This window comes from Triturus cristatus, chromosome 5_2 (assembly GCF_964204655.1).
Source record: "Triturus cristatus chromosome 5_2, aTriCri1.1, whole genome shotgun sequence".
In the NCBI taxonomy this organism is placed as follows: domain Eukaryota; kingdom Metazoa; phylum Chordata; class Amphibia; order Caudata; family Salamandridae; genus Triturus; species Triturus cristatus.
Genome location: NC_140588.1, coordinates 741,426,413 through 742,414,507, shown reverse-complemented (window position 1 = coordinate 742,414,507; position 988,095 = coordinate 741,426,413). Strand labels below are relative to the sequence as shown.

The window sequence follows — 988,095 nt, the reverse complement described above, 5'->3', positions numbered from 1 at the left end:
GGAGGGAAATTTGTAGATTGTGGGTTAGGCCCGATCCTCCGACAGATTTGACCTGGATTAGAGCCATGAGAGGTATAGGTAAATTGGACATGGCGGGTCAATATAAGAAGAAGTACAGATTTTGGACTTTATTTTTGAAACACTATGGGTGAAGGGCAGGGATATAAGATCTTTAAACTGTGGCTCATTGAAAAGAAGAAAAGAATGGTCCTATGATTAAGTTGCTTCGAAATCTCTCGGAGGAAACTTGCTTTGGAAGGCTTGGTCACGGCAGGGTACCCCCTCCGCCTTCTAGTAAGCAATAATTTCTCATATATGAGATGAAAATCACCCTAGGGCGCTACAGAGAGAGAAAGGGTGGGAAGTGGCACAACCCCCCCCCCCTACCTGAGACTATGTGATTGAGACAGAGGAAGGACTTACACCTCTTCATCTGGGATCACAAAAATGGGCTTCATGAAATCCAAAGTGCACTCTAACTACCCCTCGTGGGGCTGACCACACATATTATTGACAAACAACCATCATCAGATAGTTGTACCGAGACACACAGGCACTGGCCACAGTGAGTATGCACAAGCCACATTGGGTCACCCTGTACAGTGGACACATGTAGCACACTTTACGTAAATACAAATGAGGCCAGGGTAAAATGCCACAGAGCCCAACCTATGCTGAAGACACAGAGAATGTGCACAGTGTTGGATGACACACATGATTCCTAGGAAAAGGTGTCTCAGGGGACTGTAGTGGCCACACTGCTCCATGGTCCTGGATATATCTGACTGCAACAGGAGCAACCGTCCCCGCACTATGCATATCTCCCCCTCATGCACATCATGTCTGAGGCCACAACATCGGTCATGCATGCTGCAAGTCTGTTCATTTCAAGCCTCACACTCCTATATTGAGACTCAGCATCAGTGCCAACAATCATGGACCCCAAAATGACTGAACTGGACAGGGCAGAGGCAAGGTCCCAACACATGTCACAGACCACCCCCACACATGATGCTGCAAGCTTTGGGCACTTGAATAAACTGGCAGCCTAGATTACCTTGTGCAAGAGTGACTACACACAGACCAGGGAACACATGTCAAGGAGGGGAAGGGAGGAAGAACAGCCCCTTGTGACTTGGGGGAACAGGATATGCACTGCACATATAAACCCTGGCAGTATATCCAGGCGACTGAGCACTTCCAAAAGCTGATGACACACAAGAAACACACATGCACCTACCCCCTTGCTGCTGCTGCATCACCTGTAACCGCCTATCCATGTCAGGGAAGACCACCGCCAGGACACGCTTCATTTGGTGGGTCAGGCGCCGGCGCCTGCGGTTCTTGCCTTCTGGTGAGTCCCCCAGCAGGACCCGGGCAATCCTCCGGGTCCAGCACCGGATGTCCTGCCAGCATTTCCTCACCTGGGCCAGGTGCCGACTGTGACCCTCCACCGACTTGACGGCCCTGACGGCCCGCTTCCATATCTCCCCCTTGGCGTAGGAGGCTACCTGTGAGGATGACAAAGTGAGACAACATCAATACACCTGCTCCATGTCACAGAGACACACATTAGAACAATTTGGCTTGTTTGAACAGGGTATAGTATGCAGCCAACTCATTGCACCTTTGTCATAGGGACATTATCCTCTGGGGAAGGCCAAAAGCACTACGTGGCATTGAAAGTACACAGGTGGCATGAGGGGTGCGACACAATCACTGATCATGGCTCACACTGTGCATCACAAGCAACACCAGGATTATGGACAGCACCTCAAAGCAGTCACATGCCCCAGGCCACTCACGCAACCTCAGCGGAGTACACAGACACACACAGGCACAGGCCAATCATCTGCCATTGGCAACTGCGGGTAAAAACCTCAGTCTGCACATGTGCCACTTGACTGGGGGGTGTCATAGGTGTGGGGCTAGCTCGCACATCAGACACACAGCACGGCTCCCTGCTCACATCAGATGGGTAGGGCATATGCATCCTCCATGCAGCTGGGGTGCAACACTCCACATAGACACTCACCCACATGACAGGGGACTTACACACACACCAATGTCCAGGGCCCGTACACATCATTTGGATACTCTCACCACAGGTACACTCAACTCACACACATCTGTGGGTACAGTCACCTGTCTCACTGGGGGGACCACTGAATCACATCAGGACTATAGAAACAACATTCCCAAGAGGATTAGCCAGGCTGAATGTGGCATGCACCATGCAGTGATAGTCACAGTAAGCACAATGCAAGTGAGGAGTGCAGATATGAACCACATCATGCTCTGCATGGGAGACATAAGGCATTCACCCCCTGGGACCCACCATGAACAACATTGCATGTCTGTCATACCTGGACACAATGCCAGAAGTGACAGACACAAAAAAGAGGCACAGTCAAAGCTAGTGGAGTCAGCAGTCACCTGCTCCCCTGGTCTCCCATACAGGCAGGGGTTCTGTGGGAGGATGACATCCAGCAACGCCTCATTCTCCTCTTGGGTAAAAGGCTGGGCCCTCTCCACAGACCTGGACATGGTGCCAGAGGAATCACAAGCAGCAGCAGTGGTGTGGAATGAAAGGTTGTGCAGGCAAGTGCTCTCTCATGGGTCCTGGCTGCCTTATATCTGCCTTGCTGGGTTGTTTAATTTACAGGAGTACAGAGTGATTGGTCTGTCTCATTTGCATCCTGCGTTTCCTCCAATCCCTTTAAACCTACCCCAGTGAGGGCCTTTGCATGGTTCAAAATTTGAGCATGTCAAGTCAACAACCACTTTGCAACATAGTATATTGTCTCCAACCGACTTTTGCTGGCCACCTGATGAAAAAGTTTGAACTGGAAACTCGGTCTCCATGACAACCAGCATGCATTTAGGCCCTTATACTTGTCCCTCATGTGTCCCCTATGTAATTTCACTATCCACACACAGGTATGGTGCATTCCACACGTACCCCTAGGGCACCACTACTCCAGTGATACGGTCCGTACACGCGTGTGTAGGGTCCGTATCCCTATGGTAGTGTTGCCGTAGGCGTACGCCATAGTGATACGGTCCGTACACGCGTGTGTAGGGCTCGTAGCACTATGGCAGTGTTGCCGTAGGCGTACGCCATCGTGCTACGGGCCGTACACACGCGGGTACAGCCCGTAGCACTATGGCGTATGCCTACGGCAACACTACCATAGTGCTACGAGCCCTACACACACGGGTACGGCCCGTAGCACTATGGCGTATGCCTACGGCAACACTACCATAGTGCTACGAGCCCTACACATGTGAGTATGGCCCGTAGCACTATGGTAGTGTTGCCATAGGCGTATGCCATAGTGCTACGGGCCGTACCCACGTGTGTAGGGCCTGTAGCACTATGGAAGTGTTGCTGTAGGCGTACGCCATAGTGCCACGGGCCGTACCCGCGTGTGTAGGGCCTGTAGCACTATGGCAGTGTTGCCGTAGGCGTACGCCATAGTGCTACGGGCCGTACCCGTGTGTGTAGGGCTCGTAGCACTATGGCAGTGTTGCCATAGGCATGCGCCATCGTGCTACGGGCCTACGGTGACACTCCCATAGGGATAGGACCAGTGTGTACACGTACGTGTGTACGGTCCGTACACACACGCGTACTCCTACCCAAAACCCATATAGTGATACGACCGTACACACGCCCTCAGAGCGTGTGTACGGTGCATTTCACAGCTCACACTGGTGATAGGAGGCACACAGGAAAGGAATGGAGGTGTCAGACTGGCACAAGGATGGACATCAAGTCATTGTCAGTGCAGTGCTTCATGTGTAGGGCCTAGGCATGTCAGGCAGTGAGCTGGCACATGTCTCCTTATGTTTTAACCCAATAGTTGTGTGATGACCTGTGTACACGTGTCATGTGTGATGGGGCACTATGTGGCGCACTTCCCCTTCACACCTTTTACATGTGTGCATGTAGTTCAAACTTGTCAAGCACTGCATCACTGGCATGGCTCAGTCACCAACACCCGCAACTGTCCCCTGATGCCAGGTACACAGATGATGACACCTGACATCTCACTACCAGCGGGCCCCGATGTGACTATGTCATGTGTGTGTCATGTGTTTCCATGATCTTGCTGTTGGTGTTCCGTCAACGGCATCTGCTGTAGCTGCATCCAACATGTGTCTGTGTGTAGATGCCCATGTCACACTATTACGCACACCAGGACACATGTGGAATAACACGTAACGTGTGTCTGTATGCATCGAAGAGGGACTTGCGAGCTTAGGACATATCAGCGTAGTCTCAATGTCTGTGTGATCAGTTTTGACATGTACCCCTTCATGGCAAGGTGTGTGGTCTGTCCTTTTTCCATGACATGTGACCTGTGCGTCTAGCTTGCCGGCAGCTGTCTGTATGAGATAACATCCTTCAAATGCACATATGTGGATGTATGTCACTCCTGTAATGTGTCTGGCTGTTCACTCACACTGGCCCACAGCTACTTTCATGGCATGTCATGTAGACCTTGACAATCCATGTTTGTAGCCGGCTCTTGGTAGGAGTATCACCTGGCTGGCATACGTGTGCAGGATGTATTGCACAGACCAGACTCTGTATGTAGCATATGTGTATTAGCTGTTGAACATGTGCTCAGTTCATTGACATTGGTGTAGTAATGTACTCAATCTTCGTTATTCCTTCCAAATTTCTGCAGGGCACCGCCTCTCCCCCGACCAATGCCAGACTTGGTTGCCATGAGGGAAAATGACTGCATACGTCGCTACAGATTCAACCAACAGTTAATTGTGGACCTGACAAACAGGCTGGCCCCACACCTCCAACCGCGACACAGTTATCCGACTGCGCTGACCCCCAAGATGAAGGTGATGTCAGCCCTACATTTCTTTGCCACCGGTACGTTTCAATTGACCATAGCTGATGTGGGTGACATGTCCCAGACCATGTTCAGCCGTGTCCTGCATGATGTTTTAGAAGCCATGTTGGAGCACCTGGATGAATTCATCCATTTTCCAACTCCTGAGCTGTTGACAGGTATCAAGGGTGAGTTCTATGCCCTGGGAGGGATGCCCCATGTAATTGGGTCCATTGATGGGACACATGTGGCTTTGCTACCACCACAGGCACAGGAGGTAGCCTTTCATAACCATAAACATTACCACTCCATTAATGCCCTTGTGGTGTGTCTTGCTAACATGGTGATTTCCCATGTCTGTGCACATTTTCCAGGGTCAGCACACGATGCCTACATCGTGAGGCGTAGCAGGGTGCCAGAAATGATGCTGCAGCTGCACAACAAACGAGCATGTCTTGTTGGTGGGAGACTCTGTTTGTCCAGTATTCAGCGGTATCTTAGTATGTGACGGCATCTCCTGATCCACTTCTTTACATGATGTTTCCATGTAGGGGACTCTGGCTATCCCAACATGCCATGGCTGGTGACGCCTCTCCGCAACCCAAGAACAGCTGCAGATCACCGTTACAACAACGCCCATGGTTAGACCAGGCGAGTGATTGAGAGGACGTTTGGCCTCCTGAAGAGCCGATTCCGTTGCCTCCACAAGACCGGCGGGTCCCTCCCATATGCAGCGGTGAAGGTCTGCAAAATCTTCCTCGTGTGCTGCATGCTGCACAACATGGCAGTGGAGAAAGCTGTGCCACTCATTCTGGATCCCGATGAGCAGGAACATCCACCCGTGGAGGATGAGGGCCTTGGTCACGAGGCAAGTGAGGAGGAGGAGGAGGAGGAGGACATCCGGAGTCAGCTCATACGCAACTTCTTCTCATAATGGTGAGTCCCTGGGTCTGAGTGTCCACGCTTGGAGCCTTGTGTGGCATGTGTTGCAATGTGTGTGTCCAGCTGACTGTATGCAAAGTGACTTTGAGGTGTGTGCTGATGTGTCACTCGAGTGTTGATGTCATTCCACACATTTTAGCTGACACACTCAATTGACAACTAGCATGGTGTCAACCTTATTCATGTAGAGTACATGCCCATGCATGCGGATGACTATGTGTTTCCTGACTTCTTGTGTGTCTCTCATCCCCAGGTATTTGCGCATGCTGTCTGCTCGTGGCATCGTTGTGCTCCTGCTATTCCTCATGAGTAATGCAACGTGTGCTGAATCAGCGTTACATGCACGGACATGGTGAGAAGTCTCCTTTGGGTAAGGATTGCAGCAAGGCTTTTTGGGTGTGGCAGTTGTTTGTAATGTGTGGGCACTGCTCCTGTGCAGGTATTGTTACTATGCATACATGTCAACTCACCATGGGGCACATAACATGTAGCATGACTCACATGAATTGATAGTCACACTTCGTGACAGTCATCTGTTATGGGATTGTGGATTTTGATGAAGGCATCTATGTGTGTACAACTTCCCTCGGAAACATACAGGAGGCTACGGGTGGACATATTGCGGGACATCCCCATGAGAGGCTCAATGGGGAATTGCAGCCTCTCCGTGTGCAGCAGGGGATGTTTGGCTCACCCCCTTCACTTGTGTGCCACTCCCATGGATTGACAGCATCTGTGGTGCGAAGGGGGTGTCCAGTGTAGGTCCCACATGTTAATCCAAAATACCATGTGAGTCTGTTAATATTGATGCATTTCCATAGGTGTGAGCCTGAGTAATAAAGGTGTTCCTCAGCCTCCAAGGGGCCTCATCTCTGTCAATGCAGGTCTCTTGCCACTGTGCATGCGCCATCTCTGGCATGGTTGTCAAGGATTGTGGATATGAGTCTATGTGTAGATTAGCAACCTGCATGCTGTTCTACATGTATTTGATTCTCTATTCTGCATGACGTCCATGGCTATGTATGTGTTTTGGTATGTTGGTTCCCACAACGGGCCATCAACACCTTCTGGGGTGTGTTTCCTGTGCGCAGCTTGGCCTTCAGTTTCATGATCCGGTGTCAGTCATCTTTGGGGATTGTGCATCCTTTATCTCTGGGTGTGCCATTGAAAACCGGTCACTCCTTCCTTGACATACACCTGTTGCAGTAGTCCTTTCTGACATGCTAGTCTTTGTGTAGTATTGTGGCATAGTTCCCAGGACATGCCGCCTGCTTTTGCAGCCACTGCAGCAAGGGCACACGAAGTTTCCTGATTTGGCAACACACACACATCATAGATGCTCCTCCCTTCCTCCATCAACCCATTAATTTGGCTGTCATCAGCTTGTCTGTGCCACAGTTGCGGCCACGCCGTCCCAAAGGCTGGACCGTCTGCACATGCAACGTGCACATTGCATGAGCCTCATGTCCTTGCATGACCCACATCACACTACAGTCTGATGTTGCAGCCACCCTCCAAGCAATGTTCATCCACACATCTGCCGCCAGCGTTCAGGCATACACTAAGCGCACACACAACACCTTTGCATGATGAGTGTGCACCTCCGACTGCCTACACAGCACTGCCACACCTTCCAGGCCCTGTCACACCCACCAGGTCATGTCCCTCCTACTCCCCACCGGCTCTGTACCCCGGCAAGGACATGGGAGTGGGACTCAAGGCTTCTGCATGTAGTATGCTGTCGTTGTGAGGCACATGGCACAGGTATTATCTGTCAGCGTGTCAAACTACAATGTGTCCAGGACCCCCCTCTCCACCATCACATGCGCACACAACCTCATCATCAACTCATATGCCATTGACAGCCAGGTGCTCCTCACCCTCACCAAGGGCGCAGACATTGCCAGTTCCAATATTCTAGATTGCATGATATCCATTGATGAATGGCAGAACAGCAGCCACCTGAGGCTGGACTTGTACAGGACTGAGGTCAACATCTGAGGATTGTCCCCTTACAGCTGGGTCAACTGCTTGTGTCCCACCCGCAGTAGCCCCGCACAAGCACCCAGTGTCCATGCACACAAGATGGTGTGCATCATGGATTGCTTGGTCACATTTGCCATGGTAATCACCAGCATCTGTGCCTCAGACTGCAACACCCTCTGCATTATGCACATGATCTCCAGATAGATCCACTCCAAGGAAAGACGGACCATCCCCCAGGTCCGCGACAACATACGTGTCAAATACTGCCCTGCCCTCTATGGGGCAGCCACATCCAAACTCCCAGGACACTTGTCCACATCCAGGCTGCATCTGCACACCTCAGCTGCAACATCCCGCGCCCCAGCCACATCACCGTCCAGCAGAGATATCTGCAATGGATCACTGTGTGCTGCAGGATGACCTTCAGACTCCCCACCCACACTCAGGAGCCAGGCCACAACCCCGACCCAACACCAACCTTGTACCACTGTCATCCGAGACCCCGTAGTGCCTTCTCCGTGCATTCAACCTTGACCTGGCCATCATTCTTCCGATCTACCGTACTCCAGCATGCAGGACATAGTTCTCCCACCTGGGAACACATACCTGGGACTCCCTCCCCGGGAACCTCCGAATGAGGCATGACCTCTACGCCTTAATGGTACTCTTCCAAATAGGTCTGTCGGTACAGTATTGCATGCACCCCCTCAGCAGCTTGAGGCCATCACAGGTGAGTATTGTGCCCCATGTCTGCATTGAATGATACATTGTGACCCATGTGTGTCCAGTACCAGACTCCAATCCCAGGGTATGGATGTGTGGAGTTAGTTCAACACTCAGGCATAGTTTGACATTTACACACACATATGTTGGTGAATAATGCCAAATGACAGCAACATCTCATGACAAAATAAAGTATTTATTTTTGGTGGGGTAAGTCTTTTGGTGGATGAAGTAAGGTGCTCTACCGGGTGCATTGAATCCAAAGTTCACAGGGGGAGATGGCATCCTTGTCAGTTGGAGTCAGCAGAGTCCAGACCACAGTGTTGGTCATCATTGGTCAGACTGTGACCAGCAAGTCCATGTGGCAGAGAATGTCATTGGGTGAGGTGGTGCTGTTGCGCCAGAGGGCCAGGTGCCAGGCCAGGTGAGCTGGGAAATGTGGATGGTCCGCTGACTCTCACAGTCTTTTCCGTTGACGACCCACCTTCCTCCGGGGACGCTCAGATGCAGGCCTTGACGATGTCTGTGATGCTCCGTCGGACGAATCCTCTTCCTCCTCCTCCCTCGCTGTGGCTGGTGCTGGTCTTCGCCTGGTGTCACAGGGAGGGTTGCCCATGTTGTCGGTAATCCGACGGAGTGAATGGCTCATGTCCGTTTGCACCGCCAGGAGCTCAGCCAGTCTTGCCTCCATCCGTCCTTGGTGTTGTTGTTGACTGGCATGTTGCTCGGCCTACAGGTTCTTCATCTCGTCGAGGGTCCCCTTCATCTCTGTGAGGCTCGACACTACCTGGCTGATGCCCCTGGTGTCACGCCGGTATGTGTCCAGGATGTGGCGTATGTGTGACATACCGGTTCCCTCAGCTGGCTGGCCAGGTTCGCGCCTCCGCCTGCCTCCACTCCCACCACCCCTGCCCACACGAGTCTGGCCTGCCGTTGTGGGCTCTTCGGGTCTACGGGACCCCTGAGGGATGGCATTATCGGGGTTGTCTGCCTCCTCCTGGGTGCCCGGAGAACCTTGTCCCTCCTGGTCAGACTAGCTGTGTTGTTCAGTGCGAGCAGGGCTCCTGGGTGTCTCCTGGGATGTGGCAGGAATGGGGGTGGTGGTTGGCACAGATGTACCTGACGCAGGTGCTGCAGGGGCTTGGGCACCAGAGGGGCCAGGTTGATCGGGGTCATCCTCGGAGTGGTGAGAGTCGTCGCTGCCGGTGGGATCATCTTCACGCTGAGCCTGGGACTGTGATTGTTCCCTCCCATTGTTGGGGGGAGGTCGATGACGTTGCCCTGTGTGTATGAGCGAGACAATGTTAATGCTGTTTCATGCCACATCCATGTTTCATACATATTCAAGTTGTCACAGATCCTCCAGGTAGTTGGATGTGCCTAGCATTCCTCTCAATGTCCATTTGGGGATGGGTATGTTGCGGGGGACAGTTTGGCAGTTTGGTATGTTCTCCTGAGTGTTTGACCAGTAGAATTTTGGCTTGAATGCTTATTTGGCGATGGATTGGTCTTGTTGTGTCACATGTCCATTGTGAGAGTGGGTAAATCCATTGCCTGCCCCGGGGGTGTGTGCTTGTGTGAGGGGGGGTGTGTGACCGGGCCTGCTGTTGGGTGTAGTGTGATTGGTCATTGGGTCTCCCAGGTGATGTGTTTGTCCCCTCATGGTGCATGCTGGCATGACAGTGAGTTTGAGTGCCTGTGTTAGATATCTGAGCTTGTGTAGTTGGTGTTTGAGTGTACAGTGGTCACAGAAGGGCCTTGTGCTGCATACAGCAGGGCCAAGTGTCAGTCACCTTGTCAGTACGTTGCCAGTCCCTGTGCATTGGGCATGGTGCATGGGTATGTACCTAGGCCATATGGGCTGAGGGCATTGGTGTCTGCTTCGGAGTTGCACAATGTGTTGTTTGAGCCCCACCCTCCCAGCATCTCGGACATCCAGTCTTGGGTTTGTGGTTGGTGTGGCCTGGGACATGGCATTGCCTTTATTTGTGAATGGGGCATGGAGACGTTAGTGGCATGAGCGTGGTTTTAGAGTGTGGTTGTGTGCAGTGAGGGCTTGGGGGAAGTTGCGTGCATTTGGTGTATTTGTGGTGTGGATGGCATTCCCCCCATGTTACGTGAGTTGTTTGTGTACTCACCAGGCTCTGCGACTCCTTCGACTCCGTGTACTCCCACCGGCGGTAGCATGGCCATCACCTTCTCCTCCCAGGGATGGTAATGTACGGGTCTGCGGGGCAGCCCGCCTCCAGTGATGTTAATCTGGGCGTATTCCTCGTTCATCTTCCTCTTGACTGCCCTGCGCAGATCGTACAACCTGGCTTGGCATTCATGCCTGTTCCTTCAGATGGGCGCAACAGCATTCACCTTGTCGACGATCCTCTGCCACAGGCTTGTTTTTTGGGCTATGCTGGTCTGTCTGACCAATGTTCCAAACAGCTGTGGCTCGACTCTGATGACTTCGTTGACGAGGAGGTCCAGCTCCGCCCTTGTGAACTTTGGATTCTTGTCTGTGGGCATGGTGTGGGGTGTGGGTGTGGATGGCTGTGGGTGTGAAGGTGTAGGTGTGTGTGTGACTGTGAAGAGGGGGTGTTTGTGAATGAGGTTTTGTGAAGGTGTGTAAGTGAAGGTGTAGTTAAGGTGTAAGTAAGGTGCAGTTGTTTGTCTGTGGGGTCTGGCAGCAGTGAGTCTGTTGCAAAGGCTCATGGGTTGTGTGTGTGGGCCCTTTTTATTGGTCCATTTGTGGGTGTGGCTGGGTTTGAATTTGTGGTGGGTGTGTTATAAGAGATGGTTGTGATTTAGGGCCTCTGGTTGCCTGTTTGGATGTGCCAGGTCAGTCATAGAGATGTATTTTGTCATGTTGATGTGTTTTGTGGTGTTGTGCGAGTCGAATTGACCCTCCTTGTGTTGGTACTGTACGAGTCTTTTTCGCGTAGGTAAGGTCCATACATACACGATGCTGGGTGAGGGTACTGGGGTACGGTGTTGGGGTACGGTGCATACAGGTATGGGGCTGGGGCACGAGCCTGGGGTGCGTCGCGTACAGGTGGGGGGCTGTGCTAAGGTGTTGGGGTACGGTGCGTACAGGTGCGGGGCTGTGCTACGGTGTTGTGGTACGGTGCGTACAGGTACGGGGCTGGGCTACGGTGTAGGGGTATGGTGCGTACAGGTACGGGGCTGGGCTGCGGTGCTGGGGTACTGTGCGTACACGTACGGGGCTGGGGTACGAGCCTGGGGTGCGTCGCGTACAGGTGGGGGGCTGTGCTAAGGTGTTGGGGTACGGTGCGTACAGGTGCGGGGCTGTGCTACGGTGTTGTGGTACGGTGCGTACAGGTGCGGGGATGTGCTAGGGTGTTGGGGTAAGGTGCGTACAGGTACGGGCTGGGCTACGTTCTTGGGGTACGGTGCGTACAGGTACGGGGCTGGGCTACGGTGTTGTGGTACGGTGCGTACAGGTACGGGGCTGGGAGACGGGCCTGGGGTGCGGCGCGTACAGGTGGGGGGCTCGGGTACAGTCTTGGGGTATGGTGCGTACATGTGCGGGGCTGGGAGACGGGCCTGGGGTGCGGCGCGTTCAGGTGCGGGACTGTGCTACGGTGTTGGGGTGCGGTGCGGAGGGGGGGTACGGTGCTGACATGTGCGGGGTGTGGGGGGCTGTACGACTCGTATCCGGGCACAAGTTTACCCGTGTACATGTAGGCTACAGCGTTCGCTCCGTACGGGGCATTTTACATGCGGTTGTGTATTCGGACGGGCGGTACGGATCGTACTTGCGCGCTCGGACTTCTGTTTTACGATTTGCACGTAAAAATTTTCGGCTCCCTGTCGGACACTTTTCCCGACGCTATTCGGACGTAAAAATGTACTGCTCCCTCTCCGGATCGGAATCGGCACCTTAATAGAGATCTTAGGAAATTGGAAAATGAAGAAATAGTTCACATTGAAGCTATTGATAAAATCGAGCATCAAGGAATAACAATTCTTCTTTCAGAAAAACTACAGACTAAATTGGATTCTTTGGAAAAGTCTGTATCAAAAACTGCTGGCTTAGAAAACAAGCATTTGCAATGCAATAGATCTCGCATTTACGCGAGATTGTCCTATTCACATTGCAAATAATAATGCCTTTTTTTTGTTTTTAAAACATAAATAAAAGGCATTGTCATTTACAATGCCAATAGCTTAAACTCGCATAAATGCGAGACCTATTGCATTGCAAATGCTTGTTAATTAGATGGGCCTCTGCCACACTTCCCCCACCCACTCTGCGTCTCTCTATAGATTGGAACTGAATTTGACCGTGGCTGCAACCCCAGCCCGCCCGTCTATTGATCTGCTGACTGCTATATGGGAGAGCTGCATCAGGTAGGCAAAAATATCAGAAATTTGTTAATGTTTTAGGAGTCTACAAGGGCTCGTACAATGTCCTTAAAGAGAACTTATACTAATTTGTAAAGTGACATTTCTGCTTACTTAGTGATCATTATCGTCAAAGTGGCTTGGGCTCTTTTTTTTTTTTTGGTGTTGGGCTTCAACTGTCTTTTTGTTTTTATTAGTGGTATCCTTATAAAAAATAATGGGGACAATTATGGAGCAGTTTGGGCTCGTAGATTCATGGCGGCATCTCCATCAAGAAATTGAATCTTTTACCTTCTACTCCCATCGCTTCTCTTCGGCCTCTCGACTAGATTATTTATTAACTTCAAGGTCTATATAGGTGACAAATGCATGGATCAGTAGTAATTCTTTTTCTGACCATGCGCTTGTAGGGGTTTCCTTGGTTTTGGGGGGGAGAGACAAGGAACGATCAAGGTGGCAGATGGATCGCCTCCTCCTTCAAAACGTAGATTGGATTACTGGATTTAGGGAGTGGATTCTACAATATTTTGAGATCAACAATAATACCGCCATCCCCTTTGCTGTCTGGGGAGGTTTTAAGGCCGCGGCCCGGGCCCAAATAATAGCTGTAATGGCCGGTCAGTCCAAAACTCGGAGGTTGCATATTGAGAACCTTAAGAATAAGGTGGATCAAGAATATGCTTTAATGCTACAGCATTCCCCCAACTGCTTTAATAAAGCTAGTAGGGAACTAAGAGATTTTTTTATCCTGGAGGAAATATGTAACTCTAAAATCTTTCAGCAAAAAATCTATGAAGAGAGTCAGTTGATAGGGAAGCTGTTAGCCAGTTCCATCAGGAAAAAAATGGAATCCTCCCTAATCACCTCCATCAGGGACCCGGTTACAGGACTAGTTGTATCAGATAGGGATAATGTTTCACGGATTTTTCTCCATCACTACGGCAGCTCTATTCAACAGAGTATCCGGTTAATAATGAACAAATTCAGGAGTATTTGATGGATGTAGATATTCCCAGGCTGTCAGAGGACAGAATCAGAGAATTAGACGATGAAATAATGGAGGAAGAAATTATAAGTGCAATCAACTCCATGGCAGGGGGTAAGGCATGTGGCCAGGATGGTTTTCCCATTGAATTTTATAAGGTTTTTTTTAAAGAGTTGGTATTTCCCTTAAAGAGACTTTTTAATGACATCAGAAAGGGCAGAACTGTATCGAGTGAGTTCGAGGAATCTATAATAATATCTTTTGTGAAAAAAGATAAGAACCCATTAGATGTGAACTCTTTTAGGCCAATCAGCCTACTTAATTCTGATTACAAGATCCTGATGAAAGTATGGGCTCAGCGCTTCTTTCCTGCTGCGCAAGAAATAATCCATAAAGATCAGACAAGTTTTATAGCAGGTCGATCTATGGCTACAAATACTCAATTTTTAATTCATGCCTTAGACTTTTTTAATATCAACGAAATCCCTGCTGCAATTATTATGGTTGATGCTGAAAAAGCCTTTGATCTTGTGAATTGGCAAACATTGTTTCTAACTTTAGGTCGTATTGGTCTCTCACAACAGATTATTAATATGTTATGGAATATTTATCAGAGTGCTAGTGCTAAGGTGGTTATTAATCAAGAACAAATAGGGGAAGTTACAATAAAACGGGGAACCAGGCAGGGTTGCCGGCTTTCCCCGCTACTTTTTACCTTTTTTATTGAACCCCTGGTTTTAAAAATTCGTAATAATGCTGCTATTCTTTCTCCTATACCAGGGATGTCAAAAGTTAAGTTATTCGCTGATGACATCATACTATATTTAGCCCCGACGAAAGAGAACTTAGAGTTAGCGTTTAAAGAGTTTTCTCTTTTTCAACAAATCAGTGGATACAAAATAAATGAAAAAAAGACCGAGATACTGGCTCTTAATATTGATCCCAACGTTTTTCCTAACAATTTGAGGGCCCAAGCCATGAAAACCGACCCGATAAGATATTTGGGTATCTATGTTACTAACCAGTATCAGAAATTATTTGAATTAAATTATCTTAGAACTAAGCAGAAGATAAAAAGCTCTTTCGAACAATGGTCTGCACTTCCCCTCACTATTATAGGGAGAGTTTCTCTGGTTAAAATGTCCATTCTTCCCCTATTGATTTTTTTATTCTTAAACGTCCCTATTCGTCTCAATCAATCTTATTTTAATGAGCTAGATACATTGTTTAGGGAATTTATTTGGGCAAAAAATGTCCCCAGAGTAAAATTAGCTACAGTTCAGCTGCCCATAAATCAAGGGGGTCTAGCATTTCCGCAGGTACGGACATATTATGAGGCAGCCCTATTGAATTTAGTGGTGGACCTAATACATCATAAGTGCATCTATGACAGTTTTTTTTTTGATAAAATGATAGTAGAAGGGGGAACGCAAACGCCAGTCTTTCTAAAAACTGCTAAATTACCAAAGAAAACCCGCTACAAGTCTCTACGAGAAGTCCAATTCAGGCTTCAAGCAGTCTTTAAAAAAAAAAGCTCCTCCGGCTTTCAATATTTGGGTTTGGGTGAGTGTAATGGCATTGGCCTACATCTGCAATTAAGGCACATTGAGATTTGGGGAGAGTGTGGGTTCTCTCAACTTAAACATTTCATTGCCCATAACAAAATAGTATCTTGGCAAGAAACTATGGCCAGGGCAGAAGGCTGTAGAAAGCCCACATTTCTCGAATATTTGCGGATAGTCCATTTCATTTCCAATACCGAGGGCATTTTGAATACTCCACATAATACCATGGTAGAACTTTATGATTTCAAGCGTTCGGGACTTGGAAAATGGTATTCTGTATTGCGGAAGGACGAACAGGCAAAGGGTATAGTGTCCCACATTGAAAAAATAGCTAGGGACACTGGATGTAGATTCAGTCTTAAGGAATGGGAAACAATGTGCCTTTTAGGGCATAGGTCCCTACGTGCTGCTAATTTTAAGAGAATGTCTTTTCTATCAAGGTAGCTCGCTTATTGGACCCCGGCTAAGATTCAGAAAAGATACCCCGATCATCTTAATAGGTGTTTTTGCTGCCACCAGGAGGAGGAAGGAGGATGGCTGCATATTTTTTTTTCCTGCCCGCAACTTGAGAAGTTCTGGGGGGACATTTTTAATGATATGGGAGTAGTTACAGGTATGAGTGGTCTTCCCCAGGTTGAAACTGCATTATTCGGGTTTTCAAGGGACGAGGCCAACTTATCTAGCTCTGATAAGGTTTTTATAGCTATACCTTGATACTTCAAAATTGGAAATCTAAGGAGATCCCAAATCATTTAAATTGGTTTAATAAAATGAAAAGGATTTGGAAATTTGAAGAGGCTTATGCCAAGAGAGTAGGGGGTATAAGGAAATATGAGAAAAATTGGAAAAAATTTGAAGAACTGCTTCTACTTAAGGATAGGACGTAGAGTTGTTGCGGGTTTTTTAATTCTGGAAGAGTATTATATACTTTTTATTGGTGTTTAATCTGACAGGTTCAATCGTAAAACCACTATTGATCTCCAAGGGGACTGCGGCAATGATTTTGTATTTTCCCAAGTTGTATATGATTTATAACGCACAATTTCAGGGGTCCGATGAAGAAAAATTTTGTTTATTGAATGTGATTTTATTATGCTATTTATTGGCTGCTATTTGCATTTGCACTTCATCTTGTTAATCTTATATTCTGCATTTTATGACTCAAATACTGTGTTTTTCTTTTGAGTGAATTTTTGCTGCTATTATACTTCCACTTTATATGGTGATAATATTTGCACGTGATGTTAATAGTACTGTTTTTTACCAAGGTAATTATTGGCTGCTATTGCATTTGCACTTTAAATGTAGGAATTAATTTTCGTTTAAATGACCCAAGATGGATCTTATATCACATTTGAGATACATGTGATTTTGTTGCTACATTCTGCATTTGCACTTTATTTGTTGGTTGGTTAATATCACAATAGAATGGCATGATAAAGCATATATAAACACACAGCACCCTGAATGTTGCTTAGTAAGCAGGTGTTTTATTTTAGTTTTTTTTTAGCCCCAGTTTGTGTTAATATACCAAGCATTAAAGGTTTGTCCAATCGTGGAGGTCCATATGTTGTGTTTGTAAATGTGTATCTTGGCACCCTTCTGCTCTGCTCAATAAAAAACAAAAAAAAAAACATAATAAAAAATAAAAAATAAAAAAAGTGGCTTGGGCTCCTGCTGGGAGGCTGCCAGAGCATAGAATATTCCTGCTCTGCCCTCAAGTAGCACTTCCCAGGGGGTCGGCATTAGCGCAGCCTCCCGAACTCCTGCAGCCTCTTGTTCCCATGACTTGTTCCTCTGCTTGTCCTCCATGAAAACACCCTTGCCCAACACACTGCAGGCGGAGTAATCCTACTGGACTCTGCGTGATTGGGTGAGGGGCAGAGAGGTTTTAGAGCTGCTGCAGCTTGGGGTCTGGGTCTGCATGGAGGGTGCATGGTAAGAGATGTTCCTGTATGTCTGCAGAGTGAGTGGTGTGACTTAACGAGTGTGGGAGTAATTTGTGCATGTATGAGTGCAGGGTGAGTAATGTGAGAGTGCAGGGAGAGTGGAGTCTTTGTGAGTCCATTTGCACCTTTTTTCCACGTTTTCTTGAAATATATGCTGTAAATGCACCATTTGCACCCATTTTCACTCACATTTTCTTGTAGGGTAAGAACTCCCTCACTGCCCCTCTGCCTGTACGATTCTAGCTTACTCGCATTTTATAATCAACTTAAGGCTTTCTGCCCATCAGTTTTCAAGTGCACCAGCCGCCACTGCTGCTAACATCACGTGTGTTGTTAGTGACAGACTAATGTCACTGGTTAAAGAGGTTCAGTGCACAAAGATTTGGAAAATAAAGAAGTCGTCACTTTAAAACATATTGTTTTAATGTGTGGTTTGCAATTTCAACCTTATGTTTTTTGCCCCTGTTATTGTGAGAGGAAGAGCTCGATACAATATTACGGTACTTCTCCTTTCTGGACCAATAAGACGTGCCCACACTACTGTATCCACACCATTAGTAAAATGTTGGTTAGAATGGCCTACCGTTTTCTTTCGCCGTCTTGTTTATGTTTGTCAAAACGAATTTCAAATATATTTTTCATGTGTTGTTTCGTTCTATTACCATGCCAATGTCTTACAGAATTACACAGATAGTATACAAAAGATAATACTCAAACCCTGTGCCTGGGGAGGTGTCTGGCCACCACCATTCTGCTTTTCACAGACTGCGGGTGTTTGTTCCATGGATGAGTCACTTATTTTGAACAACGTTGAGGATTCAATGCGCTGCTGGCGTCCTGAGATGGCGGTTCGGGGGCCAGTATTCATGGCCTCGGCAGTTCATCCTTCTGAGGCCGGGTGGATAGGTGGTGAATCCTTGTGGGCCGCTGTGCTTACGGGCGCTCAGGAGACGTAGGCGGGGGGTCGGGTGCTGTCTGAGGTGGGTTGAAGGGTGGTATTGCAGTGAGAAATGCAGGGAAGGTCCAGGGGTTGTTTGCGCAGGTGTTGCAGAACAGATGTTCGCCTGCTGAAGTAACAGGGCATAAAAGGTAGCGGGCGGTACTTCTGGTTCAATGTCGCATCTAGAAAGTAATGCTGGCATATGGGTGCTATTATCGCCAAGTATTGAGCGCTTCGAAGTATTGGTTGCTGGCGCTTTGGTAAAATAGGTGCGTTCGGGTAAGCTTATAGTGCGGTAAGGGCCTCTCAGAGTTGATGTGGGCCCTCGGTACTACTACAGTTGGGCAGAAAGTATATAAAATTCCGCTGGGCGGATGTATGCAGCTGCACCCGAGGCAGTGGCGGTTGGTGACATTTTAAAGTGGTGTGGCATCAAATTTGTGGCGGAGCGCACCACCGCGAGTGAGCATTGTGAGCTAGCCCGAACGACCTGAGGTGGACTGGGGGGGGTCCAGAATCCCAGAACAATCCTCCAAACAGTGAATGACCCTTCAAGGTGTGCTCCATTTCTTCAATTCTAAATGATGATACTTTATGCAACGGACTGGCCGGTCAGCCCGTTGTTATGTCCTTGAAATGTACAATATTTGGGTACAATCCATAAATTCATAAATGTACACAGATCAACTTACTTATCAAATGCACAAATACATGTCTCTTCTGTGCTAAACATCCAAGTCAAATGTCATTGTCTCAATGTCTGCATTTCAAACGTTCTCTTTGAAACGGCTGCGCTGGCCACAAAACCAAAAACATATTTTCTTGCGCCTTGCTTTTTTTCTCTGTTGCCTCAACAGAGAAAAAAAGCGTAATTCAGTTTTATGAGTTGTATTGTACATCTCTAAAATAGAAATGTTTCTGAAGTTAGGCGCATTAGCACGCATCCTATATGCTTCTCAGAGGTGCATGCCAGGCCAGCAGGGCCTCGCTTTAGAAACATAACAGTCCTTGTAGATAGAAATGTTTCTAAAACTAGGCCCTGCTAGCACGCACCTCTAATGTTTCTGGGAGGTGCGGTGCCGGTGACGTTACGGCAGGGCCTGACGCATCGGAAACATTTCTGTCTACTCTGCTGTTGTAACATTTTATTGCACTTGAAAACCAAATAAAAATAATTTACGCACAAATGCATCAATGGATCAAATTTGACGTCAATCCACTTTACTGAAAGGTTTTTCATCAGCCTATAGTTGTAAACATATGTAACACACTATTTTGCTTATTACTTGTTTTATGTGTCTAACAGAGATTTTAACAAAGAATTACTTTTTAAAAAGTGATATGTGCACTATTTTTGCTACTTCTATATTAAAAATAAAACTGACCCATTTTTACTCTTCACTGCTGCACTGTCTCAGACTAGAATTTTATTAGCAGGAACGCGACTCATCCGAAGGTATCTGATTAACACTTACAGCAAGCTGTCTGTCATCGCGCTTAGTAATATTTTGCTCGAGCAATATGGACTGTGGCCATAAATTAAATAAACACACGCAGGTGTCTTCGCTCTATTTTACATGTGTTCGCCGCATAGCGCTCTCACGTGTCCTTCAAAACAGTAGCTCCTTCGAGGAGATCCGTGCTAGTGAGCACACTCTGGATAGCCACAACATTGGAGTACTTTTATTCTTTTAATACATTATTATTATCCCAAAGTATTTAAAAAGTCCATTCATCTAAGTGCGTTTCGAGGTGGCATCAAATTTACAGGTCCGAGGCTTAGCCCAGGTACCACCTCGCGGGCCATGCAGCGGTGCGCAAGGGTCGGGGAATGGTAGAGCGGCGATAATAGCGCCATTTAGAGAGGATGAAGGTTTTTTTTTTTGCCAGTGGTTATGGATGGGGAATTGGAAGTGCTGCCGAGGGTTCAATGTGCGTGGTTAGGGGGTGGAATGTAGGAGGTTTGGGTGTGAATTTACACAAGTGGGTGATGAGTAGAAATGTGCACGGGAAGGGGTGCGGGAGGGCTGGGTGGAGCTGGTGAAGGGAGACTGCTTCTCGGACTGCTGGAGCGCGCTTTGGAGGTGGCGGATTGTGAGGGGGAAACAGGGCACAGTGTTGTTAGAGCAGGCATATGGTGGGCAATGTAGGGGTCCAATGGGGAGGCATCGGGCATTGTGAGGTAGGCTGTTGACTTTGGGGCTGTGGGATGGCGTGCAGATTTCGGTGTTGATCACATCCGGTGATCCTGGGCAGATGGTTTAGTATCCTGGGAATTGTATGTAAGGGACGTGATGGGCAAGTCTGGAATAAACACACAAGCACTGATTGGGAGTGGAGGGAGACAGGGGAGTACTAGTAGGAGAGGTGGGGAGCACTGGTTTGGGCAGCTGGGGACCAGGCAGCAGAGGGTCTGATTTCGGGATTGAGGGGGGCCCAAGGCTGTCCAAGAGAAGAAAAAAAAATTCTGATGGGGAGACCGGGGTGGCGAGTCGGGTTGGAATGGCGGAGTGGGGTTGAAGGTCGTAAGGAGCTGTGGTAGCGGCAAGCGGGGATGCGCAATACAGGGAGAAATGCAAGGGCGCCGGGAGGTAGTTTGCGCAGGTAGTTGGGGAGCGGACGGTCACATTCAGGAAAGGGGGGAGGGGGCTCTAGGGGCACGAGGCAGTGGGGATACGCGGGGAAGACAGTTAGCACATTAATCAACTCGTCACAGGTGGCACTTGTGATTTGATAGTATTTGTATACACCAAGGCACCACCATAGGGACGCCGGTGGTTGGGGGGCTTCGCGGTTACACCTTCAGGTCAGTCACGGTGCATTGGGGGCTGTGACACGGGCAGGGGCCTCCATGCTCGGGCAGTGGTGGGGGCGCAGATGGAGCGCTTTCGCCTGCCCGCTGTTGTATGACCCAGGGGATGGTGTGCCGCCGCGGTTCAGTTGGGCTCAGTAGTGTTTGTTGCCCCAGGCGGTGTTTTGCAGCATCTGGGGGACCGTGGTGTCCGTAGCAGAGGTACTGGGATGCAGGGAGGGGGAGCGTAGATGTAGGAACAGGCTGCTGCTGTGTGAAGAGGTTGTGTGTTTGTGTGTTGCCAGGTTGCTGCTGGGGGAGGGGGAGCGGGGATGTAGGAACAGGCTGCTGCTGTGTGAAGAGGTTGTGTGCTTGTGTGTTGGCAGGCTGCTGCTGGGGAGGTGGAGCGGGGATGTAGTGCTTTTGGCGGGCGGTGCGGAATGTAGTGCTTTTGGCGGGCGGACAGGGCGGGGTTGTCGGTTCTCTGCCCTCGGGTTGACTGCTAAGCTGGCTCCGACGGGCAGGCAGAGTGGATTCGGCGAGCTGCTGCCTTCCTTGGGAGCTGGGTTCCCCCACGGCCTGTGCCGATAAGCCTCTTCCTTGCCCGCTCCTCCAAAGCCCCAGGGACACGATGCAAGGCAGGGTCCGGGGAACAGGCATCCAAATTCCAGACGTGATCGGAATGCGCAGATTCAGGAGGCGCAGGGGGACGTGGCGCTACATCAAAAACAATACCAGGTCTGGGCTGCACTGTAGTGGATCAGGGAGTATGGCGGCCACCCTATCAAGTTGAAAATGAACATTTGCAGACACGCTGGCTTTCACAGCACCATGCTGATGTAATTCCCTGCTCCCTATCGGCCAAGAAGAGTCCAGGGAGCCGCTCTTCCTCAGCTAAAGGGCACCGCTGCTAATTAAAACAAGTGCCAGTGGAGGAAAACAGTAGTTAGGCGCCGCTGCTTCGGGACTTCAAGGAAGTTACTATGGGATCAACAGCCAACAGAAAGCAAGATAAGAAAAGCAATGCCACAGTTAAACGAATCAAAAGTTCTATAACAAATTACACAGTTTAACCCAACATATAGATTACTTTAGGTCTCGCTGAGACAGCGCAAGCAGCGCATGCGCTGCCAAACGCGAGACCTAAAATGTAGATGTATGTTTAAACTGTCGGGTAATTTTGTGGCGTAATCTGAATGTAGAAGAAGGTTTAGTGAATGGAGCAATGGGGAAAGTTGTTGATTTTGTGAAATATCAAAATAGAAATGGAATTGAATTCTTGAAAGTTAAATTTGATCAGGTTACAGAGGTAAAACAGATTGCGTTTTGTGCTGTACGTTTTTTGCTTGTAAAAGACTTGTATGTTCATAGAAAACAGTTTCCCTTCTGTTTAGCATATGCAATAACTATTCATAAATCTCAAGGTTTAAGTGTAGATAATGCTTTGATAAATGTAGGACGAACTGTGTTTAAAGAGGGAATGGTATATATTGCATTATCTCGAGTTAGAACATTGTCTGGTTTGTATTTAATTGATTTTGATGAGAACAAGGTTAATGCTGATGTTAATTGTGTAAGAGAATATAATCGTTTGAGAAGGCTTTATGCTCCAAGTTTAGGTGAATATTCTATTTATGAGAAATGTGTTGTGTGTTCAAAACACAAACATGGTGAAGAATCAACTATGGTTGTAAAGCAGAAACAAAATCAAGAGAAAAGAAAAGATGTAAAGAAGCAGAAAATACAAACAAGTGATGATGTTGTCGGATTCCAATTAGAAAATGCTTCTGGTGTCAACTGCTATGATAATGTTATTCTAAACGTTCTATTTTATCTTGAAGATGTTTATAGTGAAATTATGGAAAGTTGGAAAAAAGATTATGTAGGGCGCTTTATACTTTATTTCAGGAATTGAGAACTGATAGAAGGAAGATCCATTCTGCTTCTGGTATTCGCCAACTGTTGGATACATGTACTAGATCTTTAATGTTCAGTGTTAATATACAACAAGATGCACAAGAATTTCTGATGGTTATGCTTGGAGTACTAGAAGATGAAAGAATTCAGATTGAGAGTTTATTTGGACTCAGTTACAAATGGGATCATACATGTGAACAGTGTTCGTTAACTTCAAGCACTATAGTTGACAGAGAACGATTTCTATATTTGACAATACCTGACTGCAAATCTGTACTATTTGCCAAATTACTAAAAGAAGCAGATCACGAGATCATCTGTTCTCGTTGTAAATCAACAATGCTATCTACATTATGCCTACAAAGATATGGAAAATATTTGATTATAATGCTACAACGCTGTAGACCAAATGGAAGAAAAGTGGAAACCAAAATATATTTTTTTGTTGCTAGTCAAGTATCTATTTCTGGAAGAACTTTTGAAACAGTTGCTATTGTTTTCCATGCTGGAAGTACTACCACAAGTGGACATTATACAGTTTATTTAAAGTGTAATAATGGTTGGAGTCACTGCAACGATACACACTTGGAAATGAAACAGAGATTGCCTTATGAACTACCCAACTCATACTTGATATTTCTGAAACAAAGATTTTAGTTACACCATTCGGCTTTGTGGGAAGGTGTAAAGATACTTCAAGGAATTCATACTGGATGCTTTCAAAGTGTAATTTTTGATACATTATTTGGTGTATTGGGAAAATGTTCACAGAAACTACGAAGTAAAGGTGAGATTTGAAGATTGGAAATAGTATTGGATTTGTGTTGATTTTGTATTATATTTGTGAGAATTAGGGATTTGTTTTTTTTTTAACAATCTAGTTGATTGTTTTTTTCCCCCTGCGGTTTATGATGAAACTGATCTGACATCACTGTGAATAGTGAAGTTAAGTTGTAGCTGATGACAGCAAAAAAAGGGAGAACAATTGTTTTCTGAATGTTAAATAATTTTGTATTATTTAAAAACTCACTGTAATTTGTGAAATATATTACATTACTTTGGGCCTCATGTAGGTAGCGAAATACCGGTCGGTAACGGCCGATTTTCGGTAAATATGCCGTTACCGACCGGTATTCAGACAAGTGAGATGTAGGAGTCCAAAAATCAAATTTCGGTAATTATGAGGCGGTAAATACCTATTCATATTTACCGAATACATAATTAACGATTCGGTAAATATGAAGTGGTAAATATGAAGTGGTAAAAATTAAAATGACATGTAGGAGCACTCGGTAATTAAGAAATCCAAGTAAATCGGTATATAAGAGTCGGTAATTAACACGGATTGAAAGCAGGTGGTAACCATCATCAGTGCAGATAAGCAATCCCAAAATGCAACTGCGTGGACAACATGCCCGCCATGCACGTCATTGCAAGGCGCCTACATCTACAGGCAGCAGGACTGAGTGTTTGGCGACGGGAGGAACGCATCTACAGACAGCGCATCACACTATTCCAGCTGACTGATGCAGAGATACATGACAGGTACAGGCTACACCCCGAAACCATCATGGACTCAATCAGGAACTCCACCCACTCCACCAATGTGAATACCGAATTGAATGAATTTGGGAATGGTCCTGTGGGTGGCAGAACCAAAAGGTGGGCGTATGCTATTGACAACGAAGTCTGCAAGTTGTCGCACAGTGAGGCGGCTTCCAGTTTGAGAGCTACTGACCAAGCAAACATGGAGAAGGCCTTAGCCGTCATATATAATAGCTCCAGCACTCTCACTTCTAGGATTCATACATGAGACAATAGGCACATGCAAGTACACGGCGCATGCAATGTACAAGCCCCGATTGTGGCGTGCATCCTACGAGGTATCCCAGTGCCTGTGATTACACCTTCTTCCACTCTGCTTGCAAACGGTATTTATTTCTTTTTGATTGATGAAGCGTGCTGCGGGATGTGATTGTGAATCCCGTACATAACTGTCTCGCATGAAGTTGTCTGCTGCGATACAGTTCTTTTTCCACCCCCGCATGTGCGGCGGGATGTTTCCATCTGGCCTTCGATTGCAACCTTGAAAGCAGGGTGCAACAAGTTGAGCTGAATAGAGCGCCATTGTCCCACAAAGAGGTGCCTTTGACTCCCTCCCGTGAAAAATTTGTCCTTCACGTTGCTAAAACGCGCACTGATGTACAGGCGCCTCTGAATACTGACCTCCCCCTGCATTTCGGCTCTGTGATCCAAACTATAATCAATGCCTCGTCCACCACCGGGCTGGCTCATTTTTTTAAACATGTGGGCTCGGGTCTCGTGACCTCTTTCCAAACTATTTTTGGTGTAATTCCGGCATTTGTACATTCACTTTTCTCGTGCATCTTTGGAGGTGTCCCGCTGCTTCTGGCGCTGGTGGCAGGTGTGCTGCTTCTCCTTTTCATACTCCGGAATGGCTGCTCCTTCTGTGCCACACGAGCACCTGTCCCGTCTGCATCTTCTTCGTGATAGGATGCTTGACTTCTATGGTACTTTGCCATTGGCGACTTTGAGCCTGGCTTATGGATTATCCTTCAGGTATTCCTACTTCACCTGCGTACAACCTGTATTGCACTGCCTGGATTGTCCCTTTGAATGGCCTCTGGATTTTTGCTTGACCAACATGTTGTCTCCGGTGCCGGATTTCGATCGACTGATGAGGCCCTTGGTGTCTCACGAGTTGGCCTGTTCTGGTGTCCGGATCATGGCGTGTGGTGCGGCGCATGGTATCCTGGGTAATTGGGACATCTCAGCGGCAGCCTACGACTTCTTGTCCATGAGCTATTTGGAGGAACATTCCGGGTGCCCTCTGATTGTGCTAGAGGCTCCGTTGGTTGGGGAACACGTATGTTCCTTCTCATTACTTAATTGGATGGCTGAGACTTTTAGTGGCCCTGAAAACGATTTTTTGTTGGAAGCCGTGGCCACATATGCTGCCTATACATTCATGGATTAACTGGATTGTCGTCCATTGCGCCTGTGCTACTGGACAGCACCCTGGCGCAACATTCATTTCTTTCATTTGTCGTTTTACTCTTCCTGATGGTCTGCTTGAGTTTTTTACTATACTTGCATTGTGTTTTTAGGTATTACATGCTGCAATTAATTGGACTTACAGACTTTGGCACTGCATTGGTTACGCCTTGTTCTGCTCTGACGGAAATGTACTCTGCGTTCTCTCTTTTCTTGTCTATTACATATTGCTTCGCTGAAGGGGGCGTGTAGTGAGTTTTCCCTGAATACGTACATACATTGTTCAGTTAGCATAACCACGTTGAATGTTATGTAGCCATATTTTTGTCTTTGCACACGACACTGCGTTTACATGTTCTGTCTTGAATAAACTGCTGACTCGAGACTTCCTTCAGACGAGTGCATTCTGTTGTTCCCATCCACAGCTCTGCGCAGCGACCTTGGTCTGTACATGCTGTGACACACAGTCTGGATTTTTACACAATGCATGTTTTCCACTCTAGGTTGTTCGACCCACTATTTAGCCATGACACACGCGCAGCTGCACATACCTGATAGTTGGTGCTTTTCATGTCACAGACATCATGTTTATTGTTCAGACCGAAGACGAGCCTTCCTGCGAGTAGACTCCTGATGCTCCTGTGATGTGATTACACTGAGCTGATTTTTGAGGTATGGGGTCCCCTATTCCAGCCTGAGAGGCCTTCTATGATAACATGATTCTGATATTGGCTACTTAGTGAAGGGAAGGTGGTAGTATCCTCGGTATTTTCCGAATCGGTAAATACCACCTCGGTATTTTCCGATTCGGTAAATACCACCTCGGTATTTACCGATTCGGTAAATACCACCTCGGTATTTACCGATTCGGTGTTTTCCGATTCGTATTTACCGACTGTTACCGAATCGGTAACTGTTACCGAATTTTTACCTACATATAACTTACCGATTCTAATTTACCGATTCGGTACGGCTCGGTATTTAAGAACCGGTAAAATTTATTTACCTACATGAGGCCCATAGTAGTTTTGCAGTTTATTTGATGTAGTTGAAAAGTTAGAAAAAACAGTAGTAATGACAAATAGCACATATATATATATTCACTGAAAAAACCATAGGTTTTACAGACGTTATAGTTAGGAATTTGCATTTAAAAAACCTTAGAAATTCACTGAAAAAACCATAGGTTTGAGGGACGTTATAGTTAGAAATTAGACATTTGAGATGCCATCAGTGATGTCATGAGTGATGTCACTGACCATGTCATGAGTGATGTAATATGTGACGTCATCAGCAGTGCATTGCGAGCGCGCGAGTTATAGTTAGCGCAACTAACTATAACAGGCAAATTTCTCTGGTTTTATATGAATCAAATGTACAACTAACTATAACGTCTCTTAAACGTATGGTTTTTTCAGTGAATTTCTAAGGTTTTTTAAATGCTAATTTCTAACTATAATGTCCCTGAAACCTATGTTTTTTTCAGTGAATTTCTAAGGTTTTTAAATGCAAATTCCTAACTATAACGTCTGTAAAACCTATTGTTTTTTCAGTGAATATATATATATATATATATATATAGGCTTGATCACACAAACAAGCGTTAGTCACATTACCAGCAATTAAAATACAAGCTTCCGGTCACGTGGTCTGCTACACCCACAAGGGTGGAAAACAGACTATAACACTAAAGTGATTCAATTTGTTATTGCAGGATTGTCGTGTCGATCTGACAATTATAAATTCATTACCTTACTTAATTTATATTTTGGAAACAATCTTTTTAAACGCTAAATATACATTTAAAACTCATTGTTTAATTTTTTCTCCAATTAATCATATGCCATAGATGCAAATAATTTTTGTTATTCTCCTCCTCAATTTCACTCAAGTATTTCATTCTTGGCAAGCACCCAATTGATATCTTGTTTCTATAAAATTAGCATTACATTCACACTTATTTTATCTTTGCATAACTGGTGGTAGTACTTAGTCCTATGGGCATATAAAAATTCAACATGTGCAAAACGGAGTACTCATAAATAATTTGATTTTTCAAACTTAAAAATATATATTTGCATCATATATATTTAAAAAGTTTAAAACAATAAAACAAAACATTAAAACTGCAGGTAAAACCTCAATATGGCAATATCAAAATAAAGTGGCAATGCATTGTAAACAAACCTGAATTACCAAGTGTTCATTTAGGATATTGCTAAGAAGATTATATTATCTCGTTGATTGATATTTATAAGCAAAAGGGATAAAGTGCAAGTGCTTTTTATCCTTTTTCTAATGTATCTAGTATAGGCCTGTGATCCATACAGTACATAGAATTATAAAGTGCTGTTGCTTACATAATAACTTAAACAAATTAACTTCTATATCCCATTATGAACACTCTATAAAGTGCAAGTGCATTTTTTCATTTACAATGATATATAGTCCATATCAACACATCCCACATTTTTGACTATTCTTTCTCTTAGCTCATTTGGTTGCTTGTAATTTAAAAACAAAAGCCAGTTAATTTGGACACTTTTACTGGCCTAAATTTACATGTAAATCCTCGTCCGTGTTTAATCCTGACGATATTCTATTATTAAATAACGTGATGCATTTCGAGTCTAACTGTCGCAATTTTCTTTCTCTGTTTCCCCCTCTTCTAAGTTTTGGAACCTGGTACACCACATAAAAGGTTAGATCCTCCACTCTACCTCTATGACACTCATTGATATGGTGGCCACAGGATAGGTTTTATCATTATTTTTAAGCACCCGCATATGTTGAAGTATGCGGACGTGGACCATGTGGATAGTGCTCCCTAGGTATAACTTTGGGCAGGAGCACCGCAAAATATACACAACATGGTCACTGCGACAATTCAAAAAGTGTCTGATTTTCCACGATTTAGTCATCAGAGGAGACAGAACAGTCCTAGTATTTTTGCAGGCTTTACATTTTTGACATTTGTAAACGCCCGGGTTGGACTTCAGCTAACTTTTGGATTTTGGTATTTCCGGACTGCTATCTACAATTTCTTGCCTCATAGATTTCATACTTTTGAATGTTACCTGTGGTCTACGCTTTACAATTGTACTCAACAATAGGTCACTCCTAATCAGGTGCCAGTGCCTACTCACACAGTCTCTCACCCTAGTGTGGTACACACTGTACCCTGTGATTAGTCTTATTTCCTCACTATCTTTCTTTTTTGTTTCTTCCTTCCTCTCTTTTGGTTTAAGCAGTTCATTTCTCTCAATACTTCCTACTTTTTTCAGTGCTTGTTCTAGAACATTGCTCATGTAGCCCCTGGCCTCAAACCTTCTGGTGAGACTAGTTTGAGCATCCTCCAATGCTGGCCTCTCACTACAGTTCCGTTTCATCCGGAGATGCTCAGCGTAAGGGATGCTCATTTTGAGTTTTGTATGATGATGGCAGCTCGCATGCAGGATTGAATTACCTGCCGTTATTCTTCTGAAAGTTTGTGTATGGATTTCAGAATTCTTCACATATACATCAAGGTCTAGGAATGTTACTTTGGAGCTACTTATTGTGTCTGCGAAATTTAAATTTAAGGTGCTATTGTTCAGTTGTCTCACAAAACACTCAGCAGACTCCACTGATCCCTCCCAGACCACAAACAGATCATCTATAAACCTCTTCCAGAGCACCACATTTTCCTTCCATTCCCTGGCATACCCCACCTTGAGCACCTGCTCCTCCCACCAGCCCTTATGCAAATTAGCATAGCTGGGGGCGAAGCAGCATGGCTGTCCCGCGGATCTGTTTGTAGGTTTCATTTCCATACAGGAAACAGTTATTTTCTAGACATAGTCTGCCCATTTCAATTAACATTGTAGAGTGTTGATGTAATGAGATGTGTCTCATTCTCAAGAAGTGGCGCATAGCATTCAATCCTGCCTCATGTTCTAGTCTCGTGTACAATGATGTTACATCGAGCGTAATTAGCAAATAAGTATCTTTCCAAACTAGATTTTCTAATTTGTTTAAAAAGCCTCAGGTGCCCTGAACATTTGCTGGGAGTTCTCCGACAAACTCCTGCAGAAAATGACCCAAATATCTCGAAGTCTTTTCAAAAAGACGTCCTATAGTGGAAGTTATAGGCCTTCCAGGGGGATTTTCCTTGGTTTTATGAATCTTGGGGATCAAGTATAAAATTGGGGTTACTGGTTTATCAATTTTTAGATATAAATACTCTTTTTGAGATAATAAACCAAGTCCCCTCCAGTGTGTCAGGTCCTTATGGAATTTATTTTTTACCTCTAAGAGGTTGCAGTGTGGAATCTTTATATTACATTCCTTATCATGTAGTTATTTATTTGCTTTTAAATCATACATTGTCAGTGGCCAAAGGACCACATTGCCCCCTTTGTCCGATTCATGTATAACTATGTCCTTATTCTTTTTAACTTTTTCCATTACCTGGTTGTACTTTCTATCCTGAAAACTGCTTCCTTTCTCAAAATCATTACTTGATGACAATGCCAAATCTTTCAAATCTTTAATTACAGCCTCAGAGAAATAATCAAGCAAATCTTTTGGTGTATTCGGTACAAAAAAGGACACTGGTTTAAAGTTTGTTGTTATAAATATATGTATATATTCACTGAAAAAACCATGGGTTTCACACACGTTATAGTTAGGAATTAGCATTTAAAAAACCTTAGAAATTCAATGAAAAAACCAAAGGTTTCACACATGTTATAGTTAGCTGGACATTTCACTCGTAAAAAACCAATAAAATTCCCCCGTTATAGTTAGTTCAGCTAACTATAACTCGCGCGCCCGCAATGCACTACTGATGACGTCACATATTACATCGCTCATGACATGGTCAGTGACATCACTCATGACATCACTGATGACATCTCAAATGACATCACTGATGACATCATCCAGTGAATGTGTGTTTTTCTGAAAATTAAATATGTTTTATATACGTATATCTCAAGGTCGATGGAAGAATAAATGAGTATATAAGTGTCTAAATTGATGATTTGTTTCTGAAAAATTGATTGTATAACTGACTGATTAAGTGTATCTTTTTTAATACATGGCTTAGTGAGTAATGTTTAAATGTGTAAATACCTGTATCAGTCTCTCACTTTGTATATAAGTGGCTGCATGGGTTGGTGAGTAGCTACATGAGTGTCTATATAGGTTAATAGTTGGTTTTTTGAGTATCAGTATGAGTGTCTGAGTGTCTGCATGGTGCGGTGGGGGGTATTACGTAGTGCATAGATGCATGAATGAGTGACTCACTGTTTGTATGTGTTGAAGACAGCATGTGTGCAGGACTGTATGGGTGGATGAGTGTGTGCATGGGTGTGTTAGTGAGTGAATGACTGTCTCAATAGTGTCTTCATAAGTAACTACATATGTTTTAAACTAGTATATGTATCTATTGGTGTATATAAGTGAGTATATGTGAGAGTGAGAGATTGGTAGACTTCCTGTATGAATAAGTATGTGTTTCTATAAGTGATTGTTTAAAAGACTAAGTATGTGTAAGTTTCTGTAAAAGTAAGTGTGGTGGTGTGTGTATAACTGTATATGCAACTAAATGGATGTTTGATTCTTTATTAGCATGAGTGACTATGTGTGAGTAACTCTATGGATGAGTGGCATTGTGTAACAGGATGTATAGGTGTATGAGTACATATGATGTGTGAGTACATGTATGAGTGACTGTATAGGATTGTTGGTGGATGAGTGGATGTGTATGTGGATCTTAGAATTACTGAATAGGTTGTTGTAACTGTTATTGGTATGTCCATTTTTTTGAAAACTTTTGTCTCTATTTTTGAATGTTTGTATCAAAGGTTATATTAGGGTAAGAGGAGGTCTACCACTCTGTCACAAGGATAATGTCATCAGTGATGTCATTTGAGATGTCATCAGTGATGTCATGAGTGATGTCACTGACCATGTCATGAGTGATGTAATATGTGACGTCATCAGTAGTGCATTGCGTGCGTGCGAGTTATAGTTAGCTGAACTAACTATAACGGGGGAATTTCATTGGTTTTTTACGAGTGAAATGTCCAGCTAACTATAACATGTGTGAATCCTTTGGTTTTTTCATTGAATTTCTAAGGTTTTTTAAATGCTAATTCCTAACTATAACGTGTGTGAAACCCATGGTTTTTTCAGTGACTTTCAAAGGTTTTTTAAATGCTAATTCCTAACTATAACGTTTTTGAAACCTTTGGTTTTTTCAGTGAATTTGTACGGTTTTTTATATGCTAATTTTTGTATTATTTAATTAATGATATTTATTTTTGTATTATTTAATTAATGATATTTATTTTTGTATTATTTAATTAATGATATTTATTTTTTAATAAAAATAAAATTCCTATATATTCATTTATATATTATCTGTATCTTTTTTTTTTTTTTTTTTTTTTAAATTTCAATTAGGATAATTTTTTTTTTATTATTAATTTTTTAAATTATTTTTTGTCCACTTTTTTTTTTTTTATATAAATTCTTGGGGTGCGCGCTCTGAGCGCGCTCCTAGTACCATTTCGTAAGTTTTTTATGAATTCCGTCGTACGTTATTTACGTACACAAATATACGTCATAGTGCGCGCTGGGAGCGCGCACCCAGTACGTATGTGTGCGTACGTACGTACGCATGCGTGCATGCGTCCTACGCGCTCTACGCGGTTTACTTCCGCATACGCTAAAATTACACGCAATAACGGTCGCGTATACACGTGTTCAACGTATGCGCGCTAGGTACGCGCATATGACGTATGCACATGCGCTCTTACGCGTTCGCGAATACGTAATCACGAGGTGCGCGCTCGGAGCTTGCGCAGTGCGCGCACCTCGGGTTTATGCATAATAAAACAATATTTCTTATTGGTTATCATTACTTTCAGTTTCTAATTGTTTCAACACCACACCCAATCCCCTCATGGCAAGTCATGTGATCAAGAATCATCACTTTTGATTGGTTTGAAGTACTTTCAGTTCCAGATTCTTCCCAAACCACACCTACTCCCCTCATTATTAGTTCTGATTCCTTTGGAGAAGGAGCTATTCTGTTGTTGAGAGACAATGGCTGAACAGCAACCAACTTCAGACAGTGACCAGGACACTCTTGAGAGGCAGAGGAACAGGAAGCAGAAAGACAGCTTTATATGGCAGTTTTTCACTTTTCCAGAAGGTCTGAAAAAGGTAAATGCACCGAAAGTTACATGTGTACTTTGTAATAAAGTCTTATCTCGTGGGAATCCTAACAAGAAATATTCTTTTAGCAGTCACACTATGTTGAGACATGTTAATAAAATGCATCCAGTAACTTTTCGTCGAGCTTCTGGAGAAAACCCTCCACCTGCTCAGCCGACGACATCAGCAGCAGCTCAGCCGAGCACATCTTCGGCAGCTCAGGGGAGCACTTCAGCTGCGATGGTGCCTTCACCTGTTTCTACACCTCTTGTTGGTCCACCTTGTTTGGCGAGGTTGTCTACACGGTGCACTGATTGCGGTTCTCTTATTTCTGTGGGGGAGACCAGTCTTGATCTCCTTCAGAGAAAATTTGATGCGCATCCGTGCACTAGGCCATAGATGTTTTTTCTTTTTTTGCGTTTTTCTCTTCCTGTTTCCCTCCATTAACTCAAGGGCTCTTTTAAGAGCCACTTATAAACTAAACCCCCCAAATTTTTTTTTGAGATATTTTTTTTTGAAATTTTTTTTGAGGTGCGCGCACCCTGCGCGCACCCAAGGTTTTTAAATTTTTTTTTTTTTTTTTTTTTTTAATTAATATACAAAAAGAGGTGAAGAAATGGAACCACACAGAGTCATGCCATCATTTTGAGCACATAACACAGGCTGCCCCTTTCATGGGCTGCATTTCTTTCAGAACAACAACTTCACAAATTAAATCTCTGCCCACAATTCCTGTGCGCACACAGACTCATGCTATGTTTTTTTGAACAAAACAGTGTCCCTGAATAGTACCAAATTACTGTTACAGCCTGATACATTTCCCTTATTATTTACAGAAGCAGAAAACTGCAGGGATGTATGTAACAGTGCATGTGTGCTAAAGGATAATTTGTGTAAACACAACAGGCTGCCCCTTCCATGGGACTGCATTTCTTACTGAACAACATCTTCACAAATTAAATCTCTGCCCACAATTCCTGTGTGCACACAGAGTCATGCCATCATTTTAGGCACATAACACAGGCTGCCCCTTTCATGGGACTGCATTTCTTACTGAACAACATCTTCACAAATTAAATCTCTGCCCACAATTTCTGTGCGCACACAGACTCATGCTATGTTTTTTGGAACAAAACAGTGTCTCTGAATAGTACCAAATTACTGTTACAGCCTGATACATTTCCCTTATTATTTACAGAAGCAGAAAACAGCACATTTCCTAACTGCTCCTTAAGACCATGTCCATATGTTACAGAGTGAGTGATTAAACAAGATCAATTTAAATGAGGCCTTGGTGACGTTGAATGTGTTTGCATTACACAGTGCTATCTGAAACAGCACACAGAGCTGTGTACTACACATGAGAGTGTTGGAGAAGCTGCTGCGTGTGTGCCAAGAGTGTGTTTCTGAACACTGTGGATTGTCTGGTGCTTGACAGATGAGCAAAGAGACTTCCAGAACTGCATGAAGACTGCAGGGATGTATGTAACAGTGCATGTGTGCATGCTTTTTTCAAATGTGCTGCCATTTTCCTCTCTTTTTTTTCAAAGTGATTTCTGCTAAATGCTAAACATCACAATTAAAAAGAAGCTGTCCTTTTCTTTCAACTGCAAGTCTTACTTTTCAACAGCAACACAAATTAAATCTCTGCCCACAATTCTTCTCTGCACACAGACTCATGGTTTGATGGTAGTCACAAAACAGTATTCCTCATTGTTACCAGTACACATTATCTTATGTTGAAAACATACTCCATAATATTTTACATATTCAAAACAGTTAAATATCTTGCAAAACTGAAAATGTATATCACAACTGTAAACAAATAATCATAATTTTTTTTATATATCAAAATTAACCACAAACACCCCCTCTCAAACTCATAACTCACCTTTAAAATTAGTTAGTTGTGAAAGAAATGTAGCAGTCACACAGCAGTTTATCAGACCAGAATCACTGAGCTCCACACCTCTCTCCTCTCAGCAGAACCAGTTAATGGCACAGTTTCCCTCTCTTTTTTCACACATATACATGTTAATTTTCAATCTCAGTACTTCCCACATTTTTTCAAATGAAATCACACATTTCTATTGGATGAAAACTTCAACCCCTTTCCAAATGTACCCTTCCCCCAACTTAACTTCTGCCTGCTACCATAGCAACAGGTCATAGAACACAGGTGTGAGCAGAGAGGTCAGAAGTTCAACAGACAATGTTTCATTTCCAAAGAGCAAGAGTGCTTGACTTTTCAAACCTAACAGCAAATCCAAACTAATGTTCTTTTTTCACACTTTTTTCTGAACCAATGCAATACATGCTTTTTAAAATTTAAACATACAGCCTAGTTTTTAGTGTAGAATGGTTTGAAACAGCCAATGAGTTCTTTTTATAAAAAAAGTATGTGTGCCTCCACTTCCAAACTGTCTTTCATTTCTTTTTGCCATTCCACTGAAAGACACCTCCTGAGTGCATCCAGATCTCCTTGGAAGATGTTCACAGTGTGGATTGTAGGACACAGCTATGTCTTCTGGAGTGAAACATTTGCAGAAAAAAGAGGTATGGTGAGAGACCTTGCTTTGCCAAATGTAGACATTAAATGGATTGGTCAGAGAGGGTTAAAGTGGCACCAATTAATGCCTTTGGTGAAAACCTTTCTACATCTCCCACAGCCTAACCTTATTATTGTGCACTGTGGTGGCAATGACCTAGGCACTTTAACTGGGGTAGGTCTGGAAATGCTTATTAAGGACACCTTTGTGCAATTGATGACGCTTTTTCCACAAACTGCCTTCGTATATTCTAACAAATGCCAAAGGCAAAAGTGGAACTGGTCCAACCAATTTTGTCCGCAGATTGACAAAGCAAGGAAGCACGTCAACAAATCTATTTCTGCTTTCCTCAGAGACTATGGTATGGGTTCTATATACCACAACAACTTGCGTTACAACATGCAAGACATTTATAGAGGAGATGGTGTACACTTCACTGATGAAGGCAACAGAGTCTTCCACTTGAACTTTAGACTCTGCATCGGTACTTACTTGTAGGTACCAAAAAACAAACAATAAACACAAGGGCTCTTTTTAGAGCCACCTTATATCTAAACACTTAAATGCGATTTTTTTAAAATTTTTAAATAAAGTTTTTTTTTGGGTGCGCGCTGGGTGCGCGCACTCGGCGATATTTTTTAACAAAATATAAATCTTTTTTTTTGCCCTACAAGGTCCTACTGTGACCCCCTTACAATGCCTACTGGGTTAATTTCTCCCCACTCTGCCCCCTTTTCAAGTTCTCCCCCTTTGTTTATCACCCCCTCTTTATGCGATAGACAAAATGGCGGCCGCCGCTTCCTGATTTCCACCGATTCGAATGTTTACTAAGATCTAACAACCAATCAGAATTGCGCTCGCGCACGCTGCGCGCTTACAGATATATATATTGATTTAAATACTATTTTCTCAGGAAATACTGAACAGATTTCCACCAGACCTGCAAAAGGCTCTTCATGGACCTTATGGCTACCTCTCTGCCAAATTTCACATAATTCTGTTCAGCCGTTCGGGCTGTAGCTGTGTCTAAAGGTCCTATGGAAAAATGCATGGGGAAAACGCGTTTTGGGACCCCCCTTTTTTCTCGGCCCCCGCTTGCCGAATCACCCCGAGACTTTCAGGGTAGGAGCGGAGCGTAGCGCCCCACCTATTTTGAAAATTTTGCGAGGATTCGTGGACCGGCGCCAAAGTTATTCAAAATAGAATGTTGCGGATTTCCTATGGAAACGTGGTCCTAACTATAACTACCTACTGGCGACCGCCAGTAGGTAATATAGAGATACATATTCACTAAAGAAAAAGATTACAGGGATGTCATAGTTAATAAATTGCATTTTAAAAAACCTTAGACGTTCACTGAAAAAACTAAAGGATACAGGGCAGGGACTTCATAGTAAGGCTCAGATTTCACTCGTGCAAAGCCAGGGAAATTCAGCAGTTATTGTTACCTGAGCTAACTATAACTTGTGCCCCTGCAATGCACAGGTTATGATCTCACATATTACATGACCTATGAGATGGTCAGTGACATCTCTGATGACATCTCAAATAACATCACTGATGACATCTTTTTGTAAGTCTTTAACCCTTTCGCTGCGGCGGGAATGCCGCCGTAGCGCTGGGGGGAGGGTTTGGGGGCAGCGCGGTGGTGCGGTGCTCATGACGGAACCACTCCGTCATGAGCCACGGTTGAGCTGTGCTCATGACGGAGTGGTTCCGTCATGACTCCGCCCACTGCGCTAATCGCCCGCACAGGTGGGGAATTAGCGCCGCGTGGGTGGCGCGGCCGCCAACGGCCGCAGCATGACGGAACCACTCCGTCATGAGCACACGGCGACCGTGGCTCATGACGGAGTGGTTCCGTCATGAGCAGGGGAGGGGTTAAGTAATTGTATTCTGTACTGCAAAACAATAAACAATTGTGCAAATCTATAAGTGCTGTCAGAGATATAGTCAATGTTTGTACAGGAAATGTTAATTTTTAATTAAATGAGCAACAGCTGCCCGGGAATTTTGTATGACTATTATTGAAATACTAGCAAATTAGACTTTGCCTCATCCAGATCTTTTTGGTATAAGCTACTATTGGGAACATGAATGTTTCCAATGCTTAAATGCTTTCTCAACAGTTGAAGAATTTGAACACTTTCTATATCTTCCTATTCCTGATTGTAAATCAATATAATTTTGGAAATTGATATATCAAGCTGTGCACTCAAACGTTTGTTCAAACTGTGGATGTTAACTTGTATCAACACTTACATTAATTAGGTATTTATGTGTAATCAAGCAATGAAGTGTTCGAGCTAATAGACAGATTAGAAACATTGTTACCGATTTAACTGCTACTCAAATTTCAATATCTGGATACACTTTAACTTGTACTGCAATAATTTTGGAGAACACAATATTTTTGGCCATTACACCATATATGTAGGAAACAATACAAAATGAACTGAATGTGTATTTTTTATGCTGTTGCTTGCTAGAAGCAGAGCACATTTTAAGAGAGGCCCCCCACTTAATGAATGCATAAGCCCCGTGAGGGTGGTGGTCCCCGGGTCACCTGGAGTCCCTCAAGGGCCCCTGATTTCTTTTTTGAGTATGGCCCCAGGGATGTGGTGGTCCCGAGGGCCGGGGGGATTCAAGAGGCCGCCCATTTATCATAAATGAAGCCCTGGGGGGGCAAAGTGCCTCCCCTCCTTTATTTAAAAAATGCCTCCGGGTCCTGGCTCACACAGGGTACAATCATTAACGAAGCGCGGAAGCCCATGTTTTTTATTTTTATTTTCAGCGGGACCCGACAGCAACCTATGTGCCAAATTTAGTGCAATTCTGTTCAGCACTTCGGGCTGTAGCCGTGTCTAAAGGTCCTATGTGAATTAACATGGGAATAACGAGTTTTGCCCCCCCCCCCTTTTTTCTGCCCCTGCTTGATCGCTCATCACAAAACTTTCAAGACAACAGCTGGAGTGAGCGTCATATTAGTTTTGAAAATTTCGTTAGGATTCCTCAAACGGCGCCAGAGTTATTGGCAAATGTAATTATAAGAGTGGCAGTAGCCACTCTCTAGTTATAGTTAGGGTGACCAAAGATAGGGAATTTTATGATTTATCTCCCTTAGTATCTTTGCACCCATTTGACAAATGTTCATAAAATTTTGCAGACCTGTTTGATTGTTAGAGTCCTAAAAGTTCCTTTGTCTGTTTACCTCTTTAGCCTTTGCAGTGACATTTAAATTATTGATTGTCACAATGAATTGGATGAAGACACATACATTAAATTTTAACTTTTAAATTACAAAATTACACAACAAAACTTTGAATCCCTTCAATTTCACAAACGTGTTTGGAGGCTGCTGGCGACATATGTCCAGCAGTGAACCATACTTTCTGGAAGAAGGTTACCATACATTTATTAAATGAGTCCTATCTGTAAAAAATGAAGGATGTTGTTATGAAGATGTGCATGGATCTGTTGTTGGCGCTCCTCTCATGGGCAGCTGATTTACACCCCCCAAAGCAGGGATGGCAGCTAAAGAGTTTCTGCTGCCACCCCGAACCCCCTATCGACGATCCTGTGACATCAGAGCGCACATCTCGTGCCAACGTCAACAGAAGCAGCAGGAAGCGCTGGAAGCTATTTGCTTCCAGGAGTCCTGCAGGAAACAGGTAAGTTTCCTTGCTCCGGTGGGGTGGGGGGGGACAGATCTTGATGCATTGAGGCATCGGGGGAGAGGAAAGAGTTTTTCCTCTCCCCTGATGTCTCTTTGCAGGGCACTCCTGCTACATGATCACGCATGGCGTCGTGATTGTGCAGAAGGAAAGCCCCCAGTAGGCACCAGGGATTTCTTTTTCATTAAATGGAAGCGACCCCTTGGGCAAAGGTCACTTCCTAAAGGGGCAAAATATTTTTTAGACTTTTCTGCCCCCTGGGGACAGATCGGCCCGTTTGTTTGGCCTTTCTGCCCCCAGGAGGGGGGGGTGGAAAGACCCACTTGAGCCAGGGATTCATTTTCGCACCCCATTTTTTGTGGGCACTTGTGGCTATTTTCTGCTCCCCTGGGGGCAGTTTGTCCCATTTTTTAGGCCAATCTGCCCCGGAAAACAGCCATAATGACTGGATCCAGTAATTTTTGTTTTGGTTTTTGTAAATGGAAGTGACCCCTTGGGCAGGAGTCGCTTCCAAGGGGGGTAAAATTTGTCGATGTATTTTCTACCCCCCTAAGGACTGATCGGTGTTTTGGCCTATCTGTCCCCAAGGGGGCAGAAAACCCCACCAGAGCCAGGGATTTGTTTATATTGGGCATGGTGGCGATCCCTTAGGCAAGGATCCCCCCCATTTTTTGTGGGCATTTGTGGCTATTTTCTGATCCCCCTGGGGGCAGTTTGTGCCATTTTTTAGGCCAATCTGCCCCCCCCCGGGGGGGGGGGTAGAAAACAGCCACAATCCCTGGATCCAGTGATTTCTGTTTTAGTTTTTGTAAATGGAAGTGACCCCTTGGGCAGGAGTCGCTTCCTAGAGGCATATTTTATGTGTATGTTTTTACTGCCCACCCCGGGGACAGACCAGCCCATTTATTTGTCCCCAGGGGGCCAGAAAACCCCACTTAAGCCAGGGATTTGTTTCTATTGTGCATGGAGGCGATCCCTTAGGGAAGGATTGCCCCCTATTTTTTTATACTTGTGGCCAGTTTCTGCCCCCCCAGGGGGTGGGTCAGCCCTATTTGAAGACCCATCTGCCCGGGGGGGGGGTAGAAAACCCACTTGCACCAGGATGTGTATATATTTATGTTTTGGTGTGGCCCCTTAGGTAAGAGTTGGATTGGATTGGGCATTAGTTATTATTTACATCTTTCCCACCACCACTGACAGCATTACAATTTTGAGAGAATGCACTGCTCCATGGCGCTCTCCGATTGGCTGCATTGAGCATTCATGCGGAAATACACGTCGTCGAGATCCTAGCTAGCCCCCCTGCTGGCACGTGAAAACGCGGGGTCTGTAGCACTGCGCTGATAGGGATCGTGGTTGAACCATATATGGTGAGGTTTAAAAGGAGAGGGTAAAACGGGATTGCAGTGATAGGTCAACGGGATAAAACCAAAACCAAAAAAAGAACATGTCACGAGTGTTTGGGGTTGGGAGGTAGTGTCGGAGGGCCGAGTGTGAGGTGAGAACAGAGCTTCAGGAAGCCTGGAAACAGACAAACACTGGCAAAGCCAATAGGTCTCACCTTAGGGGCTTAATTTGAGACGGTAATTGCAGGTGTGGTCGGCCCACCAACACACATTTCCTCCTCAGAGTTAGACTCAGAGCAGCGCAGTAAGAAACACACAAGAGGCAAAGACTGGGAAAAAAGGGAGAAAGGTTGAGAGTAGGAAACTGCAAGAGTGAATATAGCGGCAGGGAGCGTCTGGTGTCGGATTAAAGAGGGATGAGGTGGAATAAAGACTACACAGCCTTGGAGCTCCGCACACCAATTTACAGTTGCACCGTGCATAGGTTTCCAAGCAAACCCCACCCCACAAATTAAGTACTTCATATTGGCTGTGCCAAATGGTTTTAGCAGACCTTCCAGTTACAATAACGAACAGCGGGTTGAAAGTTACGCTGCCACTGGGGTATACTTTAAACCAAATGAGGCGAGGTTTAATAACACATTCCAGAGTTTATCCCTCTGTCACTTGAAGAAAGCGCTGCACTAGAACTTGTATTTTCCCACAGTAAGCATCTTTCAAAAACCTGCTCACCTCCCTACATCTGATAAAGGATCGCAGTGTATTAAAGTAACTATAACCAACACAGCCAGGTTTTCTTTCTCATGCTAGCTGGGATAGGCGCATCTGTCCGTCTGTCGTGAATCAGAGCCCCCATTTCACACCTTGGTGATTGAGATGAGAAATTGTTAATTTGCTGCTCAGCCATTTGAAGGCCTTTTCTCGTGATCTCGGACCTTTACACCTCCGTTATGCATAGTCGGTGAGATGCAATGAAAGTCTGTTTGCAAAACTCTACATATCTTTGTCTTGTTTTTGCTTTGGAAGCACCATTTTTACACTGTCCAGGGGGGCCCTCTTTCCAACTGAACCTGTGACTCAGAGGTATAGAGTTCTCTTTTTGTTAGTGTGTGCACAGTGTTTTCTTTGGCAGCGCTATAGACATTTTCCCTAGGTCCTCAGACCTGCTGTAATGCGCATGCATATGCAATGATTAGCAATGCTAATATTTGGCGGCTGTTTGACCAATAGTGCCTTACCCTGGATCAATCAGCATCCAGAGTTAAGGACTATGGCCCCAAAACAGTAATCTCTTTCTCCAGGTGGCTCTAGTACATCCCACAGATCTGACCTAAATGTGGGAGTAGCCGGCCCACAGCACCCACCGAGCTACAATGCATTCCAGTAGGGAGAGCTAGTCGTGTTCCATGAAAGCCTGACTACAAAGTAAGAGAGGGAGCTTCAGCTCTAAGAGGCTGATAACGCAGCGGATCTATTTAAATAGTGATATTGTATGCCTGCATGACGGGGACGCTGTACACAGTTGATAAAAGCTTTGGCAAACCCAAAGGCGCAACCTATTGCCTTTGCTAGTGCTTGTTCAGCATATCTACTTTGAACAGTGGGTCGAGCTAAAGCATTTCTCATGTCATTTTAGGTGATTATAGGAAATTATGGGGAACAGATATCTGCCCGGCATTCAGGAACATAGTCATCCATCAAAATGTTAACGATATCTAACTACCCATGCTTTATCGATGAATGGAAAACTGAAGGAAAGGAGATGGATGCAGAGACATTTTAAGGCATGGGCAAAGTGGGCGCTGGCCCAGGCCCCAGCCTTTCAGGTGGCGCCCTTATAGAGCCAACTCTGTTCTGCAGAGAATCTTGCCCCGATGACCTTGAATAATTCTTAAACAGATTATTTTAAATAATGTTTTCCTTTAATCTATTTTTAATGGGGGTGAGGTGTGGGAGTCTGTTACAGACATTTTGTAGAGAAATGTGTTTATGTTTCATGCAACATACATAAAAAAGATTCTTTGAGATCAAAACAGAAACTCACATATGAGAAATGGAAGGGAGTCGCAGAGATTATTTGCAATATTATTAGTGACCTACCGCTGTGTTACAGTTTTGCGAAGTCACTATCCCTAAATATCATATTCAAACACACTTAGGGCCTCATTTATGAAAACTGACGCATCACTGCGTGAAAACAGTGATGCGTCACTTTTCACTGCGCCCTCCCTGCGACTCCAATGATGCGTCATATTTACAGTATGACGCATCATGTCGCAAGGAGTCACAGATACGTCAGTATTTCTGACGTATCTGTAGGCGCAAAAGTGACGCATTGCTGGAGTGTGTCAGAAAAGTGACGCAACTCAAGCAATGTGTCCTTTCACATGAGGCAAGCCCCATGTGAAAGGGCCTGCGTCAGTCTTACGCCTGCTGTGAGGCAGGCGCAAGATATTGATGCATTTGCACCCTAGAAGTGGCGCAGTGAAATCTCGTAGATTTCACTGCGTCACTTCTACGATGCTTACTTACGTGGGAACGCCCACCCTGCATACATTATACCTGACGCAGGTATAATGTAGAGCAGGGGTTTACAAAGTGACGCATCTAGGTAGATGCGTCACTTTGTAAATATGGCGCATCATGGCGCATGTTTTACGCCACTGGTGCGTCACAAAAAGTGACGCACCGGTGGCGCAAAAGTGACGCAGGGGCTCATAAATGAGCCCCTTAGAATTTAGACCAGTGTACCTGTGCACTGCCCGTGACCTGACCCAAAAAAGTAATAAAGAGCTGAAACTGGAGGATAAATTTACAGATGTTCCGAACAGGGGCCCACAAAAAACATTTGGCCCAGGGCCCCCCAAATCCTTAAGATGTCTCTGGATGGAAGTGGAGATGCCAGATCATGATTCGTTGCAACCTGGCAAATGAGTGTCGCAGAACACTTTAATTTATTGTAACTTTATTGGCAGAATCATAGAGAAAGACAAAGCAGATTGTTTTAATGTTTTTTTTAAATGTTTTATGGTTCATGTGTATCGGTCCACGCATGTTGTCAGTGACTTATGGGATTTGTGTTTTATAAGTTCCTATGAATGAATGAATATTCATTTTTATTGCACAGTTACTTAAAACCATTTGAAATCTAACAAAATAATTTAAAATCACATTGTTAAAAAATTAATGTAAGATTATAGTCAATTTCTTTCTATGTAAAATGCAATTAAAGATAAAAACCAAAAAGCGAATATTTATGTATGAAGCATTATGGCGGGAATATGCCTTTATCTGTTCACAGCGAGTCTATTTTTCTATAAGTTCCTATGTGATTTTAAACTTGTAATGATTGTAATTAATCAGAAAAAATGCGACCTATGCACACATCTTGCTTGTGGCTCTAACATTTGGGCAGCATTGCTGTGGAGCAGATGTGTCTAATATATTTTTTCTGAACGGGGTCACACTTATTGCTGGTGCAGAACTGCAGGGATAACGTGCATTAATTGTTTTCTATCTCTGCTCTCCGCTGATGCATCTGAGCCAAGGACAAAAAGAAGACGTGATCTCCAGAATTCACACACAGGGGGCCAACGTGTCACAAAAAGGTTTATCATTTGAAATAAACGTGCCCCCGTTTGATCCCCCTCTGAGGTGCAGTGGCCAGGAGGCTGTGTTACTTGTTTCCACTTAACAGCGTTTTACACAAAAACTGAAGCTCACCCCCCGGGTGTTTCAACTGGATCCGGCCACAAACAGATGGCAGATACAACCTGCAGTGTCAACCAATCAGCATTGGACAGCCATGCTAGTCCTCGTGCTACCTTCTGTTGAACCTGGAAAAAAAGGAACAGCCGAACAGGGCACAGAAAATAGGCGGAAGCGTAATTAACATATGCAGTGATGTCACTTCATGATAAGAAGATTTGTCACAATCTAATCATACCATCCTTTCTAGTCACTGCTGAGTTACACACATTAGAATGTGTGTTATGAATGCATGTAAAAGTTTGATTTGCATTGTATATTTGTATAAACGAGCCACACCTTCCTGTCCATCTGCCTGCCACTGCGGAGCCGTAAATATATCAGGATACTACTGAGCCTAGTAATATAATGTATACTTAAAAAATAATTTGTGGATCTATAAATCATCAATCGTATCTTCTATGCAATACAATCTGAGAGATGAAGTTGCTGCTTTAAGACGGATACTCTCCCGAGCGAGTCATGCTCCATTCAAATAAACAGAGCATAACAAGTAATGTACAGGTGTTATCTTCTACACACGTCATACTAGCGGTCACATATCAGGCTAAATGCATCTAGCTCTTATAATTGACCTTGTAGAAAGGGCGCCATGGCACACAAGTGCACTTTTACATGCATTGATGTCAGAAATGTGCGATGGTTACTAATAGTGCTCTGACGCAGACCCCTGACTGTCAGCACTATACAAACAAGCGCGACCGCGAAAGCGACCATGCTTTGTTTACTTAGGAACATGAGCCAAGATCAAGTTAAGGATAAGGGAGGTATGCAGCTGGCACAATGCACGCTGCGGCTCGCTCCTGAGACCGCTAGGCCAGGGGAGTTAACATTAATAGAAAAGGCAGGACATTCAGCTGTCTTTGGCCATTTTCTTGATTTCAGTACTGAAAGCCACACACAAAGGCCAATAGAATATGTGGGAGATAACAAACTCCCACGAAGAAGTTTAGGAACAGTGTGGAGTGCTCACAACAAGCCTCCCATAGAGCAGCGCATGCGCTGCCCTAGGCTCGACCTAATAAAACACCAAAAAGACCAAAGGGGATGGGTGCCACACCACATAAAGGAGTGCTGTTTTCTATATGTTTATGACTGATTAACAAACACAAACGTTGAAGCAGGAAAAGCAAGCACAGCCCGTATCATTCCCAGGTCCGTGTGTGCGTGAGTACCTTTCAATCCCAGCTGTCTGTATGAACGTGACACCCAGCGCTGCAAGTCCCTTAATGTAAAGGGTAAAAAAATTGGACTGAATACCTACACAGGCATGGACAAAGGAAACGTGATTGAGGAGTAAAGTTTGGACATATTAAACACTGTAACCTAAACTTAGTTCTGTGCTATGGATTGGATGCCGGAATGAGTTAACTTTAAAGTCAAGGTAATTTTTGGAGCACATATATAGCACTGTTAGTGTTTCTTGGGAATGTCTCAGGTGTTAATGTACACATAGCTGTTGTCGTATTGCATGTGTTCAATCTGTAGTCCCAATTTTAATGTTGCAAAGTATGGGCCAGAAATGCGTTGCGGTGGTTATGCTTTGTTACGAACTAAAACAATGACCTAGGCACACATAATTGTAGGTTAAACAGTATGTAACTAAGTACAAAAACTACAGTATAAAAGCTATCAATGAAAGACATAGCTTCGGATGTGTTGAACAATGTTCAGTCTTTTAATTTTTCTTTAAGAGCCAATGACCAGAAAAAAAACAGCCGACACGTGTTTCGTCACATGTGGAAAATAATTCCGCGACTTCCTCAGGGCTGTATACAGAAGAGGAATGTCTTGGTCGTCGCTCAGCCAGTGATAATTCCACATGCGACGAAACACGTGTCGGCTGGTTTTCTTCTGGTCATTGGCTCTTAAAGAAAAATGAAAAGGCTGAACATTATTCAACACATCCGAAGATATTTCTTTCATTGATGGCTTTTATACTGTAGATTTTTTACTTACTTACATACTGTTTAACCTACTATTATGTGTGCCTAGATCATTGTTTTATGTTGTAATGTGAGGGTCTTACCCACACTCAATTGGGGGTTATAGGACTTATCCACTCACCTAGTTGCACCATACTGACTTTGTTTCCATTCAGACTTTTGCCTCTATTAAGCAGAGTGTCTAGTAATCTCCCTGACCATTAAAAACCCTTTGTTTTGCTCTCTACATAAAATATTGTCTTTCCCACTCAGGTCACGCTGTTTAACTGTAACCAAATTCACTCTTATGTCTTCCTTCTTTGGCGATAATAATCTGGTAAGCTTGTAAGAATGTTATACTTTGTTGAAGGCCTGCAATACAATCGGAGCTAATTAATGACTCTTTCCTGCACTGTAATCATGAAAGAGTCGTATCAATTACAAAGTATATAGAAATATAGAATCAAAATACTTTGGTGGACAGTCTGAAGATGACGTTGCCACAGATATCTTATACACAGAAAGTACAATGGCTAATACAATTATGGACGTAAAACAGTATAATTTGAATATATTGATATTCTACGAAAACATTGCAGAAATTCAACATAATGGGGGTCATTACGATGTCGAGCAGAATCTCTTTCACCCGACACCGACTCGGTCATGTGACTGACCAACATCCGGTCGGCAGTCCCGACCGCCTCATTAGGATGCAACCGAACACTCTTCGGCGGCGTTCCAATATTACACCTTGGGAGCATGCAGTACAGCCATAAACCAGCTGTAATGCAAGCTCCCATAGGGAAATGGGAGGAGTGGTCCATCTCTGCACCCCGTGGCAGGTGCCATAAAGGTGCCTGCCACAAGGTGCAGTGATCTATAGGGGGGCACCTATGGCCTCCAACCAGAGGCCGTGCACCCAAGGGGGCCCTGCTGGGGGCCCCAAAGATGCTTTCCAACATGTTTTTTATGTAAGACAGACCAGCATGGAAACCATGTCGGAAACCGGCATCCTAATCTCAAGGGCAGAAAGGTCCACCCTTGTGATTACTGGTCGTATTTCAACTGGTGGACGGGCCCGTTGGAAGCCAGCCAGAATGACAGGTCTGTTTCCTTTATAACCGCCTCCATCGTAATGAGGCGGTTGGAAATGAAACCGAGCGGCCCATTATGATGCAGCCGTAAGGGCTCCGAACTTAGGTCAGAGCCTTTATGAACCGCATCTTAATCGGCCCCATAGTGTGCATTTGCTGCAGATTCACACATTATGGAAAACAAATAAAATGTATTGATTTACTGGAAGAAACGGACAAAGAAGACTAGGTGGCTTGGAGAAAAATTGCCATGTCTGTTTGTAGAAAATAGATATTCTGGAGCATATTTACAAGCCCCTATCGCCACCACAATGTCGCTTTTTTGGACGTTGTGGTGGTGATGGGGCTTCACCTTATTTACAGGGCAGCATTAAGCACTTTATGTGGCTTAAACCACTTAATGTGGCTTAATGCTACCTTATAAATGAGGCACCCTTTCATGCTATACTTAACGTGAAAGGGGAGGGCAATGGGTGTTGCAGTGGGCACCACAACACCCAATGATTTTGACACTGCCCCATATTTACAAGGGTGGCGTAAAAATGGGGCAACACCAAAATTAGGACCAGGGCATTTTTTTTGTTTCGGAGTTTTATATAGTGCAAACGCAACCTGAAGAAATCAGAGTACTTTACATGAGCACCAGTTTCGTTACAGAAGGACACATTCATTTTTCGAGGAGATTAAGTAATTTGCTCAGAATCACAGGATGTTGAGCTTCGTTGCCGAGACTCAAACCCGGTTCCCCAGCCTCGAGGTTGACCGCTCTAGCCGTTAGGCCATCATCTCCCCAGATCTTACCCTGGCAAACTGAGGAGAAATGTTTAAGTTCTCCTTGTTTTTGCTGTTTCCATGTGTGCCGTGTAGTACAGCACATATGGAATACAGCAAAACCCCATTGATTGTTTATGTTCAGGAAGATGTCCCTTCCTGCACATAAACAATCATAAAAAAATGATGTTTTGCACCTTCCTGCACAAAAACAATCTTCCCCTGCAACGCAGAAACCCATGCACTATGGTTCAAGGGTGCCTGTGTTGGCTCTAGGCAACTCATTTAGTGCTAGCGCTGGGGTAAATGCAGGGCTGCACCATATTTTTGTAAATATGGAACAGCCCTGCATTTCATAAGTGGCGGAGCACAGCGTTATGCCAAGAAGGCTAACACCGTGCTCCGTCACTTCCATTGTAAACATGCCCCAATGTTTGTTGTGATCAAATTGTATGTTTTTATTGTCTTGGAAAACTTGACCGTAACTTTATGACTACACATGCTATTTGGAATACTATGGAAATTCACCCTATACCTGCAGAATTGCAAAACTTGAATTTGTATGAAACAATCTTAATTCAAACTTTACATCCTTTTCACCCTATTATTAGAATGCAACTGAAATCTGGAAGATTTCAAGTGCAAGAATTAGTTTGTGAGCAAAAAGAAAATGTTGTTTTTCTACCATTACATTAAAAAAAAAAATATTGACACTGTGGGAGTTCAATGGTAATTAGAAGAATATTTACTTATATTATTTAATGGAGGTCCAAAAAAAAGATGGAAAATGTGGATGAAACTTTGCAGACCTGCTGCCCCTGTTTCATTTTATGACTGCTTAAGGTTTTGCAGCATTTGGTCAAAGAGGTGCACAGAAAAAAGGGGGGTTCCAAAACGGGCTTCAAATCCAATGTAATTCGCATAGCTCAAAAAACGCAGCTGTATTTTTATGAAATTTGGCAGCATTACATATTAGGGGGTGCAGATGACTTTGTGGGAGGTAAGTAGAGTGAGTAAACGTTAAGTTATTAGGTTTTTCAACTTAGTGATATCTTGTAGCATAGTGCTGCGAAAAGTAGCGAGAAAGCCCAATAAAAAAAGAAAACTGCATATGTAAAGTTTCAGATTTACTACATGAACAATTGAAAGACCCATTCAAGATTACAAGCTAATCTAAACCTATAAACAAATACATAACAAACAGAATACATCTTAATCTACATAAGTATTCTTTACATGCTCTATGGCTCACAAAATAAAACTGGCCCTACAATCCAAATAAAAACCCTCTTTTATTCACACTCCTGTGCAACCAAATGAAAAAATGACTAAGTACTGAGATACACAAACTACTATTTGGAGGGCATGATAATTGGCCACTAGGAAAAAAACGAACTATCTCAAGATTTATAACAATATCAATGATTGCCCTTCATTTCCTTTGGTCTTCATATGTAGCACAATCCTGCTAAATGTAGCAAGGGAGCCCAAAAAATAAACTAGACTGCATATGTAATGTTTTGGACTCATTATATGAACATCTAAAAGACATATTTATGGTAACATAATTAAACCAATAAAACAATAAAAAACAAATACAATAGATAAAAAGAAACAAATCACATCAAATATGATTGCCACTCTGCAGTTATAGTTAATATTCCCAAAGATAGACTTTCCTTGGATATTACTGTCCTAATAACTTTCCACCCGTTTTACGAATCACCGCATAACTTTCCAGACCTACAACATTTTCTACATTTTAAAATGATTAAAGTGTTTGTACTTAATTATTAAGGGGATGCGAATATAAAAGGGGGTTTCGAAATGTGTTTTTCCAGCATTTAATTTTCCATCGACTACTGTTTTTGACGTAGCATGAAAACTGCTGAATGGATTTGCATGAAATTTGGTAGGGTTATACATTATACTGCAGAGATGATTCTTTTTTGTATACTGCAGTTAAGAAGGGTAAGTATTTTTTAGGTTGTAAGTCATTACTAAGTGATATCTGTTACAGCACTAATTTTGTGGAATTTCACAACATTTGTGAAACTACCGCAGTAAACCTATTTAAAAATGTATTTAAAATATTTAAATAAATGTCCCTAACTATTTCTGCTTTCATAAAACGGTAATAGGTAAGAACCTACTGCTTTCCTACATCTAAGACTCTAACAAACACCAACTGCCATTCTATCAGTCACCAACTACAAAGATTCCATAAGGGAACACAAATTCTAACATCCCCAACATTTTATAAAAAACACAGTAAAGCTACAAACCTACCTAGCACACTACAACTTCCCTTACCTCATTAACGAATTAACTTAAATCATAACCTAATAACCTTACAGGTAATTTGAAGACACTTTTAGCACAAGTAGGTACCCGTAAAGAAACAGACCCTGAATCATTATAATTGACATTTTCTTTCACAACATTCAAATGAGACATCTGAGTGCTTTCAGCATCCTTTAATTTGGAAGTACAATTGCAATTAGCAGAAAACTTGTAAAAATGTTATCATTTTGAGGCTGTCAAATTCATAAAAAATGGAACCATCATCAAGTGGAACTTGCGTTTTATGGTATATCAGAATTTGCACAACAGAAATCGTTATCAACCTACTATTATTCAACCATCCCTTTCCACATAGTAGGACAGCATTGTTTTGAAAGGAGAGTGTATCCAGATTCCCCTTTTGTCACTCTGATAGGTGTTTTAATGAGCATCCAGTTACCCACATCAACATTGTTTTCAGTAACATGTTTGCAAGAGTCTGGTTTATTTTTTTTTACATTAAATCTAAATGTTCGCAAGAGTCATAATACTGTTTCTGTTTTAGTTGTCTCATCTGTGCTATTTTCTGCAAAGAGGGTACTGTATTAACATGTTTGATCCTGGAATCACATAAAGAGTCCAATCAGTTAGGGAAAACTGTTGATCTGCATTTCGTTCCCCTTAATAATTCGAATGGAGTGACACTAGTGGAGTGTGGTGTAGAGTTATAGGACGTAATCTTGTCTTTCAAAAAATTCTTATCATCTCTACCAGATTAGAGAGCAGACTGAATGTCTTCCTTAAGAAAGCAATTCGCTCTCTATACTAAACCAATGGCAGAAGGGTTGTACAGTGCTATCTGATGATGTTTGATGTCATGCTCAGCGAGAATGTTTTAATTTCAGTGGAAACTAAATGAGCACCATTGTCCATTACAATTTCCTTCGGAATGCCTTCCAAAGAAAAAACATCATGAAGAAAGGATAAGACAGAATGTGTGTTGGCTGATTCAAAAAGTGAATAATAAATCCACTTTGAGTGGTAATCAATAAAGACTATCAAACATATGTTACAGATGGGTAGCAAATTGAACAAACCCATAAAATCCAAAGCAATTTTATGCCATGATTAATCAGGCAAAGGAACAGAGTGGGGAGGTTTTTCCATAGTTTCCCAGTGTTTCTCTAGAACTATGCACTGGGGACATAAATTAATAGACAATTTGATTTGAATGTCCCTTTATCTTTCTTACATGTGGCAGTGATACCTAAATGGCCTTCATGTGCTACCTTGACTAAATGTTCTCTCAATATTCAGGGAGGAATACAAAAATCACACATTCCTAATGTATATGCCATTCTCAAAAGACAGAAATTTGAGCAAACGGTTTCAAAGAATTAGCAAGATTACAAATTGGTGGCTATCCTTTTTTGCACATAATCCAACACACTCAAAAAGACCTCATCTTGAGACATAACTTCCAGCCATTCTTTCTCAGTAGGAGGCCCCTGAAGTTTATATACAGCAACAATGACTGCTAGAACACACTCATAACTTTGATGTCATAGCAAGCAGGTAATGTAAACGTGACAGACAGTCATCCCTGACATTTCTGCAACCTTGCATATAGTAAATGGTGAAAACATATTCTTGTAGCTTAGAGAGTAAATGGACAAGGCGTGCTGATGCTTTGGCCAACCAATTTTCTTTTAACATATAGACAAGAGGTTTATGGTCAGTATAAATTTGAAATGAGTTTAAGTCACAAATAAGTTTTACAATTTTGGGAAGCCCAGACTGAGGCTAATGCCTTACTTTAAACAGTGCTATAGTCAGATTCTGCTGCTTGTAAACCCTTGGAGGCAAAGCCTATAGGGATTTCTTCACAATTTACTTTTTGGCCAAACACAGTGCCAATGCCTTTCATGCTAGCATCATCCATGATGAAACATTTTTGAACAGCAAGAAATGGACTTAGGGCAGGAGCATTGACAACAAGTTGTTTAGTACTGGCAAAAGTCCCATCAATTTCTGTGGTCCAAACAAATTTAGAACCTTTATTAAGTACATTTCTCAGTGGTTGGACAGTCAGGTCACAATCAGGTAGATAGCAAGTGTAATACTCACATAATCCAAGGAATGCACTTAAAGCATCCTTGCCAGTAGGTGCAGATGTGTTAAATATAGTTTCAACATTACAGAATTCGGGCTTGATACCATGAGCTGACAATATATGACCAAGATAATCAATTTGGTGGACTAGCGATTTGCATTTGTCCAGTTTAAGCATAATTCCGCTAGTATTCCTGGAAAGCTTGTATGTTGCTTATATCCCTGAACAGGATGCCAATGGCTTTCTAAAAAACACTCGCTGCTGAGGCAAAAGCAAAAGGTAGCCTTAAAAAGTTTTAAGTTCCAGAAGGTGTTGTAAACGTAGTGAGCTTTCGGGATTCAAAATTCAAGGCTATCTGATGATAAGCAGTGTGTAAACTGTTGACTGAAAAATACTTAGCTGCCCCTATTTTGACCAACATTTCCTGTATGTGAGGCAACGGATGGAAGTCAGCTACTATTTTACCATTAAGTGATGTCAGATTCACACATTGGCGGAGATCTCCTGTCTTTTTCTTGGCTTAAACAATGAGAGAAACACATTCCAAAGAGTCAGCGGAACCAATTATGCCTTCTTTAGTTAAACTTTCTAAATGTTTTTATATGTCTTTACGAACACTGATTGGTACTTCAGTCAGTCAAAACCACTTTAATCGATTAATTAAAATCATAAAAGTACAACACAATAGTTCATACACATAATTAAATACATTATAAAATACAGTATAATAAGCAGTCCCTATAAAGATCCTCCGGAATAATAAATAAAACATTGAGATCATGGACCAGGCTGAGCATCAATTTTTTTCCTTGTCCGCACCGCAGCAATAAAAAAACTAGCAGTATTAAAAATAATCCATGGGCAATGAAGTAGTTGCAAGTACATAAGGGCAGGTTTAACCTGATAAAAACCTTTCCCATGAAACAGTGGTAAAATGTACTTCTTGGTACTTGTCTTAGCTTGTGAATAACTGGCTTGGCATTGTTCTTTAATCTTATTTTGTGCTCAAAACCATCTTCTGTTTCTACTTAATTTTTAAACACATTAGGAAACTTAGAAACCATATTAGAAAGTACACCAGAATCAGAACTAACAGACAAAATAGGCATCTCTCCAAGCACAATAGGATTTTCATGCCTGGGTTTAAATTGATTCATTATTTTTATATATTTTTTTTATTGTGTTTATTGTTTTCAGTATAAAACAAAATTCATACAACTTAAAAAACACAATCATGACATAGCCATTTGGTGCACTATATCAGATCACAACAGCATGTAAGCACATTTGTATTCAGAAGCATAAGTCTAGTATAGGTAAGTATCATGTGTACAATCCTACCAACGGTAAAAGCAATATTTTCTTTGGTGATAGATCATTTCTCTGCTAACCAATGCCTTGTTGAGAGGCTCAACAGTGACATAATGGCACAATCAAAAGAAGCCTTCCTCCACCATTAGTGCCTGCAATCGACTATATTCCTGCCACTGGCAATAATGCTACCTCAGTAGTAGTCTTATGGCTCCAGGGATGCCTTGCTAGCTCTACTTAACAGGTAAGTTTGGTATGGTCCTCAGCAACTCCTAGGACGATTCCTTGGGGGTAGTAATTCACTATATGTATCAGCCTGAGTATTACAGTACAACATGTCAGCATGCCATGCTGTGATTCGTGGAAGTGGACCCCTCATCCATCGCAGTGCTACCCGCTGTTTGGCAAGTGAGAGACCAATGGCTAACAATGGACGCAATTTCTTGTTCACTGTGAGATCCCATCCCAATAATGCCATTTTTGGGTCAGGTTCCAGATCCGCACTGATAATAGTTCCCAGTTCTTGAAACACCTTTTCCCAGAAGGCATAGACCCCTGGGCATTGCCAGGCTAAGTGCCAGAATCCTGCACCCTCTAAACCACATCTATGACAACAGGAAGTCTCTGCTAGTCCGCATCGAAACTGGCATTCAGGGGTGCAATAAGCCCTGTGTAAAAATTTTAAGTGGATGTGCCTGTGTCTCTCTTTAAGAGAGATCGACCGGGTTCGGGCACAGCAATAATGCCATTCTTTGTCACTTAGGGGAGTGCCCAAATCGCGTTGCCAGTCTAATCGCACTCTAAGACATCAGATTTACGCATGTCCAGTAGACTAGAATAGAATTTGGTGATTAATTTTAGAGGCTCTTCAACCATAATTAGAGTAGAAAGTGCCCCCATAGTTTGTGTTTCCTGCAAGTCGTCCGCAAAAAGGTTGCGCCAGGTCTGTCTGACCCCATAGTAGAGTAATAAAATCGTACCTCCCAGCTGCCTGTCTGGTCGTTGTAATGCCTCCCAGGTTACTAGCACACCATCTTTAAAAAAGTAACCCATTGTGGTGATACCTATTGACTGTAACGCCTGCCTTGCTCCAACCTCTTGACCCAGTGGAAACCACATGCACCACTGAAGCGGCATTTCCAGTGTGTATATGAAGGCTCCCGCTTGCATGTGTAGTAGTGTTTGCCAGGTTTGTGCAGTAACTGCGATGGAGTCAAAGATAAGCAGCCTCCTGGAGGCAAGTTGGGTGAGCGTCTGAGGAAGGGTGAGAGGATCCACCGCATTCTGTTCCATATATAAAAATGGCGTATCTTGTGGACCATGTATCCAATAATGAGCAAAGACACTGCTCGCAGACCTATAGTAGCTCTCCAAATCAGGAGCCCCCAGACCACCCAAGTCATAGGGCAAAGTGAGCGAGTTCCATTGTATGCAAGGCTGTTTGCCAGCCCAAGCTAGCCGTATCAACTGTGTGCGCCAGCATTTGAATAGATGTTTTGGTAGCAGCATAGGTATGTTTTGAAATAAAAAGAGGAATCGTGGCAGTATAACCATCTTCATGATCGCGATCCTCCCCATCAGTGAGAGTGGAAGCCTAATCCACTTATCTACATTATCTGTGTGCCTCTGTGTGGCTTTGCCATAAAATTCCAGCAGCACTACTGCAAGATCAGTGTGAAATTGGATGCCCAAGTAGCGGACCGCCTCCTTGGTCCAACGTAGTGGGTATTCCATGGCCAGCTCCATGGTGTTCGGAGTGAGGGGAAATATGATAGACTATTCCCAATTAATTTGCAGTCCCGAGTGGCCACCAAACTGTACCACCTCCCGCAGTATTGGAGATAGATTTACCTCCAGGTTATGTATATATAATAACGTGTCGTCTGCATAAGCAAAAATGTTCAGTGCGTATTCGGGGAATTTCAGCCCTCAGTGTGCGTGATACTCACGAATGAGGTGTGGAATCAGTAGGTCTTGAAATTCTTTATAAAAGGTTACAGTGAGACCATCTACTCCTGGAACTTTTCCAGCTGCCATCCCCCTGAGCGCTTCTCGTATCTCATCAGTCGTTAGGGGTGCCATCAGATGTTCCCTAGGCTCCGTCACGAACCATGGCATTTTCTTATACGAGAGATATTCCTCTAGCGCCTCGCTATTGGAAGTGATTTGAGAGGTATACAGTGTCTTATAATAAGTGTGAATATGGGCAGCTATTTCCTCCGGTGTATGTAATGCAATGACTTCGTCATCCTTCATGCCCACCATAATGCCTTTTAGGCCTCAGTATTCCTGCTAGAGTAGCACATGGTCTCTCTCTCGCCCCGTAGCATCGAGCCGATGCGTAATTACCCATGTGTTTGATTTCTTCATTGGCTCTCTCTAGGTGCTCTGCCAATTTCTGTTGGAGGTCTGCGGCGGTCAGGGCAGATCTCCTCTCACTCAAGTCTCGCTCCAGATTCACTATTTCTCGTTCTAGTGTTCCTAATCTACCTAGGATGGAATGTAACACTCCTGCGTGAGTAGAAATCACCGCTCCTCTGACGAACACCTTAAATGCTTCCCACACCGTGGTGAATGAGGTCACTGACCCTATATTGTCAGAGAAGAAGTTATGTATGGCCATAGCCAACTCCTCTTTAAATACGGTGTCTAATAGCAAATATGGTGGGAAAAGCCATGTGAATGCAGGAATACGCAGCGCTCTGTAACTCAAGGCCAGTTGGACAGGAGAGTGGTTGGAGTATGTCTGTGATAGATGCGCACATGTCACAACTCTGGAACTCAGTCCCCCAGACAATAGCAAAAGTCAATTCATGTATGAGTGTCGTGCTCGGTGGAATAATGAGTGTAGTCTCTCACATCTGGGGATCTATGTCGCCAAATATCTATAAGGCCAAATGAACGCATTATTTCTTGGATGGCTACTGCAGCAGCTGCTGGAAGCCTTGGTAGGCCCTGAGATCTGTTGATACCTGGATCCAATATACAATTAAACTCCCACCATACCTATGAGATCCCTTTCCACTGCATCAATTTAGTCGCCAAGGATGCGTAGAAGTGTGGATTGTGATAATTGGGGCCGTATATAACCACCAATAGAAATTTCAAATCTCCCCGTTTGCATAGGGCTACCATATATCTGCTCTGTGGATTCTTTAGCATGCCTGTCAATTCTACACCGCCTACTTATCTACCCAAATCAGGACTCCTATAGCATGTGAAGCATTGTCTGCAGAGTAGCATATCCCTTGTAGTTTGCAATGCACTGCCTCGCTACGCTCCGAAGCTAGATGTGTCTCTTGCAAAATAGCGATTGCCACAGAATGTCTTTTTAAATAGGCTCCCACACCTCTAACTTTTCTGCTATCATTTAAACCGCAAACATTCCAGGTCATGAGCTGGAGGACCTGTGTGCTTTCACCTGTCATAGCCAATTGGTGTTGTTAACCCCTGTCTTGGATTGTGTCCCTTACCAGTGATATGTCCCATTTGTGACCTCAGTTGCATAGTTAGTACAATACATGCACCCGTCCTAATGAAACAACCATTCCCTCCCATGCCTCAATAATCCCCAACTGTTGTGGCTATCTGATCTCCCTACCCCGTCCCACATCTTCAAAGTCAACCCCCAACTTCAAAACAAACAATGCTGAGGGTGTGATGCACTTGGGGGCAGATGTTGCCATCTTACTGAACTCCCTACACCACTCTGGTGGCACTAATAACAGCATGAGTTTTATAGACGACTATCTCTACGAGGTATAACAAGTTGCAATCAATAATCCCGCATGTGCTTGAGTTATGACACCCTTAAGTCCCAATGAGTCTACTTTGGAAAATTCCAGTCCTCGTTCTGGGATCTCAGTGGGCCAGCTAGTAACTACTAATCATACATAGCAATGTGCACAGTACCCTCCTATGACTCCTCGATTTTACAGTACATCGTCCAGTCTTGGATCTCAGCAGTCGATCACTCTTCCGTGTCTCGGTCTTCCTGGACATTTGGAAAGTGCTTCAACCGTGCTGAAGATGAGCTTGGCGAACCCTGACCTCTTAGACGCTGTTCTTTCTCTTTAATAAATTGCAGGACCACCTTAGGATCAGTAAAAAAGTGCACTTTGCCATCAATTTTGACCCTTAGTTTAGCCGGATACAACATGCTGTACTCTAGGTGGAGATCCTGAAGTTTCTTTTTCACAGGGATGAAAAGACGCCGTGCCTCTCGAACCTGCATCGTGAAGTCGGGGAACAAAGTTATCTCTGTACCTTCATGGCGAAGTGTTCCCAGTCTCCGGGCCGTGCGCAGGGCCGTGTTGAGATTAGGGGTGGGCGGAATTTGCGAAAGTGACTTTCGCAAATTATCGCGAGAATGTTAAAAATCTCCGCAAACACGTGGAAATATCGCGAAGATGCGGAAGTTTTTTTCCCGCCCGTTCACGGTATTTTCTGCGTGGTCGCGGCTCGCCAACTTACCCATGCGGTTGCTCGCGGGCGCGGCCATCTTGTTTTCACTCTTCTCGCGGTGCATGATCGCGAGAAGAAAGACGTGATCGCGCGACCAATGACATTACTGCGGGTGCAAACTGTCGCGAGACAGCGCAAATGGCTACCAACAATCCAACATCTCGTAGAGAACGCGACCGGATCGGGAAAACTTGTCGGCGAACGCGGGGATTCAGGTAAGGCGATCGCGCGCGTGCGAGAATGTATTATTTTACAGCGCGAGCCAGAAACAAATTATCGCTAAGCTGCGGAATGCGGAAAATTATCGCAATTTCCACGAGCGGAACGGAAATTTAGCCCAGGCCTAGTTGAGATCCCTGTAATTCAAAAGTCTTGCTATAATAGGTCACGGGGCTGCACCTGGTATTGATCTGGGTGCCAGGGACCGATGTGCCTGTTCTACCACCAGTATCTCGGAGAAGGTATCTCGACCCAAAAGGCTGACAAGAAGTTTCTCTACATATTGCTCCATGATGCCTACATTGGAGGATTCTGCTACACCCAAAATGCGAACGTGGTTCCGCCGGGATCTCGCTTTGTGATCTTCAGCCTTTGCTTGCAGGGTATTTAGGATCATGTCTCTCTCCTTTTCGGTTTCCGCGTCTGCTCTGACAACATCCTCCACATCTGATATGCGCTGCTCCGCCGGGTTGAGTCTACCCCCATGTTTGTCCAGCATTTCAGACATCCTGTCCATTCGGAACAACAGTGCATGGTGCGGAATGCTTGTTTCATGTCCACTTCAGACCTAGAGTCAGGGTTGTGTGGGGTGGAGCCGTGCTCCGTGGGCACAGATTCTTTTGATTTGGGAGTTTAGCGTAGATCAAATTGTAATTTGGGCTGTAGCTTGTCTGCCTTACCCATGTTGTCAGAATTTGCACACTGTGGATGCAGTTAGTATGCGCTAATGCTGGGGGGGGGGGTAGCAGGTCCCAATGGGGCCTATTGTCACCTATGGAACAGGGACCTATAAGGCCCAAGGCTCCTCTCTCTGCCCACTGCGATTGACTCTTGCACGCACTTAGTGAGGGATGATTATAATCCCAATGTCTCTCTGAGCAAAGCGTTCAGTAGTTAACACCCTCACCCGGTGTGTTTGCAGCGTGCCAGTTGGCTGACCAATCTCCGTTGAAGAGTCACATCAATGTATGGCCTCCAGGCTCCACAATATGCACACTGCGAGCAGCGCCAGCCTGATTTCATTTATGGGTGCCAGAAAGCAGTCCCAGCCTTCAATCCTCTAGGCCACATTAATCTCCACTCCACCTAAGTTCTTGCCTGGTCTTTCGAGTACCTGCAGGGTTTCCATGCTGCTCAGCTAGCCGACTCACCACCGCTCTGCCGCGCATAGGTTCAGGGCTCTTCCAGGAGTGTGGAAGCCCGAGAGCTCGTTGTCCGGGTGCACGCCTGAGCAGGCCATGTCGCAGCTGCCTCCAGGCCGGTTGCCTGCTACCAAAGGCCTCACCGTTACTTTTGGGCACTTATTGAATGCGGCGGTGCCTCTTACTGACATTACAGCGGCACCTCGGTGAGAGTTCACAGCAGGCTTCCAGCTCCACTCTTCCGGCTCAGCTGCTCCGCTTTCTCAGCCTCCGGTTAGGCGTGTTGATAGCTTGTGCAGTCAGAGTGGTCCACAGGCGGCACCGCCCAAAGTGCGTCACTATAGTTTTCTGGCATTTTGCGGCACCGCTGAGGGTCACGAGAGGCGTTTCAGGCAGCGCTCTGTGTCCTCGATGTATTCCTCCCTCGTGAGATCAGCTATGCCTGGATTCTTGCAAGGATAATTGGTGGAGATTAGGAGAGCTAACCTAGATCACGGCCATCTTTGAGTCAGGCAAGCTCCGCCCCCAATTGATTCCTATTTTGGCTAAATCCATCCACCCAACCAAATCTCTACCATTGATAGCAACATACATTTTTGTCCAAACACTCCTACCTGAAATTTCCAAGGAAACATGAGACTACCCAAGTAAATCAATGTCTTTGTCTCCATTTGGACTGATCACAGGAGAGATAAGTTTAGAATTGGTAGGCCTAAAAGAGGAAAAACTTCTGTCAGTCAACTCAGTGATAGGTGCCCTGGAAACAGCCATAACCTGAAGTGATTTTCCAACAATTGTTGCCTGACATAAAGGCCCCCTTACCTTGTTATCTTCTTGAACACTGTTTATAGTAAGCAAAACGTTAGTAAATCTATTGGAATAATCTTGTAATCTTGAACTTGAGCTTCATCAGTGCTAATATCAGTAGGATATCCCTGAACATCTAGATTGTGTATTTGGACATTTGTTCCAACAGTTTGACCCCTAGCAGTAGCCTGAAAAATACAATTTATTTTACATTTTATACATTTTCAAATTGCAGAACACAAAGGATTATTGCCTATGTGATTTGTAGAACCATGTTATAGGAAAACGTCTGCTTCCCTCTATCCCTTCCACCTGTAATTTGCGGAAAAGGTGTGCTCTTTAGATATGTAAGACACAGGTGAATGCCCCTTGCTTTAGGCAGTGTTCAATGCTTCTGAAAGTGAAGGATTCCTGCAGGTAATTAACCTTTCTTGCATTCTTTTTCAAAAGTAATTGAAGATAAATATCAATTGAATTCTCCAATTCACATGATAAAGCCAAAACATGCAAAGCTGCAATATAATCCTCGACTGACTCATTACTGGCTTGTTTGTGCTTAAAAAAAGGTACATGGGATAGATTATCAAAAATAATTGCTTTGCTCAGCTACCCCTAGATGAATAAACACTAAAGCTAATGTTCTGGGTGGTTCATACGCTTGACTATCTATGACTGCTACATTGGTCTTAAATATATACAGCCTTTGCTTCCATTTGATTTCTGGTTTGTCAAGTTTAGATAAAAATGGAAGAGGTTGCATAACAGTTTGTGAAGTAGTCATAGCAAACAAGGATCAAAACTGCAATCTGTGAAAAAAATGCTAGGAATTTAACAATGAATATAAATGAAATTCAATTCAAAATCACCACTGCAGGGTACAAAAATGACGAAATACAAAAATATTAGAAACTACAGGTTTTAAAATGCAATTAGTCAACTAAAAATGGCCACTGCAAGTTAAATAACATGAAGTATTGAAGTTGCAGGCTTAGAAATGCATTGAGACCAATTCAAAATGGCCTCTACACGTGTGATGTCATCACGCATTATCCCAAAATGCTTAACGGCAACAGAGCTCAACAAACAATGTGGGTGGTGGAGCGCAAGAATGACCCCAAAAAAAACATCTGGCCAAAGGCTGGCATTCCCCAAAAGTACCACAAAGCTAGATACGACATGTGGATAGAAACACTCAGCCAATCAGGACATGACATGCACATCACACGTAGTGATCACGCGCTCCTCATGCCAGACATCTTTACACATACACACTCTCCTACACCAACTCTCCCACAAGATGTTTCAAAGGTGCACTCATTTCTTGGCATTACCAGCTACTGTTCCAGATATATGCAAGACTTTGCCACTGTAAGAGCTCCATTGAGTTGACAAAAAAGAATGTTCCATTTAATAGGTCACGCGAATGTGAGAAAAGCTTTAAGAAAATCAAACAAGTTATTGAAAATGCTACTGACATGGCATATTTTAATTCAAAGCTTCATACAGAGGTTGTTGTCGATGCTAGCCCAGTCGGGTTAGATGCCATCCTTGCACAGCACAGCTAACACCACAATGCTTGAATGCATATCGTGGCATATGCAAGTAGGAGTTTGTCCCAAACAAAATGTGCTTATTCACAACCTGATAACAAAAGTTTTGCCATGGTATGACCTTGTGAACATTTTCATGCATTCTTGTATGGAAAGCCTTTTATGCTGGTCATTGATCTTGAAGCTTTACAAACTACATTTGGAAATCCAAAGGACAAGATGCCTCCTCCCATTGAACAATGGGGACTGCAATAACAAGAGTGCAATTATAACATTGTGAATCATTCAGGAAAGGATCAGAACCCTGCTTTTCCAGAGGGCCCATACAAGGTCATGGTACTCCATGCAAGAGGGCCTTAAGCCTATATCAATTTCATTGTAAAATCAAACACACCAGCTGATATTTTGTTAGCCCAGATTATCACTGCCACAAGCCATGATAGTGATAAGGCTAAAGTTGTAAGATATAATCACACATCAGTCATGGAACCATCACCAGTGATGGTAAATATCAAAAATATAAAAATGTCAAAGATGAACTGTCCATACCTCAGGATAGAGTTATATTGTAATGGTCGAGAATCCTGATTTGTGAAATCGTTGCCACAAAACGAGCTCTCTGAGACGAGTCTGGTTTCTGTATCTCGATGAGCGGGTTGAAAAGGAATTAAGGTCTGCCATCTGGGCAACTGCCTTCCTACTAAAGTTGCTCAACGCAACTTGGACATGTCAGAAATCTTGAAGCATGCTTGGGAAAGAGTAGCCATGGATTTTTTGGTCCACTTGACTATAGACATCAACTGCTGATGATTGTGGATGTATACTTATGATTTCCTTTAATTGAGGATCTCTTATCTACCACTCAAGACTGAATCATTGACAGACTGGATGATATCTTTGCAATATGGGGTGTTCTGGCCATATTGAAGTTTCACAATCTCTCACCATTTAAAAGTTTATGAGTTCAAAGATTTTTCAGTGCATCTGAATCTAAAGCCTCAGAAGAGCACACCTCTGTGTTTGCAGGTCAACGGACTTGATGAACGCTTAATGGGCATGCTCAAGAAAGAAGTGCAGCATGCCACTCTTAAAAGCTTGATTTAAAAATGTAATAAAATTCTACCTTAAGAGTGTACTATTCAACACCTCCCTCAACAACAGGTGAAAGTCCTGCAGCATTGATGTTCGGGAGAGCAATGACTACGAAGATCCCTCAGTGGATCAGTCAGAGAGATAAAGATGAGAGCGCAACTCATTAGAAGGAATGATTCCTAAACAAAAGAGGAAAGTGCATGCTGACAAAAGACGACATGCAAAAAACATTGCCTTCAAAAGAAGATATCAAGTGCTTTCATGCCAGATGCGGAAAAGAAAATCTGAACTCCATTTAATGCAGAACCTTTGCTAGTGGTGTCTACCAAGGGACACATGGTGACTGCCCAGGGCCCTGGGAAGTCTATTACCAGAGACATTTCACTTTTGGCATTTAACTCCTCGCTCATTAGATCTACATGTTGAAGGAGAGACTCGTTCTGTCACACCAGGGACTGCTGTTGCCTTTCCACCGTCAGAGTGCAGGTCCTGGACATTGAAGGTGATGTTTTCCAATTACAATGTCAGGTCAAACAATTAAAGTGCCAAAAATATTGATTAAAGATATTTTATATGTATATGCAGTCGCCAGTAGATAGTTATAGTTAGGACCTATTTTCCATAGGAAATCCCCAACATTCTATTTGGAATAACGTTGGCGCCGATTGACAAATCTTTGCGCAATTTTCCAAACTTTTGGCCAGCTCCGATCCGCTCCTATCCTGAGAATTTCACAGTGATTCGTCAAGCAGGGGCCGAGAAAAAAGAGGGGTCCCAAAACATGTTTTCCCCATGCATTTTCCCATAGGACCTGTTGACGCAGCTACAGCCCGAACTGCTGAACGGAATTACACCAAATTTGGCAAAGAGGTAGTCCTCAGTTCAGACTCGTGCCTTTTGCTTAAATGGTGTAAATCCGTTCAGTAGTTCCTAAGAAAATCAAAATCAAAATCACATATATATCTGGGCGGATCCTAACCACACATCTCATCGTGAGATCTGATTGGCTGTCAGTACTTCATCCAAGAAGTGTTGGCAGCCATCTTGGGACCAATATACATGATAGCATCTCATTAAAAAGCATTGCAGTTAATAGAAGGTTTTAAGACTTTAGTTACATTATAAATCATTTGTTTATGTTACCATACTCATTTTAGGAATTGTGGTGTGTTCTAATGTGATTTTACCATGTGAAAAAGCCTTCTGCTGTGATATGAATCATGTTTGACAGAAAACTATTTTCTCATGTTTTTCCCACAGAGGTTTGGAAGGTGATCTATAAGCTAAACTGAGAGCATATTTTCTGTAAATTCACATTATCTTTCTCAGTCATGTGAGAATGAAGTCTGACATTCTCAGTAAAACATGTACATCCAACAAGGGCAGAGACTGTGAGTTGATTCCTTTATGTTCTACTGCAGCTTCCCAGAGTGTTCTAAAGAACAACTAGAGCGCTAACAGTCTTACTTATGACAAACGTATTGCACACCTGAAGCCATCTTTTTTTTTTTTTTTTTAAAGTTTCAAAACCTTTATTCAGCATGAACACGGAATACACAGCCCCATGCCTACAACCATCTCGTGGCCGGCGGCTTGATACGATAATGAAATGGAATGTTTAACACAGCTGCCTGCCTACAACCCTCCAGGGGGCCGGCTGCGGCACAAGAACGAAGGATAAGCAGCAAAACAGTATGAGCGACCATAACCCATCAGCCACTGAATATTGCACATTTAGTGAGCTTTCCACAGTAGTATGCACCAAGTGTAGCGAGGCGCCCCTCAGTCGCGTGCCATGATCGTCCTAACGCACATCCCAGCGCGGCACCCAGTCGAGGGATAGAGGGGGACCATCCACGATGAGGCCCCAGCAAAAATAAGGGAGGACACCAATCTCCACCCAAGCCAACCAACCCCCGTCCCTGTAGGTGGGTCACTGCTGCATAAGTAGCATCTTGGAAGGTTAAGGGTCAAACAGGCTAGAAAGTGCATTATGTCTGTGGGTGTGACAACAGATACGTCTGCAGGGGACCCCAGATGTCAGTTGGCCTAGCTGCAGAAGGCAGGAGTTCTGCATATCGAAGTAAAGTGTCCTGACAGTGTACCATGACTTTGATCCAATCCTTAAATTTGGGAGCTCTGCCCCGTCCCCATCTACAGGCTATCAGTCGTTTCGCTATGAGAAGAGCGATTGTAGCAAATCTGCGGACCGCTTTTTTTATGGTTTTTGTATGACCCAGGAGTGCCTGCGTCGGAGAGGGTGCCAGCGGGACATCTATCATTTCCGAGAGGCCGGAATACACCTGTTGCCAATAGTCGGCTATTTCCCTGCATCCCCACGTCATGTGGAGGAAGTCTGCCGCCGGAGCGCGGCAACGCCAGCATAGATCGTCCTCCCTAAGGCCCGTCCTATACATGTGCGCTGGAGTACATACCTGAAGCCATGTTGATTGGAATAAAGTGGTAACTCTTAAAACATTTAATTTAAAAAGGAAGAGAATGAGGGGGTTCATTTTGCCATAGAAAGCATGATTAGTGCTGCAGAAAGAAAAATTAGGGCATATTTTGAGTGACTTCTCAAATCCTCTTCTATTTCATTAAAGAATTCTGACATGCAGACTGAAACATGCACTTTGAATACCAGCAGCAGACTTCCCTGGTGAGCAGTAGCTTTACTACAGTGATCTAATGAGCAACTAGAGTGCTAACATTCAGAATTTATGGCAATTGTGTGACACATCTGAATGCCTTCTTGATGGAACCAAAATAAAAAACTGAAAGTATTTCCTACTGAGGAGACTGCAGTAAATGAGGAAATTAGGAAACTTCATAACAAATAAATCTCCCAAGATGGCCACCAGAGACAAAAGAGCCCAAATGTAGCCTAAATATCACCCAGATGTAGCCCAAGTATAGCCCAATGACAGAATGTCCCAGAGTGTTCTTAAGAACAACTAGAGCGCTTACTGTCTTACTTATGACAAAAGTATGGCACACCTGAAGCCATCTTGATTGGAATAAACTGGTAACACTTAAAACATTTAATTTAAAAAGGAACACAATGAGGGGGTTCATTTTGCCACAGAAATAATGATTAGTGCTGAAGAAATAAAAATGAGGGCACATTTTGAGTGACTTCTCAAATCCTCTTCTATTTCATTAAACAATTCTGATATGCAGACTGAAACATACACTTTTAATACCAGCAGCAGACTTCCGTGGTGAGGAGTAGCTTTACTACAGTGATCTAATGAGCAACTAGAGTGCTAACATTCAGAATTTATGGCAAATGTGTGACATATCTGAATACCTTCTTGATGGAATCAAAGTAAAAAACTGAAAGCATTTCCTACTGAGGAGACTGCAGTAAATGAGGAAATTAGGAAACTTCATAACAAATAAATCTCCCAAGATAGCCACCAGAGACAAAAGAGCCCAAATGCAGCACAAATATCACCCAGATGTAGCCCACATGTAGCCCAATGACAGAAGTGTGCAAAACACTTATTTGTTGTGTATTTGCAGTTTTACATAGTGCAGACTTGTCAGGTATTGGAGTGCTTTACATGAGCATTGGTTACATCACACAAGATCAAATTCATTTTGGTTGTAGACATAGGGAGATTAAGTGATTTGACCAGAATCACAGAATGTTGAGCTGAAGCAGAAACTCCAACCTGGTTCCCCAGTTGCAAAGTCTGCAGCTCTGGAAGTAACACCACATCCTCTCCCCTAAGTGCAACATTTAATCAAGTGGTCAACTGGATAAAAAACAATAAAGATTACAAATAATTTAAAAGTTCTTTGTCGCTATTTTAAAACTCAGAAAATATGTCCTCATTTTAGTTTTTTAGAGCACAAACCATAATTTTGATGCAAATAAGACCCTCTCATATATGTAATTTCTAAAGGAAATGCTATAGGTATTACAGTTTTGATTACATCATGACGTCAGGCGTTCCACACTTTTGTAATAAATATAGAATGTTAGCAATCTAGTTGTTCATTGGGATGCTGTTGAGAGGCAGAGGCCAGGAGCACAGACTCTGAAAATTGAAGGCAGGTAGGAGAGTGCAGAGGCAACAATTTGACCACACTGGGCAGGCAGGACGGGTAGTGGCATCACAACAGACTTTGGAGGGCAGTGGAAAGGGGGGCAGGGACAACAAACCAACAATAAAGTACTGGCAAGAGATGCTGTGGCAATATAATAGAGCATTGTGGGCAGAAGGAAGAGGCAGTGGTAGTACAACCATACATGCCAACAGACCCGTTTCAGCCAGGAAACGTCCAATGTTTTTAAGCTCAAATGGGCTTTATTTGATCTGTCTCCTGTCTACAATCTCCTCTTTTTCAATGTAACTCAAAGGGGAACATCGATACTCCAGTTTTTTTCAAAATCTCCCTCTTACCAAGTTCAAAATGTTCGCAAGTATGGTACATTGGATCATGGTAGGCAGGAGGAATTGGGGTAGGGACATGGACTCGGATAACAGAGGACAGGAGGGACATCGAGAGGTGCAGCAAACTGACCCTAGAGGGCAGGCATCAGGGTTTGCAGCAGCACAATACACCACACAGGGCATGCGGGACGGGAGTGCAGCACAGCAATCCACAGAAAGCAATAGGGAGGGGACAGGACCATGCACATGGACAACAGAGAACAGAGGGGAACGAGGCAATGGTAGCTAGCTGACCATAATGAACAGACAGGAGAGAAAACTGCAGCATAACAGACCATAAAGGGCAGGAGGGACGGATCAGGGGCATTACAATGGAACAGACAAGCCAGGAGGGAGGGAATAGGGGTCTGCACATGGAAACAGAGGGCTGGGGGCAAGGGGGCAGGGCAGGAGCAGCAAGATGACCATGGAGGTCAGGCAGGATGTCCACTAGAAACAAGACACACCATGGAGAGCAACACTGTGACTATGATGGCATACACACAGACCATGGAGAGAAGGTGGGAGGGGGTCAGGGGCAGCTAGCTGACCACACAGGGAAGGTGGGAGGGGCCATGGCAGCACAGAAGACCATGCATGGCAAGCGGGAGGGTTAGTGGCAGCACAATGGCTATGATGGGCAAGAAGGAGGGTGCAGGGGTATGCACAAAGGACCATGGAGGATAGAAGGGAGGGTCAGGACCTGGGCACAGACAAGAGAGTTCAGGGGAAGGGGCCTCACAACAGACCGCGCGGGGCATGCAGGAGGAGCAGTTGCAGCACAACAGACCAGGGAGGGCAGAAGGGTGTGGCAGTAAAATGGACCATGTTGGACAGGAGGAAGGGGATAGGGGTATGGCATGTGGACAGGCAGGGTGGAGGTGGCAGGGACAGGTTACAGTCATCTGAGAATGCTAGGCAGGTGGGAGGGGAGTGGTAGCTCAACAGAATACTCAGAGTCGATAGGAGTGGCAGGTCCATGGAACATGGTGGGCAAAAAGGATGGAGCAGGGGCATGCACAAAGACATCGGAGGGCAGGGGGAAGGAGAATAGCGGCAGCAAGCTAAGCACAGAGGCTAAGCAGGAGGTCGATGATGGGCCATATAATTGGGCAATGGAGGGCAGGAGGAGTGGACTGATACATCATGCTAAATGGAGGGCAGTGGCAGCACATCAGACCATGCATGGCAGGAGGGAGAAGGCTAGTCCATGGATTCAGACAACAGAGGATAGGGAGGAGGTGGACGGGGCAGCAAGCTAACTGTTCAGAGAAGGTGGGTATTAGGAACGTTATTGTTTTTAAAATGTGTGTCTGTGCGAACTACTTAAAATATGAACAAGTATGCAGCATAATCTCACTTTTATTCAGGAAGAAGAGGATGTTTGTGACTGTGACTCCGGGCTCACTTGGCAGAAACCCCCCCTGACCCTTCACCCCCCATCGCAAAATGTAATACCCGTGAAAAGGGTAGGTGGACGCAGTGTTATATAGAACATGGTCCTGAGAGCACGATTGAAAATGAAAACTAGATATAGTCTATGGTATAAACTGTGCACCAAAAAGTGTGATATAAGATGAACCGGGGCGTGAAATATAATATGCAATACATTGTGTGCAATGACAGATTCATTGGAGAGCACGAGATAGCATAGGCACTAGCGCACGCTATGCGATATGCGCCTTGGAGTGGAATATGCACAGGGCAGTGTTGTGTAACCTAACTAGTCTCTAAAGTTGTAATATAAAATATGTGCTGGGGAGTGTAACGTTGCATATGCACTGTGACAAAGATATGGATCCCAGATTGTAATATGTATGGCATAGCGCTGTGCGTTATAACATAGGCATTGAGGAAGGCACGTTAGATGGGGCAATATAACCCCTGCGAAGGCAAGTGTGGCATGACATATTCACGGGGTGGTGTTACAGTGCACATGGGCTCATGGGCTAGAGAGTGTCATAGCATACGCACTAGCTGGTGGAATACAACACAGAGGTGTGTGGCACTCAGCCAGGAGCACGCTGTGACTCTCAAGTGAGGTTCGTCTCCTTTCCAGAGAGTAAAATAAAAAGTATTACACATCCGGCGGTGGATGTGTGTTTTATTAACCGTGAGGGGGGTTTCTTCCATAGCTTGGTCGAATTTTTGTTGAATCCCCTTTGAATTGCTTGGTGTGCGTGTGTATTAACCCCTTGTATGCCCATAACGAGCTGGACTCGTCATGGAGCACAGTCGCGCTCTGCCCATGACGAGTCCAGCTCGTCATGAGGCATTCCCTAGGGAATCCCTCTGGTGCGGGCACCAGAGGGATTCCCTTTAAACCAAAATAGCCTCCCCAGCTCCCGAGGCCCCCCCCCTTTCACTGTAAGGCGATCGGCGAGCACGTCGCGCCGACGTCATTACAGTGAAAGTGAAACTGAAATGAGCCAAGAGGCTCATTTCAGGTTTCACTTTGTACGTGCTCAGGGAGCTATCTCAGCCCCCTGAGCACGTAGAAAGACGGGAGAGGTATTGTTGGAAAGGGGAGAATCTCCCCAGTGGATCCCTGCTTGGGGATTGCCACAGGAGGGCGATCCCCAAGCAGGGATCCACCCACTAGACACCAGGGAGGGGGGAGCGGCCCCTTGGGCAAGGGCCTTTGCTTCCCCCAAATAATTTTGGGCACATTTAGTCTTTTTGCCCCCCCTTTTTGCTGGGGGGCAGATGGGGGCAGTAGCCCCCAATCTGCCCCCCCGGGGGGGGGGCAGAAAACCCACTAGACACCAGGGAATTTTTTTGACAATAAAAATAGGGGTGGGGGCTGCCCAACATGGGCAGGCCCATGCCCCCACCCCACCCCCAAATTATCACAGTCTTTCTGCCCCGAGTGTTGGCCCCTAATCTGCCCCTTCAGGGGGGCAGAAAGCCCACTATACACAAGGGATTTATTTTCAGTTTTTTTTAGGGTGGGGGCTGCCCGGAACGGGCACGCCAATGCTTCCACCCACCCACCCACCACCATTACAGCCTTTCTGCCCCCCCCGGGGGGCAGATGGGGCATGGCCCCCAATCTGCTTCCCCGGTGGGGCAAAAAGACCACTAGACACCAGGGAATTGTAAAAAAAAAAAAATAGTGGTGGGGCTGCCCAAAACGGGCTGGCCCATGCCGCCACCCCACCCCCCAATTATTACAGTCTTTCTGTCCCCCGGGGGGCAGATGGGGCATTGGCCCCTAATCTGCCCCTCGGGGGTGCAGAAAGCCCACTAAACACCAGGGATTTTTTTTGCGCAATTGTTTTTAGGGTGTGGGCTGCCCGAAATGGGCACGCCAATGCCCCCCCCCACAAAAATGACAGTCTTTCTGCCCCCCAGGAGACAGATGGGAGCTGTAGCCCCCAATCTGCCCCCCCCTGGGGGTGCAGAATGCACTCTAGAAACCATGGATTTTTTTGTTTTATTAGTGATGGGGTAGGGGCTCCCCAAAATGGGCATGACAATACCCCACCCCACCCCCAGAAAAAATTCCAGTCTTTCTGCCCCCCCGGGAGGGCAGATGGTGGCAGTGGCCCCTGATCTTCCCCCTGGGGGGGCAGAAAGCCCACTAGGCGCCAGCGAGTACGCAGGCTTTTTTTATGCGTGGGGGCTGCCCAAAATGGTCATACCAGTGCCCCTACCACCAAAAAAATAGCCACAGTCTTTCTGCCCCTTTAGGGGCATATCAGGATGAAACCCCCTTCCCCGATTTCCCCCCAGGGCGGCAGAAAGGCCACTGGGCTCCGGATTTTTTTTAGCAATGTGCATACCTGTGGATTTTGGGCCCTAGCGCAGTTGGCACGTAGGCAAACCTAGCAAACCTGTACATTCTTTAAAACTAGACATCGAGGGGAATCCTGGATGGGGTGACTTCACTGGCTCTCACCAGGTTCTGTTACCCAGAATCCATTGCAAACCTAAAAATGTGTCCAAAATAACACATTTTCCTCACATTTCTGTGGTGGAAAGTTCTGGAATCTGCGTGGGTCCACTAAATTCCAACCAACCTTCGTTCCCCAAAGTCTTCAGAGAAAAATGGTACCTCACTTGCGTGGGTAGGCCTAATGCCCGCGTCAGGCAAGGGCCCAAAACCTATTGAGGAGACATCAAAATTACCTATCACAAAACAACCTGGTTTTGCAAAGGGGGTCCTATGAGTTTTTGGCCCCAGGCTTGTCGGCCACCAAAGGAAACCTACCAAACCCACACATTTCTGAAAACTAGACACCCGGGGGACTCCAGGGAGGTATGGCTTGCGTGGATCCCCCAACGTTTCCTTACCCAGAATGCCCTGCAAACCTCAAATTTAGCTGAACAAATCACCTTTTTCACATATTTGTGTGTGGGAAAGTTGTGGCATCACCGGGCTGACACAAATTTCCTACCACCCAGCGTTCCCCCGGGTCTCCTGATAAAAACGGTGCCTCACTCGTGTGGGAGGCACAAGTACCCGCGACAGGCAAGGGCCCAAAACGTATTGAGGCGACATGAAAATTGCCTACCTCAAAACGACCTGGTTTTGCAAGGGGGGTCACCTGGGTTTTTGGCCCGGTGCTCAGCGGCCACCTAGGGGAACCTACCAAACCCACACATTTCTGAAAACTAGACACCCGGGGGATTCCAGGGAGGTATGGCTTGCGTGGATCCCCCAACGTTTTCTTACCCAGAATGCCCTGCAAACCTCAAGTTTAGCTGTACAAATCACCTTTTGCACACATTTTTGTGTGGGAAAGTTGTGGCATCAACGGGCTGACACAAATTTCCTACCACCCAGCGTTCCCCCGGGTCTCCCGATAAAAACGGTGCCTACCTCGTGTGGGAGGCCCAAGTACCCGCGACAGGCAAGGGCCCAAAACGTATTGAGGCGACATGAAAATTGCCTACCTCAAAACGACCTGGTTTGGCAAGGGGGGTCACCTGGGTTTTTGGCCCGGTGCTCGGCGGCCACCTAGGTGAACCTACCAAACCCACACATTTCTGAAAACTAGACACCCGTGGGATTCCAGGGAGGTATGGCTTGCGTGGATCCCCCAACGTTTCCTTACTCAGAATGCCCTGCAAACCTCAAATTTAGGCCAAAAATTCACCTTTTTCACACATTTTTGTGTGGGAAAGTTGTGGCATCAGCGGGCTGACACAAATGTCCTACCACCCAGCGTTCCTCTGGGTCTCCCGATAAAAACGGTGCCTCACTCGTGTGGGAGGCCCAAGTACCCGCGACAGGCAAGGGCCCACAACGTAGTGAGGCGACATAAAAATTGCCTACCTCAAAACGACCTGGTTTTGCATGGGGGATCAACTGGGTTTTTGGCCCGGTGCTCGGCGGCCACCTAGGGGTACCTTCCAAACCCACACATTTCTGAAAACTAGACACCCGGGGGATTCCAGGGAGGTATGGCTTGCGTGGATCCCCCAACGTTTTCCTACCCAGAATGCCCTGCAAACCTCAAATTTAGCTGAAAAAATCACGTTTTCACACATTTTTGTGTGGGAAAGTTGTGGCATCACCGGGCTGACACAAATTTCCTACCACCCAGCGTTGCCCAGGGTCTCCCGATAAAAATGGTGCTTCACTCGTGTGGGAGGCCCAAGTACCCGCGACAGGCAAGGGCCCACAACGTAGTGAGGCGACATGAAAATTGCCTACCTCAAAACGACCTGGTTTTGCAAGGGGGTCACCTGGGTTTTTGGCCCGGTGCTCGGCGGCCACCTAGGGGAACCTACCAAACCCACACATTTCTGAAAACTAGACACCCGGGGAATTCCAGGGAGGTATGGCTTGCGTGGATCCCCCAACGTTTACCTACCCAGAATGCCCTGCAAACATCAAATTTAGCTGAAAAAATCACGTTTTTCAAACATTTTTGTGTGGGAAAGTTGTGGCATCACCGGGCTGACACAAATTTCCTACCACCCAGCGTTCCCTCTGGTCTCCCGATAAAAACGGTGCCTCACTCGTGTGGGAGGCCCAAGTACCCGCGACAGGCAAGGGCCCACAACGTAGTGAGGCGACATGAAAATTGCCTACCTCAAAACGACCTGGTTTTGCAAAGGGGTCACCTGGGTTTTTGGCCCGGTGCTCGGTGGCAACCTAGGGGAACCTACCAAACCCACACATTTCTGAAAACTAGACACCCGGGGGATTCCAGGAAGGTATGGCTTGCGTGGATCCCCCAACGTTTCCTTACCCAGAATGCCCTGCAAACCTCAAATTTAGGCAAAAAATACACCTTTTTCACACATTTTTGTGTGGGAAAGTTGTGGCATCAGCGGGCTGACACAAAATTCCTACCACCCAGCGTTGCCCTGGGTCTCCCGATAAAAACGGTGCCTCACTCGTGTGGGAGGCCCAAGTACCCGCCACGGGCAAGGGCCCAAAACGTAGTGAAGCGCACTACGTTTAGGACCCTTGCCTGTTGAGGCGCACTACGTTTTGGATCCTTGCCTGTCGCGGGTACTTGGGCCTCCCACATGAGTGAGGCACCGTTTTTATTGGGAGACCCGGGGGAACGCTGGGTGGTAGGAAATTTGTGTCAGCCCAGTGATGCCACAACTTTCCCACACAAAAATGTGTGAAAAAGGGTATTTTTTCAGCTAAATTTGAGGTTTGCAGGGCATTCTGGGTAAGAAAACATTGAGGGATCCACGCAAGCCATACCTCCCTGGAATACCCCGGGTGTCTAGTTTTCAGAAATGTGTGGGTTTGGTAGGTTCCCCTAGGTGGCCGCCGAGCACCGGGCCAAAAACCCAGGTGACCCCCCTTGCAAAACCAGGTCGTTTTGATGTAGGCAATTTTCATGTCGCCTCAATACGTTTTGGGCCCTTGCCTGTCGCGGGTACTTGGGCCTCCCACACGAGTGAGGCACCATTTTTATCGGGAGACCCGGGGGAATGCTGGGTGGTAGGAAATTTGTGTCAGCCTGCTGATGCCACAACTTTCCCACACAAAAATGTGTGAAAAAGGTGAATTTTTTCAGCTAAATTTGAGGTTTGCAGGGCATTCTGGGTAAGGAAACGTTGGGGGATCCACGCAAGCCATACCTCCCTAGAATCCCCCGGGTGTCTAGTTTTCATAAAAGTGTGGTTTTGGTAGGTTCCCCTAGGTGGCCGCCGAGCACCGGGCCAAAAAACCCAGGTGACCCCCCTTGCAAAACCAGGTCGTTTTGATGTAGGCAATTTTCATGTCGCCTCAATACGTTTTGGGCCCTTGCCTGTCGCGGGTACCTTTGCCTCCCACACGAGTGAGGCACCGTTTTTATCGGGAGACCCGGGGGAATGCTGGGTGGTAGGAAATTTGTGTCAGCCCCGTAATGCCACAACTTTCCCACACAAAAATGTGTCAAAAAGGTGATTTTTTCAGCTAAATTTGAGGTTTGCAGGGCATTCTGGGTAAGGAAACGTTGGGGGATCTACGCAAGCCATACCTCCATGGAATCCTCCGGGTGTCTAGTTCTCAGAAATGTGTAGGTTTGGTAGGTTTCCCTAGGTGCCGGCAGAGCTAGGGTTAAAAAACTACAGCTAGGCACTTTGCCAAAAAAGGTTCATTTTTCACTGCGAAATTGAGGTGTGTCCACGATGCGTTTTGCGCCGTTTCCTGACACGGGCACTAGGCTGACCCACACAAGTGAGGTACCATTTTTATCGGATGACTTTGGGGAACACGGGGTGGGTGGAAATTTGTGGATCCATGCAGATTCCAGAACTTTCCACCAGAGAAATGTGGAGAAAATTTGTTTTTTTTGGCAATCTTTTAGGTTTACAAGGCATTCTGGGTAACAGAACCTGGTGGGAGGCAGTCAAGTCACCCCATCCTGGATTCCCCTGGGTGTCTAGTTTTCAAAAATGTATAGGTTTGCTAGGTTTCCCTAGGTGACGCCAGAGCTATGGTTCAAAAACTACAGCTAGGCACTTTGCCAAAAAAGGGTCATTTTTCGCTGTGAAATTGAGGTGTGTCCACGTTACTTTTTGCGCCGTTTCCTGTCGCGGGCACTAGGCCGACCCACACAAGTGAGGTACCATTTTTCTCAGAAGACTCCACACAGATTCCAGAACTTTCCTCCAGAGAAATGTGGGGAAAATGGGTTTTTTGGCAATTTTTTAGGTTTGCAGGGGATTCTGGGTAACAGAACCTGGTGGGAGGCAGTCAAGTCACCCCATCCTGGATTTCCCTGGGTGTCTAGTTTTCAAAAATGTATAGGTTTGCTATTTTCAACAGAAAACTCTGCTCCAGCACCGGCAGAGCTATGGTTCAAAAACTACAGCTAGGCACTTTGCTAAAAAAGGGTCATTTTTCACAGCGAAATTGAGGTGTGTCCACATTGCGTTTTGCGCCGTTTCCTGTTGCGGGCACTAGGCTGACCCACACAAGTGAGGTACCATTTTTCTCGGAAGACTTTGGGGAACACGGGGTGGGTGGAAATTTGTGGATCCATGCAGATTTAAGAACTTTCCACCAGAGAAATGTGGGGAAAAAGGTTTTTTTTGGGCAATTTTTTAGGTTTGCAAGGGATTCTTGGTAACAGAACGTGATGGGAGGCAGTCAAGTCACCCCATCCTGGATTCCCCTGGGTGTCTAGTTTTCAAAAATGTATAGGTTTGCTAGGTTTCCCTAGGTGCCAGCAGAGCTAGGGTTAAAAAACTACAGTAAGGCACTTTGCTAAAAAAGGGTAATTTTGCATTGTGAAAATGTGGTGTGTTCATGTTGGGTTTTGAGCCATTTCCTGTCGTGGGCACTATGCCTACCGCTACAAGTGAGGTACCATTTTTATCGGGAGACTTAGGGTAATTCAGATTTGTAAAGTAACTGTTATTAACTATTGACTTTCGATGCATTTCTGCCTTCCAAATGAAAGACATTGTGTAAAAAAGAAGTCATTCTAAAAAATGACTGATAATTCTCATGCTAGTATGAGTATTTCCAATTTCAGAAATGTGCAAATATCTACTGTTTCTAAACTCTATATTTTGTTCCCATTTCAGAAATACATAGGTGTCTTTCATACCGATTTTTCCATGTACACATTTTTACAGAACAATTACTATATACCCGGTACATAATAAAAAACCATTGCAAGTTGCTGCTCTGGGTTCGTCGGGTTCTTGGTGAACCTACAAGTCCTATATATCCCCACAACCAGAAATGTCCAGCAGATGTAACGGTATATTGCTTTCAAAGAGCTGTCAAAATTAGAAGAAGTTACAGGTGAAAACGTTGACACAAAAGGCGCTTTTTTTTCAACAAATTTTCAATTTATCCTATATTTAACTGTTAGTTTCTATAAAGAAACCTTGATGGATCTACACAAATGACCCCTTGCTGAATTCAGAATTTTGTCTACTTCTCCAAAACGTATAGCTTTCCAGGATCCATTATTGCTTTTGTACCCATTTCTACCATTAACTGGAAGGAGGTCAATAGCACAAAAAATAGCAAAAATAGGCTATGTCCCAGAAAAATGCCAAAACTGTGTAAAAAATGTTGGGTTTCTGACAAAAGTCTGATATCCCCTAAAAGCAGGGAAAATGGTGATTTCAGCTCCACAAACCCTTTTTTGATAACACTTGCAGGGAAAAAGCCAGATGCTTTCATTTGCAGCCCGTTTTTCCCAATTTCCCCCCCCAAAAACTAAATTTTGCTGTATTTTGGCTCATTTGTGTGACCCCTCTAGGGCAATTCACAAACCCTGAGTACCCTCAGAATCCCCATGATGTTGGAAGAAAAGGACGCAAATTTGGCGTGGATACCTTATGTGGTCAAAAAGTTACAGGGGCCTCAGCGCGCACTACCCCAAATAGCCAAAAAAGGGCGTGGCACAGGAGGGGGAAAAGGCCTGGCAGCGAAGGGGTTAATTGTACCCGTCAATAGCTACCCAGGTTTGTATAAATAAACGACAAGGGTGTCTACTTGGAGAGTACGCACCGGCGGGGGCGCCGGGATTAGGGACGGTAGGGCGTCAGACACGTCAGAGCTTCACTAGCGGTGTAAATACATTCCACGTGGATTCATTGTATGCATAGTCACCTTTTAATGAATATCACGCGAATCGTCATGGTGATAGGTACATACGGTTTGTCCTGCATGTCCTGGGTGTTTCTATAAATATATATATTTTTTAAATAATAAAAAACAAAGGCCGGCCCCGGTGATGGGGTCCCCCCTTCTCTGGCCATAAGTGGCCTGAGGAGGGGGGCAACGCAGCCCCCTCCTAAAGAATAAAAAATTTAACAAAGGCCATGACCCGGGGGTTGGGGTCCCCGGGGCCGATTAAGGCCTTGGGAGGGCCAAATTAATTTTTTTCAACAAAAAAAATTAGGGTGCAGGCCCTGGGGGATGGGGTCCCCAGGGCCAATAAATTAGAAAAAGAAGCGGGGCCACACAGCCCTCCTTCTTAAAAAAATAAAATGAATAAAAGACTGGCATCGCACCGGAGACCAAGGCCCCTCCTTGCAGCACTCTGCAAACGCGCCTCCTCGCCAGTTGTAAGTTGGGGAATTAATTCCCCTTCAATACTGAGGGTCACTGAGCGCCAACTCGCCCAACAGGTATCTCCAGTATGCGCCAGGGAGCTGCGTTGCAGACAGGTGTTCTGAGGCCACGCCCCTTTTTACACCTCTATGCAACTCAGCTCTGTGGTGCTTACTGGAGGTACCTAGTGGGCTAGTTGGACCCTAGGGACCCTCAGAATTCAAATGAACTTAATCTCCCAACTAAAAACGGCCACAGGGCGTGTTTACACAGTGGTGAAGGGAGGGGACGGGGCCTGAGTTAACGTGTGCAAACAAGCCCTGTGGCGCGTTTTAAGTTGGGGAAACAATTCCCCTTCAATCCTCAGGGACCCTGGGGGCCAACTAGTCTACCAGGTGCTTGCAGTAAGCACCACTGCGCTGCGTTGCAGAGAGGTGGTCTAGGCCGTGCCCCTTTTTACATTTCTCTGCAACGCAGCTCTGTGGCGCTTACTGGAGGTACCTAGTGGTCTAGTTGGACCCTAGGGACCCTCAGGATTCAAGGGGACTTAATCTCCCAACTTAAAACGGCCACAGGGCGTGTTTACACAGTGGGGAAGGGAGGGGACGGGGCCTGAGGTGACGTGTGCAAACACGCCCTGTGGCACGTTTTTAAGAGGTAGTTTTAATCCCCTGCCCTATTATATACTAGGGGCTTACAGAGGAGGTCATGCTAATCACAGGGGGACCCCAACGCATAGTGTCCCTAGTGTATGTAGGTATTTTCACTGTATTCTGAGTGTCTTTTAACATAGTACTGGCTCTAGGACTGGTTAGTCAGACTCAGTTACCACCAGTATCCGTCTGAAAAAGTTGAAGGTCCAGGATGATTTCAGCTCTTCTGTTTGTTCTTTCTGTACGTTATCCTTCTTCCTGCACTTTTCTTCACCTTTGAGGACTTCTGTTGCTTCTTTCTGCATTTCTTTTTTTTCTTTCTGTGCGTTTTTTCTTCTTTCTTCACATGTCCTATCTCTGTAGGCATAGTTAGAAATTAGCATTTAAAAAACCTTTGAAATTCACTGAAAAAACCATAGGTTTCAGGCATGTTATAGTTAGGAATTAGCATTTAAAAAACCTTAGAAATTCACTGAAAAAAACCATAGGTTTCATGGGCGTTAAAGTTAGCTGGACTTTTCACTCGTACAAAACCATTGAAATTCCCCTGTTATAGTTAGTTCAGTTAACTATAACTTGCGCGCCCGCAATACACTGCTGATGACGTCACATATTACATCACTCATGACATGGTCAGTGACATCACTCATGACATCACTGATGACATCTCAAATGACATCACTGATGAAATCACTGATGACATCATCCTTGTGATAGAGTGGCAGACCTCCTCTCACCCTAATATAACCTTTGATACACATATTCAAAAATAGAAACTAAAATTTTCAAAACAATGGACATACCAATATCAGTTACAACAACCTATTCAGTAATTCTAAGATCCACATACACATCTACTCATTCACCAACAGTCCTCTAAATTCACTCATACATGTACTCAGTCATCATATGTTCTCATACACCTATACATCCTGTTACACAACACCACTCATCCATAGAGTTACTCACACACATAGTCACTCATGCTAATAAAGAATCAAACATCCATTTACTTGCATATACAGTTATACACACACCAGCACACTTATTTCTACAGAAACTTACACATACTTAGTCTTTTAAACAATCACTTATAGAAACACATACTTATTCATACAGGAACTCTTGCAATCTCTCACTCTCACATATACTCACTTATATACACCAATAGTCACATATACTAGTTTAAAACATATGCAGTTACTCATAAAGACACTACTGAGACAGTCATTCACTCACTAACACACCCATTCACACACTCATCCACCCATACAGTCCTGCACACATGCTGTCTTCAACACATACAAACAGTGAGTCACTCATTCATGCACCTATGCACTACGTAATACCCCCCACCAAACCATACAGACACTCAGACACTCATACTGATACTCTAAAAAACAACTAATAATCTATATAGACACTCATGTAGCTACTCACCAACCCATGCAGCCACTTATGCACAAAGTGAGAGACTGATACAGATATTTACATATTTAAACATTGCTCACTAAGCCATGTATTCACTAAGATACACTTAATCAGTCAGTTATACAATCAATTTTTCAAAAACAAATCATCCATTTAGACACTTATATACCCATTTATTCTTCCATCGACCTTGAGATATGCATATATAAAACATATGTAATTTTCAGAAAAACACACATTCAATGGATGATGTCATCAGTGATGTCATTTGAGATGTCATCAGTGATGTCCTGAGTGATGTCACTGACCATGTCATGAGTGATGTAATATGTGACATCATCAGCAGTGCATTGCGGGCACGCGAGTTATAGTTAGCTGAACTAACTATAACAGGGGAATTTCAATGGTTTTGTACGAGTGAAAAGTCCAGCTACCTATAACGCCCCTGAAACCTATGTTTTTTTTAGTGAATTTCTAAGGTTTTTTAAATGCTAATTCCTAACTATAACGTGCCTGAAACCTATGGTTTTTTCAGTGAATATATATATATATATATTACCTAATGGCGGTCGCCAGTAGGTAGTTATAGTTAGGACCTCGTTTCTATTCAAAAAGCGTTTTTTGTTTTGCCAATATCTTTGGCGTTGTTTGACGAATCTTCGTGAAATTTTCAAAATGAGTGGCCCGCTCCGGTCAGGACCTGTCTTGAAAGTTTTGGGGTGATTCATCAAGCGGGGGCCGAGAAAAAAGGCGGTCCCACAACGCGTTTTCCCCTTGTAAATTTGCATAGGAAACTTCAGACAAAGCTACGGAATTACACCAAATTTGGCAGAATGGTAGCTTTTGGTTCAGAAAGAGCCCTTTTTGTTACATGGTGTAAATCCATTCAGTGGTTCTTTCAATATTAAAGGAAAAAGAAATGTATATATATGGGCGGAGCCTAACCACACATCTCATCTTGAGATCTGATTGACTGTCAGCACTTCATCAAAGAAGTGTTGGTAGTCATCTTGGGACCAATATACATGATAGCACCCCATTAAAAAGCATTGCAGTGAATGTAAGGTTTTGAGGGTCACCAAAAGGTGAACGTATAAAGGGTGATAAGACTTTAGTTACATTATAAATCATTTGTTCATGGTACCATACTAATTTTAGGAATTGTGGTGTATTCTAAGGTGATTTTACCCTGTGAAAAAGCCTTCGGCTGGGATATCATGAATCATCTTTGAGAGAAAACTATTTTCACATACTTTTCCCACAGAGGTTTGGAGGTGATCTAGAAGCTAAAATTAGTGCATATTTTCTGTAAATTCACATTATCTTTCTCAGTCATGTGAGAATAAAGTCTGACATTCTCAGTAAAACATGTACATCCAACAAGGGCATAGACTGTCAGTTGATTCCTTTGTGTTCAACTGCAGCTTCCCAGAGTGTTCTAAAGAACAACTAGAGTGTGAACAGTCTCACTTATGACAAAAATATTGCACACCTGAAGCCATCTTGATTGGAATAAAGTAGTAATTCATAATACATTTAATTTGAAAAGGAACACAATGAGGAGGTTCACTTTGCCATAGAAATTATGATTAGTGCTGCAGAAAGAAAAATGAGGGCACATTTTGAGTGACTCCTCAAATCCTCTTCTATTTCATTAACAAATTCTGGCATGCAGACTGAAACATGCACTTTCAATACCAGCAGCAGACTTCCCTGGTGAACGGTAGCTTTACTACAGTGATCTAACGAGCAACTAGAGTGCTAACATTCTGAATTTATGGCAAATGTATGACACATCTGAATGCCTTCTTGATGGAATCAAAGAAATAAACTGACAGTATTTCCTACTGAGGACACTGTAGTGAATGAGGAAATTAGGAAACTTCAAAACAAATAAGTCTCCCAAGATGGCCACCAGAGACAAAAGAGCCCAAATATAGCACAAATATCACCCAGATGTAGCCCACGTATAGCCCAATGGCAGAATGCCCCAGAGTGTTCTAAAGAACAACTAGAGCGCTAACAGTCTTACTTATGACAAAAGTATGACACACCTGAAGCCAACTTGATTTGAATAAAGTGTTAACTCTTAAAACATTTAATTTAAAAAGGAACAAAATAAGGGGGTTCACTTTGCCATAGAAATTATGATTAGTGCTGCAGAAAGAACAATTAGGGCACAGTTTGACTTCTCAATCCTCTTCTATTTCATTAAAGAATTCTGACATGCAGTCTGAAACATGCACTTTCAATACGAGCAGCAGACTTCCCTGGTGAGCAGTAACTTTACTAATGTGATCTAATGAGCAACTAGAGTGCTAACATTCAGAATTTATGGCAAATGTGTGACACACCTGAATGCCTGCTTGATGGAATCCAATAAAAAAACTGAAAGCATTTCCTACTGAGGAGACTGCAGTAAATGAGGAAATTAGGAAACGTCATAACAAATAAATCTCCCAAGATTTGCCACCAGAGACTAAAGAGCACAAATGTAGCATAAATATCACCCAGATGTAGCGCACGTGTAGCCCAATTACAGAAGTGTGTAAAACACTTTTTTGTGTTTTTGCAGTTTTATATTGTGCAGACTGGTCAGGTATTGGAGTGCTTTACATGAGCATTGGTTACATCACACAAGGACAAATTCATTTTTGTTGTAGACATGGGGAAATTAAGTGATTTCACCAGAATCACAGAATGTTGAGCTGAATCAGAAACTCCAACCTGGTCCCCAGTTGCAAAGTCTGCAGCTCTGGAAGTAACACCACAAACTCTCCCCTAAGTGCAGAATTTAATCGAGTGGTCAAATGGATAAAAAAACTATTAAGATAACAAATAATTTAAAAGTGCTTTGTCGCTATTTGAAAACTTAGGAAATATGTCCTCATTTTAGTTTTTTAGAGCACTAACCATAATTTCGATGCAAATAAGCATACATGCCAATAGACCCGATACAGGCGGGAGACAATTTTTAAAGCCAACGATGGCTTTATTTTAGCTGTCGCCCGCCTGAAATTAAATGTTCTTCAATAGAAGTCAATGGGGAAATTACATTCTCCCTATTTCTGTTTCAAAATAACCCACTTCCCTGTCCTAAAATGCTGGCATGTATGAACAAGACCCTCTCATCTATGTAATTTCTAAAGGAAATGCTCTAGGTATTACAGTTTTAATTATATCAAGATGACGTCAGACGTGCCACACTTTTGTAATAAATACAGAATGTTAGCAATCTGGTTGTTCATTAGGATACTGTTGAGAGGCAGAGGCCATGGGCACGGACTCAGAAAATTGAAGGCAGGTAGGAGAGTGCAGAGGCAACAATTTGACCACACTGGACAGGCAGGAAGGGCAGTGGCAGCACAACAGACTATGGAGGGCAGTGGAAAGGAGGGCAGGGGCAACACACCGACAATACAGTACAGGCAAGAGAGGCTGTGGCAACATAATACCATTGTGGGCAGAAGGAAGAGGCAGTGGTAGTACAACCATACATGCCAACAGACCCGATTCAACTAGGAAACGCCCAATGTTTTTAAGCCCAAATGGGCTTTATTTGATCTAGTTCCTGTCTACAATCTCCTCCTTTTCAATGTAAGTCAATGAGGAAAATCAAAATCTCCCTTTTACCAAGTTCAAAATGTTAACAAGTATGGTACATTGGATCATGGAAGGCAGGTGGAATAGGGGTAGGGACATGGACTCGGATAACAGAGGACAGGAGGGACATGGAGAGGTGCACCAAACTGACCTTACAGGGCAGGCATCAGTGTTTTCAGTAGCACAATACACCACACAGGGCATGCGGGACGCGAGTGCAGCACAACAATCCATAGAAAGCAATCGGGAGGGTACAGGACCATGCGCATGGACAACAGAGAACAGAGGGGAAGAGGCAATGGCAGCTAGCTGACCATAATGGACAGACAGGAGAGAAAGCTGCAGCATAATGGACCATAAAGGGCAGGAGGGAGGGATCAGGGGCATTACAATGGAACAGACAAGCCAGGAGAGAGGGAACAGGGGTCTGCACATGGAAAAGAGAGGGCAGGGCAGGAGCAGCAAGCTGACCATGGAGGTCAGGCAGGATGGGCACTAGAAGCAACAAACACCATGGAGAGCAACACTGCGACTATGATGGCATACACACAGACCATGGAGGGAAGGTGGGAGGGGGTCAGGGCCAGCTAGCTGACCACACAGGGAAGGTGGGAGGGGTCATGGCAGCACAGAAGACCATGCATGGCAAGCGGGAGGGTTAGTGGCAGCACAATGGCCATGATGGGCAAGAAGGAGGGTGCAGGGGCATGCACAAAGGACCATGGACGATAGAAGGGAGGGTCAGGACCTGGGCACAGACAAGAGAGTTCAGGGGAAGGGGCCTCACAACAGACCGCATGGGGCAGGCAGGAGGAGCAGTTGCAGCACAACAGACCAGGGAGGGCAGCAGGGTGTGTCAGTAAAATGGACCATGGAGGACAGGAGGAAGGGGATAGGGGCATGGCATGTGGACAGGCAGGGTGGAGGTGGCAGGGACAGGTTACAGTCATCTGACAATGCGAGGCAGTTAAGAGGGGAGTGGTAGCTCAACAGAACACTCAGAGTAGATAGGAGTGGCAGGTCCATGGAACATGGTGGGCAAAAAGGATGGAGCAGGGGCATGCACAAAGACCTCGGAGGGCAGGGGGAAGGAGAATAGGGGCAGCAAGCTAAGCACAGAGGCTAAGCAGGAGGTCAATGATGGGCCATAGAATTGGGCAATGGAGGGCAGGAGGAGTGGACTGGTACATCATGCTAAATGGAGGGCCGTGGCAGCACATCAGACCATGCTAGGCAGGAAGGAGGAGGCTAGTCCATGGATTCAGACAACAGAGGATAGGGAGGAGGTGGATGGGGCAGCAAGCTAACTGTTCAGAGAAGGTGGGTATTAGGAACTTTATTGTTTTTAAAATGTGTGTCTGTGCGAACTACTTAAAATATGAACAAGTATGCAGCATAATCTCACTTTATTCAGGAAGAAGAGGATGTTTGTGACAGTGACTCTGGGCTCACTTGGTAGAAACCCCCCTGACCCTCTACCCCCCATTGCAAAATGTAATACCCGTGAAAAGGGTAGGTGGACGCAGTGTTATATAGAACATAGTCCTGAGAGCACGATTGAAAATGAAAACTAGATATAGTCTATGGTATAAACTATGCACCAAAAAGTGTGATATAAGATGAACCGGGGCATGAAATATAATATGCAATACATTGTGTGTAATGACAGATTCATTGGAGAGCACGAGATAGCATAGGCACTAGCGCACGCGATGCGATATGCGCCTTGGAGTGTAATATTCACAGGGCAGTGTTGTGTAACCTAACTAGTCTCTAAAGTTGTAATATAAAATATGTGCTGGGGAGTGTAACGTTGCATATGCACTGTGACAAAGATATGGATCTCAGATTGTAATATGTATGGCATAGCGCTGTGCGTTATAACATAGGCATCGAGGAAGGCACGTTAGATGGGGCAATATAACCCGTGCGAAGGCAAGTGTGGCATGACATATTCACGGGGTGGTGTTACAGTGCACATGGGCTAGAGAGTGTCATAGCATATGCACTAGCTGGTGGAATACAACACAGAGGTGTGTGGCACTCGGCGGGCACTGGTGGGTGTAACACAGCATTGGGTTCAGCCAGGAGCACGCTGTGACTCTCAAGTGAGGTTCGTCTCCTTTCCAGAGAGTAAAATAAAAAGTATTACACATCCGGCGGTGGATGTGTGTTTTACTAACCGTGAGGGGGTTTCTTGCATAGTTTGGTCGAATTTTTGTCGAATCCCCTTTGAATGGCTTGGTGTGCGTGTGTATTAAATGTGCCCGTTAATAGCTACCCATGTTTGTATAAATAAACAACAAGGGTGTCTACTTGGAGAGTACCCACTGTCAGGGGCACCGGGATTAGGCATGGTAGGGCGTCAGACACGTCAGAGCTTCACTAGCGGTGTAAATACATTCCACGTGGATTCATTGTATGCATAGTCGCCTTTTAATGAATATCACGCAAATCGTCACAGTGATAGGTACATACGGTTTGTCCAGCATGTCCTAGGTGTTTCTATAAATATATATTTGTTTAAAATAATAAAAAAACAAAGGCCGGCCCCGTGGGATGGGGTCCCCGGGGCCATAGGTGGCCTGAGGAGGGGGGCAACGCAGCCCCCCTCCTAAAGAATTAAAAAAAAAAAAAAAGGCCATGACCCGGGGGTTGGTTGTTCCTGGGGCCAATTAAGGCCTTGGGAGGGCCAAATTATTTTTTTTTCAACAAAATAAAAATAGGGTGCAGGCCCTGGGGGATGGGATCCCCAGGGCCAATAAATTAGAAAAAGAAGGTGGCCACACAGCCCTCCTTCTTAAAAAAAATAATATAAATAAAAGACCGGCATCGTGCTGGAGGCCACGCCCCCTCCTTGCAGCACACTGCAAACGCGCCCCCTGGCCAGTTGTAAGATGGGGAATTAATTCCCCTTCAATACTGAGGGTCCCTGAGGGCCAACTAAGCCAACAGGTATCTCCAGTATGCGCCAGGGAGCTGCGTTGCAGACAGGTGTTCTGAGGCCACGCCCCTTTTTACACCTCTATGCAACGCAGCTCTATGGTGCTTACTGGAGGTACCTAGTGGGCTAGTTTGACCCTAGGGACCCTTAGGATTCAAGGGGACTTAATCTCTCAACTTAGAACCGCCACAGGGCACATTTACACAGTGGTGAAGGGAGGTGACGGGGCCTGAGGTGACGTGTGCAAACACGCCCTAAGTTGGGGAAATAATTCCCTTTCAATCCTGAGGGACTCACACACAGAGTCACTCATGCTAATAAAGAATCAAACATCCATTTACTTGCATATACAGTTATACACACACCACCACACTTACTTCTACAGAAACTTACACATACTTAGTCTTTTAAACAATTACTTATAGAAACACATACTTATTCATACAGGAACTCTTTCAATCTCTCACTCTCACATATACTCACTTATATACACCAATAGTCACATATACTAGTTTAAAACATATGTAGTTACTCATAAAGACACTATTGAGACAGTCATTCACTCACTAACACACTCATGCACACACTCATCCACCCATACAGTCCTGCACACATGCTGTCTTCAACACATACAAACAGTGAGTCACTCATTCATGCACCTATGCACTACGTAATACCCCCCACCGAACCATACAGACACTCAGACACTCATACTGATACTCAAAAAAACAACTACTAACCTATATAGACACTCATGTAGCTACTCACCAACCCATGCAGCCACTTATACACAAAGTGAGAAACTGATACAGATATTTACATATTTAAACATTACTCGCTAAACAATGTATTCACTAAGATACACTTAATCAGTCAGTTATACAATCAATTTTTCAAAAGCAAATCATCCATTTAGACACTTATATACCCATTTATTCTTCCATCGACCTTGAGATATACATATATAAAACATATGTAATTTTCAGAAAAACACACATTCACTGGATGATGTCATCAGTGATGTCATCAGTGATGTCATTTGAGATGTCATCAGTGATGTCATGAGTGATGTCACTGACCATGTCATGAGTGATGTAATATGTGACGTCATCAGCAGTACATTGCGGGCGCGCAAGTTATAGTTAGCTGAACTAACTAGAACGGGGGAATTTCAATGGTTTTGTATGAGTGAAAAGTCCAGCTAACTATAACGCCCCTGAAACCTATGGTTTTTTCAGTAAATTTCTAAGGTTTTTTTTAAATGCTAATTCTAACTATAACGTGCCTGAAACCTATGGTTTTTTCAGTGAATATATATATATTCACTTAAAAAACCATAGGTTTCACACATGTTATAGTTAGGTGGATATTTCACTCGTAAAAAACCAATGAAATTCCCCCGTTATAGTTAGTTCAGATAACTATAACTCGCGCGCCCGCAATCCACTGCTCATGACGTCACATATTACATCACTCATGACATGGTCAATGGCATCACTCATGACATCACTGATGACATCATCCTTGTGATAGAGTGGCGGTCGCGCGAGTTATAGTTATCTGAACTAACTATAACGGGGGAATTTCATTGGTTTTTTACAAGTGAAATATCCACCTAACTATAACATGTGTGAAACCTATGGTTTTTTAAGTGAATTTGCAAGGTTTTTTAAATGCTAATTCCTAAATATAACGTGTGTGAAACCTATGGTTCTTTCAGTGAATTTGTACGTTTTTTTAAATGCTAATTTATTTATGTATTATTATTTTTTTGATATATTTATTTTACAATAAACTACGTATTAAAATTGTATTTTTTTTTTTTTTCACCGTGCACCCCCGCGATTTAAAAAAAAAAAAAAGGCTAGGGGGTCAGGAACTCTCTACCCTGCCCCCTTTTCACATTCACCACCTTCCTTTTTCACTCTCGCACTGAAAACAAACAAAATGGCGGCCGACACTTCCTGATTTCGACCGATTCGAACGTTGACTAACATGTAACCACCAATGAGAATTACGCTCGCGCACGTTAGGGTGCTCGCACGGTGCGCGCACGGTGCGCGCACCCTGCGCGCGTATAGATATTGATATGCTTTTAAATGCTATTTTCTCAGGAAATACTGAACAGATTTACACCAGAACTGCAAAAGGCACTTCCTTGACCTTATGGCTACCTCTCTGCCAAATTTCAAGTAATTCTGTTCAGCCGTTCGGGCTGTAGCTGTGTCTAAAGGTCCTATGGAAAAATGCATGGGGAAAACGCGTTTTGGGACCCCCCTTTTTTCTCGGCCCCCACTTGACGAATCACCCCAAGACTTTCAGGGTAGGAGCTGAACGGAGCGCCCCATTAGTTTTGAAAATTTCGCGAGGATTCGTCAACCGGCGCCAAAGTTATTCAAAATAGAATTTGGAGATTTCCTATGGAAACACGGTCCTAACTATAACTATCTACTGGCGACCGCCAGTAGATTATATATATATATATATATATATATATATATATATATATATATATATATATATATATATATATATATATATATATATATATATATATATATATATATATTACCTACTGGCGGTCGCCAGTAGGTAGTTATAGTTAGGACCCCTTTTCCATAGGAAATCCGCAACATTCTATTTTGAATAACTTTGGCGCAGGTTGACGAATCCTCGCGAATTTTTCAAAATAGGTGGGGCGCTACGCTCCGCTCCTACCCTGAAAGTCTCGGGGGGATTCGTCAAGCGGGGGCTGAGATAAAAGGGGGGTCCCAAAACGCGTTTTTCCTATGCATTTTTCCATAGGACCTTTAGAACGAGCTACAGCCCGAACGGCTGAACAGAATTACTCAAAATTTGGCAGAGATGTAGTCCCTAGGTCAAGGAAGTGCCTTTTGTAGGTTTGGTGTAAATCTGTTCAGTAGATTCTGAGAAAATAGCCTTTAAATCAATATATATATCTGAGCCCGCTTACGGTACGCTTACCGTACGCTTACGGTAAGCTTACGGTACGCGTATGGTGGCGTGCGCGAGCGCGATTCTGATTGGCTCTTAGATCTTAGTAAACATTCGAATCGGTCGAAACCAGGAAGCGGCGGCCGCCATTTTGTGTATTTCACTCTGAAAAAAAAGAGTGAAAACAAGGAAAGGGGGCAATGAGGAGAGTTACAGACCCCCTAACATTTGTAAGGGGGTCAAAGAAGGACAGAAAAGTACAAAGAAAACATTTATTGATTTTAAAAAAAATCACGGGGTACGCGTACGGTAAGCTTACGGTAAGCGTACGGTAAAAAAAAATAAAAATAAATAAAAGAAAAGCAGATTTAAGAGTTTAGATATTAGGGAGCTCTAAAAAGAGCTGTTGTGTTTATGAAGTCATTTTTTTAGTGGTACCTACAAGTAAGTACCGATGCAGAGTCTAAGGTTCAAGAGGAAGACTCTGTTCCCTTCATCATTGAAGTGCACACCATCTCCTCTATAAATGTCTTGCATGTCATAACGCAAGTTGTTGTGGTAAATGGCACCCATACCATAGTCACGGAGGAAAGCAGAAACAGATTTGTTGACGTGCTTTCTTGCTTTGTCAATCTGTGGACAGAAATGATTGGACCAGTTCCATTTTTGCCTTTGGCATATGTTGGAAAACACAAAGGCAGTTTTAGGGAAAAGTGTAAACAGTTGTGCAAAGGTGTCCTTCATAAGCATTTCCAGACCTACCCCAGTCAAAGTGCCTAGGTCATTGCCACCACAGTGCACTATTATGAGGTCAGGGTGTTGGATTTGAATGAAGGATTTCACCAATGGCATCAATTGGTGCCACTTTAACCCTCTCTGACCAATCCATTTAATGTCTACATTTGGCAAAGCAAGGTCTCTCACCATACCTGTTTTCTCTGCAAACTTTTCACTCCAGAAGACATAGCTGTGCCCTACAATCCACACTGTGAACATCTTCAAAGGAGAACTGGATGCACTCAGGAGGTGTCTTTCAGTAGAATGGCAATATGAAAAGAAAGACAGTTTGGAAATGGAGGCATACATATTTTTTTCAAAACAAAAAGAACTGATTGGCTGTTTCATACCATTCTAGAATAAAAACTAGGCTGTATGTGTAAATTAATAGAAGCATGTTTTTTATTGGTAAAAACAAATGTGTAACCAAAGAACAGTACTATGGATTTGCTGTTAGGCTTGAAAAGTCAAGCACTCTTGCTCTGTGGAATTGAAACATTGTTTGGCGAACTTCTGACCTAACTCAACACAGCAGTGTTCCATGAGCTGTTGCTATGGTAGCAGGCAGAAGTCAAGTTGGGGGAAGGGTACTAGGCAGAAGTCAAGTTGGGGGAAGGGTACTTTTGGAAAAGGGTTGGTTTTAAACCAATAGAAATGTGTGATTACATTTGAAAAAAAGGGGGAAGCACTGAGATTTGAAACTTACAAGTATATGTGTGGAAAAATAGAGGGAAAGTTTGCCATTATCTGGTTCTGCTGAGAGGAGAGAGGTGAACACAACAGAGATCCTGGCTCTGATAATCTGCTGTTTGAGTGTCACATTTCTTTCACAACTAACTAATTTTAAAGGTGAGTTTACAGTTTGAGAGGGGATGTATGTGGTAACTTAAAAATGAATAATAGAAATGGAAATTGTTTTTGTTGTAGTTACACATGGTGGTTTCATAATGTGTCAGCCTGTAAAAGTGATTTTCACTTGCCCCGAAAAAAAAAAGAGCAGTAAGTGTGCTTTCAAATTGGCAAAGAAATTTCGTTTTGGGACTAATGTGAAAACATGACTCTGTGTGCAGAGAGGAATTATAGGCAGAGATTTATTGCGTCTTGCTCTGGTGATTTCAAAGTTGCATTAGATGGAAAGGGGGAGCGAATTTTTGGGGGAAGAAGCAGAGTCTTAGCACACACCCATGTGCTTGCCATGTATAGTCATGCACAGTATTTACAAGCGAGTGGGGTTTTCAGGTTTGAGTCTGTAATGCAAATACATTCAGCATCAATAAGGCTGGTTGCCCTTGCTGGACTGTAGGCAGTCACCGAGAATACACATGGTGGTGGTCTGAAAAAACAGTTTGGACATGTGCATTTAAATAAATCAAAAAAAGTGGTTTCATAATGTGTCAGTCTGTAAAAGTGATTTTCACTTGTAAAAAGTGATTTTCACTTGCCCCGAAAAAAAAAAGAGCAGTAAGTGTGCTTTCAAATTGGCAAAGAAATTTAGTTTTGGGACTAATGTGAAAACATGACTCTGTGTGCAGAGAGGAATTATAGGCAGAGATTTATTGCGTATTGCTCTGGTGATTTCACAGTTACATTAGATGGAAAGGGGGAGCGAATTTTTGGGGGAAGAAGCAGAGTCTTAGCACACACCCATGTGCTTGCCATGTATAGTCATGCACAGTATTTACAAGCGAGTGGGGTTTTCAGGTTTCAGTCTGTAATGCAAATACATTCAGCATCACTAAGGCTGGTTGCCCTTGCTGGAGTGTAGGCAGTCACCGAGAATACACATGGTGGTGGTCTGAAAAAACAGTTTGGACATGTGCATTTAAATAAATCAAAAAAAGTGGTTTCATAATGTGTTAGTCTGTAAAAGTGATTTTCACTTGCCCCGAAAAAAAAAAGAGCAGTAAGTGTGCTTTCAAATTGGCAAAGAAATTTCGTTTTGGGACTAATGTGAAAACATGACTCTGTGTGCAGAGAGGAATTATAGGCAGAGATTTAAAGCGTATTGCTCTGGTGATTTCACAGTTGCATTAGATGGAAAGGGGGAGCGAATTTTTGGGGGAAGAAGTAGAGTCTTAGCACACACCCATGTGCTTGCCATGTATAGTCATGCACAGTATTTACAAGCGAGTGGGGTTTTCAGGTTTCAGTCTGTAATGCAAATACATTCAGCATCACTAAGGCTGGTTGCCCTTGCTGGAGTGTAGGCAGTCACCGAGAATACACATGGTGGTGGTCTGAAAAAACAGTTTGGACATGTGCATTTAAATAAATCAAAAAAAGTGGTTTCATAATGTGTTAGTCTGTAAAAGTGATTTTCACTTGCCCCGAAAAAAAAAAGAGCAGTAAGTGTGCTTTCAAATTGGCAAAGAAATTTCGTTTTGGGACTAATGTGAAAACATGACTCTGTGTGCAGAGAGGAATTATAGGCAGAGATTTAAAGCGTATTGCTCTGGTGATTTCACAGTTGCATTAGATGGAAAGGGGGAGCGAATTTTTGGGGGAAGAAGTAGAGTCTTAGCACACACCCATGTGCTTGCCATGTATAGTCATGCACAGTATTTACAAGCGAGTGGGGTTTTCAGGTTTCAGTCTGTAATGCAAATACATTCAGCATCACTAAGGCTGGTTGCCCTTGCTGGAGTGTAGGCAGTCACCGAGAATACACATGGTGGTGGTCTGAAAAAACAGTTTGGACATGTGCATTTAAATAAATCAAAAAAAGTGGTTTCATAATGTGTTAGTCTGTAAAAGTGATTTTCACTTGCCCCGAAAAAAAAAAGAGCAGTAAGTGTGCTTTCAAATTGGCAAAGAAATTTCGTTTTGGGACTAATGTGAAAACATGACTCTGTGTGCAGAGAGGAATTATAGGCAGAGATTTAAAGCGTATTGCTCTGGTGATTTCACAGTTGCATTAGATGGAAAGGGGGAGTGAATTTTTGGGGGAAGAAGTAGAGTCTTAGCACACACCCATGTGCTTGCCATGTATAGTCATGCACAGTATTTACAAGCGAGTGGGGTTTTCAGGTTTCAGTCTGTAATGCAAATACATTCAGCATCACTAAGGCTGGTTGCCCTTGCTGGAGTGTAGGCAGTCACCGAGAATACACATGGTGGTGGTCTGAAAAAACAGTTTGGACATGTGCATTTAAATAAATCAAAAAAAGTGGTTTCATAATGTGTCAGTCTGTAAAAGTGATTTTCACTTGTAAAAAGTGATTTTCACTTGCCCCGAAAAAAAAAAGAGCAGTAAGTGTGCTTTCAAATTGGCAAAGAAATTTCGTTTTGGGACTAATGTGAAAACATGACTCTGTGTGCAGAGAGGAATTATAGGCAGAGATTTATTGCGTCTTGCTCTGGTGATTTCACAGTTGCATTAGATGGAAAGGGGGAGCGAATTTTTGGGGGAAGAAGCAGAGTCTTAGCACACACCCATGTGCTTGCCATGTATAGTCATGCACAGTATTTACAAGCGAGTGGGGTTTTCAGGTTTCAGTCTGTAATGCAAATACATTCAGCATCACTAAGGCTGGTTGCCCTTGCTGGAGTGTAGGCAGTCACCGAGAATACACATGGTGGTGGTCTGAAAAAACAGTTTGGACATGTGCATTTAAATAAATCAAAAAAAGTGGTTTCATAATGTGTCAGCCTGTAAAAGTGATTTTCACTTGCCCCGAAAAAAAAAAGAGCAGTAAGTGTGCTTTCAAATTGGCAAAGAAATTTCGTTTTGGGACTAATGTGAAAACATGACTCTGTGTGCAGAGAGGAATTATAGGCAGAGATTTAAAGCGTCTTGCTCTGGTGATTTCACAGTTGCATTAGATGGAAAGGGGGAGCGAATTTTTGGGGGAAGAAGCAGAGTCTTAGCACACACCCATGTGCTTGCCATGTATAGTCATGCACAGTATTTACAAGCGAGTGGGGTTTTCAGGTTTCAGTCTGTAATGCAAATACATTCAGCATCACTAAGGCTGGTTGCCCTTGCTGGAGTGTAGGCAGTCACCGAGAATACACATGGTGGTGGTCTGAAAAAACAGTTTGGACATGTGCATTTAAATAAATCAAAAAAAGTGGTTTCATAATGTGTCAGTCTGTAAAAGTGATTTTCACTTGTAAAAAGTGATTTTCACTTGCCCCGAAAAAAAAAAGAGCAGTAAGTGTGCTTTCAAATTGGCAAAGAAATTTAGTTTTGGGACTAATGTGAAAACATGACTCTGTGTGCAGAGAGGAATTATAGGCAGAGATTTATTGCGTATTGCTCTGGTGATTTCACAGTTACATTAGATGGAAAGGGGGAGCGAATTTTTGGGGGAAGAAGCAGAGTCTTAGCACACACCCATGTGCTTGCCATGTATAGTCATGCACAGTATTTACAAGCGAGTGGGGTTTTCAGGTTTCAGTCTGTAATGCAAATACATTCAGCATCACTAAGGCTGGTTGCCCTTGCTGGAGTGTAGCACTCTGGACATGGGCTTTTTAAAAAATCTGAAAAGTGGTTTCATAATGTGACAGTTTGTAAAAGTGATTTTCACTTGCCCAAAAAAAAGAGCAGTTTGTGTGCATTCAAAATTGGCAAAGAAATTTCGTTTTGTGACTATTGTGAAAAGAAATGTAGTAATATATTTAAATACAATAAAGGATTTTTTTTTTAGTTTTTTTCAGGTATTGCTGAAGAGCAGTGAACAAAATTTAAGATGCCTACAAAATCCAGAGTTCAAAAAACGCAAAAAAAAAAAACCATATTTGAAGACAACTGGAGGACCAAAGTTAGTAGAAGATGCTCATGTTGGGAAAAAGAAAAAATCTTCTGGTAAGCAGAAAAAACAATTTCTTAAAAATATATTCAAAACAAAGAAAAATGTACAAAATGTCTGTACTGGAAAGAATGTTACAAAAGGAAGAGAACAGGAAAAAAATGAGAATTTAGTTAATGCAAATATACCTTCTGCAACTGAAAAGATTTACATAAACAGAAAAACAGCGTTTAAAGAGATACGTAGAATAATGTTTCAGAGAAGAGTTATGTCCAATTTGATAAAGGATGTGAAGAAATATAAGCAAAAGGCAAAATATTACAAGAGAAAAAAAGAAATTGAAGCCATTGCAGCAAAGGCATTAGAATTAAAAAGGAAACTATTCATATTAATTTTGAATAGGATGCGTACATTAGACAAAATGGTTAATGTACTGAAATCACATAGCAAAAGGAAAAGAGTAGTGAACAGAACAAACTTTTGTAAAGTGTTTTTAGGAAAGTGGATGCATAGTTCAAGTAGTGAACCTTTTTTTAATGAAGAGAGCTATTTTCAAAGTAATAGTTTGCTGCATGCAGTTGACACCAGAGGTCGTTCATACGAAGTAACAAATGGTTGCATAATGGAGAAGGAGATAATGGTTCCAAGAGATGAGGTACAAGTGATGGCAGATGAGGCAATGGGGAGACGTCCTAAAGCCCCAGTGTACACTTGGAATTGTAGTAGTATTTGCACTGTGCGTCAGGAATCTATTGACAAATTTCGAGAGTTTCTAAGAGAATATAGTAAAAAAAGTGTAAAACAGAAGATTAAGGTGCTTCAAAGTCTGGATCCATGCAGAGTGAGAGAGAATACTGGTTTGCAGGGTCATTCTCTGGCTTGTCTATCTAGAAAAGTGTGCAATAGTGTTTTCCATCATTTTAGGATGCTGGCTGTTCATCATACTGGAATGAGAAAGTTTGTGAGACGGTTGTATTTTGCCAAAAGTCCAGCAATAAAGTTAAATGAATTGAATAGGGCTCTGTTCCGAGGAACGGTATCAGATGTAGAGAAGGTTGTTGATGAAATTCAGTTTTGTTACTTTGGTCCTGAACAAAACAGTGCAGAGAAGGACACAGTAAATGAGGAAGAAGTGGAAGAGAATGTAGAACCTTCTGTAAGTAAGACATTTAATGATCACATAACAAAATTTGCAATAGTCTCTAATGAAAGACCAAATGTTACTTGTATTTGTTGCCGCAGAACTCATTATAGAAAACAAACTAGGAATGTTGATCTCTACAGAAAGAGTGAAAATGAAGATAATTATAAGTGGAAGGATTTTGCCACATATATATTTCTAGAAAATTGTTTTGAATTGGGTGAAGATCAGCGTATTTGTAAATACTGTTACAACAAGTTAGAGGAAAATAGAATGCCGACCAGAGCTGTACATAATAATTTAGAATTGGATGCTATTCCTGCTGAACTTTCTGAATTAAATACATATGAGTCTATACTCATTCAATGTGTTCATCCATTCCAGACCATTGTACGTATGGAGCCCAAAACTGGTAAATTACCTCCTTCAGATTTACTGAGAGGTTTAAAAGGTAGAGTGGTGTATTTGCCCTTGGATTTGAAAAAAAATATGGAAACTATTGATGCGGATACTTTGGAAACTGAACCATTAATTATTCTGGTTAATGGTGTACCTACAAAGAATAAGAAGATTTGGCAGGAGCTGGTAGATGTGCGGAAAGTACAAAGAGCAAATTTGTATTTGAAAAAAAATAACAAATGGTATGAATCAATTTATATAGAAGACGAAGAAGAAGAAGAAGATTTTCAAGAAGACACAGAAACACCAACTGGACAAATTGAAAAAGTGGACAAGTCAAAGGAAGAAGAAATTTATGAACATTTTAGCATACATCCTCTTCATTCGAAAGAAGTTATGGGAGACAATATTGATCTCTTTCAGATGAAGAAAGCAAAAGGAACTCCTGTGAGTGTATGGGAGGAGAGCTTGGAAGCTCGATGTTTTCCTCAGCTGTTTCCTAAAGGAAAAGGCGGACGATACGATGAACGTCCAGAACAGATTCCAGCTTCAGAGTATCGGACTACAAGACTATATGCTGAAGATCCCAGATTTCGACAAAGTATTCCTTATTTGTTCCATCTTTTATTTGAAAGCGACTTGTCTGCACTGTCTTATGCAGTAAATCACATTTTAAAAAGTGGAGTACATTTACAAAATGTGTCTGCTAAGGATTTTATGGAGAAAGTGCAGCACCGAGATGATCATTTGGAAACACAACTGATCAATCTGATGGCTTGTCAGCGTGGGACAAATGAATATTGGTACCGACGCCATGGTGAACTAAAATGCATGTTACGGAATTTAGGAACACCAACATGGTTCCTTACCCTAAGCTGTGCCGAGTACGCTTGGGATGATTTACTGGATTTTCTACGAGAGGCCAATTCAAACATTAAAAACATCGAATACAAGACAGCAGGAGAACTGTGCTCATTGGATCCGGTTAATGTTTGCAGATATTTCAATCATAGATTTGAGGCTATGATGTCCTTCATCTGCAATAAAAAAAATCCACCCCTTGGAGAAGTAGTGGATTTCTTTTGGAGAAAAGAGTACCAGGCAAGAGGTGCTCCTCATATTCATATGCTGTTGTGGATCAAGGATGCCCCAAAGTTTGGAACAGATGCTGATGAAGCAGTGTTATCTTACATTCAAGAATATGCAACATGTGCTATACCAAAAAGCACAGAAGAGAACAAGTTAAAGGAGCAAGTTTTACGTTTCCAAAGTCATCGGTGTGGAAAATACTGTCGACGGAAATACAAGAGCAAAGAAAAATACTACACTAAATGTCGATTTGGATTTCCTAGACCTGTTCTTTCAAATGGAAGAGTCAACAGTTTTATGTCAGCTGTGAGACATACTATCACAAGAAAATCACCTAAGAATACCTACAACCTTAAAAGAAAAGAAGAATCAAAAAATATAAATGACTACAACCCAGTCATTTTATCCATGTGGAATGCTAACATGGATATACAGTATGTAGCTGACAATTCCATTGCTGTGGCACGATATGTAACGTCTTACATTACGAAATCAGAAAAAACAGAATTGAAGGAAATGTGGGAAGAGATTTCTCACGAGAAGACTGTCAGTAAGAAGCTGTACAGTTTCAGTTTGAAGATGTTATCGCATCGAGAAATTGGATCCTACGAATGTTCAGATAGGTTATCTTCTGCAAGTCTCTACTCGAAGTCAAGAAGAATAATTTGGGCAAGTTTAGGCCTTGCAGCAATGAGAAATCGGGTACTGAAATCTGTAGGAGAAATTGAATATTTGGTCGAGAATGACCCAGAAAGTACAGATATATTGAAAACAAACATGTTGGACACATATTATCCCAAGAGAAGTCATCATCTGGAGAACATGTGTCTCTATGAAGTGCTGCAGAACTACATTTATTCAAGGAAAGCCGCAGAAGACATCAATAATGGAAAATATAAAGTCGTTGGTGAAGAAGGATGTTTGGTGAAGCAAACAAAAGGAAGTTTGATAAATCACCGGAAGCTGAGTTGCGACACTACTGACAAGAAAGAATTTTACTACTTGGCTCTTTTACAGTTGTTTAAACCATGGCGTACAGAGGATGAACTACTGGGAGAATTTCAAAGCTATGAAGATTCATTTAATGGTTGCAAAGACAGCATACAATGCAATACATTCACAACTTATCTGCAAATGTTAAATGAAGAAATTGAACAGGAAACTACAATTGCAGCAGAAATAGCTAGAGACAGTTCTCAGGACAGCCAAAGTTCAGGAACACACAGTCAAGATCCCCTAGGACAACCAATCATTGAAAATGAAGCATCAATAGCCATGAATGAAGTGGAAACGGCTATGAATCAAGCTCAAGAAGAATTTATAGACTTAGAAAATTTGGAAAGACAACTGAATCAAGAGCAGCAACAAATTTATGAAGAGATCAAAAACAAAATTGATCACGGATTTCTACATGTAAAAAAAGAGTGCTCATGCACATCATTTCATCCAATCAGGATGTATGTAAGCGGACAAGCTGGAACTGGAAAAAGTTTCCTAATAAAAGTCATCAGAAGCTACCTACAGCAAAAAACGGATTCTACTTTGTCTTGTGTGGTTACTGCTCCAACTGGGTTAGCAGCATATAACATAAAAGGAATCACCTTACATCGTTTGCTAATGTTACCAGTGGAGCATGAGAACAAAATACAATTCAACAAGCTAACTGGAGAAGCATCCTTGGAAGTTTCAAGAGTATTGAAGAAGATGCAAGTTCTCATTATTGATGAGGTGAGCATGGTATCAAACCTAATGCTTGCCTTTGTGCATTTAAGAATGCAGCAAATTTTGAAGACAGACTATGACATGTTATTTGGTGGAAAACACGTCATAGTTTTTGGAGATCTTTTGCAACTTACTCCAGTTAAAGGACAACCAGTGTTTAATACTGTGACACATGAAGACACGAAGAAGTCATTGGGAAGCATCGGAAATACAAATATTTGGTCCTTCTTTGAGTACAAGGAACTTACTACTAATATGAGGCAAGCAAACGATGAAGAATATGGAAGTATTCTGAAAGATATCAGGATTGGACTACTGACAGAAGTTGGCAAAAAAGCATTACAGAGTCGGCTGCTACATAATTTATTTCCAAAGGAAGAAATAGTTGCAGAGAAGATATACAAGAACATTGCAGAAAACAAAAGTGTCATCTGCTTAATGCCAACTCTACGTGAATGCTCAATATTCAATGAGGAGCTTTTGAAATTGGAAAAGGAAGAGATCAGGAAATTGGAAGCAGTGGACAAAATTGAGGATGGAAGAATTACTGTCACAGTAACAGGCAAACTGAAAAATAAATTGGACTCACTAGAGAAGAACATCTCCAAAACAGCTGGATTAGAAAAAAATCTATATGTTTGCATGAACTGTAGAGTGTTTTTAAGGAGAAATTTGGATGTTGAGAAAGGTTTAGTTAATGGAGCGATGGGAAGAGTTGTGGGTTTTATTAATTACCAGAAAAAAGAAGGAGTTGAATGTTTAAAAATAAAATTTGATCAGATAGATGAAGTTAAAGATATTTGTCGTTGTACAGTTCGTTTTATGCTTGTGAAAGACTTATATGTACGTAGGAAGCAGTTTCCGTTTTCTCTAGCATATGCTGTAACTATTCACAAGTCTCAAGGATTGACTGTAGATTGTGCATTTGTGAACATTGGTTCAACTGTGTTCAAAGAAGGTATGGCATATGTTGCTTTGTCACGAGTCAAAACATTATCAGGTTTATTCATGATAGACTTTGATGAGTCAAAAGTTAGTGCTGATACAAACTGTGTAAAAGAGTATAATAGATTAAGAAGAAGCTATGCTCCTCATTTAGGTCAGTATCCTGTGTTGGAGAAACGTGTAGTTTCTCGTAAAAGAAAAAATGAGAATATCTGTAGTGAAGATGTAGAGAAGAGGAAAAAAAAGAGGAGTGATGTAATTGCAAGCAAAAAGAAAAAGGAAAATGAAGAACAGGTTGTAGGATGTCATTTTGAAAATAGCTCTGGTGTCAACTGCTACGCAAATGTAGTGCTGAATGTTGCATTTTATCTGGAAAGTTTGCAAGAGCAGATAATAGTAAATCAGGGAAAAAGATTCTGTTCAGAGCTGAGTCTCCTTTTTCAAAAGCTGAGTAAAGATAAAACTCAAATAGAAAGTGCTACTGACATTAGAAAACTTTTAGATGTATGTTCAGGACGAACACAGTTTTCTCAAAATGAACAGCAAGATGCACATGGATTTTTGATGTATTTTCTTCAGGTAGTGGAAGAAGAAGGAGTTCCCATTGACATTTTTTTTGGTCTCTCTTATAAATGGGAACATAGTTGTGATAATTGTTATAATATATGTGGCTCTATTGTTGATAATGAAAGGTTTATTTATTTGACATTGCCAGAGAGTAAAACAGTCACTTTTGCAAAATTAGTTAAAGATGCTAATCATAGCATGAAATGTGGTGAGTGTAATTCTGACATGTTTTCAACATTAATTTTAAAGGAATACGGACAGTATGTAATTTTAATGATGCAACGATGTAGAGCTGATGGTTCAAAATTGGATACTTTAATAAAGAAGTTTACAGGACAGCAATTATCAATTTCAGGAAAAACTTTTTTAACTGTTGCAATAATTTTCCATGATGGACCTACTGTTACTTCTGGACATTACACAGTTTATCTTAAATGTGAAAAAGTCTGGACACTGTGTAATGATTCCCAATTGATTTTCAAACAACGTTTGCCTTTTGATTTAGCAAATTCCTATCTAATCTTCCTGAAACCTAAATTTTAGAGAGACTTGGCAAGATCTGGACAAAACAATTTTACCATTTTACTGGATTACCATTGCAATTTTGTAAAAAAAACATTTTTTAAATTATCATTTGGCCTAATGGAAAGATAACCAATTGTAATGTGGACTTTTTTAATTTTTAATGAAACTTTGAAAAACCAATAATTTAGAGATTATCGGTAACTTCTGCACATTTTAAATTTTGGAATATTATTGGACTGCCATTGGAAATTTTTTCAAAAATGTTTTAAAAAATTACTATTTGGCCATGTGGAAAAGTAACCAATTCTATTGTGGACTTAATAAAATATTCAAAAATTTTCGTGAACCAAAATGTTACAGAGAATCGGTGAGATCTGGACAAATTAAACTTTAGGATTTTATTGGATTACCGTTGGAAATTTATTCAAAAAAAAAATTTAAAATTACTATTTGGTCTAAAGGAAATGAAATCAGATGTATTTTGGAGTTATTTGAGATATAATATTGTGATTATACTTCTGAAACAAACATATCAGACGGTATTTTAAAGAAATAACTATTGGTATTAGATGATATTTTTTTAGAATATTATGCTTTTCTATAATGTTAAGTTTAAGTAAAAAGAGATTCTGGGCTTTTTTATTACAATCTTTGTGATTGTTATTTTTTTTTGCCCGCTGTAAAATGATGAATGCAATTGCTTTCACAATTTATAGTGAAATGCAATATATTCTGAAAACAGCAAAAATAAGGCGAAAATATTTTTTGGAAAAAAATGTAAATGTGTGTACTGTATTATAAAATGTTTTTAAAATATTAATACTTTTTTCTTTTTTTCCAGATAGATATAGAAAATTTTCGAAAACTACAAACATTTTTAAAACTATTTTTAAAAAAAACAAATGAATAAATATTTTTTCAGTGAGTATGGTAAGTCAATAATAATAATTGTAGTCTCTCAAGGACAATGTAATGTGATAAATGATTTTTAGTGTTTTTTTAAAAAAAAAAAAAAAAAGTACGCGCACCGTACGCGTACGGTAAAAAAAAAATAAAAAAAAGTTTTTAAAAACATATGTAAAAAAAAGATGAAAGATAAGGTTGGCTCTTAAAAGAACCGTTGTGTTCATGCAGGGACAGAGGAAAGGAAGCATGGGAAAATTATTCAAAGCGACAAATGTGCTGATCTATTTTGTTGTTCACTAGGGAAACACTGGTCTCCCTATGGCAAATTAGATCTTTACAAAATGTGCAATGAATATCAACCTTCCGAAATCGAGGGTTCATTTCCAGAGGGCCAGCAAAAGGAGATTCTCCCCCCACAGATGAAGGGCTCACCTGACCTGCAGAAGAAGGAGTCAGCCCTGCAGATGATGGTTCAGGCTGAGCTACTGTGGATGTACTGGCTCGTCTTTCTGAAGAGTTACCTCCAAAAAGATGACCATGTGTCCTTCTGTGTACATCCTGGAGGTGTCTCTTCATGGTGTGATTCCCAAAGGAATACTTCCTGTTAGGATTACCTCTAGAAAGTACACGCTGACACAGCTTACAAGTCACTAAGGGTGCATTTACCTTTTGCTGGCCTTCAGGAAAAGTAAAATAATCCCATACATAAGAGGGCTTTTGTTTCCTCGATCTCTGCCTCAAGACAGTGCTGCTAGTGCTAGCCTCACTCTCAGAAGAGCTCTGCTGTTCTGCCATCGTATCCCAAAGACAAACCAGCTCCTTCTCCCAAGGGATCACAAGCAGAAATGAGGGGAATGGGTGTGGTGTAGGAGAGTTCTAGAACTGAAAGTAGTTTCAACCAATCAAAAGTTGTGTTTCATGATCACATGACCTACCGTACGCTTACGGTACGCTTACGGTACGCTTACGGCAAAAGTGCGCATGCGCGTAAAAAAGACACGCGCTTGCGCGCATGCGCATAACAGTCACTACCCGACACTTCCGCGTAACGTGCGCGTGTGGCGTAAGCGCGCACGCGTCCCACGCGCAGTACGCGCGGCAACGCAAAGTGCGTAACTATACGCAAGCAGCGTAGATAGATTACGGACGTTGCGTAAACCGTACGCTTACCGTGAGCTTACGGTACGCGTACTAAAAAAAATATTTTTTTGAAAAAAAAAGTACTGCAAATAAATTTTACATGTTTATTTTTAAAAATATATTTAAAAAAACATATTAAAGAATTTTAAAAATTTAATCATAGTCTTTATAAAAGGTAAGATAATTAAATTAAAAATATGTTAGAAAAAAAAAAAAAAAAAAAAAATTTGCATTTAAAAAACCTTGCAAATTCACTGAAAAAACCATGGGTTTCACACACGTTATAGTTAGGAATTAGCATTTAAAAAACCTTAGAAATTCAGTGAAAAAACCATAGGTTTCACACACGTTATAGTTAGGAATTAGCATTTAAAAAACCTTAGAAATTCAGTGAAAAAACCATAGGTTTCACACATGTTATAGTTAGCTGGACATTTTACTCGTAAAAAACCAATGAAATTGCCCCGTTATAGTTAGTTCAGCTAACTATAACTCGCGCGCCCGCAATGCACTGCTGATGACGTCACATATTACATCACTCATGACATGGTCAGTGACATCACTCATGACATCACTGATGACATCTCAAATGACATCACTGATGACATCACTGATGACATCATCCTTGTAATAGAGTGGTAGACCTCCTCTCACCCTAATATAACCTTTGACACACACATTCAAAAAAAGAGACTAAAATTTACAAAACAATGGACATACCAATACCAGTTACAACAACCTCTTCAGTAATTCTAAGATCCACATACACATCCACTCATTCACCAACAGTCCAATACAGTCACTCATACATGTACTCACTCATCATATGTACTCATATACCTATACATCCTGTTACACAATGCCACTCATGCATAGAGTTACTCACACACATAGTCACTCGTGCTAATAAAGAATCAAACATACATTTACTTGCATATACAGTTATACACACACCACCATACTTACTTCTACGGAAACTTACACATACTTAGTCTTTTAAACAATCACTTATAGAAACACATACTTATTCATACAGGAACTCTTTGAATCTCTCACTCTCACATATACTCACTTATATACACCAATAGTCACAAATACTAGTTTAAAACATATGTAGTTACTCATAAAGACACTATTGAGACAGTCATTCACTCACTAACACACCCATACACACACTCCTCCACCCATACAGTCCTGCAAACATTCTGTCTTCAACACATACAAACAGTGAGTCACTCATTCATGCACTTATGCACTACGTAATACCCCCCACCGAACCATGCAGACACTCAGACTGATACTCAAAAAACCAACTAATAACCTATATAGACACCCATGTAGCTACTCACCAACCCATGCAGCCACTTACACACAAAGTGAGAGACTGATACAGATATTTACATATTTAAACATTACTCACTAAGCCATGTATTCACTATGATACACTTAATCAGTCAGTTACACAATCAATTTTTCAAAAACAAATCATCCATTTAGACACTTATATACCCATTTATTCTTCCATCGACCTTGAGATATACATATATAAAAAATATTTAATTTTCAGAAAAACACACATTCACTGGATGATGTCATCAGTGATGTCATCAGTGATGTCATTTGAGATGTCATCAGTGATGTCATGAGTGATGTCACTGACCATGTCATGAGTGATGTAATATGTGACGTCATCAGCAGTGCATTGCGGGCGCGCGAGTTATAGTTAGCTGAACTAACTATAACGGGGCAATTTCATTGGTTTTTTACGAGTAAAATGTCCAGCTAACTATAACATGTGTGAAACCTATGGTTTTTTCACTGAATATATATATAATCTACTGGCAGTCGCCAGTAGATAGTTATAGTTAGGACCGAGTTCCCATAGTAAATCTGAAAATTCTATTTTGAATAACTTTGGCACCGGTTGACTTATCTTGGTGAAATTTTCAAAACTAATGGGGCGCTCAGCTCAGCTCCTACCCTGAAAGTCTCGGGGTGATTCGTCAAACGGGTGCTGAGAAAAAAGGGGGGTCCCAAAACGCGTTTTCCCCATGCATTTTCCGATAGGACCTTTAGTCGAAGGTACAGCCCGAACGGCTGAACAGAATTACTTGAAATTTGGCAAAGAGGTAGTCCTCAGGTCAGGCATGTGCCTTTTGCATATATGGTGTCAATCTGTTCAGTAGTTCCTGAGAAAATTGCAGTTGAAAGTACATAAATATCTATATGTGCGCACCGTGCGCGCACTGTGCTCGCACGGTGCGCGCACCAAATGTGCGCGAGCGTAATTCTGATTGGTGGTTAGATGTCAGTCAACATTGGAATCGGTCGAATTCAGTAAGTGTCGGACGTCATTTTGTGTGTGACAGTGAAAAAGAAAGGTGGAGAACGTGAAAAGGGGGCAGGGTAGAGAGTTCCTGAGCCCCTAGCCTTTGTCAGGGGTCCCTGAAGGACCCCGAAGGGTGAAAAAAACATGTAATTTTTTTTCAAAAAATCGCGGGGTGCGCGCACCGTGCGCGCACGGTGAAAAACCCTTAAAAAAAAAAAAACATTTTATACTGTTTATAAGTTTATAGAAGATATTAACTATGCTGTTCAACTTTATCCAAATTCAAAATAAAAGAGCTGAGCCATTCCATATTAAAGGATACAGTCAATCTATAACTATATACATAGGTAGTTTATTGTGAAATAAATATATAAAAAATATAATAATACATATATAAATTAGCATTTAAAAAACCTTACAAATTCACTATTAAAACCATAGGTTTCACACACGTTATAGTTAGGAATTAGCATTTAAAAAACCTTGCAAATTCAGTGAAAAAACCATAGATTTCACACATGTTATAGTTAGCTGGACATTTCACTCGTAAAAAACCATTGAAATTTCCCCGTTATAGTTAGTTCAGCTAACTATAACTCGCGCGACCGCAATCCACTGCTGATGACGTCACATATTACATCACTCATGACATGGTCAGGGACATCACTCCTGACATCACTGATGACATCTCAAATGACATCACTGATGACAACATCCAGTGAATATGTGTCTTTCTGAAAAATAAATATTTTTTATATATGTATATCTAAAGGTTAATGGAAGAATAAATGGGTAAATACGTGTCTAAATGGATGTGTTTTTTTGTAAAATTAATTGTATAACTGACTTATTAACAGTATCTTAGTGAATACAGTGATGTAATATGTGACGTCATCAGCAGTGGATTGCGGTCGCGCGAGTTATAGTTAGCTGAACTAACTATAACGGGGGAATTTCAATGGTTTTTTACGAGTGAAATGTCCAGCTAACTATAACATGTGTGAAACCTATTGGTTTTTTCAGTGAATATATATATAGATAGATATAGATATAGATATAGATATATATATAGATATATAGATATATAGATATATAGATATATATATATAGATATCTATATATATAGATATATATATACATATAAATATATGTATATTATCTACTGGCGGTCGCCAGTAGATAGTTATAGTTAGGACCGTGTTTCCATAGGCAATCCGCAACATTCTATTTGGAATAACTTTTGCGTCGATTGACGAATCCTCGCGAAATTTTCAAAATAGGTGGGGCGCTCCGCTCCGCTCCTTCCCTGAAAGTCTCGGGTGAATTCGTCAAGTGGGGGCTGAGAAAAAGGGGGGGTCCCAAAACGCGTTTTCCCCATGCATTTTCCCATAGGACCTTTAGTCCGCGCTACAGCCCGAACGGCTGAACAGAAAACTTTGAAATTTGGCAGAGAGGTAGTCCTCAGGTCAGGGATGTGCCTTTTGCAGGTCTGGTGTAAATCTGTTCAGTATTTTCTGAGAAAATAGCATTTAAAAGCAAATATATATCTCTAGGCGCGCACCGTGCGCGTACGGTATGCGCACACTGCCGTGCGCAAGCGCAATTCTGATTGGTTGTTAGATCTTAGTAAACATTCAAATCGGTCGAAACCAGGAAGTGTCGGCCACCATTTTGTCTCTCGCAGTTCGAGGGAGGTGAAAAATAAAGGTGGAGAACATGAAAAGGGGGCAGGGTGGACAGTTCCTGACCCCCTAGCCATTGTCAGGAGGTCCCCAAAGGACCCCCAAGGGCCATAAATGTTTTTAATATTTTGACGAAAAATCGCGGAGTGCACTTACCGTGCGCGCACGGTAGAAACGGGAAAATTACGCGAACGGCGTAACGTGGGCGCACGGTGCGCGCACGGTGAAAACCTTAAAAAAATAAATAAATAAATAATAAATACATGACTTAGCATTTAAAAAACCATACAAATTCACTGAAAAAACCATAGGTTTCACACATGTTATAGTTAGGAATTAGCATTTAAAAAACCTTGCAAATTCACTTAAAAAACCATAGGTTTCACACATGTTATAGTTAGCAGGACATTTCCCTCGTAAAAAACCAATGAAATTCCCCCGTTATAGTTAGTAAAGGGAACTATAACTCACGCGACCGCAATCCACTGCTGATGACGTCAGATATTACATCACTGTATTTATTCACTTATTTACCAATTTTTCTTTCCTTTAACCTTTAGCTATTCATATTTAATAAATATTTATTTTACAGAAAGACACATATGTCATCAGTGATGTAATATCTGACGTCATCAGCAGTGGATTGCGGTCGCGTGAGTTATAGTTCCCTTTACTAACTATAACGGGGGAATTTCATTGGTTTTTTATGAGGGAAATGTCCTGCTAACTATAACATGTGTGAAACCTATGGTTTTTTAAGTGAATATATATATATATATATATCTATTTATATATTATCTACTGGCGGTCGCCAGTAGATAGTTATAGTTAGGACCGTGTTTCCATAGGAAATCTCAAAATTCTATTTTGAATATCTTTGGCGCCGGTTGACGAATGTTCGCGAAATTTTCAAAACTAATGGGGCGCTCCGCTCAGCTCCTACCCTGAAAGTCTCGGGGTGATTAGTCAAGTGGAGGCCGAGAAAAAAGGGGGGTCCCAAAACGCGTTTTCCCCATGCATTTTTCCGTAGGGACCTTTAGTCCAAGGTACAGCCCGAACGGCTGAACAGAATTATTTGAAATTTGGCAGAGAGGTAGTCCTCAGGTCAGTGATGTGCCTTTTGAATATCTGAAGTAAATCTGTTCTGTAGTTCCTGAGAATATTTCAGTTAAAAGTACATATATATCTATAAGCGCGCACCGTGCGCGTACGGTATGCTGCCGTGCGCGAGCGTAATTCTGATTGGTGGTTACATGACAGTAAACATTCCAGTCGGTTGAAATCAGGAAGTGTCGGCCGCCATTTTGTGTGTCTCACACTAAAAAACAAAGGTGGAGAACGTGAAAAGGGGGCAAGGTAGAGAGTTGCAGACCCCGTAGCCTTTGTCAGGGGGTCCAAAAAGGACCCAGAAGTGTGAAAAATACTTTTTTTTTTTTTTTTTAAATCGCGGGGTACGCGTACCGTGCGCATACGGTAAGCGTACGGCGGAATTAAAAATCAAAATGAAATGTTTGGATGTTGGTTGGCTCTAAAAAGAGCCGTTGTGTTCATGAAGTGTTTTTTGTACCTATAAGTAAGTACCGATGCAGAGTCTAAAGTTCAAGAGGAAGACTCTGTTCCCTTCATCATTGAAATGTACACCGTCTCCTCTATAAATGTCTTGCATGTTGTAACGCAAGTTGTTGTGGTATATAGAACCCATACCATAGTCTCTGAGGAAAGCAGAAACAGACTTATTGACGTGCTTTCAATCTGCGGACAAAATTGGTTGGACCAGTTCCACTTTTGCCTTTGGCATATATTAGAATATACAAAGGCAGTTTGTGGAAAGAGTGACATCAATTGCACAAAGGTGTCCTTAATAAGCATTTCCAGACCTACCCCAGTTAAATTGCCTAGGTCATTTCCACCACAGTGCACAATAATAAGGTTAGGCTGTGGGAGATGTAGAAAGGTTTTCACCAAAGGCATTAATTGGTGCCACTTTAACCCTCTCTGAACAAATCATTTTTTGAGATTTTATTGGATTACCATTGGATATTTCATCAAAAAAGAATTTAAAAATTACCATTTGGCCTCATGGAAAGGTAAATATTTCTCTTGTGGACTTTCTCTTATGAGCTTAAGCAACAAGATTTACAGACGTTATTTATTACAAATAGTTATTGTTGCTAGATGATATTTTTATTATATATATTATATTTCTATCAAGGTTTGTTTCACTGAGAAGAGATTCAGGGCTTTTTTTAAACAATCTTTCAGATTGTGAATTTTTTTGCCCGCTGTTAAGTGATGAATGCAATTGGTTTCACAATTTGCAGTGAAATTCAATATATTCTGAAAACAGCAAAAAAAGGGCAAAACATGTCTTTGTTAAATATGAAAATATGTGTAATGTATTGTAAAATGTATTGTTAAATATTAATACTTTTTTCTTTTGTTACAGATTGAGAAAGAAATTTTATGAAAATTAATCCTTTTTTCTAGCAATTTAAAAAAACCATTTAATGAAAATTAAGTTGGTCAGGTAAGTTTGAAATATCTATATTTATCACATATTTACTTTCGTAGTTCCTTGTTTTCAGTTCTCCTCACTCTGCTTTTGTCATTTCTCTTGTGGTCCCTCAAGTACATTGAAGGGTGTAATAAATATTATGATTATTTTTTTTTTTTTTTTTTTTTAAAAAGGTGCGCGTACGGTAAAAATGTTTTTTTTTAAAAAGACAGATGAAATAAATAAAAATAAAAAATTGTGAGGTAGGGTGGCTCTTAAAAGAGCCCTTGTGTTAATACAGGGACAGAGGAAAGAAAGAATGGGAATATTAGAAGGAACCGCACTTGTGCTGCTCAATCTTATTATCTATTAGAGGAATACTAGATTCCCCCACAGCAATAAGAGAGTAGCATGTGATGCACCTTATTTGTACCCTCTGAAACCGAGGGTAGATGTCCAGAGGAGCAGAAGAGGGTGATGCTCCCACCGCAGAGGAAGTGCTCGGCTGAGCTGCCGAAGATGTACTCGGCTGAGCTTCTGCGGATGTGCTCGGGTGACTTACTGAAGGGTTTGCTTCAGTATGTCGAGCAAAAGTCCTGGGATGTACATCCCTAATGTGTCTCAACATAGTGTGATTACCAAAGGAATACTTCTTCCTTGGATTACCTCTAGATAACACACGCTCACAAAGTGAGCAGGTGACTAATGGAGCATTTACCTTTTTCTGCCCCTCAGGAAATGTGAAATACTCCCAAACAAAATAATTCTTCTGTTTCCTCCTTCTCTGTCTAATGATGCTGCTGCCCTGCTCACTCTCAGAAGAGGACTGCTGCTCTGCCATTGTATCCCAAAGACAATTCAGCTCCTTCTCCTAAGAAATCACAAGCAGTTATGAGGGGAATAGGTGTGGTGTTGGAAGTTTCTGGAAATGAAAGAAGTTTAAACCAATGAAAAGTGTTGTTTCTGGATCACATGACCTACCGTGCGCGCTCCGTACGCTTACCGTACGGTAAAAGTACGCATGCGCGTACGTAAGACGCGTGCACGCGCGCATGCACATTAGAGGCACGCGCGCACACGCGCATGCACATTAGAAGCACGTGCGCACGTACGGCGGTTCCGCGTAACGTGCGCGTAGGGAGCAAGCGCTTATGCATCGCACGCGAATTACGGACACGTACGTAAATTGCGTACACATGCGCACACGGAGCATAAACATTACGTACGCGCACCGTACATAAAACGTACCGTGCGCGTACGGTAAGCTTACCGTACGCACACGGTAAAAAATCCTAAAAAAAAAAAGGTTTGTAGAAGATATTAACTATGTTATTCAACTATATCTAACCATTTTTTTTTAAAAGGTGAACCTTTCTATATTGCAGGATACAGTAAATCAATGATTATAAACATAGGTAGCATATTGTTTTAAAAAAAAAATCAAAAGAAAAAAGAAAAAAAAAAAAAGGATTTAAAAAACCTTACAAATTCACTTTAAAAACCATAGGTTTCACACACGTTATAGTTAGGAATTAGCATTTTAAAAACCTTTTAAATTCACTGAAAAAACCATAGGTTTCACACACGTTATAGTTAGGAATAAGCATTTTAAAAACCTTGCAAATTCATAGGTTTCACACATGTTATAGTTAGCTGGACATTTCACTCGTACAAAACCATTGAAATTCCCCCGTGACTGCCCGAATGTGTGGTTGCCATTTTCTGTCTGAGTTCCCATCCTCTTGTCATTCCATTTGTCTGTTGCCGAATTTCTTTTTTACCCTTTTGCATCTGTGTGCCGTTTGCCCATTCTCTGTCCTACTGCTTAATGGTTGTTTTACTTTTCAGAGTGTCTTTCATCATTTTTTTATTCGTCTGTCTGCCTAGTTAACCCTTTCCGTGCGGCACGGCTTTTCGCTCAGTACGTGAGTTTTATTGTGTGGGCCGTCCTCCGCACACCCCCACTGTGACGTCGGACAGCCGAGGGCCATTCGAAGCACACAAAGGGTTAAACCTACTTTTTGGCTTTTTTTAACTGTCTGTCTTTTTATATTATTGTATTTGTCCCTTACCCTGCCTTTCTTCATGTTCCCCTCTTGGTTTACTTGTTTGTATCCCTTCTTTAACTGTCTGCCTCCCGTGTTGTCATTCTCTGTTTCCTTTTACTTTTTCCATAGCTAGCTTTTCTCTGCCTTTTATCTGCCTTCCTGTATCTTTTTACTGCGTGGCACCTGTCCGTCTGAATATTCGTTCATCCTTTTGCCTTATTTACTATCTGCCTGCCTCCGCTTTAGCCATAGCTCACTGTAACTGTCTCTTTGTTGTGATTTTAATTTTTTTATCTGCGTGTTTCCCTTGTTACCTTTGTTTCTATCTTAATCTTTTCTGCCTGCCTTTTGTGACAGTTGACCACTCTGTCTCTTTTCCCCTCCTGACCCTCTGCCCATCTTTTCCCATTTTCTATGTGTGCATCTTCTTTGTTTTCTACTTTACTTGCCTTTTTTCGAACACTCCAACTGTCAACCTCCTCATGCCCTCTTGCCTTTTCTATATGTTCCTGTTTTAGTCTCATTATATATATATATTTTTTAATTCTCCTTCTTGTTTTGTACCTCACTCTAAACATTTGTGAAGTCATGCCATCTTGTCCCCGAGCTCCTTGGTACAATGCATGTAGATGCTTAGCAAGTGACAGTGCCGCAGGACAGGCTTCTGTAATGGTTGGCAAGGCTCACATCATGGGTCAGAGGGACCTAAAGACAGACCGGCATTTCACAGCGCATATGTGCCCACACACCATACCTCTTCACTCCCTGCAGCAAGCACGCCAGTGGTGAACCCTAAGATTCTAGAGAAGCAAATGGTACTGCATGGATCAATATGTCACAAACCTCTTTTTGCACCTCTGTTTGTTCTTTCTGCACTGCACTTATTTTGCAAACTTCTGCATCCCTCTTGCCTATTTCTGCACCCTCTTCCTTTTTTGTCCACTTCTCTTGCTTCTTTCTGCACTTCTCATGCTTCTTTCTGCACTGCTCTTGCTTATTTCTGTATCTCTCTTGCACCCCTGCACCCCTGTTCCCCCTTTCTGTACCTGTCTTGACTTTTTCAGCACCTCTGTTGCTTCTCTCTGCACTACTCTTGCCTCTTTCTGCACCCCTATTTCCTCTTTCAGCACCTCTGTTGCTTCTTTCTGCACTTCTCTTGCTTCTTTCTGCACCCTGCTTGCCTCTTTCTGTATTCCTTTTGCCTCTTTGTGCATCTCTCCTGCCTCATTCTGCACCTCTCTTGCCTTTTTCTGCAGTTCTCTTGCCTCTTTCTGCACATCTTTTACTTCGTTCTGTGCTTCACTCGCCTCTTTCTGTACCCCTCTTGCCTCTTTCTACACCTCTGTTGGTTCTTTCTGCACTGCTCTTGCTTCTTTCTAGACCTCTGTCCCAAATTTCTGCATCCCTCTTGCCTCTTTCTGCACACCTCTTCCCTCTTTCTGCACCTCTCTTGCCTCAATCTGCCCACCAGTTTTCTCTTTAGGCACCCCTTTTGCCTATTTCTGCAACTCTTTTGCCTCTTCCTGCAGGTCTTTTGCCTCCTTTTGCACATTATGTGTCTCTTTCTGCACCTCTGTTGGTTCTTTTGCACTGCTGTTGCTTCTTTCTGCACCTCTTTTGCAAATTTATGTACCTGTATTGCCTCTTTCTGCACCCCTCTTACCTCTTTCTGTACCTCTCTTGCCTCTATCTGCACCCCTGTTCCCTCTTTCGGTACCTCTTTTGCCTGTTTCTGCTAGTCTCTTGCCTCTTTCTGCAGTTCTCTTGCCTCCTTCTGCACCCCCGTTGCTTCATTCTGCACTTCTCATGCTGCTTTCGGCACCTGTCTTGCTTCTTTCTACACCTATGTTGCTTCTTTGAGCAATTTCCTTGCCTCTTTCTGCACTTCTCTTGCCTGTTATTGCACCTCTCTTGCCTCTTTCTGTACCTCTCCTACCTCTTTCTGCACCTCGCTTGCTTCTTTCTGCACCGCTCTTGCCTTTTTCCGCACTGCTCTCCCCGCTTTGTGCAATTCTCTTGCCTCTTTTTGCACCTCTATTGGTTCTTTCTGCACTGCTCTTGCTTCTTTCTGTACCTCTGTTCCCAATTTCTGGATCCCTCTTGCCTCTTTCTGCACTCATCTTCCTTCTTTCTGCACCTCTCTTGCTTCTTTCTACACCTATGTTGCTTCTTTCAGCAATTTCCTTGCCTCTTTCTGCACTTCTCTTGCCTGTTATTGCACCTCTCTGGCCTCTTTCTGTACCTCTCCTACCTCTTTCTGCACCTCGCTTGCTTCTTTCTGCACCGCTCTTGCCTTTTTCTGCACTGCTCTCCCCGCTTTGTGCAATTCTCTTGCCTCTTTCTACACCTCCCTTCCCTCTTTCTGCACAACTCGTGTCTCTTTCTGTACCTCTGTTGCTTCTTTCTGCACTTCTCTTGCCTCTTTCTGCACCCCTTGTGCCTCTTTCAGCACCTCTATTGCTTCTTTCTGCACTTCTCTTCCTCCATTCTGTACCCCTACTGCCTCTTTCTGTACTCCTCTTGCCTCTTTGTGCACCTCACCTATCCCTTTCTGAACCCCTCTTGCCTCTTTTTGCACCTCTATTGGTTCTTTGTGCACTGCTCTTGCTTCTTTCTGTACCTCTGTTCCCAATTTCTGGATCCCTCTTGCCTCTTTCTGCACCCCTCTGCCCTCTTTCTGTATCTCTCTTGTCTCAGTCTGCCCACCTGTTCCCTGTTTCTGTACCCCTTTTGCCTGTTTCTGCAACTCTCTTTCCTCTTTCTGCAGTTCTTTTGTATCCTTATGCACCTCTGTTGCTTCTTTCTGCACCTCTCTTGCAAAATTTGGCACCCCTCTTGCCTCTTTCTGCACCCCTCTTGCCTCCTTCTGCATGTCTGTTGGTTCTTTCTGCACTGCTCTTGCTTCTTTCTGCACCTCTTTTGCCTGTTTCTATACTTCTCTTGCCTCCTTCTGTACTCAAATGTGAAGTGCAAGCTGTCAAGTTTAAAGGTCTGCGGGCTTTTGTGACTGAGGTATATGTCTACTTGTATATGTATTCTTACATGTGTTATGCATCTGAAGATTGTAGCTTAAACAGTGGGTAACTTCTCCAATAGGTGGTGAAATCTTCTCAGTTCTGCTCTGTCATTCGATTGCACAGGCAGACATGTCTTATGTATGTATGTGTTATAGAGCCCCTCAAATAAACTATTTAATACCTACGTGCCCTGTATTGTGAGCAGAAAGAAATGCATACACCTTCTTTTACACAGATTTACAGAGTATGATGTTTGAAACACAGGTATTCAAGTGTTTGTATGTTTATTTTAATTTAACATGTCACTAGGTAAAAGCATAGGCACGCATGCATACCTTCACAAACTTGGTCAGATTTACAACAGTGATAAGCTTAGGATTGCTGTTTTATATTTGGTAGGCCTAACATTCTGAGCAGTCGATTAATGGTGAATCTTCAAGTGAAAAGTGAGGTTTAAGACATCTTTGGGGAAGGATTAGCGATTAGGGTACTTTGTGTGAGTCTGTTGTAAGGTACAGTCAATGTAGGCCTCTTTCTGCACCTCTGTTGGTTCTTTCTGTGACTTTCTTCATCTTTCTACACGTCCTACCCATGTAGGCATATTCAAAAAATAGCATTTAAAAAGCCTTACAAATTCACTGAAAAAAACCAGAGGTTTCAGGGATGTTATAATTAGAAATTAGCATTTAAAAAACCTCAGAAATTCACTGAAAAAAAACACAGGTTTCAAGGACGTTATAGTTAGTTGGACATTTCACACCTACAAAACCAGAGAAATTCGGCTGTTATAGTTAGTTGGGCTAACCATAACTCGCACCCCCACAATTCACTGCTGATGATGTCACATATTACATCACTCATGTCATGGTCAGTGACATCACTGATGACATCACTGATGACATCTCAAATGACATCACTGATGACATCATCCATGTGGTCATCTGATGCACATCCTCACACCCTAATATAACCTTTGATACACCCCCTCTGAAATACAGACTACCATTCTCGAAACCATAGACACACCAATACCAGTTAGTACATACCCACTCACTGATTCATAGGTCTACACACACATCCACCCACCCATACAGTCATTCATACACGCAGTCACTCATCAATATAGCCCCTGAAATGTGCACTCATACACCTGTACAGATACTCACACACCACCACTCACCCATAGAGTTACTCACACACCTAGTCAGTCTTGCAAAAAAATCAATCACACTCCTATTTACTCACCTATACCGTTATACACACACCACCTCACTTAGTCATACATGTTGGACTTGGCCCGTTTTGCAGGGTCATCCCTGAACTTTTTGCCTTCCTCCTGTATTCTGTCTGACCTGTTTTTGTTGGTTTTATGACTCTGGGCACTTTACCACTGCTGATCAGTGCCAAAGTGCATATGCTCTCCCTATTGTAATTTGGTGTATGGATTAGTGATTTCATGATTGGCTGATTTGGTTTACTTCTCAGTCCCTAGTACAGTGCATCAGGAGTGCCCAGGGCTGGTAATCCAAATGCTGCTAGTGGGCTTGCAGCACTAGTTGTGCCACCCTCAGAAGCAGCCTGTAAAAGTGTGTCTAAGGCTTGCCATTGCAGAGCCTGTGTGCAGTCTGGTATTTCCATGCTGATTGGGCAAGTGCACCCACTTGCCAGTCCCTACAACTTTCCTTTTCTTCATATCAGATACCCCTATGGTAGGCCCAAGGACAGGGTGCATTCTAATTATAAGGTAGGACATGTCCTAATAGTGAATTACAGCCATTTTCGTGTTTCACTATTGCAAGGTTAACTGTTCCCCATGGGCCAGAATGGGCAGTTTGATTATTACATCTTATAAACCTAATTGACTCAGGGAACTATGTCGAAAGTCGAGTTTAGTATGCCTGAACTCAGAATGATAAAATACATCTTTTAGTGAAGTTGGTTTGAACATTCTGTGTTTGAAAATACCACTTTTAGAAAGTAGGTATTTTCTTGTCTAACTATCCAAACCTGCCTCTGCTAGGTTGTTTGGGAAACAAGAAGAAACCTTTGCTGAGGAGAGGAACCAGAGAGATTGAGGAGAGACTATTCCTAAGCTTGAGGGATTGGCCTGCAGTGGTTACCGACTGCCAAAGAGAGGAGAAGGAACTTTGTGTGTTTTATTTAACTTGTGAAAGATCTCCAAGGGCTTGAGAAAAGAGCTTGTCTCCTGCTGAAGTCCAAGGGACAACAGACTTCACCCACCAGCTCCCCAAGAGTTCTTTAGAAGTGCCTGCTGTTTTGCAAAGCTTTCTGAGGGACTGCGTGTCGCAAGAAGCTGGACGCGCGACTCACGAGCAAGAAGCGTGTCGTCGCACTGCCACTGTCACTTCACAACGAGAAAGTACCTTGCATCGCCGGAGAAGAGGATCGACGTCGCATCAGACGCCGGCGCATCACCGTGAAGCATGTCGCAGGGCCTGTCGCAGCCCAGAAGAACTGTTGAGTCATCGCAGGGTCCCCTCAGTGCCTTGCATCGCCAGAGAAGAGGATCGACGTCACAGCAGACGCCGCTGCATCACCGGAAAGAGTGTCGCAGGGCCTGTTGCATCTCGCATCGTTGTCGAAGCAACTCGCATCGCCGGAGAAGAGGTTCGACGTCGCATCAGATGCCGCCGCATCACCGTGAAGCATGTCGCAGGGCCTGTCGCGGCTCGCATCTTTGCCGAAAAAAAAAAATCTTCTTTTTAGAACTGCCTTTCATGGTTAAAAAAAGATAAACTGTATGTTTGTGTATATGTAAGAAAGATTGCATATATTGGTTGGAAAAGGAGTGCATCATTGTATGTGTGGGTAGTGTATGGGTAATTGACTTGGCGGCATGAGCAGTGTATGGGTGAGTGAATGAGTGCATGAGTGTGTGTATGGGTGAGTGAGTGTGTGAGTGGTGTTTGGGTGAGTGTATGAATATGTGTATGGGTGAGTGAGTGAATGCATCAGTGGTGTATGTATGAGTGAGTGCATGGGCGAGTGAGTACATGAGTGTGTATATGGGTGAGTGAGTGCATGAGTGGTGTATGGATGAGTGAGTGAGTGCAAGAGTGTGTGTATGAGTAAGTGAGGGCATGGGTATGTATATGGGTGAGTTAGTAAGTGAATGAGTAGTGTATGGATGAGAGAATGAGTGCATGAGTGGTGTATAGGTGATTAATTGACTATATGGGTCAGTAAGTAGCTGTGTGAGTGGTCATATGGATGACTGAGCATTACCGTGAATGGCACTATTGGTCAGTGACACCTAGTATGAGTGGATGTATGAGTTAGTGAGATGGCATCTGAGTAGCTGTATGGGTAAGTGAGTGGTAGCGTTAGTAGTTGTATGGATGATTAAATGAGTTAGTGATTGTGTGGCTATATAGATGAGGGAGTGGGCATCTAACTAGCTCCATGGATGTGTTAATGGGTGTGTCCGTCCTTCTCTGTATGAGTGAGAGGGTGGATGACATGGACTATGCGTGAATGGGTGGGTGTGTGAGTGGGTGTGTGGGTGATTGAGTGGGTGTAAGAGTGTCTTAATAGATGAACAACTGTCTGTTTGAATAGATGTATGATTGAGTAACTGCTAGTAGCACTGAGTGAGTGAATGGGTATGTGAGCAGCTGCATAAGTGAGTGAGTGAATATATAAGTGGCTGTATGAGTGAGTGTGGACTAGTATAAGTGGGTGTATGAATCAACGAGTAGCTATGTGAGTGGCCATATGCGTGACTGACCAGTACTGGGAATAGCTGTATGGGACAGTAAATGCTTGTGTGGGTTCCTGTAAGAGTTAGCAAGAGGGTGTATAAATTCCTATATGGGTAACTGAGCGGTTGTGTTAGTAGTTGTATGGGTGTCTAAATGGGTGTGTGAGTGGCTGTATGAATAAATAGGTGGGTGTGTAACTAGTTGTATGGGGGAGTAAGTGTCTGTGTGAGTGACTGTATGGGTGAGTGAGTAGCTGTGAGAGTATGTTTTATTATAAAATAGGGGTAACAACGAATAGAAAATTAACATCAGAGCAGTTTACATTTAAAAACACTTTCGATGGTTATGTATAAGCACAATTTCTGTGGTAAGGAAAAGTGTTGTGAGTCATCAAATTATATTCAACAGCACCTGGTATGGAAAATGAACATAATGATAGGTTACTATTTGACCTTCGTTATTATAGAATCACCCCAACATATATTACTCATACTGTATCATTATATTACAACATAGTTAATATAAAACTTTCCCTTTTTGGTTGTTCTCAGCTTTGATATTGTATGAAGCATCATCTTTGAACCTTGGGGAAAAAACAATCAATGGACTGTATACAAAAACATAAAATGCTGTACTATGATTAAGTGAAGCTGTGTATTGCAGTCACTACAATTCCATAATTAATGGCTTTTTCTACAGTTACTTCAGTATTATAAAGAAAACTAAGTTAAAAATATTTTTTAAATTATTATATCTGGTCTTGTATTACAAATAAATACAAAGTAGTGTTCCGTTTTAAAGATCCCAGTGAAAACATAACTCTTGCTAGGCCAAATTATGTTTAAGCAATAGTTATCCATATAGAGAACTTTCCATAGTATCTTTTTAATTTCAAAGATAGTACATAGAAGTTTAGTTAGTGAAACAAAAAGGGTAATTCTTTAGCTATAAATACAGTTTTTCTCTTTCAATTTAAAGTTGCTGTAATTGGATTTCCTCCATTCAGTTTCTTATTTCAATTACAATGTGGTATTTAGGTGTGATATTAACACCTTTGTGGAAGATAAAACACCTGTTGAATTTTGAGGAACACTATACAGACAGTACTCCCAATGGGCCAGAGCTTGTATTAATTCCTTTATGGAAAATGATAGCTGAAGTAGTAAATGTTCTTCCTGTGATTTATGTATGTCCAGCTTTGGTGTTTGTAATTTGAGTTTCCAATTTAGAACCATCTCCTCTGTATTGCTGTAGCATTACTATAAGGTATTTTCCAGTTCTTGTTAGTAATAACGTAGAAAAAATATCTGACCTACACTTTGGGCAGGTCATATTTTGATTAGCATTTTTGAACAGTTTCTCAAAAGGCACTGTTTTTTAATCTAGTACTTTTAAATACAGAAAGTGCTTGTAATTTATTTTAGTGGTAGATGAGTAATCACAATCTTCTCAGACATAGTTCCATGTGTAAGTCAGTCCAAATAATTAATCAATATTTGACTCTTTTTCTTTTAAAACTCCATATATAACCATAACAAATTCTTGACTGTTGGGAGTAAACATTACTGATCCACTACACATATCTGAAAGGTCTCGAATACCTGAAGCTGAATGTGTGTAGTTCTGTCACTCACTAAACGTTGCAGTAAGTGATGCAGTCCAGCACACAATCTCTTATCTGTTTTTAACGATTTTGTTCACTGGATGTGGTAAATGAAACACTTCATTGAGAACAACATTTGCATAGCAGTTGACACCTGAACTATTTTTCAACTGGTGACCTACAATATCTCCGTTTTTTTTCCACTTTTCTCTTCTTATCAACTTCTACTTTCTCATTCTGTCCTTTCTTTTTTTCTGAATCTGTAAACTCCTTTGTAATCTTAAATTTTGGACATAAACAGGGTAGTAGCCTAAATGAGGAGCGTATACGATTCTTAACCGATTTTACTCTCTTATACAGTTTGTATCAGTCCTAACCTGCATCAAAATCAATCAAAAACAAACCAGACTATGTTTCTATCTCAGAACACTGCTACATATGACATTTCTTCTTTAAACACAGTACTTCCGATATTAACAAAAGCTGCACCTATACTTGTATCTTGTGATTTATGGATGGTTACAGCATATGCTAGCGAGAGTGGGAACTGTGGTGCCACACGTATAAGTCATTCACTAGCAAAAAATGTACAACACAATGGCCAATGTGCTTCACGCCATGTATCTGATCACATTTTATGGGCAAGTATTCAACCTCATCTCTGTTTGGGAAATTAATAAAATCAATTACTTTATCTTTTTATTAAACCTTCCTCTACATTTAAATTACGGTATAAAATGACTTGACAGTTTTTGCTGACAAGTCAAATCTTTTCTAATACTGCAGTTTGGGATACAGACTTCTCCAAAGTATTCAATTTTGCTTGTAGTTTGTCTGTGAGTAGGATTTTAACTCCCTGATGTTCCATGTTATCAATAGCTGTAATTTCCAAAATATATTCTTTCTCGTCAAATAGTTATTGTTCATTAAAGTTGGAGCACTCTTAAAGTGTTGGCATTAAACAAATTGTAGACTTCTATTCTTCAATGAAAATGTGCATTGGTTCAGCTGCTGTAATTTTAGATGGAAACAGTTTCTCAATAAGACGACTTTTCAAAGCATGTTTCCCCTCTTTTTTTAAAACTCCTATTCTAATGTCCTTCAATGTATCTGCATAATTTACATTGGTTGCTTGACACATTTTTTCACTTGTTTCTTGTATTAAAAAGTTGACCAAATATTGACATTGCCAATATTCCCCAGAGAATTTCTTGTTTCATTATGCACAAGTGTTTTGAAAACAGGTTTTCCTTTTACGGGATAGAGTAGCTGTAGTTCACCAAATACAATTGAATGCTTTCCACCAAAAAGTACATCATAGTTTGCCCTAAAAATCTACTGCATTCATAAGTGTATGAAAGAAAGCATTAAGTTGGATACCACGCTGGCCTCATCAATGAAAAAGCTTAATTTTCTTTACTGCTCTTGATACTTTATGGCATGCTTCACCAGATAGTTTCTGGTATTCCAGGTTATTGTCATGCTCAACAGGTAGCATTAATTGGAGATATAAAGTAATACCTTTAATATGTTGTGTAGCTAATCCTGTTGGTGCTGTTAGTACACATGACAAATTTGTTTCTAAAGACTTCTGCAGATAACCAGTGGGAACGTTAATTAGGAAGCTTTTTGAACTGCCAACTTGGCCACTAATGTACAGTAATATTGGTTTGTACGAAGAACAATCACAATGTTTCCTCTCATGGAGAAATCCATGCTCTATTTTATCTTTAACTTCATTGTAAATTTGTTTTTGCTCATTGTTCAGTTTTTCTACTAACTTCTCAAAATCCACTGCATCCTCTCTTGCTTGCTGTATTTCAGTCTTTACTTCACTGCTTTACTGCTCTAGCTGCTTCAATTTGAATAATTGGTTCTTAAAGAGGAACTTGACTCGCTGGTGCAGAACTTCGGCTGCTTTGTGAACTCTCCTTGGCTATCTCAGCAGCAATGCTTTCTTCCTGTTCAATTTCGTCTTTTAACATTTGCAGGTAGGTTGGGAAGACTGAGCTCTCATTGGTCTCGTTCACAGTGTTGAAAGAGTCTTCATAACATGCATGGTGTCCGAGTGAATCTGATTTTGCGTGCTATGGCTTGAACAACTGCACAAGTACCAACTAGAAAAACCCTCTTCTGGCTCTGGTTTGGCAACTAAGCTTTCGGTGGATAATTAGATTTCTTTTGTTGTGTCTGACCAAACAACCATCACATCCAAGTACTCCATATTCTCCCTCTTCTATGTTTTCCGTTACATTACTTCTCTATGCATACAGCTGAAGTAATTCATAGAGACACATGTTTTGAAGATGAAGACTTCTTCTTGAGTGGTATGTATCCAGCATGTTAGTTTTCAGAATGTCTGTACTTTCAGGTTCAAATTTGGTGAGAAACTGTATTTCTGGGAAATACTTTTGTACTCTATTTCGAATACTTGCAAGGGATAGGCTTACCCACACAGGTCTCTTGACTTGGAGAATAAACTAGCCAAGCTCAACCAGTCCGAGCATTCATAAAAACCTATTTCTCTGTGGAAAAGCATTTTCAAGCTGAAGCTATACAATTTCTTGGTAAGACTCCATGCTGTAGAAAACTCCTCCTACATCTCATTCATCACTGTCTCTTCTAGTTTTGTTATATATAAATTCATGTAGCAAGCAATGGAGCTGTCTGCAACAAATTGTAGATCCATATTTGCATTCCACATCTTCAGAACCACAGGGTTGTAGTCATTGATGTACTTGGAAACATCTGCTCTTCTCAGGTTGTATTTTTTGGGGGTGATTTCTATTTTAATGGTATGTCTGACTGTAGACAAAAATCTGTTGATTCTTCCTTCTAAGATAAATAGTCGTGGTAATCCAAAATGAAATCTTGTGTAAAATTTCCGTTTGGATCTATATTTTTGATGACAATTCTTCCTGCATCTATGAGTTTGAAATAGTAGAACTTGTTGTCTCAAGCCTTGTCTGCACTGCCTTTTGGGATCGCACAAGTTACATACTTTTGTATAAAGGGCAAGACAGACTCATCCGTGTATCTTCCAAATGTAGGGGCATCATTTACCCATAAAACCGTGAATATGTGGAGCACTCCTAACTTGGTATTCTTTGTGCCAAAAGAAATCAGTTACTTTGCCGAGAGGAGGATTAGTTTTGTTACAGATGAAAGCCATCATCGCTTGAAACCTGTCTTTAGAATATCTGAAAAGCTTTGCAGGATCCAGTGAGCACCGTGCTCCTGGTGCTTTCATATTGATGTCTTATATGTTTGAATTTGCTTCTCATAGGAATTCAAGGAGGTCACCTCATGCATGCTCAGCACAATTGAGTGTTAGGGACCACGTAGGTGCTCCTAGGTTTCTCCACATGCATTTCAGCTCACCGTGATGATTATACCAATATTCATTAGTGCCAAATTGGCACACCATAAGATTAATCAAGTTGTATTCCAGGTTGTCATCTTTTCCTTCAACTTTGTCCACGAATACCAGTGCAATGATATTTTGTAGATTCACTCCTGTCTTCAGAATGTGGTTTACTGCATAAGATAGGCCTGACAAGTCTTTCTTCAATAAAAGGTGAAATATATAGGGAATAGACTGGCAAAATCAATGATGCTCTTAGGATATTATAATTGATCTGTACTCAGCTGCTGGTATCTGTACAGACCAGACATCATACCTACCATTCATTCCTGTGAGGAACAGATGTGGAATACAGCAAGCTTCGAAACTTTTCTCCCACACACTCAAGGAAACTCCTCTTACTTCTTTCATTTGAAAGAGATCCATTGCATCTCCAATAATCTCTTTAGAATGCAGAGGGTGAATAGCATAGTGTTCATACATTTCTTCTGATCCGGATCGATCCATCTTTTCCATCTGACCTCTTGATGTTGATATGTCATTCTCCATATGTGCTACATTTTGAGGAACATCTACATCTTTATAATAAATAATGTTTTGTACCTGATATAATGTGGCTTACTTTACTTTATTAATATCTACTCTGCTACCTCTTGCCATATCTGTTTGCTCTTTGTAGGGACACCGTTGACTAGAATAAGAAGTGCTTCTTCCCAATCTCCTTGCACCACTCCATTTAAATATTCTGTTTGAAATCCACGACAAATACACAACTGTAATTTTAAGACCTTTCTGTAACTCTGTTGGAGGTAACTTCCCTTTATTTGGCTCCATACGGACTAAAGTTTGGAATGGATGTATACACTGTATTTGAATTGATTCATAGACATTTAAATGTTGTAGCTGTTGAGCGATTGGAAGTAACTCTAACTTGTTGTGCACTGCTCTTGCTGGCATTTTATTGTCCTCCGAATTATTATAACAGTACTTACATATAATTTGTAATCTGGAACAATCGAAGCATTCCTCTACAAATAAAGAAGCTACAAATTCTAACCACTTATCTGAGTTGTCTTGTTCAGTGTTTGTTGACACAGTTACATAATGAGTTTGACTTTTGTTGTGAGTACATCGATAACATATGCAAACACAGTCTGATTTCTCTGAAGAGACTGTGTTAAACTTTCTAATCTCTTATTAAACGTTATGAATAGTAATACCTGTCTCCTGTTCGGCAACACCTGCAGATACGAAGTCTTCATTCTCCCTACATTCCTCTCCATGACCAAAGGAACAACACTGCTCATCATCACAATTTTTTCTACCTCTGCTACTGTGCCATGCAAAAGAGCTCTATACATTTCTCCTAAACATAGGGCAGGAGATTTGACATAATAAAGCCTTCTTACTAATGGTCTAATTTGTGAGTGGTGCACAGCTAACATTCTGAAATGATGAAAGCTTCTTTGGCACACTTTCTTTGATGGACATGCTAGGGAATGTTCCTGTAAATTTGTATACTTTCTTATGTTGAATTGATCTAATCCTTGCAAAGCTACAATTTTCAGTTGTAAACTTTTTTTGGAAACTTTTGTAGAAAAATCTTAATATGTCAAAATATTCCTGCAGAACACTGCAAATACTGCAATAGTCGCATTTATATATATTTATAGGCCTGTCTACGCCTTCCACTTCCTCTGCATTTTTAGCTACCATTACATTCTTTGGAATAAGGGAACCATTCTATCTCTCTGAACATCACCCAGATTTGTCAACTGCATGCTCTAATGAGTTTTGTCGCAAGTAGTTTTGTTCATTAAAGAAAGGCTCAATAGTAGAAGTATGTCTCCATTGACCACTGAAAATTTTCAAACGTTACTTCGATTGATAAGCCTTTTTTTGCCTTTTTCTCCTCATACTCAACACTTTTTTATCCAGTGTCTTCATTCTGTTTACAATCAAAACAAATAGCTTCCTCTTTAGAGCAAATGCTTTATCACATACACCTGAACATGTTCCTTTTGTCTTGCAGCTTAACTTCTTCTTTTATATTTCTTCATAGTGCTTATTAGGTTTTGACTTACTTTAGTACGGGGCATTCTAACTCTGATTTCCTTAAACTGAGTTTGCATTCTGGTAAAACTCTGTTCTTTTTAGTACAATTTTGTAATCTTCATATCTTTGACTTTTTCACCTTTTTAACTTAGTCTTAAAGATGTTTTGTATTTACTTGATTTTCCACTGTTTCCAGTTGTGCAGATATAATTTTAAGAAATAGTTTTGTCCTCATACCAGCAACTCTTTTCTCTCACAGCATTTTTTCCACATTCTGCCTCTTTTGTTTCTCAGTTGTGACAACATAGTGCCCTTGTCTCAGTTTCTTCCATTTCTGACTTTTAGTTAGGCATTGTAAGTGTCTTATTTAAGTAGAAATTGATGTTTGAAAAGAAAAAAAAATAATGTTAAGATTTTTATTATGTAGTATCAGATACTGAACTACCAATAAAAAAGTTATATTATTTTAATATTGTACATAAGTCAATTAATTTCCTTCTGTATCTCTCTGTCTCCTTCTCTCTATTGCTGTCTGTAGTAGTCTCTTACTGAATATTCTGTTCTATTCTCTAATGTGTTCCTATGATTCTACCCATGTTTAAATGAATGCTTGGGAACATTCAGGAATAGTGTCTCAGTACGTTGCTACATGCCTAAGTGTCTTTTGACACCAAGTGTAAGAGTGCCATAAGATGTCTACATAAATGTGCAGTATGCGACTCTCTATTTTAGTAGTTCTATAGTTATGTAACTGTGTATATAAGTGGCTCAATGAATACCTCAGTGCCTATTTTAGATATTATAGGAGTATGTAGGTGTCTATGCAACTCACTTGCATACTGGTGCTAACATAAATAGTTTCTGAATATGTAAGTGAATGTAAAAGTGGGTCTGTCACTCTGACAGTAGATGAGAGAACAACTCTATGCTTAGCAAACATTTATGACAGTTCCAGTTTGGGTGGTATACTCTATGTAGCAGACATGGTCTGTCTGTCTTACTAGTTCTATCACTTTCTAAATGTGTATGTCAGTTACTGTATAAATGCCTCTTTATCTCTCTTAGGGAATACAAGAGTATGTATGTGTGTCTACAACTGCCTTTCATACTACTTCATACAAGTGTTTCTGAGCATGTGTCTGCATCTATAAGGCCCTTCTGTAGCTTTGTTACTGGGTAAGAGACAGCCTCTATATTGTTTAAACATATACATGAGAAAGATATGTGAGTACTTGCCTACATACCTGAAAGAGAATATCAGTACACGTGCAGTATCGCTATGACATGTTGAAGTGAATGTGCCAGTATGTGACTCTCTGTTTTAGCACCTTTATGCGCACTAAATGTGTATATAAGTGGCTGAACAAATACCTCTGTGTCTGTGTTAGGTAATAGAAGGCTATATAGGTGTGACTGGAAGTATCTTTGAGTCTGCTGCATGCATTAGTAGTTTCTAGCAAATATGCGAATCTATATGTGCTTCTGTAGCTGTCTCATTAGTTGCGAGAGAGAGCCAGTGCTTTTGTGAACATGTTTATCAGTTGCTTTCAGAGCTTTAGTGGCATACTCTACATAGCGCTTTAGTGGCATACTCTGTATAGTAAAAATGCACAAGTAACTAATTGAACTCTAAAGAACACCTCTTATGTTTTAAATACAAAGCACCATGCTTTATGATATAACTACAGCTCATCTCAGAGGTGCCTTATTTCTACCAAAACATAGGTTTCACACTTGAGAACAGCTATTACCTATGAAGTTAAGCTTGCACTGAAAGTGCACAGACAGGGGCTGCACCAGTACCCCTCCCCTATGTTTCATGGACTATTTCTCTGCATGGTTGAGAAGGTTGAGTCAGGACGTGCCTACATATGTAAGTGACATAGACGTACAGCTGTATCGTGATATGAGATGTTTAAGTAAATGTGCTGGTATGTAACTGCTTATTTTATTTCCTCTATGTTTGTCTAAAGTTGAATGTAACTGGCTGCAATACTTCAGTGCCTGTGATAGGGAATAGTCTGCTGCATACGTAAGCAGTTTCTGGGTAAGTGACTGAATGTGTAAGTGCTTCTGTAGCTGCAATGGAGAGTTATATGCTTTTGTAAACATGTATGTCAATTGCTTTAGGGACTTTATTTAGTACTTGGTATAGGGGCTTGCAAGTGTATAAGTAACATAGTCAACTCAAAAAGACTTCTCTAAATATCTTAAGCACAAAACAGAATCCCTTATGGCATACCTACAGCATATTTTATAAATGTGTAATGTGTACTTAAGCATGGGTTTGACACTTGGGAAACGCCTATTACATACCAAGTGAAGCTTTAGTGACAGGGCCTGCACTGGTAGCCATCACCCATGTTTGAAGGACTATTTTTCTGCATGGTGGAGAAGGTTTTATCAGTACTTACCTGTATCCGTGCCACAAGATGTTTAAGTAAATGTGCTGGTATGGAACTGCCTGTTGTATCACCTCCATGGTTGTCTTAATGTGTATGGAAGTGGCTGCAGAAATACCTCTGCGCCTACCAAAGTAGTTTCTACATAACTGACTGAATGTATATGTACTTCTATAGCTGTCTCAGGAGCTCAAAAAGATGGTCTATGCTTTTCTGGATATAAAATCAGTTGCTTTATGGATGCCATACTCTATGTAGTACTTGGCATGGGGTTGCAAGTGCACAAGTAACGTATTCACCTCAAAACAACACCTCTCATCTTTTAAGCACAAAGTACCATCATGGTTTATAGCACACCTACAGCATATCTCAGAGATGACGAGTGTACTAAAACATGGGTTGGAGGTTTATCAAACAGCTTTTACATTACATGTGAACCTGGTAGTGAGAGTGTAGAGACAAAGTGACAAGTAGAAGGATGGGTCCATGTTGAAACACTACATGTTTAACTATTCCTATGACTCTGATACTACATATCAGACATGGTATTAGTTTAAAGAGCATGTCTTACTAGCTAAGCACATACAAACCTACACCAAAAATTAACCAACAGATACCTCTAATACATAGCTGACAAGTTTCACAGATTTATGTGAAGATGGCTCTTACAATGATATGCTTAAGAAAGGAGCTTTATTAAGTAAGTACATCCAAGTAAGAAGGGGCTCTGGAGCAACTGACACTGAAGGAATGTTTGAAAAAGAACACTCATCTCTCGCTCCATGAGCTCATTACATTCTAAGCCAAAGGTTTAGTGAACACATATTACCACACATCTCCCTTTTTTGAAAAGATAAAAAGAAAAGAAAGAAACAGAAAAGCAGAAATTAAACTCTAAAAAAAGAACAGACCGCCTCGGCCTTGAATGCAAGTAAGAACGGGAAGGCACCGGGCCTAGACGGTGTTCCTATCGACCTATTCAAAAACCAAGTGGACCTCTGGATTCCTATTCTAACCAGAGTCCTGAATGCAACCTGCAAGATGGGGCTATTACCATCTTGGTCAAAATCCGTACTAGTCCCCATTTTCAAGAAAGGTGATCGGGACTCAGTATCCTGCTATCGCCCAATCTCTCTTTTAGACTCCCTGGGCAAGATGGCAGGTAGAGTCATTTTAGAACAATTGCAAGATTGGGCTGATGAAGGTAGGATCATTTCAGATCTACAGTATGGGTTTCGTCAGGGCCTGGGCACCATCGAACAGGCGCTAAATCTTTCGCTTTTGATCGACAAGTACGTGCATATTAAAAAAGGAGATTTATATATGGTTTACGTGGACTTGTCAGCCGCGTTTGATTGTGTTTCCCACTCCAAACTTTGGGTAATATTGGCTGACATGGGGGCCCCTTTGAACTTGCTTACTTTTGTCAGGGAACTTTATGCTAATGCCACTGCTGGAGTTCGTTATGGGGTGGGGGGGGAGTTGACGGACGCATTTCCAGTGGAAAAAGGGGTTAGGCAAGGATGTGTCCTAGCCCCTTTTCTTTTTACATTGTATACAAACGCTCTGGAAAAAGAGATGCTGAAGGGATCCCAGGATCTCCCGATGATAAACAAGCGCCCAATACCTGCACTACTTTATGCAGATGACTCGGTCATATTGGCCCGCACCCCCCGTGAACTTCAAAAAAATCTGAATAGATACGCCACATTCATGGCGAGTCTTGACCTGAGGATAAATATAAGCAAAACTTTTGTTATGAGGTCAAGTTCCTCCCATACAAACACAAACAAAATGAGGGGTATCTACCAGAATAATCAAAAAATAGCTTCCACCCATACATACTCCTACTTAGGCATAACAATGGACCACAAATTATCTTGGAAAGCGGCAGTGGAAACTCGAAGACTACTCTTCTTGAGAACAGTCACAGCCCTTCTCAACTTCATTAGGAAATTGGGAAATAGAGCTCCAACCGAAATCATCCAGATCTATAAAGCTAAATGCTTATCAGTGGCTTTATATGGGGCTGGTCTTTGGGGTTTCGTGAACATGGATACCATCCAGAAAGTTGGAAACTCCTTTTGAGGTCTCTCCTTTCAGTTCCGGGGAGTACGAGAACTTTTGCTTGTCATCTAGAATTGGGTCTTGTACATCTGGCGGACCTAGCAAAAGTGGAGCCACTTTTGCTATGGCGTAAAATATGGTCATCAGATAAAGCCACCCTTTCCCAGTCGCTCCTGTTGGACTGTCTAACCCTGGATAACGCTCATAGGTCTAAGTGGGTGCGCCACATTGCAATTTTCCTCCATGATTTGGGCTGGGACAAGTATTTTTACAATCCTACATCAATATGTGAGGTGTCGAGAAAGATCTTAAAAACTAAAGCACTCGCCCATCTGGAGGAGATGAGACTATTGAGCGAAGTTAGTAAACCATCTGTTACTCATAGTCTAATGATCCAATCGGTACCAACATTGCAGCGCTATCTTACTCTAAATCTGACAAGCTATGAGCGCTAACTATTGGTAAGACTCAGGATGAATATTTTCCATCGAATAATCGCTTTCCCAGTACAAAACAACTGGGTTAAAATTCTACTTGCTTGTTCTTGTGACCTTATCTCCCCACAATCAACTCTCCACACTGTCCTTTTCTGTAAATTTTTTGCAGATATTAGGAAAAAACTGCTTGTTCCCTTTTTGAGGCGCACTGGCCTCAGACAATGTCGCCCAGCCTTACTCTTCTTGCAGATGTTGGAAGGAGACCTACTGGTATTTACAGTAGCTAGTTTTTTTAAATCTATCGTTCATCATCGAAAGACCCTAGATCAAAGAGCTATTGAGTCTACCTAATGTTACAATTCCGATAATCTTAACGTCTTTGGTTGTGCTTATAGGAAATTCTTGTAAGATAGAGATTTCTCTTTTAACTTGGAAAAAACTTTGTTCCTTTTTATATTTTTAAAGAGCTGTAATTTTATTGAATGTTTTTATTGTATGCTTTTCATGATTTATAATATAAATCGAAATAAAGTAAGATTGAATTGAATTGAAACTCTAAAATATTCCTAAATACATAAATTTCTAAGATAACAATACATACTGTAAAACTTTCCTTTAGAGATAAAAAGGGGTTAAGCGACAAAGTGAAAGACAGTAAATTGATTCAAGTTACAATACACCAACCATCACACCCCCCCTCCTTTAAAACTTTAATGAGAAACAAAATCATCAAATCTTTTAGGTCTCGAGTGAACGCGATCACTTCTACGTAGAACAGAACTGTTTTAGGGTAATTTACATCTTTCTTCAGAACTGGAAAATTACGGGGAATTAAAGCTACACGAGTAATGCCCCACCAGTTCCCATCAGAAAGTTTGACAGAGTTCTTTCTTATTTCACAAACTTGAACAGGATCATTAAATTTTTAAAAAACCTTTCCCAACCATGATGGGATTTTTTGACACGAACCCAGTCTCCTATTTTTAACCTGCAGGGTTTCGTAGGAACAGAATTTTTATTTGTACATTTTTTTAAATTTAAGAAATTGGAGTCAAATTCAGCAGATTTGAACCAGCTATTGACATCCCCTGGTATAGGCAACACTTTTACAACCCAAAATGGACACAACTCAGTGACAGCTTCAGTAACCGAGTGCCAAACCAGTTCTTGAATTGATTGAGCAATATTCATGTTACTCTTAATTGAAGCTTGAATACACTCAACTAACACCCCCATTGCTCTGGGGGTGATATAGTGGTGTTCTTAAATGTTTAATCTTACAATTTTCTAGAAAAGAAGACATTTCAGAAGATACAAATTGAACCCCATTGTCAGTGAGTAATTCCTCTGGAAGACCCTCTCTAGAGAAAACTTTTTGAAAACATTCAAGTACTTTTTTGGTGGTAGGTTCTGACACAGTTTCAACTGCCACCCATCTTGAGAGGTGATCTACCATTACAAAAAAGTATCTTAAACTGTAGGGTAAAATTTGATACGGGCCCAAAAAGTCAACACCAATGCGTTGCCAAGCTTTCTTAGGGCAGAGATTCACTGACTCAACTTGATGTTCAGTTACCAACACCTTGTCACTTGACTTGCATTTAATGCAGTTGGACACAAAATCTTCCATTTCTGAGTCCATACGAGGCCACCAGAATCTTTCTCTGACCTTTCTTTTAGACAAGGTAGTGCCTAAGTGACCACTATGTGCCAAATGTATCACTTGTGGACGAAGAGAAAAAGGTACAACTAGTTTTTCTCCACTAACTAGTAAGTTGTCTTCTAAAGATAACTCATCTGCGAGTTTCCAAAAGGGTTGCAACTTAAGTGACTCTTTAATTGGGACTCTTTCGGCCAACCTGATTTTACCAATGTAATAACTTTGTTTAAAATTTGATCTGACTGGATGGCAGCAATCCAATCATTTTCAGAAAAGCTTGCATCCCCTATATACGCAATGAAGCATTCTTCAATTTCGGCCTCCCAATCATGACTGTCTGATTCATCAATAGGAAGTCAAGAAAGACAATCAGCACGGGATTTTTTGCCCCCCGGTATATATTCCACCGTAATGAAAATTCAAACAATTTGGCTGCAAGTCTAGAGATTCTAGCTGTTGTTCGTTTGATTCTCTTTCCAGATAAAATGTTTTCTAAAGGACAATGATCAGTTTTCAAGGTGAAGTGTCTACCCCACACATATGCTTTGAACTTCTCCACACTCCACACGCAGGCTAGCAATTCTTTTTCAATTACAGAATATTTTCGTTCAGGAGGTCTTAGGGTACGGGAAGCAAAACCAATAGTGAACTCATCTCCATTTTCAGTCTGTGTGAGAACAGCCCCTAAACCGTATTCACACGCATCAACTGTGATAACAGTGGCTCTTTTCTCAGAAAAAGGTTGCAAGGCAGGGGCGTCAACAATCCTCTCTTGAGATGAGATTGAAGGTTTGATCACAAGAATCTGACCAAGTAAACTCCGCATTTTTCTTTAGGAGAGGTCTGAAACATTCAGTTAGATTGGAAAAGTTTTTTTAAAACTTTGCATAAAATTCACACAGTCCTAAAAAAGAAAGTAATTAATCTTTGTTCTTTGGAGCTTGTGCATCCAAAATACTCTTTACAAGGCAAGGTTTGGGCTTTACACCTTCAGCTGAAAAGACATGACCCAAATATTCTATTTCTTTTGTTTTAAAAATACATTTGTCTTTCCTTAACGTGGCTCCTCTAGATTCTAGTATGCTCAAAACATTATTCACAACAACATTATGTTCTGATTCAATTTCTGTAAATACCAAGATATCATCTTGAAAGTTGAATCACTGCTACTTGGGGTATGTGATGAAACATGCTTGACATCAATCTCTGAAAGACTGCTGCAGCAGATGCAATACCAAAAGGCATTCTACAAAACTGAAAAGTTCCTTCTGGAGTTACAAAGGCAGTTAGATGACGAGAAGATTTGTCTAAGACAACTTGGTGATAAGCTGACCTAAGATCTAGCTTTGTTAACCAACAAGAATGACCAATCTTGGTGATAAGATCTTCTATCCTTGGAAGGGGAAAATTATCGAACCAAATCGCCTCGTTGACACTTCTTAAGTCAACACACACCCTAAGTTCACCAGTTTTTTTCTTCGCAGGAACTATGGGAGACAACCAAAGGGTTCCTTCCACTTTCTCGATGATGCCTTGTTTACATAAGTCTGAAAGTATATCAGATAGTTCTTTTCTGATACTTAAGGGTATGTTACATAATTTATGTTTAACTGGAGTGACTTGTTGTTTAACTTTTATAGAAAAGACAAAGTCTGAAATTTCGCCTAGTTTGTCTTGGAAAACTTTATTAAATTTCTTTTCCCAATCAAATTCGGAGGCAAAATACGTCTTATTGTCTTGTGCCATATTGATAGATGCATTGGTACTAGAACTTTTGACTTTTTCAATGGTGACAGGATTACAAGAACCAGGCCTTATAACTAAATTAAGCTCAGCTTGGTGAATTAAGCCTAGAACATGAATGCCTTTATGAGCAACATAAACTTTCCCATTGATGTGAGAATCTAGACATTTGATATTAGTTGAAAAATAACCAAGCAGATTCACTTTGCTGCCTTACAAATGCCACAGTAGTCACATCTGGAGGAAGCAGAGAATGTTTACTCCAAGAAGATGTATATTTTTGATGATCTATGATCGTGATGCGAGCACCAGTGTCTACTAGAAGTTTGATAGGTATTCCGTTAATAAAAACTTCAATTTCTGGATCTGTAACTGAGGAAGAATTAAGTTCTTTTACACATCTGACACCTAAAAGTAATTCATTATTGGTATCAGAGTTGTCTTTTTCAACTTCACAATTTTCAGTGATTAATGAACGAATAGGATTGTTGAATCTACCACCTCTACATACCTTTGAAAAATGACCCATTCTAATACATTTTTTACATTGTTCACCATGTGCTGGGCAATATCTAAATGAAGAGACATGGTTTGGTGAATCACACCTGAAACAGATTATTTTCCTTTAGGGAAAAGTTTGAGCAACTGGTTTAGCTGGGGTTGTGCTCTTTTTTTGATCAACAGAAGGAGTGGGTTTGTTAATGACAGCGCCTGAGACATTAGTTTTATTGAGAGACTCTTCAAGAAACTTTACATCTTGACAAGATCCCTCAATACTTTTGGCAATGTCAATGGCTTTATCAAGAGAGGGATTTTTGCAAGTGAGCAACCGTTCTTGAATTTTTTTGGAACTGCATCTGACTACAAGTTGATCTCCAATCAACTGAGAAGTGAATTATTCAAATTCACACGTGGAGGCCAACACTTTCAAGGCAGTAACATAGGTGTCAATACTCTCCAAGGGTTTTTGTACCCTAGTAAAAAACTTAAATCTATGAACCACTAGATTTTTTGATTTTGCTAAATATTTATCAAGTTGGGCAATTGCAGCATCAAACTCATCAATTTCTTCGTCTGAGCCATCATAATCAGGAAGATGATCAAAAATGTTTTGACCCTCAACACCAAGATGATAGTACATTAGACCTTTCTTTCTGTCAGGTTTGAACTTATTAGCGTCAATTGCCACAAGATAAGCCTTGAAAGAGCGAATCCACAGTTGCCACTCTAATGGCGGATCACCAGGGTCTTGCATGAAAGGTGCAGGTGCAGTAATGTTTTGCATGTTATTCACAGCAATCAAGAAATAAAAAAATATATATATATTTTAAAAAAGAAAAACAGGAATAAAGCGTGCAAATCGCTGTAGAAAGAGAGAGAAAATAAAAAATAAAAAACCAGATAATTGACTTGCACTTGATAGTAAGCGTGCAAATCGCTGAAATAACAATAAAAAATGCAAGAAGAGAATGAAAATTACTGGTTACTAGATGTGCAAAAATGATGAAAAGCGTGCAAATCGCTGAATAATAATGTAAATTGAATGTGTGCACATCACAGAGGAGGGAGAAACATGCACAACGTTGAATAGAAAAATGAATTCCACTTGGTGAAATACTTGTGTGCACATCACAGAAGAACAAAGTGAGAAGGCTGCAATTACTGGTTACTAGATGTGCAGAAACGACGAAAAGCGTGCAAATCGCTAAATAATAATGTAGAATGAATGTGTGCACATCACAGAAAGAGAAAAAACGTGCACAATGTTGAAAAGAAAAGTAAATTCCACTTGGTGAAATACTTGTGTGCACATCACAGAAGAACAAAGTGGAAAGGCTGCAATTACAAATTGAGCCACTGGAAGCGCTGTTTGGTCTCTATGACCTCCTTGATCATAGAGAAAACACAGAGAGTAGAGGAGGCTATAGAAGGTAATAAACGTTTCTCATTCTTACTTTCCTTGAAAATTTGGAGCGCTTATGCGTACAACTTGTAAGTTAAAATGAAAGCGTAAATGAGGGTTTGGAGCGCTTACACCAGAAGCGAGTGCGAGATAGGATGAAGACGCAAGCGTGTAATGATTTGAACACACGCTCGCGATGTGCGATGAACAAAAATAATTCTGGTAGAAACTGCTGAAGATGCCTCTGCGAGTTGCCGTTATTGAGCTGAAGTGGCAGAGATTTATTTATTCGTTTAATTCCATAACGCGCTTCAATGCGTTGCGCGTTGCCGTTAGGAAAGAGAAAGATTCTGCTTTGTTTTTATACACAGCTGATTGCAACGATGTTTGCGATGTGAAGGTGAAATGAGAGTGGCTTTCGCAGTTCGCTTAAAATATTAAATGGTGTGATGTGCGCTCTATCGATGCGTTGAATGGTATAGAATGAAGCGCGCTCACTGTAGAATACTTGAAGACAGTCACGCAAGGATGATCGTTGAAATAGTTCAGCACTTAATCTAGAATCGAGGAAAGATGGTTTGAAGTGACGAGAGGAAAATTAAAATTGAACAGTTCTCTCACCTCGAGCGTAGACTTACAAGTTCCTGCCAAAAAGATTTAAATTGTCACTGGCTCATTCTCTGGCCCCTTCTCTGTAAAATTTGAATCTTGATTGATGGGAGGACATCCAAAATGATCCCGGCCGTCGCCAATTTTGTGAAGATGACTCTTACAATGATATGCTTAAGAAAGGAGCTTTATGAAGTAAGTACATCCAAGTAAGAAGGGGCTCTGGAGCAAATGTCACTGAAGGAATGTTTGAGAAAGAACACTCATCTCTCGCTCCATGAGCTCATTACATTCTAAGCCAAAGGCTTAGTGAACACATATTACCACAATGTATCTGTGAGCTATACTTATACTGCATGCTTTTCACTCTGAATTCTGAGCATTGTACTCTTTTTCACTACTATAAACAGAACTACAAGACACAGAATTCAAAGATTATTTTTGTGAACAGCACATCATATATTGACATGTAATTCTTCTTACATCTTCAAATGCCTTGTTAAGTATAGGTGTAACTCTTCAAATATAGTTTTATTTGCTACCAATTACGGCAGGCAGTAAACTGCAAATATACAATATGCAAATTTAAAAGCAATAGACTCCTAAACTTTTCACACATCTAGTTTGCACATGGTTACATTCTCATACACTCTTTTAATTAATATAGAAAACCACGCACATTACCAGTCATAGATCATGTCATGTAGTTTGAATATTTTTTCAAACATACCATTGTAAATATATCTAGTTTGTTAAAACAGACAACTCTCTCTTTAATACCCTTCCCTAATACACTCATAGCACAGCCTCCATGACAACCCACCAGAACCACTAGTTCAGAAGTTCACAGCACATTCTAGAAGGGGTGCACTTGTTACAGAATTAGCTGCAGAAGGTGCGGTTTACAGTACAGAACTAAAAACATATCCAAGTCTGCATTACACTTGTTTTTATCTTTCCTGAAGCCAATCATAGATCTACTTACTTATACTTTCAACACAGTACGTAATTTTATTCACCTCCATATTCACACCATTCAATCAAATATGTTTTTTAAACCAGGAGAACACCTCCATTTTAACTGCCTTTCATTTTGAAAACTGCCTCATTCATCTCCAGCCTTCTCCTCTCTGCTACTGCTGCATCACTTCAAAATGGTTTGAGTGTGGATAGTGGGCCCCAGCTATTTCTTCTGGGCTACAGAAGCTTCTAGGAATAGTGATATTGACAGGTAATTGAGTTTGGCTGATGTGGACATTAAATTGATTGGCCATTGAGGGTTAAAGTGCCATCAATTGCTGCCTTTGTTTAAAACCATTGTGTTTTCCCAAACCCCGTACCTCATGATTGTGCACTGTGGTGGCAATGACCCAGGCATACTGACTGGGGTAGGACTGGAAATCTTAATGAAGGAATCCTTTGCAGAATTGATGGCACTTTTCCCTCAGCATGTCTCGATGTACTCGAACATATGCCAAAGGCAGAAATGGAAGTGGCGTGATCAATTCTGTCCGCAGATTGACAACACCAGGAAACATGTTAATAAAACTGTTTTTGCATTCCCTTAAAGACCATAACATGTACGCTATCTACAACAATAACCTGCGTTTTGACATGCATGGAATCTATAGAAGTGATGGAGTTCACTATACAGATAAAGGCAACAGGGTTTTTTTCAGCAACCTGAAACTCTACATCCGGTGTGATATGCAGCTCTCATCTACACACAATAAACACAAAGGCTCTCATCAGAACCATGATAGTGCCCATTTATAAATAAATAACTTTTTTTTCACTTTTTGATAGATTTGCGGTGACTATGTGATATCGCGAATAAGTTGCAAAATCGCAAACAAAAACAGATACTCAATAGCCACCTGCACATTAAACATTCATTACTTTAAAAAAGGAATTTTTGGCATTACAGTAGGTTCATCAGTATCTAATTAACTCTATAAAAAACATGTACCACTATCTGAGAGACCCTGTAGGTGTGTATCAGAGTTTGAGTAGGTTTCTCACTAGCTCTATAGCTGTCAGAGAAGCTCTCTCAGAGAGTGTCAGAGTTTCACCGGGTCTATGAGAGAATATGAGAGTATCGCAGTACGTCCATGAGTGATTATATAAGTATCTGAGTGGGTTTGTGAGTGAGTGCATGAGTGTCTCAATGGGTCTGTGACTGGGTGCGTAAGTGTCTAAGTAGAACTGTCACTGGATGCATGAGTATCTGAGTCTGTATGTGAGTGGGTGCATGAGTATCTGAGTGGATGTGTGAGTGGGTACATAAGTCTCTATGTGAGTCTGTCAGTGGGTGTGTGAGTCTCTGAGTGGGTTTGTCAGTGGGTGCATAAGTGTCTAGGTGGATCCGTAAGTGGATGCTTAAATGTCTGAGTGGGAGCATGAGAGTCTGATTGGGTCTGTCAGGAGTAGGTGAGTCTCAGAATGCACATGTAAGTGGGTGTGTGAGTGTGTCAGTGAAACTGAGAGTGGATGTATAAACATATTTATATATTTTTTGTGATATTTGCGAATTCGTCACAACATTACACCTGGGGGGGCATTCTGATGGTTGCAGCAATTCACGAATATGGCGAGTGGAAAAATACCCTCTTTTTCAACATATTGTACTCAAAGGGGTTTCTCAAACACCCCTATATTTTTCTCTCGCGGTCAGGGCACATGCAACCTGACCTCATATGCCACTTTGTGCCCTATGGTTTCAGCCACGAGGACTGTTCCAATAAGGTAAAATGACACACAGATGCAGGCATTCACACAACCAGTCACTCACCCATACATTCACTGAGACACCTAATCACTCATTTATATAGTCACACACCCACTGAATCATCCAGACAGGCACTCATACACCCACTGATTCACCAATACACCTTGGTATATATATTTAACACTCAAAGTCACTGGATGATGTCATCAGTTATACCATTTGAGATGGTATCAGCGATGTCATAAGCAGTGCATTGTGGGGGCTTGAGTTATTGTTAGCTCAATAACGATAACAACAGAATTTCACTGGTTTTGTACGAGTGAAACCTGAGCCTACCTATAACTTCCCTGTAACCTTTGTTTGTTTCTGTGAATTTCTAAGATTTTTAAATGCTTATTCCCAATTATAACGTCCTTGTAACTTTTGTTTTTTCAGTGAATTTTTAAGGTTTTTTTTAAATGCTAATTCCTAACTATTACGTCTTTGTACCCTTTAGTTTTTTCAGGGATTTTCATAGTTTTTTTTTAAGTTGTAGTCATATTTGCAGAGTGGTGGAGAAAGGGGGCTGGGCCTCTGACCAGCTCTCAGGAATCCCACTGTGTAGGACTTACAGGAGGTACCAGGTGTGCTTTTTGGCTGCCAAGATCCTTCAGGAATAAAGTAGGCTTAATTCCCCAAACAGTAGTATGGAAGGAGGTGTGTTTGCAGAGTGGTAGAGAAAGGGGGCATGGGCTCTGAAGACCTCTTAGCCATTCCACTGCCTGGGGCCTAATTTCTACGTTTAAAAAAAAATGCTAATTCCTAACTATTTTCAGTGAATTTCTATGTTTTTTTAAGTTGTAGTCACGTTTGCAGAGGGGTGGAGAAAGGGGGCTGGGCCTCTCACCATCTCTCAGGAATCCCCCTGTGTAGGACTTTCAGGAGGTACCAGGAGGGCTTCTTGACCCCAAGGTCGCTCAAGAGTAAAGTAGACTTCATCCTCTAACCTCTTAGTACACCAGGAAGTGAAATTGCAGAGTGGTTGAGAAAGGGGGGATGGCTCAGAAGACCTCTTAGCAATTCCGCTGTGTTGGACTTACTGGACTTACTGGAGGTAATAGGAAGGCCCCAAAGGACATCCTTGGGGGGCCAACTGCCTCTCCTGTTATCTCAAGCAAGTCCCACACAGCAGGATTGCTGAGAGGTTGCCAGAGGCCACGCCTCCTTTCTCCACTTCTCTGCAAACACCCCTCCTGGGGAAAGAAGTCCACTTTAGTCCTGAGGCCATCAGGAGGACATTTGCTGAGTGGTAGGGAGTGGCCTCCAACCACTTCTGATTAATCCAGCTGTGTGGACTTTTTGGAGGTAGTAGGAGGTCTTGTTGGACCCAAAGGACACTCAGCAGCCAAGGAGACTTCATCCACCAACCAGCAGCGCGTTTGGAGGCACAAATACAGAATGCTGCAGAAAGAGGACAGGGCCTCCAGGCATCATGCTGGTAGCATTTTCTTATTGCCCAGAGGAAAACAACACATGTTTGAAGCAGGCTTCGGCACCATACAGCACAGGTTATAGTGATAGGATGCAGTGTCTCTTTGCTAGGGCTGTCTGACGGTGTTTACTGCTGGGTTTAGCTTCGAAATATGAAGTTACAGGTTCTGATGCCAGGGCGGCTGAAACATCTTGTTATCTTTCGATGTCGTTGAGAGGAACATTATCGAGGTCAATAACCATTCAAAGTAAAACTAATGCCCTGGGAGCCAATTAACTGCGTGGTGCAAGAGGTCAATAATTAATATTCTCAGCATAAAGGTCTTGTGCTAAAGCCCTGTTTGCTGGTGTCAGACAATGAATCACTTTGCTCAGACCAGAATCAAAATGAGCCATGAATCGTTCTATCATGTCCCCAAGAGTGCCTGCCACACAGAATTTGTTGTGTTACAACATGTGAAAATGGTAAAAGACGAAGCTTATTCATGCTTCTGGTCAGTGTTTTTAATGCATATCAAATTGTTTGAAACTGGTTAATGCTATTTAAAAAAACAAGAATAACAATGTAATACAACAAAGATAATAATATTAGTAACACTAGTGATGATGATGATAATAATAACAATAATAATAGTACTAATAACAACAACAACAATGCCATTAATACTAATAATAGCAATAATAATAATAAATGTGACGAGGATGAAGAAGACTGCTGTGGAATTAATAAAAAGGGAAACCCCAGATAGACGTGGGCCTTTAAATTATTAGAAAGTGGTTCTTCCTCATCTGATGTGCATTTACTAAATGTTCTCCTGAAAAGAGAAATATTTTTTTAATCCTATTTTAAGAACTGAACATTGCTATAGTAAGGAGGCATGGGGTACAGCTCAATGGATAAACGAACAGACATTGTAGCAGGGTTTCGACAATAATGCTATAGTTATACTACCAGATGACATTAAAAAATAATTACACGTGTCTCATGTGAGTTTATATACCCGAAACTCCCCCACCTGCGGGTTCTATATGACATGGCCACTCTCAAGCTGCTCACTCTTCTAGCTGTCATTCTAGAATCAAATGTAAGACCAGGGGGAATTGTTTTGTTTTTAGGGCGATGCTTAAAATATTATTTAGGAAAGTCGGTATTTTAACTGCGCACTCAATTGTTTTATTTCCGTTTCCATGGTCTGAGAGGATTCAAAAAGAATGCTTTACCAAGTATTTTTCTTATGAATGTTGCACAGCAATTGTTTCTATTAACTTGTTAGTGTAATTATTATGGGAGCATTATCAATACCAATAAGCGTTGGTTCTACCAAGGTCCATCCTTCTTGTTACAATATAATTCCTTATTCTTAAAAGTACGTTGGTTTTCAATTTTGGCTTATTCTTAAATATGCTTTCATTTCATTAAGAATTGTATTAAGTTTATTAACCATGAGAATTGGTTTGAATGGTTAACAAGATTCCGGTGTGCCGCTTTTACTCTTGTGCATTTTTTTCTCAGGGAAATCATGTGCATATTTCTCCTCTTGGGTGTTAATATATGGGCTGCTGTCCTCTCTGTTAATGCATGGACGGTGGCCCACCTCAGAGTGCTAACACATGGACGGCAGTCTACCTCAGGGAGGTAATGCATGGATGGTGGGCTACCTTAGTGTTAAGGTATGGAAGACGACCCACCTCAGACTATTAAAGCATGGACGGCGACCATTGTATACTCCTACAAAGACGCTGCCACTCTCCTGGTTATAACATAGGGACGGTGGCCACTCTTTGTTATTCAGCTGCAGACGGCAGACTCTATTAGAAAATGCACAGGGGTGCATTGCATGGCCGCTGGTGTGTGCTCAGCTTCAGAGATAGCCTCTTTAGAAGAGTGTCATGCTCAGAGAAGCCCCGGTATATGCTGCTGACTGAAGTGGTGGGCTCAATGGCAGTCAGGCCTGGCGGGACCATTGACCACTGTTAAAGCGCCTCAACCAAAGTAAATTATTCGTTGAGAAACTTGTTCCAACAACATTGTAGTTGTGGGCAGGAGGAACAGCAACAGGTGCACTCAAGCTTAGGGAGAAAAGGGATATTATTATTTCACACACACTTTTTCATTCATAGCATATCCTAGTGTTGATTTAATGTGTGTGTTTCTTTGGACAAAATAAAAATGTGAACTTTGTATTTGTGGTGAGCCACCCGGCCACTATGATACAGTGTATCGTCATGCATCCGAGGGGCCGGGCTCAGACCCGAAGAGTTAAATAAAGGTGCGGTGGACCACTTGTGGTCTTAGCACATGCTGGTAGTATTGTGTGTGTATCAGTGTGTTATATGTATTACCAGAGGGCCTGCATGCAAGAGGTCTAAGGCAAAGGCAATGACCTCTACAGTATTGTTCCTGTCGATGGACCCTTGTTCCTCGTGCATGGTGCAACATTACTTCCCAGGCTGCGAAAAAACTATTCTCTACTTCCAGAACCAGAAATACCAACTCCTGCAAAAACGTAGAGACTCTTGGTAGTGAAGGAGCTGGTTCTCCAGCCGTGGTCCATGCATGTAACAGCGGTGGGGCGGGGGCAGGGTAAGAGGGGATTTTGATGGACGATGCAGAGGGAAAATTATTTATTTACTTAATCTTTATTATCCCACTGTGTCCCTACGTCGGGGTCATGACCTCGGGACTGATGTATGCAGGGTGTACCACAAAACCCCCCTCCCAAAGTTGAGTGCGTGGGCCTTGGCCACTGACTAAACATAACATTCCTCCTCAACCAGCAAAACAAAAATATTAACCCCCCCAAAAAACACTTGTGACCAATGACAAGTCCACATATAGCTGTTCAGTATACCACAAAGTCCTTCAAATGGAATGACCTCATGAGACGGGGTAGAAGATGGTACATTTCGGCTCCTTGACGTCTGGCACCTTTGCTGGTCTGTCTTGGTTCTTGTACACTGGGCAAAGCGTCACAGTCCTCTGTCAAAGGGTTTTATTCTTCTGGCTGACAAGCACTTCCTCCCCAGGAAAATGAAGGCATTGCCCTGGGGGAGCTTGGGTTGACAGAATTAAAGACTGGTCCTGATCCATCCTTCGAGGTCAGCTCAGCATCCTACTAGACTTGGGAGTCCCAGTGTAAGCAGCTATCAGGAGGTGTGTAGGCCTTGAAGAAAGAAATGTTCCTGTTGATGGTTGCTCCATCCTTCAGTGCAGTGATCATGGTTCCTTATACTTTCTGTACCCTCCATGGTTCAAGTTCGAAAGGCAAACTGAATTTTCCTTTATGGTGTCGAATTTTTACCATCACCAGGTCGCCCACGTTGATAGAGCTATGTTTATCTCTGCGGACCTTGGACATGTTCACGTTTTTTAGATGACGTCTGCAGCCTGTCTGCGACTCCTTTCTGCATGGAATGACATCACCTACTGGGCGATTCATGCACAAGGACATGGGACTAACTTGAGTGGTGGAGTGGGAGGTCAGCCGATACTATCTCAAAAACCCATAAAGAGCACAGTCTACATCCTGCTCATTTGCCAACGCAATTCTAATAATTTTGTTGAGAGTGCGCATGAAGAGCTACACTTATCCATTTGCTTGGGGCCATCTGGGTGTTATTTTCCGGTGGTGTATGCCCTTGGATTGTAGATACTCTGTGAACTCTTGGCTCAAGAAAGGTGGATCGTTGTCTGTTCGCAGTTCTTTGAGCAATCCGTAAGTAGCCATGATCATTTCCACACAAGGAATGGTCTGGCTGGCGGTAATGGATTCTAGGATCTCAACCTCTGGATATTTTGAGAAATCATCCATACCTACCAGCATATGCCACCCATCCGGTAGACTTACAAAATCTGTGCTGGCCCACTGTCATGGGAATGGCGGGATGGCTTTAGTAATGATGGGTCCTGGCGGATCAGCAGAGCTGTCAGCTTGGCAGAGGGAGCATTAACGCACAGCTCGCTCCACCAGGGTGTCCAAACTGGGGAACCACACTTTGCATCTTAGTTGGGACTTCATCCTGACCACCCCTTGATGGGCCACATGCACCAAAATTGACCACTCTCTGTTGCAAGCGTCCAGGAACCACCAAGTGTGATCCCCTCATCAGGCAGCCCTCTGGAGATATTACCAGCTCTTTCTCACGTTATACAGGGATGTTAAGGGTAACCTTGCTTCTTCGGTGTGGTGTCCAGTTTTGTCCAGTAAAGTATTCCACTTTCCAGATTGTACTGAAGAGATGCTCAGTTAAAAGCAACCATTAGCTTTGGAGGCCTCAATGATTTCTTCCAGCGATGTAGGGATTGGCCTGGACCGTTCGATGATGAGCCGAACATATTCTTCTATTACCTCGGCAATTAGTTCCTCATGTCTGGTAGCTGGGCGGGCATGTATGGAAAGATAATCCGCCGGGTTTCGAGTTCCTGGGCCAAAAACCACAGTGAAGTGATAGTCTTGTAGTTGAACGATCCATTTTTCAATGCGAGGTGGAGGCTTTGAGGATGAACGCATGAACACTTGAATGAGAGATTTGTGGTCTGTATGTATGATGAAAGGCTGTCCATGAAGATATAAATGAAAATGACGGCACCCCAATGGATGGCAATGGCTTCCATCTCGATGTGTGAGAACCTCTGTTCCTTTGCAGTTAGCGCTTGACTGGCGTATGCCTACGGGGCCCATTTACCATTGTTCTGCTGCTGAGACAGCACCGCTCCTAAACTGGAGGGACCAGCATCAAATGACCGCACCAAATCTCTTTGGCTGGGTGAAAATAGGCAAAAGTGGTGTCAGCCGAGAGAGCTGTATTTTGTAGCCTGAAAAGCATCTCCCTCTTCAGGTCTCCAGTGCCATACTGGATTGGACTTCACCAACTCTCTCTGCGGAGCGGTGAGGTCTGTGAGATTGCGAATGAATCAGCCACAATAAGTGACCATGCCCAGGAAGCTCCTTACTCCGGTGACATTGGTCTGGACAGCGGTGGCTTGAATATCCTGGACCTTGAGAGGGTCTGGTGACACCCCATCTATTGAGAAGTGGTATCTAAAAAAAGCTACCTCTTTCTTGAGAAACTCACACTTTTCCTTATGGAGTGTTAGTCCGTTGTCCATGAGACATTGAAACACTGCCCTCAGCTGGTCAAGGTGTTCTTCCAACAAGGGGGCGTGAAGTAAAATGTCATCACTGGCATTAAGGACTCCTTCAAGACCAGCAAGTACACTTCGAATGGTGTCCTAGGAGACCTCCGATGCACTGGCGACATCAAAGCTGAGGCGTTTGTATTTCCTCAGACTCACATGGGTGGAGAACGCATAGTGATGACTGGATCCAGCATCAATTGGTGATAGCCAGCACGCAGATCCATTTTTGAGAACCATGTTGAACCACTGACTTTGGCCCCTATATCATCCACAGTGGGCGTGGGATGTCTTTCTCTTTTAATGGCCAGGTTGGGAAGACCCATATCCAGGCAAATTCAGACTTTTCCAGGTTATTTGGGTTTACGGACCATGACGATTGGAGACACCCAGGGGGCAGGACCTTCAACTCTCTCAATGATGCCAGCCTGCTCCAGTTTGTTAAATTCTTCCTCCACCTTCGGTCTCAGGTGGAATGCTACTTGTCGTTGTCTCAAAGATACTGGCTGAATTGATTCATTAATATCCAACTTTATTAACAGTCTTTTAAACATCCTATGCCTTCAAACAATGGTACAAACTGGTTTCATAAATTGTTTATTCTTTTTTGATGAACACTGAGTGCGAATGCGACCAGCTGAAGACGTTCTGAGGTCTGACAACTTAGAAGCATACCGTGGCCCCCTTTCATGACATATATCCTGGTCCACATTGAGTGAGACTCATGTGTCACCTCGGCCTTGAACACTTCGGCCAATGGAAGAGGAACGGTAGACCCGTAAGTATTCACCTTGGTGGATGTTCATCTCAAGACAGGCTGAACTGGCAAAGTGAGCATCAATGACTAGGCCATTATGTTTATGGAGGCTCCAGTGTCAATTAGTTCTTGTACTTGGTGTCCTTCTACAAACACATGACATTTCGGGATGTGTCTTCGTACATGCCCCTCGGGTTGCATGGCATGTATTACATGGACCGCTCCTTCAACGTCATCGTCATCCATGTCCTCGTCATCTGGGAGACTGTCTATGTCTATGTGGGAGCACTGTTACTCCAAGAAGTATCCTGGCACTAGATGCAGAAGGGTAGCAGAGGAGGCAAGGGGGGGATTAAGGACACAAATAGAGCCAAGTTTTCAGTTTCTACGGAACAAGGGCATAGACTCAATGTTTTTAAGGGGCAGGGGCAGGGGCAGTTTGTTCCAGAGGGACGTACTAAGGCAGGAGAGAGCCTTACCCCCATCCCGGCCTTCTTAATACAGGGGTACTGGCTAGCAGAAGATTGGAGGAGAGAAGATTTTGCAGTGGGGCATAGAATGAGATCCTATGTTTAAAATAGTCCGGGCCCATCCCATATAGGGCCCTCTGGGTCACACGCAAGTCTTAAAGATGACTCTTTTCCATACTGGAAGCCAATGAAGACTCCTCAGGAGGCGAGACACATGCACATTCCAGGGAGCTCAAGAATGCTACAGGCTGCTGCATTTTGGACAAACTGAAGCCTGTCCAGCAAATAACTGGGCATGCCCAGATAGAGGCTGTTCCCATAACCAAGACGGGATATAATCAGGGCTTGAATCACCTGTTGTCTGGCAGTCACAGGCAGAAAAAACAAACATTTCCGAAGAAGGCGCAGAAGGGCAAGACAAGTGCCTACTACAGAATTTACTTGGGCGTGGAATAGCAGCTGGTTATCAAATTTAAACCACAGGTTTTTCACCACCAGATTGTTTGTAATGGGGGTGGGAGCGTGTGCTGGCCAGTGTGCCAAAAAAAAGTAGCCCAGTCTTTCCTACACTACATTTTAACTGATTCACAGCCAGCCACCTAAATACTGCTGAAAGGCAGGTATTGATTAACTTGCCAGGGCAGGGCTCATTGTTCCTCCACGTAAACAGCAGCTGCGTGTCATCTGCGTAGGACACAATTTTGGCCCCTAAAGATTTTACCATTGAGGCCAAAGGTGCAAGGTCGATGATAAACAAGGTCGGACTCAGGGCCATGTTTTGCAAAATGATTTGCCTTACTGCAGGACGAACACTGCTTTCCGGCTGAAGAACATGGCCCCTTATAGGGGTAGGGTCCCCCGCAGCCATAGCACGTCCTGGACTCGGATGGTTGTCTGGTCTTGGTTTTTTTCTTGTCAGGGGCCTTGGTAGAGATTGCATTGACAGGTTCTACCTTAATGGTGTGCTGTAGTGATGCCTCCATGTGGGCAGCTCTCACTTTAGATAGTTCTTTCGACCTGACCATGGTCAACATGTCAGCCATGGACATGCCGGGGACCTGTAGGATACTCTCCTATAGTTTTGTTGAAGAACAGCTTTGAATGAATTGCGTTTGGATTTCATCTTCGGTATCTGGCAGCATTCAGGTGCTAGCTAAGTCCCTCAGGCATGCATAGAATGTGTCGAGTGACTCCTCAGGTAATTGCCTGGCCTGACGCAGCAAGAACCATTCATAGCCGGGATTCATTAGCGGTTTAAAATGAGCTGTCAGCGCTCATTTTAGCATGTTGTACGTGTGTGGTGGTCCAGCCTCAACCACTGACTTCCCCAATTTGTGAATGGCTGGTTCCCCCTAGGTGTAGTAACATAGGATGTCATCTGTCGCCATCTAGATCGATTGCTGCAAAGTAGGTTTCCAGATGTTCTACCCAGTCTTTCCATTTCGCTGCCTGGGGTGAGGGAGGGCAATCTATTAGAAATGGTTGTAGGGGGGTATGGCAGACATGGCACCTGATAAAGGTGGTGAAAACTGGGAATGGTGCAAAACAAGAAGATTGTGACCCATTAAAGAGAAATGTCTCTTTACCCGCCGCCAGTGGTGGAGGCTCTGACCACAAAATGCAGCTCTTCCACATGGGTCAACCAACAGTGTTCATATATTGTGGTAGGAAAATGCTTCTCAACAAATGCCTGGGTACAGATTGCATTGCCAGGGCTGCTATGGAGCTAACAAACAAAAGGGTAGCAGAGAAGGCGATGAGTCGATTCTTCCTGCGCTTTGGTTACGATGCGACAAGATGACTCCTCGATGAGTTACGACAATCCAGTGCAATGTGACAAAATGGCGACTTTGATGCGATGCGAAAACGTGGAGGTGATGCGTGCACGCCCGACGGCCGTGGGGTGAAATTGGTGGTTTCCTGAGCCGCGACAGGCCTCGCGACATGCTTCTTCAGTGATGTGATGGTACCCTCAGTGGCGGCGGCACGCTTCTCCGGTGATGCAACGGTGATCGGTGGCGGCACTCTTCCTGAGCAATGCGACGGACCCTGCGAGATGCTTCTCCCGTGATGCGGCGGCGACGAACAGCAGCAACAGCAACATACTTCCTCGGCAATGCGACAGCGGCTGCTGCGGCGGCGACACGCTTCTCCCTCATTGCGTCGCACTTCCAGTTCCCAACAGCAAAGCCCTCACACACAGTTACAGGTATTTTCTGGCAGGTCAGAATTCCCAGCAAGGAAGTTCAGGGAAGCTGGGGGTGAAGTTTTTTTATGCCTGCAACTTCAAAACAGGAGGCCAGCTCTTCCCAGGCCCTCTGAGACTTTTCTTTAGATGGACACAGCACACAGCAAAGTTCTTCTTCAAGCAGGGGGACACAGCACACAACAAAGTCCCTTGGTCCTCTCCTCAGCAGAAACAGCAAACTGCAGGCCAGCCCCAGACACACAGCAAGGGAGTACTTCTCCCCAGTCTCTTCAGCTGTCCTCTTTGGCAACAGGTTCCTCTTGATCACAAAGTCGTCTGACTTTCAGGGGTTTCAGCTCTAGTATTTATACCTCAAAAGTCTTTGTTCTCTATGTGTGAGGGGTCCTGGACCCAGTCCAAACCAGTTCTGGGTGCACTCTACCAGTGCACAACTTCTTCTTTGGTTAGTGTGGGCCAGGGTCATCAGACACACCGCAGGAGGTGGAGCCAGCATTGTGAAAGGCAGACACAGTCCTATTCAGGCCCAGGTGCTACTCCTCCTACCACTTCAAATGCAGATCGACCTATTCAACCTAGTGCTGACTCACCCAGAATCCTGGAGCCACCCCAGCCCCTGTCACTCTCAAACCAGACAGTCAATCCACAAACAGGAAGAGGCACACAGAAAGGTTGAACAAGAAAATAGCCACTTTCTAAAAGTGCTATTTTCAAACACAGAATTTAAAAATCATCTTTACTAAAAGTTGTGTTATTAAATTCTGAGTTCAGGGATACCAGACTCCAATTTTCTATCTCACTCCTATGGGAAGATGTGCAGGTAAACATGTTACACAGCATTCCCCATTCTGTCCTAGGGAAAGATAGCCTTTCAATAGTGAAAAACAAAATTGGCAGTATTTCATTATCGGGAGATGTTACACAAACTAGTACATGTCCTACCTTTCACAAACACTGCACCCTGCCCAGGAGGGTACCTTGAGCCTACCATAGAGGGTGTCCTAAGTGTAAGAAAAGAGAAGGGTAAGGCCTGGCAAGTGGGTATACTGGCCAGGTCGACATGGCAGTTAACAAACTGCTCACAGGCACTGCAGTGGCAGGCCTGAGACCTCTTTTCAGGGCTACTTATGTGGGTGGCACAATCAGTGCTGCAAGCCCACTAGTAGCATTTGAATTACGAGCCCTGGCTCACTTAGTGCACTTTACTAGGGACCTACTGGTAAAACAAATATGCCAATCATGGATAAGCAATCACAATAACAATTTACACAGGGAGCACTTGCACTTTGGCACTGATCAGCAGTGGCAAAGTGTCCAAAGCATCTAAACCAGCAAAAATGAAATCCAGCAGTGTCAAAAATACAGTAGGTCTAGGCAAAAAGTCAGGGGTAACTACGCCAAAGATGCCAGGTCTAACAGGAGCGAAAACCTGAAACCTAAAGTGAATAAAAAAACAAAAGACTTGAATGAAAGGAAAAACATTTTTTGTGGTGTCATGGCAGTTTGCAAATGTAAAGAAGACAAGACAAAAGAGAGCCTTAGAATCCTCTGGGGAGCACTGGAAATTAGTATATATATTACTGTGGTGCCCTAGAAGGGGTGCCATCCCCATTTTAACAAGTGCTAAGGGGGCTGCCAGGAGTGTAGCAATCCCAGAGAAGCCTTCTTCAGAAGGTTTGATAAAAGGCTCCCTATGTTTACCAGGTCAACTGATTCATGACCTGGGAGGCTTATTTCCATATTTCTAGCAATCCTGGACTTGGAGGGTCTTAATCTTTGAGTTCTAGGGTGAGAGGGCTGCTGTTGTTTGTTCTTCAGAGAGTTTGGCTGCACATAAAAAGTAGAAAAAAGACTTACAGTACTTCGTGGTCTACACTGAAATGTTTTGAACACTGATAATGCTGAGAGTGAGCTATATCAACTTATATAGCATGTTATTGAAAGGTTGTGTCATCTTGATTTTATTTGATATTTCTGCATTGATTTGGATTTTTGGTTACATATTGTTGCTTTTATTGTTGTGGTAGCACCCTGGTAAAGCTAGTATGCCTGACTTTTAATACCTTCATGTTAATATATTGTATTCAACATGGGTGGGGCTATTGCGATTTTCGGGTTCAGGGCTTGCTTGGTATTTCCACCAGCTATCATGTTTATATTGACAAATTAAAGCACAGTATTGAATATAGTTGGCGTAATAAATCGTATTTCCTTTTTATAAGTAAAAGCACTGACTGGAGAATTGATGGCACATTATCTGTTGCTTGGTTGAGATTGCATCAATGTCCAAATCCCATCCCCTACATAGACCCTGGATTGCTCTGTCTTGCTAACCTCAGACAGACGCATGAAGTTCTTGAGTTCCAGTAGAAAGAAGGTTGGAACTTGTTACGCACAAAGGACTCAACTCCTTCCCGCTTTCTTACTAATAGGAATTTCTACAACGTTACCCCTCATTAAACAATTAAAGATTGAAATGCTCCGCACTTAAAACTAGTAAAAGAATCATGGCAGATACCTTGGTAAATCAGACAAAATACAGACAGGTGAAGCACAACTAGGCTTGGGCAATATTTCTGAGAAAGCCAAAACTTTTTCAGAAATCCTTCAATTTATTCTAATTTTGGAATAACATTTTTGTTCTACTGCACACATTGTTGTAAGCACGTGGTGTGCCTGGCAAGTGTGAAGAGTCCAGAAGTTTGCTGGCATTCATAAGAACTAGGCCTACTGGTATTTAGCTCACTAAGAGCAAACATTTTGATCCATACACTTATTGGTGGGTCATGTTACTGGTACCACAGCTAAGCAACATACAAACGTTAGAGTGCTACTCCAACCCTCTTGTATTTCCAGTGGCAATAATCAGTGATTTGGATAAAGTTTTGTTTAGATTTGGCAATATTAAACAGAACCCTGAATTTTATATATTGGGCTTTAATGAATTCTGTGTCTGGGTTTTCCCTTTTAACCCTTGAATTAGGGATTATTTAAAAGTATTTTCTATTACTATATGTCAGTCTATTGAAGTGTTTAATGTTTTTTTAAAAAGTATTTTAATGTATTTATTGAAATCTATGTTTTATGTACTATGTTTGTGTCTTTTATGATTGTTTTAAATCGAATAAAGACTGATGATGACATATTAGGATTTGCTTAGCACAAAATGGGATTATTATTCAAATCATTGTTATTGAGGTACTTATTGTTCATGCGCCAGTGATAGGCAGCAAATTTGAGGCCCTGTACCATGAAACCATTAACAGCTTATAATTCTTGAGCAGCATAATAGCGGCAAGCAACTTGGTTTGAAATGCTTGCTGAAACTGGCATTCTATGGTCATGTGGAGGGGGATTTCAGAAGATTACGCAAAGAGTGGGTAAGGAGGTGTCTAACTTCAGAAACAGATGCAAGTGGTGCGGCAGACTTTACACCATTCACTGTGACTTGATCTGGTGCCATGCTTCCAATAGCCAGGTTTTCAGGAATTCTTGCAAATTAACTTAATGCCAAAATATTGCTGACACTGAAGGACAGCTCTAAGCCTGATGTTGCTTCCTACTAATTTCTTTTCATGAACCAGAATGTTGTCCCTGACTTTTATCGTCCATAGAAGGCCAGAGAAGACTTTATCAACACAGTTTTGCAGGACCTACTCTGCACAGGATATTCAGAAGCAGAGCCATGTGTATCTCCTCAAACCCCTGAGGAAATAATGTTGAGGAGCAGTCAGCAAAAGCTGAAGATTGAACTCTCAGTAGAGAACCGGTGCAACCCAATGAACTCTGCTACCAGGCCATCCTGAGTGTAAGAATTGTGTTGCTTTTGAAGGATTGCAGTGTTTAGCATCTGCTTGCCCATGCATTATACCACTTTGCATGGTTTCTTTAGTTTTAGGTGGTGGTGAAAATGCAATTATTATCATGACATTTTGGAAATTGGTAGATTGTGCATTATGCAAATATTTCTACTTGAACCAATCTCATGCCGGTATGTCAGATAACGTTTTCAGATAAGTTATGCCCTATGTGAAAGTACACTTGATCGATAGACAAACCATATTTTTCTACCATTTGCATAATTCTCCCTACTTTTCATGAAAACTCACAAATCATACTGTAGTTTCAAGGTCAAATTGGTTGTTTTTTAAAAGTTCCATGTGATTGGCACTGTTTTTCCACTTCATTCATTGTCATCTTTAACGTGCTCCCTTCCCTCTTCCTTGTTAGGCAGAATTGCTGGTAAGGCAACCTAGGAGCAATATGACCACCTCATGGCAATCCGAACTATAGAGCAGCAAGCAAGAACAGTGAGTGTACTTCCTATTTTTCCATCAGCCTGAAAGAGATGATCAATAAATATATATCTTCCTCTCCTCCATCACAGGTAGTGTCAGCAGAAGAGGAATATCTCCCAATGAGATCAAAGGTCTAAGAGAGGAGTCGTGTGCCGTGTAGCAGGCATCTACAGGGCCTGGTGCTTTGACACACACATAGTAGAAGGGACAGGGCATGCATTGACACAATATGTTGCAGAGGAAGGGGTTGCTCTACAAGTGTGAGCCGCTCAAAAACAGCTATAAGATAAAGATATCAGGAGTATTGCAAGGGTCAGCTGACAGGCATGATAGTGTGCACAGCTGAAGAGGGGACCTCTGCAACATGGCAGAGCAACAGGGAAAAAAGCAGGCTGCCCATATTTGTTGCCAATGTAGGACAGGCACCTATCAATTCATTAAATCTGGAGGTGCATGTGTACCTAATTGATGATTACCTCTACTTATTTACCTGTGCATAAACAAGTCAGCACAAACATTTACTGAGTTAGGTATTCTCTAAGAATAGCGACCTGCACATATATTGACTCTTTACTATTGACTACCAACATATCACCAAGTTAAGCATATATAGAGATGTACTATTCTTAACTCCATGTCGACTTACATTGACAATCTGTTTGTAGTCGATATTATGGAGTTGATGTAAGTTCAGGTTAATGTTAAAACTTGAATATTGAGATAAAGTACCTTGTACCCTTAGTCAACTGCAAGGGATCTTATGAAGAGCTCTATGATATTTCATGTCATGTGTCACCCAGCCCTGCGTTTCTTATTTGCATTCTGATACTTGTAGTTTTGCCTCTAAATGCAACAGGTGCACATTAGACTGAAATATGTCATTCAGACACCTGAAAACAGAGCTCAATGTGCCCCAGAGGATTCAACATTTGGGTACCTGCATTCATGTTTTAGGGGACCAGGACGTAATTTTGGCCCAGGGAAAAAGAAAAAGAGAAAGAGGCAGAAAAGGGAGAAAGATGAAGTAAGAAAAAGTTACAAATGCAGGGACAAAGGGAGAACATAGCCATGGCAAAGAGCCAGCAGGTTCTAAGTAAAAGCACAGGAAGTGTAAAGTGAGGGAAACAAGCATTGGCAATGCCAATCGGTCTCGCCTTTGGGACCTTAGAAGTGTTTAGCCAGAGCTATTGGCTAATGCATCTGCTCAGGTTGACCAGGCACTTCCCAAGTTCACTTGAGTGAACACTTCGAGAACGTGGTCAGGTGCAAGACTTTAAGGGCAGCAGCAGTTTGCTGCAGGCGGAGTGACAGAATTTAAGGTGGGCCTGTCCAACTGACGTGGTTGTTGCTTCTATGTGGTTCACGGTCTTTCCCTTTACATTGAAACAGGCATGGTTTCAAAAATGGCAATTAATATTAGTGCTTATATTTTATTTACTAGAAAAGAGGTCACGTCTGTTCGGAGTCAAGGCAATCGCAGCTTCCTGTTATGCTGAATTTGGTGTTTTAACTAATAAACTTCTTCTTAACAATTTTGGATGACTACGACTTTACAATTAGTCAAATGTTGCAGACCAATTGGAGGACTCTAATCTAGTCCACCACTTCAGTTCCTACTAGCTACACACCAAGACTGCTTGTTTACAATGACATTCAAAATGAGTACCATTGACGTGGGTAACAACAAACATTGATTATTCAATACCAAGAAGCCCCTGTGGGTAAACGGGAGCTTTACAAATGCAGAAGTTAGTTAGCCAAAGAACACACATTGAGAAAGAGAGGGTACAAGGAGCTGCGGGAAAGAGGGGGGCCTCTACAATTTAATGTATGCAACTAATATTTTAAATGCTGCCTGTGGTCTGTTTCAGTAATTTCATTTTAGCATTGCATTTACAAAAATAGAACTAAATTAAATGTAAATAAGTAACACTAGTAATGCAATTAACCGTAACTGTTGACTACAGTGGTGTGTGTATATACGAACCATGGGTTTAGGTGGAGAAAGAGGAGATTAACAAGAGCCTGAGAGAGAGGAAAAAGGATGAAAGGCATCACATGGAGAGAGGGGAAGTGACAGAAAAAGAGAATATGGGTACTTGAAGGAACGGGGAAAATGGATTCTTTAGGGAGGGAATGGATTGTTAAGTGAGATCGTTTATGGAAGGGAAGGAAGGCAAGTGTTATATGTCAGTTGCATAGCAGTCAGTTGTCTAGCGGTCAGCTCCCACTAGTGTTGTATCGAGGTACTCGAGTATGAAGGAAAGGATATGACTGAAAAGAAGAAAAGGAGGGATAGATAAAGAAGCAAGCATTAACCAAACTCTGCTCCAGAGCAACACTGTCCATCCTGAGAAGCACAGCCCCATACTCTCTTGCCAACAAACAATGCCCATCCTGAAAAGTTCTGTCCCATACTACCCACCCCGAAGCAACACCGTCCACCCACAGAAGCACTGTCCCTTACTCTCCCAGTGAAGTCTTTGGAAGCACTGTCCATGCAGTGCTTTCTCTAGAGCTTTGTCTGAATGTAAACTCTGCCTCTATGAAACGTTGGCAATCTGTGCAACATTCAAGCTGATGTACTTTTTATAGCACCTAGGCTGGCGTTCAGCGCGCTTCCTGGCACTCCATAGCTTGCCAAGAATCTACCCAAATGTGAGATATAAAAAAAAAAAAACAATTAGCCCAGAATTATGCCACTTGGTTAACAAATTACTTACCAGATCACCCTGCCTACTCCTCCAACAAGCCAAGCCACCAAGGGCCAGAGCCCACCCTGGCATCGACCCCTTCGGCTGAGGGTACTTAGTGGGGACGCTGGACCGGTATCTGGAGAGATAGCACTTCTGTTTATTAAAGTTCCAGTAAACACTGAATGGATATTACTGCTTTCTATGGCGAGAGCCTATAACACCTGTAGGCATAGCTCTGTTAACCACGGTGGGTGCTTGTAACAGTAGAATGGGTAACTCTGTAAGCTAGGCTGAGAGCCTGTAACATCTCGATGGACATATGTGTTACCTGTGGTGAAAGTCTCTAAAAAGATAAAGGATAACTGCTGGATGTGCCGAGAGTATGTAACATACAGAGCGATAACTAGGTTATCTGTGGTAAAAGTTTAAGCAGAGAAAGGATAGCTCTGCTAGGTATGTCGAGAGCCTGAGACTTCCGGAGGAATACCTCTGTTATCTATGGTGAAAGCCTGTAAGAGCAGAAAGCATTGGCCTGCTAACTACACAGAGCCTGCAGGAGCTGGCGGGATTTTACTGTCATAAAATCTGGAGAGCTAGCACTGTTGCCTACAGTGAGATAGCGTGTAAGAGCAGAAAGAATAGTGTTGTTAGCGATGGTGGAAGCCTGTAAGAGTCGGTGCACCTTGTCTGCTGTATGATATTGAGGGATAGCATTTGTTCTCTACAGCGAGCAAGCCTGTAAGAGCAGAAACTGTAGCTCTGCTGTCTGTGGTGAGATCCTGTAAGGACTGGAGGTATTTTACTGTTATTTCAAGAGCCTGTAAGATCGGAAGGGATAGCACGCTTGTGTTTAGTTATAGCCTGTAAGAGCAGAAAAGATGGATCTACTAATGTTAAGAGCCTGTAAGCCCCGCTGGGGTGAGGTTGCTGGCTGTGATGAGACCCTGTGAGCTCTGGGGGCACACCCATGCTATTAACTGCGAGAGGCCATGTGTTATCTAGGATCTGGAGGGATATCACTGCTGTTCACGGAGAGAGCCTGTAAGATCCGCAGTTATGGGGCTGCTATATGTGATCAGAGCCTGTTGGTCTGGAGGGATAGCACTGCTATCTTTGAGAGCTTGTACGACCCGGAGAGATTTCCCAGTTGAGAGCGTGTGTGACCGGAAGTGACAGCCCTGATGTCTGTAAGGAGCCTGTACAATCATGCGGGATAGCTGTGCTGTTCAAGGGCGGGCCCCCACACCAGGCTGTTGCCGAGGGGAGGGGGTACTGGGGTGTTACAGCAAGCCTTTCAGCTCTTCCTTCGCCCCAGCTCCCTGAGGCTGGCCTGCGTGGGCTCAGCTGGTGCAGCACCCAGGGAGGGCGATGTGGGCTTGGTCAGGTCTGTGCCTGTTCAGGCAGGATCTCCAGGGTGGCACGGCCGACGTATTAACTGTAGTGTAACAGTGTGCAGGATAAGTGTCAGCATGTGAAATACTCTGGGGGCGTTCTGTGTGGTGTGCAATGAACGATCCGGCCGCGCCTCCAGGTGCTTTTACATTGGAGAGGAGCGGAAATCACAGTCCAGACTTTCAGAAGGCATTTAGATGTAATTCAGCAATTTTTGGAGATGAACAGAAACAAGAGGGTCAGAGACTGTGTTATTGTGATCCTAGTCCAACGGAATCAAGGCCCACTGCACCTTTGTGTAGGACAGTAAGCAGTGCGTGTGCACAGACAGAGCAGCGATCGCCCCCCCCCGCCCCCCCGTGAAAGGGGGCGATAGCCATAAAGTAAGCTCAGAGACCCAGCAGAACAAGCATTCATAATGCTATAGGTGTTGCAATTGCGACTTTTTAACCTCTGCAATTGTAAATTAGATGGCCAGTGAAGTGCGGGGCTCTGCAGGGTCCGGGGTCGCCGTGTGAGCTGTGGATACTGCTACTCCCTCGGTCTTATGCTAAGGCATGCCCTGGGGCTCTATCAAGCTTCTGAAGTCCACTGGCCAAAGCTCCAAAACTATGGGCATGCCGCTTAGAGGCCACAGCCCCTCTCCATCTGCAGGTTGAATGACTAACAATACAACACTTTTTTTGCACGCCGCGTTTGAAAAAAAACTAGTCACTGATAACATAATAAAACTAGGGCGATACACCTTTGTGGGTTATGCCCCCCAATCATGTGTCTTTGGAGGGGTAGGGAAGGAGAGTGAAGGCACAAATGATCAGGCTTACTACCTGCTGTAGCGTCCCTTCAGTGTGCTTACAAATATATGCATTCTCTCTGAAACAGAAAATATATAGCTAGGAAAGACCTAGCCTTTGTGTGCTTAAAGGCGCTCTGTCCTCACTTACCAGTCACCGCTGCCAGCTGGACTCTCCGAAAGAGAGTGAATGGAATACTCCAGGCTCACCCCTCCATTCCAATGTTTTTGAACAGGGTCTCCGCTCCTCACATATCCTCCAATTCGGGACTCATCTGTTACCTTTAGATAAGGTCCCAGCCCCGCCCTGCGGGCCCCAACAGCACTTAATTAATTTTGTTTTCATTTGTTGTGCAAAAACTACTGCCGAAAGTAAAAAGGAAACCAGAAACGCGTCACTTGCCCGGGTCACTCTACCTTACTACCCATCAAAGGAGGCGGTTCACGGGGGCGGCCTATTGTCACCAGTACCAGGAGCTGCTGCGAATAACATGCTAGTGATGTCACCCAGCCCGGAAGAGCGGCCCGGTGCACTTCTAGTGCAGAAAGAAACAAAAGTGACTGTAACAAAAGAGGATCTTCTTCTTAAGTCCGAGTTTGAAATGTATTATTTAAAACGTCACCAGAACGTGCATGGCAACATTTGGGAAAGCACAGAATGGAAATTAATGTAAGCGATCATTTCATTTGCTTGTTAATTTCTAATGGTGCATTTATACAAATCATCGCCTGGTGGGAGAACTGTTCATGTGGCGCGCATGTGTACAATGTACATGATACTTACGCGCATGATACTTAGAAAAACACTAGCATTTTAATGTGATGCAATATTGAACAACAAGAAAAAAACGCATTACGGGCGCTTTATTAAATAAATAACTAAAACACCACGGTATTGCTGCTCGATGCTGTAAGGAGGGAGGGAGGAAGGGGTGTTCTTTGCAGTGGTTTTAAACAGGTCTCACCACCTCCCGGCTCTCCGCGAGACTGAAGTCCGATAGTTGCAGCAGCTTGGTTCCGCTGGTAAAACATTGCCTCGGGCGAAACACAAAGAAACGAGCTTGCCTTGAGTAAAAAGCAAGGCACATTTAAAAAAATAGATCCTCAAAAACGCTGCTCGATGCTGTAAGGAGGGAGGGAGGGAGGAAGGGGTGTTCTTTGCAGGGGTCTTAAGCAGTGCTCACCACCTCCCGGCTCTCCGCGAGACTGAAGTCCGACAGTTGCAGCAGCTCGTTCCGCTGGTAAAACATTGCCTCGGGCGAAACACAAAGAAACGAGCTTGCCTTGAAGTAACAAGCAAGGCACATTTAAAAAAAGATCCTCAAAAACAACAGCCACAAAAAAATGCACTAATACCAGTAAAGGGGCCTATAGCCATAGGTGTGCCCAACAGGGAAAAAGGAGGGACATAAAACAGACTAACCCAATAGCAAGTAGGACATTTTAAAATACACACTCAATGACGAATAGGAAAACGGAGGTGGGGACTCCCCTACTAAAGCATATACTGCATGTCTCAACGAGACAGCGCATGCACTGCCTAGGCGAGACCTAAAAAGAGGCATCGGGCATTAGTTCTATTTTACCATTAGAAGCATACATTTCCCTCGCCAACATGCAAACAACTTATGGGTACAAAGAAAAGACTAGACTAACAAAAACACACTTGGAAGCCATTGGCGTCAATTACATACATCGAAATTGCCATTGATAACTCAGAGATTATTAAGTATTGGGGTAGCATGAGCTTGGAAAATAGTCAGACAGGCCCTTCTCAGTGGAATCAGGAGGAAGAGGACAGCCTAAGTGATATTGATTAGGATAAGGGGCCGTTGCACTGACTGCAAATTATATTGTGGAACAAAAGTGGCCTTGGAAGATTGGCAATATTAGAAAGCCTAAAAGAGTTAGCCCTAAGTGTAGAAATTATATGTATGCAAGAGACTTGGCTATGCGACGAAACCCCGGTAATCAAAGGATTTGTCCAACTAAATAGGCCAGCAAAGAAAAAAGTGTTTGGATGTCCAGCAGGGGGGAATATGACACTAAAATTGACCAGGATTGTGTTAAGGTGACACCTATAAATGTAAAATCTAAATAGTTGCTTGCTTGCAGAGTTTCCCTGTTGCTCTTAGATATTATGTATGATAATATGGTAATTATGAATGTCTACATGCAGTGGGAGAGCCATGAGGACTATAGGATAGAGATAGGGAATTTTAAGGAAGATGTGGACAATTGGTGTGAAATATATGGGAATGATATGGTTAAATTAATGGGAGATTTTAATCACAAATTGAATCCTAAAAGGCTAGGTCCCTTGTTTATAGAAATACTACGCTCATACAATATAACGATAGCGAACTTCCCTGACTGTATTTCTTCCAGATGAGATATAACATTAGGGAAGTATCTGGGAGTAAAGGGTTTGTTTAGTTTGAATGGCAGGATAGAGACTGACTGCCCAGCTAAGCAAACATTCAAGGTAGGCACACAACTCTGCCCACTTGAATATATTTTATTTCATTCATGGAATTTTGCTAAAATAAAAGGGTTTGGGGTAACTCAAAGAGAGGGTAGTGATCATAACCCCCTGCTACTTGAATTAACTAGAGGTGCAGAGAGCTTAAGAGATGTAGTAATTCCTCAACTACTAGATTATCCCTAGTGTCTAACAACTAGACTGACAGGTGAATATTTGGCAAAATTGGCAAACTTTCAACAGAATTTAAATCTGGAAATCTGGAAAATGTTAGGGGTCAGAATTTAGAATGGTATGAAGAAATAATTGAACAAGTAGTACAATGCCTTAGGGTAAAATTAAAAACTAAGAAATTAAGGCCTATGATGAATCAAACAGGGCAAGGAAGGAGAATGAAGTGGTTCACTGAGGAGTGTATGAAAAACGAAGGTTGATTAGGAAAGTCTTAGAGCTAGATATGGTCTGGGAAGATATATTAAACTCGTCAAGTTGAGGATGGCATATAAAATGGAAGTAAGGAATCCGAAAAGGAATTACAAAGAGAAATGCTGGGCGAATCTGCTGGAAGCCATTAAAACAAAAGATGTACGGAAATTTTGGAAGTTGATACAGGAAGCCTCAGGACATACCCAAGGGGTTATGAGTTGTGTGGTGGAAGATGCAATATGGGAAGAGTACTTGGGTGAGCTGTATGGTGCAAGAAAAGTGCCTGAAGAAAGAGAAACAATATCTTGGGGAGGGGAGGCAGAAGATATAAAAGCATGCTTTACAGTAGATAATGTAAAACATACTACAAGGAAGTTTATTTAACTCGAGCAGCAGTATCAGATAACCTCCCCACAAGTATAATTTTGTTTTAAAAAGCCATTAAAGCGTCCACAAGTCTGATCATAGGATCTAAGCATGCTTCACAGCACAAGCAAGAACATTGACATAGATTGCAACTCTTGTGTGTAGTTGGCTACCTATTTAAACAACGACCCACATAACTCCCTGCCCTCTCCCCCCCTTTTCTGTTGTAATCTACAGGCTTTAGGATATTAAGGACACAGTCATAACATCAACTTCCCCTCACAGATGATCCCTTCAGTGATGGGCATTTGAACAAACCATTGGAAATCAGCAGACCCAGAAATAACTATACTCTGGTTTGTTGCAATTAGATATTTCCGATTTAGAGATATACACGGGTGACAAAACCTCTATTTAACTATGTCCTTTAATACATTTACAGTGTCCTTCAAAGAACACACACTGCCCTGAGGAAGACCTTCCATTTAAACCATCCCTAGGTCCAGAAGGTCGAAACACATTGGCACATTTCAGTGAGGCCAAGAGAACACGTGAACAGAGTTCAAAAGGCACCATAAACCAATGCGCAATTAAGGGTGCTCGGGCTATAAAACAACTTAGCCCTGCTCTGACCTCAGTAGGACCTCTCTCTATCATTCAAAGTGTATGAGGACATAAGGATAATTAGTCCCATAATGTAATCCGAGTTGGACACCTGTATATAAAGTGCACATGAAATGTCTGTGTGTAAAATGCAATGTTAATCTTTGTTTCACTAATGATTGTCATTGTTGTGATTTTTTTTTGTAAAGTTCTAAAGTCCTTTGTAAATATGTATGTAATGCTTTGAGTCACTTGTACATATATATGTCACTGTTTATAGATTTGAAATCTATAATATAGAGATAAGACACCATCTTAATTCAAGTACCTGGCTCTTGTGCATTATTTTGATTGAAACAGATGGGTGGAAATTGAAAGTAAGGTATGGGAAGCCTTAGTTATACTGAAGACTAAATCAGAATAAGGTCTGTTCATTAATTAAACTTCCAGAGGGAGAATGTTGTAGCTCCTTCGTATTGAAAATATTCAGAATTAATGGTCTTGGCGGTACCCTTTTCCAGAAACTCATTACAAATTCCAGCCTCCATAGTCCTCAACCGAATCACTCCCCATTCGGAGACCCAAAATTTCATTTATGATACCTGCTGTGCAGTTATACTAAGGTCCTGTTTTGAGAAAGGCAAGGGCATAAAACCCAAGAGCTGTAGTACTGAGGCCTCGCCTCAGCTGTCGCTGAATCAAATGTCTCACTCAGGAACTCCGCCTTGTAGATTTACTTCTGTGAAATAAGCAATGTTTAGGCGTAAGCAATGACATGACAGTCAGCCATGCCTTACATTGTAACCAAATGTGTAAATGACAATCAGGGAGGCAGAGAATGTCCCAGTTGGACGGTGGGCCATGCCATTGCTGGCACAGGTGGGACCTTCAACTCTCTCGTGATTTGCGGGTTCATCCGCCAAATGGAACTCAAGCCTGTCAGTTTCTATACTCTATAGCCCTCAATGTGAACATTGTCTTTAAAGTACTCTCTGTCTTCTTATTTTTTATGTCATGTGATCTGCTTATTCCTGAGGTTTATCTGTAGCTAACGTCTTTTAGGCATGATTGTCACATTAATTAGTGTTCAGGCTTTCTGAAAAACTGACCCTAATCATGTAATTAGTGTTAGTTGGGTGCTCTCCTGTTGCAGTTGGTGTTAGGTTACTGCTTTACTGGATTGCATCCTCATGAGGTGCTGCCTACTTGAGCTGAGAGCAGCTTAAACCACTGAACAACCTCTGCATTGTGCGGACAAACCGAGTCAAGACTTCAGCACAGCTTTTACTGTTCTGTTACATCTCAGTAGTACCTGCCAGCAGAGGTCCCTCATTCCCATTCAGTTGCTGTGCCTTTTCTTGGGACCTTGGTCCACTCCTCACTTGTGTAGCTTGAACAGATCTGGTCAGGAATCTCTCTTGACAAATTTTTAGGAGTCCGCTGGAGTGCGGAGCGGCTTGTGCAGTTAGAGCCTCAGTATGTCTCAGCAGCATGCACTTGTTAGGTCTCTGTTTTTAGTTCAGTTTTTACTGGTGCAAGGTCCATTGAAATGGACTCCCATTGACTCCTACAGCCTCAGAGGCACTGACAATAGGAGACATGAGTTTCATTGTCAGTGTGCAGATTCTACTTTTGTATTTGACATGAGCAAACAGCAAATCACCTGGACAACTCCAAGGAGAATTTATTAAATACTTCTTTTGTCTTAAACAGGTTGTGGCCAAATGATTAAAAGCAATGACCAGGAAAAATTACATCATGGCTGCCAAGCATACTGGTCACACCACACTAGTCTCCTTGATGCCTTTAGCAGGTCATACATATTTGAGAATCAAGTTGATGGTCCTTTGGGCTTGGACCCACTTGGCAGTAAGGGTAAATCTAAACCTGGTAAACCCATGACAATTACACTATACCGAGAGGGCTTGATGAACAACCAAAGTGCAACTTGAAGGTGAGATCCAAGGCTGCCTGAAATAACCCACCCCAGCAGACATTATGGGGACAATCCAAAGTGCATGGGTGGCACTGGAAGAGAAAATAAACATGAAGACTATAGAGGGCAATCGCTTGTCATTGGCCTAGAGCAAGGTGGCGGAGAGGCTAACGAAGGGGAGGAACAAGTCAGCACTTTACAGCGTGAGTACATTGAATTGAAGACCACTGTAGTGGCACTGACTGTGGAGACATTGGTAATCATGGAGAAGCTTGAGGACGCAGAGGGATGCTCCTGTTGCAAAAGTCTCAGATTTGTGAGATTTCCCAAAAACGGCAGAGGGACTATCAGCAGAGCTTTTCCTGGAAACATGGATGACGGGCACACTCAAGCCTGGGAAACTAACTAAATTCTTCACACTCGAGTGGGCCTTGAGGTCACTGGGAGCGCCCAGCCCTTGGGTGTGCTCCCACAGGTGATGACTCCCAGACTCATTAACACACAATATAATTCTCCAGCATGTCTGCAAAGTGGGGTCTCCACAATTCAAAAATAGGCCTGTACATATTTTTGCCGACTTCACCAAGAGAGTGCAGGCCCTATTAGAAACTTGGCAACCACAAAGAGATGAAACTTTTCAGACACTCACCCCCAGTCACAGATCTGGGTTGAACCCCGCATCGTTCTGAAGGTCACTTCGCTACCCCAGTTCAGACCCAGCTATATGCAAATCAGGCTTGATCCTGTGCTTCATGGGAACAGTTCAGCCCAAACTGCCAAGCCAGGTCTTCCCTGGACCGGAAAAAAGCATCCTGAGACCAGTTTTGGGGTGCTGCAGGATGCTGGAAGCATACAAAAAGGAAAATAAACTGAGGAGAAATAAATACATTGAGGCATAGCATTCAGACTCATTTCCAGATTTACTAGTTCCTTTGAATTTGGACGTGTGTCTGGTTCCATGGGTGTTGTTTGGGAACACCCACAGCAACACCCATGGAACAGCCCTTTCAAACAAACTGCTGCATGCAAAGGAACCATACTTACAAGGACAAAAAAGGTCGGGCTGGGTGGCTTTTCCTGTCCTTGTAAATATGGGGCAGAAAAATGCGCTGCCTGTGCATCACAGTAAGTGATGCACTGGCAGCGCAAGGGGCCTGTAAATCTGCCCCAAAGTTCTTGAGTAATTGATGACGAGGTGATGAAATACTGAACCATTGCAATGATGATTGCACATATAGCAAATGAGACACTGTGCTGGTTCACCCTATAATGGGCAATTGGGTGGATGGGGAAACAGCCACTGTCTGGAATTGTAATACTTTTGAGAGTTATTTCTGATTGATTACATGTGTTTAACAATTGATCAGTGTTGAATGCCCAATATCATGTGAACTGTCTGATATACAGGTGAAGAGATATAATTGTATCTGTTGAAGCAGGTTCTGATTATCAATAAGGAGAACAGTGACGCTGGCAATCAGAAACTGTTTAAGATTAATTAAACTATAATGGCCAAGAATAGCAGCAACATCTCTCACAGTTGTGTGCTGGAATTAAATTTGCATTAGGCACATGGCATGCTGGATACTGTACAGTGGGTGCAATCAAGTTAATCTCATCCCCTTTGGACAGAAAATACTGGTACAGTGGGTCATACTTTTGTGTGTTTAGATGCTTGATCCCACTCTAATAGAAGGGGCCATAAATACCAACTGGAGGTCACATACTGAGGTGGTCCAGGTGTCCATGTGTGTTATCTGGGGTGACGCTTACTACTAGGCATTGTTTGGACTTTATCTAATGATCCGGCTACTCATGCATCGTCTCCTTGGGCCGAAAGCAGGCCCTCTGCTGTGCATTGTGTGCATTTGACTTGTTTCTTTAGCTATTACATCCTGGGGCAATGTGTGCCTTACTAGTGCAATCTTGAAGGCGTGTGTGAGGCTTGTTTTATATCTGGTGTTTCCATCACTGAAAGGTCTGTTGTCAGTTTGGACAAGGAAGTGAGTACCAAACAGGTATGGTCTCAGCTTCTTCATGGACTAAACCACAGCAAAGGCTTCCCTCTCTATGGAACTCTAACGCTGCTCTCTGGGGAGAAGCCTCCTGCTTATGAAAGTAACTGGTTGGTCATGGCCATCATCATTGGTCTTTGATAAGACCGCTCCTATCCCATGTTCAGACGCATCTGTCTGCACTATGAACTGCTTGGCATAATCTGGAGCTTTTATGGATCAATTTTGTTGATTACTGTGACAGTAAAGTTTAACACAGCTGAACGCCTACAACCTCAGAGGGAAATGTCAATGTCAAAGATTTTTGTATAGCGCACAAATCACCAAAGGTCGCAAGGTGCTAGCAACCAAGACAAAGAAACCGGGCGGTGACATAATGCTCATGTACCTACGCTTTTTGAGAAAAGAGCCAGGTCTTCAGCTTTCTGCGAAAAAGTAGATGGTCCGTTATGGAAAGTAAATCCAATAGAAGTCTATTCCATAGCATGGGAGCCAGGTATGAAAAGGAACGACCTCCATTACGGGCAATCCGAACACGAGGTTGGACAAGGAGAGGTCTAGAGCTGGACCGCAGAGAACGTCCTGGGGCATACCTTTGGAGTTTTTTCGCCAGATATAATGGGCCTGTGCCTTGCATTATCTTGTGCGTGAGACAGAGGATTTTAAAGCGCCCTCTTTGGCGAATTGACAGCCAATGTAGGGTATTTAGAGTGGGAGCAGAAGGAGTGCGAGGGGGGAGATTCAAAACAAGCCTAGCGGCCGTGTTCTGGCGAATTTGAAGTTTAGAGAGTAGGTCCTGGTTGAGTGCAGTGAACAAGGCATTACCATAGTCCAAACGACTAATGATGAGACCCTGGACCAAAGGTTTCCTAGCTTCTATGGGTAGCCATTTAAAGATCTTACGTAGCAAGCGCATAAAACCGAAGCAGGTCCCCAGCACTTGATTTATGTGGGTCTTCAAGGATAGAGAGTTATCAATTGTGATACCCAGGTTACGGACTGCAAGCTTGGGCGAAGGACAGGTACCCAGCTCTGAAGGCCACCAGTCACAAGTCCAGAGCTGTTCGGCCTTCCCAAATAGGATGACCTCGGTCTTCCCACCATTCAGCTGAAGCCTGTTTAAGTTCATCCAGTCATTGATCTTAATCAAACAGCTCTTGAAACGAGTTTGAACATCAGACTGGTCAGGATCACAAGTCACTAACAACTGGGTATCATCGGCATATGATAGTGTGTCAAAACCATAAGACCTGATGATATCGGCCAAAGGAGCTAGATAAACATTAAACAGCATTGGGCTGAGGATCGAGCCCTGTGGGACCCCGACCGTTACTGTGTATGAACAGGAGGCAATCCCGTCCACGGATATAGAAACCTGTATTATTTGAAACACAGGATCTTGCCCTCAACCTGGAGGCGGCCAGCAAAATAAAGGCTTTTAATTATAAAAAACACACATAACCCTATGAACAGCCCCCGTCAGCCCCCCCTTCCTTCATAAAGTGTAGTTATGTGATCAGCAGTAGGAATCCGTAGTGTCGAAGGGCAGTCGTCAGAAGGGCAAGTGGTACAAAACGATTTAAGTGAGAGTGGGAGATAATAGGGGATCAGGAGGAGGCAACAGTCAGCGACGTTTCAGGTTGGTCGGACATGTTAGTTTGTTGAATTCAGAAGAAAGAAGGTGAATAAAAGGGGCCCACTCCATGGTGTAGTCATCTAGTCTCTCATCCACTGCTAGTGACACCTTTTCCATGCCTAAAATGATTCCGAGTTTTTGTAGCCAAGATGTGTATTGAGGGCTCTTGTCAGTTCCCCATTGAACCAGGATCACCTGATGTGCTGGCCCCGAAGCTAAAGCCATAAGAATCCTTAGACACAAATGCGGTGGGAACATCAATAGGTTGAGCAATCCTAGGATTGTTAAAGAGGTCTCAAACGCTATGTCAATGTCATCCAGGACCTGTTCCCAGAAGTGAGTAAGTTTGGGGCAATGCCAAGAAGGTGTAGTAGCGAGCCTGTCCCCCCACATCCCTCCAACATTCTTTTTTAGGGTTCGGAGTTCTATGAGCCTATGCGTGCTGGGGTCAGATACCAGTAAGACACAATTTTGTAAGCAGTCTCTGTAATACATGTCTGCCCAATTACTCATCAGTAAAAACTCCTCCTATCTCTTTTTCCCCTTCTCCTCTGTTCCAAAGAAAGAGAGGGTGTCTCTCCTCTATTACGAATGGCATATAACTCAGTGATGAGCCATCTATCACTTTTATTAAGTATCAACCATATTTTAAAGGGTATCAAGAGTCTCTCTGCCTGGGATAGAATCGAAGGCTACATCACCCAATGGCGGACCTGTAAGAAGGAGACGTGGTCAGCTTCCTCTAAGTCATAATCAATTTTTAATTGCTCAAAGGGGAATATCCCTTGGGGGTCGAAATTACAACCAATCTGCCTACAACCTCCATGTGCCATCGGTGGAACTGATCAGTGTGTAGGCCTGGGGGAAAATCAGGGTTGTTAAGGATGGAAGTCATTGGAGAAGGGTAGGACGTTAGCCCAGCTTTGATCACCACAGCATCCCAAACATGAAAGATGGAGCTTCTGACCTGCGATAAGTATAGCCCCCAATCCCTATGCCTTCAAGGTTCCTTCCAGATGTGGGAGGCCACTACTGCCTGATCCATGAAGCACCAATGCTTCTCAGTGAATGGTCTGCTCCATTCTACTAAGAGCCATAGCTGTGAGGCCTGGTAAAGCCGAAGCAGGGAAGGCACTGCGAGACCAGCCTACCAAGTTTGTCGATATATAAGATATTTGAGATGTTTATGGAAGCCAGGCTTCTCCCTCCCAAATAAACCTGTTAAAGTCAACCTGCATTGATTGAAGTGCTTGCTTAGACTGTAAGTAAGTAATTTTTATTATGCATAATTAATTAAAACCGTAGCATACACATGATTGTAAAATACCATAATAATACAATGAATAAAAACAACATTTAAAAGATCATCAAAGTGCGTTATGTTTTAAACTTGCATTTGCATGTTGCGCTTTACAACAGTTCCAAATTGCTTTGTTTGTCAAGGTGAACTGGTCTAACAAACGGCCATCGTTTTGTGTCTATTACATTTTTGCGTTTTTTATGCTTACAGGCTTCATCTACTCAGTTATGGTTATGTGTCCATGAGGCATGATGGCGGAAACTAGCAAGGACAGGCGGTAATGAGGATCAGCCCTGTTACTTTTTTATTTGGCCGATGTCCACTGGCGATGCCTGTTTGAGTCTCACAGTTACTATATCAAATAATTTTGTGAGCCGGCAAGTTAGCTGCGTTTCAGCTGCATTAAAGCACTGTTTTACTGCCTGCCTGCATGTACTGATGCCTTTCTGCTTGAATATTGGTCTAAGTAAAATTCTTCTTATGTCCTTTAAGTTGGGGCAAATGCAGATGACGTGCACCAGGTCTTTATCTCCTCTTGCGCATAAACCACAGGACTGTGGACTTGAACTCCTTTCCCATGGCGGGAGGTGTGGGAGAATCGGTAGGTCGCCCAGTCGCAGCTTGTTTTGACTCCCACTTTGCAGTAAGGTTGTTGTTTAAGAACTTCGTAGTCGCTAAGCACTATCCAATTATGAGCCCTTCTGGCTAGAGTTGCCTTGTCTTCTAGAGAGGATACCATTTTTTATACCTTTGTCACAATCTTTTCGAAGCTCTGGTGATCTGTGGGCGTATCCTAAAGGTCGGTCAATCCTAGTAGCTTGTAGGGTTGTTTTAGATGTAGTCAGCGGCAAGGCTTGAAACAGGTAACAAATGCATGGTAGAGTGGTAATTTTAAAAGCCGCAACTTGGCCAGTCAGGAGAGTCCCACGTCCTCCCAGTTATGTAGATCTGATCGGATTTTCTTAGTCAACGTGGCATAATTAATAGAGATGGTTTTGAGGATAGAGTTCGCCAGCCCAATCCCCAGGTAGGGGATTGAGTCAAAGGCCCAATCGAAAGGAATTTGTAAGTTAGTCAGCACAAAAATAGAAAGTTTCTGAATTTGAGTTTTTTTGTATGTTGACTTTGAAGCCAGAGATGACACCAAAGGTCTGAAGTCTGAAGTCCCATGACCAGGGCAGGTAGAGATTCCAATGGGTTTGAGTTGGCCAAGATGACCTCATCAGCGTAAAGGCTGACAAGATGTTGTTCACTGCCAAACCGGATACCAGTGATATCTCTGTATGTGCTTATAAGCTTTGGGCAAGGGGCTCCATACACAGGGCAAAAAGGAGGGGAAAAGAGGACAGTCCTGCTGAGTGCACAGGCACAGGAAAAGATGGAGATGTGAGTCCATTGACACGCACTGTCGCTCGGGGGGAGCTGCAAATGTGTTTAGTCCAGCGTAGGCACCTATCACCAAAACAGAAGAGCTCCAAGGTCTTCAAGAGGTAGGGCCAATGGACTCTAGTGGATGCCTTCTCTGCCTTGATGGAGAGGAGCAGGGCCTCCTTTTGTATTGTCGAGACTTTGTTTATGAGGTGAAAAATGCGTCTGGTGTTGTCGCCACATTGATGCGCCAGTGTGAAGCCAGCTTGATCCGGAGAAATCAGTTCTTGAATAAGGGATTAAGGCGGTGGGCGAGGATGCTGTGAATAACTTGGCTTCAACGTTTAAAACGTTGCTGGATCTATAGGACCCACACAAAGTTGGGTCCCTTCCAGGTTTGGGAGTGACCGACATTGAGTCTTCTGTCAAAGAGTCTGTAAGGGAGCTAATAGAAGAAAAGGAGTTAAACAGTTGGGTGAGGACCAGGGCTAGCTCTTGGCAGAAAGTTTTGTAAAAGTTTGGGGGCAAGCCATGCGGTTCAGAGGAATTCATCGGCTTCAGGCAGGTATTGGCCAAGATTACCTCCTTCATGGGTATAGGCTTGTCCAGGAAATCTGCTATCTGAGATGGTCGGGGGGTCGGTTAGCAACTTGTGAGTTATTCCGAGGGGTTAGTAGGAGCATCTATTTCATCTGTGTAGAGAGTGCCATAAAAATGCTAGAATGCTTCTGCAATATGTTGATCAAAGAGTAAAATTTCATTCAGGGTGGGTGGATCACCTGGATGGATCTGGAATGAATCTTGGCCCACAGGCGGTGTGCCAGCAATCAGCCACAGCGATTACTACCAAGATAAAACTTAGGCGAACCAAGGCATACTCTGCCCTATCTAGATAAAGCTTTTTGAGGAGCATTCAAGTTCGTTCTAGCTCTCTCCAAACCTGTGGAGCGCCAGTACTCTTATGTATTGCCTCTCAGACTTTCAACTCAAGAGCCTGCTGTTTCTCTTTTTGTGTTAGAATTTGGGCGGCAGTTACAACAATAAATTCACTACAAACCACCAGTTTCAATGCCTCCCACAGGGAAGCCATGACAATCTGGTCACCATCATTAGTCTGCAGGTAATCTCAGATTGTCTTGCAAATGGCCGAAACCGTCAAGGGAGACTGGAGAAAGGAATCTCTAGGGTTCAGCGCAAAAGGTTTGCATGTGTTGCGTGCACGTGTACAGTGAGAGTAAAACTTGCATGGTCTGAGAGTGATCGTGGAGCTATGAAGGAGACGTGTACTAGTTGTTGGAGGGCTGTGGAAGCAAGAAAGCAATCGATGCATGCATATGTTTTATGTACTGCTGAGTAATAAGTGTAGTCCCTCGTATTAGGATGGTTCATGTGCCAGACATAACATAAGGTACATTCTGCTAGCCGGCTAATACCCCTTGGTGTAAAAGCCCCTATTTGGTCTGTGTGTTGGGCAGAGTGGTCCAGCTCATTATCCTTGACTAAATTTAAGTCACCCCCAATCAGCATAGCAGCATCTGGGGATATGAAACACTGGAGAGAGGGCATTCATTATAAAAGATTCTTGCTGATTGTTGGGTGCGTATATGTTTGGCAGGGTAAAGTGGACAGAGCCAAGTCAAAGTTGTTATGCAAGAATGGGTCCCTTGACTTCAGTTACTTTAAATACTACCTCCGCCCTTAACTTAGTGGAAAACTAGATAGACACCCCCTGCTTTGAAGAGTTAGATGACCATTTTTGATGGGGAAACCAGCTAAACTTCATGCAGTGGAAGACTATGAACAATAAATGCATCTTCTAGAGCAGGGAAATATCCCTGGCAGAGGGCTTGAGCATGGAAAGGATCGCTCTCAGTTCAACGGAGTTATTGAGGCCTCTAACGTTGAGGCTCATAATCTTAATCTCCAGGGTAGCCACTCAGAAAGTAGCTGAAGTCAGGCAGAGGTAAAATGTCTTTAGAGTGCAATCCGAAAAAGCTAAGTTGACACCGGATCCTGAGCAAAGAGGACCTATTCTGATCAGAAATTTTGAAGGAACAATAGCCTCCAAAACCTGCATGAAACAGTAACAGCAAAATAAACACAATTAATCACAAAACTCCATTGTTGATGGTGATCTGCCTAGCCGGCTAGGACTGGAGCACAGCAACCAAACAGTTCTCTGAGGTGACAGATATCTCCCTGCCATCTGGCACCCACCAGTGAAAAAGGTATAGTGCCAAATTAACAATGTAAACAATAGGAGGAGTTTATCCAGGACATCCTGGCGCTCCTGCGCTCGCTGTGCCGGACCAGGGAAGGTGAACCTCTTGGGCCCTCCCACAGTCTGCCGCGATGATGCTCGTGTCAGGGAGACATGGGAAGAGCCGTCGTAGGTAGTAAATGTGCCCATAGTTTGGAGGCCTAGAACCCTGCCAGCATCCCTCAGTGAGCTCAGTTGATGGAGCCGGTCCTCCCAGTGGAAGAGCTGTCAAAAAGGGTGACTCATCCAAAGGATACATCTTTGGAGCATAAGAAATCAGTCACTGTAACATTGAAGGGTGAGGAGGGAGACATCCTGGATGAGTCCTATGGTATGCCCTCTGAAACTAATGGGTTATTTTGCTTTGGCAGCTCTCATAATATCTCCATTTGTCTGAAAGACATGAACACAAGCCAAAATATCCGATGATTTGGATGCCATGCCCCTGGGCTGGCTGACCCAGTGGACCCTGTCGAGGAGCAACTCTGTATTGCTGTCCCACTCAAGGATAGAGCGAAAGTGTGTCTGAATGTATTCTCTTATTCCGGTTCCTTCTGCACCAGATGGAACCCCTCTAAGATGAATATTGTTAAGCCAGGATCTGTTTTCAAGGTCCTCTGTTTGAACTTGTAACTCTTCCTGTTGCTCAGGCACGTCTACACTTTTTTATCGCAGCATTGCTATTTCCTCTCCCTTAGAGGTTTCGTTGTCATTCAGTGTTGACACACAGTCTCCTAGGAGACGTAACTCCCACATGTTTTGTGAGAGGTCATTCTTAAGGGATTGATGTTCCATTTGCAGGGAGTTAAAGAGAGATTCCAGGAGTGAGGAGTAGGACATGCCTTGGGTTGATGCTTCGCGACCTTAGAGCCCGAAAAGGGCTTCAACAGTCTCAGCAGATGAAGTTGGAGAGCTTGGATGCACTGTGAGTTGCGAAGTGGGGCACCCCCTCTATTCTTCAATATATAGGCAGCTGTAAGATTACTCTAATTGAGGGAGCGAGACAGGCCTCTATCTAGAAAGGCTCGCCAGGGTTAGTGTGTAGATGATTTGGTTACGGTTGCCCACAGCAAAGTTGGAGGGGACCACTGGGCCAACATGCAAAAGACCCTGATGCAGGGGCAGGCAACAGTCTCAGCATATGAAGTTGAAGGGCTGGGGGGGCACTGTGAACTGCAGAGTGGGGCACCCCATCCATCCCTCAATATGTTGGCAGCTGCAAGATGACTCCAATAGGGGGGAACCATGGGCTTCAAAATGGGGCACCTCTTCCACCCCTCAATATGTAGGCAGCTGCAATATGACTTTAACTGGGCGAGTGAGACAGGTCCGTATCAAGGGAGGCTCCCCAGAAACCGTGCATAGATGATGTGAACACAGTGGCCCACAGTGCAGTCGAAGACACCACAGGGGATACACAGAGAACACCCAGCTGTGAGGGCAGGCAGCACGACTACACAGCAGGTGCGTGGGGCCTAGCAGACACCCACAAATGTAAGGGCCCCAGCACAGTAAGTTCAATGTTGAAACAGGCCCACACCTGCAGTTGCCCAGAGCAGGAGGGGAGCCATAGAAAGGCAGAGCAGTAAGGACTTGCCCGACCCCCTAAGAGGGCAGCTCCATGCAGATTTCATCTTAGAGGATCAGATGGGCTGGCCCAGAGCATGCAGGTCGCCTCTGGTAGTCACTGTAGGGCTGCGCTGGGGTCAGGCCCATGAGTAGATGCGGCCCTCAGTAGTGACCACTTGTGAAGGCCCGTAGGTTAGCCATCAGTAGAGCAGGGAGTCTACCAGAGCACGGGCCCCAAGAACACTCTCTGTCTGGCATTCCATGCGTCTCCGTTGTAACAAAAGGTCTCAGTACCGAGCGGCGTGCCCCCGTCATCCCGTCTAGCGAGCAGAAATAGTGACCCCAGAGCAACCGTTGGACCCCAGTGGCCACTTGGTGCTTCACGATGCAGCAGAGGGACACAGGACCAGTGGCTCTGACAGGAAGCGGGCCCCACAGTGCTGGTCCAGGCATAGATCATTGGTTCCTGTAATGGGCACACCCATAGCAGATTTAAGGGAGAGACATCCAGTGGACTGATGCAGATGCAAAGCAATTCTGACAAGCCCCAATCCCCCAGTCAAGCTAGGTCAAGGGGAAGGAGCCACACCACCATGGCTGCATGGCTGACATACTAGCACCTCACTAAAGCAACACAGGACCCATCGGCGGGGCCAGAGGGCAAAATCCTCCACCAGAGCTTCAGGTCACCCCCACTGCTACATCAATCTGCCAGTTCACTGGGCCAAGTCTGCCAGAATCCTGATGGGAAGCTGTATCAGGGGGATTGGGTGGCGGAGAGCTAGGAACCAGTTCTGCCTCCGCCACCATCTTGTCAATGCCCCCATTTGGAGCTTTTAGAATGGGTGCTGAGCACATTGCTTTCTTCAGTGTGTCAAAAGCCCTTTGACAGTTCACTGTCCAGTTGACCTTTTTGAGCATTTTCTTGGATGTCAATCCTGTGAGGAAGGGTTGCGGGGGGGTAAAAGGGACCCATATCCCTGCACAAACCGCTTGTAGTACCACAGTTAAGCAAAGGAATGCCCTGACTTGGGCCTGGGTGGTTTTAGAGCCCCAGTCCAGAATAGTCTGGATTTTGGGCTGTAGTGGCTGAACTTGGCCTCCACCCACAAGGTGGCCCAAGTATACAACCTTGCCCTGCCCCATCTGGCACTTACTTGACTTGATAGAGAGGCCTGCAGTCTTCAGATACTTCAGGACCTTTTGTAGGTAGATCAGGTGATCCTGCCAGGTGGACTAAAGACAGCAATGTCATCCAGATATGCTGCACTAAAGAATTCCAATCCAGCAAGGACTTTATTCACCAACCTGTTAGAGGTGGCAGGGGCATTCCTTAATCCAAAGGGCATCATATTGAATTTGAAGTGCCTATTTGGGTTTGAGAAGGCTGATTTCTCTTTGGCTCCAGGGGTCAGACCAATCTGCCACTACCCAGATGTGAGATCAAATGTACTCAGATATTTGGCTGCCACCAACCTGTCAATCAGTTCATCAGCCTTAGGAATTGGATGTGCTTCGGTTTTTGTGACTGGATTAAGGCCCCTATAGTCCACACAAAATCTTTCTTTCTTTCTACCCTGGGAATGTGGCTTGGGGACTAACACAACTGGGCTGGCCCAGGGGCTCTCTGAGGGTCCAATGACACCCAATTCCAGCATCTTGCTTACTTCAGCCTTGATGCTTTCTGTAGGAAGGTAGGATCAATTTCCGATGTGGGACAGCTCGTGTACAGCTCCTAGTCTTCCTCAGCGTCGCTTGGTCCCCACACCTCCAACTACACGGTCACCCGTCAACTCTCCTGAACCATCTGACATTGGTGGGCATTGCACTTCCCTGCTTCCTGGTCACCTACAAGTGGCATAGACTCTGTCCCCTCTGCTTGCAGGTTCTCCTCTTCAAGAATTCACCATTGGATTCCACTGTACTCTTACACAGTCTTCTTTAGTGGCATTTTTGCTGAAGTCCTCCATTGTGGTCTTTTGTGGTTTCCGCCACTTTGCATCTTTGCACCCAGCTTCCTATAGGTAACCTGATTATTGGGGTATCTCCAGGGTGAGGGACTCCCCAACCTTCTGTTTCCAAAGAAGTTTCTTCAGGGTCTACTGGGAAGGGTCCTTCTCTAAAACTGCAACCACAACTTTCCTGTTGACTTCTATTGGGCACACTGCTGTGTTTCCACTCTACACACAGCCTCCCTGGGGTTCCTAGGTACTTACCTTGGGTTGTCCCTTGTGTCTCCAGCTCCTCTGAGTCTCCTGGTCCAAATTCCAACTTTGGTCGCAGTTTGCATTCTGCTTCTTTAGTATATGGTTTGGTCTTCCGCTGGAGACCACTGTATTTTGTGCTTACTTACCTGTTTACAATTGAAGTATTTTTGTGTATTTGTGTTTATATCTCCGGGTAGGAGATATACCAATGTGTTTGTGAGTGTTGTGTAATAAATAGATATATTTTTTTATACACACTGCGTGGTTCTTTTTCATTTAAAATAACACTACATGATTAGATATGATAAAACAAGCTGCTTAACACTCCTGTATAAGCCTGAAGGCATCTCTCCACAGGTACCACTTAGAGAGCTTTCTATGGTCGTCTAAGACCACTAAAATCACCATAAGGGTTGCCTGGATTAGTGCAAGCTGCTTCACTTAAATAAGTTTACACTATATTCTAAGTGAGCATCCTTCACTTTTTTTGACATGATCAGACTGCTTGTATATTGTTTTTGACAGGTAGGCTTTCACTAGTGTACACATCATGGGTACACCAGCTTGTATGACCAGGAGTGAAAGAAGAGAGCTCATCAAACTGAGTTAGGACTTGCCTGCAATCAGCCTGCTGTTGGTCAGTGAGGGTGTCTGAAAAGACCACTCTTTCCACTGAAAAATCTTTAGGGTTGCTTTAGAGGAAGCCAGGGAGAAGTTCGCTCTCTGTTTCCTGCTCCTCATCAGTGACAATGAGCATGGCCATGTCAGCCCTATCATTACAGGGTTTTATGCGATTTACATGTATCACCCTTTTGGGGGTATCTACATGTGCCAAGGTCAACTAAATAGGTGACCTTCCCTTTCATCTGAAGGATAGGGAAGGGCCCAGTTCATTTGTCTAGGAGGGCTTCAGGTGCCACTGTATCCAAAACCCACACCTTCTGCCTTTTGATAATACAGGAGCTTCTGGTGCTCTTAGCTGACCTCAAGGTTTGCACATGCTTTTTTCATGTATTCAGCGATTCTTGAGTCTCTCCTATCTTTCCTTCACCAGACAGAGTGGTTCAAAGTGGGAGAACCATGCTACCTTTTGTGGCACCTCTCTGTAACAAAAAGGAGGCATAGTAGTTAAACAGCCCATCTCCTTATGAGGTTTTCAGGGAGTCCACCAATCATACTATTTAGGTTCTTGTTAAGTCTTTCAACAAGCCCATTGGTCTGCGGATGGCATGGTGTAGTAAACCTATATGTCATGCCACACTCAGTCCACATATGCTTCAAGTATGCAGACATGAAGTGTGTATCTCTGTCTGATACTACCTCCATAGAAAAGCCACCCCTGGAAAAAATACCATGGAGGACCTTGGTCACTGGAGGGGCAGTGGTGGCACATAGGAGAAGTGCCTCAGGTTACTTTGTGGCGTGATCCACTACTACTAGAATAAATGTGTTCTCTGATGCTATGTGAGGGCTAAGGGTGCTAATAATGACAATCCCGCCCCTTTGAATGGGTACCCCAAGCACTAGAAGTGGAATTAAGGGGGCCTTCAGGTGGCTACCTGTCTTGCCACTGGCTTGACAGATGAAACAGAAGTTACAAAAGTCCTTCACCTTCCGTTACATTACAGGACAGTAGAAGTGGTTGACTAACCTACTCCAGGTTTTTGTCTGGCCTAGATGCCCAGCTAGGGAAATGCCAGGGGCCAATGTTAGAAGGGACTCTCTACACTTCTGAGGCACTACCACTCTTCTAGAAGCACCAGGTTTGGGGTCTCTGGCCTCAGTGTATAGGAGTTCCTCCTCCCAATAGGTCCTGTAGGAACCACTGACGCTTCCCTTTCCTGATCAGCAGCTTGCTGCCTCAGGCTTTTAAGAGTGGGACAGGTCCTCTGCCCCGGTACAGATATTCCCAGAGGGTCCCCCTGGACCCAAATGATCTGCTGTGTAAGGCTCAAGATTACACCTTGACCTTTGGAAGATAGATTGTAAAGGGATTTATACCTTTCTCCAACCATACGCCATGTTGTGGACACACAGATTGCTAGATCTGCAGCATGACGACACAGCCCTCGAGCAAAGTAATGGTTTTACATTATCATAGATGATTAACACCTTCTAGATCGACACACCACTGCTATGGACTTCGCATGTGTTAATACTGTGTTATAAACCTAACGCCATTCGGGAGTAGTATAATTACACCTTTACCATTCTATGCAGCTTGTTCTTGTGAACAACACCGCTACCCGCCATCGTTTTCCGTCCCATTTGGATAAGTTGTCCTAAAGTTGAATAGACCTTTGTGTAGTCTTTTGATTCACAACCATATGCGCAGCTAGTCCACGAGGCATCATGGTGCTTCGCGCGCTGTAACCTAGCAGTGAGACACGTCACTTTCCCCAGGACATACCACGCTGTTGCCTAGCAATGAGACACATCATTCCTCCGAGAACCTATCACATGACTCCACCCAACAAACGTGATACGTCATGACGTGCTTGACACACTCGTTGACGCACCCGGAAATAAAGTATATCTTCCCGTATTCCCTTTCAATACTCACCACCCCGGTTCCTGGCGGTCTGGGTAGGTCGTTTGCTTGAACGTGAATCCACGTTGGTGAGTATTTTAACTATATTTTCTCCCCCCCGCCTGTGGAGCTACATCTGCCTACTGGCTATCGGAGCCCTCCTGATTGATTCTTTCGGACACCATGTACCGAGGCCAAGACACCCTGGCCCGGTCCTAAGGTCCGTTATGTTTTGATCGGCCTGGGCTGTGGTTACTGTGGCTGCTTCCGGCTACCCGTTACCCTCCACTACGGTGCCACCTCATGTATGGCAATTTCTTGTTCAATTTCTTGTTCGTTTTCTACCACAAAAGGTACATGTAATGATTGTTTCTTTGGCAACTTTCATGTTTTTTCAGGACCCAATCGGTGTCCCCTCTTTTAGCCGCCAGTACCGTTGCTAACAATAGTAGCAACCCCATTAGGTGAGTCTTCTTGCCTTCCATAGAACCATCGCCTACCAAACCAGTGGTTTTTATCTCCCCACCCTTCACTCCCGAATGGCGTTCTAGGCACTGCAATGTAATAAAATTGTGTGATGCACGCCTCTAGCACGGTGATCTTTTATGACACAATTATTCACAATTATGTACAGTTTGAAGAGTTCTTTCAAGAATCGTTATAATTCTTTTTCATCCTCAACAGGTAACAGACCATAGGAAGTGGTATGTAGATGTCACTTTACCACGTATTGTAGACAGCCTCATTTGATCCTGATGAATTGCCTTGATCCTCCTGACACTCACGGCAAGAAACATGTTGATCCTATAGAGTAGAGCTTATGTCTAGATACCTGACTCCTAGCACCTAGCCACTCTACACATTTTTAATAGGGCAGTTTATCTTCGGAATAAAATCAATTAGGACTAACTGACCCCTTTTAAACCCCTTTTTTCTGCTACATCACCCCATACTAGGCCCCTCACCCCCAAGCACCTTCGGCAGGAACAAAAGATCCCCGATTTCGGGAGCCCGTCAAGGATTGCAGCGCCGACTTGACGAGGGGCAGTGCTCATATGTTGAAGCATGACACCTAGCTTGCTGGGTGTGTGAGAGCACTAGTTCAACCAAGGGCAATTCCCCTTGTCTTTCCCTGATTGGTTTCTTTTATCACTGATCGGTTGAGATACACTCTCATCTGCTCCTTACACTTCTCTTCGCTACTGTACACGAGGAACTTTGTACCCTTTATTGTTGCTAGTCTCCTGGGGTATGTACACTGGACCTCTGTAAACAACAACACCCCTAGTCCCTAATTTTTGATAGTAGATTTTGCACGGGGATTCCCGTGGGACTTTCATAAGGATACCAGTGGTCTAGCATTTTCTAGCCAATCTGGACCACAACCTTGTCAACTATTGACTTCTTTCCCTTCCCTTCCCTTCTCTATGGATAACCAAGGACTCAGCTTTGGGGATGAAGTGGTTTCTGACATACTTGATAGAACACCCTCACTCCTGGGACATGATGGCAACTCTGCATCAGGTTCCCAGTCAGATGATTGGAATTCACTGACATTGTTGAAAAGGGAGTGGTTAAAAATCACACTTCATGGCGCCCTTATGACAGAATATTTACGTGCCAATATCACACCGGCGGGATTGATTGTCAACAACTTTCCCAGACTATTCCTAGACGATGCTACCTTCAAAAAGGAATGGTCTCTCATTGCATGGAAATGCACCAGAGACCTGCTGGTACTTATCATTAATACAGCGAAACGCATAGCAGATGCTCTCCTTGTTAGGATACAGATTGCGGAAGGCGCACTAAAAACCACCATTCAAATTACAGCTTATAAGAACAAACTTGCTGAGATTAATGCAGAGATTTCCGAAAATAAAGAATATCTAATGAAACAAAAAATTACCAAACTACAAAAAGATATCGATAAATTTGACAAAGAAAAGGTATATCCTTACTTGAAGGCAGACTATACATCGGTTAAGAACAGTTATTCTTCCGATGATAACTCCGACAGAAGAAGTTCTGCCAATAGTAACTCTAGCACGGGGAGCTGGGGTAGTAATAATGGTCGCCGCAATCAACGCGCTAACTATCATTACAATGTCCCGACCTTTCAGGGACCACCTATGTTTCCAGGACCCCCACCACCACCCCCTTACTGGCAATACCAACCATTCCAACAAGGACCTCCCCAGTTCTTTAATAACGGCCCCCCCCCACTTTTTTAGACAGAGGCTGGGGCAGAGGAAGAGGTCGAAACAGAAGGGGCGCACGGAAACAGGTTCATTGGCAAGACCCCCCTACTGGGATGGACACAAGGAGCAAAACACTGAACAAGAGAAATTAGTAGTCAATTTATCACAACGTGACCTCACTGACCCTGAGATATCAATACTACAGAAAGGGTTAGGTTTCGTACCTACACCAAAAGTTGACAAGTTCAGGGATGTCTGTGAGATCCAAAAACTTTTCCGAAAGATAAGACTACGCTCATATTTCATGGACAAACCATGCCTCCAAGTGGATGACTCAGGACTAAGTAATCCTTCCACCTTTACTCCTCACAATGGGATGGTCCCGGTTGAGATTCTTACTTTCGAAAAGGCGGTTTTGAAAGATCTAGCCTCGCTACCTTCCCAAACCCCTTTTCACAATTTGTCCAAGTCTGAGACAGAAACAGCGAATGCACTCGCAAGAGATGAATCCATCATTATCAAACAAGCCGATAAAGGTGGGGCGACTGTTATTCAGTCCATATATGATTATGATGAGGAATGCAAACGACAACTAAACAATGATCAATACTACGCCCCTATCACCATTGACCCCACTCCTCGCCTCTCTAACACTATTTCGATACTAGTTAATGAGGCAGTAACCAATGGGTGGATTAACAAGAAAGAAGCAGATTTCCTAACTGCTACAGAGCCTAAGACGCCCTATTTTTATACTTTACCAAAGATACACAAAGGTACAATGCCAGTTCCCGGGCGCCCAATAGTTTCGGGTATTGGCTCAGTACTAGAACCGCTTTCTAAATTTGTGGATCACTTTCTACAACCTTTGGTGAGGGATATACCATCTTTCATCAGAGATACGACTGATGTCCTCAGAATAATTGACTTCATAGAGGTCTCATCACGTATTGACCTTCTCATCACTCTTGATGTAGAGGCCTTGTACACTAACATTCCTCAAGGAGATACCTTGACAGTTGTAGAAGCAGCCTTGAATTCACTAGAGTGGGATTCACCTAACCCAGTTACATTCATAATGGATTGTGCGTCCTTAGCATTAACTGAAAACTTTTTTGAATACAAAGGGCAACTATACCATCAGTGCCAGGGTACATCGATGGGGAGTACCTTTGCCCCGAGTCTGGCCTGTCTATATATGGCAACATTTGAAAAGGAAGTCATCAATACTGTACACAACCCGTTTCAACAACATCTTGTCCTCTGGAAATGGTTTATTGATGATATTTTGATTTTTTGGCATGGCTCTGTTGACACCTGTAACAGATTTGTGCATTGGATCAATCAGCAAAACCCATTTCTGAAATTTTCCCATACTATTTCAGACACGAACGTTGCATTCCTTGATTTGAACATCAAGTTATCAGGCGATCAGCTCTCTACATGCCTGTATAAAAAACCCACAGATCGCAATAGCCTTCTCTTATACCAGAGCCACCACCCCAAAGCACTTAAAGATAATCTTCCTGTGGGACAATTCCTACGTATTAGGCGCAACTGTACATCCACTAACGACTACAAATCAGAAGCCTCCTCTTTAGCCAAAAATCTCAAGACAAGGGGCTATCCATCCAAGGTGATCAAGGACTCCATGAAGAGAGCCTTAAATATTACTAGGGAGTCCTTATTAGAAGTACACCAAAAACAACCTGAGGACGTTATCACATGTGTTACTTCATTTACACCCAACTCTGCCCCTACCAAGAAGATCATCCTAAAACATTGGGGCATTCTCAACACAGGCGACCTACGGATACCTAAACCTAGGTTTGCCTATACTAGAACTAGTAGCCTGAGAGATATTTTGATCCACACAAGACCTAAGAAATACACTACCCCATCACAAACCACCCTTTGGGGTTTACCACCTGTCAGAGGACACTTCCCTTGTGGCACATGTACAGTTTGCAAATTCACGACAGCCACTAAAGAGATTGTGTTACGATCCAATTTTAAGTGGAAAATACAAAAACACACCAACTGTAACACTAAACAGTGCATTTACCTGATTACTTGTCCCTGTGATCTACAGTACATAGGGATGACCATGCGTCCAGTTAAAATCCGCATAACTGAACATAGGAGCAACATACGTTGCCAACGCACGACTACAAGACTATACAAATATTTCTTGGAGGCCCAACATACTCCCGATTCACTACACTGGGTCATACTAGAATCCCATGTTCAGATTTCCAAATCCTCTCTATTCAGGCTTGAACAGAGATGGGTACATAGATTATCTTGCCATACCGAGGGTCTCAATGACGATATACCCTGGAGTACCTTATCCTAAACTGGGAATTCATGTCCAAATCGCCTGACCCAATTTTGCTCTGACTCTTGAATTTGGTCCATTCTCTGTTGCAGTCAGCGCTATTAACATTCTATTTGGCAGGATACGATGTTCCCCTTTTTCTACTGTGATCCTCTGTTTGATAAACATAAGTACACCGATTGGGGGTCCATTCTTTTAAATTTTAATTATATACCGATGCGTCAATCTGCACATTGATTATTGACACATCACTTCCTTACACCTTGACCTTAGGAAGATAGATTGTAAAGGGATTTATACCTTTCTCCAACCATACGCCATGTTGTGGACACACAGATTGCTAGATCTGCAGCATGACGACACAGCCCTCGAGCAAAGTAATGGTTTTACATTATCATAGATGATTAACACCTTCTGGATCGACACACCACTGCTATGGACTTCACATGTGTTAATACTGTGTTATAAACCTAACACCATTCTGGAGTAGTATAATTACACCTTTACCATTCTATGCAGCTTGTTCTTGTGAACAACACCGCTACCCGCCATCGTTTTCCGTCCCGTTTCGATAAGTTGTCCTAAAGTTGAATAGACTTTTGTGTAGTCTTTTGCTTCACAACCATATGCGCAGCTAGTCCACGAGGCATCATGGTGCTTCGCGCGCTGTAACCTAGCAGTGAGACACGTCACTTTCCCCAGGACATACCACGCTGTTGCCTAGCAATGAGACACATCATTCCTCCGAGAACCTATCACATGACTCCACCCAACAAACGTGATACGTCATGACGTGCTTGACACACTCGTTGACGCACCCGGAAATAAAGTATATCTTCCCGTATTCCCTTTCAATACTCACCACCCCGGTTCCTGGCGGTCTGGGTAGGTCGTTTGCTTGAACGTGAATCCACGTTGGTGAGTATTTTAACTATATTTTCTCCCCCCCGCCTGTGGAGCTACATCTGCCTACTGGCTATCGGAGCCCTCCTGATTGATTCTTTCGGACACCATGTACCGAGGCCAAGACACCCTGGCCCGGTCCTAAGGTCCGTTATGTTTTGATCGGCCTGGGCTGTGGTTACTGTGGCTGCTTCCGGATACCCGTTACCCTCCACTACGGTGCCACCTCATGTATGGCAATTTCTTGTTCAATTTCTTGTTCATTTTCTACCACAAAAGGTACATGTAATGATTGTTTCTTTGGCAACTTTCATGTTTTTTCAGGACCCAATCGGTATCCCCTCTTTTAGCCGCCAGTACCGTTGCTAACAATAGTAGCAACCCCATTAGGTGAGTCTTCTTGCCTTCCATAGAACCATCGCCTACCAAACCAGTGGTTTTTATCTCCCCACCCTTCACTCCCGAATGGCGTTCTAGACACTGCAAAGTAATAAAATTGTGTGATGCACGCCTCTAGCACGGTGATCTTTTATGACACAATTATTCACAATTATGTACAGTTTGAAGAGTTCTTTCAAGAATCGTTATAATTCTTTTTCATCCTCAACAGGTAACAGACCATAGGAAGTGGTATGTAGATGTCACTTTACCACGTATTGTAGACAGCCTCATTTGATCCTGATGAATTGCCTTGATCCTCCTGACACTCACGGCAAGAAACATGTTGATCCTATAGAGTAGAGCTTATGTCTAGATACCTGACTCCTAGCACCTAGCCACTCTACACATTTTTAATAGGGCAGTTTACCTTCGGAATAAAATCAATTAGGACTAACTGACCCCTTTTAAACCCCTTTTTTCTGCTACATCACCCCATACTAGGCCCCTCACCCCCAAGCACCTTCGGCAGGAACAAAAGATCCCCGACAAAGAGCCCCGATTTCGGGAGCCCGTCAAGGATTGCAGCGCCGACTTGACGAGGGGCAGTGCTCATATGATGAAGCATGACACCTAGCTTGCTGGGTGTGTGAGAGCACTAGTTCAACCAAGGGCAATTCCCCTTGTCTTTCCCTGATTGGTTTCTTTTATCACTGATCGGTTGAGATACACTCTCATCTGCTCCTTACACTTCTCTTCGCTACTGTACACGAGGAACTTTGTACCCTTTATTGTTTCAAGATTCAGGGCCCAGTTTCCTCTCGGGATAACAAGTCTTTTCCCTAAGGAGAGGGGACTTGATCGGGTGTCTGTATAGAAGCTGGCTGCCCAGACTTCTTGCCCTTTCTCTTGGAAGGTTGGTATATAATTTCAGGCTCCAATACTTCTTTTCACCATGGGTTCTACTCTGTGCTCTGGTTTTCACACACACCCATTCAGGTATTCCCAGCATTGCTGGATGGGTTTTTCTTTCTATGTCAGCCCATACTGAGTATTCCAAATAATTGCCAAGCAAACACTGGACTGGGATGGCAGAAGATTCCACTACCCTTTTGTGGCCAGTAACTCCTCCCCATTCTAAGGACACCATGGTCATTGGATGAACCTTAGCGTGATTGTCAGCATAGAGGACTGTGTAAGTCTCTCCAGGCAAGTACTGGCCTGAGGTAACTAGTTGTTCAGCCACCATAGTGACACTGGCACCAGTATCTCACAGAGCTTAAATCTCCACCCCATTTATATGTGGTTCTTGTCTATATTTTTTCAGATTACCGGGCCATAGAGACAGGATTGCAATATCCACTCCATCCTCTGTGACTAATGTTGCCTCAGTAGGTTCACTGACATGGTCAGGGCGCACCTGTGATCCCATCTGAGACTGCTGATTTTCTAGAAACATTATTTTTATTTTGACTGCTAGGGTCTCTAGTTCGGTGTCCAGTTGCCTTACTATCAAACACCAAGCCTTCTTGTGATCCTAGTTTTTACCCTGGCACACATCTTTGGACTGTGAAGAGTTTCTGGGCCCACCCTCCTTAGCAGGTTTTTGGGGGTCTGAAGAAGACTTTTTTTTATTTTTATCCTTTTGGTCACCATATTTCCCTTGGGGGTCTTTCTGGCACTTTCATTTGGTCACCCCCACCAGTGGTAGTTTTAGTCACCTTTGTTTTGAAGCAGTGGTCTGCCTTCTTCCCCAACTCTAGAGGAGAAAGTGGACCTAGATGCTGATGTAACTTCTCATTGTAACAATTACTTAGAAGATGCTCTTTCATCATTGTGAGAAGTTGGCCAGGCATATGCTGGTCACTAGTTAAAGTGGCCATCTTGCACCAGTCCAATTCGACTCTTATGGTAGATAGGTTTAAGACAACCTTTTAAAGAAAGCTATCCTAGTGGTAGCTGTGGAAAGCAGCCTTCAGGCTAAGTCTCTTGAGGAATGTAAAACAGCTTGTTTTACCTTATATTCTCTTGAATTACCAAATGAAAGGACACCACACAGGTATATATATAAAATATATATGTATTTATTTCTAACACACTCTACTAATCTCTTTATGAGATTAGAAGTCAAGAACATATGCAAAAATCAACAGTTCACAACAAATTAAGCACTTATATGGCTGGGGTCCTAGGGCCGTACCAGACCATATACTAAAAAAGAGGTATAAGAAGATCGACTTGAGGAGGGAGAAGGCCTAGGGCCTTCAGAAGCGCTGGGGCCTCACTAATCCACCCAAGGCAGGTAAGTAAAGGACCCACGGGAGACGCATGCAGTGTGAGAACACAGCCGTGGATCCCAATAGACTTCAATGGACCAAGTCGCGGTTGGAATTTTAAAGTTCTAGGGTACTTCGGGAGAGTCTACAAGCAAGTCACTTACAGGGTAAGTAGTTCTAGAGCCAACACACACAGGAGCACCGGAGTGCACGAGTTACCTCACCCAGGGAAGCCGGGTGCATAGGTGACTTTTGGTGTCGAGTTGCGGCGTCGTTTTCAATGGGAGCCAAAGAAGAGTTGCTGCTTGTGAAGACACGAGAAGTGTCCGGTGGAATCCAAGGCTGGATTTTGAAGAAAGAAGACCTGAAAGCACAGGAGACAGTGTTCAAAGTCACTTGCCAGTGACCCGGGCCCAGGAAGATGGATGCCCACAGTCGTTGGGTGATTTCAGGGGATCACAGGTGTCTTGACTCTTCAGCCACAAGGTCCAGGAGGCGTCGATGATGACCAGGAGCTAGATTCGGTGTGTCCAACAAAGTGTGCAGCTTACTGAGGTGTCGGCAACCAGATTGGAGCCAACAAGCCTTGGCAACAGCAAGTCACATGGAAAATGAAGAAAGTCAGGGGTGCAGACCAGCTAGGTTTGAGGGACTCACCCAGCAACGGTAAGTCCGGGCAGGCCTGGAGCAAACAGGGGAGCCCTTTGGTTTGGTAGAAAAGACTTCAGGGGACCCACAAGCCAACGGGCAAGCAATCGCGAAGATGCCTCATGAGGATTCACTTCACAGGAGCCCACGGTCACTCGGAACAAGGTAGGCCTCCGATCTTCAGTGGAAATCCTGCTGGAGGCTTGGACCACACGTGGTCCAATGCACAAGTTCGTAGAACATCGTGAAGGGATTGCTCTTGACAATAGTGCACGGTACATGGGTATTGCTGTTCCTCGTCACTCGTGGGGTCCACTTGCCTCAGCTTCACTGAGGACTCACAATGGCCTTGGAGAAGTCAGGAAATCCCCTTCCAGGGCTGGAGGGACTTCAGACTCTTGCAGGAGCGGGAATGTTTGTGACCGTTGATTCAAAGTTTTGGTGCCTGCCAAGCAGGGGAGTCACTCCTTGAGTCCAAGGGAGATTTTTCAGTCTTCCAAAGGTAGTGGAATGTCGAAGGTCCAGGATTCTTCTTCAGAGTATCGTCCAGGGATATCTAACTTGCAATGGCAAGGGTTCCCTAACTTATACTACAAGGAAGGGAGGGACTAGCTCTATGACCCCTCCTATGGGAGGGTCAGGGGAGTGGGTGGCTACACCCACTTTCCTTTGTCCAGTTTCATGCCAGAGCAGGGGCAGGTAGCCCCTGAACCGGTTTGAGCTGGCATATGCACAGAGGAACCTACTGCTCCCCCAGTGCAGGACTTCAAAGCACTCTAGGAGTGCACCCACCCAGCCCCAATACACTAAATCCTGTCTGGAAGGTGGTGACACCTCCCTATTGTTGGGCCTCCTCCACTGCGAGTTTTGGTCAGCAGCAAGAGGGCAGCCCAGTGTCTGTGCTGGTGGCATCCATTTCGTGATGCCAGGTCTCTTTCAGGATTCCACCGTGTTTCCACAGTAGGTACATGTCTTCCCCTCTAGAAGGGTGGGATCATACTCCCACACCAGGTACTGGTGTGGGAGTATGATTCCAAAGCGTTTGACACCAAACACGACATGTTTTGATGCAGCCATCCCAGAGTTAGCATTTACCGCGAGGTTATAATGCACTTAAGAGTATATGGTTTAGCCGCATCCACAAACAGCCACAGAGAATAGACTCTGAGGGCTGCAGAGGGGCCCTGCTCAGGCAGAGGCACCCCCTCACATGTAAACGAAGCACCCTGCCCTCAGGATTGATACAGCCTGCCTTATGGGTGACTAATAGGCTTATATGTGTGTGTAAGGTGAGATATAGGGAACCTATATCTCAGTGAGGAGTGCTAACACTACCTCACCCAGGCTGCAGTAGCAGGCCTGTGGTGTCAGATTTAGTCTGCTTCCCATGGGTGGCATAATACATGCTTCAACCCCTGGTAGGCCTGTGAAGTACCTATGCCCTTGGTACCTAAGGTACCATATACTAGGGGCTCATAAGGTACCACAGTATCCAATCACTAGTGCATCTAATATGCACTCAAAGTTATTTAGAGAGAACAGAGATACTGTGGCCCTGATTAGCAGGGACCCAACCAGACTATAGCCAGAAACCAGTGTTAACATCAGAAAACAAGTGGGGGCAACGTAAGTGCAGATCCTACTCTCCTACAATCATTAAATTGTACAGCCGTTTATAGTCATGCACATTGTTACCTGTTAACCAACCACCTAGTGTTTCCCTGAAAAGTGCCAAAATTCGCACAGGACTGGCTCTGGACTATTTAAGTCTCCTTAAATGTTATTTTATATTCTTCAGTGGTGAGCCCAAAGGCCTCAATCAGGGTACCCTTCATGAGGTCATAGGACTCAGCATCTTTCTCATTCAATGTAAGGAGTCTATATCTGCATTTACCAGAGAATAATTCCCACAAGAGAGGAGCCCAATTTTTTCGGGCTACCCTTCTAGCTAGGCAGGTTCTCTCAAAAGCAGTGAATGATTGAGTGATGTCATCACCCTCTAAGTATTTAGGGACAACCCCTTTGGGGAGTTTTGATTCAAAGGAATCTTCTCTCTCTCTCTCTAGTTATAAACATGCTGCCACCAGTGATAGGTCCTAGGCCCATCTCTTTTCCTTGTCGTTCTATGTCCAAGAGTTGCACTTCTAAGTTCAGTCTCCCAGTCATTATTTCAAGCATGAGGTCTTCTTCTGAGCGATTCTCATCTGATGCTGAGTGGATGGACTCAGCCACCTCTTCAATTTGATCTTCAGAGTCAACCCCAGCAGTCTCATCTTCATCATATTGAGCTACTAGATCTATTTCAAACCCTGCTAAAATTCTTCTAAGCTTGTCTTTTTTAGCATGTTTGCCAGTATTGATGCCATAACCCTTACGGACAGCCCTGAGCCTGGCATAGGACAGACCCATGTAAGGGGTCAGGTCAAGCTCCTGAGCCTGGTTATTCGTACCAGACATTATTTTACTAAAGTTGGGCTCTTTTTAGGAAGTTAAAAAGAACCTTAACATTAGACTTTGTCCTAACTAGAGTAATAGATGTTTTAATATCTAACCACTTAGTTTCATGGACTTAGTCAAGGCCCTAGTAGTTAATTTTAGAAATGTAGAAAAAATAGGCCTATTTCAAAAATACAACTAGACTAAAGACAATTTTGGATTGTATTCATGTGGTCACTTATTGACAAAGTGGTTCCAGCAAATGCAAAGTCTTCTGTTCCACTGCTAAACCACCAAATGTAAGAAGCTGGCTCTCTATATAGTGTACTAAAATGAAGCACACTGTGCCGAGAGCCAAGTGGATTCCCAATTGGTATACAGAGGTAAAAGCAGATAATTCTAATGCTATTTTGTGGTAGTGTGGGCAAGCAGTTAGACTTATGCTAAGCATTTGTTGTACTTACAGAAGCAAACAATGAGACATAGGTGCCGATCACGATCCGGTAAAAAATGTCCCCGTACGACTCGTATCGGGTCTTTTTACCGTACGAATCGTACAAGTGCCGTACGAACTGGCAATCACGATTCGCATGGTAAAAAGTCCATACGAACCGCACTGGGAATCATTCCCCACACGTCCTCGGGTCGGAAAATGTGTCCGACACGTCCTCGGACGATTTACCTTACACACGTAAAAATCCAAGTCCGACCGAGGAATCACGATCCATCCCGTGCGTCCGAGCCTACAACCGTATGGAAAAAACACCGTCCGCACCGAACACCTATAGCAACCATGGAGACATGTGCCCGCATACGCGCCCAACACTCCCCCCAGCCCCCGTACGTCCGACACATACCCCCCGTATATGTATACCCCCACCGGTCTAGGTACACCCCAGTACGTTCCAGTCGTACCCCCACCCCAGTACGTGTCGTACCACCGTCAATGTACACCCCCCCCCTGTACGTGTCGTACCACCGTCAATGTACACCCCCCCACCCCTGTACGTGTCGTACCACCGTCAATGTACACCCCCCCACCCCAGTACGTGTCGTACCACCGTCTATGTACACCCCAGTACGTTCGAGCCCCACCCCCACCCCAGTACGTGTCATACCCCCCCTGTACCTACACCCCAGTACGTTCCAGTCGTACCCCCACCCCAGTACGTGTCGTACCAACGTCAATGTACACCCCCCCACCCCTGTACGTGTCGTACCACCGTCAATGTACACCCCCCCACCCCTGTACGTGTCGTACCACCGTCTATGTACACCCCAGTACGTTCGAGTCCCACCCCCACCCCAGTACGTGTCATACCCCCCGTGTACCTACACCCCAGTACGTTCCAGTCGTACCCCCACCCCAGTACGTGTCGTACCAACGTCAATGTACACCCCCCCACCCCTGTACATGTCGTACCACCGTCAATGTACACCCCAGTACGTTCCAGTCGTACCCCCACCCCAGTACGTGTCATACCCCCGTGTACCTACACCCCAGTACGTTCCAGTCATACCCCCACCCCAGTACGTGTCGTACCACCGTCTATGTACACCCCAGTACGTTCCAGTCGTACCCCCACCCCAGTACGTGTCATACCCCCGTGTACCTACACCCCAGTACGTTCCAGTCGTACCCCCACCCCAGTACGTGTCGTACCACCGTCAATGTACACCCCCCCCTGTACGTGTCGTACCACCATCAATGTACACCCCCCCACCCCTGTACGTGTCGTACCACCGTCAATGTACACCCCCCCACCCCTGTACGTGTCGTACCACCGTCTATGTACACCCCAGTACGTTCGAGCCCCACCCCCACCCCAGTACGTGTCATACCCCCGTGTACCTACACCCCAGTACGTTCCAGTCGTACCCCCACCCCTGTACGTGTCGTACCACCGTCTATGTACACCCCAGTACGTTCGAGCCCCACCCCCACCCCAGTACGTGTCATACCCCCCGTGTACCTACACCCCAGTACGTTCCAGTCGTACCCCCACCCCAGTACGTGTCGTACCAACGTCAATGTACACCCCCCCACCCCAGTACGTGTCGTACCACCGTCAATGTACACCCCCCCACCCCTGTACGTGTCGTACCACCGTCTATGTACACCCCAGTACGTTCCAGTCGTACCCCCCACCCCAGTACGTGTCATACCCCCGTGTACCTACACCCCAGTACGTTCCAGTCGTACCCCCACCCCAGTACGTGTCGTACCACCGTCAATGTACACCCCCCCCCTGTACGTGTCGTACCACCGTCAATGTACACCCCCCCACCCCTGTACGTGTCGTACCACCGTCAATGTACACCCCCCCACCCCTGTACGTGTCGTACCACCGTCTATGTACACCCCAGTACGTTCGAGCCCCACCCCCACCCCAGTACGTGTCATACCCCCGTGTACCTACACCCCAGTACGTTCCAGTCGTACCCCCACCCCTGTACGTGTCGTACCACCGTCTATGTACACCCCAGTACGTTCGAGCCCCACCCCCACCCCAGTACGTGTCATACCCCCCGTGTACCTACACCCCAGTACGTTCCAGTCGTACCCCCACCCCAGTACGTGTCGTACCAACGTCAATGTACACCCCCCCACCCCAGTACGTGTCGTACCACCGTCAATGTACACCCCCCCACCCCTGTACGTGTCGTACCACCCTCTATGTACACCCCAGTACGTTCCAGTCGTACCCCCACCCCAGTACGTGTCGTACCACCGTGAACCTACACCCCAGTAGTTCCTGGCGCACCCCCAACACAACCTCCTAAGTACGGAGCGCACCCCATGCCCCAACATCACAACCGCATGTACGAGTCGTACAAAGCCACACACAAGGACATAATCGTACAACCAAATGGCCCATGTACACACCGTACACACGCTCAAAACGCACGTACACAACCAGGACAAAATAAAACAACACAAGAATACACCATTCGAAAGGCACACAGCCACTAAACATGGCCAACAACCACTAAAATAACACAATCACTGACCTGCAACTGCCAAAAACAAACAGAGGCCCAATACACCACCACTCCTTATAACACACCCACCCAAAATTCAAAAACTGCCACACCCACCCATGGACCAATAAAAAGGGCCCACACACACAAACCATGAGCCTTTGCAACAGACTCACTGCTGCCAGACACCACAGAACCAGACTACAAGCTACACCACACCTTACACTTGCACACCTTCACACGACCACCCTCACAAACACCCTCTCATCACATTCACACACACACACAACCATCCACACCCCCCCCAACATCCACACACCCCCCACACCCACACCATCCCCACCCACACCCCTCACCATGCCCACTACCAAGAATCCAAAGTTCAGTCACCGAGAGTTGGAGGTCCTTGTTGATCAAATCCTCAGAGTCGAGCCACAGATCTTTGGAACATTGGTCAGAAGCACCAGCCAGGCAGCCAAAACAGCCATGTGGCAGACCATCGTCGATGCTGTGAATGCTGTTGCGGACACCAGGAGGACCAAGCAGGATTGCCAGAACAGGTGGTACGATCTGCGGAGGAGGGTCAGAGCCAAGAGGCAGGAGGAACACGACCAGGCCAACGCCACCGGAGGAGGGCCCTCCCGCAGAGCCGTACAGTACCATCCCTGGGAGGAGAGGGTGATGGCCATACTGCCGGTGGAGGCAGTTGAAGGAGTAGAAGGACTCCGAGACCCGGGTGAGTACACAAACAACGCACCTCACATGGGGGGAACTGCAACCACAACCAAAATTACTAACAGGCACGCAACCACCACAAGCCATCGCATGACTCAACCACACTCCATGAGCAGGCACATGCCACTGCTGCCACCATGCCCCATGCACCCAGCTGGACAATGTCAAGTCACAGGCCACAGAAGACAACAACACATGACACGGTAACCCGGATGGCGGGAGGCTGGGCACCAAAAATCACATAGTGCGACTCCAAAGCAGACAACAATGCCCTCTGCCCATATGGCCTAGGTCACAGCCAGACAAACACTGTGTCCCAACACAGGAATGACTTGCCAGCAAATGGCGGACGCCTTGCATCAACACATGGGGGTGAAGGCACTGTTTTGCACATGACAGCAGCTAATGAACAGCCAACATTGTGAAAGAGTGGCAGCACACACCACCACAGCAGCAGCGCACAGACACACAGCAGACAAAATGGGTGCCTGGAGATCAGAAACAAACTCACATCAACAGGCCAAGGGCCACTCAAAGATCTGCTAACAGTGTGTGCCCAGGAAGCTGGGCCAAGGTGACAGAGGGTGACACACGGAGGGAGGGAGAGGGGGACACAGAGGGAGGGAGAGGGGGACTGAGAGGGAGGGAGACGGACAGAGGGAGGAGGCTGACACACGGAGGGAGGGAGGAGGCTGACACACAGAGGGAGGGAGAGGGGGACAGAGAGGGAGGGAGAGGGGGACAGAGAGGGAGGGAGACACAGGAAGACGGACAGAGGGAGGAGGCTGACACACAGAGGGAGGGAGAGGGGGACAGAGAGGGAGGGAGAGGGGGACAGAGAGGGAGGGAGACACAGGAAGACGGACAGAGGGAGGAGGCTGACACACAGAGGGAGGGAGAGGGGGACAGAGAGGGAGGGAGAGGGGGACAGAGAGGGAGGGAGAGGGGGACAGAGAGGGAGGGAGAGGGGGACAGAGAAGGAGGGAGACACAGGGATAGCAAATCAGTCCTTTGGTGTGTGGGAATGTCTGCTCGTCAGCAGGTGGACTGCGTGCATGTAGACAAGGGTGGCCAGTGCCAGAACCCCCCCTCTTCATCATGGCAAAACGCAGGGCCATGTCACAACCTGTACACGAGCACAAGGACAGCCACCTGCATCATATAAGTGTGTGGATCCACTCCATGTGCACATGTACAGTGCTACAAGGAAGGCGCAAATGCATGGCTCGCCACACCTGCACACTCCACTGCTGTCTGCAGTCACACTTGACGCAGCAAGTTAGACTGTGCCACACATAGTTAAAGGGGCCAAATTGGTGCCCAAGGGACACACCCATGCACAAGTGCACTGTGAGTGGAATGCAAGACAGATCCTAATTCCAAGAGGAAATGTGCCAACTTTGAAACGGATGAAACATGGATGTTGCATGGACCAAAATTAACATTTTCTCTCTCACACACAGGTCAACGTCGTGCTGCACCCCCCAACACTGGGGGGGAACACTCACAGGACCCGGATCTGCAGGAGACCGATCCCACCGGCAGCGACCACTCTCACCACTCTGCGGACGACCCCGACCGACCTGGCCCCTCTGGTGTCCAACCACCTGCAGCACCTGCGTCAGGTACAACCGTGCCAACCACCACCCCCACTCCTGCCACATCCCAGGAGACACCCAGGATCCCTGCCCCAACACCACAATGCAGCCAGGCTCGCCAGGAGGGACACGGTGTCCCGGGCACCCAGGAGGAGGCAGGCGACAACGCCAATGCCACCCCTCAGGGGTTCCGGAGACCCGATGTGCCCACAAGTGCAGGCCAGACGCAAGTGGGCAGGGGTGGTGGGAGTGGAGGACGGCGGAGGCGCGAGCCTGACCAGTTGGCTTGGGATCCGGTATTTTCCCATGTCCGTAACATCCTGGACTCATACCGGCAGGACACCACGGGCATGGCCCAGGTTGTGTCCGTCCTCGAGGGGATCAAGGTCCAGCAGGCCCAGCAACATGCGGAGCTAATAGCCTGTCTACAGGTACACCAACGGAGGATGGAGGACAGACAGGCTGAACAAGTGACGGCGTTCCAGGGGATTCACGCTACACTCCGTCGGATGGCCGACACCATGGCCGACCCTCCCTGTGCCAGAAGGCGGAGAACATCACCACCCACAGGGAGGGATCAGGAGGAGGAGGAGGAAACATCCGACGGAGCATCCCAGACGTCGTCACGGCCTGCTGCTGAGGTTCCCCGCAGGAAGCCGGGTCGTCCACGGAAAGGACCGTGAGGGTGGCTGCTACATCACCATCTCCCAGGACACCTGGCCTGGCACCTGGCCCACTGGAGCAACAGCATCACAGCATCAAGAGACATTCTCTGCCACATGGCCCTGCTGGTCACTGGCTGACCAATGTTGACAAAGACTGTGGCATGGACTCTGAGGATTACCAATGGCAAGGACACCAACTCCCCTACTGAACTTTGGATTCCCTAATCCTGGAAAGCCCCTCACTTTGTCCCCCCCTACCCCAATAATAAATCACACTATTAAGAGTAGATGCCTGCTGGTAGCATTATTACCTAACATGTGTCTTGTACAGTCTAAACATGCCTGAGTCATCTGTTCACTTCAACCATCCACACCCTGGGGCCTGAGTCTGGCACAGGACACATGGGTCACAGTTTATTAGGCAAGACAGACATGGAGCACCATACACACCCGTGATGGGCAGAACCAGCTGAGGGGGTGGCCGAACAACCGTGCTGACAGACACATTGAGTACAGCAACAGTCATGCGCAGAGGTCAGGGATCCTGCCCAGTGTCCTGGGGGGCACCCAGGTATGTGTAGACAGGTGGCAGAACCATGTCCTGCAAGCTTGAGTCCGGTGGATGCAGAGAATGGGGTCATGGACAACGTTGGATGCATGGGGATGGCACATGTCACAATACCCACACAGTCATGGACATCATGCCCAATACACAGTCTCAGCACACACACACAGCTTGCATCTTGCCACTCGACACATTGACACATAGCCACAATCAGGGAATACCATGCCAGACATGCAGGATGCACCGTGCCAACACACCAGCATTGACTGAGAAGAGGCACCTTGGAGGCATAGGGACACCTTTATTAGTCATGTTTTTGGGATTGCAGAGGCAACTTGAAGTACACATGAACACATCATGTGGAGTAACATGTGGGTCCAACACTGGAACCCCCCTTCTGCAGCACAAATGCGTGATAGCCATGGAACTGGCACACAAGTGTCGGCTAACAGCTAAAACCCACAGCTGCACACGGAGAGCCTGACATACACCATAGATCCGCTGATGTGGAAGTCCCACGCCATGTCAAGACAATGTTAACCGTATGTGTCCGAGGGCAGTGTCACACACATTGATGCCATCATCACAATCCACTATCCCATCACTGATGACTGACAACCAGGCAGCCCATCTATTCAGGTGTACCCAGCTGCATGTCGTGTCCCATGGGGATGCCACATGACTGCAGAGGGACCAAACCCCGACCGGGGCAGTGTGCACACATCGTGAACAACTGCCACACCCAATACACCCCAGATGCATCCCTTACCCCATGGAGACTTCCAAACGTGTCCGTGCCTGTAACGCTGAGTCAGCCCACGATGTCATGTCCATGAGGAATAGCAGTGCCACAACAATGCAACCAGCAAACGGCATGCGCAGGTACCTGGGGAAGAGAGACACACAAGAAGTCAGCCACAAAAAGCACAGCCACTTGCATGTGCATTTACTCGACACATGTATGGATGACAACATGCTAGGTCACAATTATGACTGGGGAAATACTACCATCACTGCCACCATCACTCCAGTGACACACCCACACACACCTCTGACCCACGTGCCATACATGCAGGTGGAGACACACATCACAACGCATGCCACACGGGGACCAATGCGTGCACACTCAGACCCTGGTACTCACCACTAAGCAAAGAAGTCGCGTATGAGCCGAGTCCGGATGTCCTCTTGCGGCTCCACATCCTCCACATCACTAGCCCCATTGCCAAGCCCTTCGTCCTCCACGGGTGGATGGTCCTCGTCATGTTGATTCAGGATGAGTGGCACAGCTCTTTCAACTGCCATGTTGTGCAGCATGCAGCAGACCATGAAGATCTTGCAGACCTTCGCCGGGGCATAAGGGAGTGCACCGCCGGTCTTGTGGAGGCACCGGAATCGGCTCTTCAGCATGCCAAACGTCCTCTCTATCACTCGCCTTGTCCGGCCATGGGCGGTGTTATAGCGGAGCTGGGCCGGCGTGATGGGGTTGCGGAGAGGTGTCAGCAGCCAAGGCATGTTGGGATAGCCAGCGTCCCCTACATGGGAAGCACATGGACATCGTTAGAACTGGTGAAGCGGTCGTGCTGGTCGGCTATACAGAATACAGGACAGACAGACTGTACCCACCAACAACACATGCCCGTTCGTTGCGCAGCTGCATCATCATATCAGGCATCCCGCTACGCCTCATGATGTAGGCATCGTGTGCTGACCCTGGGAAACGAGCACAGACATGTGAAATCACCATATTGGACAGACACACCACAAGGGCATTGATGGAGTGGTAGTGCTTCCGATTGCGGTACGCCACCTCCCGTGCGTGTGGTGGTACCAAACCTACATGTGTCCCATCTATGGACCCAATGACATGGGGCATCCCTCCCAGGGCATAGAATCCACGCTTGACCTCAGTCATCTGTTCAGGGGTTGGGAACTTGATGAAGTCATCCAGGTGAATCAACATGGCCTCCAAGAAATCATGCAGCACACCGCTGAACATGCTCTGGGACATGCCACCAACATGAGCTATGGTATTTTGGAAGGTACCCGTGGCAAGAAAATGTAGGGCAGCCATTACCTTCAGCTGGGGTGTCAGTGCCGTAGGATACCTGTGCTGCGGTTGCAGGTGTGGTGCCAGTCTCGCCGTCAGCTCCAGAATCAACGGTTGGGTGAAGCGGTAGAGCCGGATCCTGTCATTCTCCTGCATGGTAGCCAAGTCTGGAATTCTTCGGGCAAGAGGCGGCGCTCTGCAGTAATTTGGAAGTGACAAGGAAGAGTGAGTGCACTACGAGAACAACTCATGTCTACTGAGCACATGTAAATCTGGCAATACACACATGCTACATAGGGAGTCAGGTATGTGCTACATGCCCAGGACACGTATGGATGCAAGGTGACACTCCTTCCAAGACCCAGCTACACACGGTGATTGAGAACCTCCCCATGCCACGCCATGGAAATAGCTGTGTCCCAGTGCATGTGCACAGCCCGACGCAAGACAGGAGTGACATACACCCACACATCAGCAGAAGTGGGATGCCGATTGCAGAGACTGGTAGCGGAACACTGGAGCCACAGGTCACATGACATTACACTAGTCCAGCCCACACACCTTGCCATGAAGGTGCACATGTCATGACTCACCACACATTCCTTGTGAGGATGCTGACATGGCCTTGTCACGCTACTCCGTGTCCCATGCATACATGTGCACCTCACATCCGATAACACATGTGGCATGGTGTGCGGAACAGTGTGCAATGACAATCTACACACAGCCACATGTTGGTTGCTGCAACGGCTGCAGCTTTTGAGGGTGCTACAACATCAACCTGATGTAAATCCCGGACACATATATGACATAGTCACATTGTGCACTGTGGGTAGTGACAAGTCATGTGTCATGACCCCTGTACCGGGCATCATGGGACACTTCCGTGTGTTGGTGTCCGTGCCATGCCAGTGACGCTCACCCCAAGTGCGCAGTCCCACATGCACACATGTCAAAGGAGTCAAGGGCATGCCTGGCACACATTGCACCCTCACACAGTACACCTGTACACATCTCATCATACATCTGGTGCCTTCTCCACTCAGGAGGCATGTTCCACATCACAGCCTGTGACACCTGTGCTCCACACATGTAGTAATGCACAGACGATGCCTTGATGTCCATTCCTGGACAAGTATGTCCATCCATGGACAAGTATGTCCATCCATGGACAAGTATGTCCGCCCTATTCCTACCTGTGTGTCGCCTATCACCACAGTGATGTGTAAAAACCGCCGTACTGCTGCTGAGAGGGCCTGTGCATGTTCCCAAATCACTGTGGGAGTGCTGCCGTATGTGTACCCATCGTGATGGCAAGCGTACAGGCATTTGTACGGTCCGTAGCACTACGAGTACGCATACGCGTGCAGACCCATAGTGATAGGGCCGTACACACGTATGTACGCTCACTATCACTATGGGTCTGCACGCGTATGCGTACTCGTAGTGGTACGGACCGTACACACGCATCTACGCTCACTATCACTATGGGTCTGCACGCGTATGCGTACCCGTAGTGGTACGGACCGTACACTCGCATGTACGCTCACTATCACTATGGGTCTGCACGCGTATGCGTACCCGTAGTGGTACGGACCGTACACTCGCATCTACGCTCACTATCACTATGGGTCTGCACGCGTATGCGTACCCGTAGTGGTACGGACCGTACACTCGCATGTACGCTCACTATCACTATGGGTCTGCACGCGTATGCGTACCCGTAGTGGTACGGACCGTACACTCGCATGTACGCTCACTATCACTATGGGTCTGCACGCGTATGCGTACTCGTAGTGGTACGGACCGTACACACGCATCTACGCTCACTATCACTATGGGTCTGCACGCGTATGCGTACCCGTAGTGGTACGGACCGTACACTCGCATGTACGCTCACTATCACTATGGGTCTGCACACGTATGCGTACCCGTAGTGGTACGGACCGTACACTCGCATGTACGCTCACTATCACTATGGGTCTGCACGCGTATGCGTACTCGTAGTGGTACGGACCGTACACACGCATCTACGCTCACTATCACTATGGGTCTGCACGCGTATGCGTACCCGTAGTGGTACGGGCCGTACACTCGCATGTACGCTCACTATCACTATGGGTCGGCACGCGTATGCGTACTCGTAGTGATAGTGAGCGTAGATGCGAGTGTACGGTCCGTACCACTACGGGTACGCATACGCGTGCAGACCCATAGTGATAGTGAGCGTAGATGCGTGTGTACGGTCCGTACCACTACGAGTATGCATACGCGTGCAGACCCATAGTGATAGTGAGCGTAGATGCGTGTGTACGGTCCGTACCACTACGAGTACGCATACGCGTGCAGACCCATAGTGATAGTGAGCGTACATGCGAGTGTACGGTCCGTACCACTACGGGTACGCATACGCGTGCAGACCCATAGTGATAGTGAGCGTAGGCATGCATGTACGGGCCGTTGCCATGCATTTGGGGTGCCCTAGGGCCCCGAAACGCACCGTACCTGTGTGTGATGCTCCAAATTACCTAGGGGACAAGTATTAAGGCCTACATGCATGCTGGTTGTCATGGAGACCAAGTTCAAATTTCGAAATTGTTCTGGAAGGTGCACAGCAGAAGTCAGTTGGAATTCTTCTACTTTGTTGCAATGTGTTTGTGGGGCTGACATCATGCAGGAGAATGAAACCGATAGAGAACCCACAGACTGCTAGGTTTGAAGGGATTGGTGGAAACATAGGATGCAAATGTGAGTGACCAATCACTCTGTACTCCTGTGCATGAGACTGGGCAGAAGGGCACATATAAGGCAGCCAGGTCCCATGAGGGAGCACTTGCCTGCACATCTTTGCATTCGTCGACCCAGCTGCTGCTACTGATTCCCTGGAACCATGTCAAGGGCTGTGGAGAGGACACAGCCATTCACCCTGGAGGAGAACATGGCTCTGCTGGATGTGATCCTCCCACAGTACTCCATGCTGTATGGGCGACCAGGGTATCAGGTGAGTGCATAGGCCACTGCCACAGACTGTCCCTATGTTGTGACTGTGACTTCTGCCATTGCGTCCAGGTGTAACACACATGCCATGTACTGTCGGGGGGGTCCCAGGGAGGGGTGCCTGATGTCTCCCAGCAGTGCCCTGAGACAGGAGGGGTGTGTGCAGAGTCCTCCCAGCAGTGCCCTGAGACAGGAGGGGTGGGGACCTATCACTCACAGCAGTGCCCTGAGACAGGAGGGGTGGGGGCCTATCACTCACAGCAGTGCCCTGAGACAGGAGGGGTGGGGGCCTATCACTCACAGCAGTGCCCTGAGACAGGAGGGGTGGGGGCCTATCACTCACAGCAGTGCCCTGAGACAGGAGGGGTGGGTGTGATGCACAGTGTGAGCCTTGATCATTGATTGTGACATTGCCATCATTCCACCTGTGTACCCACTGTGGCACGTACTGCTTTTGCCCTCACCAGGGGATGATGTCCCTATGACAAAGGTGCAATGCGTTGGCTGCATGACATGCCTTGTTGTAACCAGCTAATTTGTACCCATATGTCTCTCTGTGACATGTGGCTGGTGTATTGATGTGGTGTCACTTGTTCCTCCTCACAGGTAGGCGTCACTGCCAAGGAGCAGATCTGGCTGACCGCCGTCAGTGCCGTGAGGGGTGTGGATGGTCGGAGGCGGAGCCTGCCCCAGGTGAGGAAACGCTGGCAGGATATCCGGTGCTGGACGCGGAGGATTGCACGGCTCCTGCTGGGGGACTCACCTGAGAGCCACAAGAACCGCGGCCGCCGCCGTCTGAGCCACCTCCACAGGCGTGTGCTGCCGGTGGTCTTTCCAGACCTGGAGAGGCGCTTACAGGCGATGCAGCAGCCGGAAGGGGGTAGGTACATGTGTGTTTGTTGTGTGTCACCGGCATTTGTAAGGGCACAGTAGCATGAATTCACTGGCAGGGTTTAAAGGTGCTGTGCAGATCCTGTTTGCCCCAGTATAGCGCTGTGCCCCTGCCACCCTTCCCCTCCTTGCAATGTGTTCCCTGGTCTGTGTGTAGTCACTCCTTCACAAGGTAATGTAGGCTGGCGCTTTGTCCACGAGAACAATGACTGTAGCATCATGTGTGGGGGTGGTGTGTAACAGGTTGTGGGACCTTGCCTGTGCACTGTCAAGTTCACTGCATGTGGGTTCCATGTCAGTTGGCACTGATGCTGACTCCAGACATGGGAGTTGGTCTCTCATGTGTCATGCCTTACAGCGCGCATGTCCTATGTAGTGGCCTGTGACATGATGTGCATGAGTGTGCGATACACATAGTGCAGGGATGGTGACGTGTGTTGCAGTCATTACCATTCAGTAGCATGTAGTTGCGTGCCCACTACTGTCCCCTGGGGCACCTTTTCCTCAGTGGTGTATGTGTCATCATAAACGTGGCCAATCTCAGTGTCTACAGCGTAGGTTGTGCTCTGTGCCATTGTCCCCTGTCACCATGTATATAGACGTGCTATTTTGTACAGGTGTCCACTGTGCAGCCTGACCTGATTGTCCTTCTTCATACTCACAGTTGCCAGTGCCTGTGTGTCTTTTTATACTCATCTGAGGATGGGCACTGGTACCTCATTATTTGTACAGGCGCACCTTGGCTGTTTGGCGTCCAATCTTGCTTTTTGCCTGCCCCTGTGTGTATCACCCAGACTATGAGATGTTGGTGCCACCTGTGTCTCAACAATTTGCCTCGTGTAGGGTCTTGTTGGGGCGGGCAATGCCTATGTGTTAACTCCTGATTTCCACTTGCTGGGTCTGGGCAGTGTGTGATGTGTCTGGACACACACGCAATGTGCAGTGACCGAGTCATGTTGTGCATGTTTTCAGCATTACCTATGCAGCATGTGTCTCAAGTTCATGGATATGGTCCCTGGTCATCGGTATTTTCGCCAACGCTGTGTGGTGCAGATGCAGTGCTGGATTGTCCCCAGGGCCTTGGTGCTATGTCAGACTCCGTTTCATGTGTTTAGCTATTGTCTCATGCTCTCCATGGTATTTCAGTGGCATGGTGGCTCAACCAACTGTGTGTTTCATGCCCTACATCGGTACCCTGTTCAGTAGATGTTAGGGATCTTCCTTTTCAGGCCATGCAATGTTACCTATGTAGATTGGACTCATGTGACAGATGTGTACAGGTGTCTGATTAATTTCTGTCTCTCCACCCTGCCCACAGCATCGTCGGGGGACACAGAGGGAGACATGGACACAGACCAGGCGGAGGGACCGAGCACCAGTGCCAGCCGTGACATCGGGTCTGGCACATCGAGTGGGACAGAGGCGGAGGAGAGTGTGGCCGAGGACCTGTCGACTGGCACATCAGACTACGAAGCTGACAGGTCCGAGGAGGATGTCTCCGAGTGGGCGGAGGCTGCACCAGCAGCTGACAGCGGAACAACACCTCGCACCGCCCCCTCAGTTTCCACCAGCCGCCTCCCACTTGCTCGTGTCCCTTCCCAGCGTGCCCGGTCACAGCATGTCTCCTTCCTGCCAGGCACCGCACCCCCTGCCCCTGTCTCCACTGCTGCCGCCAATGCAGAGTCTGTGGACATCCAGCGGCAACTGCAGGTTGGTCAGGCTGCGATCCTTAATGTCCTCCATGCCCACGGCAAAACCCTCACCAACATCGAGGCTTTCTTGGAGGGCATTCATTCATCGCAGGCTGACCAACGCAACTTGCTGAGGTCCATAGACTCCACACTGACTGCAGCAGTGGGTCTCCTGCAGCGCGACCTCCCCCCACCTACCCCTGCCCCATCCACACTTCCCACTCCCATGCCTGTCCCACGTACACCCAGACGTCGGCATGCACCCACATCAACGGACACGGGCACCACACCAGCAGGGAAGGTCCACCGCACTCCTCCTGACACGCACACACAGGGTGAGGTAGGCACACCCACTGGGTTGGGGGGCAAACGTGTGACACGCAGCCATAGTGGGAGTCCGCATTCCACCCAGTCCACTCCCTCCAAATCCCCTCCCCTCAGCTCTCCTGGCCACATCTCCCCCAAGGACTCCTTCATGGCCGCTCTGTCCCTGAGCCCCACAGTTACACCACCACGCAAGCGGTCAAGGAGGTCCCCGGTCAGGGTGGTTGAGTCTCCCCCCCTGTCTCCACCCTCCCCCGGTGGCGCTGCGACCCATCCCTCTGACCCCCCCCCTCCTTGGGGCCTGAGGTCCCTTCGGGTGCAGGGGACTCCCTGGAGGACCTTGCAAAGGTGTGTAGTGCCATCCTGGCCTCCGCCTTTGGCACTGACCCACCCCCTGTGGTGGAGTCCTCCATCCCTGCACCCACAACGCCGCCCCTTTGCCCTGATGTCCCTGCGGTGCCTGTTGCTCCCCCCCCCCTGATGCCCTCACCAGTGTGGAAGACGATGCCATTTGACTGTGCAGGCAAGGTAGGGGACACGCATCCCACTGTGTCCCCCATCCAGCTGAGAATCATTGACTGCCCTATGGGCTTTGTGAAGATTGAACTGCCTGCGATCCACGGACATTGTGCTCATGCTGAATAAAGCTTAATTTTGTTTTCATTATCACACTACTGCTATGCTGGTATTGGTGTTGGTGGGGCTGCTACATGGTTTTGGGTGGTGTGTAAGGGTTTGGGTGTGTGGGATATGTAGTAGTGTACTGCTCATTGGTGGGACCCTGTGATCTGTGTGCCATCACAAGGTGTTGGCTAACTTTCTTTGTTCATGTAAGCAGTTACTGCATGGTGCACTTGTCCCAGGGTGTATTCCTTCCTCTGTGTACCCAGCTTTCTTCCCTGCAGGGTGTTCCCAATGTTTAGCGCAGAGCTGTGTCTACATGAGCTGTGTGTGTGACGGAGCCCTTCTACTTTGGCCATGCATGCAGGGCCATGTCTCCACCTGCAACAATCGTGGCATCCTTGGTGATCACTGTACTTGTGTGTGGAGTCTGTTGACATGAGTTCATGGGGACATGTTCCCTTGTAGCCAGTATGCATGTGGATAATTCTGGCCTCACACACATGTGTTACACCCCTCCTGTCTCAGGGCACTGCTGTTAGTGATAGGCACCCACCCCTCCTGTCTCAGGGCACTGCTGGGAGGACTCCACACCCACCCCTCCTGTCTCAGGGCACTGCTGTGAGTGATAGGCCCCCACCCCTCCTGTCTCAGGGCACTGCTGGGAGGACTCTGCACCCACCCCTCCTGTCTCAGGGCACTGCTGGGAGGACTCTGCACCCACCCCTCCTGTCTCAGGGCACTGCTGGGAGGACTCTGCACACACCCCTCCTGTCTCAGGGCACTGCTGGGAGTGATAGGCACCCACCCCTCCTGTCTCAGGGCACTGCTGGGAGGACTCTGCACACACCCCTCCTGTCTCAGGGCAATGCTGGGAGTGATAGGCACCCACCCCTCCTGTCTCAGGGCACTGCTGGGTGGACTCTGCACACACACCTCCGATTTCAGGATATGTACGCTTGGAACATACACGGTGGGGGTACGCTCAATGCATTCGAGGTGAGGGTACGAGTCTACTTACACTGGTGTGGTGGGGGTACACTCCATGCATACGCGGGTGAGGGTACGGGTCGAACTTACACTGTTGGGCCGGGGGGTACGCTCCTTGCATACGCGGGTGGGGGTACGGGTCGTACTTACACTGTTGGGCTGGGGGGTACGCTCCTTGCATACGCGGCTGGGGGTACGGGTCGTACTTACACTGTTGGGCTGGGGGGTACGCTCCATGCATACGCGGGTGGGGGTACGGGTCGTACTTACACTGTTGGCATGGGGGGTACGCTCCATGCATACGCGAGTGGGGGTACGGGTCGTACTTACACTGTTGGGCTGGGGGGTACGCTCCATGCATACGCGGGTGGGGGTATGGGTCGTACTTACACTGTTGGCATGGGGGGTACGCTCCATGCATACGCGGGTGGGGGTACGGGTCGTACTTACACTGTTGGGGTGGGGGTACGCTCCATGCATACGCGGGTGGGGGTACGGGTCGTACTTACACTGTTGGGCTGGGGGGTACGCTCCATGCATACGCGGGTGGGGGTACGGGTCGTACTTACACTGTTGGCATGGGGGGTACGCTCCATGCATACGCGGGTGGGGGTACGGGTCGTACTTACACTGTTGGGCTGGGGGGTACGCTCCATGCATACGCGGGTGGGGGTACGGGTCGTACTTACACTGTTGGCATGGGGGGTACGCTCCATGCATACGCGGGTGGGGGTACGGGTCGTACTTACACTGTTGGCATGGGGGGTACGCTCCATGCATACGCGGGTGGGGGTACGGGTCGTACTTACACTGTTGGGCTGGGGGGTATGCTCCATGCATACGCGGGTGGGGGTACGGGTCGTACTTACACTGTTGGCATGGGGGGTACGCTCCATGCATACGCGGGTGGGGGTACGGGTCGTACTTACACTGTTGGGGTGGGGGGTACGCTCCATGCATACGCGGGTGGGGGTACGGGTCGTACTTACACTGTTGGGCTGGGGGGTACGCTCCATGCATACGCGGGTGGGGGTACGGGTCGTACTTACACTGTTGGCATGGGGGGTACGCTCCATGCATACGCGGGTGGGGGTACGGGTCGTACTTACACTGTTGGGCTGGGGGGTACGCTCCATGCATACGCGGGTGGGGGTACGGGTCGTACTTACACTGTTGGCATGGGGGGTACGCTCCATGCATACGCGGGTGGGGGTACGGGTCGTACTTACACTGTTGGGGTGGGGGGTACGCTCCATGCATACGCGGGTGGGGGTACGGGTCGTACTTACACTGTTGGGGTGGGGGGTACGCTCCATGCATACGCGGGTGGGGGTACGGGTCGTACTTACACTGTTGGGCTGGGGGGTACGCTCCTTGCATATGCGGGTGAGGGTTCGAGTCGTACTTACACTGTTGGCATGGGGGGTGCGCTCCATGCATACGCGGGTGGGGGTACGGGTCGTACTTTCACTGTTGGGGTGGGGGGTACGCTCCTTGCATACGCGGGTGAGGGTTCGAGTCGTACTTACACTGTTGGCATGGGGGGTGCGCTCCATGCATACGCGGGTGGGGGTACGGGTCGTACTTTCACTGTTGGGGTGGGGGGTACGCTCCTTGCATACGGGGTGGGGGTAGGGTCCGTACATATCCGTCCCCACGCTATGTGATGTTTGTGCGGCCCGTACCCAGGCCTTTGCCACGTGGGTGCGATCCGTCCCGCCATTGTTGGGGTGACGTGTGTGGGCGTGGTCCGACTCGTACCCACGCTCTTCAGGCGTGGGTACGGGACGAACCTGTCTGGTTGTGTTGCCGGTTCGCGTGGTGACGGACTTCCGTTGTGGCGGTCGCTGGCTTATCAGGACACGCCCCCACCCCCTCGTGGTGACCAGGGCATGGGAGTCAGGTATGTCCAGGCCATGTGTGGTGTGTGACTTATGTGGTTGTTTTGTGGCCTGCCCTGGTCCTGCCACCCCCACCCCACCCCACTTTCCCCCCTCCCTTAGTTATTCTGACCTTCTGCGGCGTCTGCGTCGTAACCTGTAGAGGAGGTGGACTGCTATGAGGGTAGGGATGACTCGTAGTTCGGGTCCATGTCTGTCCGTCGCGTACTGGTACTCCTTGCTCGCGTCGTCCTGTCGCGTACGGGTCCTCCTTGATCGCGTCGTCCTGTCGCGTACGGGTCCTCCTTGGTGGCGTCGTCCTGTGTGTCCGTCACGTACTGGTCCTCCTTGTTCGCGTCGTCGTCTGTCCGTCTCGTACTGGTGGTCCTTGTTCGCGTCGTCCTGATTTCCCGGCAGTTTTTGGCTGCTGCAAAATATTCACCGTGCGGGGTGACGTCGGTGCGAATCGTGATTCCTGGGTCGTGAATGGCTGGCTGCGAGCGTCCCGACGTCAGGTCGGCGCTTTCCCGGATCGCATTGGTAGGTGTTTTTTTGTTCGGTCGGGCTTTTTTACGATTCGTACGGTAATGGTGTACCCGTGCGAATCGTGATTCCTTGTTTGTAAAAATTGACGACCGGGTACGCGTCGGACGGAGATTATGCTCCGTCCGACGGTTCGTACCCGGTTTTTACCGGATCGTGATCGGCACCATAAACTCAAGAATAAATCCGAGACCATTTCACAAACGTTTTACTGATTTTTATGACATTTTTAAAGCCAAAAACTTTCCTTTACAGTAAGTGCTCTGCCGTGTAAGGCCCAAGTTCCTGGAGCTCAGTTCCCTCTGGGGCTGACAAGTCTTCTGCCTGAGGAGAGGGGACTTGATATGGTGTCTGTACAGAAGCTGCTCCCCAGATTTCTTGCCCTCTCTCTTGGAAGGTTGGTCCATAATTTCAGCCTCTAGCACTTCTTTTTCACCCTGGATTTTACTCTGTGCTCTGGTTTTCTCACACACCCATTCAAATATTCCCAACATTGCTGTATATGTTTTCTTTTCTACCCCAGCCCATCCTGAGTACTCCAAATCATTGCAAAGCAGACACTGTTTAGGGATAGCACAAGACACCACTACCCTTTGAGGCCACTAGCCCCTTCCCAATCCATGGTCACAAGGCCCTTGGATGAATCTTAGCCTGATTGTCAGTTGTGAAGACTGTATAGGTCTCTTCAAGCAGATATTAATCTGAGGGCACCAGTTGCTCAGTGACCACGGTGAAACTGGCACCAGGTCTCTCAGGGCTTCCACCCTAATCCCATTTATATTTAGCTCTTATCTGGATCTCCCCAGGTTATTGGACTAGACAGCCAGGGTAGCTACATCTATCCCTCCCTCTGAGACTAGAGTTCCCTCAGTGAGCATCTTGTCACAATCAGGGCTCACCTGTGATCCCATCTGGAGACTCACCACTGCATCTACTGCATGTGTGCAGGAGCCATTCTTTTTATTTTTACATTTTGAGTCTGCAGTTCGGTGTCCAGTTGTTTTGCAATCAAAAGACCAAGCCTTCTTGGGATCCCAGTTCGTACCCTGGTACCCACCGTAGGACAGTGAAGAGCTTCTAGGCCCACCCAGACCAGGATTATGGGGGCCTGAAGACTAATTTTTATTTTTATCTTTTTAATCCCCTTTTTCCTTTGGGGGGTCTTTTTGGCCTCTTTCTTTTGGTCACCCTCAACAGTGGTAATTTTGGTCACCCATGTATTGACACAGTGGTATGCCTTCTTCCCGAACTCTAGAGGAGGAAGTGGACCTAGGTCTACCAGATGCTTATGTAACTTCTCATTGTAACAATTACTTAAAAGATGCTCTTTCACTATAAAACTGTACAGCCCTTCATAGTCATGCTCTGTTGCCTGTTAGCTTGCTCTCTATATAGTGTACTACAAGGAAGTACACTGTGCAGAGATTCCAGTAGTTCCAATAATGGTACGCAGTGGTGAAGTAGATAATACTAATGCTCTTTTTGTGGTAGTTTGGGCGCACAGTTAGGCTTCTCAGAAGGTAGTGCTAAACATTTATTGTACTCACAGAGGTGATAATTGAGACACACACTCAAGAATACATCTGCTAACATTTTATAAAAAATAATATACATTTTTATGTATATTTTAAGACCAAGAACTTTGATCTACAGTAAGTTCGTCTGGAGCTACGACTTTTATGAGTTCTGAAAATGCATCACATTTGTGTGCAATTATGCACCATTGAAGTCAATGGAGAAAAGCAGAAATATGCATATAAACTCAAGCAATGCTTTCACAAAGTTCACCTTCTCATTTTAGGTCGATAGCAGGGCCAGGCCCAAAGTTCAAGCATGAGAAGTTCAGGAGCATCCCAGATTCAGTCGGGAGCAGGGTGCGGAAGGTGTTGGTGGCTGGTGCATACCGACGAAGGGTGCCACTTGGAAAGATACTGCACAGGAGGACTTAGTGGTAAATCTGGTGGATTCCACTGGAGGGAGGAGGCCACAAGGATTGCAGGACCATGGGAGCAAAGCTGGTTCTTCATTACCGGGGCTGGTGGGGCCAGGTAGAGAGCAAATAGGCCAGCCAGGTCATGTGCTTCAAGAAGTCCTCGCGGTCAGGCGCAGTCAACATGTAGAGGTATTTTAGGGACAGCTGGGCCACTCAAAATGTGTGTCTTAGGAGTCTAAACGTCTCTTGATGGGCGCCTGCTTCTAGTATCGTTGGGAGTATGGCACTGGCTCTTTGTCTTGCTGTTTGCTTTTGGAGGTCCGGTACATCCACATTGGTACTGTGCGGCTCCGATAGGTTCTGGAGTCTCCAAACTTGGTGAGGAGACAGATCTGACCCTGCGGAGCTAGTGTACCACTTTTGGTATGGGTGCCACATTGAACCCATTGGGGAACAGCAGGTCGATAAACCAAACTCAGCGTGACTGTTGCCTGCAGTGTGCAAAGAAGTGATACCTTCCCTCCCCAAAAAGTTCTTGGCGATTTTACGAAGGCTGGGGGAGCTCTGGGGTTATTAGAATCCTCAGAGATTCGGGATGACACAGCACATCAGAATTGTCGAAGTCCTAGAGGCAGCAGGCAGGTTTTGGAACCAATTGTCTTCTGCAGCAGGGCTTCAGTTCTCGGGCATCGAGTCTTCTTTGTCCTGGTCTTCTTCTTGTCCATCGAATCAAAGTTCAAGGTCTAGGGATGCCACCAAAAATACAGAATTTAGGCTCATTACAGGGGGAGACATGTCGTAGCCAATGGGTTACCTACCTTTAGGGTGCTTACCCCCTCTAAATGACCATTTCCTGTGAGAAGGGGCACTACTCTAGCCCTGATAGGTTGTTTCTCCACCATCCCAAGATGGTTGATCTTCAGGAGAGGGGTTCACATTGCCTGCCCCACCCTAGGGATGTTGCTGGCTGAGTGTGGACTCTGATCCTCATCTAACTAATTTTCCTAGCTTTACTCCCACCGAATGTGAAGCAGGGCAGGGGGGTTGGCATCCTCCACTATCTGGGGAAGCCTGGGATGAACTTCAAAGGCGTCAGCGCCTTTGAGGCTTCCTGCACATGAAGTCCATTCCGGCCTGAAGGATGTATGAAGCACCTCCGCCTAGAGTAGGCTTTGTTTCTGGCCTCTGAGACTGTGGGCTCTATCCCAACAAGGTTGGAACATGTCTGGCGGTGGCAGACTAGCTATAAATTGTCAGAGACCACACTAGTGCTTGGTAGGTTTTCAGGGGACTCCCCCAAACGGTCTCATGTGTACATTTATTAAAAAATCCTTCACTGGCATCAGTGAGGATTTATTAAGACAAGATGTTTGGTGCCAAACATCTTATGGTACAGTGAAGCTATCATGGAGCTAGGAAACTCATAATGACAAATGTCCAGCCCATGTACGTTTTATGGCTTTCCTGTGCACTTACAGTACCCAAGAATGGCTCAGATATTGCAGGAGCCTATCATCTTATGCAGATATCTCCACACATGGGATATAGTGCACCCTGTCTTAGGGCAGTAAGGCCACTGGTACAGGTGACTAACCTATATCTCATGCAGGTTGTGAGGGCATGCCACACAGGACTGTGCAATGTCGACTCTTCACATTTCTCTGAACCAAGACACGCCTCCTGCAGTGTCAGTTTGCATGGTGTTGGTAAGGAGTCTCTGGGGTGGCACAATTCGTGCTGCAGTCCCAGTGGACCCTCTTTGGCACCCATGCCCTAGGTACCAGGGATTCCATTTACTAGGAACTTACAAGGGTGGCTGAAGTTGTGCTAATCGTGGCACTGTTTTGGGAAAGAGATCTGGCACTGGAAGCCTGGTTAGCAGTGACCCAGAGCACGTACAATTCAAAATTACATCAGGCATCAAGCAAAAAGTGGGGGCTAATCATGTCAAAAGAGACACTTTCCAAAAAAGGTCACAGGTGGGATGGCGCATAGTCGGGAGGCAAATGCACAAACAGGAAACTTTAAATTAATCCCACAAATAGGCACAGCATCTTTACAATGTTCAAGGGAGATTGGCCTCAATATAGCACACATGTCCAGAGGGGGAATGCTTCTTCCTAAAATACCATAACATCAGACACCACATGAGTTAAGAACATATAGCCAATCAGTACACAACACATGCAGTGATCACCATCTCCACATGCCGGACATCTGGATATGTTACCCACTGGCTACATTGTGATCACGCAAGGTCGAGGCCCACCGGTATTTTCCATTAAACAATTAATTTATCTTTCCAAAGGTAGCAACTTACATTCATCACCATATATGGATCACTGAAAACCTTTATGACCTACGATGAACATTATAAAAGAAGGCCACAGACCAATTGTACATTAACACAGTCCTCAGGCTGTAACTGTTCTACCGGCAGCTATGTTTATTTAAGCTAACTGTTCCTGTTTAGCCAAACACCTCTTGTCATTTTCAAAGTATTTCGTACTCAAGTAACACTTGCATTAATTAGGGAAAATTGTAATGTAATCAACTGTTGATTTCAAAAGGGAAAAAAACAATTTTTTTTTGCAACGGGCACCGCAATATTTTACACTATTCTTTAAGTAAATTAGAGGATAGACCAATTTGTTCAGCGTGAGGCAGTATTTTATTTCGGTCCATTGAAGTTGCACTGCATAACATATTGACCAACACATTAAGTGTGAATGGCTGAAGAATGAAAATGTAATAATACTTGATGTTCACACAATGAATTTATTTAAATGTGCATTTACGGTTCTCATATTTAAGAGTGGATGTACTATAGCACTTGAGTGTTTTTTGATTGTTTATACACTAAGGGCTAACGTGATTGGGTGCTTTTGTAAGTACTGGAAAAAGTTGCTTTCGATCGTTAATAAGGCTGTGGGAAGCAGTAAAGCATAGATCAACGTTTGCCAAATAAAGAATCTGTGTTGAACCCATTCCTGTGAGAGCACCCATCTTTCATCCTGTGAAAGGGTTGATGCAGCTCAATGTTTCTTGGATAGTAGCCCATTTTCCTAGCATGCCTGGTGCTTCATGACGGTCAGGCAACGTCTGAATAATAAATAAAACCCTGCTACCTCGTGCAAGACATAATGTTGGCACTCCAGCTTAATATGTTTGCATATAGTACTTTATTTCATAATACAAAGGATGACATGTTTCAGCGCTGATGCCTTTGTCAAATCATTGTTTGCTATGGGAGTGAGTTGTAGTTCCACTGGCTGGCCATGTGTGGTGCATGGCTTACTCTAAGGCTAGAGTACATTTTACCTGTTTTGACACTATTAGGGCTCTGGTAAGTTTAAAAGGTTATTTTGCATTGGTCTTACTCTTTTGAAGACGTGTGATTTGTGTTGGCATGCACCTACATAAACTCCTTTATTTCCCTAACTCCCTCCAATCTAGTAATTATAATTGCCCATTTACCCTTCACTTCCCCTTGTTTCTCCCAAATTCACTGCTGCAAAAATGTATAGCTACATAAATGGAGATCTCTGCCACAGTTATGGAAATATACACATAAAAATTATAGGAGCGGCAGAGTTGGAGATTTCAATCTGTAGTTTCTAAATTACATTAGGTAATCCCACAGAAGAAGTACTTTACATAATCCAAAATATATTTTCTGAAACAAACCCTTAGGTTCTTAGGCGGTAATGTGGTTGTTTTTATTTTTTTAGCTCTAGTTAATATATCAATAATTTTAAATCAATGTACATTAATATTTTACAGTAAAATATGTTTTTGGAAAATAACAAACTTTAATAATATTTTCCATATTTTCCTATAAGCAGATCTCCACACCAGAGGCAAGGAATTCCACAATCAGCTGTAAAGTTGCTAATAGTAACTACGATCCTAAAATGGGGTATAAAATACTCCACCATCTCATTTAGGAGTGTGGAGACTCCTAAATCTACACCCAGGCGCAAACCTCCGCTTGAGAATGTGAATACCAAAAGTGGAGACGTCTACCTAATTGTAGGAGTGGATTTACACGTAGGTATATCAATTCATGTAAATTTATCTTTGTGAATCAAACTCTGTCTCTTACTTCAAGTGCTTCTTGTGAAAAATCTTCATTTTAAATAAAGAGATAATGAAAAGCATGATTTACAACACAACTCTCTTAACTCAGCAAAGTGCTTCCCTATGATGGAACATGTTGTAGGGGATCTTCAATGAATCTCTGCTCGGGGAATATCGACAGAGTTCTGCTGAGGATACTGTCACTGTTGGAAAGCTTCAAATCAGAAAAACAATGTCCTTGCTGTATTGTTAGTCCACTGTAAATCCTATTGATGGCCCCAAAACCGCAACATAAATGTACAACATAACACATTCCATTTCTTTGTGCTAGTCTGTGATATTTTAAAAGAAGATGTAGTATGCTAGTACCTTGGTAGCTTCAAAGTTCACACTGGTAGAAAGGAAGGAAGGGGAGAGTAGGAGGAGAAGATGTGGTTATGGGGGTGGAGGCACATAGCGAAGAGGCACGGCTAAGCATGAAGAAAATGACTTGGTTTAAGATAAGGCATTTATAAGAGACCTTTATTGAAAACATTGCAGAAGTTGAGGTAATTCTGTTTCTACTAAGTGCAGCAAGGGGGAGTTCAAGAGGATTGGGTATCTTGTGCACAAAACCTTTGACCTGTGACTCAACTGTTGTTAGCAGGAATGTCCGACTGCCATTGACAGAAGTTAATAACCCGACAGCTGGAAGTCCCAGGGCTGGAGCCTCTAAAAGTGACTTAGGCAAGGCCTTGCATTTGATAAGTGAAGGTCTCCCTGTGCAACGTAGAACATTATTCTAATATACTCTGGCATCTATTCTAGTTTTAGAATATATGCAAAAAACAGATATCAAAATAAAGACAGTAGAGCACTAATGACTATACACTGTAAAACTACATCACAAAGGTAAGTACACTTCGAAATGGAATAAGTGATTAAATAGTTGAACTGGTGCAAACAGGCTGCTGCAAGAGCACATACAGAGTGCTTTATGCTATTTACAGTCATCAGCAAACGGCAGTGTAAGTAAAAGAGCATGACTTATGTAACAAGGGGGCTATACAGCTTGTTGACAGTTTACTGAGTGTGGTAAAGGTCATTGCATCACAGATTGACTCAATGAGCCTCCAATGGGACATTATGCTTGATGTTATCTTAAGCGCTCACAAAGTCGAAATTAAAGGGAGGTGCAGGCTTACGGGAAAATGTTCAGTTTACAAAGGGTGGTTGAAGACAGGCTGCTTTGGCGTAACATATTGAAACTTTTTTTTAATATTTTTACACTAAAACACATATTTTTCTAAACATCTTCTGAGTGCATACAACACAATGGATAAATAACTACATTGAGGCATGTATCTTGAACAATCAAATTTACATTGAGCGACAAAGTTGTATTTGGATCATTACGGGAAAATGAACACAAATCCAAAGGTGGTTTGTGGTAAATTTCCCTAGGCAAAATCAACCTCAAAGCAAAGCTTATGAACACAAACTCAACATCTGATCGAACGTCAAATATAAACAATGTTGTTTGCAGGAGCAAACCAAACATGACCGCTTAAATATTTTTCTCTTGGACTTTACCATTGAGTTACGTTTCACTGATGTTACTCATATTATTTCACTTTGTAAAGACCATATGCTTATCATGCAAGCTGCAACGTCCAAAAGGCACATTGAAAAGAGAAATATATTGTAGGATCCTGTGTGTCCTCATTCCCATAGTGCGCCAGGTATGCTCAGACGTGAGTCCTGTGCTCACTGTGCCACTGGAATCAAGCTATCCTGGTTGAAGAGGGGTGAAACCCCGAAACCGGTCCTAGGATGCTTGTTTCCGGTCCAGGGAGGACCTGGCTTGGCAATTCGGGCTGGACTGTTCCCATGAGGCACAGGGTCAAGACTGATTTGCATTTAGCCAGGTCTAATCTGGGGTGGCATGGTGAGCAAAAGAATGATGGATTCAACCCAGATCTCTTGACTGGGGGTGAATGTTTTGATGTGTTCTACATTCCGTCCATCAATTGTGTGTCTTTTGCTTTCTCGCCTTAAGTGCGCCAGGTATGCTCAGACGTGAGTCCTGGGCTCACTGTGCCACTTGAATCAAGCTATCCTGGCTGAAGAGGGGTCAAACCCCCGAAACCGGTCTTAGGATGCTTGTTTCCGGTCCAGGGAGGACCTGGCTTGGCAATTCGGGCTGGACTGTTCCCATGAGGCACAGGGTCAAGACTGATTTGCATATAGCCAGGTCTAATCTGGGGTGGCATGGTGAGCAAAAGAATGATGGATTTAACCCAGATCTCTTGACTGGGGTGAATGTTTTGATGTGTTCTGCATTCCGTCCATCAATTGTGTGTCTTTTGCTTTCTCGCTCTAAGTGCGCCAGGTATGCTCAGACGTCTGTCCTGGGCTCACTGTGCCACTGGAATCAAGCTATCCTGGCTGAAGAGGGGTGAAACCCCGAAACCGGTCCTAGGATGCTTGTTTCCGGTCCAGGGAGGACCTGGCTTGGCAATTCGGGCTGGACTGTTCCCATGAGGCACAGGGTCAAGACTGATTTGCATATAGCCAGGTCTAAACTGGGGTGGCATGGTGAGCAAAAGAATGATGGATTTAACCCAGATCTCTTGACTGGGGGTGAATGTTTTGATGTGTTCTGCATTCCGTCCATCAATTGTGTGTCTTTTGCTTTCTCGCCGTAAGTGCGCCAGGTATGCTCAGACGTGAGTCCTGGGCTCACTGTGCCACTGGAATCAAGCTATCCTGGCTGAAGAGGGTGAAACCCTGAAACCGGTCCTAGGATGCTTGTTACCGGTCCAGGGAGGACCTGACTTGGCAATTCGGGATGGACTGTTCCCATGAGGCACAGGGTCAAGACTGATTTGCATATAGCCAGGTCTAAACTGGGGTGGCATGGTGAGCAAAAGAATGATGGATTTAACCCAGATCTCTTGACTGGGGGTGAATGTTTTAATGTGTTCTGCATTTCGTCCATCAATTGTGTGTCTTCTGCTCATTCCCTGTATGTCCAAGCTGGTGTCTGGAATGCTGAGATTGGATGATGCAATGGGATGTGGGAGTGTGGTGTGGTGTGGAGTGGAATCTAGGAGATGGACACACTTGGAGGGAGGATGGAGCACTGACAGGACCTACATTGAATACTGTAACTTAAGAGCCTGACATGAAATAAAGAACTTACCTTCTACCTGCTCCCTGACTTCAGCATTTTGGCAACAAGTTGTTAAGGACCTGTGTGAAAATGCATGCAGGTCCTTAACAATGGCTGACATGAATGCATTGCCTTTTGGGATAGCTCCTGTGTTTGAGACTGAAAGGAGCCTTTTGCCTCAAATAATCCTTAGGTTACGGCAGCAGCAGGAATGTCCTGCCAGGGCGCGATGCTTCCTCCTTCTTTCCTTTCTACTATCCTCTACTACACACCAACATTTTATTACATCATTCACTCACAGCATTTCAGACGCCCGCTCAGCAAGGCAGGGAATGGGAACATACAGTATACTTGCTATACATATGTCGTCGTACCTTGCAAATGATTGTTTTCAGAGGCTATCTGTTACTGAGCTGTACATAACACTTGTTTAACCAAAACGTGACTCCTAGCTTACAGAGCCTTTCAAATAAAGTCCTTCACACTTTGGATTGTGCTTAAAACACAGCTAACTTTCACTGCTGCTATCCTCTTTGGTTTGTTCCTCATGTTTCTCGTTGAATGGGTCGACGGTGAGAGACGGCTTATTCCTCGTGGGAAATATACTGGTAATAGATTGCTTCCGAAAGGTAGACAGCCTCCTCCGAAAGTTCTCCCCTGAGAAGAAATAAAGGAGTGGGTCAAAGCAGCAGTTGGAGGCAGCCAGGGCCAGCGTGATAACCACGGATTTCTGCATGAACATGGTCTCTTCACAGGACCGGCCTCCTCGCAGGAAGTGCAGGTGGACGGTGCGCTGCACGTGATAGGGCATGAAGCTTACGAGGAAGGCAGCCATTACGATGACAATCATTCGGATGGCTTTCTTACGAGATGTCTGCTGCTTGGTCATTGGATTCTTCAGCAAAGTCCTGATAATGAGAGTGTAGCAAACCAGGATGATACAAAAGGGAATGATGAAAAAACAAACAAGGGAAACATAATTCAAAATGAACAGGGTTGATGAATTTTTGGATGCTGGGGGCTCGAAGCACTTTGTTTTGTTTCCACCTTCACCAGCAACTTCATAAGAGCCGTTCATCAGAAATGGGACACTGGTCAGGGTAACAAAGATCCATATACCGACGCACACGAGCTTGGCCTTCCTGACGTTCACCAGCTTTAGGTTCAGGACAGGGAACACAATGGCTACGAAGCGGCTGAAGCTCATGGCTGTCATCATGAAGATGCTGCAGTACAGGTTCACGTAGAACGCGTAGGACGTGATCCTGCAAAGGAGGTCACCGAAGAACCAGTTGCCATTGTGGACATAGTAGACCACCCGCAGAGGGAGTGTGCAGATGAAGAGCAGATCCGAAATGGCCAGGTTAAGCATGTAGATGTGGAAAGCTGTCTTCTGGCTGTACGTTTTGACGAGGATAAACAAGGCAAAGCCATTTCCAAATAGGCCGAAAATGGAAAACATCGAATAAGCTGTTGAGTACACTTGATTCCGGAAGTCATCGATGCTGGGGCAGCTGCTGTTCGAGGAATTTAAGGAGGATATGTTTTCGAAAGCAGCCATCTTCGTTGTCTCAAGGTAGCCTGAGAAATAATAATAAAAGATATATTTACAATATAGACAACAAAACGGATAAAGCAGTTCTACTTTTTTATGATACTTCTGCTTTATTTTTTTTTGCTATATATTAACGTGCCTACGTACAATAAATGTTTGAACAAAGGGGCCACATTTCTCCTGGAAAACCTGGATTGACTTTCACACCAGCATCACTAAAGAGAAGCGCCCACCCTACATCTGTCACTATATCGGAATATATTTTAAGTAGGCTAGGAAATTGAGCTCTATCCTGAAAAATTAAATCAAATCAATTTTTTAAGCATAATTATTAAATTCATTGCAGATCATACCAAAGCTGTATGAAAGGTTCAAATTTAACACCATGCGTAATCTGCTCAAAATTAGTTAAAAAACTTCTTCTTGGCTAAAAAAGTGCAGCCACCGCTCAAGAGTCAAACTCTTCATCTTAAGGGTTAAGTCATTACAGTCCCTTTAAATTTAGTTGAACTCTTAATAACATCTTTATGTTATGTTAAGTAATTTAAAGAGCGCTCATATACCCTGAGGTGTCTTGGCGCTAGCAAACAGCTTGAACACACCTGGATGAAGCCCTAGTTAAAGGTGACTTATTAAAAAGCCACATTTCCAGCTCCTTTCTGAAGGCAAGCAAGGAGGAAGCAGCCCAGATATGAGGTGGGAGTGGATTCCAAGCCTATGTGGCCCCGGTGGCGAGACTGCTTCCCCCCATTTCACCCTCTTGAATCTAGGGACTACAGCTTTCTTTGCCCCCCATAGATCTCAGATTTCTACTGGGTTCATACCATTTGAACGCTTCTCTCAGGAATTCAGGGCCGATATCATGCAAGGCCTTGTAGGCTATACAGAGTGCCGTGAATTGTATTTATTTACAAAAAAAAAAAAAAATATATATATATATATATTATCTACTGGCGGTCGCCAGTAGATAGTTATAGTTAGGACCGAGTTCCCATAGGAAATCTGAAAATTCTATTTTGAATAAGTTTGGCGCCGGTTGAGTTATCTTCGTGAAATTTTCAAAACTAATGGGGCGCTCCGCTCAGCTCCTACCCTGAAAGTCTCGGGATGATTCGTCAAGCGGGGGCTGAGAAAAAAGGGGGGTCCCAAAACGCGTTTTCCCCATGCATTTTCCCATAGGACCTTTAGTCGAAGGTACAGCCCGAACGGCTGAACAGAATTACTTGAAATTTGGCAAAGAGGCAGTCCTCATGTCAGGCATGTGCCTTTTGCTTAAATGGTGTAAATACGTTAAGTAGTTCCTGAGAAAATCAAAAGTAAAACCACATATATATCTGGGCGGAGCCTAACCACACATCTCATCGTGAGATCCGATTGGCTGTCAGCACTTCATCCAAGAAGTGTTGGCAGCCATCTTGGGACCAATATACATGATAGCACCCCATTAAAAAGCATTGCAGTTAATAGAAGGTTTTAAGACTTTAGTTACATTATAAATCATTTGTTGATGGTACCCTACTCATTTTAGGAATTGTGGTGAGTTCTAAGGTGATTTTACCATGTGAAAAAGCCTTCTGCTGTGATATCATGAATCATGTTTGAGAGAAAACTATTTTCTCATGCTTTTCCCACAGAGGTTTGGAAGGTGATCTATAAGCTAACTGAGAGCATATTTTCTGTAAATTCACATTATCTTTCTCAGTCATGTGAGAATGAAGTCTGACATTCTCAGTAAAACATGTACATCCAACAAGGGCAGAGACTGTCAGTTGATTCCTTTGTGTTCTACTGCAGCTTCCCAGAGTGTTTTAAAGAACAACTAGAGCGCTAACAGTCCTACTTATGACAAACGTATGGCACACCTGAAGCCATCTTGGTTGGAATAAAGTGGTAATTCTTAAAACATTTAATTTAAAAAGGAACAAAATGAGGGGGTTCATTTTGCCATAGAAAGTATGATTAGTGCTGCAGAAAGAAAAATTAGGGCACATTTTGAGCGACTTCTCAAATCCTCTTCTATTTCATTAAAAAATTCTGACATGCAGACTGAAACATGCACTTTCAATACCAGCAGCATACTTCCCTGGTGAGCAGTAGCTTTACTACAGTGATCTAATGAGCAACTAGAGTGCTAACATTCAGAATTTATGGCAAATTTGTGACACATCTGAATGCCTTCTTGATGGAACCAGGTAAAAAACTGAAAGTATTTCCTACTGAGGAGACTGCAGTAAATAAGGAAATTAGGAAACTTCATAACAAATAAATCTCTCAAGATGGCCACCAGAGACAAAAGAGCCCAAATGTAGCCCAAATATCACCCAGATGTAGCCCAAGTATAGCCCAATGACAGAATGTCCCAGAGTGTTCTAACGAACAACTAGAGCGTTAACAGTCTTACTTATGACAAAAGTATGGCACACCTGAAGCCATCTTGATTGGAATAAAGTGGTAATACTTAAAACATTTAATTTACAAAGGAACAAAATGAGGGGGTTCATTTTGCCATAGAAATTATGATTAGTTCTGCAGAAAGAAAAATTAGGGCACATTTTGACTTCTCAAATCCTCTTCTATTTCATAAACAAATTCTGACATGCAGACTGAAACATGCACTTTGAATAGCAGCAGCAGACTTCCCTGGTGAGCAGTAGTTTTACTACAGTGATCTAATGAGCAACTAGAGTGCCTACATTCAGAATTTATGGCAAATGTGTGACACATCTGAATGCCTTCTTGATGGAACCAAAATAAAAAACTGAAAGTATTCCCACTGAGGAGACTGCAGTAAATGAGGAAATTAGGAAACTTCATAACAAATAAATCTCCCAAGATGGCCACCAGAGACAAAAGAGCCCAAATGTAGCCCAAATATCACCCAGATGTAGCCCAAGTATAGCCTAATGACAGAATGTCCCAGAGTGTTCTTAAGAACAACTAGAGCGCTTACTGTCTTACTTATGACAAAAGTATGGCACACCTGAAGCCATCTTGATTGGAATAAACTGGTAACACTTAAAACATCTAATTTAAAAAGGAACACAATGAGGGGGTTCATTTTGCCATAGAAATTATGATTAAGAAAAATTAGGGCACATTTTGAGTGACTTCTCAAATCCTCTTCTATTTCATTAAAAAATTCTGATATGCAGACTGAAACATGCACTTTTAATACCAACAGCAGACTTCCGTGGTGAGCAGTAGATTTACTACAGTGATCTAATGAGCAACTAGAGTGCTAACATTCAGAATTGATGGAAAATGTGTGACATATCTAAATACCTTCTTGATAGAATCAAAGTAAAAAACTGAAAGCATTTCCTTCTGAGGAGACTGCAGTAAATGAGGAAATTAGAAAACTTCATAACAAATAAATCTCCCAAGATGGCCACCAGACACAAAAGAGCCTAAATGCAGCACAAATATCACCCAGATGTAGCACACATGTAGCCCAATGACAGAAGTGTGCAAAACACTTATTTTTTGTGTATTTGCAGTTTTATATAGTGCAGACTTGTCAGGTGTTGGAATGCTTTACATGAGCATTGGTTACATCACACAAGATCCAATTCATTTTGGTTGTAGACATGGGGAGATTAAGTGATTTGACCACAATCACAGAATGTTGAGCTGAAGCAGAAACTCCAGCCTGGTTCCCCAGTTGCAAAGTCTGCAGCTCTGGAAGTAACACCACATCCTCTCGCCAAGGTGCAACATTTAATCAAGTGGTCAACTTGATAAAAAACATAAAGATTACAAATAATTTAAAAGTTCTTTGTCGCTATTTAAAAACTCAGAAAATATGTCCTCATTTTAGTTTTTTAGAGCACTAACCATAATTTTGATGCAAATAAGACCCTCTCATATATGTAATTTCTAAAGGAAATACTCTAGGTATTACAGTTTTGATTACATCAAGATGACATCAGGCGTTCCACACTTTTGTAATAAATATAGAATGTTAGCAATCTAGTTGTTCATTGGGATACTGTTGAGAGGCAGAAGCCAGGGGCACGGACTCTGAAAATTGAAGGCAGGTAGGAGAGTGCAGAGGCAACAATTTGATCACACTGGGCAGGCAGGAAGGGCAGTAGCAGCACAACAGACTATGGAGGGCAGTGGAAAGGGGGGCAGGGGCAACAAACCAACAATACAGGACTGGCAAGAGAGGCTGTGGCAATATACTAGACCATTGTGGGCAGAAGGAAGAGGCAGTGGTAGTACAACCATACATGCCAACAGACCCGTTTCAGCCAGGAAACGTCCAATGTTTTTAAGCTCAAATGGGCTTTATTTGATCTGTCTCCTGTCTACAATCTCCTCTTTTTCAATGTAACTCAAAGGGGAAAATCAATACCCCAGTTTTTTTTCAAAATCTCCCTCTTACCAAGTTCAAAATGTTCAAAATGTTCGCAAGTATAGTACATTGAATCATGGTAGGCAGGAGGAATTGGGGTAGGGACATGGACTCGGATAACAGAGGACAGGAGGGACATGGAGAGGTGCACCAAACTGACCCTACAGGGCAGGCATCAGGGTTTGCAGCAGCACAATACACCACACAGCGCATGCGGGACGGGAGTGCAGCACAACAATCCATAGAAAGCAATAGGGGGGGGGAGACAGGACCATGCACATGGACAACAGAGAACAGAGGGGAAAGAGGCAATGGTAGCTAGCTGACCATAATGGACAGACAGGAGAGAAAGCTGCAGCATAACAGACCGTAAAGAGCAGGAGGGACGGATCAGGGGCATTACAATGGAACAGACAAGCCAGGAGGGATGGAATAGGGGGTCTGCACATGGAAACAGAGGGCTGGGGGAAAGGTGGCAGGGCAGGAGCAGCAAGATGACCATGGAGGTCAGGCAGGATGGGCACTAGAAACAAGACACACCATGGAGAGCAACAATGAGACTATGGTAGCATACACACAGACCACGGAGGGAAGGTGGGAGGGGGTCAGGGGCAGCTAACTGACCACACAGGGAAGGTGGGAGGGCCATGGCAGCACAGACGACCATGCATGGCAAGCGGGAGGGTTAGTGCCAGCACAATGGCTATGATGGGCAAGAAGGAGGGTGCAGGGGCATGACCATGGAGGATAGAAGGGAGGGTCAGGACCTGGTCACAGACAAGAGAGTTCAGGGGAAGGGGCCTCACAACAGACCGCGCGGGGCAGGCAGGAGGAGCAGTTGCAGCACAACAGATCAGGGAGGGAAGAAGGGCGTGGCAGTAAAATGGACCATGGAGGACAGGAGGAAGGGGATAGGGGCATGGCATGTGGACAGGCAGGGTCGAGGTGGCAGGGACAGGATACAGTCATCTGACAATGCTAGGCAGGTGGGAGGGGAGTGGCAGCTCAACAGAACACTCAGAGTAGATAGGAGTGGCAGGTCCATGGAACATAGTGGGCAAAAAGGATGGAGCAGGGGCATGCACAAAGACATCTGAGGGCAGGGGGAATGAGAATAGGGGCAGCAAGCTAAGCACAGAGGCTAAGCAGGAGGTCAATGATGGGCCATAGAATTGGGCAATGGAGGGCAGGAGGAGTGGACTGGTACATCATGCTAAATGGAGGGCAGTGGCAGCACATCAGACCATGCATGGCAGGAGGGAGGAGGCTAGTCCATGGATTCAGACAACAGAGGATAGGGAGGAGGTGGATGGGGCAGCAAGCTAACTGTTCAGAGAAGGTGGGTGTTAGGAACTTTATTGTTTTTAAAATGTGTGTCTGTGCGAACTACTTAAAATATGAACAAGTATGCAGCATAATCTCACTTTTATTCAGGAAGAAGAGGACGTTTGTGACTGTGACTCCGGGCTCACTTGGCAGAAACACCCCCTGACCCTCCACCCCCATCGCAAAATGTAATGCCCGTGAAAAGGGTAGGTGGACGCAGTGTTATATAGAACACAGTCCTGAGAGCACGATTGAAAATGAAAACTATATGTAGTATATGGTATAAACTATGCACCAAAAAGTGTGATATAAGATGAACCGGGGTGTGAATTATAATATGCAATACATTGTGCGCAATGACAGATTCATTGGAGAGCGCGAGATAGCACAGGCACTAGCGCGTGCTATGCGATATGCGCCTTGGAGTGTAATATGCACAGGGCAGTGTTGTGTAACATAGCTAGTCTCTAAAGTTGTAATATAAAATATGTGCTGGGGAGTGTAACGTTGCATATGCACTGTGACAAAGATATGGATCCCAGATTGTAATATGTATGGCATAGCGCTGTGCGTTATAACATACACATCGAGGAAGGCACGTTAGATGGGGCAATATAACCCGTGCGAAGGCAAGTGTGGCATGACATATTCACAGGGTGGTGTTACAGTGCACATGGGCTAGAGAGTGTCATAGAATACGCACTAGCTGGTGGAATACAACACAGAGGTGTGAGGCAATCGGCGGGCACTGGTGGGTGTAACACAGCATTGGGCTCAGCCAGGAGCACGCTGTGACTCTCAAGTGAGGTTCGTCTCCTTTCCAGAGAGTAAAATAAAAAGTATTACACATCCGGCGGTGGATGTGTTTTTTATTAACCGTGAGGGGGGTTTCTTGCATAGTTTGGTCGAATTTTTGTCGTATCCCCTTTGAATGGCTTGGTGTGCGTTTATATTAAATGTGCCCGTCAATAGCTACCCATGTTTGTATAAATAAACGACAAGGGTGTCTACTTGGAGAGTACCCACCGGCGGGGGCGCCGGGATTAGGCACGGTAGGGCGTCAGACACGTCAGAGCTTCACTAGCGGTGTAAATACATTCCATGTGGATTCATTCTATGCATAGTCGTCTTCTAATGAATATCACGCAAATCGTCATGGTGATAGGTACATACGGTTTGTCCAGCATGTCCTAGGTGTTTCTATAAATATATTTATTTTTAAAATAATAAAAAACAAAGGCCGGCCCCGGGGCATGGGGTCCCTGGAGCCATAAGTGGCCTGAGGAGGGGGGCAACGCAGGCCCCTCCTAAACAATTTAAATAAAAAAAAGGCCATGACCCAGGGGTTGGGGTCCCCGGGGCCGATTAAGGCCTTGGGAGGGCCAAATTAATTTTTTTCAACAAAAATAATTAGGGTGCAGGCCCTGGGGGATGGGGTCCCCAGGGCCAGTAAATTAGAAAAAGAAGGGGGGCCACACAGCCCTCCTTCTTAAAAAAATAAAATAAATAAAAGACCGGCATCACGCTGGAGGCCACGCCCCCTCCTTGCAGCACTCTGCAAACGCGCCCCCTGGCCAGTTGTAGGTTGGGGAATTAATTCCCCTTCAATACTGAGGGTCCCTGAGGGCCAACTAGCCCAACAGGTATCTCCAGTGTGCTCCAGGGAGCTGCGTTGCAGACAGGTGTTCTGAGGCCACGCCCCTTTTTACACCTCTATGCAACGCAGCTCTGTGGCGCTTACTGGAGGTACCTAGTGGGCTAGTTTGACCCTAGGGACCCTTAGGATTCAAGGGAACTTAATCTCTCAACTTAGAACGGCCACAGGGCGCGTTTACACAGTGGTGAAGGGAGGGGACGGGGCCTGAGGTGACGTGTGCAAACACGCCCTGTGGCACATTTTAAGTTGGGGAAATAATTCCCTTTCAATCCTGAGGGACCCTGGGGGCCAACTAGCCCACCAGGTGCTTCCAGTAAGCGCCACTGAGCTGCGTTGCAGAGAGGTGATCCAGGCCGTGCCACTTTTTACACCTCTCTGCAACGCAGCTCTGTGACGCTTACTGGAGGTACCTAGTGGGCTAGTTGGACCCTAGGGACCCTCAGGATTCAAATGCACTTAATCTCCCAACTAAAAACGGCCACAGGGCGTGTTTACACAGTGGTGAAGGGAGGGGACGGGGCCTGAGTTAACGTGTGCAAACAAGCCCTGTGGCGCGTTTTAAGTTGGGGAAATAATTCCCCTTCAATCCTGAGGGCACCTGGGGGCTAACTAGCCCACCAGGTGCTTCCAGTAAGCGCCACTGAGCTGCGTTGCAGAGAGGTGGTCCAGGCCGTGCCACTTTTTACACCTCTCTGCAACGCAGCTCTGTGGCGCATACTGGAGGTACCTAGTGGGCTAGTTGGACCCTAGGGACCCTCAGGATTCAAATTAACTTACTCTCCCAACTAAAAACGGCCACAGGGCGTGTTTACACAGTGGTGAAGGGAGGGGACGGGGCCTGAGTTAACGTGTGCAAACAAGCACTGTGGCGTGTTTTAAGTTGGGGAAATAATTCCCCCTCAATCCTAAGGGACTCTGGGGGCCAACTAGCCCACCAGGTGCTTCCAGTAAGCACCACTCCGTTGCGTTGCAGAGAGGTGGTCTAGGCCATGCCCCTTTTTACATCTCTCTGCAATGCAGCTCTGTGGCGCTTAATGGAGGTACCTAGTGGTCTAGTTGGACCCTAGGGACCCTCAGGATTCAAGGGGACTTAATCTGCCAACTTAAAACGGCCACAGGGTGTGTTTACACAGTGGGGAAGTGAGGGGACGGGGCCTGAGGTGACGTGTGCAAACACGCCCTGTGGCGCATTTTAAGAGGTAGTTTTAATCCCCTGCCCTATTATATACTAGGGGCTTACAGAGGAAGTCATGCTGATCACAGGGGGACCCCAATGCATAGTGTTCCCTAGTGTATGTAGGTGTTTTCACTGTATTCTGAGTGTCTTTTAACATAGCACTGGCTCTAGGACTGGTTAGTCAGACTCAGTTACCACCAGTATCCATCTGAAAAAGTTGAGGGCACATGATGATTTTGCAGCAAGGCTTCTTTCTGCTCTTCTGTTTGCTCTTTCTGCACGTTATCCTTCTTCCTGCACTTTTCTTCGTCTTTGAGGACTTCTGTTGCTTCTTTCTGCATTTCTTTTTTTTCTTTCTATGGTTTTTTTCTTTTTTCGTCACATGTCCTATCTCTGTAGGTATAGTTAGAAATTAGCATTTAAAAAAACCTTTGAAATTCAATGAAAAAACCATAGGTTTCAGGCACGTTATAGTTAGGAATTAGCATTTAAAAAACCTTAGAAATTCACTGAAAAAACCATAGGTTTCAGGGGCGTTATAGTTAGCTGGACTTTTCACTCGTACAAAACCATTGAAATTCCCCCGTTATAGTTAGTTCAGCTAACTATAACTCACGTGCCCGCAATGCACTGCTGATGACGTCACATATTACATCACTCATGACATGGTCAGTGACATCACTCATGACATCACTGATGACATCTCAAATTACATCACTAATGACATCACTGATGACATCATCCTTGTGATAGAGTGGCAGACCTCCTCTTCCCCTAATATAACCTTTGATACACACATTCAAAAATAGAAACTACAATGTTCAAAACAATGGACATACCAATACCAGTGACAACAACCTATTCAGTAGTTCTAAGATCCACATACACATCCACTCATTCACCAACAGTCCTATACAGTCACTCATACATGTACTCACTCATCATATGTACTCACACACCTATACATCCTGTTACACAACGCCACTCATCCATAGAGTTACTCACACACATAGTCACTCATGCTAATAAAGAATCAAACATCCATTTACTTGCATATACAGTTATACACACCACCACACTTACTTCTACAGAAACTTACACATACTTAGTCTTTTAAACAATCACTTATAGAAACACATACTTATTCATACAGGAACCCTTTCAATCTCTCACTCTCACATATACTCACTTATATACACCAATAGTCACATATACTAGTTTAAAACATATGTAGTTACTCATAAAGACACTATTGAGACAGTCTATCACTCACTAACACACCCATGCACACACTCATCCACCCATACAGTCCTGCACACATGCTGTCTTCAACACATACAAACAGTGAGTCACTCATTCATGCACCTATGCACTACGTAATACCCCCCACTGAGCCATACAGACACTCATACTGATACTCAAAAAACCAACTAATAACCGATATAGACACTCATGTAGCTACTCACCAACCCATGCAGCCACTTATACACAAAGTGAGAGACTGATACAGATATTTACACATTTAAACATTACTCACTAATCCATGTATTCACTAAAATACACTTAATCTGTCAGTTATACAATCAATTTTTCAAAAACAAATCATCCATTTAGACACTTATATACCCATTTATTCTTCCATCGACCTTGAGATATACATTTATAAAACATATGTAATTTTCAGAAAAACACACATTCACTGGATGATGTCATCAGTGATGTCATTTGAGATGTCATTAGTGATGTCACGAGTGATGTCACTGACCATGTAATGAGTGATGTAATATGTGACATCATCAGCAGTGCATTGCGGGCGCGCAAGTTATAGTTAGCTGAACTAACTATAAAGGGGGAATTTCAATGGTTTTGTACGAGTGAAAAGTCCAGCTAACTATAACGCCCCTGAAACCTATGGTTTTTTCAGTGGAAAAAAAATAAAATATATATATATATATATATATAAATATATATTATCTACTGGCGGTCGCCAGTAGATAGTTATAGCTACAACCTAGTTTCCATAGGAAATCTCAAAATTCTATTTTGAATAACTTTGGCGCTGGTTGACGAATCCTCGCGAAATTTTCAAAACAAATGGGGCGCTCCGTTCAGCTCCTACCCTGAAAGTCTCGGGGTGATTTGTCAAGCGGGGGCCGAGAAAAAGGGGGGTCCCAAAACACTTTTTCCCCATGTATTTTTCCATAGGACCTTTAGTCGCAGCTACAGCCCGAACGGCTGAACAGAATTACGTGAAATTTGGCAGAGAGGTAGCCATTAGGTCAAGGAAGTGCCTTTTGCAGGTCTGGTGTAAATCTGTTCAGTATTTCCTGAGAAAATAGCATTTAAAAGCATATCAATATCTATACGCGCGCACTGTGCGCGCACCCTGCCGTGCGCGAGCGCAATTCTGATTGGTTGTTAGATGTCGGTAAACATTCGAATCGGTCGAAACCAGGAAGTGTCGGCCGCCATTTTGTCTCTCGCAGTCTGAGGGGGTGAAAATCAAAGGTGGAGAACCTCGCAATTTTTTTAAAACTGCGAGGTGCGTGCACCGTGCGCGCACGGCACGAACTGCGAACCGCGCGAACTGCGAAGCGCACCGTGCGCGCACGGAGAAAAACCTGAAAAAAAAACAAAATTAATAAATACATAACTTAGCATTTAAAAACCGTACAAATTCACTGAAAAAACCATAGGTTTCACACACGTTATAGTTACGAATTAGCATTTAAAAAACCTTGCAAATTCACTTAAAAAACCATAGGTTTCACACATGTTATAGTTAGCTGGACATTTCACTCGTAAAAAAACAATGAAATTCCCGCGTTATAGTTAGTGCAGGCAACTATAACTCACGCGACCGCAATCCTCTGCTGAGGACATCAGATATTACATCACTGATGACATATGTGTCTTTCTGAAAAATGAATATTTGTAATATATGTATAGCTAAAGATTAATGGAAGAAGACATGGGTAAATAAGTGTCTAAATACAGTGATGTAATATCTGACGTCATCAGCAGAGGATTGCGGTCGCGTGAGTTATAGTTGCCTGCACTAACTATAACGGGGGAATTTCATTGGTTTTTTACGAGTGAAATGTCCAGCTAACTATAACATGTGTGAAACCTATGGTTTTTTAAGTGAATATATATATATATATGATTCAATTTCCAGGACAGGAATGTCGACGCCGTGTCGTTTGGAAAGTTGTTTTAATGTCAGCTGAAAAGAGTCAGACGCGTTTCGCCTGCCCAGCAGGCTTGTTCACCAACAACTCCAATAAAGTTTTACCACCATTTAAGCTTGTGCATACGTTCCGTGTCACATGATAAACTACAACAATGAAAAGCGAAGACATACTCGTAGTTCTTTGGTCTTAGCATATGCCGATCTCATTTACGCTGTTACATATGAGGTTAAAACATTGTTGAATAATTGGATATGAAATTATTGGCAACATTAGACACTTTTGGTAACAATTAAAATGGCCTATTTCCTGGCCATAACAATAATCATCGTTTACCATCATTGATATCTCTAGTGAGACTAATCACTACAATCGTATCACCAAATCGAAGTCAATATTGCATCTCGGTCCAAATGCATCAATGTTCTTTGACATACAATGCCCCAGTGGGCCTTCATATGATTTTTCCAAACCCGTCACTATTCTTATCATTTTCATTACATCTTATATACTTCCGCGCCTGTGCGCAAAACCTCTCTAATGATATTTTCTCTATCCTTGGTATATACTATTATGTGTCATATTGTATCATACCGAGTTGTCTTCTCTATTTTAAGTGCAAGTGAAAAATAAACAACAAAAAACACAGAAAAATGATTAAAAAAATATATAATTGGATCATGAGGATGATTCATAAATATGTGTACAGGTCTTCTTCCATATTTAACCCCATAGGGGTTTTCGTATTAAGTCTGATAATGCAGAGGAGGAGCCTAGCGCGCAACCAAGATGGCCGCGTAGGTGCGAGGCTCCCGAGGACCTCCGCAACCTCCTACATTTATCCTGAATTCATCCTGCCTCGATTGAGGGGACTGTGTTGGTGAGCCTGAGCTGAGGTGGAACCCGTTTTCCGTTCTCGAATTGGACCCCGGGTGCCGGAGTGAGCACCGATTGAGGTTTGCGGCCTTCTTCTCGCCGAACCCCGGATTTGCGTTGGGGGGTGACCCAGTGGCAAAGTGAACAACAACGGCGGGCCGGGCCTGGCGAGTCGCGTACCCCGCACTTTCGCTTTCGCTTTCTCGCTGTTTCTGCAAGTGAGATCGCGGAGCCTTTTGTGTTGGTGTGGCCTCGCTGGGGGACCCGGCCTGCCTGCCTGCTGTGGCCCACCCCGCCGATCTGGGGTGGCCCCCCCCAGAGCTTGTGGCCCTGATTGCCTGCCCTCTACGACGTTGCTGGTTCGATTGTGGGACCAGCGGCGATGGCCACGAAACAAGATGGGGATCGGTCAAAGACCAAGTCGACCCGGCGTGGCACCGTCCATCCGGCCAACAGCATGGACCGCTATACCCTCCAGAGGGGATCTCCCGGCGGACCGCACAAGTCCCCTGAGGGCCCCTCTGATGCCCCGGACTTGCCCACGGATCTGACTCTCCACGACGTCATGGGCGCCATTTCCGAGATGAAGGCCTCGGTGGGCCAGCGGTTCGACACCCTGGCACAGAAGATCGATGCGGTCCTTGTAGACGTTGGCCTGGTGAGGGCCGATCTTTCCAAGACCAACGATCGAGTTGACTCTTTGGCCCACACTGCATCGGGCCTTACGACTGAGGTGGCGGCACTACAACTGGAGGTACGCCGGCTAAGTCAGGCGAGCGCACTTATGGATCGGCGCCTCGAGGATTCCGAGAGTCGGGCCCGGAGGAATAACGTCCGCATCATCGGGGTGCCCGAGGTACGGGAGGAAGCGGCGGCGGATCTATTTGTGGAGGACCTGATTGCTACCCATCTCCAGCCTCGGGGCCTGAGTACATTTTTTGCTGTGGAGAGGGCCCACAGGGTTCCCGGGGGAAGGCCGAAGGTCGGAGCCCCTCCGCGACCTCTCATTGCCCGGATTTTTAACTTTCGGGACAGAGACGCTATCCTGCAAGCTTCCAGACTACATGGGCCGGTTAAGTTGGACAATATGGAGGTGAACTTTTACCCTGATTTCACCCAGGCGGTCCAGAAGCAAAGACTGAGCTTCCTCGGCGTAAAACGCCGACTCCGGGACCTGAACTTAAAGTACGCCATGCTCTTCCCGGCCAAGCTGCGAGTGGAGGTGGATGGTCGCACGCACTTTTTTGATCGTCCCGAAGCGGCAGGGGACTGGCTGGACACTCTGTCTGGGGATCGTGATCGAGATGGCGGGGGGGGCGGCGGGAGGAGGCGGCCCACTGGATCGGGACTGAGGGGTCAATACTGGGCCTCACTCAGGACGAATACGATGCTACTTTCGATCAAGCGTCTGTCTTTGTACATTCCCCTCCCATGGAGGTTGTGTGGGGTCTAGAAGGGGTACTCTTTCCTCCTCTAGGGGGTCTAGCTAGTTTCTTTTATAGGGGCGACAGGCACACTGCAAGTTGGGGGGGCTGTCCGGGCTCATGCAGGGGTGCAGGGTGGGGGGAGTTTTGTTGGTATGGGTGGGTTGGGGTGGGGTGTTGTTCGTTTCCACCACAAGGCAAACGTATCTTTGTGTTATCTCTAAAGTGCTCTCTGGGGGACGAGTGATGACTTCTGTTTATGATGGGGGGTAGGGGACTGAGTTTGTTGTCCTGGAATGTTAATGGACTGGGGGACAGGATAAAACGAGGTGTGGTCCTGCAGTTCTTGAAGCGAACTTCGCCCGATATAGTTTTTCTGCAGGAGACGCACCTCATTGGCAATGCCTTTTGCGCTATGAATCGACGGGGCTACCGCCTTGTGGCCCATGCGGGCTTCACGTCCGGTTCAAGGGGTGTGGGCATTATGGTTAAAAACTCGCTCCCGTTGGAGATTGATGAGGTGCGCCATGACGATAGGGGACGTTACACGGTTTTGGTGGGCAGACTGGAGGGCAGAGCGATTGTTTTTGTGTCAGTATATGTCCCACCGGGGCTGCAGACGACCACCTTTGCGGACCTGGGGCACCTCCTCCTTGGCCTTCCGGAGGGGATTCTAGTGGTGGGGGGGATTTTAATGCTGTTGTTTCCGGAACTGTGGATCGTCACCCCCCTAGGGATCTCCCCCGGGCCCAAGAGTGGTTATCTGGCCTCTTGGATACCCTGGGGCTGGTGGATTGTTGGCATCTAAAACATCCCACGCAGCTACAGTACACCTTCCATTCAGGGGCCCATGGTAGTCTCTCACGGCTAGATTATGTCCTGGTCCCTGCGGCTTATGTAGGGAGGGTGGGAGAAGTGCGCCATTTGGCACGGGGTATTTCGGACCACTCTCCGCTCTTGTTGCACTTTGATGTTTTGCCGAGGGGAGAGGGTAGAGTGGCCCCGATCAATCCCTGGTACCTGCATGACCCCACCATTCGTGCAGAGCTGATTAAATCCCTTAAGCGCTATTTTGACGAGAATGTGGGGTCTGTGTCTTCGGCGGTCTCACTGTGGGAGGCGTTTAAGACAGTACTCCGAGGAGAAGCCCAGTCCCTTATTTCCCACTCCCGGAGGCGCGAGCGGGAGGAGGTGACCCGTGTTGAAGCTGAGATAACTGAGTTGGAGGGGGATCTAGAACGTGGGGTGACGGAGGATAAATTACATGTTCTCCAACTCAAGCAAGCGGCCTATAGGGCCCTCGTCACGGAGGCGGCCAGGGACCTCAGTAGGGAGCAACAGGGGAGACTGTATGATGTGGATGATAAGGCTGGTAAATTGATTGCGTGGCTGGATAAAAAAGAGAGAGCGAGTCATGTTGTCCCGTTGATTGAGAAAATGAATGGTGTATGTGTCACTGAACCGGAGGAAATTGTCTCTTGCTTCGCGGACTATTTCCGCGGGGTATATTCTCCAGTGTCTTCCCGCTCTGAAGAGGATTCCCATGCCCTGCTCAGAGATATCGCGCTGCCTTCCCTTTCTGAGGAGGACAGAGTGTTGTTGGACGCCGCTCCAACCTCCGAAGAAATTGCCCTCGCCATACGCTCGGTCGCTTCCGGCAAGGCCATGGGTCCTAATGGTCTTCCCATCGAGTTGTATAAGCTGCGACCGGATACGCTGGCGCCGCATCTCCGTGCTATGTTCCTTGCGGCCCACTCGGTGGGTTCCCTCCCGCTAGACCAGCGTCTGGCTACCATCGTGGTTATCCACAAGGAGGGGAGGCCTCGGGACCGGGTCACATCCTATCGACCCATTTCGTTATTGAATGCGGAGCCCAAAATTCTCGCCAAGGTTCTGGCCAATCGGCTGGTCGGCGTGGTGTGTGACTTGGTCCACCAGGACCAGTCCGGCTTTATCCCCCATCGTAACACAGCGCTTAACCTGCGGCATTTGCATGGGGTGCTCGCACGTGTCCCGTTCATGCGGGAGCCGGCCATCTTGGCATCCTTGGACGCCACTATGGCGTTTGACACACTTGAATGGCCATATATTTGGGCGACGCTCGCGAAATTTGGGTTTGGCCCAGGGTTTATCAGCTGGGTTAAATTGTTGTACTCTGGCCCACTGGCGCAGGTGGTTGTGAACGGTAGAGTGTCGGCTCCGTTTGAGTTGGGCAGGGGCACGCGGCAGGGCTGCCCGTTATTGCCGCTTCTTTTTGCGCTTGCCTTGGAGCCCCTGGCGGAGTGGCTGCGGTGGGAACCTTCTATTCGTGGTTTCCGCTGGACCCCCGAGTATGAGGACCGCGTGTCTCTATATGCTGACGATATTCTCCTGTACCTGGCTTCCCCACGTAAATCACTGATAGTCCTGGTTGATGTATTGCACTCATTTGGTCGTAACTCCGGCCTCGTCATCAACTGGGCTAAATCGTGCGTGTATGTTCTCTCTGGGGAGGCTCCTATCCTTCCGCGGGGCTGTCCTATCCAGATCGCCCCGCAGGGATTTAGGTACCTGGGTATCTTCATCACCCTAGACGCGGAGGCCCGGTATGATCGAAACCTGCTGCCCCTCCTCCAGCGCCTGAAGGAGGATGTCGTGCGTTGGCGGCGTTTGCCGCTCTTGCCGCTCGGCCGGGCGGCACTGTTTAAGATGATGTCGCTGCCGCGTTTCCTGTACGCTCTGCAGAATACAATGGACCTCGTCCCGGAGCGCTACTTCCGCGAGGTGGAGAGCTTGCAACGCCGCCTGTTCTGGGACGGGAGACCGCGTATCGCCCTGGCGAAGCTGGCGCTCCCATGGTATGACGGGGGGATTGCCCTCCAGGATATTAAACGGTATTATTGGGCCTCCCAGCTGGCTGCGATAAATCACGGCCTATACGGGCCCGCCCTAAACCCGGCCTTTGAAATGGATAAGATGCTACTGCCGGGTGGTGACTATAATCGAGCGCTCTACTCCAGCTCGCTCGACGCACGTCTTACGGGCCCCACGCGTGTCATGGTAAGAGTGTGGCACGCGGCTAATGTAGCGATGGGGTGGAAGGATCGTTTGACCCGGGCGTCACCACTGTACGCATCTGAGCAGTTGGGCTCCCTGTGGACCTCGAAGGGCTTCGAGAAGTGGGACATGATAGGCATTAGCAGGGTGGGGGATCTCTGGACGAGGGGGGGATTCAAAACGTTCGGGATGCTGCAGACGGAATTCCAGTTGCAAGACAGGGAGTACTTTCGGTATATGCAGATCCGTCATGCACTATGCTCCGCCTTCCCGGACGTTGCCTCCATCCCGGAGTACTCCCCTCTGGAAGATAGAGTGCTGGATGGACATGTTCCGGAAAGCACGATCTCGTTAATCTATAAAAAACTGATCAATGACCGCGTGGGATTGCTGCTTGATCTTCGCGAGGCTTGGGTTGCCGATGGATTGGAGCTGGACGACGAGGACTAGGTCTCTGCGGTGGCCTCCCCGAAAGAGGTGGCCATACCGGCCCGCCTTCGCTTCGTCCAGCTCAAGATACTCCATAGGGTCTACATAACGGGGCCAAGGCTATTGCGAATGGGCTCTGCTGTGGACGGGTTGTGTAAGCGTGGGTGTGGTTCTTTGGGGAACTTTCTTCATATTTTGTGGGAATGCCCACAGGTTGAGCGATTCTGGCGCGGTGTGCATGAGGTCCTGCTGGTGGTTACGCGTGTGCCGCTGCTGCCCGAAGCGAGGAGATGCCTGTTGAACGTGTGGGAACCAACCGACTATTCGGCGCCACAGACGTGGTGGGTGACTCTGGGATATATGGTGGCCAAGCGCGATATTGCTCAACTGTGGGGTTCCCAGAGGCCCCCGACTGTTTCGGCCTGGAAGGAAAATATGGACTGGTGCATGTTTCGGGAAAAGGTGGTGTATGTAGCGAGAGGTAAGCCTGGGACATGGGTGAAAGTGTGGGGCCCCTGGAACGCCTACCGTGGTGGAATCTGCGCCCCGCCGTTATTGCCCGATCCATCGCCTGCCCCGTCCCCTAAGCCAGTTTAGCTCTCCGGTACCGGGCACTGAGTCCACCCAGTCCCTGTTCTGACCTTCTCCCCCCCTTGATACTCCTATGGTTTGGTAGGGTCCCCCTTCTAGGGGAGCACATGCTGCTGTTTTCGATCGTGGGTTGCCTTGTGGTTGGATTTTGTTTGTTGTTATTTATGTTTAAAAGAAACCGTCATGTGGGGTCTGTACGGTGTGGCCATCAACGCGGCTGACTCCTGTATGTTTCCCTTTGCCGCTGCCTGCGTTCTACTGTGTGTATCTTATGCTCCTCTTGTGCTAGCGGCCGGCCTGAAGGTTGTAGGCCCATCTTTGTATATTCTTTGAACTTTGTAATAAACGGTTTCAAAAAAAAAAAAAAAAAGTCTGATAATGCAGCTCGATTCCAGTCTCCGTAGGGTTTTCTGACGGTCACCCCCTCTAATGTTGACTGGTACAGCATCTATAACAAAGTATGTCAAACCACTCACATCTTTGTTATGGATTTGATTAAAATGATGGGCAACCGAATATGATTGGTCCGCATTCTTTATGGCTCTCAGATGTTGCAGCACCCGCTTATGTACTTGTAGAATTGTGCTGCCTACGTATCTCAGGCCACAAGGGCACTGAAGCACGTAGACAGCAAATTCTGTTTTGCATGAAAACTGCCCTTTGATTTTCTGTTCCTTCTTTGTAAAGCCAGATAAATAACTGTTGGTATTTTTGCCAAAAGTACAGGCCTTACATTTCGTGCATTTGATAAACCCATCTTTCCTGGTTAACCATGTTCTATTGACCTTAGGTATTCTGTCAATTGGTAGCGTGTTGCTTACCAATGCTTGTTTTAACAAACGTGCCCTTCTAAAAGTGATGAGAGGTTTTCTTTGAACACACTTTTTTAGAATTGGATAACTCCAAATGATGTGCCAATGTTTTTGTAGAATGAGACGTAGGTCTTTGTGCTGGTTGTTAAACGTGGTAATCATTCTACACTGGGAATTCCCCATTTTATTCTTACACTCCTTTTTACTTGTATTGAAGAGTAATTCTTCTCTCGACCATTTTGTCGCTCTATACACAGATGTTGCAATGCATTCCTCTGAGTATCCTCTGGCAGAGAATCTGTTTTTGAGACATTCAATTTCTGCCTCCAGATCTTCCTTAATACTGCAATTCCTCATAGCTCGAAGACACTCTCCAGAGGGAATGCTTCTCACCAAATTAGCTGGGTGGAAACTCGTTGCATGCAGCAACGTGTTACCATCAGTCGGTTTCCAAAATAATTTAGTGTGTAGTTTTTCTTGATGAACGTAAACTGTCAGATCTAAAAAGTTTACTTCTACACTACTGATGACACTGGTGAATTGCAAATTCAATTGATTGATTTGTAGTTTCCTTACAAACTCTTGGGCACTGATGACATCTCCCTTCCATATAACAAACAAATCATCGATGTAACGACTCCACTGAATCACGTTATCTTGCCATTCTTGAGCAAACTGCGATTGGACCACCTGCTCCTCCCACCAGCCCATATGCAAATTAGCATAACTGGGGGCGAAGCAGGTGCCCATCGCTGTGCCACACTTTTGGTGATAGAGATCTTCACCAAAAAGAAAAAAGTTGTTTTGTAGGCATGTAGTAGTCATGGATAGCAGCATCTGTGTATGGTGCCAAAGTTTTGCAGGTCTCTCTCCTAAGAAATATCTGACCGCATTTAACCCGTCTTTGTGACGTATGCTGGTATATAAAGTCGTCACATCTATTTTCATTAAAAGAAAATCAGGTTCCCATGGTACGTCATATATCCTACGCAAAAAATCTCCTGTGTCTTGGATAAAAGAAGGGAGCCTGGTGACTAATGGATTTAGAAAAGAATCAACAAATTTAGATGTATGTTCAAAAGCACTATTGATAGCTGAAATAATGGGTCGGCCTGGAGGATTTGTTAAATCTTTATGTACTTTGGGGATTAGATAAAATACTGGTGTCGTGGGATTAGATATTTTCAAGTAAGCATACTCATCCTTGTTAATTAAGCCTTGTCTTTGCCACTCAAGCAACTGGGTATTATAAGTATCAAAACTGTCCTGCATTAAAGCATTTTGAGTTTTAACATAGTTACTTCTGTTGCCCAATTGTTTATTGGCCTCAATCAGATATTTATATTTGCCCCATAGCACCACATTCCCACCTTTGTCCGCATTGCGGACAATACATTCTTTATCATTGGCGAGTTTCTCAACTAATGCATAGTATTCTTTTGTTTGTTGGGTGGAGGGTTGTTTCTTAGAGTTAATTCGAGTGTACAATTCTTTCACCTCATTCACAACTAGTTCACTAAAAATGTCTACAGAGTCCCATGCTGTTATTGGCATGAACTTCGAAGGCAATTTAAAGTTAGTTGTCTCACTTCCCCCAATTTCAAGTTGTTCTTCCTGGGCCAACTGTCTTGCCTTGTTCGATGTACTAGGCAACTCTCGCGAGGCCATCTCATTATTTAATGCAGCGTCTTCAGTTTGTAGTTCTCGTATTTTGACCATCAGATTGATATCACTCACCACCAAATCCTCCCCACTGCAAAGATCCTGATTATTTTCTGATTTGGCTGATTTGGTGGGGGCCATTGCAAAGAACTTTTTCAGTTTTAATGACCTGGCAAATTTAAACAGGTCTACTCTAGTAGCTGTATAGTCCATGTCCATTTTCGGACAAAACGATAGGCCTAATTTCAAGATTTTGCTTTCATCATCTGTAAGTTTGGTGGAAGTAAGATTGATAATTGTTGTATTGCTGTCATCATTCATTTGTTGTTTTTCATCTTTGATTTCTCGTTTCCTGATGAATAATTTTGCGCCTTTGCGCCTCTTCCTCCTCTGCCTCTTCCTCTTGGTGATTTGAGATCTGTTTGATTTCTTGGTCTGAGGTTGAAACGTCTTTCCTCCCTTAAAAAATCAAACTCGTCAATTACTGAAGGGACTGATGTTATTCTGTCGTTAGATGTTCCCTCTTCCAGGTCTGTATCAAGCTCTGAACTTGGTATACTGCTCAAATCTGATTGTTGTACTTGTATTTTCGGCCCAGTCACATTCATCCTTTGTCGTCTCATGCTGTCGAATTTCCTGGCAAAGGTATAGATTTGGCCCCTATCGTAATCGATTTTATCACGAAGGAACTTCTGAGCTTTCCTTTCTTTGATAGTGACTTCCAATTTGGTTAGACGCCCCTTCATTTCATTCATATATTGCGTGATTGGTCCTTGATCAGCTTCCTTACTGAGCATATCCATAATTTGTTCTATCTCTTCCATGATTTTTATCCGGTCTATTTCTGCATATTTGATTAAGATTGTTAACATCCTGCTTGATGACTCCTGATTGTTGTCCGCCCATTCTCTAAGCATGTTAGGATTAGGGTCCTCATACGTAGGGGCTACTAGTATCCTAAGCCCACGAGGGATTCTTTTGACCTCCAAGTACCTGTTCAAAGATTTCGCCTCCCACCATTTTGAAAGTTCTGTCCGTTTAAGTTTCTCCAATCTTTTCAGACGAGTTTGCACATCTGTAGTTTTCATGCTCGAATTCGCTGCCATAGTTTTTTTGCTGCTACCTGCAACATTATCACTGAATATATATATATATCCTACTGGCGGTCTCCAGTAGGTAGTTATAGTTAGGACTTATTTTCCATAGGAAATCAGCAACATTCTATTCCCAATAAGTCTGGCGCCGATTGACGAATCTTTGCGAAATTTTCCAAACTTTTGGCCAGCTCTGGTCCGCTCCTATCCCTGAGTTTCGGGGTGATTCGTCAAGCAGGGGCCGAGAACAAAGGGGGGTCCCAAAACACGTTTCCCCATGCAATTTCCCATAGGACCTTTTGACGCAGCTACAGCCCGAACTGCTGAACGGAATTACACCAAATTTGGCAAAATGTTAGTCCTCAGTTCAGACTCGTGCCTTTTGCTTAAATGGTGTAAATCCGTTCAGTAGTTCCTGAGAAAATTAGAGTTAAATGTACATATATATCTATGGCCTCGGAGGATCTGCGCACCCTTTGCGCACCCTGAGCGCACCCTCTGCGAACCGTGCGCGCACCCTCACGATCATGCGCTGAATGCTAATTGGCTGTCAAGTGTCTGTCAACATTCGAAACCAGGAACTGTTGGCAGTCATTTTGTGCCTCGGTAGAGGCGAGGCTGAAGAAGTAAGGGAAATAACTGTGTGAAAGATGTAAAGCGGGCAGGGTAGAAATACTCTGACCCTCTAGTGTTGCTTAGGGGTCCCAGAAGGACTCCCAGGGCTCCTTTTTTTTTTAAACGGCAAAATGCGCGCAGGGTGCGCGGATACGGCCGTAAAAAAAAAAAACAAAGAGCGGGCTTTTGCGCTTCCTTAATAATTAGCCCCCGGGGTGCAAAACCCCAGGGGCACAATGCGTAACAAAGTAAAAGGGGGGCCCAGGGGGACCGCTAACCCCGGGGCTAGAAAATAAATAGGGGGGGGGCTGAACGGCCCCCCCATGCCCCAGGGACCGCCACCCCCGGGACTTTATTTATTGAGGGATGGGGGCTGCGTGGCCCCCTCCTGGAGCCTTCGAGGCCCCTGGGTACCACCACCCCTCAGGGCCGGCTCCTACAGTGTCCTGGGGAGTCCACCCCTAGGAAACTGTTGTTTGCAACTTTGTTTGGATTTTGAAAGAGAGAGCAGGGAAACTGCCCTCCCATAGCAAAATCCAAACCATATTGCTTCTCCACACGGGGAGCTGTATGTCAGCAGCTCCCCATGTGGTAAAGCAATGCCGGCTCCCGAAGGACGCGGGGAGCCGGCTGGGACCGTGGTGGCGTTGGGGCTCCCCCCACAGACCCCAACGTGTTTTTATAAGCCCCGGGGGATGGGGTCCCCGAGGATAATAAAAATTAGTGATAGGGGCTATTTTTTTTTTACGGTAAAAATAGGAGTCGCGCATCCTAACACGTTGGGTGCACGATTTCTCTCGCATAGGGTGCGCGGTGGGTGCGCTACTCCAAGGAAAAAAACCTGAAATTTTGGGGAGATAATCATCAAGCTTAAGTGTTTTGTTCTTGAGTGGCTCTAAAAAGAGCCGTTGTGTTCATTGAGAGTTTTTGGTACTTATAAGTAAGTACCTATACAGAGTCTAAAGTTGTTGAGGAAGACTCTGTTTCCTTCATCAGTAAAGTGTACTCCATCTCTCCTATACATCTCTTGCATATGAAAGTGCAGATTGTTATTGTAAATGGACCCCATTCTATAGTCTCGGAGAAAAGCAGAAACAGATTTATTCACATGTTTCCTAGCTTTCTCAATCTGTGGACAAAAATGATTGGACCAGTTCCATTTCTGCCTTTGGCATATGTTAGAATGCACAAAGGCAGTTTTGGGAAAAAGAGAAATCAATTCTGCAAAGGTGTCCTTCATAAGCATGTCCAGACCTACCCCAGTCAGAGTGCACTATTATGAGGTCAGGGTGTTGAAGATGCATACAGGATTTTACCAATGGCATCAATTGGTGCCACTTTAACCCTCTCTGTCCAATCCATTTAATGTCTACATTTGGCAAACCTAGGTCTTTGTGAATGCCTTTGTTTTCTGCATTCCTTTGGCTCCAGAAAATATAGCAGTGTCCCTCAATCCACACTCTAAGCATCTTGAAGGGAGGTCTGGATGCACTCAGATGGTCTCTGTAAATGAAATGGCAGTTTGAAAAGTAAGATTTTTCTAAAATGGTGGCTAAGATGCAGTTTTGAAAAAAGACAAGAAATCATTGGTTGTTTGACAACCTTCTACACTGAAAACTAGGGTGCATGTTTCCGTTTTTTAAACACATGATTCTTATTGGTTAATAAAAACTGATTGAAAGGAACATTATATATGATAAGCTGATATGTTGAAAAGTCAGGCACACTTGCTGTTTTGATTAACAACATTGTGTGCTGAACTTGTGACCTGTGTGCTTAGTTAAGTGTTCCATGACCTGTTTCTATGGTAACAGGCAGAAGGCAGATTGGGGGTAGGGTTCAAATTTATGTCATTTGGAAAGGGTTGAAATGTTTAACCAATAAAAATGTGTGTTAGCTTTTGAATTAATGTGGGAAGGAATGTGATTTGATGTTGAAAATGTATATGTGTGCAAAATGAGAGGGAAACTTTGCCATTCTTTGGTTTTGCTGACAGGTGCACAGTGCAGAGATTCTGTATAAGAAAATCTGCTGTGTGACTGACATACTTCTTAATCTACAAAACAACTTGAAAGGTGAGTTATTTAATTGTGAGGGGATGTATGTGGTCTATTTTGACTTTAATCATACTAATGTATTTCTCCTGCTAAAGTGCAGGGAGTACTTTTTTTGTCTACAATCTTATTGTCAGTGTGTGTGCATGTAGAAACCATTCTGTGATAAGCATTTGTGTTTTTCATGTGTTTGCAGACAGATAACTGTGCTGTTTTTACGTTTTGGAGGAATTAGAAACCAGTCATTGTTTATGTATTTGCAAAATGAGTCATGTTTCTACACTAAAATGTATTACTCCTTCTAGATTAAGAAATGTGTTTTGGTACAGTGCAAGGGATAGTGTTGTTTGTCTAGAATCACACAGTGAGTCTGTGTGCATTTAGGAATCATTTTGAGAGAAAAAGTTTGGTACTAATGTGTAGTAGAACATTTTCTGCAATGTGTGCAGTCACCTTACATCTTGTAGACTAGTAAATGTATTTTGTAAAATGGATAGTTGGCTGTCTACAATCGCACTGTGAGTCTGTGTGCATTTGGGCAATTATTGTGAGAAAAGCATTTGGTAACATCACGTATTTGCTTGCAGATTACTGATTTAAAATTTGGTCTGTTGTCAAGTTTGAGTAGCATTAGAGGCCAGTCATTGCTTATGCAATTGCAAAATGAGTCAGGCTTTCACAGTAGTGTGCAGTATTGAAATATGTAGAATGTGTGCAGTCACCTTACCCCTTCCAGAGTAGTGAATGACTTTTGGTAAACTCCTAGGGATAGTGTTGCTTGTCTAGAATCACACTGTGAGTCTGTGTGCATTTGGGTAAGCATTATGAGAGAAGCATTTGGTAACATCGTGTATTTGCTGACAGATAACTGTTTTAAAACCTGTCATGTTGTCAAGTTTTAGTAGCATTAGAAGCCAGTCTTTGCTTATGCATTGATAAAATGAGTCAGGCTTTGACACTAAAGTACAGTACTGAAATATGTAGATTGTGTGCAGTCCCCTTACTCCTTCCAGAGTAGTGAATGTGTTTTGGTAAAGTCCAAGGGCTAGTGTTGCTTGTCTAGAATCACACTGTGAGTCTGTGTGCATTTGGGTATCCATTGTGAGAGAAGCATTTGGCAACATTGTGTATTTGCTGACAGATAACTGTTTTAAAACCTGTCATGTTGTCAAGTTTTAGTAGCATTAGAAGCCAGTCATTGCTTATGCATTCATAAAATGAGTCAGGCTTTGGAACTAAAGTGCAGTACTGAAATATGTAGATTGTTTGCAGTCCCCTTACCCCTTCCAGAGTAGTGAACGAGTTTTGGTAAACTCCTAGGGGTAGTGTTGCTTGTCTAGAATCACACTGTGAGTCTGTGTGCATTTGAGAAATCATTGTGAGAGAAGCATTTGGTAACATCGTGTATTTGCTGACAACTGTTTTAAAACCTGTCATGTTGTCAAGTTTTAGTAGCATTAGAAGCCAGTCATTGCTTATGCATTCATAAAATGAGTCAGGCTTTGACACTAAAGTACAGTACTGAAATAAGTAGATTGTGTGCAGTCCCCTTACTCCTTCCAGAGTAGTGAATGTGTTTTGAAAAAAGTCCAAGGGATAGTTTTGCTGGTCTAGAATCACACTGTGAGTCTGTGTGCATTTGGGTTACCATTGTGAGAGAAGCATTTGGTAACATCATGTATTTGCTGACAGATAACTGTTTTAAAATCTGTCATGTTGTCAAGTTTTACTAGCATTAGAAGCCAATCATTGCTTATGCATTCATAAAATGAGTCAGGCTTTGACACTAAAGTGCAGTACTGAAATATATAGATTGTATGCAGTTCCCTTACCCCTTCCAGAGTAGTGAATGAGTTTTGGTGAACTCCTAGGGATAGTGTTGCTTGTCTAGAATCACACTGTGAGTCTGTGTGCATTTGGGTAACCATTGTGAGAGAAGCATTTGGTAACATCGTGTATTTGCTGACAGATAACTTTTTTAAAACTTGTTATGTTGTCAAGTTTTAGTAGCATTAGAAGTCAGTCATTGCTTATGCATTGATAAAATGAGTCAGGCTTTGACACTAAAGTGCAGTACTGAAATATGTATATTGTGTGCAGTCCCCTTACTCCTTCTAGAGTAGTGAATAAGTTTTGGTAAAGTCCAAGGGATAGTGTTGCTTGTCTAGAATCACACTGTGAGTCTGTGTGCATTTGGCCAACCATTGTGAGAGAAGCATTTGGTTATATCATGTATTTGCTGACAGATAACTGTTTTAAAACTTGTCATATTGTCAAGTTTTATTAGTATTAGAAGCCAGTTACTGCTTATGCATTCATAAAATGAGTCAGGCTTTGACACTAAAGTGCAGTACTGAAATATGTAGATTGTATGCAGTCCCCTTACCCCTTCCAGATTTGTGAATGTGTTTTGAAAAAAGTCCAAGGGATAGTTTTGCTGGTCTAGAATCACACTGTGAGTCTGTGTGTATTTGGGTAACCATTGTGAGAGAAGCATTTGGTAACATCATGTATTTGCTGACAGATAACTGTTTTAGCCTCTTCAGTGCCCATGACGAGATAGTCCCGTCATGGAGCACGGTCGCGCTGTGCCCATGACGAGACTATCTCGTCATGAACCCCACCCACTAATAAAACGCCCGGCATAGGAGGGGGAAAGGGTGTGGCACAGAAGGGATTAAAATCTGTCATGTTGTCAAGTTTTACTAGCATTAGAAGCCAGTCATTGCTTATGCATTCATAAAATGAGTCAGGCTTTGACACTAAAGTGCAGTACTGAAATATGTAGATTGTATGCAGTCCCCTTACCCCTTCCAGAGTTGTGAATGAGTTTTGGTAAACTCCTAGGGATAGAGTTGCTTGTCTGGAATCACACTGTGAGTCTGTGTGCATTTGGATAATCATTGTGAGAGAAGCATTTGGTAACATCGTGTATTTGCTGACAGATAACTGTTTTAAAACCTGTCATGTTGTCAAGTTTTAGTAGCATTAGAAGCCAGTCATTGCTTATGCATTGATAAAATGAGTCAGGCTTTGACACTAAAGTGCAAAACTGAAATATGTAGATTGTATGCAGTCCCCTTACTCCTTCCAAAGTAGTGAATGTGTTTTGGTAATGTCCAAGGGATAGTGTTGCTTGTCTAGATTCACACTGTGAGTCTGTGTGCATTTGGGAACCACTGTGAGAGAACCATTTGGGTACTTCATATCTTTGCATACACATAACTGCTTAAAAACCTTTCCTGTTCTCAAGTTTTTGTAGAATTAGAAGCCAGGCATTGCTCATGTATTCACCCAGGAACTCTCCTTGCAATACTGTAAACATTCGGTTAATATCCAAGTAGTAATGGAGTGAGGCAGGCCTTAGCACATGGATTGATTCAAATGCCTATCCACTATGCATGCAGTCCTCTAACCACCTACACACTTGTCTTTCACACCTTCAATTCCCCAGTCAATATCCATACACTTCCAGCAAATACCCTGACACTCCCCTTGCACTCCTCTACTGATCCATTCAGCGCCAAAACCCAACCACTTATAAATTCATCCAGGCACTCTCCTTGCAGTACTCTAATTATTCAGTCAGTACCCAAGTACCTTAGAACATGGACTGCTTAAAACCCCTATCCATTCAGCGCCAAAACCCAACCACTTATAAATTCATCCAGGCACTCTCCTTGCAGTACTCTAATTATTCAGTCAGTACCCAAGTACCTTAGAACATGGACTGCTTAAAACCCCTATCCACTATGCAGGCAGTCCTCTAACCACCTACAAACTTGTCTTTCACTCCTTCAATTCCACCGTCAATATTCATACAGTTCCAGCAAACACCCTGTCACTCCCCTTAGAGGTCCCCAGTGACTCATTCAGCATCATGTAGTAATCCATTTACTGAGCCAAAACCGAAACACTTATAAATTCACCCAGGAACTCTCCGTGCAATACTGTATACATTTAGTTAATATGCAAGTAGTAATGGAGTTAGGCAGGCCTTAGCACATGGATTGATTCAAATGCGTATCCACTATGCATGGGGGCCTCTAACCACCTACACAATTGTCTTTCAGACCTTCAATTTCCCAGCAGTATTTATAAACTCCAGTAAACACTCTTTCAGTCCACTTGCACACCTCTAGTGACTCATCTGGCACTATGTAGTAATCTATTCACTGCACCAAAACACAAAAACTTTAAAAGATTAACCCAGGCACTCTCCTTGCAGTACTGTAATGATTCAGTCAGTACCCAGGTAATCATGCAGTGTCCAAGGTCTTAACCTATTGACTGTTTAAACGTCTATCCACTATGCATGGAGGCCTCTAACCACCTACACAATTGTCTTTCAGACCTTCAATTTCCCAGCAGTATCTATAAACTCCAGTAAACACTCTTTCAGTCCACTTGCACACCTCTAGTGACTCATCTGGCACTATGTAGCAATCTATTCACTGCACCAAAACACAAAAACTTTAAAAGATTAACCCAGGCACTCTCCTTGCAGTACTGTAATGATTCAGTCAGTACCCAGGTAATCATGCAGTGTCCAAGGTCTTAGCTCATTGACTGTTTGAACGTCTATCCACTATGCATGGAGGTCTCTAACCACCTACACAATTGTCTTTCAGACCTTCAATTTCCCAGCAGTATCTATAAACTCCAGTAAACACTCTTACAGTCCACTTGCACACCTCTAGTGACTCATCTGGCACTATGTAGTAATCTATTCACTGCACCAAAACACAAAAACTTTCAAAGATTAACCCAGGCACTCTCCTTGCAGTACTGTAATGATTCAGTCAGTACCCAGGTAATCATGCAGTGTCCAAGGTCTTAGCTCATTGACTGTTTAAACGTCTATCCACTATGCATGCAGGCCTCTAGTCACCTACACACTTGTCTTTCACTTCTTCAATTAACTAGTCAGTATCTATATACTTCAATAAACACCCTGTCACTCATCTTGCACTCCTGCAGTGACTGATCAAGTACCATGTACTAATGTATTCACTGCGCCAAAACCGAGAAACTTAAAGGTTTCACCCAGGCAGTCTCATAGCAGTAGTCTAATGATTCAGTCAGTACCCAGGTACTCATGCAGTGAACCATGCATTACCACATGGACTGCTTCAAATGTCTATCCAGTATGCATGCAGGCTTCTAACCTACTATACACTTGTCTTTAACAGCTTGAATTCCCCAGTCAGTATCCATGTACTTCCAGTAAACACCCTGTCACTCCCCTTGCACTCTTCCAGTGACTTATTCAGCACCATGTAGTAATGCATTCACTGCGCCAAAACTGAACTACTTATAAATTCACCCAGGCACTCTTCTTGCAATAGTCTAATCTTTCAGTCAGTACCCAAATACTAATGGAGTGAGGCAGGCCTTAGCACATGGATTGATTAAAACCCGTTTCCACTATGCATGGAGGTCTCTAACCACCAACACAATTGTCTTTCAGACCTTCAATTTCCAAGTCAGTATCTATAAACTCCAATAAACACCCTGTCACTCCAATTGCACACCTCCAGTGACTCATTTGGCACTATGTACTAATCTGTTCACTGCGTCAAAACCCAAAAACTTAAAAAGATTCACCCAGGCACTCTCCTTGCAGTACTCTAATGATTTAGTCAGCACCCAGGTAGTTATGCAATGATCCAGGTGTTAGTCCATGGACTGTTTCAAACGTCTATCCACTATGCATGCAGGTCTCTAGCCACCTACACACTTGTCTTTCACACCTTCAATTCCCCAGTCAGTATTCATACAGTTCCAGCAAATACCCTGTCACTCCCCTTATAGTTCTCCAGTGACTCATTTAGCACCATGTAGTAATGTATTTACTGCGCCAAAAAACAAATACTTATAAATTCATCCAGGCAATCTCCTTGCAATACTCAAAACATTCAGTTAGTACCCAAGTACTAATGGAGTGAGGCACGCCTTTGTAACATGGATTTATTCAAATGCCTATCCACTATGCATGTAGGTCTCTAACCACGTGCACAATTGTCTTTCACACCTTCAATTCGCCAGTCAGTATCCATACACTTCCAGCAGACACCCTGTCAATCCCCTAACTCTCTTCTAGTGACTCATCCGGCACCATGTAGTAATCTTTACTGCACAAAAACCCAAACCCTTAAGAGATTTATTCAGGTACTATCCTTGCATTACTCTAATGTTTCAGTCAGTATTCAGGTACTCATGCAGTGAAGCATGCCTTTTCACAAGGACTGTTTGAAGTAACTATCCACTATGTATATAGTGGTCTAACCAGTTTTACACTTGTGCATCAGGCCTACTTTTCCACAGTTACTATGCATACACTTCAGCAAACACACTGTGACTGTTGTTGCAAACCCATAGTGAGTTTTTTAGTAGCATGTAGTGATCTATTCAATGAAGTAAAATTCAAACAACTGTGATTTCACTGAGTGTCTCTCCTTATAGTAGTGTAATCATTCAGTCAGTTAGCATGTAGTCTTTCAGTGAGGCAGGCTTTAGGGCATGAACTGCTTCAAAGTAGTATGCACTATGCATGTAGTGTTTTAACCATCGTCACACTTGTGCTTCAGGGCTATAATTTCTTAGTCAGTATTTATATAAAATGTGTTTTTTATAGTAATAGAAAAGTATAAATTATAAAGTTATTAATATACATTTATTTGTGATTATTTTTTACAGATACGGTTTTTCACCATTAAAATAGAGAAATCATGCCGGAAAAAAAAAGAAAAAGAAAAGAACAGAGAAAGGAGAGTTACTTGAAGAAAAATCAACCACAAGTATTGAATGAAAAACATATTGTGGCTAAAAAGAAACAATCTTCTGGTAAGATCACAAAGCAATTTATAAAAAATGTTTGTAGGACCAGACAGAATGTACAGAATGCTGAAACCTCTGAGACTGCTTCAACTAGAAAAAATATTCAAAATATTAGGAAAAGCAAAAAAGCAAATGGACAGTCAAAGGAGACGAAGTATGGTAAAAGAAGGCAAAATCAGTATAAGGAAATACGCCAAAAAATATTTTACAAGAGAGTAGTACATAATTTGCTGAAAGATGTGAAGAAATATAAAAAGAGAGCTCTATTTTATAAAAAGAAGAAGCATATTGAAACCATTGTTGAAAAGGCGTTTGAAGTAAAAAGGAAACTATTCATTTTAGTATTAAACAGAATTCGATCACTAGATAAACCAATCCATTAAATGAAGGCCAAAAGTAGGAGGAAAAGAGTAATTGATAGAACACATTTTTGTGATTTTTTTTGGGAGAATGGAAACACAGTTCAAGTTCAGAGCCTTTCTTTAACCCCTTCTGTGCCCCGCCCTTTCCACGCCCTGTGCCGGGCGTTTCATTAGCGGGCGGGGTTCATGACGAGATAGTCTCGTCATGGGCACAGCGCAACCGCGCTCCATGATGAGACTATCTCGTCATGGGCACTGAAGGGGTTAATGAAGAGAGTTATTTACAGAGCAATATTTTACTGCATGCAGTTGACACCAGTGGTCGAGGTTATGAGGTTAGAAATAGTTGTCCAATTGACAAAGAGAAAATGGTTGAAAGAAATGCAGAAGGAGTGATAGCTGATGAAGTTCTAGGGAGACGTCCCAAACACCCTGTGTACACTTGGGATTGCAGTAGTATTTGTAGTGTACGACAAGAATCTATTGATAAATTATGTAGTTTCTTACGAGCATATAGTAAAAAAAGTGTTAAACAAAAGATTAAGGTGTTGCAAGGACTAGACGATTGCAGAGTGAGAAAAAATACTGGTTTGCAAGGTCATTCTCTGGCTTGTCTTTCTAGGAAAGTTTGTCAAAGTGTTTTTCCCCATTTCAGGATGTTGGCAGTACATCATACTCAAATGCGGAAGTTAGTGAGAAGATTGTATTTTGCATAAAGACCAGCACTAAAGTTAAATGAGTTGAACAGTGCTCTTTTGCATGGGTCAGTATCAGATGTGAAGAAGGTTGGTGATGATATTGAGTTTTGTTACTTTGGTCCTCAGCAAGAGAGTGCAGAAACTGACACATTAGTAGAACAAAATGTTGAAGACAATGTAGAACCCATTATTCCAAAATATTTTGAAGATCAAAGTTTAAGGTAATTTCAGTGAAAGACCAAATGTTTCTTGTATTTGTTGTCGGCGAAGTCACTATAAAAATCAGACTAGGAGTGTCAATCTATATTTAAAAATTGAAACAGAAAATAATGATAAGTGGAAGGAATTTGCAACTTATTTGTTGGTAGAGGATTGTTTTGATTTGGGATCTGAGCAGCGTATTTGCAAATATGGTTATAACAAATTAGATGAGAATAAAATGCCTGCTAGAGCTGTTCATATTAATCTAGAGTTGGTTGCTATTCCTCCAGAGCTGATAGATTTAAATACCTATGAGTCTATTCTCATTCAATGTGTGCACCCGTTTCAGGCTATTGCTCGTATTGAGCCTAAAACAGGTAAATTGCCGCCATCAGAGTTACAAAGAGGATTGAAAGGAAGAGTTGTGTATTTACCGTTAGATTTAAAGAAAAACATTGAAACTATTGGTGTTGACCATGCAGAAAATGTCATTCTAATTAATGGTGTTCCTACTAAGAATAAGAAAATCTGCCAAGAGTTAGTGGATGTTAGAAAAGTGCAAAAGGCATCATTGTATCTGATAATAAATAATGAGTACTATAGAAATGTGTTTGTAGGAGAAGAAGAAATAGATTTAGCAGAGGATACTGAAACATTAAGTGGACACATTGAAAAAGTGGACATGTCCAGATGTGAAGAAATCTATGTACATTACAGTGTACATCCACTTCATTCCAAAGAGGTGATGGGGAATACGATTGAGTTGTTCCAAATGAATAAAGCAAGAGGAAGTCCCATGAGTGTATGGGACTTCCCATTATTATTTATTGTTGACCTCTGAGGCGGAAGCCGGAGGACTGTATTTTGCTCTGTTTTAAAAAAAATTACCTGCATTTGTCACTGCTTTTAAAAACGAACTCACCTTCACTTGAAGCGCTTGCTAAACGCGCCGAGCAGCCCTCCTGACAAACCCTGATACAGCGGATCTTATCGCTGAGACAGGGAAACCCCTCTAACCGCCATCACGGCTCGAAGGCGTAGACACGCCCACAACGAGGCCACGCCCACTCCGAGCACTACTTAAACGCTGATTGAAAGCGCTCCTCATTATTATTTATTGTTGACCTCTGAGGCGGAAGCCGGAGGACTGTATTTTGCTCTGTTTTTAAAAAATTTACCTGCATTTGTCACTGCTTTTAAAAACGAACTGACCTTCACTTGAAGCGCTTGCTAAACGCGCCGAGCAGCCCTCCTGACAAACCCTGATACAGCGGATCTTATCACTGAGACAGGGAAACCCCTCTAACCGCCATCGCGGCTCGAAGGCGTAGACACGCCCACAACGAGGCCACGCCCTCCCCCTCCCCGCCTCAAATGGGTCGGCCATACCAGCACAGCGGACGAGCGCAGCGGGAGCACCATTTGCATGCCGAAGGCGCGCCTAAGGCAAGCCCGTCTGCGCCCGTCCGCGCTCGGCCGGGCTCAGGGTCAGAACCCATGCCGGACCCAGCATCCAGTAGGGTAAGCTATTCGCGTTGGGACCTCCTCAGTCTCAGACCCTCCAATGACAGTTCATGCAATTATGTTCACGGGCTAGAAGGACCATTTTTTAACTGTTCACTCTGCCGCCCAGCTCAGCTGCAACTCCCTAGGTCTCCCGGCAGTCCTCCGACGCTGAAACTGGCTACTCTGAATTGTCGCTCACTCCCTATGCATGCGCTGCTCATCAACCACCTAATGGAAGACCACGAGCTAGACATTCTATTTCTCTCTGAAACATGGCTCACGGACCATTCGGATTCAGATGTTGTGCTAGCCCTCCCTCCGGGATTCCTCATCCAGTCCCAACCTCGTCAATCAGGCAGAGGAGGAGGACTGGCCATCATCCACCGGAACTACTTCTCCTGTAGAACCAATGATGCTCATATCCTGGACTCCGAAAGCCTGTACTTCACAATCCAGCTAGCGCCGACTAGCTCATTGTCAGGCCTCCTAGTCTATCGTTCCCCTGGCCATGCGGGCCCTTTTACCAACGCTCTCCTAGAGTCCATAGCGTCTCAGGCCCACTCCACATCTAACTTCTCGATACTAGGAGACCTCAATATACACTTCGATGACCCCCTAGACACAGGGGCAGTCGAATTGATTTCAGAATTTGCTGCCTATGGTCTCCACCTCACCAACTCTGGAGCCACACACATCAAAGGCCACTTGCTCGACCCGGTGTTTACTAACATCCCCACCCTCAAAGCCAAAGAGTCCCTCCCCCTCCCGTGGACGGACCACTTCATGGTCCCTCTTCAATTACCAGGAGCCTTTAAGAAACCCCACAAACCCAGGACCTATACCAGGGACAGGGCTTGGTCCAGACTCTCCGCGGAGGCATGGTCCACAACCCTGAACTCTACTACCCCCACCCCTTCCGAAGATCCGGTCACCGCAGATAGTAAATTCAGGGAGTGGATTTCCACATCACTGGACTCCATCCTCCCCATAAAATCCCGTGAGGACAAAAACGGGAAACTAGGTTCAGCCCCCTGGTACACCCCGGAACTACGGTCTCTCCGCAAGAACTGTAAAAAAGCAGAGCGACTTTGGAGGAAAGACTGGCTGCACGCCAGCAAGGAAGCCTATCAGAGGTCAGTGAGACTTTTCAAGTCAACTCTGAAAATCACTAAAACCTCGCACTACGACACCAGAATAAAAAATTCCACCAACTCGGCAAGAGAATCTTTTCTCATCGCCAAAGAGCTCTTGAAAATACCATCCCCCCCCTCCTCCAACACACTCCCAGCGGATAGAAGTGACGAACTGGCAACCTACTTCAATTCTAAAATCGCCCAGATCCTAGCCTCCCTCCCCCCTCCCTGCCTGCTGAACCCCATGGACCATGATGCATCTACCAACCTTACAGGAAACAACAGGCATCCTCAGCTGACCGCTTTCAGGGCAGTAACTTTGGACGAAGTAGGCTCAACCATGGCAAAAATGAAAAGCGGCTCCCCACTGGATCCCGCCCCCATTAGATTCCTGAAAATAGTAGCCCCTGCCATCGTGCCCACGATCACGGAACTAATAAACATCTCGCTCTCTCAAGGCTCGGTCCCCCCTAGTTGGAAGAGCGCAGTAGTTAAGGCACTTTTAAAAAAACCTCATCTGGACCCCGCCGACATGGCAAACTACCGACCAATCTCACTCCTTCCATGCGTCAGCAAAATGGCAGAGAAACTGGTCAATGGGCAACTGTCTCAGTTTCTAGAATCGAACAACCTTCTGCGGCAGTCCCAAACTGGGTTCCGCCCGGGCCACAGCACAGATACCGCCCTTCTCGCTGTCATCGAAGAGGCAAGGTGCATTCTGGATTCAGGAGGGTCAGTGGCAGTGATCCTCCTGGACCTCAGCGCAGCCTTTGACACGGTTAACCACCGTGTCCTTCTCCATCGGCTGGCCGTGGCAGGGCTCGCAGGCTCCGCGATTACTTGGATAGAATCCTTCCTTTCAGGGTGCTCGTTCCAGGTATGGGATGGCAATTCACACTCTGCCTCCCTCCCCCTCCTGAGCGGAGTCCCCCAGGGGTCCTCATTAAGCCCCACTTTGTTTAATGCTTACATGGCCCCCCTTGAGGATGTCGTCGCCCCCTTCGGGATCAAGATAGTAAGTTATGCGGACGACACGCAATTGGTCGTCTCTCTCTCACACCTTGACAAACACCCAGACAACCTACTGAATTGCCTCCAGGAAATTCACCACTGGATGTGCGAGTCATCGCTCAAGCTAAACGGCTCCAAGACAGAAGTCATGCTTCTGGGCAAGCAATGGACATCCATCCCCTCATCGGTCTGGACAGATGTTTTCGGGGAAGTTCCCACCCCGAAACAAGAAATCAAGACCTTAGGAGTCTGGCTGGAACCCGAGCTGTCGCTGAAAACTCAAGCAGTCAAAACAGCAGGCATCTGTTTCGGGCTCATGCGCTCCATCCGCAAGATCCTTCCACTACTTCCGCCCCTATCTAGGAAACTCCTGGTCCAAGGTCTGATCCTGGCGCGGCTAGACTGCAGTAACATGGTCTACCTAGGAGCTCCGGAAGCCACCATGGCAAAACTTCAGCGCACGCAAAATGCAGCTGCCCGGCTCCTTTTGAATCTCCCTTCCAGAGCATCAGCCAGACCAGCGATCAAGGCCCTCCACTGGCTCCCTATTCGACAAAGGGTAGAATTTAAGGCCCTGTGCACCGCATACAAACTTCTCAATGGTCTTGGCCCTGCTATCCTGAGAGACCTGGTCACCCCTTACAAAGCCCCCAGATCCCTACGCTCGGACAATGAGCGGCTGGCCAACGTCCCTAGATACAGGAAGGCACGCACCGGCGGCCGTCGCTTTTCTGTAAAAGTCTCCTCCGGATGGAATTCACTTCCTCGCCCTCTGAGGACGGAACCCAGCCATCTCCTGTTCCGGAAAAAATTAAAAACGTTGCTGTTCCCAAAATAAGGTCGCCTGTCCCCTCTGGTCTCTACAATGTTAAAGCGCGGGGATGCCTTCGGGTCACCAGGCGCTCTACAAATCGCTAAATAAATAAATAAATAAATATGGGAAGAGAGCTTGGAAGCTCGTTGTTTCCCACAGTTGTTTCCAACAGGAAAAGGTGGACGATATGATGAACGTCCTGTGCAGATTCCTGCATCTGAATATCGGCCAACAAGATTATAAGCAGAAGATCCAAGATTTTGACAATGTATCCCTTATATGTTTTATCTTCTGTTTGAAAGTGACTTGTCTGGATTTTCATATGCAGTAAATCACATTTTAAAAACTGGAATGCATCTGCAAAATGTAACTGCAACGGATTTTATGGATAAAGTGCATCAGAGAGATGATCATTTAGAATCTCAGTTGATTAATCTGATGGCATGTCAGTGTGGGACTAATGAATATTGGTACCGTTGTCATGGAGAACTGAAATGTATGCTACGGAACTTAGGAACTCCTACATGGTTCGTTACACTAAGCTGTGCTGAGTATGCTTGGCAAATTCCAATATAAAAAAATATTGAATACAAGACACCTGGAGAATTGTGCTCTTTGGATCCTGCAAATGTATGCAGATATTTCAATCATAGATTTGAAGCTATGATGTCTTTCATCTGCAATAAAAAAAATCCTCCTCTTGGAGAAGTTGTGGATTTCTTTTGGAGAAAGGAGTATCAATCAAGAGGTGCTCCTCATATACATATGTTGTTATGGATCAAGTACGCCCCCAAATTTGGAACAGATTCAGATGATACTGTTTTGTCTTTCATTGAAGATTATGCCACATGTGCTGTCCCCAATAGCAGAGAAGATAACAACTTAAAACAACAAGTCTAATGATTCCAAAGCCATAGGTGTGGAAAATACTGTCGACGAAAGTACTAGTCAAAGGATAAGTTCTATACCAAATGTCGTTTTGGATTTCCACGTCCTGTATTATCCAAAGGAAGAGTGAACAGTTTTAAGTCAGCTATGCGACATACCATCACAAGAAAGTCTCCAAAAAATACCTACAACTTAAGAAGAAGCGAAGAGTCAAAATACATAACTGACCACAATCCAGTTATTTTATCCATGTGTAATGCTAACATGGATATTCAGTATGTTGCGGACAATTCCGTTGCTGTTGCTCGATATGTGATGTCCTACATTACTAAATCAGAAAAGACGGAATTGAAAGAAATTTGGGAAGAGATTTCTCACGAGAAGACTCTAAGTAAGAAATTATACAGTTTCAGTTTGAAGATGTTATCGCATCGTGAAATTGGAGCAAATGAATGCTCAGATCGGTTATAATCTGCGAGTCTATACTCCAAAAGTAGAAGAATCATTTGGGTGAGTCTAGGTCTTGCAGCAATGCGAAATCGGGTACTGAAATCTGTTTAAGAAATTGAATATTTAGCAGAAATAGAACCAGAAAGTAGAGATATTTTGACCTATGGTTTTTTCTGTGAATTTCAAAGGTATTTTAAATGCTATTTCCTAACTATAACATACCTGAAACCTATGGTTTTTTAAGTGAATATATATATATATTACCTACTGGCGGTCGCCAGTAGGTAGTTATAGTTAGGACCTATTTTCCATAGGAAATCCGCAACATTCTATTCCGTATAAGTCTGGCGCCGGTTGACGAATCCTCGCAAAATTTTCCATACTCCGCTCCTACCCTGAAAGTTTCATGGTGATTCGTCAAGCAGGGGCCGAGAAAAAAGGGGGGTCCCAAAACGCGTTTTCCCCATGCAATTTCCCATAGGATCTGTTGTCGCAGCTACAGCCCGAACCGCTGAACGGAATGACACCAAATTTGGCAAAGAGGTAGTCCTCAGTTCAGACTCGTGCCTTTTGCATAAATGGTGTGAATCCGTTCAGTAGTTCCTGAGAAAATTAGAGTTAAAAGTACATAAATATCTATGGCCGGGGAGGATCCGCGGACCCTACCCGCACCGTAAGCGCATCCTCCCCGAACCAAGCGCGCACCCTCCCGATCGCGCGCTGAATGCTAATTGGCTGTCAAGTGTCTGTCTACATTCGAAACCAGGAACTGTTGGCGGCCATGTTCTGCCTGGGTAGAAGCGAGGCTGAAGAAGCAAGGGGAATAAGTGTGTAAAACATATAAAGGGGGAAGAGTGGAAATACTCTGACCCTCTATAGGTGACTAGGGGGTCCTAGAAGGACCCTCTGGGGTCCCATTTGATTTGATTTTTTAAAACGGCGGAATGCGCGCATGGTGCGTGCATCCTATCGCGTTGGGTGCACGGATTCTCTCGCGTTGGGTGCGCAGATCCACAGAATTTTTTGGGGAAAAAAGACAAGAAATCATTGGTTGTATGACTACTTTCTACACTGAAAGGTAGGGTGTATATTTCTGTTTTTTAAGGGTATGATTCTTATTGGTTGACAAAAATAGAATGTACGGAACATTAGATATGATAAGCTGATATGTTGAAAAGTCAACCACACTTCCTGTCTTGTTTAGCAACCTTGTGTGCTGAACTTGTGACCTGTGTGCTCAGTGCAGTGTTGCATGAGCTGTTTCTATGGTAACAGGTAGAAGGCAGATTGGGGGAAGGGTTGAAATGTATTTCAGTTGGAAAGGGTTGAAATGTTTAACCAATAGAAATGTGTGTTTGCTTTTGAGTTTATGTGTGAAGGATTGTGATTTGATGTTTACATGTATATGTGTGGAAAATGAAATGGAAACTTTTCCATTCTTTGTTTTTGCTTAGAGGTGCACAGTGCAGAGATTCTGTAAAAGAAAATATGGTGAGTGACTGATATACTTTTTAATCTACAAAACAACTTGAAAGGTGAGTTATTTAATTGTGAGGGGATGTATGTAGACTATTTTCATTTTAATCAGACTAATGTATTTCTCCTGCTAAAGTGTAGGGAGTACTTTTTTTCTCTACAATTTTATTGACAGTGTGTGTGCATGTGTGTGTGCATGTAGAAACCATTCTGTGATGAGCATTTGTGTTTTTCATGTGTTTGTAGACAGATAACTGTGCTGTTTTTATATTTTGGTAGAATTAGAAACCAGTCATTGTTTATAAATTTGTGAAATGAGTTATATTATGTATCTATACTAAAATGTAGTACTTCTGCTAGATGAAGAAATGTGTTTTGGTATAGTGCAAGGCATAGTGTTGTTTGTCTAGAATCACACAGTGGGCATGTGTGCATTCCGGAACCACTGTGAGAGAAGCATTTGGTAACATCGTGTATTTGCTGACAGATAACTGTTTTAAAACTTGTCATGTTGTCAAGTTTTAGCAGCATTAGAAGCCAGTCATTGCTTATGCGTTGATTAAATGAGTTAGGCTTTGACATAAAAGTACAGTCCTGAAATATGTAGATTGTGTGCAGTTCCCTTACCACCTCCACAGTAGTGAATGATTTTTGGTAAACTCCTAGGGATAGTGTTGCTTGTCTAGAATCACACTGTGAGTTAGTGTGTATTTGGGAACCACTATGAGAGAAGCATTTGGTAACATTGTGTATTTTCTGACAGATAACTTTTTTAAAACCTGTCATGTTGTCAAGTTTTAGTAGAATTTGAAGCCAGTTTTTGATTATGCTTTTATTTAATGAGTCAGGCTTTGACAGAAAAGTGCAGTCCTGAAATATGTACATTGTGTGCAGTTCCCTTATCAGTTCCACAGTAGTGAATGATTTTTGGTAAAGTCCTAGGTATAGTGGTTGTTGTCTAGAATCACACTGTGAGTCTGTGTGCATTTGGGAACCACTGTGAGAGAAGCTTTTGGTAACATCGTGTATTTTTTAGCAGATAACTCTTTTAAAACCTGTCATGTTGTCAAGTTTTAGTAGCATTAGAAGCCAGTCTTTGCTTATGCGTTGATTAAATGAGTCATGCTTTGATACTAATGTGCTGTACTTAAATATGTAGATTGTGTGCAGTACCATTACCTCTTCTAGACTAGTGAATGAGTTTTGGTAAACTGCTAGGGATAGTGGTGCTTGTCTAAAATCACACTGTGAGTCTGTGTACATTTGGGTAAGGATTGCGAGAGAAGCATTTGGTCACATAGTGTATTTGATGACAGATAACTGTTTTAAAATCGGTCATGTTGTCAAGTTTTAGTAGCTTTAGAAGGCATTCTTTGCTTATGCATTGATAAAATGAGTCAGGGTTTGACACTAAAGTGCAGTACCATGTACTATTCTCTTCACTGTGCCAGAACTGAAAATGTAAAAGTTTCACCCAGGCACTAAGCTAGCAGTAGTCTGATGATTTAGTCAGTTTCCAAGTACTCATGTTGTGAACCATACATTACAACATAGATTGTTTCAAATGTCTATGTAGTATGCATGCAGTCTTCTAACATACTATACACTTGTCTTTCACATTTTCAATTCGCTAGTCAGTATCCATACACTTCCAGGAAACACCCTGTAACTCCCTTTGCAGACATCTAGTGACCCATTCAGCATCATGTACTAATCCATTCACTGTGCCAAAACCCAAACACTTATAAATTCACCAGGATACTATCTTTGGAGTACTCTAATCATTCAGTCAGTGCCTAAGTATTCATGCACTGAGCCAGGCCTTAGCACATGGACTGCTTCAAACCCCTATCCACTATGTATGCAGTCTTCTAACCACCTAGACACTTGTCTTTCACACTTTCAATTCCCTAGTCAGTATCCATACAGTCCAGCAAACATCCTGTCACTCCCTTTGCACTCCCTTTGCACTCCTCTAGTGACCCATTCAGTACCAAGTACTAATCCATTCCCTGTGCGAAAAGCCTACCACTTATAAATTCACCAAGGCACTCTCCTTGCTGTACTCTAATCATTCAGTCAGTACCCAAGTAGTCATGCAGTGAGCCAGGCCTTAGCACATGGACTGCTTTAAATGCCTATGCAGTATGGATGCAGTCCTCTAATCACCTACACAGTTGTCTTTCACACCTTCAATTCCCTAGTTAGTATTCATACACTTCTAGCAAACACCCTGTCACTCACCCAGTGTGTCTCCTTATAGTACTGTGATCATTTAGTCAGTTAGCATGCAGTCTTTTAGTGAGGTAGGCTTTAGGGCATGAACTGCTTCAAAGTAGTATGTACTATGCATGTAGTGTTTTAACTATCGTCACACTTGTGGTTCAGGGCTATAGTTTCTTAGTCAGTTTTTATATAAAATGTGTTTGTACAGTAATGGAATCGTATAAATTTGAAAGTTATTAATATACATTTATTTGTGATTCTTTTTTACAGATACAGAACAGGAGTGTTTCTCATCTGTTTGCACTCTTCTCGTGCAAGATTGTTTGGATGAAGGGTCCTTAGGTGTTTCATCATACTTGCTGTGCCGCACGAGTATTTTTTGTTAGGATCCCCTCGTAACAGAACTCTTTTGCAAATCTTGCGCGTGACGAAGGTGGCATTGGTCTTTGTTTGCCCCTCGAGAAAAGTAAAACATTTCCACATCACTGAAGGAAAACGGTGTAGTCGTGGTGCATCCTCCAAAACTTCATCCTTAGATTCGGTGAATATTTTAAAGTGACAACATTTACAGTTTTTGTAAGTTAAACTTATAAAATTTTGTTAGCTGTATGCATTTTATATATCTGTGATTGTATCTTGTTTTTTTTTTTTTAGAATAGCATTTTGTTTTTTTTTAACAATCTTTGAGATTGTTTCTTTTTTGCCCGCTGTTAAGTGATGAGTATGATTGAAATCACTATTTTTAGTGAAATTTAATATATTCTGAGAACAGCAAAAAAATTACTTTGTGGAAATTATGCTGTGTTGTAAAAAATGTATTATTACATGTTATAATTTTTTTCCTTTTCTTTCACAGATCCAAATTTTAAAATAAGCAATTTTTATGAATTTAGATTGGAATGAAAATGTGAAAAAAATGTGTACCATTTTTTAAATCTGACCATAATCAGATATCATGTGACCTGCTAAAAAAGAGATTTGAGGGGTTTATAATATTTCCTATTTTAGCTATTGAAGGACCGCAATGATTTCAATCATTCTTCTTTGAACATCTTTGCAGACAAAACTCTGTGCTTACCTTTTATCATTCGCAAGGAATTTTGAAACTGAAAATATGTCACTTTTTGTAACATAGTTATTGTGTAAGATACTCTTTCATATTTACAAAGAGAGGAAAAGGCACTCTGTGCACTTTTTATACTCCATGTAAATACAAGCTCATCATGCAGACCACTTTGTGTTGAAAGGGTATTCTATAAGTGTTTTTGTGCATGATTGCACTTAATACTCATAGAACAAGACACATGTCTAGATTTATCAGAAATCATAAATCTCGATATGTGTGTGAATGGTGCACCATTCTAAAATTGGTGTAGGAAAGCACAACAAGGAGAATTGTTTTAATTTCTCCACATTTTTATATCTTCAATGCATGCTGAAATGTTCAGCATACATTGAAGGAGAAAATGCATTTTCTCATTGTTTTTGTGCAGGATAGTGTGTCTTCCTGTAGAAAAACAAACAGCACATGACACAGATATCCTTGCACTATGGTGCAAGGGTGCCTTTGTCACCACATGGCTGCAGTTTAAGTAGCCGTGCAGACAGAAGCATAGATTTGCAACATATTTATGTACATATGTTGCATCCCTGTGCTTCGGAAGTACTACAGCACACTGCAGTTAAAGAGGTTACTGTGTGATGCTGCAGCACTTCCTCATAGTTCTGCACTTATACATTCACCATACGCTACTAATGCATTCATTCAGTCAATTACGTACTACACATACTTTCATCTAAACTAACACTAACAAAGAAATTTAGCTCTTTTTTTAAACCAGGAAAGTTAGTTCTTTAAAGAACTTTTTTTTTCTTCTTTCTTCTTTTATAATTTTTTTTTAGTTTTCTGAACAATTTAATTTTTTTTTTCATTTTTCTGCAAAAAAAACCCCAAAAAACAAAACAGGAGAAACCAAACAATGAACTTCAGGGAACAATAAAAAAAAAAAAAACTAGCAAATGTGACTTTCTTGACGGCGGCAGATCAGCTCGATCAACTGCTCACCATAGCACAAAGTCACATTGCACTTAGTGCAGAGCACTTTTAAAAATTGAAATTGAGGACGTATGTCCAAGATTTGAGCTGATGGATGCACTCTTGAGGTGCTCGGCTGCGATGAGGTGGATGACGCAGGAGCAGGAGTGTTTCTCATCCGTCGCCACTCTTCTCGTGCAAGATTGTTTGGATGAAGGGTCCTCATGTGCTTCATCATACTTGCCGTGCCGCACGAGTATTTCTTGTTAGGATCCCCTCGCGACAGGACTCTTTTGCAAATCTTGCACGTGACCAAAGTGGCATTGGTCTTATTCTGCCCCTCGGGAAAAGTAAAACATTTCCACACCACTGAAGAAAAACGTTCTTTGGGTGGTGCCTCCGCCAAAAATTCATCCTCAGAAGTATGAGGTGATGCAGGTGATGCCTGCTGCCCTGAAGCCATTTTTGGTTGAAAAAAGTTAGAGCTAAGTGTAAACTTAGTCTAAAAAATCTTCTTCTCTCCAAAGAGATGGTGCTCTAAAGAAGGTCAAAGAAGAATGATTGAAATGGGTGGGGTCTTTCAATAGTTAGAAGAGGAAGTGTAATGAACCAATCTAATCTCTTATTTTGCAGGTCACATGGGATCCGCGCACCCTTCGCTTACGCAGCACGCACCCAGCACGCATCCGTGAAATTGAATTAAAAAAAATTATAGGATTAGATGTGAAAATATATTAGTTTTAAGACTAGTTTAGAGTTTGTCTTCAATTAATAATCACATGAAATACATATATATATGTTTTTTTAAATGTTAAATATTTCGCGGAAGCGCGTAAACATCGCGTTACGTACATTGAACGTTTCGCGTATAGGCTGGGAGTCGCGTACCGGTCGCATTGCAATCGCGCACTAAACACGTACCCAATGCTTACCATGCACGGATGCTATCGCGTAGGGATCGAGAACGGTGTGATTAGGGTGCGCGAGTCCAAAAACATTGAAAAAATATATATAAAATAAAGTTTTGAACATATAGTTAAAAAAATATCTTTGAAAAACCCATTAGGTTCAAATAATATTTTTTAATTTTTAAAAGAATTAATTGAAAAAAGAAGTTTAAAAAATGGTGATAAAAAAGTATTTAAAAAAAAAACGTAATTAATGAAATTGACACACTGAATTTGAAAAATATACAAATCCAATTAAAATCATTAAACATGATATCTTCAGAGATAAGTTATAGATCGGAATTAGCATTTAAAAAAACCTTTGAAATTCACTGAAAAAAACCAAAGGTTTCAGGGGCGTTATAGTTAGGAATTGGCATTTAAAAAACCTTAGAAATTCACGGAAAAAAACATAGGTTTCAGGGGTTTTATAGTTAGCTGGACATTTCCCTCGTACAAAACCCTAGAAATTCCCCTGTTATAGTTAGTTCAGCTAACTATAACTCGCGCCCCCGCAAGGTACTGCTGATGACGTCACATATTACATCACTCATTACATGGTCAGTGACATCATTCATGACATCACTGATGACATCTCAAATTACATCACTGATGACATCACTGATTATATCATCCATGTGATAAATTACTGCATCTTCTCACACCCTAATTTAACCTTTGATTCACCAACTCAAAATTTCAGACGTCCATTCTCAAAACCATAGATACTCCAATACCAATAGCTACATACCCACTCATTAACTCTTAGGTCTACATACACCTCCACTCACTCACCTGTACAGTCACTCATACTTACAGTCACTCCGTACAAGACTCTCATATGCATTTATACACCTATATAGACACTCACAGACCGCCAATCATCCATTGAGGTACTGACACACCTAGTCAGTCATGCAAGTAATTAAACACAGTCCAATTTACTCACCTATACAGTTAAACACACTCAAGTTCACTTACTTATAAAAATAGTACCACATTCTTACGCTCTTATACAATCATTGATACAAACACACACTCATCCATACAGCCACTCTCACAATTACACACTCTCACATATACCCACTTATATACTCTTACACGCATATATACTGCCTTTCACATATGTAGTTAGTCAAACATGTACCACTGAGATATACATTCAATCCCTAACACACCCATACATACACTCACCCAACCATACAGTTGATCACAGATGCACTCTTAAAACCATGCACCCATAGAATCACCCATTCACACATCTATGTATAGAGTCACACACACCCTACCCACACAAACACTCAGGCACCCATACAGATACTCAGACAACCAATCAATAACCCATATAGACACTCATATAGCTATTCACAAAACCATGCAGCCACGTATACACCTACACACAGACACATACAGACATTCACACAGTTTAGTCAATAGTCCGCAGTAAGATACATTTAATGACTCACTTATAGAGTCAGTTACGCACCTAGAAAATCATCCATTCACACACTTGTACACCCACTCATTCTTCCACCGGCCTTTCACTATAAATATATAAAATATATTTAAACTTTACAGAAACACACAGTCACTGGATGACATCATCAGTGATGTCATTTAAGATGTCATCAGTGATGTCATGAGTGATGTCACTGACCATGTCATGAGTGATGTAATATGTGATGTCATCAGCAGTGCATTGCGGGGGCGCGAGTTATAGTTAGCTGAACTAACTATAACAGGGGAATTTCTAGGGTTTTGTATGAGGGAAATGTCCAGCTAACTATAACACCCCTGAAACCTATGATATTTTCAGTGATATATATATATATATCTATACAAAAACAAAAGATAACGCTAGCCATCTCACTCCACCCACGCGTTTCGACCATTAAGGTCTTGGTCACGGTACATGTACTGTGACCAATACCTTGTACTGTGACCAAGACCTTTATGGTCAAAATGTGTAAGTGGAGTGAGATGGCTTGCAAATAAATGAAATCACAAAATCCCCAAGAGAGTGTTGCGTTAACTTTTGTTTTTGGTGAACAATATAATTTCAAGGTCAGTTCAGCCTTGACGCATGCACCAGCTGTAAAGTGCGCCCTTCATTTGTGGACTGTGTTGTTGGTAAAATATATATATATAATTTTATGAAGCAGCAATTGAGACTCATATCCATATGATACAGACAAACAAGAGCCTGTCTGGTCTGCAAGAGCGGATGCCACGTTGATTGAAAGCTCTCTCCTATACTTTCAAAGTTCGGGCATTACAAACTAGATGAACAACAAGTTCTTTGACAGACATGGATAGATGGCAGAGGTTTCATTCTGGTTTCCGGAGCCATGCTAAACTATGCATATGCGAGGGCAGATATCCAAAGTGGTAGGTCATACATTTTTGTTTTTCAGAACACAGCGGTCCAGACTCAAGGTATTGCTGAGCTACTAAGGTTTTGTGGTTGCTTAGGACCATCCAAGTATGTGATCTGCTTGCTAACGCCACCATGTCCATTACAATTGACATCTTCTTCATTATACTATTAATGGATTGTTTTTTTAATGGCAGAAAGGGTATTTTAAAGGCCCAAAATGGTTGTATCCTAAGGCTTGTACAGCCGAATCTAAATAAATGCTTGCCAGTGTGACTGGTCCATTCGCTATTTCTGCCCATATGCTTTATTTAAGAGATTATCAAATGATGCTTTCAGCCGCATTTAATATATCAATTAATCAATCAGAGTACTTGTGTAGCACGCTACTCACCTGTGAGGGTCTCAAGGAGCTGAGGGGAGGGGAAGCCGCTACCTCTCGAAGAGCCAGGTCTTGAGGAGTCTTCTGAAGGCGAGCAGGTCTTGGGTCTGTCGTAGGTGGGTAGGGAGGGTGTTCCAGGTCTTGGTGGCGAGGTAGGAGAAGGATTTGCTGCCGGAGGTTGTTCGTTGGATGCGGTGGACATCAGCGAGGGCGAGGCTGGCGGAGTGGAGCTGGCGGGTCAGGGTGTAGAAGTTGAGTCTGCTGTTCAGGTAGGCTGGTCCGGCGTTGTGCAGTGCTTTGTGTGCGTGGGTGAAGAGCTTGAAGGTGATCCTCTTGTCGACGAGGAGCCAGTGTAGGTTTCATAGGTGGGGGGTGATGTGGCTGCGGCGGGGGACGTTGGGGATCAGTCGGGCGGAGGCGTTTTGGATGCGTTGTAGTCGTCGTAGGTGTTTGGCTGGGAATATATGCACCTTGTCTTACAATTGTTTGTTTTGCTAACCCAAATTCCAGAAATATTTGGGCTGGAGATGAGTTTCTAGGTAGATTAAAAAGATATCAATAGGTTTTCGGAGTTATTGTGTCTAACAACGCTGCATCCCAGCCACGAAGGGCTTCACCACCATACGGCAAGGTTGAAAGAAGTGTGGGTGAAATTATCTTTAATATGGGTGCCAGGTTTAATCCTACCAACGTTCTGTATAGGGCATGGAAGGCTAATATTAATGCATTGCATTTCTGGGATAGCTCCTGTGATTGAGGTTGAAATGAGCCTTTTGCCTCAAATAGTACCCCAAGATATTTATACCCATTTAGTTTTTCTAGAGGCTGGCCCTGTAAATAAGGTTTTTGAATTCTACTTATTCTCTTGTTACTAAACATAACCTTTGTTTTTTTTCAGATTGATTCCACTTCCATTTGCAGTTGAATAGTGATGAAGTTCGTCAATCAAATGCTGGTGTCTAGATTTTGTTTGACTGAGAGGATTACATTGTCCACATACAACAAATTTGAGATCTGCAGCCCTCAAGTGCAGCCCTCCTAGATTCGGTGGATGTCAGTCTACAGCATCCAGGGTCAGAGTCATGTTGGCCAAGAATAGGTTAAATAAATAGGGCACCAGAAAACACACCTGTTTCCTTTATGGGACTGTTAGTAACTCAGGAAACAAGAACACCACACCACCAGGTATGCCAAGTGGGGTTGTGCGGAGCTACAATAACCTGAACTTCCCGCTCAAGCGTTAGTGCACTGAACACAGTTCAGGCATCCACGGGTGGGAAAGTCAAACTTTGTAGACTTAGGCTATAGCCCTAGTTTAGGCAACACAGCACAGAATACTTTTCTATTACAATGCATATCATATCATACTGTCAGTTTTCGTACCATCTCAAATAAAAAGAAATACCATACCCAGGCTAGAATCTGTATTGCTCAAGAATGTAAAGCTAAATCATGATTGTCATTTTTCAAAATACTTTAGTATCTAAACTACCATACAGAGTACTTAAAGCCTTTTAAATAGATAATCTCCACATAACTCCAGTATGTAATGCACCATTGCAAGACCATTATAAAAAAAACTCCCAGAACTACAAGGTGCTTCAAACAGCTCGATCCACTGCCACCAATTCCAAACAGAGATCCTTGCTTACCATATCAGATTCTTGGCTGCTTCTACCCAAGTCATCCTTTATTCTCCCCTTCACAACTGGGCTCTCCAGCATTGGAATACCACTTGTGTGTGCCAAGGCGTGTCTTACTCAGACCACATTGACTTTGACCAAATTCTCTGGTGGCTTTTCAAACATAGAAAGCTTTAATGGCCAAGTCATTATGGGGCAGCTCCAGGCCTTACTCTCAAGTCCAATAAAAGCAAGACAGCATGGGGGGGGGGGGGAGACAAGGCAAATGGCTTGTTCACCAGAAGATTGAGGCCCTCTGAGCAGAATGCTGTTTTTCACATGGATGTGTTGGAGCTGCTTGATGGCATGTTTGCCATCTTTGCCATCAAGAGTATAACCAAAGGCAAGACTCCTCACAGCAAGTCCAGTCTGTTAATGTTCTTCCTAATGTCCAGCAGTGAATGTATGAGGTTATAACCACATGTGGGATGTGGGGTTGACTGCAGGGCATGGCCATGGCCCCTGCAGGAGGCCAAGCTCCCATGTGCATGGCGTTCAGCAATAAATGGTGTAAGTTGGCCCAACGGCCTGGGCAGCAGCCAGGCTCTGCAGCAAGCCCCCTAGTGAGAAGCCAACCCCCCCCCCCACAGACCACACTCTACATTTTCCTACTTCAGTAATAATACTGGACACTTAGCACAATTTTTTTATTTTTTATTTGGACACTGGGGTAGTTACTCCAGGACCCCTTTAGAAGTGCCAGGCGGTGAGAGTACTCCTGCCCTGCCCATAGATGTTTTCTAAACTTTTGGTTCTGGACATAGGGCCCAATTCTTAAACCAACCTTTTTCTTCATGTTGTGGTCAGTCAATTAGTTTGTTTGTTCCCAAGGGATTGGTACTCATCACTTGAGACAATAAAAACTGACTTGATAAAAGCCTTCTCATCCATTCAGATCACTCTAGTTTTTAAAGTTATGGTACCACAGGAGTCTCACAGGAACAACCGTCCTGATACTACAATAATTTTAACCCCTTCGTGACCAGCCCAAGCACCTCTTTAAACACAAATTTCTCAAAAACTACAGAGCGGATTTATCTGCTATATTTGTTGTTATTCTGTTCGACCATGTTTTCTGTATTGCGTCTCAACATTTCCTAAAGGGAATTAACATAGGAAAATTATGTTTGGGAATCCCCCCTTTTTCCTTGGCCCCAGTTTGACAGATCAGGCCGAAACTTTACAGGAAGTAGCTGAGGTGGATCAACTTTTTATCAAAACTTTCATAAAGGTTCGTCAAACAGCGCCAAAGTTATTAGCAAAACAGAAAACACTCTTACTATTGACATTCTCACCTAAATATAACTCTGGCCTAACTATACTAAATCTATGCTTACATATATATACTTACTGTAGGAGAGTAGGATCTGCACTTATGTTGCCCCCACTTTTTTTCTGATGTTAACACTGGTTTCTGGCTATAGTCTGGCTGGGTCCCTGCTAATCAGGGCCCCAGTCTCTCTGTTCTCTCTAAACAACTTGGAGTGCATATTAGATGCACTAGTGATTGGATACTGTGGTACCTTATGAGCCCCTAGTATATGGTACCTTAGGTACCAAGGGCATAGGTACTTCACAGGCCTGCCAGGGGCTGAAGCATGTATTATGCCACCCCTGGGAAGCAGACTAAATCTGACACCACAGGCCTGCTACTGCAGCCTGGGTGAGGTGGTGTTAGCACGCCTCACTGAGATATAGGTTCCCTATATCTCACCTTACACACACATATAAGCCTATCAGTCACCCCTAAGGCAGGCCCTATCAATCCTGAGGGCAGGGTGCTTGGTTTACATGTGAGGGGGTGCCTCTGCCTGAGCAGGGCCCCTCTGCAGCTCTCAGAGTCTATTCTCTGTGGCTGTTTGTGGATGCGGTTAAATCATATACTCTTAAGTGCATTATAACCTTGCGGTAAATGCTAACTCTGGGATGGCTGCATCAAAACATGTCGTCTTTGGTGCCAAACGCTTTGGAATCATACCCCCACACCAGTAACTGGTGTGGGAGTATGATCCCAGCCTTCTAGAGGGGTAGACATGTACCTACTGTGGAAACACGGTAGAATCCTGAAAGAGCCCTGGCATCACAAAATGGATGCCACCAGCACAGACACTGGGCTGCCCTCCTGCTGCTGACCGAAACTCACAGTGGAGGAGGCCCAACAATAGGCATCCTGTCACAGGGAGGTGTCACCACCTTCCAGAAAGGATTTAGTGTATTGGGGCTGGGTGGATGCACTCCTAGAGTTCTTTTAAGTCCTGCACTGGGGGAGCAGTAGGCTCCTCTGTGCATATGCCAGCTCAAACTGGTTCAGGGGCTACCTGCCCCTGCTCTGGTGCGAAACTAGACAAAGGGAAGTGGGTGTAACCACCCACTCCCCTGACCCTCCCAGAGGAGTGGTCATAGAGCTAGTCCCTCCCTTTCCTTTAGTATAAGTTAGGGAACCCTTGCATTGCAAACTAGATATCCCTGGATGATGCTCTACAAGAAGAATCCTGGACCTTCGATGTTCCATTACCTTTGGAAGACTGAAGAATCTCCCTTGGAGTCAAGGAGTGACTCCCCTGCTTGGCAGGCACCAAAACTTTGAATCAACGGTCGCAAACTTTCCCGCTCCCGCCGGAGTCCGAAGTCCCTGAAGCCTCGGAAGTGGATTTCCTGACTTATCGACGGCCATCATGAGTCCCCAGCAGATCTGAGTCGAATGGACCCCACGAGTGATGAGGAACGGCAATACCCGGGTAATGTGCACTATTTTTGAGTGCAATCCCTTCACGACACTCTACAAAATTGTGCATTGGACCACGTGTGGTCCAAGCCTCCAGCAGGATTTCCACTGAAGATCAGAGGCCTACCTTGTCCCGAGTGACCGTGGGCTCCTGTGAAGTGAATCCTCCCGAAGTATCTTTGCGATCCCTTGCTGGCTGGCTTGTGGGTCTCCTGAAGACTTTTCTATTGAACCAAAGGGCTCCCGTGGTTGCTCCAGGCCTGCCCTGACTTACCCTTGCAGGGTGAGTCCCTCAGACCTTGCTGGTCTGCACCTCTGACTTCCTTCACATTCCACGAGACTCGCTGTTACCAAGGCTTGTTGGCTCCAATCTGGTTGCCGACACCTTAGTAAGCTGCAGACATCGTGTGTCACTCCGAATCCAGCTCCTGGTCATCGTTGACGCCTCCTGGACCTTGTGGCTGAAGAGTCAAGACACCTGTGATCACCTGAAATCACCCGACGACTGTGGGCATCCATCTTCCTGGACCTGGGTCACTGGTAAGTGACTTTGAACACTGTCTCCTCTGCTTTCAGGTCTTCTTTCTTCAGAATCCATCCTTGGATTCCACCGGACACTTCTCCTGTCTTCACAAGCAGCAAGTCTTCTTTGGCTCCCATTGAAAACGACGCCGTGACCCGACACCAAAAGACACCTATGCACCTGGCTTCTCTGGGTGAGGTAACTCGTGCACTCTGGTGCTCCTGTGTGTGTTGGCTCTAGAACTACTTATCATGTAAGTGACTTGCTTGTAGACTCTCCCGAAGTACCCTAAAACTTTAAAATTCCAACTGCGACTTGCTCCATTGAAGTCCATGGGGATCCGCGGCTGTGTTCTCACACTGCATGCGTCTCCCGCGGGTCCTTTACTTACCTGCCTCGGGTGGATTAGTGAGGCCCCAGCGCTTCTGAAGACCTTAGGCCTTCTCCCTTCTCAAGTCGTTCTTCTTTTACCTCTTTTGTAGCATATGGTCTGGTACACCCCTAGGGCCCCAGACATATAAGTTGTGAAACATTGATTTGTGCATATGTTCCTGACATCTAATCTCATAAACAGATTAGTAGAGTGTGTCTAGTAATAAATACATATATATATATTATATATATACCTGTGTGGTGTCCTTTCATTTGGTAATTCAAGAGATTATAAGGTAAAACAAGCTGCTTTACATTCCTCAGAGACTTAGCCTGAAGGCTGCTCTCCACAGCTACCACTAGGATAGCTTCCTTTAAAAGGTTGTCTTAAACCTATCTACCATAAGAGTCGAATTGGACTGGTGCAAGGTGGCCACTTTAACTAGTGACCAGCATATGCCAGGCCAACTTCTCACACTTACCTTCACAATATTGTGACTATACTGTGATCGGTACTTTGGCCACAATAGTTTGGCCGGGCCATTGAAAAACTTCAGTATTCTGGTAAAATATGTTCATAAACTTCCTTTATTAGATTACCTCACATGAAAAACCACACATACACTATCAGATTAAGGGATATGAAAAACATTTGTTTGAGTAACTTTTCTGAGAAAAAAAGCATTTCGTAGACTGTGTCACCATCAAGGGTTGTTGCTTAGCACAGTTGAATAAAAAAGCTGATCTTGGAAAAACTCAAAGTATTTTTTAAGACATTTCCCTTAGCGTGACTAGAAACACAATTGAATTTCTTCTTTTATATCACTGTAATCTGAGTATAGCTGCCTAGTCTAAATTGTTTGTTTATTAAAGGATGGAATTCACACTTCAAGAACCAACAAAATGAACTTTTTCACCAACTCTTTAAATGTTTCTTTATTTTCTGTCTTCTTACAATTATGATTTCCTGTCCCCAACAGTAAAATATATTTTCATAATCTTACAGAAGTAATATGTCCTAGATGATGCTGTTATGATTATCAACCCAGAGTGTACCTCCTTTTCAGAAGAAAAATGTGCAAATTAATTACCAAATATGTACTCAGATATTTGAAATTCTCTAAGGGATTTTAAACTACAGTGGTGTCTATTCATTAAAATCATGCAAGAACATTTTTTCCAGTGGAAGATATTTGATAGCATATTATGGATGGCACCCCATTTGGCCGGTGTTGCATAAAAATATTATTTCATCAAGTTGTTCTTGAATTAGGGTTTATATTACACCTTTTTGATTGTCCATTCCCGGCTACCCCTTTCACTTCTTTACCCACTCTGTGTGAAAAATGAAGTGCTGGTAAATTAAATAGTGGATTGAAGATGCTATGGTATGTGGATTTCTAAAGGCCGTGGCTACCTGTAGGCTTTCCAGCACTGGCTAAGACACAGGGTTGCTTTTCAACATCAGGAGGAACACAGGTTTTTTTAATGTCAATATAGCCATGCGTTTAGCATTTTCCTGAACTGTGATTCGTGGTTTAGGCAACTTAATTCTATGGGGTGAGTGTTCCAAAGTTTGGATATGAGATATAAAAGGGACCTACCACCCCACCTGGCCTTGTGAAATTTAGGTAGCTTCAAGAAATGACCTGTAGAGGGTCTTAGAGCCCTACTGGGAGAGTAGAGGTGCAAGACTGCCCTTGTCATAGCAGGTCCTTTGGTGTTCAGCCCTCCATGTGCCAGACAGAGATACTTATTTAGATCTCGGTAGATGGAATACTCCATCACAAACATGAGTAATATCCTGTCCGCCATATTACGATCTCCATAGGATATAATGGTGTCGTAATACTGCGGACGGGTTCAACGTCACATTTGCTATGGAGTATTCTCATTTACCAAGATCTAAATTAGGCCCAGAGCGTTTTAAATTTAATTCATGCCTCAACGGGGAGTCAATGGAATGAAGCTAGAGCACTTTTGCTGAGGCACATTTTGGGACTTTATATAGGATCCTTGCTGCTGCAGTTTGGAAAACCTGGAGCCTTTTGATAACATATTTGGGGAAACTCATAGACAGATATATAGGTAGTCAAGAAAACAAAAGCAGGCCACCCACCCACCCCCATCAGTAATTGTACATAACCGTAATATTTCTTTCTGTTCAGTAAAGTATAGCACTTCAAACAATTTTGCAGTTTGCATCACGAAATACATGATTTGACACTAGTAATTGTTGTTGTGGTAGTCATAATACCCATTCCATCGGTATTGATAACATATTTATGACATACGAGTGAAAGGAAAAGTATCACAATAAAACATTTTCAGTTTGAAGCAACTGTATTAATTCACTTTGACTCAAACATGTATTACAAAAGTGCAATTGTCAGGGAAGAAAAAGGCTGCAAGACACACCTGAGGCTTCACTTCTCTTGAGTCATGACCCCTCCCCACACTCACCAATGGCAATAAATAGAACATTATACTGTGTGCATCTGCCTATATAATATTTATGCTATTCCCATGAACATAAATGTGGCCCAATAGCACCTTATTTAGAGCAACTGCCATAATAAAAGCACATTCACACATTTATTATTACAGTGCAATGGTCAAATTCAAGTTTATTACCACAGGACCTTAAAACGGACACAATGAAATCTAATTTCAATGCCTTACAGACTGCAAGTAACAGTTATAATACTTATGGAAACCACTCTACTAATAGTCACAAGGTCTCTTCAATATGAATTTACATTGTTGCACAAATGTAACTCCTTTCATCCTGGTTTTAGATGAATAGCATATAAGCAGAGACACAGAGTGTGATATGCTATTTATTACCATTGTAACGAGAGAGGTGGGGCATCACGATTTATTTAAGACCATTCCTTTAATGAGCCTTGGCTAAAGCTAAAGAATGCTGATGGATTCAATCTAGATCTGTGACTGGCGGTGAGTGTCTGAAAAGTTTCAGCGCTCCGTCCATCATCTCCTTGTGTTTGCTTTGTTCGCCCTAAGGTGGCAGGGTATTCCCAGACGTGGGTCCCTTGCCCACTTTGCCACTGGAATCAAGCTTGCCTGGATGATGAAGGGTGTTACCCGGAAACCGGTCGCAGGATGCTTGTTTCTGGTTCAGGTAAGACCTAGCTTGGCAGTTCGGGCTGGACTGTTCCCATGAGGCATATGGTCAAGAATAATTTGCATATGGCTGGGTCTGAACTGAGGTGGCGAAGTGAGCTCAAGAATGATGATGGATTCAACCTAGATCTGTGACTGGGGGTGAGTGTTTGAAAAGTGTCAGTGCTCCGTCCATCATCTCCTTGTGTTTGCTTTGTTCGCCCTAAGATTGCAGGGTATGCCCGGACGTGGGTCCCTTGCTCACTTTGCCACTGGATTCAAGGTAGCCTGGCTGATGAAGGGTGTTACCCAGAAAACGGTCCCAGGATGCTTGTTTCCGGTTCAGGGAAGGCCTGGCAGTACGGGCTGGACTGTTAGCATGAGGCAGAGTGTCAAGACTGATTTGCATATGGCTGGGTCTGAACTGAGGTGGCGAAGTGAGCTAAAGAATGATGATGGATTCAACCCAGATCTGTGACTAGGGGTGAGTGTCTGAAAAGTTTCAGCGCTTCGTCCATCATCTCCTTGTGCTTGCTTTGTTCGCCCTTAGTTGGCAGGGTATGCAAAGACGTGGGTCCCTTGCTCACTTTGCCACTGGATTCAAGCTAGCCTGGCTGATGAAGGGTGTTACCCAGAAACCGGTCCCAGGATGTTTGTTTCTGGTTTAGGGAAGTCCTAGCTTGGTAGTTCGGGCTGGACTGGTCCCATGAGGCACAGGGTCAAGACTGACTTGCATATGGCTGAGTCTGAACTGAGGTGGCGAAGAGAGCTAAAGAATGATGATGGATTCAAGCCAGATCTGTGACTGGGGGTGAGAGTTTGAAAAAGTTTCAGCGCTCCATCCCACATCTTCTTGTGTTGGCTATATATTTACTTTAGGGACCAAGTTATGGTTTCTTAAGATAACTACAACTGGTGAATTTCAGTAGTTTTGCTCATTTAAAATGGTATGTTTTAACTGACATTTTCATCTAACAATAACGTTCCTTAAACCTTTGGTTTTTACAGTGACTTTCTAAGTTTTTTAAATAATATTTTCTTTATAATTACAATGCCTAAATATAACGTCACTTTAACATTTATATTTTTTCAGTGAATTTCTATGTTTATTTAATATAAAGTAAGATGTTCATCACAGTGTGTGGCATAGGTTTAGGTGTCCATTCCCACGCTGCACATGGCTTTTGGCCCTGCACTGCATGTGGTTGGGTGTAGCACCTAATCTCCTGCAGGTGCCCAACCTCACGTCACGCATGGCCTTAGGCCATGCATGGTGTGGTGTTAATACGGACCTGGATCCAATCTCTAGCAGGCAACTTATCCCAGTGCATGGCATTCTCTGCAAAGTGTGAGGTTAGGGGCAGGTCATGGCCTGTGTTCAGTCCCTGTGCCCAAACCCCTGCAGGTGCCGAACCCCCTTTTTTCTGTTTTGAGATTCTGTGGATCCGCAAATCCACTGTGATACTCAGCACGACACCCCAGGAGATTCGCTCCAGATCTCCGTTGATCTGGAAAGAATCCCCAAGGGTGCAACGCTGAGCATCGCAGTGGATCGTTGGATTAATGGAACTCCCCAAAAACACTTTTTTTTTAATTTGATGAAGTCCCAAGTCCTAAAATGGTGGCCTTATTTTTCCCTCAGATTGTGGCCTGCCAATCAAAACACATGGTTGAGCGCTTAGCTCCATCCCTGATCCCCTGTGGATCCTCCAAGGCATGAAATGGACAACATTTTTTAGCCTTAATTTCTCACAAACTACTGAACAGATTTACACCAAATCATGAAAGAGCATGCTTCCGGGACCAAGATGTAGCTTTCTGGCAACATGTGGTCATTTTGGTTGTAACTGTGTCCAATTTTCCTATGGGGAAAAATGAATGTGGAAAATAAATTTTGGGACCCCCTTTTTCACGGCTCCTGATTTATGGATCACATCAAAACTTCCAAGGAAGGAGCTGAGGAGGATATATAGATATGTATATGCACACATCATGCAAATGTTGTCCATAGCGTATTTATATAAAGTGACAGAAAGTGGAAATCATATCTGATGATATTGGTGACAAAAGAAAAATAAATCAAATCAAAATGTTATGGCTCCTTTGAATAAAAGCTTTACATGTTGAATATCATTACCATTAGTCAAATAATAAAACTCATACTAATTCATTATAACTAATTTGAATGAATTAGGACCTAACGTGCCAAGCCTAAAAGAACTAGAATTTTTCCCAAAGGTGCACCTAAACTATTTCTTTGCCTCCTTTAGGTCTATTGCAGATACAGTCAATTTAGACTAACTCAAAATTGAAACCGTCAGACATGATTTCTTGAAAGAGCAGCTACATTTTCGTCCAAAACATACAATTTTAAAATAAATAGGATTTTATTTAAGATAACATTTTACTAACTCATCCCACTGTATTCCCAATTATTCAGTAAACCTAGAAGTTAGTTGATGCTGGGCTTCAGATTTTCATACCTCAGTAGCGAAAGACAGTCATGATTTTATTAAAGACATGGAGGCAAACATTTTGTGTTATGGTCTAACAAAACCTCAGGATGTTGTTGGTGGCATAGATGAGTGGTACTAAAGAGAAAATATAGCAATTATCTTCAGATGCCAACCCAGAGATGAAAAATGCCCACTTTGATGTCTTTAAATCCGGTAATTCCTTCACTACTGAGTTTTATTAAAAAGATCGGAGGCTCCATTATGCATGTTTAAAGCCTCTCCACAACTGACAAAGAACCATGCTCTATAGTTTCAACATAATGCAGCTAAAATGTGGACATTCAGAACCAGTCAGCAGACCAGAGAATGTGCTCGACCCCGGCTCCTGCCGAAAAAGGTTTAGAAACTGTGCACCCCCATATGAATGGTTCCCTGTTGGAAATTATCTTCTTTAGTGTGGCATTTTCCCAGGTTTTTGTCTTTGCTACCCTATTTTTCGCTGAACCCATTTTTGTTGCCATTAGGACTCTAAGAACTTTGCTGCTGCTAACCAGTGGTAAAGTGTTTGTGCTCTCGCTTCTAAGCATAATAAAATTGGGATACGCCTAATTTGCACATTAAATTCACTTAAAGGACTATAGTAAATAGTACCACATGTACCCAGGGCCTAACAATTGTCATTTAGGCCTGTTTGCAGTAAAGCAAACAAAAACTACAGAAAAGTAGGTAAGGTTAGCCTTTGGCTGGCCCCGGGAACCTTAACCACTTTAGGGAGTCCCATATCTGCTACAATACATAAATTTGGCGCCTCAGGCACCCTCCTCATAACATTTTCTGGGCCTGGGTATGTCACAGTGGGACAAAACCTGCTGTCTGTGACGACCTGAGAGGAGCCCTGAAGGACTGAACCTGCTGCCTCTTGTAGCTAGGACAAAGATATCGACACCAAGGTGCCGATTCCGATCTGGTAAAAAAAAATTCCGTACGACTCGTATCCGTATATTTTTACGTACGAATCGTACAAGTCCCATCCCACTGGTGAAGTACGATTCGTACGTGAAAAATACATACGAATCACCTCTGGAAAAGGTCTACGAGACATACCCAGACAGTTTTACATACAAATCGTAAAACTGAAGTCCGAGCGCACAAGTACGATCCGCACCACCCTTTCGAATATACAAGCGTATGTAAAACGTCCCGTACGGAGCGAACTCTGTACCACTCATATCCCGGGTAAACTTGTGCCCGGGATACGAGTCGTACAGTCCCCCCACCCCCTGAGTATGTCCGCATGTCCCCCCCGTATGTCAGCACCATACCCCCATGTCCGCACCGTACCCCAGCCCCGTACTTGTACGCACCGTACCCCAGCACCATACCCCAGCCCCGTACTTGTACGCACCGTACCCCAGCACCGTACCCCAGCCCCGTACTTGGACGCACCATACCCCAGCCCCGTACTTGGACGCACCGTACCCCAGCACCGTACCCCAGCCCCGTACTTGGATGCACCATACCCTAGCCCCTTACTTGGACGCACCGTACCCCAGCCCCTTACTTTTACACACCGTACCCCAGCACCATAGCCCAGCCCTGTACTTGTACGCACCATACCCCAGCACCGTACCCCAGCCCCGTACTTGTACGTACCATACCCCAGCACTGTACCCCAGCCCTGTACTTGTACGCACCATACCCCAGCCCCATACTTGGACGCACCGTACCCCAGCACCGTCCCCCAGCATCGCGTATGTACGGACCTTACAACAACATTGCGTATGCGAGCACGGTACAACAACATCGCATATGGACGCACCTTACATACGCAAAAACGACTCGTACTGAACCAGGACACTGTAAAACAGCACAAGGAGGGTCAATTCGACTTGCACAACACTACAAAACACGTCTACAGTACAAAAAACATCAAAATGACTGACCTGGCACATCCAAACAGGTAAACAGAGGCCCAAACTCACAACCACCTCTTATAACACACCCACCAAAATTTCAAACTCAGGCCCACCCACAAATGGACCAATAAAAAGGGCCCACACACACAAACCATGAGCCTTTGCAACAGACTCACAGCAGCTACAGAGCACACCCCAACAACTGCACCCATACACCTTAACATATACACCTTCACACACACTCCTTCACACATACCCCCTCTTCACATTCCCACACACACCTTCACATTCACACCCACACACCCACAACCATCCACACCCTCACCCCACACCATGCCCACAGACAAGAATCGAAAGATCACAAGGGAGGAGCTGGACATCCTTGTCAACAAAGTCATCAGGGTCGAGCCACAGCTCTTTGGAACATTGGTCAGACAGACCAGCATAGCCGAAAAATCACGCCTGTGGCAGAGGATCGTCGATAGGGGGAATGCTGTTGCGCCCATCAGAAGGACCAGGAATGAATGCCAAGCCAGGTGGTACGATCTGCGGAGGGCAGTCAAGCGGAAAATGAACGAGGACTACGCCCAGAGCAACATCAATGGAGGCGGGCTGCCCCGCAGACCAGTACATTATCATCCCTGGGAGGAGAAGGTGATGGCCCTGCTTCCGCCGGTGGGAGTACACGGAGTCGAAGGAGTTGCAGAGCCTGGTGAGTACACAAACAACTTACGTAACATGGGGGTAATGGCATCCACACCCCAACTACACCAAATGCACACAACTACCCCCAAGCCCTCACCGGACACCACCACACTCAAAAACAACGCTCATGCCACTAACATGAGTATGCCCCATCCACAAAGCAAGGCCATGCCATGTCCCAGGCTACACGAAGCACAAACCCAGGGATGCTGGGAGGGTGGGGCTCACAAAACACATTGTTCAACTCTGAATCAGACACCATTACCCTCAGCCCATATGGCCCAGGTACACACCCATGCACCATGCTCAATGCACAGGGACTGGCAAAGTACTGACAAGGTAGCTGACACTTGGCCCTGCTGTAGGCATCACAAGGCCCTCCTGTGACCACTGTAAACTCAAACACCAACACCATAAGCTTAGATATCTAGGACAGGAACTCACACTCACTGTCATGGCAGCATGCACCATGAGGGGACAGATACATCACCTGGGAGACCCACTGCCAAATCATACACCCCCGAGGCAGGCAATGGATTTACCCACTCTCACTATGGACATGTGACACAACAAGATCAATCCATAGCCAAAGAAGCATCCAAGCCAAAAATCTACATGTCAAACACTCAGGAGAACATTTCAATCTGTCCCCCGCAACATACCCATTCACAAGTGAACAGTGAGGGGAATGCTAGGCACATACAACTACCTGGAGGAACTGTGCCAACTTGAATATGTATGAAACATGGATGTCGCATGAAACAGCATTAACATTGTCTCTCTCACACACACAGCGCAACGTCATGGATCTCCCCCCAACAATGGGGGGGAAGAATCACAGTCCCAGGCTCAGGAGGAACCTGATCCCACCCGCAGCGACGCCTCTCAACACTCCGTGGCTGACCCCAACCCACCTGGACCCTCTGGTGTCCAAGCCCCTTCAGTACCTGCTTCAGGTACATCTGTGCCAACCACCACCCCCATTCCTGCCACATCCCAGGAGACACCCAGGAGCCCTTCCCGCACTGAACAACTGAGCCAGTCTGTCCTGGAGGGAAAAGGTTCGCTGGGCACCCAGGAGGAGGCAGACAACCCCGCAACTGCCATCCCTCAGGGGTCCCGTAGACCTGATGTGCCCACAACCGCAGGCCAGGCTCGTGTGGGCAGGGGTGGTGGGAGTGGAGTCAGGTGGAGGCGAGAACCTGACCAGCCAGCTGAAGGGACCGGTATGTCACACATACACAACATCATGGACGCATACCGGCGTGACACCAGGGCCATCAGCCAGGTAGTGGAGACCCTCACAGAGATTAAGAACCAGCAGGCTGAGCAACACGCCAGTCAACAACAACACCAAGGATGGATGGAGGCAAGACTGGCTGAGCTCCTGGTGGTGCAAACGGACATAAGCCGTTCACTCTGTCGGATCGCCGACAACATGGGCAACCCTCCCTGTGCCACCAGGCGAAGACCACCACCAGCCACAGGGAGGGAGGAGGAGGAGGATTCATCTGACGGAGCGTCCCAAACATCCTCAAGGCCTGCATCTGAGGGTCCCGCGAGGAAAGTGGGTTGTCCACGGAAAAGACCGTGAGAGGCAGCGGACCATCCACATCTCCCAGGTCACCTGGCCTGGCACCTGGCCTTCATGCGCAACAGCAGCACCTCATTCACTGACATTCTATGCCACATGGACTTGCTGGTCACAGTCTGACCAATGATGACAAACACTGTGTTCTGGACTCTGATGACTTCAAATGCCAAGGATGCCATCTCCCCCTGTGAACTTTGGATTCTCGGCACACTGTATAGCACCTATTTTTCCCCACAATACACGACCCCACCGAGAATAAAACTAAATTCATTTAATTAGATGTTGCAGTCATTTTGCATGAGTCCACAACATACGTGTGGAGAAATGTCAAACTATGCCTGAGTGTTGAACTAACTCTAGCCATCCATACCCTGGGATCTGAGTCCGGTACAGGACACACATGGGTCACAATGTATCATCCAATACAGACATGGAGCACAATACTCACCCGTGATGGACTCAAGCTGCTGAGGGGGGGCTTGCAATACTGTGCGGACAGACCAATTTGGAAGAGTATCATTAAGGTGTAGAGGTCATGGCTCATGTGGAGGTTCCCGGGGAGGGAGTCCCAGGTATGTTTAGCCAGGTGGGAGAACTATGTCCTGCATGCTGGAGTTCGGTGGATGTGAAGAATGTTGGCCAGGGCTAGGTTGGATGCACGGAGTTGGCCCAACGGGGTCTTGGATGACAGACATCCAAGGTTGGTTTGGGGTCTGGGATTGTGGACTGCCTCCTGAGTGTGGGTGAGGAGCGTGAAGGTCATCCTGCAGCAGACGGTGATCCATTGCAGCTATATCAGGTGGACGGTGATGTGGCTGGGGCGTGGGATGTTGAAGCTGAGATGTGCAGATGCACCCTGGATGTGGACAAGTTTTCCGGGAGTTTGGCTGTACTTGCTCCGTAGAGGGCGGGGTTGTAGTTGACACGGCTGGTGTCGTGGACCTGGGGGACGGTCTGTCTTGCCTTGGAGTGGATCTATCTGTGGGTCATGTGCATCATGTGGAGGGTGTTGCAGCATGAGGTACAGATGCTGGTGAGTTGCATGGCAATTGTGAGCGACGAGTCCATGATGCACACCATCTTGTGTGCGTGGCCACTGGGTGCTGGTGCAGTGCCCTTGTGGGTGGGACATAAGGAGTTGACCCAGCTGTACGGGGACAATCCTCAGATGATTACCTCAGTCCCGTACAAGTCCAGCCTCAGGTGGCTGATGTTCAGCCATTCATCAACGGACCTCATTCCTTCTTGAAGGTTGGAACTGGCAATGGCTGTTTCTTTGGTGAGGGTGAGGAGCAGCTGGCTGTCAATGGCATACGAGATGATGATGAGGTTGTGTGCGCATGTGATGGTGGAGAGGGGGGTCATGGACACATTGAAGATTGACACGCTGAGAGATGAGGCCTGGGCCATGTGCCAGATGACGCCACTGTACTACATGCTGAAGGCTTGAGTCCCACTCCCATGGCTTTGCTGGTGAGCTACTTGGTGATTTCATCCTGGTCCATCCCCTGGATACCAGTGTTGGAGATGTGTGAGCTGAAAGTGTGTGAGCACATCGTGCATAATGCTGTGGAAAGGTCAAGGGGGGTGGCCTCACCATTGTTGAGCAGGGCAAAGTTGTGGGTGTTGGTGGCAATGATGACGGTTGCAGTGGGGTGATTACTGTGGAAGACGGTCTTGTGCAGGTTGCCTGGAGCCCTTTGCGTGGAGGAAGTTTGTCAGTTGCTCGTTGACTGTCTTCCTGATGACATTTGCTGGCTAGGGAAGCACGTTGAGGTTCCTTGAGAGCCAGCGTTCCTACTGTCCATTGTCTAAGAAGGGCCTGGGTCACTGCATGCCTCTATCTACCATGGAATGTGGCTAACTCCAATGATACATACATGACGTGCTGGACGTGGGCTACAAGGATGGGGAATGATGTGGTTGAGATGTTGTGTGGGAAGGGTCCTGATGGAGATCCCCAGGGGATGTTGCACATGAGCTGGGTGTTGTATCTGCTGATGATGGAAGTCCAAAACCTGAGGGTGGTTGGTCCCGTGTATAATAGTGCATTCTGCCTCTGTGTGCCAAGGCTTGTGTGTATGTCCATGAGCTTGCAGTGGTAGAAAGTTGCAAGGGATTGGCTCAGCCTTGCAAGGGTGGGGTGTCTTTTGGATGGAGAGCTGATGTCAGTGCACTCACAATGCTGATGAGCTCCTTGATGTCGTGCGGTTTTTTGGCCTCGGCCCCATCTGAAGGATCTCCAATTGTCCTTGCTGATGATATGGTGATGGCTGTGTGTGCCGTTTTCCAGGGTTGTAAGGCCACTGATGGTTATTTGTGTTGCAAGCTGTGCACAAGAGTCCTGCTAGACGTGTATGAGTCCAGTAGGTCTGCCTTGTCCCAGGTGGCTTAATTGTTGATGTGCGTCACAGGAAAGTCCGTCAACGTGGCTAGATTGTTGGATCAGTTGCTGATCCAGTTTGTGAGGTTGCAGGGTGTGGCGGTGGTGTTGGTTCCAGTGTCCCACACAGCATGCCTGTGTTGACTTACATCAAGAATCTTTGGGGGATTGGTAGCGGGGTCTGTTGCAGTGTGTTGCCCGTCAGAGACGTGGATGCTAATGTGGATGGACCAATGATGGATGCTGGTGTGGTTCTCATCCACCCAGAAGTTCCTGGCCCACAGCCACATGTATCCTGTGGATGTGAGGGCGTGCGTGACGATGGACGTGTTGATGGCTTTGCGGAATTGTGGATGTAGGCCTGGAGATCTGTAGATGAGTGTTACTCTGAGGGTTTGCAGGGGGTTTGTGCCAAACCGGATTTGTGACCCTGAGTGCGTACTTGGGAATAGATATCAATTCATCCTCCGGGATTGTTAGTGCCGTCCCTGCGGGTGCTCTTGTATCCGTCTGAGATGGCAATGAAGAAGTAGTGTGCTGAGAATGCTTTCATCTAGGTCACTGTCAGGAAGGTGATGTGTGGGCCTGTTGTGTTGAGGAGGTAACAGAGTCCAATGGCGTGCTGGTGGACGGAGCCAGTGTGGAGTAGGAGGGACATGACCTGGTTGGTGTGACAGGGCCTGGAAGGTGGGGCAGCGCTGTGTAGGCAGTTGGAGTTGCACACTCAGCATGCAAAGGTGTGGTGTGTGTGCTTAGGGTATGCCTGAGAGCAGGCGGTTGATTTTTGCTTGGACATTGCTTGGAGGGTGGCTGCAACATGAGACTGTTGTGTGATGAGGGTCATGTTAGGACATGAGGGTCGTGCAATGTGCATGTTGCATGTGCTGACGGTCCTGCCTTTGGCACCGCGTGACCGCAACAGTGGCACAGACAAGCTGATGACAGCCTAATGAATGGGTGGAGGGAGGAAGGGAGGAGCATCTTGGAGGCGTGTGGGTTGCAGAATCTGAGAACTTGGTGGGCCCTTGCCGCAGGGCCCGCAGCAGCAGGCGGCATGTACTGGAAACTAGGCCGAAAGTAGCACACAAAGACAAGGATGTCAGAAATTACAACTGCAACAGGCGTATGTAAAGGAAGTAGTGTCAGGTTACTCATTGCTCACCCAGAGAAAATGGATGAACACCAAAGATGACTGACACAGGATCAGGAAACAGAAGGCCGAGCTACGCACAGGAGACACACCCTCAGCAGGCATTGACGGCCCGTTGGTGGGAGCAACCTGCCCAAATACATACACAACCATGGACTTCATGCACAATAGAGATTATTAGCCATGAAGAACTGCATGCATGTTGCTGAACTACACATACACTCATATGCACAATCTTTGACAACTATGCCAGAGATGACGCATGCAAAGTGGCAAGATACCTGCATTGACAGAGATGAGGCACTTCGGAGGGTGAGGAACACCTTTATTACTCAAGCTCACACTAAGGGAAATGCATCAATATGAACAGACTCACAGTTCATTTGACTGAACATGTGGGACCTACGCTGGACACCCCCTTCACAACACGGATGTTGTAAATCCAAATGAACTGGCACACAAGTTAAGGGGATGAGCCAAACACCTCCTGCTGCACACGGAGAGGCTGCAATTCCCCATTGAGCCTGTCATGGGGATGTCCCACACTATGTCCACCCGTAGCATCCCGTATGTTTCAGAGGGAAGTTTTACAAACATTGATGCCTTCATCAGAATCCAAAAACCATTACAGATGACTGTCACGAAGAGTGACTGTCAATTCATGGGAGTCATGCTACATGTTATGTGCCCCATGGTGAGTCGACATGTATGCATGGTAACACAACATGCACAGAAGCAGTCCCCCACACATTCCAAACACGTACCACCCCCAAAATGCCTTGCTGCAATCCTTACCCAAAATGACATTTCCCCATGTCCGTGCATGGAACGCGATTCAGCACACGTTACAATACTCATGAGGAATAGCAGGAGGACAACAAAGACACGAGCAGACAACATGCGCAAGAACCTGGGAATGACAGACACACAAGAAGTCAGCTAAAAGATTTTTCTCCGCATACATGGTAATATACTAAACATGAACAATGTTGTCCCCATGCTAATTTAAAAGAAAGTGTCTCAGCTAAAATGTGTGGAATGACATCATCACTCGAGTTACACATCAGAACACACATCTAAGTCACTTAGCATATACAGTCAGCTGGACACACACATTGCAACACATGCCACCCAAGGCTACAAGCGTGCACACTCAGACCCAGGGACTCACCATTATGACAAGAAGTTGCGTATGAGCTGACTCCGGATATCCTCCTCCTCCTCCTCACTTGCCTCGTGACCAAGCCCTTCATCCTCCACGGGTGGATGTTCCTGCTCATCCTGCTCCAGGATGAGTGGCACTGCCTTCTCCCATCCATGTTGTGCAGCATGCAGCACATGAGGAAGATTTTGCAGACCTTCGCCGGTGCATATGGGAGGGACCCGCCTGTCTTGTGAAGGCACTGGAATCGGCTCTTCAGGAGGCCAAACGTCCTCTCAATCACTCGCCTGGTCTGCCCATGTGCATTGTTGTACCGGTGATCTGCAGCTGATCTTGGGTTGCGGAGAGGCGTCATCAGCCATGGCATGTTGGGATAGCCAGAGTCCCCTACATGAAAACATCATGTAAATAAGTGGGTCAGGAGATGCCGTAAGAGCCAAAGATACCGCAACACACAGGACAAACAGAGTATACCCACCAACAAGACATGCTCGTTTGTTGTGCAGCCGCAGCATCATTTGTGGCACCCTGCTACACCTCATGATGTAGGCATCATGTGCTGACCCTGGAAAACGTGCACAGACATGGGAAATCAGCATGTTAGCAAGACGCACCACAAGGGCATTTATAGAGGGGTAATGTTTACGGTTGCGATAGGCTACCTCCTGTGCCCGTGGTGGTACCAAAGCCACATGTGTCCCATCAATGGACCCAATGACATGGGGCATCCCTCCCAGGGAATAGAAATCCCCCTTGACACCTGTCAGCTCCTCAGGAGTTGGAAAATGGATGAATTAATCAAGGTGCTCCAACATGGCTGCCAAAACATCACGCAGTACACGGCTGAACATTGTCTGTGACATGCCACCAACATCAGCTATGGTGAATTGAAATGTACCTGTGGCAAAAAAATGTAGGGCTGCCATCACCTTCATCTTGGGGGCCAGCACAGTAAGAATAGCTGTGCCGCGGTTGGAGGTGTGGTGCCGCCTTGGCGGTCAAGTCCTCAATCAACTGTTGAGTGAATCTGTAACGTTGGCTGCAGGCACGATCCCTCATGGCACCCAAGTCTGGCATTGGTCGGGGGACAGGCGGTGCCCTGCAGAAAATTGTGATGAATGACGAAGATTGAGAGCATGACAACATCAATGTCAATGAACAGAGCACATGCTCAACTGCTACTACACATCTGCTAAATACAGAGTCTGGTGTGTGCAATACATCCAGGACACGTATGCTAGCTTGGTGAAACTCCTACGAAAAGCCAGATACACCCGTTGATTGGCAAGTCTACATGACATGCCCTGAAACGAGCTGGGGGCCAGTCTGAGTGAACAGCCAGAGGCATCACAGGAGTGACATACATCCACATAGCTGCATTTAAAGGATGTCATCTCATACAGACAGCTGACGGCAAGCTAGACGCATAGGTTACATGGAATGTCAAATGAACAGATCCAACACATTGCGATGAAGGGGTACACGTGAAAACAGAAAACACAGACATTGAGACGACGCAGATATGTTCTAATGTGAAAATATCATGTCCGATGCATACAGACCCTGCTTACGTGGGAATCCACATGTGGCATGGTGTACGTAGATGTGTGCCATGCCCATCTCCACACAGACACATGTTGGATGCAGCAACAGCAGATGTAGTTGACAGAACACTAACAGCAAGCTCATGGGAACACATGAGACACACATGACATAGTCACATCGGGGCACGCTGATTGTGAAATGTCAGTTGTTAGTGTCCCTGGCATCAGGGGACACTTGCGGGTGGTGGTGACTGTGCCATACCAGTGATGCTGTGCTTGACACGTTTGTACTACAGGCACACATGTGCAAAGTGTGAAGGGGAAGTGTGCCTCATAGTGCCCCATCACACATGACATGTGTACACAGGTCATCACACATCAATTGTGCAACTACATGAGGAGACATGTGCAATGTCACTGCCTGACACACCTAGGCCCTGCAGAAGAAAGTCTGCAATGACAATGACTTGATGTACAGCCTTGTGCGTGTCGGAGACCTCCATTCCTTTTGTGTGTGCCTCCTATCACCAGTGTAAGCGTGTGAAACGCACCGTACACACGCTCTCAGAGCGTGTGTACGGTCCGTATTACTACTGTGGTGGTGCCGTAGGTGTACGCGTGTTACGGACCGTACACACGTCGTGTGTACTGTCCGTATCACTATAGTAGTGGTGCCATAGGAGTACGCGTGTGTGTACGGTCCGTACCACGCGTACTCCTATGGCACCACTACTATAGTGTACGGCCCGTACCACGCGTACTTCCACGGCACCACTACTATAGTGATACGGACCGTACACATGCTGGGAGCGTGTGTACGGCCGGTACCACGCGTACTCCTATGGCACCACTACTATAGTGATATGGACCATACACACATGGTGTGTACGGTCCGTATCTCTATAGTAGTGGTGCCGTAGGAGTACGCGTGTGTGTACAGCCCGTACCACTCCTACTTCTACGGCACCACTACTATAGTGATACAGACCGTACACATGTTATGTGTACGGTCCGTATCACTATAGTAGTGGTGCCGTAGGAGTACGCATGTGTGTACGGTCCGTACCACGTGTACTCTTACGGCACCACTACTATAGTGATATGGACCGTACACACGACGTGTGTACGGCCCGTATCACTATAGTAGTGGTGCCGTAGGAGTACGCGTGGTACGGGCCGTACACACGCTCTCAGAGCGTGTGTACGGTCTGCATCACTATAGTAGTGGTGCTGTAGGAGTACCCGTGGTACGGATCGTACACACGCTCTCAGAGCGTGTGTATGGTCCGTATCACTATAGTAGTGGTGCCGTAGGAGTACGCGTGGTACGGGCCGTACACACGCTCTCAGAGCTTGTGTACTGTCCGTATCACTATAGTAGTGGTGCCGTAGGAGTACGCGTGGTACGGGCCGTACACACATCATGTGTACGGTCCGTATCACTATAGTAGTGGTGCCATAGAAGTACACGTGGTACGGGCCATACACACGCTCTCAGAGCATGTGTACGGTCCGTATCACTATTGTAGTGGTGCCATAGGTGTACGGGTACGTGTGAAACGCACCGTACATGTTTTGTGGAATCAAAAATTACATAGGGGACAAGTATTAGGCCCAAAATGCATGCTGGTTGTCATGGATACAGAGATTTCAGTTGCAATGTGGCCATCATGTGGGCTTGAAAAGTCAGTTGGGACAACAATTACAATGTTGCAAAGTGGTGTTTGCCTTGCTATGATGCTCAAAATTTGAACCATGCAAATTCGTGTCATTGGTGTATGTTTAAAGGGATTGGAGGAAACGTAGGATGCAAATGAGTCTGACCAATCACTCTGTACTCCTGTAAATGAAAGCCCCCAGCAAGACAGATATAAGTCAGCCAGAACCCATGAGAGGGCCGTCTCAGAGGTCCGTACCACGCATACTCCTATGGCACCACTAGTATAGTGATACAGACCGTACACACGACGTGTGTACGGCCCGTATCACGCGTACTCCTACGGCACTACTACTATAGTGTACGGCCCGTACCACGTGTACTCCTACGGCACCACTACTATAGTGATACGGACCGTACACACATCGTGTGTACGGTCCGTATCACTATAGTAGTGGTGCCGTAGGAGTACGCATGTGTGTACGGCCTGTACCACTCCTACTTCTACGGCACCACTACTATAGTGATACGGACCGTACACACGTTATGTGTACGGTCCGTATCACTATAGTAGTGGTGCCGTAGGAGTACGCGTGTGTGTACGGTCCGTACCACGTGCACTCCTACGGCACCACTACTATAGTGATATGGACCGTACACACGATGTGTGTACGGCCCGTATCACTATAGTGGTGATGCCGTAGGAGTACGCGTGGTACGGGCCATACACATGCTCTCAGAGCGTGTGTACGGTCTGTATCACTATAGTACTGGTGCTGTAGGAGTACGCGTGGTACGGGTCGTACACACGCTCTCAGAGCGTGTGTATGGTCCGTATCACTATAGTAGTGGTGCCGTAGGAGTACGCGTGGTACGGGCCGTACACACGCTCTCAGAGCATGTGTACTGTCCGTATCACTATAGTAGTGGTGCCGTAGGAGTACGCGTGGTACGGGCCGTACACACATCGTGTGTACGGTCCGTATCACTATAGTAGTGGTGCCGTAGAAGTACGCGTGGTACGGGCCATACACACGCTCTCAGAGCATGTGTACGGTCCGTATCACTATTGTAGTGGTGCCGTAGGTGTACGGGTACGTGTGAAATGCACCGTACATGTTTTTTGGAATCAAAAATTACATAGGGGACAAGTATTAGGCCCAAAATGCATGCTGGTTGTCATGGATACAGAGATTTCAGTTGCAATGTGGCCATCATGTGGGCTTGAAAAGTCAGTTGGGACAACAATTACAATGTTGCAAAGTGGTGTTTGCCTTGCTATGATGCTCAAAATTTGAACCATGCAAATTTGTGTCATTGGTGTATGTTTAAAGGGATTGGAGGAAACGTAGGATGCAAATGAGTCTGACCAATCACTCTGTACTCCTGTAAATGAAAGCCCCCAGCAAGACAGATATAAGTCAGCCAGAACCCATGAGAGGGCACTTGCCTGCACAACTTTCCTGTCGACCACACTGTTGCTGTCTGTGCTTCCTCTGGCACCATGTCGCGGACTGTGGAGAGGGCCCAGCCATTCACACTTGAGGAGAATGAGGCCTTGCTGAATGTCCTCCTCCCACAGTACCCCAGCCTGTATGGGAGACCAGGGGAGCAGGTGAGTGCTGACCCCACTACCTTTGACTGTGCACCTTTTATGTGACTGTCACTTCTGGCATTGTGTCCAGGTGTGACAGACATGCAATGTGGTTTAGAGTGGGTCCAGGGGGGGAAGGCTTATGTCTGTCATGCAGAGCATAAAGTAGTTCCTGTGTGCACTCCTCACTTGCATTGTGCTTACTGTGACATTCACTGCATAGTGCATGACACATTCAGCCTGGCAAATCCTTGGTGGCATTTTTTGGCTAATGTCCTGAGGTGATTCAGTCGTCCCCCCGGTGTGACAGGTGACTGTACCCACAGATGTGTATGAGTTGAGTGGAGCTGTGGTGAGAGTGTCCAAGTGATGTGTACGCCCTCCTGGACATTGATGTGTGTGAAGGTTCCTTGTCATGTGGGTGAGTGTCTATGTGAAGTGTTGCACCACAGCTGCATGGAGGAGGCAACAGCTCTACCCATCTGATGTGAGAAGTAAGCCGTGCTGTGTGTCTGACTTGCTGAGCTAGCCCAACACCTGTGACACCCCACAGGCAAGTGGCACATGTGCAGAGTGAGGTATGTATCCACTGTTGCCAATGGCAGGTGATTGATCTGTGCCTGTGTGTGTCTGTGTACTCTGCTGAGGTTGCGTCAGTGGGCTGGGGCATGTAACTGCTTGGAGGTCTCATACAAAAGGATAACTGATTGGGTGATGAAAAGCATTGTTTACTGAAAAGTAGGGTGCATATTAGTTTGTCGAAAAGCATCATTGTCATTGGTTAATAAAAAGCAGTTCCAACGTGGAGTACATGTTATGGATCACTGACGAAATATCAAGAAGGAGAATATCGACTTGCCAAAATATCGAGGAAAAAATACAGAATGCCAAAATATCGAATCCCTATCTACAAACAGGTAAGTACAAAAATATAGAATCCAAAATATCGTTGTAAAAATATAGTTGGTCAAAATATCGAAATTTTTAAATGTCTTAAAAGCAATGTAAAATTAATGAAATAATACATATAATTAACTAAAACATACTTAAAAATACCTACATAACTTTAAAATTAATAAATAATTAATGTAAGTAAAAAAAAAGAAATATTACATATATATTAACATAATATTAAAGAAAACTATTCAATATTTTTTGCGTAGGATAGCGGGCGGGTAAAATCTACTATTACCACTCCAGTAAGTGCAATAGTAGGGAAAGCGTTGGATAGCGAGAGGGTAAAAATTACTATTCCCACTCCAGAGAGTGCAACAGTAGGGAAAGCGTTGGATAGCGGGAGGGTGAAAATGACTATTCCCACTCCAGAGAGTGCAAAAGTAGGGAAAGCCTTGGATAGCAGGAGGGTAAAATTTACTATTCCCACGCCAGTGAGTGCAACAGTAGGGAAAGCGTTGGATAGCATAGGGGTAAATTACTATTCCCACTCCAAAGAGTGCAACAGTAGGGAAAGCGTTGGATAGCGTAGGGGTAAAAATTACTATTCCCACTCCAGAGAGTGCAACAGTAGGGAAAGCGTTGGATAGCGGGAGGGTAAAATTTACTATTCACACTACAGTGAGTGCAACAGTAGGGAAAGCGTTGGATAGCGGGAGGGTGAAAATGACTATTCCCACTCCAGAGAGTGCAACAGTAGGGAAAGCATTGGATAGAGTAGGGGTAAAAATTACTATTTCCACTCCAGAGAGTGCAACAGTAGGGAAAGCGTTGGATAGCGTAGGGGTAAAAATTACTATTCCCACTCCAGAGAGTGCAACAGTAGAGAAAGCGTTGGATAGCGTAGGGGTAAAAATTACTATTCCCAATCCAGAGAGTGCAACAGTAGGGAAAGCGTTGGATAGCGGGAGGCCACATTTACTATTCCCACTCCAGTGAGTGCAACAGTAGGGAAAACGTCAGATGGCGTAGGGGTAAAAATTACTATTCCCACTCCAAAGAGTGCAACAGTAGGGAAAGCGTTGGATAGCGTAGGGGTAAAAATTACTATTCCCACTCCAGAGAGTGCAACAGTAGGGAAAGCGTTGGATAGCGGGAGGGTAAAATTTACTATTCACACTCCTGTGAGTGCAACAGTAGGGAAAGCGTTGGATAGCATAGGGGTAAAAAATACTATTCCCACTCCAAAGAGTGCAACAGTAGGGAAAACGTTGGATAGCGTTGGGGTAAATATTATTATTCCCACTCCAGTGAGAGCAATAGTAGGGAAAGCGTTGGATAGCGTATGGGTAAAAATGACTATTCCCACTCCAGTGAGTGCAATAGTAGGAAAAATAATAATGTAATATTTTATTAAAAATAATTAATTATTAATACCCCCAAAAAAGTTTTACAATTAATTTTCAATCACACAATATTTAATAATTAATTAATTATAAATACCAATACCTATTACCTATTAATAATGAATTAACAACCAATTCATTTCAATACCAAAAATTAATAAATACAAATAATACCTATTAATAATTAATTAATAATAAATTAATTATCAATATACAAAAATGATTTCAATAATTAATTATTTACAATTAAATTACTTCCCAACTTATTCCCCTATAAACCCACAACCCGCTACAAATTATAAATTAATACAATTAACATAATTATCAATTAAATAATTATTACAAATTAATTACCAATTATTTACCAATTAATAATTAATCAACAACCAATTAATTTTCAATACCAATCAATATTTACTTAATAACAATTAAATTACTTCCCACCCTATTCCCCTATAAACCCACAACCCGCTACAGAAGTAAAACGCCAAATTAAATTAAAAATAATTAATAATTCCTAAAAATTATTATTTTATGTTCTATAATTAAATTACTTCCCACCCTAATCCCCTATAAACCCACAACCCGCTACAGAATTAAATTACACAAAAATTAAATAACATAAAATTCATTACTTTAAAAATATTCAAACATACATTCCAAAATTAATACATACTTTTAACACATATACTAACACTTAAAACACTATAAAAAAAATCGATATTTTTAACAACTATATTATGACTGTCGATATTACTTACTTCTATATTATGTAAATCGATATTTGTTACCTGATTTTCGATATTCTTCACCACTATATTTTGGCAATTCGATATTCTGTCCATTCTATATTTAAAACTCGATATTCTGTCCCGTCGATATTTTTTTTCTCGATATTATGACTGTTTACCCATATGATAGGATAAAATTTGCTCAGTTCAACCACACCTGCTACTTGCATTTGGAAGGCACTGTTCGAACTTAAAACAATGGTGAACTTTTATCCTGCAGGTGCGTTAAATGTTCGAGAAAATGTTGCAAACAAATATTGGTAGGTTTGAAAAAATGATGAACTTTTAACCTACAGGTGACGTAGAATGTTCTAATAAGTGTGTTGATAGAATACGTTCAACGTCTCATCTGTATGTGTTCTTAAATTTTTTAAGAAACTGTTTATATGGAAAGTTGAAAAATAACTAATAGAGAGAAGTTTTGCAATTTGAAAAAATCAAGGAACTATTCTGATTTGTTCTTTACATGTATTTATGTTTGGAGCAACAGGGAAATTGTTCCATTACTGGTTCCATTCTTGATGAGAGCGGTGCATTACATGTACTGTTTGACAAAGAAAGAATTACATGCGTTTGTGACATTTGGAATCTGCATACCAACTACGAAAGTTAAATTATGCTCAGTGTGGAAATAATGGGGAAGGGATAAGAGTAGAAAATTCATGTGTTATTAACTTAACAGAGATGGAACAAAAACCAGAAATGTTATGTGGACAATTTGTGGTCTCATTTTTTATACTTAGAGGTAGATTTCAATATCAATGATGACTGGTGTGTTACTGGGAGGCTTTGGATTTTGGTGTTGTTATCAAATGGAATTTGTTGGGGAGCGTTTCTTCAGAAGACATTTTTTGTAAATATGTGAGAGATAAAAAATAAATGAAAATGTTCTGCATATATTTTCAGTACGATTTTGTTCAGAGTGCTAAAGTAAATGTGATTATTAGTGAAGGTAATTGTCAGAGTGTGTTTGTCTGCTGAATATATGCATGCCTTTAAGTGGTCCTGGTCTTGTCACTACCTCGCTCCGCCACCCATTTAAGACAGTTGCCAAATTTTTCTTTCCACTTAAAGTTGTTAATATACGTATAGTAAAGGGACGATACATAAAAAGTTTTCGAAATACACTTTTATTTATTCTGTCCAGCTCCCACCACCATTTTGTGCCCTCAGCGGTACTGATTATGAAAATAATCTAATAAAGTTCTTCGTATTATAAAAATAGCAGTTGTAAGTTTATTGCCATATTGGTAGGGTTTGTACTATATAGAGAATGTTGCAATCAGTTTTAATGGTATAAAACTGCACTGTGCTATGTTGGAAACATTACATATGTATAGGTTGTGGTGTTATATTATATACTGTGAGGTACATTTGAATATAAGTGAAGACGGGTGTTATACTGTGAACCCGTTCTGAATGTACACAGATTACATGGAGAGTAAATGGACAAAGTAAACGTGCACGTTGTTTTCTGTATGTATGCATGGTTAGAATCATTTGATGATACTTTGAGATATAATCTAAACAGTGTTTGTGGTTTATAAAAGGGTACACTGCACCGTGTTAGTAGTTAGTGTCTAGACGCTGCTAAAGGGATTATTTATTGGTTGTTCTTACGAAATAAAGGTGGAGAGGGGCGTTTCTTTCAAGAGATATTTTATAAATGTGTGAGACATAAGAAAGAAAAAAAAATGTTCTTAGTAAATTTTCTGTATGATTTGTTCACACTAGTAAACTAACTGTGATTATAAGTGATGAAAATTGTTAGGTTGTGTCTCTATGCTGAATATATGCAGGCTTTTAAGTGGACCGGGTCTTACCGGTGCTGAACACTGCTACCCCTTTCAGACACCCGCCATTTTTTTCATCCCACTTAAAGCCATGAATATACGTATATTAAAGGAATGGTACAATAAAAGTTTAGGAATAACACTTCCGTTTACTCTCCTTATCCTCCACGCCCATTTTGTGCACCCAACAGTATTGTTTGTAAAAATTAAGTGATGGAGCTTTATCTAGTATGAAAATAGTAGTTATACTTTTATTGGCAGGTTTATGGGATGTGTGGTGTATAGAGAAGGTCGTAATCAGTTTCAAAGGTACAAAAGTGACGTGACATATGTTTGAAAGATTACATGGTTTTAGAAATAAGCTCTCACTCTGTGAGTCCTTGGGCCCGCAGTTGTACCTCTTGAAGCCAACACTGGAAATATACCGCAGCTCTCTCTACGCCCCCTCTCCCCACATCACTGTCCCGCACCTATCTCTTTACAACTGGACGGTCCGCACCTCTCCCTATACTAGTAGGCCCGCAGCTGTTCGTCTGTGAGCCGGCCCGCAGCTCTCCCTCTTTGAGCCGACGGGCCGCAGCTCTCCCTCTACGAGCCAGCCAGTTGGCTCGTAGCTCTGCCTCTACAACCTAGTCCACCGGCTCGCAAGACTCTCTCTGCGAATCACCGGTCGGCTCCCTGCTCTTTGTCTGCGAGCCGTGGGGCCCGCAGTTGTACCTTTGCACGCCATCATTCGAAATATACCGCAGCTGTCTCTCTACGAGATATCCCCTTCACGTTCCCTCTCTCCACATTACTGTCCCGCATGTATGCATTTGCAAGCCGACGATCCGTATCTTTCCCTATAACAGTCGGCCCGGAGCTCTTTGTTTTCTAGCTGACTGGCCGGAGCTGTTCGTCTAAGAGCCAGCTAGTTGGCTCGGAGCTCTTCCTCTACGAGCCAGCCCGCCGACCCGCAGCTCCCCCTCTGCAAACCATTGTTTGGCTCGCAGCTCTTTCTTTGCAAGTTAGCCTGCAGTTGTATGTCTGCAAGCCAACACTGGAAATATAGCGCAGCTCCCTCTGTCTGCGAGATACTCCCTTCACAATCCCTTTCTCCACATCACCGTCCCGCAGCTATCCGTTTGGAAACCGACGGTCCACACCTTTCACTATACCAGTTGTCATGCAGCTGTTCTTCTGCGAGCCGGCCCGCAGCTCTCCCTTTGTGACCCGATGGGCCACAGCTCTCCCTGTACGACTCAGTCAGTGTGCTTGGAGCTTTTTCTCTACGAGCCAGCCCACCGGCCCGCAGCGCTCTCTCTGCCAACTATTGGTGGGCTCTCAGCTCTTCCTCTACGAACTAGCCCACTGGCTCACAGCTCTCTCTCTGCGAACTATTGTTCGTCTCACAGCTCTTTCTCTGCGAGCCAACCTGCAGTTGTATGTCTGCAAGCAAACACTGGAAATATAGCGCAGCTCTCTCTGTCTGCAAGATACTCTGTGCACGATACCTTTCTCCACATCACCGTCCCACAGCTATCTGTTTGGAAGCCGACGGCCCACACCTCTCCCTATACCAGTTCGCCCGGAGCTGTTCCTCTGCGAGCCGGCACTCAGCTCTCCTTCTGTGACCCGACGGGCCACAGCTCTCCCTCTACGAGTATGTCAGTCGGCTTGGAGCTCTTTCTCTACGAGCCAGCCCGCAGCTCTCTCTCTGCGAACTATTGGTGGGCTCGCACCTCTTCCTCTACGAGCTAGCCCGCCGGCCTGCAACTCTCCATCAGCGAACCACTAGTCGGCTCACAGCTCTTCGTCTTTGAGCCGTTGGGCCCGCAGTTGTAGCTCTACAAACCAAGACTGGAAATATACCACAGGTGTGTGTCTACGAGATACCACCTTCACGCTTCCTCTCCCCATATCACCTTCCCACACGCATGATTTGCAAGCCGACGGCCTGCACCTTTTCTTATAGCAGTTGGCCAGCAGATGTTCTTGTGCGTGCTGGCCCGCATCTCTCGTTCTGCGAGCCCACGGGCTGCAGCTGTCCCTCTACGAGCCAGCCTGCCAGTTCGCAGCTGACCCTCTGCAAACCATTGTTGGGCTTGCAGCTGTACCTCTGCAAGCCAACACTGGAAATATACCATAGTTCTGTCTGCACAATGTCTCCTTCATGCTCCCTCTTCCAACATTAGCGGTCGTAGCTATCTCTTTGCAAGGCGACGGCCCATACTTTTCACTATAGTATTTGGCTCTTAGCTGTTCCTCTGTTAGCCGGCACGCAGCTCTCCTTCTGCGTGCCATGTAGTTTAGCAATCCTGCTGTCAGTGTCCTGCAGTTCTTCAATAATCCATCCAGCACTATCTATTTACCCTATCACTCTGCCAATACGTAAGCACTTATAAATGTACCATGCACTCTGTTTGCAGCACTGTAATCATTCTAGTTAGTAGTTATGTACTTATGGAATGGCCTAGTCACTAAGACAAGTATAGCTATAAGATTCTGTGCAGTATCTATCCACACCTCTAACCAGCTACATACTATTGGTACACTCCTATAAATAACCAGTTAGTACCCATGCAGTCTAGAAATCATGCTGTCAGTCCCATGCACTTTTCTAATCACCCTTCCAGCACTATATATTTACCTTATTACTCCGGTAATATCTAAGCACTTAAAAATTCACCATCCACTCTGTTTGCAGCAGTGTAATCATTCCAGTTACTAGATCTGTACTTATGGAATTGGGTAGCTAGTTAGACAAGTACAGCTACAATATTCTGTGCACTATCTATGCACACCTTTAACTAGCTACATACTATTGGGACACTGCTATAAATACACAGTTAATACCTGTGCAGGGTAGGAGTCATGCTGTGAGTCCCATGCACTTTTCTAATCACCCATCCAGCATTATCTAGTTATCCTATCACTGCACCAAAACCTAAGTACTTATCATTTCAACATGCAGTCTGTTTACAGCACTGTAATCACTCCAGTTAGTAGTCATGTGCTTATGGAATGGCCTGGCCATTAACACTACTTTAGATACACTATTCTGTGCACTATGCATGCAGATGTCTAACCAGGTACATACTATTGATATAGTCTTGTTAATACCCAGTTAGTACCTATGCAGTGTAGGAATCCTTTTGCCAGTCCCATGCACTTCTCCAATCAACAATCCAGCACAATCTATATATCCTATCACTTCGCGAAAATCTAAGCCCTTATAAATGCACTCAGGCACTCTCCTTGCAGTATTGTAATCTTTTAGTCACTAGCCATGTATTCATTGAACGATAGAGGCTGTTACCGTGCAGTTCCATAATTAGATGTGTACTATTAGTGCTGTGCTCTAGTATCTTTCACACTACTCATACACTACTACAATTGTGCAGGTAGCACTGTTCAATTGCAGAAATCATTGATCTAGTTTCTTTCTATGCATTTTTATAGTTATATATGTGAATATTTATATTCACTGAAAAAAACATAGGTTTCAGGTACGTTATAGTTACAAATTAGCATTTAAAAAACCTTTGAAATTCACTGAAAAACCATAGGTTTCAGGGATGTTATAGTTCGTTGGACATTTCACTCACACAAAACCATAGAAATTCCTCCGTCATAGTTAGTTGAGCTAACTATAACTCGCGCCCCCGCAATGCACTTCTGATGACGTCACATATAACATCATTCATGACATGGTCAGTGACATCACTGATGACATCACTGATGACATCATCCAGTGAATGTGTTTTTCTTTAAAATTTACATATGTATTATATAAATACCAAGCTGTATTGAAGAATGGGTGGATGTATAAGTGTCTGGATGGAGGATTTGGTAGGTGTATGACTCACTGTTTAAGTGAGTGATTAAATGTGTCTTACTGAATACATGGGTTAGTGACTAAACTGTGTGAATGTCTATATCCGTCTGTCTGCTGTTGTATAACCTGCTGCATCAGTTGGTCAGTAGCTCCAAGGGTGTCTATATGGGTTATTGATTAGTTGCCTGAGTAATTGTATGGGAGACTGAGTGTGTGTTTGGTTGGGTGGGGGGGTGTGACTCTGTGCATAGATGTGTGAGTGGTTGATTGACTGGGTGTATGACTTTAAGAGTGCATGGGGAAACAGTTCTATGAGTGTGTGTGTGTGTGTATGGATGTATTGGTGAGTGAATGGATGTCTCAGTGGTAGATGTCCAAGTAAGTACAAAAGTAAAAGGCAGTATATGTGAGGGTTGGAGTATATAAATGACTATGTGTGAGAGTCAGTGATTGTGGGAGTGGCTGTGTGGATGAGTGTATATTTGTATTAGTGATTATATAAGAGAGGCAGTATGTGTTAGTGTCTGTATGAACAAATTAGGTGGTGTGTGTATCACTGTGTAGGTGAGTAAATGGAACTGTGATTGATTCTTTGCATGACTGACTAGGATAAGTGCATGACTGACTAGGATGAGTGGTGGTGTGTGAGTGTCTGTATAGGTGTATGAGTGCATATGATAGTGTTGTATTGATTAGTGACTACATGTATGAATGGTTGTATGTATGAATGAGTGCATGTGTCTGTAGACCTAGGAATTAGTGAGTGCGTTTGTAGTAACTGGTATTGTGTGTTGATGGTTTCGAAAATGGTAGTCTGTATTTTACAGGGGGTGTATCAAAGGTTATATTATGGTGTGAGGAGGTGCATCAGATTGTCACGTGGATGATGTCATCAGTGATATTATTTGAGATGTCATCAGTGATGTCATCAGTGATGTCACTGACCATGTCAGTCATCAGTGATGTCACTGACCATGTCATGAATGATGTAATATGTGACGTCATCAGCAGTGCATTGCGGGGGCACAAGTTATAGTTAGCCCAACTAACTATAACGGCGGAATTTCTATGGTTTTGTATGAATGAAATGTCCAACAAACTATAACGTCCCTGAAACCTATGGTTTTTTCAGTCTATATATATATATATATGTCCACGTTTAGTATATTATTTTTGCTTTCAAATAACTGTAATTAACTTATGTAACCCTAAGTATGGGCATGGTGTTCACACCTATCTGATAACGTCAGCGCCTTTACTACTTTCTTGTGCAGCACATTTACTTTTCTGAACTTGCTCTGGTTAGGATAATGATGGGGAGAGGCAGGGGAGAAACTGCAGCTTCCAGCCAATAACAAGGGGGCAGACATTTTGCAGAAATAACAAGATGGCGGCAGTAATGTTGGAGAGAGCTGATAGCAGAGGGGGGAGAGATGGAAAGCTGTGGGAGATGAAACACACAAAATGGTATAGAAACTTCATTCATAAGTCACATATTATGTGGGTTTAGATGGGTGGGGATAGGTAAACAAAGGGACATAAAAAGCACTTTGAGGAACCATCTGTCACAAACCGGTGCTAGGGCTCAGTAAGCGGAACGCATGCCGCTGACAACATGTCATCTGCAGAGATGAGGAGGCTGAATCCGGAAGGCAGGTTCAGCCATCCTCGTAGGTTGGTAACCGTTTATTTGGTATTATTAAGATATGTTATATACACTCACTGGATAAAGCTCTGTATAAAACACAAGTCACTATTGCATTGTACAGAAGAGGAGCTCCTTTGATCACAAACGTAAATATCTTTGAAATGAAAAATGTACTCCTTCCGAATAGTTAATATATCAAACAGCTATAATTACTGCACAAACTAAAAAGGCATACATGCAGATTTCAGCATTTACATTTTTCTCTTATGCTCTTGAGCAGCACAGCGAGAGTCAGAGAATAAGCATCCCACTGTGGGAAACTTTCCTCCCACAGTAGCTCTAGTTCACCCTTAGGGGCTGAAATGGAGTGATTATTGCTCTCCCTTCCTGTGTCATGAAAGTTTATGTATCACAGTCTGCCACCACGCCAGGCCGCTTTCAGAGTTTGCAAACCTTTTTAAATAACCTTTCAACTAGTTGAAGAAGTGGGTACGCCCCTTCTCTCACATCTTGCAGTGTGATGCTCACACCAAGACAGGGTCTCTGCATCAGCAAGGTGCAAGGGAAGCACTCTGGAAGAGTGCAATCTCGCACCTGTGCCAGGTCCAGAATATAACTCTCACGGTTTGATCTCTTGTATTTAGACGTGACACCCTCTCATAGTTCTGGTCCAGGACCACTGAATGAGAGCCATACTCGCCCACGACTCTTAGCAGCTGCTAAACGCAGAGCATGCGGCGTACAAGAATGTGTGGTGTCCAGCAATCAAGAAGTCGAAGTGCACACACAGGGCACAGAGTTGTGTTTGGAATGCTGAGCTGCTTACTTTATAATGTGACGATTCACTCTACTGGGATAATGTATGAAAATGACTGCAATTGCTTTAGTTTGCGATAAGGTACGCTTGCAGGGCTGGGCAAAAGCGCTGTCAGCGATCAAGTACTGTAATTGCAGTCGCGTTAAGGAGTTATTAGTGCTTCTTCACCAAATCCATAATGTAAAGTCAAAGGATCATTGTAGGCACCCGGGAAACATTGTGGTCTTGACTGGTGATGGAGCAAGGACTCGTAAAAAAGAGACTTGCTCGGAAGCAATCCTCTCATATAACTCATGACACTGTATTAATTGAAGTTTTGTGTAAACTAATATCCACCACATTCCATATTTTAGCTAGAATGACGCTTGCTTATGTGTTTACTTACAAGTAACCCAAATGATCCTTAAAATGGCTGCTAAAGCAGGAAACTGTATTGTGCATGCGTCAACTGCATCTACGCAGTATGAAGAGTCTTTGCTTGGAGGGAATTTCCTGCACCTGCGCAAAGGCTTTTAAAATGGCTGCTTGGAAATTCACATGCTAGGCATCGGCTTTGCCGAACCTAAAACAAGCTATTTACTAAATGCTACTGCGGGGAGAGCTTTTATAAGTAAAAGGGTTTAGAGTAGAGATAGGTGGTATACAGTAAAATCATTTTATTTTGAACTTAACATGTTTTCTTTTGACCTCTCTACTAGTTCGTATTTGGGCCTCCAAGCGATGCTAAAGTTTGTACAGCACGTGATTTCTCACGCAGGCTCAGTAATGACAAGCCAGAAGCCATGATGTTGTATTTGAATCCTGTCCAAGGTTATTCTCGCAACATGCCCTGGGAACCTGATGAACATCCTGCAAAGTGAACAGACAACTGTTATATGTATACATTGTTGTTGATAAAGATGTGAAAACGGGTGGGAAATAAAGCTTGGGAAAATGAATTAATGGGCGGGAACATTAAACAAAGAACCAAGAAAAATTATTAAAACTTAGCATGGTGTGATGATCATCCCCCCTTGCCTGTCCGATCAGAATTAGGAGTTTCATGAAGTTGAAACATTAATGGGTGGTACATGAGTAATGAAAGGTATATTTGAGGTAGTTTAGTTAGTTAGAACACATGAAGCGATGCTGAGATGCTGAGAGACCGGAATGCTGTCTGAGATCTGAGCGAATGCTGAAGAAGAATCAATTTGCAGACTTAGAATTTAAAAGCCAAATAATTAGAAGAAGATCGCGGAAGAACCGAAGAGGTAATTAATTAGAAGAAGATCACGGAAGAATCGAGGCGGAAGATAGTGTCAGAGAGCGGTGCGACACAGGCGTCGGATCTAGAAGAGGTCACCTATACTGTCCTGATTCCTGTCCTGAAACCTGTCCTAAGGTCTTTGTCACCTGATCTTTCCCATGGAACCCTTCCAACTCCTTGGCTAAGGGGTTGGTTTCCACACCATTCTAGGTAAATATAATTCTGTGTAGTATGTCATTGTACTGCTCTCTCTATCCTCTTTTTCCTGAGTACTGTCATTGTGAAACTTCATTCTAATTTAGGTGACTGATTAATGAAATAATTGAATTTTCCTCCTTGAGAAAGCGGAGTTTGTACTGTAATTTGTTTTGGCTCATATGAATTAACTAGATAAACATTTAAATCTTTTCCAGAGTCTGTGGTTATTTCAAATAGGGTAAGAAATATAAAATCTAAATGTCATTTCACTATCAACTAGTTCCAACTAATAGGTCCATTGACCAGAGGAAATAACTTTTTGATCAGTGAAAGATTAGTTAAATCTTGACAGGTAACTAATCTCGATAAAAGGTATTTATAAAAAAATTGATCCCCGGCTGTAAGTACTAGTCTGTATGAATGTGTGTTTATGGGCCCAGGTAAGTATATGGTGTTTGAGTATCTGAGACGGGTAACCCGCTGGATCAGTTTTCTGGTAGCAGAGCTATGGCTATTATTGACTAGTTTGTTGATTATTGATCATTGATTTATGTTTTAACAAACCCGTTTGTGTTACGTTTTATGTTGTCTGGAAATTCCCAGGAAGTGAATAGTCGGTGGTAAATGGAAGCCACACTGCAGTGAGGTTACTCGTCTGTTGGAATAGCACTGAAAAGCTATGCAGGGCTAGCAGTGTTAAATTAGGGACTATATTCGTATAAAAGTGAAAGTGATTGATAGCAAAAGGGTCCGCTGGTGAAACTTTGGTATTATATCACCTAGAAAGGGTAACACCGAAGGAGTAGCAGGTTTGTCTGAGTTTGAGTGAAGGGTAAGTGGAAGGTTTTACTCATAGTATATGAAAAGTAAGCGACAGAAATAAACTATTCTTTGGTTTTAGCGGAACAGACAGAGTAGCGAATGTTTTACTTTGTTATTAATGGAATTTGGTGCAAAGTTATAAGAAACATTTTTTTCGTGTTACCTTGTAAATTGTTGCCGGAGTTTGCACTGACGTCACAGAGTGCCGCGCTGGGATTGGTTGAAACAGCAGGTGTGTGACTGACGCTAATTTTTGTGAAGGAGTGGTCAATAGTAGGGAGTAATACAGACGTCCCAAGGAGGCCGCACTAGTATTGGCTAAACGGATTGCATGAGCTTGAGTTTGATTGGATGAGAGAATAAAAGCCGCACAAAGATTGTTAAAACCCTGAGTGTGAGCAAGAGTGTAATTGGTTGTCAAAATAGAAGCTGTAATTGTATTGGACAGTGGAGTTGTATGTGGAAATACGTTCTGACATTAATTGGGAACCGCCCAGACAGGAGATATTTAGGATTTGCAAGAGACGAATATATAAAAAGATCCTCACCTAAAATGTATGGAGAAAAGAGAAAAATGTAGTTTATGCAGAAAATTATTTTAAGAAAGATAAACCCATTAGGACTAGAGAAGGAATTATTATCCCACCACCGAAGACAACTGCCTCATTTATATTGATGGAGAGAGGCTACCTGTGTGTGTTTAGAAGATTGGATAGAATATACTAAAAATGATGGACTGTTAGCCTTTCCAGAAAATGGTACGTTCAATGGGAGAATCCTACATCATTTCAGAATGCAAATTGATGAATTAGAGCCCAGACCTAGGTTAACCCAGTATGAAGCACTAGAAGAATGGGAAACGGAGTCATTTGAGCGCGACAGATCCAGAAGTAGTCGGGGTTATAGAGGATTTTTCCCTAAGCAAATGCGTGATTCACGAAAAAATCAGATGAAACAATGGAGACAAGCAATGATTACGGAAGGATTGTATCCCGTATTAATGGCTGAGGAACAGTCAGGGGGCAAGTATACAGGGAAAACTAAGCATTTAACAATGACAGGTTTTGGGGAATCAGAAGATGAGTTCATGGAAGACATTATAACGAAAAATCCACCACCATATCAGGAAGGACCGAGTAGAACTACCCCAAGTGCCCCTGTTTTGGGAACACCTTTGGTTCCACAAGTTATACATGATTCAATGAATGGAAGGGTACTTCAGGAAAAGGAAAGAGAAGCGATAAATAAAAATAGAGAAGAATTAATACAGAAGATATCCCAAATGAATACACACCCTGAAGCATTGTTTATACCAGTGGACTATAGGTCCCGTTGTTTCATTGTATGGGGATAAAGTGAACTGTCCCAAACCACCAGTCATGACAACTCCCACAATTGAACATAGAAAAGAAACTATAATAATTGATGATCAAGCCAGTGAGTGTGAATCGGTAATTTCATTAATGGATTTGCCGATAAGAGGACAGATAAATGACACCCTGAAAAGAGTTACACCTAGTTGTTCTAAAGAAATACGATTAGAGACATCCATAGGAACTAAAAGTGCCACCATAGTGTCCCCGGAAGAATTAGAGAGATGGGCACAGGAAATAGACAAACCGAACCAACAACCAAAGATTTTAGATATTTACAAATTAAAAGTGGAATTGGAAGAAATGATTGCTGGAAACGTGGGACTAGATAGGCTAAGCACTTATAGTGAAGAAGAGTTATTGTTCATTTGTAGAAGTATCAGTAGAAATACAAAATTATTTCATGAGAAATTGACAGACCTTGCCTCTGCAATGGGAATTAAGATAGGGAGATCTAAAGTATTACAGAAACCATATAGAGCAGAATTTACTGATAAAGATTTAGAAAATATGAATGTGTCCCGAACAAAATTACGGATCAAGGAGTTAATGACCATCTTACAAAAATGGGGAGACTTAGACAAATGGAAAGCTAGATGGATGAGGAAAAAGGAAGAAGCACAGGCAAGTCAAACAACATCTGAATTTTTGTTAAAAGAATCAGGAAAGGCAGAGAGACTGCGCCCCATGAGAGAAGTTCCAGGAGGGGGAAAAAACATGTTCCATTAACTAGAAAAGATATTTTTTCAATTACTAATGATTTTCCAAAGTTAAGAGAAAAACCAGTTGAATGACACAGGCAGGTTGAAAGGTTTGTGAAGGTTTCTAATGTTTTGTTGAAAGATTTGGATGGTCTATTTGACATAGTGGTGCCTGTTGATTTATGGGCAGAATGTAAAATCACAGGTTATTGGCCTAGTGAAGAGAATCCGAGAGATGAGAAAACAGGAGCCCCTTCAGAGGAGGTAATGAAGAAATATCACCAGGTGATTATTTTCTTTAAAGGGAAAATCCCACCAAAAGAAACAGATTGGGTAAAAATAGATAGGACAACACAAGAAATAAATGAGACTGTACATGCTTATTTTGAGCGTCTGTTGCAGGTGTTCAAGCAGTATAGCAGATTTGAGAATATCGGAGACAAGTATATGGGACATTTTGTATATCGTTTTGTGTCTGGTTTAAGACCAGAAATCTCCCAGATTATTCAGCAGCACATGTTGTGCTGGCAGGCAATACCTATTGACGAAATCTTAAAATATGCCAAGTATTGCGGAGATGACATTGGAATAGACGTAAAAAGCTGGAAGGAAAAGTAATGTGGGCACAGGTGAAATTGGCAGAACATCAAGAGCTAAAATTAAATAGTCAAAATGATGATCAAGTGAAAGGATAGGATCAGAATGAAAATGATGTGGGAAAACTGAGAGGACAGATGAGTAGAGAGGAAGCAATGAAGAAGTTTGTCATGGGTGCGGAAAATTGGGGCATTAGAAAAACGAGTGTAAAAATATTCAGAATAATAATGGCCCGAATCAAAATTTAAATCCACATACGCAGAATGAGGTGATAATGAGTCAACCGCAGCAGGTTGTTAATCAACAGTTGCCACCTGCCCCTATGCTAAGTTTTGTGAACAGAGCAAAGTACAGTGTGAACACCGGAATACGAGGACAAAGTGGTAAGACATTTTGTGACTTCAAAGTTTCTTTTGTAGAACAGTCGCCTTCATGGAGATGATCAATGATGGTGCCTGAGGGGGGAGGAAGAGGAGTGCGTACTTGGCGCATCCTTACCGGTAGATCAGTCAGGTCCATATATTGATGGGAAGGTAGAAGGAAAAGATATTACCATTTTGTTGGACACTGGTGCTACCCATTCTACTGTGAGAACAGCAGACATTCCAAACCTACCCCTCTCGGGAGAAGCCATCCAAGTAGTAGGCGTTTCAAATAAACAGGTTAGAACCCCAATCACAGAACCCATGGAGTTGCGCATTGACAATTTCAGAGAAATGCACACATTTGTAGTGTGCAATTCTAGTCCAGTGAACTTGCTAGGGAGAGATTTGTTTTGTAAGATGAATTACACAATTTTCTGCACACTGTATGGTGTTGCAATTCAGACCCCTGATGAAGACGGTGTCTATAAAATAATGCTGGCAAAACAAGTCACAGAAGTGGATGAGATGTATTCAATTCAATAATAACAAAGGATGATTTATCAGATGAATTAAAAACAACTGTGAATCCAGAGGTGTGGGATTTCACTGGAAAAGAAGTAGGGTTAATGACAAATGTAGACCCAGTAGAGGTGACTGTAAAGGAAGGTGCAGTTTACCCAAATACTAGGCAATACAAAATGAGCCCCGAAGTTAAAGAAGGTGTTGCCGCAGAAATTGATTGAATGATTAAACAAGGCATTTTAAAAGAAATAATGAGCAGTCCTTGTAATTCACCTATAATTGGCATTAAAAAGCTTAGCGGAAAATACCGGATAGTGCAAGATTTACAAAAAATTAATAAGATTGTTGTGCCTTGTTGCCCAACAGTACCAAATCCAGCAGTGATTCTGTATCAAATACCATGGAATGCAGGGTGGTTTACTGTAATTGATTTATGCCAAGCATTTTTTTCTATTCCTTTACAACCAGACAGCCAGTATCTCTTTTCATTTAAGTGTCAGGACCGTATTTTAGTATGGAATCGAGTTCCTCAAGGGTATACAGAAAGTCCTTTAATCTTCAATCAAATTTTGAAAAAGTGTCTAGAAACACTAGTGATGCCCAGAGGTTCAGTTCTGGTCCAACATATTGACGACTTGCTAAAAGCTTCAAAGTCGCGAGATGATTGTGTTGCTGAATCAATTGCCTCTTTAAGTCATTTGACTGATGGAGGGCACAAAGGTGCCGATTCCGATCCGTGAAAAATATTCCCCGTACAAATCATATCCGGATTATTTTACGTACGAATCGTACAAGTCCCGTACAAACTGGCAAGCACGATTCGTATGTAAAAAATCCATACGAATCGCATTGGGAAAATTCCCAGACACGTCCTTGGGTCGGAAAAAGTGTCCGACACGTCCCCGGACAGTTTTACATACGAATCGTGAAACTGAAGTCCGTGCGCGCAAGTACGATCCGTCCCGTCCGTCCGCATGCACAACTGTATGGAAAAAACACCGTACGGTGCGAACTCCCATAGCAACCATGGAGACGTCCAAATATGTGCCCGCATACTCACCGTACCCCCAGCCCACCCCCATAGGTATGCGCCGTATCCCCAGCCCACCCCCCCATGTATGCGCTGTACCCCCAGCCCACCCCCGTAGGTACGGTGCATACCTCCACCCCGTAGGTACGGAGCGTACCCCCACCCCCGTAGGGACGGTGCGGACCCCCACCCCCGTAGGTACGGAGCGTACCCCCACCCCTGTAGGGACGGTGCGGACACCCACCCCCGTAGGTACGGAGCGTACCCGCACCTCCATAGGTACGTTGCGGACCCCGACCCCCGTAGGTACAGTGCAGACCCCCACCCCCGTAGGTACGGTGCAGACCCCCAGCACTACACTCCGTACCTACGGGGGTGGGCTGGGGGTTCGGTGCGTACATGGGGGGGTGGGCTGGGGGTACGGCGCGTACCTACGGGGGTGGGCTGGGGGTACGGTGCGTACCTACGGGGGTGGGCTGGGTGTATGCTCTGGACGTATGGGGGCGTGGGGGTACGGTGCGGACGTGTAGGGATGGGGGTACGGTGCGTATCGGGCCCCCTTTTCGTTGTGCATCGCGGCGTACTTAGCTTTTCCAGCACTTTTTGGGTCTTGTAAAAATGTTGCCGTGCGAAGTGCTGTGGGTTCGAATCGTACTTGCTGATGCGTAAAACGCTGCCTGTCTCCGTGCGAATGTCGCGTACGTGGTGTCCCGGATCCGATTTGTATGTATTTTCTGGGGGGTAGGCTGGTTGTCGTGGGGTCCGGCGGGACCGGTGGAGTCTGTGGAAGCCGCGAGTCACTCAGCAGGCTCAGGTACTAGTTCGGAGGTCTTACGATCTTCAGGGAGCCGCGAGTCACTCAGCAGGGCTCAAGCACAAGTTCGGAGGTCTTACGATCTTCGGGGAGCCGCGAGTCACTCAGCAGGGCTCAGGTACAAGTTCGGAGGTCTTACGATCTTCAGGGAGCCGCGAGTCACTCAGCAGGGCTCAGGTTCGAGTTCGGAGGTCTTACGATCTTCAGGGAGCCGCGAGTCACTCAGCAGGGCTCAGGTACAGTTCGGAGGTCTTATGATCTTCAGGGAGCCGCGAGTCACTCAGCAGGGCTCAGGTGGTTCTAAGTTCCAGGAGCCGCGACCGCGTCAGCAGGCTCTCGTTGTTCCAGCGTCGAATCTGCCGGACAGTCCCAGAGCACCCCTTGTTATAGGTCGACCCCTCTTTGATGTCCGGAGTCTGTGCAGGCAGGGGTCTTGTCACCTGGGGGTTGCTTGTCGGGGTTTCCTGCCATTGTCTTGTGATCTTTTCAGGGCCGGGTCGGGAGGAGTCCCAGACACCCAGCAGGCATGGAGCCAGCTCTCAGGGAGGCCGGAGGGCCGATCGAAACCCATCGTCCCAGGGGAGTTCAGAGGTGCGACAGAAACTGCTCCTCCCTCTCTCATCCTCTGGAAGCGTGATGTCCTCCAGCCGGAGTGGCGCCTCTAGGCCCGGGTCGCGCTGGGGCCGGGCGGCCATCTTGGTGCATGAAGTGGGCACGCGGGCCCGGGGTGGCCGAAGGGGGAGAGGCCATGGACGAGGATGTCCGGGTCGGGTGCGTGTGTTCTGGTGGAAAGGATCGGTTAGGCCGTGAGCTCGGGGCTGCAGGTACCAGGTGAGGTGGTGCGGGGACCAGTAGAGCCATGCTACGAGGCCGGGTCCAACACGCGTCCCCCCCAGCTGAAAGCCAGAGAGAACTGCCCATCATCTTGGGGGGTTCTCTTCGCTGAGGCGGAAGAACCGGGAGAGGCCGTCAGCGTTGGCGTGGTCCGTACCAGGGCGATGTTCTACGGTGAAATCCATCCCCTGGAGGGAGATTGACCACCGCAGTAGCTTGGGGTTTTCTTCCCGCATCTGCATGAGCCATCGCAAGGGCCGATGGTCGGTTTGGACTTTGAAATGGGTGCCGAACAGGTAGGGGCGTAGTTTCTTGAGTGCCCAGACCACGGCAAAGGCTTCGCGCTCAATGGTGCTCCATCGCTGTTCTCTGGGCAATAGCCGCCGGCTGAGGAAGGCGACGGGCTGGTCTAGGCCTTGGTCATTCCCCTGGGACAGGACGGCCCCAATGCCATGCTCGGAGGCATCGGTTTGGACTACAAACTCCCTGGAGTAGTCGGGAGCCTGGAGGACGGGGGCCGTGCACATGGCCTTCTTTAGGGCATCGAATGCCTCCTGGCAGGCGGTCGTCCACTGCACATTCTTTGGCTGTTTTTTGGATGTGAGTTCTGTGAGGGGGCCGACAAGGCTGCCATACCCCTTGATGAATCTTCGGTAGTAGCCAGTGAGGCCCAGAAAGGCTCGGACCTCCGTTTGGGTGGTGGGGGGTTCCCAGGCCACGATGGCGTTGATCTTCGGCTGTAGAGGGGCGACCTGGCCACTCCCGACCTGGTGCCCCAGGTAGACTACTGATCCTTGCCCAATTTGGCACTTGCTGGCTTTTATGGTGAGGCCTGCCTGGCGCAGGGCGGTTAGCACCCTCCGGAGGTGCTGGAGGTGCTCACTCCATTCGGAACTGAAAACGGCGATGTCGTCTAGATAGGCTGCGCTGAACTGTTCCAGCCCGGCCAGGACTCTATTCACCAGTCGATGGAAGGTGGCCGGGGCATTTTTCATTCCGAAGGGCATTACGCGGAAGCGGTAATGCCCATCTGGGGTGGAGAAGGCGGACCGCTCCTTGGCTCCCTCGGTGAGCGCAATCTGCCAGTATCCGCAGGTGAGGTCGAAGGTGCTGAGGAACCGGGCTGCCCCGAGTCGGTCAATGAGCTCGTCGGCTCGTGGAATGGGGTGGGCATCGGCTCGGGTGACGTCATTGAGCCCCCGGTAGTCCACACAGAACCGGAGCTCGGGGGCGACACCGGGGGCCGCTGCCTTCGGGACCAGGACCACGGGGCTGGCCCAGGGACTGTCAGATGGCTCGATCACCCCCATGGTCAACATCTTTGAGACTTCAGCTTGAATGCAGGACCGGACCCGGTCTGGGACCCGGTATGCTCGGTGTCTCACCGACGGGCTGTCCCCGGTGTCCACGTCATGGACACACCAGTCGGTGACTCGGGGGGTCAGGGAGAAGAGGTCGGCAAATTGTCCTAGTAGCTGGCGGCAGTCCTCTTGTTGCTGGGCAGTGAGAGCTGTTGAGAGGTTCACTCCCTCCATGGAGCCATCCTGCTCCTTGACACACAGGAGGTCCGGGAGAGGATCGGACTCATCTTCGGCCCCGTCATCGGTGGCCAGCAGGAGGCTTAGTTCTGTCCGCACGAAGTGAGGCTTGAGGCGGGGCACGTGAAGGACCCGAAGGGGATCCCGAGGCGACTGGACGTCCACCAAGTATGTGACTTGACTCTTTCGCTCAATCACTTTGTAGGGCCCGGTCCACCTGTCCTGGAGGGCACCTGGCTTCACCGGGGCCATGACCCATACTTGTTGGCCCGGCTGGAACTCGACCAGAGTGGCATTCTGATCGTACCAGCGCTTCATCACTTCTTGGCTTGTCTCTAGGTTGGCCTCGGCCAGTGCTCGTAACTTCCTGGTCTGGTTCCGGAGGGTCAGAACATAGTGGAACACATCTCGTGGGGTGGTCTGGGGTGCCGCCTCCCACCCTTCCTTAACCAAGCTGAGGGGACCTCGGACGGGGTGTCCATAGAGCAACTCAAACGGGCTGAACCCTAGGGACTTCTGGGGGACCTCTCGGTAAGCGAACAAGAGGCAGGGGAGCAGGACGTCCCACTTACGCCAGAGGGGCTCTTCTAGGCCGGTGATCATCCCTTTCAGAGTCCTGTTAAACCTCTCTACTAGGCCGTTCCCTTGGGGATGGTACGGGGTGGTGAATTTGTAGGACACTCCACATTGTTGCCACAGGGACGTCATGTACTTCGAGATAAAATTAGTGCCGCGATCGCTCACGACCTCGCGGGGAAAACCTACCCGGGAAAAGATCCCCATCAGGGCCCGGCCCACTACGGGGGCCGTGACGGTGCGTAGGGGGATCGCCTCAGGGTATCGGGTGGCGTGATCCACCAGGACCAGGATGAAACGGTGACCTTGGGAGGTGGGGGGGTCCAGTGGCCGCACGATGTCGATCCCGACTCGTTCGAAGGGGGTACTGACGACCGGGAAGGGTTGGAGGGGAGCCTTGCGCTTCCCCCCACTCTTCCCACTAGCTTGGCACGTGGGACAGGACTTGCAGTGGGCCTCTACAGCTGCTCTCATTCTAGGCCAGTAAAAATGGGTCACGAGACGGCTGTAGGTCTTGTCTTGACACAGGTGGCCGGCGAGGGGGACGTCGTGGGCTAAGCCCAGGAGGAAGTCTCGGAAGCAGAGGGGTACCACCAGCACCCGTCCGGATCCCAGCTCCACCGACTTCTGCTCACTGTATAAAATGTTATTCTCCCAATAAATTCGGTGCATTCCCGTTTGGTCGCCTGGGGCTTGGCCCTCGGCCTGGCGCCGTAGTCCGACCAGGGAAGGACAAGTGGCTTGCTCCCGGCAAAACTCCTCCCGGGTGGGCCCGCCCGCCCTCGTGGCGCCATTGGGAATTATTCCCCACACATCCTCGGGTCGGAAAATGTGTCCGACACGTCCTCGGACGATTTACCGTACAAATGTGAAAAGTCAGGTCCGACCGAGGAATTACGATCCATCCCGTGCGTCCGATGTCACAACCGTATGGAAAAAACACCGTCCGCACCGAACTCCCATAGCAACCATGGAGACATGTGCCCGCATACGTGCCCAACACTCCCCCCAGCCCCAGTACGTCCGAGACGTACCCCCCGTGTATGTACACCCCGACCCGTGTATGTACACCCCTGTACGTGTCATACCCCTGTGTATGTACACCCCTGTATGTTCGAGTCCTACCCCACCCCTGTACGTGTCCTACCCCCGTGTATGTACACCCCTGTACGTTCGAGTCCTACCCCCACCCGTGTACGTGTCGTACCCCCATGTATGTATACCCCTGTACGTTCGAGTCGGACCCCCACCCGTGTACGTGTCCTACCCCCGTGTATGTACACCCCTGTACGTGTCGTACCCCCGTGTATGTACACCCCTGTACGTTCGAGTCCTACCCCCACCCGTGTACGTGTCATACCCCCGTGTATGTACAACCCTGTACATTCGAGTCGTACCCCCACCCCTGTACGTGTCCTACCCCCGTGTATGTACACCCCTGTACGTGTCGTACCCCCGTGTATGTACACCCCTGTACGTTCGAGTCCTACCCCCACCCGTGTACGTGTCGTACCCCCGTGTATGTACACCCCTGTACGTTCGAGTCGTACCCCCACCCGTGTACGTGTCCTACCCCGTGTATGTACACCCCTGTACGTTCGAGTCCTACCCCCACCCGTGTACGTGTCGTACCCCCGTGTATGTACACCCCTGTACGTTCGAGTCGGACCCCCACCCGTGTACGTGTCCTACCCCCGTGTATGTACACCCCTGTATGTGTCGTACCCCCGTGTATGTACACCCCTGTATGTTCGAGTCCTACCCCCACCCGTGTACGTGTCGTACCACCGTGTATGTACACCCCTGTACGTTCAAGTCGTACCCCCACCCCTGTACGTGTCGTACCCCCTTGTATGTACACCCCTGTATGTGTCGTACCCCTGTGTATGTACACCCCTGTACGTTCGAGTCGTACCCCCACCCCTGCACGTGTCGTACCCCCGTGTATGTACACCCCTGTATGTGTTGTACCCCCGTGTATGTACACCCCTGTACGTTCGAGTCGTACCCCCACCCGTGTACGTGTCCTACCCCCGTGTATGTACACCCCTGTACGTTCGAGTCCTACCCCCACCTGTGTACGTGTCGTACCCACGTGTATGTACACCCCTGTACGTTCGAGTCCTACCCCCACCCCTGTACGTGTCGTACCCCCGTGTATGTACACCCCTGTATGTGTCGTACCCCCTGTATGTACACCCGTGTACGTCAGAGTCGCACCCCCACCACAACCTCCTAAGTACGGAGCGCACCCCAGGCCCCAACATCACAACCGCATGTACGAGTCGTACCAAGCCACACACAAGGACAGCACTGTACAACCAAATGGCCCATGTACACACCGTACACACGCTAAAAACGCACGTACACAACCAGGACAAACACAAGAATACACCATTCGAATGGCACAAAGCCACAAAACATGTCCAACAACCACTAAAAAAACACATTCACTGACCTGCAACTGCCAAAAACAAACAGAGGACCAAAAGACCACCACTCCTTATAACACACCCACCCAAACTTCAAACACAGCCACACCCACCAATGGACCAATAAAAAGGGCCCACACACACAAACCATAAGCCTTTGCAACAGACTCACTGCTGCCAGACCCCACAGACAACCTGCAGCACCATACTACAAGCTTCACCACACCTTACACTTGCACACCTTCACACAACCACCTTCACAAACACCCCCTCATCACATTCACACACACACCTGCACAACCACACCCACACACCCACAACCATCTACACACCCCCCCCACCATCCACACCCAAACCCCTCACCATGCCCACTAACAAGAATCCAAAGTTCAGTAACCGAGAGTTGGAGGTCCTTGTCGATGAAATCCTCAGAGTTGAGCCACAGCTCTTTGGAACCTTGGTCAGACAGACCAGCATGTCAGAAAAAACAGCCATGTGGCAGACCATCGTCGATGCTGTGAATGCTGTTGCGGACACCAGAAGGAACAAGCAGGAATGCCAAGCCAGGTGGTACGATCTGCGGAGGAGGGTCCGAGCCAAGATGACGGACGAACACAACCAGGCCAACGTCACTGGAGGAGGGCCGTCCCGCAGACCCATACACTACCATCCCTGGGAGGAGAGGGTGATGGCCATACTGCCGGTGGAGACAGTGGAGGGATTAGGAGGACTCCGAGACCCGGGTGAGTACACAAACAACGCACCTCACATGGGGGGAACGTCATCCACAACCAAACCCACAAACAGGCACGCAACCACCCCAAGCTATCGCATGACTCAACCACACTCCATGAACACGCACATGCCACTGGCGCCACCATGCCCCATGCACCCAGCTGGACAATGTCAAGTCACAGGCCACAGAAGACACCAACACATGACACAATAAGCCGGATGGCGGGAGGGTGGGCTCCAAAAATCACATAGTGCAACTCAGAAGCAGACAACAATGCCCTCTGCCCATATAGCCTAGGTCACAGCCAGACTAACACTGTGTCCCCACACAGGAAAGACTCGCCAGCAAATGGCGTACGCCTTGCATTAACACATGGGGGTGAAGGCACGTTTTTGCACATGACAGCAGCTAATGAACAGCCAACACTGTGAGTGGCAGCACACACCACCACAGCAGCAGCGCAGACACAGACACTACACCCAATGGGTGCCTGGAGATCAGAAACAAACTCACATCAACAAGCCAAGGGCCATTCAAAGATCTGCTAACAGTGTGTGCCCAGGAAGCTGGGCTGAGGTGACAGAGGGTGACACACAGAGGGAGGGAGAGGGGGACAGAGAGGGAGGGAGACACGGGGAGACGGACAGAGGGAGGAGGCTGACACACAGAGGGAGGGACAGGGGGACAGAGAGGGAGGGAGACACAGGGAGACGGACAGAGGGAGGAGGCTGACACACAGAGGGAGGGACAGGGGGACACAGAGGGAGGGAGACACAGGGAGACGGACAGAGGGAGGAGGTTGACACACAGAGGGAGGGAGAGGGGGACAGAGAGGGAGGGAGACACAGGGAGATGGACAGAGGGAGGAGGCTGACACACAGAGGGAGGGACAGGGGGACACAGAGGGAGGGGGACACGGGGAGACGGACAGAGGGAGGAGGCTGACACACAGAGGGAGGGACAGGGGGACACAGAGGGAGGGAGACACAGGGAGACGGACAGAGGGAGGAGGCTGACACACAGAGGGAGGGAGAGGGGGACAGAGAGGGAGGGAGACACAGGAAGACGGACAGAGGGAGGAGGCTGACACACAGAGGGAGGGAAAGGGGGACAGAGAGGGAGGGAGAGGGGCACAGAGAGGGAGGGAGACACGGGGAGACGGACAGAGGGAGGAGGCTGACACACAGAGGGAGGGACAGGGGGACACAGAGGGAGGGAGACACAGGGAGACGGACAGAGGGAGGAGGCTGACACACAGAGGGAGGGAGAGGGGGACAGAGAGGGAGGGAGACACAGGAAGACGGACAGAGGGAGGAGGCTGACACACAGAGGGAGGGAAAGGGGGACAGAGAGGGAGGGAGAGGGGGACAGAGAGGGAGGGAGACACGGGGAGACGGACAGAGGGAGGAGGCTGACACACAGAGGGAGGGACAGGGGGACACAGAGGGAGGGAGACACAGGGAGACGGACAGAGGGAGGAGGCTGACACACAGAGGGAGGGAGAGGGGGACAGAGAGGGAGGGAGACACAGGAAGACGGACAGAGGGAGGAGGCTGACACACAGAGGGAGGGAAAGGGGGACAGAGAGGGAGGGAGAGGGGGACAGAGAGGGAGGGAGACACAGGAAGACGGACAGAGGGAGGAGGCTGACACACAGAGGGAGGGAAAGGGGGACAGAGAGGGAGGGAGAGGGGGACAGAGAGGGAGGGAGACACAGGGAGAGCAAATCAGCCTTGTGGTGTGTGGGAATGTCTGCTCGTCAGCAGGTAGACTGCGTGCATGTAGCCAAGGGTGGCCAGTGCCAGAACCCCCCTCTTCTCCATGGCAAAACACAGGGCCATGTCACAACCTGTGCACGAACACAACGACAGCTACCTGCATTATATAAGTGTACAGTGCTACACGAAAGGCGCCAATGCATGGCTCGCCACACCTGCCCACTCCACTGCTGACTGCAGTCACACTTGACGCAGCAAGTAAGACTGTGCCACACATAGTTAAAGGCGCCAAAGTGGTGCCCAAGGGACACACCCATGCACAAGTGCACTGTGAGTGGAATGCAAGACAGATCCTAATTCCAAGAGGAAATGTGCCAACTTTGAAACTGATGAAACATGGTTGTTGCATGGACCAAAATTAACATTGTCTCTCTCACACACAGGTCAACCTTGTGGTTCACCCCCCAACACTGGGGGGGAAGACTCACAGGACCCGGCTCTGTGGGAGGCCGATCCCACCGGCAGCGACGACTCTCACCACCACCAGACATGCTGGATGCACCGTGGCAACACACCAGCATTGACGAGGCACCTTGGAGGCATAGGAACACCTTTATTAGTCATGTTTTCGGGATTGCAGAGGCAACTTGAAGTACACATGAACACTTCATGTGGAGTAACATGTGGGTCCAACACTGGCACCCCTCTTCTGCAGCACAAATGCGTGATAGCCATGGAACTGGCACACAATTGTCGGCTAACAGCTAAACACCCACAGCTGCTCACGGAGAGACTGCCATACACCATTGATCCGCTGATGTAGAAGTCCCACACGATGTCAAGCCAATGCAAACCGTATGTGTCCGAGGGCAGTCTTACACACATTGATGCCATCATCACAATCCACTATCCCATCACTGATGACTGTCAACCAGTCAGACCATCTATTCAGGTGTACACAGCTGCATGTCGTGTCCCATGGTGATGCTACATGGCTGCAGAGGAACCAAACATCGACAGGGGCAGTGTGCATACATCGTGAACAACTGCCAAACCCAATACACCCCTGATGCATCCCTTACCCTAAGGAGACTTACAAACTTGTCCGTGCGTGTAACGCTGAGTCAGCACACGATGACGTGTCCATGAGGAATAGCAGTGCCACAACAATGCAACCAGCAGACGGCATGCACAAGTACCTGGGGATGAGAGACACACAAGAAGTCAGCCACAAAAAGCACAGCCACTTGCATGTGCATGTACTCGACACATGTATGGATGACAACATGCTAGGTCACAATTATGACTGGGGAAATACAAACATCACTGCCACCATCACTCCAGTGACACACCCACACACACTTCTGACTCACGTGCCATACATGCAGGTGGAGGCACACATCACAACACATGCCACACGGGGAGCAATGTGCACACTCAGACACTGGTACTCACCACTAAGCAAAGAAGTCGCGTATGAGCCGAGTCCGGATGGCCTCTTGCGGCTCCACATCCTCCACATCACTAGCCCCATTGCCAAGCCCTTCGTCCTCCACGGGTGGATGGTCCTGGTCATCTTGATCCAGGATGAGTGGCACAGCTTTCTCAACTGCCATGTTGTGCAGCATGCAGCAGACCATGAAGATTTTGCAGACCTTCGCAGGGGCATATGGGAGCGCGCCGCCGGTCTTGTGTAGGCACCTAAATCGGCTCTTCAGCAGGCCAAACGTCCTCTCTATCACTCGCCTTGTCCGGCCATGGGCGGTGTTGTAGCGGAGCTGGGCCGGCGTGATGGGGTTGCGGAGAGGTGTGATCAGCCAGGGCATGTTGGGATAGCCAGCGTCCCCTACATGGGAAGCACATGGACATCGTTAGAACTGGTGAAGCGGTTGTGCCAGTAGGCTATGCAAAATACAGGACAGACAGACTGTACCCACCAACAACACATGCTCGTTCGTTGCGCAGCTGCGTCATCATTTCAGGCACCCTGCTACGCCTCATGATGTAGGCATCGTGTGCTGATCCTGGAAAACGAGCACAGACATGTGAAATCACCATGTTGGACAGACACACCACAAGGGCATTGATGGAGTGGTAGTGCTTCCGATTGCGGTACGCTACCTCCTGTGCGTGTGGTGGTACCAAAGCAACATGTGTCCCATCTATGGACCCAATGACATGGGGCATCCCTCCCAGGGCATAGAATCCACATTTGACCCCAGTCAACTGTAGAGGGGTTGGGAACTTGATGAAGTCATCCAGGTGAATCAACATGGCCTCTAAGAAATCATGCAGCACACGGCAGAACATGCTCTGGGACATGCCACCAACATGAGCTATGGTATTTTGAAAGGTACCCGTGGCTAGAAAATGTAGGGCTGCCATTACCTTCAGCTTGGGTGTTAGTGCCGTTGGATACCTGTGCAGCGGTTGCAGGTGTGGTGCCAGTCTCGCCGTCAACTCCAGAATCAACCGTTGTGGGAAGCGGTAGCACCGGATACGATCATTCTCCCGCATGGCAGCCAAGTCCGGAATTGCTCGGGGAAGAGGCGGCGCTCTGCAGTAATTTGGAAGTGACAAGGAAGAGTGAGTGCACCACAACAACAAATAATTTGTACTGAGCACATGTTAATCTGTTTGTACACATATGCTACATACGGAGTCAGGTATGTGCCACATGCCCTGGACACGTATGGCTGCCAGGTGACACTCCTACCAAGACCCAGCTACACACGGTGATTGAGAACCTCCACATGCCATGCCATGGGATTAGCTGTGACCCAGTGCAAGTGAACAGCCAGACGCAAGACAGGAGTGACATACACCCACACATCAGCAGAAGTAGGATGCCGATTGCAGAGACTGGTAGCGGAACACTAGAGCCACAGGTCACATGACATTACACTAGGACAGCCCACACACCTTGCCATGAAGGTGCACATGTCATGACTCACCACACATTCATTGAGAGGATGCAGACATGTCCTTGTCATGCTACTCCGTGTCCCATGCATACATACGCACCTCACATCCGATACAACATGTGGCATGGTGTGCGGAACAGTGTGCAATGTCAATCTACACACAGACACATGTTGGTTGCTGCAACAGCTGCAGCTTTTGAGGGTGCTCCAACATCAACCTAATGGGAACCCCCCACACATACATGACATAGTCACATCGTGCACCGTGGGTAGTGACAAGTCAGGTGTGGTAACCCCTGTACCGGGCATCAGGGGTCACTTCCGTGTGTTGGTGTCCGTGCCATGCCAGTGTCGGTCATCCCAAGTGTGCAGTACGACATGCACACATGTCCAAGGAGTCAAGGGCATGTCTGGCACACATTGCACCGTCACACATTACATCTGTACACATCTCATCATACATCTGGTGCCTTCTCGACTCAGGAGTAATGTTCCACATCACAGCCTGTCACACCTGTGCCCCACACATGTAGTAATGCACAGACAATGCCTTGATGTCCATCCATGGACAAGTATGTCCGCCCTATTCCTTCCTGTGTGCTGCCTGTCACCACTGTGATGTGTGAAAACCGCCGTACTGCTGCTAAGAGGGCCTGTGTACGTTCCCATATCACTATGGGAGTGCTGCCGTATATGTACCCATCGTGATGGTGAGCGTACAGGCATGTGTACGGTCCGTACCACTACGAGTACGCATACGCAAGAACACCCATGGTGGTAGGGCCGTACACGCGCCTGTACGCTCCCTATCACTATGGGTGTCCTCGCGTATGCGTACTCGTAGTGGTACGGGCCGTACACACGCATGTACGCTCCCTATCACTATGGGTGTCCTCGCGTATGCGTACACGTAGTGGTACGGGCCGTACACGCGCCTGTACGCTCCCTATCAGTATGGGTGTCCTCGCGTATGCGTACACGTAGTGGTACGGGCCGTACACGCGCCTGTACGCTCCCTATCACTACGTGTACGCATACGCGAGAACACCCATAGTGATAGGGAGCGTACAGGCGCGTGTACGGCCCGTACCACTACGAGTACGCATATGCGAGGACACCCATAGTGATAGGGAGCGTACAGGCGTGTGTACGGCCCGTACCACTACGAGTACGCATACGCGAGGACACCCATACTGATAGTGAACGTAGGCACGCGTGTACGGGCCATTGCTATGCATTTGGGGTGCCCTAGGGCCCCGGAACGCACCGTACCTGTGTGTGACGCTCCAAATTACATAGGGGACACATGAGGGACAAGTATTAAGGCCTACATGCATGCTGGTTGTCATGGAGACCAAGTTCAAATTTTGAATTTGTTCAGGAAGGTGCACGGCAGAAGTCAGTTGGAATGAATCTACTTTGTTGCAATGTGTTTGTGGGGCTGACATCATGCAGGAGAAAGAAACAGATTGAGAACCCACAGACTGCTAGGTTTGAAGGGATTGGAGGAAACATAGGATGCAAATGTGAGTGATCAATCACTCTGTACTCCTGTGCATGAGATGGGCCAGCAAGGCAGATATAAGGCAGCCAGGTCCCATGAGGGAGCACTTGCCTGCACATCTCTGTATTCCACGACCCAGCTGCTGCTACTGATTCCCTGGAACCATGTCAAGGGCTGTGGAGAGGTCACAGCCATTCACCCTGGAGGAGAACATGGCTTTGGTGGATGTGATCCTCCCACGGTACCCCATGCTGTATGGGTGACCAGGTTATCAGGTGAGTGCAGTGTCCACTGGCACAGACTGTGTCCCTTTTTTGTGACTGTGACTTCTGCCATTGTGTCCAGGTGTGACACACATGCTATGTACTGTAGGGGGGGTCCCAGGGGGGGGAATGCCTGATGTCTCCCAGCAGTGCCCTGAGACAGGAGGGGTGGGTGCCTATCACTCCCAGCAGTGCCCTGAGACAGGAGGGGTGGGTGCCTATCACTCCCAGCAGTGCCCTGAGACAGGAGGGGTGGGTGCAGAGTCCTCCCAGCAGTGCCCAGTCACAGGAGGGGTGGGTGCCTAACACTCCCAGCAGTGCCCTGAGACAGGAGGGGTGGGTGCCTATCACTCCCAGCAGTGCCCTGAGACAGGAGGGGTGGGTGCCTAAATGGTGCCTATCACTCCCAGCAGTGCCCTGAGACAGGAGGGGTGGGTGCAGAGTCCTCCCAGCAGTGCCCTGAGACAGGAGGGGTGGGTGCAGAGTCCTCCCAGCAGTGCCCAGAGACAGGAGGGGTGTGTGTGATGCACAGTGTGAGCCTGGATCATTGATTGTGTAGTTGCCCTCATTCCACCTGTGTCCTTTCAATGGCACGTACTGCTTTTGGCCTTCCCCCCAGAGGATCATGTCCCTATGACAAAGGTGCAATGCGTTGGATGCATACTATGCCTTGTTGTAAACAGCAAATGTGTTCTAATGTGTGTCCCTGTGACATGTGCCAGGTGTATTGATGTAGTGTCACTTGTTCATCCTCACAGGTAGACACCTCTGCCAAGGAGCAGATATGGCTGGACGCCGTCAGCGCCGTGAGGAGTGCGGATGGTCGGAAGCGGCGCCTGTCCCAGGTGAGGAAACGCTGGCAGGATATCCGGTGCTGGACGCGGAGAATCGCACGGGTCCTGCTGGGGGACTCACCTGAGAGCCATAAGAACCGCGGGCGCCGCCGTCTCTCCCACATCCAGAAACGTATGCTGGCGGTGGTCTTTCCAGACTTGGACAGGCGCCTACAGGAGATGCAGCAGCCGGAAGGGGGTAGGTACATGTGTGTGTTTGTTGTGTTTCACCAGCATTTGTAAGTGCACTGTTCCATGGATACACTTCCAGGGTTTATGGTGCTGTGCAGATCCTGTTACCCACAGTATTGCAGGGCTCTCCTGCCTCCCTTCCCCTCCTTGCAATGTGTTCCCTGGTCTGTGTGTAGTCACTCCATCACAAGGTTATGTAGCCTGACACCTTCTCCAAGTGTACAATGCCTGCAGTATCATGTGTGGGGGTGGTGTGTAACAGGTTTAGTGAGCTTGCCTGTGCCCTGTCCAGTTCTGGACTTGTGGGTTCCATGTCAGTTGGCACTAATGCTGATTCCAGACATGGGAGTTAATCTCTCGAGTGCGAGGCCTTCCAGCAGGCATGTCCCATGTGGTGGCCTGTGACATGATGTGCGTTACGCATAGTGCAGGGATGTTAGCGTGTGTTGCAGTCATTCCCATTCAGGAGCATGGAGTTGTGTGGCCACTACTGTCCCCAGGGGCATCTTTACCTAGGTATCATGTGTGTAATCCGAGAATGTCGACAATCTCTGTGTCTACAGCATAGGTTGTGCTCTGTGCCATTGTCCCCTGGCACCATGTATATTGACGTGAGATGTATTACAAGTGTCCACTGTCCAGCCTGACCTGATTTTCCAAGTACATACTCATGGTGGCCATTGCCTGTGTGTCTTGTTGCAATCATCTGATGATGCCCATTTGTACATGATTATTTGGACAGGCGCACTTTGGGTAGTTTGTGTGCAATATTGAATTTTTGCATCCCATGTGTATTTCACCCAGACTAAGAGATGTAAGTGCTTCCTGTGTCTCCACAGATTTGTCTCATGTAGGGGGTGGGTGGTGCGGGCATGGCCTACATGTCAAGACCTGTAATCTCCTTGCTAGGACTGGCCAGTGTGTGATGTTTGTCTGGACATACACTCAAGGTGCAGTGTGCCAGTCAGGGTGGGCATGTTATCAGTATTGCCTATGCTGCATGTGCCTCTAGTTCCTGGATGTGGTCCCTGCTCATCCCTATTGCCTGCCACGCTGTGTGGTGCAGATGCAGTGCTGGATTGTCCCCAGGGCCTTGCTCCTCAGTTAAAATTCCATGTCATCTCATTTGCTATTGTGTCATGCTCTCCATAGTTTTTCCATGGCATGGTGGGTCACACAACTGTGTCTTGCAGGGCCTACATATGTACCTTGTTTTGTAGTTGTAACTCTTCCTTTGTTTCAGGCTATGCACTGTAACCTAAGTAGATTTGACTCATGTGACATATGTATACAGGTGTATGATTAATTCCTGTCTCTTCACCCTGCCCACAGCATCGTCGGGGGACACGGAGGGAGACATGGACACAGACGGCGCGGAGGGACCGAGCACCAGTGCCAGCGGTGACATCGTGCCTGGCACTTCGAGTGGGACTGAGGTGGAGGAGAGTGAACCCGGAGACCTGTCGACTGGCACAACAGAGTATGAAGCTGACGGGTCCGAGGATGATCTCTCCGAGTGGGCGGTGGCTGCACCACCATCTGACAGCAGCCCTACATCTCACACCGCCCCCTCCATTGGCATCAGCCGCCTCCCACGTGCTCGTGTCCCTTCCCAACGTGCCCGGTCACCACATGTCTCCTTCCTGCCAGGTCCTCAACAACATGGAGGCATACTTGGAGGGCATTCATTCATCGCAGGCTGACCAACGCAACTTGCTGAGGTCCATAGACTCCACACTGACTGCAGCAGTGGGTCTCCTGCAGCGCTACGTCCCACCCCCTACCCCTGCCCCTTCCACACTTCCCACTCCCATGCCTGTCCCACATACACCCAGACGTAAGCATGCACCCACCACAACAGACACAGGCACCACACCAGCAGGGAAGGTCCGCCGCACACCTCCTGACACGCACACACAGGGTGAAGTAGGCACACCCACTGGGTCGGGGGGCAAACGTGTGACACGCAGCCAGAGTGGGAGTCCGCATTCCACCCAATCCACTCCCTCCAAATCCCCTCCCCTCAGCTCTCCTGGCCACATCTCCCCCAAAGACTCCTTCATGGCCGCTCTGTCCCTGAGCCCCACAGTGACACCACCCCGCAAGCGGTCAAGGAAGTCCACGGTCAGGGTGCTTGAGTCCCCCCCCTGTCCACACCCTCCCCCAGTGGCGCTGCGACCCATCCCTCTGACCCCCCCCCTCCTTGGGGCCTGTGGTTCCTTCGGGTGCAGGGGAGTCCCTGGAGGACCTTGCCGAGGTGTGCAGCGCGCTCCTAGAATCCACCTTTGGCCCTGCCCCACCCCTTGTGGTGGAGTCCTCCATCCCTGCACCCACGTCGCCTGCCCTTCGCCCTCCTGTCCCTGCGGTGCCTGTTCCTTCCCCCCCACATGATGCCCTCACCCCTGTGGAAGACAACGGCTTGTAACTGTGCAGGCAAGCTAGGGGACACGCATCCCACTGTGTCCCCCATCCAGCTGTGACTCCTGGACTGCCCTATGGGCTTTGTAAATATTGAACTTACTACATGCCAGTTTTTGGATCATGCTGAATAAAGCTATTTATTTTTTGCCCTTGGAACACTCCTGCTTTGCTGGCATTGCTGTTGGTGGGGCTGCTACATGGTTGTGGGTGGTGTTCATGTGTTGGGTGTGTGGGAAATGTAGTAGTGTAATGGTCATAGGGGGGACCCTGGGATCTGTGTGCCATCACACGGTGTTAGCTAGCTTTCTCCATTCATGTAAGCAGTTGCTGCATGTTGCAATTGTCCCAAGGTGTATTCCTTCCTCTGTGTACCCTGACTTCTTCCCTGCAGGGTGTCCCCTGACTTTAGCACAGAGCTGTGTGTACATTAGCTGGGTGTGTGACGGAGTCCTTCAACTTTGCACATGCATGCTGAGCCATTCTCCACCTGCATCATTCGTGGCATCCTTGGTAGTCATTGTATTTGTGTATGTGGACTATTGACATGACTTCATGTGGACATGTTTTCTTTTTGGCCCTATGCATGCGTATACTCCCAGCCCAGTACATGTACTGCAGGGTCTTTGTGCACCTGACTGACATTTGTGGGCATGGTATCTGTGGCTACTCCACCCTTTGCGTTCCATGGGCACTGCTGGGAGTGTTAGGCACCCACCCCTCCTGTCTCAGGGCACTGCTGGGAGTGTTAGGCACCCACCCCTCCTGTGACTGGGCACTGCTGGGAGGACTCTGCACCCACCCCTCCTGTCTCAGGGCACTGCTGGGAGTGATAGGCACCCACCCCTCCTGTGGCTGGGCACTGCTGGGAGGACTCTGCACCCACCCCTCCTGTCTCAGGGCACTGCTGGGAGTGATAGGCACCCACCCCTCCTGTCTCTGGGCACTGCTGGGAGTGTTAGGCACTCACCCCTCCTGTGACTGGGCACTGCTGGGAGTGTTAGGCACCCACCCCTCCTGTCCCTGGGCACTGCTGGGAGTGATAGGCACCCACCCCTCCTGTGTCTGGGCACTGCTGGGAGGACTCTGCACACACCCCTCCTATGTCTGGGCACTGCTGGGAGGACTCTGCACCCACCCATCCTGTCTCAGGGCACTGCTGGGAGTGATAGGCACCCACCCCTCCTGTCTCAGGGCACTGCTGGGAGTGATAGGCACCCACCCCTCCTCTGATTGGGCACTGCTGGGAGGACTCTGCACCCACCCCTCCTGTCTCAGGGCACTGCTGGGAGTGATAGGCACCCACCCCTCCTGTCTCTGGGCACTGCTGGGAGTGTTAGGCACTCACCCCTCCTGTGACTGGGCACTGCTGGGAGTGTTAGGCACCCACCCCTCCTGTCCCTGGGCACTGCTGGGAGGACTCTGCACACACCCCTCCTATGTCTGGGCACTGCTGGGAGGACTCTGCACCCACCCCTCCTGTCTCAGGGCACTGCTGGGAGGACTCTGCACCCACCTCTCCTATTTCACAATATGTACGCTCATAACATACACGGATGTGGGTACGCTCCATGCATACGCGGGTGAGGGTACGTGTCGTGCTTACACTGTTGGGGTGGGGTGTACGCTCCATGCATTCGAGGTGAGGGTACGTGTCGTACTTACACTGTTGGGGTGGGGGGTACGCTCCATACGTACGCGGGTGGGGGGACGTGTCGTACTTACACTGTTGGCATGGGGGGTACGCTCCTTGCATTCGCGGGTGGGGGTACGTGTCGTACGTACAATGTTGGCATGAGGGGTACGCTCCTTGCATACGCGGGTGGGGGTATGTGTCGTACTTACACTGTTGGGGTGGGGGGTACGATCCATACGTACGCGGGTGAGGGTACGGGTCGTACTTACACTGTTGGGGTGGGGGTACGCTCCATACGTCCGCGGGTGAGGGTACGGGTCGTACTTACACTGTTGGGGTGGGGGTACGCTCCATACGTCCGCGGGTGAGGGTACGGGTCGTACTTACACTGTTGGCATGGGGGGTACACTCCTTGCATTCGCGGGTGGGGGTACGTGTCGTACTTACACTGTTGGCATTGGGGGTATGCTCCTTGCATACGCGGGTGGGGGTACGTGTCGTACTTACACTGTTGGCATGGGGGTACGCTCCTTGCATACGCGGGTGGGGGTACGTGTTGTACTTACACTGTTGGCATGGGGGTACACTCCTTGCATACGCGGGTGGGGGTACGTGTCGTACTTACACTGTTGGGGTTGGGGGTACGCTCCATGCATACGGGGTGGGGGTACGGTCCGTACATATCCGTCCCCACGCTATGTGATGCTTGTGCGGGCCGTACCCAGGCCTTTGCCACGTGGGTACGAGCCGTCCCACCATTGTTGGGGTGACGTAGGTGTGGGTGTGGTACGACTCGTACCCACGCTCTTAAGGCGTGGGTACGGGACGTACCTGTCTGGTTGTGTTGCAGGTTCGCGTCGTCAAGAACTTCCGTTGTGGCGGTCGCTGGCTTAGCTGGACACGCCCCCACCCCCTCGTAGTGAACAGGGCCTGGGAGTCAGGTATGTCCAGGGCATGTGTGCTGTGTGACTTTGGTGGGGGTTTTGTGGCCTGCCCCTGGTCCTGCCCCCCCCTTTCCCCCCTCCCTTTGTTCTGACCTTCTGCGGCGTCTGCGTCGTAACCTGTAGAGGAGGTCGACTGCTATGAGGGCCGGGATGACACGTAGGTTCGGGTCCATGTCTGTCCGTCGCTAACGGGTACTCCTTGTTCGCGTCGTCCTGTCTGTCCGTCGCGTACTGGTACTCCTTGTTCGTGTCGTCCTGATTTCCCGGCAGTTTTTGGCTGCCGGAAAATATTCACCGTGCGGGATGACGTCAGTGCGAATCGTAATTCCTGGTTCGTGAATGGCAGGCTGCGTGCGTCCCGACGTCAGGTCGGCGCTTTCCCGGTTCTCATTTGTATGTTTATTTTCGTCGGTCGGGGTTTTGTACGATTCGTACGGAAATGATGTTTCCGTGCGAATCGTAATTCCATGTTGGTAGATTTTGACGACCGGGTACGCGTCGGACGGAGAATATGCTCCGTCCGACGGTTCGTACCCGTTTTTTAACGGATCGTGATCGGCGCCACAGTAGTTTGGGATGATGAAAGCATGGAAGCTTTTGTGAAATTACGAAATTGTTTGTGTGAAACTCCAGCTCTAGGTATGCCAGATTATACAAAAGTTCTCTTTTCTGTTGTGAAAGAGAAATTTGTGCCCTTTCAGTGTTAACCCAACAACATTGTTTGATGAGACGTCCAGTAGCATACTTTTCTGCTACTTTGGACCCTGTAGCGTCAGCATTACCTGGCTGTTTAAAAGCAGTAGCCGCTATTTCCATGAGTCTTGAACAAAGTGAGTCCATTGTGATGGGACATCCTGTGAAGGTATTTTTCCACATTCAGTAGAGATTCTACAACTCGAACACAGTACCTTACCCCTAGTCGGATGACTAAGTACGAAAGAATCATTGTAGGAGCAGAAAATGTGACAGTGGTCAGGTGTACTATACTAAGCCCTGCTACTTTATTGCCTGATGAATGTGGGGAAGAAGTAAGAGATGAAGTTGAGCACGATTGTCTGGATGTCACTGAGTTGCACCAAGCCCGTCCAGACATACAGGAAGAGCATGTGAATAAAACTGAGCATGAGCTATTTGTAGGTGGCTCGTGCATGAGACATGAGGAAGGAGGATTAAGTGCTGCTTATGCTGTATGCACATAGGCTGGAATAGTCAAAGCATCCTATTTACCAGGAGTCAAGTCTGCACATGTAGCCAAATTGATAGCTTTAATTAAAGCATGTAAAATTGGGAAAAATTGGAAAGTAACCATTTACGCTGATAGCCAGTATGGTTACGGGATTGTGCATGACTTTGGTTAGTTCTGGATTCAGAACAAAACTCTCAAATGGCCCGAATGTATCATGGAGACACACATGTAGGCAGGGACGCCATGATCAGGCTCTTCAGACAGGATTGGTATAATCCAAGATTTAGGGCTGTCGCAGAGAGTCTTTGCCAGAGATGCTTAACTTGTTAACAAAGGGACCCTGGAAGAAAGACAGTGGTCAGTTGGGGAAGAATAGGGAAGGCAGAAGGACCATTTGTGAGGTTGCAGGTGGATTTTATCCAACTAACACCATGCAGGGGATTGAAATATGTCCTAGTCATAGTCAGCTTGTTCTCACGGTGGGTGGAGGCATACCCTACTACAAGAAATGACAGCATAACAGTTGCCAGAATGCTGTTGAGGGAGCTAATTCCACTGTTTGGTTTTCCAGTAACTGTGGAATCAGATAGAGGATCTCACTTTAATAATGAAATGATTTGGTTAATCTGTGAAGCATTTAAAATTGAACACAAACTGGACTGTGCATGTCGCCCAGAGGCTTCTGGAGTGGTAGAACAAATGAATGGCACAATCAAATCGAGACTGGCAAAGGTGTGTGCTTCTACATCACTGTGTTGGCCAGATGCCTTACCTCTTGTTTTGATGGGACTCAGAAACATTCCTGATAGAAACACTGACTTGAGTCCCCATGAAATTCTCATGGGAAGAGCAATGAGACTAGCATATATACCAGGACACAAACTGTTGAGTATAACTGATGATCTGGTACTAGATTATTGTAAAGGATTAGCTGACCTAGTGCATTCTGTCTCTTTCCAGGTTGGTGAAGACGCAGTTGCCAGGCAGCTGGATCAAGCACATGATCTAAATTTTAGAGTCTGGGTGGCAGTGAAGAATCACACCTGAGAGTCGTATCTAGCACCCAGGTGGGATAAGCTGCGACAGGTCTTACTGGTTACTATAACAGCAGTGAAATGTGCAGGTTTGCCTAACTGGATCCATGCCAGTCATACCAAAAGAGTACCAGCTCCTGAGGAAAGGCAACCACAACTGACACAAGCAGTTGAGGGTGCTGAAGGTTGTACAGCTGAAGAATCTAGAATAACAGGTTCTGAAGTAGTTGATCGAGTACAAGTCGGTAAGACTGGATACCGGTGGTTGACATACCTGAAGTTATTATTAAAACAAGACGCAGAACCAGACAAGAAAGGCAAGAAACTAGTAAGGATCAGACAGGTGTAGAAGAACAAGCTCAGGAAAGGGAGAATAAAACTGTTGGAGACCCTGAGCAGGACCAGACAAGGAGAGAGAAATATACTCAGACAGAGGTAAATCAAACATTCACGAATCTGATAAGGGACAGATAGGCCTAGAAGAACATGTTCAGACCGCAGAAAAGCAAAGTGCATTAAGACCTGAGCAGGATCAGTTAGAAAAAGAAGAACAAGTTCAGGAAGAAGAAGGAAAAGACAAAATAAGATCTGAACATGGCCAGATAGAGGAAGAAGAACATGTTCGGGCAGATAATGTCACAACAATCTGCCCTGAACAAGGACCGATAGAGAGGGACTCTGAAGACAAGATAATCAAATTATGCCACAACATAACGAAAATAAAAGAATACTCGAAAGAGACAAGGAAAGTGAAAGTGCAGTATAAGCCAAAAACGTCAGAAAGGGTGATAATTGGCCGGGTGGTGCTAAAAGATTAAAGTATCACTTAAAGACAAAAAGTGAAGAACCTGAGCAAGTAAATGAAATCTCTAGTCAGTCTGGGGAATTGATTGCAAAACCCCGGCGAAGGAGTCACAGACTGTGAATTTTGAACAATAAGTTCAAAGGTCTTGAATGGACCTATGTCATTCTTGAAGACTTTGAGAATCTAGATTTGAATGAAGAAAGTGACAAAGAATTAATTGTTGAACAGATTGATAAAGAAGAAGTGAGACCTCCTTGAAGATCAAATAAACAAAAATCATAAAATAGAGCAAAGAAAAGAAGAGGAATCTTCTTAAATTAAAATGGCTGATGATAGGGTTGCTGGAAGACCAAAACGACATTGTATAAAGAAGTGTTGTAGAATATGCATTTGTAGTATATTTTTAGTACTGATATTCTGGTTAGTATTAACTGTAGCAATCCCTTATTTAGTGGAGACAGAAAAGAAAAATAACACAGATACTAAAGAAAAGGTGGCTAACATAAAGGGAAATAGAGTAGAATCAGAAGCATCAGATAAGGTAGATTTACATCACAATGTGACAAATAACGACACTGCTTTAAATGTATTCACAAAGGTATTAGTTCAGTATGTAGAAACAATGGAAATTAGTGATTATTATGTATGTATGAAACTACCAGCATCAGTAGCCGAAGGTGTCACCTATCACAATTTACCAGTAACATATGGTATTTCATGTAGTATATTAAGGGGCGATTCCGATCCTGGAGAAACCGGGTACGAACCGTCGGTCAGAGCGCTTTTTCCGTCCGACTCGTACCCGGTAAAAACACCATACAAACATGCACGTACGATTCGTACGGAAACACCATTTCCGTACGATTCGTACAAAACACCGACCGACACAAAAACACATACAAATGTGATCAGGGATGGCGCGTACGCGTCATGCGGACGGAGTTAGGCAGCTTTTTACGTACCAGCAAGTACGATTCGTACCAACAGCACTCCGGATGGCCATATTTTTACGGCACACAAAAAGTGCCGGTAAAGCTAAGTACGCCACGATGCATGAGGAAAAGGGGGCCCGGTACGCGCCGAACACCCCCCCAGCCTAGACGCAATTGCAGTGAGGATTCGGACTTCACAAAATGTACTGCAGAAATGACCAAACGCTTCAAGTCTAGAGGTTACAATACGAAAACCATTAAGAAAGCTGAGTCTAGGATCAAGAGGATCAAAAGAGAAACGACCTTAAGGGATAACACTAGTAGGAAGAAAGAGGAGAACAAAGTCAGGTTCATTACGAATTTTGACAACCTCTCTGACACCCTAGTAAAGAGTCTGAACAGACACTGGCACATCCTTAAGAAAGATGAGACAATGACGGGGGTGATTGACGACAAACCTGAGATTACCTATAGAAAAGGGACCTGTCTTAGAAGTCTCCTGAGCCCGAGCTATCCCGCACCTCCCATCAGTAAAAACTGGCTGTCTACATATATGGTGTGCTTCCATAGGTGCGGCCATTGCTCAGCCTGCAAATGGGCATACAGCAAGAAATTAGAACATGTGGGTCCTAATGACAGATGCTACAAGATTCTTACAAATATCAACTGTAACACAAGTTTTGTAGTATACATCATCGAGTGTAGATGTAACAGAAAATATGTGGGGAGCACGATACGTCCCTTACGTGTCAGGATAGGCGAACACATGAGGGCTGTTAAGCAGGGGGACCGCAGATATCCCATCGCAACACACATCCTTGATTGCCAATCTCAAGGTGCACATAAGGACTTTCTATTCTACGGTATTGAACAGACAATGAGAAACCCCAGAGGGGGTAATAGAGAACTCACACTTCGCAGGAATGAAGCATCCTGGATTCTGAAATTGCGTACGACTGATATAGGGATGAATGTCGATGATGAAATGCATTATTTCCTTGGAAAATGAAGATAAAAATAAGAATAGGACCACATATGTAAGCATAGCGATACATCATTTCCAGTCATGTATACATAGTTGTCCAGCATCTATGATAATTATGTAAGTCATGTACATATGCAGTTCAATGTGTGTAAATATACTTTTATCATGTTTTAAGATGTCACTCACCTTTGCACTATAACCATTGACGACTATAATCTATAAGTCACCACCTTTTTTCACAAGCGGTATGTACAGTCTCTAATATACATAATAACTCTCAGTCTTTCCTGGACACACAGATTACTTATATACAGGTTTTTGCCCTCTTTTCCCCGTTATTCTTGATACCAGTTCTGCAACCTCTTGGGCATTATACCTATATCTCTCAGGGCCCATTCATTTCCTATGTAGATAGAAATTTAGGATTTTGTCTTGAATAAATAGACCAAATCTGCACGATTATAACAGACAGCTTCTATTCAGGGATTCTGCTGACTACATATGCCGTAAATTGCCTCATTTAGATACTTAACAAAGTTGTCCTCGCCGCTTTTCGCCAATTGCTCTCCGTGTTAACTAGAATTTACCTGTTCCAAGATGGCCGCCATTTCTTGGTATTACAAGATCCTAACGTGTCGCTATAATTTTAAATGACTTACTGGTTTTTGGCTTCATAATTTTGATTTCGCCTACACATTACAGTCAATATTTACTTTTATTCTATGGCACTAGCCCCAACCTGATACATTCACACACATCTGACCAAACGCCGTGTTTATTTTACCGGCATCTATAAGCATACATACACGTTGCTCCTATATATTGAGAACTAGCAACGGGATTGATGTTAATCATATTTTACCCCACAAAATACCGTGGACAATACGGAAAGTAACAGCCTTAAAGATGGCGCCTGCGTTTACGATAAAAATTTTTATCTATACACATGACAGATGGTCACGTGTCCTCCGATCACGAGTTATAAACATGCCGAGCGAGTTTTACCGGCAACTCGAATTGGAGCCAGACGCGGATGGGGGCAGTTGCTGACAACAGATACACTCTCCACTACTCGGAGGTAAGAGATTCACCATTAATACCGAGGACAAACATATTTGTATCCTACCCACCGTCCCCCTTATGGGGCTGCTGTACACTGCTGTTCGTAATAAGAGTTCCTCATACGGAATCTGTTACTTGTCTTGTTGATCCTTAGATGGGAACTTTACATAAATATTGAGCACAGCTACTGATGAAATACGTCTACCTTACAAGGATTGGGCCCCCCGTCGATTGACTGTATGACCTGGAATTATCGTCATACATAAAGTATGTATTTCTTTCCGGTACATGCCCGCAATGAGCATAATCACTTCATACTTTTTGTTATGTTCCACTTACGTGGTTACTAACAGTTATGTATACAATTTTTTTCTTTGTACCTTATTTATTACAGTGATTGATAACTAAACAGTGTTCAGGTCAGTTTATTCTCTTCTTCACATTGAACAAATAACACTTTTACCTAGTTGACTTCACTTTATCCTATACTAGGCTTTTGCCTTTATACTACCCTTTCGGATTTTGGACTCTGCATACCGCATGGCTCACTTAGTTTGACAGCACACAAAAAAGGATGTATATCACATATGCGAAACTTCACAATATATCGCCCTCACGCTAGAGCTACATGTATCTGGTTGGTCACAAACTGATGTAAGAAGGATAGTACTCACCTGACCTCACGGTGCATGCTATATACCATAGCCTTGTGATAGCACCTCCCACGTAGAGAAATCATAAGTCTAACACCAACCCTGGGAGCACATTTGTTTAAAGTATCAACAAATGTTTGCAAACTTCTTGAGTTAACAGCTGGACTAATGTAAATTTACCATATCAATTTGTACCTAGCCGTGAACAAGTCGCATGTACAATAATACTAGAGGCGACGAAACACGTGTTGGCTTGGAAACCACTGTGAAGACTGCAAACTTACTATGAGAACATGAATATTAAATTGAAGAAAGAAACGGAGATTCACTTATTGTGTTACATGTTCTAATTAACGCATTAATTTTTGTAAACTTTATTTCTGCGTGTGCTTGGGTACCTTTGTTGTTCACCCCCCCAGCCTCCCCCGTATGTCCGCAACATACCCCCAGCCCCCCCGTATGTCCGCGCCGTACCCCCATCCCCCCCTATGTCCGCGACGTACCCCCAGCCCCACCCGTATGTCCGCACCGTACCCCCATCCCCCCCTATGTCCGCGACGTACCCCCAGCCACCCCGTATATCCGCGACGTACCCACAGTCCCCCGTATGTACGGTGCGGACCCCCACCCCCGTATGTACGGTGCGCACCCCCACCCCACCCCACCCCGGTATGTACGGTGTGGACCCCCACCCCACCCCCCACCCCCGTATGTATGGTGCGGACCCCCACCCCACCCCCATATGTACGCGCTGGGGGTCCGCACTGTACATACGGGGGTGGGGGTCCGCACCGTACATACGGGGGTGGGGTGGGGGTCCGCACCGTACATACGGGGGTGGGGGTCCGCACCGTATATACGGGGGTGGGGGTCCGCACTGTACATATGGGGGTGGGGGTCCGCACCGTACATACGGGGATGGGGGTCTGCACTGTAAATACGGGGGTGGGGGTCCGCACCGTACATACGGGGGTGGGGGTCCCCACCGTATATACGGGGGTGGGGGTCCGCACTGTACATATGGGGGTGGGGGTCCGCACCGTACATACGGGGGTGGGGTGGGGGTCCGCACCATACATACGGGGGTGGGGGTCCGCACCGTACATACGGGGGTGGGGGTCCGCACCGTACATACGGGGGTGGGAGTCCGCACCGTACATATGGGGGTGGGGGTCCGCACCGTATATACGGGGGTGGGGGTCCGCACTGTACATATGGGGGTGGGGGTCCGCACCGTACATACAGGGGTGGGGGTCTGCACCGTAAATACGGGGGTGGGGTGGGGGTCCGCACCGTACATATGGGGGTGGGGGTCCGCACCGTATATACGGGGGTGGGAGTCTGCACTGTACATATGGGGGTGGGGGTCCGCACCGTACATACGGGGGTGGGGGTCCGCACCATACATACGAGGGTGGGGGTCCACACCGTATATACGGGGGTGGGGGTCCGCACCGTACATACGGGGGTGGGAGTCCGCACCGTACATATGGGGGTGGGGGTCCGCACCGTACATACGGGGGTGGGGGTCTGCACCGTACATACGGGGGTGGGGTGGGGGTCCGCACCGTACATACGGTGGAGGGGGTTCGCACCGTATATACGGGGGTGGGGGTCCGCACCGTACATATGGGGGTGGGGGTCCGCACCGTACATACAGGGGTGGGGTGGGGGTCCGCACCGTACATACGGGGGTGGGGGTCTGCACCGTACATACGGGGGTGGGTGTCCGCACCATACATACGGGGGTGGGAGTCCGCACCGTACATATGGGGGTGAGGGTCCGCACCGTACATACAGGGGTGGGGGTCCGCACCGTATATACGGGGGTGGGGGTCCGCACCATACATACGGGGGTGGGGTGGGGGTCCGCACCATACATACGGGGGTGGGGGTCCGCACCGTACATATGGGGGTGGGGGATCCGCACCATACATACGGGGGTGGGGGTCCGCACCGTACATACGGGGTGGGGGTCCGCACCATACATATGGGGGTGGGGGTCCGCACCGTACATACGAGGGTGGGGGACCACACCGTACATACGGGGGTGGTGGTCCGCACCGTACATATGGGGGTGGGGGATTTGCACCGTACATACGGGGGTGGGGGTCCGCACCGTACATACGGGGGTGGGGGTCCGCACCGTACATACGGGGGTGGGGTGGGGGTCCACACCGTACATACGGGGGTGGGGGTCCGCACCGTACATACGGGGGTGGGGGTCCGCACCGTACATACGGGGGTGGGGGACCACACCGTACATACGGGGGTGGGGTGGGGGTCCGCATCATACATACAGGGGTGGGGGTCCGCACCGTACATACGGGGGTGGGGGTCCGCACCGTACATACGGGGTTGGGGGTCCGCAACGTACATACAGGGGTGGGGTCCGCACCCTACATACGGGGGTGGGGTGGGGGTCAGCACCATGCATACGGGGTTGGGGTGGGGGTCCACACCGTACATACGGGGGTGGGGGTCCGCACTGTACATACGGGGGTGGGGGTCCGCACCGTACATACAGGGGTGGGGTGGGGGTCCGCACCGTACATACGGGGGTGGGGTGGTGGTCCGCACAGTACATACGGGGGTGGGGATCCGCACCATACATACGGGGGTGGGGGTCCGCACCGTACATACGGGGGTGGGGGTCCGCACCGTACATATGGGGGTGGGGTGGGGGTCCGCACCGTACATACGGGGGTGGGGGTCCGCACCGTACATACGGGGGTGGGGGTCCGCACCGTACATACGGGCGTGGGGGTCCGCACCGTACATACAGGGGTGGGGTGGGGGTCTGCACTGTACATACAGGGGTGGGGGTCCTCACCGTACATACTGGGGTGGGGGTCCGCACCGTACATACGGGGGTGGGGGTCCGCACCATACATATGGGGGTGAGGGTCCACACCGTACATACGGGGGTGGGGTGGGGGTCCGCACCGTACATACGGGGGTGGAGGTCCGCACCATACATACGGGGTGGGGGTACGCACCGTACATGCGGGGGTGGGGTGGGGGTCCGCACCGTACATACAAGGGTGGGGGTCCACACCATACATACGGGGGTTGGGGTCTGCACCGTACATATGGGGGTGGGGTGGGGGTCCGCACCGTACATACGGGGGTGGGGGTCTGCACCGTACATATGGGGGTGGGTGTCCGCACCATACATACGGGGGTGGGAGTCCGCACCGTACATATGGGGGTGCGGGTCCGCACCGTACATACAGGGGTGGGGGTCCGCACCGTATATACGGGGGTGGGGGTCCGCACCATACATACGGGGGTGGGGGTCCGCACCGTACATATGGGGGTGGGGGATCCGCACCATACATACGGGGGTGGGGGTCCGCACCGTACATACGGGGGTGGGGGTCCACACCATACATACGGGGGTGAGGGTCCACACCGTACATACGGGGGTGGGGTGGGGGTCCGCACCGTACATATGGGGGTGGGGGTCCGCACCGTACATACGAGGGTGGGGGACCACACCGTACATACGGGGTGGTGGTCCGCACCGTACATATGGGGGTGGGGGATCCGCACCGTACATACGGGGGTGGGGGTCCGCACCGTACATATGGGGGTGGGGGATCCGCACCGTACATACGGGGGTGGGGGTCCGCACCGTACATACGGGGGTGGGGGTCCGCACCGTACATACGGGGGTGGGGTGGGGGTCCACACCGTACATACGGGGGTGGGGGTCCGCACCATACATTCGGGGGTGGGGGTCCGCACCGTACATACGGGGTGGGGTGGGGGTCCGCACCGTACATACGGGGGTGGGGTGGGGGTCCGCACCGTACATACAGGGGTGGGGGTCCGCACCATACATACGGGGGTGGGGGTCCGCACCGTGTATACGGGGGTGGGGGTCTGCACCGTACATACGGGGGTAGGGTGGGGGTCCACACCGTACATACGGGGGTGGGGGTCCGCACCGTACATACGGGGGTGGGGGTCCGCACCGTACATATGGGGGTGGGGGTCCGCACTGTACATACGGGGGGTGGGGGACCACACCGTACATACGGGGGTGGTGGTCCGCACCGTACATACGGGGGTGGGGGTCAGCACCGTACATACGGGGGTGGGGTGGGGGTCCGCACCGTACATACGGGGGTGGGGTGGGGGTCCGCACCGTACATACGGGGGTGGGTGTCCGCACAATACATACGGGGTGGGGGTCCGCACTGTCCATACGGGGGTGGGGGTCCGCACCGTACATACGGGGGTGGGGTGGGGGTCCGCACCATACATATAGGGGTGGGGGTCCGCACCGTACATACGGGGGTGGGGGTCCGCACCGTACATACGGGGTTGGGGGTCCGCAACGTACATACGGGGGTGGGGTCCGCACGGTACATACGGGGGTGGGGTAGGGGTCAGCACCATACATACGGGGTTGGGGTGGGGGTCCACACCGTACATACGGGGGTGGGGGTCCGCACCGTACATACGGGGGTGGGGGTCCGCACCGTACATACAGGGGTGGGGTGGGGGTCCGCACCGTACATACGGGGGTGGGGTGGTGGTCCGCACAGTACATACGGGGGTGGGGGTCCGCACCATACATATACGGGGGTGGGGGTCCGCACTGTACATACAGGGGTGGGGGTCCGCACCGTACATATGGGGGTGGGGTGGGGGTCCGCACTGTACATACGGGGGTGGGGGTCCGCACCGTACATACGGGCGTGGGGGTCCGCACCGTACATACAGGGGTGGGGTGGGGGTCCGCACTGTACATACAGGGGTGGGGGTCCTCACCGTACATACTGGGGTGGGGGTCCGCACCGTACATACGGGGGTGGGGGTCCACACCATACATACGGGGGTGAGGGTCCACACCGTACATACGGGGGTGGGGTGGGGGTCCGCACCGTACATACGGGGGTGGGGGTCTGCACCATACATACGGGGGTGGGGGTCCGCACCGTACATGCGGGGGTGGGGTGGGGGTCCGCACCGTACATACAAGGGTGGGGGTCCACACCGTACATACGGGGGTTGGGGTCCGCACCGTACATATGGGGGTGGGGTGGGGGTCCGCACCGTACATACGGGGGTGGGGATGCGCACCGTACATACGGGGGTGGGGGTCCGCACCGTACATACGGGGGTGGGGGTCCGCACCGTACATATAGGGGTGGGGGTCCGCACCGTACATACATGGGTGAGGTGCGGGTATGTCGCAGACATACGAGGGGGGGCTGGGGGTACGTCGCGGACATGGGGGTGGCTGGGGGTACGGCGCGGACATGGGGGGGGGTGTTCGGCGCGTATGTGGGCACATGTTTGGACGTCTCCATGGTTGCTGTGGAGGTTCGCTCCGTACGGTGTTTTTACCATACGGTTGTGGATTCGGACGGACGGGACGGATCGTACTTGCGCGGTCGGTTTACCGTGTCGTACGTAAAAACGTCCGGGGACGTGTCGGACACTTTTTCCAACCCGAGGACGTGTCGGGGTATATTCCCAATGCGATTCATATGGTGTTTTTTACATACGAATCGTACATGCCAGTTTGTACGGGACTTGTACGATTCGTATGTAAAAAAATCCGGATACGATTCGTACGGGGAATATTTCTCCAGGATCGGAATCGGCCCCTAAGTAGTTTATTTTATAGAACAGGAAAATGACAGTACTATTATTCAAATGTAGATGTGATATTTTCAGAGGTTCCTATCCGCAAGAGTATGAATCCAGTTCTTAGTACTAAAGACGCACAGTTTATGGGTGAATATTTCTTAACTATGAAAACAATAGATATAACAGAAGCACCCAAAAACAATCTAACATGTTCATTGCACGAAGAAGAAAAGATATTTTTTAATTTAGTAAAAGAAAGGAGACAGGACTTCCAAAGAAAGGCTTCTGAAAAGAAATCGCATATCCCTCAATAGGCTGAGAAAGAGGGAATATATACAGATGGCAAGACTCATGCGGCGATGTCCCTAGATTATGAAAGGAAGGTGAATATCTGCCTCCATAGATCAAAGACTGACTATAACAATGTATTTATTGGTTCCAGTGAATGTGAACATAACATTTTGGTAATCGGAGGATGGGGACTAAAAGGGGAACAGATCCAGTATTTCCTGAAATGTATTATGTGTGTGGGAATAAACCCTATTTTAGGCTGCCTGCACATTGGTATGAAAGTTGCTATTTTGGAATTGTATTCCCTAAAGTCTATCATGTAAAAAGAATCACTGAAAGCAATGAAAACACAAACGAACTAACACAAAGGAAAAGAGCTAGTTTTTCAGAAATAGTAGGCAATACATTTAGTGCATTGATACCTTCAGTAGGAGTCATTCTGAATTCCCGAACGATTTGTCAATTATCAACAGTGGTTGATCGTCTATCGACTGATAATGCTGGAGGTTTTTTGAAGATCAATACCGAAATGGTTGCAATTAGATCAATGGTTTTACAAAATATTATTGGCAAAAGAGGGAGGAGTCTGTGAAATGCTGAAAGCGCAAGATTGCTGCACTTATATTCCAGATAAAAGCGTAGAAATTGGAGGATACATTAACAATATTTTGAAATTGGAACAAGCTCTGAACTACTGGAAGTTGATAGTGTATGGAAGAAATTAACAAATAGAATTACCTCAATAGGGGCTTGGTTTACAAATATAGGCAAAGGTTTTATAGGCCAAATAATATTACCTATACTTTGAAAGGTAACAATAATCTTAGCAATAATGACATGGTGCAAATGTTGTAGAAAGAGACAGAGCTATGAAGTAAATGAAAAGGGAAAGAAAAGAAAGTATGAAGAGATTCAGTTAGAAGAAATGAAAGGCGAATTATATAAGAAAATGAAAAATTTGAAAGATAAAAATGAGGAAGGAAATGAATAGACCGGAAAGGGAATTGAGATGTGCTAAAGTTGGCATCTGATTTGGTGATGAGTAATTTGTGATGGCACAAATGCCATCAGAGAGGGGATTGATGGAGCAAGGACTCATATAAAGGAGACTTGCTTGGAAGTAATCCTCTCATATAACCCTCAACACTGTATTAATTGAAGTTTTGTGTAAACTAATATACACCACATTCCATATTTTAGCTAGAATGATGATTGCTTATGTGTTTACTTACAAGTAACCCAAATTAAACTTAAAATGCCTGCTAACGTGGGAAACTGTATCGTGCATGCTTCAACTGCATCTACGCAGTATGACGAGTCTTTGCTTGGAGGGAATTTCCTGCACCTGCGCAAACGCTTTTAAAATGGCTGCTTGGAGACTCACATGCTAGGCATCTGCTTTGCCGAAACTAAAACATGCTGTTTACTAAATCCTAATACGGGAGAGCTTGTATAAGTAAAAGAGATCAGAGTAGAGATAGGTGGTAAACAGTGAAATCATTTTATTTTGAATTTAATGTTTTATTTTGACCTCCCTACTAGTTCGTATTTGGGCCTCCATGCGATGCTAAAGTTTGTACAGCACATGACTCCTCACGCAGGCGCAGTAATCACAAGCCGAAAGCCATGATGTCGTAGTTATATCCCATCCAAGGTTATTCTCGCAACATGTCCTGGGAACCTGATGGACATCCTGCAAAGTGAATAGACAACTTTTATATGTATACATTGTTGTTGATAAAGATGTGAAAACGGGTGTGAAATAAAGCTTGGAAAAATAAATTAATGGGCGGGAACATTAAACACAGAACCAAAGAAAAATTATTAAAACTTAGCATGGTGTGATGATCATTCCCTCTTGCCTGTCCAATCAGAATTAGGAGTCTCATGAAGTTGAAACATTAATGGGTGGTACATGAGTAATGAAAGGTATAATTGAGGTAATTTAGTTAGCTAGAACACATGAAGTGATGCTGAGATGCTGAGAGACCAGGATACTGTCCGAGAGCTGAGCGAAGGCTGAGGAAGAATCAATTTGCAGACTTAGAATTTAAAAGGCAAATAATTAGAAGAAGATCGCGGAAGAACTGAAGAGGTAATTAATTAGAAGAAGATCGCGGAAGAATCGAGGAGGAAGATAATGTTAGAGAGGAGCGCGACACAGGCGTCGGATCTAGAAGAGGTCACCTATCCTGTCCTGATTCCTGTCCTGAATCCTGTCCTGAGGTCTTTGTCACCTGATCTTTCCCAGAGGACTCTTCCAACTCCTTGGCTAAGGGGTTGGTTTCCACACCATTCTAGGTAAATATAATTCTGTGTAGTATGTCATTGTACTGCTCTCTCTATCCTCTTTTTCCTGAGTACTATCATTGTGAAACATCGTTCAAATTTAGGTGACTGATTATTGAAATAATTGAATTTTCCTCCTTGAAAGAACGGAGTTCGTACTGTAATTTGTTTTGGCTCATATGAATTACCTAAATATTTAAAACCTTTCCCGAGTCTGTGGTTATTTCAAATAGGGTAAGAAATCTAAAATCTAAAAGTAATTTCACCATCAACTAGTTCCAACAAATAGGTCCATTGACTAGAGGAAAGAACTTTTTGGTCAGTGAAAGATTAATCTTGACAGGTAACTAATCTCAATAAAAGGTGTTAGACCTGGCACCTTGGCGTGAGTCTCCCTTCCACTTTTTGCTGATGTGCCTCATGTGTTTTGTTGGTGTTAGCTGCTCAGGGCACTGTGCCACTGCCAATCAGTGCCACAGTACAAGTGCTCTCTATGAAAAGTGTATACATTGATTGGTTTCCATGTTTGGCTTATTTGGTTTACTATCAGCCCCTAGTAAAGTGCACCAGGAGTGCCAGGGCTTGTAAATGCAAATGCTGCTGGTGGGCTTGCAGCACTGGTTGTGCCACCCACAGAAGCGGCCTAGTAAAATGTGTCTAAGGTCTGCCATTGCAGAACCTGCGTGCAGTCTGGTACTGTCATGCTGACTGCGCAAGTGCCCCTACTTGCCAGTCCCTAAACCTTCCCTTTACTACATATTAGTCACCCCTATGGTAGGCCCAAGGGCAGGGTGCATTGTAGGCAGAAGGTAGGACATGCCCTGATGTGTGTGGCATGTCCTAATAGTGAATTACAGCCATTTTCATTTTTCACTATTGAAAGGCTTCCTGCTCTCCATAGGCCAGAATGGGCTGCTGGAATTATTACACGCTATAATCCCAGCGGGCTCAGAGAGCATGGTAGAAAGTCAAGTTTAGTATGCCTGAACTCAGAATAATAAAATACTTCTTTTAGTAAAGTTTATTTTAATATCCCGTGTGTTGTAATGACTTTCACATTAGTACTTTCAGAGGTGACATTTCTGTAATCTCACACTGTGTTTGTAAATACTACTTTTAGAAAGTTAGTATTTACTTGCCTAACCATTTCAGTCCGCCTCTGCTGTGTGTGTGTGTGCTGCCTAGTTTCAGTGAGGAGCAGGGCTGGGGAATTCCAGGAGACAGGCTGGCTGCCAGGTGGTGGGTAGAGAGATTACATCAGGATGGGTGGGAGGAGTACACCTTGACTCTGAATAGGGCTGTGCTCTGCCACCACAATACTGGCTCCACCCCCTGTGGAGCATCTGATGGCTCTGCCCTGTGCCCTGAAAGGAAAGAGCAGAGTCACCACAACAAAGAGCTCCAAAACCGGACTGAGCCAGGCACAGGCCCCCTGGCCACAAAGAACAAAAGAAACTGTGTATAAAAGAAGGAGCCCTGCTCCTAAGAAATCAGATCCTGTTGACGCCAAGAAGAAACTCTGCCTGAAGAGAAGGACCTGGGAAAGCTACAAGGAGAAATACTGTCTCTAGCCTGACTGACTGGCCTGTGGTGGGTGCCTTGCTGCAAGAAGGAGAGAAGAAGAAAAGACTGAAAGACTTTTATTTCACTTGTGCATCTAAAACAATCTCCCAGGGCTTGCTTGTGAACTTGCCCCCTGAACTGTGCCCCAGGAACAGTGGGCGCTACCCCTCCCTGGAAGAAGGGAACTGCTGCTGGTGAATTCCCCCCTTCAGCGCTGACTCCAGAGACCTGAGTGCGACTGGGAACCTGTCCCGCACTCTGAGAACCTGTGCGCCCTCATCCTGCCGAGCAAAGTGACCTCTGCCCAACTGTGCCGCATCTAGCACCATAACGGCCTGCCCCGCCTGGCCTGAGCACCGCGAACTGCTGCCCCCTCGAGCCGAAGCTCACACCGCAAGAAAGGACCGTCCGGTCCAATCAACGAGCATCTGTGGCCCCCGAGCCGTAGAGCCCACCGTAAAGACCGCCTGCACCGAGTTCGCCTCTCCTGGACGACACCCTGTTGGCAGCGCCTCGCCGCTGGATTCACCTCAAGCCGCCGCCCCCGCCTTCTTCAGCATGGTGACGGACGTCAAAGTCAAGAGGCGCCCAACAACGCATCGCTGCCCTCTGAGAAGCAGGACAGCACCGCGACGTGGGACAACCCCCCTACGACTGCTGCGTCGCCTCGAACCCCCAAGAAGAAACAAGGTACTGTGCGCTTTCAAAAACAACACCAGCGTACCTGCAGCATATGGCTGCAGCGTAGAGAACTGTGCGTGTTCTGACCCCCAGCGTACAGGCAGCGTACAGCTGCATCACAGAGAACTGTACGCGTCATCGTAGGCCAACCGTATGGCCCGTACTGCCTGAAGATCGTCGGCCCCGTACGCTTGCTCACGTGGGAAACGTGAGCTATCGTGGGGATCGTCCCGAAGAGCGGTACGACGCGTACCAAGAGCGGTACGACGCGTACCAAGAGCGGTACGACGCGTACCAAGAGCGGTACAACACGTACGAAGAGCGCTATGATGCGCACAGACCCCAGAGAGGTGCCGACAGCACCCAGCCTTGAATTTTGAAGAACTGTGGCCTCCTAAGACCAAATTGGAACATTATAACAAGTAACTGGAACCATGTTTAAAGTCTAAAGACTGTATTTAAAATCCTGCTTGAGAAATTTATATAAAGAGCTATATTTTTACAACTACAGTCTTGTGCCTCTGTGTGGTGGGTTGGTGGTTATTGTGGGACATTGCAAGTGCTTAACCATATGTACTCTAGAGATTAGCTTGACTGCTCGCGCCACACTACCTAGAGGGTGAGCAGGGGTTGTCTGCTGAGAGCAATCCTTTGCCCTGACTTAGAGGAGAGGGTCCCTGCTTGTCGCAAGGGCTTACCTGCGCCAACCAGAGACCCCCGATTCTAACAAAAGGTATTTATAAAAAATTGACCCCCAGCGGTAATTACTAATCTGTATAAATGTGTGTTTATCGGCCCAAGTGAGTATATGGTGTTTGAGTATCTGAGACTGGTAACCCACTGGATCACTGGCAAGCCCTCAAACCAGAGCCTAATGCAAACAAAACAAGCATTGTTAAAGCCTTTAGGTCTGCCTTTGAAGGGTTATTGTATATAGTATTATTAAAGGTATTGTAAATTGTGTGGGCTCCCTTAATGTTTCAGTAACATTTTCCCAAACAACTGTCAATGCAATGTACCTCAGTGGTCTAAATGCTTGCCACTGATGTATGTAGTGACATAGTAATTCCGGGGGCACATTTCTCAAAAAATCACGCAGCGCAGCAAGCCACCTTCCAGTGCTGCATGACATGGAAGGGCATGAATGCACCGTAATTAACATTACAAGGTGCACAGCATTCCTTTCTTTTCTTACAACCTGTGTTGTAAGGAGGATTGTTTTTGTGCAGGAAGGGACGACTTCCTGCACAAAAATAATTACTGAGGCATTTTCATCTTATTATGTGTGCTGCAGAATGCAGCACACATAGAATGAGGAGAAAAGAGGAAATATAAAGATATTTCTCCTTGTTAAGCCTCACCTGGGAAGATGCGCCATTTTGACACATTTACAAGTCTACCAGTAATGGTAAACCTGTGACTGAGCCAAAATCTGTGGGTGGATGTGTGGCAAAACCTACGCCTCCCTGGGACAGAGTAACGCAATACAGCGATTTGTCCTGAGTTGCGTTACTCCAGATTTATCAAGCCACTAAGGGCCACAGAAGGTGGCCTTGCATGCTTGATAAGTATTACTTACGAGTTACGTACTTTTGCACCACGTTGCATGGTGGAAGTGCGAATCAACTCTTTGGTAAATTTGGCCCCAAATCCTTATAAGGTCGACTGAGTTTCAATTTTGTGACATTGGATAATAGCATTGTATAGTAAGCACTACATTTGATACAAATATTATTTAGAAACACCTCTATCAATACCCCTCCCAAGACCCTATCACCCCTTGTAATTGTATTTGTAAATGTGTTTATATAGTGCTTGCGACCCCTAATGGTACAAAGGGTTATATATAAATTGAGTTAGTAAAAAGTCTCTAGTGTGATGTTTGAAAGTAAAGTCTTAGCAAGAATTTTCATAATACACAGTAACTGCTTCACTTGCCCAGCATTTGACAATTATGTCAATGGTATCTGTTAGAAATGGGGGTCTCGAGTTGGCAATGGTGTGCACCCTGTGCAAGTAGGTGCCCTTCCTTCTAGTCAGGGTAAGAGAGTTACACAACCAAGATAACCTCTGCTCACCCCTCTAGTGGCTTGGCATGAGCAGTCAGGCCCATCTCAGAGACAATGTGTAAAGTGAATAGACACTCAGTAACACAGTGAAAACACTAAAAATAGACACCACACCTGAATATAAAAATAACCAGTCTTCATCTAAACCAAACAAGACCAAAATGCCAAAAATCCAACATACAGAACTCAAGATATCACTTTTTAAAGGTTTAAGCAATTCTGTCCATAGAACTCTATGGATGAGGTGACTTTAGCACAAAATACCTCTTTTGAGTCAAATTCAAAGACGAAAAACAGCAGCAAAGGAAAGAAGCGTCGGAAAACACAGTAGTGCATTGGTTCTGGGGTACCAGGGGAATGGAGGTGTCAGTTCCACTGCACACAGGAGAAGTGTTGCGTCAATTCCTTACTGTGAGGAGAAGCGGTGCATCAAAATCTGAAAGTGGTTCCTTATTGAGGGGTGATGCGTTGGAAACTTTGGTTCACTGGTGTGATGAGTGGAAAACCCAGATGTGCTGGGGTCAATTAGGCGGTGGCGATACAGGTCCCGCATCGATTCTTCTGGCTGCGGACTGAGGATGCTTCAATTCTTTCAGCTGCACATAGGGCATACGTCGGAGTCAGAGCAGGGGTCTTGAAAGTCGAAAACACAGTGCTCTGGACTAGGCTGCGGCAGTTCTTCTGGAAACGAACAGGTGCTGTGTCGATTATTCAGCTGCACCGTGGCGATGCGTTGTTTTTTCAGGGAGTTCAGGGATGATGCAGATGAAGTCTCTGATGGCCCTGAGACTTTTTAAGAGGAGGCAAGCAAACTCAAGAGCTTGGAGAATTTTCGCAAGTGGGACACAGAACAGCAGCATCCAGTCTTTGTTCTCCATAAGGCAGAAGCAGCCACTGCAGGCCTACCCAGCAAAGCAGCACAACAAAGGAGAAGTACTCCTTCTGATAGCACTCCAGCTCTTCCTCTTGGCAGAGTCTCCTCTTGATCCAGAAGTGTTCTCAAGGTCTGGGGATTTAGGTTCAATACCTTTACCCCTTTTGGGGTTTGAAGTATGCATAGTTTAAAGGATAGTCTTGTAGTGCACAGATCCTGCCTAGCCTTGTCCTGGCTCAAGACATACTCCAGAGGGGTGGAGACAGCATTGTGAGAAGCCAGGTACAGCCTTATTCAGGTGTCAGTGACAACTCCTCCCACCACTCTAGCCCAGCGCGGGCCATCAGCCTGGTGATGGGCAATCAGGATATGCATTTCACACCTTAACTTCCTTTGTGTGACTGTCTAGAGCGAATGCACAAAAGCCCAACTGTCATTCTAAACGAGGCATTGATTCCAAAGGCAGGTAGAGGCACAGGATGATAAAGCAAGAAATTGTCCACTTCTAAAAGTGGTGTCTGTAAACACATAATTTAAAAACCACCTTCACTGAAAGATGTATTTTTAAATCCTGAGCTCAGAGAGCCCAAACTCCAAATCTTCCCAATTGAAAGTTACCCTTATTAAACACAATTTATTTTTCAGATAAAGAATAATATTCACATTGCATTGCACATAGTCACTTTACAAGCCAATCAAGTTGTACCTGACAGTTACGTACACAGTGGTAATTATTATAGTGTTTTACACTTAAGTCAGGCTTGGAATCCAGGCCCATCAGGCAAAAAAAAAAAAAAAAACCCGGCCTCCTCCCACATTCCCAGTCCCAGAAATTGGGCTAACCGACCAGCAATGCCAGCCATGTGTAACAATGGAACACGGCTTGAGTAGAACACGCCGTGCAGCACAGGAGAACCGGGGCTCAGAAAGCATCCCCTTAGCCCACTCCCTCAGGCACTATCCCATCATTAACCTGTGTGGCAGAGGCTCGCTTAGTGGAATCAAAGTAGGTCCTCAGTGGTCCCCAAATATCCCTTGGGCATGACGTCGGTGGCATAAAACTGGCATATATCTCAGCATTGGTGTTGCAGTGTGCCAGACTCCCCAGCAAGTCTTGTAGCTTGGGAGTGGACTTCCTGCCCCAGTGAATGGCAACCTCTCTTTTAGCTAAAAGCAGCCCCAATGAAGCTAGTTTCTTGACTTTCTTAGGAATCTGTACCCTGTACCCTAAAAGAGCTATTTCAGGAATGGGGACTATTGGAATGCCGATTATCTTCCCCAGAGTCACATGCACCGCTGACGAATAGGACTGTAAACGGGGACAGGACCATGTCAGATGTATAAATCGGCGTGCAGTGCAGTGCATTTCAGACAGGTGTGTGGTTTATTGGCGTCTATCCTATCTGCCAAGGCTGGTGTAAAGTAAGCGCGGCGGAGAAATCTGAAGTGTAGCAACTTATGACGGCTGTTAAGTGATATGTCCTTAGTGGCCACACAGCATTTGGTCCATTGTTCATCTGTGATGGTGCAACCCGTGTCCGCCACCCAGGCCTGTCTGAGGCAAGAGTTATCCGCAGGCAGCATCTTAGAGCAGGCTTTGTACAGTTTAGAAATAAGGCATCTGCCGCCAGGGGCCTCCAACACCAGTGTGAGTGGGGGAAAGAGTCAGGCTCAACAGGGTAATTGGGAAGAGCAGCACTCAGTGAAGATTTCATGCGGCTCAGGAGGAATTGTGTCATAAAATTACAATCAGTGAACCTGGCGTCCTCAACTATTGAGAAAATATGGCCCCCCGGAAAGAGATCACCCACTTTTGCAATATCTAGTGTGGATGGCGTGTTCTGAACCAGCCTCTCTCCAGTGATTGGGAGCCATCGTGCATTGGGCAAGGGCAGGGAGGAGGTGTATAGTTGCATCGCACCTGTGCGCTTTTTCAACTTGCCCCACGCCCAGGAAGTGGTGGACACTGTTTGTATGCCATGCCTGTCTTTTGGAAAAACACCCGGCAGCACCTCGCATAAGTTGTTGGGGAGAACCAGGTCTGCCTCCGGCCGTAGAAAGGGTATGTGTGCATCAGGATGGAACCAAGCGAAAGCATAGTGGCATTGCGCCACTAAATAATATAGTTGGAAGTCTGGCACATTGAACCCGCCCCTGTCATACGGTAAAGTCATTCTCGACCAGCGAACACGTGGTCTCCTTCCGCCCCATATTAGTCGAGTCATGAGTGTCTGCAAAGTGCGGAAGAAGCCATCAGAAAGGGGGATCGGGATGTTGTTAAAAAGGTATAAGAATTTGGGAAGGACCACCATTTTCAATATAGCCACCCTGCCAGCCAGAGAATGCGGCAATCTCAGCCATCTGTCAACTTGTTCCTCTAATTTTTGATAAGTCTGCCCGTAATTTAAACAAATGATTTGCGTGGTGTCCAGGTGAATGTGTATACCCAAGTATTTTACCGAGTATTGGCACCATTCGAGAGGAAATTCGCATTCCCATTGGTTTCCCGGATAAGGGGAGACAAATTAGTGTGTGGCTCCCGGACGTAAAGGATAGTATCATCAGCATAAAGGGAAGAAAGGAATGGACCAGTGTTGAACTGCAATCCTCTATGCAAATGGCGTTCCTGGAAATGCCTTACCAAAGGGTCCATGGCTAGGATGAATAAGAGCGGGGACAAAGGGCAACCCTCTCTGGTCCCCCGATATAGCCGAAATGGCCTGGACAGGGTCCCGTGTAAACGGTGTCGTGCTGATGGCTTGCTATATACCAGCGAAACCGTGGAAATGAAGCCATAGGGAAATCCCATGCGTTGCATCACCTCCACTAGGAAAGGCCATTCTAAAGAATCAAAAGCTTTCTCTGCGTCTAGTAATACCTCAGCCGCTGGGACATCGGGCTTTATTCTATGCAGCACGGAAAACAGCGTGCGAAGATTCAGGGATGTAGAACGTCGGGGGACAAAGCCGGATTGCATTGGAGAAATTATATACTCCATCAGCTGTGATAATCTATTTGCAAGCACTTTTGCTAGGAATTTATAGTCTAGATTCAATAAAAACAGTGGTCAGTACGAACCGCATTGCTTGTGGTCTTTGCCAGGTTTCGGAAGAAGTATAATCACAGCTTCCCGTAGCGTGGGGGAGAGAATTTGTTTCTCCAATGTATCCGCATAAACCTCAATCAGCTGTGGGGCCAGGATGTCTTTGGATTTGTTATAAAAATCCCCTGTGAAGCCGTCAAGCCCCAGGGTGGAGGAACTGCGCAGGGAGTCTATAGCCAGTGTGACATCAGTGACTGATATGGGCACTGCCATAAAGTCCAGCATATCTTTTTCCAGAAATACCAGCACAATCTCATCCAAATAAGCAGTCTGGGCAGTGCCATCAGGGTCTGCCCTGGAGGAGTACAGTGTGGTGTAATAGTCCAGAAACTCATCTCTAATGGCTGATGTGGAGGTGAGCAAGGCGCCGGAAGCTGAGTTTAACTCAGTAATGTATGATTTACTGTAAGGTGGTCTCAGCACTTGTGCCAGTACTCTGCCAGGCCGCTCACCCTCACCGTATCTTCGCACAGTCTGATATTTCCCCAAATATAGTATCTCCCTATCAGCTGTGTCTATATACTCCGCCAGAAGGGCGAGTCTCTCTGCCTGAGCTCTTGGATCTGGAAGGGATACGAGCTGGGAATCAAGTTTAGCTAAGTCGTGTTCGATGCGGGTTAGCATCTGACGAAGATCCCTGAGAACACCGGCCTGCTTGGAGATGCATACCCCCCTTATAACTGCCTTGAACACTTCCCATAGAACCGCCGAAGTGTCCACCGAGCCCATGTTGTGTTTGAAATAGTCCTCTATTGCCTCGCGAACTTCTGCCTTGAACACATCCTCCAGGTGGGCCTTACTTGGGAACCGCCATTGCTTTTCGTACCCTTCCGGGCGTGGAAGCAGCAGATGTAAGACCACCAGGGAGTGGTCAGAATATGTGCTAGGAAGCGTAGTGAGAGAGCCAAACCAATCCGTTATGCTGGGGGAAAGCAGCCAATAATCTAGCCTGGACCAGGTGTCGTGTGGGCCAGGATAGTGAGTGAAGTCGGTGAGGGTGGGATTACGCCGCCGCCAAATGTCTATCAGCGAATACTGAGGGCAGAGATCTGTCAGGGCACGCCTCGCCCGAGGTTTAGCGTCTGGTGCATGAGATTTGCTGTCCAGTGTGATGTTCAGTGACAGATTGAGGTCCCCCCAAGCATTAACCCATGGGAATTGTGTTTCGCAATCCGGGCATTCAGGTCGTGGAAAAACTCAGGGGCATCAACATTGGGAGCATGCACGTTAATCAGAGCGACTCTGTGGCTGTACAGAGTGCCCGCTACAATCACGTACCTGCCCAATGGGTCACGGGTCATGTCAGTAAGTGTAAAGGGGACTCTCTTGTGTATTAGTATCGCTGTACCTCTGGCGCAGTTGCTATAATTAGCAAAGTACCTGTGTGCGCCCCAGCTGGCGCCAAAGCGGGCTGAATCAGAGGGGGGGAGGAGTGTAAATAAACTATATCAACCTTGTGTCGAAGAAGGTAGTGAATCACCTGGCGCCTCTTACGAGTATTATTGAGGCCTCCGACATTCCAGGTCATTAAGGTGATGGCTGATGGCCCCTGGACGTTACCTAACCGTGATATTTAATTTCAATATAGACATTTTCCTTTCAGGACTGTAGAGTGATGAAACCTTGGCAGGCAATGCTAAACTCAAGCGCAAACACAATCAAAATGCGTGAACTTAACCCCAGCCCCCCACCCCCCACCCAGCCGCCTACCATCCCTTAGGTGGCCAACCCCTAGCAAGATAACGCGCCCAGTAATCATAAGGATCGTCGAGCAGACAGTTGTGGTCCAATAAGTGGGCCCCAGAATGGGATAAACCAACTTAGCGGATACAACAGAAGGGGGCGGCAACCCAGAATCAAGCTGGCCTAGTGCCGTATCTGTAAAGAAAAATCAAAACGAACAATGCAATTTCCCATTTACAAACTGTAGATCACACCAGGTTATGCAAGATACCCTCAACCAGCACCAGTGTTCGAAAATAGGCCCACACTCGCATCAGAGCCACTGTGTGGCGGGGAAGCAAGCGCCCCCCCATCGATGATTGAGAGTTCTGCGCCTTATGCGTGCGGCAGAATTCCTGGGCCTCAGTTGGGGTATCAAATATACAAGATCTGCCGTCCACATCCACCTTAAGTCTCACGGGGTATAGCATGCCATATTTGAGTCCAAGATTGCGTAGCGTAGCCTTGACCCCTTGAAATTTGCGGCGTGCCTCCTGGACCATTGGAGTAAAGTCTGGATAGATTGCCAACTTGGACCCCTACTATTCAACCGGTCCGCGCTCCCTTGCCAGACGGAGCGTGGAGTCTCGGTCCCTGAAATTCAGGAGGCGCGCTATGATGGGTCTGGGCGGAAGGCCAGGGTTGGGTCTGGGGCCCAGTGACCTGTGGGCTCTCTCTACCACAAAGCCAGGTGTAAAGGCCTCACTGCCAAACAAGTCTGTAAGTAATTACTCCACAAAGAGGTCCATGCAGCCTGTAGATGTCGTCTTCGGGACCCCCATGATGAGGACGTTGTTGCGTCGTCCGCGTGCTTCCAAGTCCTCATTTTTTATGGCTACTTCCTTGAGAAGTCGTTCTGCCCATCCTCCAGATCTGAGACACGAGCCTCGGCCACGTCGGGTCGCCTGTCGTGGCCTTGCACTTTGGTGCCAAAAGATGCAATTGTCTGGTCTAGGGAGTCGAAGCGAGAGTCCAGCGCCTTGAATCCCACCTTCATTTCCAGCAGCTTGGAGGCGACGGAGGCACCCGAAGGCTCAGGATGCGCCGTGGCCGGTTCCTTTTCCACCATGGCAGTATTGTGAGATGTTGCACCTTCAGCTACTTTTTCAAAAAGCAGGGTTCTTTGCCTGGGATCCTTGCGTCCCATCCCGAAAATGGGGGGCAAGGGAAGAAGGCAGAGCCGGACAGAAACGTAGTGCACACTGTCAATGGATCAGGTATCAACTTTGTGTAGACCCCGGATTCTCCAGACACGTAGGGTAGCAGGCTGGCGCAATCAAGCGTTTATAACAAGGTCCGTGTACCTTCGGCCAGGGCAAACAAAATGGCGGCTTCCCTTTAGCAGGACGGGAGCGTTATTGCGGCAAACTTGTGGTCACCAGTGCTGACGGGGTGTGTATGCACAGTTCATATGTTCACAATGGGCAGGCCGCGCAGTGCAACCTACAGTGTCTAGGCGTCTTGAGCACGATTGCAGCTTTCAATATAGTGAATAGAGTGGCTCCAGCCATCAGCCAGCATCAAGGAGGGCCCCGGAACACCACATGGAGTCCCATTAAGCAGGGAGAGTCGTCACAGGCACAGCCGCCGCAGCGCCAGGCCAGCGCCCAACCCCCAGCGGTGAAGGTCCGAGGGCCCGATCCCCTCATGCGCACAGCACAGCGTGACACGGCAACGGGTCAGGGCAGCCGACCCAGCGACCGCAGCGGGAGGGGGGAGCGGCACCCACACAGCCCGACTCACCCGGCACGTCGCTGCATCGGACCGGCGGAGTCCTCCTCCTGCCACTGGGCGGGCGATCTGCGGGATTCTCCAGGACACCAGATGAGGCCACGCCGGCCTGACCCCCGCCTCCTCAGACACGCAATTCTTCGCACAGGATGGGAGCCGACACCGGGGAATCACATCATCGCATGCCACAGCGCTTCCGCCATCAGTTACGCCGCTTCCAGAGCTGAACTCTGTGCATCGCCATGGGGAAATCACAGATGCGACCGGCCAATTACTGGAGCTTCACTCGCTGGCGGCCATCTTTGCCGCCGGCTTGGCCACACCCCCCAATTGAAAGTTACCCTTAATAGATGTTACAAGGCAGCTTCAATGTTAACCTATCGGGGAGATAGTCCTTGCAATAGTGAAAAATTAAATTGGCAGTATTTCACTATTAGGGCTTGTAAAAGACACCAGTACATGTCCTACCTCTCCCATATACTACACCCTGCCCATGGGGATACCTTAGGCCTACCTGAGGGGTGCCTTACATGTTGAAAAAGGTACAGTTTGGGCTTGGAAAGTAGGTGAACTTGCCGGGTTGACATGGCAGTTTAAAACTTCACTTGTAGATACTGAAGTGGCAGGCGTGAAACATGTTTGCAGGGCTACTCATGTGGGTGGCACAATCAGTGCTGCAGGCTCACTAGTAGCATTTGATTTGCAGGCACTGGGCATACACATTGTTAACCAATAAACCAATCATGGATAAACCAATCTCCAATACAATTTACACAAGGAGCACTTGTACTTTGGCACTGATCATCTTTACGTGTCCAGAGTCACAAACCAGCAAAAACAAAGTCCAGAATAACATAAAAAATACAGGAGGTAGAGGCAAAAAGACAGGGGAAATCACACCAAGGATGCCAGGTCTAACAGTATCATTGTTACACGCCTCTACAAAGCTTAAAGCATAGAATTGTGCAGAATTTTTTCCACATTATCTCTTAAAATGCTTGATGGGAAATTCTGGACATACCTTTAATTTCCCCAAAATAAAAAAACAATAAACATTTTGAAACATTTCTAAATGCGTGCAGTACTTTCTAAATAAGATGCTTGAAAAGGCAAATTATAATGGCATCATACTTACTCAATCAATTAATACACATTCAGTACATTCACATACAGTGTGCTGTTCTGCCATTAACAAATAAGTTGCTGGCAGACAACAGTAACACAATAAGCATGCAAAGCCAAAAGGTCTGGTGTTTGTTGCCAGTCACTTTCCTTTGTTATTGCTTGTTAGGTCTTGCTGGGTCAGCGCGCATGTGCTGCTCGGAGAGACATTTTGTATGTGAGTTTTTTAAGTTCTGCTGGCTGGCCTAGCGCTTGCGTGCACGTGAGCGTGCGCGCGCGCAGCCGCCATGCGCTAGGCCAGCTGCACTCAGGAACGCCTTTCTGCGTCATCGTGATCACTTTCGCTTTCACAGCGATCGTGATCGTGATGACTTTCGAGGCCAATGCTTGTCATTTTGGCAGCTAAGTCAGGAACTTTTTTTTTACATTTGTTGTGTGATTTCTGAGTACATCATTCGCTTCTCCTCTCTCTCAGTGATGCGTGGTCGATCCTAAGCGATGAAGGCGTCTTTACCAGCACGCCTGCGGCATCCTTGCCTCTTGAAAGTCTTTCACTGCGTAGCGTTTTCCATTTATGATGCAGTGGAGGTGGAAAGGGGGGCCCCATTGACAAAGGATCCTTTCTTTTTGCAGTTGCAAAGTAATTTCTTTGAATACTCTACATCTGCCAATGTGTAAAAAGAGACTTCCTGGTAGAATGATATTGTTTTGCATGTAAAAAGTATAGTTTCTTCTTTTCGAGCTTCGGAAATGTGTCCTTCTTTTTCTTGGAAAATGTGAACGCGTGTCAGTACATCTGTTGAGAGATTCCTTTCTTGTTGGAACAGAATACACTCTGTGTGTGCAGTCCAGTTGGATGGTCTTATCTTCTGGCAAGTGTAGCAGCTGTGAAAAATATTAGCTAGTCTCAAAGTTTTTATGGTTTAAATCTTTTTGTTATTGATTTTAAATGGAGTTGTACACATACACCCACCTACATCCAAAGGCTGGTGGGGCGTTACTTTCCTAAAATGGCCATTATTAGAGAACATAAACAACATACTGATCCCATCAACAACAACCACACACCTTGCTCCCTGTCCCCATTCAATCTGGGAATTTTGCGTATGATATCTTTTGTCACATTACCCTCTTATAGTCCTTTCCAGGCAGCCTTCTTTTCAAAGCCATATTGTGCCTGCTCAGTGAGCTAATAGTCTGTTAGGTTGTGTGAGTTTGCATTGTACGAAGGATTCTAAGATATTGCAGGCAGGAAAGCTCACTAAATTCTGCTGAAAACAAGCCAATACACTGCTCTCAAATTTTCTTGAAGTGCACCTTGCGATTCTCCCTGGCTGACAGCAGTTTTCCATGCCAAACAGTTTCCAAAGCCTGGTCAGTCAGTCTCCATATTCTGGTGCTTGTTCCTGCCCTCATTTTGCCGTGTTTGCTTGCCTGGCAGTGCATTGTGTCATGCAGATCTCAAAGGGAAAGTTTGCTTATTTGGGACACCCAGCAAAGATGTATGGTGAGAGTTGCATGTCTATTGAATATAGTGTTTCTGTTGGAGAACACCTCCCGCCAATAGCGATGCAGTTTAGGGCATCTCCATGCCAAGTGTTTGTGTGTGTGCCTTTCTCCAGCAGTTTGCTGATATTACGGGATGCCATCTGTGGACTCTTTCTGATGTGTAGTACAAATGATACTGTTTTTAGGTCTTGCCTGACCCAGCGCTTGCACTGGTCTGACGAGACTTAATGTAAGGGCTTCAAAAAATGCTACCGCCGGCCACAGCTTGCAGTGCATGTGCGCAGGCGTGCGCTTTAGCAGAGACGCCATATGGCGTGATTACTGCTGCATGCGCACGACTCGCGCACATGCACTGCAAGCTGTGGCCGGCGGCAGTCATTTCTCGAAGCGGGCGCTTGCTTTTTTTTTCTGTTTATTACTTCTATGTAGTATGGTGGCACCCGTGCTTTAGCTTAAACATTTTAGGCTAAAGTTGGGTGTTGAGATTGCTTCAAATGTAAAGAAATAGACAATTCTTTACTTTTTTTTTTATAGCAATCATTTTTATTGATTTTCATAACAACAGTATCATTGCACATGTGTAGTCATACAATAACAAGTAACTGCCGGGTGTCCCCTGGCCATAGGTATCTGCAGAATGCCCCATAGGTGGTTCAGATGCTCCATGTGCGGCCCAGGGGAACCCCTCCTCAGACTCCTCCGGTACCCCGTCCCACCCCCCACCCCCCCCACTACCCCCCTCCCGCCATTCCCCCCCCAGAGGCTGCTGCAAAGCGTCCGAAAAAAAAAGGGGAAACAGTTTCAGTCTGTGGAGTGCCAGGTCCGGAAGATACGCAACGTCCTCCACGCGGAAGACGGCTGCCGGGAGGCCCCTAGATAAGTAGGCCAGCAACGAGCCCCAAGACTCCTCAAAGGCTGTGGGATCATCCCTAAAGCACACCGCCAGACGCTCCATCGAGAGCAGGCGCCACAGGCGGGCATGCCACAGTGACATAGCGGGAGCAGCCTGTTTCTTCCATGCCGCAGCCACCGTGAGCTTAGCTGCCCCCACGCAGAGCCACCATATAGCTTTATCTCCTCTGGACACCCCCTCCCAGTCCTCTCCCCGAAGACCCAGGATGACATGAGCGAGGTCCCCGGGGGGTTCAAAGCCCAAAATCTCTTTAATCTGCGCTAAAATTTCTGCCCAGAAAGGTTGAATACTAGGGCAGTCCCACCAGATATGTTTGAAATCCCCGAGGAGACCACATCCCCGCCAGCAGAGTGCAGAAGTCCCCGGGAAGATCCTAGCCAATTTTGTGGGGTATAGGTACCAATCAAAGATGGTCTTGTAGTGAGCCTCCCGTAAGCCTACCAACAAGTTATGCCTGGGAATGTCCCGCCACAAGCCCCTCCACTCAGCTTCAGTTATCCCTCTCCCCAGGAGTTGCTCCCAGAATTCCATATGTCTGGCCCTGGGTGTGTGTAGTGTAGTCAGCAGCTTCCCATAGAGAGACGAGATTGCCCCCTTCATCGCGCCCGCCCACGACAAAACCAGTTTCTCCATATCCGTGAGGCTCCGGCAGCCCGCCTCCTTTAACGGTGGCGCCGTGGCCCAGTGTTTGAGCTGCAAATAATGGAACTGCTCACTGTTGGGGACCCCAAATTCACTCTTACAGTTCTGAAACGAGCGGAACGCCCCCTTGTCGAATAGGTCCGCCAGCTTTAGACACCCTCCCTCTCGCCACCCATCAAAGGGACCCTCCTCTCTGGCTGGGGCGAAGGCCGGATTAAAGTGTATCGGGGTATATGGTGAAGGGAATGTCGTCCACCCCTCCCTCCGCGTGACCCTATCCCAAACCTCCAACGTAGTGCGCGTTGGCGTGCTAAGATATGCATTCGGCGGTCTATCTCTCCTCGGTTTCCACAGCAGATCCCAGATGGATCTGCCGACTATCGCGTGGTCCATATGAAGCCAATGCTTCTCCGATTCCCGTACCGTCCATTCCAACACGACCCGCAATTGGGCCGCTTGATAGTAAAGCTCAAAGTCCGGCAGCCCCATCCCTCCGTCCGCCCTTTGTTTCCGAAGCATCGTGAAAGGGAGCCGGGCCCTCCCTCCTTGCCACACAAACTGAGTGATCAACGTCTTCAGCTGCGGAAGAAATGCCTTCTCCAGCGGGATCGGCAAGGCCTGAAACAAGTAAAGGACCCGGGGCAGCACCATCATCTTCACCGCGTTGATTCTCCCCAACCAAGATATGTACAAGGGCGTCCACCGCCGCAACTCCTGCCGCAAGTGCGGCAAAACTGTGGTGTAGTTGGCCCCATACAGTCCCGAAACCGTCGGCGTAAGCTGCACCCCTAGATATTGTAGCGAGTGTTGGGCCCATGAGAGCGTCGTCTGGGATTTGAGCAAGGCCACCTCCGCTCTCGAGAGTGTGAGATTGAGTATGTAGGATTTGGTCATGTTGACCTTGAACCCTGCCACTCTCTCAAAGTCCCTCAATTCCCCCTGCACCGCGGGCAGAGAGACATGTGGCTCCCCCAGAGTCAGCAGAATATCATCCGCGAAGAGGGAGATTTTGTGGTCCTCCCCGCCAAATCGAATCCCTTTAATGGAAGCATTCTCCCTCACCCGAATGGCTAGTGGCTCAATGCTGAGGGCGAAAAGCAGAGGGGACAGCGGGCACCCCTGTCTAGTACCTCTAGTCAGATGGAAGGGCTCGGAAGGTGTCCCGTTGACCACCACTCTCGCGGAGGGATGGCTGTAGTTAGCTCGCACCATCTCCATGAAAGCGTCCCCGAACCCACATTTTTGCAAGGTCAAGAAGAGGAAGGGCCAGTCCACGCGGTCGAACGCTTTTTCAGCGTCCAATCCTACTAGCACAGCTGGAATCTTAAATCTGGATGATTTCTCAATAAGGTGGATGGTACGCCGTATATTATCGTGCGTCTGGCGCCCTTTAATGAAGCCCGATTGGTCCGGGTGGATCAATCGAGGCAGCAGGTCATCCAGGCGGCTAGCTAGGATCATGGAGTAGAGCTTGGCATCTAGGTTCAGAAGAGCTATGGGGCGGTATGATGCACACACCAACGGATCCTTGCCCGGTTTAGGCAGGACCGTAATCACCGCCTCTGCCATTGACTTGGACACTCTCGCCTCCTTCGCCACCGCCCGAAACAGAGCCGTCAGATGCGGGGCGAGCTCGTCTACAAAGTGCTTATAAAAGTGGGCGGTATAGCCGTCGGGCCCAGGCGCCTTGTGGAGCTGGAGACGCTTTATGGCATTCCGCACTTCCTCCACGGAAATAGGTTCGTCCAGCCGTTCCCGGTCCAGCGCTGATAGCTGGGGGCACTCCACCCCATCGAGATATGCCGTTTGCACGTCGTGCGCCAGCGGGCTCCCCCCATACAGCTCACCATAGAAATCCCTAAAGGCTCTAGTCTTCGCTGCCTCCTCGTGTGTGACTCGGTCTGGCCCTACCCGAATGCCTCCCACATAGGATTTTGCCCGCTGAATGCGAAGCTTTCGAGCCAACTGAGAACCCACCTTGTCCCCCTGTTCATACCCCGCGCGGCGCAGCCTCAGCAAGGTATATTCCGCCCTGGTGCTGTAAATCGCCCGCAATTTACCCCTCACCGCCGTGAGTCGTCGTTGCAGGTCGCGAGTGGGTTTATCTTTATGTCTGCCCTCCAACCCCCTAGGTTCCTCCTCCAGTGCCTCCCGTTCCAATGCCTGTTGTCGCCGCAGCGACGCCTGTAGTTGGATGCATTTGCCCCTCATCACCGCCTTGAACGCGTCCCACGTATTCTGATGTGAGGTGTCTTCAGGCGGGTTGTCCTGGAAGTACTCCCCTATGGCCTCGGTCAGCTCCACCCTCCGCACTTGGTCTCGCAGGAGGGCCCCCGGAAAGTACCATCTGCCACGACCCCGCACCCCCCACTGAAGCTCCAATAGAACCATCCCGTGGTCTGAGACCGAGATGGGGAGAATCTGCGCCCCTGTCGCCTTCCCCACTAATGCCTGGCTAATGAAGATGTAGTCTATTCGAGTGTAAGTCCGGTGAACATGGGAATAGAAAGTATAGTCTTTTGCCGTCTCGTGGAGAGCCCGCCACCCATCCCGCAGACCTAGGGAATCGAAGCGGTCCTTGACTCGCTTGGAAAACACTGATGATCTGGCCCCCGCAACGTGGGAGCCGTCCAGGACGCCATCCCACAGGCAGTTAAAGTCCCCCATCAGAATGATGGGGCCCTCCGCGAACCCGCCCAGGGACCCCAACATGCGGACTGTGAACACCGCCTGACCCGTGTTCGGAGCATACACGACCGCAATGGTGCATAGTTGGCCCTGAAGCCGCCCCTTGAGCATGAGCCACCTCCCCTCCTTATCTCTCTGTGAATCCACTACTTGGAAGGGTGTTGAGCTATGGAACAATATCGCCACTCCATTATGTTTGGTGGTGGCCGCTGAGTGAAAAATCTGCGGGAATGCCCTATGCTTGAGCCTACCCACATCCTCCCTTGTAAGGTGCGTTTCCTGCAGAGCAACTACCTTGACCTGCCGATCCACAATGTACTTCAAGACCTGCTGTCTCTTCTGGGGCGAGTTCAGGCCCTTCACGTACCATGTAGCCCACGTCACCATCTTAAGTGAGTGTAGACCCCCCTCTCCACCCCGTGTTGTGGGATCCGCCGATACCAGACCTCAGCGCCTGTCCGCCTCCGCCCCCCGGGCCCCCCTTCTAATGTCTCGCCGACCCTCCCCGGACCCTCTCCACGTCTTCGTTGCAGCCTACCCCTGTCACCCTCCCCCCCGCCCAGACCCCCCCACATCCCCCCCCCCCTCCCGCACCCCCCCACCACAAGAACCCAGCCATGGAACCCCTCGTGCCTTGGGTAGTTCCAGGGAAAGTAACCAAGACCCTGCCCCATCGAACTTCTAACCTCATCAACTTGCTCCGCAACCGGCAGAGCATCAACAACATGTGTGCCAGACAAAGGGCTCATAGAGAAAAACAAAAACCTCAGTGTCCATGTAACCTCAGTGTCCCTGTGGAGACTGCCGCATCTCTCCGCTGAGCCGTCACAGACTCGTCACCAGCCACCTGGCTTCGCCGCTCGGGCTCCCGGGTCCCTCCCGGCCGGAGGACCCCCCGCGGTCGTTCTTGAACTGCATCCCGGAGAATCCCGTTCCTCCAGCTCGCGACCTCTACTCACGGTGGGGCCCTCCTCGCTGGCGTTGCGCCCTGCGCCACTGCTCCCCCTGAGAGCCGACTGCCACTGTCCCGGATGGCCCCGGGCCGCCTCCTTCCTCCGGTTCCGTCGGGAGGCCCAGGATACGCAGCCCATCTCCCAAGTCTGTGATGTGGTGTCGTTTATTTTGCCATTCGAAGCTGAGCCCAAAGGGATAGGTCCAACGATAGCGCACATTGTCCTCTCTGAGTTTGCTGGTCACCGGGCGGAGCTGCTGCCTCCGAACAAGGGTGGCCTGCGACAAGTCCTGATATAGAGAGCAACTGTGGCCCTGGAACGAGACCTCCTTCTTCTTCCTAGCCGCTTCCAGGATGGCCTCCTTGACTGGGAAGGCGTGCAGCTTTGCCAGGACATCCCTAGGTCTCCGGCGTTCGCCGTGAACCGGTGGTCCGACCCTGTGCACCCGATCCACTTTTATTTTCAGGTCTGGCTTGTTCACCACCTCTCCAAAGAGGCCTATAATAAACGCCTCCAGGTCCGGACCCTCTGCGCCTTCTTCCAAGTCTCTCACCCGTATATTCTCCCTCCGGGAACGATCCTCCAAGTCCTCCAGCTTCAGAGCAGATTGCGCCAGCTGAGCGCGAAGCTCCGCGCACTCCGACCGGGAAGCCTGAGCTGCACTATCCAGGGATTGCACCTTCTCCTCCACCTCCAGGATTCGCGACCCCACGGCGTCCACATCACTGCGCAGATCACCAAGCTTCTCCGTCAGGTCCCCACGCAGTTGGTCCAGGCTGGCGTGGAGGTCCCGTTTAAGTTCACCACATAAATCCCTCTTGAAGTCCCGGAGCGTAGCCACCAGGTCATCCTTCGTCAAGGCCATGCTGTCCCCTCCGCCTGGACCTCCCTCGTCTGCAGTGCTGGAGAGCGCCTGGAAGTACTTCGCCACGCGGTTTTCCTGTGGCTTCGGCGCCTTTTTTGTCGGGGGCGCACGGGACGACCTCCCCATCAGACCGTCCCCTCCGTGCCTCACGACGTCGCCTCCACCAGTTCTATGGCCCCGTTGCGTCCGACCACCACTGCTCAGCCACCGAGACCCCGGAAGCCAGAGCAGGGACCGACTTGTCTCCGCTCGCCGCCTCCAGGCACTCAGCTGGTCCCACGTGCCGTGCCTCAGAAAGTCCTCACCAGCGCCGACCCGCACCTATATCTCAGAGCACCCTTCACATCTAGCGCGCCAGAGAACCAGTGCTGCGGAGGCTCCCCCGGTGCCGGCAGGTGTCTTACTTGGCCGCCATCTTGGAGTCAGGCATCGTCTCGCGCCCGGGCGCGCGGTGATTGCCCCCTGCGCCCCTGCTCCCTCCAGCCTGGCTCGGTCTCCGTCAGGGCAGACCACTTATCTCCTTTTGGCCCTCCGTCCCTCCTCATGGGCTCCGTGATGGCCGCAATCTCCGCCTCCTCATGCGCGTCCCACGGTAAGGTGTCCCCGTGCGTTGTCCCGCTCTCTGGCGCCGGCAGATTCCGGTTCAGCCTCACTCCAGCCGCGGCGGTCACTCCCGCTGCGCGGTCACCGCGACCAGCCTCCAGTCACTCTTCTGAGTCCGGGTGAACTGCCGCTCGGCGAGCGATCGTGGCCCTCCGCCGCCATTTTGCTCGGTCATCGCTCCCGGATCAGTGCTCGCTTTCTAGCCGCACCGGGGCCGCCTCATCCACGCCGCCGGTCCATTCGCCTCCACAGGTGTCCCGCGAGTGTTTTCCTCGCAGTGCGCCAGTCCAGAGCCCCCGTCTAGCCGCTCACAGGAGTCCGTGGGGCCGGTGCTGACTCAGTGCACTACCAGTCAGCCATCTTACTTGGCCACGCCCCCCAATTCTTTACTTTTGAAGCAATCTCGGCACCCGACTTTAGCTTAAGATGTTTAAGCTAAAGCACGGGTGCCGCCATTACTACAGAGCAGTAATAAACAGAAACAAGCATTGGCATAGCGAATAGGTCTCACCTTTGGGACCTTATAAGTATTTAGTTATGCAACTGTTGCATGGCTAAACACTTATAAGGTCCCAAAGGCGAGACCTATTGGCTATGCCAATGCTTGTTTTTGTTTTGTCATGGCTCTTGCAAAATGTCATTGTTGGGGAAGCGGTCGTATCCTAAATGAACACATATTTTTTGGTCTCCAAAAGTACTCATTGCCTAGAAGTTTGTGTCACTGAAGGGAACTACTTTGTGCGTGGATGTGCTCCTTGTGTAAGGGTAGAGAATGCTGTCACTCACAGTGAATTTAGCCAATGGCTGAAGTGGGCTAACCCAAAGCTCAATGCTGCAAGCTGTAGTGGCTGAAGAAATATGTGAATGAAGTAATAACAGTCCAATGGATTAAGAGTGCTTCCTTAAAACCTCTATAAGTAAGTATATTATGGATATAATTTTAACAAAATCAAAAGGTCGTGGCTAACACCAGACCTAAGAAAGAAAAGGGTAAGTTGTCCAGCATAGGTTAAGACACATGTTATATTATATTATAATTATATTTGAAAATAACTTCATACCCATGATGGTGTCTATGGGAATGTGTCCTGTCAGTTTTGTGTCTCAGTTGTGCCAGAGCAGGACTTTCATGTACAATAATTTCAAACAGGAAAGTAAATAATCTGTGTATATCGAGACCTAACATTGGAGTGGGTAAACCAACCACATAAATCATAAGACAACTCTGCAACTCTAAAAATAAGAGCAATGCAAAGATTAAAATAAAGCCAACCTAACAGGAAAGTTGGAAAGCTGAAGGAGTTGTGGCCAACCATTGGTGAACTCCATTGATGCTAAGGGATGATGTTTTGGGTAAACTAAGCATTACTATTTTCAATATATATTAACCCCTTCAGTGCGGCGCGGATTTCCGCGCTGTGCTGAAGGTTCTGTGCGCGGGCGGGGCCATGACGGAGCGGTTCCGTCATGCGCACAGCGCAGCCGACGCGCATGACGGAACCGCTCCGTCATGTGCATCGAAGGGGTTAAACGGAATGTTATTGTTACATTGAAACATGTGAACACAAATTTTGTTAGAGAAAATAATACACAAAGTACCTCTCTAAAGGAAACTGAGCTGCTGGTGTGAAAGCAAATCAACATTCTTTAGTACTTTTTAAAAAACTAATATATGGCCCTCCAGCAGCCATATACATGGGTCATGATCTTTGTCAGTAGTATCTACAACTCCCAATGGTCATAAATTCAGAGATAAGCAATCTACAAGGCAGCAGGGAATAGTTCTTGCCTCCATTAAACGTGTATCAATCAAAATTGCATCCACATGAGAAAGAAAAGCACAGCAAGGATCAGTGAGACTTAAATTGAAAAGCAAAAATAAATAAAGATTGACAAAAATCTAAAATGTTTCTCGCTACTGAAGAAGGACAAATATCCTGAAACATATGTCTAGTGATACACAGCCTTGGCTGCAGCAACAATGGTGACTTCTAAAAATGTTCAAATAAAGTTAGTGTTATCATGCACTGCATTTCCTACAATTCTTCTGGTGGAATTGTATGCTGGTCCGCCACGCAGTATGCTCCCAGCCCTCTTTTGTAGTTGAAGTAAAAATAGTAAGTCTAACGCCAACAAAGTCCATTACTTTCCCTGCTTTTGCTTACATTAGAGTTGGAATAGTTAATGTAACCCCTCCAATCTAACACTTTTTCAACTCTTTCTTAAGTTGGTAGTACATTAGTTAGCATGTGTTGAAAGTTTGCTAGTTTTGTTCATTTATGATTGTTGAATTTTTTTCCTTTTAATGTATTTTTTAACAATCGTATTATTATTTAACAAAAAACCAATGTTTTATTTAAAGTTTACTCTTTTAAAATAATTGTATTTTTATGTAAATATGATTTTGCTAATATTTGTTTGCTGATTTTATTTATTTATTTAAATTAAAGTTTTTATTAATGTATGATATTTTAACCATTTAACTATTGTTTTTTATTTTTAATGAAATATATATATACACACAGGCTTTACACAAGTATACCGCATGATCTGGGCATTAGAGCATGCAGGTATTTCCTTAGAGAAAGATCTGTATCGTTCCTTTTTCATACTGACATGCTTATTGACATGATGTTAACATGCTTAACTAAAAACTTTTTTGTATTCAGTGATCAAGTCTACTGACAGACTATCGGGACCGCTATGGGCACCTGCTTCGCCTGTAGCTTTGCGTGTCTTTACCTTGGCTGGTGGGAGGAGCAGGTGGTCCGGGTCCAAGCTGCATATTTGAAACACGTGAGAGTCTGGGCCAGATACATCAATGATATTTTCTGTATCTGGGAAGGGAGCCAAAGTGAGGTTGAAGCTTTTGTAATTGCACTAAATGAAAATACATTCAATTTGACTTTTACGAGTCACTTTGGTGAAGAAACTATTGAATTCTTAGACGTGCAGTTACAAGTCAAAAATGAGAAATTGGAAACTGTGTTGTATAGAAAGAAAACAGCGGGCAATAGTTTATTACACGCCCGAAGTTGCCATTCATCCAACCTCATTAAGAGTATTCCACTTGGAGAACTTCTTAGAGCCAAAATAAATTGTTGTACTCTTGACAGTTACAATAAGGAGAGGGATGTCATGATTAAACGCTTCAGTGACAAAGGATATAGCCATGAATGCATTGCTACAGCATACAGGAAAGTGGAGGCCAGAAACAGGGATGATCTACTTAAAATAAGATTCATCACTACATACAACAATCAGTCAAAGGAGGTACGGAAATGTCTTGGTAAATTCTGGAATGTCCTTAAGTTGGATCCAGATTTGTAAAATTGCATAAGTGACTATCCCCAGGTTACATATAGGAAAGCCCAGTCTTTCAATGATATGATGTGCCCTGCCCTATTACCTAAATTGACCACGATACAAAGGAGTGCTGTCCAAGGGTTCTATGTATGTGGCAGATGCAAGGCCTGTCGGTACAGCACCAATTGTAAGGAAGTCAGCTTATCTGCTGACTCAAAAATATTTAAGATCTCAAAACATGTGTCATGCAATACGGAGTACGCTGTTTATGCCCTCGGATGCCCATGTAACAAATTTTACATTGGGAGTACAATCCATAAAGCCAAAAAACTGATTTTGGAGCATCTGAGGGCCATAACACACAATGACAGACAGTATCCCATTGCACGTCATTTTCATTCTACCCATAACCAGAATACCAGTTTACTGTCATTCTTTGTCCTGGATTGTGTCCCGAAAAGGGAAAGGGGAGGAGACAGAACGAAAGAACTCAGAAGTCTCGAATCCAGGATGATTATTAAATATCACAATATACAGCCTTGTGGCCACAATAGTGATGAAGCATTAGCAGTGCACTTAGGCTGAGAATATCTGTAGCGTTGGTTTTTCTTAATTTGCTAAACTGGAATTTTAACTGTTGTTTTTATTCCTACTATCTCTGAGTCAATATTAATGTTGTGTGTATTTGCAATGATGCAATTTTATATGCATATTTGAACATTCATTAGTTTTTTATTTATTTTTATTTCAGATTGTCAGAATGTCTCAGATGCAAGTGGAAGGCGAAAAAAGCAGAAATATCTGAACTCTGCAGTTCCTGGTTGTAAAGACTTATTCGTAACTGTATATTTAATGGTTGATTATTGGTGGTACCATTGGCGATCAGTGTAGTGATAATTGTGCCCACTTGGGCAAAACTCAGAAGACAATGGTTATCGTTGCTCTTCGGGGCTTGACATTATTAGATCTGTTGCCAGCACATAGGGTTCCATGCTGTCCACTTGGGCTTGGAAGTAATAATTGCTCACTGGGGCTGTGTGGCCATATTATTAGTTGCCCACTGGGGCTATTTGGCATTTATGTTACTCGTATATGAATAACATTCTCCTTTGTGGAGACTTCTGTGGCCCAATTGAGTCAATTGAGCATGGGTGTTTCTGCCCGTATGATTTGTTGCGATGCAAAAGACTCATGCGCGGCACCATGGTCATTGAAGTTTACTGCTGCGAGCGGCGACACATCAACATGTAAACACACTTGCTAAATATCGCAGGCTCGAACGATTATTCTGCCAATTATGAACTGTGATGTTTATATGCTAACAGAGAAATATAAGAGCCTTATTTATGAAAAACCCTCGAGAAAACTTCTCTGAGACATTGAAAGCGCAATCTGTTTTCACTTTTCATTAACTTGAATGTCACATGATTTTGTATATAACTTTATTGTTTTTCATTTACCCACTACTGAACAAGGACGCTTCAAAACACGTTGGGTGCCTTTTTTCCATGAAAATAATTCTCACATTTGAAGCAAGTATGGGCTAAGGTGTGTAGTCTTTGAGATGTTGCAAGATGACTTTTTGTGTGGAGATATATATTCACTGAAAAAAACATAGGTTTCAGGGGCGTTATAGTTAGCTGGACATTTCCCTCATACAAAACCCTAGAAATTCCCCCGTTATAGTTAGTTCAGCTAACTATAACTCGCGCCCCCGCCATGCACTGCTGATGACGTCACATATTACATCACTCATGACATGGTCGGTGACATCACTGATGACATCACTGATGGCATCTCAAATGACATCACTCATGACATCACTGATGACATTATCCATGTGATAAATTAGTGCATCTTCTCACACCCTAATATAACCTTTGATACACCCACTCAAAATTTCAGACGGCCATTCTCAAAACCATAGATACTCCAATACCAATAACTACATACCCACTCATTGACTCTTAGGTCTACACACACATCCACTCACTTATCTGTACAGTCACTCATACTTACAGTCACTCAGTACAGGACTATCATATGCATTTATACACCTATATAGACACTCACACACCGTCAATCATCCATAGAGGTACTCACACACGTAGTCAGTCATGCAAATAATTAATCACACTCCTATTTACTCACCTATACAGTTATACACACACAAGTTCACTTACTCATAAAAATACTACCACATTCTTACGCTCTTATACAATTACTGATACAAGCACACACTCATCCATACAGCCACTCTCACAATCACACACTCTCACATATAGCCAGTTATATACTCTTACACACATATATACTGCCTTTCACATATGTAGTTACTCACACATTTACCACTGAGATATACATTCAATCACTAACACACCCATACATACACTCACCCAACCACACAGTCCATCACAGATGCACTCTTAAAGCCATGCACCCTTAGATTCACCCACTCACACATCTATGCACAGAGTTACACACACCCCACCCACACAAATTCTCAGGCACCCATGCAGATACTTAGACAACCAATCAATAACCCATATAGACACTCATATAGCTATTCACAAAACCATGCAGCCACTTATACACCAACAGACAGACATATAAAGACATTCACACAGTTTAGTCACTAGCAGTAAGATATGTTTAATGACTCACTTATAGAGTCAGTCACGCACCTACTAAATCATCCATTCACACACTTCTACACCCACTCATTCTTCCATAGGCCTTTCCCTATATATATTAAACATATTTAAACTTTACAGAAACACACACTCAATGGATGATGTCATCAGTGATGTCATCAGTGATGTCATTTGAGATGTCATCAGTGATGTCATCAGTGATGTCACTGACCATGTCATGAGTGATGTAATATGTGACGTCATCAGCAGTGCATTGCAGGGGCGCGAGTTATAGTTAGCTGAACTAACTATAACGGGGGAATTTCTAGGGTTTTGTGTGAGGGAAATGTCCAGCTAACTATAACGCCCCAGAAACCTAAGGTTTTTTCAGTGAATTTCTAAGGTTTTTTAAATGCTAATTCCTAACTATAACGTGCATGAAACCTATGGTTTTTTCAGTGAATTTCAAAGGTTTTTTAAATGCTAATTCCTAACTATAACATACTTGAAACCTATGGTTTTTTAAGTGAATTTCAAAGGTTTTTTAAATGCTAATTCCTATTTATAACTTATCTCTAAAGCTATGATGTTTAATGATTTTCATAGGATTTCTAAATCTTTATATTTCAGTGTGTCAATTCCTTTAATTATGCTTTTTGAAAATTATTTTCACCATTTTTTAAAGTTTTTTTTCAATGAATTCTTTTAAAAATTTAAAAATATTACTTTTTGTAATGATTTTAAAAAGATTGTTAATTTTTTAAAACTATTTTTAATATTTTTTTAATATTTTTCAAACTATATTTTTAATACTTTGTTATTTTTTTTTTTACAATTTTTGGGGAATTTTCGCACCCTATGCGCCTCTTTCTCCATCCCTGCGCAGAACATAGTCGCCATTTTACGATTGTAGTGTAGGATCCGCGTACAGTATGCGATGGGTACGTATTTTCCTGCGCGATTGCTATGTGACTGGTACGCGACTCCAAGCCCATATGCGACACATACAAAGTACGTTACGCGATGCTCTCGCGCTTCCGCGAAACGTCATGTGTGTGTTTGACGCGATGGGTGCGCGAATCCCGCAAAATATTTTAAATGTCAAAAAACATATATATATGTATTTCATGTGGATATTAATTGAAGACATAATCTAAACAACTCATAAAATTAATATATTTTTACTTCTAATCCTATATTCCTTTTAAATGCAATTTCGCAGATTCACGCTCGGTGCGTGCCGCCTATGCGCACGGTGCGCGGATCCCATGTGACCTGAGAAAAAGAGATTTGATTGGTTCATTACACTTCCTTTTCTAACTATTAAAAGACCCAACCCATTTCAATCATTCTTCTTTGAGCTTCTTTGGAGGAACATCTCACACCTTAGAACTAGAAGAAATTTTTTGGGGAAGATTTCCACAGCTGCAATTTTTCATTATCTGAAGACAATGGCTTCTGGCCAGCAGCCACCATCAGATTCAGACCATTCGTCCGATGAGGGATTTGTTGTGGAACCTCCACGCCCAGAAAGATACACCTCTGTGGTGTGGAAATGTTTTTCCTTCCCAGAAGGACAAAATAAAACGAATTCAACTAAAGTGACATGTAAAATATGTCAAAGATTGTTTTCAAGAGGGGATTCATCTACAAAAATACTCTTGTGGGACTGCGAGTATGTTAAAACACCTGAAGTCTCTGCATCCTGTGAACCTGGCCAAGCAGGAATGCAGAAGACTCCGGCAGCAGCCTCTGCCAGCAGTGGCAAGCACTTCTGCAGCATCACCATCACCAACTCACCCGGACATACGTCCAGAATTTGGAAAACTGAAAAGTAGTTGCATTAAATGCAACAAACTGCTCTGTTATGGTGAGCAGTCAATTGAACTTTTCTGCCGAATTTGACTGTTTTGTTCCTCCTGTTGTCTTTCTTTCCTTTCCAAAAAGTACAAAAAAAGAAGAAAAAAAAAGTTATTTTCAGAACTCATTTCTCTGTTTAAAAAAAGAGCTATATTTCTATGATCGTGTGTGAAAGTTTGGTTGGATGTATGCGTAGTGTATAATTTACTGAAAGAATGTATTAGTAGTGTATGGTGAATGTATAAGTGCAGAACTATAAGGAAGTGCTGCAGCATCACCCTATAACCTATTTAGCTGCAGTGTGCTGTGGTACTTCCGAAGCACAGGGATGCAACATATGTACATAAATATGTTGCAAATCTATGCTTCTCTCTGCACGGCTGCTTAAACTGCAGCCATATGGTGACACAGGCACCCTTGCACCATGGTGCAAGGATATCTGTGTCATGTGGTGTTTGTTTTTGTGCAGGAAGACACACCTTCCTGCACAAAAACAATCAGTAAAGGCATTTTTCTCCTTCAATGTATGCTGAGCATTGTAGCATGCATTAAAAGATAAAACATGAGGAAAAATTAAAACAATTCTCCTTGTTGTGCTTTGATACACCAATTGGAGAATGGTGCAGCATTCACACACATGTAAAGATTTATGATTTCTGATAAATCTGGAGATGTGTCTTGTTCTATAAGTATTCAGTGCAATCACGCACAACAACACTTATAGAACACCCTTTCAACGTAAAGTGGTGTGTATGATGAGGTCGTATTTACATGGAGTAGAAAAGGTACACAGAGTGCCTTTTCCTCTCTTTGTAAATATGAAAGAGTGTCTTGCGAAATAACTATGTTACAAAAAGTGACATATTTCTGTTTGGAAAATTGCTTGCGAATGATAGAAGGTAAGCACAGAGTTTTGTCTGCAAAGATGCTCAAAGAAGAATGATTGAAAGGTTTGCGGTCCTTTAATAGGTACAATGGGAAATATTATGAACCACTCAAATCTGTTTTTTTGGAGGTCACATGATATCCTATGACAGAGAGATTCCAAAACTACCTAGGTATAAACAGAGTGTTTTTAAAAACGTATTCAAACTTTGTAGCTTCTTGCAGATCTGCCCATTCTGCATATTAATAGTTAGTTAAACTTACCTTCACAGTAATAGAAATAAAAAATGGTACACATTTTTTTCAGATGTTTTTTGTAATGTAAATTGGGGTAAATTTCTTATTTTAGACTTAGGGTCTGTGAAAGAAAAGAAAAAATATTTATAACATGTAATAATACATTTTTAACAACACAGCATAATTTAAACAAAGTAATTTGTTTGCCTTTTTTGCTGTTCTCAGAATATATTGAATTTCACTAGAAATAGTGATTTCAATCGTACTCATCACATAACAGCGGGCAAAAAAAAACAATCAAAAAGATTGTTTCAAAAAAAAACAACATGCTATTCTCAGTAAAATACTAGAAAATACAAATCACATGTATATGAAATGCTTATGGCTAACAACATTTTATGACTTTAACTTATAAAAACTGTAAATGTTGTCACTTTAAAATATTCATGAGTCAATGAGCACGAAAAAGTCCATAATTCAAACATATACCTTTCCTTGAGGCCAAATGGTATTTTTGCACTCCTTTTTATGTAAATTGTCCAATGTTAATCCTATTAAATTATAATAATAAATTCCTCAGAGAGTGAATTATCTTCCTAAAACTTTGACTTTAAAAATATTAGTTAGGAATTTGGTAATTCCCTAGGCAAACGTTGTTTGAAAACCAACTGGGCCTCATTACAAAGTGAACAGCCTTTGTCACATTTTAGATAGGCAGTGTAATGTCCAGATGTTGTGGAAGGACCATCATGGAAAATTATTGCAATTGCTACAAAAGTCCTTCCTGATATTGATAGTTGTGTTGCTACAAATTGCTTTATTAAAGTATCCAATTTTCTTCCATCAGCTGTACAACGTTGCATCATTAAAATTATGCATTGTCCATATTTTTTTAAAAATAATGTGGATAACACTTCTGATTTACATTGGCTACACTCCATGTTTTGATTTGCACCTTTAACTAATTTATTGAAAGACACTGATTTACAGTCTGGTAATGTTAAATACAGATATCTTTCAGTGTCTACATTAGTGCTAGATGATTACATGAAATTTTCAAAATGATGTTCCCATTTGTAAGAAAGGCCAAAAATATTTTTTATTTCTACACCTTCATTTTCAAAAATGGTAAGCATATACATTAAAAATTCCTGAGCATCTTGTTGGATATTTTGTGTAAATTGTGTAGAACTAGAGCACAGATCCAAAATCTTACGAACATCTGAAACAGTTTGTATTTTACTTGTATCTGTTGTCAATTTTTCATAAACAGAATGCAACAGAGAACAAAATATTTTTTCCCAATTCTGCATAATTTGTTCTTGCAAACCTTCAATATATAAAACAACATTGACCACTACATTAGCATAGCAGTTTACACCAGAACTATTTTCAAACTGATAACCAACAATCTCTTCAATAGTGTCCTTTTTCTTTTTACTTGCTATCACAACATTATCTTGTTCTTTTCCCTTCTCTGCACCTTCACTACAGATATTCTCAAACCTCCTTTTTCGACCAACCACACACTTTTCAAATGCAGGATATTGACCTAAATTGGGTGCATACGCCCTTCTTAACCTATTATACTCTTTTACACAGTTTGCATCTGCAGTAACCTTTGTCTCATCAAAATCAATCAAAAAAAACCAGATAATGTTCTAACTCGTGACAAAGCAACATATGCCATACCCTCTTTAAATACAGTAGATCCAATGTTCACCAATGCACTGTCTACACTTAATCCTTGAGATTTATGAATAGTCACTGCATATGCCAGTGAAAATGGAAATTGTTTCCTACGGTACATATAAATCTTTAACAAGCAGAAAACAAACTGAACAACGGCCAATTTCTTTAACTTCTTCAATCTGAGCAAATTTAATTTTTAAAAATTCAATTCCTTCTTTTTTCTGATAATTAACAAAATCCACCACTTTACCCATTGCTCCATTAACTAAACCTTTTTCTACATCCAAATTATGCCTTAAAATTACCTGACAGTTTACACATGCAAATTGTGTCTTTTCTAAACCAGCTGTTTTAGATATTTTTTTTTCTAAAGAATCCAATTTTGTTTTCAACTTTCCCATCAAAATAATAGTGATTCCTTCATGCTCTATTTTATCGATGGCTTCCATTTTTATAAGTTCTTCATTTTCCAGTTTCAATAGTTCTTCATTGAATATAGAACACTCACGTAGTGTTGGCATTAAGCAGATCACTGAATTATTTTCTGCAATTTTCATGTACACTTTCTCAGGAACAACATTTTCATTTGGAAACAAATTGGAAAGTAATCGACTCTTCAAAGCTTGTTTGCCATGTTCTGTCAGAAGTCTAATTCTTATATCTTGAAGAATACTTCCATATTCAGCATCATTTGCCTGTCGCATATTTGTTGTCAGTTCTTTGTATTCAAAATATGTCCAAATGTTCATGTTACCAACACTACCAAGAGACTTTCTGGTATCTTCATGTGCAAGTGTTTTAAATACCGGTTGTCCTTTTACCGGAGTCAGTTGCAGTAGATCTCCAAAAACTATGAGGTATTTTCCTCCAAATAAAACGTCATACTCTTTTTTGAGAATTTGCTGCATTCTTAAATGCACAAAGGCAAGCATCAAGTTTGAGACCATGCTTACCTCATCAATAATGAGAAGTTTCATTTTCTTCAGGACTCTTGAAACTTCACAACAAGCTTCTCCACATAGCTTGTGGTATTCCAATTTGTTCTCATGCTCTACTGGTAGCATCAGTAAACAATGTAAAGTAATTCCTTTAACGTTATGTGCTGCCAACCCAGTTGGAGCAGTGACAACACAAGACAAATGCAACTCAGTTGTTGTCTGCAGATAACTTGCAATTACTTTAATTAAGAAACTTTTTCCTGTTCCAGCTTGACCACTCACATACATTCAGATAGGTTGAAATGATGTACATGAGCACCCTTTCTTTTCATGAAGTAACCCATAGTCAATCTGCTGTTTCACTTATTGATATATTTGTTTCTGTTCAACATTTAGTTGTTCTTCCAAGTTTCCTAACTGTATTACATCTTCTTGAGCTTGATACATTGCTGTTTCCACCTCATTCATGGCAATTGCTGCTTCATTTTCTACAATTGGTTGTCCTATCTTGACTCAGTGCAACAGAACTTTGACGGTCTTGAGAACTGTCTCTAGCAATCTCAGCTGCAATTGTAGCTTCTTGATCAATTTCATCATTCAACATTTTCACATAATTTTTCAAAAGCACTGCATTGTATGGTATCTTTACAAGCATTAAATGAATCTTCATAGCTCTGAAAATCTCCAAGTAATTCCAGTTCTGAACGCCACGGTTTGAACATTTGCAAAAGGGCTAAATATTAAAATTCCCTTTTGTCAGCAGTGTCGCAACTCAGTTTCCTGTGTTTAATTACATTTCCTTACATTTGTTTCACCAGACATCCTTCGGAACCAATCACTGCATATTTTCCATCATTGATGTTCTCTGTAGTATTCCGTTTAAAAGTGTAGTTTTTCAGCACTTCATAGAGACACATGTTCTCAAGATGATTTCTTCTGTTTGGGTAATATGTGTCCAACATATTCGTTTTCAAAATATCTGTACTTTCTGGTTCTTTGTCTGCTAAATATTCAATTTCGTGAACAGATTTCAGTACCCGATTTCGCATTGCTGCAAGACCTAGACTCACCCAAATGATTCTTCTACTTTTGGAGTATAGACTTGCAGATGATAACCGATCTGAGCATTCATATGCTCCAATTTCACGATGTGATAACATCTTCAAACTGAAAGTGTATAATTTCTTACTTAGAGTCTTCTTGTGAGAAATCTCTTCCCACATTTCTTTCAATTCTGTCTTTTCTGATTTAGTAATGTAGGACGTTAGATATCGAGCAACAGCAATGAAATTGTCAGCAACATACTGAATATCCATGTTAGCGTTCCACATGGATAAAATAACTGGATTGTAGTCATTTATGGATTTTGACTCTTCGCTTCTTCTTAATTTGTAGGTATTTTTTGGAGACTTTCTTGTGATGGTATGTCACACAGCTGACATAAAACTGTTGACTCTTCCTATGGATAATACAGGACGTGGAAATCCAAAACGACATTTGGTATATAACTTATCCTTTGACTTGTACTTTCGTCAACAGTATTTTCCACACCTATGGCTTTGGAATCGATTGGGTACAGCACATGTGGCATAATCTTCAATGAAAGACAAAACAGTATCATCTGAATCTGTTCCAAATTTGGGGGCGTCCTTGATCCATAACAACATATGTATATGAGGAGCACCTTTTGCTTGATACTCCTATCTCCAAAAGAAATCCACAACTTCTCCAAGACGAGGATTCTTTTTATTGCAGATGAAAGACATCATAGCTTCAAATCTATGAGTGAAATATCTGCATACATTAACAGGTTCCAAAGAGCACAATTCTCCAGGTGTCTTGTATTCAATATTTTTTATATTGGAATTTGCCTCTCGAAGAAATTCAAATGAATCATCCCAAGCATACTCAGCACTACTTAGTGTAACAAACCATGTAGGAGTTCCCAAGTTTCGTAGCATACATTTCAGTTCTCCATGACGATGGTACCAATATTCATTAGTCCCACGATGACATGCCATCAGATTAATCAACTGAGATTCTAAATGATCATCTCTCTGATTCACTTTATCCATAAAATCCTTTGCAGTTGCATTTTACAGATGCATTCCATTTTTTAAAATGTGATTTACTGCATATGAAAGTCCAGACAAGTCACTTTCAAACAGAAGATGAAACATATAAGGGATACATTGTCGAAATCTTGGATCTTCTGCATATAATCTTGTTGTCCGATATTCAGATGCAGCAATCTGCACAGGACGTTCATCATATCGTCCACCTTTTCCTGTTGGAAACAACTGCGGGAAACAACGAGCTTCCAAACTCTCTTTCCATACACTCATGGGACTTCCTCTTGCTTTTTTCATTTGGAACAACTCAATTGTAATCCCCATCACCTCTTTGGAATGAAGTGGATGTACACTGTAATGTTCATAGATTTCTTCACATCTGGACATGTCCACTTTTTCAATTTGTCCACTTAATATTTCAGTATCTTCTGCTAAATCTATTTCTTCTTCTCCTACAAACACATTTCTATAGTACTCATTATTTTTTATCAGATACAATGATGCCTTTTGCACTTTTCTAACATCCACTAACTCTTGCCAGATTTTCTTATTCTTAGTAGGAACACCATTAACTAGAATGACTAGTGGTTCATTTTCTGCATGGTCTACACCAATAGTTTCAATGTTTTTCTTTAAATCTAACGGCAAATACACAACTCTTCCTTTGAAACCTCTTTGCAAATCTGATGGAGGTAATTTACCTGTTTTAGGCTCCATACGAACAATAGCCTGAAACGGGTGCACACATTGAATGAGAATAGACTCACACGTATTTAAATCTATCAGCTCTGGAGGAATAGCAACCAACTCTAGATTATTATGAACAGCTCTAGCAGGCATTTTATTCTCATCTAATTTGTTATAACAATATTTGCAAATACGCTGCTCAGATCCTAAATCAAAACAATCCTCTACCAACAAATAACTTGCAAATTCCTTCCACTTATCGTTATTTTCTGTTTCAATTTTTAAATACAGATTGACACTCCTAGTGTGAATTTTAAAGTGACTTCACCGACAACAAATACAAGAATCATTTGGTCTTTCACCTTAAATTACTTTAAACTTTGTGATTCGATCTTCAAAATTTTTTGTAATCACAGGTTCTACATTGTCTTCAACATTTTAGTCTACTAATGTGTCAGTTTCTGCACTCTCTTGCTGAGGACCAAAGTAACAAAACTCAATATCATCACAAACCTTCTTCACATCTGATACTAACCCACGCAAAAGAGCATTGTTCAACTCATTTAACTTTAGAGTTGGACTTTTTGCATAATACAATCTTCTCACTAACTTCCGCATTTGAGTATGATGTACTGCCAACATCCTGAAATGGTGAAAAACACTTTGACAAACTTTCCTAGAAAGACAAGCCAGAGAATGACCTTGCAAACCAGTATTTTTTCTCACTCTGCAAGGGTCTAGTCCTTGCAACACCTTAATCTTTTGTTTAACACTTTTTTTTACTATATGTTCGTAAACAACAACATCATTTATCAATAGATTCTTGTCGTACACTACAAATACTACTGAAATCCCAAGTGTACACAGGGTGTTGAGGACGTCTCCCTAGAACTTCATCAGCTATCACTTCTTCTGCATTTCTTTCAACCATTTTCTCTTTGTCAATTGGATAACCATCTCTAACCTCACAACCTCAACCACTGGTGTCAACTGCATACAATAATTTATTGCTCTGTAAATAACTCTCTTCATTAAAGAAAGGCTCTAAACTGGAACTGTGTTTCCATTCTCCCCCCAAAAAATCACAAAAATGTGTTCAATTAATTACTCTTTTCCTCCTACTTTTGGCCTTCATTAAATGGATTGGTTCATCTAGTGATCGAATTCTGTTTAATACTAAAATGAATAGTTTCCTTTTTACTTCAAAAGCCTCTTCAACAATGGTTTCAATATGCTTCTTCTTTTTATAAAATAGAGCTCTCTTTTTATATTTCTTCACATCTTTCAGCAAATTATGTACTACTCTCTTGTAAAGTATTTTTTGTGCATTTCCTTATACTGATTTTGCCTTCTTTTACCATACTTCATCTCCTCTGACTGTCCATTTGCTTTTTTGCTTTTCCTATTATTTTGAATATTTTTTCTAGTTGAAGCATTCTCAGAGGTTTCAGCATTCTGTACATTCTGTCTGGTCCTACAAACATTTTTAATAAATTGCTTTGTGATCTTACCAGAAGATTTTTTCTTTTTAGCCACATTATGTTGTTCATTCAATACTTGTGGTTGATTTTTCTTCAAGTAACTTTCCTTTCTCTGTTCTTTTCTTTTTCTTTTTTTTTCTGGCATGATTTCCCTATTTTGGGGCCAAGTCCGATCCTGGAAAAACCGGGGACGAATCGTCAGACGGAGCGTTTTCTCCGTCCGACTCGTACCCGGGAAAACCACCTTACAAACCCGCAAGTACGATTCGTACAGAAACACCATTTCCGTACGAATCGTAAAAAACACCGACCGGCTAAAATATACCCACAATTCCGATCCGGGACTCCGCGTACGCGACATTCGCACGGAGTCAGGCAGCGTTTTACGGACCAGCAAGTACGATTCGTACCCACAGCACTTCGCACGGCAATATTTTTACGGGACCCAAAAAGTGCCGGAAAAGCTAAGTACGCCACGATGCACGGCGAAAAGGGGGCCCGGTACGCACCGTATCCCCATCCCTACACGTCCGCACCGTACCCCCACCCCCGTAGGTACGGAGCATATCCCGACCCCACCCCATAGGTACGGAGCATACCCCCACCCTCCGTAGGAATGGAGCGTACCCCCACCCCACCCCCGTAGGTAGGGAGCGTACCCCCACCCCCGTAGGTACGGTGCGTACCCCCACCCCACCCCGTAGGTATGGAGCATACCCCCACCCCACCCCCGTACGTAACCCACCCCACCCCGTAGGTACGGAGCGTACCCCCACCCCACCCCGTAGGTACGTAGCGTACCCCCAGCACGTAGTGCTGGGGGTACGCACCGTACCTACGGGGTGGGGTGGGGGTACGGCGCGTACATGGGGGGTGGGCTGGGGGGGTGTTCGGCACGTATGCGGGCACATGTTTGGACATCTCCATGGTTGCTATGGGAGTTCGCTCTGTACGGTGTTTGTTCCATACTGTTGTGCATTCGGACGGACGGGACGGATCGTACTTGCGCGCTCGGACTTCAGTTTCCCGATTCGTATGTAAAACTGTCCGGGGACGTGTCGGACACTTTTTCCGACCCGAGGACGTGTCGGGGAATTTTCCCAATGCGATTCGTATGGATTTTTTAACATACGAATCGTACTTGCCAGTTTGTACGGGACTTGTACGATTCGTACGTAAAAAAATCCGGATACGATTCGTACGGGGAATATTTTTAACGGATCGGAATCGGCACCTTTATTGGTGAAAAACAGTATCTGTAAAATATAATCACAAATAAATGTATATTAATAACTTTAAAATGTATACTTTTCTATTACTGTACAAACACATTTCATATAAATACTGACTAAGAAACTATAGCCCTGAAGCACAACTGTGACGATGGTTAAAACACTACATGCATAGTGCATAAAACTTTGAAGCAGTTCATGCCCTGAAGCCTGCCTCACTCAAAGACTACATGCTTACTGACTGAATGATTACAGTACTATAAGGAGAGACACTGGGTGAGTGACAGGGTGTTTGCTAGAGGTGTATGGATACTGACTGGGATATTGATGGTGTGAAAGACAAGTGTGTAGGTGATTAGAGACCTACATGCATAGTGGATACCTGTTTGAATCAATCCATATGTTAAGGCCTGTCTCACTCCAATAGTACTTGGATACTGACTGAATGTTTTGAGTATTGCAAGGAGAGTGCCAGGATGAATTTATAAGTATTTATTTTTTGGCACAGTAAATACATTAGTAAATGGTGCTGAATAAGTCACTGGAGAAGTATAAGGGGAGTGACAGGGTGTTTGCGGGAGGAGTATGAATACTGTCTGGGGTATTGAAGGTGTGAAAGACAAGTGTGTAGGTGGGTAGAGACCTGCACGCATAGTGGATAGACGTTTGAAACAGCCCATGGAGTAACACTTGGATAACTGCAAAACTACCTGAGTACTGACTGAATCATTAGAGTACTACAAACAGAGTGACTGGGTGAATCTTTTTAAGTTTTCGGGTTTTGGCGCAATGAATAGATTAGTACTTAGTGCCAAATGAGTCAGTGGAGGTGTGCAATTGAAGTGACAGAGTGTTTATTGGAGTTTATAGACACTGACTGGGAAATTGAAGGTCTGAAAGACAATTGTGTTGGTACTTAGAGGCCTCCATGCATAGTGGAAACACATTTGAATCAATCCATGTGCTAAGACCTGCCTCACTCCATTAGTACTTAGGTACTGACTGAATGATTAGACTATTGCAAGAAGTGTGCCTGGGTGAATTTATAAGTGTTTCAGTTTTGGCACAGTGAATGCATTACTACATGGTGCTGAATAAGTCACTGGAAGAGTGTAAGGTGACTGACAGGGTGTTTGCTGGAAGTACATGGATACTGAGTGGGGAATTCAAGCTGTTACAGACAAGTGTACAGTAGGTTAGAATCCTGCATGCATACTGGATAGACCTTTGAAGCAGTCCATGTGGTAATGCATGGTTCACTGCATGAGTACCTGCATACTGACTGAATCATTACACTACTGCTAGGAGACTGCCAGGGTGAAACTTTTACGTATTTTGGTTTTGGCGCAGTGAAGAGATTAGTACATGGTACTGGATCAGTCACTGGAGGAGTGCAAGATGAGTGACAGGGTGTTTATTGAAGTATATAGATACTGACTAGTTAATTGAAGAAGTCAAAGACAAGTGTGTAGGTGACTAGAGGCCAGCATGCATAGTGGATAGACTTTTAAACAGTCCATGAGCTAAGACCTCAGACACTGCATGATTACCTGGGTACTGACTGAATCATTACACTACTGCAAGGAGAGTGCCTGGGTTAATCTTTTTACGTTTTTGTGTTTTGGTGCAGTGAATAGATTACTACATAGTGCCAGATGAGTCAGTAGAGGTGTGCAAGGTGACTGAAAGAGTGTTTACTAGAGTTTATAGATACTGACTAGTTAATTCAAGAAGTGAAAGACAAGTGCGTAGGTGACTAGAGGCCTGCATGCAGACTGGACAGACGTTTGAAGCAGTCCATTATCTAAGGCCTGGGTCACTGCATGAGTACCTGGGCACTGACTGAATCATTACAGTACTACAAGGAGAGTGCCTGGATGAATCTTTTACGTTTTTGGGTTTTGGTGCAGTGAATAGATTAGTACATGGTGCTGGATGAATCACTGGAGGTGTGCATGGGGAGTGACAGGGTGTTTATTGGAGTATATAGATACTGACTGGGCAAATGAAGGTGTGAAAGACAATTGTGTAGGTGGTTAGAGGCCTGCATGCATAGTGGATAGACATTTGAAGTAGTCCATGTGCTAAAGCCGGGTTCACTACATAAGGACCTGGGTACTGACTGAATCATTAGAGAACTACAAGGAGAGTGCCTCAGTGAATTTATAAGTGTTTGGCTTTTGGCGCAGTAAATGGATTAGTACATGGTGCTGAATGGGTCACTGGAGAAGTGTAAGGGGATTGACAGGGTGTTTGCGGGAACTGTATAAATACTGACTGGGATATTGAAGGTGTGAAAGACAAGTGTGTAGGTGGTTAGAGGCCTGCATGCATACTGGAAAGAAATTTGAAGCAGTCCATAATCTAAGGCCTGGGTCACTGCATGAGTACCTGAGTACTGATCGAATCATAAGAGTACTGCAAGGAGAGTGCCTGGATGAATCTTTTAAGTTTTTGGGTTTTGGCACAGTGAATAGATTAGGCGCTGGATAAATCACTGGAGGTGTGCAAGGGGAGTGACAGGGTGTTTATTGTATTATATAGAATCTGAATGGGCAATTGAAGGTGTGAAAGACAATTGTGTAGGTGATTAGAGGCAAGCATGCATAGTGGATAGACGTTTGAAGTAGTCCATGTGTTAAGTCCGGGTTCACTACATAAGTACCTGGGTACTAACTGCATCATTAGAGTACTACAAGGAGAGTGCCTTAGTGAATTTATAAATGGTTGGGTTTTGGTGCAGTCAATGGATTAGTACATGGTGCTGAATGAGTCACTAGAGGAGTGCATGGTGAGTGACAGGATGTTTGCTGGAAGTGTATGGATAATGACTGGGGAATTGCAGGTATGAAAGACAAGTGTGTAAATGGTTAGAGGACTACCTGCATAGTGGATAGGGGTTTGAAGCAGTCCATATGCTAAGGCCTGGTCACTGAATGAGTACTTGGGTACTGACTGAATGATTAGAGTACTACAAGGAGAGTGCCTGGGTGAATTTATAAGTGTTTGAGTTTTGGCGCAGTGAATGGATTAGTACATGCTGCTGAATGGATCAATAGAGTAGTTCAAGGGCAGTGACAGGGTCTTTCCTGGAAGTGTATGGATATTGACTGGGGAATTGAAGGTGTGAAAGACAAGTGTATAGATGGTTAAAGGACTGCATACATAGTGTATAGGTGATTGAATCAATCCATGTGCTAAGGCCTGCCACACTCCATTACTACTTGGATATTAACTGAATGTTTACAGTATTGCAAGGAGAGTTCCTGGGTGAATACATAAGCAATGACTAGCTTCTAATTCTACCAAAACTTGAGAACAGGAAAGGTTTTTAAGCAGTTATGTGTATGCAAAGATATGAAGTACCCAAGTGCTTCTCTCACAATGGTTCCCAAATGCACACAGACTCACAGTGTGATTCTAGACAAGCAACACTATCCCTTGGACTTTACCAAAACTCATTCACTACTGTGGAAGGGGTAAGGGGACTGCATACAATCTACATATTTCAGTTTTGCACTTTAGTGTCAAAGCCTGACTCGTTTTATCAATGCATAAGCAAAGACTGGCTTCTAATGCTACTAAAACTTGACAACATGACAGGTTTTAAAACAGTTATCTGTCAGCAAATACACAATGTTACCAAATGCTTCTCTCACAATGCTTACCCAAATGCACACAGACTCACAGTGTGATTTTAGACAAACAACACTATCCTAGGAGTTTACCAAAACTCATTAACTACTCTGGAAGGGAAAAGGGGACTGCATACAATCTACATATTTCAGTACTGCACTTTAGTGTCAAAGCCTAACTCATTTTATGAATGCATAAGCAATGACTGGCTTCTAATGCTACTAAAACTTGACAACATGACAGGTTTTAAAACAGTTATCTGTCAGCAAATACAGAATGTTACCAAATGCTTCTCTCACAATGGTTGGCCAAATGCACACAGACTCACAGTGTGATTCTAGACAAGCAACACTATCCTTTGTACTTTAGCAAAACTCATTCATTTCTCTGGAAGGAGTAAGGGGACTGCACACAATCTACATATTTCAGAACTACACTTTACTGTCAAAGCCTGACTCATTTTATGAATGCATAAGCAATAACTAGCTTCTAATACTACTAAAACTTAACAACATGACAGGTTTTAAAACAGTTATCTGTCAGCAAATACACAATGTTAATGTAAATGTAGTTGGGCTTATATAGCGCACAGCTACCCGCTGTGGGTTTCCCAGCGCTTGCTTAGGGAACCCGTCCTGGTATTCCCCTGTGAGATAGCAGGGTATCCACAAGGTGAAAGTCAGGCATCCCGCCGCGAGGGGCCATCGTGGAGATTAAGCAAGCTATTGCCCAGAGTCGCAGAGTGTGAACCCGTGAGTCGAGGAGGCACCGAGGCGAGAATTATCGAGTCCGTGGAATTTTTAGCCCAAGACCCGCCGAGGCGGGGAATTGAACCCTGGTCCAGGACCGATTTCAGCTTCCGGGTCTGCCGCCTCTAACCCCTGAGCCACACTTCTGTTACCAAATGCTTCTCTCACAATGGTTGGCCAAACGCACACAGACTCACAGTGTGATTCTAGACAAGCAACACTATCCCTTGGACTTTACCAAAACTCATTCACTACTCTGGAAGGAGTAAGGGGACTGCACACAATCTACATATTTCAGTACTGCTCTTTAGTGTCAAAGCCTGACTCATTTTATGAATGCATAAGCAATAACTGGCTTCTAATACTACTAAAACTTGACAACATGACAGGTTTTAAAACAGTTATCTGTCAGCAAATACACGATATAACTGGGCAGAGCCCAACCACACATCTCATTGTGAGATCTAATTGGCTGTCAGTACTTCATCCAAGAAGTATTGGCAGCCATCTTGGGACCAATATACATGATAGCACCTCATTAAAAAGCATTGCAGTTAATAGAAGGTTTTAAGACTTTAGTTACATTATAAATCATTTGTTGATGGTACCATACTCATTTTAGGAATTATGGTGTGTTCTAAGGTGATTTTACCATGTGAAAAAGCCTTCTGCTGTGATATCATGAATCATGTTTGAGAGAAAACTATTTTCTCATGCTTTTCCCACAGAGGTTTGGAAGGTGATCTATAAGCTAAACTGAGAGCATATTTTCTGTACATTCACAGTACCTTTCTCAGTCATGTGAGAATGAAGTCTGACATTCTCAGTAAAACATGTACATCCAACAAGGGCAGAGACTGTCAGTTGATTCCTTTGTGTTCTACTGCAGCTTCCCAGAGTGTTCTAAAGAACAACTAGAGCGCTAACAGTCCTACTTATGACAAACGTATTGCACAACTGAAGCCATCTTGATTGGAATAAAGTGGTAACTCTTAAAACATTTAATTTAAAAAGGAACAAAATGAGGGGTTCATTTTGCCATAGAAAGTATGATTAGTGCTGCAGAAAGAAAAATTAGGGCACATTTTGAGTGACTTCTCAAATCCTCTTCTATTTCATTAAAAATTTCTGATATGCAGACTGAAACATGTACTTTTCATATCAGCAGCAGACTTCAGTGGTGAGCAGTAGCTTTACTACAGTGATCTAATGAGCAACTAGAGTGCTAACATTCAGAATTTATGGCAAATGTGTGACATATCTGAATACCTTCATGATGGAATCAAAGTAAAAAACTTAAAGCACTTCCTACTGAGGAGACTGCAGTAAATGAGGAAATTAGGAAACTTCATAACAAATAAATCTCCCAAGATGGCCACCAGAGACAAAAGAGCCCAAATGCAGCACAAATGCAGCACAAATATCACCCAGATGTAGCCCATATGTAGCCCAATGACAGAAGTGTGCAAAACACTTATTTTTTGTATATTTGCAGTTTTATATAGTGCAGACTTGTCAGGTATTGGGGTGCTTTACATGAGCATTGGTTACATCACACAAGATCAAATTCATTTTGGTTGTAGACATGGGGAGATTAAGTGATTTGACCAGAATCACAGAATGTTGAGCTGAAGCATAAACTCTAACCTGGTTCCCCAGTTGCAAAGTCTGCAGCTCTGGAAGTAACACCACATCCTCTCCCCTAGGTGCAACATTTAATCAAGTGGTCAACTGGATACAAAAAATAAAGATTACAAATAATTTAAAAGTTCTTTGTCGCTATTTGAAAACTTAAAAAATATGTCCTCATTTTAGTTTTTTAGAGCACTAACCATAATTTTGATGCAAATAAGACCCACTCATATATGTAATTTCTAAAGGAAATGCTGTAGGTATTACAGTTTTGATTACATCAAGATGACGTCAGGCGTTCCACACTTTTGTAATAAATATAGAATGTTAGCAATCTAGTTGTTCATTGGGATAGTGTTGAGAGGCAGAGGTCAGGGGCACAGACCCTGAAAATTGAAGGCAGGTAGTAGAGTGCAGAGGCAACAATTTGACCACACTGGGCAGGCAGGAAGGGCAGTGGCAACACAACAGACTATGGAGGGCAGTGGAAAGGGGGCAGGGGCAACAAACCAACAATACAGGACTGGCAAGAGAGGCTGTGGTAATATAATAGACCATTGTGGGCAGAAGGAAGAGGCAGTGGTAATACAACCATACATGCCAACAGACCCGTTTCAGCCAGGAAACGTCCAATGTTTTTAAGCTCTAATGGGCTTTATTTGATCTCACTCCTGTCTACAATCTCCTCTTTTTCAATGTAACTCAAAGGGGAAAATCAATACCCCAGTATTTTTTCAAAATCTCCCTCTTACCAAGTTCAAAATGTTCGCAAGTATGGTACCTTGGATCATGGTAGGCAGGAGGAATTGGGGTAGGGACACAGACTTGGTTAACAGAGGACAGGAGGGACATGGAGAGGTGCACCAAACTGACCCTACAGGGCAGGCATCAGGGTTTGCAGCAGCACAATACACCACACAGGGCATGCAGGACGGGAGTGCAGCACAACAATCCATAGAAAGCAATAGGGAGGGGACAGGACCATGCACATGGACAACAGAGAACAGAGGGGAAAGAGGCAATGGTAGCTAGCTGACCATAATGGACAGACAGGAGAGAAAGCTGCAGCATAACAGACCACAAAGGGCAGGAGGGACGGATCAGGGGCATTACAATGGAACAGACAAGCCAGGAGGGAAGGAATAGGGGTCTGCACATGGAAACAGAGGGCTGGGGGCAAGGGGGCAGGGCAGGAGCAGCAAGATGACCATGGAGGTCAGGCAGGATGGGCACTAGAAACAAGACACACCATGGAGAGCAACAGTGAGACTATGATGGCATACCCACAGACCATGGAGGGAAGGTGGGAGGGGGTCAGGGGCAGCTAGCTGACCACACAGGGAAGGTGGGAGGAGGCTAGTCCATGGATTCAGACAACAGAGGATAGGGAGGAGCTGGATGGGGCAGCAAGCTAACTGTTCAGAGAAGGTGGGTATTAGGAACTTTATTGTTTTTAAAATGTGTGTCTGTGCGAACTACTTAAAATATGAACAAGTATGCAGCATAATCTCACTTTTATTCAGGAAGAAGAGGACATTTGTGACTGTTACTCCGGGCTCACTTGGCAGAAACACCCCCTGACCCTCCACCCCTATCGCAAAATGTAATGCTCATGAAAAGGGTAGGTGGACGCAGTGTTATATAGAACATAGTCCTGAGAGCACGATTGAAAATGAAAACTAGATATAGTATATGGTATAAACTATGCACCAAATAGTGTGATATAAGATGAACCGGGGCGTGAAATATAATATGCAATACATTGTGCGCAATGACAGATTCATTGGAGAGCGCAAGATAGCTCAGGCAGTAGCGCATGCTATGCGATATGCGCCTTGGAGTGTAATATGCACCGGGCAGTGTTGTGTAACCTAACTAGTCTCTATAGTTGTAATATAAAATATGTGCTGGGGAGTGTAACATTGCATATGCACTGTGACAAAGATATGGATCCCAGATTGTAATATGTATGGCATAGCGCTGTGCGTTATAACATAGGCATCGAGGAAGGCACATTAGATGGGGCAATATAACCCGTGCGAAGGCAAGTGTGGCATGACATATTCACGGGGTGGTGTTACAGTGCACGTGGGCTAGAGAGTGTCATAGCATACGCACTAGCTGGTGGAATACAACACAGAGGTGTGTGGCACTCGGCGGGCACTGGTGGGTGTAACACAGCATTGGGCTCAGCCAGGAGCACGCTGTGACTCTCAAGTGAGGTTTGTCTCCTTTCCAGAGAGTAAAATAAAAATTATTACACATCCGGCGGTGGATGTGTGTTTTATTAACCTTGAGGGGGGTTTCTTGCATAGTTTTGGTTGAATTTTTGTCGAATCCCCTTTGAATGGCTTGGTGTGCGTGTGTATTAAATGTGCCCGTTAATAGCTACCCATGTTTGTATAAATAAATGACAAGGGTGTCTACTTGGAGAGTAATCACCGGCGGGGGCGCCGGGATTAGGCACGGTAGGGCGTCAGACACATCAGAGATTCACTAGCGGTGTAAATACATTCCACGTGGATTCATTGTATGCATAGTCGCCTTTTAATGAATATCACGCAAATCGTCATGGTGATAGGTACAAACGGTTTGTCCAGCATGTCCTAGGTGTTTCTATAAATATATATATTTTTTTTAAACAATAAAAAACAAAGGCCGGCCCCGGGGGAACACAACCCCCTCCTAAAGAATTTTTTTTTAAAAAGCCCATGACCCGGGGGTTGGGGTCCCCGGGGCCGATTAAGGCCTTGGGAGGGACACATTTATTTCTTTTCAACAAACAAAAATGAGGGTGCAGGCCCTGGGGGATGGGGTCCCCAGGGCCAATAAATTAGAAAAAGAAGGGGGGCCACACAGCCCTCCTTCTTAAAAAAATTAAATAAATAAAAGACCGGCATCGCGCCGGAGGCCACGCCCCCTCCTAGCAGCACTCTGCAAATGCGCCCCCTGGCCAGTTGTAAGTTGGGGAATTAATTCCCCTTCAATTCTGAGGGTCCCTGAGGGCCAACTAGCCCAACAGGTATCTCCAGTATGCGCCAGGGAGCTGCGTTGCAGACAGGTGTTCTGAGGCCACGCCCCTTTTACACCTCTATGCAACGCAGCTCTGTGGCGCTTACTGGAGGTACCTAGTGGGCTAGTTTGTCTCTAGGGACCCTTAGGATTCAAGGGGACTTAATCTCTCAACTTAGAATGGCCACAGGGCGCATTAACACAGTGGTGAAGGGAGGGGATGGGGCCTGAGGTGATGTGTGCAAACACGCCCTGTGGCGCGTTTTAAGTTGGGGAAATAATTTCCCTTTAATCCTGAGGGCCCCTGGGGGCTAACTAGCCCACCAAGTGCTTCCAGTAAGAGCCACTGAGCTGTGTTGTAGAGAGGTGGTCCAGGCCGTGCCACTTTATACACCTCTCTGCAATGCAGCTCTGTGGCGCTTACTGGAGGTACCTAGTGGGCTAGTTGGACCCTAGGGACCCTCAGGATTCAAATGAACTTAATCTCCCAACTAAAAACGGCCACAGGGCGTGATTACACAGTGGTGAAGGGAGGGGACGGGGCCTGAGTTAACGTGTGCAAACACGCCCTGTGGGGCGTTTTAAGTTGGGGAAATAATTCCCCTTCAATCCTGAGGGACCTGGGGGCCAACTAGCCCACCAGGTGCTTCCAGTAAGTGCCACTGCGCTGCGTTGCAGAGAGGTGGTCTAGGCCGTGACCCTTTTTACATCTCTCTGCAACGCAGCTCTGTGGCGCTTACTGGAGGTACCTAGTGGTCTATTTAGACCCTAGGGACCCTCAGGATTCAAGGGGACTTAATCTCCCAACTTAAAACTGCCACAGGGCATGTTTACACAGTGGGGAAGGGAGGGGTCGGGGCCTGAGGTGACGTGTGGCGTGTTTTAAGAGGTAGTTTTAATCCCCTGCCCTATTATATACAAGGGGCTTACAGAGTAGGTCATGCTAATCACAGGGGGACCCCAACGCATAGTGTTCCCTAGTGTATGTAGGTGTTTTCACTGTATTCTGAGTGTCTTTTAACATAGCACTGGCTCTAGGACTGGTTAGTCAGACTCAGTTACCACCAGTGTCCATCTGAAAAAGTTGGGGGTACCGGATGATTGTGCAACAAGGCATCTTCCTGCTCTTCTGTGTGTTCTTTCTGCATGTTATCCTTCTTCCTACACTTTTCTTCGTCTTTGAGGACTTCTGTTGCTTCTTTCTGCATTTCTTTTTTTTCTTTCTGTGCGTTTTTTCTTCTTTCTTCACATGTCCTATCTCTGTAGGCATAGTTAGAAATTAGCATTTAAAAAACCTTTGAAATTCACTGAAAAAACCATAGGTTTCAGGGGTGTTATAGTTAGCTGGACTTTTCACTCGTACAAAACCATTGAAATTCCCCCATTATAGTTGGTTCAGCTAACTATAACTCGCGCGCCCGCAATGCACTGCTGATGACGTCACATATTACATCACTCATGACATGGTCAGTGACATCACTGATGACATCTCAAATGACATCACTGATGACATCATCCTTGTGATAGAGTGGCAGACGTCCTCTCCCCCTAATATAACCTTTGATACACACATTCAAAAATAGAAACGAAAATTTTCAAAACAATGGACATACCAATACCAGTTACAACAACCTATTCAGTAATTCTAAGATCCACATACACATCCACTCATTCACCAACAGTCCTATACAGTCACTCATACATGTACTCACTCATCATATGTACTCATACACCTATACATCCTGTTACACAATGCCACTCATCCATAGAGTTACTCACACACATAGTCACTCATGCTAATAAAGAATCAAACATCCATGTACTTGCATATACAGTTATACACACACCACCACACTTACTTCTACAGAAGCTTACACATACTTAGTCTTTTAAACAATCACTCATAGAAACACATACTTATTCATACAGGAACTCTTTCAATCTCTCACTCTCACATATACTCACTTATATACACCAATAGTCACATATACTCATTTAAAACATATGTAGTTACTCATAAAGACACTATTGAGACAGTGATTCACTCACTAACATTCCCATGCACACACTCATCCACCCATACAGTCCGGCACACATGCTGTCTTCAACACATACAAACAGTGAGTCACTCATTCATGCACATATGCACTACGTAATACCCCCCACCGAACCATACAGACACTCAGACACTCATACTGATACTCAAAAAACCAACTAATAACCTATATAGACACTCATGTAGCTACTCCCCAACCCATGCATCCACCTTTACACAAAGTGAGAGACTGATACAGATATTTACATATTTAAACATTACTCACTAAGCCATGTATTCACTAAGATACACTTAATCAGTCAATTATACAATCAATTTTTCAAAAACAAATCATCCATTTAGACACTTATATACCCATTTATTCTTAAATCGACCTTGAGATATACATATATAAAACATATGTAATTTTCAGAAAAACACACATTCACTGCATGATGTCATCAGTGATGTCATCAGTGATGTCATTTGAGATGTCATCAGTGATGTCATGAGTGATGTCACTGACCATGTCATGAGTAATGTAATATGTGACGTCATTAGCAGTGCATTGCTGAACTAACTATAACGGGGGAATTTCAATGGTTTTGTACGAGTGAAAAGTCCAGCTAACTATAACACCCCTGAAACCTATGGTTTTTTCAGTGAATTTCTAAGGTTTTTTAAATGCTAATTCCTAACTAGAACGTGCCTGAAACCTATGGTTTTTTCAGTGAATATATATATATATATATATATATATAGATGTTAATCAGGCCCTTAGTTACTCATAGTTTGTGATTTGTTGTTTAATATTTATATGGGTTAGGCCTGCTCAGAGTTTGATAGTAGTCCCATGTTATTTTAGATATTGTCATTTTATAATTTGCATTTAATACAGTTGTGATGTAATGTTTATGTTACATTGGTAAATGGTGTGTTATGTGGGTGGGTATTCTATGTTTTTTTTTACTGGTTTATGGATTGGAAGTCATCTCACGGACTTGTGTTTTTTGCATTTGTTTAAACACAATTCATTTGGTATCTATTAAACCAATATTATAATTGTTTTGGGATTTCCTGGAGCATTTCTTTTTTTGATATATATTTTTGGGGGGTTTTAATGGTTCCTTATGACTTTGATGGATTTACATTGGATGTTTTTATTTTTGTTTTTTGGGGCCTTTTGGACTTCACTTTTTCCTTCTTGGTGACTACATATTTGACAGCATGGATATGTATATAGAGCTGCATATAGAGAAGCAGCTACAGAACTATACGTTTAATATATTTATTTATTTGGGGCTGGGAAATGTTTAAATTACTTACTGGTAATTGCATTACTCTGAGTCCTACTCCCTCACTTTAATTCAGTACACATGAGGCATTCCTGCCATATCTAGGACCAATCACACACCAAGAGAAGGAAAAAATGCCCCTCCCCTGCTATTCCTCCTGTCAAGTTTCAACCTCATAACCAACAATGCATCATTTGTACATACTATGAGGGCAGGAGGGAATGTGATTTAAAGCAAAGCAGTAGCACTTAGGGTAACACCAGTACTGGTAAGTAATTTAGACATTACTCCAACGTCCCTCCCCAGCTTTAATTCAGTACATATGACATGTACCAAGCCCACAAAGATGGACAACTGACCATGTATGCAGAACAACACAGCTTTATTGAAACAAAAACAATTACTCTCCGTTATCCCTTCATAGAAGAGAGAACTTTGTATCAAAACACATCAGTAAGGATCTGAATATCTCACAATCTGTAGTGCCTAGCAAAAGTAGAGGATTCAGAGTATGTAGCCACCCTTCATATCTCAGAAAGTGAATTCCCATGCAACTCAGAAACGGTAGATGGCATACCACTGGTCTACCTTCTGTGAATTTCCAATGGAGGAACTTGCCCTTCCACCTCATAGGCTTTAGCAGTGAAAATGTTAATCCATGAACTCAACGTTGCAGTTGCTGGCTTTTCACCTTTCTTTCCTAGTCCAAAGCTCACAAATCAGGATTCCGGCTTCTGAAATGGCTGCATCCTCTCCAGACACAAAAGAAGAGCCCTTCTTTCATACAGCAAACGCAACCTTGCCTCTTTCTCTGAAGTAGGGGAAGAGAAAAATGCTGACAAAATTACTTCTTGCACCCTATGAAAGGAAGAGTTGACCTCTGGAACAAAAGGAAGGAACCGTTACTAGCACCACTCTGTCCTGAAAAACTTTGCAAAAGGGGAACCTATACGAGAAAGCTCCTAACTCTCACAACCTTCTAGCAGAAGTGATAGCTACCAAAACGAAATTCTTGAGAGTCAAAAACTGTATCTCAGCAAGATCCAAAGGCTCAAATCCCAAGTAGCAAAAGCTCATAAATGCTGAGCATAGGAATTGGAAAACCCCTTCAAAAGTCTTGGAATTGATCCCTCATCATCCACCAAATTCTTCCAAGGTTTTCTGAAAGCCTGGATTGGGGTCTACTGAACTGGATGAGTGGCCACTGACAATTCCACTCTTGATCCACCCTGCAAGAACTCCTTAACCATGATCAAACTCACAGAATGAGGATCTAAGCCTTTCCTCTAACACCACTGAGAAATTGACCTCTAGAGCCTATTATAAGACTTTTGAGTAGATAACTTCTTAGAAGCATAAATGTAACCACCAATGTCCCTGTAGGTCCTCCTCTCAATCTTTAGGCCGTCAAGCAGAGCCTCCTCAATGACTACATCCTCAGAATTGGAAACTTTAGAGGGGAAGAAACTAGTGGCAGTGACCACTCCAGAGCCACTTTCATCAACAACAGAAGCAGAAACCAATTCACTTGAGGCCACCGAGGGGCAATCAGAATTTCACTTGCACACTTCTTCCTCGCTGTGACCAATAGGTCGTCATATCAGGGAAAAGGGGGGAAACACATAAAGAAGACCTCTTAACAATGGACAAGGTAGACCATCCAATGCCCACGCGTGTTCCTCCCTCTTTCTTGCGCAAAATCGGTGAACTTTGGCATTGGAGCATGAAACAAAAAGATCCATCACTGTCATACCCAAACAATGAGTCAGTATAGTGAAGAACTGCTGGATCTAGAAAAAACTCTAGAGAGGTACGAATTTCACAGCTTAGCATATCCACTCTTGTATTGGATATTTCCCGAATATATCACCCTCAGAGAAAGTAGAAAGATCTGAGCCCAAGAAAAAGGTTATTGGTGCCTTGGATGTTGTCCACCGTACTTCTTCACATAGGCGATGATGGTAACATTTTCTGTCCAAATCAACACTGCTCACCATATTAGAAGGGACTGCAAGAAAAGAAGAAATCACCTCATCGCCTCGCACTCCCTCCAATTAGAGGATCTTTGAGTCTCCTCATGAGACTAGAATACCTGCACCTACATGGGGTCCCATAATGCACCCCAACCTGAAAGCCTGGTATCTGTTGTTACAATTATGGGGGCTGGAGGATTGAGCTTAGCTCCTTTTAGAACACTGTTCGTGGACATGCACCAGACAAAATTGCCTTTCACATGTTGAGTTACCGGAATTCTGGCCTTAGATCCTGAGAACTCAGATAGCAGTTTGTCAAAATCCAGGAAGCCAGTTTGTGGAAATGGATCATGCCAATGATAAAAAGTAGATAGTAGAGGCGAGATCACCCTGTACCCTGTACCACAACCACACTCTTGGAGTTTGGTGACTTGACAATTCCAAAATTTGACCTTGAATTTTTGCAATTCTCTGTGGCGGCAAAAACACTTTTACCTACTGTGTGAGAAATTGAGTTCCTATAAAAGTTGGTTCTTGAACTGGTCGAAGACTAGACTTTTCTGAGTTTATTAGAAAACTGTGAGTCCATGCCACTGTCAAAACTCTGTTGGTCTGAGACAAAAGCACACCTTCTGAAGCAGTGAGGTATGGATGGGCAAACATACCTCGTGGATAAAGAAGGACCACTAATGGTGCCAACACCTTGATGAACACTCTAGGAGAGGATTTAAAGCGAATGGCTGAACTCGAAACTGAAAATGATCATCCCCTAGAGTGATCTACAAAAACCTTTTGTCTGTTTTCTGATGGACACATTCAGATAAGCATCTTCTAGATCGATTGATGATAACCAATCCCTTGTCGAACCAGTTGGAAAATGGCTTGCAAGATCACCATCCAAAAGTGAAAAGTTCTCATCCAAGAGTTTATCCACTTCAAATCCAGGACATGCCTGTATGCTCCTAAGATCTTGTGTACCAAGACAAGGATTGATTAAGGCCCAGTCCCCATCTCCTGCTGAGGAACTCTAGCAATTTCTTAAGCAACAAATTGACCACTTTCAGAAGAGTTAGGTGTTTTGGACCTGAAGCTGGAAGATGAGTCACCTTTACGCCTGTATTCAGAGGCTTTTTCACATAGTGTGTTGCATAAACTTTGTTGATTATGCTCAACACAGATGCATCCCTTACAACATTTTGCCAGAAATCGAGAAAATTATGTGGCTGACCTCCTACTGGCATGTACTTGCAGGAACTATGGTTGCGGACACCACTTCTTCCCTGGCCTTTTAGTCCCAAAATCCTTCTTTGTAGAGAAATTGTTCGATTGGTACTTTTGCTTATGCATCACATGAGACTCGGCAAGGAGATGATTTCACTCTCTTGTTCCAAAACCTTCTGGAATCAGAGTTACTCTTATTAGGAAGGGGATGTTTCTGATCCTTAAATGCTTTAGAGATCATAGAATCTGATTAACTTTTAAAGAGCATTTTGCCATGAAATAGGATAAGGATCAGTGTTGTCTTCTCAACAGCTTTTGTTTTCCAGTCCCTCATCCACAAATTGCGTCTGACCTCAATCACAGCTCCAGAGGACATCGCAGTTGCTTTGACCACATCTGAGGAGCTATCCACCATCAAATGTGCCTGTTGATCCATGCCAGGCACCAGCTCCGAACATTCCAGACCCTCCTGGATAGCCCCCGACAGAGCGTCAAAGTCTTTAATGAGTGATTGAGCAGTATTTGCAGCATATAAACTGGTTTTCAGGGATACATTCTTTGCAGCAAACTCTTTCCGCAATCATTAATCCACCTCTTTTAATCAGAAGGATCAGAAGCACAGACCTCTGGATTAATGGATGTTTTCTCAATCAAATTGGCCAAAACTGCATATACTTTCACATTATGGGGAGAACATCATCACCCTCAAACATATACAACTTTTGAAAAAATTGTGGCACAGTGACTTTATTTACCTCCTTCAATCTGTTTCATGTCTTTAATAGCTCCATAAAATGGGATTGCAATAGAAGAAGGCCTCACATATTGCGGGAATGGCTTCTCATCCTCCTCATCCCCTTAAAATGGAGGAAACCCCAAATTATGCTGCACGTGTACCCAGTGTCCCACATATCCTCTCACCTAAGATACTTTCCTGATGAAGTGGATGGTTATCTACATCTGAAGAAAATGAATCCCAACCATCCTTCCTTCTAGCAGACTTGGCACATTGCTGTGACTTCTCCAAAGCTCTAGACACAGCATTTTCATCATGTGCTGAACCTCCATCTGAGACATCAGAGGAGGACCGCCTTTTTCCCACTTTTCACAGGATGCTTTGTTGAGATAGATTTTTCATCATCAGAAGATGGAGAATAAATGACATGGGGACACCAGTGGCACCAAGAGGGGGACCCTTGGCCCCTAGCGACCCCAAGGACAAGAGGGGACTACATTTACCAGACGCCCCAGTGCCAGGAGCCCCCATTGCAGAGTCTATGCAAGGGGCAGGGCTTAGAGTTGGACACCAGTGGCACCAAGAGGGGGATACTTGACCCCTAGCAACCCCAAGGACCAGAGGAGACCATATTTGATGAGCTGCCCCAGCACCAGTCCCCACTGCAGAGTTGCTGCAAGGGGGTGGGAGTTAGAGTGCGGCCGGAAGACCTGCCGTGTAAGACACCAGTGGCACCAAGAGGGGGATCCTGGGCCCCTAGCAACACCTAGGACCAGAGGGGACAACATCTACCAGCCACCCCAGTGCCAGGAGACCCCGTTGCAGAGTCAAGGGAGCGGGGCTTAAAGTGATGCGCTACAAAGCCCGGCCGTCTTAGAGTGATCCGCTAAAAAGCATGGCCATAAGACCTGCTCTGTGGGACACCAGTGGCACCAAGAGGGGGATCCTTGGCCCCTAGCAACTCAAAAGACCAGAGGGGACCACATTTACCAGCTGCCCCAGAACCAGGACCCCCCTTTGGAGAGTCTCTGCAAGGGGGTGGGGCTTAGAGTGATGAGCTGTTTAGGATGCACCAGAGCTGTGCCCAGGCAAAGCCCGGGCCAAGGGTGGGCCCATACATGCTCATCAGAGCCAGGAGGAGGCTGGGCTGCGCCATATCCCTTCATTCCAGGTGCAAGTTTTCTCCTTTTTGTTCATTTCATGCACCTTGTTAACAGTAACCGGGTCCAAGTGTTATGTGTACTGCTCCTTATAAAAGTACAATTGACTGTCCACAAAAGATGGACACCCGCAAAGCTCAAAATTGTCCAGCTGGAGATGCCGCCAAATCCAAAAACCCAAAACTTCTGAAACAGCATCCTGGTAGAACATCGAATTGTGTGACTAATAATATCGATAATTTGGTAAAAGAGGTAGAAACCACACTTAGTGGTAAAAACACAGGGACTGGGACAGTGAAGTCAACCAGAAAAGTCCTGGATGTGTTTAAACCTAGCACAACACAAAAAGGTGCGGGGAATCACCAAGATACAAAAAGCTAAAGGTCACAAGGAACACAATTTCCTAAACTTCAGGGAAGTGTTCAGCACTTCTGCCAAACAGACACAACAGGATTCCTGTCAAGCCCAGTGGGAAAGCCATCCTTTTATGGAAGAGGATGACTCACACACATAATAGTGTCATGCTTCATCATCGGCATCCTCTCCACAGCCTGGTAGGATAATACCACCAGGGCCGACTCAACTTCCTCAAAGACTTGGCAGTAGGAGGGAGTTCTTGAATAAAACTTACTGGACAAACACAAGATCCAGAAAATCTAAAAATACCTTGGAGCTCCTCTATTGTCAGTTTAATTAGTGAGGACACTAGGTATATCTAAAATCACTACACCAGGTGGGTAAATAGAGAACAATGGCTTAAACCTGTCTCATAAACCTCATTAACCACTAAAAAACTCAGCTTGTATTACAACATCGGTTACCTTCAAACAAGGGGAGCCAGAGGGCAGCCAGGCACTAGGAGCAAATTGTGACAAACACAAAAGTATAAAGTTCCTTCCCCCTGCCAGTGTAGTGGCAGGGGGTGTTGTTTGCACAAATCCGTTTGCAGTCTTAGAAGACATAGTGCCAACAATATTGCATGAAGCACCTGCAATCCCTGCACCAGTTGAGATATTGATATAGGATGCTCCAACATTAAGTGATGCTATGGGACTATTTCAGGTTTTACGAAATGAGGTAGCCTTGTTAAAGGGCATGTTTCTAGATGTTGTAAATTCTCTTGGCAATCTCATGGAAGTCCAAGCTTCACTTAAGCCACCCCAAATCATACTGCTCCTACTAGAGTTATAACTCACCTTATGGTACAGATCCAGTGTCATCATGGTAAGTCGAGGCCTATGGTTGGAAGAGGACATGTGCTGGATTTCGCTGACTCCCTTGCCCAATCCCCATACTATGCCCAATGTAAAACGCTGAGTCAGTACACATGTTACATCTGTTACTTCTTTGCCTCAAATAAGGTAAAATGGACCAATTGCTCAAGTTGCCGAAACAGTTTACATGATTAAAGTCCCCAAGATGCTTCCCAAATCGCCTGAGAACAATGAAACCTTGAAAGATGTAAACGTACACTGGATCAGACATGTGAAAAAATGCCAGTATGCCATCATCTGGACAAAGTGTCTGCTGAACGCCACTCAATGCCGGCTGACTCTTGGGACATGCTTGAACTAAATCTAACCATGCCAGACCTAATGGAGGGCCACATATCTATGGATGCTCGATTTCTACCTGTAAATGGATCCAGAATCTCCTTCAAGGTGAATCTGCCTGAAGAATGAATACCAGTTCCCTAGAGAGTGGCCTATTCGATACTACCACCATCTCATCCCGAAACTACGCATACTCTAGTAAATGCCATTTGCCCCTTTTCCTCTGAACTAAACCATAGGCATTCATTTTTCTAAATAACAATGGAAAAATTAAGGATGGCTTGGCTATCCCAGATTATACCCATTTGTCCCATCAATGTACCTTAGGAGAACAGATTGCACCAAATTCCCACAACGCGTCACCTATTTTAATCTCTTGGAATGCTGCGGGGCTAAGGGCAACATTGGAGGATGTAGACTGGGGATTGTATATTGATAATTCTAATAAGTGCTTTTTTCAGGAAGCTTGAGCTACATCGCATATTTATAGCAGGGTTTCAACTCATATTGCATTATTGTCACTCCCTCAGATGTGGGCAGACCAATGGATGGGATCATCACCCGGACAAATGTTTCACTAGCTTGTGATATAAAACAAATACACATTGACTCCCCTTATAAATTAGCCCTTATTCTTACACCAGAGACTGGGATGGCTTATCTGTTGGTAAACATTTATAATAGATCAAATACTTTACCCCAATATTCAAAAACATTGAAAATCTTGAATGAGTCCCTGGCTGCCTTGTCATGTAACTCAGAGCAATTATAGAGGGCGATTTTAATTCTTATTTTGAACCTTATGCCCCTTATTTAGATAATAAGAAAGAGAATATCGTTTGAGAGATTCTGCCCCTTTGCTCTGCTTACAAAGCTCCCAAAGTGAGGGCAGTAACCCTGCTGATCATAGACATTATAGTCATGTTTGGCTTAAGACCGGGTAATGGGAGATTTCCCTCACAAAGCAATGTGGAGCCAACTTTCACGAGGGGGCCTTATACTCATCACATTGAATATATTTGATTGGATTTGAGAATTTGGCATGAAATAGCTGACCTGCTAGTAAGTGACCATCAAGATAGTAATCATTTCCCTATTTTGTTATTCCGGGACATGATGACCCGAAAGGGGAGAGGTCCCCAGTGAATCAAGTTGTCACTAGCCCGGTAGTGGTAACTAGCAACAAGCACTCTATTAAATGGGAGGCCTTCCACAAATCTGAGGATTTGTTACCTAAGTTACATCTCCTAGTGCCAGAAGAACTGATTGCATGTCAACAAAATGAACACAGCCCAGGACAGATCATGATGGCCCATAATAATTATTTTAATAAATTAGGGCACTAATTTGTAAAACATTGCAATGCAGGGATTGCAATACAGGGATGGGCCCTAAGCCAGAGAGATCAAGTGAGTGGTTTAATATGAGGTGTAAACGCGCCAAGTGTGCTCTTTTAAAATTCTTAAAAGATAAGGCCAGACGCACAATCGTCCTGACTAGACAGTAGTATGTGTCGCTCTTAAAAGAGAACAAAGCACAGTGGGAAGATGCAGTTTGGGACAACTTATTATGGGCAACTCGAGCCAAAGATAGTAGGCATTTTTGGTAGTTGGTTAGTCAGCATTACTCTACTGATAAAGCAAGACCAGATTGCATATTCTCCCTGACGAGTGGCCCTCCCACTTTGGGTGCCTTTACGAGAAAAATAATCTTTCAATTGAAATAAAAGAAACCCAATCAATATCCATTACTGATGAGGAAGATGAAGGGCCAATTAAGTTCTCCCTTAAAGAAACCACTGCTGCCATCTTGGAACAGAAACCTGGGAAAGCCCCTGGGTTAGATAAAATGACCATATATTATTATGGAAGTGAACATCAGATCTGGGGCCCATACTTAGATTTTGTGATTAACGCTGTCTTGGCAGGGAGGCTGATTCCCAGATCCTGGAAAGGAGCCATAATAATTTTGATCTATAAGGGAACAGGGCAATTCCAGGCAACTATAGACCCATAAATCTGATTGATAACATACATAAAGTATTCTGCTCAAAAATATTTAGCAAACTGTGAGACTGGATTGACCAAATAGAGACCCTTCCCCATTTACAGACGATATTTCATAAGTCGATCAATGCATACGTTTTCTAGCCATTAACTGGAGGACCGTGGATCTTGAGAAAGGGAGATTATTTGTTGCTTTCGTAGATCTTTGATCTGCCTTCGATTTGGTCCCGAGGAACAAATTATGGAAGACACAGGCCAGGTCCGGTGTAGCAGTAGGCTTGTTAACAAAATTAAAGGAACTGTACACTGCTAATTTTGCAAGAGTTAGGTAGGGACTGGCGGGGCAAATTGTCTGACAAATTTCCGATCCAAAGAGAAGTGTGTCAAGGATGCGTAGTGGCCCAGATGCTCTTCATTTTATATATTAATCAGTGTATGTCATACCGTTTTAATTGTGAAAATGATTCTCCCCAGATCAGCGATCTGAAAACTCTGCGCCCACTATTTGCTGATGACACCTTGTTGTCATCTGCCACCTCGCTAGGCCTATCTATTCTTTTAGAGAAGTTTTTGCTATTTTGTAGAGATTATGGCCTAGAAATTATTAATAACGAAACAAAGTATACAGTGTTTGGAGACCAAAAGAAAACAAGTGAAAAGTAATATCTTTTTAGAAGGGGGAGGGGTACTCGAAAGGGTTGCCGAGTTTGATTACCTGGGAGTCCGATTTGAACATTCACAAAAAAGGCCAGCACAGATGAGAAAGAGTACATTGGTATTAAAACAATTTGCTGTGTCCATCATAAGGTTTGAAAATAGGGCTACTTCCTTGCCGATCGCCCGACCACCCCATTGAAATAAATAGAGGCCAAACTTGTGGGGCTGCTCTAAATGGGGAAGATATTTTTGGCCATTATAATTTGGATTCTCTGGAGACTGCAGAGAACACCTTTCTTAAGTCTTTATTAAAAAATACCCCACAGTATCCCAACACTGCCCATTCATATGGATCTCAACTTGAGACCCATTTCCAATATAGCTGCATCGAGCCTTATTTTGTATTGGTCAAGGGTATGGACAACAGAGGAGTTAGAACCATACAGGGATTGGGTCCGATGTTTACTGGTGGGTCTGCATGCAGATAAGATCGCTTGGGGGGCCCACATAAAAAATTGCCTATTCAAGTTGGGTTTGGGAGATTTGTACCCATCCCCAAGTACTGCCACGAAACACCAAAGAAACCCTCAAACTGGCTTACTGGAATTTTGTATTGGGGGGGAGTTCAAGAGTTGTATTGGGTAGTTTGACAGATGTGTTTTTAAGTTTTAAATGCACTTTTGAATTTGATCCCTATTTAGAAATAGTATCCAAACCTTATGCTGGTGCACTTTAAATTAACTTTAGATTGGGGACTCTCACAATGTTAGCTTTCACTAGTTCTTAGAATGGTAAAATAAATACTTGAAATACCTACCCTATGGGATGTGAGGCTATAGAGACCATCGACCATGTAATTTATTGTACCTCTTATTTAAGGTAATGCGCCTAATGGATTAAACCTATATGTAAATTATTGGGGTTTAGGGATCGTCACACAGCAATGAGAATATGTAGCTTCAACACTAGTGGACCGGGAAACGGCCTAAAACGCAACATGGATATATCACATTATTCCATTCAAAACTGACCTCTTTTTGCGAGTTGGGCATCTATGGATGTTGGGCCCTAGCTGGGCCAGCACCTAGGGAAACCTGGAAAGCTTGCACATTTTTCAAAACAAAACATCTGGGGGCATCCATAGTGGGGTGACTTGTGTGGCTCTCACCTGGTTGTTTACCCAGAATCCCTTGCAAGCCTCATATTTTGACTAAAACACATTTCCTCACATTTTTCTGATCTAAAGATATGCAGTCTACGGGAAGCCACAAACATTCTTCCACCCAGCATTCCCCCAAGTCTCCAAATAAAAGTGGTACCTCACTTGTATGGGTAGGCCTAGTACCTGCGACAGGAAACAGGCCACAACGCAACAGACCCTTTATTTGAAAACTGGGTAACTGTAGATTGTAGGCCCTCGCTCAGGAGGCACGCAGGGAGACCTAGCAAACTATCACATTTTTAAAAACTAGACAACTGGGGAAATTCAGGGTGGGGTGACATGCGTGGCTCTTACCAGGTTTTTAAGCCCATAATCCCTTGCAAACTTCCATTTTTGACTAAAGAAAATATATCTTCACATTTCTGTGATGGAAAAGTATGGGATCTGCAGGGAGCCACAAACTTCCACCCAGTATTCCACCAAGTCTCCTGACAAAAATGGCACATCACTTGCATGGGTAGGCCTAGTGTCCGCGACAGGAAACAGCCCAAAACGCAACATGGATATATCACATTTTTCCCACTCGAAACTGACCCTTTTTTGGCAAAGTGGCTAGCTGTGGATTTTTGGTCTGTAGCTCAGCTGTCACCTTGAGAAACCTATCAACTTGCACACTTTTGAAAACTAGACTCCTATTGGAATTCAGGGTGGGGTGACACGTGAGTTTTCTTTACCAGAATCCCTTGTGAACCTCAAACTTTGTCTAAAATACACATTTTCCTCAATTTTCTGTGATTGAAAATTCTTGAATTTGTGGGAAGCCACAATTTTCCTTATACCCAGCATCCCCGTAAGTGTCCTGATAAAAATATAGCACCTCACTTGTGCAAGTAGGCCTAATGGTCATGACAGGAAACAGCCCGAAGTGCAGCATGGATACATCACACTTTTTCACTCAAAACTGACTCTTTGTTCGCATAGTGGGTAGCTGTGGATTTTGGGTCCTAGCCTAGCTGGCACATCGGGAAACCTAGCAAGCATACATATTTTTGAAAACTAGGCAACCAGGGGAGTATAGTGATGCGTGATTTGCTTGGCACTCACTGGTTAATTTTACCCAGACGCCCTTGCAAACTTCAAACTCTGGTAAAAAACAAAACAACACATTTTCCTCATATTTCTGTGACGGAAAGATCTGGAATCTGCAGTAAGCCACATATTTGCCACCGCCCTGAGTTACCACTTGCCCCGATAAGAATGGTACCCCACTTGTGTGGACAAGTGCTTGCAACAGGAATGGATCAAACTAAGGTCAATGGGACACCCTGCAAATTCCCAGCGTATTAGTTTTATTGGCACAAGGGTGGTAAAACTGGGTACTAGGATTTTTGTGGATTCCTGTGGATTCTGGAAGTTTCTGTTGCTCACTTTGCCACTGGATTCAAGCTAGCCTGGCTGATGAGGGCTGTTAGCCCACAACCGGTCCCAGGATGCTTGTTTCCGGTCCAGGGAAGACATGGTTTGGCAGTTCGGGCTGGACTGTTCCCATGAGGCACATAGTCAAGACTGTTTTGCATATAGCTGTGTCTGAACTGGGGTGGCAAAGTGAGCTAAAGAACGATGATGGATTCAACCCAGATCTGTGACTGGGAGTGAGTTTCTGAAAAGTTTCAGTGCTCCGTCCATCATCTCCTTGTGTTTGCTTTGTTCGCCGTAAGTTGGCAAGGGTGTGCCCAGACGTGGGTCCCTTGCTCACTTTGCCACTGGATTCAAGCTAGCCTGGCAGATGAGGGCTGTTAGCCCGAAACCAGTCCCAGGATGCTTGTTTCCGTTCCAGGAAAGACATGGCGTGGCAGTTCGGGCTGGACTGTTCCCATGAGGCACAGGGTCAAGACTGAATTGCATATAGCTGTGTCTGAACTGGGGTGGTAAAGTGAGCTAAAGAACGATGTTGGATTCAACCCAGATCTGTGACTGGGGGTGAGTGTCTGAAAAGTTTCAGCGCTCTGTCCATCATCTCTTTGTGTTTGCTTTGTTCGCCGTAAGTTGGCAGGGTATGCCCAGACGTGGGTCCCTTGCTCACTTTGCCACTGGATTTAAGCTAGCCTGGCTGATGAGGGCTGTTAGCCCGAAACCGTTCCCAGGATGCTTGTTTCCGGTCCAGGGAGACATGGCTTGGCAGTTCGGGCTGGACTGTTTCCATGAGGCACAAGACTGATTTGCATATAGCTGTGTCTGAACTGGGATGGCAAAGTGAGCTAAAGAACGATGATGGATTCAACCCAGATCTGTGACTGGGGGTGAGTTTCTGAAAAGTTTCAGCGCTCCGTCCATTATCTCCTTGTGTTTGATTTTGGATCCTAGTCTATCTGGCACATAGGGACAACCTGGCAAGCCTGCATATTTTTGAAAACTAGGCAACTAGGGGAATATAGTGATGCGTGATTTGCTTAGCACTCATTAGTTAATTTTACCCCATGCCCTTGCAAACTTCAAAATTTGGTTAAAAAAACCAACACATTTTCCTAATTTCTGTGACTGAAAGTTCTGGAATCTGCAGTAAGCCACATATTTGCCACCACCCTGAGTTCCTACTTGCCCAAATAAGAATGGTACCCCACTTGTGTGGACAAGTGCTTGCGACAAATGGATCAAACTAAGGTCAATGGGAGACCGTGCAAATTCCCAGCTTATTTGTTTTATTGGCACAAGGGTGGTAACACTGGGTACTAGGATTTTTGTGTATTCCTGTGGATTCTGGAAGTTTCTGTTTTGTTCCATTTGGAGTGGGGGTGTGGCCAATGCCAAATCTTCTGCCCCCCGGACCAGGGTTTGCCATCAATTTGCCCCTGAGGGGTCAGAAAATTCACTACACACTGGAGAATTCAAAATGTTGCCAAAACAAAAGAAGCATTTGCAATGCAATAGGACTCGCATTTACGTGAGACCTATTGCATTGCAAACAGTAGTCATCACAGATCACAGGCAACGGGAGGGAGGGCGGGGGAGGCATGGACAACAGGAATGAGGGGGAGAAGGCACAGACAATGGGAATGTAGGCAGGGGAGGTGGGGAGAAGGTACAGACAACAGGAGAGTGGGTGGGGGAGGCGGGGGAGGCATGTACAAAAGGAGAGGGGCGGGGGGAGGAACGGACAACGGGAGTGGGGGGAGAAGGCACGGACAATGGGAGTGCAGGTGGGGAGGGGGTAAGAAGGCACAGACAACAGGAGGGAGGGGGAGTAGAGAAGGCAGTAGGAGAACCTCATTAAAGAAATTAGTGGTCACAGTCTAAATAACACGTACTGCGTAACACTCGAAGTAAAGGGGCCAGCTAGCCATGGGAGGGTCCACATGACAACATGGCTATAATAAGGAGGGACTAACAAGTCTATAAACAAATCCGAAGGCAGCATTTACGAAGGACAAAGACACAAGTTACTGAAAAATATGGGCGGGGGAGTGGGTGTGGCTTCCTTCATGTACTGAGCAACAGCAGATCTTCACCAGAGCAGCACTTGCGTGCTGACTCTAGGCTCGACCTAAAAAAGGAGGGTGTGGCCTACCCTTGCATCAAGCCATACCCTTGTCCCTGAAGGGGCAATTGTGTGTTTTCTTGCCCCCAGTGGTAGAAAGCCCACCTGACACCAGGGATATTGCCTTTGGGGAAAACGAAAGCTGTGCAGGTGTTGCACTCTGGCATGGGCTACTCACCCACCCAAAATGTGACAAACCAGACTAAAACACCCACAGCACTTTGTTTTGCCCAAAGGAAAAATCACTGGTGTCAGGTGGACTTTCTATCTCACCTGGGGGGGGTACATATTTGGGGCAGCCTCCCCAATTGGGACAAGCCTCATATCTGCCGACAGTGGGGCAGAAAGACAGTATTGTCTCTTCTGGGTTGTGGGTATAGCTTAATGCCAGAGTAAGCCGCACCCTCATTTCATTTTGGCTCAGTTTTAAAATGCCTGGTGTTAAGGGGGCTGTCTGCCCCTCGGGGGCAGATTGGGAATGAATACCCTAATCCAGCCACTGGGGCAGAAAGTCTATTTGGCCATGGTGTGGGGGAGAGCATGGGCCCATGCCTTGGGGACTGCTCCCTCCCCCCAAAATACTGTATAATTAGAGTCACTGGAGTCTAGTTGGCTTTAAGCCACCCACAGAGGGAGCAAATAGAGGTAATTGTCCCAATTTGCCCTCAGAGACAGAAAGACTGTACCCTTTTGGGGTGGGGCATGGCCATGCCCATGCCTATGATGGGCAGTCCCCACAAATATGTTCATTTTTCCCCGGTGTCTGGTGGGCTTTCTGCCCTCCTGGGAGGTAGAATGGGGATAACCATCCTTATCCACCCACTGGGGGGTAGAAAGACTGTTGACACATTTTTGGGGGGGCGGTGGGGGCCTGGCTATGCTCATGGTGGACAGCCCCTATCCCTTTGTTTATTTTTATTTGCACTGGTGTCTAGTGGACTTTCTGCCTCCTCGTTGGGTAAGGAAGATTGGGGTTAATCACCTCCTACCACTTCCCCTGGTAGGGCAAAAACACTGAGTTATTTTTGGGGTGGGGGCATTGCTATGTCCATGGTGGCCAGCCCCCTCCTCTATGTCTTTTGTATATACCCATTCCCTGGTGTCTAGTGGGCTTTCTCTCCCCCTGCGGGGTGGGCAGATTGGGAGTGATGACCTCTAACCTTTCCCCAGCAGGGATGAAAACTATTTGGGGTGGGGGCATGGTCATGTCCCTGGTGGGCAGCCCTCAACGCTATATTTATTTATTTTATTTTCCCTGGCATCTATTAGTCTTTCTACCCTCTCCCCGGAGGTACATATTGGCGGTAATCAACCCCCACACCCCCGGAGGGTACAAAGACTTAAACATTTGGTTGGGGTGGGGAGCACAAGCCCATGCTTAAGCGGTTGCTTCCCCAATTCCCTGGTGTCTAGTAGGTGGATCCCTGTTTGTGGATTTCTCTCCTGTGGCAATCCCCAAGCCACTGGAAAGGGGAGGTCTCTCCCAAGACAATCAGTGTTTCGGGGGTTGAGGTGTGACTCCTAAGCACTGATGAATTCAAAGTGAAACAAGCCTTTCAGCTAATTTTACTTTCACTTTTAAATTTAATGATGTCAGCGTGCCCTGCCAGCTGATCCTATTAGAAACCAAAAAAAGCCCAGGCTACTTGGGAAGCTCTTCCTGAGCAAAAATCTAAAAAAAGGAAATCCTCTGTTGCTAAGCGACAAGGGTATCGTTTGCAGCCCTCCCCAATGTCATTTATCAGTCTTCTTTTCTATGTTGTTATTATGCTTTTTGACTGGTGAATAAAAATAAATTGTTTACAGTTTATTTACAAATCCTTAAGCTATGGTGGTGTGTACCTTTGATAAGATTTGCTGGTTAGTGTGTATGTGTTTATTATAGGGGTTTTGCTATTGATTCCAAGTAGTGTACTCCTTTGTTTTTTTATAATCGTCGAACTCTATATTGTAGCATGTTCTTTCTTTATCATCTTTATTTTGACTTAAAAATGTCATAAAAGAGATTACAATACCAGCACAAATCATTACAAATTGTGAGATAAAAGCCATAAACGTTATTAGTCATAAATACATTTTCTTCAGTTATACAAAAGGTCAACTGGAAGTCCCACTCCTCGTTAATAGCCTTCATGCACCTTACGCTAAACATCGGTACACTGAATCTCATTTTACTACATAAATTTCTTCTGATATTCTACATGGCAGCTAAAAATGTACTTACAGCAACAACAATTGGTGGGGATGGGTCCGTTTTTAATATTCGATAAGAGTGCAAACAATGCCTAATCCCCAAGTTTCTGCATATAGGAATGATCCACTTCTTCCTAGGCTTCCGATAGGAAGGACAGAAGAACATTAGATGAATATCCTTCTCCAGCTCCTCGGTGCAAGCTAGACAATTTTTGAGAGTAGGTGGGTACCATATGCTGGTAAGGGCTCTGATTGGTAGGGAGTCGTGTCTCCATTGGAGAAACAGCTTCCTTAGGCCAGTGGGACTAATGTCGTCCAGCACGGTCTCCATCTTGTAGTAATCTTTTGTTATTATAAATGTGCTGGACAATGTCCCCATTTGGTCATTCAGTAAGCGAGCAGACAAGTTATAATCATAATACATATTGACCAAGTCTTTACGCGATATGTTTCTACAAGCCTCTTCCGGGTTAGTCCACAGTAAAGGGCAACCTAGCCTCTCAAATTCCTGCTTTATATATTTTAGCCAGGGAAGTTTCCACGCATTTGGGAATTTTAACAATTCCAAGAGTTCTTGCCTGTAACTCAAAAGTTCAGGGGTTACCCAAAGGCGCCTCCAGAAAGTTAGAGGCTTTAGGCCCAATTCCTCCTTTAGTGATCTTAATCCCAAATCAATCCTGAGGGGAAGAAGGGGTGTGCTAATAGGCAGGGAAGCCAACTGCCTAAGAAACTTGTTTTCCGTGGCTGTAATTGCAGGGGCACAATTGTGGCCCCACAGTTCACCACCATAGATTATCGCCCCACGTGCCTGCATTTTGTAAATTTCGAGAGGGGGCCCAATGGGTTTTGTCGTGGATTTATTCCATAGTTTGAGGATCCCCCCACCTTTTGAGTTAACTTTAACTGGGATTTGGTCTGGTGTTGAGCCCAGGTAATATTTTCGTTAAGAGTCAAACCCAGATACTCGAACGTCTGGACTCTTACCAGGCGCAGACCATCTATAGCAGGGTTTGGGCGGGATGTCTTCGGAGGATTGAAAATCATAAATTTCTTTTTGGCCGTATTTATTTCCAGCCCCCGGTCGTGGCAAAAAGAGACAAAACCATCCAAGACTCGCTGAATACCCATTGGTGTCTTAGCGAGTAACAGGGTATCATCAGCGAACATAATCGCTGAAATCCCTGTACCAGCAAGCCTTAGGGCGTCTCTATTGGGGACGGCATTCAGATGGGAGATTACTCCGTTTACATAGAGGCAGAACAGGGTTGGCGCCAAAACGCAACCCTGCCTACCCCCCTGCCAACGGAGAAGCTAGATGACAAATTGCCTTCTCTCCCACATGTGACCCTTGCGAAATTATGAGTATGGAGTCGTATTATGATATCCAAAAGGGGGGCTGGAATTCCTAGCTCCCGTAAAACACTCCAGAGTTTCCTGCGTGGGACCAGATCGAAGGCCGCACGCAGGTCTACGAAGACAGTATATAATGAACCACCCTCAACCTTGACCGTTTTCCAGAAGAGCATAGCCAGTCTAAAAATCTGGTCAGTGGTGGATACGCTCTTTCTGAAACCCGCCTGATACTGACTTAGGATCTCAGAGTCCTCCATCCAATCCAGGAGGCGGTCCAAAATCAGCCTTGCGAAGAGTTTCTGAGCTACATCTATTAGGCTGATTGGCCTGTCGTTGGGTGGTAGCAGAGGCAACCCCTTCTTAAAAATAGGGACTACCTCTGCTCCCAGCCAAGTACTTGGGACCGCCATACCTCCAGAGATTGCATTAAATATTGTTAAAAGATAGGGAGCCAAAACCCCGGGTTCGTGTTTATAGAGATCTCCCGGGACCTTGTCCAACCCTGGTGCTTTGCCCACAGGGAGCTTGGATATAGCAGCCCGGACCTCGGATGAGCCATCGACGTGGCTGGTCAACAAATCATCCAGAGGAACCTCCATACAGGAATTGTCCCCCTTATACAGAGTGCTAAAGTATTCTTCCCATACCTCTGCAGCAATGTTCGGCATCACTGCTAGCTCTGGTTCAACCGAGCCAGTGGTCACAATCTGCCAAAACTTCCGTGCATCCTTACCCGCTAGGGCTGATGTTAACCTAGCCCAATTTTCGTTCCCCCACTCAAGCTTGGCATGATAGATTAGCTGCCGGTATACTTGCCTCCTATATTGAATGAGATCCCTGCTTGTATTATCTCTCAATGCATCAAGGAGTTCTCTCTTCGCCAATCTACATGTCCTGTTATACCAGGATGGCTTCCTTCCTACCCTTTTCCCACTAGGGCCTGGGGGATTTAAGATATCTGAGAGACTATTAAATAGTGACTTATTAAGTTCTCCCAGTCTTTCATAAAAATCAGACGCAGGTTGTTGCTCAGTAAGAGCAACTACATCATACAATACTGGGCTGACCCTGCCATACAGTTCGCATAGTCCCTCAGGATTGTCGACCAGCTTGTCCCATCTTACCCTACGTCTGTTACTAGACAGGATAACCCTGCTAGATGTATCAGACTGCGATAATGAATTACCCTTACACACGCCTGGTGCGGAGAAATCCAGGATCAAGGGGTTATGGTCGCTCTCTCCCCTAGATACCACCCTAAAGTCTAGAACTCTGTTCCAAGCCCTGCACTCAACAAAAATATAGTCAAGTCGTGCCTCCCTCCCTGCCTTATTAAAGGTGGGCATAGAGGGGTTATCGGATTTTGAGTGGCCATTACATGCCCTGATCGAGTGGGCCAACGTCAGGGATGTAATTTGGACGGCCAGAGGAGCCCATATCCTTGCCGTGGGGCCTACCACATGTGGGATTTTCCATAAATCGTCTTCCTCCTGATTTGCGTCATCCAACAACCCCTCAAGTGGTTCAAAGTGGGAATTAGGATCTCCTCCCACCACGAACGTGACACCCTCAGGGATTCTAGTCAGGACAGTGGATAGCTCTTCAATGGTCTTTGACTCGGCGGAGAGGCTCACGGGTCTGGAGTAGACATTGACCAGAGCAAGTCTGGAGCCAGTCCGCCACTCCAGAAACACACACTGAACATCCTCTGTCCCTGTGTCCAAGGCTCTGGCACTGCAACCCAAATGGGCTGCAACCCAGATTGTTAAACCCCCTGACGGTCTACCTTTTCCGCCCCACCTGGCAGGGACTGAGAATCAAGCAAATCCCACACAAAATTGCTCTTCCCTTGCCCATGTTTCCTGGAAAAGGCAAATATCATGCAGATCTATGAATGGGCCCCACTCTGGGCAGGCCAGCTTGTTATCAAGGCCTGCTATATTCCAGGAGAGAATTTTTAATACAGATGGTCCGTGAGGGGTGTCGGGGGGTTGCATAGAGAATTCTTCATTACTAGTATTCACCGGGCCAGGGGGTGAATGTCCTCGTGGAGGATGCCCGCTGCCAGGGATGGCTATCACTGACCCCAGCTGCACTGTATGAGGAGCCCCCCCTTCACCTCCCCCAGTGCCATCCTCCCAGCGAAGTCAATCTACCTGCTCAAGGCAACTGTACCTATTGGTACAAGAATAATCACCTAAAGTAGGTGCATCATAACGAATATACCTGTGCCTTCTGCCTTGGAAACTGGGTCCCACCCGTGTCCACCCTTCGTCATTCCCTGGATGGATTCGGATATTTCGTGGGGGGTAAAAAAAGGACAGTGGCAGAGGTTGAATAGATGTGCCTCCCGAACTACCCAGCCAGTTGCAGATATGAGAGACAATCTGTGGATTTCTAAAATTCACCAGAATGCAGTCACCCTTGATTTTCTTCGCAGTATTTTCCACCCATGCAACCCTCCTGACCGTCAACAAATCACCTCTCATATGGGGGGGAGGGGCCTATGAATGTTCAGCCAGCTGATCACTTTGTTTTTTAGAGAATCAAAGGTTTCTGGTGCAGAGTTAGTAAGCTCAGGGACGCCGCTTAAAATTACTACATGAGGTGCTGCCTCTGGGGGAAGATTAACTACATTTTTCCAACTTAAACTGCCTGAATCTTGAGTAGTACGGCCGCAAATCTCAGTGGGGGTCTTCACTAACTTAGTTGAATTTTATTTAACTGCCAGGTTAGATTTTCTTACTAGGGAGGATGGTTGCCCGAGGGAGGGTAGTGACGTTACAGGAGTAGAAAGTGGGGGGTTGGGTAGGGATAGAGATACTCCTGCTGGGATGGGTTGGATTGCTGTCACGGGAGTTATCAAACCAGCAGAATTAGACAGAGGGGGAACAACCATATTCATTGAAGCCACACTTTGGGTGCTGCCCTTGCTCCTCAGGTAATCCTCAATACCCCCAGTAACCGTTTCTATTTCTTTTAACCTAGCATCAATATGGTCGAATCTGACCATCAGGGGGACTAAAAATTCCTTCAAAACATTAATAAGGGCGTTAGTTGACTGGTCCCCACCCCACCCGACCCCTCACCAAAGATAAAAGAGGCAGGCTGTGCTAACGGCCGTATTTGTACGGGATCAGTTGAATTAGCAATTCCATTGAGACTTAAAGTTGGAGGACTGTCCGCTGAGAGGGAAGTGTTCGCTGGGTTATCAGGGGGAAGATCTAATTTAGCCATTTTTCCTCCCTTGAACTTCCTCCCTCTTTTCCTTTTTGGGACAGCACCCTCCCGCAACCCTCATGCGCGGGATACATTTAGGTCACTCCCCTCATCCAAAGTCAGAACTGCCTCAGATGTAGAAGCAGATACACACTCAGGAATAGGCTGGAGCGAATCTCGTCGTGAAGATGAGGTAGTCCTAAGCTCTTGCAAGACTGATTCAATCGTTTGGTCGATACTGTCCAAAAGAGCTATATGGGAATCATCCGCCTTTTCAGGGGTTCCAACAGTCGCAATTAGACCCAGAGAGGATCTTCTGGTGCTTTCAATCCCATCCGAAAGCCGTCTTTCCAAGACGGTTAGTTCATTGTTCACCACAGTGTTGGCCCTAATGAGAAAACTATCCGAAGTACCTGCAACCATGGGCGTTAATGCCGTGGCTTTGCTTCTCATCTCTCTTGTTGACATTGCCTCGTTTTTTAGCGGTGCACTGAGCAGAGGCCAAGAGGGGGGGACAGGTCCGGTCTAGCCCGTGCTTGAATGGGCTTAAACGGGCCCGCCCTTTGCCCGGGCTTCGCCCCGGTCTTCGTCCCGCGCGCGTCCCGCTCGTGCGTTGATGGGCGTGGCTAAAGTAGTCGGGGGAGGGGATCGGGAAGAGGCCCCCAGCTGCTGCCAATAGACCGTGCGCAAGGCCCGCTGGACCTCGCAGTCCCGAGCCGACTTTCCCCGTGTAGAGACACTCCTCCCTCAATGGAGGGTCCTTTACCCCAGGTCTGCTGCTCAGTGTCAGAAAGAGGTTGAGACAGTACGAATTCCAAGCCTGCAAGCGGCATATGTTCTACATTCTACTGATTTGTTTACTTATTTTAGGTTTAATTTGGGTTACTGATTGCTCGATTCTTAGCTGTTGGTAGTTTTGCTCTTTTTGTAGGGCTTGTATGAATTTGTAGAGTAGGTTGGGTTCTCCATAGTGTGACTTGAAAGGCACTGTATCACCTTTCTACTGAGTTGTTGGTTTTGGCTTCTTCAGCCACAGTGCTGCTGTATACATTCCCACCAAGGTATTTGGAATTTGAGTTGGCATCTGTGACCAGAAGAGTCTGCCAACCCAACTGTCTTCAAAGTAGTCCATTAGAGTGATTAGTTTATGTTATTTTTTTGGTATGATGGGCTTCCTGTAAGTAGGTTGTATTGTTTAGATACCTCTGTTACAGGGACATAGGCTTGTGCCATTAGATTATTTTTTTCAAAGGCAAACTGGCTTGCATATTCTACACTGAGTGCAGATTGTTGGAGATGTATCCAAATGCAATTATTAAAGTAGTAGTAACAGCCTTGAATGGCTGTTTGTGGGTACAATTTAAGTAGTGTTTGTATCGTGGTTTGTTCAGAGACAATTATTATTTTATGTGGAGTAGTTGCTTTTAATTTCAATGCGGCTTAGTAGTTTGTAGTAAGTTCTACTTTGTTTATGAAGTAGCAAGTCATACATAAGGGGTATGTTGTCACGTGGCCCATTGGGAAATTGTTATTTTTCACTAACTTAGCATGAGCACGCTGCAGCTTGCCTGCTGCTCTGCACACGTTACTACACGTCTTTATTTGCTGCAATAATTTCAATGGATACTTTCACATGAGAACTCATCGCTGTGTTCGCTCTCTGCATGTTCCAGGGATTTTGACTGAACATTATGTGCGAGGTCGAACAACAATGCCCCTTGTTATTTTGTTCTGGCCAGACCTTAGCCCTTAGACAAAACATACTGATGAAGCTGTTGTTTGGACAGTGTACTTGGATTTTTAGTGGGGTACATTTGGAGAGGGACCTTTCCAGGGAGAAGAGCGAGACAGCACCTATGATGTAGATCAACCATCTATAGGCTAAGGTATGGGGTCTGCTGACAAAGCCCAGAGATTATCTATTATATAATAATACTACTTCTTAGCAATGGGAGGGTGGTTAGGCACTATAGTCCTTTCTGCATTTTTTTTTTATGATGACATCTCCCTTCATGTTTTATGATTTAGCTGCTATGCTGACTATATTTGTACTATGCATTTCCACTTATACTGCATGTTAGGGCACGTTAGTTAAAATAAATATTCTAAACTGGTTTGTGTCTCTGTCAGATCTTATTGTGGACAAATACAAGAGAGTGAGCGAAAGGGTGTGTCTTGTTACCGCGATTCCTGAGAGATCTGGGAGTGTTGTGTTCTGGGCTGTCTAATCATTTGTTTCCATGGGAGTGAGTAGGAGAGCAAGTGAGACACTATAGCTAGTCGGTCCTGGGTTCGTGGGTACTAAGGTGGTAGGAAGACCCAGTCCCTATACACCAAGGTTAGTCTTAATAAATTATTTACTGCAGCAAATATAATAATGTTTTGGACATTATTTAGGTTGTCATGTAGGAGGAAGGGTGCCTCATTATTTGGGGTGGTTAAGGGTTCAGGAATGTGGATGTCTTCGTACCTTCTAGGGGCAGCAGGAGTATTGCTCGTGGCTCTCAAAGTTTGTGCAAGTAAGCATTTTAAAGTGGGTGCAGCTGGTAGCGGTCCTGTGATATTATCAGGTACTTTAGGGAGTTTATCATATAGAATTTTAGTAGTTGTCTCTTGGGAATTAGTACTCACCTCTTTTAAATCTTGAAGTACTTACTTCAATTTCAGTGACATCTGGATGGCGGTTGTGTACTCTCATGTTATTAACAACATACTTTTTCATAGTAGCGCCTACACAACATGTATTAGAGTAGTATGTTGTACATTTGCAATTAACATTCTCAGTGCTTTCTTGGCTATAATTGTACACCATGTGCGAAAACAATTGTTTGACTTTCTGTGAAGTGATATATTGTACTCTTTCTGTCATTCTGTCTGCAAATAGTTTACCAATAAAATAAATTGTAATAATTTTACATTTGCTTACGACAATTATTTTTCATTCTATACTTATATATGTGTTGTTGATTATAATTGCAGTTCTATTTTTTCAGTTTTCTGTTGAAGGTGTTATCACAATGGATCAGATTGTTTAGGGGAAAAGGCGTATTAGTTAGATCTTAAACAATTTATTTGTGGTTAGTTTGTAGGGGTTGAAGGCTTTTAGTTATATTTTTTACATTTAAGGTTTAGCTGACATTTAGAAGTCAAATATTCGTAAATATATCCCCCAGGTTCCTTGACTGGCTTGGATCCAAGCCAGGAATTCGTAGATGAAGAACAATTAGAGAGATCAAGCAGGATATTTACTGGGTATTTTTGTTTCAACCACATTTCTTTAGGTCACACTTCCTTTAAAATTGCACAGAAAAAACAATAGGATATTTCTGTCATCAATAAATCAGAGTAATTATTTTCCTATGGACTTAAAGAAACAAGCAAATCCCCCTGACACATGTTTAAACAGTGTCCTTAATATCAAGTGGAAAGAAAGCTTCCTTGCTGGAGCTTCTCAGTGTAAAACAGCAGGCACAAGTAGCATTTTGTACAACATCAAAGCACAGTCAGAAATAAAATGCACACATTTTTATAAAGAGTTTAAATTTCAAACACATTTTATTGTTATCTTTAACTCTCAACGTGAGGCCCAGAATTTTACATCCAACTTGGAACATTCCCTAGGCAAAAACATAAGCTATCATTTTTTAATAAAACATTAAGGAAGTAAATTAAAGACAATTTTTTTTTTTACAGAGTTTTATATAGTGCAAACTTGACCCACATCGGGTATCAGGGCGCTTTACATAGCACCAGTTGCATTACATGAGGACACATTCATATTTTGTTAGACACAGGGAGATTAAATGATTTGCCCAGAATCACAGGATGTTCAGTGTCATTGCCGAGACTCTAACACAGTTCCCCAGATTCGAGGTCCACCGCCCTAGCCGTTAGGCCAACTCCTCTCCTCTATTTGTTAAAACCATCTCCTGTTACTCTTGCTAAGTTTTTTTGGGCTAAATTATCTTCATCAGATATGACACTTAACTCCAAGGGTGCATGATGTATTTAACAATTAACTTATTTTTATTAATTTTCCATATAAAAGAAATGATACAAGCAGAGGTGATCATATATAGTCACAAAAATTAGAACATATATTTACAGTACCAATACAGTGACCTTAGCAGCAGATCTATGTTGTGCCCATTCCGCTGTCCATTTGCCCAAGTGGAGTCTTGTCACATTGCAGAGCTTGCTTCATTCTGGTTAATTGATTAAAGAAAAAAAACAACTAAGGGGTATATTCACAAGAACGTGTGATAACTACCGCAAGAGTAGATTAACGCAACTCTCAACATTGCAGCCTATCGCGGGAAAATTACACCGTGCCAACCAAGTATTCACAACGCGGCGGTAGCATGCGATAATCACCAGATAACGCATCAAATGGCCGCGCAAAAATCAATGGCATGCCACAAAAATGCGAAACGCGACCGGAATAAAAAATGGGATGAGGCCAATCGTGGTATAAAAAGTAGGGAAAACCAGCCACAGGATGGCAAATCCCACGCGTCTGGCGAAAAAATGCACCATAAAAACCACAAAAACAACACACCAGAAACAAGCCAAAGCACATAGCAACATGAATGCACCCGACTGAGTGCAGAGGCCAACATGAACCCCACAACCCCCACAGACCATCAGCAAGGAACAACGGGGACGGGGACGGCCGTGGAGAAGAGGGAGATGAAGACGGGGTGCAGTCCGCAGCAAAACCAGATCAACGTCACGGAGGAGACAGAACACTACCAGCAACTGACCCACAAGTAGACCACCTGGAATGCAGTCGGAGTGCAGAGGAGGCCAATCGAGGAGGCAAAGATGAGCTGGCATGATGCGACAACCGAAACCAGGCACAAACCCACTGTCAACAGGAAGACTGCAATGGCGACAGGAGGTGGCAGTCCGGAGTCACAGGAGAAGCTGGAGGAAACCAAGGCCGAGGCCACAGTCATCAGTGTGGAGACGGTGCAAGGAGTAGGGAGTACGGACACAGCTCAAAAGGACCTGACACAACATCATCAGGGTGAGTAGCGACCAGGGACTAGAGGGACGGGGAGAGATGGGCACAAAGGCACACATGCACAATGAGGTGTAGCACACTGCACACCCACAATTACCCTGGATCATGTCCCTCATCCTCTTGGCACACTGCAGCACACACACATAGCAAGAACAGCACACCCACATTGACGACAACGTGGTACAATCAGCAAAGCCGACACTGCAGAACAGAGGACACAACTGGCTCCGCACATGCACAGAAACATGCCTACTACATCTGACAGAGCAGGAAACTGTGAAATGGAAATGTACACGTACAACCTCACATATGTCATGTAGTCCAAATTTACACTGTACTGCAGCAGTAGTCGGCACTTGCCCAACAGTCACAATGTACATTGTCATACATTCTGCATGTAACCCATAACAATGGGCCAACATACATTTCAAAATGTTTAACATGTTTAGTTCGCGTCCTTTGCCACTCATTTCACGTGGCAACGAGTTGAACTTGTGTACCCCCGGCACAAACTGGCCGAGCAATTACAGTCCCGACACTACAAACTCACCGGAGTCAGCTGTTGGGTCTGAAAATCCTTGTGCTCTGTGGATCCTGGTTGGCTCTGCCTGCTGCTGGTGGTATCTCCGTGTTGCAGACCGATGCCTCTATCACTCGAGTCCTGGTGTTGAGTTGGGAACAGCGCGACGCACTGTGGAGGCCTGTGGTTCCCGTCTGGTCTCGGCTGCAGACGAGGAGGCGGAGTCGAGCTGCGTTGGCGCAGCGTCTTGACTTGCTGCAGTTAACCCTTTGCGGCTGTACAGTCCAATTCTTTAATCGGCACTCTCACTTGATATTAAGACGCGAGAGTGTTTCCAGAACTGCTGTTAGAGCTGTACTTTATTTCTTTGGCTAAGGTAAGCCCGTCTGCGCATGTGTCGTGGACACATACCTTTTCAGGCAAGCTCTAATTTCATCAAAGACAATGAAAAATGCAATGGGGCATTTTGAAACGTTGGGAAGAAAAGTCTCTCACCCTGTTGTCTGTATCTCAGTTCGAAAAGGGAAAACTCATGCATTGTAATATTTTTGTTTTTCTAATATGGCATTAAACTTATGTGTATTTAGTGCGTTGTAGACAATGTTCATTCTTTTAAGCTATGTTACTTTCTTCTTTTTTTAGGTTGCGTCAGACATTTGTGTTTTTGTGTCTATGAGACATATGTTAAAAAAAGAGGAAAACTAAATGAAGTGTTTATCTCTTTAACCCCCCTATTCTCTGCTGGAACACTGCTGTCTTCGTGTTCCAGAGAGTGGCAGTTTGAATTCACTTGTCGCCTGAAGCCACATGGGGTACTTTTACTTTACATTGTTCTCCCTACATTAAACCATCTATGTTTAATTCTCGTCTTTTGCCACTTATTTCACAAACCAATCCTCCATCACCAGATAACAGAATCCTCTATACTATACCTTTTATCAGTACAGTTTCTGGCCGGAATGTTACAATAGCTAACAGTAAACAGGAAAGGAAATTGGTTGGAGTCCCGCTGTGGAATGAGCAGGTTGGCCCCTCAAATGGCAATATAAAACTGGAAAGAATAGTGGTCAATATTAACTCACATAGGGCCATCCCGATTCAGTAGGAGTGGATCAAAAATGTAATCAGTTAAAAATCCTGTGTAAAGAAAGTTCTTAAAAGCTACCCCTAAGCAGGATCTCTCTTTCCCACTAAAAGAGCAAGCAAATCAGCAACTTCTTTTAAAACCAGAGTATGCCTCTCAAGGTCCACAGGACTCCCTCAGTAGAGGGAATATAATGAAACTCCAAGCTATAATCCCTGGCATAAAGTGTTTAAAATTATCAGATCTTTTGTAAGTTAAATTTTTTTTTTAAACAAAGACCCCAAACAGCTCCAGAAAATCCTTACTACACGAATGAAGGAATTTTGAAACATGAGGCACAATACTAACAAAATATATAAAGTCACAGTATTCTATTCCTTTTCTGGGGATGATTGGGAAAACAGCTGCCTTAGAAACAGTTTTTGTTTACTCAGTCTTGCAGAGCATTCAGGAAATACGCCCTGCATCAGTGCCTCATTAACTAAAAATAAACAGGCTAATAATTTTAGCCTGCATCAGTGGACTTGTTCATCATCAGCATTAAATGCCCCAGCAAAGAATGATTCCCCTACCTCTGGATAATGGATGCCCAGAAGAGGCATTGCATTTCCTCTCATGGAACATAGCAGGGACTAAAACCCTATTACAAGATGGAATGCTCCCCATGAAATGGGGAAAATATAAAATTATTGCATTAAAGGAGACCTGGTCAACTGGAACTCTGCCAGTAGAAGGCTATACACATTATGTTAAGGCTATAAAATCACAACGCTATGGAAAACCAAAAGGTGGGCTTGCAGTCTATGTATCGGTAACCCTCAACATCACTTATGAACAGCTTCTTTCTACGGATCCTGGCTTACAAATAATTAAGTTCAGTAAGTGGAATAAGCACGCTATAAATCCTGTTTTGCTGTTTAATGTTTATGCACATCCCAAACCGAAGGAAAAGCAATCATTTTATGCCACGTTAATCTGTAGAATAACAGATTTTAGGTTTACAAATCCTTTGTGGGGCAATAATTCTGACAGGGGGTTTCAATTCCAACTTAATCCCCAACCCAGATGAAGATGAAAAACTAATGGCAGATAATTCATACTGGAACGTTCAGCCACAGATATTTCCCACACCAAAACATTGTGATGTAAAAGGACAAGAGCTAGTGACAGCCTGGGAATATATAGATATGGAAGTATTGAATGGAAGATTGCAAGATGATAAACCACCCTTAATATTCTTACCATTATCAAAAGTCCAGGTCAATCATAGATTACACAATTTTACACTTCCATTAACTCCATATCTAAGGCAATACTCAATTAAATATACCACAGTTAGTGACCACTCTCATCAGCTGCCTACACTGGGAATAATGCAACCACAAGGAGATAATGGAAGGAGCGCTGAAACTTTTCAGACACTCACCCCCAGTCACAGATCTGGGTTGAATGCATCATCATTCTTTAACTCACTTCGCCATCCTAGTTCAGACCTAGCCATATGCAAATCAGTCTTGACCCTGTACCTCGTGGGAACAGTCCAGACCGAACTGCTAAGCCAGGTCTTCCTGGGTCTGGAAACAAGCACCCTGGGACCGGTTTCTGGGTAACACCCCTCATCAGCCAGGCTAGCTTGATTCCAGTAGAAAAGTGAGCAAGGGAGCCACCTCTGAGGCATACCCTCCCTACTTAGGGTGAACAATGCAACCACAAGGAGATGATGAACGGAGCGCTGAAACTTTACCGACACTCACTCCCAGTCACAGATCTGGTTTGAATACATCATCATTATTTAGCTCACTTTGCCACCCCAGTTCAGACCTAGCCATTTGCAAATCAGTCTTGACCATGTGCCTCATGGGAACACTACAGCCCGAACTGCCAAGCTAGGTTGTCCCTGGACTGGAAACATGAATCATGGGACCGGTTTCAGGGTAACACCCCTCATCAGCCAGGCTAGCTTGTTTCCAGTGACAAAGTGAGCAAGGGACCCACTTCTGGCATACCTTGCCAACTTAGGGCAAACAATGAAACCACCAGGAGATGATAAACGGAGCGCTGAAACTTTTCAGACACTCACCCCCACTCACAGATCTGGGTTTAATTCATCATCATTCTTTAGCTCACTTCGCCACCCCAGTTCAGACCTAGCCATATGCAAATCAGTCTTGACCCTGTGCTTTATGGGAACAGTCCAGACCGAACTGCCAAGCCAGGTCTTCCCTGGACCAGAAACAAGCATCCTGGGACCGGTTTTAGGGTAACACCCCTCATCAGCCAGGCTACCTTAATTCCAGTGGCAAAGTGAGCAAGGGACCCACGTCTGGGCATACCCTGCCAACTTAGGGCGAACAATGCATCCACAAGGAGATGATGGACAGAGCGCAGAAACCTTTCCGACACACACCCCCACTCACAGATCTGGGTTGAATCCATCACCATTCTTTAGCTCACTTCGCCACCCCAGTTCAGACCTATCCATATGCAAATCAGTCTTGACCCTGTGCCTCATGGGAACTGTCTAGACCGACTAATAAGGGAATAAGCCCATGATTGCATATCAGTGCCCCAGTAGACATTGCCCATATAAAAACAACCAATCTAAGGCACTCGAGGTGTTGTAATGACTCAATGGCTGGCCTGTCTCACCTAGCAAAAGTATTACTGGACGGCAGCATCATGACCTCAGGCAATAAAATGGATGTATGGAAAGAATTTACAGCCTGCCTGTTAATAATAATTTGCGATAGTTAGAAAAACGGTATACAGGACTCTGGTTAAATTGTAAAATCTTTAAAAAGAAGCTAATAATGTTAATGAGAAACTTGAAGAAATTGAATTCTTAATCTAATTCATTGGAAAAAGTATATTAAAAGCAGATTTGGGAAGACAGGAAAATAAAGACAGATGCCTTTTGGGCAAAACTCATTTACAGAGAAAAGCAGACCAACTCCAGGACTTTCTGGGAGACTATCAACAGGCTTGATAGACCAGTTAATGTAATAAACAATTCAAACGTGCCTATGGAAGCATGAGTTTTGTACCTGGTGGAAACGTTTGACGGTGAACACCGTTTTGAAGTATCGGGGTTGAAGAATGTAATGAAACAGGTAGCATCATTACAACAAATGGATTTGACGAATTTAAGAATCACAAATTACTGGTGTTTGATCAAATTAACCAAAAAAAGTGAAATAGTTATAATAAATAACACAAATAACTCAAAAATATGGGAAATAATGGGCCTAATATATTTGTAGATAGGCAAATAAGAAAACTGGAGTTTAAACAACAGCTGAATCAGGTTAAAAATGCCATAACTGCTGGGCAGTGAGATGGAGCGCCAGGGTCAGCCAAACAGCATACTACAGCCATCTTTAAACAGGACACTCAGTTCTGGGCAAACATGTTATCTGCATTATATAATGAGGTCCAATTAGCAGGCTCCACTCTGATGAGCATGATTGAATAATAAACCAGTTTTTCAAGGGTGGGTATAGATCCAATCCAGCCAGCTACAGGCTCATAGCACCAATAGATCAGAGGCTAAGTACTATACCTCCCTAATTCTAGAAGACCTCATTGAGTGGTCCAATAAGAACAACGTTGTCCCAGTAAACCAGACTGGATTCAGGAGAGGACTTGAAACAACAATGAATATGTTAGCAGTTTCCCTAATTGCAGATAAATGCAAGTGAATGCGAAAGAAATTACATCTCTGCTTTATAGACTTTTAAGCAGCATTTGTCTATGTAGGTCGCAGGATTTGTTGGAAAAAAGTCAATGGAATATCCCAGATGAGCTGCTATGAGTCATCATATATTTAACCTTTTCATGGCCGACTTGACACTGAAGTTAGATCAGGTAAATTCCCATCAACCATGCCTGAGTTCACAATGTCTATTGCACTTGTCCTATGCGGACAAAGATTAGTCACTGCAATAAAAAATGTCATCGCTAACAAACTTGTACTCAATACAACTAAAACAAAACCAATGACCATTAATAATCGACCCGGTCCCCTGATTAAGATCCGCTGGGATAAAACAATGTTGGAGGAAGTCAATAGCTATGCATACCTTGGAGAATATATAGATAACCGAGCAAATTTCTCTGAGCAAAAACAGTATATTGCAAGGAAAGGGAATGCATTAATCTCTGCTTTTCGCACACTTCCAAAGAAGTTGGATGGTCCCTCTTTTAAACTATTACTTATGGTAATAGCAGCCAAACTGCTATGAACCATGGCGTATGCAAGTGTTGCCATGTGTGGTGAGGATGCAGCCCTTTTGGACAGACTCAGGTCAGCAATTTTTAAGGGGTATTTGGTCTTCACCAAAATGCCTCCCCAGTGCAAGTTGAACTGGAGTTGGGATTACACATCAAGTATTGGGGAGAACGTACACCACAATAAAGTGATAGTACAATATAAGGTCAGATCAAGAAAGCTTATTAAACATCTCATTATGATCAGCATTGGAAAAACGATCCACAATCCAGCTATTATAACTATCTCCACACTTCATTAAAATTGGCAAATCTAAGTGAACTCTGGAACAAGAACTTGCCCTTTTTGACTCTCAAGCAAGTGGCAAATAAAGCTGCAAAGTACAGTGACAAATTCACAATCAACAAGTCATTCTCGTGGTGCCTTGTGTATTTTTACATTGCCCTTACATGCAAGTTTATTCTTATGTGTAATACGTGTTATGTTATGGGTTTTATTAAGCGCGCAGCTGCCCCAGAAAAGGGGCATCCCAGCGCTAGCAAACAGACGTTGTGAGGCTACTACCAGAAGACCAGGCCTACAACAAAGGGAAAAGGTAAGTTTTAATGGCCTGCAGAAAGCCAGAAAGTTGTCCATGCTGTGAATATGTGCAGGAAGAGAATTCAACAGTTTAGCAGCCAGGGTGCGGAATGAGCGTCCCCCTGCATGCACCCTCCTTGCCCGAGGGACAACTGCCAAATGCTGGCCCATAGATCGTAGTAGACGAGTGGGTGTGTAAGGAGAGAACAAGTGCGCCAGGATAACTGGGGAAGAGAAATTCATGATTTTAAAAGCAATACATAGGGACTTGAACTTGATACGCCTCGCCACCAGCAGCCAAAGCAATCGATGGTTGGCATTGGTCGTAGGGCAAGTTCTAGGGAGGCCAAGAAAATTTCTCGCAGCCACGTTTTGAACCATTTGTAGACAAAGGATCTTTTAAAAGATTTTTTATTGTATTTTAATGAGATTTTCATACAGAAAAACAGAAACAATCAGGAACAAAAAAGCAAGAGACATTTTGTGATACAATCGTGCATAGTACAGACCGTAGAGCAGATCCTCAAACTTTCCCTCAATTTCCCCTGTTACATTGCGGACAGAGTTATCAAATACACAGTATCTACATTCCAATATGACAAATAAAACACTGTGCCATGGGAATACACAACCAATGGAATATCTTGCTTAACTCGTTGTAGCACCCGGCATACGTATTGCACAAATGAAAAGCTCTGTGGAGAACCTGGAGTATATCAGAGCCGACTACTCCCCTCTGTCCGAAGCACATGTGGAGAGGTGTGGTGCAGCGGCCAAGGCAGCTGACTTCGGAGCACAGGGTTCACGGTCCGATGCCGCCGGAGCAGCTCAGCTCAGCACCATGTGACTCTGGGCAATTGCTCACTTAATTTCCACAACAACCCCCAGCGCCTTGAGACCCGTGAGGGTGAGTAGTTTGCGCTTTACAAATACGGATTTACATTTTTTACATAATACTTTTCCGAGTCAAGGACCTCCCTACTGCCACTGTCATTATCTTTAGCAGCCCTATAAATACCATACAGTTCCCAAAAGTTCTTAGGCTGATTGCTTGGTGGAAGGAGTGTAGTGTAGTTCCTATTTCCCTTATAGCCTCAGCGCATTGTAATAATATACACTATAGTTTTCGCATAGGGCTAAGGTCAGTATGCTCTTATCGAGTACATTAAACTTAATTACTAACTCAGAGGTCACTAGAAACTTCCCGAATGAACAAAAAGGGATTAGTTTTGACAACCGCATAAACATGACAACTTTGTTTCCCTTAAAATCGGAACACATCTCAGAATCGTGGAAACAATAGATAACAGTTTCACTCAGTCAATCCTGAATGCTTAGTTTCTCCAGAGTTACACAGAAATAGATAGACGGGCGTTTCAATAAAAGGTTTTATTGAACAGTCTTGTTTCTCGTGTAAGAAATATGAGCTGTTACAATCATTTGACAGAAAGCAAGATATAATACGCACAGTGTAAGCAGTAAGAAGAAATAATACTGCAATAGCATTGTCTTTTAGCTATGACATATATTCATATATACCTACATAAATAACACAGGGTAAAAAGTGAATATTCGTCTGATGCTTCTAAATAGTCCTACCCTCGTGTACCTAAAGAAGTAGGTGCTGTTTTCTATAGTATGGTATATACTATGTTTAGTATGCCAAGAGTCCCTCTAGGTTCTAGTTGGCTCCATAACTTTAGAATGAGCGAGGTGGGAATCTCTATCCGGGTCTCAAACTCTAACACCACGCGAAGGGAGTCAGAACACTGGAAGCAGGATTCTCTGTGAGCAGGGATGACAGCGTCTGATCAGTGCGTCACGCTGGGATCTGGTCTCTTCCAAACTTGCTGTGGCGAGCCAGGCAGTCAAGTCGCGCTGAGTCGTGCCGTGGTTTGCCATGGTAAGGGAAGGCATATTGATACTTGGAAGGTGCTTAGGAATGCTAGCATTGACGTAAAGTCGGGCAGAGGAAGACGTCATGGATGAACCCCTAATGAATAGTAGTTCATGCATAATAGATGAGTTCTTGGAGAAATCAATAATCCTAGCTAGGGAAAGTCCAGTTCGGCTTAAGGGTCTGGTTTCTAAGAACTCTTTGTGATGTGGAATGGACGGATGTAGGTGACCATGCCTGTATTTGGTTAGCATGGCTAATGCCTACATAAGGGCTGGGATTCCATGCCTAAATAAGGGCAAAGCGAGTTGTGCATATATAAGGACATGATTCAGGGAAACCTCTATACGGGTATCTAAATCGAAACACAACAGGAGGTCACTTAAGTTTTCTGTCTGTGTTCAGCAGTACACCCTATCTCTCGACCAGCTGTCTATAGTGGGTATCGGGCCTTGAGACCATCAAATCGCCACTCTTCGTCTCGCCAGTAACAGCCCCATATCAACTAAACGTCTAAGAGATTGAGGCAGGGTTTTCAAATTAACGCAATAGAGCCAGCGCAGGGTCTGGAGTAAGTGTTTCTTTAGTGATTTCCACCAATGTCTTAAAAATTAATACCCAGAAATTGGTGATTCCCGGGCACAACCATGCCAAATGGAAGAAATCCGCCGGGGAAGTACCACATCAGTTGCATTCAGCTGAGTCCCTCAACCCATACCTATATAATCTTTCAGGAGTGTAGTATATCCTATTAAGAAATTTAAAATGGATCAATCAATGCCTACCATTCAGAGAAATTCGCTTTATACTTTCCCACCAATACCTCCACATTCCGTTGTTGATTTCCATCCCCAAGTTGGTCTGCCATGCAAGCCTGGCTTTAGTATAATGATTGGCTCGATATTCCTTGGCTGACTTATATAATCTGGACACAATCTTGAACGGCAGTATTGTTTTTGTCATGAATGTGAGTGGAGCGACATCCGGTAGCTCGGCGAGGTCACTACCCAGAATTTTTTTTATGAGGGCCTTACTCTGTTAAATTGGAAGGTGTGCATCAGTGTGGTATGTTGACCCTGTGTATCTACCGTGAACCAAGTCGTCGCCACGCCCTCATCAAACAGATCCCCAATCTTTGTGATATTTATAGCATTCAGCGCCTGAATGATCCCCCTATCTGTGCATGTAGGTAACCAGCAACACCATTCAAGAGGAGCCAATGGAGAATATAGTATGACTCCATCCTGCAACTTAAGAAGATGGTGCCAAGCATGTACAGTTGAATTAATTGAGTCTAGATTTCCAGTTCTACGATCTCGGGGAGTGAAAAAGAGCGCAGGCAAAGGAAGCGGCGCTGCAACTACATTCTCTATTTGGATGTGCGGTGTGCCTTTAGGATCATACATCCAAAAATGTGCATGTGCGCACTGCACTACCCTATAATACGGGTTCAGGTCTGGAGCCCTCAGGCTACCCATACGATATGGCAACATAAGGATATCGCTTATCCTAGCTTGTTTTCCCGCCCATGCGAGCATAAGCAAAAGAGTTGTGAGCATGCGAAAGAAAGAGCTGGGGAGGGCCATAGGGATGTTAGTAAACAAAAACAAAAACCACGGCAGCACGACCATTTTCATGATTGAGACCCTACCCATCAACGAGAGCAGCAGTGTAATCCAACGCTCCACGTCATCTTCCAGCTTACTCACTGCGACCCCATAGTTTTCTCGAAATACTACCTCCGAGTCCGTGTGCACTTTAATTCACAAATATCGCACTGAGTCTGTCGTCCACTGCAAAGGGAACTCAGGGTGAACTGCTCAGTGGCGGAAGTAAGTGGAAATGTAATATATTTAGTCCAGTTAACCGTAAGGCCTGACAGTGTGCCGTATCTACCCACCTCGGGCAGGACAGGGGACAGATTATATTCAGGCTCTCGAATATAAAGTAGAGTATCATCTGCATATGTAGATATAATTAGCTCATATCCCGGGAAGCGTATACCTCAGTATCTGTGGTACTCCCGCATCGGGCAGGCCAATGGTTCTGCAATCAGTGTGTTGAGGATCGGGGAGAGTGGACAACCCTGTCTCGTCCCTCTCGTAATGCTTGTCCCCAAATTTTATTCTAGCAGTCGGATTTTTATACAGAACTCTCAACATTTGCAGGAAGATGCCCCAACCCTAATCTCATCAAAATTTGTCCCATGAAACGCCATTCTATCGAATCGAATGCCTTCTCCATATCGAGGAACACTGCAACAGCATGTGTTTCCGTCTTGATGTTTTGAATTGCATCGAATACTGTTCATAGATTATACGTCAGGTTCCTACAGGGGACAAAGCCAGCCTGCTCCAGAGCAACCAGCAGCTGGGTGAGTGGGGTCAAGCAATTTGCCAATATTTTTGCGTATAGTTTTGCATCAACATTCAACAACGAAAGTGGACGGTACAACGCCTACTCTATGGGCGATTTGTCTGGTTTCAGAATGGCAACAATATGAGCGTCTCTCATAGACGGGGGCAACTGACCACTTTCATAGATCTCTTCAAATAGCGTGCTAAGATGCGGAGTAAGTAAGTCCCTAAACTCCTTATAGAAGGATACCATTAGGCCGTCTGCACCTGGAGCGCTGACGACACTCATTGCTGATAATGCTGCAGGGATTTCTTCTGCCTCCAACGGAAGCATGAGTTGTTCCCTGTGCATGTTAGTTAGCCAATGAAGTTTGATATGTGACCAGAAATCTAGGATCTGTTCATCTAGCTCTAGAGCCACAATGTGGAGTAATAGCGCCTAAACCTATCCGCTATGTCCAATGGTGTTTTAAGGGGACCCCCCTGTTCGTCATTAATGACCGTCACCACTGCTTTCTCTCTCTGCTTTCTTAATATTGAAGCCAAGACTGAGCCTGGTTGTTCACCCTCCCCATATGTGCGAACAGTTGCATATTTACCTAGATGTTTAAGCTCCGAGTCTGCTGTGTCGTGAAATTCTTTAAGAAGCTCTTGGAATTCCCCCTGCATCTGATCATCAGCAGTAGCCTGTCGCCTGTGTTCTAGCACCTGTAGTTTGCCCTTCAAGTTTTCGCAGTGCCCGAAGGACACCCGAATGTTTGGCCATAGCAATTCCTCTAATTTAGACTTTGAAAGTTTCCCATACAACCGCAAAGGTGTCTATGGACCCTATATTGTGTGCAAAAAAGTTTTCTATTGCCTCCGTGATATCTGCCTTAAAGACTAGGTCTAATAGGGAGTAAGGAGGGAATCTCCATGTGAAGGGTGGAATGCGTTTACTTGGACACTCCAAGTTCAGCAACACTGGCGAGTGGTCTGACAAAGTGCAGGGGAGTATTGAGCAGTCAAACAAACAAACAAATCTCCTGAGGCCCACCAATAGTCGATTTGTGTATATAAGTTGTGGTATGCAGAGTAGTGTGTATACCCTCCCCTGCCTTGAGATCTCATCCTCCAAACATCTAATAGGTCCAATTACGTCATTGCTCCTGTGATCGCTCGAGCAGTTGCAGTGGGGCATCTGTTCGGGCCTCTCGACCTGTCTAATTGTGGGTCTAAAACACAGTTAAAGTCCCCACACTGTCGCATCTTCCTAGCAATCCCTTCAAAGAATGTAGGGTTGTCATATTTCGGGCCGTATATGTTAACAATAATCAAGTCCAGCCCTTTCCCACTACATCTTGAAATAACATATCTCCCATCAGTATCAGTGTCCACCGGGCTGAGTTGCAGTCCCGACTTCGGGTTTATCCAAGTGATTATGCCTCGGGCATGGGACATGAATCCTGCCACATGAACATTTCCAGGGAGAGAAAGAAAAAAAGAATAACCTCAAGAACTTTCTTTCTTTGATATGAACGTTAAAATGATCTTTTTTGGCAAAAAGTTTCTTTGAGTGGTGCACCTAAGCTTTGGTTTTAAATTTCCAGGGAGCCCCCTGCAATTAAGCATTTTGCTATTGAGCGGCAGGTGGGATTCCTGCAATAACGCAATGTCAATATTATGTCTGGTGAGATATGTGAAAGCTTTCCTCACCTTTCTGTAGTCATTCAGGCCTCTAACATTCCAGGTTAATCCATTAAGTGTGTTGGGTTGTTTCGGTGTCATGTAGTTGGGTAGGAGACCCATCTATCATAAACTGCTGCTGCTGTTGCCGCCCTCTGTGCCGCTCTGTAACCTGTTACCCCATACCCGTCTGCACTGTTGCTTCTGTTCTACAGGGACGTTTAAAGAAATGTCCCTGCACCCCTCATTCCCACGCCATACATACCCCAACTTTGCATTGGTACAATCTCACTAACAAACCCAGTTACTTCCACCGGTTGGACATTGACAATCATTCCAACCAACAAACTCAAAGGAATACTAAAAAATTCCAAATTGTGGTTCACACACCGGGGCAGATGTTGCCTGAGAAATGCACACTTACGTACCCACCAAGTGTGTCAGTGTAACCATGCGCCATCCTGCAAGTAATGTGCTTTCATTAAACTTTGTCATGTAAACGTATTAGTACCAAAGGTCTCCCTTTCTTTGTGAGTCTCATCTGAACATATCGGTATGCAGCCCTATATAGAACAGAACGTGCCCAGTGACCACTTAGCTGCCGCAGACCCTTTTCTTGGCGCCCTGTGCTAAGTTCTTCATGAAACTCTGCACTCATTTAAGCATTGCAGTTACCAGCTCCCACCCGCAATAACCTATCTGACAAGCATAACAGTTCAGTATATAGTCATGTTCATCGAGGCTGCCTCCCATAGCCCCCTCCTCCATAGGCGGTGTCTTCTGGGGGGTTCTGTCTTTTGCCCATTTCTTCAGGGCTTTTTGTAAAGTTTTGGGGTCGGTGAAGATGCGAGTTTGCCCTTGTCTGTTCTCTCTTAGCCTTGCTGGGTACAGCATGGGCAGAATGACATATTACAAGTCAACTTCTTTAGAAAACCAACAGCTAGGAATACCATCCTCCAACACCAAAGTTTCGAACCCTTGTGTCAGAAAAATTCTATTCCCTTTGGAGAGTTTTTGCGTATATGTTGCAACTGTCCAGGGATGGCATTTTAACTATATACTCGTGGCATAGGTGTACCCGCCGCTGTCACTACATCCTCCAGAATCCTATGGGGCTATTTGCTAGTATGACGAGCGGTGTGCGACCCACCTCGCATTTTGTATTTAAAGCTCCCTGAGCCATGGGTTGACGAGCCCGGATCCCGCACCCGCGCGCCGTGAGAGGTACTATACCTGATAATTTTTTGGCAGTCTACTTGGCACCCCGCATACTTACCTGCTCCCTGCTGACGAGAGGCAATTACCTGGAAACACGTGTCCAGGGATGGCATTTTAACTATATACTCGTGGCATAGGTGTACCCGCCGCTGTCACTACATCCTCCAGAATCCTATGGGGCTATTTGCTAGTATGACGAGCGGTGTGCGACCCACCTCGCATTTTGTATTTAAAGCTCCCTGAGCCATGGGTTGACGAGCCTGGATCCCGCACCCGCGCGCCGTGAGAGGTACTATACCTGATAATTTTTTGGCAGTCTACTTGGCACCCCGCATACTTACCTGCTCCCTGCTGACGAGAGGCAATTACCTCGAAACACGTGTCCAGGGATGGCATTTTAACTATATACTCGTGGCATAGGTGTACCCGCCGCTGTCACTACATCCTCCAGAATCCTATGGGGCTATTTGCTAGTATGACGAGCGGTGTGTGACCCACCTCGCATTTTGTATTTAAAGCTCCCTGAGCCATGGGTTGAAGAGCCCGGATCCCGCACCCGCGCGCCGTGAGAGGTACTATACCTGATAATTTTTTGGCAGTCTACTTGGCACCCCGCATACTTACCTGCTCCCTGCTGACGAGAGGCAATTACCTCGAAACACGTGTCCAGGGATGGCATTTTAACTATATACTCGTGGCATAGGTGTACCCGCCGCTGTCACTACATCCTCCAGAATCCTATGGGGCTATTTGCTAGTATGACGAGCGGTGTGCGACCCACCTCGCATTTTGTATTTAAAGCTCCCTGAGCCATGGGTTGACGAGCCCGGATCCCGCACCCGCGCGCCGTGAGAGGTACTATACCTGATAATTTTTTGGCAGTCTACTTGGCACCCCGCATACTTACCTGCTCCCTGCTGACGAGAGGCAATTACCTCGAAACACGTGTCCAGGGATGGCATTTTAACTATATACTCGTGGCATAGGTGTACCCGCCGCTGTCACTACATCCTCCAGAATCCTATGGGGCTATTTGCTAGTATGACGAGCGGTGTGCGACCCACCTCGCATTTTGTATTTAAAGCTCCCTGAGCCATGGGTTGACGAGCCCGGATCCCGCACCCGCGCGCCGTGAGAGGTACTATACCTGATAATTTTTTGGCAGTCTACTTGGCACCCCGCATACTTACCTGCTCCCTGCTGACGAGAGGCAATTACCTCGAAACACGTGTCCAGGGATGGCATTTTAACTATATACTCGTGGCATAGGTGTACCCGCCGCTGTCACTACATCCTCCAGAATCCTATGGGGCTATTTGCTAGTATGACGAGCGGTGTGCGACCCACCTCGCATTTTGTATGTTGCAACTGTACAACTATGCAAGATTACCATATATATGGTGATGAGTTGAAAAACACGCCTTTTGGCTCGTAGGTATCCACGTCGATTGGTAAGACACGCTTTTAAAAGGGCAAAATACTACAATCGTGATATCCTTTTACAAAAAAAAACTTGTGCACCTCTAGACCAAGTGGTTTGTGTCATCAGCCACTCTCAACTCAACTACAAGATCAAAAATATCATTAATAAGAACTGGAAGATCCTTAATGCCAATGAGGATGAACCGCAATTAAAACCCCCTCTTATGGCATACAGGAGAAACAGAAATCTCCATGATATTTTAGTACATAGGCGCAAGCAACAGTGACAACAGTCAACCAGACCACCATTACAGGGCTTTCCCAGTTCTGGGCAATCCTAAATGTGGCTCATGCCACTCATGTTATACTACAGCCATAGTGACTGATTCCCTAACATTCAAAGGGAAAAACGTTAGGCTAAAAGATTTAACTAATTGTAGGAGCCACAACATCATATATATCCTATTGTGCCCATGTGAACTAGCACATATTGGGTAAATGGGTCGAGAAATTAGAACTAGATATAGTGAGCATAAATCCGCTATACGGACCCAAAAATTATCAGCACTGGTCGTCCAACATTGCCTAGACAGGAATCATACAGAGAAAGACCTGAGCTGGTGTATCCTTGAAAAGGTGAAATCCCAGGTAGGATTACCTGTGGAACTCACTCAGAAGAGGAGAGAAACCTTCTGGATTTTTTCATTTAGTAGCATTAAGGACTTAACGGGGAAATTTCTTGGAATGTGACCAACTGTTCCTGAAAAATGGCTAATATTGCTTCCTTAGCGACACAACTGTATCTTTATTATTAGGATTTGTATATTTTGCAAATAATGAATTTTTCTCCTTCTTGTTAATCACTATATGTCACACAAATAATAAAAATAACTCACCCTTTTTGGTTTAAGTCCATATATATATTGATGGATATAACAACATCATAGGTTCTAGTCAGTTCTATTTGAGTTTTTATTACTCATCGGTTATCCTTCCATTATTGATCACTATACGCCTGAGGTCACACTTCGGGGCCCGGTCTAATTACATTCTTAGTACATCAGGACAATGCCTTCATTTTGCATGCCGCATTTAGATATGAAATAGCTCCGGCCTTTATCGATCACAATGCACTCATATAGTTCAAATATTCCAAGATGGCGCCACTTTCGCCACTCTTCAGCATTATAATGGACTTCCCACTTTACGGGACGTATCTCGCGTGATGACATGCCGGTCACGTGAGACTACGACAGTACGCAACCCGTCTACAAAATGCGCCCTTAGGCAAGAGCTTTTTAGCACGTCTGGAAAATCGAATGAGAGATACAGAGGCCAGTTTATCTATGCCGGGGTAAATGCAATATACCACGCTAGTCGATTTACGTCTAGTCTCTGTTATTGTATGGGAGGTATAAAGGGTCCAGGGACCATAAAAAGATTGACATATATAAAATGGTGCCGGCTAGAACGTAGTGGCCCTGTAGTAAACGCTGACCCCAATCGAAATACAGCGGGTTTACTATAGAGGTAATCTGGACACACATAGTAGGGCAGCTTTGGGGTTCTACATAGCATGGTGATGGTGGCATTTTGCAGGTCCACTATTTAGTTGCCCACACTCATTACAAACTTTAATGGACTTTCATTTTTAAGTTGAGCATTTAGATAAGCGTTTTTTACTTCTTCTTTGGGGTAGAAAGTACAGCGTGGGACCATACAACATCACCGCTTACAGCTATTTGAAAGCTAAGCGTTAGGCGACGGGTAACTTAAGCTTAAATGTTTATTTACAATTTAAATCTCGCACTAAAGGGATTTCCTGAGAGGGACTGTGTGAAACAAATACTGTCTACTCCACGGAACATCTTTTGCACTTACAAAATATAAATATTGCAAAGCAATCCATCCACGGAGTGGACATCGCTTAGGTGTGTAAAAAATACTCCGTAATTTCGTCTAACCGGATATTCTATTAGATACTTAAGGCTATTAACTTTATTATAGGAATTCACTCATGAGCATTGAATTAAGTGTATGGAGCATCTACCAAGAATACGTAGGAATGATAATTGAGAAGTGATTAGGTAAGGCCATTGATTTTGCAATTAGAGCTTTTCCCATATACAATCCACAACCTCATAAGTTGTAAAACATATTTTTTTACCTTGTTATAGTACCAGGGCACAGTAGCTGAAAACAGTACTTATTTTTCCCAGTTTGCAGGCGTATGAATACACCCTCTGTGAGTATAAGCGTTCTGAGCAGACATCATACTTCATAGGAGAGGTCACATTAGGAGATCCTTTTTGCTGATCGATATGGCACATCACTACCATACGGAATAAGTCTTCCTTCTCTTTCTTCTTTCTTCCTTTTTCTTTTCTCCTTGGTCGGTCTACAAAAACTTGGTTTTATTCTGACCTACTATCTTGATTAACTGTCAATAAATGAGGCCAGACTTATAGGTTAAACACTTTTTCACCTGCACCAGTCTTTTTTGTCTTTCCCCAATGTAAGTAGGGGATACTTCAAGTTATATTTTAATGTGGCACTTTTTTTTGTTGGTATCTCATCTTGGTGGAGGCTGCATGATAGATAATTAGAGAATATGTTTTACTCTAGTCCAGTTGATAGTTATATCAATTTTATAGTATATGGGCTTATACAATTACAATTGATTGTTTGTACTCACTAGGTACCCTGTGCCTGGTTGTTATGAACCATTCTATTTGTCATGGTCCTGAGGAAGGTGGTCTGTTTCTAAACCACCGAAATGCGCGTCGACCTTCCGGTCAAACCCTGTCATACCAGCTCATACAATAGAGCTGTGGAGACCAATTAGTCCTAAGTCTCCGCATGATCCAGATATGAATAGTGGTTTTTATTGGGTGATGTATGAATGTGTTTGGCTGTGATTGAGTGAGTCTGTGAATTGATATAAAGAAATTTGTTTTGGATTATCTTTTTAGGGGTCCGGAGCTACTTGGTATATTTGTTTACCATGTGTCATGAGTGTGTAACCATGTACAAAAAATACTACATATAAATGAAAATGTATATTTTTATAGACTTATATTAAAAAAATGAATGGAAAAAAATTGTATGTATTTATGAATAATAAAACCATGTTGAATTGTGTCAATAACAAAGTGTAGCCCATATCAGATTGATCTAACAAGTTAAAGAAATAGAGATCGTGAGGGCGTTTGTTACATATTTTCTGGTAGTCCAATTGCTGTTCCCGTAGTTGTTTCTTCAGCGGGGTAAATAGTCTACGTGCCTCCTGCACACGAACCGTGAAGTCCGGATACAATGAATTTGCAGACCCTCATATTGTAGCGATTGCTTCTCTCTTGCTGCTTTCAGTGCTGCATGCCTATCCTGTAGTTTAGTGATGATCGGCCTTGGCACCGTTTCCGGGGGGGGGGGTCGCGGACCCAGTGACCGGTGCACATGTTCAGCGATAAGTATTGCGGAAAAAATGTCTCGACCGAACAAGGTGACCAGCGACTTCTCGACAAAAAGTTCCATATTGTCCACATTGGTGGTCTCTGGAAGGCCCGTAATTCGAATGTTACTTCTTCTGGAGTGGGCTTCAAGGTCTTCTGCCTTATCCTGTAGGGTGAGCAACAGTTTCCCCATCTGTTGATGTTCGGAGTTGAGTTCCATCTGGGCTTCCTGCACCTCCATGACTCTTCGTTCCGTCGTTTCCTGTCGTTCCGCTTGCTTATCCATACGTTCTGTTAGGCGATCTATGCGCAGGGCCAGGGAGTCTATCTTGTTGTCAATATTGGACAGACTCTTTTGCAAGCTCTTTTGCATTGAAGCCAATAAAGTATGGATACCACCCTCAGTGTCAGCCAGGTCATCTTCGGGCATTTTCAGGCCCTCATTAGAGTCCTGCTCTCGGTTTCTGGACTTCCGCTGCTCAAATTGAAGCTTAGGTTGAGACTTGTCCTCCTTTCCCATATTTGCCCGGGAAGATGTTTGTCTGCTCTCCAGGGTCACCGCTGCGTGTAGATTCAAGACCCTGCCCCCCTCACCTATATCCGTTGCTTATTCGAGGCGCACTGCTCAGTAGTGGGAAGAGGAGCTCTTTCTGACCAGGCAGCCACACTATGCGTGATCGCTTCTGCAGGCAAAAACGACATCAACTCTTCGGGGCTGCCAAGCGCTTCACCCGGCCGACTCGTCAGTGCTCGGCGCATCACTTGGGTGGAGTAAGTGTCGCTATGAGGCCCAAGACCCCTGGCGACAGCACAACAACGAAATGGGGGCACCAGCCAAGTCAGCATGTATTCTAGGCATCAGCACCATAAGCAACACACCCGCCAAACTCTTTCGCCGCTGAGCGCTCAGGCCTACTTACCCCCGTGTAGCTTGCATTGTCGTTATGCAAGGTGGATGTCGTGGATCTCAAAATGGTCCCGGCTGGCTCCTTGTAGCACCACTCCGGGATCAGACACCCCCCCCTGGTCATGGACAGTGTGATGCACCAGGATTCATGGGGGGAAACCCGCAGGAGGAAGGGTGTGGCCCCACTCATAGTCCGACGCAGCCTACGATGGCAGCCCCGTCCCAGGACCCGCCGCAAGAGCCGGCGCCACCAGGCCACAGCTCGCTCCGCCGTGTTCTCCACAGTAAAGGCCACCGTTACAAGCCAGATGTATATTTGTGCGGCCGTGTCTCCTGCACGTGTCGTCTCCACACACAGCGCCACCAGGCTCTTCACATCTCCCGCTGGTCCCAGTGCGCCGCTTCCAAGGCCAGCAATCTCTAACGAGGGTCACACGCATGGGCATTCTCGGTCAACGTCACGTTTCTGATGCAGCCCCGGCGATGAGGGCCGGGCCTTCACAGCAATCGGCAGCTTCGCCGATCCAGGCACAAAACAGCTCAAAATGTCAGCGCCTGACTCCGACTTCAGTGGCAGCTCTAGGTTAGGCAATTAGTTTGTAAATATAGGCGGATAGTGATGAATATTGACGATGGCTCAGCGGAGCCCGAGAACTATGCGGCCCTCTTGGTCCCAGGCAAGCTCCGACCCCCGTAGACAAAGGATTTCAGCCCCAGGTAGAGAGAACTGGCATAGTCAAGCCTAGACATGATGGATGCCTGGATGGTAACTTGGCGGACTATGGGATCAAAAAAGCCCAACAGCGGTTTGAGCCCACGAAGGACCCCAAAGCAGGTCCCAGCAACTTTTTTAATTTGGACCTGGAAGCTGAGGGCCTAGTCCACCCATACACCAAGGTTTTTCACCACCTGTTTGGGGGCAGGTGCGCAGCCCAAAGTTGCCGGCCACCACTTCTCACTCCACTACTCAGGATCTCTCCCTACTAGCAAAATCTCAGATTTGCTAGCGTTGAGCTGGAGGCAGTTGGCAGTCATCCACCCTGCGACGGCATCAAGATTGCCCCTGAACTTAAGAGCATCCAGCGTGCAGTCATCAGAGAGTACAACAACCAACTGATTATCATCAGCATATGATACCACCAAAAGTCCTCTGCTCCTAGCCACTTCTGCTAAAGGTTGGACATACAAGTTAAATAACGGAGGGCTCCATGCCGAGCCATGTGGAACCCCTTGTTTAATAGCGTGTATCCGGGGGGGAAGCCGCCACCTGAAAGGTTCTCTCAGAGAAAAAAGAGGCAAACCACCCCAGGGCCAGGCCCTCGATGCTATCCTCCTCCAACCATTGCAGCAAGATCTGGCGTGACACCGTGTCGAACGCGTTGCTGAGATCTAATAGTATCAACGCTGAGGAGTGTTCAGCATCCAAAGCCTCCCTCATGTGTTTGGTCACAGTAAGGAGAGCAGTCTCAGTGCTGTGACCCGGGCGAAAACCATTCTGAGAGGAGGTGAGCAAGATGTTGTTTTCCAAGTGTCCTGAGTTAATGTAGGACTCGGTGATCTTGGCCACCCATGGCAGGAGAGAGATGAGATGAAAGTTCTCCGGTTTGGCGGAGTCCAATGTGGATTGTTTTCACAGAGGGACCACCATGGCTAGTTTCCAAGCCCTGGGGACAGCCGCCTTGGACAGAGACAGCTGGCAGAGGGGGGTAAGGAGTGGAGACAAAGATTTAAGAAATTGTTCAGGCTTAAGAGGATCTGCCGGAGACCCTGATTCTACCCTACTACATAGCGTATGCAACTCACCGTGGGAGATCGAAGGAAGGACAGTGAGTGTAGAGGTAGAGAGAGGTCTATGGACAGGGCCAGCTCGGATCAAAGCCGGAGGAAGGTCATATAGATGTTATTCACCTTCTTAATAAAGAAGTCGGCCCGATCCTCTCATTGTTGGTCGGACGAAATCGAAGGCGCTGTGGGAGACCCTGCTGCCTTGAGATCTTTAAGTATTGATAAAATACTTTTAGTGGTATTGCTGCTATTACTGATTTCATCAGCAAAGTAGGCCACCCTTGCCTTCTGGATGGTCCTGTGATAGTTCTTAATAGCTGCCTGATACTGCCCCTTCAGGGCCGGGTCATAATCCCGTCTCCATGCCTGTTCCAACCTTTTGCATGCTTTCCGGATTGTGGCCAGTATACTGTTATACCAAGGGCTGGATTTACTATTGCGGCATTTAGACCACTTCGCAGGGATGAGTTCATCAAGAGGCCACCAAATCTAATCATTATTGTTTATTTTACAACTAATCAATGTAAAATGAACACACCTGTGTTGAAATAGTATTTTTATTTTTTGAGGTAGTTGTGGGTGTTATGTTTGCGGTGCATGTGGGTGTACATTCAATAGTGTGTGTATGCTGTATGTGCGCTATGCTATATGTGCATTTGCCACTGGATTCAAGCTACCCTGGCTGATGACCGATGTTACCCCGAAACTTGTCCCAGGATGCTTGTTTCCGGTCTAGTGAAGACCTGCTTTGGCAGTTTGGGCTGGACTGATCCCATGAGGAACAGGGTCAATACTGATTTGCATATGACTGGGTCTGAAATGGAATGGCAAAGTGAGCTAAAGATTGATGATGGATTCAACCCAGATCAAATAGAGACTGGGGGTGAGTGTCTGAAAAGTTTCAGCGCTCCATCCATCATCTCCTTGTGTATGATATGTACAAAAAGGGGCATGACAAAATACCTACATATATTTTTAAACCACACACAACCTATATGTGTAATAACATATTATAAAAGTGGTACTTGACCATCTTCACTCGACCAGGGACTCACTCCGCCACAGGAAACTCCTGCTAGGACAACGCCAGCACAATGGGAAAATCTGAATTGGCTTTGCGCAAACTCGCTGACTTGACAGCAATGGAGTACTGTTAGCCAGCAATGGAGTCGCTACGTTGATGGAGGTGAGCCGCTTATGCGATGGTAAACAGTCTGTCAACGTGGGCAGCAGTTCAGCCAGCAAACATCTAAATACAGCAGACGGGAATCCATCAGCTCAACAGAGTACTTGTAACAGCCACCACGGAGGGACGACGGAAGTCCCGCCAAGATCTAAATCAGGCCCTTCATTCTTTTTACCTAAAGATTCAATATATTTTGATGTAGGATCTGTGATCCACAGCTGTTGACTGCCTGATTATGTGTTTGTTTCTCGCTTTCCGCAATCTTTTGCGCTCTCGCTTTGTAGGGGTTTCCATTGCATGGGGTCTTTCTGTATGGGCATTAAAGGGATTTCTTTGGGAGGACTGCACTGTGCCATAAACTCAGACCTCACCACTTTGTCTCAATTTTAGGGGTTTCGATTTCCAGGGTTACTTTGTCTGTCCAATTGTTATAACCAGCAGTGAGTCTGGGCTCTGGTGCTGTGTGCATTTCCGCTATGCACAAAGTCTTGGTGGACCCATGTTGAGTGCATGTTCCCTGATACTGAGCTTTGAATGTCCTTTGAAACAATTGAGGTCATCAAGGCCATTGGGGGCATGTTTTGTCTCTCCATCTTGACGTTTTGACAGTCTGCAAAAGGGGTTGCTGTGGAACATGGAAAAGAGGAAACATTTTGGACTGGTTTAATAGGTCCTTGCATGGGCTTACTTCCGTCACTACAACTGCGCACTAAGGATATTGTTATTTGCCTTGTTTGGATCTTTAGATCTAGCTCTGGAAGCTCCGAAGATTCATATGCAGAAGGAGACCCTTGGGCTTGCACAATGAGGTTGTTGAGCATGTTCAGGTTGTCGTCTATCCCTGATAAAGACACCACCAAGGTGCTTGAAAGATCTACTTGAACTTCAATTTTTCACAGTGAAATTTGAGTGATTGAATGATGGAATGAAGCGTGGTCAGCAATGCAGACCAACAATCGTTGCTCACGCTGCTGGTGGATTTACGAAAAGTATTGGGGTTGTGAAATGATGTGGGGGCCATCTGTGGGTTCTTTACACTCTATGCGCATCACAGCTGCTTAACTGCCAATCTAGTGCAGGGCCCCCTTTCTGCCAATTTCCCACAGTGTTCCGGGTATCACAGTTTTGATGTTTTTGGGCTCTCATGCCAAAAGAATCTGCTGAATGGAAAGTTTGCTCATGGGTGTGCTTTGCTGTCCTGATGGCTTTATTCCTTCTTGTTGTGTGACCCAATCAGCCTGAGGTCTTACTGGTGTGTTCTGCGCATTTCCCACACACCCTATTTGTATGTCTTCGCTCATTTCTATATCTGAAGTAAATTCTCCATAGGTGGAACATGGAGAACGTGGCAAGCCATTTGATACAGCTGGCAATCTCTTTATGTTGTATGTCTTGCTTATGTTGTTCCGTGTTGTCATATATGTTTTCATCCTGGCTAAATGTACTAGTGATGAGCTCTTTGAGCTTAAACTTGATCTGTGATAAAACGTCACGGCTAAAGGAACCCCCACACTGGCTACAGGGAATCCTTATGACCCTGATATTTCTGTGCACAGTGTTTCAACAAGCTTGATAGATTTAACAATAAATATAGGACACACCTCCATGGTGGTGCACTGAACTCCATACAAAGTGTATTTTCGAGGGAAGATACCTGCTTAAGACATTCTTAATGCATTCCCATGACAGATAACAATTAAAAAAATACTTTATCTAAACTTACTAGGTCTCTTTAGAAAACAGTATCAAGCGCTGCATGGGCATTTTAAATTTCCTGGTCTAGAAGCTCTTAAGCTTCCAAGTTTCACCGTCACCTGCTGTTATGCTACGTTATGTGCATTTGTAAAGTGCACTGTCACCCATGAGGATACCATGGTACTGAGCAGGTGTGTGCTCCTAGGCTGGACTGTGGTATGTTGGTTAATTAGAAGGCCAGGTCTTCAGCCTGTTGCGCACTTCAAGAGAGGAGGAGGCTCTGATGTTATGTGGGAAGCCTTCCACGCAGTAGAAGCGCTGTAACAGAACACACGTCCTCCTGATCTGGGTCTTTCTATGGGTAGGATGTGTGCAAGTGAGAGTCCTGCAGAACAGAGGTGTCTGGGTGGTTGATGGAAGGAGATGTGACTTTTCAAGTAGGTGGGGCCTAAGTTGTGTAGTGCCTTGAACGTGTGTACGAAGAGTTTGAAATGATCACATTTGCTCCTGCTAGACCAATGGGTTTCATAAAGAACAGAATTGTGCAAGATCAAGAACATAACTGCGAGGGTTACTCTTATTTCCTCTTCAACCTCTGGTTATTGATTGAACACTGTTTTCAACCCTGAAAACTGCAGTTCCATTTCTTCCTGATAATATAGGTGCTCCATGATCTTTGGCGAGGCTGCCTAATGTAGAATAAAAAAGGGATCATGAAAAGTTATACAACTGCTTCCTTGCGCGGGTAGTGGAAGCTGTCAATGTGATGGAATTTAAAGCAAGAGAGGGTCGCACTAGCTAATTTTTTTCAAGAAGGCTTCTTTCTGACCTGTTACATTCCAGGACATTGACTATGTTTCAACCCATTGCAGGGTGATGACATTCCAATGCAAGCCTTTGGTACACGTATCATATGTATGACACCCTCAGAGAAAAAACATGCTTTTTCTTTTAGAAAGTAGGCAAATTTGCTTTGCCCGAAAAAAACTCTTTTGAAAAAGAATTCAGGTCAAGAGCCTTGCACAAGGAGTTGTTCAGAATTTGGCGTCAGCAGAAGATCCAATATTTGGCAGATATTTTGCATGCCCCAAACAACAAATTAAACCCCTCACTCCTTTAGATCAGGTTTCCTCTTTCTTTACAAGGGTATGGGTCTGGGCGTCACGGGTTTGTGTAACTGATGATTGATGACTAGCAATCACCAGAACAAATCATGGCACAGGTGAAGCAACTGCAGGGAGCCCATCGAATTACCGAGACTCTCCGGTTCATTGACCATGTTATCTTTACAAACACAAAGGACATCTCATGCTTACAATAAACGCGTGACTGCGCATAGCGCATCCAGAAACGTGCGTTAATTAGAGAAAGAGGAAACGAGACTTCGTCTGCTGCTTGCCTAGACAACGGATTTTAGAGGCCTGCTTGCAACTTGCTTAGAAGGGTCTAATCATGGCAGGAACTGGAAGCATATGGACAAGTCGACGGAAAGGAACACGCTGTTTTCATTGGCACTGGCATCAAGCGGTTCGTGGCAAAATTTGACAAAGGAAGCTTCACAAGGACTCACTTGGTCCAAAACACCATTATTTCCTTTCCTATTTTTATGTTAGAGTGAAGTGAGGAGAGTGACTTAATGTTGTTTCCGAAACTAAACTCTGAACCGGAAAAAAACCAATGAGACTTGAAGCACTTAGTTCTAATATCGAAAGAAAGCAGGACATTTTTATAGGTTACCTCTAAAACAAGCATTGGCAAAGTCAGTAGGTCTTGCTATTTCACGCATACCCACAATCTTTGAAAACAATTACCAGCAGAGTGTCTGTGCACGCATTATATAATGTCTTTGTATTGCATCCCAGTTGATTGGTAGGAGAGGACCTCTTGCTTGCTGTAACAATACACTCAAGCTGCAACTTACAGAAGGGCAAAACATCCCTGGAATGCTTAGTGATCTAGTAAATTGAAGACAGGACGATCATTTTTTATACAGTCTGCTTACGTTGTTGCACAGATGTATTGAGTTGGACAAGGCTGCTGCAGTGCTTAATTTGTAAAATATTAAGTCCAGGTGCTCAAATTTTTGTAGGAGGCCACACCCACTTTCCCTGGTTCCATCCACTTCCTTCAGTGGCTTCACCCACTTATTCAATTGGCTCCACCCACATCTTCAACTGGCACTGAAAGCTAGATGTAATACTCAATCTGAATTTCTACCTTGGCAACATGATGGTTGAATTGACACACATGTTGATTTTCCAGCTCCTTGGAGAAGCTATCTTAATAAAATCAAGGCAACACCGCAAAAGAGACTGGATGTAATGACTTTTTGAACCAAACATAATGAACCTTTCTGGCCATGAACGTCCGACTCTATGGTTATGCTGAAATGACTATCTACTTCTGTTGTATTTTGTGTCTCCCCAGGCTTGATTTTCAGATAGCCCTCTAAACTGCCCCGGCCCCGGACCAGTCTAGTAGCAAAAGATAGTACCACACCTTACACACTTCTCAATTCTTTTGCTCTGAGAATTTTGCGCATTCACCATTGATATGTGTACATTTTGTTGCCAACGGATATATGACATGATAGAGTTCAGAGGGTCAAGCCCAATATGAAGGCATCTGGCACATGAAGAATATATTGGACACTGCTAGATGCACAATATGCACCTCTCTGGCACATGCACGACCTGTAACTGATTTATGCACGTCATTCAATCCTGTAATATGCCCACTATAGACATCTAAAACCTCTGATTATATGCGTATATCAGGTCTCCAAAATGTGCATATAAAATAGGCTCATGTACAATGCAATGTCAAAAATATGTCTAGAGTACACAATGCAGACCCTTAATATGCACAGTATGTAATGCTGTGGTATCTAAAAATGGCACTTAGGCATTACAGCGCAAATAATGGAGTTCTGTTAACATACTGCACGAGTCAGAAATGCCCATCTATGCAGGCTTCAGTTTGGACCACTCACACTGTATTCACACAGGCCCCGTGCTCACACTGGACTCACACAGGCACAGTGCTCACCCTGCAGTCTTGAAGGCGCACCACTCTGCCTGCAGTCATACAGGCACATAGCTCAGCCTGCAGTCATACAGTCACAATGCTCACCCTTCACTCACAAAGGGACAGTCCTCCCCTGCATTCATGAATGCACATGCCTCACCCTGCACTCATACAGGCTCACCGCTCAGCCTGCAGTCAAAAGCTGCACCGCACCCCCTGCACTCTTACAGGCACAGTGCTCTCCCTGCACTCACACAAGCACACCGCTCAGCCCGCACTTATACAGGCACAGTGCTCACCCATAACTCATACAGGTACACCCCTCACCCTGCACACATACACGTACACCACTCACCCTGCACACATACACACACAATACTCACCCTGCACTCATACAGGCACAGTGATCACCCTGCACTCACACAGGCACAGTGATCACCCTGCACTCATACAGCTCACCATGCACTCATACAGGCACACTGCTTACCCTGCACTCATACAGGCACAGTGCTCACCCTGCACCTATACAGGCACAGTGCTCACCCTGCACTCATAAAGGCACACCGCTCAGCCTGCAGTCATACTCGCACATCACTCACCCTGCACTCATATAGGCACAAGAGTCACTCTTACAGGCACAGTGCTCACCCTGCAATCATACAACATGCCAGTCCCCCTGCACTCATACAGGCATGCCACTCACCCTGCACTCATACAGACACACCACTCACCCTGCACTCATACAGGCACACCACTCACCCTGCACTTATACAGGCACACCGCTCACCCTGAAATCATACAGGCCCAGTGCTCACCTGGCATTCAAAGAGGCACACCGCTCACCCTACACTCATACAGGCACACCACTTAGCCTGCATACAGGCACACCACTTAGCCTGCAGTCATACAAGCACATCACTACCTTGAACTCACACAGGCACACAAGTCAACCTGCACTCATACAGGAACACCACTCACCCTGCACTAATACAGGCACACAAGTCAACCTGCACTCATACAGGAACACCACTCACCCTGCACTAATACAGGTACACGAGTCAACCTGCAGTCATACAGGCACATCACTCACCCTGCACTAATACAGGTACACGAGTCAACCTTCAGTCATACAGGCACATCACTCACACTGCACTCATACAGGCACACAAGTCAACCAGCAGTTATACAGGCGCATCACTCGCCCTAAACTCATACAGGCACGAGTCAACCTGCACTCATACAGGCACACTGCTCACATACTATACTATAGAATGACAGGCCATACCATACAACACTATAGAATGACAGGCCATTGCATACCACACCACAATGCAACACACAACTAAAAAAAATTAACAAAGCCAATATATCCCGCATACGCAAGACCTATTGGCATCAGTTCCTCTCAGTTAGCAGAGCTTTGACTAATCGAAGCTAAAAGACTTGTGACCATCTATGCAAGGAGGCTGCTGTGAGAGAACTAATGGTGCTCACATTCTCTGTCACATTTCATTTTCTTTCCAATTCCTTTGTGGAAGAAGATTTTAAAATAAAATAAATGTATGAAGTGACCGGTCAGGATCCTTTTTGAGGCTACATTGTTTTCGTTGCCACACCTTGACCATCCCAATTTATGGCTTCAAGGAGTAATGTTTTTTCTATTCCAACACTGGTTAAACTGTTGTTACATTGTCCAGAGCGCGCAGCTTTTCGAGCTCTGCCTTTATTTATGTTTGACAATTTTGACAATGTGACCGCTGCCGGAAATCGGACAAATTTTGCACTTTGCAAAATTGTTCTCTTCGGTAGACAACGTTTTTGGTGGGAAATAACCTTATGTTACAGATATTTTCTCCTACAGTTTTTAATGTAAGCAGTTTATTTCTCCACAACTTGGTTCCGTTTTCTGGCACTTTTGTGGCTCTGGCGTGAGCACACATTAGCAGCCCCTGCCCCTAAATGACAACCCTGCTCACCCCCACATAACTAATGTTCGTAAACAAAGCTCTTGGTTGTCTCAGGTTCCCCTCCCTCTCCTCAGGCCCCCAGTCAGTGCAGTTCTGTTCACCCCCTCAACTCACGATCAGCTTCCACCGCCTCCAGGTCCTTCCGCCTCCGTAGCACCTCACTCAGCACTAGGGTCGTCATGTAGTGCCCCCTGCGGGCCTCGGACATCGGCCACAGCACCTGTGCCTTCAGTTCCGGTAGAGTTTCAGCTTCTTTGGGAAGAGGACTGGCTGGTCCTGGGGAACGGGGCCAGGGCCCCTCAGCATGGCTTTGCAGCTCACAGTCCGTGCCTCAAAGTGGAGGCCACGCCCAAAACTGAAAGTGAAAGTAGCCCGGGAGTGTCAGGTGGGAGCTGCCCCCCCCCCACCCCAGCTGCCATGGCAGCCCCAGAAAAAGGAGCAGAGCTCGGGCAGCCAAAGCCTGATGAGGGCCTTAGAGTCCTGCAGAACATAGCCCAGCACGGGCCTCGGAAGGGCCCAGAACCGGGGGTCCACGAGAGTTCCAGTCGTGCCACCATCCTGATGGCACAACACTGCCTTGGACCTTGAGGGTGAGTACACTCTAGGCCAAGCTCACATATGCGCAGCTTCATACACTTTCACAGTGCTAAACAACAAGTTTCAGGTTACGTGCTGCCTGAAACTAAGCACCACGGAGCCTTTCATAAAGCAACTGTGTTTTTCTTTTATTTACTATTAGTGAGGCAGCCACCCCGTGCCGGTGCTTAGCACTGGAAAGCACCAGCACAAATTAAGCACTGGGCTGCTGCCTCCTTGGTGGTGGAGTTTTTCTAATAAAAAACGTTATGCTGCTCTGGCGCATAAACTTGTGTACAAAAAGGCTGACTAATGACAGGAAGGAACGTGGTCTACGGAGCTGCAATATAATGATGTATGGTGAACAGAACCTAAAAGTGGAAGCTGATGAATTTATAGCTATGGTAATGCCAAAGGAATGTTGATTGGTAATGTGAAGCATTACAAGTAAATAGCGTGGGAATCGTGGGTATCTGTGTGGAAAGAAACGTGGAGTAACTTTGGTGAAGTTTCAAAGGTCAAAAAATCACTTGCACTGCCAAGCCAGACCAACAAATTCATGTATGTCAATTACTGCCCTTCTACCTTCTGTGCTGCAGTGCTGCCAGAGAAAAACAACAGAAATTATCTAGTTATCTAAGACACTTCAATAGCATTCCAATGTCATGTGTGTGCCCCTGAAAGTTCAATCTTAGGCACCTGGATATCACAGCTGCATGAAGGCAAGTGCTCATTTTTTGTGAAAGCACACAACTTCTTCCCAATCAAAACATGTACTAGTGACTCCCAAAATGTGGGCGGAGCCAAAAAAACATCTATTGATGCACACATAGTTGTCTGGCGATAGCTGGTCTGTCAAGACAGACCATAAACATAGCAAGCATGTATAATTAGATTTCTCATCCATTGATTTGTCATTTTTAACAATAAATTAGAGAGCGATTATCATTACCCAGCACAACAACAATCTTTTTGGGCATTTTAGAACCCAAATTGTAACCCAAAACACATGCTCAAATATTGAAATATTTTCTTTAATTCACAATCAAATATAGAAAATGTTTTCACATTTTCAATTTTTGTCTTTATTTGTATATACATTATCAACTATAATTATTTAGTTTTAATATTATTTCATTTTGTAAAGCAGTCACAAATCCCCTGAGTAAGTCTTATAGATCCCCAGGGGTCCTCGGATCATATGTTAAGAACCACTGATAAACAGTATTAAACAGCAAAGAATATAATTTCAAGTTGGGGTTGCTGAGGTAAAATAAGTTGTACATGGAATATGAGTAACACAATTAAGGCGAGGGTGTGCTGCTATTTGCTGCACATCAATATTGTTTGTCATAGCATAAAGCAAGGGGGGAATAGAAGCATAGAGGGATAGGTGAAGCTAAGAACAATAAATCACAAATACAATAATGCAGATCGAGTCAAATCCTTTCAGAACGAGTCAGATTTCACATGGCAACTTTTGCAATGAGGAGCCAAATAGTTTTATATAATAAAACAAAGCACCATAGGTACAAATGTTTTAAAGAAAATAATTAACCCCAAAGCCTCTGTGTGATAATCCCCGTTATTGGCTCACATATGCTGCAGGAGCATTTGCCGCACTCATAACAGATCTGAAATGTCAGAAAAACGTGCAGTACTTCAAGCTAAAACTGAATTGTTGAGTGTGGAAATGGTCTTTTCCCTTTATTGGTAAAGTTCTTTTTAACATTCTTTTGTCTATGGGGTATCTGATATCATAGCTTTACTTATACAAAAAAGATTTGTTCTGGGCTCACAAATCTTTGGAATTCAGCATTCAGTGACATTTTGTGTAGAGCAGAAGTCAGGTTCAATTAGATGTTTGTTGCTCTTCAGAGAAAGCAAATTAGGTGATGCCATTTTAAGTCCTGGACTAGCATTTATAAAAAACGGAGTTTCATTTCTCGTTGTGGTAGCCAGTCATAATACAATGGCATTATTACGAGCATAAAAACAGACTGGGCACAGAAAATGTGACTGAAGTAAGAAGGAACTTTGGGCCATCTGTACAAATTTTAAGAATAACGATTATCTAATTGCGATTTCCTGCAAATCACAATTATGGAAATTGCAACTCCTAACATTGACTTTCATTTAGCGATATCTAGTGGGTCGCAAATTGACTTACCTCCTGAATAATAAGGAGGTACCTCGCAGTTTGTGACCCATTAGGAATTGCAGCCATCACAGGAATAGCAGCCTGTTGAAGTCCGCAGACTACAATGTCTGTGACTACTTTTTAACAAAGCATTCATTGTAAATGCAACCCACTTTCCTTAACCCCTTCAGCGCGGCGCGGATTTCCGCGCCACGCTGAAGATTCCGTGCGCGGGCGGGGCCATGACGGAACGGTTCCGTCATAAGCACAGCCCAACTGACGTGCATGACGGAACCGTTCCGTCAAGCGCGTCGAAGGGGTTAAGGGAAAAAGGGTTGCATTTAAAACGAAAAAATTAAATGCTTCATTTTCAGATTTGAAGAGTAAGCAGTGGTACAGGGGTCCACTGCCTGCTCTCAAAAAATGTTTGTATCAACATTCAGAAAGGGAAAGGGGTCCCTTGGGGACCCCTTCCCATTTGTGAATCTTTACCACCTCCTAAGAGGTATCGGTAAAATATAAATGTTTTGCAACAGTAATTTGGTCGCAAAACATTCATACATACCACTGCGAATCAATGTTAGGAAGTGACGATCTAAATATGCCCCTTCCAAATTCCGATTTGCCAACCCAATTTGCCATTTGGTAGGAGGTTACCAAATCGCAGTTTGGCATTTGTAACCACAAAGAAAGTTTTTTTAAAATGCGCAAACGTCCTGAATCTGCGAATCAGGCCATTTGCGACCTAAAAATAGGCTTTGTGCATAAGTCCCTTTATTCTGTTGAAATGACACAAGTAATGCAATATTAAATGTTGTGTGATTAAGATAATGCCTCTTTATGTGTATTGCATTTAAGAGGCATCAGTAACAAATAGATTCTGATAAAATATATATGATGGTTGAATAGCTGCGCTATGGCATCACATACTTTGTGGACTTTTTAAAAGAAAATATTTATTATAGTTGCCTGAGGATTAAGAGTTTGTTGAGCCATTTTCTGGGTATACAAATTAGGTCCAACTGCACACACACACGCACACACCCCCAAAGTACCCGAGATGACTGAGATATCTTATTTATCGGTCAACAAACTGAATACAAAGGTCAAGACAACTATTTTCAAGACTGCTAACATTGGAAAAAAATGGTTTTCAATAAAGTCAACTTGAGTAAATTAGAAAAAGTGTCAGAATGGGACTTCCTCTGCAGCCTAATTGTGTTATTAAGTGAGTTGTACCAGGCTTGAGCATAGATGGGGGGTTGGGGTAAGAATGGGAACCGGCATTAGCATGGACTTTACAAATGAAATGAATGACTTTGAGGAAAATACCAGCTGAGAAAACAAAACCTTTCACATGTTACGTTTGTCTAATGGAAAAAAAGTATGAACTCGGTGGAGCTAGGGATACCTTTCATTGGACCCACACAGGTAAATACACACCTTTTTACAAATATATGAATATGTTTTCAGGATGTCCCTGGACTCCTTCCAGATTTCTTTTCGCTATGTCTTTAGGATAGCATAGCTCCTAAATATCGACTCCAAAATATCTTTTGACCTTAATACTGAGGTGAAAATATTGTGACTGCAAATATTAACAAAATATCGAGGAACTGAATACTGTGGGTAAGTATGTTGTTTTTATGAGAATAATATTGAAGTTTAACATATTGATTACCAAAATATTTTGATAGTTAATTTCGCATTTGTATGGTATTTAGTTTGTATGTTTGTTAAACTTATATTTTAAATAATAATGTAAACATTTTTATAAATACATTTTTGTATCTATTTTTCATTTCAGGTTCTTGGATTTATTGGGCTATTTGGTGGGTAGTGTTTTATAAAAAAAATATGTTCTGTTTTGTATGTTTACTGATGTTTAAAATATTCTGAATACTTAATACCTGTTAGACCTGTCATCCTGGTGTGGTCTTCCCTCAAACATTTTGCCTTCACTACTCCTGTTTTCTGAAATTCGTTCTTTTTGTTTGCATAACTCTATTAGATTTCAGGTTACATATAAGAAAAACAATAGTAGAAGTAACCTTGCTGCAGTGATCCCATACCCACATTTTCCAGTAGGAGAGTTAACAAAAGAGTGTCACAGAAAGCTAGTCCTCTGATGGCAGGGATTCCGAATAAGCCAACCAATCTCCCATACCTTTCAGTGTTGCTCTGTGCATCCCACTAGATTTATACACAAATCTCTCTGTGACAGCAGCATAGTCAAGCCTCTGGGTCCATTTAAGAAATGGGGGAGTGTCGGGTAACATCACTTTTGACAATGATCAGGTCCAGCCCAACCAGACGTGTGGTATGGCAACTACCTTCTCATGCACCCAACAGGCCTAATAGAACCAGCTTTAGGTCTGGCGGCACTGTCTTGCTGACAATCTGGAAAAAGGTGTTGCGGATTTGCTTCCAGTATGCATGGATAATCAAGCATCCCAGACCATGTGGGAAAAGGTATCCTCTGGGTGCCGGCAGAGCCAGTACAGCGGTGGTAGGTCATCCCTCATCCTGTGCAGCCATGACGGACAGAAGTATACATGGTGTAAGTATTTCAGCTGGCTGAGGCGAAGCTTTGCAGAAATTGCCAATGTCCTACTTGCCATTTTGTACTCCACCCTGTCATCCTCATCGAAGGGGCCCACATCGCCCACCCATCTCTACCTCAGTTTGGTCATGGGTTCTGGGATGTTGCTGACCAGTGAGCAATATAAACAAGAGATACCATTCCTTACTAGTCATGAACCCAGCAGGTTTACCAATAGGGGATTATCTTAGGGAAGGGGCTTAGAGGAGCCATGGGAAGCCTCGAGGGTATGCTGTAGCTGTAGAATGCGGTAGAATTGTGTCATTGCGCATGGTGTGTCTATGAGGTGTTGAAATGTGCACATTCAGACATCCCCAACCATGGAGATGCCTATGTAGTCCCACGCCTGGAAGCCCTCCAAGGCGGCTGTGTGGCTAAGCCAGAACCTGACCCAAAGCTGCATCACAGCTGTCAGCACCCTGTGCCAACAAATCCATTGTAGTGCCTGGTGTCAACCAAGCAGGGTTGACCAGGTAGCGTGTGGGTGAGCTGTGGAAGCATCAGCACCATAGAGGAGACTGAGCATGCCATATTGGTCTAATTCACTGATTTTCAATGCTATGGATTGGTTGTCTCAGCCCAAAAAATAACCACTCTTTAATTGGAAGGAGGTTGCTGGCCCATTAAGACAGCTAAAGATCTGCTCTAAAATGTACTAAAACAGCAGCAGCTAAAACTCAGAATGACCTACATCTCCTTAAACATGGAAAATATAATATCTGCAATAAATAAAACTAACTTTTCTCTTCCAACAGAAAAAAACACCTGTTTCAAGAACAAGCTTGCCGGAGAAAAAGTTTCCAAAAAGACAAAACTTCACTAAACAAGAGATAAGTAAGTTTAAAAAAAATTGAAAATATCTATTTAACTTTATTTTATTAAACTGCATTGATTTAATAACTATATTTCTTTATTCATGTTATTACAGTAAATAAAAACATAGGGAGTGATTGCGATGCCGGCTGCCCCGACATCCAAGGCCTTGTCGGCGTTGGTCGGACCGTCACAGTCCAGTCAGAAGCGCTCAGTTTGACTGCTGAATTACGATGCATGCTGAATGTAGTCTGACCAACAGGGAAGATGGCCGACTCCGACAGTCTTTCTCCGGCCACTGCGATGGCAGTCCATGAAAAGCAGCAGCCACAGAGCTGTACAGGGTGTTCCAACCGCCATCTGGATTACGATGTGACTGTCTGACGAGCCATCCGTGGCGATCCGACTGACTGCCTTGATTGGTCGCAAACGAAGGATTTGGAGTGCATACTCACCCAAATCAGTTTTTCCTCAACATTTCCTGGCGTGAATCCTTTCCCCCAGGTCCCCACTACAGCGCGGCAGCAGAACCCCAAAGACTATGACCCTTTGGGTGCTGGAATGCAGGTAAGTCCATAGGCGGTATGTATCCCTATTGACTGGACTGTGGACAGATCGCCACACTCCAGCAATGGGGTACATGCAGAACAAGGCATATCCCCACATATGTCATGCATGTGTGTAGAACTGTACATGTTTTCTGTGGATTTGTACCCACTTGCAGCGGCATATTCAGGGATGTGTACTGCCATAGTTGCGGTCGCAGGAGTTGCATCGTAATACAGTGTGCGGTCGGATTTGGACCGCAGCCACTGTGGTTGGATCTTAATGAGCCCACAGGGACTTTTTAAGACCCTGGCAGTCCGGGAACCGCAGTTGCTTATTGACAGCCCAAACGCCTATATACCTGGTGGTCCGACTGCCAGATTACGATGCAGGTCATGAGACCACCTCGACTGCCTCAGAACCATCACCATCGCCAAGATCTGAGCTCCCATGGCAGTGGCATTGGGGACATCAGCGGTCAATGTTGGTGGTGCCGGCATGGGTACCGCCGTGGGAATTATGACCTGCCTTTCCTTCGGTCTTTTCATGGTGGGGACACTGCCATAAAATGGTCAGCAGAAAGGTAGGTAAAGGGCCACAAAATACCCCGGGTGAATAAGCCAAAGAGGACTGTGGCCCATGTTGTGCCCACCTATGCCAGCACGGTTGGTGTGCGCACTGTTTGCCATGCACAACAAGGTGCATGGAAACAGTGCACCCGACTTGCAGGAGGCACAGCAGTGTGGCCAGCATTGGCTTCAGACCCTCTCCTAGAGCCAAAGCATGCCACCACCATGGCTGCGATCGACACTTTGCCAGCCCAGCAGTGATCTCGTAATGCAGTGTTCCCAACATCACAGAAGGGGAAACTTTTACTGTGCTATATGGGATACATGTACAGTCTAGAAAATGCTTCTTATAAACATATTAATTGAAAATGTAGCAAAGATTATTCTAATACATGTTATGGGAGGGCAACTACCAAAGAAACTGTAGTAATAGGTGCAAGAATGCATAACCACCCTCCCAATGTAACAGAAATAGAAGTCAGGGAAGTGTTCGGAAATATATGAGAAGCAAGCACTAGTTCCCAGGAACAAATACTTAAAGCTATACTACCCCACATACCAGAATATATAACAGGCCAGTAACCATCAATTCCCACCTTAAAATGCCTTATAACAAGAACTAAAAGGGCCACCAGCGACACTCCACCTCCTCCTAAAACATTCCGAGATATAGACATCCCAACCAAATACCCACAGAGAAGAGCAATTCCTATTATTTTATGATAAAAGCGATGACAAACGTATACTTATATTTGCTACTCCTACAAACTTACTAAAACTAGCCCAATGTGAAACTTGGATGTTGAATGGCACATTTAAAATGTGTCCTAAACCATTCCATTAACTTTACACCATACATGGTGAATTTTCAAAAACGAATATACCTTTTGTTTATGCATTACTCCCAAACAAAGCAGTACCTATATGGAACTGCTAAACCACATCAAGCAACAGACAAACAACTATTATCCCCAAAATGTATTATTGACTTTGAGCAAGCTATGATCCAATCTATACTAAAAATATACCCTCACACAGCCAATGTTACTATCATTTAATTCAAAGTATATTGCATCACCTACAGAAACCTGCACGAAGGGCCTGATTAGGATGTTGGGTGTACCGCCACCGGCAGGCCATCGGTGGTGGTATGCCCAACAGACAGCCCTTTAATCCGACTGTCATATTTGAATGCATGTGTTTGGACCGACAGTCATCGGGGGAAAGACCACCACCTCCGCCAGGATCTACTGATCATGATGGGGCGGCAGTCAGAATCAAATTCCCAATGACGGTGGTGCTTAGGCAGGCACCGCCATAGGGATTACAAATTACCTTTCCAACAGCCTTTTCATGGAGGTCCGACTGCCATGAAAAGGCTGTCAGAAATGGACTTTGGGACACCAAAGATGAACCCCGTCTCTCATAAGCCACTGCTAAGTGACCCTGGGGGCACATGTAGTGCCCCCACAAATATCTATACATGGTATACAAGGCACCATATGGTGTCTGACACACGGTGCGTGGATGTGCACAAACTGCTCTTCTATACAGCCTCTTTCTAGCACCACAGCACAAGTCGCAGTGTAAAAGAGCACCTTTCCAACTGCCAGCCGGGCAGTTGCATCATAATTGGGAGGTCAGACCGCCTGTTATTGCAATAAGGCCGTAAGTGCGGAATACCCCATCAACAACCAATTTGCCTTCGAAATAAAAACAAACATTTGCAATGCAATAGGTCTTGCATTTGTGAGAGTTAGAGCTATTGGTGTTGTAAATGGAAATGTCTTTTACTCATGTGTTTTTGTTCAACTGCCCAACCCCTTTGTTCAACTGATGAGCCGCCACTTACTTTCACTTTCTCTCGCAGAGCAACAAGGATGGAAATTGATGGGCAGAAAAGCGAAGGAGTCTGGGAGAGAGTCTGGGGAGGGGGTGGAACTAACGCAGCAGGAAGTTAAAAACATGGAGGTGTGTGAGCCGTGCCGTGCAAAACAAAAGAAAGGCACAGCCGCCAAACTTAGCTCAGCATGCCATGCTGCAACAGTTATAAAAAAGAGTTCTCTGAAATACCACAAGACTGGAAGCAAACTGTACTTAGGTGGTGCTCCTGTATGAGGAAACAGAAGGAACATGTCGCTGCATGAGCAATTTAGGAAGCAGCTAAAAAGAGCAACACTGAATTCAACCGATGGGAGGACAGCAGGAGGGAGCTAAGTCCTTTTTGAGTACAGCAGGTCTTGCAGACAATGCATGCACACTGACTAGGCTTGACCTAAAACAGATGGAGTTAGTCCAGATGAACAGAACCTGCACACAACATTTCTGACTGTAGGCTCCTACCTTTCCAACTGATTAAGAGAGATGCCAGAATGTCAGAATTCAAATTACTGTACACAGCAACCATGAACACATGATTTCTAAGCATTGCAAATCCATGTCCCAAGCCAAACATTCTTTAAATATGTAAGTATGTAATTCTCAGGAGGCCCTTGCCATTTATAAAAAACAATGCTTACACATTTTGTAAAACTTCTAAAATATTGCCCACTTGTTATTGAAAACCACCCGAGGTGTGGAGGATCCAGCTAACTATGACTTTGCTGCAGAGGCATCATTCCCCACCAAAATTCTGAAAAATAGTGTGACCACACAGCCACATCTTCAAATATGTGTCTTTCATAAGGCCCTAGTTCAATGATTTATTGGCAGAAAGAAATACCAAGAGCAATTCCATGAACATCTATCCCTACACTTCACAGTGATCTGTGTTCATTGAAAGGCTTTCCACCCCTTATCTACAGTCCTATTCAAAATGTACTTACTACTTCTGCTCATCCTTCTACCATGTATGATACGCAACTCTATTTCCAGTTCACAGGATATATCACTGAAGATGGCAGGGAGCTAGACAGAAGAATGAGCATTATGCAGAGTGAGACAAAAGAAAGCTAGCTTATTCTAAACAGATGAAATATTGAATGTATTGTGATGTATGCCCAACATATGGTGCAGAAGCTAAGCTTAAATTATTATAAATTCTCCAGCAATATTGTCAAGATTCCCTCTATCAAGTTTCTAAACGCTTTGGGGCATTTAGTCATCTCCCTCCTGTCATTTGAGAAAATCAGGCAAATGTATAAACTAGGCTTTGCAGCCACTACTTTCTGCTGATGTGGGCGATACGGTAATTCTTTGCCGCACAGGATCCTGCTACTATATCCCAATCCTTTGTTTGTTTGATGATAGGCAGCCAACTTTTTAGATCAGCAGATTTCAGAAGATTCAAATCTTCAAGGAAAGAGTTGTCATGAAGTAGACAAAATTGATTTTAGCTTCCTCATTTTCCGTTGTTTGCTCTGGCTCCCAAATAAGGAGAGGATAGAGTTTCAAAGTCCAATGTCACTGAAATCTGTACACCTGCCACATTCCTTAGACATCTACCATGCCCTGCATAGCCCTGAGATCAGCAACCGGTAACTAGTTGTGTTGAAAGGTGAAGACAACAATATTGGGGAAGTGAGGCAGGATATCCATCTGGCAGCCAGTATATGTAATAAGCCACCTTGAGAAAAACTTGAAAGAGAATAAAAAACTCACTTATTCTCTTTCATGGCAGAGAGATTTACCCATTGCTCACCTGTCAAAGGACGTTTGCTTCATGAAACCTTTCGGTTTGCATGCCGCACAAGTGAGTTTGGAGTTGTGCTTGAATTACATCTTCTTTTGGAACAGATGTAGGCAATTCAGGTGACTGTAAAATCCTTTTAATCACTAATGTCAGCTTGCACAGGGTACATCGGTAATTTCAAAACTTAAGTAATTGCCAAATGAGTGGTCAATAAGAGATAATTAAAGCATATTTTTTTTAAACCAGTAAAATAATATTATATTAATGAAAAAGTTATTCTACATTTTGCATTACTCACTGATATAAATTTTGTAATTAATACTCATTTTTTAAATACATTTCTATTAATTAATACATAAAACAACCTAACAAACTATACATAATTTAAAAAATAATTCACATAGTTTAAAAAACACAACATGATAAAGATATCAACATAACATAATTATAAATATATAACATTTCCCACCCACAGCAAATTAATTAAAAAAAAATAACTTACAATTTTGTTGCTGCATATTTCTCTCCAAATACACATATTTCCACAAAAATAAGTAGTTTAAAAGATATTAAAAAGCCCACCAAAAATGCCAAAATGTAGTTTAAAAAAAAGAAACTCTCAAAGCAATCCACAGTCTGTAGGTTACATTAAAAACCTAGAAAGTTGTTTTAAAAAAAAGAACCGCTCCAGGAAACCAAAAAAACATGGAGCAAATTTCCATTAGAAACTTCCAGGAAAATAAAACCTGCAAAAAGTAGATAAAACACCCTCCCGCAAAAACATACATTCTCAAATATTTACATGCATATTATTACTTTACAGAAAACTAGTTAGCAATACATACAATACAAATAACTTACATTAACAACACTTCCTTCAATACAAAATAAAACTAAGCAACACGAAATAGCATCCAAATAAACAATAAAACACACAATAAACTCACCAATAACACCACACATCTGATATACACAACTATCATACCTTCCCCCTACCTTACAAACACCTTAAAAATTGGTAAAAATGTACTCACCTTTACCGTTGAACAGCAGCACCCACTTTCTTCCATGAATGACCCAAAATAACACCAAATAGACTACTAAATATAGTTAGCGGTAGAAAAAAAATGCCCACCTAATGAAACTAAAAAAAAAGACTGACTCCCCATAGGAATCAAAGGGTAAATTAGCTGAAATATTATTAAAAAAATTAAATGTTTAAAATGGCAAAAAATATAATACATGTACAACAATGTTGCAAAAATGTATAGAGAAATTGTTAAATATATTTAATAATATTAAAGCATATATGAAATTATTTTATATATTAAAAATAGTAATGTTAAATAACAATATGAAAATATATATCAGATGTAATTGTCAAAAATATATAAAAATGTATAATGTTTAAAAAACATATGAAAATGTATATTGCTGAAAATGTATTCAGAAATATGTGTTCCATACTTGTTTAACAACTATTAAAAAAAGTGTTATATATTAAATAATTTTAAAACATATAAAATTATTTAATCAATATTTCAAATATTTATGCTACAAAACAGTATGAAAACATATGTATAATATGTTTGTGAAACATATTTGAAATTGTGTAATGTTTAAAAAAATATAGAAATATATATTACTGAAAATGTATTAAAAAACATTTGTTCTGTATTTGTTTAACAACTATTAAAAAATATGTTAGATAGTAAATAAAAAATGGACACATTTTCTTTCTGATAAATATATATCAAAAATATGAAAAAGTTACAATAAGTGTTTATTTCTTCAAAATGCAAAATAATAAAACATTAAGGGCTTTTTTATGAGTTTGACGGTGTCCTGTTATTCCCAGGACGAATGCCAAGCTTGTGGTCAACCCGCCCTACAGATTACAAGTTGAATCCGGTCGGAGGACAGTGCTGCGGCAATGTCACTGCAGCGGCTATGTTAGGATAATAAGACAGCCAACCAGCATACCGCTGCTGTGACAGCACATTTTTGCACAGTGTGGCATGCACCATTTTGTGGATGCCACACGGTGCACAAACATAGGTGCTATTTAAGGGGGCACAGCATGTGCCTCCCCCCACGCACCCCCATGGGGCCATGTTAGGGCCCCCCACCAGCATTTCCGCCACCCTTTGGGCTGTGTAAATGCAGGTCGTAATAGGCTCGCCAGTGCCGGGATCAGCACCGCCAGCATATACAGCCCCTCTCTACAATGCCACCACCATGGGATCCTGGATCTCTGCATGGGCAGAGGTGGCCCACCACCACCATTATAATATGGCAGTTGAACCACTGGGTTGGTGGAGGTCGAACTTCCACGGGTATGGCGTCTCCTCTAACATCCGCCAGGCAACACCCCTTCATTTGGAGAACACCTTTCCGACCTGATAACACAATGCTTACTCTGGGACTCGAACAGCATAATACTAGGCGACCTCAACCTACACTGGAATGATGGAAAGAACCCTCTGATCCAATCCATGAATGAACTTCTTCACAACAATAATCTTATCCAACACTGCACAGAGCGAACACATAACAGAGGCTCAATCCTGGATGCCATCATAGCACACGAAGACACACTCAATATTGACCATATCCTCCCTGTCGACTGGTCGACCACCACATCATTCTATTTCACATCAATCAAAAGACCCAATGGCCTCCTCGCGCAAAAGAATCTCCTCATTGGGTGAGAAACCTAAGACAGATACCCTTCACCGACCTAGAAGAAAGGGTAAGTGCACATCTTCCACCCACCACTTACGACCTGTCCACAACTGAACTTACTTCACACTACAAAGCAACAATGACTACCATACTTGAGCAAAGGGCTCCCCTGAAACAAAAAAAGGTCAGGAGCATTCCTTCGAGATCATGGTTCAACACAGACCTAAACTCTGAAAGAAGACAACTACGAGCTGCAAAAAAGACTCTGGCGAAACAACCCGTCCACAATCAACCTGGACCAACTCAAAACTGAATGCAGGGAATATAAAATGCACATCAAAAATGAAAAAAACTCCTTCTTCTTTAGTGCACTTAACAACGCAAAAAATCATCCCAAAGAACTCTTCAATCTCATTAGACAACAAACATCCAAGTCCCCCTCAACCACATTGCAGGCTTCCAAAGACCTATGTGACAGCTTTGCCAATTTGTTTAATGACAAAATCACCAAGATTGAGCTCTCCCTGTAGGACCATGTTAGAAATGGGATTTCTGGTTGGCTAGGGCTTGCGCCAAAGCCAGGTAGAAAACCACCACTCTAGTCAGGGCAAGGAAGTTACACGCCAAAGATAACCCCTGCTCACCCCCTTGGTAGCTTGGCACGAGTAGTCAGGCTTATCCCGGAGGCAATGTGTAAAGCGTTTGGGCGCGCACCCAGCAACAACACCCAAGGCCCACCACAAAAGAAACTCCACACAAGGTTATATATAAAAATAGCCTTTGTATTATACCAAAACACATTAGATAATATTCACACAATTTACACGGTGCCAACTGGCACTGGGCAGAATTTTACAAGGGACTACTACACAGGACAGGGCCACATGGACCACTGTCAGAATCAGCACAAATCACCAATTGCACATGTAGAACATATACTAACTGTAACACAAATTAGCACGGTAGAGCAAAACCAGTAACTACTGGCGCAATAATGACCTCAGCGTCATCACACTAGCATCAGGTATAAAACCTATCCTGCATCCATCACAGGGGGATAAACACATTATGCGATTTCTCATTAGTCTAACGCATTAGACCTAGCCACCTAAGTATAACTACACTAGGGGCGTACATCACACAGGGAAGCATTATCTCCCTAACATCAACCTAAACAGGTAGAACAACCTCCTAGGCAGAAATCCTATGTAGAGGTATAAAACACAGGGTGCGCAAAACATGCTATACACAGTACATTTCCTAACACCCAATCACATTAGCATGAATCACAATAACACCTCAATCACATTAGGGCCTGGTGCCTTATAAACCTAACAATCCCAAAAGCCCCCCTGGCCAACTGGCGATCGCAAAGGAGGGGCTCAAATGCCCTGTGTCTCAACAGTCAGGGCGCTCTGCAAAGGCAGCGAAGGTCAAGGTGCGAACTTCAGCGCGGACCTAAACGTTGCAGCTGGCACTAAGTGCTGCGCAGCTGTGCAAAACTATAGGTAGGGGCACTCCGTGCCCAGAGTTCTTCACTGGGACACTAAAACTCAACTGCGCCCAAAAATGGTCGCTGCCCTCATGTAAGAGCCACACCGGCTCTGCAACTAGAAGATGCTCCTCTCGTGGGAGTGCACTGGCTCTTGAAAAGGATTATGCCTCACAAAGAACTGTGTCCCTCCGTGGCTCACTTAGTCATATAATACTGGCCCCAAGCGTTGCAGTTGCCCACTGTCCAGCCGGGCAACTGTGAATATAGAAATTGGCCTGGGCACCCCTGGACCCGTCATGGGGACCCTAACACAAGCCACGTTGGAGCGGCCCTCTAGCAAGCGGGGCCACTCAAGAGACCAAAGCACCGGCACATGCTCAGACACCACCCCCCCAAACCACCGTAAGACTCAGCCCTCACTTACCGGGCTGCTTCGAGGACTCCTTACAAAGACTCCGGCCTTCTTCTCACCCGGTCCCGCTACCTGGGGACCGGGTCTTATCTCCGGCTGGCGCAGGGAATCCGCGGGGCTCTCGACGGTCCAGGCTGCATGCGTGCAGCACCGCCATGACCCCCTCGATGTAGAGGGCCGACACCTCTGCACTACTCGCGGCACCGGGGCTCCCCCTTCACCACGGGAGCCCCGGAGGAGAGAATGGACAGGGGCTGCCTGCACCGGCCGCCTTTCTTCACCCGGGCCCCCTCCTGGGACCCGGGACTCTACTTTTCCTCACGGAGCCTGCGAGGCTCCAGACGGCATCCCTTCTGTGTGGCGTGCGGGGCATCCCTTTCCACACGGAAGCCCGCCCACAGGGACGCAGTCTCTCCTGCCTTCCGGGTCGCGTTGGGCAGCGGCCCGGAAGAGATTTTATTGCGGCTCAGGCCGCGGCGGTGATTTTTCACTTGGTAAAGTGTGGGGTGGGCACCCGCTTTTAAATAAAAGCAGTTTGTGGCATATTCAGCGGGGTGGGCACCCGCAAAGGCATAAACTAAGGCCGCAATGCGGGGTGGGCACCCGCGCATTTAACAAATGCGGCAATGCCGGGTGGGCTCCGGCTTCGTAAAACAGCATCGATGCGGCGGCCACTGCGGGGTGGGCACCCGCCAGAACCCAACAACGAGGGGGAATCCCCATGCCAGGGATTCCCTCTACAAGGGACAGAAGCTCTCCTCCTCAGCTGCAGGGAGCACCGTGCCATGAAAAGCGCTCCCAGGGAACAAAAGTAGAACGCTCACAGGCACCTAAGGCAAAACACAAAGTCCTCAGGGATAAAGAAGCTAAGCACAAGGTCCCAATATTTCCCCAGGCATCCAGGGGCAATGCAGGGCCCAGGGGCCAGCACACAGGGCCCTCCAGAAGGGAGGCAGCCCCCATGGCAGTCCCTCCTGGGCCCCACCAGCAGCAAGCCCTCCTCAGGCAGGATCCAAAGCAGAACATTTTGTAAGGGGACACAGCCCCTTTTTATACACATGTTACCTTTGTCTCAAGGTGCAGGGGAGGGGCGAACCAGATGCAACTGGTTCTTGAGCCCTTTGTTTTGCTCAGCCCCTCTCCCTATTCACAGAACAGGCCAGGGTCATTAGTCGCACCACAGGGGGCGGAGCCAGCATTGTGTGGGGAAAGCCCAGCCCTATTCAGGTCCCAGGTGTACTCCTCCCACCCATCTGGCTGCTGATCTCCCCATTCACCACTGGGTGACTCCTCCTGACTCTGGGGATTCCCTAGCCCGTCACATGACCTCAGGCAGCCAATCGCCAGACAAGGCACTCATCTCACACTGCACACAGAAATGCATTCCTATGGGAGGGCAGGTCAGTCTCACTCAATGTAACCCAGAGCGCACGCACTTTCCACTGGGACACAGTGTGAAAGCGCCTAGAGGCCTAAAACCACTAGTACAACACAGGACAAAGGCTAGGATAATGCAAAAAGTTCTAGGGGTGAACTTGCCAGAAGGGCCAAGTCCAACAGACCACCTCCACCCACCCAACAAAAGCCCGCCACCCCGCCATCATGCCAGACTGTCTCAAAATCAGCCAAGTCACACCGCTACTGAAAAAACAGGGCTCTGACCCAAATGATGTCAATAACTTCAGGCCTGTCTCCAATCTCCCGTTCTTAGCCAAAATACTTGACAAATGTGTTCTCCTTCAACTCACCCATCGCATGGACACCAACCTCCTTCTAGACCCTCATCAATCAGGTTTCAGAAAAGGGTGCAGCACAGAGACAGAGATCCTAAATGTCATAGATGATGTTTACAAATCACTCGATAAAGACCGATGCTGTCTACTCATACTCCTGGACCTATCGACAGCCTTCGACACGGTAGACCACGAACTGCTCATCAATGTACTCCGAGAAAGCGTTGGAATAGAAGAGATGGTCCTACAATGGTTTACCTCCTTTCTGCATAACCGCTCCCAAAGAATAAAAATCTAACATTTCAGGTCTGACCTACGCCCCATAAGCAGATGCCTCCCACAAGGATCAGCTCTCTCACTCTCACTGTTCAACATTTACATGGAGCCCCTCACCACCATACTCAAAAAAGCCAACATCCCCTTCCATCTCTATGCAGATGACACCCAGATATATCTAGAAACTTCCTCCATTGGTGACATTCAAAGACTTAATCACACCCTTAGGGAAGTCCAACACTGGCTATCCCACAACCACATGAAACTCAACCAAGATAAAACGGAAATCCTTCTCATATCCTACAACGAGCAGACCCCCCAAAATAACTGAATGGTTAAAAGCCATTGATGCTCTCATCTGCAATCTCATCCCGGCTGACTCCGTAAAATCACTGGGACTCTAAACTATACTTGGTGAAACATATCAAGACCACCGCAAAGAGTTCCTTCTTCAGCCTAAGACTACTGAATAAAATAAAACCCTTCATCCCCCCCAATGACCTTAAACAGGACGCACAATCCCTGGTCCTGTCCAGATTGGACTACGGGAATGCTAGCTTCACAGGCATGGCAAAATCTTACCTAGCTCCCCTCAGATCAACTCTTAATGCAGCAGCCAGAATGGTCACTGGAGTAAAGAAATACGAACACATCTCCCCAGCTCTCAGAGAGTTAAAATGGCTACCAATCGAAATGCGTGCCAGCTTCAGAACTGCTTGTCTCACACACAAAGCGCTACACATGGGCAAACCTGCCTCCCTGGCCTCCAAACTCAACAAAGCAGGGCAGACAAGGAATCTCAGGAGCACCAACACTTTATTTCTCATCCTTCTGAAAACTTGCAAGCAAAAAACTCTATCGCGCTCCTTCTCTGGAAATGCACCAAAATTTGGAACGCCATCCCAGTCCATATCAGGACTAACCCATCCTTCAAAAAATTCAAAAGCCAACTCGATGACCTCTTCCTCAACCGAACTCTTCCAAAAGGATAGCTAACGCATAACGCGGAATCTTGCACATTGGAGAGGACAGTCACTGGGATAAGATTGACTTTTGCAGCACCTAACTCCTGATTCACTCCTCTGTCCCCCCTCCCTAAAACAGGACTCGTTGAGAATCAATATGTTTACTACTGCTATACTTTGTATTAAACTGCACATGACCAATGTTGTAAATCGCTCCAATACCCTCGGGTCTGGCCAGTGCTATAGAAAACTCTTAAATAAATAAAAATAAATAAGGTATGGCGGTGCCCGGACCGCCATACTCGTAATAAGGCCCTATAAGTCTGTTGCGTTCTTCTAATACTTATTAATGTTAAAAGGATAATGACTTGCAAACGCTACACTTTTTTACCATACCAATGTAAAATCTACTTTAACAGAATATTTAATGTTACAAACATAACACATTCTATTCCCACTTCACTGCAAACAAAGTAAACACATATCTATAACAATAAATACTTAGCCTTATGTATTCCCACTACAATATAACTTACCTCAGGGAAGTTTTTGGACAGTAAAAAGGTTGAATATTCTATTACCACTCCGGAATAAAATAAATCAGGGAAGGTGTTAGACACTAAAGGGGCAAAATGTACTATTTCCAGTCCAATCCAACTTAACCCTGAGAAAGTGCTTGGACTCTAAAGATGCAACATTGTCCATTCCCAATGCCATAAAACTTTTCTCAAGGAAGGTTTTGGATCCTAAAAGAGTTAAATATATTATTCCAACTCCAAGATTAAATAATTCCTGGAAGGTATTGGATGCTAAAGAGGTAACATTTACTATTCCGACTTCAATTTAACTTAACTCAGGAGAGTGCTGGACACTAACGATACAACATTATCCATTCCCACTGCCTGGACTAAAACTTATCTCAGGGAATATTTTGGACACTAAAAGGGTGAAATATACTATTCCCGCTCCAAGATAATATAAGTCAGGGAAGATTTTAGACACTGAAGATACAACATATACTATGATCACTGCAATGAAACATATCTCAGGGAAGGTTTTGGACATTAAAGGGGTTAAATATACTGTTGTCTCTCGAAGATAAAATAATTCAGAAAAGATGTTGGACACCAAAGGGGTAAAATTTACTTTTCCTACTCCAACATAACTTACCTCAGGGAAGGTGCTGAACACTAAAGAGGCAACAGTGTTCATTCCCACTGTGATAAAAAATATTGGCGAAGGGTTTAGACACTAAAAGGGTTAAATATACTATTCCCACGACAATGTAAAATAAGTCAGGGAAGGAGTTGGACTCTAAGGGCCTGTTTCTGATGTGGATAGGAAGGCCTCCTAACGGCATTTGCCCTTACGAAATCAGATAGAGAACGTGTCTTTCCAACCGACTCGGAAAGGTTTCCGACCGCCTGAGTATGATGCAAGTTAGGCGTTAGGAACATCGCAATCTGAACTCGATGGCATTTGGAATGACCGAGTCGTTTGGAGCAGAATCATACGTCCCTACTGGCCCCGTTTCTGAACGACCAAGTCCGATGCTGGATTTGGACAGCCTTTCCGAATAGGGCTGTACGTCACAAATCAGCATTCGGAATCAGACTTTGGTTCCCCATAGTGAGCCCTCCTGCACCTGGAACCTTCCCAATCGGGGCCGTGGGGGTACCCATGGGTCCCCCTTACCAGCCATGCACCGTGTGGCAGGCAACAGGGGTTGCTGGCCACAGGGTGCCCGGTTTTCTCCAGCCACCCCTTTCTTCGATGGGAGCCTATGCATTTGGTCGGAACAAAGGCTCCCATTGAAGTCAATGGGAGTCCAACCAAGTCGTATCAGGAAGCATCCGGATGGATCGTACTCGATCGGTTGGACTCTCCTGATTAGGGCGGAAACCATTCCCAAAACCGTTCGGTCGGAAAGCTTTCCAAACCGCATCGGAATTGTGCCCTAAATGGGCAGCAATTACTATTCTCACTACAATCGAACTTAATTCAGGGTAGGTGCTGGACACTAAAGAGGCAACATTGTTCATTCCCATTTCAATATAACATAGCAATACTAAATAGACAAAAATTACAATACCTTCACTACTACAAAAGAAGAAACTCAAAATATACCACACTTTAAAGTTAACATTTACTATATTCACCACAATATTAACAAGCTGAACATCTAAAAAAAAAAACTATTTATTCAAAGTTAAAATAATTGCCATAATGTAAATGTTTATTATCCATACAACATTTTCAAATATATTTCATACAAAAGTACATAAAATATTTACATATGAACATGTTTAACACAATACTATATTTGAAAATATAATATAAATGTAATTAAAATTATATTCATGATTATAAATAATATAACTTAAAAAATGTTTTGTAAATATATAACATATTTTTTAAATAATTAAATGTACACAAAAATTATCATTGTCTTAATAATTGAATATTTTTCCTATTAATAAACAAATATTAAAATATGTCCATAATTTATTTTCTACCTAAACACAATTTTTTCAAATGTACTTTAAAAAAAATGAACATACAAACAATATACAATAATACATAATTGTATAAAATACTTCCCATCCTTACCCCCATAAACCCAACATCCCGCTTTTAATATTTATTATGTTTTTCAAAAAATTGAAAAAAACATTCAAATATATTCATTAATACACTATTTTTATAAAAACTTTCCACCCTTATAACCTATAAACCCAGCATCCGGCTTCTAAAAAATATAATTTTACTAAATAAAATAAAAAAATTCTTATTAAAAACAAATTATAAACAAATACTATGAATAAAAAAACATAAGAATAGAATTCAATGCACACTGTTTATAACTAAAAAATTATAGTATGCACAATGATATTAACTAAATCGATATTATTAAGTATTAAATACAGCGCCTAAAATCGATATATATATATTTTTTTATAACAATTTTTATTAAAGTTAAATCACAGAGTCATCATTGCAATATCATATTACATGTCACATATAGCGAATTACAATGCATCAATAGTCATAAGTTACATAGATGAGGCGGTTAGGAGTTTACTGTTCCGTTCTTCTGCGCATCGCCATATCTTCTGTTGGTGATGTACAAATATCCCCCCTAAAAGCATTCCACCCCCCACTTCCTATCCCACTTCTTGGGGAAACGTCGTAGTTTATAGACCTCCTTCTCTGCTATCATGCACCTATCCATTTTCGCCACCCATCCGATCGTCAAAAGCCGTTTATTGGATCTCCAAAGCATTGCGATAGCTCTTTTCAATAGTAGCAAAATCGATATTTTTGATTATGATATTTTTGTATCATAATATTCTTGACACAATATTTATGTTACACTAAGGGGCCGTGTACGATCTCACTAGGAAGGCCTCTAGTCGGGTTCCTCGAATGAGAAAATCCGATTCGGAGCCTATGTTTCCGGCCAAATCTGCCCCCGTTCTGAATGACCAAGTACGATGCGTTTCTGAACCTGCTCCGTCAGTCTGACTCATTTGCAGCCGAATCGTGCTGCGCAATGGAGTCGGCTTCCGAACGAGTGAGTAAGCTGCACAATTCAGAGAGCAGTATCGACTCTGTCTCAGTGAGACAAAACAGCTGTGGGAATCAGACTTCGGGAGGCTGTAGTGGGCCTCCCTTCACCTGGTGCCCTCTAAAGCGGTCCCGTGGGGGTAACATGGGTCCCCCCTTTCCCTGCATGCACATGGTGTACGCTTTTCCCCACCCACTCCTTTTTGCTATGGTAGCCTGTGTACGCGTTCAGTATACAGGCTCCCATAGAATTCAATAGGAGTCCGAGCGAACCAAGTCCGTCACCATACGGGTGTATCGGAATTGGACGCTAGGACTCATGGAGCACAATTCACTAGGAAAGCCCTCTGGATCCGAATCGTATGGAGGGCTTTCCTAGAGAGATCATACTCAGCCCCTATGTGTTTATTTAGATATTTTTTCCGAACACCCCACAGGGCACTGGCGCCAGCCCTATCCTGATATTCCTACATTGGCTCCCTGTGTAACAGTGTGTAAAATTCAAATACTGCTGTCTAATGTTTAAGGCCATCAAAGGCCTGGCTCCACAATTCATAGAGTATAGATTTCAGGAATACACCCCCTGTCTGGCGCTCCGTTTTTCATCTGCCAATTTTCTAAGCATTCCAAGATTCAGATATAAACATATGGGTGGACATGGGTTTTCAGTCTTGGCACCCATGCTTTGGAATTCCTTGCCACTTCATCTATGCATGGAAACCAAACTTCTTCATCTTTAAGAATGCAATTTTGGTTTCAGACTAAATATAAAATTGGAATTTAGAAGGGTTGTGTAAAGGAAGCCCCTTCCAAATACCGATACCTTAACATATGAATTAGTAATATGCGACCAAAATCCAGTTCAAAACATTAATAGTTTAGTACCAAATCCCAGTTGGGGGTAACCATTCTCAAACGGGAAGGGGTCCCATAGGGAGCCACAGCCCTTTGTGAATGTCGCCAAAAATGTTTTTTAGGAGCAGGTTGTGGTCTATCCTACCATTGCCTGCTCCTAAGAAATGCTTTTAAAGTTATTATCTTCTTTTCTAAAAAAATCCAGTTTTAAGGAAATGGGCTGCATTTCTTTTTTTAATGGTTTCTCTATTTAATAGCAATCACAGACATGTTAGTCTGCTCACAACGGCAGGCCACCATGCCTATGATTTTAACCAATGTAGTGGGTCTCAATTTGCGATCTGCCTTTTGCAGGTTGGTCGAATTGAGACCCATTACAAAACTGTATTTTGTGAACCTGCCTATTAGTACATAGGGTGGTTTGTAAAATACCAATGCATTCAATAAAAGTTGTTGTGCAAACTGCACCCACTTCAACCAAATCCTACTAAGAAATCACGAATTGCAAATTGTTATTTGATGCAATTTATTAGGAATCTTTTAAAAGACTGCCTCTGCAAAGAGTTGTACATTCACTAAGGAATGTAAACTCCAGGACTGATAGGCTCCCTAATCACAAAATTAGGGTTAAAAAAGACCTAAAGACAAAGGGCCTGATTACAACTTTGGTGGTCTTGGGACAGCCGTAGCGTCGGTGTTGGATTCCCTAGGCAGTCCGTCCGCAGAATTATGATGTTGGAGGTTTGCTGAACAAAAGACCACAGCAGCACCGTCGACACTGCCAGCCATTCGAAGACAGCCTTGACGTTGGTCAGGAGAAAGCAACTGTCAAAGGACTTTACAGAGAAGTTCACCACCGTCTGAATTACGAGTTGGCTTTCCGAAAAGCTGACCGTGGCGGGAAGGCCACCTGCTTCGAATCAGCAGAATCTAGGACTTTGGGGTGCATGCTAACCCAATTCCTTTTCTTCCCTTCAGGCTCCCACACAGATCCCTTTCTCCAGGAACCCCCTTCACCGCAGCATCTTGACCCTGATGAAAACGACCCTGTTGGCATCAAAATCCAGGTCTGTCCTTTTTGTACTATTTACCCATAGACTGGACTGGGCACAGATGGACCAGACTCCAGCAATGGAAAAATGATCGTAATAGGTATTTTTTCACGTGTCATGCATATGTGTACATTCAACACTTGAGCAGTCAAAATATACACACAAGCATCGACATATATGAAAAAATATACACCGCCTTCAGAAACCCCACCGTAGGGCCAGCAGTCACATCGTAATGTGGTGGGTGGGAGACTGCTGCCGTGGCATTCTTCAAGGGAACGCCACTGCAGCGGTACAGCAGTTAAATCGCCAAACTCCTAATCAGACCCAAAGTACTTTCATCTAATGGAGAAAAAAACAAATATGTAAAAAAGCCCCAAAGAAGCAAACTGTACTATATTGAATGGCCACTGAGAATGCGGTTCACAAGGCAACTATGCCATATATATATGAACAGATAGTGTAGTTTCCAAGTGTGAATTAATGTTTTGATTTTTACAAAATATACATTTCTACTTGCAAAGCGATTTCTTCACTTGTAAAATTCCACCTGTACGATTTAATATTACAAGTGAGTCCATCTCCACACACGAGCATGATGTGTACATTCACTGGTAATGGAAGTTTTGCATAGTAGGTGGACATCCAGAAATGTCCAGACAGAGAGAGCGAGATTGAGAGATTTTAAGAAAGAGAGAGATGGATTGAGAGAGAGAGAGAAAGAAAGGCAAGAGGGAACTAGAGAGATTGAGAATGTTCCTAGAATTTACCATTTATATAAAGAGGGGACATTCAGGTTGTAAACCCATATTTGCATGTGTAGAATTTATTTAGGAATTGGCCTTGTCATGAGGAAGGAAGAGGATGTTTTTAAGATCAAATCATCTAACTGAGTCACAAAGTGCCCCTCCAAGACTCCAACAGTGACCTAAGTCAAATGAAATGAAAAAGAAGCAAAGAAGGGGGCCAGCTTCTTGTTTCCCTGCCCACTTTTAGCTTGCCTAAGGCTTGTAAGGTGCAAGCTTCATTGCCTGTTAAGAATTGGCAATTTCCCCCAGGTCAGTTGGGGACAATATACCCAGCCCCCCCACATTTTGCAGCCTGGAGAGGCAATGCAGCCCTGCACCTGAAAGTCCCCTTTCTACCAGATTGGCTTAACTATGAGCAAACTGCTGGAGTTAGAGGGAGTGATGGGTCATAGGATCATGGGCAGCAGCTACCTTTTCTCCTCCTGCTCTGTTATAGCTCTCTGAACATCTGAACAATGCTAATAAGCTATTCTATTCGTCAGTAAATTGTGCAGGTTTTAGTGTACATGCCAGCTGCATCTCCATGAGCCCCACCTACTCGCAGTAAGGGTGTATGGTGGTGGCTGACAAGAAAATGCAGTGCATGAACACTGTTGCTCCCCTCTGGTGCAACCTTTGCCATACGACAATGCTAGAGTTCTTAGAACGCAAGCAAGTTATTGGTGGTGCAACAGAGTGTCCAGTTTATCCCTGCAGGTAGTGCTAGCACATTGCCAGCTAGATCAGCAAGGGATGCAGTGCACCTCCTGAAAAAACATTAAGAGTAGCTTTCATTTAATCTTATTGAAACATTTACAGTTACACAAAAAGGAGCATTGAAATGCCCCTATCAACAGCCTCTCCTTCTTTGGGGTGTAGCATTGAACAGGAAAGTATGAGAGAAAGAGTCTGTATGTGAATGAATGTGTGGTGGCTTCTCCCTCCCACCTTCTGGGCTCTGACTGTTACTGTTGTCCACTTCTAGCCAGAGTCGCAAGGGTTTCCATTGGGTAAGCCAACATAGCACCCATCTCTCCCTCTATAATTGGCAGAGCTGAAGAAGAGACAGAAACCGACAAACATGGACACCAGGAGCTGTGAATGAGGGGTAGGGGAAGCTGTTGAGAGCTAGTATTTTTTTTTTTTACAAACCCAATGACTCTGCAATGTGACTTGTTTATAACTTGAATATTCTCTCTTCATAAAGCTGAATGTTCTATTAGCCCTGTGGCCTGCCATAGCTGTCTATACTAGCGTTTAAAGTTATGGTCCTATATCATTTACACTCTCCTTCTGCTGAAGTGAAAATGAAGAACTTTTATTTTGAATGGTGGTGAATATAATCCATTATACATTGAAAACTTATTTTTTTCTTTTCTCATTATTTCAGAAATGTGTGGTAAGCTTTGGTGTTGGGTTAAGGATAGGAGCAAAATTAGGGTTGTTTGAAGAGTTAACCCCTTCAGTGCCACGCCCTTTCCCCGCCCTGTGCCGGCCGTTACATTAGCGGGCGGGGTTTATGACGAGCTGGACTCGTCATGGGCACAGCGCAACCGCGGCCCATGACGAGTCCAGCTCGTCATGGGCACTGAAGAGGTTAAGGTTCTATTTGGGATTATGATTAATGTCAGGTTTATGTTGAGATTTAGGAACAGGATTCCATTTACAGTTTATATCAGGGGTAGATTAAGAATAAACGTTATGTTTACATTCAAACAAGGGTAAGAGTTAGGTTCATGATTGTAATAAGGGATATGTAAGGTTAAGGTTAGTGTTGAAGAAAGTGTGAGAATTTTTGTTTGAGTGTGTTTAGGCGTAGATTTTGGCTTAGGTTTAAATTTAATTTAGGTTAAGATTAGGTTTGCCATGGATTTTCTACATCTAGCCTTCTTTATGAAGTGTTTGTTTGATTGTTAATTTTATATAAAAATCATTTTTCATTTTGATGGATTCTTCACGATCCATCTTCACATATGCATTTAATTATTATTATTCGTCAATACCATGCACATCTCTTGAAAAATGTGACTGTTATAAATATAATTGTAGTTAAATTTACTGGTATGCATTTCTTCCAAAAACTCCTAATATGAGAACATGTTCTCCGCTGAGGCTGTTCTCCGCTGAGGATTATCATATTTGTATGTGCACGGGTTAACTCTTCTTTTTTTTTCCATGACACTTGACCAAGAAACAGTTCCCTATCTTCTATATGTAAATTTTCCAGTGGACAAAAAGTTGTTTTGCTTTGATTCAAAAACATTTTCTTCAATGTTTTAAGCCATGTGACTTGTTGCACGTAATACATGTCATACCTAAACTTGGAATGCCCTACTTCACTGTCACTTGAAATATCCATGGATAACTCCCTTTCCAAATTCAGCACCACAAAAATACACATTTTCTAAGTACTTAACTTATTGTTATAAAGGCTTTACTTTAATAAATATGACATGACTTCTATAATGTCGCATTTAAGACTTTTGTAAACACTTTTAGCATTTATGGGGCAGGATGTCATAACTGTATGGGTTTGAACTGAGATGTAGTATATGAATTTCAAAAAGGTGCTAATCAGCAATAGCTTTATGCAGTCTGTTAGTTACCTAATGGGGTACTCCATTGTCCATGTTGCAATGGAGTGATGCACTGCTGGACAAAACTATCTATCTAAATAGGCTTGCATTGCTTCAAGGGATGTTTTCACAGGGACAACGCTTGAAGAGTATAGCAGTTTCGAATCTCAGCAGATCAAGCACATAGCAGCCTGTGTTGTGGCTTCTGTCCCTTTGGTATATTATAATGTTCCCCACTAGTCTAAGTGCCAAGTCACCACATACCTCATTTGATAATGCAGCTTTATCCGTGGCCACTTTGACAGCCCCAATGAAATCTACGGCTCACAAACCACTAATGTTAACTTGTGAAATGAATAATTACCATTAACGCTGCTAATTCTTAGCCGAGTATAGTTACATTTTAAGTTAAACAAGGCAGTTTAAACTCCAAGATAATAATATTCTTTGAGTCATGAATTTCAAAGCATGTTTTACTTGAGTTAATATGAACTCAGCAGGAAGTTCAATGTAAGAAATAAGCAAGTCACTGCTAGTAATAGAAAAAACATATATGCCATAATGGACTCCAAAAACAAACATGCAGCTTCAATACGGAAGCTGGAAAAGCTTTCTGTTTTATTTAAGAAAAGGAATGGTTCCCTTTAGCAGCATATTTTGCCTTTATATTAAACAATATATAGTCCTTATTAAAGTCTGCTGAGAGATTAACCAAAACAGCTACATGTACGAATAATTCCTTTGTATTTGCATAGTGTTCAGAAGGGCCTTACCAGCAATTGAAGAAGATGCTGTTACGTCTTGAGGATCCTGTAACTTTCAATATTTGGCCCTTCTATTCTATAAAAACAGAAAGAATGCAATTTCAGAGCTCAATGATAGCACATTAAGTAAAATATTAAACTCAATATTGCTGAAACCAAGATTCAAAGTTCATATGGTATTTTAGGAGATTTTAATTTCACGTGGTTCCCTGGGGATTCTCTAAAGTAGAATACCTTCAGTTTTCCTATACACTAATGAAATTGTGTGAAACATATTCTCGGAGATCTCAGTTCTCTCATGTTAGTTTTAAAGATATTCAAACAAGATATAATACAACCTAACAAGAATTGCTTAAAAGTATGCATATATTGTTTTTTTAAAACTAAAAACACCACATGAATGGCACATCATACCATTATCAATACATTACAATATTTTGGTTCTGCACTTGCTTTCTCAATATTTGCTTTATAATCACTCTTTGTGGGAAACCTGAAGGAGTACAAGAATACAATGTGTGCCAAGGTGATTACTAGACTGACAATAATAATCCACTTATTTTCAAGTAAGCTCCTTATATTACTAGCACCATATTAGTTGCTGCTACCTATAGATTAGAATGCATATACAATAACGCTTACGATTTATCTTCCACATGACACTTTGCTTGGAAAATTGCAATACATTTCCAATCTCTGAAATTTAATAATGATAGGCAGAAATCTTATGCATATCTTTGTAAGGTTATCCAACAATATTGGTGAGATGCATGTAAAAGGATTGATCATATTCAAGGAAAGGATTTGAACGTTACTTAGGCAGGCAAACAACTGGCTGTCATAATAAATAGTCAAACCATTGTTAGCACACAAGTAAATGTATGTACTATTGGTTTGTTAATTTTTTTAGAGTCTTTACTTCTCACACTTTAAACACAGACAGTCATCAAATAACATGAGTAACAGAGAACCAAAATTAAAGCATCACCATCTATGTGACCAAATTGAACACATCAATAGAACAAAGTAAAGTGGTTGATCATTATTACATAATGTGAGAATACTATAGTTTGGAGTTACAATGAAAAGAAATTAACAACCTTCTTCTTGCTTTGGCCCTGTCATTGTATTTGTCTTTATGTGACCAGCCTTTTTCTCTCATCTAGTATCAAGTGTTCAATCAAGAATTGAACCATTACTGATATAAGAGAAATCCTTTTGTACATAGGTGATATCATGAATTTGAGGTTTGTTTTTAATACATCAGTTTTATTCTAATTGGACAGATGTTAACGTGTATATATACTGTTTAGGTAGTGGTGGAATCTATAATTTGCAGTACGGGTAGTGAAGAAGCAGTAATGTTGCAGTAATGTTGCTGAACTAAGCCAGGGGTTATGAAAGAGGACTGTTACGGCACCAAAATTGACATGTTTAACCCAGGCATAGCCTATCTCAAAGACTATCATAGTCCCCTTTGTTGTAGTTTTGTTAAGAAATGTTGAAAGCAGCAGATATTTGACATACTGGACCAAATTGATTACCATAGCAAAGTAATAACAGTCCAGGGCTGTATTACATAAAGGTTCCCAGGGGTGCAGCAGGCTTGTGCACCTGCTTTCTTCTCCACTGGAGCACTTGCAATTACAGAAGGGTCTACAGATACTTGCGCAACTCTTTCTATAATATAAGTTGTATTGTGCACTTACTTGTAGCACAAGTGCAGTCACATGGGAGCATTCCACTTGCAAATTGTGAAACACTTTGCCATCTGTGCCCATGCCATATTACAGATGCAGGCATAGAAGCAAAGGAGCTGTCAAGAGATGCACTACAAGGCACACAGTCAATGCGCCCATGAGGCTGAACCTTGAAAGGGAGAACCAGACATCTCTCTGCAGGTCTGTACTGTCACAGTCACTTACTGCACCTGCCTGCTGGAGGATCTTTGTCCCCCTTTGATGTGCAGGCCAGTTGTTGTGTGCCTAGTTGAAGGCAGACCAGACGCTTTAATCGGAATGGTTGATCTTTCATTAATGCACTGCCCCCAATGTAGGCAAGAGTTTGCAGCTGTGCTAGAGACAGTGCATTCCCTGTTAGAAGGTGCTCTATTCCTATCATCACCAATCGCACTCAGTTTAAGGTGCACCACATGCAGACCATGACGATGTGCCTTATACATAAATTGGAACAAGAATTAATATATAAGCAGTACTTCTGAGACGATATACTCACAGTGAATAAACACTAATGGATGAACTAATTTACCTGAGAATATTATAATTGTATGGATAATCAAATTGTATTTAGTTCAGGCTTGACAGCACAGCTGTTGACAGATCTTATGTTATCAACATGAAAAGAGCTTTAAGAAATACTACTGAGAGTTGTGCTTCGGCTCTGCCCAAATGTTGGTTGCCTTAAGTATAGATTTTGATTGGGCAAACAATCTGTGGTTAGGTGAAAAAGTGTGTTAGTATTTCACCTTCTGTATTTGAGAAAGCGTATGCTTCATACAGCAAGAATGAGTTGGTTATGGTGACAAGCCAATGATCAAGGCAAAAGATCGGAAATGTTTATAATGCAAAGTTGCATCAATGTCGGTAGGTCGGACTTATTTCCTATGAAAAGCATTTGTTAAAACCAATTGGCCTTTGAGGGTAGATTTTCATTACACTGAGTTAATATTTAGAAACAGGTATTTTGTTATGTGGGATGTCACAGATTACCATAATATACAACACATTTTGAATTATTACCCCCTGTGACGAATCCTTGTGGTAGAGATTTTCTGTTTGAGAAAACATGTAATGCCATTTTAGTAAGGGTTTATATTGTTATGCCAACTGAAATTTTTTACAATTTTTACAATTTTCTGATTATATACCAATGTTGAATACAGTAGATATGAGCTTGTTATGTGAACAAACATGTGATAAAGGTTATAGCCCTTATTCGTTCATTGGAAAAAGGTATGTGAGAGGCCGTAGATCAATTGGTCTCATTATGAAAACGTAAGGCCAACACAGTAAGATTGACCTATTTATTGCAAAAATCATATGTGAAAGCCAATAGGCTTTTAAGGGTGGATTGCTTCTTGACATGGATTCTCACAGATTATTGTAGTGGGCAATAGTTTAGATGCTGGTTTCCTACTCTGGTTTCCCATTACACAAACCCAGGAGGTAGAAGAGTTGCACTTTTATAATACTTGATAGCCCTCTTGGGAGGAACTAACCCCTAGCACTGCAGGTCTCCTTGGACTCTGCCTCGTTCTTCCACTGCTGCCAACAACCTGCTCTGTGCTTTCGTGCCGCCTTGCAATCCATGCCAGTAGTGAGTTAGCCAGTTGTTATGTTTAATTCTTGAGTTAACTTTTCCTTTCCTATAAACACTGCCCATTTTCTGTTTTGTGTCCTCAGTAAGTTAGACAGCCTATTTTTTTACCTGATTGTGCACTTTGTATTACTGTTTTTCCTTTTCTGTACCAAACCATTATTGTGAGAGATGTCGCCACGCCGCCCACTTATCTCCTGCCCAATTTGCCGTTCCCACCACAAAACAACTCGCCCGACCTATTTAATGGAGCCCGAAGTGTGGGCGCGAAGCCAGCATGCCAAAGGCCTATCATTGTTACTACCTCCGTCTGAGGAAAGCGGCCCCTCCAGGACACCAGACTTCTCTGTGGGTCTGACCTGCTATTTTTGCTGCTTTAAGTGCATGGTTGGTGGTGGGATATATTTGTGCTACAGAATGTAGAATTATTACCAGACCTAACAGTTCTGAATCTCCTAAGACTGAGTTACTGATGCTTGAAAGGTACAGACAGACAATTAATCTTTCGCTTACTAGATTTGCATGCACTATGCCATGGATGTAGAAGGTCATGTTCTTTTGATTGATGTGCCCATCAGTTACAGTGATACTTGCCGTGACCTCTTCTACCATGGGCTCCAACTGCCTGAATATACTGGTATATTCTTCCTGTTCTCCAGGCCTTGGAAAGTTTAAGAACCCTTTTACCAAGAACGTACCAGAGGTGACTCATCTTCCACTGGCTGAGCTAGGATATATGTGTGAACACTGCAAAGCAAATATCTCCACTGTTGAAAATGGCAAGTGAGAGCTTGTTGTTGAGAACATTCCCTATGAAATGCCTCCTTATGAATCTCATACCCCTCATTGACTGTTGATTCACAAGTGTCATTAGTGGGGGCTATGCCTATTTCATTTGTGGATCCTGAATACACATATGGCTGCATTTGAACTGGACTGGTGCTCAAAATCCTGTGGTATATCGTTCATGCTAGGAGACACTTTAGTGACCACCCATTAGAATGAACGCAAGGTCAGAGAGCCACCTAAAAAACTACTAGATTATTTCCAGCCTTAATTCCAATGTATGGCATGATTGGATGAAATAAGAAAGAATGCAGAAATATAAGAAGAATTTGCCATTCCACCGCATTACTTTTAGAACCAGTGGTAGACCAATTAGATTTTCATGCTTAGATGCTAGGTCAAAATAGTTTGGCCTTAGATTAACTTTTGGTGGCCAAAAGGGGGGCTTCCTCCATTGTGGGTTCTTAATGGCCCACTCATCTTCCCAAAACTTCATTCAGGATACATGAGGAGATAGACCAGATCAAAGATAGATCTAATTCTAGATGACATCTGAACGTTGTTGGACAGCATATCCTGGCCCTTAGGTATGAAAATATTTGAAATAATTGTTGCATACATTTTAATTGTGTTTATTTTAAAGGTTTTGAGTAATGTACATCATCCTATGTTCTTGTGAAAATGAAGGAACTACAAGTACTTTTCAACTAGCCACTCTTCAATTAGATGAGGATGGTGATAATGAAGAAATAAAAGTAGAAGTATTGAGCCTTTTGGCAATTGAGTTGTTGTAAGAATTAGACCTCCCAGTAAAACAAAGTTCTGAAAATATGATTATGGGTTATTATTGCCTTAAAATTGATGTTTCTTGTGCACATACTGCTTCATAGATTGATATGTTATATATTCATACTTAGATGTTTTTATATCAATCAGAAGTGATCATTTGTCTTAACAAACTTGCTAAGTTCTAGGACTCTAGTAGGCCCAGCAGCCAATTTATTCATTGTTGTACATTTGCACATTTCTTTCTTACTGTGGAAGAGGAGTAGCCTTATTTTGAAGATTGCAAACTAGAAGAGTGATTTTAAAAACGTATTGAAGTCAGCATGGTATCTACAAATACTATCTCCTTTTCAAGGTCATCTTACATGTTCTTCATGTGAACTTCCTACCACCTGCTCCATTAGATACATTTTCCTAAAAGTAACAAGTTTGATTCATGTGCTTATGTTCAAACGAATGAAATTGATTTACAATATATTTAAATGGTTGAAATTGTTTTAGCTTTTATGCTTCCATTGACCTCATTTTGAGCAGGAGAAATTGGAAGTGACACACATAGAGGTTGCTTCCGAAAGGCTAATGAAATGTCCAGGTATTTTGCTTGTTTTCATAGTTTTTGAATGAATTACACAACCATTGTAAGGATACAGTTAAACAATTTGGCACACAACTAGTTTGCACAGCACTTCAATAACCAAAACTGCTTTACAGTGGTGACTTCCATAAATAAAGGGTGGTGAGTGGGAGGGGGATCCCGGGAGGAGGGGTCATGCAGGGTGAAGGGTGGCGGGATGGTTAGAAAAATAGATTTTAAACATAAAAAACGTACCTTCAGCTGCTGGCCAACTCCAGTGCCCTGCCGCCTCTCCTCTTCTTCAAGGGTCCCAGCAGCCCCTGGGACAGACTCCCATCCAATCCCCGTGCTGCAGCGCGGTGCGAGGATTGGCCTGAGCGGGCTCAAAAGACTCCCTGATCAGACCAGGGAGACAGTGGAGGGTTCTCCAGCCCAGCTACTCAATGCAGCTGGGCTGGAGAAAAACTAAGTGCGCTTGTGTGTTTTGGTAGGCCCGAGACAGCCGGACATACACACATGAGCAGTTAGGGAGTAGACTGCACGTTGCACTCCTACCCCCCATGGCTAGGCCCTGCCCTTCCCTACAGCACTGGCTAAGAGCCGGCAAATGCAAAATAAAACAATGCAACTACATCATTTTATTTCACATTTGCTGCCTCTGAGCCAGGCAGTGGGGCAATGCTCCTCCGCTATTGCAGAGGAGTTGCTGATTTTGCTTTATAAATGAAATGCTTAAAAAATGATAGCTGAAAGAAGTATTACATATCAGACCAATGGCTATAAATTTTGGGCTGAGAATGTTTGTGATGCAGTCACCCAGTCTAAATCAGGCCCTTAATCTGGTTTCAAGGCATGGCAGTTCAAGTATAAATATTAAATGATTAATTATGGCACGTTCGAATAGCCATTTCTATCCTCCTAACAACAGAGGGCTAATACTTAGGGTGCTCATATATCCCCAATGGGAAAAAGGGGACTGAAAGGGAAGCTGTAGGAGGTGATTTCTTCTGTAATGTGTTATTTTTCCAGCTCCTTTGGTTGTGGAGGATAATTTACATGTTCATTCTTAAAAACATCTGCCACTTATTGAAGCACCTGGTAATCAGAATTCCCTTTAGAACATCTTTGTTCCTCATTTCCCTACTGTTTTATGATAATAGTGGGCTTCGAAAATAACTAGAATCATCAGGGGCTTGTGCTGCCCAGATAGCCTAAGAGGTGGCATATGGGCACAGAAGGCTCATGAGAGTGACAGCTGCAGAATGGCATTTTAAACATATAGCTTTTTAACCAACCTCTTTATTAAATTGTGCTGCTAAATGCCGAACTTTGCCTCCAAGTTTCAGATTTTTGGGGGTTAGTGGAGGAACCCACTGAACCACTTATTTAGCTGTTGGGCTTGCTTGCTGTGCTCACACCTCTCTGTAATTGAGGGCAGGCTTTTATGCCACATCGCTTTAAATTTTCACTAGCAGTGTCTGGGAAATCCAGTGAATTTCCTGATGTAAAAAGCCGCTCTATGAAAGGGCCCAACTTCTGAAGAATGTCACAAGAGGTTTACAGCCCAACGAGATATCATCAAACAAAGTGACATTCTCCAACCTTTATTGCTGGTGGTAGTTCGGGATGCAAGGTTAGGTAAGAGGTGTTGAGTTTTTCTTTTCCCTGGATAGTCTTGATAGACATTCATGAAATGTGATGTGGCTGGTGGTTGATACGATCACATCTATTATTTGCATTTAGCACTCAATCTGCTTGGTAGAAGTCACATTTACTTGACTTGACATCAACAATAGCATTACTTAAATACATTTATCATACAAACTTTGAAAAGCTGTGAAAGCGTGGTGGTGATAAAAAGGACTGGAAGTATGTGCGGATCATGCAATTGGAAATGTATGTGGGGATCATCATTTTCTACACAGAAAACACCCAACTCATTCTCTCACTCACCGACAACCTCACCACCAGAACCAACTACCACAGATGCATGACAAACGTCGCCGAGTGAATGAAGAACAAATGCCTGCTGCTAAAAACAGACAAAACAGAAGTACTGATCTTTGGCAACAGCAGCAACACATGAAACGACTCCTGGTGGCAAACAGACCTAAACTCCACACCCACTCCCTTCGGCCATGCCATAATCCTCAGATTAATCATTGACAACAAGCTCCTCATGAAATCACAGATCAATGCTGTCTCCTCCGCCTGCTTCCTCACTCTGCACATGCTGCATAAGATCTTCTAGTAGCTACCCCTACACACGCGATGCACCATGACACAGGTCCTCATCACCAGCCGACTGGACTTCAGCAATGCCCTCTGTGTAGGAATGGCCGCACACCTCCCACAGAGACCATACAGAACCCCATAGCCACACTTATCCTCGTCCTTCCTCGACAAACCCACATCACACCCCACCTCAGGCAGCTCCACTGGCTCCCCGTACAGAAGAGATCCCAATTCAAGTTGCTGGCCCATACACACACAAGTCTCTACACAACCAAGGACTCGCATACATTAACCACCGCCTGAACTTCCACCAACCATCAAGAAGATTACCCGTGACCATACTCCCCACATCTACCGAAGCAGAAGTGGGGGATGCTTCTTCTAGCACATCGCTGCAAAGACCTGGAACGGCCTCCCCAAGTACCTACGGACCATCACCACACTTCTGGAATTCCAAATGGCCCTCAAGACGTGGCTGTTTGAATAAGCTCCTGGGACCTGCACGCACCTGGATATCTTATCGGGTGATTAGCCGTGCTTTATAAATCCTTATTGATTGATTGATGCAAAAGGTGGAGTCCCTAGTCCCCAACCACAAACACTTCAGTCCATGTTTGTTCAGGATTTATCCACTAGTAAATCCACATGCATCCTTGCCCTGTTCCGTTCCCTATGTGCTGATTTTTCACAAAACTACTTAATGGAATTCTCTGATTAGATCTTCCCATAATTACACATTTGTAAGGGTAACATGAAACACTAACATAGGAATGACTATGACACCTATACTGTCATGAGACGTCATTTTCAAGGAAAATATGCCGCTGTTGTCTGCAGAGTTGGATAATGATTTTAAGTACAGAAATTATTACTCTGAATAAACTTGATGTCATTATCTTGACCTAATTATCTTAACTGCTTCGTCCTTGCTCACAAAAAATCTTTTAAAAATGGTACATGTAGTCACTACCTTGGGATGGCATTAAAATATATCTGTAGAATTGTTTGTACTTCACATTAATAACAGGTCACATTTCACCAAAACAAAAAAAACACAAGAAAGAAACAAAACAAAGGTACAAACCGGCATCATAAGCACCAATGCTACTCATCTGGATTCAACTAGCGAACTCTGATGGTCAGTCTCATTGAGGACATGAGCCAGTGGCTGTGATGCTTGCTGCAATTCAATTCTGCCTCAAAGCAACGTCTGTTTGTTTGATTGAGTGCACTGCATTCACGGTAGAGAGAGCAGAGTGCACACAGACCAAAAGTTCACACAGCAATACATCACTGTCTTTCCAGATGAGAAATATCTATAGAATGCGTCATGCACGGAAAACAGCTGGGAATGAATACCAAACACATTATCGCATCCTTCTAAAATACCACAAAATTGTAGCAATCGTGTGGCTCACGTCAGCTTCCATGATACTACATTTTATTCTTGATATAATGTTTGATAAAAAAGAAATTGGCTGTCACAAAGAAAAAAACCCTCTTGTGAGTGGGTCACATAATTTATTGGTACACTAAGAAATGTTTGATTTCTTAAAAATACTCGAACCACATATCTATCGAGACTGTAACTGCCATTAGTGCTAAAAATAAAACCGTACTCTCAGCCAGGTTCCTCACTCTTCTCGTCCAGGAAGTCTGTTCCGTTTTCTCAGGGATGATATGTCTGTTTTTAGAAGTGGTCTGGTACAGGCATCAACATTCTGGAAAGAAGTTTCTCAAGTACTGAGTGGTCTGCGTGGTGGTTAGAGACTCACGTAGATTTGGAAGTAGACATGGAAGGTTGAATATTCGACCATTAGATATTTTATAGTGTCAAAAACAAGCTCTTACTTACATGTATCGGTGGAGGCTCTTGTTGATGGACTATATATGTGTAAAACGAGTTTATTTTGCTTTTGAATGATATGCATTTATAAAATCTATGCTTACAGTGCTTGTAACTGGCTAGACTTTGCATTGTTTACTCTGCATGTACCCCTACAGGTTTCCTTCAGAGTCTGCCTTATTACATAATAAGAAGCCCTGCTGACAAAAGAGGTTAGAGTTATGGTGTCTAATTCATTATACTATTGACATCAGTGTCCAAGCATACATATTCTCTCCAGTGCAAATAGTTTTGTCTTCCTTTCCCATTTATTAACATAACTTCCTGGCTCATTTAAATGTTTCTGCAGCTGCTAGCTACTTTCACTGTAGGGCGAACGTCACACCCCATTCGGCCCTCTCTGCCCATGCATGTTCCCTAACCTCCTCACCTTCCTGGATACCACCTTATTTGACATGTTAAAGACAGCACTAGGTGGCTTTGTAGCTATTCCACGTCTACACACATAGTGGCTTTGAAGTGTAGAGGCATTTTAAAAATAACAAGAAAATAAAATAGTTTTAATGATATGCAGAAATTAACGTGTAAGCTTTAATGAAAAAAATATGTGCTTAAATGCTTACAAAATGTAATAGACAACCATGTTTACTTGTACTAGGTCTCAAATTTCTAATGCAACATTGCCTGCCATGCTGATTTGACAAGAAACGCTAAATATGCATAACATTTTTATTTCTTAACCTTTCCATGAACAAGTTTTTTTTTAAATTAACTTTATTTAGCATTTTCACAGTTTATCAAACATTTCCATGAAACGTGCATATATCTAGTTACATAAAAATATGTAATACATATTTTATATGGACGGTCAATACAGCATAGTCATTCTGGGTAGGATATAAAGGTTAAGTTAATACTATCGTGCGAGTATCTGCCTCATGCTCGGACCCTGAGTAGCGACGATGCATGCTATGACATTTCCCGTTACATTAAACTATGCTCGCCGAGACTTAACCCGAACAAGTTTTTTCATGATAAATAATAGTTGCATAAATGTTTTCATATATTTCCACAGAATGTTTCTACTTACACAAAGATCATTGTTAAAGGATAAGAAGTTAGTCTTTTAATGGGGTAGTGAAGTGTTCATAGAAGCAGATGCAGTATTCTTAAAGAAAATGAATAGTGTAGCTTCCTCCCCTAGCCTGGGTACCCACAAAGGACTACGCCACACACAAAGCTTAGTAACAAACGCCTTAATCTTCTGCAAGTATCCGCAAACTCAACATTCTAAAACAGCCTTCAGTGCATTCTGCTCTAACATTTACATCACAGTTCTACATAGTCCATCTGCAGCCAAAAGGGTTCCATCATTTCTAATTCGCAAGACACTACGGGCCTAATTTGGATGTCAGTCAGAAAGCCTTCGACTGCAGGTCGGTGGCTTTTCAGCCGACATCCAAGGTTTCAAATCCGACAGCCATATTATAATGGCAGAGGTCAGATTTGAAGCAGGCTGGTCAATCCAGCTGGCTTCTGACACAGAACCACCACATAATCCTGTGCGGACCGCGTTTCCGCCATCGGGATTATGATGGTTTCAGACAGACTTTCCTTGTCGAGCTTTCCGACATGGAAAACCTGTCAGAAAGTGATTTTAGGGGCCCCTAGCAGGGCCTCCTTTCCTTCAAAGCATCTGGTTGGGGGAAGAGGGGGCACCTATGGTGCTCCCCTGTAAATCCCTGCACCGTGTGGCAGGCACCATGAGGTATTCATGCCAATGTATCCAATTAATGTAACAAAGTAGCATGTGCCTCATTGCCCTTGGAATGTGTCAGAGTGTAATGAGGAAGGAGAAAAATTGCAGGTTGTGTCGCTTAAAGCTGGGGGAAAGTGACAGAGGTTAAATTAGAAGAAATAATATGACTAAATGCTTTTTCTATTTAGTGGGCAGTCATCTACCAAAAAATACATGTTGTTTTTATTAACTTCAACACAGTCCTTTGCTTGCACTTCACATACATCTTGAAAAACAGAAACAGGTTCCTGGTAATATACTGCAACTCATATAAGTTTTGGGACAGAATTATTTGTCTTTTTTTGCGTAAGAACCAATCCAAGTTAATGATAAGTAAAGGCATAATAAATAATGAATTAAAAAAACACCATTGTCTGAAGTCCTGGGGATGTAATACAGGAATGCCCTGGGGCACGTTGGCATTACAGAAGGGGCCGCGGACGCTTGTGCATCCCCTTCTGTAATACCGATAGCGCTGGCACATAAAAAGGGCCGGAGCTATCATCAGAGGGCTATCGCTCATTTGCATGGGGGTGTGGCCCCATGCAAATGAGGAAATCCCTTTGTCTCTGTGCCATAATACAGACGCAGACGCAGAGGCAAAGAAGTTCTCAGGAGGAGCACTGACAGTGCACCACCTACAAAGTGATGGCAGCCATCTGGAGGCTGGAAATGGGGTCCCATGGACCCCCAAACATACCCTTGCAGGTGGGTGCAGTCATTCACTGCACCCACCTGCATGGGGATCTCTAATCCCCCTTCAAAGTGCTGGTGGGTTGCTGCCTGCACTGTGAAACATGGAGAGGATTTAAAGCATCTGCTCCGTTTTTCACCTGAATGTGTTGCCCTGGGGGTGGCGCATTGACTACAATGCAGCACATTTTCCTGGTTAGCACTGGGTGTGCCTTTTGAAAGGTGCACCCAGCGCTAACCAGGAAAATACGTGACATACGTAATACGGCCCCTGGTCTTTCTACATCACGTCTTTGGGAGGACCAGAGCTAAAGAGAATCCCATCAGGTTTCAGTTAAATAACAGGGGACGTATCATTGCACTGTATTGTAATGTATTCTTTTGTAGTATTTGCGACCCTTCCCATTTGTGACTGGGTTACCACCTTCTTCACGGAGTCAGTAAAATATGAAAGTTTTGCAACCGCATTCCAGTTGCAAAACATTCATACATGCTACTGCACCTCTTTATTAGACGGGACCTCCTTGAAACGCCCCTTTCTACTTTCTAATAGCGACTCACAAACCCTATTTTGCGAGTCGGTAATAGGTTAACGGCTCAAAAAATAGGGACAACCATTTTAGAGATTGCAAGCAGCCCGGTTTTCCATTTGTGACCGCTAAAAACGGTCGTACATCTGGCCCTTAAGAGAGTCCGTTCATGCCGAGAGATTGATACAGGCTTTCAAACAGTACAGTGGAATGAAGCATGTGGCCAAGAAAGATACGGGACATTTTGTTTACAGATTCATGAATGGTTTGAGACCTGAGATTTCTACTATGATTTATCAGCAATTAATCTGTTGGTAAAATAAACCGCTTGATGAGATCTTGCGTTATGCCAAGTATTGTGGAGACAAAGTTGAAGTGAAACATCTGAAGCTAAAAGAGAAATTGATTGTTGCACAAATGAGAGCTAGGCAGAAAGGTCAGAATCAGTCCTGTTTAAAAAAAAGACTTTCGGCATAGGGAGAATATAATTAACCCTGATGATGCAAGGTGTTACTGGTTTTCAACAGCAGAATATTCAGTCACAGGGTAGAGATCATGGTTTTGTTAAGTTGTTATGTTAAATATTACTTATAAAGCGCACGTACACCAAATTGGTTTCATGGCGCTGCTCTAAGGAGTGCCGAGCCCTGGGACTTTACTTATATGCCTGTCTAAACAGCCATGTCTTGAGGAGCCTCCTAAAGTTCATAAGGTCTGTACAGGATCTAATTTCGAGAGGCAGGGAGTTCCAGAATCTGGGGCCTAGTACAGCGAACCTAGTTCCACTGAAGCACTTCAGTTTAATGGAGGTAGTGGATAAAAGATGGGTGTGAGCAGATTGCAGGTTGCGTGTAGGATTGTACCTTTGAATGAGACTGTCAACAGATTTAGGGCTCCTCCCATTCAGGGATTTAAAGATGAGACATCCCACCTTGAAGGCGCATCTCTGAGTTATAGGGAGCCAGTGCAGCTTCCTCATAAGGGGCGTGACATGTTGACGCCTGTTTTGCTGAAAAATCAGTCTTGCTGCCTGGTTCTGTACCAATTGTAGTCGATAGATTAGATCAACTGGAATGCCAAAGTATAGAGAATTGGCATAGTCTATATGGGAGATTACCATAGCTAAGACTACCTGTATTTTAGCTTCCTGTGTGAGGAATCTACAGATTTTTCTTATTTTTCTCAACTGGAAGAAGCACATTAAGATCACAGAGCCAATCTGGGTCTTCCTTGTAAGATCACTGTTAAGTGTTACCCCTAGACTTTTCGCAGAGAAGGAAGGGGTGGGAGGCTGTCCTAATTCCTTTGGCCAAAGAGAGGACTCCAAGAGTTCAGTGATCCCCCCTTTAGGATCACTTCCATCTTGTCTGGGTTAAGTTTCAAGTAATTGCTATTCATCCCGTCGCGGATGAGTAGCATAGTAGTCTGAAATTCGTGAATGGATTCAGGGGAGTTACTGATGGAAAACATGAGTTGAAAGTCGTCCGCTTTAGTTGAAGGTGCGCACTTTCCTTTCTTTCAGGACATGGATCAGAGGAAGGAGGTATAGGATAAACAGAGGAGGGGAAAGTGAGGAACCCTGCGGGACGCCACAAGTGATCCTCATTTTGGAGGCTGTGAACTGCCCTATGAGGACCGCTTGAGATCGGTTTCCTAAAAAGGAGCGGATCCATTCAAGAGCTGAACGCTGGATTCCTGCGCTTCTCACACGGTCAACCAGTATGTCGTGGCCGACCGTGTCGAACGCTGTGGAGAGATCCAGCAGCACCAGAGCCTGCAGGGAGCTCCTATTAGCCTCCTTCCGAAAAGTGTCCAGTACTGTCAATATGACTGATTCTGTGGAATGTGCTGGACGAAACCCTGCTTGATGGGGGTCAAGATATTCAGACTGTTCCAGAAAGGCAAAAAGACATGTGGCCACATGGGCTTCAAGTACCTTGGCCAGGTAAGGCCACAGGGAGATATGGCGGCAATTCGTCAGAGTTTTAGGGTCAGCCCCTGGCTTCTTCAGGAGGGGAATGACAATGGCCTCCTTGAATGTGTCGGGAACATAGCCTTGGGACAATGACTCATTCAGGAGGGACAGGGCTGGGCCAGGGAGAGTAGAGAAAGCTTCCCTTAAGATCCATGGGGTGCAGCAGTCCCTGGATGATCCCGATTTTACTTTGGTCAACAGGTCCAGAAATACTTTGTGACTTATTATTGGTATCTGTTCAATAGTGCAAGAGTTCATTAGCGAGGTCGGGGATAAATCAGGGGTGGAGCATATGGGGATGCTAGCCTTAATTTTGTCAATGAAGAAGTTGTTCAGAGAGTCGCGTAAGGTTTGAGAAGGCGTGGGTTTTAGTGTCACTCTGTCGGGGTTGGATAGTTCCTTAACTACAGAAAAAATTTCTTTGGACCGATTTGTGGAGGTCACAATTTTGGAAGAGAAATATGCGGCTTTTGTGGTCAGAATAGCTTTTTGGTAGTCTTTTAACACAGCTAAGTAGATGCATTTTTCCTCAGGTAGGTATTTACTTCTCCACCTCCTTTCGGATTGCCGAAGGTCTAGTTTTAAGGTTTTTAAGTTGGAGGATAACCATCTCCTCCCCCTCCTCAGTGATTGGCGCACCAAGTGGGCGTAGCACCAGGAAGTGAGCAGGGCCGATTCAGCAATTATGCAGTAGTGCTGTGAGTTTCTTAAACACCAAATTCAAATACAGTACACATTTTTTAAATGTTAAAAACACCTAAAACATAGTTTAAGATTAGGTCTCAGGATCGATCCGAAGGTGGTGTTACAGCAGATTCAAGAACTGGTGTTGGTGTGTCAGCTTTTAAGAAAACAAATCCATTTCACATGTATGGAAAATTAGGGCATTGGAAATGAGAGTGTGGGTTTAATGTGACTAATACTGGAAATCGGTTACAGAATGGAGGGTATACACATTCTCAGAGAAATAACATGGCCCAGACTCAACAGGCATAAATACAGAGAATTCAAAATCCTAATATAGCTCAATCAATGCAGATACCACAAGCTCCGATGCCTCAGCAGAATGTTCAGGTAGGAAGGCACGATATGAAGCAAAGTCAGCAGATGAATGGAAACTCTTTTCAAAATCAGAATGCATCACAACAGTATTTGATTCAGACAGATGATTTCGATCAGGACCCGTCAGACTGACGGTGCCTGAGGGGGAGGAGGAATGCATGCTTGGTGCAACCTCAGAGGTAGACTATAGTGGTCCATATGTGGACAGAGATGTGAATAGGAGTCATGTCTCATTCCTCATTGACACTGGTGTTATCTGCTCTCGCTCTACTGTAAAAACAGCATAGGTTCCCAACTTAGCCCTCTCTGGAGAAAGTATCCAAGTTGTAGGAGTTACAAATAAAAAGTTGTCCACTCCAATTTCGAAGCAGTTCCTGTTAAAATTGGGTCCTTGGAGGATCAACGTCGATTTCTGGTGTGTGATTCAAGTCCAGTGAATCTGCTTGGACGCGACTTGTGCAAGCTTGAGTGTTCCATCTATTGCACACCAAAAGGTACTGAGTTTCAAACCAATGTTGTTTTTAAATTAGCTCAACGGAAATCTGACATAGGAATGTATCCTCTCTTAACAAGAGATGACTTGCCTATTGAACTAGGAGATACAGTGTGACCTAGTCTGGGACGTTACAGGTAAAGATATTGGACTAATCAAAGGCGTTGAACCAGTCCAAATCACTATCAAACCAAATCCAGAGATTCCAAGAATCCAACAATACAATTTGATTCCAAATACTATTGCCGGTATTAATCCCGTGATGGACCTCATGATTGAGCAAGAATCTTTAAGGAGATAATGGGGAGTGCATGTAACTCACCCATTATGGGCTTGCACAAGCCGAATGGCAAGTATTCTATTGTGCAGGATTTGCGGAAGGTGAATGCCATAGTTGGTCCATGTTGTCCTGTGGTACCGAATCCAGCTATGATATTGTTTCAGATTCCATGCGAATCTGAATGCTTTTCAGTCATTGACTTATGCCACGCCTTTTTCTCTATTCTGTTGCATGAGGATAGTCAATTCCTTTTTGTTTGCCATTTTGGTAATCGCGTTTTGGCATGGCGCTGAGTCCCACAAGGGTTTACGAAAAACCAATTGATTTTTAATCAGATTCTCAAAAAGAATCTTGAGTCTCTGGTAATTCCCAATCATCCAGTGCTAGTACAATATATTGACAACCTACTGGTGGTGTCAAATACTAAGGAGGATTGCAAGATTGACACTATTGCCCTTTTAAACCATCTCACTGAGAATGGACATAAAGTATCTCCAACCAAGATACAGTTTTGCCAAACAAATGTCCTGTCCTTAGGACACCACATTGAAAATGGAGCAAATAAAGTGTCACAAGAAAGAATCTCTGCTATTCTTAACATGAGTCCACCAACTACCCAAAAAGAAGTCTGCATGTTCTTAGGAATGGTGGGTTACTGTCAACAATGGATTCCAAACTTTTCTTTACCAGCTAAACCTCTCCAGATGTTGACACACAAAGACGTGTCTGATCTGGTACCTTGGGATGACAGTTGTATGACCGCCTTCACTAAGCTGCGAGAATGCTTTTGTAGGGCACCGGCTCTGGGTATGCCTGATTACAACAAGTGCTTTGTGCTATTTTGTACTGAAAGAGAGGGCTGGGCTCTTTAAGTACTGACACAAATGAATGCAAGTAGTTGCAGGGCAATAGCCTACTTCTCAGCGACTCTTGACCCTGTTTCTGCAGTGTTGCCTGGATGTTTGAAAGTGGTTGTGTCTGCATATGTGGGTCTTCAACAGTGTGAAAGTATAGTTATGGGGCATCCACTGACTGTTTTCTTTACCCCATTCAGTGGAAATTCTGCTTACACGTACCGGACACAGTATCTAACAAACAGTCAACTTACAAAGTATGAACAAATACTGTTGAGCGCAGAGAATGTGACCCTTAAAAGGTGCACTATTCTGAACCCATCCACTCTGCTGCCATGGCCTAGAAATGAAATGGTTACTGATGAAGTTGAACAAAATTGCTTGGGTGTGACCGAGTTATGCACCAAACCCTGACCTGATATACAGGATGAGCCATTGCATTAATCGGATTATGTGTTGTTTATTGATGGTTCCTGTTTGAGAGACAGTGAAGGAAATTTGAAAGCTGCCTATGCTTTTTGTACAGGTGCAGGTGTTTTGGAAGTGTCGTGGTTGTAAGGAATGTATTCAGCATAGGTTGCCAAGCTGATCACCTTGACACAGGCTTTCAGCATTTCAGAACAACTTAGAGTAACAATTTTTACTGATAGTCAGTACAGCTTTTGAGTCGTACATGACTTTGGGCAATTGTGGTCACAGCATGGATTAATGACTTCCTCTGCATCACCTTTATCAAATGGAGAAAGTGTGAGGAACCTGTTGTGGTCCCTACAATTGCCTGCCCAAATTGCAGTAGTTAAGTGTGTAGCTCATTGGCAAGGCACTGACTAAGTGACCGTTGGTCATAGATATGCCAATGAGATCGCAAAATTTTGTGCATTAAATTCTCATACCTTTAATCGGAGTTTGTTGGATGAAACATCATACGTCACAAACCTGTTGTTCATTGCTATAGACAAATGGGAAGAGGTTAGGAGATTGCAGTAAAAAGTGACAGAAGCTGAAAAGCAAAGTTGGAAGCGAGCTGTAAGCACCAAAATGGAAGATGAAGTTTGGGTTTACACTAATGGCAGACCTGTATTACCTGAGAGTTTGTTATCACCTATGTACATGTAGGAAGAGATGCAATGATATAACTGTTGAATATTTGTGCCACCGCTGGGTTGTGTGTCAACAACAAAATGCTGGAAGAAAAACTCAAGTTACATTGAGTCATGTTGGGAAATCAGCGGGTCCCTTTAACCGAATGCAAATGGACTTCATATAGATGCCACTTTGCAATGGTTGAAATATGTTTTGGTCATTGTTTGCATTTTCTCAAAATGGGTGGAAGCTTATCCAACATGAAGAAGTGACAGTTTTACAGTAGCTAAATTGTGGTTAAGAGGGGTGATTCCACATTGGATTTTGGACTTCTCTTGAGTCAGATAGAGGAACTCATTTTAACAATTAGGTCCAGAAATTGTTATGAGCAATTAGTTCCTAAAAATAGTATGTAAAGCACAAGTTGAGCAAAAGCTTAATTGCAGTTACCTTCCAGAGGCTTCTGGACTGGTGGAGCAGATACATGGCACACTGAAATCCAGATTGCCGATAGTGTGCGCTTCAACATCTTTGAAGTGGCCCAATGCATTGCCTCTTGTGTTAATGAGTCTGAGAAGTACACCAGACAGGAGGACAGAATTGTTTTCCCATGAAGTCATTATGGACCAAGTGATGAGACAGCCAGCTGTCCCTGAAAACGGTCTTGTCAATATCATAGATGATCTAATTCTGGACTACTGCATAGGTTTGGCTGATGTGCTATGTTCTGTCTCTAACCAGGTTGAAGAGGCTGCCCTTGTAGGAGCAGTGTCATGACCTCAGTCTTGGTGACTAGGTAATGATGAAGAAGCACATGCAGAAATAGTACTTGGAACCCTGTTGGTGAGGGCCATATCAAGTGATCCTGGTTACTAACACTGCTGTGAAATGTGTGGTTCTTCCGCATTTGGTACACGCTGCCCATGCTTGCAGAGTTCTACGTCCCCTTGATGATACAACAGCAGCTGTTCCTGATGTGCCGGTGGTTACTATGAGACAGGGGGAGAAGGTTAGGCAAGCGGTTGGGGACCAATAAGCAGCTGGGATAGCACTTGATTAGCCTGAGGGGGTCTAAGAGAGTCACCTATTGTCAATACTGAGGGGTCTCAGTTAGTAGAGTTGACTACGCGAGATACAGATCCTAACAAAGGGCTTAGTGCAACAAGAAGTTGTACTCAGAGACCGTTGGCCCAGAAAAGGTGAGATCCTGAGAAACTGCTTGACAAGGACGAGTACTATCAACTATTCCTGAAAGCTCCAAGCAGTCTGATCAGAGTGACAGTGATGATGAGTGAACAGCTGTAAGGTGATCAAAAACAGCAAGAGTACCCAGTCAAAAGTACTAATCTCCTGAATGGACTTATCTGGCAGGAAATGAATGGAAGTGTGAGTGTGCTGCCTTTTGCTTTAACAATATGAGTCCACCTGAACCTTCTTGAAACAAACTTTGTTGTGGATTTGAATTTCATTCTTGGTGTACCACTTGAAGGACTGACACAATTTATCCTGAATGTTCTCAACAATTAAATTGATATGCGTGCTTTGAATATTGAAGAAAACCATCTAATTGTACCCTGGTATTTTTGCGGTGATATTTATTGAACTGCTCAAACTACTTGTTGCTTTTTTTCTTTTCTTAATTAAATGATCTGTATTGGGTGAAGCAATGCGGGTTAACACTTGAATCTCGCGGAGATTCAAACATGTATATACTGGAATCTTTTCCATTATTGCTTTGATATTAGTTGCATTGCTTATTATTTTAAACCTGCCACATTATGTACCTATAGAAGATTCTAAACTTACAACTTCTTCTGAAACTTCTAAAATTAATAGCACTGAATCTATTGCTTTGAATGAAAACTCTTTACATCATGATTTTCCAAACACTAATTGTTCATTAAATGTGTACACTAGTCTACTAAATTAATACATTGACACAATGGATGTTGGTGATTGCTACGTATGTGTGCAATTACCTGCATCAGTTGCAGAATATGTTACCTATCATAGTTTACTGTTAACATATGTTAACCTGTCCTAAAATGCTTAAATTCACATTCTAAAGCTTCACTTGGATAAAAGATGCGTGTGAGCAGATCGCAGGTTGCGTGTAGGATTGTACCTTTGAATGAGACTGTCAACAAATTTAGGGCTCCTCCCATTCAGGGATTTAAAGATGAGACATCCCACCTTGAAGGCGCATCTCTGAGTTATAGGGAGCCAGTGCAGCTTCCTCATAAGGGGCGTGACATGTTGATGCCTGTTTTGCTGAAAAATCAGTCTTGCTGCCTGGTTCTGTACCAATTGTAGTCGATAGATTAGATCAACTGGAATGCCAAAGTATAGAGAATTGGCATAGTCTATATGGGAGATTACCATAGCTAAGACTACCTGTATTTTAGCTTCCTGTGTGAGGAATCTACAGATTTTTCTTATTTTTCTCAACTGGAAGAAGCACATTGAGATCACAAAGCCAATCTGGGTCTTCCTTGTAAGATCACTATTAAGGATCACTTCCATCTTGTCTGGGTTAAGTTTCAAATAATTGCTATTCATCCAGTCGCGGATGAGTAGCATAGTAGTCTGAAATTCGTGAATGGATTCAGGGGAGTTACTGATGGAAAACATCTGATGGATCCATTCAAGAGCTGAACGCTGGATTCCTGCGCTTCTCACATGGTCAACCAGTATGTCGTGGCCGACCGTGTCGAACGCTGTGGAGAGATCCAGCAGCACCAGAGCCTGCAGGGAGCTCCTATTAGCCTCCTTCCGAAAAGTGTCCAGTACTGTCAATATGACTGATTCTGTGGAATGTGCTGGACGAAACCCTGCTTGATGGGGGTCAAGATATTCAGACTGTTCCAGAAAGGCAAAAAGACATGTGGCCACATGGGCTTCAAGTACCTTGAACTGAGGAAAGCACTAGCGCTGATCAGTGCTAGTGTCACGAAGGGCACTGATTTTTGGTGTGCTGGATTCACCAGCAAATTTTGATCAATAAAGTTTTCCAAACTTGAAATTGCTCTTCATTGCAGTATTTTATTCATACTTATGAAAATATATTCATGGAAGTATTCAATAGTTTATACTTGGTATTCAATTCCTTTTACAACAATCCATATGTTCCCAACAATCCTTATATTCCTATTCCAATGCATTTCGGCCTGCTGGCCTTCATCTGGGAAATCTATGAAACAAAGAGTGGTATCTATCACTAATAATTCTTCAAAAACAAACAATGTTTAACTCACTAAATCTTTGTCACATATTATCTGGCACCATCAAGTGATATACATACTATGCTACGTTCGACAATTGAAGTAGCCATTTACATTTACGCGTACGGATTATTTTCCGATGTTAAAACCAAATGCATGCGTGTTTTTTCTGCTGTTAACTGGAGCCTAGTAACATTACAAATTAATCTCGCAGTCAGATTGGCTAGCGCAGCGCGTTAACTAACAAGCATTCGTTGACGCTTTAAACCAATGTTAGCAGTTCTAATGTTAAAAAGGTTCAAGTTGCCTCGAGTGGGCTGCAAGCATTAAACGTAACGTGGTAACGTTACTATTTCAACTTACAGACAGGTTAAGTGGCGTGGCACATTAGCCGACAAATGTTTGTAAGCGCTTAAAGCAAATGCTCGCGGTTCCGATATTAAATGAGTGCAAGCTGCTTCGGGTGGGTTACAAGCATTTAAACGTAATTCCTTCTTACCGAATATGCAGGAGACTGAATTCTATCAGCGCTGTAAGCAGAACGTTCTCAGCGCGATGCAAGTTGGCGTGTGACGCGTGTGGGCTGTACTACGATGTTTTAAAGTCGCGCATGTATCAGTTAAAGGGCTAGTGTCTATATGTGTGTTTCATACTAAGCAATACTAACACTTAATGGCAATGATGATAGTTACAATATATTATACCACGGAAACAGTGTATCATAATGTACAATTAACATAATCATGACAGAATATTAATAGATTTATAAATAACAACTAAATTCAGTTCTTTCATTTATCCCCTGAGGACGCAGGGTTTGCAAGTGAAATATCCAGTGATTTTCACGTGTCAATAAAGTCTTTCTATTATCTCTCTCTTCATTTTTTTCCACAATTTCCAATATACATGCTCTGATCTGGTTAATCTGATGATTTTGTTCAATGAAATGGTTGGCAACCGCTGATTTAAACACTTTTGTTCTTATATTACTTTTGTGTTCAGTTAATCTTGTTTTTAGTTTACGTTCAGTTTGTCCCACATAGGCTTTTCCGCATGGGCATTTTAGCATATAAATAATGTTTTTTGTGTCACAGGTACCATTAACCTGTAGCTTGATTTTGTTGCCCCGCATGGGGTGAGTGATGGTGTTACCCTCCATGATATTGTTGCAATTACTACAGTTTCTGCATGGGATAGTGCCTTTAAAGGTTATTAAAGGTTTTGTGAGAGTAGGTTTCTTTATGATTTCACCGAGATTTTTAGCTCTGGTAAATGCAAATGTGGGTTCATCCTGGAAGATGTTATTGAAGTCCAGTTCTGTTTTGAGCATACACCAATGTCTTTTGATGATTTTCTTGAATTGTGGAGTGATAGTAGAATATTTACTCACGCATGTAATTTTAGTTGTTTTTACACTTTTTGAGAAGAGAGTAACATCTGCCTGTTCTTGGCTGTGGCTCTTTTGTGGGCATCCTGTAACACCTCATTAGGGTATCCTCTTTTCTTAAATTTGTCAATCATGATTAGTGCTTGTGTCTTGGATTCCTTCGGGTCTGAGACAATCCTTTGTACGCGGAGTAATTGTGAATATGGTAAGTGTTGTTTGAGAGGGGTAGGGTGGAAACTTTGGTAGGCAAGCAAATTGTTTCGATCAGTTGTCTTGGTGTATAGAGTAGTTTCAAACTTATCACCTATTTTAAGGATGGTTACATCCAGGTAATTAATTTGTTTCTCATGTACTACATGAGTAAATTGAATCCTTGGATCAATCAGGTTTAGTAGTTGGATGTTGTTGATCAATTGGTCTTCTGTATCTTTCCACAAGATAAAGATATCGTCTATATATCGCAGATATAGACGTAACCCTTGTTGCCATTGGGGATTTTGTAGAATGTATTTATTCTCATACTGGTGCATGAAAATGTTCGCGTATGCTGGGGCTGCTGGATTTCCCATGGCGGTGCCAGACTTTTGTAGGAACCATTTATCCTCCCATTTAAAGAAGCTGTGCATCAATGTGAAATTGAGTAATTCCAGTAGAAATATTTTCATATTTTCGTCATATTCCATCTGAAGTAAGGCAGTTTCCACGGCCTCTATCCCTAATGTGTGGGGTATAGAGGTGTACAGTGCTTGTACATCAATGGTACACATGAGTATCTTTTCGTTGGAGTCCAATTTCACGTTATCCAACTTATTAAAAAAATCTGTAGTGTCTTTAATGAAAGAGTTCATGTTGATGACGTAAGGTTGGAGGTATTTGTCAATTAGTTTGCCAATAGGTTCCTGTATGCTGCCACAGGTTGATACTATGGGGCGACAAGGTGGTTGTAGGAGGTTCTTGTGGATTTTTGGTGTAAGGTAAAACCTTGGTGTTTTGGGATGATCCATAGTCAGATATTTTTTCATCTTGTCATCCACGCATCCTTTATTGATGCCTTCTATGATGATGGTTTGTAGTACCACTTGTATTTCCTTGGTGGGGTTTTTATCGAGTTCCATGTAGGTATTCTCATCATTAAGATGAGCTTGAGCTTGTGAAATGTAGTAATCTTTATTCATGATGACCAGAGCGCCACCCTTGTCCGCTCTCTGACAAATGATGTTGGGATTGGATGCTATGTTTTTGAGAATAGCTAGTTCTTTCTGGGTAAGGTTTTTACTTTTAGTTTTTTTGCGATAGTTGATCTTACCTAAGTCTTGTTTAACCAGTTGTTCGAACAAATCCAAAGTCTTATGGCTGATGGGAGCCATGTAGGTGCTGGTGGTAGTGAGACCTTTAAGGGAATCCTCCTTACTTTGTTGTTGGTCCTGTTGTTCTCCTACTATGTTAGAGAAAAAATGACGCAATCTGAGTTTTCTCATCAGTTTAAAAAAGCTTATATTGACTTCTAGGTGGTTAGTATGGGCAGTGGGGACGAATGACGTACCTTTTTGCAGAATTTTCATTTGTAATCTGTTTAGGTGGATATCAGAAATATTGATGACTAGGTTGTCTTGGTCTTCTTCTTGTCTTTCTTGGACATCATATGTCTGGTCTGTGGGGGGTCTTTCTCCTTCACTTGTTCTAGATTTTCGTCTTGACCTCCTCAGTCGTCCCCTTCGCTGGGGCCTTCTCCTAAAAAAGGCTGAGCTGAAGTGATTGCAGTAGCTGTAGGTGCTGCTGTAGTAGGTATTTTTCCGGACGCATCTGATGTGCCATCTGTATCAGAGGAAGAAGTATCAGTTTGTTGTGTATATGGGCGGTTTTGTCTTTTTCTGGCATATACCTCTGCCCAATTATATACTTCATTTAACTTATAGTCGATGGTATCGCGGCGGTATTTGCGCAGTTTTCTTTCATTGACCTCCTCTGTGTGTTTTGCCAGTTGTGTTTTGGTGTCCTCTAGTATTTTATTGAGTTCCTCAGTTGTCATCATTTTACCTAATTCTTCTTTTACTGTGGTTAAATCATTCTCAAGCTCCTCCAGTATTTGAGACAATTCTTCAACTATCAACAGGATAAGGTCCAGGGAGCATTTATTCAGGATTGCATACCATTTGTCTGTAAATTTTTTCGAATTTTTGCATAGTGATGGTTTTAGCAGTATTCTCAGTCCCCTTGGGATTCTAGACGCTTTATGATATCTGATCATGGTACTTGCGTGAAGTCGTTGGTTAATGATTTTACGTGACAGGTACAACAGTTGTTTCATTTGTTGATCTTTGGATTTAGTTGTTGTATATGTGAAGGTTTCTTCTTGAATGAGTGAATATATTTTTGCGGACTCCTCGTTGGAGTATGCGAAGGTATCTGCTTTTGTCTCCGTGAGTTTCGTAATTTCATCATATTGCATTTTGTTAATCTGCGTGCTACAACTATGAGGCCGGACTTTAATACAATGATTTAGATGATAGTCGTGCACAGCTCCAAGGTAATCTTTAGGTTAAAGGCGTAAATCGTGCTCCTTCGTTTACTCCCTGCTTTGGAGTATGTGCTATGAACTGAGGAAAGCACTAGCGCTGATCAGTGCTAGTGTCACGAAGGGCACTGATTTTTGGTGTGCTGGATTCACCAGCAAATTTTGATCAATAAAGTTTTCCAAACTTGAAATTGCTCTTCATTGCAGTATTTTATTCATACTTATGAAAATATATTCATGGAAGTATTCAATAGTTTATACTTGGTATTCAATTCCTTTTACAACAATCCATATGTTCCCAACAATCCTTATATTCCTATTCCAATGCATTTCGGCCTGCTGGCCTTCATCTGGGAAATCTATGAAACAAAGAGTGGTATCTATCACTAATAATTCTTCAAAAACAAACAATGTTTAACTCACTAAATCTTTGTCACATATTATCTGGCACCATCAAGTGCATAGATATACATACTATGCTACGTTCGACAATTGAAGTAGCCATTTACATTTACGCGTACGGATTATTTTCCGATGTTAAAACCAAATGCATGCGTGTTTTTTCTGCTGTTAACTGGAGCCTAGTAACATTACAAATTAATCTCGCAGTCAGATTGGCTAGCGCAGCGCGTTAACTAACAAGCATTCGTTGACGCTTTAAACCAATAAGGTAAGATCAACTATCGCAAAAAAACTAAAAGTAAAAACCTTACCCAGAAAGAACTAGCTATTCTCAAAAACATAGCATCCAATCCCAACATCATTTGTCAGAGAGCGGACAAGGGTGGCGCTCTGGTCATCATGAATAAAGATTACTACATTTCACAAGCTCAAGCTCATCTTAATGATGAGAATACCTACATGGAACTCGATAAAAACCCCACCAAGGAAATACAAGTGGTACTACAAACCATCATCATAGAAGGCATCAATAAAGGATGCGTGGATGACAAGATGAAAAAATATCTGACTATGGATCATCCCAAAACACCAAGGTTTTACCTTACACCAAAAATCCACAAGAACCTCCTACAACCACCTTGTCGCCCCATAGTATCAACCTGTGGCAGCATACAGGAACCTATTGGCAAACTAATTGACAAATACCTCCAACCTTACGTCATCAACATGAACTCTTTCATTAAAGACACTACAGATTTTTTAAATAAGTTGGATAACGTGAAATTGGACTCCAACGAAAAGATACTCATGTGTACCATTGATGTACAAGCACTGTACACCTCTATACCCCACACATTAGGGATAGAGGCCGTGGAAACTGCCTTACTTCAGATGGAATATGACGAAAATATGAAAATATTTCTACTGGAATTACTCAATTTCACATTGATGCACAGCTTCTTTAAATGGGAGGATAAATGGTTCCTACAAAAGTCTGGCACCGCCATGGGAAATCCAGCAGCCCCAGCATACGCAAACATTTTCATGCACCAGTATGAGAATAAATACATTCTACAAAATCCCCAATGGCAACAAGGGTTACGTCTATATCTGCGATATATAGACGATATCTTTATCTTGTGGAAAGATACAGAAGACCAATTGATCAACAACATCCAACTACTAAACCTGATTGATCCAAGGATTCAATTTACTCATGTAGTACATGAGAAACAAATTAATTACCTGGATGTAACCATCCTTAAAATAGGTGATAAGTTTGAAACTACTCTATACACCAAGACAACTGATCGAAACAATTTGCTTGCCTACCAAAGTTTCCACCCTACCCCTCTCAAACACAGGGGCGGCTGGTGGATTTTGGAAGTGGTGGGGCGTAATTTTTTGTACCCTAGTATAATGAGCGAGCGAGCTCGAAGTTGAAAAGGAGGGTGCGGGGTTCTGCTCCTGCAAGACATTTTGAAAAAAATGTATTCAAATTGTGGCTTTTACGCCACATTTTTACTGCAAATTGTTTATAAAAGGGATCCAAATATAGCATTTTAAAACACAAGTGTGAAGAAAATATTAGACATATAAAAAATGTGCCCAATGCTTAGACTGTTCTGCTTGCAAAATGACCCCCAAGCCAAGCACACCCAACCAACGGAAACAGGCCAGCATGAAAAGCGGAGGCTCTCTTATACTGCTTGATGCCATGTGTGCAGTGTGGCTACTGTAGGACGTTAGGGAAGGCAGGGTGAACAGACCAAAAGTCAGTGGCCAGATCAGTGCCTCTGATAAACTGGTAGGGATGAGATGGTGTCAGACATATGTCAGACCTGTGCCGCTGGCAGGGTTGGTATGGTGTCAGTCATATGTCAGATCAGTGCCTATGACAGCTCTGGCAGGTTCAGCTCCTTTGTTTACTTCATACAGTCTGTCGGAGTTACTGAGGTTGCAGCCCTGACTTGCTCTCCCAATTCTTGTGTTGGAGGTGGTAGTTATTTTGAATAACTACCGACCTTAGCTCATGAGGGTAGTGCCAGGTTCAAAACTGACCCTTTAGAGGTTTTGAACCTGGCACTACCCTCATGAGCTAAGGTCGGTAGCCGCCCTTGTGACCCGTGGATGCATCTGGTAAACATGGGGGCGATGCGCTCTTTTCTCTGTACTGTTTTTCTGAATTCCTGGTACTGTAGTCAATGCGTTCTGGGTTATGTCACAATAGTGCGGGATAGGGTAAGCTGCGATGGGTCTGACAGGCCCAGCAGATATGGGTACTGCAAAGAAGGAACCTAAGATCGCCTTCAGGCCGCACATTATTGCAATGCATTTGTGCACATGGTGTGCACAGCAGTGTGCAAGCAAAGCTGTGTACCAGCCAAGGTCAAACTGTGAGCTTACTTGGCACATTCTTAAAATGTTTGAGGGATGGTGTCTTTTCATTTGTTTCGAGTTTTACCTCAAAATGAAATTACTTAAATATTAAAAGAGAATAACTGAAAACTCAATCTAGGGTTTGAAAGGAAATACTTTTAACACACAACATAATACAAATGTCTGTAAATGAACTCTGCAAATATATCAGAATTAGCAAAGCACAAATGAACCAAATTGTTTTGTAATCCTGAAGTTTGCTGTAAACAAATATTTTAATACAATCAATACAAATCAATACCCCAGGTGATGCCATTCCACACATGTTTGTTTTGCCAATGCTTGTTTTTCCAATAGACCACAGCACACACACTAACATGCACTTGCCCTCCCTCCAAATCAGAAACCTTCAATAGCTTGTGTCGCAGGCCAAAATTACCTTAAAGATTCTCTAAGTCACCAATAAAAGGACCAGGACCCAGCTACCGCCTGAAAAAACTTAAAACAGTACCAATCACATCCACTCTGATTAAGCCACTATCCTACAGATCCACAGGAACACAAGGAAAAGCAAAGGAGATAAGTGTTTTATGGAGGGTGGTCCACATCTCTGGCTCAACTTTCTTCATTAGATGAAGGGCTACAATGAAAATCCACATATCCCCATTACATCACCAGAGTTGTGGATATAGCATGTAAATCTGATCCCAAGTAAGAATATGTTGTGAGCGAATAAAAGCAAGCATGCCCTTTTTGTGGGAGGTTTTTAAATAGCACAAACTAGACCCGAAGGTATCAGAGTGCTTTACCTGAACACCAGTTGCGTTACAGATGGACACATTCCTTTTTTTCCGTTAGACAGGGGGAGAATAAGTGACTTGCCCAGAAGCACAGGATGTTGAGCGTCCCTGTCGAGATTCGAACCTGGTTCCCCAGCTTCAAGGTTGATTACTCTAGCTGTTAGGCCACACCCTCCCCCTGTCCTTCTAGCTTCTACCACACAACTTTTAATGATAAGGTCAACAAAACCAATTCCACATGCTTCCTCAGCCTCCCTCCTGTGGTCTATGCATGGCCCACAATATCTCCCTAAATCTCTCTCTGTTCTCACTCCGTCTTTTTGCATTCCACAGCTCTCTTGTGATCTCTAACCATGTTCACTCTCTCATGCAGCCTGTCCCCCTCTTGCTCTCCTCAGTGGCTGTTCTGCCGTATCTTCCACTTTCTCCTCCTCTTCTTTCCTCTCTTTCACCAATCTCGCGTCCTTTCTCCTCTTGTTATTATCCTGTTATCCCAAATCTCCCTTGCTCGCTCTGTTGCTCTCATGCCTGATCTTCTTTCGCCCCTGCTCCCTTTCCTGCGCTCCTGCTGTGCTGTTTCTGTATCCCTCTTTCTATCATGCACTCTCCGGCTCTTTAATCTCTCTCCTGATTTAGCCGCCTTCCTTCTTCTCTCTCCATATATTCCTTCCTGTCTATGTTGTTTTCAGGTTTTCTTCTTTACTTGCCCGTTCTCCCCCTCGTGCACTCCCTCAATTGTTCTCTCTTTTTTCTCCTTCTATCGCGCCGTCCCCTCACTTCTCACCCCAATTGTACCTGTCTCTCTCCTGTGCTCTCTCTCTATTTCCTCCTCTCTTCCTATCTGTCAGGTGCTCTTTTATCGTCTTTTTTCCTCTCCCTCACGCTCTCTTGTTTTCAATCTCCCTGCCCTACAACTCTCCTTCTCTCTCAGTCACTTCCGCTGCCTCTCTGTTTCGCCTGCTCTCTGCAAAACTCTTGTGTTCTTTCATTACCACATTTATGTCTCTCCTGCTGGTCTCCCGTCTGTATACTCTTCCTCTCCCCCACCTCCTCCCTCTCTCCTGCAGTGCTGGGACCCTGGCAGCCCCTGCTTCCTTACCGCACGATGCTGGTCTGAGGGCGCCATTTCTCCTGGCCAAAAGACGTCAAGGCCCAAGATGTTAAGGATTATCGAGACCTACAGCAAATATTCTCCATTAATTGAATATATGCCTATTTCATGCCTGTAGTGTTTTCTGCGCTCCGACTTACATAATGTACACAAGCTCAATACGCAAATGTGAGGGGGGCTATGCAGCACAGACACACCACAAAAAAGAACCCAAGGACGCATGGCAGGAAAGGCCTCACAAATTAAACATTTCAAATTTCCTGACAGGAAAGGCCTCACACACACACACGTCTTAACTAAATTACCTTTATCTCGGGATCTGAGAGCAGCGCTAGCACTCAAGAACAGTTGGTGAATAAAAGCTTTGGAGAGGGCTCGGTCATTTTAAAACAGTCTCTCTAGATCAGTATAATGTACTGTAAGTAAATAAATTACTAACGGAGCCGCAGTCTTGACAAACGAGCATGGGCCGGCCAGGAAGCAGCTTCCCGCTCCACTCCGGTTTTAAACGCGGTCTGCACTTGGGCAGACTGGGCCAGCTCCTCTCGCACAGCACTTCTTAAGTGTTACCTCTCGTGCCAGACAAGGCAATTTAACAGCCCCTCTCGCTGCCACGCGCAATCTGTTAATAGGCTGCCTTATTTCCCCCCGGAACTCCCGGAACAGTTCCTGCCTCACCGGCGTTTCCGATGCCCTCGTTAGAACTTCGTCCCTTCCATTTCTTGCAGGCTAACTGTTACTGTAAGCAAAAATCCATGTTTGTCAAGTGCGGGCGTGATAGATGCAGAACGTGCAAAAGGAGGCATTTAATAAAACAGGCTATTTAGTGTAAGGGTAAGGGCAGAAGAGAAACCAAGGTTTTGAAGTGCTGCAAAAGTTAACGCCCTACCCAATTTGCCGCCTCCATACGCACACCTCATTGTTTAGAAAGACGTCACCCCATAATTACGGCGCCCGCCATTGCACTGGCCGATGCCTCGCTAGAGCTAGCTTCTGTTTTCTTGCTCGGATGCAGTTCTCCAAGAAAATAGTGACAAAAAACAGTCAACAGACTCGCTCGCTTTTGCTACTCACCAATTGAACGTTCTCGTGCCAGGCTCCTCCGCATGACTGGACGGCAGACACCATGGCGTAAGCCTGGAAGGAACTGGAAAATACTGGATTTGAACTCCTCCCCCAGACACTAGCCCACCAATCATATTAGTTACAAATGAACAACTATTGCTGGAGCTCGTGGAAGAAGGAGGCCACTGACACACCCCCCTCCTACATTGTTTAAGCTGACTGCCCGGCCCCCAGCCATTGAAATGAATGTAATTTTTCGACTCCTCCCTGGGCTACGTGAATAACGCCCAAACTAAAACATTATTCTGGCAGTGATACACTGACCAGGCCCACCAGTGTGCCGTCACTGCCCTGCTTTCTGGCTGCAGGTCGAAGAAATCTTCGCCCAGCCAAGATATGCACAGAGCCAAAGGCCATTCTCCCCCACCCCCTCAAACAAAAATACAGATTTACATGTTAGTTCACCGAGCAGCCAGCACAATTAATTGCTAGCTGCTCGGTGTTCTATCTCGCATTTTTTTCTCTCCCCCAGGGTGGTAGGGCGACGCCCATCTCGCCCCTATACACCAGCCGCCCCTGCTCAAACAACACTTACCATATTCACAATTACTCCGCGTACAAAGGATTGTCTCAGACCCGAAGGAATCCAAGACACAAGCACTAATCATGATTGACAAATTTAAGAAAAGAGGATACCCTAATGAGGTGTTACAGGATGCCCACAAAAGAGCCACAGCCAAGAACAGGCAGATGTTACTCTCTTCTCAAAAAAGTGTAAAAACAACTAAAATTACATGCGTGAGTAAATATTCTACTATCACTCCACAATTCAAGAAAATCATCAAAAGACATTGGTGTATGCTCAAAACAGAACTGGACTTCAATAACATCTTCCAGGATGAACCCACATTTGCATTTACCAGAGCTAAAAATCTCGGTGAAATCATAAAGAAACCTACTCTCACAAAACCTTTAATAACCTTTAAAGGCACTATCCCATGCAGAAACTGTAGTAATTGCAACAATATCATGGAGGGTAACACCATCACTCACCCCATGCGGGGCAACAAAATCAAGCTACAGGTTAATGGTACCTGTGACACAAAAAACATTATTTATATGCTAAAATGCCCATGCGGAAAAGCCTATGTGGGACAAACTGAACGTAAACTAAAAACAAGATTAACTGAACACAAAAGTAATATAAGAACAAAAGTGTTTAAATCAGCGGTTGCCAACCATTTCATTGAACAAAATCATCAGATTAACCAGATCAGAGCATGTATATTGGAAATTGTGGAAAAAAATGAAGAGAGAGATAATAGAAAGACTTTATTGACACGTGAAAATCACTGGATATTTCACTTGCAAACCCTGCGTCCTCAGGGGATAAATGAAAGAACTGAATTTAGTTGTTATTTATAAATCTATTAATATTCTGTCATGATTATGTTAATTGTACATTATGATACACTGTTTCCGTGGTATAATATATTGTAACTATCATCATTGCCATTAAGTGTTAGTATTGCTTAGTATGAAACACACATATAGACACTAGCCCTTTAACTGATACATGCGCGACTTTAAAACATCGTAGTACAGCCCACACGCGTCACACGCCAACTTGCATCGCGCTGAGAACGTTCTGCTTACAGCGCTGATAGAATTCAGTCTCCTGCATATTCGGTAAGAAGGAATTACGTTTAAATGCTTGTAACCCACCCGAAGCAGCTTGCACTCATTTAATATCGGAACCGCGAGCATTTGCTTTAAGCGCTTACAAACATTTGTCGGCTAATGTGCCACGCCACTTAACCTGTCTGTAAGTTGAAATAGTAACGTTACCACGTTACGTTTAATGCTTGCAGCCCACTCGAGGCAACTTGAACCTTTTTAACATTAGAACTGCTAACATTGGTTTAAAGCGTCAACGAATGCTTGTTAGTTAACGCGCTGCGCTAGCCAATCTGACTGCGAGATTAATTTGTAATGTTACTAGGCTCCAGTTAACAGCAGAAAAAACACGCATGCATTTGGTTTTAACATCGGAAAATAATCCGTACGCGTAAATGTAAATGGCTACTTCAATTGTCGAACGTAGCATAGTATGTATATCACTTGATGGTGCCAGATAATATGTGACAAAGATTTAGTGAGTTAAACATTGTTTGTTTTTGAAGAATTATTAGTGATAGATACCACTCTTTGTTTCATAGATTTCCCAGATGAAGGCCAGCAGGCCGAAATGCATTGGAATAGGAATATAAGGATTGTTGGGAACATATGGATTGTTGTAAAAGGAATTGAATACCAAGTATAAACTATTGAATACTTCCATGAATATATTTTCATAAGTATGAATAAAATACTGCAATGAAGAGCAATTTCAAGTTTGGAAAACTTTATTGATCAAAATTTGCTGGTGAATCCAGCACACCAAAAATCAGTGCCCTTCGTGACACTAGCACTGATCAGCGCTAGTGCTTTCCTCAGTTCATAGCACATACTCCAAAGCAGGGAGTAAACGAAGGAGCACGATTTACGCCTTTAACCTAAAGATTACCTTGGAGCTGTGCACGACTATCATCTAAATCATTGTCTTCAAGTACCTTGGCCAGGTAAGGCCACAGGGAGATATGGCGGCAATTCGTCAGAGTTTTAGGGTCAGCCCCTGGCTTCTTCAGGAGGGGAATGACAATGGCCTCCTTGAATGTGTCGGGAACATTGCCTTGGGACAATGACTCATTCAGGAGGGACAGGGCTGGGCCAGGGAGAGCAGAGAAAGCTTCCCTTAAGATCCATGGGGTGCAGCAGTCCCTGGATGATCCCGATTTTACTTTGGTCAACAGGTCCAGAAAAACTTTGTGACTTATTATTGGTATCTGTTCAATAGTGCAAGAGTTCATTAGCGAGGTCGGGGATAAATCAGGGTTGGAGCATATGGGGATGCTAGCCTTAATTTTGTCAATGAAGAAGTTGTTCAGAGAGTCCCGTAAGGTTTGAGAAGGCGTGGGTTTTAGTGTCACTCTGTCGGGGTTGGATAGTTCCTTAACTACAGAAAAAATTTCTTTGGACCGATTTGTGGAGGTCACAATTTTGGAAGAGAAATATGCGGCTTTTGTCGTCAGAATAGCTTTTTGGTAGTCTTTTAACACAGCTAAGTAGATGCATTTTTCCTCAGGTAGGTATTTACTTCTCCACCTCCTTTCGGATTGCCGAATGGCTCGTTTTAAGGTTTTTAAGTTGGAGGATAACCATCTCCTCCCCCTCCTCAGTGATTGGCGCACCAAGTGGGCGTAGCACCAGGAAGTGAGCAGGGCCGATTCAGCGATTATGCAGTAGTGCTGTGAGTTTCTTAAACACCAAATTCAAATACAGTACACATTTTTTAAATGTTAAAAACACCTAAAACATAGTTTAAGATTAGGTCTCAGGATCGATCCGAAGGTGGTGTTACAGCAGATTCTAGAACTGGTGTTGATGTGTCAGCTTTTAAGAAAACAAATCCATTTCACATGTATGGAAAATTAGGGCATTGGAAATGAGAGTGTAGGTTTAATGTGACTAATACTGGAAATCGGTTACAGAATGGAGGGTATACACATTCTCAGAGAAATAACATGGCCCAGACTCAACAGGCATAAATACAGAGAATTCAAAATCCTAATATAGCTCAATCAATGCAGATACCACAAGCTCCGATGCCTCAGCAAAATGTTCAGGTAGGAAGGCACGATATGAAGCAAAGTCAGCAGATGAATAGAAACTCTTTTCAAAATCAGAATGCATCACAACAGTATTTGATTCAGACAGATGATTTCGATCAGGACCCGTCAGACTGACGGTGCCTGAGGGGGAGGAGGAATGCATGCTTGGTGCAACCTCAGAGGTAGACTATAGTGGTCCATATGTGGACAGAGATGTGAATAGGAGTCATGTCTCATTCCTCATTGACACTGGTGTTATCTGCTCTCGCTCTACTGTAAAAACAGCATAGGTTCCCAACTTAGCCCTCTCTGGAGAAAGTATCCAAGTTGTAGGAGTTACAAATAAAAAGTTGTCCACTCCAATTTCTGAAGCAGTTCCTGTTAAAATTGGGTCCTTGGAGGATCAACGTCAATTTCTGGTGTGTGATTCAAGTCCAGTGAATCTGCTTGGACGCGACTTGTGCAAGCTTGAGTGTTCCATCTATTGCACACCAAAAGGTACTGAGTTTCAAACCAATGTTGTTTTTAAATTAGCTCAACGGAAATCTGACATAGGAATGTATCCTCTCTTAACAAGAGATGACTTGCCTATTGAACTAAGAGATACAGTGTGACCTAGTCTGGGACGTTACAGGTAAAGATATTAGACTAATCAAAGGCGTTGAACCAGTCCAAATCACTATCAAACCAAATCCAGAGATTCCAAGAATCCAACAATACAATTTGATTCCAAATACTATTGCCGGTATTAATCCCGTGATGGACCTCATGATTGAGCAAGAATCTTAAAGGAGATAATGGGGAGTGCATGTAACTCACCCATTATGGGCTTGCACAAGCCGAATGGCAAGTATTGTATTGTGCAGGATTTGCGGAAGGTGAATGCCATAGTTGGTCCATGTTGTCCTGTGGTACCGAATCCAGCTATGATATTGTTTCAGATTCCATGCGGATCTGAATGCTTTTCAGTCATTGACTTATGCCACGCCTTTTTCTCTATTCTGTTGCATGAGGATAGTCAATTCCTTTTTGTTTGCCATTTTGGTAATCACGTTTTGGCATGGCGCTGAGTCCCACAAGGGTTTACGAAAAACCAATTGATTTTTAATCAGATTCTCAAAAAGAATCTTGAGTCTCTGGTAATTCTCAATCATCCAGTGCTAGTACAATATATTGACAACCTACTGGTGGTGTCAAATACTAAGGAGGATTGCAAGATTGACACGATTGCCCTTTTAAACCATCTCGCTGAGAATGGACATAAAGTATCTCCAACCAAGATACAGTTTTGCCAAACAAAAGTCCTGTCCTTAGGACACCACATTGAAAATGGAGCAAATAAAGTGTCACAAGAAAGAATCTCTGCTATTCTTAACATGAGTCCACCAACTACCCAAAAAGAAGTCTGCATGTTCTTAGGAATGGTGGGTTACTGTCAACAATGGATTCCAAACTTTTCTTTACTAGCTAAACCTCTCCAGATGTTGACACACAAAGACGTGTCTGATCTGGTACCTTGGGATGACAGTTGTATGACCGCCTTCACTAAGCTGCGAGAATGCTTTTGTAGGGCACCGGCTCTGGGTATGCCTGATTACAACAAGTGCTTTGTGATATTTTGTACTGAAAGAGAGGGCTGGGCTCCTTAAGTACTGACACAAATGCATGCAAGTAGTTGCAGGCCCATAGCCTACTTCTCAGCGACTCTTGACCCTGTTTCTGCAGTGTTGCCTGGATGTTTGAAAGTGGTTGTGTCTGCATATGTGGGTCTTCAACAGTGTGAAAGTATAGTTATGGGGCATCCACTGACTGTTTTCTTTACCCCATTCAGTGGAAATTCTGCTTACATGTACCGGACACAGTATCTAACAAACAGTCAACTTACAAAGTATGAACAAATACTGTTGAGCGCAGAGAATGTGACCCTTAAAAGGTGCACTATTCTGAACCCATCCACTCTGCTGCCATGGCCTAGAAATGAAATGGTTACTGATGAAGTTGAACAAAATTGCTTGGGTGTGACCGAGTTATGCACCAAACCCTGACCTGATATACAGGATGAGCCATTGCATTAATCGGATTATGTGTTGTTTATTGATGGTTCCTGTTTGAGAGACAGTGAAGGAAATTTGAAAGCTGCCTATGCTTTTTGTACAGGTGCAGGTGTTTTGGAAGTGTCGTGGTTGTAAGGAATGTATTCAGCATAGGTTGCCAAGCTGATCACCTTGACACAGGCTTTCAGCATTTCAGAACAACTTAGAGTAACAATTTTTACTGATAGTCAGTACAGCTTTTGAGTCGTACATGACTTTGGGCAATTGTGGTCACAGCATGGATTAATGACTTCCTCTGCATCACCTTTATCAAATGGAGAAAGTGTGAGGAACCTGTTGTGGTCCCTACAATTGCCTGCCCAAATTGCAGTAGTTAAGTGTGTAGCTCATTGGCAAGGCACTGACTAAGTGGCCGTTGGTCATAGATATGCCAATGAGATCGCAAAATTTTGTGCATTAAATTCTCATACCTTTAATCGGAGTTTGTTGGATGAAACATCATACGTCACAAACCTGTTGTTCATTGCTATAGACACATGGGAAGAGGTTAGGAGATTGCAGTAAAAAGTGACAGAAGCTGAAAAGCAAAGTTGGAAGCGAGCTGTAAGCACCAAAATGGAAGATGAAGTTTGGGTTTACACTAATGGCAGACCTGTATTACCTGAGAGTTTGTTATCACCTATGTACATGTAGGAAGAGATGCAATGATATAACTGTTGAATATTTGTGCCACCGCTGGGTTGTGTGTCAACAACAAAATGCTGGAAGAAAAACTCAAGTTACATTGAGTCATGTTGGGAAATCAGCGGGTCCCTTTAACCGAATGCAAATGGACTTCATATAGATGCCACTTTGCAATGGTTGAAATATGTTTTGGTCATTGTTTGCATTTTCTCAAAATGGGTGGAAGCTTATCCAACATGAAGAAGTGACAGTTTTACAGTAGCTAAATTGTTGTTAAGAGGGGTGATTCCACATTGGATTTTGGACTTCTCTTGAGTCAGATAGAGGAACTCATTTTAACAATTAGGTCCAGAAATTGTTATGAGCAATTAGTTCCTAAAAATAGTATGTAAAGCACAAGTTGAGCAAAAGCTTAATTGCAGTTACCTTCCAGAGGCTTCTGGACTGGTGGAGCAGATACATGGCACACTGAAATCCAGATTGACGATAGTGTGCGCTTCAACATCTTTGAAGTGGCCCAATGCATTGCCTCTTGTGTTAATGAGTCTGAGAAGTACACCAGACAGGAGGACAGAATTGTTTTCCCATGAAGTCATTATGGACCAAGTGATGAGACAGCCAGCTGTCCCTGAAAACGGTCTTGTCAATATCACAGATGATCTAATTCTGGACTCCTGCATAGGTTTGGCTGATGTGCTATGTTCTGTCTCTCACCAGGTTGAAGAGGCTGCCCTTGTAGGAGCAGTGTCATGACCTCAGTCTTGGTGACTAGGTAATGGTGAAGAAGCACATGCAGAAATAGTACTTGGAACCCTGTTGGTGAGGGCCATATCAAGTGATCCTGGTTACTAACACTGCTGTGAAATGTGTGGTTCTTCCGCATTTGGTACACGCTGCCCATACTTGCAGAGTTCTATGTCCCCTTGATGATACAACAGCAGCTGTTCCTGATGTGCCGGTGGTTACTATGAGACAGGGGGAGAAGGTTAGGCAAGCGGTTGGGGACCAATAAGCAGCTGGGATAGCACTTGATTAGCCTGAGGGGGTCTAAGAGAGTCACCTATTGTCAATACTGAGGGGTCTCAGTCAGTAGAGTTGACTACGCGAGATACAGATCCTAACAAAGGGCTTAGTGCAACAAGAAGTTGTACTCAGAGACCGTTGGCCCAGAAAAGGTGAGATCCTGAGAAACTGCTTGACAAAAGGACGAGTACTATCAACTATTCCTGAAAGCTCCAAGCAGTCTGATCAGAGTGACAGTGATGATGAGTGAACAGCTGTAAGGAGATCAAAAACAGCAAGAGTACCCAGTCAAAAGTACTAATCTCCTGAATGGACTTATCTGGCAGGAAATGAATGGAAGTGTGAGTGTGCTGCCTTTTGCTTTAACAATATGAGTCCACCTGAACCTTCTTGAAACAAACTTTGTTGTGGATTTGAATTTCATTCTTGGTGTACCACTTGAAGGACTGACACAATTTATCCTGAATGTTCTCAACAATTAAATTGATATGCGTGCTTTGAATATTGAAGAAAACCATCTAATTGTACCCTGGTATTTTTGCGGTGATATTTATTGAACTGCTCAAACTACTTGTTGCTTTTTTTCTTTTCTTAATTAAATGATCTGTATTGGGTGAAGCAATGCGGGTTAACACTTGAATCTTGCAGAGATTCAAACATGTATATACTGGAATCTTTTCCATTATTGCTTTGATATTAGTTACATTGCTTATTATTTTAAACCTGCCACATTATGTACCTATAGAAGATTCTAAACTTACAACTTCTTCTGAAACTTCTAAAATTAATAGCGCTGAATCTATTGCTTTGAATGAAAACTCTTTACATCATGATTTTCCAAACACTAATTGTTCATTAAATGTGTACACTAGTCTACTAAATTAATACATTAACACAATGGATGTTGGTGATTGCTACGTATGTGTGCAATTACCTGCATCAGTTGCGGAATATGTTACCTATCATAGTTTACTGTTAACATATGTTAACCTGTCCTAAAATGCTTAAATTCACATTCTAAAGCTTCACTAGCTGTGACTACAGGCTATCAATTGAGACCAACTCAATCTGTGGGCATGGCTTATGCACACAGAATAAACCTAGCATGTAAATTAGGCAGAGCTGAAAAGAAATTCTTAGATTTAGTAGAAGGTAGATGAGGTAATGTAACAGTTGATACTAATTCACTTCCTAAATTAAATTAGAAGGCATGGCTACATTTGCTTTAGACTATCAACATAAAGGAACACTTTGCATATGCTGAAAAAGATAAAATAATAAACACAAATTTCTAGGTCTTAGTGAATGTAAACACACATGTGATGTTTATGAAAACTGGGGAAGATATTTAGGAGGCGTAGCTCCTATCTTTCCTGGAGTGTATTATATTTGTGGAAAGAATGCTTTTTATAAATTACCAAAAGGATGGTATGGTAGTTGTAATCTGGGATTTTTTTTCCCAAATATGTATCATGTGAAACAATTTGAAGGAGAATTAGAAGAAGAGAACAGGAGAATGAAGAGAGGTGTGAGGGCAAATGAAATAGTGGGTTATATCTCTGGAGTTTTAACACATTCTGTAGGAGTAGAATTAAACTCAAAGAAAATTAGAAAACTATCTGCAATAATCTACCACCATTCAGCTGAAGGATGTTCTGTTGTAGATGGTTAAAATATTTCAATAAGATCGATGGTGGTGCAAAATTGACTTGTCCTTGACATCCTTTTCTCGAAGGATGTCAGAGTTTGTCAGTTGTTAAAGGTCCAACATTTTTGTACATTCATACCAGATAAGAGCAGAGACTTAGAAAGCTACATTAAAAACAGTATTGACTTAAACAAAGACTTCAAAGATTTAAAAGCTGATGGTGCCTGAGAAATGATAGGTAAAGGATTGTCAATTGTTTGCAACTGGTTGGGTAACTTAGGTAATGGACTAGTGATTTCTATCTTGAGACCATTTGTGGCGAGCTCTTTGTGCCCAATGCTGATGATACTATGTATCAAATTCTGTAGGTATAAAAAGAATAAACATGGAGTGAAAAGAACAAGACCTGATCTTGAACTAGAAGACAAACAAGGTAAATATTTTGATTAAATGAAAGTCTAGAAGAAAAAGGCTGAAGACAACAAAACTGTGATCGGTGATGATTCACCATCAGAGGGGGGCTTGATGCAGCATAAAAGCTGATAATTCTTTACACGACATACAAACCGGATTTGACACTGAAAACGCTAATGTGCATTTTGCACACGTTGACAAAAACAACATTGAAACTAAGAAAAGTTGAAGTACCAGCATCCTAAAAGTGTGCTTGCGTTTTGTGGAAATAGAAGAGCTTAAATGCAATGAATTTAACATGCTTATTGATTGATTACTATATTATTTATGCAATGGTTATGAAAATTGTCAGTGTTGGGATTTAGCATCTCTACTGCTTTCATTGTAATACATCACATGAGACTAAAAGTGGTGCAAAAGTTACATGCAATATGCTATATGAATGAAACTTTCAGTATTAATGTTAAGTTTCATTCATTTAGCATATGACATTATTAAGATCATACTCGTATAAAAACAATTTAAGTAATATGATTTTTAAGAATCATTTACATGTATGTGTTTTGAAAATTGTGGTAGTAGGTAGGCCTGGGCCGTAAATTGCGATCCGCTCGTGGAATTTGCGGAATTTGGGTAATTTCGCAGTCCGCAGAGAACGCGGAATTGCCAAAAAATCCGCAATCCGCGGCATAGCAGAAATTTTTGCTTGTTCGCGCTTTCAACATGCGTGTTTGCAAGATATTCCCACCCAATCACGCAAACAGTGTTCGCGAACAGGAAAAAAAGTAGACCTGAGCAGAGTTCACGGAGTTCCGCTCTGTGGAACTCTGCAAAGTGAGAAAAAACTCTTCAGTGCTATGCAGAGTTCTGTAAGCGGCAGAGTGTATTAAATCACTGCGTTCGCGCTGATTTTTAGCACAGGGTGTTTGTCCTGTGCTGTAAAATCAGCATGAATGGCACCATGCACAGCGCAAGAGGGTGCTGCTTCATTCTGCTGCTCAAAAATAATTTCTACTAGAGCTGCAGCTTCCTCAACGCGAAAGGAAGGTTTCTCAATGCGAACGGTAGTGACCTTCCGCGACTGCCGGCGTTGGGAAATCTTGGTGGGAGGTGGTCTAATGTAAGATTTTCCTAGCTGGCACTTGCCAACTTAACTTTGGTGAATGGGAGCGAGGAAAAAACTAAGAGGCCCATTAGTATAGCGGGCGGATTGCCACCGCCCGTATGGCGGCGGCGATCCGCCTGCTTAAAACTTCCGCCCACTGCCAATTTCCCCCCGCCACATTACCATGGCGGGTGGGACCCGGGCGGACGGGAATACCGTCCGGCAGTTTTCCACCGGTAGGCAATCCGCCCGATTGCCTACCGGGCGGAAAAGCAGTTTATATGGTGGCGGTGTCTGGTAGACATCGCCATCCATATCACTATGCAGGCGGGGACCTGCCTTTCCGTGACGGCAACGCCGCCACAGAAAGGCAGGCGTTTTTTGACATTGGGGGCCCGTAGCAGTCCCCCAGGGATTCTTGGGGGTGGGGGGTGCACATGGGGGGTACCTATGGTACCCCCCTGCATTTCAATGTACAACGTGGCACGCACCACGCGGTGCCTGTCACGTTGTACATTGAAAGGCCTTTGTGGCATTGTGGCATTGCGGCGGGCGGTGCTCTCGGCACCGCCTGCCGCAATGTTGCAGATGCGCCATGCGCCCACCAGTGCGGTGGGCGCATGATAATCGGGAGTGAGGGACCACCGCACCCTCAGTGGGCGGTCCCGTTTCCCGAGGGTATGGCATATACTAATGGGGCCTTAAGTTTTTGGGAACTCCGTGTGCTCCACTGAGCATGGAGTGCGGAAAACTACGCAAACTCCACGAACAGAGCAGAGTTAACGCCCAGACCTACATTCAAGCTAGTCTAGCAGATCAGGGGTGATACCTGGGACCGGTTCTAGGATGCCTGTTTCTGGTCCAGGTAGGACCCAGCTTGGCAGTTCGGGCTGGACTGTTCTCATGAGGAGCAAAGTCTAGACTGATTTGCATATAACTGAGTCCAAACTGGAGTGCCATAGTGAGTAAAAGAACAATGGATTTAACCCACATCTCCTGACTAGGGGTGAATGTTTGATTTATTCAGCATTCCATCCATCATTTGTTGGCGCAACATTTGTCACCCTAAGTAGGATGGGTATGCCCAGACGAGGGTCCCTTGCTCGCTGTGCCACTGGATTCAAGCTAGTCTGGCTGATGAAGGGTGATACCCTGAAACCAGTCTCAGGATGATTGTTTCCGGTCCAGGGAGAACCCAGCTTGGCAGATCAGGCTGGACCATTCCCAGAGGAGCAGGATCAAGACTGATTTGCATGTGGCTGGGTCCAAACTGGTGTGGTGTAGTGAGCAAAAGAAAAGTCCAATTGGTCGCACACTGCTGTTCTTTGGGGTAACACGCAGGTAGGTCAGCAATGTGCGACCATTTTGGATTAGTTATTTAGTGGCTCTTTGAGCCGGGAAGCTGACGGGCTTAGGTTACGCACCTGCGTTGCTACGAGAGGTACAAACCTGATAATGATTTTAGCAGCCTACACAGCAACCCTGCACTCTTTCCTACTCCCTGCTGACGAGAGGCAACAACCTCGAAACACGTGTCCAGGGATGGCACACGCTATTCACACTTGCACTCACGACAAGAGCATAGGTGTACTCGCCGACGCTGACTACAGGGACCACAGTTCTTTGGGGTAACACGCAGGTAGATCAGCAGTGTGCGACCATTTTGGATTAGTTATTTAGTGGCTCTTTGAGCCGGGAAGCCGACGGGCTTAGGTTACGCACCTGCGTTGCTACGAGAGGTACATACCTGATAATGATTTTAGCAGCCTACACAGCAACCCTGCACTCTTTCCTACTCCCTGCTGACGAGAGGCAACAACCTCGAAACACGTGTCCAGGGATGGCACACGCTATTCACACTTGCACTCACGACACGAGCATAGGTGTACTCGCCGACGCTGACTACAGGGACCACAGTTCTTTGGGGTAACACGCAGGTAGGTCAGCAGTGTGCGACCATTTTGGATTAGTTATTTAGTGGCCCTTTGAGCCGGGAAGCCGACGGGCTTAGGTTACGCACCTGCGTTGCTACGAGAGGTACATACCTGATAATGATTTTATCAGCCTACACAGCAACCCTGCACTCTTTCCTACTCCCTGCTGACGAGAGGCAACAACCTCGAAACACGTGTCCAGGGATGGCACACGCTATTCACACTTGCACTCACGACACGAGCATAGGTGTACTCGCCGACGCTGACTACAGGGACCACAGTTCTTTGGGGTAACACGCAGGTAGGTCAGCAGTGTGCGACCATTTTGGATTAGTGAGCAAAAGAACAAAGGTTTTAGCCCAGCTCTCTTGACTGGGGGTGAATGTTTGATTTATTCAGCATTTCATCCATCATTTGTTGCTGCACCTTTTTTTCCCAAGGATGCATTATTTCATAGCCTGGTAATGGACTTTTCTAATATTATTTGTGAGTGATCTGTGGGAACTCGACCTTTGCGTAAAACAATGAATAACAACAAAGTTATAGCTCTTTGTCAACTAACCTGTGTGGACAGAATGGACAGTCATTTCTAATGAGCAGCATGAGAAAAGATGCTGCACAATCAGATTTGTACCTGACGGATGAAAGAGTGATCACATGATGGTCAGACCATTGTGGAATGACAACTGATGTCACATATGGACGATTTTAGAATAACAAAGTGTCTCTCCAAAGAAGGAGGGGGCTCTTGATCTTGAGACTTCTACTGTGTCTGCTGCTTTGGCTGCAGCTGATCAATTTGGAATGCTGGAATCGAATTGCTGAAAGCTTGATCACCTTTACATGCCCTTGCCTTTCTTTCCCTGCAAATGAACTTGCCTGCTGAACTATTTGGAGCTGTCTGGTGAGGGAGCAGATCTGACCTTTCCTGATTTTGCTCCATTCCCCTTTGCCCATGCCCATGGACCTTCCCCTAGTGGACTTTAACTTGATCCCTTTGCCCCTTCTGAGAGGACGTTTTTGAACCATCTTCCTGCTTTTATTGATAGTATGAATCTGTAACTTTAATCATCCTCTTTCTGAATAGAATACTTTGTCTATATGCATGGTTTAATACTACTAGCTGTAAGATATATAACAGGAATACTTAAAATGTTAATTATGTGCATTGATTTGGGATCTTAAATACAATAACCAAATTATCTAAATTGCCTTAGTCTTGTCATTGTATCTTAATGTTCTTTCCATAGAAACTGTGCTTATAAGTTATTAATTTCTAAATACCTGACATTGCCAGTCATAGATTATTTTCAGAATATCAGGTTCTGATGCTTATATTCTGTGTAGAAACTGATTAACTCTTAGTGTGGAAGATTCTGGTTAGACTGACATTCTTTAGGAGGTTGGGTCTTGCAATTGCAATACTTTATATGGTTGGATGACGTTACAACGCATGCTTTTACCCCGCATGCCGTTACAACAGAATTTTGTACCCTGACTTGCTGTCGGGGTTGCACTGGATACTATAATTTACTATACCAACTCCAGTCTGTGCACCAGTAGGAAAGGTGTTGAAGTGAAATCCAACACCTTAAACCCGCTACAGCAAGCCATTTTCATTGTAATGGCATGCAGGGTAAAAGCATGCATAGTAACACATGCGGTGTAACAATTGTTTCCCACTTTATTTATATAGCATGGCTCTGAGAGTAGTGTATTCGAACCTTATATCTAACTTGCGAGTTGGCTGCCAATTATTGGTTCTCATTGGGTAGCTGAATCCTGAATTCTCACCCAATGCCTCTGTGGTAAAGTGCAGAATATGCATTCAGTAACCAAAAGTTGTAAAACTCGTTTATTGGTCCAGAACAGTGATTACAATAAATAAAGCTTCTGCTGCAACACTTGCAAAACACTTACAAAATATGTAAACTCTCACAGCTGTTGCATCAATCAGTTTGCTTTCATGTGAAAATAATAAGTACTCCCAGTATATTTTTTAGTATGTTTAGATGGTACTCTATAAGTTCCATAATGCATCACATTAGTAAGTAATAGAACCGGAAGTTCTAATGTCAATAAACAAGTCTTTGATTTACTTTACTATCAACTATCTTTCATATAAAGCATTCCTATAAAAATTAAAAATTACAAATACAGATGTGTAACATTCCATAAAATAAAATAAGACTCCTTGTGTTGCTGCGTCCAGATGTGAGTTTATTCTTAGTAATCAGTAATAAATGTACAGGATACAAGCAAGAATGTAATTCAGTAAAGGCCCCAGTTAAGGCCCCACTGGGAGCAGCTGCCCTGCTGCTCAGCCTCAGATATAACTGGCAGTAGAATCAAACATACACAAAAGGAACTCTTAGGTGACATCACAGATGCAGGCTGAGCAGCAGAGAACAAACACTAAAGAAGGACAGAGAGGGAAGAAAAACAGGATATAACACATCTCCCCCCTTGACAGAAATAAGAGCAAATGAGAAACGAAGGAAAGAAGAAAAGTAGATGATAGAACATACAGCACATACAAAGTAAACCCTCTTTGCAAAGTAAGTGGAAGAGAATAAAACATCAAACAGGTGAAAGTACGAATGCAGTACCATCACCTGAAAAGGAAATGGCATGGATGCTGCATTGCTCTTAGACCAATGGGTCAGGACACTTTCATTGATGGTTTTCCAGGTTTTGTCTTGGCATGGCAGTGGAAGTAAAAACCAATAAAAAAGATGTATCAGAAATTTACATTACATGAACACTTTATACTGCACACCCATTTTAAAATAAATATTGCATATAATAAAAAAGACAAATTATAATTAATATCAACATTGATTTATCTTATTAGAAAAAAATATTTACTTAGTGACTGATGGGGTGCAATCCCACAAAGGTGGCCGAAGTCTTAACCTAAGCCACCCTGGAAGATGATAGTCTACCATACTAAAATATCTCCACCTGCCTGCCATTGCAGAGAGTTCTGTGCCTTCAGAGGAACCTCCATGCTGGTAGCTCCTTTGAAGGCACAGACATATCCGCCAGGTAGGTGGACCTCTGTGAATATGGTTGGCCAATGTGCCAGAGGTTAAAACCTCTGTCACATTCGTGCGATAGCTGTCTGCCCACCCAAATTTAAATAACCTTTGGGTCTTATTTACACTATGACAGATGGATTACTAAAAATCACTTGAAATACAGTGAACAGGACAGACTCACGTTTGTATTCTGTACACCAATACCTATATGGCCTTATTGAATATGGTGGATGCACAGCAAATTTAAAATCCTAATTTACTATTCATGGTATACAATCATCTTTAGCTGGCAGTCTAACATTAGCAAATATTGGCCGATATATTGGGCTAATACTGAATAAAGCTTCACTGCTGAGGCCTGGTGACCCTGAATATACTCTTAGTATCTAAATTAGTTTTAGCAATAAAATTAAATTGATCAAAATGTGATCCCCCTTTCAAAACTGTAATAAAATTTGGTAAAAACATACACAACACTACAAAAGTTTGAAAACTAAATTAGAAATCAAGATGCAAACACAGAATATTATGACTACTAGGTCCATGACCTCCACAGCCAAAATATTGAATAATAATAGACTGACAAATTACCTGTTTGGCTGCTTCGCCATATAACTGAGTGTACCTTGCCAATATCTTCAGCTCTTCCTGAGTGAAGTTGGGTGCCCTGCTGTGGATCCATCATCCAGCATCTCTTCTCAGCTGAACAATTATACAGCAGCAATGGAGGAGTTGTTGTTGTTTCAGTGGTGGCAAGAGCATGGTTAAGTACCCCAACGTGGTGGTGGTATTATGCTGATGGATGCAACACAATGGTTGGAGTACTTCAATCAATCCAACAGTAAGTCCACCAATGATGATGGTTGTCCAAGGAATGGGGAATGCACTACACTGGTGAAGATGTCCTCCTTCCATGCTGGATATGTACATAACTACCATGTTGTGTCTAATTTGATTATAACTTATTGTCACAAAGGTTAATGCCTGACAAGATGGTGGACAGGAACTTCAACATTAATAGACTCTAACGGCTGTCGTGTAGTTCCAAATAACACATAGGATCTGCACGTTTAGATTAAATAAACTAGGTATCCAGACTGATTCCTGACAGCCCCAAAGGATATGTTAGCCTTTAGACCAGCTAGCTCACAGTGCCACCATAAGCTCCCTAATCTTACCAAGGAGCGAATAGTATCTGACAACTATCGAACATGACAACCCTTGATCCTTCGGGGATCTTGGAAACAGTACAGCACTTTTCGCTAAGTCAAACATGCTCACTTAGTCTCAGAGAGGTATACAGAATAAACGATGGGGACGTTTACAATAAGCATTTGTTGAACCAGCATCATTCTAGTATAAAACATGTTTGCTGCGACAATCATTAGACAGAAACAGATATATAAGATTACAATACAGACAGAGTAACTAAAAGGTAGAATTCTACCATGGTGCTAAAACAGTAAATATATGCAGGTGTATATATACATGGCAGTAATCGAGTGTACTCCTATGATGCAAACCCTATCTAAATGTACCTAAGTGCACCTAACATGTATGTGGGTGTAATGCCAAGAATCCCCCAGGAAAGAGTCAACGCCATTACCTGATGGGAGAGAACAAAGGACCCCATCTTGGTCTCGAGTTGGACATCCCTCAAGGGATGTCAGACCACTGCGTGCTGGAGTTTCTGCGTGCAGGGACTTCAGCATCTCGTGTTAGCTTGGAAGCTTCTCCTCTGGTTGCCTTGTGAAGATGTGGTTCTTTTATATCCGAAAAGTAGCCTCAGGGGTTTCACCTAGATTTGTAATGGTACTGTGGGTCTGTCATTCAATGATGACGACAACTGTGACTTTTGTACAGTGTTATTATTCAGAAGATGGTAATCCTGCTGGGCATGTCCAAAGCAGGGGATTAAGGTATGATACTAAGAATCCTGATGCATAATAAATGAGGCTAGGTTTTGAAGATAACCACACAACCTTTATTGGGCACATAACTAGGCAAAAGCTTAGTGCCAGAACCATTATGTAGAGTAAGGTAGGACAAATGTAGGTAAAAGGTTGTGCAGCTACCCAGGCCTATATTGGGGTACATTGGGGCTCATAACACCTACTCCTCATACGAAGGACAATAATATTAAATGTCAAAATATGCCTGTTTAAAAAGCATAAAAACATTTCTAAAATATGAGAATAAAAACATATGAAAACATGGCATTTGTAAAAAAGATTATGCAAAACTGTAAGACCATGTAAGCACATCGAAAGCCAGGTGCTTAGTGAGAGCAGGAGAGACAACAAAACAGAACAGTGTTTTCGAATTCCAATTTGGCTTGTTTTGGAAAAAGACCGAATTATTCCCATCACATGAAGAGCCAAAGGTTTATGTGCCCTGCGTGGGAGACGCAACATCACTGTTGCTTGCATTCGCAGGTGACAGTCCCTGTAACACCTCTTGTGTCAGGTCAATGGAGTAAAGGTGGTCATCTTCAGTTTCTGCAGCAGCAGCTGAGGAAACACTTGAAGCCTGTGTGCTGGTTGTAGAGCCGGTGTCCATTCTGACAGGAGCCAAAGCATCCCATGGAGGCTCTAAGAATGCCATCATCAACATTGGAATACATTGGGGACAATGTAATATGTGGGCTTTTAGGGGTCCAGTAGTAAATCAACGTCCGAATGCGCACCCAATGGAAGAGTCAGACATATGTCCAACACACATTGGTATCCGCAGAATAGGCAGCGGAGCACAGGCAAAATGCAGTCAACCCAGACTGATCTGAACGAAAGGAACGAATACTCACTTAGCTCCCGAAGACAAGGTGCACCCAGATGGATTACCATGTGCTCATGCCAACATTGCACCAGCAGTGCTTTTACCATCTCCTTGAAAACTGGGCCGTCCATTGTGTAGCAGAACAATTAAAACTAGGATACCCACTACAAGTAGTTGGACCAACGGAAGCTCTCCAAAAACACTTCCCAATATGGAGTGTATAAATGATGGAATACCTCTGAAGATTGTCTGACAGGTGCTCAATAGTCTAGAATGTATGCTCTTAAATAGGTGCACAATCCCACATGTATCACACATGTTACAGATACGATGTACCATTTCTCCGAAATGGAGCGGAATGTTTGTCCGGACTAGTGCCTGTATCTCAGCGAAGACCTTGCAACCTGGAGATCAAACGTCTCTCGGGCTGAGGTTAAGGCCACATCCTTCTGTAACAACATGGCTTTCAGTCTTCTGAGAGAATCAAACCATAAATGGGAAACATCCATTGAAGGCCATAGTGTTGCCTCCCTAACTGTGTGATTCAGTGGAAACAATACTTGCTTACAACAAGTAACCCTGGAACTTACTGTGACCAGATATGTGATCCCTGGTACCAACTCACAACAACCTTGATCACTCAAAATCAATTAACTCCCATTCGAGAGTAGTTTGAACACCAGGATGAATCATGGCAGCTGGGGATCCTTTCAAGTGACGCAATAGGTTTGCAAACAAAGCATTTCAGGCTACGTGAAGCAAAATATCCTGACAAATTACAGAACCACTTAAAGTACTCTCACAGTCTGAACCACTGAGAAAAACTTCAGTGTCCCTGTTCCTGCATCTAAATCTGTACGGTAATACCCAAGGTTCATGTACGTACCCCTCTCCCAAAGCTTCATACCTGCCTACCTGGTGATGCTGTAGACAGTATTGAAATTGGAATGTCATGACTGGAAGTGTAATATACCCATTCTGTGGAGGTTGACTCAGCCATGGTAAAAGGTAATTGGTCCAATTTTTCAATGTGCAACTTTGAATATTTTGCATGTCTTTGTGCCATTGTTGTCTATCTTTCTGTTAGATTGCATGCAGAAAACAAAGAAGTACTGTTGATATACCCCAGGGCACGTGACCAATATGCTGTGATTGCAGCATCCATCTTGATAATAGAATGGATAGCAATTGCGATTGCCCATGTTGAAGAATAGGCAAATCCTGTTCTATTATATCTATTGCAGAAGACACAATGTTGCCCAGTGAATATTTCCTGGATGTTATTGTGGTCATGCCATTGTCGACCACTCCCAAAGCCTTTTCTAGGTTAACCCTGTCAATCTCACGTTGTCTCTTAGAAGCTTCCTGTTGAGAGATCTTCCAAACCTCATTGTAAGTGACTTAAAGGAAGCGCTTCTGATGTGGTTTCTGGGGATCGAACAAAAAAATCCCCAAGATCTATGTCATCTGAGAGTAAGGACAAGTGTTGTTTAGTAGTAGAAGTATAAGCTTTATTCGATATAAAAATATCATAAAAGCAGTACATTTCCGAATAAAAATAAACACATTATTTACAAGGTTAAAATTTTAAAAAGTAATTAAATCATCATGTAAGACAGCTTATACAATATAATTTCCAATACATATTTTAGTTCGTAGTTTTGTTTTTTTTAAAACCTTAAAAAATCTAAAGCTAGTTGTATGGACTGAACCCCTATATGAAAAAGAGGGACCCGATCCTTAAACCTTAGCTAAGTGGATGCTAATCACAATTAATGTCTGCACTGTTTAGACAGGGAGGCTTCCTGGCCAGTATCTTACTTCTAATTAGCCAGGCAGAGCCCAAGAATTTAGCCACCCCGCAATCAAGGTAAGAGAGGAGGTATCTGTACATAAGATGCGGAGAGAATTACGATGGCTCATTGGGCCCAATAATTGACAAACCGGCTTTAGCCACCTCTTTCTAGGGAGCCTGTACGCCGGGCAGGCAAACAAGAAATGTGCAGTTGACTCATTATGATAAGCACAGCCCGGGCAGGGTGAAGGTGTCATGGTTGGCCCTTTCCAGTGTGCAACAAAGCTATTGGTCGGAAGAGTCCCAAATCTCAGCTTCATGTATAATACCCTGTGTCTAGGGATCTGGATAAAGTCTAGATAGGGTTCCAATGTGCAGGTATGTTTTGTGGGTGGTGTCTGGCTACGCCAAGCCTCATTTAGACCAATGGCAGATAGAAGTTTCCGGAGGTCTGTTAGCCATTTTATCTTGCTCCCAGAGTCCGCTGCAACAAGTTCATCAAGAGCTGCTGCATAATGGGACAGTCCTTTTGATACGAGCCCAAAACAGAAGGGGGCGCAGACGTACTATATCTTGGAGTGAGTGTCTCCCTAGGTCAAAAAATAGAGGCTTCAAGGGCGTTGAAATGGGTAAGGAGAGCATATCTCTCATGAACTTATTTTCCGACGTGGCAAGTTCACTCACATTCTGAAAGCCCCAAAGCTCAGAACCATACAGGGCCGACGAAAGCGCTTTACCGGCATAGACCGCGAGCACAGGGGCCACAGGCCTACACCCAGCAAGACGCTGTTCTCTCAAGATGGCGCCAGATGTCCTCTTATGATTTAAGAGCATCTTGGCAAGGTGGGGACCCCATTTCATATCATTAGCAAGGCAAATTTCCAAGTAATCAAACCCCTCCACATTGTCCAACGGAACAGCATCCAGGGTAAAGTGGTTTTTGAAGCGTTTGGACGGGTTAATACACATGGTCTTGGTTTTGGTGGTGTTAACTATCAGACCATGCGAGTCGCAAAAAGTGCCAAACCTGTTCAAAAGCCTCTGAAGACCCCCCGGGGATTTTGAAATCAAGAGAGTATCGTCTGCAAACAGGAGGGTCGGGATCTTCTCCCCGGCCAGTGATGGAGCATCGGCCGGGTCCTGGCGTAAAAAGTCACCACCCCGTTGATGTAAAGAGAAAACAGGGTGGGTGCCAGTACACATCCCTGGCGAACACCCCTGTTCACAGCGATTCTCTCAGTCAGTTGCCCTTGAGACCCCCATCTTACTTTGGCATAATTGCCATTGTGTAGGCGCTGGATGATGTCGAGCACCAGAGGGGGAATACCTAGTTGTTGTAAGGTATACCAAAGTTTCCCCCGGGGTACTAGATCAAAGGCGGTCTTCAGATCTATGAAAGCCAGATACAAACTGCCCCTTCCCAGAAGTACTGTCTTCCAATAGATCATAAGGAATCTGAAGACCTGATCGATTGTTCCCATCTTGGTCCTAAAGCCAGCTTGAAAGTGGGACAGGATATTATTGTCTTCCTCCAAGTTCCCATCCTAACTAGTAGGACCCTGCCAACCACTTTCTGTATCACATCGATTAAACTAATCGGTCGGTAGTTGGCAGGGTCTTCCCTGTTCCCCTTTTTAAAAATAGGGACCACCTCAGCGCCTTTCCAAGAGTCTGGCACAGGTGATCCTCTTGCTATCAAATTCAGGGTCAGAAGGATGAGAACTGCCCATGTCTCAGAAAAATGCAAAAGCAAATCACCAGGAAGTCCGTCTGGACCTGCCGCTTTACCTGGGGCTATACTTTTAATTGCTATCATCACCTCACCCAAGGCAAAGGGATCCAGATGATAGCCAGGGCCACTAGTAGGGGGTAGGCAAGCCGTGTCGAGAGAAAGGGAAGGATTAGCATCATCAGAATACAGTTTAGAGAAATGAAGCGACCATTGGCTGGCAGTTACATGGTTGGACATTAAGGGGTAGGTACTTCGGGCCCTCTTATTAATAAGGTCCCAAAAGCCTTTCGAGTCTTTCTCGTTGGATGAATGTTTTAATTTATCCAAATGGATCTCGTCCCAGCTTTTCTTGGCCTCCCTCTGGGCCTCGGAGTACTCCTTCCTAGCTCTAGAAACTGCCAGGGAATCTTTTTTCCTGACTTCCAAAATAAGAGCAGCCCTTTTTTCCTTGCATTTAGTAGAATACCAAGGGTTCCCAGCCTTTGCCTGTGTGCCTCTGGTGCCAGCATTGCCTCTAACAATAAAAAAGGCACTCAGATTAGAGATAAAATCTTGGTAGGTTAGCTCTTATGAAAGTTAAATTGAGCCGGGGCAGATTTAGCATAATTTGAAAATTTGCTAATCTCAGCATCTAGAATGCCCTTAATGCTTGCCAATTTGTGTTCCTGGATAGCAACTGTCTGCCATTTGAGGCGTCTGCAGCAGTTGGTAGGAATTACTTCTCTAGTGGACAGAATCGGTCGGCTCATTGCCTCAACGCCAGGTGCCAGCCAGACATTATCTTCAGAGAGAAAACAGGCCCCACTGTCTACACTGAACTGATATCGTTAAGCCCAAGGGTGGGTCAAATCAGATGGAATTAGGCCTCGGGCCGGAGCAAGTTCAAAGGAATCAAGAGAGCAAAGAAAATAAAAGAAACATATTTTATTGAGACAACAATAATCTGATAATGGTTTTAACCAAAGAGATATACATTATAATAAACCGTTAGTAATAGCTATAAAAACACAGTCCCACACGGAGACACAAACAGACACGCTTTCATTCAAACAACACATTCATATTTGTGACAAAACAAATGCAAATAGGCTCTTTATATATACAGTTATTATCCGCACATAAAAAATCGCATCCATATTCGAAACGGGCTAATACAGTCCCATTTGGTGGGAATAGTTAAAGTTCTTTCAATGGGCCCACAAGGGCAGGAGCCAACGCACGTTTCGGTGTAAACTACACCTTCATCAGGGCAACGACGATGTAAGGTGTGTGGGACAACACAGAACGGGTCTTTCACAGAACTGTATGCAAATCGGCTCTTCAAAACGATATAGAAGAGGCAAGAGCTAAACGTCAAAGGGGACACAAGTGTTCAAGGAGATGGTGAGATAAACTATGTTCCTAGATCAAATGGAGGTTAAAGAGCTGCAGTCAAAGGGCCAACCCCATTCGGCCTGTCAGTGGTAGGCCCCCAAATTATGTATGTCCAGCCCAGAGGGTATTTCTTTGGCTGGCCGTCCAATCGAGTGGTACGCGAATAGTCCACAAACAGATTCTTGAAAACTCAGCAAATGGGGGGGGGGGAAGAGATGCGGCAGATATCAGGTTCGTCAATAGGGTGGATAATCGTTGATGAACACGGTGCTCAAACGAAAACCAGGTCCAGCAGGATGAATGCGGCAATATCAGGTCCGGATGGCGCCAACGATTATCCACCCTATTGACTACCATTGACAGGCCGAATGGGGTTAGCCCTTTGACTGCAGCTCTTTAACCTCCATTTGATCTAGGAACATAGTTTATCTCACCATCTCCTTGAACACTTGTGTCCCCTCTGACGTTTAGCTCTTGCCTCTTCTATATCGTTTTGAAGAGCCGATTTGCATACAGTTCTGTGAAAGACCCGTTCTGTGTTGTCCCACACACCTTACATCGTCGTTGCCCTGATGAAGGTGTAGTTTACACCGAAACGTGCGTTGGCTCCTGCCATTGTGGGCCCATTGAAAGAACTTTAACTATTCCCACCAAATGGGACTGTATTAGCCTGTTTCGAATATGGATGCGATTTTTTATGTGCGGATAATAACTGTATATATAAAGAGCCTATTTGCATTTGTTTTGTCACAAATATGAATGTGTTGTTTGAATGAAAGTGTGTCTGTTTGTGTCTCCGTGTGGGACTGTGTTTTTATAGCTATTACTAACGGTTTATTATAATGTATATCTCTTTGGTTAAAACCATTATCAGATTATTGTTGTCTCAATAAAATATGTTTCTTTTATTTTCTTTGCTCTCTTGATTCCTTTGAACTTGCTCCGGCCCGAGGCCTAATTCCATCTGATTTGACCCACCCTTGGGCTTAACGATATCAGTTCAGTGTAGACAGTGGGGCCTGTTTTCTCTCTGAAGGTTTCCGTTGTTCTCTCTTCCCCTGTCTACCCATCCTACCCCTAGGGACACCCCTTCTTATGGCCAGCCAGACATTATTTAATACTAAACATAGGGGATTGTGGTCACTGTCTGTGGAAGATTTAACTTCCATGTCTAGTAAGTCGTGCCATAGCCTGACATACATGAGAATATAATCAATCCTGAAAGGGGAACAAATCCTATTAAAAGTGGGCGCCCCGTGTAGATCTGAATGAGATCTTCCATTTACTGCTCTAAGGTTAAACTCCTGTACAAGGGCATTTAATTGGATAACCCTCTGAGACCACTTCCTAATGGGGGTAGGGCAAGGGCCGGAATGTTCCATTTGGCATCTTCTTCGGCAATGCCAAGAAAGTCCTCCTCACCGAGCGGTTCAAAAGTACAATTTAAGTCTCCCCCTATAATAATATAGGAAGACGGGGGGATGCCGGAGAGCATACTTTCCAGCGTTGATATGGTTGCGGAGCCCAGGGCACCCTTAGAGCCCCTAGCGTAGATGTTAAAAAGGTCCAGTGTGGGTCTATTGGGTGCTCCGCCTACTGTTAAATGCAAGATGTCATGTGAAATGCAGTTGTGGGAGGAGATTGACCAATTCAGGGAGGTACTGACCCATATGTGGAGACCTCCAGATGGGCGTCCCTTACTTGATCTAATGGCCGGGCAAAAATAGGTAGAGTAGCCTGACTTATGTAGAGGTTTCAGGCTCCAGGTGTCCTGAAATAAACAAATTTCGTATTTCCCAACCCGAGCGTTCCATTCAGGAAGAGCTAGCTTCTTCTCTAGTCCCGCTATATTCCAAGAAATAATGTGAAGTGTGGGTTTATTTGATATAACCGATATTCCAGGAGCACCTGCGATAACATGTGGTGTCAGGTTGGTAAGGGGTTCCCTATTCTCACAATAGTATTGAGGAAAAAGGGTATCTGGGGAAAAATGGCCACTGGGGGGAGAGGCGACACTAGAACCAGTACTAGATGGTGATATCAGTCAGTCCACCCTATTCAGGCCAGAATCCCCCCTAGTTTCCCCCGATGGCATTTGGGGTTTAGCTCCCAGTGGGGCCCAAAGCGGTATACGCCTAATTTGAATGGACGAGAAGTCAGGAGAAGAAGAACGAAATTCCAAGGCCACTAAATTCTCGGCCTAGTTAGCATCTACAAGTTCCAGCTCAATACAGTCAACCGGGGAGTTATGAACCGATAATCTCTTTGCCCTGATAATATCCTCCCTGATAATGGATCTACAACCCTGTAGCCAGTGTATGGCCTTGTTACAGAGTGATTCGCCACCGTCGAACCCCCGGTTGGGGGGGGGTTTGGGGACTTTGACCAAATATACTGTGTTCCTGTGATTTGGGACCGTGTCTGGATGATGTGGACCAGGTGTCCCGATAATATTTACCGGGGCATCCTGCTCAGTGGGAAAGTGGGTTTGAGAAGCCCTGAAGTTGCCCCCCCTAAAAATTTCACTTATGCGGATGGGCCTAATTGCCCTTACTTTTTCCGCATAACTAGTCTTGGAAATAGGGAAAGGAGACAAGCAGGGTGGGGCACTTACAGGGTTAGACGAACCACAAGATCCTCTGGTAGATACCAGTTCGGAGGTGACAGTCCGCGAACTAGCAATGTGCGCAGCTACGGGAGGAAGGGTTGTTATAGGCTGGGCAATGTATGGAGGCAAGGGGGTACTTAACTTGGCGTTAAGGGTTTCAATGATCTTACTAAGTGAGATCACTACGCCCTGAAGAGAATCGACTTTCTCCATGAGACTCTCGAAGGATGCTTTGCAGGTACAAGGGGTCGGAGGGGCCGCGATCTCAGCGGGACCGCACCTACTGCGAAATGGACAATCTACAGTCTCGACTGTCTCTGGTGCGGATTCCAGCTCTGAAAAGTGATTTGAGCAGGGAATGAATTGCAGGGATTTGTCGGGACATTTCTTGGGTCCATGGCCCCCTTTCACTGGAGGTTTGGATCGGGGAGCAGGGGAATCCAAAGCTAATGTGAATCTAGTGTCATCCATAACTGAACTGTGAGAAATGGGATTAGGGTGCATGGCAATTTTGTTTAAATTCTTTTTTAAAAACATGGACGGTATGCCCTTTTGGGGAATTTTACCCGACCCCTCTTCATTGCCCACGGCAGACCTCGTGATGTTCCCTCCCAAAATGTCTTCACAGTCAGTGACGATGTTCTCAATTCTGTCTATAACACAATTACTAGCAGCGTGTTTGGTGATTTTGGACTTTTTACCCTTTTTGCTACCCGCAGTGCCCCCACCCTCCATTGCCTTTCTCTTGCCCATTCTCTGGCAATGACAATAATAAATGTGTTGTCAAATGCACTTAAACAAAATAATGCAGTACAGAGTCCGTTAGACTATACAAACGTAGAACAGGGCTTCAATGAAGATTGGCAGTTCGGGTGCTCGCCCCTCACAATGATCATATATCTTGAGTCTTAAATGATGCAAATACACAGTACCTTTATGCCCGTGGCCTGGGGAGTTAGAGGGGAAGCCCTGTCCTGTCTCTTCCTGGCTCCGACGGACAAGGACGGGCCCGCCCTTGGCCCGGGCTTTGCCCGGGCGCGTCCGGCGCCGCGGTCGATTTCGGCGCTTTTGTCAGCGTGAGTGCCCGCTAGCCACACCTCCAACCAGCAGCAATGGGGTCTGGGACATGCAGTTTCCTGGCTCTCTGGTGGCCTTGGGTGATGTGTTGTTTCACCTGGGACTGTGTTGAGGTATTTAGCCACTCTAGGCATAACTTCCCAACACTGTAGGATGTCACCACCCCTGAGTGTTCTTGTTGTATGTAGCGTTGGTCAGGCATATGGATACTAAACCCTTCAGTGGTACCCCTGAATCTTGACTGACACCTGTTTGTGTCGATAGGCCAAACCAACCATCCTTTCCAATTGGGGTCTGATGAGATGTACGAACCATCATGTAGAATGTCATCTAATGTATCCTCACTATTTTGTGTAAAATTTTGCCATCCCTCAAAGTGTGAAATCGAGGGCATCCGAGGCATGTTCAGGTCAGTGACCTTTGCTAGACCAGGACAGGATGTTGCACTGTGTCGTTCAGAAAGATCATTTGCTGTGGTATGAGGCATGCTCTAAATAGAGCCTTAGTTCACTGAATGTGCCAATCTTTAGTCCCCCAGACAGATTTTGTGTCTATGGCGTCCCTCCAGAATTCAAAACCCTGTAAAGACAGTTGGGAAATAAAGGAAGCAGAGTATATCTGTTTCTTATTGGTAAACATATTTTTCTTTGCAGGTGTAGTCTCAAGCTTATAATGATAAAATCTTGGGTCTAAAGTGTTAAACCCAGAAAAATAAGCACATTTCTGTACAAATGTTGTTGAACTACTGTTAGACATGGGATTTCTGGTTGGCTGAGGCTTGCGCCAAAGCCAGGCAGAAACCACCACTCTAGTCAGGGTAAAGGGGAAACAGACACTGTTGATAACCCCTGCTCACCCCCTTGGTAGCTTGGCACAAGCAGACAGGCTTATCCCCAAGGCAATGTGTAAAGTATTTGCACCAACACCCACAATAACACCGTGAAACACCACAAATGCACACCACACAGGTACTTTATAAAAATAGATTCTTTTATCTAAAATTAGGCAAGACCAAATGACATAAATGCCTACATACACAATAAACTTGGTTGCAAAACGGTTCTCTTGTAGTGTTCTCTTGGTTTACAGTTCCGTTATTATCAAGGATCATTGGTAAAGATATAGTCCCAACCAAGGGGACTCAATCAAGATAGTTCAGGCAATACGGGTGCCCGGTACCGCAGCTGGTATCTGGAAATGCTGCTTGTGATATCAGAACGGGACTCAGACCTTTAGTTAAGCCCTCGCGATCCAAGTTATCTTAATCTGCTACCAATATCAGCCAGGTAACCAGCGCAACACACAAGCCGCCGGCAGTGCACACGGCGAGCATTGCGGTAGGCGCAAGCTCCAGCAAGAGACCGGAGCCAGTTACCTGAGGGACGTGCGCCTTTGCAGTCTGGGCGGCTCAATGGGGCTTCCTGGCAAGGCAGGCTCCTTCTTCCTGACACTCCCCGGCCTCCGGCGCAGCTCTCCTTGTCCCGGCCAAAGGGAGGGGAAGCCCTCGAAGACGGATTTGTTTTCTTCACGCTCCCCGGCCGTAGGTGCAGCTCTGCTCTTCCGGACAGAAAGAGGGGGAAGCCCTCGAGGCAGGACCAATAGGAGCACGTTACGCCGGTGATGCTGCAAAACTCCTGGGTGGCTGGAACCAATTCCAGCTCGACCTTTTCCGATGACGATGAGGAAATCCCTGGAGGCTGGGCCAATCCCAGCGCGGCACAGCGGTGATGTCAGCGGACCTCGGGCCAGCGGCGGTGAAGCATTATCATGGCTCCTCTCTCCTCGGCGAACCTGGCCTCAGGCTATTGGCTTGAGATGCGGTGGTGGAGACAAAGAGAGGTAACGCAGCACGCTTGGCAAATGGGGGCTGGTGGTGAAGAGATACCGGCCCTCAGTGCGTGTTTCTTGCCACGGGTGACTTTTCTTGTGTGCCGACTGCACACCGAAGAACAGACCACCCACAGGCACCGACTGTGCACCGCGACACGCACTCAGCTTGCAATAAAGGTCGTTTCTGGGAATCTTGATATCCCTGTGTTCCCAACAGGAGGCCAGCTCTTCTCAGGCTCTTGGAGACTCTGGTCAGACACAGCACACAGCAAAGTCTTGGTTTCAAGCAGGTGGGGGGAAACACAGCAAACAGAAAAGTCTCCTTTTTCTCTCCTTCAGTTGAATCAGCAAAAACTGCAGGTCAGCCCCAGAGCACACAGCAAGGGCAATCTTCCTTCATAGTTTCTTCAGCTGTTCTTCTTCTGGCAGAGGTTCCCTCTTGATTGTAGAAGTCTTTGGCAAACTTTCCCTGAGTTTCAACAGGAGGCCAGCTCTTCTCAGGCCCTTGGAGACACTTATTCCTGGACACAACACACAGACAAGTCCTTTCTTCAAGCAGGTGGGGGGAACACAGCACACAGCAAAATCCCCCGTCCCCTTCCTTAGTAGTATCAGCAAACTGTAGGTCAGCCCCAGAACACACAGCAAGGGCAGTCTTCCTTTCCAGTCTCTTCAACTGATCTTCTTTGGCAGGGATTCCTCTTGTTGGCAAAAGTAGTCTAATTTTACTGGGATTTCAGCTCTTACTTTTATACCCCAAAAGTCTTTGTTCTTACATGTGTGAGGGGTCCAGGATCCAGTGCAAACCAGTTCTAGGTGCCCTCTGCCAGGGCATGTCTTCTTCCTTTGTGAGTTTGGGCAAGGGCCATCAGACGCACCGCAGGAGGTGGAGCCAGCATTGTGGAAGGCAGGCACAGTCCCATTCAGGCCCAGGTGCAACTCCTCCCACCACTCTAAGTGCAGATTGGTCTATTCAGCCTAGTGCTGACTCACCCACCCTCCTGTAGCCACCCTAGCCCCTGTCAATCACAAACCAGAAAGTCAATACACAAACAGGCAGAGGCACACAGAAAGGTTGAACAAGAAAATAGACACTTTCTAAAAGTGCTATTCTCAAACATAATTTAAAAACCATCCTCCCTAAAATATGTATTATTAAATTCTGAGTTCAGGGACACCAGATTTCAATTTTCTACCTTGCTCCTATGGGAAGATAAGCAGGTAAACATTATACACAGCATTCCCCATTCTAGCATATGGGCAAGATCGCCTTTCAATAGTGAAAAACGAAAATGGCAGTATTTCACTATCAGGACATGTTACCCACATTAGTACATGTCCTACCTTTCACATACACTGCACCCTACCCAGGTGGGTACCTTGGGCCTACCATCGGGGTGTCCAATGTGTAAGAAAAGAGAAGGGGAAGGCCTGGTCAGTGTGTACACTGGCCAGGACAACATGGCAGTTCACAGACTGCGCACAGGCACTGCAGTGGCAGGCCTGAGACACCATTTTAGGGCTACTCAGGTGGGTGGCACAATCAGTGCTGCAGGCCCATTAGTAGCATTTGAATTACCAGCCCTGGCACACTCAGTGCACTTTACTAGGGATCTACTGGTAAAACAAATATGCCAATCATGGATAACCAATCACAAAACAATTTACAGAGAGAGCATATGTACTTTAGCACTCATCAGCAGTGGTAAAGTACCCAGAGTTCTATAGCCAACAACCACTGGTCAGGAAAGAAAAGGGGGAAAAAGCAAAAAGTTTTGGGATAACCCCGCAAAAATGGCCATTTCCAACAACTACCCTTTGGCGGTGTTGGGCAATGTTCCCATTGATGATAAGAGAAAACATTATATGGCATACTAGCTTTGTGCAAGAAATGATGACCATAGTGTTGGCAACAATATTTGGTGTCAAAATCAGATGTATCATCATACAATTCATTCTTTGAAAATACAGCAGATCGTTCCAAATCAGACAGCATATCAATTAATCAATCAGGGGATTGGAAGCACGCTACTCACCCATGAGGGTCTCAAGGCGCTGGGGGTGGTTTCAGCAGATCAGTTTAGCCGAAAAGCCAGGTCTTGAGGGTCTTCCTGAAGGTGTTCAGGGAGGGGGCGCGTCTGATGTCTGTTCCATGTCTTGGCTGCAATGTGGGAGAAGGATCTTCTGCCTGCTCTGGCTCTGTGGATGCATGGGGTTTCGGCAAGTGTGAGGTTGGCAGATCGGAGGTTTCTTTTTGGTAAATGGAAGTTGATCCTGTCGTTGAGGTATTTGGGTCCGTTGTTGTGTAGGCATTTGTAGGCGTGAGTGAGGATATTGAAGGTGACTCTTTTCTCCACGGGGAGCCAGTGGAGTCCACCTGGTGTTGGCTGATGTGTTCATGCCGTGGGATGCAGAGGATGAGTCTTGCAGTGGTGTTCTGTATGGTATTGAGTTTGCGTTTCCATAGTCCAGTCTGCTGGTCATGTGTGCGTGGGTAACTGTTTTCCTTGATTCCAGTGGGATCCATTTGAAGGTCTTGCAGATGATGTGGAGTTTGTTGAAGCAGCTGGAGGTTATGGTGTTGATCTTTCGGTTCATGGTGAGTGATGAGTCGAGTACGATGCTGAGGGTTTTGGCGTGGTCTGAGGGGGTAGATGGGCTTCCGAGGGCCGTTGGCCACCAGGTGCTATCCCATGCCGAGGGGGTCCCAAAACCTCTGTCTTCTCGGCATTGAGTTTCAGGCAGCTGCTGGTCATCCAGACTGTGACCTCCTGCATTCCTGGAAGTTGAGTTTGGCCTTTAGTGAGGGAGAGGATAAGCTGGATGTAGTCTGCGTAGGATATGATGTTGAGGCCGTGTTGTTGGACCCTGGCAGCAAGGGGGGCCATATAGATGTTAAAGAGGGTCAAGCTCAGGAATGATCCTTATGGGACTCCGCAGGTGATTTTCTTGGGGTCGTTGAGGAAGGGTGGTAGTCTGATCCCTTGGCTTCTTCCGGTGAGGAATGAACGGATCCAGTCCAGGCTGTTCCTTGTATGCCGGCATCTTGTAGTCTTGCGAGTAGTGTGCGGTGGGAGACGGTATCGAAGGCTGCTGATAGGTCGAGTAGGATGAGGGCTGCGGAGTGGCCTTGGTCCAGGAGGGTACGGATGCCCTCTGAGGCGGCGAGTAGGGCTTTCGCAATGCTGTGGTTGCTTCTGAATCCAGATTGTGACGGGTCAAGGATGGTGTTCCTTTCGATGTATCGTGTCAGTTCTTTGTTGATTATCTTCTCTGCGATTTTGGCTGCGAAGGGGAGGAGCGAGATGGGCAGGTAGTACTTGAGGTCGGTGGGGTCGGCCGTGGGCTTCTTTACCAGGGGCCTGACTTCTGCACGTTTCCAGTCGTCTGGGAAGGTGCCTGCTCTGATGGTGGTGTTGATGGTGTGCTGTAGTTTGGGTGCGATGGCGGCTGCAGCTCTGTGGTAGATGTGCGGGGGTAGGGGTCGGTGGGAACCCCTGAGAGGATGCTTTTCATGGTCGAGGCAGTGTCTTTGTCTCTAGGGGGCGGGGTGTGTCTGCGGCGTCTGGAGGGTAGTCGATGAAGTTGTCATAGGTTCCGAGTTTGTCGCAGAGGTCCTGGGATGGGGTGATGTCTATGGTTCCGCTGCGGGGGTTGGTGAATTCCTGGATGACACTTAAGAGTTCTTTGGAGTTGGTGGAGTTGGTTCGGATTTTGATTGTGGATGAAACTCTTCTTGGTTGTTCTGATTTGGTTGTGGTAGTCTGTCATGGCGTCCCTGTAGCTGGAGTAGTTTTTGGGTGTCTTGGTGTTTTTCCAATTCTTCTCCAGGCATCTGCAGGTTCACCTGTCTTTTTGGAGGTCGTTTGTGATCCAGGCGGCTTTCCTGGGGCGCTGTCTGCCAGGGTTGTGTAGTGGGGCGAGCTCATCTGCGCAGTTGGAGATCCAAGTGTGGAGTCCTCTGGCTGTGCTGATTGCATCAGATGTCCTGGTGTGTACGTCCCGGGTGAGGGTGGAGTTAAGTTGCTCATCTGTAACTTTGCTCCAGTTTCTTCGTGGTGGGCGTGGGGTGGGTATGGGTGCCTTCGGTTTGTCGACGGTGAAGTGAATGCAGTGGTGGTCGGTCCATGGTGGTTGTGTTGTGTGGATGTTGTGTCCTGCGGTGAAGATGGGGTCAATTGTGTGTCCTGCTCTGTGGGTAGGAGTCTTGATGAGTTGTTTGAATCCGATGTTGGTGAGGTTGTTCTGGAGGGCGGTGCAGTGGTGGTCGCTGGGATTCTCGAGGTGGAAGTTCAGATCTCCGATGAGTATGTAATTCATTGAGGTGATGGTGTGGGGGGCAAGGAAATCGGTGATGGTGGAGGCAAAGGGTGTCCGGGGAGCGGGTGGCCTATAGACGAGGGTCCATCGGAGTGTGGTGTTGGGGCTGGTCTGTATCTGGAAGCGCAGGTGTTCCACATCGAGGAAGGTTTTGCTGGAGGTGGAGAGTCGTAGGGTGCTCTTGAGGGTGATGGCGAGCCCCCCTCCTCTGTGGTTTGGGTGGTCCTTCCTCTGGATTTTGTAGCCATCTGGGGTGAGGAGGGTGGTAGTGTCATAGCGGCAGATGGTCTGTGATCCTGGGTACCTGGCACTGGTCGCGGGGAGGTCACTGATAGCACAGACGGGCGGGCTTGCCTTAGGTGTGCCTTTGGCGCACCAGCGGCCGCCATTAAGTAGGGGAGAGGGGAGGGACGAGCAGCTGGGAGGCGGGAGAGTGGGAGGTCAGGGCGAAGCGGTTTCGGCGGGAAACGAAGGGGAAGGCAGAAAGAAGGCGGAGGGCACAGGCAACGGGCACAACGCAGGGCAATAAAGATAACAAAAAGAAAAAAGTCACAACATAGGCACAATCAGGGAGAGATAGGCAACGGACTCAATGCGGGACAATAATAAAGATAAAATGAAAAAAGTCACAACACAGGCACAATCAGGGAGAGATAGGCAACGGGCACCACGCGGGTGAACAATAACGGATACAATAAAAATCAGGGAGAGATAGTCAATAGGCAAGAATAACAATAACTATACCGGTGCAGCAAGCAGTGAGAGAAGCAGCGGGCATCAGCGGGTTACAGCGTGGTCTTGATCACTGCCTGGGAGGGTTCAGGGGCAGAGCACGGCACGGCGGAGCTGGGGAAGAGCAGACCTCAGACCGAGGGTTAGAGGTCTTGCTCGCGCTTCCCCGCAGCAACCGCCATTAAGTAGGGGAGGGATGTGCAGCTGGGAGGTGGGGGCGGTCAGGGCAAAGCGGTTTCGGTGGGAAATGTGGGAAACGTGGGGGGGAAGGCAGCAAGAAGACACCGGGCACAACGTGGGACAATAACAAAGAGAAAATGAAAAAAAATCACAATATATGCACAATCAGGGAGAGATAGGCAACGGGCATAACACAGGGGGACAAAAAAGATAAAATGAAAATGTCATAACAAAGGCACAATCAGGGAGGGATAGTCAATAGGCAAGAATAACAATAACTATACCGGCGCAGCAAGCAGTGAGAGCAGCAGCGGGCACCAGCTGGTTACAGTGTGGTCTCGAATACTGCCTGGGATGGTTCAGGGGCAGAGCATGGCATGGCGGAGCTGCTGGGGAAGAGCAGACCTCAGACTGAGGGTTAGAGGTCTTACTCCTACCATAGTAATTACAGTTTCAAAGTCCCAATAGTCAGAGAAAGTATTGGATGTGATGATATCACTTAACAAAATGTTGAACAGGTGTGGTATTTTTAAAAGTTCAGTTGGACCATATACATCATATCAAACCCTGTCCCAAACTACTCCTTCAGGAACTGGAACTGCTGTAATGTTAACTAAGGTACGAAGTAAGAGACAAGGAGACCCTAGGAGTCGGATGGGACCAAGGGTAGACACATATTTATAAGGAACAACGGTCAAATTCGCAGAAAATAATAAATATAATACCGCAATTAGTACAATGAGAAATCGGGTTTAAAACCCGATTTCTCATTGTATTAATTGCGGCATTATATTTATTATTTTTTGCGAATGGGACCGTTGTTCCTTATAAATAAGTAATGTTAACTAATGACAGATCTCTTTGTTCATGGTGTGATGATGCATACGGTCTCGGGACCAAGTTCACATTCTGTACTGCGGAGCGTTCTGGGAAGTAATGTCCATTCAGGAGCAGGAAAAAGACAGTCACTACAGCTATCCAAAGGACTAGGAACAGTAGACATATAGCAATTCAGATCTGTAGCCAACGGGATACAAGGTAAGTCTTCTTCAGCCACAGGTAGAAATCTCAAATTTGTTGTTTGTGAGAACTAGGCAGTGGCGGTAACTCAGGGTTACTTTGATCCAGAGAGAAAGTATCAAAATCGATGAAGCAGCTAGACACAGTTCGATCTATCTTTGGTAGCTCAGCTGGTTCTGTAGAAATGGCAGAAGACTTGTTTCGAGACATCTTCACATAGATGTCGGTATTATCCGAATTGATATCTGTGTTTCATGTGTATCTTGTTGTTGTTCAATTTAATCAGGCACAAGTTACATTCCATTGTTGGTAACTCCTTCACTTCGGATAGTAGAATCTTCAAAGTTTATTAATCTTTCTGTCTGAACTTCCTGTATGGTAGCGAGAGGAGATCGGTGGCTACCCAGGAGCCCATGCAGCCTACTTTTGAGGATCGGCCACATATTGTGGTTTGATCAGATCAATTGAGCCAAATCTCTTTTCTTTCTTGCCGGCACATGGTGGAAGAAGTACTGTTCTAGTTCCTTCCATAGCCAGGACAGGTACAGGTGCTCTGTAGATGGCCCAAATTCTTTCTTGCTCACAATCTGTCTCTGACCAGGTCCCCAATCCTCGGGAACTAGGCAGGTCTGGCCGGTACAGCTTTCACTTCCCCAGTAGTGGTGCATTTTACTTGTACGTCACTTTGTAATGCCAGGAATTCATTGAGTTCCTGTAAAACAGCCAAACAATCACTGATGTTGAATGGTTTTTCATCCACCACTGCGCTGCCAAGTCAAGGTCGGATACCCACATTCTAGTCCCAGGAGCATGGCCCCCTAGGGAACTTCTTGGCATGTTATTAAGTGCCCTCTGGATGCCATATAGGTGATTGACCCACTGCCACCCGAGCCTAATACCCTTGCTGTTAAGGATTGCTTTAAGACCCAGTTTTCCTTCTCCAGAATCGAATTTCCCTTGGGATGATATGGAGAGGAGTACCACAAGACCACACCCAAACTTCTCACTGCTTCTTTGTAAGCCTGTGAGCTAAACACAGGGCCACGGTCAGAATGTGATGTGCCAATTGCAAATGTCTCTATAAAGACTAGCAAATTCTTTATAGCAGTTCGAGCCTGAAACGAGCACTGAGGCCAAACCCACAGGAATATAGAGCAAGAATTCACTGCCACCAGGATGTACCTGTAAGCCCAGTCAGATTGTAAGGGGCTGCAGTGTTCCAAATAGACACATGCAAGTGGTCTATCTGATATCAGTCGAGGTGTTTGTGGCAGACATGCTACAGTGGAACCCTTCATCTACTGACAGATGTCGCACTTAAGGACAAAGCCTTAAGTCTGTTTGGGAAGACCTGGCCAATAATACAGTTGCTTCAGTAGTGAAATAGTTGCAGTAATACCTGCGTGTGCTGAACCCAGACCCTTGTACGCAGCTAGAATTAAACCTAATCTGCGATCCATATTTGGTATGACTCTATCTCCCACTCCTGGAATTTGAGCATAAAGAATGTTTTGCACATATAACTTGTAGGAGTACTTGAGTGGAAAAATGTTGGCAAGGCTGAGCTGTAGCGTTCACAGCTATCATTATCTGTCCATCCATCCTTGTACTACAACGGGTGATTGCAGCAACGGCAGCAGTTCTCACAGTCGCCTTGGCAGCTTCATCAGCCAGTGAATTCCCTTCAACATGCCCGTCAACACGCTGATGACTCAATGTGTGAATTCCATAAGCTTGTGGCAATCCTTTTTTTCAGCTCTGCCACCTGTTCCCAAAGCAACTTGTGCTTTATTGTGCAACCTTTGAGAATATCTAAACCCATTCTGGCACCAATAGTGAAGATATTTGTTGTATGACTGGACACAGTAAAATTAATTGCACTCTATATGTGTGGGAAATTCCCAATCTATGTTTTTTAGTGCCAGTATCATGGCTTTTAGCTCTGCCAGCTGTGCTTTGCTATCTGCTAGTGACTGCATCTGCGCATTGCTAGGACGGAACTTGCAGTCCCGCATACGACCCTTCACAATCTCACATGCTGCGCTTTATTTCTGTTTACTACCTACGGCGAGCTGGGCAGATCCGTCAGTATAATTGATGTATTCATACTGATCTAGAGGCATTATTTCATTTAGGAGAGGATATTATTGTTCATACTGCAGAAATTCTTGTGTTTTTAATGTAGAGTCAAATTTGTAATCTACATCTATTGCAGTGAGAGAATTAGTCCATTGTATCCATCACGGATGCAGTGCTTTTGCGTTTAGAAAGCTTGCTTTTGTAACAGACTCTAAGATTGGTACCGGAGTAATGATAATTATAAATTTTACCTGCGCTAGTACTCTTTCTCTCACTTCAGCAGTCTGAACCGCTGTCAGTATTTTTTCTGTGGATGCAAAACGCATTTCAGCGTTTGTGTACAAATGAGATTTGTGTGCATTGGCTACTGTTTTGCCTTCATTGCAGGTTAAGGGGCCGATTCCGATCTGGGTCGGAAGGGCACCGAACGCGATCCGGCAAGAAAAACTACGAGCCGTACGCATGGTTTCCAGCCGACTCGTACAGCTGTACAAGCAAGCAAGTATGCTGCAAGCTACATGAAATTCACTGACCGAGTCGTTTCCGGGTCTGAACCGCTCCGTACGTGTCGGTCGGAAGCTAAACGTGGCGTGCAATGGATGCGATTTACAACCGAGCCAGTACGGAGCACGTGTCGGACAACCTGTGCGAGCCGGAGTGTCCGGCTCGCAAAAGCTTCCGGAGTCGGACTTCGGGGGTCTGCGTCGGACCCCCTAACACCCGCAGCCCTACGACTCGGACACAGGGGGAGACCTATGGGTCTCCCCAACACAGGCATGTACAGTGCGGATAGCACTGATGCATACCCACTGTAGGGGGCACACTTGTTCGAGACATACCCATTCAGTCAATGGGAGCCCATGTACGTGTCGTACAACCGGCTCCCATTGACTTCTATGGGAGTCCGACCGAAGCGAGTCCGACAGCATACGTGCGCATCGTACTCGCTCGGTCGGACTGTAGGGGTCCGGCTCGGTCGGAAAACACTCCGGATCCGACTCGGATCGGAATCAGCCCCTAAGTGTGTATATCCTGAGTGACTCACTATTAGATAGATCATCAAGTTCGTAGTGTTCACACGTGTGTGTAAGTGTGTAGAAGCTATCATATCTGCTTCTAAGGTACGGAGAACTTCTGTGTGTTCTTTTGTGCAATGTCGAACTAAAAAATCAGGTCTAATTAGATCGTAGAAAGGTTTTACTTTTTCTGTGCAATTCAAAATGTATGTCCTGCCAAAATGTAGAAATCCTAAAATGGATTGTAAGTTTTTCAGAGTCTTTGGAGGTTGGAGCAGTGCACATTTTTCTACAAAAAATAGCTGCCACGCTTTTCCCTTCACTTGAGAGCTCATATCCTAAAAATAGGACATTGAGGTGGTCAATTTTTGATTTTTTAAAGTTACATTTGTAGCTTCAGGTTGTTCACCCTGTGCAAGTGATCCAATAATTCATTGTCCATCAGATAAATATAATCTACATAGGACAATGCCTCCTGATCACAATTTTGAAGGAACTCTGTTACCCTTGTTGAGAACAACCCGGGGCTATTCTTATACCCTTGGGGCAGTCTACAGAATTGGCCCTGAGAGCCGAGCACCGAAAATGCTGTCAAATGTCTGCTTTCAGGTGCTATATTTTGGCAGAAGAATCCATTTGAGATATCTAATGTTGTTTTGCATTTCTCCTGCACAATGTTATTCATTAATGCAGCCCTGTGTGCACTTTGTACTGTGAATGTTTTCGTGCATGAGTTCAAAAGCCTGTAGTCTAAAACTAGACGGTATGAATTGTCGAGTTTCATTACGGGAAATAAAGGATTATTCATGGAGGAGGTGCAGTTCTCAATCACACCTTGGTATTCAAGTTGATCTAAGATCTCCCTGACCTGTTTCTTTGTGTTATGTTTTACTGGGTACTGCCTCTGTAGTGCAGGAGTAGTTTTAACTGGGATTTCATGGTGAGGTGACTCAGCATCTCAGCCTGCAGGATTCCGGTATAATGCAGGAGCTAGTGCTACTGGCCACTCCTTCGCATTTGTGTGTTTTAGTGATTCTGGAACAAGGTCTGAGAAACCCAGTAAAATTACCTCTTTCCCCTTTGGCAATCAATGACAAACTCAGGTGGCCAATCTCTTTCAGCCAAAAGGATATTGTATCCAAAATTCAGATTCTTCCAAAAGAGACCTTTCACTTTTCTGGGTATGCCCCCCTCCATTTGGAGCATAATTTTGTAAAACTGATGTGGGACGCTTACCTTGTATCTGGTGTCTCCACCGTGATATGCTCATTCAATACTGCTGTTACCAGAAATTTCATCAGGTACTGGCAAGCTATTGTTTCTTCCGCTGTGCTCTCTCGCATCGTCAGAGCCAATTCCCCGTTCAGTAGTTGAGTCCTCAGTAGCCTGGGCATTTCTTATTTTAAGGCTAGCTGCTTTCTTCTTTTTAAATTGAGGTTTGCTTTTGAGTTTATCTTCTTTTTTGATAATGTAGTTTGAAGTGCGATATGTGTCTCTTGGTTTGACTCGCTCTTCTGATCTGTGTTCTGACAGTCCTTCCTTCTCTGAGTTTTTGGATGAACCCTACAAGGAATGACAGGAACGTGTATCAGCATCCTGATACCTGTCAGGTTTTTTAAATTGTCACAGTTTCTAAGGTTATATCATTTTTCAAAGAGTTCCTGTTGACAAAACCCACTCCGTGATCCTGATGCATTCTTCTTATTTTTTGATTGTTTATTATCCCATTTCCTTTGAGAAGAATTGGGGGCTTGCTTTGAGTTGTCCTTTTCCGTATTACTCTTTAAGTGTGGTTTCACAGGTCTAGCTCCCAAGTTATCTCTACCCAGCGAAGCATAGGTATATTCAATAATATTAGGTAGTAATCGCTTCTGTTGTGTAGTAGTGCACTCCCTCAGGCATTGGCGTATAGCCATCGCTGCTGCCTCCTTTTTTTATGTTAGCTAACATAATTGTGGATACCTGGGAAAAATTGCCTATCCATTTTATCCCCAAGTCCAGGACTGGTTCTGCCCTGTACTCATTCTGTATTTGTTCCGTACTCATTCTGTATTTGTTTAAATACTTCTGGTATCACTGCTATTGAGGGGGTACCATGAGTTCTGGTATAAACGGCAGCGAAAACTGTACCCCATGTGGTATAATTCTCTATTGGGGGAGCTATCCCCATTAGCAAGCAAATTGTCAGCATTCACTGTTTTTCTTTGGTCCTGTGTGGGTAAACACCGCCTCAAACTGTGCTATTTTTTGTGCTACCCAGAATGGAATTTGCTCACGTTTAGTGGCCATTCTTCCCTTAAATGCATTCAGCGTTTGTGGGGTGATTTTTGTTTCAGTCCCTTGCATCTGACCCACAGGAGTGATCTTTGCAGATTGAACTGTAAGTGTACGCATCCCAAACTGTACAAGATTTCTATGTAGTTTTATTATCTCTTTGTGAAGTGGATGTAAGTCTGCTGCTAGGACCGGTCAAGTCACTCCGTCTCTGCTGAGCGGACCGAGTCTCACTTTTGCTGTGCTATGGGGGAGGGTGCCTTTCAAATAATTTATGTGTTCTTGGTAAGTTAACAGGACTTCTATGTCCTCGTATGGACAATATTCATCCGGTATTTCATCTGGGATGTAACTATGGAATACTTTTGTTTGTGCATCTGCAGGTGGGAATCTAACCCAAGAATAGAACACCTCTCTCCTGTATGCCTCCCATGCCTCACTAACGAAGGTAATGGCCCCACCTAATGATGAGAGACCATAATTTGCAAATTTTATTGTAAGGGCATTTCTGCAATTTTCTGAAATGTTAAGAGCTCCTTCAAACTCTGCTTTCATCGCACCAGCACTGCTGGTACCAGCGTCTCCATTCAGAGACATTATGAGAGGAAGTAATTATGAAAAGAGATAGGGTCTATGCACAATGTAAGGAACTATAATACTTCTAGCTTGAACAAACCTACAGCCAATACATAGAATATACTTACTCAGCTGCAGCAGATTTTTTCCCTTACCACCCCAGACATCTCTGGGTAAATGTGAGTATGGGTTTTTGAGAAGACACGACTGACCTACTCAGATTTGACAGTTAAATAAGATCCAAACTAACATTGGTGGCGCCATGTCATGTAGCTCCTAATAATACATAGTAACATAAACTAAGGGATTGGTGTCCAGACTGACTCCAGACACCCCCAAAGGATATGTTAGCCTTTAGACCAGCTAACTCACAGTGCCACCGCAAGTCCCCTAATCTTACCAAGGAGCAAATAGTTTCTGACAACTATCGAAATGACAACCCTTAATCCTTCAGGGATCCTGGAAACAGTAAGCACTTTTCGCTCAGTCAAACGTGCTCACTTCGTCTCAGAGAGATATACAGAATGACCGATGGGGACGTTTTCAGTAAGCTTTATTGAAATAGTGCCATTATAGTATAAAACATATTTACTGCGACAATCATTAGACAGATATATAGGATTACAAGCGCCGACAGAGTAAATTAAAGGTAGAATTCTACCATGGTGCTAAAACAGTAAATATATGCAGGCATATCGATACACGACAGTAATCAAGCTAACTCCTACGATGCAAACCCTATCTAAATGTACCTAAGTGTACCTAACATGTATGTGGGTGTAAAGACAAGAATCCCATAGGAAAGACCCAAACCCCTTACCAGATGGGAGAGAACGAAGGACCCCATCTTGGTCTTGAGTTGGACACCCGCAAGGAATGTCAGACTACTGCATGCTGGAGTTTCTGCTTGCAGGGTCTTCAGCGTCTTGTGTCCATGTAGAAGCTTCTCCTTTGGTTGCCCAGTGAAGATGTGGTTCTTTTAGATCCAAAAAGAACCCGCAAGGGTTTTACCTAGATGTTTAATGGTACTGGGGGTCTGTCGTTCAAGGATGACGATAGCGGTGTCTTTTGTACAGAGTTATTATACAGAAGATGGTAATCCTGCTGTGCATGTCCTAGGCAGGGAATTAAGATATGATACTAAGAATCCTCATGCATAATAAATTAGGCTAGGTGTCGAAGAAAACAACAGGACATTTATTCAGCCTATAACTAGGTAAAAGGTCAGCACCAGAACCGTTATGTAGAGCAAGGTAGGATGAAAGTAGGTAAAACGTCGTGCAGCTACCTAGGCCTATACTGGAGTACATTGGGGCTCATAACAGGGCATCCACAATGTTGCGTCAATTGTGTATGACGGCCTTGCCCACCATGATGCAATGCATTATACCACTTACCAATCTTAACAAATGGTGCATATACCATGGTGGATGACAGAAGAGTACACAATAGATGGTAGATGTCTAACTCAAAGACAGACAAAAACACTATTCATAATGTTCCCTGATGTAGAAATATACCACATCCCGAGGGCCACATTACATTGTCCGCCATGGGGTGTTTGTCTAAAAACAGCTGAAAAAGCTAATAATGGTTTATCCAGTAATATTCCACTCTATTTTGATTAGCGTTAAAATGTAAACTGCACCCAAAAGCACTTTCATTCAACTAATGTGCAGGTGGTTTCTCTGTTGACCTCTTTATTACCAGTGTCTCGACGAGGTATCCTGAATCAAACCACACTTGGTGCTTTGCAACAGCAGTGTACTACAACAGATGGCAGTCCTATTACCAAAGGGAGCTTAGATTGTTGGTAATTTTATAGATAATATTTTATCATTAGAAAATATATACCTTTTCAAAGTTTTACCAATCTAATGATCTTCAATATTCTCTTCTGGGAAAGTTTGCATAGCATTGCCCTACTTATAACCATAATGCTCATAACTGGTGAGGATTACCAGCCACTGGCAGAAGATCATGTTGTTGTTGGACAACAACATGATAATAGTGATGAAGAAGATGGCCAGGAAGTATGGCCTGATTTAACACAATACATCTTCTACTAACGGTAAATGTGTCCAGGTGCAGTAATATATTGTATTTAGGTATGTACATTAATTAAAAGAGAATCCAGAAATTAATTTGTTTATCATGTTTGGCATTACAGTCACACTTAGGCTTGTACACATTGGCCATGTGTATGTTGATGCACTTTTATACAGTAATGTCAATAAACAAAATTACATTGGATGTTAGATTTAGAATATCATTGTTTTTATTTTCTGTTAATCCATTGCAGTTCAATTGTAAGAACAAACGTTTAAAATCCATATTTATGATGTTGTTATTCCTCCATTGACTAAATCATCTTGTCTTCTGCTGGCTTACTGAAGAATCATGTAAGGATCCGTTGAACCCCAATCAGACATTTACAATGAAGCAAAAGTAAGTACTAGATGAATGCATATATTTAGAATTAAAGTGCTTATTGCTGCTGTATTCCATTACTCATTCATGCTAAAATGTGCAATGAACATGTTTTTTGCTTTTTGTACCATAAACATTTAAAATCCTTCTGTAAACATAGAACATAACCTTGCTTTTGAGACTCAGCAAGCCAAAGTCCACACGGAAGTAGAGGACTAACCATATGTGTAAAAATACAACTTCCACAAGACGTGTTGACAGCAGAAATGTTGTTTGTTACATTAAAATGAAAAATCCAAAAGTATTTGTAAATGAAATATTTTCTTAGAAATGCAACACATATATGATATTTGCAATTGGTGAGATGTATTAATGTATTTCATCATATGGAAAAGTAAATTGTTGTACATAAAAAATAGTTCTTACTTTGTTGTAGTCTACTGTATATTTCTCAATAATTTGTTTTTATATGTGCCCCCTCCCCTTTCTTATTGAATTTGGCCCCGGAAGATTGGGTCCCCGGGGCCTTTTAAAAGGCTCTAGTGATTCACCTTACAATTCAGCCTCAGGGATGGGCTGCCTGGGGTTTGATAAGATTCAGGGCTGAGGACCCTCTGGCCTCCCTCTCCTTCTTAATTGAATTCATCCCTGAGCGATAGGGTCCCCAGGGCATAATATGGCTCGGGGAGGGGAGCTGCGGGGCCTACCTCACATTTTCAAATTAATTTGGCCCAGAGAGATGGGGTACCTGAAACCTAAGGAGGCTCAGGGAGGGGACCCCCACCTGTTAATATAAGTGTTGCATGGTGGGTGCCCTGAGTGGGCAGTGGGGCACCTACTTATAATTTAGAGATGCCCCAGGGAATGGACATATGGGGGCCACGTGGCACTCTTCCTCTTTTTATTGGAATTTGGCCTCTGTGATGGGGTCCCTGCAACCCGAAGGTCAACTATAAGACACACCAGCCTGCGCGGGTTGGCTGCAGGCCACTCACTTTAAACTTTGGTTTTTTCAGTGATTATATTTTTTATATTCTAACATGTAGGGGTCGATTCTGATCCTGTATTTTTTTTTCCCGAACGACTCGCATCCGTAATTTTGCCCCTACGAATCGTACAAGTCCCGTCCCACCCGTGAAGTACGATTCGTATGGGAAAAATACATACGGATCGGCCAGTTGTACGAGACGGACCCGGACACTTTTCAGTACGAAGCCTAAAAATACAGTCCGACCGTACAAGTACAATCCGGACCGGCTTTCCGATTTAGGATTCATATGGAAAACGTCCCATACACGGGGAATGACTTCACCCGCTACAAAGAAAACTTTGTACGACTCGTATCCCAGGAAAAGTAGTTCCCGGGGTACGAGTTGTACAGCCCCCCCCTGCATATGTACGCACCTTACAACAACATCATCGCGTATGTACGGTGTGTACCCCAACCTCACAACATCATCGCGTATGTACGGTGCGTACCCCAACATCGCGTGTGTACGCACCCCACAACAACATCATCGCGTATGTACGGTGCGTACACCAACATCGCGTATGTATGCACCTTACAACAACATCATCGCGTATGTATGGTGCGTACGCCAACATCACAACATCATCGCGTATGTACGGTGCGTATCCCAACATCGCGTATTCACGCACCTCACAACAACATCATAATCGCGTATGTACGGTGCGTACCCCAACATCGCATATGTACGCACCCCACAACAACATCCTCATGTGTGTACGCACCTCACAACAACATCATCGCGTATGTATGGTGCGTACCCCAACATCGTGCATGTACGCACCCCACAACAACATCCTCACATATGTACGCACCTCTCAACAACATCATCGCGTATGTATGGTGTGTACCCCAACATCGCGTATGTACGCACCTCACAACAACATCCTCACATATGTACGCACCCCACAACAACATCCTCATGTGTGTACGCACCTCACAACAACATCATCGCGTATGTACGGTGCGTACCCCAACATCGTGCATGTACGCACCCCACAACAACATCCTCACATATGTACGCACCTCTCAACAACATCATCGCGTATGTATGGTGTGTACCCCAACATCGCGTATGTACACACCTCACAACATCATCGCGTATGTACGGTGCGTACCCCAACATCGCGTATGTATATACCTCACAACAACATCATCGCGTATGTACGCACCGCACATAGGCAATGTAAAACAGCACAAGGAGGGTCTATTTGACTCGCACAGCACCACAAAACACGTCTACAGTGCACAAAGCATGGAAATTACTGACCTGGCCACATCCAAACAGGCAAACAGAGGGGCAAACTCACAACCACCCCTTATAACACACCCACCAAAAATTCAAACTGAGGCCCACCCACAAATGGACCAATAAAAAGGGCCCACACACACAAACCATGAGCCTTTGCAACAGACTCACTGCAGCTAGAGAGCACACACCAACAGCTGCACCCATCCACCTTAACATATACACCTTCACACAACCTCCTTCACACATACCCCCTCTTCACATTCAGACCCACAACTTCACATTCACACCCACACACACACAACCATCCACACCCTCACCCCACACCATGCCCACAGACAAGAATCCAAAGTTCACAAGGGAGGAGCTGGAGATCCTTGTCAATGAAGTCATCAGAGTCGAGCCACAGCTGTTTGGAACATTGGTCAGACAGACCAGCATAGCCGAAAAATCACGCCTGTTGCAGAGGATCGTCGATAGGGTGAATGCTGCTGCACCCATCAGAAGGACCAGGAATGAATGCCAAGCCAGGTGGTACGATCTGCGGAGGGCAGTCAAGCGAAAAATGAACAACGTCTACGCCCAGAGCAATATCACTGGAGGGGGTGAGCCCCGCAGACCAGTACATTTCCAGCCCTGGGAGGAGAAGGTGATGGCCCTGCTTCCGCCGGTGGGAGTACATGGACTTCAAGGACTTCCAGAGCCTGGTGAGTACACAAACAACTTACGTAACATGGGGGTAATGGCATCCACACCCCAACCACACAAAATGCACGCAACTCCCCCAAGCCCTCACTGGCCACAACCACAGTCAAAAACAACTCTAATGCCAATAACATGTGTATGCCCCATTGAGAAAGCAAGGCCATGCTATGTCCCATGCTACACGAAGCACCAACCCAAGAATGGATGTCCCGTATGCTGGGAGGGTGGGTGTCACTAAACGCATTGTTGAACTCCAAATCAGACACAATTGCCCTCATCCCATATGGCCCAGGTACATACCCATGCACCATGCGCAATGCACAGGGATTGGGAAAGTACTGACAAGATAGCTGACACTTGGCCCGTGTAAAGGCAGCACAAGGCCCTCCTGTGACCAGTGCAAACACAAACACCAAGACAACAAGGTCAGATATCTAGGACAGGAACTCACACTCACTGTCATGGCAGCATGCTCCATGGGGGGACAGCTACATCACCTGGGAGCCCCACTGCCAAATCACATTACACCCACCAGCAGGCCCTGTCACACACACCCCTTACACAAGCAGACACCCCCGGGACACGCAATGGATTTACACACTGTCACAATGGACATGTAACATAACAACACCAATACATAGCCGAAGAAGCATCCAAGCCAAAACTCTACATGTCAAAGACTCAGGAGAACATATCAATCTGTCACCCGCAACATACCCATCCACAAGTGAACATTGAGGAGAATGCTAGGCACATACAACTACCTGGAGAAACAGTGCCAACTTGAATGTGTATGAAACATGGATGTTGCATGAAACAGCATTAACATTGTCTGTCTCTCACACACAGGGCAACGTGATGATTCTCCCCCCAACAATGGGGGTGAAGAATCACAGTCCCAGGCTCGGGAGGAACCTGATCCCACCGGCAGCGACGCCTCTCAACACTCTGCGGATGACCCACACCGACCTGGACCCTCTGGTGTCCAAGCCCCTGCAGCACTTGGTTCAGGAACATCTGTGCCAACCACCACCCCCATTCCTGCCACATCCCAGGAGACACAGAGAAGCCCTGCCCGCAGTGAACACCTGAGCCAGTCTGACCAGGAGGGACAAGGTGCACCGGGCACCCAGGAGGAGGCAGACAACACTGCCACTGCCATCCCTCAGGGGTCCAGTAGACCCGATGTGCCCACAACGGCAGCCCAGGCTCATGTGGGCAGGGGTGGTGGGAGTGGAGGCAGGTGGAGGCGAGAACCTGACCAGCCAGCTGAAGGGACCGGTATGTCACACATAGCCAACATCATGGATGCATACCGGGGAGGGAGTCCCAGGTCTGTTTTCAGAGGTGGGAGAATTATCTCCTGCATGCAGTTGTTCTGTGGATGTGATGAATGGTGGCCAGAGCAAGGTGGGCTGCACGAAGTTGGGCCAACGGAGTGTTGTAAGACAGACGTCCAAGGTCGGTTTTGGGTCTGGGCTTGTGGACTGCCTCCTGAGTGTGGTTGAGGAGTCTGAAGGTGCTCCTGCAGCAGACAGTGAGCCATTCTAGCTATCTCAGGTGGACGGTGATGTGGCTGGAGAGGGGGATGTTGAAGATGAGGTGTGCAGATGCACCCTGGATGTGGACAACTTCTCCTGCAGTTTTGCTGTTGTTCCTCCGTAGAGGGCGTTGCTGTAGTTGACCCGGCTGGTGTCGTGGACCTGGGGGACGGTTTGTCTTGCCTTGGAGTGGATCTATCTGTGGATCATTTGCAGCATGTGGAGGGTGTTGCAGCATGAGGTACAGATGGTGTTGAGTTGCATGGTAAGTGTGAGCGATGAGTCCATGATGAACACCAGCTTGCGTGCGTGTGTGGCCACTGGGTGCTGGTGCGGTGCCCAGGCCGGTGGGACACAAGGAGTTGACCCAGCTGTAAGGGGACAATCCTCACATGATGACCTCAGTCCTGTCCAAGTCCAGCCTTAGGTGGCTGATGGTCAGCCATTCATCAACGGATCTCATGCCTTCTTGAAGGTTGGATCTGGCAATGGCTGGGTCTTTGGTGAGGTTGAGGAGCAGCTGGGTGTCAATGGCATACGAGATGATGATGAGGTCGTGTGCGCATGTGATGGTGGACAGGGGGGTCATGGAGACATTGAAGATCGTCACGCTGAGAGATGAGCCCTGGGGCATGGGTCACATGACCCCAGTGTACTACATGCTGCAGGGTGGAAGCTGACTCCCTGGGCCTTGCTGGTGAGCTACTTGGTGATTTAATCCTGGGCCCTCCTCTGGATACCAGTGTTGGAGATGTGTGAGCTGACAGTGTGGTAGCACATGGTGTACAATGCCGTTGAGAGGTCAAGGGGGGTGGTCTCACCATTGTTGAGTAGGGCTAAGTTGTCGTTGGTGGTGGCAATAATGATGGTTGCAGTGGTGTGATTACTGTGGAAGGTTGACTGGAGCTGTTTGCGCAGAGGAAGTTTGTCAGTCGCTCGTTGAGTGTCTTCCTGATGACATTTGCTGGGTAGGGAAGCAGGGTGATGTACCAGGAGATCCTGCGGTACTGCCATCCGTTGTTGAAGAAGGGCCTGGGTCTCGGAATGCCTCCAGCTCCCATGGAATGTGGCAAAATCAAATGAGACATTCAAGACGCCCTGGACGTGGGCTTCAAGGATGGGGAATGATGTGGTTGAGATGTTGTGTGGGAAGAGGCCTGATGGAGAGCCAGAGTGGATGGTGCACATGAGCCAGGTGGGGATGTATGTCGTTACAACGCACACTTTTACAACGCATGCACTTACAACGCATTTTTTACAACGCAACATCCACTACAACGCATTCCATTACTTCGCATGACACTACAACGCATTTTTAAAAACTACCTTTACAACGCATTCCATTACATCGCATACTACCTTTACAACGCATACCATTACAACGCATAATATTAAATTGCATTTAAGGTAAGTATTAGATAGTATAGGGTTAAAAATTAGTATTCTAACTGCAGGGGGTGCAACCGTAGGGTAATTGTTGGATAGTATAGGGGTAAAAATTACTATTCTAACTCCAGGGGGTGCAACAGTAGGGAAAGTGTTGGATAGTATAGGGGTAAAAATTACTGTTCTAACTCCAGAGGGTGCAACAGTAGGGAAAGTGTTGGATAGTATAGGGGTAAAAATTACTATTCTAACTCCAGGGGGTGCAACAGTAGGGTAAGTGTTGGATAGTATAGGGGTAAAAATTACTATTCTAACTCCAGGGGGTGCAACAGTAGGGTAAGTGTTGGATAGTATAGGGGTAAAAATTACTATTCTAACTCCAGGGGGTGCAACAGTAGGGTAAGTGTTGGATAGTATAGGGGTAAAAATTACTATTCTAACTCCAGGGGGTGCAACAGTAGGGTAAGTGTTGGATAGTATAGGGGTAAAAATTACTATTCTAACTCCAGGGGGTGCAACAGTAGGGTAAGTGTTGGATAGTGCAGTGTAATATTATGCGTTGTAATGGTATGCGTTGTAAAGGTAGTATGCGATGTAATGGAATGCGTTGTAAAGGTAGTTTTTAAAAATGCGTTGTAGTGTCATGCGATGTAATGGAATGCGTTGTAGTGGATGTTGCGTTGTAAAAAATGCGTTGTAAGTGTAGTGCGTTGTAAAAGTTGCGTTGTAAAGGTTGTTCCCCGCCAGGTGGTGTATTTGTTGCTGACGGGAGTCCAGAACCTGAGTGGGGTTTGTCACGCGGATAATAGTGCTGTCTGCCTCTGTGTGCCAAGGCTCTCGTGTATGGCCATGATCTTGCAGTGGTAGAAAGTTGCAAGGGATGTGATCTGCCTTGCAAGGGTGAGGTGTCTTTTGGATGGAGATCTGCTGTCAGTTCACTCACAATGCTGATGAGCTCCTTGATGTCGTGTGATTTGGTGCCTCGGCCCTATCTGAAGGATCTCCACTTGTCCTTGCTGATGATATGGTGATGGCTGTGTGTGGCGTTTTCCAGGGCTGTAAGGTAAATTAAAGTACTTTGTGTTGCAAGGTTTGCACAAGAGTCCGGCTCGATCTGTATGAGTCCAGTAGGTCTGCCTTGTCCCAGGTGGCTTCATTGTCGATATGCTTCACAGGAAAGTCCGTCAATGTGGCAAGACTGTTGGATCAGTAGCTGATCCAGTGTGTGGTTGCAGGGTGTGGCGGTGGTGTTGGTTCGAGTGTCCCACACAGCTTGTCTGTGGTGACTTACATCAAGCATCTTTGGGGGATCGGTAGCGGGGTGTGGGCCTCGTGTTACTTGTTAGAGACGTGGATGCAAATGTTGATGTGCCAATGTTGGATGGTGGTTTGGTTCTCCTCCAGCAAGAAGTTACTGGCCCCCAGCCACATGTAGCCTGTGGAGGTGAGGGCGTGCGTGCAGATGTACGTGTTGATGGCTTTGCGGAATTGTGGATGTAGGCCTGGAGATCTGTAGATGAGTGTTACTCTGAGGGTTGCCAGGCGGTTGGAGCAAAACCGGATTTGTGACTCAGAGGGTGTACTTGGGAATAAATTGCAATTCATCCTCCGGGATTGTTGTTGCTGTCCCTGCGGGTGATCTTGTATCCATCTGAGATGGCAATGAAGAAGTTGTGTGCTGAGGATGCATTTAACCAGGTTACTGTCATGAAGGTGATGTGTGGGGCCGTTGTGTTGAGGAGGTAACAGAGTCCAATGGCGTGCTTGTGGACGGAGCCGGTGTGGAGTAGGAGGCACATGACCTGGTTGTTCTTACAGGGTCTGGTAGGCGGGGCAGTGCTGTGTAGGCAGTTGGAGTTGCACACTCAGCATGCAAAGGTGTCATGTGTGTGCTTACGGGTTGCCTGATAGCAGGCGGTTGATTGTCTGGAGGACATTGCTTGGAGGGTGGCTGCAGCATGAGCCTGTTGTGTGACGTGGGTCATGCAAGGACCAGAGGGTCGTGCGCTGTGCACGTTGCAGGCACAGACGGTCCTGCCTTTGGCACGGCGTTGGTGCAACAGTGGCACAGACAAGCTGCTGGCTGCATTTAGAATGGGTGGAGGGGGAAGGCAGGAGCATTTTGTAGGCGTGTGGGTTGCTGAATCAGGGCACTCGGTGGGGCGGTGCCGCAGGTGAGGCAGCAGCAGGTGGAAGGGGTGAGAAACTATGCAAAAAGGAGCACACAAAGACAAGGAGGTCAGAAAGGCACAGTGCAACAGGTGTATGTAAAGGAAGGAGTGTCAGGTTACTCATGGGTTACTCCGAGAAAATGTATGAAGAATCAACAAAAATGACGGCCACAGGATCAGGCAACAAAATGCGGAGCTGCGCACAGGAGACACACCGTCATCAGGCATTGACGTCCCGTCGCGGGGTGCAACCTGCACAAATACATACACAACCAGGTACTTCATGCACAATAGAGATTATTAGCCATGAAGAAATGCATGCATGTTGCCGAAGTACACATACACTCATATGCTCAATCTTTGACAATTATGCCATAGATGATGCATGCAAACTGGCAAGAGATATGTAGTGACAGAGATGAGGCACTTTGGATTGTGTAGAACACCTTTATTGCACAAACTCACACAAAGGGAAATGCATCCATACGAACAGACTCACAGGTCAGTTGACAGAACATGTGGGACATACGCTGAACCTCCCTTCACAACACGGATGTTGGAAATCCGAATGAACTGGCACACAAATGAAGGGGATGAGCCAAACACATCCTGCTGCACACAGAGATGCTGCAAATCACCATAGAGCCAGTTGTTGTGATGTCCCACACTATGTCCACCCGTAGCATCAGCAATGTTTCAGAGGCAAGGTTTACGCACATTGATGCCTTCATCAGACTCCACACTCCACTACAGATGACTGTCAAGAAGGGTGACTATCATGTCATGGGAGTTGAGGTTCTGTAGCGATCCGAACCCGTGAATTCGGTATCGTAGTACTGACACGATTTTGGTACCAATGAACCGCAAATGATCCATTATATGCATGACAGTGTTTTCGCTGCGCAACTAGCATGAATTCACTGAAAAATAGGGCATTCTGTTGTTAAGTCATGGCATCCATTTTAGATACGGCATCCATTTTGTTTCTTGCCCTCACATAGTCAATGAACGGACGATGACCCCGGCAGAGTCACCTTGTTAAAGACACATAAGCTCGAGCCCGAGAAAGGCTGACGCTGCATGACTAGGCAGAATCAAGCTGCCTCCCTTGCCTGAGGCCAGTCCTGCTATACTGGTTCTCGTGTCCGTTGTCCTGACTGAAAGGCCGAAGACGGTAGCCATGCCCGTTTATGATCCATAAACACCTCTTATCCTACTTTTCAATCCTTTGCACCTGGCTCTACTCCTTTCCTTCTGGGCTTTTACAATGGGGAGGTTACGATTTTTATGATGGGGAGGATCAGGCAAAGAATGGAAAACTGTCGAGAGGACCTGATCGAATACCGAAAACCTACGACTAATTATTGTTTGATGTCTATTTATTGTTTGTTTGGGATACCGGGTTGGGCATGAGAAATATTCGTGTAATGTTGCCTAAAGACATTTTTCGTGTATTTAAAGAGCAACCCACTTAATGCAATTTGAACAGTCTCGTAGATTCTGCCTCTGTGTGGTTCCTATGATTTCTGTGTCCTTACAGTAAATAAACCTTGGTCTTTGACGCCACCATCGAGAAGCCCGTGTCTCTGTTTATTTGTGCACCGGGACAGGAGGAACTCAGGGGTCTTCGGGTGTTGTTTCCCTGACACCTCTGGACTCTTAAAAGTCCAGAACCTCAAATTGGCGCCCAACGTGGGGCTCGACGTCATCCGGTACCGGTCCAAAGCCTGAAAAGTTCGAGAAGTTTCGTGTGAAGATTCCGGAGGGAGGTACCCCGCTTCATCGATCCCTGCATGTCGTAAAAGTGGCCCGACGATCTCTTCCACGAGGGTTCCCGTTCCCAGACGGCTACAGAGGACCGCTGCCCTGACTGTCGCCCTGTCTTGGACCCGAGGTGCAGACCTTAGTACGGCGAGACGTAGACGGGTTCTCCTTGGTGACGTCTTCCACATTTCAGTTAAGTATTAAGTGGGTTACGCTCAGTTTGGTTGTTCTTTGTTGCTCTGGTTTAATTCGTAGATTATCATTGGTTGCTCTTGTTTAGATAATCTTTGTTTTGGTATTAGTTCATTTGATAGGCCTAAGTTCTCTGCGCATTTTTGGTTGGAATTTGTCTTTGTTTGTCATGACTACCAGTAGTAATTGTTTCTTGTCCTGGTTACGTTGCAACGGGGATTCCCGGTTGGAGGATTCGTGTTCGGTTCCTCCGATTGGAACTCCTACATATGAGCTCTATTGTAAACATGGTGTGGGTCCTATTACGTATAATGAAGTATGGGTTCGTTATACCAAAAAAGATGGTGTCCTTAGTTGGCCACCGCATGGTAGTTTCGAAACGGAAATACTAGACAATCTAGAGATGAAGTTGTTCAAGAGAAAAGCCCGGCCGGCAATGTTTGATTCTTTTCGCGTATGGCGCAAAGAAGCCAAACAGAGAGAAATTAGGAAAACGAAGAAAGAACAGAAAGAGAAAGGGTTGACTTTAATGGAGTCTGCTAGGCAGCTGCATGTCAACGAGACTGAGAAAGCAATGGAGATGGCGAATAGAAAATATAATTTAGCAATTGATAAATGTTACCCTGTATTGCCATCATGTCCTGCTAAGCCGATGGAGGATCATGAGAAGGATCCTCTGTTGTCTTACCTGTTGAATTCACCTCCACCGTATGCACAGGGTATTACAGTACCACAGTTACTACCTGTTGTACAGCCAGCTGCTGGTCAGCCTGGAATAGTTGCTCCACTTCCTTTGATTGCAGCTCCTGTCCTTCCCGTGGTTAATGTTCCTTCGGCACCCCCTCTTCCTGGGTCGCCTGTTCCGCCTTTGCCTGTCGTTTCACAAACTGCTTTACCTGCTACTCCCACCTTTACTATTTCATCTGCTTCAGCTGTCCTGTCCCCGAATCCTGTGAACATTCTGACTCCGCTCTCCGTTCGTCGGAAAATAACCGACCCTGTAACTAATATCTTAACTCCTCTCTACAGGTCTTTAATTGGGACCCCCGTTTCTGATTCTATACAGAGACGTAGCCAGCTTCCTGGTCCCCAGGAACGAGACATGTTAGATTCGACAGCTCTTAGGTGGATGTCGAAAGTTGCGAAGTATGATGCACGAAGAGTGTTAGACACCTTTATGCAATGGAATGAACCTACTCAACGTTATGTTTTTGACGTGATGTGTTCTCTTGTGCGTGAAGAATGGGAAGATGATGACTTAGATTCCGTCCCCCCTGATCTAATAAATATTCAGCAGAAATTCGCCACCGGAATGGTGATAGGTTCAGAAGTAAGAGGAGCGATAGAACTGATTTTAGCTTATAGGGATGATTCCCCTCTTCGAGCGACAAGAGACCCTGATGGTTCACCGATTACTACTAGGAAAAAACGAGGTCAATATCCGATGAGGGAAGTTCCACCGATATGGCGTGATGCAGTTCAAGCTGATGCGGCTAATGGTATTGCAGCTGCCCCGGCACAATTCCAGAGAGTGTGGATACACATCCCTTGGAAACGGGCTGAAGTATTAGCAGTAAAACAAGCGTTACCAGACCCACGTAAAAATCCTGCTGGTTATTACAAAGAGTTAACGCAGACAGTTCAAGCGTGTGTCATGAATTTGGCAGACATTGAAATGTTATTTGGCAATGTAGTGCCACAGCCTATATGGGCCAAGATTCGACAAGAGAACCACCCAGTCGCCTTAGGAGGTGATTGGGCAGCTATTGTAGCAGCAGATGCGCAACAAGTTGGCGGTGCTAAACCTGAACCTCTGATTGCTGCCTTACCTGGCAGAATAATTAATCTGATGAAAACGCTGATGCCAGCGTTACGAGTCAATTGGGATAAACTATCGGCATGCAAGCAAAAGAAGGACGAAAGCGTCTCTGACTTCTTCACTAGATTTGAAGAGACCTTCATAGACCACAGTGGGCAAGATATGAGTACTGAGGGAGGCCAGAGATTGTTTGTCGACAAGTTCGTGTTTAATTTACTACCTGAGCTTAGTAACAAGTTAAAGGATTCTGAAAGTGCATGGGCAGTGTCGACAACAGCACAGATACTTGCAACTGCTCAGTATTACGAGAATAGAGAGAAAGAAGAGAAGGAAAAGTCAGAAAAGAAAACGAAAGATTTAAAGACCAAAGTTCTTTTGCAACAGGCGTATCCGCCTCGTTCGAATCAGTCAGATTCACAGCAGCGACCACAGTTTCAGCAACAGCCACAATTCCAGCAAGGGACGTCCCAAAGATTTAATTATGGTTTTCCCCGACAACAGTTAGCATGGAATCAGTGTGCTTATTGTAAAAAGGAGGGTCATTATAAGAATGAGTGTCCAGTATTGCACCCACAAACTAGTGGTGTCCCAGCTCAGAGAGGTAATGTTGGGTTTATGCAAGCTCCTAGAGGTAGAGGGCGTGGTACGATGACACCACAGACTGATCGCCAATCAAATTATTTCGATCAGCGAAATGTACAACCTATGCAACCAGGTAGATCTCCACAGTATCATTTTGAAGATTATTACGATCATAATGAAGACATCCAGAGAAGCGAGCACTAGGACAGCCACAGGCAAAGAGAGGGAGTAGTATCAGTTCCAGTTGATCAGAGTGGACCTTATGTCGCAGTAGTTACATCAGGCGTGGTCGAACCGTTTCTGTTGGATACTGGTGCGGCAAAAAGTTCAATTATGCATGCGAAACTCCCTGGCGCACCTTTGTCTGGCTTAACGAACACTTCAGTAGGTTTTTCAGGCGCCCCTGTTCACAATCCTGTTTCTAGTCCTTTGCCAATATCTGTTGGGCCATGCGAACTGGAAGCGCCCCTTATTCTAACAACCGGTTGTAATGAGAATCTGCTTGGTTTAGATCTGTTGAAACGCCTGCATGCGACACTGTACTGTTCTCCTTCGGGAGTGCAGCTCACATTAGGCAAGAGAGTCATCTCTCCAATGTACATGTCGATGGATAAGCTCCCACCGGAGCTGCGTTCTCTCCCTGATACTCTTTGGGCAACTGGTCCTAACGATGTAGGCCTCTTGGAAATTCCGCCTTATGTAGTAAGTCTGAAAGCTAATGTTAAATTCCCACGAATCCCACAATATCGGATTTCGAATGAAGGTGAACGAGCACTCTTGCTGATTGTGAAAGACTTAATACAGAAAGATGTGATAGAGGAAACTAGAGGAAATGTCTGCAATAGTCCTGTTCTGCCGATTTTGAAACGCACTGACCCTTCCAAACCTCCAATCTACAGATTTGTGATTGACCTCAGAGAAGTTAACAAAATAGTGATTCCGCAGTTTCCTGTGGTACCAGATATCACTGCATTATTGACGTTGATTCCTGCCTCAGCCTCATGGTTTACAGTGATCGACTTAAAAAATGCCTTTTTCAGCATTCCCATAGCCGAGGAAAGTAGAGACATTTTTGGTTTCTCCTTAGGAGGTTGCAGTTTCAGATTCAAACGCGCTCCACAAGGTTATTGTGAAAGCCCTTCAATTTACAGCCAAGCATTGAAGAGTCAATTAGATGCCCTTGTACTTCCTTCTGGTGTTGCTCTGATCCAATACGTAGACGATCTTTTACTAGCTGCTGATGATAAGGAAACTTGCAAAGCAGCTACAATTTCTTTATTACGTCATTTGTCAGACTTACATCACAAGGTGTCACCTTCTAAACTGCAATATTGTTGCCAAGAAGTGACCTACTTAGGTCATCTTTTGTCAAAGGAGGGAAGAAGGTTGACCCCAGAGAGAATCAAAGCAATTTCACAGATGACTGTACCAAGCACACAGAGAGAAGTGCGTGCGTTTTTGGGTATTACGTCATACTGCAGGCAATGGATCCCAAATTTTTCTCTCATGGCGAAACCATTGGTAGCCCTGACTGGAAAAGGTGTTCCGAGCCCTTTGCCATGGTCTGATGAATGCCAACAGAGCTTCTCCGACTTACGTGATGCGCTGTGTTCAGCTCCTGTGTTGGGTACTCCTGACTACAGTAAGCCGTTTACACTATATGTCCATGAAAGAGAAGGTTGTGCTTTGAGTGTTTTAACGCAACAATTTGGTGACAAACAGCGGCCTTGTGCATATTTCTCATCTACATTAGATCCGGTAGCCAGAGCATTGCCAAGTTGTTTGAGAGCTACAGCAGCAGCTGCAGTGTCTATTCGACAGTCTGCTGGACTAGTCATGAACAACATGTTAGTAGTCATGGTCCCACATGCTGTGGATACACTCATGAATCGAACGAAAACTCAGCACCTCACCAGTGCTAGACTATCAGGCTATGAGCTGACGCTTTTGGCAAATCACATTCAGATTAAGCGATGCAACATCTTGAATCCAGCAACGCTGTTGCCGACTACTCAGGAGTCGAGTGATTCAGAGCCCCATGATTGTTGTTTTAGAACTGAGGAAGAGACAAAAGGTCGGATTGATTTAAAAGACACTCCGTTGCCAGATCCAGACGGCACTTTATATGTCGATGGGTCTTGTTTTAAGTTACGGAATGGTGATGTGACAGCCGCGTATGCAGTTACGACTTTGAGTACGATTGTTGAGACTGCAAGAGTGAGTCAGAAATCTGCCCAAGCTGCAGAATTAATTGCATTAACAAGAGCGTGTGTTTCAGCTGAGGGAAAGAGAGTGAATGTGTTTACTGATAGCCAATACGCCTTCGGCGTTGCACACAACTTTGGACGTCTCTGGAGAGAAAGAGGTTTTCTCACGTCCCATGGGACTAAGATCCAACATGGACAGTTAGTCAGTGATCTGTTGGAATCCCTGACTCTACCGAATGAAGTTGCAATTGTGAAATGCAGTGCACATCGAAAGATTACGGATGATGTTGGCCGTGGAAATGCGTTTGCTGATGAGGTCGCTAAAGAAACGGCCAAGAACATGACGAGCCGAATGTACGTTGCAACGTCTGCAAGATGGATTGCTGAATCAGGAATGTGTGAGAATACGATTGAAAGTGTGAAGGCAATCCAGAATGAAGCAACTGAAAACGAGAAGAATGAATGGAAGGAGAAAACGGGTAAAATGGATTCAAGTGGATGTTGGGTTGATTTGTCTGAGCAGCAACGTTGGATGTTACCTGATGCGTATGTACTTGCAGTAGTCACGATGGCGCATGGAGCGGCGCACATCAGTTCGAAAGGGATCTGTAAAATGTTAGCTCCAGTATGGAAGAACGACGGAATTACTAAGTGTGCAGAAAGAGTGGTGAAAAATTGCATGATATGCCTGATGCATAATCCTGGCAAGGGAACCCCAACCCCAACTGGCCATTTTGCTCCCCCTTCTTGTCCCTTTGAAGTAATTCAGTTAGATTTTATCCACATGGACAGGTGTAACAATCTTAAATATGTCCTAGTGGTAGTCTGTGCCTTCTCAAGATGGATTGAGGCATATCCGTTAAAGGATAACACTGCTATGTCCACTGCTAAAATCCTCCTCAAAGAATACTTCCCCAGATATGGTATGCCACGGATTGTTTGGTCGGACAATGGAAGTGAGTTTGTAGGGAAAGTTATGAAGAGTGTGTGTACGGGTTTGGGTATTTCCCAAAAATTTTACGGTGCGAATCACCCACAGTCAGCGGGCTTGGTTGAAGGGTACAATGGCACCCTGAAGCTGAAACTTGCTAAAATTCAAGCTTCCACTGGTCTCTCTTGGCCAGACGCACTGCCTTTAGCTTTACTGTCCACCAGAGCGACTGTACACTCTCGAGTAGGGCTTAGCCCATATGAGATTGTGTTCGGCCGCTCTGCTAATGTTTGGGGAGTCCCTAGGCCAAAGGAATTCAAACAGATTGAATACCCAATGTTGATTGATTACCTTCATGATCTGACTGCTAAATTGAGCCTTATTCATCAACAGGTATTCGAATCCTTGCCTAAACTGCCGGAGAGCCCAGGCCACACGTTGAAACCAGGCGACCAAGTTGTAGTTCGGAACTTTGAACGTACTCGGAACCTCCAGCCAAGATTCGTGGGTCCGTTCCAGGTACTCCTCACAACAAGAACTGCTGTACGTCTTGCTGGAAGAAAAAATTGGGTGCACGCTAGCCATACGAAGCGTGTCCCTCTCCCACTCCCCTATGACAACTGGGTTAGACAGGGAATTGGTGTATCCAAGACAGAACCTGTTCCTAGGCACATCCCTTTCAGTGATGCAGAGTACATAACGGACCACCCACGAACTGAAACACAGAACTTTGATACCTCAGCAGGAACCGTTCCTTTGAATCTTGAACCGAGTATTGCACAAAGTGAACATTTGTCACCTGTGGAGTCGAACATTTCCGCACCTATAGACCAGCTATTTCAAGATCAGACAAGACCCGGAAAGTACAGATATAATCTACGTTCACATGTTACGAACTAATGACATTGCATAATTACCTTTCTGTTTGAAAACTGTTTTGATCTTATTGCATTCCATTCAGTCAGGAAGTTTGCTCAAATTTTTATCTTTTTATTTTTTGTTTCTCTCACCTTACCATCTGGGTTACCGTAGGGTCGTAACGTGTGCCTTGTTTTAATTTGCAGGGAATCAGACACAAGGTCGGTTTCTTCTGTCTATCCTGGGAACTCCCAGGGTAAACAGAGGCAAGTTTTTAACAGGTACAAACCATCCGTTGCGAACGGTTGTAGAAGATGGAGCTTCCTGAACTACGACGGGTTAACATCATAAATGTGCACAAGACAAAACTATATGACATATTATACAGTAAATGTTTTCTAATGCAATGTACTCTGACACTTCTAATTGTTTTAATAACTTTGGTAGGCGGAATTATTTTTGGTATTCAGTTGATCTTTACACCTGTTACATCTACAGTATCTCCCCATGCTCCTGTTTCTCCGACTGTTGTTTCTCTTCATTCTTTCCATCCTTTTCCTGCCCACGAGCAAGCTTGACGCTCTGAGTTTATAAATAACACTTTCATTCAGCTCTTGCACCAACATCAACTAGTGGTTAACACAACAAACTGCTGTGTGTGTGGCTTGATACCACATACCATGGACAAGGGCATCCCTTATCTGGTTCTGCCTTTTAGTTATAATGGATCATTCTGGGCATTTCAGACCATGTTCGCTTATGCCCTAGAGACCTATCCTCCACGACCTCCGCGTTCCACTCGGTATAACTCTGCTAATAGAGCCTTGGTAAAAGGAATCACTGACATGGTTAGAGATGTCAATAATACTCCGTTCATTCCCAAGGATGAATTGCGAGTTTACATGGGTTGGAATGTTACGGAATATGGCATTACTCTGGGTGAGAACAAACGTAAGAGCTCAACTCCGATCTGGGTCGTACCCCACCAAGGTCAAGTCTGTTTGCAAGGAAATGGGAGGAATCCGAAAGCTCGACTAGGGAAAAGTGACTGTATCGAAACATATGTTTTCCCATCACAGTCTTCCCCTGCATTCTTAGCTGCTAAGGGTACCTATTTTGTTTGCCAAGACAGAGCATACACATGGCTGCCTGCTGACTTCTCAGGCTCATGTTACATCGCTCAACTGTTACCTCCGACATACACTGCTGCGCCGGACTATCACAAAACTAGAATTGTGAGAGGTGTTTTCAGTAAAGAAGATACTGCTGGCCAAGAGGCAGGAGACTTTTTCAAGGGTTTCCTCCCATTCTGGGGGCCTATGGCCAACAGTAGAAACTTACGTCAACTAACACGAGTAGTTGAATCCACTATCACCGAAACTGCGGGTGCCCTTAGTAACCTGACAGCTGAGCTTCAAGCGGATCGCCTCATGATGTTACAGAACCGTATGGTTCTTGATGTGTTACTTGCAGATCGAGGTGGAGTATGTAAGATGATCCAATCAAGTTGCTGTGTTTTTATTCCAGATAATGCGCCAACAGTATACAAGGCCATCTCTAAGTTACATAAGATTTCTGACTCTATTCATGTAGAGGAAGGTGACTGGTCATTAATGGGATGGTTCTGGAGCCTGTTGTCTGCGTGGGGATGGAAGGTTCTGATAGTCACTGGTGTTGCGTTAGTATTTTTATTTTCGTGCTGTCTCATTGTTCAGTGTGGTCCTGCCTTATGTAATCTCTGCATTTCTACATGCGTAAGAAGACCACCTGTTTTTAGAGATACGCCACGGGATAGAGTAATGCTTCAACAACACATCAGTGACCTTATGAACATAGAAATGGACTCTGACATAGAGTGAGTTATTGCCTATGTAAGGGCAAAAGGACGGTCTGAGGTTCTGTAGCGATCCGAACCCGTGAATTCGGTATCGTAGTACTGACACCATTTTGGTACCAATGAACCGCAAATGATCCATTAAATGCATGACAGTGTTTTCGCTGCGCAACTAGCATGAATTCACTGAAAAATAGGGCATTCTGTTGTTAAGTCATGGCATCCATTTTAGATACGGCATCCATTTTGTTTCTTGCCCTCACATAGTCAATGAACGGACGATGACCCCGGCAGAGTCACCTTGTTAAAGACACGTAAGCTCGAGCCCGAGAAAGGCTGACGCTGCATGACTAGGCAGAATCAAGCTGCCTCCCTTGCCTGAGGCCAGTCCTGCTATACTGGTTCTCGTGTCCGTTGTCCTGACTGAAAGGCCGAAGACGGTAGCCATGCCCGTTTATGATCCATAAACACCTCTTATCCTACTTTTCAATCCTTTGCACCTGGCTCTACTCCTTTCCTTCTGGGCTTTTACAATGGGGAGGTTACGATTTTTATGATGGGGAGGATCGGGCAAAGAATGGAAAACTGTCGAGCGGACCTGATCTAATACCGAAAACCTACGACTAATTATTGTTTGATGTCTATTTATTGTTTGTTTGGGATACCGGGTTGGGCATGAGAAATATTCGTGTAATGTTGCCTAAAGACATTTTTCGTGTATTTAAAGAGCAACCCACTTAATGCAATTTGAACAGTCTCGTAGATTCTGCCTCTGTGTGGTTCCTATGATTTCTGTGTCCCTGCAGTAAATAAACTGTGGTCTTTGACGCCACCATCGAGAAGCCCGTGTCTCTGTTTATTTGTGCACCGGGACAGGAGGAACTCAGGGGTCTTCGGGTGTTGTTTCCCTGACACCTCTGGACTCTTAAAAGTCCAGAACCTCAGAGTGATGCTACATGTTATATGCTCCATGGTGAGAAGACATGTATGCATGGTACCACAACATGCACAGAAGCAGTGCCCACACTTTCCCAACCTGTACCACCACCAAAACGCCTTGCAGCAATCCTTACCCAAACTGACATTTCCACATGTCCGTGCATGGAACACTGATTCAGCACACGTTGCAATCCTCATGAGGAATAGCAGGAGGACAAAGATGACACGAGCAGACAACAGGCGCAAAAACCTGGGAATGACAGACACACAAGAAGTCACCTAAAACAAATCTCACCGCACACATGGTCAGTTACGAAACATGAACAATGTTGGACACATGCAAATTTCAAAGAAAGTCTCTCTGCAAAACTGTGTGGCATGACATCATCACTCGAGTGACACATCAGTACACACATCAAAGTCACTTTGCATTCAGTCAGCTGGACACACACATTGCAACACATGCCATCTTATGCTACAAGCTTGCACACTCATACCCAGTGACTCACCATTATGAGAAGAAGTTGCGTATGAGCTGACTCCGGATATCATCCAACTCCTCCTCATCACTTGCCTCGTGACCAAGCCCTGGATCCTCCACGGGTGGGTGTTGCTCCTCATCAGGATCAAGGATGAGTGGCACTGCCTTCTCAACGGCCATGTTGTGCAGCATGCAGCACACAATGAAGATTTTGCACACCTTCTCCGGTGAATATGGGAGGGACCTGCCTGTCTTGTCAAGGCACCGGAATCGGCTCTTCAGGAGGCCAAACGTCCTCTCAATCACTCGCCTGGTCTGCCCGTGTGCATTGTTGTCTTGTGATCTGCAGCTGTTCTTGGGTTGCGGAGAGGTGTCATTAGCCATGACATGTTGGGATATCCAGAGTTCCCTACATGGAAACATCATGTAAGTAAGTGGGCCAGGAGATGCCGTGAGAGCCAAAGATACCGCAACACACAGGACCAACAGAGTATACCCACCAACAAGACATGCTCGTTCGTTGTGCAGCCGCAGCATCTTTTGTGGCACCCTGCTATGCCTCATGATGTAGGCATCGTGTGCTGATCCTGGAAAACGTGCACAGACATGGGAAATCAGCATGTTAGCAAGACACACCACAAGGGCATTTATTGAGTGGTAATGTTTACGGTTGCGATAGGCTTGCTCCTGTGCCTGTGGTGGTACCAAAGCCACATGTGTCCCATCAATGGACCCAATGACATGAGGCATCCCTCCCAGGGCATAGAAATCACCCTTGACATCTGTCAACTCCCCAGGAGTAGGAAATTGGATGAATTCATCAAGGTGCTCCAACATGGCTGCCAAAACATCACGCAGGACATGGCTGAACATTGTCTGTGACATCCCACCAACATCAGCTATGGTCAATTGAAATGTACCTGTGGCAAAAAAATGTAGGGCTGCCATCACCTTCATCTTTGGAATCAGCGCAGTAGGATACCTGTGTCGCGGTTGGAGGTGTGGTGCCAGCCTATCGGTCAAGTCCTCAATCAACTGTTGAGTGAATCTGTAACGTCAGATGTAGGCACGTTCCCTCATGGCAGCCAAGTCTGGCATTTTTCTTGGGACAGGCGGTGCCGTGCAAGACATTGTTAGGAATCATGAAGGTTGAGAGTCTGCCAACAAAGTGGGACACTGCTGTCAGTGATGTGTTGTCATGGCACTATCATCATGGTCCAAAGTTTGGGATGCGTCCATACCACCATGTAGGTGTGGTCATCTGATAATGATGTACACCCCCCATATCTCTGTCCACTGCTGGGAGTCCTGCGCACCCACCCCCATATGTCTGGACACTGCTGGTATTCATCTGCACATACCCCTCATATTGCAGGCCACTGCTGGGAGTCCTGTGCACCCACCCCCATATGTCTGGACACTGCTGGTATTCATCTGCACACACCCCCATATGTCTCTGTCCACTGCTGGGAGTCCTGTGCACCCACCCCCATATGTCTGGACACTGCTGGTATTTATCTGCACCCACCCCTATATGTGTGGCCACTGCTGGGAATCCTGTGCACCCACCCCCATATGTCTGGACACTGCTGGTATTCATCTGCACACACCCCCATATGTCTCTGTACACTGCTGGGAGTCCTGTGCACCCACCCCCATGTCTCTGTCCACTGCTGGGACTCCTGTACACTCACCCCCATATGTCTCTGTCCACTGCTGGGAGTCCTGTGCACCCACCCCCATATGTCTGGACACTGCTGGTATTCATCTGCACACACCCCTCATATTGCAGGCCACTGCTGGGTGTCCTATGCACCCACCCCCATATGTCTGGACACTGCTGATATTCATCTGCACACACCCCTCATATTGCAGTCCACTGCTGGGAGTCCTGTGCACCCACCCCCATATGTCTGGACACTGCTGGTATTCATCTGCACACCCCTATATGTCTCTGTCCACTGCTGGGAGTCCTGTGCACCCACCCCCATATGTCTCTGTCCACTGCTGGGAGTCCTGTGCATCCACCCCCATATGTCTGGACACTGCTGGTATTCATCTGCACCCACCCCCATGTCACCGTCTGCTGCTGGGAGTCCTGTGGACCCACCCCCATATGTCTGGACACTGCTGGTATTTATCTGCACCCACCCCTATATGTGTGACCACTGCTGGGAATCCTCTGCACCCACCCACCCACCCCCTTGGAGCAGTACACTGCTGGGCTGGACCTACACACACACCAATATGAAGGTAACATGCAGGGCCAGTCCGTAAGCCCACATTCATGGCATGTGTACGCCTTGTATCCCAAATGTACTGGTGCCGTAGGGGTACGTGTGAAACGCACCGTACCCAGGCATTCATTGCGTGTGTACGGTCCATATGACTGTTCTACTGGTGCCGTAGGGGTACGTGTGGAACGCACCGTACCCACGCATTCATTGCGTGTGTACGGTCCGTATGACTGTTCTACTGGTGCCATTGGGGTATGTGTGGAACGCACCGTACCCACGCATTCATTGCGTGTGTACTGTCCGTATCACTGTTCGACTGGTGCCGTAGGGGTACGCGTGGAACGCACCATACCCACGCACTCATTGCGTGTGTACGGTCCGTATCACTGTTCTACTGGTGCTGTAGGGGTACGTGTGGAACGCACCATACCCACGCATTCATTGCGTGTGTACGGTCCGTATGACTGTTCTACTGGTGCCATAGGGGTACGTGTGGAACGCACCGTACCCACGCATTTATTGCGTGTGTACGGTCCGTATCACTGTTCTACTGGTGCCATAGGGGTACGTATGGAATGCACCGTACCCACGCATTTATTGCGTGGGTACGGTCCGTATGACTGTTCTACTGGTGCCGTAGGGATACATGTGAAATGCACCGTACCCATGCATTCATTGCGTGTGTACGGTCCGTATCACTGTTCTACTGGTGCCAGGGGTATGTGTGCAACGCACCGTACACGTCCACTTACATTGTTGGGGTACGCAGGGGTTGCTGGCCACGCCCCCCCAAGTGACCAGACCCTGGTGGTAATGTATGTACTCCATATTATAGGTTTTGCTTTGGGTATGGGGTATGTTTCCTGCCTCTCACCCCCCCCGGCCCCTGGGTGTTGTTCTCACCTTCTGCGGCGTGTGCGTTGGGTCCGGTGCACCAGGTCGTAGGCTAGGAGGACCGGCATGACACGTACGATGGGGTTCATGGCATGGACGTCGCGCACCGGGGCTCCGTTGCGTAGCGGTTCGCATCGGACTCTGCTTTCCCGGCTGTGTTTGGCTCCCGTAAATAAAGAGCCGTACGGAGTGACGTAGGGACGAATCGTACTTGCTGGGCCGGAAACCGCTGCTTGAATGCGTCCGGACGTCGCGTACAAGCTGTTCCGGATCAGAATCGTTGTTTTTTTTGACCCGTACGGTGTTTTGTACGAGACGTATGGAAAAAGGCTTTCTGTACGAATCGTACTTCCTAGGTTGTAAGGACAGTTTATCGGGTACGAGTCGTACGGAGAAACCGCTCCGTACAACCATTTGTACAGCCTTTTCCCAGGATTGGAATCGGCCCCGTAATGGGAGATGTAATATTAGAGGTCATAAGCAGTGCATAGCAGGGGCTCAACTTATAGTCAGTTCATAGATCCATAACTGAGATTTTTCACAGGTTTGTTGCTTAAATATATTAGTTTTTAGCCCATTTTAACACCTAACCAAAACATAACTTTACCCTTTGGTTTTGTTAGTGAATTTCAGTTTTTTTAATGAAAGGAAGATCATATTACCATAGCTAACATTAGTACTTCTTTAACTTTTTTCTTTTCCTGTCACATTCTGCTTTTTTTTTATCATATTCAGCCAACACCTCAACTGCACACAATCTTTGACAGTTGGGGGACCTTGCCCAGGCCTACCCTTCATGGGTGCCCAACCCACAGCAGCCTGCCCTCTATGGGAATCTTGCAGCCCCTGCCAGCTTGCCCTAAAAAGTCAGTTAGTTTCACCTGCATCCCTCCTGCCCGCATGCCTCTGCCCCCTCCTGCTTTTCCCATGTAGTCAGTTTGCAGCCCCTGCCCATGCTGGCTTGCCCTTCGTGGTCAGCTTGCTGCTCCTACTCCCTCCCTCCTGCCCTATGTTGTGTGTGTTTGCCCCCTACCTCCTGCCACCCATGGTCCATTGTGTTGCTCCTGTCCATACTCTGTGTTTTACGACTGCGTGCGCCTGAACCTCCCACCTACTGTCAGTGCTCAGCTTGCTGCCCCTGCCTTGTCAGTTCAGGCTGGACTATTCCCACAAGGAACAAGGTCAAGACTGATTTTCATATGGCTGGGTCCAAACTGGGGTGGTGTGGTGAGCAAAAGAATGATGGATTAAACCCAGATCCTTGTGTCTGGGGGTGAATGTTTGCATTGTACAGCATTCTGTCCATCAATTGTTTATTTTGCCCCTGCCAATGCAGCCTTCCATTTCTCTGCCCTAATCAGCATGCCTTCTCTGCCCCTCCTTTTGAGTGCCCCTGCCCCGTCCTGCCCTTCCTCCGTTGTCAGTTGTACTACCCCTACCCATGCTGGGCTGCCCCGACTGGCCAGCTTGCTGCCCCTGCTACCTCCCTTCTGTCCTCCATGACCAGCTTGCTGCCACTGCCTACATCAGCTTGCTATCTGTGGGTGGGTTGCTGACCCTGCCCCGGGCCCCTCCTGTCTGCCTTCTGTTCTTAATCTATGTGCCCTGCCTCCTCCTGCCAGTCCTCTGTGGTCCATTGTGCATACTCTGTCCATGTCAGCCTGCCTTTGGTGGTCAAGCTTGCTGCCTTTCCCCCACCCTCTTTTTTGCCATATGTGTGATCCTGTGCTGTCTGTTAAAATAACCCATTTTAACAGGTAAAAACCTTTCTTTTAAATATTAGTAAGTTATTTAAAACTAGGACATATTGAAAATTAATGTGACCATGTCCCTACAGAGACATGGCCCTAAAAGCTATTTTCACTGTCCTGTGCTATGTAGAAAAGCAAAGTACAGATTAAAATATTAATACTGTATTTCTGTAAATGGGCCAGCTATAAAAATAATTAAGTAACTATTTATTTAAGATATATTAAGGAAAAGTAACTTTTAAAATGTTATCTTTTCCCTGCTTGAAACTCTTGGAGGCTATGTTTCATAAACTCTCCAGCAACTCTCAGCCTGCACTCAGTCCAGCAGAGGTGTGAAATTCCTCCTGGGAGCACACAATAGGCTGATCTGAGAGGATTCCTCTGAGCTCAAAAGAATATGCAGGGTGGGGGCTGTGAGTATTTTATTGACAACATAGTGTCACATTTTCCCTGACAGGTCTATTGACATATATATTACGCATTGGTGCCCTTGAAAGGGAGAGAACAGGATTCCAGAACAATTCTTGTGTAGCCCCTGTCTGGATAATGAAGGACCCAGCTTTTGTCCAACCAGACTTCTGTCTCTGTGGTTGTTGTGGGTACAGAGCCTGCTTCAAACTGGATTTTAGTGTTGTTGTGTGAGGATGCTAGCATTACCATTCCACACTCATCATTTACATCCCTAGCCTCAGAGTCCACGTTCAGTGTGACTGAAGACCTTTGCCCTAACACATTGAATTTTGGGCCAGTTTGAGGTAAAGCAAACAGTAAAATAGTAAAAATGTAAGTAGGGCAGGGCCTGGGATCGATTACTCTATTGATCTGAGAGGTACTAAGAGTGCCTTAGGATGTTCCATCCACAGGCTGGTGAACCGTACAAAGCTGGACTCACTGAGCCTTCCTCAGAACACTACTGGACTAACAAAAGGATATCTGGTAGACTGAATGTGCTGCACTTAGAATCTGGGAACTGTAAGAAGGACCTGAGGAGGTTGACCCGCATTTCACTTGAAATCCAAGGACAGACAGATCTCCAAGAATCATGAGGCTCATCCTCTGGGTGGCTCCAGGAATATAAAGAGGATATCCTTGTGAAGAATCCCAGCTGACCAGTGGCAACAGGACCTGGAATGGCCTTTCATGTTTCTCTCTTTCTGACAACCTATGATTGTGGGGGAGGGGGATTGGGGAGAGGATGTGCTTGGAAGTGTACTTCTGAGGTTATTTTGGCACCAGAAGAAGTTTGGAAACTTTTTCAAATCTTTTTGCTCCATTGCTTCAAGAAGACCTATGGCTAAAAGTATTTGGCAGGCAGTTGCATGGTATTTCATTGAAGTTCAGGTTGTCCTGCATATAGAAGAGTATTTACTCAGAAAAGCAACAAAGTCCCTTTTCATTTTGGGACTAAGGAACTTGTTTAGACGTCCCTACTTCTAGGCCCTAGCAGGACCAATCTACTTGTTGTACCTGACCAGGGACTCATCGCGGTCAGCCTCAAATCGCACCTAGGCACTAGTCCACTGCAACCATAGACCGCAATTGGGGCTTTGCACATCTTGGTGCTATTTCTCTTAAATTCTCCCTTTCCCGTGTTGGATTTTTGTTGTTTTGCTGTCATTTTGCCTATTAAAATGTTCTCTCTTTTATAAATTAGAGAGTGACTTTTTTGTGTTGTGTGTTTGACTTTTTAACTGCCTTGGTACTTCTAAATGCTCTAACCATTTTCTCTAGGTAAAGACTATCGTCTCTGTGCCACAGCTACCAGGGGTTGAGCTCAGGTTTAAATTACTAACACACTTGAATGGACCTAAATAGTTAGTAACTGTATTAATTGTGTTGGAATACCACCTACCCCAATGAATAATTTACTTTCTCACAAGCACTGAGTTTCTTTCCCAGATGCTGAAATACAATGAAAAGCATTACGATAAACAGCATAGCCAGTCCATGGAACTCGCAAAATAGACTGGGATTATGTTCACATCTTACTTGAGTAAGCTCAGACATGATTTCAACTAATGTAAATTTGAGCCTGACTTGTGCCAGATTACTTCATTTATTAAAGGCTCCGCTAAAAATAACTTCAAAGCATGGCCAAAATATTTGGGAAAAACTCAGCTCCACATCTTCAATGCAGAGAGTTTGCTTTGTACAAATGGCTGAGATGTCTTTTTGTTATCCATTTCAGTGACCCCTGACGAAGGGCCCTTGTGGCCCGAAATGCATTGGGTGAAAAGTAATAAACATCTTTTGAGCCAACTTGCCTTTAATGATTCTTTTGAACGTGTCGCTGTTGAAGGCCCGGAGGGCATGCAGGAGATATGTGAAAATGCAAAATGAATCATGTTGGAATCACGCTGTTTTCGTTGGCATGTTAGAAGCATGGATGAATTATGGACAAAGGTTTTGGATTACCGATTGGTTTACCTTGAATAAGATGAGTACCATTTAAAAAGGAAAAGAAAAGTAGTTGTTGATAAGGATACATTCCTGTTCTCGCAGTGCGACAGATGGGTGCACACCCGCGTTACTCTTCGGATATTCTTTGATAAAATCTGCGATTGTTGGGACAGATCGCAGCCTGCTCGCACGCATTCACTATAAGTAATTTTTCAACCAAGTTCGATAAATTATCACTACAAAGGGAATGTAAATGTAGTTGAGCTTATATAGTGCACAGCTACCTGCTGTGGGTTTCCCGGCGCTTGCTTAGGGAACCTGTCCTGGTATTCCCCTGTGAGATAGGAGGGTATCCACAAGGTGAAAGTCAGGCATCCCCCCATGAGGGGCTGTTGTGGAGATTAAGCAAGCTATTGCCTAGAGTTGCAGAGTGTGAACCTGTGAGTTGAGGAGGCACCAGGGCGAGAATTATCGAGTCCGTGGAATTTTTAGCCCAAGACCCGCCAAGGTGTGGAATTGAACCCTGGTCCAGGGCTGATCTCAGTTTCCGGGTCTGCCGCCTCTAACCCCTGAGCCACACTTCTCCACAGTGAAGGAGTGCATTCTCTCTATTTCACATTTTGAAATACAATAAAAAGCATTACGATAAACAGCATAGCCAGTCCATGGAGCTCGCAAAATAGACTGGGATTATGTTCACTTCTTACTTGAGTAAGCTCAGACATGATTTCAACTAATGTAAATTTGAGCCTGACTTGTGCCAGATTACTTCATTTATTAAAGGCTCCGCTAAAAATAACTTCAAAGCATGGCCAAAATATTTGGGAAAAACTCAGCTCCACATCTTCAAAGCAGAGCTTGAGATGTTGGCCCTTATCCACTGTATTTGTGTAAATTGAACTCTGTATTAAATATATCATATTTCTTCAGAACATGAGACACTTCCTGTTTTGACACCACCTAAATTCGCACTTAGTACTCTAAAATCCTCTTTTCTCGAACTGAAAAAGCTCCAACAAATAAAATGACTACGAGAAATGCAAACCAAGTCGCACCTTCCTCAAATCGCCTAACCTTGATTATCATTAACTATTTTAGATGCAAAAAGACCTCCTTTTCACTGACCTTTTAATTAGAATGAGTGCATTCCGACATCTCTACTATGGAAAAAAACAGGAAAAACACAAAACGAACTGATGACTTGCTGCTACTTATAAAGAAACCACCCACAGAAATACAAACTGGCAAAATGCCCCACAGAGAATCTTTTTGGCAGAAGAGATTTCTGAAACACTGGAACAGAAAGTAACACATTTGTAGATTTGAAAAGCTGCCTCCAAAATCAGTTTTGCTAACTAGTATTTGAAGTGCGAGAAACAAGACTTTATCTACTTGCATTTGTGAATTATGGTGGGAAACATATATACAACAATTAACCAGAATCACTAACAATTGTTGAAACAAACATAACAATGACAATAGGTCTTGTTCTATTAAACAAGCATTGCCAAAGCCGATAGTTCTAACTAGTAACTGAAAATGTAATCCAAACCAATCAGCTTTGCTTATGATTGTTAATATTGCAGAGTACTCTGCATCTGCCAAAATCATCAGATTCAGATGAACAGAAAAAAACAAAAAGCCCACAGCCAAAAGTTTCCTTCTCATGCCCTTAGAAAAGCTGCAATGTGCACTTTCCCTTTTGCAGGCAACGCTGTTACTAGAGTTTCCTCAAACCAAGCAAGTCCTTGCTGTAACAGACTGCAGTACCGTAGGTAATTACTATAGCTCCCTGGATTCAGACACAAACCTTCTCTGTCGCAGGCTCCTGGAGCAACACACAAATATTTTCCTGTGTCAGGTTGCAGACAGTAACTCTGATCACGCCAGTACCGTATGTTTAAACTAAAGTCAGAACACCTTTTTTACCTTTCTGAAGCATGGTGCAGTACCTTAGGCCTTTACCGTAGGACCTGGGAATAAAACACAAATCCTTTACTGTCGCAGACTAGAGCACCTTAGGCCATTAATGGAGGCCCCTCCCTTGAGTCAATAGCGGCTTTATTTCTATACAAGGTAACAGCGCCTTAGGTCATTACTAGAGGTCCTGGAATCAGAAACGAATCTTTTTCTGAAGGAGAGCGGAGTGCAGCGCCAGATTGTTACTAGAGGTCTTTGTAGTCTGACATATGGTCTTGCTCAGTGGTCGAAGTGGGGGAAAAAAAGTAGGGGAACTGTGGGCGGAGAATAAGAGGGCGGGAATAACCCAAGGATTGGATCAGTGGGCGGAGCCAGAGATGTGGCCAGAGTGCGCAAACAACCCAATTTTCAGTATTTGTTTGGCATTTCACTGCCCAGTTTAATCAACCAATGGATACACATGATTATTTAAGGATATAATGAGTTATTGACATTAAAACACATTCACAAAGTGGGATATGCTTCTAATCACAGAATGTCCCAAATACGATAAAATGTGGAAGCACAAGCCATTTGTCACCGAGCCATGGAGTTTGTCATCAGCACTTCTCCTTTTTTCCACAACAGCAGTTCCAACATGAATGGAAAAATATCCTAGGTTGCAAATATTTTCTATATAAATATGGCTCTGCCATATTTGCCTCCTAATGCAAGATCTGCTGCATGATCTGACCATTTAAACTAATAAATTGTTTATAGCTCAAACGTATCAAACGTTAATAAAAAATGTGACTTGTTTTGTTGCGGAGTGGATGGCTTATTGCAAAGGTTGACTGATCACCTTTCTCACTGTTGCATTTGTATGTTACACTGGTACTAATAAGGCAAAATCTTTCCAAAGACTGTTAGGATGTGTACACATGTCAAAATAATGAAATATCAGAAAATATACTGCATTACGCTGCAGCCTTTTTTATAATGCATAATTTAGTCAACACTGCGGCATAATTTTGTCCTCCTTTGCTGCATATTTAATTCCAGTGGCCCCACAGCAAGCAGCACATGATAAAAGTGCATGTGAATGAAGCAGAGAGACTGTGAAGTTGCGAACTTAGTTTGGTGTGCGTGCAAATTCTGCATTGCCAATCTCTGGTGAGTTACAACTACTACTTCTGAAACAAGGCCACCTCTGACCCTCAAGTCCCCATAACCACACTCTCTCTCAGATGCATTTAATTTGATTTACAGCGCCACTCATACCAGTGCATTGCAGCGGGTTCTTCCAGCGGCTCCTTCCAACAGGCTTTAATCTGTTTAATTCCCAAAGAAGATAAGGACCACTCGTTATGCAAAAATTACAGACCAATTTCCCTGGTCAATACGGATTATAAAATTCTGGCTAAAATCTTGGCATTGCGCATGGATCCCCTTTTACCCGATCTCATTAGCCCTGAACAATCAGGCTTTGTCAAGGGCCGTCTCTCATCTGACAATTCCCTTGTTTTTCTTAATATACTTAGCAAAGCTTCCTCTCTGTCGCTTCCCTTCGCGGCTATTTCTTGAGACGCGGAGAAAGCCTTTGACAGGATTGGATGGGATTTTATGTTTCAGGCCTTGCGCTGGATCGTCTTTTCTTACAAATTCATCTCTATTATTTCTTTACTCTATTCTAAACCCCAGGCTTCCATTTTTGTCAACGGGATGACCTCGGATTATTTCTCGTTACGCAGGGGAGTGCGACAAGGCTGTCCTCTATCCCCCCTACTTTTTGTTTTAGCCTTGGAACCCTTTCTTAACAAAATTCGTCTGGACAACAGTATTTCTGGTTTTAAATTTGGTTCGCGTCAGGTTAAACTCTCGGTCTATGCTCCAACAATTTTTGAAAACCGAGCAATAGGGTTCAAAGTAAAGTCCAAATAATGGTGCTAGTGCACATCAAAAGAAATCTCAAATAAGTTCCAGTTGTTCAAGTCTTGTCTTTATTTCTTGACAGAGCTTCTTCGGTGCAAGCCCCCTGCCAGCCAACACGTGTTTCGTCCTGACTATATTAGGTCATAGACTTCATCAGGGCTGCAGGCAAAAAAATATAATAACCAAAATCCATAAGTGTATATTACTAATCAGAAAAACATTCATACATCTATACTGACATCATAAGCTATAATAATATTATTACAATTAATTGTGCCAGTTAACCTAATAGATACAAATGATGGTCGGAGCAAAACATGTGATGTGTATATTCACCGAAAAGTAAAGGTTGTATTCTGTGATTATAGGAAAGGAAGTGAAACGCCAGAAGGGGAATAATTATATTAGGAAAGAACCTAATAAAGAGCCAATAGATGTGAATATCAAAAGTAAAGTAAGATCAATAAGCTGTATAGACCTTAAGAGAACGACAACTACTATCCTAGCCACTAGTGTCCTAAGTAGAGGCAAAAGAAAGAGAAATATTTGATAAACACCTAATTATAGGTGACCCGCCAGTAAAGTTAGGTCAATACCAGGTGTATCCTTGTTAACTTAATTAATGCTGCAAGATTCAAACAAATAATATATTAAACTCACCAATACTTGGTATGATCAAGGGCTTTTTCTAATAAATCCAGAAGCCTAATGCTGCGTCCACTTGCTATAAATGAACAAGAGATTATCGACATAAGTAGTATTCAGTCAAAAGTAAAGTCCTATGTTAAGCGCCAGTAGTAAATATATCAAAGAGCGTACCAGTAAATCTCAGGCGGTAGGCTTATTGCAAATTCTTCAAGTGTAACGATCTGTAGTATTCCGCGCTATTAATCAGTCATGTACCCTAAAGTAGGAAAAGAAAACCGAACTTTAACTCACTTATCCGCTAATGCCAGGGACACTAGTTCGAAAAAGGCTATCAGCAATAATCTATAGGCAAAGTTAATCTCGCCAGCAAACGGCCAAGAGAAAACCTAATATTGGTGTAATGCCGCTAATAAGATAAGTTAACCCGTAAAGTAATGGCAAAACAATTAAATGAGCCCTATAAGCTCCTATGCCATATCCATCCCAAGTTAACACTTCAAACGGTAGATGTATCATAAATAATCTCATCGTACTAGAACTACGCTTACCTCATCGTGTTCAGAACGGTCCTATATCTCGACCTCATATAATCATCTCGGCGTCAGCAACGAGCGCCATCTTGAGATGGGAATAAATAGTCCAATTAGATAACGGACTATGTAGTGCAACTCTCATGTTTCCGATGAGCGCCATATTGGAACGGTAAACGAACAGCGTAGATCATAATAGTAAATTAAACTGAATATGGCCCAGCTAAATTGAACAATATATTATAAAGGAAAGGTTGTCAATACCTAATTTCTTCTCATAGCAGTTGCTGGCTACCAGTACATGGAAATTAGCGCACCATATTAGATTGGGATCATCGCGTCAACATAAAAGTCTCTACGTGACGCGCCATCTTAAAGGGAACTGAGACGTCTGTAATGTTTGTGTAGAGTGTTCACTAGCAAAATTAGTACTTGACAAATTATAAAGCTAAACCCACATATCTAAAGAGTTTATCTCAACTAGGGTAATTTAAGAGTGTTATCATGTGCTTCCTCTTTTAGCCTCTCAATGTATTTACTGGAGAACTGTATTATCTTGTTCCATAACAGTATATACAAAGTACTGTGTTGACCATTACTGTATGCCTTGCCTCACAGTGAATCTGCTATGGTGGGGTTAAATCTGGTTCTGGTTTCTGGTAACTCGTTTTTTCCTTTCCTTTTCTTTTTCTTTTCTTCGGAGTCAACAAAATACTCAATAGATAATTAATAATTAATATATCGCATATCTACCGATTGCTTAACACTCTTAAATTACCCTAGTTGAGATAAACTCTTTAGATATGTGGGTTTAGCTTTATAATTTGTCAAGTACTAATTTTGCTAGTGAACACTCTACACAAACATTACAGACGTCTCAGTTCCCTTTAAGATGGCGCGTCATAAAGATGCTACCTGTAAAATTGCTTTGTGAATTGTAAAAAAAACATAAACTTGCACAAAAGTGTAAGTTTACCTTAGTGAATCAGGCACTTTTATCTGCTCGAAGGATCAGAAAGACTGTTGGGGTTTTAGGGGTGGGTGTAAGGACTGACAACTGTATGAGCCAGCATCCACCTAATTTCTGTTAAAAATATAAAAATTCATAAGGCCGATTCACAAAGGTAAACTTACATTTCTGTGCAAGTGTGAGATTTTCTGCAATTTGCAAAGCAATTTTATGTGTAGTATCTTTATGACTGCGGACTCTTCAAACTCCTGGCAAACACTTTGCACATAAAAGGACAGGCAGTCATAAAGATAGACCAGGCCTATGTTTTTATGTGCGTAGTTATCTGCCCAAGTCTGCAGTCTCCAGAGTCACTAAGTTACTATTAAATCGTAGTTTGTGAGTAACAAAAAAAAAATTACACAAAAGTGTATGTTTACTTTTGTGAACCAGATCCTCAATTTCCCCATCACCAGAATAGTCTAATGAATGCTATGGTATATTACTTTGTCTAAATCATCCATCAAAGCAAAACTTCACAGATAAACACATCATCTATTTCTATTTTTTTATTTGCTGTTAGTTTTTTTCAACAATTTCAACAATTTGGTATTATTATTATTTTTTTGTACATTTCTTTCTTTGGGAAAACGATGCATGTACTACAGAAGAGGTCACTTGCTGAACTGAGGTTCATTCATGGGTATCACACCTATTTCCACCGCAAGCTACAAGTAGAAAGAAGCAACAAAAGAGGAACAATTGACCACCACTTACAAAATGGTAAAAAATGTTGTAAAAAATATTTTTTTTACAACTATGCCTGTTCCTGAAAGCTGCAAAAAGTGTGATCTTAGCAAAACAAACCTTTAGAGAGAGTCATTTTTTAGTAAAATACATACTTTCTTGCATGGCACATGTTCTCATTTTTCCAGACATCTAAACTTGCTACATTTTGGTAATTTCCTGATTAACTCCAGGTGAATCAACAAACATTGGGTACTCCAACAAGTTCCAGCTTATGGGAAATAAAGTATGCAAATTTGGCCAGAATACCTTGTGTGAAAAAAAAAACGTATGAAGGCTTAAGTAAGAATTATCCCAAACATCTAAACAAGTACTCAGCACAAGGTTTGTGGGACTCTAACATGGGGTGGGCTGGACGCCTCTGGTCTTAAGGGGCTAACAGATCTCCATAAGCTTTAAAATGGCAGGACTGTTGCTATGAACGAAACATTCTAATAACCCTTGAAAACAATCTCCTTAGACATTATTAGAATTCTTCTTGCTTTTAGATTCCCTTCCTTTTGATTTTGGGGACCTCAAGCTTATGGATGAAGCCAGCTACCTGTTAGGGTAAAGTTGCACTTCTCGCCACCCCACCAGATCTAAAACGTTTGGTGAAATTAAAGACCATGGTTATAAGTTACTTATGTCGCTTCTCAGCAAAAGACATCAGTTGATAATGATGCCATAGGAGATGATACCAATTAATCCATAACTCCTACACACCAGACTGCAAGGTTCCACATAACTTCGTATTGTCCTCTATATTGTTTTAAATGTAGAAGACTTCCCTTAATAATGTATTAAAATCACTGACTCAATGCACAAATGTATAGCAATGATGCACACATTTCTTTACAAATTGATTGTATTGGAACACTGCATTAAGTGCACCTCATTTGCCTGATGGACATACTGGTCATAACTTGCTATAATTGACTTTGAAGTATCCAACTGCTCAATGATGTCACAACAGATCTTAAAAAATAAGTGTGCATCATCAAAAAATTAATATTCTAGAATTCTTGTTGCTTGTAAATGTTAGCAATGTACGACTGATTAATGAAAGCAGACTGGATGGGCACTTCAACTTAGCATGGCAAAAGTGATTATCTTGTGACGAAATAGAAAGGGTATGTTATTCTGATAACTGTACTCAAAATCACTGAGTTATTTTAGTTGACAAGTTCACCATGAGACCGCAAATTCAAAACCATGAAAAAATTAATTTCGAGAAATATGCTACTTCCGGACTTTCAGAACTTGGAACAGGCGTTGACATGGAACTCATTTGTAAGAAAATGAAGATAGCACAGAGTTTTCTGTGTAGATTTAATCTAAGGTCACGTTTAATTCCTATTAATAGACACCCTTAGTATTGGCAAATATGGGACTGATAGAAGAAGGTCGCTCTAGTTTCCATTTAAGTACTCCCCTGACTCTCAGCAGCAAATGCGCTCTCAATATAACCTGCCTTGATTCCTGTTCCATATCATTTTTTGTGATGTACCCCCAGATTTATGCCTTGACTGCTTTGTTGGCTGTAACCAGTGTTAAAGTGCCTGTGCCCTCTCTTTCAACCTAATGAAATTGGCATACCCCCAAGTAGCATATTTAACTTACCTAGAGGTCCCTAATATATGGTACAAACTGTACCCTGGGCCTGTAAATTAAATGTCACAAGTAGACTGCAGCACCAATTGTGCCATCCACTGCAGTGTCAGTGCAAACATGACTGCAGGCCTACCATTTGTATCCTAGCTGTAAAGTTTTAAAACTACAAATTTGATCTGTCAAAATAATAATAAGGAAGGAACCATGGTATTTAAAAGTAGGACATATAAAGATTTAATGTTAAACATGTCCTTAGACTGCAAATGTCCTAAAGACAAATTTCAATGTAGCAGGGTTGGCAGTTGCATAAGAAAACACTGGGTTACAATATTAAGGAAAATAATGTTATCTCTGGCTCGGAAACACTTACAAAGGCTTTTCTTGGATGTTTTAAAATATTTATTACAAGCCCAATTCACTGGCAGAACCTGATTTATAATAAATATTTTGAAAAAGGTACTTTCAGAAAGTTACCTTTTCCCTGCCTAAAACCTCTGGAATGCCATTTACATGAGCCCCAACTGTGACCTGGCAGCTGAGTATCCCCCTCAGTGAGTTGTGAAATGTGCTCCCAGAGCAAGGACACAGGGCCTAGGGAGTGGGGAGGTGATGCTGTTTTCTTGACAGGACGGCCAATGGGCTATGCCTGGCTACTTGATTTGATGAACTTCAAAGAGGCCTACCCTGTCTCAGCCAATTGTTACCTAACACCTTGGCAGAGACTTCCTTTCTTCCCCCAGCCAGGTACCAATCCCAATGGGAGAAGATATATCCCCAGAAATGGCTGTACAAGGGAAAGAAATGATCTGCCACTGGTTTTAGATAGAGAGGGGCACAGTGTGATTGTTTGCAGTAGGGTACACAAGAACTGATGCAAAAGTGGGTAGAGTCACATCTAGGAATATTTACCCAATTGGTTTGGGAGTGGCCAGGAATTTCCCCCACCTGCAGGATGATGTCAAACATAAAGTAGCATCCCCAGAATATATTCTGGACCAGTGGAAAAACACAAGTGGACTTGACAGCTGTCTGTGAAACTGGACCTGCTCTCCATCTTGTACAAAGGATAAAGAAGTGGGATGCAAGGTTACCAAGGCGGACCTACTTTTCAGGCCACAGGGACACAACAAGCTACAATAGGCCTTTCCTGCAGCTGCCAAACTTACTAGATCCAACTGGACCTGCCCTGGACCCTGCTGCTAGCCTCTGCTGGAGTGAGTCTTGACCCAAAGTGCTGTCCCCAAATTTCTGGACCCTTGGCTGGTGTCAAAGTGTGCAAACAAATCCAGAATCCTGGGTCTTAGAAACATTTGGGCTCCAAATACCCGCAGAGGGCTGAGACCAAAACGCAAAGCTGATCCGGCGAAGGTGAGTTGATGCTGGGCCAAAGACTCAGGTTGCTCCCACTCCAAGCATTTATGCAGCAGTAAATCCAATTCATTGGGACCACACAGAGAAGATATCCAGCCTCATGAAGCCCTCTTCAGCTACAGCCTTGACACACTGGAAGAATCGAAGCTTCAAAAAGGGTCTAAGTCCGAAGGTTGAAATCTTCAAAAAGGGAAGGCTCCAAAAGTATTTGGCTGGTGAGGGGTCTTTCACGGGACATGAAACAGTAGGGAGCGTGGAGTTCAACAAAAAACTCCAGCACCACCGTGTAGCAGTGTTTACTGTTGCTGCGGCATCCACCCCTACTTTTTGCTCCTTTATCTGTTGGGCATTGCTTGGTTTGGCCGATTAGTATTTTGCTCCACAAGGCCACCCCAGGGAGAATTCCTATGTGCACATTTTCAATCTATGTGGTTGCTGCCTAGTCTAGTGCTCCGTTTACACCTCAACTTTGCCCCGAGCATGTACATTTCTAAACTTATCTGTCACTGATGCATCAGGTGTTGCAGCCCTTCAGTTCACGAGTTGTGAAACTGAAACACTGTGAATGTGGACTCTTTGTACATTCTCAGAGAATCTCTTATTCCAATAATGTGGTGGACAATGGACATCATAAAATGCAGTGACAAGCGCCAGTAAGTTAAGCCATATAGAGCTGGCCACCCGGAGCAGTGCATATCTTACCCAATCCTCTTCCCTGCCTGCCTTTGTGCACCACCCCTCTCTGCTTTCTGGAATGGGCGGAGTGGGCTGCACCAGGTGTCCATCTTCACACACAAAATCCTTCCTGAGCTGTGCACTCACTGAGCTGGCAGTTCTCAGGATCTGCCGCTGTGCCTGTGGGATCCCTGGTGATACCGTGACCTAATGGCATGCCCCGCAGCAGATCTCCCCTCCTGGCCCAAAGAGGAGGGGATGGATTAAGGACTGGCAAATGGTGAAGCTACCCTGCTCTGGGTGTCTGGGCTACAGTCAAGGTAAGTGGGACTCCAGGCCATTCAAATATATATTTGTGCTGTTGCTGATGCATATTTGTTCAGGTACGTGGAGTGGGCCAGTCTAACTCCATGTACAGCTTTTTTTCCTATAATTCAAGCTTACCACAGCACCACTGGCACTTAGCGCCTGAGGGGACATGCGCAAACTGTATCTGGTTGCCTTAACTTGCCTACTCCGCACATGCACGGAACTCAGCAGAATTAAGCAGAGTTTGCTGGAAGCTCAGCTGAATTATGCGGAGTGCAACCACTAGTCAACAGCTTCTCCGAAATCTCATCCAGTGGCTATCCAACACTGTGGCCCCTCTTCGTTCACAGCCTGCTGCCATGGACCGCTGAGGATTTTTGACTTTAATCTCTGAGGCTAAGGGCCTGGTTTATATGTTGGCAGTAAGCTTACTCCATCTCCACAGTGATGAAATAGCCTTACCACCATCAAATTGGCCTACCGGCCCGATTAAAATATGGGTGGACCAGTGGTTTGTCTACGGGGGTGACTACTCCACCACCAAACCTCTCTGATGGACCAACGGAGTAAGGACCATTGAAGAAATGGTACATTGTATCAGTGTCACCCCATCCGCATCCTGCTGTTGATAGAAAGCGTTCCCCATTAGTATGTGGGGCAGCAAAAGATGAACTGTCACATCACCACTTTTGCATTTCAGGAAAGTGTTGCAAGATGTAAGATATGCCCTTCTATGTGTTTCATACTAAAAAAAGATATGGTTTAGCACATGTTTAGGGTAGAGGACCACAAAGAATCAATGAGCAGATATGTCTGCAGGGATTCCATCAGAGCACACCTAACTAAATCATGTGGCAGAAAGTTGGTGGAAAAGGGAGAGTTTGGCAAAAAGATGACTTCAGTCCATTTTGAATTTTTTTCTACATATGATAAGTCATAGTATATGGGAGGGTTTTTTTCATAGTTTATGGCCACTAACACAGAATCTGTGCCCCTCTCGTAATGCACATAGGCTTGGTGACAACCAAGACCACAATCAGAAGGCCAACATTTCTGGTGGCAGAAAGCTAGGGAAAAGGAGAGTTTGGTAGAAAGATGACTTCAATACATGCTGACGGAGTCCTGCACCAAACAGCGAAATATATTGGCAGGAACCGCCGGGGCAGCAGTTCCTGACAATGCACTAAAAATGACCGCCTGCTTGGCTGTCATTTATAAATTTGGCAGGCAGTCGCTCACCAATGGGATGGAGAAATGTACTCTGTTCCCTTAGCAGAAAGACAGGCTGTCCACCAAATAATTAATCAGGGCCTAAGTCCGGAGGAGCCTGTTTTTTGTATCCAACCCACACTCCATTATGGTTGGCCTTAACTTGCCCGGTCAAACACAACCACATGACTGCTGGTTGGCTCGTTATTCTTTTTGGTGCTGTTTTCACATTTAAAATTCAAATATTCAGCTCTCCGAATTTCCTTTTTGTATTTTTGTCTTTTGGGTGTAATTTTATTTATTAAAATGAATTCTATTTTTCTAAGTTGATTTGGGATTTTTCTTTTGCTGTGTTTTGACTTTAATACTGTTTTGGTACTGCATCAACTACACTCACTACCTTTACATTTTGTTTGTCTGCTCTTTGATATAGATACCAGGGGATTGAGCTCAGATTTATTTAGTGACTTTAGTGGTTCACCCTCACAAAGGTTTTGATTATTTCTTGAGGTGTATACTCACCCCACTGATCTAATACCGCAATTTCTTACAAAAGACATATAATGACAAAGTAGAAAATAATCACAATGCCACTAGAGGAGTATCTGGAGAACCGATACGCAGGGACAATGTATGTTAATGTTAATGTTAATATGTTAATGTTAATAGTGCTTATAAAGCGCGAACAATCATCCTAGGTAGGATATCATGGTGCTATAGTGTCAGTGGTGAGTGAAAGGCAGATAACAGGATCATTATTTTAATCAGGCTTGGGGAAGAGAAATGTTTTCAATTGCTTCCTGAAGGACAGGTAGCTGTCCGCTAATCTAAGATTCACAGGCAGCTCGTTCCAACTGGTCGCCGCCATGTGGGAGAAGGCTCGCCCGCCCATCCTTGCTGTTTTCACACGTGTGGTTCTTGCTCTTGCTGTTGTTTGGGAGCGTAGATTCCTAGATGGGGCATAGAATTTGATTTTGTTTTTTAAAATACGTGGGCCTATATTGTGCAGTGCTCTATGCGTTATGCACAGTAGCTTAAAGATAGCTCTTTGTTTCATTGGCAGCCAGTGCAGTTCTCTCATACAGCTCTTGGCTGGGTCGTATTTTCTTTTGTTGGAGATTGCCTTTGCTGCAGCGTTCTGTACGACCTGTAGTTTGGAAAAGAGATAGTCAGTCATTCCCACAAACAAGGAGTTTCCATAGTCCAGCCTACTCATTAGTAGAGACTGGACCAAGATCTTTCTGCACTCAGTAGGAATCCATGGAAAGACTCTTCTGAGCATTTTCAGTAGTGCAAAGCCTTTACCACAGATTATTGATACATGGGTTTTCATACTTAAAGTGTTGTCTAGTGTCACACCTAGATTCTTAGCCGTCAATGTCGGGCTAGGGGGGGTGCCCAATGTTGTGGGCCACCAGCTGCTGTCCCATAGCTGTGTATGTCTGCCGAGCAACAGTATTTCGGATTTATCTGCATTTAGCTTAAGACAGTGACTATGCATCCAATTGGCTAGTTCCGTGAGGCAATTTAGTAACATATCTTTTGGGTCATCCTCCTCGTCCAGTGTGATCATCAGTTGGGTGTCGTCTGCATAGGAACAGATATCGACACCCCATTTTCGGCCTATTTCGGCCAGTGAAGAGACAAACACATTGAACAGAGTCGGGCTCTGTGGGACCCCATACTTGATGTTCCGGGGAGGGTATGAAAAGTCACCCATCCGTACTGATTGTGTCCTATCTTGCATAAAAGACTGTAGCCACCCTAGGGCATTTTCCCGGATTCCTTTTGCTGCAAGAATTTCCAGTAACCGATTGTGTGGTACGGTATCAAATGCCGCCGAGAGGTCCAATAATATCAGGGCGACCGTTTTCCCCCGATCTACCTGGGTTCTGATGTTATCCATCACTGCCAGGAGTGTTGTCTCGGTACTGTTATTGGTCCGGAACCCTGTTTGAGATATATCTAGTAGATCATTGGCTTCTAGGAAGTTGGACAACTGCCTGTTGACTAGTTTTTCTAATACCTTAGATAAATAGGGTAGTTGTGATATAGGCCGATAGTTTGCCGGGTTGTTAACATCAGAACCCGCTTTTTTTAATAAAGGGGTGACTATGGCGTTTTTCCAGATTTTGGGAAATTCAGCGGAGTTTAGAGAAAGGTTAAATGCTTTTGTTACGGCCGGGCATATTATTGGAGTTAGTTGCGAGAAAATATGATGTGGACATGGATCCAATGAAGAGCCTGATTTTACTTCTAACATAACTTTGCCCACCTCCTCCTCTGAGAAGGTGCCGAACCTGGGACAGTTAGCCTGAATTGAGAATGGTACATGAGGTTCGGTGTGTTCCAGTTCGATATTGGAGAAAGAGGCATAAATTGTGTCTATTTTCTCACAGAAGTATTCATTTATTTTGTTGCAGCTTTCTTGCGAAGGAGTGAGATCGAGTGAGAGACTCGCAGGGCCACATAGTTCTTTGACTATTTTAAATAGTTCTTTTGAAGAGTTTTTATTTTCTGTTATTCTACGTGAGAAATATTCTTTCTTCGCTTTCCTAATGGCTTTGTTATAAAGTGTAAGTTCTTTTTTGTATGTGGCTCTAGTTTCTTGGGTTTTGTTGAGTCTCCATTTATGTTCATATAATGTGCATTTCCTTTTCATTAACTTTAGTTCTGGTCCGTACCATCTCTCTGATATTGTGGATCTACATTGGTGTTTGGAGTGTGATACTGAACAATGTTCCAGTGCACTCCTGATGTTGTTCTGGAGTAGTTCTATTTCGTCGTTCGTGTTAGTGGTTCCTGTGTTTACATGTGTGAAACATTGCTGGAATTTTTCTACAGAATTCTTTTTCCAGCTCCTTGTTTTTACTGTTGCCAAGGCCGGTGATTTGAAGTGTAAATAGGTTGATGGAGAACACAATCATAAAATGGTCTGTCCATGTCATTGGTTTTATCTCATTGATGTCAATGGTTCCTATATTAGAGAACATCAGATCTAATGTGTGTCCTGCAATGTGTGTAGGCTGATCAATTCTCTGACTCAGCTGTAGGATTTCCATATCCTCCAGTAGCTGTTTAGTAAGGGTTCCACTGTGTACAACTACCTGATGCACAAATATGTCCTAATGGTTGCCTTAAGTTATATTGAGAAACATATTGAATGATACACTAACTCAAGAAATGTTGGCCTTCTGATCTGTGGTCTTGGTTATCACTAAGCCTATGACATTACCAGAGGGGCACAGATTCTGGGTTAGTGGCCCTAACCTATGAAACACCCACTCCCTACGCTATGACATATCAAATGCTGAAGAAAAATCTAAATGTACTGAAGTCATCTTTCTGCCAAACTCTCTCTTCCCCCAACTTACTGAGTCATGATTTAGTTGGGTGTGCTCTGCTGAAATCTTCGCAGACATATCTGCTCTTAAACTCTTTGCGGTCCTTTACCTTGCACGTGCCCAAGATCATATCTTTTTTCGTAAGAAACACATGGAAAGGCAAATCTTACATCACACAACACTTTCCTGAAGTGCGAAAGTGTAGACGCCACACTTCCTCTTTTGCTGGCCCACATATCAAAAGCAGGATGTGGTGATACTGATACAACGTGACACACGCTGCAAAACTGCACATTTCTGAAATTTAACAAAGAGCATAGTGCAAAATGGGCCGACAGAGAGCAATGAAGAAAGGGATATGTGCTGCATTGTGAATTAAAAAAAAAAAATCTGTCTGTGATATACAGAGAAAAGGAGAGAGAGAAATAGAAGGAGAGAGTGCGAAAGAGAAAGAGAGAGAGCGAGAGAAGCAATGGGAGAGGGGTCTGTAATTCTATGTGGACTATAACTATCCCACGGAGAAGATAGAGTGTGAAGAAGTAAAACGCTGACAAGAACAGAATTAGGTTGTGTACATGAAAATCAAATGAAAAAAAAAACAACAGATCACAGGTCAAGAATTATGGTTCATACAAAAACTTTATTGTCAAAAAAAAATCACTACAGTTATCTTAAAAGTATTGGGGCACTTCCACAGCACAAAACGAAAAAAAACATTTGTTATCCACTTAGGTCCACATGCTAGAAGCATAATGCAATATGAAAATAACGTAAATAAATAAAAGAAATCTAAACTACCTGTAGCTCAGGGGAATGCATATGACATGTAATAGATATTTTATATGCATTTGAATTCCACAAATTAAAGAGCCTGAAATGATTGCTGTAAAACTTCTAATCAAAATGAATAACTCTTAGGACAAATCTAGTTTTGATCTGAGATCACTGCAGAATTGTGGCTCATTCTAAAGCAAGGTTTTCAAATTCCGAAATTGCGGTCTATCGGAGGTGTATCCTCAACATGCCATTCATTACACAGTCACGTTTTGCGTTATCCGAAGAGCAGTTTGTCCTGCTTATTTATATCTCACAAACTATAAATGAATTGGAGATGTATTGGCAATGGAGAAAATTCTGGCTTTACAATAGTACCTCTCCCTTATTTATCTGAAAAAAACAAGTGAAAACTCTGCTCAGGATATAGAGGCCAGATGTACTATGCTTTTTATCAGTCGCAAATGGGACGATTCGCAGAATCGGACCATTTGCAACCAGGAAAAAGTATTTTCCTATGTACCAAACCCTATTTTACGATTTGGTAACCTTTTACCGAATCGCAAAATCAGTTGGCGATTCGGTATCAAGAAGGGGCTTGTTAAGGACATCCCTTCCTAATAGTAACTCACAGTAGTAAGTGTGAATGTTTAGCGATCGAAATGCGTTCGCAAAACATTTGCATTATACCGCCTACTTCAAGTAGGTGGTAACCCAATCGTGAATGGTTGTAAAGGCGTTTTCTAACAGCAGGCGGTGGGCCTACGGACCACAGCCTACACCAAAAAAATCAAAAGAAAGAGATTATTTTCATTTTTCTTTTTGAAAGACATCCCGTTTTCAAAAAAATAAAATGTTGCTTTATTTAAAAGCAGTCACAGACATAGGGCACATCCCTGTGATTTTAGCGATTCCCAATGGGCCGACTTACCTCATGAATATTAATGAAGTAGGTCAATTTGGGACTCACCGGCAATCGCAAATAGTCTAAAACACACTGTACCAGTGGCAACTGGCATTTCCCAAGGGTGGTGCGGCGGGGGACACAAAACAAAATAGAAAATAAAGGACACTTACCTTTTCCACGAGCATGGTGTCCTCTTTGATCCTTCTTTCCTTGAGGCAGGCAGCAGGCAGGCTCCTGACTCCCAAGCCAATCCAGGCATTGCTCTTATGCCGCATGAGAGCAGCACTAGAATTGGCGTGAGCAGCCTCTATCAGCGCTCACAAGAGTACTGGAGGCTTTTACTTTCTCTGACCCATCTGTCTTAAGATAGCTAGGTTAGAGGGGTTTAAAATGTGCATGCCTGGCTGGCCATCGCAAGACGGCCAGTCAAAGAGACATGCACATTTTAAACTTGAGAGCACAAAGCTTCCTGCTGCCACTCAGCAGCGATGGCCCCGCCCCATCCTGATGCTCAGTTCAGGATGGGTCAGTTGCTGAAAAATAAAATGGTAATAAACAAACTTTATTACCATTTTATTTTTCAGGTCTGGCCTGGGGGTTTTGCTTGTGGGGAGATGCTCCTGGACTCAAACGGAGGAGACGCCCTTGCACTGTAGTACATAGTTGTTTGCGATTACCTAATAGCGAATCACAAAAGTAGCTATTAGGCAATTGCAAACACAAACCTATGTTCATCTGGCTCATAGGTATTTAAATTAGGTATTAAGCATAAGACTAGGATTACGGTTCACCCTATCCTATTAGGCACAAGAACAGACGGAGCAGAATAACCCACAAAGTGGCATATCTTATCCTCTACAGATGCCCATTAGGTTATCCACTCTATTCATGCTAGGAGCTATAGGACCAGATGTACTAAACTTTCCAGCAGTCACAAACCCCTGCAATTTGCTAAATTAGTGGGTTTGTGACGACTACAATTATTTTTCCAATGTACTAATTCATTTTTCCTAATTGCAGAAGTAGCTGTGATTCATTAAATAGGTTTAAAAATTGTTTACGGAATTGCTACTTGAAACGGGTGATTTGAGGGCACCCCTTCCAAAGAGCGATTTGTTACTGTATGTATCAATGGTTTGCAACCGCAATGTCAGGTTCAAACCAATCAGAAGTTACAAACACCTCAAAGGAGGTGGTATAGCAATCACAAAATAGGAAGCAAGTCCTTTGGGATCCCTTTCCCTTTGTGAATGTTAAAAAACTGTTTGTTGGGAGTAGGCAGCAGTTCATGGAACCACTGCCAACTCTAAAACAAACATTTTCAAAAATAGAAACTTTTCTTTTTAAACACTGCTCTGTTTCAGCCACTTTAAAATTTGTATTTAAAGGTGATCACAGACAAGATGGTGTGCTGACACTTGTATGCCACCATCACTGTGATGGCCAGCAACTGGTGTTTGCGAATCAATATTCACTTTGTAGCATTGTTTGTGGCCCACTCTGAATCAGAATTTTATGGACTGATCTATTGGTATGCAGGTCAATTTCTAAATCTTTTTACTGGTTGCAAAAATACTGGTTACAAATTGCAACCAGTCCCTTGTACATCAGGCCCATAATCTCCAAAATTCTGCCAGCAATGGTCTCAATTCTCTTTTTAAAAGTGTGTTAAATTGCCACTAGTCATCTGCAAAATGGCATCAGGCCACACGTGAATTCTCACACCACTAATGTATTCCACTGCAAATGGTTGTTGATCCAGGACCGCAGGCTTCTCCAACCAAGGCCCGTGGGCTACGTACAGCCCTCTACAAGATTTTATCCAGCCCGCAGCAACTTTAGCATCAATAGGCTAAAAATGTTACTTCTCTGTTGTTTCCCAAAGGCTTGGATTCCGATGATCAAAGGGAAATATATATTCAATTTCTTTGACTGCCTGTAGGTGGCAGCAGAGGCTCTTGATTCATCTATAACAAGGGTACTCATAGTACGGCCCGCGGGCCGCTGGCGGCCCGCCCAGCCTTCATTGGCGGCCCGCGGACCTTGTTGCTGTACGAGTCCTTCCTGATACGAAACAGGGAAGATGGCCGCAGGAGCATACCTAGTGAATATGTATGCAATACGTGTTCGCAACGTTTGCTCCTGCGACCATCTTCCCTGCTTACGCTTGCCTCTGATTGGCCAGAGCCTCTGTGACGTCACACCCGGCACGAAGCACAGTCCCTTTAAAAGTCAGCTGTAACTAGCGCTTGTACAACTGACTTTTAAAGGACCTGTTAAGAAGCTTCCTGTGTCCGTGGTGACGACGTCGACGTCCTCGCAGCCCTGGGGAATCTTCACAGCAGCCGGAAAACCTTCAGCGTCACTTTAACTACAGGTAAGTGTAACGGTGGCACTATGGGTCATGTAACGTAACGTTTGCTTTTGTAACATGCCCATTAGTAATTTTCTCCTCATGTATCCATACATGCCCGGTGCTACCTCGAATGCCCAAAGCCCAATTCAGATTTGTCTTAAACACCCAACTTGCTTTCAAAACCCAGGACAAGTTTCAATACTGAATGCTATCTTCATAAAATAACGGTGTTCCCAGCGCATACCTCATCTTTATAAAAACCCAATTCCGTCATCAAAAACCCAGTGCTGACCCCCATTCAAAGGCCCAAGATGTCTTTAAGATCCAGCACTGCTTCCAGTGTGTGTCGCTGTCATCAATACCCAACGCCCTGTCTCAGTAACCCTACCGTTAATACACAACTTTGCCTGCAAAATGCCAAATTTGGATTCAAAGCAAACATTGTTTTCAGCAACCCATATCAACGCTTTCTTCAATACTCAATAATACCTCTAAATATGGCACTACCCACAATACACATTATGCACTGAGTGTGGCTCCAGTTCTGCAGTAGTTGCCTACAGGACACCGTTCAATCTCCCTACTCATGGCCACTGTTTATGACTCCATGTTGCATGTATCATTTATGGCCATGCCCTCATCTCCACAGTGTATGAGCGGGCCAGAGGCACAGCTCTATCACTCCCAGGCCTAGCTCTGGTGCACGGCTCCATCTCTCACGCATCATTTTTGGGCATGCCCTCGTCACCTCAGTGTATGACCGGAGGGCACAACACCATCACTCCCGTGCATAGCTCTGGTCCACGGCTCAATGACTCACGCATCATTTATGGTTGCAGCTCCGTCTCCCATGTGAAGAATAAGAGCACAGGGTGATGCATTCTCACCCGTGTTCCGCTGGAAGTCACAGTTCTAGCATTTCCTGTGCATGCTTCTAGAAATGGCTCCATCACCCCAGGACATCATTAAAGTGCATTGCTCCATCATACCTTGTGCTTCAGTTCAAGGGAAAGTACTATCATCTACTGCACGTTTTTTTCCTTACCTTTCAGAAGCATTGAGCGCAGTGGCAGGCAGAGAGAGGGTGATGCAAGTGTTGTGCAGTGGCCTGGCAGGTTACTGGCAGTGCATACAACCCCACCCCCCGTGTGCATTGTTATGCTTAAAGTGAAAATGTATATACACCAGATCAAACATGCATATTTTAGCGCAATGCTCCAACTGACCAGATTTTTTGTGTGAATCCTAGTGAGTTCAAATGACAATTGTCTTGGATATATTTTCTTTGCTGCCTTTTTTAAATGAAACACTGTTTGGACTCGGACTTCCCTAAACATCGCAATACATTTTTAATATGTGATGCATTGTGGCAGCAGAAACTGCTTCCATGAAAAGAGACAGGAGGGTGCAGGATCAGACTCCAGACAGCGACCCTTGATGCCAGAGTAAATGAGCATTTGCAATGCAAAAGGGCGCGCATTTACGCGAGTTTGAGCTATTGACATTGCAAATGACAATGCCTTTCATTTTTGTTTTCATTTTTAAAACACAAAAAAGGCATTGTCATTTACAATGCCAATAGCTTAAACTCGCGTAAATGCGAGACCTATTGCATTGCAAATGCTTGTTTTCCTTACCTTTCAGAAGCATTGAGCGCAGTGGCAGGCAGAGAGAGGGTGATGCAAGTGTTGTGCAGTGGCCTGGCAGGTTACTGGCAGTGCATACAACCCCACCCCCCGTGTGCATTGTTATGCTTAAAGTGAAAATGTATATACACCAGATCAAACATGCATATTTTAGCGCAATGCTCCAACTGACCAGATTTTTAGTGTGAATCCTAGTGAGTTCAAATGACAATTGTCTTGGATATTTTTTCTTTGCTGCCTTTTTTAAATGAAACACTGTTTGGACTCGGACTTCCCTAAACGTCGCAATACATTTTTAATACGTGATGCATCGTGGCAGCAGAAACTGCTTCCATGAAAAGAGACAGGAGGGTGCGGGATCAGACTCTAGACAGAGACCCTTGATGCCAGAGTAAACAAGCATTTGCAATGCAAAAGGTCGTGCATTTACGCGAGTTTGAGCTATTGACATTGCAAATGACAATGCCTTTCATTTTTGTTTTCATTTTACGATTTGGTAACCTTTTACCGAATCGCAAAATCAGTTGGCGATTCGGTATCAAGAAGGGGCTTGTTAAGGACATCCCTTCCTAATAGTAACTCACAGTAGTAAGTGTGAATGTTTAGCGATCGAAATGCGTTCGCAAAACATTTGCATTATACCGCCTACTTCAAGTAGGTGGTAACCCAATCGTGAATGGTTGTAAAGGCGTTTTCTAACAGCAGGCGGTGGGCCTACGGACCACAGCCTACACCAAAAAAATCAAAAGAAAGAGATTATTTTCATTTTTCTTTTTGAAAGACATCCCGTTTTCAAAAAAATAAAATGTTGCTTTATTTAAAAGCAGTCACAGACATAGGGCACATCCCTGTGATTTTAGCGATTCCCAATGGGCCGACTTACCTCATGAATATTAATGAAGTAGGTCAATTTGGGACTCACCGGCAATCGCAAATAGTCTAAAACACACTGTACCAGTGGCAACTGGCATTTCCCAAGGGTGGTGCGGCGGGGGACACAAAACAAAATAGAAAATAAAGGACACTTACCTTTTCCACGAGCATGGTGTCCTCTTTGATCCTTCTTTCCTTGAGGCAGGCAGCAGGCAGGCTCCTGACTCCCAAGCCAATCCAGGCATTGCTCTTATGCCGCATGAGAGCAGCACTAGAATTGGCGTGAGCAGCCTCTATCAGCGCTCACAAGAGTACTGGAGGCTTTTACTTTCTCTGACCCATCTGTCTTAAGATAGCTAGGTTAGAGGGGTTTAAAATGTGCATGCCTGGCTGGCCATCGCAAGACGGCCGGTCAAAGAGACATGCACATTTTAAACTTGAGAGCACAAAGCTTCCTGCTGCCACTCAGCAGCGATGGCCCCGCCCCATCCTGATGCTCAGTTCAGGATGGGTCAGTTGCTGAAAAATAAAATGGTAATAAACAAACTTTATTACCATTTTATTTTTCAGGTCTGGCCTGGGGGTTTTGCTTGTGGGGAGATGCTCCTGGACTCAAACGGAGGAGACGCCCTTGCACTGTAGTACATAGTTGTTTGCGATTACCTAATAGCGAATCACAAAAGTAGCTATTAGGCAATTGCAAACACAAACCTATGTTCATCTGGCTCATAGGTATTTAAATTAGGTATTAAGCATAAGACTAGGATTACGGTTCACCCTATCCTATTAGGTACAAGAACAGACGGAGCAGAATAACCCACAAAGTGGCATATCTTATCCTCTACAGATGCCCATTAGGTTATCCACTCTATTCATGCTAGGAGCTATAGGACCAGATGTACTAAACTTTCCAGCAGTCACAAACCCCTGCAATTTGCTAAATTAGTGGGTTTGTGACGACTACAATTATTTTTCCAATGTACTAATTCATTTTTCCTAATTGCAGAAGTAGCTGTGATTCATTAAATAGGTTTAAAAATTGTTTACGGAATTGCTACTTGAAACGGGTGATTTGAGGGCACCCCTTCCAAAGAGCGATTTGTTACTGTATGTATCAATGGTTTGCAACCGCAATGTCAGGTTCAAACCAATCAGAAGTTACAAACACCTCAAAGGAGGTGGTATAGCAATCACAAAATAGGAAGCAAGTCCTTTGGGATCCCTTTCCCTTTGTGAATGTTAAAAAACTGTTTGTTGGGAGTAGGCAGCAGTTCATGGAACCACTGCCAACTCTAAAACAAACATTTTCAAAAATAGAAACTTTTCTTTTTAAACACTGCTCTGTTTCAGCCACTTTAAAATTTGTATTTAAAGGTGATCACAGACAAGATGGTGTGCTGACACTTGTATGCCACCATCACTGTGATGGCCAGCAACTGGTGTTTGCGAATCAATATTCACTTTGTAGCATTGTTTGTGGCCCACTCTGAATCAGAATTTTATGGACTGATCTATTGGTATGCAGGTCAATTTCTAAATCTTTTTACTGGTTGCAAAAATACTGGTTACAAATTGCAACCAGTCCCTTGTACATCAGGCCCATAATCTCCAAAATTCTGCCAGCAATGGTCTCAATTCTCTTTTTAAAAGTGTGTTAAATTGCCACTAGTCATCTGCAAAATGGCATCAGGCCACACGTGAATTCTCACACCACTAATGTATTCCACTGCAAATGGTTGTTGATCCAGGACCGCAGGCTTCTCCAACCAAGGCCCGTGGGCTACGTACAGCCCTCTACAAGATTTTATCCAGCCCGCAGCAACTTTAGCATCAATAGGCTAAAAATGTTACTTCTCTGTTGTTTCCCAAAGGCTTGGATTCCGATGATCAAAGGGAAATATATATTCAATTTCTTTGACTGCCTGTAGGTGGCAGCAGAGGCTCTTGATTCATCTATAACAAGGGTACTCATAGTACGGCCCGCGGGCCGCTGGCGGCCCGCCCAGCCTTCATTGGCGGCCCGCGGACCTTGTTGCTGTACGAGTCCTTCCTGATACGAAACAGGGAAGATGGCCGCAGGAGCATACCTAGTGAATATGTATGCAATACGTGTTCGCAACGTTTGCTCCTGCGACCATCTTCCCTGCTTACGCTTGCCTCTGATTGGCCAGAGCCTCTGTGACGTCACACCCGGCACGAAGCACAGTCCCTTTAAAAGTCAGCTGTAACTAGCGCTTGTACAACTGACTTTTAAAGGACCTGTTAAGAAGCTTCCTGTGTCCGTGGTGACGACGTCGACGTCCTCGCAGCCCTGGGGAATCTTCACAGCAGCCGGAAAACCTTCAGCGTCACTTTAACTACAGGTAAGTGTAACGGTGGCACTATGGGTCATGTAACGTAACGTTTCCTTTTGTAACATGCCCATTAGTAATTTTCTCCTCATGTATCCATACATGCCCGGTGCTACCTCGAATGCCCAAAGCCCAATTCAGATTTGTCTTAAACACCCAACTTGCTTTCAAAACCCAGGACAAGTTTCAATACTGAATGCTATCTTCATAAAATAACGGTGTTCCCAGCGCATACCTCATCTTTATAAAAACCCAATTCCGTCATCAAAAACCCAGTGCTGACCCCCATTCAAAGGCCCAAGATGCCTTTAAGATCCAGCACTGCTTCCAGTGTGTGTCGCTGTCATCAATACCCAACGCCCTGTCTCAGTAACCCTACCGTTAATACACAACTTTGCCTGCAAAATGCCAAATTTGGATTCAAAGCAAACATTGTTTTCAGCAACCCATATCAACGCTTTCTTCAATACTCAATAATACCTCTAAATATGGCACTACCCACAATACACATTATGCACTGAGTGTTGCACTACTCACGGCTCCAGTTCTGCAGTAGTTGCCTACAGGACACCGTTCAATCTCCCTACTCATGGCCACTGTTTATGACTCCATGTTGCATGTATCATTTATGGCCATGCCCTCATCTCCACAGTGTATGAGCGGGCCAGAGGCACAGCTCTATCACTCCCAGGCCTAGCTCTGGTGCACGGCTCCATCTCTCACGCATCATTTTTGGGCATGCCCTCGTCACCTCAGTGTATGACCGGAGGGCACAACACCATCACTCCCGTGCATAGCTCTGGTCCACGGCTCAATGACTCACGCATCATTTATGGTTGCAGCTCCGTCTCCCATGTGAAGAATAAGAGCACAGGGTGATGCATTCTCACCCGTGTTCCGCTGGAAGTCACAGTTCTAGCATTTCCTGTGCATGCTTCTAGAAATGGCTCCATCACCCCAGGACATCATTAAAGTGCATTGCTCCATCATACCTTGTGCTTCAGTTCAAGGGAAAGTACTATCATCTACTGCACGTTTTTTTCCTTACCTTTCAGAAGCATTGAGCGCAGTGGCAGGCAGAGAGAGGGTGATGCAAGTGTTGTGCAGTGGCCTGGCAGGTTACTGGCAGTGCATACAACCCCACCCCCCGTGTGCATTGTTATGCTTAAAGTGAAAATGTATATACACCAGATCAAACATGCATATTTTAGCGCAATGCTCCAACTGACCAGATTTTTTGTGTGAATCCTAGTGAGTTCAAATGACAATTGTCTTGGATATATTTTCTTTGCTGCCTTTTTTAAATGAAACACTGTTTGGACTCGGACTTCCCTAAACATCGCAATACATTTTTAATATGTGATGCATTGTGGCAGCAGAAACTGCTTCCATGAAAAGAGACAGGAGGGTGCAGGATCAGACTCCAGACAGCGACCCTTGATGCCAGAGTAAATGAGCATTTGCAATGCAAAAGGGCGCGCATTTACGCGAGTTTGAGCTATTGACATTGCAAATGACAATGCCTTTCATTTTTGTTTTCATTTTTAAAACACAAAAAAGGCATTGTCATTTACAATGCCAATAGCTTAAACTCGCGTAAATGCGAGACCTATTGCATTGCAAATGCTTGTTATCCTTACCTTTCAGAAGCATTGAGCGCAGTGGCAGGCAGAGAGAGGGTGATGCAAGTGTTGTGCAGTGGCTTGGCAGGTTGCTGGCAGTGCATACAACCCCACCCCCCGGGTGGCAGCCCGGGCTGAAACAGCTTCCAGGCACACACACAGCCGCCACTGAGTACTTCACAGGTCTTTAAAAAGACCATTCGCTTGTTAATGAGGCTTTGTTTTGCTTTTTCACCTCTTGCCTTTTACTCAGCTCAGTTATTTTACTGACTTTGCCCACTGGCCCAATCTTCCGGTTATTCCCAACCTCTGATTCTCCGCCCGCTCTACTAACCCCCCACCTGAAACCTGGCCCCTCCCCAGCCCCCCTCTACAGGCTTGACCATTGTATCTGAGCCTTTCAGATTCCTTTAGTTTGACAGCTGCTGCACACCAAATAGCGCTATCCAGATTAGCTCCTTCCATATGTGTTTCTACTCTGTATCCTTGTACTGTGTGCAGGCCGGGTCTGGTAGCGCAGTGGACTAATGCGTTCGAAGCAGGGGCTTGTGTTCTACCTCATGGTCACAGGTTCAAATCCAGGCGGGTCGTGCCTTTCATCCATCTGAGGTCGATAAAATGAGTTGGGTAGCAACAAACATCTGTTATTCAGCGCCAAGAAACCTATGGATGAACTTGTGCTTGTATATACGTGTGTGCGCATGCCATTTATTTCAAATCCCTATTGAGTGACACATTTCATGCATAAACCAATGTTTAAACAAAACATTACTTTGCTGTTGCTCACAGATCTATTGCGAAAAGTGGTGTTGGTCCATCGGTTGTGACGTGGTGTCTGTCCAGCGGTCGTGTTGCGTGTCGGTCGGTCCATCGGTCGTGTCGGTTCATCGGTCCATTGGTCGTGGGGCGGTGTCGGTCATCTGGTGGAAATTCAGATTCCTGGTCCTTGTTACTTGTTGCATAGTAACAAACTAGCTGGAGATCTCCGCAATGGCCTACAGTCCAGTTTCCAAGCCTTGCAAACGACCCAGATCGATACAGAGCGAACGCAGGACCTTCCAGGAAGCATGGGAAGAAGAGTACTTGTTTGTAGAATGTCCAAAAGAAAAAGCCACCTGTTTGCTTTGCAAAGAGAAAGTAAATGTTCTTAAGAGGTATAACCTGGAACGGCACTACAAAACACGGCACTCTGGATACACTGCGAACTTCCCACTGAACTCAAACCTGCGTTCTGCAAAAGTGGCATTGTTGAAGCAAGGTCTTCTTTCCCAGCAGAAGATCTTCCTTTGCCAGATGAAGGAATCTGAGGCTGTAACAGAAGCGTCTTTCAAAATATGCTACTAGCTTGCCAAACACAAAAAACCATTCTCAGATACAGAGCTGATGAAGCAATGTTTCCTATCAGCAGCCGAAATTTTATTTGACAACTACAGTAATAAAAGCAGCATTTTAAAGGAAATCAGTGCATTGCAGCTATCGGATTCCACGTGTGCACGCAGAATAGAGGCAATGGGACAAAACATCCAGGAGCAGGTGATCAAAGCAGTGAGAGAGTCACCGTTCTTCAGCATTGCCATTGGATGAGTCCACAGACATAGGCAATGTGGCCCAGTTATTAGTTTGGGTGAGGTATCTGGACCAATCGCTTCATCCCAAAGAAGAGTTCCTGTGCCTTCTACCACTGCTAGGACACACAAGAGGAGAAGATGTACTGGACAGCATGTGCAACTACTTTAAAACAAATGACATACCACTGAACACTCTTGTCAGCATAACAACGGATGGGGCTCCTGCCATGGTAGGCCATGACAGAGGCTTTGTATCTATGCTTAAAAAGAAGCTCATAGGACAGACTGTGATAGACTACCACTGCATTATTCACCAGGAAGTGTTGTGTGCAAAATTAAAGCATGGAGAACTGAATAATGTCCTAAAAGGTGCAGTGAAAATTGTTAATTTTATCCGTGCTAAAGCTCTGAACCATAGATTTTTTTAAAGCAATGCTGCAGGAATCTGAAGTGGAATATACCGACATCTTGATGCACACTGACGTGCGTTGGCTAAGCAAAGGGAAGGTTCTGGAGCGGTTCATCGCATTGCTTCCTGAAATTGAACTCTTTGTGAACAGTAGAGGCCAATCGTTCCCAGAACTAACGGATGTGAAATGGCTTGTTATGATCCATTGTCTTTCAGATCTTTTCACACATTTTAATGCTCTCAATTTGACCCTGCAAGGTAAACAACAGCTTGTGTGCTCCCTCATGAATGGTATTTATGCTTTTGAAAGTAAGCTTGTGCTGTTCAAAGCACAACTGGATGATAGTGACTTCACCCACTTTCCAAAACTGTGGGCTGTGATGCAGAGGTTTCCAGATGCACAAGAAATTCTTGCAAACCTTCACCTTGGTGCATGTATTGAGGAAATTTCTGGGGAGATCAAACGGCGATTTTCGCAATTCAGAGCCCTCACCCCTCTGTTCAGGCTGGTTGAAAACCCCTAGATGGTGAGTGCACGAAATCTTGATGTTGTTACCCTTATTGGCATGGAAAGGGCTCAAGCAGAACTAGAGCTCATTGACATGCAGCACAATTCAGCCCTCGAAGCATCTTTTTTGGGGCAAGCACCGGAAGAATTTTGGAAAATTGTGCCCCCTGACAAGTTTCCTCTTCTTTTTACAGTGTCCCAGAAGGGTACTATGTATGTTTGGGTCAACATATGCTTGCGAATGTTCATTTTCCACAATGGGGCTGTTGAAGAGCAAACTCAGAAATAAGCTCACAGACATACATTTGCAGCAGCTCTTAAGGCTTGCAGTTTCCAACTTGGTACCAGATTACAGAAAACTAATTGGTGACATGAAATGTAAAATAAGTTCGTAGTGTTTGTCTTTAACATACCTATTTTTGGGACTCTGAAGCCTTCGCTGCACTGGGCATGTGCTGAATATCCGGTTTCTGCAAATTGCCATGCAATCCCACTTAAGATTGCTATTGTCTGCTAATAAAAAAAATATTATAAACATGTGCTGCATGTAGTTACATCTGCTTTGGAAATACAGCATTGTCTAGTAATGTTTTGAAACGGGAGAGATTTTCCCCCCTCTAGCCACGCCCCCAAGGACTCCGCCCCCCCAATGACCCCACCCCCAATGACCCCGCCCCCACCGGTGCGGCCCTCGGCCACAACCCACATTTTAAATTCGGCCCAAGAGAGAAAGTTTGTGTGTATCCATGATCTATAATATTTAAAAGTAATTAAAAAACGAATATCCTGCTTTTCTTATCTACAGTTAAGTAACTGATTATTTTGGCAGAGCATTTGCTAATGTTTGACATTTGTACTCATTGCATATCTTTTTTCCGTTGAAGCACAGCATAGTCGCATTTCTCTTTTGTTCTGAATCATTATCATGCTGATTACAAAAAAGTAAACCTTTTATTAATTTATAAAACTGTTTTTTTTGGGGGGCGCAAATATTTGTAAAATATACGATGTGGCCCTCGTTCCGAAAAGTTTGGAGACCATACACCAGGTGTCCTCCTTCATATCTGTGGATGAGCACATTTCTCCAAAATGAGGCCCTATCTTGGGCCTCAGATAAAAGAAAACAGTAATAAAACACAGAAAAAACTGGATGGAATCTTATTTGTCATAATGAGAAATTGTATCCTGCTCCTGCCTTTAGAATATGACAGGGCCAATTATCAAGATGAAACATAGATTTGATGAATCCAGCTTCCTAACCACCCACTGCAAAGTATTTGTGCGGATACATGAGAAAAAACATGATCCCAGTTTTGCATACTCAAAATAAGATGGATTAACAAACTGGCATCTCACCCTCCAAATACCGGTTTTGAATTTGAAACTTGGACATCGAGCATGGTGTGTACAAAACGTTCAAGCACTATTTAAAGTTTAGATCATTGCGAATCTGCAGAAATGATTCTATGGAGCAGATCAACAGTCTCTCTCTTCGACAAGAAGCAGTTTTAGCTGTCTGCCGCAACTGATAGTATGAGAAGGAAGAAAGTGTAGAGAGGAGCTTTAGATCAGCCTTCTGTAGCTGTTGGTTGTTTGAGTCAACCCCTGCCAGATATTGCTTGTGGAAAGTGTCATTTATGTTTTGGTTTAGCCCAAAGGAATAATTCTCTGCACTGCTCCAGGCATTTCATTGTTGTCTATTTATGAGGTCATACCATCGGCCACTGGAGTGCGTCCACTGCAGTGAATGTATTGTGACGTGTTCTTGCACTGAAATGGAAGCCTATGATAGCCAACAAGTCCACTGGTAATGTCACCCTTTATGATCTCTGCTCATCAAATAATCATCACCACGTGCTGTACATATCAGTTAGAGCACTTGTGCTTCTACACGTTGACGTCTTTCTGTAGTTCAAAGTAGAACACTTGCAAACATGAAACTATGTCAGCTAAAAATAATTGTGCAGAGCTGGGCGGGTCCTGCTGCATACAAGTATGGCATTTCAAATCCTGGATTGATAGGTGGATACGGTCTGCTGCCTTATGTCTTTTATTTTTACACTTCCATGTCTCCAATCTGATTGCGTCCTGGCTGCAGGAATACTGAGGGCCCAATTCACAGAACTAATCTGAGACAAAATCCTAAACTTACTACTTTTGGTATTCACAGAAGGCAATTAGTAGTAGTAAAGTTAGAATTTTGTCTTAAGTCTGTCTTAAGTTTGTCTTAAGTTTGTCTTAAGTCGGTCTTGAGTCGGTCTTGAGTCGGTCTTAAGTCTGCCTTAAGTCTGTCTTAAAGTTGTCTTGAGTAAAACGTAAGACAAAATCCTAACTTTACGACTACTAAATGTCTTCTGTGAATACCAAAAGTAGTAAGTTTAGGATTTTATCTCAGATTAGTCCTGTGAATCAGGCCCACTGAGCCACTGGAGAAGGTGGGCATGTCAGTCAGATAGGCAGGGATGTTGGTCATGATGGCGTTATACATAATGCAGCTGGTTTTTGGAAATAGTGTGGTGGGATGACGTGGCCATATTCTTCTGACTCTGTGGACTTGTGCTGTGTTGTAAGGTTGCCCTTGATGGAGGCTACCGTGGGATATGGGAGGCAGTGGAGCGAGGTGCTGCCAATATCAAGATGCAAGGGAACAAGAGCTTGCTCGATTTCCAGCTCCGATGTTGCTTTTAGTCATGAACAGTTTTTATTATGGTTTATAGAGCGAATTTAGAGGGCCTTGGTGGTGGTAAAAGCACGAGCTTTGAATCAGTCTATCATAACATTTGTAAGTCAGGCCAGGGCTTATTGCTGCGAGTTATTCTTGGCAAATAACAAGAATTCAGTTTTGGTGAAGTTGAGCTTCAGGTAGCTGCAGGTCACCTGGCTCTGGAAGAGGTCCAGGCTGTGTTTTGAGGCATTGAATGTCTTGAGTAGAAGGGACATTCAAGCATGGTTGTGTGTTGATGAATTAGTGAATATTGCAGCTGTCATCTGTGAGCAATCAGTGCCACTAGGAGCTATATATCGAATGCTGAGAGAAATGTAAAATGTACTGAAGCACATCTTTCTGCCAACAACTCTCTTCTCCACCACCTTTCTGCCAAATGTTTTGTTTGGGTGCATTAAGCAGCACACATGAAAGTGAGAGAACATGAAAGTGAGAGAATTGCATTTAAGATTGTTTATGTGCAGGAAGGGATGTAAAGCCACGCTGCATGGCGTTTCATAGCCTTATAAATATGTGCCCCTTTCCATGCAGAAAACTGCATGAAAGGTGCGTTCCATGGGTGGTACTAGGGGTGTTCTCAGCAACATCCATGGCTTTTTGACACTGCCCCAGACTTACAAGAAATTGTAAGTCTGAGGCAGCGCCAAAAACTTACGCCTCCCCAGGGAAGGCGTAAGGGAGGCACAACAAGGAGAAATATCTTTATTTTTTTGAGGTTGAGCCTGAGCCAGCGTGCATGTGCTGCTCTGCGAGACATTTTGTAGTGGAGTATGAGGGAGAAGCCCCGCCCACGCTCCACCCCTATTTGTCATTGGCTTATGTCATTGTCTTTCGTAAGCACTGGCTTCTGATTCGTTGATAGGCTTGTTAGTCCCTCCTTGGTAGCGCCTTGCCTACACTTGTTACCGCCCATGGCGACTGGCCCCTTTACTTCGGGTGTTACACAGGACCTGTTGTTTACACTTCTAAGCACTACTTTCATTAATGAGATTCTCTTACTGCAGGCCAGGCATGGCACCCGGCATTATCTTCCCACCCCCCCACTCACCCCATCGCTGTTCAATCTATGTCCATTGCCTCGTTTCTGTCCTTCCCAACCAGACCGAAAGCCCGCCTCATCCACGAGACAGTCTGCTTGCCGCTACCCGTGCTTATTTATGTTTTTGCTCCCCCGCCGCCTCCGTTCTGGCCTGGAGGGCGGTGCCCGTGGGCCGCAGCGTTAGAAAGGTGATGGCCGACTTGATGCAGCTTGAGATTCAAGGAGAACGAGTCCCGGATGGCCCCCCCCCCCAACACACTGATAGATCCATAATGAGGTCCAACAGCTGGTGTACTTCACCACTCGCTCCTGACAATCGCAGCTCCCAGGGCCTTGCTGACAGCTCTAAAACCCAACCAACTGATTGCAAAATCTGAGCACACAGATGGGGTATCGACCAGACCCTGATTTACTGACCCCTGTTCATCAATGTTTTATTTTTTTAGCTGAAGCTTCTGTATCGGAAAGGTTTTTCATCCGGCTCAGCTTTGTAGACGTTTAACAAAGTGGGGCAGGGTTGCAACTTTTCATGTGACCGGGGTACTCTGAGAGGTATGCGCACAGGTTTAAGAACCACTACCTTTATATTTACTAATCACGTTTGTGAAAAGGGTACCTACGCAAGAAGCTGTGTTTGGAGCTTTGACTATCGTGTTGTGTGACTTTGCAGTATTAATTGCATCACAACAGCTGCTCAAATCTCACTGAAAATCACAAAACACTAATAAGCGCATTAAATTGTCACTAACGTTCTTCCCTGCATATTAATGGGCGATTATATGCCAGATGCTTTATTATAACCCACAGGAAAGAACAGAATGAGAACAATCACGTAGACGACACCTATTGGCTTTGACAATATTTTTTTTTTAATGGGTAACCGTTCCGCCACGCGATAAACCATATTTCGGGAGAAGGTGAACCGATGGGAGCCCGGCCAGAGCCGCCCTCCCCTTGCCAGCTCCACATGCCAATTCTTTACCCATCTACATGGAAGCCTTTCCACGGGAGCAGGCTTCAGTGCCTTTAGGGCTTCTGTGTGCATGTTTTGGGAAGAGATGCAGCGAGTACAAGGGGCACATTCAGAAGAACGCCTTTCACTCGCTCTGCTCTTTGTACTCAGGCGTTATCAAGAAGAAATCCCGGGGGGGCGTGGCTTGGACGCCGCGGAAAATGGCCGCTGCTTGTCGGAGCTCCATGAGGGAGTAGCGCGTTGGGATCTCCCCAGGGCATCATTTCCTCATTTCGGGAGTTTTTTACGGCCACATCATGCTTGTGACACTCGCCTGCCTCGCCTGGGGCATTGCTGACTTCTGGTGCTGACGGACTCTGCTGGTTTTTGCTTTCTGCCTCCTCTCGCGGCTCTCTGATTGCCGCGGCCGCCATTTTGAATGCTCCGGTTTCCCGCGATGGAGTTTCTCCTCATACCCGGCTCCTCATGTGACCAGCGGTGAGCTGTTTTGGCCTCAATTCCTGCAAGCTCTTTGTTTCCTGCCTCCTCTTGATGCCGTTATGTATCATCTCGCTCACAATTATATTTTGAGGCATTAATTGTTTTAATTACACCGTTTCAGTTTCATTGGACTATTTTGCCTGCTCAACTCATTTTAATTTATTAATCTTTGTGGCTTTTTGTATTTCTTGGACTATATGGCAATGCCTCGCGCTAACCGTGGCAGCGCCCAGCAGGTTAAAAATGCGTCAATGGCAGATTCTAATCCTTTCAGTGTGCTACAAGATACCATGGAGGATCCTAATTCTGACTCTGTAAGTTCTAAGCTTTTGTCTTCTGCTCCTTCTTGCGCCAGTGCTAAAGCAGTCTCGAAAATTCCTTCTGCCTCGCCCTCAACCTCTGGTAAGAGAACAAAGGTAACTCCTCCTTCTCCTCCAACTACTTCACCTACAATCTCAATGGAACTCTTGTTGGAAGAGATACGCTCTCTTAAACCTTATATGACAGAGACTAATGTTCGTCTCCAACATCTTGAAGATAACTGGTCAAACACGGAGAAGAGGGTGGATGATCTTGAGATTCATGTCGGATCTATTCAAGCTATCACAGATCATATTCCTGACATGCGTAGGGAAATCTTGCATCTGACGCAACAGGTGGAGAATTTGGAAAACCGAAACAGGCGTAATAACCTACGCATTTATGGCCTTTTGGAGGGCCATGAGAATCCTGACCCCTTGCTATTTTTTCGCTCTTTCCTACCAAAGCTTCTCGGTTTTCCTGAGTCACCCCCTCTCAACATCCAGCGAGCTCACCGCTTGGGTCATAGTCCGGGTCCTTCTACTGCTGCCTCTCATGTGAAGCCTAGGGGTGTCATTTTATATTTTTTGGAATATACCGACTTGCTCAAGGTCCTTCAGGCTGCCAAGCAGAAAGGAAAGATTCTTTGGAATGGCTCTACTTTGTTTTTTGCCCAAGATTACTCTAAAGCCACAGCGGATCGCCGGAAGAAATTTTTGGATATGAGGCCTGCACTCCGTGCGTTGAATGCTCGTTATGGTTTATTTCATCTGTGCCTGTTCATGGTGACCTATCAAAACAAAACTACTAACTATGACGATACTGCACTTCTCCAACATTTTTTGAATACTTGTAGAGATGAATCCATGGACATGTCCAGATCGTGATTTTTCTACTTGTATTAGCATTGTTGTGATTTTTTGCCTCAAGTCCACCTTTTTTGCATTTCCTCTTTGTTTAGTCTAGTGACTTTGTTGGTTAACATGGTTTCTTTTCCATTTTCTTGTAGATGCATTATTCAATCCCTTCCTCCTTCCTCCTTCGTTCTCCCTGGAGGTCGTTATTCCTCGTGCTCTCGTCAGTCCTGGAGTTGTCCGTCTTGGTATGCTGCCTTTTCCTATATGGCTTCACCCCCCCCATCCTCAATGTTTATTTGTGGTATGTCTTTATGACTTATTATACTGGTTTTTATTATTATGTCTTTTTATTCTTTGTTTTTCCTCTCAAATATTAGCGTTCGTTTGTACTGTTTCTCCTCTTATTGATTCTTTCTCATTCTTCTCTATTTCTCTTTCTTTTTTCTTCTTTTCTTACTGTTACATTATGCATACTGCTGCTGTTGTTTTTCTGTTTTTTGTTCTAGTCCTCTCTGTTACTTCTTTTTCTCCTCCTATGTTGCTAGTTCTCTTCTCTTCTCACTTTCAGGTTTGTCTCTGGTATTTCTTTCTTTTCTTATTTTTAACTCTCGCATTTTTCACTTTATTTCTTCCTGCTTACAATCTCTCTTTTTACATTTACTTTCCTATTTCATACTTCTTTGCCATAATTTATCAATGCTCCTCTTGTGATAATGTTGTTATTTTTCTTCATTTTTACTGTGATGATCTTTTGGATATTCATCTATTTAATTGTCTCTTGCATAAAGTTTTTTGTTATGAGTTATATTTTTAGATGTCGCTAAATATATTTACTTGGAATGTTAGAGGTTTGGGTTCTCCCATTAAGTGGCAACGAGTTTTATCTCATTTAGCAGGCTTGAAGGGAGATATTGTATTATTACAAGAAATTAATTTAAAAGAAGTTGAAATTACCAAATTACGCCGTAATTGGGTAGGTCATGTATTTGCATCTCCTGGTTCGGGGAAACGTAATGGTGTTGCAATACTCTGTCATAAGCGGTTAATTATCAAAGTTATAAATCAAGCCACTGATTCTGAGGGTAGGTGGGTCATGGTATCTTTGTTGATTGATAAAATCCCTTTAACTGTTTTTAATTTGTATGCTCCTTCTACACAAGATAAATTATTTTGGCCCCAGATTTTAGCCTTGTTGATGCAACCCTCTGATGATTATCTCATTTTAGGAGGAGATTGCAATATGGTTCTGGACCCTCTTTTAGATCGACGGTCCCATTCACGTTTCTCTCCCTCTTCCATGCACACTCAATTCACATCTACCATATCCCAACGCTCTCTTGTTGATTCTTGGAGACTATGCCATCCTACACTTCGAGAATACACATATTACTCACCAGCTCATTCTTCACAGTCCCGGATTGACTACATTTTTGTTTCTAAACCCTTGGTCCAACACATTACCCATTCTGACATAGGCTCTATTTTAATTTCTGATCATGCTCCAGTTTCCTTGTGCCTTGACTTACTTCCCCCCGTAAAAGGTACTAGGAGATGGAGGTTTAATAATTCTCTCCTATTAGATCCCAAATTTACCCCAGCCTTCCTTGAATTTTCATCCCTATCTTTTACTGAAAATGAGTCTCCTCTGATATCCCCTCAGGTATTATGGGACACTTTTAAAGCTGCTTCTAGAGATTTCATTATTTCATTTGTTTCCCATAAAAGGCGTATTGCATCCCACTCCTTACAATTAATTAAAACGCAAATTAAGCAATTGGAACATTGTTATTATTTAACTAAATCTCAGTCTATCTTAGATAAACTTCTCATGGCCAAAATATCTTTTAATAAGATCTCCACGGAATCTGCAAATCTAATCCTACTTAAATCCAGTGTCAAATATTATAGTGCGCAAAATAAGGCAGGCAATCTTCTTGCTAAGTATCTTAAAGTTAAGAGAGAACGCACAAAAATTGACTCTATTGTCTCCTCATCTAATCTCACTCTTCATAAAGATGAAGATATTCTGGCAGAGTTCTCTAATTTTTATCAAACTCTCTATACTCCGTAGTCTCCTCCTTTGTTAACGGATATTGATCATTATTTATCCTCCATTCCTTCTCCTTCCTTTCCAGACGTTGACTTCACATCATTAGAAGCGGATATAGACCCTAAGGATATCCTAGAGTCCATTCGGATACTTAAGAAAGGCAAGGCTCCTGGGCCAGATGGCTTTACAATAGAATTCTATTTACAGTTTGCTAATTTGCTTGTTCCCAAACTCCATCACCTATTTTTATTTTTTATATCATCCAAAAAATCTGAATGGTCCTTTCAAGAGGCCTTAATTTGCCTTCTCCCTAAGGATAATAAAGACCATACTTTATGTAAAAATTATAGGCCCATCTCTCTAATCAATCTGGATTATAAGATTTTTGCAAACATTCTTGCGCTTCGTCTTGACAAAATTTTACCTAACATAATTGGTAAAGAACAATGTGGTTTCATTAAAGGTCGTCATCTTTCTGACAACACCCGTCTCTTTTTTAATGTATTGAGTAAGTCCCATTCCTATCAACATTCTTTAGCTGCTGTTGCGTTAGATGCTGAAAAAGCATTTGATAGGGTTAATTGGCAATTTATGTTCGCAGTTCTTGTTTGGTTTGGTTTTGGCCAGAAATTTCTTGCTTACATCTCTTTACTGTATTCTTTTCCTAGATCTTTTATTTTAGCTAATGGTCTTGTTTCCTCTTCATTTCCTCTCTTCAGAGGTGTTCGACAAGGATGTCCTCTTTCTCCTCTTCTTTTTATTTTGGCTTTAGAGCCTTTCTTGATAAAAATTCGAATGAATAAGAATATCACTGGTTTTCCATATGGGGACAAATATTTGAAACTTTCTGCCTATGCAGACGATATTCTTTTATTCATTTCCAGTCCACAATCTTCTATTCCATCCTTTTTATCGGAAGTATCTGACTTTGCGAAAGTCTCAGGTTACAAACTTAACGTTGATAAATGTGAAATTCTCCCTCTGAATAAATTTTGTTTTCACGCAGACTTTTTGGCTTCTTCTTTTCATTGGAGTCCGGTTAAGATTAAATATCTGGGTTTGTGGTTCACTTCCTCTATTAAAGATACTGTAGCACTTAATATTAAAAATCTACAAACAACAATACAAGATTCTACAACTCGTTGGCATCCCTTGTTTTTATCCTGGTGGGGTAGGCTGGACGCTATTAAAATGATGTTGGTTCCCATTATTTTGTTTTATCTTTCTAATCATCCAGTTAATATCCCTAAATCTTGTTATAAGAATATATATTCTACGTTGTCTAAATTCTTATGGCAACATAAGAAGGCTAGGATGTCTTTTGCAAAACTTAAGTGTCCTAAGCAGTTGGGTGGAGTTAATTTTCCGGATTTTGCTTCTTATCATTCCTCTTTTTTCCTTAAACATTCTGTTCCCTTGCTATCTGAACAGATATCTGATACCATCTCAAAACCTTTGTGGGTTGAGATTGAATCATCTTATTTTCATCCTTTCACTTTTGAAGAATTTGTGTCATTGTCCCATATTCCTAATAAATTTTCTCTCCCTATTCTTAAAAATTCTTGGAAAACATTTTCTCCTTTTTTCCTGGGAGGTTTAGATGACCGCTCGCGTTTCTTACAATCCCCTTGTGGTACAACCCTCTTATTAAACTTCGTAACAGGATGCTTTTTTGGAAAGATTGGAATGCTCTTGGTATTAATTGGACGCATCAATTGTTTGATGAAGGCACTTGTATTTCCTTCTCTACCCTTCAATCTCGCTTTTCTTTGCATATATCATTTGAATCCCAATATAATTTATTGAGCGCGGTTTTACAAAACAGTTATGATGCTCTTTCTGTTTCAATCACTCACACTAACTCTCCTCCTCTTTCTCTTCCTTGTTTACTTGCTTCTTCCTCCGCTTCTCAGATATATACAAAATTAAGAGATACCTCTAGTACTCGAGATAAATCTAAAACAGAAACAGATTGGGAATCAGATGTAGAAGACACTTTTTCTGTCTCATTGTGGCAGAAAATCTGGACCAAGATAAGGAAATCCTCTAGAGCAGCAAATACAACTCAAACGTTATTTTTTATATATAATAGACTTTTGATTACTCCTGCCAAATTGCATACAATTGATCCTTCCATTCCCTCTTCTTGCTGGTCTTGTTCAGCGTCACCGGCAGATCTTAAGCATATGCTATTTACTTGTCCAAGGATTAATAAATTTTGGACCGATGTGTGGACTCAGATCAATAAGATTTTTTCCACTTCTTTCCCTCTTACATTTTCACATATCTTCTTAGGCAGTCTCTCAGACATATGGTCCTCTTCCACCACTAATACATCTATTATTGATTTACTTATTGCTGTAGCGTTTCAGCAAATCACTAAATCTTGGAAGGATACCTCAAATGTTTCCTTTCAGGCTTGGTGGTATGGAGTTTGTTATCACCACAGACTAGACAGAGCCTATGTTTATCCCATTACACTTGCCATTAAGCGTGATTTATTATGGCTTCCCGTTACAGATTTCTTAAACGTATCTGCTAGATACTTACCATTACATACTCCGTGTACAGAAGAAGTTCCCAAACCTCCATGACAACATTCCTGATGGTTTCATGTACATATTTTTATTGCTTGTCTTATGGCTATTTTGTATACATCTTTATTAGAGGAGTTTTTGTACTTTTAATCCATTTTCTTTGTTTCTTTTTATATACTTTTCTATGACAATGATTGCATTTTTTACTACAACTGTTTTTTGCTTTATTTGATGATGCTTTCTTCCCCTCTCCCTTCTACCTCTTTCCCCTATCCTTTCTTTCTCTCTCTTAGTTATGAAGTCTTATTTTCTACTTGAAATGAGTTCAATCGCTATGCTCTATTGTTACTCTGTTGTAAATTAACTTCAATACATTTTTCTTTAAACTTAAAAAGAAGAAAGTCTGACTGCTGAAGCCTGGAGCTGCGTTACTTCTGTGTATGCTGTGTGCTGTATACTTCCTGAATCTGTCTCCGTTGAACACACTCTAATAAGGGTGAACTCCGATAACACAGTGAGTTATACAGCGACGGCTCCGGACTTTCTGGCTGAAACCTCCTGGGATAGAGGTGGCTTCGCCGGCTTCGGTGGCTTACCCCCTGCCATGACAGACTTTCAGCCGCCTGGTACCTTTCGCATGTACATTCAGATCGCTTGATATCGTTTTTCAGGAGGAACACAACTCTACAAAGTTAATAAAATGCATTTAAAAACACCATTCCAGCACCATAGGCAGGGACGGATGGGGCGAATGACCGAGGAAGGTGTAAGAGACACTCCTTTTCACTTTCCTTCCTGGCTGAGGCTGCAGTCCAACGTGTGATGCATTTGATAATTAACCTTGATTGAATGTGAGTTACATTGAATTACATTTGCAGTGTACTGGTTTAATGAAAGTGATTGCCGAAGAGAAAGGAACACACACACACACACACATACCTCGTGTCTAAACTAGTCTCTGCCCCCACAGCCCTGTGATCTCTTTTTAGGAGGTTACCTCTCTGAGTTTATCTTCACACTGATCAGTCCCTTGAGGTGTCCCTCTCTACTTCATCTCATTAGACTTGCTTTACATTTGGCGCCAGTCCACAATCTGTCATACAAATATTATGGCTGCTGCAATTTATGCCACACTCTAATGTCTTTATTTACATTTAGCAACATCTTAGGATAATGTAATCTTGTGCCTTACTAATGACCTTGTTCGACTGTACAGCGCTATAGAACCTTTGGATAATGCCTGATGCTATATAAAAATGCACAAATAAATACATTGCACTATATAATAATGCCTTACAAAATAGGGTGCTTGACAAACGGGCACATCCCAGAAGATTGGAGCAAAAGAAGGCAAAGTCCAGACTAGCGCCCTGAGACCGCTTGGCTTGTACAAGTGACTTAAAAAAAGTGAAATCATTCGTAAGATTCCTATCTGTGTGTGGAAGGCAGTGAGTGTGTGGGTGCTTAAGAACAGCAAACTGTAATATTTGACTTTATACCTATATTTTTATAAACTACTGTTCTTTTTTTTTATTATTGCTGCCGGAATCTAAATCGACTTATGCTGTTTGACGAGGCTATGCTTTATAAATTGCATAAAACCTGAGCTCTCTTTAACAGATGTGCGTTTCTCCACATGTGTATCAGTAGGTGCCACTGGCGATGCACTGAGATCTGCTCGGTCAGACCCCCATCTGTGTGCTCCGCGTGTGTCAGTTTTTGACTCTATTAAGTGCACTTGTGTATTTCTTCTGGTTCCGAATCAGTGCTGTGTTCTTTAAGTGCGTGCGTCTCAGTAGCTTTACATGTCTGCGTCCGTGCGTCAGAGTGTGCATTTTGCATCTGGACATATGCAGGAGCCTCCTTACTAACTGGTGCATTCCCCGTCGCAACGCCCCTTTCGCCATTCTTATAGTGAGTCACTCCCATTGCGAGACCGAATGGCTATGCCAATACTTATTCCTCTTTCTATGTGTGCTACATTCTGCAGCACACATAGAAAGATGAAAAAGCCTCTTGTGATTGTTTTTGTACAGGAAGGTTTCCCTTTCTGCACAAAAATAATCATCCCCTCAATGCAGGCACACTTGCACAATGGTGCAAAGGTGCCTGCGTAGGCGCACAGCTGCCCATTGTGCTCTGGCACAGTGGAAAGGACAGGAATGCGCCGTATCAAATAGATATGGTGCATTCTTGCCCTTTTCTCTTGCACCAGGGCAGCGCAGCAGCAAGGCCTGCTCTGCTGCTCTATGGCAAGAAACCCATAAATGAGGCCCTAAGTGACCATCGTCTTCTTCATCTGGATACCTCTAGTCTCTAAAGTCCTTCAACTGATGGCTTAAGGTCTAAATGCAAAAATAATTTCTTCTTTCAGTGAGTTTTTGCAAGTTAACAAATTGTTTGGCATACATCAATTTTCCTTGTCTACCATTTTGCATTTCGCAGGGGCTATTCAAAGTAAATCTGATAGTCACTCAAGTCTGAGTCCTTTATTTCGGTTGCTGAACCTTCTTTGTCTCTTGAATTCTGGTCGCTCACTGTGAATGCCACTAAGCCCTACCTGTTGTAAGTCTTCTTGTTCTTCTAGCTCTCTTTCGTGTCTTATAGTCTCTGGTCTTCTTGAGCTTGTCAGCACTCTACTTTTTGCATTTTAATGTTTAGCTATTTATCTTTGTGATGCACTCCCTCCTTGGCGGAACTTGTCACTTCTGATTCATGGAGCACAGTTTCACTTTCGGAATCTGGATGTACACCTGCTGCATTTCCTGCATCGTCTTCAACTGGCTGTGCACAGATTCCTGTTTACTATTCCCACTCCAGTAATTGCAAGAGTAGAGAAAGTGTTGGATAGCGGGGAGGTAAAAATATATATTCCCACTCCAGCAAGTGTAACAGTACGGAAAGTGTTGGATAGTGGGTGAGTAAAAATTAATATTCCCACCCCAGCTAATGAAACAGTAGGGAAAGTGTTGGATAGCGGGGGTTAAAATTACTATTCCCACTCCAGTGAGTGCAACAGTAGGGAAAGTATTGGAAAGCGGGTGACTAAAAATGACTATTCCTACTCCAGCGAGTGCAACAGTAGGGAAAGTGTTGGATAGCGGGTGGGAATAATTTACCATTCCCACTCCAACAAGTGTAACAGTAGGGAAAGTGTTGGATAGCATAGGGGAATAATTTACTATTCCCACTCCAGCAAATACAACAGTAGGGAAAGTGTTGGATAGCAGAGGGGAATCATTTATTATTCCCACTCCTGCAAAATTATTAATATAAATTACCAAATAATTAATATAAATTACCAAATAATTAATTTTTCAAAAATAGTTTACCTCCCACCATATTCCCCTATAAATGACACCACGAATATTGTTAAATGTTACACAATTAACATAATGAATTAACAATTAATTAATTAACTAATACCAATTAACAAGCAATTTAATAACCATCAAAAATAAATTCATTCACACAATTAACACTTTCAAATAATGTTATATAAATATTAATTATAAAAATTAATAAAAAATGTATCATAATTAAATTGTTTCCAACCCTACTCCCCTATCAACCCACAACCCACTCCTAAAAGAATTAGGAGTGGTCCTACTCACGTGAGTGTCTTATCCAGATGCGGGGGTCGTCTTGCAATCCTAAGCAGTTCCCTAACTTGTATGGGACGCAAGACTTTGTGTGCGAGGCGTGTGGCTTCTGCTTTGAGTTGGGTGTGGGTTCTGGCACTAAAACATCTAACTCCCCTGTCATTTCGGCGGCGCTACTCAATGCGCGCTCTCTGAAAAAGCACCACGCAGAAGTGTTTGAGCTCCTAGACGATAAAGCTCTGGACTTTCTATTTCTCACAGAGACGTGGCTTGACAATTCCTCCGACCCTATTGTCACATTGGCCATTCCCTCGGGGTATAAAATCAGCAGATTAGATCGTACTACAGGGAGAGGTGGGGGTTTGGCTGTTATTTTCAAAGAGACGTGGGCGTTGGATAAGTGCTCGCTCAGCACGTGGGAGGGCTGTGAAGTTCTGGACTTTAACCTCCGCTGTTCGGCCCACCTTTCTCTGGGTGGGTCCCTGATTTACCGTCCTCCGGGAGTAGCCCATGCTTTCCTCCAGGCCTGTGTGGAGGCGGTCTCCATGAGAGCTCTATAGTTCTCCCACTATGTGATTCTTGGCGACATCAATATTCATTTCGATCAAAATAATTTAAAAGACACACGCGATTTTCTTGACATTTGCCATTCTGCGCAGCTCTCTCAATGGGTCGATCAGGCTACTCATATTGGGGGACATATTCTTGATCCTATCTTTTCCAACTTCCCTATCTCAGTCAAAGCTCCACTCCCTGTCCCCTGGTCGGATCATTTTCTAATCCCCTTCTCATGGGTGGTGACCCCGCCCGGTGTCAGTCCAATGGTCAGTCACAAACCAGCATTCAAGAAGGTTGACCCCCTTCTCTTTGCTAAGGCGCTGGCGGCAAATAGGCCACCTCTGTCACAAGACCTTGACCAGTGTCTTGATGCCTTTTCTAACTGGCTTTTGGGCTCCTGGGCGGCCATTGCCATACCCACCTCGGCTAGACAGTCTAGAGCTTCCCCCTCTAAACCCTGGTTTACGGAGGATCTGCGTCTCCTCAAGCAGGGTTGTAAGAAATTGGAGCGCGCCTGGCGTCTTAGTAATTATTGTCCGCTAGCGAAGAAGCAACTCAGGCTAGGTCAAAAGACTTATTATAAAGCGATCTCTTCTGCTAAAAGGGCTTTCTTCGCCAGTCGGATCGATCAAGCCAAGAACAACTCGAAATACATTTTTTCCATCGTCCAAAGCTTTCTGTCCCCTGTGGCGCAGAGCTGCATCCTACCTGCAACTACCGCTTGGTGCGAGACGCTCTCTACTTTCTTTCGAGACAAGATTTTACGGATACAAAACAGCTTCTCTGCCTCGCTGGTTTCTACTGGGCCTATGGCTCCTTCTGTCTCCTCTCTCTCTGCTCCAGTGATTCTGCCTACTATTCATTCCTTGTCCAATTTCTCCCCGGTGGATCTCCCGGGCACTCTGAGAATTCTTCAGGGTCTGAAGTCCGGTTCTCCGGACGATCCTTGCTCTGCAAGACTCCTGGCTTCGGTAGCAGAAACAGTCAATGAGGAAGTGAATTTTATTATTAATCTATCCTTGCAAGAGGGCAGGGTTCCTAGTTGTTGGAAGCAGGCCAAAATCCTCCCTCTACTGAAGAAATCGACTCTCGATCCTTCAGTGCCGGGAAACTACAGACCCATTTCTCTTCTCCCTAGTCTGTCTAAAGTTTGTGAGAAGATAGTGAACAGACAGTTGTCTGAGTTTGTCGAAAGTGCGAATCTCCTTCATCCTGCACAATCGGGTTTCCGGCCTTCCTTCAGTACGGAAGGTGCTCTTCTGGAAATCTCTGAAGCAATTCGGGACTGTCTAGATGCCGGCGGGAAGGCTGCCCTTGTGCTGCTCGACCTGACGGCAGCCTTTGATACTGTCCCCCATTCTTTGTTGCTGGACAGACTCTCGAAGATTGGTGTGTTGGGCCCGGTCTGGGACTGGATCAAATCTTTTTTGGATGGCCGCTACCAGCAAGTCTGGTTACCCCCGGCGGCTTCAACACCACTTTTAGTTGGTACAGGTGTTCCCCAGTGTTCGTCCCTTAGCCCCCTCCTGTTCAATATCTATCTTACTCCTCTGGTCTTTTTAGCAGAGGGGTTGGGGGCCAAGGTCATTGCATATGGCGACGATACGCAACTTCTGTTCACCTGGGACAAACAGGGGTCCTCAGTGGCCCGTGTACAGAGGTGTCTCTCCTCGGTCTTTGATTGGATGGCGTCGGCTCATTTAAAATGCAATGAGGACAAATCCGAGGTGCTGATGTTTGGTGACTTCCCCTCTGGATTCAGGGAGGCTATTTGGCCACCTGAGTTCCCACCACCTGTTTCTAACAGCCAGACCGTTAAGAACCTGGGCATTTTTTTCGACAGTAACCTTTCCTTTTCTAGCCAGGTTACTCGTTTGACAGGTTGTTGTTTCGGTCTTCTGAAAATTTTGAGAAGATTCCTTCCGTTGCTGCCTCAAGCGGCTAGGGAATCTGTGGTTCGGGCTCTTATTTTGTCCCGCTTGGACTATGCCAATGCCCGCTATGCCGGGCTCCCAGCCTATGCTCTCAATAAGCTTCAAGTTACCCAGAATGCGGCTGTCCGCCTGCTGGGGGGGCTGGGTCCCAGACAGAGTGTTCAGGGTTACCGTCTCTCCCTCCACTGGCTTCCGGTCAGAGCCCGGATTGTTTTTAAATCTCTTACCCTTGCACATCGCGCCCTGCACAGTCGGGGGCCAGGATACCTTCAGAAAAGGTTCTCGTTCTACGTGCCGGAGCGTAACTTGAGGTCTTCCTCCCTCAGGCTTATGAAGGTGCCGCGTTTCCAGCGCCATAGACTAGGTGGCGCCTCCCTGGTTTTGTTTGCGGCACGGGCCTGGAATGAGCTCCCCCTTTCTCTCCGATTGGTTGAAGACTCTGGGGCTTTTAAAAAACTACTAAAAACGTACCTCTTCTCGTAGGGTCGAGTTTTTATTTTTGTCATCCCTGAATCGCGCCGGGACACTCTTCGAGTATCTGTGCGCGTAATAAAAGTAAATAACATAACATAACATAACATAACACATTTACCAATTAATTATCAATAATTAATATCAATTAATAACTAATTAATAACATTCGTAACACAATTAACAATATAAAATATTAATTGCATACATATTAATTATTAAAAATAGTAATTAATTATTCATAATTAAATTACTTCCCACCCTACTCCCCTATCAACCCACCCCTAAAACAATGACACAATTAACATATTTACCAATTAATTAATAATAATATCTAATTAATAACTAATTAATAACGTTTTAACACAATTAACGATATAAAATAATAATTACATATATATTGATTAATAATAAAAAAATATATAATTAAATTACTTCCCACCCTACTCCCTTATCAATCCACAACGCGCTCCTAAAACAATGACACAATTAACATATTTAGCAATTCATTATTAATTATTAATAAACAGTTAATAATTAATTGAGCAAAGAAATAATTAACACAATTAACAATTTAAATGATTAAATACAAAAATAGTAATTAATACAAGTATTATTTAATTAATTTCAATTAAATTACTTCCGACCTTATTTCCCTATAAACCCACAACCCGCTACGGAACTATAACGCAATTTATTTATTTGTTTAAATCAATAACTTCTAAAAAATTAATAATAAATATATTATAATTAAATTACTTCCCACCCTATTCCCCTATGAAACCACAACCCGCTACGGAACTAAAATATGCAAAAATTAATTAACATAATTAAATTATTTCTAAAAAATTCTAACATACATTGAAAACTAATCTATACTTTTAACACATATACTAACATACAGAACACTAAAAAAATGTCGATATTATAAACAACGATATTTTTACTAACGATATTACTAATTTCGATATTCAGTAAAACGATATTTCTGACCTGCATGTCGATATTCTTGTTGACAATATTCTTGCAGGTCGATATTCTATCATATCGAGATTTAAACATCTATATTTTGGTATATAGATATTTAAAACTCAATATTATGACTGCATACCTCTGGAGTCAGGGAGGCACTTCTAATTAAGAATGGATCTGTGATATAAGTGTGTTAAAAACCAATGTGGCATCCTAAAACAGTTTATTCGCTAGACATGACACTTGGTCATTAAAATCAATTGTGGAGATAACGAGAATTAGTACCCCATCACCACTGTTACCATCAACATATTTCTGCCTTGTGGCTCAATTGAGTCCATGACTTTCATCAGGACGGGCATACTGAATCCTAATGAGGCAATTTGCTTTGCCTCCAAACCAGAGTGATCTGTGTCTATCTCTTAACTAATCTTGCTTTCCAGTATCTCTGGATAGACAAGAATATCTTTACTATTCCATATTCTACTTTTAGGGAATGCATCACAATGCTTGTACATTTGAAAGCATGCAAAACTTGCATGCTTCGTGGTTTTGTGGCACTTCACACATGAGGTAAAACCATGGCATTATTCCAGTTGTGAGACCAGCTCACGATCTTACCCCAATGATGGGTTTTCTACACCCCATGGAAGAAGAGCACAGGGCCCCTGTAGTCACACTCTACAGCGTAATGAAAAGGAGTGGTAAAGCTTTTAGTGTGTGCCTCTAGTTCTCTACCCAAGGTATCTCCCGGGAGAGTGTGTTTATATGTTCATAATGGCTAAAGAAAAGGTCTCTTTTCCCTGATAAGAAGAGCCATGAAAATTCCATCTGTTTCTGCAGCTACACTGGTGAATATTACAGATGGCTCAGCTCTCAACTGTTACAGTAAGGGCAACCACATATGGAGCATTCTATCTCTCATCAGGTTAGGCCTGCCGACTCCTGTTGTGAGACTGAAACTTTGCAATGATGTGAACCCTGGCGATTGGGTTCTCATGAAGAAGCATGTGTGCTAGTCTCGAAGCCCACTGGGGAGGACCTTATCAGCTAATCCTTGTGACTAGCATTGCTGTGAAATGAGCAGGCCTACTGAGCTGAACGCATGCATCACACCTGAAGAGAGTGAGCCAAGCAGAAGAAGAAGTGGGGGCAACACTCCCTGATTTTCTGATTCCAGCTTGATTCGAAGTTTCTGAGGTGTCAGAGAAAGAAGAAGAAGAAGACGTTCTAACTAAGAGTAGGCAAACCGATTTGCCTGAAAAAAGTCCGGAGTGAGTCTGAGGGATGCACCAGGGTCTCTAGCCCAAGGAAAGACGCAGAGACCAAGACTTGCTATCCAACACTCTCCCTACTGTTGCACTCAGTGGAGTGGGAATAGTAAATTATTCCCCTCAGCTATCCAACACTCTCCCTACTGTTGCACTTGCTGGAGTGAGAATAGTAATTTTTCCCCCACCGCGATCCAACACTTTTCCTACTGTTGCACTCTCTGGAGTGGGAATAGTAATGTTATCCTATAAGCTATCCAACATTTTATTTACTGTTATAGTTAATGTAGTGTAAAATACTTTTTACAAATATTTATTAATTTAAATATTTGTATTTATTATATATATATATTATTTTTATATTTATATGACAGGTTTATGTATATATATGCTGGGACCCTAAGGGAGGTGGCGTATACTCCGGTGGAGCGTGCCGGTACTAAATATCAAATTGAAACAAAATTAATGTCAATACGCTCTCAGGAAGGAGGCAGCACACAGGGAAAATTTTTCCAAATCTTTACTCTACACAACGCGTTTCGGCAACAGCCTTGGTCACGTGTAGTGGTGCAAAACATTACAGACCTTAATAAAGTTGTTACACGATCCTCTATGTAGCATAAACATAAACATAGGACACAGTTTACTGGTGTAACTATGGCTTCCATTTTGAAATGGTGCAGATAAGAATAACGTGCCTGTTCCACTGCAATAAAACATAAAAGTAAATTAGCAATTGCCACATATGCGTTTTGCAATATTACATTCTAATCAAAATTATGTTCTATGGAATATAAACAATCAGTGATACGGTATTGCCTCCAGTGGAACACAATCGCGGCCATCTTTGAAAATTAATGCATGATGACAAAGCATACATTATCCATATTTACACAAAATCAATGTCTCTTTGTCTCTGCTGTATTGCGATTAAAATGAGACTGTATGAAAATCAATCATGAAATGCATATGTTCGCAAAAAATGTATATTCACCAAATTCTGCGCTAAATATGGGTGTCGTAATTAAAACAGTAATGGGCATCCAAGACAGGTAAGTACCTGATGCTAAAAACCTTAGTGGTCAATAGGCCAGAATACCTATCCTAATTAAAATGTGTTGATCCCAATTTTGAGCGATATATCTCTAAACGGATGTACTGGAACGTGAGTATGTATATTTGCACAACAATAATGTGTATTATACTATCATAATTTCACAGTCTCTGTTGTTTGCATAAGACGGGCCACTGCCCCTCGATGGTTAATAATCACACCGTTTTTCATGACATATCCTAAACAAAAGAGAAGCAAATGACACATTTCAACATAAAATTATATGACAGAGTTCTAGGTAGCAGCATAACCGAGAGACCATCTATTACGTACAGACGTAACAAAAATATACGTGATTTGGTAGTCAGGAACGACATCACCAACTATACCAACAACACTGGCCACGGCCTCATTGGCTTCTATCCTTGTGGCCACTGTAAGGCTTGTAGACACAGCAAATATAGGGGTTCTCTTAGTTACAATAGCATAAATAAAAAAATTACTCAATTTTTGACATGGGCACTAATCACGTCATCTATGCCATTGAATGCACATGCAAGCTCTGGTACATTGGGAGCACTATTTGCTCAGCCAAAAAGCGAATCCTAGAACATGTAAGAGCTATCACTAATCACGACCAAAAATACCCGGTAGCTCGAAATTTTGACGAAAAACATGCATCAAATGTTGCTGATCTGAGTTTTTTGATTTTGGAACATGTCCCTAGAAGCCCTAGAGGTGGAGATAGGGTCCTCAATCTCCGAAAACGTGAATCCCGTTACATAATAGATTTTCAAACTAAGAGTCCAGGAGGTCTAAACATCGATGAGGAATTAGCAATCCACCTCAGAGTAGGGTCATCAGTGGGTATCTTTGGAGATAACGATTGTTCCAGGGCTGTTTGTATGGATTATAAACAATGTAGAGTATTAATGTGAAGTGCTGGGGGGCGTGGCTTGGGAGCCAAGGAAGATGGCCGCTGGATCGCGGAGCTCCGTACCAACGTGAAGACCGGAGTTCCCACCAGGCACCTTTCTCTGCTTTTGGGACGATGCTAACGCTGGCAAGATGACATGAAGCATAGCGCTTCCATTTGAACTCATTTTCGACCTCCAGGGTGAGCTGCTTCACACTCTTTTAGCGCGCTTTCATTCGCGCTTGTTTTTGCGGCCGCCATTTTGTTTTTTACCGCAACGCAGCAAATAGAATGTTATCTCCTCAGTTTTGGCTCATGAAGATGGCTTTTTTGCTTTCTACTTGTTCATTGTCGTCCTTTTTGTCTTTTTGAAGACTCCTTTTTTGCTTTCTACAAACAACCTGTGCAACATACTTTTCTGAGTGATTTTTGCCTCATCTCCTCCCTTTTTTTCATTGACTTTCGTTGTTCCTAACTGAATTTTTGTCCTTACTTCATAGACTTGCGTGCCCTTATTTTCTCCACACGTTTTACATTTTACTGTGTGTGGTTTACCATGGCAAAAGCTCGTGCACTTCGTACTGGTACTACTCTGGGTGACAACGTTACGATGAGTGATCCTAATCCTTTCAGTTTACTACAGGACAGTACGGAAGACCCTGAAACTACGCAGTTCACTACCACTACTATACAGGCCACCTTACCTCGTGGTAATTCTAAGCAAATACCTAAAAATTCATCCACTACTTCTACCAAGCGTGTCAAAAAAGACCCACCGTCTCCAACAGGTTCTACAGCGACTTTATCTATGGAGCTACTTCTTCAAGAAATTCGCGCGCTTAAACCTCATATGGAGGAGACCAACATTCGTCTCCAGAATCTTGAAGATAAATGGTTTCAAATGGAGCAACAGTCCTTACTGCTTTCTCAACGCGTTGATTCCATTCAAACTGTCACTTCTCAAATCCCTCCTTTGCAGTTAGAGGTCGCTCATCTCAAGACTCAGATTGAAAATTTGGAGAACCGTAATAGGCGCAATAATCTACGCATTTACGGCCTTGTGGAAGGAATTGAAGGCTCGGATGCGCTTTCTTTCTTTCAATCATTTCTACCAACTCTATTGGATCTTCCTGAATCTCCAAAATTGAACATTCAGAGAGCTCACCGACTAGGACAAAATCCTAAGTTTGCCTCTTCTACTTCCAAGCCACGTGGTGTTATTCTATATTTCTTAGAATATACGGACTTACTTAAAGTTCTTCATGCAGCCAAAAGTAAAAGGAGAGTGTCTTGGCAAGGTAATAATTTATTTTTTGCTCAAGACTATGCGAAAGCAACTGCAGACCGGCGGAAAAAATTTCTGGACATGAGACCTGCGCTACGGAATCTCAATGCTCGCTATGGCCTGTTTCACCCATGTCTTATGAAAGTAACTTTTAACAACAAAACTACTTCCTACGAAGACCCAGCACGTCTACAAGTCTTTTTTGACTCTTGTACTGAAGACAACATGGAAATTCCTCGTACTTCGAAGACCTGAGGCTACCTATAACTTATAACCTATAACTTATAGCTAAGCAAATGCTTTAACTATTTTAAGAATTGTTGTTGTTCTATTCTAAATTTGTTCTTCTGCTTTCTCTCATTGTATGTGATTATACGTTTCATGTATCCTTTGTAATTGGTCTTCCTTTCCCCTTTATATTTAGAAGCAGCAATATATCGTCTGTCACTTCGTGATCCTGTCTTCATTGCCTGGATGATGGTGTCTCCGTCTTCCATTCTGTACCGGAGTTTCCCGCCCTTGGTGTGCTGTTTTCCTCATGTGCTTCCACCATCCCCATTTGTCTATGTCTTTTCGTGGTATGTGCTTTAATTATTTTTTCATCTTAGTTTTCTCTATCTCTATCTCCTTTGTCTTCTCCCCTTTCTCTTTCGTTTTTACCTTCGTTTTCTTACCCTATTTCCTGTGCTGGAATATCTGTTATTTTTCTCATACTTTGTATTTTTTACCTCAACCTTGCTTCTTTTCCTACTTCTTATATTTTTCTCTTTATTTTTCCTACATCTCTGTAATAACCTATAACCTTTTCTATCATTTTTCCTTTTCACACTATATTCTAGTTCCGGACTATTCAGTTACTATTTTCTATCTTTACTTCTCTCTTTCGTGTTATACTTTCTTTTTTACTCGCTTAATCCTGTTTATCCTTTCTCAACAATTTTCCATGATAATTCCTTCTTTTATTCGCTTAACGTGCATTGTACAGTTATTAAACAATACATGTGAATGTTTTTATGGTAATTTTGGAGTTACTATTTATATTTAGATGACGCTAAATATTGTATCGTGGAACGTTAAAGGCTTGGGTTCTCCTATTAAACGCCAAAGGGTTTTATCTCATATTGCTAACTTAAAAGGAGATATTGCATTATTACAAGAAACTCATGTAGCTGAAGGTGAATTATCTAAATTACGTCGTCAGTGGGTAGGCCATGTTTATGCTTCACCTGGTTCAGGGAAACGTAATGGTGTAACTATACTATGTCACAAACGTTTAGATATTCAACTTGTGAAGCAGGAGAATGACTCTGATGGTAGATGGGTGGTTATATCATTACTGATTAACAAAATTCCTTTAGCCATATTTAATATCTATGCTCCCACAACTCTAGACAGGTCGTTTTGGCCTCATCTTTGTTCTTTAATGCAATATACTCATGACTACTTGATTTTGGGTGGCGACTGTAATATGATTTTAGACCCCTTTTTAGACAGACGATCTAAATCTCGATTTTCTCCTTCTTCCATTCACAACCAATTCACTTCTACTATTCAACAAAGATCTCTGGTAGACTCCTGGAGACTTTGTCACCCTACACTTCAAGAGTACACGTATTTTACCCCAGCACACTCTTCCCAATCCCGTATTGATTACATTTTTATTTCCAAACCTCTCACACAGCATATTTCCCATTCTGATATAGGATCCATTTTAATTTCGGATCATGCTCCAGTGTCTTTGAGTTTATATTTACTCCCTCCCAACAAAGGCACTAAGCGTTGGAGATTTAATAACTCTCTACTATTAGATCCCAAATTTTCATCATCATTTCTTGAATTTGCAACCTTATTTTTTGCTTAAAATGACACTCCCCATCTATCCCCCCAACTTATTTGGGACACTTTTAAAGCTGCCTCAAGAGACTTCATTATTTCATTCATGGCCCGTAAACGACGAACATCTATGCAATCTATCCAAATGCTTAATTCACAAATCAAGAAATTGGAACACTCTTATTATCTAACAGAGAATCAATCTACGCTTACTGATCTTATTAAAGCCAAACTCTCCTTTAACAAACTCTCTACTGAATTTGCAAACCTAATTCTTTTAAAGTCCAGTGCTAAATATTATAACGCTCAGAATTAATCTGGCAATCTCCTTGCCAATTATTTTAAGGTTAAAAAGGAACGCACAAAGATTGAATCTATTGTCACTTCTAACAACACTACTGTTCATATCGATAACGACATTCTCTCAGAATTCGTTAATTTCTATCAAACACTCTATACCCCTGAGTTTTCGCCTTCTCTGTCTGACATTTCTCATTATTTATCTACTATTCCCTCCCCGTCTCCCTCGGATGTTGATTTTTCCTCTTTGGATTCAGATATACTCCCCAATGACATTCTTAAAGCTATTCACTCGCTCAAAAAGGGCAAAGCTCCTGGGCCAGATGGCTTTACCATGGAATTCTACGTGCATTTTGCTACCTTCCTCGTCCCTAAATTACACCAACTGTTTTTATTTTTCATTTCTTCTCAAAAATCTAAAGGCTCTTTTCAAGAGGCTCTAATATGTCTTCTCCCTAAGGAGAACAAAGATCTTACTCTCTGTAAAAATTATAGACCCATTTCTTTGATTAATTTGGACTATAAAATTTTTGCAAAGATTCTAGCTCTTCGCCTAGATAATATCTTGCCACGGTTAATTGGCAGGGAACAATCTGGTTTTATTAAAGGTCGTTATTTATCAGACAATACCTGTCTCTTTTTTAATGTCCTTAGTAAGTCCCATTCTCTAGCAGCTTCTTTAGCAGCTATTGCATTAGACGCTGAAAAAGCCTTCGACAGAGTCAACTGGCAGTTTATTTTTTCCACACTCCGTTGGTTTGGTTTTGGTCCCAAATTTATTTCATATATCTCACTATTATATTCTTTTCCTAGATCGTTTATTTTAGCTAATGGCCTTATATCTTCTTCCTTCCCTCTCCATAGAGGAGTTCGACAGGGTTGTCCCCTTTCTCCACTTTTATTTATGTTAGCGCTAGAACCCTTTTTAACAAAAATCCGTTTGAACTCTAACATTACAGGCTCCCCTTATGCAGACAACAATTTAAAACTCTCAGCGTATGCTGATGACATTCTTTTATTAATTTCGAATCCTCAATCATCCATTCCAACTTTTCTATCAGAGGTCTCTGCTTTTGCTCTAGTTTCGGGATACAAACTCAACATTGACAAATGTGAAATTCTCCCTTTAAACAAATATTGTTTTCATGCTGATTTTCTAGACTCTTCTTTTCATTGGAACCCTTCTAAAATTAAATATTTGGGTCTATGGTTCACTCCTTCTCTTAAAGATACTGTGGCATTAAACTTAAAAAATTTACAGCTCACTTTAAGTAACTCTACGTCAAGATGGCATCCTTTATTTTTATCTTGGTGGGGCAGACTCGATTCGATTAAAATGATGTTAGTTCCGATAATCCTGTTTTTCTTATCTAACATTCCTATTAATATTCCTAAATCTTGTTTCAAAAACATTTATGGCATCTTATCAAAATTTTTATGGCAGAATAAACACCCTTGGATGTCTCTCTCCAAACTCAAGCAACCTAAACATATGGGTGGGGTTAACTTCCCTGACTTTTCTTCTTATCACACATCCTTTTTTCTCAAACACTCTTCGTTTCTACTCTCTACAGATCTGAACACTTTTAATTCCCGTCCCTTGTGGGTGGAGTTGGAGTCTTCCTTTTTCCATCCATTTTCCTTTGAGGAATTTTTATCCTTAACTCACATCCCATTGAGGATGTCCCTCCCCATTCTTAAAAATACTCGCAACATTTTTCACCCTCTTTTGTTTGGAGGTCTTGATGACCGTACCCGCTTTCTAAACTCCCCAATTTGGTATAAGAAGCATATCAAAATTAAGAATAGGACTCTTTTTTGGAAGGACTGGCTAGCACTTGACCTTAAATGGACTCATCAACTGTTTCAAGCAGATGCTTGTGTTCCCTTCTCTGTACTTCGCACTCGTTTTTCTCTTCCCTCTTCCTATTTGTCGCAATATCGATTACTGACTTCTACCGCTCTAAAGTCTTTCAATAATTTATACCCAATTCCTATCCGTACAACAGCTTCTCCTCTTACACTTTCTTCTCTACGCACCCCCTCCTCGGCATCCACTATATATAAAAAATTAAGATCTACATCTCTCTCCCGTACTAAATCTAACACGGAATGTAGCTGGGAAGTGGATTTGGGTTTAACTTTTTCCATTTTAACGTGGGAAAAGATTTGGAATAAAATAAGGAAGTCATCAAGAGCAGCTAATATCACACAAACTTTATTTTTTATTTACAATAGACTCCTAATCACCCCGGCCAAATTACATCGCATAGACCCTACTGTTTCCTCTACTTGCTGGTCATGTCCTGCCCCTAATGCAGATCTTCACCACATGCTCTTCACTTGTCCATCTGTTCACACTTTTTGGATCAAAGTCTGGCAACAAATTAACAAAATTTTTCACACACATATCCCTTTCTCTCATGTTCATATTTTTCTAGGTAGTATCTCAGAGATATGGTCTTCTTTCAGCTCTTCCACTTCTATTGTGGACTTACTTTTGGCCGTTGCATTTCAACAAATTACAAAATCTTGGAAAAATGCCTCTAACATTTCTTTTCAAGCCTGGTGGTACGGCGTCTGCTACAACCATAGATTAGATCGAGCTTATGTTTACCCAATTGCTTTGGCTATTAAACGTGATTTGTTGTGGTTACCAGTCACTAATTTCCTAAATATTTCTGCTTGTGCTATACCTTTACATACTCCTTGTAATGAAGAAGTATCCAAGCCTCCGTGAAATTAATAGAAAAGTTTTAGTCTTTTTAATGTTAATACTTTATTATACAATGTACGTTTTTATTTATGCTATTTCCATCGTTCACCGAAATGTTTACATGCTGTATTTTAGTTAAGATACCAGTGTTTATCATATGATCTCCCCCTCTTTCCTGCCTCTCCCTTCTTTTCTTTCTTTCTTTCTTTCCCTTCCTTTCTTTCACCTTTTTGTTTTATACTCAATTTTGGATTATATCACATTATACGATGTATTTCGAATTGTTATATTTCCTTTTTATAACCAATAAACTTCTCTTTAAACTTAAAAAACAATTAATGTGAAGTGCTTTTTACTTTTTACTCTGTTCACTTTGCATAAGAATCATGCAACTTGGTGCATCGTTATTAGCTGCTGAAAAGTTATACATTAATTTTTGATGTATGTTTTGATGTATTGTATGATGGAATTAATTGGTATCAATTGGTTTTAATTCGTTATTTTTTGTCTCTTTTTTATGTCACTCTTTCTCTCTCTTGCTCTTCCTGTGTTTTTACAGAAGAAAAGGAAAGGGTCCGTTAGATACACATTCATCAATATGGACAAATCTGCATAATGCCCGATTCTCTGTTTCCTTGATTTGATCATCTTAATGTTGATTTATCTATTCCTGTAACTTATACATTTTCGGTAATTTAGTTGATTAAAATAGTAGTAGTACACGGTCAGGGATAGGATTGGGCATATACATAACTATTGTGACATATGATTTTATACTCAAGTAATGTCCTTTGCTTCTCTTTTGCTTAGGATATGTCATGAAAAACGGTGTGATTATTAACCATCGAGGGGCAGTGGCCTGTCTTATGCAAACAACAGAGACTGTGTGATTGTGATAGTATAATACACAATATTGTTGTGCAAATATACATACTCACGTTTCAGTACATCCGTTTAGAGATATATCGCTCAAAATTGGGATCAACACATGTTAATTAGGATAGGTATTCTGGCCTATTGACCACTAAGGTTTTTAGCATCAGGTACTTACCTGTCTTGGATGCCCATTACTGTTTTAATTACGACACCCATATTTAGCGCAGAATTTGGTGAATATACATTTTTTGCGAACATATGGATTTCATGATTGATTTTCATACAGTCTCATTTTAATCGCAATACAGCAGAGACAAAGAGACATTGATTTTGTGTAAATATGGATAATGTATGCTTTGTCATCATGCATTTAATTTTCAAAGATGGCCGCGATTGTGTTCCACTGGAGGCAATACTGTATCACTGATTGTTTATATTCCATAGAACATAACGCATATGTGGCAATTGCTAATTTACTTTTATGTTTTATTGCAGTGGAACAGGCACGTTATTCTTATCTGCACCATTTCAAAATGGAAGCCATAGTTACACCAGCAAACTGTGCCCTATGTTTATGTTTATGCCACATAGAGGATCGTGTCACAACTTTATTAAGGTCTGTAATGTTTTGCACCACTACACGTGACCAAGGCTGTTGCCGAAACGCGTTGTGTAGAGTAAAGATTTGGAAAACTTTTCCCTGTGTGCTGCCTCCTTCCTGAGAGTGTATTGACATTAATTTTGTTTCGATTTGATATATATATATATATATATGAATTTATAATTTGTATTATGTTTCTAACATTTTATAATTAAAAAAAAAATTATTTATTAATATTGTGAAGTTACTATATATATTTTTTAATATTATATATTTGTTATTTATCATTTATAACATTTAAATAAAATTCTAGCTGTTTTTATTAATTATATTTAGTTAATTTTACATTATTTTTAAGACATTTTAAAAAAACTATATTTTATACAACGATATTTTGGTTTCGATATTTTTGTACTTACCTTTTTTAAGGATAGGATGTCGATATTCAGTCCATCGATATTCTAGACTCGATAATCTTGTAGGTCGATATTTGGATTTGGTCTATCGATATTCTGTCAGTGATCCGACTCCAGGTGTAGACCCGCTCTCCATCAAAAGGAGGTTTTGGAGATGGAGGGTTGTTCTATGATGAAGCATGACACCTGGTGGTGTGTGAGGACAATCCGTTACATTTTTTTGTATGCCCAATACTTGTACTGAGTAGGGTTGGGAGGGATACATCACATATCTCTATAAATTGCAAGATTTTCGGGGAGCTTATTTTGTGTACATATTCTGTGCCAACATAGACAGCCTTAACTCATCACACTTGTGACAGTGCACAGCTAATTCTTTATTGTAGTTTGGCATTCCTGAGCTGTAGGATGGCTTTCATCGTCAAATTGTACTGGGTCATTGATATCATTGTACATGAGCCCCTGTAGGGCCTTCACCACTAGGGAAAAGTTGGGAATCCACTGGCAACAGTAACACACCATTGCCAAAAACATTATCACCTCTATGTGTGTGGAAGGGTGCTTTGTTTTTAGGACTGTGGGATATTGTCTTGCTCCTTTCTCAATGTGGTGCCCTGTATAATGGACTTCCTTCTGGCAGTACTGCAATTTGTCTGGAGAAACCTTGTGCTCATTCTCACCAAGATGGTTGATCAGGGCGTTTGCGTCTTGTCTGCAAGTCTATTTGGCCACAGATGCGACAAGAGGATCATCGATATTCTGCATCAGTAACAAACTGCAAGGCAACTGTAAGATCTCTATATTATTCTTCAGTACCTAATTAAAATATGTGGGGCTTATTAGTATACTTTTGAAGAGCTCAACAACACACAAGGATGTTATTTTGAAATCTGAATGTGAAAAGGTATTAGCTGTCCTCATGTAGTAGGATGGAAAATAAAGATTTACACAAATCAATGAGCGTAAACCTCTCAGCATCAGGAGGAATTTGGAAAGGGATGACAGCAGGATTCAGTACCACTGGACAGCATGGAACAACATTTTGATTTATCTTCTGCAGTTCCTGAACTATCCTCTATTTTGTGTTTGGTTTTTGAAGTGCCATTATCGGAGAGTTACATGAACTCGGAATGACCTCTTTTTGAACGCCCTCTTTGAACATGCTTCCAATGATAGGCAGCATCTCAGCTACGGCTTTTGGTGAGAGCTTGTGTTGAGGCTTCATTGAAAGACGGTCTCTTGCCTCAATGTGATTTTAAGGAGGTTTGTATTTTTGATTAACCCAATTTATTTTCCTGTGTAATTCCATGTTTCTTGCTTCACTATCTCTTTCAAATAAAGGAGCAAATCCTCCTTTGTGAAGACAGGGTACAGCCTGTGTACTGCTTCTTGGGACTTGATTTTGCATTCTGCATCATCTGCCTGAGTCTCCACCTCCACATCTTCTGGCATGCACTAGATCACACAATCTCATTTACATTATACATCTCTTTCCAGTAGGTTCACAGGACTTGAATCACATATCACAAATGTGTAATTGTCTCTGGTTGAACCTATTCTCACTGGAACTGTGGATGAGAATATTTGTATACACTAATGACTGGTAATGCCTATGATTGGATCTCTTTTCCTGAGAGGGTTAGGTTTGGGAACTCAACTGCCCTAACAGTCAAGTGGGTAGCTCCAGGATCGATAAAGAACGATATGGGGTGGCTATTCACCTCACCTTCTATATATGGAGCAAATGAGACTCTCAAACATCAACCTCAAAAACACAATCGTCAGTCATGAATGGATTCTGCTAATCTCTGGGATGGTCTTGGAGTTTAACCCTTCATTCTGTATTTATGGTTGTACCATGGGGACTTGGGGCATGCTTGACCTCATGTGTCTCTGATTCTGAATGTTTTACATGGAGACTTCAATACCGAGATTTCTGTTGGCATTGCCACATTTTGTGGTAAGACATTCTGTATTTCAGCATCAAATTGCACACTGTCAGGATTCAATCTGCATTCTCTCTTCCAGCGACTGACCTTTTTGCAGATGTGGCGGGTCAATCTTCTTCAAAGCACTAATATTCACAATACCAACACTTACCCTGTGTGACTACTTACCCTTCTTGCGTGTACTAAATAGCTACTCTTTGCATGCTTGCACTTGAACCATGTGCCAGACTGAGACCTGAATCCACTATCACTGAAGCTCTCTATATGATTGTTTGTGCTATCATATACCTCTCTTAGTTTCGTCTGCTTTACATCTTGAGCATCAAAACATATTTTGTATACTAGTGGATCTCATCAAGTGACTTTATTTGCCAACAAATCATATTCTGTTGTAGCTGAGCACTAATTTCTGGGCTCAAACCAAGAACAAAAGTCAAGCGGAATCCACTCAAATTCTCAGCAATCAGGTCTTCAATTCCACTATGTTCCCTATAAACTTACATCAGCCTCTTCAAGAAAGAATGCACTGACTCATTCAGTTCTTGCATCATCCTCAAAATCTTTAGCCAATTTACTTCCTTCTCAAATGCTTTTGTTTTCAAATGTGCAATCAAAGCATCATATTTCGCCTTAAACAAGGGAGAAGGGGCATTTCTTGCTATCAATAGCAAAGCCATTCTCCTGGGTAGGCCAATCTAAAGCTATCTTACACTCTGTCCACAAATGTCTGGGAACCACTATCTCAAAGAACATGTATAAATCCTGTCATACAACCTTTGAGTAGTCACAATTCGATCCACCTGGGTGTACCACTTGTCTGGGTTCTCTCCCAATTTTAGATGACTGTTTGAGAAATGGAAAAGACCCACTCAAGTCCATGGGACATGCTCATAAGCCTCTCAAAGTACCTCTCAAAGGGCACTCTCTTGCTTCTTTACTAGTGGTACTGCCACTTATCTCCACTTCTGTCTCACTTTTGGCATTCTGGCATTCTTTTGCCGGAATTCTGGCATTCTTTTGCAACTTCTTCTGTTGTGACAAATTAAACCCAAATTCCTTAGCTAATCCTCCACCCTTGCACATGCCTCACACACAATTCTAGCAGCTTCCTTGCTCATATACACCAATTCACTGATGCTATAGTGTTTTAGGAAATCTATGCCAATATTTCCCTTATCCTCAAGCTCAATTTTCAACTGTACATCATAAATCTTTTGGTGGACATTCCCTTTAGGCTGAAGGTGTTGAGACACAATTGCTCTATCTATGCCAAGTGCACTAGCGGATTATCTCTTTGGAGTTCCTAGTGCAGAGTGAACACCTACACTTGCTGTAGTCTGTGGAGCGCCTGCAATTGCTTGTGCTGGGGAGCGCTCATAATTACTTGCATCGGGGTAATACTTGTGCTTTGCAAGGTCTGTGGAGTACCTGGGCTGCTGGCTTCAGGGTAGCACTTTGGACTGCTGGTGTTTGGGGAACACAGATATTGACACATATTAGGGATGCACTTGCTTCTAAGGGAGGACCAGTCACTGACCCTGCAGGCTCTTTGTTGGGGTTTTCTTGTGGGCTGAACTAAATTGTAAAGGGCGGTCTTAACAAAATATCATCCAGAAATTCCTCATCCTCATCACACTTAGTTTTTGCACCATTTTTATCTAGGGAGGGGATTTCTCTTGTTCTGAGGTTTCACTGATAATCACAGGGTAAGCACCTACTGCATCCATCATATCTTCACACCAGATATTTTGCCTCTCATTACATTGCGTCTACAACCAATTGCTAATTTTGCTTTGTGTCTGAATCTTATATCTCTTGCGTTCTTTCATATTTGCCACCCATTCCCAGATGTTTAAAATTTCAAATTGTTTAGGTCTGAATTAGGGTTTCATCTTTTGTTATTTTCCTAAGATTCTCAAGGCTTCTTATATTGAAAATACTGTGTAAGGGTGAATTGCAAATCCTCATGTTTTTCAGTGTAATTATTTAATTGGTTGAGCCATATATACTTATACATCACTTTCTGTGCTGCCATCTCTCTGGCAGGCAAGCCTTCGGGTGGCAACTTCTTTTCTTGCAAATAGACTTTGCGGGTTTGATACAAATATTCCCTAGGTTTTCATGCTTGTATGTAAACACTAGAGTCAACCAATCCACATGAAAACTTCCATAACAATGAACAAATTACATTTGGCCAAAACAACCTCTCAGACAATCTCAGCAAACCATTTAAAATGTCAACCAATAGCAGAGTGGCTCTTGACACTAACAGACTTATCCCAGTATGCAGGGCTTTAAGGGGGATAAAAAAACTGGGGGGTATCTCAAAGGGGCGTGGTCAATGTAATTAAGGGCGTGGCTTAAAAACGTAAGCTAAAAATCTTTGCTTAGCACAGTGTGCCGCCCGACTTGTATTTTGCTGTTCCTGTCATTGTGTCCAGATATATGATGCAACAAGTCACATCATACCTACAACAAGTCAGGACTACTGGCTTTGTCACGGTTGCTAGTTGCATAAGATAAATTAGCAGCAACTATGGCTTGTATATAATATTGAAAACACTTCCACTTAATGCCCTGGTGACACCACGACAATGTTGCTGCTCCTGAGTTTCAAAAAGAGAAGGGAAATCCAGAGAGAAATGACTCTCTTTCAAGGATTTCCCTTCCCCTGCAACGCTCACCACGCGCACATCGATGTGCCTGCTGTCACTGCAGTCGGGAAACAAAAACGAACAGCCTGTGCCAGGGTACAAAACAGAGCCCGATTGAGACCAGTTTCGAGGCTCCCTTAAAAAAACTGCCAGTGCTCAGACCCGGTGAGACCGGGCCCCCTTAAAGCCCTGCCAGTATGATACCTGATGATGCAACAGCACAGTGTACAGAGGATTTTCAATAACAAAAACTCAAAAGAACAACTATTGTCTGCTTCACTTTAATGGAAAAGGAAATCACGGTACAAAGATGCAGACTGCTTTTAACGGCACCTCCATTTTCAAAGCAGCAAACTCTTGATCTGTAAAGCATACGTTGACTACACCTGTGCTTCAAAGAATTAACAAACACCGGTCCAGGTTAGTGCGCACACTAACAATAGTTTGATGTTACATCCCTTTCCTGATGTGTCTGTAGCGGTTGACAGTAAACACTTCATCTTTTTGCAGACAATTCAATAAATCAACTAGATTTCTGGATCTTGGACTTCATGGAGTCCAACACCTTAAACCACCACTTTCTATCACAATCGCTTTAAACATAGCAAAATCACACAGCACACCCCTTCATTGACACATCTCAGATGGTGCCTTCAGGAGTCAAGAAGAAACTTCAAAATATCAACAAATGTGGTCCCTACAAGTCCACTATTCTAAGCTACATAGTATGTAGATTCAAATGTAAAGCAAATCATGACACCACACTCTTTCTTGAACTACAAGCACCAGTATGAACTACTTTAGGTTAAGTTCCTTCCCATTCTAGTACACCTGCAATGCATTTCCCTATTGAGTCTCACCAAAACTGCTTCAGGAACCCCTGGACAACTTCAATTACTCCACACATCTGTCAGAAATTGGGAATGCAGATCAGATCAGGGATCAATTTTAATATTGGTGGGAGAATAGCTGAAACATGATGATACAGTCATCCCAGTCTCTAAATCCAATTTCACGAATCAGGTCTAATCGGAACCATATAGGTCCAGTTGGAACCATCTTCCACTACCAGAATTTGACATTATGGTTCATCTCGTTCTCTTGTGTGACGGATGGAGAAGTGTTACTCCCTTAACGGATTTTGGATGCCTTACTGGACTAGTTTCTCATTAAAGCATTCTAAATGATAATTACAATTTAGACACATGGAACCCATGAGGCCCTAAAAGAACAACAGGCAGGGAACATTTAACCTTAAAGGTTTATTTCCACATTATAAGCCATACAAAAATCGAGCAATGTTGCCAAAATCAACTACTCAATAATCAGCCTGTAAAGATCAGTTAGGAGGATAGAATCAAACAAAGTACACATAGGTCAGGAAAATATAAAGTATAACATGGAAGAGCAATCCAGCTAGGGTTCACCTGCTCAAATCAGTAAGAATGGGGTTCATAATACATCTAAAAATGGCATACTTTTATAGCATTCTGAACAAACATTTTCATACATTCAATGAAGTTGTACACGACTCCCACAGAGTGAACCATCCAGAATGTATTAAAATTAAATAGTTGAAAGAAAATACATTTTGAAAGTCTCTCATAATTCTACAACATGACACGTCTCACGGATGCCATCTATACTAGAAAAAATATTGAATCATTTTGAGTGATTCTGGGAGCTCAGTGAACATTAGTCACAATTATACTGAGAAAGCTTTTTAACATTCTTGAAAGGTCGTTGTTATGCCCTGTGAAAATTCATTCCAAGATTTTTCTACAGAGACGTGAAAATGCAAGATTATCCACGTGGTATACCACATTTGTAACAAATGGCACAAATAAAATGAAGTATGAGGGCTAGAATGACTATGCTAGCTAAAAAATGAGTTACATTAGTGAATATGCATTTAAGTTTCTAAACACAAAGTTAACAATAGACTGTCAGTGAGAGCATCAAGAAGTAATTTGCAGCAGTTAGGGATAATGGACAATGTGTTTTACTTCCGTTGGGTGAATTATCAGCCTTTAGCCCATCTAGCCCACATGTTGTGGGACGTTGCAAACTATTAATTGCTGTTTGGGTCTGTGTGTGTGTGTGTAAGGGTATGTGTTTTGGCAGACACTATGGGGAGTGACTGGTCCTATGCAGTTTACGTAAAGTCAGACCGAGCCCGAGAAACCATTTGTGTGAGGACCCGTCCCAATAGGGTTTTAGGCATTTTTAATGGGCATTTTTACAATGTTAATAAGTAGAAAGGTATACCCTATATAATGTTAGGTCCTAGAGGAGGGGGAGACGCCAACATGGTGAACGGAGATGTTTGAGAAGTGTTGACAGCAGGAAATATCAAGCCATATGCTTAGGATGGCCAGGTATCCGCATTGGACGTTAAACCTATGATGCCTTGTGCTAGCTGCCAAAGTATACAAAGGTGAAAGAACAGGACTACTGCCTGTCTTTTGGGATAGAAACAGTTGTGCATTTGCATAGTTGGTAACATGCACAGAGTCACCTTTGCTGGTTGACCAAATGCGTGTCCATATATTCGTGAGATAAATAAATTGACCCAGATTAACCCCACCCAAGACAATTGTTTGAAAAGTCAATGAATTACAATTGGTCCTGATGTGGGTGGTTTTATTTATGTCCCACCGAAACGTGCGTTGACCTACTTTTCACAGACGGGATTCCAGTTTGAGATACAAAAACAAAGAAGAAACTGCTGTGACGTACCAGCACATCGTAGTCAAATAGTTACTGGTCTAATTTACTGGATCCCTCATATGTCTTTGAATAGTGATCTGTATTATTTGTTGGTGTAGTATGTATGACAGTATGGATGAGGCATGTGATATGTATGAATGCATGTTTGATGAGTGAGTGTGGGGTTACTCTTATCCTTATACTTAGGCTAATGTCATGTTGTAATTGTTTCTTTTTCATGTGTCTGATTATTTGTTGATATTGAAATTGTTTTGTCTATTTAACCATGCTAGAGTAATTGAGATACCAAGCTGTTCATGAAACTAAGTACATGAAACGTATTGAGAAAGTATTACAACAGGACTACTCTGTATGTGTGTTTGTTTTCATGCTTTGTGCTAATTTATAATAATACATTTTTTGAAAAAGAGAAAAACTAAAAAAAACATTTTACAAATGATAAATATGGTTTTATGAAATATTCCGGTCGAGTGAATACTTTAGGGACATGTCTTATGCATGAGCCTGAGTGGCCAGCCATTGAAGTGATATAGGTCAGCTTACAGGTTTTTGAAGTTTTTTGCATTTGTACAATGTTAGCACATAAACATTTAATTGTGTTCTCTGAACAACATATCAGGGTATCCTTCAGCTTATCTGCAGTTCTTCTGTGTGTTTGAATAACACAAGATCGTTTGCGTCATTAATTCAGAGACATTTCATATTGCTGAAAACGATTTTAGTTTTAGAGATCTAATTGATATATTTGAGTATGTTTACATTATATTTTGAAAAGTTTGGTATATATCTGATGGTCTGTGAATATCCACCTTGCAGCCATAAGGTGGTTCCCTACAGTTGTTGTAGATAAAACAGCAGAGTTATAGAAACTCCAGTTCCATCCTAACTATAAAAGACTTATTTTTGCATAAAACATGCACTGTATGCCTTATCTGATAATATACATGAATATTTTCAAAGTATATTTTTTGAAGTGCTCTCTGGCATAGCTATTGGCACCATTCTTTTAAATGGTACAGCGGATGGATGACCTTTTTGAATAACTATGCTACCTATTACTGTTAAAATTATAGATATTGTGCTGGATTTTTTATACCATTCAATCACTTAGTAATGCACATAACTTTCAATGAAGCCAAATAGTTCATTTTGCAACATGGATTCTGTAATTAACCATAGCCCTGATCACGAATGTTTGTGTTGCTATGTCAAAATGCGGAAATAGTGCCATGAATAGCACCAATAACCCTAGATGCTATATCTTGGGATGGATTTAGTAACATTTTGTGTCATAGTAGAAGCCCTTTTTTGGTGCAACCACGATGCAAAATGTATTTTTGGATTTACTAAGCCATGCAAATCTTAATTTCCATAGCTTCTCATGGGACTTTAGTCAAAAAGTAACTTAATGTAGTGCCTTGCGCTACACTGCGTTACCCAACATTGGTACGGTGTTGCATGGGTGGAGCATGGCCATTCACATGCATCAAGGCATATAGTTTAACGCAGACCCGGATTTATTAAAGTGTTACTTTCTCTTTGAATGTGTGCTGCAGAGAGGAATACACCTCTAAGAAAGGTTTTTGTGCAGTAAGGTATCCCTTTTAGCCCAAAACTATCATGACCACAACACAGGCACTGTAGTACTATTTTGACCGGGTGCTGGCATTGGAGCTAAGATGACACAAGTGCGGCAGCGCAAGGGCAGAGCAGACGTGTATCATATCTTAGTAAATATGGTGTACTTCTGCTCTCCCTTTCTGAAGCAGCACAGTGCAGAGCTGCGGGGAAACTTTAGCAAATCCGAGCCCTCATTTTCAAAGGCTTTATTAACTATTCCAAGCCGTCTACCCGCACTAGGACACCCTTTCCATGTATGTTGTATAATGCAGCACAGGTAGGTCAGAGCAGGACTGTGGCTTCCGACATGATGGACGCATGTGCACTTTACAGTAATGCCATGCTTTCCGCCTCCTGGGGCTGACAAGATCAGCCTCTCAGCCCTCAATGCCAACCCTCACTAATTACTCTCATGTCGAATTATCAGTCAAGTGAGGTATAACACAGCAAGCGCAATACATTAGCTCACATAATCCATTAGGAAGTCAATTAAAAACAATCCAGCTGTAGTCATTTAGAATGTAGAATACCTAATTACATATACCTGAGTGCTGATCTTAAAAAGCAGTTATCTGGCACACAAATGTAATCATGTAAAGAAGATCAGCAGACTCATTGCCAGGCACGAAATGACTGATGTTTAAAAAGCAAATGTACAGGGAATGGAACAACTAAATAATAACTAATGTCAAAACACTTAAAAATCAAATGAACAGTGACGGCGTGAAAATTCAATACAGATAAAAATGTCATCTAGCTAAAACATACAAAGGAGAATAAAATAATTAGAAAAACAACGTCCGTATAAACCATTCCTATAATTAACTTATTGAAAGCGGAATGATATGCAGCTATAGAATAGACAAATATGAAAAAGCTGGAAGCAAATCAAAAGTCGAGCATATTTGCAGAAGAGGTTGATAAGGACACTTGCAACAAAAATAGGTGAATGCCTTGTTCCGCAAACCCACAGATGACCCACAGATTCCTGCCTCATTTATGTGTGGAAAGCACCTGGTTTCCTGTATTGGCTCTTCAATGGTTTTGCTGCTTGAAACTTTTAGCCTAAAGCTAACCCACGGTGGGGATATCGGCTTTAACATGACGTAAGGCCAGGGCCGGTGCTGGGCATGGGCAGTGTGGGCAGCTGCCCAGGGCCTCGCGCCTGTTCAAAACTACGGGACTCCACACCACAGCGCTGCCTTTATAAAGGCATCAGTGTAACGAGCTGCAAGTGGGCAGTCCCCTCCTTGGGGTCTTGCAGCCGTGGTGTAGCGATGTGAGGCACAAGGGAGCCCCCCCCCCCCCACACTCTCCTGGGCACTATAGTCATGGGCTGAAAGGGTAAATGATCGCCAAAACTCCCCTGTCAGCTGCAATAAAAATATTTTAATGGCCCTTCATTTTCTGCCAGACTTGCTTTGCTGGCACCCCTGCCTCGACTGCAGTGGTCCGTGCAGGTAAGTGCGGTGGGGCGGGGCAGGGTGATGTCGACAGACGACGGAATGCCCCGGTTACTTAACGGTAATCTTCATTACTCCGAGTCCTAGTCTTCCTCGCCACAGTAATCACCAATGAGCCTTCGGCTCCCACAGAAACTCCAAGTATAAATTTTACATTCTAGTCTCCCTCTCCCTCCAATATGGCCCCTGACCACACAGCCAATCCCATAAAGGGACACAGAAAGCACCTGAACGACCTGAGAAACCAAGCCGTAGACATGAAGCCAAGAAGAGGGCCGGGAGGGAAAGGGAAACTATACTGTGGCGAGGAAGACAAGGACTCGGAGTAATGAATATTACCGGTAAGTAACCGGGGCATTACCTCCTCGTCCGTCTTCCTCGCCACAGTAATCACCAATGAGCCAATACCAAAGCATATCAGCTTCATGTAAGAACAGAGTCCACCAGCAAAAGTCAGCAGCAAAGCAAAACTTTATTACAAAAACAGGAAAGAGACACAGAGAACCTCCAACCTACGGGACCCCGGAACCCAGCACAGAAGAGGCAAAGGCAACCGAAGCACCCCCCCCAATCTGAAGATGGTAGTGCGACATGAAGGTATGAGGGGAAGACCAAGTGGCAGCACGGCAAATATCCTCCATGGACACCCCCTTGAAAGCGGCCCAGGAGACAGCAACCGAACGAGTGGAACGCCCCTGAACAGGAAGAGAAGGAACCAAGGAAGAAGAACCGTAAGCCAACAGAATAACGTCCTTAATCCAATGACGGAGAGTGGAGAGGGAAGGACGCAAACCCCTACGGGACAAACCAAAATTCACAAACAAATTGTCCACCTTGCAAAAAGAAGAAGTCTGATCTAGGTAAATCAACAAGGCGCGCCGAACATCCAGAAGATGCAGCAACGACTCATCCTCAGAAGAGGGATCAGGACAAAGAACCGGAAGAATCACCTCAGCAGAACGGTGAAAAAACGAATTCACTTTCGGAACAAAAGTGGGGTGAGGACGCAATACAACACGATCCTCCAGAACACATAAAAAAGGAGCAGACCTCAGGAAGGCACCCAACTCCCCAATCCTCCTGGCAGAAGCAACAGCCACCAGAAAGATGACCTTAAGAGTTAAGAACTTCAGGTCAACCGACTCCAAAGGTTCAAAAGGAACCGACTGCAGCGCACGCAGAACCAGGGTAAGATCCCAAGGAGGAGAAGACAGAACAGGACGGCGACGCTGAAAGGCCAGAGACTTCAACAGCCTAGACACCAACGGCGACACAGAAACCAAAGGAAGTGCATGAAACGCCCGAATGGCAGCCCACTGTGCACGAAGAGTAGAGATGGCTAACCCCAAATCAAAACCCTCATGCAAAAAATCAAGAATGCGGGCAGGATCCAAATCAGACAGAGAAAGACCGCGCCTAACGCACCATGCAGCAAAGTTGTCCCAGTGTTTGGCATAGGAACGCAAAGTAGACGGACGCCGGGATCGCTGAATAACATCAGCAACTACCGCCGAACACCCACCCCGAATCAGGGAGTCCCTTTCAAGAGCCAGGCCCGGAGACCCAAGGACTGGAACACCGGAAGAGGAAGTGGAGGCCCCATCAGAGGAAAGGGATCGAAGGGCAACAGCCACCCCGAGCCCACGGCCAACTCCAACAAGAGGGGAAACCATGGGCGGCAACGCCAACCTGGTACAATCAGAAGAACAATTACATGCCCCCAGTATGCAAATAAAAATAGAGCCGGAAGCCCGCGCCCCTTAACGCACCAAAATCGCCACCGAAGACCGTTCTGGATGCTGACACAGCTCCCAGACAATCGCAGAGGAAGTGCCACAAACACAGGGCTAAAAGTAAGTAAACAGCGCATCGTGATGGAAGCGCGTAGAACAGAGCGCCGACCGCAGAAGTCCGCTGAAGCAGGATGTGCGGTCGGCAGAAACACAAAACCTGCCTCGTAAGTCCACTAAAGCAGGACAAAGAGGCGCAGCCATAGAGACGAGGCGGGACACCATACGACCCGACCGCCGCCACGCCGGCTTCGCATAAAGCCGAAACCGGAGAGGCACGTTGGAAAGGGGGACACAATCAGATAACAACAAACAATTACATGCCCCCCCCAAACAAACGATCACAGGGCCCCCGAGTCCACTAAAGCAGGACTGCCGCCCCACACTCACCTGACTAGCAGGAATCACAGCACTCGGAGCAGTGCAGAAACAAAAAAACAGGTCGTTCAGGGGCTTTCTGTGTCCCTTTATGGGATTGGCTGTGTGGTCAGGGGCCATATTGGAGGGAGAGGGAGACTAGAACGTAAAATTTATACTTGGAGTTTCTGTGGGAGCCAAAGGCTCATTGGTGATTACTGTGGCGAGGAAGACGGACGAGGAGGTAATAGGATTTATTAAATTTTCCCTGTTCTGTTGTATGTTGACTCCCCCTCCCAGCCTCCCCACCGTGCTTACCTGCATGGACTGCCGCTGTCCCTCGGCCTAATCGCTGCATCTTCATGATACCAGTGATTCCACCGCACTTGAAGGTGCATTATCTGTGAACATGTCCCTGCACCTGCATGAAGTGAAAGTAGAGTATCCCAACAAACGATTGACCTTGCATCACAATGGGCACTGCTCACCAGGTATGAAGGGAAACGGAGAGAAGAGCAGGGAATGGAGGGAGGGAATGTTCTTAACAATTCTCTTTTATTGTTTTTTCGTACAAGCAGAAGTTAGGCAGAATTAAACAAACGTGCTCTAGCTGAGCATAAGTGAGCAGAGTCTTTTTTTTATTTGTGCAATTTATGAGAAATTAAGGAATAATAAATGATTGAGGCAGTAACAAAGCAAGCAGAGATGGACTTGACTCCAACATAAAATTTCAGAGATCCAGACACTAAATCACAATTGGTGTCTGGGAAAGGACTATAAGAAGGGGAGGTAGAGACCACAACAATTTGTTATCTGCCAAGCAGCCAGACAGGCTGTTTTAGGTTGGAAGCTCAGCAAGACTTGTGCCTGTTACCAGGAGAAGGGGACATGGCCTGCTAGTCTCCCTCCTGGGAGAGGGGACATCCCCCAGGGAAACCAAGACCACCAGCACCTGACTGATTGGCAAGACTAGTGCGCCCTGTGAGGAAGAGGAGAATATTGAAGGGAGTAAAGTCCAGTGGGGAATCCTGCTAAGAAGGCTCCCGGTGTGAGGAGACTGTTGTGCTTGGAAAGGCAACCCCCATATGACAGGAGAGAGTCGCTGTGAACTTAGCTGTAAATCAAGAGCCATGCAGGGAGTGTGAAAACCGTACCAAATCATTGTGGTGACTCCGTATTCCAGGATGGGCCACCATGAAAGTATTTGTTACAGAGAAAGCCCAAAGACCTGTGCGGGCCTTAGCTGTAGCTCTATGCCAAGAGGGGTCACAGTGGTATGAGTGTCTATGAGGCAAAACGAAGACTGACGTCTTGCCAGGTGGTACTGCAGCAAACCTTTATGCCAAGAGGATTCAGCCAGTACCAGGTCCTGTGAAGTATGAATCATCACCCAGAAAACTGAAACTTTGACCTGCGGATCGGAAACTGAGAACTGCCCCTAAACTGACCGGTGGACTCTGGAGAACCTCAAGAGGGCATTGCTCTATCACTGAGACCCGGTCAGGAGGAAGGGGATCCCCTCCTGTGTGGGGATGTGCTGAACTTACTGCAGCAACGGAAGCCAGGGGCACCTCTGATTGCTGTTGGAGCTGGCAGCACAACTCTGGAAAAAACAGTGCCTTCTAGGTGCTGCCCCACATCCCGTTTGCAGACCATCTCGGACAAGCAGGACTGGAGCATGGCAAGTGGCAACAGTCGGGGTGCCCACTGAAATCTGCCTTCCTGCTTCAGGAGTAAGACTTAATAAGGGCCTGTTGGGCCTTGGAGGACACACTGCTAAAGGCACTCTGGCAACATAGACACTATTGACAGTTTCCTAAGAGTAGGAGTGGCCTCTTGAGTAAGGCCTACATGGGAACACCCCAATGATGCGCTCACCAGTGAATGAAGAATAACCCTGACCACATTACGATGAAATTGGTGTAATTTCCAGTTAAACTGTAGAGCCTCGACCTCAAGGGGATTGTGTCACAGCATATGAATGTCATATTTCTTCTTTGAATGTATAGAGTTAGAAATAGATGGGAAACCAGCATTTACAACGTTGTTGTTACAATGCAGTGCTTTTACAACATGGTCGTTACAATGACCGCATTTTTAGTACGCAATACCTTTACAGCGCAAGTCATTAGAACGACTTGCTGTAGGGGGCACTAAGGTATTGGCTATGAAATCCAACACCTTCGCTGCTATTGCACAAACTAGAGTAGGAATAGTAAATAATACTATTTCTAAGTCCAGCGCGCCCCCTACAGCAAGTCGTTGTAATGACTTGCGAAGTAAAGGTATTGAGTACTAATAATGCGGCCGTTGTAATGAACGTGTTGTAATAGTACGCAATTTAATAGCATGCGTTGTAACATGCTGTATTCGGAATAAATACTTCTTTTGAATATAAAAACAAGTATTTGATTGGACATTGATTTATTGACATTGCTGAATGCACTTTGAGTATTAATCATGTTCACTAACCAGTATCAACACTACCCCCCTCCCCGAGAGCCTTTTACTGTTCGTCCACAGCTACCATTGAGAGTCACGTGAAGAAAGAGCCATAGTAGGTCTAGCCCCAGGCCCTCAGGAATAAAAGGCCTCAAACACCACAGTTAGGCCAAGTAGCCTGTGAGTGCCCCATGGCCCTCTGAAATGCAGAAACCTATAATTTTAAGATTTGTGTGTGCGTGTGCTTTTTGGTGATTTTTGAGAATGCTCAAAAAAGTTAGAATTCTATGCAATTCATAGGTGAAAATCTATGATGAGTACATTTCTGACTTTCTACAAACCATTTGCATAACGGGACCAGCTATTTGTTTCAGCCAATAAATCATTGTTTTCCTCAGCACATATATGCATAACCATAACCATACTATTTACTTGGACTGATAGGATAAACATAGAACACTTGCCACTGAAAAGTGTCTAGGCTATGATTTTCTTTACAGTGGAGTCATTCTGGTATATGCTAAGGTTGCAATAGGTATATTTAATGCATACTTCAGGCTACATTCAAATATTGGCTTTACGAACCCAAACATCGGGAGCTGAAGCCATGATCACAGAATCAAATATTCGGATTCAAGAACCTCTGGGGTTTTGATACCAGTGAGGTCTGGAGTCATACGTTACATTAAATAATTCAAATGCTGTAGATAAAAACATATATATAGACCAAAAGTTAAAATGAACAAGGAAACAACCAAAATTGTAGCCAACAAGTTGTTGTATGGGGGCGTGTGTGTTTACGAGTGTGTGTGTGTAGCCATGTCTTCTGATGACCAGTCTCTTTAGTGTTATTAGGTATTTTTTAGGAGTCTTTAAAATATAAGCGCAGAAACATTTAACTTGGTTCTCTGAACAATAAACCTCAGTGTTGGAAAACTAAATAGGTTCTTCATTGAAGTGCACCACTGGTCCTAATGACAGATGTGTAAGAATTGTCGGAATCCATCAATTTAACTACAACTCTACTGTGTTTTTGAATAACAAAAGTGTCACTAATTAAGAGACATTTTATGCTACTAAGAACATTTTTCCTTTCAGAGATTTAAATGATACTTTCACTTTCGAGTGTTGTACATCATATTTTGAAAAGCTTGAGATACATCTGCTCTTCTGCCAATGTCCACCTCGCTGTCATAAGATGATTCATTAATGTTGTTACAAATACAATAGCAGTTTCATAGGAAGGGCAATCTACTTTCTTTTTATCTATCCTCACTTTAAACATCTTTTTGATAAACCAATTTTTATTGATTTGACAAAAGACACTAGCAATTCTTCACGACACCATGAAATCACAGGAGTGTAATCAGCGTTCTGAGTGAGCCATTTTACAGAGACAGATGGACACAAGGCAATATATCTTTGAACTTTCCCAGCGAAACTAATCCATTCCACCAACCACTTCCCCCAGACCCTCCGATATTTCTTAGGACAACCGCGTGCCTCATACATAGTTTTTTCTTGCATAGCACACCAGTCGACCCCAGTCCGCCAGCGTCCAACGCTTGGGGGGCGGGCACTTCCAGGAGGCCGCTATGTCTCTTTTAGCCACCACCATTGCAAAAAATAATTTTTCATTCCTGGACCCAGCCAGCCCATCAGTGATGCCCAGAATCGTGTGTTTTGGATCGTGCAGGACTTCCCACCCCAGTATTTCAGTAAGTTCCTCTTCAATGTCGCCTCAGAACTGCGTCAAGCGTGGGCAGGCCCATACCATATGAAAGAAGTCGGCTGGCTCATTGCTGCACCTAATGCGTGCGGGGGACGGGCTAAATCCTGCTCGGTGAAGGCGCACAGGGGTCAGGTAGGCTGCGTGTAAATGGTAAAGCTCTACCATACGCTGCTTGGCAGAAGCGGTGACCGTCCTGGGGGCCGCAAGGGCCACGCCAGTCCTCCTCCTCCAGAGTGCCCTCCCATTCCTCCCACTGATTATGCAGCCGGTCTAGGGATGTCGGGGTGTTATTGATCAGTGTACGGTAGATGTGGGAGATGCCACCTTTCCCCAGGTCCCCAAGCATAATCTGCGCCTCCGGCGGGCTATGGTCAGAAAGTCGTGTGCCGGTCGTGAGGTGTGTGCGAAGAGCATGTTGCAATTGCAGGTATTTATCAAACTGTGAGGGAGTGTCTGGTTCAAAGATCCTCAAAGGAACGCATGTGATCACCCACCCACACGTCTCCCAAGTGCAAAATACCTATAAGGTCCCAAGATCGGAAACCCTGCAGCCCATTAACTTCCCTGAGCCAATTACCCTGCCACAGGGGTGTGCACTGAGTCAGTTTATGTGTCCACTTAGTGTGTCGTAGAGCGGCCTGCCAAGCCAGCAGCGCAGAAAGCGTCACTTCTGGTAGTCGGGATGGAATAGGGTCCCCATACAGCATAGACTTGACCCACGCCAGACCCAGCACGCCTAACTCCAGCCTGTATGCTGGATTGGACCAGCCCCCAGTCGTGAACCACTCGCATATAGATAGTAGGCGTGTGGCTAGATAGTACAAGTATAAGGGGGTCATCCCCAGGCCCCAATCAAAGAAAGGGTTCCTACAGACGTTCAGAGCCAGGCGGACCCTCCCTTTCCCCCAAAGGAACTTAGAGGCCATGCTATCCAACTCTCGAAATCAGGCCCTCGGGAAGCAGAGGTGAGTGTTCTGAAGAACGTAAAGGAACCTGGAGAGAATCATCATTTTAAAAAGAGCGACTCTCCCCATGGGGTTCAGGGGCAGTGTTTGCCACCTCTGGAGGACCGCCTTGGCCTTCTTCACTAGGGGAGTAACAATGAGGGCTCAGCTGAGCTCGGGGAGTAGAGTCACCCATACCCCCAGGTATATGAATGATTGGCGGCAGCGCGGCATATTGGACTGCCAATCAAAGCATTCTCTAGACAAGTGGAGAGGGACCAGGACCAACTTGTCGGGGTTCAGCCGGAGGCCAGAGGCCTGTTCAAAGGAATGTCAGATACGGAGACAATGTGGGCCTGATCGGGCGAGATCAGCTACGTAAATGAGCACATCGTCTGCATAAAGGGCGATCTTGTCAGTCTCTGTGTTTGGCCAGTCCCAATCCTGCACATGCTCGCTCGATCGTATCAGGGCTTCCAAGGGCTCCATCACCAGAGAAAAGAGCAGGGGGGAAAGGGAACATCCCTGCCTTGTTCCCCTACGGACCGAGAAGAGCTCCGACAGGACGCCATTCACCAGGACACGTGCCCTAGGACGGGCGTACAGAACACGGACCAGACCCCGAAAGCGGGAAGCAAAGCCCATCGCATCAAGAAACGCCTCTAGGTCCACCGAGTCGAAGGCTTTCTCAAAGTCTACAAGGAGGATCGCTAGGTAGGGGGTAAGTTAGTGACGGTGAGCCAGAGCTAGTTGTAGCCGCTGGAGACAGTGCCAGGAACCGCGTGAGGGCATGAACCCACATTGGTCGGGGTGAACCAACGCGCACAAGTGGGGTTTGAGCCGCTGGGTGAGGACCCTGGCAAACAATTGTAGTTCCGTGTTGATAAGGGAGATGGGACGGTAATCTGTACATCGTGGCGAGGGTGGCTGGGACGTAGGAAGAACCACTACAGTGGCCAAATCCGTCTCGGAGGGAAGGAACCCTTTTCAGCTGCCTCATGGAATAAATATTAGGGGTGGGCGGAATTTGTGAAAGCGACTTTCGCAAATTATCGCGAAAATGTTTAAAATCTCCGCAAACACGTGGAAATATCGCAAAGATGCGGAAGTTTTTTTCCCGCCCGTTCGCGGTATTTTCTGCGTGTTCGCGGCTCGCCAACTTACCCATGCGGTTGCTTGCGGGTGCGGCCATCTTGTTTTCACTCTTCTCGCGGTGCATGATCGCGAGAAGAAAGACGTGATCGCGCGACGCATGACGTTACTGCGGACGCGAACTGTCGCGAGACAGCGCAAATGGCTACCAACAATCCAACATCTCGTGGAGAACGCGACCGGATCTGGAAAACTTGCCGGCGAACGCGGGGATTCAGGTAAGGCAATCGCGCGCGCGTGAGAATGTATTATTTTACAGCGCAAGCAAGAACCAAATTATCGCTAAGCTGCGGAATGCGGAAATTTTTACATTTTCGCGCTCTCCGCGGAACGCAAAAATGTCAAATTATCGCAATTTCCACGAGCGGAACGGAAATTTAGCCCAGGCCTAATAAACATGCCAGGTGATGAACGAGAGTGTCGTGATATAGAGCATAATATTCTTGAGAGAGGCCATTGGGGCCCGGCGTCTTGCGAGAGGAGGTAAGGGTGATCGCCTCCCCAATTTCTTCTTGGGTGATAGGGCAGTCTAGATCTTCCTGAACAACGGAGGTCAGGCGAGGAAGGCATTAGTTCCCAATCCCCAATAAGCTGGAGAGGAAGAGAGTTGGAGTTTTAGCTACATAGAGTTGGTGATAGTAGGAGGCAAAGGCACGGGCCATCTCCGTTGGAGAGCGGCACACCGAACCATCCCGAGCTATGATTTCGGGGATAATGCGATTTGCCCTGGGGTAGGTGGTTAGCCTGTGAGGAATAGAGCCATTTTTGTCACCCTAACCGTACACCCTGGCAACGGATGAGCGCCAGAGGAGCTTAGCCGCATGCATTGAAAGTTGCGGAAGCTCCGTACGAATATGGGCAAGAAGCTTCACTTCGGAGGCGTCCGAGGTCTGAGCGGATGATCGTTCAAGGCGGAACACCTGTGCCTCTCTCCAGGTAATCTGCTCTAGGTGTGCCTGCCGCTTGCGCTTGGGCTGGCCCTTATAGACCCCTCTAATCGTGGCCTTGCTGGACTGCCAAAAGGGTGCCTAGTGAAGACACCGATCCCTCATTAGTCTGAAAGAAGTGCTTGTGTTCCTGTCCCACCACCTTCCGGATGTCCTTGTCCTGAAGGAACCAAGCATTTAATCTCTACGTCTGACGCAGTGAAGCAGGAGGGGAGCCCACATTAAGCATCACCCGGGAATGATCAGAGATACCATGGGGAAGGATGGAAACATCTTGATACAATCAGTCTCGGGGACAAAAATCGCATCAATACGTGCCTGCATGTGGTGAGCTGCTGAGGTGTGTGTGAATTGTTTGGAGTGTGGATGCCAGATGCGCCACGCGTCGCAGAGACGCAATGATTCATACCAGTTCATCAACTGTCTTGCTTGCGCAAGTCTACTCTGGGAAGGGGGGCCCATCGTGTCCAAGTCAGGAGAAAAAACTCCATTAAAGTCGCCCCTGAGGAAAGTGGAGCCCAAGGGCAAAGAAGTCAGGAGGTCGGCAGAGTTTGTTAGGGTCTTTGTTAACATCGATGGAGGAGAGTGGAGGGGGCCACGAAAGTGCCCTGGGCATCATGGATTACTCGCATGGTCACAAAAGGAAGGGAACATTTCATCAGGATCGCCACCCGACGGGAACCTCGGCTGAAGCCTGAGCGCCAAACCCTGTTGTACCCGTATCGCGCTAAGAAGGGGCAATGATTACCCATCAGATGCGTCTCTTGTAGCAATAGGACCTCCCCTCCCAGCTGCTGCATGTATCTCAAGACAGCCATGCGCTTAAGGTGGTCTAGAAGGCCATTGACGTTCCAGGACATTACGCACAGAGAAGCCCTTACCAAAGTCGCATCAGGCATAGTGGTAGATGGTTTCAGTTGCGGGGGGATGATCCACAGGGTGGGGCTTGGCCTTGAGCTGTGTCCCCAGAGGGCTTGGTCTGATACCCAGAGAGGAGTCGTTGTGTCCCACAGGATGTGTAGCAGGGCATCATGTGAGTGCTGGTGCAACAAACCAAAGGAACAACAAAACACAAAGAATAAAACTCTGGTCAACACCCTAACCCAACCCCCACCCTATACTTCAGGAACGGAAGCATTTGTCGCCCTTACAGTGGAAAACTAATAAAGGACCAAACTAAAACGCTTTGGAATGGGGAAGCGTGGAGGACCCCTCCTCATGACAGGATTTACATAATCGAGTCCGTCAGGAATAGAAACAGTGATGCGCCAATGTGCCGTCTTCAAGCAGGGTCCCTGAGAAGCACTGGGCTACATGAAAGATCCGTGTCCGGGAGATCCAGCAGCGAGGGCCGAGAAGAGGCACCCCCAGGGTCTATGCGGCCGGAGGAACCAGACCATACCACATCCAGGTGTTCTCCAGGAGGCGGCGCCGGATGCTGAGAGGAGCCCAATGGGGAATCTGAGTGGGCTCCCATCTGGCCACGGCACCTACGGGAGCGGTTGCGATGATGCCGGGGGGCGGGGGTCTCCAGGCGGGCAGACCCGCCCTCCGCACCACCAGGCTATAACTTCCAGTCACTGGTTCGCAAGGGACGCTCCTCCATAGTTCAAGTCCAGTCCTCTTCAGGAGTGTCAAAAAATAGGGTCTTGTTGGAGAACACCACTCGCAGACGTGCCGGGAAAAGGAGCCTATATTGTATATTAAGGGTACGGAGCTTTTGCTTGACTTCGCCGAATGAGCAGCGCTGACCCTGAACCTCACAAGTATAGTCCGTGAAGATCATGATCGTGTGGTTGTCATATCGGAGATGCTGCTGTTTGTGGGCATCAGTCAGGATAGAGTTGCGGTCCTCAAAGTTGAGAAACCGCATTATGACCGGTCTGGGGACCGCACCCGTTGGTGGCTTAGGAGCAAGGAAGTGGTGAGCCCGCTCAATCGCAAACCACGGGGAGAGGGAGCCCCCAGGGATCCACGACCGCAGCCACTTCTCCATGAAGTCAGCAGTACGGCCTTGTTCTACTCCCTCCGAAAAGCCCGCCAGGCAAAGGTTGTTGCAGCGGGACTTGCTTTCTGAGTCTTCAGCCCGCTGGTGCAATTCCTGGGTATGTGATTGGAGACGAGCAACCTGCCCCTTTAGTTGTTGGATGTCGTCTTCCACAGTAGAAATTCAAGATTCTGCCTCTTTGATTCGGGCCGTGGGGTTTCGGAGGTCTTGTCAGATGAGGATCATGTCCACCAGGACTTCGACTATCTTGCCCTCCACGGAAGATTGTGAGGCATGGATCGCTTGGAGGATGCTGGACAGGTCCGCGGCCGGTGGAGGCCCCCGTCCACGGCTCCCCCGGTTGCCCCAGTCTCCATGGTGGTGAAGCAGTCCATTTTAGTCTGGGTGGCCGGGGTCTTGGCAGGCCTGTCCTGGCCCATGATGCCGTCTGACAGGGCATGGGCCCCGGGGGTCTTCACAGAAGGTGTTGTAGCAAGTGGGCGGTGAATGATCCTGGAATGCGCAAGAGTGATGAGGCAATGGGGGGGGGAGAGGAGGCTCTCTCGCGGCCCTCTGCCGCTCGATATCCGCGGCCGGTTCCCCCCCCTAGGCAGGACCGCACCCCGCTGGCAAGGGCACCAACGTTCAGTCTCAAGGCAGCAGCAAAGCCCCCCGGCTCAGGGCCTGCAAACCACACCGGGCGTCTCCTGTACGGGGTGGAAGTCAGGGGTCCGGCGGAGGAAACGTGCCTCTAGCCTTCACGCCTCTGCAGGAAAGAGCCCACAGTCCCAAACAGGCTCCGCACACACAGGCCAGGAGGGTGGCGGCGGGGGAGGTATCACTCAGTTCCTCATGCCGCTCGATAGCTGTGGCCGAATATCCTCCCCAAGCACCAACACCTCGGGAAGTGGAACAGTCGGGGTCGGTTATGCAGGTCAGGTTCATAGGGCTTACCCCACCAGGGGACCCAGAGACCGTTACGGGCCAGGTAAAGGCAAGTGCAGGTCGGGGGGAGGCAGAGAGACCTCACCAGGAGCCCCTCGCCGCTCGGTAAATGTTGCCGGTACCACCCCTCTAGGCCCCTCCAGCCAGGATGCCGGAGACACTCCCAGTATGTTACTGCCAGACAACACTAGGGCCCAGGAGGCCAGTCCAAAGGGTACGGGGCACAGGAGACAAGGGGGTTACAGCAGGGCCCAGTCCCACTCTCCAGCTGGTTGGCTGCGCGCGCAGGGGGGCCCCCTCAGCTGACAATGGACCCCCCTGCTGCTGGAACTCACCAGCTCACAGGTCTTCCAGTCGCTGAGCCTCCTGGCCCACAGACCGCACCACATCAGCCAGGATCTGGCCACCAGCACTCTCCAACCCCAGCCCTCCAAAATGGCGGGCGAAATTGCAGGAGCGCCGCTGGGGAGCCGGGCGCGGCCGCAGGGTTCCCCCACAAGCGCAGGCAGAAGACCAGCCCCGCTCCAGATGCTCCATTTCAAACCCCAGCTCCTGCCGCCGCCCATACAGGATCAAGGCTGGGTGAGGGAGGGAGGACGACACAGGCAGCGCTCAGGAGGAGGCAGCTCACCACCAGATACCCCGGTCCCAGGGAGGGCTGCCCCTTATGCTCAGGTGCCTGGACAGAAGATGAGATGGCACAGTTCAGAGGCGGTGGACGCCGCTGCTCAGAGAGGGATGGCAACCATCTTGAGTGCGCATCCCAGCAGCCAGCTGGGTGCATTGTTGTGATGTTGCACGTGGTTCTTCACACCCAGGGACTCAGTCAAAGATGCAGCACTGGAGCGGCGAGTATTTCAGCGCCGGATGACCATCAGGACGGGCGGATTAGAGACGGACGGCGGAGGGGTCCGGGAGCACTCTCAAGGTGCGTCCACCATCTTGGCCTGGTAAGCCACGCCCCATCTAATAATATACATAAATATTTCCAAAGTATATTTTGAAATTTCCCTGGTGTGCCTACCTGCAGCATTCTTCTAAATTACACATCGGATGAACTGCTTTGATTAACTGTGCTACATATTGCTGCGAAGATGAAAGATGTTGCACTGGTGTTTTACAATAAGCTATCCGTTATTAATGCAAATCATTTTCATAGAAGCTAACCAGTCTATTTTGGATCATGGATTCTGGCAGCAAACATAGCCCTGATTACAAATGTTTATGTTGCTATCGAAAAGCAATGAAATAGTGCCACAAACAGCACCAATAACCCTAGATGCTATGCCTCGGGCCAGATTAACGAAAGGTTTGTATCATGGGTGCATCGTACATTGTGCAGCACACATAAAAAGAGGAATATGCCTATAAGGACAGTCTTTGTGCAGGAAAGTACCCCTTTTTGCATATAAACTATCCTGGCCACAACATAGGCACCTGAGGGTGCCTGCATGACGCTAGGCAGCCAAAAGTGCAACAGCACAAGGAGAAAGCAAAAGTGCAAAATATCTTAGTAAATGTGACCCATTTCTGCTCTCTCATTGACACAATGCAGTGCAGTGACTTCCCGAACTGCACTGCGTGAAAGTTTAGTAAATCTGCGTGCGTCTATCCAAGGGCTCTATTCACTAAGCCAAGATGTCTGCCTGCACTCAGAATGAGACCGTTGTATAAGGTGGCACCAGGGCCGGACTGGCTGTAGCGGGCACCAGGCAATCCCCCGGTGCGCCGCACGGGTGGGGGCCGGTTATGGGCCCCTGGGCGCCGTTTTTGTTACAGGGCCGTTTTTGCAGCATAGCTGCAATATCGGCCCTGTAGCAAAATCGGCCTAAAATTGGCCCTGGCAAAGAGCTCGGCGGCACCCCCAACTGGGGAGGGGTGGGGGGGCGGCCGAGCACTTTGCCAGGGCCGGTTTTGGTTCCCAGTCCGGCCCTGGGTGGCACCAGTCAGTCGAAGCAGGACTGAGGCATCAGCTATGCCGCACGTCTGTGCTCTTTAAAGTAATGCAAACCTTCCCATCCTTCTGGGCTCACAAAATCAGCATCTCAGAGTGCAAACCCTCATCCCCGATTATCCTCATGTCAAATTATCAGTCAAGAGATATATAACACACAGTAAGCACATTACATTAGCTCACGTGTATTACATTTGGAAGTTCATTATGCACAATCTAGCTATAATCAGTTCGAATGCAGAACACTCAATTAGATGTTGGTACATGAGCGCTGATGTTGAAATGCAGTTATCCTGTACACAAATGTGATCATGTTAAGAACTCAGTTAAGCTGACTCATTGACAGGCATGAAATGCTTGATGTCTGAGTAGTAAATGTGAAGGGAATGGAACAATTAAATAAAGAACTCATTTCAAGCCTCTTAGATAATCAAATGAACAGTGTCTTGACATAAATATTCAATACAAATGCACATGTAATCTAGCTAAAGCATAAAAGTGGAACTAATACAACTGAAATCATTCCTATAACTCACTTGTTAAAAGCAGAATGATATGCAGATAAAGAGCAAATGTGGAAAAGCTGGAAAAAAACAAGGGTCGAGCGAAAGTGCAGATATGTTCGAGGAAACTACTTGGGCCTCAGGATTATTGTTTTTTGCAATTTTCTTTTTTTTAAACACCCCCCTGCTTTCAGAATTTAGGGCCTGATTATGATGGCAGTCGGACAAGCGTCCGACCGCCTTCCTGTTGGGAACGGTACCAGCCGACAAGGAGTCGGTGGTCCTGCCAGACAAATTACGATTCGACCACAGTGGAGGTGGTCGGAAACATGTCTCTTAGCATAGAGGCTTGTGCTGCAGCCTGAAAAAGGGCTGCAGCACAAACCTCACTGCAAAGAGGCATGTTTGTAAACATTCCTGCACCTTGTGATAGGCAATATGCGGTGCCTGCCACATGGTGCAGGGATGTTCACGGTGCCCCCCAGAACCCATAGTTGCGGACCAAGGGGTAAGGGGGCCCGGTATGGGCCCCCAAAGTAACTTTCCACCTGCCTTTTAATGGCAGGCGGACCGCCATGAAATGGCAGGCCTAAAGGGACATTGTAATACCTATGGCGGTGCCTAAGCAGGCACCGCCACTATTGTAGGGATTGCAGTCCTCTCGACGGTCCGATGCGAACAGGACAGTCCATCTGCCAGATGCTTCCACCTAACGCATCCTAATGCTGCGGGCGGTCCTGCAGGGGCCGATGGCAGTGGGACCGCCACCGATGGCCTGACAGTGGCTGTCCACCCGCCATTGTAATCAAGCCCCAATTATAGGAAATGTAAGAAAATGCTTAATGGGTGACCAAGGCCTGGCACTGCAATTGTATTTAAAGGGCTTCCGCCTCATCTCAGAGCAGAGAAAATGAAACCACAAAGCAGCAGAGAACACTTAATTTGCGGGCTGGCAGCTGCCTCTACAGTAGAGGCGGGATCTACAACCTGAGCAGTCTGGTGGTCTGTGCCCCTCATGCGCTCGAGCATTCAAGAGTCTGGGGGACCCATTAGTTGTTGTCATTGTTCCTATTCTGCAGGTCTGAAAATGGTCTGACTTGTTTATGGCTACTGGGGAGTCCCTACTTTTCAGCATCAATATTAGCGGATAAATGCTGCACAGTGAGATTTATCACTGGGTCCCTTTTTGTAAGTTTTCACTGGAATCCCACAAGTATATCTTTTTTACTGCACTTCTCTAGAGTATTCATCAAACAGCAGCAGGGCCTGCAGTGGATCGTGAGGTAATTCATGGCTCCTAAGGGTTTGAAGGCATGTGGTGAAATATAACAAACCTTACTATAATGATCTTGGAAATGCCACCTGTTAAATGCTTTATGAATGGTGATTGATGTACCAATTCTCTTCTAGCAGAAACTCCAGGTAGATACTAATGAAAGTTATTCCGGTGGTGCAACAAGTGTGTGTGTATCTGGGTTGTGTGCCACCTGGGCACTTTGGTATTAAAGACGGGCCACAGACTCTTAAGCAAACCCATCTGTAATTAAGACTGCACAGGCACTAAATATGTGCTAGCAAGATCTCAAGGAAACGTTTGATTTAATTTGTCCCATGCCATATTACAGATGCGGGAGCAGATGCCATCAGGAGGTGCACTGAGGTGGTGCACAGTCAGTTCACCCCCCCCCAACAGTGCTCCCCACAGGTGTCAGTCTCTCACTGGTTAGGATGCTTATCAAAAATCAAAATCTGACTTTTGGCACTATTATAGCCTACCTTGCGATTATCTGAACAACGTCTTAATCAATTATAGGTGATTGAATACCTTGGAGATGTCAAAGTAAGCAGAGGGGAGGGGCACAGCATGCGGGTCTAATGTCTGGCTGCAGGGCACAACATTGATATCAGGTGGTAATCTCCTAAATTAATAAGGGTTCCTTTCTTTAAGTTGCTCTGAAAGTCCTCCTCGCCCATCAATTGGTATTGAGACTTCTGTGGCATACCATTGAAAAATTGGGTTAATACAGGCAATTACCATTGTGAGTATTTTTTAAAATGTTTCTGAAAAACTACTTGTGCCCTTAGAAGCAGAAAATGTTGTGTTGGCATTGTGTTCTATCAATTGCTTCATAGGGCCATTGTTCTGGTCCTGACAGTGAATTCCCGTTGCATTTATATAAGGTGCCCGTATGCACAAACTAAAGATCATCAAAAGTCCTGGGGGTCGTTTCTGTTATGTTATGTTATGTTATTTTATGTTATGTTATATGTGGTAGATTTGTAGAGCACATTTGACCCTGGAGGGTATCCTGGTGCTGAGCAAGTGTGAGTTTAGACACACCTAGGACCCTACATGAATAGCCTGGTCTTCAGCTTCCTGCAGAATTCCGGAAGTGAGGGTGGAGGAGGTTCTTCTATGTAGGGGCAGGTAGTTCCAAGTTTAAGGATTTCCAGTTAAACCAAGAGAAAGTATATTCGGGAAGTGATTTTGATTAGCACATTTTACAGCTTTAAACATTGCTGTCAAATTTTCATATGAACGTTCTGCTTTAATATATAATTAATGGTCTAATTTAGCATTTGCCGGACAGGTTACTCCATCAGAAATGTGACGAATATGCCATCCGTCGTATTACAAATACATTATATGAAATGGCACGTGAAATACAGCGTACAGGATATCCATCATGTTTGTGATGGAGTAACCCATCTGACAAACTATAAATCAGACCGTAAGTTCTTTAACCCCTTGCATGCGTCGGACACACGGTAGCCATGCAACACAAAAGTGCTCATGTGCGTTGGACGGCTCCTGCACATCTGACGACATGTCATAGGAAATCAGAAAAGTGCGGGCTCCAGAGGGATTTCCTTTCAATGAAAACACCCTCGGGAGCTGGGTAAGAGCTTCCCTAGCTCTCGAGGGTGTTCTGATACTTTCTTCGAAATGATGATCCGCACACATGCAGCGCTGGAGTCATTTTGGAGAAACCGAACTGAAACTCAGTTTCAGTTTCACTGCCTCTGTGCTCAAGGGGGTATCTCAGCCCCCTGAGCACCGAGGTAGGCGGGATAGGTATCATTGGAAAGGGGAGAATCTCCCCTTTCCAATAGTACCCACAGTGGAACCCTGCTTGGGGATCGCCTCAGGAGAGCAATCCCCAAGCAGGGATCCATCCACTTGGCACCAGGGAGGGGGTAGCGCCCCTTGGGGAAGGTCTTTTGCACCCCCCATATTTTTGGGCCATATCAGTCTTTCTGCCTCCCCCAAGAGGCAGATGGGGGCAATAGCCCTCGATCAGCCCCCCAGGGGGCAGAAAGCACACTAGGCACCAGAGATTTTTTATTTTATGTCTATAGGGGTGGGGGCTGCCCAAAATGGGCATGCCAATGCCCCCACCCCCAAAAAATGTTGACAGTCTTTCTGCCCCCCTCGGTGGGTCAAAAAGCACACTAGGCACCAGGGATTTTTTTAATGCATAAAGGGGTGTGGGCAGCCTATACTGGGCATGCCAATGCCCCCACCTACCCCCAAAATTCCACAGTCTTTCTGCCCCCCCCTGGGATGCAGAAGGGACAATAGCCCCTGATCTGCCCCCCTGGGGGGCAGAAAGCACACTAGACACCAGGGATTTTTATACGTATAAAGAGGTGGGTGCTGCCCAAAAAGGGAATGCCAATGCCCCCCCAAATTCCAGTCTTTCTGCCCCACCCAGGAAGCAGATGGGGGCAATGGACCCCGATGTGCCCCCCGGGGAGCAGAATGCACACTAGGCACCAGGGATTTTTTGTTGTTTATGTATGTTGGGGTGGAGGCTGTCCAAAATGGGCATGTCAATGGCCCCACCACCCCCAAAAAAATTCCAGTCTTTCTTCTACCCCAGCAGGCTGATGGAGCAATAGCCCCTGATTTCCCCCGGGGGGGGGGGCAGAAAGCTCACTAGGCACCAGGGGTTGAGTTTTTTTATACATAGGGGTGGGGGTACCCCAGAGTGGGCATGTTAATGCCCCCACCCTGCAAAAATTGCCACCGTCTTTCTGCCCCCCCGGAGGCAGATGGAGGCAATAGCGCCTTATCTGCCCTCAGGGGGTCAGAATGCCCACTAGGCACCAGGGATTATGTTTTTATTATATGTAGGGGTGGGTGCTGCCTTGAATGGGCATGCCAAAGCCTCACCCCCTTAAAAAAACTAGCCACAGTCTTTCTGCCTTCCCCGGGTGGCAGATGGGGGTAATAGTCCCTGATACGGCCCCACGGAGGCAGAAAGCCCACTAGGCACCAGTGATTCTGTTGGTTTTTGTTATATGTAGGGGTGGGGGCTGCAGAGAATGGGCATGCTAATGCCCCCACCCCCACCTCCAAAAGTCTTTCTGCTCCCCCGGAAGGCAGATCAGGGCAATAGCCCCTAGGCACCAGGGATATATTTATGGGCATGTTGGGGAGAAGACCCATAGGCAAGGGTCACTCCCCTTTTTTTAGGCACACATTTTAACTGTTTCAGTGATATTTTTAGTCTGATCTGCCAGCTGGTGTGCGTGAAGTGGCACTTGGCTGGCGGTGTATGTGGACTGGTGCTTGGCTGAGTGTGTGCATGGATGGTGCTTGGCTGCAGGACCAGACTGGCCATAGCGGGCGAAGGGCATTTCTCCGGTGGGCCAGAGGGGTGGGGGATGTTTTTCTGGCCGTGGGGGCTGGTATGTTGGGGGCTGGCATGGTCACTGTGGTCTTGTATTGCAGCAGTGCTGCAATATCGCCCCCCAGCAACAAAAGCAGGAGCAGTGCTTTTTACTTGCATGCCCCCCTCCCAGGGCCGGTCGAGCAGCAATCTGCCAGGGCTGGTTACTGTTCTGGACTGGAACCTGCTCCTCCCCTCCTCCCCAGCACCTTGAGACCCTTACAGGTGAGTAGTAGTGCTTAAAAAACATGTGATTTGATTTGATTTGATTAGATTTGACTGTTCCCAGTCCGGCCCTGATTGGCTTGCTCTGTGCGGGGATGGAGCTTGGCTGGTGGAGTGCGTGGGTGGCACTTGGCTGGCCATGTGCATGAATAGTGCACAGCATTCTCCTTGGTCTTCTGATAAAATTATACCTCACTTGTGTGGTTGTACAACGCAGAATCGCCTAAAAACCTATTCTAAAAATAATATAGAGATTAGAGTTTGCTATGCTACTGCCTCAATCCCTATGTTTTTGGCCCTTCCCAGTCGCAGGTCCTTGACCCACCCACACAAGTGGGGTAACATTTTACTCACGAGACTAAGGGTAACACTGAGTGCTAGGACATTTGTGCCAGCACGGTGGTCTCAGACAGAAAAGTGAGGAAAATGTGATTTTTTTCAGCTAAATTTTGAGGTTTGCAGGGGATTCTGGGAAGGAGAACATTGGGGGATCCACGCAAGACACACATCCCTGGACTCCCCCGAGTGTCACGTTTTCAGAAATGTGTGGGTTCGGTAGGTTTCCCTAGATGGCCGTCGAGCCCAGGGCCAAAAACCCAGGTGCCACCCCTTGCAAAACCAGGTTATTTTGTGATTAGTAATTTTGATGTTTCCACAGTACATTTTCGCCCCTTGCCTGCCGCGGGTACTTGGCCAACCCACACAAGTGATGTACCATTTGTATCTGGAGGCCGTTGGGAATGTGGGGTGGGTGGACGTTTTTGTATCGACGCAGATTCCAGAAGTTTACATCACAGAAATGTGAGGAAAATGTGTTATTTTTTACAAAGTTTGAGGTTTGCAAGGGATTCTGAGTAACAGAACCTGGTGAGAGTCACACAAGTCACCCAATCCTGGATTCCCCTGGGTGAACTAGATTTTAAAAATGTATAGGTTTGCTAGGTTTCCCTCGGTGCCAGCTGAGCTAGGGTTCAAAATCTACAGCTAGGCATATTGCAAAAAAGGGGCAGTTATCACGGGAAAAATGTAATGTGTACATGTTGCATTTTGTGCCGTTTCCTGTTGCGGGAACAAGGCCTACCCACACAAGTGAGGTACCATTTTTACCTTGAAGCTTTGGGGAATGTGGGGTGGGTGGTAGTTTGTGGATCCAACCAGATTCCAGAACATTCCATCACAGAAATGTGGGGGAAATGTGTTTTATTTACAGAGTTTGAGGTTTGTAAGCGATTCTGGGTAACAAAACCTGATGAGAGCCACACAAGTCTCCCCATCCTGGATTCCCCTAGGTATCTAGTTTTAAAAAATGTATAGGTTTGCTAGGTTTCCCTAGGTGCCGGCTGAGTTACGGTTCAAAATCCACAGCTAGACACATTGCAAAAAAAGGGTCAGTTTCACTGTAAAAATGTGATTTGTTCATATTGAGTTTTGGGCCGTTTCCTGTCGCCAGCACGTTACCTCATCTTGGATTTCATTACAAGACCGGAGGCTACCATTATGCATTACCTTTTAATTGCCACACCTGCAACACAACAATAACACAATCCAGAACTGGAATTTGAACAATCCATAAATATCCCTGCAATAGAATGTCCTTCCACTTTTAAATGCTGCTCCTGTTCAGATAAGTACCATTTATATGTGTGCTCTTATGGAATGATGAGTTGTTTAATTTGTGGTTGAGTGGTAGTGATTTAACAAGCTTCTAATTTATGGAAGCAGTATGAGAGTGTGGTGCTTAAAGATATAGATTCTTTAGTGGAGGTCATTTAGGGACAAGCAGCTCTGTGGGAGTAATACAAGTTGATTATTTAATTTTAGGTTTAGGGCCAGGCATGTACAGCTCAAGTTTGCGGGTGAATCAGTTCTCAATTTTAAAGGTATTTTATGTTTAAAATCTTTTAATTGTTGCAGTAAATATCTAGTAAATTCTCTTATCTGGCTCGGTCTCAACATTCCAGCTCGTCAGAATTAACGCAACTTTTATCATATAACAAAAAGAAGGGAGAAAAACACAAGAGAAACAAAACACCCCACCACCCCCTCCCATCTCTCCTCCCTTCAGGTGCCTGTCTGGCTTTCTGCCTCGATGGATTATGGACCTTTATGACTCCCTGGATCTATGAACATGTGTAGCTGGTGGCTTCTGTTAGAAGTAATAACCTAAGATATCGGGGACAGGTAGGTTCAGGAAATTCTTGTGAAAGAAGTGTGAGTAATGGGTGCCAAATCTCCCAGAAGGTGTTCCCTTCTGCCTTTGCCACTGATAAAAGGCGTTCCATACCCAGTAGGCCCCAAATCCGGTGAAGCCAGCTATTTTTATTCAGGGCTTCGTCCATACCACACAATGCCAATATAGCATGGTGTGCTGCTCGGAGTGCTAGGGTAATCTGCTTGCCTCGTCTTGACCTGAGTTGGTAAGTAAGTGGATTGGGGAGGCCCAAGGCCGTACAAGCAGGGAACCTAGGAAGTTGGGTAGAGAAGTGTGTATCTATTTAATCCAGAATTTCCTCCCTAAAGTGTGCCAGAGAACAGTTGTTTATCTGAAGTCCTGCTGAGGAGCCATTTCTCGAAGATGGTTAAATGTCTTTGTGCTGCCTCTCTAATGCCTTGCTGCATGACCCAGTGTCTGATCTGTGTGTAATGGAATCTTTCCTCTTCTGAAACTGTGCCATCTGCTCTCAGGGAGTCGAATGGTATAGGACCCTCAAACAAGCTGCCTATCGATCTGCAATCCGGTTTTAGACAGGACTCAAATGTTTTGTGGTTTAGCCAGGGAGTGAAGGCTGGATTCCCTACTATAGGGGTCAGAGGAGATGGGTAGAATGTTGGGCCCTTATTTGTCCCCACTAGATCCCAAACCCTAAGAGTAGGGGCAGTGATAGCTGAGAGATACAAGCTGGGGGCACGACAAGCCTTATCCAGAAAGGGGATCTTCCACCGTGGGGAGGCTCCATAAATAGCCACGTTTTTTCCAACTCTGGCCAGGACCATTCAACTAGGAATCGGAGCTGGACTGCCTGAAAGTAGGTAGCTATGGATGGGCTCCCCAGGCCGCCCCCCATGGGTCTCTAACACTGATCTCTCTTCTCATTCGGGGTCTTTTATTTGCCCGTGCGAAAGAGTGAAATGCTCTTTGTAATTCCTGAAGCGCCCCCGACTGATGCCAGAGAGGCAAAGACAGGAATATATACAGTATTATCAGCAAAAACTGACATCTTCAAAGCTGCGATCCACCTCATCCATGCATACAGATGCCATCTAGCATGGTCCGCTTTCGTTTTGCTTACAAGGTCTTTATAATTAATTTCTTGCATAGTTGGTGCTAAGCGAATACCCGTGTATGTTATGGTTGGTTGCTATGCAATTGAATGACTTTGCGTCCCCGGGGAGACCGACAAACTCAATGCTTGTGATTTGGATATATTGATGTGGAACCCTGCGATTTGACCGAGCTGCTCTATTTCTGCTCAAAAGAAGGGAAGGGGCACCCTCGGGTCATCTAGGGAGGCTATGACATTGTCTGCGCATAGTGTAATACAATGGTCTTCACCTCCAAAACGGATGCATTGCACCCTGGGGTTATCTCGAACTCATTGGGCAAAGGGTCCATATATCAAACAAAAAGTAACGGGGAAAGAGGGCACCCCTGCCTTGTTCTCCTCCGAATTGGAAAGCTACTTGTGGTCTTACCATTCATCTGTACCGATGCTCTTGGTAGCTCATAACCACTCAGCACCCATGCACAGAACCGATCCTCCAATCTGAAGTGGCACAATACTGCTCTTAAATATGGCAAGTGCACTCTATCAAAAGCCTTCTCAGCATCAATTGTTAGAAGCATCAGTTCCTGTTGGGACCAGGCACTATTAAGTGGAGGAGACATTTGGTATTGTCGGAGCATTGCTTGTTGGGAACAAAACTTGATTGATCTGGTGCAATTAATCCTGGCAACAAGGGGCTCAGGCCGGCTGCTAATATGCCAGTAAATAGTTTTGCGTTCAAATTGAGGAGGGAGATGGGACTGTAAGACCCTCACAGTGCACTATCCTTGGCTGATATTGGTATCACGGTAATGGAGGCCTAAAGCATTGATGGGGGGAGTGTATTCGCATTGACAATTACGTTAAAAACTTTAGTAAGCAAAGGGGCCAATGCAGAGCAATATGTCTTGTAAAATATAGCTGAGAACCCGTCTGGCCTGGGGACTTCTTGGGTTTCAATTTTGATATAGTGATTATGACTTCTTCAATTTGAATGGGGCGATCGAGCATAGTAGCTAGCTCGGTTGTAAAAAGCTATTTTTAACTCTGGGAGCACTAGAGTACCATGTTCTGCAGTATCGTTGGAGCTGTGTGAAGCGCCTTCTTGGAAAAGGAGCGCCTGAGTCATGTGAGCGGTGTATGGCAAAGCGATCTGAGTTAGAAGGAGCGCAAGCCTACCTTGCAGGAGTGTTGCTCGCTCTGGTATCGTGGATGTGCGTGAGCTCACCGTAATATCACGTGAGTTGGCGGCCATCTTTAGTTGGTCAGCTTTAATCCTGATAGAATGATGTTTGCGGAAGCATGCATTTACGCAATTTCACCATTGACAGTTATCGGGGCATCAGATGTTCAGTGAAGATTGTTTAGAGGAGTGAGACCTCGGATTAGAAAGAGCACTGACCCTGCTCCTCCTATCTGTATAGCAGTGGCCAAGTTCCTAGGGTGGGCTTGGGGTCTACGATCTAAAGCATTGAGACACGATGGCAACCTGTAGAAATTGATCGTATTAGAGCAAAATTTAATCAAATATTTATTTTTATGATGGAAACACATACATAGGTTTTTTATATACGTGTTATTTTACTCTGTGAATATTTGTATATGGTTTTAACTCGATTTTAGCTTATTGATGGTTGAAATATTGGATTTAATGCTTGTCTTAAATATTTTTAGGTAATTTATATGTTATTTGTGTGATGTTTGTTTGTGCTTTTATGACTCAACTGTCGAATAAAGCTTGATTGATTGATTGATTGATTGAAAGAGCATGAATTTAATGTTTTTTTTAAAGGATCGGTGGAAAGTTAAAACTCTTTGGGCAGAATTTGGATCATAAGAGCAGTTATTTTAAGGACAGGAGTCTACAGAGAATAGCAATATGGGACAAGCGATAACGGAAAGTAGAATGTGTGAAGATAGCATTAGGAAAATAATACAGAAAGAGGTTATGGCCTCTGTGAAAGATGTAGTGGATTTTGTTATGGATCAGAAAATAAAGGATTTGGGTTCTGGTGAGGAATATTGGTCTTTATCAGATGAAGAGAATGTGGAAAATGTTATAGTTGGAAAAAGAAAGAAAAATAGTAAACATTTAGATAATAATAATAAAAGAAAGAAAGATGGATTTAATTCCATGACTCAGTGTGGTGTCCTTCGCGGCATGCAGAGCAGAGGTGTCCTTGGCGGCACACAAGATTCATGTGATGATGAATTTATTAATTTAGAAACTGCCGCTGCTCATGGTTTGGACCAAGTGTACGATGAGTACGTTTTGGATTTAAGTCAGGATGATGATTTAAATAAGGACTTAAGGAATAATGTGGGGGATTTTGGAAAAGTAACAATTAAGAACCCACTAGGAGAGGACATGTTTAGCCCATATGATATACGTCATCCGAGGACTGCCAATTCGTGGTCTCAGGACCATGTGGGAGGATTTATAAAATAATTGATAGAAAGCCGTTAGATAAGGAAGTGAGAAGTGTCCTTAGGGCAGAATGTTTAGACCAGTGATTGAAGGTAAGGTGTGCAATACCCCAAATTTGGACCCTGACTTGATAACTTTTCTGTGTAAGATGGGTAGAGATCCACGGAAAGGTTTGGAGCAATCTTTGAAACAGTGCCAAGATTGTCCCTTAGATGGCATAGGTCCATTAGCTAAAATGTTGGATATGGCAGAGGAGGCATATTTGAACGAGGAACAAGTGGATGTGGATCTTTTAAGAGTCTGGGGCCAGAGGGCTAGCATTTTATTGGGAAACACTAATGTGGGTCTTTTAGCAGAACGCAGAAAGACGATACTGATGAAAATAAATCCCAACTTAAGGGAAATGGCAAATAAAGAAGTCATTGATGGGGCAAATGGATTGCTTTTCGGAGAAGGCCTAATGAAGAGTTTAGGGAAATATGTTGCAACATTTACTGCACTGGATAAAGCGCAGAATAGCATAAGGAAGGTGTTTGGGAGTGTTTTTGGTGGGGCCAGCAGACGAGGAACATATGCTGGCCATGGGATGCAAAGGTCCCAATATAACATTACATACAGAGGTTCAAGTAGAGGTTTTCAGGGAATAGTAGGCTTTTTTCCGCAAAGAGGAAGATCGTTGCGATCCAGGAGTTTCAGAGAAAGAGAGCACTCTTCATCCGGATTTATAGGTGAGTACGGAGATTTCTTTTGTTTGTTCCCAAATAAGAGTAGGGGAATAAGAGTAGGGGGACGTATGGTGAAGGATTCTGGAAGAATTTAAAAAAATAACAGGTGATCCTTTGGTGTTAGAAACGGTTCTGGGATTCAGAATAGACTTTGTAGAGTTACTAATACAGAGAGAAGAATCAAAAAGACTGAATTTGACACAAACACAATCATTGGTGATCGATGGAGAGGTGGAAGCAATGTTGCAGAAAGAAGCAATAAAAGAGTAGAGAATCAGTCCAAGGGGTTTGTAAGCACAATTTGTGTAGTGGAAAAAAAGGATAAAGGTTGGAGACCGGTGATAAATTTGATCTAAAAATAGATTTTTGGTCTACAGGCATTTCAAGATGGCGGGGATCCATCTCTTGAGGGATATGATTTTAGAACAAGATTGGTTAGTGAAACTAGATGTGAAATATGCTTATTTTATTACTTTCCTATACCTATGAAAGAGGTAAGTCAGAAGTTCTTACAATTCAGATGGGGAGACCAACTTTACCAGTTTTTGTGTCTCCCTTTTGGTTTAGCATCTGCCCCATGGTGCTTTACAAAGTTGATAGGGGCAATTGTAGCTCATCTGAGAGAAAGGGGATTTCATTTGATTATATATCAAGGCAACATTTTACTGATGTCTCAAAATGTTCAAGGATTGACAGATCAATTGAAGGTGATGAGGAGTCTCTTAATGAGTTTGGGTTCTTTAATAAACATGGAGAAATCGGTTATGATCTATTCTCAGAGGTTGCAGTTTTTGGGATTTGAAGTGGACACAGTGAAGACTATGCTTTTATTACCTATGAAAAAGATAAAGTGGCTAAAGAAGGAGGTGTTGTATGTGTTGAGGAAGGACAGATTAACTTTAAGTGATCTAGCAAGACTTGTGGGCCTTTTTCCGTCATCAATACAAGCGATTTTTCCAGGGCCATTGCATAATCGTGCATTACAAAGAGTGAAGGCGAACTCTTAAAGGCGGGGTTATGGTATGGAGACAAAGAAGATTTGGATCAGAAGGCGAGAGAGGAGTTGTTTTGGCGGTTGCAGAATCTAGAGGAATGGAACGGACAAGCGATTTTCGGTTGCTGTCCGGATTTTGTGTTAGAAACGGATGCCAATCTTTTTGGTTGGGGAGCTCAGATGGGCACGCAGGAGAAAGGTGGAACTTGGTCAGGCTTTGAGAGGATACAACACATGAACTGTTTGAAATTTACAGCAGGTGGGTTTGTTTTGCTTTCAAGGATTTACTCCAGGGCCAAACGGTGTTGCTGAGGATGGACAATGTGTGAGCTGTAGCGTACATAAATTGACTAGGAGGGAGCAAATCGCAAAATATATCAGACATAATGAAAAAGTTGTGGTATTTTTGTTTAGACAACAGAATAAGTTTAAGAGCAGAGTATCTGCCAGGGAGCTTGAATTCTTTTGCGGATTGAATTTCAAGACATTTAAAAGATTAGAGAAATTTGGAAGTTAGAGAGTTCAGTTTTCGTGAAAAAAAGATCACTGTTGGGGTCCGTTGGAAGTAGATTTGATTGCAAGCAGATTATACTTTCAAATCAACAGATACTTCAGTTGGATGCCAGATCCAGGGGCAGTACCAATAGATGCATTTCAACAGGATTGGTTGAAGGTGAGGAAGGAGAAATGTCTTATAGTTCTGGTGACTCCTTTTTGTGTTTCACAGGATTGGTTTCCGACAGCCATGGAATTGGCACGCGAGGTTCCTATGTTAATAAAAGCAGGAGAAGGCATACAGAGGGATGGAAATGGAGGGGAGCATCCATTGATTCTGAACAAGTCCTTGCACCTTCTTGTTTGGAGAGTTTAAGGTATTGTGGAGTTTTCAAGGGACTTTTGCATGGGGCTGCTGCGCTCCTTGAGGACCCCTGGGCTCCAGGAACCAGGCGTAAGTACAAGGGAATTTGGGGAATATGGGTATGTTAATGCGTGGAAAGGAGTTTGGATCCTGCGGAGGCACCTGTAGTGGAAGTTGTGAATTTCTAAGTGGAGCAATTTGAGAAATCTATTGAACATTAAGCTGGTCTGCGGTTTCTGCAGGTCATGCTCATGTAGGAGGAAGATCATTAGAGAGTAATGTATTGGTGTGCAAAATTATAAAAAGTATGAGGCTTAGGATGCCCCCATGAACCAGGTATGATGTTTTATGGGATGTGAATTTGAGAATGAAGTTATTTCAGGATTGGCCAAATAATAGGTATTTGAGTTTGAAAAACCTTACTCAGAAATAGGCAAGATGGTTATGTTTGGTTTTGTGTAGAAGAGTTTAGTATTTAAAGAGCCTGGAGGTAAGTAATAGATTATAACATCCTGATGGGGTCTGTTTTGAGATTTGTAAAAGAACAAAAACTATGTCTTCTTCAATTTTTTATCCAAAGTATGATGAGAGTAGGAAATGGTGTGTGGTGGATTGCGTGCGTTAATATGAAAGCAGAGTGCAAGAGAATACGTGTGATGGTGAATTTCAATTTCTGATTTTGTATGTGAAGCCATTCAAAGCTGTAAGCGCTACTATGATTGCAAGGTGGGTTAAGGAGTTTATGGGTCTCTCTGGTGTGAATGTGGATAAATTTAAAGCTCATTCTTTGAGGGGCCATGGCAAGTAAGGCATGCTGGTCAGGTGGTACTTTAGAGAGTATTATCAAACCGGCTGATTGGTCTACTGTGAGCACGTGTGCACAACATTATTTTAAGCCAATTGAACATATGTCTAGAGTGGTGTTGCGTGGCTTTCAACATGCAAAATGGTAGCCTCCGGTCTTGTAATGAAATGACGATTCTCAGATTACCAAGAATAGAGATTAAAAATTTCTTTAAAGACACTGAGGCTACCATTATACCGCCTAACTCTCCCGTGAATAAAAAAAATAAGAACTTATAAATCAGTATGGAGGGTAGGAGGATTTTATTAGAAAGAAGTAGGAAATTATGTTACAAGGAGTATGTAAAGTATATTTGTTTTGATTTAAGTTAATGTGTTGTTATGTAGGGGAAAAAGATGAAGAATGGACTGTAGCCTCACCGTTTTGCGTTTAAAAGATGAAGGACATTCTATTGCAGGGACAAGGATTGTTAAAACTCTAGTTCTGGATTGTTGTGTTATTGTTGTGTTGCAGGAGTGGCAATTAAAAGGTAATGCATAATGTTAGCCTCTGTGTCTTTAATGTAATCCTGATTCTCTATTCATTGTAATCTGAGAATCGTCATTCCCCTGGGTCTCTACTTATCAGAAATACATAGGTTTGCTAGGTTTCCCTCGGGGCTGAGGTAGGGTTTAAAATCCACAGCTAGGCACATTGCAAAAAAAGGGTCAGTTATCTGTGGAAAAATGTGATGTGTCCATGTAGCGTTTTGGGCTGTTTCCTGTCATTGGCACTAGGCCTACCCACACATGTGAGGTAGTATTTTTACCAGGAGACTTAGGGGGACACAGAATTGTAGAACAACTGGTATTACATATTGAATTCTGATGCATTTCTACCTTCCAAATGAAAGACAATGTGTAAAAAAGAAGTCACTTTGAAAGATTTCCTATAATCCACTTGCTAGTATGGGTACCCAGAATTTCGGAGATGTGCAAATAATTACTGCTTCGACACTCTATATTTTGTTCCTATTTTGGAAATACATAGGTGTCCTTGACACCTATTTTTCACTCTATATATATTTTACCAAATTAATTGCTATATACCCCGTACACAATTTAACGCCATTGCAAGGTGCAGCTCAGTTATTGGCTCTGGGTGCCTCAGGTTCTTGGTGACCCTACAAGTCCTATATATCACCACAACCAGAAGGGTCCTGTGGACGTTACAGTATATTGCTTTAAAAAATATGCCATAGTTAGAAGAGGTTACAGGTTTTTTTCAACTCAATTTTAATATTTTTTTATTTCAACCATTAGTTTCTATAGTAAAACCTTGAAGGATCTACACAAATGACCCCTTGCTAAGTTCAAAATGTTGTCTACTTTTCTGAAATGTATAGCTGTCCAGGATCCATTATTGCTTTCACACCCATTTCTACCACTAACTGGAAGGCGATTGATAGCACAAAAAATTGTAAAAATAGGCTATGTCCCAGTAAAATATCAAAACTGTGTAGAAAATTTTAGTTTTCTGACAAAAGTCTGCCTGACCCTGAAAGCTGGGAAGATGGTGATTTCAGCACCATAAACCCTTTGTTGATTTCATTTGCAGGAAAAAAATTGAACGCTTTTTCTGCAGCTCTATTTCCCCATTTTTCAAACAAAAAATGTTTTGCATAATTTAGATTATTTCTGGGTCCCCTCCAGTGGAATCCACAACCCCTGGGTACCTTTAAAATCCTCAGCATGTTGAAAGAAAAGGACGCAAATTTGGCATGGATACCTTATGTGGACAAAAAGTTACAAACTACCTCAAATAGCCTAAAAAAGGCTTAGCACGGGGGTGGGGGGGAAGCCTAGCAGCAAAAGAGTTAAAACATTTCTTCTGCTTCCATAGATACCCTATTGCCAGCTAATAATTGCCCTAGATAGACACACTCAGCTCAAAGTTTGCTACTTAACCAAATATTATTCTGATGTATATTATTCTGGTGATCCAGAGAAATGAGACCAAGGACGGTACTATAGAATGCCTTTATTGCGTTTTCATAAACTATGGATCTCTCAGATACATTAATTGATTACCCGTCATAATGACATTATTAACATAGAATCAGCCTCCAGGAACATTACTGTTGGATTTAGGCTACCTATGGAGTACTTTCATTTTAGTACATGGACTGTGAAGTAATGGCAGCCCAGTGTGATTTTGTATATATGTTCAATGCTCATCACGTCGTGAGTATTGCCATCCAGCTGTAAAGCATGTCTAGCGCTAGCAGTCTGCCATGGCCGCGACCTTTGTGTAGGGCATGATGAAGCTTCTGAACTGAAAGAAAAGGTCAGCTGCTCAAGACCGGCACTTTCCTCATGCGCACCAGCCTCTAAGGTGCCTCTGCGTGTGAGATATTTCAAATCAACTCCAGCCATCAGTAAAACCGTAAAAATGCCCCAACCTGTTGAAGATGACTCACCCATCACCAACGAGACTTCTCTCTCTTCTGCTGCTCTGGGAAGGGTCCTTCTGCTGCATTAGGAGAGCCCCGCCCCACTGCCCAGGAACGCGTTGCGTTGCTTTGCGTGCTCAGTGGCCACTACAGGTGAAAATGTGGTACGGCAAAGATATTCTATTTTGGAAGCATGTCACCGACAATGCAGGATGTTCAGGTCATGGAAGACATCTTCAGGCCTTACCAAGGCTGTGTTTGCTTTACTCGTCACACTTGAAAATCATCATGGATACCACCATAGAAATCATCATGGAATGGGCTTACGCAGCAATTTTTGTTTATATGGCGCATGGGCATATGCAACAGTTTATTTTCTTTTTATTATTATAGTGTTTTACTATTTTCATTATTTAAAATTAAAATTGTAATGGATGCAGCGACAAAGGTTGTAAAGGGGAGAGTGCGGTGGTAGAAGGAGTACCCGCATCACGTGACTGAGGCTTGACCTCACAGTGGGGAAGCGACTGATGGTATCCTGAAGGCGTCCCCCCTCCATGGCCAGGATGAGAATGAGTGGGGTACAATAGTGAACGGTGTCCGGTGGTAGCAATGTCCACTGAGAGGTGAAAGAGAGGGCCATCTTAGGAGAGCAGAAGTGAATCACATGATACGATTGATGGTGTCAAGGAATGCACTATTTCTGCGCCTAGCATCATTTATTCTGTCCCTGACGCTTGCTTTATGCAAAGTGGGTCGCGGTTACATGCGATCCTTTCTGTACAGTTATTGAAAAAAAGGTTTATAAAGCAATTGTTGAAACACAAGTTAAGCGATGATTCTATTAAGAAAAGCATTGCTATTGTACGGCATTATTATATTTGCACCACCGGCAGCATAATGCTCTAGGTATGTGTTCGGGGAAAGGCCGCGCGGGTGGGGGGGGGGAGGGGGGGGGGGGGGGTTCACGGCAAAGAAAGGGCTTTTTGTTTCTGGTACATTGTATATGTCGGTAGTTAATGTGATGCCTTAGCAGCAGCTATTTAGAGGCATCACGAGAATAACCAGAAGGGAGGCTGGCACGCTGGGGAAGGGGTTAGCTGTCCTCAAGTAAAAGGGCATCACACGGAAGTCTAAACAGAACACCTGCTTCGGAGGGTCTGAGTTGCCCTCCCTCACACTCTGGTCCTTCAGTGCACTTTCGGGAAAAAAAGATTGCCATTCAGGGGCTAGTTATTTTCCCGGAGTTTTACAGCGAGAACTCGACCCAAATGTATCGGGGATCAGAGCGCTTTACATGAGCACCAGTTGCGTTGCACAAGGGCACATTCACGTTTTTGTTCGGCACACGGAAATTAAGTGATTTGCCCAGGATCACAAGCTGTTGCGCGTTATTGCCAAGCCTCAAACACGGTTACCCAGATTTGTGACCGACCGCCCTAACGTAAGAGGCTGGAATTTGAACCTTGCTGTTTCCTCACTCCCCTGCACTGTGTTCTGGTTGCCTCGTGCTAGCTGCTGCAATCTATGCATCTGCGAGAGAGGCACGTGCAGTGTCCAGCTGAAAAATGTATGCAGTTCCTCAGTATACAACACCGTCTCTCACTATAGCAGACAGGTCAAGCAACACTATTATCAATAGTCATTCATTGTACGTTATTTCAATAACGCCCACCATTCCAGAGTTCTTGAGGGGGTCTTCTGTCCTCCACCATTTTTGGGAAAGATGCATGTGAACCCTGGCAGGATGGTAGGGGAGTAGTTGCCACAATTTGAATGCACTTACATCAGTTTTACGACTGACAAGAACCGCCTGGCTGTGCTGGACTACTCTTCTAACAAAGTGCTTGAACTAAGGATCTATCAACGCAGGGAATTGATGGCAGATTCGGCAATAACGACGGCAACGACCATGAATACCGACAAACTCGATATACAGATATCAGCTCTACAAACATTGGCATCATACACAATGGCAACTGACGCTAAACTGGAAACACTGAACACCCTGATGACAAGAGCTCAAAATACCGCAGAAGAGGGAGCACAGTACAGTAGCTGCAGCCTGGTGGTAAAAAACTGTCAGAACTACCCAATGTCATGAAAGACATGATAGTGGAATTGAAAAAAATAAGTCTTCTCCCTGGGAAAAAAAGAATCTACATTAAATGCCGGGCACTCTCAACAAGGAAAGAACGATAACACCTAAGGCAGGTTATAACCATCTACTCGATTAGAATTGACCCACCCTTTGCTCCAGGAGTCAGCCGGCAAGCATGCACAGAAGAAGGGCTGAAATACCATGCAGCGCTTCAAAATAACTTAACTGCAAACTTCACGGAAAGTGGTCCAGCAGATCTAGCACACACTCCTAAAATAAAAATAAAACTTACCTTAATTGCAGCTCTCCGAGAGGGAAGCCTCAGAGGTCAGCCAATGATGGAAGGCAGTAGTCCCAGTCCTCAGAGGTCCCAGGAGGGTTGGGACTGCTGCCTTCCCTCATTGGTCGACCTTCAGTCAACAAATGAGGGAAGACAGCAGTCCCAACCTCATCACAAAGTGGAATGGGGTCAGTGAGACAGCTGACCCCATCCCACTCCACTCTGTGATGAGGTGTCAATGATGGACACTCAGCCTTGGGCACTTCAGTTCTTAAAATTGAAGCGCCCAGGTCTGAAGCAATCAGTGACGCTCCCCCTCGTCAATAGGGGGAGGGCCTCCAGGAACATTTGCGAGGCTGCGGAGGTCATTCTCACAGGGCTGTGAAATCCTCAGCCTGGCAAAGTTCAGCTCAGGCAGCCAGGAGCCTGCACATTTAGCACATGCCTGACCTGAAAAAAGAGTGTCTGTCAGGCTGACCTTTCTTCAGTCTGACAGACACTCTTCTTGCCTGGTAAAAGGTGGGGGTGTGACCCCTCAGCCCACACATACGGGCTGCTGCTGCCATACGCCCATCGCTTCAGACCCCTACTGGAGGGTCTTTTATGGTCAAGCACAGAATAAAATAATTCTCTTAAACATTCAAAACATGCAGTGGCAAAGCAAAAAGGTCTCACCAATGCTTGTTTTTTTTACTGCTCTGAGGTGGTTATCTACCATCTTAGAATAAACAAAAGAATTCCACAAGGGTGCCACCATGTATACAGGTGCATGCACAGCAGCTATCTTGGAATGATTTCTTTAAAGTAAAAGGTAATGAGGAAAATGTTGTACTCCTATTGAGTGCTGCAATTGAAATAGAAATATAACCCCCTGCTCCTCAGCAGTGGATGGTTACATGTCAATCAATCAGAACAATGGTGACATTTTTTTTCGCCAAGGGTGGGAAAAATACAGAATAAGAAGAAAAGCCATTGAATAAGAATCAGGGAACTAGGTCTACCACGACAGACAGCTAAAGCTTGCAGAGTATGGAGACCTAACAAGCTCTGCAGTATATACAGGGACATTCTCAAGTACGAAAAGGAATCTTTGGTGTATGATTATTTTGGTTACTTCACTGCAGTAAATGCAAATGGACAGTAAGATTTTTTTTCTTTGTATTGTTAAACAATTTGTTATGATTTTCTCTTCGAAGGCTTTGGGCACGTTTTATTCTGTGCTCAAGTGAAAAACACAAGTTATGGTTGTGTTGAGTTTGGGTGTAAATCTGTGAGTCTCCTTTAGTGATACATGTATTACAGGCCCAGACTGGTAGTACCAGGTACCGGGCATTTCCCCAGGAGGCTGGAATGGTGGGGGCAGGTTTTGTTACTTTGGACAGATTTTGTCACTGGGGGACGATTTGTAGTAGTGTTGCAAAATCGCCCTCCATTAACAAAATCAGCAGGCCACCCATCACTCGCTTTCCAACCTTCCCACAAATGGATGCATGACATTGCAAAAAAAGCCTTTACCATGCATGCCTTTACCACACATCCTTTACTACACAATGCCTTTACTACACATTGCATTTACCACACACGTCTTTACCTCACACATGCCTTTACTGCGCATGCCTTTAAAATGAAATGGTAAGTATTTACCAGATAAGTGAATATCTATTACCTAGCGGCTGGTGCCACTAGTTAGTTATAGTTAGGTCTGGTTTTCAATAGAGAAATAATTTTTTGGTTTGCTATTACTTTAGCTCAGTTTGAAGAATCTTCACAAAACTTTTTCAAACAAATGTTTATCCCCTTAGCTCCTTCCTTGAAAGTTTCTTTATGATCCGTCAAGCCAGGGCTGAGAAAAAAGTGGGGTTTCGAAACGAAAAATACCCATGCATTTTCCATAGACTTCTTTAGACAAGGCTACAGCAAAAACTGCTTGAGAGAAGCTGGCCTAGTATATGATGTCCACTAATGTAAGTGGGCACCTTGCACCAGTCCAGACAACCCTTACGGTGATTTACGAGCCCTCAGACAACCTTGAAAGGTTATCCAAGTAGTAGCTGTGGAGAACAGCCTTCAGACTAAGAGGCCCATTAGCATGGCGGGCGGATCACCACCACCCGACCGGCGGAGGTGATCAGTTTGCCAAAACACCCCGCCGGGTGGCCTTTTACCCCCTGCCACATTAGCATGGCGGGGGTACCGCGGCGGATGGAAAGACCCCCCGCCGCTTTTCCGCCGGTAGGCAATCATCACGATTGCCTACCGGGTGGAAAAGGCCTGCAATATGGTGGGCACCGCCATCTATATTATGATGTTGGTGGTTTAATGCCTTTCCATGGCAGAGAATCCGACATGGAAAGGCATGCGGTGTTTACTTTGGGGACCCATTGTGGGCCCGGGGGGGGGGTGGGGGTGGGGGATGCACTTGGGGGGTACATTGGCATACACAAGGTGGCAGGCACCACACAGTGCCTGTCACGTTGTGCATGCCAATCCACAACATGCATTAAATACATTGTGGCGAGTGCTGCTCACAGCACCGCCCGCCACAATGTTGTATATGCGGGATGCGACCACCACGGTGGCGGTCGCATCCTAATTGGCGGTGCGGGACCACCACACCAATGGCGGCCAGTCCCAGCACCGCTAGGGTGACGGGCGGACTGTAGTCCGCCCGCCATCCTAATGGACCCCTTAGTCTTGAAGGAGTGCAAAGCAGCTTGTTTTACCAGAACGCAATCTAATAGTATAGATTAAATGAAAAGGAACCACACAAACTATTTTTAAAAATATGTTTTTTATATAACACTATTTAGTACATTACAGTATCTCCCACACGGAGATAGACACAAAGCACACAATACTCACACCAAGAAATTCACAGTAAATAGAACTCATAAACAGTGGGCCCGGGGGGGGAGGGTGGGGGGTAAACCATATACTAAAAAAATGGTATAAGAACCACGACTTGAGTCAGGACAATGTTGAGCGGACGTAGAATTGCTGGGGACCCACAGAAGCACCCAAGGTAAGTAGACTGGGACCCCATGGAGAGCGTGTGCAGTGTGTGAAAATGACCGCGTGCTCTGTACAAGTCTATGTGCAAGTTGCGGTTGGATTTTTAAAGATTAGGGACCCTTCCCAGTAGACCCGGAAGAAACCCAGTGGAAGACAGAAGGTTGGTGAGCCACCCTATCTGTGGATACCATGGTACCTTAGTTACCTATCCCAGGGAAGCTGGGTAAATAAGTGTGAAGTGGCATCAGGAACCGCCGTCGAACCCAATGGAGGACTTCAGGAAAGTGCAGCTGCTGGAAGAGGAGTAAGTGTCTGGAGGAATTCAAATGTGGATTCTTGAAGAGGAGTACCTGAAAGCAGAGGGGACACAGTCTATGTCTCTCAGGGCTGACCATGAGACTTGGAAGACGGATGTCTTCCGATGTTGTGCTTCAGGAAAGACGACGGTGACCTTGACTGTGCAGCTGCGAGGACCAGGCGACACTGAGGACAACCAGGACCCGGATACAAGTTGTCCCATGAAGGATGGCAAGTGCTGAGGGATCGGTGTCTGGCGGAAGCACGAACAAGCCTTGGCAAATGCAACCCACGAGGAAGTCAAGAAGGTGCACGGTTGGAACCAGCAAGGTCCAGGACACTCACCACAAGCAGGGGAGTCAGGGCAGGCCCCGAGTAATCAGGGGAACCCAGGGAAAACAAAGGTGACCCTCAAATGGACGCACAGGCCGGAGGCACAGGAGTCACTAGAAGACCTCAAGCAGCTCACCAAAAGATGCAGGCCACAATGCACATGATGCGGTGTGGCCAAAGATTCTGATTGCTGGTGGTGCTTGAGGTTGGGGCTACCTGGAGCCCGAAGATCTTCTTGCAAAGATGTCAGCAAGACTTTGCAACTGCAAAGGGGATGCTGTACCCAGGGGTTCAGTTATTGCAACCCCCACAAGGACGACTGGCCTCAAACTTGGTAAGAGGTTAGAGCAGGCCTCAGGAGCTGAGGAAAACCACCACCTGTGTTGCAGAGCCCACGGAGTACGGAGGAGTTGTGGTGCATGCCAATGCAGGGGAGTGACTCCTTCACTACAAGGGAGATTACTTCGGTTGGCCTTGATGCTTCACAGGCCTTGGAAGTTTCCTGTTTGATGCACAGGCACAGACGATATAGCAGACTGGAAGGGAGACAAAGTGTGGCCTAAACAAACTCCAGCGAAGTCCAGTGTGCCCAGACAGTAGAAGTGCAGTGGTTTCAGTTCTGAATCTTACCCCACGACGCATCTAGGGACATGCACCCAGGTAAGCCCTACAGTACCCTAAGGACAGGGGCGGCTGGTGACATTTGAAATTAGTGGGGCGTAAAGGATTGGGATGAGTGGCTGTTGGTGTGCTCGCTCAGCGAGCAAGCCCGACCATCATAAGGTAGAACCCCCCCCCAATTTTTTGGGGTAAAAATAGTGTGCAAATGGTGCATTGTCGAGGATATTTGAGATACCAAGAAGGCTAATAAAGATATTGTGAAAGTGCGGTTATGGCAACAATAAAGAGATTTCGTACAATGACGCAGGTAGCTACTTATTCAGTATCCATTTAAGTTACTATCTGTGAAAATTAAAGCAGCCCAGCTATTCGCAAATGTGTGCCCTGCGGCCCGTAGCAAATATCTGTTGCAAAGTAAACAGGTGTCTGCAGTAGGCGTGGAGCCCATTCAGCTACCTTGCAGCACACGATGGACTCTGTAAAATCTCACCAAATCACAAGGAGTTTCAGCAGGGCATTCACAACCACCGGGTACAGTAAAGCAGAACCCAAGAATTGGCATTTTAATTTAAAAGCGCCACCACAGGGAGTACACAAATTCCACGGTCAAGCAGAGTGCTTGTGAAGTTCGCAAATTAAACTGCATGTAACCTTCCCAAATGACATTACGTAAGAATGAATACTTTTGCGTTCCTGTGACAAGAAAATACATTTACACAAAAGCCTCATGATGGGTTCATTCTGTCTGTAGATTTCGCCCGCATGTGAGATTTCCAAACAACATTTCACAAGAATGAATATTTTTGCGTTCCGGCTGACAAGGAAAATGCATTTACACATAAACCTAATGGTGGGTTCATTATGGCTCTCGATTTCGCCTGCATGGGTCGATAATGTAGCCCAAGCCAAATGGTAGTTACTGTCCATAGTAAACTGTGTGTAACATTTCGCAAATAACATTTGGCAAGAGTGACTGTTTATGCGCTCTGGTGATACAAAAATACATTTACACATAAACTACACGAGGAGTTCATTATGGCTGCAGATAGAACCCACATGCGTCATACAACACTGAAGTAACATGAGGAATAGTTAAATTAGGCAGGCATTCATAACGGATCCTTCACATATACAATTATTGGCAGGCAAACAAAACACAAGCATTTGGTTAAACACCGATTGGTAAGCTTCCACGTACATTATGTAGTGCTGACATCGGCACTGTGCATACCGTCTGTATGCTTCATCGGAAAACCTTAGAGCTCTTAAGAAACTAAATGGATAGTTGGCCGTTGGTCAGATTAACCAAGGACTTAATCATGGCCTCTACGGATCGCAAGCAACCACTGTTTCCAGGGTACATTACTAGACTCCTCCAATCTGATTTCCTAGTGTGAAAATTGTGTCACTTTTTCCAGCAAAGCGCTCTCTGATCTCGAACGAGCGGTGATGGGATCACACACTGAAGACTACCCTTTATAGTTAACACGAACTGCCACGGAACGGATAGTACAAGTTAGCTCCGATTCACATCACAAAACAATGTGAGAGAATTACCTTTGCTATTCTAATGCCACTTTACAGCAGCACAAATAAATCCAAACGTGACGTAAGACTGTTCTTTGGGATTAACTGGACAGAGTGACGTAACAAGGTATTCTAAGATACTCTCCCTCTATTTCCGCCCTCTTTGCCTAGTTGTGTCCATGCTTTAAAAGCTCCTTGATTCATACAACTCCCCTTTCTTTCCCTCCTTGCTCCTAGGGCTCCCTCCAATCTCACTCTTTCCACCATTGTGTCCATGTGCCTCCTCTGCCCAAGGTTGAACTGGAACAGACAATAGGTTCAGGCACCACAATAAAAGTGTGTAGGAAGCTGGCTCTATATATACTATCCCAAAGTGAAGTATAGTGTGCACAGAATACAGTGGAACCCCAAAGGTAGGCAGAGGTAAAAGTAGATAGCACTTTACTCTCTATTTGTGTTACTGTGAGCGAGCAGTAAGGCTTTATCAGAGGGTAGTGTTAAGCATTTGTTGTACACACTCAATCAGCAAATGATTGCACACACTCAAAGACTGAACTTCAGACCGATTAATTTTGTATAAAAATATTCTTTTAGTTATTTTATTTCCTAGAACGAAGCAAGCATGGCACAGGTAAGTGATTTATACTTTGCAGTCATAATACAGTTTGAATTACAGTTGTATATATACTTTGGTTTGGTTGCAGTAGAATTACTGGTAATACAATACTTAGAATTATTGTTTATATACTTTGTAATGACTTTTCAATAGCCGGTCATGTAAATTACTTTGCAGATCACTTTTCTTACACAGTGTAGTATGCCTGGATACTACACTGGGACATTTCCTGTAAACAGGTAAGTAAAAGTGTTTTGGTTATTTGGATACAGTTTTAGAGACTTTTATAGATTTTTCAACTCCACACAGAAACTTTTTCATTGAAAACCGTCTATGTTATCCCATGGGAGAAAATAGTGTTATCGGTTCAGAGGTAAGTATTTAGTTGTGGGAGTTGGGTTTCTGGGGTTAGACTCATGGGTTCCCCGGGTCGAGGATGCACCCTCAGCGGTACTAGGGCGGCCGGGTGCAGAGTGCTGAGGCCCAATGTTATCCAAAGGGGGAAGGGGACCTCTTGGTGACTGCTTACGAGCAGGCCACAAGGTTGTGGGAGCAAAGCTCCTGGATTTTAGCTCAGGTCAAATGGGGGTTCAAGTTAGTACCAAAGGTACATCCTCAGCAGCATTAGGGTGGCCGGGTGCAGGGTGCCCTGTTACTTTCAACGGGGATTCTCCGGTTTGCAAACACACTGCAGGCTCAGGGACGAAGGAGTTCTGGGTGAGACCACCACTTTGAGAGGTAAGTTGGAATGCTGGGGGTTGGCTAGACACCATTGGCTGGGCCACCCAAGGCCGTGGGGCGTCTGGTGCAGGGGTGTCTTTTAGGGTCGAATCTTCTTACCAGCTCCTAATTGCGGTTGGGGGGACCCTCCAAATTGAGGCTGCAGGCGTTGGCTGGAGGCTTGAGGCAGGTCAGGGATTTCTGGATCTCTGGTCAGGATCGCCGGGGAGACCTCCTTGTGGAGTTGGGCCACTCAAATTCGGGCCCTGGGCAATGGGTGCAACATAGTGCAGACTCGTGGATTTTGCCAGATCTGGAGTCTGTGGGTGAACAAATCCGGTGTTCAAGGGAGAGAACGTCTTTTCTTTGGAAGGCAGGGCAGGTCCTCTGGGTTCTTAAGGTTGCTGGCTGCAGGACACACCGGAGTTTCGCTTCTGCAGGTACAAGGTGTGGTCAGGCCGGTGGGTCTGGGGCCAAGTTAGTGGGAGTCTTCTTAGATTCGGCACGGCTGTTTGGTCCTTCTTCATTTGGTTGTTTCTTGTCTGAGGAGGCAAGGTTCGGGTGTGCCCCTAAATGCTAGATTTATGGGTGTTACAGGTTAGTAAAGGTTGGGACCAATGAGTCCCTTCGTTGCGGTGGGTACACCCCTATTATGCCACCCACCAGTGGGAGGGGTTCACATGCCTCACTCTGGTTGACTGGGTCCCATCATCCGCAAGATGTCGGGGACTGAGAGTTGTGCTTCACCTCACCTCCCCCACCTGCAGGGTAGGGTTGGCAAAGGTGGGCACACCTCTCTTCCTCACTTGGTTTTCCCGCCGATTCTCCCGCCCAAAGTGGGGGTTAAAACCGGTGGGGGCCAGTTCCTGAAGGCAGCAACAGGCCTGGGGAAGCTCACAAAGGCGGCAAGCCTTTGAGGCTTCCCCTTCATGGACCCTGCATATCCTGGGGGAGGAGGCTTGGCACCTCGACCCAGGATGTGCATTGTTTCAGGCTCCCGAGGGCAGCAGGCTCTCGACACAGGGGTCCAGAAACGTCTGTTGGTGGCAGCTGGTGAGCAGCCACTCAGCCTGGACACTAGTGTAAGGTCGTTTTTCAAGGGGCATCTCTAAGAGGCCTTCTATGTGCATTTTTCATTAAATCCCACACTGACATCAGTGTGGGTTTAATGTGTTGAGAAGTTTGATACCAAACTTCTCAGTTTTCAGTAAAGCCATTATGGTACAGTGGAGTTCATAATAACAAACTCCCAACACCATATTCACTTAATGGCAGTACTGTTCTTACAATGTCTAAGAATTGGCTTAGACACTGTAGTGGTACAGGGCTCATGCACTGCACCTCTACCCTCACCACTGGTATATTGCACCCAGCTAGAGGGGTGGCTGATCGATGCCAGGGCAGTTGGTTGTAGGCATGGCCCAGATGTGTGCCATGTCAGCTCTTCCCTTTGTTCTGCACCAAAACACGTAGCCTGCAAAGGCAGTGTGTGAGTGTAAAGGTACAGGGCCTCTAAGGGTGACACAATAAGTGCTGCAGTCTTTAAAGGCCTTCCCTGGCCACAGTGCCCTGGGTACCTGTGGTACCATTTACCAGGGGCTGACCTGTGGCCAGAGAGTGCCAATTGGGTTTTGTCTTCAATGCAGTTTTAGGGAAAGAACATAGGCCCTGGGTACCTGATTGGCAGGAGCACAGGGCACACTCAAAGTACATCAGCAGTGCAGCAAAAAGTGGGGGCAACCATGTAGAAAAAGGGGACTTTCTAACAAAGTGGTCCTAATAGTGAATAAGATACCTGACAAATTAACCCATCTTTACAACTGGAGGCAGTTTAGAACTATAAAGACAGGCAAGTGTTTTGAAAAATATGGAAGACTGAATGGATATGAGCTTGGTGCAGGCAATGTTTGTTTCAATGTGAGGGGAATCAACAGTGAAATCCATCCCAGCAGACATTAAAACAGGCTGACAAACAGTCAGAAAAATGGCCCACACTGACCTGTCAGAACAGCACTTCGACCACTGCCAGACTGAAACTATAGGCTAGTCCGCCCCTGCCTCCACCTCACCTTCTTCATCTTTTTACCAATGCCTTTTCTTAAGTGAAATTGATTGGCTTTGCCATGCTTGTTCTGTTTATCTTAATGCATACCTGAACTGCCCCTAACACTTTCTAAGTGTACGTTTTCACACTTAGCCAGATGTGCCAAAAGTAGACTTCCTTCTTTTCTGGGACTCACAATAGTAACAGATCTTCCTCTCACGCAAGACTTGGTGAGAGCAGAAACGCTTCACAGGAACTGTGAAATCGGATGTGTGCTACAACCACATGTACTGTGCTATCAACCTTTACCACGTAACTTGCAAAAACTGATGGACATACGTTCTGACTAGTATTATGCGACCCTTTAATAAGTCGTCTGTTTTCCTCAACACTAACTGTGCAGGAAGTGGACAGTCATGAAAGAGAGTTACTTGAGATCATTTTCACTTCAGAATAGAGTATGAAAGTTAGGATCCTGTGATAAAAACCATTACACAAGCCCTAGTTTTCATGCGTACTGCTGCCCTCATTAGAAACACAAAGAACCTGTAGATCTCATTAAATTACATTTGCCGGTTCCTTTACTGAGTTAGCAGTATTAATATTTTCATCTCACTTTGGTTTTCTACGTAGGGCAGATAGGCCTGCCACTGTGAAAATAGCGTGTTCGGGCTTGTCACTGTAGGGACATCGTAATATTGATTTTCTACATGTCCTGGTTTTAAAACCCATGCACCCTGCCTTGTGGGCTACAAGGCTTACATATGGGTAACTAACTAATGTCAAAAATGGAGGATTTTATCTATCAACAAGGGTTATTTTAATAGATTGCACTGGAGTGTTTACACAACAGCCATTAGCCTACACAGGGTAGGACTGTAAAAACACTTGCACTGCCACTATAGTGGATGGCGCAGTTGGTGATGTAGTCCACCAGTGGTATTTACCGTCCAGGCCCTAGGCGAACATTTTACACCATAAGCTATGGACTTACAAGCAAGTAAAATGTGCCATTCAGGAATAAGCCAATGTAACCATGGCTAAAGAAGAGCACAATTGCTTTTCTCCTCGTTAGCAGGGTAAAGTTCACAAAGGTCTAAAACAAAATAGGGTCCAGTAAATGGTAGAAAATCTGGACCAAACAGAAAAGGCAGATGTCCCACCATATATTATAAACATTAGGCTGACTGGTTTGGTTTACAAACAGTATATCCTGGTACGTATATATATTTATGGAAGCTTGTGATCCTCATCTCTTGAAATAATCGTCATATAGTTTTTAAGAAAACTTTTCTTTTTTTTTAAACGCATACTGTAATCGATTTTACCCTTGTTTAAAAATAACTATGCTGCAGCAACTCTATGATTAAGACAAGCATTATTCCACCAAGAAGAACAAGGTAGTTTTGATGATGTTCCCAAGAAGACGTCAGATAATTTCTAGCTTTTTCTCCAACATTTTGTGACTTGTACATAGCTGTGAGAAAGTGGATTATTAGTTGTGGTGGATGGTAGTTCACCACAAGTAATAATGCCACTATTCCTGTTAAAGGTTTCAGTAATTTGAACCTGAGCTCAAACCCTGGTTCAGTGATACGCAGACCAAACATTTGACTTAAGAAAATGAGTAAAGCATTTAGAAGTACCAAAAATGTTCAAATGTCAAAACCACAACACAATAAAAATTGCATTCCAATTAATGAATAATAGAGAATATTTTGTTGAACAAAATTACACCAAAATGACAAAAAAATATTAAGGGGAACCAGAAATATGATGTTTTAAATAAGAACAACACCAGAAAGCGCCATGGCTCAACTGTGGGACACTGGTTGTGCTAGAATGAGACAAGAATAAGGTTTCAGACCTAATGCAATGGAGTGTGGTTTGGATGCAGAGACCAGGTTCCTCCTAGTGAGAAGTTTTACCTTGTGACTTAGGCCCTGATGAAGACCTTGTTGGTCCGACAGCCAGGTGGAGGTTGGGAGACCTCCACCAAGCCAAGGGCATCCTGACCACTGCATTTGGAGCTTACCGCTGGGCTGGCGGTGTGCTGTGGCAGTCTTGTGGCAGCTGTATGCTTCGGATCACAGAGATAGCTTGAAGGCAATGCCGCCGCAGTGCATCGCCTGCACTGTCGGGTACGCACTGTTACCATGATCCATGTCATGCATTGCACAGAGTGTACACAAGACAGTGCAAGCATAGGGGGGCACAACATGTGCCCCCAGCCACAATCCCCAATGGGCCAAAATGCCTGGTGGCCCAGTTTTGGACCCCTTCCCTGCCTTCGCACTGATATTTTCATTGTGGGGTCCCTGCCATGAAATAGTTGGCGAAAAAGCAGGTTGTAATTGCCATGGGAGTGCTGGCATTGGCACTGCCTCCATAGGCCAATGCTGTTTCGACCGCCACCACCAGCGGATCCAAGATCCTTGCAGTTGCGGCTGTCTTGTGGCAATTTCACTTCCCTGCTCATATTTGGGTGGTAGGACCACCGAGGAGGCAGCAGTTGGACCGCCAAAGTGCAAACTCTTAATCAGGCCCTTAGTCTCTAAAATGGAAGTCATAAATCTCAGCAGGGCCAGGCAGCACACTGAGGCCAAGATGGCTTCCACGAAACCAGATAGCTGTCGAGCAAAGTACTGGTAAAGCCATTGACTTTTGCATGGATGTCATTTAGGGGTTACTGCTGCAACCGTTGGCTTGCTCGATGCGACCACAGACAATGCCTTTGTGGCTCCTAGCCTGAAACATTACGAATTCAGTGGCAAGAACGGAAGGAAAACAGGGCTCACAAAATCCCTGTTTAGTTTTTGTTGCTTGTCCAAAACGAAGACGTTTTAATTCCATTGTTTATATCCATAGAGTCTCTAGAATAGATTTTTAGAGGACAGAAAGGGGTCACAAACAAAACTGGAGGGGCCACCTACACCGTGCAATTGTGAGTATTGTGCGCACAAGTGCATTATATATATACTGATTTATAGATTCATAAATTATTGTAAAAGGTTTCTAATGCAGATACAAGATAAAAATCTATTTTTGTACCATATATATATATGTATGCACATATATATATATATATTCACTGAAAAAAACATAGGTTTCAGGGGCGTTATAGTTAGCTGGACTTTTCACTCGTACAAAACCATTGAAATTCCCCCATTATAGTTAGTTCAGCTAACTATAACTCGCGCGCCCGCAATGCACTGCTGATGACGTCACATATTACATCACTGATGACATGGTCAGTGACATCACTGATGACATCTCAAATTACATCACTGATGACATCACTGATGACATCATCCAGTGAATGTGTGTTTTTCTGAAAATTACATATGTTTTATATATGTATATCTCAAGGTCGATGGAAGAATAAATGAGTATATAAGTGTCTAAATGGATGATTTGTTTTTGAAAAATTGATTGTATAACTGACTGAATAAGTGTATCTTAGTGAATACATGGCTTAGTGAGTAATGTTTAAATATGTAAATATCTGTATCAGTCTCTCACTTTGTGTATGAGTGGCTGCATGGGTTGGGAAGTAGCTACATGAGTGTTTATAAAGGTTATTAGTTGTTTTTTTGAGTATCAGTATGAGTGTCTGAGTGTCTGTATGGTTCGGTGGGGGGTATTACATAGTGCATAGGTGCATGAATGAGTGACTCACTGTTTGTATGTGTTGAAGACAGCATGTGTGGAGGACTGTATGGGTGGATGAGTGTGTGCATGGGTGTGTTAGTGAGTGAATGACTGTCTCAATAGTGTCTTTATGAGTAACTACATATGTTTTAAACTAGTATATGTGACTATTGGTGTATATAAGTGAGTATATGTGAGAGTGAGAGATTGAAAGAGTTCCTGTATGAATAATTATGTGTTTCTATAAGTGATTGTTGAAAAGACTAAGTATGTGTAAGTTTCTGGAGAAGTAAGTGTGGTGGTATGTGTATAACTGTATATGCAAGTAAATGTATGTTTGATTATTTATTAGCATGAGTGACTATGTGTGTGAGTAATTCTATGGATGAGTGGCATTGTGTAACAGGATGTATAGGTGTATGAGTACATATGATGAGTGAGTACATGTATGAGTGACTGTATAGGACTGTTGGTGAATGAGTGGATGTATATGTGGATCTAAGAATTACTCAATAGGTTGTTGTTACTGATATTGGTATGTCCATTGTTTTGAAAATTTTAGTTTCTATTTTTGAATGTGTGTATCAAAGGTTATATTAGGGGGAGAGGAGGTCTGCCTCTCAATCACAAGGATGATGTCATCAGTGATGTTATTTGAGATGTCATCAGTGATGTCATGAGTGATGTCACTGACCATGTCATGAGTGATGTAATATGTGATGTCATCAGCAGTGCATTGCGGGCGCGCGAGTTATAGTTAGCTGAACTAACTATAACGGGGGAATTTCAATGGTTTTGTACGAGTGAAAAGTCCAGCTAACTATAACGCCCCTGAAACCTATGGTTTTTTAGTGAATTTCTAAGGTTTTTTAAATGCTAATTCCTAACTATAACGTGCCTGAAACCTATGGTTTTTTCAGTGAATTTCAAAGGTTTTTTAAATGCTAATTTCTAACTATGCCTACAGAGATAGGACATGTGAAGAAAGAAGAAAAAACGCACAGAAAGAAAAAAAAGAAATGCAGAAAGAAGCAACAGAAGTCCTCAAAGACGAAGAAAAGTGCAGGAAGAAGGATAACGTGCAGAAATAACAAACAGAAGAGCAGAAAGAAGCCTTGTTGCAAAATCATCCTGTACCCTCAACTTTTTCAGTCGGATACTGGTGGTAACTGAGTCTGACTAACCAGTCCTAGAGCCAGTGCTATGTTAAAAGACACTCAGAATACAATGAAAACACCTACATACACTAGGGAACACTATGCGTTGGGGTCCCCCTGTGATCAGCATGACCTCCTCTGTAAGCCCCTAGTATATAATAGGGCAGGGGATTAAAACTACCTCTTAAAATGCGCCACAGGGCGTGTTTGCACACGTCACCACAGGCCCCATCACCTCACTTCCCCACTGTATAAACACGCCCTGTGGCCGTTTTAAGTTGGGAGATTAAGTCCCCTTGAATCCTGAGGGTCCCTAGGGTCCAACTAGACCACTAGATACCTCCAGTAAGCGCCACAGAGCTGCTTTGCAGAGAGATGTAAAAAGGGGCACGGCCTAGACCACCTCTCTGCAACGCAGCGCAATGGCGCTTACTGGAAGCACCTGGTGAGCTAGTTGGCCCCCAGGGTCCCTCAGGATTGAAGGGGAATTATTTCCCCAACTTAAAACGCACCACAGGGCTTGTTTGCACACGTTAACTCAGGACCCGTCCCCTCCCTTCACCACTGTGTAAACACGCCCTGTGGCCGTTTTTAGTTGGGAGATTAAGTCCCCTTGAATTCTGAGGGTCCCTAGGGTCCAACTAGACCACTAGGTACCTCCAGTAAGCGCCACAGAGCTGCGTTGCAGAGAGATGTAAAAAGGGGCACGGCCTAGACCACCTCTCTGCAACGCAGCGCAGTGGCGCTTACTGGAAGCACCTGGTGGGCTAGTTGGCCCCCAGGGTCCCTCAGGATTGAAGGGGAATTATTTCCCCAACTTAAAACGCGCCACAGGGCTTGTTTGCACACGTTAACTCAGGACCCGTCCTCTCCCTTCACCACTGTGTAAACACGCCCTGTGGCCGTTTTTAGTTGGGAGATTAAGTTCATTTGAATCCTGAGGGTCCCGAAGGGTCCATCTAGCCCACTAGGTACCTCCAGTAAGCGCCACAGAGCTGCGTTGCAGAAAGGTGTAAAAAGTGGCACGGCCTGGACCACCTCTATGCAACGCAGCTCAGTGGCACTTACTGGAAGCACCTGGTGGGCTAGTTAGCCCTCCAGGGGCCCTCAGGATTGAAGGGGAATTATTTCCCCAACTTAAAACGCGCCATAGGGTGTGTTTGCACACTTCACCTCAGGCCCCGTCCCCTCCCTTCCCCACTGTGTAAACACGCCCTGTGGCCGTTTTTTAAGTTGGAAGATTAAGTCCCCTTGAATCCTGAGGATCCCTAGGGGCAAAATAGCCCACTAGGTACGTCCAGTAAGCGCCATTGCAGACAGGTGTAAAAAGAGGCACGGCCTGCACCACCTCTCTGCAACGCAGAGCAGTGGCGCTTACTGGAAGCACCTGGTGGGCTAGTTGGCCCCCAGGGTCCCTCAGGATTGAAAGGGAATTATTTCCCCAACTTAAAACGCGCCACAGGGCGTGTTTGCACACGTCACCTCAGGCCCCGCCCCCCCCCTTCACCACTGTGTAAATGCACCCTGTGGCCGTTCTAAGTTGAGAGATTAAGTCCCCTTGAATCCTAAGGGTCCCTAGGGTCAAACTAGCCCACTAGGTACCTCCAGTAAGTGCCACAGAGCTGCGTTGCCTAGAGGTGTAAAAAGGGGCATGGCCTCAGAACACCTGTCTGCAACACAGCTCCCTGGTGCATACTGGAGATACCTGTTGGGCTAGTTGGCCCTCAGGGACCCTCAGTAGTGAAGGGGAATTAATTCCCCAACTCACAACTGGCCAGGGGGCGCGTTTGCAGAGTGCTGCAAGGAGGGGGCATGGACTCCGGCGCGATGCCGGTCTTTTATTTATTTAATTTTTTTAAGAAGGAGGGCTGTGTGGCCCCCCCTTCTTTTTCTAATTTACTGGCCCTGGGGACCCCATCCCCCAGGGCCTGCACCCTAATCTTTTTTGTTGACAAAAATTAATTTGGCCCTCCCAGGGCCTTAATCGGGCCGGGGACCCCAACCCCTGGGTCATGGCCTTTTTTTTTTTATATGCTTTAGGAGGGGAGCTGCGTTGCCCCTCTCCTCAGGCCACTTATGGCCTCGGTGACCCGATCCCCCGGGGCCGGCCTTTGTTTTTTATTATTTAAAAAATATATATATTTATAGAAACGTGACGATTTGCGTGATATTCATTAAAAGGCGACTATGCATAGAATGAATCCACATGGAATGTATTTACACCGCTAGTGAAGCTCTGACGTGTCTGACGCCCTACCGTGCCTAATCCCGGCGCCCCCGCCGGTGGGTACTCTCCAGGTAGACACCCTTGTTGTTTATTTATACAAACATGGGTAGCTATTGACGGGCACATTTAATATACACGCACACCATGCCATTCAAAGGGGATTCGACAAAAATTCGACCAAACTATGCAAGAAACCCCCTCACGGTTAATAAAACACACGTCCACCGCCGGATGTGTAATACTTTTTATTTTACTCTCTGGAAAGGAGACGAACCTCACTTGAGAGTCACAGCGTGCTCCTGGCTGAGCCCAATGCTGTGTTACACCCACCAGTGCCCGCCGAGTGCCTCACACCTCTGTGTTGTATTCCACCAGCTAGTGCGTATGCTATGACACTCTCTAGCCCCTGTGCACTGTAACACCACCCCGTGAATATGTCATGCCACACTTGCCTTCGCACGGGTTATATTGCCCCATCTAACGTGCCTTCCTCGATGCCTATGATATAACGCACAGCGCTATGCCATACATAATACAATCTGGGATCCATATCTTTGTCACAGTGCATAAGCAACGTTACACTCCCCAGCACATATTTTATATTACAATTTTAGAGACTAGTTAGGTTACACAACACTGCCCTGTGCATATTACACTCCAAGGCGCATATCGCATAGCATGCACTAGTGCCTGTGCTATCTCGCGCTCTCCAATGAATCTGTCATTGCGCACAATGTATTGCATATTATATTTCACGCCCCGGTTCATCTTATATCACACTTTTTGGTGCATAGTTTATACCATATACTATATCTAGTTTTCAATTTCAATCGTGCTCTCAGGACTATGTTCTATATAACACTGCGTCCACCTACCCTTTTCACGGGCATTACATTTTGCGATGGGGGTGGAGGGTCAGGGGGTGTTTCTGCCAAGTGAGCCCGGAGTCACAGTCACAAACGTCCTCTTCTTCCTGAATAAAAGTGAGAATATGCTGCATACTTGTTCATATTTTAAGTAGTTCGCACAGACACACATTTTAAAAACAATAAAGTTCCTAATACCCACCTTCTCTGAACAGTTAGCTTGCTGCCCCATCCACCTCCTCCCTATCCTCTGTTGTGTGAATCCATGGACTAGCTTCCTCCCTCCTGCCATGCATGGTCTGATGTGCTGCCACTGCCCTCCATTTAGCATGATGTACCAGTCCACTCCTCCTGCCCTTCATTGCCCAATTCTATGGCCCATCATTGACCTCCTGCTTAGCCTCTGTGCTTAGCTTGCTGCCCCTACTCTCTTTCCCCCTGCCCTCCGATGTCTTTGTGCATGCCCCTGCTCCATCCTTTTTGCCCACCATGTTCCATGGACCTGCCACTCCTATCTACTCTGAGTGTTCTGTTGAGCTGCCACTCCCCTCCCACCTGCCTAGCATTGTCAGGTGACTGTAACCTGTCCCTGCCACCTCCACCCTGCCTGTCCACATGCCATGCCCCTATCCCCTTCCTCCTGTCCTCCATGGTCCATTTTACTGCCACATCCTTCTGCCCTCCCTGGTCTGTTGTGCTGCAACTGCTCCTCTTGCCTGCCCCGCGCGGTCTGTTGTGAGGCCCCTTCCCCTGAACTCTCTTGTCTGTGCCCAGGTCCTGACCCTCCCTTCTATCCTCCATGGTCCTTTGTGCATGCCCTTGCACCTTCCTTCTTCCCCATCATAGCCATTGTGCTGCCACTAACCCTCCTGCTTGCCATGCATGGTCTTCTGTGCTGCCATGGCCCTTCCCACCTTCCCTGTGTGGTCAGCTAGCTGCCCCTGACCCCCTCCCACCTTCCCTCCATGGTCTGTGTGTATGCCATCATAGTCTCATTGTTGCTCTCCATGGTGTGTCTTTTTTCTAGTGCCCAACCTGCCTGACCTCCATGGTCATCTTGCTGCTCCTGCCCTGCCCCCTTGCCCCCAGCCCTCTGTTTCCATGTGCAGATCCCTATTCCCTCCCTCCTGGCTTGTCTGTTCCATTGTAATGCCCCTGACCTGTCCCTCCTGCCCTTTACGGTCAGCTAGCTACCATTGCCTCTTTCCCCTCTGTTCTCTGTTGTCCATGTGCATGGTCCTGTCCCCTCCCTATTGCTTTCTATGGATTGTTGTGCTGCAGTCCCGTCCCACATGCGCTGTGTGGTGTATTGTGCTGCTGCAAACCCTGATGCCTGCCCTGTAGGGTCTGTTTGGTGCACCTCTCCATGTCCCTCCTGTCCTCTGTTATCCGAGTCCATGTCCCTACCCCAATTCCTCCTGCCTACCATGATCCAATGTACCATACGTGCGAACATTTTGAACTTGGTAAGAGGGAGATTTTGGAAAAAAACTGGGGTATTGATTTTCCCCTTTGAGTTACATTGAAAAAGAGGAGATTGTAGACAGGAGACAGATCAAATAAAGCCCATTTGAGCTTAAAAACATTGGACATTTCCTGGCTGAAACAGGTCTGTTGGCATGTATGGTTGTACTACAACTGCCTCTTCCTTCTGCCCACAACGGTCTATTATATTGCCACAGCCTCTCTTGCCAGTCCTGTATTGTTGGTTTGTAGCCCCTGCCCCCCTTTCCACTGCCCTCCATAGTCTGTTGTGCTGCCACTGCCCTTCCTGCCTGCCCAGTGTGGTCAAATTGTTGCATCTGCACTCTCCTAAATGCCTTCAATTTTCAGAGTCCATGCCGCTGGCCTCTGCCTCTCAACAGTATCCCAATGAACCACTAGATTACTAACATTCTATATTTATTACAAAAGTGTGGAACGCCTGACGTCATCTTGATGTAATCAAAACTGTAATACCTAGAGTATTTCCTTTAGAAATAACATATATGAGAGGGTCTTATTTGCATCAAAATTATGGTTAGTGCTCTAAAAAACTAAAATGAGGACATATTTTCTGAGTTTTCAAATAGCGACAAAGAACTTTTAAATTATTTGTAATCTTTATGTTTTTTTATCCAGTTGACCACTTGATTAAATGTTGCACCTAGGGGAGAGGATGTGGTGTTACTTCCAGAGCTGCAGACTTTGCAACTGGGGAACCAGGTTGGAGTTTCTGCTTCAGCTCAACATTCTGTGATTCTGGTCAAATCACTTAATCTCCCCATGTCTACAACCAAAATGAATTTGATCTTGTGTGATGTAACCAATGCTCATGTAAAGCACTCCAATACCTGGCAAGTCTGCACTATATAAAACTGCAAATACACAAAAAATAAGTGTTTTGCACACTTCTGTCATTGGGCTACATATGGGCTAAATCTGGGTGATATTTGTGCTGCATTTGGGCTCTTTTGTCTCTGGTGGCTATCTTGGGAGATTTATTTGTTATGAAGTTTCCTAATTTCCTCATTTACTGCAGTCTCCTCAGTAGGAAATGCTTTCAGTTTTTAACTTTGATTCCATCAAGAAGGTATTCAGATATGTCACACATTTGCCATAAATTCTGAATGTTCGCACTCTAGTTGCTCATTAAATCACTGTAGTAAAGCTACTGCTCACCACGGAAGTCTGCTGCTGGTATTAAAAGTGCATGTTTCAGACTGCATATCAGAATTTTTTAATGAAATAGAAGAGGATTTGAGAAGTCACTCAAAATGTGCCCTAATTTTTCTTTCTTCAGCACTAATCATAATTTCTATGGCAAAATGAACCCCCTCATTGTGTTCCTTTTTAAATTAAATGTTTTAAGTGTTACCAGTTTATTCCAATCAAGATGGCTTCAGGTGTGCCATACTTTTGACATAAGTTAGACAGTAAGCGCTCTAGTTGTTCTTAAGAACAATCTGGGACATTCTGCCATTGGGCTATACTTGGGCTACATCTGGGTGATATTTGGGCTACATTTGGGCTCTTTTGTCTCTGGTGGCCATCTTGGGAGATTTATTTGTTATGAAGTTTCCTAATTTCCTGCAGTATCCTCAGTAGGAAATACTTTCAGATTTTTACTTTGGTTCCATCAAGAAGGCATTCAGATGTGTCACACATTTGCCATAAATTCTGAATGTTAGCACTCTAGTTGCTCATTAGATCACTGTAGTAAAGCTACTGCTCACCAGGGAAGTCTGCTGCTGGTATTCAAAGTGCATGTTTCAGTCTGCATGTCAGAATTTTTTTATGAAATAGAAGAGGATTTGAGAAGTCAAAATGTGCCCTAATTTTTCTTTCTGAAGCACTAATCATAATTTCTATGTCAAAATGAACCCCCTCATTTTGTTCCTTTGTAAATTAAATGTTTTAAGTGTTACCACTTTATTCCAATCAAGATGGCTTCAGGTGTGCCATACTTTTGTCATAAGTAAGACTGTTAGCGCCCTAGTTGTTCGTTAGAACACTCTGGGACATTCTGTCATTGGGCTATACTTGGGCTACATCTGGGTGATATTTGGGCTACATTTGGGCTCTTTTGTCTCTAGTTGCCATTTTGGGAGACTTATTTGTTATGATGTTTCCTCCTTTCCTCATTTACTACAGTCTCCTCTGTAGGAAATACTTTCAGTTTTATACTCTGATTCCATCAAGAAAGCATTCAGATGTGTCACACATGTGCCATAAATTCAGAATGTTAGCACTCTAGTTGCTTATTAGATCACTGTAGTAAAGCTACTGGTCACCAGGGAAGTCTGCTTCTGGTATTGAAAGTGCATGTTTCAGTCTGCATGTCAGAATGTTTTAATGAAATGGAAGAGGATTTGAGAAGTAACTCAAAATGTGCCCTAATTTTTCTTTCTGCAGCACTAATCATACTTTCTATGGCAAAATGAACCCCCTCATTTTGTTCCTTTTTAAATTAAATGTTTTAAGAGTTACCACTTTATTCCAACCAAGATGCCTTCAGGTGTGCCGTATGTTTGTCATAAGTAGGACTGTTAGCGCTCTAGTTGTTCTTTAGAACACTCTGGGATGCTGCAGTAGAACACAAAGGAATCAACTGACAGTCTCTGCCCTTGTTGGATGTACATGTTTTACTGAGAATGTCAGACTTCATTCTCACAAGACTGAGAAAGATAATGTGAATTTACAGAAAATATGCTCTCAGTTTAGCGTATAGATCACCTTCCAAACCTCTGTGGGAAAAGCATGAGAAAATAGTTTTCTCTCAAGCATGATTCATGATATCACAGCAGAAGGCTTTTTCACATGGTGAAATCACCTTAGAACACACCACAATTCCTAAAATGAGTATGGTACCATCAACAAATGATTTATAATGTAACTAAAGTCTTAAAACCTTCTATTAACTACAATGCTTTTTAATGAGGTGCTATCATGTATATTGGTCCCAAGATGGCTGCCAACACTTCTTGGATGAAGTGCTGACAGCCAATCAGATCTCACGATGAGATGTGTGGTTAGGCTCTGCCCAGATATATATGTGATTTTACTTTTGATATTCTCAGGAACTACTGAACAGATTGACACCATTTAAGCAAAAGGCACATGCCTGACCTGAGGACTACCTCTTTGCCAAATTTCAAGTAATTCCGCTCAGCCGTTCGGGCTGTACCTTCGACTAAAGGTCCTATGGGAAAATGCATGGGGAAAACACGTTTTTCGACCCCCCATTTTTTCTCAGCCCCCGCTTGACGAATCACCCCGAGACTTTCAGGGTAGGAGCTGAGCGGTGCACCCCATTAGTTTTGAAAATTTCACGAAAATAAGTCAACCGGCGCCAAAGTTATTCAAAATAGATTTTTCAGATTTCCTATGGGAACTCAGTCCTAACTATAACTATCTACTGGCGATCGCCAGTAGATAATATATATATATATATATTCACTTAAAAAACCATAGGTTTCACACATGTTATAGTTAGGCGGATATTTCACTCTTAAAAAAACAATGAAATTCCCCCGTTATAGTTAGTTCAGATAACTATAACTCGCGCGCTCGCAATCCACTGCTCATGACGTCACATATTACATCACTCATGACATGGTCAGTGGCATCACTCATGACATCACTGATGACATCATCCTTGTGATAGAGTGGCGGTCGCGCGAGTTATAGTTATCTGAACTAACTATAATGGGGGAATTTCATTGGTTTTTTACGAGTGAAATATCCACCTAACTATAACATGTGTGAAACCTATGGTTTTTTAAGTGAATTTGCAAGGTTTTTTAAATGCTAATTCCCAACTATAACGTGTGTGAAACCTATGGTTTTTTCAGTGAATTTGTATGGTTTTTTAAATGCTAATTTATTTATGTATTATTGTTTTTTTACATTTATATTACAATAAACTACGTATCAAATTTTTTTTTTGGGGGGGGTTTCTCACCGTGCACGCACCCCCACGATTTAAAAAAAAACAAACATTTTTTTTTGCCTTTGGGGTCCTTCAGGGACCCCCTGACAAAGGCTAGGGGGTCAGGAACTCTCTACCCTGCCCCCTTTTCACGTTCGCCACCTTCCTTTTTCACTCTCGCACTGAAAACAAACAAAATGGCAGCCGACACTTCCTGATTTCGACCGATTCGAACGTTGACTAACATGTAACCACCAATCAGAATTACGCTTGCGCACGTTATGCTTTTAAATGCTATTTTCTCAGGAAATACTGAACAGATTTACACTAGACCTGCAAAAGGCACTTCCTTGACCTTATGGCTACCTCTCTGCCAAATTTCAAGTAATTCTGTTCAGCCGTTCAGGCTGTTGCTGTGTCTAAAGGTCCTATGGAAAAATGCATGGGGAAAACGCGTTTTGGGACCACCCTTTTTTCTCGGCCCCCGCTTGACGAATCACCCCGAGACTTTCAGAGTAGGAGCTGAACGGAGTGCCCCATTAGTTTTGAAAATTTCGCGAGGATTCGTCAACCGGCGCCAAAGTTATTCAAAATAGAATTTTGAGATTTCCTATGGAAACACGGTCCTAACTATAACTATCTACTGGCAACCGCCAGTAGATAATATATATATATATATATATATATATATGCAAATTCACTGAAAAAACCATAGGTTTCACACATGTTATAGTTAGCGGAAATTTTACTGATAAAAAACCAGTGAAATTCCCCCGTTATAGTTAGTACAGGCAACTATAACTCACGCGACCGCAATCCTCTGCTGATGCTAATACTGTATTTAGACACTTATTTGCCCATGTCTTCTTCCATACATTTTTAGCTATACATATATTACAAATATTTTTTTTTCATAAAGACACATATGTCATCAGCAGAAGATTGCGGTCGCGTGAGTTATAGTTGCCTGCACTAACTATAACGGGGGAATTTCACTGGTTTTTTATCAGTAAAATTTCCGCTAACTATAACATGTGTGAAACCTATGGTTTTTTCAGTGAATTTGCAAGGTTTTTTAAATGCTAATTCCTAACTATAACGTGTGTGAAACCTATGGTTTTTTCAGTGAATTTGTACGTTTTTTTAAATGCTAAGTTACTTGACGCCATTCGTGGCGTGCGCGCCCACTTAACGCAGTTCGTTCCGTGCGCGCACGGTGCGCTTCGCGCACCGTGCGCGCACAGTAAGCACGCGGTGCTTACTGTGCTTACGGTGCTTATAAGCCATGCACAAATGGTGCCCTTCGGGCACCATTTGCACACGGGGTGGAGAGAGTGTGGATAATTTTTTCTTTTATTATTTTTGTTAAAAATATTGTGGTTTTTCACACCTCTGATAAGCCATGCACAATTGGTGGCCTGCAGTCAACAAAAGCACAGGGGGTGGGGAGAGTGTGGATAGTGTTTTTTTTTTAACATTTTTTACCGTACGCGTACGGTAAGCGTAATCGGCGAAATTAGCGAAAAAATAAAAATGGCATTTTTGGCCTTCGGGGGTCTTGGGGGACTCCCTCATCATGGCTATGTGTGTGTGAGCTGTCAAAACAGCTCCTTTACATGTGTATTGGTTTTATTTAACAACCTAACTCTCAGTGCGAGAGAGAAAATGGCGGCCGCCGCTTCCTGGTTTCGGCCGATTCGAATGTTTACTAAGATCTAAGAGCCAATCAGAATCGCGCTCGCGCACGCAACCGTACGCGTATGGTAAGCTTACGGTAAGCGTACCGTAGGAGCGGAGCGTAGCGCCCCACCTATTTTGAGAAATTCGCGAGGATTCGTCGACCGGCGCCAAAGTTATTCAAAATAGAATGTTGCGGATTTCCTATGGAAAAGGGGTCCTAACTATAACTACCTACTGGCGACCGCCAGTAGGTAATATATATATAGCTTCTCCCCGTAAATGACACAGCAAGCTTAATTTAACAGACATTATCTGATTTTGGGGCCCAATGGAGGGCTTTTAATATATTTCCTGAAAACAATCACGACTTTCGGACCCACTGGAGGGTGTAATCATGCAGAATGGACTTCAAAGACCAGCTTGCTTTGTAAACAGTATGGGAGGCACACCTGAAGCCAATCAAAAGGTTTAAAACGCGCAGGGGATTTGCAGTCAGGGGCATGTGATTTCTGGACGTCAGTGATGGCCTCTGAGGAAAGAGGTGATGTACTCTGAAACGCGTAAGGCCACAGGATCACAATACGGAATCGGAAGCTGTCTGTTTTTGAAAATAAAGGATGTCTCCTTCTTGCTGTGGTGTGCGGCCTCAATTTGCTGGTGCAAATCTGTGGACATATATATATATATATATATTTACACACACACGCAAACACACACACACATAAGTATGTATGCATAGTTAATACCTACTGGTGGTCACCAGTAGCTAGTTATAGTTAGGACGTAGTTTTATTGGAAAAGCATTTTTTGATTTGCCAATAACTATGGCGCCATTTGATGAATTGTCTTAAAGTTTGCAGTGGGAGTCGAGTTGGATCCGTGAATCTGCCGAAAATTTTTAAAAAAACAGAAGCACGGTGTCCCGCGCTTCATTTAATTAGGCCCCAGGTAGGCCAGGTTCTGGGACCAATGTCAAGTAATAATGTGGGGGTTGTGTAGGTCCCCATTGCCCCGGGGGCTCGCCACCTCCCCGGGGCTAATACTAGGCTTGGCCGGTAAATTCGCGGAATTGCCCAAAATTATGCGTTCCTCGGCTTTGAGGAATTTTTTGCTTGTTCGTTTTCTCAAAATGCGTGTTCAAGAGATATTTCCCCCCGAGCACGCAAACAGCATGCGCGAACAGGAAAAGAGCATTGCGAACAAGCAATTCCGCGTGATCGCGAAATTTCTGCGTGGTCGCTGAGATTTTTTTACCATTTCGCGGAGCTTTGCATAGCGCGACTACGCAAATTCTGCCAACCCCTAGCTAATACTATAAAGTGTGGGGAAACATGCCCCCCTGCTGCCCCGGTGACCGCCACCTCCCCGGGCTAGAATACAACATGCCTGGCCAAAATCGGCCTTGGGAGGGGGCCATGCGGCCCGCCTCCCTTTTTATTTTAATAATAAAAAATGGGTCAGGCCCCGGGGGATGGGGTCCCCGAGGCCCAAAAGGATCAAGGGAAGTAGTGCCACACAGCCCCCCTTCTTAAAATATCAAATTAAACAGAAGCCGGCAACTCACCGGAGACCCCGCTCCCTTTCTCCACTACTCTGCAAATGTACCTCTTGGCAAGCTCTTGCTTGGGGGATGAAGACCCTTTGCTGCTGAGGGTTCTTAGGGGCCAACTAGCCCAACTGTTACCTCCAGTAAGCCCCACTGATTGCTGAGAGGTGGACAGAGGCCACGCCCCTTCTTCCACCACTCTGTAAAAGCGCCTCTTGTCAGTTTCAATTAATAAATTACCATCTGCCTATATTATATTTAATATCATTCTAAATAATTACTTTAAAAGATGCTATTTACCTCCTATTAAACTAACCGATAATGAGCAGAGTTTGTTTTGACTTACAGCCTAATTTAGATCTTGGTGGCACTCCAGCGGCTGTTTCAAGTACTCCACCGAGTTGATGGAGTCTCTCCCATTGTATTTAGATGTGTGCTGGTTCTGCTGGCTGAGTCGCCATCAAGTCAGTGCTATTCCACCGAGTCTATTTAGATGTCTCCATTGTGCTGCTGTTGCCCTAGTGGCGGTTTGCTGATGAAGCGACCCCTGGTGGAGTGGAGACTAGCAAGTACAACTTATATTCATGTCAATACACATATACATTGTGTTTGTCTCAAAAGCATATGTAGATAATGTTTTATGCCCCTTGTTGTTATATATTGCATGCCACATAAACAACATACACACACTATTGAATGCACACCTACAGGCACCACAAACACAACACCCACAACATCCAACATTTTTTTTTTAAAGTATCAATACAGGTGTATTTATTTTACCTCGATAAGTTGGAAAATGAACACTACTGCATTACACATTCAATATTGTATGTAAGAACAATGTGAAAATAGATGATGCTACAGCAATTGTCAAACACATGATTCACAGTAAGACATTTGTAAAAGTTGCTAACCTTAGAACCCTGCGAGAACAGAGCCGTTTAGCGTTGTGGTGGAGTCGGAGCTCCAAAGAAGGGACCTGGACGATGGGGTTCAAGATGGAAATGGAAGAGGAAAACAATAAAACAGTTGAATTCTTACCCAATTTCCTATGATTCCACCAACTCAAAGTAGCCACATTTTCCTCAATGGAAAGCCAAATCATGATTAGCTTGGTGGTCATCTTGGCTTGATTCCCGCCGACAGCCGCTTCTTCTTATGACGCCGGTAAGAATTCTTGGCAGAGTCTGCAGGACTCTGGCAGTCTTTTATCCACTGATTCTCCAAAATCTAAATAGAGTAGGCGAACCGCCAAGTAGGTGGACTGCCAAGTAGGTTGGTGGTGAGTCAGTGTGATGGCAAGACCATTACCTCCAAGATCTAAATCAGGCCCAAAGTGACTTAAAATTAGTTTTGGGAGAACACACTCCCAAATCAACATTTTTTTGTTGAAGTTTTAGGAAAATGACGATTGTTGCCTGGCCGTCCTCATTTTGTGCTTGATCTTATTGCAGCTTTTTGGGTCTGTGCGCACTGAGACACTGCTGTTCAGTGCCCAGTGCAGGTGCTCTGACCCATGAAACATGTCAAAATTGGCTACACTCCTAATTAGCATTTTTAACTTACATATATGCCCATAGTATATGGTGCTTGGTATATCCAGGGCATGTAATTTAAATGTCTCTAGTGGAATGTAGCACATAATACGTCTCCACTACAGTAACAATATAAAACATGACTGTAGGCCTGCCACCAGTAACCTGGCACTACAGGGTTATACTACAAATTTGACCTATCAAAATAACCCCTTTTGACTGGCATCTTTTTCAATATTTATACGTGATCCATAAGTAAGCCTTAAATGCCCATAAGGTAAGGTGCATGATAATTAAAAGTTAGGCGTGTAAAAGGTTAATGATAAAAATGTCCTTACAATTACAATGCCCTAAACGCTATTTTCACTGTAGCAGACCTAGCTGTTTCATAGGGAAGCACTGGGATGTGCTAATAAAGTTAATAAAGGTATCTGTACCTAGGAACCGAATAAAAAGTAGATTTTTTGACTTTTAAAAGTATTTATTACAAATTGAATTCATTGGTAAAGTCGGATTTGTAACAAATATTTTGCACACTGTACTTTTAAAAAGTACGCTTTTACCTGTCTAAAGGCTCTAGAAGCCCATTTGCATGCCACTGAGGAGCTGAATAGCTTCTTGATTAGGTGTGAATTGGCTCCCAGAGCTTAGACAAAGAGCTTGGGTGTGAGGAGGTGTCCTGTCCTGTTCCCCTGACAGGATGACCATCAGGCGACTGCCCAGAAACTTAGTTAACTTCAAAAGGGCCTGCCCTGTCACAGGCAGATGTAGCTCACAGCGGGGCCTGCCCCCCTCTATTGTCCCTCTAGCCAGCCAGCCACCAAACTCAGTGGAAGAGGAGCTGCCCCCAGACCTGGGACTACGTCAAAAAGCTGTGCCTCACCAGGTGAGGTGTAACAAGGAGAAATATCTTTATTTCTCCTTGTTTTTTCCTCTTTCTAAGTGCAGCACATATTGAACAAGGAATATGCCTCTCTGAATTGTTTTTGAGGAAGGTGTCCTTTCCTGCACACAAATAATCCTGCCTTAAAATGCAGGCACCGTTGCACCATGACACAAGGGTGACTAAGTTGGTGCTAGGGTGCCAAAAGTACGCCAGTGCTAGGAAAGATAGGAATGCACCGTGTAATTGTAAATGCAGTGCATTGCTACCCTTTACCTTTCTCACAGCACAACACATCAAGGTGGCTTGCTGCGTTGTGCTGCGTGAAAGAATGATAAATCTACCCCTAAATGTTCCTCTTTCAGTAACTGAATCATTTAAACAATTTTGATATCATACCCGGATTTCCAAAATATGGCTCTATTTTTAATCTGAGAGTAATTGATTTGGGAGTAGTTGATGAATTTTTGACTCAATGGTAATATTAATCTAAACCCAATTATCTTGCGATTAGCCTCACATTTTCTCCTTCACACAGAACGTGGCTGAACAGTTAACTATGCAGCACTTTGTCTGGTCAAATCATGGGTTAAATAGATTAAAACACTTTTAATGTATTGACAACATGAAGTTTGGTTCATGTATTTGATAGAGATTTTCCCAAACATGTTTGCACTCAGTTCTCAAATTGCTTGTGTTCTGCATGTGCATGGAGAGAATACAGAGAAGGATGAGCGGCCCAGAATTCCTGCTGTACAGTGGAGGGATATGAAAGGGAGCTAACTGTCCCCATGGTGGGGAAGCTCATGAAGGAACTGAGGCCCTTTCATTGTGATCTTCAAAAACAATTTGGGGGCGTGGTGCTTCCCCTCCTTCGTATAAAAGACCCCTCCTTAGCTAAAGGGTGCTAACGTTCTGAGCAGCTATCACTTCCATTAGCACTCAGCATACTGGGCTCAGCAAGTTATCCCAAGGAGTCCACGCATACTCTGGCACTCCAAGGATGAACACTCTCATCATACCCGGCAAGAGTGCAAAAAACTAGAAGCGGCTCCTCCGCCACATCCCCCCCACCTGCCAGCGGCCACAAATTTGAAAACTAAAAGTATAATAAACCCTAGTTTATTATTGTTTTATTTTTTCTCTTCAAGCGGAGGCTTGAAGGTGGGGCCAGGATGATGACAGGATGGAGGGGGGGTGTTGGGTTCAGTGAACTTGACGGTCTGGAAGGTCGTCTCAGGTAAACCTGGGCGTAGTTTGCGTAGTAGTGCTACGCGTAGCTATGCGAAGTGCATTTTGCACTTCACACACTACGCGTAGCTATGCGAACTGCATAGTGCGGTAGGGAAAGGCTGTTCGCACAGATTGCACAGTGCCGTATGCTTGTCCGCACTGTGCAATCATTGCAAGCGCCATCTTGCACAGTGCAAGCGTCATTTTCTGCCGCTCGAGTAGATTTGTACTCGAGGGGCTGCTTTCTCAATGCGGACTGGTAGTTTTTCATTTCGAGCGGTCGCGAGCATACGCGACCACTCGCAATGCCTGACCTCCCCGCATTGAGAATCTCTCTGGGAGGTTTGTTTTCCACTCTCGCGATCGGCAACTTGTTGTTGCTGATCGCGAATGAGGAAAAGGTCTCGCCGGGATGTTGATTTTGCTCGCTCATGGTCGCCAACTTCACGTTGAGGACTGCAAGCTAGCAAAAAATGCCCACTACGCTACGCGTTTTTGCACTGTGCTATGTGCAATTCGCATAGTGCGTAGTAGCGCAAACTACACACGCTCCGCAAGCTTAGCGTAGTACTATGCCCAGACTTAGTCTCAGGCCAGCCAAACAGTCATGCGCACTGAAGCTTTCTCCAAACCCAGCTGCATTGTCGAGTTGGAGAGGGCAGGCACAGGCTTAAAGTCTCACTGGGAGCGCAAATTATAGCCGCACAGGCCAATCCATGAAAGCAGCATCAGGACTGACCATGGTGCACTTTGGGGCCCTGTGCCTGCAGAAGAGAGGGCGCGATGCTGCGATGCAGCTGGTAAGTGTTTTTTTATTTTATTTTATTTTTGTCTCTCTGACTGTCCCCCTTTCCCCCGCCACTCTGTAAACACACTGGCTGCTACTGCTAGAAAGCACAATGACCTTTCAGCTTGAGCGACATCTGAAGGTGTTTTATAGACTGGGTGACCTGAGGTATGGATTAAGGTCAGAAACCATGCGCAGTGGTGGCCTTAACTGATGTTAAGCAACAGAAACCAATGACTGATTCAGAAACATTGGCCCTTAGCAGCACTATACCTCTTCGCCATGTAGAACGAAATGGTAGTGAGATTTACCAGGAGTTTCAAACGGTGCTTGTTCCTGGATCCGACCCCTCGCGATAAGAATATGAAAGGTCTAACTTGACATTTTTAGCCTCCAAAAACTGCTACCTAGCGTAGGGTTCCTTGGAAGTCACTGTAGTCTTCAGTAATATTTAGCATTCATTTAAAATCTCTGCACAAGTGTGGTGTGTGCTGTAGCATTCCAGGCTGAATCCCATAACATGCTCTTGTTTGTCTTTATCCACAGGGAGCCCTGTCACTGTAATGTATGCAGGACCGGACTGGGAACAGCAACCAGCCCTTGCTGATTGCTGCTTGACTGGCCCTGGGAGCGGGGTGGGGGGGGGGGGGGTGGTAGTAAAGAGCACAGCTCCTGCTTTAGTTACAGTTGGGCAATATTGCAGCACTGCTACAAAACCAGCCCTCAAGGCCAAAAAAACGGCCCCCATCTCTCCGGCCCACCTTGGAAATGCCCGGTAACCTCTACGGCCAGTCCGGCCCTGAATGCATGGCAGTATATTGTTTAACTGATTCATGAGACATGCTTGGCTCCCGAAGTGCAGTCTGGTGTGTTGCTTAGTGGCTACCCTGTGTAACAAACATCTAAGAGACTGTCCGTTTATAATTAGAGGTTGTGGGAACTGTTAGCTGTTGCCCGTGAGGCCCGGAAGGCTCTGGTCATATCACAGCGGGCTTGGTGCATTGCTTAGGCATGCTAGCGATGCCGAAGTATTTACAATGAATTGCCTTACTCTTCGTCAGTCGTCTGGACATCCTGGACATCAAAGGATTCCAGTGTAAGACGTTGGCTTGGGGATAGTGTCACACGGGATCCAAGAAAAAAGACGAAGTCATGACTCTAGCTGCCCTTCCATCGCTCTGTGACAACCCCTCAGTGTCACAGTGGGCTGCAGAGATCATGATCCGGATCATAAAACATTTATATTGGTGCTATTTCATGTCTTTAGTGCTAAGTTAAGACAGGGTTTGGTGTAAGCATCTTTTACTGCCATATTTTAAAACCAGGGCACTGTAGGTGGTAATGTGTGAATAGATTTTTTCTGCATATTTGTTGCATGGCATTTTGTTGTGTTTGGTGCTGCCTTATTGCAAGGTGATTCTGCTGTGCTGCAGTTGAATTGCTTTCGATCTTTTGTTGCATGCTCTTTCATCAATAGTACTTATACACGGCATTCCACAATTACCTGCTTCAACCCTGCCCATTGTCATTAGTTCTAATCCTATTTCTTAAAAAGTCAGGTAATCAAATCAAAAAGAGTTTTTGTCAGTAGAGCAAGTTGAAAATGTAAGGAAAATTTACACACAAATGCGATTACAGCCCAATTAAGAGATTTAAATGAAAATAATGCCAGCCAAATGTTATGTTACAGAACATGAAATTATAAAGGTGCAGAATAACCCTCATTCTTGCTACCCATATGCCCTGGGTGCGTGCCACCTTAGTAAACTCAGCACTCCTTATCTGGCTTTCTCTTCTCTTCTGGTGTTCGGCTGTTCTTGTCACCGACCAGTTTTGACATATTTACCAAGCTTATATTTTCAAACCTTGAATAGGTGGCACGCTTAGTTGTACCTCTTTGGGATTCAAATCTGTCACCTGCAGCTTCCTTACATATATCGGAAGCAGGCACATTAACCCACCCCACTATCTCCGTGGGTTGTGTAATCCTGAAGGACTATTCACACAATCTCGGCAGCAGCTGTTCTTCCCTTTAAGCTATTTTAAGATTGGAACCTGTTATCTTTCGAGGGGACATATTCAACTCACTGAGCTATATTACCCAGTTAAACTATATTTACGTAGAGCACACAGAAGCTTCCTGCTACAATAGTTTCTAATGGGTTCTCTGAGCCCCGAAGTATACACTGGTTGAATATTTAGGTTGTGGGCCCGCTGATGAAGTTACAGTACGTGTAGAACTCACTCAGTGTGAATTACCTTGCTGAGGGTTACAACATACGCCATTTTTGCTTACTCCGGGGCACTCATCTGCAGACCTGCAAACTCACACGGTGCCGCAGTGTGTTACACAATTTCGGCTCTCTTTACAAAGTCACCCGGTGAGGAGCCAAAATAACACGGTGACAGGCAAGAGGAGCTGGAAACCACTGGAAGTGTGGATTTCCAGCCCTTTTAGGAGACTGTAGGCAGCCGAAGTCCGAACAAAGGTGTTAACTCACCCCAGGACATCGGCTGCTGCCCCAGAAACCTTCGTTTTCTAGTTTTATTGGAGGAGAAATGAGATAGATGGGGGCCAACGGGCCCCAAACGGGTCCCACATGCAGTTTTCAGCATGAAGCCCCGCCCCCTACAAGGCCACACACCCTTCTCTCAAGGCAGATTTTATTTTCACGTTGACAGGACTGCATCAGCGATTTAAGCCTGGAGCCCTGTAAGTACATTTTCCACAGGGCTGTGAGCACCTTGGTTCTGAGATGCAAGTGTTTTTTGAGATCAGTGAAAATATCAGTACATGGGTGCGAGTGCACTCTATAACGAAGTGCACGGCCTTTGTTATCTATGTATAATCATGTGTGGGGTGCAGGGGCCAGGGGTAGAAGATCATTGTTAGAGATGGGTGAATAGTTCACCACTGGTATACAGGAAATTGAGTTGGAGATGCACTGGGGCACTCATTACTAGTTCCCCAGAGCGGTATCCTGGATTGGGGGCATATGGCTCGAGGTAACTACAAGTTTTCAGGTGTCTCTGGGCTTTGAATTATTGGTTCTTCAAGGTTGGGTCCCAGGAATTCGAGGCTTGGAGTACCCAGACCCGGACACCTCTGAGGAGCTGCGAGGGATCTGGGCAGCTACTGTGCCTGGCCACTACTCACCCTCATACTTCAGTATGAGGGTGCAGAAAAAGCTGCCCCTGAGTTAAGTTAGAGAATGTATGTCCTGCTACCACCCATGACTCCCTCCAAAGCCCTCTTTCTGGGCCAAGGGAAAAAAAAGACCCTTTATCATTTACCACCTGCTCCAAGCAGATGGATATGTTTGCCACTTTGGGCCCCATTAGTTCCCCTAGAAGGCGAAACAAGCTGTTAGAAATGGGGATCTCTAGTTGGTAGCGGCTGGTGCCGATGTCCAAATAGGGACCCTTCTTCCTAGGTCAGAGTAAGGGGCTACACTCTTTGATAACCCCTGCTCAACCCTGTGGTAACGTAGCACAAGCAGACAGGCCTATCTCAGAGGCAGTGTGTGAAGCATTTACGACCATACACAACAACGCAGTGAAGACACTACAAAGGGACACCACACAAATAACTATAGAAAAATAAGTATCTTTATGTAGGCTTAACACAAGGCTCAAAACGTGATCAAGAAACCACAATGCACATAATTACAGGTTCACTTCAAAAGCAATAGAGGCACTCAAAAAGCATGTGGAACGAACTTAGTTCGAGGCCGGGGTCCACGCGACCCGGTGATGCACAATGTACCTGAGATTTAAAGGGGCACAGCACGCAGCCTCACAAGGAAGCCGTGGAGATGACAGGCGGACTCGCAGCGCTCGCAGCGGCCATAGCTCCCCGCTGTAGAGGTCCGTGGCGTGCACTCACGATAATCCTGGGACGGGTCTTAAAGGCAGGCCCCCAGCGGCACCCGCAGGTGATAACAAGATCCTCGAAGTGGTGAATAGTGCGGGAACTCAGCGGCACAGCTTCTCAGCTGCAGCGGCCTGTGAGAAGTTGGCCTGATGTATGATGTCACTAGTTCTAGTGTACACCTTATATCAGTCCAAACAACCCTTATGGTGATTGGTTGTAAAGTCAACCTTATAGACCAGCTATCCTAGTGGTAGCATGGACAAGAGCAGTCTTAGGCTAAACTCTGAATGGCATGTGAAGCCAGCTGTGATACCATATTTAATCCCTTGAATACCAAATGAAAGGACACCACAACAGATATATATCAAAATAAAGTGTATTTATTCTAGACAAACCCTCAGCACTCTTTATGAGATTAGAGGTAAGTACAACACAGTCTTATTTAAGCATACATTAAGTCACACAGGTAAGTAATACAGTTAGGCCCAAGGGGCCACGCAAACCATATACTAAGTAAGTGGTATAAGGACCACTGTCACGGAAATAGGATAGGCCTAGGCCTAGGGAATCGCTGGGGCTACACTATACTACCAAAGGTTAGGAAGTGGGAGGCCCACGGGATCCAGGTGCAGAGTGGAAACACTCACGCGTAATGCGTACAATCGATAGAAATAGTACAGTTTTGAATTAAATAGATTTAGGACACTTCCGGAGTAGCTAGGAAGTCGAGACTGGAAAACTAGACACTAGGATAGTCACTACCCTGATGAGCACCGGAGTACCCAAGTTACCTAGCCCACAGGCTGCGGGTGCATAGGGGTGAAGTTGCGTCGGGTTTCGTCGTCGACTCCTATGGATGCCTGAAGAAAGATGCTGACAGGCAGTCAGTGAAGAGTGTCCGGTGGATCCCAAGGCTGGGATCAGGAAGAAAGGATACCTGCAAGCAGAGGGGACAGAGTCAAGGTCACTAGCCAGTGACCACGTGAAACCAGGAAGGAACCAGGCGATGTCGTGAAGATTGCAGGTGAAGGTGAAGCTTGTCGCTGCAGCAACGAGGACCAGGGAACGTCGAGGACGACCAGGACCAGGAGGCGAGCTGTCCCACGAAGGCTCTTGCTGTCGGCGGCGTCGAAGTTGGACTAGGACTCATCAAGCCTTGGCAAGCGGAACCCACGAAGAACGGAGGACTTGCTTCTGGTGCAGACCAGGAAGGTCTGGGGTGCTTCTCTTTTTCAAAGAAGCGGGAGCCAGTCTGGAGGAGCCAAACCAGCGCTGAAGATTGCAGGGTGCGTCGTCTCAAAGGCCACTAGCCAGCGGGCAAGCAACCGGACAGACGCGGCAAGCAGGAAAATGCAGAAGGGCCCCACGCAGGACTCGTGGAGTGTGGGGGGCTGGTCTTCGGTGCAGATGGTGCTTGGGGTTGGGGCTTCTCAATCCCCGGTGCACAACTTCGAGGGTGCCTCAGAAGCTGCGCTTGAAGATACTAGCCACTTTTCCCAGGTAGCCGGTCCCACGTCTCTCGTCGCCTCCACGGATCTCAGCACGGCTGTGGATGTGGATCAGGGTCGGAGAAGTCTGGAAGTCAAGGCTCTGAGCGGGCTCTGCAGTCGGTCCCTCGTAGAACTTTAGCAAAGCAAAGGGTAGTCTCTTGATGGTGCCTGTTTGCACAGGGTAGCCACTCCTTGGCCACAAGGGAGATTCTTCAGTCTTCTTCTTTCATCGAATGTCGAAGGTCCAGAGTTTCTGTTCAAGTTGCAGGTTCAGGATAATCTAAAGTCTTGAGGCCCAACTCCCACTCTTATACTAATCTGGGGGGCTGGGATACCTGCTAGGTCACGCCTTATGGGTGGGACCTGGGAGGGGGGTGGTTACACCCCCTTCCCTTTGTCCAGTTTCGCGCCAGGACTGGGGCTGGAGTGCCCCAGCACCGGTTTGAACTGGACTATGCACGGGACACCTTGTGTGCCCCAGGCATGTCTCATTCTATTCATCCCTCCCTGCCCCAATACACTAAGGCCTGTCTGGGGTGGTGCTAGCACCTCCCAAGGCAGGAAACCTATTGTCCAAGCCTCCCTTGCCGGGATCACTCCCAGCAGCAGGAGGTCAGACTCGTGTCTGTGGCAGCAGCATCCATTTTGTGATGCTGGGGCTCTGGTTAACTTTAACCGGGTAAGTAGGTTACAACATGTCTTCTCCCTCTAGAAGGGGGGGATAATATCCTCATCCCCAGAAATGGGATGGGGATATTATTCCAAAGTGTTAGACACCTTACACGACATGTTTTGATAAAGCCAAACCATAGTTACCATAACCGTTTAAGATTATAAGGCACTTTAAGAGTATATGGTAGGCTATATCACAGAACAGCTATAAGGACATGGTTCCAAAAGCTGCAGACAGGCTCAGCTCATGCTAGAGCACCATCTCACATGTTACCAAGCACTCTGCCTCCAGGATTGTTAAGGCCTGCCATAGGAGTGGCTGATAGGTACACATGTGTCTATATGTAAGTTAGGTATAGGAATACTATACCTAAGCAAGGGGTGATTACACGACCTTGCCCCAACTGAGTGATCAGCCAGTTGTGTCATAATGGAAGGCCAGGCCAGGGGTGGCATAATACATGCTGCAGCCCCTGGTAAGCCTAGGGTACACCTATGCCCTGGGTACCTAAGGTACACTGTACAGGGGCCAATAAGGTGATCCTATCCAATTGGGTTATGCACCTAAAGTACATAGTATTAATTTAGAGAGAGAACAGCAGGGCTGTGGGTCTGATTAGCAGGCCCACAGCCACATCTAAGTCGAAAACCAGTAAAGCAAAAGCAAAAAGTGGGGGTGAACATAGAAAGCAGACCCTACTCTCCTACACGGCCCACAACAGCGATAGCAATGATTCTTGTAGGACGGCAAATGCGGGCACTCAGCGGCACAGCTCCTCAGCTGCAGCGGCCCACAATAACGATAGCGATGATTGTCGTAGGACGGCCAAGGCGGGCTCTCAGCGGCAACAGCTCCTCAGCTGCGGCGGCCCACAATAGCGATCACGATGACTTTGGTAACACAGGCAGATGCTGGCTCTCAGCGGCAACAGCTACTCAGCTGTGGCGGCCCACAATAGCGATCACGATGACTTTGGTAACACAGGCAAATGCGGGATCTCAGCGGCAACAGCTCCTCAGCTGCGGCGGCCCACAATAGCGATCACGATGACTTTGGTATCACAGGCAAGTGCGGCACTCAGCGGCAACAGCTTCTCAGCTGCGGCAGCCCACAGTAGCGATGCGATGACTTTCAGCTCGAGTTCCCCGCAGTAGAACCAGAGGCACTGGAATTCTCAACAGAGGCCTCACCTGCGAGTACAATCCCTCTCAAAAAAGAATCCGGACGGCTGATGGGTAAAGTCTAATGTCCCTGAGACTTCAGCAGGAGGCAAGCTCAAATCAGGCCCTTGGGTAGTTGCTTCAGGAAGATGGATAAAAGTTTCAAAGTCCTTTCCCTCTCGTTACACGGACAGAGGTTCGTCTTGACATCCAGAAGTAACACACCATGTAGGGGTTTTAGCACACATCTTTATACCCCAAAAGTCTTTGTTCTCAAAAAGTCACAAATCACTGAATCCAACCAGAACCAGTTTGGTGTTGTCCTGGAGCACTTTATTTACGAGGCTACATCCTGCCTTTCAGCGAGAGGGGGTCTGCCATCAGAAGCACAGTGGGAGGTGGAGCCATCATTCACCTTGCCAGATCAAAGGGTCACCCCTCCCCATACTCCAACTGCAGATCTCTCTATTTAATCCAGGTCGGTCTCAGCCTGCCCTGATCTTCCAAAACCAGACAGCCAATACACATAACAGCAGAGCACACGGGAAGTTTTAAGCAAGAAAATACCTACTTCCCAAAAGTGGTAGTTTTAAACACAGAATATAGAAATATTCGTCACTAAAAGATGCCCTTTCATATTTGGAGCCCAGGAATACTAATTTCGACTTTCCTATCATGTTCCTTGGGTCAATTAGGATTATACCAATTCATACAGTCAATTTACAATAGGAAGCATTTGCGCTGTGGCACTGAATGGCAGTGGAACAGCACCCAGAGCATGTAACACCGGCAAATAGAGAGGAGACAAAAGCGAAAAATGGAAGGGAGACCCACGCCAATGGTACCAGGTCTAACACAAGCATTGGCATAGCCAATACGTCTCGCCTTTGGGACCTTATAAGCATTTAGCCATGCAATACTTGATGTTGTTGCACCAAGGATATTGTGCTGGATAACTAAACACTTATAAGGTCCCAAAGGCGAGACCTATTGGCTATGTCAGTGCTTGTTTTTATCTGGAAAGATTAGCACAGTAATCCTAATTACAGCAAAAACACCTCAGATCTAACTTGCTGCATAAGAACAAAAATGTGTATGTGTCTGTGGAGTAGAGAACCCCCACTTACCCAGCGTAAGTGGTGAGGTCTGGACCTGGGTGCCAGGGGCAGGAAAATCTGGTACCACTAAAACATTAACTAATTGTTTATGGGAGTCTTCTGTCTGCAGCTCTGCAGACAAAAAGCTCATAAATAACACTGTTAGGAAATACCGTGACAGAGGTGTGGAAGGTGGGCTTAAATGTACAGGGAAGGAAACAAAAATTAAAACTAAAATAAAATGACATGCAGACAACAGGGGAAAGTACAGAGGGGTGAACAAATTAAAAAAAAGTGAGAGAGAAAGATAAGCAAAAAGTAAGGGTAAGGCAAAAGAAGGGTAGGTGAGAGCAAAAATGAAAGAACTGGAGGGTGAAAGGAAGAATAGAATGATAAAATGAGGAAGAAAAAGTAAAATGTAGCATAAACGGGTGAATGGATAGGGTGAAAAGCTGGATAGATGGGTATGCGAATATATATCGATGGGTGGATGCTTGGAAGGATGAATATAGATGTTTGAATGGGTGGAATGTTGGATGGGTGGATGGAAAGGTGATGGGATGGCCAGATGAATGGATGACTAGATGGAAAGGTGAAAGGGCGGATGGATAGATAGATGTATTGACACCGTGAAAGGCTGAAGGGAAGTCTCTTAATAAGGGTAGGTTTGTTTGCTTCACGTGCGCAGTGCGCTTAGAGGTATAGCTCAAGTGGGGTGTATTTTATTTTTCTAGCTACTTCCCTTTGTAAGTGCGATGTGATTAACACCAGGATAGCCACTGGTGAACAGCAGAGGACTGCATGAAAATGCACGGTTCTTTAAGGAGTTTGCAAACACATTTTGGCATATATTGACGACAGACACTAAATGTTTAAATAAAAAAATAAAAAACTCAGGCTCATAGAAAGATGGAGCATAAAGCGCTAGTGCTTACAAGGCCAGATTTGTGTGTACTGCTTATGATTAGGCAAATACGTAACAATTTTGAAAAAAATAAAACAGACATTTTATATTAGACAAAGTAGCAATGCTTTCATAGTGAGCAAGCAGAAGCCAGATTGTGTGATTCCAGAAAAAGGGTAACATTTTCGGAGCAGGTTGTAAACATATTACCGCAACAACCACTGAATGTGAACAAGATGTGACATCAGCACACTGCGCAACAACATTGTTGTTAGTCAGCTGTCATGTGCAATGTTCATAAAAATGACAGGCCGTCCTCCTTTAGAATGTGCGCCATGACAGCTTATTCAGAACATAGTAAAAACTGTACTGCGTGGTTCCCAGACAAGGTGCTGTGATACAATCTGTTAGCCAATTTCAAGCATTTTGTGAAAAATGTTGACAGTAGAACAGTGTGAGACTCCTTCCAGTCGGGGTTGGAGTCAATATTTAAAGTGGATGCCTGAGGTTTCATGAGTCACTGGATGTGCACACCAGGGTCAGTAGTTACACGTTGATGCACAAATTAGCAAATATGCCCTCCATTACTACTCACACGGATATGTGAATAGGACAACCCCATGCTTTATAAATGCTTTGTGATGTCTGGTAACAACCTTTCATCCACTTTGTATGCCAGATAAAGTCTGCATCGAGCTGTTGAACGGTTACTAGCCCGTGCTATGAAACGGGGAAAAACATTTTTTTAAAGGAGCGTATTCTGTGCCTTTCGCCTCACTAATTTAGACATCCATTAAGTTAGGCCGATTTTATAATTGTTCTATTAGGTCAGCTTTGGAAAGTGAAAGCACGCATGAATGAACCTCCGCTATGTGTTCAAAGAAAGCCAGATAAATATAAAGCAAGCCCAGGAGTGGTGCATGCGTGCGTGCACGTGCGGTCTTCACTTTTTAGGCACTGCACTCGTGCTTGTGGTGCGCCCCTGCTCGCTCCTGCAAGGTGGATGCCGCCACAAGCACGAGTGCAGTGCTTGAGAATGAGCAGAGCGACGGCTAAAGGCCCTCCTAAGCAGCGCATGCACGCTGCGTAGGCGAGTCCTAAAAACATATAGAAGTGGTTGGTGTATTGCCGGGTCCTCATGCTTTTCTTCATTCTTGGGACAAACACTTGTATTCCTCATAATCCTGAGGGATATATTGGCTAACCCTGGGCATAGGACTACGCTATGCTCGCGTAGTTTGCGTAGTTTGCGCAACTACGCGCTACGCGAATTGCATGTAGCACATTGGAAAATCGCGCAGCGTAGCGTAGCAGGCATTTTTTGCTTGCTCACGGCCCTCAACATCAAGTTGGCGACCGCGAGCGAGCAAAATAACATCAAGGCGAGACTTTTTCCTCGTTCCCGATCAGCAACATCAAGTTGCCGATCGCGAGCGTGGAAAATAAACCTCCCGGAGAGATTCTCAACGCGGGGAGGTCAGATTTCTCATTGCGAGTGGTCGCTTATGCTCGCGACCGCTCACGATGAGAAACGACCAGTCCGTGTTGAGAAAGCTGCCGCTCGAGTACAAATCTACTTGAGTGGCAGGAAATGACCGCTTGCACTGTGAAAGATGCCGTTTGCAATGATTGCACAGTGCAGACAAGCATCCGGCACTGTGCAATCAGTGCGAACAGCATTTTGCACAGTGCACTACGCAGTTTACGTCGCTACGCGTAGCTTGCGTAGTGCAAAGTGCATTTCGCGTAGCTACGTGTAGCGCTACTACGCCCAGGCTTATTATTGGCCAGTATAGTAAAATCCAACCCTGATATTTCTCTGAAGAGTTAATGGAGATCTTAGGCCCCATAAGAACTCAGGGGATGCATGATTACTAGGATACAATTACATTCTGGAGGTTCAGGAATGAGGTACTTACAAGACTCTTTAGATAGCTCATGTTTTGGGGAAAGATGCCCACTAAATATCAAATTAACAATACTGATGGGACACAATATTGAAACAAAAATGTTGAGGGGTAAGTTAGTCTAGATATATGTACATATGCGGTACATATATCTTCAAGGTACGTAGATGTGGCGTTAGGAATAGTAAATCTGTACTTCCTCGTGTGCACTTACCTTTCGATATTTTGCACCGCTATACTCTGCCCTCAATATTAATAAGTAAGGATAGTGTTGGTGTCAATATTCAGTGTACAATCCTTGGAGAACACTACTGGATGCATCAAAAGACAGAAGTTCATTAAAAAAGGATTGCAGATTTCGCAATCCTGGTATCACTCTGATCTGAGTATAACGCATAAGAGGTACATTTGGAGTCATTTGTGAACGTTCAAGTAATATATATCAGTCCACTGAGCAAGCCATACCAGATGGGTTTATCGGTAATGCTGAGAGCACAGTAAACATCTCAGTACTTGGATGCCAGTGCGCACAGCAGGCCACCTCAGGGCAGCATTGTAACATGGCGACTGTTTCATTACTTGAACACATGCATTACGAAGGGCAGCACAGATGTGCTTTGAAAGAGCTCTGTGGTCTGGATGTATGCAGTGCATGAAGCCTCTCGGTGTCTCCGCACTAATATATTGAATGGTGCTTAACAGGGGTGGCTCCTCCATGTGGGCGTCGGAGCGTCGCCTCACTGCTTTCTCGAGAAGCAGAAAGGTAAAATGGTACAAATACAATTTTACATTTCTGCTTCTTGCACTGTGAGAAAGCAGAAGAAGGGTATGCCACGTTGGGGGCGGGGGCGGATGGGCCGGTGGTTTCATGCCGGTGCACCTCGGGACAGAGTGCTGTATGAGAGCTCCGTGGTTTATGGCAGGCCAGGACTGAGAGAATTCTCAGAGCTATTAGGCTGTTTCAGTGCTAAATTAGCCTTCTGTTCTGCAAACCATTGTGCGAATTCTACAAGCAGACACGTTAACATAATAACATGTTTTATGAAGGCAATCAAGTATACAGGAAAATACATTGCTCATATTTCAACTTTCATAAAGTCTTTGGCCCAGATGCCCTGTTACAGGACATTGGCTTTGCAGTATTGCATTGCACTGCGAATCCCAAAGGCTATCGGTTCGAAATTCAAGTATTTCCTATTGGAGTGTAAGGCATTTTTTGGAATAATTTATTTATAGTGATATGCAAAAAGATATAAAATTTTAGAAAACTCATGTGCCACTGTGAGTAATCACTTGAAATGCAATTCCATCATTTAGTGCTATATTGTAGAGTGAAATACATCCTCACATACATTTTTCACTTGAGGATGTATTTCATGCTAAATATTAGTGTGAAAAACAAAATTTTCCTCAAAAAACAATCGCTAGTGTTCTGGGTGTTCACGTGCTCCCATGCTATAATTTTGCCACAAACATCAGCAGAAATTTGTGACATGGCAACATTTTGAGCATTTTACATAGCAATTATAATGGGAAATTCCCTAAATTACAAAAATAATGCCAGTGTAATTTACATTTCAACAGGGCCTGCTTATTTATCGGACATGGCCATTGCTACATGCTACACTAAAAATGAAAATGGGGATGGAGTAGCAATGGCACATTTGTATGGTGTGGTTCCAGTCCTGCAATTGACTTCATTTACTCCTGACTGTATGCTGGTCGCTTTACCAGTGGTTGATCTTCTTCTCTCCCGACTCTCCCACAGCGTGTGAGCCCCATCAATAGGCAGTCACTGTTACACGTCACAGAGAACTCGTGTTCCCTACAATCAGATGTGCATTTGCTGCTAATTCTTTATACCACTCTGTGGTCTGGCTTAATGGCACAGCTAAGAGCACATGTATTGTTACCAATTCTTTAACACGTTTGTGTGTGCATATATATGATATTTCTATAGTGCAAACCTAGCCAAAAGGCAGCTGAGTGCTTTACCTGGTCAAAGGATAGGCTACATAGAATGGGGAGTGGCTCCCCCCCACAGGAGTACCAACCTGTCACCACATGCTGTTAGATGTTCAGTGTATCATTCCACCACCTTTGAAGTGTTTGCATTGCAATACATGAGGCCCTATTTTACATCTCTAATGTACAGTGAATCGCACACACATTGCATTCTTCATCTTATAGATGCACTATATATAAAAAGCGATCTTGTTTGCTTTGCTTTTTTCACTGTGAAACCAGCAGGCTTTTAACACATAAATTAGTCAGGACTCGGATTAGAAGCCAGGCCTATTGATTTTGTCAATGCTTAATGTGACCTGGAGACATTGTTAGTGTCTCCATGAATATGCGGGTGTTGAGTGAAATGATAAACCTTATCTCCCCCACACTCTGGAGTTCAAAGAGACTGTAGATGCAGGGAGAGGCAGCGGAAGATTGGCTAGTCCAAAATGTACAGCAGAGAAAGACTTGTTGGCAATGCAGTGACAATTAGAGGACAGAAGTGGAAGACAGGGAGGAAGATGAGGTGGGCAGAGGAAGGTGGACAAAGAAATTGAGAGAAAGAGTGCAGTTCATTGGCAAATATTAAGATAGGGAGAAAGAGAAACAAAAGAATTGGCTTGGGAATGATAGAGAGTGTACATCACAGTGAGATAGCAAGAGAAACATGGAGAAAAGAGAAACAAATGGAAAGAATTGGGAAAACAGAGTGAGTATGATATAAGGAGAGGGAGAAATGTAGAGAGGGAAAGAAATAAAGAGAGTTTGGGGGCATAGTCCGCTATTATTTGAAAATAACAGAAGCAATTAATGGCATTTCATTGTTTGAAACAATGACACCTCCCCCCATCCACCCCCAAGAAGACAAAGTTCATCTGCCCTGCTGGAAATGCAAACGCTGTCCCATTGCTGTGGAACACAAATGGGGCATCTGTGTTGGTTCTCCCACAGCCACGGTCTAGCGTAGCAATAACTGCCTCGCTGTCCTCTATAGGCTTCCATGATGCTGCGGCAGTGCATGTCAGTTGTGCTATCTGAATAGCCTCCTGCTGCACAAACCCTCTCGGTATCGAGCCTGACTGAGCCCCTGCTCTGAACCCCGTGGCCACTCGCCCACTCTTAAGCCTCAGGAACACCACAGCTCTCAGTGCAACGTCCCGGCGAATCCTCTCTAGATCCCAGGAGCTTAAAAATATCCTGAAGGGTTTTCCATCAGAACATCAACGGTGTAATATTTACCTGTCAAAATTATGACCAACATATTAACCACTATAATATCATGAATTTAATTATATATAGAGAACTATAGATTTACTATTCCTAACAACATATATGTGCTGTGATGATATACATACCTTCAAGGTATGTAGATGTGAAGTTAGGAAGAGCAAACCTCTATTTACCACTATGTACGTACGTTCTCTATATAGTGATAGTCACTATGTTTACAATTCTCTATTTTTCCACAATATGCTAGCTTGCAATCATGCCCTGTGAAATGTCTGTCTTTTCCACTCCTGCAAGCTATATGTCCCTCTCAGAAACTCCAGCTTCATGCGCTCTCTGACTGCCACCCTCCAACTCAGTCCCCGGTGAGCTGCCGGCATGGAGGGCTGGACCGAAGTCAGTCCTGGCGAAAATGTCCAAACCAGCCCCTCCCTGCAGAAGGCAGTGACTAAAATGGGGCAACTGGGGCATTGTTGGTTTATGGCAGCCCGTATCCTGCATCGCAGCGTGATAATGCCAGTGTGGCGGAATGACCATACATACTGCAATCTATGCATCTGGAGTCTATATGTACTGTGCAGAGCATGCACAATCTGCTTTCTACAGCATCTTCTCATCCAACAAGAACAGCTGGTATGATGATTATGTGGCACTGTGAGCCCAAACCAAATGCGCACCACATAAATGCGAAAAACATAACATCATAGCATAATGTATATAAAGGTGCGACTTTCATTGGGAATAAGCGACAGAGTGTCCCATACCTTCCCGTTACAGCATTCTTTCATGCTAGATGCTACTACTTGATACCTTAATCACAAGTGCCAAGAAGCAAATGTGTAAAGCTTTATCAACCCTTGTAAAACCACAGATAAATTAGATAATACGCCTAGTGATTATTCAGCCAGTAGTGAGTGCAATGAAGCGAATATATGAAACGATATTATATAACAAAGTATATTTACCATAATGCAGCATACCATCAAGTAAATCATTATAATATAAATGGAATGTACCATAAAATAACACATTTTAAGCAATTTAACCTGAAATTACTAAAGTATTACACGGCTGAAGTCATCATAAATACCATATTCCGGAACAAACTTTTATTTTACAGGTGATTCTAATCTAGAACTTGAATCCAAGTGCCTTTATTTGGGACAAGGAGCCCGTGTACATCGTTTAGAAAACTTTAAGCAATGTTCTGTGCCACATCTGCAGCCTGGCTACAACTTGGAAATTAGCCACAAGCAATTGCATTCCATTGCAAAACGTACATTGCCATACCACTCCGCGGTTTGCTTTGAGGAAGAGGCGGCAATTTCTTCAGACAGTTTCATATTATGCATGTGCTGTGCTCCTATCTAAAACATCTATACATTCCATTGAAAACAAAACCTGACGTGCGAAGGCAGGGGGTCACTATATTCATACTCTCACCCCCATCGTTAAAAAATATATTAAAGTAAATAAAAAGGTGTCGTGTGATAACTTTTTTAAGCATGTACGTTTACAAACAGCTTCCCTCTTACCTTGGAAGTCGGGTGTGCTTTGCAAGCCGCCCGCGCGCGTCTGTTCCTGCTCACACTCCCAGTCAGTGCGAGTTATTGGTAGCTTTCTTCACAGCTGGAAAGGAGCGGGAGTCCGCCGAGCAGCGAGCGCGGTTCGTGCCTGAGGGCTTAGAACAGTCAGAAACGCAGCGCATTTAGGGACTTGAAGTGCCTCCCCGCGGACACGCCCAGCACTGGAGAAGCTGCACGCGATAGTCTCTCCTCAAAGCTGATTGGAGGGGTGAGGCCGTGTGGCCGTAGCATGAAGAGCTGCGCTGGCTCACCGGCACCGGCGAACGCCGGTGTTATTGTTAGTGGTATCTAAATGAGTCCACATAGGGATTACTTCATGACAAGGAAGAATAAAAGGGAAAGTACTCAGACACTTTCAACAGCGCGCTTCGGAACGCGTAAACTAAACATCCGTGCTTAGCACAGAGTGCCGCCCAGACTGGTATTTTGCTGAGTCTGTCCCTGCATCCGGATAAATAATACAACAAGTAAGTAACACCTGCAATAAGCCAAGGCTATTGGCCTTTTTCAATGTTTGTTAGTTGCATAAGATAAATAAGCAACAACTATGGCTTTATTGTAAAACATATTGGAAATACATCAGTTCGGAAATGATGACACTGCAAAAGAACTATGGGGAGTCTCTTTGAAGTTACATCAAAGGCAGGGAAGGGCGGCACTGCTGCAGAGTGAAGATTTTATTTTCACCCTGAGGGTGAGGACAAAAATGGAGAGCCCAATAGGGACCCGTCAGAACCTCAGCACCGGCAGGACCCAGCCCACTTAAAGCCCCGACTAATACTACAGTTGTAAGAAAACTAATATTATTAATTAATAATAGTAATCAATCGCTATTATTATTAGTATCATTGCTGCTATCATTATTCTTATTCATAACAACAACAATAATAATAATAATAATAACAATAACAATGATAACAATAATAACAAAAATAATATGATTAGAAATGACCCTCTCTGAGATGCTACTGACATTTCCAGGCTCCGTGGTGAATGTTTACCGCTCTCCTGGCTCCTCTGCCTTCTTTTTCAGTGCTTGCACCAGAGCTTGGGGATCACTTGTCTGAACACAGCTCCGCCATCCAATTTACAGGGTGATATCTAGAAACTAGATTGAGCCGGAATATTGGAAATGAGTGTAAATGAAACACAACCATCCTCTGAAAACTGTGAGCTGCTATTCTTTTCAAACTAAAATGAGCATTGAGGCCAAATCAAGACTCAAGCATGGAATCTATTAACCAATTTCCTTTCTACTGGATATCACTAAGAACGGAGAAAAATATCTGGCCCACTGGCTCTATGGTTGACAGGAGCTCAACATTTGTTTCACTCAAGTTGGTTTCCTACCAGGGGTGGCTTTGGATGAGGTTTGATGGTACTGTTGAATACATTGAACTTGCCCCTGGATGCTTATCACCCAGCCTGACTTGTTTTATTGGCCTTTCCTGCTTTCTTTCATGTGGTGGGTAAATCCATCTTAATCCACCACCGTGTGGCAGGTGACCTGCAGGGCTTGGTCATATCCTGGTTTTCCTAGTTTTAGTTTAACCACTGCCAATTTCTGTCTCTTTCAAATTGCAAACTTACACCACACTCTTTCTGTGTAATATGTATTTGCATCCTGTTGCAACCACCACCAGATCCTCTGTCTTGTCATCAGCTTCCTATGCAGATGATACTCATTTCATTTAGCAATTTTACTAACCAGTAGTCGTATTTCCAGCATCTGTGGTGTTACGTAGCCTCTATCCAATTTTAGCTGAAAATCAATCAGTTGATCCACGATACGAATAAGGCGAAAATACTCAATACTGTCCACAATATCATAAGGAACCATTTTTTCAATCCTTATAACAAGGCAGGGGCTCACAGGTGACTGCTGTTACCATCATTGAAAACGGTGCTTTAAAGTTTCTATGCTGCTCCATCGAGAACCAACGGAGATTACGACAAACGGATCAAAAAACAGAAATCAAAGGCTAGCCGAGATGGAAACTAGCCGCATCTTGCCGATGTCAGGCTGACCAGAAAACATGCATTCCATAGCCACCTTTTGACTAAATTTAAGCACCCATCACCGCAGCCTACAAGTTAGAAGAAATACAAGTAAGAGTTTTCCTCAGAAGCTTCATTTTGAAAAAACCCCCCAAAAAACAGAATCACACAACTGCTATTGACTGCTCTGAAAAGGCCAGATCTTTGTGAATTAGAAATCCTATGGTTTAGCACATCTTGTTTATTCTGGACTTGGCCTACAAAGGATGTTTGACAGACTTGTCTGTATGCTCCTTCACTTCCCCTCCAGTGGTTGCTTATCAGAATATCACATATACAAAAGTATATTCCGAATTAAACATTGTGCCCTAATTTCAATAAAAAATATATATTCACGTAAGCGTATATTTTTTATTATTAACTACAGATGAGCAACATTTTTAGTAAGATTACATTTAGAATGCCTTCCATAGACAGTGCAGACACACCATGTATTATAACACTGACTTAATTGAAAGGATTTTTAGAAATCTAGAAAAGAACTACATTTTCAAAGAAAGGTTGTATACGTCAATTTAAAAATGGCTTCTCAGTTTGCTTCTTGGCTGAAGAACCCTGCCTTGCACTGGTGCAACGTAACAAAAAGTGACGCTAACCACCACCAAGTCGTGCTAAACTTTCCAGTACAATCTAAATCGCCCTTTGTGCTACTTTGAGTTACTTTGTGTGTGGTTTTTGACCCAAAGCCCTATCTATTGCCAATGTTAGTCAGGGCTTTGTACCAAACAAAATGACTCTTTGAGGAAGGCGCTAAGTAGGAGAAATATTTTTTCTCCAAACTTTAAATGTATGCTGCATTGCCTTATAGTATCTCTGAGCATAGTAGTTTGTACACCTGCAGTTTAAAATATACGCTACACATCACATGCACCTTTGCGCTATGATTTCTACGCTATGTTGCATAAAATATTCGTAAATCTGCAGCATATGCTTTTGTATGTCTTTTGTTTGCAAAAATCTGTGAAATATATAGATAGAACCAAATGAAGGCTTATGTTTGGAAGTGGCTTACTCCATTTGGCCAGCAATTCATACTGTGACAAACTCTTTCAAATTATTGAACTTTCATCCTGTGTGAGGAGTATTTTTAGGCATGTCTAGAGACAACTGAAATTGTTATTGTAAGATATTTGGGAATTAGATGACTGTGGTTGATACCCATCTCAAGTTATAACCACAGTCCATGTCAGGGTGACCCTTTAAAGTAACAATATTAACCTGAGCTCAACCCCTCAGTAACTATGGCACAGAGCAGAGGCAATGTGTAAAGTATTTATGCAGTACTCAAATTGTAATGAAGCCAAAACACAGCAAAAGAAAAATCTAAAACCAATTTAGAAAAGTAGAGCATAGGGCAGGCCTTTCTTTGCCCCTTTTTGCGAGGTCACCCTAATTTGTGTTACATTTTATTGCTGGTTTTTGATATCCACAAACTGGGACACTGCTGTCCAGTGCCCAGTGTATGTGTTCTGAGCCCTACAAATATATTGAAATGGTATACTCCTATTTGGCAAATTTAACTTACCTATAAGTCCTTGGTATATGGTACACAATGTAACTAGAGTATGTACATTAAATGACACTAGAGGACTGCAGCATATATTGTGCCTCCACTAATGTGAACATGACTTCTGGATGTCACCAGTAACCTGGCTATGCAGGTTTAAAACTGCAAATTCAATTTATCAAGATAACCCCTTTTGACAGGCCCAACCTTCATTTTAATTATGAATGTCATTGCTAAGTAAGCCTTGCAGTCCAATAAGGCAGTGTTAAACCTGTCAGCCTTGGTGTTGCCTTCCCCCAAATGTTTACCCTAACCCTCCTGTTTTCTGAACCTGTTTTTGTTGACTTTCAGGACTCTTTGCACTGTACCACTGCTAACCAGTATTGAAATGCTGATGCTCTCTCCCTTAAACATGGCAATATCAGGTTACACCCAATGGGCACATTTAATTTACTTCTAAGTCCCTAGTAAAGTGGTACTAAACGAACCCAACAAATAAAATGCTACTTGTGGTCAAGCATCACCCATTGTGTCACTCACTTAAGTGGCCTTTGAACAAAGTCTCAGCCCTGCCATTGCAGCCTGTGTGTGCCGTTTTAACCTGCCATTTAAATCTGGCAAAATAAACCTTTTGCCAGGCCTAAACCTTCCTTTTAATACATATAAGTTCCAACTAGGGTAGCCCTTAAATGGCCCATATGGCAGTGTTATACTGAAAAAGTTGGACATGTGTTTGTAAGTTTTACATGTCCCGATAGTGAAAAACTCTCTAATGTGTTTTTCACCATTGCAAGGCCTACCTCTCCTGTAGGTTAACATTGGATTACTTTATTAAATTTATTAAGTGGTAATATTTGTTTGGGAGCAGGTAGGAAATTCTTGTTTGGTATCTGAGGAATTGCAATTTAAAACCCTATTTGATGGTAAAGTCAGATTTTAAGTCACAATTCTCAAAATTATATTTTTAGAAATTTGACATTTTCTTGTCCTAATCATTTGGTGCCTGCAGCCTGTTCTTGGGTCACATGACTAGCTGTAGTTGGCAGTTTACCTTTGTGTATTCCACCCAGACAGCATCACAAGAGAGGGTCTGGGTGTTGGCAGGAGGGACGATCCCTGAATTGATTGGGGCGGGCCTGTCACCTACCACACTTGCACTTCAGAGACACTGGTTCAGCTCATACACAAAGGACTGCACACTAGCCTATTGTGCCCCCATACAGGCTGTGGCCACAGCAGGTAGGCAGGACATTCCAAACACCTCTGTAGGGGTTAACTCCAGAAGCTTCTCCCACTTCAAAGCAGGGAACAGGTATAAATATTGGACACAACTCTTCAGCTCATTATGGACTTGTGGATGACTCAGAAGAAGAACTGCTCTGAAGCCCTGCTGCTCTGCTTCAAGAAGGACTGTCCAGCTGATCTGCTGCCCTGATGAAAGGTTGCTCAGCTGCTCTGCTGCCCAGCTTATCTGCCTGCAAGAAGGATTGCTCTGCTTACCTGCTGCCTGGGGAAGAAGGACTTGACCTGAACCTTGAACTCAGGTCCTCCCGTGTGACTCCAGTGACCAGAGAGTCTATGAGAAGCAGACAGGGAGTGTTGTCTCCCAGTGTACCGAGTGTTACAAATATGGGGACTCCAAGGAAGACAACAAATGTCTCAGGAGGGCACAGCCTCCCAATAGTGGCAGACACCAGGGTTCCAAGTGTGGTGCTTGGGGAGGAAGTGATTCCAGTTAGCATGTGGGAGAGAGTAGAGGTTATGCTAGTGTCCCTGGGGGAGAGGGAAATGGTACCAAAAGCCCACATGCCTTCACATACTTCCACATATAGGCAGTGGAACACAATCAATCTGGAAAAAGTGAAGACTCAGAGATACAGGAACCAGTATAGCTACTGTGAGGTGTCATCTGGTGTCCTCAGAGCAGGTGGTGCCCAACACATTCCATCAGATCATACTTTAGACACTGTGAGAGTCATTACACAGTGACTCTAGTTCTCTTTGTCTCTGAGGGGGTTCTCAGGTTCTTTAAAAATTGCTGTGAGCCCTGTCATGCCTGCGAATTGTCTGTCAGGAAATGATCTGGAGCACAATGTCTAAAAAGAAGTTGAGATCAGGCCGCACCTGAGGATGGAAGGGTTGCCTGAGTGGGTCTGCATGACCACCCAGTCCATGGCTGCCCAAGCGGGGATTCAAGGAGGCCTGGAGCCTTGTGGCGGCTGGTGTAAAAGTTTGTGATGAGTGGCCTGTGGCGAGCGTGTGTAGTGAGCGTGGCCACCCACCATAAGGGGGGTTTGGAGGGGTTCTTCCCCCCAGAATATTTTTTAAAAAGAGCAGACAAATGGTGCATTTTCAAGCAATTTTGAGAAACCAAGAAGGTTATTAAAGCAATTGTGAAAGAGGGCTCGTGACCTGGTACTACAATTGGTAGTGTGCAGATAGGGTTGTTTTTTTCACCTGACCTTGCAACCATCAGCGTTGCACTCTTTGTTGTGCAGCATCACATAAAGTGTAAGCATGTAAAGGTCCTAACATGCTTTATGCTTTTGTGTTTTATTAGCACGCTGGCATGCTAATAAAACACAAAAGCGTAAAACATGTCAGAACCTTTACACACTTACACACTATGGGGCATATCATCAAGCCCCTATCGCCACCACAACGTCACTTTTTGAGACGTTGTGGTGGCGATAGGGTTGGCTCTCTATTATCAAGGCAGCATTAAGTCACCAAACATGGCTTGAAGCCATGTTAAGTAGCTTAACGCTGCCTTGATAATAGTGCCCCTTTCACGCTAAACTTAGCTTGAAAGGGGACGTGCAGTGGGTGTTGCGGTGGGCGTTCCACCACAACACTCATTGAATTCGGCGCTGCCACCTATTATCAAGGGTGGCGATAATAGGCTGCAGCGCCAAACTTAAGACCAGGAAAATCCTGGTCTTAAGATGGTGAAAAGAGGAGAAATGCTTTATTTCTCCTCTTTTTTGCATTTTCCATATGTGCTGCCTTGTGCAGCACACATGGAAAAAGCAAAATGCCATGGTTTGTTTATGTACAGGAAGGTGTCCCTTCCTGTAAATAAACAAACCTTTTTTAAAAATGCCATTTTGTAACTTACATGTGTGTTGAACGAAGCAGCACAAACGTAAGTTACAAACTGGCATTTTAGGTTTGTTTATGTGCAGGAAGGGACACCTTCCTGTACATAAACAAACCTCCCTGCTCGCAGGCACCCTTGCACTCTGGGGCAACGGTGCCCGCGTTGGCGCTAATTTGTGCTTAGCGCCATCGCAGGGGGAAACGTGAGGCTGCACCATATCCTTGATAATATGGTGCAGCCTTGCGTTTCCGAAGTGGCTGAGAGAGGCGTTAAGCCAAGAAGGCTAACACCTCTCTCCGCCACTTCCTTTCTAATATGCCCCTATATTTCCATACCTTGATCAGCAATTTGTTTATAGAGGGCTGAAGACACAGTGGGGCACACTTATAGCATGTTCCTGAATGTAAACCCGCCTGTCCCACAATGTTAATTTGATTAAACCCGAATTTCAACTACAAGTGCAAAATGAATAATTGATAAGGAATTGACTGAACAGAATGGGCAGTACTAGCATTAGAGGGGTGAGCAATTAAGAGATGCTGTGATCCCCACTGAATGCCCCTTTTCACACAGAGCAAAAGGAGACCCCAGAAAGCAATGTCACTTAAATGAATCATCAAAATAAAGGAACATGTTCAGCACATACAAATAAAACATCCTGTACAAGCAGAGCAGAGCTCCTCAATAATGTTTGTTCGTACTTTCACGTGCATACAGATTGAGATGAGAAGAAAGGAAGCAAGGAATCCAGTGACCTAATTCACCATTATTTCTTCAAAAAATGTAACTTCCTCAGCCCTTCGAGTCCTAACCACCCTTCACGCTTATACTAAGGCTGTTTTAATATATTGTCTGTTTTGCCTTTCACAACAGCAATCCTGAACTTAACACCCAGTGACTGCCAGAAAAGTAAAAGTAAATGTTCCTGGGTCGAAGGGAGGGAGTCTGGGGTTGAAGAGGAAAATTTAGCAAAAATCCATATGTTAAAAAAAAAAAAAACATCACGCAGGGGTCATTAGAACCCACGGAGAAGGGCAACAATGTGTATGTCCCACTATGTACACATAAAACGTTGTAGTTTGCAAATACACTACTTATGTACTTGATTCGCAAAACATGTGCCACTCCTAATCCCTAATTCTGTGAAAAACGGGCCGAAATACCAGTACTCCACCCCTAGTGGCGTAGCTAGGGGGGGGCGGGGGGGGCGGGGGGGGCGGACCGCCCCAGGCGGCGCTATTTTTGGGGCGTCGGCGGTCACTGGTGGTGGCCCGTCGCGGCGGCCTTTATAATTTATTTGTGGAGTGGGGACACTCACTGTCTGACACTTTACAGTAGTGTCAGTCAGTGTCCCGAGTCCCCAAATAAATTATAAAGGCCTCCGCAACGGGCCACCAGTCAATCAGACTACGGCCCAGGCCAGACGTCACCAGATCAAGAACAGACACCCTTCCGATTCAGGCGGAAGACTACCGATGTTAAGGCTAGTCTCCCGCCTCCCGATTCCTGCAAGCAAGATTCCTCGGGGTTTCAGCTGACAGGGCTTGTATCGTGTAACGTGCTAATTCTTCCAGCAATAGTCAGAGTGGCAATGCAGGGGCTCTAGAAGGGGTGAAAAACCAACAAAGCCTCATTAACCAGCGAATGGTCTTTTAAAGACCTGTGAAGTACTGGGGGCGGCTGTGTGTGTTCACCGGAAGCTGTCTCAGCAAGTCAGCCCGGGCTGACACACAGGGGGGTGGGGGCGGTGGTGTATGCAATGCCAGCAACCTGTCAGGCCAGTGAGTGCACAGCACTTGTATCACCCTCTCTCTGCCTGCCATTACGCTCCATGCTTCTGAAAGGTAAGAAAAAAACGTGCATTTGCGTTTCAAATGCCCGATCCTGCAGCAGCACACTTCCAAAGCCCATACATGACAGTAACCTGATTCAAGGCCCCATTCTCCCGATTTATTTTTTTAAAACTCCCACTTTGCTCTTCTGATATGTTGGCATGTATCAGAGACAGTAAGTGACACCTGCGGGGCCTGCCCTCAGTGGGCCTGCCACCCCACCCACTCCCTATTATGCCACTGACACCTTTTGGCGGCCGCCTGGGACACTATACGCCGAGGATCACAGCTGGGCATTTAGTATCAAATTGGCGCCCTCTGCAAGAGTGGGACTCGAACGCTGGCGACAGTCTATCAGGTCACGTGAACAGACTCCGACAATGTTGCACTCATCGTACTCAGCGTGAGGCAGGCACCGTTACGTGTTTTTTTTCAATTTCCTGCTAATGGACCTGCCCCCCAGGAGCTGTCCGTGCCACCGGTGGGAGTTTGATTGTCCTTCCTCCCTCCCTGACCTCGACACCTTCAGGGCAGCCATGGCAGCAGGGTGGTGTAGCATAGAGTTGCCACATACTTTCGGCTTGGATTTCCTCGAAGTGCAGGGGCGTCCCTTTCCCAAAGTTTTCAGTTGGCTCGTGTTGTAAGGTAGGAAACATTTTTTTCTTTTAATAATAGAGTTGCGTTTGTTTCAGCTGTTGTGGTGCAGGGTCCCGCATGTTCAGCTTGTGAGTCTTCCCTCTGGGTACAGTCCTGGTTACAGTTAGTGATGGGGGCTGCCTCCAAGTAAGTGAGACTGTGCCAGCCTTGCATGATGTCAGCACGCACTTATCTACCCGCAGCCGGCTACTCACGCCTCCGGGAAGGAGCTGGAAATCCACTGTTTACTTTAGTGTGCTCGTCTTCCCTGCCACTGTGTGATTTCGGCTCCTCACCGGGTGACCGTGTGTAGGAAATCGAAATTGTGTCATACGCGGTGGCACCGTGTGAGTTGGCAGGTATGAGTTTGCATTGACTCAGGTAGCAACAGAATCTTCTATGGACCTATTACTGCTAGACTTTCGGGGAGGGGCACGGAAGTGCAGATGTAATGGTGAGAGAGCGGTGGGGGGGCATTGGCTGTGCTATTATGTGCGGGAGGGGGTAGCTCACGAAGAGTGTGAGAGGACCGAAGCAATGAGAATGGGAGTTTGTAGTGTACTGTAATTGCATAGAAAGTGTCACTGTATCACTCCTAGAAGCCTTCCTATATGTTGGACACTATTGTGATATATGTGTCTAGAGCGACAAAGAAAAAAGATGCCCTTATCAGATTTGAGGACCACTGATGTCCCTTCTGCAGAAGTAAACACCTTCTACTGCTTACGTGATATTCTTAAGAAGAGCCTGTGTGTTCTCTTTAATGTCAGAAAAGATTTATTGGGATTTTATATGTACAGGAAGATACAGTTAATAAAGTACAGATGGGGCCTGTGTGTTCTGAATGTGAATGCACTACTTACCCTCTGTACTCACTCTGTGTGCCCAATCAGAGATGCAGGGATCGGGGATTTTCCGCAGATTGGGGCAGGTAGACTGGGAGGGGGCACGGCGCGAAGCAGGAGAGACTGAGAAAGGAAACCAGAGGCACAGTGTACCAGGAGAAATGAAAGAGAGAGGGGAAAGGAAAACAAGGAGAGGGAGAGGCAGTAAACAGCGTTGGAGGAGGGGGAGGAACGAATGAGAAAAAGATAAATGAAACAGTAGTAAATTCTGGGAGTTCAGAAACGGTAGGTCTGTCCCATCCTTCCCTGCACGCATGGACAGGAGATTAGAGGTCGGAGTAGCAAAGGGAAGAGACGAACTAAGAACAAGGAAACATTAAGAAAAGGAGGTGAAAGGAAACTATTTTAGGGGTGTGCAAAATTTACCTAATTTGCTTTTGTGTAATTCGCAAAATATCAGGAACATTCCAGAAAATGATGTATCATTTCGTGAAATGCAAACCCATCATTTAGTGCTATATTTGAGCGCAAAATGCATCCTAGCCTCAATTTTTGATGCAACAACGTATTTTGCATTTTAAAAAAGTGCAAAAAAAACTGATTACTGCAAACTATAGCTGTTCATGTTGTGGTTGTTCACATTGTTCCTGTACCCCTGTGCTATAATTTTATGACGATTACACGACATGGTCCAAGTTTGGAAATTTTACATAGCAAGGTTAAGGCGAAATTTCCAAAATGATATAGATTTTGCCAGCATAATTTAAATTTCGCCCAGGTCCAAAGGTATTACAGTACAGTGAAAGCGGTACAGAAGAGAATGAAGGAGATATAAAGAGCCAGGAAAAGCTGGAATGGGGGTGGTGTAGCGCAAGAAAGAGCTTACAGTTCGAAAAAAGATGACAAGGATAGAAGGGGAAAGGAAAACATTAGAAGAGGGGAGAGCTGCCAGGAAGTGTTTAGAGTGCAGGTTGGCACCGTGGAAACCCTATGCGGTTAGACATCTCATGGTGTCCCGTGTCTAGTTTGAGTCACACATCAGGGCATTTTCTTCCTTGTATTGCAAAGCATGTAATACCTCCTTCCCCACAGATTCTTTAACATTGTTTGCAGTTTCCCACTATTAGCAAAGAGTGGAGTTTTTCGCAATGTAATTCGCAGCACAGTTGTTCTTTTGCTGCAGCTTCCCAGGGCATGATGGCAGATTTAAATGACCTGATAGAGGAAATACCAAGGCACAGAAATTAATTCGGTTGGAGTTTTGAATAATCAAATCGGTAACAATTTGTAAAAAGCAACATGTTAAACTTTCCACAGTATGCACAAAAAGAAGGAGAAAAATAGTAAGCTAGAGGGTTGGATGAGAGTCCACCCTCAAATCCACCGGCACGTGGTGTCAGCTGAAGCTGCTGGGCAGGAGTAGGTCAGTGATAAGGGCTGGCAAGTACAAGGAGTGAGCTGAGGGAAGTTATAAACAGAGGCCATGTGCCCCAAGGTACAGTCAGCACAATCTCAATTGAAGGGGTCACTTAACTTTGTAGTGATCAAGTCCACACAGTTGAGATGATTTAAGGAGGTTTATTAGAAGATGGTACAAGATCACAGGGAGACCATAAGTAGATCAGATAGGGACCAGAATAAGACCAGTTCAAACCCCACCAGGAGCAGCCAGCAGGCAGCTCAGCCCAGTCAACTGTGACTCCTTTGACTGACAACATTCCAAACCATGTCATCACGGTAGGATTCTACAGGCAGGGCATGCATAACCATGAAGTCAGGATATAACATATCCCCCTTTCTTCCAAATAAACAAAAGAACAACAAAAAAAGAAACAGTAAGAAGAAACCAGAAAGAGGAAACACGAAAAAGCAAAATGGAAAGAAAACGAAAAGGTAGAAATGGAGAGCGAGCGAGAATAGAATATATCAAAGTAAAGAGGAGAAAGAAGCGAAGAAACAACACTAAGATAAGAAAAAAACAAAAAAACAACAGATAGGCACAAAGAATGGAAAAACACCTGATAGGCACAACCCATCCTCCCTTCTACAAAGAACAAGGACAAGGGAACAAGTGACAATAACAAAAAAAACAGGTTAGTCAATGTCAAGCAGTATATAGATCATGACCAAAGAATCTTTGAACAGCATGTGGAGAACGTTAACCAGATAACATGGGTGTGAACCCCTGACAAAACCCTAGGAAAGAAATGGTTAACAAATGCAAAAATATAGGGAAGCAAAAAGCATGCAAAAGGGACTCTCGGCGGTGAACCTTTACATAGATCCTCTATGAGAGTGAAAACAGAATAGTGAAATAGACTCTTGACAGTGTGTACCAACTTTGCGTATACCTACGGTCCATTGACAAGAGTGATGAAGACAGACCGATGATCCCACCCCGGTGAGCGACTACTCACCCGAGCGTTAGAAAGCACAAGGCACCCTAACGTAAGGGACAAGACGTAAACACGCCTAACGTTTCACAGTATCAATATGGCGCATATAAGCATTTGGGCAGAAACAGTACAAAACATAGTTCACTATAAAAAAAAAAAAAAAATATTACAACTATGCATGAGGACTTTGCGAAGATGATACAAACGCTATACCATCCCACACAATACACTTCTTAATATAAATATTAAGGTAATACTGAGTAGACAGAATACTCGGGTGCTGTCTTTCAATCACCTAGTAATCCAGCTGGTTGATGTGTTTTACTAAATAAGACATGTACGTGTGACTTTTCCTAACTTATTAATAAATACAAACTGTCAATCACTTTGACGAAACACCACCTTAAGTAAGATAAGAACTTGCATTGTAGTGAAGGTATACGTCACGTAACGCAATGTCCATGTTAGGACGCACCTCGACTGGAGGTCATATATTACGTACAGGATGAAAGGGAAAAACACATGATAGGCACGAGGAGTTTTCAAAAAGCAGCGATTTAACTGCCATGTAGCCTCGCTGAAAATCAATTACTTTAAACGTTATTGAAAATGTATTTCCCTTGTAACAATTGAACACACAACACTCGGTTGAATACACAGTACCCAGCAGGCTTCTAAGTGTAGACGAGCACTTCACTCGACAAGGAATACAAAATCAAGCAGGCAAAAAAAACAATGCCAAGAATGCTTGATATGAGGAAATAACCTCTGCATATGATGAAATCTAGTTGACTTATACACACATGAGCAAACATACTTCTTCACCAGTCAGTGTGTCAGATTGATTGATTCATGCATAAATAACCAGATGGGACTGACGCCCATGACGTACCCCCTGTGTGGAGCAAACTGGAGTGTAAACTGTATACCCAAAACATATCTCTAGGGACAGTAAAATACGTAAGTTGCAAAAGGACAATAACCTATGCCTAGTCGCCCTGAGTGTAAAAAGATGGGGAAAAAAAAACAGAACTAACATAGCATTAATAGCCCTAGTGGTGATGACACAGGGGTTGAATAATGTGAGCAAACAAATATGGGTGAGAACCCATATATTTAATTACACCCATGTATAGCTCCCTGGAGGGAGGTAGAACAAAGTTGTGCACCAAAGGGTCAAACACACCCTATGTAGGGTAAAGGTATTCAGCCCAAATACCCTGTGAAGGTAATACAAAAAAACAAGTGGTGCACCCAATAAACACACCACATCACAATATATTGTGCACTGTTGTGAAGAGACTAAATTCTAACGCAATACCCAAAAACGGGTAAAAACAATAAATGTTGTGCACTGTTGAGAAGAACGACACACCTCGTGTAAAGGTCCAATGGCCAGGCCATTGATTTTAACCCCAGTGCCCCGGAAGTGGTGGGGGGAGGGGGAGGAGTCAGGCCCAAGGTCCACCCTCCGTGCAATCGGCACTAGCCGTGACGGACCGGGGTGCAGGGCGGCTCCTGAGAACAACAAGTAAGCGATTTTAAAATATTAGGATATTAAAACAATTAGAACATGTGCAAAAATGCGATATAGGCGTGATCCGCACCTCAGCTGCACTCAGCTATGTCCGCTGCGCGTCCGCCAGGCCATTGATTTTAACCCCAGTGCCCCGGAAGTGGTGGGGGGAGGGGGAGGAGTCAGGCCCAAGGTCCACCCTCCGTGCAATCGGCACTAGCCGTGACGGACCGGGGTGCAGGGCGGCTCCTGAGAACAACAACAAGTAAGCGATTTTAAAATATTAGGATATTAAAACAATTAGAACATGTGCAAAAATGCGATATAGGCGTGATCCGCACCTCAGCTGCACTCAGCTATGTCCGCTGCGCGTCCGCCAGGCCATTGATTTTAACCCCAGTGCCCCGGAAGTGGTGGGGGGAGGGGGAGGAGTCAGGCCCAAGGTCCACCCTCCGTGCAATCGGCACTAGCCGTGACGGACCGGGGTGCAGGGCGGCTCCTGAGAACAACAACAAGTAAGCGATTTTAAAATATTAGGATATTAAAACAATTAGAACATGTGCAAAAATGCGATATAGGCGTGATCCGCACCTCAGCTGCACTCAGCTATGTCCGCTGCGCGTCCACCAGGCCATTGATTTTAACCCCAGTGCCCCGGAAGTGGTGGGGGGAGGGGGAGGAGTCAGGCCCAAGGTCCACCCTCCGTGCAATCGGCACTAGCCGTGACGGACCGGGGTGCAGGGCGGCTCCTGAGAACAACAACAAGTAAGCGATTTTAAAATATTAGGATATTAAAACAATTAGAACATGTGCAAAAATGCGATATAGGCGTGATCCGCACCTCAGCTGCACTCAGCTATGTCCGCTGCGCGTCCGCCAGGCCATTGATTTTAACCCCAGTGCCCCGGAAGTGGTGGGGGGAGGGGGTGGAGTCAGGCCCAAGGTCCACCCTCCGTGCAATCGGCACTAGCCGTGACGGACCGGGGTGCAGGGCGGCTCCTGAGAACAACAACAAGTAAGCGATTTTAAAATATTAGGATATTAAAACAATTAGAACATGTGCAAAAATGCGATATAGGCGTGATCCGCACCTCAGCTGCACTCAGCTGTGTCCGCTGCGCGTCTGCCAGGCCATTGATTTTAACCCCAGTGCCCCGGAAGTGGTGGGGGGAGGGGGAGGAGTCAGGCCCAAGGTCGACCCTCCGTGCAATCGGCACTAGCCGTGACGGACCGGGGTGCAGGGCGGCTCCTGAGAACAACAACAAGTAAGCGATTTTAAAATATTAGGATATTAAAACAATTAGAACATGTGCAAAAATGCGATATAGGCGTGATCCGCACCTCAGCTGCACTCAGCTATGTCCGCTGCGCGTCCGCCAGGCCATTGATTTTAACCCCAGTGCCCCGGAAGTGGTGGGGGGAGGGGGAGGAGTCAGGCCCAAGGTCCACCCTCCGTGCAATCGGCACTAGCCGTGACGGACCGGGGTGCAGGGCGGCTCCTGAGAACAACAACAAGTAAGCGATTTTAAAATATTAGGATATTAAAACAATTAGAACATGTGCAAAAATGCGATATAGGCGTGATCCGCACCTCAGCTGCACTCAGCTATGGCCTGGCGGACGCGCGCAGCGGGCACGCCGGCGGCGCGCCGAAGGCGCGCCTAAGGCAAGCCCGTCTGCGCCCGTCCGCGCCAGGACGCGGCCAGTGGCCAGTACCCCTATTAACGCTACCTTTGAACTGCATGTAAATACTCCGGTACTTATAAAATATTCCAGCTCTGACCTCAAAGCCATCAGACTTTGGAGCCATCAAAGTAATCCTCATAGACCTGCATGTGTGTTCCCAGCTGTCCTTGAAGGTCCCGTCTCCTGCAGACACTGCAGATTTCAATGCTTAGCTTACAATAGCACCAATTTGAAGATACTACCTTCCCAACTAAAGCCTCCAAATGCGTTACATAAACCTATATTAACCTGGAATTGCTTCCTGGCCAATGTGCGCTCATTACCCAAACATGCTATTAATATTTGGGATTTGTTGGCTTCTAACCATCCCCATATTGGGTTCTTAACCGAGACGTGGACAAAGCCTCATTCCAATCCCGATATTGCTATCGCTCTCCCTGAGGGCTATAGCATTCAAAGGCAAGACAGGCCTATCAGGACAGGCGGAGGTCTGGCAATTATATTCAAGGACCCTATTAAAGTAACTATCATCGAACAGCATTGCACTAACCTGATGGAGATACTGATTTTCAGAATTGACTTACATTCGCAATTTTGTTGGAAGGGCGCATTGGTCTACCGACCACCGGGGTCTTTATCTAACTTCTCATGTCGCCTACTGGAAATAATCTCTCCGCATGCGATTTCCACCAATAACTTTTTACTACTTGGGGACTTTAATGTCCAGGGAGAAAATCTTAGCAACAAGGAAACTCACTCCTTACTAGCAGACCTATCTACTTTAAATTTAAGTATTATAAACACTAATACGACTCATCAGGCCGGGCACATGCTCGACCTTATTTTAACCAACTCCTCGGACATCCGCTACAATGCGACGACTCCTCTTGAGTGGTCTGACCATCATTTGGTGGACTTCTCAATCCTAAGCAAACAAGAGTTAGGAGGTCATGAAACCAGACCCACCAGAGCTTTCAGGCAGTGGCATAAAATTACTCCTCAATCCTTTCAGGATTCCTTTACCCCCCCACGCTTCAATGGGTCAGATGACATAGAGGACCAATTAACATCTTTGAATACTAACCTTGTGGCAGCCATTAATCAATTAGCTCCATCTAAATTACAACTTAACCCCCTTAAACGCGTGCAAGCCCCATGGTACACACCTACTCTGAAAACAGAGAAATCCCGGTGTAGAAAGTTGGAACGGACCTGGCGCCTCTCACACAATCAAATTGATAAAGACTTATTCAAAAATGCTTTGACAATTTATCACAAAAATTTGAAGCTTGCTCGAAAAACGCATATTGCGACTGAGATTGACAATGCTGAAAATTCTTCCCGCGCGCTCTACCAAATATTGAATACATTTACCAATCCTAAAGCTTGTAATGCTGATGCTGCTCCCTCACAACTCCTCTGTGACAATATAGCAAATTATTTGTCTCAGAAAATTGAAAAAATATATCAAAAAATTACCTCGACTATTGGGCCCTGCCCCAGTCAGCCACTAAACTCTATCCCCGTTAAGGAGACACTACACACCCTAGATACCTTCCCTTTATGCACTATATCGGAAGTTGTTGCTCTCTTAAAAAGTACCAAATCTGGCTCGCCTCTAGACCCTATGCCTGCCAAAATTGCAGCTACTCTGTCAGCTTCGCTCGCCAGTCCTATTTGTGCTATCCTTAATAAATCACTGGAGGATGGTGTCCTTGCGGCTGAATGGAAGGCAGCCCAGGTCGTTCCCATTAAGAAAAACATGAAGCTGTCACCTGAGGACTTTACCAACTATAGACCTATTTCTTTACTCCCCCTCCTCAGTAAACTCCTCGAAAAACATATCAACAGACATCTTTCCATGTTTATTGAATCTTCCCACTGTTTAGACGAATCACAATCCGGTTTCCGCCCAAAACATAGTACGGAGACTACATTAGTGGAGGTCATAGACAACATCAGAATGGCAGCAGATAAGGGTCAGGCAGTGATGTTGGTCCTGCTTGACCTGTCTGCTGCCTTCGACACCATATCTCATCAGGTCCTTATCACCCGCCTTGAGGAGATGGGTGTAAGAGGTCAAGCACTAAGTTGGTTGACTGACTTTCTGACCAACAGGACGCAAACTGTCAATCTTGGTCCCTATCGCTCGTCAACCACCGGTATCAGCAAGGGGGTTCCTCAGGGCTCCTGTTTGAGCCCTACATTGTTTAATATCTATGTAGCCCCCTTGGCAGGATACCTTAGACGGCTTGGGTTTGACCCCATATCCTATGCCGATGACACACAACTTTTGATGTCATTTGACAAAGCAAGTCCACTTACCCAGGACTTCTTTTCTGAGGGCATGAAAGGTGTTGCGCATTGGATGAGGGAAAATTTTTTACAACTAAATTCTGATAAATCAGAAATCATGCTGTTTGGAGAGGCAAAACTAAGATGGTCCCCTAGTTGGTGGCCAGAGGAATTGGGCTCTGCCCCGTCCCCTAAAGATGTTGTAAAGGATTTGGGTGTGCGCTTGGACAACGATCTTACTCTTGAAGAACATGTTAACAGCACCGCCAACACCTGCTTCCACACTCTCCGCTTGTTGCGTAGGGTCTGTCCCTTTCTTCCTATAACCACCCGTAAATCCCTGGTCCAATCATTGATTATTAGCAGATTGGACTACTGCAATGCTTTGCTAATTGCAGCTAAAGAAAAATCTTTATACAAATTGCAGGTGGTCCAGAATACCGCAGCTCGATTAGTAAACAACGCACTTCCCAGGACCCCGTCAGCCGCTTTGCTTCGCGACCTTCATTGGCTCCCCATAAAAAAGAGAGTCAGATTTAAAATCTGTTGCATGGTTTTTAAATCCCTGCACAACTTGGGTCCTGGCTATCTTGCTCGGAAACTTGTTAGATATACTCCTACAAGACTACTGAGATCCAGCCAACTTGCATACCTGCAAACCCCTCGCATCAAATTTGCCCGGATGGGAGGGAAGGCGTTCTCCTATCTGGCACCCCATTATTGGAATCTCCTCCCATTACATCTTCGTCAATGTACCAACTTAGGGGTCTTCAGGAAATTACTGAAAACAGAACTTTTCTAATCGTACTCTCCTCAGTGGTTAATCAGCAGTCCAAAGCGCAGAGATACCCCGTATGGGGTGATTCTGGCGCTATATAAAACCCATAAATAAAAATAAATAAATAAACAATGTCCAATGTCGTACACCGCAGTGATGGGACTGTAACCCATACTACTCACCTCTAGTGAAGGCAAAAAAAAAATGTTGTGCACTGTAAAAGATGGGAATGTAGCCCATTTGAAACACCTCATGTAGAGGCAAACGTGTTGTGCACCAGACAATGTTACAATTTGAAAATACTTCTGGCTTGCGTAAGTCAGGTGTATAAAGAGATAACCTTGCCACCAACGTACATGTGACTTTGTGAGAGAAAATAGTCCCACTGAGCATGTATAAGTAAAACATTTGAATGTCAACAAATTGCACCATAAACTAAATATAATGTAACAGACACAGGGGTGCCTGTCACGAGGATAGAAACAACCATACCCAAGCAATGAGGTGTTGACGCAGAATATGAGCACGCATATGCATAAAAACTATAGGTGCACCCTGAAGACGGGTACACTTGAAAATTTACGGGTAGGAACCCGCAACTAGACTAGTGCGACAGGACTGTAACCTTCGCATAGACAGGGGCTAAGACACATAGGAACATAGTCCTTGTAAAGTTGACATCTGGAAAACTAAGCAAGATTGAGTGATGTCAAAAAAAACCCCAGATATGGGTAGGAACCCATATGGTAAAAACTGAAAGTGTTTGGGTAAAAACCCGCACTAATGCAATAGGACTGAAACCTTTGCATGGGAAAAGACAGTGTATGGGTGAGAACCCATGTACTTAATCCCCTGTAAAAAGGCAAGCAAACTATACACATGAAAAATATGGATACAGTGAGCAGATGGGACTTAAACCCATTGCTGGCAAATGGGACTAAAACCCATTGCGATCCCGGTGTTGGGAGACAAGTGACATACAAGAGACAGTGAACAATGGACTAATTACGACATATACCCTGACGGTGTGTACCTACGGGGTGAATACCTAGAGTCATGAACAAAATTGAGACATAAGCAATCATGCGAAGCAATAGCATTTGAAACAAAACGTAATGCCATAGAGCTATGACACACGCCGGTGAGCGATCTCTCACCCGAGTTGCGCTAGAAAAGAAACACCCTTGTGTAAGGGAAACAGATCAAGAAAAATGCGTAACTGCAAAGATACAAATTTGGGGAAACATGCCACTATTCATGAAAATGTATGCCTAAAGAATGTGCTAGACAAGAAAGACAATTACAGGTATTTCCAAGACTGTGACATTACCTAACACAAGGAACTCTGCAAACTAGCAGCGAAATTAAATAATATGCGAAAATAGGCAAAATTAAAAACCAGGCACCCTACAAAATTTGTAATAACAAGCGGAGTAAACTTGAAAAAAAAATACATTAGGTGTGCCTGTCGCCGCAGAGTAGTTGGTGAGATGACACGTTCAGTCTAGGTCTTTCTTATTAAAGAGACGTGAAGCAATGAACATCCTTTGTCAATCGTAGCACAGTGTAAAAGTCAATCATGACTCCAGAAAAGTAATCTGCCACTCACCGCAGAAACTCTAAGCAGATCCCACGACGGTGAGTGTAGGACAAAATAACCAGCAGGGGCAGACAGAGTATGAAGGCGAAGGAAGTCTATTCTTCACGTATTGCCACACTAAACGTGATTGGCAGAACAGAGCGAAAAGACACTCAAATTGAAGCTGCAAGAACAAAATGAAACAGACCATGAGGAAAAAAAAAATGGTGAAGACGCAGCGACGTTCGTGGTCTTCTTGTAAACGAAAAACCTTATGGACAAACGAACTCTGTAGAAAAAGAAACGGAGCGTGGTTGGCGTATTAACTTCCTGGTCCTTGAATTACACAAACTGGCTGGAATCTCCATCCACAAGATGGCGGCACGTTCAGGAGACGCACGCCGAGTGGCTCACGGCGCGCTCTTGCTGCCAAAACGTCCTTTGACATCCTCAACAGCCTTGAAGAAAGAAGACGTCATGGAAGGCTCAGGAGAAGCTCCTCGCGGCAACGTGGACAAGGTGAGTTGCGTGTGCCACGTTTGAATCAAAATGAAACGCAACCGTCATTATTATTTGCCACGTAGAAGGAACCACACACACCAATATAATGAAAATTTAGACACACCTCATTCGTTGCTGTGTAATTCCCACACTAGCAGCAGGCAAAAAAAACGGGAAGAACATCGACAGGCCAGATTAAATTTAAATCGGCATACACATCGGTGCAGCGCTGGCAAGATGTGTAGAGACATTGTGCAGCGCCCACCACTTGAAATGACAAACCAAAATGAGTCTCTGTACCATGCTCACCTTGAAGTTGTTTACAGGGTGCTCCTCACATGTTTGTTGAGACGTTTGTTTGTTTTGTTAATACTTCCATACTGGATATGAGGCAGGGGCTGTTTCCTTGCATGTTAACGTGCAGCTGTAGGAAAAACAGGCAGAGGATCTTGCACCTTTGGGTTGAGAAGTAGCTTCTTTGGGTTGTCTGTTGAAAAAGACCCTTAGGTCCCATCCTCGTCGCCAAAATTCTGTAGTGATCAAGTCCACACAGTTGAGATGATTTAAGGAGGTTTATTAGAAGATGGTACAAGATCACAGGGAGACCATAAGTAGATCAGATAGGGACCAGAATAAGACCAGTTCAAACCCCACCAGGAGCAGCCAGCAGGCAGCTCAGCCCAGTCAACTGTGACTCCTTTGACTGACAACATTCCAAACCATGTCATCACGGTAGGATTCTACAGGCAGGGCATGCATAACCATGAAGTCAGGATATAACATACTTGCAAAGACGTAGGGCCCGATTCACAGAACAAACTTAAGACTAAATCCTAAACTTAGTACCATTCTGGTATTCACAGAATGCACCTAGTACTTCTGGTATTCACAGAATGAACTTACTACTTTTGCTATTCACAGAATGAACTTAGTACTTTTGCTATTCACAGAATGGATTTACGACTCCTAAACTTACGTCCGCACTCGGGCCGGAAATTCCGGCCCGGAGGCGGAGCTTCCGGCCCGGAGGCAGGGCTTCCGGGCCGGAGGCGGAGCTTCCGGGCCGGAGGTGGAGATTTCAGCCATAGCTAAATCGGCTGGAATCCCCACCTCCGGGCCGGAAGCTCCGCCTCCGGGCCGGAAGCTCCGCCTCCGGGCCGGAATTTCCGGCCCGAGTGCGGACGTAAGTTTAGGAGTCGTAAATCCATTCTGTGAATAGCAAAAGTACTAAGTTCATTCTGTGAATAGCAAAAGTAGTAAGTTCATTCTGTGAATACCAGAAGTACTAGGTGCATTCTGTGAATACCAGAATGGTACTAAGTTTAGGATTTAGTCTTAAGTTTGTTCTGTGAATCGGGCCCATACAGTTTTACAGATAAAACTAATATAATCAATCAAACAAACAGGATTTGCATAGCGCTACTTATCACCTGTAAGGGTATCTAGGTGCTGGAGGGTGGGGACGGTGCTGCTGATGAGGGACTTTAATCGAATAACCATGGTTTTAGGCCCTTCCTGAAATCTTGCAGGGTGGCAGTCTGTGTGTTCTCCTTTGTACTGCCGGTCACCAGTGTATTCAACTGTGTAGCCTTGGATCGTGTCATGTATCTTGGATGTGCATGTAACTTGCATGATCACAGTAACTATTAGCGGCGATACTACGTGTCTCTCGGTCCTTTTTCCCCAGCACCCTCCTCCCCTTATCACCCCCCCCCCACCGCAATCTGAGGGATAGCCCCGGGCGGCACAAGCTCTAGCTAGGATGCTTGATTTGGCGCTTTCTCAATCATTTAGCACCACTGACTCTGTGACTGGTGTGTGTGTGAAATGCGTCGATGTGGAAATTCCCTTCGCTTGGTCGGAGTACATCAATTGTGCTGAGTGGAGCTAGTTAATTAAGAGACCGGAACTCGAACGGCGCCACGGTAATCCTCAAAGAAGAACACTCTCCAGAAGATGGAAACGGCAGAATGTGAACCACCCACAGCAACAGTAGTAAGGGCCTAGCACGGCACTAGAAAGACAAAATCAGTATTTGGTGCAGGCGGGGGTTAAAGGTAGCTTGTGCATGATGCCTTTTCGAAGCTTATACATTTCAACAGTATAATGTATTGGCTTTGCTAACATCCTTTGTTCCCATACAGCCACAGAGCTAGAGAAATCTCTTGGACAATAGGGCTGCCAGAAGGACGAAGGGATGGGTTTTGGTGGAAAACCTAGCAGTCATTAGCCAATATAGCCATTTATTCTAAAAAAAAACATCATGCAGGGGACATTAAAAACCCAAGGAGTGCTGTGCACCTAACAAGTACAAGCACAGACGTTTATGAGAATATGTCAACGCGCACACCTTATACACTTCGGAAATGTGTTCCTGACTTCAACCAAAAACACATACAAATATTTCAGATATATTAAATACTGTAATACTACTGTACTACTGTACTTACAAGTTTTCAAAAGTTAAAGTATGTATGGTGCTTAAAATCACATGCAAATGGTAATATCAAAAACATGTGTACGGAATACACACACTAATTAAACTCACCTTTGCAAGCTCAGCTCTTTTCAAATACGTTCTGTGGTAGTACCTGCTAATGCCTGTGAATGTCTGTGTCGCATGAAAAGTGGAGAGAGTGAGTGAGACAGCCCCCATGCAGCCTACTGTCACGTGCACACTGCACCTGAGGCCCCTGGTAATCACCATGCGGCGTCTCTCTAAGTCAATCTTGACGCTTGTCCTGCTGTTACATATTGGCACAGGTGAGCAACTTCTCCGCTCATTACTGAGACCAGCTTTAGGTCACCCCCGGCTCACTAATGCGAGACAATGAGACGCCTCTGTTGCGCATATCGGACTGGCCTGTGAAAGCCAGCAGTACAAACCAACATGCTTGTGAACTTGTGATCAGGAGTGCTGACTGTGATGAGTACAACGGGTGTGTCTATCAATATTGTGATGCCCCACTCCCTCAGGCCTGCACTGGCTTCTCCGCTACCCATCTCAGGCTGCAGCGCTCGACACATGCTGCAACCGGCCAGTGGCATCTAAAGGACTTTAAAAGTAGTTTACTAGTAATACTCACATTTAACTGGGAGAGGGGTGGGGGGCAAAATATGAGTGGGGCAATACCCCAATGCCGTAAGGGAGGCCCTGCCCCTGCTGAGGAGGCTGTCCTGGAGCCTACTGGGGAGGATATTGCCACCCTGGTAGACCTGCCTGATATTGCTGGATGGCAAGTTTAGGGTGGGCTCGCCACGGAGGAATTCTGCAAGCCGCAGAAAGAGTGTCAAGAGGGCTTGAGGCAGCGAGCTGAGACCCAGGCAGCTGGTGCCAAATTGTCATGTGTCCGAGTTAGGCCTGATAGGAAATTGTGCCATTTTACATATACACAATTCTTTCCCAAAGTTGCCTTCACTTTTGCCGACTTTTGACACACATTTACATTTGTGACCCTCGAGTGAGTTTCTTGGAAACACCGACCTTGCTAACACAGAGAACTTTGTGAGAACATTATAACACTGCCTTGGCATTGTGTACAAGGCCCTCATATGTGTTAGGCAAATGTGTTTATTACGTTCATATGGCGACACAGCTATCTGTGGGATACAAACAATGGTAGCCTTATCACAATCTTGGCCGAAGGCAAGGATGCCTTTTTCTATATATTACCTTTTGTTTCCAAGTTTAATCAGAGGAGACACTTCTGCTGACTTCGAGGGGTCCCTATATGCTGAAGCTTTTGCCCAGCAGTCGACCGAAAGCTCTATAAGGGGTGTACAGTTTGTGACCAAGACTGGGTCCTACACTCTTACCCACCCGGTAATGGGGTTAGATCATCCATTAGAGGGTTTCTTGGCAAAAATACACTTGAACCCTAAAATCGTAGGTTAGAGTCTGCATCGCAGGAGTGTGCCAGAATGTTATAATATTGTGTATGCCTACATATATAAGTTGTCTTAGGAATGTGGTGGAACTCTTCGTGTTATTCACTGTCTTGACATTTATTATAACTTTTGTCTGTTTCTGTCTATTGATCATTGCAGCACATATCTTCTATACAAAAATAACTTTGGTTCAATAAAAATTGAAAAACGCCACTTTGTGTATTCTTTGAATATTTTTCTGAGCGAAAGCGAGCACGAGTGACACAGCAAAAAGGTCTAGGTCTGTCACAATGGTTCCTGAGGGAACAGGGTTGCCATGTTCAGTAGTTCCCAGAACTGTTCACTCCTTGTCTAGGTTTAGGAGGGTGCTAATGGTGGCACTGAGAGCTGGCTGGTGCAAGGGACAACATACCCTGTGGGGGTGTAAGGAATCAGTCTGGCACCATCCTAAGTTTATGTCATCCACAAATGCGCAGTTCATACCGATTAGTGGGAACTACACGGCAAATTCTGGAGATCACCTAATTTATTAGGTGAATGACCTCCTATATAGTGAGCCTAAGGATCCTGTGCCTGGGGCAAGCCATGTGTAGGTGGTGCCCCAGTGCTACAGTGCCTTCCTACTAGATCTGGCTTATGATATACACATGGCAGGACATCTGGGGCAGGACAAGTCCTTGCACAGTTTTGTCACGCACTTTTATTGGCCTTGGATGCAGACAGCATCAGATACATTCTGCAGGTCATGTCCCACCTGCCAGATCAGTGGGAAAGCAGGGAAAAAACAAAATGCTCCCCTGGTTTCCTATCCTGTCCTATCCTGTCCTTGAGTGTAGACATTGTTGGGCCCCTGGATTCTAAAACTGGCTTGAGCAACAGGCTTATCCTGGTTTTGGTCGACCATGCCACCAGATGCCCAGAGGCCATCCTTCTGTTACTGTACCTGCAATGGCTAGGGCCGTCATGGGATTTTTACCCGGGTGGGGTTCTGCAAAGAAGTGGTGTCTGACAGAATCACCAACGTCATGTCAGCGTACATGAAGTCCATGTGGGATGAGTGTTGGGTAACCTAACTGTTCTCAACACCCTATCATCCCTAAAAGAAATGGGCTTGTGTAGAGATTCAACAAGACCCTCAAATGGCCCTTTCTGAGCCCATGAGGCAGAAGTGGGACACTCTCTTGCCATGCCTCCCCTTTGGGTACAGGGTGGAACCACAGAAGGGAGATGCCTTTAGCACATTAGAGCTTCTCAATGGACACCCTATAAGGGGACCTCACAGCCTAGTGAAGGAGGAGTGGAAGCAAGCTCACAAGTAGCCCCCCGGAATGTAGTCACCTACATGCTGACTCTGAGCAAACAGATCCAATGCTCTGCAAGAAGTCTAAAAAGAATCTTGTGCCCCCGAGACATTTTGATACTCTGGCATGACCAGAGGGCGGCTCTTTTTGAGTTTCGACCTGGCCAAAAAGTGTGTGTTATTGAGCATATTGAACATAGGGCCCCCCAAGACCACTGATTTGGGCCATACAAGATGAAAGAGAAAACTGGGGATGTCACCTACCTGGTGGACCTTAGGACCCCTATGGACCTCCCTTGGGTTGCTGCTCCATGTCAACTATCAGAAACCACACTATGAGAGGTCTGAGGTCACCATGCTGGGTGACAGATGATGGGGTGGAAGAAGAGAGTGAGCCTCTTCCTGACCTCCTATCTATTCAGGAGCATGACAGGTCAGTAGAGGGTGTCAACCTCTCCCCTACTCCAAATCCAGAACAGTAGTGGAACTCCCACCAACTGTTGTGCTAGTTTGCCTCCCTTTTCTCCCTCATCCCTGGGCTTACACATTTGTGTACCCACAACATTGATCATGAAGACAGTATGTCTGTAAAGAACAAACTTTACAGGTTGTTGGACAAGGTGACAGCTAATAACAAAGGTGAAGCCTCCAAGATGCTGTCAGTAGGGGTGAATGAGCCCTCCAGCAGTCCCTAGTCCAGCTCAGATGTTCTGATGCCAAAGACCGCCCCATCGGGTACCAACCCAGGACTTAAGTTTTGTGTGGACAACAGAGGACCAAATTCAGTCAAGACGGATGATCACCACATCCCCTGAGCTGATGAGCTCATAGACAGGCTTGGCGCTGTCAAGTTCTTCTGTATCTTGGAGCACACATCAGAGTACTGGCAGATTGCTCTGACTGAGGGGGCAAAAGAGATGTCAGCAATCTCACCACAAGAGGGCCACTTCCAGTTCAGGGTGATGACCTTTGGAGTAAAGAATGCCCTTGACACTTTCCAGAGGCTGGTGAACAGGGCCCTGTCTGGCAAGGAGTTATTTTGTTCCACCTAAATGGAAGGCATAGCTGTTTTCCGTTCCACCTGTACAACCTCCAGGAGGTGCTCCAGGCTCTGTAACAGGCAGGCCTGACTATCAAGGCAGGTAAGTGCCAGATAGGGCCGGGGACTATGGTATATCTGGGTCACTTGGTGGGTGAGGACAAGGTGCAGCCCATCCGAGCCAAGATTTAGACTATCCTCGCCTGGCAACCCCCTAAAACCCAGACTAAAGTCAGTCTTCTTGTGCCTCACTGGCTACTATAAGAGATTTGTTCAGGGATATGGCACCATTGTTGCCCCTTAACGGAGCTGACTCCTAAGAAGCAGTCCAAAAAGTTAATCTGGACAGAGGACTGTCAGAAAACCTTCAACACTACAAAAGCACCATCTGTATGACGCTTATATTCAAGGCTCTTGACTTCTCCAAATAATTTATTGTGCAAACAGGCATTTCAGAGCATGGCATGGGGGTTGTGTTAGGAGAGGCAAATGAGGAGGACCCAACTTTCATTAGTATGATGAAGCAGCTGAGGCAATACCTAATTGGAGCTCCTTTCTGGCTTCGGACAGACCAGAGACCAACATTGGGTTACCTTATAATATTTAATAAGTAATAACATTTGATCAGGAGCAGGTAGGAAAGTCATGTTTAGTATCTGAGGAATTGTAATTTAAAACCATATTTAATGGTAAAGATGGATTTTAAGTCACAATCCTAAAAATACCACTTTTAAAAAGTTGGTATTTTCTTGGCCAAATCATTTGATGCCTGCAGCCTGTTTATGGGTCACATGACAAGGTATAGTTGGCAGTTGGCCTTTGTGTATTCCTCACAGACACCATCACAATAGAGGGTCTGGGTGTTGGCAGCATGGTCCATCTCTGAGTTGATATGGGTTGGAGCTATCCGCTACCACACTCAGACTTCAAAGGCATTGGCTCAACTCACACACAAAGGATTTCATACTAGCCTATTGTGCCCCCAGAGAGACTGGGACCAGGGCAGGGAGGCAGGAAATTCCAGACACCTCTGTAGGGGGGATACTCCAAAAGCTCCACTCACTTTAAAGCTGCCAAAAGTTATAAATATTGGGCCATAAGACCCAACTCTTCAGATCATGTCTGGAACTGTGGAAAACTCTGAAGAAGGACTGCTCTGCCTTCCTGCTGCTCAGCTACAAGGACTGCCCAGCTGCTCTGTTACTCTGCTGCCCTGCTTCAGGAAGGAATACCCAGCTCTACTGCTCTGCTGTCCAGCTTCTCAGCTTACAAAAATGACTGATCCTCTGCCCTGCTACTTGAGGAAGAAGGACTGGACCTGCACCTTGAGCCCAGGCCAACCAGAATGACTCTAAGGTCTCTAATACCCTTTAATACTGCACCTAGACTCTACTTCCTGTGAGTCCTAACCACACAGCAGAGGAGATATGTCAGTTCCGCTGGGTTCATAGAGGATGGCAAAGCACCTTAAGCTCACTTCCAAGGGTACAACACTGGAGTGGCACCACTTGGCAGGGTAGAATCACAGATGGCAGGATCAAGGTGCAGATGCAAGGTGGGTGGAAGCCTGTTATGTCCCTGAGGCTTCAGCTCAGGAGGCCAACCAACTAGCCTTTGGAGTCACTCTGGGTTCTGGTTTCAAGAGTTGCCGGTCGAGTCCTTCTCCCCAGTGCTAGAGTGCAGCAGGCCAGCACAGTGAAGCAGGAGTCCAGCAGAGTACAGTCCAGCAGAGTGACAGTCCTTTAGCAGCACAGCAGTCCTACTTCCTGGTAGAGTATCCATAGGTCCAGAAGTGTACTGAAGTGATGGTGTCTGAGCTCCAGTATTTATACCCAGTTGTGCTTTTGAAGTGGGGAAGAAGCTTCTAGAGGTTTCCCTTTGCTAGGCATTTCCCCCCCCCAGTGCAAGCCCCTCTTGATGGTGAGAATATCCGACTTTACCACCCTGCAGAAGGTGTTACCCATGTTGTGGTGGTCACCGCAACACACGTTGGGGCTAGCTACAACAGGAACATTAGGATATTATGCCTAGATGAATTTAACTGTTCTAGGATATATGTTGGAAAAGCAAGATATGCTGACAGCTATCTATTAGCCTTGCGTTCCCTATCGAACTGAAAGTGATGCAATTCTTTGTTGTTTACGTATTTAAGAAATTGTTTCTTGAATCATAGAACATATGTATTTTTAAAATTGCACTATTGTATTTGGTACTTTCCCAAGATGCCCGCCGTGCCCAAGTCCAAAATCTCATGTGCCCCGCCCCCAAAACCAGGTAGTTTCCTTATAGGTAATTTTGAAGTCTCCACAGTACGATTTGGGCCATTTCCTGTTGCAGCCACTATGCCTACCCACACAAGTGAGGCACCATTTTTCTCGGGAGACCTGGGGAAGAGCTGGGTGGTAGGAAATTTGTGGATCCACGCAGATTCCAGAACTTTCCCACACAGAAATTTGAGAAAAAAGTGATTTTTTCAGCGAAATTTGAGGTTTGCAGGGGATTCTGGGTAGAAAATGTTGGGGGACCCACGCTAGCCATACCTCACTGGACTCCCCCGGGTGTCTAGTTTTCAGAAATGTTTGGGTTGGGTAGGTTTCCCTAGATAGCCGCCGGCCCCGGGGCCAAAAACTCATGGGACCCCCCTTGCAAAAACAGGTTGTTTTGTGATTGGTCATTTTGATGTCTACTCAATACGTTTTAGGCCCTTGCCTGTAGCGGGTACTTGACCCACCCACGTGAGTGAGGTATCGTTTTTATCGGGAGACCTGGGGGAACGCTGGTTGGTAGGAAATTTGTGGATCCGCGTAATTCCAGAACTTTCCCACACAGAAATTTTAGAAAAACGTGTCTTTTTCAGCTAAATTTGAGATTTGCAGGGGATTCTGGGTAGGAAAACGTTGGGGGACCCACGCAAGCCACACCTTGCTAGACTCCCCCGGGTATCTAGTTTTCAGAAATGTGTGAGTTTGGAAGGTTTCCCTAGATGGCTGCCGACCCTGGGATCAAGTCAAGTACCCGCTACAGGCAAGGGCCCAAAACATATTGAGTAGATATCAAAATGACCTATCACAAAACAGCCTGGTTTTGCAAGGCGAGTCACCTGGGTTTTTGGCCCCGGGCTCAGCGGCCATCTTGGGAAACGTACCAAACCCACACATTTCTGAAAACTAGACAACCAGGGGAGTCCAGTGAGGTATGGCCTGCGTGCGTCCCCCAATGTTTTTCTACCCAGAATCCCCTGCAAACCTCAAATTTAGCTGAAAAAAACACTATTTTCTCAAATTTCTGTGTGGGAAAGTTCTGGAATCTACGTGGATTCACAAATTTCCTACCACCCAGCGTTCCCCCAGGTCTCCCGATAAAAATGATACCTCACTCGCGTGGGTGGGTCAAGTACCCGCGACAGGCAAGAGCCCAAAACGTAAACAGAAGACATCAAAATGACCTATCACAAAACAACCTGGTTTTGCATGGGGGGGTCACCTGGGTTTTGGCCCCGGGCACGGCGGCCATCTTGGGAAGCTACCAAACCCACACATTTCTGAAAACTAGACTCCAGGCGGAGTCCAGCGAGGTATAACTTACATGGATCCCCCAACGTTTTCCTACCCAGAATGCACTGCAAACCTCAAATGTAGCTGAAAAAAACACATTTTCCACATATTTGTCGGTGGAATTATCATGCTGGCACGAATGTCCTAACCCACAGTGTTCCCCTTAGTCTACCAAGTAAAATGATACCTCACTTATGTGGGTGGGGAAAGGGCCTGTGACTGGGAAGAGCCCAAAACATAGGGAATAAAGGTATAGCACCGAGAATTCTAAGCGCTACATTTGAAATAAAAATAAGTTTTTAGCCAATTCTGCATTGGACACCCACAAAAGTGAGTTATCATTTTACTCAGGACACTAAGGAGAACGCTGTGGGGTAGGACATTTGATCCGGCAAGGTGATTCCACAAAAAGAATGTGGAAAATGTGGTTTTTCAGCTAAATTTGAGGTTTGCAGGGGATTCTGGGTAGGGAAACGTTGGGGTATCCACGCAAGCCATACCTCATTGGACTCCCCAGGGTGTCTAGTTTTCAGAAATGTGTGGGTTTTGTAGGTTTCCCTAGATGGCGGCCGAGCCCAGGGCCAAAAAACCAGGTGCCCTCCCCCCTAAACCAGGCAGTTCTGTTATAGGTAATTTTGAAGTCTCCACAGTACGCTTTGGGCCATTTCCTGTTGCAGCCACTATGCCTACCCACACAAGTGAGGTACCATTTTTATCGGGAAACCTGGGGGAATGCTGGGTGGTAGGAAATGTGTGTCAGCCGGGTGATCCTATAACTTTCCCACACAGAAATGTGAGAAAAAATAGATTTTTTCATCAAAATGTGAGGTTTGCAGGGGATTCTGGGCAGGGAAAGGTTGGGGGACCCACACAAGCCATACCTTGCTGGACTCCCCCCGAGTGTCTAGTTTTCAGAAATGTGTGGGTTTGGTAGGTTTCCCTAGATGGCCGCCGACCCGGGGCCAAAATCTCTTGGGACCCCCCTTGCAAAACCAGGTTGTTTTGTGATAGGTAATTTTGATGTCGCCTCAATAGATTTTGGGCCCTTGCCTGTTGCGGGTACTTGACCCACCCACGCGAGTGAGGTATAATTTTTATCGGAAGACCTGGTGGAACGCTGGGTGGTAGGAAATTTGTGGATCCACGCAGATTCCAGAACTTTCCCACATAGAAATCTGAGAAAAAAGTGATTTTTTTAGCTAAATTTGAGGTTTGCAGGGAATTCTGGGTAGGGAAGCTTTGGGGTACCCACGCAAGCCATACCTTGCTGGACTCCCCTGGGTGTCTAGTTGTCAAACATGTATAGGTTTGCTAGGTTTCCCTATGTGCCGGCAGAGTTAGGGTTCAAAATCTACAGGTAGGCAGTTGGCAAAAAAGGGTCAGTTTTCACTGTGAAAATGTGGTGTCCACGTTGCGTTGTGGGCCATTTTCTGTCGCGGGCACTAGGCCTACCCACACAAGTGAGGTACCATTTTTCTCAGAAGACTTTGGGGAATGTGGGGTGTGTGGAATTTCGTGGATCCACACAGATTCCAGAACTTTCCACCACTGATATGTGAGGAGAATGTGATTTTTTTTTTTTTTACAAATTATGAGGTTTGCAAGGGATTCTGGGTAACATAACCTGGTGAGAGCCAGACAAGTCACCCCATCCTGGATTCCCCTGGGTGTCTAGTTTTCAAAAATTTATAGGTTTGCTAGTTTTCCCTAGGTGCTGACAGAGCTAGGGTTCAAAATCTACAGCTAGGTACTTTGTAAAAAAAAGGGTCAGTTTTCGTTGTGAAAATGTGGTGTGTCCATGTTGCGTTTTGGGCCGTTTACTGTCGCGGGCGCTAGGCCTACCCACACAAGTGAGGTACCATTTTTATCGAGAGACCTGGGGGAACACTGGGTGGTTGGAAATTTGTGTCAGCCCGGTGATCCTACAACCTTCCCACACAAAAATGTGAGAAAAAAATTGATTTTTTCATCACAATTTGAGGTTTGCATGGGATTCTGAGTAGGGAAAGGTTGGGGGCCCACACAAGACATACCTTGCTGGACTCCCCCGGGTGTCTAGTTTTCAGAAATGTGTGGGTTTGGTAAGTTTCCCTAGATGGCCGCCGACCTGGGGCCAAAAACTCATGGAACCCCCCTTGCAAAACCAGGTTGTTTTGTGATAGGTAATTTTGAAGTCGCCTCAATAGGTTTTGGGCCCTTGCCTGTCGCGGGTACTTAACCCAACCACGCGAGTGAGGTATAATTTTTATCGGGAGACCTGGTGGAACGCTGGGTGGTAGGAAATTTGTGGATCCACGCAGATTCCAGAACTTTCCCACACAGAAATTTGAGAAAAAAGTGATTTGTTTAGCTAAATTTGAGGTTTGCAGGGAATTCTGGGTAGGGAAACTTTGGGGTACCGACGCAAGCCATACCTTGCTGGACTCCCCTGGGTGTCTAGTTTTCAGAAATGTGTGGGTTTGGTAGGTTTCCCTAGATAGCCGCCGACCCCAGGGCCAAAAACTCATGGGACCCCCCTTTCAAAACCAGGTTGTTTTGTGATAGGTAATTTTGATATCGCCTCAATAGGTTTTGGGCTCTTTCTTGTCGCGGGTACTTGACCCACCCACACAAGTGAGGTACCATTTTTCTCGGAAGACTTTGGGGAATGAATGTGGGTGGGTGGAATTTTGTGGATCCACTCAGATTCCAGAACTTTCCACCACAGAAATGTGAGGAAAATGTGATTGTTTTGACAAAACTTTAGGTTTGCAAGGGATTCTGGGTAACAGAACCTGGTGAGAGCCAGACAAGTCACCCCATCCTGGATTCCCCTGGGTGTTTAGTTGTCAAACATGTATAGGTTTGCTAGATTTCCCTATGTGCCGACAGAGTTAGGGTTCAAAATCTACAGGTAGGCAGTTGGCAAAAAAAGGGTCAGTTTTCACTGTGAAAATGTGGTGTCCACGTTGCGTTGTGGGCCGTTTCCTGTCGCGGGCACTAGGCCTACCCACACAAGTGAGGTACCATTTGTCTCAGAAGACTTTTGGGAATGTGGGGTGTGTGGAATTTTGTGGATCCACACAGATTCCAGAACTTTCCTCCACTGAAATGTGAGGAAAATGTGTTTTTTTTTATAACAAATTTTGAGGTTTGCAAGGGATTCTGGGTAACAGAACCTGGTGAGAGCCAGACAAGTCACCCCATCCTGGATTCCCCTGGGTGTCTAGTTTTCAAAAATGTATAGGTTTGCAATTTTTCCCTAGGTGCCGGCAGAACTAGGGTTCAAAATCTACAGCTAGGCACTTTGCAAAAAAAGGGTCAGCTTTCATTGTGAAAATGTTGTGTCCACGTTGCGTTTTGGGCCGTTTACTGTCGCGGGCGCTAGGCCTACCCACACAAGTGAGGTACCATTTTTCTCAGACGACTTTGGAGAATGTGGGGTGTGTGGAATTTTGTGGATCCACGCAGATTCCAGAACTTTCCACCACAGAAATGTGAGGAAAATGTGTTTATTTTGTCAATTGTTTAGGTTTGCAAGGGATTCTGGGTAACAGAACCTGGTGAGACTCAGTCAAGTCACCCCATCCTGGATTCCCCGGGGTGTCTAGTTTAAAAAAATGTATAGGTTTGCTAGGTTTCCCTAGGTGCCAGCAGAGCTAGGGTTTAAAAACTACAGCTAGATACTTTGCAAAAAAAGGATCATTTTTCACTGTTGCATTTTGCGCAATTTCCTGTCGCTTTCGGCCAGGGGACAGATCAGGGGCCACTGTCCCCAACTACCCTCCGGGGTCAGAAAGACTGGAATTTCTCTGGGGGGGTATTGTCATGCCCATTTTGGGCAGCCCCTACCCCTATACGAATAAAAAAAAAATCCTTGGCATCAAGTGGGTTTTCTGCTCCAGCCGGGGGGGGGGGCAAAAAGGCTGTAATGGTGGTGGGGGCATTGGTGTGCCCGTTTTGGGTAGCCCCCACCCTAATAACAAATGGGGAAAAAAAAAATCTCTGGCGTTTAGTGGGCTTTCTGCCCCCCGGGGGGGGCAGATTGGGGGCTACTGCCCCATCTGTCTTCCAGGGGGGCAGAAAGGCTGTAATGGTGGTGGGGTGGGGGCATTGGGGTGCCCGTTTCAGGCAGCCCTCACCCTAAAAACAAATATGCCCAAAAAAATCCCTGCTGTTCAGTGGTCTTTCTGCCCCCCGGGGGGCAGATTGGGGGCTACTGCCCCCATCAGCCCCCAGGGGCGGCAGAAAGGCTGTAATGGTGGTGGGGGTGGGGGCATTGGTGTGCGCATTTTGGGCAGCCCCCCCTCATTGAAATTGCACAAAAAAATCCCTGACATCCAGTGGGCTTTCTGCCCCCCAGGGGGGCAGATCGGGGGCTACTTCCCCCATCTGCCCCCCAGGGGGGTAGAAAGGCTGTAATGGTGGCGGGGGGTGGAGACATTGGAGTGCCCATTTTGGGCAACCCCCACCCTAAAAACAAATGCACCCAAAAAAGTCCCTGGTGTTTTGTGGGCTTTCGGCCCCCCAGGGGGGCAGAAAGACTGAATATGGGCAAAAAAATTTGGAGGGGAGCAAAGGCCCTTGCCGAAGGGGCCGCTCCCCTCTCCCTGTAGTCTAGTGGTAGATCCCTACATGGGGATCGCCCTCCTGGGGCGATCCCCAAGCAGGGATCCACTGGGGAGGGGTACCATTGGAAAGGGGAGATTCTCCCCTTTTCAATGATTTATGGGTGATGCAGGCTGTCTTGTAGACCCCCCTGCTTCAATTGGTAACCATTGATGAGTGATCAGCATGGGGGATAATGTGATAAATTCTTTTTCCTCCGTAGATGAAACACGCTCCTGAGTGTAGAATGACTTTCAAGGGGGTCAGATGGGTTTTAGAGAGATTAGTCAGCAGAGAGCTACAATAGTCTATTCTGGATAGCAACAGTGTATGGGGAATAGATTTAAAATCTTGTTCTGGGGTGTAGTAGTGAAGACGTAGTTGTTAGCTAGTATTTGTAGCCATGGCTCTGATTTGGCAATGTAGGTTGAGTCTTTTGTCTAGTATGACTTCCAGAGACTTAGCACTGTTGCGATGGCGGGTTTACTGTTGAGGATTTTGTGTATGTCCATTCAGGATTGTAGCAGAGGTGGGGAATTTGAAGGGGAGATAAGGAGGGATTCAGTTTTAGACGGATTCAGCTGTAGATTATTTGAGGTAATCCAGTCATGAACACAGTTTAGGGTGGGGGTGAGCAGAGAGATATTGTCTTGTGAGGAGACCTTTATATATAGCTGTGTGTCATCTGGTACAGGTGATAGGAGATCCTTTACTTCTTAAGAAGGATGATGAGTGGCGCGATGTAAAGACTGAATAGGTTTTGGGAAAGGATGAACCACTCGAGTACTCCATTGAGAGATGGTCATCAATGTTTACTCACTGAGACCTGTCCATGAGGAATTAAGTGAACCATTTCAGGGTGATGCCACCAATGCCAACTTGAGTTTTGAGTGTGTCTAGAAGTGTGTTGGGGTAAGCCATGTTGAAGGCTGATGGTAGATCAAGAAGGATCAGGAGGCAAGGGTTGTCTGTGTCTAGAAATCGAAGAGCGTTGCCGGCCACCTGTAATAGAGAGGTTTCTTTGTTGAAGCCCTGATTGAAACCAGATTGGAATTTGTTTGAGATCAGTCATTGTTTGTGATTTGTTTGGTGGGTCACTCTGTTATTCATCATGAGTAATTGGCCTGGTATATGCTGTTCACTAATTAAAGTGGGCACCTTGCACCAGTCCAAACAACCCTTATGGTGATTTAAGAGGTCAAAGATAACCTTAGAAAGCTAACCAAGTGGTAGCTGGAGAGAGCAGCTTTCAGGCTGTCTTGAAGGAATGTTAAGCAGTTTTACCAGAATGCAATCTTATAGTATTGTTGAAATGAAAGGAGAACCACATAGTAGTTAGAAAAATATGTCTTTACTAATATAACACTTTCTAGTATGACACGGTACCTCCTACACAGAGATAATCACAAAGTACACAATACTTAAGCACAAAAATGAGAGTAAATAGCACTAATACACAGTGGGCCCCGGGGGGGACCAAACCATATACTAAGAAAGTGTTATAAGAACGACAACTCGAGTCAAGACAGTGTCAAGAGGATGTAGAATTGCTGGGACCCCAAGGATCCACCCAAGGTGAGTTGATTGGGACCCCATGGAGGATGGGTGCAGGGTGGGAACACGACCATGTGCTCCGTACAAGTCTACGGGAAGTCGTGGTTAAAGTTTTAGAGTTTAAGGACACTTTTTCTATCCTAAAGGAGCCACAGCGAAGTCATTCAGCGGACATAGCAACCACACCCTTAGTACATCTACATTGCCAGGTTGATTATACAGGTTGGTTACATACATCAGTGTCACATTATCAAATAGCATTAGCGTTTACCCCGGGATATCCTCCGTATCAGGGAGTGAGTCTGTAGTCGGGTGGGCCTTCCCAGCGAGATATGTTTGGTTTAATCCCCAAAAATTCTTGGGGCTGCTCCGGGAGGGGAAGCAGCTCACTGTACAGTTTCGTTTGTGTGTTGCAATCACTCCTGTATTGTGGGAGGAGATCCTCGCGACCAAGCATCGCTAATCTACGCTTTGTAATTAGCACACCCATTTCAATCAAACATCTAATTCCCTTTTTTATTTTCTTATTATAGACCAGCAGGGCAACTAATGGATCAGGGAGCGTTGGGACCTCTGTGATGTCACTCAGTGTCTGAAATACCTTTTCCCAGTACTTTGCAATTGTTGGGCATTGCCAAGCTATATGTATGAAGTCCGCCGGGCACTTCCTGCATCGCTCAAACTCAGCAGTCTCCCGTAGCCCATACTGAAATAAACTTTCCGGGGTATAGCAGACTCTTTGTAAATATTTAAGATGGATTAGTTGGTACCGGCCATTTAAAGACACACGACGGGTCGCCTCACAACTAAATCTCCAAATATTGTCTTCTATATTCATGCCTAGGTCCTTTTGCCACTCCAGCCTAGATTTTGTGTAGAAGTGTTGCTGAACCCTTCAGAGTCCGTAGGAGCTTGGGATCAGCAAACCAGTAAAGCAGTGTTGAGGTGCCTGCGAATGCAGGGGAGTGACTCCTTCATTCCAAGGGAGATTATCTTTGGGTGTCCTTGATGCTGCACATGTCCTGCACGGAGCCTGTATGGTGCACGGCCACAGATGATACTACAGACTGATAGGGAGATGAAGCCAGGCACAAACGAAGTCCAGCGAAGTCCAGAGTGTCCAGACGGGTAAGTGCAGTGGTTTCTTGTTCAGAATCTTGTCCACGGCAAATCTAAAGTCTTACAGCAAGGTAAGCCCTTAAGTACCCTTGGAAGACGGTTGTCAAGATTATGGGGACCCTCCCAGGGCAGGTTCTGGACAATGGGTAGGTTACTCCCATGTCCTTTGTTCAGTTTTGCACCAGAGCGGGAGCAAATGGCTCCCAGGACTGGTTTGAACTGGACTATGCACAGGGACACCAAATGTGCCCCTCATGCAGACTTTCAGTCCCTGGCAAACGCACCCACCCAGCCCTAATACACTAAATCCTGTCTGGGAGGTGGTCACACCTCCCTGTGACAGGATGCCTATTGTTCTGCCTTCCCTTGCTCGAGCTTGGCTCAGCAGCAGGTGGGCAGAAATGTGTCTCTGGTCAGCAGCAACCATTTTGTGCTGTCCAGGATTAGAAGGCTGGTACCGGGAACACCAGGGACCCCATGAAGCTCGCTTCTGAGGGGTGGAATCATACCTCCCACACCGGTCACCAGTGTGGGGGTATGATTCCAACATGTTTGATACCAAACACTATAGGGTTTGTTTCAGTTGTTTAAGAGTTGGCCATCATGCGGTTGCATAATGCCCCTCTATATGTCGTATAAGGCTGCTTCACTGACAACTTGGGAGAATGGACTCCGTAGGCTGCATGGGTGTCCTGTTAATGCAGTGGCACCCTGTCACTTAGAACCAAGCACCCTCCTTCAGGATTGTAAAGGCATCCTATAGGGGTGACTGATAGGCTTTAAGTGCAGTGACCCTTAGATACAGTAAACTTATATCTAAAGTAAGTGGTGCATGCACCAACTTACAAAGGCTGCAGTGGCAGATCTGTAGTTCCATTTTGCATGGTCTCTCATGGGTGGCATAATACATGGTTCAGCCCATGGGAGGCCTCTGGGGTACCTATGCCCTTGGTACATGGGTACCATATACTAGGGACTGACAAGGGTACCCCAGTATCCAATCTGGAGTGTACCGAAGTAGATGTCATAACAGTTTAAGGAGAAAGCAGATAGACTGGGGTCCTGATTAGCAGGATCCCAGTCAGACTAGTCAAAAACAGTATTACATTTAGCAAAAAGTGGAGGTAACCATAAGCAGCAGATCCTACTTTCTTACACAACCCCCCCAAACATAAGGAGATATGACTAACCTTGCCCAGTTCAGTCTTCATTTTCTAAGTTGAAATATCTGGAGAGTCCATCTGCATTGACATGGTTACTCCCAGGTCTATGTTCCACTGTATAGACCTTCCCCTGTAGGGAAATGGAGGGGCTTATGGTCTTTCTGAACATTTAAGTGAGCTCCAAACAGGTATGGCCTCAGCTTCTTCAGGGCCGGACCACAGCAAAGGCTTCCCTCTCTATAGCTGACCAACGTTTCTCTCTGGGGGTCAACCTTCTGCTGATAAACGCTACTGGTTGATCCTGACCCTCTGCATTAAGTTGTGACAACACAGCCCCTACCCCCAACCCAGCTGCATCTGTTTGGACAATAAATTGCTTGGAGTAGTCAGGACACTGTAGAATGGGAGCAGTGCACATGGGCTGCTGAGATCATCAAATGCCTTCTGACAGCTACCTGTCCACTGAACTTTATTTGGCATTCTCTTAGATGTGAGATCATTCAAGGGAGTCACTATAGATCCATATCCTTTCACAAATCTCCTGTAATACCCAGTCAGGCCCAAGAAAGCTCTGACCTGAGTCTGGGTAGTTGGAGCAACCCAGTCCATTATGGTCTGGATTTTGCTGTGTAATAGAACCTGGTCTCCACCCACAAGGTGGCCGTGGTACACATCCTTGCTCTACCTTATCTGACACTTAGTAACCTTGATAGTGAGGCCTGCTTTCTGCAGAGCCTCTAAAACACTCTTCAGGTGGACCAGGTGATCTTCCCAGGTGGAGATAAAGACAGCTATATCATCAAGATATGCTGCACTGTAGGGTTCCAGACATGTGAGAACTTTGTTTACCAGCCTTTGGGATGTGGCAGGTGCATTCTAAAAAACAAAGGGTATCACCAAAAATTGATAATGCCCACAAGGGTTGAAAATGCAGTTTTTTTGTTTGTCATTCTCTGCTAGTCTGATTTGTCAATAGCCAGCAGTTAGGTCACATATGCCTAGATACTTGGCTGAGGCCAAAGTATCAATAAGCTCATCTGCCCTAGGAATAGGGTGAGCATCAGTCCTAGTGACTGCATTGAGTCCCCTGTAGTCCACACAAACCATCATCTCTCTCTTACCACCCTGGGTGTGAGGTTTAGGTACCAGGGCTACTGAGCTAGCCCAGGGGCCATCTGAGGGCTCAATCCCTTCAAGTTCCAGCATCTTTTGGACCTCTGTCCTTATGCAATCTCTGACATGGTCAGGCTGCCTGTAGATTTTCTTCTTTTTTTTTAATCAATCTTTTTATTAACATTGCTCAAACAAAAACACAAATAAAAGACCATACTTTACATCAGTCACATACAATCTTACATGGTACAGCTCTGACATTACAGCTCTTCAATGAGGGATAGGCAGGGATACATATACCTTCAGTAGCTTTAAAGACACAGGTTGACCACAGACGACATCCACAGGCAGAAGGTGAAATACCCCGTTTAACAGTCCCCCTCCACTCTTATATCAAGACATAGCCTACACATCCTACTCCTCACCCAATGTTTCTCTGTACTGGTGCCATGATTGCTATATTTTCTCCAACTTTTTGACACAACCCCTACTTTTGTACTCTGTTTCCTTGGCTCATTGGCACCAGTCCAGATCCTTCTCCCATTCTCTCAGCGACGGTGGTGAAGGCGTTCCCCACTTCCTCGCTTGTTCCTTTTAGCAATCCCCGCTGCTAGGGCTAACCATATTCCCACGTGTCTCGGCCAGTCAAGGTCTACCTTAATCATCTGGAGGAGACATTTGGCGTCCATTGGGACCGTCACTCCCGATACCCTAGACATTGCTTCTGTGACCTTCTGCCAAAATCGGGCAATCTCCTGAAATTCCCATAGGATATGGAAGAAAGTTCCCTTTCGTTGATAGCCCCTAACACAAAGCGCTGTGTGTGCTTTACCCCACTTATATAGGTGTGTATGTGGAGAATAGGTACGGTGCAGAATCATAAGTTGGACCAGTCTAAACCTTGTCCGGATTGCAATCTCTATTGCCTCTAGCCGATCTTCATCGCCTATGCTCCCAAGTTCAGCAATCCATGATGCATGCAGGATAGCCAGGGGGTCTGGCACATCAATTATTAATTTGTGATACATCATGGATGTCGCTCTTTCAGGGATGGGGGTCTAGTAAGAATCTATCTTCCAGGGGGGAGTGGTCTGGAACGGGGGTACCATGTTGAATATGTCATGCAAGTCGTGCATCAATCTTAGCTAGTGATATCTCTGTGTCTGTTTTAAATTGTATTCCTCCTTTAAATCCTCTAAGGTGATAGGAGCATCTTCCCTCCACACGTCTCCCAGGTACTCGATTCCTATCAGTTTCCACCCTCTGAAGCCCATAAGGGCTTTTACTTCTTACAATGTGTCCCCTAACCACAGTGGAGTCTGACTAGTCAATTTTTCCGTCTAGTCCAGGAATCTATTTTCCTCCCTCCAGCACCCCACTACTGCCCCAGTGTGTGTCGGCCATTCCCGGACAGCTTTCTGGGATCACAAGAGTAGTTTGCATTTTCTACTTGGCATACTGGCTCTGTCCACTCTATAGGCCGGCTTGTGCACATCTGCGTACACCCTGTCATATACAAATAGCAATTGCGAGGCCCAGTAGTAGAGTCAAATGTCCGGGACCGCTAGGCCTCCATTGTACACATCCTTTTGAAGTTTATGGAGTGCTATTCTGGGAGAGCCACCCTGCCACATAAGTGTTCTAACTTCCTGGGCTATCCTTTTAAAAACTGCTGGGGGAAATGGACAGGGGGTATTTCGGAGAACATACGAAAGGCGTGGCAGGGCCATCATTTAAAAAAGCACCACTTTGCCCATTAGAGACAATGGGAGAGTACGTTGGAACTCAGCTGATCTATCTGGGGCTCTAGGTTCTTCTTCAGGAATGTTCCGTGGTCTCTCACAATATATATGCCTAAGTACTTGAATCCCTCTTCTACCACTGGGGCCGCACATCGTGTCGGTATCCTTGGCGGAGGGCCCGATAACGGGAAAACTACCAATTGATCAGATATGTCGAGTTACTCCTGAACAACTAAAAAATATGAAGGACTCTGGCCATATAGTGGTACAGTCTTACTAGGAACAGGAGGATGTCATCCGCATAAAGCGGAATTCGCTCCTCCTACCCCCCAGGTGCCTCTATGCCCCAGATCATTGGGTCGCTCCGAATCCAATGCGCCAGCGGCTCCAGTGCAGGAGCGAACAACAAAGGGGACAGAGAGCAACCCTGTCTAGTGCCTCTCTGCAGCTGAAAGGGCTTGAACAGCGTTCCATTAACTCACACTCAGGCCTGTGGTTCCCTGTACAACAGCCTCACCCAGCTACAAAAGTTAGGGCTGAAGCCCAACCTGCGCAATACCATGAACAAGTAGGGCCACTCTATACTGTCAAACGCCATTGACGCGTCCAAAGCCATCAATGCAGTCTGCTGAAAAGTGGTGTCCCATGTCATATGGAGCACTCCGTAAACCTCCGGAGATAGTGGCGAGTGCTTCTACTTTGCATGAAGCCCGATTGGTCTACATATATAATCTCTGAAATGACCGGCACCAGCCTGTTGTTCACTAGAATCTTAGCTAGCACTTTCACCTCTACATTGATCAAAGAAATTGGGCGATATGAGGCGCACTGGTCCGATGGCTTCCCTTCCTTGCATATCACCACCAGTGTGACTGCCCGCTGATTCGACGGCAGCTGCCCCAGTTCTCGCACCTCTAGCAGCATGTCTCGTAGCAGTGGTAATACTATGGATGCCTGACATTGGTAGATCTCAACAGGGAGTCCATTTGGGCCCGCTGCCTTCCCTGAATGAAGTCCCAGGGCCCCCCTTAATTCCTCTGCCGTGAGGACAGCCTCATGGGTCTCACTCGATTCTTCGTAGCGTAGGTAGGGTGAAATCTCTAAGTGGTTCCTCACAGTGGCTTTTGGATCTAGTGCATACAGGTGCGTAAACCTCCTCAAGATGCACCGCAAATGCTTCCGCTATATATGTACTCTTTGTTTTTAGTGCCCCTTTTTTGTCACACACCTCAGTCCCCCACCATTGTTCCCTATCGCGCTATTCAACCACGCTAGGAGTCTTGATGCTTTGTCGCCAACATCATATAAGCGATGCTGAGTTGTCAGAGCACATGCTCTCGCTTCATTTTCAGCCATTACTTGTAAGTCGGGCTGACTCAACGCCAGTCTGTGGCGCAGGTCACTAATGTCGTCACTTGACGCCTCTGCCTCCATCTGAGTTACCTTCTGCTCTAACAACCTGATTTGTATAGTATCTTCCTACTTTTTGGCTCCAATTAGTGCCTGTGTTTGCCCTCTCAACACCGTATTGTAGGCCTCCCATAAAGTTATGAGCGAGTCTACTGTCCCCTTGTTTTCCCAAAAGTATAGCTCCGAGCTCTTTTAGATTTTGTCTCTTAGTGCCGGATCTCGCAGGTGCCAGGGGTCGATCCTCGGGAATGCTGCCCTGTCTAGGAGTGGGCCCCTAATGGTCACCCCCACCGGGGAGTGATCCGAGATTATCCTTGCCATATGCCTTGGGTTTGCAAATTCTCCCACACTATACTTTCATGTGAAGAGGTGATCTAGCTTAGAGAAGGATCCATGATGCGCTGAGTAATATGTATATTGCCGTGCAGACGGGTTATACAGCCGCCGCAGATCTACCAGGCCTAGGTCGCACTCTCCCTTCGGCCCACTCGGGTGCCAGACCAGTCCAGTTCCGGATTCACAACAGCGTTTATGTCTCCCCCAACTAAAAGCATGCCCAGAGGTATTTCAACCAGGAATGAACTGACCTTCAGAAAGATAATGTTGTATAGCCCGGGGGGTATATAAATTGAACACAATACAATCGATCGCTCCTACCATTTACCCCCTTTACCCGCACAACACCCCGCCGCATCTACCCAGGTGCAAGACACAACCAGGGGCAACGTGTTGCAAAGCAGGATTCCCACTCCCCATGCCCTGGTCGAATACCCAGAATGGGCCACTAGTCTGTACCCAAAGTGATCCAGATCCTTGCATTTTCTCCCCTTCAGGTGGGATTCCTGTATTAGTACGATGTCCAGGGAATGTCTCTTGATATGTTGAAGGACCAGTGTGTGTTTGATCTTGTTCTCCAGCCCATTTACATTCCAGGTCCATACCTGTATGTTAGTTAGGTCTACCCTATTTTCCGGTCATCCACCCTCCCACGTGATAATTTTACATCAACCTGCTGTACTGTCAGGCTGCAATAGTCTTGAGCACACATACAAATACCCCAAATAAATCTAAACATTTTACCCAACTCCCCCATTCCCAGCAACCCTGCTAGGTGAGTGACAAACCTCCCACATCCCAAAGACGCAGAGTGCCTGTCGCTCCAACTGTGCATTAACTGACATTAATGAGGGGCGGTAGGCCAGCCCCCAGAATGAAGTGGTATAATTCTGCTGTTGTCTACTTGCAAATAAAATATTTTGATAGCAACCTTATCTGTCAGAAGCCTCCACTGATCCCTGCAATGGATAAGAATATTCTCAGCACTTCAAATGTCCGTTTGGGCTCCTCGCTTTAAATTAGTCCATATCCTTAGAACATCGGTCATGAAATTTTACCCCCCCTTTATAATGTCTCCAGGAGAGGGCTATTAAGTTACATTACTGAGGAGAACACCCATTTTGTCACTTATCTGTTCATTGTCACTGATCAGGGCTGTTTGGCACCTGATTTGTCTTTCCTCCCTTGGCGGTGTGGCCATTCTTGGGCAATGATCGACTTTTACCCCGTTTCCGTTCAACAGTTTGCCAGGCCCCTAGCCAGTTGCTCGCCTCAGCCGGTGAGTTGAAAAAATATACCTTTCCATCGTAGATTATTTTAAGTTTTGCCGGGAATAGCATCATGTATTTCACATTTTGCTCTCGAAGGGCCCTCTTAACTACATCGAATGTCCGCCTCTGGCGCTGGACATGGAGTGTAAAATCCAGGAAGAAACAGATAACTGCATTTTCATGATGCAAGTCCCCATGCTGGCGTGCCACCAGCTGGATAGCGTCCCTATCCCTGAAATTCAGAGTCCGAGTTATGTTTGTGCAAGGGCGCGCCCCCTGATAGGGAAGGCTTCCCAGTGCCCGTTGCCAATGTTCTATAAGGAAAACTTTGGATAGACGTTTAGGCTTCAGTTTGTTGAGGATCAGATCTTCCAGGAAGAGGTCCGTTGATGGTCCTTCCATTCCCTTCGGTACACCCACCACCCGAATATTGTTGCGCCGGGCTCTTCCCCACTGGTCTTCAAGTCTAGCAAAGATTTAGGTTTGATTCTTAGTAAGTGCTCTTCTAGGCGTTTGGTTTTGGACTGTAGGCCCCCAATACCTGCCTCCGTCGTGGCTACCTTCTCAGAAATTATCCAGAGGTCAACACGGTGCAGATTTACCTCCTCAGTGACAGAGTCCAATTTAGGCTCCAGAGTCCCACGCAGTTCCTTAATTGCCTTCATAATATCTTTCAGGGAGGGATCTGGGGACTAATCTTCGTGCCTTGGCAGTGTTTCACCTCCCGTCGCACCTCCCTTTCAGCCTACCGCCACAGTGTACTTATCTATGTGGTTGGCCTGCTCCGGCCTCACCACCTTGTTGCGGCCCATAGCCAGATTGTGCCGGGCCACACCGGCGGTCTCGGGTTCTGCAGTCTATTGTGTCGCTGGCCTGGGTCTGCGGTGTTAGCGCCAATGTCCGTGGCCACTGCTCAGTGTCTCTCTTCCCTTTGGGTGCAATCTTGAATCCCAGGTGCTCCACAGCTTTCACCTCCCGGCCCGAAAGTAGCCCACAGTCTCAGTTGCTCCAGGGGGGGATTCCACCTATCCCCCTCTGACCAGAGCCTCAACCTGTATGGCCCATGTGCTCACACAGGCTGTTTTGCAGGGTTCTCGCTGTGCACACTGTTGAGAATCCAGCCCCTCACCCACAAGCCAACCACTGGTTATGAATCTCTGATGGGCTGTGTCTTTGCCCAACCAACTTTAAGGTAGTTCTCCTCTTGCACCTGCGATGAGGGGGGAGCTTATCACAAGCTCCTAGTCCACCCTCCAACAACCCAGCTGGCTGGCCTCCTGTCCGGTGTTGTCCCTGAAGCGCTTGTTTCCTCATCCTTCTGTCTCCTTACCAGCTCAGTCTCCAGCAGCCGGATCCCGGTCGTGCCGCAATCTCGCATGCTCCCAGTATGCAGGTATGTCCATCTGCTGCAGGCTCCACTCAATTATTGGTGTCTCAGCGGTAGGCACTCCGCGTTCATTATGTGCCCGGGCCTTGAAGGGACACTCCCTGCGTGCCCGGCTGGCGCCTTGGTGTCTCGGGTCTTTCTACGGTGATTCCCCACTCCCCATGTTACGCGGGTGTCGCCATCTTGCTCCCGTCGGCCGCTTCTCCGTTTCACCACTGATCTGGTGCCCTGTACTGATTTAAGCGACCATTGCAAGTTGCAGGGCTGTCACCTCATATTCCAGCAGCTTCCTATCTCCGGTTGCTGTCTAAACGCCGGATCGTGACAGATTTATCTGGTTGGTACGCTGGTGGCTAGCGCAGCTCTCTTATAAAGCAACCATCATCAGTGGCTGCTGGCCACGCCCCCGTAGATTTTATTCTTAACAGATTGACTCTCAGCTGTGTCCACTTCATGGGTACTCCAGGTGGTTAGACTGGGTGTCAGAGAAAACTAATGCCTGCATTGATTGAGGGCCTCCCTACAATCAATCCTAAGTTGGTCAGTGAGGCTGTCTTCCAAGACTACACCATCAACTGACCCATCATCAGGTTTCTGTGAGAGGAGATCAGGGATTGGGTCACTCTCTTCCTCCTGTTCCCCTTCAGTTGCCATGAGCAAGCCCATGTCAGTCCTGTCCACAAAAGGTGTGAGCCTGTTCACTTGGATCACCCTGTGGGGGCTCCTAGGAGTGCCAAGGTCCACCAAATAGGTGACCTCACCTTTCTGCTCAGTGATGGTATGAGGTCCACTCCATTTATCTGGAGGGCTACTGGGGCCACAGACTCCAACATCCATACCTTCTGCTCTGGCTGGTAAACAGTCAGAACAGCCTTTTGGTCATGCCAAACATTTTGTCATATTTGACAGACCTCAAGATTTTTGCTGGCCTTCTTCATGTACTTAGCCGTCCTGGAGGAGAGACCAAGTACACAGTCCACAATGTCTTGTTTGGGAGGTTTGAGAGGGAACTCCCATCCCTCCTTCACCAAACACAGGGAACCCCTAACTGGATGCCCAAACAGAAGTTAAGTTCAAAAGGGCTGTAGCCAACCCCCTTCTGTGGGACCTCTCTGTGGGCAAAGAGAAGGCAGGGCAACAGAACATCCCATTTTCGCCTAAGCTTTTCTGGTATGCCCATGATCATGCCCTTGAGGGTTTTGTTGAACCTTTCAACTAACCCATTGCATTGCGCGTGATAGGGTATGTAGAACTTATAGTTCACTTCTCACTCCTTCTACATTGCAATTATATAACTTGACATGAAGTTTGTTCCTCTGTCAGTTAAGAACTCCTTAGGGAAACCCACTCTGGACAAGTTTTCCAGGAGGGCCCTGGCCGCCACAGGTATTGCTACTGGGTACCTAGTGGCATGGTCTACCACCACTAGTATATAACCGTGTCCAGATGTTGTAGGAGGGTTTACGGGACTAATGATGTCAATTCCAACCCTCTCAAAGGGAACCCCCACCACTGGGAGTGGTATGAGGGGGCCTTTGTGGTACCACCTGATGTACCACTGGCTTGGCAGGTGGTACAGGAACTACAAAACTCATTGGTGTCCTCAGACATGTGAGGCCAGTGAAAGTGAGGGACAAGCCTGTCCCAAAATCTCACTTTGGCCTAGGTGTCCTGCTAAGGGAATGGCACGTGCCAAGATTAGTAGGAAGCACCTAAACTTCAGAGGAATGACTAGCCTCCTGGTGGCACCAGGCTTGGGGTCTCTACCCTCTGAGTAAAGGAGTCTCTCATCCCAATAGATCCTGTGGGATCCACTGACACTCCCAGCAGCCTCAGCATCAACTTGCTGTCCGAGGGGTTCAGGATAGGGGCAGGTTTGCTGCTCCTAACTCAAGTCCGCCCTGGTAGGGCCCCCTGTCCCCAAGAACTTAACCTGGTCAGGTTCAAGTTCATCTGAGACAGTTCCTTCACAGGGACCGGGATAATCTCCCTGAAAGAGACTGATCTTTACTCTGAGTCTGTGGGGAAGACACAGCCTTATCCCTCCTGCTCCTTCTCTTTAAAGGCCCCTGGTCCATTGTTCTAGGATCCAGGGCCTGTTGAGTGTTAGTCAGTTTGGCCTGTGACCTGGTCACAGCAAACACATCTGCCGATATGCCCAGCATTGCTGCATGAGTCCTATGTTCCGCTTCAGCCCAGGCTAAAGTCTCCAAATCATTGCCCAACAAACATTCTACTGGTAGGTCTGAGCTAACCACAACTTTCTTAGGGCCAGTTACCCTTCCTCAGCTGAAATTAACAACTGCCAAGGAATGGTCAGTCCTGACATTGTTTGCATTGGTCACTTGGTACATTTCTCCAATTATGATTTGGTCAGGGGCCACAAGGTCCTCTGTCTATAGTGAGACTTGCACCTGTGTTCCTGTATGCCATGGCCTCCTTACCATTGATTAAATGCTGTTGTTTGTATATGCCCGAATTACTGGGACTGACAAATAGGGTGGTAATATCCATGCCACCATCACAGACAAGCATACACTGAGCTGGAGTTCTGACTAGGCCAGAACCCATCTCAGAGCCCAAGGTTAACCCCACTAATCCCTTGTTCCCTGTACAAACACTTGTACTTGTGCTAGGGGGGTGCAGTTGCCTCAGGGGCAGTGGTGGTAGGGGGATTTTCCTTGGCTTTTGGACAATCTGCATCTTTTGTCCAATGGGTCTTTACCTTACAAAAGTAACACCAAGGTTTCTTTTTGCCTTTACCTTTGTTGGGTTGTGTCTCCCCCCCAGGTGCAGGTTTCTGGGGCCCTTATGAAGACTGTTTTTGATCTTTACCCTTATCCCTCCCTTATCTGGACTTTTAGAATCTTGCTTCTTCTGGTCACCACCAGAGGTATGTGTTTTATGCTCACCCTGGTCCTCACCCACTTATCTGCCTTCTTTCCCAATTCGTGGGGAGCAGTCAGATCAGAGTCCATCAGATACTGATGCAATAACTGATTTTGGTCATTATTAAGGGTCTGCCACCTCATAATCAAATTATACAATCCATCAACATTATGTAGTTTGCTGCCAAGTAACCAGCCTTCCAGAGACTTAATAGCACTATCCACATAGTCTACCCAGTCTTGATGCTGTGTCTTTTGGGTGTCTCTGAACTTAATCCTGTACTGTTCAGTGGTTAAGTCAAACCCATTAATGAGATAACTCTTCAAAACAGTAATTGTAAGCATCCCTTTCTCTAACAGTTCAGAGCTAACCTCTACCTTTGTCAGCAAAGGAGAGCCACAAGCTATCTGCCCACTGCTCTTGAGGGACCCTCTGTACTTTACAGACCCATTTATGGATGTCATCCCCAACATAGTAGGGAGGGACAATCTTGATCAGGTTCATATCATCAAAGGAATGCTCCTTAACTCCAGGGACACTGTTGCTGCCACCATGGGACTAGAGTCCCATTTTTTTTCTCGCTCTCTGGACTTCTAGGGATTCCTTGTCAAATGCCAACTCCTCTTGCCTGAGCTTAAGCCATGCTTTCGCAAGCTCAAGACGTTGGCACTTCCTATCAAAGGAGTGGTCCCTCTTGCTAGATACAGAGGTCCCTACAGGCTGTCATGAGTAATTAGATTCTGCAGAGGGAGATCTAGATTCCCTTCGTAAATTATGCACTCGTCCAGGAGGGGTGAAGAGGGGGCCCTCATGGCCCTCTCCATTAACCTCTTGAAGATCTGAGTTATCCAGGTGGGAATCATCAGGTTCCCCCTGGTCAAGGTTAGAGTCTAGGTCATAAAAGGTGTCACCTCCTGACCTGTCTTCATTCCCTGCCCCACCCACTCTCTTCTGTTCATCTGATGCAGATGTTTTCCATTAAGTCATCTAGAACTAACACCTCTACCAGGTGTTGAGTGTTGGCACTTTCTTCCTGTCTTCACCTTTCTAGAGGGACACAGGGCTTTCAGTTCCTGGAACGAAAGCTCACTGTATCTAGAAGGCAGAGAGCCACTGGCATCTCCTTTAACAGACATACTCAGTGTGGTGAGGTGTTGCACGTACCTAACCTAGTGGGAACTAAACTCTCTGAGGTTAGAGAAAGGGTATGATAGACCCTTGACTTACCCAACCCAAAGTTCAATAGAACTTACTTATTCTAAGTATTATATGTACCTAGTACTATTGTTTTTTCAGTTATTAAATATAACGATTTTATCTGGTAAAACAATGCAGGCTTGAATCCCACCGCTGCCACCAATGTGAGAAGTTGACCTGGTATATTCTGTCCACTAATAAAAGTGGGCACCTTGCACCAGTCCAAACAACCCGTATGGTGATTTAAGAGTTCAAAGACAACCTTAGAAAGCTATCCAAGTGATAGCTGTGGAGAGCAGCCTTCAGGCTTAGTCTTGAAGGAATGTTACGCAGCTTGTTTTACCAGAATGCAACCTTATAGTATTGGTTAAATGAAAGGAGAACCACACAGTAGTTATAAAAATATATATTTATTAATATAACACTATCTAGTACGACACAGTATCTCCTAGACGGAGATAATCACAAAGCACACAATACTTAAGCACAGAAATAACAGTAAATAACACTAATACACAGTGGGCCCCGGGGGGGGGGGGGCAAACCATGTACTAAGAAAGTTGTATAAGAACCATGACTCAAGTCAAAACAGGGTTGAGAGGATGTAGAATTGCTGGGACCCCAAGGAACCACCTAAGGTGAGTTGATAGGGACCCCACTTGCTCAGTAAAAGTCTATGGGGAAGTTGTGGTTGTAGTTTTAGAGTTTAAGGACCCTTCCCAGTGGACTTCAAAGAAACCCTGTGGAAGACAGAAGGTTGGAGAGCCACCCCTCCCGTGGATACCGAGGTACCCAAGTTATCTATCCCAGGGAAGCCGGGTGCATAGGTCTGAAGTGGCGTTGGAAACCACTGTCAAACCCAATTGAGTACTTCAAAGAAGAGCCACTGCTGGAAGGAAGAAAAGTGTCTGTTGGAACCCAAAGGTGGATTCTTTGTCAAGGAGTACCTGAAAGCAGAGGGGAAAGAGTCTGGGTCACTTGGGAGTGACCAGGGGCTCCGTAGAAGAATGCCCAAGGATGTCGGGTGCCTCAGGTTGGTTGATTCAGTCATTCACTCTGCAGCTGCGGAGACCAGGAGACATTGAGGATGACCAGGAGCTGGATGCGAGCTGTCCCACAAAAGATGTTGAGTGCTGAGGGATCGGTGTCCGGCAGGAGCACCAACAAGCCTTGGCAATGGCAACTCATGCAGAAAGTCAAGGCAGTGTACGATTTGGACCTGCAAGGTCCAGAAGACTCACCACACACAGGGGAGTTGGGGCAAGCCTGGTGCAACCAGGGGAGCCCAGGAAAAGCAAAGCTGACCCTTAATTGGACCCACAGGCCGGAGGCACAGAAGTCACAAGAGGACCTTGAGAAATTTCATCAAACAACAGCCCACGGAGCATTCAGTGTGAGGAGGTCAAAGTTCTTGGTAGGAAATGGGGCCAGAGGTTGGGCTACTTGGAGCCCAATGCACTTGTACGGGAAATGCCAACAAGCATATGCACTTGCAGATACACGTTGTGCACAGGGGATCGGGTATTGCAGCCCCCATGAGGGCTACTGGCCTCAAACTCAGTAAGAGGGCAGCTTTGGCCTTGAGGAATGTAGAAAACTACCTCTTGTGTTGCTGGACTCTTTTGGAGTCCATAGGAGCTTGGGATCAGCAGACCGCTCAGCAGTGTTGAGGTGCCTGCGAATGCAAGGGAGTAAGTCCTTCACTCCAAGGGACATTATCTTCGGTGGTCCTTAATGCTCCAGAGGTCCTACACGGATCCTGTAGGGTGCATGGGCACAGAGGATGCTACAGACTGAGAGGGAGACAAAGTCAGGCCCAAACGAAGTCCAGAGTGTCCAGACGGTTGAAGTGCAGTGGTTTCTTGTTCAGAATCTTGTCCACTTCAAATCTAAGGTCCTACAGCCAGTTAAGCCCTTAAGTACCCACGTAAGAGGGTTGGCAAACACGACAGGGTTTGTTTCAGCCATTTTAGAGTTGGTCATCACGCGGTTCGCGTAATGCCCCTCTATATGTCGTATATAGCTGCTTCACTGACAACCCGGGAAAATGGACTCCGTAGGCTGCGGTCCTGCTCATGCAGTGGCTCCTCTCACTTAGAACCAAGCACCCTGCCTTCAGGATTGTAAAGGGGTGACTGATAGGTTTTAAGTGCATTGTGCATTGACCCTTAGGTATAGTAAACATATATCTAAAGTAAGTAGTGCATGCATTGACGTACACAGGCTGTAGTGGGAGACCTGTAGTCCATTTTGCATGGCCTCTCATGAGTGGACTAATATGTTTCAGCCCATGGGAGGCCTCTGGTGTACCTATGCCCTGGGTACATGGGTATCATATACTAGAGACTAAGATGGGTACCCCAGTATCCAATCTGGAGTGTACCAAAGTACATGGCATAGCAGTTTAAGGAGAAAGCAGATCGACAGGGGTCCTAATTAGCAGGATCCCAGTCAGACTAGTCCAAAACAGTATTACACTTAGCAAAAAGTCGGGGTAACCATAAGCAGCAGATCCTCCTTTCCTACACACATCTTTCAATAATTTTTGAGAGGAAAGGCAGGTTGAGATAGACGATAGTTGCTGAGGTCATTGATGTCAGCAGAGTATATTTTTTAAGAGAGGGGTGACTTGACGAGTTTTGACGTAGTCTGGAAATGCTCCTTGGCTAAAAGAGATATTGAAATGTTTTGTCCGGTAGGGAAGCATATAGGTACAGAGGTCTTTTGCAATGTCACCAGGGATTGGGTCTACAAGATGCTTTGCGGGTTTTGTTTATTGTGATGATTTTGAACAAGTCTTCCTCTGTAATGGAATGGAAAAGTTGACAAGTCTCTTTTGATTTGCACACCGGAAGAGAGGAAGGGTGGACATTATGGTGTGATAGCCATTAAGAATATTAGGTCTAGAATGGAGAATTTAGTTTGTGTGGGCTCGAGGTTATGTTGGATTAGATCATTGTTGAGGAAAGAGGAGGCAAAGTGGTTCACTGTAGAGTCTTCAGTGATGTCCTAATGAGGTTGCAGTCTCCCAGAAAGATCACCTTGTCGCTCCAGGGGGTTTGGTCAGTTATGAGGTCAGTGCATTCCTCAACACATGCTGTGTTACCTAATGTGTGGTAGATTTCTTTTGTTCTGAAGGGAGAGTTGTGTTCAGTGCATAGGTCTAGAGTAAGTCATTGAAACATGGAGAAGGAGGGGCCAACTGGTATCTCCTTACATTGTAGTGAGTCTCTGTGGATGACTATGACACCGTCCCCAACTCTGCCTGCTCTGTCCTTTCTGATGATGGAGTAGTTTGGAGGAAGTAGACGATCAAAGTGTTATGGGGTGTGTTGGTGAGCCAGGTTTCAGTCAGGATTAAGAAACCAATATTGTATTTAGAGATGTGTCGGAGATCTCCAATTTGTGCTACATTGCAGATCTACAGTCTTGGAGCATTGTGTGTAAAGAAGAATGTAGGAGGCTGGCTTAGTATATGGTGCACAATTATTTAAGTGAAGCGCCTTGCACTAATCCAGACAACCCTTATTGTCATTTTAGTGGTCTTAGACAACCATAGAAAGATCTCTAAGTGGTAGCTGTGGAGCACAGACTTCAGGCTTAGTTCAGAAGGAGTGTTAAGCAGCTTGTTTTACCAGGGCTAATCATATTGTGCAGGTTAAACGAAAAAGAACCCCACAGTGTATATTTATTATACACACTCACTAACACATTGCTATATCTCCTACCCAGAGACATCAACACAGTATTTCATATGTAAACAGGTAAATAAGCACAAATACACAGTGGTCTCTGGGGGAGCCCAAACAACATACTAAAGAAGTGGAATGCGAACTGTGACCAAAGTCAGGATTTGGACCAGAAGACTCAGAGGAGCTGAAGACCCAAGGAACCCCCCGAGGTAAATACCCAGGAACCCTACGGAGGCTGTGAGCAGAGTGGAAACGCAGTTGCGTACTCAATGCAAATCAATGGGAAAGTCGTAGTTGCCGTTTCCAAGAAGGACCCTTCCCACTGGACCCTGAGGAAACCTCTTGGAAGGCAGAAGGTTGGAAAGTCACCCCACCCGTGGATACCCCAGGAAGCAAAATACGAGCTGTCCCATGTTGGTAGTCAAGAACCGAGGGATCGGTGTCTGGCGGGAGCACCAACAATCCTTGGCAGAAGCAACAGACGTGGTAAATGAAAAAGTCCCTTGGACTAGCAACGTCCAAGGGACTCATCAAGTGCAGGAGAGTCAGAGCAGGCCCGATCAAGCAGGGGAGCCCATTGAAGCCAGAGAAGACCCTCAAGAGGAGGGGCTCAACAGAGGGGAGGATACTCCCATGTCCTTTCTCTAGTTTTGTGCCAGAGTGGGAGCCAAGGGCTCCCTGAACTGGCTCAAACTGGCATATGCAAGGAGCGCACCAAATGGGCCCTTCAAAACAGTCTGGTGGCTCTAGCAAGCGCCCCCTCCAATACACTAAGTTCTGTCTGGGAGGTGGTCACACCTCCCTGTGACAGGAACCCTATTACTCTACCTTCCTCTGCTCGAGCTCAGCTCAGCAAAACGAGAACAGAACCGTGTCTGGGTTCAGCAGCAGCATTAGCTTGCTGGCAGACACTGGAAGGCTGTTACCTGGAACACTGGGGGCTTCCCGGAGGAGCCCCTGATGCATGGAATCATACCTCCAACACCGGTAACAGGGTTGGTGTATGATTCCAACATGTTTGATACCAAACATGCCCAGTTTAAGTGGTCTCTTGTGGGTAGCATAATACGTGCTGCAGCCCATGGGAGATGCCTGGTGTACCTATGCCCTGGGTACCTTAGTACCATATGCTAAGGACTTACAGGGGTCTACCAGTAGCCAATTGGGAAGGTACCAAAGTACTTGCCATAGTAAGTATAGTGACTGGGGTCCTGATTAGCAGGATCCCAGTCAGACTAATCAGAAAACAGAATAACACCAGCAAAAAGTGGGAGTAACCATGAAAGCAGATCCTACTTTCCTACAAAGAGGAAATGAATGTGGTGTGAGAGGTATCAGGGGACTTGGTTATTATAGAAATATTGTTCTTGGTAACAGGCATCCGCTTTGGCAAGACTTGTGGTTGCATTGTGTGAGGAATATAATTGGGCTTTTCTGAAGGTTGGAGTTCTCTAGGGTTGAGGTAGTGGTGGTATGAGGAAAGGAGTGAACGAGATTGGGGGTGCTGGGTGCTGCCGCTTATAAGAAGGCCAGCAAGGTCAGCTTGGGAGAGAGTTGGTGTGAATTTTGTGGGTGAGGTGAATGACTATTCCTAGGTATTAAGTGAGAATAGTTTGTCTTTGGGTGGGGGAAGACAGTCTAGGAGAGATGATAGTCCGGTGTTTGATTGGGATGCAGTCTCATCAAGCTGAGTCTTGAGCTAAGGAGCTCTAGTTTAGTGCTCTAAGTGGTGGGTTTTGGGAGCCAGGGGATGGAGAAAAGGGGTTTTATTGTGGCAGGAGGGGGTGTGAGATATGAGAAACTGGGGATGGGCGAAGAGGGTTTTGATGGGAGGGTGGGGCGGTGCACCATATTGTGAGGTATGCCATGTGGTCTCAATTGGGTTGTAAAAGGTGGTCTTAGTGGTGGTAATTAAGTGAGGTTGGGTTGTTTGCCAGTTACTGTGTACTGAAGTCATGTGAGGTCAAGGGGTGAAGTCAGTGATTTAAGAAGATTTGTATCCAGAGTGAGGGAAGGGAATTTGTGGATAGTCCGGAGGAGGTAGATTGAGGTATGGTTGGTTATTTTTGGTAGTGGGTGCCGGTGAAGAAATATGGGGATTTGGTTGCAAGTGTGTGGGTTCAGGTAGGGAAGAGAGTTCTTGTGAGGCAATAGGGTGTGTGGTAGGGAGGTGATGTGTTGAGGTCTGGAGACATCAGATAAGGTGAAGCAACATAGAGTTTGTAGCTAGTGTGGGAATGATGATGTTGGTGGAGAAAAGAAGATTAGCCTGCGGAGTGTGGGGTTGAGTGGGGTGTTGCTGGAGGGTTGTCATTGTGTAGGAGGGGTGTTCTGTATGTGTGAAAGGGAGGCGAGTAGGAGTGTGGAATGGAATGAGAGGGTGAGGTATGGTAAGATGGGCTAGTTTGTGTCAGCTGGAGGGATGGAGCTATGCCATTGGGGTCTGGTGAGGGGTTTAGCTATTTTTGAAAGGTAGAGGGGAAGTAAATGATTGGGGGAAAGGAGGGAGAAGGGGAGAGGGGAAATATTGGGGGATACAGTGAAGTTTGGGAGGAATGGCTGTGGAGTAGGTTGCCTAAGGTTAGGTGATGTGTTGGAGGAGGCTTGCCATAGTGCATTGGGGAGGACTGGAAAGATGTGGTCAAACAGTGTGAGGTACAAATCTGTGGGCTGAATCAGGATCTTACCATTATTGTAGATGGAGATTGTGGTGGTTCTTTTGAATGTTGAAATTTGTGACCACGGGGAATGTTAATAGATGATGTAACGTTGAGATTGCCTTTAAAGATATTGGGCCAGGATGTAATGTTTTATGTGAAGAAGATAAGGTCTGTTTTCAGCATTCCACATCGGAAACTGCGATATTGATCAACAAATAGTGTAGCTAGAACATCTTCTAAAGAGTTCGGTTTAGATTTTTTCCTGAGGATTTGGAGAGATTAGGAGGGCATATTATTTTGCAGGAGTTTATTCAAGCCTTTTCCATCTTAATATAGATTGTGAGGCCAGGGATGCTGTGCAGTCAATTATCTCATTGTCACACAGTCAATTGGGCTATGTGGAGGAATTAATTGAACATGGCAGGGGGACTAAGTGCAGTATCCCAATGTACATGAGGTGGTATCATATAGCGGCCATATTATGCTCCAGTTTAAATTAAGTAGGATGCTCCAATTTATATTTAATAGGATGCCGTAGCCCGGGAGGACCAAAGATAGCCAAATTCAAAAGAGTTGCATTAAACAAAAGGTCTCATAGTGGAGCATCCAGGTCAAAGGGTTGAGTTGATAGCCAGTACCTGAGGGTAGGGGAACAAGTGCACAGCCTAAATATTAGTGAGAGGCATGGAAAGAGAGCCACTTGCAGAAATTCACAAGAGCAGTAGCCCAGTCCAAGATGACCGCTGTCTGGGCAGCAAGTTCCATTTGATTTGGCAGTGGAGGGCACCTCCGAAAGAGAAGCTGGCGATACGTTCAGTGCTTGTGTTTGTTTTTAGGCATAGGCTCATCAATTATGCACAAACATCATGTGGCTGCACAGTAGGCTAGTTGCTGTATCATCAATAGCTAATTCCAGGGGGCTGCAATGTTTAATGCATACACCATCTGGCACCCTTCAAAGGCTGTAATGCTGCCAACAGAGGAATATGGCAGTGGAGAGCAAGATGTCATTAAAATGGGACTAAATAGGACATGCCAATCCAGTATGGCAGGTCCTGTGGCTGCAGTTATCAATGTGTGGCCAGGTGAGGAGCGAGCTGCATTGAGGAATTGTGCAATAATGGCAGATCAGGGTTTTTTCATTGATGGGGGAAGTTTCACCATGGTGCCTGTCCTGAGTAAGACGCCCCATTACCTGTGAACCACAAAAAAAGGGAGACGGGCATGCACTACATCAGAGGCAAGGAGTGACTTACCAGTGCTCAGAGAAGATCGGCGCTTAGCAGCACCGGCACTCTGCCTTTGGTTACAAACAGCATTCAAGCCTCGCAATGTGGGGTAAGCTCCCTCAGGGAGTGCCATGAGTAGGGAAAGTTGTACAGTTAAAGCATAACCCCCTGCAGAGATCTGCTTGGAAGGAGGCTCAATACTTCAGCTGGCTGACTGTCAGGGGAGGGTGGCGGAGGACAGCAGCTGGAAAGTGCTGCTCTGCAACACCCTGAACATGTTTATAAGTATAAAGTCTGAGCCGTGTCCCACCCAGCAACATCCTCCACTCACTGTAAGGGTATTGCTGTAGCAACACCGATTTTAAACCTGAGGGCAATCTGTGCCCAACTCCAAAAGGAGATGCGCTGCAGCCCTCTTAGTTCCTCGACCACGCTCAGGTCCATGCAAGCTCCCCTATTTGAGGCACCCATGGTCCTAACTTTCGTGAGTGGATGGCCCTGGCAACATATGTATTTACACTAGATATGATCCCTAGCCCTAGAGAGCTAGACTGAGAGCTCCCTCATCTGTGGCCATCTTTACAGCATCTAGCAATATGGCACAAGGAACTGCTGCTAAAGTGGTGCAGTCTTTCTTCTGTCTTCCACAGGTCCAGCAGTGTTCTGAAGAGGGTGCCTAGCAGTGCCACATTTATGACTGGCACTAACCTGTGGGTGGGAATGGAAAAGGTTTCCAGAGCTAACCTTACATATTTTGCAGTACCTTGTGTTCCCTAAAGCAAAACATCCAACAATGCCTGTCTCTGCCTTAATACAAGATGGCAAAACCTTTGTTCCGATGTGAAAATTCTGGTTGCCCACCCTAGAGGTGAGGCCAGGGTAATGAGCAATCCCTCCTATGTGATCACTATCAAGCAGTTCTAGAGGCACCTGCTCTCCCACTGGGAATGGTGCCTGACTTAGCAATGAAGGGTCCATACCTGGAGTCACCTATTATATGCCTATGACAAAGTAGGCCGCTGTGAAGGTAATTTAGTTCCGGGGCACAGCCATATGGTAACCATGTCAGAGGAACAGACACACCCCCTTATACCCAAGGCCTTTGTCCACTAAATTGGATTTTGAATAAATATTAAAAAGAGTCTTTGAATTATATTTCTTGCTGTTTTCAACCTTAAATTAGCCTTATTTAATATAATAATGCAATTCTGTGTTTTTCTAGTGCACAGCCTTGCTGCATTGAAAATAGGTTTTGGGGCTTTTCACTGCAAGGACAGGATTAACATTTCCCCTTTAGAAGTCCTACATTCGAATACCATGAACTCTGCCTTGTGTACAGTAAGGCCTACAATGGATGACTCACTGATATTTAAAAGGAAGGTTTAAGCCTGTCAAAAAGTGATATTTTGACAGGATGAATTTGTAGTTTAAAACTGCAACAGCCAGTGTACGATGGTATACCTGCAGACATGTTTGCACTGTCACTGAAGTGGGTGACACAATGGATGTTGCAGTCCACTAATCCACTTTATCTTCCAGGCCATGGATACACTTGGTACCAGATACTAGGAACTTATAGGTAAGTTAAATATACTAACTAGGGGTATACTAATATCATCATGTTGAAAGTGTGGGCACAGGCACTTTACCACTTTTAACAGGAATAAAGAACTCCACAGCAAAAGTTCCAAAGCCAGCAAGAACAACAGTTAAGGCACCCATCTGTGGGTAAACCACACAAACGATGTTCATTCTCTTCAGTATCCCTCTGATTTTCTTGCATCTAGAGTATGGCAAGCGAAGGAGAAGATAGCAGATTACTTTGAAGTGTGTTGGATGCCGCTGGTGAAGCTGAGTACCAGTATGTCGCAGTTGCACCAATGCAACTTAGATCATGTGATCTGCAACATCAGCCACCCCACAACCAACATTCAGCTCAAGATGTTGGATTTTGACCTACAGAAAAAAGTAAAAGAGACAGCTACACCAACCACCAGAGTGCTATAGCAATACAAGCCCTGTACAGGCCATGTTCCCCATTGTATTATCTCATCTGCCCCCCGAATCAAGATGTTGAGCCTGATTCCTGGTACCAACACATTTTAAAAGGACCATTCAAAATATATTCTATTGTTCCCCTAAGATGACTGAACAGCATAGGTCTTGTGCCCTGCTGTATTGGCCCACCTGCCCACCAGTCAGCATGCAATGCTGGTTTCCCATAACCAGACCAAATTAAAAGCCCTAACCTCATGCTACACCAGCCACTAGTGCGCCCAAGCAGCACAGGTCATGTGAACTGGCACATTAACTTGTTCCCCACCAGTCAGCTCACCATGAGGACAAGTTAAGGGGGCAGGGTAGAGTCTGAATCAGTCACCCAAACACACCAGAAGCAACAGAATGCCACATATCTCTCTTCTTGCTGCAGTGGCCCCTCTGTTCAGCAATTAGACAAAAATCGAGTATATCAAAGAAAACCCGCCTTAGGTAATTAGATAGGATACAGCAAGAATTTGTTGTAATCCCTTCTCTAGAAAAAACACTTTTTTTCCAGAGACCCCTCACCCACCAGGGTTGCCCCTAGGTGGCATGCTTCATCATTGGGGTTCCTCTCAATCCTCTACAAATTGAGGAGTGCTGCGACTTGCGAATTACGTAGGAGCACTTTTTATTGTAGACTATGTGTAGTGCAATGATGTGGAGTGGAAAGGGAAAGAAAATCTAAAAATACCTAACTAGTTGGCCACTCTTTTATTCCCGCCCCTAGTTGGTATGGTTATAAATCAGGGGTCATTTACTGAGAAGAAACCTGACCTTAATCAGTCTGGTTGTCTCAGTAATGTCTTTTTGTCAACATGTTTCGAGCCGTTCCACTAATAGCTCTTCATCAGGTCTCCACGAGGTCCGGCCGTGTGTGTACCACTCCTAGTGAATCCTGTAATAAGGACACAAACCAAGCACACCTAGAGTGCACTGTATACATACGGTTTTAGTGATTAATCTGTGTCTGTAATTAGAAAGCAAAAAGATATATTAAAAACAGTGGCCTGTCAGCCATGCTGGCAGGTCGCATTAGCATGATTGTGCATGCAACTATCAAAATATATCGCACCCGTCTATTGTGGGTGCTCATATGGTCTATCCTATGTGCTCATATAGTGTGTCATGAACATTCCACACACTATAATGGGTGACCTCACTTGTAAAATAGCACTTGTGAAACAAGACACCACGTGACAGTACAACATAAAACATAGAAAAGATAATCCATGTGACGTACTTTTGTAGATGCTATATTATTACATCATGGTCAAAGCCAGGTGTAGAGGGGCTTGCAGTCACACTCTAAAAAAGTGGGAAGGGGAAAAAAACAGGTCTATGTGTCATGTACTTTTGTTGCTGCTCAACAGGTGGGTAGTGTACTCCATCGGTAGGAAAAAGGAAGAAGCCCCCTCTGTTCAGCAGACAGATCATGGCACTGGTTTCACCCTTCTATTTTTACTACAAATCTCAGAGTTTCCTTTCCAGGGTAAACAAGGACAAACACATCTCTTTTTTAGCCTGGTTAATGCCTGGTATGGCCTAAGGCCATATTCGCCCTGCCACAACTAAGTCACTCATCACCACAATGATGTGAACTCTCAGAGTCACATCTCTTCTAGATTTCATCATGGTCACTGCATAAACAAACACACCCGACCACGATATTTAAACAACGTCATCCCCATGTCACTCATCACTTTTGTACTAACATCAAGATCTCAAAACCCAGTCATCCTCTGTCATTAGTGTTCTTAATCAACAACAATAAGGATAAATTACCTGTAATCCTAATTTCATTACAAGACTGGAGGCTACCATTATGTAAATACTTTTATTTCCTTCCCAACATGCAGCCCTTTATAGGTTAACACATCACAATAAATAGAACATTGACAACATCATAGGTAAACAGAGCAGGCTCCTATCTTTCGCTTCTGTTCGCTGCTCCTGACACAGCTAAGTACACTTTTCTTTCGTATGGCATTACATATTCTAGTCTGTATTTATGATCTTAATACCTTAGTATTATCCTTTATTGGTGAGCTGTATTAGTTATAGTGTGGAATCTTGTCCTACTTTATCTTCTTTTTTTCTACTGTACTTAATAACAGGTTTTCCTTTGCAGCTTGCCATCCTCCCCTGTCCAATTTATGGTGGGGAGTTGCTTGTCTCTTCTTTTCCCTTCTGATCGCTCTCCAATTGCACGAAGGAACTGGTAAGTGCTTCTATCCTAATAATTAACCCTGCCGGTAATCGGCATTCATTTTATGCGAGCGCGTCTCATTTAACTATCGATTGTGTTCGCCCGATTCTTTTACATGTGTGTTGCCCACTCAAAAACGGGCTTAAATGAGCTTCATTTTTTGCTGGCAGAATTTAATTAAATAAGGCGAAGCGAGTCTAATGGAGCTTGCGTCCTTTGACTCTCGCGTCTCCTAGCAACCTGCCGGGATACGCGAAACCATGCTGTCATGCCCACGCGTACCTGACGCAGAGCTACAGCCTCCGACTTGACTTCAGGTTACCTGGGTTACGGCTCTTCTCTCGAGCGTGTAACGGTGCCTGGTCAAGCCGGAGCCTCCTTCTGCCTCTCCCTCTCCCATATACTTTTTCAAATAAAAAGCAACATACAGTGCTAAATAGCATGATCGCCACCTAGAGGCCTATTATATTTATTAGTTGTATTTTAAAAAATAAGGAATTTGTTACATTAAAGCCTGCGATTGAAGTGCGATCTTCACGACTGTGAGTAGTCCTCTGGTAGAAAATTTTATCTATTATAGTTATATATATTTTAAGGCTCCCTCGAACAATGCATCTTGTTTGAGAGATGGATCCTGATGCTAGCAGCCCACAGCAGCCTCCTAAGGAGCTCCTGGCCGATAACGTTAAAAAGCTTTTGGGAGAAGAACTTAAGTCTTCTGTCAGAGAGGCAGTGAACGCCGCTCGAACCAAAAGGAAGAGGGTCTCACCTGTTGAGGAGATTTATTTCTCGCTCTCGGATGGGGACTCCCCCTCTACTTCAAGACCTAAAGAGGGAAAAGTACCCCAAAAGAGAAAACCTATGAAGGAAGCTTTTACCCATGCATTTGAGTTTGGTAGCCAGCGCACTGCAATAGATGTTGGCGCCCCTAGCAGAGTAAAAGAGAAATCCCAATATCTTGGGGCAGAGAGAAGAGTTGCCCGCGGGGGCATGATAAAACGTGGTACCCTTTACGGTACAAATGATTATGACAATCATTCCGTACATATCCATCAAGAATGCGCGGTCAAGAGGACCCAGAGATGGATGAGTTTATTTTCGACCCTCAGGGTACTTTGGAGGATCTTGATGTGGACTTGGATCAACTCTCAACCTCATCCTCTGTGGTCAAAAGCCCCTCGGTGGTGAGATGTTTAATCCTACTACTGTTCGCCACCCTCGCAGTTCCGAATGGTGGCCTATTGACCACGTCGGGAAATACCTGTCTCAGTGGGTGAGGAAGCCTCTAAGTAGAGAAACACGAAATTTACTGCGGAACGAATGCCCTCGTCCCTCCTCGGAGGACAAGATTTGTAATACCCCAAACCTTGACCCCGAGTTGATTACCTCTCTCTTCAAACCTGGAAGGGACCCCAGAAATGGAACTGAAAAATGTCTTAAACAAAGTCAAGAAAAGTTACTCGATGTTCTTGGTCCTTTATCTAAGATACTTGATATGACCGAAGAGGCTAGGAGCAACAATACCCCGGTTAACACTGAACTCCTAAGAGGTTGGGCACAGCGAGCAATCTGCTTCATTGGTAATGTCAATGCCAACCTCTTTACCGAGTGTGGAAAAGCGGTTCTTTTGAGAATGAACCCTAAGCTCGCAGATCTTTCCGCTAGGCAGGATATGTGCGACGCAAAGGCTCTTCTATTTGGAGATAATTTTGTTCATTCTCTGGGCAAGTATGTGTCCACCTTTAACACTTTCAGTAGAGCCCAGTCAAGCATGCACGGAGTTTTTGGAGGTCGTGCAATTTTTGGAAGGGCTGACAGGAGGGGACAGTCTGTCAGATGAAACTCCTACAGGTCCCAATTTTATCCACAAGACGAAAGAGGCTCATACTGTTTCAATAGAGGCTACCAATTCAAATTTCTACCCCCAAAGAGGGAGGGATTCAAGATCCCCCTGAGGCAGACACAGATCCACCAATCAATCCAACCAAGGTAAGCCAGAAGTCTTTTTTCCCCTCAAAGGTGGCAGGAAGACTGAAGTATTTTGCTCACAATTGGGCACGAATTACTCAAGACCGCTGGGTTTTGCAAACAGAAGTTGAGTTCAGAATAGATTTTTGGGAAGAACCATTCCAGAAAAAGATTCCAAGGGAGATGACTTTAGATATGGAAAATTCAAAGCTGATAGATTTACAGATTTCCCAGATGTTAGAGAAGGGAGCCATTATGAAGATCCCTTTATCAGAGATTTCCAAAGGCTTTTTAAGTACTATCTTTCTAGTCAAAAAGAAGGACAAGGGTTGGCGTCCTGTCATAAATCTAAAATATTTGAACAGCTTTCTAACGCACAGACACTTCAAGGTGGAGGGTATCCATCTTTTGAGGGACATTTTGCAAGCCAAGGACTGGCTGGTAAAATTAGACCTCAAAGATGCCTATTTTATGATACCCATGGACGTGAACTGTCAGAATTACCTTTGTTTTACTTGGAAAGGGACCCTTTATCAGTTCCTATGTCTTCCCTTCCGCCTTTCCTCCAAGGTCCTGGGAGCACTGGTTTCTTATCTCATAGAAAGAGGGGTTCATTTTATAATTTACCTAGATGATATCCTCATTATGTCGCAAGACAATTTGGTAATCCAGGAACATTTACAAATGACCCTAGACCTCCTTCAGAACCTGGGGTTCAGCATAAATATGGAAAATCTATCATAGTCCCTACACAGGAGTTGGAATTCCTTGGTTTCCAGGTAAATAATATTCTTTCCAGCCTAATACTTCCACACAAAAAGGTTACCAAGATAAAAAAAATGTTTTAATCCGTCTGAAAGACCTAGCCAGGATTCTAGGTCTCCTTTCTTCCTCCATCCAAGCTATTTCACCCGGTCCACTCCATTACAAGGGTTTACAAAGGTTGAAAGCTTTAGCCTTGAGGAAAGACTAAGTCCCCCTCTCGGAGGATGCTCGACAAAATCTTAACTGGTGGTTGAAAAACCTTCAAGCTTGGAATGGGAAAGCTATTTTCAGAAATATTCCAGACTTTACTTTAGAATCAGATGAAAGCAACCGCGGATGGGGTGCTCGCCTAAACAATTTAGGGGCATATTATCAAGACGGGCGATAAAAGTATCGCCGCTTTAGCGGCAGAAAACTGCCGCTAAAACGGCGATAATGGGCTTGATAATATGCTCTATGGAATTCCAATTCAAGCCCATGTTAGATGTGAAGAACATCTAACATGGGCTTCAATTGGAATTCCATAGAGCATATTATCAAGCCCATTATCGCCGTTTTAGCGGCAGTTTTCTGCCGCTAAAGCGGCGATGATTTTATCGCCCGTCTTGATAATATGCCCCTTTGAGACCACTGGGAGGTGGTCCTTAGAGGAACAATCCCTACACATAAACTTATGAACTTCAAAGAGTTTCTAAAGAACTCCAATACCTTAATCCACTTGGACAATTTTTCAGCTGCCTCATACATAAACTGCCTTGGGGGCGCGAGATCCAAGAATCTCTCAGATATCGCCAAGCGGATCTGGTATTTTTGTTGGGATCGCAAGATTATTTTCAGGGCAGAATTCATTCCGGGAATTCAGAATTTGAGGGCAGACTGAAACTCTTGTTATCTCCATGATTCCAGCGATTGGAAATTGAATCCAGAGACCTTCTCACTGATTCAAGAGTTATGGGGTCCAGTTCAAATAGATCTTTTCGCCAGCATATTAATTCATCAAGCTCAGACTTATTTCAGCTGGAGACCAGACCCGTATGCATCAGGGGTAGATGCCTTTCTCCAATCTTGGGAAGGGATCAAGGGCTATGCCTTTCCCCCTCTTCTCAATGATCCAGAGATTTTTGTGGAAAGCGAGACTCGAGTTGTGCTCTATCATCCTTGTAACACCCTTTCGGAAATCTCAGGTTTGGTTCCCCGGTTTAATGGAGTTGGCGTTCGACTTCCTGCGGCTAATTCCACCATCCTTAGGCCTTCTCCAGGGTCCAGACGGAGAAGAACATACTTTGATTCTAGAAGGGAAGATGAACCTTCTTGTCTGGAGGATTTCATGGATTCAGGCACATATTCTGACCTTTCAGTAGAGGTTAAAAGCCTTTTGGAAGATTCATGGGCACCAGGAACCAGGAAAAAGTGCAAGGGTGATTTGGAGAAAGTGGGCTTTTTGGTGCCTGGAAAGGAATCTGGAACCCTTACATTGCTCTTTGCAACAGGTAGCTAATTATCTTGCCTATCTCTTTGAGTCCGGTCTTTCTTATAGAGCTATCAACTGCTACAGGTCAGCTATTTCTTCAAGATATGCATTGATTAATAACCTTGCTATTGGTAGCAACCCTCTAATCAAAAGAGTTATGAAGGGTATTAGATTGAGGAGACCTCCCAAGGCTCGTTACGAATCACTTTGGGACGTTAGCCTTATCTTTAATCTCTTCCTTTCCTGGCCTGTAAATGATTTACTTTCTCTTAAAAGGATCTCCATGAAACTGGTGACTCTTTTGTGTTTTATTTCCTTTAGAAGGGTCTTGGACATTAGAGCTTTGGAACTTTCTAATAGATTCTATTCCTCCGAAGGTTTTCACTTCGATATCTGGAAAAGAACTAAAACAATGTCAGAATTTATCTTCTATCCCTTTTTTCATGAATGTGAAAAACTTTGTGTGGTGAATTGCATGAAGTGCTACGAAAATAAAATTTCTATGCTTAGACCTGTTGACACTGATCAACTTCTTTTGTCATATGTTAGTCCTTTTAGACCTGTCTCTTCTGCCACTTTAGCCAGATGGGTCCGTTTGATTATGCATGAAGCTGGTGTGGATCTCTCTAGATTTGGAGCTCACTCGTCTAGGGGAGCAATGGCTAGTAAGGTATTTTGAGCCGGGGGTTCTCTGCCCGAAATACTTAAAGCCGCAGATTGGTCTAATGCTGATACCTTCTCAAAATTCTATTTGAGACCAATAGAGCATGTTAGCAGTGTTGCCCTACAAGGCTTTAAATATGCATAATGGTAGCCTCCGGTCTTGTAATGAAATGACGATTCTCCAATTATTATGCAGAGAGAATCTTGATTTCATTAAAGACAAATGGATGCTAACATTATCCCACCCTCCTCTCCCGCAGAGGTTTGGGACTTTTATTGTTTATCTTTTATGATGATATTGTTTTTTCGCTTCAGATTGTTGTATTACAATCATTATTCCTTTCACCATACAGTGTTTCTTTGTTTTTTGTATCAGATAACAATGTTTAGAAGCATCTGGATTGCCATGGTGTGTGCCTGTGTCATCGCAGCCCAAGATGAAAATAGGAGCCTGCTCTGTCTACTTATGATGTTGTCAATTTTCTATTTATTGTGATTTGTTAACATTCTTTAAAGGGCTGCATGTTGGGCAGCAAATAAAAGTATTTGCATAATGTTAGCCTCCATTTGTCAAGATTCTCTCTGCATATTAATTGAAGAATCGTCATTCTCTGCCAGGTGTATACTCATTAAAGTCATAAGCACTGAATAGTCCAATCCACAGGCAGAGACCCTGGAGCATTTAATATATATATATATATATATTTTCAGCAAACGGAATTCCACTCGTGCACTCAGATCTCAAAAAGAACTTCATCAAAAGCCAAGGATCCTTCAAAGGGGGTTTATTAACATCATAAACCCAACGTGACGCGTTTCACCCTCTGGGGACTTGCTCACACAACGTCATGTCCACCGTTCGAGACTTACATACATTTCCGGTTTAAACATAGAGATCAAAAGAGGACTTGCGAGTTTACTTGTAAGTGCCATATTGGAATGGTACAAATGTGTGCAATCATTAGCTACAACATTTTCTATGCTATAGTTATATAACTTGATTGTAACTATATTAAATCCACAGGGTGTATTGTTTTGCTGTCACACAAAATTGTCACACACTATTTTATATTGTTTTTGGTGTGCACCATAATTATGTTAAAGATTGCCTCGTATTGAGACCCAGTCCCCGGTACCTATCATGCCAGTACCGGGCTGTGTTGGGTACGTTTTTGCCTTTTATCACCATCTATATCGGTAGATCGAGGAATGACCCATTAGATATTACTCCCCTAGTGGGTAAAATCACTGTCAGTAATACAGAACTAATATCAGGATATCATAATACGGTCATTGTACGTATTACTTTGCAATCACGTAATGTTTTTTATGTGCAACAGATTAATATTAGAAAATGCCCCGTGTTAAGACACAGTCACCGGTACCTCTCCAATTCTATGTCAGTACCGAGGTATTGGGCACGTTTTTGACTTATTACACCATTTATGTCAACAATGTACGTGACAATATATTGGGAAATGGCCCATTGTATATTCCACCCCCAGTGGGTTTTAAAGTCACTATCAGTAATATAGAAACTGATATCAGAGGTTGTGCTTTCTATTAGTTCAATCTATATTAGGGTACATAGTTATCCTTATGTTACATCCAATAAGTGGAAGAAATACACAAATTCCCATTTGTTTCATTGTATCGTGCTAATGTGCTCATGAAACTCGCTCCCTATATCTTATGATATGCATCTGTATGATTCATGTCTGATCTGGTGGTACACCCTTTTAAACACAATCAAAATATATACTTTAAAATTATAATAACTTGTTTAAAATTGAAAAAGATCTTATCTTGTCACTGGAGAGCAGCTTGAAGAAAAGGGTAGGGATCCTGTGTCGCAAGCCCGAGACATGGTCCCTTCCTTTCCTCCTGTAAAAGTAAAGCACAGTATATCAGTTTGGTTCACTTTGCAAGAAAACACATCGTTTTGAAAACTCGTTGTGCACCCAAGGAAGGGATTTTTTGGGCATTCTCCTACGCTAGTACAAATAAAGCAACATTTATATCTATGGGACCCAGCAAAGAATACATACATAGATTATATTTGAGATTACTTTCACATTTTTCTCGTTTTTCTCATCCATTTTTTCTCTTTTTACATTTTTACATTTTCAGATATTCCATTCTAGTGCCTACACCCCTACTGAATACGTGGTCAAATGAGTCCTGAATTAATCGCTGTGTAAATGTATGGCCATCTCCTCATCAATATTGTGACCATTCGGATATCGCGTGCCCATTCCAATAATGTATCTTGACTCACGTTGCCTTAATCTTAATGTACTGTTACCCCCTCTTTTGTTGGATAATACTTGCTCTATAGCATAGTAAGACAGTTTGGTGTAATCTGAAAAATGTTTGGTCTCAAAATGGCGAGCAATGGGATAGTGTTGGTCCTTATTCGTGATTGCCCTCATATGTTCGAGAACCCTTTTCTTTGCCATATGTGTTGTACTCCCTACATATCTAAGTTTACAGAGACATTCAAGTACATAGATCACATTGGTGCTGCTGCATGTAAGGAATTGTTTAATACTCATCATCCTATTGGTACTGCTGTACCAAAATTCTTTCTGCATACGACTACTTCCACATGCTTTGCAATGGCCGCATGGAAAGAATCCTTGCAGATCTATACTTCTTTTGATATTCCTATTTGGTAAAACACTATGTACCAAAAGATCCTTAAAGTTACGTCCCCTTCTGTAACTAATTTTTGGGTGTACTGGTAGCGAGTTTCCTATAATTGGATCCCCTCTAAGAAGGTTCCAGTTACGGGAGACTATTTTTTTATTTAACTTGATCTGAATGTCCATTGAAAGTAAATATCATACGAGAATCTAGATTGTCAGTTTCATTTGTGAGATTAATCTCGGGGGCGATTTCTAGGATCGTGACTCTGTTAACCATCTTCACCCTCTCCATGGCTTTTTTGAGTACTCAAGTAGGATAGCATCTATCCTTGAATCTCTCTACCATAGTTGTTTGTTCCTTCAGAAAACCTTCCTCGTTACTACAATTTCTTTTTGCTCTGAGCAATTCCCCATAGGGGATGCTCCATTTGAGTGTGTTTGGATGACTACTTAAGGCATGCAGCAAGGTATTGCCTGCCGTTGTTTTGCGAAACAGAGTGCTTGTCACCTTATTATTTACAATCTCTACACAGGTGTCGAGATACTCTACCTTCTGTTTACTGACAGTGCATGTAAGGGTTAAGTTTATTGTGTTCTGGTTTAGTTTTGTGATAAAGGTTAGTACTTCCTGTTTGCTGCCTTTCCAGACAACAAACAGGTCGTCAATGTACCGTAACCAGAGTTTGACCCTAAAGAAGTCATGCTGTAAACTTGCTTCCCTTCTGATGTCCTCTTCCCATGCTCCCATGAAGAGATTGGCAAAACTGGGTGCAAAGCTGGTTCCCATCGCAGTACCGAGGGATTGTTTGAAGATCACATCATCAAACATGAAAAAATTGTTCGTCAGACAATGTCTGATGATATCAAGTATCATCTGTGTGTGTTCCCAGTATCTTATATGCCTGCGTTTGAGGAATCTAGTGCATGCCTCTATACCCTGGTCATGATTGATGATTGTATAGAGGGAATTCACATCCATGGTGACCAATACAAAATCTGCTTCCCAATCTAGATCATAAATTTTCACCAAAAAGTCTTTCGTATCTTTGACGTATGAGGGTAAGGTAACTACAAACTCCCTCATAAAATGATCAGCATAACGGGACAGGTTCTCCAGCACACAACCCCTGGAAGAGATAATAGGTCTCCCAGGGGGATTGTCTCTGTTTTTGTGTATTTTGGGAAGTAAATACATCACTGGGAGGATAGGAAAATCTTTTTTAAGGTAACAGTATTCCTCCCATTCGATCAAACCCTTGTCCTTCCACTCACTTAATTTTTCCCAAATCTGTAAAATGTTGTTATTATAATCCAGCCTGTTGGGTTTAGTGTATGTATCACAATACTTTCGTCATTGGCTAGTTCTTGTACAGATTTTTTCTGGATGAAATGGAAATTAGGTGTGATGCATCTGCCGTCTCAGGGTTCAGACCTAATTCAACCTTTTTACCAACTATGAGTCATGACAACATAGATACCTTTCAAGAACAGGTGGGACAGGATCTTTTGAAATTCAGACAGCAAAATTGGGCCAAGAAAATGAGAAATTTTAAACACAACCTAACTCTTTCACAGAAAAAATCTGTACAAGAACTAGCCAATGACGAAAGAATTGTGATTCGGCCCGCTGATAAAGGGGGAAATATCGTCATTCTATCTAGAGAGATGTATGTAACCGAAGCAACAAGACAATTAAGCGACACCAATACATACACTAAATCCAACAGGCTGGATTATAATAGCATCTTACAGATTTGGGAACATGTTTTCACATTCACATTCTTAACTTTTCTCTTTGGCTATCTTCTGCCGCGGGGGTGCGCGCACCGTGCGCGAACCGTGCACGTACCGTGCGCGCACCGTGTTCATGTGCGCATGCGTGCTTCGTGTGCGCATGCATGCGTACTACGTGCGTGCTCCGTGCATGCTCCGAGTGCGCATGCGTGCGTGCTCCGTGTGCGCACTTGTGCGTGCTCCATGTGCGCATGCGTGCATGCTCCGTGTGCGCATGCGTGCGTGCTCCGTGGGCGCACGGTGCGCGCATGGTGCGCGCACGGCAAGTCATGTGATTACGAAACAACACTTTTCATTGGTTCATAGTAGTTTCAGTTCCAGAATCTTCAAACACCACACCCACTCCCCTCATTATTTCTTCTTATTTTCTGGGAGAAGGCGCTGAACAGCAATGGCAGAACAGCAGACTTCTTCAGAGAGTGAGGACGAGACCTTTGTGGCAGCAAGGCAGAAGAAACAGAAGGACTCCTTCATCTGGAAGTACTTTACTTTTCCAGAGGGTCAGAAGAAGGTGAATGCCCCAAAAGTCACCTGCACTGTTTGTGGAGTTGTTTTGTCTCGAGGAGATCCTAAAAAAAAATACCCCTTTAGTGCATCCTGTGGCTTATGCACGTGAGTGTAGAACAGCCACAAGAGCCAACCCTCCAGATCCTCAGCCGAGCACATCATCTGCGGCCGCAGAATCACCAGGTTCCAGACCTCTGGATATCCACCCTCTGTTCCAGAGGGTTCATATCCGGTGCAATGTGTGCAATGTTGTTCTCTGTTATGGTGAGAGCAGCATTAACCTGATAGAGAACAAAATCCAACAGCACAAATGCACCACCCCATAATTTTTTTTTTTTTTGTTCCTGGTTAACAGTTTTTCATTTTTTTTTTTTGCTGCTCCACCCCATAATTTTTTTTTTTGGTTCCTGGTGAACAGTTTTTCATTTTTTTTTTTTTTTTGCTGCTCGACAAAAAAAACAGTTCTTTTCAGAACTCACTTCACTTCTCCAAGAAGAGCTATATTCTTAATATACTGTGTTGTAATTTTATTGGATGAATGTGTAGTGTATACATGAATGATTGAAATGATTGAAATGACTGAGTGAAGAGGAGGAAACGACTGACCGAATGAGTGAGAAAAGGAAAGTATGATCAGTCATGAAAGGGAAGTGAAAGACTGACTGCAACAAAAGGACTAAAAGTAGAGGATACAGGTAAGAAGAGTGAATGAGTAAGGGAATGGCATTGAGTAATGGAGAGTGATGGAGGGGTGAGTGAGAAAAGGGGAGTAAGGGACGGAGATAGGAAAAGGGAGTAACAGATGAAGCGGATGAAGTACAGCAAGGTAAAGGGATTGAAAGTAAGAGAAGTGGAGTGATGGTGAGATAACAGGTATGAGGATTAGAAAAGGGGGTAAGGGAAAGTGAGAGATGGGGAGTGAGGGGATGGAGGGATTTAGGAAACTGGAGTGAGAGAAAGGGAGACAGGATTTCAATGAGCAAAGCAGAGTGAGGGAGAGTGAAGGAAAGAATGCGAAAAGGTGAAGGGGTGTGAGATACAGACAGGAGGAAGTGAAGTAGAAGAATAGGAGTGACTATGAGAAAAGGATAGTGACAGTTAGGGAAGGTGAGGGAAGGAGAATGACAGAGAAGGTTAAAAAATTAACATAGATGGAAAATGAGTGATGGAAAGAGGAGGAGTGGTAGAAACAGAGGGGCAGATTTATAACAAACTAACGCAGCACGGTGCAGCAAGTGATTTTGCTGCGCCGTGATGCGTTAGTTTCGAAGCACAGAGATGCGACATATTTACAAGAATATGTCGCATCTCTATGCTTCCCCTGCGCTGGCGCACAAACTGCAGCCATGCGACGGCGCAGGCTCCCTTGCACCATGCTGCAAGGATGCCTGCGTGGTGGGGAGATTGTTCTTGTGCAGGAAGGGACACCTTCCTGCACAAAAACAATCACAAGAGGCTTTTTCCTCTTTCAATGCGTGCTGTAGCATGCAGCACGCACTGAAAGAGGAAAAAACGGGGAGAAATTAAAACGTTTCTCCTCATTGCGCCTCGCTACCCCACCTCTAGGGTGGCGTAGCATTCACACGTATCTCCAGAGTTACGATTTATCGTAAATCTGGAGATGTGTCTAGTTCTAAGGGTGTTGCGTGGGAACAACCACAACAACACCCATGGAACGCCCCTTCAACGCACAGTGCTGCGTGTGAAGTGGCTGTATTTGCGAGGAGAGGAAAAGTCACGCAGGGTGGCTTTTCCTCTCCTTGTAAATATGGAGGAGCCCCCTGCGCCACCAGTACGTCATGAAAAGTGACATAGTGGTGGCGCAGGGGGCTTGTAAATCTGCCCCAGAGATGTTAAGGAAATTAAGGGTAAGTCAGAAAAATGGAGGGAGACAGAGACAGAGACAGAGAGCAAGGAACTGAGAAGGAGTAAGGCAGTTAGAATGACTGAGACATATGGAGACAGGGAGAGAAACATGGTTGAAAAAATAGTGATGGAGGCAGTAAACCTAGGGAAGTAGTAGAGAAGGAGCGAGGGAGTTAGGAAAGAGCAGTAAAGGAAGAAGAGAGAGGGAAGGGCAATGAGAAAAGCAGAGTGAGGAGAAGTGAAGAAAAGGGATCATGAAAGTGAAGGGGTGAGAAATACAGATATTTTAAACTTACCTGACCAACAAAATAACCTAATTAGAAATAAATGGGTTTTTTTAATTACAAGAAAAATGGATTCAGTTTCCTAAATTTTCTTTCTCGATCTGAAAAAAAAGAAAAAAAGTAGTAATATTTAACAATACATTTTAGAATACAGTACACATATTTTCATATTTAACAAAGTCATTTTTTGCCCTTTTTTTTGCTGTTTTCAGAATATATTGAAATTCCCTGAAAATAGTGATACCAATTGCATTCATCACTTAACAGCGGGCAAAAAAATTAACAATCTGAAAGATTGTTTAAAAAAGCCCTGAATCTATCCTCAATAAAACATACCTTGATATAAATGTAACATATATATTAAAAATATCTTCTAAGAACAATAACAATTTGCAATAAATAATGTCTGCAAATCTTGTTGCTTAAGCACATACACCAAAATAATATCGGTCAAAGAAGTCCACAATAGAAATATTTACCTTTCCATGAGGCCAAATGGTAATTTTTAAAACCTTTTTAGGTGAAATATCCAATGGTAATCTTATAAAATCGAAATAATTGTTTCTTCAGATGGTGCAATTTGTATCTAAAATTTTGGTTTTAGAAAAATTAAGTAGGAATTTGGTAATTCTGCAGGCAAACGTTGCTTGAAAATCAATTGAGAATCATTACACAGTGTCCAGCCTTTTTCACATTTTAGATAAACTGTGTAATGACCAGAAGTTATAGAAGGTCCATCATGGAAAATTCTTGCAACTGCAACAAAAGTCTTTCCTGATATTGATAATTGATTTCCTGTAAACTTCTTTATTAAAGTGTCCAATTTTGTTCCATCAGCTCTACAACGTTGCATCATTAAAATTATATACTCTCCATATTTCTTTAAAAATAACGTTGATAACATTTCTGATTTACATTGAGAACATTCCATGTTGTGATTTAACTAATTTACTAAAAGTCACTGCTTTACTCTCTGGTAATGTTAAATGTATGAACCTTTCAGAATCAATATTAGTGCTGCATGTGTTCATACAGTTTTCACAACAATGTTCCCATTTATAAGAGAGACCAAACATATTTTCTATTTCTACCCCTTCATCTTCCAGTACCATAAGCATATACATTAAGAATTCCTGTGCATCTTGCTGGACATTTTCAGTAAACTGTGTACATCCAGAACATACATCTAAAAGATTTCTAACACCAGAAGCACTTTCTATTTTAGTTTTATCATTACTCAGCTTCTCATAAAGGAAACTCAGCAGAGAACAAAATCTTTTTTCATGATTTAGTATTATCTGCTCTTGCGAACTTTCAAGATAAAATACAACATTCAGCACTACATTAGTGTAGCAGTTGACACCAGAGCTATTTTCAAAATGACAGCCAACAACCTCTTCAACATTGTCCTTTTTCTTTTTGCTTGCAAGCACATCACTCTCCTTTTGTTTTCTCTTCTGTACATCCTCATTACAGATATTCTCAATTCTCTTTTTCCGACAAACAACACGTTTTTCAAACACAGGATACTGACCTAAATGAGGAGCATAGCTTCTTCTTAATCTATTATACTCCTTTACACAATTTGCATCAACACTAACTTTTGAGTCATCAAAGTCTATCATGAATAAACCAGATAATTTTTTCACTCGTGACAAAGCAACATATGCCATACCTTCTTTAAACACACTAGATCCAATGTTTACAAAAGCACTATCTACAGTTAATCCTTGAGATTTGTGAATAGTTACAGCATATGCTAGAGAAAACGGAAACTGCTTCCTACGTACATATAAGTCTTTCACAAGCAAAAAACGAACTGAACAACGACTAATGTCTTTAAGCTCCTCAATCTGATCAAATTTTATTTTTAAAAATTCAATTCCAGCTTTTTTCTGGTAATTAACAAAACCCACAACTTTACCCATAGCTCCATTCACTAAACCTTTTTCTACATTCAAATTACGTCTTAAAATTACTCGACAGTTCACACATACATACATAAAGATTCTTTTCTAAACCAGCTGTTTTCGATATGTTTTTCTCTAGAGAATCCAATTTAGTTTTCAATTTGCCTGTCAATGTTATAGTTATTCCTTCATGCTGTATTTTATCCACGGCTTCCATTTTCATAATCAATTCATTTTCCAATTTCAAAAGTTCTTCACTGAATATAGAGCATTCATGTAGTGTTGGCATTAAGCAGATTACAGTATTTTTTTCTGCAATTTTCTTGTATATTTTCTCTGGAACTATTTGTTCTGTTGGAAACAAATTACATAGCAATCGACTCTGTAAAGCTTTTCTGCCATGTTCTGTGAGTAGTCCAATTCTGATATGTTTGAGAATACTTGCATAATCATCATCATTTGCTTGCCGCATATTGGCAATGAGTTCTTTGTACTCAAAGTATGACCAAATATTCACATTACCTATACTTCCTAACGACCTTTTCGTGTCTTCATGTGTAACAGTATTAAATACTGGTTGTCCTTTAACTGGAGTGAGCTGCAGTAGATCCACAAAAACTATAACATGTTTTCCTCCAAATAACACGTCATAGTCTGTCTTTAGTATTTGCTGCATTCATAAATGCACAAAGGCAAGCATTAAGTTTGATACCATGCTTACCTCATCAATAATGAGAACTTTCATTTTCTTCAACAGTCTTGAAACTTCAAAACATGCTTCTCCTGTTAGCTTGTGGTATTCTATTTTGTTCTCATGCTCTACTGGTAACATTAGCAAACGATGTAAGGTAATTCCTTTTATGTTATATGCTGCTAACCCAGTTGGAGCAGTAACAACACAAGACAAAGGTGAATCAGTTTTTTTCTGTAGGTAGCTTCTAATCACTTTAACTAAGAAACTTTTTCCAGTTCCAGCTTGTCCACTCACATACATGCTGATTGGTTCAAATGCTGTGCATGAGCACTCTTTATTTTCATGTAGTAATCCATGATCAATTTGTTTTGTGACATCTTCATAAATTTGTTGTTGTTCATCATTCAGTTGTTGTTCCAAATTTGGTAAGTCTATTAAATCTTCCTGAGCTTGATTCATAGCTTTTTCCACTTCAGTCATGGCTATTGCAGCTTCATTTTCTACGATTGGTTGTCCTAGGGGATCTTGACTGAGCGTACCAGAACTTTGACTGTCTTGAGAACTGTCTCTAGCTACTTCAGCTGCAATTGTAGCTTCTTGTTCAATTTCTTCATTTAACATTTGTACATAATTTGAAAAAGTACTGCATTCTCTGTTATCTTCGCATGCATTAAAGGAATCTTCATAGCTCTGAAAATCTCCCAGTAATTCATCCTCTGAACGCCATGGTTTAAACAGCTGTAAAAGTGCTAAGTAGTAAAATTCCTTTTTGTCAGTAGTGTCGCAACTCAGCTTCCTGTGATTAATCAAACTTCCTTTTGTTTGTTTCACCAAACATCCTTCCTCACCAATGACTTTATATTTTCCATTGTTGATGTCTTCTGTGGCATTCCGTGTAAAAATGTAGTTCTGCAGCACTTCATAGAGACACATGTTCTCAAGATGATGACTTCTGTTTGGATAATATGTGTCCAACATATTTGTTTTCAAAATGTCTGTAGTTTCTGGTTCGTTCTCTGCTAAATATTCAATTTCTCGAATAGATTTCAGTACCCGATTTCGCATTCCTGCAAGGCCTAAACTTACCCAAATTATTCTTCTGGATTTGGAGTACAGACTTGCAGATGATAACCTATCTGAGCATTCGTATGAGCCAATTTCTCGATGCGATAACATCTTTAAACTGAAACTGTATAGCTTTTTACTGACAGTCTTCTCGTGAGAAATCTCTTCCCACATTTCTTTCAATTCCGTTTTCTCAGATTTAGTGATGTAAGATGTGACATACTGAGCAACAGCAATAGAATTGTCAGCTACATACTGAATATCCATGTTAGCATTCCACATGGATAAAATGACTGGGTTGTAGTCATTTATATATTTTGACTCTTCTTTTCTTCTTAGGTTGTAGGTATTTTTCGGAGATTTTCTTGTTATGGTATGTTGCACAGCTGACATAAAACTGTTTACTCTTCCTTTTGAAAGAACAGGTCGCGGAAATCCAAATCGACATTTTGTGTAGAATTTATCTTTACTCTTGTACTTTCGTCGACAGTATTTTCCACACCGATGACTTTGGAAACGTAAAACTTGCTCTTTTAAGTTTTTTTCTTCTGTGCTTTTAGGTATAGCACGTGTTGCATATTCTTCAATGAAAGATAAAACTGCATCATCAGAATCTGTTCCAAATTTTGGGGCATCCTTGATCCACAACAGCATATGAATATGAGGAGCACCTCTTGCTTGGTACTCTTTTCTCCAAAAGAAATCCACAACTTCTCCAAGAGGTGGATTTTTTTTTATTGAAGATGAAGGACATCATAGCCTCAAATCTATGATTGAAATATCTGCAAACATTAACCGGATCCAATGAGCACAATTCTCCTGCTGTCTTGTATTGGATATTTTCAATATTTGAAATTGCCTCTCGAAGAAAATCCAGTAAATCATCCCAAGCGTACTCAGCACAGCCTAGGGTAAGGAACCATGTAGGAGTTCCTAAATTCCGTAACATACATTTCAATTCTCCATGGCGTCTGTACCAACATTCATTAGTTCCACGCTGACAAGCCATCAGATTAATCAATTGAGATTCCAAATGATCATCTCGCTGTTGCACTTTGTTCATAAAATCCTTTGCAGACACATTATGTAGATGTACTCCAGTCTTTAAAATGTGATTTACTGCATAAGATAGTGCAGACAAGTCACTTTCAAATAAAAGATGGAACAAATAAGGAATACTTTGACGAAATCTTGGATCTTCTGCATATAATCTTGTAGTCCGATACTCAGAAGCAGGAATCTGTACTGGACGTTCATCATATCGTCCACCTTTTCCTGTAGGAAACAGCTGGGGAAGACAACGAGCTTCCAAGCTCTCCTCCCATACACTCACGGGAGTTCCTTTTGCTTTTTTCATCTGAAACAGATCAATAGTGTTTCCCATAACTTCTTTAGAATGAAGAGGATGTATGCTGAAATGTTGATAAATTTCTTCTTCTTTTGACTTATCCACTTTTTCACTTTGCCCAGTTGGTATTCCTGTGTCTGATAGTAAAACGTCTTCATCTTCATCCATATAAATTGATTCATAGTACTTATTATTTCTTTTCAAATATAAATTTGCTCTTTGTACTTTTCGTACATCTACTAGCTCCTGCCAAATTTTCTTATTCTTTGTAGGTACACCATTAACCAGAATAACTAATGGTTCAGTTTCCAAACTATCTGCATCAATTGTTTCAATGTTTTTTTTCAAATCTAATGGCAAATAGACAACTCTTCCTTTTAAACCTCTTTGTAAATCTGAAGGAGGTAATTTACCTGTTTTGGGCTCCATACGAACTATAGTCTGAAACGGATGGACACATTGAATGAGTATAGACTCATACCTATTTAAATCACTAAGTTCTGCAGGAATATCAACCAATTCTAAATTATTATGTACAGCTCTAGCTGGCATTTTATTTTCTTCTAACTTGTTATAACAGTATTTACAAATACGCTGATCTTCACCCAAATCAAAACAATTTTCCAGAAACAAATATGTAGCAATGTCCTTCCACTCATAATTATTTTCTTTTTCACTTTTTTTATAGAGATTAACATTACTTGTTTGAGTTTAATAATGGCTTCTCCGGCAACAAATACAAGTAATATTTGGTCTTTCATTAGAGATGATAGTATATTTTGTCATTTGATCTTCAAATGTTTTACTAACAGTGGGTTCTACATTCTCTTCCACATTTTCTTCAATAACTGTGTCATTTCCTGCACTTTCTTGCTCTGGACCAAAGTAACAAAACTCAATATCCTCACAAACCTTCTTCACATCTGATACAGATCCACGGAACAGAGCACTATTTAACTCATTTAACTTTAGTGCTGGACTTTTAGCAAAATACAATTTTCTCACAAACTTTCTCATTTCAGTATGATGAACTGCCAGCATCCTAAAATAGTGAAAAACACTTTGACAAACTTTCCTAGAAAGACAAGCCAGAGAATGTCCTTGCAAACCAGTATTCTTTCTCACTCTGCATGGATCTAGTCTTTGAAGCGCCTTAATCTTCTGTTTAACACTTTTTTTACTATATTCTCTTAGAAAGTCACGTAATTTATCAATAGATTCTTGTTGTACAGTACAAATACTACTACAATTCCAAGTGTACACTTGGGCTTTAGGACGTTTCCCCATAACCTCATTAGCTAACACTTCTTCCTCATTTCTTGGAACCATTTTCTCCTTTTTCATTACACAACAATCCTTAACTTCATAAGCTCGACCACTGGTGTCAACTGCATGCAGCAAACTATTACTTTGAAGATAACTCTCTTCATTAAAAAATGGTTCAGTACTTGAACTATGCTTCCATTCTCCTAAGAACACTTTACAAAAGTTATTTTTTTCACTACTCTTTTCCTTTTGCTTTTTGACTTCATTACATTGACTATTTTATCTAATGTACGGATCCTGTTCAAAATTAAAATAAAAAGTTTTCTTTTTAATTCCAAAGCCTTTGCAATAATTGATTCAATATGTGGGGTGCCGCAGCGTGGAGGTTTTGTTGGCTGTATTTTTGGAACCTTTGCATTGTCCCTCTAACTGTGGGCTCTGGGAGAGTGACGTGGGGCTTCCACCTGTATTTTGGACCTTGGGGGCTTGTTGAGCGACGCCTGAACAGCGGAGGCGGACTCCAAGTCCAAGGATTCCCCCACTGAGCACACCTGGGCTGGGAACGAGCAACGCCCACTCCCCCTGCTGCTAAAATTGACCTCGCCGCACCCGCTTCGCGGGTGCCGCAGCGTGGATGTTTTGATGGCTGTATTTTTGGAACCTTTGCGTTGTCCCTCTGACTGTGGGCTCTCGGGGAGTGACGTGGGGCTTCCACCTGTATTTTGGACATTGGGGGCTTGTTGAGCGACGCCTGAACAGCGGAGGCGGACTCCAAGTCCCAGGATTCCCCCACTGAGCACACCTGGGCTGGGAACGAGCAACGCCCACTCCCCCTGCTGCTAAAATTGACCTCGCCGCACCCGCTTCGCGGGTGCCGCAGCGTGGATGTTTTGTTGGCTGTATTTTTGGAACCTTTGCGTTGTCCCTCTGACTGTGGGCTCTGGGAGAGTGACGTGGGGCTTCCACCTGTATTTTGGACATTGGGGGCTTGTTGAGCGACGCCTGAACAGCGGAGGCGGACTCCAAGTCCCAGGATTCCCCCACTGAGCACACCTGGGCTGGGAACGATCAACGCCCACTCCCCCTGCTGCTAAAATTGACCTCGCCGCACCCGCTTCGCGGGTGCCACAGCGTGGATGTTTTGTTGGCTGTATTTTTGGAATCTTTGCGTTGTCCCTCTGACTGTGGGCTCTGGGAGAGTGACGTGGGGCTTCCATCTGTATTTTGGACCTTGGGGGCTTGTTGAGCGACGCCTGAACAGCGGAGGCGGACTCCAAGTCCCAGGATTCCCCCACTGAGCACACCTGGGCTGGGAACGAGCAACGCCCACTCCCCCTGCTGCTATAATTGACCTCGCCGCACCCGCTTCGCGGGTGCCGCAGCGTGGAGGTTTTGTTGGCTGTATTTTTGGAACCTTTGCGTTGTCCCTCTGACTGTGGGCTCTGGGAGAGTGACGTGGGGCTTCCACCTGTATTTTGGACCTTGGGGGCTTGTTGAGCTACGCCTGAAGAGCGGAGGCGGACTCCAAGTCCCAGGATTCCCCCACTGAGCACACCTGGGCTGGGAACGAGCAACGCCCTCTAAGGATATTACTATTTAACCATCCCAGTGTTCCCGCATAGCGGGAGCGTCCCGGGAGAAGCCCGGGACAAGGGCGGGACCATTTGTGACCGTTAGTGGCCGGGAGAGCTCGGGTCGGGCCACCCCTCCTGGTTTTTTGGTTTTTGCCTTCTAAATCTGTTATGTATAATAGATGATCTTTTAAAAAAGCAGCTAGTGTAAAAAATCTATTAACACAGATTGCAATTGTAGCTCACAGGTTATTCTTCTTCATGTTATAATATTTTCCCTGTGTAAAACATAGTGTTGTATTTCTTTGCCTGCTGTTATCTGCGTCCACAACATCTATTCCTTTATCCATAGTCGTAAAGAATGGGGAAGAATAACCCTGTGCTATCTGTCCCGCCTCAAATCAAAAAGTTGTTCTAAATCAACCACTACCCAGTCTGACAGCAATTGACCGTATGTTGCAGAAAACCATTGGGGTGGTGGCTAATGACATTGAAAATACAGAACGCCGCCTCTCTCTCCCTGTTGGTTCTCTTCCTCCTTTGCCCATTGCCAATATATCGACGTTCACTATTAACTCCCAGGAATCGATACTGGCACCATCTTTTGCTGCTCTTCCAGGGGTCCACCATATACCCATAACTCAGGACACTGCTCCGACCACGGGCAATGTTTCCCCTGAATTCCTGCCCTTTTCAACAAGGTTATCATTGACCCCCACTACCTTTCTCAATAAGTCCAACACTGTTCCTTCTGCTCAGGTAGAGGATCTTACAGCCAATGGGTCCTGTGAGACACCATTAAGTTCAATCTTGGTCCCTGCCTCACCGCTGAGCGTAAACAGTGACAGCTCGCGGGTAACAACCAGAGGGCAGAAGGCCAGGTGTAAGTTGAAAGATACTAACAAGGATGGGCAAATTGTAAGAAATGTCAAGGGGAATGTAGGTGGTAATAAACATAAGAAAGTTGCTGCTAAACCAAACGCAACAAAAGGGAAAAATGTAAGTAATAATGTATCTGACTTTGTATCCATCTTAACAAATGATAGAGGTTCACACGTTGTAACCACAGAGAAAGTTGTTACACCATCACCCTTTTTCTCACATAGTGAGGGACTCTTGGATAAAATAAATTAACCATCTCATGAAATCTCTAATGATACCACTCTTGGAAAGGGTAAAACGCATTATGGAAAAAATAGATAATTTGGAGAAAATAATGAAAAACTCCTCTGCTATTCCAGGGCAACAAACGTATAGAGCACCCACGAAGGCCATTGATCCACAACCAAGCACCAGACCTCAAAAACCTGGTTCCGATAATACTACCTAGTCATTACCAGGCCTTAGGCCTTTATTGCCTCAATCAAAGAAGAATACTGAAACTTTTGTTAGGCCTTCCCAGATGGCTTTAAGGGCAACTGAAGCCAAGGTTTTAGAAAGAGGGGTGAGCGACTTGTGTAAGGACACAGAATCTGCAGGACTGGTGTATAATAACCTCGGTGTTCCCAAGGATTACTCCCCGACTGGTAATCCTAAGAGGTCATTCCCACACATTGATTTACCCCCACAATCATCACCATATACCATAGTGCTAGTTGGCGTTCCGGAGGTATCCCAAGAAAAATCAGAAACCTACCCTGAGCTAAGAAATAAAGCCGTGCATTGGCTAAATAAGAACAGACCACTTCCGTCCAAGATATCTGGGGAAATATTATTTGCGAGAAGGTTAAGTTGGCTGGGTCACAGAAGAAAGGATTCGCCGGGGGACTGCATCGTCATCAACTTCAGGGACAGGCGGGTGGTTCAACATATATGCAATTGGCCTGCTCATTACGGTGCGAGTGAAATCTACACTAGGGATTTGAGTTTTTTCTACCCCCAATTTCCCCTCTTATCGTCAACTACCTGTCACAGGGGCATAGTAAATGTGGAACTGTTGGAAGGGACTAGAACCAGATATAACATCCTGACCTTTAACTATTTTGATAAACTCTCTGAACTGGAAAGGGTGGATTGACTTTGGCTGGAGGGCCTGTTACCTAACACTATGATTAATACATCTACCCCTGGTGCATACTTAGATAACTCAAACCTAGATGGTGACGTGAATGAAGAAGCCCCCTCCAACATTACCCAGATTATCCACTATGAGGAATTTACGGGAATGGAACTCGAATCTGTAACAAACAAAGATGATCCATCCCTGGAAATATTATTCTGGAATGTTGCTGGTCTGCGCGCAAAGGTTGCGAATGGCATCTGGCTTGATTTTGCTCGCAACTTTGGCATTTTATGCTTACAGGAAACATGGGCACCATCCGAAATACACGTTGAGGGCTATAAAACATATTTTTCTCCAGCACTGCCCTCTCCCTCTGGTAGAGCAAAAGGTGGTTGAATTTAATTGAATTGAAAAGACTCTTATATAGCGCATGGCTACTCGAAAGCATCCCAGCGCTCAACAAAGGGAAACCCAAGGACAATAGGAATGCCATTAACTAGTCCAGAAGCACGACTCTAAGTCCTCAGAAAGAGCCAAGTTTTCAACTTCTGCCGAAACACAAGTAGGCAAGGCTCCTGGCGAAGGACCAGAGGAAGAGAGTTCCAGAGTTTGGATGCATTTAATGAAAAGTTTGACTATATTTGTATCTAATACTCTTCAATTCACAAGTATAGTCCCTATTAAATTGGACTTAAACTTCCAAATACTTACTTTCCATCAGAATAATACTAAGGCCCTTGTAATAGTGAACTTTTATAATAATCTTTCTGTGGATGGTTTAATAAAGGCGATGAAGGAAATATACTTATGTCTCCAAGAATTATCCAATAAGGTACACAAGGAGTTGGTTATAATATGGGGTGGGGATTTTAATCAAAATCTTTGCAATCAGAGTGCAAACACAGTTTGTGGTATTGTGGATGAAAATGGCGACCCGGTAACTCATTTCCCCCACACTTCAGTTGGGCATTGCTTGAATGGAACTATCTGTGGTTTGGATCTTGCTCTTGTCAATGATCTGGTGAACCCTCCCATACCTGTCATGCCTACTTTTAATGGCAGAGGTAGGCTAAGTACAATTGACTTTATTTTTCTCTCGGTGTTAGCGGGAAAGGATTTACTCAACTGTAAAACTCATGATATCGCAATTAGCGACCATTATCCAAATAGTATTTCCCTAAAAACCATCAAAAAATGTGAGAGGTTTAACATCAAGACGACCTTAAGTCAAAATAGGTTAACAACAGATAGATTAAATGGCTATTCTTTAAGGTGGGAAAAAGTGGATCAGAAGGCTATCACAGCAACACTGGTTGTAAATCTAAGACCAGTGATTGACAAATGCCTTGACCCAGACACTACCAACGAGGGAATTATGGCAAATTTCACAATATTGCTAGCAGCAATTAAGGAAATTCTATTTGTTAATATAAAAACTGGCAAAAATAGAACTAAGGGTTGGTTTGATAGTTCCTGTACAAAAGCCTACCAGAACCTGAAAGCAGCCCTTCATAAAAAGGTCAGAAATACCAAGGAAATCGCAGCTTTCAGGAAAATTTATAATCAGGCCTTAAAATGCAGGAAGAATAGCCTGAAAAAAGACCTTTGGGACCAACTGCAAAAATCATGTACTCTGACTGCCAATTTTAACTAGGGTTCTCCAAGCATCTTGTGCTTTGGGACTTATTGACTCGTGGTCTCAATCAATTCTTGTGCCTATCTTTAAAAAAGGGGACCGCCAATCACCATCTTGCTACCGCCTTATTTCCCTGTTGGATTCGCTGGGGAAAGTGGCTGGTCGTGTTATCTTGGAACGCCTCCAGCAATGGGCATCAGATAATAAAGCTCTATCTGACTTGCAATTTGGGTTCCGTGAGGGCCTGGGAACAACAGAACAAGCCCTTAATCTATCTTTATTAATAGGTAAATACATAAATGCAAAAGGGGGGGCTCTATATATGGCATACGTCGATCTTTCAGCAGCATTTGATTGTGTTAACCATACCAAGCTGTGGACTATCTTAGCGGACATGGGAATAGAGGAGTCCCTTATAACTTTTTTGCGTGAACTATATTCAGATGCCACAGCTAGAGTTAGATACGGCCTGGGGGGCGAGTTAACCAAGTCGTTTAGAGTAGAGCACGGGGTAAGGCAGGGATGTGTCCTGGCACCATTCTTATTCAATCTATACACCAATGGCCTGGAAAAAGCCATGGTAACAGGGTCACAGGACCTCCCCATTATAAACAATCGCCCAATACCGGCTCTACTCTATGCGGACGACGCTGTAATTCTAGCTCATACCCCCATGGAATTACAGTGTGCTCTCGTGAAATACCATACTTTCATGGCCAACCTCGACCTGAAGATTAACATTAAAAAAACCTTTGTAATGTCCGCCGGGTAGAGGAGCAAGAACATAAAGACCATGTTTATTGAAAACCAAAAACTAGAGAGCACAATTACATATCCGTATCTGGGTATTGTATTTGACCACAAATGCTCCTGGAAGTATGCTATTGAATCGAGCAAACTCATCTTTATGAGAACAACACTTGACTTGGCTAATTTTGCCAGCAAATTAGGCAGACAACCTACGCTAGAACTTTTAGAAATCTATAGGGCAAAATGTATAGGTAGCGTAATATATGGGGCTTGTGTTTGGGGATATGCCAAGGTGGTGGAGGTGCAAAGGGTGGAAAACAGTTTTCTCAGATTTCGATTGGCAGTCCTGCGGGGCATGTCGACCTACGCATGTCATCTGGAAGTGGGTTTGTCTTATCTAACAGATCTGATCAGGATCCAACCCCTGCTCCTATGGCATCGTATTTGGTCGTCTAACGAAACCACTCTTTGCCGAGGGTTCATAGAGGACTGTATTTCCCTAGATAATGCACACAAGATCGGATGGATTGCTTATATTAAGAGATTCCTTAGCGACCTTGGCATGTTACAATATTATTATTCCCCCACCTTAATTGCTGCAATACCGAGAAAACAGCTTAAAAAGGTTTGTTTGGCGCATTTAGAATCTTTGAGGCTGTCTAGTGAGGTCTCCAAAGTCACTGTGCAACATTCGTTACAAATCCAAGCAACCCTGGCAGCTCAGCCCTATTTAACTTTTAACTTCTCGGGCTATGAAAGATTCCTGCTAATTAGATTTAGACTAAACATTTTCCACCATCTGGTCACTTTCCCCAAAATTAACACCTGGGAAAAATTCCTACAACCCTGCCCTAGTGATGAGATTTCTCCTCAAACCACGATTCATATAACACTGTTTTGTAAATTTTACCTGGACTTGAGGAAACAGTGGCTCATACCAATTTTAAAAGTATGGGGCCTCCGCAGGTGTCGTCCTGCATTTCTTGCCCTTCAATTTTTAGATGCTGAACCTTTTGCCAAATCAATAGTTAATTTTTTGAAACTAGTTGTTAGGCATAGGCAGAATTTGGAGTAACATGGGTTGTACTTTTTTCATCACAAGTTTCTTGGTAATGTGCCAATGCCCTCAGTGACTGCGCCTTGCACTAATTTTGGTGCACTGGTTTCTTTTAAATTGGTTTCCAATATATTGTTTTTAAAATCATTGTCACAGGAACCATAGCTCAAGATAACTATTTGGTTGTCTCTCTTTGATGGAAGATTGAGAGAAATGTATTGTGCTAAAATGAATTTGCCACTATTATGATTGATGTACTGAATGTGTATTATGTAGGTTTTTAGATTGTTTTTAACTACGATGTATTTTACTTGTACTTTTATGGTATTCTTTTTATACCGAATAAAGCATTGTGATTGATTAAATATGTTTCTTTTTCTTATAAAATTTAGATTTCTTCCTATATTTTTTCACATCCTTTAGCAAATTCAACATCATTCTTCTCTGAAACATTTTTCTAAGAATGTTTTGAAATTCTGTTTTTCTTTTTAAGTCATTCTTTCCTGCTTCTGATTGTACGTTAGCATTTACTATTTTATTACTATTGTACTCTTGTTTTCTACTTGAAACACTATTTGCAGTGGATATATTTTTTACATTTTCTCTATGTTTGAAGATATTTTTAAAAAAATCCTTAGTCTACTTACAAGAAGACTTTTTCTTTTTTCCAGCATGAGGTTCTTCAACTAATTTGTGTTGTCCAGTTGTCTTCAAATATAGATGTTTTTGCTGTTCTTTTCTCTTTCTTGATTTTATAGGCATGTTTAATTTATTTCAGTGTTGTTCACCAATACCTAAAAGAAACTAAAAAAAAAATACCTTTATGCAATTTAAATATATTACTATATTTTTTTTGAGCTTTTCAAATCCTATCATATGAGCTGCCCCTTTCCTATGAGTGCAAGTCTTACAGAACAAGAGCAACACAAATTAAATCTCTGACAACAATTCCTGTGTGCAGACAGACTCATGGTGTGATTCTAGGCAGAAAACGATATTTGAAAATTTCAAAGCACATTTACTACTGTGGTAGAGCAAGTGATAATTACTGTAACAGCCTGACACATTTTCCTTATAGTTTAGAGAGGCAGAAAAGAGCACATGTCCTAACAGCTACTTGAGACCATGATCATGTGGAACCTGGGTGAGTGATTAGACTAGAGCAAAGGAAATGAGCCTTGGTGATGTTGAATGTGTTAGCGTTACACACTGCTATCTGAAATACCACACAGTGCTAAATAGTAAGCATGGGAGTGCAGGAAAATCAGCTGCCTGTGTGCTAAGAGTGTGCTTCTAGAGAATGTGTATTGTCAGGTGCAAGAGAGATCTGCATGGACGCTTGCACAACTGCATGAAGACTGCAGAGATGTATGTAAGAGTACATGTGCGGTAAGGGTTAATTGGAGTTTTGAACATGTAGGATCTACCTCACCCATTGCAGGAGTGGAACGAAAATCCACCATGTTGATTTCAAATGTGTTAGCATTTGCCTCTCATTTGTGAGATAGTGATTTCTGCTGAATGCTAACCATCACAGTTCAAGAAAACAAGCTGCCCCTTTCCTACGAGTGCAATTCTTACAGAAAAAGAGCAACACAAATTAAATCTCTGACAACAATTCCTGTGTGCACACAGACTCATGGTGTGATTCTAGGCAGAAAACGATATTTGATTGGCAATTTCAAAGCACATTTACTACTGTGGTAGAGCAAGTGATAATTACTGTAACAGCCTGACACATTTTCCTTATAGTTTAGAGAGGCAGAAAAGAGCACATGTCCTAACAGCTACTTGAGACGATGAGCATGTGGAACCTGGGTGAGTGATTAGACTAGAGCAAAGGAAATGAGCCTTGGTGATGTTGAATGTGTTAGCGTTACACACTGCTATCTGAAATACCACACAGTGCTGAATAGTAAGCATGGGAGTGCAGGAGAAGCACCTGGCTGTGTGCTAAGAGTGTGTTTCTGGAGACTGTGTATTGTCAGGTGCAAGAGAGATCTGCATGGACACTTGCACAACTGCATGAAGACTGCATAGATGTATGTAAGAGCACATGTGGTAAGGGTTAATTGGGCTTTTGAAAATGTAGGAACTACCTCACCCATTGCAGGAGTGGAAGGAAAATCTACCCTGTTGTTTTCAAATGTGTTAGCATTTGCCTTGCATCTGTGAAATAGTGATTTCTGCTGAATGCTAACCATCACAGTTCAAGAAAACAAGCTGCCCCTTTCCTACGAGTGCAAGTCTTATAGAACAAGAGCAACATGAATTAAATCTCTGACAACAGTTCCTGTGTGCACACAGACTCATGGTGTGATTCTAGGCACAAAACAATATTCCTGGGTGATACCAGTACACCTTAACTTATGGTGAAGACATACTCCATAATATCTTACAAGTTCAAGGCAGTTAAATATCTTCCAAAACATAAAATGTAAAACACAACTTTAAAAGAAGAAACAAATTTCTATTATTTATATCAAAATACACCACATACATCCCCTCTCAAATTCATAACTCACCTTTAAAAGTAGTTAGTTGAGAAAGAAATGTGGCACTCACACAGCAGATTATCAGAGCCAGAATCTCTGAGCTGTACACCTCTCACCAGAACTAGTAAATGGCAAGCTTTCCCTCTCTTTTTTCACACATATACATGTTAACTTCAAATCACATTGCTTCCCACATTTTTTCAAATGGAAACACACATTTCTATTGGTTGCAAATTTCAACCCTTTTCCAAATCATTCCTACCCCCAACATGACTTCTGCCTGCTACCATAGCAACAGGTCATGGAACACTGGTGTGAGCAGAGAGGTCAGAAGTTCAGCACACAATGTTTCTAATCCAAACAGCAAGAGTGCTTGACTTTTCAAACCTAACAGCAAATCCAAAGTAATGTTCTGTGGAAACACATTTTTCTGAACCAATACAAAACATGCTTTTAAAAATTTAAACATACAGCCTAGTTTTTAGTGTAGAATGGTGTGAAACAGCCAATGAGTTCTTTTTATTAAAAAAAAGTATGTAAGCCTCCATTTTACAACTATCTTTCTTTTCATATTGCCATTCTACTGAAAGACACCTTCTGAGTGCATCCCGATCTCCTTGAAAGATGTTCACAGTGTGGATTGTAGGTGATAGCTATGTCTTCTGGAGTGAAAAGTATGCAGAAAAAAGAGGTATTGTGAAAGACATTGCTTTGTCAAATGTAGACATTAAATGGATTGGTCAGAGAGGGTTAAAGTGGCACCAATTAATGCCTTTGGTGAAATCCTTTCTACATCTCCCACAGCCTAACCTTATAATTGTGCACTGTGGTGGAAATGACCTAGGCACTTTAACTGGGGTAGGTCTGGAAATGCTTGTTAAGGACACCTTTGTGCAATTGATGTCACTTTTTCCACAAACTACCTTTGTATATTCTAATATATGCCAAAGGCAAAAGTGGAACTGGTCCAACCAATATTGTCCGCAGATTGAGAAAGCAAGAAAGCACGTCAATAAGTCTGTTTCTGCTTTCCTCAGAGACTATGGTATGGGTTCTATATACCACAACAACTTGCGTTACAACATGCAAGGCATTTATAGAGGAGACGGTGTACATTTCACAGATGAAGGGAACAGAGTCTTCCTCTTGCACTTTAGACTGTGCATCGGTACTTACTTGTAGGTACCAAAAAACACTCAATGAACACAACGGCTCTTTTTAGAGCCAACCAACATCTAAACACTTACACATGATTTTTAAATCTATGTTTTTTACGAATGTTTTGCCACCTTGCGCGCACCTTGCGCGCACCCCGCGATTTTTTGAAAAAAAATAAAATGTTTTTTTCACTTTTCGGGATCCTTCAGAGATCCCCTGACAAACGCTAGGGGGTCAGGAACTCTCTACCATGCCCCCTTTTCACGTTCTCCACCTTTCTTTTAATTTGAAACACACATTTCTATTGGTTGAAAATTTCAACCCTTTCCAAATGATTCCTACCCCCAACATGACTTCTGCCTGCTAGCATAGCAACAGATCATGGAACACTGGTGTGAGCAGAGAGGTCAGAAGTTCAGCACACAATGTTTCTAATCCAAACAGCAAGATTGCTTGACTTTTCAAACCTAACAGCAAATCCAAAGTAATGTTCTGTGGGAACACATTTTTCTGAACCAATACAAAACATGCTTTTAAAAATGTAAACATACAGCCTAGTTTTTAGTGTAGAATGGTGTGAAACAGCCAATGAGTTCTTTTTATTAAAAAAAAAGTATGTAAGCCTCCATTTTACAACTACCTTTCTTTTCATATTGTCATTCTACTGAAAGACACCTTCAGAGTGCATCCAGGTCTCCTCCTCACTCCCTGAAGAAGACTGCTGTTCTGCCATTTTCAAGTAAAATTGATAGCTGTTCACCTCCTTGTCCCAGGAAATAAGAAGAAATAGTGAGGGGAGTGGGTGTGGTGTTTGAAGATTCTGGAACAGAAACTACAATGAACCAATGCTTCTGAGTGACATTTATAGAGGAGATGGTGTACATTTCACAGACTTATGAGTGCATCCAGGTCTCCTCCTCACTCCCTGAAGTAGACTGCTGTTCTGCCATTTTCAAGTACTGGAAAACCTGTTCAGCTCCTTGTCCCAGCAAATAAGAAGAAATAGTGAGGGGAGTGGGTGTGGTGTTTGAAGATTCTGGAACAGAAACTACTATGAACCAATGCTTCTGAGTGGCATTTATAGAGGAGATGGTGTACATTTCACAGATGAAGGGAACAGAGTCTTCCTCTTGAACTTTAGACTGTTCATCTTACTTGTAGGTACCAAAAAGCACTCAATGAACACAACGGCTCTTTTTAGAGCAAACCAACATCTAAACACTTACACATGATTTTTAAATCTATGTTTTTTATGAATTTTTTGCCACCGTGCGCGCACCCCGCGATTTTTTGAAAAAAAAAATAAAATGTTTTTTTCACCCTTCGGGGTCCTTCAGGGACCCCCTGACAAAGGCTAGCGGTCAGGAATTCTCTACCCTGCCCCCTTTTCACGTTCTCCACCTTTCTTTTTCACTGTCACACACAAAACACACAAAATGGCGGCCGACACTTCCTGATTTCGACCGATTCGAATATTGACTGACATGTAACCACCAATCAGAATTACGCTCGCGCACGTTATGGTGCGCGCACGGTGCGCGCACGGTGCGCGCACGGTGCACGCTTATAGATATTTATGTGCTTTTAACTGCAATTTTCTCAGGAACTACTGAACAGATTGACACCATATATGCAAAAGGCACATGCCTGACCTGAGGACTACCTCTTTGCCAAATTTCAAGTAATTCTGTTCAGCCGTTCGGGCTGTACCTTCGACTAAAGGTCCTATGGGAAAATGCATGGGGAAAACATGTTTTGGGACCCCCCTTTTTTCTCAGCCCCCGCTTGACAAATCACCCCGAGACATTCAGGGTAGGAGCTGAGTGGAGCGCCTCATTAGTTTTGAAAATTTCGCAAGGATTCGTCAACCGGCGCCAAAGTTATTCAAAATAGAATTTTCAGATTTCCTATGGAAACTCGGTCCTAACTATAACTATCTACTGGCGACCGCCAGTAGATAATATATATATATTCACTGAAAAAACCATAGGTTTCAGGGGCGTTATAGTTAGCTGGACATTTCCCTCGTACAAAACCCTAGAAATTCCCCTGTTATAGTTAGTTCAGCTAACTATAACTCGCGCCCCCGCAATGCACTGCTGATGACGTCACATATTACATCACTCATGACATGGTCAGTGACATCACTGATGACATCACTGATGACATCTGAAATGACATCACTGATGACATCACTGATGACGTCATCCAGTGAGTCTGTGTTTCTGTAAAGTTTTAATATGTTTAATATATATATTGAAAGGCCTGTTGAAGAATGAGTGGGTGTACAAGTGTGTGAATGGATGATTTTCTAGGTGCGTAACTGACTCTATAAGTGAGTCATTAAATGTATATTACTGCAGACTAGTGACTAAACTGTGTGAATGTCTGTATGTGTCTGTGTGTTGGTGTATAAGTGGCTGCATGGTTTTGTGAATAGCTATATGAGTGTCTATATGGGTTATTGATTGGTTGTCTGAGTATCTGTATGGGTGCCTGAGTGTTTGTGTGCATAGGCTGTGTGTGACTCTGTGCATAGATGTGTGAGTTGGTGATTCTATGGGTGCATGGTTTTAAGAGTGCATCTGTGATGAACTGTATAGTTGAGTGAGTGTATGTATGGGTGTGTTAGGGATTGAATGTATATCTCAGTGGTACATTTGTGACTAACTACATATGTTAAAGGCAGTATATATGCGTGTAAGAGTATATAAGTGGGTATATGCAAGAGTGTGTGATTGTGAGAGTGGCTGAATGGATAAGTGTGTGCTTATATCAATGATTGTATAAGAGTGTAAGAATGTGGTACTATTTTTATGAGTAAGTGAACCTGAATGAGTATAACTGCATAGGTGAGTAAATGGGAGTGTAATTAATTATTTGCATGACTGACTAGGTGTGAGAGTACCTCTATGGATGATTGGTGGTGTGTGAGTGTCTATGTAGGTGTATAAATGCATATGATAGTCTTGTACGGAGTGACTTTAAGTATGAGTGACTGTACATGTGAATGAGTGGGGGTGTATGTAGACCTAAGAGTTAATGAATGGGTATGTAGATATTGGTTTTGGAGTATCTATGGTTTTGAGAATGGAAGCCTGAAATTTTGAGTCGGTGTATCAAAGGTTATATTAGGGTGTGAGAAGATGCGGTAATTTATCACATGGATGACGTCATCAGTGATGTCATCAGTGATGTCATTTGAGATGTCATCAGTGATGTCATCAGTGATGTCACTGACCATGTCATGAGTGATGTAATATATGACATCATCAGCAGTGCATTGTGGGGGAGCGAGTTATAGTTAGCTGAACTAACTATAACAGGGGAATTTCTAGGGTTTTGTACGAGGGAAATGTCCAGCTACCTATAACGCCCCTGAAACCTATGGTTTTTTCAGTGAATTTCTAAGGTTTTTTAAATGCCAATTCCTAACTATAACGCCCCTGAAACCTATGGTTTTTTCAGTGAATTTCAAAGGTTTTTGAAATGCCAATTCCTAACTATAACGCCCCTGAAACCTATGGTTTTTTCAGTGAATTTCAAAGGTTTTTGAAATGCTAATTCCTATCTATAACTTATCTCTAAAGATATCATGAAAAACATTCTTTTTTAAAAGTAGGTTGCACATTAGTTTTGTGGAAAAGCATCTTTGTGATTGGTTAAGAAAAAGCAGTTTCAACGTGGAGTACATATCATAGGATAAAATTTGCTCAGATCAACCACACCTGCTACTTGCATTTGGAAGGCACTGTTGGAACTTAAAACAATCATCAACTTTTAACCTGGACGTGTCGTTAAATATTCAAGAAAATGTTACAAAAAAATATCGTTAAGTTTTAAAAAATTGATGAACTTTTAACCTGCACGTGTTGTAGAATGTTCTAGAAAGTGTGTTGATAGAATACGTTGCCCTTCTGACTTCTCTATGTTGTTGAATATTAAAAAAATGGTTCATATGAAAAATTAAAAAGAAACCAATAGAGAAGTTTTCAAACCTAAAAGAATCAAGGAACTATTCTAATTTATTGTTTACATGTATTTATGTGTGCAGCAACAAAATTATAGGCACAACAGCACTAGGAAGAGGAAGAAGCAGGGAGTGGGGGGAGGGGGGGAGATGGACAGAATGGCACACATGCACAATTAAGTACAACACACATATAGACTAACAATGTCCAAAATGAAACACACCAACAAGGAGCACAAGTCACACAACCCGCCAACATCACACCACTGAACGAGCATAGAAGTGAAAACTAGGCTGCATTCATACAGGATGTGTACAAAGGCCAGTCGTTGGTGTTGTGGGATGTCTGCAACCGTGGTCATCATGGATGAGATGCCCAGCATGTGGCACATGGTCGAGTTTACTGTGTGTTATGTTGCCAAATGGCTGCTCCTCGCTCCCACGAGCTCCCTCACTTTTGTATGGTGAGCTGTTGTATCTCGTGCACTCGTACGGCACCCCATTGTAATGCCTATTTGCGCATGTCCTGCTACATTCCAACTACAACATCACAGTGCCATTTGGAGGTGGTGCATGCCACTTTACAACATCGACTGCTACAGCTCTTGCAACAGGCCACACCAGAACACAGAGACACACTTACCGCACTTCCTGTACACGAACATGTCCGAGACACCCCGTTCCCCTTGCCGGATAGGCACACCTCTGCACTGACCTGTGAACCCCAGACCAGCACACGCCAGTTGTGCATGCAGGAGGATGTGTACGTAGCTACACATCCAGGCTCACTGCCAACGCTGGGGTGACAGCACACTGTGATGTTGCAGGGCTCGTGCCTATCATGCTAAGACAATGACCACAGGGACACACTTACTAAGATATGGGTTTGGGGGGCATTGGTGGTCCTGGAGTTGTTGCGATGAGTCTTCTGGCCCTCATGGGTATCCCTGTATCATGCTCATTGACTCTATGGCACCTGTGGGTGTTCTGATGTGGCTCTTGGCTGTGTTTACTTTCATGGTGCAGGTAGTTGTCCTGCTTAACACCAGCAGAAAGCAGGTGTAAAATCCCTGGTGCTAACTGGTCTTATCGCCGGAATTTGTTTCGCATTGCAATTGCTGTGAAAGTTGTGATGTGATTTTTTTTGTGTGCAGAACAATATACGAACTGAGCAGTGTATCTCGTCAAGATCCAGCACCTGACGCACTATTCCCAATCAATATAAATACAATGAGATTTTTTAATAGATTTCATGTGTACACTGTAAGTGCAGCCAATACCTCAGTGCAATACAATACAGGATTTTAGTATTTAGAATAAATCGCAAACGTGCACCTCATGTCTTTTTGCACGGGAACGGCTACTCTCTATTTCATTATCAGCACTTTAACGGAAGTAAAGTTCAGAAAAATCTAACACACTATTCAGAAGTTGGTGCAAACTGCAGATATCACTAGTATTCCAGCGATAAGTGCCCCAAAATTTAACACCATGGTGGACTCCATCAAATAACAGTAATAAGAGCAAGAAAGAGTTACACAACACTTAAGAGAACAACCAAAAACATTATTAATTTTTTATTCAAACTTTATTTTTTATAATAATAAATATATAAACGTTAAGCTATTTTCAAACTTTATATTTTTATTAACATAAATATAAACAATAAACTAATAAACAAAATGTAACAACCATAATACAAAACAACAAAGCGGAACACTCCTGTGGGAACCACGGATGTCGATGACAGACCTGCAAAATCAAAAAGATTGTTAAAAAAAAACCAACATGGTATTCTTAACAAAATACCACAAGAAACAAATCACAGATATATAAAATGTATACAGCTAACAAAATTTTATAAGTTTAACATACAAAAACTGTAATTGTTGCCGCTTTAAAATATTTACCGAATCTGAGGATTTCTTTTTGCAAAAGGCACCACGCCCACAACGTTTTCCTTCAGTGGTGTGGAAATTTTTTACTTTTCCCAAGGGGCAAACAAAGATCAATGCCACCTTGGTCACGTGCAAGATTTGCAAAAGAGTTCTGTTGTGAGGGGATCCTAACAAGAAATACTCGTACGGCAAGTATGATGAAACACCAAAGGACCCTTCATCCAAACAATCTTGCATGAGAAGAGTGCAAACGGACGAGAAACACTCCTATTCTGTATCTGTAAAAAAGAATCACAAATAAATGTATATTAATAACTTTCAAATTTATACTATTCCATTACTGTACAAACACATTTTATATAAAAACTGACTAAGAAACTATAGCCCTGAACCACAAGTGTGACGATCGTTAAAACACTACATGCATAGTGCATACTACTTTGAAGCAATTCATGACCTAAAGCCTACCTCACTAAAAGACTACATGCTAACTGACTAAATGATTACAGTACTATAAGGAGACACACTGGGTGAGTGACAGGGTGTTTGCTAGAAGAGTATGAATACTAACTAGGTATTTCAAGGTGTGAAACACAACTGTGTAGGTGATTAGAGGACTGCATCAATACTGCATAGGCATTTAAAGCAGTCCATGTGCTAAGGCCTGGCTCACTGCATGACTACTTGGGTACTGACTGAACGATTAGACTACAACAGAGAGAGTGCCTAGGTGAATTTATTAGTGCTAGGCTTTTCGCACAGGGAATGGATTAGTACTTAGTACTGAATGACTCACTAGAGGAGTGCAAAGGCAGTCACAAGTGCTGGACTGTATGGATACTGACTAGGAAATTGAAAGTGTGAAAGACAAGTATCTAGGTGGTTAGAAGACTGCATGCATAGTGCATAGGGGTTTGAAGCAGTCCATGTGCTAAGACCTGGCGCAGTGTATGAATACTTAGGCACTGTCTGAATGATTAGAGTACTGCAAAGACAGTATCTTGATGAATTTATAAGTGTTTGGGTTTTAGCACAGTGAATGGATTAGTACATGATGCTGAATCAATCAGTAGAGGACTGCAAAGGGAGTGACAGGGTATTTCCTGAAAGTGTATGGATACTGACTAGGGAATTGAAGGTGAGAAAGACAATTGTGTAGGTGGTTAGAGGACTGCATGTATAGTGGATAACGGTTTGAAGCAGTCCATATACTAAGGCCTGGGTCACTGAATGAGTACTTGGGTACTTACTGAATGATTAGAGTACTGCAAGGAGAGTGCTTAGGTGAATTTATTAGGGTTTGGCGCAGTGAATGGATTAGTACATTATGCTGAATGGGTCACTAGAGGAGTGCAAATGGAGTGACAGGGTGTTTGCTGGAAGTGAACGGATACTGACTGGGGAATTGAAGGAGTGAAAGACAAGTGTGTAGGTGCTTAGAGGACTGCATGCATAGTGGATAGGGGTTTGAAGAAGTCCATATGCAAAGACCTGGCTCTGTGCATGAATACTTAGGCAGTGACTGAATCATTTGAGTACTGGAAAGAGAGTGTCTGGGTGAATTTATAAGTGTTTGGGTTTTGGCACAGTGAATGGATTAGTACATGCTGTTGAATGGGTCTCTAGAGGACTGCAAAGGACGTGACAGGATGTTTCCTGGAAGTGTATGGATACTGACTAGGGAATTGAAGGTGTAAAAGATAAGTGTATAGTATGTTAGAACACTACATGCATACTGCATAGACATTTGAAGCAGTCTTTTTGGTACTTAGATTCTGACTAAATAATCAGACTACTTCTAGGACAGTGCATAGGTAAAACTTTTAAATTTTCAGTTCTGCCACAGTGAACAGAATAGTACATGGTACTACACCTTAGTGTCAAACCCTGACTCATTTTATCAATGCATAAGCAAAGACTAGCTTCTAATGCTACTAAAACTTGACAACATAACAGGTTTTAAATTAGTTATCTGTCAGCAAATACACAATGTTACCAAATGCCTCTCTCACAGTGGTTCTCAAATGCACACAGACTCACAGTGTGATCCTACACAACAACCACTATACCTAGAAGTTTACCAAAAATCATTCACTACTGTGGAAGTGGTAAGCGAACTGCACACAATCTTCATATTTCAGGACTGCACTTTTATTTCAAAGCCTGACACATATAATCAAAGCATAAGCAAAGACTGGCTTCTAATTCTACTAAAACTTCACAACATGACCGGTTTTAAAACAGTTATCTGTCAGCAAATACACAATGTTACCAAACTGCATACAATCTACATATTTCACAATTGCAATTTACTGTCAATGCCTGACTCATATAATGAAAGCATAAGCCATAACTGTCTTCTAATGCTACTAAAACTTGAGAACATAACATGTTTTACAACACTTATCTGTCAGCAAATACACAATGTTACCAAACACTTCTCTCACAGTGGTTCCCAAATGCACACAGACTCACAGTGTGATTCTAGACAAACAACACTATCCCTAGGAGTTTACCAAAACTCATTCACTACAGTGGAAGTGGTAAAGGAACTGCATACAATCTACATATTTCACGACTACACTTTAATGTCAATGCCTGACTAATTTAATCAACGCATAAGCAAAGACTGGCTTCTAATGCTACTAAAACTTCTCAACAATACAGGTTTTAAAACAGTTATCTGTCAGCAAATACACAATGTTACCAAATGCTTCTCTCACAATCCTTACCCAAATGCACACAGACTCACAGTGTTATTTTAGACAAGCAACACTATCCTAGCACTTTACCAAAACTCATTCACTACTGTGGAAGGGGTAAGAGGACTGCACACAATCTACATATTTAAGTACAGCACATCAGTGTCAAGGCATGACTCATTTAATCAACATATAAGCAAAGAGTGGATTCTAATGCTACTAAAACTTCACAACATGACAGATTTTAAAAAAAACAGTTATTTGTCAACAAATACATGATGTTACCAAATGATTCTCTCACAGTGGTTCCCAAATGCACACAGACTCACAGTGTGATTGTAGACAAGAAACCACTATCCCTATGAGTTTACCAAAACTCATTCACTACTCTGGAAGAGTTAATGGTACTGCACACAATCTACATATTTAAGTACACCACATCAGTGTCAAAGCATGACTCATTTAATCAACGCATAAGCAAAGACTGGATTCTAATCCTACTGAAACTTCACAACATGACAGGTTTTAAAACAGGTATATGTCAGCAAATACACGATGTTACCAAATGCTTCTCTCACAGTGATCCCAAATACACACTAACTCACAGTGTGATTCTAGACAAGCACCACTATCCCTATGAGTTTACCAAAACTCATTCACTGCAATGCAAGTGGTAAGCGAACTGCACACAATCTACATATTTCACAACTGCAATTTACTGTCAATGCCTGACTCATATCATGAAAGCATAAGCCATAACTGTCTTCTAATGCTACTAAAACTTGACAACATGACATGTTTTATAACACTTATCGGTCAGCAAATACACGATCTTACCAAACACTTCTCTCAAAGTGGTTCCCAAATGCACACAGACTCACAGTGTGATTATAGACAAACAACACTATCCCTAGGAGTTTACCAAAACTCATTACTATGTCAGTAAATACACGATGTTACCAAATGCTTCTCTCACAATCCTTACCCAAATGCACACAGACTCACAGTGTGATTTTAGACAATCAACACTATCCTAGGACTTTACCAAAAATCATTCACTACTGTGGAAGGGGTAAGGGGACTGCACACAATCTACATATTTAAGTACAGCACATCAGTGTCAAGGCATGACTCATTTAATCAACATATAAGCAAAGACTGGATTCTAATGCTACTAAAACTTCACAACATGACAGATTTTAAAACAGTTATCTGTCAGTAAATACATGATTTTAGCAAATGATTCTTTCACACTGATCCCAAATACACACTAACTCACAGTGTAATTCTAGACAAGCACTACTATCCCTATCAGTTTACCAAAACTCATCCACTACAGTGCAAGTGGTAAGGGAACTGCACACAATCTACATATTTCACAATTGCAATTTACTGTCAATGCCTGACTCATATAATGAAAGCATAAGCCATAACTGTCTTCTAATGCTACTAAAACTTGAGAACATAACATGTTTTAAAACACTTATCTGTCAGCAAATACACGATGTTACCAAATGCTTCTCTCACAGTGGTTCCCAAATGCACACAGACTCACAGTGTGATTCTAGACAAACAACACTATCCCTAGGAGTTTACCAAAACTCATTCACTACAGTGGAAGTGGTAAAGGAACTGCATACAATCTACATATTTCACGACTACACTTTAATGTCAATGCCTGACTAATTTAATCAACGCATACGCAAAGACTGGCTTCTAATGCTACTAAAACTTCTCAACAATACAGGTTTTAAAACAGTTATCTGTCAGCAAATACACAATGTTACCAAATGCTTCTCTCACAATCCTTACCCAAATGCACACAGACTCACAGTGTTATTTTAGACAAGCAACACTATCCTAGCACTTTACCAAAACTCATTCACTACTGTGGAAGGGGTAAGGGGACTGCACACAATCTACATATTTAAGTACAGCACATCAGTGTCAAGGCATGACTCATTTAATCAACATATAAGCAAAGAGTGGATTCTAATGCTACTATAACTTCACAACATGACAGATTTAAAAAAAACAGTTATCTGTCAACAAATACATGATGTTACCAAATGATTCTCTCACAGTGGTTCCCAAATGCACACAGACTCACAGTGTGATTGTAGACAAGAAACCACTATCCCTATGAGTTTACTAAAACTCATTCACTACTCTGGAAAAGTTAATGTTACTGCACACAATCTACATATTTAAGTACACCACATCAGTGTCAAAGCATGACTCATTTAATCAACGCATAAGCAAAGACTGGATTCTAATCCTACTAAAACTTCACAACATGACAGGTTTTAAAACAGGTATATGTCAGCAAATACACGATGTTACCAAATGCTTCTCTCACAATCCTTTATTTTTCAGAAAGACACATATTCACTGTATGATGTCATCAGTGATGTCATCAGTGATGTCATTTGAGATGTCATCAGTGATGTCATGAGTGATGTCACTGACCATGTCATGAGTGATGTAATATGTGACGCCATCAGCAGTGGATTGTGGTCGCGCGAGTTATAGTTAGCTGAACTAACTATAACTGGGGAATTTCAATCGTTTTGTACGAGTGAAATGTCCAGCTAACTATAACATGTGTGAAACCTATGGTTTTTTCAGTGAATTTGCAAGGTTTTTTAAATGCTAATTCCTAACTATAATGTGTGTGAAACCTATGGTTTTTTAAGTGAATTTGCAAGGTTTATTAAATGCTAATTTCTAACTATAACGTGTGTGAAACCTATGGTTTTTTTAGTGAATTTGTAAGGTTTTTTAAATGCTAATTTATCTATGTATTATTATATTTTACAATAAACTACCTATTTATATAGTTATAGATTGACTGTATCCTGTAATATGGAATGGCTCAGCTCTTTTTTTATGAATTTGGATAAAGTTGAACAGCATAGTTAATATCTTCTATAAACTTATAAACAGTTTAAAATGTTTTTTTTTTTAAGGGTTTTTCACGGTGCACGCACACGGCAATTTTTTTATTAAAGGCAATGTTTTTTTTTTATTTACAAGGTCCTTTAGGGACCCCCTGAGAAGGTCTAGGGGGTCAGGGAGTATCTTCCCTGCCTCCTTTTCATGTTTTAGAAATCGGGTTAAAAGTAATTCATTTCTGATGCGTGTGTGCACCGTGCGTGCATGCGTGCGAGCACCGTGCGCGCACCGGCAATTTTTTTTATTAAACGAAATGTTTTTTTTTTATTTACGAGGTCCTTTACGGACCCCCTGAGAAGGTCTAGGGGGTCAGGGAGTGTCTTCCCTGCCTCCTTTTCATGTTTTAGAAATCAGGTTAAAAGTAATTCATTTACGATCCGTGCGTGCACCGTCCGCGCAGGTGCGCGCACGGTGCGCGCATACGTGCGAGCACCGTGCGCACACGGCAAGTCATGTGATTACGAAACAACACTTTTCATTGGTTCATAGTAGTTTCTGTTCCAGAATCTTCAAACACCACACCCACTCCCCTCACTATTTCTTCTTATTTCCTGGGACAAGGAGCTGAACAGCTACTCGAGTGAAATCTTTCTTGAAAATGGCAGAACAGCAGTCAACTTCAGGGAGTGAGGAGGAGACCTTTGTGGAACCACCAAGGAAGAGCAAACAAAAACACTCTTTCATCTGGAATTATTTCCCCTCTTTCCAGAGGGCAAAAGAAGGTGAATGCGCCGAAGGTGACATGCACTATTTGCGGAAGTGTCTTATCTAGAGGAGATCCGAGCAAGAAATACTCCTTTAGTATTTATTCAATGCTGAGCCACTTCAAAACAGTGCATCCTGTACGCTATGCTCGAGAAACAACTAGAGCCCTAAAGGACAACCCTCCACCTGCTCAGCCGAGCACATCATCTGCTGCCGCAGAGTCACCGTGCACCAGGCCACTGGACATCCGCCCCCTTTTCCAGAAGGTGCACATACATTGCAATGTGTGCAATGCTGTTATTTGCTATGGTGAGAGCAGCATAAACTTGATTGAAAACAGCAGCACACATGCTCCAGCCCATCATTTTTTTCATTTTTTTTTTTTGTTCCTGTTGAACAGTTTTTCATTACCAGTTTTTTTTTGGTGGTCTAAAAAAAATACAAAATTGTTAAAAAACTAAAAATAAATACAAAACAAAAAAGACAAAAAAAACTGTTCTTTTCAGAACTCACTTCACTTCTCCAAGAAGAGCTATATTCCTAATATACTGTGTTGTAATTTTATTGAATGAATGTGTAGTGTATAAATGAATGATTGAAATGATTGAAATGACTGAGTGAAGAGGAGGAAAGGACAGACAGAATGAGTGAGAAAAGGAAAGTATGATCAGTCATGAAAGGGAAGTGAAAGACTGACTGCAACCAAAGGACTAAGGGTAGAGGATACAGGTAAGAAGAGTGAATGAGTAAGGGAATGGCAGTGAGTAATGGAGAGTGATGGAGGGGAGTGAGAAAAGGGGAGTAAGGGACATAGATAGGAAAAGGGAGTAACAGATGAAGCGGATGAAGTACAGCAGGGTAAAGGGATTGAAAGTAAGAGAAGTGGAGTGATGGTGAGATAAGAGGTATGAGGATTAGAAAAGGGGGTAAGGGAAAGTGAGAGATGGGGAGTGAGGGGATGGAGGGATTTAGGAAACTGGAGTGAGAGAAAGGGAGTCAGGATTTCAATGAGCAAAGGAGAGTGAGGGAGAGTGAAGAAAAGAACGCGAAAAGATGAAGGGGTGTAAGATACAGACAGGAGGAAGTGAAGTAGGAGAATAGGAGTGACTATGAGTAAAGGATAGTGACAGTTAGGGAAGGTGAGGGAAGGAGAATGACGGAGAAGGTTCAAAAATTAACATAGATGGAAAATGAGTGATGGAGAGAGGAGGAGTGGTAGAAACAGAGATGTTAAGGAAATTAAGGGTAAGACAGACAAAGGGAGAGAGACAGAAACAGAGACAGAGAGCAAGGAACTGAGAAGGAGTAAGGCAGTTAGAATGACTGAGACATATGGAGACAGGGAGAGAAACATGGTTGAAAAAATAGTGATGGAGGCAGTAAACCTAGGGGAGTAGTAGAGAAGGAGTGAGGGAGTTACGAAAGAGCAGTAAAGGAAGAAGAGAGAGGGAAGGGGAATGAGAAAAGCAGAGTGAGGAGAAGTGAAGAAAAGGGAGCATGAAAGTGAAGGGGTGAGAAATACAGATATTTTAAACTTACCTGACTTACAAAATAACTTAATTAGAAATAAATGTTTTTTTTTAATTACAAGAAAAATTGATTCAATTTCCTAAATTTTCTTTCTCGATCTGAAAAAAAAGAAAAAAAGTAGTAATATTTAACAATACATTTTAGAATACAGTACACATATTTTCATATTTAACAAAGTAATTTTTTGCCCTTTTTTTGCTGTTTTCAGAATATATTGAATTTCACTGAAAATAGTGATATCAATTGCATTCATCACTTAACAGCGGGCAAAAAAATAAACAATCTGAAAGATTGTTTAAAAAGGCCCTGAATCTATCCTCAGTAAAACATACCTTGATAGAAATGTAACATATATATTAAAAATATCTTCTAAGAACAATAACTGCAATAAATAACGTCTGTAAATCTTGTTGCTTAAGCACATACACCAAAATAATATCTGTCAAAGAAGTCCACAATAGAAACATTTACCTTCCCATGAGGCCAAATGGTAATTTTTAAATCCTTTTTTGGTGAAATATCCAATGATAATCCTATAAAATCGAAATAATGGTTTCTTCAGATGCTGCAATTTGTATGTAAAAGTTTGGTTTTAGAAAAATTAAGTAGGAATTTGGTAATTCTGCAAGCAAACGTTGCTTGAAAATCAATTGAGAATCATTACACAGTGTCCAGCCTTTTTCACATTTTAGATAAACTGTGTAATGACCAGAAGTTATAGAAGGTCCATCATGGAAAGTTATTGCAACTGCAACAAAAGTCTTTCCTGATATTGATAATTGATTTCCTACAAACTTCTTTATTAAAGTGTCCAATTTTGTTCCATCAGCTCTACAACGTTGCATCATTAAAATTATATACTCTCCATATTTCTTTAAAAATAACGTTGATAACATTTCTGATTTACATTGAGAACATTCCATGTTGTGATTTGCATCTTTAACTAATTTACCAAAAGTCACTGATTTACTCTCTGGTAATGTTAAATATATGAACCTTTCAGAATCAACATTAGTGCTGCATGTGTTCATACAGTTTTCACAACAATGTTCCCATTTATAAGAGAGACCAAACATATTTTCTATTTCTACCCCTTCATCTTCCAGTACCATAAGCATATACATTAAGAATTCCTGTGCATCTTGCTGGACATTTTGAGTAAACTGTGTACATCCAGAACATACATCTAAAAGATTTCTAACATCAGAAGCACTTTCTATTTTAGTTTTATCATTACTCAACTTCTCATAAAGGAAACTCAGCAGAGAACAAAATCTTTTTTCATGATTTAGTATTATCTGCTCCTGAAACCAGACATATTTTCAAAATGACAACCAACAACCTCTTCAACATTGTCCTTTTTCTTTTTGCTTGCAATCACATCACTCTCCTTTTGTTTTCTCTTCTGTACATCCTCATTACAGATATTCTCAATTCTCCTTTTCCGACAAACAACACGTTTTACAAACACAGGATACTGACCTAAATGAGGAGCATAGCTTCTTCTTAATCTATTATACTCCTTTACACAATTTGCATCAGCACTAACTTTTGAGTCATCAAAGTCTAACATGAATAAACCAGATAATTTTTTCTTTCACTCGTGACAAAGCAACATATGCCATAGCTTCTTTAAACACACTAGATCCAATGTTTACAAAAGCACTATATATAGTTAATCCTTGAGATTTGTGAATAGTTACAGCATATGCTAGAGAAAACGGAAACTGCTTCCTACGTACATATAAGTCTTTCACAAGCAAAAAATTAACTGAACAACGACTAATGTCTTTAACCTCTTCAATCTGATCAAATTTTATTTTTAAAAATTCAATTCCATCTTTTTTCCGGTAATTAACAAAACCCACAACTTTACCCATAGCTCCATTCACTAAACCTTTTTCTCCATTCAAATTACGTCTTAAAATTACTCGACAGTTCATACATACATAAAGATTCTTTTCTAAACCAGCTGTTTTCGATATGTTTTTCTCTAGAGAATCCAATTTAGTTTTCAATTTGCCTGTCAATATAATAGTTATTCCTTCATGCTGTATTTTATCCATGGCTTCCATTTTCATAATCTCTTCATTTTCCAATTTCAAAAGTTCTTCATTGAATATAGAGCATTCATGTAGTGTTGGCATTAAGCAGATTACAGTATTTTTTTCTGAAATTTCCTTGTATATTTTCTCTGGAACTATTTGTTCTGTTGGAAACAAATTACATAGCAATCGACTCTGTAAAGCTTTTCTGCCATGTTCTGTGAGTAGTCCAATTCTGATATCTTTGAGAATACTTGCATAATCATCATCATTTGCTTGCCGCTTATTGGTAATGAGTTCTTTGTACTCAAAGTATGACCAAATATTCACATTACCTATACTTCCTAATGACTTTTTCGTGTCTTCATGTGCAAGAGTATTAAATACTGGTTGTCCTTTAACTGGAGTGAGCTGCAGTAGATACCCAAAAAACTATAACATGCTTTCCTCCGAATAACACGTCAGAGTCTGTCTTTAGAATTTTCTGCATTCTTAAATGCACAAAGGCAAGCATTACGTTTGATACCATGCTTACCTCATCAATAATGACAACTTTAATTTTCTTCAACACTCTTGAAACTTCAAAACATGCTTCTCCTGTTAGCTTGTGGTATTCTATTTTGTTCTCATGCTCTATTGGTAACATTAGCAAACGATGTAAGGTAATTCCTTTTATGTTATATGCTGCTAACCCAGTTGGAGCAGTAACAGCACAAGACAAAGTTGAATCAGTTTTTTTCTGTAGGTAGCTTCTAATTACTTTAATTAAGAAACTTTTTCCAGTTCCAGCTTGTCCACTCACATACATTCTGATTGGTTCAAATGATGTGCATGAGCACTCTTTATTTTCATGTAGTAATCCATGATCAATTTGTTTTGTGACTTCTTCATAAATTTGTTGTTGTTCATCATTCAGTTGTTGTTCCAAATTTGGTAAGTCTATTAAATCTTCCTGAGCTTGATTCATAGCTGTTTCCACTTCAGTCATGGCTATTGCAGCTTCATTTTCTACGATTGGTTTTCCTAGGGGATCTTGACTGAGCGTACCAGAACTTTGACTGTCTTGAGAACTGTCTCTAGCTACTTCAGCTGCAATTGTAGCTTCTTGTTCAATTTCTTCATTTAACATTTGTACATAATTTGTGAAAGTACTGCATTCTATGCTATCTTTACATGCATTAAAGGAATCTTCATAGCTCTGAAAATCTCCAAGTAATTCATCCTCTGAACGCCATGGTTTAAACAGCTGTAAAAGTGCTAAGTAGTAAAATTCCTTTTTGTCAGTAATGTCGCAACTCAGCTTCCTGTGATTAATCAAACTTCCTTTTGTTTGTTTCACCAAACATCCTTCCTCACCAATGACTTTATATTTTCCATTGTTGATGTCTTCTGTGGCATTCCGTGTAAAAATGTAGTTCTGCAGCACTTCATAGAGACACATGTTCTCAAGATGATGACTTCTGTTTGGGAAAAATGTGTCCAACATATTTGTTTTCAAAATGTCTGTACTTTCTGGTTCGTTCTCTGCTAAATATTCAATTTCTCAAATAGATTTCAGTACCCGATTTCGCATTCCTGCAAGGCCTACACTTACCCAAATTATTCTTCTGGATTTGGAGTACAGACTTGCAGATGATAACCTATCTGAGCATTCGTATGACCCAATTTCTCGATGCGATAACATCTTTAAACTGAAACTGTATAGCTTTTTACTGACAGTCTTCTCGTGAGAAATCTCTTCCCACATTTCTTTCAATTCCGTTTTCTCAGATTTAGTGATGTAAGATGTGACATACCGAGCAACAGCAATAGAATTGTCAGCTACATACTGAATATCCATGTTAGCATTCCACATGGATAAAATGACTGGGTTGTAGTCATTTATATATTTTGACTCTTCTTTTCTTCTTAGGTTGTAGGTATTTTTCGGAGATTTTCTTGTAATGGTATGTCGCACAGCTGACATAAAACTGTTTACTCTTCCTTTTGAAAGAACAGGTCGCGGAAATCCAAACTTTACTCTTGTACTTTCGTCGACAGTATTTTCCACACCGATGACTTTGGAAACGTAAAACTTGCTCTTTTAAGTTTTTTTCTTCTGTGCTTTTAGGTATAGCACGTGTTGCATATTCTTCAATGAAAGATAAAACTGCATCATCAGAATCTGTTCCAAATTTTGGGGCATCCTTGATCCACAACAGCATATGAATATGAGGAGCACCTCTTGCTTGGTACTCTTTTCTCCAAAAGAAATCCACAACTTCTCCAAGAGGTGGATTTTTTTTTATTGAAGATGAAGGACATCATAGCCTCAAATCTATGATTGAAATATCTGCAAACATTAACCGGATCCAATGAGCACAATTCTCCTGCTGTCTTGTATTGGATATTTTCAATATTTGAAATTGCCTCTCGAAGAAAATCCAGTAAATCATCCCAAGCGTACTCAGCACAGCCTAGGGTAAGGAACCATGTAGGAGTTCCTAAATTCCGTAACATACATTTCAATTCTCCATGGCGTCTGTACCAACATTCATTAGTTCCGCGCTGACAAGCCATCAGATTAATCAATTGAGATTCCAAATGATCATCTCGCTGTTGCACTTTGTTCATAAAATCCTTTGCAGACACATTATGTAGATGTACTCCAGTTTTTAAAATGTGATTTACTGCATAAGATATTGCAGACAAGTCACTTTCAAATAAAAGATGGAACAAATAAGGAATACTTTGACGAAATATTGGATCTTCTGCATATAACCTTGTAGTCCGATACTCAGAAGAAGGAATCTGTACTGGACGTTCATCATATCGTCCACCTTTTCCTGTAGGAAACAGCTGGGGAAAACAACGAGCTTCCAAGCTCTCCTCCCATACACTCACGGGAGTTCCTTTTGCTTTTTTCATGTGAAATAGATCAATAGTGTTTCCCATAACTTCTTTAGAATGAAGAGGATGTATGCTGAAATGTTGATAAATTTCTTCTTCTTATGACTTATCCACTTTTTCAATTTGCCCAGTTGGTACTCCTGTGTCTGCTAGTAAAACGTCTTCATCTTCATCCATATAAATTGATTCATAGTACTTATTATTTCTTTTCAAATATAAATTTGCTCTTTGTACTTTTCGTACATCTACTAGCTCCTGTCAAATTTTCTTATTCTTTGTAGGTACACCATTAACCAGAATAACTAATGGTTCAGTTTCCAAACTATCTGCATCAATTGTTTCAATATTTTTTTTCAAATCTAATGGCAAATAGACAACTCTTCCTTTTAAACCTCTTTGTAAATCTGAAGGAGGTAATTTACCTGTTTTGGGCTCCATACGAACTATAGTCTGAAACGGATGGACACATTGAATGAGTATAGACTCATACGTATTTAAATCACTAAGTTCTGCAGGAATATCAACCAATTCTAAATTATTATGTACAGCTATAGCTGGCATTTTATTTTCTTCTAACTTGTTATAACAGTATTTACAAATACGCTGATCTTCACCCAAATCAAAACAATTTTCCAGAAACAAATATGTAGCAAAATCCTTCCACTCATAATTATTTTCTTTTTCACTTTTCTTATAGAGATCAACATTCCTTGTTTGAGTTTTATAATGGCTTCTCCGGCAACAAATACAAGTAATATTTGGTCTTTCATTAGAGATGATAGCAAATTTTGTCATTTGATCTCCAAAATTTTTACTAACAGTGGGTTCTACATTCTCTTCCACATTTTTTTCAATAACTGTGTCATTTCCTGCACTTTCTTGTTCTGGACCAAAGTAACAAAACTGAATATCATCAGTAACCTTCTCTACATCTGATACAGATCCACGCAACAGAGCACTATTCAACTCACTTAACTTTAGTGCTGGACTTTTAGCAAAATACAATCTTCTCACAAACTTTCTCATTTCAGTATGATGTACTGCCAGCATCCTAAAATGGTGAAAAACACTTTGACAAACTTTTCTAGAAAGACAAGCCAGAGAATGTCCTTGCAAACCAGTATTCTTTCTCACTCTGCATGGATCTAGTCTTTGAAGCACCTTAATCTTCTGTTTAACACTTGTTTTACTATATTCTCTTAGAAAGTCACATAATTTATCAATAGATTCTTGCCGTACAGTACAAATACTACTACAATTCCGAGTGTACACTGGGGCTTCAGGACGTTTCCCCATAACCTCCTCAGCTAACACTTCTTCCTCATTTCTTGGAACCATTTTCTCCTTTTCCATTACACAACCATCTTTAACTTCATAACTTCGACCACTGGTGTCCACTGCATGCAGCAAACTATTACTTTGAAGATAACTCTCTTCATTAAAAAATGGTTCAGTACTTGAACTATGCTTCCATTCTCCTAAGAACACATTACAAAAGTTTTTTTTTTTCACTACTCTTTTCCTTTTGCTTTTTGACTTCATTACATTGACTATTTTATCTAATGTACGGATCCTGTTCAAAATTAAAATGAATAGTTTTCTTCTTAATTCCAAAGCCTTTGCAACAATCTATTCAATATGTTTCTTTTTCTTATAAAATATTGCTTTCTTCCTATATTTTTTCACATCCTTTAGCAAATTGAACACCACTCTTCTCTGAAACATTTTTTTACGAATGTTTTAAAATTCTGTTTTTCTTTTTAAGTCATTCTTTCTTGCTTCTGATTGTACATTAGCATTTAGTATTTTCTGTCTATTGTCTTGTTGTTTTCTTCTTGAAACACTATTTGCAGTGGATATACTTTCCAAATTTTTTCTATGTTTGAGGATATTTAAAAAAAAATCCTTAGTCTGCTTACCAGAAGACTTTTTCTTTTTTCCAACATGAGGTTCTTCAACTAATTTCTGTTGTCCAGTTGTCTTCAAATATCGATGTTTTTGCTGTTCTTTTCTCTTTCTTGATTTTATAGGCATGTTTAATTTATTTCAGTGTTGTTCAGCAATACCTAAAGGAAACTAAAAAAAAATACCTTTATGTAATTTAAATATATTACTATATTTTTTTTTAGCTTTTCAAATCCTATCATATGAGCTGCCCCTTTCCTACGAGGGCAAGTCTTACAGAACAAGAGCAACACAAATTAAATCTCTGACAACAATTCCTGTGTGCAGACAGACTCATGGTGTGATTCTAGGCTGAAAACGATATTTGATTGGCAATTTCAAAGCACATTTACTACTGTGGTAGAGCAAGTCATAATTACTGTAACAGCCTGACACATTTTCCTTGTAGTTTAGAAAGGCAGAAAAGAGCACATGTCCTAACAGCTACTTGAGACCATGAGCATGTGGAACCGCCTTGGTGATGTTGAATGTGTTAGCGTTACACACTGCTATCTGAAATACCACACAGTGCTGAATAGTAAGCATGGGAGTGTAGGAGAAGCAGCTGCCTGTGTGCTAAGAGTGTGTTTCTGGAGACTGTGTATTGTCAGGTGCAAGAGAGATCTGCATGGACGCTTGAACAACTGCATGAAGACTGGATAGATGTATGTAAGATCACCTGTGATAAGGGTTAATTGGAGTTTTGAACATGTAGGAACTACCTCACCCATTGCAGGAGTGGAAGGAAAATCTACCCTGTTGTTTTCCAATGTGTTAGCATTTGCCTCTCATCTGTGAGATGGTGATGTGTGCTGTATGCTAACCATCACAGTTCAAGAAAACAAGCTGCCCCTTTGCTACGAGTGCAAGTCTTACAGAACAAGAGCAACACAAATTAAATCTCTGACAACAATTCCTGTGTGCACACAGACTCATGGTGTGATTCTAGGCAGAAAACGATATTTGATTGGCAATTTAAAAGCACATTTACTACTATGGTAGAGCAAGTGATAATTACTGTAATAGCCTGACACATTTTCCTTATAGTTTAGAGAGGCAGAAAAGAGCACATGTCCTAACAGCTACATGAGACCATGAGCATGTGGAACCTGGTTGAGTGATTAGACTAGAGCAAAGGAAATGAGCCTTGGTGATGTTGAATGTGTTAGCGTTACACACTGCTATCTGAAATACCAACCAGTGCTGAATAGTAAGCATGGGAGTGCAGGAGAAGCAGCTGGCTGTGTGCTAAGAGTGTGTTTCTGGAGACTGTGTATTGTCAGGTGCAAGAGAGATCTGCATGGACGCTTGCACAACTGCATGAAGACTGCAGAGATGTATGTAAGATCACCTGTGGTAAGGGTTAATTGGAGTTTTGAACATGTAGGAACTACCTCACCCATTGCAGGAGTGGAAGGAAAATCTACCCTGTCGTTTTCAAATGTGTTAGCATTTGCCTCTCATCTGTGAGATAGTGATTTCTGCTGAATGCTAACCATCACAGTTCAAGAAAACAAACTGCCCCTTTCCTACGAGTGCAAGTCTTACAGAACAAGAGCAACAAGAATTACATCTCTGACAACAATTCCTGTGTGCACACAGACTCTTGATGTGATTCTAGGCACAAAACAGTATTCCTGGGTGATACCAGTACACCTTAAGTTATGGTGAAGACATACTCCATAATATCGTACAAGTTCAAGGCAGTTAAATATCTTCCAAAACATAAAATGTAAAACACAACTTTCTATTATTTATATCAAAATACACCACATACATCCCCTCTCAAATTCATAACTCACCTTTAAAAGTAGTTAGTTGAGAAAGAAATGTGCCACTCACACAGCAGATTATCAGAGCCAGAATCTCTGAGCTGTACTCCTCTCAACAGAACCACTAAATGGCAAAGTGTCCCTCTCTTTTTTCACACATATACATGTTAACTTCAAATCACATTGCTTCCCACATTTTTTTAAATGGAAACACACATTTCTATTGGTTGCAAATTTCAACCCTTTCCAAATGATTCCTACCCCCAACATGACTTCTGCCTGCTACCATAGCAACAGATCATGGAACACTGGTGTGAGCAGAGAGGTCAGAAGTTCAGCACACAATGTTTCTAATCCAAAGAGCAAGAGTGCTTGACTTTTCAAACCTAACAGCATATCCAAAGTCATCTTCCGTGGGAACACATTTTTCTGAACCAATACAAAACATGCTTTTAAAAATTTAAACATACAGCCTAGTTTTTAGTGTTGAATGGTCTGAAACAGCCAATGAGTTCTTTTTATTAAAAAAAGTATGTAAGCCTCCGTTTTACAACTATCTTTCTTTTCATATTGCCATTCTACTGAAAGACACCTTCTGAGTGCATCCAGATCTCCTTGAAAGATGTTCACAGTGTGGATTGTAGGTCATAGCTATGTCTACTGGAGTGAAAAGTATGCAGAAAAAGAGGTATTGGGAAAGACCTTGCTTTGCCAAATGTAGACATTAAATGGATTGGTAAGAGAGGGTAAAGTGGCACCAATTAATGCCTTTGGGGAAATCCTTTCTACATCTCCCACAGCCTGACCTTATAAATGTGCACTGTGGTGGAAATGACCTAGGCACTTTAACTGGGGTAGGTCTGAAAATGCTTGTTAAGGACACCTTTGTGCAATTGATGTCACTTTTTCCACAAACTACCTTTGTATATTCTAATATATGCCAAAGGCAAAAGTGGAACTGGTCCAACCATTATTGTCCGCAGTTTGAGAAAGCAAAAAAGCACGTCAATAAGTCTGTTTCTGCTTTCCTCAGAGACTATGGTATGGGTTCTATATACCACAACAACTTGCGTTACAACATGCAAGGCATTTATAGAGGAGACGGTGTTCATTTCACAGATGAAGGGAACAGAGTCTTCCTCTTGAACTTTAGACTCTGCATCGGTACTTACTTGTAGGTACAAAAAACACTCAATGAACACAACTGCTCTTTTTAGAGCCAACCAACATCTAAACACTTAAACATGATTTTTAATTCTATTTTTTTAATGAATTTTTTGCCGCCGTGCGCGCACCGTACGCGCATGGCGCTATATTTATAATTTTTTCTTTTTTTGGGGACCTTAGGGGTCTTTCATGGTCTCTATCCTGCCCCCTTTTCACGTTCTCCACTTGTGTTTTTAGCTCTCTTCCGCCTCCAAAACTCAAAATGGCGGCTGGGGGGTGTGCGCACCGAGCGCGCACCCCGTGACTTTTTGAAAAAAAATAAAATGTTTTTTTCACCTTTCTGGGGCCTTCAGGGACACCCTGACAAAGGCTAGGGGGTCAGGAACTCTCTACCCTGCCCCCTTTTCACATTCTCCACCTTACTTTTTCACTGTCACACACAAAATGGCATCTGACACTTCCTGATTTCGACCGATTGGAATGTTGACTGACATCTAACCACCAATCAGAATTACGCTCGCGGACATTTGGTGCGTGCCCCGTGCGCGCACGTGCGTGCTCGGTGCGTGCATATAGATATTTAGGTACTTTTAACTGCAATTTTCTCAGGAACTACAGAATAGATTGACACCATATGTGCAAAAGGCACATGCCTGACCTGAGGACTACCTCTTTGCCAAATTTTAAGTAATTCTGTTCAGCCGTTCGGGCTGTACCTTCGACTAAAGGTCCTATGGGAAAATGCATGGGGAAAACGCATTTTGGGACCCCCATTTTTTCTCAGCCCCCGCTTAACCCCGAGACTTTCAGGGTAGGAGCTGAGCGGAGCGCCCCATTAGTTTTGAAAATTTCACGAAGATAAGTCAACCGGCGCCAAAGTTATTCAAAATAGAACTTTCAGATTTCCTATGGGAACTCGGTCCTAACTATAACTATCTACTACTGGCGACTACCAGTAGAATATATACCAAAGAGAAAATCACCACTAACTTGAACAGTGAGCTATTAGTAGAAGACGAACAAGCCTTTCTCACCCTCATAACTATGGGTGAAGAAGAACCAGTAGACCATTGTGAGAGTCTTGGAGAAACACTACCATCTCTAGGAGCAGGAATAAGTGGCAAAAAACCTAAATCTTATTATTACCCCACCTTACCACCTGGCAACAAGATCGATTTGTTCCATGAAACAATCATACACCATTTATATCACCTCAACCAACGAAAAACAAAGGACAATCTTTCGCCCTTTGAAAGAAAAGCGTTAAAAGATCTACAACAGGATTCGACAATTGAAATCAAACCCGCGGACAAAGGCGGCAACGTAGTAATCCAGAATAAAGAAGATTACATATGGGAAGCTAACAATCAGCTGCAAGATGAATCTTGTTACAAAGAACTAAGCTCCAATCCAACTAAAGAAATTGAAAACACCATTAATAAATATCTCAATGATTGGTTTAACGAGGGGCTGATAGATGAAGAAGAGAGAAAATATTTAACAGTGCCAAATCCAATCGAAGCCACGATCTACTTCTTACCTAAAGTACATAAACGCTTAATCAGACCACCAGGCAGACCCATCATCTCTGCTAATGGTTCAATCATGGAACCCATATCAAACTACATCGACCACTTCCTAGCTCCCATGGTAAAGGATCTCACCAGTTATTTGCGAGACACAACAGATCTCCTTCAGAAACTTGAAGGAATACCTTGGAATCAACGATACAAGCTTGTTTCAATGGATGTAGTCTCTCTATACACCAGTATAGAACACCAAATAGGCTTAAAAGCATGCAGTTTCTTTTTAGGGAATACAAACAGCATAACACCATGTTGCTACAAATGATAACCTTGTGTCTACAAAACAACATCTTTACCTTCAATAAAAAACATTATCAACAAATGAAAGGCACAGCCATGGGTTTTTCCTTTTCTCCAAATTTTGCAAATCTTGTAATGGGATGGTTTGAACAGAAAATAGCATGGAACTGCGAAAACGACATACATGTGCAAAAGATCATTGCCTGGTGGAGTTTCATTGACGATCTCTTTATAATATGGGATGGCACCAATGAAGAATTTGCAACATATTTCCAAATCTTGAATAACAATGAGACCAATTTGCAATTCACTTATGAGATCAGTTCCAACAAAATCTCATTTTTGGATATTGAAATATACGTGGAAAACAACACACTACAAACCACCCTATTCAGGAAACAAACGGCCACCAATTCAGTTCTTCATGCAAACAGTTTTCATCCCACTAACCAAAAATGGAACATACCTTACGGTGAATTTTTAAGACTAGGCAGGAACTGCTCCTCAGACAATGAATTTGAAAACCACAGCAAAGCAATGCAAGTTAGATTTGAAAAAAGAAAATACCCCGGCAAAATAATCAAAAAAAGTTTAATGAAGGCAAAACAAAGAAATCGGACAGAGATACTAAAAAATAAACAAAAAGACAATCAGGAAGATTTCACAAAAATTCGCCTTATAACAACCTACTCAACTGAAACCAGTGATCTGGTCCATATATTGAAAAAGCATTGGGGTATTCTGAAATTAGACACCACTATTGCAGACCTCATAGGTGACCATCCCAATGTCACGTACAGGAGAGCACCCAATTTAGGCGACAAATTAACTCGCAGTCACTTCAAGTCAAAACCACAAAAATTATGGACTGACATCGAAGGTTTCTGGCCATGCAAAAATTGCAAAGCTTGCAAGATTGGAATTCCAAAAAAAGAGGTTGCAGTCAGAAAAGGCGAGAAATGGCAAATCAAACAACACATCTCCTGCAAAAGTAAATATGTGGTGTTCGTAGTGGAATGCCCATGTAATTTAAAGTACATAGGCAGCACAATCTGTGAAATCAAAAAAAGAATTTTGGAACACATTAGGGCCACCTTCAATCTGGATCGCTCTTATGCAATCGCTAAGCACATGGAAAGAATGCATGAAAGTAAATGGGAACTGCTTAGATACTATGCAATTGAACAAGTACCACACCTAGAACGAGGAGGTAATCGGGAAAAACTTCTTCGTCAAAAGGAATCCAAGCACATTGTCTCATTCAGAACTTTGACACCTTATAGTTTAAATCAAGATGAGGAACTTTTTGTACACTTGTGAACTTCAACTTTGTGGACATCGACTGGGCTCCTGAACTATCACATTGCAAAAGTTTTTTTACAATTTGTCACTAATGATCGTTTCAAATCCAATATAACGATTATTAGAAATTATTAACCCCAATACTTATTGGTTAAATAAGTCAACATTGGCATGCCTTTAGCGCATACCTTTCCAATTCCCACTAGAGGGTTGCTAACAAACGCCTTTAATGCATTACTCTTTAACTCCCATTAGAGGGCGGTTAACGTTTTAAGCACACTGTCCTATTTAAACTCGGTTTTGGACAGTTGACACACCCACTAGAGGGAACAAAAGGTAATGCACTGTTAATTCATTGCAATGTTATTATTGAACAGTTGAGCTTCAACACATTTTGAAATTTAAGAATTATTAATTGGGATAGAGTGTCATATAGAATTTTAATTTTAATAGTGACAACTTTTCCCCTTTTTTCTCTTCTTTGTGTTTGAATTTTGAATTTTAAAAAACTTTTTTCAGAATTCTTCAACAACTAGTACATGTGTTATTTCAATGCACTACAATGACCAGAATGCTCTGCTACCGTTGTAACAGGAAGCAATGGCAATAATAGAAATAAATGATGCCTGGTCATGCCCGGTTGTTACCCGTGATCAAGGTTCGAGTCACGAACCGAAACGCGTTGGGCATAGCGTTGTTTTGCTTGTTTTGCTCATGAACTTGAATTAAAACTAACTTCAACAAAAGAGTTGGATTCCGTCTGAGTGCGTGTTCATCTCGACCTCTGGGCTCAGAGGTCTCTTGCTGCTTATATATATATATATATATATATGAAACAACCAACACGTAAAACGTGTAAAGCGAAGAGCACTCGAAGCAAAATCCAGGGACAGTGTTCTTTAAAGCATGAATGCTTTATTCAGCAAGTTCCCCCCCGTTGTTCCCCCGAAACGCTGACAGACGCGTTTCGCCGACTGGCTTTTTCAATGTCAGTTTCCTTTGCATAAAAACGGCACATTTAAACTTGAATCGCATTCTATTAGCATAGAAGATGGACTAGCAGCAACATTGTTCGTGAATTCATGGCGGCCATCTTATAACGACAAATATAAACAAGTAAAGTGCCTTACATTCATGCAAACAGTATATATAAAGATTAAAATTAAAAGTTGGACGACAGTGTAGTGTGGCAGATGACTCTTTTAGTATTTATATATCAAAGAGTTTAAGGAGAGAGACACGTGAATGCAGACTAATAATATTCCAAGTTTAGGTGTGTGGTTGTATATGGACTACGATAAGTATAGAATATGTCTAAACACCTTAGATATTGCTTTATATAAGTATCATGGGGGCGAGGAGGCTAACAAATAACAGTATAATTATACTCAGTTCTTAAACATAATTCATCTAGATTTTATGTTGCCAATAGGCCCCCCCTGTTTAGGCATCTCATCCATATTGCCTAGTCATCTGTCTGTATATAATAATAAAGCCCTGAATGGGCATAAAGCCAACTACTGTGAGAGAGTACTTACATATGTTGGGCCACAAAACAGCAATTTAAGAAAACAGATATCAGTTCTTTGTTTTGGAATTAAGTGTTGGAGCGGCAGACCCAAAACGGAAGAGTATCTAAGATGTATTTAAAAAAATACCCTTGGAATTTGTATGTATCTTCCACCTCATAAGTGAACCCATAGTTCCTCGTCATTGTTAAGCCCTATAGGGGTCTTAGTTTGGAGATCTATTATGTAGGTTGACTCTAGAATACGAAGTTTTCGTAATCTATCACCACCTCTCTCCGACTTGCCAACTTGATCAAGACAATAAAATTTTAATAGGTCACGGTTGCTGTGATGGTATTGTTCAAAGTGTCGAGCAACCGGATATGCTGGGTCTTTATTAGTAATTGCCCGCATGTGCTCCAAAATACGTTTTTTTGTAGGGTGTATGGTGCTCCCTATATATCTTTTGGCACATGGACAAGTGAGGCAATAGACAGTGAAGTCTGAGTTGCAGTTGAGGAAAAGTTTCATCTTGCGTATAGGTCTAGGGTCATTGGGTCTGCCTGAATAAGTGGTTGTTTTCTCACTAAATTTACAGGCTTTGCAGTGGTTGCAGGGATAAAATCCCGCAAGGCCTATCCTGTTTTTGACTTTGGGGACTGGATCAAAGTGACTATGGACAAGGTAATCGCCTATTGATAGGCTACGCTTATAAGTTATTACAGGGCGTGCCGGCAACTTTTTTTTGAGGATGTTGTCTGTTTGTAAAATGTGCCAGTTTTTCTTGAAGATCTGCATTACCTGGCTGGATTTCTCATTAAAGTTGGTTATCATCCTAACCTGACCTTCATCTGATTCAGTAGCTTTCTTAGTAATTCATAGATCTTTTCTATTGATGTCTTTGATTTTGGTTTCAGCTATGGAAAGGTCTGTGATCCTGTAACCTCTTTCCCTGAATCTCTTGGTGGCTTCTGTTTTAACCTGAGCATAGTCTTGTGCTTTGGAGCAGTTTCTTTTGAGGCGTATGAATTCCCCAAATGGTATGTTTTTTATGGTACTGCGTGGGTGGTGGCTGTCAGCATGCAGAACCGTGTTGCCTGCTGTGGGCTTCCTAAAGACTTTAGTAGAAAGTGTGTCATTATCTACATAAATCTCAAGATCCAGATATGGAACTGACTTGTCACTGATTTCCCCTGTGAATCTTAAGTTAAGGTCATTTGTGTTTAAGGAAGCCACAAATTCCTCAGCCGAGGTGCGGCTGCCACGCCAAATTATAAAAAGATCGTCTATGTATCGGGCCCAGAGAGCGATCTTTTCCACCCAGCATTCGTTAGCCTCGCCCCAGGCAACGTGCTTCTCCCACCAGCCCACGAAAAGATTCGCGTAGCTGGGGGCGAAGCACGTTCCCATCGCAGTCCCCCGCAATTGTCGGTACAGTTTTCTTGCAAAGGTAAAAATGTTGTTTGTGAGGCAAAAAGTAATCATTTGTATCAGCATCTTATTGTGTTGGTAATACTTAATGGGTCTTTTGTTCAGAAACCAATTTATGGCAGTTATGCCATTCTCATGATCGATGCAGGTGTATAGACTTGTGATGTCCAAAGTTATGAGTAGCATGTCAGCTTCCCAGGCAGTATCTTCAATAAGTCTTAAAAAGTCTTGTGTGTCCTTGATATAGGAGGCCAAGTCTTTAACTAGTGGAGCCAAAAATAAGTCTATATAGATAGATGTGTTTTCCAATAGACTGTTAATAGACGCCACTATGGGTCTGCCGGGGGGATTGGTTACACTTTTATGCACCTTGGGAAGATGGTAAAAAGTTGGAATCATAGGTGTTTCACATCTCAAGAATAGGAATTCGTCTTGATTTAACAGGCCATCCGCTTTCCAGGTTTCCAAAAGATTGTGATATGTATCGATGCTTTCAAGATAGATTGTTCTGGATATTGGCAAATAGCAGTCTTTGTCATTAAGTTGCCGCATCGCTTCATCCTGGTACTGCTCTTTGTTAAAAACCACCATGTTTCCCCCTTTGTCCGAAGGTTTGATTTCAATGGTTTGGTCTTTCTCTAAAGATTTTAAGGCCTCCCAGTGTTTCCTAGGGATGTTATAGCGACGTTCATTAAAATCCTTACGATTGGCCAAGGATTTTAAATCCAAAATTACTGCCTCACTGAAGACATCGATGGCGTCGAACGGTGTTTTCGGGATTGCTCGAGACTTCATTTTGAGGTTACTGTGTCCACCTACTTGGTTGATTCCAGTTTCTGCCAAACATTCATCGGTCAGTTGTTCCCCAGACTGTGTGTCTGTTGGTGAGGAACCTAGTTGCTTCATTGTCAAGAGGGTTTCCAAATCATGGCCTGTCAGGGCATCTGACTCGCTGATTCCTATGTCTTCTGTTGTTGTCAGACCTCCAGTTTTTGGATGCAACAGGTATATTTTTTGGAATTTCAGCTTTCTAATGTATCTAAAAAGATCAATTCTAGTGCGTGCGTAGTCAAAGCCTGAAGTCGGGCAAAAAGTGGGTCCTAGCTGTAGAACCTTGATTTCTTCCTGTGTGAGAGTCTTATTCGATAAATTGATGACCGTCATTTCATTCTTAGTTTGGTTTACCATTTCCCCCTCTTCCCTCTGCTGCGTGTTACTCTCGGAGTTAAATTGTCTCCTCCTGCCTTTGTTTCCCCTCCTTGTTTTTCGTTTCTTTTGCTTCGTGGCAGGGTCTGTTGAGGAGGGTGGGTTCTTGGTGTTGGTCGTTGTCGAGTTTCTCTCATGAGTTGATACTCCTGAAAAAAACGAGGAGGAGGAGGTTCCATATTTCTGCTTGGCTCTGCCGGCGTTGTACTTTGTTCGCCTTCCGATGTTTCTACTTCCGATTCTGAAGTGTCTATGTAACCACTTCTGATCGTGCCTTGTTGATTCATTTTTCTCCTGGGTCCGTCAAACTTTTTAGCAAAAGTTAGAACACGTCCTGCTGCGTAGTCTTGTTCGTCTCTTAGGAACTTAGTTTGTTTACGCTTTCGGATAATAGACTCATAGTCTTTGAGGCGTTTGATCATAGCATTCTTTAACTCTTCTGCTTGTTTGACATCTTTTTCCTTAGCTATTAGGTCTTCCAGTCTTTTGATTTCCACCAGGAGTTTTTCTCGGTCACTCCAAGCATACTTGATAAGGATCCTGACCATTCCTTTGGCAGATTCCGTAGTGTGTTCTGCCCATTCTTTTAGAAGAGCCGGATCAGGATGTTCATATGAGGGGACAGTAAAAAAAAAAATAAAAAAAAAAAAATATATATATATATATATATATATATAAAATAATACACGCACATATATATATATAGATATATATATATATATTATCTACTGGCGGTCGCCAGTAGATAGTTATAGTTAGGACCGTGTTTCCATAGGAAATCCGCAACATTCTATTTGGAATAACTTTGGCGCCGGTTGACGAATCCTCGCAAAACTTTCAAAATAGGTGGGGCGCTCCGCTCCGCTCCTACCCTGAAAGTCTCGGTGGGATTCGCCAAGCAGGGGCTGAGAAAAAAGGGGGGTCCCAAAACATGTTTTCCCCATGCAATTTTCCATAGGGACCTTTAGTCCAAGGTACAGCCCAAACGGCTAAACAGAATTACTTGAAATTTGGCAAAGAGGTAGTCCTCAGCTCAGGGATGTGCCTTTTGCATATATGGAGTCAATCTGTTCAGTAATTCCTGTGAAAATCAAAAGTAAAATCATATATATATCTGGGCGGAGCCTAACCACAAATCTCATCCTGAGATCTGATTGGCTGTCAGCACTTCATCCAAGAAGTGTTGGCAGCCATCTTGGGACCAATATACATGATAGCACCTCATTAAAAAGCATTGCAGTTAATAGAAGGTTTTAAGACTTTAGTTACATTATAAATCATTTGTTGATGGTACCACACTCATTTAAGGAATTGTGGTGTGTTCTAAGGTGATTTTACCATGTGAAAAAGCCTTCTGCTGTGATATCATGAACCATGTTTTAGAGAAAACTATTTTCTCATGCTTTTCCGACAGAGGTTTGGAAGGTGATCTATAAGCTAAACTGAGAGCATATTTTCTGTAAATTCACATTATCTTTCTCAGTCATGTGAGAATGAAGTCTGACATTCTCAGTAAAACATGTACATCCAACAAGGGCAGAGACTGTCAGTTGATTCCTTTGTGTTCTACTGCAGCTTCCCAGAGTGTTCTAAAGAACAACTAGAGCGCTAACAGTCTTACTTATGACAAAAGTATGGCACACCTGAAGCCATCTTGATTGGAATAAAGTGGTAACACTTAAAACATTTAATTTACAAAGGAACAAAATGAGGGGGTTCATTTTGCCATATAAATTATGATTAGTGCTGCAGAAAGAAAAACACATTTTGACTTCTGAAATCCTCTTTTATTTCATAAAAAAATTCTGACATGCAGACTGAAACATGCACTTTCAATACCAGCAGCAGATTTGCCTGGTGAGCAGTAGCTTTACTACAGTGATCTAATGAGCAACTAGAGTGCTAACATTCAGAATTTATGGAAAATGTGTGACACATCTGAATGCCTTCTTGATGGAATCAAAGTAAAAAACTGAAAGTATTTCCTACTGGGGAGACTGCAGTAAATGAGGAAATTAGGAAACTTCATAACAAATAAATCTCCTAAGATGGCCACCAGAGACAAAAGAGCCCAAATGTAGCCCAAATATCACCCAGATGTAGCCCAAATGTAGCCCAATGACAGAACGTCCCAGAGTGTTCTTAAGATCAACTAGAGCGTATACTGTCTTACTTATGACAAAAGTATGGCATACCTGAAGCCATCTTGATTGGAATAAACTGGTAACACTTAAAACATTTAATTTAACAAGGAACACAATGAGGGGGTTCATTTTGCCATAGAAATTATGATTAGTGCTGAAGAAAGAAAAATTAGGGCATATTTTGAGTGACTTCTCAAATCCTCTTCTATTTCATTAAAAAATTCTGATATGCAGACTGAAACATGCACTTCTAATACTAGCAGCAGACTTCCGTGGTGAGCAGTAGCTTTACTACAGTGATCTAATGAGCAACTAGAGTGCTAACATTCAGAATTTATGGCAAATGTGTGACATATCTGAATACCTTCTTGATGGAATCAAAGTAAAAAACTGAAAGCATTTCCTATTGAGGAGACTGCAGTAAATGAGGAAATTAGGAAACTTCATAACAAATAAATCTCCTAAAATGGCCACCAGAGACAAAAGAGCCCAAATGTAGCCCAAATGTAGCCCAAATATCACCCAAATGTATCCCAAATGTAGCCCAATGACAGAAGTGTGCAAAACACTTGTTTTTTTGTGTATTTGCAGTTTTATATAGTGCAGACTTGTCAGGTATTGGAGTGCTTTACATGAGCATTGGTTACATCACACAAGATCAAATTCATTTTGGTTGTAGACATGGGGAGATTAAGTGATTTGACCAGAATCACAGAATGTTGTGCTGAAGCAGAAACTCCAACCTGGTTCTCCAGTTGCAAAGTCTGCAAAGTCTGCAGCTCTGGAAGTAACACCACACCCTCTCCCCGTGGATGCAACATTTAATCAAGTGGTCAACTGGATAAAAAAACTAAGATTACAAATAATTTAAAAGTTCTTTGTCGCTATTTGAAAACTCAGAAAATATGTCCTCATTTTAGTTTTTTAGAGCACTAACAATAATTTTGATGCAAATAAGACCATCTCATATATGTAATTTCTAAAGGAAATGCTCTAGGCATTACAGTTTTGATTACATCAAGATGACGTCAGACTTCTGTAATAAATATAGAATGTTAGCAATCTAGTTGTTCATTGGGATACTGTTGGGAGGCAGAGGCCAGGGGCACGGACTCTGAAAATTGAAGGCAGGTAGGAGAGTGCAGAGGCAACAATTTGACCACACTAGGCAGGCAGGAAGGGCAGTGGCAGCACAACAGACTATGGAGGGCAGTGGAAAGGGGGGCAGGGGCTACAAACCAACAATACAGGACTGGCAAGAGAGGCTGTGGTGATGTAATAGACCATTGTGGGCAGAAGGAAGAGGCAGTGGTCATACAACCATACATGCCAACAGACCCGTTTCAGCCAGGAAACCTCCAATGTTTTTAAGCTCAAATGGGCTTTACTTGATCTGGTTCCTGTCTACAATCTTCTCTTTTTCAATGTAACTCAAAGGGGAAAATCAATACCCCAGATTTATTTCAAAATCTCCCTCTTACCAAGTTCAAAATGTTCGCAAGTATGGTACATTGGATCATGGTAGGCAGGAGGAATTGGGGTAGGGACATGGACTCGGATAACAGAGGACATGAGGGACATTGAGAGGTGCACCAAACTGACCCTACAGGGCAGGCATCAGGGTTTGCAGCAGCACAATGCACCACACAGGGCATGCAGGACGGGAGTGCAGCACAATAATCCATAGAAAGCAATAGGGAGGGGACAGGACCATGCACATGGACAACAGACAACAGAGGGGAAAGAGGCAATGGTAGCTAGCTGACCATAATGGACCGACAGGAGAGAAAGCTGCAGCATAACAGACCATAAAGGGCAGGAGGGACGGATCAGGGGCATTACAATGGAACCGACAAGCCAGGAAGGAGGGAATAGAGGTCTGCACATGGAAACAGAGGACTGGGGGCAAGGGGGCAGGGCAGGAGCAGCAAGATGACCATGGAGGTCAGGCAGGATGGGCACTAGAAACAAGACACACCATGGAGAGCAACAGTGAGACTGATGGCATACACACAGACCATGGAGGGAAGGTGGGAGGGGGTCAGGAGCAGCTAGCTGACCACACAGGGAAGGTGGGAGGGGCCATGGCAGCACAGAAAACCAAGCGTTGCCAACCGGGAGGGTTAGTGGCAGCACCATGGCTATGATGGGCAAGAAGGAGGGTGCAGGGGCATGCACAAAGGACCATGGAGGATAGAAGGGAGGGTCAGGACCTGGCCACAGACAAGAGAGTTCAGGGGAAGGGGCCTCACAACAGACCGCGCGGGGCAGGCAGGAGGAGCAGTTGCAGCACAACAGACCAGGGAGGGCAGAAGGGTGTGGCAGTAAAATGGACCATGAAGGACAGGAGGACGGGGATAGGGGCATGGCATGTGGACAGGCAGGGTGGACGTGGCAGGGACAGGTTACAGTCATCTGACAATGCTAGGCAGGTGGGAGGGGAGTGGCAGCTCAACAGAACACTCAGAGTAGATAGGAGTGGCAGGTCCATGGAACATGGTGGTCAAAAAGGATGGAGCAGGGGCATGCACAAAGACATCGGAGGGCAGGGGGAAGGAGAATAGGGGCAGCAAGCTAAGCACAGAGGCTAAGCAGGAGGTCAATGATTGCCCATAGAATTGGGCAATGGAGGGCAGGAGGAGTGGACTGGTACATCATGCTAAATGGAGGGCAGTGGCAGCACATCAGACCATGCATGGCAGGAGGGAGGAGGCTAGTCCATGGATTCAGACAACAGAGGATAGGGAGGAGGTGGATGGGGCAGCAAGCTAACTGTTCATAGAAGGTGGGTATTAGGAACTTTATTGTTTTTAATATGTGTGTCTGTGCGAACTACTTAAAATATGAACAAGTATGCAGCATAGTCTCACTTTTATTCAGGAAGAAGAGGACGTTTGGGACTGTGACTCCGGGCTCACTTGGCAGAAACATCCCCTGACCTTCCACCCCCCATCGTAAAATGTAATGCCCGTGAAAAGGGTAGGTGGACGCAGTGTTATATAGAACATAGTCCTGAGAGCACGATTGAAAATGAAAACTAGATATAGTATATGGTATAAACTATGCACCAAAAAGTGTGATATAAGATGAACCGGGGCGTGAAATATAATATGCAATACATTGTGCGCAATGACAGATTCATTGGAGAGCGCGAGATAGCACAGGCACTAGCGCTTGCCATGTGATATGCGCCTTGGAGTGTAATATGCACACGGCAGTGTTGTGTAACCTAAGTAGTCTCTAAAGTTGTACTATAAAATATGTGCTGGGTAGTGTAACATTGCATATGCACTGTGACAAAGATATGGATCCCAGATTGTAATAAGTATGGCATAGCGCTGTGCTTTATAACATAGGCATCGAGGAAGGCACGTTAGATGGGGCAATATAACCCGTGCGAAGGCAAGTGTGGCATGACATATTCTCGGGGTGGTGTTACAGTGCACATGGGCTAGAGAGTGTCATAGCATAAGCACTAGTTGGTGGAATACAACACAGAGGTGTGTGGCACTCGGCAGGCAATGGTGGGTGTAACACAGCATTGGGCTCAGCCAGGAGCACGCTGTGACTCTCAAGTGAGGTTTGTCTCCTTTCCAGAGAGTAAAATAAAAAGTATTACACATTCGGCGGTGGATGTGTGTTTTATTAACCGTGAGGGGGTTTCTTGCATAGTTTGGTCGAATTTTTGTCGAATCCCCTTTGAATGGCTTGGTGTGCATGTGTATTAAATGTGCCCGTCAATAGCTACCCATGTTTGTATAAATAAACAACAAGGGTGTCTACTTGGAGAGTACCCACCAGCGGGGGTGCCGGGATTAGGCACGGTAGGGTGTCAGACATGTCAGAGCTTCACTAGCGGTGTGAATACATTCTACGTGGATTCATTGTATGCATAGTCGCCTTTTAATGAATATCACGCAAATCGTCATGGTGATAGGTACATACGGTTTGTCCAGCAACACAGCCCCCCTCCTAAAGAATAAAAAAAAAAAAAAAAAAAAAGGCCATGACCCGGGGGTTTGGGTCCCCGGGGCTGATTAAGGCCTTGGGACGGCCAAATTAATTTTTTTCAACAAAAAAAATTAGGGTGATGGTCCCTGAGGGCCAACTAGCCCAACAGGTATCTCCAGTATGTGCCAGGGAGCTCCATGCAACGCAGCTCTGTGGCGCTTACTGGAGGTACCTAGTGGGCTAGTTTGACCCTAGGGACCCTTAGGATTCAAGGGGACTTAATCTCTCAACTCAGAACGGCCAAAGGGCGCGTTTACACAGTGGTGAAGGGAGGGGACGGGGCCTGAGGTGACGTGTGCAAACACGCCCTGTGGCACATTTTTAAGTTGGGGAAATAATTCCCTTTCAATCTTGAGGGACCCTGGGGTCCAACTAACCCACCAGGTGCTTCCAGTAAGCACCACTGCTCTGCGTTGCAGAGAGGTGGTGCAGGCCGTGCCACTTTTTACACCTCTCTGCAACGCAGCTCTGTGGCGCTTACTGGAGGTACCTAGTGGTCTAGTTGGACCCTAGGGACCCTCAGGATTCAAGGGGACTTAATCTTCCAACTTAAAATGGCTAGAGGGTGTGTTTACACAGTGGGGAAGGGAGGGGACGGGGCATGAGGTGACGTGTTCAAACACGCCCTGTGGTGCGTTTTAAGAGGTAGTTTTAATCCCCTGCCCTATTATATACTAGGGGCTTACAGAGGAGGTCATGCTAATCACAGGGGGACCCCAACGCATAGTGTGCCCTAGTGTATGTAGGTGTTTTCACTGTATTCTGAGTGCCTTTTAACATAGCATTGGCTCTAGGACTGATTAGGCAGACTCAGTTACCACCAGTATCCGTCTGAAAAAGTTGAGGGTACTGGATGATTTTGCAACAATGCTTCTTTCTGCTCTTCAGTTTGTTCTTTCTGCACGTTATATTTCTTCCTGCACTTTTCTTCGTCTTTGAGGACTTCTGTTGCTTCTTTCTGCATTTCTTTTTTTTCTTTCTGTGTGTTTTTCCTTCTTTCTTCACATGTCCTATCTCTGTAGGCATAGTTAGAAATTAGCATTTAAAAAACCTTTGAAATTCACAGAAAAAACCATAGGTTTCAGGCACGTTATAGCTAGGAATTAGCATTTAAAAAACCTTAGAAATTGACTGAAAAAACCATAGGTTTCAGGGGCGATATAGTTAGCTGGACTTTTTACTCGTACAAAACCATAGAAATTCCCCCGTTATAGTTAGTTCAGCTAACTATAACTCGCGTGCCCGCAATGCACTGCTGATGACGTCACATATTACATCACTAATGACATGGTCAGTGACATCACTCATGACATCACTGATGACATCATCCTTGTGATAGAGTGGCAGACCTCCTCTCCCCCTAATATAACCTTTCATACACACATTCAAAAATAGAAATTAAAATTTTCAAAACAATGGACATACCAATACCAGTTACAACAAACTCTTCAGTAATTCTAAGATCCACATACACATCCACTCATTCACCAACAGTCCTATACAGTCACTCATACATGTACTCACTCATCATATGTACTCATACACCTATACATCCTGTTACACAATGCCACTCATCCATAGAGTTACTCACACACATAGTCACTCATGCTAATAAAGAATCAAACATCCGTTTACCTGCATATTCAGTTATACACACACCACCACGCTTACTTCTACAGAAACTTACACATACTTAGTCTTTTAAACAATCACTTATAGAAACACATACTTATTCATACAGGAACTCTTTCAATCTCTCACATATACTCACTTATATACACCAATAGTCACATATACTAGTTGTAAACATATGTAGTTACTCATAGAGACACTATTGAGACAGTCATTCACTCACTAACACACCCATGCACACACTCATCCACCCATACAGTCCTGCACACATGCTGTCTTCAACACATACAAACAGTGAGTCACTCATTCATGCACCTATGCACTATGTAATACCCCCCACCGAACCATACAGACATCAGACACGCATACTGATACTCAAAAAATCAACTAATAACCTATATAGACACTCATGTAGCTACTCACCAACCCATGCAGCCACTTAAACACAAAGTGATAGACTGATACAGATATTTACATTTTTAAATATTACTCACTAAGATACACTTAATCAGTCAGTAATACAATCAATTTTTCAAAAAACAAATCATCCATTTAGACATTTATATACCCATTTATTCTTCCATTGACCTTGAGATATACATATATAAAACATATATAATTTTCAGAAAAACACACATTCACTGGATGATGTCATGAGTGATGTCATTTGAGATGTCATCAGTGATGTCATGAGTGATGTCACTGACCATGTCATGAGTGATGTAATATGTGACGTCATCAGCAGTGCATTGCGGGCGCGCGAGTTATAGTTAGCTGAACTAACTATAACGGGGGAATTTCTATGGTATTGTACGAGTGAAAAGTCCAGCTAACTATATAGCCCCTGAAACCTATGGTTTTTTCAGTGAATTTCTAAGGTTTTTTAAATGCTAATTCCTAGCTATAATGTGCCTGAAACCTATGGTTTTTTCAGTGAATATATATATATATATATATTCACTGAAAAAACCATAGGTTTCACAGACGTTATAGTTAGCTGGACATTTCACTCGTAAAAAACCAATGAAATTCCCCCGTTATAGTTAGTTAAGCTAACTATAACTCGCGCACCCGCAATCCACTGCTGATGACGTCACATATAACATCACTCATGACATGGTCACTGACATCACTCATGACATCACTGATGACATCTCAAATGACATCACTGATGACATCATCCAGTGAATGTCTGTTTTTCTGAAAATTAAATATGTTTTATATATGTATATCTCAAGGTCGATGGAAGAATAAATGGGTATATAAGTGTCTAAATGGACGATTTGTTTTTGAAAAATTGATTGTGTAACTGACTGATTGAGTGTATCATAGTGAAAACATGGCTTAGTGAGTAATGTTTAAATATGTAAATATCTGTATCAGTCTCTCACTTTGTGTATAAGTGGCTGCATGGGTTGGTGAGCAGCTACATGGGTGTCTATATAGGTTATTAGTTGGTTTTTTGAGTATCAGTATGAGTGTCTGCATGGTTCCGTGGGGGGTATTACGTAGTGCATAGTTGCAAGAATGAGTGACTCACTGTTTGTATGTGTTGAAGACAGCATGTGTGCAGGACTGTATGGGTGGATGAGTGTGTGTATGGGTGTGTTAGTGAGTGAATGACTGTCTCAATAGTGTCTTTATGAGTAACTACATATGTTTTAAACTAGTATATGTGACTATTGGTGTATATAAGTGAGTATATGTGAGAGTGAGAGATTGAAAGAGTTCCTGTATGAATACGTATGTGTTTCTATAAGTGATTGTTTAAAAGACTAAGTATGTGTAAGTTTCCGTAGAAGTAAGTGTGGTGGTGTGTGTATAACTGCATATGCAAGTAAATGTATGTTTGATTCTTTATTAGCATAAGTGCCTATGTGTGTGAGTAACTCTATGGATGAGTGGCATTGTGTAACAGGATATATAGGTGTATGAGTATATATGATGAGTGAGTACATGTATGAGTGACTGTATAGGACTGTTGGTGAATGAGTGGATGTGTATGTGGATCTTAGAATTACTGAAGAGGTTGTTGTAACTGGTATTGGTATGTCCATTGTTTTGAAAATTGTAGTCTCTATTTTTGAATGTGTGTATCAAAGGTTATATTAGGGTGAGAGGAGGTCTGCCACTCTATCACAAGGATGATGTCATCAGTGATGTCATCAGTGATGTCATTTGAGATGTCATCAGTGATGTCATGAGTGATGTCACTGACCATGTCATGAGTGATGTAATATGTGACGTCATCAGCAGTGCATTGCGGGCGCGCGAGTTATAGTTAGCTGAACTAACTATAACGGGGGAATTTCAATGGTTTTGTACAAGTGAAAAGTCCAGCTAACTATAACACCCCTGAAACCTATGGTTTTTTCAGTGAATTTCTGAGGTTTTTAAAATGCTAATTCCTAACTATAACGTGCCTGAAACCTATTTTTTTTTCTGTGAATTTCAAAGGTTTTTTAAATGCTAATTTCTAACTATGCCTACAGAGATAGGACATGTGAAGAAAGAAGAAAAAATGCACAGAAAGAAAAAAAAGAAGTACAGAAAGAAGCAACAGAAGTCCTCAAAGACGAAGAAAAGTGCAGGAAGAAGGATAACGTGCAGAAAGAACAAAAAGAAGAGCAGAAAGAATCCTTGTTGCAAAATCATCCTGTACCCTCAACTTTTTCAGACGGATACTGGTGGTAACTGAGTCTGACTAACCAGTCCTAGAGCCAGTGCTATGTTAAAAGACACTTAGAATACAGTGAAAACACCTACATACACTAGGGAACATTATGCGTTGGGGTCCCCCTGTGATTAGCATGACCTCCTCTGTAAGCCCCTAGTATATAATAGGGCAGGGGGATTAAAACTACCTTCTAAAACAGGCCACAGGGTGTTTTTGCACACGTTAACTCAGGCCCCGTCCCCTCCCTTCACCACTGTGTAAACCCGCCCTGTGTCCGTTTTTAGTTGGGAGATTAAGTTCATTTGAATCCTGAGGGTCCCTAGGATCCAACTAGCCCACTAGGTACCTCCAGTAAGTGCCACAGAGCTGCGTTGCAGAGAGGTGTAAAAAGTGGCACAGCCTGGACCACCTCTCTGCAATGCAGCTCAGTGGCGCTTACTGGAAGCACTTGGTGGGCTAGTTAGCCCCCAGGGGCCCTCAGTATTGAAGGGAAATGATATCCCCAATTTAAAACGTGTCATAGTGCGTGTTTGCACACGTCACCTCAGGCCCCGTCCCCTCCCTTCACCACTGTGTAAACGCGCCCTGTGGCTGTTCTAAGTTGAGAGATTAAGTCCCCTTGAATCCTAAGGGTCCCTAGGGTCAAACTAGACCACTAGGTACCTCCAGTAAGTGCCACAGAGCTGCGATGCAGAGAGGTGTAAAAAGGGGCTTGGCCTCAGAACACCTGTCTGCAGCGCAGCTCCCTGGCGAATACTGGAGATGCCTGTTGGGCTAGTTGGCCCTCAGGGACCCTCAGTATTGAAGAGGAATTAATTCCCCAACTTACAACTCGCCAGGGGGTACGTTTGCAGAGTGCTGCAAGGAGGGGGCGTGGCCTCCGGCACGATGCCAGTCTTTTATTTATTTTAATTTTTTAAGAAGGGGGGCTGTGTGGTTCCCCTTCTTATTCTAATTTATTGGCCCTGATGACCCCATCCCCCAGGGCCTGTCTCCTAATTATATTTTTTTGACCTCAATCCCCAGGGCCGGCCACTGTTTTTTATTATTTTAAAAAAATATATATTTATAGACACACCTAGGACATGCTGGACAAACCGTACGTACCTATCACCATGACGATTTAAATGATATTCATTAAAAGGCGACTATGCATACAATGAATCCACGTGGAATGTATTTACACCACTAGTGAAGCTCTGACATGTCTGATGCCCTACCGTGCCTAATCCCGGTAGACACCCTTGTCGTTTATTTATACAAACATGGGTAGCTATTGACGGGCACATTTAATACACATGCACACCAAGCCATTCAAAGGGGATTGAACAAAAATTCGAACAAAACTATGTAAGAAACTCCCCTCACGGTTAATAAAACACACATCCACTGCCGGATGTGTAATACTTTTTATTTTACTCTCTGGAAAGGGGACGAACATCACTTGAAAGTCACAGCGCGCTCCTGGCAGAGCTCAATGCTGTGTTACACCCACCATTGCCTGCCGAGTGCCACACACCTCTGTGTTGTATTCCACCAGCTAGTGCATATGCTATGACACTCTCTAGCCCATGTGCACTGTAACACCACCCCGTGAATATGTCATGCCATGCTTGTCTTCGCACGGGTTATATTGCCCCATCTAACGTGCCTTCCTCGATGCCTATGTTATAACGCACAGTGCTATGCCATACATATTACAATCTGGGATCCATATCTTTGTCACAGTGCATATGCAACGTTACACTCCCCAGCACATATTTTATATTACAACTTTAGAGACTAGTTAGGTTACACAACACTGCCCTGTGCATATTACACTCCAAGGCGCACATCGCATAGCACGCGCTAGTGCCTGTGCTATCTCGCGCTCTCCAATGAATCTGTCATTGCGCACAATGTATTGCATATTATATTTCACGCCCGGTTCATCTTATATCACACTTTTTGGTGCATAGTTTATACCATACACTATATCTAGTTTTCATTTTCAATCGTGCTCTCAGGACTATGTTCTATATAACACTGTGTTCACCTACCCTTTTCACGGGCATTACATTTTGCGATAGGGGGTGGAGGGTCAGGGGGTGTTTCTGCCAAGTGAGCCTGGAGTCACAGTCACAAACGTCCTCTTCTTCCTGAATAAAAGTGAGATTATGCTGCATACTTGTTCATATTTTAAGTAGTTCGCACAGACACACGTTTTAAAAACAATAAAGTTCCTAATACCCGCCTTCTCTGAACCGTTAGCTTGCTGCCCCATCCCCCTCCTCCCTATCCTCTGTAGTGTGAATCCATGGACTAGCCTCCTCCCTCCTGCCATACATGGTCTGATGTGCTGCCACTGCCCTCAATTTAGTATGATGTACCAGTCCCCTCCTCCTGCCCTCCATTGCCCAATTCTATGCCCCATCATTGACCTCCTGCCTAAACTCTGTGCTTAGCTTGCTGCCCCTATTCTCCTTCCCCCTGCCCTCCGATGTCTTTGTGCATGCCCCTGCTCCATCCTTTTTGCCCCCCATGTTCCATGGGCCTGCCACTCCTATCTATTCTGAGTGTTCTGTTGAGCTGCCACTCCCCTCCCACCTGCCTAGCATTGTCAGATGACTGTAACCTGTCCCTGCCACCTCCACCCTGCCTGTCCACATGCCATGCCCCTATCCTCTTCCTCCTGTCCTACATGGTCCATTGTACTGCCACACCCTTCTGCCCTCCCTGGTCTGTTGTGCTGCAACTGCTCCTCCTGCCTGCCCCGTGCGGTCTGTTGTGAGGCCCCTTCCCCTGAACTTTCTTGTCTGTGCACAGACAATCTATCCTCCATCGTCCTTTGTGCATGCCCCTGCACCCTCCTTCTTGCCCATCATAGCCATTGTGCTGCCACTAACCCTCCCACTTGCCATGCATTGTCTTCTGTGCTGCCATGGCCCCTCCCACCTTCCCTGTGTGGTCAGTTAGCTGCCCCTGACCCCCTCCCACCTTCCCTCCATGGTCTCAATGTTGCTCTTCATGGTGTGTCTTGCTTCTAGTGCCCATCCTTCCTGACCTCCATGGCTATCTTGTTGCTCCTGCCCTGCTCCCTTGCCCCCAGCCCTCTGTTTACATGTGCAGACCCCTACTCCCTCCCTCCTGGCTTGTCAGTTCCATTGTAATGCCCCTGATCCGTCCCTCCTGCCCTTTATGGTCTGTTATGCTGCAGCTTTCTCTCCTGTCTGTCCATTATGGTCAGCTAGCTACCATTGCCTCTTGCCCCTCTGTTCTCTGTTGTCCATGTGCATGGTCCTGTCCCCTCCCTCTTGCTTTCTATGGATTGTTGTGCTGCACTCCCGTCCCGCATGCCCTGTGTGGTGTATTGTGCTGGTGCAAACCCTGATGCCTGCCCTGCAGGGTCAGTTTGGTGCACCTCTCCATGTCCTTCCTGTCCTCTGTTATCCAAGTCCATGTCCCTACCCCATTTCCTTCCATGATCCAATGTACCATACTTGCGAACATTTTGAACTTGGTAAGAGGGAGATTTTGAAAAAAAACTGGGGTATTGATTTTCCTCTTTGAGTTACATTGAATAAGAGGAGATTGTAGACAGGAGACAGATCAAATAAAGCCCATTTGAGCTTAAAAACGTTGGACGTTTCCTGGCTGAATCGGGTCTGTTGGCATGTATGGTTGTACTACCATTGCCTCTTCCTTCTGCCCACAATGGTCTATTACATTGCCACAGCCTCTCTTGCAAGTCCTGTATTGTTGGTTTGTTGCCCCTGCCCCCCTTTCCACTGCCATCCATAGTCTGTTGTGCTGCCACGGCCCTTCCTGCCTGCTCAGTGTGGTTAAATTGTTGCCTTTGCACCCTCCTACCTGCCTTCAATTTTCAGAGTCCGTGCCCCTGGCCTCTGCCTCTCAACAGTATCCTAATGTACAACTAGATTGCTAACATTCTATATTTATTACAAAAGTGTGGAACGCCTGACGTCATCTTGATGTAATCAAAACTGTAATACCTAGAGCATTTCCTTTAGAAATTACATATATGAGAGGGTCTTATTGGCATCAAAATTATGGTTAGTGCTCTAAAAGACTAAAATAAGGACATATTTTCTAAGTTTTCAAATAGCGACAAAGCACTTTTAAATTATTTGTTATCTTTATGTTTTTTTATCCAGTTGACCACTTGATTAAATGTTGCACTTAGGGGAGAGGATGTGGTGTTACTTCCAGAACTGCAGACTTTGCAACTGGGGAACCAAGTTGGAGTTTCTGCTTCAGCTCGACATTCTGTGATTCTGGTCAAATCACTTAGTCTCCCCATGTCTACAACCAAAATGAATTTGTTCTTGTGTGATGTAACCAATGCTCATGTAAAGCACTCCAATACCTGACAAGTCTGCACTATATAACACTGCAAAAACACAAAATAATAAGTGTTTTGCACACTTCTGTCATTGGGCTATATTTGGGCTACATCTGGGTGATTTTGGGCTACATTTGGGCTCTTTTGTCTCCGGTGGCCATCTTGGGAGATTTATTTGTTATGAAGTTTCCTAATTTCCCCATGTACTGCAGTCTCCTCAGTAGGAAATGCTTTCAGTTTTTTACTTTGATTCCATCATGAAGGTATTCAGATATGTCACACATTTGCCGTAAATTCTGAAAGTTAGCACTCTAGTTGCTCATTAGATCACTGTAGTAAAACTACTGCTCACCATGGAAGTCGGCTCCTGGTATTAAAAGTGCATGTTTCAGTCTGCATGTCAGAAATTTTTCATGAAATAGAAGAGGATTTGAGAAGTCACTCAAAATGTGCCCTCATTTTCTTTCTTCAGCATTAATCATAATTTCTATGGCAAAATGAACCCCCTCATTGTGTTCCTTTTTAAATTAAATGTTTTAAGTGTTACCAGTTTATTCCAATCAAGATGGCTTCAGGTGTGCCATACTTTTGTCATAATGAAGACAGTAAGCGCTCTAGTTGTTTTTAAGAACACTCTGGGACATTCTGTCATTGGGCTATACTTGGGCTACATCTGGGTGATATTTGGGCTACATTTGGGCTCTTTTGTCTCTGGTGGCCATCTTGGGAGACTTATTTGTTATGAAGTTTCCTAATTTCCTCATTTACTGCAGTCTCCTCAGTAGGAAATACTTTCAGTTTTTTACTTTGATTCCATCAAGAAGGCATTCAGATGTGTCACACATTTGCCATAAATTAAGAATGTTAGCACTCTTTTTGCTCATTAGATCACTGTAGTAAAGCTACTGCTCACCAGGGAAAACTGCTGCTGGTATTGAAAGTGCATCTTTCAGTCTGCATGTCAGAATTTTTTAATGAAATAGAAGAGGATTTCAGAAGTCAAAATGTGCCCTAGTTTTTCTTTCTGCAGCACTAATCATACTTGTTATGGAAAAATGAACCCCCTCATTTTGTTCCTTTTTAAATTAAATGTTTTAAGAGTTACCACTTTAATCCAAGCAAGATGGCTTCAGGTGTGCCATACGTTAATCATAAGTAGGACTGTTAGCGCTCTAGTTGTTCTTTGGAACAGTCTGGGAAGCTGCAGTAGAACACAAAGGAATCAACTGCCCTTGTTGGATGTACATGTTTTACTGAGAATGTCAGATTTCATTCTCACATGACTGAGAAAGATAATGTGAATTTACAGAAAATAAGCTCTCAGTTTAGCTTATAGATCACCTTCCAAACCTCTGTGGGAAAAGCATGAGAAAATAGTTTTCTCTCAATCATGATATCCCAGCAGAAGGCTTTTTCACATCGTGAAATCACCTTAGAACATACCACAATTCCTAAAATGAGTATGGTACCATCAACAAATGATTTATAATGTAACTAAAGTCTTAAAACCTTCTATTAACTGCAATGCTTTTTAATGAGGTGCTATCATGTATATTGGTCCCAAGATGGCTGCCAACACTTCTTGGATGAAGTGCTGACAGCCAATCAGATCTCAGGATGAGATGTGTGGTTAGGCTCCGCCCACATATATATATGATTTTACTTTTGATTTTCTCAGGAACTACTGAACAGATTGACACCAGACCTGCAAAAGGCACATCCCTGAGCTGAGGACTACCTCTCTGCCAAATTTCAAGTAATTCTGTTCAGCCGTTCGGGCTGTACCTTGGACTAAAGGTCCCTATTGAAAATTGCATGGGGAAAACGTGTTTTGGGACCCCCCTTTTTTCTCAGCCCCCGCTTGACGAATCCCCCCGAGACTTTCAGGGTAGGAGCGGAGCGGAGCGCCCCACCTATTTTGAAAATTTCGCGAGGATTCGTCAACCGGCGCCAAAGTTATTCCAAATAGAATGTTGCGGATTTCCTATGGAAACACGGTCCTAACTATAACTATCTACTGGCGACCGCCAGTAGATAATATATATAAAATAATACACGCACATATATATATATGTCCAATTACCACTCTGAGGTGCTTTCTGGCACCGGAAAAGAGAGACGGACAACTTCTTTTCTGCTGATACTGCCAGCCGCAGTACCGATTTATTTAAATCATCTTGGTGGCCTTGCTCACATGAGCGCGTCGCAGGAGAGTGACGTATATATTTACAAAAGGTGACTCAACAGTCTCATGATTGGTTAATACCTTATAGCCTAGATATAAACATAAAGAAAATACTTGAAAAGTTTAGCATCATGATGTCAACTTTTCATTGGTCCATTGGCAAGTTTACATAAATATATACATGAAATTGTTATATCGGAAAAAGTAACTGGGGAAACAAGAGAGACATGTGCTGAGATTACAACACTATGTCTCCAAAATTAGTTGTTTACAGTTCAAGCTAGAGCGTCGAATGATAAAAATAAGTCAATTGATGGCAACTCCCTCTGGACAAATGCATTTTGTTGTTGCAAAGCTTAAAGTAAAAAAAGCATAAATCATTGACTGGTTATGATCGACATTCAATGCCCTAGTCATATAAAGAGCAATATATAATTAATAGTACAAATACTGAAACTTAGACATATTTGATCCCTAACATCTTACTGGACCAGAAACATTATATCATGCAATGTATGAAAAATCTCTTAGGAACCTCTCTAACGCAATTAATAGGCAATGGAGTGTGTTAAGTCACTGTGAAGTGTTCAAAGTGCATTGTATATAGTGTTATCTAAATTATAAACTAAAGAAGACAATAGTTAATTCATGTAAGTGAAGGCAGCGGATTTGTCCATAGACAATTTAACTATAACATTATATCACATTCAGCTAGAGGCTATAGTAAAGACAAAGTCAAAAGCCAGATAAAATAATTTTCTTTGCGTGATAATACACCACTTAATTGGAATTACCCCTAGCAGGGAAAACACTAAGCAATAACTGTAGTGTAAAGTTTTAAGTGGAGGTACTTAGAGATAGTGATGTAGGTCTTCACATAAATTGAGACCCCTCGGGGCCTTAGAGTCTAGCTCAACTATATATCTTGTTTCCAGTTGTCTTAAATGTTTTTTGCGGTTGCCACCACGTTTGTTGACTGGAACATTGTCTATAACAAAGTATTGAAGAACACTAAGTTTGTTATCGTGTTCCAATTTGATATGACGGGCCACAGATTATGTGGGATCAGAATTTACAATAGCACGCAAGTGCTGTAAAATTCGTACATACACCTGTAACTTGGTGCTACCCACATAGCGTAATCCGCAAACACATTGAAGAATATACACAGCATAGTCCGTACGGCAAGTATAATGCCCTCTAATATTGATAGAGACATCAGAGAATGGGGTACAGTAAGATTTAGTATTTACTCCAAATTTACAAGCCCTGCAAGAGCTGCACTTGTAGAAACCCTTTTTGGGGGACAGCCATGTACTTTTTGTGTCTAATTCAGGACTAGTTTTAACTAAATCGCTACGCATGGAATGTGCCTTGAAATAAGTGAAATTTGGCTGTGTTGGCAATGTTTGTGAAAGCACAGTGTCAGTTAAATCTAAAGGCCATTGTGAATTAATGATGGTAAGCTTGCCTACTATATGTGGAAACAAATCTACATGTCGTATTGCCTGCATGGGATACGCTTTCAACATTGGGAATATGACTCTCTGAAAATATGGAATTCATATCAGATCCTGGTTTGGTTAGCAATAGTGCCTGTTTATCTTTACTGTTTGCCTTCCTAAGTGCCATATCCAGTTTTTCTGCTTTGTATCCTTTTTCTAGGAACCTGATTCTTGCTGATTCTTGAGCTATTGCTAATTTATCATCAGTACTGCAGGCTCTACGTATTCTCAAGAACTCCCCTTAGGGGAGACTAGAGATTGTATGGTGAGGGTGAAAGCTGGTGGCGTGTAATAAGATGTAACCAGCCATTGACTTTCTGTAAAGACATGTCTCTAATGTATCTTCATGTATGTAAATAGTGAGATCTAAAAAATACACTGTCAAGGAGTAATATGAGAGGTGAAGTTCAAATTCAAATCATTGCAGTTGATCACATCAATGAAATCGTTGGCCTGCGAAGATGTACCATTCCAAATGATAAATATGTCATCAATATATCTCCACATCGATACCACATGTTTAACATACAATTCCTTGTGGATGCCCCTGAGGACATGCTCCTCCCACCAGCCCACATGCAAGCATGCATAGCTGGGAGAGAAGCATGCCCCCATCGCCACACCCTGTCTTTGTTTGTAGATATGCCCATCGAACATAAACATGTTGTTGTAGAAACACCAATGTATCATTTTGTGTTGGACTTCATTGTGTCAATACATCGAAATGCAGCGCTTCCCTAAAAAATGATCAACTGCAGACAGTCCATCACTGTGTCTAATGCTCGTGTATAGAGACGTGATGTCTAATGTCAACAACATATACTCCCTAGACAATTGGATGGAATTCAATTTGAGCAGAAAATCTTTAGTGTCTCTAACATAGGTAGGTAATCCCACAACATGTTCCTGTAAAAAATAATCCACATAGCGTGAAGTGTTTTAAAAAATACTGTCTTTGGCTGAAATAATAGGGCGACCAGGAACTGGATCAATTTGTTTATGTACTTTGGGGATGAGGTAAAAAGTGGGCAAGACAGGAAATTCTTTGAATAGAAAATTCAGTTCGTCTTTGGTGATAAGCCCCTCCCGTTTCCAAAAGTTCAGATCTTCTCTATAGTCTCTATTAATCCTCCTAACTTCTGCAGCGTTGGAAAGTTCATAGCTGTCTTGGTTATTGATGTGTCTGAAGGCTTCCTCCCTATATTGATCTTTGCCCCAAAGGACGATATTGCCTCCTTTGTCGGAGTTATTAATAACAACTGAGGCATTGGATTTGAGTTTATCCATAAGTTGAAAATATTCCTGATTCTTCCTGTATTTGGGTTTCAACTTTGCTTTTCTGGTTTTGACATAGAGTTTTTTCAGTTCGTCAGTGATGCGTTCGTGAAAAGTATCGAGCGCATCACGGGGCATAGTAGGAACAAATGAAGATGGCGCCTTGAAGGGACTGTTGCCTGGAGCCGCTAGATTAATTCCTTCAGTATCGGCAACCACTTGTGTATTGGGAGTGCCCTCAATTCTACTCGTGGATTCATTGTGTAAGGCATGTAGTGTAGAAAGTAATGGAGGTTCTTCAACAGATAGGACAGGATGCATTGATCTCGATGGTTTATCTTGAACAGACTTGCCGTGGTTTTTGATAGTGTAGAATTTAGTTAGTTTGAGTTTACGGATAAATTTATAAACATCAATTCTCGTTCCTACATAATTGAAATTACTCTCAGGGCAAAAGCTCAATCCCAATGCCAAAAGTTGTTTTTCAGCTAAATTAAGTTGGATGTCGGTGAGATTGACAATTGTTTGATCGATTGATTCAGGGGTCATTGCCAGTTTTTCTTTCTCCTCTGTTGCTCTCTGCCTTTTGGATTTGTTACATTTGCGCCTTTGGCGCCTTCGCTGATTTCTGTTCTTGCGTGTTGTGGATTTGGATTTCTCGGTCGTAAGGACATTTTGCACTGTTCCCTGATTAAATCCATTTCTTCTGCTAGAGTAAGGGGCCCCAAGTTGCTTCTAGTGTTACTTTCCGAAGCTCCACTACGTTCTGAATCTGTGTCAGTGGGTAAGTTGCTGATGTCAGAGGTGGAAGACATGAGAATATCTGATGTGCTGGCAATCGCTTGCGTTTGTTTAAAAACCTGAGCAATCCCTTTTTGTTTCTTAACAAAGTCATACTTCCGGGCAAACGTGAACACTTGGCCCTGCTCGTAGTCATTCTTATCTCTAGCAAATTTGAATGCTTTTCTGGCTTTAATTACTTCCTCCTGTTTGTTAATCAGATCAGACATATCCGACATACTTTTTTCAATGGATTCTTTGTTGCTAGGCTTCTTGAGTTGTTCAATTTCTCGTTGAATACGGGCTATCTCAAGAATGTTTACATCCCTGTCAATTTTGGCATACTTAACTAGTAAACAAACTAGACGCATTGACGCTTCCAAATTGCTAGCAGCCCATTCTTTGAGTAGTAGTGGATTAGGGTTTTCGAAGCTGGGTGCCAACATGATTCTGAGGCCCCTCGGCACTCGTCCAACCTCATTGTATTTTTCTAGGGATTTGATCTCCCACCATTTAGTAAGTTTGCTGCGTTTATGTTTTTCCAATGCCTTTAAGAGGCTTTTCAAATATCATCCTTGTACATTCTCAACGGTTCTCTGATTGCCATTGTTAATAATTCTGGGTAAATTGCTAAAGAGTTCATCCGCTGCCTTCTCTCTCCCTTGCAACGCCTCATCCGACATTGCACCAAACAGTTATTGATGATTATTTGACACAAACAACGGGGAAAGTATACAATTCGTAACCCCCGTGGCTCTGCAGATTACAGCACCTCCCTTCCTGCCACGTATGGCGATAAGAAACTCGACTTACTGCGAACAGCTTGGGCGTCCCACGGGTCCTCCGACACGTTGCGAACACCGCCAAAGTCACAAGTGAGAAAGACGTAAACGCCTTGTGAAGCCTGTAAGCAGGGGGCTGTCCATAAAAAAGCTTCCGTAAAGCTACCAATCCAAAGGCTTGAAGCATGTACAGCCAACTTCTGGGGAGGGGTCCGACGTAGGAAAATCAAGCCAATCTTCTGCAGGTAAAATCCAATTACCACTCTGAGGTGCTTTCCGGCACCGGAAAAGAGAGACGGACAACTTCTTTTTTGCTGATACTGCCAGCCGCAGTACCGATTTATTTAAATCATCTGTCTGGTGCAAAGTTCGAAAAGACGCGTTTCGGCCAACTCGGTGGCCTTGCTCACATGAGCGCGTCGCAGGAGAGTGACGTATTTATTTTATATATATATTTATATATATATATATATATATATATATATATTCAATAAAAAAAACCAAAGGTTTCACACATGTTATAGTTAGCTGGACATTTCACTCGTAAAAAACCAATGAAATTCCCCCGTTATAGTTAGTTCAGCTAACTATAACTCGCGCGCCCGCAATGCACTACTGATGACGTCACATATTACATCACTCATGACATGGTCACTGACATCACTCATGACATCACTGATGACATCTCAAATGACATCACTGATGACATCACTGATGACATCATCCAGTGAATGTGTGTTTTTCTGAAAATTAAATATGTTTTATATATGTATATCTCAAGGTCAATGGAAGAATAAATGGGTATATAAGTGTCTAAATGGATGCTTTTTTTTTAAATGTTTTTTGTGTAACTGACTGATTAAGTGTATCATAGTGAATACATGGCTTACTGAGTAATGTTTAAATATGAAAATATCTGTATCAGTCTCTCACTTTGTGTATAAGTGGCTGCATGGGTTGGTGAGTAGCTTCATGGGTGTCTATATAGGTTATTAGTTGTTTTTTTAAGTATCAGTCTGAGTGTCTGTATGGTTCGGTGGGGGGTATTATGTAGTGCATAGGTGCATGAATGAGTGATTCACTCTTTGTATGCGTTGAAGACAACATGTGTGCAGGACTGTATGGGTGGATGAGTGTGTGTATGGGTTTGTTAGTGAGTGAATGACTGTCTCAATAGTGTCTTTATGAGTAACTACATATCTATTAAACTAGTATATGTGACTATTGGTGTATATAAGTGAGTATATGTGAGAGTGAGAGATTGAAAGAGTTCCTGTATGAATAAGTATGTGTTTCTATAAGTGATTGTTTATAAGACTAAGTATGTGTAAGTTTCCGTAGAAGTAAGTGTGGTGGTGTGTGTATAACTGTATAAGCTAATAAATGTATGTTTGTTTCTTTATTAGCATGAGTGAGTATGTGTGAGTAACTCTATGGATGAGTGGCATTGTGTAACAGGATGTATAGGTGTATGAGTACATATGATGAGTGAGTGCATGTATGAGTGACTGTATAGGACTGTTGGTGAATGAGTGGATGTGTATGTGGTTCTTAGAATTACTGAATAGGTTGTTGTAACTGATATTGGTATGTCCATTGTTTTGAAAATTTTAGTTTCTATTTTTGAATGTGTGTATCAAAGGTTATATTAGGGGAAGAGGAGGTCTGCCACTCTATCACAAGGATGATGTCATCAGTGATGTCATCAGTGATGTCATTTGAGATGTCATCAGTGATGTCATGAGTGATGTCAGTGACCATGTCATGAGTGATGTAATATGTGACGTCATCAGTAGTGCATTGCGGGCGCGCGAGTTATAGTTAGCTGAACTAACTATAACGGGGGAATTTCATTGGTTTTTTACGAGTGAAATGCCCAGCTAACTATAACATGTGTGAAACCTTTGGTTTTTTGATTGAATTTCTAAGGTTTTTTAAATGCTAATTCCTAACTATAACGTGTGTGAAACCCATGGTTTTTTCAGTGAATTTGCAAGGTTTTTTAAATGCTAATTCCTAACTATAACGTGTGTGAAACCCATGGTTTTTTCAGTGAATTTGCAAGGTTTTTTAAATGCTAATTCTTATTTTGTTTTTTTTATTTATTTTTTTTTCAATTTTTTTAACATATTTTTATTTTAATTTTCTATCCTTTTTTAAAGACTATGGTTAAATTTTAAAAATTCTACAATATGTTTTTTTTTACCATTTTTATAAAATAAACAGGTAAGATTTATTAGTATAACATATTGTTTTTTTTTTCCCCTTTTTTTTTTTAATTTTTTTTTTTAACGTGCGCGTACGGTAAGCGCACGTCTTGCTTTCATAACGTTAGATTTCTACGCTGTTTGCGTTCATTTACGCAATTTGCGTAGACGTACGTCACGCGCGCGCAGCGCGTAACGCGTACGCTGCACGCGCTTGTTACGCGGAAGTGAAGGGGCGTGCCTGTTTTGCGCATGCGCGCGAGCGCGTGTCTTTTTTACGCACATGCGTACTTTTACCGTAAGCGCACCGTAAGCGCACCATAAGCGTAACGTACGCGCACGGTGGGTCATGTGATCATGAAACACAACTTTTGATTGGTTGAAACTACTTTCAGTTCTAGAACTCTCCTACACCACACCCATTCCCCTCATTTCTGCTTGTGATCCCTTAGGAGAAGGAGCTGAGTTGTCTTTGTGATACGATGGCAGAACAGCAGAACTCTTCTGAGAGTGAGGCTAGCAGCACTACCTTGAGGCAGAGAAGGAGGAAACAAAAGAGCTCTTTCATATGGGAGTATTTTTCTTTTCCAGAGGGCAAGAAAAAGGTAAATGCACCCTTAGTGACTTGTAAGCTTTGTGGCCGTGTACTTTCAAGAGGGAATCCCAACAAGAAGTATTCCTTCGGGAATCACACCATGTTGAGACACCTTCAAGATGTACACGGTAGGACATTTGCTCGACATACTGAAGGTAACCCTTCAGTAAGTCAACCAAGCACATCCACAGCAGCTCAGCCTGGTCCATCATCTGCAGTGCCGAGTCCATCTTCGGCAGGTCAGCTGAGCCCTTCATCTGTGGGGGGAGCATCTCCTTTTTCTCGTCCTCTGGAAATCAACCATCGGTTTTCGAGGGTTTTAGTTCGGTGCGCCACTTGTCATGATCTAATTTGTCATAGGGAGACCAGTGTTGCCCTAGTGAACAATTTAATAGATCAGCACATTTGTCGTAGAGACTAATATTCCCACTCTTTCTTTCCTCTGTCCCTGCATGAACACAACGGCTCTTTTAAGAGCCAACCTTACCTTTCAACTTTTTTTTATATATTTTTTTAAACTTTTTTTTTTTTTTTATCGTACGGTACGCGTAATTTTTTTTTTTTTTTTTTTTAAAAACACTAAAAATCAATTTTCACATTACAAGGTCCTTGAGAGACTACAATGAAAAACTGAAAATGTGATTGTGGAGAAGTGGAAAAAAGGGACCATGAAATTTTTGACTTACCATACCCACTCAAAAAATTATTTATTAATTTAAATTTAATTTTAATTGCTTTAAAAATGGTTCAAGTTTTCGAAAATTTTCTATCTCAATCTGAAAAAAAAGAAAAAAGTATTAATATTTAATAAAACATTTTATAATACAGTACACATATTTACATATTTTCCCCAAAAATGTTTTGCCTTTTTTTTGCTGTTTTCAGAATATATTGCATTTCACTATAAATTGTGAAAGCAATTGCATTCATCATTTAACAGCGGGCAAAAAAAAAATTACAATCTCAAAGATTGTTTTAAAAAAGCCCAGAATCTCTTTTTGCATAAACATAACTTTATAGAAATGCATAATATTCTTAAAAAATATCATCTAATATCAATACTTATTTCTTTAAAATACCGTCTGACAATTTTGTTTCAGAAGTATAATCCCAAAAATATTATATCTCAAATAACTCCACAATACATGTGGTTCCATTTCCTTTAGGCCAAATAGTAATTTTAAAATTCTTTTTTGATTAAATTTCCAATGTTAATCCAATAAAATTCCAAAATTTAAATTGTACAGATCTCACCGATTGTCTGTAACATTTTGGTTTCCGAAAGATTAATTAATAATTAAATAAGTCCACAATACAATTGTTTACCTTTCCTCATGGCCAAATAGTAATTTTAAAAATCTTTTTTGAATAAATTTCCAATGGCAATCCAATAACATTCCAAAATTTAAATTGTGCAGATGTTACCGATTTTGTCTAAATTTTTGGTTTTCCAAAGTTTCATTAAAAATTTAAAAAGTCCACATTACAATTGGTTACCTTTCCATTAGGCCAAATGATAATTTGTAAAATCCTTTTTTTTGAAAATTCCAATGGTAATCCAATAAAATGGTAAAATTGTTTTGTACAGATCTTGCCAAGTCTCTCTAAAATTTTGGTTTCAGGAAGATTAGATAGGAATTTGCTAAATCAAAAGGCAAACGTTGCTTGAAAATCAATTTTGAATCATTACACAGTGTCCAGCCTTTTTCACATTTAAGATAAACTGTGTAATGTCCAGAAGTAACAGTAGGTCCTTCATGGAAAATTATTGCAACTGTTACAAAAGTTTTTCCTGAAATTGATAATTGCTGTCCTGTAAACTTCTTTATTAAAGTATCTAATTTTGACCCATCAGCTTTACATCGTTGCATCATTAAAATTACATATTGTCCGTATTCCTTTAAAATTAACGTTGAAATCATTTCAGATTTACACTCACTGCATTCCATGCTATGATTAGCATCTTTAACTAATTTAGCAAAAGTGACTGTTTTACTTTCTGGCAATGTTAAATAAATAAACCTTTCAGAATCAACATTAGAGCCACATATATTGTAACAGTTTTCACAACTATGTTCCCATTTATAAGAGAGACCAAACAAATTTTCAATGGGAACCCCTTCTTCTTCCAGTACCTGAAGAAAAAACATCAAGAATTCCTGTGCGTCTTGCTGTACATTTTGAGAAAACTGTGTTCGTCCTGAACATACATCTAAAAGTTTTCTAATTTCAGTAGCACTTTCTATTTGAGTTTTATCATTACTCAGCTTTTGAAAAAGGAGACTCAACTCAGAACAGAATCTTTTTCCCTGATTTACTATTATCTGCTCTTGCACACTTTCCAGATAAAATGCAACATTCAGCACTACATTAGCGTAGCAGTTGACACCAGAGCTATTTTCAAAATGACATCCTACAACCTCTTCTTCATTTTCCTTTTTCTTTTTGCTTGCAATTACATCACTCCTCTTTTTTTTCCTCCTCTCTACATCTTCATTACAGATATTCTCATTTCTCCTTTTACGAGAAACTACACGTTTCTCCAACACAGGATACTGACCTAAATGAGGAGCATAGGTTCTTCTTAATCTATTATACTCCTTTACACAATTTGTATCAGCACTAACTTTTGAGTCATCAAAGTCTATCATGAATAAACCAGATAATGTTTTCACTCGTGACAAAGCTACATAAGCCATACCTTCTTTGAACACAGTTGAACCAATGTTCACAAAAGCACAATCTACAGTCAATCCTTGAGACTTGTGAATAGTTACAGCATATGCTAGAGAAAACGGAAACTGCTTCCTACGTACATATAAGTCTTTCACAAGCATGAAACGAACTGAACAACGACAAATATCTTTAACTTCTTCTATCTGATCAAATTTTATTTTTAAACATTCAATTCCATCTTTTTTCTGATAATTAATAAAACGCACAACTCTTCCCATAGCTCCATTAACTAAACCTTTTTCAACATCCAAATTTCTCCTTAAAAATACTCTACAGTTCATGCAAACATATAGATTTTTTTCTAATCCAGCTGTTTTGGAAATGTTCTTCTCTAGTGAATCCAATTTATTTTTCAGTGTGCCTGTTAATGTGATAGTAATTCTTCCATCCTCAATTTTGTCCACTGCTTCCAATTTCCTGATATCTTCCTTTTCAAATTTTAAAAGCTCCTCATTGAATATTGAGCATTCACGTAGAGTTGGCATTAAGCAGATGACACTTTTCTTTTCTGCAATGTTCTTGTATATCTTCTCTGCAAATTATGTAGCAACCGACTCTGTAATGCTTTTGTCCAGTTGGTGTTTCTGTGTCTTCTTGTAAATCTTCTTCTTCTTCTTCTATATAAATTGATTCATACCATTTGTTATTCCTTTTCAAATACAAATTTGCTCTTTGTACTTTCCGTACATCTACCAGCTCCTGCCAAATCTTCTTATTCTTTGTAGGTACACCATTAACCAGAATAACTAATGGTTCAGTTTCCAAAGTATCAGCATCAATAGTTTCCATATTTTTTTTCAAATCCAAGGGCAAATACACCACTCTACCTTTTAAACCTCTCAGTAAATCTGAAGGAGGTAATTTACCAGTTTTGGGCTCCATACGTACTATGGTCTGGAACGGATGAACACATTGAATAAGTATAGACTCATATGTATTTAATTCAGAAAGTTCGGCAGGAATAACATCCAATTCTAAATTATTATGTACAGCTCTGGTTGGCATTCTATTTTCCTCTAACTTGTTGTAACAGTATTTACAAATACGCTGATCTTCACCCAATTCAAAACAATTTTCTAGAAATATATATGTGGCAAAATCCTTCCACTTATAATTATCTTCATTTTCACTCTTTCTGTAGAGATCAACATTCCTAGTTTGTTTTCTATAATGAGTTCTGCGGCAACAAATACAAGTAATATTTGGTCTTTCATTAGAGATTATTGCAAATTTTGTTATGTGATCATTAAATGTCTTACTTACAGAGGGTTCTACATTCTCTTCCACTTCTTCCTCATTTACTGTGTCCTTTTCTGCACTGTTTTGTTCAGGACCAAAGTAACAAAACTGAATTTCATCAACAACCTTCTCTACATCTGATACCGATCCACGGAATAGAGCCCTATTCAATTCATCTAACTTTATTGCTGGACTTTTAGCAAAATACAACCGTCTCACAAACTTTCTCATTTCAGTATGATGAACAGCCAGCATCCTAAAATGATGGAAAACACTATTACACACTTTTCTAGATAGACAAGCCAGAGAATGACCCTGCAAACCAGTATTCTCTCTCACTCTGCATGGATCTAGACTTTGAAGCACCTTAATCTTCTGTTTACACTTTTTTTACTATATTCTCTTAGAAACTCACGAAATTTATCAATAGATTCCTGACGCACAGTGCAAATACTACTACAATTCCAAGTGTACACTGGGGCTTTAGGACGTCTCCCCATAGCCTCATCCGCCATCACTTGTACCTCATCTCTTGGAACCATTATCTCCTTCTCCATTATGCAAACATTTTTCACTTCATGAGCACGACCTCTGGTGTCAACTGCAGGCAGAAAACTATTACTTTGAAAATAACTCTCTTCATTAAAAAAAGGTTCACTACTTGAACTATGCATCCATTTTCCTAAAAACACTTTACAAAAGTTTGTTCTGTTCACTACTCTTTTCCTTTTGCTTTGTGATTTCAGTACATTAACCATTTTATCTAATGTACGCATCCTATTCAAAATTAAAATGAATAGTTTCCTTTTTAATTCTAATGCCTTTGCTGCAATGGCTTCAATTTCTTTTTTTCTCTTGTAATATTTTGCCTTTTGCTTATATTTCTTCACATCCTTTATCAAATTGGACATAACTCTTCTCTGAAACATTTTTCTACGTATCTCTTTAAACGCTGTTTTTCTGTTTAAGTTAATCTTTATTGTTGCAGAAGGTATATTTGCATTAACTAAATTCTCAATTTTTTCCTGTTTTTTTCTATTGAAAACATTCTTTCCAGTACAGACATTTTGTACATTTTTCCTTTTTTTGAAGATGTTCTTTAAAAAATCTTTTGTCTGCTTACCAGAAGATTTTTTCTTTTTCCCAACATGAGCATCTCCAACTAACTTAGGTCCTCCAGTTGTCTTCAAATATAGTTTTTTTTTGTGACCTTTCTTTAGTCTGGATTTTCTAGGCATCTTAAATTTTGTTCACTGCTCTTCAGCAATACCTGAAAAAAACTAAAAAAAAATTCCTTTATTTTATTAAAATATATTACTACATTTTTTATGATCTTTTGAAATCTTAAAATACTATAAACCCCTTTCCTATAAATGAAAATCACAATAACACCTTCACAAATTAAATATCTAAAAACAATTCCTGTGTGCACACAGAGTCATGCTTTGAAATTAGGCAGAAAACGAAATTTCTTTGCCAATTGCAAAGCATACTTTCTACTACTTTTTTGGCAAGTGATAAGTACTTTTACAGTCTGACACATTTTGAATCCACTTTTCAGATTCTGAAAACAGCACATGTCCAAACAGCTTTTTCAGACCAGCAACATGTGTAACCTGGGTGACTGACTACACTCCAGCAAGGGCAACCAGCCTTAGTGATGCTGAATGTATTTGCATTACTGATTAAAACCTCAAACCCCACTCGGTTGTGAATACTGTGCATGTTTCCACAGGATAAACAGCTGGTGTGTGCTAAGAGTTTGCTTCTGCACAAAAAAAATAGGTCCCCCTTTCCATCTAATGCAAATGTAAAATCACCAGAGCAATACGCAATAAATCTCTGCCTGTAATTCCTCTTTGTACACAGAGTCATGTTTACATATTAGTCAGAATTCGCAATTTCTTTGCCAATTTGAAAGCACACTTACTACTCTTTTTTTTGGCAAGTGATAAACACTTTTACAGTCTGACACATTATGAATCCACTTTTTAGATTCTTAAAAAAGCACATGTCCAAACAACATTTTCAGACCAGCAACATGTGTAACCTGGGTGACTGACTACACTCCAGCAAGGGCAACCAGCCTTAGTGATGCTGAATGTATTTGCATTACTGACTGCAACCTCAAACCCCACTCGGTTGTGAATACTGTGCTTGATTCCACAGGATAAGCAGCTGGTTGTGTGCTAAGAGTCTGCTTCTGCATAAAAAAATAACACCCCCTTTCCATCTAATGCAAATGTAAAATCACCAGAGCAATACCAAACAGCTTTCTCTGACCAGCAACATGTGTAACCTGGGTGACTGACTACACTCCAGCAAGGGCAACCAGCGTTAGTGATGCTGAATATATTTGCATTACTAAGTGCAACCTCAAACCCCACTCGGATGTGAATACTGTGCATGATTCCACAGGATAAGCAGCTGGGTGTGTGCTAAGAGTCTGCTTCTGCATAAAAAAATAGCTCCCCCTTTCCATCTATTGCAAATGTAAAATCACCAGAGCAATACCAAACACCTTTCTGAGACCAGCAACATGTGTAACCTGGGTGACTGACTACACTCCAGCAAGGGCAACCAGCCTTACTGATGCTGAATGTATTTGCATTACTGACTGAAACCTCAAACCCCACTCGGTTGTCATTACTATGCATGATTCCACAGGATAAGCAGCTGGCTGTGTGCTAAGAGTCTGCTTCTGCACAAAAAAATGGCTCCCCCTTTACATCTAATGCAAATGTAAATTCACCAAAGCAATACGCAATAAATCTCTGCCTGTAATTCCTATTTGCACCCAGAGTCATGTTTTCATATTAGTCACAAAACGAAATTTCTTTGCCAATTTGAAAGCACACTTACTACTCTTTTTTTTGGCAAGTGATAAACACTTTTACAGACTGACACATTTTGAATCCACTTTTCAGATTCTTAAAAAAGCACATGTCCAAACTGCTTTTTCAGACCAGCACCATGTGTAACCTGGGTGACTGACTACACTCCAGCAAGGGCAACCAGCCTTAGTGATGCTGAATGTATTTGCATTACTGACTGAAACCTCAGACCCCACTCGGTTGTGAATACTATGCATGATTCCACAGGATAAGCAGCTGGCTGTGTACTAAGAGTCTGCTTCTGCATAAAAAAATACCTCCCCCTTTCCATCTAATACAAATGTAAAATCACCAGAGCAATACGCAATAAATCTCTGCCTGTAATTCCTATTTACACACAGAGTCATGTTTTCACATTAGTCACAAAACGAAATTTCTTTGCCAATTTGAAAGCACACTTACTACTCTTTTTTTTGGCAAGTGATAAGTACTTTTACAGACTGACACATTATGAATCCACTTTTCAGATTCTGATAAACGCACATGTCCAAACTGCTTTTTGAGACCAGCACCATGTGTAACCTGGGTGACTGACTACACTCCAGCAAGGGCAACCAGCCTTAGTGATGCTGAATGTATTTGCATTACTGACTGAAACCTCAAACCCCACTCGGTTGTGAATACTATGCATGATTCCACAGGATAAGCAGCTGGCTGTGTGCTAAGAGTCTGCTTCTGCATACAAAAAAATGGCTCCCCCTTTACATCTAATGCAAATGTAAAATCACCAGAGCAATACGCAATAAATCTCTGCCTGTAATTCCTATTTGCACACAGAGTCATGTTTTCATATTAGTCACAAAACGAAATTTCTTTGCCAATTTGAAAGCACACTTACTACTCTTTTTTTTGGCAAGTGATAAACACTTTTACAGACTGACACATTTTGAATCCACTTTTCAGATTCTGAAAACAGCACATGTCCAAACTGCTTTTTGAAACCAGCACCATGTGTAACCTGGGTGACTGACTACACTCCAGCAAGGGCAACCAGCCTTAGTGATGCTGAATGTATTTGCATTACTAACTGAAACCTCAAACCCCACTCGGTTGTGAATACTATCCATGATTCCACAGGATAACCAGCTGGCTGTGTGCTAAGAGTCTGCTTCTGCATAAAAAAATACCTCCCCCTTTCCATCTAATGCAAATGTAAAATCACCAGAGCAATACCAAACAGCTTTCTGAGACCAGCAACATGTGTAACCTGGGTGACTCACTACACTCCAGCAAGGGCAACCAGCCTTACTGATGCTGAATGTATTTGCATTACTGAGTGCAACCTCAAACCCTTAAAGTATTCCTTATTTTTACCAGTACACCTTAATTTTTCGTGAAAACATAGTCCATATTATTTTACCTGTTCCTCACATTTAAATTTCTCCCAAAACAGAAAATAATAAACACAACTTCAACAAAAGGAATTCCAATTCTATTATTCATTTCTTAATTTACCATATACATCCCCTCTCAAACTCTAAACTCACCTTTAAAATTAGCTAATTGTAAATGAAATGTGGCACTCAAACAGCAGATTATCAGAGCCAGGATCTCTGTTCTGTACACCTCTCTCCTGTCAGCAGAACCAGATAATGGCAAACTTTCCCTCTCTTTTTCCACACATATACATGTTAATTTCAAATCTCAGTGCTTCCCCCTTTTTTTCAAATGTAATCACACATTTCTATTGGTTGAAAACCAACCCTTTTCCAAAAGTACCCTTCCCCCAACTTGACTTCTGCCTAGTACCCTTCCCCCAACTTGACTTCTGCCTGCTACCATAGCAACAGCTCATGGAACACTGCTGTGTGGAGTTAGGTCAGAAGTTCGCCACACAATGTTTCATTTCCAAAGAGCAGGAGTGCTTGACTTTTCAAACCTAACAGCAAATCCATAGTACTGTTCTTTGGTAACACATTTTTCTGTACCAATACAAAACATGCTTCTATAACTTTACACATACAGCCTAGTTTTTTTTCTAGAATGGTATGAAACAGCCAATCAGTTCTTTTTTTTTATAAAAAAAATATGTATGCATCCATTTCCAAACTGTCTTTCATTTCTTTTTACCATTCTACTGAATTACACCTCCTGAGTGCATCCAGTTCTCCTTTGAAGATGTTCACAGTGTGGATTGTAGGGCACAGCTATGTCTTCTGGAGTGAAAAGTATGCAGAGAAAACAGATATGGTGAGAGACCTTGCTTTGCCAAATGTAGACATTAAATGGATTGGTCAGAGAGGGTTAAAGTGGCACCAATTGATGCCATTGGTGAAATCCTTCATGCAAATCCAACACCCTGACCTCATAATAGTGCACTGTGGTGGCAATGACCTAGGCACTTTGACTGGGGTAGGTCTGGAAATGCTTATGAAGAACACCTTTGCATAACTGTTTTCACTTTTCCCTAAAACTGCCTTTGTGTTTTCTAACATATGCCAAAGGCAAAAATGGAACTGGTCCAATCATTTTTGTCCACAGATTGACAAAGCAAGAAAGCACGTCAACAAATCTGTTTCTGCTTTCCTCCGTGACTATGGTATGGGTTCCATTTACCACAACAACTTGCGTTACGACATGCAAGACATTTATAGAGGAGATGGTGTACACTTCACTGATGAAGGGAACAGAGTCTTCCTCTTGAACCTTAGACTCTGCATCGGTACTTACTTGTAGGTACCACTAAAAAAACACTTAATAAACACAACGGCTCTTTTTAGAGCCCCCTAATATCTAAACACTTAAATCTGCATTTCATTTCTTTTTTTATTTTCTTTTACCGTACGCGTACGGTGAGCTTACCGTACGCGTACCCCGCGATTTTTTTTAAAATCAATAAATGTTTTCTTTGTACTTTTCTGTCCTTCTTTGACCCCCTTACAAATGTTAGGGGGTCTGTAACTCTCTTCCTTGCCCCCTTTTCAAGTTATCACCCTTTTTTTTCTGCGTGAAATACACAAAATGGCGGCCGCCGCTTCCTGGTTTCGACCGATTCGAATGTTTACTAAGATCTAAGAGCCAATCAGAATCGCGCTCGCGCACGTCACCGTACGCGTACGGTAAGCGCACCGTAAGCGCACCGTAAGCTGGCTCAGATATATATATTGATTTAAAGGCTATTTTCTCAGAATCTACTGAACAGATTTACACCAAACCTACAAAAGGCACTTCCTTGACCTGAGGACTACCTCTCTGCCAAATTTCAAGTAATTCTGTTCAGCCGTTCGGGCTGTAGCTGTGTCTAAAGGTCCTATGGAAAAATGCATGCGAAAAATGCGTTTTGGGACCCCCCTTTTATCTCAGCCCCCGCTTGACGAATCCCCCTGAGACTTTCAGGGTAGGAGCGGAGCAAAGCGCCCCACCTATTTTGAAACTTTTGCGAGGATTCGTCGACCGGCGCCAAAGTTATTCCAAATAGAATGTTGCGGATTTCCTATGGATACAGGGTCCTAACTATAACTAATAGGTAATATATATATATATATATATATATATATTTAAGGGAAACTGGTATTCCGTGTTGCCCTTGTCTTCGTTCCACCGCTATGACCGAGGTACAGAGAAAGGCAGCACTCCACAAAGGAAGACCACACCAGGTTGAAGCTCTTTGGAAATCTTTTTTAATTTTCTTATTTTCACATTGTTTTCTTCCATATAAACTGCATAGTGCAATCAGTGCATCAGAATAAAAACGACCTACATGTTTCGGCCAGAGGCCTTCGTCCGGGTCGAGTGTTGAGTGTGAAGTGTATTTAAAGAGGTAGGATAACCCCTCCCACCATCATCGAGAAAATGCTTTTTGGCTGTTAAAGGAACAATGCCTATTATCACATGACATTTTTATATGCACAACAATTTCGATATTAGAAGCAAACACTCAAACACAAAAGTCAAGGTGAGGATAGGGTTAAAGTATGGGATTATTAAGTATTGACTTAGCAGTTCTGTAAACGGTAAAGTACCCATTGTAAATCCATATTACACGATTGCCTATGTATATGGATCACATGCTGAGCATAAAGTTCATATGTTTTTTGTCTCTAAATCATCACAATTTTTGTTACTGATCTACACAAAAATGTACAAAATGCAAATGATATCACTCTTAGAGGTTTCTATGTTCATCTGTTTAGCACTACAAATAAAGTGCAAATGCAATGAATAACATGGTATTAGAGATGAACAAGTCATATTGAATATTCGCTTATATACATGCATAACATTCTAAGTATAAGGTACGTGTGCTTATCCTCTCTAGGATTACATACTTTTGTTATTAATCTCTGTAAGAGTTTGGAAAAGTGCAAGTGTCTTCGCTCTTAGAAGCTCCTATGCATGTTTATCTGTCAGCCAGAGTAAAGTGCAAAATCAATAAATATCATAGTATTAGAGATAAAAAAAAGCTGTTCTATGCTTGCAAGGTGTTTAGAATGCCCAAATATTACACTCTTTAGATTGGCCAAATATTACAATCTTTAGATTAACCGTGATCCACTATTTGTAATCCAAGGTTAAGTTCATTTGCAATAAATATGAAAAGTGTCAGGAATAGTATAAGAGGACAAATAATTGTGAAGTACAATTATAACTATATTAATCCTGCCTGTCCCTGAAAGTTTATGTCAATCAAATAGAGTGATAATTATTGCCCCTTCTCCTCCACATAAAGTGCACGTGCCAAAAATGTCATTTTTAAAAGAACACTTTAAAGACCTATCACAAAGTTTGGGAGAAAATGTCTGAAATACACAGTTACGAATACATAATCTCCTAAACACAAATGGTCAGAAGCAAGTTTACAGGAAGGTGTGAAGCTCTGCATCAGAGTTGAGTCCCCATGGAATCACTGCTCCCATCATGATTATCCATTTGGACTCTGCTTTTTGTAATGTAAGCTCTCGGTCCCCACCTCTCGAATTCCAAAGAATATGTTCAATTCCATAAAAGGATAGATTCTCACGATTGCCTTTATGGTCTTTCCATACATGCTTTGATATGGCATAAGAGAAATCTTTATTGTTGATCGCTCTGAGGTGCTGTGGAATTCGTAATTTGAGTTTGTTTCACCGTACTTCTGATATATTGTTTGCCACAGTGACACCTTAGAGCATACGCCACTGGTGTAGTCTCACATGTTATTCTTTCCTTGATTTTGATTTTTTCTCCTGTTAGGGTAATTATTTCCTGATGGTTTTGACCATGCTTACAAGCCTTACATTTTGGCATTTGAAGAAACCATTTGCTCGCAGCCACTGCATTTTGCTTCCTCCTTTCTCAGGCCTTTGAAAATAGCTGTGTGTTAGCAAGTCCCCCAGAGAAGATGCCTTTCTGTAGCTAATGTTGAGATGGTCTGAAGCATAGGTTTTTAGATCTTCTTCTTTGGTAAGTAACTCCCAATGGCTTTGTAGTGCATCTCTTATCATATTAGTTGAAGAGTTATACTGAGTGATGAATCTAATTTTGTCTTCTTCAATATTAGCCTTTTGTTTTCCCATGAGACTCTTTGGTTGTAATAAGGACTCCCTTTTCTTTTTCATTGCCCTTGTCTTCCCATTATCCAAGACTACAGTTGGATATCCTCTTCTTAGCAACCTCTCATACATTTTGTCAACCTGTGAATAAAATTCGTTGTCTTCTGAGCAGTTTCTCTGTGCCTGTAAAAACTCCCCATAGGGGATACTCCATTTGAGACATTTAGGGTGGGCACTATTGGCTGAGAGAGTGCTGTTACAGGCAGTTGGCTTGAAGAAGAGAGTTGTAGACATTTTTTGATCCTTGATGTAGATGTGTGTATCCAAGTAGACTATTTCATTTTGGCTAGTGTTGTAGGTGAATTTTAGCTGAAATGTGTTGTTGTTAAGAGACTTTAAAAAGGAATTCAATTCATTTGTTGTACTTTCCCAGATTAAAAACAGGTCATCAATGTAACGCACCCAAAGTATTACATTGTCCATTAGTTTGCTGTTGTTCTCAGAACAGATGTGTTCCGCTTCCCAGAGACCCATTGTCAGGTTGGCATATGTGGGTGCAAATGATGTGCCCAATGCAGTCCCTTTGCTTTGTCTGTAGAATTTCTTATCAAAGACGAACACATTATTTGTAAGGCAGAAACTCATCATGTCTAGGATCATTTGAGTTTGGCCAAGTACATTCAATGATCGAGATCTCAGGTAAAATTCACAGACCTTTATGCCATAATCATGTCTGAGAGACCACATCGATGGTCACCAATGTAGAATTCTCTTTCCAGGGCATTCCTCAAATTTGATTTAAAAAATCCATTGAATATCGAATATATGATGGTAAATTTTCTACATAAGGAAAGAGAAAAATGGCCAGGAATCTGGAGGTGTTTTCCAAGAGCAAGCCACATGAACTAATAATTGGGCGTCCTGCGGGATTTTCTAAGTTGTTGTGGATTTTTGGTAAGACATAGATGGTTGGGGTGATAGAACAAGTTACTAAAAGATATACTATATGTATATGTATACATATAGTATACATATATGTATACTATATGTATTATATGTGTATATTTAACAAAACTTTAAGTATGTAGTACTTTCAAACCCATGTATATATATCTCACATCCGCTTCCGCAATGTGCCTCCCCATGGAAAAACAGACACGGACCACAACATCAGTGCTTACTTAGTTTATTCAACTTTAGTTGTCCGCCATATATATATATGTATATATATATATATATTTACCGAATAGAACCGTGCAGGAAGTCTCAAAAGAAATGTGACTCCTTTCAGCTACACGAATCCTACTAAGGAGAGAAAATGCTTTTAAAATAGTAAGCTAACAGACACCCACTATGGGATGATTTGTGCTCAGAGTGGAAATTTAAATCCCAGCATGCAGCATTTTAAATCCAGCACTATGCGGAGCCCACTGAGGGATGTGAATCAATTAAATTTGCATGCAGAAAAAAGAAATAAAAGAGAGCCTCGCCTGTTATGCTCCTTAACAAGCCTCTGATGATGATGTGCCAAACATCGAAACGCGTCAGGCAATGGAGTTTTATCGTGATGTTGAAAGGAGACAGCGAGTGAAAGCCAGATATATATATATATATATTCACTGAAAAAACCATAGTTAGCTGGACTTTTCACTCGTACAAAACCATTGAAATTTCCCCGTTATAGTTAGTTCAGCTAACTATAACTTGCGCGCCCGCAATGCACTGCTGATGACGTCACATATTACATCACTCATGACATGGTCAGTGACATCACTCATGACATCACTGATGACATCTCAAATGACATCACTCATGACATCACTGATGACATCATCCAGTGGATGTGTGTTTTTCTGAAAATTACGTATGTTTTATATATGTATATCTCAAGGTCGATGGAAGAATAAATGGGTATATAAGTGTCTAAATGGATGATTTGTTTTTGAAAAATTGATTGTATAACTGACTGATTAAGTGTATCTTAGTGAATACATGGCTTAGTGAGTAATCTTTAAATATGTAGATATCTGTATCAGTCTCTCACTTTGTGTATAAGTGGCTGCATGGGTTGGTGAGTAGCTACATGAGTGTCTATATAGGTTATTAGTTGGTTTTTTGAGTATCAGTATGAGTGTCTGAGTGTCTGTATGGTTCGGTGGGGGGTATTACGTAGTGCATAGGTGCATGAATGAGTGACTCACTGTTTGTATGTGCTGAAGACAGCATGTGTGCAGAACTGTATGTTTGAGTGTGTGCAAGGGTGTGTTAGTGAGTGAATGACTGTCTCAAAAGTGTCTTTATGAGTAACTACATATGTTTTTAACTAGTATATGTGACTATTGGTGTATATAAGTGAGTATATGTGAGAGTGAGAGATTGAAAGAGTTTATTGTATGAATAAGTATGTGTTTCTATGAGAGATTGTTTAAAAGACTAAGTATGTGTAAGTTTCTGTAGAAGTAAGTGTGGTGGTGTGTGTATAACTGTATGCAAGTAAATGGATGTTTGATTCTTTATTAGCATGAGTGACTATGTGTGTGAGTAACTCTATGGATGAGTGGCGTTGTGTAACAGGATGTATAGGTGTATGAGTACATATGATGAGTGACTACATGTATGAGTGACTGTATAGGACTGTTGGTGAATGAGTGGATGTGTATGTGGATCTTAGAATTACTGAATAGGTTGTTGTAACTGATATTGGTATGTCCATTGTTTTGAAAATTTTAGTTTCTATTTTTGAATGTGTGTATCAAAGGTTATATAAGGGGGAGAGGAGGTCTGCCACTCTTTCACAAGGATGATGTCATCAGTGATGTCATTTGAGATGTCATCAGTGATGTCATGAGTGATGTCACTGACCATGTCATGAGCGATGTAATATGTGACGTCATCAGCAGTGCATTGCGGGTGCGCGAGTTATAGTTAGCTGAACTAACTATAACGGGGGAATTTCAATGGTTTTGAACGAGTGAAAAGTCCAGCTAACTATAACGCCCCTGAAAACCTATGGTTTTTTCAGTGAATTTCTAAGGTTTTTTAAATGCTAATTCCTAACTATAATGTGCCTGAAACCTATGGTTTTTTAAGTGAATTTCAAAGGTTTTTTAAATGCTAATTTCTAACTATGCCTACAGAGATAGGACATGTGAAGAAAGAAGAAAAAATGCACAGAAAGAAAAAAAAGAAATGCAGAAAGAAGCAACAGAAGTCCTCAAAGACGAAGAAAAGTGCAGGAAGAAGGATAACGTGCAGAAAGAACAAACAGAAGAGCAGAAAGAAGCCTTGTTGCAAAATCATCCTGTACCCTCAACTTTTTCAGATCGATACTTTTGGTAACTGAGTCTGACTAACCAGTCCTAGAGCCAGTGCTATGTTAAAAGACACTCAGAATAGAGTGAAAACACCTACATACACTAGGGAACACTATGCGTTGGGGTCCCCCTGTGATCAGCATGACCTCCTCTGTAAACCCCTAGTATATAATAGGACAGGTGATTAAAACTACCTCTTAAAACGCGCCACAGGGCTTGTTTGCACACGTTAACTCAGGCCCGTCCCCTCCCTTTACCACTGTGTAAACACGCCCTGTGGCCGTTTTTAGTTGGGAGATTAAGTTCATTCGAATCCTGAGGGTCCCTAGGGTTAACTAGCCCACTAGGTACCTCCAGTAAGCGCCACAGAGCTGCGTTGCAGAGAGGTGAAAAAAGCGGCATGGCCTGGACCACCCCTCTGCAACGCAGCTCAGTGGCGCTTACTGGAAGCACCTGGTGGGCTAGTTAGCCCCCAGGGGTCCTCAGGATTGAAGGGGAATTATTTCCCCAACTTAAAACGCGCCATAGGGCGTGTTTGCACACGTCACCTCAGGCCCTGTCCCCTCCCTTCCCCACTGTGTAAACACGCCCTATGGCCGTTTTTTAAGTTGGGAGATTAAGTCCTCTTGAATCCTGAGGATCCCTATGGGCAAAATAGACCACTAGGTACGCCAGTAAGCGCCATTGCAGAGAGGTGTAAAAAGGGGCACAGCCTGCACCACCTCTCTGTGACGCAGAGCAGTGGCGCTTACTGGAAGCACCTGGTGGGCTAGTTGGCCCCCACGGTCCCTCAGGATTGAAAGGGAATTATTTCCCCAACTTAAAACGCGCCACAGGGCGTGTTTGCACACGTCACCTCAGGCCTCGTCCCCTCCCTTCACCACTGTGTAAACGAGCCCTATGGCCGTTCTAAGTTGAGAGATTAAGTCCCCGTGAATCCTAAGGGTCCCTAGGGTCAAACTAGCCCACTAGGTACCTCCAGTAAGCGCCACAGAGCTGCGTTGCATAGAGGTGTAAAAAGGGGCGTGGCCTCAGAACACCTGTCTGCAACGCAGCTCCCTGGCGCATACTGGAGATACCTGTTGGGCTAGTTGGCCCTCAGGGACCCTCAGTATTGAAGGGGAATTAATTCCCCAACTTGCAACTGGCCAGGGGGCGTGTTTGCAGAGTGCTGCAAGGAGGGGGCGTGGCCTCCGGCGCGATGCCAGTCTTTTATTTATTTTATTTTTTTAAGAAGGAGGGCTGTGTGGCCCCCCTTCTTTTTCTCATTTACTGGCCCTGGGGACCCCATCCCCCACGGCCTGCACCCTAATTTTTTTTGTTGTAAAAAATAAATTTGGCCCTCCCAAGGCCTTAATCGGCCCTGGGGAACCCAACCCCTGGGCCTTGGCCTTTTTTTTTTTTTATTCTTTAGGAGGGGGCTGCGTTGCCCCCTCCTCAGGCCACTTATGGCCCTGGGGACCCCATCCCCCGGGGCCGGCCTTTGTTTTTTAATATTTAAAAAAAATATATATTTATAGAAAAACCTAGGATATGCTGGACAAACCGTATGTACCTATCACCATGACGATTTGCGTGATATTCATTAAAAGGCGACTTTGCATAGAATGAATCCACATGGAATGTATTTACACCGCTAGTGAAGCTCTGACGTGTCTGACTCCCTACCGTGCCTAATCCCAGCGCCCCCGCCGGTGGGTACTCTCCAAGTAGACACCCTTGTCGTTTATTTATACAAACATGGGTAGCTATTGATGGGCACATTTAATATACATGCGCACCAAGCCATTCAAAGGGGATTCGACAAAAATTCGACCAAACTATGCAAGAAACCCCCCTCACGGTTAATAAAACACACATCCACCGCCGGATGTGTAATACTTTTTATTTTACTCTCTGGAAAGGAGACGAACCTCACTTGAGAGTCACAGCATGCTCCTGGCTGAGCCCAATGCTGTGTTACACCCATCAGTGCCCGCCGAGTGCCTCACACCTCTGTGTTGTATTCCTCCAGCTAGTGCGTATGCTATGACACTCTCTAGCCCATGTCCACTGTAACACCACCCCGTGAATATGTCATGCCACACTTGCCTTCGCACAGGTTATATTGCCCCTTCTAACGTGCCTTCCTCGATGCCTATGTTATAACGCACAGCGCTATGCCATACATATTACAATCTGGGATCCATATCTTTGTCAAAGTGCATATGCAACGTTACACTCCCCAGCACATATTTCATATTACAACTTTAGAGACTAGTTAGGTTACACAACACTGCCCTGTGCATATTACACTCCAAGGCGCATATCTCATAGGACGCGCTAGTGCCTGTGCTATCTCGCGCTCTCCAATGAATCTGTCACTGCGCACAATGTATTGCATATTATATTTCACGCCCCGGTTCATCTTATATCACACTTTTTCGTGCATAGTTTATACCATATACTATATCTAGTTTTCATTTTCAATCGTGCTCTCAGGACTATGTTCTATATAACACTGCGTCCACCTACCCTTTTCACGGGCATTACATTTTGCGATGGGGTGGAGGGTCAGGGGGTGTTTCTGCCAAGTGAGCCCGGAGTCACAGTCACAAATGTCCTCTTCTTCCTGAATAAAAGTGAGATTATGCTGCATACTTGTTCATATTTTAAGTAGTTCGCACAGACACACATTTTAAAAACAAAAACGTTCCTAATACCCACCTTCTCTGAACAGTTAGCTTGCTGCCCCATCCACCTCCTCCCTATCCTCTGTTGTCTGAATCAATGGACTAGCCTCCTCCCCCCTGCCATGCATGGTCTGATGTGCTGCCACTGCCCTCCATTTAGAATGATGTACCGTCCACTCCTCCTGCCCTCCATTGCCCAATTCTATGGCCCATCATGGACCTCCTGCTTAGCCTCTGTGCTTAGCTTGCTGCCCCTATTCTCCGTCCCCTGCCCTCCGATGTCTTTGTGCATGCCCCTGCTCCATCCTTTTTGCCCACCATGTTCCATGGACCTGCCACTCCTATCTACTCTGAGTGTTCTGTTGAGCTGCCACTTCCCTCCCACCTGCCTAGCATTGTCAGATGACTGTAACCTGTCCCTGCCACCTCCACCCTGCCTGTCCACATGCAATGCCCCTATCCCCTTCCTCCTGTCCTCTATGGTCCATTTTACTGCCACACCCTTCTGCCCTCCCTGGTCTGTTGTGCTGCAACTGCTCCTCCTGCCTGCCCCGCGCGGTCTGTTGTGAGGCCCCTTCCCCTGAACTCTCTTGTCTGTGCCCAGGTCCTGACCCTCCCTTCTATCCTCCATGGTCCTTTGTGCATGCCCCTGCACGGTGAACAACCTTTACAACGCAACTTTTACAACGCACTACCATTACAACGAAACTGTTACAACGCAAGTGCATTGACAACGCAGGACATTACAACGCAAGTCTTTACATCGACTTGCACTAGGTGGCGTGCTAACATTAAAAATAGTGTAGTTTACTATCCCAACACCTTCCCTACTGTTACGTGGACTGGAGTTGGAATAGTAAATTACACTTTTTTAATGTTAGCACGCCATCTAGTGCAAGTCGATGTAAAGACTTGCGTTGTAATGTCCTGCGTTGTCAATGCACTCGCGTTGTAAAACTTTCGTTGTAACAGCATGCGTTGTAACAGCATGCGTTGTAACGTCATACATCCCCCTGCACCCTCCTTCTTGCCCATCATAGCCATTGTGCTGCCACTAACCCTCCCGCTTGCCATGCATGGTCTTCTGTGCTGACATGTCACCTCCCACCTTCCCTGTGTGGTCAGCTAGCTGCCCCTGACCCCCTCCCAACTTCCCTCCATGGTCTGTGTGTATGCCATCATAGTCTCATTGTTGCTCACCATGGTGTGTCTTGTTTCTAGTGCCCATCCTGCCTGACCTCCATGGTCATCTTGCTGCTCCTGCCCTGCCCCCTTGACCCCAGCCCTCCGTTTCCATGTGCAGATCCCTATTCCCTCCCTCCTGGCTTGTCTGTTCCATTGGAATGCCCCTGATCCGTCCCTCCTGCCCTTTATGGTCTGTTATGCTGCAGCTTTCTCTCCTGTCTGTCCATTATGGTCAGTTAGCTACCATTCCCTCTTTCCCCTCTGTTCTCTGTTGTCCATGTGCATGGTCCTGTCCCCTCCCTATTGCTTACTATGGATTGTTGTGCTGCACTTCCGTCCCGCATGCGCTGTGTGGTGTATTGTGCTGCTGCAAACCCTGATGCCTGCCCTGTAGGGTCAGTTTGGTGCACCTCTCCATGTCCCTCCTGTCCTCTGTTATCCGAGTCCATGTCCCTACCCCAATTCCTCCTGCCTACCATGATCCAATGTACCATGCTTGCGAACATTTTGACATTGCTAAGAGGGAGATTTTGAAAAAAAACTGGGGTATTGATTTTCCCCTTTGAGTTACATTGAAAAAGAGGAGATTGTAGACAGGAGACAGATCAAATAAAGCCCATTTGAGCTTAAAAACATGGGACGTTTCCTGGCTGAAACGGGTCTGTTGGCATGTATGGTTGTACTACCACTGCCTCTTCCTTCTGCCCACAATGGTCTATTATATTGCCACAGCCTCTCTTGCCAGTCCTGTATTGTTGGTTTGTTGCCCCTGCCCCCCTTTTCACTGTCCTCCATAGTCTGTTGTGCTGCCACTGCCCTTCCTGCCTGCCCAGTGTGGTCAAATTGTTGCATCTGCACTCTCCTACCTGCCTTCAATTTTCAGAGTCCATGCCCCTGGCCTCTGCCTCTCAACAGTATCCCAATGAACAACTAGATTGCTAACATTCTATATTTATTGCAAAAGTGTGGAACGCCTGACGTCATCTTGATGTAATCAAAACTGTAATACCTAGAGTATTTCCTTTAGAAATTACATATATGAGTTTTTTAATTTTTTTAGGTCTCGCCTGAGACAGCGCTTTAGCGCTGTTCTGGCGAGACTTATAGTAAGCACTTTTGGAAGTGCAAACGAGTGCTTTCAGGCCGCCAACTACTGTGCATGTGTGCCGGGCGCGCGCACCATTTGGCAGCCTGAAAGCACTCGTCTTTCACTTTCGCCTGTCACACAGCCGCGCTTTGAAGTGTGATCGCGATTGCGATCACTTACATTTTGCGGGCGCTTTGATGTTTTCAGTGAGCCGCGCGGCCACTGAGGACATCAAAGCGCCCGTGAACACCATTTGCCACCCCCACCTCTTCAGCCAACTTACTCGCCATGTCTGCTCTGGATTCTTGTGCCTCTTTTTGAAACTCAGGAGCAGTAACATTGTCGTGGTGTCACTAGGGCTTCAAGTGGATGCTTTTTCAATATTATATACAAGCCACAGTTACTGCTAATTTATCTTATGCAACTAACAACGATTGACAAAGCCAATAGTCCTAACTTGTTTGAAATGTAAATACTTCAGAGAAATGACTACTTGTTATGGCATAAACAAACGCCCCTTTTCTCAAGTTACACTTTATGCAAAATGAGTGCGTGTTGTCTGTGTGTTTTTTCTGGAAGCACCAAGGTTCCAGTCTGCAGTTCTCATGTGTGTCTGTGGGGGCCTAGGAACGGTGGGATCTATCTCCAAGACATCGCTGTTTTCATCAACGACATGAAGAGTCGTTTGAAGCATTTCAGATGAAAGGGTGAAGTCTGAACTGAAAAAATATGAATGCAAGCGTATGTAAAAATTGAGGCTTCCTGAGTGTTAGGCTACCTTCAAGATCAAGATGTATAACCTGTAGTTTCTTGCTGTCCCCTGCCTCCCACCCTCCCATCTTCTGTTCCTTCAAAGCGCTGCAGACACGTTGTGTGGTCTTAGGCGGACATTCCAGTATTTCTTTTCGCTTTCTTTATAATGTGAGCAGCTTGAGAAACTTCACTTTCAATCCAATGTTGTTTTGGTCAGGTTTGTGTTGCTCCTTCAGTTTCTGTAAAGGCAACTGTAAATAGACTGAAACTTTTTTGCTTCACTTCTATATGTTTGTGCCCCCGACATCATGTGTAATAGTGCGCTCCCATTGAAGCAACTGTGAATGTTTAGAAAAGCTGCATTTTCAGTCTCAGATCCCGGTGTCGGAAGACACCCAATGCTTTTATGTCCCCCTCAGAGCTCCCCCAAACTGTAACTGGCTGGACGCTTTAGTAGTTATTTTCCAATATTTGCATTTTGCAGCACTCTGTAAAAGTATATGAAGTTGCTTGCCGCCCCATTTTAGCTGATTACTGCTCCCCCGCATCCTACAATAGTTTGCTTGAAAGCGCTGCAGACACCGTGCGGTCTTGTGCGCATATTGCTTTATTTCCTTTTCCTTCCGTAAACTACAAATGTGAGCAGCCTGAAAAGCTTTTCTTTCACTCCAAAGGGCTGCAGGCACCCAGGTTCACCCCTGGTTTCTGGGTCAAATTACTGCCTCCTTGAGCTTCTGTAAAGGTAGCTAACTGTAAATAGATGGAAGCGATTCAGCTCAGCTCCTATATTCTTGTGCCCCGGACACCATGTGTAATTGTATCTCTTCCTCTGGTGCCGATATCAGACACTCAAACTGCAGCTTTTATACACATTCACAGTTGCTTTTACAGGAGCAACAGAGGCATACAAGGATGAAAGGGCTGACTTGAATGTTATAACTGGGAATGGACTGGACCATTGCCAAACACAGCATATAAGCCCACTGGACAGCGTCAAAAAAACGCTGTTGCAATTGTGAGTTAGTCAGGTATCTCATGCCTTTGCATAATAAGCATTTCCAATGCAGGAGGTCTCGCATTTGCAACAGTTTGAGCTATTGACATTGTATATGACCATGCATTTTATTTGTGTTCAGAAAACCTACATAGTGCATGTTTACGCACCGCTTGCAAGTTTTCAAACACATAAATAAAAAGCATTGCCAATAGCTCAAACTCTCGCAACTGCGAGACCTATTGTATTTTTGTTCTTATGCCGTAGGCAAAAAGTAGTGGTTTTAATAGTGTTTTCTGTGGTTTGAAGAGTGCAAGGTAACCGCATAATAAAGGATTAAAAGATTCACACATGGAATCACAAAGTCTGCAGTTTGACGTTTTAGTGAGTGACTGCCACCTGGGGTTTACCTTTTTAGATTGCAGTCCCATAAGGCTTGCAAACATTATTGATTTATGGCATGCTTTCAGAAGTGCACAGCTAAGATAAGGTTGGGGTCTGAGTCAGTCTGGCTGAGCATTGGCATACGATTGCCCCACCACTGATAGTAACATTGATTTACTAGGTTTCCCCATATCTCTTGCCATTGACAATATTTGTTTGTTTTTTCAGCTTTGCTTTAACATTGGCTCAAGAACGCTGTAAACTGTTTAATACCGTCTGATTGATTTGAAGGGTGGCAATTGTTATTTGAAGCTGTAATGACCATGGGTTCTTGGGTGAAGGTGTTCTGGAGAACAGTTTCATGGTGTTAGGTGGGGCTTTTTTTTACCCTGCAGTAGTTGTTTACAAAGGACGCCATGCTTGCCCATGTTTGGCCCTCCAGACCACATTCAAGCCTTATGAAGGAGCTCCGTAGATATGATGGTAGTCTGAAAACCATTTTGTATGCCTTGAGCTGATTCTTATCCATGATGTTTACTAGTTGGCCCCGGTTTGTGGCTGTACTTGATCGTTGGTAGGAGGGTAGCTGCTAGGACTCATCTTTTTGGGGCAGTAGAAGGGCTTTCCAGGGGATTGTTTCATTTGCACATGATTATTATTGATTCCGCCTTTGACACAGTGTGCATCAGGTGCTTTTTGGTACCGCCTTTGGTTGATGCACAGACACACAGGTGGTTATAGGCATCGGCTGTTCTGATTGTTAATGGACCCAAGGTCCATGTGCAATTAGTTTTTTTGGTTGAATTACAGAACGCTAGTACTTTGGTCTTGGAGCCATTTGCCACCATTTTATTATACAGGTTGTACTTGTGCAAGGCATTGAGGGCCTTCTGTAAGCCTACTTTAGTGTGATGCAAAAGAATTACGTGATTGGCGTATTGGAGCACTGAGACCTTAATGTTTCCAATTTTGGGCAGGATAAGGCTCACTTGTTTCAGTGCTGCGCCCATGTCTGCAAAAAAGAGATTAACAGGGGGCGCAAGCACAAAACCTTGCTTAAGGTCATTATCTGTCTGGATTTTCCTTGTGACCGCTGTCGGTGTTTACTTGACCTGCACCCATGTAGAAGTGTATAGGGATATAATGGCCTGGAGAAGTTTGTTTGGTATGCCCAAATCTCTAAGCTTCCTTCATAGGCTGTTTTTCTCAATGAGGTCAAAGGTGGCTGAGTAATCCACAAAACAGACCGAGTGGGAGTTTTTTGTTGTTCGTTGCCCGGTGTATTAAATAGGAAAGGGACACAATGTTATCCAGTGTGAAAGAGTCTGCCCTGAAGCCCATTTGACTGAGTGGAATTATGTCATTCACTTTTGCCCACTGTTCCAGGTCTTTCAATAGAACAGAGGCGTAAGCCTGGGCTTAAATGTCCTGGAGGACAATGAGGCGGTGAGTGGATGGATCCCTTTTGTCGCCCTTCGTGTATATGGGAATTAAGATCGAACCCCTCCAGCTCTCTGGGAATTGCGTGGACGTTAGGCAGGTTTGATAGAGCAGAGTTAGTATTGCATAACACAGGTCTGAATCTTCTTTAAAGACCTGGTGTGGTGCCTGCCGCTTTGCGTTTGGCATCATGCATGGCAGCGAGGTAAAACAAGCATTTGCAATGCAGTAGTTCTCGCATTTACGCGATTTTGAGCTGTTGGTATTGTAAATGACAATGCCTTTTATTTATGTTGTAAAAACCAAACCTAAATAAAAGGCCTTGTCATTTACAATGCCAATAGCTCAAACTCGTGTAAAAATGCGAGACCTATTGCATTGCAAATGCTTGTTTTAATTACATATATGAGGGGGTCCTACAATTGATGAGGAACATGGCGGCCGCTAGGTAACCGGCTGCGGCTCCGGCTCCTCTCTCCCCCTGGACAGCGTAGAACGTCTGCAGTTGGTGTAATTATGCTGGTTTAAGCTCTTTCCCTCATATGTAAAAATCCACTTTACCTTCGGAGCGATGCTCCCGGTTCCCGTTCGACCTGAAAGTGCGGGGGACCCTTGTTGCTCACTTGCGTTTGCGCTGGGTGTACGTCCGGAACCTCGACGGGAGCAAGCACGGACACAGACACAGGATTTGGAGTCACCGAGCATCCAAGTATCGCGGAGTTGGCGTTGGGAGGAGGCGGCAACACTGTACAGGAGAAGGGACCTCGTCACCTTCCAGTTCCAGGCGACTGGAGGCAGAGACAGAAGCAGCTACATTCAGTTCAGCGGCGTCTCTGTCCCCTTTCTCCAGCTGGTTACCTCCGAGTTTCAGGCCGGTGGGGATCACGATAACTCGAAAAACTCCCCGCAGGTAGAAAGTCGGCGTATTTCATTCTTCACAATTCGAGGTAAAATCTGTGCCAAGCTTGGGGGGGTCTTTGGGGGGTTCTTTGATAAAGTGGATAAAGTGGAGTTAAATCTTCTTCCTTACAATTCATTCCTAAAAACAACTTCACACCCGATTGAGGATGGCATGGATGTAGGCTCAGAGTCAGGGGTCAGCTTAGGCGGTATTAGGAAGCAGGAGGCAAGAAAGGGGGATATACCCAAGATAAACAGGTACACCCTTCGAACAAGAGTGATCTGCGCCTCGAGCACTAATAAGCCTGGCTATTCTCTTCGCCCCCCCCCCCAGTAATCTCTGAATTAAAGCAGCGGGGGAAAACGGAGAAGGAAACGGTAGGGGGGGGGGTGCGGAGACCAAAGGCAAAGGGTCAGACAACTGTAGGAGAGGCGCGAAAGCAAAAAAACGCTCTCCTTCAAGGGTTAAAATAACCCCCTCCCTTAAATCATACTACAAGGTTATGTCTTCAAGTATGTGTACCACCGCCTCTGCCTCCGCGCCCTCTGACCCCACTGTCTTGGTTAATACTCGCTTGAAAATGAATGAACCTGGGTCTCCTATGGAAAGGGGGGGCGCTCTCACTCATGAGTTGATCGCAGCAGAGGTGTGCCTCGGCATACCCCTCACGAATAGATACTCCCCCTTGGCCCTTCAAGAAACCCAGATAGGAGGGGAAGAGACTTCTCAAAATAGGGACCCTAGCTCTGTTGTCTCTGCCTCGTCAGCTAAAAAGACTCTACCAGATAACCTGGATGGGATAGGTATAGCTACGGCCTTGGGCCCTGGAATAGTAAATGCAGAATCAGCTTCATGCTCAGCTATCACAGGAACAGAGCCGCACTTCCTTGCTGACATTCTAAATTCTATCAAAGAGGAAATGTCGAATAGATTCAAGGTGTCCGAGATGAACCAAGCAGAGCTTTCCAAGAGATTTAATATCTCTGAGACCAATCAGGCAGCCATTCAAGCCTCTTGTGAGGTCCTCTCCACCAGATTGGATGAGGTCTCACTAAGAACTGACGCGATAGAGTTGGAGATCCCGAAAATAAAGGACTCTATAATTTCAACAGCTGGAGAGCTGGCTAAAACATTAGCTCAGAATAAGGACCTCAGAGAGGACTTAGAACGCTTGGAAAATTATTCCCGCCGGAACAATTTAAGAATCCTGAATGTTCCAGAAGCCCTGGAGGGTGCAGACTTAAAGGGATTCATCATCTCTCTTCTAAAAGAAACAATCCTGATAGGTGCACCAGAGATCGATCTCGTTCATGAAATTCAGAGAATACATAGAGATCCCTTTCGGAGAAACCCAGCCAAGTCAAAGCCGAGGAAAATACTGATCAATTTTTTGACCTACTCAGTAAAGGAATTGATTTTGTCCTCCGCTCTTAAAGAGGGCTCCATCAACTTTAGGGGGTCTACTCCTTTTTCTTTTCAAATAAAATCTGATATTTCTCATGTGACGGCCTCAAGGCAGTGGGAGCTGGGGAAAAGAATGGAGGAGCTGAAAGGCATCGGAGCTAAGGTTCAACTGAAGCTCCCCGCTCTTCTCCGTGTAATGTGGAATAACCAGATGCACCAAATCAAAACTGGAGAAGAAGCGGATGTTTTAATAGAAAGGATTAAAAGCAGCATAGGAAAATAGGTCCTCTGTATGTAACTTTGGTAAATTTAGAAGCAAAATATGAGGGTGAAAAATAAAAATAATAAATCCTTATGTAGCTTAATGTGGTTTAAGTTAGATCTATTAAGCGCATATATGTCATTCGATTTACTTCTCTTTTTTTAGTCCAGGGGGGGGGGCAGGGGTCGAATAGGCTCGCCTATTGGAAGGGAGGGTTCCTCAAGGTGGAGGGAGGCACAGGGGGGGTTGGGAAAAGGGTGGTAGGGTGGACACGGGTGGGGAGCAGTGGGTAAAAAATAAAAAAAATGAATCTCATCTCGCATTAAATGTTGGTCTTGGGAACGGTTGGTCTGTAGGTTCGATCCAAAGTAATGGCTTCTAATCGTAATATGGGGGGGGAGAAGGGTCATCTTCACTTCCTGGAATCTCAATGGGTTAAGGTGCCCCCATAGGCAAAGGTTGATTTTAAAATATCTTGAGATTTCCTCAGCCCAGGTCTGTATTTTACAGGAAACTCACCTGAGTCAAACAGAAAGTTCTCTCCTTTTCTCCAGGGCTTCCTGGATAGATTGTTTTTGTACCTCTCAGCAGTCAGCACACAACAGAGGAGTGGCAATTTTGGTTAAAAAGGGCCTATATTGCTCTATAACAAATACCCAGTCTGATACATCCGGGAGGTGGTTGGTGGCCAATCTGTCCATTGATGACACTAATTTAACCTGTGTGTCATATTACGGTCCTAACACTGACGACCCCTCCTACATCGGTAAACATCAGTTGATTTTAACTCTGGCAACGCCTCCTTTTATCATAGGTGGTGACTTTAACCTTCTCCTCGACCCAGTTAGGGATAGATCCAATCTGAGCTATTACATCGGTGCCCCAAAATTCCGTCGAGCCTTTATCAATTTATTAAATTACTTAGACTTGGCAGACGTCTGGAGGGCAAAGAAAGCTGATTTGCAAGAATTCACGTTCTATAGCAAAAAGTACGGACATTCCTCCCGAATCGATTATGTTCTGGCAGATTTACCATCCCTCAATAACATCGAGGATATATTAGTTAAACCTAGTCCCCTCTCCGATCATGCGCCAATTCAGATTGTATATAGAGCCAAAGGGACGGCATTACAGCCAAGATGGACACTAAATAGAGCGATGTTGTCCGATCTTGAGATCATTAAGGCTGTTAAGCTTTCCTCTAATGACTTCTTTGAGTTAAATGGGGGTTCAACGTCATGGGATTTTATTTGGGATGCATATAAGGCTAACTTGAGAGGTAATTTTCATAGCCTCATCTGTTTTAAAAACAGAATTGAAGCTAGTGCCCTGAAATCTGCTGAGGCAAAAATCAGTCAGTTGGAGAGGGATAGGAACAGGCTTCCCCAGGGAGATTTGAAGCAACTACCGCAAGTCTTAAAAGATCTGGAAGATGTAAGACGGGAATACAGAGGGAAGTTAGAATCAAAGTGCAGGGCACAATGGCATGCAAGGAACATGCAGAATTTTGAGTACGGCGAAAAAGCTGGGGCTCTACTTGCATGGAAGGCCAGAACAGATAGAGCGAAAAATAACATTAATAGACTGACAATAAACAGTACGGGGGACACCTCAAGCAGATTTGAAGATCTCTAATCCTGCTTACTTTCCCTCTTTTCAGATCTGTATAAAGAGGATTTGGAGGCCTCCCCACGCTCAGTTCAAGCCTGGTTAAGCACTAAATCTCTTCCCTCTATAACAGAGGAATGCAGAAAGGAATTAGAGGCCCCCATTAGGATGGAAGAAATAAGTGGGCAAATCAATAAAAGCAAGAATAAAAAAGTTGCCGGTACAGACTCACTCCCAAACGAAGTATATAAACTTCTGGCGGAAGAACTGACACCTGCCCTATGTTCCCTGTTTAATGCGGTCTATAGCCCTGCTGGTAGGGTCCCAGAGTCTTGGAAAGAGGCAACTATAGTCTTGATCCTCAAACCAGGTAAAGATCCACTAAGCGCTGATTTGTATCATCCTATCTCCCTGCTTAACGCCGATTATAAGATCTTTATGGGCGTGTTGGCAGGGAGACTGGCAAAGCTGGTCCCCAAGTTGATCCACCCAGACCAAAAGGGGTTCGTAGAAAGCAGGCAGATCCAAGAGCAAACTCAGTTAATGATAGGTAACATCGATTTGGCCACTATAAGATCTGACCCTTTGGCTATAATATCCTTGGATGCGGCCAAAGCATTTGACAGAGTTTGCTGGGTCTACCTATGGGAGGTATTGGCAACATTAGGGTTTGGCCCAATCTTCATCCAAACTCTGAGAAATTGCTATCAAGGCTCAACTGCTCGTATCCTACTGAACGGGACTCTTACACCAGGTTTTAGCATTCAGAGAGGGACTCGGCAAGGTTGCCCGATCTCCCCACTTTTGTTTAATTTCTACATTGAACCTCTAGCCCAAGCCATCAGGCTAGATAATGATATTCATCCCTTCTAATCTCTATCTTACAGTTGCAAATTAGCACTGTATGCTGATGACCTGACTGTATTTACGAACAATCCTGGTGTTGCGCTCTCCCGTTTAGAGTCTATTACGGAGGAATTTGGGGCTTTGTCAGGCTATCTGGTAAATAAATCTAAGACGGAGGTGATGGGCTGGAATGTCGAACAATGGGGAGGAGTCAGTAGAACTAAAGTACTTGGGTATCTACATAGTCAAAGATCTTGCTAGAGTCCCCTCTGTAAATCTGTCCAGAGTAATTAAGGAAATCGATCGCCTCTTCTCTAGATGGAGGAATCTCCCTTTGACCATATACGGGAAAGTTAATCTGGTGAAGATGATCATTCTCCCCAAGCTATCCTATGTCTTCTCTGCTATTCCTCTTTCTTTCCCCCAAAGCTTAATAAGCAAAGTTCAGAGTAAGATCGGGAGTTTTATCTGGGATGATAAAGGTACCCGATTATCTTGGAAAAAACTTAGGCGTAGACTTGCCAAGGGGGGTCTGGCACCCCCGGATATATGCTGGTACGCAGTGGCTTTCCAGTTTAAAGCTATTCGATCACTACTGAAGAGACCTGAAGACTCGGCGTGGGGGAAACTGCTGTATGAAATGACAAATACGGTAGATGAGGGAGGAAGTGTAGAGGCATTTTTGCATAAGTTTGGTGCTACAAAGTACTTCAAAAAAGTACGCTTGAAGGTTCTAGGGGCAGCTTTAGTTCTTTGGCTTAAAGTAAGAACTATATGGGGGATAGGGTATTATTCACACCATGCCCCCATTTGGAACTCCCCGGGGACACCTCATTGTCTAAAGGACGGGCTGGCTTTACCCATTAAGAGGGCTGGAATTACAATCTGGTCGGAACTGGTGGACACCGAGGGGGTCCTTCCGTGGGAGGTCTTAAGGGCCAGGATTGGCACAGGTTTCTCCAGGTTCAAATACTTACAGCTTGCCTCGTGGTATGAGGCAGAGAAAGAGCAAGTAAAAGGAAACTGGGAGATAGAAAGGCTGTGCCACTCTGCCCAGGCCCTAAAAAAAGAGGTATCAGTGTGGTACAACCTAGCCCTTCGAAGCCGTAGACCCGGAAACACCCTCATCGATCAAAATATGGGAGCAGTCCTCCTTTGAGCCAACAATAGAAGCATTGTTTGAACCATCACTGAAGCTGCTGTATAAATATATCAAACCTGCAGCTCTAAAAAAGAACCACTTTTTTGTTGTCAATAGACTTTACTATACACCAGCTAGAATTGCGAAATTTGCCCCAGCACCAACTCCGAAATGCTATAGGTGCAAGCTTCCCCTAGCAAATGATCTACATATATTTTTTGAGTGCCCAGAAATTAAGACCTTCTGGAAAGAAATCGGAGACACTCTCAAAGATGTGTTTAACTCTATCATCGAGGTCAATATGTCACTGATTTTCTTTGGGGACGATGGCCTATTTTGCATCAAGGCATCACAACAGCAACGAGGTCTATTGTTATACTTGGTTTTGCTTGCAAGAAGGGAAATATGTAAGAGATGGAAAGACCATCAACCACCCAACAGAGAAGACTGGCTTAAGGTTTCCTTCGCCATGGCCCATCTGGAATATGATGGAATAGGGGATGCGTCTACTAATCTTTGGCATCCCTTTATGAACTGGGGTCATAATCTATGACTAAACACCTTTGTCCAATGATTACACCAGTTACCCATACAAACAAGGGACTGGTCAACCAACGGAAACATATGTGGTAAGCCGTGGGCCTCCCCCATAGATCGTTTAAGCGGCTTCATAAGATCCACAAGTGTTTACTGGTGAGATGAGGACAAAAAAAAAAAAAAGAAAAAAAAAAAAGAAATTACATATATGAGAGGGTCTTATTTGCATCAAAATTATGGTTAGTGCTCTAAAAAACTAAAATGAGGACATATTTTCTGAGTTTTCAAATAGCTACAAAGAACTTTTAAATTATTTGTAATCTTTATGTTTTTTTATCCAGTTGACCACTTGATTAAATGTTGCACCTAGGGGAGAGGATGTGGTGTTACTTCCAGAGCTGCAGACTTTGCAACTGGGGAACCAGGTTGGAGTTTCTGCTTCAGCTCAACATTCTGTGATTCTGGTCAAATCACTTAATCTCCCCATGTCTACAACCAAAATGAATTTGATCTTGTGTGATGTAACCAATGCTCATGTAAAGCACTCCAATACCTGACAAGTCTGCACTATATAAAACTGCAAATACACAAAAAAGAAGTGTTTTGCACACTTCTGTCATTGGGCTACATGTGGGCTACATCTGGGTGATATTTGTGCTGCATTTGGGCTCTTTTGTCTCTGGTGGCCATCTTGGGAGATTTATTTCTTATGAAGTTTCCTAATTTCCTCATTTACTGCAGTCTCCTCAGTAGGAAATGCTTTCAGTTTTTTACTTTGATTCCATCAAGAAGGTATTCAGTCTGCATATCAGATTTTTTTGATGAAATAGAAGAGGATTTGAGAAGTCACTCAAAATGTGCCCTAATTTTTCTTTCTTCAGCACTAATTATAATTTCTATGGCAAAATGAACCCCCTCATTGTGTTCCTTTTTAAATTAAATGTTTTAAGTGTTACCAGTTTATTCCTATCAAGATGGCTTCAGGTGTGCCATACTTTTGTCATAAGTAAGACAGTAAGCGCTCTAGTTGTTCTTAAGAACACTCTGGGACATTCTGTCATTGGGCTATACTTGGGCTACATCTGGGTGATATTTGGGCTACATTTGGGCTCATTTGTGTCTGGTGGACATCTTGGGAGATTTATTTGTTATGAAGTTTCCTAATTTCCTCATTTACTGCAGTCTCCTCAGTGGGAATACTTTCAGTTTTTTATTTTGTTTCCATCAAGAAGGCATTCAGATGTGTCACACATTTGCCATAAATTCTGAATGTTAGCACTCTAGTTGCTCATTAGATCACTGTAGTAAAACTATTGCTCACCAGGGAAGTCTGCTGCTGCCATTCAAAGTGCATGTTTCAGTCTGCATGTCAGAATTTTTTTATGAAATAGAAGAGGATTTGAGAAGTCAAAATGTGCCCTAATTTTTCTTTCTGCAGAACTAATCATAATTTCTATGGCAAAATGAACCCCCTCATTTTGATCCTTTGTAAATTAAATGTTTTAAGTGTTACCACTTTATTCCAATCAAGATGGCTTCAGGTGTGCCATACTTTTGTCATAAGTAAGACTGTTAGCGCTCTAGTTGTTCGTTAGAACACTCTGGGACATTCTGTCATTGGGCTATACTTGGGCTACATCTTGGTGATATTCGGGCTACATTTGGGCTCTTTTGTCTCTGGGGGCCATCTTGGGAGATTTATTTGTTATGAAGTTTCCTAATTTCCTCATTTACTACAGTCTCCTCAGTAGGAAATACTTTCAGTTTTTTACTTTGATTCCATCAAGAAGGCATTCAGATGTGTCACACATTTGCCATAAATTCAGAATGTTAGCACTCTAGTTGCTCATTGTATCACTGTAGTAAAACTACTGCTCACCAGGGAAGTCTGCTGCTGGCATTCAAAGTACATGTTTCAGTCTACATGTCAGAATTTTTTTATGAAATAGAAGAGGATTTGAGAAGTCAAAATGTGCCCTAATTTTTCTTTCTGCAGCACTAATCATACTTTCTATGGCAAAATGAAACCACTCATTTGGTTCCTTTTTAAATTAAATGTTTTAAGAGTTACCACTTTATTCCAATCAAGATGGCTTCAGGTGTGCCATACGTTTGTCATAAGTGTTAGACTTGGGGGTCTCTGGTTGGCGCAAGGTTGTCCTTGTGTCAAGCAGGAACCCTCTCCTCTATGTCAGGGCGCAGGATAACCCCCTTGTGAATGACCCTTGCTCACCCTCTAGGTGCGTGGCGTGAGCAGCCAAGGCGATTCCTCAGGCGTTGTTGGTTAAGCACTTACAATCACACACAGTAAATACATCAATCCCCCCAGAAACGGACACCAGCCTTGGATATGTAGAAAAATACGCTTCTTTATGTAAAAATAGGTATATATATCTCAGCAGACTTATCACAAGACCAATAACGTTTTCGCTATGCCACCAGGTTATAAAGCAGGCAAATGTTCTTTGTTCGTAGCTTCAAATGGATACTTTGTAGTCTCTTGCCAATGTTACTTGTGGTTCCAGTACTTACAGAGATCGGCTCCTGCGAACGGGGAAATAAGGCGTTGCGGGCCCCGAGCCCGATACTGGAACTCCTTTAGTGATGTGGAGAGTCGGCACAGGTCGGTGCGACTCTCAGCTTGGGAAGTGGTCTTGGGTCCTCGATCAGCGGGTGTGGGCAGGTAGGCAGGCGCGGCCAGCGACCCTCAGCACGGCGGTGCAGGGGGGGTCTCGCCAGCGGGGGCGGCGTGGCCTGAGATGTCCGGGGATAGCGAAGCGGGGTCACAGGGCACGGTCAGTGCAGCTGGGGGACCCGGCGTAGATCACAGTCATCGGACGGTTTCCGGCGGGAGGGTTGATAGCGCGTTCAGCGCGCTCCAGTGGCAGGCGGTGACAGGGGTGCAGGCAACCTAGCCCGGGGACAGAGAGCGGCTCCGGACGGAGCGGGGCTCTCACGGGGTTGAAGCAGGCAAGCTCCTGAGTGTCATGGCCCTAGGTGGGCGATGAGGGGCGCAGTCTCTTTCCAGCGGGATGCACACACGGCTCGAATCGGAGGACGAGCAATAGCACAGAGAACCCACTGGTCCTGGGGTTCAGTTCAGGGGGCAAGCTCAGATCAAGCCCTTGGAGAATGTTTAAAGCACAAAGCAGCAAAGTCTTTTCGGTAAGTCTCTTCCTCTCCTTTCTCAGCAAGGCAAGCATCAGGCCAGCTCCTCCAGTGTCTTCTTCTCCTTCTAGTCGGGCAGAGGTTCTTTGTGGTAAAACAGGATTCTGATTTCTTAGGAGCCAGGCTCCTACTTTTATACAGTGATTCTTTTGTTCTTTAGCGCCAGGGGGCCTGGGCCTGGCTCAGTCCAGTTCTGGAGCACTTTGTTATGGTGACTCTGCTCTTTCCTTTCAGCAGCAGGGCAGAGACATCAGCCGCTCCACAGGGGGCGGCGCCGGCTTTGTGGTGGCAGAGCACAGGTCTATTCGAGAGTCAAGGTGTACTCCTCCCACCCATCCTGGTGTCATCTCTCTACCCACCACCTGGCAGCCAACCTGTCTCTGGGGATTCCCCAACCCTGCTCCTTACTGTTGCTAGGCAGAACACACACACACAGCAGAGGCGGACTGAAATGGTCAGGTCAGTAAATACTAACTTTCTAAAAGTAGTATTTACAAACCCAGGATATTAAAATAAACTTGACTACAAGAAGTATTTTATTATTCTGAGTTCAGGCATACTAAACTTGACATTCTACCATGCTCTATGAGTCCACTGGGGTCACAGCATGTAGCGACTCCAGCAGCCCATTCTGGCCTATGGAGAGCAGGTAGCCTTCAATAGTGAAAAACGAAAATGGCTGTAATTCACTACTAAGACATGCCACACACATCAGGGCATATCCTACCTTATGCCTACAATGCACCCTGCCCTTGGGCCTACCAGAGGGGTGGCTAATATGTAGGTAAGGGAAGGTTTAGGGACTGGCAAGTGGGGGCACTTGCGCAGTCAGCGCGACAGTCCCAGACTGCACGCAGGGTCTGCGGTGGCAGACCCTAGACACATTTTACAAGGCTACTTTCTGTGGGTGGCGCAACTAGCGCTGCAAGCCCACCAGCAGGCAGCATTGGCATTGACAAGCCCTGGCACCCCTGGTGCACTTTACTGGGGACTGACAGTAAATCCAATAAACCAATCATGAACATCAATTACAGGTACACTTTACCTAGGGAGCACTTGCACTGCGGCACGGATTAGCCGTGGCGCAGTGCCCTGAGCGGACAACACCAGCAAAACAATCGAGGCACACCATCAAAAAGTGGAAGGGAAACTCACGCCAAGGTGCCAGGTCTAACACGTGTCCCCTCCAGCTGAAATGTGGGGAGAACTACCCTTGCCCAGGGGGTTCCTCGTCACTAAGGCGGAAATACCTGGACAGACCGTCAGCGTTGGCGTGATCGGTACCAGGACGGTGTTCCACCGTGAAATCCATACCCTGTAGGGAGATGGACCACCTCAACAGCTTTGGGTTCTCACCCCTCATTTGCATCAACCATCTGAGGGGCCTGTGGTCTGTCTGAACCCGGAAGTGAGACCCAAACAAGTAGGGTCTTAGCTTCTTCAGCGCCCAGACCACAGCAAATGCTTCTCCCTCAATTGCACTCCACCTACTTTCCCGTGGAAGTAACCTCCTACTGATGAAGGCTACGGGTTGGTCCCAGCCCTCCTCAGTCATCTGTGAGAGAACAGCCCCTACACCATGCTCTGAAGCGTCGGTCTGCACTAGGAATTCCTTGGAGAAGTCAGGGGCCAAGAGCACGGGCGCCGTGCACATGGCAGTCTTCAAGGTGTCGAAAGCTTTCTGACAGGTGTCAGTCCAGATCACGTTCCTGGGCTGCTTCTTGGAAGTCAGCTCTGTCAAGGGGGCAACAATCGTTCCATAGCCCTTGACAAACCTCCTGTAGTACCCAGTGAGCCCCAGGAAGGCCCTCACTGCGGTCTGCGTCTTGGGGGGTTCCCAAGCCAGGATGGTCTCAATTTTGGGTTGCAAGGGTGCCACCTTGCCACTCCCCACTTGGTGTCCCAAGTACACCACGGAACCCTGCCCGATCTGGCACTTGCTTGCCTTGATCGTGAGGCCTGCTCGGCGCAGAGCCATCAACACTTCCCAGAGGTGGCGCAGGTGTTCGGGCCAGGTGGCACTGAACACTGCGATGTCATCCAGGTAGGCGGCACTGAACGCATCCAGCCCAACCAGTACCTGGTTGACCAATCTCTGAAAGGTGGCAGGGGCATTCTTCATTCCAAATGGCATGACTCGGAACTGGAAGTGCCCATCTGGGGTAGAGAATGCTGACCTCTCTTTGGCCCCATCGGTCAAGGCGATCTGCCAGTACCCAGACGTTAAATCAAACGTGCTGAGGAACCGGGCAGCCCCCAGCCGATCAATGAGCTAATCAGCTCTGGGTATGGGGTGCGCGTCAGTCTTAGTTACTGAATTGAGTCCTCTGTAGTCCACACAGAACCGGAGTTCAGGTGTGGCTCCCGGCGCAGCAGCTTTGGGGACCAAGACCACGGGGTTGGACCAAGGACTGCTGGAGGATTCAACCACCCCTAGCGCAAGCATTTTGGAGACCTCCTCCTTGATGCAAGCTCTGACCCTGTCAGTTACCCTGTAAGCCTTGTGCTTCACAGCTAAGCTGTCTCCTGTGTCCACATCATGGACGCACCAATCTGTGACACCAGGAACCAGGGAGAACCTATCTGGAAACTGCCCCAGCAAGTGGCGGCAATCTTCCTGTTGTTCGGGCGTCAGGGTGGGTGAGAGGTTAACTCCATCCACTGACCCATCTTTCTCAGAGGCTACTAAGAGGTCAGGAAGAGGCTCGGTCTCCTGTTCCATTCCATCATCAGTGGCCAGCAGCATGCCCACTTCGGTCCTCTCTAAGTGGGGCTTAAGGCGGTTAACATGTAGGACCCTCAAAGGGTTCCTGGGAGACTGCATGTCCACCAAGTAGGTGATAGGACTTTTGCGCTCCACAACCTCAAATGGACCTGTCCACTTATCCTGAAGTGCACAAGGCTCCACTGGGGCCAAGACCCACACCTTTTGTCCAGGTTGAAGCTCTACCAGAGTGGCATTCCGGTCGTACCACCGCTTCATCTCTTCCTGGCTGGCTTCCAGATTTGCCTCAGCAAGTTGCCTGAAACGCCTAGTCTGGTTTCGGAAGGCCAGCATGTAACTGTGTACATTCTGGGGAGGTTTCCTGGGAGATTGCTCCCAGCCTTCCTTTACCAAACTCAGAGGTCCTCTTACCGGGTGACCGTACAGAAGCTCAAAGGGGCTGAACCCTAGAGACTTCTGTGGCACCTCTCGGTAAGCGAAGAGCAGGCATGGCAAGAGGACGTCCCACTTACGCCTCATGGGACCGTCTAGGCCCATGATCATGCCTTTGAGGGTTCGGTTGAATCTCTCAACCAACCCATTTCCTTGGGGGTGGTAAGGAGTGGTGAACTTGTAAGTTACCCCACACTCCTTCCACAGGGATTTCATATATGTGGATATGAAATTGGTCCCCCTGTCGCTCACCACCTCTAGAGGGAATCCCACTCGGGAGAAAATTCCCATCAGTGCTCGTCCCACCACGGGGGCCATCACTGTCCTCAGAGGGATGGCTTCAGGGTACCGGGTGGCATGGTCCACCAAGACCAGGATGAACCTGTTGCCCAGGGCTGTCTTGGGGTCCAGAGGCCCCACAATATCAATACCCACTCGTTGGAATGGCGTACGGACCACGGGGAAGGGCTGCAGAGGAGCCTTGTGCTTCCCTCCGCTCTTACCACTTGCCTGGCAAGTCTGACAGGTTCTGCAGTAGGAATCTGAATTCTTGTGCATTTGGGGCCAGTAGAAGTGGGTGACAAGCCTGTCATAGGTCTTGTCCATCCCCAAATGTCCTGCTAAAGGCACATCATGAGCCAGCCCCAGTAGGAAGGTTCTGAACTTCTGGGGTACCACCAGCACACGGGCTGACCCAGGTTCAGCAGCCTTAGGCTCGGAATACAGGAGGTCACTCTCCCAGTACACGTAGTGTGTTTTGGCCTGAACACCATTGGCCTGGTCTGCAGCCTGCTGCCGCATACCCACGAGAGAAGGGCATTCTTTCTGCTCCCTGCAGAATTCCTCCCTGGAGGGACCTCCTTCTTGCTGCCAATGGGTCAGCTCAGGCAGGTCTCCCAGTTCGGTAATCTGTTCCCCGGTGGGCTCCAGAGCATCCCCCTCAGGGTCTGCTTCCTCCTGGGCCGTGGGAACTTCGGGGGCCGGTTTCCCGCGCCTCCTGCGCCTTCTCCCTAAGGCCGGTTCCTGGACCTCTCCCTCAGGCTCCAGGACCCTCTCAACACCCCTACTGGCTGCCATGGACCGGGTGGTCACGCACGCCCAGTCGGGTAGACCCACCATCCTCAGATGCGTGGTCTTCTCCACCTTTTCCCAAGGGGAGCTCTCCAGGTCGTTCCCTAGCAGACAGTCTACAGGCATGTCAGTTCTCACAGCGACTTGTAGAGTACCAGAGACCTCCCCCCACTCAAAGGGAACTTGAGCCATTGGACAACGACTCTCTATGTTGTCAGCATTGACAACCCTACAGTAGGCATTGGGTACAATCTGCTCTTGAGACACCAGGTGTTGCCTCACCGAGGTCACGCTGGCTCCTGTATCTCTAAGAGCCTCAACCTTCTTTCCATTGATGGTCACTACTTGCCCATATTTCTTAGTGTTAGAGGGTAAGTAGGTTTCAGGGACCATCTCACTGTCTCCTAGCGAGACTAGGGTTATATGCGCAGGACCCCCACCCCCCTGGACTGCTACCTCCTCCCCAAAATTAACATTAGCTACTTGCCGGGGTGGAGCACCAGTGGGTGCTGTCTTACCAAACAGGCGACACTTAGGATCAGAGGCAATGTGACCCGGGTCACCACACCTGTAACAATTGAAGGGCCCCTTTGGAACAGGCCTACCTGTTGGGGCCCCGTTCTGCTGCGGGGGCGGGGGAGGCTGAGAACCCTTCTGCTGGTTCCCTTGGCAACTGCTTTGGGGGCCTTTTTGGAACCCCTTCTGTTTACCCTTGTCCCCCCCCCTCTTCTGCTGGGGACCCTGCCCACCTTTGGCGGAGTCTCCCACTTGACCCTTGTGGACCCTGGTGCTGAGCCAGCGGTCCGCCTCCTCAGCAAGCTTCCTCGGGTTGGACAGCTTGCTATCAATCAGGTGCTGGCGTAGCTCAGGAAAACATTGACTGGACAAGTGCTCCCATGCAATTAAATCAAGCAGCCCTTGATAATCATTCACTTTGCTACCCTTCACCCAACCATCCAGTGCTCTGCAGAAAAAAGTTACATACTCCACATACGTACTCTCAGGGATCTTCTTAGTCTCCCTGAACCTCTGTCTATATAGCTCAGGAGTTAACCCATACCTGGTCATTAAAGCTTCCTTCATATGGGGGTATGAGGCTTGGAGATCTAAGGGTAAATCTAACAGTGTGTCACGCCCTTCAGCAAGGAACCTTCCCCACAACCCCGCTCCCCAGTCTTTCTCAGGGACCCGGTGTGAAGACATGGCCACCTCATAGGCTCTAAACCACTGCCCTATGTCATCCTTTCTAAAATACTCCTTTACTACATCTTTGGGGATGTACACCTTGGACTCTACCTGCACCGGTGGAGTGCTGCCACCAGAAGGAGCGGTGTCCAAACTTTTCGCCTTCAGCTCCAACTCCTTCAATCTTATATCATGATCCATTTGGCGTTGTTGTGCCTCCAGGGCCAACTTCTGCTTTTCCATTTCCATTTGTCCTGCCAACTTTGCCATCTCCATTGCATGCGCCCTGTCTGCTGCCCTGTCTGCCAGCTCCTCTGGCGACAGGACTCTGCTGGGCTCCCCAAGGTTGTCGGGTGGAACGATGTCCCCCGCATTCTGTGGGTCTCTTGACTCTTTCCAGGCTTTCAACGCCTTGAGGTACTGGTTCCTCCTCTTGAATCCAGTATGGGGAACTCTGAATTTTACACTGTAGCCTTTCAATTGCTCTATCGTGTAGCCTTCCAGTCCCTCCCAATCCACTTCATCCATTCCAGAAATCACAGAGTGTGCTCTTCCAGCAGAGAGTGAGCCAGGCATGGTTGCAATAATGGCAGATGTCTCAACAAAGTTCAAAAATGAAAACCTGTGGCTGCGTTACTTGGTCTGCTCTCTCTATCTGGTGATTAATAATTCACTGTATGCAAATTACAAATGCAAATCCGAAATCCCAGCCGCTGCCAACAATGTTAGACTTGGGGGTCTCTGGTTGGCGCAAGGTTGTCCTTGTGTCAAGCAGGAACCCTCTCCTCTATGTCAGGGCGCAGGATAACCCCCTTGTGAATGACCCTTGCTCACCCTCTAGGTGCGTGGCGTGAGCAGCCAAGGCGATTCCTCAGGCGTTGTTGGTTAAGCACTTACAATCACACACAGTAAATACATCAATCCCCCCAGAAACGGACACCAGCCTTGGATATGTAGAAAAATACGCTTCTTTATGTAAAAATAGGTATATATATCTCAGCAGACTTATCACAAGACCAATAACGTTTTCGCTATGCCACCAGGTTATAAAGCAGGCAAATGTTCTTTGTTCGTAGCTTCAAATGGATACTTTGTAGTCTCTTGCCAATGTTACTTGTGGTTCCAGTACTTACAGAGATCGGCTCCTGCGAACGGGGAAATAAGGCGTTGCGGGCCCCGAGCCCGATACTGGAACTCCTTTAGTGATGTGGAGAGTCGGCACAGGTCGGTGCGACTCTCAGCTTGGGAAGTGGTCTTGGGTCCTCGATCAGCGGGTGTGGGCAGGTAGGCAGGCGCGGCCAGCGACCCTCAGCACGGCGGTGCAGGGGGGGTCTCTACAGCGGGGGCGGCGGGGCCTGAGATGTCCGGGGATAGCGAAGCGGGGTCACAGGGCACGGTCAGTGCAGCTGGGGGCCCCGGCGTAGATCACAGTCGTCGGACGGTTTCCGGCGGGAGGGGTGATAGCGCGTTCAGCGCGCTCCAGTGGCAGGCGGTGACAGGGGTGCAGGCAACCTAGCCCGGGGACAGAGAGTGGCTCCGGACGGAGCGGGGCTCTCACGGGGTTGAGGCAGGCAAGCTCCTGAGTGTCACGGCCCTAGGAGGGGCGATGAGGGGCGCAGTCTCTTTCCAGCGGGATGCACACACGGCTCGAATCGGAGGACGAGCAAAAGCACAGAGAACCCACTGGTCCTGGGGTTCAGTTCAGGGGGCAAGCTCAGATCAAGCCCTTGGAGAATGTTTAAAGCACAAAGCAGCAAAGTCTTTTCGGTAAGTCTCTTCCTCTCCTTTCTCAGCAAGGCAAGCAGCAGGCCAGCTCCTCCAGCGTCTTCTTCTCCTTCTAGTCGAGCAGAGGTTCTTTGTGGTAAAACAGGATTCTGATTTCTTAGGAGCCAGGCTCCTACTTTTATACAGTGATTCTTTTGTTCTTTAGCGCCAGGGGGCCTGGGCCTGGCTCAGTCCAGTTCTGGAGCACTTTGTTATGGTGACTCTGCTCTTTCCTTTCAGCAGCAGGGCAGAGACAGCCGCTCCACAGGGGGCGGCGCCGGCTTTGTGGTGGCAGAGCACAGGTCTATTCGAGAGTCAAGGTGTACTCCTCCCACCCATCCTGGTGTCATCTCTCTACCCACCACCTGGCAGCCAACCTGTCTCTGGGGATTCCCCAACCCTGCTCCTTACTGTTGCTAGGCAGAACACACACACACAGCAGAGGCGGACTGAAATGGTCAGGTCAGTAAATACTAACTTTCTAAAAGTAGTATTTACAAACCCAGGATATTAAAATAAACTTGACTACAAGAAGTATTTTATTATTCTGAGTTCAGGCATACTAAACTTGACATTCTACCATGCTCTATGAGTCCACTGGGGTCACAGCGTGTAGCGACTCCAGCAGCCCATTCTGGCCTATGGAGAGCAGGTAGCCTTCAATAGTGAAAAACGAAAATGGCTGTAATTCACTACTAAGACATGCCACACACATCAGGGCATGTCCTACCTTATGCCTACAATGCACCCTGCCCTTGGGCCTACCAGAGGGGTGGCTAATATGTAGGTAAGGGAAGGTTTAGGGACTGGCAAGTGGGGGCACTTGCGCAGTCAGCGCGACAGTCCCAGACTGCACGCAGGGTCTGCGGTGGCAGACCCTAGACACATTTTACAAGGCTGCTTTCTGTGGGTGGCGCAACCAGCGCTGCAAGCCCACCAGCAGCATTGGCATTCACAAGCCCTGGCACCCCTGGTGCACTTTACTGGGGACTGACAGTAAATCCAATAAACCAATCATGAACATCAATTACAGGTACACTTTACCTAGGGAGCACTTGCACTGCGGCACGGATTAGCCGTGGCGCAGTGCCCTGAGCGGACAACACCAGCAAAACAATCGAGGCACACCATCAAAAAGTGGAAGGGAAACTCACGCCAAGGTGCCAGGTCTAACAATAAGTAAGACTGTTAGCGGTCTAGTTGTTCTTTAGAACACTCGGGAAAGCTGCAGTAGAACACAAAGGAATCAACTGACAGTCTCTGCCCTTGTTGGATGTACATGTTTTACTGAGAATGTCAGACTTCATTCTCACTTGACTGAGAAAGATAATGTGAATTTACAGAAAATAAGCTCTCAGTTTAGCTTATAGATCACCTTCCAAACCTCTGTGGGAAGAGCATGAGAAAATCGTTTTCTCTCAAACATGATTCATGATATCACAGCAGAAGGCTTTTTCACATGGTAAAATCCCCTTAGAACACACCACAATTCCTAAAATGAGTATGGTACCATCAACAAATGATTTATAATGTAACTAAAGTCTTAAAACCTTCTATTAACTGCAATGCTTTTTAATGAGGTGCAATCATGTATATTGGTCCCAAGATGGCTGCCAACACTTCTGGGATGAAGTGCTGACAGCCAATCAGATCTGACGATGAGATGTGTGGTTAGGCTCCGCGCAGATATATATGTGATTTTACTTTTGATTTTCTCAGGAACTACTGAATGGATTTACACCATTTAAGCAAAAGGCATGAGTCTGAACTGAGGACTACCTATTTGCCAAATTTGGTGTAATTTCGTTCAGCACTTCGGGCTGTAGCTGTGTCAACAGGTCCTATGGGAAAATGCATGGGGAAAACGCGTTTTGAGACCCCCTTTTTTCTCGGTCTCCGCTTGACGAATCACCGTGAAATTTTCAGGATAGGAGCGGACCGGAGCTGGCCAAAAGTTTGGAAAATTTCGCGAAGATTCATCAATCGACGCCAACGTTATTCCAAATAGAATGTTGCAGATTTCCTATGGAAAATAGGTCCTAACTATAACTACCTACTGGCAATTGCCAGTAGGTAATATATATATATAATTATATATCCAACACAAGTTTGCCTGCTGTAAGGGAACCACCAACAAGTCGATTTTGTTAAGCTTTCTGTTTATTGCAGGAAACCAAAAAGAAGCAGCTGAAAAAGCTCCGCACAATGTTTGCTGCCGACGCGTTTCGTACTGTCCGTACTTCATCATGGGCTGCAGGCAAATGGCAGATACTTGTCACGGCAATTTGTAGACACCTGGAAATTGTAGAAGTCACCGCCCGGTTGGGCGTGGCCAATTGCATGGCCTGCTGGTAACTGTAGTGCCCTTCGTCTTACTCTGGTGAGTTGCCGTGCAAATACTGTCTCTTAATGCAAATGAAACCCCAGTGGGTTGCGGTAACTTGTCCTGCCGTTCAAATTGCCTCTTACAATCCCGCAATCAGCTGACTTGCCCTTCTCGCTGCAACGCCGGTTGGCGCTGTAACCAGACCACACCGAGGCATGGCGGAGCTCCCTTCGCGGCTCAGGCGGGGCCGCAATAACATCCAACACAAGTTTGCCTGCTGTAAGGGAACCACCAACAAGTCCATTTTGTTAAGCTTTCTGTTTATTGCAGGAAACCAAAAAGAAGCAGCTGAAAAAGCTCCGCACAATGTTTGCTGCCGACGCGTTTCGTACTGTCCGTACTTCATCATGGGCTGCAGGCAAATGGCAGATACTTGTCACGGCTTAAACAAAATCGACTTGTTGGTGGTTCCCTTACAGCAGGCAAACTTGTGTTGGATGTTATTGCGGCCCCGCCTGAGCCACGAAGGGAGCTCCGCCATGCCTCGGTGTGGTCTGGTTACAGCGCCAACCGGCGTTGCAGCGAGAAGGGCAAGTCAGCTGATTGCGGGATTGTAAGAGGCAATTTGAACGGCAGGACAAGTTACCGCAACCCACTGGGGTTTCATTTGCATTAAGAGACAGTATTTGCACGGCAACTCACCAGAGTAAGACGAAGGGCACTACAGTTACCAGCAGGCCATGCCATTGGCCACGCCCAACCGGGCGGTACTTCTACAATTTCCAGGTGTCTACAAATTGCCGTGACAAGTATCTGCCATTTGCCTGCAGCCCATGATGAAGTACGGACAGTACGAAACGCGTCGGCAGCAAACATTGTGCGGAGCTTTTTCAGCTGTTTCTATTTGGTTTCCTGCAATAAACAGAAAGCTTAAACAAAATCGACTTGTTGGTGGTTCCCTTACAGCAGGCAAACTTGTGTTGGATGTTATTGCGGCCCTGCCTGAGCCGCGAAGGGAGCTCCGCCATGCCTCGGTGTGGTCTGGTTACAGCGCCAACCGGCGTTGCAGCGAGAAGGGCAAGTCAGCTGATTGCGGGATTGTAAGAGGCAATTTGAACGGCAGGACAAGTTACCGCAACCCACTGGGGTTTCATTTGCATTAAGAGACAGTATTTGCACGGCAACTCACCTGAGTAAGACGAAGGGCACTACAGTTACCAGCAGGCCATGCCATTGGCCACGCCCAACCGGGCGGTGACTTCTACAATTTCCAGGTGTCTACAAATTGCCATGACAAGTATCTGCCATTTGCCTGCAGCCCATGATGAAGTACGGACAGTACGAAACGCTTCGGCAGCAAACATTGTGCGGAGCTTTTTCAGCTGCTTCTATTTGGTTTCCTGCAATAAACAGAAAGCTTAAACAAAATCGACTTGTTGGTGGTTCCCTTACAGCAGGCAAACTTGTGTAGGATATAATTATATATATATATATTCACTGAAAAAACCATAGGTTTCAGGGGTGTTATAGTTAGCTGGACATTTCCCTCGTACAAAACCCTAGAAATTCCCCTGTTATAGTTAGTTCAGCTAACTATAACTCGCGCCCCCGCAATGCACTGCTGATGACGTCACATATTACATCACTCATGACATGGTCAGTGACATCACTGATGACATCACTAATGACATCTCAAATGACATCACTGATGACATCACTGATGACGTCATCCAGTGACTGTGTGTTTCTGTAAAGTTTAAATATGTTTTATATATTTATAGTGAAAGGTCTGTGGAAGAATGAGTGGGTGTACAAGTGTGTGAATGGATGATTTTCTAGGTGCGTAACTGACTCTATAAGTGAGTCATTAAATGTATCTTACTGCAGACTAGTGACTAAACTGTGTGAGTGTCTATATGTGTCTGTGTGTAGGTGTATAAGTGGCTGCATGGTTTTGTAAATAGCTATATGAGTGTCTATATGGGTTATTGATTGGTTGTCTGAGTATCTGTATGGGTGCCTGAGTGTTTGTGTGGGTAGGATGTGTGTGACTCTATGCATAGATGTGTGAATGGGTGATTCTATGGGTGCATGGTTTTAAGAGTGCATCTGTGATGAACTGTATGGTTGAGTGACTGTATGTATGGGTGTGTTAGGGATTGAATGTATATCTCAGTGGTATATGTGTGACTAACTACGTATGTGAAAGGCAGTATATATGCGTGTAAGAGTATATAAGAGGGTATATGTGAGAGTGTGTGATTGTGAGAGTGGCTGTATGGATGAGAGTGTGCTTGTATCAATGATTGTACAAGAGCGTAAGAATGTGGTACTATTTTTAGGTCTCGCAGAGGGCAGCGCATGCGCTGCCTCTACGAGGCATTAAGTAATAAGCATTGCTAGTTTAACTCCACCCATTGCATTTCTCTTTGCTTAGTCACCTACCATTGGTGAAATCTGTCATCGCTCTTCTTAACGCGCTCTTTGTTGGCTGGTGGTCCATCACGTCATTTCCATTTTCTTCAGTTTCTGGCGGAAGCAGCATCGCTCTACTACTGTTAACTTGCGCTGCAGGGCGCCATCTTCTAATGTAAGCACTACTTTTTTTTTTTTTTTTCCATGGCACCTGGTTCTTGCCCCTCGCTCCTTGTTGTTTGTTTAGTTTTGGTAATGAATTCACGCATAAAGAAGCGTACTGACATCTATCGTGCCTGGGTGGCATCGCCTGCTTGCATAACGCAGACGCTCTGTTTTCGCCAACTAACTGATGGTTTATTAGCGCTGAGTAGAATTGGATTTTTGCACTGATTTATACAAACACGGTTCTTTGTTTCTAAATTAAAATGTAAGGTTTTTCAGCAGTAAAATATGTTTTTTTTCCATCTAAAGCCGAGTTCTTCACGTTTGATAAAAAGATGCACTTCCACTAACGGGGCGTCCGTAGCGAGCGGAGTAGAAGCCGCACTCCCTTTCCTACAGGAGTGCCTGTCTCCATGATAGCGTCTGAAGCGCCATGCGATGCTTCGTTTCATGGCAAAACACAAGAAAGGATGCCATGATGATTGAATGTATGCATGCATGCCTCACGTTAAAAAAAAACTGTTTTGAGTTTTGTGAGCAATTGGACTGTGAGCTTCACATTTAGTTTGGGTTCCCCTGCCAAAGCATGTTTGCAGCCGTAAAATCCCACGTGTACATACACACTCTCTAATAGGGATGCAAAGCGCGACCGCCTTTCAGAATGCCTCTACCAGATCAGCTTTGCTGAATGAGAGGGCAGAACGCACGCCTCATAAACTGTGGCGTACTGCCATCTAGCGGGCACCAGGAAATGGTTGGAAATGATTTGTACAGCGCTTCTTCTAACTCCGCTGCAGGGGGATGAGGTGTCATTTCCTCTCAGTCAAAAGCAAGCGCACAGTAATTATAGCGCTTACTATCCAGCCTATCCGTTCAACAAAATACAGGAGGTACAGACTGCCCATCAAAGCCAAGTTTAGACGGCACTGCTGAAGCTCTATCTGACAATGATGTCATACCGTTAGTGTTGCTAATGCAGATCACATTTAACGATGATTGTTAAACCTTGAGAGAGGCTGCGCTGCGTACTGCTGCATGGTTCAGAGTTAGCTCATATCCTGCATTCCTCACCCGTGTCTTTTCTATTTTCTTTAAAATTCACATTCTGGTTCTCGCTGTAGCTCAAAAGCAGACTTGCGTTTACCTAAGCACAGGCAGAACAGCAATCACTAACTTAATTCTACACATAGGACAGCTTGAGGAAGTAGTCTAATTTGATACATCGGAGTACGATAGCTCATTGGGTTGCAGTCTGTGCCTGCTGCTAACGTGTCCTTGTATCCTGCAAGTTAAAGGCTGAAAGATGTATTTTCTTGCTTCCGAGACTTAACAAGCCTTTGCAATGCAATAGGTCTCGCATTTACGCGAGTTTAAGTTATTGGCATTGTAAATGACAATGCCTTTTATGTATGGTTTGTAAAAACAAAACATAAATAAAAGGCATTGTCATTTACCATGTCAATAGGTCAAAATCTTGTAAATGCGAGACCTATTGCATTGCAAATGCTTGTTATGAGTAAGTGAACTTGAGTGTGTATAACTGCGTAGGTGAGTAAATGGGAGTGTGATAAATTATTTGCATGACTGACTAGGTGTGAGAGTACCTCTATGGATGATTGGTGGTGTGTGAGTGTCTATGTAGGTGTATAAATGCATATGATAGTCTTGTACGAAGTGACTGTAAGAATGAGTGACTGTACAGGTGAGTGAGAGGAGGTGTATGTAGACCTAAGAGTTAATGAGTGGGTATGTAGTTATTCGTATTGGAGTATCTATGGTTTTCAAAATGGTCATCTGAAATTTTGACTCGGTGTATCAAAGGTTATATTAGGGTGTGAGAAGATGCACTAATTTATCACATGGATGACGTCATCAGTGATGTCATCAGTGATGTCATTTGAGATGTCATCAGTGATGTCATCAGAGATGTCACTGACCATGTCATGAGTGATGGTATATGTGATGTCATCAGCAGTGCATTGCGGGGGCGCGATTTATAGTTAGCTGAACTAACTATAACAGGGGAATTTCTAGGGTTTTGTACGAGGGAAATGTCCAGCTAACTATAACACCCCTGAAACCTATGGGTATTTCTTTGAATTTCTAAGGTTTTTTAAATGCTAATTCCTAACTATAACGTGCCTGAAACCTATGGTTTTTTCAGTGAATTTCAAAGGTTTTTTAAATGCCAATTCCTAACTATAACGTGCATGAAACCTATGTTTTTTCAGTGAATTTCAAAGGTTTTTTAAATGCTAATTCCTATCTATAACTTATCTCTAAAGATATCATGAAAAGTAGGGTGCACATTAGTTTTGTGGAAAAGCATCTTTGTGATTGGTTAAGAAAAAGCAGTTTCAACGTGGAGTACAAATCATAGGATAAAATTTGCCCAGCTCAACCACACCTGCTGCTTGCATTTGGAAGGCACTGTTCAAACTTAAAACAATCGTGAACGTTTAACCTGCACGTGTCGTTAAATGTTCAAGAAAATGTTACAAAAAATATCGTTAAGTTTTAAAAAATTGATGAACTTTTAACCTGCACTTGTTGTAGAATGTTCTAGAAAGTGTGCTGATAGAAAACGTTGCACTTCTGACTTCTATGTGTTGTTGAATATTAAAAAAACGGTTCATATGGAAAATTAAAAAGAAACCAATAGAGAAGGTTTGAAACCTAAAAGAATCAAGGAACTATTCTAATTTATTCTTTACATGTATTTATGTGTGCAGCAACAAAATTATAGACACAACAGCACTAGGAAGAGGAAGAAGCAGGGAGTGGGGGGAGGGAGGGAGATGGGCAGAATGGCATACATGCACAATTAAGTACAACACACATATAGACTAACAATGGCCAAAATGAAACACACCAACAAGGAGCACAAGTCACACAACCCGCCAACATCACACCACTGAACGAGCATAGAAGTGAAAACCACGCTGCATTCATACAGGATGTGTACAAAGGCCAGTCGTTGGTGTTGTGGGATGTCTGCGACCGTGGTCATCATGGATGAGATGCCCAGCATGTGGCACATGCTCGAGTTCACTGTGTGTTATGTTGCCAAACGGCTGCTCCTCTCTCCCACGAGCCCCCACACTTTTGTACGGTGCACTGTGGTATCTCGTGCACTCGTACGGCACACCATTGTAATGCCTATTTGCGCATGTCCTGCTACATTCCAACTACAACATCACAGTGCCGTTTGGAGGTGGTACATGCCACTTTACAACATCGACTGCTGCGATTCTTGTAGCAGGCCACACCAGAACACAGAGACACACTTACTGCACTTCCTGCACATGGACATGTCCGAGACACCCCGTTCCCCTTGCCGGATAGGCACACCCCTGCACTGACCTGTGAACCCCAGACCAGCACACGCCAGTTGTGCATGCAGGAGGATGCGTATGTAGCTACACATGCAGGCTCACTGCCAACGCTGAGGTGACAGCACACTGTGATGTTGCAGGGCTCGTGCCTATCATGCTAAGACAATGACCACAGGGACACACTTACTAAGATGTGGGTTTGGGGGGCATTGGCGGTCCTGGAGTTGTTGAGATGAGTCTTCTGGCCCTCATGGGTATCCCTGTATCATGCTCATTGACTCTATGGCACCTGTGGGTGTTCTGGTGTGGCTCTTGGCTGTCTTCCCTTTCATGGTGCAGGTAGTTGTCCTGCTTAACACCATCAGAAAGCAGGTGTAAAATCCCTGGTGCTAACATGTCTTATCACCAGAATTTGTTTCGCATTGCAATTGGTGTGAAAGTTGTGATGTGATTTTTTTCGTGTGCAGAACAATATACGAACTGAGCAGTGTATCTCGTCAAGATCCAGCACCTGAGGCACTATTCCCAATCTATATAAATACAATGAGATTTCTTAATAGATTTTGTGTCTACACTGTAAGTGCAGCCAATACCTCAGTGCAATTCAATACAGGATTTTAGTATTTAGAATAAATCGGAAAGGTGCACCTCGTGTCTTTTTGCACGGGAACGGCTACTCTCCATTTCATTATCAGCACTTTAACGGAAGTAAAGTTGAGATAAATCTAAAACACTTTTCAGAAGTTGGTGCAAACTGCAGATATCACCAGTATTCCAACGATAAGTGCCCCAAAATGTAACACCATGGTGGACTCCATCAAATAACAGAAATAAGAACAAGAAAGAGTCATACAGCAGTTAAGAGAACAACCAAAAACGTTATTAATTTTTTTTTCAAACTTTATTTTTTATAATAATAAATATATAAACGATAAACTATTTTCAAACTTAATTTTTTTATTAACATATATATGAACAATAAACTAATAAACAAAATGTAACAACAATAAGACAAAACAACAAGGCGGAACACTCCTGTGGGGACCATGGATGTCGACGACAGACCTGGAAAATCAGAAAGATTGTTAAAGAAACCCAACATGGTATTCTCAACAAAATACCACAAGAAACAAATCACAGATATATAAAATGCATACAGCTAACAAAATTTTATAAGTTTAACTTACAAAAACTGTAAATGTTGACGCTTTAAAATATTTACTGAATCTGAGGAAATTTTTTTGCAGAAGGCACCACGCCCACAACGTTTTTCTTCAGTGGTGAGGAAATGTTTTATTTTTCCCAAGGGGCAAACAAAGACCAATGCCACCTTCGTCACTCGCAAGATTTGCCAAAGAGTTCTGTTACGAGGGGATACTAACAAAAAATACTCGTGCGGCACAGCAAGTATGATGAAACACCTAAGGACCCTTCATCCAAACAATCTTGCACGAGAAGAGTGCAAACAGATGACAAACACTCCTGTTCTGTATCTGTAAAAAAGAATCACAAATAAATGTATATTAATAACTTTCAAATTGATACTATTCCATTACTGTACAAACACATTTTATATAAAAACTGTCTAAGAAACTATAGCCCTGAACCACAAGTGTGATGATCGTTAAAACACTATATGCATAGTGCATACTACTTTGAAGCAGTTCATGCCCTAAAGCCTACCTCACTAAAAGACTACATGCTAACTGACTAAATGATTACAGTACTATAAGGAGACACACTGGGTGAGTGACAGGGTGTTTGCTGGAAGAGTATGAATACTAACTAGGGAATAAAATGTGTGAAACACAACTGTGTAGGTGATTAGAGGACTGCATCCATACTGCATAGGCATTTAAAGCAGTCCATGTGCTAAGGCCTGGCTCACTGCATGACTACTTGGGTACTGACTGAATGATTAGAGTACAGCAAGGAGAGCGCCTAGGTGAATTTATAAGTGCTAGGCTTTTTGCACAGGGAATGGATTAGTACTTGGTACTGAATGGGTCACTAGAGGAGTGCAAAGGCAGTGACAAGTGCTGGACTGTATGGATACTGACTAGGAAATAGAAAATGTGAAAGACAAGTGTCTAGGTGGTTAGAAGACTGCATGCATAGTGCATAGGGGTTTGAAGCAGTCCATGTGCTATGGCCTGGCTCAGTGTATGAATACTTAGGCACTGACTGAATGATTAGAGTACTGCAAAGATAGTATCTTGGTGAATTTATAAGTGTTTGGGTTTTAGCACAGTGAATGGATTTGTACATGGTGCTGAATGGGTCACTAGAGGACTGCAAAGGGAGTGACAGGGTATTTCCTGGAAGTGTATGGATACTGACTAGGGAATTGAAGGTGTGAAAGACAATTGTGTACGTGGTTAGAGGACTGCATACATAGTGGATAAGGGTTTGAAGCAGTCCATATACTAAGGCCTGGGTCACTGGATGAGTACTTGGGTACTGACTGAATTATTAGAGTACTGCAAGGAGAGTGCCTGGGTGAATTTATTAGGGTTTGTTGCAGTGAATGGATTAGTACATGATGCTGAATGGGTCACTAGAGGAGTGCAACGGCAGTGCAGGGTGTTTGCTGGAAGTGAACGGATACTGACTGGGGAATTGAAGGTGTGAAAGACAAGTGTGTAGGTGTTTAGAGGACTGCATGCATAGTGGATAGGGTTTGAAGAAGTCCATGTGCTAAGACCTGGCTCAGTGCATGAATACTTAGGCAGTGACTGAATCATTAGAGTACTGGAAAGAGAGTGTCTTGGTGAATTTATAAGTGTTTGGGTTTTGGCACAGTGAATGGATTAGTACATGCTGTTGAATGGGTCTCTAGAGGACTGCAAAGGAAGTGACAGGATGTTTCCTGGAAGTGTATGGATACTGACTAGGGAATTGAAGGTGTAAAAGACAAGTGTATAGTATGTTAGAACACTACATGCATACTGCATAGACATTTGAAGCAATCTATTTGGTACTTAGAAACTGACTAAATAATCAGACTACTTCTAGGACAGTGCTTAGGTAAAACTTTTAAATTTTCAGTTCTGCCACAGTGAACAGAATAGTACATGGTACTGCACCCTAGTGTCAAACCCTGACTCATGTTATCAATGCATAAGCAGACTAGCTTCTAATGCTACTAAAACTTGACAACATGAGAGGTTTTAAATTAGTTATCTGTCAGCAAATACACGATGTTACCAAATGCCTCTCTCACAGTGGTTCCCAAATGCACACAGACTTACAGTGTGATTCTAGACAACAACCACTATACCTAGGAGTTTACCAAAAATCATTCACTACTGTGGAAGTGGTTATGGAACTGCACACAATGTTCATATTTCAGGATTCCACTTTTATGTCAAAGCCTGACTCATATAATCAAAGCATAAGCAAAGACTGGCTTCTAATGCTACTAAAACTTGACAACATGACCGGTTTTAAAACAGTTATCTGTCAGCAAATACACGATGTTACCAAATGCTTCTCTCACAATCCTTACCCAAATGCACACAGACTCACAGTGTGATTTTAGACAAGCAACACTATCCTAGGAGTTTACCAAAACTCATTCACTAGTCTGGAAGAGTTAATGGTACTGCACACAATCTACATATTTAAGTACACCACATCAGTGTCAAAGCATGACTCATTTAATCAACGCATAAGCAAAGACTGGATTCTAATGCTACTAAAACTTCACAACATGACAGGTTTTAAAACAGTTATCTGTCAGCAAATACATGATGTTACCAAATGCTTCTCTCACACTGATCCCAAATACATACTAACTCACAGTGTGATTCTAGACAAGCACCACTATCCCTAGGAGTTTACCACAACTCATTTACTACAGTGCAAGTGGTAAGGGAACTGCACACAATCTACATATTTCACAACTGCAATTTACTGTCAATGCCTGACTCATTTAATGAAAGCATAAGCCATAACTGTCTTCTAATGCTACTAAAACTTGACAACATGACATGTTTTAAAACAGTTATCTGTTAGCAAATACACGATGTTACCAAACGCCTCTCTCACAGTGGTTCCCAAATGCATACAGACTCACAGTGTGATTCTAGACAACAACCACTATACCTAAGAGTTTACCAAAAATCATTCACTACTGTGGAAGTGGTAAGGGAACTGCACACAATCTTCATATTTCAGGATTGCACTTTTATGTCAAAGCCTGACTCATATAATCAAAGCATAAGCAAAGACTGGCTTCTAATACTACTAAAACTTGACAACATGACCGGTTTTAAAACAGTTATCTGTCAGCAAATACACGATGTTACCAAATGCCTCTCTCACAGTGGTTCCCAAATGCACACAGACTCACAGTGTGATTCTAGACAACAACCACTATACCTAGGAGTTTACCAAAAATCATTCGCTACTGTGGAAGTGATAAGGGAACTGCACACAATCTTCATATTTCAGGACTACACTTTTGTGTCAAAGCCTGACTCATTTAATCAAAGCATAAGCAAAGACTGGCTTCTAATGCTACTAAAACTTGACAACATGACCGGTTTTAAAACAGTTATCTGTCAGCAAATACACGATGTTACCAAATGCTTCTCTCACAATCCTTACCCAAATGCACACAGACTCACAGTGTGATTTTAGACAATCAACACTATCCTAGGAGTTTACCAAAACTCATTCACTAGTCTAGAAGAGGTAATGGTACTGAACACAATCTACATATTTAAGTACAGCACATCAGTGTCAAAGCATGACTCATTTAATCAACGCATAAGCAAAGACTGGATTCTAATGCTAATAAAACTTCACAATATGACAGGTTTTAAAAAAGTTATCTGTCAGCAAATACACGATGTTACCAAACGCTTCTCTCACAGTGGTTCCCAAATGCACACAGACTCACAGTGTGATTCTAGACAAGCACCACTATCCCTAGGAGTTTACCAAAACTCATTCACTACAGTGCAAGTGGTAAGGGAACTGCACACAATCTACATATTTCATGACTGCAATTTACTGTCATTGCCTGACTCATTTAATGAAAGCATAAGCCATAACTGTCTTCTAATGCTACTAAAACTTGACAACATGACATGTTTTAAAACAGTTATCTGTTAGCAAATACACAATGTTACCAAACGCTTCTCTCACAGTGGTTCCCAAATGCATACAGACTCACAGTGTGATTATAGACAAAAAACACTATACCTAGCAGATTACCAAAACTCATTTACTACAGTGGAAGTGGTAAGGGAACTGCACACAATCTACATATTTCATGACTGCACTTTACTGTCAATGCTTGACTCATTTAATCAACGCATAAGCAATGACTGGCTTCTAATGCTACTAAAACTTGACAACATGACAGGTTTTAAATTAGTTATCTGTCAGCAAATACACGATGTTACGAAATGGTTCTCTCACAGTGGTTCCCAAATGCACACAGACTCACAGTGTGATTCTAGACAACAACCACTATACCTAGGAGTTTACCAAAAATCATTCGCTACTGTGGAAGTGATAAGGGAACTGCACACAATCTTCATATTTCAGGACTACACTTTTGTGTCAAAGCCTGACTCATTTAATCAAAGCATAAGCAAAGACTGGCTTCTAATGCTACTAAAACTTGACAACATGACCGGTTTTAAAACAGTTATCTGTCAGCAAATACACAATGTTACCAAATGCTTCTCTCACAATCCTTACCCAAATGCACACAGACTCACAGTGTGATTTTAGACAATCAACACTATCCTAGGAGTTTACCAAAACTCATTCACTAGTCTAGAAGAGTTAATGGTACTGAACACAATCTACATATTTAAGTACAGCACATCAGTGTCAAAGCATGACTCATTTAATCAACGCATAAGCAAAGACTGGATTCTAATGCTACTAAAACTTCACAATATGACAGGTTTTAAAAAAGTTATCTGTCAGCAAATACACGATGTTACCAAACGCTTCTCTCACAGTGGTTCCCAAATGCACACAGACTCACAGTGTGATTCTAGACAAGCACCACTATCCCTAGGAGTTTACCAAAACTCATTCACTACAGTGCAAGTGGTAAGGGAACTGCACACAATCTACATATTTCAGGACTGCACTTTTCTGTCAAAGCCTGACTCATTCAATCAAATCATAAGCCATAACTGTCTTCTAATGCTACTAAAACTTCACAACATGACAAGTTAAAACAGTTATCTGTCAGCAAATACACGATGTTACCAAATGCTTCTCTCACAGTGGTTCCCAAATGCACACAGACTCACTGTGTGATTCTAGACAAACAACACTATCCCTTGCACTATACCAAAACACATTTCTTCATCTAGAAGTAGTACTACTTTTTAGTATAGAAACATAACAAAACTCATTTCACAAATTCATAAACAATGACTGGTTTCTAATTCTACCAAAATATAAAAATAGCACAGTTATCTGCCTACAAACACATGAAAAACACAAATGCTTATCACAGAATGGTTTCTACATGCACACACATTGTAGAGAAAAAAAGTACTCCCTACACTTTAGCAGGAGAAATACATTTGTCTGATTAAAATCAAAATAGTCTACATACAGCCCCTCACAATTAAATAACTCATCTTTCAAGTTCTTTTGTAGATTAAGAAGTATATCAATCACTCACCATATTTTCTTTTACAGAATCTCTGCACTGTTCACCTCTCAGCAAAAACAAAGAATGGAAAAGTTTCCCTTTCATTTTCCACACATATGCATGTAAACATCAAATCACAATCCTTCACACATAAACTCAAAAGCAAACACACATTTCTATTGGTTAAACATTTCAACCCTTTCCAACTGAAATACATTTCAACCCGTCCCCCAATCTGCCTTCTGCCTGTTACCATAGAAACAGGTCATGGAACACTGCACTGAGCTCACAGGTCACAAGTTCAGCACACAATATTACTAAACAAGACAGGAAGTGTGCTTGACTTTTCAACATATCAGCTTATCATATATAATGTTCCTTACAATCTGTTTTTGTTAACCAATAAGAATCATACCTTTAAAAAACAGAAATATACACCCTACCTTTCAGTGTAGAAAGTAGTCATACAACCAATGATTTCTTGTCTTTTTTTCAAAAAACATTGCCGTGGATCCGGGCACCCAACGCATGAGAACCCGTGCTTCCAACGCGTTAGGATGCATGCACCGTGCGCGCATTTCGCCGTTTTTTTTTTTTTAAAAAGGGGGCCACAGGGGGTCCTTCTGGGACCCCCTAAGCACCTCTAGAGGGTCAGAATATTTCCACTCTGCCCCCTTTATATGTTTTACACACTTATTCCCCTTGCTTCTTCAGCCTCGCTTCTATCGAGGCAGAAAATGGCCACCAACAGTTCCTGGTTTCGAATGTAGAGAGACACTCTTGACAGCCAATTAGCATTCAGCGCGCTTGGTTCAGGGAGGGTGCGCTTACGGTGCGTGTACGGTCCGCAGATCCTCCGCGGCGATAGATATCACTAACTTTTTTACCTTAATTTTCTCAGGAACTACTGAACAGATTCACACCATTTATGCAAAAGGCACGAGTCTGAACTGAGGACTACCTCTTTGCCAAATTTGGTGTCATTCCGTTCAGCGGTTCGGGCTGTAGCTGCGACAACAGATCCTATGAGAAATTGCATTGGGAAAACGCATTTTTGGACCCCCTTTTTTCTCGGCCCCCCTTGACGAATCACCACAAAACCTTCAGGGTAGGAGCGGAGCGGAGCTGGACAAAAGTTTGGAAAATTTCGCGAATATTCGTCTATCGGCGCCAGACTTATTGGGAATAGAATGTTGCGGATTTCCTATGGAAAATAGGTCCTAACTATAACTATCTACTGGCGACCGCCAGTAGATAATATACATATATATATATTAAATTAACCAAATACTACACCATTAAGAAACAATTCAATAAAAACGATGCTAAAAAAAGAGAAAGGAAAAGAAAAAGAAAAAAATGTTCCAGCAACAAGTCAAGGAATAACAAATAACTTAAAGTCTTCGATCAGTCATCAGCACATTAGTCTAGTCACCAATGATACTGAGAACCTTGTGGCCAGCGATATACAAGTTATGAAAACTCTTCATTTATTAAGTACTAACTACGATGACCATGATGTTGCAAGTACCGACACATAAGAATTGGCAGACATAGAAGGTATCAACATCTCTCTTCCTGGTCAAAGTCCTTTCAAACCCACGTCGACGTTTGTTCCTATCATGCCTCGTGATGCGGTTGATATTTTTCATGATCGGATTACGGAAGAATTAAAGAAAATCCATAGAACTCGAAATAAGCAGAAAACTAGTGGAACTTATTTCAAACATCAATCACCTGCATATTTTCAATTGATGAAAAAACTGAACACCAATCACGAGATCATCATCAATAACAGTGACAAAGGTGGTAATATTGTGTTGTGGGACAAGAAAGAATACAAATTGGAAGCATATCGACATTTAAATGATGAAGAATGTTATCGAAGAACCAACACAATTGAGTTCATCAGAATTAATAAAAACTACAAAGACGATCTCACGATATGGAAAAAAGACAATATAATCAGTAAAGATGAATTCAATTTCCTCTACAACGCATACCCTGTTCTTCCAACTATTTACTTTATACCTAAAGTACATAAAGGCACAAATCCTGTACAGGGTAGACCAATCATCTCTGCCAACAAAAGTACCTTTGAAAATACTTCACGTTATATTGATTATTACTTACAGGATTTTGTAATCAAACTACCTACTTATTTACGTGACAGCAAAGACTTCTTGTGCAAGCTTAACAATCAGATTTGGTCATCTGAGTATTGTTTCATAACGTTGGACATTGCTGCGTTACATACCAGTATTAGGCACACTGATGGAATCGAAGCCATAGAATATTATCTCAACAAAAGACCCATAGAATTTTATTCTCATAATAAGATGTTGATTTCCATGATACGCTGGTGCCTTTTCAATAATGTATTCACTTTTGATGGTGTATTATTCCAACAACTACAAGGAGTGGCGATGGGGGCATGCTTCTCCCCCAGTTACGCGTGTTTACACGTGGGCTGGTGGGAGGAGCATGTCCTACAGAGAGAGCATAGCGAAATGTGGAGCAAACATGTCATCAAATGGTGGCGTTACATCGACGACATTTTTGTCATTTAGCATGGTACACATGAGGAAGCTGAGGATTTTGTTGGCAAAATTAATACTAACACCAAAAATTTACATTTTACTGCCAACATAGATAGCTCAGTCTGTAATTTTCTTGACATCAAAGTTTACATTGAGAATGGCCATATAGAGACATGTCTATATCGCAAGCCCACAGCAGGCAACATCATTTTACATGCTAAAAGCTTCCATCCTGCCCACACCATTACTAGTCTCCCTTATGGCGAATATTTACGCATACGCCGAGCTTGCAGCAACCCTAGTGATTTGATTCACCATCAAAATGATGCCACACTGAGGTTTTTAGATAGAGGATATAACCCAGAAAAACTTAAATCAGCTAAAGATAAGGCTAACAGTAAAGAAAGATTATCATTATTAAGTAATACTGTTCATTCACTGAGCACACCTCTAGAAAATTCATCAGATGATTCAGAGTGCAACAAAGTCTCATGTAGGCTGATTACTATATACAGTAAACAGGCCAACGATATCAAGACTATCATCAACAAACAATGGCCCATCGTTTTGACTGACGCTACACTCAAGCAGGTACTTCCTATTAGGCCCACCATTACTTTCCGTAAAGCCCATTCTATGTACAATGACCTAGTTAAATCTAGTCCTGAACTATCAACCAAAGGCACTTGGTTGTCTCCAAAAATGGGATTGTACAGGTGCAGTTCCTGCCGCGCCTGTAAATTTGGGAAAACCACCACTAGTTACACTACTGCTTTTTCAACGGAAAGTTACCCAATAAAAGGGCACTACACCTGCCGAACGGAGTACGCAGTCTACATGTTAGAATGCACTTGTGGACTCAAGTACATCGGCAGCACTAAGTTGCCGGTACACGTTCGCATTCTCCAGCACTTGCGAGCTATAGTTAATTCCGATCCCTCATATCCAGTGGCCAGACACTTTAAAATTGAACATGCCAACAATCTCAATTGTCTTAAATACTGTGTTCTTGATTCCGTACCCAGTAACAAAAGATGAGGAAATCGCGAAAAGCGATTACGACAATTGGAATCACGTTACATTATCGATCTTGATACTAAACACCCTCAAGGTCTAAACACTGGCGAAGACATGCACAATTTTCTTTAATATCTGGCTAGTTTACAGGGTGATAGAATTATACAGTTGTTATGCTTTCGATACTGTATGGTTAACATCTCTTATTCTAGAGTCTTTCTGCTTGAGCCACACAAATCCACTTATCATGTATAGAGGCTATAGTGTGATCCACTACAACTACATCTGTAATAGCATATCTGCCCATTAATCTGAGAGTCGACTTTTATATGTGTAATCTGTACAAATGACAGTGTCCTTGTTTCTCAATTACAGTACATCTATATACTCATTTAATGTTCTGTATGTTAATATGAACATATTGTGGGTTTTTTTTTAAGGGGGATCCCTTATCCAGTTATCAGCCTTAGGTACACATATCTGAAATTACAGTCTAGTACTTCACAGTCCCTCTCCATTTTTGAGTAGGAGACCCAATCGGCTGATATCTAGACCATAGTTTTTATCAACACTTGCACTTTCAACTTCATTTGCACTGTATTTTAGCACTGAGCACTTATACAACATGGCATCCTAAGTATGTTCCTCATTTTACCAATAGATTAAATCTCGGACACAGTTATTATAATCAACTTAGTTCAGAGTGGCACCCAAGTTGACAAACAGTAATACACCACCCAACGTATATATAGCAATTCACCTATTTACGAAATTGTGGAGTGACAATAGAAGTTGTTTAAAAGGGTATTTGAACCCAGTAGCATTAACCCCCATCCTGTAGTAATATATTCATTTGTCCGTGGTGGTTGTATAAAGTTTGAAATGTCAAAATGTGAATGTTATTGTTACCAGAACTTCATCACATAACTCCATTGCCTCTAAACTTTGACAAATAATTTGGTCATTCTATTGTCCTATTTTTCATTTTTTCTGTACATATATATATGGACAGATTCAATTAATTTGTTAAACCAATGTTTTGGATTACTTGATTTTCATGTAATTGACCATATCTCTGGCAATTTAAGCACATACATCAACAGTATACGTTTAAGGATTTTTTCAAACCATGTTTAGCAAATGAATTTACTTTGTAAACAATATTGAGTTTCGCAAAACATGTATTAACACGCAATAGTATTTTTTCAGTTTCCATAGGAATGCCAAATGATTGTAATCAGGTGTTGGTTGGTGATTTTCCTTTAAATGCACTGTCATGCACGTAACGCGGTCATGTGAGCAAGGGCCGAGTGGCTCGAAACGCGTCATGGAGTAGGCACGTACTTGATATTTAATAAAAACAATTTGTAAGCATTGGCGATTGGAGTTGTCCGTTCCTGCTGTTGTGCGTGATTGCACATTTGGGAAGTTTCTTGTATATATATATATATATATTAACAGAAAAAACCATAGGTTTCAGGCACGTTATAGTTAGGAATTAGCATTTAAAAAACCTCAGAAATTCACTGAAAAAACCATAGGTTTCAGGGGTGTTATAGTTAGCTGGACTTTTCACTTGTACAAAACCATTGAAATTCCCCCGTTATAGTTAGTTCAGCTAACTATAACTCGCGCGCCCGCAATGCACTGCTGATGACGTCACATATTACATCACTCATGACATGGTCAGTGACATCACTCATGACATCACTGATGACATCTCAAATGACATCACTGATGACATCACTGATGACATCATCCAGTGAATGTGTGTTATTCTGAAAATTAAATATGTTTTATATATGTATATCTCAAGGTCGATGGAAGAATAAATGGGTATATAAGTGTCTAAATGGATGATTTGTTTTTGAAAAATTGATTGTGTAACTGACTGATTAAGTGTATCATAGTGAATACATGGCTTAGTGAGTAATGTTTAAATATGTAAATATCTGTATCAGTCTCTCACTTTGTGTATAAGTGGCTGCATGGGTTGGTGAGTAGCTACATGGGTGTCTATATAGGTTATTAGTTGGTTTTTTGAGTATCAGTCTGAGGGTCTGCATGGTTCGGTGGGGGGTATTACGTAGTGCATAGGTGCATGAATGAGTGACTCACTGTTTGTATGTGTTGAACACAGTATGTGTGCAGGACTGTATGGGTGGATGAGTGTGTGTATGGGTGTGTTAGTGAGTGAATGACTGTCTCAATAGTGTCTTTATGAGTAACTACATATGTTTTAAACTAGTATATGTGACTATTGGTGTATATATGTGAGTATATGTGAGAGTGAGAGATTGAAAGAGTTCCTGTATGAATAAGTATGTGTTTCTATAAGTGATTGTTTAAAAGACTAAGTATGTGTAAGTTTCCGTAGAAGTAAGTGTGGTGGTGTGTGTATAACTGTATATGCAAGTAAATGTATGTTTGATTCTTTATTAGCATGAGTGACTATGTGTGTGAGTAACTCTATGGATGAGTGGCATTGTGTAACAGGATGTATAGGTGTATGAGTACATATGATGAGTGAGTACATGTATGAGTGACTGTATTGGACTGTTGGTGAATGAGTGGATGTGTATGTGGATCTTAGAATTACTGAAGAGGTTGTTGTAACTGGTATTGGTATGTCCATTGTTTTGAACATTTTAGTCTCTATTTTTGAATGTGTGTATCAAAGGTTATATTAGGGTGAGAGGAGGTCTGCCACTCTATCACAAGGATGATGTCATCAGTGATGTCATCAGTGATGTCATTTGAGATGTCATCAGTGATGTCATGAGTGATGTCACTGACCATGTCATGAGTGATGTAATATGTGACGTCATCAGCAGTGCATTGCGGGCGCGCGAGTTATAGTTAGCTGAACTAACTATAACGGGGGAATTTCAATGGTTTTGTACAAGTGAAAAGTCCAGCTAACTATAACACCCCTGAAACCTATGGTTTTTTCAGTGAATTTCTGAGGTTTTTTAAATGCTAATTCCTAACTATAACGTGCCTGAAACCTATGGTTTTTTCTGTTAATTTCAAAGGTTTTTTAAATGCTAATTTCTAACTATGCCTACAGAGATAGGACATGTGAAGAAAGAAGAAAAAATGCACAGAAAGAAACAAAAGAAGTGCAGAAAGAAGCAACAGAAGTCCTCAAAGACGAAGAAAAGTGCAGAAAGAAGGATAACGTGCAGAAAGAACAAAAAGAAGAGCAGAAAGAAGCCTTGTTGCAAAATCATCCTGTACCCTCAACTTTTTCAGACGGATACTGGTGGTAACTGAGTCTGACTAACCAGTCCTAGAGCCAGTGCTATGTTAAAAGACACTTAGAATACAGTGAAAACACCTACATACACTAGGGAACATTATGCGTTGGGGTCCCCCTGTGATTAGCCTTACCTCCTCTATAAGCCCCTAGTATATAATAGGGCATGGGGATTAAAACTACCTCTTAAAACAGGCCACAGGGCGTTTTTGCACACGTTAACTCAGGCCCCGTCCCCTCCTTTCACCATTGTGTAAACACGCCCTGTGTCCGTTTTTAGTTGGGAGATTAAGTTCATTTGAGTCCTGAGGGTCCCTAGGGTCCAACTAGCCCACTAGGTACCTCCAGTAAGTGCCACAGAGCTGCGTTGCAGAGAGGTGTAAAAAGTGGCACGGCCTGGACCACCTCTCTGCAATGCAGCTCAGTGGCGCTTACTGGAAGCACTTGGTGGGCTAGTTAGCCCCCAGGGGCCCTCAGTATTGAAGGGAAATTATATCCCCAATTTAAAACGTGCCATGGTGCGTGTTTGCACACGTCACCTCAGGCCCCGTCCCCTCCCTTCACCACTGTGTAAACGCGCCCTGTGGCTGTTCTAAGTTGAGAGATTAAGTCCCCTTGAATCCTAAGGGTCCCTAGGGTCACACTAGACCACTAGGTACCTCCAGTAAGCGCCACAGAGCTGCGTTGCAGAGAGGTGTAAAAAGGGGCTTGGCCTCAGAACACCTGTCTGCAGCGCAGCTCCCTGGCGCATACTGGAGATGCCTGTTGGGGGCGCGTTTGCAGAGTGCTGCATGGAGGGGGCATGGCCTCCGGGACGATGCCAGTCTTTTATTTATTTTATTTTTTTAAGAAGGGGGGCTGTGTGGTTCCCCTTCTTATTCTAATTTATTGGCCCTGATGACCCCATCCCCCAGGGCCTGTCTCCTAATTATATTTTTTTGACCCCAATCCCCAGGGCCGGCCACTGTTTTTTATTATTTTTAAAAAATATATATTTATAGACACACCTAGGACATGCTGGACAAACCGTACGTACCTATCACCATGACGATTTGCGTGATATTCATTAAAAGGCGACTATGCATGCAATTAATCCACGTGGAATGTATTTACACCACTAGTGAAGCTCTGACATGTCTGATGCTCTACCGTGCCTAATCCCGGTAGACACCCTTGTCGTTTATTTATACAAACATGGGTAGCTATTGACGGGCACATTTAATACACATGCACACCAAGCCATTCAAAGGGGATTCGACAAAAATTCGACCAAAACTATGCAAGAAACCCCCCTCACAGTTAATAAAACACACATCCACTGCCGGATGTGTAATACTTTTTATTTTACTCTCTGGAAAGGGGACGAACATCACTTGCGAGTCACAGCGCGCTCCTGACAGAGCCCAATGCTGTGTTACACCCACCATTGCCTGCCGAGTGCCACACACCTCTGTATTGTATTCCACTAGCTAGTGCATATGCTATGACACTCTCTAGCCCATGTGCACTGTAACACCACCCCGTGAAAATGTCATGCCACACTTGTCTTCGCACGGGTTATATTGCCCCATCTAACGTGCCTTTCTCGATGCCTATGTTATAACGCACAGTGCTATGCCATACATATTACAATTTGGGATCCATATCTTTGTCACAGTGCATATGCAACGTTACACTCCCCAGCACATATTTTATATTACAACTTTAGAGACTAGTTAGGTTACACAACACTGCCCTGTGCATATTACACTCCAAGGCGCATATCGCATAGCATGCGCTAGTGCCTGTGCTATCTCGCGCTCTCCAATGAATCTGTCATTGCGCACAATGTATTGCATATTATATTTCACGCCTGGTTCATCTTATATCACACTTTTTGGTGCATAGTTTATACCATACACTATATCTAGTTTTCATTTTCAATCGTGCTCTCAGGACTATGTTCTATATAACACTGTGTTCACCTACCCTTTTTCACGGGCATTACATTTTGCGATAGGGGGTGGAGGGTCAGGGGGTGTTTTTGCCAAGTGAGCCCGGAGTCACAGTCACTAACGTCTTCTTCTTCCTGAATAAAAGTGAGATTATGCTGCATACTTGTTCATATTTTAAGTAGTTTGCACAGACAAAATGTTTTAAAAACAATAAAGTTTCTAATACCCGCCTTCTCTGAACAGTTAGCTTGCTGCCCCATCCCCCTCCTCCCTATCCTCTGTTGTGTGAATCCATGGACTAGCCTCCTCCCTCCTGCCATGCATGGTCTGATGTGCTGCCACTGCCCTCAATTTAGTATGATGTACCAGTCCACTCCTCCTGCCCTCCATTGCCCAATTCTATGCCCCATCATTGACCTCCTGCTTAAACTCTGTGCTTAGCTTGCTGCCCCTATTCTCCTTCCCCCTGCCCTCCGATGTCTTTGTGCATGCCCCTGCTCCATCCTTTTTGCCCACCATGTCCCATGGACCTGCCACTCCTATCTACTCTGAGTGTTCTGTTGAGCTGCCACTCTCCTCCCACCTGCCTAGCATTGTCAGATGACTGTAACCTGTCCCTGCCACCTCCACCCTGCCTGTCCACATGCCATGCCTCTATCCTCTTCCTCCTGTCCTACATGGTCCATTGTACTGCCACACCCTTCTGCCCTCCCTGGTCTGTTGTGCTGCAACTGCTCCTCCTGCCTTCCCCGTGTGGTCTGTTGTGAGGCCCCTTCCCCTGAACTTTCTTGTCTGTGCACAGGTCCTGACCCTCCCTTCTATCCTCCATCGTCCTTTGTGCATGCCCCTGCACCCTCCTTCTTGCCCATCATAGCCATTGTGCTGCCACTAACCCTCCCACTTGCCATGCATGGTCTTCTGTGCTGCCATGGCCCCTCCCACCTTCCCTGTGTGGTCAGTTAGCTGCCCCTGACCCCCTCCCACCTTCCCTCCATGGTCTGTGTGTATGCCATCACAGTCTCACTGTTGCTCTTCATGTTGTGTCTTGCTTCTAGTGCCCATCCTGCCTGACCTCCATGGCTATCTTGCTGCTCCTGCCCTGCCCCCTTGCCCCCAGCCCTCTGTTTACATGTGCAGACCCCTACTCCCTCCCTCCTGGCTTGTCTGTTCCATTGTAATGCCCCTGATCCGTCCCTCCTGCCCTTTATGGTCTGTTATGCTGCAGTCTTCTCTCCTGTCTGTCCATTATGGTCAGCTAGCTACCATTGCCTCTTGCCCCTCTGTTCTCTGTTGTCCATGTGCATGGTCCTGTCCCCTCCCTCTTGCTTTCTATGGATTGTTGTGCTGCACTCCCGTCCTGCATGCCCTGTGTGGTGTATTGTGCTGCTGCAAACCCTGATGCCTGCCCTGCAGGGTCAGTTTGGTGCACCTCTCCATGTCTCTCCTGTCCTCTGTTATCCAAGTCCATGTCCCTATCCAATTTCCTTTCATGATCCAATGTACCATACTTGCGAACATTTTGAACTTGGTAAGAGGGAGATTTTGAAAAAAAACTGGGGTATTGATTTTCCCCTTTGAGTTACATTGAAAAAGAGGATATTGTAGACAGGAGACAGATCAAATAAAGCCCATTTGAGCTTAAAAACATTGGACGTTTCCTGGCTGTATCGGGTCTGTTGGCATGTATGGTTGTACTACCATTGCCTCTTCCTTCTGCCCACAATGGTCTATTACATTGCCACAGCCTTGAAGGAGGGTAGATTTTGTATCACAGGGGGCCCCTGGCCCGTTCTGTCCACACCTGAAGTATGAGACCCTTGTCCTTGCCCTGCCAGCGGCATTTGTAGGCCGTATTAAATTGACCAGCGGGTCCTGTGTTGCTATATAATTATCCTGAGACATCCTTACCACTCAGCCAGCATAAAACCCCTGTGTAGGCCCTTCTGTTCAATATGTAGGCCTCTTTGTTAAATTGACCATAGCTCTGCAATTTTAGTGTATAGCAGTCTGAAGGCAGGTCTGCGAGGCCTTCTGCTCCAAACTAGTAGCCCCCACCCTACCCGAGTGCTCCGTGCTCGGTATCAAAGTTCAACATCCCCCTGAAGCTGTCGACATACAGTAGGCTGCATCCTGGACTGGTACTTGCTTCCTGGGCAGGTTTCCCGCTTTTAAGGAAGTGGCAACCGCAGAGCGTCAAGTTAGGAGAACTGAGGAGATTTTATACTTGAATATATTGAATTCCTGTAGAATACCCATTATTTTCTGCTTGCTCTATGGAACTTACGATAAGCGATTGGCCTGAGAGACTGACCTTTTCACCCAGTCCATTGTCAGCATTAAGTGGGTAAATGACGAAATGTCTGGTAAAATCTGCAGACGAAGCTTTTGGGTAGCATACGTAGGTAGATGTAGCGTGCAAAGGAGCCCACAAAATGATATAAAAAGGGAGCACCCACAGATATCGACGGACAACCTCGCCGTCTGTATGTAGGTTAACAGGCTGTGCAGGTTTTCCCCAAGAACTGGGAGCTCTTGTCTTCCTTTGCTTAAAATGTCTTGCTCTGCTTTGCTTGAAGTATCTTATTCTATTTTACCTATATGAAATGTCATGTTATTTTTTAACCATTGTTCTCTTTACTTTTGCATTTAAAAGATGTTGTATTGTAATTGCAGGAATGCTTGCTCTAAGAGTAAATGTGAGTGTCCCTAGGTAACATTTTCCTTGGTGTAACTTGTTTCTCATGATGCATTTATAGATGTGTTTTCTCTCTCTCTCTGTCAGTCCATTAATTGAGATACAGAGAATATCATGACAGCTGTATGATTATCTGGATTCTGTATTTTGTACTTTATGTCTCTATTCTGCGGTTTCTTTGAAGTTGCATCTTCTCATTAAACTGCCATTGTATTCTGCCTCCAATTCCATGTCTCATATGTCTGTTTTCTTCATTTTTGGAGCAAGCGTTCCTAGGCACCCCGGCTCAAATTAAGGTGCCCCTTTTGTCCCTGACTCACTCTCCTGCTCAGTTCTGTGGTGGCTCCCGGGGCTCTGGGGACCGCCCCTAGCTTCCTTGACCCGTAATAGATCTTCCCTCCAACAGCCTCTCTTGCAAGTCCTGTATTGTTGGTTTGTTGCCCCTGCCCCCCTTTCCACTGCCCTCCATAGTCTGTTGTGCTTCCACGGCCCTTCCTGCCTGCTCAGTGTGGTTAAATTGTTGCCTTTGCACCCTCCTACCTGCCTTCAATTTTCAGAGTCCGTGCCCCTGGCCTCTGCCTCTCAACAGTATCCTAATGAACAACTAGATTGCTAACATTCTATATTTATTACAAAAGTGTGGAACGCCTGACATCATCTTAATGTAATCAAAACTGTAATACCTAGAGCATTCCTTTAGAAATTACATATATGAGAGGGTCTTATTGGCTTCAAAATTATGGTTAGTGCTCTAAAAGACTAAAATAAGGACATATTTTCTGAGTTTTCAAATAGCGACAAAGCACTTTTAAATTATTTGTTATCTTTTTGTTTTTTTATCTAGTTGACAACTTGATTAAATGTTGCACTTAGGGGAGAGGATGTGGTGTTACTTCCAGAACTGCAGACTTTGCAACTGGGGAACCAGGTTGAAGTTTCTGCTTCAGCTCGACATTCTGTAATTCTGGTCAAATCACTTAGTCTCCCCATGTCTACAACCAAAATGAATTTGTTCTTGTGTGATGTAACCAATGCTCATGTAAAGCACTCCAATACCTGACAAGTCTGCACTATATAACACTGCAAAAACACAAAATAATAAGTGTTTTGCACACTTCTGTCATTGGGCTATATTTGGGCTATATCTGGGTGATTTTGGGCTACATTTGGGCTCTTTTGTCTCCGGTGGCCATCTTGGGAGATTTATTTGTTATGAAGTTTCCTAATTTCCTCATGTACTGCAGTCTCCTCAGTCGGAAATGCTTTCAGTTTTTTACTTTGATTCCATCATGAAGGTATTCAGATATGTCACACATTTGCCATAAATTCTGAATGTTAGCACTCTAGTTGCTCATTAGATCACTGTAGTAAAACTACTGTTCACCATGGAAGTCTGCTCCTGGTATTAAAAGTGCATGTTTCAGTCTGCATGTCAGAATTTTTTAATGAAATAGAAGAGGATTTGAGAAGTCACTCAAAATGTGCCCTCATTTTCTTTCTTCAGCATTAATCATAATTTCTATGACAAAATGAACCCCCTCATTGTGTTCCTTTTTAAATTAAATGTTTTAAGTGTTACCAGTTTATTCCATTCAAGATGGCTTCAGGTGTGCCATACTTTTGTCATAATGAAGACAGTAAGTGCTCTAGTTGTTTTTAAGAACATTCTTGGACATTCTGTCATTGGGCTATACTTGGGCTACATCTGGGTGATATTTGGGCTACATTTGGGCTCTTTTGTCTCTGGTGGCCATCTTGGGAGACTTATTTGTTATGAAGTTTCCTAATTTCCTCATTTACTGCAGTCTCCTCAGTAGGAAATACTTTCAGTTTTTTACTTTGATTCCATCAAGAAGGCATTCAAATGTGTCACACATTTGCCATAAAATCAGAATGTTAGCACTCTTTTTGCTCATTAGATCACTGTAGTAAAGCTACTGCTCACCAGGGAAAACTGCTGCTGGTATTGAAAGTGCATGTTTCAGTCTGCATGTCAGAATTTTTTAATGAAATAGAAGAGGATTTGAGAAGTCACTCAAAATGTGCCCTAATTTTTCTTTCTGCAGCACTAATCATACTTTTTATGGAAAAATGAACCCCCTCATTTTGTTCCTTTTTAAATTAAATGTTTTAAGAGTTACCACTTTAATCCAAGCAAGATGGCTTCAGGTGTGCCATACATTTATCATAAGTAGGACGATTAGCGCTCTAGTAGTTGTTTGGAACACTCTGGAAAGCTGCAGTAGAACACAAAGGAATCAACTGACAGTCTCTGCCCTTGTTGGATGTACATGTTTTACTGAGAATGTCAGACTTCATTCTCACATGACTGAGAAAGATAATGTGAATTTACAGAAAATAAGCTCTCAGTTTAGCTTATAGATCACCTTCCAAACCTCTGTGGTAAAAGCATGAGAAAATATTTTTCTCTCAATCATGATATCCCAGCACATGGTGAAATCACCTTAGAACATACCACAATTCCTAAAATGAGTATGGTACCATCAACAAATGATTTATAATGTAACTAAAGTCTTAAAACCTTCTATTAACTGCAATGCTTTTTAATGAGGTGCTATCATGTATATTGGTCCCAAGATGGCTGCCAACACTTCTTGGATGAAGTGCTGACAGCCAATCAGATCTCAGGATGAGATGTGTGGTTAGGCTCCGCCCACATATATATATTGATTTAAATGCTATTTTCTCAGGAACTACTGAACAGATTTACACCAGACCTACAAAAGGCACTTCCTTGACCTGAGGATTATCCTCTCTGCCAAATTTCAAGTAACTCTGTTTAGCCGTTCGGGCTGTAGCTGTGTCTAAAGGTCCTATGGAAAAATGCATGGGAAAAACGCGTTTTGGGACCCCCCTTTTTTCTCAGCCCCCGCTTGACGAATCCCCCCGAGACTTTCAGGGTAGGAGCGGAGCGTAGCGCCCCACCTATTTTGAAAATTTCGCGAGGATTCATCGACCGGCGCCAAAGTTATTCCAAATAGAATGTTGCGGATTTCCTATGGAAACAGGGTCCTAACTATAACTATCTACTGTCGACCGCCAGTAGATAATATATATATATATATATATATATATATATATATATATATATATATAAATTCACTGAAAAAACCATAGGTTTCAGGGGTGTTATAGTTAGCTGGACTTTTCACTTGTACAAAACCATTGAAATTCCCCCGTTATAGTTAGTTCAGCTAACTATAACTCGCTCGCCCGCAATGCACTGCTGATGACGTCACATATTACATCACTCATGACATGGTCAGTGACATCACTCATGACATCACTGATGACATCTGAAATGACATCACTGATGACATCACTGATGACATCATCCAGTGAATGTCTGTTTTTCTGAAAATTAAATGTTTTATATATGTATATCTAAACAATGATGGAAGAATAAATGGGTATATAAGTGTCTAAATGGATGATTTGTTTTTGAAAAATTGATTGTGTAACTGACTGATTAAGTGTATCATAGTGAATACATGGCTTAGTGAGTAATGTTTAAATATGTAAATATCTGTATCAGTGGCTGCATGGGTTGGTGAGTAGCTACATGGGTGTCTATATAGGTTATTAGTTGGTTTTTTGAGTATCAGTCTGAGTGTCTGCATGGTTCGGTGGGGGGTATTACGTGGTGCATAGGTGCATGAATGAGTGACTCACTGTTTGTATGTGTTGAAGATAGCATGTGTGCAGGACTGTATGGGTGGATGAGTGTGTGTATGGGTGTGTTAGTGAGTGAATGACTGTCTCAATAGTGTCTTTATGAGTAACTACATATGTTTAAAACTAGTATATGTGAATATTGGTGTATATAAGTGAGTATATGTGAGAGTGAGAGATTGAAAGAGTTCCTGTATGAATAAGTATGTGTTTCTATAAGTGATTGTTTAAAAGACTAAGTATGTGTAAGTTTCCGTAGAAGTAAGTGTGGTGGTGTGTGTATAACTGTATATGCAAGTAAATGTATGTTTGATTCTTTATTAGCATGAGTGACTATGTGTGTGAGTAACTCTATGGATGAGTGGCATTGTGTAACAGGATGTATAGGTGTATGAGTACATATGATGAGTGAGTACATGTATGAGTGACTGTATAGGACTGCTGGTGAATGAGTGGATGTGTATGTGGATCTTAGAATTACTGAAGAGGTTGTTGTAACTGGTATTGGTATGTCCATTGTTTTGAAAATTTTAGTCTCTATTTTTGTATGTGTGTATCAAAGGTTATATTAGGGTGAGAGGAGGTCTGCCACTCTATCACAAGGATGATGTCATCAGTGATGTCATCAGTGATGTCATTTGAGATGTCATCAGTGATGTCATGAGTGATGTCACTGACCATGTCATGAGTGATGTAATATGTGACATCATCAGCAGTGCATTGCGGGCGCGCGAGTTATAGTTAGCTGAACTAACTATAACGGGGGAATTTCAATGGTTTTGTACAAGTGAAAAGTCCAGCTAACTATAACACCTCTGAAACCTATGGTTTTTTCAGTGAATTTCTGAGGTTTTTTAAATGCTAATTCCTAACTATAACGTGCCTGAAACCTATGGTTTTTTCTGTGAATTTCAAAGGTTTTTTAAATGCCAATTTCTAACTATGCCTACAGAGATAGGACATGTGAAGAAAGAAGAAAAAATGCACAGAAAGAAAAAAAAGAAGTGCAGAAAGAAGCAACAGAAGTCCTCAAAGACGAAGAAAAGGGCAGGAAGAAGGATAACGTGCAGAAAGAACAAAAAGAAGAGCAGAAAGAATCCTTGTTGCAAAATCATCCTGTACCCTCAACTTTTTCAGACAGATACTGGTGGTAACTGAGTCTGACTAACCAGTCTTAGAGCCAGTGCTATGTTAAAAGACACTTAGAATACAGTGAAAACACCTACATACACTAGGGAACATTATGCGTTGGGGTCCCATTGTGATTAGCATGACCTCCTCTGTAAGCCCCTAGTATATAATAGGGCTGGGGGTTAAAACGACCTCTTAAAACAGGCCACAGGGCGTTTTTGCACACGTTAACTCAGGCCCCGTCCCCTCCCTTCACCACTGTGTAAACACACCCTGTGTCCGTTTTTAGTTGGGAGATTAAGTTCATTTGAATCCTGAGGGTCCTTAGGGTCCAACTAGCCCACTAGGTACCTCCAGTAAGTACCACAGAGCTGCGATGCAGAGAGGTGTAAAAAGTGGCACGGCCTGGACCACCTCTCTGCAATGCAGCTCAATGGCGCTTACTGGAAGCACTTGGTGGGCTAGTTAGCCCCCAGGGGCCCTCAGTATTGAAGGGAAATTATATCCCCAATTTTAAACGTGCCATAGTGCGTGTTTACACACGTCACCTCAGGCCCCGTCACCTCCCTTCACCACTGTGTAAACGCGCCCTGTGGCTGTTCTAAGTTGAGAGATTAAGTCCCCTTGAATCCTAAGGGTCCCTAGGGTCAAACTAGACCACTAGGTACCTCCAGTAAGCGCCACAGAGCTGCGTTGCAGAGAGGTTTAAAAAGGGGCTTGGCCTCAGAACACCTGTCTGCAGCGCAGCTCCCTGGCGCATACTGGAGATGCCTGTTGGGCTAGTTGGCCCTCAGGGACACTCAGTATTGAAGAGGAATTTATTCCCCAACTTACAACTCGCCAGGGGGCGCGTTTGCAGAGCGCTGCAAGGAGGGGGCGTGGCCTCCGGCACGATGCCAGTCTTTTATTTATTTTAATTTTTTAAGAAGAGGGGCTGTGTGATTCCCCTTCTTATTCTAATTTATTGGCCCTGATGACCTGTAAAGATGAATGATGTCTCGTAGAGAGGTCACATAGAACAAGTTGTAGGTTTATTAGTTAAGTCACAAAGTCCATGTAATGCTCATATAAAGCCCCACCAGGAGCAGCCTCCCTGGTGCTCAGCCCATCTCTTCCAACTGCCATCTCCTCAAGTCCCACACCCTCAACATTCCAAGTGACATCATTCATTGCTGAGCAGCAAGGGACAGAACAGTAATAAGGAAGATGCACCAACAACAACAATAGGATATAGCATGACTCCATCCCCCAGGGCCTGTCTCCTAATTATATTTTTTTGACCCCAATCCCCAGGGCCGGCCACTGTTTTTTATTATTTTAAAAAAATATATATTTATAGACACACCTAGGACATGCTGGACAAACCGTACGTACCTATCACCATGACGATTTGCGTGATATTCATTAAAAGGCGACTATGCATGCAATGAATCCACGTGGAATGTATTTACACCACTAGTGAAGCTCTGACATGTCTAATGCCCTACCGTGCCTAATCCCGGTAGACACCCTTGTCGTTTATTTATACAAACATAGGTAGCTATTGACAGGCACATTTAATACACATGCACACCAAGCCATTCAAAGGAGATTCGACAAAAATTCGACCAAAACTATGCAAGAAACCCCCCTCACGGTTAATAAAACACACATCCACTGCCGGATGTGTAATACTTTTTATTTTACTCTCTGGAAAGGGGACGAACATCACTTGAGAGTCACAGCGCGCTCCTAGCAGAGCCCAATGCTGTGTTACACCCACCATTGCCTGCCGAGTGCCACACACCTCTGTGTTGTATTCCACCAGCTAGTGCATATGCTATGACACTCTCTAGCCCATGTGCACTGTAACACCACCCCGTGAATATGTCATGCCACACTTGTCTTCGCACGGGTTATATTGCCCCATCTAACGTGCCTTCCTCGATGCCTATGTTATAACGCACAGTGCTATGCCATACATATTACAATCTGGGATCCATATCTTTGTCACAGTGCATATGCAACGTTACACTCCCCAGCTCATATTTTATATTACAACTTTAGAGACTAGTTAGGTTACACAACACTGCCCTGTGCATATTCCACTCCAAGGCGCATATCGCATAGCACGCGCTAGTGCCTGTGCTATCTCGCGCTCTCCAATGAATCTGTCATTGCGCACAATGTATTGCATATTATATTTCACGCCCGGTTCATCTTATATCACACTTTTTGGTGCATAGTTTATACCATACACTATATCTAGTTTTCATTTTCAATCGTGCTCTCAGGACTATGTTCTATATAACACTGTGTTCACCTACCCTTTTCACGGGCATTACATTTTGCGATAGGGGGTGGAGGGTCAGGGGGTGTTTCTGCCAAGTGAGCCCGGAGTCACAGTCACAAACGTCCTCTCCTTCCTGAATAAAAGTGAGATTATGCTGCATACTTGTTCATATTTTAAGTAGTTCGCACAGACACACGTTTTAAAAACAATAAAGTTCCTAATACCCGCCTTCTCTGAACAGTTAGCTTGCTGCCCCATCCCCCTCCTCCCTATCCTCTGTTGTGTGAATCCATGGACTAGCCTCCTCCCTCCTGCCATGCATGGTCTGATGTGCTGCCACTGCCCTCAATTTAGTATGATGTACCAGTCCACTCCTCCTGCCCTCCATTGCCAAATTCTATGCCCCATCATTGACCTCCTGCTTAAACTCTGTGCTTAGCTTGCTGCCCCTATTCTCCTTTCCCCTGCCCTCCGATGTCTTTGTGCATGCCCCTGCTCCATCCTTTTTGCCCACCATGTTCCATGGACCTGCCACTCCTATCTACTCTGAGTGTTCTGTTGAGCTGCCACTCCCCTCCCACCTGCCTAGCATTGTCAGATGACTGTAACCTGTCCCTGCCACCTCCACCCTGCCTGTCCACATGCCATGCCCCTATCCTCTTCCTCCTGTCCTACATGGTCCATTGTACTGCCACACCCTTCTGCCCTCCCTGGTCTGTTGTGCTGCAACTGCTCCTCCTGCCTGCCCCGTGCGGTCTGTTGTGAGGCCCCTTCCCCTCAACTTTCTTGTCTGTGCACAGGTCCTGACCCTCCCTTCTATCCTCCATCGTCCTTTGTGCATGCCCCTGCACCCTCCTTCTTGCCCATCATAGCCATTGTGCTGCCACTAACCCTCCCACTTGCCATGCATGGTCTTCTGTGCTGCCATGGCCCCTCCCACCTTCCCTGTGTGGTCAGTTAGCTGCCCCTGACCCCCTCCCACCTTCCCTCCATGGTCTGTGTGTATGCCATCACAGTCTCACTGTTGCTCTTCATGGTGTGTCTTGCTTCTAGTGCCCATCCTGCCTGACCTCCATGGCTATCTTGCTGCTCCTGCCCTGCCCCCTTGCCCCCAGCCCTCTGTTTACATGTGCAGACCCCTACTCCCTCCCTCCTGGCTTGTCTGTTCCATTGTAATGCCCCTGATCCGTCCCATCTGCCCTTTATGGTCTGTTATGCTGCAGCTTTCTCTTCTGTCTGTCCATTATGGTCAGCTAGCTACCATTGCCTCTTGCCCCTCTGTTCTCTGTTGTCCATGTGCATGGTCCTGTCCCCTCCCTCTTGCTTTCTATGGATTGTTGTGCTGCACTCCCGTCCCGCATGCACTGTGTGGTGTATTGTGCTGCTGCAAACCCTGATGCCTGCCCTGCAGGGTCAGTTTGGTGCACCTCTCCATGTCCCTCCTGTCCTCTGTTATCCAAGTCCATGTCCCTACCCCATTTCCTTCCATGATCCAATGTACCATACTTGCGACATTTTGAGCTTGGTAAGAGGGAGATTTTGAAAAAAAACTGGGGTATTGATTTTCCCCTTTGAGTTACATTGAAAAAGAGGAGATTGTAGACAGGAGACAGATCAAATAAAGCCCATTTGAGCTTAAAAACATTGGACGTTTCCTGGCTGAATCGGGTCTGTTGGCATGTATTGTTGTACTACCATTGCCTCTTCCTTCTGCCCACAATGGTCTATTACATTGCCACAGCCTCTCTTGCAAGTCCTGTATTGTTGGTTTGTTGCCCCTGCCCCCCTTTCCACTGCCCTCCATAGTCTGTTGTGCTGCCACGGCCCTTCCTGCCTGCTCAGTGTGGTTAAACTGTTGCCTTTGCACCCTCCTACCTGCCTTCAATTTTCAGAGTCCGTGCCCCTGGCCTCTGCCTCTCAACAGTATCCTAATGAACAACTAGATTGCTAACATTCTATATTTATTACAAAAGTGTGGAACGCCTGACGTCATCTTGATGTAATCAAAACTGTAATACCTAGAGCATTTCCTTTAGAAATTACATATATGAGAGGGTCTTATTGGCATCAAAATTATGGTTAGTGCTCTAAAAGACTAAAATAAGGACATATTTTCTGAGTTTTCAAATAGCGACAAAGCACTTTTAAATTATTTGTTATCTTTATGTTTTTTTATCCAGTTGACCACTTGATTAAATGTTGCACTTAGGGGAGAGGATGTGGTGTTACTTCCAGAACTGCAGAATTTGCAACTGGGGAACCAGGTTGGAGTTTCTGCTTCAGCTCTACATTCTGTGATTCTGGTCAAATCACTTAGTCTCCCCATGTCTACAACCAAAATTAATTTGTTCTTGTGTGATGTAACCAATGCTCATGTAAAGCGCTCCAATACCTGACAAGTCTGCACTATATAACACTGCAAAAACACAAAATAATAAGTGTTTTGCACACTTCTGTCATTGGGCTATATTTGGGCTATATTTGGGCTACATCTGGGTGATTTTGGGCTACATTTGGGCTCTTTTGTCTCCGGTGGCCATCTTGGGAGATTTATTTGTTATGAAGTTTCCTAATTTCCTCATGTACTGCAGTCTCCTTAGTAGGAAATGCTTTCAGTTTTTTACTTTGATTCCATCATGAAGGTATTCAGATATGTCACACAGTTGCCATAAATTCTGAAAGTTAGCATTCTAGTTGCTCATTAGATCACTGTAGTAAAACTACTGTTCACCATGGAAGTCTGCTCCTGGTATTAAAAGTGCATGTTTCAGTCTGCATGTCAGAATTTTTTAATGAAATAGAAGAGGATTTGAGAAGTCACTCAAAATGTGCCATAATTTTCTTTCTTCAGCATTAATCATAATTTCTATGGCAAAATGAACCCCCTCATTGTGTTCCTTTTTAAATTAAATGTTTTAAGTGTTACCAGTTTATTCCAATCAAGATGGCTTCAGGTGTGCCATACTTTTGTCATAATGAAGACAGTAAGCGCTCTAGTTGTTTTTAAGAACACTCTGGGACATTCTGTCATTGGGCTATACTTGGGCTACATCTGGGTGATATTTGGGCTACATTTGAGCTCTTTTTTCTCTGGTGGCCATCTTGGGAGACTTATGTGTTATGAAGTTTCCTAATTTCCTCATTTACTGCAGTCTCCTCAGTAGGAAATACTTTCAGTTTTTTACTTTGATTCCATCAAGAAGGCATTCAGATGTGTCACACATTTGCCAGAGAATTCAGAATGTTAGCACTCTTTTTGCTCATTAGATCACTGTAGTAAAGCAACTGCTCACCAGGGAAAACTGCTGCTGGTATTGAAAGTGCATGTTTCAGTCTGCATGTCAGAATTTTTTAATGAAATAGAAGAGGATTTGAGAAGTCACTCAAAATGTGCCCTAATTTTTCTTTCTGCAGCACTAATCATACTTTTTATGGAAAAATGAACCCCCTCATTTTGTTCCTTTTTAAATTAAATGTTTTAAGAGTTACCACTTTAATCCAAGCAAGATGGCTTCAGGTGTGCCATACGTTTATCATAAGTAGGACTGTTAGCGCTCTAGTTGTTCTTTGGAACACTTTGGGAAGCTGCAGTAGAACACAAAGGAATCAACTGACAGTCTCTGCCCTTGTTGGATGTACATGTTTTACTGAGAAAGTCAGACTTCATTCTCACATGACTGAGAAAGATAATGTGAATTTACAGAAAATAAGCTCTCAGTTTAGCTTATAGATCACCTTCCAAACCTCTGTGGGAAAAGCATGAGAAAATATTTTTCTCTCAATCATGATATCCCAGCAGAAGGCTTTTTCACATGGTGAAATCACCTTAGAACATACCACAATTCCTAAAATGAGTATGGTACCATCAACAAATGATTTATAATGTAACTAAAGTCTTAAAACCTTCTATTAACTGCAATGCTTTTTAATGAGGTGCTATCATGTATATTGGTCCCAAGATGGCTGCCAACACTTCTTGGATGAAGTGCTGACAGCCAATCAGATCTCAGGATGAGATGTGTGGTTAGGCTCCGCCCACATATATATATGTTTTTACTTTTGATTTTCTCAGGAACTACTGCACAGATTGACACCAGACCTGCAAAAGGCACTTCCCTGAGCTGAGGACTACCTCTCTGCCAAATTTCAAGTAATTCTGTTCAGCCGTTCGGGCTGTACCTTGGACTAAAGGTCCCTATGGAAAATTGCATGGGGAAAACGCGTTTTGGGACCCCCCTTTTTTCTCAGCCCCCGCTTGACGAATCCCCCCGAGACTTTCAGGGTAGGAGCGGAGCGGAGCGCCCCACCTATTTTGAATATTTCGCGAGGATTCGTCAACCAGCGCCAAAGTTATTCCAAATAGAATGTTGCGGATTTCCAATGGAAACACGGTCCTAACTATAACTATCTACTGGCGACCGCCAGTAAATAATACATATATATATATATATATATATATATATATATATATATATATATATACACACATATATATATATATTACCATGCTGACAGCATCCAACAAAAACAAACAGGCACCGACTCTGTGAGTAATTGGCAAAGTCGGTTTTATTCCAACTCCAACCCATGCAGCGCAAATAGCTTAAAATGCCAAAATTGCATTGGATTTTTCATTTAAAATAAAAACATACTTATTTAGCATTTCTGTAACATAGAACATGCACTCCTTTGATGTATTACAGATACAGCACATTTTTAATGAACCTATATATATAAGTCCAGTCACTACAATGAGGCTGCAAATGTATATATTTGTATATGTTACAAATGTAGGTATTTATACCGGTATATATATATATATATATATATATATATATATATATATATATATATATATATTCACTGAAAAAACCATAGGTTTCACACATGTTATAGTTAGCGGAAATTTTACTGATAAAAAACCAATGAAATTGCCCCGTTATAGTTAGTGCTGGCAACTATAACTCACGCGACCGCAATCCTCTGCTGATGCTAATACTGTATTTAGACACTTATTTGCCCATGTCTTCTTCCATACATTTTTAGCTATACATATATTACAAATATTTTTTTTTATAAAGACACATATGTCATCAGCAGAAGATTGCGGTCGCGTGAGTTATAGTTGCCAGCACTAACTATAACGGGGCAATTTCATTGGTTTTTTATCAGTAAAATTTCAGCTAACTATAACATGTGTGAAACCTATGGTTTTTTCAGTGAATTTGCAAGGTTTTTTAAATGCTAATTCCTAACTATAACGTGTGTGAAACCTATGGTTTTTTCAGTGAATTTGTACGGTTTTTTAAATGCTAAGTTACTTTACGCCATTCGAGGCGTGCGCGCCCACTTAACGCAGTGCGTTCCGTGCACGGTTTTTATCAACTTTAATAAGCCCTGTACATTTGGTGGCCTTCGGCCACCAAAAGCACAGGGGGTGGGGTCAATGTGGATAGTGTTTTTTTTATTTCGATTTTATAATTTCATGTTGCCAAAATATAGTTTTTTTACTGATGTAATAAGCCCTGTACATTTGTTGGCCTACGGCCACCAAAAGCACAGGGGGTGGGGTAAGTGTGGATAGTGTTTTTTTTATTTCTATTTTTTACCGTACGCTTACGGTAAGCGTACTCGGCGAAATTGCCGAAAAAAAAATAAAACCGTTTTTGCTCTTGGGGGATGTTTGGGGACTCCCTCAACATGACTATGTGGGAGGGAGTTGTCAAAACAGCCCCGTAACATGTTTTTGGGCATCATGTTTGATAAATAACACTCAGTGCGAGAGACAAAATGGCGGACGCCGCTTCCTGGTTTCGGCCGATTCGAATGTTTACTAAGATCTAAGAGCCAATCAGAATCGCGCTCGCGCACGCCACCGTACGCGTACGGTAAGCGTACGGTAAGCGTACCGTAAGCGGGCTCAGATATATATATTGATTTAAAGGCTATTTTCTCAGAATCTACTGAACATATTTACACCAAACCTACAAAAGGCACTTCCTTGACATAGGGACTACCTCTCTGCCAAATTTCTAGTAATTCTGTTCAGCTGTTCGGGCTGTAGCTCTGTCTAAAGGTCCTATGGAAAAATGCATGGGAAAAACGCGTTTTGGGACCCCCCTTTTATCTCAGCCCCCGCTTGACGAATCCCCCCGAGACTTTCAGGGTAGGAGCGGAGCGTAGCGCCCCACCTATTTTGAGAAATTCGCGAGAATTCATCGACCGGCGCCAAAGTTATTCAAAATAGAATGTTGCGGATTTCCTATGGAAAAGGGGTCCTAACTATAACTACCTACTGGCGACCGCCAGTAGGTAATATATATATATATATATATATATCAGTCACCAACTTTTGCTTTCTCAAAAGAAATCCAGGACACGCAGGAGTGTGTGTTGAAAAGAGGGCGCGGAGGAACCGTAGGAACCAGGAAGCAAGGTCAAGGAGAAGAAAGAGGAGAGCCAAACAAAACAACAGCATTGTCAACGCGAGCGAAGAGAGGTGCCAAATGAACGTGGTGAATCTTTCGGATCGTAAGTTATCAGTTCTTGACATCAATTTACTCTCCTTGGGTTTGTCTTTCTGTCCATCTAGACGTTTGGATTATGTACAGACTCGTATTGACATTTTCTGTTTTTTGAGGAAACTCAAATTGAAAAAGTGGTTTCATACTCGGGCAACCTCAAAGCAAAATATTTGGGTAATGGTAGATCCGGGGGTATTGTGTATTTCGGATATTGACACTTTACATACCCTGGAACAGCTCGATGAAGATATACTGCACACTGAAGATCATGTGAGCAATTTGGATGTACCAGGCTTAGTAATTGATTCTACTGAGTCAAGTAGATTTAAACCCAAATCTACATTTACGCCAACTATACATTGTGATGCAATTGAGGTGTTCCAGAAAACTGTCACAAAAGAACTTAAGAAAATGAGATTTAATCTGAAAGGGAGTTCTGGAGGCAATTTAAACTCAAAGCAATACAAAGCGATTGAAGATCTGCGCAATGACAGCTCCATTGTCATCAGAGGCTCCGATAAGGGGGGCAATGTGGTGGTGTGGAGCAAGGCTGAATATCTGAATGAAGGGTTAAGACAAGTCAATGATAACACTTGTTACAAAGCTAGTAACCAATCAGAAGTGTTAGCTTCTTAATCTAAATACAACGAAATGTTGGTGAATTGGAAGGATTTGGGTTTACTAGAGTGGGACGAATTTCGTAGCCTGTATTGCAAACATCCCAGACTACCTATACTGTACCTACTCCCAAAGTTACATAAAAATGCTCAGAAACCCCCTGGTAGACCCATAGTGTCTTCTATAGGTTCTCAACTTGAAGTAACATCCAAGTTTATCGATCACTATTTACGACCTTTTGTCAGTGCTTTACCAGCATATCTTAAAGACACCACTCATTTTTTAACACTCATTGATGGTGTAGAGTGGGAAAAAGACTTTTTGCTGGTTACTTTAGATGTTACCAGCCTCTACACAAGTATACCACACGATCTGGGGATCCAGGCCATCAGGCATTTTTTGAGAGCTAGACCAATTTTATTATTAGCCCATACTGAAATGCTGTTAGAAATGACAAGATATTGCTTGACAAACAACTACTTCCTTTTCAATAACAACATTTACAAACAAATCCAAGGGACTGCGATGGGCACCTGCTTCGCCCCCAGCTATGTGAATCTTTACATGGGCTGGTGGGAGGAGCAGGTGTCCCAAAATTGGGAAACTGTAGGGGACAAGATTGTTACATGGGCAAGATTTATAGACGACATATTTCTAATCTGGAGAGGAGATGAGAAGTCGGCTATAACATTCATTGATTCCCTTAACAACAATGATAGGAATTTACAGTTCACTTCCCAAATAAGTCATTCTAAGATAGTGTTTTTGGATGTGGAAGTATCAGTTTGCAATAATACATTGGTCACCAAGTTGCATCGAAAGCAGACTGCTGGGAATAGCCTTTTAAATGCTCAGAGTGCCCATCCGTCTAGCCTTATTCAGAGTATTCCTTATGGGGAGTTGATTAGGGCTAAGCGCAATTGCAGCACAGCAGAGGAGTATGAAAAAGAAAAAAGAACCATGAGTATTAGATTCACACAACGTGGGTATAACGAGAAAACTATCAAACAAGCAATTGTTAAGGCTGACACACTGACTAGATCTAACCTTCTACATTCGAAACCTACGGTGTCTGAACCTACTGAGTCTGTCAGATTTATAACTACCTTCTCAAAAAGTGCGTTTCAAATTAGGCAACTATTTGACAAAAACTGGCATATTTTGAAAAGTGATTTAGTTCTAAACAAATATCTAAATGATACCCCACAGATAACTTTCCGCAGGAGCAAGTCTTTGAAAGATGACTTATGCAAGAATGTGGTAGTTGCTACAGAAGTTGGTCAGCCTATAAGTTATACAGGTTTTAAAACATGTAAACGGTGTAAGGCATGTGCTCACAGTGTAGATTGTAAGACACTAAATTTACCGGGTACCAAAAGGGACTTTTTCATCCAAGGGAATTTTAATTGTAAAACTGAGTATTGTGTATATTGTTTGATTTGCCCATTTGGAAAATTTTACATAGGCAGTACAGTACATCAAGCAAAGAAAAGAGTCTTAGAGCATCTGCGCGGTATTAAAAAAAAAACATCCAATATCCTGCAGCCCGCTATTTTTTCAACAGACATGAGCAAAATGAAAAATTACTATCTTTTGTTGTTGTAGATGCAATTGCACGACAGGAAAGAGGTGGTGACAGAGAGCGTCAGCTAAGATGTTTGGAATCAAGGTATATAATTGACTTTGACACCATGATGCCTGAAGGACTCAACTCTAGTGAAGAGATGGCTGTACATTTGTAAAGACAACAATTGGATTTGGTTTCTGTAAAACAAGAATGAATTCGCTAGAAAAGAATAAATCTTTGTAGAAGATTTTATATGCATTATACTACAGCAGGAGGGATTGAGCTGTTGTAGTACAATTTAGTGATGTTGAGTTGTACATTTCTAGTTCCCTTCTTGGAGGAATTATGATCATGGGCTGTTTCAAGACAAGCGACTGCCAATATAAGTGTCATCATGTTAATCTGACAAGTGCAGAATAGACAAGTGCTTGTGAGTCAAAGTTTGCTCCAGGCTTTTGTGTATAAGGAAATTTTGGCCCACTTGGGCTAGATATTTTAGGCCTTTTGTGGCACAATATCAGGCACACAACATGCAACAAGAATGCTTGAACTGCAACCGACTGGGGTTTGCACTCATTCAGTATTTGATGGCCAGTAACGAAATTATAAGCGGGCTATAGGTTCATTTGTATGGGGTGTTATTAATGCTTTATTGGACAAAATAATGAAGTTTTGTTGTTGCGCTGACACTAATATATACAAAACGCAATTAGATTGCTCTAAGTGCAACCCACTGGGGTTTGCACTCTTTATTGTATATAATACGTAATAAGAATGCTTGTAGTGACACTCATTGGGGTTTGCACTCCTATTGTTGGCCAGTAATGATATCATGAGTTGGCTGTATGCTTATGAAGCATTTTTAGGTGGTGTCAATAATGCTTTATTGTTCAAAAATAATGAGGCGTTATACTGACACGAATGTATACACATAATAACCGTGGAAGCAAAGCAGTTAAAATTTACAATGTGGACTTATAAGTTTTGCATTTGTCGAGTTGCACAAAGTATAATTCGAGTTTTGTGTTTCTGTTTGACAACAGTGTTACGAATTGGTAATTCTTGATTATATTATAGAACATGTTAAAATGGCGCTGACGCTTGCATATGACAGCCCACATAATCCTCGAAGTCCTTCTTCAATGTTAATGTCTGAGGCAGGATGTAAATACAGGGAAAATAAAATGTCAGCCACACCGTGAGAAAGCTGGAAAGCGAAACGCGTCGGTGAGGCGCTACCTCGCCCAGTAAATCTTTTCAACACACACTCCTGCGTGTCCTGGATTTCTTTTGAGAAAGCAAAAGTTGGTGACTGATATGGGGTTGACGGAGCCCGTCCAGGACCGCCGTGCTTGAAGCACCGGACTTCCGTAATTGCTGCTTGTGGATATATATATATATATATATATATATATATATATATATATATTCTGCTCCAAAGGATGTCCACCAGGTGAGATACTATATATATTATCTACTGGCGGTCGCCAGTAGATAGTTATAGTTAGGACCGTGTTTCCATAGGAAATCCGCAACATTCTATTTGGAATAACTTTGGCGCCGGTTGACGAATCCTCGCGAAATTTTCAAAATAGGTAGGGCGCTCCGCTCCGCTCCTACCCTGAAAGTCTTGGGGGGATTCGTCAAGCGGGGGCTGAGAAAAAAGGGGGTCCCAAAATGCGTTTTCCCCATGCAATTTTCCATAGGGACCTTTAGTCCAAGGTACAGCCCGAACGGCTGAACAGAATTACTTGAAATTTGGCAGAGAGGTAGTCCTCAGCTCAGGGATGTGCCTTTTGCAGGTCTGGTGTCAATCTGCTCAGTAGTTCCTGAGAAAATCAAAAGTAAAATCATATATATATGTGGGCGGAGCCTAACCACACATCTCATCCTGAGATCTGATTGGCTGTCAGCACTTCATCCAAGAAGTGTTGGCAGCCATCTTGGGACCAATATACATGATAGCACCTCATTAAAAAGCATTGCAGTTAATAGAAGGTTTTAAGACTTTAGTTACATTATAAATCATTTGTTGATGGTACCATACTCATTTTAGGAATTGTGGTATGTTCTAAGGTGATTTCACCATGTGAAAAAGCCTTCTGCAGGGATATCATGATTGAGAGAAAAATATTTTCTCATGCTTTTCCCACAGAGGTTTGGAAGGTGATCTATAAGCTAAACTGAGAGCTTATTTTCTGTAAATTCACATTATCTTTCTCAGTCATGTGAGAATGAAGTCTGACATTCTCAGTAAAACATGTACATCCAACAAGGGCAGAGACTGTCAGTTGATTCCTTTGTGTTCTACTGCAGCTTCCCAGAGTGTTCCAAAGAACAACTTGAGCGCTAACAGTCCTACTTATGATAAACCTATGGCACACCTGAAGCCATATTGCTTGGATTAAAGTGGTAACTCTTAAAACATTTAATTTAAAAAGGAACAAAATGAGGGGGTTCATTTTTCCATAAAAAGTATGATTAGTGCTGCAGAAAGAAAAATTAGGGCACATTTTGAGTGACTTCTCAAATCCTCTTCTATTTCATTAAAAAATTCTGACATGCAGACTGAAACGTGCACTTTCAATACCAGCAGCAGTTTTCCCTGGTGAGCAGTTGCTTTACTACAGTGATCTAATGAGCAAAAAGAGTGTTAACATTCTGAATTTATGGCAAATGTGTGACACATCTGAATGCCTTTGGAATCAAAGTAAAAAACTGAAAGTATTTCCTACTGAGGAGACTGCAGTAAATGAGGAAATTAGGAAACTTCATAACAAATAAGTCTGCCAAGATGGCCACCAGAGACAAAAGAGCCCAAATGTAGCCCAAATATCACCCAGATGTAGCCCAAATATAGCCCAATGACAGAAGTGTGCGAAACACTTATTATTTTGTGTTTTTGCAGTGTTATATAGTGCAGACTTGTCAGATATTGGAGTATTTACATGAGCATTAGTTACTTCACACAAGAACAAATTCATTTTGGTTGTAGACATGGGGAGACTAAGGGGGAAGGAGAATAGGGGCAGCAAGCTAAGCACAGAGTTTAAGCAGGAGGTCAATGATGGGGCATAGAATTGGGCAATGTAGGGCAGGAGGAGTGGACTGGTACATCATACTAAATTGAGGGCAGTGGCAGCACATCAGACCATGCATGGCAGGAGGGAGGAAGCTAGTCCATGGATTCACACAACAGAGGATAGGGAGGAGTGGGATGGGGCAGCAAGCTAACTGTTCAGAGAAGGCGGACATGTCAGAGCTTCACTAGTGGTGTAAATACATTCCACGTGGATTCATTGTATGCATAGTCGCCTTTTAATGAATATCACGCAAATCGTCATGGTGATAGGTACGTACGGTTTGTCCAGCATGTCCTAGGTGTGTCTATAAATATATATTTTTTAAAAATAATAAAAAACAGTGGCCGGCCCTGGGGATTGGTGTCAAAAAAATATAATTAGGAGACAGGCCCTGGGGGATGGGGTCATCAGGGCCAATAAATTAGAATAAGAAGGGGAACCACACAGCCCCCCTTCTTAAAAAATTAAAATAAATAAAAGACTGGCATCGTGCCGGAGGCCATGCCCCCTCCTTGCAGCACTCTGCAAACGCGCCCCCTGGCGAGTTGTAAGTTGGGGAATTAATTCCTCTTCAATACTGAGGGTCCCTGAGGGCCAACTAGCCCAACAGGCATCTCCAGTATGCACCAGGGAGCTGCGCTGCAGACAGGTGTTCTGAGGCCAAGCCCCTTTTTACACCTCTCTGCAACGCAGCTCTGTGGCGCTTACTGGAGGTACCTAGTGGTCTAGTTTGACCCTAGGGACCCTTAGGATTCAAGGGGACTTAATCTCTCAACTTAGAACAGCCACAGGGCGCGTTTACACAGTGGGGAAGGGAGGGGACGGGGCCTGAGGTGACGTGTGCAAACACGCACTATGGCACGTTTTAAAATGGGGATATAATTTTCCTTCAATACTGAGGGCCCCTGGGGGCTAACTAGCCCACCAAGTGCTTCCAGTAAGCGCCACTGAGCTGCATTGCAGAGAGGTGGTCCAAGCCGTGCCACTTTTTACACCTCTCTGCAACGCAGCTCTGTGGCACTTACTGGAGGTACCTAGTGGGCTAGTTGGACCCTAGGGACTCTCAGGATTCAAATGAACTTAATCTCCCAACTAAAAATGGACACAGGGCATGTTTACACAGTGGTGAAGGGAGGGGACGGGGCCTGAGTTAACGTGTGCAAAAACGCCCTGTGGCCTGTTTTAAGAGGTAGTTTTAATCCCCCTGCCCTATTATATACTAGGGGCTTACAGAGGAGGTCATGCTAATCACAGGGGGACCCCAATGCATAATGTTCCCTAGTGTATGTAGGTGTTTTCACTGTATTCTCAGTGTCTTTTAACATAGCACTGGTTCTAGGACTGGTTAGTCAGACTCAGTTACCACCAGTATCCGTCTGAAAAAGTTCAGGGTACAGGATGATTTTGCAACAAGGCTTCTTTCTGCTCTTCTTTTTGTTCATTCTGCACGTTATCCTTCTTCCTGCACTTTTCTTCGTCTTTGAGGACTTCTGTTGCTTCTTTCTACACTTCTTTTTTTTCTTTCTGTGCATCTTTTCTTCTTTCTTCACATGTCCTATCTCTGTAGGCATTGTTAGAAATTAGCATAAAAAAACTTTCGAAATTCACAGAAAAAACCATAGGTTTCAGGCACGTTATAGTTAGGAATTAGCATTTAAAAAACCTCAGAAATTCACTGAAAAAACCATAGCTTTCAGGGGTGTTATAGTTAGCTGGACTTTTCACTTGTACAAAACCATTGAAATTCCCCCGTTATAGTTAGTTCAGCTAACTATAACTCGCGCGCCCGCAATGCACTGCTGATGACGTCACATATTACATCACTCATGACATGGTCAGTGACATCACTCATGACATCACTGATGACATCTCAAATGACATCACTGATGACATCACTGATGACATCATCCTTGTGATAGAGTGGCAGACCTCCTCTGACCCTAATATAACCTTTGATACACACATTAAAAATAGAGACTAAACTTTTCAAAACAATGGACATACCAATACCAGTTACAACAACCTCTTCAGTAATTCTAAGATCCACATACACATCCACTCATTCACCAACAGTCCTATACAGTCACTCATACATGTATTCACTCATCATATGTACTCATACACCTATACATCCTGTTACACAATGCCACTCATCCATAGAGTTACTCACACACATAGTCACTCATGCTAATACAGAATCAAACATACATTTATTTGCATATACAGTTATACACACACCACCACACTTACTTCTACGGAAACTTACACATAGTTAGTCTTTTAAACAATCACTTATAGAAACACATACTTATTCATACAGGAACTCTTTCAATCTCTCACTCTCACATATTCTCACTTATATACACCAATAGTCACATATACTAGTTTAAAACATATGTAGTTACTCATAAAGACACTATTGAGACAGTCATTCACTCACTAACACACCCATACACACACTCATCCACCCATACAGTCCTGCACACATGCTGTCTTCAACACATACAAAGAGTGAGTCACTCATTCATGCACCTATGCACTACGTAATACCCCCCACCGAACCATGCAGACACCCAGACTGATACTAAAAAAACCAACTAATAACCTATATAGACACCCATGTAGCTACTCACCAACCCATGCAGCCACTTATACACAAAGTGAGAGACTGATACAGATATTTACATATTTAAACATTACTCACTAAGCCATGTATTCACTATGATACACTTAATCAGTCAGTTACACAATCAATTTTTCAAAAACAAATCATCCATTTAGACACTTATATACCCATTTATTCTTCCATCGACCTTGAGATATACATATATAAAACATATTTAATTTTCAGAAAAACACACATTCACTGGATGATGTCATCAGTGATGTAATTTGAGATGTCATCAGTGATGTCATGAGTGATGTCACTGACCATGTCATGAGTGATGTAATATGTGACGTCATCAGCAGTGCATTGCGGGCGCGCGAGTTATAGTTAGCTGAACTAACTATAACAGGGGAATTTCAATGGTTTTGTACAAGTGAAAAGTCCAGCTAACTATAACACCCCTGAAACCTATGGTTTTTTCAGTGAATATATATATATATATTTTTTTTTTCTGTACGCGTGTATGCCTTTATATGTATATATTTATTTACACTTATTTATACATATTGCTGAATTTTATTATACTTTGTAGTTTATTTTTTGCATTTTAAAAGCATTGTTCATATTTTGAGATTGAACTCGATATTTTTATAAATTCATTGTGAGCACTAAGCTCAGGTTACAAAACGGATAGTGTTTTCTCTTTGTTTATGGTCACATGATCAAATACGAGTAAACCATGGGAATACACCTTTAAGCATTTAAAAAGAATCATGTTCACTGTGACCGATGTGTGATCAAGGGCTCCTGGGCTCGAAACGCGTCACTGTTGTAACTGGGCTGAATTAACTCCATCTCGCCTAATCTTTGTGGTCCGTCTCCTCCTTCGCCAGTTCTTGTTAGCTGGAGGTTGTTTTGGAGTTACACTTTGTCGAATATTGCTGCGGAAGTTGGTTTGCTTCCGACAACGGAACCCCTCCCCGGAAGTTGGCGGCCGCCTTCAAACCATCTCCTGTACTATTCTGTGGCGGAACTCTGGCGGCCGCCCCCTATTGCTGCCGAAAGACTGAGGAAACCGGAACGAAAAGCGACCGACGACTGGGTCGGAGGACCTGTTGAGGATCGTGTGTTTTCGACGCGGTGAGTTTATTAGGCATATGCATATGTGGGGAGGTTCTATGATTGGCGTCAATAAATTGTAGCTGTGTTCTATCCTCGCTACAAAAAAGCACCCAGTAAGTTACAGCATGTCAGCGGACACTGGCCGCGAACGAGAGGCGGCAGCAGAAGAGTTATTTGGCAATGCGCCTGTGATGACAACCAACGTGGAGAATCCTCCCGGTACCAGAAATGGAGGGGAATCCAGTATCAGTACACTCATTAAGGACTTAGAAAGGAATAAAAGATTGGAAATAACGAAATGGTGGGAGCATCGATCATTGAGTAAATATGCCGAAGTAGGAAGAGTCCCTCGGGGGTTGAGCATTCTTTTGGCTCCCAGTTTCGATAAACCCAAATCTTCAATGCTAAAGGAATGGGGGGAGAGTAATTTGGTAGCATCAATGAACTTAGTTCATATTTTAATTAAATATGCTGCCATCGATCGAATAGCAATCTTAGAAGAAATATAGATAAACTGAATGGGGAAATCGAGAAAAGGGATGAATCTGAAAACACAAAGAAAATGATGGATGCCATGAATGAAAGACTGCGTAAGCATGAGGACAAAATAAAAAGCAGAAAGGCACATACGTTTGCACGAGTTCAGGCAGATTATAACAACGGCCAAATCTTAACTTTTGCCAGGAAATACAATGCAGTCAAAAGACAGGAATACAGCAAGAAGGGACAGTCCACAGTTTCTCAACCTACACTATCTCTCAACACAAGATCTAATGTGGAAAATGAATTTTCTAGCATGGAATAAATCTCTATAACCAGCGAATCCAGCTTAGACTCGGATTCTACCAGGCAACAAGTTTCAAATAAATTAAATCTGGAACAAGAATTGGATTTTTTAGTAGAAGAAAGACTACAAACATTGAGACCGAGAAGAAAAAAGAGAAACAAACGGAGACGAGACAGAAGACGCAAGCACAAACAAAAATCAGCAAATTAAAAAAAGAAGAAAAAAAACAATTGGCAAAGGAAGAAACAGTAGGGAACAATCCTATCATCAATCTATCGACTGTCACCTTAACTAAAGCAGAAGAACAACTATTAGCGCTTGGTATGAATTACTGCCCCAAACAAAGTTTGAACTATGCCAACACATGCATAGATATCTATTGTTTTATCAGGAAACTCAAGTTAAAGAAATTCTTCGCTATGAAATCAGTGAAAGAAATTGTTGAATTGGAAACTTGTAAAAGAGATCCCACTACGGAAGACAACAGATTATTGTCCTCAGATGTTCCCACCTTATTGACCTTACATGATCTCGACAATGCCACAAACTCTCAACCCTCAGGGCCAGATTCTGATCTAACAACGCAACTGAGGCTCAAGAAAATCAATATGGCACAAAAGGGTGCTGGCATAAGTCCGTTTAAAGTAAAATCCAAATTTATTCCACTAATGCCTAAGGATGCAGTAGATACTTTTCACGATTGTGTAATTAATGACATCAACAAATTGTATCAACATATCAAGGGCAAGAAAATAAATAAAATCCAATATACAAAACTACAATATGTCAACCTTATGAAGAAATTAGGTGAAAACAATGAAATTGTGATTAAAAATTCGGACAAAGGCGGTAACTTGGTTATCTGGCCTAAGAATGAGTACATTAAAGAGGCCGATAGACAATTAAATGACAGCAACTGCTATGAAAAAACGATACATAGGGAATATACCAAAGCCAAAGAGACTCTTTACAAACAGCTTTCACAATGGCGTAGGGAGGGACTTATTTCATCTGAAGAATTTAAATTCATGAACAATGAGTTTCCAGTTCTCCCTGTCCTATATTTAATCCCAAAAATCCATAAAGGAGTACCACCGACACCTGGAAGACCAATTATATCGGCCATCAAAAGTGCTGGAGAACAGGTGGCCCAATATATTGACTTTTTCTTGCAAGATCAAGTTAAAAATTTACCAAGTGATGTAAGGGACACCAGTGACTTCTTGGAAAAGATCAAAGATCAATATTGGAATGAAGATATGCTGCTTATAACTTTAGACGTTGAGTCTCTTTACACAATCATAAACCATGTTCAAGGAGTAGCCGCGGTGAGACACTTTTTGGCTAACAGGACTTTTGAATATCATGAACAGAATAAGGTTATTGTCAATCTCATTGAGTGGTGTTTAAATAATAATTTCTTTCTGTTTGGGAAGGAGCTGTATAGACAACTCAGAGGAGTTGGGATGGGTTCCTGTTTCTCCCCCAGCTATGCATGTTTACACGTAGGCTGGTCGGAGGAACAGGTCCTAAATATAGAACACAAAGAATGGGTAAATGAAAAGATAATTTGCTATTTAAGGTATATTGATGATATTTTTATCCTGTGGCAAGGAGATGAACAAGAAGCCATAAGTTTTGGGGAAACTATTAATTGCAACTCCCTCAACCTCCGTTTCACCTCACACATTAACAAAATGAGTGCAGAGTTTTTAGATGTGAAAATTTATATCCAAAATGAAAAAATTGAAACAACTCTATACAGAAAACCCACAGCTGGGAATGCAACGCTTCATGCTACTAGTTTGCATCCTAAGCACCTAATAGCTAGCATTCCCTACGGTGAGATATTGAGGCTAAAAAGAATATGTAGCCTAACTATGGATTTTGAATCTTGCCTAAATGATTTGATCATGAGATAAAAAAAAGAGGATACACATATAAAATATTACAACTAGCTATTGATAAGGCAAAATTAAGACAGAGAGAAAGCCTTTTTAAATCCAAGGAATCCATGAATTCAGGTGCAGAAGTAAAGGTGGCCACAAGGGAAGACATTATTTCAAATGAAAGTCCCAGATTAATAACCACATTTAGTAATGAAGAAAGAAACATCAGGGCTATTATGAAGAAAAATTGGCCCATACTATTAACAGATGGAGTACTCAATTCAAGATTGCCACGCACCCCTACTATCACATTCGAGTGAGGCACCGTTTTTATCGGGAGACCTGGGGGAACGCTGGGTAGTAGGAAATTTGTGTCAGCCCAGTGATGCCACAACTTTCCCACACAACAATGTATGAAAAAGGTGAGTTTTTACGCTAAATTTGAAGTTTGCAGGGCATTCTGGGTAAGGAAACTTTGGGGGATCCACGCAAGCCATACCTCCCTGGAATCCCCCGGGTGTCTAGTTTTCAGAAATGTGTGGGTTTGGTAGGTTTCCCTAGGTGGCCGCCGAGCACCGGGCCAAAAACCCAAGTGACCCCCCTTGCAAAAGCATGTCGTTTTGAGATAGGCTATTTTCATGTTGCCTCACTACGTTGTGGGCCCTTGCCTGTCGCGGGTACTTGGGCCTCCCACACAGGTGAGGCACCGTTTTTATCGGGAGACCCGGGGGAACGCTGAGTGGTACGAAATTTGTGTCAGCCCGGTGATGCCACAACATTCCCACACAAAAATGTGTGAAAAAGGTGATTTTTTCAGCTAAATTTGAGGTTTGCAGGGCATTCTTGGTAAGGAAACGTTGGGGGATCCACGCAAGCCATACCTCCCTGGAATCTCCCGGGTGTCTAGTTTTCAGAAATGTGTGGGTTTGGTAGGTTTCCCGTCGCGGGCACTAGGCCGACCCACACAAGTGAGCTACCATTTTTTTCGGAAGACTTTGGGGAACACGCGGTGGTGGAAATTTGTGGATCCACGCAGATTCCAGAACTTTCCACCACAGAAATGTGGGGAAAATGTGTTTTTTTGGGCAATTGTTTAGGTGTGCAAGGGATTCTGGGTAGAATAACCTGGTGGGAGGCAGTCAAGTCACCCTATCCTGGATTCCCCTGGGTGTCTAGTTTTCAAAAATTTATAGGTTTGCTAGGTTTACCTAGGTGCCGGCTGAGCTATGGTTGAAAAACTACAGCTAGGCACTTTGCCAAAAAAGGGTCATTGTTCACAGCGAAATTGAGGTGTGTCCACGTTGCGTTTTGTGCCGTTTCCTGTCGCGGGCACTAGGCCGACCCACACAAGTGAGGTACCATTTTTCTCGGAAGACTTTGGGGAACGCGGGGTGGGTAGAAATGTGTGGATCCACGCAGATTCCAGAACTTTCCACCAGAGAAATGTGGAGAAAATGTGTTTTTTTTGGCAATTTTTTAGGTTTACAAGGGATTCTGGGGAACAGAACCTGGTGGGAGGCAGTCAAGTCACCCCATCCTGGATTTCCCTGGGTGTCTAGTTTTCAAAAATGTATAGGTTTGCTAGGTTTCCCTAGCTGACGGCAGAGCTATGGTTCAAAAACTACAGCTAGGCACTTTGCCAAAAAAGGGTCATTTTTCGCTGTGAAATTGAGGGGTGTGTCCACGTTGCGTTTTGCGCCGTTTCCTGTCACGGGCACTAGGCCGACCCACACAAGTGAGGTACCATTTTTCTCGGAAGACTTTGGGGAACACTGGGTGGGTGGAAATTTGTGGATCCACGCAGATTCCAGAACTTTCCACCAGAGAAATGTGGGGAAAATGCGTTTTTTTGGCAATTATTTAGGTTTGCAAGGGATTCTGGGTAACAGAACCTGGTGGGAGGCAGTCAAGTCACCCCATCCTGGATTCCCCTGGGTGTCTAGTTTTCAAAAATGTATAGGTGTGCTAGGTTTCCCTAGGTGCTGGCAGAGCTATGGTTCAAAAACTACAGCTAGGCACTTTGCCAAAAAAGGGTCATTTTTCACAGCGAAATTGAGGTGTGTCTACGTTGTGTTTTGCGCTGTTTCCTGTCGCGGGCACTAGGCCGACCCACACAAGTGAGGTACCATTTTTCTCGGAAGACTTTGGGAAACACTGAGTTGGTGGAAATTTGTGGATCCAAGTAGATTCCAGAACTTTCCACCACTGAAATATGGGGAAAATGTGTTTTTTTGGACAATTATTTAGGTTTGCAAGGGATTCTGGGTAACAGACCATGGTGGGAGGCAGTCAAGTCACCCTATCCTGGATTCCCCTGGGTGTCTAGTTTTCAAAAATGTATAGGTTTGCTAGGTTTCACTAGGTGCCGGCAGAGCTATGGTTCAAAAACTACAGCTAGGCACTTTGCCAAAAAAGGGTCATTTTTCGCTACGAAATTGAGGTGTGTCCACCTTACGTTTTGCGCTGTTTCCTGTTCCGGGCACTAGGCTGACCCACACAAGTGAGGTACCATTTTTCTCGGAAGACTTTGGGGAACGCGGGGTGGGTGGAAATTTGTGGATCCACGCAGATTCCAGAACTTTCCACCAGAGAAATGTGGGGAAAAAGTGTTTTTTTGGCAATTTTTTAGGTTTGCAAGGGATTCTGGGTAACAGAACCTGGTGGGAGGCAGTCAAGTCACCCCATCCTGGATTCCCCTGGGTGTCTAGTTTTCAAAAATGTATAGGTTTGCTAGGTTTCCCTAGGTGCTGGCAGAGCTAGGGTTAAAAAACTACAGCTAGGCACTTTGCTAAAAAAGGGTAATTTCGCATTGTGAAAATGTGATGTGTTCACGTTGGGTTTTGAGCCATTTCCTGTCTCGGGCACTATGCCTACCCCTACAAGTGAGGTACCATTTTTATCGGGAGACTTAGGGTAATTCAGTTTTGTAAAGGAACTGTTATTACCTATTGACTTTCGATGCATTTCTGCCTTCCAAATGAAAGACACTGTGTAAAAAAGAAGTCATTCTAAAAAATGACTGATAATTCTCATGCTAGTATGAGTATTCCCAATTTCGGAAATGTGCAAATATCTACTGTTTCTAAACTCTATATTTTGTTCCCATTTCAGAAATACATAGGTGTCTTTCATACCGATTTTTCCATGTACACATTTTTACTGAATAATTACTATATACCCGGTACATAATAAAAAACCATTGCAAGTTGCTGCTCAGTTTTTGGCTCTGGGTTCGTCGGGTTCTTGGTGAACCTACAAGTCCTATATATCCCCACAACCAGTAATGTCCAGCGGATGTAACGGTATATTGCTTTCAAAGAGCTGTCAAAATTAGAAGAAGTTACAGGTGAAAACGTTGACACAAAAGGCGCTTTTTTTCAACAAATTTGCAATTAATCCTATATTTAACTGTTAGTTTCTATAAAGAAACCTTGATGGATCTACACAAATGACCCCTTGCTGAATTCAGAATGTTGTCTACTTCTCTAAAATGTATAGCTTTCCAGGATCCATTATTGTTTTTGTACCCATTTCTACCATTAACTGGAAGGAGGTTGAAAGCACAAAATATAGCAAAAATAGGCTATGTCCCAGGAAAATGCCAAAACTGTGTAAAAAATGTTCGGTTTCTGACAAAAGTCTGGTATCCCCTAAAAGCTGGGAAAATGTTGATTTCAGCCCCACAACCCCTTTTTTGATAACATTTGCAGGGAAAAACCCAGATGCTTTCATTTGCAGCCCGTTTTTCCCATTTTAACAAAAAAAAACTAAATTTTGCTGTATTTTGGCTCATTTCTGTGACCCCTCCAGGGGAATCCACAGACCCTGAGTACCTTCAGAATCCCCATGATGTTGGAAGAAAAGGACGCAAATTTGGCGTGGATACCTTATGTGGTCAAAAAGTTACAGGGGCCTCAGCGTGCACTACCCCAAATAGCCAAAAAAGGGCGTGGCACAGGAGGGGGGAAAGGCCTGGCAGCGAAGGGGTTAATTGAAGTACTTTAGTGACATTAAAAACATTACTGAACAGTAATACACAAAACCAAATTCAGCATAAACAGATTCAACCTAAAATACAACTAAATATTGCAGATGACCATCATCAACTAAATAGAAATCAATCAAAATAAGGTCCCCACATTTTATCAAATTTTCTTACTCCCCCCACCCGCAGGGCATGGATTTGTTCACTTTTCCTAACTCTCCTCATTTTCTGTAACCACTCTTGCTTAGATGGGATCTGTTCTGACCGCCAATTCTCCAATAGCAAGGATCTGGCCACTGCCATTGAGATGTACAGTAATTTAACAAACTGGACAGGGATTTTAAGATCCGGATCAAAACCATAAAGCATCAATTTTTCATTTAAAGGGATCATAATTTTATAATATGTTTGAAAGAAAACGAATATTTCGTCCCAAAATACCCTAATTTTAGTACAGTGGACCATTACATGAGACCAATTGGCAGAGGTGTAATGTAAGCACCTAAAACAATTAGATGAATAATTTGTATACATTTTAGAAATAACCCCGGGAGTACGATACAACAATAATTTCCCAAAAAATAACATTCTACGCCAATTGGCACCTCGAAGTGTATTGAAATTAAAATTGTTAATGGTCCTCCAAGTGTTCAAAGATAATACATGATTTTCCTGTTCCTGCCATTTTTTGATTGCTTTTTGACACAAATCCGCTTCCCTACTACACGCTAAGCAGTGCTTCCACTCCCCAGGTTTCCTTACACATTCATTCATGAAGAGGTCTTTGGCCAATTGGGTTGGTTGATTAAGCTGTGCAGCATCCAGTTGCCCCAAAAATGTATAGCTCATATTGTAGGACCCTACCAGCATAAAATTCCTCTGAATAAAACATGCCATCTCTATCGGAGTTATCCATACTCCATTTTTTTAAAAATTGACTACTTTAGTGAATCCTGCCCTAGCCCAGTTACCCGCTATCTCAGATCCACTTTCAATACCTATTAATGAGAAAATACTGGACAGCAGGGTTGTTGAATTAATCAATGGGAGTGAATATCTTTTAAACATAGCAGCACGTTTTTTAAGAAACCATAGCAAAATCTTATAGCGGACTAATTTGGGAGATTTAAAAACCTGCGGGGGTGGGCGGTATCTGATTTTCTAGGTAAATTAAGTCGATTTTTTTTTTTATAAATAAGGTTTGACTTGAGTTTGATTTCTAAACCTCGACAGATACTGTATAAAGTATGCGTTATAGTAATCTCTAATATTTGGCAAAGAGAGTCCTCCTTGATCTATTTCCTCGTAAACAGTACTAATTGCAATACGAGGTGGTTTTTTTGCCCAGACAAAAGCGGAAAACAGAGATTCTACCCTGGAAAAAAAAGTTCCTGGCAAAAAACAAGGTATGGTGGAAAACAAAAAATTAAATAAGGGAAGAACGGACATTTTTATCAAGGTGACCCGACCCAGAATCAATAATGGCAAGGAATTCCACCATGTAAACATTGTGCAAATCTTTAGAAGAAGGGGATCAAAGTTAAGCGTATATAGATCTTTGACTGTATGAGAGAAAAAGACCCCGAGGTATCTTTTCGGTTTAGTATTGATACAACACCTTATATCGGGATGCATTTCTGGATCTCTGCTCCCACATATCAAAATCTCTGTTTTCTTTTTATTGATCCGATAGCCCCCTAAGGCTTCAAATTCCTCAAAAATCTGAAGTGCCCTTACTTGCGAATGTAATTCAGGTTTGATTAGTAACATATTATCGTCCGCATATATGTTTGATCTTCGCCATTGAGGGAACTGGGGAAAGAACACTGACACAGTTCCGTATTGCGGCGGCTAAAGGCTCAATAAAAAACGCAAAAAGAACTGGAGATAAAGGACAGCCCTGCCTCGAGCCACGCTTGACTAAAACTGTCCCAACCGTTACCGTATTTACAATAATATTAGCTTTGGCCGCAGTATAGAGATTCCGAATTAAATTTACAATTTTATCGGGAATACCGAAATGCTCCAAAATAATAAAAAGTGTCTCCCATACCACCAAAACAAAAGCTTTTTCTGCGTCTAATAGCAAAATTATCGCAGGGATCCCTCGTGTCTCAAAATAATCTAAGGCTTCAATTAAATAATGCGTGTTTGTGATCATTCGCCTTCCTGTAATAAAGCCATTCCGATCCGGATGGATCAACTCTGTTGATATTTGATTAAAACGCGTTGATAGTAATTTTGTGGCGATTTTATAGTCTATATTTAATAAGGTAATAGGTAGATACGAGTTCGGATCTTTAGCTTCTTTCCCCTTCTTCAAAAAACTCACCACAGTTCCTTCCTGGAAAGAATCTGGTATAGGGCCGCCTTCCAACATCAAATTCAATAATTGCAAAAAAATATTAGAAAAAGCACAGAAGAAAATTTTTCAAAAATTCAGTGGATAGTCCGTCTGGGCCGCAAGCCTTACCATTTGGGAGATCTTTGACTACCAATTCTATTTCTTCCAAAGAAAATGGGCTCATCATTATTGATTGATCAGTTTGGGAAAGAGAAGGCAATGCACATTTTTCTAAAAAATCTGCTAGCTTTTGCTGATCAGTATTATGTTGCTGACTGTAAATATTATTATAATGAGAAAGCATTATCTTCCCTATCCCCACCGAATCTACTCTGTCTATCTGGTTCACTGGACATTTTAGGCCTCTGATCAAATTAGCCGCAGCTTGTTCTCTGACCTGCCAGGCTAAAAACTTCCCAGTAAAATTACTCTCTTCATATATTTTTGGGGATTGCCTATTAAAAATCTCCTCACTTTGGGCATAAACATGCGCGCTGAATTCCCGTTTTGCTTCATTTAGTTGATGTTGAATGGTGCTGGAGGGGTTCAACTGCCTCAATTCATTTAAAACGTATTCTTTGTTCCAAAGCATTCTTCTTACATTTGGCTACTTTAAGTAAGGCTGCATCTTTACCTATAGTAATTCCGCGAACAAAGGCCTTCATGGCATCCCAAATGATGTTAAGCAGAGCTGTTTCAAAGTTATGGGATACAAAATCTCTAATCTCTGATTTCAAGGATGTTACCCATGTTTCGTCATTCAAATATGTTTTGTTAAATACCCAGCGCTTGGGAGTTTTTAAGTTTTGTACTAAAGCAAACTCGATAACTAACATTGCGTGATCTGAGAACCCATAATGAAGAGTCCTCTGATGATACATATTAAGCTGTCTAGAAGCGAGAAAAAAATCAATCCGCGATGAAGACAGCTTTGTTGATATTGATTGGCCAGTATTGGGATCCGTAATGGTCGAAGATCCAACTCGGATAAAATTTTGTGATGCTATTTCTGATATCATTGTTAGATCATCTTGCTTTTGTGCAGTCAATAGGGATGTATGCTCATCTTGATAAAGAATCTGAGGAGGTACTGGAATAGTGCTTGGCACAGGTACAATGTTAGACGTCATGAGAGAATCAGTAAGATCAGAATTGATAATGCCTGCTGTTTCTGAGGACTGGATACCTGCCGAAGAAGTTGCTAATTGAGATCCCTCTGCGCAAGCTGGACTACTTAACGAGAGCATACTGGATTTCTTCTCAAACAGGGGGAACTGCTTACCAACTTTTAGCATATCATCCAATTTAGTTTCAATTTTAACTTCACCATCAAGGTCAAATTGAAAGGGAGACAGAGATTGAACTGATTGAGCTGGTTGAAAAACACCCAGATTAATGTTGAGCTTCCTTGTTCCACCTAGTACCGGACTCTCAGCTGTACTAGTTTGATCTATTTGTACCGTAGAGGGTCCCTCTAACTCATCTGTACTCTCAGAGGACTCTTTGTCAATGAACTTGCAAGCGTGCTTTGTTTCCTTAGGCAACTGGCGGCGAGCTTTTGCTTTTGCGTTAATACGTGCATTTAATAGTTTGCCCATGTTGTGAAAAAAAAAAAAAAAATCTCTGATTTCCTTTCGAGAGGAGAGGGGGCGTCTCAAAAGAAATTCATCAAAAGTTACTACGTTTTTCCCCCTTCACCTCCTTCTCCTTTTTTCCCAAAAAGGACCGATATCAAGGTGCCGATTTTCGTCCCCTTATATGCAGGATATAGTTCCAATTCAAAGGACCTCGTTCACCTGCTCTACATACTCCTGGCGACCAAAGGACTTGGTTTCGATCAAGCCCGGGTGATTCCAGCATTCGATAACGGCATCACATTTTCAAACAGCTTCAGCGCCTCCAGGTAGCAGAGCCGTCAAAAGAGAACGAATTATGAGGGTAGATATCAGCTCCCTGAACCCCTCCACGCATTCGAGCAGAAAAGGCTCAGAGCCTCAGCACGACAGATTTGCCAAGAAACGCCAGTAGCAGCAACTGCGGGCAGCCGCCATGGCCATTGAGATCAGAGAGAAAGGAGGGGGGAGGAGCTAGACTCCAGGTGATCGTGCGGAGGTGTGGACTCCGCCGCTCAACCCATCACGTACTCACGCCGCCCGGGACAGGCTGTCGTGTGACACAAATTGTGTAGCCATTGCACAGTAGGCAGACCAACAACAGCACACCAGCCGTGAGGGCGAGAATCAACGGGAGCCCGCCAAAGACGCTGGAAAAAATAGAATGAAAAAATGCCGGTATCACACCAAAAATAGTTTGGAAAGAGGTCATGAGGCCGGAGCCCACAATTTTGAAAAAATGCGCCAAGCCAGTTGTTGACGAGGCGTTAAATATAGTTTCAATCAGGGCACCGAAATGAAGTGGGAGATCAGTATTCAAAAGCGCATGCACCTCGGTCCGGGTGTTTGCTACGTGAAGGACAAATGTTTCACAGGATGAAGTCAGAGCGACATCTTTCTGAGACAATAGAGCCCTTATTCCGCTCATCTTGTTGAACTCTGCTTTCAAGGTTGGAATGGAAGGCCAGATGGATACATTCAGCAGCAGACTACCCTCTGTGATACAGTTACAATACAGGGAATTCCTACTAGCATCCCGCAGCAAGCCTCGTTAATTAAAAGCAAATAACTACCGTTAGCTAGCAACGTGAAAGAGGGTGTAATAGCTAGCACTGGAATACCTTTCAGGGCGCATGCTAAATTAGGTGCCTGTACATTGCACGCGCCATGCAATTGGATCTGCCTACAGACTACAGAGTGATCAGGTGTGGAAGTGCATTCCTCACCCTTCAAATAAACTTCTTTACCTTCTCTCATGCACCTATATGTAAATGGAAGTGACCAAACTTCATGCAGGAAAGCCGTACCCAACGGTTCATACCTGCCTATGGCATAATGTTTCATGCACGAACTAGCTTAAACCAAGTAAACGGTAATGTGATTAACCCGTGGATAAGCCACACAGCGGAGTTCAATTCGGGCCACAGAGAAAGGCAAAGGTTCTAACTTTTCAATATGCAGTAATGAGTATGTTGCATCTTTCATGGACATGAATTGTTGTTTCACAGTCAGATTAAAGGAAAGGAATATAGACAAAGTATTGATGTAGTCCCAGGGGACTTTCCCAGCATTTAACGTTTGCAAAGTCCATGCAAACTGCATTATGGAACGCAATTGATTTTGAACATGATATAAAACAGACATATCATCCTGCATGTTGGACCTGGCCCTTTTGGCCGGATGGTCCCTAAACTTTTCGCCTTCCACCTGTACTTTTTCTGACCTGTTGTTGGCTATTCTATGACTCTGGGCACTTTACCACTGCTGTTCAGTGCTAAAGTGCATATGCTCTCCCTATGTAAAATGTATATGTTGGTTGGATTCCATGATTGGCTTATTTGGTTTACTGTCAGACCCCAGTAAAGTGCACCAGGAGTGCCCAGGGCTTGTAAATACAAATGCTGCTGGTGGGCTTGCTACACTGGTTGTGCCACCCACAGAAGCGGCCTAGTAAAATGTGTATAAGGTCTGCGATTGCAGAACCTGCGTGCAGACTGGTACTGTCATGCTGACTGGGCAAGTGCACCCACTTCCCAGTCCCTAAACCTTCCCTTAACTTCATATTAGTCACCCCTATGGTAGGCCGAAGGGCAGGGTGCATTGTAAGCATAAGGTAGGACAAGCCCTGATGTGGGTGGCACGTCCTAATAGTGAATTACAGCCATTTTCGTTTTTCACTATTGCAAGGGTACCTGTTCCCATAGGCCAGAATGGGCTGTTAGAATTGTTACATCCTATGATCCTAACAGACCCAGGGAACATGGTAGAAAATCGAGTTTAGTATGCCTGAACTCAGAATAATAAAATACATCTTTTAGTAAAGTTTATTTTAATATTCTGTGTTTGCAAATACCACTTTTAGAAAGTTGGTATTTGCTTGCCTAACCATTTCAGCCCGCCTCTGCTATGATGTGTATCTGCCTGTCTGGTTTGTGTGAGTGACAGGGCTGGGGAAACCCAGAGGGGCAGGGCTATGTAGCCTGGTGATGAATAGAGAGATTGACATCCAGATGGGTGGGAGGAGTGCACCTGGATTCTGAATAGGGTTGTGCTCTGCCACCACAATGCTGGCTCCACCCCCTGTGGAGCGGCTGATGTCTCTGCCCTGCACCCTGAATAGAAAGTCAGAGTCATGTCAACAAAGTTCTCAGGAACTGGTTTGGACTGGGCAAAGGCCCCTCTACCCCAGAGAAACAATGGAATTAGGGGTATAAGTATTGGGACCCTGCTCCCAAGAAATTAGATCCTGCTTGACAACAAGAACCTCTGCCTGAGGAGAAGGAACTGGGAAAGCTGTAAGGAGGAGTACTGTCCCTGACCTGGGGGATTGGCCTGCAGTGGTTGCCTTGCTGCTGGAAGGAGAGGAGAAAGACTACAAAGACTTTATTTCAACTTGTGCTTGAAAGATCTCCACGGGCCTGTGCTGAGCTTGCCCCCTGAACGAATTCCCAGGACCAGTGGACTTCACCCCCCAGCTCCCCAGAGTCTTTTGGAAGTGCCTGCTGCTGTTGTTGGGCCTTCTGAGGGACTGTGTGTCGCAAGGAGCTGGAAGCGCGACTCGAGGAGGAGAAGCGTGCCGCCGTCGGAGCTGTTGTCGTCGCATCTCGCAAAGGGTGTCGCCGCTGCAGTATCGCATCGAGCGGAAGCGTCTCGCATCATTCCGGAAGTGTCTCGCAACGCCGAAGAAGTGTGTCGCCATCGCAGCCATTGTAGCTGACTCATTGCACCGCATCAAGAGAAGAATCTCGCATTTAGGAAGAAGCGTGTCGCCATCGCAGCCATCGTAGTTGTCGCATTGCACCGCATCAAGAAAAGCGCCTCGCATCCACTGAGAAGCGTGCCGCCGTCGTAGCTGCTGTCGTCGCATCACGTAAAGGGGTGATGCTGCTGCAGCATCGCATCGAGCAGAAGCGTCTCACAAACGTCGGAGAAGAGTGCCGCTGCCAAGGCCGCTGTCGTCGCATCGCGTAAAGGGGTGACGCCGCTGTAGCTGACGCATCGAGTCGAGTCTTCTCGCAACATCAGAGAAGCATAACACACCAGTAAGATCTTCACGTCTTTATTTCTTTGCACCAAAAACTTCATCGCATCAACATCGTTGCCACACTTTAGTTGCCCTGTGTGTCGCATCTAAGGTACATTGACTTAAAGTGTCGCATTTAAGAACTTAAGAGAACTAAGCAAACTTCTACCATCTAAAGTAACAGTATTGTGTATTTTTGTCGTTTAATGGTCTTGTGGTAACTCTATATAAAGAATCCTTATTTTTAATATAAAAACCTGTGTGGTGTCCATTTGTAGTGTTGTCACTTGGTTACTGTATGTGTTCACAAATGCTTAACCTATAACGCTCTGAGATAAGCCTTGTCTGCTCGCGCCAAGCTATCTAGAGGGTGAGCAGGGGTTATTTTAGGAGTGTAACCCCTTACCCTGACTAGAGGAAAGGTTCCCTGCTTGTCACAAGTACCTACCTGTGCCAACCAGAGAACCCGGATTCTAACATTGGTGGCAGCGATGGGATTCTGGACTTGCATTTGTGACTCATGTACAGTAAATGGTGAACACTACTTAGTGAGTGCAGACCTTAAACGCAACCAATACTTGTTGGTAGATTTCTTTTGGGACTGTCTATTTTTGAGCACTGCCAAGCTTAACCATGGTGGAGAAAGCAGCATCAATAGTCTCTGTTAATACTGAATTTTAATGGGAAGAAGAGAAATTGGATAGCTACACTGCAAAGCAGCTGAAATTCTTCTGCAGGAAATTTAATGTTTCTACAACTGGATGTAAAAACAAGGCAGAGTTCTAAAAGGCGCTGAGGGCCTGGGTAGAAGCAAGGAATGCCACTGAGGATGATAGTGCAGATGAGCAGCTGGATGGGCCAGTGGGTTTAAGAGGAAGGAGAACCCCTTCCCCTGCAGGCAGCAGTGGTTCTAGTAAAAGTTTATCTCCAGAGGAGTTGGCAGACAGGAAGGAAACCAGAGCTCATGAAATAGAGATGGTGAAACTAAATGGACAACTGGCAATGGAGCAAAAAAGGCTGGAAATGGAAGAGAGAAAAATGGAAATGGAGCATGAGTTGATCATGAAGAATCTTGACTTAGAGCTCGAGAGGCTTGAGACCATGAGTGTCTCAGCCCAGCAACAAGAAATGTGTGTAGCTCAGAGATTGAGCTTTGCTGAGTGGGAGGAGGAATCCAGCTCAGATGGTGACAGCCATATTGAATTTTCTAGTGCAGAGAGAATAGTACACACACCCAGAGACGTGGCACCTGACTTGAAGGAAGGGGGTTAACATACACCAGGAGGTTCAAGGACATGAGGTAGCTCCAGTAGTGCGCAGTGTCCCTGAGAGGGATAGGCTAACTGGCGCAGGGGTTCATGGTCTTAGTAGTGGGAAGGACACTCTACTGACTCTAGATGAGAGGTGCAGGGAGAGGAGTTCCCCCAAAATTGAAGTCCTGGTATGTGAGCGTGAAGACCGCCCAGAAGAGTGTAGGTTGTGTGACAGAGACAGTCAGATACTGTCTTGCCAGTCTCAGGAGAGGGGTGTGCAGTACGTGTGTGAGGCACTGGATGGTGAGGTGAAGGAGAGTTTGGTTAACCCTGCTAGGGGGCTGTGTGATCCAATTGTGGGAGAGCATATTGTAAGTCCCTGTTTTCCAGAGCTATGCCAACACCTGTGGGAGAGTGAGTTCTCTGACCGCAGGGAGCTCACATTGGAGGCAGACCTTTTGGTGGAGTCCAGAGGGTCTGGAAAGGCATTGGGGAGTGATCCCCAGAGGAGTGGTTCAGGAATCTTCAAACCCAGCGTGGTGGAAGTGGCTCAGAGTAGCCCAACTAGGTCCTGTAGTATCGAGAGGGGTGTAGGGCCCACCATCCTGTCTTTAAGGGGAAGGAGTGAGAATGGGTTATGTCCCGGTAGTGCCCAACCTCAGTCTCAGAGCCTGGATGGTTCTTTAAGGTAACACCAGGTGGGGAGCCTAGTCTGTCCTGAGGGGCTGCCCGTTGTGCGGGACCCCCTAGTGTCTGGTGAACGGGGAGTGTCTGTAAGCAGGCCTCCATCAGTTCTGGTGTCTGGCAGTACCGCTCCAGTTGGGAGGGTGCAGAAGTCCAGAGTGAGGGGTGAGAGGGGGAAGGAGTCCCCAGTGGAAGAACCAGTGGGTCAGGGGCCAGCCTGAAGGGCTGCGTCACCAGTGAATGACCATGGTGACACCACTTCTGTCCTGGGGGATGTTCGCGCACTGTCAGATGGCCAGGGGTTGGGAGATCTGCGCCAGGCAGACTGTCACACGACACAAGAGTTATGTGTCACCCTCAGGGGGGGCATGCGTGCTCCCCGGGAAGTCCTGGTGCGCCAGGCGAGCGTTCAACCGCATGGGTTGGTCCCAGGGTTGGGAATCCAGGTTCAGGTGTTGTCTGACCTGGAGGGTGGGACAACTGTAATCAGTGTCCTGACCCATGTTGCTTCTAGGGGTACCACGCCAGTTGGGAGTGTGCAGTACTCTGGAAGGGGGTGCAGAGGGAGGGAGTCCTCGCCTCTGACCCCAGTGCAGCCTGAGGGTTTAGACCCTAGGTTGGAGAGCCAGGTTTAGGTGTTGTCTGACCTGGAGGGAGGGACATCTGTAATCAGTGTCCTGACCCATGTTGCTTCTGGGTATACCACTCCAGGTGGGAGGGTACAGCCATCTGGAGGGGGTGCAGAGGGAGGGAGTCCTCGCCTCTGACCCCGCCTCAACTGAAGGGTTTAGACCCTAGGTTGGAGGGCCAGGTTCAGGGTGCCCCCCTGACCTGGACACCCAAAAAAAGTTCAAAAGACCTTTATTCGAATTCCTTAAAATCCATAAAAGTACAACAATAAGAACAATTCATTTTCGCAATAAATCGAAATACAATTTCATAATTATTAAAAACCAATACAGCTCTCATCAAATTTTCAGGGGTTTCGCATCGTTTTACGTGCGCGTGTTATCAGTCTCAAAAAAGTGCTAGTGCGAAAAATTAATTCCTCTGTATCCAGGGAAAACAACATTAAGCAAGACTCCCCCCAGAGAGAGGGGTCTTCGTTTTCTAAAATAAGGGGTTAGAAACCAATTAATATATTTTAAGTAAAATTTGCAGAAGAATAGGAAGTGCAGATCGTTCTGTGTGCTAATGCCATCGCACAGACATGGGTTATATTGTGTTGTGTGGTGATAATCCAGGGGAAAGCCCAATAGAAATTTCACAGAGCCTGCCCTGAGACGAAATAGCAAAGATCTTTCCCAGTTGGACATGGGGAGGGTAAGGTAGGGTGGAAGTGGTTGCCTACACAGATCATTCCCTATGTATGTAACAACAGTGGGTTTAAATATTTCCCTTCCCATTCTTTCTGAATTAAAAAGTGCATATAGTACTTGTTTGACCTCAACCTTGTCTTTAGGCTCAATTCTGGATGGGTTGGAGAAAAGATTGCCTCTGTCCACGGCACGCAATGTTTTTAAAACTCCCGCAAGCCAAGGGATTGATAAGCCGTGGTCACATTTGAGGCAGTCTTTTATAATGTCTTGTGTTAAAGTTGCTGAGTTGTTCCTCCAGATCCTGATCCAGAATAGAACTGGTCTAGTTCTGATGAAGTCGCACACATAGGGGAGATTTAGTTCTTTATGACAAATAAATTCAGAGGATGAGATTGGGGCGCCCAGTATTTTCCTACAAAAATGACTTTCTTCATGCTGAATTCCTGGACTTTTCCCCAATTCCCAGACCTCAGCCCCATAAGACCTGGACACCCAGTTGCAGGATAGAACACCTGAACTGGTGGGCGAATTGCGCAGGACACCTGCCACAGGTGCCCTGGCAATTCTGGAAGGGGGTACCACTCCAAGTGGGAGGGTGCAGAGCCCCACGGAGGATAACCGGGTGCGGGAGAGGCCACCCCAGTCTTTGGTCCAGCTGCAGGGTACAGGCCTGGGGCTGGTGGGTCAGTGCCAGGATGTCATACCTGACCTGACAGGAGGGAGAATGGACAAAGGGTGCCAAGCACCTGGGGCTACTGCCCCCCGCTCCCTGGCGCCACAGAGGTTTGAGAGCCCTGAGAGGCATACGGTCTGGGTCTCATCCCTGACTACTGTCAGTGGCCACTGTAGCATTTTGCTGTCTGTCTGTTGGGACACACCTGTGAGCCAGTTACGGTTAGGTGCTGCCCAGGTGGTGTCCACAGGTAAGGAGAAGGGTTCCCCATGGATTGGCTTGGTTGGCCCTGAGAGTATGGACAGAGGGATTCCAATAGGTTCAGATTGGCGTAGGACTGGAGTCTGCCCCTGCAGTTGCGGGCCAGGTCCTTGTTCTACGGCCCGCAGACGGGAAGCCCATCAAGGTAGTGATTCGTCTACCCTGCGTTTTGGCTGGAAGGGGGTTGTGTTGGACCTGGCCCTTTTGGCCGGATGGTCCCTAAATGTTTGCCTTCCACCTGTACTTTTTCTGACCTGTTTTTGGCTATTCAATGACTCTGGGCACTTTACCACTGCTGTTCAGTGCTAAAGTGCATATACTCTCCCTATGTAAAATGTATATGTTGGTTGGATTCCATGATTGGCTTATTTGGTTTACTGTCAGACCCCAGTAAAGTGCACCAGGAGTGCCCAGGGCTTGTAAATACAAATGCTGCTGGTGGGCTTGCAGCACTGGTTGTGCCACCCACATAAGCGGCCTAGTAAAATGTGTCCAAGGTCTGCCATTGCAGAACCTGCGTGCAGTCTGGTACTGTCATGCTGACTGGGCAAGTGCACCCACTTCCCAGTCCCTAAACCTTCCCTTAACTTCATATTAGTCACCCCTATGGTAGGCCCAAGGGCAGGGTGCATTGTAAGCATAAGGTAGGACAAGCCCTGATGTGTGTGGCACGTCCTAATAGTGAATTATAGCCATTTTCTTTTTTCACTATTGCAAGGCTACCTGTTCCCATAGGCCAGAATGGGCTGTTAGAATTGTTACATCCTATGATCCTAACAGACCCAGGGAACATGGTAGAAAATCGAGTTTAGTATGCCTGAACTCAGAATAATAAAATACATCTTTTAGTAAAGTTTATTTTAATATTCTGTGTTTGCAAATACCACTTTTAGAAAGTTGGTATTTGCTTGCCTAACCATTTCAGCCCGCCTCTGCTATGATGTGTATCTGCCTAGCTGGTTTGTGTGAGTGACAGGGCTGGGGAAACCCAGAGGGGCAGGGCTAGGTAGCCTGGTGGTGAATAGAGAGATTGACATCCAGATGGGTGGGAGGAGTGCACCTGGATTCTGAATAGGGCTGTGCTCTGCCACCACAATGCTGGCTCCACCCCCTGTGGAGCAGCTGATGTCTCTGGCCTGCACCCTGAATAGAAAGTCAGAGTCATGTCAACAAAGTGCTCAGGAACTGGTTTGGACTGGGCAAAGGCCCCTCTACCCCAGAGGAACAAAGTAATTAGGGGTATAAGTATTGGGACCCTGCTCCCAAGAAATTAGATCCTGCTTGACAAGAAGAACCTCTGCCTGAGGAGAAGGAACTGGGAAAGCTGTAAGGAGGAGTACTGTCCCTGACATGGGGGATTGGCCTGCCAGTGGTTGCCTTGCTGCTGGAAGGAGAGGAGAAAGACTACAAATACTTTATTTCAACTTGTGCTTAAAAGATCTCCAAGGGCCTGTGCTGAGCTTGCCCCCTGAACGAAGTCCCAGGACCAGTGGACTTTACCCCCCAGCTCCCCAGAGTCTTTTGGAAGTGCCTGCTGCTGTTGTTGGGCCTTCTGAGGGACTGCATGTCGCAAGGAGCTGGAAGCGCGACTCGAGAAGGAGAAGCGTGCCGCCGTCGGAGCTGTTGTCGTCGCATCTCGCAAAGGGTGTCGCCGCTGCAGCATCGCATCGAGCTGAAGCATCTCGCATCATTCCGGAAGTGTCTCGCAACGCTGAAGAAGCGTGTCACCATCGCAGCCATCGTAGTTGTCGCATTGCACCGCATCAAGAAAAGCGCCTCGCATCCACGGAGAAGCGTGCCGCCGTCGGAGCTGCTGTCGTCGCATCAAGTAAAGGGGTGACCCCGCTGCAGCATCGCATCGAGCGGAAGCATCTCGCAAACGTTGGAGAAGAGTGCGCTGCCAAGGCCGCTGTCGTCGCATCGCGTAAAGGGGTGACTCCGCTGTAGCTGACGCATCGAGTCGAGTCTTCTCGCAACATCAGAGAAGCGTAACGCATCTGGAAGATCTTCACGTCTTTATTTCTTTGCACCAAAAACTTCATCGCATCAACATCGTTGCAACACTTTCGTTGCCCTGCGTGTCGCATCTAAGGTACATTGACTTAAAGTCGCATTTAAGAACTTAAGAGAACTAAGCAAACTTCTACCATCTAAAGTAACAGTATTGTGTATTTTTGTCATTTAGTGGTCTTGTGGTAACTTTATATAAGGAATCCTTATTTTTAATATAAAAACCTGTGTGGTGTCCATTTGTAGTGTTGTCACTTGGCTACTGTATGTGTTCACAAATGCTTAACCTATAACGCTCTGATATAAGCCTTGTCTGCTCGCGCCAAGCTACCTAGAGGGTGAGCAGGGGTTATTTTAGGAGTGTAACCCCTTACCCTGACTAGAGGAAAGGTTCCCTGCTTGTCACAAGTACCTACCTGTGCCAACCAGAGAACCCGGATTCTAACACTGCACAATATCAACAACAGATGAAACAATATTATCTAAGGTGTAAATTCTGGAAGAAAGGGTGCTAATGCTATTATCGATGACAGCTAGTACTTTTTCCAAATTGGCTTGATCAATGGCTCTCAATCTGGAAGCTGCTTCAATTTGCGATAATTTCCAAACTTCGTTATAAACCGCTTACACCCATCTTTTGGACCTGCCACCTACAGGACCCTTAACAAAATCATTCAAATCTATTTTGTCATGCAATTTAGATAAATGAAGTTTAACAGATGCCAAGGTGGAATGTTGCAGCCAAGATTGGCATAACTTCCCCACAGAGTAGGTAGTAACAGAATGAGAAGATTCAAAGCAGGGGTCTACGCGAACCTGCGTATACCCAGGTTGCCGACCCAGAAAACGATGTTGAAAGGAATCTGAGTTTGTCTGCCATGTTAACACTCCTTCCGGATTTAATTTGGAAATATTGAAGGATGTATTAGTAATGTATGACTGCAATGCATCAAGGGACAGATCTGTATGATTATCCCAATTAGGATAAGCACCCAGATCAGGAATAGAGGGGGAATTCAGTGTTTTAGAAGTAGCCAATCCAAAGCAGGTGGTTTGAAAAATAGTAGAATTTAAAAACAACATGTGGTTTGGGATAAGGCAGGCACGATGCAGTGCTTCTGTCCCTCGTACCTGCCAAGGCGTAGAACCCAAAACAGATTTAAAATCAATAGTAGCTTTCCACAGATCATAACCCCTGACAGCCAAATCATCCATAAAGGATTTTGAATACAATAATTTAGTGTGTCTCAGCCTAACCTTTGAGGCTCAGCTGCCACTTTAAAATAAAAGGCGGCAGGTTTTGAAACACTGAAATCAGTAAAATATGCAAATTTGTTCACCAGTGTGTTGGAGCTGCCTTGCATTGGCGTCGGACAATGTTCCCATTGCGTATAATTTACAACATTTCGAAATGTATTGGCCTTATGTAGGAAATGATTGCCATAATGTTGATAGCAAAACAGTTCCCCATAATTAGAAGTGTCTAAATACAAATCTTCAGCATCAAAGGTGGCATAATATTTCAAATCAGAAAATAATGTCTCTTTGGCCTGAACATCCCAATCATCAGAGCGGATGTTTTGTTTTACAACATCACCCATAGAAACACGAAGAACATTCAGAACATTAATAACCTCAGTGGGTCCATGAATTTGAAATTTAACAGCATCCCACACAATCCCATCTAACACAGGCCAGGCAGTAATATTCACAAAAGTCTGGTCCCTCTTCATGATGTGTGATGAGGAGTGGGGGGCCAAGTTCCATCAATTAGTATAATTGTAGATCTTTCCTTCAGGTAGTGTCCATTTACAAGACGAAAAAATACCACCACGAATCCAATGGACATAAACAAAAAAATGCATATGAGCACCAGCCAAATGTAAGTCCAAGGGGGAATTAAAAAATGTCTTTTAAACCAAACAGCAAAAATAGAAACTTTTGATGGAGCACTGGAAGTTATAGAGTTAGTGTCAAAGGAGAAACATGACTGGTTAACTGCGGTTGATTGCAAAACAGGCAATGATATATCTGCGGGATAAGCATACTCAGTATCTTCAGGTGGATCACCAGCCGGTGGTGGCAATAAAGGATTAGTAACTGTATGCATCTCGATGGCAACATCAGGCATGGTGGTAAAAGCCGGAGCCAAAACAGAATTTCTCAGCATCGCAGGGCAAGAGAGCGCTGGAGTCATACTAAGAAGAATCGGCCACTCGCTGGTCGCAAGTACCTGTTATCCTTGCGACCAGGAAGTGGAGGTAAAATGACTGTTCTTGTACCCTGCACGCCAAGCACTGGAACCGGTGCACGATAAGAGGGGCCGAACTCCTTCCTGTTCTCCACCTTCTCACGGACCAGGTCACCAACTCGAGGTAGCCAGCCAACTACCGGAATCTGAAGCGCAGCGATGTGGAGGGCAAGTGTTCTTTTGCGTGACTGTCTCTGGTCTCTTGTGGATTCTGCAATACAGCACAGTGATCATCTACGTCAAAGGGTGCGGCCGACGCCGCCATGTCTAGACCATCAAGGTCCGGGACAAACATTTTTATGCCAAAGAGCATCATGTACGGGGTCCGCCCACCCAGAGACCTTCTAGAGAGATTATTAAGTGCACGTTGAACGTTATACAGATGGGCTAACCAGTTCCGGCCAGTGCCTAAAACTCTAGCTGTCAGGGATTGCTTTAAGTCACGGTTCATTCGCTCCACAACACTATTGCCCTCAGGCCGGTATGGAGACGAAAATTTGACTTGGACCCCCAAAGATCTCATGTCTTCTTTGTACGCCTTAGAGGCGAACGCAGGGCCCTGGTCAGAATGAAAGGTACCACATGCAAAAATTCCCACAAAGACACGCAAATCCCTGATGACAGTACGAGCATCAGCACTCCTTTGTGACCATACCCAAAGAAAACGTGTGCATGAATCCACTGCAACTGAGATATACTTGTATGCAGTATCAGAGGAGAAAGGACCGCATTGATCTAGATAAACACACCCAAGTGGTCTATTAGATATGTACAACTGAGTTTGTGGTGGGCGTGCAGCAGTCGAAGGTTTAATCTGCTGGCAAATGTCACAATCAAGAACATAAGCGTGAGTCTGTTTATACAACCCGTACCACCAGTAACGCTGTTGTAAGAGAGTAACAGTAGCTGAAACGCTGGCATGGGCAGAGGCCATACCCTCGTGAGCCGCTGTTATCAAGGAAGGTCTGCAGTCCGCGTTGGGAATCAATCTGTCACCAACGTCATTAATTCTCACATAGGGGACTTTATCAGGACTTAAATGATAAGAGTACTGAGAAGGGAAACCTCTCGGATAATTACTTCCCTTCTCTGTAGCAGCAATAGCTGCCAAGATGTTATCATCGATCTTACTTTTGGATCTTGTAACTGCTGCTACTAGATATGTCGCCACCGCTGTTTTCGCTGCTTCATCAGCTAAGCTGTTGCCAACAGCGTGGACACCAACTCGCTGGAGTGTGAATTACATTCACGAGTGGCAGATGCTGTTTAAGTTCTGCCACCCGAACCCAAAGCATTTTATGCTTGATTGTGCTACCTTTGGAATCGCGATATTCATTCTGAGACTAAAAAGAATAGATTGTCGATAAAAGACTGAACACAGTACAATGAGTCACTCACTATAAGAGTAGTAGCCCGAGGACCAGCAAACTCCAGTGCAAGTACCAGAGCACGGAGCTCTGCCAACTGTGCGGTACAATCACCCAATGACTGCGTATGCACGACATCGGACTTGAATTCTCCATTCACAAAAGTACCTGCTACAATAGCGCAGGCTGCTGAATAGGCATGCTTCGATCCCGTCACCGGTTGCGCCGAACCGTCAGTGTAAATGACACAATGGTAATATTCAAGCGGGCGCAAATACAGAGGAGCTGGATGAACAAATTCATACTGCAAATACTCCTGAGTCTACAATGAGGCATCAAAGATATAGGTGACATCTGGCGATGTCAAAGAAGTGGCCCATTGTAGCCAACATGGATGCAAAGCTTTAAAATTAGGTACACTGGCTTTCGTCACTGCCTCTAGAGAAGGATATGGTGCAACCACCAACATGCGTTTCCCTTGCGACAGCGCCATCTGCACTGCACTCAAAACTTTTTCGACTGTGGAAAAGCGCAGTTCAGCCGAAGTGTACAGGTG

The 988,095-nt window shown here is 44.1% G+C and overlaps 1 protein-coding gene across 3 annotated transcripts; it reads right to left on the bottom strand.

The window, feature by feature from the left end:
* Nucleotides 1–213,888: 213,888 nt before the first annotated feature.
* Nucleotides 213,889–727,525, bottom strand: CYSLTR1 (cysteinyl leukotriene receptor 1). Of its 3 annotated transcripts, XM_085607846.1 has the most exons (3): nt 727,368–727,525; nt 477,743–477,809; nt 213,889–220,055 (listed from the first exon to the last, which is right to left on the bottom strand). In XM_085607846.1, the coding sequence occupies exon 3, from the start codon at nt 220,033–220,035 to the stop codon at nt 218,983–218,985; it is 1,053 nt and encodes a 350-aa protein (XP_085463972.1). In that variant the 5' UTR covers nt 220,036–220,055; nt 477,743–477,809; nt 727,368–727,525; the 3' UTR covers nt 213,889–218,982. The 3 variants fall into 3 exon arrangements, 2 of the variants coding, with proteins under 2 accessions (XP_085463972.1, XP_085463973.1); XM_085607847.1 differs by lacking the exons at nt 477,743–477,809; nt 727,368–727,525 and adding an exon at nt 449,803–449,833; XR_014962202.1 differs by lacking the exons at nt 213,889–220,055; nt 477,743–477,809 and adding an exon at nt 608,044–608,136 and having other exon boundaries at nt 727,368–727,503.
* Nucleotides 727,526–988,095: the final 260,570 nt, after the last annotated feature.

Excerpts from the sequence above, each read along its gene's own strand:
- CYSLTR1 (XM_085607846.1), bottom strand. The coding sequence starts at position 220,035 with ATGGCTGCTTTCGAAAACATATCCTCCTTAAATTCCTCGAACAGCAGC.